Here is a 1,153,433-nt window from a genome sequence, read left to right on the forward strand (position 1 = left end):
TGGAGTGAGGATCAGAAAGAGAAATATTTGGAATTCTTAACCACCTCGTCAAATGTAGGAAAAGAACCAACCCCAGTATGTTTTGGTAATATTGTGGATGAACGACCAAATCTGGAAATAGATATCATGGAAAAATTCATAGAAAACAGAAACCCTAACTCGGCTGCGGGACCGGACGGTATTGATTACAAGATGATAACATCTTTGGAGGTTACTGAGAAGAAAAAATTTCTAAATGTTTTATGTAATACTTGGATGCAGGGCAACTTCCCAGAAAAATGGAGAATGATACGGGTAACTCCAATACAAAAAAAAGGAAAAAATCCAGCTGAAATTACCAACTATAGGCCGGTAGCCCTAATGTGCACGTCACAAAAAATTTTAGAAGCTGCTATAAAACACCTCCTGCAAAGTCATATTGATGAAAATAATCTTATCCCAAGTAGATCCTATGCGTTTTGTCCTGGGAAGTCGACATCTAATTGTATTAATGATTTAATAAATTCAGTTGAAATTCACAAGAAAGCAGGTAAAACAGTTATCGGTGCGTGCATCGACATTGAAAAAGCATTTGATAACACAGATCTGGGACAGCTGTCTTTAATTATGTTTAAAAATGGATTTAACGCACACGTTATAAAGTGGTTACATGAGAGTATGTCCAATAGAACACTTATACTTGGTAGTAAAAGAGCTACTGTGCACAATGGCTTACCTCAAGGCAGTGGACTGAGTCCCACTTTATTTAATATTTATACGGCCTGTTTACATAAAATTAACTCCCACAACTGTACTTTGTTTCAATTCGCGGACGACCTATTTTTATTATGCTATGAGAGGAATTTTAAAACGGCTGAGACAACACTGCAAGGTAAAATAATGGAACTAAAACAAGAATGTGAGAAGTTAAAACTAGGATTTAACATGGATAAAGTCAGTATTGCACATTTCAATAGAAAGCCCCAAAAACTTAAAATATCAATGAATGGAAAAGAATTAATACAAGAAAATAAAATAAAATATTTGGGAGTAATTATTGCTACGAACAGTTCTGCTAAAGTGCACATAGAGGAATCTACGGCGGCTGTAGTTCGAAATACTGCTTTTTTGAACATCCTCAGTGGTTGTAGGTATGGTATAAATCCATCCAGAGCAATAAATTTATATAGATCTTTTGCCAGATCCAAGATGGAATACGGTGCTGCGTCGCTGTCTAATTTGACTAAGCAATCAGAAAACATGCTCAAAACATGCATACATAAAAACCTGAGGAAGGCACTAGGTCTCATAAAATCCACACCTACGCCAGTAATTTATAATTTGGCAGGGGAACTTCCACCTTCATACCGTTTTCAACTTGCAACAGCAAAAGAGCTTGTTAAATGTGTTGCGTTTAAATTACCAGGCGCTGATCTTATGCAACAGAATTCGTCAATTAACACAAGCTACGCTAAGGTATGGACAAAATTCCAAAACGTTTTGATGAATGTTGCAAACACAAACATGTCTGGGGTCAGACCCCTCAAAATAAAAGTCTTTCCCAACTTTTTCCAAAACGTTGCAAATTCAAAAAAGGAAGCTAGTAACGAGGTAATTATTCAATTAGCGAATGAGAAGATAGAAAAATTGAAAAATGACGGGTTTGATCTTTTTTTTACAGACGGGTCTGTAAGTGATAGTGTCACTGGAGCCGCTTTTTACCATGTAAATTCGGATACGACAAAATCATACTATATACAAAAAAAATGGTCTTCAATGTCAGCTGAAATTTTAGCCTTTCGTCAGGTAGCTCTTTTCGCTGAAAACAACAATATAACTAAGATAGCGATTTTAACAGACAGCTTAAGTGGATTACAAGCAGTGAATAATAGTAAGCATAATAATTATGTTTTAGATGAATTTGTAAAGAAAGTAAATAATAAAACAATAGTTACGGAGATTCATTATGTGCCGGCGCACTCTAACATTCGTTTTAATGAACTTGCAGATGCAGCGGCAAAAGACGCCCACAGAAGTGGTGACCTATTGAATATGGACTGGACAATCAAGGACGCGATTAATGAAATGGCTAAAACTTTATGGAATGAATGGAAACAGGAATATGAAGAGCTCGCACTAAGGGGTAACTCATATTTTTATAAAATTTCGCCAACTGTCTCAAGAACGCCCTGGTTTAAAGATTCTAGGCTTAGCCCAGTAGAGCAAAAAATGATGAATAGGGTACTCTGTGGACACTGTTTTTGTAATAGCACGCTTGCTAGATTTAATGTGGTAGATTCGAATTTGTGTGAGGAGTGTGATTTGGAAGACACTGCGTCTCACAGAATTTTTCATTGTAGAAAGTACGACTTTGTAAGAAGATCTTTTCAAATATTGTACAACTACTTTACAGTAGACGACTTTGTAATATCCAAAGGCTACGAAGGGCTGACTGTTCTAGTGGATTTCTGTAAGGCTGCAAAAATTGAACTGTGATAATTCATCCACTACAACATCAAAACAAGATAACCATTAGTTTCAACTAAAATAAATTATTAAAAAATCAAAAACATACAATTAACTCATAAAAATGAACTGATAAAAAAGCACTCTTTATTTGAAAAAATAAACTATGGCTGTAAAAATAAAAAAAAAAGAAATTAAACACTAGATCAGTTTTAAAACTGAACAAAGAGAATTTTCGCACATTCTATAACACAACAAAATCCAACTTACAGGAACAGAGCTTATGTCAAAGAAAATAAAAAAAAAACCAAAATAAATAAATATATATTTAACAAGAAAATAAATAAAATAAAACAATTAAAATATAATCAATCAATAAATAGTGCTCATAATTAATAAGCTATGGCTTTTTAAAAAGAAAAAAAAAGAGAGAAAAAAAAATAGTTTCGATAAATTCAAACAATCTAAAAGACAAATATATCGATATAATATATAATTCGTTTGTGGCTTAAAACTCCGTTAATACGTGAAGAGTAGGCCAAGGAGTGTATTAGCTCTTAATTTTCACACAAAAAAAAAAAAAAAAAAAAAAAAAAATATTTGAGTGATGAGCTGCGCCAATGTTGCTCTGCACTTAACTCCTCGCTGGAAAAACGTCAAGATCAGTATAAACTGGAGCTGCTTGAACAATTCAAATCCTTTCAGGAGAATATTATTGGTATTATTGATGGTTTTCAAGAGGAAGTGAATGCCAAAATTATAAAATTAGATGAAGAACAGAAAAACTGCTACGACCTGGCTAAACGGCTAGATTCCTGTCGATGTAATGAGATAAGAGAATTTCATATGCAACAAGATATTATGCAGAGGAGGCTTAATAGAGCGAACATTGTAGTAAATGGTTTGCCAGACGGCATTAAAGATTTGAGAACACCGATTTAAAAATTGCTTCATTGTGTGGGGTTGATCTAACAATGTTGTTACTTCTTAAATGGGAAGTCGGTATTGGTAAAGTTTAACTCAGTGCACACTCGTGATCTTTTGATGGCAAATTACCATAGAGGTATACTTCTGCATTTACGAGACATTACTGGTGATGATGCAGGTAGTCGAGTGTTTCTGAACGACCATCTTAATGCCACTTCTTCGAAGTTAATATATCTTTGCAAGAAACAAAATTTTGTTAGGCAGTTATTAATAAACACATCATAACAAAAATCAGTCAAAAATTCACAGTTTTTCTTTTAAAATTTCGTTTTTTAATTTTGTGTTTTCAATTACAACAACTTTTTTGACAGCTCACAGTACATCAGCTGGGCTGATGCGGGTACCTGTATGATTGTGCCATGGCGGCGGCTGAATTTCAGCGTTTCGGTTTGTTTGTTTTATACAACTTTGAAAAAAAAACACCAGTTGTGTTTTTACTTTGATTTTTCTTTGAGCCAACATATCTGATTTGGGCGTCCAACTCCAACTTTTTTTATTTATTCAATTTAACATGTATAACAAAGCCAACAGGCCAATTAATGAAATACAAAATGCTTAAATCAGTGACTCACTACTCCAACAAAAGGACAAACGCCCAAAATAAATACAATAGTAACGTAATGAAGAGAAAAAACAAAGTGCCATTAATTACTAAAAAATTAAAATTAAACGCGTATATCATAAATGAAAAACACAATGCATCACACAGTGAGGTACTACTCTACGACTTTTCAAAGATCTTCTTGCATAAAAAACTACTGGCGGAAATCCCATCCGTCATGGTTGCGTTTTCCACGTTTGGAGCGTATAAGTTCTTCATAATATTGCTATTATAAGGAACCTGTAGAAGTAAAAATGTTAAAGAAATTGTAGCAATTTTTAACTTGATGGCTATACCTAATACGCTCAAACACCTAAAACTTTCCGTAGATTTTTGTTCAAATTTGGCCGGATTCAATACCGATATACAACGATCTTCATTCTTGGCAAAATCCAAACGTAGTTTATCCAGTACCGTTGTTCTTTGTAGTAAATTTTTGTCTTTCGCACATCTGTAGTAGAATCATCCAATCACTTATCATAGCTGGCTAATAATTGTAATAATTGTAGCCACTTATCTATTTCTTCATGTGTTGTTTTCTTATAATTATCCACATCCTAACTGGCCCCGGCACATACGGCGCGTTGAGTAACAACAACCACATGAAAACTTCAAGAACAAACTTGGCATCACTTAGACATTTTTCATGTGGTTGTTGTTTTCAACGCGCAACGCGTCACACAACGGACCGTATGTGCCGCGGCCATAACACCCATGATTTGAATAATTGATTAATGGAATTCAATATTTTCACTTACATTACATTCCGTCACAAATAAATATGCAGTATAGGATGTTCTCACCTGTTTTGTCTAAAAGCTTCTCATTGAATGGCTGAAACGACGCCACTCTGTCCAAGGGTTATATCCAGCGTGACCGCTGGGAATTTTGAAAAAGTATCATTTCTGGAAAAAAGTGGCACAAATTTTGTTAAGGGGTTATAGGCATCAGCCCAGCTGATGTACTGTGAGCTGTCAAAAAAGTTGTTGTAATTGAAAACACAAAATTAAAAAACAAAATTTTAAAAGAAAAACTGTGAATTTTTTACTGATTTTTGTTATAATGTGTTTATTAATAACTGCCTAACAAAATTTTGTTGAAAAAATGTGTGAGTCGCTTTATTTTTGGAAAACATTTTTGGCATTTCACAGTACTGAACTCGTTTTTGTTGTAGTTGTTTGCTGATGCATCTACCTGGTAATTGTGCCATGGCCGCCGCCGACGAAAATGACCGCGCCGCCGCCGAAAAAAGCGATTCGCTTCGTTGTCTGGCAAGAATTCTAAAAAAAAATAATAAAAGAATGAAATAAATTAAATTTGGGAGGAAAAAATTACGAAAGAAAAAGGAAATATCTAAACCAGAAGAAAGGTGTGTTTGTTTTTATAGTGTCTAAACATAAAAAAATGACTCCTTTAGTACTTGTACATTCCTTTGGTCAAGAAAGCTGCGACAAAATTATGAAAGGTAAGCGGTTTTGAAATTGAACAAAGATTTGTAACATTTCTTCTTTACCGACTTTTTGCCGAAATGTAATGTATACTTCGCGAGATATAGCCTCGAAAGTTTCGCAAAGGCCTTGTTACGGCTGACTCGCTAGATCCGGACGAATTCCGTGAATCTCATTAAAAAATTTGGCTTAAGACTGGCTTTTTTGACATTTTTACCGCAGGTAGGTCTTGTCCTGAACACAAAAATATACATACAGTTAGTCAACTATATTATTGCAAACGATGAATTGTTAAACATTTAGATTTTTAATTAGGAATTACAAGAAATTCTTTCAATAATGTTGAGTAATGTTTTGCTGATTTACCTGTTAATGACAACATCAAGCCAAAATATGCAGAAATCGGTCGTAAATTACGAAAACGACGGGCAAAAAGTGTCAACTAAATAATTGCAAAATGAATGAATGTGCAATGAAATCGTGGGATTTTCCCAGCGATTTTTTCTCTAAGGATTTTTATGATTTGATGGTATGAGGACATGTAAATCCATAATTTTTGATCATAAATTAATTGTTCTGTGTGTAACATAGGCGGTATATTCAGAAAAAAAGAAATTCAGGTAAACGGATTTCGGAAAATATGCTACATTTGGTCTATTCCAGCTATAATTATGGTAAATGCGCCAGAGAAATCGCTAAAATCTCCTCTCGTAACCTGAGAAGTGTATAAAACATCATATACCGCACCGAGATAGAAGGCAGGCTCAAACTAAAGACGTCATGTAGGCCAAAAGTAGTAAACCCACGAATTGGCAGGAGACTGATTAAAGAAATTGACGAAATACCCCAAGGCAGCACCAGATAATTGCTTTTTTCTAATCAAAAAGCATTTTAGAGTAAGTGTATCACATGGAAAAGTCAGAAAAGTGCTACATAATAACTAGACATCTGATTTTAGCATGTTTTTTATTTCTTATCCGATTGGACTCAAATTTTGGATTTAGGAGTTTTGAGGGTCAATTTTTTGATATTTGGGGTCATATCAAAAACATGCAAAAAATATGCAAAATATATGCAAAAAAATATGCAAAAAACATGCTAAATATGCAAGTGTTTTTTTGACGAAAATAGTCAAATAAATTTGGAAAATTATCAAAAAAGCCTTCTAAATTAAGTTTTTTGCCGTTTAACATAGTTTTTTGCAGATTATTATGTTATTGAGACACTCCAGATATTCCGCCGCAGCAATAAATCTGGACCAAAAAGACCTAAATCAGTTTTCATAAGGTGAGAAAATGTCAAATAACCCAGCATTTCTATTACAACATAAGTTGCTTCCTATACAAATGTAGGTAATGGGAAAATTTCAAAAACTCAATCAGAAATGTCAAAAACAACACGACCAAATATGGTGATAGTTTCTACTCGGCCAAAATTGTCTAGCAGAAAAACAAACGAGCTAGAGTTAGTCATCGCAATTTTTGTTTAGATAAAAGCGCAATTACTTTTAGTTTTTGGAAAAAGGGTTCGTTTTTAGCACAAAATGGGAAAAGTACTAGAGTACCAGTTACGATTCCAGGTTCTGGAATATAACTATAATTAGAATTATACGTTTTGACTATCCACATATTAGATTCGAATATATTTTATAGTGTGTAGTCAGTCCTTTATTCAGTATGTATATGCAGACATTACAGTATTGTCAATTTTTGTTCTTTGTGGACAAAAAGCTTCTTTGGAAAAATGCTCTAACTGCCGCTTTAATATTGATGACATGGTTTAAGTTTAATGTACTAAAAATACATAATTTTATAATATCTATCTATATTGTACCCTTACAACCGCTTAATACAGAATTGGGAAATGTTCACTCCTCTGCGAAAAGTGATCGATTATTGTTATACCCATCCACGATGAATAATAAGCAAAATGAAGAACACCCAATGATTAGTGCAAAATGACATGACTTATAAAAACCACACAATAGCGTGGTAGGGGTAAAATAAGTCAAAAACATTGGAAATGTCTTTAACATGGCAAAACCACCCACATATTTCTGCTAGAAAAGCATTTGGAATGCTAAAAAATATAGTTTTTTATTCCTGCTACAGGAAAACAATTTTGATAAGACAGTCGAAAAATCATAACCCTTTTGTAGTCACAATCAATTAACTTATACCTGCCAGTGTATTCGATAATTTTTACTAATTATTACAAATGCTTCGAATTTTGACAGTTGTCGCCGCAATATTTTCATTAAAGTTGCAAAAGGCACACCTAAAGGGCAAAGATTTCAAAAAATGTTAATTTCCAAAAAAAAAAAAAAAAAAATGAAATTTCACATCTTTCCCGTGTTTTGCTTAAATCCTGTTGTAAACTTTAAAAACGTCATATTTCTAACTCTACTTTCACGATCTGAATGGCTTTTTCTGTAATTTGGGAAAATTGAGTCTTGAGCCAAAACCTGTGGTGTAGGGATTATCGAGATTATACTGTATATATGGGAGCAATATCTATAAATGTGACCTGTACTTTGTTTTCAAAAAGACATGGCCAGTCTACCGTCAGCATTCGTGCTCTCATCACACACAACAATTCTGATATCAGTGACAATTCTCAAAAATATTTATTCTCACAACCCTATATCGGATATTCGTTTTCGGCAAGAAGAAAAAAAAACATATTCACTTGGCAACTCTTTGCAATACCCCGCTCTTATAAACCCAACTTCAAGAAAACAACCTTGTCCAAAATATATAATAAGGGTAAACCTTTAAGTTCATTTAATATATTCCTCGTCTCCAAAGCCATCCAAGGGATATCAAGTGAACCAACTCTGAAAAGATTCTTTACTCATGGACACCTGTTAATATTAACAAAAAATGAATTACAGGCGAATCGTTTTATCAGAGAAAAAAGCCTCGCTGGAATATGCTCCATAGAATGTACACTCCAACCTACCTTAAATACAGTGAAAGGTTTTGTATATTGTGACCTCCTAACAAACCTAACTGAAGCTGAAATTGTGGACGGGTTAAAAGCCCAAGGTGTAACCGGCTGTAAAAAGATTACATCTTTTAAGAATGGCTCTGTTTTCAACACACCGATGCACATAATTGATTTTAATCTATACGATGTCCCAGAATCTATAGATATCGGCATAATCAACTGCAAAGTAAAGGAATATATTCCCAACCCGTTGCAATGCAAAAATTGTTATAAATTGGGACATACAAAAAAAAGTTTGCAGACAAGAAGTTTCCACTTGTTTGATTTGTTCTACAACAACTCATGATCCCATTCCCTGCACTAAAGTCGAATGCGTTAATTGCAAACATCAACACCGCTCCAACAACAAAGACTGTCCTATAATAAAACAGAGGAAAGCAGTGCTTCAATATAAAATTAAAAACAAATGCTCATTTAAAGAAGCAGTACAAAATACACCAAACATAGCAACCTCTGATATTCCCATTGAAACTCTTGAAGAAATAACTGAAGAGCGAAACAGAAGAAATAATGCACCAAATAAAAATAACAACAATACAGCTTACTTACTTAGTTGGCCCATTACAGAACATTTGTTCCATAGACCGAACTAAGAAAAGATCTCCATTCCTCTCTGTTTTTCGCTTGACTTTTTGGAATACCGCGCCTTTCCATTTCTTCATCCACTTGTGTGCTCCATCGAAGCTTAGGCCTGCCGATTCTGCGTGCACCGCCATGTGGCATGTATTCATACGCCTTTTTAGCGGGTTCATCATCGCTCATTCTCATGATATGGCCTAGCCAACGCAATCGTTGCATCTCGATACGTTTAACTATATGCATGTCTTTGTATAGCTTATATAGCTCGTGGTTCATACGACGTCGATATTCACCGTCAACGCAAATCGGCCCGTAGATCTTTCGAAGAATTTTCCTCTCAAACACACCAAGCACTGCCTTATCTGCTTGCGCAAGTACCCATGCTTCGGAGCCATACATTAGCACGGGTAGTATCAGCGTTTTGTATAGTGTTATTTTTGTTTGACGAGATGTGGCTTTGTTTTTAAATTGCTTACTTAATCCATAGTAGCATCTGTTGGCCAATACAATTATTCTTCTTATTTCACAACTGATGTTGTTTGTTGTGTTTATGGCAGTGCCGAGGTAGACGAAGTCTTTAACTACCTCAAAATTGTAGGTACCAACTTCTACGGTTGGTCCGAGCTCTATGGACGCTTTGCGCGTCGACACCATCAATTTGGTCTTTTCGCCGTTTACCGCCAGACCCACTTTCGCAGATTCTGCTTCGACCTTCCTAAAGGTATCAGTTACTTCCTTTACTGATCGTCCCATGATGTCTATGTCATCAGCATAGGCAAGTAACATGTGGCTATTGGTGTAAATAAACAACAATACAGCTACCGTTACAAATATCACTAACCCCAATCCAAGGGAAACCACAACTAATAAAGAAATAACACCAGAAATCAAATCATCTTTCTGTACAAAACTCACCACACCAAAAACAAATATTAGGTTAGGTTAGGTTTGGTTTGGGGATGTGTAGTCAATATATATGTATATTGACTACGCCACTCGGAGACCTTTCGGTCCATTGTGATCATCCATAAAGAAAAAAGGAGGTTCAGAATTACCTGAAAAGAGAAGAGAAAAGAGAGAAGAATAAAGAAAAAAGCGGGGTGTGGTTTGGAGAGTAGTAATAAATGAATTATTTATAAGAAAGAATGAAGATGTAATAAAGACAGAGAGGGTGGTTTATTTGGCGATGGTGGAAAAAACTGTCAGAGAAGTAGTTACGCTTATGGGTCGCGCCGTCCCAGCCACTTCAGATTTTTAATGATGTTGTTTATGATTGTTGGTTCCATGTTTGAGTAGAAGGTTAAGCTTGGATGAAAGCGTACTCCTGTTAGTCTATACCGCTTTCGAGTTAACATCGGGCAACGACATAGAATATGCTCGATCGTCTCCGTTTCCTCCTCATCTTCACAGAGCCTGCAATAGTCCACGCCATCATCCTGCCATTTGCCGATAAAACCCATTAAAAGTCCAGGTCCCGATGGAATACCTAGTTTAATTCTGAAGCATTGTTCAGTTGCATTGTCAACCCCTTTAACTCTATTGTTTAACTATTCCCTTAAATTCGGTCATTTCCCCGCAATATGGAAAAAGTCTTATATTGTACCTTTACATAAGTCAGGCAGTCTGACTAATGTATCCAATTATAGAGGAATTGCAAAATTAAGTGCAATTCCTAAATTGTTCGAAAAATTAATTACTTCTGTAATTTCCCATAAAATTCAACCCATGCTAAGTCCATATCAGCATGGTTTTCGTAGTGGTCTTTCGACCATAACAAACCTTATAGAATTCACATCGAATGTAATAAAAGGATTTGTTCGGCATAATCAAACTGACACAATATATACAGATTTCAGCAAAGCATTTGATAGGGTTAACCATAGGCTTTTGTTGTATAAATTAGATTATATGGGCTTTAATACTAATTTAGTAAGATGGATATCTTCTTATTTACAAAATAGATCACAAACAGTTTTGTTTGATGGATGTGTCTCAAAATCGATTGACGTGCCATCGGGTGTTCCGCAAGGAAGTCACCTCGGACCGGTTCTCTTTCTTTTATTTATAAATGACTTGCCAAACTCAATAATGCATTCTAGATTGCTAATGTACGCTGATGATGTCAAGCTATTCATTACTCATAAATCGGAAAAGCAAGCTGATCTTCTCCAGAGTGATTTAAATAGCCTTTTTCAATGGTGTAAAATCAACTGTATGGACTTAAACTTAAAAAAATGTAAACATATGTGTTTTTCCAGATCTTCTTCTTTAATAAGGCAATACAATAATAACGGTTCTCAATTATTAAATGTAGCATCATTTGTTGATCTTGGCCTTTTGATGGATCGAAAATTAAAATTTAATAATCATGTAATTTCTATTGTTAATAAAGCGCATGGAGTTTTAGGATTTATAAAAAGATGGGCCAAAGAATTTTCAGATCCCTATATAACAAAACAACTATTTACGTCACTTGTAAGACCTATATTAGAATATGGTTCTGTTGTATGGGACCCTCAATACGCAATGTATTCTGATAAAATTGAATCAGTGCAGAAACAATTTTTGCTTTTTGCACTGAGAGGTTTACATTGGAATAGCGATTTTGTCTTGCCTTCATATACAAGCAGGTTAAAATTAATTCGATTACCTACATTAAAAAGTAGACGCACAATGTTAAACACTATGATGGTGCATAAAATTTTAATGGGTAATATTCCCTCGGATTTCTTAATATCATCTATTAGAATAAATGTTCCTTGTAGAACAATTAGAAACTATCAACCCTTATTTAGAGATTTCCACCGCACGAATTACTCTATGGGAGATCCTATTAACAAAATGTGTGTAGATTTTAATTCCATGTATTGTAATGTAGACTTTGGCATGAGCCTTGACCTTATAAAATCTAACATAATTTTATTTTTAAATGAATAGTATATAAAAATGTATTAGTAAGTAACTAACTAGCTGATGAAGTAAATTCTGTAGCTGGTTTTCAATTTCCCTCTCATACCCCACCATGATGCGGATCATGGTGTGTACGCGATCCCTACGTAAAAGGGAGGTCGCCCCCTCGGTCGGCAGGGGTGGGAAAGTGAGGCGTGGGAACGTTCGATAAAAAAAAAAAAAAAAAAAAAAGCTCGGATGTTGCAATGGCCGGTAATGACTCCCGTCAATACCCTGATTTCTGACTTACTCAGACTTAAAAGCGAAGTTGTTCTCTTTGTTGAAAGATTCGGCCAAATGGCCCTTGACACGTTGCACCTTGTTTCATTATGCCATAGTTCCTTGGCCTGTTCTTCAAAGAACGTCTCCACCTTCCGAAAAACGTGACATATGGGTGGTTTAATAGAAACAGTGATAGTGTTGAAACACGTCCGTTCAGTTTGCCGATCACACAATGAATGTCTGCATGACGCGATTATTTATTCTTATCAACCCTTATTATCTACTGTACAATTATCGATTACTTAAATACATGGTTGTATTCAACCCAATAACTACTATCGATATGTGTTTTACTTAAACTAGGTGTGTTCATTACTTTATTCGACTACAGCTCGGCCAACCTGATAGGTGTGACCGCCCCGGTCACATGGGGGTTAAGTTAACTACGCAAGTGTATAGTGTACTTAAACTAATGGACTAAATACTTAAACTACTTAACAACTACTATGTACAATTTATTTGCAACTATATACATCGGGCAGAGCAGCCCTAGGTCCCATTACCGGGGTCATCGGTCTTCCATAATCTCATATTGCACGCTTCTATCACCCCATCATAAGGAATCTGGGTGATTTGACAATTTTCAATGTCGCCCACAACATATCTATCATGTGGCAACACCTTGCGCACGGTGTAGGGCCCTTTGAATTTTGGTATCAATTTTTTATTTACGCCCACTGTCGTATCTACGTTTTTGATTACTACAAAATCACCTACTTTAAATGAGTTTACTTTGATACCTTTTTCCTCGGATCGCTGCTCGTTATATTTTTGCGTCCTCGCAATAGCCAATTCGGCTTTATCTCTAATTTCTTTGATACCCCCCCCCCCGGGCCTGAAAAGTTCTCCTCTAGGTATTCTGTAAGCTTGTCAACTATTTCTCCTCTTTGGTTGACTCCAAAAAGTACCCTACTCGGAGTATCCCCAATCGATCTATTCACTGTATTGTTAAATGCGAATTCAATCTTACTAAGCTGTTTCACCCAGTCAGCATGTGCTACTGGCTCACTAAGTTTAGCCAACATTCCCACCAAGGTTCTGTTCACTCGCTCAACCTGACCATTTGCTTGGGGCGAGTGGACAGCCACCTTAACGTGGTCTATGTTTTTCTCTTCCAAAAATTCTTCAAATTCTTTTGAGGTGAAACAACTTCCTCTGTCCGTAATGCATCTAACTGGCCTACTATAGTAATCGAAATACTTTAATAATGCTGCCTTGACCTCTTTGGTGCTCGTCGTCAATACTGGGTAAAGTCTAACAAATTTCGTGAAAGCATCTATAACAACCAGAATATGCTTTCTTTTTGATTGAAGGGACGGTAAGGGGCCTAAATGATCCAAATGAACCGTGTGGAACGGTTTAGGTTCCTTCGGGATACTGTGTAGCGCCCTTGCGTTAGGCCTATGAGGAGCGGAATACATAATACACTTGATACAAGTCTTCTTATATTTTTCTATCTTTTGCTTCATTTCTGGAAACCAATAATGCTCTTTCATTTTCAAATAACACTTGTCTACTCCAAGGTGTCCTAACTTCTCATGCATGGTTCTAATAATCTCCGTTTCCATGTCTTTCGGGACGAAAAATCGCAAATCCTCGTTAATTTTCCTATAAACCACCCCATTTACCATATCATATCCATTTACCGGTCCTTGTTCTAGTTTCTCTTTCAATTCATTAACTTCTGCATCCCTAGCCTGCGCTGCGCATAGCTGAAAATCTATATCCTCTACTTCTATAGTTGCTACCACCTCGTCCCTATTACTCTGTTCTATTCTTGACAATGCATCCACATGGGCCATTTTCTCGCCCGCTCTATGGACGATGGTGTAACTATAGTTCTCCAATTCCAATGCCCATCGCGCTATTCTGCTATTTATATTTCTTTTCGCTAGCGTTAACGCGAGCGAATTACAATCTGTTACTATTTTGAATTGTATACCTTCAAGGTATGCTCTAAATCTTCGTAATGAGTATATAATTGCTAATGTTTCTAACTCGAAGCTGTGATATCTTGTCTCCGCATCTATCGTTCTCTTCGAAAAATAAGCTACCGGATGAAATACACCGTCATCCTGTTTCTGCATCAGGATAGACCCAAACCCTATTGCACTCGCATCACAGTGCAGTTCCGTTTCCCTACTTGGGTTATAAATCGCTAAAATAGGGCTCGAAGTCAAATGACGCTTCAAAATTTCGAAGGCCTCCCTGCACTCGTCCGTAATCTCATATTTTGCTCCATTTTTAGTTAGTGCATACAAGGGCTTTGCTATTAACGCGAAGCCTTTAACGAACTTTCTGAAATATGAACATAACCCTAAATATGCTTGCATTTCTTTTACATTCTTAGGCATCGGGTACTCCTCGATTGCCTTAACATGCCCGTCTGAAGGTGCAATACCTTTTCTTGAAACCTTATAGCCCAAATATTCAATCTCAGTGTATGCAAACTTACACTTCTCTATCTTGAGCTTTAATCCGTATGTGGCTAGTCTGTCCAGTACCTTCTTCATCAATTGGATATGCTCTCCTAATGTCCTTGATGCTATTACAATGTCATCCATATAGATTACCATTTCATTCTTTTCCAAAAAGTCGTGAAAAATTCCCGCAATGAAACGTTGAAATACCGCTGGTCCATTTTTCAACCCAAATGGTAACCTCAAGAACTCATACTGACCGTTTGGCACTACAAATGACGTATACTTTACCGAGTCCTCTTCTAGTCTCACATGATAAAAACCGGATTTCAAATCCATTATCGTGAACCACGATTTTCCCTCAAGGTATTCTAAACAATCTTCAATTAGGGGCAAAGGGTAATTGTCCCTTACGATCATCTTATTAAGTGCTCTATAATCCACGCACATCCTGATCTCCCCACTTTTCTTCTTGGTCAACACTATTGGTGATGCATAAGGAGAGTTACTGGGCCTTATGATCCCTTTCTCTAACAGGTCCGTAATAATTTTGCTAACCTCCTGTTTCTCCGCAAAGGACAGTCTTCTAGGCGAACAGTAGGTTGCATTCCCTGAGTTCACCAAAATTGACGCTTTGAAGTCAGAAGCCCTTGGTTCATTTTCCATCTTTTCAAAATAATTCCTCTTAATCAGCTTGCAAAGCTCCTTTCTTTCATATTCATTTAAATCTGGATTAATATCCCACCTTTCCTCAGTGTCTTCGGTGTTTGCGCTACATTCATCCCCCTTTTGTATTTCTTTAACAACATACACTCCCTGCAGGGGATTATCTTCTCCCGCTAGCACCTCAAATTCATTATCTTCCTCACAATGATGAAATTCTCCACAATCCACCTCCCTTTCGGGATCATTATGTTTGTACTCATCACCCTGTATTTCATTATCATTTACTTTATTTATAAGTTTTAACTCCGCACCCTGTTCCTTTTCATTATTGTTTATTTCCTTTAAACGTTTTATTTCCGTACCCTGTACTTTCTCATTGTTCATTTCCTTTACCAGTTTTATTTCCTTACCCTGAACTTTCTCATTGTTCATTTCCTTTACCAGTTTTATTCCCGTACCCTGTACTCCTTTAACCATACTCACTGCTTTTACAGGGTTAGGCTTTTCCCCTTTATTGGGATTAGGAAGAACACCACACAGTTTATGATTCAATTCATTTTTTATTAGCGGCCTTCGTTTCTTTTCATCATTCGGGTCCGCTTTTAAAATCATTTTAACAAAAGTATTCCCGGTATTTTTTTCCCCTTTTCTTACACATAAACTAATTGCAAATAACTTCAAAAAATCTCTTCCGAGCACCAAAGTACACGGAGCCTTATCTACTAAAACATTTAAATTAATCACTTTTGTTCTCCCTCCAAATTCAAGGGCTGCCTGTATTTGGCCACACACTTGTAATCTCCCTCCATTCAGGTCCCTAAAGTGAGAGGGCTTCTCCTTTTTCATTCTATATTTCGGGCATAGGGACCTAACCAGCGCCTGGTTGATGAAGCTACATGGGCTACCCGTGTCAAGCAAGGAAGAAATGAGATAAAAATTAGACCCGGAATTTCTAGGACCTAAAGCTACTCTTACCTTAATATTCCAGTCGACCTCCTGCTCCTGCACCGCTCCCACAGCTCTGAGTGGGCAATGTATTTTCAAGTGGCCCGACCGACCACACTTAAAACAGGCCCCCATGGGCCGCTGCGCCTTCTTGCAATTGGCTGCGTAGTGTCCAAGCCCCTGGCAATTGTAACATCTGGTTGCAGCCAGGGCTGGATCGATCATGTTGCTTCTTGCCAGCCGCTGGGCCTTCTCGGCTACCATCTTCTCGTACCGTGGTATTAATCTCTTAAAGGCATCCACCGTTGCTGCGTGTAGGAAGACTAGGGATGCCGCCGACTTGTCGCACATTCCCTCTACGATATACTCGACTAATTCTGCTTCCGTGATGGGGGCCCCATCTGCCAATTGCTGCATTTCCAATGCATATCGATGTAGGCTCTCCTTGCCTCTCTGCCACTTGCGGTTGTCCAACCGCCGTAGTATTTCTTTAGTTCCAAGTGGCTTCTGGAACTCATCGCATAACTCCTTCTTTAATGCCAACCAGCTTTCCGCCTTTGCTCCGCGCACGAACAAGCCTGCACTACCAGCCAACATTCGACGTGCATACAAAAATTTCTCTGCCGCCGTGCAATTTATAACATTCGTTACTTTTTCATATTCTGCTACCCACTTAGTAACAGCATAACCGTCGTCACCATTAAATTTTGGCAACGCTGCTTCTATGGCCTTGTACACACTCTGCGACTTTTGATGCATGCATCACCATTTTTTTAGCGGTGTTGCAAAAAATAGTAGTGATGGAGGGAATAAAAATGTACGAAATGTATGAAATGTAAAATTTCATGACTAATCATTTAATTTATTAATACCATTTAGAATGTTAAAATTATTTAATGTACATCATGGATTTAAAAGAATGTAATAAAAATAAATGGACTAAACTTCCTCCTTTATTTGATAAGTATGTTGTTAGTTTTTTATTGCCTTCATGTTTGAAACTGAATTGCTTGTGTTCCAAATGTGTTTTTAAAACATCAAAATGCGAATTGCAGAAATAAAGAATTTAATTTTTTGAATCGATTGGATTAATATTGACGCCGTTCGTTGCTCAATTTGTTGCCTAATAGGCCGTTTACATATACCAAGGTTAACCCAGTGGGTCTGGGTTTCAAATGTCATTTCCATTGTATATACTTCAAATAAATCCCCATAAAGAAGGTTAACCCTGCAAAAAACTATAATATAAACGCCGTATAACATTTCGTAAAAATATTTCAATAATTATAATTGTGTAAACACCCATGTTGTCGGAGTTTTATTACCTGTATCTCGTAGAATGGAATAACCTGAATGTTGGAAAATACATTTTTACCTAACAATGTTTTTTCCAAAAATTTTGTTATTTACATTTGTCGAGAAATATTAACAAATATTTTTACCTGTTTCAATAATTTTGGTTTAACAATTTATACCTACATGCATTCAACAATCATAACATGTATGTAAAATCGTACATGTTTGTTACAAAAATTACACTTCTTACAATATTACGAAAAAATGCAACCCTGCAAGTACAAAAATGGTGATGCATGCATCAAAAGTCGCAGCGTGTGTACAAGGCCTATGTCCGCAAACGTAACCACACTTTCCTTCTTCTCTTCCTCTTCATTCTGCAACTTCATTTCTTTTAATTGCGCCTTTAACTTCTCTATTCTATCAACGGCTTCGTCGTTTGTCTGTGCATGCATGTTTGTGGCTACGTGCGTTTGTGACGTAGTTGTTGTTTCTGCTTGTTGCGATGGTATGCTGGCTGGTTGCTGTACGTGTGTGTGTGTATGTAACGGCTGGCTGATGAAATTCTTGTTGTACGTGCCTGTCGTCGCTTGCTTGATTTGCTGATGACTCACCATCTGGCCGGAGTGCTGGTGGCGTTGATGAATTAATTTCACGGATCTCTTCCAGCAGATCCCGTAGTTGTTGGACAGTTGGCGTTTCTGGGCAATTAATGCCCATTTGCTCCAGATGAGCTTTTAACTTTTCATTCACCATTTTCCTTTTAGTTTTGTCTTTTACTTTTTAAACACTTTTAGGTTTAGTTTATTTTCTGATTTCCTCAGTTTTTTGTTTAGATTTATTTTTTAATAGCCTCAGTTCCTCAGTTTTTTGTATTTTATTTAATTAATTTTCATTAACTTTTGTTAAAATCGCACTTTCATTGGTTGGCTTGTCTGATTTCACAATTGGTAGTTGAGCGTCGTTCTTTTATACACCTGAAGTTGTTGAAACACGTCCGTTCAGTTTGCCGATCACACAATGAATGTCTGCATGACGCGATTATTTATTCTTATCAACCCTTATTATCTACTGTACAATTATCGATTACTTAAATACATGGTTGTATTCAACCCAATAACTACTATCGATATGTGTTTTACTTAAACTAGGTGTGTTCATTACTTTATTCGACTACAATAGCTTGACTTGTTGATTGAGATCCGTGTCTTGCCAATTCATCTGCCTTCTCGTTTCCCACAATGTCACAGTGACCCGGTACCCAGCAGAGTCGGACAGCGTTAGTTAGGTTCGCCAAAGCAGTTCTACACAAATATTACTCAACTCCCCCAAAAGCCCACTACGAAAAAAAAACACTACAAACCCTACAATAACCAATTCTCTTCAACTCTCCAAAAAGACGTCAATTGAAAAATCAACAAAAAAATACCAACAACCAACGCATCAACATCAAATGCAATCAGCTCAAAACAAAACATAACAAACTCAAATTCTAACAAATCTACACTCAATAAATCATCCACACTCTCTCACTCAAAAGAAACATTAGCCGTAAAAGATAACATCACTCAGTCAGTAAACCCCCCAAAAATCACATCTAGAAGATCCGAGATAGACAGCACTAATGATATAGATATTAATCTATTAGTGCGTTTGGAATTGTGTATCCGCCCGATTTTGAGTGTAGGTTCCGTTGCGTATGCGTCGAATTAAATCAATTGGTTTTTGTTTGTCGTATGCGCTCCGGAATCGGTATTCGAGGTCGTGCGAATTTCATAGTTCTAAGCGTACTAAGCGAGTTACTTCTATCTAAAATAATTTTCCTATGGATTGTTTAGTTCCAAGTGGCTTCTGGAACTCATCGCATAACTCCTTCTTTAATGCCAACCAGCTTTCCGCCTTTGCTCCGCGCACGAACAAGCCTGCACTACCAGCCAACATTCGACGTGCATACAAAAATTTCTCTGCCGCCGTGCAATTTATAACATTCGTTACTTTTTCATATTCTGCTACCCACTTAGTAACAGCATAACCGTCGTCACCATTAAATTTTGGCAACGCTGCTTCTATGTCCGCAAACGTAACCACACTTTCCTTCTTCTCTTCCTCTTCATTCTGCAACTTCATTTCTTTTAATTGCGCCTTTAACTTCTCTATTCTATCAACGGCTTCGTCGTTTGTCTGTGCATGCATGTTTGTGGCTACGTGCGTTTGTGACGTAGTTGTTGTTTCTGCTTGTTGCGATGGTATGCTGGCTGGTTGCTGTACGTGTGTGTGTGTATGTAACGGCTGGCTTGCTGGCTGATGAAATTCTTGTTGTACGTGCCTGTCGTCGCTTGCTTGATTTGCTGATGACTCACCATCTGGCCGGAGTGCTGGTGGCGTTGATGAATTAATTTCACGGATCTCTTCCAGCAGATCCCGTAGTTGTTGGACAGTTGGCGTTTCTGGGCAATTAATGCCCATTTGCTCCAGATGAGCTTTTAACTTTTCATTCACCATTTTCCTTTTAGTTTTGTCTTTTACTTTTTAAACACTTTTAGGTTTAGTTTATTTTCTGATTTCCTCAGTTTTTTGTTTAGATTTATTTTTTAATAGCCTCAGTTCCTCAGTTTTTTGTATTTTATTTAATTAATTTTCATTAACTTTTGTTAAAATCGCACTTTCATTGGTTGGCTTGTCTGATTTCACAATTGGTAGTTGAGCGTCGTTCTTTTATACACCTGAAGTTGTTGAAACACGTCCGTTCAGTTTGCCGATCACACAATGAATGTCTGCATGACGCGATTATTTATTCTTATCAACCCTTATTATCTACTGTACAATTATCGATTACTTAAATACATGGTTGTATTCAACCCAATAACTACTATCGATATGTGTTTTACTTAAACTAGGTGTGTTCATTACTTTATTCGACTACAATAGCTTGACTTGTTGATTGAGATCCGTGTCTTGCCAATTCATCTGCCTTCTCGTTTCCCACAATGTCACAGTGACCCGGTACCCAGCAGAGTCGGACAGCGTTAGTTAGGTTCGCCAAAGCAGTTCTACACAAATATTACTCAACTCCCCCAAAAGCCCACTACGAAAAAAAAACACTACAAACCCTACAATAACCAATTCTCTTCAACTCTCCAAAAAGACGTCAATTGAAAAATCAACAAAAAAATACCAACAACCAACGCATCAACATCAAATGCAATCAGCTCAAAACAAAACATAACAAACTCAAATTCTAACAAATCTACACTCAATAAATCATCCACACTCTCTCACTCAAAAGAAACATTAGCCGTAAAAGATAACATCACTCAGTCAGTAAACCCACCAAAAATCACATCTAGAAGATCCGAGATAGACAGCACTAATGATATAGATATTAATCTATTAGTGCGTTTGGAATTGTGTATCCGCCCGATTTTGAGTGTAGGTTCCGTTGCGTATGCGTCGAATTAAATCAATTGGTTTTTGTTTGTCGTATGCGCTCCGGAATCGGTATTCGAGGTCGTGCGAATTTCATAGTTCTAAGCGTACTAAGCGAGTTACTTCTATCTAAAATAATTTTCCTATGGATTGTTTTAGGATAATTCAATGGAATTTAAAAGGTCTAATCAACAATTACATTGATCTTCAACTTTTGTTGAAAGACCACAATCCCCACATTATATCACTACAAGAACTCACATATCAACCAACTCACAACCAATTGGCCCCCGAAATTTCACGTCCTACTCTGCCAATAAGCCGGAGAACATCTCGGCAAAAGGCGGTATAGCAGTATTTATAAAAAATAATATACCACATAAACAAATACTAAATAACTCGAAAATATTAAACATTGCCATAGAGGTTTCCCTCAATATAAAATCCGCCATAGTTTCGTTTTATATCCATCCCAACGAACCATTCACAGTTTCATTAACATTCAAACTCCAATAATTCTCGTCGGCGATGTCAACAGCTGGAACATCATCTGGGGATCCAACAAAAACAATCCTCGTGGTCTAATTTTGTATATTGACGCTTCACTTGATACCAATACCTTGTCTGGTAACCCAAACAAAGTAAATGCAATTTTTACCAAAACAATTAGAAAATCGGATCAAAAAAACATCCCTATTACTAGACATATTTCCAAAAGTTCCGTACCGTGGTGGAAAAAGGAATTAAATATTCTGCGAAGAAATAATGTAAAGCTCTATCGTATTTCTAGAAAAGCTCCTTCGCCAGAGAACAATTTATTGTACAAAAAAACCAACGCCAAATTTAGATTTGAATCTAAAAAAGCAAAAGCCGTATGTTTCTACAATTTCACAAAAACTATCAGTCGTGATTCACCCCTAAACATTGTGTGGCAGAAAATCAATAAAATGACAAAAAAGCAACCACAGTTTATTTACTTCTATGAAATCAAATGATATATGCATCAATGAGCCCATCGATATTGCAAACCACTTTGGCAATAAATGGTCCTACGAATCATCAAATGAAAGCTTTACCCCAGAGTTCTGTTCTGCTAAATCTAACATGCCAACTTCCTTTTCCAATACTCCATCTAATAAACAAGCGGCAATTATTGAGAAGGAACTTACATTCTCTGAACTACAATTGGCTTTTGACATGGTGAAAGGAACAACGCCAGGACGAGATAATATCCCATATTCGATGCTTAAGAATATATCCAGCAAGAGCAAATATAAATTGCTCCATCTTTACAACACAATATTTGACACTGGTATAATTCCTCACTCGTGGAAATCAGCAGTTATCGTTCCGCTTCCTAAGCAAAATAAAAACAGATCAGAGTTTTTTTCTTATCGGCCAATATCTTTATTGTCCTGCCTCTCAAAACTGTTGGAGCGCATAATTTCGAACCGCTTATCATGGTTTATGAAAACTCGTAACCTGATTTCAATCAACCAAGTTGCATATAAAGCCAACCAAGGTTGCACCGATGTGCTTCTGCACATTGATTACTATGCATCCAAAGCTATTTCAACAAGGAGTCACACATCAGTCCTCTCAATCGACTTCGAAAGAGCATTCGATCGTATAGGAATGCATATAATTTTAGATGCTTTAAAATCATGGGGAGTAGGTCATAAAATCCTGAACTTCGTTAAGGCTTTTTTGACTGGTCGCACTTTCGTGGTTCGAACTAACAACTTTTATTCAAACCAATTTGCATTGGAAAATGGATCTCCGCTGTCAGTTGTACTATTCCAAATAGCTTTTAATCAAATCAGTAAAATCATAAACAAACATCCAAGAATTTATCATTGCCTTTACGCTGACGACCTTTATCCAATAAAGACAACAATGTTACTAATAATCAATTCTGTAATATTATAAATGATATCAGTACTTGGACAATGACATCTGGAGCCAAAATATCACCGTCAAAATCGTCAATTTTACATATATGTCGGAAGCACAATTGTAAACCTACCGATATTTCTACCAATGGTCTGAGCATTCCCTACGTAAACAAACAAAAAATTTTGGGAATTATTTTCAAAAAGAACTATCGATGAAAGGAGCACATATTCAAATTGAAAAAGGACCTTATACCTCGATCTAATATTATAAAATATCTTTCGTCCAGGAGTTTTGTACATATAAATACCCTCACCTACTTAGTAAAAACTCTTGTACTTAGTAAAATTGCCTACGGATTGTTCCTCTTTGGCGATTGTCCCATTTCTACTTTGAAACAAATAAAAGCAATATACCATGACAGCCTTAGATCCAGTATTTATGCATACAGAACAACACCAATCAAAACACTTCTTATTGAAACTGGGTTACCATCTCTTGAGCAAAGGATTTTAGAGTCAAGAAATATGTTGTTGCCAAAAATTCTATCGGCTAAGTCATCCGTTATTTACTCCGATGTCACTAAAGTTATGTCAGCAAAAAGGAAACCCAAAAAGCTATCGGTCATTTACAACGTAATAAAGGACAATGTAGTAAATTTTAAAGACCAGGTGACATGCTTCAAAACCAAGTTCCCAACATGAATGTTTTCAGCTAATGCATGTGACACATCTCTCAGTACTCTAGAAAAAAGTAAAACTCCCAATGAAATTTACGAACAACATTTTCAACTTTTTTCATCCAAACACTCTACTTGCCAGTTCTTATTCACAGATGCTTCAAAAAATAGCAACACTACCTCATATGCTGTTGTAAATTCTAAAGGAGAAATACTTTCTGTTAAAACTCTGGTAGATTTTGCATCAATTTTTACTGCCGAAGCCGCTGAAATTTTAGAAGCCATTAACATAGCAGATTCCTCCAAACTTGAAACTATAATTTTCTCTGATAGCTTATCCGTCCTCAAAGCAGTGTCCAGTATAACAAATAACAAATGGGCTTCAATAAACAAAATTCGTGACATGCTTACCGATAACAATAATATAAAGCTTTACTGGATACCGGGTCACGTCGGTATTAAAGGAAACGAATTTGCCGACAAAACTGCTAAATATGCATGCTCAGCGCCTGTGGTGGTCGATAACATAATCGAAAAAATCGATTTGAAAACATATATAAAATATGAACTTAAGGAAAAAGCTAAACACGAGCATTTGTTATTTAATCACACCCACTACAACCAAGTCAATCCCAACAATATAAAACCTTTATACCCTACCAATGTCCATAATAATCAAATATTTTCACGTCTTCGGATGGGACATACCTTCGCCACCCATCAACACCTGTTAAACAAGAATGTAGACAACAAATGTCCAAAATGTAAAAATATCTTCACAGTTCAACATATTTTGGATTCATGTACCTGTTTCAACAATGCTCGCCTCGTATACCTCAACAACGATGGACTAAATATCCTGAAATGCCCCTCAGCTGCAAACATCAATAAGATATATAACTACATAAAGTAAATTAAAATAACTTTATAACATAACTTTAAGTCTAAATTTTTGTTACCAGTTTTAGCTGATGGCCATTGTAGCCAATGCTATTTCCTTTCTTATTAACATTGTATTTACTACAGTGTTATTATTATAATAAATAAATAAGACATGGCCAGATGGATAAGTGCGATCATCACAAGGAACTGTGGGTCTATTTCGTTTCTTTTTGCATGTTGTAAACTCATTCACTAAGACATACTACCCTTAGGGTATTAAAATATAGTTATCAGTGCAATCATGAATAAAAATTCCGTGTGGAATTTGTTTCCTTTCCCAATCGATTCGACTAGAATGCGCCATAATGAAGCGAATCTAGTAGCTTTCAACATTTAACAAATATTGATTTAAAAAAAAATTCACTTTTTAAAATTATTTTCCGTGCGGAAAATTCAGAGGGAAATAGTCATGAGTGCGCTGTATATGTGTTTTTTTTTTTTTGTTATATGTTTTTCATCTTTGTGTTTATTTCAGCTTTAGTCCATATTTTGTTGTATTCAAGTATTTGAATAACAACAAAATGTTTTACAGTGGATATGAAATTGATTAGTTGCGGGCGGAGGGTAGGGAATACTATAGTTTCAGTTGTCACCAAACAACTTCATCAGTTCCCTTTTCCGCCGACTCTGTATCGATAAACAGGTCAATAAGCCCATGCAGCAAATTAAACAAAATGAGAAATTTGCTATATGGCCCTAAAACTGATTACCCTACAATTTGATTCGAACTAAAGAATTTTATATCCACCACTGTTTTTATATCGTCTTTGCTTTGCAAAGAATACGAACATAGGAGTGTTGCTTCAATAAGCGGGGGTAAAACAACGAGAAAGTTGTTGTTTTTGCATTACGCATTGATCAACAAGGCCGTGCTGATGCCTATTATTGTTGTTGGCGTTTTTTATTGTTGGACTGCAGAATTTTACATCTTTGTGTTTATTTCAGCTTTAGTCCATATTTTGTTGTATTCAAGTATTTGAATAACAAAATGTTTTACAGTGGATATGAAATTGATTAGTTGCGGGCGGAGGGTAGGGAATACTATAGTTTCAGTTGTCACCAAACAACTTCATCAGTTCCCTTTTCCGCCGACTCTGTATCGATAAACAGGTCAATTAGCCCATCCAGCAAATTAAAATGTTTTTAGTAAAATATGAAAGATTTTAAGTAATATTCACTATTTTCTTACTCTTAATTTTTAGCTCATTTGTTATTCTGTCAGACAATTATAGCCCAGCAGAAACTATCAACATATTTGGATACGTTCATTTAGACATTTCTGATAGAGTTTTTGAACAAATTTGTATTAGAAAGCAACTTATGTTGTAATAAGAGGGCTGGGTTATAGGAAATTTTCTAAGTCTTTTAGTCCAGATTTATTGCTATGGCGGAATAATAGTTAATAACATAAAAATCTGCTAAGAAATCGAAGTTTAACGGCAATAAACTTTATTTAGAACACTTTTTTATGACTTTCCAAAATTAATTTGATGATTTTCGTCAAAAAAATACTTGCATATTTTGCATATTTTGTGCATATTTTGCATATTTTGGGCATATGCAAATATGCAAAAAATATGAGCCTGTCATTGAATTCAGTTTTCTTCAAAACGAATTTTGGTCCAATCAGAATTTTCGTATCTTTATTAATAAAAATATGCAAATATGCAAAATCCGATGTCTAATAATAACAAGCCTTCATCATGATTGACTAGGTAAAAACCATTGCCCTCCCAGCACAACATATAGAAACTATTCAGACTTGTTACAGACAACTTTTCACGCCATCTTAAGTATTTGGATGACGTTATATTTTCTGATGAGACTAAAATTATGCTGTACTGCCACGATAGGCCTCAAAAAGTATTGCGAAACTCCTTTATAGCCACGGAAAACAAAAATTTAATACATACCGCAAAGTTCGGAAAACTGTCAATTATGGGGGGTTGTACACCAAGTAGTGACGTTGGTGACATCCAGATTTTGAAGGAAACAATGACAGAGGACGTTTATTTACTTGTTTTAAAAATGATTTAACCAAAAACCTCAAGAAATTTGGGACTGTTGACCCTGAAAATGCAAAAAATTGTAATATGACTACTACCAAGACAACGACCCTAAGCTTAAATCGTATTAATGTAGGACTTGGTTGTTATACAACTGTACCTTCCGAAACATATTTATTAAATTTAGAGACCTTTACAAGCTGTTATTGATGCCCAAGTGGGCATACGAAATATTAGAACCAAATTTTCGAAAAATTCCGTGGAAGACTGAAAAGTTCTGAATTTTGCAATTCTTTAGTTGACAGTACAAATAATGAGTTGTTCCCCTTTTTGTTAATTTTAAGAATTTTTTAGTGAAATTTGGCAACATTTTTATTTTATTTTATTTTATTAATAAACATGTGTATGAATTAAACTGTTAACAGAAATATTAATAATGATATTTATTTATACCAAAAAAAATTTGTAATAATTTTGGTTTTGCAATAATTAAATATATCGTCTGGGGGGAGTCCAAACTTCCCGAGATATAGGCCTTTAAAGTTCCAAAATATACATGTTCATAACTTGGTTATTTCTTAGCCGATATTAAAAGTGTTGGTATTGTTTTACAACTTATAGAGGCCTCTTCCTACGATGTTTACGAGTTTTGTGATTTTTAGGAAAATAAGCCAAAAATATATATAAAATGATGCAATCTGAAATAAAAAAATTTAAACGTCGATAACTGGGAAACGAGTTGAGACCTTTTTACAATTCAAAAAACAATTTTGTAGGCTGAAATTAAAAAAAATATTTTACCGAAAAACAAAAAATGGGCATTTTTCACGGTTTAAAGTCAGCATCTAAAAACATTAGCATTAGCTGTACACTTCAACTGCTACACAATATTGACACACACGGCTAAATAAGCAACCGAACGCATATTTATTTTTGTACATTTTTGCTTATTTCGTTTTTTACGCCTAATCTTTTTTGCGTTAGGCATAATCGACAACCACGCTACATATTTAGCAGTCGGCTGACCAATTCCTAAGAACGAATTAGCATCCGTGGGTGGTTTTTTGATTAGAGTTGCCTCCATCATATGGTAGAACCTAAAGAATACTAATTATAAATATTATTGTTTAAAAATAAAAAAAATATATATTGAACAGCTTCACCAAAAATATCGTGATTTTTAATGCATTACACTGGTAACCCTGATCTCAAAAACAATTGTTTGCTGAAAACATGGCTAAGCCGTTGAAACTTTGTAGCTTATTCTCTTTTCTGATATGTGATCATGTGTGCTGCAAATGAGTATGCGTGCCCAATGCTATTTTATTAAAGCGACAATATCAAATAGCATCAGCATCGCTAGTAATATTTTTGTGAAATTTGTTGCTACATGTTGCCGTTGTTAATTGTTGCTAAACATATTTCGTAGAAATTTTAGCAGGCAAAGCTGCAAATATTCGGTGCTATTGCTAATATGGCGTTAGCATTTTAAGCCCTAGCCACGAAAGAAAATTGAAAATGGCGACGCTGTGTACATACCCAGCCAACAATTTTTGCCGAGATCGTACCGAATTCGGATGTATTTTCTGCACAAGTTTCCATTTCTGATGCCGTAATCGCATGCAAAACAGGTCCGAATTTGTGTGAAGCGGTTCGCAGAATTCGGAACGTTTTGTCGAGGGAAATTCGGAAAGAACATTCTAGTTTCTACACGAATTCGTTTAGAATTCGAAAGATTTTCTGATAACACTCTGAAGAAATATTCGAAAATCTGAAGAAAAAAGAATTCTTTTCGGAGATTTGTTTCGAGATTCTGAAAATTTTCGGAACAAATTCTAAAAGAATTCTAGATATTTTCTCCGTAAATCGAAAACTATTCTGATGTCTTATTAGATATTTCTCCCAAAATGCTCAATGTTTATTAGGATACGATTCGAATTTCTCATCGATTAAGTTGGAACTTTATTTAAAATATTTGTTGAACTTTTTATTATTACAATGATGATGAAATAGTATTCGTCGCTGCTGCCCACTGAATTGCACATTTATAAAATCATAAAGCACAGTCCTTGCGAACAAATTTTCCATTTGATTTATCTAAAATAGAAATAACAATATTATAAACAACGTTTTAGAAAATGTGTATACAATCTTACACTTTCATTTATTGTAAAACATGTGCCAATTTCATCACAAAATAACTTGTTCCGTTACGTCTTATTCACTTAACAGCTGCAAAATAACTAAAAAACAAGCAATATCGTGAAGACACAAAAAATCACTCCCTTTTCTTTAAATCAACTCTCGACGAATGTTCGGCAATTTTGTTCCCGAGAGAGAAAGAAACGAATCAAAATTTCCCATTAGAGTATGTGCAGATTACTCGCAACATTTTCGAAAACAAGCGCACGAAAGTGTGCAGAAATTCTTAAACGAAATCTTGCGGAAGATCACTTCAATTTCTGAGGGAAATTTTGAGAATTCCGTACATTTTCTGAACAAACTTTGGAAAACCTCTTAAAAGAATCTAATATCAGAGCGCTCGGCAACAATTGTTTACTGGGTAAATGCACATTAAAAATACACCCCACGCAGACAATGCGTAGCAGTGATAAGATTACATATTTTACGATCATCCCTTTTTATCTTAACTCAAGTGTTTTGGACGCGACTCGTTAATTATTTATGACCGACAGCTGTTGTCTTTAAATACAGATTCTAATCTACCTGACCCCATAACAGAGAGAACAATTCTACAAAATTGTCCACCAAACATTTTGTTTTTCGACAACAAACTAAAATGTTGCTTGTTAGATATATACAAAAGGTGGTTGTTGTGCGAAGAGAAATTTGTTTCCGACATATCGATCCGAATTCGTAACGAAATCGGAAGAAAAACATTAGCAAATTCGAAGGGAAATTTACTTCCGACATTTTCTCCGAAATCGGAACGAAATCTGAACGAATTCCCCTACGAAAAATCGTATAGAAATCGATACGAAATCTGAACGATTTTGCTTCCGAAATTGTTTCGATATGTCGGACATCCGACATTTGGTTTGCTGGGTAGCCATCGTTATGTATTTTTCTAATTTCCGTTAAACATTCTAAATGTTCCTTACTGTAAAAATATATTTATTTTTTGTATCTAATGGGTACTTTACACGGTATGTTTTTTACATATGAGTTGTCACTTCTCCAATACACAATGTATATGCAAAGTGACAACACATATGTAAAAAACATATCGTGTAAAGTACCCATAAGCACTCAGACAAATACATTCTTATAGTTGAGCAGCAGTTGAATATTTCCACCAATTTGCTGTTTGTTATATAACTGGCTATTTGGTAAGTAGTCTGTCTATAAAAGATCCATAGGGTAGAAAGATATTCTCTGTTCCAGAACCTAAAGTATCTACTATTTTTGATTTTTTGACAAATTTATAAAGAAAGTGTCAACATTTCAAAAATAGTAGACTGTTGCAGGTTCTGGAACAGAGCAATAGTTGCGGTCAAAATAATAGTAGTGTGTTAAAAATATCGAAATGTGCAATTAGTCATGGTTTCACAGCTCAATAGCAAATTCTGTTATATTTCAAATACATACTTCTTTGCCATCAAACATTTTTCTGGGTTATGTTTGATGCTATGCTGTTGATTTTGTTCATAGCACAGTACAGCAATAGCTTTCGTTTTTGTTTTCTTGACTGCGGCTGTTTACTATGCTGTTAAAATGTCTGCAGCACAGCATAGCAATAGCATTCGTTTTTGATTTTGATGACTATGCTATGTGCTTCGCAGATTTCAGTAGCACAGCATAGACCATGTGCTATGCTACTTTTATGTTCGCAGCATAGCGCAGCAACAGTTTTCGTTTTTATTTTGGATGACTATGCTATGCTATGTGCTGTGAAGATTTCAGAAGCACAGCATAGACCATGTGCTGTGCTACTTTTATGTTCGCAGCATAGCACAGCAACAGTTTTCGATTTTGTTTTTGAAAACAGCACAGCATAGCAATAGCATATTTTTAGTGATTTCAGTGCTGTGCTGGTAGCAAATTCAAACACTGTTTGTACGTACTCTGGACACAACTCTTAATGATTTTTCATAGTCATTTGCTGGAAAATAACTTTAAAAACTCGAAATTTGTAGCCAATTGTTACAAAAGGACACTAATTACGATTATTCCACAATTACGTCAGGAACATCATACTTTCTGTCGGAATCAACGACAAAAAGATAGTGAACCAATTATTCCACCATTCTGATTATTAAATTGGCATAAAAAACCAACAATTTGGAAATTATTAATCGAATATTGTGGTGCATCATAGGTTAGGTTAGGGGATGTGCAGCCACTAACTTGTGACTGCGTCACTCGGAGACCTACCGGTCCATTGTGATCATCCAGTAGAAAAAAGCTGCAAGAAAAGAGGAGATGGAACAGAGAGGATAGGGGGAAGAATTAAAAAGAGGAAGTTGTTGGAAAAGTAAAGAACGAATAAAATTACAAGAAAGGTTAACAGGGGAGGAATAGTTTTAGAGAAGGAAAAACGATTTATTTATTTATTATTATTATTTTTTTAATGGTAGGCAGAATAGTTGAATTAATTTACGCGTTCAGGTTGCGCTGTCCCAGCCACTTCAGATTTGTGATGATGTTGTAGATCACAGCAGGTTCCACAGTTGAGTAGAAATTAGACACGGTGGAAAGTGAACACCTACTAACCTATGCCGTCTACGAGCCAAGGCTGGACAACGACACAGGATGTGCTCGATCGTCTCTAACTCTTCCTTATCCTCAAATTTGATGGTATGTGCCCTGATATAGCAGTGTCCAGTACTCAGGTTCAACAGAGAGTTCGTTCTTTTGACTGACAGACGGCCATATGGATCTTGCCACAATGCACCTAGGTTCATTATGCCACAATTCACTGGCTCTTTCGTCAGAGAACGTTTCAATTTTTTGAAAGAAATGACAAATGGGTGGTTTGATAGAGTCAGCGATAGCTAGATCTGTAGACTGCGATCCTCGTCTAGCTAATTTGTCTGCTCTTTCATTACCCAAATAGTCGCGGTGTCCTGGTACCCAGCATAGCCGGAAGCCGTTAGTTAGCGTTTCCAAGGCTGATCTACACTTAAGGACGACATCGGATTTGATGTTGCAGGATTTGATGGCTTTAAGAGCCGCTTGACTATCCACAAAGATAGTCACCGGTTCAAAGATTTCTGCATCCAAACTTTTTATCAATTTCGCTGCCTTCCAAATCGCGAAGATTTCAGCCTGGAAAACACTACAGTTACTGTCTAGCCTGTAGGTGTACTCAAGAGATAGCATTTCACAGTAGACGCCAGCCCCGGTACCTTCCTCCATCTTGGAACCGTCTGTATAAAAAGCCAGACCGTCCAGAGGGGTGTTACTGCGGTTCCAGTCGTCTCTACTAGGTATAACGACGTCTATATCATCAAATCTCAGGACTGGTGATATATAGTCGCTCAGTTTTCCGCGTTGGTTCACATTTATGCCTGATTCGTTCAGGATACATCCATGCCCATAGGTACAACCGCGCCAGAGATCCTGTTCATGCAGCCGTAGGGCACTGCGAGTTGCCTGACACTTAATGCTGAGACTCAGTGGTTTTAAGTTCAGCATTGCGTTCAGAGCATCCTGTGGTGTGCTCCTGGTGGCTCCAGTTATGAGAATCGAGGCAGCTCTTTTTACCTTGTCAAGCCTACCGGATGTCGATTTTTGGCGCATTGAGTGCCACCAAACAAGAGAACCATCGGATAAGATGGGTCTAATCACGGTGTTATACAACCAGTGTATAATCGATGGGTTTAGACCCCAACTTTTTCCAATAGAATTCTTACATGAATAAAGTGCAATCCATCCTCTCTTCGCCCTTTCCTCAGCGTTCCTGTTCCATCGCAATTGACAGTCCAGGGGCCTAATTATGTGATTCGATATCGAGTTGTTTCGACCTGAGTACTCAAAGTTGGGATGACAACACTCGTTATCGAGTAAAATTATCGAGTAATTGAGCATAAATATGCGAGTAATTTCTCGAGGCCAAATTACCTATCGTAAACAAATAAAATGAAAGATTTCCTTATTGTCTTTTTGTTTAAGATGTAAAAATTGTTGTTTGTTGTCGTTTTATAGAAGAAAAACGATGTTAGTAAATAATTGGCAGCATTTTTTAGACAATATAACAAGAGAAATTGGGAAAAGTCCTTTGCAGTCGTTTTGAGAAGTTGTGATAAATTTAGAATTAAAATGCATGCAATCATTAACCAAAAATTACTTTTGCAGTCGTTAAAAAATAAGTTGAAAAATAAACATTTCTGGAAAAAAGAAAAAAAAATATTTAATATTAATAGCCTTTATTGTATAAGAGAAGTACATTTTAAACATTTCATCCGCCGTTGTTTACCAAAGGAAATATTCTCTCAGAGAGGCTAATGCAAAACATCCACCAAACTCTCTCTCATTTATTTTGAGAGAGGATTATTAAGGTAGATGTATCAGCAATCCGTTACAACAATGTTAAAAAGATTTTGCAAGAATTAATAATTTTCTTATTTTCATAGCACAACTTCATTCCGAAATTATTATTGAATGTATTGTTCAACAAATTCCACAAATATTTACATTTTTCATTCATTCATAATTTTGTTTTTTTTTGTTCTTGCTTTCAAAAAACACCTTTTTTTACATCTACCTTCATAATATTCCCTATGGTACACATAGGTTTTCATAGTTCGATTACCGGTTACTCTCGAAACATTCGATCAACGATTTCGATCGAATCTCGTCATGCCGCTTTTTTATCGTGTCGAAATCTTTTTCACGAGCAAATACTCGATCGAATCGAATCACGTAATTAGCCCCCAGGATTGTGCCAAGGTACTTTGCCTCGGGCGAGAGCTGAAGCTGCACTCCATCCAGTGTTGGTGATACAAATACGCCGAGCTTACGCTTTCTCGTGAACATTACCAGTTCTGTCTTGGTTAGGTTTACTCCAAGGCCATTGGCCTTAGCCCAGCGCGACAGCGCCGATAATGCACCTTGCATAAGCTCCGAAATGGTTGACGGAAACTTACCGGAAATCAGTAGTACAACGTCGTCCGCATAGGCAACAACTTTTATAACTTGATTGTCCAGATCAGTCAAAATATTGTTTATAACAAGTAGCCACAGTAACGGTGAGAGCATTCCTCCTTGAGGGGTGCCTCTGGTTACTGTTTTCCTAATTTTTGTCTCCCCAATGCTGGAGTTTATAATTCTGCTGAATGCAAATGAACCTCTAACTTGCTGGATAAATAATATGCTAATTTATCCAGCAAGTTAGAGGTTCATTTGTGTTAACTTTCTTAAGTGAGAGTTTTATGGACTCAAGTTCTACGTTGTTAAAAGCTCCTTCTATGTCCAGAAAGGCAGCCAAGGTAAAGTTTGAGTTTTCCATATTCCTCTCAATGAAGCCTCATGCAAGGCAGATTCCACAGATTTGCCTTTAATATAGGCGAGTTGTACGTTGCTTATAGAGGCGGTGTCTACATGGCTCCTTATCTCCAGATCGACCAGTCTTTTGACAGTCTTAAGGAGAAAGGATTATAAACTGATGGGTCTGTAGTCCTTTGGTGCAGAGTGACTTTGGGAATGTAAGTAACTTTTACCTCTCTCCACAGACCCGGTACAAATGAGAGAGTCAAACACGCCCTATAGATCTCCTCCAGGATTTGATATAAGCGTGGCGATGCAAATTGAATTTGGAGGTCGTCACATTCATTATTGACGGTGTCCGCATCCTTACAGCCTGGGAAGTGGGTCTCTGCCAAGAGGTTAAGAGTCTCGGTAGCAGAGTCTGCACACACCATCTTGCTTTTTGATACTTCTGATGGATTTAGGGTCCTTGGAAAGTAACCTTCGAAACCTAGCTGCATCGTTGTTGTTGTTGTTGTAACAGTGTTTTTGTTATGTTTATTTGTTCGTTCCTCTGTTCAATCTGACTCTGGGTCTATCTCCAGTTCCAGAAAAGTGGCTGCTTCGATGGGATGTAGCCACAGATCCACCGGAGTTAGATGTGTAGGTTTGGCGGGGCAGTTAAAAAGGTGTTGTGTGTCGTGCGGGCCCATGCCGCATACTGGGCAGATGTCTTGCACGGCGCGATCGATTTCCGCCCAATAAGAATTAGGCGACTGCAATATCCCGAGCGTAGTTGAGCCAAAACTACTCTAGTTTGTCGTGGCAGCTGACGCTCCTCAGCTGCGATAGATGGAGGATGTACTCCGAGTACTTTATTCACACTATAATTGCTTAAGGCCTTGGCAACTGCGTCCGTGTGAATGCTATTCAATCCTGCTTGATATGCTTGTTGATCTAGGGGTTCTCTCCTGTATCGTTGGACCTCTCCCTCTAGAGCATGGATATCCTTCCTGATCTCCCTGAATGGGCCGGGCCTACCCACAAGATGGTGATTGGGATGGCTCACACGATAACATCCAAGCAGGTACTGCAACGAAAGCATCTCATTGTGTTGCTTTACAGGAAGAATTTTTGCCTCCTCATGTAGATGGTCCACTGAAGATTTGAGGAGGCACCCTGTCGCTGTTCTCAGGGCGGCATTCTGGCAAGTTTGAATCTTTTTCCAGTTCGAATCACACAATCTCGGGGACCAGACTGGAGCCGCATAGCTTACCACAGACCGACCTATCGCGTTATATGTGGTCAACAAGGTTTCTTTATCTGCACCCCCTTGTTCCTACTTTTCAACTTGTCGCAGATAGCTGTGGCGTGTGCGCACGACTAAATGTAGTGTCGAATGTGACCCCTAAAATTTTAGGGCAGTTTGTGGTCGGAATTCTGCTACCGTCGACCACGACATTCAACTCACGTCCAAACTGCGCTGTCCATGTGGTGAACAGAGTGGCTGTAGATTTTGTGGGGGGAAATCTGCATATTCCTCGAATGGAAAAAGGTGGTAAGATCAGTTAAATAGTTGTTCAGTCTCTCACAGATGTCATCAGGATAGGTACCCGACGCCAAGATCGTGCAATCATCCGCATACGTCACGATCTCAATGCCGTCTGGAGGGGGTGGAATACAGGAGAGGTAGAGGTTAAAAAGTTCCGGAGATATCACCCCACCTTGGGGAACTCCCTGTTTCACTCTACGGGGTTTGGACTTCTTATTCCTGAATTCCACGTACGACTGGCGTCCACACATATAGTTGACTATCCAACGTTTCAAGCTTGGCCTGAGGGTTGTCTGCTCAATGTCCTCAAACAGCGTGGAGTGCCTGACTGTATCAAAGGCTTTTGATAAGTCAAGAGCCACCATCACTGTTCTATCGCACGGCCGTCTCTGGTTGAGTCCTTTACAGATATATGTGGTAATGGCGTGCAGCGCTGTTTTCGTGCTGTGCTGCTTACGGAATCCATGTTGATGATCGGCAACTTGATAGCTATTTCTGATACTGGGGAGGATCAAGGCCTCAAGTGTCTTTGCTACGGGCGACAAAAGCGAAATCGGTCTGTACGATTCACTTTTGCTGGCATCCTTGCCTGGCTTCCGTAGTGGGACCACCCTGCCCATTTTCCAGACTTCGGGAACAACGAGGGTGGCTAGCGACAAGTTGAAGACTTTGGTGAGATACTCGACTCCCGGCTCATCCAGCTGCTTCAACATTACCATGGAGATTCCATCAGGGCCCAACGCTTTGGATGATTTAGCGTTCCTGATGGCATTGGCAACATCATCCATTGTAAATTGTGGTGGTTCATCCTCGGCAGGAAGAGATCTGATGCGACGTAATACTCTTCTCTTCGCCCTGTCACTCTCGGGATGCTCGACAAACTGTCGACCAGCCTGTTAACTTCCAGTGTCAGCTCCCTGACTCTGGGGTCATTGGGGTTGATACGACGAAGCTCATCACGCTCGTTTGCTAATCCCGTCGCCTCTGCTGGGAAATTTGGTCTTACTTCGGGTATTCGACCAGCAGGGATATGGCGAGCGGCTGCAGCAGTGATGATGTCCCGGAACGTCCTTTCCGCTACCCGAACATCAGAAGGATTGGGCAATTCTCTGAAGCGGTGATTGGTGAACTCTCTGAAACTCGGCCAATCAGCTTTTTTATGATTGACAAACGTGCGGCGTTCAGAGGTGATGAAGTCGGGTGGTCTGCTAATGGAGACAATTATGGGGAAATGGTCTGATCCAAGGGAAATGACGGGTTGCCAGGTAACGTCATTTGTCAGACCAGGTGACACGATGGTTATGTCAGGCGAACTGTGACACTCTCCTCTAATTCTGGTAGGGGCGTCCTCATTGACCGTGCAAAACGTAGAGCTATCAATCTGCTCAGCCAGCGCTGTACCTCTCTGGTCGTTTCCGAGGGCCGAATGCCACATCTCATGATGCGCATTAAAATCCCCCAGGACCAGACGATTATGACCTTGCAAGAGCGGGCTAATGTCAGGCCTATAATCAGGAATACAACTATTTCTCGGCGGGATGTATACATTCAGCAACTCTATCTCGGCAGCTCCACACCTGACTGCTACCCCCATACATTCCATGTATGGGTCATTAGAGACAGGCTCAATCGAGATAGGTCTGTATTGGACAGGTCTGTATTGCAATAGGAAAGCCAATCCCCCACCTCCACTTCTGGTGCAATCTTTCCTCCGAACATTGTAACCATCACAATGCTCTAAGCTGTGGTTGTTGTTCAGCTTGGTTTCCTGCACCGCCGCGACCTTGATGTTCTTCCGACTCATAAAATCTACTATCTCCTCGATCTTACCTCGGAGTCCATTGCAATTCAATTGCAAAAAGGCTGCATTTTCGGTGATTGGGACAACAACGGCTGGTGTTAAAAGCTGCGTGTGCAGTTGTTGTCGAGGGGACTGCGGGGGAGTTTCATAATCAGACGACGAGGGAGTCTCGTAATCCGACGACGACTCACTGGGAACTGTGTTCACACAGCATGCAGCAACATAGTCCCTCCCGTGGACGAGTCCAGAGCAACCCCTTAGATGTACCCACTCCTGACATCTATTGCATCTCACCGAAGGTTGGATGTGGGTGAAGATGCGGATGTGACAAACTGAGCACAGATATATTGGTCCTGGGTTTTCCTCCGTCCCGGCACGGACCAAAAGAATTCGGAGCAAGCATTCCGGGATATGCTGCTCCCAACACAGAAAAACGAAACAAATACGAACATGTACACACTGAGGTGGCAGCCGCTGGCCGGAACATTGGTTTTGTGTTGTTCCGGGTCAATCCGGTACGAAAGAACCCGCTGCCGTGGGATTGAGCTGCATCGTTGACTCCTTCTACTGACTCACAGAAATTAACCCAAGATTTTTTCTTACCTCCCTTGATCTCACTCTTTTTTTTTTTGAAACTCACCTTGTAGGAGTCCCAATCAATGTCGAGTTTAGTCTCATGCGCCCTGTTATACAGTCGCCTGGTGGTTTTTCTAAGCTCGCCAAGTTCCTTGGTTTGGTGGGTCTGGGGCCTCAATCCCCGTACCATGCTCCGGCCTAACCGTGTACAGTCACCGTTGCTGTAATTAGATAGAAAGATTAGATTTAAGCTCTTTTTACCTACTATACAAGTCCTCACCTTGTCCCCCTCGGACGCGGCGAAGATGTCGAAATTGGCATTGCTTAGTCCAGAAACCTTATTCTTATAGATATAAGGCTCCTGGACTAAGATAATGTCCACTTCAGAGGTCGTGAGGGACAAGAGTAGATTAATCTGAAGATGCGCAGCCTATGCCGCTTCCCTACCCTTACTGAGTTTCGTGGGGTGGACTCAGTTGAAACCGAACCCATCCTGAACCGAAATTCAGTTTTCCCTCACGTTCTCTAAGATATAACTCCCCAGGGGGGTCAACCGCCACTCTTGCAACCAAACCACCATCCTCGTTACAGGTTGCTAGACTTATTACAGTCCAGCCCGAAGTAGTGAGGTTGGGATTTTGCAATCTCAACATTTTCAGCAGGAGCTCCTTATCCACAGTAGGAGGAGGAATCCACGCTGAAAGAATTTTCCTGGACGGAATATCGGATAGGGATACCGCCGCAAGATCAGCTCGTCCCCACATAGCGCCAAAGCCCCCACTGCCCGAACAAGACAATCTCGTGACTTCTTGTTCAGACAGTTAATAACCTTGACACCCTTTCGTAAGAAGCCGCTGCAAAATTGTCGGTCTTCCTGATCTTCCGGTCCAGAAACTATGGCAGACCGAAGACCAGTTTCAAAAAGCAACCAGTGACTGTCGCTGATTCTACCATTTGGGTCAGCACTGTCGATGATTGCCAAATGAAGGTCTTTATCATCTGCCACTGCAACCGGTCTACAGTATGGCTTCTTGCGTCCTTGACCGTGCGCCTTGGGTTTAACTTTTCCAGAGGAGGTGGATGCCTTCTCTGTACTCAGTTGCTTCCCCTTGGTTGTACGCTCAACAGCCGCCGCATACGAGGTTGATGGTTCAACCAGCTGAGAAGTCATTGTCTTCTTTGGCGAAGGCTGTGGACCCTCGGCGGAACGAACGCGCTTCACAGATTTATGCTGCGGGACATTGTTCGTTCCTCCAGAAGACAATGTTTCCTTAGCTGGCCTAACCATCTTCCTATTGAGACCAGCATTTCCAGCCGCTTCAGCTTTGCCTTTCGGAGCAGAATCAGGCTTTGAGACAGAGTCCTTTACCGGTCGGTCATCACTATGGGTGCCTGTAGGTTTGGGGGTGCACTCATCAGCCTTTTCCTTTACCTGTCGGTTCGGGTTAAGCTTCTGAATAGGTTTCGGCGCAGCACATTTGTCAGAGGCAGTAGGCTTACCGGCTCCACTACTTTATCCGGGAGGAAGATCCTTTCCACTCGCGATGAAATTCACGCGGGTAAGTTCTCTCAAAGTTCCTTATAAATTTCAGCTTACCCCTGATGAGGTGGACCTCCCTCGCCGAATGCAAGTTCGCATCTCTCCCTACGAACTTGCGGAGGTAGGATACAGCACGTTTATAGTACTTCGTATCCGATGCTTCTCGTGCAGATGCAACTTTCGAGTCGCTGCCCGTTGTCGGGGTCTCGAAAGATTCCCCGTCGTCGGACATCGTTTCAGTTGCAGTCTGCTATTGAAGCCTATTGTCGGCAAGTGCCGACACAGGACCAGTCGGAATCAGACTTGCATCCAGTTGGGTATCAGGGTTCGCACTCCCTTTGCTAGAGTCACAGCAAACTTCCTGTGTAGACTTGGCCGGGATCATCGTGGTGTCCAGCTCATCGTCAGTCAGGGTCAGATTGTGTAACAATTCTCCGGGTGTGTGTCCTCACAATGCTCATCCGGTACCAGCCTATCCAGCTGGTCGAGGAGTTCCCTACTTTGCCTCTCTAAACTGTCATGAATAGTTCTGAGGGTCCCGTGAAGGTCGTCACTGCCCACAACTGCGGTCCTGTCTGCCGTAGACTGGCTTTCACCAGCCCTGGCTAAATCATGGTCCGTTTGAATTGCCGGGTCGTCATCTATTTTTGGGGTTGGAATTGATGCACTTGTAACAGGTACAGCTGTAGGTGCCAAGGCATCTACATCTAAAACAGCCGGATCACAATCTCTTGACACATGGCTTGTGGTCACACCAACGTTTGCCACCGCTACTGGGTTATTTACTCCCTGCACCGTAACTTTATTTCTCCTGTTCTTTCTACCCATTTTAGTTAATTTATTTAAGGGAACTACCCCGATCCAATTTTTGGTCCACGAGGGGTCCGAACACCCCCAGGGTCTCCACGATGTGCGGGGTTGGGTCCGGCTTTGGTTGCCCAAGGACGGCTCCGACTCCACACATTGCAGTGACTCCCTTCCCATCCGCCACCCGGGAAGACGCGCCTGGTAGGAGAATGGCAAACTCTCGCAGGTGGTGCATCATTTTCAATGCTCAATTTAAAAATGCCAATTTTTTGTTTTTCGGTAAAATTTTAGTATAACGGTACTGTAAATGAAATATTTTTCTATGCCATCTCAAAGACAACTTTTCAGCCTACAAAATAGTTTTTGGAATTAAAAAAAATCTCAACTCGTTTCCAAGTTATCGACGTTTACATTTTTTATTTCAGGTTGCTTCATTTTCAGTGACAGTCACTGTATATTTTACTCAAAATTACGATTTGATGCATGGTAGAACAATATAAGGTAACAGAAATACCCAGCTGATTGAACTGGGCTGTAATGTTAGTTCCAAATTCCGTACGACATTTTATAAATTTATTTCTATTTTCATTATATGTTAGGGATATTTATTTTTTGAGGAAAAACTATATCATTCGGAAAAAATTATTACTCAAAGATTTCTTCATATCATGCATGCATTCTTCGGGAGCTAGGGCCAAACCTTAGCTTGAATCAGCAGGGGAAATTCAGCGACTACTTATCACCAATCCATAGATTTGATGATTTTGAGGTCGTTATCCCTAGTAGAGATGACTGGATCCGTAGTAACCCTCCTCTGGACGGTCTGGCTTTCTATACAGACCAAGATGGAAGAAGGTACCGGAGCTGGCGTCTACTGCGAGAAGCTTTGCCTCGAATACTCATATAGGTTGAACAGCGACTGTAGTGTTTTCCAAGCAGAAATCTTCGCGATCAAAATGGCCGCAGAGTTGATAAAAGGTCTGGATGCTGAAATCTTTGAACCGGTGACTATCTTCGTTGATAGTCAGCCGGCTCTTAAAGTCCTCAAATCCCCCAATATCAAGTCTGAGGCCGTTCTTGAGTGTAGAACTGCTTTGGCGAACCTCACTAACGCTGTCCGACTCTGCTGGGTACCGGGACACTGTGACATTGTGGGAAACGAGAGGGCAGATGAACTGGCAAGATATGGATCTCAATAAACAAGTCAAGCTATCACTGATTCTATCAAACCACCCATATGTCACGTTTTTCGGAAGGTGGAGACGTTCTTTGAAGAACAAGCCAAGGAACTATGGCATAATGAACCAAGGTGCAACGTGTCAAGGGCCATTTGGCCGAATCTTTCAACAAAGAGAACAACTTCACTTTTAAGTTTGAGTAAATAAGAAATCAGGGTATTGACGGGAGTCATTACCGGCCATTGCAACATCCGAGCTTTTATCGGCAAATGGCAGGATGATGGCGTGGACTATTGCAGGCTCTGTGAAGATGAGGAGGAAACGGAGACGATCGAGCATATTTTATGTCGTTGCCCGATGTTAACTCGAAAGCGATATAGATTAACAGGAATACGCTTTCCTCCAAGCTTAACCTTCTACTCAAACATGGAACCAACAATCATAAACAACATCATCAAAAATCTGAATTGGCTGGGACGGCGCGACCCATAAGCGTAACTACTTCTCTGACAGTTTTTTCCACCATCGCCTAATAAACCACCCTCTCTTTCTTTATTATATCTTTATTCTTTCTTATTAATAATTCATTTATTACTACTTTCCAAACCACACCCCTTTTTTCTTTATTCTTCTCCTGTCTTTTCAGGTAATTCTGAACTCTCTTTTTTCTTTATGGATGATCACAATGGACCGAAAGGTCTCCGAGTGGCGTAGTCAAAACTACACATCCCCAAACCTAACCTAACCTAAACATCGAACTCGTTTTAATCGAACCATTTTGTTTAGTGGTTTGATTCTAGAGTGAGAAAAGAGATATCTCATATATTTTGTTTCTGTTTAGAATCAAACAACGAAACCTAAATGAACATCGAACAAGTGTTGTCATAATTGTGATTTTATGGGTATCAAAATCGTCAATTTTGTCAAGATTTTGGTTTACAAATGAAAAGCAAAAGCAATTTAAATGAAGCATAGATAAGGAATTTAAAAATTTCCAAAGTGATTTTTATTTATTTATTTTGAAGCCAAGTCTATTGGCCTTCAATAACAAGGCTTGGGCACGGAAAATTCCTCTTGGTGGAGAAAGGCCTTGCTGCAGGGTTTAAAATGCTAACGCAATATTAGCAAAAGCACCGAATATTTGCAGCTTTGCTTGCCAATTTTTTTTTTTTAATTTATTTGACAATCACAGTAACCTAGCCCATAGGGCCAGAGCGGTTCTAAAACCAGCTATACCATAACTACTCTCAGTTACTTATATCTAACAATATTTCTTAGCTTATCATAAATAGAATTATACATAAATAAAAGCAAAAGCATGTAAATTAAGAAATAAAAATATATAACAAAATAATCATTTTTAGAATCAACTATGCAACAATATATCATTACAAACTAAGACAAAATTTATGAACGCTGTATTTCATTACGATTAAAATGAGCACATAATTTATTCTTGTAGCATTTTAAAGAGGAATTAAATGTCTTGAGGCTTGGTGGCAGATTGTTATAAACACGCGAAATTCTAACATAAAACGATTTTTCCAAAAAAGGAGTCAACTGCGGAACAATTATCTGTTTGTTCCTCTCAGAACGAGAAAACGTGAACAGACTCAACACACATAAAGGGGTCTCCAACTTAAAAACCTTATAGAAAAATAACATAGACCGCAAACTCAAAAAATTTTTAAACGTGCAACCAAGAAACTCTTTCACATAAGGAGAAATATGATCACGACGTTTAACATAGAAAACATATCTCATAACACTATGAAACAATAGTTGCAGCTTACGCAAAACAAAACCATAACTACCCCCGAAAATCTCAGCACAATACAAAAAGTGAGGCATAATCAATGCATGGACCAATTGAATTCTAATGTCTCTAGACAGAACTAAGTCCAAACAGTACAACTTTCTTAAAACAAAGTTTACCTTGGTCACCACAGAATTCACATGCACATCAAACACTAAACCACTATCAAGAAACAAACCAAGACATTTCATCGAGCTTACAACATTTATAGTAGTACTATAGATGGAAACACTAATTGAATCCTCTTGCAAGTTTCCGAAAAACATCCACTTTAGTCTTCCGAGTATTCACTGAGAGCCCGTTACAAGACAACCAAGTAACCAACATATTGACACTGAAATCAATTGACGACTGCAGAACATCCAAAAACATATATTCTCCTTTAAACAAAATTTGGACATCATCAGCAAAAGCAAATGACATACAACTCCTACTATTAACACAACTCAACAAATCATTAACATGATTTAAGTGTGACAAAAACGCATTAAAAAACAGGAAAATGCTTTTTCTGGTGCTCTAGGCAGCGTAAAAGACACCAAACTGCGTAACTATTTACCTTTATCAAGAAGGAAATTTAGTTAGCTTTACAAAATGGGGAAAACCAATAAAATCGGTTGAAAAATTCGTGAGTTATGGCATTTTTGTGTTTTAACTTTTTGGGTTTTCCTTTATAAAAGTTGGTACCTTGGTGCTTATGATTGCAGTTTGAATTTGTCTAGTTAACAATTACGTACAAGGTACCAAACTTTTATAAAGGAAAAACCAAAAAGTTAACACACTAAAGATGGCATAACTAACGCATTTTTCAACTGATTTCATTGGTTTTCCCCATTTTGTAAAGCTAACTAAATTTCCTCCTTTTTCCGTTATAAAATCAAAAAACGAAGTGACCCAAAGAAACCAAAGGTATTTTCGTCTTCCATGGACTCCGACAATACCGAATTTATGCATCAGAACACCTGCAAAAAAATGTTTGTCCACTTTTGTATCACAGTGTAATTAGTATTCTTTAGGTTCTACCATATGATGGAAGCATTTTGACATTAAATGGCACCTTTTTATTACTGCGTTGGCAACTCTAATCGTTCTTACGAATGGTCAGCCGACTGCTAAATATGTAGCGTGGATGTCGATTATGCCAACGCAAAAAAGATTAGGCGTAAAAAACGAAATAAGCAAAAATGTACAAAAATAAATATGCGTTCGGTTGCTTATTTAGCCGTGTGTGTCAATATTATGTAGCAGTTGAAGTCTATAGCTAATGCTAATGTTGTATATGTGAGACTGCAAACTGTTGTGAGTGTGGGTGTTGATCTCTGAAGATTTCTTGAAAATTCTTGTTAGAATATTCCTGATGAACTTGCGCTTGTGCGTTTTGATGTTTTCCTTGAAAATCTTCCTGCCACAACTTTTATTGTGTGCGATGTCTTGATGTTATTACGCAGCCTTGTTGAAAGTTCTGATGAAATTGTGAAATTCCTTTTGTTACTGTTGTTACTGTGTGAGCGGTTTTTGATTCACAATCCTCGTCGCCAAATTGTTAGCGAGAATGATACATCTTTGTTCCAAAATCCTCGTCGCCAAATTGTTAGCGAGAATGATACATATTTGTTCCAAAATCCTCGTCGCCAAATTGTTATTTTCTTACGGAGGTGGTCGATTGAATGAAAGACGATGTTTAAACATAACAATCAATTCATTTATTGAATAAAACTTTAAGTGGTTTTATGAGTTGAAATAAAGTATTAATTATGAAGAACAATGAAATATGACGAAATATGTACAGATGAGATGTCTATTATTTGGTGGTTGCAAAGTAACTCACTGACTGTGTACTGACAATAAAAGAGAGAGATAATAGCTTCGTTCCAGTACTTTTTTAATGGTAAAATGTTCAAAAGAGAAAACTGTCAAAAATGAGTTCAACGCACACATTTTTCCAAAATGTACGGGAACGGAAAAACGGCAGAAACGTCAAAAAATCTGGAACAGATGTCAAAGTCGGCGTGTCAGCGAATCGGAAGCCGGCAAACATGTTGCACATTTTTGCTCGCTCAAATTTGTCGTGTAAAAAGTTTCTAAAGAGAAAGCCATTCAGCGCCATTTTTGTTCAAAGAGAAGTGAACATTTTGCAACTTTTTTGGTGTACGGGAACGCATTTCGGGCAAAAATGTGCAAAATGTGTTAAATGTGTAAAAACTTTTTAGTTCTGGAACGAAGCTTCTTCTTCTTCTTCTTCAGACATATGTTTTCATATGTGAATTCCACCATGTTTGGGGTGGAATTTAAAGTGACATGAGACACTAAGTCTATGTTGCCACTTTCATGGGTATAAATGTATTGCATGGGAACGTTGTAGATTTGTTAATTTTTCTTGGGAGTTCTGTGTTCTTGAATGTTGATTCTGATTTAAATTTTAATGTCTGCTTCTTTGTAATAAGTCCATAAGGCCAGGTAGGCCTTAATGTTGTTTGTTTTAAAAATATCATCGACTGATGGTTGATGTATACCGAGTTGTCGCAGTTTCTGTAATAGAGCACGTCTTGTGCTGAGGTTAACGTCTGGGCAATTGAATGTGACGTGGTCCACGGTTTGGATGTCACCACAATCACATCTGTCAGTGCTGGTAATATTGATCTTGTGGAGATGTTGTTTCATCTGGTTATGGCCAAACCTAAGTCTCGTAATGGTTGTTGCGACGCTTCGGGGCATTTTGATGTTTCGAAACCAAGGGTTGCAGTTGACTTTAGGGGAGAATGAATAAAATCGTCTGCCGTATATACTTGTGTTCCATTTTTCCTGCCAGGATGTGACAGCCGCAGTTTTGTCTTGTTGTCTTAAGTCCGATGAATATAATTTTGGACATGAGTCGGTATGGTTGTGATTCGTTGCAATAGAGCAAACGCATTTCGGGCAAAAATGTGCTAAATGTGTTAAATGTGTAAAAACTTTTTAGTTCTGGAACGAAGCTAATAACTTAAAACTACTGATGCATGCAACACTGCTATGATGCTGCCAGATTGTTGCATTTTATCTGGTAGTACTAGGGTTACCCTAATACAGGTCAATAAGCCCATCCAGCAAATTAGTGCTGTTTTACATTTAAGCGATTTGTCTTACGATTTTTTGTCTCCTCTTTGTGGTGGTTATTCTTGTTAGGCAGAGTTGCAAAACATAGTAAGAGAAATTGAAACAAAAATTAGTTTTGCAATGAATTTTGTGCATAAAAAATCATTTAAAGCATAAAATGATTATTTGTTATAAGCATTTTAAAATTTGTATAACATATTTTTATAAAATACCTTCTTTTTACATTAAGCATTTTTAACAAAATGTACACTTGGTACCATGTTACAAAAAAATGCAACCCTGTGTGTGAAATTTACGAAGATGAGCAAAGAGGAGACAAAAAATCGTAAGACAAATCGCTTAAATGTAAAACAGCACTTAAACAAAATGAGAAATTTGCTATATGGCCCTAAAACTGATTACCCTACAATTTGAGTCGAACTAACTCTTATGTTACACGCTAAAACTTTCATACGAAACTTTCCCATTATTTTGGCGTTCATAGATCGAGTTCAATACAAAAGTAATTTTATGAAATTACTGTAATGGGAAACTCGACCTAAGAACGCCAAAATAATGGGAAAGTTTCGTATGAAAGTTTCAGCGTGTAACATAAGAGTTGTAGTAGAATAAGGAACACACCCAATATATTTAATGAAACACACAGTCGTATTTACACGCATAGTTGTATTTTAACACATAGTTGCATAAGACTCAGATAAATACAATAGATAAGATGAGATAAAATAATGTACGCTAGGCTAAGTTGATGTAGAGAAAATAAAGAGACGCCATTCATTGTGCGATCGTTGAAAAAGCAAGACGTGTTCAGCTCAGGTGTGGACGCAATACCACGACATTGTGAAATTAAAAATTCAAAGAAAAGACTTGTGCAATTCGTGCCAACAAAGAATCAAAATTGTTTTACTTAAATTGAAATAAATTAAAGAAAACAAATAGAAAAAAACTGAAGAAAAAATCAAACTGAAGAACTGAGGAAACCAAAAAATTTAACTACGCTGTGAGGCAAACAGAAAAAAACGAAAAACTAAAAAGAACTATTCGTGTGTGTGTGTGCAAAAAACATACAAAAGGAAAATGGTGCGTGAACATATTATAGCCCAGCTGAGGCTGGCTGGTGTAAATATTCCAGAAGAAGCAACTCTCCAACAACTGTGCGAAATGCTGGGTGCAGTAATGGTGGCTCATCTCTCGCCGCAGAAAGGGTTGTTCGCATCCCCTAATTGCGTTGCCAAACAAAGTAGTCTATGAATCACATAAAGTGTAAATTCGCCTATGGGGAAATCGAATATTTGGGATATAAGGTGTCGCGAAAAGGTATCGAGCCATCGGACAGCCACGTAGAAGCGATCGGGCGTTACCCGATGCCGAAGAACATAAAAGAAATGCAGGCTTTTCTCGGTTTATGTTCATATTTTAGGAAATTTGTGAAGGGATTTTCCCTAATAGCCAAACCACTGTATGAGTTGACAAAAGATGGGGTTAAATATGAAATAACGGATGAACGTAAAGAAGCTTTTGAGACATTGAAGCAAAGTTTGACATCAAGCCCGATCCTGGCGATTTATAATCCGAGTAGGGAAACAGAACTGCACTGCGATGCGAGTGCAATAGGATTCGGGTCGATACTGTTACAGAAGCAGGATGATGGCGTTTTCCATCCAGTAGCCTATTTTTTCAAAAGGACAACAGACGCTGAGACGAGATACCATAGTTTCGAATTGGAAACTTTGGCAATTATCTACTCCCTAAGGAGGTTTAGAGCGTATCTGGAAGGGATAAAGTTTAAAATAATGACGGACTGTAATTCACTAGCTTTGACTTTGGCGAAACGAAACATTAATAGCCGGATTGCGCGATGGGCACTAGAATTGGAAAACTATAACTACACCATAGTGCACAGACCGGGAGAAAAAATGCCCCACGTAGATGCCTTGTCTCGAGTTGAGCAAGAAGACAATAATAATAAGGTAGTAGCAACAATCGAAGCGGAAGATATAGATTTCCAGTTATGTGCGGCGCAGGCTAGAGATAAGGAAATATGTGAATTGAAATCGAAATTAGAACAGGGAACCGTAAATGGGTACGATATGGTAAATGGGGTGGTATACAAGAAGATCAACGATACATTGCGATTTTTCGTCCCGAAGGACATGGAAACTGAAGTGATCAGAACTATACATGAGAATTTAGGACATTTAGGGGTAGAAAAATGCTATTTGAAAGTGAAAAATCACTATTGGTTCCCAGAAATGAAAGATAAAATAGACAAACATAAGAAGACTTGTTTAAAGTGCGTTATGTATTCGGCCCCCCATAAACCAAACGCAAGGGCATTGCACAGTATCCCGAAAGAACCTCGACCGTTTCACACTGTCCACCTGGATCATTTGGGCCCATTACCAGCGCTTCAGTCGAAGAGAAAGCATATTCTGGTCGTAATTGACGCTTTCACAAAATTTGTTCGGCTTTACCCAGTTCTTACGACAAGCACCAAGGAAGTAACGGCGGCACTATTGAAGTATTTCGACTATTATAGTAGGCCGGTTAGGTGTATAACAGATAGAGGGAGCTGTTTTACATCGAAAGAATTTGCTGACTTTTTACAGGAAAAGAATATAGATCATATAAAGGTTGCAGTGCACTCGCCTCAAGCGAATGGACAAGTTGAGCGGGTCAATAGGACTTTGGTAGGAATGCTAGCAAAACTCAGCGAACATGTAGCACACGCAGATTGGGTAAAACAGCTCAGTAAGATAGAATTTGCATTCAACAATACGGTTAACCGGTCAATAGGAGACACTCCTAGTAGAGTTTTGTTTGGGGTAAACCAAAGAGGGCAAATAGTAGATAAACTGTCTGAATACCTAGAAGAGAACTTTTTGGACCCCGGGGGGGGTATTAAGGAGATTAGAGACAAGGCAGAGGCTGCCATAGCAAGAGTGCAAAGATATAATGAGCAGAGATCAGAAGAAAAGGGACATAAGGTGAACACTTTTAACGTAGGGGATTTCGTAGTTATTAAAAATGTGGACACTGCGATAGGAGTAAATAAGAAGCTTATCCCCAAGTTCAAAGGGCCATATACCGTGTGGAAAGTTTTACCGAATGACCGCTATGTGGTCCGAGACATAGAAAACTGTCAAATCACCCAGATTCCTTATGATGGGGTGATAGAAGCCTGTAACATGAGGCTATGGAAGGCAAATGACCCAGATGACGAGGCCCAGGGCTGCTCTGGCCCGTAGTGTATATAGTTGTATCTAGTTGTATATAGTTTAGGCTAAGTGTTGTACATATTTTGTTGTTTGATATTTGATACATTACCATTGATTAATTAAGTTAACCCCTGTGTGACCGGGGCGGTCACAGCTGTCAGGCTGGCCGAGATGTAGTAGAATAAGGAACACACCCAATATATTTAATGAAACACACAGTCGTATTTACACGCATAGTTGTATTTTAACACATAGTTGCATAAGACTCAGATAAATACAATAGATAAGATGAGATAAAATAATGTACGCTAGGCTAAGTTGATGTAGAGAAAATAAAGAGACGCCATTCATTGTGCGATCGTTGAAAAAGCAAGACGTGTTCAGAGTAAAGAATTTTATATCCACCACTGTTTTTATGTCGTCTTTGCTTTGCAAAGAATACGAACATAGGAGTGTTGCTTCAATAAGCGGGGGTAAAACAACGAGAAAGTTGTTGTTTTTGCATTACGCATTGATCAACAAGGCCGTGCTGATGCCTATTATTGTTGTTGGCGTTTTTTATTGTTGGACTGCAGAATTTTACATCTTTGTGTTTATTTCAGCTTTAGTCCATATTTTGTTGTATTCAAGTATTTGAATAACAAAATGTTTTACAGTGGATATGAAATTGATTAGTTGCGGGCGGAGGGTAGGGAATACTATAGTTTCAGTTGTCACCAAACAACTTCATCAGTTCCCTTTTCCGCCGACTCTGTATCGATAAACAGGTCAATTAGCCCATCCAGCAAATTAAAATGTTTTTAGTAAAATATGAAAGATTTTAAGTAATATTCACTATTTTCTTACTCTTAATTTTTAGCTCATTTGTTATTCTGTCAGACAATTATAGCCCAGCAGAAACTATCAACATATTTGGATACGTTCATTTAGACATTTCTGATAGAGTTTTTGAACAAATTTGTATTAGAAAGCAACTTATGTTGTAATAAGAGGGCTGGGTTATAGGAAATTTTCTAAGTCTTTTAGTCCAGATTTATTGCTATGGCGGAATAATAGTTAATAACATAAAAATCTGCTAAGAAATCGAAGTTTAACGGCAATAAACTTTATTTAGAACACTTTTTTATGACTTTCCAAAATTAATTTGATGATTTTCGTCAAAAAAATACTTGCATATTTTGCATATTTTGTGCATATTTTGCATATTTTGGGCATATGCAAATATGCAAAAAATATGAGCCTGTCATTGAATTCAGTTTTCTTCAAAACGAATTTTGGTCCAATCAGAATTTTCGTATCTTTATTAATAAAAATATGCAAATATGCAAAATCCGATGTCTAATAATAACAAGCCTTCATCATGATTGACTAGGTAAAAACCATTGCCCTCCCAGCACAACATATAGAAACTATTCAGACTTGTTACAGACAACTTTTCACGCCATCTTAAGTATTTGGATGACGTTATATTTTCTGATGAGACTAAAATTATGCTGTACTGCCACGATAGGCCTCAAAAAGTATTGCGAAACTCCTTTATAGCCACGGAAAACAAAAATTTAATACATACCGCAAAGTTCGGAAAACTGTCAATTATGGGGGGTTGTACACCAAGTAGTGACGTTGGTGACATCCAGATTTTGAAGGAAACAATGACAGAGGACGTTTATTTACTTGTTTTAAAAATGATTTAACCAAAAACCTCAAGAAATTTGGGACTGTTGACCCTGAAAATGCAAAAAATTGTAATATGACTACTACCAAGACAACGACCCTAAGCTTAAATCGTATTAATGTAGGACTTGGTTGTTATACAACTGTACCTTCCGAAACATATTTATTAAATTTAGAGACCTTTACAAGCTGTTATTGATGCCCAAGTGGGCATACGAAATATTAGAACCAAATTTTCGAAAAATTCCGTGGAAGACTGAAAAGTTCTGAATTTTGCAATTCTTTAGTTGACAGTACAAATAATGAGTTGTTCCCCTTTTTGTTAATTTTAAGAATTTTTTAGTGAAATTTGGCAACATTTTTATTTTATTTTATTTTATTAATAAACATGTGTATGAATTAAACTGTTAACAGAAATATTAATAATGATATTTATTTATACCAAAAAAAATTTGTAATAATTTTGGTTTTGCAATAATTAAATATATCGTCTGGGGGGAGTCCAAACTTCCCGAGATATAGGCCTTTAAAGTTCCAAAATATACATGTTCATAACTTGGTTATTTCTTAGCCGATATTAAAAGTGTTGGTATTGTTTTACAACTTATAGAGGCCTCTTCCTACGATGTTTACGAGTTTTGTGATTTTTAGGAAAATAAGCCAAAAATATATATAAAATGATGCAATCTGAAATAAAAAAATTTAAACGTCGATAACTGGGAAACGAGTTGAGACCTTTTTACAATTCAAAAAACAATTTTGTAGGCTGAAATTGAAAAAAAAATATTTTACCGAAAAACAAAAAATGGGCATTTTTCACGGTTTAAAGTCAGCATCTAAAAACATTAGCATTAGCTGTACACTTCAACTGCTACACAATATTGACACACACGGCTAAATAAGCAACCGAACGCATATTTATTTTTGTACATTTTTGCTTATTTCGTTTTTTACGCCTAATCTTTTTTGCGTTAGGCATAATCGACAACCACGCTACATATTTAGCAGTCGGCTGACCAATTCCTAAGAACGAATTAGCATCCGTGGGTGGTTTTTTGATTAGAGTTGCCTCCATCATATGGTAGAACCTAAAGAATACTAATTATAAATATTATTGTTTAAAAATAAAAAAAATATATATTGAACAGCTTCACCAAAAATATCGTGATTTTTAATGCATTACACTGGTAACCCTGATCTCAAAAACAATTGTTTGCTGAAAACATGGCTAAGCCGTTGAAACTTTGTAGCTTATTCTCTTTTCTGATATGTGATCATGTGTGCTGCAAATGAGTATGCGTGCCCAATGCTATTTTATTAAAGCGACAATATCAAATAGCATCAGCATCGCTAGTAATATTTTTGTGAAATTTGTTGCTACATGTTGCCGTTGTTAATTGTTGCTAAACATATTTCGTAGAAATTTTAGCAGGCAAAGCTGCAAATATTCGGTGCTATTGCTAATATGGCGTTAGCATTTTAAGCCCTAGCCACGAAAGAAAATTGAAAATGGCGACGCTGTGTACATACCCAGCCAACAATTTTTGCCGAGATCGTACCGAATTCGGATGTATTTTCTGCACAAGTTTCCATTTCTGATGCCGTAATCGCATGCAAAACAGGTCCGAATTTGTGTGAAGCGGTTCGCAGAATTCGGAACGTTTTGTCGAGGGAAATTCGGAAAGAACATTCTAGTTTCTACACGAATTCGTTTAGAATTCGAAAGATTTTCTGATAACACTCTGAAGAAATATTCGAAAATCTGAAGAAAAAAGAATTCTTTTCGGAGATTTGTTTCGAGATTCTGAAAATTTTCGGAACAAATTCTAAAAGAATTCTAGATATTTTCTCCGTAAATCGAAAACTATTCTGATGTCTTATTAGATATTTCTCCCAAAATGCTCAATGTTTATTAGGATACGATTCGAATTTCTCATCGATTAAGTTGGAACTTTATTTAAAATATTTGTTGAACTTTTTATTATTACAATGATGATGAAATAGTATTCGTCGCTGCTGCCCACTGAATTGCACATTTATAAAATCATAAAGCACAGTCCTTGCGAACAAATTTTCCATTTGATTTATCTAAAATAGAAATAACAATATTATAAACAACGTTTTAGAAAATGTGTATACAATCTTACACTTTCATTTATTGTAAAACATGTGCCAATTTCATCACAAAATAACTTGTTCCGTTACGTCTTATTCACTTAACAGCTGCAAAATAACTAAAAAACAAGCAATATCGTGAAGACACAAAAAATCACTCCCTTTTCTTTAAATCAACTCTCGACGAATGTTCGGCAATTTTGTTCCCGAGAGAGAAAGAAACGAATCAAAATTTCCCATTAGAGTATGTGCAGATTACTCGCAACATTTTCGAAAACAAGCGCACGAAAGTGTGCAGAAATTCTTAAACGAAATCTTGCGGAAGATCACTTCAATTTCTGAGGGAAATTTTGAGAATTCCGTACATTTTCTGAACAAACTTTGGAAAACCTCTTAAAAGAATCTAATATCAGAGCGCTCGGCAACAATTGTTTACTGGGTAAATGCACATTAAAAATACACCCCACGCAGACAATGCGTAGCAGTGATAAGATTACATATTTTACGATCATCCCTTTTTATCTTAACTCAAGTGTTTTGGACGCGACTCGTTAATTATTTATGACCGACAGCTGTTGTCTTTAAATACAGATTCTAATCTACCTGACCCCATAACAGAGAGAACAATTCTACAAAATTGTCCACCAAACATTTTGTTTTTCGACAACAAACTAAAATGTTGCTTGTTAGATATATACAAAAGGTGGTTGTTGTGCGAAGAGAAATTTGTTTCCGACATATCGATCCGAATTCGTAACGAAATCGGAAGAAAAACATTAGCAAATTCGAAGGGAAATTTACTTCCGACATTTTCTCCGAAATCGGAACGAAATCTGAACGAATTCCCCTACGAAAAATCGTATAGAAATCGATACGAAATCTGAACGATTTTGCTTCCGAAATTGTTTCGATATGTCGGACATCCGACATTTGGTTTGCTGGGTAGCCATCGTTATGTATTTTTCTAATTTCCGTTAAACATTCTAAATGTTCCTTACTGTAAAAATATATTTATTTTTTGTATCTAATGGGTACTTTACACGGTATGTTTTTTACATATGAGTTGTCACTTCTCCAATACACAATGTATATGCAAAGTGACAACACATATGTAAAAAACATATCGTGTAAAGTACCCATAAGCACTCAGACAAATACATTCTTATAGTTGAGCAGCAGTTGAATATTTCCACCAATTTGCTGTTTGTTATATAACTGGCTATTTGGTAAGTAGTCTGTCTATAAAAGATCCATAGGGTAGAAAGATATTCTCTGTTCCAGAACCTAAAGTATCTACTATTTTTGATTTTTTGACAAATTTATAAAGAAAGTGTCAACATTTCAAAAATAGTAGACTGTTGCAGGTTCTGGAACAGAGCAATAGTTGCGGTCAAAATAATAGTAGTGTGTTAAAAATATCGAAATGTGCAATTAGTCATGGTTTCACAGCTCAATAGCAAATTCTGTTATATTTCAAATACATACTTCTTTGCCATCAAACATTTTTCTGGGTTATGTTTGATGCTATGCTGTTGATTTTGTTCATAGCACAGTACAGCAATAGCTTTCGTTTTTGTTTTCTTGACTGCGGCTGTTTACTATGCTGTTAAAATGTCTGCAGCACAGCATAGCAATAGCATTCGTTTTTGATTTTGATGACTATGCTATGTGCTTCGCAGATTTCAGTAGCACAGCATAGACCATGTGCTATGCTACTTTTATGTTCGCAGCATAGCGCAGCAACAGTTTTCGTTTTTATTTTGGATGACTATGCTATGCTATGTGCTGTGAAGATTTCAGAAGCACAGCATAGACCATGTGCTGTGCTACTTTTATGTTCGCAGCATAGCACAGCAACAGTTTTCGATTTTGTTTTTGAAAACAGCACAGCATAGCAATAGCATATTTTTAGTGATTTCAGTGCTGTGCTGGTAGCAAATTCAAACACTGTTTGTACGTACTCTGGACACAACTCTTAATGATTTTTCATAGTCATTTGCTGGAAAATAACTTTAAAAACTCGAAATTTGTAGCCAATTGTTACAAAAGGACACTAATTACGATTATTCCACAATTACGTCAGGAACATCATACTTTCTGTCGGAATCAACGACAAAAAGATAGTGAACCAATTATTCCACCATTCTGATTATTAAATTGGCATAAAAAACCAACAATTTGGAAATTATTAATCGAATATTGTGGTGCATCATAGGTTAGGTTAGGGGATGTGCAGCCACTAACTTGTGACTGCGTCACTCGGAGACCTACCGGTCCATTGTGATCATCCAGTAGAAAAAAGCTGCAAGAAAAGAGGAGATGGAACAGAGAGGATAGGGGGAAGAATTAAAAAGAGGAAGTTGTTGGAAAAGTAAAGAACGAATAAAATTACAAGAAAGGTTAACAGGGGAGGAATAGTTTTAGAGAAGGAAAAACGATTTATTTATTTATTATTATTATTTTTTTAATGGTAGGCAGAATAGTTGAATTAATTTACGCGTTCAGGTTGCGCTGTCCCAGCCACTTCAGATTTGTGATGATGTTGTAGATCACAGCAGGTTCCACAGTTGAGTAGAAATTAGACACGGTGGAAAGTGAACACCTACTAACCTATGCCGTCTACGAGCCAAGGCTGGACAACGACACAGGATGTGCTCGATCGTCTCTAACTCTTCCTTATCCTCAAATTTGATGGTATGTGCCCTGATATAGCAGTGTCCAGTACTCAGGTTCAACAGAGAGTTCGTTCTTTTGACTGACAGACGGCCATATGGATCTTGCCACAATGCACCTAGGTTCATTATGCCACAATTCACTGGCTCTTTCGTCAGAGAACGTTTCAATTTTTTGAAAGAAATGACAAATGGGTGGTTTGATAGAGTCAGCGATAGCTAGATCTGTAGACTGCGATCCTCGTCTAGCTAATTTGTCTGCTCTTTCATTACCCAAATAGTCGCGGTGTCCTGGTACCCAGCATAGCCGGAAGCCGTTAGTTAGCGTTTCCAAGGCTGATCTACACTTAAGGACGACATCGGATTTGATGTTGCAGGATTTGATGGCTTTAAGAGCCGCTTGACTATCCACAAAGATAGTCACCGGTTCAAAGATTTCTGCATCCAAACTTTTTATCAATTTCGCTGCCTTCCAAATCGCGAAGATTTCAGCCTGGAAAACACTACAGTTACTGTCTAGCCTGTAGGTGTACTCAAGAGATAGCATTTCACAGTAGACGCCAGCCCCGGTACCTTCCTCCATCTTGGAACCGTCTGTATAAAAAGCCAGACCGTCCAGAGGGGTGTTACTGCGGTTCCAGTCGTCTCTACTAGGTATAACGACGTCTATATCATCAAATCTCAGGACTGGTGATATATATATAATATTCGGTGCTATTGCTAATATGGCGTTAGCATTTTAAGCCCTAGCCACGAAAGAAAATTGAAAATGGCGACGCTGTGTACATACCCAGCCAACAATTTTTGCCGAGATCGTACCGAATTCGGATGTATTTTCTGCACAAGTTTCCATTTCTGATGCCGTAATCGCATGCAAAACAGGTCCGAATTTGTGTGAAGCGGTTCGCAGAATTCGGAACGTTTTGTCGAGGGAAATTCGGAAAGAACATTCTAGTTTCTACACGAATTCGTTTAGAATTCGAAAGATTTTCTGATAACACTCTGAAGAAATATTCGAAAATCTGAAGAAAAAAGAATTCTTTTCGGAGATTTGTTTCGAGATTCTGAAAATTTTCGGAACAAATTCTAAAAGAATTCTAGATATTTTCTCCGTAAATCGAAAACTATTCTGATGTCTTATTAGATATTTCTCCCAAAATGCTCAATGTTTATTAGGATACGATTCGAATTTCTCATCGATTAAGTTGGAACTTTATTTAAAATATTTGTTGAACTTTTTATTATTACAATGATGATGAAATAGTATTCGTCGCTGCTGCCCACTGAATTGCACATTTATAAAATCATAAAGCACAGTCCTTGCGAACAAATTTTCCATTTGATTTATCTAAAATAGAAATAACAATATTATAAACAACGTTTTAGAAAATGTGTATACAATCTTACACTTTCATTTATTGTAAAACATGTGCCAATTTCATCACAAAATAACTTGTTCCGTTACGTCTTATTCACTTAACAGCTGCAAAATAACTAAAAAACAAGCAATATCGTGAAGACACAAAAAATCACTCCCTTTTCTTTAAATCAACTCTCGACGAATGTTCGGCAATTTTGTTCCCGAGAGAGAAAGAAACGAATCAAAATTTCCCATTAGAGTATGTGCAGATTACTCGCAACATTTTCGAAAACAAGCGCACGAAAGTGTGCAGAAATTCTTAAACGAAATCTTGCGGAAGATCACTTCAATTTCTGAGGGAAATTTTGAGAATTCCGTACATTTTCTGAACAAACTTTGGAAAACCTCTTAAAAGAATCTAATATCAGAGCGCTCGGCAACAATTGTTTACTGGGTAAATGCACATTAAAAATACACCCCACGCAGACAATGCGTAGCAGTGATAAGATTACATATTTTACGATCATCCCTTTTTATCTTAACTCAAGTGTTTTGGACGCGACTCGTTAATTATTTATGACCGACAGCTGTTGTCTTTAAATACAGATTCTAATCTACCTGACCCCATAACAGAGAGAACAATTCTACAAAATTGTCCACCAAACATTTTGTTTTTCGACAACAAACTAAAATGTTGCTTGTTAGATATATACAAAAGGTGGTTGTTGTGCGAAGAGAAATTTGTTTCCGACATATCGATCCGAATTCGTAACGAAATCGGAAGAAAAACATTAGCAAATTCGAAGGGAAATTTACTTCCGACATTTTCTCCGAAATCGGAACGAAATCTGAACGAATTCCCCTACGAAAAATCGTATAGAAATCGATACGAAATCTGAACGATTTTGCTTCCGAAATTGTTTCGATATGTCGGACATCCGACATTTGGTTTGCTGGGTAGCCATCGTTATGTATTTTTCTAATTTCCGTTAAACATTCTAAATGTTCCTTACTGTAAAAATATATTTATTTTTTGTATCTAATGGGTACTTTACACGGTATGTTTTTTACATATGAGTTGTCACTTCTCCAATACACAATGTATATGCAAAGTGACAACACATATGTAAAAAACATATCGTGTAAAGTACCCATAAGCACTCAGACAAATACATTCTTATAGTTGAGCAGCAGTTGAATATTTCCACCAATTTGCTGTTTGTTATATAACTGGCTATTTGGTAAGTAGTCTGTCTATAAAAGATCCATAGGGTAGAAAGATATTCTCTGTTCCAGAACCTAAAGTATCTACTATTTTTGATTTTTTGACAAATTTATAAAGAAAGTGTCAACATTTCAAAAATAGTAGACTGTTGCAGGTTCTGGAACAGAGCAATAGTTGCGGTCAAAATAATAGTAGTGTGTTAAAAATATCGAAATGTGCAATTAGTCATGGTTTCACAGCTCAATAGCAAATTCTGTTATATTTCAAATACATACTTCTTTGCCATCAAACATTTTTCTGGGTTATGTTTGATGCTATGCTGTTGATTTTGTTCATAGCACAGTACAGCAATAGCTTTCGTTTTTGTTTTCTTGACTGCGGCTGTTTACTATGCTGTTAAAATGTCTGCAGCACAGCATAGCAATAGCATTCGTTTTTGATTTTGATGACTATGCTATGTGCTTCGCAGATTTCAGTAGCACAGCATAGACCATGTGCTATGCTACTTTTATGTTCGCAGCATAGCGCAGCAACAGTTTTCGTTTTTATTTTGGATGACTATGCTATGCTATGTGCTGTGAAGATTTCAGAAGCACAGCATAGACCATGTGCTGTGCTACTTTTATGTTCGCAGCATAGCACAGCAACAGTTTTCGATTTTGTTTTTGAAAACAGCACAGCATAGCAATAGCATATTTTTAGTGATTTCAGTGCTGTGCTGGTAGCAAATTCAAACACTGTTTGTACGTACTCTGGACACAACTCTTAATGATTTTTCATAGTCATTTGCTGGAAAATAACTTTAAAAACTCGAAATTTGTAGCCAATTGTTACAAAAGGACACTAATTACGATTATTCCACAATTACGTCAGGAACATCATACTTTCTGTCGGAATCAACGACAAAAAGATAGTGAACCAATTATTCCACCATTCTGATTATTAAATTGGCATAAAAAACCAACAATTTGGAAATTATTAATCGAATATTGTGGTGCATCATAGGTTAGGTTAGGGGATGTGCAGCCACTAACTTGTGACTGCGTCACTCGGAGACCTACCGGTCCATTGTGATCATCCAGTAGAAAAAAGCTGCAAGAAAAGAGGAGATGGAACAGAGAGGATAGGGGGAAGAATTAAAAAGAGGAAGTTGTTGGAAAAGTAAAGAACGAATAAAATTACAAGAAAGGTTAACAGGGGAGGAATAGTTTTAGAGAAGGAAAAACGATTTATTTATTTATTATTATTATTTTTTTAATGGTAGGCAGAATAGTTGAATTAATTTACGCGTTCAGGTTGCGCTGTCCCAGCCACTTCAGATTTGTGATGATGTTGTAGATCACAGCAGGTTCCACAGTTGAGTAGAAATTAGACACGGTGGAAAGTGAACACCTACTAACCTATGCCGTCTACGAGCCAAGGCTGGACAACGACACAGGATGTGCTCGATCGTCTCTAACTCTTCCTTATCCTCAAATTTGATGGTATGTGCCCTGATATAGCAGTGTCCAGTACTCAGGTTCAACAGAGAGTTCGTTCTTTTGACTGACAGACGGCCATATGGATCTTGCCACAATGCACCTAGGTTCATTATGCTACAATTCACTGGCTCTTTCGTCAGAGAACGTTTCAATTTTTTGAAAGAAATGACAAATGGGTGGTTTGATAGAGTCAGCGATAGCTAGATCTGTAGACTGCGATCCTCGTCTAGCTAATTTGTCTGCTCTTTCATTACCCAAATAGTCGCGGTGTCCTGGTACCCAGCATAGCCGGAAGCCGTTAGTTAGCGTTTCCAAGGCTGATCTACACTTAAGGACGACATCGGATTTGATGTTGCAGGATTTGATGGCTTTAAGAGCCGCTTGACTATCCACAAAGATAGTCACCGGTTCAAAGATTTCTGCATCCAAACTTTTTATCAATTTCGCTGCCTTCCAAATCGCGAAGATTTCAGCCTGGAAAACACTACAGTTACTGTCTAGCCTGTAGGTGTACTCAAGAGATAGCATTTCACAGTAGACGCCAGCCCCGGTACCTTCCTCCATCTTGGAACCGTCTGTATAAAAAGCCAGACCGTCCAGAGGGGTGTTACTGCGGTTCCAGTCGTCTCTACTAGGTATAACGACGTCTATATCATCAAATCTCAGGACTGGTGATATATAGTCGCTCAGTTTTCCGCGTTGGTTCACATTTATGCCTGATTCGTTCAGGATACATCCATGCCCATAGGTACAACCGCGCCAGAGATCCTGTTCATGCAGCCGTAGGGCACTGCGAGTTGCCTGACACTTAATGCTGAGACTCAGTGGTTTTAAGTTCAGCATTGCGTTCAGAGCATCCTGTGGTGTGCTCCTGGTGGCTCCAGTTATGAGAATCGAGGCAGCTCTTTTTACCTTGTCAAGCCTACCGGATGTCGATTTTTGGCGCATTGAGTGCCACCAAACAAGAGAACCATCGGATAAGATGGGTCTAATCACGGTGTTATACAACCAGTGTATAATCGATGGGTTTAGACCCCAACTTTTTCCAATAGAATTCTTACATGAATAAAGTGCAATCCATCCTCTCTTCGCCCTTTCCTCAGCGTTCCTGTTCCATCGCAATTGACAGTCCAGGGGCCTAATTATGTGATTCGATATCGAGTTGTTTCGACCTGAGTACTCAAAGTTGGGATGACAACACTCGTTATCGAGTAAAATTATCGAGTAATTGAGCATAAATATGCGAGTAATTTCTCGAGGCCAAATTACCTATCGTAAACAAATAAAATGAAAGATTTCCTTATTGTCTTTTTGTTTAAGATGTAAAAATTGTTGTTTGTTGTCGTTTTATAGAAGAAAAACGATGTTAGTAAATAATTGGCAGCATTTTTTAGACAATATAACAAGAGAAATTGGGAAAAGTCCTTTGCAGTCGTTTTGAGAAGTTGTGATAAATTTAGAATTAAAATGCATGCAATCATTAACCAAAAATTACTTTTGCAGTCGTTAAAAAATAAGTTGAAAAATAAGCATTTCTGGAAAAAAGAAAAAAAAATATTTAATATTAATAGCCTTTATTGTATAAGAGAAGTACATTTTAAACATTTCATCCGCCGTTGTTTACCAAAGGAAATATTCTCTCAGAGAGGCTAATGCAAAACATCCACCAAACTCTCTCTCATTTATTTTGAGAGAGGATTATTAAGGTAGATGTATCAGCAATCCGTTACAACAATGTTAAAAAGATTTTGCAAGAATTAATAATTTTCTTATTTTCATAGCACAACTTCATTCCGAAATTATTATTGAATGTATTGTTCAACAAATTCCACAAATATTTACATTTTTCATTCATTCATAATTTTGTTTTTTTTTGTTCTTGCTTTCAAAAAACACCTTTTTTTACATCTACCTTCATAATATTCCCTATGGTACACATAGGTTTTCATAGTTCGATTACCGGTTACTCTCGAAACATTCGATCAACGATTTCGATCGAATCTCGTCATGCCGCTTTTTTATCGTGTCGAAATCTTTTTCACGAGCAAATACTCGATCGAATCGAATCACGTAATTAGCCCCCAGGATTGTGCCAAGGTACTTTGCCTCGGGCGAGAGCTGAAGCTGCACTCCATCCAGTGTTGGTGATACAAATACGCCGAGCTTACGCTTTCTCGTGAACATTACCAGTTCTGTCTTGGTTAGGTTTACTCCAAGGCCATTGGCCTTAGCCCAGCGCGACAGCGCCGATAATGCACCTTGCATAAGCTCCGAAATGGTTGACGGAAACTTACCGGAAATCAGTAGTACAACGTCGTCCGCATAGGCAACAACTTTTATAACTTGATTGTCCAGATCAGTCAAAATATTGTTTATAACAAGTAGCCACAGTAACGGTGAGAGCATTCCTCCTTGAGGGGTGCCTCTGGTTACTGTTTTCCTAATTTTTGTCTCCCCAATGCTGGAGTTTATAATTCTGCTGAATGCAAATGAACCTCTAACTTGCTGGATAAATAATATGCTAATTTATCCAGCAAGTTAGAGGTTCATTTGTGTTAACTTTCTTAAGTGAGAGTTTTATGGACTCAAGTTCTACGTTGTTAAAAGCTCCTTCTATGTCCAGAAAGGCAGCCAAGGTAAAGTTTGAGTTTTCCATATTCCTCTCAATGAAGCCTCATGCAAGGCAGATTCCACAGATTTGCCTTTAATATAGGCGAGTTGTACGTTGCTTATAGAGGCGGTGTCTACATGGCTCCTTATCTCCAGATCGACCAGTCTTTTGACAGTCTTAAGGAGAAAGGATTATAAACTGATGGGTCTGTAGTCCTTTGGTGCAGAGTGACTTTGGGAATGTAAGTAACTTTTACCTCTCTCCACAGACCCGGTACAAATGAGAGAGTCAAACACGCCCTATAGATCTCCTCCAGGATTTGATATAAGCGTGGCGATGCAAATTGAATTTGGAGGTCGTCACATTCATTATTGACGGTGTCCGCATCCTTACAGCCTGGGAAGTGGGTCTCTGCCAAGAGGTTAAGAGTCTCGGTAGCAGAGTCTGCACACACCATCTTGCTTTTTGATACTTCTGATGGATTTAGGGTCCTTGGAAAGTAACCTTCGAAACCTAGCTGCATCGTTGTTGTTGTTGTTGTAACAGTGTTTTTGTTATGTTTATTTGTTCGTTCCTCTGTTCAATCTGACTCTGGGTCTATCACCAGTTCCAGAAAAGTGGCTGCTTCGATGGGATGTAGCCACAGATCCACCGGAGTTAGATGTGTAGGTTTGGCGGGGCAGTTAAAAAGGTGTTGTGTGTCGTGCGGGCCCATGCCGCATACTGGGCAGATGTCTTGCACGGCGCGATCGATTTCCGCCCAATAAGAATTAGGCGACTGCAATATCCCGAGCGTAGTTGAGCCAAAACTACTCTAGTTTGTCGTGGCAGCTGACGCTCCTCAGCTGCGATAGATGGAGGATGTACTCCGAGTACTTTATTCACACTATAATTGCTTAAGGCCTTGGCAACTGCGTCCGTGTGAATGCTATTCAATCCTGCTTGATATGCTTGTTGATCTAGGGGTTCTCTCCTGTATCGTTGGACCTCTCCCTCTAGAGCATGGATATCCTTCCTGATCTCCCTGAATGGGCCGGGCCTACCCACAAGATGGTGATTGGGATGGCTCACACGATAACATCCAAGCAGGTACTGCAACGAAAGCATCTCATTGTGTTGCTTTACAGGAAGAATTTTTGCCTCCTCATGTAGATGGTCCACTGAAGATTTGAGGAGGCACCCTGTCGCTGTTCTCAGGGCGGCATTCTGGCAAGTTTGAATCTTTTTCCAGTTCGAATCACACAATCTCGGGGACCAGACTGGAGCCGCATAGCTTACCACAGACCGACCTATCGCGTTATATGTGGTCAACAAGGTTTCTTTATCTGCACCCCCTTGTTCCTACTTTTCAACTTGTCGCAGATAGCTGTGGCGTGTGCGCACGACTAAATGTAGTGTCGAATGTGACCCCTAAAATTTTAGGGCAGTTTGTGGTCGGAATTCTGCTACCGTCGACCACGACATTCAACTCACGTCCAAACTGCGCTGTCCATGTGGTGAACAGAGTGGCTGTAGATTTTGTGGGGGGAAATCTGCATATTCCTCGAATGGAAAAAGGTGGTAAGATCAGTTAAATAGTTGTTCAGTCTCTCACAGATGTCATCAGGATAGGTACCCGACGCCAAGATCGTGCAATCATCCGCATACGTCACGATCTCAATGCCGTCTGGAGGGGGTGGAATACAGGAGAGGTAGAGGTTAAAAAGTTCCGGAGATATCACCCCACCTTGGGGAACTCCCTGTTTCACTCTACGGGGTTTGGACTTCTTATTCCTGAATTCCACGTACGACTGGCGTCCACACATATAGTTGACTATCCAACGTTTCAAGCTTGGCCTGAGGGTTGTCTGCTCAATGTCCTCAAACAGCGTGGAGTGCCTGACTGTATCAAAGGCTTTTGATAAGTCAAGAGCCACCATCACTGTTCTATCGCACGGCCGTCTCTGGTTGAGTCCTTTACAGATATATGTGGTAATGGCGTGCAGCGCTGTTTTCGTGCTGTGCTGCTTACGGAATCCATGTTGATGATCGGCAACTTGATAGCTATTTCTGATACTGGGGAGGATCAAGGCCTCAAGTGTCTTTGCTACGGGCGACAAAAGCGAAATCGGTCTGTACGATTCACTTTTGCTGGCATCCTTGCCTGGCTTCCGTAGTGGGACCACCCTGCCCATTTTCCAGACTTCGGGAACAACGAGGGTGGCTAGCGACAAGTTGAAGACTTTGGTGAGATACTCGACTCCCGGCTCATCCAGCTGCTTCAACATTACCATGGAGATTCCATCAGGGCCCAACGCTTTGGATGATTTAGCGTTCCTGATGGCATTGGCAACATCATCCATTGTAAATTGTGGTGGTTCATCCTCGGCAGGAAGAGATCTGATGCGACGTAATACTCTTCTCTTCGCCCTGTCACTCTCGGGATGCTCGACAAACTGTCGACCAGCCTGTTAACTTCCAGTGTCAGCTCCCTGACTCTGGGGTCATTGGGGTTGATACGACGAAGCTCATCACGCTCGTTTGCTAATCCCGTCGCCTCTGCTGGGAAATTTGGTCTTACTTCGGGTATTCGACCAGCAGGGATATGGCGAGCGGCTGCAGCAGTGATGATGTCCCGGAACGTCCTTTCCGCTACCCGAACATCAGAAGGATTGGGCAATTCTCTGAAGCGGTGATTGGTGAACTCTCTGAAACTCGGCCAATCAGCTTTTTTATGATTGACAAACGTGCGGCGTTCAGAGGTGATGAAGTCGGGTGGTCTGCTAATGGAGACAATTATGGGGAAATGGTCTGATCCAAGGGAAATGACGGGTTGCCAGGTAACGTCATTTGTCAGACCAGGTGACACGATGGTTATGTCAGGCGAACTGTGACACTCTCCTCTAATTCTGGTAGGGGCGTCCTCATTGACCGTGCAAAACGTAGAGCTATCAATCTGCTCAGCCAGCGCTGTACCTCTCTGGTCGTTTCCGAGGGCCGAATGCCACATCTCATGATGCGCATTAAAATCCCCCAGGACCAGACGATTATGACCTTGCAAGAGCGGGCTAATGTCAGGCCTATAATCAGGAATACAACTATTTCTCGGCGGGATGTATACATTCAGCAACTCTATCTCGGCAGCTCCACACCTGACTGCTACCCCCATACATTCCATGTATGGGTCATTAGAGACAGGCTCAATCGAGATAGGTCTGTATTGGACAGGTCTGTATTGCAATAGGAAAGCCAATCCCCCACCTCCACTTCTGGTGCAATCTTTCCTCCGAACATTGTAACCATCACAATGCTCTAAGCTGTGGTTGTTGTTCAGCTTGGTTTCCTGCACCGCCGCGACCTTGATGTTCTTCCGACTCATAAAATCTACTATCTCCTCGATCTTACCTCGGAGTCCATTGCAATTCAATTGCAAAAAGGCTGCATTTTCGGTGATTGGGACAACAACGGCTGGTGTTAAAAGCTGCGTGTGCAGTTGTTGTCGAGGGGACTGCGGGGGAGTTTCATAATCAGACGACGAGGGAGTCTCGTAATCCGACGACGACTCACTGGGAACTGTGTTCACACAGCATGCAGCAACATAGTCCCTCCCGTGGACGAGTCCAGAGCAACCCCTTAGATGTACCCACTCCTGACATCTATTGCATCTCACCGAAGGTTGGATGTGGGTGAAGATGCGGATGTGACAAACTGAGCACAGATATATTGGTCCTGGGTTTTCCTCCGTCCCGGCACGGACCAAAAGAATTCGGAGCAAGCATTCCGGGATATGCTGCTCCCAACACAGAAAAACGAAACAAATACGAACATGTACACACTGAGGTGGCAGCCGCTGGCCGGAACATTGGTTTTGTGTTGTTCCGGGTCAATCCGGTACGAAAGAACCCGCTGCCGTGGGATTGAGCTGCATCGTTGACTCCTTCTACTGACTCACAGAAATTAACCCAAGATTTTTTCTTACCTCCCTTGATCTCACTCTTTTTTTTTTTGAAACTCACCTTGTAGGAGTCCCAATCAATGTCGAGTTTAGTCTCATGCGCCCTGTTATACAGTCGCCTGGTGGTTTTTCTAAGCTCGCCAAGTTCCTTGGTTTGGTGGGTCTGGGGCCTCAATCCCCGTACCATGCTCCGGCCTAACCGTGTACAGTCACCGTTGCTGTAATTAGATAGAAAGATTAGATTTAAGCTCTTTTTACCTACTATACAAGTCCTCACCTTGTCCCCCTCGGACGCGGCGAAGATGTCGAAATTGGCATTGCTTAGTCCAGAAACCTTATTCTTATAGATATAAGGCTCCTGGACTAAGATAATGTCCACTTCAGAGGTCGTGAGGGACAAGAGTAGATTAATCTGAAGATGCGCAGCCTATGCCGCTTCCCTACCCTTACTGAGTTTCGTGGGGTGGACTCAGTTGAAACCGAACCCATCCTGAACCGAAATTCAGTTTTCCCTCACGTTCTCTAAGATATAACTCCCCAGGGGGGTCAACCGCCACTCTTGCAACCAAACCACCATCCTCGTTACAGGTTGCTAGACTTATTACAGTCCAGCCCGAAGTAGTGAGGTTGGGATTTTGCAATCTCAACATTTTCAGCAGGAGCTCCTTATCCACAGTAGGAGGAGGAATCCACGCTGAAAGAATTTTCCTGGACGGAATATCGGATAGGGATACCGCCGCAAGATCAGCTCGTCCCCACATAGCGCCAAAGCCCCCACTGCCCGAACAAGACAATCTCGTGACTTCTTGTTCAGACAGTTAATAACCTTGACACCCTTTCGTAAGAAGCCGCTGCAAAATTGTCGGTCTTCCTGATCTTCCGGTCCAGAAACTATGGCAGACCGAAGACCAGTTTCAAAAAGCAACCAGTGACTGTCGCTGATTCTACCATTTGGGTCAGCACTGTCGATGATTGCCAAATGAAGGTCTTTATCATCTGCCACTGCAACCGGTCTACAGTATGGCTTCTTGCGTCCTTGACCGTGCGCCTTGGGTTTAACTTTTCCAGAGGAGGTGGATGCCTTCTCTGTACTCAGTTGCTTCCCCTTGGTTGTACGCTCAACAGCCGCCGCATACGAGGTTGATGGTTCAACCAGCTGAGAAGTCATTGTCTTCTTTGGCGAAGGCTGTGGACCCTCGGCGGAACGAACGCGCTTCACAGATTTATGCTGCGGGACATTGTTCGTTCCTCCAGAAGACAATGTTTCCTTAGCTGGCCTAACCATCTTCCTATTGAGACCAGCATTTCCAGCCGCTTCAGCTTTGCCTTTCGGAGCAGAATCAGGCTTTGAGACAGAGTCCTTTACCGGTCGGTCATCACTATGGGTGCCTGTAGGTTTGGGGGTGCACTCATCAGCCTTTTCCTTTACCTGTCGGTTCGGGTTAAGCTTCTGAATAGGTTTCGGCGCAGCACATTTGTCAGAGGCAGTAGGCTTACCGGCTCCACTACTTTATCCGGGAGGAAGATCCTTTCCACTCGCGATGAAATTCACGCGGGTAAGTTCTCTCAAAGTTCCTTATAAATTTCAGCTTACCCCTGATGAGGTGGACCTCCCTCGCCGAATGCAAGTTCGCATCTCTCCCTACGAACTTGCGGAGGTAGGATACAGCACGTTTATAGTACTTCGTATCCGATGCTTCTCGTGCAGATGCAACTTTCGAGTCGCTGCCCGTTGTCGGGGTCTCGAAAGATTCCCCGTCGTCGGACATCGTTTCAGTTGCAGTCTGCTATTGAAGCCTATTGTCGGCAAGTGCCGACACAGGACCAGTCGGAATCAGACTTGCATCCAGTTGGGTATCAGGGTTCGCACTCCCTTTGCTAGAGTCACAGCAAACTTCCTGTGTAGACTTGGCCGGGATCATCGTGGTGTCCAGCTCATCGTCAGTCAGGGTCAGATTGTGTAACAATTCTCCGGGTGTGTGTCCTCACAATGCTCATCCGGTACCAGCCTATCCAGCTGGTCGAGGAGTTCCCTACTTTGCCTCTCTAAACTGTCATGAATAGTTCTGAGGGTCCCGTGAAGGTCGTCACTGCCCACAACTGCGGTCCTGTCTGCCGTAGACTGGCTTTCACCAGCCCTGGCTAAATCATGGTCCGTTTGAATTGCCGGGTCGTCATCTATTTTTGGGGTTGGAATTGATGCACTTGTAACAGGTACAGCTGTAGGTGCCAAGGCATCTACATCTAAAACAGCCGGATCACAATCTCTTGACACATGGCTTGTGGTCACACCAACGTTTGCCACCGCTACTGGGTTATTTACTCCCTGCACCGTAACTTTATTTCTCCTGTTCTTTCTACCCATTTTAGTTAATTTATTTAAGGGAACTACCCCGATCCAATTTTTGGTCCACGAGGGGTCCGAACACCCCCAGGGTCTCCACGATGTGCGGGGTTGGGTCCGGCTTTGGTTGCCCAAGGACGGCTCCGACTCCACACATTGCAGTGACTCCCTTCCCATCCGCCACCCGGGAAGACGCGCCTGGTAGGAGAATGGCAAACTCTCGCAGGTGGTGCATCATTTTCAATGCTCAATTTAAAAATGCCAATTTTTTGTTTTTCGGTAAAATTTTAGTATAACGGTACTGTAAATGAAATATTTTTCTATGCCATCTCAAAGACAACTTTTCAGCCTACAAAATAGTTTTTGGAATTAAAAAAAATCTCAACTCGTTTCCAAGTTATCGACGTTTACATTTTTTATTTCAGGTTGCTTCATTTTCAGTGACAGTCACTGTATATTTTACTCAAAATTACGATTTGATGCATGGTAGAACAATATAAGGTAACAGAAATACCCAGCTGATTGAACTGGGCTGTAATGTTAGTTCCAAATTCCGTACGACATTTTATAAATTTATTTCTATTTTCATTATATGTTAGGGATATTTATTTTTTGAGGAAAAACTATATCATTCGGAAAAAATTATTACTCAAAGATTTCTTCATATCATGCATGCATTCTTCGGGAGCTAGGGCCAAACCTTAGCTTGAATCAGCAGGGGAAATTCAGCGACTACTTATCACCAATCCATAGATTTGATGATTTTGAGGTCGTTATCCCTAGTAGAGATGACTGGATCCGTAGTAACCCTCCTCTGGACGGTCTGGCTTTCTATACAGACCAAGATGGAAGAAGGTACCGGAGCTGGCGTCTACTGCGAGAAGCTTTGCCTCGAATACTCATATAGGTTGAACAGCGACTGTAGTGTTTTCCAAGCAGAAATCTTCGCGATCAAAATGGCCGCAGAGTTGATAAAAGGTCTGGATGCTGAAATCTTTGAACCGGTGACTATCTTCGTTGATAGTCAGCCGGCTCTTAAAGTCCTCAAATCCCCCAATATCAAGTCTGAGGCCGTTCTTGAGTGTAGAACTGCTTTGGCGAACCTCACTAACGCTGTCCGACTCTGCTGGGTACCGGGACACTGTGACATTGTGGGAAACGAGAGGGCAGATGAACTGGCAAGATATGGATCTCAATAAACAAGTCAAGCTATCACTGATTCTATCAAACCACCCATATGTCACGTTTTTCGGAAGGTGGAGACGTTCTTTGAAGAACAAGCCAAGGAACTATGGCATAATGAACCAAGGTGCAACGTGTCAAGGGCCATTTGGCCGAATCTTTCAACAAAGAGAACAACTTCACTTTTAAGTTTGAGTAAATAAGAAATCAGGGTATTGACGGGAGTCATTACCGGCCATTGCAACATCCGAGCTTTTATCGGCAAATGGCAGGATGATGGCGTGGACTATTGCAGGCTCTGTGAAGATGAGGAGGAAACGGAGACGATCGAGCATATTTTATGTCGTTGCCCGATGTTAACTCGAAAGCGATATAGATTAACAGGAATACGCTTTCCTCCAAGCTTAACCTTCTACTCAAACATGGAACCAACAATCATAAACAACATCATCAAAAATCTGAATTGGCTGGGACGGCGCGACCCATAAGCGTAACTACTTCTCTGACAGTTTTTTCCACCATCGCCTAATAAACCACCCTCTCTTTCTTTATTATATCTTTATTCTTTCTTATTAATAATTCATTTATTACTACTTTCCAAACCACACCCCTTTTTTCTTTATTCTTCTCCTGTCTTTTCAGGTAATTCTGAACTCTCTTTTTTCTTTATGGATGATCACAATGGACCGAAAGGTCTCCGAGTGGCGTAGTCAAAACTACACATCCCCAAACCTAACCTAACCTAAACATCGAACTCGTTTTAATCGAACCATTTTGTTTAGTGGTTTGATTCTAGAGTGAGAAAAGAGATATCTCATATATTTTGTTTCTGTTTAGAATCAAACAACGAAACCTAAATGAACATCGAACAAGTGTTGTCATAATTGTGATTTTATGGGTATCAAAATCGTCAATTTTGTCAAGATTTTGGTTTACAAATGAAAAGCAAAAGCAATTTAAATGAAGCATAGATAAGGAATTTAAAAATTTCCAAAGTGATTTTTATTTATTTATTTTGAAGCCAAGTCTATTGGCCTTCAATAACAAGGCTTGGGCACGGAAAATTCCTCTTGGTGGAGAAAGGCCTTGCTGCAGGGTTTAAAATGCTAACGCAATATTAGCAAAAGCACCGAATATTTGCAGCTTTGCTTGCCAATTTTTTTTTTTTTAATTTATTTGACAATCACAGTAACCTAGCCCATAGGGCCAGAGCGGTTCTAAAACCAGCTATACCATAACTACTCTCAGTTACTTATATCTAACAATATTTCTTAGCTTATCATAAATAGAATTATACATAAATAAAAGCAAAAGCATGTAAATTAAGAAATAAAAATATATAACAAAATAATCATTTTTAGAATCAACTATGCAACAATATATCATTACAAACTAAGACAAAATTTATGAACGCTGTATTTCATTACGATTAAAATGAGCACATAATTTATTCTTGTAGCATTTTAAAGAGGAATTAAATGTCTTGAGGCTTGGTGGCAGATTGTTATAAACACGCGAAATTCTAACATAAAACGATTTTTCCAAAAAAGGAGTCAACTGCGGAACAATTATCTGTTTGTTCCTCTCAGAACGAGAAAACGTGAACAGACTCAACACACATAAAGGGGTCTCCAACTTAAAAACCTTATAGAAAAATAACATAGACCGCAAACTCAAAAAATTTTTAAACGTGCAACCAAGAAACTCTTTCACATAAGGAGAAATATGATCACGACGTTTAACATAGAAAACATATCTCATAACACTATGAAACAATAGTTGCAGCTTACGCAAAACAAAACCATAACTACCCCCGAAAATCTCAGCACAATACAAAAAGTGAGGCATAATCAATGCATGGACCAATTGAATTCTAATGTCTCTAGACAGAACTAAGTCCAAACAGTACAACTTTCTTAAAACAAAGTTTACCTTGGTCACCACAGAATTCACATGCACATCAAACACTAAACCACTATCAAGAAACAAACCAAGACATTTCATCGAGCTTACAACATTTATAGTAGTACTATAGATGGAAACACTAATTGAATCCTCTTGCAAGTTTCCGAAAAACATCCACTTTAGTCTTCCGAGTATTCACTGAGAGCCCGTTACAAGACAACCAAGTAACCAACATATTGACACTGAAATCAATTGACGACTGCAGAACATCCAAAAACATATATTCTCCTTTAAACAAAATTTGGACATCATCAGCAAAAGCAAATGACATACAACTCCTACTATTAACACAACTCAACAAATCATTAACATGATTTAAGTGTGACAAAAACGCATTAAAAAACAGGAAAATGCTTTTTCTGGTGCTCTAGGCAGCGTAAAAGACACCAAACTGCGTAACTATTTACCTTTATCAAGAAGGAAATTTAGTTAGCTTTACAAAATGGGGAAAACCAATAAAATCGGTTGAAAAATTCGTGAGTTATGGCATTTTTGTGTTTTAACTTTTTGGGTTTTCCTTTATAAAAGTTGGTACCTTGGTGCTTATGATTGCAGTTTGAATTTGTCTAGTTAACAATTACGTACAAGGTACCAAACTTTTATAAAGGAAAAACCAAAAAGTTAACACACTAAAGATGGCATAACTAACGCATTTTTCAACTGATTTCATTGGTTTTCCCCATTTTGTAAAGCTAACTAAATTTCCTCCTTTTTCCGTTATAAAATCAAAAAACGAAGTGACCCAAAGAAACCAAAGGTATTTTCGTCTTCCATGGACTCCGACAATACCGAATTTATGCATCAGAACACCTGCAAAAAAATGTTTGTCCACTTTTGTATCACAGTGTAATTAGTATTCTTTAGGTTCTACCATATGATGGAAGCATTTTGACATTAAATGGCACCTTTTTATTACTGCGTTGGCAACTCTAATCGTTCTTACGAATGGTCAGCCGACTGCTAAATATGTAGCGTGGATGTCGATTATGCCAACGCAAAAAAGATTAGGCGTAAAAAACGAAATAAGCAAAAATGTACAAAAATAAATATGCGTTCGGTTGCTTATTTAGCCGTGTGTGTCAATATTATGTAGCAGTTGAAGTCTATAGCTAATGCTAATGTTTTTAGATGCTGGCTTTTAAACCCTGCCTTGGTGAGTTTAGTAAGAACCGAAGTGCTCTACGAAAATAATCCTCATTCGATTTGACTGAAGACATCTCATCTCAAAAATAAGCTAAATCAAAGGTGAACAAACGCTAATTCGTGATGACTTACAGGGTCTCTAGCGAAAATTTCATCACGCCATACCGCGGAAGTTCGACTCACGGCGGATCTGTCCATTGGGATTATTAATATACTCACCAAGGGCTTTCATCATCCCAAAATGTGTGTGAACAGTGTAATTAATTCAAACTGGAGGCGCATAGCTTGCCACAGGTTTCTCTATCTCCACCTGGCTAGGGACTTGAGGACCTTGTTCCTACTTCTCAGTTTATCGCATGTAGCTGTGGGGTGTGCGCACGACTTGAACGTAGTATCGAATGTGACCCCTTGAATTTTGGGGCAGTTTGTGGTCGGAACTCTGCTACCGTCGACCACGACTTTCAACTGTGTTGTTTTTTGTTTGGCGATTGCTGTTTTGTTTTTGGCTCATGCGCATATATCCATGACTTGTCAGTAAACATCTGCATGAATGCATTCATCAAATGAATGCACAACACCATTCATTCATTAGTACTGTAACTCATTGTACAAATTCTCCAATGAGTGAGTTTGAATGAGTACATCCAGTGAAGTTGTGTTGTGCGTCGTTGTTCTCTTTGTTGTTGGAGATTGTATTCATTCGTCCCATAACACAATCTAACTCGACCTAACAACATTCGGCAAGAGAGAGTGGACACAAATAAGAATGGTGGCAGATTGTTATAAACACGCGAAATTCTAACATAAAACGATTTTTCCAAAAAAGGAGTCAACTGCGGAACAATTATCTGTTTGTTCCTCTCAGAACGAGAAAACGTGAACAGACTCAACACACATAAAGGGGTCTCCAACTTAAAAACCTTATAGAAAAATAACATAGACCGCAAACTCAAAAAATTTTTAAACGTGCAACCAAGAAACTCTTTCACATAAGGAGAAATATGATCACGACGTTTAACATAGAAAACATATCTCATAACACTATGAAACAATAGTTGCAGCTTACGCAAAACAAAACCATAACTACCCCCCGAAAATCTCAGCACAATACAAAAAGTGAGGCATAATCAATGCATGGACCAATTGAATTCTAATGTCTCTAGACAGAACTAAGTCCAAACAGTACAACTTTCTTAAAACAAAGTTTACCTTGGTCACCACAGAATTCACATGCACATCAAACACTAAACCACTATCAAGAAACAAACCAAGACATTTCATCGAGCTTACAACATTTATAGTAGTACTATAGATGGAAACACTAATTGAATCCTCTTGCAAGTTTCCGAAAAACATCCACTTTAGTCTTCCGAGTATTCACTGAGAGCCCGTTACAAGACAACCAAGTAACCAACATATTGACACTGAAATCAATTGACGACTGCAGAACATCCAAAAACATATATTCTCCTTTAAACAAAATTTGGACATCATCAGCAAAAGCAAATGACATACAACTCCTACTATTAACACAACTCAACAAATCATTAACATGATTTAAGTGTGACAAAAACGCATTAAAAAACAGGAAAATGCTTTTTCTGGTGCTCTAGGCAGCGTAAAAGACACCAAACTGCGTAACTATTTACCTTTATCAAGAAGGAAATTTAGTTAGCTTTACAAAATGGGGAAAACCAATAAAATCGGTTGAAAAATTCGTGAGTTATGGCATTTTTGTGTTTTAACTTTTTGGGTTTTCCTTTATAAAAGTTGGTACCTTGGTGCTTATGATTGCAGTTTGAATTTGTCTAGTTAACAATTACGTACAAGGTACCAAACTTTTATAAAGGAAAAACCATAAAGTTAACACACTAAAGATGGCATAACTAACGCATTTTTCAACTGATTTCATTGGTTTTCCCCATTTTGTAAAGCTAACTAAATTTCCTCCTTTTTCCGTTATAAAATCAAAAAACGAAGTGACCCAAAGAAACCAAAGGTATTTTCGTCTTCCATGGACTCCGACAATACCGAATTTATGCATCAGAACACCTGCAAAAAAATGTTTGTCCACTTTTGTATCACAGTGTAATTAGTATTCTTTAGGTTCTACCATATGATGGAAGCATTTTGACATTAAATGGCACCTTTTTATTACTGCGTTGGCAACTCTAATCGTTCTTACGAATGGTCAGCCGACTGCTAAATATGTAGCGTGGATGTCGATTATGCCAACGCAAAAAAGATTAGGCGTAAAAAACGAAATAAGCAAAAATGTACAAAAATAAATATGCGTTCGGTTGCTTATTTAGCCGTGTGTGTCAATATTATGTAGCAGTTGAAGTCTATAGCTAATGCTAATGTTTTTAGATGCTGGCTTTTAAACCCTGCCTTGGTGAGTTTAGTAAGAACCGAAGTGCTCTACGAAAATAATCCTCATTCGATTTGACTGAAGACATCTCATCTCAAAAATAAGCTAAATCAAAGGTGAACAAACGCTAATTCGTGATGACTTACAGGGTCTCTAGCGAAAATTTCATCACGCCATACCGCGGAAGTTCGACTCACGGCGGATCTGTCCATTGGGATTATTAATATACTCACCAAGGGCTTTCATCATCCCAAAATGTGTGTGAACAGTGTAATTAATTCAAACTGGAGGCGCATAGCTTGCCACAGGTTTCTCTATCTCCACCTGGCTAGGGACTTGAGGACCTTGTTCCTACTTCTCAGTTTATCGCATGTAGCTGTGGGGTGTGCGCACGACTTGAACGTAGTATCGAATGTGACCCCTTGAATTTTGGGGCAGTTTGTGGTCGGAACTCTGCTACCGTCGACCACGACTTTCAACTGTGTTGTTTTTTGTTTGGCGATTGCTGTTTTGTTTTTGGCTCATGCGCATATATCCATGACTTGTCAGTAAACATCTGCATGAATGCATTCATCAAATGAATGCACAACACCATTCATTCATTAGTACTGTAACTCATTGTACAAATTCTCCAATGAGTGAGTTTGAATGAGTACATCCAGTGAAGTTGTGTTGTGCGTCGTTGTTCTCTTTGTTGTTGGAGATTGTATTCATTCGTCCCATAACACAATCTAACTCGACCTAACAACATTCGGCAAGAGAGAGTGGACACAAATAAGAATGCTATGAGTAAGTTTTTTAAGCTTGGTTGTGCATTCACTTCATTGGTGTCCACAATAAATGAGAAAGAATTGATGGGAGAGTAATGTCCCTTTGTTAAACAACGGCTGGCATAGCTCTCATTTGAATTCGACGACAACGTGCAGGCGTTGACATCAACGATTCACTTGTTATTCCTTTTTGTGTTGTCACGTGACATGTGCTTTGCATTGTTGGTTTAGTTTGTTAATGCGTATGCTTCAGCATGGAGGTAAGAATTTTAATTTTAAGAAGTTAATGTAAGAAGTAGACTAATTTTAATAACATAATATAGGATGCTTCATATGAATCGGAGCTGTCATCAGAACCTTCTACATCAGCTGAAAGTAATAAAATCTCCGAAATAAAAGAGAAAACTAAAACAGGAGAATATCGAATTATTCTACCAATTGGAAAAAGCAAGGTTTGGGAGATTTTTGGAAAAATTCAAAAAGACGGAACCTTTATAGAAAATGTTGTGGCATGCAAAAACTGTTACAATGTTTACAAATATGTTAACAGCACTTCTAACCTTGTAAAGCATAGATGTTATAAGAATATAAGGGAGGCATTAGAAAACAAACCCAAAGTTGATGTCGATAATGACACAAAGACAGAAGTAGTTCGTACAGTTACCGAATGGATGATAGTTAATTGTCGATCTTTTAAAATGATTGAAGATGATGGTTTAAAGAAATTTGCAAAATTAATGATAACGCTTGGAGCTAAACACGGGTCAAATGTGGATGTAGATAAGCTTCTACCACACCCCACAACTATATATCTAGGAATATAGACAACATGTATACGACAACTTATGACTCCATTAAACGTGAAATACAAGAAGTCTGTGGCAAAGGATATGGCCTCAGTTCGGATCTTTGGAGCGATAATTATCTAAAAATGTCGTACTTAGCTTTAACTATACACTTTATAAAAAATGGAAAGTTAAACACGAAAATGCTAGCATTTAGATCCATGAATATGGAGCGTTGTACCAGTAAGTATAACTATATTCATTAGTATATGTTGTTTGAAATCAACTAATTTATAAACTTTTAACTTGAAATAGACCAATGAATTCATCACAAAGTTACCGCTACCTTAAGAGAGTTCAACTGTAATCTTGATAAGGCAATAATTGTTACAGACCGAGGTTCCAATATGGTAGCTGCATTTAGATCAAACGATCATATATATTGCATTAATCATTTATTACATAACATAGTGGAGAAAGCCATTAATGAAAATGATGACATTAAAGCCCTATGCACAGCGGGCTCAAAGCTTGTGAAGTATTTTAAAGTATCTGGTGTCAATGCACAGTTAAACACTACGCTCAAAAGTTTTTCTCCGACCAGATGGAATACTATTTATTATTTGTTACAATCTATACAAAAGAACTGGATTGATATTGGCAATATATTGCAGGAAAAGCAACAACTTAACAGAATAAGTGATATTAATCTTAACATTTTGATCTCGACTGTAAAACTTTTATATTATTTTGAATCGTCTTCGAAAGAACTTGAAGCAGAGAAATATTCTATTATACATTTGGCCATTGTTCATATCTACTTTTTAAAACGAATATGTGAAATAGAAAATGATGATTTAGAGTGCATTAAAAACTTAAAAGAAAAATTGGTGAAACTTTTGGATGATGTTGTTATGACCAACATGACTATTTTTCACAAAATGGCATTGTTCCCGTTTCCACCAACAAATAGTCTATCGCAGTTTACAAATGAACAAAAAGCCGATATAAAGGCAAATTGCAAAACATTAATGGAAAGCTTTTTAAATGATGATCTAAATAATCTAAATAAATTTTCACAAGCCGAATCTCTAACAAGAAATAAGGAACTCCTTTTTTCAGGGTTTCTTCAACCTTTGCATTCAACAAATACCATCGACAAAGTTCAAAATGAATTAATGCTGTACGAAAACGAGAGCGTTGCCATGCACGACAATTTTGACGTTCTTCATTGGTGGGAATTTAATAAATCAAAATATCCATTGCTTTATAAAGCGAGCTGTAGAATATTGTCAACTCCTGCAAGCAGCGCGTCTTCCGAACGAATATTTTCATGCGCTAGACACCTTCTCTCAGAAAAACGGCGCCTTATTGGTTCTAATCCAGATTCAGTAGAGAAAATAATGTTTCTTCATTCCAATATGAAATAAAATATAAATATTTTTTTACGTTTGAGTACCTGTTTATGCTTACGAATTGTTATGTTTATGAATTGCAAAACTTCATTTGTTTTAAGTTATATAAATTTTTGTTTGTTTTTTAGTAACATCTAATAAAAACTAATAAAAAAATAAATATAAAATGTTTCCTTTATAATACAACATTCAGTTGCAATATGTAATTTTTTCTTTGTTTAATTTTTTGGCGGGGTTGTGAAACTGACTACAGGAATTTTAACTCGAATAATATTGTACCATTCGGCTGTTTATTACTCATTCTGAGTAAATGATGAATGAATACTAATAATGTTCAAATTTTAAAAACGGACTCATCTCATTCATACCGCTTTTAGTGAGTTAGACGATTACCGAGTTGTGGCGAGTATGAATGGTGGTGAGTACGAAAATTACAAGTTATCTCTCTCTTTTTGTACTCACTCACTGCTTCTCGCTGCTAGTGGATTGAATGAATAAGGGTTGGTTTTATGTGTGAGTGTCTCATGAATGGCTTTTTTTCGCATTCATGCAGATGTTTACTTGTCAGCTATGGCGATCTTATAAACGTCATTGAAGCACCGCGAACTTGTTTTTTTTTAACTTCTTTTTTAGAGGTCAGATGTTCATGCAGTATCGAATGAATGTTAGAATGTATATAAAATGGCGATCTTGGATTATGAGTTCACGCACGGCTTCAATGTTTTTGGCACAACTTCACTACATTCGTCTTTGAGCGACCACGATTGAATTAATTAAAGGTTTCTCAAAGTGTTATATGATGTTGCTTTGTCGCTATACCAAGAATTAATTTCATCGATGTACTCTTGCCGTAATTCACGTTGAAAGTTCTGAAACACATGTACTGCCTACTCATCTGACTCCAGTGGATCTGTGGTTACATCCCATCGGAGTAGCCAACTTCCTGGAACTGATGATCGACCCAGAGCCAGATTGAACAGGAGAACGAACATACAAAAATAATAATAAAACACTGTTACAACAACAAAGTTGTGAAAAATGATCTGACAAGTAAATTCCATTTTTTTGACAAACAACATATTGTTACGAATGTAACTGATAGGTTTAAGTTAGTTTAGTTTAATTTCCGTTAATTTAAAAATTTGAATTGTAACGTAAAGTTTTTATTACGCAGTTACTTTATTTAAGCAACAACAACTACCATGTAGAACTCTCTTCATTATTCTAGATGTTACTTTACCTTTCATTAATGTGCTTTTATTTTGTTTTGCCATAGTCATGTAATTATTGTTTAGTTTGTCACTTCTTTATTTATTGCATCTGTTTGTTGTTGTAGTTACGTCATTACTGTGCTTGTCGTCCAATTGTATTCCAATTGTATTGTATGTGAGTATGGTTGTTCGCTTATTGCGAATGTGCGTCTGTGTGTTCGCTGCACAGATTCGAGGAGTTGCCATATGTGTTCTAGAGGACTCTAGAACAGGGAGACTTTGGAGTATAAATACAGGGGAACTGGCAATGACGGGGGAGTTGTGTTTTAAGCGTTGAACTGAACAGATCGGTTAAAGAAGTGCTGCGTGCTAACTAGAGACAAGCTGTGTGCTAAGTAATTAAAGTCGATTCCGAATAAGTGTAATAAAGTAAATAAAGCATTGTAGAAACGTAATCTAAAACGAACCCTGTTTTATTTGGTACAAATCGTACTGGGGAATAAAACAACGTCTGCACGGAGATTAGTTAAATCTAATTCCGTAACAATATGTTCATACGTCAAACGGTACTGAGTATGTTTATTCTAAAAAATGTCAAACTTTCAAATGGAAATGCCAAATGGGAAACCTTTAAAAATAATATTCTCATTTATGATTTCAGACATTTTGCGTGCAAATGGAGGAAGTGACGGATATTTTGTACAACAATTGGAAGATTGTAGTGTTGAAACGTGCAAATTAAACATTGCCACAAAGTACTATACAACTGAAATTGCACTATTCAAATGGGACGACATTGAATCTATTCCTAGTAAATTGAAGAAATACATAGAAGGATGTATTATTTACTTTGATTCAGTGAGTGTAAGTAGATTTTGAACATTTAATATACAGTAAATTTGTAATGTTATCTTTTATATTGGTTTTTACATTTGCACGTGGGATAATACAAGAAAAAAGAGTTTTTTATGTCTTGATACGGTCAGAATAAATTATAGCACTGACGTTAATATATAAGCTTCGTTCCCGTACTTTTTAATGGTAAAACTCTTAAAAGATAGAACTGCAAAAAATTTGTTCTCACACACAAGTTTTTTGAAATAGTTCGGGAACGGAAAAATGGAAAATACGTCAAAAAACGGGAGCAAATGTCAAAGTCGGTGTATCAGCCAATCAGACGCCGGCAACCATGTTACTATTTTTTTACTCGCCCAAATTTGTCGTGTAAAAAGTTTTTAAAGAGAGCGTCATTCAGCGCCATTTTTATTTAAAGAGAAGTGAACATTTTACAACTTTTTTGTGTAGGAGAACGCTTTTTCGAGTAAAATGTGTAAAAGTCGTAAAAATTGTAAAAACTTTTTAGTTCTGGAACACAGCTATAGATTGCATTGTTTATTTCCTACAAAAATCTGATGCCTAAAAATATAAGTGCATATTCTTCAGCACATGTCGAAAATTTTATTAGAAATAAATTTAAACTTAATTCTTACAAGATTAAAAACGAACGCAGTTCGAGTTATGGTATATTGAAGATATTTTTATTTTATTTTTTCAAACATTATTTATTATTACAAAGTCTGCGGATTTAACATAAGAGTTAGTTGTCTGGCATAGTGTGATTGATGATGGTTTTTTTTGATGTGCTTGCTTAGACAAATGGATATTAAATTTAATGGTCAAGATTTTTTCCACTCCAATTTTGGATTCAATATAGTCAAAATTGGTAAATAATGGCTTTGTTCCCGTACTTTTTAATAGTAAAACTTGTGAAACAGAGAACTGTAAAAAATTGTTTTCAAACAAAAGTTTTTTGAAATAGTTATGGAACGGAAAAAACATAAAAAACTGGAACAAATGGTCAATGTCGGCGTATCAGCCAGTTAGACGCCGGCAACCATATTACTATTTTTTACTCGACCCAAATTTGTCGTGTAAAAAGTCAGTCAGTCAGTCACTACTCAACAAATCAAATTTAACAGAATTAAATTACAAACTCCACTGGATATTCTAATTGTTGTACTCTTATGTTTGAGTAAAAGATTTAGTTGTGCTTTTATGTTATAAATAAAAGACTTATTGATAAATTAAAACACTTAAGCAAGATTTATTCTGTTTAATTCTGGAAACGAAATACGTTACAATAGTTGATGCGCGTGTTACTACTTGTGGTGAATGACTGAAAGAGACTGACTGAGTGAGAAAGAGTATAGCAAGAGGGTTGCAAGATTGTGTGTGTATGTATGTGTGCATGCATAATAAAAATGATGCCTAGTTTCTGATTGTTTACAGTGGAACCCTAACATCTCCCTTTTTGAGACTTCTCGGGGGTCCTGGATACTGGCAGCGTTTCTTCGAGAAGTGATACGTTGTGGGTGCATAACCGGTGGAGTTGTGAAATCTTCTTCCGTTGGTGGACTAATGTTGAAGTCTTCTAGTAGGATTTGAAGAGGAAGATTATCATTTTGCTCTGCAGGTACATTTTGATCGGTTTCTCTTGGTCTGAGTTGATCTGCGTGAGATCTCACGAGAATTTGTCGCTCATCCACTTGAATGAGAATGTTGTAGGTAACATTTCCCACTTTGTTGATAATTTCACCTGGAACCCAGTAGCTTTTATTACATTTGAAGTGTTTAGCGTAGACAAGATCTCCAGTGATGAAATTTCGTTGTTTTGTACCATGTTTCCGGTTGTAATGTTTCTCCATTTGAATGTTTCTCTCTCTGCTAGCTGGTGGAGGCTTTGTTATTAAATCGAAAACTGTTCTCATTTTTCGACCTAGGAATGATTCCGCTGGAGAGAGTTCATTAGGTGAGCTTTTTTTTCGGTGTTGAACGATACACTTCTAAGAATGTTTGTAGTGCATTAGATGCCGTCTCCTTTCCCTCTGATTTTTTTAAAGATCGTTTGAGAGTATCGACGAATCTTTCTGCTTGACCATTGGAACTTGGGTGATATTGAACTGTTCGTGTGTGTTTGATTCCTCGTTGAGAACACCAATTTTCAAAATCCGCTGAGGAAAACTGTGTTCCATTGTCGGATACGATTTGTTCAGGATTTCCAAACTGTGAACAATAAGTTGTTAGTAAAAAATTGTTTTCAAACAAAAGTTTTTTGAAATAGTTATGGAACGGAAAAAACATAAAAAATTGGAACAAATGGTCAATGTCGGCGTATCAGCCAATTAGACGCCCGCAACCATATTACTATTTTTTACTCGAACCAATTTGAACAATTTTCACTTAAAAAAAATTATGTTACAATTTGAACAATTTTCACTTAAAAAAAACTATGATACAATTTGAACAATTTTCACTTAAAAAAAATTTATGTTACAATTTGAACAATTTTCACTTAAAAAAAATTATGTTACAATTTGAACAATTTTCACTTAAAAAAATTTATGTAATAATTTGAACAATTTTCACTTAAAAAAAAATTATGATACAATTTGAACAATTTTCACTAAAAAAAAATTATGTTACAATTTGAATTTGGTGATGACAACTTGGTGATGAACTCGACTCCTTGCTATGTCGCTGACAATTTTCAAGTTATTTACCATCCTTTACCCCTCCTGGTAATTGATGTTCTGTGGTCAAGTTGAATTATCTTTTTCAAGAAATTCGGAGTTAAAGTTTAATCTTTTGAAAAACAATTAAGTCTCACTTGTAATTATGGGTAAACCTTTTTCTAGGAATTTCGGCAGTTGATTTTTGTAAGATTGGATCGATTATTTCTGGAGAAATTTCTATCTTACTTTGTTAAGATTTTGTCGTCTTTTGGTGTTTTGCACTATCAGATCAAACAATGCCAGGCCAATAAGTTCAGGACTACGGTGCCATATATGATTATTTATCATTTTGTTATTTCCTTTATCTGATATTTGTTTGTGAATGCCTTTCGTATTAAGTAAATCTTCAATGCGGTTTAGGTCTTGTTTTGGACCTAAAAATACAGTTAGGCAAGAAATGTATTGCAAAAACCAAAATTGTAGAAAATTTCATATTAATTGTTCATTTATGGCAACAAATTATGTAAAAACTATACGGTTTTTTGTGCAAATCTCTTGCTATAGGTCCTTACAACAATATTCCATCAAAATATGCAAAGGTTATTTGCGATTTATAACAAATACGGTCAAAAATAAGAATTAACTACTTCTTGGGGGTGACAATAAAAGTATTGCAACGGGAAAATCAGTACTATAAAACTATAAAATTTTTGCGGTCATTATGCATTTTTATGCTAATAATAGACTAACAGTATTGGATGTAATAAGTTCAGTGATAAAAAATACGATCATGGAGGGTCTTCAGACAGGTAACAAACGCAAGGGGCCATATTAACAATAAACAATGACGAATCGGCCACAGGCAAGTATGCCAAAAATGAATATTTGACTCAATATGTATTGTAGGATAATGGAACAATGCAAAACAGTCCGATTTTGGCTTTGAGAACATAGAAATACCTCTGGAAAGTATATGGAAAAAATTGACACCAGTGTAGTATTTTGAAACGACCTACGACAGAGCACTATTTCGTCTCTCAATGGTATTGATATGATTTAATTTTTACTAATTGGATAGATATTATCCTCTGCTATCATAATAAATCCAAAAAATTGCGCCAAATCCAATAAAACCCATCAAATGTGGAAATTAAACCGCTACTGGAGAAGCTGGAATACCGAATATTTGGGTACTATATTCTTTCCCATGGAAAATAGTATGCGAAATTGGGTTCACCGATATAATAATGATTAGGAAGACATCCCAACTGACATCGTTAAGAAATATTTAATAGTCATTAGTCTGAAAGTCAGAAAAATCGATCCCGAAAGCTCCAGCAAAGTCAATTACCACCATTCCAAAGACCAGATAATTACATGTTAATCTTATTTGTGTAAATTGCCGATGTAATATAACAACACAAAACTCTTAAATACATCTGGCCAACATCCTGATATCAACCCTCACAAAATGTTTGAGTCCAATTTAAGCAAAAAACACCAAAAACATCCTCCAACGAAGGATCAAGATTTACTAAAAATTGGGGAACCAGTATCCCTAGAGTGGAACATACCGAGCCTTAATTTTTGGTTTAACTAAGCTCATTAATGCTCCAATGAATGTCCAAAGTGGATAGACAACTCATTAAGGAACACACCTTTGGTAATTCTCGAAGAAACCATCGATTTGGTAATTTTTGCAATACTTTTATTTTCACCCCCAAATAGTAGTTAATCCTTATTTTTGACCGTATTTGTCATAAATCGCAAATACCCTTTGCATATTTTGGCGCAATATTGTTGTAAGGACCTATAGCAAGAGATTTGCACAAAAAACCGTATAGTTTTTACATAATTTGTTGCCATAAACGAACAATTAATATGAAATTTTCTACAATTTTGGTTTTTGCAATACTTTTCTTGCCAAACTGTATTTCTGAATATCGTTTTCACTATTTTTTTTATTAAACTCAATCTATTGTCTATATTTTTATGCTAACGAGGGTATATACACTTTCATACGGGCAAAATGTGCCTTATCGAAATAATGGTTTTAGACCCCTAGTATGTTTGGACGAAATGTGTTTCAGACAATTTGGAGTCGATTGAGCAATGTCCGTCCGTCTGTCTGTCTGGCTGGCTGGAGCGCATGATAACTCTCAAACGGATTAACCGATTCGGTCAAAATGTTGGCTTTCGTAATATTATGTGCAAGCTTAGTTTAAGTTCGAAGATGGGTTATATCGGTCCACATCTTCCGGTACCTCCCCCACAAAAGTTCGGAAATGTTCGGAAAGTTTGTGGGCACGATAACTCTTGAAGGAAGTAACCGATTTGGTCCGTACTTTGCACATCGTGAAATTTCTGCCAGACTTAGATGAGGTTCCAATCTAGACTCAATCGGTCCACTCCTTCGGGTACCTCCCACACAAAATTTCGGAAAAGTTCAGTTTAGGACCTGCTCTCGAATCGCTCCGATTTTTGTCGTAGCAGCTTGTATCCACTGCCACCCATACGACGGTACAAATTTATTCAGGGGCTAGTCCATACCTCCTGAGATAATAGCCTGAAAGGTACAAAAACACCTATTACACCGTGTTTAGTAAGGTAACTCTCGAACGGATCTGCCGATTCGTTCCAAAACGTGGCCTTCGTAATATTTTGTGAAATTTTAGTTTTAGTTCGAAGATAACCCATATCGGTCCACTCCTTCAGGTACCCCCCCTACAAAAGTTCAAAAATGTTCGGAAAAATTGTGCGCACGATAACTCTTAATGGGAGTGACCAATTTGGTCTATACTTTACACATCCCAATATATCTACCACAAATAGATAAAGTTCGAATATGGACTATATTTATTTTATTAATCAACTTTACAATAATTCTGAGCCATCAGGCCAATTAAAATGAATTACATTATATTACATATTTGTATGTTATCCCTACTCAGTGATATTTGTCCACTCCTTCTGGTACCTTCCACACAAAATTTTGGATAAATTAACGTTAAGACCTCCTCTCGAATCACTTTTATTTTTGTTGAAGCAACTTGGATTCGCTGCCTCAATTATGACAGTAAAAGTTTTTTCAGGGGCAAGTCCATAATTCTTGAGAAAACAGCTCGAAAGTTGTAAAAAACTCCTATGTCACCATATGTAGTGGCTGGAGAGCTCGAACCGAATACTGCGTTCGTCCACACCTGGATATTGTAATATTTCTTCGAATATTAGATGAAATTCGAAGGTGGTGCTTATAGGTCCGAAGGTTTTCCAAGTGGCCGTTTTTACAGCGATATTATGTTTTTCGTTGGCTAGTGTGATAAAAAACCCCTATCTATCTGTCTATCTATTTTTTTTTTATATTGACTCTTAGAGTCATTTTTCTTTATTTTCGAATATTAATTATATGTTACATTTCATTCATTAACCCACGAAGCCTTATAGGCTTGTCTGTGGAGTATATTAATAAATATAATGTATAAATACAATAATAAAATAAAGATTTCAACAATTTTTTATATATTAATTTTAGTTTGAGATGTAATATTTTTCATATGTTTCGTTTTGATACGTTTATTTCTTATGTCTAGAATGGTGTTTGGCAACTCGTTTAATATATTTGGCAGTGCAACCGATAAAGAAAATTTCCTATACTCGTTTTTAAAGTTTGGAATAGTATAGCGTCCTTGTATTCGTCTTCTTGTATTTTGCTCGTGTTGTATTTTCTTCGCCATATTGGATCATCCCCGAATTCGCTTACGATGGTTATGGCGTATATCTCCTTTATATTCAGTATGTATTGCTCTTTGTATATCTGTTTCGTGCAATTGTTCGACATATGCTGTTGTATATAGTGGGATTTTTTTATATATTGATTTAACGATCCTATCTTGAACCTCCTGCAATTTCCTGCAGTACCGAGCGTTACCCCAGGCTGTGACACCATGTCTCAATATAGATTCCACTGTAGGGGCGCAGTTTCCAAGATGATAAAGCGCAAATGCAGATTTGCGTAGTTTTTTCATTAACTCGTCGATATGTACTTTCCATTTGAAATTGTGGTCGAGATGGACTCCTAAGTATTTGTAGCTCTCAACAAATTCTAAATGTGTTGTACATTTTTCTATGGTGTTTACGTATGTTTGACATAGGGATGAATGGAGACAATCGTAATTGTGGAAAGTTATCGGAGCATTGCATTTTGGTACACTTCTTGGCCTTATGTGCATTACTTTAGTTTTACTCGGGTTAATTATAAGACCGTTATCGTGGCACCATCTAGAAATTAAGTTCAGCTCATTTTGCATCGTGTTGGCTGCATCATTAATATTTTTATCGCAAACAATTATGGCTGTATCGTCTGCATACGTGAAGGATGTGCTGTGATATAAATTTTGTGTCATCTCATTTGTGTAAATGAGGTATAAAATTGGGCCTAATTTTGATCCCTGTGGTACTCCGTACTTTATGGACATTTTGTTGCTATCTATTTTATCGATGCGCACTCTATATGATCTGTATGTTAGGTATTCTTTAAACCAGACAATGTCCTCTTATATCACTTCTTTCTAGGACATGTATTATCTTTTCATGTGATAGAGTATCAAACGCCTTACTAAAATCAATGAATAGTGCAAGGCATTGTTTTTGTTGATTTAGGTTTTAATTTATATGGTTTGTAAAATGACCCAGTAATTGGTTTATATTTTTGGTTTTTTGAAAACCATATTGGTTTTTGTTAATGATTTTGTATTTTGTTAAGAAACTAGTCAGTCTTCTAACGACAATTTCTTCCAGTACTTTTTCGAGAACGGGTAAAATAGAGATCGGCCTATAGTTACCATATTCAGATTTGTTTCCTCCTTTAAAAATGGGTCTTATTATTGATGTTTTAAATGCTTGCGGGCCTGATGATTCGTTTTGCATTGCATTTAAGGTCTATGGCTCTTATGTTATCCGTTCCTGGACTCTTGCTTGTATTTAGCGTTCTGAGAATTTCATTTATTTCGGGTTCTGTGGCGTATTCAATAAATATTGAGTTTGGTACGATTCGTTCAACACTCGTGTTTAAAGTTGTTATATCACATTTGTGGAGTATATTCCTTACATTTTGGTTGAAGTTAATGGCGAAGTTATCAGCATGTCTTTGATAGTCTCACTGTTAAAGCTTGATTTTATTTGCTTATCTATATTACTGACTTTCTTTCCGATAATTTTGTTTATTACTTGCCATGTTCCACGTATGTTGAATCTGTTTTTTAAGAGCTCATTATAGAAATGATCATTTTTGGCTTTCATTATTTGTTGGTTTAGTTTGTTTTTAAAGGTTTTATATATAGTTTCGTTAGTTTTATTTAGTTTGTTTTTGGACCACTTTTTATAAAGTTTATCTCTTGTATCACATAGCTTTAGTATATTTTCAGAGAGCCATGAATATACAGTGACACAGAAAAGTATACATACACCCTACAAAAATGCAGTTTAGGCTAAATCGTTGGGTTTTTTACAGCAACAACTGCACTGTGTGGTCCTTGGTGATAAAATAACCATAATTACACAAATTTATTTGAATATAATACGTATATTTAATACGATTAAAGAAATTCAATTTTCACAACACAGAAAAGTATACATACACCCCAAGAAAATACGAGTATTATCGCAAAATTTATGGAATTAGTAGCAAAATTTATACATTTTTTAGCTTTGGCGAATGTCTCTGGGTGTCTGAGATATTTTTTAGAGAAAACAAATAATTTTTGGGGGTTTAATGCCGCTGGGCTGGGCAGTAGTTTTAAAACACTCTCGCCTACTTCGAACTTGGATTTGTCAATCGCAGACTATTCTTATAGAAATCGCTTGAATATGTTTGGTTGATGTCCGGATGTGCTTCCAAACTTGCAGTCAAAAATCCCTCTCAAGAATTTTCTAACAAGTTTGTACGGTGGTACAGAAGCTCTCGACCTAATATCTGCTCGAGCTGGTGAGACCCCATTTTTCTAGGTATTTGTACACTGCTAGTATTGCTTCTCCCATGAGCTACTGTCAGTTTCAGGAACACCTAGGAGTTGTTCTTTACCCCCATGTGATACCAGAACAGCAACCCGTTTTTTCTTCTCTGTTTTGATAATATCTGGTAATAGTTTCCCATGCCAGTGCACACAAATAGCCTCGTTCCTTGAAGCTGTTGCGTTTATTTTTCACGGTTTATTCTCTGCTGTTCACAGAAAAAGCTTCTAGAGATATTATATTTGTAGGGATCCTCTCCGATAGCTTCTACTGTACTAGTAACGTTCCTATACACCTTACAGGGGTCCTGCACCAATGACAATTCAATAGTTACGATTTTCTTGAAGCCACGCTTGATTGTTTTCGGGACAGATGGTTCTTCAGATTCTACGATACGTTTAGCATCAAAACAAGACCTAGACCTAATTGAAAATGTATTGAAATATGAAAACATTGACACACAAATTTCAGAAAAAGGAAATAACAACATAATTAATAATGGCATTTGACCTGGCATTGTTTGATCCAACGTTGCAAAACGCCGTAAAGAGCCAAAAGGCGACAAAAATCTTAACACAGCAAAGTTTAAAATTTCTTCAGAAATATTCGATCCAAACTACCAAAAGAGCAACTGCCGAAAATCCTAGAAAAAGGTCTGGCATAATTCTTGTTGTTCAAGAGATTAAACATTAACTCCGAATTTCCAGGAGGCGCAAAGGATGGTAAACAACTTGAAAGTTGCGAACTACATAGCAGAGCGTTCTTCAAGTAGTCAGCTGTACCCAGATAGCTCCAAAACCACATGATGTCTGTCTCTCGAATAAATTTAATTTAGAACAAAATGAAAAAGACATTTGTTTTCATTCCAGTGGTACATGTTTACATATTCCAATTGTGCTCAAACTTTGACAGTCTTAAAATCTGACCAAACTAAAAACTTTATGCGGTTGCCGCCTTAAAAAATCCGACATCGATTTGTTCCCTTTGAACAATAACCAGCCCAACGCTACAAATTATAACAAAGAAAATATTGAATTTTACATAGAACGTTTGATATTTTATCAAATTTTATATTTTTGCATAGTTTAATAATAAAAAATTGTATTACAATACCATACTTTTATACCCTACACCACACTGTCGTAAGAGGTCTCGATAACACAATAATCTGCTAAAAATCGACGTTAAACGGCCAACTATCTTAATTTAGAACACTTTGACGATTTTTCTAAGATTAATTGACAATTTTACGACTTTTATGACGATTTTCGGCCAAAAACTGTTTGAATATTTTCCATATTTTTTGCATATTCTGCATATTTTTTGCATATTTTGCATATTTTTCGCAAATTTTTTTCATATTTTTTGGCATATTTTTTGCATGTTTTTGATATGACCCCAAATATCGAAAACGCCTAGATCCAAAATTTGAGTCCAATCGGCAGAGAAATAAAAAACATGCAAAAATCCGATGTCTAGAGATCGATATTTCCAAAGAATCGACAGTCAAAACTTATCGTGTTATCCCACTTTAATGTAGAAGTAAATAGGAATGCTAGCGAAGGTTTAAAATGTTTGTCATGCCTAGAATAAACTCACAAAGCGATATTTACGACCGATAATTATTTAGGAAAGATTATATAGCAAAATATTGTTTAATAATTGACTACTATATAAGTTTGTAGCATTTATTTTTCGATAACATTTGGTCTGTTCCAGAACTGCAAGAATCTACTAATTTTTACTATTTTTCCGATACCATAAAGGAAAAAATGTTATCGTAGTAAGAAATAGTAGCTTCTTGCAGGTTCTGGAATAGAGCAATTGTTGATAGGTTGTTGACTGGATGTTTAAGGTATTGATATTTTATTAATTTTTGTTGTTTAAAGTTCGTAAGAAATATAAAGTACATTTGTCAGAATACCTCAGTTTTTTCTAAATTCATTTACACTACATTTTTTCGCATTTGTATTTAATTTTACGATAGGAGTCCCTTTCCTCCAAAATGGATACTTTAACCAAATTTGTGAATATTAACAAAGTGGGATTGACTTGTCTATTAACCAGAAAATCTTCCCAAAATGCTGTCGAAGACAAGTTAATAAGGAAAATGTGCGCTTCGTCTCATTTTGCCATAATTGATTTAAATGATCAAGACGATTGTGAAGGATATGATGATCAAGGCTACGGAGAAGTCGTGGAGTTATTAAAAAATAACATATGGTCTAATGTGGTTGGCCCATACAGCAAACTCACCCATGATTTAAGTGGTAAGTACATCAGACATAATTTATTTGTTGTACGTTATATTTCTTAACCAACCAATTTTAGACGTAACATCAAGTAATATCGCCGATGAATCGTTTGCGGATGATAGCGAGGTCGAAAAGCACTTAAACGAATTTGAAGATTTACTGAACAACATTCAACAATTCAAGACAATGTCCCAAAACCTTAATAGAGATGAATTACTAAACAATGCGGAAAGGCTAGCTGAACATTTTGCAAAAATATTAGGTGATGAATAATCCATACTATTTAGGAAATTACGCATTAATATATCCTTTTAATAATATTTAATAAAAGTATTTTGTTCGGTGTCCAATTATTAATTTCTCTACAATGAATCCTTTTATAAAACATAAATATGTATTTTTTTAGGTTTGCTAAGATTGTAGACCAAAGGTAGGTTAATAAACATTTATTTTTATTTCATTTATCCCGACGTTTCGTCAGTTTTTATTGACACATTCAGGCGATGTGTATATTTAATTAAAAATGGATTTCCGACACGTCATAAAACTACTTTGTTTCAATTTGTTGCGGGAGGGAAATTAGTCCATTACAACTCCCATGTTAAAAATACATCACCTTAAAGTGGGTACCCTTTGTGAGGAATGTAATGGCTTTCACGATATCGAGGCAGGATCGTTTTCCCAGGTGGTACGACGGTAGTTTAGTCCAGGGAGATAATACATAAGGAGGACATAAGCCAGTGAACTTAAAAATTCATCATTTTTGCAGAGATAAATGATATTATATCTGCTAAATAAAGTGTTTGTTTGTTTTTTTTTTTTCCATCAAAACAATCACTATTGTGAATGGTCGTGCTGGTCGTGCTCGAGTAAAGTAAAGGAAAATTTTGATAGTATTTTGTTTGCGACAAGATGATAATTATGTTATATTGACTGTTCGGATTAGTGTTAATATATTGACCTATACTTTATATAATAAAAATGTTTGATTTTTGAATTCTGAAAAGAAAATGAATATGGAATAGTATTGTTATTTAAGGGGGGAAGGGGCTGCATGGGGGAGGTGTCTGTATAGAGGGAGCATGTGGGGTCCATAACAAAGTGAGGCCACAATCTATATGGACCAAGGATGGGTGGGTCGAGTGTGGATCGGAGCCATCAATCGATCCAATTCTCCAACAGTGTTCTCCGTAAGTGTTTGGTGTATTATGTTGTGCGTTTGTCCTTGTTGAAATGTATCATAATATAATGTTAGGCCCTGGGTTTTAGTTGGATGGGTTAAGAATCGCCCTGAGAGGTTACCGAGGAGCTGCCGGAAGGTCCAAATTAGCACCCGTATGGGGTCATAACAGAAATGGCGCCCAATTCAAACGTAACTCCTAGGTCTAAGTAGATTATAATAGGTGTAAGAGAAAGCGTAAGTGCAGAAAAACGAGGCACTTAGAAATAGCCCAAAATAGAATAAATAGACCAAAAGATCTAGTCCAAAGCTAATCTTGTCTAGTCTATATTGCAGCCAGGTCTATCGATATAGACTCTGTATAAATGTGCAATATTAGATATAGATATATTAGTTTTAGGATAGACTTCCTTTAAGGGTCATGTGCAATCTCCAGTTGTCTTTTTTGTAACTATGAATGTTTGTATCGACCTGTGCTTTGTTAAGAGTAGATTTTGTTTTGTCTTGTCTGATATAGGATAGTTGTATGGGAAAAGTGATAGCCGTTGCGGGAACCACTATGACCGTAAGACAGAGTGTCATTTACCAGAAACTCATGAAAGCTTGTTTTTTTAAAGTATAGGAAAATATTACCATGGGATTACTATCCAAAAAGGGGTATTTCGTTTAGTATATGTATATGTTGACTAGGACATTTTTGGAGAATAAGTTACACTCATTGAAAAATGTATGTACAATAAAAAACGGTGTTGCAAATACCAATTCAAAAATTCATCACAGAGCCAAATGCTAATGAGTTTTAATACAACAAGCTAATGATGATTTTTGTTAAAGTGAATATAATGATTGTTGGTAGTGCAACATGATCAATAACTCCTAACATACAACCCCCTCTGAGAAAAAGCAGCCTATACCTCCTTACTAAATGAAAAAAAAAAATAATTACATTAAATTTGAAAATAATATATTTAGATAGCTAAGGAATAGGAAAAAGTGAACGCAGATATAAAAAGAACCTTAAGTGTTTCTATATACATGACATTTACAGAAATAGTCTATATCACGATATTGACAGAATATAATAGTTTTAAAGGTTTTTCAAAATAGCGATTTTAGCACAAGTATTTACAGTAAACACTTTTTAAGTTGCCTATAAGTGAAAATAAATTCTCGCAGACAGAACCTTCTTCCAATCATAGTTATATAACTGCTAGGAAAGTATAATTAGGGACGGTTAAAAGGGGCATGCTAACGCGATCGGCCACCAAAAGAAATTTGCCACCAGCTTTCGGTACAAATAGCGAACATCATAACCTTGCACCTAAACTTATCTGCTACGATTATTCAGCGGTCAGGACAGGAAAATATGAGTACGCAACCTCCACCACAAGCGCATATTGGTACTGATAATGGGGCTGAGAGGTTCTCCACTCCAGACCAATCACGACAACCAACTGATAAATACCTAGAAACAAAGATGAAAAATATCATTAGCAATGAGATAAGCGATATGAAAAGGACATTAGATACCTTAGTTAAAACAGTTGAATAGTAAGGAAACAGCTTCCATGCCCAGTACTTCACGGGCTAATGAAAACATCCCTCCACCGCAGTTGCCAGAGGTGTCGAATGGGGCCTCTGATTCCAATATTCAACCACCGGGAACTGTTTCTTCTAATAGAAATTACTACCCACTATCGTTCCATAACGATATGATTAGGATTAGAGTGGACAAATTTGGCATAAACTTTGACGGGAATTCGCAGAAGCTCACTGTTGAAGAATTCATATTTAGGTTGGAAAGTCTGCAAGCCCAATATGGGATCCCATGGGACGAAATCGTTAGGGATTTCGTGTATTAATCTCGGGACCACTGCTAGAGTGGTTCTGGCAGACACAAAAGAAGCGCACGTTCACTTCGTGGATACAATTAAAAGACGCATTATTGGTCCAATATCGAACTACCAAATCGTCATTCGAGGCTATGCGGGATCTGGTAGAACGCAAACAGCTGGCAAATGAAACCATTGATGCATACTTCCAAGCAATGGGTCAGCTACGGTCACGTTTAGTTCATCCTATAACAGATCAAGATATGGTCAATATGATAAAAGTTAATGTCAAGGAAAATATTAAAATGATTGTTTACCCAATGCAAATAGCCACTGTTGAGAGGTTGAGGGAGGTATGTAAGGGAGCCGAAAAGAACTTCCCAAAACGCGATTCCAGGCCAATTCAGCCTCAGCAACGTATGGGAAGGCAAGTAAACGAGCTAGTTTTTGACGAATATGAATACGAAGAGCAAAATTCCCCAGAGACAGTTGTGGAAAAAGTTTCAGCAGTGCGTCTAAACCAGCAGCAGAATCGAGTAATTGTGTGTTGGAATTGGCGAATGACAGGACATATGTTTGTAGAATGCCCATCCACAGAACGAAAACTTTTTTGTTATAGGTGCGGTAGGCCGAGGACCACAACTCCTGATTGCCCAAACTGCCAGTCGGGAAACTCCAAGAGGGGCGTGGAGACAACGGGGGAGACACGTCCGAGAGAGGACCCCGAAAATGGAGCCCAATAAAAATAAAACCACGACAAATCCTGGAAGAAATAAAAGAAAAAGATATAGTAAATAAGGACAAAGTAGTATATCCAGGCCAGAGACATTATTTGTCACTGGAAGATCGAAAAAAGAACTACGAAGAAACAAGGGCCAGAATTTTTGGGGAATCTTCAACAGGTTTAATATCCATACCCAAATCTTCTACCAATTCTCGACAATCTTTTCCCAATAAGCTGACCGAAGCCCCACTGTCCAGTAACCCTTTTAAAATTATTCCATTTATTCCGATTTTCACATACATTCTGGGATCATTTTTATTTGCTTCGGCTCGAGTAATTGATTCTGCCATTAATCGTTTTCATCTTTCGTTTCATCTTTCGTTTCGCTGAAAAACGAAAGATGAAACGATTAATGGCAGAATCAATTACTCGAGCCGAAGCAAATAAAAATGATCCCAGAATGTATGTGGAAATCGGAATAAATGGAATAATTTTAAAAGGGTTACTGGACAGTGGGGCTTCGGTCAGCTTATTGGGAAAAGATTGTCGAGAATTGGTAGAAGATTTGGGTATGGATATTAAACCTGTTTTCCATAACGTCACGACAGCAAGTGGTCGTAGTTTTAGAGTTTTGGGAAAGATAGAATGTGAGTTAGAATTCAATCAAAAACGACGATATATGACCATCTATTTATGTCCAGACCTGGAGCAAATGTTGTATCTAGGAATAGGTTTTTGGCAAGAGTTTGACCTAGCCCCAGAGGTATTGAAAATTAGCGAGTTGGATATAGAAAAAAAGACTGAAGAATTCACAACTTCTAGCACTGAACATCGGCTTAAACCACATAACCTCACAGAAGACCAAAAAGCAAAACTTATGGGCCGATTCCGTACAGCGAGGCGAGTCGTGTCGCGTTGCCAGTTGCAATTTTTCCATTACGTATGGCAAAAGTCGCACGACGACGTCAAATTTTGTCGCCGTAATGTTCATTTTCCGGCGACAACAAATTAGCTGTCGCCGTTCATTTTTACTAACGAATAAAAATAAAATAAAAAAAAATAACTTTTTATCGACGATTATTTTCTATCGCTGTACGTAGTGCATTTTTTAAATTTTGTCGCAGAGACGATAGACGACGCGACATGACTCGCCTCGCTGTACGGAATCGGCCCATTAATGACGTCATAAAGGAATTCGATACGTTTGAAGAGAAAGGTTTAGGAAGAACCAAGCTCGAAAAACATACCATTAAGTTGATAGAGGGGGCAGAGCCGGTGAAGGATAGACATTATCCTATGTCGCCTGCCGTCCAAGCAATTACCTACGAAGAGGTTGATAAGATGCTCCAACTTAAGGTTATAGAGGAAAGCGAGAGTCCCTGGAGCAACCGAACCACCGTGGTGAGGAAGCCCGGGAAGAATCGTTTCTGCCTCGATGCTAGGAAGTTGAATCGATTAACGGAGAAGGATGCTTATCCTCTCCAGAACATCGACGGAATACTCAGTAGGATTGATGAAACTGTTTTTATCAGTAGTGTCGACTTGAAATTTGCCTTCTGGCAAATCGAGTTAGACGAAAACAGCAAAAAGTACACGGCCTTAACTGTACCGGGACGACCTTTGTACCAGTTTCGCGTAATGCCCTTTGGCTTATGCAATGCTGCGCAAAGATTGTGCGGCTAATGGACAAGGTCGTCCCCAGCAGGTTGAAGGAAAACATCTTCGTCTATCTCGATGACCTCTTGGTCATTTCAAGCGACTTTGAACAGCATTTGGAACTGTTAAAGGAAGTTGCACAATGCCTCAAAAATGCGAATTTAACCATCGGACTTAAAAAGTCACAATTCTGCTTCCAAGAGCTTAAGTACCTAGGTTTTATCATAGGGGGAGGAATGTTGAAGACAGACCCCGAAAAGGTACAAGCCATAAAGAAGATAGCGGTACCCAGAAACCCTAGAGAAGTTCGCAGTTTCTTGGGAACGGCGGGATGGTACCGTCGGTTCATCCGAGATTTTGCGACCATCTCTGCCCCACTGACGGACATGTTGAAAAAGAACAAAAAATTCACTATGAGCAAAGAAGCCATTACAGCCTTTGACAATTTGAAAAAGAGCATTAATAAGTGCCCCTGTGCTTAGACATGCAGATTTTAAGAAGAGGTTCTACATTCAGTGTGATGCCTCGGAATACGGTATCGGGGCCGTACTGTTCCAGCTGAGTGACCACGGAGACGAGCACCCGATCGCTTTTTACTCCCAGAAGTTAAACTCAAGTCAAAAAAATTACAGTGTAACCGAAAAGGAGTGTCTAGCGGCTGTTATGGCAGTGAAGAAGTTCCGACCTTATGTCGAATTAATGGACTTTACTGTCATAACAGACCATGCTAGCCTCCAATGGTTAATGAACTTGAAAGACTTGAGCGGTCGTCTCGCCCGTTGGTCACTTCAGTTACAGCATTACCGTTTCGAGATAGAGCACAGGAAGGGAAAAGACAATGTAGGGGCAGATACATTGTCGAGGCTCCCAATGATTGAGGAGCTTGGGATGGACGAAGTCATCGACTTTGATATGAGCGAGTTCCAAAAAGATGGTTATGAAGAATTAAAAAAGACAATACTAGATAATAGAGAGAGGTTGCCAGACCTTAAGGTGGAAGAAGGATTGGTATACAAAAGGATGTTAGCGAATACTGACCAGGAACTGGGAGAATATGAATGGAGATTGTGGATTCCGGAAGCCTTAACCCATGGACTTATACAAAAGGCACACGACCCTCCCATTTCTGCCCACTGTGGTATCGCAAAGACACTTGGTCGCCTAAGAGAAAAATATTATTGGCCCAATATGACGTCACAGGTGCGTCAATATGTGGGAAAATGCACGACTTGCAAAGAGACCAAAAACGCGAACTATAATACCAAAACCACCATCGGAAACGAAGTTAAAACCGAACGTCCTTTCCAAAAGCTTTATGTTGATTTTTTGGGGAAATACCCACGTTCGAAAAGTGGCAACGCTTATATTTTCATAGTAGTAGACCACTTTTCGAAGTTCGTATTCTTGAAATCCATGAAAGAAGCGACTGCCAGCAACGTAGTCAAGTTTCTGGTGGAAGAGGTATTTAGAAAGTTCGGTGTGCCAGAAACTATCCATAGTGATAATGGGGCACAATTTATTTCCAAACAATTTAAAGATCTGATAACGGCATACCAAATAAAACATCTACAAACGGCCCCATACTCACCCCAATCGAACGCCTCAGAACGGGTTAATCAATCCGTTCTGGCGGCGATTCGAGCATACATGGAGAATGATGAGACGACTCCTAGTCTCATCACAAATGCACCCAAGAAACTAAAGGAAAAATAACCTAAGAGAATGAAAACACCCGCGTTAGCGATGTTGTTCGCTTCGTTGCTTTAGAGAGACTCTTTATTTCCTACAAAATATTTAAACCTAAATCTTACAAATCTAATAATAACACACATACACATACATTCCGTTTGGACGCACATTAGAAATGCACGCTGCATCTATAAATACATTATGACGCCGTGCACACACACGTTGCGCCGACAATGGAAAATACATATTTTATTATCGACCCTTCGCTATCTTTACTATTTTGGGTACGACATTTGTTCCATTATTTATGGCCGACAGTTGATTATTTTTAGACATAGATTCTTAGACGACATGCTTACAAAGAAATCTACCTGACTCTATTTACACAGAAAAGAGTCTTCTACAAAATTCACCAGAGAAATATCTCTACTTAACGGAGATCGAATGTGCGCTGCGAACGGCAGTACATTCGGCAACCGGCGTAACACCCTTTTTTGCCTTATTCGGCTATCACATGTTCCTGAAAGGAACTGATTATGATTTGGCCAAGAAATTAAAATCTTTAACTGACCACGAGATCCTTACTATAGATAAAAACGATCGTTTGCAGTTAAGTCCTGAAAAAATTAAACAAAATATGATAATGCATATGAAGCAAGTGCGAAAAGGTATAACCAGAGGGTCAAGGTAACAAGGTTCATGCCTGGGCAAGAAGTTTTTCCCCGAAACTATGTATTAAGCGACTTCAAAAAGAACATTAACGCGAAATTTGCGCAAAATTCACGAAATGTAGAATATCAAAAACTATTGGCAATAACATGTATGAGCTTGAGGACCTTCAAGGTCGGCCGTTAGGTATAGCTCATGCCAAGGACCTCAAGAGGTGATAATCAACTGTGGTAGGCTGTTTTATGGCAAACGAAAACGACTGTGATATTAGTATTACTAACTATGTGCAATATAGGATAGGTAATTATTAATTATTTGATTTAATTATACAAGTAATTATTTTTGGTGCATGTCCTATATGTCATAGTTCTAAGAAAATAAGCAAAGGAACTTACCAGCAGATCCTGGGAACAATACGAACCCAAAGCAGTCGAAGCAATAAAACTCTGGCCGTCAAATCACAAGGTTGAATCCACAAGGGGGTCTGGAAAATAACATATACCCAAAGTAAATGATCACATAATTTGTCATAATTACACTATACTTCCCTAAAATATGTTTTTATGCCCGGCCAATGAGACCTCAGGGTGTGGGAGTTTCCCACGTTGGGACGCATGCCTAATTAGAATCACGATTTGTTCTTAGTTTTGCCTTTTTGAGGCGATTACCAATCCCTGTCAGAGACGAACAAACCCTCCGCACACCGGTTCTTCCTGCGTAGGCTCGTAATAGCCGGAGTTTTGTTGCGGGAGGGAAATTAGTCCAGTACAACTCCCATGTTAAAAATACATCACCTTAAAGTGGGTACCCTTTGTGAGGAATGTAATGGCTTTCACGATATCGAGGCAGGATCATTTTCCAGGGTGGCACGACGATAGTTGAGTCCAGGGAGATAATACATTAGAAGGACATAAGCCAGTGAACTTAAAAATTCATCATTTTTGCAGAGATAAATGATATTATATCTGCTAAATATAGTGTTTGTTTGTTTTTTTTTTTTTCATCAAAACAATCACTATTGTGAATGGTCATGCTGATACATGGGGAAACATACATACAAACGCCAAGTTGATTGAAAATGTGGACAAACCGCAAGGAAGGAATGTCTAACAGCAACAAGCACTCATCTGGGATGGTTAATTATTTTTTTTTAACACGATCCTTTGCTGTTTTTTTGCATGAACAATTAAATATTTCCTTTTTGTTTGTTTTTTGTGACGACAATAAGGTGGCCGCACAAAAATACACACACACACATATTCCAACCGATAAAAAAATGTTGAACAACGTAGAGATGGAATTATGACGAAAGCCAGGTTTGCCCAATACCCCATGAAAATCTCCAATTGTTGGTTTGATGAGGATGTGGACAATTTTTAGTTGATTCTCTTTCCGATTGTTGATCAAAATTTGTTTTGTTATGTAGGGAGACGAACATTTCAATAAATGTATGTGGTGGTTGGCTGCACAAATGTTTTGATGTCAGCTGTCAACTTGAGTTTGCAGACCAGCTGTCAAATTCAACCGTACTAAACAGTACAGGGTAGCCCAAATAATTATAACTGCCAGCGCTGAATGAAAACGGTTGGTGTCATGGCGTTTGGCGTATGTTTAGAAAATGGGGGATTTTTAAATTCATACGTAAGGGTGCCACCGTGGTGCAATGGTATGCACACCCGCCTTGCACGCAGAAGGTCAGTGGTTCGATTCCCCGGCCAGGCAACATCAAACATTTTTCAACGGTGGCAAAATACCCCTCAGTAATGTTGGCGACATTTCCTGAGTATATCAGCCTTGAAAAACTTCTCTACAAGTGGTGTCTTAAGGCACGCCGTTCGGACTTGGCGGTAAACAGTAGGTCCCATAACTTTGAGCTAATATGAATCGGGGTGCACTCATTGATATGAGAGAAGTCTCCCTTGTCCCGTATGGGATGTTGTGGAACAATGTTTGTTTGTTTGTTTTACGTTTGAAAGAAAGAGAAAAACGGTTGAAACTGATAATTTATTGGAAGAATGTCTGTTTGGGAAAATGCACCTATAAAAGGTAAAAATGAAGAGTAATCATCCATATTTAAAGTGGAATTTTCTGAATGCGGACGTAAATGTTGTGCTATTGTTGGCTGGCTATAGAACGGTAGAAAATAAAAACTTGAGTGAATATTAAAAAGACTTTGAGGGTTTAACACTTGTGACAACCAAAATTCATGCCGTAGACTACAATCAAGAAAGTGAGTGTCATGTTTTTAAAAAATGAAGACAAATTAAAGAGCAAAAAGCTTTGTTCATAGGTAGTCCATAAATCACAGTGTGTGCCGGTGTCATAAGCGTAATCAGATCTCAAGTGATTTATCAAGCATTGCCGTTTATAATACTACTAACATCAAGGTAGGAAAACGTATTGTTTCCCCTGAAATTATCAACAAAAGTTGCAAAATCAAAGAATTTAAATTTCATGCGACAATTTACGCTCCGCAACTCCATACGCTGGCAGTCTGTGGCGATACAAATTACGTAACACCCTGTTACATACACCTCTGCGTGCTGGGTGCTAAAAGACAGCTGCTTAAGTATTGTAGCAGTGTCCAGAACCCAGTTTTGACCAGCTATCAGCTGTTTGAATAAAACTGCAGTAATTGCAAGAATAGTTTCCACATCATATGGTCGTATGGCAGTTGGCCACTCAAAGTGGAATACGAGGAGTAAAACTGATATAATAATTAAGAGCGCTGCATGTGAAGCAGACTTTTAGGAATTCGTCCAGAAAACTTTAAATTCATACCTTTTAGTTAAGTATATGTATTATTATTATATGTAGTTCTATTTTTATGTTTATGTGTTTCTTTTAATTTTTGATCTTTTATTTAAGTTGATTTTTTTTTGCATATTAGTGTTTAGAATTTCATATATACTTTTTTTTTGTTCTTGCTAAAATTGTAAGGGACATTACAAACGTAATAGATAGGGGTTTTGCTATCATTGTTTAGAGACCTTATTTGTCTCCTATATTACGATCACCACTTAATTGAGCTCGATTGGGTAGGGACATTGAGAGTAAAATAATTATCAGGGAAAATACCTGAAACTACCCCAATTCAGTACGGGTGTAGGTTCTAAACGTCGAGTAAAGTAAAGGAAAATTTTGATAGTATTTTGTTTGCGACAAGATGATAATTATGTTATATTGACTGTTCGGATTAGTGTTAATATATTGACCTATACTTTATATAATAAAAATGTTTGATTTTTGAATTCTGAAAAGAAAATGAATATGGAATAGTATTGTTATTTAAGGGGGAAGGGGCTGCATGAGGGAGGTGTCTGTATAGAGGGAGCATGTGGGGTCCATAACAAAGTGAGGCCAGAATCTATATGGACCACGGATGGGTGGGTCGAGTGTGGATCGGAGCCATCAATCGATCCAATTCTCCAAGAGTGTTCTCCATAAGTGTTTGGTGTATTATGTTGTGTCTTTGTCCTTGTTGAAATATATCATAATATGATGTTAGGCCCTGGGTTTTAGTTGGATGGGTTAAGAATTGTAAAATCTGAAATTTTAAAACTTATAGATGGAGACAATGTGTTATTGATTGTCCGCCTGTTTAACTATATATATGACACAGGTCAATACCCAAACGATTGGCTAATATCAACTTTTATACCGATACCAAAAAAGTCGAATGCAAAAAAAATGCTGTGAATACAGATTAATTAGTCTCATGTGTCATATTTTAAAAATCTTTCTTCGAATAATACACACGAGAATATACTCTAAATGTGAAATTGCTATGGGAGAATCCCAATTCGGATTCAAAGAAGGTATGGGTACCAGAGGCCTGCGTTGAATCAACGCAACTATGTAGTGTATCGCATCATTTCGTAAACAAATCATTCATTTTACTAAAAATCAGCATACGCCAATGACTACCACAAGAATGCATTTCTTATCTCAAACAATCGGTTTGATTCATTAATAAATGTGTGTGATCTACGAACTACTACTCTGCGATCGTTAATGTACAAACAAACACCACATGAAGAGAGAGTTGTAATCCTACAAGGCATAAAGTATGAGAGAACTGAAAACAAAAACAACACAGTTGTCTAAACATAGCTGTCTACAAATATGGGGAATTTATGAGAGAGGTGTGTTGTTGTGTTATACAAAGGCTGTGTTAGCTGAACAGAGAATGCGTTTGTTTTGGTGTTACGACAACGTACATAGGCGGACATAACTGTGATTCATTTGATGCGTTTAGATTTTTTATGTGTTTTCGATTGTTTTTCTTTTCGCTAGTTGTATGCATAAAGCAGCGACGACCAAAGCGAAGACATGTATGAACGTATGAGTGAAAAAAAGCAACAACCACATTATGTTTTTGTTTGTTTTCATTCATTTACACTGTACGTGAGAGAGAAGCAAATGCAAAAACAACTCAGTGGGCGCCCCCACTATACGATCTAAGCAAAGAAGCTCGTCCCTGGCATAAAGTATACTCGAAACGAAGTCAACACGAACAATTCGAGCAAGAGGTAGTAATTTGTACGAAGCAGTAAAGTCTTTACATACAATGCGTTAAATATGAATCAGCAATGTTTGTGTTTGACTTTCAACACAATATTGATTACATTCTAACGCAAAAAGAGAGTTGTGGTGCGTACTAGTATCGCTTTTTCTTGTGTCTACCGCAATTCATAAAATTGGCACCGGTTGCAGGTCACTGATGGGTACCCGGGAAGCTCTATTATCTCTTCAAGTACTTGTTAAAAAATGTAGAGACGTTCATAAGGATGTGTTCATATGTATGCTTCATAAACTACGAAAAGGCATTCGACACTGTCCAACATGATAAAATGATTAACATACTGAGAGATATTGGAATTGAAGAAAAGGAAATTAGATGCATACGCAGTTTATATTGGAACCAGACGGCGAGACTTGAAATAAACGGCGAATTGACAGACGAAGTTCTCATATCCAAAGGTGTGAGACAAGGATGCATATTATCACCCCTCCTCTTCAATATATACTCCCAACGAATATTTCGTGAATCAATTGAAAAAGAACGCATGGGCATAAAAATGTACGGCAAAATGATAAATAATATACGATACGCCGATGATACCACCATACTTGCTAGCAGTATATCTGATTTACAAAAACTCCTACACAAACTGACACACACAAGCGAAATATATGGTCTCAGGATAAATATAAAAAAGACAAAATATATGGTTGTCAGTAGAAACGATTTGATTCTTGATACAACACTACAAATAAAGAACGAGACTGTCGAACGTGTAAAGAACTTCAAATACCTTGGTGTTCTAATAAACGACAAATGGAATACATCAAACGAAATTAAACGTCGAGTGGAGATGGCCAGAAACACATTTTTCAAATATAAACAATATATAAATATAACAAATCACGAGATAAGTCTAGCAACAAAGATACGATTCACGAAATGTTACATTTGGTATGTGTTATTATATGGAGCTGAAACGTGGACTTTTAATTGTCCACAGATGAAAAGAAAATCGAAGCGTTCGAAATATGGTTATATCGCTCACAGCTCACATAACAAACCAGGAAGTACTGAGAAGAATGAACCAGGAAAGACAACTCCTACATACTGTCAAATCCCGAAAAATCTCATACTTGGGTCACCTTATGAGAAATACAAAATACAAATTTCTACAAAATATTATAAAAAGGAAAATAGAAGGAAGCCGAAGCAGAGGCAGGAGAGAGATATATTGGTTAAAAAACATTCAATACTGGACGGGATGCAGAGATGAAACCAACTTACTAAATGCCGCTAAAAATCGAGAACTTACCTACAACTAGATAATATCTATATTTGAAATTCATTTTAAAACATGTAAACAATAATATTGTATGATCGCTTTACATCCGAATATCGGATTCGCAAATAAAGAAGAAGATTGTAAAATAATTTTAAATAGACACCGTTGCAAAATCTACCTAATGCATCAGTTTCTATCTGATGCTTATTTTTTGTGTATTCAGCGTTTCAAATGCGCTTCAGTTCTTCTTCGCACTAATTCTGTGTCACAGCTATATGGAATAGGATGCTTAAGACATTTACAGACATGAACAAAGCAACTGACGTTACGGAAGTCAGCCAACATAATGTCGTTGCAGATGGGCATAATAGCGGCAAGTGTTACACCTAAAAGAAAGGCAGAGAAGATATCCCCATTGAGCTCGAAAGATCGGCCAATTAATTCGTTTAATTGGGAAAACAATGTAATGAATATACACATTGGCGTAACCAATGTATCGAACAAAAACATTTGTCGCCCACCTTGGCGCGCTATCTGCGAGGCAACTTCAGTTAGTCGCTACAAAGCTTATGCTACAGGCTTATGCTACAGGAATGACAGACAACGCAGGCAGGACAGTTACGGTCTAGGCGTTAGGATCTTACACTATTAAATCTAAGATCGTTCAAGATTGTAGGTCCACCTTAAAAACTTGCAATTTAAGCGTCAACCTTTGTTGGGTTCAGGGGCACTGTAATGTTGAAGGGAATGAGATTGTTGATGAACTAGCAAGGCGAGGCTCCCAGTCCTCTGACCTTATGGTAGAGGACTATGTCAAGCCACCGCTCTGCTACTTCCTCGGCAAACTCTGCCAGTTTTGTGCAGAGAAAACCGTAAGAATTTGGCAAGACGTACCTGGTTGCAAGGTATCGAAGTCAATCTGGCCGGCAATCTCAGGACATAGGACTGCGTCCCTTCTTTCACTTTGCAAGTCGGAAATCAGAATCGCTACAGTGGTCATAACTGGCCACTGTAGAATAAGATCTTTGACTTGTAAGTGGGATGATAACAACATTGAGTACTGTAGGTTATGTGAGGATGAGGAGGAAACGGAGACAATCGAGCACTTTTTATGCAGATGTCCTAGACTGATGGTCAAAAGGCATAGACTATTTGGTGTACATGTGATTGACTCTCTTTCTTACTTCTCCTCTATTGACCCTACTATCCTGGTGGTTTACTGCAAGAGTCTAAAGTGGCTCTGGGGCGGGTCAGAACAGGCTTAGTACAGTCTAGGAAAATAATCTCTTTCTTCTTAAAACTATCTACTACTCTTCTTTACAACTACTCATTCTTCTTATTCTTGTCTCTTTTGTCTTACCACTTTCCCCTTTCCTCCTTCCCATCTGTTTACGCCGGATTTCCCCAACTGGCAACCCTATTTCTATTTTTCAGTATTCCGAAATATTTCTATTCGGCATCCCTAATTGTACCTTGTATGCTCTCGTTCTCTCTCTGAATTTCCTTACTAAACATACATTGTAATATTCTTGATAATAAACACTTGTTAACTGAGCATCAACCAGTACTGTTGTCCTTGGTAAGCAGTCGTTCCTGTTTCCCACATTCAATAAAGAAGAACCATTATTGTTCTTATTTCAAAATTCTAAACATTGCATTTTCTTTTCCTTTTTTCCATTTCATTATTCCTTGGTGGATGAATCTTGAGGAAAATATTTCCATTACTGAAATATTTTCGAGGCTTACGGCAGAAACCCAACCGCCCTTCTTTCTAGTGAGAACACCCACAATTGGCGTTTTCATTTTGGTCCTAATCGAACCGGATTCGAGTTTTTGTTGCTGAGATTTCATCAAGTTCATCCTTACTTTCATCTCCATTCTTTTCCATCTTCAATTTCATCGATAAAAAGGTAAGTTTGTGCTTTGTATATTCAATTCCCTAAAGTGAAACAATAGTGCATACAAGAAGTGATATTCAAGTTCAAAGTCCATGTGCGTTTTGCCGTCGGCAATTTGATTTTTCAATTTTATTTCGCGCACAGTGTTCCTAATTCAATTTCCAAATTTCTCCATACAATTCACTTCAATTTCGTGTAATTAAATTCCAACATTTAATTATTCTTCCAATTCTCAATTAATTTGTTCATTTTAATTGGTTCGAAAATTATTATTTTTTCCTATTGAAATAATAATTTTATTAAATTCCATTCTCGTATTCCTATTTTATTCTTACTATTCAAATATTCAATTAATTTTTTCGACTCGCAACAGTGTGTTCTCTACATTGCATTTTTTCCGTCCACTTTGTCGCGAGAATATTTCGTTTACATATTGCATTTTTTCTACTCCTTTTCTATTAATTTGTTGGTGTGTTTTTTTCTATCCATAATCGTTCAATAGTTACTGCAGTAGTTGTTGTTGTTAGAGATTCAAACTGCATTGCAGTCTCTTTACCGGCAGCACTGTTCTTTCATATAAACACCCACACACACATTCGTTCAATTATTTCTCGTTGGTTTCTGTTGAGTCGTTTACTCGTACAGCCACCAAGCAGTGATCGATTCTGTGTATCACTCAACAGTGATCGATATACTCTCACTGCTATTCTCTTCGTTTACACGTGTACCCTACAGCAAGCCCTTTTATATGGTCGGTCTGCAACTTGTATGTGACACATATTATTTTTCTGTACTATCGTGTATATAGAGGTGAGGTGTTTGGCTACCTCATTCTTGCCGACATATAGTCACCCATATTGGCGCTAGAGGTTGCTGTTTATATACGAAGATACCTGGAAAATATCCTTGTTTTTCTTATTTTTTTAAATTTTTTCGTGATTTTCGAAATTATTCCGAGTTCTTTGGAGTTTTTATCAAGTTTCACCACTCGCCATCACATTTAGTTCCTATTTCCACCGGTAGGTGGAGCTCCACACATAAATTAATTCTTCAAAGAACACATTTTTCATTATTTTTTCAAATTTTTCGGAAATTTTGCAAATTCTTTCGAGAATTCTGTATAGTCGACGACTGTATTTTCTGTTTCGGAAACGTAGTGTCGCATATCACCACTAGAGGGCTCTGTTCATACACAACAGTACCGGATAATTCTTAATATTTTCCTATTTGTCCGAATTTACTGTGGTGTTTGTCATTATCCCGGATACTTTTGAATAGTTATCCATTTCAACCACCTGCCGTCACCTATAGTGCATTCATCCGCAACCAGGTGTCGCCCCATAAAAAGGAAAATACTTCAAAAACCAAAATTTTCCACATGTTTTGGGAATTTTACTATTTCTTCGAGAAATTCTTCAATATCATCGTCTGAGTTTCTTATTTCGAGTTCCTAGTGTCGCGTACTTCCGCTAGGGGTCGCTTTAAAATAATAAAGTACCTTTGAAACGTCAATTGTTCCATTATTGAACGAAATTCGTTCGGTTCTTCGACACTTGTCCAAATTCTTTTCCAATATCTGTGCTTTCCTGCACTTTTCTTGCCACGTAGTGTATACTGCAACCACTAGGGGGCGCTTTCCACATAAGTGAATACTTACAAAAGCGCAATTTTTCCAATATTTTCCTATATACATATACTTGAATTGCTGCTATTTTCCGGAAAGCCAACTGGAAAAGATTTCCCAAGTCTTTCCGAAGTGCTTAGTTTTCCTGACTTCTATTTTCGATTTCGGTTTTGAAGTTCCCAGTGGAACACGAGAACATTACTTTTTCTCGTTTCCTTTTCCACTCGTATCACCGAGCTTACTTTTATTCACTTCCTTCACTACGATTTCCTCCTTCTAACATTTTCCTGAACGATCGCAAAATGGCCTATCCTAAATTCGTAGGCTCCATTAGCCGACTTGTACAATTAAATTCCTGTGTGAATAGTGGCATTATTCCATTTACTTCTTCTCAGTTGGTGAGTATCCACATAGACGAGTTGGAATCCACATTCGCAGACATAAAAACCGCCTACGATGAATGTGTTCAAGAGCTCATAGGTACTAGGTCTGACAATTCTCAAAGGTTAGACAGACTTCACGAGAAATTTCGAACTGCCTCAACCATTCATTCCACATGCATGGCGGGTTTGACAGAAGTCATGGTCAGTCTTCAGAATCTAGACGTCTCATTATCCGTAAGTAGTATTCCAAATGCAACGATTCCAAATATTTCGATTCCTGTTAAAGGCAAATGTTCTGATCCAAAATGTCGGCTATGTTCATCGTCATTGCACACCATCCGAAAGTGTCCTATTTTCATTTCTATGAGTCCACAACAACGTTCGACAACTGTTTCTCCAAAACACATAGTGTGAGAAGTTGTCCATCGAACAATACATGTGTCCATTGTCAAAAGCGACATCATGTTATGCTGCACGATGATTCTGGTAACACCTTTTCCCCTACTCAGTCACCTAACACAACCTTCAAATCTTGTTTCGACTCCACCCAACGTTCCGATTCCCCCATACAGTCCACTTGCTCAACTGAAGGCATTCAAACATGGTCTCCAAATTCCAAATGTGGTCTTTTTGGTTCTGAGTTGGTAAATGATTTCCCTGGTGGTGTTACCTATCCAGTTCTTCCACATATTACTTCCTATCCAAAGGAGCCCTCCATTTCCGAGAGGCCTCCATTACATGATGAGTCTCCTTCCAGTGCTACTCATCCAGTTATTCCACTTCACGGCTCCAATCCAGACCAGCCCTCCATTTCCGAGAGGTCTCCTTGTACATCAATTCATTCATTCCAGGATGAGTTTTCTGCTTGTGTTGCTCATTCAGTTCATGTACTTAGTGATTCCGATCCAGAGGAGCCCTCCGCTTCCGAGAGGTCTTCTTGTGCACCCATTGCTCCATTCCAGGATGAGTTTCCTTCTGGTGGTACTCCTCCAGTTCCTGTACTTAATGGTTCTAATCCAGAGGAGCCCTCCATTTCAGAGGGGTCTCATAGTGAATCCATTATTCCGTTCCTGAACATACATTTTTCTGGCATGATGGAGTATGATAAAACCATTTCAAAATACATTGGTTCACAAGACGAAATTCCATTCCATAGGTATTCTAAATCCGATCCAATAGTCATCTATTCCGAAGATAAGTTTCATATTCCGCACTATAAGGAATATGATAAAGTAATTCCAAAGTTTACTCGATTGACCGAGACATTTCCAACTATGCCTCTCTGTTCTAAGAAAGATTACTCCTTAATGAATGTCGCCACAAATGCTAATATTTCATTAAATAGATTCCAACTAACTCCAAAGGTGAATTTGATTACTTTCGGCAATAAGACTTCAAAGTTGAGTCTATGGCGGGTTTCAAAGTTGCCAAACTATCCTCCAAAATTGAGATTTATCCGAAGCAACTTCGTTATCCATATACCCAACATTCGTGACTCTAATCATACTCCATCCCAGATAAATCAATTTAGCAACCACCCAGGTGACGCAATTCCTGAATTCCAGTTACAAACCGGCACATTACTTGTCGTTTGTAACCCGTACTGCTCTGTTCGCATTTTCCATGGTCTAGCTGATAATGTTCCATTCATAATTCCTTATGCAAGCAAAGCCCTGCGTGGTGTACTTTGTAGTACACATTCGGACGAAGCTGCAATCCGATTCGTACCTTTTACTATAAGTGTGTTACCATCAGCTAAATATTCAATCCGAGTACATCGTCTGATTCCAGATGCGGTCAAACTTCGTAGTCATAGCAATTACTCTACATACACTGATGTACAGTCTTTCGGATTCTTCCCCGTTCCAAGAATCTCATCTTTTATTCCGTTCCACCTGCGAATAGCCACATGTACGTCCGCATACGCTCACCTGGGTTCCTCCAAAATAAGTGTTGCTCCAGTGGAAACACTGTCCATTCCAAACGTTATCCATGCATTAATTCCATCCGGATGCGAATTCCATTATTTCCTTTTGTTGTACTACTTCCAAAGTACAAATATAGCATGTTTGCGTCTTCACCACGGATTTTCTATTCCTTTGTACACCTTCCGTGGTACCAATTCGAAGTTATACCTCAAGCAAACATGTTCCGTATTTTTATACTATCTACAAAGAACAAATCAAAGTTTGCATTTCCAAAGAGGTTTTTCTATATTGTTGTATTCTTTCCATAGTACAAGTTCCATATCATATTCTAAGTTCTCATTTATTCGTTCACTTCGAAAGAACTATTGTATTTTCCTACCAGCAAAGCACAAACTTCCTTTTCAGATTCCTGCAAATGCCATATTCCGAAGGGGAGCTGCCAATCGATGTTACAATGGATCCGATCCTCTTATCCTGAGATCACCATGGCAGAAAATTCTTATTTTAAATTCTTTAATTTTAAGTTCAAAATTGTAATAATTCATTATTCATTTAATAATTCTTTCATTTTTTTAATACACATTAAAAGCAATGAGAGAGTACACGGTACAGTCAAGGCATGTTTTATTGCAGTGATACTGCAAGGGGCCCGGGATGTTTACGCCGGATTTCCCCAACTGGCAACCCTATTTCTATTTTTCAGTATTCCGAAATATTTCTATTCGGCATCCCTAATTGTACCTTGTATGCTCTCATTCTCTCTCTGAATTTCCTTACTAAACATACATTGTAATATTCTTCATAATAAACACTTGTTAACTGAGCATCAACCAGTACTGTTGTCCTTGGTAAGCGGTCGTTCCTGTTTCACACATTCAATAAAGAAGAACCATTATTGTTCTTATTTCAAAATTCTAAACATTGCATTTTCTTTTCCTTTTTTCCATTTCATTATTCCTTGGTGGATGAATATTGAGGAAAATATTTCCATTACTGAAATATTTTCGAGGCTTACGGCAGAAACCCAACCGCCCTTCTTTCTAGTGAGAACACCCACAATTGGCGTTTTCACCATCTTTCCAACTTAATCCACAATCTCCTCCCACATAGTTCATCATATCATCATAAACAGCCTTGCATCATCATCTGTAGGCTTACAGCACCATTCAGAACACAATCCGCAGTCATGCAACATCATACAGCATCACCCACATCAAGAAACACATCACACTCTCCACTACTCATAAACAGAACACAATCTGCAGTCATGCAACATCATACAGCATCGCCCACAGCAAGAAACATATCACACCCTCCACTACACATACACAGCATCTGCACTCACACATCACCATATAGCTGCTTCTAACATCATTCAGAATATCATCACCGTATGCACAAATCACCATATACCCATCAGACACATATCACCACAATCCGCAGTCACGCAACATTATACAGCCTCGCTCACAGCACGAAACGCATCAGACTTTCCACTACACATCTACACCATCTGCACTCACATATCACCACATAGCTGCATCCAACATCATCTCATTCATAGTCTACAATGATTCCTCTTTTCAACACCATCCATCCATCAAATCCATAACCGTTACATCATCATTAGACATCGGATTTTGCATAATTGCATATTTTTTAATAATAGAGATACGAAGATTCTGATTGGACCAAAATTCGTTTCAAAGAAATCTAAATTCAATGGCAGGGTCATATTTTGTATTTATTTTGCATATATGCATATTTTGCATATGCACAAAATATGCAAAAAATATGCAAAATATGCAAACAGTTTTTGGCCGAAAATCGTCATAAAAGTCTTAAAATTGACAATTAAAGTTGGGAAAAATCATCAAAGTGTCCTAAATTAAAATTGTTGGCCGTTTAACGTCGCTTTTTCAGCAGATTATTATGCTATTGAGACCCCTTACCACAGTGTGGATATAAAAATATGGTTATATGTATATTGTAATACCATTTTTTATTATTAACCTATTAAAAAATATAAAATTTTTTAAATTGTCAAATATTTTATTTAAAATTCAATATTTTCTTTGTCTTAATTTGTTGCATTAGTCTGGTTTTAACTCAAAGGGAAAACATCGATGTCGGATTTTTTTATGCGGCCCTCCCCTAAAGTGTTTAGTTTGGTTAGATTTTAAGATTGTTAAAGTTTGAGCACAATTGGAATATGTTAACACATGCCACTGGGTCCTCGTAGTTATGAAAATCTCGACTTTTTGGCTATTTGACGACTTCAGCTACCCATATCTATGAAACGGTTAAAACTATTTGCCCGTGTTATGCATTAAATTAAATGCCATACTATTCTTAATATTTCTTGCCGAACAACAAAATACGTAAGTAATACTGAATTCAAGATAAGAAAGCCAATGACCCGAAAACGCCTTAGGGTGAAAATGCAGTCTATTGTGAAAAAACCCTTTTTACAGTGTTTAATTTAACTTGCTTTCAAATCTAGTAACTTATTTTCCACACAGTTGTAGTTGACAATCGAACACTTTTCAGACTAGGATGACAATACATGAATATGAAACCAAAACCAATATGGGTCCATTTTTTAGAGCCCCCATATAGCGGTACCACCCGATTTAAAGTATTTTAAGGATTCTGGTTTAGGCCGAATTGGCTATAACTTGGCATTTGGGGTTCCCAATGGTACAGAAACTTCCTCACTAAAAATGTTGGATTCAGGTCAAGGTTTTGGTATAGCGCCTATATAACGATACAACACGATTTCAGATATTTTAAAGTTTTTATCTACATTTTCGGCCTAAATTGACTACAACAAGTAAGTATACCCTGTAATTACGCCTGGTAGACTTTTTCTGGAAATTTCGGCAGTTGTTCTTTTGTTATACCCCGGTTACACTTAGCCGGATTAACCCTGTGGGTTTGGATTTCAAATGTCAATTCCATAGCGTAAACGTCAAATCCTCTCGAAGTGGGTTAACCTGGCAAAAAACTCTAGTGTAACCGTACTATTAGTTTGGTTTTTTCCATCTTCTTCTGCTTGCTTTGTTAAGATTTATGCCGCATTTGGCTCTTTACGGTGGTTTGAACTATCAGATCAGGCCAACAAGTTCAGGACTATGATACCACAGATGATATATCATTTTGTTATTTCCTTTATCTGATATTTGTTTCGTATTTCAATAAATCTTCAATGCGGTTTAGGTCTTTTTTTCGACCTAAAAATATTTCTGAATTTCGCTTTCACTATTTGTTGTATTAAACTCAATCTATTGTCTCTAATCCTTTTCAACCTATTGATTATGTTTACCCAATCCATCCAATATTATATCTACATAAACATTATCTTGTACATTATAGGTTTTGTAAAATCAATAACCCACACTCTCATTTATAACACTCAGTTGTTGTCCTTTGATATAAAATAAATAAACAAAATAAGAAACGTTCTGGGCGCGTTAAACCGGGCTCGAAAGATGAAAACACAAAGTGCTTCTACGACCTCTTGTTCCTGGGAAATCAGCTGGGAAGTAGTTTTAAAACATTCTCGCCTACATCGAACTTGAATTTGTCAATCGCAGACTATTCTTATAGAAATCGCGTGAATATGTTTGTTTGATGTCCGGACGTGCTGCCAAACTTGCAGTCCCTCTCAACAATACTTCTTATAAATCTGCACGCTGGTACAGAAACTCTCGACTTAACATCTGCTCAAGCTAGTAAGACCCCATTATTCTAAGCATTCGTACACTGCTAAGTCTTGTTCCTCTCCTGATCTACTGTCAGTTTCAGGAACGCCCAGGAGTTGTTCTTTACCCCCATACCAGATGATACCAGAACAGCAACCCGTTCTTTCTGCACTGTTTTGGGAATACCTGGTAATAGTTTTCCGTGCCAGTGCACGCAAATGGCCTTCCTAGAAGTAGTTGCTAGTATTTTTCGCTGTTTATTCTCCGGAATAAACGGATAATTCTTCTAAAGATCATATATTTTTTGGGGGTCCTCTCCGAGAGCTTCTACTGTAGAAAAAATGATACGACTAACGTTCCTATATGACACTTTACAGGGATCCAGCAGCAATGACAATTTCATGGTTAGGAGTTTTTGTTGAAGCTGCGCTTGATTATTTTCGGGACAGATGGTTCTTCAGATTCTACGAAGCGTTTAGCATCAACAGAAGACCTAGACCTCATTGAAAATCTATTGAAATACGAAAACATAGAGAGAAAAAGGAAATAAAAAATGATAAATCACCTGTGGTATCTTAGTCCTGAACTTGTTGGCTTGGCCTTGTTTGATCCGACAGTGCAAAACACCGTAAAGAGTCAAATGGCGACAAAAATCTTAACAAAGCGAAGATGGAAACTTCTCCGGAAATATTCGACCCAAACTTACAAAAGAACAACTGTTCGAAATTTATAAAAAATTCACATTAACTCCGAGTCGAGCTCACCACAGATTACAACCAATTAATTACAAAGGACGAATAACTAAAACAATGCGTTCTCCAAGTAGTCGGATATACTCGAATTCAGTAATACTTACCCATTTTGTTTTTGAATATAAAATAAACAGAATGACCTTTAATGCATAATACTGGCAAATAGCTTTAACCGTTCCACAGATATAGGTCGCCGAGAGAGACGGGATTTTCATAACTTCGAGGCCCCAGTAGCACGTGTTAACTTATTCCAATGGTGCTCAATTGGCAATCTTAATGTTAAATCTATCTAAACTCTAATCTAAGTAAAAAGTTTAGGCGGCACCCCCGCCTAAAAAAATCCGCCATCGATTTCTTCCCTTTGAGTTAAAACCAGCCTAAAGCTACAAATTGACACAAAGAAAATATTAAATTTACATAAAATGATTGATATTTTATCAAATTTTATAGTTTTGCATAGTTTAACAAGAAAAATAGTATTACAATACCATATACCCTACACCTCACCGTCGTAAGAGGTATCAATAACACAATAATCTGCTAAAAAATCGACGATAAACGGCCAACAGTCTTAATTTAGGACACTTTAAAGTTTTTTTGATGATTTTTTCCAACTTTAATTGTAAATTTTACAACTTTTTTGACGATTTTCGACCAAAAACTTTTTGCATATTTTGCATATTTTTTGCATATTTTTTGCATATATTTTGCATATTTTTTTTTTGCATATTTTTGATATGACCCCAAATATCGAAAAATTGACCCTCAAAACGCCTAGATCCAAAATTTGAGTCCAATCGGATGAGAAATAAAAAACATGCAAAAATCCGATGTCTAATCATCATCATCTCTACAATACATACATTTCAATAGTCAGGATGATCACAATGGACCTCAAGGTCTCCGAGTGGAGTGGCTGCCGGAACGGCAGTTACGCATCCTAAACCTAACCTAACCTAAAGCTTATGCTAGAGTTAGTGGTGATGTAGATTTCAAATTAGAGGTACGAAAATAAAGTTTCAATTAAGCATTTCAAATTTTACAAGTATCGTGCAAGTTGTTGATTTACTAATCTACGATTTTGTTAAAAGTGTTCGATTTGATTAAAAATAGGGTTTCTGGACTAAACGATGGGCGGTACTCCCTATTCTACTCATCGAACGGGGAGAAGGTAAGAGCTTGTATTATAGCGAAGAAGAGTCTAAATCTTATTCATCTCTATAATTACAGTGATGGCGACACGGCAGTAGTGAGGCTGGAAGTAGGTTCCGGAAGGGCCTTGGTGCTAGCCTCGGTCTACATGCCGTACGAGGTACCTGACCCACCAAGTCGATTGGTGCGCAAGCTAGTGGAAGAGATTTCGGGCAGGTGCAATCTCATAATGGGCTGTGATGCAAATGCCCATCATTTCCACTGGGGAAGCAGTGACACTAATACGAGAGGTGAGTCCATATTCGATTTTATTTTAACTAATAATCTACGAGTGTGTAATAGGGGAAATACGGCCACCTTCCAGAATAGGGTAAGGGAGGAGGTAATAGACCTCACCCTTACAAATATGGAGCGTACTTCCATAACAGACTGGAGGGTATCGGAGGAATGCTCCTTTTCGGACCATAGGACGATACACTTTCGAGTCTCGAGTGGAAGTAAACGGAAACCACCTCATAGGAATCCCAGGAGAACCAACTGGGAGAAATACAACTCTATGGTCTCTTCAAGACTGTGTGAAATTTCTGAACTTCACACAGAGAGGGAAGTTGACAGTCGGGTTGAGGATCTCACAAATGTACTCAGGGATTGCTATGAAAAGACATGCTCATTAACTTATCCAGGTATGAGAACACAACCCGTTTGGTGGAACAAAGATCTGGCTAACCTAAGGAAGGCTAGCAGGAGAGCTTACAACAAAGCGAACAGGACCAAGCTTAGTACGGATTGGGACTTGTATAGGAATAGTTTCAATAGGTACAAAAGTGAGGTCAGGAAAGCCAAGAGGAGCTCCTGGATTAACTTTAGTGAGGCGATAGAGGGAGTAAACGAGGCGGCAAGATTTCGTAAGGTAATCTCAAAGGGAGCACCAAACGAAATGATGGGAGCATCAAACGAAATGATGGTACGTGGACGAAGTCCGCTCTAGAGACTCTCGACCTACTGACAGAGACCCACTTTCCGGGATGCAAGGACGCTGATTCGTATCCGAGCTCGGAAATTAACATAACCTATACACCCGACGAGAGAATCTTCGTCGATAGGTTGATAAGTGATTCAAGGATCTCTTGGGCGATCAGCACTTTTCAACCCTATAAATCTCCTGGCCCAGATGGTGTCATTCCGGCGATGCTTCAAAACGCACCACCGGTATTGATCACTATACTGAAGGTTATTTTTAGGGCCTGTCTATTGCTGTCGCACATACCGGCACTGTGGAAAGAGGTAACAGTGACTTATATTCCCAAGGCTGGGAAACCAAGCCACGCGTTGCCGAAAGACTACAGACCGATTAGTCTTTCCTCTTTTCTATTAAAAACTCTAGAAAGGCTGCTCGACTTGGAGATTAGATCTTATATAAATCGTGACCTTATAAGCAGTTCTCAGCATGCTTATATGAAAGGCGAATCTACAGAAACAGCGCTACATGAGGTAGTGGGTTACATAGAGAAGAACATGGATAACTTGGATCACACATTGGCCGCTTTTCTAGACATAGAAGGTGCGTCCAATAATGTGAAGCTGGAATCCATTCATTCTTCTCTAGGGCAATTGAGTGTCCCCTCTATCCTAATCAACTGGATTGACAGAATGCTGGAAAGCAGACTGATCAATTCCAGTATTAGAGAGGGTTCCGTAAGGAAGTCAGTCACTAGGGGCACCCCACAGGGTGGAGTTTTATCTCCACTGCTGTGGCTTCTAGTAGTGAATGGGATACTCAAAGAGTTCGATAGACTGGGGACAAAAGTAGTAGCATATGCTGATGACGTTGTCCTTTTAATCAGTGGAAAATTCTTGTCGACGCTGTCGGAACTGATGCAGGGTGCGCTGGTTAATCTCTCTCGCTGGGCCCACCACAATGGTCTTGGGGTGAACCCTGCGAAGACTGAGCTGGTACTAATCACCAGAAAAAGAAATATTGCCGAATTTGTGCCGCCAACGCTGGATGGAGTGCGATTGGATCTCTCTACGGAGGCGAAATAGCTGGGAGTGATCCTGGACCATCGGCTAAGATGGAAAAGGAACACGGAGGAGCGCACCAAAGAGGGGTCTGATCGCGCTCTATTCCTCTATTCCTCCAGACCACATGTAATATATTGGCTGTATAGGACAGTGGTCAGTCCCATTCTGACCTATGGCTGTCTCGTTTGGTGGCATGCCCTAGGCAATAATTCCAATCTGTCCAAAATAGCTACTGTGCAAAGGGCTGCGTCAGTACTCATTACTGGAGCAGCAAGAAGCACCCCTCAGGCTGCGTTGAATGCCATGCTGAATGTCTAACCCATTGATATTCTGGTACAGCATCAAGCATCACGATCTGCCTTGAGGCTTAAGGAGCTAAATCTGTGGCGTGGTTCACATCTTGGACATGCTAGTGTTCTACAGCTGATATGTAGTCAGATTGGACTAGGAGACAGGGGAGATGAGACTGACTACATCTCACCAAGCCTGGACTTCGACACAGCTGAAGTAATAATCCCCGACAGGAGTGAATGGGAACAAGGCAGACCACTTCCCGATAGTCTGTCAATCTTCACCGATGGGTCGAAGATGGAGGAAGGCACGGGATCTGGTGTGTTTTGTGAAGAACTAGGCATTAGGAACTCGTATAAGCTTAATGACAATTGTAGTGTTTTTCAGGCAGAAGTTTTTGCTGTTTGGAAAGCACTGGAGTTAATAGTGGAAATGACGGACCTTATAGATACGGCAGTCCCTGTTCACGTGGACAGTCAGGCTGCTCTAAAAGCGCTAGGGTCATACAGTATTAAGTCCAGGGCAGTTCAAAGCTGCAGGTCTCTCTTAAAAACATGTAACATAGTTGTTAGGTTTTGCTGGGTTCCAGGGCATTGCAATGTTGAGGGAAACGAGATAGTTAATGAATTGGCAAGAAGAGGTTCACTATCCTCGGACCTCACGGTGGAGGATTGTGTCAAGCCACCTCTCTGCTTTTTCCTCGAGAAGCTCAGTAAGCTCTACGCAGAGAAAACCGTTAAAGTTTGGCAAGACGTGCCTGGATGCAAGGTATCTAAATCAATCTGGCCGGTAATCTCAGGGCGTAGAACTGCGTCCCCACTCTCACTGTGCAAATCAGCAATCAGAACCGTTGTGGGAGTCATAACTGGCCACTGCGGAATAAGATCAATGGCATGCAAGTGGGATGGCAACAACATTGAATACTGTAGGTTATGTGAGGATGAGCACCTTCTGTGTAGGTGTCCTAGACTGATGGTCAAAAGGCATAGACTATTTGGTGCATACGTGATTGAATCTCTTTCTTACTTCTACTCTGTTGACCCTACAGTGCTGGTAGTTTACTGCAAGAGCCTTAAGTGGCTCTGGGGCAGGCCAGCACAGACCCAAAACCATTAGTAATTAAATCGTAGTTAGCTACTAAACCTTTCCTTTTCCTTCTTAAAATACTCTGATTTCTCCTCTACAATCACTAATTATTCTTATTCTTCTCACTTTTGTACTTCCAATTTTCCACTTCCTCTCCCTGTCCAATCTTTCAACTTAATCTACCATCCCTCCCGAAATCTATGTGATATTTTCGAAGTTCCTGATACCAAAAACAGATTTAGATATCGTATATCTTGTCGTAAATGTCATACTAACAATATTTTAATATTCACTGCGAAGCTAAACAAATCTGTTGAAAAGTTACAATATCTTTGTTCGATATGTTCCAAATAGTTCGAAGTCATTACAAGAATGCCAAAGTACACAATATGTACTAAGCGTAGAGTTGGTAAAAGAAAATTTCTTACGATCAGAATTTCTCAAAATCAGCTCCCTAATATTTCAGTCAATAGTGCAATGATAAGAGGATGAAAGTATGATGTTGGTTGCAAAATTATAAATTGCGGATTCACAATCATCAACAATAAATTTTGTATTTCGGCCATTGTTTTATAGGCAACATACTAACATTCTTTCTTTTTCCAATAAGGTTAATAATTTCTTCATTTTGTTCATCGTATTGCTTTATTTATTTCATATGCCTATATATTAATGTCAGGCAGACATAAAGGCTGTATACTACAGTATAATGTATAATGTTCAATTTAATCTATATATATAAAAAAGCTTAGTGAGTGACTGACATATCATCGCCCAGACGAAACCGCTGAAGCTAGAAAGCTGAAATTTTGACTGTGGGTTGCTGTCGGTTTGCAGGGGTGAGATAAGGCTGGGTTTTTGGAAATTCTACCTAGAAGGGTACGAAAAGGTACTAAATATGGTACCCTTTGTATTAGGCAAACGGGAAGAGCTAGAATTTTGAAATTTGGAATGAGGGTAACCGATGCAGAGTTAAAAAGATGTACCAAAGGGTTTTTTGAAATTCGACCTATAAGTGTACGAAAAGTTACCAAATTTGGTATAAATTGTATATTTTGAGCGGATATAGCTACAATCTTCATATTTGGTATGGAAATCAAGGTTGGGAAGTGGTGTTGATATAAGGAAATGATTTTGGAGTAGTACTAAATGGTACTAAATTTGGTACAATTTGGGTGAACGCACAGAGCTGAAAACCTGAAATTTGGAATTTAGATTACCGCTGAAGCGTACGATTGAGATATGGGTGTACTTTTGGAAATTCATACTTATGTGTACGAAAAGTACTAAATGGTACCAAATTTGGTACAATTTGGATTTAGATAGACATGGAAACCTGAAATTTGGAATTAAGATTACTGATGGAGTGAAGGATTGAGGTAATTTTGGAAATTCTTACTTATGGGTACGAAAAGTAGTAAATGGTACTAAATTTGGTACAAATTGGATTTGGGTGAACGGATAGAGCCGGAATCCTGAAATTTGGAATTAAGATTACTGATGGAGTGTAGGATTGAGGTAGTTTTGGAAATTCATACTTATGGGTACGGAAAGTACTAAATGGTACTAAATTTGGTACAATTTAAATTTAGTTGAACGGATAGAGTTGGAATCCTGAAATTTCGAATTAAGGTTACTGATGGAGTGTAGGATTGAAATAGTTTTGGAAATTCATACTTATGGGTACGGAAAGTACTAAATGTACTAAATTTGGTACAATTTATATTTGGGGAAACGGAAATTTCGAATTATGGTTACTGTTGGATTGAAGGATTGAGGAAGTTTTGGAAATTCGTACTTATGGGTAGGAAAAGTAATAAATGGTACAATTTAGATTTGGGTGGACGGAAATTCGAAATTATTGTTGGAGATAGTTGTTGAAATTCGTACTTTCATATGAAAAGTATTAATGGTGTTATGAATAGAGGTGGAATTCGGAAGTTTGGTATTATAGCCGCTGTTGGTGTGTAGGGTTGAGATATGGATGTGGTTGTGGATATACGTACAATAAGTGTACGAAAATTACTAAATTGCACAGAATTTGGTCCAAATTGTTGTTGTGTAAAGGGGTAGAGCTGAAATTGTGAAATTCGTTATTAGTATAGCAGTTGACGTTTAGAGTGAGAAAGAGAGGAAGTTTTGGAAATTCGTACTAATGTATACGAAAGATACTAAATCGCGGTTTGGATATAGTTTTAGATAAAAGGAAGTCATTTTTGAAACTTATACATACTATAAGTACTAAATTTGGTACCAGTTTGGTGTTACATGCTGGGATATAGATGGAATTTCGAATTGTTGTATGAGGGATTGTGTTGGAGTTAGATACGGATTTTTTGAAATGCATACACAGTCTATAATTAGGCTGAGGGCTTGATGATTAATTGAAAAATACGAAATGTATTAAATGCTATTAAATTTGACGTTGGGTGTAGCAATGAAGATGGGATTATATCATTAGTGCGTTAAAAGTACAAAAATGCAATAAATTTAGTATTGGGCTAAGGAATGGAAGTTATTTATATTATTAATTTGACAGGTTCATTGTTAAAGGTGGTCGTACAATAAGTGTACTAGAAGTATTAAATAATACTAAATATTGAAGCACTGATACTGGGTGAATCGATAAATGAAATTTGTTATGATGATAACTGTTGAGATTGGATCAGAATATTTATTTAAAGTAGAGCTAAAACTGTAACATTTGAGCTAAGGTCCTGGATTTTAAAAATTGTACTGAATAATGTACTATTGTTTCCGGGTTGAAAATGCCAAACTCTGGATTTTCCTAGAATAGCTGGGATGGTTAGTTGTTGCAGATGGTGGGAAAACTTTCGTTGGATTAGAAAGGATTTCCACTTAAACTCACATGACAAAGAAAATAAAAAGAAAAACACAAGATTTTTTCAGCGAAGGAAGTGAACAATATTGGAATTTATTGAAGCAATTTAGAAGGATTTTTGAACAATTCTTACCACGAACAATGCGTTTGATGGTTAAACAAGAAGTCATTTTATTTACAATAAAGGAAAAAGGACAGACCAAGAGAAAAGAGAATTATGCATTTTAGTACAGAGAGAGAGATGCAATTTTAGGAAAAAAGCTAAAAATTAGAAATTGGAAATAGGGTGACCAGAGCAGTTAACTTTGACGTTAACATTACCGGGCCCCTTGCAGTAACTGCAACGAAAGAAAATAATAAAAAAAAAACAAACTTGCACTCTCTCTTGTTTACAAAAGTAAAGTATGGAGCGTAAATATAGCAGCATTGTGGTACCAGGTTGTAATCTTCCTTCAAGATGGGACCTTCGGAGTTGTATACTCGTTCCGTAGCCACAGGATACTGAGCTTGCTGAAAAAGGGAAGTTTGTGCTTTTGGGGAGAATAAGAAACAATAGTGCATTTATATGGTAATTCATTTATTGATGGAATTCATTTGGGAGAAATTAAAACAAAAAAAGGCGAAAGGGCTCAGTTTGACCAAGAACCATAAATCGCCCACCCGAATATGGTACTCTGGGCAGTAGGCAGGCCGCTACGCGAATACACCCCCTCTGACATAACCTTCGGATAGATATCTACCCCGATCACGATGTCGATACCTGCAGATTTGTGGAAATCGGGGTCGGCAAACAGTAAATGTGGGAAGTGTTTAGGGAAGTCATTCGGCAGCGATTCGGCCGGAGTCGTCATTGCGATTCGATTGTCGACACGGAAAGTACCCTCAATCTGGACGGACGAATCATGCATCGAAAAAAGAGTCAGCGGGCAAATGGTTTCTTCCTTCAAAGTCAACCGGGAAAGTTTGTGTTTATCGGCGAAACTCCGGGATATGCGGCTCACCAATGAACCAGAGTCCAGCAGACACCGGGCAAGCACCTTCGCGTCTATCCGAACCAGGGCGGTGGGCAACAAAATCATCCTATTCTTTTGAATAAGGGCCGAAAGAGAGCCCCGAGAAGTGACGGAGGGCCTCAATAGCGCGATAGGATGATGCTCTTGACGTAGACGGCTGCGGAGATACCGATCGAGACGCCGAACGGGACGAGGAACTTCCTGGCATAATCTGGTCGCGAAGCTTGGGGTTTACATGAAGTAGAGTGTGGTGGAACTTGTGGCAATGGTGACATCCGCGATCGCTGAAACAAGTGCCATGGGAGTGACCATGAGCCAGGCAATCTACACAGTATTTGTGCTTTCGAACCGCATCCATGCGCTCAGCCATGGTCATATTCAAAAACTTGTTGCACAAACGAAGAGGGTGGGGACGTTGACATAAGCGGCAGATGAAGCGGCCTCTCCTAAAAGGCGCTGTGTTCGCACAGGCTTCGCGGTCTTGGGTGCTTTTTGTATGTTTAGGCATGGTTCTTAGAGAAAAATAGATATAGATAGTAGGAAACGAAGAAAAAGTTGAATGAAAGAAATGTAGAGATTAATTATCAGAAGGAAGAACAACAAGTTTTGTTATCGGACGCGTAATGATGCCCTTCTGAGTTATGACATCTGCGACTCTAACATGGTGATCTGAACCAATATAAGTTTTAGTGACTCTATCAAGTCAGAGCAGCGAAATCAGAAGGCTCACTAGAAATCGGAGAAAGAGGACGCGAATTTAAACACGCCTCAATTCTGGACAGATGCGTCGAAAACTCCTCGAATGTAAACTTGGATGAGCCGGCGAACTTACGAAAATGAATCTTGAAGCTCTTGACTCCGGCTTCCCAGAGACCACCCATATGAGGTGCTCCAGGCGGAATAAAGTGCCAATTCAGGTTCTGAACAGAATAGTTTGAAACGACAGCCGAAAGAGAGGCTTGAATGAATTCTCTCGCAAGGATCTTGGATGCACCTACAAAAGTGGTACCGTTATCTGAATATAAATGAGCTGGGCATCCTCTTCTGGAAACGAAACGTTGAAAAGCCGCCAAGAACGTGGGAGTAGAAAGGTCGGAAGTAGGCTCAAGATGTATTGCCTTAGTGGAAAAACATACGAATACGCACACGTACCCTTTCGTGATGCGACAACCACGTCCGCAATAACTCTTTATGTCGAACGGTCCCGCAAAATCAAGACCGGTACAGGAAAACGGACGAGAAATAACCGTTCGCTCAGGAGGAAGAGCAGCCATTATCTGCTTCTGACAATGTCTCTTATATAGAACACAAATTTTGCAGTCCCTGATAACAGCCTTTATCATGTTCTCCACCTTAGAGTCCAGTACTGGGATCTTACCACCCGAAGAACAAGTTGGTTACCACCGTGAATTGTGATCTGATGAACAAACTGAACGTAGAACCGAGTGAATTTACAATTGTAAGGGAGAATGATCGGACGCCTTTCATCGAGAGGAATACCAGGTGACGAATCTAAACGTCCACAAGAACGGATCAGTCCATCAGAATCCAGGAATGGATTCAAACTCCGAAGCGGACTGGATGAAGAGATCGTCTTTTTGAGGTACAATGCTTTGTACTCCTCTGGGTAACAGAACTTTTGATACCACTTAACCAGGATATTACGACCTCCGATCATTTCGGAGCTACACAGAGGTTGGGAATCTTGCGGAGAAGCAGAACGATATCGTGGATGTGTACGGTGAATGAATCGATACACATAGGAAAACACTCTAAGTCCTCGTTGGTAGGATGAAATATTTCCCAAAGGATCATCCGTCGCATTGAAGTATGAAAAATGAACACGAACAGACTTTCGCTCCACGTCTGTTTCTGGAGAATGAATAAACTCTGGCCATTGATCAGAAGTCTCACGAAGCCACAATGGTCCGTACCACCAGAGATCATTGTCAATGATGTCCTGCGGCAACACACCACGGCTCGCCATATCAGCTGGATTGGTTTCAGAAGGAACATGGTGAAACCTTGAAGGATCCACTACTTGAATGATATTTGAAATTCGATTGGCTACGAATGTTTGCCAATGACCAGGAGGTTTGGAAAGCCAAGAAAGAACTATAGTGGAGTCTGTCCAGCAGTGTAAAGAATATTTAGAAACTTTAAGTGTAGGAAGTAAGGCATCGATCATTTCTGCCAGAAGAACAGCCCCACATAGCTCTAACCTTGGAATGGACAGTGTTTTCACTGGAGCAACTCTTGTCTTGGAATACACCAGGTGAGTAAATACGGACGTACCTCTAACTATTCGCACGTATAAAGCGGCTGCGTATGCCTTCTCGGATGCATCGCAAAAGCCATGAAACTGAATCTCAGCAGACGGTGTAAAATTGAGCCACCTCGGAATACGGACTTTATCAAGACTCGAATAAGTAGATTGGAACACTTTCCATTCGGACAAAATGGCGGGACTAATGACTTCATCCCAACCAGTACCATCGGATCATATTCTTTGCATGAGAATCTTTGCCACGACGATGCATGGCGAAAGCCAGCCAGCAGGATCGAATAACTTGGAGATCTGAGACAGGATCTCCCTTTTTGTATATGAACATGAAGAAGGAAACGTTGTTGTGGAAAAGAAAAAGGAATCAGAACTAGCGTCCCACCGAATTCCCACTGTTTTGGCTGTGCTGTGATCATCAAAGTTTAGAAATCCGTCATTAAGCAAATGATCCTTGGGAAGATCTGCAAGAATATCTCTTGAGTTCGTTGTCCACTTCCGAAGAGAAAAGCCCGCGGATTCTAGAGCAGACTTGAGCTCATTACGGGACTTGATTGCGGAAGGAATTGAATGTGCTCCAAAAAGCACATCGTCGACGTACATGAAATCACGAATAATCTCACTTGCAGTTGGATATATATCTTGAACATCGTCAGCAAGTTGGAGAAGGGTGCGAATAGCCAAGTACGGAGCACAATTGACACCAAAGGTGACAGTTTGCAACTCGAAATCATGAATGGTCTCACCTGGGTGGTTGCGGAATATGATTCGTTGAAATGGAGTATGATCTGGATGAACAAGAATCTGGCGGTACATTTTCTCAATGTCCGCATTGAACACATATCGGAAGAGACGCCATTTGAGAAGTAAAGTGGTCAAGTCAGATTGCAACACCGGACCAGTGTGCAAAACGTCATTGAGACTTTGACCATTAGACGTAACGGAAGAAGCATTAAAGACCACGCGAACTTTAGTGGTCGAACGCTCTGGCTTAATGACCGCGTGATGCGGTAAATAATAATGGCGAGAATCACTATCAGTACACGGAGCCGGAACTGGAACCATGTGTTTCAATTGAACGTACTCATTGAGTACCTGATCATACTTTGGTTTGAAATCTGAATTTCGGAGTAAGCGAATCTCATTACGAAGGAATTGTGTTACGGCTTTTGAACGAGACTGACCAAGGCTAATTTTTTCTGGAAATCCTTGCTTGATAGGAAGACGCACAACATAACAACCATCTTTATTCCTCTTGGTAGTAGAAACATAAAGCTCCTCGCAGAATTTGTCGGAATCTGAAGGGAACTTTCTTTTAGGAAGGCTCTCCACCTCCCAGAAACGACAAATTTCTTTGTCTAAGGAGATCTCACAATAATTCGAAACTAAGGTTGATGATGGAGAAGAAGTAGGAACGGGGCCAGTGAGAATCCATCCAAAGATGGTTTCTTGACCAATCAACGTGTCGCAAACATTTTGCATTACCCCAGCGCGGATAATGTCAGGAAGGAAGTCACCGCCTATCAAAAGGTCGATGTTTGAACTTTTAAAGAAGTGTGGATCAGCTAACTCGATTGAAGGAAGTCGAGAGAATAAAGATGCTGGTAATGTGTGTGAAGGAAGGTTTCCAGACAATTGCGGAACCACAAGTGCTTGCACGGAGAGCTGTACTGAACTATCGAATCGAGAGGACAACACAACAGAACATATCTTCCGAACGGAAGCCGCAGTCGAACTATTGAGACCAGAAATCTGAACGTTTGTACGCTGATAAGGAAGCTTTAATTTATTGAAGAATCGTTCAGATATGAATGTGCCTTGAGAACCGGAATCTAGGAGTACACGAGCGTTATACGATACCCCTAAGTGCAACACATTTACCAATGCGGTTCCCAATAAAACACTCCGAGAACTTGAAGCGAAACAGGTTTGAATGACTCCACCCCCAGAACTAGTGGACTGTACAGGATTCGGAGAAAATGGAGTGGAGTTTGCATTCAAATTTGTAGAACTCGCGGGTGGATTGGAAGAAAGACCATGCAGCATAGTGTTGTGCCGCCTCTGGCACTGAAGACAATTATTCTTGCTAGTGCAATTTTTGACGTGATGACTTTTTGAAAAACAATTTAGACAAAGACCTTGTTTCTTTATCTCAGCCACACGTTGTTTTACGTCCATCGTAATGAATCTGGGACATTTTCGAATTATATGAGCAGAATTAGTGCATAAAGGACACTTAGGAGCCGTAACTTTTGTCTGAAATGAACTGAGCTTCGAACTTTTAGAATTTGAACTGGAAGTAGGTTTATGACCATCTGACCTCGAATGACTGCGCATCTCGGAAACGGATTCAAGCGTACGATATCGATTCGTAAGGAAAGAGTCAAGGTCCGCCCACTTTGGAATGGCGGTTTTATCTGCCAAACCTTGTTCCCAAAGCGTCAAAGTTGAGTCAGGAAGACGATTTGAACAAAGGAAAACGAATATTGGATCCCAACTTTTGACGTCAATATCGTACAAAGATAGCGCAGCAATGCAAGAATTTATGTCGCGTTGCAATGATTTAATTGCATCCGCAGACTCGGATTTGATAGACGGAAGATTGAATAGGACCTTTAATTGGCCATTAACCAGAATTCGTTTATTTTCGAAACGATCGCACAAATTCTTCCAAGCAAGCTGAAAACCTTGATTGGTCAAAGGTGCACGTTGAACTATATCCCTCGCTTCACCTTTAGTCTTCTGGGTTAAATGGAACAATCGCTCAACTGGACTGAGCCCGGAATTCTTAATGTACACGGCCGTGAACATGTCTCGGAAAGTCGGCCATGACATATAATCCCCTTTGAAGACTTCGGTGTCGCATGGAGGGAGCTTGAAAGAATAATTGGAACAGTGATCGTGAGGTACACTAGAATTGGGAGTCTGGGGCGACGGATTCGGTGGAGAAACGGAAGGCTCTTTTGGAACTGTCTGACTCTGAAATTCTTCAGACAGCTGAGTCAGGCGGCCCAAGCACTCACAATAAGTTATATAGGCGCTATTGTATTTCGCCTTGAAAGTCTCCAGCTCGGAAGCAGCCTCTGCTCCTTCTTCCTCTTCTTCATCTTCCACATTCTGTTCCTCGTTAGCACGATCGGACATGAATCGCTCATATGCCGACTTGATCTCGACCCACATGGACTTCACTTCAGAAATGTGGATCTGTATGAAGTGGGAAGACGTTAAGGGAATATTACCACCAACCACATCGGCGTTAAAGGTGACCAAACGGTCAGCCTGACGAATAAAGGCTTCCAAAGACATGATTTTTCAGGAAAAATGAGGAAAGATAACCAAAAATACCAGAAAATATGGAAATACCTTTCAGAAAATGAAGAACAAGGATGATTTTCGTAACGAATTTATGTAGATTTTAGGGAAAACGGTCGAAAAACTTATATTTTTCCAAGGAAATGAACAGATTTTCCCGCTTTTCTACTATAAAAACAGCAGGAGCTATCAGAATTCAGATGTAATTGCTGAAGATGTAACAAAAACTGTAAGAAACTTGAGAAAATGCAGAAATAGTTAAGATTTGAGCGTATTTTATTTTTTCTGGTGCGACACCTAGTGGCGGAAAGCTGAACTATGGATGAGAACCACAAAAGTCAGCAAAGACAGTTGACAAATAACCAAAAAACAACAAAACCCCAGAAAAATCTCCAAAATATTGAAAAATTTAAGGGGTTTCTCTGTAGCTTCGGAGCGCCACCTGGTGGTAGTAGGTTGAACTACTGATGAGTTCACGCGTAGAAAGTAGACAGAGGGTGACTGTCCCAAAGGACAACAAAAAACCTGAAATGTTTGGCTAAAAGGATGAAAAACTTAAGTTTTTCTATGTATTTTCTTGTTTACAGAGCACCCTCTAGCGGCGATCGGATGAAGTATGAGTAAGCGCCAACGAAGAAACGATATATATTATCGGAATATCCAAAACGTACCAAGAAAAACTAGAAATGTTTAAAAAATTATCGAAAAAAATCAAGGTTTTTATGGATTTTTCGTATTTAAAGAGCGCCCTCTACTGGTTGTAAGGTGAACTAACGATAAGCACACAGAAAAAATAATACACTGTATATGAATGTCCAAAATGAACCAAGAAAACTCCGAAATATTTGAAAAAATAATGAAGAAATTAAGTTTTCCTATATATTCTTGTATGTATACAGCGCCCCCTAGCGGCAATATGGTGAACAATAAATCGGAAAGAAATAAGTGTCTCGATACCTCGTATATATACACGTTAATACGTAATAATATATATAGATGTTACACACAAGTTGTAGTCCGACCATACAAACGGGCTTGCTGTAGGGTGTACGCACAAGTAAAGAGAACACCAAGAGACACTGGTTGGTTGGTTGGCCGAACGAACGAACAGACACCAACAAGCAAACAGTGGAAGGAATGTATGTATGTACGAATGTGTGTTATGTGAGAACGCATGGTTCTGCTGTTAGGAGACTATTGAAATTAGAACTCTAACAGCAACAACACTATGGAATTTGATCGAAGATCGAAAAATAAGAAAATAACACACAAACAACTAGTACAAAGGGAGTTAGTACTAATATTCTCGGCAAAAAAGAGGAACGAAAAGAATAAAAGAAGCAAACACACTGTCGCGGATTGGAAAGAAATAAATTTATGATAATTTAAACACTTATTTATCGTAGTATAAATAAGAAAAAATTATAAATAAATGTAAAAAATGAAAATAATAATTTGAAATAAAATAAAAGAATATTCCACCAAAATTTATTGTTGAATTTGAATTGAAAAGTGTTGTGTTCTTTGAAAAAATAAATTGCAGAAATTTACACTTTGAATATAGAACACTGTGCGTTGAAAAAAATGAAAAAACCAATTGCCGTCGGCAAAACGCACTTGAACACAACACTGAATCAATGCACTATTGTTCACTTTTTTGAATATAAAGCACAAACTTACCTTGTTTTTTATGCTTTATGGAATAAGGGATGAATGTTTGGAAACTTTTCGCAACAGCTATCCAAATATCCGGCTCGAAGGACCAAAATGAAAATGCCAAACTCTGGATTTTCCTAGAATAGCTGGGATGGTTAGTTGTTGCAGATGGTGGGAAAACTTTCGTTGGATTAGAAAGGATTTCCACTTAAACTCACATGAAAAAGAAAATAAAAAGAAAAACACAAGATTTTTTCAGCGAAGGAAGTGAACAATATTGGAATTTATTGAAGCAATTTAGAAGGATTTTTGAACAATTCTTACCACGAACAATGCGTTTGATGGTTAAACAAGAAGTTATTTTATTTACAATAAAGGAAAAAGGACAGACCAATAGAAAAGAGAATTATGCATTTTAGTACAGAGAGAGAGATGCAATTTTAGGAAAAAAGCTAAAAATTAGAAATTGGAAATAGGGTGACCAGAGCAGTTAACTTTGACGTTAACACAGGTTAACACGAATTCGGTTTCTAAATAATGTACTGATATCAAAAAGTCAAACGTACCTTTTCAACAAAATTGTTTTTATCTTTGTTGTCTATTCTAAACGTTGTAGTAAGTTCATTTGAAAAGGTAGATCTATGCGGCTAATGTTTTGCAAGAAGTTTTTAACATCCTAAGAATAAAAGACCTAAAATAAAATGTCTCAAAAATTAGCTGTTATATAGGGTAACATCTTCTGAATAATGGTTTTCTACATTTTGATATCACAAATTCCAAAATTCGGTTGGAAAATGTGGATAAAATTTTCAAAATACCCATACCGTTCTAATAAAACATGGACTGGAATTTAAAATGTAGGCCGCTGTTGAAGTGTAGAGAGCAGTTCTTGAAAGAAATTAAATATCAATTCAAATAGGTACTAGAACATCAAAATTTTCAGTGTTCTCCATATTAAATATTGTTTATTTGTATATTATTCCTTTTCCTCTTACGAAGTAGCGGGCATTTTGCTAGTATTATATAAAATAGGTTAAATATAACAAGTGAGGGGTATTAAAACTACTAATAAAAAAATTACTATGTATGGGTAGTTATTATAAAATAAAAAATGTAAATAAAAAAAAACATTTTGATTAATTGTATTTTGATACTCCTAAGATGAATTGATGATTGATAGGATTAATGAAAAGGATTTTAAACTACTCCAAAAGAAATACAGCATTTTATTATAAGAGCAATATAAATATTTATACATATTTATATATATTATATATATTTTATACTAATTCAGAACATATTCAATACTTTTCAATGCCATCTCTTGTTCAAAGAAAGTGGTGCAAAGTGAGTGTTTAGCTAAGTTGATATCAAGTAAATTTAAGTCTCTATCTTTCTATGATTTCTTTTAGATATGTGGTATTGACCAGCAAACATCATGACGGTTATTGTCTGTGGCCGCCTGCCCAATAATTCGGTTGGAATTCTATGGATGTTGGGCCTAAAAGAGATATAATAAGTAATCAGCCCAATCATGAATATTCTTGCGGAATACAACTCTCGCGGAATAGATTTTTCTCGAGAGAACATTCCTCCTATCATGAATAATGTGAGAAAAATAATCATTGAATTTGGCAGCACTGAAGGGTCTTTTTCATACCTTGTGTGCCCTAATTATTGTGAAAACAAAGAAAAAATTTTAAGTGTTTTGGCCTGTTCCCGTACTTTATAAAGTGGTAAAAGTCGTAAAAGTTGTAAAAGTCGTAAACGATTTTCATATAAATTTTGTGTACGGGAACGCAAAATGTGTAAAAGTGGTAAAAATTGTAAAAACTTTTTAGTTCTGGAACAGAGCTTTTGTGTTTTTAGATAAAATCAACAAATTTGATTAAATAAATTACACTTTTATACATCGAAGACATTCAGAAGTTACTAATTTTTAAAAACATCAGATGTGATTGGAAATTTCTAAGAAGACAGTGCAATTGACTTCATTGTGCTATGGAACTGCCACTATCATGAATGTGTTAGAAACGAGTGTTTTTAATTAAATAATGGCAAAAATTGAAAAAATTCGAATTCTGAAATAAAAATAATTGAAAAAATGCATTTATCCACTGTTTATTTTTTCAATAATTGTTGTACAACAATTTTGTATGTCCAAAATTCTCTCATCCCATCGTTGATCGGTACAAAAAGTGGAGAGTGACTGAGTTTGCAAAGGGATGTTATTTTGTAAAATTTGTTAAATTTTTAATAAATGTCCAACCACAAGTAAAAGATTTTAATATAAAATCCCAACAAAAGTGTTTATTTTGCATGTTTTGTACAAAGTTTGTGGGAAATACTAAGATATTTTTAAACTCTCTTGAGTTTTGCAAGGGAGATTTTTTTTGGAGGCAAACACATGTTTGAGAGCGTTCATGATACCTACTTTTTCTCCATCGGAATTTTTTTCAGTGCGGATTTTTTGTTTGTGATAGCAAAGTACGTAAAAGAAGAATTTCCGCACGGAATTTTCATTCATGATTGGGCTGAATGTGTAATGAATGTTTTCAATGAAATTAGGTAATACTTGTATTTTATACACTTCACAGGAGAGTTATCCACAGCTATACGCCAACATACAAAGCTCAAATTTGGCCTCTATTATTCCCTGTTCGAATGGTTCAATCGTCTATATATCAATGATAAGCTGCACATATTCCTAACCCAAGACTATGTTAACCAAAAAGCTCGTCCGGAACAAATGTTTTGGTACAGTAATATTTACCGGAAATAATTTGGTCAGATGGTGATTGGGAAGCACCAGCTAAATATTGGAAATCTGAAGAATTTATTGCTCGGTGAGTTTATTCGTTTTTTATATACTCCATCATAAGCTGGAGGAGGGTATACTAAATTTTACATTTTGTTTATAACAAATAGAAATGTTCGTCGGAAACCCGATAAAGGAAATATATTCTTGATCAGTATAAAATTTTATGACGTCTGTACGTTCGCCTGTTGAAACCAAGATAGAGCTCCCAATATTTAAAAGTTTTACAATCGTTGAAGTTGAGGTTGTTGTTGAAAGCAACCCTATTGATGATGGCAACCCTATTCATGATGGCAACCCTGCTGATGATGCAACCCGGCTACTACCAATATCCTAAAGTGAAAAACGAATGTCATGTTGAGAAAAACAATGGCTCAAAATTTACCCAGCCGTTATTTATTGTGTGTTTATATTGTCTATGTATTTGTTAACAAACTTGGTATAAAAGGCCCATCAGGCACATACTTACTTTCTTTCCAGTTGTAATACCAAGTAAAAAACATGTAACATGTCAAAGTCCGATTTTTTAATTTATTATTTGGTTAAATTTTCCGATAAATTTAAATGTGTTAATAATTTTATTTATTTTTAAATTTATTTGTGTTAGTGAATAAATAAAAGACAACCGACAAGCCAACAATTGTATCCTTTGTGCCGTTTAAACTTATCGCCATTAAAAGCCAATATTAATAAAAACAGCCGCTATTTTTATATTACAAACAAAAATCCTTGTGTTGTTACTCTGAAAGGAAATAAGAAGGAAGTCGACGTTTATTCATTTTGGTTTACAGATTCGGAAAGCAACATCATTTTTGGGTCGATTCCGTATTGCGAGGCGAGTCATGTCGCGTCGTCTATCGTCTATCGTCTCTGTGACAAAATTTAAAAAATGCACTACGTAAAGCGATAGAAAATAATCGTCGATAACAAGTTATCGGTGATGTAGCGGAGCGTTTTTTGTTTTGATTTCAATAAATTAGAAAAAAAATATCAGAACAAGTTGTACACAAAAGTTATAGTTTTCTAAAATGATAAGCTCAGTGGAACTATTTTTTGATTATAGTGAAGAAGATATAGTTAACGCAGCATCTATCAGACGACACTTAAGATATAAATCTAATCCTTTAGAATTGCCATAAGTATTGTGAGTTTGTTTGGTTTCCAACATTCATGAAAATATTTGTTAATATTTTAGGTTTAAAGCCTATTTTCGGCTTCTAAAAGACGCTGTTATTTATATAGTGGAGGCATTAAAACTGACTTCAAAAAACCCACAGATCAACAGCAATACAGCCCCTACTTAAAGTGGGTGCTGCTTTAAGGTTTTTTGCAGAAGGAAGCTTTCAAAAATCTCATGGCAATGACTTTAACCTCGGGATGGCTCAACCCACATTGCCAAAGGTATTAAGCGAAGTTCTGGAGTTAATAGAGGAAAAACTGTGTACAATTTGGATTGTTTCCAAATTAACAGAAGAGGAAAAGCGTCAAAATAAAAATTATTTTTATTCAAAAACGTCTACGTTGATCTACGTTTAATTTTTTCGTTTTTATTCGTTTGCAAAAATGCACGGCGAAAGCTAATTTGTTGTCGCCGGAGAATGAACTTTATGGCGACAGAATTTGAGGTCGTCGGGCGACTTTTGCCATACGCAATGGAAAAATTGCAACTGGCAACGCGACACGACTCGCCTCGCAATATGGAATCGACCCATTTATTCAATGTTGTACAAGTTTATTAAACGTCAAAGCCAATTTTGTTGAAAGTTTATGTGAATTTTTGTATGTGTGTGTGTTTTTATGTTGAACAACAGTAGCCGGACGGTCAGACATTTGTGTCATACCTTGTGTGCCCTAATTATTGTGAAAACAAAGAAAAAATTTTAAGTGTTTTGGCCTGTTCCCGTACTTTATAAAGTGGTAAAAGTCGTAAAAGTTGTAAAAGTCGTAAACGATTTTCATATAAATTTTGTGTACGGGAACGCAAAATGTGTAAAAGTGGTAAAAATTGTAAAAACTTTTTAGTTCTGGAACAGAGCTTTTGTGTTTTTAGATAAAATCAACAAATTTGATTAAATAAATTACACTTTTATACATCGAAGACATTCAGAAGTTACTAATTTTTAAAAACATCAGATGTGATTGGAAATTTCTAAGAAGACAGTGCAATTGACTTCATTGTGCTATGGAACTGCCACTATCATGAATGTGTTAGAAACGAGTGTTTTTAATTAAATAATGGCAAAAATTGAAAAAATTCGAATTCTGAAATAAAAATAATTGAAAATATGCTTTTATCCACTGTTTTTTTTTCAATAATTCGACGCCTCCAAACAATAGTATGCTAAGTCGACTTAGCATGTTTTCAAGTTCTTTACATTTTTATATTTAACGTCCTTTAACTTAAGTTCTGTCAAATTTTGGTAATAATCGGACAATACGAACAGAAGTTATAAACCAATATTTACTTAGCATATTACTGAAGGTCAAAGAAATTTCCAAACTTTTAGAGCTTGTCCTGCAAAACTCACTGTTCAGAATAAGCAAACTATTATTAGGAGGTGTCGAACGTCCTTTAACTTAAGTTCTGTCAAATTTTGGTAAAGATCGGTCAAGCCGAACAGAAGTTATAAACAAATATTGACTTAGCATAGTACTGAAGTTCAAAAAATTTTCCACACTTTGAGAGCTTCTCCTGCAAAACTCACTTTTTAGACTTAGCATACTATTATTTGGAGGTGTCGAATTGTTGTACAACAATTTTGTATGTCCAAAATTCTCTCATCCCATCGTTGATCGGTATAAAAAGTGGAGAGTGACTGAGTTTGCAAAGGGATGTTATTTTGTAAAATTTGTTAAATTTTTAATAAATGTCCAACCACAAGTAAAAGATTTTAATATAAAATCCCAACAAAAGTGTTTATTTTGCATGTTTTGTACAAAGTTTGTGGGAAATACTAAGATATTTTTAAACTCTCTTGAGTTTTGCAAGGGAGATTTTTTTTGGAGGCAAACACATGTTTGAGAGCGTTCATGATACCTACTTTTTCTCCATCGGAATTTTTTTCAGTGCGGATTTTTTGTTTGTGATAGCAAAGTACGTAAAAGAAGAATTTCCGCACGGAATTTTCATTCATGATTGGGCTGAATGTGTAATGAATGTTTTCAATGAAATTAGGTAATACTTGTATTTTATACACTTCACAGGAGAGTTATCCACAGCTATACGCCAACATACAAAGCTCAAATTTGGCCTCTATTATTCCCTGTTCGAATGGTTCAATCGTCTATATATCAATGATAAGCTGCACATATTCCTAACCCAAGACTATGTTAACCAAAAAGCTCGTCCGGAACAAATGTTTTGGTACAGGAATATTTACCGGAAATAATTTGGTCAGATGGTGATTGGGAAGCACCAGCTAAATATTGGAAATCTGAAGAATTTATTGCTCGGTGAGTTTATTCGTTTTTTATATACTCCATCATAAGCTGGAGGAGGGTATACTAAATTTTACATTTTGTTTATAACAAATAGAAATGTTCGTCGGAAACCCGATAAAGGAAATATATTCTTGATCAGTATAAAATTTTATGACGTCTGTACGTTCGCCTGTTGAAACCAAGATAGAGCTCCCAATATTTAAAAGTTTTACAATCGTTGAAGTTGAGGTTGTTGTTGAAAGCAACCCTATTGATGATGGCAACCCTATTCATGATGGCAACCCTGCTGATGATGGCAACCCGGCTACTACCAATATCCTAAAGTGAAAAACGAATGTCATGTTGAGAAAAACAATGGCTCAAAATTTACCCAGCCGTTATTTATTGTGTGTTTATATTGTCTATGTATTTGTTAACAAACTTGGTATAAAAGGCCCATCAGGCACATACTTACTTTCTTTCCAGTTGTAATACCAAGTAAAAAACATGTAACATGTCAAAGTCCGATTTTTTAATTTATTATTTGGTTAAATTTTCCGATAAATTTAAATGAGTTAATAATTTTATTTATTTTTAAATTTATTTGTGTTAGTGAATAAATAAAAGACAACCGACAAGCCAACAATTGTATCCCTTGTGCCGTTTAAACTTATCGCCATTAAAAGCCAATATTAATAAAAACAGCCGCTATTTTTATATTACAAACAAAAATCCTTGTGTTGTTACTCTGAAAGGAAATAAGAAGGAAGTCGACGTTTATTCATTTTGGTTTACAGATTCGGAAAGCAACATCATTTTTGGGTCGATTCCGTATTGCGAGGCGAGTCATGTCGCGTCGTCTATCGTCTCTGTGACAAAATTTAAAAAATGCACTACGTAAAGCGATAGAAAATAATCGTCGATAACAAGTTATCGGTGATGTAGCGGAGCGTTTTTTGTTTTGATTTCAATAAATTAGAAAAAAAATATCAGAACAAGTTGTACACAAAAGTTATAGTTTTCTAAAATGATAAGCTCAGTGGAACTATTTTTTGATTATAGTGAAGAAGATATAGTTAACGCAGCATCTATCAGACGACACTTAAGATATAAATCTAATCCTTTAGAATTGCCATAAGTATTGTGAGTTTGTTTGGTTTCCAACATTCATGAAAATATTTGTTAATATTTTAGGTTTAAAGCCTATTTTCGGCTTCTAAAAGACGCTGTTATTTATATAGTGGAGGCATTAAAACTGACTTCAAAAACCCACAGATCAACAGCAATACAGCCCCTACTTAAAGTGGGTGCTGCTTTAAGGTTTTTTGCAGAAGGAAGCTTTCAAAAATCTCATGGCAATGACTTTAACCTCGGGATGGCTCAACCCACATTGCCAAAGGTATTAAGCGAAGTTCTGGAGTTAATAGAGGAAAAACTGTGTACAATTTGGATTGTTTCCAAATTAACAGAAGAGGAAAAGCGTCAAAATAAAAATTATTTTTATTCAAAAACGTCTACGTTGATCTACGTTTAATTTTTCGTTTTTATTCGTTTGCAAAAATGCACGGCGAAAGCTAATTTGTTGTCGCCGGAGAATGAACTTTATGGCGACAGAATTTGAGGTCGTCGGGCGACTTTTGCCATACGCAATGGAAAAATTGCGACTGGCAACGCGACACGACTCGCCTCGCAATATGGAATCGACCCATTTATTCAATGTTGTACAAGTTTATTAAACGTCAAAGCCAATTTTGTTGAAAATTTATGTGAATTTTTGTATGTGTGTGTGTTTTTATGTTGAACAACAGTAGCCGGACGGACAGACATTTGTGTCATACCTTGTGTGCCCTAATTATTGTGAAAACAAAGAAAAAATTTTAAGTGTTTTGGCCTGTTCCCGTACTTTATAAAGTGGTAAAAGTCGTAAAAGTTGTAAAAGTCGTAAACGATTTTCATATAAATTTTGTGTACGGGAACGCAAAATGTGTAAAAGTGGTAAAAATTGTAAAAACTTTTTAGTTCTGGAACAGAGCTTTTGTGTTTTTAGATAAAATCAACAAATTTGATTAAATAAATTACACTTTTATACATCGAAGACGTTCAGAAGTTACTAATTTTTAAAAACATCAGATGTGATTGGAAATTTCTAAGAAGACAGTGCAATTGACTTCATTGTGCTATGGAACTGCCACTATCATGAATGTGTTAGAAACGAGTGTTTTTAATTAAATAATGGCAACAATTGAAAAAATTCGAATTCTGAAATAAAAATAATTGAAAATATGCTTTTATCCACTGTTTTTTTTTTTTCAATAATTGTTGTACAACAATTTTGTATGTCCAAAATTCTCTCATCCCATCGTTGATCGGTACAAAAAGTGGAGAGTGACTGAGTTTGCAAAGGGATGTTATTTTGTAAAATTTGTTAAATTTTTAATAAATGTCCAACCACAAGTAAAAGATTTTAATATAAAATCCCAACAAAAGTGTTTATTTTGCATGTTTTGTACAAAGTTTGTGGGAAATACTAAGATATTTTTAAACTCTCTTGAGTTTTGCAAGGGAGATTTTTTTTGGAGGCAAACACATGTTTGAGAGCGTTCATGATACCTACTTTTTCTCCATCGGAATTTTTTTCAGTGCGGATTTTTTGTTTGTGATAGCAAAGTACGTAAAAGAAGAATTTCCGCACGGAATTTTCATTCATGATTGGGCTGAATGTGTAATGAATGTTTTCAATGAAATTAGGTAATACTTGTATTTTATACACTTCACAGGAGAGTTATCCACAGCTATACGCCAACATACAAAGCTCAAATTTGGCCTCTATTATTCCCTGTTCGAATGGTTCAATCGTCTATATATCAATGATAAGCTGCACATATTCCTAACCCAAGACTATGTTAACCAAAAAGCTCGTCCGGAACAAATGTTTTGGTACAGGAATATTTACCGGAAATAATTTGGTCAGATGGTGATTGGGAAGCACCAGCTAAATATTGGAAATCTGAAGAATTTATTGCTCGGTGAGTTTATTCGTTTTTTATATACTCCATCATAAGCTGGAGGAGGGTATACTAAATTTTACATTTTGTTTATAACAAATAGAAATGTTCGTCGGAAACCCGATAAAGGAAATATATTCTTGATCAGTATAAAATTTTATGACGTCTGTACGTTCGCCTGTTGAAACCAAGATAGAGCTCCCAATATTTAAAAGTTTTACAATCGTTGAAGTTGAGGTTGTTGTTGAAAGCAACCCTATTGATGATGGCAACCCTATTCATGATGGCAACCCTGCTGATGATGGCAACCCGGCTACTACCAATATCCTAAAGTGAAAAACGAATGTCATGTTGAGAAAAACAATGGCTCAAAATTTACCCAGCCGTTATTTATTGTGTGTTTATATTGTCTATGTATTTGTTAACAAACTTGGTATAAAAGGCCCATCAGGCACATACTTACTTTCTTTCCAGTTGTAATACCAAGTAAAAAACATGTAACATGTCAAAGTCCGATTTTTTAATTTATTATTTGGTTAAATTTTCCGATAAATTTAAATGTGTTAATAATTTTATTTATTTTTAAATTTATTTGTGTTAGTGAATAAATAAAAGACAACCGACAAGCCAACAATTGTATCCTTTGTGCCGTTTAAACTTATCGCCATTAAAAGCCAATATTAATAAAAACAGCCGCTATTTTTATATTACAAACAAAAATCCTTGTGTTGTTACTCTGAAAGGAAATAAGAAGGAAGTCGACGTTTATTCATTTTGGTTTACAGATTCGGAAAGCAACATCATTTTTGGGTCGATTCCGTATTGCGAGGCGAGTCATGTCGCGTCGTCTATCGTCTCTGTGACAAAATTTAAAAAATGCACTACGTAAAGCGATAGAAAATAATCGTCGATAACAAGTTATCGGTGATGTAGCGGAGCGTTTTTTGTTTTGATTTCAATAAATTAGAAAAAAAATATCAGAACAAGTTGTACACAAAAGTTATAGTTTTCTAAAATGATAAGCTCAGTGGAACTATTTTTTGATTATAGTGAAGAAGATATAGTTAACGCAGCATCTATCAGACGACACTTAAGATATAAATCTAATCCTTTAGAATTGCCATAAGTATTGTGAGTTTGTTTGGTTTCCAACATTCATGAAAATATTTGTTAATATTTTAGGTTTAAAGCCTATTTTCGGCTTCTAAAAGACGCTGTTATTTATATAGTGGAGGCATTAAAACTGACTTCAAAAAACCCACAGATCAACAGCAATACAGCCCCTACTTAAAGTGGGTGCTGCTTTAAGGTTTTTTGCAGAAGGAAGCTTTCAAAAATCTCATGGCAATGACTTTAACCTCGGGATGGCTCAACCCACATTGCCAAAGGTATTAAGCGAAGTTCTGGAGTTAATAGAGGAAAAACTGTGTACAATTTGGATTGTTTCCAAATTAACAGAAGAGGAAAAGCGTCAAAATAAAAATTATTTTTATTCAAAAACGTCTACGTTGATCTACGTTTAATTTTTTCGTTTTTATTCGTTTGCAAAAATGCACGGCGAAAGCTAATTTGTTGTCGCCGGAGAATGAACTTTATGGCGACAGAATTTGAGGTCGTCGGGCGACTTTTGCCATACGCAATGGAAAAATTGCAACTGGCAACGCGACACGACTCGCCTCGCAATATGGAATCGACCCATTTATTCAATGTTGTACAAGTTTATTAAACGTCAAAGCCAATTTTGTTGAAAGTTTATGTGAATTTTTGTATGTGTGTGTGTTTTTATGTTGAACAACAGTAGCCGGACGGACAGACATTTGTGTCATACCTTGTGTGCCCTAATTATTGTGAAAACAAAGAAAAAATTTTAAGTGTTTTGGCCTGTTCCCGTACTTTATAAAGTGGTAAAAGTCGTAAAAGTTGTAAAAGTCGTAAACGATTTTCATATAAATTTTGTGTACGGGAACGCAAAATGTGTAAAAGTGGTAAAAATTGTAAAAACTTTTTAGTTCTGGAACAGAGCTTTTGTGTTTTTAGATAAAATCAACAAATTTGATTAAATAAATTACACTTTTATACATCGAAGACATTCAGAAGTTACTAATTTTTAAAAACATCAGATGTGATTGGAAATTTCTAAGAAGACAGTGCAATTGACTTCATTGTGCTATGGAACTGCCACTATCATGAATGTGTTAGAAACGAGTGTTTTTAATTAAATAATGGCAAAAATTGAAAAAATTCGAATTCTGAAATAAAAATAATTGAAAATATGCTTTTATCCACTGTTTTTTTTTTTTTCAATAATTGTTGTACAACAATTTTGTATGTCCAAAATTCTCTCATCCCATCGTTGATCGGTACAAAAAGTGGAGAGTGACTGAGTTTGCAAAGGGATGTTATTTTGTAAAATTTGTTAAATTTTTAATAAATGTCCAACCACAAGTAAAAGATTTTAATATAAAATCCCAACAAAAGTGTTTATTTTGCATGTTTTGTACAAAGTTTGTGGGAAATACTAAGATATTTTTAAACTCTCTTGAGTTTTGCAATGGAGATTTTTTTTGGAGGCAAACACATGTTTGAGAGCGTTCATGATACCTACTTTTTCTCCATCGGAATTTTTTTCAGTGCGGATTTTTTGTTTGTGATAGCAAAGTACGTAAAAGAAGAATTTCCGCACGGAATTTTCATTCATGATTGGGCTGAATGTGTAATGAATGTTTTCAATGAAATTAGGTAATACTTGTATTTTATACACTTCACAGGAGAGTTATCCACAGCTATACGCCAACATACAAAGCTCAAATTTGGCCTCTATTATTCCCTGTTCGAATGGTTCAATCGTCTATATATCAATGATAAGCTGCACATATTCCTAACCCAAGACTATGTTAACCAAAAAGCTCGTCCGGAACAAATGTTTTGGTACAGGAATATTTACCGGAAATAATTTGGTCAGATGGTGATTGGGAAGCACCAGCTAAATATTGGAAATCTGAAGAATTTATTGCTCGGTGAGTTTATTCGTTTTTTATATACTCCATCATAAGCTGGAGGAGGGTATACTAAATTTTACATTTTGTTTATAACAAATAGAAATGTTCGTCGGAAACCCGATAAAGGAAATATATTCTTGATCAGTATAAAATTTTATGACGTCTGTACGTTCGCCTGTTGAAACCAAGATAGAGCTCCCAATATTTAAAAGTTTTACAATCGTTGAAGTTGAGGTTGTTGTTGAAAGCAACCCTATTGATGATGGCAACCCTATTCATGATGGCAACCCTGCTGATGATGGCAACCCGGCTACTACCAATATCCTAAAGTGAAAAACGAATGTCATGTTGAGAAAAACAATGGCTCAAAATTTACCCAGCCGTTATTTATTGTGTGTTTATATTGTCTATGTATTTGTTAACAAACTTGGTATAAAAGGCCCATCAGGCACATACTTACTTTCTTTCCAGTTGTAATACCAAGTAAAAAACATGTAACATGTCAAAGTCCGATTTTTTAATTTATTATTTGGTTAAATTTTCCGATAAATTTAAATGTGTTAATAATTTTATTTATTTTTAAATTTATTTGTGTTAGTGAATAAATAAAAGACAACCGACAAGCCAACAATTGTATCCTTTGTGCCGTTTAAACTTATCGCCATTAAAAGCCAATATTAATAAAAACAGCCGCTATTTTTATATTACAAACAAAAATCCTTGTGTTGTTACTCTGAAAGGAAATAAGAAGGAAGTCGACGTTTATTCATTTTGGTTTACAGATTCGGAAAGCAACATCATTTTTGGGTCGATTCCGTATTGCGAGGCGAGTCATGTCGCGTCGTCTATCGTCTCTGTGACAAAATTTAAAAAATGCACTACGTAAAGCGATAGAAAATAATCGTCGATAACAAGTTATCGGTGATGTAGCGGAGCGTTTTTTGTTTTGATTTCAATAAATTAGAAAAAAAATATCAGAACAAGTTGTACACAAAAGTTATAGTTTTCTAAAATGATAAGCTCAGTGGAACTATTTTTTGATTATAGTGAAGAAGATATAGTTAACGCAGCATATATCAGACGACACTTAAGATATAAATCTAATCCTTTAGAATTGCCATAAGTATTGTGAGTTTGTTTGGTTTCCAACATTCATGAAAATATTTGTTAATATTTTAGGTTTAAAGCCTATTTTCGGCTTCTAAAAGACGCTGTTATTTATATAGTGGAGGCATTAAAACTGACTTCAAAAAACCCACAGATCAACAGCAATACAGCCCCTACTTAAAGTGGGTGCTGCTTTAAGGTTTTTTGCAGAAGGAAGCTTTCAAAAATCTCATGGCAATGACTTTAACCTCGGGATGGCTCAACCCACATTGCCAAAGGTATTAAGCGAAGTTCTGGAGTTAATAGAGGAAAAACTGTGTACAATTTGGATTGTTTCCAAATTAACAGAAGAGGAAAAGCGTCAAAATAAAAATTATTTTTATTCAAAAACGTCTACGTTGATCTACGTTTAATTTTTTCGTTTTTATTCGTTTGCAAAAATGCACGGCGAAAGCTAATTTGTTGTCGCCGGAGAATGAACTTTATGGCGACAGAATTTGAGGTCGTCGGGCGACTTTTGCCATACGCAATGGAAAAATTGCAACTGGCAACGCGACACGACTCGCCTCGCAATATGGAATCGACCCATTTATTCAATGTTGTACAAGTTTATTAAACGTCAAAGCCAATTTTGTTGAAAGTTTATGTGAATTTTTGTATGTGTGTGTGTTTTTATGTTGAACAACAGTAGCCGGACGGACAGACATTTGTGTCATACCTTGTGTGCCCTAATGATTGTGAAAACAAAGAAAAAATTTTAAGTGTTTTGGCCTGTTCCCGTACTTTATAAAGTGGTAAAAGTCGTAAAAGTTGTAAAAGTCGTAAACGATTTTCATATAAATTTTGTGTACGGGAACGCAAAATGTGTAAAAGTGGTAAAAATTGTAAAAACTTTTTAGTTCTGGAACAGAGCTTTTGTGTTTTTAGATAAAATCAACAAATTTGATTAAATAAATTACACTTTTATACATCGAAGACATTCAGAAGTTACTAATTTTTAAAAACATCAGATGTGATTGGAAATTTCTAAGAAGACAGTGCAATTGACTTCATTGTGCTATGGAACTGCCACTATCATGAATGTGTTAGAAACGAGTGTTTTTAATTAAATAATGGCAAAAATTGAAAAAATTCGAATTCTGAAATAAAAATAATTGAAAATATGCTTTTATCCACTGTTTTTTTTTTCAATAATTGTTGTACAACAATTTTGTATGTCCAAAATTCTCTCATCCCATCGTTGATCGGTACAAAAAGTGGAGAGTGACTGAGTTTGCAAAGGGATGTTATTTTGTAAAATTTGTTAAATTTTTAATAAACGTCCAACCACAAGTAAAAGATTTTAATATAAAATCCCAACAAAAGTGTTTATTTTGCATGTTTTGTACAAAGTTTGTGGGAAATACTAAGATATTTTTAAACTCTCTTGAGTTTTGCAAGGGAGATTTTTTTTGGAGGCAAACACATGTTTGAGAGCGTTCATGATACCTACTTTTTCTCCATCGGAATTTTTTTCAGTGCGGATTTTTTGTTTGTGATAGCAAAGTACGTAAAAGAAGAATTTCCGCACGGAATTTTCATTCATGATTGGGCTGAATGTGTAATGAATGTTTTCAATGAAATTAGGTAATACTTGTATTTTATACACTTCACAGGAGAGTTATCCACAGCTATACGCCAACATACAAAGCTCAAATTTGGCCTCTATTATTCCCTGTTCGAATGGTTCAATCGTCTATATATCAATGATAAGCTGCACATATTCCTAACCCAAGACTATGTTAACCAAAAAGCTCGTCCGGAACAAATGTTTTGGTACAGGAATATTTACCGGAAATAATTTGGTCAGATGGTGATTGGGAAGCACCAGCTAAATATTGGAAATCTGAAGAATTTATTGCTCGGTGAGTTTATTCGTTTTTTATATACTCCATCATAAGCTGGAGGAGGGTATACTAAATTTTACATTTTGTTTATAACAAATAGAAATGTTCGTCGGAAACCCGATAAAGGAAATATATTCTTGATCAGTATAAAATTTTATGACGTCTGTACGTTCGCCTGTTGAAACCAAGATAGAGCTCCCAATATTTAAAAGTTTTACAATCGTTGAAGTTGAGGTTGTTGTTGAAAGCAACCCTATTGATGATGGCAACCCTATTCATGATGGCAACCCTGCTGATGATGGCAACCCGGCTACTACCAATATCCTAAAGTGAAAAACGAATGTCATGTTGAGAAAAACAATGGCTCAAAATTTCCCCAGCCGTTATTTATTGTGTGTTTATATTGTCTATGTATTTGTTAACAAACTTGGTATAAAAGGCCCATCAGGCACATACTTACTTTCTTTCCAGTTGTAATACCAAGTAAAAAACATGTAACATGTCAAAGTCCGATTTTTTAATTTATTATTTGGTTAAATTTTCCGATAAATTTAAATGTGTTAATAATTTTATTTATTTTTAAATTTATTTGTGTTAGTGAATAAATAAAAGACAACCGACAAGCCAACAATTGTATCCTTTGTGCCGTTTAAACTTATCGCCATTAAAAGCCAATATTAATAAAAACAGCCGCTATTTTTATATTACAAACAAAAATCCTTGTGTTGTTACTCTGAAAGGAAATAAGAAGGAAGTCGACGTTTATTCATTTTGGTTTACAGATTCGGAAAGCAACATCATTTTTGGGTCGATTCCGTATTGCGAGGCGAGTCATGTCGCGTCGTCTATCGTCTCTGTGACAAAATTTAAAAAATGCACTACGTAAAGCGATAGAAAATAATCGTCGATAACAAGTTATCGGTGATGTAGCGGAGCGTTTTTTGTTTTGATTTCAATAAATTAGAAAAAAAATATCAGAACAAGTTGTACACAAAAGTTATAGTTTTCTAAAATGATAAGCTCAGTGGAACTATTTTTTGATTATAGTGAAGAAGATATAGTTAACGCAGCATCTATCAGACGACACTTAAGATATAAATCTAATCCTTTAGAATTGCCATAAGTATTGTGAGTTTGTTTGGTTTCCAACATTCATGAAAATATTTGTTAATATTTTAGGTTTAAAGCCTATTTTCGGCTTCTAAAAGACGCTGTTATTTATATAGTGGAGGCATTAAAACTGACTTCAAAAAACCCACAGATCAACAGCAATACAGCCCCTACTTAAAGTGGGTGCTGCTTTAAGGTTTTTTGCAGAAGGAAGCTTTCAAAAATCTCATGGCAATGACTTTAACCTCGGGATGGCTCAACCCACATTGCCAAAGGTATTAAGCGAAGTTCTGGAGTTAATAGAGGAAAAACTGTGTACAATTTGGATTGTTTCCAAATTAACAGAAGAGGAAAAGCGTCAAAATAAAAATTATTTTTATTTAAAAACGTCTACGTTGATCTACGTTTAATTTTTTCGTTTTTATTCGTTTGCAAAAATGCACGGCGAAAGCTAATTTGTTGTCGCCGGAGAATGAACTTTATGGCGACAGAATTTGAGGTCGTCGGGCGACTTTTGCCATACGCAATGGAAAAATTGCAACTGGCAACGCGACACGACTCGCCTCGCAATATGGAATCGACCCATTTATTCAATGTTGTACAAGTTTATTAAACGTCAAAGCCAATTTTGTTGAAAGTTTATGTGAATTTTTGTATGTGTGTGTGTTTTTATGTTGAACAACAGTAGCCGGACGGACAGACATTTGTGCCATTTTATTGCAAAAATTGAGTCAAGCCAATAGTTTGCAGTAAAATATCGTCATATTGATATAATTTGCCTTACCTTGTGATATTGCCAGTATTTTTCTTTCATGTCAGATTACCAGGAATCAAGAAGAACAAGCAGCCGAAGCACCCAAGGAATTCCACCAGCCCGTTTTCATCCAGAGACTTACGACATGTCCGTCGCTCATTTGCCAAAATCAAATACGCCGTCTCGCAGCCAACAAAACGAACCTGAAAAAACACTTTCGGTCAGTATGTCTTCCGCTAATAAAGCCAATCAGCCTCCTCTTCAGGGAACGACGCCACAAAATGCCACTAATTCGCCAGCCACAACCTCAAAATCCTAAAATAAATTTGCCGATTTTAAGAAAACAAATTAAAATGCAGATGGATGCGACACAAAAACAAATGCAACAAATGCAGACACAATTCCTTATGAATTCTCAGATGCAAGCACAATTTTTGGAAACAGCCACGCAAATGCAGTCACAATTAGCCACACAAATATCCACTTTACAGTCACAGCCTGCATTGCCTTTGTTACAACAACAATCACAAATATTGCATAATCAAGCATCACAGCCACAAGTTAATATGCCACAAACTATACCACCACCACAAGTATGTCAACAACAGCCATTGTCACAACCTGTGAATCAACCATCACAAACACAAAGTCACCATCCACTACCGCCATTGTCCATAACCTCCGAAATGTCCGTCCAAAGTTCCACTTCTCACAGCTCAACATCAATTCCACACAAAAAGATATACCCACTGCCAATTTTTACAGGTTTGCCAGAGGAATGGTTCACTTTTTTTGAATCTTTTGAAACAACCACCGCCGAATTTGGATATTCTAACCTCCACAACATAATGAGATTGAGAGATGCCTTGAAAGGTCGTGCCAGAGAAACCGTAGAGTCGCTGCTAGGAAATTCTGCCAACGTTGACGCCATTTTGGAATTGCTGCAGAAGACATTTGGTCGACCAGAACAATTAATCCGAAGTCAGATAGAAAAAGTGAGAGCCATCCCTCCTGTCCATAATGGTAATTTGGATGCACTCGTCAATTATGCAAAAAAATTTCAAATATGGCTACATTTTTGCAAAATGCCAAGGGAGAGCATCATCTATCCAATCCGTCACTCCTTAGCGAATTGGTGTCGAAGTTGTCCACCAACAGACAGATGCAGTGGGCTGAAAAGTGCATAACTCTCGAACAACCAACCACAATAGTCGATTTTTCCAAATGGTTGTCGACACTTCGTCGTTTGGCCAATATGGTTCATGACACTCAGCCAATATCATCCAATCGTCGCCATCTTCCAACTACAGCACCACCATCAGGTCGCAAGTATGCATGTGCAGGAGTTGCTTCAAATCACCAATGTTCATTTTTTGGGTAACTGTTATAATATTAAAAATTGTCCATCTTTCTTGCAGATGTCCGTTGAAGACAGATGGAACAAAATAAAACAACTTAAAACTTGTTTCGGTTGCTTGAGAAGAGGCCACCAAGTTAAAACATGCAACATGAAACGCCGTTCTGGCATAAACGATTTTCCAAAACCACATCAAACATTATTACGCAAACATAACCCGACGTCAGCCGCGATGCCAACAGGTCGCACCACAACAATAAATAATTTGCCACAAAATGATCAAAATCCAATTGGAACACAACAAACACTACCCGAAAGGAGAAATTGCCATGCAACATGCGATAACGAAAACGTTTTGTTCCAAATATTGCCCGTCACGTTGTATGGAAAACACAAAAACATCACCGTATAGCTTTTGTAGACGATGGAGCAAATGTATCCATGATGCACACCGACGTCGCCCGTTAATTAAATTTGCATGGAGAAGACGAATATTTAGAGCTCCAGTGGCTAAATAATCACCGCACTTCACAAAAAACTAAAAAAATTCGCGTCACACTTAGTGGTACCGGCCGTCAAAACAAAAAATTTACAATTTCCAATATTTATTTATCAGCTGATTTGTCATTGCCGGTGCAGAGTTGCCACGTGACACACATTTTAAAATCCCAGAAATACCAGGAAATCGAACAAATCCCAATTGGGGATTATTCCAACGTTCGCCCAATGATGATTTTGAGTCTTCAACATGCCTTTTTGACAGTGCCATTAGAAACTCCTCGCCTCCTCAGTGAATTTGGCCCAATTGTGACATTAACAAGATTGGGAGCAATAATTTATGGACCGATTCCAGGTGAAGTAAATAATTATCCTAAACGTGCATTACATTTCCACAGATGTTCCAGTTCCGAAGATGCTATTCTGGAAGAAATGAGCAGTATGATGCGCAACTATTTTGATACTGAAACATTGGGAGTCAAAATCAATACAAAGCCATTGATGTCAGATGAAGATAAAAGAGCATTGGATATTTTGGAATGTGAAACAAAGCGAATTGATGGTCGTTATGAATGCCCTTTACTGTGGAAGAAAGACGTTCCGTCACTACCACGTTCATATAACATGGCACTAAATCGATTATACAGTGTTGAACGAAAGATGCAAAGAGATGTGGGCTATGCAAATGAATATAAATCCAAAATCGAACATTATTTGAAGCAAGGTTATTGCCGTAAAATTACAACGGATGATGCTGATGATTTAAATGATCGTAAATTTTACATTCCACATTTCGGAGTAAAAAACTCTAACAAAAAAGGAATACGTCTAGTCTTTGATGCCGCGGCCGAAGTTAATGGAATTTCCTTAAACAAATGTCTTTTGTCTGGTCCAGACATAAATAATCCACTAATCACTATTCTTTTCAAATTTAGAGAAGGTCCGATTGCAGTTTGTGCCGATATACAAGAAATGTTCCACCAAATTGCTGTCGAGAAAACCGACCAAAATCAGTGTTCGAAAATAAACACTATGGAATCGTACCGTACCGTTCTGTACCGTACCAAGATGGATAGGTACGCTACGATAATGTACCGTACCGGTACACAAACACTAAAAAATTTTTTAGTGATACTGTACCGGAGCACAACGAAAATCTTACTGTACCGACTGCGGTACACAACGATTTTTAGTGTACCGACTGCGGTACGCTACGATTTTTTAGTGAACCGACTGCGGTACAGTACGATTATCGTAGTGTACCACTGGTCGGTTCACTAAAACATAACGTACCGGTAATGTACCGCACGTGTGTTTTTTGTAAATTGTGATGAAAAATTATATGTTTGATGTTTTTGAAACTAAGGGCAAGAATAGTAACTAAAATTCAAGATTATATAAATTAAATGCACGAATGTGGTAAATTCGGTCGGTATACGAATGTTGAGAAAATTAGTATAAAATATGAAATTAGCTAAAATTTCCAACCAATACATATTTTAATAAATTTACCCTCTATTATAGTATTAGGTTTAAAACCCATATTATTAATGTATGTATTTCTGTTTACTCGCTTTGAGAAAATTTTATTATGGGCTCATTAGGGTCCTTGTAGTCAATGTACATATTAAAACACTGCTTTTTAAATATTATTTGTTCCCTAGTTAAATAATTAGACAATTTTTACAAGTAAAAAGGGGTGATAATGCATGTATCATAAAACCATTTCTAGGAATGGAAAAGAATAACGTTAATATGTTGGTGTCATAAGGATGTTTATTTGCGGCAAAAGTCAATTCATAGAAAGGTTATGTTTGTTGTCCAATCCACATGAACAAACAAAACAGCCACCGTCGGATCACTAAAGATTGAGTCTCCAGGTAGTATATTTTAAAATTTTAATATGTTTATTCTGTTGAAGTTTTAATGTTGATATGTTTGAATTAATTAAAATAAAATTGCATAAAACATAAAATCCGTTTGTAATAGGCAACAAAAAAAAATGGTAAGAATCAAGGCACAATTACACAGGTAGTGGCATCGAAAAAATTTGAATATGTTATGTCAAAACTTTCTTTATGTTGTTGGGGAAATTACAACAAAAATAATTTTTTTATAAAGTGATTTTACTTTTCATATTCGATCAGCTGGTGTGATACCACTACCTGGTAGTTCTGCCATGGTAAGAATATGAGAATAATGCCTCCAAAAACTCAAACTTTCTGCTGGTAGAATACGTTTACGTTTGTCCATAATTTATCCCACCGAAATGGCTTAGATTTGGTATCTAGTGTCCGTTGGGGTTATACATGCATTCCTATAAGAATTTTCGGTACAGGTCCACGTTTTTATATAGCCCCCATAGAACGGTTCCGCCGATATTGATTATTTTGAAGGTTGTAGCCACGTTATCCAACCGAATTAGTTGAAACTTGGCATTTAGTCTACGTTGGGAGTATAAAATATTCCGACGGAGAATTGTCTGCACAGGTTCATGTTTTGATATGACCCCCATAGAAATGTACCTTCCGAATTTTGCTAATATTAGATAGAAAATAATAATAAAAACAATTATAAAATATTGTGTTGCACTTTGTTGCAGCTAAAACTTTACAAATTTGGTAAGAACTATATGTACTAAAAATAAAATAAAAAATCTACGCGCCATCCCGCGACACTCCCTACTAAGAAGCTTTAACAAAGTACAGAATTTGAAAGAAAAGCGGATGTCACGTGATTTACATATGTGTAAAATCCGAGTTACAATAAATAACATATTATATAAAATATTTTTGCTGCATACGACGATCGCAAATTTACTACTAAAATATATTATAAAAACCAGTCCATAAATTGTGAACAAAAAATTAAACGTTATTTTTCTTTGGCTGATGTAAAACAAATTATTTTAACTGTCGTTAGATTCTGTGGACACCTTAGATCAATACTGCACCAATAATTTTTACATAGGCGTATGTGATTTTTTTAAGTTTTGGCGCGCTATATCTGTATTTTTTCCACTGTTCGTTTGGCCCAAAAAAACATCAATGTGACACCAACACGTGCCTTATTACTTTATACAAATATTTTAGATATACATATGTATATAACACAATTATGGGGTCAATTTATATAGTCTTCCATAATAAAACAAAAAACCAATTAATATTTTACATTTTCTCATAATTCATAAAAACACATGTGTGTTACATTACAGATACGTATATTATTTTCATTGTTCCAACAATACGAACTACGAAGTTTTACTGCTTCGTCCTTTTCAGTAGTACCACAAAGTAACAGGCAAAATTCTCGTTGATCGTCCACATTACCTTGCTATGAATAGATTTTCTGTTATTGGTGCCGCCAATAATAATGATTTTGCACGAGGGGATTTTTAAACATCCTTATGACATCAATTAGTAACCTCATACTGGTGTTATGATAAATACATTCCATATTGAAAAAATCGTATTAAAATTTGTAATTTGGCTACAAATACTTTTAAATTTGTAAATAAACATAGCTTGGAAAAAAACCTTAGTGATGAACAGTACTGTTCGCTACAAACAAAATAGATGGGTATTTTTTGTTGGTACTGGTAATATTAATGTGGATTGTATAGCAAATATTAAATTTTTCTGAATTATCTTTTTCCAAAAAATGCTAATAACATCAATAAAAGTAAAATTATTCTTTACTCATTCATGTAAATGATTTTATAATTCACTATTTTTTTAAACAACATTATATTTTCTAGTAATTTTCTCAATATTTATAAACGATTAAAATGTAATTAATTTATACAATATTGAATTTTATTTATTATACTTGCCTTCTTTCCCAAGAAATCATATAACAATTCATATTTCCTCATAATTAAAAAAACACATGTGTGGTACATTACCGGTACGTTATTTTTTAGTGAACCGACCAGTGGTACACTACGATATTTTAGTGTACCGACTGCGGTACGCTACGATTTTTTAGTGTACCGACTGCGGTTCACTACAATTTTCGTTGTGCTCCGGTACGGTACGCTAAAATATTTTTTAGTGGTTGCGTACCGGTACGGTACACTAAAATATTTTTTAGTGATACCGTACCTGGTACGGTACGTTATTTTAGTGTACTGTTTCTTTTCGAACACTGACCAAAATTGCCAAAGATTTTTATGGAGAGATGGTGATGCCAGTAAGCCGGTGGAAATCTATGTGATGGAGCGATTGATATTTGGAGCCACCTGTTCCCCCACAATAGCCCAGTTTGTAAAGAATTTAAATGCAAAACAATTTTTGGATGACAGTCCGAGAGCCGTACATGGAGTCATTGATCGACACTACGTCGATGATTATGTCGATTGTTTCAACACCGAGGAAGAAGCAATAAGCACTTTAACCGATGTCATAAAAATTCATAAAATGGCCGGTTTCAATTTACATGGGGTAAAATCCAATTCCCAATATATTACAAAGCAATATGGCAATCCCACTGACAATGAAGAACCATGTGGCAATACATTTTTGCATAATGGAGTGGAACGGGTACTCGGTATTCAATGGGTACCAAAAACAGATGTTTTTTGTTTTGATATAAATGTAAACAAAGTGGACAGACAAATATTAAAATGTGAAAAAGTGCCAACCAAACGGGAGATGTTGTCCTTAAATGTGTCCATTTATGACCCGTTTGGTGTTATTAGTGATTTCATGGTGACCACAAAAATTATTATGCAGAGTGTGTGGAAGTGTGGAATCAATTGGGACGACGAGCTGCCGGAGGAAATATATCGCCAGTGGAAAGTGTGGCTAGAACAATTGCCAAACATTAAGAAATTTAAAGTGCCACGATATTATGTTCCGAATTTTAATACAAATGTGGTAGAATTGCACATATTTACAGATGCAAGTGAAGATGCTATGGCTGCAGTCGGGTATTGGCGTGTGGTAAATAATATAAATAATGACATTAATGTGGTTTTTGTTATGGGTAAGACGAGTTGTGCCCCAACGCGTTACGGTTAAAGGAATCAATTGTGAATAACCATTTAAAAGATATTAATGCTATCTATTTTTGGACAGATTCCTCAACAGTAGTGCAGTGGATTAGATCTGACCACAAGATGTACAAACAGTTTGTGGCAAACCGAGTGGCAGAAATTTTAGATGGCAGTGAAATTAAGCAGTGGAAATGGTGTCCAGGTGCAGACAACCCAGCTGATGAAGGGACACGAATGAAACTGTCTAAGCCGTATAATCCTAAGGTAGGTGGAAAAATGGACCTGATTTTTTGAGGAGAGGTGAGGTGCATTGGCCAGTGGAGACATTAAGAGTTAATATAGCCGACCGAGTTGAATCCTAGCTGCGTTCCCGATACAAAGTGATGGTGGCAAGGCAAGTAATTTCTATTATACCTAATCTTAAACGTTTCTCCAAGTATAATAAATTCAAGAGGACTATGGCGTGGGTGCTTCGGTATGTGAAGAATTTGCTGCGCAAAACTAAAGTCCAAGAGAAGATATGTGGTGATCTGACTGTCGAGGAAGTAGAAGAAGGTGAGAAGTATCTCTGCCGAAAAATACAAGAAGAAGCTTTTGGGGATGATTTGTCGACACTTACCATAAATGGCAGAATATCCGCAGACAGTAAAATTAAGATGCTCAATCCCTTTGTTGATGGAGATGGACTATTAAGAGTGTCGGGTAGAATTGAAAATGCCTTTTTCCTTTCCTTGGAGACTAGACGACCCATAATTTTGCCAAAGAATCTTCGCTTCACCAATCTTATGGTTAAATGGCACAACGAGCGTCTCCGTCACATAAACTTCAACACAGTCATGAGCGAGGTGGGACATAAATTTTGGATTCCTGCGTTTAACGCTTTATGTCAGGGCGTTTACCTATACCGGCTTGGACTATTTTGGCCCTGTTAATGTTACAATTCGGCGACAAAGAGAAAAAAGATGGGTAGCACTTTTCACTTGCTTGACAGTAAGAGCCGTTCACTTGGAAATTGCCACCGACCTCTCAAGCGATGCCTGCCTGATGTGCATAAGAAATTTTGTTAACCGAAGAGGTGTTCCAGTGACTATAAGAAGCGACAATGGGACAAATTTTGTCGGCATCGCCAAGGAATTCCAAGGTACCGAAAATTTTATTCATAATAATGACTCTTTTAATTCGAAGGTGACGGCTCTTGGAATTAAGTGGATGTTCAACACACCAAGCAACCCTAGTGAAGGTGGTATCTGGGAGCGCCTAGTCCAGTCCGTGAAGAAAGCCTTGTATGCCATGATGAAGGAACATGCGCCTAAATTGGAGACTTTCCGTTCCTTTTTAATTGAAGCTGAAAACATGGTTAACTCTAGGCCATTAACCCATCTTCCAGTTTCTCCAGAGGACCCAGAGCCGTTAACGCCGAACCATTTCTTACTTGGATGTCCTAATTCGGTTCATACGCCAGCACCATTTGAGCCGAGGTTGATGTGTTTAAGGAAGCAGTGGCGTGTGTTACAAAATATGAAGAATGGTTTTTGGAACCAATGGTTGCAGGAGTACTTACCGGAGCTGACGCGTCGCACGAAGTGGTGCCTACCCTCACAACCAATCACAGTCGGCTGCCTAGTTTTTGTATGTGACCCGGATCTGCCAAGAAGTCAGTGGAAGAGAGGCAGGGTAATCCAGTTGTATGTGGGCAAAGATCCAGCACCCTATTGATGATGGCAACCCTGCTGATGATGGCAACCCGGCTACTACCAATATCCTAAAGTGAAAAACGAATGTCATGTTGAGAAAAACAATGGCTCAAAATTTCCCCAGCCGTTATTTATTGTGTGTTTATATTGTCTATGTATTTGTTAACAAACTTGGTATAAAAGGCCCATCAGGCACATACTTACTTTCTTTCCAATTGTAATACCAAGTAAAAACATGTAAGTCAAAGTCAGATTTTTTAATTTATTATTTGTGTAAAATTTTCCGATAAATTTAAAAGTGTTAATAATTTTATTTATTTTTAAATTTATTTGTGTTAGTGAATAAACAAAAGACAACCGACAAGCCAACAATTGTATCCTTTGTGCCGTTTAAACTTACCGCCATTAAAAGCCAATATAAATAAAAACAGCCGATATTTTTATATTACAAACAAAAAGCCTTGTGTTGTTACTCTGAAAGGAAACAAGAAGGAAGTCGACGTTTATTCATTTTGGTTTACAGATTCGGAAAGCAACAGAGGTCTACCATTTAATAAATCCCGAACTGTAAATATATTTAATGCGATATGAATATATTTATCTTGATTCAAGTGTTTTAGCAACGGTCTCATAACATGGACCATAAAAAATAATTTACGTGGAAGCTGTGTTGGAGGTAATATACAAAAAAGGGCACAAATTTATTGAAGTAAACAATTTTTTTTGTGTTCTTTCTTGATATCTGTCCAAACCACGCAAAATTCTAACCTATGCTCAAAGAAAGAACTAAAGAATACCCCTTGGCCAACATGGTTCTAGTGTATGACTTTTCGATATATAAACTGCATCCCCCTAAAATCGATGCTGACATTTTGAAGTTTTGATTACGGCGATTTTTGAAATTTTCTTATAATTAGAGGGCGGAACCAGATAATGATCCACGCTATATGTAGGGTTATAGAACTCGTGATTATACGTCGTTTGATCTATATCTCATGAGTGTGCTGTGTGCAGCTTCCTAGTAATAGATGTCCAAATCGAAAATTTGGTTTGTAAATTTTCTTAAAAAAACTATTTTTTGGATTTAAAAATTGCAACTGTAACATACCTTTGAACCCTGCGTGATTTTAGTTTTTTTACGCGCCGGATCTAATAAGTCCCTCCGCGTTTGAATTCATACACTAAAACGGCGGATATAGATACCTTGAATATAGGAAAATCTTTAAAAATATATTTTGACAATTCCGCGCATTGAAGTGGAATTCTTTATACCCGATTGTAATATTTGCAAAAGGTGTGTCATAAATTACAGAGATTCGGGAGTAATATGCGTATTTAACCCAAAATAGAAATATAATATTTTGGCACATCCGGGGTTCTTGACGAATCTGTTTAAAATTTGTTATGTTGACGTATTTTTATCAGACGGTCACTGAAATCGGATGCGCCTTACAAGCATATGTACATCGCGAAATTTTTACTCATTTGAATGTTTTTTAAAAGGTGGGATGCAACTGACGGCACATTTTGGCCGCTAAATGAAACATAGATAAATGCATACATATTGATAGAGATGCACTCGCTGTATCCGAAAATCGCATGCGCCTCAACTGATTTTAAAGGATTCGCGAATTACACGCTTTTTAATTTTTGTGTCTTTTTCTTTGGTTGTAGTTTCATTATTACTCTCTACTTCTTATTTCTATTGCTTATCACAGAAAGAAAATATACTTTCACGATGACAAACTATTTTTCTTGTAGATGCTTTAGCAAAATACTTCAGGTTTTGTATCGAAATTTAGCGAAATAGTAGAATAACTCCCAAAAATGTTTCTCAAATTTTTCGTATTAAACCAAAAAAGATATTTTTGAAATAATTTCCAACAATAAGTTTCCGTCCTATGTTGTTGCTGTAATATGCAAGTTATAAGCTGGGCACTCACCTATCAGTCATGCTGTCGGGCCGATGAACCCTTATTGTATGTGTGGGCATGACAAGTGTATAGCCGAGCCTTCAGTCAATTCTCGAAATCTTGAAATTTTCCTCCAAAAATGAATTAATTCTATATTTTTCTTTGTTCCTTTACAAAAAAAATTTTCGCTTTTGAAAATTCTGTATTGACAATTTGAAAATAAACACAATTCACCCATACTGATGGGGGTTCATTTTGAAATCAAAACTATTTTGATTTTCTTCAGTCTTGAACAACTCACACATACATTCTCAAATTTTAGAAAATTTACACATACTATGACAAATGCTGTCGGGCAGACTGATAGGTGAGTGCCCAGCTATAAACCCAATCTTTATAATTTTGGTCTTACATTTTTCTATGCGTTGTCTAGATTCTGTAGGTATTTTTTTTAATTTATTTTTTAGAGATTTTTATGGACTCTGAGTTAGAATAAATAAAATTTACTCTAAGATTTCTTCATTATTTTTTGATTTTCCGCGAAAATAAAAATAAATTTAGGAAATATTTTAGCATCTACGGATGGATAGATATTAACTGCTGTTAACATTTTTATATACATTTTCTTATTACAACACAAGGGGAATTTTTAAATATTTTTTCTTTATAAGAGAATAAAACCCCCCATAACTTTTTAGCGCAGCATCCAATTTTGTGAACGCGAACAGATTTGAATCCACGATTCGTAACCCATGTACAAACAACAGCGGATGTGCTCACCAAAAAAAATTTAATTTTTTTCAATGCTATTGTAAAGGAAATTTTAAATTTACCATATAGCTACAATTTTTAAGGGTGATAACGTTCCTAGTGGTCACAACACTTCTCCATCAAAAATTGTCAAAATAGGTCCATATGTTGGTATAGCCGCCATATTACGGTTCCTCCCGATTTTCGGTCTTATGAGGGTTTTAACTACAATTTTTAAATGAGTTAGATGTAATTTGATATCCACTAAAAATGTCAGTATAGGTCCATGTTTTGGTATACTCCATATAACGGTACCTCTCGATTTTAGGTATTTAGAGAATTTTAGTTGCATTTTTAACCGAAATAACGGTAATTTGACATTTGAGATGGCTAGTGGTCGCAAAACTTCTCCACCAAAAACTGTCAACATATGTCCACACTGAAGATATTTTTAGATACCTTTTCTGACCTTATTTAGGCATTTGAGGTCGCAAAATTTATCTACCTAGAATTAAGTGCAGGAAAGAAAACTATTTCATCTTAGTTCAGAATATTTTATGGTGAAGGGTACAAGAATTCGGCCCGGCCCAACTTAACGATTTTATAGCTTTAATTTTTCTCAAAAAAATAAATGAATATTCTTTTTATCGGCCAGGCTTTATAACGATATAACGGTGAAACAGTCGTAACAAATGATCGCTGGGGTATCGGTACCGCTTGTCTGCATGGTGATTTCTATAATTGTAAGGATCGTTATAATCCTGGTGTGCTGCAAAAACATAAATGGGAAAATGCATTTACACTGGACAATAGCTGGGGACAACGTTACGATTTGACGCTAAACGATTTTATGACAAGTGAAGAACTTATATATGAAGTCATTACGACAGTCGGTTGTAATGGTAATGTACTGATAAATGTGGGACCCACAAAATATGGTACAATATTACCGATTTTCGAAGAACATTTAAGAGAACTGGGTCATGGCTGAAAATAAATGGCGAAGCAATTTATGGCACCAAACCTTGGGTACAACAAAATGATACAACAACACCGGGCGTTTGGTATAAGGGAATTGTACAAGATGGAAGATGGAGAAGTTGTTATTTATGCCATGGTCCTGGAATATCCTTACGAAGATAATGGTTTGGATATTCATCCATTGGGTAAAAATATGAAAATGATGCGGTAGCAATATTGGTTGGTCTAGAACAACATTGGATACAAGTATAAATTCAATTGTTATGTTGGGAATGGAAGACACCGATATTGAGGTAAAGGAGAATTGTGTACTTTTATCTGAAATATTACTTATTGAGATAATTTATTTATTTTTTTTTTTCATATTTTTATAGTGGCAGTTAAATGGCGCCGCTATTAGTATACAATTTCCCCCAAAACATCATATTGACAAAAGTGGACTAAAATATGCTTGGACTTTGAAAATTACCATTGGAAACACGATTTAAAACGTCGTTTGTATTAGAGTTTTTTTCCAGGTTAACCTTCTTTATGATGATTTGTTTGACATATACGCTATTGAATTGACATTTAAAACCCAGTGGGTTTATTAAATCCGGTCATATGCACACGCACTATAATATTGAAAATATATATTAATTTATTATTATTTATACTATTTAATAATAAAATAAATATCTATTTTTTAATAACTTTCCCCCGAGAATTGTTTTGGAAAATATTATGTACTTAAAATCCCAGTATTGTGCTTTGAACTTTTTAAGGTATTAAATTCGAATTAATAAATTAAATAAATATACCTTTGAAAAACGAACAGACACAGCTCAAAACACACTCCCCACATAAAGCGAACTTTCGTAATAAAGTTCAACAATTTGTAAACGTTGTAGAAGCGTAAGCTTTTCCATGATAAAATGGCTATCAGTACTAAACAAAAATTACATGAACACGTGACACGACTCACGCGAGATCTGTCAAAAAAGGCTGTTGAAAAAAGTACATCCTGTTGGATCACCCATTACTAGAGTTAGTAGTGATGTAGACTTAGAGTTGTTGATTTACTAAACTACGATTTTGTTAAAAGTAAGGTATTGAGCCTATAAGTATGTAACCGAAATGAGTTTTTGAGCCATCAGCGAATTCAAAACAATGTAAGTTGACTCTGCTTGCAACATTCTGGTGTATAGATCTGTGCCCAGTAGCAAATCTATTGCAAGCATCCGCTAGGTCCAAATGCGACAATTTAGAACGCAAATTCGGAATAGATGATAATGACAATAATGTTTGTGAAATGCTAGGTATGTAAGATACTTTCAGAATTTTTTGATGACGACAGATTCAAAGATCAAATTTCTTTTGAATTAGTATTACTACTAACGCAAGAGAGAGAGTGGCATTAGCAGGACAAGTTTTAACTGGAATTGTTTCCTGTAGTCTGTTTATGACAATAGAGACTTCCGACGAGGCATCAACTATTGCTCTAACAGAATAATTTTCTAGCGTACAGAAAATCAAAAATATTGACTTGAAGGAAACTATGAAGCGTTAGGTAAGGTTAGCTTTAGGATGCGTAGCTGCCGTGCTGGCAGTCACTCCACTCGGAGATCTTGAGGTCCATTGTGATCATCCTGACTATTGTAAGGTGTGGGTATAGAGCTGTTGTGCTGCAATGAGGTGTGTGATGGGTAGTTTATTTGTAGAGGAGAAATATGGCTGTGTATATTGTTGATGTTGGGTGACTATGGATGAGGATGATGATGATGTATGACTGATGTTTATATGGTGATTTGTGTACAGATGCTGATGCAGGCTATTGATTGTGATGATTTGTGTTATGTTGTTGTAACAGTGTTTTATTATTATGTTTGTATGTTCGTTCTCCTGTTCAATCTGGCTCTGGGTCTATCTCCAGTTCCAGGAAGTTGGCTACTTCGATGGGATGTAACCACAGATCCACTGGAGTCAGATGAGTAGGCTTAGCGGGGCAGTTGAATAGGTGCTTAGTATCGTGCGGGCCCATGCCGCATACTGGGCAGATTTCTTGCACGGCGCGATCGATTCCCTCCCAATAGGAATTTAGGCGACTGCAATATCCTGAGCGTAATTGAGCCAAAACTACTCTGGTTTGTCGTGGCAGCTGACGCTCTTCAACTGCGATAGATGGGGGATGTGCTCCGATGATTGCATTCACACAATAATTGCTTATGGTCTTAGCAACTGTGTCCGTGTGAATACTGTTCAAACCTGCCTGATATGCCTGTTGATCTAGAGGTTCTCTCCTATATTGTTGGACCGTCGTCTCTAGAGCAGTGCTTACTGAGAGGAAGTGAGCATACATTACTGTGTGTTTTACATTGAAAGTTACGCTCACTTGTTCTCAGTAAGGGCTCGCTGGTGAACACTGCTCTAGAGCATCAGTGGTCAGCAGATGGTAACACCCGAGCAAGTACTGCAACGATAGCATATCATTATGTTGTCGTACTTTGCCTCCTCATGTAGATGGTCCATTGTAGATTTGAGGAGGCACCCTGTTGCTGCTCTCAGGGCGGCGTTCTGACAAATTTGAATCTTATCCCACTGCGTGTCACATAAATTCGGGGACCAAACTGGCGTCGCATAGCTTGCCACAGACCGACATATCGCTTTATACGTGGTCAACAAGGTTTCTTTATCTGCACCCCAAGTGCTGCCGGCTAGGGACTTGAGGACCTTGTTCCTACATTTCAGTTTATCGCAGATAGCTGTGGCATGCGCGGACGACGTAAAAGTGGTGTCAAATGTGACCCCTAGAATTTTGGGGCAGTTTGTGGTCGGAATTCTGTTACCATCGACCCTAATATTCAACTCTCTTCTATACTGCGCCATCCATGTGGTGAACAGAGTGGCCGTCGATTTAGTGGCGGATATCTGCATATTCCTCTCGTGTACATGTGTTTGTATTTGTGTTATGTAGGAGGAGATGGTGAGTTAGGCTGGAGAGATAGAGATGTTGATGTTGAGTGACTATGGAAGATGATGATGTATGACTTATGGTTATATGGTGATTTGTGCACAGATGATAATGAAGATGCTGGCTATTAATTGTGATGACTTGTACTATGTGGGAGGAGAGGGTGAGTTAGGTTGGAGATATAGGGAAGATGGGAGAAGAGGGTAGTAATGAGAAAAAAAAGAGAAATAATCAGAAGAATGAGTAATTGTAAAGGAGAGTTACAGGTTCTTTGTGAGAAAAGAGAGATATTTGAAGATGATTAGAAAAACAATTTTCTAGACCAGGTACGTCTTGCAAAATTCTTACCGTTTTCTCTGCATATAACTGACTGAGTTTGCCGAGGAAGTAGTAGAGTGGTGGCTTGACATAGTCCTCTACCATAAGGTCGGAGGACTGGGAGCCTCGCCTTGCCAATTCATCAACAATCTCATTCCCTTCAACATTGCAGTGCTCACGAACCCAACAAAGGTTGACGCTTAAATTACAAGTTTTTAAGGTGGACCTACAATTTTGAACGATCCTAGGAATCTGGCAACTCTGTACTGTTTGTACTGGTGGATGAATTCTGAGGAAAATATTTCCATTACTGAAATATTTTCGAGGCTCACAACAAGAAACCAACCGCCCTTCATTCTAGTGAGACACCCACAATTGGCGTTTTCATTTTGGTCCTAGTCGAGCCGGATTCCTGGTTATTGTTGCTGAGATTTCATCAAATTCATCCTTATTCCATTCTTCATTAAATTTCATAGATAAAAAGGTAAGTTTGTGCTTTGTATATTCAGTTCCCTTAAGTGAAACAATAGTGCATACAAGAAGTGATAATTTCAAGTCCAAAGTTCAAATGCGTTTTGCCGTCGGCAATTTGATTTTTCAATTTTATTTCGCGCACAGTGTTCTGTATTCAACTTCCAAATTTCACCAAAAATTCAACTGAGATTCGTGTAATTAAAATGCAACATTTAATTATTCTTTCAATTCCGCGTTGTCCCAAAACAGTTAAATTATGTTTAACTTTAATGCGTCAGCCATATTGTTGTTTTTAAAAAAAACTTGGCTTCACTTACACTTTTTTCATGTGGTTGTTGTAACGCAACGCTCAACGCACCGTATGTGCCGAGCGCTTTATGCGAGAAACATGAACATTTGAAATGTGCAGGTTTAACTGCCCGTCACTTTGACATTTTTACTGATCGTAAATATAGTTTTCGTTGGGCGTGCATCAATTGTAGGTCCTTAGAAATTTACTTTTACTGTCATTTTAAGGAGTCGAAAATTGCATTAGTCGCCACGAAGAAGTATTTCGAACAAGCATTTTTAAGGCTTAAAAATTTTGAGAAAATGTTTAATAGTTTTTAATATTCAAACGGATCACCGAAGCGTAAGAAGTCGTTAGTCGTTGTTTCTGGTGAAAACTTAACGAGTTTGAACTCGCCAGATGGGGCTCCGCCACGCAATACTTTCACGTCTTTGCTTTCGGACATCCACTTGAAGCTCCCAGCATCACATTCTAAAGTTTCTATCACTAATCCTATCGAAAATGCTCGGGTCGATATCCAATCTTATGAAGCTGTACCTACACCTCCTCAATTCAAGACACCTACTACCGCATCTTCCTCAAGTGTTGATAATCCAATACCAACTGTCAGCTCTAAATCATCTTTAAACTCTGATCAATCAACTCCTAATAATATTATATCTGCAACCTCTTCTAATAGTAATAAATCTAATCAACTTTCTTCTACTATACAGAATTTGGCGTCGGCGGATGTTCAGACTCGAACTCCGCAAAAAAGCATAAAGCATTAAACATGGCACCGCCCATGAAAATGGTTTTTGTTTGGAGGTTCCCCACTGAAACATCTGCTGATGATATAAGTTATTTCATAAAATCTAAAATTGAGGGAAAATACTTCCTGAAATGCTACAAACTCCGATCGACATTCTCGGGAAGTAGATCTTCCTTCAAAATTGTATTGCCTCAAGATGTGTTTGTTAGAAAGGTAGAGAAAGAATTTTGGCCTGCTAGAGCTTTCGTAAAGGAATTTATAGAAAAATCAGAAAATTTAGCTCAATTACCTCAACGAATGTTTCAAAAAACTAGATAGTGATTTGTCAATTTGTTATCAGAATGTCCGTGGAATAAATTCAAAATTAACTCGTCTTTATGCAGACAGCTTCAGTTTTGAATATAATATAATATCATTCTCTGAAACTTGGTTGAAGCCTTCAATATTGAATAGTGAAATCTTATGCCCTGTTTAAGTCGGATTTCTCCAATTGGCAACCCTATTTAAATTTTTCTTGGTTCCGGAATATTCGCATTCGGCATCCCTAGTTCTGCTCAGAATTGTACCTGTATGCTCTCATTTGCTCTATCTCTCTGAACTTTCTTATTAAACTTACATTGTAATTTTCTTCATAATAAACTAAGCATCAACCAGTACTGTTGGTAAGAATTCGTTCTGTTTCACTAAATTCAATAAAGAAGAACCATTACTGTTCTTATTTCCAAATTCTAATACATCGCATTTTCTTTCCTTTTTCCATTTCTATCTTCCCTGGTGGATGAATTCTGAGGAAAATATTTCCATTACTGAAATATTTTCGAGGCTCACAACAAGAAACCAACCGCCCTTCATTCTAGTGAGACACCCACAATTGGCGTTTTCATTTTGGTCCTAGTCGAGCCGGATTCCTGGTTATTGTTGCTGAGATTTCATCAAATTCATCCTTATTCCATTCTTCATTAAATTTCATAGATAAAAAGGTAAGTTTGTGCTTTGTATATTCAGTTCCCTTAAGTGAAACAATAGTGCATACAAGAAGTGATAATTTCAAGTCCAAAGTTCAAATGCGTTTTGCCGTCGGCAATTTGATTTTTCAATTTTATTTCGCGCACAGTGTTCTGTATTCAACTTCCAAATTTCACCAAAAATTCAACTGAGATTCGTGTAATTAAAATCCAACATTTAATTATTCTTTCAATTCCCAATTAATTTGTTAATTTTAATTGGTTCGAAAATTATTATTTTTTCCTATTAAAATAATAATTTTATTAAATTCAATTCTCCTATTTCAATTTTATTTTATTATTTTTCATCCATCGATTCATTTTTGACTCGTGACAGTGTGCTGTCTGCATAACATTTCTTCTTTCCACTATGTCACGAGAGCATTTCAATTCAATTTCTATTGGTTTGTTGGTGTGTTTATTCCTACCCATCCATAATCGTTCAATCATTACAACAATAGTTGTTGTTGTTGTTAGAGACCCAACCATCATTGCAGTCTCTTTACCAACAGAATTGTTTTCTCATATAAACACCCACACCAACATTCATTCCATTTATTCCGTTGACCGCTGTTGATTTATTTCGTGGTTTCACTCAACAGTGATCAAACCGTTCTCTTCGTTTATACGTGCACCCTACAGCAAGCCCGTTTACATGGTCGCACTATAGCTTGTTGTGACATATACATATTGTTAGATATTAACGTATATATACAAGTAAGGGGTCGAGGCATTTCATTCTTGTCCATTTATAGTACACCATATTACCGCTAGAGGGCGCTGTTAATATACCCAAAATTGCTGAAAATCTTAATTTTTCACTATTTCTTCCAAATATTCTGTGTGTGTGCATTTATTCTGCATCCTTTGAATATATTATTCAATTCCACAACCCGCCTTCACCTTTTGTTCCATTTTCCGCCGAAAGGTGGCGCCCCATAAAAGGGAAATATTTAAAAAAATTGATGTACCATTATTATTTTTTCTTTTTTTCGGGAATTTCGGTAATTCTTCCGAGAATTCTTCATAATCGACGACTCGATTTGGTCTTCCGGATAGTATAGTCGCATCACGTCGCTAGGTGTCGCTACACATTAATTAAAATAAGCGAAAATCTTTGATTTTTCAGTATTTTTCCAAACTTTTTTGGGATTTTCGTTATTCTATCCGAACAGTCTTTAACATTTCCGTTTATTCTTATTGTTCCAGATCTCTAGTGCTCCATTCTTCCGCTAGAGGGCGCTATTAAACGCAGAAATAACTGAAAAACTTTAATTTTTTCAACATTTTCGTGATTTTTTTTACATTTTTTTCGAAGCAATTTTTGTCTTTGCAATTTCTGTGGCCTGTTGCGAATTTATAGGGTGCCCAACGTCCGCAAGGGGTTGCTTATAGTAAGAAACTGGTCTGTATAAAGTCTATTGTTCCATTACTGAACGATTTCCTCCTGGTTCTTCGATACTTTCTGGATTCTTATCCAACACTTGTGGTTTCCTACAATAGTCCTGCCTTGTGGTGCATGCGGCTGCAGCTAAAACGTGCATTCCATGTAAGTAAATGCTTATAAAGACGCTATTTCTTCAATATTTGCCTACATATACTTCAGGTTAATCACTAGTTCGGAGCAATTCTTTTCCTTGTTTATTTCTCCGTTTAATGCACAAAGTTTCTTATTTCCGAAGCAACACCCCTATTTTCGATTGCTGAAGTTTCCATTGAGTACAGTGAACACTACTTTTTCTCAGTACATGTTTCGGTGAGAATATTTATTATATTCGATTCACGATTTTCAGTGTGCTTACTACTATTTCCTGGTTTCGAAGTTCCTATTGGAAAACGAGAATATTGCTTTTTCTCGTTTCCTTTTTCAACACACATATTATATCGACATCGTTTCACTAAGCTTACTTCTATTTACGATACGCTTTTCGGAGTTTTCAATCCTATTCCTAATATTTTCCTCCTTCAAACATTTTCGTAAACAATCGCAAAATGGCCTATCCTAAATTCATAGGATCCAATAGCCGGCTCGTGCAATTAAATTCCTGTCTGAATAGTGGCATTATTCCACTCACTCCACTGGAATCCACGTGGACTGATATAAGATCACATTCGATGAATGTGTTCAACAGGGAATAAATTCAAGATCTGATCATCCTCTGAAGGTGGATAGACTTCAAGAGAAATTCCAAATCGCTTCCACAATTTATTTTACATGTTTGGCAAAATTGAAAGAAGTCTTGGGTCACTTTCCGAATCCAAACATCTCATCTACCTTACACATCATCCCAGATGAGACGACTCTATGTACTCCAGAGATTCCAGTTCCTACTAAAAGCACATGTTCCTTTCCAAAATGTCGGCTATGTTCGTCATCATCACACACAATCCGAAAGTGTCCTTTATTCATTTCTATGGATCCACAACAGCGTTCGGCAAAGATTAAACAATTTGGCCTTTGCTGCAATTGTTTCTCTAAAACGCATCGTGTGAGCAATTGTCCATCCAAAAATACATGTGTCCATTGTTCAAAACGACATCATGTTATGCTCCACGATGATTCTGGTAACACCGTTTCCCCGACTCAGTCACCTACCACAATTTCCAAATCAGGTTTGAATGTCGACTCCACCCAATTTTCCGATTCTTCCATACAGTCCACTTGCTCAACTGAAGGCATTCAAACATGGTTTCCAAATTCCAAATGTGGTCTTCTTGGTTCTGAGTTGGTGAATGATTTCCCTGGTGGTGTTACCTTTCCAGTTCTTCCACATATTACTTCCTATCCAAAGGAGCCCTCCATTACATGATGAGTTTCCTCCCAGTGTTACTCATCCAGTGCTTCCACCTCATGCTTCCAATCCAAAGGAGCCCTCCACTTCCGAGAGGTCTCCTTGCACATCCATTTTTGCATTACAGGATGAGTTTCCTTCCGGTGTTACTCATCCAGTTCCTGTACTTCGTGATTACGATTCAGATCGGCCCTCCATTTCCGAGAGGTCCTCTGATGCATCCGTTGTTCCATCCCAGGATGAGTTTCCTTCCCGTGTGACTCATCAAGTTCCGGTATTCCATGATTCAAATCCAACGAAGTCCTCCACTTCCGAGAGGCTTCTTCGTGCATCCATTATTCCGTTCCAGAACATGAATTTGTCTGGCATGATGGAGTATAATAAATCCATTTTCCAATTCATTGATCCAAACAATGAAATTCCAATCCAATTCTAAAAATATTCCAATACTTATCTATTTCAAAGATAATATTCATATTCTGCACTATTCAGATTATGATAACCTAATTTCAGTATTTATTCGACCACAAGAGATATTTCCGATCCAAACTTCCAATTCGAATAAAAACTACTCCTTGCTGACAGTCGCCACAATTGCGAATATTCCATCAAGTACATTCCAACTGATTCCAAAGTTGAATTTGTTTATTTTCGGCAAGCAGAGTCTATTCTGGGATCCAATATTTCCAAACTCTCCTCCAAAATTGAGACTCATCCGGAAAAAATCCATTATCCTCATACCCAAATTTCGTCACTCCAATCATACTCCATCCCAGATAATTCAATATGGCAACCAACCAGGTGACGCAATCCAATTCCAGTTACAAACCGCCACATTGTTTGTCGTTTGTAACCCGTACATGGCTTTTCGCATGATCTTTCAATTATCTGGTAATATTCTATTCCAATATCCTGGTGCCAGCAAGATTCTGCGTGGAGTAGTTTGTAGTACATATTCGGATGAAGCTGCAACTCAATTCGAATCATTTACCAGTCCTGTTTACCCCCAGCTTTACGTGTACATCATCTGACTCCGGAATGGATCAGGATTCATAACCATAACAGTTATTCTCCATTCAGTTATGTACATCTTCCCATCTTTCCTCCAGTTCCGATCACGACGATCTTTTTTATGTTCTATATGCGAAAAGCTACGCGTACGTCCGTAGCCACTCACCTGGGCCAATCCAAAGTAAGTGTTGCTCTAGTGGAAACACTGTCCAATCCGAGAATCATCCAGGCAGTTACTCCATCCATTTGCCAGATTAATTTTTCCGCCTTGTTGTATTACTTCCAAAATACAACTAAAAAACTATATTTCAAAGAAATATTTTCTATATCTTGGTACAATTTCCGAAGTAAATTTCCAGGAACCATTTTCCATACTATTGTACCCATTCCGTGTTACAAATTCCAAATTATATTTCAAAGAAGCGTTTTCCGTATTGTTGTATTATTTCCAAAGTACAAATTCAAGATTCCAACAAGTATTTTCTTTCGGGATACAAGTCCAAGATCAAGCTCCAAATTCGCTTCTGTTCTTCTAATACTCCGTAAGCACTATTGTATTTTCCTCCCTACAAAGCACAACCTGCCATTCCAGATATCTACGCATTCAATATTCCGAACGAGAGCCGCTAATCTACTCCGCAATGGGTCCTCCCACCATGGAAACAACGTAGCAGTATATTTTAACTATAAGTTCTTTAGTTTTAAGTTCAATTTTTTAATTCATTTTGATCTTTGATATAATTCTTTTCATTTATATTACACAATGAGAGTACACGGTACAGTCGAGTTATGTTTTATTGCAGTAATACTGCAAGGGGCCCGGAATGTTTACGCCGGATTTCTCCAATTGGCAACCCTATTTATATTTTTCTTGGTTCCGATATATTCGCATTCGGCATCCCTAGTTCTGCTCAGAATTGTACCTGAATGCTCTCATTTGCTCTATCTCTCTGAACTTTCTTATTAAACTTACATTGTAATTTTCTTCATAATAAACACTTGTAAACTAAGCATCAACCAGTACTGTTGGTAAGAATTCGTTCTGTTTCACTAAATTCAATAAAGAATCGCATTTTCTTTCCTTTTTCCATTTCTATCTTCCCTGGTGGATGAATTCTGAGGAAAATATTTCCATTACTGAAATATTTTCGAGGCTCACAGCAAGAAACCAACCGCCCTTCATTCTAGTGAGAACACCCACAATTGGCGTTTTCATGCCCTAAATATCCCTAATAATCCTCCATGGATTACATCTGCGCTGTTATCCATTAAAAGCTATAAAAATAGGCTCATTCGAAAGTATAAGAAATCTGGTTCCGCAGTTGATTATACAAACTAATCAGTCGCTAGGTATAAGTATACTATTGATTCTCGTAGGTTGTATAAAGATTATCTCAATAAAGTCAAAGATAATTTTCAATCAAATTTCAAATCATTTTATGAATTTGTAAATCTTAAAAGGAAATCTTCTTCTAAACCTCATATATAGTGAAATTGCTCAATGTTTTGCTAATTTCTTTGCATCAGCTTATTCAAATGACAATTCCGCAATCAATAGCTCCTATCCATATGATATTTCTCAGCTTGATAATGTAGTTGTGCTATATTTTAAAATCCACGATGTCTCAAGAGGTTTACCTAATTTAAAAGCAATAAAAAGTCCAGGTCCAGATGGTGTTCCTAGCATAATATTAAAATATTGTTCATATATATTATCTATCCCTTTAACATTAATCTTTAATTATTCTCTAAAATTTTGTCATTTCCCTTCTATTTGGAAAAAATCTTATCTACTCCCCTTACATAAATAGGATAGTTTTGCAGATGTTTCAAATTATAGAGGAATAGCAAAGTTGAGTGTCATTCCAAAGTTATTTGAGAAACTAGTTACTGATATCATTGCTCACAAAGTTCAACCAATACTGAGTTCATTCCAGCACGGGTTTCGCAGTGATCTTTCAACTGTTACCAACCTGATTCAATTCTCGTCAGAAGTATTAAAAGGGTTTGTTCAGCTTAAGCAAATTGATACTATATACACTAACTTCAGCAAGGTCTTTGATAAGGTTAATCATAGAATATTACTTTATAAATTTGCACGCATAGGCTTCAATCAAAATTTGTTGTTGTGGATATCATAATATTTACATGACAGATCTCAGTCAGTCTTATTTGAAGGCTGTCACTCAACATCATTCAACGTTCCATCCGGTGTTCCCCAAGGAAGTCACCTCGGACCAGTTTTATTTATCCTTTTTGTTAATGATCTACCAAAATCAATAAAATATTCTAAATTATTAATGTATGCAGAAGATTTCAAGTTATTTATGACACACAAGTCTCAATATCACGTGGATTTGCTCCAAAATGATTTAGATAGTCTTTTTCAGTCGTGTAGTATAAACTGTATGAATTTAAACTTAAACAAGTGTAAGCACATGTGCTTTTTTCGATCTACTCCTTTATTATACCAATATTGTATTAATGGACATGCACTATCATCAGTAGAATCATACGTTAATATTGGACTTTTGATGGACCCGAAGTTAAATTTTAATAACCACATTATTACTATGGTAAATAAGGCTTATGGTGTTTTGGGTTTTTTAAAACCTTGGGCGAAAGAATTTTCTGACCCATATGTAACTAAACAATTATACACATCTCTTGTTAGGCCAAAATGGGTCTGTGGTATGGTATCCTTATTACGCAAACTATTATGATAAAATTGAATCTGTACAGAAACAGTTTTTACTTTTTGCATTACGAAATCTACATTGGAGTAGTGACTTTGAATTGCCCTCTTATACTAGTAGACTAAAACTTATCCGGTTACCTACCTTAAAAAGTAGACGTATAATGTTAAATGCTATTACAACTCTGAAAATATTAAATGGCTTTGTACCATCTGATTTTTTAATATCATCTTTTAGAATATATATACCTTTTAGATCCAGTAGATACTACCAATTGTTATACTTAGATTTTCAACGTTCAAACTATGCAATGTGTGATCCCCTCTATAGAATGAGTGTTGACTTTAATTCTTTATATAGTATTATAGATTTTGGAATGAGCACAGACATTATTAAATCTAGAATAATTATGTTTTTGAGTGAGTAGTAAATTATACAATATATATGTAGTTAACTAGGTGATGAATTAATTTTCTGTAGCTGGTCTTTAAACGCTAACATATAACCCACTATGATTCGGACCATGGTGTGTACGCGGTCCCTACGTATGGGGACGGTCGCCCTCTCGATCGGAAGGGGGGTGGGTGTGCGTGGAGTTGGGAACGTTCGCAAACAAAAGATCCAGATGTGTTTGTTAGAAAGGTAGAGAAAGAATTTTGGCCTGCTAGAGCTTTCGTAAAGGAATTTATAGAAAAATCAGAAAATTTAGCTCAATTACCTCAACGAATGTTTCAAAAAACTAGATAGTGATTTGTCAATTTGTTAACAGAATGTCCGTGGAATAAATTCAAAATTAACTCGTCTTTATGCAGACAGCTTCAGTTTTGAATATAATATAATATCATTCTCTGAAACTTGGTTGAAGCCTTCAATATTGAATAGTGAAATCTTATGCCCTGTTTAAGTCGGATTTCTCCAATTGGCAACCCTATTTAAATTTTTCTTGGTTCCGGAATATTCGCATTCGGCATCCCTAGTTCTGCTCAGAATTGTACCTGTATGCTCTCATTTGCTCTATCGCTCTGAACTTTCTTATTAAACTTACATTGTAATTTTCTTCATAATAAACTAAGCATCAACCAGTACTGTTGGTAAGAATTCGTTCTGTTTCACAAAATTCAATAAAGAAGAACCATTACTGTTCTTATTTCCAAATTCTAATACATCGCATTTTCTTTCCTTTTTCCATTTCTATCTTCCCTGGTGGATGAATTCTGAGGAAAATATTTCCATTACTGAAATATTTTCGAGGCTCACAACAAGAAACCAACCGCCCTTCATTCTAGTGAGACACCCACAATTGGCGTTTTCATTTTGGTCCTAGTCGAGCCGGATTCCTGGTTATTGTTGCTGAGATTTCAAATTCATCCTTATTCCATTCTTCATTAAATTTCATAGATAAAAAGGTAAGTTTGTGCTTTGTATATTCAGTTCCCTTAAGTGAAACAATAGTGCATACAAGAAGTGATAATTTCAAGTCCAAAGTTCAAATGCGTTTTGCCGTCGGCAATTTGATTTTTCAATTTTATTTCGCGCACAGTGTTCTGTATTCAACTTCCAAATTTCACCAAAAATTCAACTGAGATTCGTGTAATTAAAATCCAACATTTAATTATTCTTTCAATTCCCAATTAATTTGTTAATTTTAATTGGTTCGAAAATTATTATTTTTTCCTATTAAAATAATAATTTTATTAAATTCAATTCTCCTATTTCAATTTTATTTTATTATTTTTCATCCATCGATTCATTTTTGACTCGTGACAGTGTGCTGTCTGCATAACATTTCTTCTTTCCACTTTGTCACGAGAGCATTTCAATTCAATTTCTATTGGTTTGCTGGTGTGTTTATTCCTACCCATCCATAATCGTTCAATCATTACAACAATAGTTGTTGTTGTTGTTAGATACCCAACCATCATTGCAGTCTCTTTACCAACAGAATTGTTTTCTCATATAAACACCCACACCAACATTCATTCCATTTATTCCGTTGACCGCTGTTGATTTATTTCGTGGTTTCACTCAACAGTGATCAAACCGTTCTCTTCGTTTATACGTGCACCCTACAGCAAGCCCGTTTACAGGGTCGCACTATAGCTTGTTGTGACATATACATATTGTTAGATATTAACGTATATATATACAAGTAAGGGGTCGAGGCATTTCATTCTTGTCCATTTATAGTGCACCATATTACCGCTAGAGGGCGCTGTTAATATACCCAAAATTGCTGAAAATCTTAATTTTTTCACTATTTCTTCCAAATATTCTGTGTGTGTGCATTTATTCTGCATCCTTTGAATATATTATTCAATTCCACAACCCGCCTTCACCTTTTGTTCCATTTTCCGCCGAAAGGTGGCGCCCCATAAAAGGGAAATATTTAAAAAAATTGATGTACCATTATTATTTTTTCTTTTTTTCGGGAATTTCGGTAATTCTTCCGAGAATTCTTCATAATCGACGACTCGATTTGGTCTTCCGGATAGTATAGTCGCATCCCGTCGCTAGGTGTCGCTACACATTAGTTAAAATAAGCGAAAATCCTTGATTTTTCAGTATTTTTCCAAACTTTTTTGGGATTTTCGTTATTCTATCCGAACAGTCTTTAACATTTCCGTTTATTCTTATTGTTCCAGATCTCTGGTGCTCCATTCTTCCGCTAGAGGGCGCTATTAAATACAGAAATAACTGAAAAACTTTAATTTTTTCAACATTTTCGTGATTTTTTTTACATTTTTTTCGAAGCAATTTTTGTCTTTGCAATTTCTGTGGCCTGTTGCGAATTTATAGGGTGCCCAACGTCTGCAAGGGGTTGCTTATAGTAAGAAACTGGTCTGTATAAAGTCTATTGTTCCATTACTGAACGATTTCCTCCTGGTTCTTCGATACTTTCTGGATTCTTATCCAACATTTGTGGTTTCCTACAATAGTCCTGCCTTGTGGTGCATGCGGCTGCAGCTAAAACGTGCATTCCATGTAAGTAAATGCTTATAAAGACGCTATTTCTTCAATATTTGCCTGCATATACTTCAGGTTAATCACTAGTTCGGAGCAATTCTTTTCCTTGTTTATTTCTCCGTTTAATGCACAAAGTTTCTTATTTCCGAAGCAACACCCCTATTTTCGATTGCTGAAGTTTCCATTGAGTACAGTGAACACTACTTTTTCTCAGTACATGTTTCGGTGAGAATATTTATTATATTCGATTCACGATTTTCAGTGTGCTTACTACTATTTCCTGGTTTCGAAGTTCCTATTGGAAAACGAGAATATTGCTTTTTCTCGTTTCCTTTTTCAACACACATATTATATCGACATCGTTTCACTAAGCTTACTTCTATTTACGATACGCTTTTCGGAGTTTTCAATCCTATTCCTAATATTTTCCTCCTTCAAACATTTTCGTAAACAATCGCAAAATGGCCTATCCTAAATTCATAGGATCCAATAGCCGGCTCGTGCAATTAAATTCCTGTCTGAATAGTGGCATTATTCCACTCACTCCACTGGAATCCACGTGGACTGATATAAGATCACATTCGATGAATATGTTCAACAGGGAATAAATTCAAGATCTGATCATCCTCTGAAGGTGGATAGACTTCAAGAGAAATTCCAAATCGCTTCCACAATTTATTTTACATGTTTGGCAAAATTGAAAGAAGTCTTGGGTCACTTTCCGAATCCAAACATCTCATCTACCTTACACATCATCCCAGATGAGACGACTCTATGTACTCCAGAGATTCCAGTTCCTACTAAAAGCACATGTTCCTTTCCAAAATGTCGGCTATGTTCGTCATCATCACACACAATCCGAAAGTGTCCTTTATTCATTTCTATGGATCCACAACAGCGTTCGGCAAAGATTAAACAATTTGTCTTTGCTGCAATTGTTTCTCTAAAACGCATCGTGTGAGCAATTGTCCATCCAAAAATACATGTGTCCATTGTTCAAAACGACATCATGTTATGCTCCACGATGATTCTGGTAACACCGTTTCCCCGACTCAGTCACCTACCACAATTTCCAAATCAGGTTTGAATGTCGACTCCACCCAATTTTCCGATTCTTCCATACAGTCCACTTGCTCAACTGAAGGCATTCAAACATGGTTTCCAAATTCCAAATGTGGTCTTCTTGGTTCTGAGTTGGTGAATGATTTCCCTGGTGGTGTTACCTATCCAGTTCTTCCACATATTACTTCCTATCCAAAGGAGCCCTCCATTTCCGAGAGGCCTCCATTACATGATGAGTTTCCTCCCAGTGTTACTCATCCAGTGCTTCCACCTCATGCTTCCAATCCAAAGGAGCCCTCCACTTCCGAGAGGTCTCCTTGCACATCCATGTTTGCATTACAGGATGAGTTTCCTTCCGGTGTTACTCATCCAGTTCCTGTACTTCGTGATTACGATTCAGAGCGGCCCTCCATTTCCGAGAGGTCCTCTGATGCATCCGTTGTTCCATCCCAGGATGAGTTTCCTTCCCGTGTGACTCATCAAGTTCCGGTATTCCATGATTCAAATCCAACGAAGTCCTCCACTTCCGAGAGGCTTCTTCGTGCATCCATTATTCCGTTCCAGAACATGAATTTGTCTGGCATGATGGAGTATAATAAATCCATTTTCCAATTCATTGATCCAAACAATGAAATTCCAATCCAATTCTAAAAATATTCCAATACTTATCTATTTCAAAGATAATATTCATATTCTGCACTATTCAGATTATGATAACCTAATTTCAGTATTTATTCGACCACAAGAGATATTTCCGATCCAAACTTCCAATTCGAATAAAAATTACTCCTTGCTGACAGTCGCCACAATTGCGAATATTCCATCAAGTATATTCCAACTGATTCCAAAGTTGAATTTGTTTATTTTCGGCAAGCAGAGTCTATTCTGGGATCCAATATTTCCAAACTCTCCTCCAAAATTGAGACTCATCCGGAAAAAATCCATTATCCTCATACCCAAATTTCGTCACTCCAATCATACTCCATCCCAGATAATTCAATATGGCAACCAACCAGGTGACGCAATCCAATTCCAGTTACAAACCGCCACATTGTTTGTCGTTTGTAACCCGTACATGGCTTTTCGCATGATCTTTCAATTATCTGGTAATATTCTATTCCAATATCCTGGTGCCAGCAAGATTCTGCGTGGAGTAGTTTGTAGTACATATTCGGATGAAGCTGCAACTCAATTCGAATCATTTACCAGTCCTGTTTTACCACCAGCTTTACGGGTACATCATCTGACTCCGGAATGGATCAGGATTCATAACCATAACAGTTATTCTCCATTCAGTTATGTACATCTTCCCGTCTTTCCTCCAGTTCCGATCACGACGATCTTTTTTATGTTCTATATGCGAAAAGCTACGCGTACGTCCGTAGCCACTCACCTGGGCCAATCCAAAGTAAGTGTTGCTCTAGTGGAAACACTGTCCAATCCGAGAATCATCCAGGCAGTTACTCCATCCATTTGCCAGATTAATTTTTCCGCCTTGTTGTATTACTTCCAAAATACAACTAAAAAACTATATTTCAAAGAAATATTTTCTATATCTTGGTACAATTTCCGAAGTAAATTTCCAGGAACCATTTTCCATACTATTTTACCCATTCCGTGTTACAAATTCCAAATTATATTTCAAAGAAGCATTTTCCGTATTGTTGTATTATTTCCAAAGTACAAATTCAAGATTCCAACAAGTATTTTCTTTCGGGATACAAGTCCAAGATCAAACTCCAAATTCGCTTCTGTTCTTCTAATACTCCGTAAGCACTATTGTATTTTCCTCCCTACAAAGCACAACCTGCCATTCCAGATATCTACGCATTCAATATTCCGAACGAGAGCCGCTAATCTACTCCGCAATGGGTCCTCCCACCATGGAAACAACGTAGCAGTATATTTTAACTATAAGTTCTTTAGTTTTAAGTTCAATTTTTTAATTCATTTTGATCTTTGATATAATTCTTTTCATTTATATTACACAATGAGAGTACACGGTACAGTCGAGTTATGTTTTATTGCAGTAATACTGCAAGGGGCCCGGAATGTTTACGCCGGATTTCTCCAATTGGCAACCCTATTTATATTTTTCTTGGTTCCGAAATATTCGCATTCGGCATCCCTAGTTCTGCTCAGAATTGTACCTGAATGCTCTCATTTGCTCTATCTCTCTGAACTTTCTTATTAAACTTACATTGTAATTTTCTTCATAATAAACACTTGTAAACTAAGCATCAACCAGTACTGTTGGTAAGAATTCGTTCTGTTTCACTAAATTCAATAAAGAATCGCATTTTCTTTCCTTTTTCCATTTCTATCTTCCCTGGTGGATGAATTCTGAGGAAAATATTTCCATTACTGAAATATTTTCGAGGCTCACAGCAAGAAACCAACCGCCCTTCATTCTAGTGAGAACACCCACAATTGGCGTTTTCATGCCCTAAATATCCCTAATAATCCTCCTTGGATTACATCTGCGCTGTTATCCATTAAAAGCTATAAAAATAGGCTCATTCGAAAGTATAAGAAATCTGGTTCCGCAGTTGATTATACAAACTATTCAGTCGCTAGGTATAAGTATACTATTGATTCTCGTAGGTTGTATAAAGATTATCTCAATAAAGTCAAAGATAATTTTCAATCAAATTTCAAATCATTTTATGAATTTGTAAATCTTAAAAGGAAATCTTCTTCTAAACCTCATATATAGTGAAATTGCTCAATGTTTTGCTAATTTCTTTGCATCAGTTTATTCAAATGATAATTCCGCAATCAATAGCTCCTATCCATATGATATTTCTCAGCTTGATAATGTAGTTGTGCTATATTTTAAAATCCACGATGTCTCAAGAGGTTTACCTAATTTAAAAGCAATAAAAAGTCCAGGTCCAGATGGTGTTCCTAGCATAATATTAAAATATTGTTCATATATATTATCTATCCCTTTAACATTAATCTTTAATTATTCTCTCAAATTTTGTCATTTCCCTTCTATTTGGAAAAAATCTTATCTACTCCCCTTACATAAATAGGATAGTTTTGCAGATGTTTCAAATTATAGAGGAATAGCAAAGTTGAGTGTCATTCCAAAGTTATTCGAGAAACTAGTTACTGATATCATTGCTCACAAAGTTCAACCAATACTGAGTTCATTCCAGCACGGGTTTCGCAGTGATCTTTCAACTGTTACCAACCTGATTCAATTCTCGTCAGAAGTATTAAAAGGGTTTGTTCAGCTTAAGCAAATTGATACTATATACACTAACTTCAGCAAGGTCTTTGATAAGGTTAATCATAGAATATTACTTTATAAATTTGCACGCATAGGCTTCAATCAAAATTTGTTGTTGTGGATATCATCATATTTACATGACAGATCTCAGTCAGTCTTATTTGAAGGCTGTCACTCAACATCATTCAACGTTCCATCCGGTGTTCCCCAAGGAAGTCACCTCGGACCAGTTTTATTTATCCTTTTTGTTAATGATCTACCAAAATCAATAAAATATTCTAAATTATTAATGTATGCAGACGATTTCAAGTTATTTATGACACACAAGTCTCAATATCACGTGGATTTGCTCCAAAATGATTTAGATAGTCTTTTTCAGTCGTGTAGTATAAACTGTATGAATTTAAACTTAAACAAGTGTAAGCACATGTGCTTTTTTCGATCTACTCCTTTATTATACCAATATTGTATTAATGGACATGCACTATCATCAGTAGAATCATACGTTAATATTGGACTTTTGATGGACCCGAAGTTAAATTTTAATAACCACATTATTACTATGGTAAATAAGGCTTATGGTGTTTTGGGTTTTTTAAAACCTTGGGCGAAAGAATTTTCTGACCCATATGTAACTAAACAATTATACACATCTCTTGTTAGGCCAAAATGGGTCTGTGGTATGGTATCCTTATTACGCAAACTATTATGATAAAATTGAATCTGTACAGAAACAGTTTTTACTTTTTGCATTACGAAATCTACATTGGAGTAGTGACTTTGAATTGCCCTCTTATACTAGTAGACTAAAACTTATCCGGTTACCTACCTTAAAAAGTAGACGTATAATGTTAAATGCTATTACAACTCTGAAAATATTAAATGGCTTTGTACCATCTGATTTTTTAATATCATCTTTTAGAATATATATACCTTTTAGATCCAGTAGATACTACCAATTGTTATACTTAGATTTTCAACGTTCAAACTATGCAATGTGTGATCCCCTCTATAGAATGAGTGTTGACTTTAATTCTTTATATAGTATTATAGATTTTGGAATGAGCACAGACATTATTAAATCTAGAATAATTATGTTTTTGAGTGAGTAGTAAATTATACAATATATATGTAGTTAACTAGGTGATGAATTAATTTTCTGTAGCTGGTCTTTAAACGCTAACATATAACCCACTATGATTCGGACCATGGTGTGTACGCGGTCCCTACGTATGGGGACGGTCGCCCTCTCGATCGGAAGGGGGGTGGGTGTGTGTGGAGTTGGGAACGTTCGCAAACAAAAGATCCTATCGCCTTAAGGGCAACCTGACTATCTACATAGACTGTGACTGTCCTACCTACTTGGTCCGTCATTCCTACCACTAATTCTAAGGCCTCCAATACTGCGAAGACTCTCGTCTGAAAAACACTGCAGTTTGTACTAAGCTTGAACGAGCGTTTAATGTTTAGCTCCTCGCAGTACACCCCCGCTGCAGTACCTTCAACCATCTTTGAACCATCAGTAAAGATGGAGAGGCTATCGGGTAATGGCCTGCCATGCTCCCATTCACTTCTGTCAGGGAAAGTAACCTTCGCTACATCAAAATCCGGCGAAGGCGATATGTAATCGGTTTCACTCCCCCCGTCTTTTAGTCCGATCTGACTGCTTAACTGATGTAAAATACTAGCATGTCCAGACCCTGAAGAGCGCCATAGGTTAAACTCCTTGAGCCTCAAGGCACTACGGGACGCTCGATACTGAACAAAAATGTCCAGGGGTTGGATGTTCAGTACTGCGTTCAGTGCTGCCTGAGGGGTGCTCCTCACTGCTCCTGTAATAAGAATTGAAGCAGATCTTTGCACAGTGGCTAACCTAGACAGATTGGATTTGCTGTTCAGGGCCTGCCACCAGACAAGACATCCATAGGTCAAAATTGGACAGACCACTGTCATAAACAGCCAGTGTATCATATGTGGTCTCAAACCCCAGCTCTTACCTATGGAGTTCTTGCAGGAATAGAGTGCAATTAAACTTCTCTTAGTGCGCTTGAGGTGAGCCCAGCGTGAGAGTTTGGCAAGTGCTCTTTGCATTAAATCGGATAATGTGGACAAAAATTTCCCGGTAATCAGGATAACCACATCATCCGCGTAAGCAACTACCTTAGCTCCTAGTTTGTCGAATTCCATGAGTATCCCATTTATCACCAGTAGCCAGAGCAAGGGAGATAAAACTCCCTGCTGAGAAGTGCCTCTGGCGACAGATCTCCTAATGGAGCTCTCCCCAATATTAGAATTGATAAGCCTGCTTCTAAGCATGCTATTAATCCAGTCTATTAGGATAGAGGGGACACCCAGTAATTCTAGAGCATAGTGAATGGATTCGAGTTTCACGTTGATAAAGGCCCCCCTCTATATCCAGAAAGGCAGCCAGGGTGAAATTCGATTCATCCAGATTCTTCTCTATATACCCTACGACACTATGTAGCGCTGTTTCTGTTGATTTCTCTTTAATATATGCATGTTGTGAGCTGCTTATAAGGTCTTGGCTGAAGAAAGTTCTAATTTCTGAGTCTAACAACCTTTCCAAAGTCTTTAAGATAAAGGAGGAAAGACTAATCGGCCTGTAGTCTTTCGGTAGCGAGTGACTTGTTTTCTCAGCTTTGGGAATGTAGGTCACTGTTACCTCTTTCCACAGCGCCGGTATGTGCGATAGTAGTAGACAAGCCTTAAAAATCTTCTGAAGAATGGTTGTCAAAACAGTCGGTGCGTGCTGAAGCATCGCTGGAATGATACCATCAGGTCCAGGAGACTTATATGACTGAAAAGTACTTATTGCTCATGAGATTTTGAGATAACTTATTAATCTGTTTACAAGAGCCATTTTCCCTGGAGTGCGGTTCCTGCTTTTGTCCACACCAGGTGTACTCGAGCTGGTGAGGATCGCTTCCAGGGAAATGTGTTTCTGTCAACAGGTCTAAAGTCTCTAGAGCGAAATTAGTCCAGGTGCCGTCATCCCGTTTGATGCTCCCGAAGGGTTTTGGATCCTTCGAGATCACCTTACGGAATCTCGCTGCTGCATTAACCCACTCTATAGATTCACTAAAGCTTATCCTGCTGTTTTTCCTAAGCTTGGCTAGCTCTTTGTTCCACCAAACTGGTTGAGTTCTCCTACCAGGATATGATAATGGACAAGACTTCTCATAGCAACCCTGGAGGACACGCGTAAGGTCTACAACATGGCCATCTATTTCCCCCGTTGTACGTGGTTCAGAGAATTCGCACAACCTCGAGGAAACAAGGTAGTTGTAGTTTTCCTAGCTTGCCCTCCTTGGATTCCTATGAGGCAGTTGCCGTTTACTTCCATAATGGACTTGAAAGTGTATCGCTCTGTGATCTGAATATGAACACTCCTCCGATACTCTCCAGTCCACTATGGCTGAATCTTCCACATTTGAAAGGGTTAGGTCAATGACCTCTTCCCTTACCCTATTGTGGAAGGTGGCAGTGTTACCCCTATTACATACTCGTAGATAATAAACTAAAATAAAATCGAATATGGACTCACCTCTCGCATTGATGTCTCTGCTTCCCCAGTGGAAGTGGTGAGCATTTGCATCTCTAACCTACATTTGCCCGTAGTCTCCTCCACTAGTTTGAGCACCCATCCGCTTGGTGGGTCGGGTGTCTCATATGGCATGTAGACCGAGGCTAGCACTATAGCCCTACCGGTAACTTCGTCTAGCCTCACTACAGTCGTATCGCCATCTCTGTAATTGTAGAGTTGAACAAGATTTAGACTTTCCTTTGCTACAATGCCGGTTCTTACCTTGTCTCCATTATTCATGTAGAATAGGGAGAAGTGCTTATCGTTTAGTCAGAGCCTGCGAGGGAGAGAAGAGTTCGGCAGCCGCGGCCTTACAGTTGTGCAGATTGATCTGTACCACCCGAAGGCCATGCTGCCGAACTACTTTACTGCGACTTCGAGATCCGGAACCGAAGTCCACCAGATCCGAAGAACAGTCTCTGATATAGTCCGCACTCTCGCTATCAATGGTGAATCGCATAACCATGCCGTCTCTTTCTTTAAAATAGTTGAGCAGCCTCCAACTATCGACGAAGATACCTCTATTCTGCTTCTTCAGCATCTTCACCACTTCCCCTGCTTCAGAGTCAGGAGGAGGCACCCACATTGTGTTACAATCCTCGTGGGTATCTCATCCGCTGGAACCGCGGCCAGCCTGCCGCCGTCCCAGAGTTCACCAGCACCCTCTATTATCTGGATAAGAAAGTCTCTCGACTCCTCATCCTGACAATAGAGGATTTTGATGGTTCTCCTAAGGAGGCGTTCCACTGCGAGCCAGTGTGTATCGCTGATCCTCCCATCCAGATCCGCTTTATCGATGATTGCCACTCGGAGATTCTTCGGGGCCTGTCATCAGAAGGCTGTGGGGTATCAGACCTGGGTCGGCTTTGCTGGCCTTCCCTGATTAAGCCCTTTCTGCCTTCTTATGACCGGTCCTCTGTGCGTACGAGTCCATGTGGTTGCTCGGTCGACGAACCACCGCCCTCTTAGCAACAGGATGCGGATCTTCTGAAAACCTGACTCTCTTAACGCATTCATGCGCAGATGTCTTCGAATGTCCGCCCTGTTTCGAGGTCGATGGTCCATCTCCCGCCACTGCCCCATGGCTCCTCACAGTGTCAGTACTGCTCTTAACAGCAGAAGGATGAGGTCCAAAAGGTGCAGATGACTTTACAGTGGTCTGTTGCCCAGTCCTCGCCCCTGTTCGATCTACACCTTTATTTACCCCGGCATGTCCGATAGCAGCCACCGACGAGACAGTCTAGATAGGCGGTACTTTTAGCGGCTGCCTTGCTTGTGGCTGCAACTTTTCCTGCGACAACTTCGAAGCGGGAAGGATCACACCAGTGTTTCCCTTACGTTCCGACGTCTTCGGGCCGAGCTGCCCGATCCTACCGCAAAGGATCATCAAAGATGTCCGCAAAGGACTCGTGCAGTTCGACAAAACTGGATTTATTTGTTTCCCTGTAGAGATTGCCTTTGTCGCAGCCGCTGGGCTGGAAACTGCAGACTTTACAGGGGTCGAAATTTTGTCGATTGGAATGAAGATCTTCCCAATGTGGGGGTATTTCCGTTCGAAACGCCTCACAAATTGGATCTTCAAACCAATCTCCCTAAATTCCGACGGAGTAACCTCGGAGGAGTCCTTGCCAATGAATCTTTGGCAGTACAAGATGGCTCTGCGGTAATTGTACCTATCTTTCTTCTGCCTAGACCTTTTTGCCTTGGTTGAGGTGGACATGGTGGAGGCCGCCGTCGTTTCCTCCTCCACAACCTCTTCCACCAAAGCATCTTGCCTGCATAGGGAAGGCTTGCTTGGAACCGACCGACACTTCAGCCCCTGAGGGAGAAGGATCCCCGACCGTAAGGTTGCAGCTCTCCAAGGCGCAGGACAGAGCTGCGTTAGACGACTGCGATGGGATAATTGTGATATCCATCTCATCATCCTCCCAGCTCTCCCAGTCCCATGGAGGGGGCTCTCCTGACTGAGTCGGAGGGTCTCACTATCCCTCAGGAGCTCGAGCAACTCCCTGCGCTGCTGGTTGATGGCGTCACTAACACTGTCCAGTGTCGTCCCCGCCCAGGGATTGGGTAGTATTAGCACAAGGTGCAACATTGTCCGAGTTCATTGCAGTGGTCGATATCGAGGGTAAATCAGAATTGGGGGTTTAGGTTTGTCAATTTGTTTTGCCATGAGATAAGGGATTTATGGGGAAGCTGAGGACAGTCATGGTATAGCCCTCCACTACCATGACTAGGGCTGAACTACTCGCTGATGTGCCCAGGTATCAAGCGAGGCTCCGTTCGAATACAGTTGGTACCCTAACTGCAAACCTTGGAACACCGATAGGCACGAGGTCGCTTAACACCCCGGTGTTAGGGGATCTTCCTTGAGGTGGAAGATCCGTGACCTGAAATAACCTTTAGTCGTGCACAGCTTCCTATGAGTCCGGGCAATGTACTTAGAAGCAGAATGTGCATTAGAAGTACGTTGCCTAGACAAAAAGGGTAGAAGCGCACTTAAGCCCCCACATCGCTTCAAGATTGTTATCCCCGGTGGGAGAACTATGAAGCGTTAGTACAGCATTGAACTAGAGTGTTGACTGTACTTAACGGCGTATGTAATAATTACAAATAGTCAGAACGGAATAACGGTACATTTAAAGTTGACATTTTCAGAATTTTTTGGTGATGACAGATTCAAAGAACAAATTTCTTTTGCATTAGTATTACTACTAACGCAAGAGAGAATGGCATTAGCAGGACAAGTTTTAACTCCAATTGTTTCCTGTAGTATGTTTATGACTATAGAGACTTCCGACGAGGCATCAACTATTGCTCTAACAGAATAATTTTCGCGGTTGCAAACGATATTAACGACCCACAGTGGGAAAAAATACCGATCTAGGTACATGTTTGCGGAGGCAATAAAAGAAAAAAACCAAAAAAAGAAAACCAAAACAACAGGAGTATCAATTTCGTTAAAATAAAATAATTAATACTTTATTTAACAAATATTGTTCGTATAAACAATATCTGTACCATAGAACATTGGTGGCGTTTATTTAATTGGGATAGCTGTTACAATTTTGATTTTTCAAAATAGTCTGGCTTAATCCCTTTTGTTGTTTTAATATTTAAAACAACAAGTTTATTAGTGGAGAAGGTTTGGCATTGTTCGCCAAGGGGTAAGGCAAGGAAGAGTAGTTTCGATCCACGCCACTGGATCTCATCAGTTCCCTTTGTTTCTTGTTTGTGGATATTCTCCACCGAAGTTATTTTTCAATAACTTCTTCAACAAGAAACTTTTTATACCCAAACATCAATCGTCAGCTCGAAGTATAAACGTAAACAAAGAAAAACCTTCAATGAGAAGTTTTTCTTTGGTAACCTAACACAACTCCGACGAAAGTGTTTACGAAACAAAGCAAACCTTCTTCCACTCGTATGTGTCGTTGATTTTTCAACAAATGCACATACCCAAATGCTGTTTGGTAGCTTATATACCAACAACACACAAAACCGTGCCAGTGTTTCTCAAATAGAACATTGGTGGCGTTTATTTAATTGGGATAGCTGTTACAATTTTGATTTTTCAAAATAGTCTGGCTTAATCCCTTTTGTTGTTTTAATATTTAAAACAACAAGTTTATTAGTGGAGAAGAAGAAGTTATTGAAAAATAACTTCGGTGGAGAATATCCACAAACAAGAAACAAAGGGAACTGAGGAGATCCAGTGGCGTGGATCGAAACTAGTCTTCCTTGCCTTACCCCTTGGCGAACAATGCCAAACCTTCTCCACTAATAAACTTGTTGTTTTAAACCGTCAAAATGTTGTTTATTGCTGTAGTATGCAATACCAACAAACTAGTTATGTGCTTTTTCGTCGAGAATCGACGAACGCATAGCAGTGGGAAAAATTTGGATTTGTTTGCAAGTGAAGTTGCTAGAGTTTAGGTAGTGCCAAAGAAATTCTCGATCAGAGTGTTTCTTTGCGCACGTATCTATTTGAGCTAGCAATTGACACTTGGGTATAAAAAGTTTCTTGTTGGAAAACAAGAAATAAGGGAACTGATGAAGATCTGTGGCGAGATCTGAAACTATAGTATTCCCTGCCTTACCCCTTGGTATACATCGCCAATTTTTTCCCACTAATAAATTAAAGTTGTTTTAATAAAATATTAAGACAACGACTATGGGATTAAGCCTGACTATTTTGAAAAACAAAATAGAAGTCGTCATCCCAAACAAAAAACGCCAACCCTCCTAATTGTGAGACCGGGCACCGTCAAAATGTTGTTTATTGCTGTAGTATGCAATACCAACAAACTAGTTATGTGCTTTTTCGTCGAGAATCGACGAACGCATAGCAGTGGGAAAAATTTGGATTTGTTTGCAAGTGAAGTTGCTAGAGTTTAGGTAGTGCCAAAGAAATTCTCGATCAGAGTGTTTCTTTGCGCACGTATCTATTTGAGCTAGCAATTGACACTTGGGTATAAAAAGTTTCTTGTTGGAAAACAAGAAATAAGGGAACTGATGAAGATCTGTGGCGAGATCTGAAACTATAGTATTCCCTGCCTTACCCCTTGGTATACATCGCCAATTTTTTCCCACTAATAAATTAAAGTTGTTTTAATAAAATATTAAGACAACGACTATGGGATTAAGCCTGACTATTTTGAAAAACAAAATAGAAGTCGTCATCCCAAACAAAAAACGCCAACCCTCCTAATTGTGAGACCGGGCACCGTCAAAATGTTGTTTATTGCTGTAGTATGCAATACCAACAAACTAGTTATGTGCTTTTTCGTCGAGAATCGACGAACGCATAGCAGTGGGAAAAATTTGGATTTGTTTGCAAGTGAAGTTGCTAGAGTTTAGGTAGTGCCAAAGAAATTCTCGATCAGAGTGTTTCTTTGCGCACGTATCTATTTGAGCTAGCAATTGACACTTGGGTATAAAAAGTTTCTTGTTGGAAAACAAGAAATAAGGGAACTGATGAAGATCTGTGGCGAGATCTGAAACTATAGTATTCCCTGCCTTACCCCTTGGTATACATCGCCAATTTTTTCCCACTAATAAATTAAAGTTGTTTTAATAAAATATTAAGACAACGACTATGGGATTAAGCCTGACTATTTTGAAAAACAAAATAGAAGTCGTCATCCCAAACAAAAAACGCCAACCCTCCTAATTGTGAGACCGGGCACCGTCAAAATGTTGTTTATTGCTGTAGTATGCAATACCAACAAACTAGTTATGTGCTTTTTCGTCGAGAATCGACGAACGCATAGCAGTGGGAAAAATTTGGATTTGTTTGCAAGTGAAGTTGCTAGAGTTTAGGTAGTGCCAAAGAAATTCTCGATCAGAGTGTTTCTTTGCGCACGTATCTATTTGAGCTAGCAATTGACACTTGGGTATAAAAAGTTTCTTGTTGGAAAACAAGAAATAAGGGAACTGATGAAGATCTGTGGCGAGATCTGAAACTATAGTATTCCCTGCCTTACCCCTTGGTATACATCGCCAATTTTTTCCCACTAATAAATTAAAGTTGTTTTAATAAAATATTAAGACAACGACTATGGGATTAAGCCTGACTATTTTGAAAAACAAAATAGAAGTCGTCATCCCAAACAAAAAACGCCAACCCTCCTGAAAACAATTTATATTCATCACGAACATTTCATTTTTGATCAGAATGATCAATGAAATCCTTGGTCTTCCCACAACACCGTGTTATTTTTTCACGAATTGAAGACCACGGTTAACGCCGGAAAAAAAACGTTTTATATTAAACGACCAACTTACGCGAAGTGCGAGAATTGTTCGATCAGAAGAACCACGAAATCGTCCATTTGAATATCGTGTACCGATAACAACTGTATGTCTTTTGGAATATTTCATTCAAATACTATTCCACCTCTAGGTGGTAAACGATAGTCAAGGAGATTCAAGATTATGTCGAAGAAGATTTGTAGAAAAGTACTTTGACGTAGTCCATAACACTAAATTCAAAAAGGGCGAATGTTTCACATGAACATGTGAGAAAATGAATTCAAATATTTCCTTTCCTGTAAGAATTGTTTTTCGAACTTTTATTTTGCTCATGATTTGCATATCTCACTACTGTAGAATATACTCTTATACTTGGAGGAACTGGACCAGTAATGATTCAACCGAAAACCGTATTTTGAGCAACCAAAGAACCTAAAATATTAAACTTAATTCCTTGCAAAAGAATTTGTGGATATAGATCAGCACCAATTAGTATATCTGCTGGCCTACAGTCGAATAACTGCGGGTCCCCCAAACGAATATTTTGAAGACGCGAATATAATCCAGTACCGATGGAAGTGGAAGGAAATTCTAGGGACTACCAAAGCCGTAAGCAGGGTCAATAAGGGCACGAACTGGGTGTGAAACTCCCTGGTGAACAATATTTACCACAGCCGTTCCTAACACGATTTTCCCATTTTCTGCAACGTGAAACACTTGTCTATTTGTCGAAGACGTACCAGACGAAGAAGTGAAAATATCTGGGTTTAGAACTGACAAATTCTGCGAGGCTACCGGAGTGATCGAACTAGAATGTGAAGTCGTAGATTTTGGAGAACCTATTTGTAAAGACATTTCACGATGTAACAGTGTGTGATGTCGCCTGTTACATTGTGAACAGTTATGTTTACTGTGGCATTTATATGCTTCATGACCAGAAGTTAAACAATTTAGACAACAATTGTGGCATCGAAGTGCCGAAAAGCGACTATCGATAGACAATCTTATAAACTTGGGACAAAATCTTGAAGTGTGAACAAGGTTGGGTCAAGGAATACAAAACCGACCTGAAGACCTGAATGAGGAATTGGAAGGGCTCAGTTTGGAAAACCGACTTACTTTAGAATGTTCACTCCTCGTCGTGGATTCGATTCCCCTGATATCCCGAAGACACGTGTCTGAATCCTTTCTGTAAGAAAGGAATCTAAATCTTTCCATGAATATTTCGATCGAAATGAAAACAAGAATCGGATCCCAATCTTTGGTCATAAATTTCCATAGCAGAAATGCAACCATACCTCGCATTAATTGTTTCAATCCTGAACTAGATTCTATATCAAGGACCGGAAGGTCGAACAATAACTTCAATTGGTTATTTACTAGAATTCGTACATTGTCGTATGTCTCTTTTAAATCTTTCCATGCTAAATTGAAACTTCTATTCGTTAAGGGAAACTGTGAAACGATATCTTTGCCACTGGTATTCTTCAATAAGTGACATAGCCTTTCTATGTCACTCAAGCGCTCAAATTTAGGGATCTTTTCTCGGCATTGTTTGTTGTCAAGATCCCTAAATTTAGGCCATGATAGAAAATCGCCATCGAAAATGCCGATATCACACGGTGGAAGGTGTAAACTGTGGAAAACAGTATCATTATATGAAGCGGATACTTCAGCTGGTGATCTATATATATAAAAGAGCTTAGTGAGTGACTGACATATCATCGCCCAGACGAAACCGCTGAAGCTAGAAAGCTGAAATTTTGACTGTGGGTTGCTGCCGGTTTGCAGGGGTGAGATAAGGCTGGGTTTTTGGAAATTCGACCTAGAAGGGTACGAAAAGTACTAAATATGGTACCCTTTGTATTAGGCAAACGGGAAGAGCTAGAATTCTGAATATTTTCTAACTGATGGAGAGTTAGAAAGATGTACCAAAGGGTTTTTGGAAATTCGACCTATAAGTGTAAGAAAAGTTACTAAATTTGGTATAAATTGTATATTTTGAGCGGATATAGCTACAATCTTCATATTTGGTATGGAAATCAAGGTTGGGAAGTGGTGTTGATATAAGGAAATGATTTTGGAAGTTCGTACTTATGTGTACGAGTAGTACTAAATGGTACTAAATTTGGTACAATTTGGATTTGGGTGAACGCACAGAGCTGAAAACCTGAAATTTGGAATTTAGATTACCGTTGAAGCGTACGATTGAGATATGGGTGTACTTTTGGAAATTCATACTTATGTGTACGAAAAGTACTAAATGGTACCAAATTTGGTACAATTTGGATTTAGATAGACATGGAAACCTGAAATTTGGAATTAAGATTACTGATGCTTCACTCCATCAGTAATCTTAATTCCAAATTTGAGGTAATTTTGGAGGTAATTGAGGTAATTTTGGAAATTCTTACTTATGGGTACGAAAAGTAGTAAACGGTACTAAATTTGGTACAAATTGGATTTGGGTGAACGAATAGAGCCGGAATCCTGAAATTTGGAATTTAATTACGTTTGGAGGGTAGGATTGAGTTCGTCTTGGAAATTCGTACTTATGGGTACGAAAAGTACTAAATGGTACTAAATTTGGTACAATTTAAATTTAGTTGAACGGATAGAGTTGGAATCCTGAAATTTCGAATTAAGGTTACTGATGGAGTGTAGGATTGAAATAGTTTTGGAAATTCATACTTATGGATGCGGAAAGTACTAAATGTAATAAATTTGGTACAATTTATATTTGGGTGAACGGATAGAGTTGGAATCCTCAAATTTCGAATTAAGCTTACTGTTGGAGTGTAGGATTGAGAAAGTTTTGGAAATTCGTACTTATGGGTACGAAAAGTACTAAATTTGGTTCAATTTGGATTTGGGGGAACGAATAGAGCTGGGATTCTGAAATTTCGAATTAAGGTTACTGATGGAGAGTAGGATTTAGGTAGTCTTGGAAATTCATACTCATGGGTACGGAAAGTACTGAATGCACTAAATTTGGTACAATATATATTTGGGTGAACGGATAGAGTTGGAATCCTGAAATTTGGAATTAAGATTACTGATGGAGTGTAGGATTGAGGTAGTTTTGGAAATTCATACTTATGGGTACGGAAAGTACTAAATGTACTAAATTCGGTACAATTTATATTTGGGTGAACGGATAGATTTGGAATCCTGAAATTTCGAATTAAGGTTACTGTTGGAGTGTAGGATTGAGGAAGTTTTTGAAATTCGTACTTATGGGTACGAAAAGTACCAAATTTGGTACAATTTGGATTTGGGGGAACGAATAGAGCTGGGATCCTGAAATTTCGAATTAAGGTTACTGTTGAAGTGTAGAATTGAAGTAGTTTTGGAAATTCATACTTATGGGTACGGAAAGTACTAAATCTACTAAATTTGGTACAATTTCTATTTGGGGAAACGGAAATTTCGAATTATGGTTACTGTTGGAGTGAAGGATTGAGGAAGTTTTGGAAATTCGTACTTATGGGTAGGAAAAGTAATAAATGGTACAATTTAGATTTGGGTGGACGGAAATTCGCAATTACTGTTGGAGATAGTTGTTGAAATTCGTACTTTCATATGAAAAGTATTAATGGTATTATGAATAGAGGTGGAATTCGGAAGTTTGGTATTATAGCCGCTGTTTGTGTGTAGGGTTGAGATATGGATGTGGTTGTGGATATACGTATAATAAGTGTACGAAAATTACTAAATTGCACAGAATTTGGTCCAAATTGTTGTTGTTTGTTAAAGGGGTAGAGCTGAAATTGTGAAATTCGGTATTAGTATAGCAGTTGACGTTTAGAGTGAGAAAGAGAGGAAGTTTTGGAAATTCGTACTAATGTATACGAAAGATACTAAATCGCGGTTTGGATATAGTTTTAGATAAAAGAAAGTCATATATGAAACTTATACATACTATAAGTGCTAAATTTGGTACCAGTTTGGTGTTACATGCTGGGATATAGATGGAATTTCGAATTGTTGTATGAGGGATTGTGTTGGTGTTTAGATACGGATTTTTTGAAATGCATACACATTCTAAAATTAGGCTGAGGGCTGGATGATTTATTGAAAAATACGAAATGTATTAAATGCTATTAAATTTGACGTTGGGTGTAGCAATGAAGATGGGATTATATCATTAGTGCGTTAAAAGTACAAAAATGCAATAAATTTAGTATTGGGCTAAGGAATAGAAGTTATTTATATTATTAATTTGTCAGGTTCATTGTTAAAGGTGATCGTACAATAAGTGTACTAGAAGTATTAAATAATACTAAATATTGAAGCACTGATACTGGGTGAATCGATATATGAAATTTGTTATGATGATAACTGTTGAGATTGGATCAGAATGTTTATTTAAAGTAGAGCTAAAACTGTAACATTTGAGCTAAGGTCCTGGATTTTAAAAATTGTACTGAATAATGTACTATTGTTTCCAGGTTAACACGAATTCGGTTTCTAAATAATGTACTGATATCAAAAAGTCAAACGTACCTTTTCAACAAAATTGTTTTTATCTTTGTTGTCTATTCTAAACGTTGTAGTAAGTTCATTTGAGAAGGTAGATCTATGCGGCTAATGTTTTACAAGAAGGTTTTAACATCCTAAGAATAAAAGACCTAAAATAAAATGTCTCAAAAATTAGCTGTTATATAGGGTAACATCTTCTGAATAATGGTTTTCTACATTTTGATATCACAAATTGCAAAATTCGGTTGGAAAATGTGGATAAAATTTTCAAAATACCCATACCGTTCTAATAAAACATGGACTGGAATTTAAAATGTAGGCCGCTGTTGAAGTGTAGAGAGCAGTACTTGAAAGAAATTAAATATCAATTCAAATAGGTACTAGAACATCAAAATTTTCAGTGTTCTCCATATTAAATATTGTTTATTTGTATATTATTCCTTTCCCGCTTACGAAGCAGCGGGCATTTTGCTAGTCTAGTTATATTTAAACCTTCAGGAACAGAAAATATATCACCAGAAGTGGGAGAATCGACCTAGCTCGATGTTCATCAATTTTCCGATTTATCAATGCAATTGTATTGATATTCGCTTTTAAAGCCACCTGATATTTACACTCTGCTGATGTAATGCCGTTCAGATCGGGCTTATCAGCAGTTTTTAAGAAATTAAGACATTCATCAAACATATATTTTACTTTTTTCCACATTTCTCTAAATTCAGCAGCCTGAGCTTCAAGAATATAGATATCCATATCTTCATCACCGAGAGAAGTGAAATTGGAATCGGACGTAATGAGAGCATCTGTAGCTCTGATGAAACAGTCTAGAGGAGTAACCGACATAACGGTGAAAATCGAAATAAAATTTGAATGAAATCGAAATATTTCCTTTCTAAAATGGAACAAAACAACCTGACTTCTAGAAGTAGAATCACAATGCACGAAAATTCTATAATATATTAACTTGTCAACTAAAGTTTAGCAAGCCAACGTCGAAAATCTGTGTTGATTTTTCTTAAAATCTGCCAAATTCTAAGTGTTTGTAAAATTTGTATCGAAAAATACAATCGTTTTTATTCTAATGTACCGAAAAATACAATAAAACTTACCAAATTACCAATGTAAAACGAAAAATAGTAGAAACTTCTCAAAAATTCCAAAAAATTTTCAATAATCCAACAATTGTGCTATCGAAAAATACCCAACTTTATTTTACTCTTTTCCAAGTGTATCGAAAAGTCAATAAATTTTGTTTAGACAACAAATGTATCAAAAAATACACAATTTTTATTTTATTATACCGAAAAATTCAATAAAAAGAACAAAATTGACAATAAACGTAAAATTTTTATTTTTCGCTGTGTACTGAAGACCTTCAAAATTTCTCTCAATGCACTACATTTCAGTTGTGCGTAGCGAAAATACACAAAAAAAATATTTCTGAAGAGAATGCCAAATGAAAAACCAACAACTATCCAAAAATTACAAAAAATGGACGAAAATCCAAAAATTTTGAATAATGTTGACTTACGGAGCGAAGCAAGATAAAATAATTATTTAAAAAAAATAACCGAAAAGAATTTTCATTAAAATATTCAGAATGAATAATAAACTTTTCACGCACCCACGTGTGTGTATTAACTATCGATCAACAAGAACAGATAACTATTTGTCGTTACAACTCAACGGATAGTGGCCAGTAGAGTTGCTAGTGTTTTTTCTTCTTTCTTTATTTCTTTTATTTGGCAATTGAATATGCATTGAAAAAACACTAACAACGGTATAATGTTTTTTTCTCGAATAGAAAATAAAGCCAAAAAATACGGATCACTACACTCTTTAATTATTTTGAGTTCCCGAAAAAGAAATGTAGTTATTCTTGGAGAGAATAACAACAACAACTATAACGTCGCGACGGCGTTGTAGGGCGAATGTTAGCAATAAATTAAACAATTTATTATATTTATTGGAGAACAAAAATTACACTCGCGAACGCTCAATTATTTGACGGTACTCACCTTACTTAAAATAATGAAGTTGTTGATGACAATTAGTATGAGGAATGATGATGGTTATATATGACTATGTTGGTAGCTGACGTAGTCGGAGCGCCTTTGTAACACAACGAAAAAACCAATTGCAGTTGTTTCCCAAGTGAAGAGAATCCGAATTTCCTTTTGCTGGAAGCAATGTATTCGGCTCGATTGGACCAATGTTTGCGGAGGCAATAAAAATTACCAGAACAACAGCAGTATCAATTTCTTTATAATAAAATAATTAATACTTTATTTAAGAAATATTGTTCGTATATACAATATCTGTATCTTTTGTTTACAAATTTGTTGTGGACGAAAATCCAATAGTAGGTGGACGAAAATTCAAGTTATTTCTTTAATCTTTATTTAGCAAGAGAGAGAATAAACAAACGATGGACACTGCAAAGTGGCGCCAATTTTTAGTACATTCTCATTAGAATTTGACATCTTTCACCTTGTGCGAAAACACATAGTTGCACTTCTGCTAAATGGTTAAGTTCTAACGGAAGAAATGAAACATCATAATTTGAAAAGAGAATAGAACTACTCGTAATTAAACAGTACATTTAAATTTAAATTTTTTTACAATGTTAATGTCCAATTTACATTAGCAACTTTTTTGTCATTTAGAGCTGTTTCGTCATTATTTGCTAAAACAGGCAACATTTTGCGTCATTTACCATACAAAAACAAATGACGATAGCTACGTCATTTATTCTAAACAACGCACGAAAACACCATACTTTTATACGCAACCCTGCTTTTTCGTCATAAACTACCAAAAAATGCAACTGTTTTATGATGTCTTTGTTTGTTTGTTGGTCTGTTCCTTTACTTCTGAAAATGGTAAAACCGGCAAAAGTAGTAAAAGTTGAAAACTGCTCCCATATGAATTGTATTGTGTCTGAAGTAAAGGAACGCTTTTCGAGTAAAAAGTTGTAAAACTTGAAGATTCTTGAACGTAAAGGAACAGGGCTTGTGTGTGTTGTTGAAAAACAAAAATGCTCAAACGATGACACCCTGCCAGCAATTGGAAGTGAGTTTTATCTAATTTTATAAATGAGGATCTTTTTGGTGTCTAATTTTCTGTAAAAATGCGACATTTGTCTAATATACAATAACAATTGCATTGTTATCCCATTTGTATCGTATTCAGTCACCATTTAGAAAAGAATACGATAGACAAATAACAACAATAACATATGTATCTAAAAATAAATGTAAGCTATCTCATTTATATCCCAATGAAGGATGGAAATTAGATAGACATATCTATTTTCCATCCTTTATTTGGATACAAATTAGGCAGCTTACATTTATTTTTAGAATTGTTGTAAGTTGAACAAATAAGACTTTTGTACACAGGTGGTTATATACGCAGGTGGTGCAATGGTAAGCATGCTCGCTTTGCAATGTGAATGTCCGGGGTTCGATTACCAGGTCAGGCGACATCACATTTTTCAAATGACAAAATTAATATAAGCGACAATTCCTGAAACAATTATAAAAATATAAATAATGAATTAAATTAAATAATAAAAAACCAAAAAGTCAAAAATAACCCAAACAAAGGATTAACAACAACAATAAAACAAAACATAAAATAAAAAGGAATTAAATTAAGTTAAAAAGAAAATCAAAATAAAATTTTGTTCTTTTTTATTTATTATTATGTATTTTTATCAAGTTTTTAGCTATATTAATGTTTTATAGTTAAAAAAAGATTTGTCATTAAAAAAATGTCGACTGGCCTGGGAATCGAACCCGGGCATTCAGATTGCAAAGCGAGCATGCTTACCATTGCTCCACCGATCTTATCGTTTTATTAACTTTCTGAAGTGTCCAATTAGACACTCAAAAAAGTATCTAATGAGTGGAACAGTTCTTCCCGAGAGCATTATCTTTTTGGATAAGAATGCGACTATCGCATTCGTTTGTGCAATCTAATTGAAGTGACTCATTGGACAATAAACAGATAACAAATGTTGGCAGGGCAAAAGTGAAAATAAATGGTTAAAAAACTTGCAAAAATTATGTTTTTTGTTTTTGGAATTAATTTAAGTTATTTGATATTTGATGAGAGAAGTCTCCCTTGTCCCTTATGTGATGTTTGTGGAACAATTATATATATATTTTATACACATTTGTGTTGTGAAATTCCTATTTTTCTGAATAAATATATTGTGTGCGTGTGTTTGTGTTATTGTATAAGTGTGTATGTGCGATTGGGTGCGTAAGCAAATGACGCAAAAAAACAGATGTAAATACACTTCATTTGATTCTAGGATTTCGTAAAACGAAATCATTTAATATGCATATGTAAATTGGACTTAACAATGACATTTCTTAGCTGTAAAATTTCGACAGACTTGTGAATCCTAAATATATTAAATAGTTTTGGAACCTATAAGTTATTTTACTTTAGATGTTTCGGGTAAATAAATGTAAGTTCCATTTTCTTTATTGTTCAATTTAAATAGGATTTAGTATGGCAATTAGCCCAGTTTAGCTTTATTTTTTTAATTTTTTTATCTTGTCTAGAATAATGTCTTAAATTTTTATCTGCGACTTCCTGCAACTTTTTGGTTTTATAGCAATTTTTAGGAAATATGCCAATTTGGAATGTAAGCTTTGCTTAAGATTGGTTCAAATAAAACTACGATTATAGGAAAAATTTTGATAAATAAAATCAGATACCATCTGGAATTGATCACGGCATAGCAGATAAGGAATTACAAAATGAAAAAGTCCGTCAAATGGTTCCACGATATGGGTGGAAGTAGGAAAATTAATGCAGTGATGCGTCTGCAAACAAACTGTTAAATACAGGTTTTTGTTACTAAAAAGTGCAGAATGGGGTGAGTTTGAACTCTTATCATACCCTCCACCATAAATTATGTATATTCAAATCAGCTTTCAGCCATTTCGGTTGGATGATGTGGGTGAAATTTTAAATATACCGAATATCGGGCGTTTCCGTTCTATATCAAAATGCGGATCTGTACCGACATTTCTCTGTCGGTATATTTTATACCACCAAGGAAGTCTAAACGCCTTTCAGCTGGTCAATGCGGCTAAAATCTTCAAAATTACATAATAGGGCGGTACCAAGTACAAGTATGGTTCAATGACAATTTCGAAGACCGATATAATAAATTAGATTTCGATTAGGTACCACTATTTGGTGAAGTTGATTTTGAAGATAAACTTCGCTGGGTATATGATTCCTAAGAAGGTTCCAGGAAAGTATTCAATACACGCCAAAGTTTATATTTTATCTGTTAGGAATGCATCTAATTGTTTCCACGTTTAAAGAGAGTGATTGTCAGTGCATGTAAATTATTCTCGGTGGAGGCTGAAACCCTAGAGAATTCGTCAATTCGCCAATGAAAAAATATACAAAAATTTTAATAGCAAGTTGAATAAAACTATAATTAAGGCCAAAAATGATCACCTCTACCAAAAATTCGTAGAAAATCGAAACAATATAAAAGGAACTTGGCAACTTATTAATAAAGTCATTGGCAAAGAGACGGATAATATTGATGCCAATTTAAAAAGAAGTTTCAAAAATGACACACTAAAAAAATCTGCGAGAATTTTGCCATAAACTTTAATGAAAATGTACTGAAAATAGTACATCCATGTGCAATTGTAACCCTAAGTACTCGCGCAGAAAGATCTATACAAAATTCAATGTTTATGGAATATGCGAAAGAACGAGAAATTCATAATATTCTAACGACCATTAACGTTAAGAAAAGCGCTGGAATTGATAAAATAAGAGCAATTGATATAAAAAGTAATGCAAATACACTCACGCCGATCATTACTAAACTAATTAACAATAGTATAAATGAAGCAGTAGTGCCGAATATCATGAAGCAATCGATTATACGACCAATATACAAAGGCGGCTGTAAAACTGACTTCAACAATTATAGGCCAATATCAATACTCCCAATCATTGAAAAAGTATTCTAAGAAGTTGTGGTAAGAAGATTGTCTGCTTTCATAAAGAAATACGATATTATAAGCAAGCAACAGTTTGGATTTCAAAAGGGCAAAAACATAAACCAGCTTTTAGGATATTTCTCTGGCCACATAAACCAATCACTGAGTCAAAATTTGAACTGTCTAGCCTTGTTCATAGATTTCAGTAAGGCTTTTGACACTTTACCTCACGAAAACATAATAAAAGTATTGGAAAAAAATGGCATAAGGGGACAGACATTAAAATCGTTCCGATCGTTTAATGTAAGATTAGACGAAACATATAGCGATAACAAAAACTTGAGTTATGGCGTACCACACTAAACTAGGACCAATTCTATACATAATATATTCAAATGAAATGTTACAACAACTAAAAAATAGTAAAGCCTTCGCTTATGCCGATGATACAGCAGTGGTTGTTTGTCATAAATCACTGCCCTCGGCTGTAAATATCATACAAAATGAACTAAACATCATTGGAAGTTGGTGTCATGACAATGGGCTAATTATCAATTCGAAGAAGACTAAAATAATGCATTTTAGAACAAGAAATACACCAAAAACTAACATCGACATCAAATTTCATGAAACTAAATGCCTACATAAGACGTATACCAACCAACCATTGATCGACAAATGTAAAACTCTTATAGAAGTTGTACAATCATACAAATATTTGAGAGTCCAACTAGATGAACACTTCAAATGGAAAACCCACGTTCAAACTCTGCAGAAAAAATAAGAAAGTCAGTATATGCGCTTTATCACTTAAGTAACTGCGCCCCCATTGCGTAATAAAACAAGCTTATTTTTCCCTGGTTGAGTCTCATCTTCGACACGGAATCACGGCATGGGGAAACGCCAGGAGCTGCAGACAATTACAAGCAACACAGAATAGAATTGTTAAATCTTTAAACAAGAAATCGCTAAACAACGTATCCCAAACTAATCGAAACTCAGTGGACAACTCCACTAAACAGATGTACATCATCAACAAATACTTAATGTTCGAGAACTATTCTTAACAACAGTCATCAAAGAATTTGCAGAAGATATTACGGTAGCAAAAAAACTTGATCATTGCCAACGCACAAGGAGAAGATCGGAAGGAAGGTATATAGTCCCGACTTATAAAAATGATTACGGAAAGTACTCTTTATCTGTTGCATTACCCACCGCATTGAACAGTTTGCCAATAGACATACTACAAGAAACTAATAAAAGAATTAGATATAAGTTAATCAAAACACACTAATTAAATAATTAAAACAATAATCAATTGTATTATGAAATTTCATACTCATATTGAAGACTGGAATAAAGTAAAATATATAACGTCCATTATTTATGTATTACCCACAGACAAGCTAAGATTAGCTTCGTGGGATCTATAAACTTATGAATTGTTATTAATTTCTGAACAATAAAAAATAAATAAAAAAAAAACATTGTGAACTTTTGATTTCCCCACCCACTTGTTTGCATATCGTCATAATAGCGCAAACAAATGATCTTGAGCCTTTTTGAGTGATCGTCAATGTTTCTTTTCCTTTTTTATTATGACAAATCTGTGTTGTGTTTACCATTTGTCATTTCAACTAGTGGACATTTTCCATGAGAAAAAATTTTGAAGTATCTTTTTGTTTTGATCGGCAGTATTTTTTCTGTTATTATCCCAGCAAATGTTCGATGTCATGGGTGCAAGTGATCTGGCATGTCATATTTTTATAATTGTCGTTCATGAATTTTATATGACCGTGACCCCGAAAAGATGACATTCATTTTTGGATCCAACGCATGTCATTTTAACCAATGCATTGACATGTAATTTTCACCAATACTTTGACATGTAATTTTCACCAAGGCTTTGACATGTCATTTTAACCAATGTTTTGACATTACATTTTATCCAATGTTTTGACATGTCATTTTAACCAATGCTTTGGCATGAAATTTTCATGTCTTTTTTGGAAAATAAAAATGCTGTATTTAAATATGATTTTCGTGATAAAGGCCCTTTTTAACCCAAACGAATACATGAAATGATTAATTTTGTTGATAAATCAAAAAATGTATATGTATAAAACATTTAAATCTATCACCGTCGCTGTACCGCAACAGAGTTTACTTCCTACGCTCTCCGCATTTTGATTTTATTTTATCTTACAAAATGTTTTTTTCTATAATCTTCCTAAAACCAGTTCTGATTTCGACATGGACTCTAACTGCACTCCTTTACGAATTTCTTGCATTACTTTCAATTTTATAACAAAATTTTGGAAATGTATACAGTATTTTTTGCTTTTCAATAATAATATCGAAAAATACCCAACTTTATTTTATTGTATCGAAAAATACACCAAAATCCAAAAAAATACAAAATATTCTTTTCCAAGTGTATCGAAAAGTCAATAAATTTTGTTTAGTACAACAAATGTATCAAAAAATAGACTATTTTTATTTTATTATACCGAAAAATACAATAAAAAGAACAAAATTTACAATAAACGTAAAATTTTTATTTTTCGCTGTGTACTGAAGACCTTCAAAATTTCTCTCAGTGCACTAAATTTCAGTTGTGCCATGGCAGAACTACCAGGTAGTGGTATCACACCAGCTGATCGAATATGAAAAGTCAAATCCCTTTATAAAAAAATATTTTTTTGTAATTTCCCCAACAACATAAAGAAAGTTTTGACATAACATATTCAAAAATTTACGATTAATACTTTATTTAAGAAATATTGTTCGTATAAACAATATCTGTATCTTTTGTTTACAAATTTGTTGTGGACGAAACTCCAATAATAGGTGGACGAAAATTCAAGTTATTTCTTTAATCTTTATTTAGCAAGAGAGAGAATAAACAAACGATGGACACTGCAAAGTGGCGCCAATTTTTAGTACATTCTCATTAGAATTTGACATCTTTCACTTTGTGCGAAAACACATAGTTGCACTTCTGCTAAATGGTCAAGTTCTAACGGAAGAAATGAAACACCATAATTTGAAAAGAGAATAGAACTATTCGTAATTAAACAGTACATTTAAATTTAAAATTTTTTACAATGTTAACAATGACATTTCTTAGCTGTAAAATTTCGACAGACTTGTGAATCCTTTGAATATATTATTGCGGAATCTATTGTATTTTTGGTTGAAATATATTAAATAGTTTTGTAACCTATAAGTTATTTTACTTTAGATGTTTCGGGTAAATAAATGTAAGGTCCATTTTTTTATTCTTCAATTTAAATAGGATTTAGTATGGAAATTAGTCCAGTTTAGCTTTATTTTTTTTTAATTTTTTTTATCGTGTCTAGAATAATGTCTTAAATTTTTATCTGCGACTTCCTGCATCTTTTTGGTTTTATAGCAATTTTTAGGAAATATGCCAATGTGGAATGGAAGCTTTGTTTAAGATTGGTTCAAATAAAACTACGATTATAGGAAAAATTTTGATAAATAAAATCAGATACCATTTGGAATTGATCACGGCATAGCAGATAAGGAATTACAAAATGAAAAAGTCCGTCCTATGGTTCCACCATATTGGTGGAAGTAGGAAAATTAATGCAGTTATGCGTGGATCTGTACCGACATTTCTCTGTCGGTATATTTTATACAACCAAGGAAGTCTAAACGCCTTTCAGCTGCTCAATGCGGCTAAAATCTTCAAAATTACGTAATAGGGCGGTACCAAGTACAAGTATGGTTCAATGACAATTTCGAAGTACGATATAATAAATTAGATTTCGATTAGGTACCACTATTTGGTGAAGTTGATTTTGAAGATAAACTTCGCTGGGTATATGATTCCTTAGAAGGTTCCAGGGAAGTTTTCAATACACGCCAAAGTTTATATTTTATCTGTTAGGAATGCATCTAATTGTTTCCACGTTTAAAGAGAGTGATTGTCAGTGCATGTAAATTATTCTCGGTGGAGGCTGAAACCCTAGAGAATTCGTCAGTAGAGGGGATATGGGAGAGCAATAAATGTAAAAAAGTGATTGGTGGGAGCCTTTGCTGTCCTCTGCAAGTGTGGTCAAAGCTCGTAAAACTGTCAACTCTGTTTGATATGTGCAGAACTATGCAGGTGTTTAGCAAAAATAATGTGGGTTGGGGATGCAGGTGTTCATTTGTATTCAATATGCATTGTGAACTTTGGATTTCCCCCCACCCACTTGTTTGCATATCGTCATAATAGCGCAAACAAATGATCTTGAGCCTTTTTGAGTGATCGTCAATGTTTCTTTTCCTTCTTTTATTATGACAAATCTGTGTTGTGTTTACCATTTGTCATTTCAACTAGTGGACATTTTCCACGAGAAAAAATTTTGAAGTATCTTTTTGTTTTGATCGGTAGTATTTTTTCTTTGACATGTCATTTTAACCAATGTTTTGACATGACATTTTATCCAATGTTTTGACATGTCATTTTAACCAATGCTTTGGCATGAAATTTTCATGTCTTTTTTGGAAAATAAAAATGCTGTATTTAAATATGATTTTCATGATAAAGGCCTTTTTTAACTCAAACGAATACATGAAATGATTAATTTTGTTGATAAATCAAAAAATGTATATGTATAAAACATTTAAATCTATCACCGTCGCTGTACCGCAACAGAGTTTACTTCCTACGCTCCCCACATTTTGATTTTATTTTATCTTACAAAATGTTTTTTTCTATTATATTCCTAAAACCAGTTCTGATTTCGACATGGACTCCAACTGCACTCCTTTACGAATTTCTTGCATTCTTTCAATTTTATAACAAAATTTTGGAAATGTATACAGTATTTTTTGCTTACCGCACAATAAAAAATTGCACGACTTCTTGTGCAGCAATCCCCAAAATGCAGGAAGCTTAAATTCGCTTACCTGCCCAACAAGGCCGATATCTTTAATATTACTTACGTGCTTATGATGTGCAGCTATAAGCAATGTTGAAATAATAAGGTGAGAGACATTTCAAGTTCGGGAGAGAAAACGTTAAAATTTTTTACAATTCATTATATTTTCTTGTGTCGTATTTGTTTTGCACACTTTTTATCAGTACAAAATCAGAGTGATTGAATTTTATCCTTGTTTTGAGTTCGCAAAAAAATTTTAAATTTTTTCTTGTGCAGATATATGTAAATTTTACAAACAAATTGAAGTAAAATCACCAAAATTTTGATGCAGCTATGCCGAAAATGCAGCTATTGAATGTGCACTAAAACATAATATATTGAACGGAATCTAGAGAATAGTTGCCTATAAACAGATTTTTGGTCAGGTATCGCCAAAATGCAGCTATGAATAATGCAGAAATTACAGTACACTTTTATTTCGGGAAGAAACAATAGGGATATACAAATCTACTTTCTGTTTAGGGATCTCTAGATAATCAAATGTAACGAAAGGAGAGGAGAGACTTTTTCAGGAAAATATCATTTATGCGTTATTAATTAGTTTTTAAGTTATAACATTCTCTTTCCAAAAATCGTTACTTCTTTCATTTCAGATTTCAGATTTAAAGATTTGAGGATGTTGATGCTGTACAGTGAGATGAGGATGATAGGGTAGAGATGATGGTGAAGTACAGGTAGGATGAAAATGTAAATATTAGAAATTTGATGCCGAGGTATAGATGATATTGTGCTGAAAAATAGAAGAAGTTTGAATAGTATTTAATAGTTAAGGACCCTTGTCAAGCCATGATAGATGTTTGGCAAAGTTGAGTAGAAGAGTGGGATCTATGTTAGACAGGAAGGTCAGAGTGTCTATCTCATATCTACCCATTGTTCGGTATCTCCTTGTTTGCAACAAGGGGCACCTACAAAGCAGTAGTCAATACCACTGTCATCCCATTTTGAGGTTGGAGATCTCAATCTGCAGTGACCTGTTATAAGTCCCACCGCGATGTTCATCCCTAACTTATCGACTGAGAGGAGGGCCACCGTTCTTCGACGAGAAACCACAGCCATCTTTGATGTGCCCTCTCATTGAAGACCTGCCGAAGCTTGCCGATGTAGTAACACATCGGTGGCCGGAGGTTTCATCAACTGATAAGTCGATAGAGCCACCTCGAGCTATTTCATCTGCTACTTAGTTTCCCATAATGTTGCTGTGACCCGGAATCCAACATAGCTCTACGATATCGTGTGTATCCTGCAGAGCTTTCCTGCAATCAAGAATAGCTCTTGAATTTATGGTCCATGACTTGAGGGCCGCCTGACTATCGACATATATGTAAGGTCCTGTAAGACTGCCTTCAAGCCCTTTCTTTGGGAATGTAGGTCACCTTTACTCCCTTCCACAGACCAGGTATATGCAATAACTGTTGATCGCCCAACGAATTCTTGTGTTGTTAGTTATCTGTCAATCCAGCTGTTTATCCCCGACAGTTCGGACTCGACTGTGACTTGCTGTTGGCAAGACTGCGTCGAAGTCAGCACAACCAGGAAAATGAACGCCTGAGCAGCGTTCATTTTCCCTCATCCGAGATGAGGACGCCCAGAAGACGACCTTCTACTAGCAACCAATGACATCCTTCATAAGGTAAATAACTCGAAGACAGTATTATCAACCTACTGTACCGTATATATCAACCCTACTGTATTTGGAGTCCCTCACAGCTAATGTCTCCCTTGTAAAAAGCAGCCTAGCCGCACATTGGTCTGGTCAACCACGTCCGAGATGAGGATGTCCCGAAGACGACCTTCTACTAGCAACCAATGACAGTAGCTGATACGCCCATTGGGGTCAGTCCTGTCTATGATCGCCAGCCGGATCTCAACTGGGACAATCAGTCGAGCAGTGATGTCATCCTGCTTCGGATTTAACGAGTAGGGAGTCTACAGAGCACTAGGCTTTGCGTTGTCCTTACTCGCCTTCGTGGACGAGCAGGGAGTCTGCAGAGTGCTAGGTCGTGCGTTGTCCTTACTCGCCTTAACAGACGAGCTTGAAGTCTGCAAAACACTAGTTTCCGCCTTGTCCTTACTCACCTACGTGGACGAGCAAGGAGTTTGCGGAGCGATAGGATTTGCGTTGTCCTTACTCGGCTTTACGGACGAGCTAGGAGTCTGCAAAACACTAGTCTTCGCGTTATCCTTACTCGCCTTTACAGACGTACAAGGCTTTGAAGAAGATGCACCTGATGAAAAGGTTTTAACCTTTTCAGCATTAATCCTCTCACCAGCCTTCCTCGTCACCGAAGCAAACGAGTCTCTGACAACATCAAGCCTTCTGTATATAATTAACCTTATATAATCGTTGGCAACCCTGTTGTGTGAAAGTCAATTTTTTTGTGCGCTCTCCGTTTAAAAATCGATAAATAGTTTTTTATTGTGAAAATGTATCTTTTTGTATCTAATGGGTACTTTACACGATATGTATTTTACATATGGGTTGTCACTTTTTATATACAAAATGTATACGCAAAGTGACAACCCATATGTAAAATACATATCGTGTAAAGTACCTATAATATTTATTAACAATATAGATAAGTATACTAAATCCATGTTTACGTGTTTACGTGAATGTGTTTGTGAATGTGTTTTAAAGTAATAAATACACTATTTCTAATTTGCTTCATATTGGATAGTATCTTCTTCTCTTACCTTGCTTAATTCGTTGTTGTTATTTTTCTTGTTTTTTTCTTTGGTTATACATATCTTCTTCTTCTTCTTCAGACATATGTTTTCATATGTCAATTCCACCATGTTTGGGGTGGAATTTAACGTGACATGAGACACTAAGTCTATGTTGCCACTTTCATGGGTATAAATGTATTTCACGGGAATGTTGTAGATTTGTTAATTTTTCTTGGGAATTCTGCGTTCTTCAATGTTGATTCTGATTTAAATTTTAATGTCTGCATCTTTGTAATAAGTCCATAAGGCCAGGTAGGCCTTAATGTTGTTTGTTTTAAGAATACCATCGACTGATGGTTGATGTATACCGAGTTGTCGTAGTTTCTGTAATAAAGCACGTCTTGTGCTGAGGTTAACGTCCGGGCAACTGAATGTGATGTGGTCTACTGTTTGGATGTCACCACAATCACATCTGTCGGTGCTGGTAATCTTGATCTTGTGGAGATGTTGTTTCATCTGGTTATGGCCAAATCTAAGTCTCGTAATGGTTGTTGCGACGCTTCGGGGCATTTTGATGTTTCGAAACCAAGGGTGACAGTTGACTTTAGGGGAGAATGAGTAAAATCGTCTGCCGTATATACTTGTGTTCCATTTTTCCTGCCAAGATGTAATAGCCGAAGATTTATTTTCTTGCCTTAAGTCCGATGAACAAATTTTCGGACAAGGGTAGGTATGGTTATGATTTGTTGCTATAAGGTCTACGTACTCATTCCCATCGATACCACAATGGCTTGGTACCCATAGGAAGTGTACGATGAAAGCCTCCCTCGACATATGGTACACCTCGTTCTTTATTCGGAAAATAGAGGGATGGGTGCTTTTATTGTTTCGGGAGCCGATGGCCGTAAGGACGGATTTGCTATCCGTGATGATTATGTATTTTCCGGGTTCGCAGGTTCTTATCAATAAAAGTGCCTCGTGTATGGCGTGAGCTTCCGCAGAATATATGGAGCTTGCTTTGTTCAGGGAAAAGGATGCTTCGATGTCTAGCGATGGCATCCATAAGGCACAGCTGGTTTTGTCCGGGGTCTTTGAACCGTCGGTGAATACTTTTATGTAATCGGAGAAATTTGCGGTAATTGTAGCTTTGTACAGGTGTTGTACATTCACTGAGGTCGAGCTATTTTTGCAGACATCGAGAAACGTTATGTTTGGCACAAGTAGGTTTGCTTGAAGCGGGAATTCATATTGAACAGGCCGCTGAAGTTTCATAAGATTGTTGTCTGTTTTCTTATTTTGGTACATTTGGAAAAGTGTAGGTCTGGTTTGGAACTTTTCATTGTATTGTGACAAAAATTTATTGGCCGGGTTCCTGCAGTCTGTTACCACATTATTAATGTAATTGCTGGCAAGCAGTTTTAGTCTATCCGGTAAGGGCATTACATTGGCCTCCACTTCTAAAGACTGTGTATGGGTGGAAATCATGGCTCCGAGGGCAACTCTAAGAGCTCGGAACTGGATTCTTTGAATTTTAAGAGTTTTGCTGAGCGGAGCATCAAGCAATAGATGTCCCATGTATTCAATTTTAGGTCTAACTACTCCAACATATAAACGAATAAGCTGTTGTGGATTGCCTCCCCAAGACACGCCACAAAGGGCTCGGATTATGTTCATGAATTGAAAAGTAGACTTGTGTATGTGATCAATGTGTGGTATTAAGCTGAGTTTTGAGTCCAATACGAAGCCCAAGAAATTAAACTTATTTACAAATTCAATGCGTTCGCCATTGATAACTAGATCATGGTGCATTTGAATAGAACGTCTGCTATATGGATTGAAGATCATTCCTTTCGATTTTTGTGGGGAGAGATTAAGCTATATTTCTTCTAGTCTTTTTACTAGACAATCAAGTGCTTTCTGCATTTTTATTTTTGCCATATTTTGATCCTGTTCTGCACAGAATATTACCAAGTCATCTGCGTAAGCTAAAATTTCCACTCCTAGATCTTTAAAAATGTCGTTGATATAGACGTTGAAACTTAGTGGACTCAGGACGGAGCCTTGTGGTGTTCCAGTAAAGGACCTACGAGTAGTAGAATCTTCTGCTTCGATTATGAGTTCTTTATATTGGAAGAGACGATGTAAAATAGAACAGGTATGTTGACTTACACCTAGTTGTTTATATTTGTCTATTAAAATATCAATGTTTACATTATCGAATGCACTTTTGATATCTAGAAATACAGCCATTAGGTATTTGCCTTCCCTTTTTGCCAATTGGGCTGCTGACCAAATACAGGTAAGGTTATCTCGTGTTGATCTGGTTTTCCGGAATCCGGATTGTGCATTGTGAAGTTTATCGGAAGATTCTAGTTGGTGGTCGATCCTTCGAAAAACCATTCTCTCGAATATCTTCCTCCAACATGAAATCATGGCAATTGATCGATATGAGTAAGGATCATCAGCTGGTTTGCCTTTTTTATGTATAGGACATACTTTGTATTTCATCCACGAGTTTGGTATTTCTCCAGCACGCCATATGTGGTTATATAATGATAAAATTGTTTCTCTTACCTCGTGAGTAAACTCTTTAATGTGTCCATGACGAATACCATCAAGGCCAGCTGATGTGTCTTTAGATCCCTCTATAGCTGCGTTTAATTCCTCTATTGTAAAGTCATTGTCTCTTGGAATGTTGTCCATTGTAGGAGGTGCATTTATAGGTCCGATGGGCCCAGATAATATGTCGTAGAATTTATCAACGCACATTTCTGGCAGGCTTTTGTGTTTATTGCTGTGTCTTCCTCTGAACTTTTTAACGGTGTTCCACAGTTCAGTTGGTGTGATGTCGGCATTGATGTCTTCACACATTTTTTGCCACCCTTTTCGCTTTTCCTCTCTGAGAGTGTAAAAGTAATCCTTTTGACATTTTTTCAACTTTTCATTATTTATTCTGGTGGGAACTTTTTTGAAACGTGCTAGGGCTTTGATTAATGCTGCTTTGACTTTTTTGCATTTAAGATTCCACCAGCCGTTGTCTGGATATTGTTTCTTGCCAATGGGAATCACAAATTTGTTGTACAAGCCTTTTGAAAGGTGTTCAAATTTTTCGTCATCGGGACATTCATTATATTGTTCACTATTCAGTATTTCATCTATGCCGTTATTTAGCCGATCTTTTGTTATGTGTCTTGGTACGCCATATGTGGTTTTGCGGCACCTTGCGTGTAAGTCGACTTCAATGATTACGGCGCAGTGGTCGGAACCAAAGCATTCGTTTAACGTGTACCATGTTGAGATCAGTGCTATAGCAGGACTACATATTGATAGGTCTAATGCTGAAGGACAGCTGGTACCAAAATAAGTTTGTGCTCCATCATTTAGGAGAACGAGATCTTTGTCTTCTATAAATTGGAGCATATTTTCTCCGCGATGGTCAGTGTTGTTACAACCCCATATTATGTGATGGCAATTGAAATCTCCACACATAATAATTTTTGCACATTGTGGTGTAGATGGTATGATGCTCATAAGGTCAGCTGTGCTGAAAGACACGTTAGGTGGAATGTATGTTGATATTACTATGACTGGGCCAATCTCGCTGTTAATGCAACAGGCGACTATTTCTATGTTCCGATTTATGATGTTGATGTCAACGCTGGTGAAATGTATTGAATTTTTTATTAATATGGCAACTCCGCCGCCATATGAAGTCCTATCTTTTCTTAAAATGTCGTAGCCAGGTAAATTACAATCATCTATATTATCCAAATAAGTCTCCGAAATGCATGCAATGTCTATCCCCGATTCTCTTAAGAACTGAGACAATTGGGGTTTTTTATTTCTGATACTTCTTAAATTAATCTGTAGAATCTTCATTGTTACAATTCATCTTGTCTTTTTGAAAGGCCTCAAAAAGATGCAGGGGTGCATTGATGCTGTTATCGGAGGATGTGGATGATTGTTTAATATTTTTAACTTTATTAATACTTGTTTGGATATGATTAGGTTTATCGTTGTTAGTCGTTTGTTTTGGTGTATTACTGATTGTAGTTTGTATGGTTTCAACTGAATTTTGGTTTTGGGTGCTTTCAATGCGAGTGGAGCTGCACAACGATTTTGAATTGAACTCAACGTGCGAAGCTAGGTTCTCCATGGAATCAGGCAATTGAAGGTCATTGTTAGTCTGAGATTTGGCTATGTCGATGTCAACCGACAAGTCCTCAGTTATTGGAGTTTCATTTTGAATGCCATTATTGTTAGTTGTTTCTCCTATGCCATCATTAGCAATAGGTTTTGGGTTATTAATTATCTTTCTTTTTATACCACCTTTGGGTTTTAGCTTTGGTCTCTTTGCGTTTATTTCAGGAAAGTCTTCCTGAGTAAGGTCGAACGTATTTGGAGAAGTATTTTGACTTGTTGAATCGAAGTCAGTCGTGAGCATTGGTGTTTTTTCTTCGGCTACTTTTTTAGCTTTATTTCTCAGCTCGGTACGTACATCACAATGGTTGGACCTCGCATCATGGGGCTTGTGACAATTGATACACTGTGGCATCAATGTGCAAATACCCTCATGAGCAGAGCCACAACGTGGGCAAACTTGGCGGGCCCGTGTGCAAACTCGAGTGGAGTGTCCGAATTTCCAGCACTTCTTGCACTGGAGAATTCGCTCAATAAACGGCTTCACTGGGAAATATACTTTATTGATACATACATGAGAAGGCAGCTTATTGCCACCAAATGATAACATGACGGCATCTGAATTGGTTCTTTGACCCTCTTGAGCTGGGTCCGGCTTAGTAAAACGCTTAACCTCAGTTATGGCAATGTCTTGATCGATTGGACCATACTCGGCTTTATGTTTTATAATTAAATTTTCATACAAAAATTTTTCCGAAAAGTCTTGGTCGGCCGGGATTTGCACTACGGCTTTGATCTCACAAAGCTCAGCAGGAATGAAAATGTTATATTTACTGCGCATTTCCTCATCAGCAACAATTTTGTTGATGGTGTCACGATCGCTACAGATAATCTTCATTTTCCGCTTCGTAACAAAATGTGTCTCCAAGTTTTCAAATTTGCTGTGGAGCTCATCGGCGATTTTCATTATTGGGATAATTTTCTTATTGGGAAAAGCCTGTAAGATCGCGGCATACTCCCTCATGTAATTAATGTATTTTTTGATCCTCGGTAACGGGTATTTAAACCCATCATCCAGGGTTATTTCAACGGCCTCAGGCCAAACCATTTTATTTGATTAGTTTTTCGTCACTTTCGGGTTTTTTCGATTTAGAGTTGTGTACAAGATCTATTTACCAGGTCACGTAAGAAGAAGAACAACAAATATATTTTGGCCGAAAATTCTTCAAGATGCCAAAATGTTTGTTTCAGGTTATACATATTCTGTTTTTGCTATATTCACAAACAGAGTTGCCATCGAATATTTTTTATTACAATATATTGGAATTGATTACCGGTTTTTGTTTCTTTTACTAATTGTTTTTCTTTTATTTCGTTTCTAACAAATTGGTTCTAAAATGCTCTGTTCTTATAAAAATTTTATGAATCCTTAGTGTTGGCTATGCCTTAGTAACTCTCATGCTAGTTGTGTTGGAATCAATGCGACAATTGCTGACACTCTTAACCATGAGTTTATTGGTCTTAGATGGTGTTGTGTTAAATATCGTAACATTGACATCGATTTTTATAATTTTACCAGAGATCTGTCCGATGAAATAACTGATATAAATAGGGAAGGCTGGAATGCTTACCTGCGCATATCTAAATTTAGCGGCATATTTGAGAAGTATCCCAATTTGGAAGAGTTTGTTTCGTCACCAACTGCACCTGAACCGAAACGCAAAAGGACAAAGAAGATTTCGATAAAATCGAAGCTTTCTGATAAACCTAGCGTTTCGGGAGGCGGGGTTTTCAATCCACCGACTGCTACTAATCCAGCTGCGGTGATCGTTGGAAGAAAGCTTCCGCTTCACCTGTAGGGGTTGTCTCGGGCTCTGCTACCCCTTTAAGTACTGTGAGTATATTTACTCCAAATCTGAGATGTAAAAGAGCTTTGAAAGATTCTACTCTCCCTATGAGTGCTCCGAGCACTTATGCTCCTGCTCATGGTGAGGAAGAATCGAATCAAGCTCCTCCAGTGGTAGCTGTTGCGGCATCTGATCAGATGTAAATATCGCAGCCAACACACAAGCCGTTTTCTGTGGTTCCGCCCATGAAAACGGTTTTTGTTTCAATGATTGTATCGGGCACAGCTACTGACGATATAAATTAATTATAATTTTTTCCTAAAAAGCATCAAGTAACGCTCATCCTATTCGGATGGCAGATCATCATTAAAAATCGTTGTTCCTCAATACGTTTATGATCAGGAGTGTTTGTAAAAGAATTTGTTCAGAAATCCATTAATTTAGTCCATCTAAAAACGGCACCAATAAACTAATTAATGCATTTTTAATCTGTTAGAAGTTTAAACTCAAAGTCGACCCGCCTATTCACAGATAGCTTTGACTTTGAATATAAAATTTTAACGTTTTCAGAGACTTGGTTAAAGTCATCTATCCTAAATAGTGAAATTCTTTGCTCAAGTTATCAATTTTTAGAAAGGACCGTTTACATGAAAAATGTGATGGTGTTCTTATAGCCATGTATTGTTCTTTTATCTCTAATTTAATTATTGAGTTCATAGGCATTTGTATAGAATTATCCAACTATAAACTATACGTTACATGTTCATATATTCCACCATCATCTGATTCAATTCTATATTTTCGTCATTTGTCCGCAATAAATTCAGTTACTTCGCAGATGAGTGATATCGATCACATTCTGACATTAGGAGATTTTAACTTACCGTCTGTTAAATGGCTATCACTGCCAGATTCAGAAGCCTTGACCCCTTTAACAACTAATGCTAACACTAATCAACTTACATTTGATATTGTTAGTCGTTTCTTGGACATGAACCTATCCCAGATAAATAAAATTACTAATACGCATAACATAGTACTTGATTTAGTGTTCGTAAACGTTACCTAACATTTCGAAATTTCTAGAATACAGGCAATAGTAATCCCTGAAGATGAATATCATCCCACTCTTTGTGTATCTATGCTTTACAATCAATTATTAATTAGTAACAATACAGATAGTTCTTTAAAACTGTTTTCAATTAAAAAAACGAATTTCCGTAAATTGAATTCTCTTCTTTCGAAAGTCGATTGGGCAACAGTTTTAGTATGTGGTAATGAAGATGAATTAGAACGCGCTATTGATAAATTCTATCATATCTTAAACAATATTCTCTCTATATGTGTACCAAAAATTCGAATAAATTGTGGTAATAAGTTACCATGGATCACATCGGAGTTAACAGCTCATAAAAATTCAAAAAACTAACTTTTTAAGAAATTTAAAAAAAATCTGACTCTACAATAGATTATTCTAATTACTCCATAGCTAGCGGAATGTTTTGCTGGTTTTTTGCATCGAATTATTCTCAAAAAGAATGCCAGTTAAATACTCCATACCCTTACCAATTATCGCGATCTATTCTGAGTCCACGTCAGCATGGATTTCGCAATGGACTATCAACCATTACAAATCGTATACAATTTTCATCGTATATTATTAAAGGGTTTAAAGAACGTAAACATACTGATACAATTTATACGGGTTTTAGTAAAGCATTTGATAGAGTGAATCATAAACTTCTTTCATATAGGCTAGATCGCACTGGTTTTAGTAAAAGCTTATTGTCGTGCATTTCTTCCTACCTACATGGCAGATCGCAGTTAGTTGTGTTTGAAGATTACCAATCAAAGTTGATCAGTGTTCCATCTGGTGTTCCACAAGGGAGTCACCTTTGTCCAATTTTATTTTTACTTTTTGTTAATGATTTACCTTCATCGGTACACAATTCATGATGTATACAGATGATGTTAAAATTTACTATACTCATAATTTCCAAGAAAGTTTTGATCTACTTCAAAATGATCTAAATAGCTTCGCTCTGTGGTGTGATTTTAACAACATGTATTTGAACCTAAAAAAAATGTAAACACATGTGCTTTACCAGGAATTCTCCCATTTCAGGTTATTATAATATTAATGGGACAGTTTTGATGTCCGTAGAATCGTTTATTGATCTCGGTAGTTTAATGGATCCAAAATTAAATTTTAATAATCACATTATATCAATGATGAATAAAGCCAATGGTGTATTAGGTTATATAAAACGATGGGCTAAGGAATTTTCAGACCCATATGTTACTAAGCATTTATTTGTTTCCCCTGTTAGGCGTATATTAAAATATGGGTCGGTAATATGGGATCCTCACTATGCTATTTATGCCGATAAAATAGAATCCGTTCATAAACAGTTTTTACTCTGCCTTGAGAAGTTTTCATTGGAATAGTGACTTTGTCCTTCCTTCATACACTAGCAGGCTAAAATTAATTCGATTAGCCACATTAAAAAGCAGGCGCATAAAGATGAACACTACTTTTGTATTTAAAATTTTAAATGGCGATATACCTTCAGACTTCCTTATTTCTTCTATTAGATTAAATGTTCCTATTAGATCTAGTGGAAACTATAAAATATTAGGTGTGTTCGTTTACTCAACAATTTGTACAAGTTCAGTAACTTCTTGTAATCGGCAAAGGTCTTTTGCATTGTACTGTAGAGTAAACGAACAACATCCAGTAACAAATTGTACAAATTTTGAGTAAACGTACACACATATTATATACTGATTTTCATCGTACGAATTATTTGTCATATGAACCTGTAAGTAGAATGTGTAATGATTTATATTCTTTGTATAGTAACATAGACTTTGGCACAAACATTAACATCATTAAGTCTAGAATAATTTCTTTCCTGAACTCTTAAGTTTTTAATTTTAGTATATAAATATAACTGTTGGAAATATATAATCTGTAGCTGGTATTCAACGATCGCTTAGCATCCACCATTATCCGGATGATGGTGTGTACGCGATCCCTACGTTCAAAGGAAGATCGCCCCCTCGGTCGGTACCGGTGGAAATGAGTGACGTTGGGAACGTTCGATAAATAAAAAATAGCTTTAAACATATTTAGATAAATGAAAGGAAATATAAAGGTGTGGAAATAAAAAACGCAAACATCATCTTTATTGGATAGATGGAATGGCTTCGAATACTGATGAAAAGATCCGATCTTTGACGGCTTCCTTTGCATGGGTTCAAATGCTGATGAAAAGATCGGATCTTTCACGACTTCCTTAGCAAATGCTAATGAAAAGTTCGGATCTTTCACGATTTCGTTTAAATCAATGCAAAAGATGACATGAAATTACGTCATCGTATAGAACCCTTCCTTCAAATTTTGCTGGAATGATAAATGTTTAAAGCTTGTAAATGACACTTGTCCGCATTTTCCATCGTAATGTTGTTGAAGATCGAAAAGTGAATGTTTTTGTGTGTCTATCCTTGCATGCTGTTGTGTTTGCTACTGTGGTACTGTGTGTCCTTCCTTGTATGTATGGTCAACCAGAATGTAATCGTTCTTTTTTATGTTTACATGCGGTGGCGTTTATAAATTAGGCTAGATATTTCCTTTGATCCCTAGCCGTGGGAAAATCTCGGAATTTCGCGAGTGTGTGTGGTCAATCCAAATACTTTAAAGCGTTGTGACCATAGTTTGATCCATAACCACTTTTTGTAAGATTATTAAAAAAAAAATTAACTACTGGTACAATCTTTCGCAAAGAGGCAAATATCAGTGATATCATCTGTAACTCCTTGAACTTTAGAGATATCAACATGAAAATATGACACATGTTAAAGTCAAGGTAGTAGAAAAAATAGAAGTTGCTAACTCAAATATCGAATTTTTTGAATCATGCTATTCTTTGAGTATATGAAAGCATGTGTAGCGGATGTTGTTCCTGTTATTTGGTTTTGACCTACATTAGTTAGGTTGCATTTCTTAGGATTTTTCAAAAAGGATAATTATATAAAATGTAAACTTGACTTGGGAACTATATTCAGTTTCAAATAATCCACAAAAGGATTCAAAGCGAAAACAATTTTTAATTAGAAAAAAACGTCTTAATACAACATTTTTACGAAATTGAATTTTATATGGACGAAGATTGCGAAATGGCGTGTATAAATGCTGCCGAAGAAGCAGAACTGGTGCTTGATGAGTAAGCATTATGTATTGAGGCCATGAATCCTTATGGTTGAGTTAGAGTTCGAGAGGCAGGCAACTATACCATGAAATAGCTGGGGCAAGGCATGGAGGAAAATTACTCCGAGAAATATGCTGAGACTGCTTCGACTACGTTGGAAGAGGAAGAGGGGTGACATTGATGCGATAAGGTGGAGTCTACCAGAGCGAGCTCAAATAATATCGGTTGAAAATGTTATAATACTAACAGAGCAAGTACTTAATAACGTCATTTATTATATAAGTAGTTGTGATGTAGGGGATGAAAGATACCAAGGAACGGTCCTGACCGTCTTTAACGTGGCAAAGTCCAGGATTTATCTTGGTCCCATTCTCATCTCAAGTGGACACTGACCTCCTCCCCGTGGTGTCACCTGGGGTAGCTGCCTTTGATATCCGTTAAAGTATGGAGCTAAAATGTGCCGCGCGTTCACCTATAAGAACGTTAAAAACTTGGGATTGGGCACCGGGTTAGTTACCCTCCCCTAGAAAAAGCAGCTTACTATGAAAAAACAAAAGAGAAGAAAAACAAAACCCTCTAAAGTTGACGACCCCCGCAAATGTTTTAAGGACTATGATCTGCGAACCTGCACCTCGAAGGTGCAAAAAAGTAAAAGAAAAGTACATTACTGCCATACAGGAAATACGATGGAATAGGAAAAGCATCACAACAAAACCTAAAGGTGACGCATTGTATTATAGCTGCCATGACACAAAGCATGAGTTTGGTTCAGGATTTGCAGTTGGAGGAGGTTACAACATCTGGTCTCCAGCTTCACACCAGTGAGTGAAAGACTTGATACAATACGGATAAAGGCAAAATTTTTTAACATTAACCTTATCCGCGAACATACAAAATATACATTCTACGAGCGCTTAGATGAAACATTTGACCATTGTCCTGCCCATCACGTTAAAATTATTCTAGGCGATTTTAATGCCAAAATCGGAAAGGAGAATATCTTTGGCCCGACAGTCTGAAATTTCAGTTTCCATAGTAAAACATCTTACAACGGAATGAGGCTGATAGACTCGCAGCGGCAAAAAACATGGTAGTTAGCAGTACCAGATTAAAGCTTCTCGATATTTATAAGGGCACCTGGCTGTCAACAGATCAAAGAAAAAGAAATCAAATTTATCACGTTGTGATAGATGGAAGACATTTATCGAGCGTGTCGAAAGTACGATCGTTCCGAGGCGCAAACATAGACTCGGACCACTACCTTGTTGCAGCAAAGGTACGTACCAGATTAAACTTTGCAAATAAAGTACGAACAGACACAACACGGAAGTTGGGCTTCGGTAAGCTGCAATCACAACAAATAGCAACAGCATATTCCACTCAACTAGCCCAATTGCTTAACGCGAGCACTTCTCGCTCCGATAACATATCAGCACAAGGGCAAAATATTTCCCACTCCAAGCAAAAAGCCGCAAAATCAGTACTTGGATGCCAGAGACCTCTGCCAAGGAATCCATAGTATGACCAGGAGTGTCGTGCTTCTACCGCACGGGATATGTATCGGGAGAAAAGAAGATAAGAGAAACATCTTTACCGCAGGAAAAAGAGAGAGATGGAAAAGCGAGAGTGTGAAAAATCGAGATGTACAGCAGCCAGAATGAAGTCCGAAAATTCTACCAAATCGTGAAACATCAAACGGATGGCTTTGGTACATGCACATTCTCTGTGCTAAGTGTGCTAAGGATATGGAAAGAGCCTTTTTCCAAACTGTTGGTATCCAATAGTAGTGAAGTCGACGAAGGTACCACAGATCCAATTCCAGAAGATGGTATTGAATGTATACCACCCGACCAAGACGAGGTAAAGACAGCAATAAACCGGCTAAAGAATACTAAGGCAGCAGGAGCCAATGGCCTACCAACCGAGCTGTTTAAAACCGGAGACACGCTGATAAGGTGTACGCATCAGCTAGTTAGCACCATCTTCCTGCCAGATGGTGTACCCGACGATTGGAACCTGAGCATCCTGTGTCCCGTCAACAAGAAAGGAGACAGCTTTTCGTGTGATCTATTCAACATCCTGCTGGAAAAGGTTATACGTACAAAACACTGATACTACCCGTGCTGATGTATGGTCCCGAAGCCTGGGTACTTGCGCAAACAGACAACTGGCAGGCCAAGGCTTCGATGGAGCAAACAAATGGAAGAAGAGATGACAAGGCGCAGTATTCCGAAAGGCGAAGCAACAAATAGTGAGAATTGGAGATCTTGTCTTAGTTCGGCTTATGGAACAAATTTTCTGTAATGGGCCGGCTAAGTAAGTAAGTAAAATTATAGATTTAAATAGAATAGTTTTAACTTAGAAAATACAATAGGAAATATAAGATTAAGATTATTTTTAACAAAGTTTTTAAATCTATTAAATAAAAACAAAAATAAAAAAGACTGTTTCTTTTATTTATGGGATATTACAGGGGGAAGAAGGGAGGGATGGTTGGAGGAGCAATAATATTAAAAACGTTTTAAATAAATTCATTAAATATTAATATTCATAACAAAAGCAAAACAAGAGGGAGTAAGAGAGAAGGGTGGAAAAAAGAAAAATATAAACATTGATTAAATTTTTTATATAAATAAGGGAATAATATAATATAAAAATCTATTCTAGAAAAACGTCTGTAAGCAGCGATGTTTAATTCCAATTAATACAGTTGTTCAACTCCTTTAACCACAAAAAAATAATAAGGATAAAAGACAGGGCGGAAAAACAGGGGCCTAATTCTCGCATCCGTTATCGAGCGAGTTTTTGTTCGAAGACAAATTACGAACGATCGAAATTGTTGGATTCCCTTATACGATCGAAATTATTTAAAAAAGTTATCGATACATACGGTTATCGAACGGTGAAACATATGGTAAACACAAAATATTACAAACAAACAAGTTGTTGTGCGACAAGTTTCTCGTAATCCAAATACTGAAAATATCGATCGAAATAACTCGATCACGTATGCGAGAATTAGGCCCCAGGATTATTTAATAAGCGAAGCATATAAAACCATAACCAAATATGGAGAAAGAATTGTTTTAAAATTAGAATATGGAATACTATACCTACTAGAAAAGTTTCTGTCACTTGGAAATGAACATTTTCGAGAATTGGGTTCTGATGGATATTGCATAGCAAAGTTACCATTGCATAATTTCATAAAATAGTTTGTATGTAGAGCTCATGAAAGAAAGATGTCTCGTCTTAACAAAGAGGATGCACGTGTGAAAACTTTTAATAATTCGTCATTAGCGTATCCTGATACTAAAACCATGGCTGCGGTTGGTCTTTTTATACGGGAGTAGCAGATATAACCAGATGCTATTTTTGTAAATTTTAATTTTAGATTTGATACTTCCTAACCCCCCGTTTACACATGCAAGTGGCAGTTCGAAAAACACAAATACACTCACACATATTCATTGCCACACCAACTAACGACCTCACTGCCGACAAAATTTTCTTGTCAGTAATCAATGTAAGTGCTTTGAAAGTAACTTCAATTTTTTTCCGAACGTCTACACATGCAAGTGTAAGTTCGAAAAAATTGAAGTTTCGACTATAATATGTATACACAACTGTCTGTAAGTTACTTGCATGTGTAATCATTGGGTAAGTTACTTCAAGATGTTTGTGGCAGTAATACTATGAATCCTTTTCAACAATTTTCATGCTGTGTTTTACATTTATTAGCTGTTGGATGGTTGATTTACGTGGTGGCTATACTTTATAGTTTCAGTTTGTATGTAAGAAATACCGTTTTGAAAACCACACCAATCGTTCAGAGATTGCCGTTTCAGTGTAACGTGTTGGCAGTTAAAACCTGCCTGAAGAATTTAGGAACCGCAGAAGGTCTCCCAGACCTACTTCGGTTATCTCGGTGCTATCATTAAGGAACGGATGTCCAAGAGCTTTGAATCGTCGTTACATTTGTACAGGACAGGAACAGCGGAGGTGCTCAACAGTTTCCTTCTCTTCTTCATTCCCGCAACTACGGCAATGGTCATTGATTAGGTGAGGGAGGGGTTTCTTTGATAGTTCAACGACAGCTCAGAACCAAAGAAATAAAAACACAAGCAGTATAAATTTAAATATAATAATAGGTATGCTTGTGATTCTTTTCAAACAACAAAATAGATTACCTTTTGTAATCGGTGGTAGTGGCGACAGAGGCCTTTTAGTAATAACGCGTAGACGTTATTCTTCGACTAGTGACTAATGACAAGTGAACGCAGAGGTTCTAAGTGATCGCAGAGGATCCCATATCATATAATAATACAATTACAATTATTCCAGTGAGAGTAAGAGTGTAACAAAGTGAGCAAACCGCCAACAACCGATGCCCAGCGGCGATCAGCACACTACGGTCTCCGCAGAGGGAGTTGTAGAGGAGATGCCAGTGCGCCAATCAGCATCCGTGATTGATCGAGCAGGGGAAGTTGAGGGACAAAGTATCTAACTTATGCATTGCCGCCCGCCTTGATACACGTAAGCGTGGATCAACAAATTAAAGCTAGGAATAATTACGATAAAGATTTATAATATTATACAAATGTGTTAATAATAGGATTCACGAACGTAAATTCAGATTCCCAAGTGAGCTATAGTTCATATTAGCGATTTCTATAAACGAGTAATTAAGAAATGATCGACTCCGATATTCGCTCGATTCAAGAATATGGAGACGAGGCACTGAACAACTCAATTTTAGTTTTCAAGATATAATAGTACTGAATGTTTCTACAATTGACTATAGTGGTCGATTTTCAATAGTACTGTCGATTGTGGGGTTATGTGCTAGAGACGGTAGGAACTGAACCCGTAAGGAGGTACCAGAAAATAGATTTGTGGGAAGCTACGAATTCAAAACTATCTTTGGCCGTTCCCAAAACCAAACTATTATCTGAGGAGGAGTTTGGTGTTGTCCGAAGACCGATCCAACAAACGAAGTTCTCGACATTTGACATCAGTAAAAGCTGGAGAGGAGGTTGGACGCGACAAAGAAGGACTAAATACTCGACTTTTGACCTTGGAAAAAGCCGGAGAGGTATTTGAGCGCGACAAAGAAGGGCAAAATACTCGACCTTTGACTTTCGTAAAAGCCGGAGTTGATTTCGTCAGAGTTGAAGCTAATACTGGACTTTTGACATATGTAAAAGCCGGAGGGGGATTCACATATGGCAACGCAAGAACTTTACTATTGATCAAGGTATCAGTGTCTGTATGATTGCTTTGGCGTCTGTTAGTAGAGCGGGTCGACATAGTACACTTAGACACTCGACTTTTGACATTTGTAAAAGCCGGAGAAGTGCAGGGCAGTGTAGAAATGCCTGCAGAATGTCGGGGCTGCGACAAAACACAACTGACTTTTGACTTCAGTAAGAGACGGAGACAGTTTTGATGTGGTCGGAGCAATAACTCTTCTAACTTGTGGTCGGTGGAGAAGGCTATGATGCCGTTGTTTGCACAAGTTGCAGCTATATTTGCTGTTACATTTCTTAACAGCATGACCACGACATAAGAAATTTATGCAATAATTATGCTTTTTCGCAATCGAGAATTTGTCCTCAAATGATAGTTTAATAAACTGCGGACAGAGACGAAGAACGTGGCTCTGGCCAGAACAAATTAAGCAAGTACTTGTCAGCAAATTTGTAGATCGAGGATGTGATACATCGTTAGATTTATGTTCCGACAACACTTTATTGGAGGAGCGAAATGAGACAAATTTCTTTGTGACCTGATTTCCATACAAGTTTTGGATACAAGTCAATGTTTGTATCCTCTCTGTGAGGAAAACATCTAAGTCTTTCCAAGAAGGCAACGACGACTCGTTTTTGATGCTTTGCTCCCACAGAGTCAATGTCAATTTAGGCAAACGCTGCAAATAAACACAAACTATTATTGGATCCCAATGATCCGTGATGACGTCATAGACGGTCATTGCAGCTAGACAACTACTAATCCCACGATGGATGGTTTTCAAACCAGAACAAGATTCTTTATCCAAAGAAGAGAGATTGAGCAATTGCTGAATGTGATTATTCACCAGGATACGTTTATTGTCATACGTATCCGACAAAGCTTTCCACGCTAGAGGGAAACTACAATGGGTTAGTGGAAATCTCGAAACAATATCCTTAGCCTCACCGGTGGTCTTCTGCAACAAATAGCAGAGGCGTTCCATGTCTGAAAGACGCGAATTTTCAACAAATAGGGTTGTGAATAAATCCCTAAACGTGGGCGATGACATAAATCCCCCTGCAAAAACATCAATGTCGATAGGAGGCAAAGGCAGATAATGGGTATCGACAGTTGGCTTGGAGTGGTTTGCAATGGGGGCAGCAGAACAATTTGTAGTGTTGGTGATTTGAGGAGGTGAAGGACAGACATGTGGCATATCACTCTGCAAATGGACAGACTCCCTCAATGGCAAACCAGATGAAGACTGTTCAGAGTTAAAGGTGATGTCGTCAGTCTGGGTACTACACGTTTTCGAATTCTTGAAAACTGGTGAATTTTGAGTTGCAACAGTGTGGGTAGAGGACTTTTCCCGTGGAGGAATAAGTACATCAAAGGAAGAAGGTTGCATTAGCGTAGCAAGGGTCAAGCTCGAAGGCGAACCTGGCGGTTGAGTTTCTGCAGACATGTTCAATTCTGCATCAAATGGAGATGGTGTCACTTTAGATAAAGAAGATTGTACTTCAGCTAAATCCAAACTGCTTACAGAAGTCTGGTTGGGAGAAGATACTGACAATGAGAACTTATAGCTGAAGGAGATTTGAGGCGGTCATTTTCAAGTGAGCCACTATGATTAGTTGTAGTGGAGGAAGTTTCTGGGTGAGCAAGAACGATGGGAGAATGTGACTGCACAGAAACAGGGGCTAAAGACTCGCTAGAAAGCAAAATGGGAGATGGTGTTTCCTTTGAAACGAACAACAATTCATTTGGTGGAGGTGGTGAGATTGCAGAAGCTATAGCAGGTGAAGGAGTTTCACTACCAGGAGTTTTAATGCGCTCAAGATGCCGACTAATTGTGCTAATGCAATGTGCAGTCTCGGATGTCGTGAGGCAGCTTTTGCACTCCTCGTAAGTGCAATGAACTTTGTTCCAAAATTTTCGAAGCTCAGAATTGTGGATTTCTAGATAATGCACGTTATAGTTGGTTTCATTTTTCTGTTCAAAGGAAGCCACACGTTTCAAAACGATGTCTGAAGCTCTAATAAATCGAGTAAGCGGGATAAAGAACATTTTGTAAGTTAAATCTGCAATTAAATTTGTAACAAACAACAAAGAAAGGTGAAGAAATGAAATTCAAGTTGAAGAACAAATGGCTATAGCTCACAGGAAATAAGAAATTTCCGCACAAAACCTCCAAAATTCTAAGAATACAACAGGTATAATTATATTTGAAATTAAAGTAGGGCGAAATAAGAGAAAATTTAAAGAAACTTCCTCAGAGCGAACAAAACTACTTTAATTTGGCCAATAAATGCTAAAAAGTACAACAAGGTGAGTTATACCAAAAAATAAAGTTTTCCGCCGAAAATCAGCAAAAATCAAACAAATTATATGAAATAAATATGCTGAAAGTAGGGTGTATTTGTTCGACAAGACCAAAAACCCTACGGAGACTCAAACAATTTTCCAAAATTTGTAAGTAAAAACTCCAAAAACAATACAAAAATGTCGAAAAAGAAATGTTTTTCACATATATTCTCTGCTCTAAATTTGTGCAATATATGCCGAATGTAGGGAGAATTTGTCTGAAAATTCCAAAAACTCTACTGCCAATTAATTATATTTCCAAAAATTATCGAAAAATAATTTTCAAAATTAATTATTAAGAAAAAACTATTTATGCTATTTTACCCCACTGTGCTAAACCATCAACGAATATAGCACAAAGAGGACTCGACAACACAAGTGGCGCTCGCAGAGAAATGGATATGTGTGAACAGCGAAGCTTCCACTGAACAACAGACGTTACAAACGACCAAGCAAGTGAGTGCTGAGGATCAGCAGAGTGTTTTTAAGGGACGCTTAAAAAGGCGGGAAAGTTGTTGGTAGAATTCAATGTAATTTCTCAAAGTAGAATAACTAGTATGAGAATAGAACGAACGAATGTGTTTGGTTGGGGATCTATACAACAAAGAAATCAAATGCAGCGAGAATTTGGATGGTGCGTTGTTATTGTAAATTTGGCAGTGCAAATTTTCAAAGGGTTTTTATGTGAACGAGGGAATAACAACGCCATATATTTTGTGGTTGGTGAGGATCGTAACAACAAAATTAACCAAACGACAATATGTGGAGAGTAAATGAATGTATGTTGTTATTGTAAATTTGACAATGCAAATTCTCAACAAAAAGGCTTCGTTAGAAAAGACCTTGAAGAATAACAACAACTACAACTATTGGAAATTATATGGATTTTGTTTTTATAAATATCACAGCGAATTCTCACTAAAGGTATCGGCCTTTCAAATGAGATCAACAAATAAACAAGTAGAGTGATATTATGTAGAGAAACGTTTTGTATGAACAACGCAGTGTAGGGTGATCAGTACAAATTAAATAAACGGGGGCATAAGGGTATATGCAACAATGTTTGAACAATTTTGATGGGATGGTTAATGATGTTGTACGTAATTTTCGGACTGAATTTTTGGAGTCGCTTCATAAAGTAGCTGCAGATGTTGTTGATTGTCAATGTAAGCTGTCTAAAATTGAAGCGGACTCGAATGAGAAGCTATTGCGCTTTCAACGTGAAAATTACATAAATGAGAGACGCATGAACCGTGCTAATATTTTGATCAATGGACTACCAAGGGCAATAGTTAATCTTCGAGAACCTGTCGTAAAAATTGCCAGACTTTGTGGACTTGCGCTTCAGTCTAATAACGTGGTCATTGATGGCGGCTTGTCACGAGTTTATTTAAATGACCACCTTACTCCACCTGCTGCAGAATTGGTTTACAAATGTCGTAAGCTGCGTCAAGCCAAGAGGATACAAAAGTATGTTTTAGTAAACGGCGATCTGCCAAAGGTTCGTGTCACCATATATCCTGATTCAAATCCTGAAGAATTTGATGCTCATCAACTTGAACGCTACTTTGGTGCGTCGGATACAAATTTGTCCACATGTAATGGGAGAGTAGATATGTAACTTATTTGTCGGCTCTGTCGACCTTGTTGATTTTTTTATTAATTTCTTAAGTTTGTCATTGATATGAATTTGAATACTAATTTTTGTGATTTAGGCAATATTGTTCATGACAACACCTTTTTACGTTCATCATTACGTGCGTTCATTAATAATCTTAATGTGGGACATTTCAATTGTCGTAGTTTTAATCTTACCAGTAAATCTGTTAAGTTGGCTGAAATAAGGAATATAGTGGTAGATAGTTTTCTAAAAGTTGTTGGTGTTACTGAAACATGGCTTAAACCGCATGTTTCCACTAGTAAGATTAAATTGTCGGGCTACTCTTGTATAAGGAATGATCGCACCTCTCAGCGTGGTGGTGGGGTGGCCTTGTACATATATCACTGAGTCACTATCTTATAATGTTGTTTTCAAAAGCAGAGATGATGCCACATATGAATGTCTGTTTGTAGAGCTGTTAGTTAGTGGTCACAGGGTTCTAATAGGAGTTGTTTACCTGCCCCATGGATGTTTTTTGAATTTTGAACATGACATTGCGGATTTGTTAGTACGGTACCCTGAGTGTATAATAATGGTCGATTTCAACAACAATCTTTTTGATATTGATTCCTCCGTCACGATTCGTAGTTTTTGTCAAAGACTAAATGTTGCTATCAACCACAATTCTCTTCCGACCCATTACAGTGTTTCTCACAACTCCGCATCGCTGCTAGATTTTTTCCTTGTGAGCAACTCTGATCTTATCGCATTGTCAAGTCAATTTTATTGTCCCGGTATATCAGACCATTCATTTATTTTTATATCTATAAATCTTCCATCTTCCTCTAGGCAGGATATTATAGAATATGTTGATTTTGGAGCGATTAGCCCAGAATCACTGCATGAATTTATATCTTCCGTTGATTTTTCGCCCATATACAATGCTGTTAACATTGATGCATTATGGTGTTGTTTTGAATCTTGCATTAGTGAAATTCATAGTGTATTTCCTGTGAAGAGAAGGCGTGTTTTCAAACTTAATGATGAGTGGATAAACTCTCGTGAAATTGATTATTATGTCTCGTTGAGAGATATAGCATTTCGTGAGTATATGCGTAACAGAAATTTTCTTAATTGGAAATCTTTTTGTAAGGCTCGTAATAAAGCCAAATCCGTGGTCCGTAAGGCCAAAAGGGAACCGCATTCTGTTATGTTTGATGATGTCAGGAGTAGTAAGGACTTTTGGGGTTTACTAAAATCAAATGGCCTTGCTTCAGACAAGTCGTATGACTGTGGGTTAGACCCAAATGATCTTAATAGTTTGTTTGTTGGGAATCAACTAAATCAAAACACTTATTTTTATGATAATCCTGAGTTTGAAGACGGCCGATTTTCTTTTCGTTGCATTAATCTCTTGGAAATGAACAAGGCCTTTTTCGCAATTAAGTCTAATGCAGCAGGATTTGATGGATTCACACTCAAGTTTTGGAAGCGGGTGTATGGGATGATTTCAGACCATTTGCTCCACCTTATTAATGTTATACTCACAACATCAACATTTCCTGCTGCTTGGAAGGTGGCAAAGGTTGTCCCTCTTGATTGGTTTGACAGACCGCATCCGTGCGAACTTTGGTGGCAATAAAATGTCTATTCTTGTTGCTTTAGATCTAGAGAAAGCATTTGATCGTGTTGACCACGGATTGTTATTGTTCAAATTAAGAGATATTTATGGGTTCTCCAGTAGTGCTTGCAGGCTTCTTATGTCTTATCTTTCCGGTAGAGAGCAAATGGTTTGTGTTGGTTCAAGGTGTAGTGATACTCTTTCTGTGAAGAGTGGTTTTCCCCAAGGTTCGGTGCTTGGGCCACTTTTGTTCATATTATTCGTTAATGACCTGTTTCCAAAGCTGCAAAGTTGGTGTATGCCATTTGCCTTTGCGGACGACATACACTTGCTTTTTGTTGGTGACGTCAGGTATACTTCTGTTCTGCAATCTAAGATTGATCTGATAATGTCTGTACTGCAATTGTGGATGTCTGACAACAGGTTGAATATAAATCCGTCAAAGAGCAAAGCAATGTGCTTCACATCAATTTCCAATCACAATTTGGTGTTGCGATATGACAGCGCGTATTTGGATTTTGTTGGCCAGTTGTGCTGTTTGGGTATTTTGTTGGATGACAAACTTACCTTTACCCACCACATTAATACAGTTGTATCAAGAATCAACCATTCCCTAAGATGTCTTTATGGTACCGATCTTTATTAACCGATACATGTGAGGCAGCGTTTGGCCAAGAGTCTTGTGTTACCTATGATTTGGAGTTATACTCTGGTACAACTCAAGGTAATGTAGATGTACTGAGGCTTGCTGTAAACAGAGTAGTTCGTTACGTATATGGAGTGAATCGGCGTGATCATATTTCACCTTATGTGGTAAAGTTTTTAGGTTCAACATTTCCAAATTTTATAAAAGTACGTCTGCTTTTATTTTTTTACAAATTGGTTAGGAACCAATGTCCCCGATTCTTTGTGTCTTCCTTTAATTTTTCTATCTTTACAAGGCGTAATCAATTAAATATTTCGAATGCTGTTCATCTTATGGATACGTCATTTGAAGTAAGAGTAACTCGAATTTTTAATATCTTGCCCAACGATATGAAAGTTTTCAATGTTTCCCCGACAACTTATGCAAAACGTCTTATATGCCACTTAACTTAATTTTTTTTCTCCTACTTTTAATGAGTTTTATGTGATCCTTAAAAGGTTTTGTCATTTTTACCCCAGATCTCACATTCTATATACATAGATAAATTTATTTTATTCCTCATTGTTTTATTATTCTGAATTTTAATCATACAATGATGTGGATGGCCCCTCTAGCTTCATATTATAAAGCAGCTTTTCGGCATCGTCGACGTCAACAACATCGTATTCATCATTTGGGCCATGCGGATGTAGTATCTTTACTTAGGCTTCTCTTACGCCAAAGAACAGTTTGTTGCCGAGTCTCTCCAGTGCCTCCACCCCGGCCTCTGTTATCGAGAGAACCAAGCGCATGCTGTTATTGGCGATAACAGACCCGTCGTCCATTTTCGCATATTTGTTCATCTTCGCCAGACATTGCAGAAGTTTAGGACCGTCGCAATCTATTTATGTAGTTGCTTAAATAATTTTTTAAAAGTAAAACAATTTGCTTTTTTTATAATTATTTTATTTCATCATATATGATTTCACTAATATTTTTCCAGTTTTGTTCAATAAATACAACGATTTTAAATAAATTATTTAAAGCGCATATAAACCTAAAGTCTGAACATATGTATAGCACAGTTAGTATAATAATTTTGGATATCACTTAAACGCATTTCATTTTCTAAATTTATAACATAGGAATTGAGATATTTTTCTAAAAATATTTTTTTTGCTCGTCCAATAACAAAAATGTATTTGTAATCCTTCCGTGGTGTGAAAACATCTTCAATTGCACTGTAGTTATCTTTTCCATCATTCCAATCTAAGCCATTTATGTACTTCTTACAATAACAATTTGTATTCCTTGCGCGAACTGTAAGTTATTTTTCGTTGAAAGGTTGGCGGAACAAAACATAATTTGAAAAAAAAAAACAGATGTACCAGATATATATGCCAGCTACATTATGAATTTACTCTTATAGTTTCCATTAAGGTATTGAAAATCCACCAATGCCATTTGTGTTCTATGGATGGCCCCTCTAGCTTCATATTATAAAGCAGCTTTTCGGCATCGTCGACGTCATCAACATCGTATTCATCATTTGGGCCATGCGGATGTAGTATCTTTACTTAGGCTTCTCTTACGCCAAAGAACAGTTTGTTGCCGAGTCTCTCCAGTGCCTCCACCCCGGCCTCTGTTATCGAGAGAACCAAGCGCATGCTGTTATTGGCGATAACAGACCCGTCGTCCATTTTCGCATATTTGTTCATCTTCGCCAGACATTGCAGAAGTTTAGGACCGTCGCAATCTATTTATGTAGTTGCTTAAATAATTTTTTAAAAGTAAAACAATTTGCTTTTTTTATAATTATTTTATTTCATCATATATGATTTCACTAATATTTTTCCAGTTTTGTTCAATAAATACAACGATTTTAAATAAATTATTTAAAGCGCATATAAACCTAAAGTCTGAACATATGTATAGCACAGTTAGTATAATAATTTTGGATATCACTTAAACGCATTTCATTTTCTAAATTTATAACATAGGAATTGAGATATTTTTCTAAAAATATTTTTTTTGCTCGTCCAATAACAAAAATGTATTTGTAATCCTTCCGTGGTGTGAAAACATCTTCAATTGCACTGTAGTTATCTTTTCCATCATTCCAATCTAAGCCATTTATGTACTTCTTACAATAACAATTTGTATTCCTTGCGCGAACTGTAAGTTATTTTTCGTTGAAAGGTTGGCGGAACAAAACATAATTTGAAAAAAAAACAGATGTACCAGATATATATGTCAGCTACATTATGAATTTACTCTTATAGTTTCCATTAAGGTATTGAAAATCCACCAATGCCATTTGTGTTCTATGGATGTGTGATGTGGATGGCCCCTCTAGCTTCATATTATAAAGCAGCTTTTCGGCATCGTCGACGTCATCAACATCGTATTCATCATTTGGGCCATGCGGATGTAGTATCTTTACTTAGGCTTCTCTTACGCCAAAGAACAGTTTGTTGCCGAGTCTCTCCAGTGCCTCCACCCCGGCCTCTGTTATCGAGAGAACCAAGCGCATGCTGTTATTGGCGATAACAGACCCGTCGTCCATTTTCGCATATTTGTTCATCTTCGCCAGACATTGCAGAAGTTTAGGACCGTCGCAATCTATTTATGTAGTTGCTTAAATAATTTTTTAAAAGTAAAACAATTTGCTTTTTTTATAATTATTTTATTTTATCATATATGATTTCACTAATATTTTTCCAGTTTTGTTCAATAAATACAACGATTTTAAATAAATTATTTAAAGCGCATATAAACCTAAAGTCTGATCATATGTATAGCACAGTTAGTATAATAATTTTGGATATCACTTAAACGCATTTCATTTTCTAAATTTATAACATAGGAATTGAGATATTTTTCTAAAAATATTTTTTTTGCTCGTCCAATAACAAAAATGTATTTGTAATCCTTCCGTGGTGTGAAAACATCTTCAATTGCACTGTAGTTATCTTTTCCATCATTCCAATCTAAGCCATTTATGTACTTCTTACAATAACAATTTGTATTCCTTGCGCGAACTGTAAGTTATTTTTCGTTGAAAGGTTGGCGGAACAAAACATAATTTGAAAAAAAAAAAAACAGATGTACCAGATATATATGCCAGCTACATTATGAATTTACTCTTATAGTTTCCATTAAGGTATTGAAAATCCACCAATGCCATTTGTGTTCTATCAATTTCGTACATCATCTTGAACGCTTAAAATTTGACTGGATGAAGTCTTTACATCTCAAATTTATTTTCAACGCTTACTTATCTTAATAACAAATTTTAGACAAAGTTGTCCACAATTGTATGTGGAAAATTTATCTTTTTTATAATTATGTGTAATGTTATTTGTTAGATATGATCCCAATTAGTCAACCACTTCCAGTGGTGGTTGAAGATTTCCAAAATGTGTGCCAGATCCACTGGTGTTATCTACCTTTATAACGCCACATTCTTCACGATTGGGTTTTTAGGCAATGTATTCCGCATAAACACACGCTTAAAGTAAGATATATATTTATTCCAAAATCATAAGTATGTATATTAGTTAGTGGACCTTTGGGTAGCTGCTTTATTAATTTTATGGAGTATCATTCACATAAATGCAATACAACTTTTTGTATGATTTTAAATAGAGTCCTTTGTCGATTGCTATGGATTGTTCTGTTATGTCTAGTTTGCTCGTCCAATTGTGGTTTTGCTTTTTTAGCATTATAACCTCATTAGCAACCTCTGAACTACCCGATGTTAAGGCACCCAATGCTCTTAGCCCAGTTACAATCAGTGTAATAGTATATCCACCTGTTTTTAGAAATCTAATTACTCTTGGTATAATCACCTTTGATTACTTCCCAGGGAATGTTTTTTGAATTTCTTTCTTTACTATTTTAATAGCAGCAGTAATGTCAGTGGCTTGGTACTTTTTAGGGCTGCTCTTGCATTTTTAAAAATATTTTGACCGTAATATATTTTAGGTTTTTATTTTTCAAGCCCATACCAAATTTTGTTTTTGACTTCATGGCGTTAGTAACGAGATATGCGCCAAGTTTTTCTCCAAAGATACGATCTTTTGCTTTCTTTCCCAAGCTCTCTCAGCCAATTCACAATTAGCAATATGTATTTGTTTTGTTCATAAGCAATATCATGCGTTCTGCATGCAGCATCCATTGGATTAATTCATTTATCACCCTTTTATCGTTTGGCAGGTTTTGTTCCAGGACCACAGAATTGATAGCCAGGTAGATGAAGTTCCACGGGTAAAGAATTTATTATCTTATTTACAAGTCCTTTTCCTTTAACAGGTTTCTTCTTAATAACTTTCTTTTTATTATACTTTATTATTTATTTTATACTTCTCCGCTAGCACTAAACAAAGAAAATAAAAGACTGAAATACATATTCATTGTTTATAAAATTATTCGTCAGTAAAGAAAATGCGTTAAACAACGGGCTAAAATTTCTGTACAAAATGTTGATTTTACACATAAGAAAACTTCCAGACATAGTACTTTACTGCTAAACACTATACGCGCCTTGATTGTGGGGCCCTTAAAATTGAGAAAAGACCAATGTAATAATTAGCTTGATAGAGAGCCCTAATGGATTAAAATTTGAAAATATCTATATTTACTCAAAATCACTATATCAAGCAAAATCTGAATATCTAAGGAAATTAATCTCTTCTGTAAAGGGGATGGAATTGTATACATTCAACAACAATGATGGTGTAGTACAACCTGAAGAAATAAAACCAAATTCAATTATGATATAACATTTCCAAATTAAATGAAACCTTTCCCATGTTGAATGAAACCTTTTCCAAACTGAAATTAAATGAAACCTATTCCAAATTAAATAACAGTCGTTGTTTAACTTTGCTACTAGCCAGACGTGTTACTGCTTAAAACGGCAATATTTCGTTAACAACAATTTCATAATTTTAACAAACACGTTGTTTAACTTTGCTACTAGCCAGACGTGTTACTGCTTAAAACGGCAATATTTCGTTAACAACAATTTCATAATTTTAACAAACACGAACACGCAATTTTCTGAATACGTGCATTAATTGCATTGCTTGCAAAACCTGAATTAACCACAACACAAAAAATAACAATAATTCAAAAAAAATAATAATAACCGCAATGAGTGTTACAACAAAAAGTAATGCAACTGATTGCATTGATGATCAAGAAGAAAAGTGGCAGGAAGTGTCAACCTTTAGGTAATTCGCCAAAAAGAAGCAAGCTGTTTATGACAACCAACCCTCTACATCAAACCGATTTAGTGTATTATCATCTATGGAAAATGAAAACAACATCGATGAAGCAGATCAAGCTGAACCGAATCAACCAGAATCGAATCAAGCCACCAATTTTTATTCCTGACGTCAAGAATGTTGCTAAAACGTTGGATAGCATAACTAAAATTATTCCAGTTGAAGATTTTAGTTTTAAATATCTTTTAAAAGGTAAAGTTCGCCTCATGATAACAAAATGTTGATTCGTACAGAAAAGTAATTAAATACTTCGATAGCTACAAAATATGTTATCATACCTATCAACTGAAAACAGATAGGGCTTACAGGGTAGTAATTAAAAATTTGCATTGCACTACCGAAGTCGGATATAAAAGCCTTTTTAATGAGCAAGGGTCACGACGTAAGGAGCGTCCGCAACGTTATCGGCAGAAAAACCAAGGAGCCTTTACCCATGGTCTTCGCTCCCGTATATTCAAGACGAAACGAAACTGGTTATGAGATAACAACGACATGCCCAACCAAACTTCGAATAACTTTGGGTCATATTGCTAACAAAACAAATAGAAATGACAACTTCTTTCAAGGGCGTAGCCAGCTATGGGCAGGGGGGGCAGCTGCCCCCCCTAGATCCTTCCAAACATTTTGACAAATTATACTGTTATACAAAAGTAGAAAAAAATTGCAGATGTTCTGATGTACTATTTTTTATTTTATAACGGCAAATGCGTGACTAATATCTTTCGAATAAGCTATATTTTTTAAAAGTGGTTGACAAATGGTTATATTAACCTCTTTTAAGCTTATGGTTATATAGTTATGGTGATTGATCGAGCTCTAGGCTACTTAGAAAATACCAAACAGTATAATTTATTTCTTATTTTATAATATTTAATTTAAAAAAATTGGAGAAACCAATGAATTCGGTTGAAATATAGTATGTATAGTATGGAGGGTATATAAAGTTGGGTTTTCCGTTTGTGACGCATTGAAATACTTATTTGCAACCCTATAAAGTATACATATTTTTGATCACAATAAAATTCTGAGTCGATCTAGTTATGTCAGTCAATCTGTCGAAATTAAAATCGGTCCAAATTATTATATCGGTCCGAACTTAGTTTACCTTCGAAGAGGGTCATATCGGTCCACCTTTTAATTATTTGTGATGTCAAAATGTGTTAAATAGATATTTTTGTTTAATCATTGAAGAGAAAGCATAGATGAAATTCTTTAAAGTATGTTTGGACGATCTGTCTCGTAGAAATATTTTGATGTGCAAGGTATGGACCAGGGCCCTATTCCACGAAACAACTTATCGCTTTTCATTTTGCATTTATCAAAAAGTAGTTATTTTGAAAAGTGATAACCTTTTTTTGTTCCACAAAATTACTTTTCAATTTCCCTTGCACTTAGCAAATTTGTCTATCACTGTTCTTTTAGCACAGTTGTTGTGCTCTCTTGCTCAATTTTTCCGCCATATTGGTAAGTCTCTCAGTTCTCTTGCAAAGTGTGAATGATATTTGTTCCACAGAACGTTTTATCATCTTTGCATTATTTTTTACTTGGCAATAATAAATAAGACATGTAAAATTGAGACGAGCGAAAAAATGAAATGAAACTGATATTATTAAAAGTAAATAAAATAAAATAAAATAAAATAAAATAAAATAAAATAAAATAAAATAAAATAAAGTAAAATAACATAAAATAAAATAAAATAATATAAAATAAAATTAAACGAAATAAATGAAATTAAATTAAAATAAAGTAAAATAAGATCAAATAAAATAAAATGAAGTAAAATAAAATAAAAAATAAAATAGAATAAAATAAATTAAAATAAAACAAAATAAAATAAAGTGAAATAAAATTAAGTGAAATAAAGTAAAATAAAATGAAACAAAGTAAAATAAAATAAAATAAATTAATATGAAATAAATATTAAATAAAATATTAAATAAATATTAAAATAAATAAATAAAATAAAATAATTTTAATAAAGATTAAATAATAATTAAACGAAATAAATTAAAATAAGATCAAAATAAATCAAATGAAGTAAAATAAAATAAAAACTAAAATGAAATAAAATAAAAAATAAAACAATATAAAATGAAGTGTAATAAAATAAAATTAAAGTTAAAAAATAAATAAAATAAAGTAAAATAAAATTAAGTGAAAAAATAATCTAAAATAAAATGAAGGGAAATACAAATAAAATTAAATACAATAAAATTAAGCGAAATCAAGCAAGTAAAAAGCGTTATGTTCGGCATAGAGTAATTAGTTTTCTTTCTCCACAAAGTAGAGAAGTTACTTGCCAAATTATAACTAATTCGTTCTATAAATGTATCTAAAAACCTTAAAATAGCTGAAATCGGACGGTACTGCTATATGAAGGCTATAAAAAAACGTAGACCTATATCCATAATTTTTTGTGGGGACGTTTCTTGATGATTGACTGAATTATAACTAATTCGGCCTGGAAATGTAGTTAATAACCACAAATTAGCTAAAATAGGGCGGTATATGGGGGCTATAATAAAAGATGGGCCTATGTCGGTAAGTTTTGGAAGCATGTTAAAACTAATTCGTTCTGAAAATGTAGCTAAAAGCCTTAAAATAGCTGAAATCGACGGCACTATATGGGGGCTATAACAAAGCTCAACTTCCAACTTGATTTAAGACACGTGTGAACAGCATTTCATCCCTCTATCTCAACTCGTTCGGAAGATAGCGTGATTACAACAGACGGACGGATGTGGTTAAATCAACTTAGAATTTTACGCTGATCAAAAATATATGTATATACCTTATAGGGTCGCAAATGATTATTTCGATGAGTTACAAATGAAATATTATGGTGGAGGGTATAGTAATAAATAAAAATAGTCTCTCAAATAGAGTTTAGTCTTAATGTAAAATCGAGAAACATCGATTTGTGAGGTTGTTCGCAGGGTGGAAGTTCGGAATGGGGTTGTTCGTAGGGTGGAATTTCGGATAGTGAGAGTTCGAAGTAGGATGGTTGATTCAGAGGGTAGAAGTTCGGAAAAATCTTTACAATTTTTTGTCATAACCGTGTTTTCAGTATTTCCGAACAAAATCTCGCTTTAACAATGTACATTGGCAAAGAGAACGTTTACCTCGCAAATTTAAGGCAAACTTATCAAAATTTGATCTGCATAATCAAAATGCAGAGTTTTCTGTGGAACGAAAGAGCAAATTTTTTTGCAAAATCTTAGCAAAATACGCTTTGCCGTTACAACTTTTCACTTAGCAGAAATAACGTTTGTGGAACAGAAATCAAAAAAAGAGCTACATTATTTTTAAAAGTAAGCAAACTCACTTTATAATTAACAACTTATCACTTATCAAAAAACAATGGTTCTGTGGAACACTTAACTTTGAGCATTGTTAAAAATATTGATAAGTGCAAAATGAAAAGTTGATAAGTTGTTTCGTGGAATAGGGCCCAGATTTGCAGTGCGAGCCATTTTAGCGAAAAGTTTCGAATGTTTATGGGGGAGGTACCTGAAGAAGGGGACCGATATGGCTCATCTTCGAGCTTAAACTAAGTTTGGATAAAATATTACGAAGGCCAAATTTTGGTCCGAATCGGTTGATCCGTTCGAGAGTTATTTTGCGTCCAGTCAGCCAGACGGAAGGAGATAGCTAAAACGACTCCAAGCTGTCTGAGGCAGATTTCGTCCAAACATAATTAAGGTGCTCAGTGCCAAAAAGGCCTAACTCACATGCCCGCACGTCCAGTCAGCCAGACGGAAGGAGAAAGCTAAGACGACTCCAAATTGTCTGAGGCAGATTTCGTCCAAACATAATTGAGGTGCTCAGTGCCAAAACGGCCTAACTCACATGTCCACAAAAATAAATAAAGGTCTAACCAGAACCTTTTGAAATAACTATTAAAACAATTCCATATTGCATTGATTAGCACTAGGTAATACTATCTTCTAAAATAATACAATATGACATGTTTTGGAATTTGTTTCAAAAGGTTTCAGTTAAATCTTTACAGTCTGTTTGATTTTTTTGGGCATGTGGGTTAGGCCGTTTTGGCGGTGAGCGCCTCAATTGGGGTTTTAAATAATGCCTTACCAAAACGTGGACCTATGTTCGCAATTTTTAGGGCTTATTGTATTTTCGGTGGATACATTTTTTGACCACCATGAACTTAGAAAGCCAAATTTCAGCCAATTTAATAACTTCCAAAAACCTAAACCCTAAATTCAAAATTAAATCAAATATATTTGTAGATAAAATCTTAAAAATAACCGAAGTCGGGCGGTACCGTTATATGGGGTTCTATACCTATCACCCTAATTGCCAAATAATAGCTAATTCCGTCTTTCCAAAACTTCAGTGTCCTATATAAATTTTTGTGGATTATCAATTTTAGCATAGTAAAATGGAAATTGGTGTTCGAAATTGGCCCGAACACTATATGTGTAGAAGTAAAAAAAAAAAATTATTTATATGCTGTTTTATTGATATATTTTATCATTTGTGTACAAAAAAATTATTCAAGAGTGGTATTGAGTCTTCTTTGGGCCTACAAAACTTTTCCCGGGAAATGTGTCAGCACACTTACCCACAATAGAACGGTACCGCCCGATTTTCGGGGGTTTTAAGGGATTTAGCTGCATTATCCTATAGAAATGGTTGTAATTTAATACATATTTAGTCTTCTTTGGGGCTACTAAACTTCTCTTCAGAAATTTGTCAGCACTGGTCCATGTTTTATATAGTCTATAGCGATTTTAGGAATTTTCAGGATTTTAGCCGTACTTTCCTACTGGTAGTCCTACAAATTGGCCTGCAGATACAAATAAAATTCCAGATCTAATAGATTTTTCGTCTACTAAGGAATATGCCAGTCTATGCTACTGGGTACTTTACACGATATGTTTTTACATATGTGCTGTCACTTTGCATATACATTTTGTATATAAAAAGTGACAACCCATATGTAAAAAACATATCATATAAAGTACCCATAAGTATCAACGGATGTTATGACTTACAGCGTGTTTTTGTAAAAAGTTTTTGCCCATTCGTTCGTCGATTTCATGAACAAAGACACAATTTGGGTTTCATAGCGATTGACGTTTGTATTCGTGTGACAAACAAATGAGAGCTTTTCGTATTTTTTTGGTTTTCGTAACAAAATCAGTCGAGCAAATACGTCAAAAATAAACGAATGGAATGGAAATGAGTAATAAAAGGCACAAAACACACGAAACCTGAAGGGGAATGCCATTTTATTTATTTCCATAGAAGCACACGCGTATATGTACATCCGTTTCTTTATATTATCACAATTATTTTTGGACAAATTTGTTTACATTTTTTTTTATTTTTTGTTTGTTATCTGTTCATCGGGGTTGCCATCAAGTAACACATATTACGTATGTATAAGTATTATAGAAACCCTGATATATAGAAGCTTTTCTGAAATAGACGAAAGCTTTTAGATAATAACGAATGGTTCGTAAAATGTTACAAGAACCAAATTGTGAACGTATACGTTTTAGTACGAACGGTTCATGTGACAGGCAAGCATTTTTACAAAAACAGGCTATTAGACTCAGATCACAGTCCAATTATTCTTAACATTAGTACCAGAAATACATATTAATAAACACGAAACAAAACTTTGATTACATCAAAAACCAATATACCTATGGTACAACATCACATTGAACAACACCTAAATTTAAATATCCCGATTAAATCCGGCAAGGAATTGGAAAATGCTGTAGAACATTTAACACGAGTCATACACGATGCTACTAATCTATACACACTCACGATAAAATTGATTTAAACTCCTCAAACTTTTATGTTACGGCTGAAATACGATCAATGATAAGAGAAAAGAGTCGATTGCGCAGAATTTGGCAAAATTCCAGACACCCAATGGACAAAACAAATTTAAGCAGAGCTTCAAATCGGCTTAAAGCTCTTCTAAGTGACTACAAAAACCAATCAATTGGAAGCTTCTTAAGTAATTTAATCCCAGATGAAAGTAACGAGCACAGTTTATGGAGAGCGACAACATATCTTGAGAGACCTCAAAAGAGAAATGTACCTATTAAACATTCAAATGGAAATTGGCGTAGTTCAAACAGGGATAAAGCTGAAGCGTTTAAAGACCAATTGGAGAGTTCCTTTAAGCCTTTTGATTTATGTAGTCCACAACAAAATAAGTTAATTTCCGATTTTTTGGATGTTCCATGCCAAATGAGTCGCCCTAATTAAACATTTTACGCTTAGTGAAGTTTGTAAGGATATTAAAAATCTAATGAAAAAAAAATAACACCAGGGTCTGACTCAGTTGATCACAAAGTTATAACATAGCTTTCAAAGAAAGGTTGGTGTTCCTAACAGCAATTTACAATTCTATTACGAGGCTGCCCTATTTTCCAGTGCAATGGAAATGTGCCTGTTATCATCGTATAGGCCTATAAGTTTATTGTCCATATTTTCTAAACTGTTCGAAAGTCACTTTTTCCGATTCTTAATAATCAGCCCAATCATAAACATCATCTCACCATGAGTCTTCTCACTCTCGCCTCCTCCCTTATTATAAACATCATAAGGGAGAACAAAACTCACGTTCGTGAGAAAAGTAGCTATAATAAATGTCGAAAAAGTGAGATTGTGAGGCAATTTTCTGTCACTACAGAAATCAAGGTGAGTTGAACAGAAAAATGTAACTATGGACATTTTTTATAGAAAAAAATCGACAAAAACGAATATTTTGCATTTGTAATGATAATCAATTGTATTTATTTGTGTTTAACGTTGAAAGTAACAAATAAAAACCAATTAGAAATTCTTTTGGCAACTATACATGTTCATCCGTGTGTCAATGAAGCAAGGAAGACCTCAATCGAGTTTGGCGTAATTTGGAGGCGGAGTTGAAGTTGGCCAAAATTGTTCATTTATGGGAAGCGGTTCAGAATCATAGGATGGCAACGGGAATGGAAGTGGACCCAATCAGGAACAACACCTTTCTGCAATTGTTGTTCCTCGACAGAACAATGTGCATATCACTTAATGTGCATACATACATATTTAGGTACTTACAAACTTTGCGGCAACTCAAGAGGATAAGTGACATATCGTAAGTGCCTTTGAATTGTTCTTTGTTCGCTATGGTTCCCAGCAAAATATTCGATGCCAAAGACGCTATTCAAGCATGGGTGCAAGTGACATGTCATCTTTTTAGTACCTTCGTCCATGATTTTTACAAGACGTGACCCGAATCATTTTGGATGGCATCTTCAATAACCCAGTGGAACCAAACCTTTGGAATGGCATCAATAACGCTTTGGAATGTCATATGCCACTAACAAGAAGAAGTCAAAATAGCAAGGATTAAATTTATAAAGTAAAATATAAAAGTATTATTCAATGGGTGTTTTAGTTTATTCGACCTTTTTATTGTTAATAAAAGAAGTGTGTTTTCGAGCTTGAGGCCTTTGTTGTTGTATTTATTTAATTTCCAATATTTCGAAATTCTGTGAATTTCATCCTGAGGGAAATGTTCTACAATTAAAATAAAGAACGTACAACTTATTAACTTATCACAGTGATTCCTAATGCTAACAGGTAAATAAATAAACACAGAAAAAAGATCGCTTACGTGTAAATACTAAAAAATAATAAAAACTTAAAAAACTACTGTAGCGTTCCTACTCCGTCAAGTTTCATTATTGCACTGATTAGTATTAATTTTTGCATGATCTCTTCCCCCGTGTGAGTTGCCTGTAGCAATAGGCTGTGTTGTCCGTATCTGTTTTGTGGTTTATTCTTGTTGTTGTTGGGAGGCTGTTTATGTGGAGCATCTCTAGCGTTAGTCTCTTATTGTAATTATTCTCCTTTGTAATAATCTCACATCATCGATATTAGGTGTATGATTGTGTAGTTTACACTGTTCGGACAATGCAGTCTTTTGTGTTACGTTTATATTTCTTTATTTTATGTCCGATTTATGTGCTGACATCCTGGCTTTTAATTTATTTTTTGTCGTACCGACATATAGTTTTCCGCAGTTTTCTTCACTGTTACCACCACATTCAATTTGGTAAATCGCGTTATGTTTTTCCATTTTAGGTATTTTACTTTTTAGTTTGCTAAATAACATTGACTTTGTTGTTTTGCAAGAACTGTGAGCTATGGTGTATTTGTTTTTGTCATATATGTCAGATTTTTCCAATCGTTCTGAAATATTTGGCAAATATATCAGGGATTTGTAAATTTTCTTTGTTTCTTCGTTTTTCGTTGTCCGTTTTGTTGGCTTGTATTCACTTATTAATGAGTTTATTATGTGCTTTGGAAAATTTTTACTGCTAAGAATATTTTTGATTTTTTGTTTGTTTTCAACATGAAATTGTTCTTCACTTATATTAAGTACTCGATGTATTAGGTTTCTTGCTGTGTTGATAATTGCTCGTTTTGTATGTTTCGAGTCGTAATTTATTAACCTTCCTGAAGCGGTAGGTTTTTGGTACCAGTTTAACAGGATTTTGTTGTTATTTCTTATTACCAGTGTGTCTAGGTATGGGATCTTTCCTTCTTTTTCTTCTTCCAGAGTAAATTTTATTGTTCTGTGCAGACTATTCAATATCGTTAAGGTTTCGTCTATGGAATCTTTCTCGATTATAGCAAATAAGTCGTCTACGTATTTTGTCAAGATTTTTAGTTTATGGGGCAGTTTACTTAGACAATCATCGAGTAGGGTTTCCATAACCAAATCTGCAGTTATTGGGGATGCCGGTAAACCCATTGGTAATCCTACTTTTTGTTTATATACTTTATCCTGATACTTGAAATATACCTAAAATGGAAAAACACAACGTGATTTACAAAATTGAATGTGGTGGTAACAGTGAAACAACTGCGGAAAACTACATGTCGGTACGACAAAAAATAAATTAAAAACCAGGATGTCAGCACATAAATCGGACATAAAATTAAGAAATATAAACGTAACACAAAAGACTGCATTGTCCGAACACTGTAAACTACACAATCATACACCTAATATCGATGATGTGAGATTATTACAAACGGAGAATAATTACAATAAGAGACTAACGCTAGAGATGCTCCACATAAACAGCCTCCCAACAACAACAAGAATAAACCACAAAACAGACACGGACAACACAGCCTATTGCTACAGGCAACTCACACGGGGAAGAGATCGTGCAAAAATGAATACTGTTTAAGTTCAAATGTGATCAAATGCGCTTTCGGCGCAAAGTAATATTGACATATTCTGACAAGAGAGGTTGACGGTTTGCCCGCCAAAGTCTAGTTAAAGCTGCGTTTGAGTAGAGTGTGTTATTCGACACAAGGCAGAATAGACGAACTTCGTTCACGGACTCCGTCCACTTAACAATACTAACAACAATTATTGTTTACGAAAAAAGGTAAAAGCTTTACGAGCAAAAATCCAATAAATATACCAAACACCAATACTAAAAACCCTTGTGTTTTTATTTCTCTTCTTTTTTGTTTATTTACACCGCACAACCTCTACGAGGCAAACAACGACAAAAGCGACGCTTTAAAATATACAGTCCACTCATCATTTGGTGTCCCACCTAAAAATTCCGCTTTCGCAACTCAACATTTGGTCCATTCGTACCGGATAAAAACAAGCAAGGATTTCATCCACTACGCCTGGCTCCGTCAGCATCATCAATAATTTCATCAATACAAAAGATACGTACTGTCAGTTTTCTACGAAAGTGAGCAGTGTTACCTTTAAACAATAACAACAAAATAATAAAAACATCCATCGATCGTTTTACAATAGTGCCGCGTTAGTGTTTTTGTTGTAATATTCTCTTACGAAATTTGCAATAATAATTCTCTTATTTTTGTTACACGAAAATAAGCATAAAACGTGTGGTGTAACTAGCAGCAGTGATCAGTGATTTTTACAAAAACAACTGTGCTTGCTATTTAGTGGTCAATTTCATGCATAAAAAAGAATAAAAGAAATTGGCAACAACAACATATCCAGCACTGTAATTCTGTTGGGTGTAGTAACAACAACTACAATAAGATCACTTATCAGTGCTGTAGTTTCGTTGATTTTGTTTTGATTATTAAGAAGTAAATAATCAGTAACCACCTTTGCGGTATAATAAAGCAGGTCGTAAAAATTCAAAATTAATTTTATAAAATATAATTTTACAAATTATTAATAAAATTAATTGTACTTTCCTACGAGTAAAATTTGTTAGTGCATTTTTCGATACACTGAGCAAAATTACGTGTAATTTTCGGTACACTGAAGAAAATTAAATAATTATTTAAATATTGTTTTTATTGAAATTTCTTGAAAAATTTATAAAAATTTTGTATTTTTCGATACACTGAGCAAAATTACGTGCATCTTTCGATAGACTGTTAAAAATTATTGGCATATATTTCGATATACTAAATCCAATTTGCTGTAATTTTCGTTACAATCAATAATTTTGTACAAAATTAGAAACATTTTGGTAATTTATTCCAATTTTCGTTCTTATTTTTGCATTTCTGGGGGTTACTCTGTATTGCGATGCGTAAGAAAAATTGTAACGAATCAAGTAATTGCTACTCTCTAATGCGTTTTCGCATCTCCTTTCGCATCTAATTTTCGCAAATCTGGTATCACCGCACTCTGTAATACGAAAGCGTATGTCAAACTCGTGCGATAAGCGCAAATATCTTGCGTTAACAAAATATCAAACGCAAAGGAAACGAATCTTTTAAGTTAGCATAATTAAATGCTTGCATTTATATCAGAATTGTTTATTCTTTTAGGGAAATGTTAAAATGTTGACGTACCTATAATAATTTAATAAATTATTATTAAAAAAATCAAATTACAATTATTATTTGCGGCATTGGAAAACACTCTTCGTCTAGTCTCATATTTCATAGGTTTTAGTAAAAATGTTGATACAAGTAAAAATGTTAAGACCTATATCTCGGGAAGTATAAACTTAGCTCTGGAAAATTAAATATCGTTATAATCAGGGTACCCCGGCCTCTGTTATCGAGAGAACCAAGCGCATGCTGTTATTGGCGATAACAGACCCGTCGTCCATTTTCGCATATTTGTTCATCTTCGCCAGACATTGCAGAAGTTTAGGACCGTCGCAATCTATTTATGTAGTTGCTTAAATAATTTTTTAAAAGTAAAACAATTTGCTTTTTTTATAATTATTTTATTTCATCATATATGATTTCACTAATATTTTTCCAGTTTTGTTCAATAAATACAACGATTTTAAATAAATTATTTAAAGCGCATATAAACCTAAAGTCTGAACATATGTATAGCACAGTTCTTCTTCTTCTTTATTTGCGGATCCGTTATTCGGATATAAGCGATCATACAATACTATATGTATTACAAATTAATATATTTTAATGTTTTATGTTATGAAATTATTGACAGCTCTCGATTCTTCGCAGCATATATTAGATTCGTTTCATCCCAGTATCCTGTCCATTCTTGGATGTTCCTTAACCAGTACGTCTCTCTTCTGCCTCTTGTTCTGTGTCCTTCTATATTACATTTAATAATGGCTTGTATAAATTTATATTTATGGTTCCTCATCAGGTGCCCCAGGTATGCGATTTTCCTTGATTTTGCGGTGCGTAAAAGTTGCCTATCGAGGTTCATTCGTCTTAGAATTTCTTGATTCGTAATATGCGATGTATAGGGTATCTTCAGTATTCTTCGGTATACCCACATTTCAAATGCTTCAATTTTTTTCTCATCTGCACTTTTTAGGGTCCAGGTTTCTACTGCATATAGTAGTATAGACCAAATGTAGCATTTGACAAATCTTGCCTTCGTTTTGAGACAAATTTCATGGTTTGTAAGTGTTTTTTTGTATTTAAAAAAGGCATTTCTGGCCATCTCCACTCGACGCTTAATTTCGTTTGATGTGTTCCATTGGTCGTTAATTAAAACGCCGAGGTATGTAAAAGATTTTACGCGTTCGATGTTTTCGTTTTTGATATTTAGTGACGTTTCACAACTGACATATTTTCGACTTACAATCATATATTTTGTCTTCTTTATATTTATTTTGAGGCCATATGATTCGCTTACGTACGTGAGTTTGTCTAAGAGTTGTTGCAGCCCAGATATACTGCTAGCAATAATTGTGGAATCATCAGCATAGCGTATATTATTTATAATTTTACCCTGAACTCTTATTCCAATTCGTTCTCCTTCAATTGACTCATTAAATATCTTTTGGGAGTATATATTAAAAAGAAGCGGCGATAGTATGCATCCTTGCCTGACTCCTTTTGATATGGGAATTTCGTCAGTCAGATCACCATTTATTTCAATTCTTGCAGTTTGGTTCCAATATAAATTGCGTATGCATCTAATTTCTTTTTCTTGTATTCCAATTTCCCTTAGTATATTTATCAATTTGTCGTGTTGGACGTTATCGAATGCCTTTTCATAATCAATGAAACATATATAAACATCTTTTTGAACTTCGCGGCATTTCTGTACCAGTACTTGGATGGATAATATGGCTTCTCTGGTGCCCATACCCTCCTTGAAGCCGAACTGGGACTCTCCCATAGCACGTTCGCATTTCGTGTAAATTCGTTTGTGGATTATTCTCAAAAAAATTTTTAATATGTGGCACATAAGGCTAATAAGCCTGTAGTCACAACACTTTTTTGCATTAGATTTCTTTGGTATCGCAATAAAAGTTGATTTCAGCCATTCGTTTGGATATTGGCCAGTATCATACACATGATTGAAAAGTCTTACAATGAGTGAGATGTTATCACCATCTATTAATTTTAAGACTTCAGAAGGAATTTCGTCGGGTCCGGTTGATTTCCTATCTTTTAGTGATTGAATTGCATATTCTACTTCGGATTTGGTAATTGGGTTTCCCGTTAAAGATGTATTTATGTTGTTATCATATCTTGACCGTTGGTCGTCAGTGAATAATTGTTCAATATAGTTTTTCCATCGTTTCTTTATGTGTAATGGCTCAAAGATTGGTCGATTGTTGTCATCCATTAGTACTGATGGTGATGCTCTCTTATACACTCCTGCGGATTCTTTTAGTTTTTTATGAAGATTGTAATCATCGTGAATATTTTGTAGATGTTCAATTTCTCTACACTTTTCATTCAATAGAGCATTTTTTGCAGCACGCGTAGCGGTGCGGATTTCCTTGTTGATTTCCCAGTAACGTTCATAGTCAACATTCCTATATTTGCTTCGTTCCACACGAAGTTCCATAATTTCATTATTCATCCATTCATTTTGGGGTCTTCTTGTACAGTTTCCAAGATATTTTTTTGTTATTTTGCACATCGTATCCTTGACATTGTTCCATATATTTTCTACATCGTTTGAATCTATGTTTTCAAGTTTATTATTGATTTGCACCTTCACTTCATTTCTGGTTGATGAGTTATTGAGTATCTCAGTATTTATCTTGTGAGATTTTTTCTTCCTTTTCTTAAATCTTGCAATTTTTATTCGAACGTTGAGCATCAACAGATTGTGGTCGGATGGCACATCAGCTCCCGGGTACGTTGAGCATTTGGTCACACAAGATCTGAATCTGCTGTTGATCATTATGTAGTCAATTTGATTTCGAACGATATTCCTTCTGTTATCTAATGGTGATCTCCATGTATAGAGTCTTCTGGGGTGTAGTCGGAATATTGTATTAGTTATGGTCATCTTAAACTCTTGACAAAATTGAATTAATCTTTCTCCTCTCTCATTCCTTTCGCCAAGCCCATATCTTCCAGTTATACCATTTACTTCTTCATTCCCCACTTTGGCATTGAAGTCGCCTTGAACTATTGTTATTTCATGTGACTTCGTCATGTTTAATAATTGACTTATTTCTTCATAGAAATGTTCAACCTCGTCATTATTTCCATCACATGAAGGGGCATATACTTGGATGATATTTAAATTCAAGGGTTTTGCTGAGATTTTTATCATCATAGTCCTTTCAGACATGGGGATAAATCCAATTATACAGTCTGCAATGCTTTTTTTGACAATAATGCATACACCTCTCCTGTGTATCCCTTCCATATTTCCTGAGTGATATACTATTACATTTTGGGATTGAAAATCGCCGCATTCTGTCCACCAGGTTTCACTTACACCTAGTATATCAATATCAAGTCGGTTCATTTCATTGATTGTATTGTTTAATTTACCGATTTCGTATAAACTTCGGACGTTCCAGGTTCCAATGTTTAGCTTTTGGTTGGTTTTACCTCCGGGGATTCTTAGCACCCTCGTTTGGCCGGAGACTGAGGGCCGTTTGTTTTGATTTGTGTTGTTCATACTGTATGATTTTCAAGGGAAATTACTTCAGTGGTTTCCCGTTGCCTTCTGAAGGGTTTATAGTTTTCCTTCACGTTTTCAGCCGCTCCTCCTGGAGTTCAGACGCTGTTTGCTGCCGCTTTACTTAAGAACAGACGCAGCTACCTGTTGGTCCACGAGACGTATTTGATTTCCGTCTTACCACCCATATCTGGGAAGCATTCCCCTATCCGCCACCTGGGGACGCGCCCTATAGGGGTTACAGGTTCCCCCAAGGGATAGCACAGTTAGTATAATAATTTTGGATATCACTTAAACGCATTTCATTTTCTAAATTTATAACATAGGAATTGAGATATTTTTCTAAAAATATTTTTTTGCTCGTCCAATAACAAAAATGTATTTGTAATCCTTCCGTGGTGTGAAAACATCTTCAATTGCACTGTAGTTATCTTTTCCATCATTCCAATCTAAGCCATTTATGTACTTCTTACAATAACAATTTGTATTCCTTGCGCGAACTGTAAGTTATTTTTCGTTGAAAGGTTGGCGGAACAAAACATAATTTGAAAAAAAAAAAACAGATGTACCAGATATATATGCCAGCTACATTATGAATTTACTCTTATAGTTTCCATTAAGGTATTGAAAATCCACCAATGCCATTTGTGTTCTATCAATTTCGTACATCATCTTGAACGCTTAAAATTTGACTGGATGAAGTCTTTACATCTCAAATTTATTTTCAACGCTTACTTATCTTAATAACAAATTTTAGACAAAGTTGTCCACAATTGTATGTGGAAAATTTATCTTTTTTATAATTATGTGTAATGTTATTTGTTAGATATGATCCCAATTAGTCAACCACTTCCAGTGGTGGTTGAAGATTTCCAAAATGTGTGCCAGATCCACTGGTGTTATCTACCTTTATAACGCCACATTCTTCACGATTGCGTTTTTAGGCAATGTATTCCGCATAAACACACGCTTAAAGTAAGATATATATTTATTCCAAAATCATAAGTATGTATATTAGTTAGTGGACCTTTGGGTAGCTGCTTTATTAATTTTATGGAGTATCATTCACATAAATGCAATACAACTTTTTGTATGATTTTAAATAGAGTCCTTTGTCGATTGCTATGGATTGTTCTGTTATGTCTAGTTTGCTCGTCCAATTGTGGTTTTGCTTTTTTAGCATTATAACCTCATTAGCAACCTCTGAACTACCCGATGTTAAGGCACCCAATGCTCTTAGCCCAGTTACAATCAGTGTAATAGTATATCCACCTGTTTTTAGAAATCTAATTACTCTTTGTATAATCACCTTTGATTACTTCCCAGGGAATGTTTTTTGAATTTCTTTCTTTACTATTTTAATAGCAGCAGTAATGTCAGTGGCTTGGTACTTTTTAGGGCTGCTCTTGCATTTTTAAAAATATTTTGACCGAAATATATTTTAGGTTTTTATTTTTCAAGCCCATACCAAATTTTGTTTTTGACTTCATGGCGTTAGTAACGAGATATGCGCCAAGTTTTTCTCCAAAGATACGATCTTTTGCTTTCTTTCCCAAGCTCTCTCAGCCAATTCACAATTAGCAATATGTATTTGTTTTGTTCATAAGCAATATCATGCGTTCTGCATGCAGCATCCATTGGATTAATTCATTTATCACCCTTTTATCGTTTGGCAGGTTTTGTTCCAGGACCACAGAATTGATAGCCAGGTAGATGAAGTTCCACGTGTAAAGAATTTATTATCTTATTTACAAGTCCTTTTCCTTTAACAGGTTTCTTCTTAATAACTTTCTTTTTATTATACTTTATTATTTATTTTATACTTCTCCGCTAGCACTAAACAAAGAAAATAAAAGACTGAAATACATATTCATTGTTTATAAAATTATTCGTCAGTAAAGAAAATGCGTTAAACAACGGGCTAAAATTTCTGTACAAAATGTTGATTTTACACATAAGAAAACTTCCAGACATAGTACTTTACTGCTAAACACTATACGCGCCTTGATTGTGGGACCCTTAAAATTGAGAAAAGACCAATGTAATGGTTAGCTTGATAGAGAGCCCTAATGGATTAAAATTTGAAAATATCTATATTTACTCAAAATCACTATATCAAGCAAAATCTGAATATCTAAGGAAATTAATCTCTTCTGTAAAGGGGATGGAATTGTATACATTCAACAACAATGATGGTGTAGTACAACCTGAAGAAATAAAACCAAATTCAATTATGATATAACATTTCCAAATTAAATGAAACCTTTCCCATGTTGAATGAAACCTTTTCCAAACTGAAATTAAATGAAACCTATTCCAAATTAAATAACAGTCGTTGTTTAACTTTGCTACTAGCCAGACGTGTTACTGCTTAAAACGGCAATATTTCGTTAACAACAATTTCATAATTTTAACAAACACGTTGTTTAACTTTGCTACTAGCCAGACGTGTTACTGCTTAAAACGGCAATATTTCGTTAACAACAATTTCATAATTTTAACAAACACGAACACGCAATTTTCTGAATGCGTGCATTAATTGCATTGCTTGCAAAACCTGAATTAACCACAACACAAAAAATAACAATAATTCAAAAAAAAATAATAATAACCGCAATGAGTGTTACAACAAAAAGTAATGCAACTGATTGCATTGATGATCAAGAAGAAAAGTGGCAGGAAGTGTCAACCTTTAGGTAATTCGCCAAAAAGAAGCAAGCTGTTTATGACAACCAACCCTCTACATCAAACCGATTTAGTGTATTATCATCTATGGAAAATGAAAACAACATCGATGAAGCAGATCAAGCTGAACCGAATCAACCAGAATCGAATCAAGCTTTACCAACACCGCCACCAATTTTTATTCCTGACGTCAAGAATGTTGCTAAAACGTTGGATAGCATAACTAAAATTATTCCAGTTGAAGATTTTAGTTTTAAATATCTTTTAAAAGGTAAAGTTCGCCTCATGATAAAAAAATGTTGATTCGTACAGAAAAGTAATTAAATACTTCGATAGCTACAAAATATGTTATCATACCTATCAACTGAAAACAGATAGGGCTTACAGGGTAGTAATTAAAAATTTGCATTGCACTACCGAAGTCGGATATAAAAGCCTTTTTAATGAGCAAGGGTCACGACGTAAGGAGCGTCCGCAACGTTATCGGCAGAAAAACCAAGGAGCCTTTACCCATGGTCTTCGCTCCCGTATATTCAAGACGAAACGAAACTGGTTATGAGATAACAACGACATGCCCAACCAAACTTCGGATAACTTTGGGTCATATTGCTAACAAAACAAATAGAAATGACAACTTCTTTCAAGGGCGTAGCCAGCTATGGGCAGGGGGGGCAGCTGCCCCCCCTAGATCCTTCCAAACATTTTGACAAATTATACTGTTATACAAAAGTAGAAAAAAATTGCAGATGTTCTGATGTACTATTTTTTATTTTATAACGGCAAATGCGTGACTAATATCTTTCGAATAAGCTATATTTTTTAAAAGTGGTTGACAAATGGTTATATTAACCTCTTTTAAGCTTATGGTTATATAGTTATGGTGATTGATCGAGCTCTAGGCTACTTAGAAAATACCAAACAGTATAATTTATTTCTTATTTTATAATATTTAATTTAAAAAAATTGGAGAAACCAATGAATTCGGTTGAAATATAGTATGTATAGTATGGAGGGTATATAAAGTTGGGTTTTCCGTTTGTGACGCATTGAAATACTTATTTGCAACCCTATAAAGTATACATATTTTTGATCAGAATAAAATTCTGAGTCGATCTAGTTATGTCAGTCAATCTGTCGAAATTAAAATCGGTCCAAATTATTATATCGGTCCGAACTTAGTTTACCTTCGAAGAGGGTCATATCGGTCACCTTTTAATTATTTGTGATGTCAAAATGTGTTAAATAGATATTTTTGTTTAATCATTGAAGAGAAAGCATAGATGAAATTCTTTAAAGTATGTTTGGAAATATTTTGATGTGCAAGGTATGGACCAGATTTGCAGTGCGAGCCATTTTAGCGAAAAGTTTCGAATGTTTATGGGGGAGGTACCTGAAGAAGGGGACCGATATGGCTTATCTTCGAACTTAAACTAAGTTTGGATAAAATATTACGAAGGCCAAATTTTGGTCCGAATCGGTTGATCCGTTCGAGAGTTATTTTGCGTCCAGTCAGCCAGACGGAAGGAGATAGCTAAAACGACTCCAAGCTGTCTGAGGCAGATTTCGTCCAAACATAATTAAGGTGCTCAGTGCCAAAAAGGCCTAACCCACATGCCTGCACGTCCAGTCAGCCAGACGGAAGGAGAAAGCTAAGACGACTCCAAATTGTCTGAGGCAGATTTCGTCCAAACATAATTGAGGTGCTCAGTGCCAAAACGGCCTAACTCACATGTCCACAAAAATAAATAAAGGTCTAACCAGAACCTTTTGAAATAACTATTAAAACAATTCCATATTGCATTGATTAGCACTAGGTAATACTATCTTCTAAAATAATACAATATGACATGTTTTGGAATTTGTTTCAAAAGGTTTCAGTTAAATCTTTACAGTCTGTTTGATTTTTTTGGGCATGTGGGTTAGGCCGTTTTGGCGGTGAGCGCCTCAATTGGGGTTTTAAATAATGCCTTACCAAAACGTGGACCTATGTTCGCAATTTTTAGGGCTTATTGTATTTTCGGTGGATACATTTTTTGACCACCATGAACTTAGAAAGCCAAATTTCAGCCAATTTAATAACTTCCAAAAACCTAAACCCTAAATTCAAAATTAAATCAAATATATTTGTAGATAAAATCTTAAAAATAACCGAAGTCGGGCGGTACCGTTATATGGGGTTCTATACCTATCACCCTAATTGCCAAATAATAGCTAATTCCGTCTTTCCAAAACTTCAGTGTCCTATATAAATTTTTGTGGATTATCAATTTTAGCATAGTAAAATGGAAATTGGTGTTCGAAATTGGCCCGAACACTATATGTGTAGAAGTAAAAAAAAAAAAAAATTATTTATATGCTGTTTTATTGATATATTTTATCATTTGTGTACAAAAAAATTATTCAAGAGTGGTATTGAGTCTTCTTTGGGCCTACAAAACTTTTCCCGGGAAATGTGTCAGCACACTTACCCACAATAGAACGGTACCGCCCGATTTTCGGGGGTTTTAAGGGATTTAGCTGCATTATCCTATAGAAATGGTTGTAATTTAATACATATTTAGTCTTCTTTGGGGCTACTAAACTTCTCTTCAGAAATTTGTCAGCACTGGTCCATGTTTTATATAGTCTATAGCGATTTTAGGAATTTTCAGGATTTTAGCCGTACTTTCCTACTGGTAGTCCTACAAATTGGCCTGCAGATACAAATAAAATTCCAGATCTAATAGATTTTTCGTCTACTAAGGAATATGCCAGTCTATGCTACTGGGTACTTTACACGATATGTTTTTACATATGTGCTGTCACTTTGCATATACATTTTGTATATAAAAAGTGACAACCCATATGTAAAAAACATATCATATAAAGTACCCATAAGTATCAACGGATGTTATGACTTACAGCGTGTTTTTGTAAAAAGTTTTTGCCCATTCGTTCGTCGATTTCATGAACAAAGACACAATTTGGGTTTCATAGCGATTGACGTTTGTATTCATGTGACAAACAAATGAGAGCTTTTCGTATTTTTTTGGTTTTCGTAACAAAATCAGTCGAGCAAATACGTCAAAAATAAACGAATGGAATGGAAATGAGTAATAAAAGGCACAAAACACACGAAACCTGAAGGGGAATGCCATTTTATTTATTTCAATAGAAGCACACGCGTATATGTACATCCGTTTCTTTATATTATCACAATTATTTTTGGACAAATTTGTTTACATTTTTTTTTATTTTTTGTTTGTTATCTGTTCATCGGGGTTGCCATCAAGTAACACATATTACGTATGTATAAGTATTATAGAAACCCTGATATATAGAAGCTTTTCTGAAATAGACGAAAGCTTTTAGATAATAACGAATGGTTCGTAAAATGTTACAAGAACCAAATTTTGAACGTATACGTTTTAGTACGAACGGTTCATGTGACAGGCAAGCATTTTTACAAAAACAGGCTATTAGACTCAGATCACAGTCCAATTATTCTTAACGTTAGTACCAGAAATACATATTAATAAACACGAAACAAAACTTTGATTACATCAAAAACCAATATACCTATGGTACAACATCACATTGAACAACACCTAAATTTAAATATCCCGATTAAATCCGGCAAGGAATTGGAAAATGCTGTAGAACATTTAACACGAGTCATACACGATGCTACTAATCTATACACAGTCACGATAAAATTGATTTAAACTCCTCAAACTTTTATGTTACGGCTGAAATACGATCAATGATAAGAGAAAAGAGTCGATTGCGCAGAATTTGGCAAAATTCCAGACACCCAATGGACAAAGCAAATTTAAGCAGAGCTTCAAATCGGCTTAAAACTCTTCTAAGTGACTACAAAAACCAATCAATTGGAAGCTTCTTAAGTAATTTAATCCCAGATGAAAGTAACGAGCACAGTTTATAGAGAGCGACAACATATCTTGAGAGACCTCAAAAGAGAAATGTACCTATTAAACATTCAAATGGAAATTGGCGTAGATCAAACAGGGATAAAGCTGAAGCGTTTAAAGACCAATTGGAGAGTTTCTTTAAGCCTTTTGATTTATGTAGTCCACAACAAAATAAGTTAATTTCCGATTTTTTGGATGTTCCATGCCAAATGAGTCGCCCTAATTAAACATTTTACGCTTAGTGAAGTTTGTAAGGATATTAAAAATCTAATGAAAAAAAAAATAACACCAGGGTCTGACTCAGTTGATCACAAAGTTATAACATAGCTTTCAAAGAAAGGTTTGGTGTTCCTAACAGCAATTTACAATTCTATTACGAGGCTGCCCTATTTTCCAGTGCAATGGAAATGTGCCTGTTATCATCGTATAGGCCTATAAGTTTATTGTCCATATTTTCTAAACTGTTCGAAAGCCACTTTTTCCGATTCTTAATAATCAGCCCAATCATAAACATCATCTCACCATGAGTCTTCTCACTCTCGCCTCCTCCCTTATTATAAACATCATAAGGGAGAACAAAACTCACGTTCGTGAGAAAAGTAGCTATAATAAATGTCGAAAAAGTGAGATTGTGAGGCAATTTTCTGTCACTACAGAAATCAAGGTGAGTTGAACAGAAAAATGTAACTATGGACATTTTTTATAGAAAAAAATCGACAAAAACGAATATTTTGCATTTGTAATGATAATCAATTGTATTTATTTGTGTTTAACGTTGAAAGTAACAAATAAAAACCAATTAGAAATTCTTTTGGCAACTATACATGTTCATCCGTGTGTCAATGAAGCAAGGAAGACCTCAATCGAGTTTGGCGTAATTTGGAGGCGGAGTTGAAGTTGGCCAAAATTGTTCATTTATGGGAAGCGGTTCAGAATTATAGGATGGCAACGGGAATGGAAGTGGACCCAATCAGGAACAACACCTTTCTGCAATTGTTGTTCCTCGACAGAACAATGTGCATATCACTTAATGTGCATACATACATATTTAGGTACTTACAAACTTTGCGGCAACTCAAGAGGATAAGTGACATATCGTAAGTGCCTTTGAATTGTTCTTTGTTCGCTATGGTTCCCAGCAAAATATTCGATGCCAAAGACGCTATTCAAGCATGGGTGCAAGTGACATGTCATCTTTTTAGTACCTTCGTCCATGATTTTTACAAGACGTGACCCGAATCATTTTGGATGGCATCTTCAATAACCCAGTGGAACCAAACCTTTGGAATGGCATCAATAACGCTTTGGAATGTCATATGCCACGAACAAGAAGAAGTCAAAATAGCAAGGATTAAATTTATAAAGTAAAATATAAAAGTATTATTCAATGGGTGTTTTAGTTTATTCGACCTTTTTATTGTTAATAAAAGAAGTGTGTTTTCGAGCTTGAGGCCTTTGTTGTTGTATTTATTTAATTTCCAATATTTCGAAATTCTGTGAATTTCATCCTGAAGGAAATGTTCTACAATTAAAATAAAGAACGTACAACTTATTAACTTATCACAGTGATTCCTAATGCTAACAGGTAAATAAATAAACACAGAAAAAAGATCGCTTACGTGTAAATACTAAAAAATAATAAAAACTTAAAAAACTACTGTAGCGTTCCTACTCCGTCAAGTTTCATTATTGCACTGATTAGTATTCATTTTTGCATGATCTCTTCCCCCGTGTGAGTTGCCTGTAGCAATAGGCTGTGTTGTCCGTATCTGTTTTGTGGTTTATTCTTGTTGTTGTTGGGAGGCTGTTTATGTGGAGCATCTCTAGCGTTAGTCTCTTATTGTAATTATTCTCCTTTGTAATAATCTCACATCATCGATATTAGGTGTATGATTGTGTAGTTTACACTGTTCGGACAATGCAGTCTTTTGTGTTACGTTTATATTTCTTTATTTTATGTCCGATTTATGTGCTGACATCCTGGCTTTTAATTTATTTTTTGTCGTACCGACATATAGTTTTCCGCAGTTTTCTTCACTGTTACCACCACATTCAATTTGGTAAATCGCGTTATGTTTTTCCATTTTAGGTATTTTACTTTTTAGTTTGCTAAATAACATTGACTTTGTTGTTTTGCAAGAACTGTGAGCTATGGTGTATTTGTTTTTGTCATATATGTCAGATTTTTCCAATCGTTCTGAAATATTTGGCAAATATATCAGGGATTTGTAAATTTTCTTTGTTTCTTCGTTTTTCGTTGTCCGTTTTGTTGGCTTGTATTCACTTATTAATGAGTTTATTATGTGCTTTGGAAAATTTTTACTGCTAAGAATATTTTTGATTTTTTGTTTGTTTTCAACATGAAATTGTTCTTCACTTATATTAAGTACTCGATGTATTAGGTTTCTTGCTGTGTTGATAACACTGTGCAACACGAAAATTATTAACCATATTCTGACCCTGCAGGGTGATAGAACACCAAAAATGAGAAGACACGTGTCTCGCCGTTTGTCCCTATCTCAACAACTTTCGCGATTATAGGTCTCCAAAGGTTTGAGGCTTTGATGTAGAAAGGGTCATTTAGTCAGGACTATATCTTCCAAACCGTTATGAAATTTGAATTTATCTCAGAGGCAAAGTTGTAGCTCTTGTCTTAAAGAACACAAATTGTGAACACATCAAACCCATCAAACTTCATCTGCAAGGTCAAAATCGCCATGGTCAAATTTCTTTTAAAATTTTGCTCAAGTTTTGTTATACAGCTATCAAACCGATAAAATTTGAAGTAAACAATTAACTACAAAAGTGTACCTCAGATCTCAATAAACATCTTTCTAGAATATACGAACCCTGAAGGAACAGGTCTTAATGGTCAAAATAGCAAAACAATTGCGACTTTTATCCTCTTTTCTCGGCTTCTGCTTCATAGATATTAAACCGTTCAAAATTCAAGAAAACAATCAACAACAATAGTGTAGCAAAAGCTTCAATAAACAACTTTCTGGAATATGCGAAATGTCTATGAACGGTTCTTAATGGTAAAAATAGCAAAAATGTTTTGAAAATATCCATTTTTTATACTTTTTTCTCCGACCTTGGTCCAAAGATACGCACCCGCCCAAAAATTAAGGATACAGTCAACTCCAAAAATGTACCATAGATTTCAACAAACAAGTTTCTAGAACAAATGAAGATTCTAGGAACGATTGTTCAAGCTAAAATTCGATTATTTTAGATCATTCTTTCCTGTTCAGGTCCGTAAATAACAAACCTTTCAAATTTCCTTGAGTTTTTACCAGTTTGTTGTTTCCAAACCTGAGCAGGGGAAATGTTAAAAAAATTTAATTGTTCGTGAATTTCAGCCCTAAGTATCATTCCTAGAATCTTCATATGTTCTAAAAAGCTGTTTATTGAAATCGTAGGTACATTTTGTTGTTGACGGTATCCTTAATTTTTGGACCAGAGTCGGAGAAAAAATATAAAAAATGGATATTTTCAAAGCATTTTTGCTATTTTTACCATTAAGAACCGTTCATGGACATTTCACTTATTCCAGAAAGTTGTTTATTGAAGCCTTCGCTACACTATTGTGTTTGATTGTTTTCTTAAATTTTGAACGGTTTAATATCTATGGAGCAATAGCCGAGAAAAGAGGATAAAAATCGCAATTGTTTTGCTATTTTGACCATTAAGACCTGTTCCTTCAGGGTTCGTATATTCTAGAAAGATGTTTATTGAGATCTGAGGTACACTTTTGTAGTTAATTGTTTGCTTCAAATTTTATCGGTTTGATAGCTGTATAACAAAACTTGAGCAAAATTTTAAAAGAAATTTGACCATGGCGATTTTGACCTTGCAGATGAAGTTTGATGGGTTTGATGTGTTCACAATTTTTGTTCTTTAAGACAAGAGCTATAACTTTGCCTCTGAGATAAATTCAAATTTCCTAATGGTTTGGAAGATATAGTCCTGACTAAATGACCCTTTTTACATCAAAGCCTCAAACCTTTGAAGGCCTATAACCGCGAAAGTTGATGAGATAGGGAAAAACGGCGAGACACGTGTCTTCTCATTTTTGCTGTTCTATCACACTGTGGAGTCAGAATATGGTTAATAAAACATGACTCAAAAAATTACACACAGTGTAATTGTTCGTTTTGTATGTTTCGAGTCGTAATTTATTAACCTTCCTGAAGCGGTAGGTTTTTGGTACCAGTTTAACAGGATTTTGTTGTTATTTCTTATTACCAGTGTGTCTAGGTATGGGATCTTTCCTTCTTTTTCTTCTTCCAGAGTAAATTTTATTGTTCTGTGCAGACTATTCAATATCGTTAAGGTTTCGTCTATGGAATCTTTCTCGATTATAGCAAATAAGTCGTCTACGTATTTTGTCAAGATTTTTAGTTTATGGGGCAGTTTACTTAGACAATCATCGAGTAGGGTTTCCATAACCAAATCTGCAGTTATTGGGGATGCCGGTAAACCCATTGGTAATCCTAGTTTTTTGTTTATATACTTTATCCTGATACTTGAAATATACCTAAAATGGAAAAACACAACGTGATTTACAAAATTGAATGTGGTGGTAACAGTGAAACAACTGCGGAAAACTACATGTCGGTACGACAAAAAATAAATTAAAAACCAGGATGTCAGCACATAAATCGGACATAAAATTAAGAAATATAAACGTAACACAAAAGACTGCATTGTCCGAACACTGTAAACTACACAATCATACACCTAATATCGATGATGTGAGATTATTACAAACGGAGAATAATTACAATAAGAGACTAACGCTAGAGATGCTCCACATAAACAGCCTCCCAACAACAACAAGAATAAACCACAAAACAGACACGGACAACACAGACTATTGCTACAGGCAACTCACATGGGGAAGAGATCGTGCAAAAATGAATACTGTTTAAGTTCAAATGTGATCAAATGCGCTTTCGGCGCAAAGTAATATTGACATATTCTGACAAGAGAGGTTGACGGTTTGCCCGCCAAAGTCTAGTTAAAGCTGCGTTTGAGTAGAGTGTGTTATTCGACACAAGGCAGAATAGACGAACTTCGTTCACGGACTCCGTCCACTTAACAATACTAACAACAATTATTGTTTACGAAAAAAGGTAAAAGCTTTACGAGCAAAAATCCAATAAATATACCAAACACCAATACTAAAAACCCTTGTGTTTTTATTTCTCTTCTTTTTTGTTTATTTACACCGCACAACCTCTACGAGGCAAACATGTACAGATGCTTTCGTTGCAGTACCTGCTCGGATGTTATCGTGTGAGCCATCCCAATCACCATCTTGTGGGTAGGCCCGGCCCATTCAGGGAGATCAGGAAGGATATCCATGCTCTAGAGGGAGAGGTCCAACGATACAGGAGAGAACCCCTAGATCAACAAGCATATCAAGCAGGATTGAATAGCATTCACACGGACGCAGTTGCCAAGGCCTTAAGCAATTATAGTGTGAATAAAGTACTTGGAGTACATCCTCCATCTATCGCAGCTGAGGAGCGTCAGCTGCCACGACAAACTAGAGTAGTTTTGGCCCAACTACGCTCGGGATATTGCAGTCGCCTAAATTCTTATTGGGCGGAAATCGATCGCACCGTGCAAAACATCTGCCCAGTATGCGGCATGGGCCCGCACGACACACAACACCTTTTTAACTGCCCCGCCAAACCTACCCATCTAACTCCAATGGATCTATGGCTACATCCCATCGAAGCAGCCACTTTTCTTGAACTGGAGATAGACCCAGAGCCAGATTGAACAGAGGAACGAACAAATAAACATAACAAAAACACTGTTACAACAACAACAACAACAACGAGGCAAACAACAACAAAAGCTACGCTTTAAAATATACAGTCCACTCATCATTTGGTGTCCCACCTAAAAATTCTGCTTTCGCAACTCAACATTTGGTCCATTCGTACCGGATAAAAACAAGCAAGGATTTCATCCACTACGCCTGGCTCCGTCAGCATCATCAATAATTTCATCAATACAAAAGATACGTACTGTCAGTTTTCTACGAAAGTGAGCAGTGTTACCTTTAAACAATAACAACAAAATAATAAAAACATCCATCGATCGTTTTACAATAGTGCCGCGTTAGTGTTTTTGTTGTAATATTCTCTTACGAAATTTGCAATAATAATTCTCTTATTTTTGTTACACGAAAATAAGCATAAAACGTGTGGTGTAACTAGCAGCAGTGATCAGTGATTTTTACAAAAACAACTGTGCTTGCTATTTAGTGGTCAATTTCATGCATAAAAAAGAATAAAAGAAATTGGCAACAACAACATATCCAGCACTGTAATTCTGTTGGGTGTAGTAACAACAACTACAATAAGATCACTTATCAGTGCTGTAGTTTCGTTGATTTTGTTTTGATTATTAAGAAGTAAATAATCAGTAACCACCTTTGCGGTATAATAAAGCAGGTCGTAAAAATTCAAAATTAATTTTATAAAATATAATTTTACAAATTATTAATAAAATTAATTGTACTTTCCTACGAGTAAAATTTGTTAGTGCATTTTTCGATACACTGAGCAAAATTACGTGTAATTTTCGGTACACTGAAGAAAATTAAATAATTATTTAAATATTGTTTTTATTGAAATTTCTTGAAAAATTTATAAAAATTTTGTATTTTTCGATACACTGAGCAAAATTACGTGCATCTTTCGATACACTGTTAAAAATTATTGGCATATATTTCGATATACTAAATCCAATTTGCTGTAATTTTCGTTACAATCAATAATTTTGTACAAAATTAGAAACATTTTGGTAATTTATTCCAATTTTCGTTCTTATTTTTGCATTTCTGGGGGTTACTCTGTATTGCGATGCGTAAGAAAAATTGTAACGAATCAAGTAATTGCTACTCTCTAATGCGTTTTCGCATCTCCTTTCGCATCTAATTTTCGCAAATCTGGTATCACCGCACTCTGTAATACGAAAGCGTATGTCAAACTCGTGCGATAAGCGCAAATATCTTGCGTTAACAAAATATCAAACGCAAAGGAAACGAATCTTTTAAGTTAGCATAATTAAATGCTTGCATTTATATCAGAATTGTTTATTCTTTTAGGGAAATGTTAAAATGTTGACGTACCTATAATAATTTAATAAATTATTATTAAAAAAATCAAATTACAATTATTATTTGCGGCATTGGAAAACACTCTTCGTCTAGTCTCATATTTCATAGGTTTTAGTAAAAATGGTGATACAAGTAAAAATGTTAAGACCTATATCTCGGGAAGTATAAACTTAGCTCTGGAAAATTAAATATCGTTATAATCAGGGTACCAAGGGCTACCTATGGTAAAAATTTCAGACCCATACGAGAGGTGCTTCTAAAAGACACTTGTTCCAAATTCTTTATTTGTCACCCAAAGTAGTAGGCAATGCTTATTTTTCACTGTTTTTTATAAATCGTAAAAACACTTGGTATAGTTAAATGGAATATTGTTTTGAGGACCTATAGCAAGAGATTTGCACAAGAAACCGCATAGCTTTTACATAATTTGTTGCTATAAACGAACAATTTGCAATACATTAGTTGTCTAAATGTACATAACCGCATCTTTATTGAGACGAAACATTTTTTCCTCTTTGTAATCCGTTCCGCCACCGAATCCATAGTTATTTTTTTTTGTTATAAGCGAATAACAAGTTTTAAAAACGCACGTACCGAACAAAAATGTTTTTATTTACAATTTTTTGACATTTCTTTTTCTAATTCTTCGTTATTGTTTACATTGTGCAGCCAGCGTTGCCATATTTTACGTTTATTTTGCGAAAGCGTTTGCGTTTGTGATACAGAGTACCAAATTGTACTCTTAACGCATTTAACTTTCGCATCGCAATACAGAGTAACCCCCCTGCTTTTAATCTTCGATTAAAATGGCCCTCACCCCATACGATTTCTTTATTCACGCAATTGATGCTCTAATTAATTTCGATGCGAGCTTCACTTCTTTACGGGATGAAGATCTCGACATTTATATTCTAGAGGCCTATGGGTCAGAGGCCAAAGAACTATGGAATAAAGTCAAAGACACATTTGATAAGTGTTTGGATTATCTTCAGACCTCCGAAAAGTCAAATCCTTGTGACATCACTTCCGCTAAGAGCAAATATGATATCGCATACCGATCATATATGCAGGTCCTGGCGAGTATAAATAGAAAGACAAGTGCACTTCGTGCAACACCAAATCCTTACATGCAAATACCAATTCAGCAGAATTTGACTCCAAGGTTGGATGATTCGCATCTATCCAGTAACACCACTTCGGCTCCTTCTGCAAATGGGAGTGCTACGCACAATCTTAACTTGCCTCCTTGTGATATTGATGTATTCAATGGGGGTTTTGAATCATGGCCAACATTCAGGGACTTGTTTTCGGCAGTTTACATTAACAACTCCAGAATAAGCGACGTCGAACGGTTGTGCCATTTAATCAATAAAACAAGCGGTGAGGCTCGGGAACTTGTTTCCAAGTTTCCTCTTACCCATCGAAGTTTTAATTTAGCATGGAAGGCATTAGTAGATGCATACGACAACGTCCGCATCTTGGTTAATAATCAAATTAAATTGTTATTCGACCTTCCGGTCTTAAATTTAGAGACAAGTTCGGGTCTGAAAAACTTACAACGTGGTATAAATAGGTGCATTTCTGCCCTGACGATCTACGATGTGTCAACTAACGGTTGGGATCCATTATTAGTGTTTCTATGTATTCAGCGATTACCAAGAGATACTGTTACATTATGGGAGCAAAGCATTACAAATAAATCAGCTTTGTCTTTATGGAAAGATCTGGATATCTTTCTTACGGAAAGAATCCAAAGCTTAGATTGTCTTCGAAATATAAAGGGCTTAGATTCGAAACCCATCTCCGATGGTAAATATCAACAAAGGCATTCTCCGAGTGCACCATACTCTAAGTCGCATTTTTCAAATTCTAAGAAATATTGTCCGGTATGTCCCCGACAGAAGCATCATCTTCGAACTTATGAGGAATTTCGAAAACTTTCAGTTCCTGATCGTTTTGATATTGTGAAACGGAACTACTGCTGTGCCAACTGTCTTTCTCGTGGGCACCATGTCAAGGATTGCAGTAGCCGTTCCAATTGTTCTTGTTGCATTAGAAGACACCACAGTCTTTTACATCGTGAGATGACAGTAGGATCTCCCAATTCAGCGATAACATCGCCATCGGCTTCTATTTCTAGTCGTCGATTTAATTCTGAGACTGGTTCACAACCAAATTCGAGTCCGAGTTCGTCCGATTCGCCCCCTACAATTACAACCCCTCCAAATCCTTCCACTTTCTTGAATAGACAGGTATTTCATACCACTTCATCCAACAATGTTGTAATTGGGACGGCTATGGTGAATGTTATTCACAAGGATACTTCGTATCCAGTTCGTGCCATAATTGATCCAGCATCCGAATCATCGTTAATGTCAGAACGAGTGGTTTCCAAACTCGGCATTTCTACCAACTCGACTTCATCCACGATTACTGGACTTAGTAAATCCGTTTCGGCTATTTCAAGAGAAATCTCCTCCATTGAGTTAGGGTCTTCCTTCGATAGAAATTTGTCTATTAAGGTTAATGCTTTGGTTCTACCAGAACTATCAAATAGTTGTCCGTCAATTTCATCTGACATTGAGCTGTCTTCTCGACTTCCAAATATACGTTTGGCAGATCCAACTACGTTGGATTCCGGTCGAGTGGATCTCTTACTAGGAGCGGACATTTATCCTAAAATAATTACTGACGGGATCATCCACAACTTACTTGGCACTTTATTGGCACAAAATACGGTCTTTGGCTGGGATCTAACGGGACCAATTCCATCATTTAATAATCGAACGTCTTCGACATCGAACGTTTCCAATAATTGTATCGATATCCGGTCGTCTTGTTTTAAAAACGCTTCGCGAAATCTACGATAAACTATTGTAAGACGATCTTTACCATGATCTATGCTAAGGCGTCTCCTCTACGGGAGTTTGCACTCGCCTTTCATAATCACCAATCCAGGACTTTCGTCCTGAACGGCAGTAGACACCCTTCTGGTACTTCTAGCCGCAACTTAATGTCTTTCGACAAGATCAGCACGCTCCGCTCTCTTCTACGAGAGATTGCACAGCGGGCTGCTCCATATCAAGGCTTCGCCTGGACTATGATACGGCGTCTCCTCTACGGGAGTTTGTACACGTCTTTCATAGTTCTTCAACAAATTAATATCTAGAAACACTTGCTGGGATCATCGTCCCGGAGCCTGCTCTTCTACGAGAGCTTGCACAGGCGTTGTTTGTTTGATAAACCTTTAACTATGATAAGGTGTCTCCTCATCGGGAGTTTGCACTCGCCTTTCATGGTTCTGCAACAAGTAAATACCTTCAAACACTTTCTGGGATCATCGTCCCGGAGCCTGCTCTTATACGAGAGCCTGCACAGGCGCTGTTTGCTTGGTTATTAAACTAACCTTTACTAACAAATAAAACATTTTCGTCATTGTCGCCAATCCAACTGCTCACTGAACTGACAGCTACACCTTTTGTATATTCGTTTATTTTGCAACAAACGTAGTTTTTGCAAGGCCGGCGGAATGTTTAAGTTCAAATGTGATTTTTATTCTAATTCGACTGACTTTCAGTCATGTGTCAACCCCCCTTGTCAAAAATAGTCTACTACGTAAATCATCCAACTTTGCGCTTTCGGCGCAAAGTAATATTGACATATTCTGACAAGAGAGGTTGACAGTTTGCCCGCCAAAGTCTAGTTAAAGCTGCGTTTGAGTAGAGTGTGTTATTCGACACAAGGCAGAATAGACGAACTTCGTTCACGGACTCCGTCCACTTAACAATACTAACAACAATTATTGTTTACGAAAAAAGGTAAAACCTTTACGACCAAAAATCCAATAAATATACCAAACACCAATACTAAAAACCCTTGTGTTTTTATTTCTCTTCTTTTTCGTTTATTTACACCGCACAACCTCTACGAGGCAAACAACAACAAAAGCTACGCTTTAAAATATACAGTCCACTCATCATTTGGTGTCCCAACTAAAAATTCTGCTTTCGCAACTCAACAAATACTAATCAGTGCAATAATGAAACTTGACGGAGTAGGAACGCTACAGTAGTTTTTTAAGTTTTTATTATTTTTTAGTATTTACACGTAAGCGATCTTTTTTCTGTGTTTATTTATTTACCTGTTAGCATTAGGTGATTCCTATAGTGATATTGTTAATAAGTTGTACTTTCTTTATTTTAATTGTAGAACATTTCCCTGAGGATGAAATTCACAGAATTTCGAAATATTGGATATTAAATAAATACAACAACAAAGGCCTCAAGCTCGAAAACACACTTCTTTTATTAAAAGTATTATAAATAAAAACATTACAAAAAGAAAGATAACATCATGAAATGGGTTCAAATGTTGAGGAAAGGAATTTAATTGAATTGTACTTAGCACTCATAAAAAAATAGGATGTTTCACGTATTGTATTTATTTACAATTCTTGAAATTCCTGCAAATGCTGAAGATGTGATCTTTCACAACTTCATTTGAACCATTGTAAAAGATCCAGTGAAATATTGGCATCGCATGGAAAAACTTCTACACAATTTTGCTTGGTTTTCTTTGTATTCCTCAGCGTTTATCGTTTCGGTCATAATTCAAAATGCAATAATAAACATTTTTCGTTTTTCTTCGGCTGTAAATAAACAATTTTCACATATCTGTAAAAACAAAAAACAGCTGTTACAGATGTTGCCACATATCAAACTTTTATTAATTTTTTATCAGTTACCAAGTATTTTTAAAGTGGATTGTTGATAACAAATATTTTTTGTTTTAGAAATATTTATTTAATTAAAAATAAAGTAGTGTTCTATACATTTCTGAATTTAATTATTGCAACATTATTTGTAAATAAAATAACGATATGGCAACACAAATTATATTTTCAAGGGTTCACAAAATGCGGCACTATTTTCAATTTTCCAATATGTGAACCCTTCTTCACTTTTTCGCTCCTCCCTTGTCATTTGTGATTGGTCGAGAAGTGAGAAGTGAGCTGCAACTCACTCGTGAGAAGCTCCCGACGTGAGTATTCATGATCGCTATGAATATGAATGTTATAGCAGATCATCAGTTTGGATTCAGAGAAAATCATGGGACACCTGAGCAGTGTCATGGACTGGTGAAGGTTATAAGACATTGTTTGGAATGTAAACAGTACTGTTCTGCTGCCTTTCTGGATGTCAAACAAGCGTTTGATAGGGTTTGGCATCAAGGCTTGTTGTAAAAACTAAAAATTTTATTACCTGGTCCTTTTTATTTATTATTAAATTCATATTTGAATTCAAGAACATTTTATGTACACATCAATGGTGAAGAATCTAATTTTGTTGGTGTCATTAAAGCTGGTGTGCCACAAGGTAGTGTTTTAGGTCCTGTTTTATATAAGCTTTATACAGCAGATATGCCTGTAAGAGATGAGACTTTGATTGCTACATATGCAGATGATACTGCCGTTCTTGTAATTAAACGCATCTGAATGATATCGAAAAATGGTTCAGTAACTGGAATATTGGAATCGATACCCAAAAATCTGTGCATGTTACATTCTCATTAATTCTAATATTGAGATACTTCAACGATATCAATCAAAGACGCTTAGAATGATTACGGGTGCTCCTTGGTTTGTTAATAATAACGCGATTCATAGAGATTTAAACATTAATAAAATTACAGATTTAGATTAGTAAAATTAGTACGTCGTCTATCGTCTCTGGACAAAATTTAAAAAATGTACTTTATATAGTAGAGACATTGAAAAATCACTTTAAAACAGCCACTCCTTAAAGTGTGTGCTGCCCATGGCAATGACTTTAACCTCGGGATGGCTCAGCCCACATTGCCAAAGGTATTAAGTGAAGTTCTGGAGTTAATAGAGGAAAAACAGTGTAAAATTTGGATTGTTTCCAAATTAACAAAAGAGGAAAAGTGGCAAAATAAAAACTATTTTTATTCGAAAACAAATTTCCTGGGCGTGGTCGGTTGCATTGACGGAACACACGTGCATATAATGGGAACAAAGGAAGATGTTCACCATTCATATCTGAATAGAAAAGGATTTTTTAGTTTAAACGTTTCGTTGGCAAGTACGTTGTCAATTTCTACTTCATTTTGAGGTTTTTCATTTTCTACCTCAGCAGATTGTCCAATTTCACTGTTATTATCATCCCATGTCTCTTCAATTCCGTAGATCGCACCTGCCAGATTTGAAAGCATATTAATTTGCAGTAAGTCTGCTACCGCTTGCTCCATCGACGACAAAGATATTTCTTGTGATGGTCCACCTCCTGTAGCTGTAATGTTCTTCTTATTTTGAGACATTTTTTTCTTTAGTTTGGATTTAAGTCCATACTCTGTGCCATTCATCTGGTGTACGCACACAACTATTTAATTGCTCCGCAACATCCTTCCACACCCCATCAAAAGTGGCTTTAGTTTCGCCAAAAAGTCTGACTCCGCGATCTACGTTTGGCTAGGCTTCCACTTTGTCAAGCAGCATTTCAAATTGCTGTTTTGTAGTAATTTTTACCATTATAAGTACTGAAACACCAAAAAACGTATATAATATTAAATAAATTCAGTTAAAATAAAAGAAAATTTTATTAACGTTTCAATTTTTCGTTTGTAAAAATGCATGGCGACAGCTAATTTGTTGTCGCCGGAAAATGAACTTTATGGCGACAGAATTTGACGTCGTCGGGCGACTTTTGCCATACGTAATGGAAAAATTGGAACTAGCAACGCAATACGGAATCGATAATTAACCATTCGAATGTATTTGCAACAATCTATTAGATGACACAGATGAAATTAGAAGACTGAAAAGAAAACATTTTTTAGACCTCCCATTTATTTAATGAGTTTTATAAAATATATATGCTAAAAACCGATTATGAATCGAAAATGCAACAAATACTCGGTGACATGTGCACCCATAGGAGGTTAAGGAAGGATCCAACGTCAGGATTGCAAGAAAAATGCAATACATCAATCACAAAATTATTTGATTTAGGGGTAATTACTGAGCTAGAAAAAAAAAACAAACTACTTAATAGAACATCTGTTCCCCCAAAAATATATGGACTCCCCAAGATCCACAAGAAAGATATTCCTCTACGCCCAATTTGTTCCTTTGTTAATTCCCCTACTAACGAATTATCAAAATATTTGGCAACAATATTAAAGGTCCTAACAGTGGACTCAAAATATAACATAAAGGATGCTGTAGACTTTAAAAGCAAAATACATAGGCAACATATTGATAATTGTGAAATATTAATTTCTTTTGATGTGGTGTCCTTATTCCCCAGTGTTCCAGTAAATCTGGCACTGAATACAATAAAAGAAAAATGGGATATATTAAGAGAACACACAAAGATACCCCAAAACCTTTTTATAGACTTGCTGACCCTCTGCATTAAGGATGCACGGTATTTCCTCTATGAAGGAAAGATTTTCGAACAATAGAAAGGAATGCCGATGGGTTCACCCATATCTCCCATAATTTCAGACATCATTATGGAAAAACTTTTGGATGAAACCTTGAACAAACTGTCAGTAAAGCCAAGAATCTTAACAAAATATGTCGATGACATATTCTGTATAGTAAACCAAGACCATGTTGATAAAACACTAGAATCCTTGAACGCATTTAATAAACAAATACAGTTCACTATGGAGTGTGAAACTGACAATTGTTTGCCTTATCTTGACTCCAAGATACATAGACGAGGGAACTTGCTTTTACTGGATTGGTATCAGAAACCAACAGCGTCGGGAAGATTAATGAATTATTATTCAAAGCATCCACGAAATATCAAGATAAACACAGCAACAAATTTTATTAAAAGAGTCTTAAATATCAGTGATAAGCAATTTCACACAAAAAACAAAAAGAAAATCAGGGAAATACTAAAAATTAATGACTGTCCCAAAAGAACCATCAACGAATTGATTAAGCACGCAACCACTCCGCAAATTGACAACACAGACCAAAAGATTTATAAACGGTTTACATATGTCCCAGGATTCTCCGAAAGATTTTCTCGTTCAAATCTCTATAATAACAACCAATACCGATTTGCCACATAAAGCAGTAACACGAACAATACTTTCTTCAGTCGCACAAAAACGAAAGTTCCCATCGAAGACAGATCTAATATAGTATACAAAATTAAATGTAATGGTGACTCGTCTAACGTATGCCCAAAGGTATACGTGGGCACAACAAAGACAAAGTTGAAAACTAGAATAAGTGGTCATAAGTCTGACCAAAGAGCCAGAAACAAGCCTTTGGAGCAGAAAACTGCTCTTGCAGCACATTGTGCAACCACGGGGCACACTCCGAATTTCAATGATGTGGAAATTCTAACCCAAGAAACAAACTACAAACGCAGATACATGCTTGAAATGCTGCATATAATTAATGTACCAATAGAAAAAACAATTAACTACAAGATGGACACAGAACTCTGTGCACAAATTTACCGAAACACTATAGAAAAATACAATAAAAAGCATTGATTAGTTGGAAAATACTCGAGTGAGAAGGAGGATGTGTCCGATAGTTGTTTAGCAGAAGAAAAATAAATGTAATTATCTTTTAACATTTATAATTTGTGTTTATATTTTTATATCAAAAACTTTGTTATTTGTTTCTTTAAAAAAAAGGAAAAATCCCTGATGATGACTTTCAAAGAAAGTCGAAATATTGGAAAATAAAAATTATGTAAAAAACAAAACCCATTGTTTTTTAATTATTCTGACCTAAAGCCAAACAAAAAATACATGTTTAAAACAGTCCAAAGGTCAACTATAAAAATAACAATAAAATATATAATCCAAAATTAAAATTGTAATATGTATTTATTGTTAAATCCAATGGGCTTAACAATTTTGTTATATTGTAGTAATTATTAAATTTGCTGAATGAATGTTTCTTTTAAATAGATTGCAAATAAAAAGAATAAAAAAAATCTCAAAAAAACAGAAAACAAGAAGTGGGAAAGAGTGAAGCATGTTCCTATGAATGACGAATGGTGTCGTGGAAACGGGTTAATTCGTTCGACAAGCGAACAACGTAATTCAAACGCTCGTGGGAACATGCTATAAAGTTGAATTGAAAAAGGTATTGAAAAAAGATAAACTGTGAGTTAATACAGACTTCAGTGCTGAAACGTTGTTTTTGTACTTAAAAACATTTGTAAATAATGCTGATTATCTATTAGATTTTTCAAAACATGTGTTGAGGATTAGGTATTACATTTTCTATAACATGTGTTGCCGAGTTACATCATTACTTTTTTCATTTTTTCAGACATCAAGTTTTTTGTGTTTTATGATATTTTCATGCTAATTTTGAATAATAATCTGTGAGCTTCCGTCACGATCCCTTTTAGATGACTTGTGCTTTAATCTTAGCGTTTACCTTTGAAATGAGTTATACAATGTCAATTCCCTATATGTTTGGGATACTTGTTGTGCTTAACTCTCATCAAACGTGTGATGATAAATATGCAAATGCATTGATGAAAGAAATTAAATATTTTGTAATTGTTAACAGACGTCTCGTTGCTAGCAAATAGTAGCCCCCACAATTAAGAAAACTACACAATTACAAACACTTAGCAAAGGCAACAATTACCTAATAAGTAAAATACTAATGGGAAATGTTATATATAAATTTTATTAAACTGCATGTTATTTACAAAAATTATATAACAGTAACATAACACTTTTGTTTTTCAAAATTTAAATCAATTATTTGTCAGTGAATGCTCACGTTCATCAAAGATTGCTTTAGCATAATTTATCTGAAAATAAAAAAACAATAACAAAAATTATTTTTAGCAATTTTCAGCAATATCAATATTAATATTTGTGATACTCATATTTTAATCTAGATTAATCTACACTGTGGAAGGTACTAAGGACAAGAAAATTTGAGTGGATTACGAAACAAGAAGTAAACATAGACTACACAATTCATACCAATCTGACATTACATAATCTCATAATCTTAGTAAAATTAGTACTGTTACGGAATTAGATTTAACTAATCTCCGTGTAGACGTTGTTTTATTCCCCAGTACGATTTGTACCAAATAAAACAGGGTTCGTTTTAGATTACGTTTCTACAATGCTTTATTTATTTTATTACACTTATTCAGAACCGACTTTAATTACTAAGCACACAGCAAGTCTCTAGTTAGCACGCAGCTATTCTTTAACCGATCTGTTCAGTTCAACGCTTAAAACACAAATACTCCGTCATTGCCATTTCCCCAGTATTTATACCCCAAAATCTCCCTGTTCTAGAGTCCTCCAGAACACATATGGCAACATCTCGAATCTGTGCAGCGAACACACAGACGCACATTCGCACTAAGCGAACAACCATACTCACATACATACATGGGGGAATACAATTGGACGACAAGCACAGTAATGACGTAACAACAAACAAGTGCAAAGAAGTAACAAACTAAACAATAATTACATGATTATGGCAAAACAAAATAAAAGCACATTAATGAAAGGTAAAGTAACATCTAGAATAATGAAGAGAGTTCTACATGGTAGTTGTTGTTGCTTAAATAAAGTAACTGCGTAATAAAAACTTTACGTTACAATTCAAATTTTTAAATTAACGGAAATTAAACTAAACTAACTTAAACCTATCAGTTACATTCGTAACATTGCCTCCCGCTTAAGCCTGTTCGTCCCGAATAGGCACAGTTCCCTCTCTGTGGTATGGGCATTGGTAACACTGCCTCCCGCTTAAGCCTGTTCCTCTCGACTAGACGCAATTCTCGTTCCGTAGTGCTGGCAACCGATTTAGAGGTACCCTCTACTGCGTCAGCTTTGGTCTTTTGCTCTTCTGGACGACGTTGCCTTCTCTCCAGGAATCGTGACGTTATACCTTCTTTCTTTGTGGTCACCTTCCTAAGTGCCACCTGGTCTTCATCAGACTTGTCCTTCCTTGCTGTACGGCCGCTTTTCCATGGACCTTTCCTCGACGTACATCTTCGCTTTTTCCTCCTCGTTGCGAGATTTTTCCACTTTCCTACGGGCCATTTGTCGGCGGCTTCCACCTTCAGCGTACGGACATCGACAGCAATCTCGCCGGATTCTGCCTTTGGGCTTTTCTCGTTGTAGCCCACATTTATCGGTATTTCCACATTGGACCAAGTCATCACACGGTGCTTTATGTCCAGGTTGATGTCGAAGGCAATCATGAAGTCCACGCCAAGTATAACTTCGTCCACAATATCGGCCACTATAAAATCGAAATTTTCAGATTTTCTACCCATGCTCAGCCGTTGGTAGGCCTTTCCATAAACCGTTGTAGTCTCGCCTGTGGCCGTCCGCAATTTGACTCCATTTAATGGCAATACCTTCCCTTTTACCAAATCCGGTCTAATAATGGACTTTGTTGCACCGGTGTCCAATGTCAAGGTACGCAATACACCATTGACGAAGCCTTTAACCGTTAAGTTGTGATTCTTCTGCTGGACTATGGCTATAGAGATTGTGGGACCATCATTTTCATCCTCTGCCAGCGGCGTCTCGTGATTGACGGAATTCACTTTATTTGATTCACCTGATGTCTCTCTTTCCAGATTCTTGGCCACCGGTTGGTCGTCACTTTTTGAAGGCGATGAGGCTGATCTGGGCCTTGCTTGTTGCAATCTGCATTCTTGGGCCATGTGTCCAATTTTCCGACAATTATAACAAGTCTTTTTCGTTCTAGCAGCCCCTCGTTTCACACGCATCAGTGCATCCTTCAGCAGGTCGACAACGGTCTGGGAATTGTTGTCCTCAACTTGCAGCCTCCGCACGTTGTAAGCTTTAGGTTTCACGAGCATCTTCGCGGTTTCTTGGGCCAGGGCAAATGACACGGTTTCTGCAAATGTTCCCATCGGTGCCTCATACGTCGCAAATTTTATCTCTGGATCACGAATACCACTAGCAAATGTTTCAATCTTTATGCGGTCCACCAATGGATGTGTCTCTCCTGGATATGCCAGCTGCGCCAATCGCTCTATATCAGCCGCAAAGTCTTGTAAGGTCTCTTTTGGCTTCTGGACTCTTCCCCTCAGTTCCATTCGGTAGATCTCTTGCTTGTGTTCACTACTGTACTTACGTTCAAGTGCAGCCATTATATCTCCATAGTTGTTCCTAGAAGCGGCGGGAATACTCTGTAATACGTCAGCAGCATCACCCTTCAATGCCATAAGGAGTGATACCGCCTTTTCGTTGTCGTTCCAAGAATCTCTAGCAGCCACTGTCTCGAACTGTAATTTGAACACATTGAAAGAGGTAGAGCCGTCAAACACTGGAGGCTTAATTTTTAACGCGTTATGGATAGCTCTCACTGGACCGCCTTTAATTTCCAGTTCCGACATTTTCTTTTCTATGCCCAGAATCTTCTCATCTTGAGCCAGAAATTTCTCGTCAACAGACAAAATCTTTTTATCCAACTCTTTAATTTGTACCTCCACGTTTTCTACTCTCTTTTCAATCACTATCGTGATATTCTCGAGTTTCTCGTTAATTTTTCTAGAATTCTCTTCCAACTCCTCTTTTAAGTTTCTTGAATTTTCTTCAAACATCCTAGAATTCTCTGCCATTAAGTTTTCGGTGATTTTTCTAGAGTTCTCTTCTAACTTTTCCTCTAATTTGTCGTCGAATTTGGCAAATCTTTCCTCCAATTTTCTGGAATTTTCTTCGCTCATTCGACAATTTTCTGCTTTCATTTCCATCACAAGTCTAGAAGTTTCTTCATTCTTTCTAGACATCTCTTCTAACATTTTACTGGAATTTTCTTCCATTTTAGCATCTAATTTCTCCATCATTTTGGAATTTTCTTCACTTTTCTTATTCATTTCCTGCATAATCATAGCCAGCATTGATTTCAAATCGTCACCCCTGGCAGCTACCGATGAAACTTCCTCAACAGTGGATTCGCCCTTTGCCGGTAACTCGACTTCCTCCTTACCGTCGAACTCATATTCATCGATGTTCATTCCACGGCGCTCGAACTCTTCCAACAAGCGTTTTTGTAGTTCGGCCTTGTTGCCAGTAGAACACAACTCCAACTTACTTAGCTCCTTCTTCAAGTCTTCCACTCGTAGATCCTTAAACTTCATTGTAGGATGATCGTAATCTCACTGCTGACACCAATTGTTACGGAATTAGATTTAACTAATCTCCGTGTAGACGTTGTTTTATTCCCCAGTACGATTTGTACCAAATAAAACAGGGTTCGTTTTAGATTACGTTTCTACAATGCTTTATTTACTTTATTACACTTATTCAGAACCGACTTTAATTACTAAGCACACAGCAAGTCTCTAGTTAGCACGCAGCTATTCTTTAACCGATCTGTTCAGTTCAACGCTTAAAACACAACTACTCCGTCATTGCCATTTCCCCAGTATTTATACCCCAAAGTCTCCCTGTTCTAGAGTCCTCCAGAACACATATGGCAACATCTCGAATCTGTGCAGCGAACACACAGACGCACATTCGCACTAAGCGAACAACCATACTCACATACATACATGGGGGAATACAATTGGACGACAAGCACAGTAATGACGTAACAACAACAAACAAGTGCAAAGAAGTAACAAACTAAACAATAATTACATGATTATGCCAAAACAAAATAAAAGCACATTAATGAAAGGTAAAGTAACATCTAGAATAATGAAGAGAGTTCTACATGGTAGTTGTTGTTGCTTAAATAAAGTAACTGCGTAATAAAAACTTTACGTTACAATTCAAATTTTTAAATTAACGGAAATTAAACTAAACTAACTTAAACCTATCAGTTACATTCGTAACAGTACGTCGTCTATCGTCTCTGGACAAAATTTAAAAAATGTACTTTATATAGTAGAGGCACTGAAAAATCACTTTAAAACAGCCACTCCTTAAAGTGTGTGCTGCCCATGGCAATGATTTTAACCTCGGGATGGCTCAGCCCACATTGCCAAAGGTATTAAGTGAAGTTCTGGAGTTAATAGAGGAAAAACAGTGTAAAATTTGGATTGTTTCCAAATTAACAAAAGAGGAAAAGTGGCAAAATAAAAACTATTTTTATTCGAAAACAAATTTCCTGGGCGTGGTCGGTTGCATTGACGGAACACACGTGCATATAATGGGAACAAAGGAAGATGTTCGCCATTCATATCTGAATAGAAAAGGATTTTTTAGTTTAAACGTTTCGTTGGCAAGTACGTTGTCAATTTCTACTTCTTTTGTTAATTTGGATTGTTTCCAAATTAACAAAAGAGGAAAAGTGGCAAAATAAAAACTATTTTTATTCGAAAACAAATTTCCTGGGCGTGGTCGGTTGCATTGACGGAACACACGTGCATATAATGGGAACAAAGGAAGATGTTCGCCATTCATATCTGAATAGAAAAGGATTTTTTAGTTTAAACGTTTCGTTGGCAAGTACGTTGTCAATTTCTACTTCATTTTGAGGTTTTTCATTTTCTACCTCAGCAGATTGTCCAATTTCACTGTTATTATCATCCCATGTCTCTTCAATTCCGTAGATCGCACCTGCCAGATTTGAAAGCATATTAATTTGCAGTAAGTCTGCTACCGCTTGCTCCATCGACGACAAAGATATTTCTTGTGATGGTCCACCTCCTGTAGCTGTAATGTTCTTCTTATTTTGAGACATTTTTTTCTTTAGTTTGGATTTAAGTCCATACTCTGTGCCATTCATCTGGTGTACGCACACAACTATTTAATTGCTCCGCAACATCCTTCCACACCCCATCAAAAGTGGCTTTAGTTTCGCCAAAAAGTCTGACTCCTCGATCTACGTTTGGCTAGGCTTCCACTTTGTCAAGCAGCATTTCAAATTGCTGTTTTGTAGTAATTTTTACCCTTATAAGTACTGAAACACCAAAAAACGTATATAATATTAAATAAATTCAGTTAAAATAAAAGAAAATTTTATTTACGTTTCAATTTTTCGTTTGTAAAAATGCATGCCGACAGCTAATTTGTTGTCGCCGGAAAATGAACTTTATGGCGACAGAATTTGACGTCGTCGGGCGACTTTTGCCATACGTAATGGAAAAATTGGAACTAGCAACGCAACACGGAATCGATAGGTAACCATTCGAATGTATTAGCAATCAATCTATTAGATGACACAGATGAAATTAGAAGACTGAAAAGAAAACATTTTTTAGACCTCCCATTTATTTAATGAGTTTTATAAAATATATATGCTAAAAACCGATTATGAATCGAAAATGCAACAAATACTCGGTGACATGTGCACCCATAGGAGGTTAAGGAAGGATCCAACGTCAGGATTGCAAGAAAAATGCAATACATCAATCACAAAATTATTTGATTTAGGGGTAATTACTGAGCTAGAAAAAAAAACAAACTACTTAATAGAACATCTGTTCCCCCAAAAATATATGGACTCCCCAAGATCCACAAGAAAGATATTCCTCTACGCCCAATTTGTTCCTTTGTTAATTCCCCTAATATTTGGCAACAATATTAAAGGTCCTAACAGTGGACTCAAAATATAACATAAAGGCTGCTGTAGACTTTAAAAGCAAAATAAATAGGCAACATATTGATAATTGTGAAATATTAATTTCTTTTGATGTGGTGTCCTTATTCCCCAGTGTTCCAGTAAATCTGGCACTGAATACAATAAAAGAAAAATGGGATATATTAAGAGAACACACAAAGATACCCCAAAACCTTTTTATAGACTTGCTGACCCTCTGCATTAAGGATGCACGGTATTTCCTCTATGAAGGAAAGATTTTCGAACAATAGAAAGGAATGCCGATGGGTTCACCCATATCTCCCATAATTTCAGACATCATTATGGAAAAACTTTTGGATGAAACCTTGAACAAACTGTCAGTAAAGCCAAGAATCTTAACAAAATATGTCGATGACATATTCTGTATAGTAAACCAAGACCATGTTGATAAAACACTAGAATCCTTGAACGCATTTAATAAACAAATACAGTTCACTATGGAGTGTGAAACTGACAATTGTTTGCCTTATCTTGACTCCAAGATACATAGACGAGGGAACTTGCTTTTACTGGATTGGTATCAGAAACCAACAGCGTCGGGAAGATTAATGAATTATTATTCAAAGCATCCACGAAATATCAAGATAAACACAGCAACAAATTTTATTAAAAGAGTCTTAAATATCAGTGATAAGCAATTTCACACAAAAAACAAAAAGAAAATCAGGGAAATACTAAAAATGAATGACTTTCCCAAAAGAACCATCAACGAATTGATTAAGCATTCAACCACTCCGCAAATTGACAACACAGACCAAAAGATTTATAAACGGTTTACATATGTCCCAGGATTCTCCGAAAGATTTTCTCGTTCAAATCTCTATAATAACAACCAATACCGATTGGCCACAAAAAGCAGTAACACGAACAATACCTTCTTCAGTCGCACAAAAACGAAAGTTCCCATCGAAGACAGATCTAATATAGTATACAAAATTAAATGTAATGGTGACTCGTCTAACGTATGCCCCAAGGTATACGTGAGCACAACAAAGACAAAGTTGAAAACTAGAATAAGTGGTCATAAGTCTGACCAAAGAGCCAGAAACAAGCCTTTGGAGCAGAAAACTATCTTGGAGCACATTGTGCAACCACGGGGCACACTCCGAATTTCAATGATGTGGAAATTCTAACCCAAGAAACAAACTACAAACGCAGATACATGCTTGAAATGCTGCATATAATTAATGTACCAATAGAAAAAAGAATTAACTACAAGATGGACACAGAACTCTGTGCACAAATTTACCGAAACACTATAGAAAAATACAATAAAAAGCATTGATTAGTTGGAAAATACTCGAGTGAGAAGGAGGATGTGTCCGATAGTTGTTTAGCAGAAGAAAAGTAAATGTAATTATCTTTTAACATTTATAATTTTTGTTTATATTTTTATATCAAAAACTTTGTTATTTGTTTCTTTAAAAAAAAGGAAAAATCCCTGATGATGACTTTCAAAGAAAGTCGAAATATTGGAAAATAAAAATTATGTAAAAAACAAAACCCATTGTTTTTTAATTATTCTGACCTAAAGCCAAACAAAACATACATGTTTAAAACAGTCCAAAGGTCAACTATAAAAATAACAATAAAATATATAATCCAAAATTAAAATTGTAATATGTATTTATTGTTAAATCCAATGGGCTTAACAATTTTGTTATATTGTAGTAATTATTAAATTTGCTGAATGAATGTTTCTTTTAAATAGATTGCAAATAAAAAGAATAAAAAAAATCTCAAAAAAAACAGAAAACAAGAAGTGGGAAAGAGTGAAGCATGTTCCTATGAATGACGAATGGTGTCGTGGAAACGGGTTAATTCGTGTACGTCGTTCGACAAGCGAACAACGTAATTCAAACGCTCGTGGGAACATGCTATAAAGTTGAATTGAAAAAGGTATTGAAAAAAGATAAACTGTGAGTTAATACAGACTTCAGTGCTGAAACGTTGTTTTTGTACTTAAAAACATTTGTAAATAATGCTGATTATCTATTAGATTTTTCAAAACATGTGTTGAGGATTAGGTATTACATTTTCTATAACATGTGTTGCCGAGTTACATCATTACTTTTTTCATTTTTTCAGACATCAATTTTTGTGTTTTATGATATTTTCATGCTAATTTTGAATAATAATCTGTGAGCTTCCGTCACGATCCCTTTTAGATGACTTGTGTTTTAATCTTAGCGTTTACCTTTGAAATGAGGTATACAATGTCAATTCCCTATATGTTTGGGATACTTGTTGTGCTTAACTCTCATCAAACGTGTGATGATAAATATGCAAATGCATTGATGAAAGAAATTAAATATTTTGTAATTGTTAACAGACGTCTCGTTGCTAGCAAATAGGAGCCCCCACAATTAAGAAAACTACACAATTACAAACACTTAGCAAAGGCAACAATTACCTAATAAGTAAAATACTAATGGGAAATGTTATATATAAATTTTATTAAACTGCATGTTATTTACAAAAATTATATAACAGTAACATAACACTTTTGTTTTTCAAAATTTAAATCAATTATTTGTCAGTGAATGCTCGCGTTCATCAAAGATTGCTTTAGCATAATTTATCTGAAAATAAAAAAACAATAACAAAAATTATTTTTAGCAATTTTCAGCAATATCAATATTAATATTTGTGATACTCATATTTTAATCTAGATTAATCTACACTGTGGAAGGTACTAAGGACAAGAAAATTTGAGTGGATTACGAAACAAGAAGTAAACATAGACTACACAATTCATACCAATCTGACATTACATAATCTCAGCTCAACAGTAGCAATGGCCAACACGATTTTTGTTTTATTCGATATTTTGCATTTCTAACGAAAATTAGCTATTTATTTTTAAATCCGAAAGCAGTTCTTTCCTAAAAGCTCTTGTTTTTGGGGTATAGTTTAGGGACCTATTTTTCCCAGATGTGGGCGTTTTTAAAACTTGAGATCCAAACAGCTGTTGTTCTAGGGAATACATATATGGTGGAAAATACAAAAGACCCATATCGAAATTATGAAAAACTTCTCAACGAAGAACTAGCATTTATGATCAAGACCAAAGCCGAATTGTATAGATCCATCCATACGATACAAAACAGCTTTGTACTGCTCTGGTATTCCTACTTTTAGCACTTAAGGACATAAATTGGAACAATGATTTTGTGTTTCCTGGTATACCAGCAGGCTAAAACTAATGAGGCTGTCAACATTAAAAAGTTTACGTACTATGTATGCTTAATGCTATAGTGGTTTTTAAGATTTTAAATGGAGATGTTCCTTATATCATCTTTTAGAATAAATGTTCCTAATTTAAATCTTACTAATTTTTATATACTAACTTTCAAGCAGCATTGTAACTGGCTGTAGAAAAGGATTCTGTAGCTGTAGTTTACCCCCATAGACTAATAAATGTATATACAAAGAAATCCTCTCAGTGAGTATGTTCGAATTGAGTCTGCTTAATATGCACTCAATTTTTAAAATGGCAATAACTATAAATTTTAAAACTACAGTATTTCCCGGATATAAGCACTGCCAAAAATGCAAGCAAAACAGTGCATATAAGCGGGAAATTCTTATATCGAAATCCCGCTTATTAGCACAATGAGTGCACTGAAAGAAAAATGCTTCGATGTATCAATTAACGGGTTTCATTGATTATTTTTCATTGATGCTATGAAACGTTCCACTAATATAATGAAATGTTTCATTCATGCAATGAAACTTTACGTTATTTAAAATTCAATAATTTTTGGTTTCATTGTATAAATGAAACGGATTTCATTGATGCAATGAAACTTTTATTTTCTATAAATTTAAGAAAAATATGTATGTTTTGAATTCAAAATAAATAGAATGGGCTAAATACACTAGTACGCAAACATCTTTTTAAAAAAATGGCGAAAAATTTATATATTCGATGTGTTTTATTTGCTTTAAAAATTAATGAAACAATTTCATTAAATAAATGAAAGAGTTTCATTAGATAAATGAAAGAGTTTCATTAAATGAGTGAAACATTTTTGAAATTCCATTTTGCGTTTTGCATTCTTTGTAAATCTGTTAAGTTACAAAATTTGTCTTCTAATTATTTTGTCTTTATTAAACAAATTAAATTTTTGACAATCATAAAAAGAACACATTTATATATTGACTACATACATATGTATAGAATCACATACATAAATATGTATGCATGAATATTTGCCAAAACTAGCAGAAACGTCATCAACTGTACAAAAATTCGCTACTGTCGCTGAATGGCGTTGGTATACATAAATATTCATCCACATTAAAAAGAATGCTCTTCTCAGTTCTTTGTTATTGTTTGTATTGTCGTTCATTGAACTCCATTTGTGGTTGTGTCTGAGTATTTAACAAGCAGAAAAAACCAACACGTATTTTTCTGCTTGTTAAACAATCACCGCTTTCTTAACTACATCAAAAGATGTTCATGAACATTGTTTTAGTTTGCACTAAACCACAGTCAAGTGTGGATGAAAAAAAGTTATTTTACGTTTTTTCAACTTTTCAAACTGTGATGTGTTTAACATGAAAAGAAAATGTAAATATTATTTTTTAGGTGTTCAGTTGTTCTTTTAAGTGAATTTTCATTTATATTTTTCTTGTAATGGAATCATTCAATAGAAAATCTAAAGATGAGTGGGATGGCGGAGAAACTGTTACCATTGGCCAACGAAGCATCTCTCACTTAGAAACAGAAAATGTTGTATTGTTGTATAGTTTTCTGTCCAACGGCGACAGTTAAAGGTATGTTAATGTTTAGAAAGAAAACCAGATAAATTACTAAAAATTGTTTTATGGTTTTCAATTTTGCTTACAGATGCAACGCTCAAAAGGATAATTAACTTCGCTGAAAGTAAGTATGAAATATAATAATTTAATAATATGAAATGAAAATTCAAATATTGGTTAAATTATTTTTTTTAGTTTTTATGTGTTCGTTTATTTACTTTTTTAATTTTCATTTATAGTTGCAATGGAGATAAAAACTAGAAAATCCAATGATCAGTGGAATTACGGAGACTGTCCGTGGCCAATGAAGCACTACTCCCTTAAGAAAAAAATGCTGTATCCTAACATCGTGGACGTACGCAGGGGATGACTCAGCGGCAAAAATTGGAGGTAAGTTATTGTTTAGAAAACCAGTCAATTTGTTAGCAATTTGTTTATTGTTTCAATTTTACTTACAGATGACAACTATCAAGAATGTGCTTAATACCTGAGGTATTAAATATGACTTGTTGTATTAATAGTCAAAACTAATTGCAATAAAATGAAATAAACATATTTAGCATTGACTTCATTTTTGTTCATTACGTGAGTATGAAATGACTTCATAACATGAATGAAATCCTACGTTGTATCAATGAAATTTTTCATTGATTTTGAACCAACGTAAGGCTTCATTGCTTAAATGAAGAAGTGTCATTACAATAATGAAAGTATTGCATTGCTATAATGAAAAATTTTCATTGCATTAACGGAAAAGTTTCATTGCATCAATGAAGGAGTTTCATTGCATTAATGAACAATTTCGTTAATTTTACTTCAATGAAACTCAATGAAACTTTTTTCATTTATTCAATGAAGCTCTACGTTGGCTCAAAATCAATGACAAATTTCATTGATACAACGTAGGATTTCATTCATATTACGTAGCTTTTTCTTTCAGTGTGCATATATACAAAACCCGCTTATAAGAACAATTGGGTGCACATATAAAATTCCCCGTCTATAAGCAGGCAATAAGCAATGTATTTATTTTTGTAGTACATAACATAGTTTTTATTCAATGATAGTTACATATATTTTTATACATAGCAAAAGTAATCCTCCTATCAGAAAATGCTATAAATTTTGCGATTGGCCCCTAATGTCAGTTCTGTTTTAATATTTGTGTAGCAAACACATGCGAAATACACGTTAATAAACAATGTTACGCTACACTGCTCCAGAACGCGGAATATTGGTGACTATTTATGATTTTTCATCATGATGATTCATTATTTCGTTATGATGATTTTTCATCAGACTTCTTTTTGTGGGGCTTTTTGAAGTCGCGGGTTTACGTCAACAAGCCTCAGATTCTTTCAGCTCATAAAGACAATATCCGTCAAGAATGTGAGGACCTATCGCCGGAAGTTTTGGCCGAAGTGATGGAAAATGCCATAAAAAGGGCTCAAATGTCAATAAACTGTGGCGGCGGCCATTTATCTGACATCATTTTCTCGACTTGATGTAAAAAAAAAAAAAAAAAAAATTAAAAGAATAATGCACAAAGAAATCAAAGTTTTTCTTTTTTTATTGCAGCCAAAAAACATCGGAAGTTTACTTTTGCTCCACCTTGTACATATCACTCATTTTCTCAAAGAGTGTCACATCTCCAATAAATCAATTTCGGGAAAACACGTTTTAAATTCATGGTTGAAATTTGAATTCCCAAAAAAAAAATTGTTACGCAAAAATAATTACATAGACTATGAGATAGTCTACTTAAAGAGCCAGTCAGATACATATCAGTGCAAAATTTCTGTGCAAGATCATAAATTGAAAAAAAAACTTTTTTGTTGATTTATGCCAAACTCCTAGTAAATGAGCCCTAAAAGCCTGGGTAGATAAGCTGCCTCGCCTGCTTACATTGCTTGCTTCTGATAAAAGAATAAAAAAAGAAAAGGGAAACCCAGTCCGAAATTTGCTCGGCCTTCTTTATTCTTTTATTTTTATTATGTCAGAAATTAAGCAGGAAAGCAAGGCAACCAGGCGAGGCAGCTTATGTACCCAGGCCTTTACTCTTATAGTTTTAGAGATTTCAACATGAAAATTTTACACAAGATAAAGTAGAAGTCGTAAAAAAATAGAAATTGCTAACTCAGAACATTATTTTTTTTTATTTATGCCACTCTTTGTGTAAATATATGTATTCATTCATTCCTTTTACCCTTAAAAATTTTTATATTTGACTATGGAGTCCTAGGATTTATAAAAAGGTAGGCCAAAGAGTTTTTTGATCCATATATAACAAAGCAATTATTCACTTCCCTTGTATTGATATTAATTCGATGTACTATAATGTGGACTTTTGCACGAGTTTTCATGCTGATCGGTTTCTTCATATTCGTTTTTAGAGGATTAATCTTGTTATCAGTTTGCACAAAATTTTCAAATTTTTCATCGAACGTGATATCTGTTATCATTACAAGGTTCCCTTCAATATTCTCTTTAGTTGTTATTTCACAAAATTTGTACAGCAAGTCAAACATTTGTATAAACAAAAACTTGACAATAAGCAATAAAGTCAGTTTTTACCATTCAACCAATTACGGGAAAGATCGATAAAAAATGATGTATGTTACGCCACATATGATATCCATAGACTAATGAATGTGTAGACGAAGAAATCCTCTCAGTCAAATTCTCTCAATGAGAATTGAGTCAGTTTACGAGATACTCAATTTTTAAAATGGCAGTAACTATGCATTTTTAAACTATTTATGATGGCGAAAGACAATCTGTGGGTAATATTGGCTGGATCTACATCCTCAAATAAAAAATCAACAAAATCTTGCAATTTACCTCAAAACAAAATGCAATTGAGTGAACACAGAGCATATTGAGGGTAAGGTCGACCCCTACAAAAAACAAGCACTCTACAATTTCTCTGTCTATTATTTATTTGTCTATAATGATATCTTTATTCTCACTAAACGACAGCCGCACACAGTCCACTCATTTTGGTATGACGTAATTCTGATTAAGAGTACTCAAAATACGCAACTTTTATAAATCCGAAATGGCTAAAACATCTTTTTAGAAAACGACGGCACGACATCTTAACAAAATCATGTTAAAAAACAACTAAAAATCTTTTTGGTAACTAAGCAAAACGAAAATCTTGGAAAAAATTGTTAAATAAGCCAACTCCGGTTCATCTGATTATAACCAGCGTTCGAAACATACGTTATGGTACCGTACCATAACGTTTTGTACCGTACGTGGCATGAAAGTTTACACTACGATAAGGTACCGTACATGTACATAAACTTTAAAATTTTTTAGCGTTCGTGTACCCAACGACAATCGTAGCGTACATCATTATGTACCCTATAAAAACAAATAGAGGTTGTGTACACCTGAGTGGTGTTTATAAAGAAATATTATATATGAATGGTATGCGGAAAAATACAACCATAAAAATAAGAGGGAATATCGTATAAATAAAATACAAAAGTAGCTACATTTATATTTAACCAGTAAATTTGAAAACATTTATTTATTTCATAAAAACTTAACGAATATATACAAGTTTAACATGTGAAAACATATGTAACAGATTATATAAAATACTAAAAAAATAGAATTTGACAGGAGAAAGCTCAACTTTCATAATTGACTTTTACCGTTAATATATGTTCAAGCTGATCTTCATACCAGTTGTCCAAATGCGTTATTGTGAATTAAACCACATACAAAATATAGACAAGCAATCCACAGTAATGAATTATTGTGAGCAAATTTGACAGTTGAAATCATCTGATGTAACACCTTCTTATTCCACCATGAACTGATCAGATAAAATATACTTCATACCAGAATATAAACGTTCCTCGCTTACTTGGGTTGTCGGTATTGCCTGCACAATATTAGCAATCTCGCTGATGACGGTTTTCTGAGAGTTCCAAAATGCTATTATATTTTCATTTAGTGGCAATCTTGATTGCCCCTCATAATTGGCAAAATCAGCATCTAAATTGTGTAAATTAGATGAACTCGGAGTTACTGTGGTAGGATCTATAATATAATGGCTTGTATTGTGTTCTGAAACATAAAAAGATGATTGATATAAATATATGCATTGTTCGTGGTGTAGTTCGTCGCTCATTGTTTTTCTTCGCAGGTCAAGCATACTTTGATTCGTGGATCCAAGAACACAGTTGCGTTAAACAGTTCATTTTCTAAAAGTTTATACTTTATCTCTTCAAGGACTCCTTCAGAAGGGGTTTTATGTTGCTATCCGGTAAAGCGTCAATTTGAAATGTTATATCCATAACAATAATGTATAGTTCACTATAGCCCAACTGTTCGCTTTGTAACTTAATGGTAGCATTGTAAACAGGTTTAAATAGTCCCAAGAAAGACAATTCTTCAGATTCAAGAAATAAATCAGGATAATCCGTGCTTAGTGCATTTATAATTTCCTTCATTTCCAGGAATATTTCAATAAATTTATATGTTGAATTCCAACGTGTTGCACAATCAATGATAGGTTTTTTGTAGAGTTCACTTCATAGATAATTTAAAATCGTTTTACATCTAAGCTTTTTTACCACTAATCGTATCTTATCGACATTGTCTTTTATTGCCGACTGTTTCAGAAAATCGTTTACACACAGTTGGAGGGTGTGAGCACCTCACCGAATGCTAGTAATTGTGTTCGATGAGATGTTAAAATCAATTGATTCAATTGTGTCGATAGCTATTCGGCAATCGATATCATCGTCATCTTCTTCGAAATCCACGGCATCATTATTTATCGACAAATTCATTTCAGAGTTCGGGATTCGTTCAGAGCATATTTGATCCGTTATCGGTTGTAATAGTTAAAATATTACGTATAACAACATCATATTCCTTTAGAACAATATAACTCTTTTTAAATATTCAGAAGTGTGACTTGGTCTAAGCTCCTTTATAGCCAACAACGATTTTATCATGTTTAATGTATTGAACATTAATATCCAGCATACTTAAGTCCAGCCTTGTTGCGACATCCATCTTAAGGGAAAATAATATCCCTTTAAGATCGTTTGAGATTTATGTTTTGATATTTCGTTCATTTACGTTATGTTCATAATTCGTTCCTTTACGTTATGTTCATTTACCGTTATCCCGAGTACACTAAAAACATGTTTTATAAGAACTTTGAAAGCTTTATCTCCGACCATATGTAAAGGACGTCCATTTTTTGTAAAAAGTTCAACCAATGCTGTTTCAATGTTTTTTAAATTCACACTTTTTATACCCTACACCACTTTGTGGGGAGGGTATTTTATGTTGCTTTTGGCCAAAAAATTGTAATGCATCGAAATAATGGTCGGAGACCCATACATACCCAGCAAAATGTTCGATGCCAAAGATGCCATTCAATCATGGGTGCAAGTGATCTGGCATGTCATCTTTTTAGCATCTTCATCGATGAATTTTATATGAGCGTGGACCCCAAAAGATGCTATTCATTTTTGGATCCAAAGCATGTCATATTCACCATTACTTTGGCATGTCATTTCAACCAATGCTTTGGCATGTCATTTTCACCAACGCTTTGCAATGACATTATCATTACGACAAGAGTTTTAACAACGTTAGTTGTGATTTCGAGTCTCCGACAACATCAAGCCTATTGTAAATAATTAATCTTATATATTTAGAAAAATTTGTATAAATAAAAACTAAAAATTCATCTCTATTGGATCGATGGAATGGGTTCAAATGCTGATGAAAAGATCGGATCTTTCACGACTTCCTTTGCATGGGTTCAAATACTGATGAAAAGATCGGATCTTTCACGACTTCCTTGGCATTGGTTCAAATGCTAATGAAAAGATCGGATCTTACTCGACTCCGTTTGAACCAATGCAAAAGATGCCATGAAATCACGTCATCGCGTGGAACACCTTCCTTCAAATTTTCCTGGGTATATATACCAAAATGAATATCTCCGTCCGTCTGTCCATCTAAACCTTGTAATCACGCTACAGGTCGCAATTTTAATCCGATCGTCACCAAATTTTGAGTGTTGATGAAGGTCCCGGAGGGGAAGAAGCCTACTGATTTTGGCGATGGTCGGATAATATTCAGGCGTCGGAATGGGCAAAAAACTTATTTGGAGGAAAAGTCAACATTTTATTTTAAAGCGAATATCTCTGCTTCTATATGGGGTATATCAAAAGCAAAAAACTGTTAATGAAAGTAGAAAATATCACCTTTGCAACGATGCAATAGCCGCTAATAGAACCCAACTTTTCATTTTTGCGATTTTATTAATAATGACGAATATCACAGCTTTGGTTGGGGACCTTTCAAAAACAAAGCCTGACTATGAAACAATGATGTAAAGCAGGTTGGCGTAGGTGGAGATATCGCAATAGTCGGCAATACATCCCATTTTTTTTAATTTTTTTGTAATCAGGCTACACGTCGCAATTTTGATTGGATCGTCACGAAATGGCCCCACAGAGGAAAAAACCTATTGATTTTGGTAATGGTTGGATATTATTTAGAGGTCGGAAAGTGAAAAAAACTTATTTGGAGAAAAGGCCTACGTTTTATTTCAAAGCGAATATTTCTCTTCTGTAAGAGGTATATCGAAAGCAAAACCTGGCAAGGAAAGTAGAAAATATCACCTTTACAACGATATGAAATAGGTTGATATAGATGGTCAAACAACAGAGATATCGCAATAGTCGGTAATGCATCCCTTTTTGCATTTTTTGTGCAATCATACTACAGGTCGGAATTTTGATTGGATCCTCACGAAATTTTGGGGGTTGATGGGGGTCTCACAGAGAAAGAAGCCTATTGATGGCTGGCATACATCCCACTTTTCCATTTTTTATTTAAGTTGTACTGGCGGTACACTTAAATGCGTTTCAACAAAATTGACCTGAATTGAATTTTAATTTTACCAGGCAAAAGCTTATGCACAGTGGTAGTGGTGTAGGGTATCCCATAGTCGGCCCCGACCCGACTATAGCCTTGGTTCACTTGTTTAATAATACTTTGGTGGCACTTTTTTCTTTTACGTTTTCGCATACATAGTTCGGACACAAATTAGGATGCACATTTTTCAAATGTCGCTCTAAATTTGCGGAATGCCAATTTAAAACATTGTTGACACAATTTTGTAAATTACACACTGTTTGATTTGATTCAAGAACAATTTGATTTGATTAAGAACAATATTTGTTGGCCTTGGCATTTTTATTATTATTTTCACTCAACGTTTGGAAATGCACTAAATAGCATTTTCGGGGGTACTTTTGCATATATAGTTTGCAAAAAATGCATTTTCTTAAAAAAGGAAACTACCTGCAACTATTCGAAAGGGGTTTCGCGACACTTTCCGTAAATTATACAATAAGACTAAGAGTGTAATAAACTCAAAAACTAGATCATTCATGTTGTACCTGAATGGTTATTCATAATTTATTAAAATACAGAAGTTCATCGCTGATACTTTAATCGTTTAGACGTGTTTTGCAATGAATTGCCCTCCGAGTACCCTTTGAGCTATGTGTTTCAAGTCTGTTAACGCTAAATTCATTCGTTGCCACGTTTGCAAAGCGAAATTTCACTTTCTTTGTGCGGTAGTTGATGTTAGCATTGGTGATCTATTTCTAAAAAATGTAAACATTGTTTTTAATTGCAATGATTGTTTGAGAATTAATTCTAATATGATGGAGTCAATATCTTGTCTGAAACAAGAAGTAAGAGAGTTAGAACATTAAATTGACTCTTCGTTGAGTGCTGAACTGAGAGAGCTGAAACAAATGATTGGGAAAAACAAAGAAGATGAGAAATCCCAAAAGCAAATAAATAAAATGCATAACAATGCTACAGTTAATGACCATGCTGTTGTTGGTGGATGCGATGCTTCTGCTTATGTGTCCAACCATTAAACAAGTTCGAATTGGATGTGTGCACATGGACGTAGAAAAAGAAGAGACAATATTATTTATGGTGCTTCTAATGAACTTGAAGTCGTAATACCAAAAAAATGGTTGCATATTTCTCCATTCAAATCGTCGGTGACGTGTGAGCAAATAATCAATTACATTGAAAAGAATTCAAAAATTTAAAAATGCAATATGGAATGCTATATGCTAGTGAAAAAAGATGTTGATATCAGTAATCTAAAGATAGTCAACTTTAAGCTGGGTATTAGTTCGAATCTATATAATGATATCATTAACCCAAAATTATGGCCTACTGATATCAGAATTCGCCCATTTAAAAATTTTCAAAGGAGGGTGGCTCAAACTCTTCCCCTCTGATGGAAAAAAGTTGCGGTTTAAAATTTTACTATCAGAATCTGTCAGGAAGGCGTACTAAATCGAATGATGTCTTAAATTTTTCTAATCAACTCGACTATGATGTTATTGCTATTGTGGGAACATGGTAAAATGAAGATTTTGGTGATGCGGAGTTTTTTGATTTGAATCTATTTACTGTTTATCGTAAAGATTAAAATATGACAATGACTGTTTGTTCCAGAGGAGGTGGCGTTCTCATTGCAGTAAAAAAGCTGTACAAATCTTATTTATGCGGTTTAGATGACGATGATGGTTTATTAGACCAAATAGCTGTTTCGATTATCGGTTCGAATTTTAACGTTTTACTATGCTTATCCTATATTCCTCCTGGTAGTTCTTATTTAATTTATTCTAAGCATATGGCTAATATTGTGGCTTTGGAAGAGAGCATGGATTCAAACTTTGGTTTTTGTGTTATGGGAGATTTTAATCTCTCTAGCGTTTGTTGGTCGATATTCGACAATAATAAATTTTTAATACCCTCTAATGTTAACAAGCATTTTGAAATCAATTGTATTGATACATTTTTAAGCCTAAATCTTGTTCAAATTAATGATATTTCTAAACAGCTACATCGCTTTTTAGATTCAATTTTTGTTTCCAATGATATTAAATTTAATGTTTACAAGTCATTAAATCCAATATCTTTTTCCAGTGTTCATCATGTGCCTACTGTAATTGATGTCGACTGTTTTCATTACTTAAAAACTGCTTGCGTGTAATTTCAATATACTAAATACAATTCTTGGCTCCAACGATTGACAATATTTAAAAATTCTCCAACATCATTTATTTGTGGAAAAAAATTCTGATATACTCAAAGCTAATGTACCTTTGAAAAAAAAAATAAACCGTACAAACTGCCGTGGTATACAAATGTCTTAAAAAGTTAAAAAATTTACGAAATAAATTTCTTGAACGTTTTATTTTAAATGGATTTCCTGATGATGAGTTGAAATTTAAACATTATCAGAGAGAATTCGAAAAGTTGTTGGTCATATGTGAACACTAAACGTAAATCATCTGAAATTCCCTCTGCTGTTACATACAATGGTCCCGCGGGAGTTTGTTACTTCTCCTACCGGGCGCGTCCCCACCGGCGGATAGGAGTGGGAGGATGGTCGTACCACTCTGTCCAATACCTATTGCATGGTGGGTCTGGGACAGGGGGGTGGGATTATCCACATCTGGAAGCCTTGAGTTTCCCGCGAACAAAAAACTGACTATGGGGGGTGTTCCCCTAAAACAAATATGGAAGGAAAAAAGAAGAAAAAGTTACGGTGTAGGGCCTAATAAACCCAGGGCCGGCGGGGACCAGTGATCTGCCTATGAGTCACACCCCGCCGATATCATGCGATCGTGAGCAATATCCCATAGATGTGGGTGCCTTGGCATCTGTGGTCGAAGGTAATGCTTCAAGCACACAACCTAGTGTGAAAACGGAGGGCAGCACAGGGGGAGGATTAACTTAACCAAATTATCTGATGATGGTAGCGACCCTGATTCCGAATCCGACAGCTGCGGCAAAACGAACACCACCGTTGTGGAAAATCCCACGAAAGAGGAAGTCCACAAGATGGTAGAGGAAGTGAGCGAGAGCATCGCAAAGCTCACGACGAAAAGAGTGCAGTGGTCTGGGGCCCAAAGTAAGAAATATAAGAAGAACCAGGCTAAACTAAAGAAGGAACAACAGCTGGCTGCTTCAAAGGTTACCACAGACAGTCCCTCCACTTCTTCGGAAGCGGCGAAGAGGATAAGATCTCCGGAGGAGCAGAACGTGGCCAAACCCAGTAAGAAGAAAAAGATCTTCCCACCTTCAATTGCGCAGAACAAACCTCGTCAGGACAAAAGCCAAGGAGACTGCCAAAAGGGTCCTTCAATTGAGACTGAAGAGGCGATTTCTGACAAAAAGAAGGTGAGCGCGACGTCGGAATCTTCTGCGGTGGCCAAGGACTCAGTAAAGAAGCCTACTACCACCCAGAAGAGGAAGATGGACGCGGAAACCGGAACGGAGCCGCCATCGACTTACGCCAAGGTAGCCAAGAGATACTACAAGGACGAGCTGTGTTACGCAGTATTCGATACTAGTAAAGGATCTGGAAGGCTACACAAAGAGTACTTATCGGTGATCGAGAAATCGATAAACGATAAAATATTGGAACAAACCCTGCAAGGACGAGTCTCAATAAAAATAAACTGCTGTGAGCCAAGCGGGGACCTCCTATTGTACCACCTGGACTCACACGCAAACTCTGCAGCTCTCGGGGAGGTAGTCAGCAGTATAGCAACTCCATGGGAAGGTGGCAGACTAAAACTGGTGAGGAAAGACGAAATTCCTCATCTAACCAAAGCATCGGTGTACTTCAAGGGGTATGGCTGCAAGCAAGCATACAAAACGAGGCCCTAAAGGTGGAAAGATGGGAGGTCTTCCACAGGGAGGAAAAGGAAGACGGCACTCTCCTTGTGATGGGAATCGACGATCCCTCGCTAGCCGGGCTCGTCAAAACCAAGGGCAAGGCATTCTTCGTCTTCAAAATTGGAAAGGCAAGAGTTGGTGAGGAGGAGACTGCCAAACACAAACAACCAGGAGGTCAACTTCCAAAAGGCTTACAGGAGAGAGGAGCAGACGAAATTAGCGACTCCCAAGAAGCCAATCTACTGGAGGACCAATGATTGAGGTCATCCAGATCAACCTCCATCGGAGCGAAACGGCAACACTAGCCCTGATGGACAAAATAACTAAAGGTAATATAAATATTGGTTTAATCCAAGAACCTTGGACCATAAAAAACAATGTTTCTGGACTTAACCATATAAATTATAAACTTTTTTACGCAAATACGGGATCCCGACCGAGGACCTGCATTATATGCCACAAAAACTTATGCTTTCTTATTTCTCCAGAGTTGTCATCGTCGGACGTCACAGTATTGAAGCAGGGGAATGGTAACATATACATATATATACCAACTTCGTCGGAAATGCAGCAACTGGTGAGAAGGATAAAGCAAACAGGTAACGAAGTACTAGTAGGTAGCGATGCTAACTCTCACCACATCTCGTGGGGTAGTACTAACACTAACAAAAGGGGTCAAGCCCTTATAGATTACTTAAATACTAACGACCTGATTACACTTAAAACCGGGAATACGCCAACCTTTGTTAATAAAATTAGGGAGGAAGTACTAGATATAATAATATGTTCAGAAAATGTAATAAACGAGATACGCGAGTGGAAGGTCCTGGAGTAAGACTCCTTCTCAGACCATAAGTATATTAGATTTAAAATAGCTAGGCCATCGCCTAACCCGATAACCTTCCAAAACAAATCCAAAACAAATTGGACTAAGTTCGGAAAACGAGTAAAAGAAAGACTTGGGCAACCAGATGAGGAATGCCTAAGTAAGGAGGACATAGAGAGAGATGTACATAAGCTAACCGAGGCACTAGTAAGGTCATTCGACGAAAGTTGTCCACTTCGAGAAAGGAGGTCCGCAGACTTTATAATAGGACCAAACGTAAAAAAGCAGCTGTATTCTGGGACAACTATCAGGCAAAATTAAAGGAATACAACAAAATAACAAGAAACGCTAAACGAAACTGCTGTAAGCTTTTCTGCGAACAGGTGGATAGTGTAAATGAAGTTTCAAAGATTAAAAAGTTTCTATCTAAAACCCGTACACAGACCGAGCAATTGGTCGATGGAAATGGAAAAAGGATTAAAACAACAGAAGAAGCTCTAGGCCTTCTGATGAAAACGCACTTCCCGCAGAATACCATGGTTAACACTGAGGCATCGACCGAATGTATTAACTCATCGGAAGAGGCACCAAAGATCGACAGCATAATGGTCCAACAAGCCATATAAAGCAGCTGGACCAGACCAGATCTTCCCGGCTGTACTACAGAGGGAAGTGGACTTTATTGCGTCCAAACTGGTCGGGATCTTCAATACATGCTTAAAACTTGCATACACTCCTATAGCCTGGCAGGAGGCAAGGGTAGTCTTTATACCCAAACCTGGCAAGGCAAGTTATGCAACACCAAAATCTTATCGACCGATAAGTTTAACTTCATTCTTACTCAAAACAATGGAACGGACAGTCGACACCATGATAAAGAGTAAGATCCCCACCGATATGCTTAAATTCAAACAACATGCATACGTTAAAGGCAGATCAGTGGAAACCGCATTGCATGAGGTTGTACACCACATAGAAAGAACCTTCGAAATGAAAATGTACACACTTGCTGTATGTATCGACATCGAAGGCGCTTTCAATAACGTAAGCACCGAGACACTTATCCACTCCTTAGACGAGTTTCAGGTAGACAGGGCCTTAAGGAACTGGATAAACCACATGCTAAGGAACAGATGGATAAGCTGAGGGCTATACGACGTGGAAATAAGAGACAAAGTTGGACAAGGAACGCCAAAGGGAGGGATACTTTCACCTCTGTTGTGGGTTACCACCATAAACAGTCTCTTGAGGACCCTAACCGAAGAAGAATTGACCCAGTCTGCTACGCAGACGACGTTATAATACTTCTGAGGGGAAAGAATCCGAATCAACTCTGTCGAAGAGCAGAAACGGGTCTAAAAATTGCTTTTGCCGGAAAAAACAGAATTATGTCTATTCACTAGGAAAACGAAAATGGGACGCTACGAGGAACCAGTTTTTCTAAATAAGAAAATAAATATCACTTGTACAGTTAAATATCTAGGAGAAATTCTGGATAGGAAACTTAATGGCAAGACCATATAGAAGAAAGTGCCAACAAGGCCCAAATATGTTGGTAAACCTGTAGAAGGGCGATAGGCTCAAAATGGGGGTTCAATCCTAGGATGATACACTGGCTATACAGAAGCGTAATTAGACCAATTCTAACGTACGCGTCTGTGCACTGTGGTCCCAGGCCGCGACAAAAATACCAAAATCGATGTCTACAAATTATGATTGTAACTATTCAAATCTATCGTATACACATCCAATTTTAGTATTCTGGCTTTCTTTTTACAACTTCTAACGGTACTTGCTATAGCAGAGCCGCAGAAGTGAGCATTTCCATTTGAAGAAATTGAGACATTGAAATTTCCATTAACGTTGTCACAAGTTAAAAGTGATATCACAAAAAAGTAATGTGTAAAATTACTATAGTAAGAAATGGAAGTGAAAGTTAATGGTATTGTTATTGTTTTTAATTGATAACATCATAAAGTTGTATCTTTATTTTGTAGTAAAATTGATCTCTTTTGAAATGTATTTTTGTGAGTGTTTCTTATTTAATATTGTGAAAAGAAATAGACTTTTAGTACCTTCGATACTCGCGGATCCTCACGTTATTTTTATTTAAATGTTCGTAAAAGTGTCCAGAATTAGAAAAAAATTATCTCGTCTGCCGAAAGTTGCCGAGCGGTTCAGTTTTCATTATACTGAGTATACTGGAAGTTTTTTGAATGGGTTTCTTCTAAAGAAGGAACAACAGCTGGCTGCTTCAAAGGTTACCACAGACAGTCCCTCCACTTCTTCGGAAGCGGCGAAGAGGATAAGATCTCCGGAGGAGCAGAACGTGGCCAAACCCAGTAAGAAGAAAAAGATCTTCCCACCTTCAATTGCGCAGAACAAACCTCGTCAGGACAAAAGCCAAGGAGACTGCCAAAAGGATCCTTGAATTGAGACTGAAGAGGCGATTTCTGACAAAAAGAAGGTGAGCGCGACGTCGGAATCTTCTGCGGTGGCCAAGGACTCAGTAAAGAAGTCTACTACCACCCAGAAGAGGAAGATGGACGCGGAAACCGGAACGGAGCCGCCATCGACTTACGCCAAGGTAGCCAAGAGATACTACAAGGACGAGCTGTGTTACGCAGTATTCGATACTAGTAAAGGATCTGGAAGGCTACACAAAGAGTACTTATCGGTGATCGAGAAATCGATAAACGATAAAATATTGGAACAAACCCTGCAAGGACGAGTCTCAATAAAAATAAACTGCTGTGAGCCAAGCGGGGACCTCCTATTGTACCACCTGGACTCACACGCAAACTCTGCAGCTCTCGGGGAGGTAGTCAGCAGTATAGCAACTCCATGGGAAGGTGGCAGACTAAAACTGGTGAGGAAAGACGAAATTCCTCATCTAACCAAAGCATCGGTGTACTTCAAGGGGTATGGCTGCAAGCAAGCATACAAAACGAGGCCCTAAAGGTGGAAAGATGGGAGGTCTTCCACAGGGAGGAAAAGGAAGACGGCACTCTCCTTGTGATGGGAATCGACGATCTCTCGCTAGCCGGGCTCGTCAAAACCAAGGGCAAGGCATTCTTCGTCTTCAAAATTGGAAAGGCAAGAGTTGGTGAGGAGGAGACTGCCAAACACAAACAACCAGGAGGTCAACATACCAAAAGGCTTACAGGAGAGAGGAGCAGACGAAATTAGCGACTCCCAAGAAGCCAATCTACTGGAGGACCAATGATTGAGGTCATCCAGATCAACCTCCATCGGAGCGAAACGGCAACACTAGCCCTGATGGACAAAATAACTAAAGGTAATATAAATATTGGTTTAATCCAAGAACCTTGGACCATAAAAAACAATGTTTCTGGACTTAACCATATAAATTATCAACTTTTTTACGCAAATACGGGATCCCGACCGAGGACCTGCATTATATGCCACAAAAACTTATGCTTTCTTATTTCTCCAGAGTTGTCATCGTCGGACGTCACAGTATTGAAGCAGGGGAATGGTAACATATACATAACATCATTATACCTGCCGTTCGACATTACCAACTTCGTCGGAAATGCAGCAACTGGTGAGAAGGATAAAGCAAACAGGTAACGAAGTACTAGTAGGTAGCGATGCTAACTCTCACCACATCTCGTGGGGTAGTACTAACACTAACAAAAGGGGTCAAGCCCTTATAGATTACTTAAATACTAACGACCTGATTACACTTAAAACCGGGAATACGCCAACCTTTGTTAATAGAATTAGGGAGGAAGTACTAGATATAATAATATGTTCAGAAAATGTAATAAACGAGATACGCGAGTGGAAGGTCCTGGAGGAAGACTCCTTCTCAGACCATAAGTATATTAGATTTAAAATAGCTAGGCCATCGCCTAACCCGATAACCTTCCAAAACAAATTGGACTAAGTTCGGAAAACGAGTAAAAGAAAGACTTGGGCAACCAGATGAGGAATGCCTAAGTAAGGAGGACATAGAGAGAGATGTACATAAGCTAACCGAGGCACTAGTAAGGTCATTCGACGAAAGTTGTCCACTTCGAGAAAGGAGGTCCGCAGACTTTATAATAGGACCAAACGTAAAAAAGCAGCTGTATTCTGGGACAACTATCAGGCAAAATTAAAGGAATACAACAAAATAACAAGAAACGCTAAACGAAACTGCTGTAAGCTTTTCTGCGAACAGGTGGATAGTGTAAATGAAGTTTCAAAGATTAAAAAGTTTCTATCTAAAACCCGTACACAGACCGAGCAATTGGTCGATGGAAATGGAAAAAGGATTAAAACAACAGAAGAAGCTCTAGGCCTTCTGATGAAAACGCACTTCCCGCAGAATACCATGGTTAACACTGAGGCATCGACCGAATGTATTAACTCATCGGAAGAGGCACCAAAGATCGACAGCATAATGGTCCAACAAGCCATATAAAGCAGCTGGACCAGACCAGATCTTCCCGGCTGTACTACAGAGGGAAGTGGACTTTATTGCGTCCAAACTGGTCGGGATCTTCAATACATGCTTAAAACTTGCATACACTCCTATAGCCTGGCAGGAGGCAAGGGTAGTCTTTATACCCAAACCTGGCAAGGCAAGTTATGCAACACCAAAATCTTATCGACCGATAAGTTTAACTTCATTCTTACTCAAAACAATGGAACGGACAGTCGACACCATGATAAAGAGTAAGATCCCCACCGATATGCTTAAATTCAAACAACATGCATACGTTAAAGGCAGATCAGTGGAAACCGCATTGCATGAGGTAGTACACCACATAGAAAGAACCTTCGAAATGAAAATGTACACACTTGCTGTATGTATCGACATCGAAGGCGCTTTCAATAACGTAAGCACCGAGACACTTATCCACTCCTTAGACGAGTTTCAGGTAGACAGGGCCTTAAGGAACTGGATAAACCACATGCTAAGGAACAGATGGATAAGCTGAGGGCTATACGACGTGGAAATAAGAGACAAAGTTGGACAAGGAACGCCAAAGGGAGGGATACTTTCACCTCTGTTGTGGGTTACCACCATAAACAGTCTCTTGAGGACCCTAACCGAAGAAGAATTGACCCAGTCTGCTACGCAGACGACGTTATAATACGTCTGAGGGGAAAGAATCCGAATCAACTCTGTCGAAGAGCAGAAACGGGTCTAAAAATTGCTTTTGCCGGAAAAAACAGAATAATGTCTAATCACTAGGAAAACGAAAATGGGACGCTACGAGGAACCAGTTTTTCTAAATAAGAAAACAAATATCACTTGTACAGTTAAATATCTAGGAGTAATTCTGGATAGGAAACTTAATGGAAAGACCATATAGAAGAAAGTGCCAACAAGGCCTAAATATGTTGGTAAACCTGTAGAAGGGCGATAGGCTCAAAATGGGGGTTCAATCCTAGGATGATACACTGGCTATACAGAAGCGTAATTAGACCAATTCTAACGTACGCGTCTGTGCACTGTGGTCCCAGGCCGCGACAAAAATACCAAAATCGATGTCTACAAATTATGATTGTAACTATTCAAATCTATCGTATACACATCCAATTTTAGTATTCTGGCTTTCTTTTTACAACTTCTAACGGTACTTGCTATAGCAGAGCCGCAGAAGTGAGCATTTCCATTTGAAGAAATTAAGACATTAAAATTTCCATTAACGTTGTCACAAGTTAAAAGTGATATCACAAAAAAGTAATGTGTAAAATTACTATAGTAAGAAATGGAAGTGAAAGTTAATGGTATTGTTATTGTTTTTAATTGATAACATCATAAAGTTGTATCTTTATTTTGTAGTAAAATTGATCTCTTTTGAAATGTATTTTTGTGAGTGTTTCTTATTTAATATTGTGAAAAGAAATAGACTTTTAGTACCTTCGATACTCGCGGATCCTCACGTTATTTTTATTTAAATGTTCGTAAAAGTGTCCAGAATTAGAAAAAAATTATCTCGTCTGCCGAAAGTTGCCGAGCGGTTCAGTTTTCATTATACTGAGTATACTGGAAGTTTTTTGAATGGGTTTCTGGGTGTTTTCAAGCAATCTGTGTTGTTGTTTTGCATTTTTTTTTCGATCTTATTTTATAAAAAATGATGTTTTTAGGATTACAGTATGAATGTGTGTTTTCAAATTGGTATGTTTTTGAAATATGGCGTTCAAAAAACTTTGTCAATGCCAGCATGGGACGGACGGCATTCGAAGAAATTATAGCAAATCTTCAGGTGGATGTTGCGGGATATGATTTCATTTTATACACTGTCTCTGCAAGGAATTTCAAAAATTTGGATACACAACGAGATGACAAAAAAAATTATAAACATAGGGAAATTGGCTTGCTATAAAAGACACCATTATTTTTGAAGCAAGAATTATCTGCCGTTGAAAGTAAAAACCCGGCCTGCCGTAGATTTAAGCTCCACACGGAAATGGTTATATTGACATGCAGGACCACCTGTATTGTCTTGTTTACTGTTTATATGCCCTGGTACATTTTTAGTCGATCTGGGAACTCTCCTAATCCAGAAATCCTGTAGCTAGTATTTATTTTAATAGATGCCAACCCATCCTCGCGAACTAAACCTCTCATAAAACATCTTAGTTTCCAGATATTCCCGGTTTGAGAACTATAGGACATTGTTTACATCTAATATAATCTGGTACGCCCTTGGTCCACGTGTTAGTAAGTAGTAAGAATATTCTATGCCTTATATTGTTGACACTTGTTACCAGTTAATCCTTGTCAAGAATAAAATTCATAAAATATCATGATTTTTACAAACGTATATGTAAAAAATTTAGACCAAATACTTAATATGCCAAATATCTGGAGTTAACATGATATAGGACTATACCCAAATGTGGACATATATTGATGAATTTTTGCAAGAATGTTTGATACAGGTTATAAACTCGAAATGTCAGATTGCAGCAAATTCAGTTGGAAAATATGGTCAAAATCTTGAAATTATTAAAAAACAGGAGGTACGTCTATATGGAGAATATACCAAAGCATGGACCTCTATTGACCATGGACCTATGCAAGATGTTTTATACCACCAAAGAACACAAATTGTCAAATTACAGCGAATTCACTTTGAAAATATAGACATAATCTTGAAATTAATAAAAAACTGGAGGTACCGTTATGGGGGGTCTACACCTAAAAGTGGACCAATCCTGACGATTTTTGGGGAAAATTATCTTCTAGTCACTACTAGTTTACGGTAAAATTTTCAGATCGATATCTTGATTATAAATATTTTTGTCGCTCTCTCCCATACAAGCTAAACCACAGTGCCGTGGTGTGGTGGACAGCCATGGAAAAAAATATTGGAAAGTGGAAATATTGCAAAACGTCCAAAGAACATGCTGCCTAAGCATTAGCGGAGCAATGAGGACCACACCGACTAGAAACAATTTTGTTTGTACACCCAATATATATTCAGGTAAGGTATGAGGCAGCCATCGCATCGCATATGGTCAAAATCTTGAAATTATTAAAAAACAGGAGGTACGTCTATATGGAGAATATACCAAAGCATGGACCTCTATTGACCATGGACCTATGCAAGATGTTTTATACCACCAAAGAACACAAAATGTCAAATTACAGCGAATTCACTTTGAAAATATAGACATAATCTTGAAATTAATAAAAAACTGGAGGTACCGTTATGGGGGGTCTACACCTAAAAGTGGACCAATCCTGACGATTTTTGGGGAAAATTATCTTCTAGTCACTACTAGTTTACGGTAAAATTTTCAGATCGATATCTTGATCATAAATATTTTGTCGCTCTCTCCTATACAAGCTAAACCACAGTGCTGTGGTATGGTGGGCAGCCAAGGACAAAAAATATTGGAAAGTGGAAATATTGCAAAAGGTCCAAAGAACATGCTGCCTAAGCATTAGCGGAGCAATGAGGACCACACCGACTAGAAACAATTTTGTTTGTACACCCAATAGATATTCAGGTAAGGTATGAGGCAGCCATCGCAGCTGCAAGGCGACTTTAGCCTTGAGCGAGTGAATCAAAAAGATCCACCAAACATACCACCAAAACATATTAAAGGTCACAACGAGTGAATCTATAAATCAGGTAGTAGCGGACCGTATACCTGAAACTAGTGAAGTAGCCTTGTGTGAAGTGTCAATACCTGACAGAGACATGTGGATCGGGGGAGCTATAGCACAGATTCCCGCTGGAAGCTGTGGGTTTACGGATGGGGCTGTGCTAGGGGGGAGAACCGGACTGGGTCTTTATATAATGGAACCGGAAACGGAAATCTCCCTCCGTCTGACGGATCATAACACGATCCTGCAGGCGGAACTCCGGGCGATAAAAGAGTGTCTGCTTTGCTTTGATACTCACACAAGGCCTACCACTGTAAATATCCTTACAGATAGCAAAGCAGCCATTAGAGCTAATCAACCAAGACAGTGAAATCTAGAACTGTCTTGGAATGTATTAAATCTATAAATAATTAATCCCAACACGGTAAACATTATATGGGTACCAGGGCATACCGGGATTAGGGGTAATGAATTAGCAAACTCCTTGGCAAAACAAGCCAAGGAGCAACCCACGGTAAGTCTAGAAAACGCTAAGCCGTTTAAAGCTAGGTGACTAGAACTGAAGACATGGGCAAAAAATGCACATATATCCCTCTGGAGTAGTGAAGAGAAGGGAAAAAACACAAAAATCCTATGGGGAAACCCAGACGAGGACAAAACAAAAGAATTACTTTTACTTAGTAAAAAAGATATTAGTAGACTGACAGGAATCCTTACAGGTCACCTAGGTCTAAAAGCGCACCTGCGCAAAATAGGCTGTGCAGAAAACAGTGAATGCAGAGCATGCGGAGAGGACGACGAAACGTTGGAACATTACTTCTGTCATTGTCAAGCCTTCACAAATCTGAGAACCCAGTTACTAGGGAATGACATTATACCAGGACTCGACCAAATTAGGACAATCGAGTTCAAAAAGATAAGAGACTATGTAAATAGGACAGAGATCCTAGACTAAGTCAAAAAAAGATAATCTTCCATAACCCAAAATTAGAGCGCACAACAGGCCTACTTATGGCTTAAGTGTATGTCCACATGGGCATGTGGTTATCTAGTATCACCCCTCTTTTCAACCTAACCTAACCTAACCTAACCTACATACAATGGTGATACTTCTCGAACTGGCATAGATGTTGTCAATATGTTTGCCCACTTTTTTAAATCCAATTTCGTTGCACCAGCAACCAATATTACCAATACTTTCTCTGATTTAATTTCTCCTATTAGCTTAGGAAATATTTTTGTTTCTGAGGTTGATGTTTTATAAGCCATTAACAAAATTAAAAATAGTTTCAAAAATGATGGTCTTTGTGCTCATTTCTTAAAAAGCTGTTCAAGACATCTAGCTCCTGTCTTAACTTTTATTTTAAATCTCTCTATTAAGGAAGGTATTTTTATCAACAGGTGGAAAGTTGCATCCATTACACCAGTGGCAAAAAGAATGATGTCACATGCTACAGGCCCATTGCGAAGCTTACTTGTGTTTCAAAAGTTTTTGAGCACGCCATTCATAAAAAAATGTTTTTTGTATGTAAATCAATTATTACTCCTCATTAACATGGTTTCTTCTCAGGAAGGTCAACCACTTCTAATTTGATACTCTTCACGGAATTCTGTTTGTCTGCTTGTGAATCTGGGCATCAGGTTGAAGCTATATATACAGATTTAGCTAAAGCCTTCGATAAAGTTTCACATGCCATTCTTATTTGTAAATTGCGGAAACTGGACTTTCATTCCAATATTCTTAAATGGATTAAGTTCTACTTATGCAATAGATGGTGCAAAGTTAAGGTTGAGAATTTTGTTTCTGACTCTTACACCCAAACTTCTGGCGTGCCCCAAGGCAGCATCTTGGGGCCGTTACTTTTTAATTCATTTATAAATGACATTTCGTCATGCTTTGTAAAATCAAATTTTCTTTTATACGCTGATGATTTGAAAATATTTCACAAAATAAAATCTACATACGACCTTATCGACTTACAGGAAGACCTGAATAATGTCGGTAAATGGTGTATCGATAACAAGCTTGTTTTAAACTTATCCAAGTGCTTTCATGTCTTCTTTTAAAATAGGTAATTGTGCACTTCAAAAGCTTACATCAATTAGAGACCTTTGAGTTATTTTTGATTTTTCATTATCTTTTCTTCGACATATTGAATATATCGTACCGGAGGCATATAAAGCCCTTGCTTTTATAAAGAGAAACTGCTCTGAATTTTCTGACCCCAATACTTTCAAGCTAATATATACGGCATTCGTTAGATCGAAGTTGGAATATGCTTCTATCATTTGGGATCCTTATTGTATCTCACATTCACTTCGCGTTGAAGGTATTTAAATAAAGTTTACTAAATTTGCCCTCAGACCTTTGCATTTTGTGGATCCACCGTCATATCGTTCAAGACGTTTGCTTCTTGGTTTGCAAAGCTTGGACTGTCGGAGGAAATTTTAGTCTGCTGTAGTCGTTTATGATATCATTAATAATAATATTGATTCTCCGGATTTGTTGGCTTTAATTCCATTGTATGTTCCTTCGAGAACTTTACGATTTGTTTATTTATTTAACATTGCTTTACATCACACAAATTATGCCATTAATGGGCCACTAACTCGAACATTTATAAATTTGAATAAAATGAACGTTAACTTTCAAAAAGATATGAAGCCCTATATTGATTTTAGTACTTCTAAAGACATATTTAAATCCATTATTTACTATGCCTTACCCTTTACTTAATTTAATATAATAATGTTAATGTATTCATGAATTCTTAGTCTGTAAGGAATTATGTATATTCCATTGACTTAATAAATAAATAAATAAATAAATAAATAAATAAATAAATAAATAAATAAATAAATAAATAAATAAATAAATAAATAAATAAATAAATAAATAAATAAATAAATAAATAAATAAATAAATAAATAAATAAATAAATAAATAAATAAATAAATAAGGAAAAAACCAATATTGTGGATTACAATTTTTTTAGCTCATAATTTTTATGATGTCAGAAAAAAATGGACAGTTTATTTATGGTTTTAGTGTGCGAAGAATAATATTTCAAATTGGTTCTGACTTTCTCACTTTTCAAAACTAAAAATTTCGATAATTCTATCTGTAAATCTATATATATAAAAATGGTGTAAAAAATGTATAGTAATTCATAAAATGAGAACGGCTAGGCCGATTTCTGTAAAATTTTTTGTCAGTTATTCGTATTTTCGAGGAGAAGGTCTTTACGGAAGAAAATTTTGGAAAATCTCTCTGGAAAAGTCGGAAAATTGGAAAAATCGAAAATTGAGTTTTTGTATGAAATTTTATTCCTTAGTAGCGAGACGAAGTTCGCCGGGTCCGCTAGTAAACTCTAAAAATATAGCATACCCAAAGAACGGATGTTGCATTTACCGCTAGGTATCATTCCTAGCGTAATTGAACCACCCGTTTTCACAATACAAATGATACAATTTCCAATACTCTATGTAACGTTAAAGTTCAAATCATCACCTACAGCCCAATATCAACCCGTTTGCAAATTGTCAAGATTTTAGATTTTGATAGGAGCGTTTTGTTTAGGCATTACACACTTCTTGCATATGTATTTATAACATTTAAATAATAACATGTATAGTCCTAATTAATTGAAGATACATATTCATTTATATTTACTTATATTTCATTTGTATTTATTCCACAAAAAAAAAACTTAATATTTTCTAATACTTTATTAACCAAACAAATGTAAGTGTACCCTACCACCACTTTCTTTCCAAAGGTACATTATGATGTACACTACGTGGTTTTGTAATGTACGCGCTTCTGTACTAGAGATGGGCGCGTGCATAAAAAATTAGGCACGAACATGCACGAACACGGACCAAAATTTTTATGCACATTCACGCACAAACACTGCGTTTTTCGAGAAGGCACGAACACGCACACTCACGCACGAAATTACAAAAAAGGAGAAATCGATATACACTCCACGTCAGTAGAAATAGAACCAATTTTTTTAATGTTAGCTTATTTATCCCAAAACGAATGAATATATGTTTTTAATCTTGAAGGTATTTAAAGTCTATGATGTTCCGTATTAAACACAGAAAAAATATGTTTCTAGCTCTTCGCGAAATGGTTTTCTAATGCATTTTCCGATAGTACTATGAAAAATATTTTTGGTCATCAGGATAGAACAGTCATTTTATTTTCGCGAATTTTTGAGATCTTAACGCCGAATTTTCTTTCAGTCGATAAAGCAAGGCTTTCTTATCATTTTTCACCAAAGAAACCCTATAAATAATTCCTAGAACACCGAAATAACAGCGTAAAAGGGTTTCAAATGACAGATAATTGAAACATCTCAAAATATCAATAGTAGTCGCGCAGTAATGTCATATTTCTTCATAGTAAGATATAATATGACACAGACAACCTCAACGGATAGAATCGAGTGGTTCGGATGCTGATAACATGGAATATTATCAAAATAATTATGAAAAACGTAAAAATTTCTTATAAAAACCTAGATGTTTTGTTCCGTAAAATGACTTTTCCGCTAACAAGTTTGCCGTTTAAAGGTTTGGAAATGTACTCCACATTTAGAGGAAGATAACCTGACATGAAAAAACCGCTGTTTAAATGCACTGAGGGCAATTTTAGCACATTTTTCAAATTGAACACAACCTTTCGACTTTGTATTTTATATGTGTTCTTATTTCGGTGTCCGCGACTGTTCTCAACAGTGTTATGTTATAATGTAAATGGGCCAGGTTATGCTCTCCATACCGGATTTTACGATTTAGTAATTTTTTTTACTGAACTCGCATATGTAAAAGCCCTGGAAAACACAGTCATGGAAATTGAGGTTTTAGGTTTCGTATATAGCTTTTAAAAAGTACTAAAATTTCCCTCATTGTATTAAAATAGCGGTTGTTTTCATATCAGATTATCTTCCTCTAAATGTGGAGTATATTTCCAAACCTTTAAACGGCAGACTTCATATTCATATGTACTTCTAATTTTTATAATCTTATTTTAAAAACATTATATTATCCAAGTTAGAACTCAAAAGTCTAGTACGTCTTTCTTTAAGAGTATTTCCAGATGTGGAAAAAAATCTTTCGCTCGTTGCTGAGCAGACTGGTATAGCCAAACATTTCCTGGCTAACACTAAGTTTACATTTACGAAATCCACTCGATTTCAATTGTCAATTCCATTACTCAAACATCAAATGATATCCAATCGATTTCAGATGAGTTTTCATTTGACGTATACACAAAGGAATTGACAGTTGAAATCGAGTGGCTTTCGTAAATGTGAACATAGTATAATTATTTTAAATATTTAAGATTAGACTGTTTCCAAAAGCTTTAACCATCAGTCTGGCTAGATGCGGCAATCGATAATATGTATCAATTTCTGTATCAATTGGAGACTTTTTCATTTTTCGTCTTTTTGCCATTTTGATTCAAAAACTCTGAAAAAGTTGTTTAGACCAAAAGGCAAAAATGTGCATAGTAGGGTACTTTTCCGAGTTTAATGTTTTGGAACACTCTTTGGATATTTTATGAAAACCCAATAGAAATTCTAGCAACAAAAAACTTTAAGTCAGATATACGATCCAACTCATTCTAGCATTTGCTAGCAAAATACTCTTAATCTCATTCTGGACTTGGTAAATGCTCTCAAGCATAATATATGTTGAATTCCAACGTGTTCTTATATCTAGTTTCAACATTTTGGACAATTTGTTGTTTAGCTCCGAGTGTTTAAAATATCCTACAACGTTTTTTGGACCGTCAATCAGTTTTCCTAATTTGGATGATTTTCAAAAACATCATCCATAACAGATAATACAGTCAGATAAACATCTGATTTGCAAAGAGTGTATATTGCGTTAACCCTCTGAGTAGTTTTTGTATTTACTTCTCGCATGAACAAAACAAATGGCAAACAAACATCTTTTTTTCACTCATACACTGGCCTGTCCATAACAAAACGGCAATAAGTACCAGACTACAAAAACGAAGCAAATAATTTTAGAAATATTTTGGTCGGTTTTATATTCTTGTTCGATTTTCGTGTTTAGTATGGTCTCTTGCACGACTTCTAAAGGAAGACCAAAAATTTAGCACGATCGTGTCACATAGTGCAGATCGTGTTTAGTCGTGTCGTGCAAAACCGTGTCGAACAAAAAAACACGATCACGCACGGCCAAAAATGTATTCCGGCACGACACGCACAAACACGGCGTTTTTCGAGAAGGCACGAACACGCACTTCTCACGGCACGACACGCGCCCGCCTCTATTCTGTACGCAACCATTTCGGTTGGGTACGCACAGTGTCACGACCGTGGCCAAAAATGGTAAAAACTAAATACTTCGTTGAACAAATTTATTGATGGGGAGTGAGTGAAGAAGAATCTGAATTTTGGTACTGATACGTGAAGAAGTTTTTGCTATATGAGGATTTAAATCCGACAATTTTAGTAAATACATATTTTTGTGTTTTTTTCTTCTAAAATTAATAAATTATATTATGCGTTAATATTTAAAATTTAAAAGTAACGGTCGCTGCAAAAATTGTTCCTAAGTTCTCTTGAGATGTACTAAACTTGCATGTAAATATTAATCATATGGTGTTTACATTTACCCAAACATGTATTAGTAAGTTTATTAATTTTCTGAAACAAATTTTAAATTGAGTGGAGCGGGGAAAAAATGGTATAAAAAGGTATATCGATATTTTTTGCTGTATGAGTAGTAAAAAGTGAGTACTTCAAATAATGAAGGTCCCAGCTGCAGAGGTTTGCAGACGAATGTGTCATTTCTCTTTTTCGGCGACCACCTCACTGAGGGAATACCCCCTTTTTAACAAATCGTTTTGCGGTGTTGGCTATAGGGCGAAAACGAATGAACCGATCATCATATATTTTTGTGGGCTTATTAAGTACCTAATAATCTTGCTTTAAAACCAGAGAATTTTAAAAATATCAATTTTTAAAAAAAATTGTGAACAGCGAAAATTAAAATTCGATTTTTTACAAAAAATTGGCCGTTTTTTGACCACTAATCGGTCAAACATTTTTTTAAAGGAAATTTCTCATATATAAATACAAGAGTTTGATATATTCAATATGCTCACAAACAATATGAAGACTAATCTCCAAATTTCAGTCATATCGGGGGCCACATATTGAGGCCACAACACTCAAAATACCGAAAATGAGGAGGCACGGTTCAATGGGGGCTATAGGAAGACGAAGACCTATACCGACATATTTCTGGTGGAAGGTTATAAGCCTCCCAACGGAGACTTAATACCAAATTTCAGCAATTTCGGTGTAATAATGAGGCTAAAATCTTCAAAATACCGATAATCGGGAGGTACCGTTGTATGGGGGCTATATTAAAACGTGGACCTAAGCCCACAATTCTCTGCTGGAATGTTTGATACCTCTGCCGAAGACTAACCACAAAACTTGAATACTTTCGGTTGGTCATTGTGTCTAAAACATTCAAAATAACGAAAATCGGGAGGTACGGTTCTATGGGGGCTATATCAACACGTAGACCGACCAACCCAATTTTTTGTCCTGAAGATTGTAAGTCAATAATAGGTACGTGCCACAGTTAATATGAACTCGCGACATTGTGGTACGTGGTTGTTACATTACAATGGCGGTTGCGTACCAAAAATGTGTGCTTGATGAACTTTATGATTCTCCTTGGGTACACGTACATAAACGCTAAAATAAATTTTTAAAGTTTGCGTACGCGTACATAATCTTTATAAATATTGTAGTGTTGTAAAATGTACGGTACCTTATGTTAAGGTACTGTTTGTTTCCAAACGCTGATTAGAACCAACCTGTATGCATATCTTGGACTTTTTACATGGTTCGCCAGAATAGAACCATGCTAAAAATTTAAGTAAATCGATTGTTAGTTGCGGTAAACTTCTATAAAAAACCAGAGATAATTCAAAATAAAGACTGAGAGTGAAATAGTGCATTAGGGTCTTGAATGACGATGAAAATCGATTTTTAATATTCTTATGCAGAAACTTGTAGAAACATTTAATAAAGTCAACATACTGAATTGTGTTCAACATTTTCAAAACCAAAACGGAGGGAATATGGTAACGATTATTCCAATTTCTGCCATTCTCATTCAAAAGTTAATATTTTGTCTGAGGAAAATGAATGCAAATCGATGGGTTCCACGCGGGTTTAAAGGCTCAGGACATCTAGAGCTCCAAAAAATAATGAAAAATCCACAGCCGAAGGTGTGAGGTCAAATGAATTTCACATACATTTCAAAAGATCTCAAGGCATTTGAAGTGCAGAACCAACTTAGTGATAAAGGAAGGCATACATAATTTTTTCGGAAGAAAATTGTTAAAATTTGATATTTATGTTTACATATCTCATAATACTATAAAAAATATTTCTGTTTCTGTGCATCCCTCGTCATGCGATATCTTGTAAATCAATGGCCTTGATGTTGACATTAAGAATTCAGTGGTGGGTGTTTCCTTATTTTTCGGGACTCTAGATGTGCAGAGGCATCAAAACCGCATGGAGCCCATAGATTTGCAGTAATTTTCCTCAGATAAAATATTGACTTTTGAATGGGAACCATAGAAATTGGAATTATCTTTACTATTTGTCCTCTGTTTTGGACTTATAAACCAATCAAATATGACCGCTTTGTAATTTTGTTGGGGTTTTTGAAAATGTTGAACGCAATTCAGTATAACATTTTGAATTTTACAGCCTGTTTTTGTAAAAAGTTTTTGCCCATTCGTTCGTCGATTTCATGAACGAAAACACAATTTGGTTTTCATAGCAATTGACGTTTGTGTTCGTGTGACAAACAAACGAAAGCTTTTCATTTCCGTAATTTATTGGTTCTCGTAACAAAATCAGACGAACGAATACGTCAGAAATAAACGAATGGAAAAGACCCATCGTTTTAAATGAAAATAGAATTATTTGTGTAATATATTGCACAAAACGCATGAAAACTGGTAGGGAATGTCATTTTATGTATTTTCAGGTAAGCACAGAAGAAGAAGTACAGCCGATTCTTTATATTATGTGAATTATTTTATTGACTACTTTGCTTACATTTTTGTCTCCTTTGTTGTTTGTCATCTGTTTATCGGGGTTGCCATCAAGCAACACATATTACGTACAGATTAAGATGCAAAAATCAAAAAAAAAAAAAAAAACAAATCTTGAACGTATACGTTTTATTACGAACGGTTCGTGTGACAGGCAAGCATTTTTACAAAAACGGGCTGTAAAAATTATTTGTACATAAGAATATTTATTAATGGTCTAAAAATCGATTTTCATCATCTTTGAAGACCCTAATACACATATTCAGCCCAATATTTGTTGGCCATGGACAATCTCGTTCTTCATTTTGAATTATATGTGGTTTTTATAAAAGTTTACCTCGATTTACGTAAATTTTAGTATGATTTTATTCTGGTAAACCATGTAAAAATGCCAAAATATGCGTACATTTTCATAAAGCGAGTTAAAAAGTACCGTTATAACGCGTATGTAAAACATGCTAGTTATTGAAAATATCGGCTACAATATACTCTACATGTTCACAAAAATATAACTAACAATTCGTCTTCTACCATTAGATACAACGGTATTTGTAAATTCAATCAGGTTGGTTCTAATCAGATTAACGGGATTGTATGTCAAAAACAATTCGGATAGAAGAACCAACTTTTTTTGTTATTTTTTTTGACCGGTGTAATTCATATATCTTCAAAAAGAGAACATGTGCCTACACTCTATAACTTTAGAGAGCATATGCGTTTATATCACCTATCGTTTCATACATATAATCGAAAAATGGAAGGTGCTTACACCTGGGATTCTCAAACTACAATGTTCATAAGTAAGAAAGATAAAAAAAGTCGCTTTTTAAATTAATCGCGATCAAAGTTCATATTTTTATGGTTTTTTAGATTTTAATGATTTTGCTTGGAAACCGCAAGTCCTATTGAAATGGGATTAGAGCAAATGATGTTGCTGCGACCATGGACCATCTGTCCATTATGAAATAATGAAAATAATATATAACGTGTCGCAATCACACATACACCCAGAGAAAAAAATGACACCATACGTGGTCAATTTGGCCACGTCCTTTGGTAAATTTGACAACGAGATGGTGTGAACGGTTTCGAGAATTGACAACGTATCGTGGTCAAAGTGAGTACGTTTGTGGTCGAAATATTAAAAAATGAGCACGCATGTGCTCATATTGTCACCACTAGTGGTCAGATTCAGGAAAATGACAAGAGCCGTGGTCAAAAAAACATCAACATTCACGAAAAAACAAGGGAAACTTCGCAATCATAATAAATTCCGCGGAAAACAAGTGCACAGGGGAAATGGTGCAGGGCATCACATGGTCGGCCCCGTCCGACTATAGCCCTCTTTTACTTGTTATTTATTAAATTTATTTTTTCTACGGTATTCCAGAAGCACAGTCTTCCAATGGAAAAAGAAAGGATAATCTTTACAATGCTGAAAAGTAGGAAATCGTAGGTAGTCAAAAGTGGATATATTGCGAAGTCGGTAATACATTCCATTTGTTTATTTGAATTGTAATGACGAATATTCTAGCATTTAAATTGATTCATTTGCGGAATTTTATTTCCATGGAGGATATCTTCGCTTCTGTTGGACATGTTCCAAGGGGAGAACCTGATAATGAAAGTACACCTTCTGAGCTTTAAACCAATACGAAAAGTGCTGGTGATGATGGTACAAAATCAGAGTTATAGCAATATGCGGCAAACTACGCCAATTTTGATACATGTATTTTAATGATACATATTCCTACTCTTATTTGGGCCAACAATACATTAAATTAAACATGTAGCAAAAGGCATCAATCTATCCCAATATTCAATTTTTGGACTTTCTTTGTAATTGCCTTTTTATGGAGAATATTAAAAAATAATACGTTGCTTATTACATGGTCTTTAATATAATTGCATTCCTTTTTTTGAAGTAGAAGAAATACACTAAACATGAAACACCTACACTTTAAATTTCGTGTAAATTTTCAATCTTAGCCATGATTTTCAGATAATTTCCATTTTAATTCAATATAGATTGTGTGGATGTTATTGACGCAGTTTTCTTTAGGTTTTTATAGGACATAGATTTGAAGTAATCAATGTATTAAGTAATTAATGCTATTTTTTTTCAAAGTAGTCTAATTAAAAGCGAATTTTTTAGTGGAGAAGACTATAGTTTCGATCATCGCCATAAGATCTCATCAGTTCCCTTGTTTTTTGTTTGTGGATATTCTCCACCGAAGTTTTTTCAATAATTTCTTCAACAAAACCTTTTTATATACAAACATCAATCGCCGGCTCGAAATATAATAGTGAGCAAAGTACAATCTCCATGAGAAGTTTTTCTTTGACAATGAAATATAAATAACACTGCGTTTACAAATGACAGTATTGGCAAGCCAATAGCAAAAATACAAACCTTTTTCACAAAAACATTTATAAATATTTAAATATGTATAGAGAAAAGTATGAATGTATTGGTGAAAATGGTTTGTAACTTTGATATTGGATTGGTAAAATGTACTAGTAATATTAGTTGCACCATTGCATCGACAGTCGTCCAACTTAAGGAATCTCATTCAAGTTGTTACCCAAAAAGCTACCCCCTCACAGAAAAAAAAAAAATAAAATCTGTTCCCTCGAGTTCGAAACTATTAGGTCTTGACGGCGACGTAAATGAAAATTACCCTTCGTGTTCCTAAGAATTGAAAACAAATATCCGTGAAAAAATCACTAAAAACCTTTAAAGCGACCTAACAATGTTATCGGTTTTGCGACAGATCACCACTCAAATGTTACTTCGAGTAATAAGTGAATTGATTGAAATCAGAATCAGTTACTGTAGGTTCATCCAAATTACGATAGGTTGTCGCATGAAACCGCAATGCGACAACCTAACGTAATTTGGATTGCAGTTTTATCTGTGGCGTCAGAGTAGACTTTTTGGTCATAGTGGAATTGGATTCCGAATCTGTCACTGCTTTTCCATTTGCATTTTCATTCCCTATATTTTGTTCGAGTCTAATGCACTATACACCTAGTAATGCTTAGATTATTTTTATACTTTATTCATTAGGCGTCAGAAAGTATCTTTCTGTCAATATGAAAGAAGCATTGTTATTATTCATACAAAGCTCATGCGTTTTTTTACATTTTTCCCAAATTGTCCACTGCTCTACACATTCGTCCTCTGTTTCAACTTTTTAAAGCCCCTCTGGGGTAAATGATTTTATAATCTGGTCCGGTTTTTTATCTGATCAGTTTAGGCTGAAACTACATCTGAAGCAAATTTCTATAGATAACATTAAAACCAGATACGATGGACGCAACTAATTTCTGGGTAAGATTGAAAACCACTTATAATCGACCGATTGCCTCAAAATTGGACATAAACTGACAAGAACATTGTTTATATAGGAAATATTTTTAATTTTTGATATTGATTAGAAAGTGTAGCCACACCACATGAATATATGTAAATACAGTAGAATCGCATTAATTCGTAATCTTCGATAATTCGTTACAAACTGCCGGTACCTACAAAATATCGCGATATTTCGTAAAATTTACACGCATTTTGGTCCCCTCGATAATTCGTAATTTTTTCATCTCAAAACATTTTCTAATTTCATAGAAATTGGAAAACACTAAAGCCTCTATTAATTGGGAAGTCAGCAGGCCTTTGCTGACTTCCCAATTAATGGAGGCTGCTTGAAGAATATAAGAACTTTCCCAGTAGAATACCGGTACAACAAAAAAGTTTGGATGACAACTAAAATTGTCATAATGTAAACATGGTATAATATTATGTTATTGTAATCGAGTCATGTTATTTTATCGATAAGAAATGTAATAATGAGTGCCATAAATTGTAATCTCTATTATTGTATTAAATAAACAGTCTCTTAACGAACTCAGCACTAAATTCAGCACTAGATTCGAGGATTCGAGTAAATTGGAGACCGCATCAAAAACAAGCATTTTTATACCCTCCACCATAGGATGGGGGTATATTAAGTTTGTCACTACGTTTGTAACTACTCGAAATAATCATTGTAGACCCCACAAACTATATATATTCTTGATCAGCGTGCGATTCTACATCGATATAGCCATTTCCGTCCGTCTGTCCGTCTGTGGAAATTACTCTAGCGTCCGAACGGATTGACGTAGGTGGATGAAATTTTGGGAAAATCTATTATTTGTACGTAGGACTTTTGGTATTGAAAGCGGGCTATGTAGGTCCACGCTTTCGTATAGCCCCCATACAAAGTGACGCGTCGTCGTTTTAAGGAATTTTTAAGATATTTGTCCCATTTTACCACCGAATTGGTTGTAATTTGGTATTTTGTGTCTCCAGAGGCCAAAAAACATTCCTACCAAAGTTTGTTTATATAGGTCCAAGTTTTGGTATAGCCCCCATATAACGCCCCATATAAAGTACGCGTCATTTTAATATATTTTGAATGTATTAGTCCCATTTGACGACAGAATCGGTTGCAACTTTGTATTTTGTGTGTCCAGGGGCTAAGAAACATTTCTACCATAAAATGTTTATATAGGTCCACGTTTTGATATAGCCCCCATAGGACGATATCTCCCGATTTTCGGTATTTTGAAGGTTTTGGAGCCATTATCACACCGAGATGGCTGAAATTTGGTATTTAGTCTTCGTTGGGGGTATAAAACTTCCCCCTCAGGTCCGCGCCATCATATAGCCCCCATAAGACCGTAACTTCCGATTTTCGGTATTTTGAAGGTTGTGGTCACATTAATCCAACCAAATGGCTGAAATTTGTGGTGGAGGGTATAAAAAGTTCGGCCCGACCGAACTTAACGCTTTTCCCACTTGTTTTACAGTACAAATGCAAAGGGGAAAAAATTCAATGGCAAGCAATTGGAGTTTTGACAAATTTCTATAGATAACATTAAAACCAGATACGATGGACGCAACTAATTTCTGGGTAAGATTGAAAACCACTTATAATCGACCGATTGCCTCAAAATTGGACATAAACTGACAAGAACATTGTTTATATAGGAAATATTTTTAATTTTTGATATTGATTAGAAAGTGTAGCCACACCACATGAATATATGTAAATACAGTAGAATCGCAATAATTCGTAATCTTCGATAATTCGTTACAAACTGCCGGTACCTACAAAATATCGCGATATTTCGTAAAATTTACACGCATTTTGGTCCCCTCGATAATTCGTAATTTTTTCATCTCAAAACATTTTCTAATTTCATAGAAATTGGAAAACACTAAAGCCTCTATTAATTGGGAAGTCAGCAGGCCTTTGCTGACTTCCCAATTAATGGAGGCTGCTTGAAGAATATAAGAACTTTCCCAGTAGAATACCGGTACAACAAAAAAGTTTGGATGACAACTAAAATTGTCATAATGTAAACATGGTATAATATTATGTTATTGTAATCGAGTCATGTTATTTTATCGATAAGAAATGTAATAATGAGTGCCATAAATTGTAATCTCTATTATTGTATTAAATAAACAGTCTCTTAACGAACTCAGCACTAAATTCAGCACTAGATTCGAGGATTCGAGTAAATTGGAGACCGCATCAAAAACAAGCATTTTTATACCCTCCACCATAGGATGGGGGTATATTAAGTTTGTCACTACGTTTGTAACTACTCGAAATAATCATTGTAGACCCCACAAACTATATATATTCTTGATCAGCGTGCGATTCTACATCGATATAGCCATTTCCGTCCGTCTGTCCGTCTGTGGAAATTACTCTAGCGTCCGAACGGATTGACGTAGGTGGATGAAATTTTGGGAAAATCTATTATTTGTACGTAGGACTTTTGGTATTGAAAGCGGGCTATGTAGGTCCACGCTTTCGTATAGCCCCCATACAAAGTGACGCGTCGTCGTTTTAAGGAATTTTTAAGATATTTGTCCCATTTTACCACCGAATTGGTTGTAATTTGGTATTTTGTGTCTCCAGAGGCCAAAAAACATTCCTACCAAAGTTTGTTTATATAGGTCCAAGTTTTGGTATAGCCCCCATATAACGCCCCATATAAAGTACGCGTCATTTTAATATATTTTGAATGTATTAGTCCCATTTGACGACAGAATCGGTTGCAACTTTGTATTTTGTGTGTCCAGGGGCTAAGAAACATTTCTACCATAAAATGTTTATATAGGTCCACGTTTTGATATAGCCCCCATAGGACGATATCTCCCGATTTTCGGTATTTTGAAGGTTTTGGAGCCATTATCACACCGAGATGGCTGAAATTTGGTATTTAGTCTTCGTTGGGGGTATAAAACTTCCCCCTCAGGTCCGCGCCATCATATAGCCCCCATAAGACCGTAACTTCCGATTTTCGGTATTTTGAAGGTTGTGGTCACATTAATCCAACCAAATGGCTGAAATTTGTGGTGGAGGGTATAAAAAGTTCGGCCCGACCGAACTTAACGCTTTTCCCACTTGTTTTACAGTACAAATGCAAAGGGGAAAAAATTCAATGGCAAGCAATTGGAGTTTTGACACGTTTGATGCAGAAAGAGGTTCCTGGTTGGGTAAAAATTTGAGACGGTATTAAAGTTGTACGAATGCCAAGAGGAGAAAAATCAAGCATTGTTGTTGCATTTTATTGGAGCAAGTGCTTACAATATTTTAGAGGACAAAAGCTTCGCAGAAATTGTTGAAGTTCCGGAAGAACATTTTGAACCCAAGTCTAGTGAGTTGGTTGAATGTTTTAGATTTAACATGCACAGGTAAATGGAAGGCGATTCGGAGAGTGAGTTTGTGGTTGCATTAAAGAAGTTGGCGGTTGGTTGTCAGTTTGGTGATTATAGGGATATGGCTGTGCGGAATCAATTTGCAAGTCACAAAAAGGTGCAAAGTCGGTTGTCAGAGAAGAAGACGCTGACATTGGATGATGCAGTAATTGTGGTTACTGCAAGTGAGATAGCAGAAAAAGTAGGCATGGAATTGCAAAATGGCGGTGAGATGATCTGTGTGAATAAAATAAAGAAAAATGAAGAACAAAAAGGCAGAGAGAATGAAACACCAACCAATAAAAAGTGCTTTAGTGCTTTGGTAGTGCGCAACATCTAGAAAATCAATGCACATACAAAAATGCCATTTGTTATTTCTGCAAGACAAAAGGACATTTAAGGAAGATATGCTTTAAATAAAAGAATGGTGAAAGGCGAATGACAAAAATTGAAGAATAAGAAGAGGGAAATGTTGAAGAGTTGTTGTCTGTGAATTTTAAAGGCAGCGTAAACAGAATAAGCAGCAAGTTAATGCAAGATATTTATGTGAATGATCAACGAATTAAATTTGAATTGGATACTGGTTCACCAGTAACAATTATAAATCTAGCTAATGCAAAGAAATATTTTATAAAATTAAAAGTGCATGTTGCTGATGTGGAATTGTTTAGATATTGCGGAAAGAATGTGAATGAATTATTGAACGGACGTATAAAGAAAATTGATTCTAAAACCATATATATTAAAGCAAATTAATGAAAATGTATTCAAGGTTGTTTTCGTAATCTTTGGGAAAAATAGAAAATCTACAAAACCGGCTGTATTAAAAATCGGAAGTTACACCGAAGTTTGTAAAGGCTGGGAGGGTTCCCTTTTCGTTGATGGAAGCAGTGGAGAAACAGCTGAAGGAGCATGTGGAGCAAGGGTTGTTGGAAAAGGTCGATAAAAGCGAGTGGGTTACACCTATTGTGGTCGTGCCGAAAAAGGATGGTGCGGTACGTATATGTGGAGGAGCATCCAGCATTGACGAGTTGTTTTGTAAAATGACAGGGGGAGAGAAATTTTCAAAAATTGATTCAACAAAGTCATATTTGCAATTGGAGGTACATCCTAGTGATCTACATTTGTTAACTCTTAGTACACATAAGGGAATTTACCAACCAACGAGGTTAATGTATGGAGTTGCTAGTGCACCAGCCAAATTTCAACGTTTGAAGGAGCAAATATTAGGTGATATTGATGGGGTCACAGTATTTATTGATGACATAAAGATTACAGCTCCGAATGATAAAATACACATGCAACGACTGCATACGGTGTTACAGCGGTTGACAAGTACAACATGAGGGTAAATATTGAGAAGTCAGAGTCTATGAAGGATCATATTGAATATTGTGGTTACGTGCTGAATAAAAGAGGAATTCAACGAATGAAGAGCAAAGTGGAAGCAATAAGGAATATGAAGGAGCCTAGCAGTGTAGAAGAATTACGTGTATTCCTGGGTATGGTGAATTATTATGGAAGATTTATTAAAAATTTGAGCAGCGTGGTTTACCCTTTGAACAAGTTGTTATGCAAGGCCGAGAAATTTGTGTTTGATGAGCGTTGCTAGTGCGCTTTTGAGGAAATTAAGAAGCAAATGCAGATACGGGATTGGCTCATTACGACCCTAAGATGAAAATGGTGTTGGCAGTTGACGCAAGTCCCACAGGGGTGGGGGCAGTATTAAGTCAAATTGGTGATGATAATATTGAAAGGCCTGTTCAATTCTCACCGCAGACTTTGACTGAAACACAACAAAAATATTCACAAGTGGATAAGGAGGCCTATGCAATAATTTATGGAGTACTTGAGTTCTATGATTATCTATATGGAAGGTAATTTTATCTGGTTACGGATAACCGAGCTGTATCGCAAATATTCGCACCGGAAAAAGGTATTCCTGTATATTCAGTTACAAGAATGCAGCATTATGCAGTTTTCCTATAGCAATTCGATTATGAAATAAAATGCAAAAAATCTAAAGATAACGCGACTGCTGATGCATTGTCCAGATTGTCGAGTGATACAATTTCTTCGAAGGTGAAAGAAGTTTTTGTAATACAAGAACACTTTATAGAAAATTTGCCAGTGACTGCAGGAGAGCTTAGAGAAAAAAATTCAAAAGAGGAGGAAGCATTAAAATTGTTGAAATGTTTGTGGTATGGTCGTGAACGTGATGCGAAAGACCGTTTTGGAATGGATCAATCTGAGTTTAGTTTGCAAAATAGTTGTATTTTCGAGGATTCAGGGTCTACATACCCGACTTAAACTTAGAGAACGTGTTTTGAAAGAGTTACACATGGGACATTTTCGCATGTCACGAATGAAAAGTTTGGCCAGAGGCTATGTATGGTGGAGTGCAATGGATAAAGACATAGAAAACATAGCCAATCGATATGCGACATGTAAAAATACAAGGCCTGATCAAGTACGACCGGCACAAATGAAAAATTTTGGCCGTGGGGAGAGAATCGCAGTGCGAGATTATTTATCAAAACAGGAAAAGTGACGATATGGAGTAATTCAAAAAAAAGTTGGGGATTTGCACTACGATGTGAAATTAGATGATGGTAGAGTATGGCGTAGACATGTTGACCAGATGAGGGGTTCGGCAGTACAAGGTTATTCGGAAGGTCTTAATCACTCCACATAAACTAACATACCACAAAATACTCGAGTGCAACCTATAACAACACAACCAGCAACCACACCTCTGCCGTTAATTCAAGAATCAACAGTTGCAACTAGTTCTGATCAACAATCATGTCAACATGACGAAGTACATGAAGAGGTACTTGCTGACGCGGTAGAGATGAGTGAAGATACGACGATGCCAAGTGGACTGCGAAGGTCGACGAGAGAGAAGAAATTACCGAAGCGGTTCCAAGATTCCTACCTTGAATTTGATTAAATTAAGGGGGGAGAAATGTCATAGTGTAAACATGATATAATATTATGTTATTGTAATCGAGCCATGTTATGTTATCGATAAGAAATGTAATATTGAGTGCCATAAATTGTAACGAACTCAGCATTAAATAGACATCTTTTAAGATACAACAGAAATATTTAACTAATGGCTTCAAATGGTGAACAATACCATGAAGAATCAAAATAGAAAGATTATGTTATTCGTTGACAATTGCACTGCTCACAACAGGTACCCTGATCTTAAATATGTTAAGGTAGAATTCTTACCGCCTAACCCTACTTCCGTCCTGCAGCCTCTGGATAAGGGTATAAATAAAAATTTTAAAACATTATACCGTACAAACATTATAGCAAATCGTGTATTCAAAATTGTTTCCGAGCTTGTGGTTTTTTAAGGATTGATCTACAATTTATACGATTAATTGATTGTAAATACCAATAACGAGTTTCCTTTTAATTCCGAGAATGTTGGTACCTTTGAAGAATAGGTAAATGTAGATAATGACGTTGGTTTTACTGGAAATCTGGAAGATGATGACATTTAGGAGCATGTTTCAGGGGAAAACGAAGAAAGTGATGACGATGATGGTGACAATCACGAAGAAGTTGTGACACATAAAGATGCAAAATCATCAATTCAAATCATGCTGGTGACGAATCATTATTTAACTATTTAATACATATAGAAAACTCAGTAGATAATATACTAGAAAATAGCCTTATTACAGACTTTTTTATGTTTAATTTCAATTATTTATTTTTTAATTCAAGTGTACCCATTTAAGCTATATGAATAATGGTTTTTCGTTTTCTGAATTTTTATATAAGTTTTTCAATAATGAAATATTATTCGTATTTTTATACCCTACACCACTATGTGGAAAGGGTATTATACGTTTGTTTTGGGAAAAATTCATGTAACACCGCGAAATATTCGTCGGAGACCCCCAATGTGGTATACCAATCTTCATATCTCGACGAGATAGAGTGATTTTGAGGTGTGTGTCCGTCCGTCTGTCCATTATAAATTGTAATCAAACTCAAGATCGCAATTATGTACCGATCGTCACGAAATTTTGTATGGAGGTCGGGTTCAGACAAGAATAAATTCCTATTTTTATTGGTGATGATCGTGAAATATTTAGCGGGTGAAATGTGCCAAAAAACATATTATTTATCCAATTTTGTAGCGTCTCTGTGGGTCGCAATAATAATTCGATCTACGCGAAATTTTAAATAAGGTAAGAGTATATGACAAAGAAGAAGCTTGCAATTTGTGATCGCGATCAGATAATATTTAGAGGGTTAAATGGCCCACATCCGCCTTCGGGGAGCATAGCTGAGTGCTGCCGGATGCGTCCACAGGTTGCGGATAGTGGGACGCCCAGTAGATATATTGGGTAGCTGCGAATCAAATAAGCAGTCGCGGACAGCTCAGCGGAGCTGGGGGGAGAGTCTCGGAGTAAATGTCCGAGTGCCTAAGATCCCTGGTTTGACGAGGCGAGAATTTGGCGCCCCTAAAATAACCAATACAACGCATGTAGGGACATTAGTTTCCTGCGAGCGGGCGTCTGCTTGTATCAAACGGCTCGCTATATAAACGTGTATACATATAGCCGGGATGGTGGCTACGAACTGGCAGCCCCAGTACCATCATAGGATACGATGGACCAATCACTCATCTATCTGAAACATAAACCGATTACTGAAACTAATACAAGAGAAACAGAAACTAAATCAACCGGAACGATGACGACCTTTAGCAAACGAAACCGGATAAGAGTAGGACAATGGAACGTTCGCACATTAAGGGAACCTTCAAGGCTTGCCCAACTAGAAGAGCAGATAAAAAATACAACATTGCCGTATTGGGTGTAAGCGAAATGCGATGGCCTGGAAAGGGCGAGATAATATCCGCGAATGAAAACCATATATTGTTCAGTGGACATGAAACAAGGAGCGAATACGGTGTTGGCTTCATAATAAGCAAAGATTTGCGTAAAACTCTTTATTCATGGAGCCCAATTTCCGAACGTATCATAATATACATGGACGTCACCAAATGCTTACACAAAAAATCAAATTGACCACATTTGTATAGGCCGTAAATGGAGAGGATCGTTAATGGACGTGCGCACCAACAGAGGTGCTGATATTGACAGCGACCATGAGCTAGTGGTTGCGACTATGAAAATAAAGCTGAGGAGAATATACAAGAAGAGTCAGAACAAAATACCAAAACGCTTTAATGTATCAAAATTGAAAACCAGCCAGAAGAGAGATGATGTCGGAAACGCGCTAAGAGATTGCGTACCGCAAACAAACACAACATGGGATGACACGTATAAAGCAATTGTAAATATAGCGAAGGATAAAATTGGTTACAATTAGAAAACAGAAAGAAAAGTATGGATATCAGAAAACACGTGGAACTTAATCAAAGAGCGTAATAATATGAAAATTCAAAAAAATACCAACCCCATTTTTCAAACAAGATATTCCAATCTATCAAAAAAAGTCAAAAGAGCTGCGAGAAAGGACAAAAGGAAATACTTGGATGCAATGGCCAGCGAGGCGGAAGCAGCGGCAGGGGCAAATAACATGAAAGAATTGCATCAAATTATCAACCAACTATCGAATAAAAATGGAAACCAAAGCCATGTCGTAAAAGACAAAAATGGTAATCTCTTGACAGGCACTGCTGATCAAACACGCAGATGGAGACAGCACTTCATGGAAATTAGCAATTGTGGAAACGCAAATAGTTCAGAATTAAAAAACTAAAAACAAATAAATCGCCAGGAGAAGATGGTATACCCCCGGAGCTTTTACAGTCAAACCCAATCGCTTCGGCCGAATTACTATTCCCACACATATTTGAAGCACGGTCCAACGAAATATTTCCCAGCCAGTGGACAAACGGTGCCATTATAAAGCTACACAAGAAAAACGACCGGAAAGACTGTAACAATTGGAGAGGCATCACGTTACTTAATACAGTATACAAAATAGTAAACAGGTTACACTGTGTGGAAGAATCTTTACGCGAAGAACAAGCTGGGTTCAGACCACATCGCAGTTGTGTGGACCAGACTAACACACTGCGCATCATAATCGAACAGTCAGTCGAATGGAGGTCCCCATTTTACTTGGTATTCGTCGACTTCAAAAAAGCATTTGATTCTGTACGACGAAGTGCAATTTGGTCGGCATTGAAGAAAAAGGGAGTACCCCAGAAAATAATAAATCTAATTAAAGCTATGTATTCAAACACAAAACTACATGTGCGCCACAACGGAACAACCAGCGATTTATTTGAAACAAATACAGGAGTTAAACAGGGGTGTCCGTTATCCCCGCTCCTGTTTGCCATCACGTTGGATCAAATAATGCTACAACTCGAATCCAAGAAAAGAGGAATTGTTTGGAATTTATATCGGAAATTAGAGGACCTTGACTTCGCAGATGACATCTGCTTACTATCCCATAAATTTACCGATATGCAAGAAAAACTCAACGAGCTTGTCGAATTGGCCAAAAAAACGGGTTTAGAAATAAACATAGAAAAGACAAAAGCAATGCGTATAAACAACACTACAAATATGCACATACATATAGAGAATCAACAGATAGAATACGTATCGTCCTTTTGCTACCTGGGTAGCGTAATGTCAGAAGATGGAGGAATTGATAATGATGTTAATAATCGACTCAGTAAAGCACGCGCAGCTTTCGGCCGACTGAATAAAATATGGCGAGGCACACAAATTTCACCGAAGACGAAACTACGAATCTTCAACGCTTGTGTAAAATCCACCCTACTTTATGGTAGCGAAACATGGAAAACTACGACAAATGTGATCAATAGACTACAGGCATTCGTGAACAAATGCCTCCGTATAATATGTGGTATATTTTGGCCAAACCGAATCACAAATTCTGATCTGTGGATAATGACAAGTGAAGAACCCATAATCCGCCAAATAACAAGAAGGAAGTGGAAATGGATAGGCCATACGCTACGGAAGCCGCAGCATAGTATTGCTAGAATGGCCCTAGAATGGAACCCCCAAGGTAGCAGACGTCCTGGACGACCAAGAAGCACATGGCGAAGAACGATATTGCATGAAATGGAAAAACAAAACACAAACTTTGAAAATTTAAAAAATATTTGTTACGATAAAGTAAGATGGAATTCTCTTGTAGAAGCCCTATGTTCCCAAGCGGAATAAATAAAGGAAAGAATAAAAAAAAAATGGCCCACAACTTTTGTGTGAAAATTGTGAAAATTTTTAATATACAGCTTATATCTTTGTTCCTGAAAGAAAAACTCCTCCCTCGTAAGTTATATTTGGAGGACGATCTCTTGACCTTTCCATTGATGTCATTAATGTTGATGTACGTGATCAGATAACAGAATTACAGCCTAATATATCCAGTTTTTTGTTTGTAGTGTAATCTGACATAAACCATTACTTTTGTATGAAAAATATACAATTTGTTTTGTCCATATTTTAATTCCTGGAAGGTAGAGTTGGGTAATCTAGTTCCTAGTTCCTTGTACTAGTTCCAAAACGTATGAGTAACATCATGAAATATAACGTGTGATGTAAAGTATACGCAGTTTGTTCAAAGAAAAAATGTGGGCCATTGGAACTGCGAAGTGAACGAGATAGTTAAATATACATAGTTCCTTTGGCACAACTCTACTGGAAGGCATATACCGGCAAAGTAGCCTACATGGAAAAATTACTACTGACCTTTCCCTGATGCAAATTGCAATAATGTGTCTGCTAGATAACGGGCCTATTGCCCAATATATAATGGGTTTTCTGTAGAGAACCACAATTTCTTCCCACGCTACAAATTTTCTATATCATAAAAGAGAAATTTTCAGTTTAGTTGTCCAATTGGATGTTTTATACAAATATTGCGGCATGGGTCGCTTTGCCACCTATTTTATACCTCTGGATTTACAGTAAAGGGGATACATATAAAACACGACCAAAGATGTGTCTCATCGAAATAATGAGTTTAGATCCCAAGTACGTTTGGACGAAATTCGTTTCAGTCAATTTAGAGTCGATTTAGCCCTGTCCGTTTATCTGTCTCTCTTAACGTCTAGCTGGCTGGTGCGCTCGATAACTGTCGAACGAATCTAAAATTGTGTGATCGATAACTGGCGAAGTGAGCAATTGATTAATAGATCGGGTAAGACTATATCGGTCCACATCTTCGGGTACGTCCCACACAAGTGAAATTTAAGAGTCTTCTCGAATCGTTTTGAATTTTTTCAGCAGATTGTGCATGCGATTCCCTTTACGATGGTACAATTGCAATAGCAAGTCCATACTTCCTGAGATTATGGCCGAAAAGCTCCACGAAACCCTGAAAAACAAACCAGAAACTCTCAAGGGGATTTTCTGATTGGTCCAAACTTTGCACATCGTATTATTTCATATAGTCATGTATAAGTCAATCTGGCCGGTTATCTCATGGCGTAGAACTTCGTCCCTCCTCTCGCTGTGCAAATCAGAAATCAGAACCGCTGTGGGGGTAATAACCGGTCACTGCGGAATAAGATCCATGACTTGCAAGTGGGATGGCAACAACATTGAGTACTGTAGGTTATGTGAGGATGAGGAGGAAACGGTGACAATCGAGCACCTTCTATGCAGATGTCCTAGACTGATGGTCAAAAGACATAGACTATTTGGTGAATATGTGATTGAATCTCTTTCCTACTTTGCCTCTATTGACCCCACAGTGTTGGTGGTTTACTGCAAGAGCCTTAAGATGCTCTGGGACAGGCCAACACAGACCTAAAACCATTAGTAACTAAATCGTAGTTAGCTACTAAATCATCTTCCCTCTTTAAATAACCTGACTTCTCCAATACAGTCACTAATCATTCTAATTATTCTTACTCTTCTCTCTCTCTTCCGCTTCCCTTCCTGTCCAACCTTTCCAACCTAATCACTTTCCTCCCACACAGCACATCACAACAACAGACACATAGCATCATCCACGGGTACACAGCACCACACAGCTCTATCCACAACAGGCACCTCATCACTTGTCCTTCACATCACCAATACCTTCACATACACTATCATCATATAAGTAGCCACATATCATCATCTACATATATATAACACATCTCCTTGTCATCACCTGAATGCACAAAATCACCATATAACCATCAGCTACACATCACCACCATCTAGGCACCCCATCACTTGTCCTCAACACCACCTTTACTTTCACATCAGTTACACATCATCACCACCTACAACTCAACCAATATCAACACACACAGCCATATCCAGCATCTACAATCAAATAGCCCAAACCACACATCACACATCAATACAACATCTTCCACCTCTACAACACACATAATTTAATAGTTTGGATGATCACAATGGACCTCAAGGTCTCCGAGTGGAGTAGCTGTCAACATGGCAGCTGCGCATCCTGAACCTAACCTAACCTAAGGTTGGAATATGGACTATATCGGTCCCGTCCTTCGAGTACCACCCACACAAAATTTGGGGAAAAGTTCAGTTTGAGGACTCGTATCGGATCTATTTGAATTTTTTTGATGAAGGTTATTTTCACTGTACCTATTGCAACGGTACAATTTTTTCCGTGGTAGGTCCCTATTTCCTGAGATAATGGCCCAAAAGTTCCAAAAACCCCTGCCAACATTACTAAGGGGTATTTTGCCACCGTTGAAAATTTGATGTGGGCAGGCCTGGGAATCAAACCCAGACATTCAGCGTGCAAGGCGGTTGCACATACAGTATCGGCCAAAACTAAAGCACCCCCTCAGTACATATTTTTAAAATGAAAATTTTTTTAAGAAAACAAAGTTGTAATTTTTATTTGTATTTTTCATTTTCTTTATTTATATCCATATTAATAGAAAACACAATCAGAATGTATTCAGAATGTAATAAACAAAAGTTAAAATTCAAAAATCATTTTAGGTCGTAAATGTAACCGGACAAAACTAAAGCACCCCCCTATTTGAAGTATAACAAAAACCATTGAAATCAATATTTCGTTGGGCCTCCTCTATTCTGGATGACACAATCACATCTTTTAGACATAAAGGATTCTAAATAATTAATTATTGCAGGCGAAAAAATTTATTTTCGGAAAACTTAGCTTAAATCCTCAAAATACTGAAAATCCGAACTTATCGCTATATGGGGGCTATACCCAAACGTGGACCTAGGACAACGATCTTTGGTGGATATGTTTTGTGACCACTAGGAACCCTAAGTACCAAATTACAGCTAATTTAGTGGGGAAATATGGCTTAAAAATTCAAAATTCCGAAGATCGGAAGGTACCGCTATAACGATGCTATACCAAAACATTACCCGATATTGTTCATATCCATCCGAAAATGATACTACAGCCTCCTCTGGTGAAATACAAAATCGCTTAAGTTTAAAAATTAGAAAAAGAACGATTCACAAAAGAACGGTAGACGACGGCTTATTCAGTCGACGACGACCAACAAGCAATATTTAGGATTTAACAGTTGCCCACTTGGTACACGTCTTTTACCATCTGAATACATTAAATTAAATATAGCTTCATCGGAAAATAGCAGTATCCTCCATTTTCTAATCCAATTCACTTTTAGTCGATATTAAAGGTTTCTTGCTGGTCGTCGACTGAATAAGTCGACGTCTACCGTTCTTTTGTGAATCGTTCTTTTTCTAATTTTTAAACTTAAGCGATTTTGTATTTCACCAGAGGAGGCTGTAGTATCATTTTCGGATGGATATGAACAATATCGGGTAATGTTTTGGTATAGCATCGTTATAGCGGTACCTTCCGATCTTCGGAATTTTGAATTTTTAAGCCATATTTCCCCACTAAATTAGCTGTAATTTGGTACTTAGGGTTCCTAGTGGTCACAAAACATATCCACCAAAGATCGTTGTCCTAGGTCCACGTTTGGGTATAGCCCCCATATAGCGATAAGTTCGGATTTTCAGTATTTTGAGGATTTAAGCTAAATTTTCCGAAAATCAATTTTTTCGCCTGCAATAATTAATTATTTAGAATCCTTTATGTCTAAAAGATGTGATTGTGTCATCCAGAATAGAGGAGGCCCAACGAAATATTGATTTCAATGGTTTTTGTTATACTTCAAATAGGGGGGTGCTTTAGTTTTGTCCGGTTACATTTACGACCTAAAATGATTTTTGAATTTTAACTTTTGTTTATTACATTCTGAATACATTCTGATTGTGTTTTCTATTAATATGGATATAAATAAAGAAAACGAAAAATACAAATACAAATTACAACTTTGTTTTCTTAAAAAAAATTTCATTTTAAAAATATGTACTGAGGGGGTGCTTTAGTTTTGGCCGATACTGTAGCTAATTCGTAGAGGTTGTGGTATAGGGTATCACATGGTCGGCCCCGTCCGACTATGGCCTTTGCTATACATCGTAATCCTCGATAATTCGTAAAAATTGGCTGGTCCCTTGAATTACGAATTATCACGATCATAATGAACTTTGAAGAAGATAAAATACTAATATTCGTGTGATGTCGTCATAGTGATACTATGGCTTTAGGTGCATTTATCTTACAAAAAGAGCCCGTTTGGAGTTTTTTTTATGCCCTCAACCATTGTATTGAGGGTATATTAAGTTCGTTTTTCCGTTTGTAACGCATTGAAATAATCATTTGCGACCATACAAAGTATATTCTTGACCAGGATAAAATTCTGTATGGATATAGCCATGTCCGTCTGTTGTGATCACTGTAGCGTCCGCAATAATTGTTGTACAACGCTATATTTTTGCACCCGACGGTATTTTTTCCATTGCCGAAGATGGGCTATATCGGCCAACGTTTTGGTATAGCCCCCATAAAAAGGTAGGGCTTTATGTACATTTTTGACCGAACTACTCGTAATTTAGCATTCCCATGTCGCGGTATAGCCCCCATATAACGGTACCGATTTTCTGTATTTTAAGGATTTTAGCTACATTTTTCGACTGAACTACTATTTTTTGATATATTTCCAGGAGTCTTTTGAAATGTTTTTGAAAGTTTAAGACTTTGTCATACGACCATGTGCTGTGTTGTTTACAGTGATTTGAAAATTACTTTGCAGAAAAATGGAATTTACATGTGAACATTTTCCTCCGATACTTTTTACAACTTTCGACGTGGATAATTACGGCAAGAGTGCATTGATCAAATTTAATATTTGTATGTCGATAAAGGGCCATCCTACAAAACTTCGAAAAAATAGTTTAATGAATTCAATCGGGGCCGACACTCGCCCAAAACGAAGGTCATGAGGGTCACGCGAAATCAGCCGTTGTGCAAAAAAAAAAAAAAAAAAGTTGAACCGTGCGTGAACGGATAATGCAAGACTGCCATGTTATATACCGTGAGATAGAGACATGATTGGGCATTTCTTCCACCGTGTAACATTTGATATTTCCGCAAAAATGGATTTTTCTCGTTAGATCCAGCAAAACTGGAAATTCGGTTAAAAAAAGGCTATTGTGGTTTGGTGCAAAGAAATTGTGAATAAAGAAGATCATGGTTTTTCAAGCGACTTTTGTAAGATCATCACAGGTGACGAATCTTGGATCTATGTTTAGGAGGCCGAAACAAAACAGGAATCGTCTGGGTCTGGGTCTTTGAAAGCGAGCCAAATCTAACGAAAGTTGCTCATGTAAGAAACACTTCGAAGCAAATGGTCGCCTGCTTATTCGGCAAAACTGAACTTGTATAGACTATAAGACCTGAGAAATTTAGGAGGTCTATTTTGAGTGGTACACTACAATTTGTTTGCCTGAAGTCTCCTGAGAAATTCGAAAAACGAACAAGAGAAGACGAATCATTTTGCATCATGACAATGCGAGCTCTCACACATGGATTCAATAGCGCCTGTTTAATCCGACAAAACGTGAAATTGATCCGCCGTACAGACCTGACTGTGAATCCATTGATTTAATTTGGTTCCAGCATATCAAGAAAAAAAGCGGTGTCAATTCGTCGCCAGACGAATCTTGGATCTATGTTTAGGAGGCCGAAACAAAACAGGAATCGTCTGGGTCTGGGTCTTTGAAAGCGAGCCAAATCTAACGAAAGTTGTTCATGTAAGAAACAGTTTCAGTCAATTTAGCCCTGTCCGTTTATCTGTCTCTCTTAACGTCTAGCTGGCTGGTGCGCTCGATAACTGTCGAACGAATCTAAAATTGTGTGATCGATAACTGGCGAAGTGAGCAATTGATCAATAGATCGGGTAAGACTATATCGGTCCACATCTTCGGGTACGTCCCACACAAGTGAAATTTAAGAGTCTTCTCGAATCGTTTTGAATTTTTTCAGCAGATTGTGCATGCGATTCCCTTTACGATGGTACAATTGCAATAGCAAGTCCATACTTCCTGAGATTATGGCCGAAAAGCTCCACGAAACCCTGAAAAACAAACCAGAAACTCTCAAGGCGATTTTCTGATTGGTCCAAACTTTGCACATCGTATTATTTCATATAGTCATGTATAAGGTTGGAATATGAACTATATCGGTCCCGTCCTTCGAGTACCACCCACACAAAATTTGGGGAAAAGTTCTGTTTGAGGACTCGTATCGGATCTATTTGAATTTTTTTGATGAAGGTTATTTTCACTGTACCTATTGCAACGGTACAATTTTTTCCGAGGTAGGTCCCTATTTCCTGAGATAATGGCCCAAAAGTTCCAAAAACCCCTGCCAACATTACTAAGGGGTATTTTGTAGAGTTGTGTCGTTCATGAACGAACCGGTTCAAAGGAACGATTCCGTGAAAAGAACGAACGGATCCGTATCCAGCTCATTCTTTTATATCGTTCATTTAGATCCCCGATGGACGAGTCATTGCTGTCAAAACAAAACCACCATCATTAGCTTTGCATACACACAAGCAAGCAAAAAAAAAAAACAAATGCATTGGTTTTGCGGTCAAACTCTAAACCAGGAGGAGGCATTGTGACTCACAAGAGAGCCCATGTGCTCTAAGTGAGCGTAAATTTGTTATCGCTCACAGCCTGTGTAGATGCTAACACGTTGGGAACAACAACAAATTTACCCTCATTGAGAGCACAAGAGAGACCCAAAAATTTTCTCTGCCTCACTCTGCTCTAAACAAACGCTGCGTTAGGCAAGCAGCACAAATTTCCACACAAAACAAACAATTATTCAGAGAGCTACTCTCGCTCAGTAACAGCACATCTCGGTCATATCTTTCTTTTGCATCATTCGTTCATCTGGTTCTTTCATATCAAAACCACCACCACTACGTTCATTCGTGAACGAACATTTTCAAAAGAACGATTTGGTGAAAAGAAGGACGGAGTCATATGCAGCAGAGAACGAACGACTTCAAAAGAAAATAACACAGTCAAATGTATTGTGGAACGAAAAAGAGCCAACGAACGAAGTAAACGACCCGGATCTTTTTGGTGAACGGAATGAAAAAGATCGATCCGCTCAATGAACGAGATTGCCCAACACTAGTATTTTGCCACCGTTGAAAATTTGATGTGGGCAGGCCTGGGAATCAAACCCAGACATTCAGCGTGCAAGGCGGTTGCACATAGCTAATTCGTAGAGGTTGTGGTATAGGGTATCACATGGTCGGCCCCGTCCGACTATGGCCTTTGCGATACATCGTAATCCTCGATAATTCGTAAAAATTGGCTGGTCCCTTGAATTACGAACTATCACGATTATAATGAACTATGAAGAAGATAAAATACTAATATTCGTGTGATGTCGTCATAGTGATACTATGGCTTTAGGTGCATTTATCTTACAAAAAGAGCCCGTTTGGAGTTTTTTTATGCCCTCAACCATTGTATGGAGGGTATATTAAGTTCGTTTTTCCGTTTGTAACGCATTGAAATAATCATTTGCGACCATACAAAGTATATTCTTGACCAGGATAAAATTCTGTATGGATATAGCCATGTCCGTCTGTTGTGATCACTGTAGCGTCCGCAATAATTGTTGTACAACGCTATATTTTTGCACCCGACGGTATTTTTTCCATTGCCGAAGATGGGCTATATCGGCCAACGTTTTGGTATAGCCCCCATAAAAAGGTAGGGCATTATGTACATTTTTGACCGTACTACTCGTAATTTAGCATTCCCATGTCGCGGTATAGCCCCCATATAACGGTAACGATTTTCTGTATTTTAAGGATTTTAGCTACATTTTTCGACTGATCTACTATTTTTTGATATATTTGAAATGTTTTTGAAAGTTTAAAACTTTGTCATACGACCATGTGCTGTGTTGTTTACAGTGATTTGAAAATTACTTTGCAGAAAAATGGAATTTACATGTGAACATTTTCCTCCGATACTCCAAGAGTGCATTGATCAAATTTAATATTTGTATGTCGATAAAGGGCCATCCTACAAAACTTCGAAAAAATAGTTTAATGAATTCAATCGGGGCCGACACTCGCCCAAAACGAAGGTCATGAGGGTCACGCGAAATCAGCCGTTGTGCAAAAAAAAAATGTTGAACCGTGCGTGAACGGATAATGCAAGACTGCCATGTTATATACCGTGAGATAGAGACATGATTGGGCATTTCTTCCACCGTCTGACATTTGATATTTCCGCAAAAATGGATTTTTCTCGTTAGATCCAACAAAACTGGAAATTCGGTCAAAAAAAGGCTATTGTGGTTTGGTGCAAAGAAATTGTGAATAAAGAAGATCATGGTTTTTCAAGCGACTTTTGTAAGATCATCACAGGTGACGAATCTTGGATCTATGTTTAGGAGGTCGAAACAAAACAGGAATCGTCTGGGTCTGGGTCTTTGAAAGCGAGCCAAATCTAACGAAAGTTGCTCATGTAAGAAACACTTCGAAGCAAATGGTCGCCTGCTTATTCGGCAAAACTGAACTTGTATAGACTATAAGACCTGAGAAATTTAGGAGATCTATTTTGAGTGGTACACTACAATTTGTTTGCCTGAAGTCTCCTGAGAAATTCGAAAAACGAACAAGAGAAGACGAATCATTTTGCATCATGACAATGCGAGCTCCCACACATGGATTCAATAGCGCCTGTTTAATCCGACAAAACGTGAAATTGATGGGTCATCCGCCGTACACCCCTGACTGGGAATCCATTGATTTAATTTGGTTCCAGCATATCAAGAAAAAAAGCGGTGTCAATTCGTCGCCAGACGAATCTTGGATCTATGTTTAGGAGGCCGAAACAAAACAGGAATCGTCTGGGTCTGGGTCTTTGAAAGCGAGCCAAATCTAACGAAAGTTGTTCATGTAAGAAACACTTCGAAGCAAATGGTCGCCCGCTTATTCGGCAAAACTGAACTTGTATAGACTATAAGACCTGAGAAATGTAGGAGGTCAATTTTGAGTGGTACACTACAATTTGTTTGCCTGAAGTCTCCTGAGAAATTCGAAAAACGAACAAGAGAAGACGAATCATTTTGCATCATGACAATGCGAGCTCTCACACATGGATTCAATAGCGCCTGTTTAATCCGACAAAGCGTGAAATTGATGGGTCATCCGCCGTACAGACCTGACTGGGAATCCATTGATTTAATTTGATTCCAGCACATCAAGAAAAAAAGCGGTGTCAATTCGTCGCCAGAAGATGCTGTAAAAGCTTTTAAAAACCTTGCTTTGTGAGGTGTCGTAATCGGAGTGGAAAAAGGGATTCAACAATTGGTTTGAGCGCATGAACTACTTAATAGACTACTTAAGAATACAATAAGATTTTTTGTGATACTGAATGTGTGTTTAATACTTACGCATCTAGATGCTCTTTCTGCGATTTCTTCATTTTGACAACGTACGCGTGGGCGTGTAACTTTTGGTAGGTTTGTTGATATTTCTATGTAGTAAATTGGAACAATTTTTGTAGAATTTGCTGTGCTTGTGGTGGTAGTAAGTGGGTGACAAGATAAGACTTCACTTAAGTGACACTCAATCATGATAGCAGGATCTTCCTCACATCTTGAAAAAATACGAATGAATTCAGTTGAAACCAAAAGTCTTAATTTAGCCTCCCTGTCATTACAAAGATTTGGTTCATAAAATATCAATTTCTCAGTAAAATTTCTGCGGTTAATGATATACAAGTATTGCTGTCCTTTACTTTGCCTAAACGAGTAATTTGGTAAAAGACCACCTGGTGCACCTGTTACACATCTCGGTAGCCGTTTGCGATCAGGTAGGTAATGATGTGAACCTCTACTAGTTTCTCTAACAGCGCTTGCAGTTTCGGAAGCTAAATCGAGAACACCAATCAAAGGTTTCGTTACAGTGCCAACCAGGCCTTTACCCAGACCACTCAAGAATCCTGGAAATCCATCAGCTTGGGCACCGACATATGTGTGACGAACAATACTAGTAACTCCACCAAGTAAGCCGAATCCAAATCCTTTTAAGCCCGCTGCTAGGTGTCCTCCTGTTGTTGGGTAACTCACTTCAAGTATTTTTTGTCTTGTTTCATTATCCCTCTCATCCAATACGACTCTTCCCAGGCTATCAGAAATAGTCTCCGTTAATTTTGCTGTAGAATTCGAAATACCATGTGTTACGTTTTTTACTAAACTCTTGACTGAACCCTCAAATATTAAACCCGATACACCCTCGGATAAGTCATTTGCAAAGCCAAGTGGATTTCCCAAAAAATCTACGCTTCCTAGAATAGATGCTGCATGCCATTTTAACTGGTTCACAAAGTGTACTTTCACGGCCTTCAGGTATATGTCAAGTGTTTCGAAGTGATGTCTATCGGAGAATTTATCGAATTCTATAATAGCATCTTCGAATTTAATAAGTGTTAGGCCCAATATCTTTTTGATCTCTAAAAGCTCCGGGCTAAGTTTGGGTGCCGTCAGTACGGTTAATCGGACCTGTAAAAGACAAAACATATACATATAAAATGTTTTAATAACTGATAAATTAGGCATTCATAGAATTGTATTTGGGTTTAAGATATTTGTATAAGATACAGTAATTTAACATTTAGTACAGGCCGATCGCCGGACACATAAATACAATATAATACAACATAATATAATACAACACATAATAGCTTCGTTCCAGTACTTTTTTAATGATAAAATGTTCAAAAGAGAAAACTGTCAAAAATGAGTTCAACGCACACATTTTTCCAAAATATACGGGAACGGAAAAATGGCAGAAACGTCAAAAAATCTGGAACAAATGTCAAAGTCGGCGTGTCAGCGAATCGAAAGCCGGCAAACATGTTGCACATTTTTGCTCGCTCAAATTTGTCGTGTAAAAAGTTTCTAGAGAGAAAGCCATTCAGCGCCATTTTTGTTCAAAGAGAAGTGAACATTTTGCAACTTTTTTGGTGTACGGGAACGCTTTTCGGGGAAAATTTTCAAAATGTGTTAAATGTGTAAAAACTTTTTAGTTCTGGAACGAAGCTTTTGTGTTTGTATAAGGCATGTGTAATGAAAAAATGAATAATTCGAAAACAATTCTATGTGTACTAAAATGATAATGATAAATCAGTAGAATATCTATTATGATTGTTTCTAAAGATATGTTTACTGTTGATCTGAGATACGATTTATATTAAATATGCAATTGAGAACGCATTAAACTCTGCCGGATCTTGTATAAACGTGATTTAAAAAACAGTTCTTATATTTTTCAAAACAATACTCAACACACACAAATACTAACATTACATTAACAGAAGTCGGTGATGAATGGAATCGATGGCCTTCTATGTGCAAGGCGGGATCATTGAAATTTGCAAGGTTTTAAATTGAGTTAGCTGCCTGTTAAGAATTACTACTAAAAATATTTCGATTTCGATTGATTAAAATGCACAGAACTATACCGATACTATACAAAATCGACATTGAAGCCACATTGAGTTAGCAACATTGTAGAGGAAAGTAAACATTCGAAAGTTCCCACGCCTCACTTTCTTTCCCATGCCGTACGAGAGAGCGACCTCCCTTTTCGTAGGGATCGCGTACATAACATCCCAGCAAACTAATCGTACCGACATCGTAACGAAATCGGAACAAAATTCGGACGATACCTCCGATTTCGGATCCGAAATCGTAACGATATCTTAACGAAAGTTGTATGTAGTGGTTGACATAATTTCGGAACGAAATGTCGGAGCGAAATCGAATCGATTTCGGTAAGAATTCGGAACGAAATCGGAATCCTTAGAAAATTCGGAATTCCAATTTTACCTCCGAATTTTCGTACAGATTTCTGAACGATTTCGGAATAATGTCGTATGAAAATCTGATGTATCTTCCGAATCTTCGTAAAGATTTCTTAACGATTTTGGAATTTTTATTATAAATTTTTGTTTTTTATTGGAAGATCGTAATTTCAAACGTATCTAATGATTTTCATTGTTATGTTTTTGTAGTTATAGTAGAACAATGTAAACCTTGTGTACGAATATGTTGAGTATATGTTGCATTTATATTTAAAAATTGTATATGCGAATTTTATAACCAAACATTTTGTTTTTCGACAACAAACTAAAATGTTGCTTGTTAGATATATACAAAAGATGGTTGCTGTGCGAAGGGAAATTTGTTTCCGACATATCGATCCGAATTCGTACCGAAATCGGAAGAAAAACATTAGAATATTCGAAGGGAAATTTACTTCCGACATTTTCTCCAAAATCGGAACGAAATCTGAACGAATTCCCCTACGAAAAATCGTTTAGAAATCGGAACGAAATCTGAACGAATTCCCCTACGAAAAATCGTTTAGAAATCGGAACGAAATCTGAACGATTTTGCTTCCGAAATTGTTCCGATTTGTCGGACATCAGAGATTTGGTTTGATGGGATCAGCATCAGGCAACCCATACCAACGCACATTGCGTTGTTTGCATTAGTATTGGAGACATAACATGCTTAATAGCGGTGGTGCTCAAAATATTTTGTGCATTAGTCTCTCTGAGCGAGCCATCCCTTTGCTAAACCACGGCAGATGAGAAAAAATGAGAATATATGTTGTTGTAGTAGTCACGTTAACGTATACGCGTGATCTTGGTTGTTAATAGTCATTTCACTAAGGGGACGCATACACAAAAAAACAAAAGAAGCGACACACAACCTTCTTCATTGCCTGCTCAGCTGAGACTAAATTGTTTTGTTCTCTCCACATGTTGTATACGTGAATAAGTGTACGCTCCCAAAGAGCGTGCGTGCACTCTTTGCCTGATGCTGCATAACATTATCCGTGTCATGATGGAGTATGAGAAGAAGTTAGTAAAATTTAAAGGGCAATTATGTTGAAATTTATCGTACGTTGAAGCGCATGTTTAGAGTGCTGTAATGAGCGAACTGTTGTTCTTGGACACAAACTTGAAATGTATTTAGATGAAATGAACTGTTTTAGCACGATTCACCGAGGGATTTTAGAAAAACGTATTCGCGCGGAAACTGTGGCCACTTTAACGTAGAAAAACTGGGGAAAAATGTGTTGTAACGAACTCGTTTTTGTTTGTTATTGTCCAATTATTGTCTTTAGAAGGCAATGCACAGCTTATTGCTCAAAGAGAAAGTTAAAGAATGCACTTCAGATATTAAGCCTTCAATGTATCATTTTTCCGCATTTTCACTTTAACCGCGTCAATAAGATGCTGACATATTAAAGCAAAAAACAGATGGTTTTTGAATTTTTGCTCTAATCTGGACCCGCAACTACAATTGTCTAAAAGGTTATATTGTGATTGTAGTACTCGCGATTTCGCGTTTTTGCATGTATAACTCGAGAATGTAAGCTTCATAGGATTAGAGCAATCTACTCCTAAAGTAGAAATTTTGATGCGTAAATTTTTCAAAAAAAAGTATTTCAATTCAATTTTATTTAACTTGTAATTCAAACACAACCGATACGATTTCTGTGGAAACTCAATTCTTGCACATATAGTACTCATTTAGAAACAGATTTGATGACTTCTAAACCCATGCTAAAATCTACATACAAAGCACATTAGATGCGCCCAACGATAAAATTAAAAAAATTCATGTCATCAGTTTAAAAATTTAAAAATGCAAATCGCTTCTAAACATTCCAAATTTTTCGAAACTCAACTTTTTTTGCCACTCTTTGCGCTCTCTAAGGAGGAAAAGGCTTACAAACCTGACTAATTTTGAAGAAAAAAAATATTGTAAAATGACAAAAAATGGTTATATTATAAGCGAGTTCCTGAAAAAAAGGAGTATTATTCAAGCCTTAACTTAAGTTAGTGATTAAGTAAATTTCCTAAGCTATATTTTCCTCTTTATAACAATTCCTCTAATTTGCATATGTTGATTATAATAGTGGTCAAAATGAAAATATTTAATATAGATGTATGGATTTCCTTAAAGTTTTAATTACTTTCCAAGCATATACAAGAATCGCCACTAGAAGCCAAGGGTCTGTAGATTTCAAAACTATTTCGATTTTTTGCGGACATCAGCGGTTTTGGTAGTTATATTTTTGGAATATTTTTAAGTAATTTTGTTATCCTTGCTTATATGTATTTTCAATGTAATGTTTTTGTGCTATTAGCGATTTTTATTGTCATTGTAACTTGAACCCGCACTGAAAACTCGATATTGAAAAATATAAAGTTTTGGGAGCATTCACTTCAATATTTTTTCTTTTTTGGGACTCCCTAATGTTGCACCACGCCAGAACGTTGATATTTTCCCTGCACTGAAAACCAAAAGTACATTGTTAGAGAAAAATGGATGATAACTATATATGGAGGCTGTGGTCAAAAGTGGAGCGAAATCACATTTCTTTATAAGATGGTGTTCTAAACTCTGAGTTCATTATTATAACTCATTCGGTTTGAATATTTGGTAAACATTTGCCGAAATAAATCGAGATATAAGTTACATCAATAGAGGTCGTTGTGAGTTTTATATTTATTTGATGATTTATTTAATTTGCAAGTGTTGATTTTATTCGACTACAATATTTTTAATTATGTTATGCGAGCAGCGTTGCTGGCTCTTGTTGACTTGCGACGGCAGAGTGAGTGTTACTTTTTGTTTTGAAAATGTTCTTCCCACCAAACTGCAACATCAGCATTTTCATTGTATTTTACTTTTCGCACCAAACTGCAAGCTCAGCGTCAGGCAATTCAGTTGGTATTTTTTATGTTTATGTGTTAACTCCTCCCTCGTTTAAATGGAGGACGTCCCCGGACTCCCTGAGACCATCAATAACAACTTGAAGATTTTGTCGGCGTTTGGTCTTTTGATGGTTCTGGTAGTTTTTAAGGAAAACATAACATATAATCAAGAATGCTATTATGACAATTCCGGATATTACAGTCCAATTTATGAACTGTTTTTCCATGTCGTCAACGTATTGCAGGTTCTGTGTATTTAACCTTTGCAAATATGGCAAACTCAAAATTTCTTCATTGCCTGTTATGTTAACGAGTGTTGACACGGCCGGTGCTGGAGATTTTCTAAAATAACTTCTTAAGTTCCGGTATGTGGAGTTATTGATCATCACCTCATCATCAAATGTAATATCGTCCCGGTTACTAGTTGGCCATTGATGGTAACCCTTCTGTCGTTAATGATGATGATGCCGTCATCAATAATTGATAACGATTCGAGATGGCTGGGACGTGTGGTACAATGTGCGAAACCCCCTGAGTGGAGTTGTAGAGCGCAAGTTGTCGTATTTTGTAGTTTCTTATTTCTAATGTTGTTGTAAGTGTAGCTCTGCAGTTTATGATGGGTATAACCTGGCCGCCACATTCAGCTATGTTGTTATTATTGGCAAAATTAAGGATGGTGTTGTTGTGCTGTACTGGATGTATGATATTCCTCTTACAAACTAACTTAACTTTAGGGTATTTAATTATGAAATATAAAAAATTATTATATAATAGAACTTTTATTTGGGATACTTCCATAAGGTCAGTAACCGTAATATTGGTAGAGTGTTCATTTACAATTTTCTCCAAATCATTGGAGTCTAGGATTGCCGGATTAATTATTCCGATTTTTGTAAGTGTAACAGATAACATCAGGGTTTCAAGCTCGGCAATAATGATTCTATTTCGCGAAATCAAAGATTCATATAAACTTTCTGTATTCATTTGTTCTGGTTTTGTGTTCTTTACTAAATTATTTACAGCGTCTGTTAATTCATTTATTTTTTCCTGCGTCTTTGTATTGATTGTTATTTGCCTATGCTCTGACTCGATGAGCTCTTCTTGCGTAAATTTTATGTAGTTCGAATTAGTGTAGTCGGTAATTTTTGCAGATATCGATACGGCGAGAAGTAGCGTTGTCCAAATCATAATAATAAAAAAAGACAAAATAAACTTTACTTACCTTAAATTGTAATGACCACCCTCCCTTTTATTAAGACTGTGGTCCCCAAGTCAGCTTCGACAGTTTCCTCTGTGTACAAATTTGAAATTTTATTTCCTAATCGTCGATTTGATTTTACAAGGACTTTTTCTCCTACTTCAAAAATTCTATTTTGCCTTGTCTTATTTAACCTTTCCAACTGAACGTTCTGAGCATTTTGGATTTTTGCGCTAATGTCTGTGTTGTGTTCTGACATCAAAGGATAATTTACATCAATCGGTCGTTTGTTTGTAACGGAATGAATACTTCTGTTGTATTCTATGGCGGCAAGACATATTAATTCAACTGTGTCGTCAATATTTCTATCCATCTTTAAACATCGTGCTATTTCTACCAGGGTGCTATGAAACCTCTCTACCTGTCCATTTGATCAACTATGAAGAGGTGGAGCGTTAATAATTTCTACACCAAATCGGTTTTTTAAAAGTGATTTTATAGTTTCCGAGGGCTTACTGTCACAATACATTGTCTTTGTTTTCTTAAGCTGTAAAATTGCAATTTTTACATCTATTATTGTTCTGGAAGCAATTGTTTGAACGACAGAGAACTTAGAAAATTTAACCACACATGTGAGAAAATACTTTTTGTCCGTTGAATAATATCGATATGCAACATTTCCCCTGTGTACGAAGGAATGGGTGTTTCCCCTAAAACTTGTTTTTGGGGGTGTCGGTCATATTTTGCTTTTTGACAGATTTTGCAATTCGAGACGACTTCGTTTTCTAACAAGTCATTTTGGGGAAAAAATAATCTAGCAAAATTGGTTTCACATTTTCTTGTTCGGCTCTATGAGCTCTTTTGTGCTCCAAGACAGCAATTTCCTTTTGTTAATTTTTGTCGAAAATGTCAGTCACTATCCGGTCCGTGTAACGGAATGTAGTTGAGGGAAATGTCTCCACTAATTTGTGTTGAATGAATGCCAATATTGGCAACTCGCACAAAATTGCGTTGACTACATCGCTTTTGACCACGTCGCATATTCTCTGAATCAGTTTTTCTCTGTCCGAAATATACAAAGGATGTCGTCTTTTTTACCGAACATAATGATCGTTCTAACCCAGTCACTTCCACTTTCCTCTATTACTATTTGATTCCGAAAGCAGTTCACTGACTTCTCAGTTCTTTCGATAGTGTAGGTAAGTGATAACTCACTATGTACCGTGGCAATATCTGAATGTGTGTCGTCATCTAAAGCGTGAATGTGTTGTCGAGACAAAGCATCAGCAACATAGTTCTCTTTTCCAGGCTTATAAAAAACTTTGGCATTATGTTCGTCAAGGAATGCTTTCCAGCGTTTTATCTTGGCGTTCGGATTTCGATCCGAGACGGCAAAAGTCAAAGGTTGGTGGTCTGTGAAAATATTTAAATTTTTTTCGCCATATAGATAGTTCCTGAGATTCTTCAAAGCCCACATTATTGCCAGAAGTTCTCTTTCGTTTGTTGCAAAAATTTTTTTCCCTGTCTTTTAAAGTTCTTGAGATCATGGTTATTGGCTTCCCGTCTTGTGACAAGACGGCTCCCAAACCAGCAGACGAGGCGTCTGTTGTCAAATCAAAAGGTTTCTTGTAATCTGGGTATTGCAATAACACATTTTCAGAGGCCAATATCTCCTTTAGCTTCTCAAATGCTTGCCGCTGTTTTTCGTTAAATTCGACAGGTATTTTCTTTGAACGCCCAGCGCTTACCTTGCCATTATCGCCCTTTAAAATTTCACTTATAGGCTTTGCTATTGAGGCAAAGTCCTTAATGAAACGTCTATAATAGCTTGCTAATCCAAGGAACGATCTGACATTGAATAAGGTTGTCGGCATTTCGTAGTCACGAATTGCGTTTACCTTATCAGGGCATGTCTTTATGCCTCCTCGCGAGACTACGAAGCCTAAATACCAATGAACGGAAACAAACAAAACGATTCCCGTACCAATCACACAAAGCCACAAACTTTTCAGCTTCTCTGAATAGTTTCATTCTCACAACCAAAACAAAAACACAAACTTTTCAATGTAAAAAGATGGAAACCGTACGATTGCTGAAATGTAACTTCGACTATGCTTTGCTGAGTTGTTTCATTCACCACCGAAACGACAAGTATTTTTGGGAAACGTTTGCCGTGCGTATTGTTAATGACACACTCAGACACACACACGCACACACACGTGATTGCTTAACAACCCTATAAGTTAGCATCAGCATACCACAGTGAATTTTATCAACCACCAAACGTTTTTGATTTATTCACATGTGTTTAGTACTATTCCGTTTTCTATCTGCTCTTGTGGAGTTGAGTACTTTTCGCTTTTCGTTTTGTTCGTACTCACGAATGTAAACAAAACAAAACTAAACAGCGAGCTCGGCCAACGTGGGTTATGTTTCGTTTTGTATTGTTCCTATGGAAAATACGAAACGAAACGATTGGAAATGTTATTTAAAGTATTTTTACGTACGCTGCTAAATACTCTACGCTTTCTTTGAAAAATTGTGATTTCTCATGCGAAACTCTCATATTGGCTTTATACAACTTATCCAAGACCCAAGCTACATGCTTTAAATGATCATGCATATTTTCGGAGAAGATAATTACGTCATCGACGTAAACATAAGACGATTTCCCTATTTGTTCTCTGAGCACATCGTCGATGGCTCTTTGGAAGATACTGGGAGCATTCTTTAACCCAAAGGGAAGCCTGCAAAATTCATATTTAGCATTCTCTACCGAGATTGCTGTCTTTTCCCTATCTTTTTCAGCAAGTAATATCTGGTGAAAGCCAGATTTTAAATCTAAAGTAGTAAAGTACTGTGCCTTACCTAAATTTGCCAGAATGAAAACCACGTTTGGTATTGGCTACTTGTCATCTATTGTATTTTCATTTAATTTCCAAAAGTCAATTACTAGACGTTTCTTTGTATTTCCTTGTTCATCGGTCCCTTTTTTATCTACAACCCATACCGGGTTATTATAGGGCGACCGAGACGGTCGTATTATACCGTCTCTTAACAAAGCCTGTGTTTCAGAATTAACAAAGTCTGATACTCCCATTGGGTAGGGATATAATTTTGAATAAATGGGTTCTTCGTTCGCTGTACGAATAGTTGCAACCATGTTGGTGTTATATGGCAGAGCTTCATCCGGTTCTGCGAATACTCCCATTCGTTTTTCTAAGATTTTTTGGAATTTTTCTTTTATATGCTGGGGTAGTACAGTGTCGCCGACGCATGTAAAATTTACATCCGGGCATTTAAAAAATTTGTTAGTTTCGGAACCACTCACATTTACTAGTTTTTTGTTTTTTAAGTCCAGTACAGTATCTGTCTGCTAAAGTACATCTAGACCAATTATACCGTCAAATGTTGTCAGGTTTGGTAATAAAAAATGTGGTGTTGGTACCGAAAATATTTAAAATGCACTTTCTGTCCACTGTAAAATGAGCATGAATTGACTTTACGTGGAATGGTTTATTCACGGGTACAATATTGCTCAATTCATTAAATGGTTTCATATAATTTTTGGACGCTCCCGTGTCTATCAATAATTTAATATTTCTCCCTGCAATTTCCCTTTCTATGAACGGTAGCAGGGAGCTATTCTCTAAAAAATTGAGTTCGTCGAATTCCAAAAGCTCGTCATCTATTTCTTCAGGCGTAGCTATCTGAACTTTTCGGAATTCTTGCTTAACCTCTTCTAATTTTGCTCCTGTACAGCGAGCGCGTTTGCAACTGCGGTTTCTACAACCGCTTTCAACAGTTCCGGTGTCATTGCCATTTTTTTGTTTTCAATGTTCGAAAAATCCTCAACAGAACCAAAAATACCGAAACTCAAATTGAAAAGTATCACTTTTTTTATCAGTTACAGCTATTTATGTTTTTTATGCTCATTTTTTTATAAATAAACACTCTACTTACATTTTTTTTAAACTAAGTTTAAGATGTTAGTTAACGTTTGCTTTTTTGAGTAGAATCCAAGTTGTTGTTTTCTTTGCTTTGTAAACTCCACGATGATGGTTGTAAAATGGTGAGTAAAATTGTCGTTGGGCGGTTTTGTGGGTAGTGTTGGGCGCCAGTTACATCAAAAGAGGTTGTTGTGTGTTTTATTTTTATTTGATGATTTATTTAATTTGTAAGTGTTAATTTTATTCGACTACAATATTTTTAATTATGTTATGCGAGCAGCGTTGCTGGCTCTTATGTTGTTGACTTGCGACGGCAGAGTGAATGTTACTTTTTGTTTTGAAAATGCTCTTCCCACCAAACTGCAACATCAGCATTTTCATTGTATTTTACTTTTCGCCCCAAACAGCAAGCTCAGCGTCTGGCAATTCAGTTGGTATTTTTTATGTTTATGTGTTAACTTATAAGTCATACAAGGAGTATACCAAATCATGGACCAACACTGACAATTTTCCTCGAGGAGGTTTACTATGCAATAAGAACTCCCGGTACCCGACACAAATTCGGTGGAGCGATGCGTTGGTACAGTAAAGTAAACAGGATGATTCGTTACATGGGAACCACGCGAAAACTTAGACGTAGGACTGCAATATTTTTGTTGGGATGTTTTTAGGCTACCAGGACCCAGTGATAAAAATTTCAGTTCGATATATCATCTAGAACTATTTTTCTTACACCTTCCCATGTAAGTGCCACCACTATGCAACGACATAAATAATTAAAACAACACACATTTTATTAATAGGTTGGCCCATTGAATAATTCGTACGGTGAGAATCAGTGTTAAGAATTTGATAATATCTACTAGTTCTAAAAGCAATATTTATTCTAATAGAAGAAAATAGGAAATCTTATGGTACACTACCATTCAAAATTTTTAATTTTAATAAATCCGTTAAATATTAATTACACTGTGCAACATTTTTAATGTGATCTTGTGCAAACAATTCGAACTGAGGATTTTTTGAAAGTACAGACCCAAACGATAAGAAACCCTAGTTGGGCTTTGTTGTGTCAGATCCAGCTCGGATTTTATGGCCCCATCTAAACATGGTTAAATATTGAGTTTTTAAAGAAATTCGGGGCTATATCTCTGAAACCAATGCGAATCTTCTTCTGACCTCTGAAGCAAATTTGTAGATAAGGACAAGAATAAATTATTTGGAGAAATAATGAACTCGGGAAACTACATTTATTGCCTCAAATTTCAAAATAGATGCAAAATTTCCACAATTTTTATACATTTCGCACCGTATCTCCAAAACCGTTAATTTTTTCTGATTATTTTCTTTTGGAGAAATATTCCCTGGAATATAATACACAACTCTTCAGAACATGTCATTGTTGTAAAATGCCTCTGTGTCGCTGTTTTCAGCACATTTTTCAACAACGATTTAATAAAAATGTCAATAATGTAGTGAAATTCGAAATGCGGTGATAAACTGTTAGTGTGAACTGTGTTTGAAATACGTGTTGTAAAAGATATGATGCAAAATGAGTTTCAGATTGTTCTAAAGAATTCTTGAGAACTTTATTTAGAAGATTTTTGCAAAAGGTTACTTTGTTCAACTCCCAATAGTTTAGCCGATACTGACCAGATTTTCAGCAATTATGTAAAATTGTCTATATTTTATAGATTTTGATGACCTAGGTGGAGTTTTTCTTATATGGTCTGTTCAAAAGATAAGTTCTACTAGTTTAGGGCTACAATATTGCCGAAGACAGCAAGGCCAAATTCCTATTCGTTTCTGAGATAAAGGCCTGATTAATGCAAAAAAGTGTAGATTTAGCCCGGTTTAGATGAGGCCATAAAATCCGAACTGGATCTGACAGGACAAAACCCTACTAGGGTTTTTGTAGTCTAAATATGTACTTTCAAAAAATGCATACTAGAAGTTGTTTGCATTTTCAGTGTTGCATAGTGTTATTTATATATGTGCCTCTTTCATGAAATTAATATTTGTAAGGTCAAAATCTGAACAATAAAATATTTGGATTTGTTGAAATATGGCCGGCCCCAAAGCGCAGTATTCAAAATAATAAAGCAAATTGCATTTGCAAATTAGAAGTAATAGAAGGTGGAGATAATATTGATTGTGCAGGTGCACAGGTCTCGATAAACAACAATTCGAGTATCTATGTAAGAACGAAGAATACGATGTTATATGCTGACTATGTGAAAACAAAACAAATGAAAAATTAAGCAGACAGTTATAACAGTAGTTTAGAAGAACTAAATGATGCGCCCCTAAATGATGCTCCCTTAAAAGGAAAAACACAAAAAAAAAAAATAACTTGTAGTGAAATTTATTACAAAAAAAAAAACAGCTAAAAACAATAAAACCTAAATTGCGCGAAGAGAAGAAACAAAACCAATTTGTTACATGATTTTCTAACTAGAGAGACAATAAATATAATTTATTGCTCAAAATCTCTAAAACAAGTTGGATATCATCCTGTTTATGTGTCTAATAGTAAAGTGTTTGTAAGGAAAAGTGAGAAGTCTAAGCAGAAGATTATTCAAAGTAATGATGAAGTAAATGAATTATTCCTGGAGTCAATTACTAACCGTCGCAAAAAACCTCAAAAACGTAGCAGGCGATGACGACGGCCATTCAATTGAATAATATAAAAACAGATACAATGCTGCATCAAATAGCAACATGTATTCCCCACTAACATAAGAAGCATATCTTCAATAAATAAATTAAAAAAAAAATTAGATAATTATTTGTTAGGAATTTGAACTCATTTCATCAGTCATTTTATATTTTTTGCTAACAGTCTTTCTAAACAAACAGAAGAGTAATTGCCACTATTGTGAATGGCAAACTGACTATCAACTATCCAGATAAATCATCCGTTTTTGCACGTCAGCAAAACACTTGAAAGGAAGTACCGTTATTCTCCAGACATTTCCAAATCAGCAGTTCTGCTGAGACAGTTGTCAACGGAGAAAACGTCAAACTAGAGGACAGACAAGGATAGATAGCATATGTACAGTTTTAGCGTAAATTGATCATGAAGGAATGTTCGATGGAAAAAAACATGAACAAGTCAGTCGGTGTAATACTGTTGAAAAGTTCGGTAGCAGGTCTTCTCGCGCTATTGTTAAAACCCTATTTAACACGCGCGGGACATTCCGCCAAAAGTACAGTCCTAGTCAATTCACAAGAAGATTTACCAAATTTGCAAAAGACAATGGTGTTTAACATTCATACTTTTATAGATCAAAAGGCAATATTAAAGAAATTCTGCACATTGTGGAAATAATTGAAATTATAATAAAGCAGATTAAACGCACCAAAGACCAGGTGGTTAATCTATTGCCTATTGACTAGAAAATAAAATATGTGTGTGGTGATACAATTTAAAATATAAAAAAGTACACAAAAAAATAGATTAACTTGACAAAGAAAATGTGTAACTTTAAGTTGTAATGACGAACAAATATGCTATACGTTAGAAATCTCCAATAGTGGCAAAATTCCACTCGAACAGCAAAAGAAATAATTATGTTCTGAGCGCATCTTTCGGTAATAAAGATTTCACTTTGAAACATTAAATTAACAAGCTAAGAAATACTATTGCTATAACTCAAATGTGAAAAAATTGCAAAGAAGATTAACTTCTTCCATTAAATTATTATTAAACTTTTCCCTGATCGCAATCTTGAGATTATATGTTACAACAAAGAGCATAACTAAACGCAATCAGAATAAAACATGTGTTTGTGGAACATTTACTAAAATGAGAACTATCATTGGTAGTAGAAACAAAGATTTTCTCAAAAAAAAAAAAAAAAATAAAAATAAAATAAAATGTTATATAAAAATTGTCAGAGAAATAGTAAAAATTAAACCCTGTAAAAAGAATGAGAAAATAATTTAATGTCACCAACGAAACAAAAATAAAAACTATTAAAACCTGCTAGAGCAAGTGATGCTTAATGTTGTTTGCTAAATTTGTTTTGTTCTCCAACGCTGCTGATTGTCTCCAACATGGAAATTGTTGCTGTTTCACCAACCCCCTTTTTTATGTAGGTAGTTGTAAGTAGAATTAAGTCTCCGAGCGGTTGATATTTAAGAGAGCCGGCCAAATGAATTTATCTCGCTGAAACATTGCATTCTCTTAAAAGGCCTCTTAGATGTACAACCAATGTTAAATATATATAATTGTTCCACAAACATCCCAGGCGGGACAAGGGAGACTGTTAAATATATGTTGTTATAAATAAGACATAAAAACCCCACTTGTATTTTGTAAATATTATTCTAAACATTTATTTACCAGATTCGTTTCTGGAAATTAACAATCTCTTGCTGCAGTATGATTTTAGTAATCTTCACAACTTTATAACAAGACCAAGTAGCGCATCATCAATTGATTATATATACACTAATATTTGTGTTCCCACAATAGTTTGTTCGGTTGAATGTGGTTTATCTGAGATTAAATCACATGTTCATAATTTTCTAGAAAAGCTGGTACAGAAATGAGATTAGTGAGAATTTAAATCAATTCTTGAACATTGATATACCGAAATTGATACGACAAACTTAATCTCATGTGTTAAACCCGGAGTTGACAAATGTACAGTAAGTGTGAGTTATGAAACAAATGTTAGACATTCGATTACACTTTGGGTAAATGAAAACTTAAGAAAGCAGAAAGCAAGAAAATACCAATTGTTTAATAACGAATTGAATTACACACTATTCAAACTATGATGTTTCTTTTCTTCCGTTAGAATGTGACCACTTAGCAGAAGTACAACTTTGTGTTTTCGCACATAGTGATGTAAAATTCTAATGAAAATGTACTAAAAATTGGAGACAGTTTGCAGTGTCCATCGTTTGTTGATTCCCTCTGTTGTTGAGAAAAAGAGTGGTCATTCGATTTTCGTCGATTGAAGTAGTAACTTGGATTTTCGTCCACTATTGGATTTTCGTCCATAATAACATTCCAAGGAAAAGGTAATGGTATTGTTTTCCAAACAATATTTATTCAATAAAGGATTGATTTCTTTATTTTAATATAAAGAGATTGATACTGCTGTTGTTTTGTTTTCCTTTTCTTGGTTTATTTACATTTATTGTCTCCGCAAACATTGGTCGCTTCAAGCCGGATTAGACATTGGTCTCTCGAGCTACAATTCCAGCAAAAATAAATTCCTGTTCTCTTCATTTGTCAAGCAACAGCAACTGTTTTTTTTATTTACTAAAGTCGCACTGAATCCGTCAGCTACCAACATAATTATTGTCATCAGCTTCGTCATTATTTTAAGTAAAGTGAGCACCGCAAAAGTGAGCACAGTGTTATTTTCCTTTTGTGAAATAACAAAATGTTAATTTCACTTCATACATTCGCCCTACATCGCCGTCGCGTCGTTATAGTTGTTGTTATTCTCTTCAAGGATAATAACTATTATAATACCTATCACTTTGCAAGAATACTCAAAATAATAATATTCAAATTTAAAGAGTGTAGCAATTGATAGTATTTGTTGGCGTAAATACGCATTACTGCAGTAATCTGTTCTGTTGATCGTTCGACCGCTACGCACACATACCTGTTCCTAATATACATACGAGGGCAGCGCCAAAAGTGAAATAAACGAGGGGTGCGTGAAAACTTTAATAATAAATTTTAAATATTTTCATGAAATTTCTTTTCGATAATTTTTTGCAAAAGTACTCTACAAATGACAATTGGAGTACATCTTACAGTCCGTGCACCCTACATTGGTCAAATTTATTTAAAAATTTTAGGATTTTCATCCATTTTTGGAAGTTTCGGAAAGTTTTGGTTTCTTTTTTCCTTTCTTGCTTGATTTGCAATTTTTTATATTTCCGTGAGTTTTATTGTCTTTTTGTTACAATAAAATAAGGTGTATTTTTCGACCCAAATTTTACAAACATTTATAATTTGGCAGATTTTAAGAAAACCCATCCCAGATTTCCGGCGTTGGCTTGCTAAACTTTAGTTCGTGCATTGTGATTCTTCCTCCTGAGGACATGTTGTTTTGACAAGAAATTTTTCGATTTCTTTCAGATTTAATTTCGATCTTCATCGTAATGTCGGTTACTCCACTAGACTGCTTCATCAGAGCTACTGATGCTCTTATTACGTTTGATTCCAACTTCACTTCTCTCCGACATGAAGATATGCATATCTATATTCTTGAAGCTCAGGCTGCAGTATTTAGAGAAATATGGAAAAAAGTTAGAGATGTATGACGAATGTCTTAATTTCTTAAAAACTGCTGATAAGTACGATCCTAACGACATTACATCAGCAGAGTGTTAATATCAGATGGCTTTAAAGGCATATATAAATACAATTGCATGGATATCGGAAACCCTATGAGCATCGAGCTAGTTCGAATATTTCTTATCACACTTCTGGCGAAATATTTTCAATTTCTGAAGGTCTGAATATCACTTGGTCATCAACCGAAGTATCCGCTCCATCCAATGATAACGTTTTCCATTGTTTAAACCTTCCACCTATCGCCATTTTCAATTTTCTTTCGTGGCCAGGGCTTAAAATGCTAACGCCATATTAGCAATAGCACCGAATATTTGCAGCTTTGCCTGCTAAAATTTCTTCGAAATATGTTTAGCAACAATGAACAACGGCAACATGTAGCAACAAATTTCACAAAAATATTGCTTGCTAACGCCATATTAGCAATAGCACCGAATATTTGCAGCTTTGCCTGCTAAAATTTCTTCGAAATATGTTTAGCAACAATGAACAACGGCAACATGTAGCAACAAATTTCACAAAAATATTGCTTGCGATGTTGATGCTATTTGATATTGTCGCTATAAAAAAAAGCATCCGACACGCATACTCATATTTTGCAGCACACATGATCAACACATATCAGAAATGAGAAAAATCAACAAAGTTTCAACGGCTTAGCCAGGTTTTCAGCAAACAATTGATTTGAGATTTTGAGTACCAGTGTAATGCATTAAAAATCACAATATAATTAATTCCACTTTTTCGTTCAAATGACATGTGCATTTTTGGTGAAGCCTTTCAATATATATTTTTTATTTTTAAACAATAATAATTAGTATTCTTCACATGGGTTCTACCATATGATGGAGGCATTTTGACATTAAATGACACCTGTTTTATTACTGCGTTGGCACCAAAGACCAGGTGGTTAATCTATTGCCTATTGACTAGAAAATAAAATATGTGTGTGGTGATACAATTTAAAATATAAAAAAGTACACAAAAAAATAGATTAACTTGACAAAGAAAATGTGTAACTTTAAGTTGTAATGACTAACAAATATGCTATACGTTAGAAATCTCCAATAGTGGCAAAATTCCACTCGAACAGCAAAAGAAATAATTATGTTCTGAGCGCATCTTTCGGTAATAAAGATTTCACTTTGAAACATTAAATTAACAAGCTAAGAAATACTATTGCTATAACTCAAATGTGAAAAAATTGCAAAGAAGATTAACTTCTTCCATTAAATTATTATTAATCTTTTCCCTGATCGCAATCTTGAGATTATATGTTACAACAAAGAGCATAACTAAACGCAATCAGAATAAAACATGTGTTTGTGGAACATTTACTAAAATGAGAACTATCATTGGTAGTAGAAACAAAGATTTTCTCAAAAAAAAAAAAAAAAAAAATAAATAAAATAAAATAAAATGTTATATAAAAATTGTCAGAGAAATAGTAAAAATTAAACCCTGTAAAAAGAATGAGAAAATAATTTAATGTCACCAACGAAACAAAAATAAAAACTATTAAAACCTGCTAGAGCAAGTGATGCTTAATGTTGTTTGCTAAATTTGTTTTGTTCTCCAACGCTGCTTATTGTCTCCAACATGGAAATTGTTGCTGTTTCACCAACCCCCTTTTTTATGTAGGTAGTTGTAAGTAGAATTAAGTCTCCGAGCGGTTGATATTTAAGAGAGCCGGCCAAATGAATTTATCTCGCTGAAACATTGCATTCTCTTAAAAGGCCTCTTAGATGTACAACCAATGTTAAATATATATAATTGTTCCACAAACATCCCAGGCGGGATGTATTTTGTAAATATTATTCTAAACATTTATTTACCAGATTCGTTTCTGGAAATTAACAATCTCTTGCTGCAGTATGATTTTAGTAATCTTCACAACTTTATAACAAGACCAAGTAGCGCATCATCAATTGATTATATATACACTAATATTTGTGTTCCCACAATAGTTTGTTCGGTTGAATGCGGTTTATCTGAGATTAAATCACATGTTCATAATTTTCTAGAAAAGCTGGTACAGAAATGAGATTAGTGAGAATTTAAATCAATTCTTGAACATTGATATACCGAAATTGATACGACAAACTTAATCTCATGTGTTAAACCCGGAGTTGACAAATGTACAGTAAGTGTGAGTTATGAAACAACTGTTAGACATTCGATTACACTTTGGGTAAATGAAAACTTAAGAAAGCAGAAAGCAATGAAAATACCAATTGTTTAATAACGAATTGAATTACACACTATTCAAACTATGATGTTTCTTTTCTTCCGTTAGAATGTGACCACTTAGCAGAAGTACAACTTTGTGTTTTCGCACATAGTGATGTAAAATTCTAATGAAAATGTACTAAAAATTGGAGACAGTTTGCAGTGTCCATCGTTTGTTGATTCCCTCTGTTGTTGAGAAAAAGAGTGGTCATTCGATTTTCGTCGATTGAAGTAGTAACTTGGATTTTCGTCCACTATTGGATTTTCGTCCATAATAACATTCCAAGGAAAAGGTAATGGTATTGTTTTCCAAACAATATTTATTCAATAAAGGATTGATTGATACTGCTGTTGTTTTGTTTTCCTTTTCTTGGTTTATTTACATTTATTGTCTCCGCAAACATTGGTCGCTTCAAGCCGGATTAGACATTGGTCTCTCGAGCTACAATTCCAGCAAAAATAAATTCCTGTTCTCTTCATTTGTCAAGCAACAGCAACTGTTTTTTTTATTTACTAAAGTCGCACTGAATCCGTCAGCTACCAACATAATTATTATCATCAGCTTCGTCATTATTTTAAGTAAAGTGAGCACCGCAAAAGTGAGCACAGTGTTATTTTCCTTTTGTGAAATAACAAAATGTTAATTTCACTTCATACATTCGCCCTACATCGCCGTCGCGTCGTTATAGTTGTTGTTATTCTCTTCAAGGATAATAACTATTATAATACCTATCACTTTGCAAGAATACTCAAAATAATAATATTCAAATTTAAAGAGTGTAGCAATTGATAGTATTTGTTGGCGTAAATACGCATTACTGCAGTAATCTGTTCTGTTGATCGTTCGACCGCTACGCACACATACCTGTTCCTAATATACATACGAGGGCAGCGCCAAAAGTGAAATAAACGAGGGGTGCGTGAAAACTTTAATAATAAATTTTAAATATTTTCATGAAATTTCTTTTCGATAATTTTTTGCAAAATTACTCTACAAATGACAATTGGAGTACATCTTACAGTCCGTGCACCCTACATTGGTCAAATTTATTTAAAAATTTTAGGATTTTCATCCATTTTTGGAAGTTTCGGAAAGTTTTGGTTTCTTTTTTCCTTTCTTGCTTGATTTGCAATTTTTTATATTTCCGTGAGTTTTATTGTCTTTTTGCTACAATAAAATAAGGTGTATTTTTCGGCCCAAATTTTACAAACATTTATAATTTGGCAGATTTTAAGAAAAGCCATCCCAGATTTCCGACGTTGGCTTGCTAAACTTTAGTTCGTGCATTGTGATTCTTCCTCCTGAGGACATGTTGTTTTGACAGGAAATTTTTCGATTTCTTTCAGATTTAATTTCGATCTTCATCGTAATGTCGGTTACTCCACTAGACTGCTTCATCAGAGCTACAGATGCTCTTATTACGTTTGATTCCAACTTCACTTCTCTCCGACATGAAGATATGCATATCTATATTCTTGAAGCTCAGGCTGCAGAATTTAGAGAAATATGGAAAAAAGTTAGAGATGTATGACGAATGTCTTAATTTCTTAAAAACTGCTGATAAGTACGATCCTAACGACATTACATCAGCAGAGTGTTAATATCAGATGGCTTTAAAGGCATATATAAATACAATTGCATGGATATCGGAAACCCTATGAGCATCGAGCTAGTTCGAATATTTCTTATCACACTTCTGGCGAAATATTTTCAATTTCTGAAGGTCTGAATATCACTTGGTCATCAACCGAAGTATCCGCTCCATCCAATGATAACGTTTTCCATTGTTTAAACCTTCCACCTATCGCCATTTTCAATTTTCTTTCGTGGCCAGGGCTTAAAATGCTAACGCCATATTAGCAATAGCACCGAATATTTGCAGCTTTGCCTGCTAAAATTTCTTCGAAATATGTTTAGCAACAATGAACAACGGCAACATGTAGCAACAAATTTCACAAAAATATTGCTTGCTAACGCCATATTAGCAATAGCACCGAATATTTGCAGCTTTGCCTGCTAAAATTTCTTCGAAATATGTTTAGCAACAATGAACAACGGCAACATGTAGCAACAAATTTCACAAAAATATTGCTTGCGATGTTGATGCTATTTGATATTGTCGCTATAATAAAAAAGCATCCGACACGCATACTCATATTTTGCAGCACACATGATCAACACATATCAGAAATGAGAAAAATCAACAAAGTTTCAACGGCTTAGCCAGGTTTTCAGCAAACAATTGATTTGAGATTTTGAGTACCAGTGTAATGCATTAAAAATCACAATATAATTAATTCCACTTTTTCGTTCAAATGACATGTGCATTTTTGGTGAAGCCTTTCAATATATATTTTTATTTTTAAACAATAATAATTAGTATTCTTCACATGGGTTCTACCATATGATGGAGGCATTTTGACATTAAATGACACCTGTTTTATTACTGCGTTGGCAACTCTAGTCACAAAACCACCCTCCGTTGCTAATGAGCAAAAATGCACAAAACTAAATATGCGTTCGGTTGCTTATTTAGCCGTGTGTGTCAATATTATGTAGCAGTTGAAATGTACAGCTAATGCTAATGTTTTTAGATGCTGGGTTTTAAACCCTGTTCGTGGCCTACGTTTGGGGATCTTTTCCCAGCATTGTGTATTGATAACAAGCACTTGAGTGACATAGGAAGGCTATGCCACTTATTGAAGAACACTAGTGGCGAAGCGAAAGATATTGTTTCAAAGTTCCCTTTGACGAATAGGAATGCCTTGAAGGAGATGTACGACAATGTACGAATTCTGGTGAATAACCAATAACTTTATTATTAGTCCTTCCGGTCCTTGATATAGAATTTGTTCACTATTGATACAATAACAGCGGGGTATAATAGTCTGCTATGGAAATTTATGGTGTTTCGACGTAATGAAAAGAATAAACGGATCGCAAGATTCTAGTTTTCATTTGCATCCAATGATTACCCACAAACAACCACACTGTTCAATTGTGGGAACAAAATGTTGGAAATAAATCGGTCCTATCTTCATGGGAATCTGTAGATATATTCTTACAGAAAGAATTCAGACACTTACGTGTCTTCTGAATCGAATTCACGATGAAGAGTGAGCATTCTAGGTTTTCCAAACAAACCACCTTCACGTCTTCTTCCACTCCTTCAGGTAAATATTGTATTTTGTGTTCCAATCTCGGTCACCCTTTAAGTCCTGTTTCACTGTGCCAAGTTCTTAAAATTGTCTGTCGATAGTCGCTTTTCGGCACTTCGACGCCACAATTGTTGCCTAAATGGTTTAGCCATGAAGCATATAAATGCCACAGTAAACATAACTGTTCCAAATGTAACAGGCGACATCACACGCTGTTACATCGTGAAATGTCTTCAAAAATAGGTTCTTCAAAATCTACGACGTCGTCACATTCTAGTTCGAGCACTCCAGTTGCCTCGCGGAATTCTTCAGTTCCAAACCCAGATGTTTCCTGTTCTTCGTCTGGTAAGTCTTCGACAAATAGACAAGTACTTCATGTCACAGAAAATAGAAAAGTTATATTAGGAAGGGCTAAAGTGAATATTGTTCGCCAGAGAGTTTCCCATCCTGTTCGTGCCCTTATCTACCCAGCTTCCTTCATTACTGAGAAGTTACAACAAAGGATTGGTATTTTTACCACATCTACAGAGGAAGGTTGACAGTGTTTAATGTTAAAAGAAAATACAAATAGCAAACTAAAACATTTTGTGGATATTATGACCGTGTTTATTTATTAATATAAAGTGGTTTTCACTGGGCTGATTTGGTCAGTTATGTGATGGAATAAATAAAACTAATTTATTTCATTATCTACTCAACGTTTCGTTGGCTATTTTCCAACTTATTCAGGAGTTTTTATTAGAAAATCCTATTGACAAAAATACAATATTTGTTTTATACAGCTTTTTGATCAATGGTTTAATTTACTTACAATTAGTTTTTATAGCATTTCCAATAATTATTATTCTTATTATATAAAAAACGGGACTTCACAACACAGATTTTGTATAATTTAAAAAATAATTACTAATAATGTATAAAAAAATATTGCAGCAAATCCTTAACCTAAATCACAGAACCGTATAAACTTAAATGATTGCAACAGGATATTGCAATTTAGTATTGTCTTTGTCCTCTTTGGTGTTAATGGACTTATATATTCTCTCTTGAATACGTAAACTTTGAAGAGTATATCTTTTATTTTCTCTTTGTTCTCTGTCCAGTATTTTGACATTTGAGAAATTAGCGTTGTGTCCAAATTCTTTAATATGTTGTGATAGTGCTGTGCTTTCTTTTCCTTTCCTCACATCTGCTTCATGTTCATTTATTCTTGTGTTTAGCGTTCTTTTTGTTGTACCCACGTACACTTTATTACATGGCTCTCCTTCTTTTCCATTGCAAGTTATTTCGTAAACAACATTGCACTGTTTTAATTTGTCGGTTTTGTTTCGTTTTGAAAATAGTCTATGTAAAGTGTCATTTGATTTGTATGCTATGGTGGCTTGGCTTTCGTTTGTTGTTGTTATTGTTCTTAATGCATTTCTATCTGCCAATTTCGGTATGAATGGGAGACTGTAAAAATGTGTGGATTTTTTTAATTGCTTTTTTGTTGATGGTATTTTAGGCTTTTCAATTTTTTAACTATTAATTTGTTTATTGTATGCTTCGGATAATTGTTTTTCAGTAATATCTCTGTGATTCTGTTTTTATTAATATTTTCGTATTCCTCATTGCTAAGGAAAAATATTTTGTTTATTAGGTTATTAGCTGTATTTATTTTCATTGATTTCGGCTGGGTTGAGTTGTAATTGATCATTCGGCCAGAAGAAGTTGTTTTGCTGTACCAGTTTGTTTTAATTTGGTCTTTGTCTCTGATGATTGTCATATCTAGATATGGTAATTTATTGTTAATCTCCATTTCTACAGTGAATTGCAGTTTATTATGATAAGAGTTGAGAAGTTTTAATGTTGTTTCCATGTATTTTCTGTCTATTATGGCAAATATATCGTCAACGTATTTTGATATAAGTTTTATTTGCATGTTGTTTTGTCTTAATTCGTTTAAAATTTCATCCAATAGAGTGTCTAAAACAATGTCGGCAATTGTTGCCGATAGTGGATTGCCCATTGGCATACCATATATTTGAGTATATATAGTTTCGTCGTACTTAAAGTAGTTGTTGTCTATTAGACAAAATTGCAGGAGCCCCAAGAATCTTCGTTTAGGAATTGTCGTGTGTTTTTGTAGGATTTCCCACTTGTCAAGTATGTTCTTAATCGCTAAATGTATTGGTATATTCGTAAACAATGATACTACGTCGAATGATACAAGTATGTCGTCTTTATCCAAACTTATTTCGTTTAATTTTTCTTTGAGTTCCATAGAATTTTTTTATATTATAGTCCATTGAGATGATGTTTTTGAGTATTTTTCCTATGTATTGGGACATGTTGTAACAGGGTACTTTTGTAGATGAGGATATGGGTCTCAGGGGTATATTTTCCTTATGGATCTTGGGCAGTCCATAGAGTTGAGGAGCTTCAGATGAGTGACATATTAGTTTAAATTTTTCTGTTCTTGTGATATAGTCGTTTTTGTATAGATCTGCTACAATATTGTTATTGGTCCTTTGTAATTTTTCTGTTGGATCAATTCTGCATGTTTTATATGTTGTTTTGTCATCTAATAATAAGTTCATTTTTGATTTGTATTCATTTTTGTATAAAATTACGGTTTTGTTTCCTTTGTCAGCTGTTGTTATTATTATGTTTTCTTTGTAATTGCGTAAGTATTTGCTTGTTTGTTCGTATACCCCCATTATATATTTTTCTATTTCGTTATTGTTCATCTTTCTTCTATGGTTTGATATTCTGCCTGCTATTTTTGCTCGTATTAAATCTTTTTCTCTCTCGTCTTTTATAGTGTGAACCCACTGTTCTATGTCCGCTATGAGCGGTATAGAAGCAAAATTTTTCTTGGTAACTGGGAGAGCAAACTTTTTTCCCATTGACAGAAGCCATTTACTTTCCATAGAAAATGTAATATTTGTATAATTAACAAACCAGTCTTCGTTGAATTTTAATTCTAATTTTTTAAATTTTTCTTGCTTTAATTTCTCTAGTTTGGATAAATGTGTCGTTTTTGTTTTTTGTTTTATGCGTTTAAATCTCGTCCATTGTCCCTTTTTAAATTTTATTAGTTCTGTTTCGTCCAGTGTATTTTTAATTTCCTCTTCTATATTCTCTATTTCTAATTTTGCTGCTTTGATGTTAATGTGATGTTCTTTTATCTCAATGTTCAATAACTTACAGTGAAATTGATATTCTGCTCTCTCTATTTTTGTTTTCATTTTTGTTGTTTTCACTAAAGCCTTTGTATGTTGTGTTGAGTGTGTTATGTGTGCTGGAGTTATCCCCAGTTGTCTGCATTCTTGTAAGAATTTGGATCGTGTTGTTTGTTTTGCTAATTTCTCAATTGTTCGACAATACATTTTTAGGTGTTTTGTTGTTTCAGCATTATATTTGTATTTGATGTGTTGAAAGAAATCTTTGATGGTTGTGGTTTTTGTCGTTAGTATTTTCTGCTTCTTCTTCCTTTTGTTCCGGCGGGCCCTCCGCTTTATTTATTTTGTGGATATTATGACCGTGTTTATTTATTAATATAAAGTGGTTTTCACTGGGCTGATTTGGTCAGTTATGTGATGGAATAAATAAAACTAATTTATTTCATTATCTACTCAACGTTTCGTTGGCGACTTTCCAACTTCTTCAGGAGTTTTTATTAGAAAATCCTATTGACAAAAATACAATATTTGTTTTATACAGTTTTTTGATCATTGGTTTAATTTACTTACAATTAGTTTTTATAGCATTTCCAATAATTATTATTCTTATTATATAAAAAACTGGACTTCACAGCACAGATTTTGTATAATTTAAAAAATAATTACTAATAATGTATAAAAAAATATTGCAGCAAATCCTTAACCTAAATCACAGAACCGTATAAACTTAAATGATTGCAACAGAATATTGCAATTTAGTATTGTCTTTGTCCTCTTTGGTGTTAATGGACTCATATATTCTCTCTTGAATACGTAAACTTTCAAGAGTATATCTTTTATTTTCTCTTTGTTCTCTGTCCAGTATTTTGACATTTGAGAAATTAGCGCTGTGTCCAAATTCTTTAATATGTTGTGATAGTGCTGTGCTTTCTTTTCCTTTCCTCACATCTGCTTCATGTTCATTTATTCTTGTGTTTAGCGTTCTTTTTGTTGTACCCACGTACACTTTATTACATGGCTCTCCTTCCTTTCCATTGCAAGTTATTTCGTAAACAACATTGCACTGTTTTAATTTGTCGGTTTTGTTTCGTTTTGAAAATAGTCTATGTAAAGTGTCATATGATTTGTATTCTATGGTGGCTTGGCTTTCGTTTGTTGTTGTTATTGTTCTTAATGCATTTCTATCTGTCAATTTCGGTATGAATGGGAGACTGTAAAAATGTCTGGATTCTTTGTAATTGCTTTTTTGTTGATGGTATTTTATGCTTTTCAATTTTTTATCTATTAATTTGTTTATTGTATGCTTCGGATAATTGTTTTTCAGTAATATCTCTGTGATTCTGTTTTTATTAATATTTTCGTATTCCTCATTGCTAAGGAAAAATATTTTGTTTATTAGGTTATTAGCTGTATTTATTTTCATTGATTTCGGCTGGGTTGAGTTGTAATTGATCATTCGGCCAGAAGGAGTTGGTTTGCTGTACCAGTTTGTTTTAATTTGGTCTTTGTCTCTGATGATTGTCATATCTAGATATGGTAATTTATTGTTAATCTCCATTTCTACAGTGAATTGCAGTTTATTATGATAAGAGTTGAGAAGTTTTAATGTTGTTTCCATGTATTTTCTGTCTATTATATCAAATATATCGTCAACGTATTTTGATATAAGTTTTATTTGCACGTTGTTTTGTCTTAATTCCTTTAAAACTTCATCCAATAGAGTGTCTTAAACAATGTCGGCAATTGTTGGCGATAGTGGATTGCTCATTGGCATACCAAATGTTTGAGTATATATAGTTTCGTCGTACTTAAAGTAGTTGTTGTCTATTAGACAAAATTGCAAGAGCCCCAAGAATCTTCGTTTAGGAATTGTCGTGTGTTTTGTAGGATTTCCCACTTGTCAAGTATGTTCTTAATCGCTAAATGTATTGGTATATTCGTAAACAATGATACTACGTCGAATGATACAAGTATGTCGTCTTTATCCAAACTTATTTCGTTTAATTTTTCTTTGAGTTCCATAGAATTTTTTATATTATAGTCCATTGAGATGATGTTTTTGAGTATTTTTCCTATGTATTGGGACATGTTGTAACAGGGTACTTTTGTAGATGAAGATATGGGTCTCAGGGGTATATTTTCCTTATGGATCTTGGGCAGTCCATAGAGTTGAGGAGCTTCAGATGAGTGACATATTAGTTTAAATTTTTCTATCTTTGTGATATAGTCGTTTTTGTATAGATCTGCTACAATATTGTTATTGGTCCTTTGTAATTTTTCTGTTGGATCAATTCTGCATGTTTTATATGTTGTTTTGTCATCTAATAATAAGTTCATTTTTGATTTGTATTCATTTTTGTATAAAATTACGGTTTTGTTTCCTTTGTCAGCTGTTGTTACTATTATGTTTTCTTTGTAATTGCGTAAGTATTTGCTTGTTTGTTCGTATACCCCCATTATATATTTTTCTATTTCGTTATTGTTCATCTTTCTTCTATGGTTTGATATTCTTCTGAATTTTGTATGTTGTATACCAACATTATGGACGTACATAGGGGATGGCTCAGCGGCAAAATATGAAGGTATGCTATTATTTAGGAAACCAGTTAATTTATTAACAAATTGTTTATTATTTCAATTTTACTTACAGGTGACAACGCTCAATAATGTATGTAGTTAATACCTGAGACATTAAAAATACGTGTTGTATCCATAAAATGAATTAAACATTGACATAATTTTTATTCATTACGTGAGTATGAAATGACTTCATAACATAAATGTAATCGTACGTTACATCAATGAAATGTATTTCATTACATTAATGAAAGTATTTCATTGCATTAATGCAGAGGTTGCATTGCATCAATGAAGAAATTTCATTGCATCAATGAAGAAGTTTCATTGCATTAATTAACAAATTCGTTAGTTATACTTCAATGAAGCTCAATGATTTTTCTGTTTATTCAATGAAGCTCTACGTTGGTTCAAAATCAATGACAAATTTCATTGATGGAACGTAAGATTTCGTTTATATTATGAAGCTTTTTCTTTCAGTGTAAAACTGAAATTAATGTGCATTATCTTATCTTAACAATAAGGAATACAAATCTCAACAAAACTGCCAAAGTGAATCGCGGAAAGTTGTGATTTTAATCCTTAATGAATGTGGGGCTACCTCCAAGTGTGGACCTATGTTGAAAATTTTTGTGTGAGGAGGCTTTTTATTCGCTAAAGTCTTAAAATGTATATATGGGGTTATACCAAAACACGGACCTATTTTGAATATATGTGCTACGTAAGTTGTCTACCTATAACAATAGACACCAAAATCGATTGCAAAATAAATCTAAAACATAAAATCGCCGCCACCGTTACATGAGCGCTTATAGTAAACCACCGGTTTTTTGGGTCCATACTGAGCCCCACACTACCCTCTAATATAAAAACATTTTTGCTAAGTTATACGTCCATTATATAAAATTTATTAGAAATGTAATGTTGTTGTCGGTTTGCTTAGAAATTTAGCTTAATTAATTACCTGTGTTGCTCCCAAAATAAGGTTTTCGAAGTAGTATCTCTTTGCATTCTTCGAGAACGGATATTCATCCAAGCGATATACAATAGATTCCGTTTGTTGTGGAGGAGTATTGCTATTTCTCCCATATCCCAGGAATATTGCTGTTTTTAATATCAAACGTTCTTCTAACAGTATTGCACACGGCTTCATGTGAACAGATAGATGCTCAAATATCACTGCGTTTTTGTTAGGGCTTGGTAAAACCTTAGCTTTAAACGCAATAGCGTCCTTAGAAGTACTTTCCGTGCTCGACTTGGGTATATAAAACATTATCGGGGAGGCTGTTTCCAAGAGCTGATTGTCTATTTGTAAGTCGCCAACCTTTAAGTCAATTGATTTAGTAAACGGCGATAGCATAATATCAACTACTATATTTTCAAATGTGAGGTACGCTATTTCTTCACTCGGGGATCGTGTGACAACGGACAAGCCCACACCTTTTGATAGATTTAGTTTTATCTGAAATTAAAATTTAATATTTTCTTTATCATGTTGCAATATTGTGTAAATTGTAAATAAGCATTTTTTTCTATAAGGACTGTACGAATAAAATATACACATAATGTGATGGTAGTGTTGATCGTGCAAAAAATGTGATACATTCAATCAGCTGTTGTACAGGCTTAGAAAAACAACAACTATAAATATAAAAACAGCTGACGTGGAATGGCAAAGGTCGAAATAACACGGATAAGAATATAAATGGGGAAGGTCATGGTGCATGTATATGGAGACAAAGACCATCTGATTTCCACTAAGTTGTCAAATTCATTGTCATTGAATTAATCGTGTAAAACATAAACATAATTTTGTTAGCTTGAACGTGTTCACTCACTGTACGGAATTCCCACAACCATCGAAATGGACGTCGACAATTCCCTATAATCTACTGTAGTGATACGTATTATTTAACGATATATGATTCAATGTGAACTACCCTTATACCGATCACCTGTAGTATTTTAAGTAGATCAGTTAATTAATAGCTGTGGTTTTAAGAATTGTTTTTGTTTGACTAAGGATAGATTAAGTAAAAAAATCTAGGATTAAGTACCGCTATGTTTAGTATATAAGGACGATGATTTAAAAAATATAAGAAGTTATACAAAGCCTTAACCGGCTTAACATACATACATACATATGTTCCCACAACATCCCCGAAGGGACAAGGGAGACTTCTATCTTATCAATGAGTGCACGCCGATTCATATTGGCTCAATGATATGGGACCTACTTTTTATCGCCGAGTCCGAACGGCGTGTCTTACGACACCACTTGTATAGAAGTTTTTCAAGGCTGAAATACTCAGGAAATGTCGCCAGCGTTACTGAGGGGGAATTTTGCCACCGTTGTAAATTTGATGTTGCTTGGCCTGGGATTCGAACCGCAGACCTTCTGAGTGCAAGGCGGACGTGCTAACCATTGCACCACGGTGGCCCCGGCTTTAACACTTCTAGTAAAACTAGCTCTTTTATATGAGCTTGAAGAAAATTGCACTGGCAACTAGTTGTGCCTGCAAAACAACAAAAAATTTAGTGCCAAGTGGCGTTTGTAAGCGCCGGCAACCCACATAGGCAGGTCCTTTAAAAATTGCACACCAGCATTTGCATGCCTCCCCAACAGCAGGTTGCGGGTCAACCCTACATGGCGATCCTGCCAAACACGGTCACAACGTCAACAGGCAGCTCCAATCAGCAACAATTACCCCAGTGCCCAAGAAGATTGACTGTCGAGGAATATTTTAGGCGCCAGCAAAGGAATTATTCTATTTGTAATTCGAATTATTCTATTTGTAAATCGAATTATTTAATTTGTAATTCGAATTGTTTTATTTGTAATTCGAATTATTCCATTTGTAATTCGAATGATTTAACTTGTAATTTCAAATAAAATAATGAAAAATGAAAAAATTCGAATTACAAATAGAATAATTCGAATTTCAAATAGAATAATTCGAATTAAAAATGGAATAATTCGAATTTCAAATGGAATAACTCGAATTATAAATGGAATAAATCGAATTACAATTGGAATTCTCGATTTACAAATAGAATAATCGAATTACAAATGAAATGTTATGAATTACAACTAAAGTGTTACGAATTATATGTGAATAAGATGTAGTAAATACGGTGAATGATTATCAATGTGAAAACGATAATGATTTCCAATTAAAAGCAGATTTTAATGAATTGAATATTGAAATTTCGGATTAAAGCTTAACGAAGAAAAAGTTCAAAATAAGTTGGTAGAAATGGCGCAATTTGACATGTCAATACTGAGCAAGAATTTGCATGTTTTTAAAGGCGAATTTAAATATTTAGAAGATTTTATTTCAGGGGCCAAAATTAAACCATTAATCACACGATATCTCGGAAACTTGACCTATGGTGAAAAATTCCTTTTGGGTTCTTAGTACAGTCAGCAAGGGCTTTCATCTCCCGCTGCCTTTGAGTGCCATTTTGTAGCACAGTGTCATTTATCGATATTTTCTGAAAATGTTGCACCTTCTCGAGGCCATAACTACCTGAAGGAGCGTTCCAATGCATTTGCGATGTCCCAGAGAGTTCTTAGTGTTGTTGAAAAAACTTCAAGTCAAAATCCGGGGGCTGGATTTTCACCGTAGACATATGGCCTATTTGACTTTGATATATATATATATATATATATATATATATATATATATATATATATATATATATATATATATATATTCAGTGAAGCACCCACCACAACATAAAGAATAATTAAAACTCGTAACAAATCAGAAAACAAAATATACTTCTCAGGTAGTGCCAGGCAACAAATGAAAGGAATAAAATCCAGAAAAGAATAGAAGAGAAGAAACAAGTAAGAGAATAAAAATGTCGAACAAATGAATGATATTATGTAGTTTGAAAAAACTATTGTTGGATTTGACAAACACAACACTATATACGAAATCTAACAAAATCTTTTCAATATATGGCGATTTCTGAGTGAAATCGGACACTTTTTTCAAAACGAGGTTTTTGATTTACTTTATTTTTTGCTGTGGAGATGCTGCTCCAGAGATATCGCGACTTGAAAAAGTCAAATTCTGTAAAAACTGTATGCAAAGAATGTATGTTTCACGTCAAATAATTTGAAACAACAAGACAAAATGAATTTAGCCGTTTGCCATTGCTTTCCCCGTTTTGTTTTGTCAAGTTATAAATATTTAAAACGCATGAATTGTCTGTCTTCGAATTTTAACTTATGACAGATCGCGCACCCAAAATTCAACATGATAAGAAACTTGATGATTTTAGAGAAAGCAAGACACACGTCCTCTGACTCTACAACTTACCTGTATTTCAGCCAAGCCTGTTTTTTTGGTGTCCTCTATAATTATCTTATTGAAAACCGAGGCGTGCTTCCATATTGGGTCGGCCGCAAGAATTATTTCATCTGGATTTGATTTCACATCGTGTACCTGTACCGATTTTATTGGACCATCCATTTTGCTAACAACTTCTAAGTGCCCGGAGCCTGGTCGAAGTTTCTGAATTTCAATGCACTGTTCAAATGGAATACTGTTTTCGTTAATAGCTCTCGAGCTGGATTCTATTCTACCCAGAACAGCATCACTTCCTGGCTTTAGTCCATATAATCCATTAGGTGCCTTAAAGAGAATATATTACAAATTACATTAAGCAATGTGTGAATTACATGTATATAATACGTAGATATGTATACACATTAGGGTTATGACTTTTTACAACCTTGTATCCCTGTATCATATTTTCATAAATTTTTACCTAAGATTAAATAAAATGTTAATTATAAAATGATTCGATACAAAACGATTTTAAAATGTTTACTTATCAACAATTTGAACACTGTATGTCACTGTAAGCAGATATATCGCTCATTTACTCAAAGAGTGGTATAATTTCAAAAATCACTATTTCAATCTTTTCTACGATTTCTACTTCATTTTGTGTCAAACTTTCATGCTCATATTTGAAAAACTCAAGGAATTACAGCTCATTTGCTACAGGTTTGGCATAATTCAACAAAAAAGTTTGTTGAGTTTATAAATCACTAAAACACGTCAAAACATTTCTGATCTTCCACAGAAATTTAGCACTGATATCTTGCAAGCAGTTTGCAAACTATGGTCCAAGTAGTCATTTTATTTTTAAGTTGGGATGTAAAATTTCAATCGGCAACTTAAATGGCGTTTTTCTCAAAACTGGTTTTTATGAGATGTTGAACTCTCGGGTTGCTAAATTATTGCACGCACTGATATAAATCTTATTGCACTAATCTGTCTGAGTGCTGATCATTTTTTATTGTTGTTGTTATTCCCCAGGGTCTTTTCTAACGAAGCCTTTTTCTTGAAAATTTGCATTGGAATATTTGCAATAACAATACACCTTGTTATAGTCCTCATATTATCGTTGGGTTTAATTTGTAATTAAGACCCTCTCCAACCACAAAATGTTTGGCATTGTTATTCGTTTACTTAAAAACCCTTTGAAAAGTTTTTTGCAATAACAACGCGCTATCCAAGTTCTCGCTACTTTTGTTTTATTTGTTGTATAGATCGTACATCACCAACCAACAAAATTCGTTTTTCTATTCTCCTGGTTTACCCACAACAGGTAATTATTCAAATGTGAAAAATTACATTGTAATTCTAACAACAACGTACATCTCTCTTTCCGCCTTTTTGAGGCGTTGGTTAGATTACATTGTAAAAGTACTGTTACGAATGTAACTGATAGGTTTAAGTTACTTTATTTAAGCAACAACAACTACCATGCGACGGCCGGTTCTATGCACCGGATTGACTCGGTGGAATCTTCGACCAGGGGCCGTCACCTCAACAATTATGTGTTTGTGTTCATGTATTTTTTCACCATGGGAGCCGTAATTTATCCCGGAATGCCTGCTCCGAGCTCTTCTGGTCCGTGCCGGGATATAAATGAACCCTGGGCCAGTATGGATCTGTTCCGTTTGCCAGATCCGCATCCACCACATGTCAACAATGGTGAGATGTAATGGATGTATGAAATGGGTGCATTTTCGTGGGTGCTCATGCCTTAGTAGCACCCGGGATTACAGCGACAGGTAAGTTGCTGCTTGCTGCGTCAGCACATCACCCAGTGCGTCTTCTACGTCGTCGTCGGAATACGAGACGCCCCCGCAGTCTCCCCAACAACAACAACAAATGCAGCATCTAACACATGTTGTTGTTCAACGGCCCGTAAATGCATCATTCCTGCAATTCAATTGCAACGGTCTCCGCAACAAGGTCAGTGAAATTGTGGACTTTATGAGTCGGAAAAACATCATGGTCGCCGCGATCCAGGAAACAAAGCTCACCGCCACCTGTAGCTTAAGTTGTGATGGTTACAACGTTTTGCGGAAGGATCGCACAAGAAGCGGAGGAGGAGGACTTGCCTTCCTAATACACCAGTCTGTCCAGTACAGACCTATCTCGCTTGAGCTTGGCTCTAGTGACCCATACATGGAAAGTAAAGTGTGGTACTGCCGAGGTAGAGCTGCTTAATGTGTACATACCGCCGATGAATAGCTGTGCCCGGCGTTATATGCCCGATATTAGTTTGCTTTTAGAGGGAGATAATCGTCTGGTGCTAGGGGACTTCAATGCTCATCATGAGCTTTCGCACTCCGTCCTAGGTAATGACCAGAGGGGTACAGCGCTGGCAGAGCAAATCGATAGCTCCACGTGTTGCGCGGTGAATGAAGACGCTCCTACGAGGATTAGAGGAAACTGCCACAGCTCGCCAGATATCACCATTGTGGCACCAGGTCTGATAAATGACGTATCCTGGCAATCCATCATTTGCCTTAGTTCGGACCACCTCCCTATCATCGTCTCCATAAACAGACCACCCGACTTCATAACCTCTGAACGCCGTACTTTCCTGAACCATGGGAAAGCTGATTGGCAATGTTTCAGAGAATTTACCAATCACCGCTTCAGACAATTGCCCACCCCCCCAGATCCTCGGGTAGCTGAGAGAAATTTCCGAGACATCATCACTAAAACAGCCGTTCGCTACACACCTGCTGGTCGAATACCAGAAATAAGACCAAATTTCCCAGCAGAGGCGACGGGACTAGCAAATGAACGTGATGAGCTTGGCTAGACCATCTGAAGCAATGCAACATTGGTGCAGGAAAAAGTAAATTGTGGGCAACGGTTAAATCACTCTCGAGTCCGGAAAAGAAGGATTACAGAACGGCTGTTACTTTCAACGGCGTGACAGTAACTGACCCAAAGAGGTGCGCGTGTTATTTTAACCGGCAGTTCATAGAGCACCCCGAGAGTGATAGGGCGAAGAGAAGTGTGCTACGCCGTATAAGAAGAGCTCGTTCAGCCGAGGAGGTACGACCACAATTTACGAGATGCCATCCGAAAAGCTAAATCATCCAAAGCGTTGGGCCCACACCGAATATCGATGGTAATGCTTAAGCAGCTGGATGAACCTGGAGTTGAGTATTTAACAAGTGTTCTCAACCTATCGTTAGCCACCCAAAGTTGGCAGGGTGGTCCCGCTACTGAAGCCTGGCAAGGCTGCCAGCAGAGGTGAATCGTACAGGCCGATTTCACTCCTGTCGCCAGTAGCAAAGATCCTAGAGGCGCTACTCCTCCCCACGATGAGAAGGTGTTTTCCAGTTGCCCAACATCAACATGGATTTCGGAAAATGCATAGTACTACAACAGCATTAGACGCCATATCCACACATATCAGTAGAGGACTGAACCAGAAAAGGCCGTGTGACCGAACAGTCATGGTGGCTCTTGACCTATCGAAGGCCTTCGATACCGTCAACCATGCCAAGCTGTTCGAGGATATAGAGAAAACTAATCTCCAGGCATGTTTGAAACGTTGGGTAATCAACTATATGTGTGTACGCCAGTCGTTTGTAGAATTCAGAAACAAGAAGTCCAAAACCCGTAGAGTGAAACAGGGAGTTCCCCAAGGAGGGGTGATATCTCCGGAACTGTTTAACCTCTACCTTTCTGAAATTCCACACTCTCCAGACGACATAGAGATCGTGATGTATGCGGATGATTGTACGATCTTGGCGTCGGGTCCTATCGTCGATGACATATGTGATAGGTTAAATGTCTACATAGCTGACCTAGTGCAGTTCTTCCATCCGAGGAATATGAAAATATCCGCCGCTATATCCACATCCACGCTGTTCACCACATGAACGGCCGAGAAGAGGCTTCCACTGAACATATTGGTCGATGGTCCACTGATTCCGACCACTAACTACCCTAAAATACTGGGTGTAACGTGCGATAACATGTTCAAGTCGTCCGCGCATGCCACAGCTATTTGCAATAAGATCAGAAGTAGGAACAAGGTTCACAAGTCGCTGGCCGGCAGCACTTGGGGTGCTGATAAAGAAACCTTGTTGACCACCTACAATGCAATAGGCCGGTCTGTGATAAGCTATGCGGCGCCAGCGTGGTCCGCAAAAGTTAGCGCATCGCAGTGGAAGAAGATTCAAACCTGCCAGAATGCCGCCCTGAGGACTGCAACAGGGTGCCTCCTCATGACACCAGTGGACCATCTTCATGAGGAGGCAAAGGTTTTACCGGTGCGTCAGCACAATAAGATGTTGTCGATGCAGTACCTGCTTGGGTGTTACCGCAGTGAGCATCCCAGCCACGATTTAATGGACAGGCTCCCCCCACCCAGGCACGTCAGGAGAGACCTTCATGAACTAGAGAGAGAGGTCCAAAGGTATAAAAGAGAACCGCTAGATCAACGAGCCTGTCAGACAGGCTTGAATCGCATTCACACTAACATGGTTGCGCAAGCAGTACGAAGATACAGTGTGAATGCCGTACTTGGAAACCATCCCCCATCCATCGCAGCAGAAGAACGCCAGCTGTCAAGGCAAACACGAGTGGTTTTAGCTCAGTTAAGATCCGGACGATGCAGCCGCCTCAATTCGTATTGGGCCACGATACCCAACATATGCCCAGCATGTGGATTGGGACCACACGATACTCTGCATTTATTCAACTGCCCAGCTAACCCCACTCACCTGTCTCCTCATTCTTTATGGACGCAACCAGTCCAGGTTGCAGAATTCTTGAGTCTGGATACAGAGGAACTTGATAACTGAAATAATACACGAACGAACATATATGCGTTATTAATGTGCTTTTGTTTGTTTGCCATAGTCATGTAATTATCGTTTAGTTGCTACTTCTTTCTTGCATTTGTTGGTTGTTTTAATTACGTCATTACTGTGCTTGTCGTCCACTTGTATTCCCCCCATGTATGTATGTGAGTATGGTTGTTCGCTTAGTGCGAATGTGCGTCTTTGTGTTCGTTGCACAGATTCGAGGTGTTGCCAGATGTTCTGGATATTTCTCGACCAATGAGATTTTGGGGTATAAATAGCGGTAGGAAAGGCAAAATTGAGTTAGTTGTGTTTTAAGCCTTGAACTGAACAGATCGGTTAAAGAAGTGCTGCGTGCTAACTGGATACAAGCTGTGTGCTTAGTAATTGAAGTCGGTTCCGAATAAGTGTAATAAAGTAAATAAAGCATTGTAGAAACGTAATCTAAAACGAACCCTGTTTTATTTGGTACAAATCGTACTGGGGAATAAAACAACGTCTACACGGAAATTAGTTAAACCTAATTCCGTAACAATTGGTGTCAGGAGTGAGATTACGATAATCCTACAATGAAGTTGAAGTTCAAGGATCTACGCGAGGAAGAGTTGAAGAAGCAGCTATCAAAGATTGGGTTGCCAACTACCGGAAGTAAGGCTGAGCTGCAAAAATGCCTTTTGGAAGTGTTCGAGCGCCTCAGAATGGACATCGACGAATATGAGTTTGAGATAAGGAATGAACCCTCAGAAGTGCTGACATCGAAGCTGACGGAGTTTACAGCAACATTGATAGCAAGTTAATAAGAGATTGGAAGAGGACTCTATTGGAATAGACGAAAACTTCAAATGGGTGAAGGAAGAATTGGACGAAAATTCCCAAAAATTGGAAGAATTAGAGGCAAGTTTTAGAAAAATCAGCGAAAGACTCGAGGATATTACGCAAGTTATTGAAAAGCGATTGGAGGTTGTGGAAAACCATTTAATGAAATTGGATAGACAATTTCTGGCCCACGACGAGAAGTTTGTGAATCTCGAAAAGAAAATGTCGGAACTGGAAATCAAGGGAGGTCAAGTACGAGTTATTGATAACACTCTGAAATTCGAGAAATTCGTGGAACGATAACGACAAGGCTATACGACTACTTATGGCATTGAAGGGCGGTGCTGCTGACGTATTACAGAATATTCCCGCCGCTTCTATAAACAACTATGGAGATATAATTGCTGCTCTCGAACTTAAGTACGGTGGCAGACATAAGCAAGAGGCTTGCAATGTGCGGAGGACAACAATCCTCAGACCGTTGTCAAACTAATGAAAGATGCACTAATGCAGGTAATAGATAAAGTGAAACGAGGAGCTGCCAGAACGAAAAAGACGTGCTATAACTGTCGGAAGGCTGGACACATTGCACGAGAATGCAGATTGCGGCAACCAAGGCCCAGATCCACCTCACCGCCTTCAAAAAGCGACGACCAAGTGGTGGCCAAGAATCAGCTGAATCAAAAAAAGTGAATTCCGTCAATCGCGAGGCGCCGATGGCAGATGATGAAAACGATGGTCCCACAATCTCTATAGCCATAGTCCAGCAGGAGAATCACAACCCAACGGTTAAAGGCTTCATCAATGGTGTTTTGCGTACCTTGACATTGGACACCGGTGCAGCAAAGTCCATTATTAGACCGGATTTGGTAAAAGGAAAGGTATTGCCGTTAAATGAAGTCAAATTGCGGACAGCCACAGGCGAGACTTCAACAGTACGTGGAAAGGCCTACCAAAGGCTGAGCATGGGTAGAAAATCGGTAAATTTCGATTTTATAGTTGCCGATATTGTCGACGAAGTTATACTTGGTGTAGACTTCATGATTGCCTTCGATATCAACCTGGACATAAAGCACCGTGCGATGACTCGGTCCAATGTGGAAATACCGATTAATGTGGGCTACAAAGAGAAGAATAGCATGCGTTGCCCAAGCGCAGAATCTGACGAAATCGCTGTAGATGTCCGTACGCTGAAGGTGGAAGCCGCCGACAATTGGCCCGTAGGAAAGCGGAAAAATCCCGCAACGAGGGGGAAAAAGCGAAGATGTTGTGGTGTTATCGATCTGCGATCAATAAATCCACCTAATGAACCCTAAATATAAACCAGATGTTAAGAACTTAACAACTGTTCCTAAAACACAACAGCTGTTTAGAACTTAAAAGCTGAATACACATTTTGTTATTAAGGATATGAATTTAAAAGAAAATAGAAACTAAGAAATGCCGTTATATTATGTATATAAGGAGTAACAATTTCTAAATAAATCAATCAGTTTTTATCTGCCGACTTATTGGCACTATCTTAAAAACCAACCGCAAACGCCGGCAAACATAACCTAGGCAGGCTAACCAACAAAAACAACTTACTAGGTAACTTTTTGTTACAATGTACGCCGAGGAAAGGTCCATCGAAAAGCGGCCGTACAGCAAGGAAAGACAAGTCCGATGAAGAACAGGTGGCACTTAGGAGGGTGACCACGAAGAAAGAAGGTATAACGTCGCGATTCCTGGAGAGAAAGCTACGTCGTCCAGAAGAGCAAAAGTCCAAAGCTGACGCCGTAGAGGGTACATCTAAATCGGTTGCCACCACTAAGGAACGAGAACAGTGTCTAATCAAGAGGAAAAGGCTTAAGCGGGAGGCAATGTTACGAATGTAACTGATAGGTTTATGTTACTTTATTTAAGCAACAACAACTACCATGTAGAAATCTATTCATCATTCTAGTTGTTACTTTACCTTTTATTAATGTGCTTTTGTTTGTTTTGCCATAGTCATGTAATTATCGTTTAGTTGCTACTTCTATCTTGCATTTGTTTGTTGTTTTAATTACGTCATTACTGTGCTTGTCGTCCACTTGTATTCCCCCCATGTATGTATGTGAGTATGGTTGTTCGCTTAGTGCGAATGTGCGTCTTTGTGTTCGTTGCACAGATTCGAGGTGTTGCCAGATGTTCTGGATATTTCTCGAACAATGAGATTTTGGGGTATAAATAGCGGTAGGAAAGGCAAAATTGAGTTAGTTGTGTTTTAAGCCTTGAACTGAACAGATCGGTTAAAGAAGTGCTGCGTGCTAACTGGATACAAGCTGTGTGCTTAGTAATTGAAGTCGGTTCCGAATAAGTGTAATAAAGTAAATAAAGCATTGTCGAAACGTAATCTAAAACGAACCCTGTTTTAGTTGGTACAAATCGTACTGGGGAATAAAACAACGTCTACACGGAAATTAGTTAAACCTAATTCCGTAACAATTGGTGTCAGGAGTGAGATTACGATAATCCTACAATGAAGTTGAAGTTCAAGGATCTACGCGAGGAAGAGTTGAAGAAGCAGCTATCAAAGATTGGGTTGCCAACTACCGGAAGTAAGGCTGAGCTGCAAAAATGCCTTTTGGAAGTGTTCGAGCGCCTCAGAATGGACATCGACGAATATGAGTTTGAGATAAACAACTATGGAGATATAATTGCTGCTCTCGAACTTAAGTACGGTGGCAGACATAAGCAAGAGGCTTGCAATGTGCGGAGGACAACAATCCTCAGACCGTTGTCAAACTAATGAAAGATGCACTAATGCAGGTAATAGATAAAGTGAAACGAGGAGCTGCCAGAACGAAAAAGACGTGCTATAACTGTCGGAAGGCTGGACACATTGCACGAGAATGCAGATTGCGGCAACCAAGGCCCAGATCCACCTCACCGCCTTCAAAAAGCGACGACCAAGTGGTGGCCAAGAATCAGCTGAATCAAAAAAAGTGAATTCCGTCAATCGCGAGGCGCCGATGGCAGATGATGAAAACGATGGTCCCACAATCTCTATAGCCATAGTCCAGCAGGAGAATCACAACCCAACGGTTAAAGGCTTCATCAATGGTGTTTTGCGTACCTTGACATTGGACACCGGTGCAGCAAAGTCCATTATTAGACCGGATTTGGTAAAAGGAAAGGTATTGCCGTTAAATGAAGTCAAATTGCGGACAGCCACAGGCGAGACTGCAACAGTACGTGGAAAGGCCTACCAAAGGCTGAGCATGGGTAGAAAATCGGTAAATTTCGATTTTATAGTTGCCGATATTGTCGACGAAGTTATACTTGGTGTAGACTTCATGATTGCCTTCGATATCAACCTGGACATAAAGCACCGTGCGATGACTCGGTCCAATGTGGAAATACCGATTAATGTGGGCTACAAAGAGAAGAATAGCATGCGTTGCCCAAGCGCAGAATCTGACGAAATCGCTGTAGATGTCCGTACGCTGAAGGTGGAAGCCGCCGACAATTGGCCCGTAGGAAAGCGGAAAAATCCCGCAACGAGGGGGAAAAAGCGAAGATGTTGTGGTGTTATCGATCTGCGATCAATAAATCCACCTAATGAACCCTAAATATAAACCAGATGTTAAGAACTTAACAACTGTTCCTAAAACACAACAGCTGTTTAGAACTTAACAGCTGAATACACATTTTGTTATTAAGGATATGAATTTAAAAGAAAATAGAAACTAAGAAATGCCGTTATATTATGTATATAAGGAGTAACAATTTCTAAATAAATCAATCAGTTTTTATCTGCCGACTTATTGGCACTATCTTAAAAACCAACCGCAAACGCCGGCAAACATAACCTAGGCAGGCTAACCAACAAAAACAACTTACTAGGTAACTTTTTGTTACAATGTACGCCGAGGAAAGGTCCATCGAAAAGCGGCCGTACAGCAAGGAAAGACAAGTCCGATGAAGAACAGGTGGCACTTAGGAGGGTGACCACGAAGAAAGAAGGTATAACGTCGCGATTCCTGGAGAGAAAGCAACGTCGTCCAGAAGAGCAAAAGTCCAAAGCTGACGCCGTAGAGGGTACATCTAAATCGGTTGCCACCACTAAGGAACGAGAACTGTGTCTAATCAAGAGGAACAGGCTTAAGCGGGAGGCAATGTTACGAATGTAACTGATAGGTTTATGTTACTTTATTTAAGCAACAACAACTACCATGTAGAAATCTATTCATCATTCTAGTTGTTACTTTACCTTTTATTAATGTGCTTTTGTTTGTTTTGCCATAGTCATGTAATTATCGTTTAGTTGCTACTTCTATCTTGCATTTGTTTGTTGTTTTAATTACGTCATTACTGTGCTTGTCGTCCACTTGTATTCCCCCCATGTATGTATGTGAGTATGGTTGTTCGCTTAGTGCGAATGTGCGTCTTTGTGTTCGTTGCACAGATTCGAGGTGTTGCCAGATGTTCTGGATATTTCTCGAACAATGAGATTTTGGGGTATAAATAGCGGTAGGAAAGGCAAAATTGAGTTAGTTGTGTTTTAAGCCTTGAACTGAACAGATCGGTTAAAGAAGTGCTGCGTGCTAACTGGATACAAGCTGTGTGCTTAGTAATTGAAGTCGGTTCCGAATAAGTGTAATAAAGTAAATAAAGCATTGTCGAAACGTAATCTAAAACGAACCCTGTTTTAGTTGGTACAAATCGTACTGGGGAATAAAACAACGTCTACACGGAAATTAGTTAAACCTAATTCCGTAACAATTGGTGTCAGGAGTGAGATTACGATAATCCTACAATGAAGTTGAAGTTCAAGGATCTACGCGAGGAAGAGTTGAAGAAGCAGCTATCAAAGATTGGGTTGCCAACTACCGGAAGTAAGGCTGAGCTGCAAAAATGCCTTTTGGAAGTGTTCGAGCGCCTCAGAATGGACATCGACGAATATGAGTTTGAGATAAACAACTATGGAGATATAATTGCTGCTCTCGAACTTAAGTACGGTGGCAGACATAAGCAAGAGGCTTGCAATGTGCGGAGGACAACAATCCTCAGACCGTTGTCAAACTAATGAAAGATGCACTAATGCAGGTAATAGATAAAGTGAAACGAGGAGCTGCCAGAACGAAAAAGACGTGCTATAACTGTCGGAAGGCTGGACACATTGCACGAGAATGCAGATTGCGGCAACCAAGGCCCAGATCCACCTCACCGCCTTCAAAAAGCGACGACCAAGTGGTGGCCAAGAATCAGCTGAATCAAAAAAAGTGAATTCCGTCAATCGCGAGGCGCCGATGGCAGATGATGAAAACGATGGTCCCACAATCTCTATAGCCATAGTCCAGCAGGAGAATCACAACCCAACGGTTAAAGGCTTCATCAATGGTGTTTTGCGTACCTTGACATTGGACACCGGTGCAGCAAAGTCCATTATTAGACCGGATTTGGTAAAAGGAAAGGTATTGCCGTTAAATGAAGTCAAATTGCGGACAGCCACAGGCGAGACTGCAACAGTACGTGGAAAGGCCTACCAAAGGCTGAGCATGGGTAGAAAATCGGTAAATTTCGATTTTATAGTTGCCGATATTGTCGACGAAGTTATACTTGGTGTAGACTTCATGATTGCCTTCGATATCAACCTGGACATAAAGCACCGTGCGATGACTCGGTCCAATGTGGAAATACCGATTAATGTGGGCTACAAAGAGAAGAATAGCATGCGTTGCCCAAGCGCAGAATCTGACGAAATCGCTGTAGATGTCCGTACGCTGAAGGTGGAAGCCGCCGACAATTGGCCCGTAGGAAAGCGGAAAAATCCCGCAACGAGGGGGAAAAAGCGAAGATGTTGTGGTGTTATCGATCTGCGATCAATAAATCCACCTAATGAACCCTAAATATAAACCAGATGTTAAGAACTTAACAACTGTTCCTAAAACACAACAGCTGTTTAGAACTTAACAGCTGAATACACATTTTGTTATTAAGGATATGAATTTAAAAGAAAATAGAAACTAAGAAATGCCGTTATATTATGTATATAAGGAGTAACAATTTCTAAATAAATCAATCAGTTTTTATCTGCCGACTTATTGGCACTATCTTAAAAACCAACCGCAAACGCCGGCAAACATAACCTAGGCAGGCTAACCAACAAAAACAACTTACTAGGTAACTTTTTGTTACAATGTACGCCGAGGAAAGGTCCATCGAAAAGCGGCCGTACAGCAAGGAAAGACAAGTCCGATGAAGAACAGGTGGCACTTAGGAGGGTGACCACGAAGAAAGAAGGTATAACGTCGCGATTCCTGGAGAGAAAGCAACGTCGTCCAGAAGAGCAAAAGTCCAAAGCTGACGCCGTAGAGGGTACATCTAAATCGGTTGCCACCACTAAGGAACGAGAACTGTGTCTAATCAAGAGGAACAGGCTTAAGCGGGAGGCAATGTTACGAATGTAACTGATAGGTTTATGTTACTTTATTTAAGCAACAACAACTACCATGTAGAAATCTATTCATCATTCTAGTTGTTACTTTACCTTTTATTAATGTGCTTTTGTTTGTTTTGCCATAGTCATGTAATTATCGTTTAGTTGCTACTTCTATCTGGCATTTTTGTTGTTGTTGTAATTACGTTATTACTGTGCTTGTCGTCCACTTGTATTCCCCCCATGTATGTATGTGAGTATGGTTGTTCGCTTAGTGCGAATGTGCGTCTGTGTGTTCGTGGCACAGATTCGAGGTGTTGCCAGATGTTCTGGATATTTCTCGACCAAGGAGATTTTGGAGCATAAATAGCGGTAAGAAAGGCCAAATTGAGTTAGTTGTGTTTTAAGCGTTGAACTGAACAGATCGGTTAAAGAAGTGCTGCGTGCTAACTAGATACAAGCTGTGTGCTTAGTAATTAAAGTCGGTTCCGAATAAGTGTAATAAAGTAAATAAAGCATTGTAGAAACGTAGTCTAAAACGAACCCTGTTTTATTTGGTACAAATCGTACTGGGGAATAAAACAACGTCTACACGGAGATTAGTTGAACCTAATTCCGTAACAGTACCAACAAAATTCTGCCGATCAGCAAAACTCACTGTTGGGTCGTTTCCAACGTCGAGGATTGAGTGGGAGCTTCACTGTTCACACATATCCATTTCTCTGCTAACGTCGCTTGTGATTTAATTAGTCCCCTTTATGTTATATCCGCTGATGGGCTAGCACAGTGGGGTAAAACAGCTCAAATTTAAAATTTTTAATAATTAATTTGGCAAATTATTTTTCGATAATGTTTTGATATATTATTAAGTGGCAGTAGGGTTTTTGGAATTCTTGGACAAATTTATTTATTATTTATTTAGAGCAGAGAATATATGTGAAAAAAAGTTTTTTACGACATTTTTATACTGTTTTTGGCAATAATTGTTAAACACTTTGGAAAGTTGTTTGAGTCTCCGCAGGGGTTTTGGTATTTTTGGACAAATACACTCTACTTTTGGCATATTTGTCAACCAAACAATAAATTTGAGACAAATTTTTGATTTGCGTTGATTCTCATTTGCAAACTTTTATTTTTCGAATAAATAAATTATTTGTTGTAAGAACTTGAACAAATGCACCCTACCTTTGGCATATATCACCTTACCATACATCCACACCCGGTACCACCATATACATTCTGTTATATCTTTGATTTTTTTACATTTTTGGGCCAAATTAAAGTAGTGTAAGTACCTCCCCACGAAGTTTCTTTAAATTTTCTCTTATTTAATCCTACATACCTAGTCTATTTTTTGCGATATCTACGAATATTTGGAAGCTTTTGTGGACATTTCTTATTTGATTTGATCTATAGCAATTTGTGCTTCAACTGAATTTCCTTTTTCACCTTTCGTTGCATATTCAATTGTAGATTTTCGTAATTTTTGCGCATTTAAACTTCAAACTGTAAGTCACACCACTGACTCGTTTTGTTAGAGCTTTGGATATCTGTTTGCAACATGTAGCATCATTCGAACAAAGTAGTGAATCCAAAAATAATGTTTATTATTTCGAAATCCACAGTTCTGAGTTTAGAAAATTGTGGTATAAAGTCAAAAGCAGTTAAGGCCTGCGTACATAAGCTGCTCTGCCTGGTTGCCTTGCTTTCCTGCTTCATTTCTGACATAACAAAAATAAAAGAATAAAGAAGGACGAGCAAATTTCGAACTGGGTTGCCCTTTTCTTTTTTATTCTCTTATCAGAAGCAAGCAAGGCAATCAGGCGAGGCAGCTTATGTACCCAGGCCTTTATGATGAGTGTCGTTGAGAAAAAATATTGTACATTCTATATTGCCTATCTCCGGTGTTTAACTACCACTGACAGGCATCTTGAACGCCATAAATCTTCAGGCACTGAAGCTCCTTCATCTGCTATAGCTCTTTCACCACCTCCTAACACTCGTTGAATCTTCCTGATGTAGCAACTCCATCCAATTTATCATTGGACGAATCTGTCTCGTCGGTTCCTGTGCAGTCTGATTCTCCCACCGTGCTGATCAACCAGAAACTTCCGCCACCTCAAATTGTTCTAGTGACTCTGCTGAAAATCATTGCTCCAGATCACCGGTCGATAACCATAGTCTACATTCACCTCCTATCGACATTGAAGTTTTTGCTGGCGATTTTATGCCTTGCCCCAATTTTAGGGAACTATTGAACGCCTTATTTGTAGAAAATTCGCGATTGTCAAACGTTGAATGCCTCTGCTAGTTAGTGCAGAAAAACACAGGCGATGTTCACGAAATTTAATCGAAATTTCCACTTACCAACAGTAGTTTCCCCTTAGCGTAGAAAGCTATGAAAGATACGGATGATAATAAACAAATTCTGCTGAATAGTCACTTAAAGCAATTGTTCGAGCTTTCGGCCTATGATAAAGAAACTTGTTCTGGTCTGAAAATGCTCCATCACGGTATAAATAGTTGTCTTGCTGCAATGACCGTCTTTGACGTCAACACGGATCATTGGGATCCAACAGCTGTTTTTATTTGTCTGCAGCGGTTGCCAAAATTAACTTTGACTCTGTGGGAGCAAAGCCTCAAAAATTAATCTTCTCTGCCTTCTTGGAAAGACTTAGATGCTTTCCTCACAGAGAGGATACAAACATTAATCTGTATTCAACAGACGTAGGGAAATTAGCCCAAAACATCGTCACCAAAAAAGTTGTTCCACCTTTCTCCTCCAAAAAATTTTTGGCTGTTCAGCCAGTTCTATGTATTTTATATTTTGAGTTTCATATAAATTCATTTCTCTTAAATGTTCGCATAACTGCTCTCACTTTTCTTTAAATTTACATTGTAATCAATAACTCATTTTAATTGCCGTTCATTTTTTATATATTTTCTCTAAGTTCGAAGTTAATTCAAATGGATTTCTCATTTACTCTCTAACTGAACTATTAATACTCAATTCTCATATTCTTTATTGAGCCTTTTTGTTAAACATTATTATTAGTTATTATAAACATTGCAATATTTACAATTGAAGACGATGGTAGTGATGCTACTCTAGTTTTAAATCATCCTGAAGATGCAATTCACTGATATTGCGAAATATTGATGTAAAAATAAAAATGAATATTTAAACTATGACCTCGAGCTTGATTAATTATATCAACAAAAATCACAAACATTATTATTACTTATTTCCTAGTTTTAAGTTAACATTAATTCTTCAATAAATCATGTCGCAACAGCGCATGGATTCAAGTTGAATTCATTTTGTTGTTTCCTTTATCAGCCAGGAATCCCCCTACAAAACTACCGCAGGGGAGCTAATTAAAAACCCAAATCAAAAACTCCATCTAATAATAATTCGTTGCGGAAATCTATTTGCCCCATTTGTCCTAATCAGAGTCATATTCTGCGACTCTGCCCTCTGTTGCATGAATTGTTTATACCGTGGTCATGCTGTTTAAAACTGTAACAGCAAACACAACCTTCTCCATCGGCCACAAGTTAGAAGAGTTATTGCTCCGGCAACTTCAAAGCAGTCACCATCCAGCCAGTTTTACTTTGTCAGGCCCACCACTTCTCACATACTGATCGAGCAATTATAGGCCCAAATTCTGAATTTTCAGTTGTTTGACCTTCCTACTCATCCTGCCAGTAGTGCGATTCTCTAACTCATTTTTTTAGTTACCGACAAAAATCGGTCAAATTAAAATCTTTGTAATTTCGGTAATTAACCATGTTTTTCGGTAAGTTAGTGAGGAATAAAAAGTAGTCGTAAACTGCTACCGGTAACATGAATGTTGTCAACTTTTATTTGAATTTTTCATTCATAATTTTGAGTTTTAATTTGATCGATTTTTGTCTGTAACTCAAAAAATTAGCAACTTGTTCTCTTAAGATGTCATCTCCTAAGAACTCATCAAAACTAGTTGCAACATCGGCATTAGCTTTGTGTAAAGTGAAGCAGAAATTACTCTCTCTCCACGTATGTCGGAATTGAAGACTCGGATTCCTAATCTCGAATTAGCAGATACTTTTGATGACAGCCCAATAGACTTGCTGCTTGCTGCTGATCTCTACCCCCAAATACTTGAAGCTGAACCGCCTAAAGTCGTTTTAGATTCGTTGTGGGCCTAGAAATCTATTTTCGGCACCTCCCTAATTTCTAATCTCGCACACGAAACTTGAAATCGACCACTTTAGAAATCAACACTTAGTGAATAATTGTTAAACTTAATAACTTAAATCTCTCGCACCCTATCTTGAAAATTAAGATCGGTGTATTGTAAATAGTTCACTTAGGAATCTGAATTTACCTTCTTTTCTAACATTTAAATCAATTATATTCCAGTTTGGTACAAATTGCTAGACACTTGGTCAACCAAGGGAGGCAGAATGTATAAGTTTTATACGTTCCAACTCAACTTCCCGAGCTCAGTCGATCACGGATGCTAATTGACATCATCAGGCATCTTCTCTACAAGTTCCCTTTGCGCACACCGTAGAGCGCAGATGCCAACTAGCACTGGTTGTTGAGATTTCTCTCATTGGAATATGTAAACGTAGTAGTATAAATCGACTCAGATCCTCTGCGATCACTGCAATTATCTGCGATTGCAAGAACCTCTGCGTTCACCTGTCGACCACTCGCAGGAAATAGACAACGGAGGGATATCAACGCTGGTAATCAATCAACAATCTTGACGCGATGTAGGGGCTTAGGTCGCAATTTCTCGGAACTCGATATGTAATCCTGAACGTGAGATTTTACTTTCTTCCGTTCTACATGACATTTTGAGAACGATAAAGTGTGACTGATCCCGCAAAACCGGGGTGTTATGAGGAATACCTGGCCTATCGGTATTTCAAGGTTTGCAGTGGGGTACCTATAAACTGTATTTGAACGGAGCCTCGTTGATACCTGGGCGAATCAACGTGTAACAGACTTAGTTGTCATGCCCTTGCTGTGGTAAGGAGGCAATGTCACGGTTGACCTCTTGACCTTCCAACAAATAATGATGTATGGATATTAGAACTTTAAAAAAGCCCCAAAAAAACCAAAAACTTCGGCTGATGTTGGTGTGTTTGCCTTGGCACCTTCGGTCTTCATTTCTACAAGTGCTACTACCTCCCTCTCGTTGACAGTCAGGAACATGGACACGGACAATTCTTCTTCAATTTCCCATACCACCTCGTATCGTGTTCCAACTATGGGCGGGATTGCTCATCATAAACGATAGTCTGGGCAGACACATTACGGAACTACTTTAAAAAATTGAGGAAAAATTTTCCCCACGTAACAGGAAGGAGAGCGAACCGACGACGATGTGAAAGACTCAACTCTAACCAATGAGGATGGAACAATGGATATTACTATTGTTCCCTCCATCGGTCAAGCTGAGTTGCCACATTTGTCCGACAAGGTCGTAGCTCCAAACTGTTTAGGAGGGGGAAAATTATCAATGTCGGACGAGGTTTTCGGAGAGTGTGACGCAACCATGGACGACATGGATGAGCCACAAAAATCTTCGAACTCTAAAAGCGGCGCGAGTAAAGAAGCAATGGACAGAAAAGACTATCGTTTTGCCATATCGTATTGCAAACGATTTGTCAACAAAGACCCCAAAAACATCACCAAAAGGGAATTTAAGTTAATTCGGAAGAACCTAAAGTTTGTGAGGAGGTTCGAAAGAAAATATCCTCACTTAACGATTAAGACTTTTCCAATTAATGAAATTCCCACGTCGTGTGAGGGAGGGAATCCTTTCGAAACTCACATGGAAGTGACGACAGAATGCCCCCTTCAATACCCCAGCTGACCTGGCTAAACGTGGGATGGGCAGGGGGGAGCACGTCAAACGAAATGATGGGTCTGTGGCAGTGTCGTCATCTTCAATGGCCGGCGATCCCTCAGCGGCTAAATCAACTGGACCTACAGTGGTGAAGAGGATGAGGTCTTCTGAGGAGCAACCTCCAGCTGCGAAGAAATCAACGCTGTCCCAACCGATCAATTCATCTATCTCTGCTGGAACGGCTAACAAGGTTGATGCAGGAGATAACAGCTGTGGAACCAAGAACCCCACAGCAGATGTCACTTCGCAGAAACCTTGCAAGTCGGTGGGAATCAAGGATAGTGTGAAGGACAACAAAGGGGAGAACTATACTTCCACAGAAGTAGCTTCACAAAAATCTTGTGAACCAGCTAGCAAATCCCCAGACAGACCCTACACAGAATGGCCATCATTGAAAAGGCTGACCCCAATGGGCGAATCAGTTCGGGTCACTGGTTGCAAATCGAGGGTCATCTTAGAGACGTCCTCATCTCAGAATAGGTGGATCGCAGCAAAGTGAAGCTCGGTCAGTCGGCCCTCTACAAGGGGGTCAAGGTTATCAGTTGTGAGAATTAGGAGTCTGTCGACTTCCTTAAGTCCACAATTAATGGTCTTGATCCCCTTTGGGAGGGGATCCAACCAGCGGCAGTTAGCGTTGAGATTCCGTGTGGGATGATTACTTCAGTATGGGTTCCTTATCCATCCATGGAGCTGGATAAAATACTGAAGTTAGTCGATAAGCAGAACGACGGTCTTCGGATGGAAAACTGGAAAATTCTCAGTGCCTATCCGAAGAACGGCGGTCTTGTCATTAGATTTGCAACGGATGTCAGTTGGGAGACATATCTATGCAGTCGACAGGGGGTGCTCAATTTCGAATTAGGAAGGATATGCTTCAAAATCCGAACAAAGCACCAGTAGGAGGTAGGCAGCAGCTCAGTGTGGTGCAGATTAATCTGCATCATTGTAGAGCTGCTGCTGCCGAACTCCTTCTAACTCTCTCGACCTCAAATATTGATATTGCTCTGATCCAGGAGCCTTACTTGTACAACAACAAGGTTGCTGGATTGAGCAATAACGACTACACTGTCCTATCTGCCTCGAACGGAGACAAGGTGAGAACATGTGTAGTTGCAAAAAAAGAGCTTAACATTAATGCTTCTCTCCAATTTTAGCAGGGGAGACACCACAACTATAAGGACGGACAGATTGCGTAGGAAACACATTATATTGGTCACTGTGTACATGCCTTATAAAGATCCCAACCCACCTGGCATCGTAAAGGAACTGATGGACACGTCATGGGGAGCATGGGCCACGTTATTCTTGGATGTGATGCAAATGCTCATCACATCCATTGGGGAAGTAGCGATACCAACACTTGGGGTGAGTCCATTTTCAAATTTATTTTTATACCCTCAGACTTTAGGCTAGAAGGGTATATACACTTTGATACGAAAAATGCCTGTCTGTCTGGCTTGTGCCCACGATAACTCTCGAACAGTTCAACCGATTCGAACCAAATTTTGGGTATCGTAATATTTTGCGCAAACTTAGTTTAAGTTCGAAAATGGGTCATAGCGGTCCCCTCCTTCTGGTACCTCCCCCACAAAAGTTCAAAATTTTTCTGTAAAATGGTCTGAACGATAACCCTCGAAGGGAGCAATCGATTTGGTCAAAACTTTGCACGTCGTATTATTTCTTCCAGATATAGATCTGTTTCGAATATGAACTATATCTGTCCACTCCTTCGTGTATCTCCCACACCAAATTCGGATAAAGTGAAGTTTAAGGTCTCCTCTCGGATGGTTTTTTTGCCGGAGTAAGTCAATAATTCCAGGCTCCAAGAAACCCTGACGGCACCAACAAAAATGGCAAATCCGCAAGATAATCATCGCAGGGAGTTTTTGATTGATGCAGGCTTTGCGCATCGTATTATTTCATCCAGTCCAGTATGGGATTGAAATATAGACTATATCGGTCCACTCCTTCGGGTACCTACCACACAAAATTCGGATAAAGTGAAGTTTAGGAGCTCCTCTCGCATCGTTTTGACTCTTTTTCAGTAGATTGTTGGAGCGGCCTCATTTACAATGGTACATTTTGTTCCGGTGTAAGTCAATACTTCCTAAGATAATGGCCCAAAAGCTTCAAAACCCTGTCGGATATTGTGCAAGATAACTATAAAACTTTTTCAAAAATTTCTTTCAGACTTATTTTAACATAATTTAATATTTTGAGTCCTTTATGAAGAAGTTTGGTTGCCCAAAATGTTTGGTATATGTCAATGATTTGGTATAAGCCCACGTTACGGTACCTACAGATTTTAAAGCAAACTTGTGATATAAAATCAATATATTTTATATACGGCATAATTATTGTGTTTGGTTTTGTTGTTTTTTTCTTGGTCAGTGGCTGAGGGTATTTCTCCGTCAGCACAGCTGGCTCATACGTACTTACTTGTTATTAAATAATTCAAGAATTTGTAACAGGGGTACCACACCGACTTTCCAAAACAGAGTTAGGGGAGTCATAGACATCACTTTAACAACATGGAATGGAAGATGATTTTCTTCAAAGGCCCTATAACTATGGAGAGACAGAAACCGTACAGGAATCCCAGGAGGACAGACTGGAATAAGTTCAGTTGACTAACGACTTCGGTACTGAGAAATCCCCAAAGCTTGTCTTCAGGACAGCCATTAAATCATATAATAAAGGCAGTAAAGCTGCTCTCATTACAGATTGGGATACCTATAGGGCTATTTTCAATAAGTACAAGAGCGAAATTAAGAAGCGTAAACAGAGATCTTGGGCCTGCTTCGCTGAGTTAATAAAGCTACCAGGTTTCGTAAGATTCTATCCAAGGACCCCAAACCCATGGGAAGTATCAAACGGGAAAACGACACGTGGGCTAACCCTGGTCTAGAGAATCTAATCAAGCATGGTCACATTTGGCACGGCGGTGCCGATGATTTTCGGCAATTTACACGCACACGACCCGAATGCACAGAAAGAGCGTACAAAAGACAACAAATGTTTTGATTTGTTATTGTTTTACAGCTTGCGTGAATACAAACTTACTGGCACACGGTTATAAGTTTCCAATATTTTGAATACATTCATATTTTCTTGGTTCTCTTTTTGGTCATACCTGCTCTAAATCTGCTGTCAGAAGTGCATTGTCCAGGCTGTACCGACCTTGATGGTGATTTGAAGCAAACAGATCAAAATAAGGGCTGTACGGCACAGAACGAGCAACTGATTAATAGATGGACCAGCATCCCAAGACATAAAATTGGCGATAAACAGCTTTCAGGCTTATAAATCTCCTGGGCCGGATGGCATTATACCGGCTATGCTGCAAAACGTGGCTGAACCGGTATTGGTAACCCTAAAGGAGATATATATGGCTTGCTTGCGTCTGTCGTACATACATAATACATGGATGGAGGTAACGGTGACTCATATCCCCAAAGCTGGAAAGCCAAGTCAAACAATACCTAAATACTATAGGCCTATTAGTCTTTCTTCCTTCCTCCTTAAAACTCTGGAAAGACTACTTGATTACGAAATACAGTCTCAATTAGAACCCACTATAATAAGGATATCGCAGCATGCCTATATTTAAGGCAAGTCAGTAGATACTGCTTTACACGAGGTGGTATATGTATTGAGAGGAATGTGGAGGGATCGGGCTTCACACTTGCAGCCTTCCTCGACATAGAGGGAGCTTTCGGCAATGTGAGGCTTGAATCCATCCTCGCTCAACAACGCAGGAATTTCCTCTATCATTGTTAGGTGGGTTGATGAGATGCTGAGAAGCAGAATAATCAACTCCCACCTAGGAGAGAGTTCCTTGAGGAAACCCGTTTGGAGGGCACGCCACAGGGGGAGTTCTATCACCCCTTTTCTGGCTCCCTGTAATAAATGAAATCCTTCTGAGCTTCAACCAGCTAAGAACGAAGGTAGCAGCTTATGCTGACGATGTTGTCATCCTCATTGGCGGCAAGCTCTTGCCTACCATATCAGACCTTATGCAACGTGCTTTAGTGCACCCGGCTCGCAGTTAAAATTTAAAACCTTGTGGAACAATTATATTCGTTTTTGGAATAGTCTTCCATCCAACATACCGATAATAAGCAACAACCTGTGGTTTAAAAATGAACTAAAAAGTACTTTAATGTTTAATGTATAATGAAATTGTTTCATAAAACTGTGAACTACTAATATTAATTCTTCATAATTAAGGTCCAATACTGTACTTATATAAACTAGCTAATACCACTAGTACTAATTTATAGAATCCAGTCATTCCCATTGTGCTAGGATAAACTAAATTAATAAAATAATTTTGTGGGCTTATCAAGGACATCAAAAACTAGTCGTTCAGACGGTCAATTGCCCCAAAACTACGTAATGTTTTTCAACAAGAAAAATGCAGAAAGTATACTACGATATGCTCTTTTAGATAAAAAGAAACATCTACTAAAAAGTTTCATAGTCTTCATGAAAATGTCTTTAATTGGGCTTTGAAACTGGGGGTTACCCCTTAAGTAATTTAAGCCCTGAAGAAACGACCATTATTCATGGAGAGCAACAAAATATCTTAAGAGACCTCACAAAAGAAATGTGCCAGTTAAACATTAAAATGGAGATTGTGGTAGATCAAACAAAGATAAAGCTGAAGACCAATTTGAGAATTCCTGTACGCCGTTTGGACACAATAAGCTAAGTTCTGTTTTTTTATGTTTCATGCCAAATGAATCGACCTATTAACATTATACGTTTAGTGAATTGTGTAAGAAAATAAAAAAATGTAAAGAAAAAAAGGGTGTCTGACTAAGTTGATCACAAAGTCATAAGAATGCTTCAAAACATGACTGTGGTGTTCCAAACACCAATTTATAATTCTTTTATAAGGCTGTAAATTTTTACAGTGCAATGGAGATGTGTTAAAATTATTATGATATCAAATCCAGAAAAACCTGTTATAGTATAAAAGCTGTAAAACGTGTTGTAGAAGAAAATCATTAAAAAAGCGACGGAACAACCTTCTTCATTGACTTCTAACTGAAGACTAAATGGTGGTTGTTTTGTTGTTACTCTTTGTTATGCTGTCTTTCTGGATTTCAAGGATTGTGCCTTTTTAGGGCGAGATTTGTGAAATTTTTTTAATTAATTTAAATAATCGAGCTATATGACCTAAATAAATAAGTGACACTCAAAGAGTGACACATTTCCAAAAATCAAGTTTCGAGAAAAACGCGTGAAAAAAATACTACACAAATAATAAAATAAAATAGCTACTTGGACCATCTTTTGTGCTAAATTTCGGGGCAAGATTTGAAGTGTTTTAGTGATTCATAAACTCCGAAAACTTTTTTGTTCATTTATACCTAACTCCTAGTAAATAATCTGTAACTCGTTGAGTTTTAGAGATATCGACATGAAAATTTAACACAAGATAAAGTAGAAGTCGTAGAAAAAATAGGAATTGCAAACGAATTTTTTGACTTGTGTCACTCTTTGAGTAAATGAGCGATATATACCCAGCAAAAATAATTGAAAGTAGTACAATATCGACTAGTTCTTTCACCTCATGTTTTGATGTAGTTCTAACGGAGTCGTGAAAAAGGCACTCCATTCCCCACATTATATGCGCATTCGTATGCGATCCGGATGAAGTTCAATTATAGTCGTGAAAAATTCACTCCTATCCCTTACATTTTAATCACATTCGGATGCAATCCAACGATTAACATCCATTTCTCACATTTTAATAGCATCCGGACGCAGTTAAAACGGAGTCGCGAAAAAGGCACTCCGTTCGTTACATTTGCTGGTGGCTCAGAACGCTAAGACGCCGGCAATGTATATAATAGGTCTAATAAGCTCAACTCGAAAGAGAATTAATTAAATATCACTATAAATGACCTTCGCCTTAATAAGGCAAAAATAAAAAAATTATTTCAGCATGAGCCATGCTGGGATTCGAACCTGGGTCTCCGACAGCTGAGTGTCAATGTTGCCGGCGTCTTAGCGTTCTGAGCCACCATCAACTTGTCAAAACTTTAGTAGACAATAATTGATGATCAAAAATCTTCTGATATAAGGAGAACAATTACTAATGACGTAGGAATAAAACTTACCATAGTATTTGTGAACATTGAAAAATGGGATTATCAAGCAGGACTATAGGAAAAGTTTGGAGTTTCAATTAACTGACATAATTTCGCATATGCATTTATCTAATGATGTGCGATATATATACTAGTTCCCAAACTTTGTCGTCGTCTGCCACAAAAACAATATTCAATACGCCTGAAGATCGGCTTAACCAGGCGTGAAACGTAGCGTAATGGTTGAATGCGTGGGATTTCGGTAGACTCCTAATTTTTCAATGTATATAATAGGTCTAATAAGCTCAACTCGAAAGATAATTAATTAAATATCACTATAAATGACCTTCGCCTTAATAAGGCAAAAATAATGATAAAAAAGGAAACAAACACAGTTGCGAAATGTACGCTTCCGAATGCCGCCCTGAGAACAGCAACAGGGTGCCTCCTCATGACTCCAGTGGACCATCTACATGAGGAGGCAAATATTCTTCCAGTAAATCGACACAATCACATGCTTTCGTTGCAGTAACTGCTCGGGTGTTTCGTGAGAGCTATCCGAATCACCATCTGGTGAATGGCCCCGCCCATTCAGGCAGATCAAGGAGAATCTTCATGATCAAGAAGAAGAGGTCCAGCATTACAAGAGAGAACCTCTAGACCAACAAGCATATCAAGCGCATTTAAATAGCATTCTCAAAGACGCAGTTGCTAAGGCCATAAGCAAATATAGTGTGAATAAAGTCCTCTGAACACATCCCCCATCAATCGCAGCTGAGGCGCGTCAGCTGCCACGACAAACCAGAGTAGTTTTGGCTCAACTACGCTCGGGAATGTGCAACCGTAGGTATTCGCCTTAATGGAAAACTTAATTGGAAAAATCATATAACATATAAGAGACCTCAACTAGATCTAAAGACTAAAATAGCTCTACGCTTCTTGGTCAAAAATTGCGCCTGAATAAAAAATTACTCCTGTATAAGACCATTTCAAATTATAGAGCACAACTCTGGCGAACAGCCAGTAATTCTAATATTGAAATACTTCAACGATATCAAACAAAGACGCTTATGCCATGTTCATACCAGCAGTTGAATCACGTTGTTCGCTCTCATAATTACGTACACGAATTAACCCGTTCATACGACATGGTACAAATTCGTTGCAACATGATTCATATTTTCATGCTTTTTATTTACTCATTTTAAAGAAAGTTTCAGCCCAAAAACGAATAAAATTAATTGATATGAACTGAAATGATATTTGTCCTTCTTTCAGATATTTATTTAATAATAAATTATATTTTTCATTCATGTTTTCTATTTTTTCTCAAAATTTTGGTGTTTTCTGAACATTTTGTTAATTCTTCTATTTTCAAAATTAACGAGAGAGACCCCTGCCAAAAAAAATTTTGTTATACAGACTTTCTGGCAGGCATTTTTTTGTGTCTATATTTGTGTACGAATTTGAAACGACGGCCAAGAAATACAACTGCAATGAAAGAGAAGACAACATTTGCTATGATTTGAATGTATGCTAGTCCTTAAACCGTTTACTTTTCATTCATGTTTAGCAGTTTTTCTAAAAATGTTTGGGTTTTTAATAAATTTTTAAATTATACATTTTTCCTGTCATAATTTATTTATTTCAATAAATTCTCTCATTTGTCAGAGATGGAACATATTTTATCGTCGTTCTGAGAGTAATTTATATTGAACAATGTACAAAAATCGTTGTTGGTTCTCAAAATTTTGTATGGGAAATGAAGTAACTACTTCGAATAGAGAGCGAATTAGCCTTAGTATGAACAAGGCATTAGACTGATTACGGATGGTTTGTTAATAATAACGAGATTCACAAAGACTTAGAATTAATATAAATAAAGAAAATAAAGTTCATAGATTCACTTTGGCAGTTTTGTTAAGATGTGTGTTTTACTTACTATTTGTATGTAAGTTAAGCTTAATCTCATATTTGTTGTTTTCAAATTTAAAAACAACAAGTTTAAAGTGGGATGTAGTTAAAATTGATTACTTTTGGGGATGGCAGAGAAGACTAGTTTCTTCAAACGCCACTTGGACTCATCAGTTCTCTTAGTTCTTTGTATTGAAACAAAGAACCCTTCCCCAATTTTATGACGACTTGAGCTCAAGAATAAGTGTGACTGATGAATTCGTTTAAATGCGAATTCAACCGAAACACCTAAAAACTCTCGTAGCCGCATATGTAAACCAAATTAACTACTCCCATTGTCATGTGTCTCCACATTGCAGAATGCACATAACTATTTTGATAGTTGTCGAAAAATAACAACAACCAATCGTCAACAGTGCTCTGTGTCTATTTTTAGATTCACTTTGGCAATTTTGTTGAGATTTGTGTTTTACTTACTATTTGTATGTACGTTAAGCTTAATCTCATATTTGTTATTTTCAAATTTTGCGTTTGCCATGAAGAAATACATTTCAACCGCCAAATATCGGTTAATGTATAAAAACACATTTGTATGTGAAAAACCAAAAGTTCTAGGACAGAGAAGCCATCCCACAGTCGATACGTCTGAAGAGCTACTTAACTAATAGCGAAACCAGATCACGTAATATCAAAAATTTCAGGCAAAATTTCAAAAACTATCAAAATAGTTATGTGCATTCTCTGCAATGTGGAGACACATGACAGTGGGAGTAGTTAATTCGGTTTACATATGCGGCTACGAGAGTTTTTAGGTGTTTCGGTTGAATTCGCATTTAAACGAATTCATCAGTCACACTTATTCTTGAGCTCGAGTCGTCATAAAAATGGAGAAGCGTTCTTTGTTTCAATACAAAGAACTAAGAGAACTGATGAGTCCAAGTGGCGTTGGACGAAACTTGTCTTCTCTGACATCCCCAAAAGTAATAAATTTTAACTACATCCCACTTTAAACTTGTTGTTTTTAAATTTGAAAACAACAAAAATGAGATTAAGCTTAACTTACATACAAATAGTAAGGAAAATAAAGTTCTACATACAAGAGCTACTCGAAAAGCTTCTGGCCTAGGCATAACTACGTGTTACTAGGCACAGTTTGACAGTTTTTAGCCTAAACGTAATCAGTACTACCATGATTTGGCTTGTTTACAGTGGCTTACATAAACCAAATTCCCAAAAATGGAATTTACTTGTAAACATTTTCTTTCGACCATTTTTCACAACTTTCGACATAGATTATAACGACAAAAGTGCATCGATGAACTTAACCCTCCGTTGGACACCTGAGTCTGGCCAGGACCTTTTCAGTTTATTTTGGATTTTAAGCTGTGTTACAATATAGCTATGGATCTGAGATTCCAGGTAGCTTCATGAAATTTTATTACCTTTCCAACGAAAGAAACATGAAGTCAAAATGATCACAGAAAATGAGCTACAAGGATTTTTTGACATACATATCACATTCGTCACACATGAGTCTGGTAAGACCCCACCTATTTTTTATTGAAGAATTTCCGAAATTTTTCTTAAAATTGGATGTTTTTCTATATTATTTGACAAAATAAATACCCTTCTATGAAATTTATCGCAGTTCACCCTACATGTCTTCAAAATTCCACATAAAAAGGTCGCAAAAGTAGGAGATGGGCTTGAAATCAGTGAATGTACCACAACCTAAACAAATCCCTTGCAAATAGGGTTACACGTTTATTTTAGACAACTATACACATAAGTGCACAAATAAAACCCATTACATAGCCTCTATGCTCTTTTTGTGGGGTAGAATGGTTCAAATATAGGATTCTACATATGAATTAGAAGAAAATCCTTAGGATATACAGTGTCCGGCATAATTATTTTGACAAAATTTACATTTGTCATAAATGGCATATAATTATTGTCAGCATTCATATAACGGGATATTAACAGCTTAGGGGTTTTCTTTGTCCTCTCAGCTAAATAAAAATTAGTGGTTCAAAAATATTCCAGCTTTATTTGTGATTAGGTAGGCAAATGTTTAAAAAGGGAGGCAAACGCAAAACGGCATAAGTATTTTGACATGCTATAATTATGTTACTTTTGGTACTTAATCGAACTTTTTGGTAACAAAATTAATTGATTTAGCTAAATTATTAACATTTAAGAAAAAATGTTCTTGAGAGTCATAGATTTTTAATTCAAATAGGGAATGTTGGTGTCAAAAATTGTAGTGAAATTTAAAATTACAGTTTCGGTGATAAATGTAGCTATTGTTTAGACATTGCTGCCGTTATCTATTTATTTTAAAACGAATAAATCTCAAAATATTGAAAACGCTGTAAATATGGTCGATCTAGGCAGAAAATGTGAAATTACAGAAGTTGCTCTCCGGTAAATAGAGCAGAATTGCAAATCTAATCTTACTTAAGCACACAAATCCTCATCTTCTGAATAATTTCGATGTCAAAGCAAACTCTCTATTAAGACTAGAACCTCTAAACATTAGAAAAAAATCAATTTGAAATCAGTTTTTGCTATTCCACTCGATTTATAAATCATAGCCACAAAATTTTTCAATTAGATTTTCAATAAAAATCACTTGCACCCCACCAATCATTGTGGTAGAGCATATTGTGGACTGATAAAAATAAATTTGGACATAATTCATCTTAAAATATCCTTTTTAGTATGCTTGAGTGAAAAAACCGCCAAAAAGTTTGATATCTTTGTGAAATTAATGTCCTTCTGATGCTATTGCCATGCCCAAATATATCCAAGCATCAGAATATGTTGATCCACCATTTAAAATACTGTGACATTTAATTTTTATCGATAATGCTGTGGACTATAATGAATATTTTGGCATTTTAAACAATATTTCATAACAACATGGTATTAAACCGATCGAAATGTTATGTATTCATTTGCAGAACACTGCTACTATGGTAAGCCTGAATTTTGTGGAGCAAGTTTGGGGCGTCTTTCGGGTTCAAACTTAAAGTAGTATCCTTCAAATATCACATTTGTAAGAGAAATGTGTTCTTACTCTCATTAAAAAGTGGAAATGTGGAAAATAATGGGAGAAAATCATCGAAAATGTTGTTTAGTGATAAATCCCTAAATCCTTGAAACATCGATCCGTAAATGGGTCCATAGCGGTACAGATGTGTGTGAAGCATATTATTTTTTACCGTAACTAATAATAATCATAAGTATAAATAAAACATTTTTAATTGTTGAGGTCTATAAATCAATAAAACAATTGTGTCAAAATACTTATGCCACGCAGTGAAATTTTATTTACATCACAAAAGTGGAAGCGTAAATTTAAATTGATAAAATTTATTACTAATTATAAGTACTCTAGTAAAGGATTAGCCAGAATATTTTTTCATATTTTTGTAGAAGACTAATCCGGTAAAAAACCAAACACATCATTTTTTCAAACTTGTCAAAATAATTATGCCGGGCACTGTATGCCTTTATTTACCAATTGATATTGTTACGAATGTAACTGATAGGTTTATGTTAGTTTAGTTTAATTTCCGTTAATTTAAAAATTTTAATTGTAACGTAAAGTTTTTATTACGCAGTTACTTTATTTAAGCAACAACAACTACCATGTAGAACTCTCTTCATTATTCTAGATGCTACTTTACCTTTCATTAATGTGCTTTTATTTTGTTTTGCCATAATCACGTAATTATCGTTTAGTTGCTACTTCTTTCTTGCATTTGTTTGTTGTTGTAATTACGTCATTACTGTGCTTGTCGTCCGCCTGTATTCCCCCCATGTATGTATGTGAGTATGGTTGTTCGCTTAGTGCGAATGTGCGCCTGTGTGTTCGTTGCACAGATTCGAGGTGTTGCCAGACTTTCTGGATAATTCTAGACCAAGGAGACTTTGGGGTATAAATACAGGGGAACTGGCAATGACAAGTTAGTTGTGTTTTAAGCGTTGAATTGAACAGATCGGTAAAAGAATAGCTGCGTGCTAACTAGAGACTTGCTGTGTGCTTAGTAATTAAAGTCGGTTCTGAATAAGTGTAATAAAGTAAATAAAGCATTGTAGAAACGTAATCTGAAACGAACCCTGTTTTATTTGGTGCAAGTCGTATCGGGGAATAAAACAACGTCTACACGGAGATTAGTTAAATCTAATTCCGTAACAATTGGTGTCAGAAGTGGGATTACGAAAATCCTACAATGAACTTAAAATTCAAGGATCTACAAGAGGAACACTTGAAGAAGTTCCTATCTAAGCTTGGGTTGCCAACTACCGGAAGTAAGGCTGTGCTACAAAAACGCCTTTTGGAAGAGTTAAAGTACCATGAAGTGGACATCGACAAATGTGAGTTTGATATTAGAGATGAAACTTCAGATGCGGTTCCGAGTTATACGGAGGTTGCAAAAGTGATTGCAGCAACGTTGGCGAAGGAATATAGTAAGAGAATGGAAGAGGAATCTATTGCAATAAATGAAAGCTTCAAATGTCTGACGGAGGAATTGGACGAAAAATTGGAAGAATTAGAGGCAAAAATCAGCGAAAGACTCGAGAATATTACGCAAGTTATTGAAAAGCGATTCGAGGTTGTGGAAAACCATTTAAAGAAATTGGATAGGCAATTTCTGGCCCACGACGAGAAGTTTGTGAATCTGGAAAAGAAAATGTCGGAACTGGAAATCAAAGGAGGTCAAGTGCGAGTTATTGATAACACTCTGGAAATCAAGCCTCCTGAATTCGACGGATCTACATCGTTTGATGTCTTCAAATTACAATTCGAGGCGGTGGCTTCGAGAAATTCGTGGAACGATAACGACAAGGCGGTACGACTACTTATGGCATTGAAGGGCGGTGCTGCTGACGTATTACAGAATATTCCCGCCGCTTCTAGAAACAACTATGGAGATATAATTGCCGCTCTCGAACTTAAGTACGGTGGCGGACATAAGCAAGAGACAATGGTGAAACCTCAGGCTTGCAATTTGCGGAGGCTGGAAGTTGAGGACAGCAATCCTCAGACCGTTGTCGAACTAATGAAAGATGCACTAATGCAGGTAATAGGTAAAGTGAAACGAAGGGCTGGCAAAACGAGAAGGACTTGCTACAACTGTCGGAAAGCTGGACACATTGCACGAGAATGCAGATTGCAACGACCAAGGACCAGATCCGCCTCACCGCCTTTGAAAAGCGAAGACCAACTTGTGGCTAAGAATCCGAAAAATGAGACATCAGGTGAATCAAAAAAAGTGAATTCTGTCAATCACGAAGCGCCGCTGGCAGATGATGAAAACCATGGTCCCACAATCTCTATAGCCATAGTCCAGCAGGAGAATCACAACTTAACGGCTAAAGGCTTTATCAATGGTGTATTAAGTACCTTGACATTGGACACCGGTGCAGCAAAGTCCATTATTAGACCGGATTTGGTGAAAGGGAAGGTATTGCCGTTAAATGGAGTCAAATTGCGGACGGCCACAGGCGAGACTACAACGGTGCATGGAAAGGCCTACCAAAGGCTGAGCATGGGTAGAAAATCGGCAAATTTCGATTTTATAGTGGCCGATATTGTGGACGAAGTTATACTTGGCGTGGACTTCATGATTGCCTTCGACATCAACCTGGACATAAAGCACCGTGTGATGACTTGGTCCAATGTGGAAATACCGATAAATGTGGGCTACAACGAGAAAAACAAACATCGCCCAAAGGCAGAATCCGGCGAGATTGCTGTCGATGTCCGTACGCTGAAGGTGGAAGCCGCCGACAAATGGCCCGTAGGAAAGTGGAAAAATCACGCAACGAGGAGGAAAAAGCGAAGATGTACGTCGAGGAAAGGTCCATCGAAAAACGGCCGTACAGCAAGGAAGGACAAGTCCGAGGAAGACCAGGTGGCACTTAGGAAGGTGACCACGAAGAAAGAAGGTATAGCGTCGCGATTCCTGGAGAGAAAGCAACGTCGTCCAGAAGAGCAAGAGTCCAAAGCTGACACATCTAAATCAGTTGCCACCACTACAGAACGAGAACTAAGTCTAGTCAAGAGGAACAGGCTCAAGCGGGAGGCAGTGTTACCAATGTCCATACCACCGAGAGGGAACTGTGCCTATTCGGGACGAACAGGCTTAAGCGGGAGGCAATGTTACGAATGTAACTGATAGGTTTATGTTAGTTTAGTTTAATTTCCGTTAATTTAAAAATTTGAATTGTAACGTAAAGTTTTTATTACGCAGTTACTTTATTTAAGCAACAACAACTACCATGTAGAATTCTCTTCATTATTCTAGATGCTACTTTACCTTTCATTAATGTGCTTTTATTTTGTTTTGCCATAATCATGTAATTATCGTTTAGTTGCTACTTCTTTCTTGCATTTGTTTGTTGTTGTAATTACGTCATTACTGTGCTTGTCGTCCGCCTGTATTCCCCCGTGTATGTATGTGAGTATGGTTGTTCGCTTAGTGCGAATGTGCGTCAGATTCGAGGTGTTGCCAGACTTTCTGGATAATTCTAGACCAAGGAGACTTTGGGGTATAAATACAGGGGAACTGGCAATGACAAGTTAGTTGTGTTTTAAGCGTTGAATTGAACAGATCGGTAAAAGAATAGCTGCGTGCTAACTAGAGACTTGCTGTGTGCTTAGTAATTAAAGTCGGTTCTGAATAAGTGTAATAAAGTAAATAAAGCATTGTAGAAACGTAATCTGAAACGAACCCTGTTTTATTTGGTGCAAATCGTATCGGGGAATAAAACAACGTCTACACGGAGATTAGTTAAATCTAATTCCGTAACAATATTATAGTTATTGCGCTGCAATAAACTGTAAAGTTATAAAATAGACACTATTCATTGTGAATAATACCCCAAAATAAAATTTTTACTTCATAGGCATACATATGTCCGTTTTTACTAATTCATTAAAATTATTAAATTTTGTGTGTTTTCGGTACGTTTTTTGACAAATAAGGATTACTTATGTCAGATTAGAGTCATTTAAACATGTTCTACAACTTTTTATACGAAGATGTTAATAAAGTTTACTAAAAATATAAATAATTATATGGGTCTGGCCAGACTCATGTGTTACGAATGTGACAAACAATATCGGTGTCCAACGAAGGGTTAAATCTTTGCATGACCATGAAGGTCGTCAAAAACGGCCGTTGCGCCAAAAAATATTAATGCCTTATGTGAACTGAAAATGCAAGATCGTCATTTGACATGCCTTGATATAGAAACATCCTTGGGCACTTATAGCACCAGTATACATTCGATATTGCATGAACACCTGTCCGTAAAAAGGTTTGTTCCCGTCGGATCCAGCACAAGTTGACAATCGCTCAAAAAATGCTCTTATCGATTGGTGCAAAGAATATTTAAAAAATATGATAGCGGCGCTTTAGAAGACGTTTTAAGATTGTAGCTGGTGACGAATTATGGATCTATGCGTATGAGCCCGAAATAAAACAGCAATCGACCGTGTGGGTCTTCGAAGACGAGCCAAGTGCGATGAAACATGTTCGTGGAAGACGAAGCAAAACTGGCCATGTGGGGATTATTCAGCTTGAGCAACGTTGGAGGTCAATTCTGAGTGTACACCACAATTTGTTTGCCTGAAGTCTTCTCACTCATTGATTCAAACCAGCACCTTCTTGACCGGACAAAGCGTGGTATTGATGGACTGTTCGCCGTACAGCACTGACTTGGCACACAATGACTTCTTTTTATACCCGCATATCCAGAATAAAGCATTGAATGAGCTAATGAAATGAGAACAACGTTGTCAAATATTTTCGTCGCAGTAGATTCTGCTGAATCGTTGAAAAACCATGTTTTGGAGGTGTATCATTCGGAGTGGAAAAAGTGCAACAACAATTGGTTTGAGGAATACTTTAGGAAACAATGATAAATATTCACGTGTTCATTATAAGACCAAGAACTTTTCGAGTAGTCCTCGTATCTAAACAGACTAAATAATCATTCGAATACCTTAGCAATTGACACCGATGAAATTAGAAGACTGAAACGAAGTCCTTCCATTTATACAATAAGTTTTATAAAATATGGAATCTGAAATTAAAATTATTGTTAAACCACTGGGTTTAACCATTCTGTTATATTTTAGAATTTATTAAATTTACTGAATGTTTCTTGTAAATAAATTGCAAATAGAGATAACATAAAAAATATATTACATCGGATAGAGTAAGATTGAGTAAATATGTAGTTTATGTTTCTGATGGAATACGTTAATAAATTATTAGTTGATATAAAATTTCAATTCATTTTATTCCATTAGTAGAACACTGTAGAATTCTCATTTTTTGTTTATCAAAAAATCGGTAAAATAAAAACGCGAAACTATGAATGCAAAGTACCAGTAAAAGAGAATCTCACTATAGTATCTATTGTTTGTTGTATGCTATCAAGCCATATATAAACATAAATTTTTTAATAGACATATGTGGAAGGCTTACCTGTACGCACATGTTAGCATGGCACATTAGTCTACCATTTTCAAATCGCCAGGTCTGTGTAGTCACCCTTTGGTTGTTTTGTGGTCTAACGACTAACTTGGTATATTCCATTGGATTGGGAGGTTTTTCAAGGTCCAAGACAAGACGTGGAGATGTATGTGTCGATTTAAAGTATTCACTTGGTGGAGACGATCCTTCGTGTTCCAATTGTCCGTACGAATTCATCAGCCAAAGTTGAGAACGGTCTCCGGTACATTTTCTTGTAATTATTACTCGTTTGTCCTTTACACCAAGTACAAATTGTTGGCCTTCAATACCAACGTCTGTATCTTCACAATCAGATATCACGTAGCGAAATGTTTCCTTAAACGCAATGTATATAAAGTTAGCATATGTTATACTTTTGGCAACATTTGTTTTATTCAATGGATATTCAATGCAGTTTCCACCAGGTGCCTCAATTCGTAGTACTTGCAAGCCTAATGGGTCATCCAACACATATGCTAATGACGATTGTGGTTTTACACTGGTTCGCCAAAACGGTTCGATTCCCTTTTGAGAAAAGTGAATGTTGACTTCTGAGTAATTGTCTATTCTTATAGGTGGTGGTAGTTTATGAGCATCTGTGAAATTCAAAATATATGTACCCCCATGCATAATAACCTCCAGTCGAAGAAAAATCATTTCTCCGACATCATTCCTTAGGTTAATGTATAAACTTTTTGCATCGTTCACAGGTAAGCCGTTGGACCAATGACAATACTCGTCATCTGCCACTCGAACGCATAGAAGGGGTTCTTCCTCGCAGTTTGACCAATGAAAAGGAAAATTGCTCCCAGGTAGAGCAGATATATGATTCCTTGGTGTAGTCGTCAGCTGAAACAAGTATCAAAAATGTATTTTAGTTTTTTAGATATTGTAATGATGTTTTGGTTAGTTGAAGAAAGGTGTACAAAGTATTATAGTTTTGTATTTTGAGTAAGTCAATATAGAATATTCATCGATACGAATAAACCAGTTGATGATGCCAATCGCTGGTTATGTGTCTATCTTAACAGTTAATTCATGGCTTTGCAACTCCCACGGTAGAAATGTAACACTTTCGCCAGCATGATAATCAAGCTAAACTTATACTCGCAGATTGGAGTTTAATTCAATTCAATTTTCAATTTATTTATTAAAAACGCAGTATCTAGCACGCAGGACCAAAACGGTTCCAAATACAACAACAAAGTTACTACTAAGAAAACTTAAAACTAATATAATAATGCGTATAAATGTAAGATAGGCAAAATTTAATTTAATATCACACTAGAAATAACATTATCAATATGCAATAACATTATCAACGCTTTAACAAGCAAACAAAAAAGCTTTAAAATCCATGATCATTGACATATTGAAATAAATGCTCCTTATAAAATTTAGAGAAGTATTGAACAACTTTAAGCTCGATGGTAAAGTATTAAAAATTCGAGCAACTCTCACATGAAAAGTCTTCTCCAATATAGGAGTGAGGCGAGGTATACATAATTGAGTATTTCCCACTGATCTACTAAAAGTGAATAGCTCCAACACGGAGACAGGAGCTTGCATTTTAACTATTTTATAAAAGAACAGCATAGCTAACATTGTCAACAAAAGAACAACCAAGAAATTCATTAACATAAGGAGAAATGTGCTCACGACGTTGAACACAAAACACATAACGTGTGAAAGTTAGATACTTTGTCCCTCAACTTCCCTAGCTTGTTCAATCACGGATGCTGATTGGCGCACTGGCATCTCCTCTACACCTCCCTTGACGGATATTGTAGTGTGCGGATCGCCGCTGGGCAGTGGTTGTTGTAGGTTTGCTCACCTTGGTACACTAGTACATTTAACTCTCACTTAAATTATATGTAACTGTATTAGCAAAAGACATGAGATCCTCAGCGATCACTCAGAACCTCTGCGTTCACTTGTCTTTTGTCATTGCAACCATCAAGGCCTCTGACGCCACTAAGCATCATAGAAAAAAGGTAAACTTATTGTTGAAAAGATATACGAAGAAAAGCGATTCAATAAACCAGCAAATTTATTTATTATTAAAAGAACTGATACCGCTTGTTTTATTTTTTCTTTCTTTCCCCCCATCGCTCTACACAAACATTTGGTCGCATCGAGCCGGATTTGCGATTCTAGTGAAGTTTGCCTGGATATTAATTGCTGTTTTTTCTATTTTATGCAAAAGGAATCATCATCCACAACACATCTCCCCTCATAAATTGCACCACCGCATCAACTTATCTTCTCATATCCATCAACATCAAGAAATAAGGTACGTAAGTTCAGTGCATTTTGTTATTGTGAGCTTATAGTGCTAAATTTTTTAAAAGACAAATTGAAAAGTGTTGTGTTTTTTCTTGCTCCGCGGTACTGGTCGCCCTTTTGTCACCCTATTACGCGGTATCGTTGAATATACAGTCCACTGCAATTTCATTTTGTCCATAAATCGATTAAAATTATTTTGAAATCGAGCAGTATTTGCATTATTTTCCATTATTGCGCGAAATAATCGAATTTCCCCATTAATTTATTAATATTCACCACAAAAAAAATACATTTTCTACATTAAAATAATATGCCGCTGTAATGTTCATTTATTTTTTTGCTTATTGTAATATTCCCCACACATTTTGTACATTGCCGAGTGATCGTGTTTGCAAATGCAAATATTCGTATTATTTTCGTTTGCAACAACAATTTATTTAACTCTGCCACTCTCATTGTTTTTTTTTTGGCTACTTGCAAAAACAATTATAATACGAGCCCTTTTTATTTCTCTCATTGTTGGGTAAGTGCTGTTGGTCTAGGTGCCGTGTAAATACAACAACAAGAATACGCGCCTTTTTTATTTTTTTGATAGCGTCAGTCTATCACTAATAAATATACCAACAATATTTGCCTCTCCAGCTCTCACTGCTTGCTTGGTCGTTGTCGTTGGTCTGTTTGTAGCGAAGTAGTTACATACCCACACACCCCCACTACTTGTGTGTTGCCTTTTCCCTTTTGTGTCGTATTCGTTATTCACCACGGCACAGTTGGTCGAATAAAAATTGCGAATTATTTTTAAATTGCAATTTTTCAAATATTTCTTTTGATTTTTTTTTTGGAAAAATTTTTATGAACAAAAGCGTTTTTGCATTTTTAAATTAAATTCACCCTACAGTCGGCATATCATCCGCATTATTTATCGCGTTATTTTGTGAGAAAAAAATAGATATTTTAGTAATTTTTACTTAAAGTTGGCTATTTTTTTTTTAAGAAAATCTGTAGTACGCGCGTACGTAAAACTTCTTTGCGTTAATCAATATTATTGTCGGTGGAAAATTCGTGCACCCTACACCTGGTACCTACCGAAAAATTGAGTTTTTGTATTTTTTGATTATTTTATACTTTTATTGATTATTTTGGATAAATATCTGTAATTTGAATATTTTTTGGTATTTTTTGAACATTTATCTAAACATTTTATCTAAAAAAAAATTATATATATTCACCTTATTAAAGAAAATATTCCGTCAAATCACAGTTTTCTGACCTTTCTTTTTGATTTCTTTGCTAATTTTCGGGAAGTTTTTTATTCTTCTTTCCACCAAATTAGTTTGCTTTGCGATTTTAGATTTTTTGATCTGTTGTCCTTTGGGATTTGATTCGGTCTTTATTGTATTGTTTGTTTTTTCTAGTAAAACCTTGATTTTCACGTCATTTGGTTAAACTTTAAATAAGTATTTTCGCAGTTGTTATTGAAATCTTACTTGAAAAATGGTGAACATCAATTTAATCCAATTTATCCGTGCTTCCGACAAGGTCGAGAAATTTACAACATCCTTCAGTGCTATTATAGCGGAAAATCATACGATTTTCAATCTAGATGTTCGAAAGACCGAACTACAGAATTTGTGGAGTAAGGCTTCCGATGCATACGATAAGTATATCGATCATTTGATGACTGAAGAGGGTGCTTCTTCAGAAGAAATATCTTCTGTTGACGGCAAGTATGAAAGTACCTGCGAAAAATATGTCATTTGTTTGTCTGAAATCAATGAAAAACTAGAGAACTTTAAGGCGTTGAAATCTTCTCCTGCCACTCCGACTGTAATTCACAGTAGTACCCCTCACAATACCCCAGCACAAACCAGTCGTAATATGGAGACTAGGGTGTCCGATAGATCAAATAGGCTGCCCGGTAATTCTAATTCGGGAAATATTTCTAGCCATAGTTTGAATTTGCCTCCTCTATCTAACAATTCACAGCTTGATATTCAGAGTCCTGCAAATATTTCGATCTCTAACTGGAGTTTGCCTCCATATGTTTCTAACACTATGCACAATCTCAAATTACCTCCGTGTGATATTGATGATTTTCATGGTGATTTCTTGTCGTGGCCTACCTTCCGTGACCTTTTTTCAGCCATGGTTATAAATAACTCTGGGATAAGTGACATTGAGAGGCTGTGCCACTTAGTTCAAAAAACCAAAGGTGAGGCTAGGGAAATTGTTTCTAAGTTTCCGCTCACTCATAGAAGTTTTGCTCTTGCGTGGAAAGCCCTCAATTTAAGAATTTTATTCGATCTTCCATCTTTAACAAAAGAAACGAGTTCAGGTTTAAAAACTTTGCAAAGGGGCATAAACGGTTGTTTGTCTGCCATGTCAATCTATGACATTGTTACGGATCACTGGGATCCTATTCTTGTTTTTATTTGTATCCAGCGTCTGCCAAAGCTTACAGTGACACTCTGGGAACAGAGTCTCACGGATAAGTCGTCCTTATCGTCATGGGCTCAGCTCGATTCCTTCCTTACGGAAAGAATTCAGACGCTTGCCTGATTGCGTGACATAAAAGGTATAGATTCTTCGAAATCTCCTAATAAGCGCAACGTTAAGGCACATTTGGCGAAAACTTCCTCGGGTACTATAAATTCACCCGAGGGTGTTTGTCAGTTCTCCTACCGGGCGCGTCCCCACCGGCGGATAGGGGGAGGTGGATGGTCGGGCTACTCTATCATTTACGAGGGAAATCACTTGTGACATGTTCCGTCTAGGGTGGAGTGGCACGACCACCTACCTCTGGAACCTCTGAGGTTCCCGCGGACAAAAAACTGACTACGGGGGTGTTCCCCTAAAACAAAAAACAAACATGGAGGACAAAGAAGGAATAAAAGTTACGGTGCAGGGCCTAAATAACCCAGTACCGGCGGGGAATAGTGATCTGCCTGCGAGTCACACCTCGTCGTCATCAAGCGATCGTGAGCAAACATCTCCCACAGATGTGGGTGCCTTGGCATCTGTGGTCGACGGTACTGCTACAAGCACGCAACCGAAAGGTAAAAAAGATGAGGAGAAAGGGAAGCGAAGGGAGAGTTTAATCTGGACCCAGCCATCCGAGGATGGGAGCGACCCTGACTCCGAATCAGACAGCAGTTGCAAAATCAACACAACCGTTGTGGAGAAGCCCGTTAACGAGGAGGTCCACAAGATGGTAGAAGAGGTAAGCGAAAGCATATCTAAACTTACAACGGAGAAAAAAGTTCGGTGGACTGGAGCCCAGAGACGTAGGTACCAGAGGATCCAGGCACAGCTAAACAAAAAACAGCGGGCCGCACCAAAAGAGATCAACAATCCCTCCACTTCCTCGGAAGCGGCGAAGAGGATTAGATCTCCAGAGGAAGAAAATGCCGCCAAACCAAGTAAGAAGAAAATGAGCTTCCCACCATCAAATGCCCCAAGCAATTCCTCTCAAAACCCACGCGAAGGAGACTGCCCAAAGAACCCTTCGACGGAGGGCGAAAAGGAGTGCTCGGGCACGAAGAAGGTGAGCGCGACCGCGGAATCCTCTGGAAGTACCAAGGGCTCTGATAAGAAGCCCAGGGCCTTCCAGAAGAGGAAGATGGGCGCAGAGACTGGCTCGGAGCCGCCATCTACTTACGCCAAGGTGGCCAGGAAGAACTACAGGGACGAGAGGTGCTATGCAGTGATCGATACCAGTAGAGGGTCCGGCAGATTACCTAAAGAACACCAACAGGCCATCGAAAATATGGTCAGCGATAAAATACTGGAACACATTCTAAAGAGTGGGCCAATAAAAATAGTCAGCAGCGAGCTCAAAGGGGACCTCTTAGTATACCACTTGGGACCGCACGCGAACCCGGCCGCTCTCGAGGAAGTCATCAACAGTGTGACAACTCCTTGGGAAGGCGGAAAATTGAAGCTGGTGAGGAAGGACGAGATACCTCATCTGACTAAAGCGACGGTTTACGTCAAAGGGTATGGCTGCAAGTTCGAGGCAGAACGCATGCTCGAGGTCTTTGGCAAGCAAAATGAGACCTTGGAAGTGAAGAGGTGGGAAGTCTTCCACAGGGAGGAGAAAGAGGATGGCACTCTCCTTGTGGTTGGAATTGACGACCTCTCACTATCCAGTCTTACAAAGACAAAGGGTAAGGCGTACTACATCTGCAATGCAGTCACCTTTAAAGTTGGAAGGGCACGAGTCGGGGAAGAAGAAGAGGATGCCCACCAAACCAGCAAGGAGGACAAACCACCGAGCAATTCCGAAGAGGGGGTCGAAGCCATCAGCGACTCCCAAGAAGCACGCTTACTGGATGACTCATGATTGAGGTCATCCAGATAAACCTCCATCGGAGCGAAACGGCAACTCAAGCCCTGATGGATAAAATAAACAAAGGTAAAATACACATCGGTTTAATCCAGGAACCTTGGACCGTAAAGAACAAGGTTTCCGGACTAAACCACATTAATTACCAACTCTTTTACGCTAATACAGGAAACCGACCGAGGACCTGTATTATATGCCATAAAAACTTATGCTTTCTTTTCTCCCCAGAGTTGTCAACCTCGGACGCCACAGTGTTGAAGCAAGGGAATGGTAATATATACCTCGCATCAATCTACCTGCCGTTCGACTCGCCGACATTACCACCTTCGTCGGAGCTACAGCAACTGGTGAGGAAAATCAAGCAAACAGGTAACGAAGTACTAGTAGGTAGCGATGCTAACTCTCACCACATTTCGTGGGGTAGTACTAATACTAACAAGAGGGGTCAAGCCCTTCTAGAATTTTTGAATACTAACGACCTGATAACCCTTAACATAGGAAATACACCAACCTTTGTTAACAGAGTTATGGAGGAAGTATTAGATGTAACAATATGTTCAGAAAATCTAATAAACGAGGTACATGAGTGGAGAGTTTCAAAGGAACACTCCTTCTCTGACCATAGGTATATTAGGTTTAAAATATCAAGGCCACCGCCGAATCCGATAACTTTCCGAAATAAATCCAAAACTAATTGGGCTAAATTCGGAAAACAAGTTAAAGATAGACTAGGGCAAGAAGTTGAGGTTTGCCTAAGCAAAGAAGATATTGATAGGAATGTCAATAAACTAACAGAGGCTCTAGTAAGGTCTTTCGAAGAAAGTTGTCCACTTCGAGAGAGGAAATCTGCCTACGAAAAACCCTGGATGACAGGGGAAATTCGTAACAAAGGCAAAGAGGTCCGAAGACTTTACAATAGGGCAAAACGTAAAAAAGCAGCTGTATTCTGGGACAACTACCAAACAAAACTAAAAGAATACAACAAAATGACAAGAAACGCCAAACGGAACTCCTGGAAGCTTTTTTGTGAACAGGTAGATAGCGTGAATGACGTCTCTAAAATTAAAAAGTTTCTATCTAAAACTCACTCACAACCCGAGCTTCTGGTTGATGAGACGGGTAAAAAGATGGAAACAGCCGAGGAAACTCTAAGCCTTCTGATGAGAACGCACTTCCCGTCGAGTACTACGGCACATACAGTGTCACCGATGGAGATAGCTTATGCATCAGAAGAAGCACCAAAAATCAACAACTTGATGATTAAAGAAGCAATAATGAGCTTCTCACCATACAAAGCAGCGGGACCAGACCAGATTTTCCCAGCCTTACTTCAAAGGGAAGTGGACTATATTTCGTCCAATCTGGTCGAGATTTTCAATGCTTGCTTAAACTTTGCGTATACTCCATTGGCCTGGCAAGAGGCAAGGGTAGTATTCATTCCCAAGCCCGGCAAGTCAAGTTATGCAATACCAAAATCTTATCGTCCGATAAGTTTAACTTCATTCTTACTCAAAACAATGGAACGGACGGTCGACACCATGATAAAGAGTAACATCCCTAACGATATGCTCAAGTACAAACAACATGCATACGTAAAAGGTAGATCAGTGGAAACCGCATTACATGAGGTAGTACACCACATAGAGAGAACCTTCGAGATGAAATTGTATACTCTCGCAGTTTGCATCGACATCGAAGGAGCGTTCAACAACGTCAGCACCGAAACGCTAATCCACTCCTTAGACGAGTTTCAGGTAAACCGGGCCTTGAGGCACTGGATAGACCACATGCTAAGGAATAGATGGATAAGCTGCGCGCTACAAGACGTAACAAAAAGAGACAAAGTTGGTCAGGGGACGCCACAGGGAGGAATACTATCACCTCTCCTATGGGTTACCACCATAAATAGTCTACTAAGGAACTTAACCGACGAAGGATTTGAACCCATCTGCTATGCAGACGACGTTATAATACTTCTTAGGGGAAAGAATCCAAATATACTCTGTAGAAGGGCCGAAACGGCTCTAAAAATAGCATACAACTGGGCTAGACCGAGAGGTCTAAATGTCAACCCGGAAAAAAACAGAATTATGTCTATTCACTAGGAAAACGAAAATAGGAGCTTACGAAGAACCCGTTTTCCTAGATAAGATGATAAACATTTCTCCAACAATTAAGTACCTGGGAGTAATTCTAGACAGGAAACTTAAATGGAGAGACCATATTCAGGAAAGGGCTAATAAAGCCCACAGATGTTGGTCAACCTGCAGAAGAGCTATAGGCTCAAAATGGGGTTTCAATCCTAGGATGACACACTGGTTATACAGAAGCGTAATTAGACCGATTCTAACTTACGCTTCTGTGGTATGGTGGACAGCTACGGACGAGAAATGCAACGTAAAAGTACTGCAAAAAGTCCAAAGAACGTGCTGCTTAAGTATTAGCGGGGCAATGAGGACTACACCAACTAGGGCTTTAGAGACAATTTTATTTGTCCACCCAATAGAAATTCAGGTAAGGTATGAGGCAGCCATCGCAGCTATAAGACTTAAGTCGATGAGCGAGTGGATCGTAAGAGACCACCAAACATACCACCAAAACATATTACAGGTTACAACGGGTGAGTCAATAGATCATATTGTATCAGACCGTATACCTGAAACAATTGAATCCGCCTTGTGTGAAATTTTAATACCAGACAGGGACATGTGGATCGATGGAACCCTAGAACGGATGCCAACTGGAAGCTGTGGGTTCACAGACGGGGCCGTTCTAGGGGGGAGAACGGGTCTGGGTCTATATATCGAAGACCAGGAAACTAGAATCTCCCTTCGACTGCCGGATCATAATACGATCCTACAGGCCGAAATCCGAGCGATCACAGAGTGTCTGAACTGGTTTAAAGCTAACACAAGGCCAATCACTGTAAACATCCTAACGGACAGTAAAGCAGCAATTAAAGCAATAACAAGCAAGACGGTGAAATCAAAAACTGTCCTGCAGTGTAAAAAATCAATCAACGACTACTCCCACCATGGTTCTGTTAACATTATATGGGTACCAGGACATAAAGGGATTAGGGGTAACGAGATAGCCAACTCCTTGGCAAGGCAAGCCAGAGAGCAAGCTACGATAAGCCTAGATAATGCTAAGCCTTTAAAAGCGGCGCGTCTTGAGTTAAAAGCATGGGCAGAAAACGCCCATACATCCCTCTGGAATACTGAAGAGAAAGGGAAAAATACAAAAATCCTCTGGGGAAACCCAGACCAGGATAAAACAAAGGAACTCCTTCAAATGAGTAAAAAAGACATTAGTAGACTGACAGGCATCTTTACAGGACACCTAGGGCTACAAGCACACCTGCACAAAATCGGTTGTGCAGAAAGCAGCGAATGCAGAGCATGCGGAGAGGACAACGAAACGTTGGAACACTATCTCTGTCATTGCCCAGCCTTCGCGACGCTAAGAAACCAATTTCTAGGAAATAACACTATACCAGAACTCCGCCAAATTAGGGCAAGCGAGTTCAAAAACTTAAGAGATTATGTCAATGGCACAGAATTTCTTAACTGATAAATTTATTTTCTTTTCAATAAATTAAGCAATAAAAAATTTATTCCCCTTAGGCTTCCGAAATTAGAGCGCACAACAGGCCTATACTGGCTTAAGTGTATGCCCCATACGGGCATGTGGCGATTCTTATATTCGCCCCTCTTTTCAACCTAACCTAACCTAACTATAAATTCACATTCCAAGCATCGTTGTGTTGTCTGCTCAAATGAAAATCATGCTCTCTACTCTTGTCCCCGTTTTAAAAAGTTAACTTTCGAGCAAAAACTTTCCATTGTTAAAAAGCAAGGCCTGTGTTTTAATTGTTTGTCAAGAGGTCATTCGATTGGTAGCTGTCCCAGTACACATCGCTGCTACGTATGTCATGAAAAGCATCACACGCTCATGCAGAAACCAATAGGTCGGCACCCACAAATAGTTCCACGTCAAATGTGACACATCCAGTTCCCAGGACTAATTCCAATTCAAATTTAGATAATGTTGCCTCTACCTCCTCAGGTGCTAATCCGACTGTAATGAACCGCCAAGTTCATTACACGTCTCATAATTCAAGAGTTCTTCTCGGTACAGCAATCGTAAATATCGTATACCTTTATAGCTGAGCATCTTCAAAATAGATTGAAATTGTCGACTCGCTCCACCATTGCTAACATTTCCGGGGTAAATGGTTATTCTTCAATTACCTCTAGGAAAAATTGTCTCATCTGTATAAGTTCTCGTTTAGATTCTTCCATCTTGTTGAAAACTGAAGCCTTTGTTCTTCCCAAGATATCTGGTTATATACCATCCTTTTCGGTTGACTCTTCTACTTATAGTTCTTTGCCAAATTTGCGTTTAGCTGATCCACACCTTTTTGATAGTCGGCCTGTGGATATGTTGTTGGGCGCGGATCTATATCCTCACATTTTGTTGCCTGGGTTACAACAAAATGTTTTAGGTTCTTAGTTGGCGCAAAACACTGTCTTTGGTTGGATCCTTTCGGGTCCTATTCCCTGCTGCCCCTTGCGGGTCTTCACAACCACATTGAGCTTTAGTGAGGAAGACAGCCTCAATAAAACCCTTCTGCGGTTTTGGGAACTTGAGGAGGTTCCAAACGCAAATTGCTTTCGCCATCGGACAAGTTTTGCGAGGAGAACTATCGGTCTACAACAACGAGGAATTCAGAGGGTCGTTACGTTGTCACACTTCCCATTCGTTCTGAATTTCCCCAGAATCTGAAAATTGGCGACTCCCGACAGAATGTCCTACGTCAATTTTTTAAGAATGAAAGTTCGCTTTTACGCAAACCCTCCCTTAAGGAAATGTATGATGCAGTTGTTCGCGAGTATCTTGACTTAGGTCACATGTGCTCTGTTTCCCCTTCACAAGCGCCACTGGTATGTTACTTACCCCATCATCCAGTTAGCAATCTTGAAAAACAGACCTCCAAATTGCGCGTAGTTTTTAATGCATCAAATAAAACTTCTACTGGTGTAAGTCTAAACGACATCCTTCACGTAGGACCAACTCTCCAAGCAGACTTAGTCTTGTTGATATTGAGATGGCGCTTATTCCGGTTTGTGTTTAACTGTGACATCACGTAAATGTATCGTCAGATACGCGTTCACCCACAACATACTTCACTACAGAGAATCTTGTTTAGAGAATCCCCAAATGACCCCATTACAGATTACGAATTGCAAACTGTCACTTTTGGAGTAAATTGTGCGCCTTATTTGGCGATTCGTACTTTGCTCCAACTTGCTGATGATTGCGAATCTGAATATCCGTTGGCTTCAAATATCTTACGTAAAAGTATGTATGTTGATGACGTCCTTGCGGGCGCTCATGACCTAGAAACCACATTGCTTGCTCGTGACCAACTTATTGCCTCTTTATCCACTGCTAAATTTGACTTGAGGAAGTGGACCTCAAATGATAAATCTGTGCTTGCTCTTTTGCCCCCTGACCATTTAGTTGACGCTCAGGTTCTTTCTTTTGTCGAAGCAAGTAGTTCCAAACCGTTGGGTATAAGATGGAACGCCAGTTTAGACTCCTTCTATTTTTGCGTAAATCCTATTCCTAACCAATTAAACTATACCAAACGGGAAGTTCTATCCCATATTGCCAAATTGTTTGACCCCGTTGGTTGGTTATCGCCAGTTATTGTCGTGGCGAAAGTTATTATGCAGAAAGTGTGGTTAGATAATATTGCATGGGACGATTCGCTTCTTCCTACTACAAAAAATTCTTGGCACAGTTTTGTTGAAAATTATCCTCATGTCAACTCCATTTCAATTCCACGTTGGGTTCGTTATGAACCAAACTGTTTGGCTGAACTACATGTGTTCTCTGATGCTTCGGTGAAAGCATACGCGGGGGTAATATATATGCGAATAAAAAATCCACTTGGTGAAATTAGTGTACATTTGTTAGCTTCTAAGACAAGAGTAGCCCCTATTAAGTCCATTTCATTACCCCGCTTGGAATTATGTGGTGCTGTTCTGGCATCGGAACTCCTCAAGCCCATTTTGAGTGACTTAGAGATTCCAATTGATAAAATATACTGTTGGACCGATTCCACAATTGTGCTAGCTTGGTTGCGAAAAACTCCCACTACCTGGACCACTTTCGTGGCCAACAGAGTTTGTCGAATCCAACAAAACGTAGGAAATGGTCATTGGTTCCATGTTAGGTCTGAGGACAACCCGGCGGATTTGGTAAGCCGTGGAGTATCGCCTTTAGAACTTGCTAATAGTTCCCTTTGGTGGAAAGGTCCTAGTTGGTTGAGCTTAGATAACTCTGCTTTCAGAACATCAGATCTCACTCCCCTCGAAACTGAATTGGAAACGCGTAGTGTCAAACACATTTTTCATTCTTTAGGAAATATGAAGACATCTTAGATCGATTTTCTTCACTTGATAGAGCTTTGCGAGTTTTAGCATATATGTACCGTTTCATTCGTCCTAGTTGGTTGAGCTTAGATAACTCTGCTTTCAGAAATCAGATCTCACTCCCCTCGAAACTGAATTGGAAACGCGTAGTGTCAAAACACATTTTTCATTCTTTAGGAAATATGAAGACATCTTAGATTAATTTTCTTCACTTGATAGAGCTTTGCGAGTTTTAGCATACATGTACCGTTTCATCCATAAAACTCACCCCCGTCATCGGCCTGCATATAGTTTCAATAGTAAAATTCCAAGCTCTGCACTATAGGTAATTTGCCCTGTTTTTGAGACAAAAATTAATAACAGCGGAACTAAAGGATTTTTTAACTTTTTAAATTATTTATGTGTAAAAGTGAGATAAAACAAAGATTTTTACAGATAAATTCGGATATAAGAAACAACGGTTATAAGCAACTACGTATATATCGAATAAAGCTATTTCTTCCAATGCCATTTTCATTAGTTTTCTTATACACAACAAACTGATGAAAACGATCACGGTAGTAAGGAACACCAATTTTGTCCCCGCGTGTAGATTTTCAATGAATTGTTACTACAGTTTTGTATATTTTTTGAATATACGTTAATAAAGACGAGTTTAGTACTCTTTTAAACCGTATCAATGAGTAATATGTAATAGAGAGATAAAATAAAGCTTACTACTGCCGCACCGTTTATAGAAAACCACGGATATACCGAAAAATTTGTCGCCATTACTTATTTTACTTGCAATGAAATTGTAAACAACAATATTTCTTCTATTTATTATTTATTTCCTCAAACCAAACTTCCACAAGTTTAAGACTTTTTATTGAGAAGTAACCTAAAAAAATCTCATAAATATCAAAAAACGGGTAAAATCGGGTTTTGAAACCTAGTAATACCAATGCAGAAGACTTTCAGTAATGTGTTCTAGCTTGCAAAATCACGGCCAATTTAGTATAAGTCTACATGAAGTGAGTTGAAGAAAAATAAAACATTTATTTCTGACTATTTGTGTTTCTTGGTCGCTACCCAAAATGTTTAAGCTATATTATATATTAAATAAATTCCTCTCGCAATTGCCAATCTATTCCATTTTACATATATTTATATTTGTTTTATTTTTCCGCGGTTTTATACACATTGAAATATGCCTCACAATATATATTTTTTTAGTTTTTCTTTGAAATTCTCACTTTGACTGCAATTTAAACCGCGATAATGACGCTATTTTGAAAAATATCATTCATATTAATAAATTTTGACATGTTATTTTTTTAATGCCAACTAAAAAATTATTATTATTAAATGTTGCAAAATCAACTTTTTGCCCCAAAAACTGGGCAAATTACCTATAGTGCTCTGATGAAATCAGAATGATTAAAAATAACTTAGCCATATTGGCACAAAAGTTTTGCTATGCAGAGGAGTATAAACATCTAATGGATAAACGGCCTTTACCATCCTCTAGTTCCCTTCTTGTGTTGAACCCTAATTTAGACGAGTTTGGAGTTATGCGTCTAAATGGACGGTTAGTCAATTCTCCCACTTTATCTGAGAATGAATAGCGCCCCATTATTTTACCATACGGTTGTCGTTTCGCTCGTCTTCTGGTTGAATATGCACATTCAAAAAGTGTTCACGGCGGTAATCAGCTTATGTTGCGAATTATTCGAATGGAATTTTGGATTCCACGGGTAAAAACTCTTATCCGCACAGTCATTAATCGTTGTAAGGTTTGCTGGCTAGAAAAAAATCGATCGTGTCCACAGATTATGGCCGTGCTTCCTCCTGAAAGGACACTGATTAATAAACGATTCACCACAACAGGGATAGACTTTGCTGGCCCTTTTGATATTAAGTCATTTACGGGTCGTGCTTGCCGTATAACTAAAGGGTATGTATGTGTCTTTGTTTGTTTCACAACCAAAGCAGTACATTTAGAGGCAGCTTCAGATCTATCTTCGGCTTCATTTCTAGCAACCTTTTATCGGTTTATAGGGCGTCGAGGTTGTCCTAAATCCATCTTTTCGGACAACGGGTCTAATTTTGTTGGCGCTTCACATGAATTCGAAAGAGATTTTAGAACCTTTCTTCGCGAAAGTCGCGATACCGTATGTTCCACTATGGGGTATCAGGAACTTACTTGGCAATTTATACCAGCTGGCGCTCCCCACATGGGTGGTCTTTGGGAGGCAGCTGTCAAAAGTTTCAAGAAACATTTTTATCGTTATGTCAAAACCCTGTCGTATACGTTTGAAGAATTTTCGACTATTTTAGCTCGCATCGAAGCATGTTTAAACTCGCGTCCTTTGTATCCAATGTCTGATAGTCTGGATGAATTAGCAGCGCTTACACCTGGTCACTTTCTTATAGGTGCACCTCTCCTTGCTCCGCCAGAACCTCTCGTTGAAGAATCGCCATTGAGTTTAGTCAATCGGTATAGAAAATTGAAGGCTTTGACGCATCAATTTTGTATTAGGTGGAAAGAAGAGTATTTGTTTAGTTTAAATAAGCGTTATAAGTGGAAATATCCGGAGAGAAACGTTGAAGTCAATGATTTGGTGGTCATTCGGCATGAAAAACTGTCTCCTACTTCTTGGAAGCTAGGGCGTGTGCTAGAGACTCATCCCGGTAATGAGGGCAAGGTTCGCGTGGTGGACGTCCGAACTGCTCAGGGTATTGTTCGGCGACCAGTCGTGAAATTAGTCGTATTACACAATTAAGCCTACTGTTTGCTCTCTCTTTCGTGTCGTCCTCTTTCGTTATGTGTGTTAGTTATGGCATCTCAACAGGATTTATTCCGGGAGGTAGTCTTCGCTGATTACGACGAGGATATGATGTCTGATAGAGAATTGGAAGCGGAAATGAGGGTTACAACTGAGGCGATCCCTGCACCTACCTTTGCACCAGCTACGGAATCTAATTCCACTGACGCCGCTCCCAACAATACGGTGACAACAATAGTCCCTGGGCCTGTTGTTCCCCAGGTTTTGCCCCCTGTGCCTATAGCACCCCAGGTTCTAGCCCCCGAACCCACAAGTTCCCAGCTTATAGCTCCCCAAAATGCTGACTCTTCACTAACCACTCCTCATCCTAAAGCCGTTAAACCGAGTGTTAGCTCAGCGTCTTCGCGCCTAAAATCTTCGTCAAAGAGATCGTCGGTTCAATGTCGCTTATGTTCTCTGCGCCATCCATTACATAAATGCATTGTATTTAGGAGAATGGCTGTAGAGAAACGTGTGCGTACGGTCGTTTACCACCGCTATTGCTACAACTGTCTGCGCCCTGATCATTTATCTAAGGATTGTCCGGTACCTGAGCGTTGTAAACACTGTGCTAAAAAACACCACTCGGTCCTGCATGAGCACCAACCGAATAGGTCAGACCGTACACAAAACTCGTCGAGATGGTTAGTTCCCCGAGGTATCTTTCCAGAGCCGCCACCCCACATTTTACCGACATCCGTCTTGCCTATAGGTAGCGTATTGTCCCTTACCCCTACCTTGCGTGTGAACATCTGTTTACCTAAATCTGCCGTTCCGGTTCGGGCTTTATTGGATCCTTGTTGTCCAGTCAGTCAGGTTTGCGCGTCATTGATAAATGACCTTCGCTGGCCAACAACAAAAGTTAATAACATGACGTACGCTGACTTTATGATAACGTCGCGGTTTGATCCCGGCCAAAGACAATTCGTTACTGCCAGTGTAGCGAACACCACTCGCGGGGTAACACCACCAATGTCGGTTCCATCTACCATTCGCGATGTATTTGTCGGTCTTGAACTTGCAGACCCTTCATTTGACTGTTCCGGTCCAATAGCGATGGTATTGGGTCCAGAAATTTACCATAAAATCATTACTTCTCGCATGATGATACAACCGGGTCTTCCTACGGCTCAGTATACGTCATTTGGTTGGATTATTACGGGTCCAGTAAATCTGTAATATGTTTTCTTTTATACATAGTTGTTTTTAGCATAACTTGAATTTGAAATGAAATAATAAAGTGCTCACATATAAACTGAACTTACGTCCTTGCTTTATTATGTATTGTATTCTAATTTGTACATTAATCTTTATTTATAGCTAGCTTTGTTGATACACACCTATATGTATCAAGGTGGGCGGCAAATGTATAAGTTAGATACTTTGTCCCTCAACTTCCCTAGCTCGATCAATCACGGATGCTGATTGGCGCACTGGCATCTCCTCTACACCTCCCTTGACGGATATTGTAGTGTGCGGATCGCCGCTGGGCAGTGGTTGTTGTAGGTTTGCTCATCTTAGTACACTAGTACATTTAACTCTCACTTAAATTATATGTAACTGTATTAGTAAAAGACATGAGATCCTCAGCGATCACTCAGAACCTCTGCGTTCACTTGTCTTTTGTCATTGCAACCATCAAGGCCTCTGACGCCACTAAGCATCATAGAAAAAAGGTATACTTATTGTTGAAAAGATATACAAAGAAAAGCGATTCAATAAACCAGCAAATTTATTTATTATTAAAAGAATTGATACCGCTTGTTTTATTTTATCTTTCTTTCCCCCCATCGCTCTACACAAACATAACGCATTACTCTATTAAAAAGAAGTCGCAATATACACAGTATCAAACCGCAACTACCCCCAAAAACTTCAATACCATATAAAAAGTGAAGGATGATTGTACTTTTAAAGCAGACATGAACGCGTCTTTACGAAAACGTTGATCACAATTCACACCAGGGGTGCTCAAATTGAAAATGTTTTTATCCGTTGCAGTCCAAACAACGACTGATGCTTACTCTCAGTTTACGGTACCGTGAAGAAACAAGATCCCATGTTTAGAATTAGATGTGACATAGCCATAACACCAAAACCATAGAATACCAAAACCCAATTGTTTTCATATGGTTATGGCTATGACATTATGTTATGTTACTACTAATCGAATACATTGATTTCCATAAGTTTGGTTCAATCAACCTTATGGCGTTATGGTTATGTTACGTTTATTCTACCTTTAAAGCAGGGTCGCCCATCTGTATATTGCGGGCTCCCACTGAGTTGTTTTGATTTTGCCATTCTCCCACATTCACAGTGTACGTGAGCAAAACACGGCTGATAAACATCATGTGGTTGTTGTTTTTTCACCTATACATAAGCACTTGCTTCAGATCGATGGTATTCTGCTGGGCGACGCTGCTTTAAAGGCAAATACAAGATAAATAAAACAGAGTTGCCATTTAGCATAAAAAAAATTGTTGTCAATATCAAGTTTACATATACAACATCTCCTCCAAAAGGGTAGAATAGGACCCTGGTTCTTCGAACACTTATTAAACGCTGCAGACATTGTCCCCACTTTTGTACATCATAAGAACTTGATCAATATGTCTTCTATAAAACTTCCCATGTGACATAATTTCATAGCGGACATCTCCCAAACGTTTAATTATTTTGCATATCACTATAACAAAGTAAGAGTGTTAACACGAAAAATATAAAATAAAATTATAAAACAATATTTTTATTAACAATACAACAATAAAAATATTAGTTGCTATACGGCGCACAATGGTTCAGGAATCGATTTTCCTGGCCAAAAATCAAAATTTTGTTTTGTAACAGATATTTAATTTCTATATGGTATTCGATAGTAAACATATTAAAACTAAGGAAACCAAAAAATTAGGTCAAAATATTGGAAGGTGCGGGCGTGGGGTGCCCCTAAAGACGAGCATTTTTCCAATTTTTGAGAAATACGTAATTTTTGAAAACTTCTGGAGAAAGAAATTGCTATTTCTCGAAAACTATAACATAAATTCGTTCGCTTTTTTTTCGTTAGGTAGGTAGGATTGTGGCCTTTAAAAATAAATTAAACAAATTACCGTGGCGTTTACACAACATGAGCTATTTTATTTTTCCTCAGGTACTAAATTTTATGAAATTCCAAATTTAGTGGACTAGAACTTTTGTGGAACAACATGGAACAATGTTCTGTTTCCACAGAAATATGCCCGAAAGTCTCCTCTTTTAGCCCATATATACTTTTGTTCCCGTCCCGTTCCGTCCGTTTAACACTTTTTTAAATTTATTGAAATTACATGGGTAAAAATGTGTGTGTTTTCCATACCAATTCCCATATGAATTACAGCTTTTTTACACAAATTAAAATTTTTTGGAGTATATGAGTTTTCATATGAGTTATATAAGTTTTTTGAACACCCAAGGAGCATTTTATTTTAATTTTTGAAAAAATTTAAATTTTTTGCATTTTTTAATGTGAAACATTTGTGAAAATTTTTTTTTTAATTTTTTTTCGAAAATTTTTTTCATTTTTTTTTTTGCATTTTTATAGTGTATTTATTGGCGTTTGACCATCTTTATTATATAAGAAGATATAAAAACACAAAAGCACTGATATTTTGATGAAAAATAGTAAAAAAATTCAAAAGTTTAACTTTGACATTGAATTCCTCTGCAACTACCAGACCGAATTTGACCGCTTATAATTCACCGGAAAGCTGATAGTGTTATCTGTCTAACCAAAAAAGAATTGTGAAAATATCTCTATCCGTTCAAAAGTTACAGAATTTTGACCAGGAAAAAACGATTCTGAACCACTGTGCGGCGCTCAGAAGAAACTAATAGTAAAGAAACATCCAACTGTAAATACAGGGATCTGAAATGTATTCAAATTGTGCACTTTCTTTCCGAAAGTCCACACATTAAGACTTTCGGAAAGAAAGTGCACAATTTGAATACATTTCTGATCCCTGTATTTACAGTTGGATGTTTCTTTACTATTAGTTTCTTCTGAGCGCCGTATAGCAACTAATATTTTTATTGTTGTATTGTTAATAAAAATATTGTTTTATAATTTTATTTTATATTTTTCGTGTTAACACTCTTACTTTATTATAGTGATTATTTTATTAATATTTATTTAAACACTAAATTATTTAAATATGTACCATTTCCAGTTGTTGAAGCTTTTCTTGTTGTTGCTGTTGTCGTTCTTATTCACTAGTTTTTGTTCTTATTCACTCCGTTGTTGGGGTAGGTTATGTTATATGTTGTTTCTGGTTTCACCTATAAGTTGCTATGGCAGACTGACTTAAATGTAGAGTTTTGTTTGCATTTACAATTCATAGCAATAAATATAGTAAATATTCTAAAAAGAGAAATCATCATCGTAAGACTCATATGGATGTAATCGTTCACATTCCGCTGTAGATTTTTGGTATGGTCTAAATTTTCCAAGTTGAATGATGTATGTATGGATATTTAGAATCTCTACATCTTCAGTCATGTTGGCGACAGATGCTGTAGGTATTCCTGGAGTTAATGCAACTGACCCATTTCGGTTGCGATACGTGGCACCGTTGATTTTTACTTGGTATTAGAATGTGTTCGATAAACATTAAAGGTAACTCAACTCCCCATTTCTTCTATGACAGCCGTTTGATCATTGATTACAATAAATCCATCATCAATTTCAACTATAGGAACTACATTATTAAATGTTGTGCTGCACTTTGCCGTGTTACCGCCTACAAGTTAAAATGATGAGCTAAATGAAATCTGGCTGCACTGCAGTTCTTAACAACATTCTTAACAACAACAACATTCTGAACAGGGATGGTAGTTTCCTTAAGATGGAAAATTCCGTTGTTGTGAGTTACTGGAAACTTATTCATTTCTTACAAGTAGACTTAGGTTTGGAGAATTTAATAAGAATGTAAATTATATTATCTACTTAAATAACTTTAATTTTAGCTAAACTCAGAAGATCGGAGGTAGAATGCTATACTTTGTAAATTATTTAATATTATGTTCTAGTAGTCATTAATGGAACATGTATATTTATTGAAAATATATTTTAATTTTCTTGTCATTCAATAAAATCGAATTGCTGTGAAAAGTCCTCGGCCTTGTTATTGCACTAGGTTATGGGCCATTACCCACGGGAGTTGCCTACTGGGCGCGTCTTCCCGGGTGGCGGATGGGAAGGGGGTCTCTGAGTTATGTGGGGTCAGCAACGCCCGACGGAAACTGAAGGTGTTTCTGTCTTCACATATCTCAGGGACCCTGGGGGTTTGTTTTTCAAACCCCCCGTAGACCAAAATTGGATCGGGGTAGTTCCCTTAAATAAATCAACTAAGATGGGTAAAAGACAAAAAAGGAGTAAAGTTACGGTGCAGGGAGTTAATAAGCCAGTACCGGCGGTAAGCGTTGGTGAGATCACAAGCCACGTGCCGTCGAGATCAAGCGATTGTGATCCGGCTGTCTTAGGTGTGGATGCCTTGGCACCTACAGCCGTAACTGCTACAAGTGAAGAAAATGCAACCCAAATTATTGTTGACGAACCGGATATTCCAAAGGACAATGCTTTAGCCAATACTGGTGTTAATCAGTCCACGGCTGACAGGACTGGAGTTTTGGGCGGGGACGACCTACACCTCAAAGTGATTGGAGACAGTCTTGAGAGACAGAGTAGGGAACTCCTTGACCAACTGGAGAGACTTGTTCCGACCATACCACCAGAGGACATGCTAAACAATCTCACCCTCACTGACGACGAACTGGACATTACGGTGATCCCAGCTGAGTCAACAAGGAGGTCTGACGATGACATGTCCACTGACGGTGATGTGGTCGAAGAGGTTGTGAACCTAGGTTCGCAACCACAGACAAGTCGCAACCAGTCTGGTCCTGTATCGGCACTAGCCGATACTAAGCTTCGTAGGCAGATTGCCACTGAGTCAATGGATGTTGATGGAGAATCAAAAGAGGATCCATCAACAGCCACTGACTTTAAGTCGATGACCAACGAGGGGGAATCAACGGAAACTCCAATAATAGCCACTGACTCTGAGTCTCCGGCCTGCGTTGGGGAATCCAAGGAAACCTCATCGACGGACACCGACGCAGCCGCAATTTCCGCCAAAGAGGCTTCAGATACGAGGCACTATAAACGTGCGGCTTCGTATCTGCGCAAGTTCGTGGGAAGGGACGCATACTAAGAGGGAGATTATGTTCATCAAGAGCAAGCTCAAGTACATCAGGAAGTTCGAAAGAACTTATTCTAATGCACCCAGATGTGAGCTCTTGGTGGACAAAATCTTCCTCACAAACCCTGTCGCTGCTTCAGCAAAAGACTCGAAAGAGACTGCGGTGACAAGCAAAAAAGTGGAGTGGAAGCCTGCTGCTTTTGGCAGTAAGGTGGAACCTAAAGCTGTTCCGAAGCCGAACCCGAGCCAGAAAGGACTGGAAAAGGATAACGGGCATAATCCGACACCAAAAGACTCTCGTAAGGGTAGTCAACTGGAGAAGGTGACTGTCCCAAATCCGGATCCTACCCCAACTGACGAGGGTAAAGCGGATGAACAGAAAGTGCCTAAGACCTGCGCAAGCCACTCGGGAGTAACGACGGGTGGATCGACTGGGACACCATCGATTTCTGAGAAGACGAACAAGTCCTCGCAGCCAAAGACTGTAAAGCGGGTCCGCTCTTCAGAAGGCCCACAGCCTTCGCCAAGACGATGACGATGATCTCCCAGACGGTCAACACGGCGGACTCCTATGCTGGTGTTCTTGCTCGCAAAGTCAAGGGAAGTAGCACCAAGGCCCGTGATCAAGGATGTGGGAAACCCTACGCTAAAACGGCCACAGTGGCAAAGGATGACGAGCTCCTAGTTGCAATCATCGACAGAGCTGACCCCTTCGGGAAAATCAGCGAAAGTCACTGGTTGCTCTTCGAGACTCGACTTCGCAGAACCATTGTGTCCACTGAGGCGAACCAGGTTGACCGTCAGTATGGTGGTGCCTTTCTTCAGAAGGGAGTTAAAGTTATTAAATGTCTCAACAGGAGCTCGCAAGAGTACCTTAAGAAGAAGGTAGGCGGCAGGTGCTACGCATTTTGCAGATTAATCTGCATCATTGTAAAGCAGCTGCCGCCGAACTACTCCTGTGCCTCACGAACTCAGATGTGGACATTGTTCTAGTCCAGGAACCTTATATATACAAAAATAAGGTCTCTGGACTGAACAATGCCAACTTTGAGGTCTTCGCATCGTCCGAAGGAGACAAGGTGAGGACATGTTATAGGAATGGAGACATGTGCACGGTGCGACTGTAGAACGGTAGAGAGAAGGCCACTCTCCTGTCCTCAATCTACATGCCATATGAGAACCCTGATCCACCAAATCAGGGGGTACACAGGCTACTAAAGGAGAACCTGGGCGTTTGTAACGTAATCCTTGGATGTGAGGCCAACGCCCACAATTTTCACTGGGGCAGTAAAGATACAAACACTAGAGGTGAGTCGATTTTCAATTTTATATTATCTTACAATCTAAGAATATGTAATAAAAGAAACGACCCTATCTTTAAAATTAGAGACAGGGAGGAGGTCATTGATCTAACTCTGTCAAATTTAGATGATTCTGTCGTCAAGAACTGGAGGGTATCCAACAAATGCTCCTTTTCGGATCATATAGGATATACTTTGAAATCTCTTTCGACGGTGTCCGCCAAAATCCTTATAGGAACCCGAGAAGGACGGACTGGGGCAGGTTCACTGATCTGACGAACCATCAACTGACACTCACCGGAAGGATAGAAACAGTTGCTGAGCTTAACAGTAAAGTGTCCAACCTAACAGAAACACTTCTTCGCTGCCATAAGGATGCCTGTCCATTAACTTATCCTGGGAAGAAATCCCAACCGGTGTGGTGGAACAAGGATCTTGGCGAACTGCGGAAAAACACCAAAAAGCTGTATAACAGGGCGCACTCGACGAAACTTGACAGTGACTGGGTATAGTATAAAACGAGCTTCAACAAATACAAGAGTGAAATCAAGCGCGCCAAAAAGAAGTCATGGGTTTGTTTCTGTGAGTCTGTAGAAGACCCTGCCAGATTCCGCAAGATACTCTCGAAGGACCCCAAATCCATTGGTAGTATTAAAAAACCGGACGGCACGTGGACAGACTCAGGTCTTGAGACTCTAAACCTTCCAGCTGAGACCCACTTCCCTGACTGCACGGACGCCAGTAACCTTCTCATTGAATGTGACAACTTCCAAGTCCAAGAGTCAGTGGACGAGAGCCTCATTGATAAGGTTGTAAGCAGAAACAAAATAAAGTGGGCAGTAAGTACATTCAAACCCTATAAGTCACCTGGTCTAGATGGAGTAATTCCTGCGATGCTTCATTTTGCCGCACCGCAGATATACCCAATTCTGGAGGAGATCTTTAGGGCCTGTTTGTTTCTTTCCTGCGTACCAGATCTGTGGAAAGAGGTAAAGGTAACATACATCGCCAAAGCGGAGAAAGCCAGTCACTCTGCACCGAAAGACTACTGACCTGTAAGCTTATCCTCCTTTCTCCTCAAGACACTCGAACGACTGATCGATCTGGAGATTAGGAGCTTTGTAGACACTGCCTCGCTGACCAACTCGCAGCATGCCTACATGAAAGGTAAATCTGTCGAAACCGCTCTTCATGAGGTCGTGGGTTTCATTGAGAGAAACATGGAGAATTCAAACTTCACCTTGGCGGCTTTCCGGATATAGAAGGAGTCTTTAACAACGTTAAACTTGAATTAATTCATCTCTCGCTTAGAGCGGTCAACACCCCGGAAACCCTGATCTGCTGGATAAATGGAATGCTGGAGAGCAGGATCAGTTGACAATAAGGAAGACAGTAACTAGAGGTACTCCCCAGGGAGGTGTACTCTCACCGCTGCTGTGGCTACTTGTGATAAACAATATTTTGGCGGAATTCGACAATCAGGGCATCAAGGTTGTCGCATACGCGGATGATGTGGTTTTACTAATAACTGGCAAATTCTTGTCCACAATTTCGGAGCTTATGCAAGGAGCCTTATCAAAACTGTCCCGTTGGGCCACCACAAATGGCCTTGGTGTAAATCCAACGAAAACAGAACTGGTATTGTTCACCAGAAAGCGTAAGCTCGGCGACTTCATGCCACCAACATTGGATGGAGTGCAGTTACATCTATCTCCTGAGGCCAAATTCCTAGGTACAATCCTGGATTCTCAATTGAGATGAAAAAGTAACGTCGAGGAACGGGCGAAGAGAGGTATGATTGCACTTTATTCATTTAAAAATTCGATTGGGAAAAGTTGGGGATTAAATCCAGCTATTATACACTGGCTGTATAATACTGTTGTGAGACCCATCTTATCCTATGGATGTCTTGTCTGGTGGCATGCGCTTCGACATAAATCGAACTCCGGCAACATAGACAAGGTTCAAAGGGCAGCCTCGATCCTGATAACTGGAGGTTTTAGAAGTACACCACAAGCAGCTCTAAATGCGATGCTAAACCTCTTGCCCACGAGACTTAGCATCAAAGGTCAAGCAGCACGTAGTGCCCTAAGGCTACTTGAATTGAATCGTTGGCGTGACAGCATCTATGGTCATGCACGCCTTCTTCGGGAGCTAGGACCAAACCTTAGCTTAAATCAGCAGGGGAAATCCAGCGACTACTTATCACCAATCCATAGATTTGAGGATTTTGAGGTCTTTATCCCTAGTAGAGATGACTGGATCCGTAGTAACCCTCCTCTGGACGGTCTGGCTTTCTATACAGACGGTTCCAAGATGGAAGAAGGTACCGGAGCTGGCGTCTACTGCGAAAAGCTTTGCCTCGAATACTCATATAGGTTGAACAGCGACTGTAGTGTTTTCCAAGCAGAAATCTTCGCGATCAAAATGGCCGCATAGTTGATAAAAAGTCTGGATGCCGGTGACTACCTTCGTTGATAGTCAGCAGGCTCTTAAAGCCATCAAATCCTCCAATATCAAGTCTGAGTCCGTTCTTGAGTGTAGAACTGCTTTAGCGAACCTCACTAACATTGTGGGAAACGAGAAGGCAGATGAACTGGCAAGACATGGATCTCAATCAACAAGTCAAGCTATCACTGATTCTATCAAACCACCCATGTGTCACGTTTTTCGGAAGGTGGAGACGTTCTTTGAAGAACAAGCCAAAGAACTATGGCATAATGAACCAAGGTGCAACGTGTCAAGGACCATTTGGCCGACTCTATCAACAAAGAGAACAACTTCACTTTTAAGTTTGAGTAAGTCAGAAATCAGGGTATTGACGGGAGTCATTACCGGTCATTGCAACATCCGAGCTTTTATCGGCAAATGGCAGGATGATGGCGTGGACTATTGCAGGCTCTTTGAAGATGAGGAGGACACGGAGACTATTGAGCATATTTTATGTCATTGCCCGATGTTAACTCGAAAGCGATATAGATTAACAGGAATATGCTTTCCTCCAAGCTTAACCTTATACTCAAACATGGAACCAACAATCATAAACAACATCATCAAAAATTTGAATTGGCTGGGACGGTGCGACCCATAAGCGTAACTACTTCTCTGACAGTTTTCTACCATCACCAAATAAACCACCCTCTCTTTCTTTATTATATCTTCATCGTTTATTAATCCATTTATTATTACTTTCCCAACCACACCCTATTTTCTTTATTCTTCTCTCTTTTCTCTTCTCTTGTCTTTTCAGGTAATTCTGAACCTCTTTTATGGATGATCACAATGGACCGAAAGGTCTCCGAGTGGCGTAGTCAATATATATTCACTACACATCCCCAAACCTAACCTAACCTATGGGCCATTAAAGAGCTTCAAGATTCGATAAAAGGATTAAGGATTATCAAGAAACTTTAAGGACATCAATATTTCAAGATACAGAATTCAATAAGGAGCAAAGGCAATGCGGCTGAACCAAGATTTGCAAAATTGAACAATTCCAATTATGCGAATTGGAAATTCAGAATGGAATTATTGCTACGGAAGCAAAATCTATGGAAGAAAGTAATTGAAGGATCAAGACCCCGAGAAAATCAAGGAGAAGCAGGTAATATTATAAATGCGGCAGAAATTAGTGATTGGGAAAATAAGGATGACGAAGCAAGAGCCACAATCCGTCCATTAGTGATGGATGATCAATAATGTCATATAAGGCACCTCAAAACAGCAAAAGAGACATGGAATGCTTTAAAAGAATATCATTAACAAATAAAGTCTATTTGATGCGTTCCATATGCTCATTAAAACTTGAAGAAGGAGGTGATGCGGCCATATTAGATATATAAGCCATATTAATAACATGAATTATATATTCACAAAATTAAGAGATATCGGTGAAGAGACCTTGACGGATAAATGGAGTGCTGCTATGTTACTTAGTAGTCTTCCAGAGAGCTACGATACTTAGAAATTACGTTCGCATTTTTTCAACAAAGGGCCATTGTTGAATTTGAAAGACGTCTACATGCTAATGGTATTTCAAATGATGCTGATATGAAAGTTGCTGACAATTTAATTAAGACGTATCTCTTTTGAAAAAAAGCCTGGTCACCAAAAGAAAAATTGTGCAAAATATAAAAATTAAAAAGTAAAGCAAGAGAGCAGCAAGGGCAAGTATAAGGTACATGCGGTTGAAGAAAAGCAGGAATCGCCAATATCGTCGAATGATTTACAGAATTCAATAAGGAGCAAAGGCAATGCGGCTGAACCAAGATTTGCAAAATTGAACAATTCCAATTATGCGAATTGGAAATTCAGAATGGAATTATTGCTACGGAAGCAAAATCTATGGAAGAAAGTAATTGAAGGATCAAGACCCCGAGAAAATCAAGGAGAAGCAGGTAATATTATAAATGCGGCAGAAATTAGTGATTGGGAAAATAAGGATGACGAAGCAAGAGCCACAATCCGTCTATTAGTGATGGATGATCAATAATGTCATATAAGGCACCTCAAAACAACAAAAGAGACATGGAATGCTTTAAAAGAATATCATTAACAAATAAAGTCTATTTGTTGCGTTCCATATGCTCATTAAAACTTGAAGAAGGAGGTGATGCGGCCATATTAGATATATAAGCCATATTAATAACATGAATTATTTACTCACAAAATTAAGAGATATCGGTGAAGAGACCTTGACGGATAAATGGAGTGCTGCTATGTTACTTAGTAGTCTTCCAGAGAGCTACGATACTTAGAAATTACGTTCGCAATTTTTTCAACATAGGGTCATTGTTGAATTTGAAAGACGTCTACATGCTAATGGTATTTCAAATGATGCTGATATGAAAGTTGCTGACAATTTAATTAAGACGTATCTCTATTGAAAAAAGCCTGGTCACCAAAAGAAAAATTGTGCAAACTATAAAAATTAAAAAGTAAAGCAAGAGAGCAGCAAGGGCAAGTATAAGGTACATGCGGTTGACGAAAAGCAGGAACCGCCAATATCGTCGAATGATTTTCTTTTCAACTTTGGAAGTGCAAGTAAAGGTTCTTGGCTAATCGATTCAGGTGCTACAAGGCATGTGGTGAACAATAAAGGATTTTTTCGATCTTTAAATGCTGGAATTTGATATGCTGGTTATTGTAGAAACTTGGCTCAACAACGACTTTTAAGATGCTGAGTTTTTTGATTTGAACATATTTAATGTATACAGAAAAGATCGATGTTATTAGCGATTGGGTCTGTCTCGTGGTGGTGGGGTTTTGGTAGCCGTACGAAAGGAGTTAAATTCGTATGTCAGCAATGACGTTTTTGTTGACGAGTTGTTGGATCAATTATTTGTTATTATTCAGATGCATGAAGGTGTTTTGTGTACATTCCTCCTGGAAGTACTAATGAGTTGTATGCTAAGCATGTTTAAAATATCGTTTTGCTTCATGAGAAGATGGAATCAAATGCGAGATTTTTAATTCTTGGAGATTGGAGTGTGGGTTGAAACAAATAGTGACTTAATTCCATTTAATGTCAATAAGGAACATGAAATTTATCTTATTGACTCTTTTTTTGATATGGGATTGTTTCAAATGAATAATATTTACAATAAATTGAACAAAATCTTGGACTTAATTTTTATTTAGTCAAATTTTAAAACTAAAATTTATGAGTGTTTGATGTCTCGGCCTAGTATTCAACGTAACGCCTTAATAGTTGAAATTGAATCTCTTGATTTTATAAAACAATCAAAAATATGTCATTTAAATGAATATGATTTTAATCATTGTGATTTTGATGCCCTTAATTCTGCATTTGAAGATGTTAATTGGTCCGAATTGTTGCATGATAAATGTACCAATTCTTCATATGGAATTTTCGTTAATACTTTGCTGAATATTTGTGACAGACATGTGCCGATTAAGAAACACGTATCAAAAAATCATCCTTGGTACACAAGAGGTTTAAAAACTTAAAAAAAAAATAAATTGCATAAAAAATTTGAACATCAGGTTCAAATGATATTTTTTTCAATATAAATTGTTTTCAAAAGAGTTCAATTTTTTGAATAAGTTTTTATACAAGCGATACATTTTGAAGATAGAAAATTCCATAAAAAATAACCGTAGTCATTTTTGGTCATTTGTACGTGCCAAAAAAGGGAGCACATACATTCCATCGTCAATGATTTTCGGCAATGAAACATCGGACAGAGGTGATGACATCGTTAATCTTTCTGTACAATTTTTTAAATCAAATTTTGAAAATTCATGTGTGGTCTCGGATAACTCAAACCTCCAATCAGACTTGAGTTTAGGTAGAATTCAATTAACTTCTAATGAAATTTTGAACGCAATTAATAAGATTAAAAACTCTATGAAAGCTGATGCAGATGTCATATGTCCTATATTAATAAAAATGTGTTCACAACCTTTATTACAGCCGCTCATGATTATTTTCAATAAATCCTTATTGGAGGGTGTTTTTGCAGATAGATGGAAGATAGCCTGTATTTGCCCTATTTTCAAATCAGGCAAACATAACAATGTGGAGAATTATCGATCAATTTCAAAACTGTCAACTATTTCAAAAATTTTTAACATACCATATTTGATATTTTGTATTTCAATACTAAATCACTTATAGTACCGCAACAACATGGCTTTCGCAAAAACAAACCCACTGTATCTAACCTCTGTGTATTTTCCGATTATTGTCTGTCGGCTATGGAATCAGGATTGCAAGTTGACACAATCTGCACAGATTTTCCAAAGCTTTCGATAAAATTTCTCACAACATTCTATTGTCTAAATTGTTTTCTTTGGGAATTCATTCAATGGTTTTCATCTTATCTTCAAAACAGATTTTGTGTTGTACACATAGATAAATATAAATCTTCCCCTTACATTCAAACCTCTGGTGTTCCCCAAGGTAGTATCCTTTGTCCTTTGCTTTTCAACATATATATAAATGATATATATTCTTGTTTTATATATTCTAATTTCTTGCTTTATGCAGACGACTTAAAAATATTCTCAAAGACAGAATCACTAGCTGATTCATTTGCTTTACAAAAAGATTTAAAACGTTTTAATAACTGGTGTTACAATAATAACTTAAAAGTAAATTTAAGTAAATGTTGCCATGTTACATATTCTGGGATGAGAAATCCTTTGAATTTTCTTAAAACTTAGATAATTCCACTTTAAAAATGTCAAATGAAGTGATGGACCTAGACATACTTTTTGATTCCAAATTCACTTTCAAAGCACATCTAGATCATATAATACCAAATATTTATTCCACCCTTGCTTTTATTAAACGCAATGGTAACGAATTTTGCGGTCCATATACTTTAAAACTGTTATATTGCTCGTTTGTAGGATCCAAATTGGAATATGGATCTGTAATCTGGAGTCTGCACTGTTCTATGCTGATCTCAAGGATAGAAAAGATCCAAAAAAGTTTTATACGTTTCGCTTTACCTCATTTAAAATACATGGTCCCACGACCTTCTTATGAGCACAATCACTTGGGCATGATATCTCTTGAAAAAAGACGTAAAATTCAGTCGATGCTATTTGTTTTTGATTTAATAAATGGTAATACCGATTGTCCTGAGCTTTTGAGCAAAATTACTTTTTCTGTACCTAGTAGGTTATCTCTTAGGCATAGAAACTTATTCTATGTTGGACTGCATCAGCGCAACTATGCACTAAATGGGCCATTAACACGAGCATTAATTATCTAAATTCTATACAAGATATTAATTTGTTAGAATTTACGGCATCCAAAACTTCATTTAAAAATGCAATTCTTCAATTTTGTTAATTATATATTTTAATAATATATGTATATATTGTCAATAATATTTGTATATTTTCTTTAGTCTGTAAGGAACATTGTTCAATAGACTTAATAATAATAAAAAATTAGACATACAAAAGTACATTGCAATTAGCAAATGGCGAAAATATTTTTGTTCAAGACTTAGGATATGGTTAATTAAAGATGATGAATGATAATGGTGACGAACGGACTATTTTAATGAAAGAAGTTCTATATGTACCTACTTGGAAATATTCTATCAACTGTCAGCGAATGGATATGAAGTAATATCTAAAGGAAATGTTTCTGAAATTGTACATATAGATACAACTGTAGGAATTGCAGATGTTAGTGGAGAAATGTATATTTTATGGACACCAAATGCTGTTTGTACCTTCACAACATAATTAACATTGTATTCAACAGTGGCATCGAAAATTAGGCCACAGAGATACCGAAGCAATTCTTAAAATGCATGCAGAAGGATTAGTTGAAGGCATGAAAATAGTCGATTGCAATATTAAAGATTCCTATGAAACGTGCATGAAAGGAATAATGACTCGGCTGCCTTTTCCCAAACAGTCAAGAAGTTTATCTAAGGCTCCCCTGGATTTAATCCATACTGATGTATGATGACCTATGCAGACCGCAACAGCTAGTGGAAAAAGGTATATTGTCACTTTTATAGATGACTTTTCCAGCTTTACAGTGGTGCAATTGCTAAAAGAGCAATCTGAAGTGCAAGGAACTATAAGAGGATTCATAAAGTTTTGCAATACTCTTTTTGGCAGAAACCCTAAGGGAATTCGTTCCGATAGAGGCGGTGAATATACAGGAAAACGACTAGAAGATTATTAAAAATCGGAAGGTATTCAAGTTCAACTTACCACCCCACAGTGTTCGATTTTCGAAAAAACCTGGCCAAAAATCGAAAACATTTTTTTATCAATTTACACTAAAAAGGGTCAGATATTGTTAATAGGATCCCAGTGCGTGTAGTTATAAAAAATATATACATTTCTTGTTTAATAAGTGGGTATAAAACCAGGTCAAAGTGACCCTATTTGGATTTTTTTTTTAATATTTAAGATGTTTATAAATCGATGATAATATGCGAAATAAACAACGGTTATTAAAAATTTTCTTTTCGTAATTGTAATGAATTGTGCGTTCTTTAATAATTGATGTCCGTACTTGTTAATTTTTTAACATCAATTTTAACAAAAAATAATGAAAATAGTTATGAGTAAGATCGAGTTGGGCTGTGTAACTTATCATTTCAAAAAAGGGAAGAGTTTTTTACCAATTTCCATCGAAACATCCTGCACATTTTTGCACTTTTCGTTTTTATGTGATATTTTGTCTTTCAGGTACATGAAGAAAAGACAAAATTTTTTAGTTTTCCATCGAAAAAAAATTTAAAAAATTTTTTTAAGCTACATGAAAAATTTTTGGTACATGGATTGAGAAAACATTCCCTTTCTTAAATCTGTTCGAGATACTAATTTCGGTTATTGCGCGCAAAAGTTATGGCGGTTTCAATTCTGATAATAAGAAAAAAATCTTAAAAGAACGCTACTCATTATATTGAGAAACAGTGTTAACTAATGGCTTCCTACGTACTATATGATTACTGAGGTGCCATAACTTTAGTAAAAAAAATTGTAAATTTCGCGGAAAATCAGAAAGAATAAAAAAAAGTTTAGTTTGCAACTTGTTTTAATAAAATTCAACCCGTTCATGCATCCTTAGAATATTTAAAAAATATGAGCGTATCAAAATCAAAAATATGTCATTTAAATGAATATGATTTTAATCATTGTGATTTTGATGCCCTTAATTCTGCATTTGAAGATGTTAATTGGTCCGAATTGTTGCATGATAAATGTACCAATTCTTCATATGGAATTTTCGTTAATACTTTGCTGAATATTTGTGACAGACATGTGCCGATTAAGAAACACGTATCAAAAAATCATCCTTGGTACACAAGAGGTTTAAAAACTTAAAAATAAATTGCATAAAAATTTGAACATCAGGTTCAAATGATATTTTTTTCAATATAAATTGTTTTCAAAAGAGTTCAATTTTTTGAATAAGTTTTTATACAAGCGATACATTTTGAAGATAGAAAATTCCATAAAAAATAACCGTAGTCATTTTTGGTCATTTGTACGTGCCAAAAAAGGGAGCACATACATTCCATCGTCAATGATTTTCTGAATGAAACATCGGACAGAGGTGATGACATCGTTAATCTTTCTGTACAATTTTTTAAATCAAATTTTGAAAATTCATGTGTGGTCTCGGATAACTCAAACCTCCAATCAGACTTGAGTTTAGGTAGAATTCAATTAACTTCTAATGAAATTTTGAACGCAATTAATAAGATTAAAAACTCTATGAAAGCTGATGCAGATGTCATATGTCCTATATTAATAAAAATGTGTTCACAACCTTTATTACAGCCGCTCATGATTATTTTCAATAAATCCTTATTGGAGGGTGTTTTTGCAGATAGATGGAAGATAGCCTGTATTTGCCCTATTTTCAAATCAGGCAAACATAACAATGTGGAGAATTATCGATCAATTTCAAAACTGTCAACTATTTCAAAAATTTTTGAACATACCATATTTGATATTTTGTATTTCAATACTAAATCACTTATAGTACCGCAACAACATGGCTTTCGCAAAAACAAACCCACTGTATCTAACCTCTGTGTATTTTCCGATTATTGTCTGTCGGCTATGGAATCAGGATTGCAAGTTGACACAATCTGCACAGATTTTCCAAAGCTTTCGATAAAATTTCTCACAACATTCTATTGTCTAAATTGTTTTCTTTGGGAATTCATTCAATGGTTTTCATCTTATCTTCAAAACAGATTTTGTGTTGTACACATAGATAAATATAAATCTTCCCCTTACATTCAAACCTCTGGTGTTCCCCAAGGTAGTATCCTTTGTCCTTTGCTTTTCAACATATATATAAATGATATATATTCTTGTTTTATATATTCTAATTTCTTGCTTTATGCAGACGACTTAAAAATATTCTCAAAGACAGAATCACTAGCTGATTCATTTGCTTTACAAAAAGATTTAAAACGTTTTAATAACTGGTGTTACAATAATAACTTAAAAGTAAATTTAAGTAAATGTTGCCATGTTACATATTCTGGGATGAGAAATCCTTTGAATTTTCTTAAAACTTAGATAATTCCACTTTAAAAATGTCAAATGAAGTGATGGACCTAGACATACTTTTTGATTCCAAATTCACTTTCAAAGCACATCTAGATCATATAATACCAAATATTTATTCCACCCTTGCTTTTATTAAACGCAATGGTAACGAATTTTGCGGTCCATATACTTTAAAACTGTTATATTGCTCGTTTGTAGGATCCAAATTGGAATATGGATCTGTAATCTGGAGTCTGCACTGTTCTATGCTGATCTCAAGGATAGAAAAGATCCAAAAAAGTTTTATACGTTTCGCTTTACCTCATTTAAAATACATGGTCCCACGACCTTCTTATGAGCACAATCACTTGGGCATGATATCTCTTGAAAAAAGACGTAAAATTCAGTCGATGCTATTTGTTTTTGATTTAATAAATGGTAATACCGATTGTCCTGAGCTTTTGAGCAAAATTACTTTTTCTGTACCTAGTAGGTTATCTCTTAGGCATAGAAACTTATTCTATGTTGGACTGCATCAGCGCAACTATGCACTAAATGGGCCATTAACACGAGCATTAATTATCTAAATTCTATACAAGATATTAATTTGTTAGAATTTACGGCATCCAAAACTTCATTTAAAAATGCAATTCTTCAATTTTGTTAATTATATATTTTAATAATATATGTATATATTGTCAATAATCTATATATATAAAAATGGTGTAAAAAATGTATAGTAATTCATAAAATGAGAACGGCTAGGCCGATTTCTGTAAAAATGTTTGTCAGTTATTCGTATTTTCGAGGAGAAGGTCTTTACAGAAGAAAATTTTGGAAAATTTCTCTGGAAAAGTAGGAAAATTGGAAAAATCGAAAATTGAGTTTTTGTATGAAATTTTATTCCTTAATAGCGAGACGAAGTTCGCCGGGTCCGCTAGTATTTGTATATTTTCTTTAGTCTGTAAGGAACATTGTTCAATAGACTTAATAATAATAAAAAATTAGACATACAAAAGTACATTGCAATTAGCAAATGGCGAAAATATTTTTGTTCAAGACTTAGGATATGGTTAATTAAAGATGATGAATGATAATGGTGACGAACCGACTATTTTAATGAAAGAAGTTCTATATGTACCTACTTGGAAATATTCTATCAACTGTCAGCGAATGGATATGAAGTAATATCTAAAGGAAATGTTTCTGAAATTGTACATATAGATACAACTGTAGGAATTGCAGATGTTAGTGGAGAAATGTATATTTTATGGACACCAAATGCTGTTTGTACCTTCACAACATAATTAACATTGTATTCAACAGTGGCATCGAAAATTAGGCCACAGAGATACCGAAGCAATTCTTAAAATGCATGCAGAAGGATTAGTTGAAGGCATGAAAATAGTCGATTGCAATATTAAAGATTCCTATGAAACGTGCATGAAAGGAATAATGACTCGGCTGCCTTTTCCCAAACAGTCAAGAAGTTTATCTAAGGCTCCCCTGGATTTAATCCATACTGATGTATGATGACCTATGCAGACCGCAACAGCTAGTGGAAAAAGGTATATTGTCACTTTTATAGATGACTTTTCCAGCTTTACAGTGGTGCAATTGCTAAAAGAGCAATCTGAAGTGCAAGGAACTATAAGAGGATTCATAAAGTTTTGCAATACTCTTTTTGGCAGAAACCCTAAGGGAATTCGTTCCGATAGAGGCGGTGAATATACAGGAAAACGACTAGAAGATTATTAAAAATCGGAAGGTATTCAAGTTCAACTTACCACCCCACAGTGTTCGATTTTCGAAAAAACCTGGCCAAAAATCGAAAACATTTTTTTATCAATTTACACTAAAAAGGGTCAGATATTGTTAATAGGATCCCAGTGCGTGTAGTTATAAAAAATATATACATTTCTTGTTTAATAAGTGGGTATAAAACCAGGTCAAAGTGACCCTATTTGGATTTTTTTTTTTAATATTTAAGATGTTTATAAATCGATGATAATATGCGAAATAAACAACGGTTATTAAAAATTTTCTTTTCGTAATTGTAATGAATTGTGCGTTCTTTAATAATTGATGTCCGTACTTGTTAATTTTTTTAACATCAATTTTAACAAAAAATAATGAAAATAGTTATGAGTAAGATCGAGTTGGGCTGTGTAACTTATCATTTCAAAAAAGGGAAGAGTTTTTTACCAATTTCCATCGAAACATCCTGCACATTTTTGCACTTTTCGTTTTTATGTGATATTTTGTCTTTCAGGTACATGAAGAAAAGACAAAATTTTTTAGTTTTCCATCGAAAAAAAATTTAAAAAATTTTTTTAAGCTACATGAAAAATTTTTGGTACATGGATTGAGAAAACATTCCCTTTCTTAAATCTGTTCGAGATACTAATTTCGGTTATTGCGCGCAAAAGTTATGGCGGTTTCAATTCTGATAATAAGAAAAAAATCTTAAAAGAACGCTACTCATTATATTGAGAAACAGTGTTAACTAATGGCTTCCTACGTACTATATGATTACTGAGGTGCCATAACTTTAGTAAAAAAAATTGTAAATTTCGCGGAAAATCAGAAAGAATAAAAAAAAGTTTAGTTTGCAACTTGTTTTAATAAAATTCAACCCGTTCATGCATCCTTAGAATATTTAAAAAATATGAGCGTATCAAAATCAAAAATATGTCATTTAAATGAATATGATTTTAATCATTGTGATTTTGATGCCCTTAATTCTGCATTTGAAGATGTTAATTGGTCCGAATTGTTGCATGATAAATGTACCAATTCTTCATATGGAATTTTCGTTAATACTTTGCTGAATATTTGTGACAGACATGTGCCGATTAAGAAACACGTATCAAAAAATCATCCTTGGTACACAAGAGGTTTAAAAACTTAAAAATAAATTGCATAAAAATTTGAACATCAGGTTCAAATGATATTTTTTTCAATATAAATTGTTTTCAAAAGAGTTCAATTTTTTGAATAAGTTTTTATACAAGCGATACATTTTGAAGATAGAAAATTCCATAAAAAATAACCGTAGTCATTTTTGGTCATTTGTACGTGCCAAAAAAGGGAGCACATACATTCCATCGTCAATGATTTTCTGAATGAAACATCGGACAGAGGTGATGACATCGTTAATCTTTCTGTACAATTTTTTAAATCAAATTTTGAAAATTCATGTGTGGTCTCGGATAACTCAAACCTCCAATCAGACTTGAGTTTAGGTAGAATTCAATTAACTTCTAATGAAATTTTGAACGCAATTAATAAGATTAAAAACTCTATGAAAGCTGATGCAGATGTCATATGTCCTATATTAATAAAAATGTGTTCACAACCTTTATTACAGCCGCTCATGATTATTTTCAATAAATCCTTATTGGAGGGTGTTTTTGCAGATAGATGGAAGATAGCCTGTATTTGCCCTATTTTCAAATCAGGCAAACATAACAATGTGGAGAATTATCGATCAATTTCAAAACTGTCAACTATTTCAAAAATTTTTGAACATACCATATTTGATATTTTGTATTTCAATACTAAATCACTTATAGTACCGCAACAACATGGCTTTCGCAAAAACAAACCCACTGTATCTAACCTCTGTGTATTTTCCGATTATTGTCTGTCGGCTATGGAATCAGGATTGCAAGTTGACACAATCTGCACAGATTTTCCAAAGCTTTCGATAAAATTTCTCACAACATTCTATTGTCTAAATTGTTTTCTTTGGGAATTCATTCAATGGTTTTCATCATATCTTCAAAACAGATTTTGTGTTGTACACATAGATAAATATAAATCTTCCCCTTACATTCAAACCTCTGGTGTTCCCCAAGGTAGTATCCTTTGTCCTTTGCTTTTCAACATATATATAAATGATATATATTCTTGTTTTATATATTCTAATTTCTTGCTTTATGCAGACGACTTAAAAATATTCTCAAAGACAGAATCACTAGCTGATTCATTTGCTTTACAAAAAGATTTAAAACGTTTTAATAACTGGTGTTACAATAATAACTTAAAAGTAAATTTAAGTAAATGTTGCCATGTTACATATTCTGGGATGAGAAATCCTTTGAATTTTCTTAAAACTTAGATAATTCCACTTTAAAAATGTCAAATGAAGTGATGGACCTAGACATACTTTTTGATTCCAAATTCACTTTCAAAGCACATCTAGATCATATAATACCAAATATTTATTCCACCCTTGCTTTTATTAAACGCAATGGTAACGAATTTTGCGGTCCATATACTTTAAAACTGTTATATTGCTCGTTTGTAGGATCCAAATTGGAATATGGATCTGTAATCTGGAGTCTGCACTGTTCTATGCTGATCTCAAGGATAGAAAAGATCCAAAAAAGTTTTATACGTTTCGCTTTACCTCATTTAAAATACATGGTCCCACGACCTTCTTATGAGCACAATCACTTGGGCATGATATCTCTTGAAAAAAGACGTAAAATTCAGTCGATGCTATTTGTTTTTGATTTAATAAATGGTAATACCGATTGTCCTGAGCTTTTGAGCAAAATTACTTTTTCTGTACCTAGTAGGTTATCTCTTAGGCATAGAAACTTATTCTATGTTGGACTGCATCAGCGCAACTATGCACTAAATGGGCCATTAACACGAGCATTAATTATCTAAATTCTATACAAGATATTAATTTGTTAGAATTTACGGCATCCAAAACTTCATTTAAAAATGCAATTCTTCAATTTTGTTAATTATATATTTTAATAATATATGTATATATTGTCAATAATATTTGTATATTTTCTTTAGTCTGTAAGGAACATTGTTCAATAGACTTAATAATAATAAAAAATTAGACATACAAAAGTACATTGCAATTAGCAAATGGCGAAAATATTTTTGTTCAAGACTTAGGATATGGTTAATTAAAGATGATGAATGATAATGGTGACGAACCGACTATTTTAATGAAAGAAGTTCTATATGTACCTACTTGGAAATATTCTATCAACTGTCAGCGAATGGATATGAAGTAATATCTAAAGGAAATGTTTCTGAAATTGTACATATAGATACAACTGTAGGAATTGCAGATGTTAGTGGAGAAATGTATATTTTATGGACACCAAATGCTGTTTGTACCTTCACAACATAATTAACATTGTATTCAACAGTGGCATCGAAAATTAGGCCACAGAGATACCGAAGCAATTCTTAAAATGCATGCAGAAGGATTAGTTGAAGGCATGAAAATAGTCGATTGCAATATTAAAGATTCCTATGAAACGTGCATGAAAGGAATAATGACTCGGCTGCCTTTTCCCAAACAGTCAAGAAGTTTATCTAAGGCTCCCCTGGATTTAATCCATACTGATGTATGATGACCTATGCAGACCGCAACAGCTAGTGGAAAAAGGTATATTGTCACTTTTATAGATGACTTTTCCAGCTTTACAGTGGTGCAATTGCTAAAAGAGCAATCTGAAGTGCAAGGAACTATAAGAGGATTCATAAAGTTTTGCAATACTCTTTTTGGCAGAAACCCTAAGGGAATTCGTTCCGATAGAGGCGGTGAATATACAGGAAAACGACTAGAAGATTATTAAAAATCGGAAGGTATTCAAGTTCAACTTACCACCCCACAGTGTTCGATTTTCGAAAAAACCTGGCCAAAAATCGAAAACATTTTTTTATCAATTTACACTAAAAAGGGTCAGATATTGTTAATAGGATCCCAGTGCGTGTAGTTATAAAAAATATATACATTTCTTGTTTAATAAGTGGGTATAAAACCAGGTCAAAGTGACCCTATTTGGATTTTTTTTTTTTAATATTTAAGATGTTCACTCTCAGTCATTTGCTAGTCGAGTACAGACGTGTGTTTATTTTTTTCGCATTAGCAAGTGTCAGCAATACAAAACCATCACACAGTTATTTAAAATATCAGAAAAAAAAACAACAACAACATTAAGCGGGTGCGGATTGACGACTCCGTTACTCATGTCTCCAACATGAGAAAAAAGACTAAACCATCAAGTTCTCAGAGTGCTGAGAACCAAAATTATTTTCTCCCGCTGCAAGCGGTTGATGACGATGATGTCACTACTGACGAAATAATTATCGATACTGCTGAGGTAAAAAAGGTGAGGATTCCTCCGATAACTCTGCTAAAATGCAAAATAGAACAACTGCATGAAATGTGCAGATTATTAAATGTTAAAGATTATTCGATTAAAAAAATATCGATCGGTCTTAAATTGCACTGTACTAGTGAAGAGGACTATAAATTAATTTGCGAGAAAGCATCTACGCAGTTTCATTTTCAATATTTTACATATGGTACCAAATATGATAGACCATATAAAGCCATACTCTTGGGAATGGATAAAATGGATCCAAAAAAAGTTAAAAACTTATTAATCGAAAAAGGTTTGAAATGCTTAGATGTAAAAATCGTTATCAGACATTTGAATAATGATGAACACATTATTTATGTGGTCTACTTCGAACGAAAATCTATAACGATGAAAGAACTGAAGCAGAACTATTCTAAGATCGAGAAAATACAGGTTACATGGGAATACCAAAAACCTAAACAAAATAGAATTACCCAATGCCATAACTGTCAAATGTTTGGTCATGGTTCTAGCAGATGCAAAGTTAAGTCCTTCTGCGCTAACTGTGCTGGAAATCACCAGACTGCAGATTGCAAAGAGTCCACTCTGAAATGTGCCAATTGTGGTGGCGATCATAGCTCAACATCATCTCAATGTCCTAGCAGATTGAAATACTTGGAAATAAAGGAGAAATTTAAACCAAAGAGGATTAATAGAAACTACAAAGGTTATCAATGCCCAAATTATGCTCAAAATTTTCCGAGCAACCTAAACCAGAACATACCTACTCCAAAAAGTTGGTCGAATGGCAATAATGCCCAAAATAATCTATTCTCAATAGATGAAATTAAAGAGTTGACATTTGAATTGATTTCAAAATTAAGAAACTGCAAAACTAAGGCAGAACAATTCGATGTTGTTACTGACATTGCTTTCAAATTTTTAAATTGATTGCGACTTTAAAAATTATTTCATGGAATGCTAGAGGCATTCGTAACAAACAAGATGAGTTATTCCAATTCTTAAATTTAAATGACATTGATATATGTCTTTTATCTGAAACATGGCTAAATTCTAAGTTATCTATCAAAAATCAAAATTTTGTATGCTACCGCAACGATCGGGCTGATAGGAGAGGTGGTGGTGTTGCAGCCTTAATTAAGAAAAGCATTCGCCATAAGCTGCTTAAACTGAAACCTACGAAAGTTATTGAAAATATCGGATTACAAGTATATCACAATGGTACTGCAATTGATATATATTCATGTTATTTTCCTGGAGGGGCGCGCGTTACGCAACGGAAGCAGGAATTCTTGAGCGATATACATAAATTAACCAACAACACAAATTATATTCTTGGGGGAGATTTTAATTGTAGGCACCAACATTGGGGTTGCCTGAGAAGCAATGTCTGGGGAAACCTTCTATATAATAAACTTCAAACAAGTTCGTGTAATATTATGTTCCCTCATGGATCTACATATGTACCCGCTGATCCCAGAAGACAGCCGTCAAAAATTTTCTTTTCGTAATTGTAATGAATTGTGCGTTCTTTAATAATTGATGTCCGTACTTGTTAATTTTTTTAACATCAATTTTAACAAAAAATAATGAAAATAGTTATGAGTAAGATCGAGTTGGGCTGTGTAACTTATCATTTCATAAAAAGGGAAGAGTTTTTTACCAATTTCCATCGAAACATCCTGCACATTTTTGCACTTTTCGTTTTTATGTGATATTTTGTCTTTCAGGTACATGAAGAAAAGACAAAATTTTTTAGTTTTCCATCGAAAAAAAATTTAAAAAATTTTTTTAAGCTACATGAAAAATTTTTGGTACATGGATTGAGAAAACATTCCCTTTCTTAAATCTGTTCGAGATACTAATTTCGGTTATTGCGCGCAAAAGTTATGGCGGTTTCAAATCTGATAATAAGAAAAAAATCTTAAAAGAACGCTACTCATTATATTGAGAAACAGTGTTAACTAATGGCTTCCTACGTACTATATGATTACTGAGGTGCCATAACTTTAGTAAAAAAAATTGTAAATTTCGCGGAAAATCAGAAAGAATAAAAAAAAGTTTAGTTTGCAACTTGTTTTAATAAAATTCAACCCGTTCATGCATCCTTAGAATATTTAAAAAATATGAGCGTAATTTAAATATCGCGAAGATTCAAATGGAACCAAAATTGTTCAAATCTGTTTAGCGGTTCGCATATTATAGCAAAAACAAAAACCGTATTGGGCAAATTTAAAAAAAGAAAAAATATATTTTCCAATGTAGTTTTTGAGTTAGTTGACGAAAATATAGGAAAAATAGGTCGGAGTTCTTCATCTATTTTGGGTAAAATTCACGCAAAAACGCACATTTGTTATTGTAATCACTTCAGAATGCATGCTTACACCTTCCGGAAAATATGGAAAACTTTCATATAAATGTTGGGTTCCTTTAAATGGGGAATAATTTGGAAGGAAGACTGTATCAGGTAATATACATTTTGAAATGCGTGAAAATCGCGAAATACTTAAAATCACTTTATGCGCATGCGTTTTCCGAACACTTTTCATTTATATACCTTTAACAATATTTACTTTGGCGGCTGCGATGTAGCATCGTAGCATTATTGAGTGGGCACCACTGCCCATCGGTCACCTTTCCGAAGAAGCTCAGGAGTCCAGGAATAAGGATATTAAGAAATATCGGGAAAACTTTTCTCGAAAATCTTCTAGAATAAACACAATGACAGATATAATGAATTGGTTACTTGTATACTCAGATCCTCTCATTTCAAGTCTGCGTTCAAACCCTCCAAAAAGAAACAAAAAGCTATCCTCAGCTGCTATTAAATTATTATCTACTAACGTCATTGGGAATGCTGAGGTAGTACCTGTAAACCCCAATATAGATTCTGGAACATCAGACGAGTACGAGTCTGACAGCGAATAGTATTGACTTATTGTGTGTGTATTTTAATAGTAAACGAAGCAACTACATATATATCATGTATGTATATAAAATGGTCCTTTTCACCCTATTTATAATCATCATATTAATTTAAACTTTTTTAAATGATCAAAAATAATATGAAAAAATATTTGAAAATTTCGTTGTAAAATTTAAAAAAAAATGTTTTCTTAATTATTTACTGCCTTACAAATTTCATTTCATTGATGACTCATAATGAAATTTAGCGGGAGAAATTTTTGTCTTTGACACCATTCTGCTATACTCATGTTTTGTATGACAATTTGGCCAAAACTTTGATGAAGTACGACATTAACCCTAAAATGTTTTTTCTAATTTTCATATTTCTGGAGCAAAGGTAAGATATAGAGTTTTGGTGTATTCTAGGACCTATACTAAAAATTGATGGCGAACAAATTTGTAGAATATTTTGATCCGATAAGATCACATTTTATAGGAGGAGGGACCAAAATGACCCCTTAAATGACCACTTGAGGGTTAAATGATATGAAAATTGAAACCAGCGAGCCGAAAAACATAAAAACCCAAGGTTTGGCCGAGATCCATCCATTTTTAGAGTTTTGGCCAGGTTTTTTCGAAAATCGAACACAGCAAAATAGTAAGGCTAAAAGGAAAAACCGCACACTAGCGGAAATGCGTAGATGTTTATTGACGCTGATTTACCAAAATCATTCTGTGGTGAAGCCGTGTCAACAGCAAACTACATACAGAGTGCTAACGAGAGCTACCAAAACAACTTCTTGTGAATTATGGTATGGTAAAGAGCCAGCTATTTCAAACCTTCATATATTTGGTTCAAAGTGTTTCGTACATATACCTTCTGATAAACTGCAGAAGTTAGATTCAACGGCCAATAAGATAATTTTGCTCGGATATGATGCAAATTCAAAAGGCTATCGATGTTACGATGCATCTAAAACAAGGTTGTCGGGATGGAAAATTTACAGAAATAAAATTCAGAGATTGCTCAGAGGATTTCCCACAAAAGAAACACGCCACATTACAGATTGAGGAGGAGAATTTATTCTGTTAATTCTGTTCCAACTAATGATGAAAGTACGCGTCTCCAAAAGATGAACTAAAGGTATTGCATCTAAACGATTAATAGATGAAATTTGGATAGCGAATCACGAACCAAAAGCGAAAACTTACGATAAAGCTTTTAACAGCGATGATAAAGACAGTTTGATGCTATGCAAGAAGATATAAAAGCTATGAGAACTAATAATATATGTGACATTGTACCATTACCTGAAGGAAGGAAAACGGTGGGCAGTAAATGGGTTTTCAAATTAAAAATTAACGCTAATGGAGATTTTGTTCCTTACAAAGCAAAACTCGTTGCCCAGAGATATTCCCAGAAATATGGAGTAGACTATAATGAGGTGTTTTCGCCTGTCGTCTCATGCGTACAACTTTTCGAATACTTCGCTCTGTTGCTGCAAAACGAAATCTGATTGTACAACACATAGATGCAAAAACCGCATTTCTCAGTGCAAAATTGGAGGAAACAATCTACATGGTACAGCCGAAGGGTTTTGAAGATGGAAATGAGGAAAATGTTTGTTTATTAAAGAAGACCATATAAAGATTAAAGCAAGTTTCAAGGTCTTGGAATAATTTATTGAATGAAACATTGACAAAGGCAATATTAAAACAAAGCGTGAGTGACCCTTGTCTTTATTCCGGATATATATTAAACCAAATATGCTATATTATTATATACATATGTATGTTGATGATATAATTTTGGCCTGATCAGATACAACGTATAGAAAAAACATTATCTGACAGTTTTGTTATGAAGAATTTGGGAGATATAATAAGTTATTTCGGAATTCAAATTAATAAAGATTTATATGGAAATTATGAAAATGCCAATATATTAAAAGGTTAGCAGACGAGTTTGGCCTAGGAAGCTGCAAGTTATCAAAATCTCCTATGCATATTAAATTCGGAAAGAAAAACAATTCAAACTTGTTGGAAAAAATGCAAAATATCGAAAACTTATTGGTCATTTACTTTATATATCAACAACGACTTTTATGATGCTGAGTTTTTTGATTTGAACATATTTAATGTATACAGAAAAGATCGATGTTATGAGCGATTGGGTCTTTCTCGTGGTGGTGGAGTTTTGGTAGCCGTACGAAAGGAGTTAAATTCGTATGTCAGCAATGATGTTTTTGTTGACGAGTTGTTGGATCAATTATTTGTTATTATTCAGATGCATGAAGGTGTTTTGTGTGTATGTGTTTCATACATTCCTCCTGGAAGTTCTAATGAGTTGTATGCTAAGCATGTTTAAAATATCGTTTTGCTTCATGAGAAGATGGAATCAAATGCGAGATTTTTAATTCTTGGAGATTGGAGTGTGGGTTGAAACGAATATTGACTTAATTCCATTTAATGTCAATAAGGAACATGAAATTAATCTTATAGACTCTTTTTTGATATGGGATTGTTTCAAATGAATAATATTTACAATAAATTGAACAAAATCTTGGACTTAATTTTTATTAAGTAAAATTTTAAAACTAAAATTTATGAGTGTTTGATGTCATTTTCTCGGCCTAGTATTCATCGTAACGCCTTAATAGTTGAAATTGAATCTCTTGATTTTATAAAACAATCAAATATATCTCATTTAAAAGAATATGATTTTAATCATTGTGATTTTGATGCCCTAAATTCTGCATTTGAAGATGTTAATTGGTCCGAATTGTTGCATGATAAATGTACCAATTCTTCATATGGATTTTTCGTTAATACTTTGCTGAATATTTGTGACAGACATGTGCCGATTAAGAAACCCGTATCAAAAAATCATCCTTGGTACACAAGAGGTTTAAAAACTTAAAAAAAAAATAAATTGCATAAAAAATTTGAACATCAGGTTCAAATGATATTCTTTTTCAATATAAATTGTTTTCAAAAGAGTTCAATTTTTTGAATAAGTTTTTATACAAGCAATACATTTTGAAGATAGAAAATTCCATAAAAAATAACCGTAGTCATATTTGGTCATTTATACGTGCCAAAAAAGGGAGCACATAAATTCCATCGTCAATGATTTTCGGCAATGAAACATCGGACAGAGGTGATGACATTGTTAATCTTTTTGTACAATTTTTTAAATCAAATTTTGAAAATTCATGTGTGGTCTCGGATAATTCAAACCTCCAATCAGACTTGAGTTTAGGTAGAATTCAATTAACTTCTAATGAAATTTTGAACGCAATTAATAAGATTAAAAACTCTATGAAAGCTGATGCAGATGGCATATGTCCCATATTAATAAAAATGTGTTCACAACCTTTATTACAACCGCTCATGATTATTTTCAATAAATCCTTATTGGAGGGTGTTTTTGCAGATAGATGGAAGATAGCCTGTATTTGCCCTATTTTCAAATCAGGCAAACGTAACAATGTGGAGAATTATCGATCAATTTCAAAACTGTCAACTATTTCAAAAATTTTTGAATATACCATATTTGATATTTTGTATTTCAATACTAAATCACTTATAGTACCGCAACAACATGGTTTTCGCAAAAACAAACCCACTGTATCTAACCTCTGTGTATTTTCCGATTATTGCCTGTCGGCTATGGAATCAGGATTGCAAGTTGACACAATCTACAAAGATTTTCCAAAGCTTTTGATAAAATTTCTCACAACATTCTATTGTCTAAATTGTTTTCTTTGGGAATTCATTCAATGGTTTTCATCTTATCTTCAAAACAGATTTTGTGTTGTACACATAGATAAATATAAATCTTCCCCTTACATTCAAGCCTCTGGTGTTCCCCAAGGTAGTATCCTTTGTCCTTTGCTTTTCAACATATATATAAATGATATATATTCTTGTTTTAAATATTCTAATTTCTTGCTGTATGCAGACGACTTAAAAATATTCTCAAAAATAGAATCACTAGCTGATTCATTTGCTTTACAAAAAGATTTAAAACGTTTTAATAACTGGTGTTACAATAATAACTTAAAAGTAAATTTAAGTAAATGTTGCCATGTTACATATTCTAGGATGAGAAATCCTTTGAATTTTCTTACAACTTAGATAATTCCACTTTAAAAATGTCAAATGAAGTGATGGACCTAGACATACTTTTTGATTCCAAATTCACTTTCAAAGCACATCTAGATCATATAATACCAAATATTTATTCCACCCTTGCTTTTATTAAACGCAATGATAACGAATTTTGCGGTCCATATACTTTAAAACTGTTATATTGCTCGTTTGTAGGATCCAAATTGGAATATGGATCTGTAATCTGGAGTCTGCACTGTTCTATGCTGATCTCAAGGATAGAAAAGATCCAAAAAAGTTTTATACGTTTTGCTTTACCTCATTTAAAATACATGGTCCCACGACCTTCTTATGATGTCTATTGTGGTCACTTGGGCTTGATATCTCTTGAAAAAAGACGTAAAATTCAGTCGATGCTATTTGTTTTTGATTTAATCAATGGTAATATCGATTGTCCTGAGCTTTTGAGAAAATTCCTTTTTCTGTACCTAGTAGGTTATCTCTTAGGCATAGAAACTTATTCTATGTTGGACTGCATCAGCGCAACTATGCACTAAATGGGCCATTAACACGAGCATTAAATTATCTAAATTCTATACAAGATATTAATTTGTTAGATTCTACGGCATCCAAAACTTCATTTAAAAATGCAATTCTTCAATTTTGTTAATTATATATTTTAATAATATATGTATATATTGTTAATAATATTTGTCTGTAAGGTACATTGTTCAATAGACTTAATAATAATAAAAAATGAGACATACAAAAGTACATTGCAATTAGCAAATGGCGAAAATATTTTTGTTCAAGACTTAGGATATGGTTAATTAAAGATGATGAATGATAATGGTGATGAACGGACTATTTTAATGAAAGTAGTTCTATATGTACCTCGTTGGAAATATTCTATCAGTTAGACAACTGTCACCGGATGGATATGAAGTCATATCTAAAGGAAATGTTTCTGAAATTGTACATATAGATACAACTGTCGGAATTGCAGATGTTAGTGGAGAAATGTATATTTTATGGACACCAGATGCTGTTTGTACATTGACACAACATAATGAACATTGTATTCAACAGTGGCATCGAAAATTAGGCCACAGAGATACCGAAGCAATTCTTAAAATGCAAGCAGAAGGATTAGTTGAAGGCATGAAAATAGTCGAATGCAATATTAAAAAATCCTATGAAACGTGCATGATAGGAATAATGACTCGGCTGCCTTTTCCCAAACATCCATACTGATGTATGATGACCTATGCAGACCGCAACAGCTAGTGGAAAAAGGTATATTGTCACTTTTATAGATGACTTTTCCAGCTTTACAGTGGTGTAATTGCTAAAAGAGCAATCTGAAGTGGAAAGAACTATAAGAGGATTCATAAAGTTTTGCAATACTCTTTTTGGCAGAAACCCTAAGGTAATCCGTTTCGATAGAGGCGGTGAATATACAGGAAAACGACTAGAAGATTATTAAACATCGGAAGGTATTCAAGTTCAACTTACCACCCTTTATTCTCCACAGCAAAATAGTAAGGCTAAAAGGAAAAACCGCACACTAGCGGAAATGCGTCGATGTTTATTGACGCTGATTTACCAAAATCATTCTGTGGTGAAGCCGTGTCAACAGCAAACTACATACAGAGTGCTAACAAGAGCTACCAAAACAACTTCTTGTGAATTATGGTATGGTAAAGAGCCAGCTATTTCAAACCTTCATATATTTGGTTCAAAGTGTTTCGTACATATACCTTCTGATAAACTGCAGAAGTTAGATTCAATGGCCAATAAGATAATTTTGCTCGGATATGATGCAAATTCAAAAGGCTATCGATGTTACGATGCATCTAAAACAAGGTTGTCGGGATGGAAAATTTACAGAAATAAAATTCAGAGATTGCTCAGAGGATTTCCCACAAAAGAAACACGCCACATTACAGATTGAGGAGGAGAATTTATTCTGTTAATTCTGTTCCAACTAATGATGAAAGTACGCGTCTCCAAAAGATGAACTAAAGGTATTGCATCTAAACGATTAATAGATGAAATTTGGATAGCGAATCACTAACCAAAAGCGAAAACTTACGATAAAGCTTTTAACAGCGATGATAAAGACAGTTTGATGCTATGCAAGAAGATATAAAAGCTATGAGTACTAATAATATATGTGACATTGTACCATTACCTGAAGGAAGGAAAACGGTGGGCAGTAAATGGGTTTTCAAATTAAAAATTAACGCTAATGGAGATTTTGTTCCTTACAAAGCAAAACTCGTTGCCCAGAGATATTCCCAGAAATATGGAGTAGACTATAATGAGGTGTTTTCGCCTGTCGTCTCATGCGTACAACTTTTCGAATACTTCGCTCTGTTGCTGCAAAACGAAATCTGATTGTAGATGGAAATGAGGAAAATGTTTGTTTGTTAAAGAAGACCATATATGGATTAAAGCAAGTTTCAAGGTCTTGGAATAATTTATTGAATGAAACATTGACAAAGGCTATATTAAAACAAAGCCTGAGTGACCCTCTTCTTTATTCCGGATATATATTAAACCAAATATGCTATATTATTATATACATATGTATGTTAATGATATAATTTTGGCCTGATCAGATACAACGTATAGAAAAAATATTATCTGACAGTTTTGTTACGAAGAATTTGGGAGATATAATAAGTTATTTCGGAATTCAAATTAATAAAGATTTATATGGAAATTATGAAATTTGTCAGTGCCAATATATTAAAAGGTTAGCAGACGAGTTTGCAAGCTATCAAAATCTCCTATGCATATAAAATTCGGAAAGAAAAACAATTCAAACTTGTTGGAAAAAGTGCAAAATATCGAAAACTAAATGGTCATTTACTTTATATATCTGTTAATTCGAGACCATATATTTCTGCAGCAGTATATTTCTTGTCACAGAAGGTTTCAAATGCATCGGAAGAAGATTGGAAACTAAGTAAACAGATTGTAAAGTATTTGGTGCACACTGAAAACATGAAATTAAACATAAGTAACGTTCAAAAAGAGAATTTGGAATCAATTGGTTATGCTGATGCATCATGGGCAGATGATCAAATGAGATTGGAAACAAAGTAAACAGATTGTAAAGTTTTTGGTGCACACTGAAAACATGAAATTAAACATAAGTAACGTTCAAAAAGAGAATTTGGAATCAATTGGTTATGCTGATGCATCATGGGTAGATGATCAAATGACAAGAAAGTCAACAAGTGGTCGCATATTTTTTATAATGGAGGAACAATATCATGAACGTGTCAAAAGCCATCCATCGTCGCTACTTCTATGTGTGAAGCCGGAAAGGAAACTAAATGGTAACGACAATTGGTATTGCCCAACTGAGGATATGACATCGGATATTTTAACAAGGTCTCTACCAATATCAAAACACGAATTTCTACGTTTAAACTGTAATATAAAATTAACGAGAAGGAGTGTTGGATTGACGTTCAATTTTATACCTTGTTCATTTATATTTTGTAAATTATTTAATATTATGTTCTAATTGGCATTAATAGAAAATGTATCTTCTTCTTCATTATTTGCCCATCCGATTTCCGGATATATGCGATTATATAATATTTGTTACGAATTTAGCACCGAAATTTTTTTTGTGAGAAAACTTAAAGCTGTTCATGAATATTATATTTTCGAGACTTTGTAAGCATTTTTTATTAAATACCTTTTTTCTCTAAAACGTACCGTTTTCCTGCAATCGGACCTTCTTTTAAAAGTGCCAAAAACTTTGGAGGGCTATTGTATGCCAATCCCTTGGTTTTTGATTGAGAAAATACTCTTACTATATTCCTAACAAATCCCTGACTTTATATGACTTTAACATTTATGATTAATGGGCTGATTCCGTATTGCGACGCGAGTCATGTCGCGTGGTCAATCGTCTCTGCGACAAAATTTAAAAATTGTACTACATAAAGCGATAGAAAATAATCGTCGATAACAAGTTATCGGTGATGCAGCGAAGCGTGTTTTGTGTTGATTTGAATAAATCAACAAAAAAAATATCAGAGCAAGTTGTACACAAAAGTTATAGTTTTCTAAAATGATAAGCTCAGTGGAACTATTTTTTGATGATAGTGAAGAAAATATAGTTAAAGTCATCAATCAGGAGACACTTAAGAGATAAATCGAATCCTTTAGTATTGCCATCAGTATTGCGAGTATGTTTGGTTTCCAACACTCATCAAAATAATTGTTAATTTTTTAGGTTTAAAGTCTATTTTCCGCTTCCAAAAGACGATGTTATTTATATAGTAGAGGCATTAAATATGACTTTAAAAAATCCACAGATCAGCAGCAATACAGCCACTCCTTAAAGTGTGTGCTGCTTTAAGATTTTTTGCAGAAGGAAGTTTTCAAAAATCCCATGGCAATGACTTTAACCTCGGGATTTGAAACCATACTAATTTGCAGTAAGTCTGCCACCACCTCCTGTAGCTGTAATGTTCTTATTTTGATACATTTTTTCTTTAGTTTGGATTTAAAATGAGTCCATACTCTGTGCCATTCATCTGTCGAAATCGTTTATAACGTCATATAACGACGATATCCAAAAGTCTCAAATCTCTGGGGCCCTTTATAGCCCTATCGCTTATAACGACATATCGGTTATAGCGACAAATTCAGTCAGTCCCTTGACCGATGTTATAAGCGATTTCGACTGTATTTAATTGCTCCGCAACATCCTTCCACACCTGATCAAAAGTGGCTTTAGTTTTGCCAAAAAGTCTTACTCCACGAGCTACGTTTGGGTGGGCTTCCATTTTTTCAAGCAGCATTTCAAATTTCTGTTTTGTAGTAATTTTTACTAATATAAGTACTGAAACACCAAAAAACGTATATAATATTAAATAAATTCACTTAAAATTGTATTCGTTTGTGAAAATGCACGGCGACAGCTAATTTGTTGTCGCCGGAAAATGAACTTTATGGCGACAGAATTTGACGTCGTCGGACGACTTTTGCCATACGTAATGGAAAAATTGCAACTGGCAACGCGACACCACTCGCGTCACAATACGGAATCGAACCATAAATGTTTATCGCATATTTAAATTTTTCATCAAAAGTCGAAAATTACAAAAAAGTAGATTTTTTTGAATAGTTTGGGTTTTATGCCAATTGCGTGGAAATGCATAGGTCAAATTAAGCTTTATAAGCGTGAAATGACAGATAACAGACAAAATGGAAAAAACCTCACAAAATATTCGAAAAACCTGAGTTTTACGTCAATTTTTGCAACCATTTTTGTGGCGTTTAAACGACCAGTGGCTTTATCTGGGTTAAGTATATTATAGAAATTATCATATTAATTGAAGAACCCTATTTCTCGTAGCAATTAGAAGGCTTCTTTCATCTTGGATACCGGTCCAGTTTTGGATATTTTTCAGCCAGGAGAGTTCTCTTCGGCCTCTGGTTCGTCTTCCTTCAATCACTCCTCTAATAATGTTTTGCAGTATTTTGTATTTATTATTCCGCATGATGTGTCCCAGATATGATAATTTTCGGGTTTTAATAGTTTTTACTAGCTCTCTATTCGCATTCATTTTTCTCAGAACTTCGTCATTTTTCATTCGGTCTGTCCATCTTGCTCGCTTGTTTTTAAGGTCCAAGTTTCTGCACCATATAGCAGAACAGACCACACGTAACATTTGATAAATCTGTGTTTTGTTTGGATACCTAGGTCGTGGCTGGTTAGTATTTCAGAGTATATATAGAAGGCGTATCTAGCCATCTCTTTATTTCATTGGATATATTCCATTGGTCGTTTATAAGGACTCATAGATATTTAAAGTCTTTGACTTTTTGATTTCCGAGTTGTTTATTCTTAAAGTGAGGTTGCTGTGTACGTTTTTCCGACTTATTACCATATATTTGGTCTTTTTAGTGTTGATTTTAAGACCATAAGTTTCACTTACATATGTAAGTTTGCTGATTAATTTCTGGAGACCAGATATGCTATCAGCCAATAGCGTTGTATCGTCTGCATATCTTATGTTATTAACCCAGATAAAGCCACTGGTCGTTTAAACGCCACAAAAAATGGTTGCCAAAATTGACGTAAAACTCTGTTTTTTTCGAATATTTTCGTGGGTTTTTTTGCATTTGTTATAGTATTGTTTGTTATCTGTAATTTCACGCTGAGAACGCTTCATTTGACCTACGCATTTCCACGCAATTGGCCTAAACCCCAAGCTATTCAAAAAAAAAATCGACTTTTTTGTAATTTTCGACTTTTGATGCAAAATTTAAATATGCGATAGAAATGTAATCATAAATGCTAGAATCATATGAAATCAGGGATTTGTTAGGAATATAGTAAGAGTATTTTCTCAATCAAAATCCAAGGGATTGGATACACCTATATTACCCTCCAAAGTTTTTGCAACTTTCAAAAGAAGGCCCGATTGCAGAAAAAGTTATTTTTTTAAAAAAATGCTTAGAAAGTCTCAAAAATAGAATTTTCATAAAAAGTTTTAAGTTTTCTCGCAAAAAAAATCTCGGCGCTATGTGGGTTAATAAGTGTTCCGTGTATGTTTATACCCATTTTCTATTCTTCGATTAAATAGTAGCCGAGAGAGAATGCAACCTTGTCGTACACCTCTTGAAATTGAAAATTCTTCAGTCAATTCACCATTAACGTCGACATATGCAATTTGATTCCAATAAAGGTTTTTATACATCGTATTTCTTTATCGTCTATTCCAATCGTTATAAGAATATGCATCAGCTTATCAAGAAGGACAGTATCAAAGACCTTTTCATAATCAACGAACAAATATAGACTTCTTTATGTACGCTAATATTTGAATGCTTAGTAGAGCTTCCCTTGTCCCCATTCCTTCCTTAAAACTGAACTGAGTGGCTCCCATTGACAGTTCGCACTTGGAGTATATACGTCTATGTATTGCGCGTAGAAATATTTTTAATGCATGACTCATAATGCTTATTAGTCTAAATTCTTCGCATATTTTGCCATTGTTCTTCTTTGGTATTGTAATGAATCTTGATTTAAGCCAGTCTAACGGGTATTTTCCAGTATCATATACATGGTTGAAGATGTCCTATTTAATTCCTTATATTATGTAGTAGAAGGTTCTGATAATGACAGCTCTAGTAGCAATTTCTTAAAATAAACATTTTTACCTCCATGCCATAAACAATACAAGAAAATCAGAAAAAATAGGTTTTATTGGGTTTTACAGCTGAAGGTCACACTTTAATGCTTTTTAAAACAACTTTAGGCCTATTTTCTTAAGTCTATGGTCTTCACAAAGTTAGAAGTGCATATTTCGCATGACACACCGTTTTTTTTCTAAAAACACCGGCCTTCTTACTTTTTCCAAAGACTTTCTATTTTGTGGATTATTTTGATATTTTATTTCTTGTATTATGTAAAAGGTTTGGATAATGACAGCTCTAGAGGCTAAATTTTAAAATGAACATTTTTACCTCCATACCATAAATAATACTAACAATATAAAAGTCCGTGCCACGTGACTACACAGAAAGGAATAATAAATGCACAGCCGATCAGTGTACCCGTATTCCGGATTTTTCCCATAGCTGGAGATATATTTTCTAAAATGGGGAAAGAAATAAGAGACTGGGGATTTGGTGGTGAAAAGCGTAACTAATTTGGGGATTTTATGGGGATATTTTTGACGACACATTAAAATAATTCTTAATCAGAATATACGAATACTCAGTCAAACGAAAACGCCTTCAATTTCCACTCTTCATTTGTGTTGAGCATTCTGTTGTAGCTTACATTGAACCGTTATTCATTGTAACCCTTGCTCCTCTGTCTTACTTACTACTTCTGCCCCCATTAGTTGTTTACATTAATATAATATAATTGTTCCACAAACATCCCATAAGGGACAAGGGAGACTTCTCTCATATCAATGATTGCACCCCGATTCATATTAGCTCAATGATAAGGGACCTACAGTTGATCGCCGAGTCCGAACGGCGTGTCTAAGACACCACTTTTGTAGAGAAGATATGTGCTCGATATTGCGGAATAAGGCTAACAGGCAGCTGCGCACAGAGGTGAATTAAAAGCAATGTTGGCATTGATATTGCTGCAGTTTAATGAAAAAATGGACGAAAACTCTAAGAAACTGGAAGAAAACACTAAAAGTCTAACGGAGGAATTGGGTGTTAAATTCGTGAATATGGAGGAATATTTTGCAAAATTTATAGCCAATTAGAAGAATGTTCTAAAGAAGTGAAGGAAATCGCTATGAACATGGGGGAAAACGATGTGCAAAATTGGACGATAAATTAGAAGAAAATTCTAAGAATCAGAAAATGGAATTACTGGAAAATTCTAGGAAAATCAATGAGAAACTCGAGAGCATTACACAAGTTATTAAAAGGAGAGTAGAAAACGTAGAAGTTCAAATAAAATATTTGGATAAGAAAGCTCAGTCCGTTGATGATAAATTTGTGGCTCAAGATGGCACAGGATGAGTAAATTCTGGGTCTGAAAAAGAAAATGTTAGAATTGGAAATCAACGTTAATCTATATTTTTGTTTGGATTAAAATTTTAGTGAATGTTCGGGATATATGTTGGAAGTGTTACATATGTTAACATTCCTGGAAAAAAGACACGGAAAATTAAACTCAAACGTGAACAAAACATATTATGTTGTGCTAGAAAAGAAAACTAAGTGTAATTATTTATAAAATTGTTAAAGATTTTCCTTATATATTTATGGAGAATTATTCGTTATTGTTTTTCTTTTTAAAGTCAATATTCCTGATGACGATCATAGAGTATGATCGAAATATTGGAAAATAAACAACAAAAATAACAAGTAAGCAAAGGCTATAGTCTGACAGGGCCGAAGATGTTATACCCTACACCATTACCGCTGGAAATTAGCTTTCAAGAAATCAAAATTCCTTTATGGAACCAATTCTCTTCAATGATATGGAACCTACAGTTTATCACCCAGTACGAATGGCGTGACCTAAAATACCACTTGTGGAGAAGTTTTACATGGCTGAAATACTCAGAAAATATCGCCAACATTACTGAGGGGTTGAAAAATTAATGTTGCCAGGCTAGGAAATGTTTGTGCAACAATTATATATCATTCATTTCTGATAAATATTCTAAAATTGGAAAATTGACATTGTTTAGCCCCTTCTGCTACATCATTAAATTTTCTTTAAATATCAGGTTCCTTTTTGGAATACAAATATTCCCAATTACAATGACACTCCTCCAATTTATTGAACATTACAAATGCTATATAAAAATTGTCAAAGGGAAAATTGTGAAATTATTGAAGATCTATCGACCAAAAATAGTGCACTTATGCCACACGCAGAGAAAAAATACGATTCATGCCACCATATTTTGAAAGAAAAATATATATTATAGATATATGGTAACCTCTATCATATTCTAATAATACAATTTTTGAAATATTTTAAAATGATGTGGTATCTGCCGAAACATGTTGGGGTTGCCTGTAATAAGTAGCATTTTTGATGGTATTATACTGTAACTTTTTGTTTAATTGCCCATTAAAAGATTTTTCTATATATTTTAAATAAAAATTTTATTTATTTAAGGACACTTTGGATATAATAGAATAAATAAGTATAATATAGAATACACTTATACTTTATAATATTAAAAAACACTATGCCGTTCTCTCTGTTGTCTCTACGTTTGTTCCATTATTACTAATTACAAAATTAAATAATGCACAAAATTTGCACGAAACATTCGGAGATTCTTTTTATTTAACAAGTGAAAGAAAATGAAACACAACTCAGGCACTGATATCTCTTTGTCACTTTTTCATTTTTCTTTCTACACATTTTCATTCATATCTTAATTCACAAATAAATTGTTGTCATTAATACCGTCAACAAATACTCGAACTATTTCATTTTTTGTTTGGAATCTGTTTTTACTAATTTTATACCATTCTTTTAAATGAAAATTAAAGAAAATTTACAACCTTTTTACTCAGCGGGAGAACAACGAATGAGAGATTATGTACATATTTGCTTTTGGCATTGAACAGCTGTTCCTTGTTTTTGACACTTCATATGTCAACATGAGAAAGTTAAGCAGATTGTGGTTGGATTGCCCATCAGATAATTATGAAAATATTACCATATATTAAGATTTTGCGATTTGTTGTTGTTTTATATGGTGAACAGAATCAAAATTGGCAATATACATTATCGCCTTTAAAATAATATGTGCTCCACAAAAATTATTTGGTGCCAGTCAAAATAAAATTTTGCCCACCACCAGTTAAAAAAATATTTTTCTCTGCGTGCATACTTATGCTTGACAATGCCATACTTATGCTTGTGATATAAACTTAAATATCAGAGAAAGACAAAACAAAAATCGTCGCATAGCGGTTGATGTGTGTGTAGGACTTCGCTAGATATCAATTTTTTAATGTAATCTCCTTAGGTCATAAAAAGCTGGATTAATCGATTAAAAATAAAAATTCAACTGAGCCCGGCTGGGATTCGAACCTGGGTCGTCGCCAACTAACAGACAATGTTGCTAACTTCTCAGCGTTCTGAACCACAATCCACTTAAAATCTTTCGATGTGAAAGACATATATGTACAGCCTACGATGGAAAAAAGCCATTGGCTGTAATATGAATGTAATATTGAAAAAGTGATTTCTGGAACAGAAGGGGGACAAATGAGTCGTCTTTGGAAATAAAAAGCTTCAATTTGAAATTCACAAATGCAAATTTGCAATCTTGGATGTATAAATAGGGGCTCCAAATGGCGAAAATTGTCTAGCAACAACAACATCTAATATGTCTGAGGATGTTAGCCTAGATATCAATTTTTCAATGTAATCTCCTTAGGTCATAAAAAGCTCGATTAATTAAATTAATTAAAATCTCTTAATAATGGCCTTCGCCCCTAAAAAGGCAACAACATAAAAATAAAAAAAAACAAGTGAGCAAAGGCTATAGTCGGGACGGGGCCGACCATGTGATACCCTACACCACTACCCCTGTGCATAAGCTTTTCACTGGTAAACATTTCTTTTACGGAATATAATCTGACAACCACCAAACATAATATGCCTCTTTCTCTCTGGGACCCTCATAAGCAACCAAAATTTTGTGACCATCCGATCAAAATTACGCCCTGTAGCGTGATTGCAAAAAAAAGGAAGAATTGGATGCATTACCGACTATTGTGGTATCTTCCTTGTTTGACCACCTACGACAACCTACTTTACATTGACAGGCTTTGCCGTTGGAATATCCCTACTAGAAGCCGATATATTCACAAAGAATAAAACTTTGAATTTGTCTCCACATGTGTTTTACCCCATTCCGATCCCTAAATATTATCCGACTTTCACCAAAATCAATAGGCTTCTTCCTCTGTGGGGCCCCCATATATCCGAACAAAATTCCAACCTGTAGCGTGATTACCAAAAGGGAAAAATTGGATATATTACTGACTTTTGCGATATCTCGGTTGTTTGCCCTCTTACGCCAACATACTTTGCATCAATATAAAGGAGATATTTTCTTCTTCCATTGACGGGCTTTCCTTTTGGAATACTCCTACCAGAAGCGGAGATATTCGCATAAGAAAAAAAAACGTTGAATTTTCTCCACATAAGCTTTTTGCTCATTCCGACTCCTGAATATTATCCGACTATCACCAAACTTAATAGGCTTCTTCTTCTGAGAGACCCTCATCAACACCCAAAATTTGGTGACGATCCGAGCAAAATTGCGACCTGTAGCGTGATTACAATGTTTAGATGGACAGATGGACGGACGGACACACATAGCCAGATCGACTCAGCTTGTGGAGACATTCATTTTGGTGTATATAAGTATGAGTCTACGATGCGTTACAAACTTTTTGGCCAAAACCAACTTATAATACCCTCCCCACATAGTGGTGTAGGGTATAAATACCATATGCCACAAAACACAAACATTTTTCGATCGGAACAATATTGCCTGAGATATTTATTGTGTTTTGTATGTACCGTAGAAACAAAAACGTTTTCTCGATATGACATTATGGATTGTCGAGAACTAAAGCTGAAAACAATCCAACGTTTGGGTAAAGTTTTGTGTCGTTTTGGCCGTTTTTACACTGTTGGGCATGATGCCGAAAAATTAAAATTCATTTGAAATATATGCCGGCAAACATATCAACGCTGGACTTTGGTTTCGGCGTAACCCTATTGTTGTTGTTTTTTTCTCAACGAACAACACAAAACTTTACTCAAACGTTGTACAGTGGTTCAGAATCGTTTTTTCCTGGTCAAAATTCTGTAACTTTTGAACGGATAGAGATATTTTCATAATTCTTTTTTTGTTAAACAGATAACACAATCAGCTTTCAGACGAATTCAAGGTCAAAGTTAAACTTTTGAGTTTTTTAACTATTTTTCATCAAAATATGAGTGTTTTTTTGGTTTTTATGTCTTCCTATGTATTAAAGATGGTCAAACACCAACAAATAAACAATAAAATTACAAAAAAAAAAAAAAAACAAAAAAAATTTCGAAAAAAGTTGTTTTCAAATATTTGTATAAAAATTTTTTACAAAAAAAATTAAATTTTTTTAAAAATTAAAAAATACTCATAGGATTTTCATCAAACTTATATAACTCGCATAAATACTCATATACTCAAAACAATCTTAATTTGTGTCAATAATCTGTAATTCATATGGAAACAGTATAGAAAAACACACATTTTTACCCAGGTAATTTCAATAAATTGAAAAAAGTGTTAAACGGACGGAACGGGACGGGTGCAAAAGTATATATGGACTGAAAGAGGAGACTCCCGGTCATCTTTCTGTGAAAGCAGAAATTTGTTCCATGTTGTTCCACAAAAGTTCTAGTCCACTAAATTTGGAATTTCATAAAATTTAGTACCTGAGGAAGAATAAAATAGCTCATGTTGTGTAAACGCTACGGTGGTTTACTATAGCGATCTTTTAAGGCCACAATCCTACTTACCTTACAAAAAAAACAAAGAACACAATATCTGTTATAGTTTCCGAGAAATAGCTACGTCTTTCTTCAGAAATTAGCAAAAATTACGTATTTCCCAAAAATGGGGAAAATGTTCGTCTTTATGGGCACACCACGCCCACACCTTCCAGTATTTTGACCTAAGTTTTTGGTTTCCTTAGTTTCAATATGTTTACTGTAGAATCCTATATAGAAATTAAATATCTTTGACAAAACAAAATTTAGATTTTTGGCCAGGAAAATCGATTCCTGAACCATTGTGCGTTGGATGTGTTTTCAGCTTAAGCCTTTATGTTCTAAAAAAGTTTACAAAAATATATGACGTTCGGTTCACTGTTATCGATTTCTTGAAAAAAAAAATCAAACAAAGTAGTTTTTATTGGGGTTTATAGCTGGGGGTCAACAATTAATTTTATTTAAAACAACTTCAGGCTTATTTTCTTAAGTCTTCCATATACTCTTCACAAAGCTGGAAGTGCAGATTTCGCATGACACAACTTTTCTTAAATACCTTCTTTTTTAACTTTTTCAAATCTATATTTTCCATTTTGTAGATTATTTTGATGTTCTCTTTAATTTCTTATATTATGTAGTAGAATGTTCTGATAATGACAGCTCTAGTGGCAATTTCTTAAAATAATCATTTTTACCTCCATACCATAAACAATACAAGAAAATCAGAAAAACGGGTTTTATTGGATTTTACAGGTCACCACATAATATTGTTTAAAACAACTTTAGTTGATGTTCTTCACAAAGTTCAGATTTCGAAAGACAACGGGAAAGGAATGACTGGGCGATGGAGTTAGAAATCATACGCGGCTTAAAAACGTCAGTGTTATCTAAAGAGAGTAACCGGAATAGAGTAAAGCTGTTATTAAAGTTAGCTGTGTGCTAGTAGAGAAATAAAGTCTTGCGTGATTAAGTGAATAACGTCAATAAATCATAGTAGAATCGCAATCCAAAACTAACCTAGTTTTATTTGTTATAAATTGCATCGGGGAATAAAACAACCTTAAGGTAAACCCTAATTCCGTATGATAGTATGATTTTTCACATTTTTAGACATATTTTGTTGGAGATTCAATCGACTTACTTTGTAATTTTCATTATGGAATTATTTTATATCTATCAAGAATGCTTTGACTTTTGAATTTTATTTTATTGTCAATGTGATTTTTTTCATTCCCAAATAAAATTTCTTGTGTTCAAATCGGAATCCACATAGTGCGCCTCTAATAGGTTATGGGCTCTATCGCAATGAATTTTTTGATTCAGTAACATACAATCAAATATATGATGAGTTCACTAGAAATAACTGAGTAAGGTTTAGATTTAGGAGAAAAAAAAAAACAAATTAACAAAAATCTCAGGGAATATTGTTCCGATCGAAAAATGTTTGTTTTTTGTGGCTACATATTTTTTGAAATAACTCAATGAAAATATTTAGTTTTTTTTTTTTTCATTATCTTCAATCATATGATTGCTTAAGTCTGGAGTATTCCTCCATTGGCTTAACTTCATCACTATCCTCTTTGCAGAGAGTAATGTTTACAAAACGCACTGACAGCTTGCAAAATTTACTGATCGCTACCAATATCATGATTTCATCCCGGCGAAGGGAATTATCAATTGGCTTTTCAGTTTTTGAAATGATGATTTTTCTAGTGAAAACCTGAACTCTTTACGCATCGAGTATACTCATGTTAATTAGAATGATGCTCACTTTTCGGCTTTCCCAAAAAAACACCAGAACAAAATATTTGCAAGCTGCCCGCACGATTCAACTAAGAAATCATCGATTTCTGTTAAGTTGAAATAACATCAGCACAGTTACCTGTGAGTATGTTGTTGGAATTTTATTATTTAAAAAATTCCCTTTTGCGCGTGCCTTCGCTGTTTTTTGTTTGTTCTGTTTTAGTTGAAGATTCAATCATATGATTGCTTAAGTCTGGAGTATTCCTCCATTGGCTTAACTTCATCACTATCCTCTTTGCAGAGAGTAATGTTTACAAAACGCACTGACAGCTTGCAAAATTTACTGATCGCTACCAATAGAGGATAGAGATATTTTCATAATTCTTTTTTTGTTAAACAGATAACACAATCAGCTTTCAGACGAATTCAAGGTCAAAGTTAAAATTTTGAGTTTTTTAACTATTTTTCATCAAAATATGAGTGTTTTTTTGGTTTTTATGTCTTCCTATGTATTAAAGATGGTCAAACACCAACAAATAAACAATAAAATTACAAAAAAAAAAAAAACAAAAAAAATTTCGAAAAAAGTTGTTTTCAAAAATTTGTATAAAAATTTTTTACAAAAAAAATTAAATTTTTTTAAAAATTAAAAAATACTCATAGGATTTTCATCAAACTTATATAACTCGCATAAATACTCATATACTCAAAACAATCTTAATTTGTGTCAATAATCTGTAATTCATATGGAAACAGTATAGAAAAACACACATTTTTACCCAGGTAATTTCAATAAATTGAAAAAAGTGTTAAACGGACGGAACGGGACGGGTGCAAAAGTATATATGGACTGAAAGAGGAGACTCCCGGTCATCTTTCTGTGAAAGCAGAAATTTGTTCCATGTTGTTCCACAAAAGTTCTAGTCCACTAAATTTGGAATTTCATAAAATTTAGTACCTGAGGAAGAATAAAATAGCTCATGTTGTGTAAACGCTACGGTGATTTACTATAGCGATCTTTTAAGGCCACAATCCTACTTACCTTACAAAAAAAACAAAGAACACAATATCTGTTATAGTTTCCGAGAAATAGCTACGTCTTTCTTCAGAAATTAGCAAAAATTACGTATTTCCCAAAAATGGGGAAAATGTTCGTCTTTATGGGCACACCACGCCCACACCTTCCAGTATTTTGACCTAAGTTTTTGGTTTCCTTAGTTTCAATATGTTTACTGTAGAATCCTATATAGAAATTAAATATCTTTGACAAAACAAAATTTAGATTTTTGGCCAGGAAAATCGATTCCTGAACCATTGTGCGTTGGATGTGTTTTCAGCTTAAGCCTTTATGTTCTAAAAAAGTTTACAAAAATATATGACGTTCGGTTCACTGTTATCGATTTCTTGAAAAAAAAAATCAAACAAAGTAGTTTTTATTGGGGTTTATAGCTGGGGGTCAACAATTAATTTTATTTAAAACAACTTCAGGCATATTTTCTTAAGTCTTCCATATACTCTTCACAAAGCTGGAAGTGCAGATTTCGCATGACACAACTTTTCTTAAATACCTTCTTTTTTAACTTTTTCAAATCTATATTTTCCATTTTGTAGATTATTTTGATGTTCTCTTTAATTTCTTATATTATGTAGTAGAATGTTCTGATAATGACAGCTCTAGTGGCAATTTCTTAAAATAATCATTTTTACCTCCATACCATAAACAATACAAGAAAATCAGAAAAACGGGTTTTATTGGATTTTACAGGTCACCACATAATATTGTTTAAAACAACTTTAGTTGATGTTCTTCACAAAGTTCAGATTTCGAAAGACAACGGGAAAGGAATGACTGGGCGATGGAGTTAGAAATCATACGCGGCTTAAAAACGTCAGTGTTATCTAAAGAGAGTAACCGGAATAGAGAAAAGCTGTTATTAAAGTTAGCTGTGTGCTAGTAGAGAAATAAAGTCTTGCGTGATTAAGTGAATAACGTCAATAAATCATAGTAGAATCGCAATCCAAAACTAACCTAGTTTTATTTGTTATAAATTGCATCGGGGAATAAAACAACCTTAAGGTAAACCCTAATTCCGTATGATAGTATGATTTTTCACATTTTTAGACATATTTTGTTGGAGATTCAATCGACTTACTTTGTAATTTTCATTATGGAATTATTTTATATCTATCAAGAATGCTTTGACTTTTGAATTTTATTTTATTGTCAATGTGATTTTTTTCATTCCCAAATAAAATTTCTTGTGTTCAAATCGGAATCCACATAGTGCGCCTCTAATAGGTTATGGGCTCTATCGCAATGAATTTTTTGATTCAGTAACATACAATCAAATATATGATGAGTTCACTAGAAATAACTGAGTAAGGTTTAGATTTAGGAGAAAAAAAACAAATTAACAAAAATCTCAGGGAATATTGTTCCGATCGAAAAATGTTTGTTTTTTGTGGCTACGTATTTTTTGAAATAACTCAATGAAAATATTTAGTTTTTTTTTCATTATCTTCATATAATTTATTGTTTGTTCTGTTTTAGTTGAAGATTCAATCATATGATTGCTTAAGTCTGGAGTATTCCTCCATTGGCTTAACTTCATCACTATCCTCTTTGCAGAGAGTAATGTTTACAAAACGCACTGACAGCTTGCAAAATTTACTGATCGCTACCAATATCATGATTTCATCCCGGCGAAGGGAATTATCAATTGGCTTTTCAGTTTTTGAAATGATGATTTTTCTAGTGAAAACCTGAACTCTTTACGCATCGAGTATACTCATGTTAATTAGAATGATGCTCACTTTTCGGCTTTCCCAAAAAAACACCAGAACAAAATATTTGCAAGCTGCCCGCACGATTCAACTAAGAAATCATCGATTTCTGTTAAGTTGAAATAACATCAGCACAGTTACCTGTGAGTATGTTGTTGGAATTTTATTATTTAAAAAATTCCCTTTTGCGCGTGCCTTCGCTGTTTTTTGTTTGTTCTGTTTTAGTTGAAGATTCAATCATATGATTGCTTAAGTCTGGAGTATTCCTCCATTGGCTTAACTTCATCACTATCCTCTTTGCAGAGAGTAATGTTTACAAAACGCACTGACAGCTTGCAAAATTTACTGATCGCTACCAATATCATGATTTCATCATTGAATCTTTAATTAAAACAGAACAAACAAAAAACAGCGAAGGCACGCGCAAAAGGGAATTTTTTAAATAATAATAAAATTCCAACAACATACTCACAGGTAACTGTGCTGATGTTATTTCAACTTAACAGTAATCGATGATTTCTTAGTTGAATCGTGCTGGCAGCTTGCAAATCTTTTGTTCTGATGTTTTTTTGGAAAGCCGAAAAGTGAGCATCATTTTCATTAACACGAGAATACTCAATGCTTAAAGAGTTCAGATTTTCACTAAAAAAATCATCGTTTCAAAAACTGAAAAAGCCAATTTTTAATTCCCTTCGCCGGGATGAAATCATGATATGGGTAGCGATCAGTAAATTTTGCAAGCTGTCAGTGCGTTTTGTAAACATTACTCTCTGCAAATAGGATAGTGATGAAGTTAAGCCAATGGAGGAAAACTCCGGACTTAAGCAATCATATGATTGAATCTTCAACTAAAACAGAACAAACAAAACACAGCGAAGGCACGCGAAAAGGGAATTTTTTAAATAATAAAATTCCAACAACATACTCACAGGTAACTGTGCTGATGTTATTTCAACTTAACAGAAATCGATGATTTCTTAGTTTAGTCGTGCTGGCAGCTTGCAAATATTTTGTTCTGGTGTTTTTTTTTTTTTTTTTTTTTTTTTTGGGAAAGCCGAAAAGTGAGCATCATTCTCATTAACATGAGAATACTCGATGCTTAAAGAGTTCAGGTTTTCACTAAAAAATCATCATTTCATAAACTGAAAAAGCCAATTGATAATTCCCTTCGCAGGGATGAAATCATGATATTGGTAGCGATCAGTAAATTTTGCAAGCTGTCAGTGCGTTTTGTAAACATTAATCTCTGCAAAGAGGATAGTGATGAAGTTAAGCCAATGGAGGAATACTCCAGACTTAAGCATTCATATAATTTATTTAGCTCGAGATCGGAGGAAAATAATAAAATTTTGATTAATTGAATTTTTAATCGAGCTAGCATGACCTAAGGAGTTTCTGTATTGAAAAAGTGAATTCTAGCGATGTCACCACACACTCAACCAATATGCTACGATCGTTTCGCTGGTGGTTTAATTCTCTCATAAGGCATGTGAATAATGGCTAGATGACAAAGACTGATTTTGATAACTTCTATTTATACAACCATTAATGCAAATTTGCAGATATGAAGTAATTTTGAAGGCTTTTTACTTGTCAAGTCAACCTAATGCAGCTCGATTAAAAATTCAATTAATTAAAAATATTCATAAATAATGTCCCTCGTCCTAATAAGACAACAATAAATAAAAATAACCGTTATCATTTATGATCGAAACCAAAAAAGTGTTGCCGCGTGGACAAAAATAAAAAAATGTGATGTTATCTTTTACATATGTTTATGTTTTTCTGTTACAGTAAACACATCCGATACAAAGAATCTGAAAGAATTTTGTCGATATGTGCATCCATAATGAAGTTATAGCTCTATAAATATGAAAAATATTTCCCAGGTGATCTAAGGCGACAATCATATGAAAATTAGACGACATTTAAAATAACATATTCTGAAAAATTTGTTGATAATACTAAAAGTTTTGGATCGGGATTTGATGAGTGGGCTATAAATATAACGTTTTAGTACAAACAGTTGACATTAACTGCACATGGGCAATGTACCGTTATCAAAAAATCAAAATTTAAATTTGATAAAAAAATTCAAAATTCTTAATATTTAGTAGAGCAGATCTTTTGATTGCCACCTTGGCTCCTGTTTCCCGTTAATTGGACATCTCTTCCAAATCAAAATGTGTAAAAACATTCTGCCCGTCCCTGCAACCTTCTGAGATATATCGGTTCAGATTTTATATAGCCCCCATATATATCTTTTCCCGATTTTGCTACAACTCGTTCAATTTTGATCGAATAGCCTTCAAATTTACAACAATCGGTTCAGATTCAGATATAGCCCCTATATATATCTTTCCCCGATTTTGCTATAACTCGGTCTACTTTAATCGAGTGGCCTTCAAATTTAATATGCGATATTTTCTTAGGCTCCTGAGTAGTTTTGCCGATTTTAGCAAAAATCGGTTCAGATTTGGATATAGCCCCTATATATATCTTTCCCGGATTTTGCTATAAATCGCTAAATTTTTTAAGAATAGATTTCAAATTTAACAAGTTATTCATCAGGCCCTGTTCAGTTTTACCGTTGACCTGGGTTGATGAATGTTTGCACAAGTACTTATGAGGGCAGAGGCCTAAGAAAACATCCCATGTTAAATTTGAAGGTTATTTTTCAAAAATTGACCGATTTATAGCAAAATCGGTGTAAGATATATATGGAGGTTATATCCAAATCTGTACCGATTTTTGAGAAATCAAATCAAAATCGGTAAAACTGAACAGGGGCCTGGGGAAACGTCCCATGTTTAATTTGAAGACTATTCATCAAAAATTGAGAGATTTATAGCAAAATCGGGGAAAGATATATATAGGAGCTATATCCAAACCTGAACCTATTTTTACGAAAATTGGTGACACTACTCAGGAGCCTAAGAAAATATCACAAATTAAATTTGAAGGCTATTCGATTAAAATTGACCGAGTTATAGCAAAATCGGGGAAAGATATATATGGGGGCTATATCCAAAACTGAACCGATATGGACCAAAGTTGATATTTGTCATTCCTGTGCCCTCATAAGTACTTGTGCAAAAATTCATCAGCCTAGGTCAATGCCTTCTATTTTTGTCACACTTTGGATGGAAACGGCAACACTGTGTGTGGTAAGGAATTTGGCACGTGGCCAATCTAACAATAATGAAGACTCTTGTTAATATGTGCGGCAATAATTTTTGGTTTTGTTTGAGATTCAATCGACTTACTTTGTAATTTTCATTATAATGTTATTTTATATCAATCAAGAATGCTTTAACGTTTGAATTTTATTTTATTGTCAATGTGAAAATATTTGTTCATTTCCAAATGAAATTTCGAGTGTTCAAATCATTTGTTCTCGGATGGAATCTGTTTCACATATTGCGCCTCTAATATGTTATGGGCTCTATGGCAATGGATTTTTTGAGAACATCATTCGCGAAATTAACGCAGATAATTACCATTTATGGCAGTTCAAGCTGGAATTAATCTTGCGTAAGGAAAGATTGTGGGAATGTGATACTTCCGCTGTTCCTTCCTATATTCAAGGAATCGAATGCGAAAATTGTGGCCGCAGATGGAAAAGAGATAGGCTATGCCGAGATGTCTGCCTGTTTATTCCAACTTCGTGAATGTCAACAAGCAATGTCTGCAACATGCAACTCAACCAACTGTCAGCACTATTGGCACAAAATACTTGGTCATAGAGATGTTGAAGCTATTCGAGAAATGTAGAAAAGAGATTTGGTAAAGGGGTTAAAGGTACGTGATTGCAGTATGAGAAGGTATGCGACATATGTGTTCAGTGTAAAATGACGAAAAAGCCATTTAATAAAAACTCTGAGAAGAAATCAGTCATGGTTTTAGAAATTATCCACACTGATGGCTTGATGACTTTAGTAATATACATACGTCTCCCTATTCAAAAACAAAAATTAAGTCTTCTTTCTTTTTAGAACTGTTTTAGGATCCGATAATGGTGATGAATACACTAGTAAGAATTTGCGGAACTATTTGGAGGAGAGAGGAATAGAGTGTCAATATAGCAAAATGGTATTGCTGAACGGAAAAATAAATCTCTTGTCGAAATAGCGAGATGCCTACTCGCAGAAGCCAAACTTCCAAATGTGTTCTGGGGAGAAGCGATAATGACAGCAAACTATTGACAAATCGCACTTTCTCCAAATCGACCTTTTATACACCTTACCAACTATGGGAAAATAAAGTATCCAATATTAACCATTTGCATGTTTTTGGATCAAAAGCTCATGTCCTTATACCAAAAGAAAAATGCCGAAAGTTTCATGGGTTATGATCAGAACTCAAAAGGATATAGATTTGTTAACCCAATTACTAAGAAGGTAACTATCAGCAGAGATGCAAAATTTACAACGACTGATGTATATATATAACGATTGCAATGAGAATTCAAATTTCAAGAACTCGGAAGTACAAATCGACGTTATTACAAGAAAAACAAATTCCAATAATACTACAGACAGGGGTCATATAGAGAATTTGTTTCGTGTTTCTGTGTTGGGAGCAGCATATCCCGGAATGCCTGCTCCGGAATCTTTTGGTCCGTGCCGGGACAGAGGAAAACCCAGGACCAATATGTTTGTGCTCGGTTTGTCACATCCACATCTTCACCCATATACAATCTTCGGTGAGATGCAATAGATGTCAGGAGTGGGTGCATGTTAGGGGTTGATCTGGACTTGTCCACGCGAGGAACTATGTTGCTGCATGTTGCCAGATTACAAAACTCCCCCGCAGTCCCCTCCACAGCAACCTCGTGTGCAGCATTTAACGGCGCAGGATACCAAGCTCAACTGCAGCTTAAAGCGTTGTGATGGCTTCAACGTATTAAGGAAGGATTGCGCCAGAATTGGAGGTGGGGGATTTGCTTTCTTTTGCACCAGTCTGTTCAATACAGACCTATCTCGCTTGAGCCTGACTCTAATGACCCGAATGTATGGGGGTAGAAGTCAGGTGTGGAACTGCCGAGATAGAGTTACTGAATGTATACATTCCGCCGAGAAATAGCTGCATCTCGGATTACAAGCCTAACATTAGCAAGCTTTTGGAAGGTCATAATCGTCTGGTCTTGCCGGACTTTAATGCGCATCATGAGATGTGGAAACCACCAGAGGGGTACAGCTCTGGCTGAGCAGATTGATAGCTCTACGTTTCTCTCGGTAAATGAGGACGCCCCTACCAGAATTAGAGGAGAGTTTCACAGTTCGCCAGACATAACCATCGTGTCATCTGGTTTGACAAATGCCGTTACCTTGCATCCCGTAATTTCCCTTGGATCAGACCATATCCCAATAATTGTCTCCATTAGCAGACCACCCGATTTCATCACCTCTGAACGCCGTACATTCGTCAATCATAAGAAAGCTGATTAGCCGGGTTTCAGAGAGTTCACCAATCGCCGATCCAGAGAGCTCCCCCTTCTTCTGATGTTCGGGTAGCGGAAAGGACGTTCCTAGACATCATCACAGTTGCAGTCGCTAGCCATATACGTGCTGGTCGAATACCCAAAGTAAGACGAAACTTCCCAGCAGAGGCGACGGGATTAGCAAATGAGCGTGTTGAGCTTCGTCGAGCCAACCCCAATGACCCCAGGTTCATGGATATGACACTGGAAGTTAACAGGCTGGTCGGCGAGCATAAGCGGAACAAGTAGTTAAATTATCTGGCGTAACTACATTGGAGCCGGAATAAGTGAATTGTGGGCAACGGTTAAGTCACTCTCGAACCCCAAAAGGAGGGAAGATAGGACCTCAGTCTCGTTTGGCGACGTTACGTTGACTGACCGAAGAGGTGCGCAAGTTTTTTCAATCGACAGTTTGTCGAGCACACCGGGACTGACAAGGCGAAGAGAAGAGTACTACGTGGCATCAGATATTTTCCTGCCGAGGATGAACCGCCACAGTTTCCAATGGATGATGTTGCGAATGTTATCAGGAACGCTAAATCATCCAAAGCGTTGGGGCCTGATGGAATCTCCATGGTAATGTTGGAACAGCTGGTTAACCCGGGAGTGGAGTATCTCACTAAAGTTGTGAACCTGTCGCTAGCCACTCTAATTGTTCCCGAAGTCTGGAAAATGGGCACAGTGAAGTGAATTGCCAGAAAAGTGAATCGTACAGGCCAAATTCGCGTTTGTCGCCTGTAGCAAAGACACTTGAGGCCTTAGTCCTCCCCAGTGTCAGAAATAGCTATCTAGTTGTCGATCATTAGCATTGATTCCGCAAGCAGCGCAGCAAGACAACAACGCTACACACCATCTCCACACATATTTGTAGAGGACTCAACCAGAGACCGCCGTGTGACAGAACAGTAATGGTGGTGCTTGACTTATCAAAAGCCTTTGATACTGTCAGGCAATCCACGCTGTTTGAGGACATACAACAATCAACCATCCGGCAAAACTTGAAACGTTGGATAATCAATTATTTGTGTGGCCGCCAGTCGAACGTGGAATTCAGGCACAAGGAGTCCTAACCCCATAGAGTGGAACAGGAAGTTCCCCAAGGTGGGGTGATATCTCCGGAACGGTTTACCCTCTACCTCTCCTGTATTCCGCCCCCTCCAGACGGCATTGAGATCGTAACGTGTGCGGATAATTGTATGATCTTGGCGACACATCTGTGAGAGACTGAACTCCTATTAACGGATCTTACCACCTTTTTCCACGCGAGGAATATGTAGATATCCGACATTAAATCTACGGCCACTCTGTGCACCACATGGACGGCGCAGTATAGAAGAGAGTTGAATGTTGTGGTCGATGGTAGCAGAATTCCGACCACAAACTGCCCCAATATTTTAGGGGTCACATTAGACACCTCGTTCACGTCGTCCGCGCATGCCGCATCCCAGTCACCATCTGGTGGGTAGGCCCGACACATTCAGGCAAATCAAGGAGTATATCCACAATCTAGAGGCAGAGGTCCAACGATACAGGAGAGAACCCCTAGATCCACAGGCATATCAAGCAGTGTTATATAACATTCACACAGAAGCAGTTGCTAAGGCCATAAGCAAATATAGTGTGAATAAAGTCCTCGGAGTACATCCCCCATCTATCGCAGCTGAGGAGCGTCAGCTGCCACGAGAAACCAGAGTAGTTTTGGGTCAACTGCGCTGACGATATTGCAGTCGCTAAAATTCCTATTAGGCTCGATACTTGCCGTGCACCGTGCAAAACATCTGCCCAGTATGCGGGATGAGCCCGCATAACCCACAGCATCTTTTAAACCGCCCTGCCAAACCAACTCATCTAACTATAGTGGATCTGTGGTTACATCCCATCGAAGCAGCCACTTTCTCTTTCGCCTACAGAGGCTGGATTTATTGCCCTTTCCGAAGCATGCACAGAAGCCATATGGATTAGACGATTATAAAGCGATATGCGTATCAGCCAAAGATTACCAACAACAATATTTGAAGACAATCAAAGTTGATCACGACTCATCAAGGATGAAAATCTCAGCAATAGAACTAAACACATTGACACCAAAGTTCATTTTGTGAAGGTATTGTCCTAGTGAGTTAATGGTAGCAAACATTTTAACGAAATCGCTATCTGCATCAACATTTAATAAATTCAGAAAATCTCTTGGCGTGGAAATCTATTGAGGAAGGGTTTTGAAGATTCAATCGACTTTTTTGCGTTTATTTATTCAAATAAAAGCAATTTCTAATTAATATCTCGTTGGAAATCGAGGTTTATGATCATTTATGCATCTGAGCATTTTGGAATCGGCTCTATCCTTTGTAGCTTTAAAACGTCTGGGAAAGTAGACTCATTAAGTTGAAAACCATGGCCAAAATTTGTGCATTTGCAGGCATCCTTATTAATAGTAAATTTGTGGTTATGTTATCAAATCCAGACGCTTTATATTTGTGCAAACTTTCTGAGTTAACTGGCTCAAGACTGAAATTATTATTTCATTGGACTAAGGTTCCAAAAACATTAATATCGTCTGTAGTATAACTAGATATTTCAGAACGTAAACTATTTATGGAATCTGAAAAATATTCATTAAAATATGTAGCCTTTTCCAGGTCTGAAGACAAAAGGACACCATTCTCTGCCAAAATACTTGGTAAACTTGACTTACTCCTTCCCAATTGCTTGTTCAAAAATTGAAAGGTTTTCTTTACATTCCCACTACAACTTTCAAATTATCCTTGTAGAAATCTTCTATTAGTATTTTGCTACATTTTTTATGACTTTACTTATTCTCTTCTTTTGAACTAAGACATGTCATAATTTATTTATTTTTTTTTTTTTTTGTTGATAAATTATCTCATTTGTGAGGGATGTGACATATTTATTCGTCGTTCGGAGAGCATATAGCAATAAGTAATTTCTTCGTAGTTATGGGTCGAACAACGAAAAGAGAACGAACGACGTACCGTGGAAACGCCACATAAGATTTCATCATTTATTATATAAATGATTATGGTAAAAATAGAATTTTAATTTTTACGTGCATAAATGTTGCCATTTTTCACCCACACGAATTTCCAGTCAGACCCTTTAGCTTATTATGTACCGTAGGTTCATCGTTCACGTAGTAAATGGTGTTGTTGCTTTCTCCTAAATTATCTACTTCTTCTCTCTTAATTCTGTCTATGATATCCCTCTTTTTGTTAAGAGCTGCGAACTCCACATCTATTTATTTTTTTCTTTTGATTTTATAAGCTTTGTTTATGTCAATACTGTTACTGGTCCACCAACAGTGATACATATTCACTTCAATGATTCCATTGGTTATATTGCCTATTTCGATATTTTTACGATTGCTTTCTTTTAAATTTTTTTCTACACGTTCTATTAACACTTTTGTTGGTCTCTCTCTCTTCCCGTTCATTTTGTTTTAATGATATTGTTGCTACATTTCATATGTCATATATGTTGTTGTGGTTTTTTATTACTTATTGTTAGGTTTTTTTATGCAGTTTTGCATTTCGATCATATCCGACTATAAGTCCGATATGCTTTGTTTTGATATTTCCTCATTTAATTTACTTACAGTTGCATCATCATCATCGGTTCTCTGCTGTTTTGGTGGTATGTTCATATTTCTATGAACAACAATAAACAACAACAAAGTTTATTATTGTTCATAGAAATATGAACATAATTAATTGTTAACATAATCTTTGCCTATTGATTTAGGATAGACTAGACACATATGTTTTATTATCAATATGTATATTTTATGATATAGCCAATTTGGAAGATGAATTGGAACGTTTCCGTAATGCTATTGTACAAAAGGTGCAAGAGTATCAATTTGTAATGGACACGGAAAGTTCATTGGATTTAGAAATGGCTGCCTACAACAAACTATTGAGTGGCAAAGACTATTTTAGCAAATTATTTTGTAATCAGCAATGGAAAGAGTGGTATCGATATCTATGAAAAGTGAATGAGACTGGAACAGACAACGGAGGCAGTGGTAATGAAAGAGAAGAGGAACATTTTGTGCATGGCAAAAATACAATCAATCAAGACAGATGATACTACTGACGACAGCAACGAAGAAGTACCCTATAAATCTGACGGCATTTGGAGAAAATCAAAAATTAACGTGGTCCAAGTTGAACCACATATGAGAAAAAGACTGGAGGAAAGTGCCGCGAAGAATGACGTGGGAGGTCGTTTTGACAGCGAACGAACCCAATAACAAAAGGCAAGACAGAACGTGGGAAACATAAACGAGAGATTGCGCTGGAAGATGATGAACTTGGGAAGATATGTCGAGCAAGCCAACATGCCAAAAACGAAGGAAGTTCTGCTACGCCGGAGGAAAAAACTGAAGAAAACATGCTGATGACGAGAAAAATTAAGCCGGTAGATAAAGGTAAAGGATCTGAAAAGATATACATGCTAGATAGAGGGCTGAGATCATTTCTTGGTGCCGTAACCTAGACGTTTATAACAATACTTTGATGCCCCCGGGAGAATGTTCATAGCAATATTAACATAATAATATGTTAACATAATGTTTGCCTATTGATTTATTTTATTATCAATATGTACATTTTATAAGTGGCTAAGTGTATTTTACGATAAATTTCAACGTTTTTTAAAGTAAGAAGATTTCCAGCAGTCATAAAAACAATGTGTGTGTAGTTGTATAAGTTCGATACATGGGTTACGCCAATGTATACGTTCGATACTTTGTTTCCCCTTCCCAGCATTCCAATTAACTACGTTAATTGGCCGCTCGTTCGAGCTCTATGGGTAAATCTTCTCTGCACTTCTTCCAGGCACGGCTGCCAGATTTGACGACTTATCGTCATTTTGACGATTTTTTGGTCAAAAATTGATAAATGACGATTTGACGATTTTTACCCAAAAAATGACGATTTTTGGATATTTTGCTAATACAGTAATTTTTTATGAATTGTAAAATATGAATATGTAAATGTATGTTTTGGGTCAACTGCGCTGACGATATTGCAGTCGCTAAAATTCCTATTAGGCTCGATACTTGCCGTGCACCGTGCAAAACATCTGCCCAGTATGCGGGATGAGCCCGCATAACCCACAGCATCTTTTAAACCGCCCTGCCAAACCAACTCATCTAACTATAGTGGATCTATGGTTACATCCCATCGAAGCAGCCACTTTCTCTTTCGCCTACAGAGGCTGGATTTATTGCCCTTTCCGAAGCATGCACAGAAGCCATATGGATTAGACGATTATAAAGCGATATGCGTATCAGCCAAAGATTACCAACAACAATATTTGAAGACAATCAAAGTTGATCACGACTCATCAAGGATGAAAATCTCAGCAATAGAACTAAACACATTGACACCAAAGTTCATTTTGTGAAGGTATTGTCCTAGTGAGTTAATGGTAGCAAACATTTTAACGAAATCGCTATCTGCATCAACATTTAATAAATTCAGAAAATCTCTTGGCGTGGAAATCTATTGAGGAAGGGTTTTGAAGATTCAATCGACTTTTTTGCGTTTATTTATTCAAATAAAAGCAATTTCTAATTAATATCTCGTTGGAAATCGAGGTTTATGATCATTTATGCATCTGAGCATTTTGGAATCGGCTCTATCCTTTGTAGCTTTAAAACGTCTGGGAAAGTAGACTCATTAAGTTGAAAACCATGGCCAAAATTTGTGCATTTGCAGGCATCCTTATTAATAGTAAATTTGTGGTTATGTTATCAAATCCAGACGCTTTATATTTGTGCAAACTTTCTGAGTTAACTGGCTCAAGACTGAAATTATTATTTCATTGGACTAAGGTTCCAAAAACATTAATATCGTCTGTAGTATAACTAGATATTTCAGAACGTAAACTATTTATGGAATCTGAAAAATATTCATTAAAATATGTAGCCTTTTCCAGGTCTGAAGACAAAAGGACACCATTCTCTGCCAAAATACTTGGTAAACTTGACTTACTCCTTCCCAATTGCTTGTTCAAAAATTGAAAGGTTTTCTTTACATTCCCACTACAACTTTCAAATTATCCTTGTAGAAATCTTCTATTAGTATTTTGCTACATTTTTTATGACTTTACTTATTCTCTTCTTTTGAACTAAGACATGTCATAATTTATTTATTTTTTTTTTTTTTTTGTTGATAAATTATCTCATTTGTGAGGGATGTGACATATTTATTCGTCGTTCGGAGAGCATATAGCAATAAGTAATTTCTTCGTAGTTATGGGTCGAACAACGAAAAGAGAACGAACGACGTACCGTGGAAACGCCACATAAGATTTCATCATTTATTATATAAATGATTATGGTAAAAATAGAATTTTAATTTTTACGTGCATAAATGTTGCCATTTTTCACCCACACGAATTTCCAGTCAGACCCTTTAGCTTATTATGTACCGTAGGTTCATCGTTCACGTAGTAAATGGTGTTGTTGCTTTCTCCTAAATTATCTACTTCTTCTCTCTTAATTCTGTCTATGATATCCCTCTTTTTGTTAAGAGCTGCGAACTCCACATCTTTTCTTTTGATTTTATAAGCTTTGTTTATGTCAATACTGTTACTGGTCCACCAACAGTGATACATATTCACTTCAATGATTCCATTGGTTATATTGCCTATTTCGATATTTTTACGATTGCTTTCTTTTAAATTTTTTTCTACACGTTCTATTAACACTTTTGTTGGTCTCTCTCTCTTCCCGTTCATTTTGTTTTAATGATATTGTTGCTACATTTCATATGTCATATATGTTGTTGTGGTTTTTTATTACTTATTGTTAGGTTTTTTTATGCAGTTTTGCATTTCGATCATATCCGACTATAAGTCCGATATGCTTTGTTTTGATATTTCCTCATTTAATTTACTTACAGTTGCATCATCATCATCGGTTCTCTGCTGTTTTGGTGGTATGTTCATATTTCTATGAACAACAATAAACAACAACAAAGTTTATTATTGTTCATAGAAATATGAACATAATTAATTGTTAACATAATCTTTGCCTATTGATTTAGGATGGACTAGACACATATGTTTTATTATCAATATGTATATTTTATGATATAGCCAATTTGGAAGATGAATTGGAACGTTTCCGTAATGCTATTGTACAAAAGGTGCAAGAGTATCAATTTGTAATGGACACGGAAAGTTCATTGGATTTAGAAATGGCTGCCTACAACAAACTATTGAGTGGCAAAGACTATTTTAGCAAATTATTTTGTAATCAGCAATGGAAAGAGTGGTATCGATATCTATGAAAAGTGAATGAGACTGGAACAGACAACGGAGGCAGTGGTAATGAAAGAGAAGAGGAACATTTTGTGCATGGCAAAAATACAATCAATCAAGACAGATGATACTACTGACGACAGCAACGAAGAAGTACCCAATAAATCTGACGGCATTTGGAGAAAATCAAAAATTAACGTGGTCCAAGTTGAACCACATATGAGAAAAAGACTGGAGGAAAGTGCCGCGAAGAATGACGTGGGAGGTCGTTTTGACAGCGAACGAACCCAATAACAAAAGGCAAGACAGAACGTGGGAAACATAAACGAGAGATTGCGCTGGAAGATGATGAACTTGGGAAGATATGTCGAGCAAGCCAACATGCCAAAAACGAAGGAAGTTCTGCTACGCCGGAGGAAAAAACTGAAGAAAACATGCTGATGACGAGAAAAATTAAGCCGGTAGATAAAGGTAAAGGATCTGAAAAGATATACATGCTAGATAGAGGGCTGAGATCATTTCTTGGTGCCGTAACCTAGACGTTTATAACAATACTTTGATGCCCCCGGGAGAATGTTCATAGCAATATTAACATAATAATATGTTAACATAATGTTTGCCTATTGATTTATTTTATTATCAATATGTACATTTTATAAGTGGCTAAGTGTATTTTACGATAAATTTCAACGTTTTTTAAAGTAAGAAGATTTCCAGCAGTCATAAAAACAATGTGTGTGTAGTTGTATAAGTTCGATACATGGGTTACGCCAATGTATACGTTCGATACTTTGTTTCCCCTTCCCAGCATTCCAATTAACTACGTTAATTGGCCGCTCGTTCGAGCTCTATGGGTAAATCTTCTCTGCACTTCTTCCAGGCACGGCTGCCAGATTTGACGACTTATCGTCATTTTGACGATTTTTTGGTCAAAAATTGATAAATGACGATTTGACGATTTTTACCCAAAAAATGACGATTTTTGGATATTTTGCTAATACAGTAATTTTTTATGAATTGTAAAATATGAATATGTAAAAACTGTACGATTCGTAGTTGATTTTAAAAATTAATTGTAAAACAATAATAACATACATATGTTTGGGTGTATATGCAAAGGAATTTTTAACAAGAACCAAACTGAATTCAATGGAAACAGGCAATATATATAAAATTGCACTGCTCCAAAATCTGCAAAAATCTCCTCTTTTTTGGCAAATTTATAAAGGAACAAAAACTCAAAATTTCAACAATAAAAGATTCTGTTCTGGACATTAACTGCGTTAACTTTTATATTGAGCTTTGTGCAGAAATTTTAAAAGTTTAATAGATTTGATTTTTAGAACAGTTTTATGATTTGTTGACATCCTTAACAAATTTTCACATTTTGTCAACAAGAAGGAAAAGTAAAAATTGGATTCAGAATTTCGTGAACTAAAGCTTTTGGATTCTGAGGAAATGTATGAAAATAATGAAACGGATTTATTTCGCATGTGTAATATTTGATTTGAAACGTGTTGATGGTTCATATATTTTTCCAATAAGACCAAAAAGTTTAAAGAAGATAATGGTAGCTATTAAACTTGTTTTCAGCCAAGTAAATCTTCACAAAACGAAATATATATCGAAATTCTCTTCACAAGGATTCAATGTTGGTTATACTTAACAAAACAAATTGTTTGACACATTGGTTAAACATGACATGTTAAGAATGTTAACTCAAATATTTATTTACAAAATCGTTTAATTAATCATTTAATTTAATACTGATTTGAAGTAAACACATGTTTACTAACTTGAATAACCAACTTATGTTTATTTTAGTTAAAAATATATTTAAATATAACTAAATGTTCCCATTTTAATTTTTGACGATTTTATAAAATAGATTTGACGATTTTAATTTTAAAAATCGTCATTTTCGTCATTTTAAAAATCGTCATAATCTGGCAGCACTGCTTCCAGGAGCCTTATTTGTAGGAGAGAGTTCGCTCTTTTCTACTACCTCTCCTGGAAAGCTTTATTCGCATAGTTCGGATGCAGAGGGGCGCTTTCCAATGCTGCGGTCGTAGTTGATTGTCACGGCCTTATTATCGTTATTCTGCCCACCTGCAACTTCACTTGTTCTTTCGCATTCGTAGAATACACACGCATAAAGGTAAAGTCTTGTTTCTTTGAAACCCACCAACTTTACAACAAAGATTTGAAAATAAACATACATAAAATGACATACACCAAATTGTTTTTATTTCTTTTCTTTTTGGGTTTCTCACACTGGTATCACGCCAACATTTTGATCCAATCGAGCCGATCCGGCTCGTTATTGATCCAATAAGCTGCATATTGTAGTTGTTCCTAATCTTGGTTTCTTTCCCTATTTTTAAAAGGAGAAAAATCATCAACACCATCATCCCCCCTCATCAGTGCGCATCGTCTCATCATCATCCTCATCAAGAATCATAAAAACATCATCCACAAACAACATCATTTACTAAAAGGTATGTGGTTCAGTTTCTTTTATATTGAGCATACCGCGAGTGTTTTTGTTTTTGCATTTGTTTCGGTTTAAAAATATTGATTTTTGATAATTTGTTCGCTACGTCACGTACTGGTCGCCCTATAATTACCTTAACGCGTGTGTTAAAAACAAAAAATCATCATACAGTCCACTTATTGTTGTACATTTTGCTAAATAATCGTATTAAACTAACCAATAATCCCAATATTGCGTCTTTATTTTACTACATTCGCTGATTATTTACACAAATCAAAATTATCCCAATTAAATTTCTTTCTAATTTGCATTTGTTCGCATTCTATTGCTTTAATTTGTTTGCCGGTGATCGATTCTGTAGTGCTTGTTTATTATTTCTACCAAAGGGCTTACATACAAACATTCCCTTTATTGTTGACATCGTCAGCCACTAGTGAGAAAAAACAATAACAACACTACTATTATCCATCGTGCCCTTTTTTCTTGCATTTGCAAAAAATACCAATAATTTTCTAATCGTCCCAACGTTTGGGTTTTTGTCGTGCAATTGCAAAAACAATAATACCCAAATATTCCAAGCAGCATCGTTCGTCGATCGGTCTATTCATATACAAGCTAACAACAAGTTATTCCTCTCCCTACCACTAGTGCTGGTTCGTTGTCGTTGGTTGGTCTGTAGTGTGGTGGTTGACGTTGATAATTTGCTTGTGTTTTATTTTCCTTTGTTATTTATATTCGTTGCTGGTTGTCGCACCTTGGGCACCAGTGTAAAAAATAATATTTGTTTATAAATTTTTAATAATTTTTTTTTTGTTATTTTTCTCGAATATTATTTCGTGTCGCGATTCAATATTGACTGTTCGTGATATTATTCGGATAAAGCACCCTACAATCGGCATTATTTCTATTATTTATATATTAAATTCGTATTTTTATTAATTTTTTGGAAATTATTTATAAATATTCATTTATAAACTCACCCTACTTTCGGTAATAGACGATTTTCTCATTATTTTGTCGAAAAGTTTCGAAATTTTTCGTACCTTTTTGTACGCTTTTAGCCATCTTGCTTATTTCTCCCGATCTTTTTCTGCATATTAGACCGTGTGCACCCTACATTCGGTTCGAGTTGACTTTCTAAAATAGTAAAAAAGTGATTTTTCAGGTTTTTTCGAATTTTTGTTGGTATTTTTTGGGTTTTTCATCTTTGCATCATGTCGGTCACTCCATTAACCCAATTTATTCGCGCTTCTGACAATGTTGTCAAATTTATAGATGGTTTCAACCTTATTAGGCCTGAATGTTTTCAATCTGGAGATTCGTAACACGGAACACGTACTTGATAAGTATCTGGATCATCTTATTTCCGTAGAGGGTACTAGTTCAAATGACATTTCTTCGGCTGATGCAAAATATCAAGCCACTTGCGAAGGCTACGTGGCATGTTTGTCGGCAATTAATGAAAAATTGCAGGAGCTTAAGTCCGTAAAGTCTCCGCCTTCCTCCCCATCTGCTTTGCTCGTTAGTACGCCTCAAAACAGTCAATCTCAAAATAGTCATCGCTTCAATTCTGCGATTCGTGGGTCCAATATACCTAATATTGGTCAACCACCAGCTTCTAATGGTGGCAATATCTCTATCCGTAGTTCGATTCCTCCACATTTGTCGAATACTGCTCTTTCAGATGTCCAAAACTCTTCGGACATTTCTATTGCTAATTGGAGTTTACCACCATACGTTTCAAATAATATGCATCATCTCCATTTACCACCATGTGACATTGAAGATTTCCATGGTGACTTCTTATCGTAGCCCACTTTCAGGGACCTTTTCTCAGCCATGTTTATTAATAACGCTGGGCTAAGTGACATTGAAAGGCTTTGTCACTTGATGCAAAAAACAAAAGGTGAGGCTAGGGAAATCGTTGCAAAGTTTCCGCTCACCAACAAAAGTTTTGCTTTAGCTTGGAAGTCGTTGAAAGATACGTACGACAACAAACGTATTCTTGTCCATAATCATCTTAAGCTCTTATTTGATCTTCCTGCCTTCGAATCTGAAACTAGTTCTAACTTGAAAACCTTGCAGCGTGGAATCAATAGTTGTATTTCTGCTATGGCAGTCTATGATGTAGCCACGGATCATTGGGATCCAATTTTGGTATTTATTTGTCAACAACGTTTGCCTAGGCTAACCGTTTCTTTGTGGGAGCAGAGTATTAAGGACAAATCTGCATTATCCTCGTGGAAAGAGTTAGATAAATTCCTCTCAGAAAGAATTCAGACTTTAGCTTGCCTTAGAGACATGAGAGGTTCTTCTTCTAGTTCCATTCCGAAAAGTAGAGTCAAAACCAATCTAACTACTTCTTCGGTTAAAGATAAATCTAAATCGGCCTGCATACTTTGTAGAAAAGAATCCCATTCACTGCGTTCTTGTCCTAAATTTAGAGCACTTTCTTTTGAAAAAAGATTTGAAGCTGCTAAAAAGCATGGTTGCTGTCTCAATTGTCTATCGGTGGGACATTCAGTCAAAGACTGCTCTAGTACCCACAAATGCAATATTTGCAATAGTCGCCATCATACTATGCTGCATAGGCCTTCGTCATATCCTTCACCTCGACCATCCACATCTCTTTCGTCGTTGACCAGTAGCCATTCTCCACAAGTAGATGGAAACATAGCTTCTACTTCCACCGGCGCTAATCCTAGAGCCATGAATAGTCAAGTGTTCCACACATCACAAAATCGGAATGTCTTGCTAGGTACTGCGATGGTCAATATTGTTCATTTAGGAGTTTCGTATCCTGCTGGGGCTTTTATAGACCCAGGTTCAGAAGCTTCTTTTATTACTGAACGTTTGCAAAAGCGCCTTAAATTACCCACCCAGTCAATCACTGCTACTGTTTCTGGTGTTAATAGTTCAGCATATGCCACTACTCCGGTCACCTTCGGACAGCGTTGCCAGTATTTTTTAGACTCTTTTCCCCAACTTGCCCAAAACTTTTCCCCAAAATTCCCCAGATTTCATTGAATTTCCTCAAAAAAATCCCCAAAAATTTTTTAACAAGTAATTACAAAAAAAAAAAATGGAAAGTAGTTTTATTTTACTATTGAAATTCATATCATTAAACTTGTAAAGTATTCTATACACTTATTTATGAATTAAATTAAGGATGTTGAAAACTTCACTTTCAAGTGTTTCAGAATCATTAGTCTCATTGGATTTATATACATTTGTATAATGAAAGAGTTGTAACATTTCTTTAGGTGCGTCAAAATTTCTACAACAAATGGAGTTGTTAGAAAATTGATTATTTATTCTAGTAACTGAAATTTTGAAATGAAACTTTGCATTTTTTGGGAAAATGCATAATTTCAAGAAACTAGTGTACACGGTTTCATGTGTTCTGCAATTTTGCTTTGTTGCAATATTCGTATGAAACAAACAGACCGTTTTATTCTACATTTTCTTTTACTTTCATGTCAAAATTTCAGTGAAATTACTCTTAGTGTGGCGAATGATAACTTTCTCCATTGCGATTCTTAAACAATCGTGGAGATTTTTGTGTTCACAACTGGTTCTGAAAAGGTTTGTATAGAGCTAAAATTGTGTTAACACAGTGAATTGCTGCAAATATTGGGGTAAAATTGCTTGTAAGTTTAATAATTGCATATTTGTAGGCATCGGTTACAACATTTGTATTAACAGCGGTTAAGATATTCGGCACTGTAGTGGGATTCTGTAACTCATTTTTGCTGTTACCGACAAAAATCGGTAAAATTAAATCGCAAAATTAGGACTAAAAACATAAAGAAAAGTTGGTATCACTGGTTGTGTCGGTAGAGGCTAGCGACTACTTTTTATTCATCGTTAACTTACCGAAAAATTTCGTTAATTATCGAAATTATAAGCATTTTAATTTTACCGACAATTATCGATAACAGCAAAAATGAGTTACAGAATCCCACTGCTGGTATTTTTAACTTTTATAATTGTTTACTCAAAAAAAGTACAAGTCAAAATTAAAGCCTAGGTCCATAGCTCCTCATGGTAAGTATGCCGAGTCGTTTTCGATCGATTCCACTCTTTTTTCAATATCTTCTTAATTTTTTTATAAATGGTTTCAATATTCGAGTGCACAGGGAAAAAATGCATATTAGCAGTGTGCATCGGTTTGAAAACTTAGATTATGGCCCGTTCTTATATCTTTTCTTTAAAATTCCTTTTTGTTATACCTTACTTTAAGAAAAATAAGGAAAAAAGTTCGCATTACCAGGAATTTGTTATTACATCTTCCATTCCATTTCAAGCAATACAGTCTGTATACATAAAATTTACTCAAATCGGATTGGTTGATTTGAATTTGCTCTCAAAATTTTCTTGTTTTTGGGCGCACTTTTATTTTTAAAATGAACACAAAGTTGCTTTTTATTTATCTGACACTTATTATTAAAGCAAACTTGTAGGAATATAAAACGGGTTATCTGCCCGATATCGGCTAACATTTAACTACAAAAAAGGATATAATAACGGGTCTAAGCATATTTATCTCTTTTATAATTGGAGACATGAATGTTAAATAAAGTTTAATTTCATCATTGCCCATCAATCTAGAAACCATTTCTGAAGTTAAGTCCCCTTCAGCAGTAGAAATGATGGAAAATGCTATTTCAATTCAACCCACTGTTATAGTACGCTGTCAGTCGTCGAACCGCATGACATCTTTTCAAATCTGTCATAAATTATTACAGCTGCGACCAGTTAGTATATGACGCATATCATTTGTGCGTCATGCGTGCGCTACTACTATTCACGTACTGAAATTAAAAAAGATCAGATCAGTCAAAAAAGAAATTCCCCAAAAATCCCCAAAGATTTTTCAAATTTCCTCAACATTTTCCCAATTCCCCAAGTCGAAATTTTTTTCCCCATTTCAAATAAAAATTCCCCAATTTGGGGAAAAATCCCCAATACTGACAACGCTGCCTTCGGACATGTTTCGTGAGAGGAATTATCGTGCCACGACCGTGCGAGATACGGAGGGTCGATACGCAGTAACGCTTCCCTTTAAATCCAGATTTCCGCAAACATTGCAACTGGGGGATTCTCGTAGAAACGTTTCGAAACAGTTTTGTCGGTCGGAAGTTTCTCTTCTTCGCAGACCTGGGTAAAAAATCGTTTATGCTCAACCCCCCAAATCTAATTTCAGTTCACTCGCTTGCTATATTCCACATTCATTAACCTTGACGAACCGACCACAAAACTTCTCGTAGAATTTTATTTTTTCAACTTCCAATGGTATTAATTTGAATCATCTTCTTCCAACTCTTCAGGTAGATAGATGTAGTTCTATAGATAGTGTCGATCCCATTTTCCTTTCCAAATCATTTTGTGTAGAACTTCTCCTTCTGACCCTATTCAAAATTTAAGTTGCAAACGGCCACATGTGGGATATACTGTGCGCCCCTCCTCGCCATTCGTACACCTTGTCAATGTGCAGATGACACTCAGTCTCATTATTCACTCGAAGCTCACATTCTTCGTCGATGAATGGATGCATCACAAACTTTGAACTGAGGAAGTGGACATCAAATCATATTTCCCATTTGTCTCGCTTTTCTCCTGGTGAACTGGTTATATCCACGTTCTTCCTTTGTAGAATTCAGCAGTTTCAAACTATTAGGACTTCGATGGAATGCTCAATTGGATTCTTTTTTTCGATCCTGGCGAAATAAAAGCGAGCAAGCTCCGTTTAGTAATTTTTGCCCAAAAATTATATTTTGCTGAGGAACATAAGTTAAGTTTCCAACAACGTCCTACACTGAGCGCCACCCGATTTTATTGCCGTATCGTTGTCGATTTGTTCGTCTTCTTGCAGAATTCGGTCACGCTATTTCCATTCATGGTGGAAATCAGTTCATGTTTCGTATACTTCGTATCGCATATTGGGATCCTCTTCCTTTGATATGAAGACATTTACGGGTAAAGCGTGTCGAATTACCAAAGGTTACGTACTTGTCTTCACCTGCTTTTTAACTAAAGCAGTTCACTTAGAAGCCACTTCTGACCTGTCTGCTGCTTCATTTCTGGCATCTTGCGGTTTTATTTTCGTCGTGGTTGCCCTGGGACATTGTTTTCTAATAAAGGGACCATTTCGTCGGAATTTCTCGAGTCATTAAAAATTCATTTAAGATTTACGACTATCTTTGCAAAACGAACAATCAGTATCCTTCCAATGCCGTGTAAAATGCAAAATCGCGCGTCATGGCTCAACCTTGTTTGCCCACCTCACAATATACTTCCTTTTCCAGGGTTATTTCAGTCGCAGTGCAACCCTAAATTTAAAAAATCGTGCTAGTCGAATTAAGTAAAAAAAATTAATTACACCTAAAATGCTCAATAGAAACTGAACTACGACACCTCTCACTTGCAACATACTCCACTACTAACTCTAGTTTAAGTTTGCTCGCGAATTAGTCTAACCCTGTTGCCTTGCAGATAGCGCGTCAAGGTGGGCGGCAAATGTATAAGTTCGATACATTTCTTTTTGTTTCCCCTTCCCAGCATTCCAATTAACTACGTTAATTGGCCGCTCGTTCGAGCTCTATGGGGAAATCTTCTCTGCACTTCTTCCAGGAGCCTTATTTGTAAGAGAGAGTTCGCATTTTTCTACTACCTCTCCTGGAAAGCTTTAGTTCGGATGCAGAAGGGCGCTTTCCAATGCTGCGGTCGTAGTTGATTGTCACGGCCTTATTATCGTTATTCTGCCCACCTGCAACTTCACTTGTTCTTTCGCATTCGTAGAATACACACGCATAAAGGTAAAGTCTTGTTTCTTTGAAACCACCAACTTTACAACAAAGATTTGAAAATAAACATACATAAAATTACATACACCAAATTGTTTTGATTTCTTTTCTTTTTGGGTTTCGCACACTGGTATCACGCCAACAGTAGTTATAATGCCTGTCAAAATTAAAATATTTAATATAGATGTATGAATTTCCTTAAAGTTTTAGTTACTTTCCAAGCATATGCAAGATTCGCCACTATTACCAAATTGAAGACATTTTGCGTACCAATTTATTATCCTTTCTTCTATCTATGACCAATGTTAGAAAATAGGTTTAACTTAATCCCGGGTAGACGTAGCTTTATTCCCCGATAAGATTTGTAGCACATAAAACGAGGGTTCCTTTAAGTTTTTTTTTAATTTATTCAATTTTATTTATGTACAAATTTCTACAATGCTTTATTGACGATATTCGCTTCACTTATACAAGGAGGACTTTATTTCTCTACTAACTACAAAGCATATCTCTAGTAAGCACACAGCTTTATTCTATTCAGATTACATACTTCTTTACTCTTTAGATTTCACTGACGGTTTTAAGTCTCGGTCAGATTTACAACTCCATCGCCCACCCGGTACGTATCCTTCATTTGGGAGGTTCTCCAATGTTCAAACGAGATCCAGATACACATACACACATACTCGTATACAGACAGACAAATGCATGTAAATAACTAATGGGGCAGAAGTGTTAAATACGAGGAATTAGGAGGGGTTACAGTTAATGACGTCACAGTGTAAATTAAGACTAAGCGATACTTTCACGATTTGGAGTAAATTTACTAAATTTACCTCAATCTATCACTTGCATTCGTAACATACATACATATAACATAACGAATCCTGAGTTGAAGTATTTTACTATTACCAACGCATTGTTCTTGATTTGGTATATTCCCTATATGATTTATATCTCAATTTATTTCGGAAGATGCTAACCAATATTCAAACCAAATAGGTATTAATAACAGGATCATTTTAACACCTTATCCTCTACCTTATTTTTTACTTCAGCCCCATTGATTGTTTATACTCAAAGGTCTGTTTATATGTGTGTATTTGCCAATCGGTTAGCATTTCGCCTAAATATTGGAGAACCTCCCAGATTACGGAGGCTAAAACAGTCACTGTATCAGCGGCGAATATAAATACGGGAGAGGAGCGGCTGGGCGAGTGTAATCTAAAGAGTAAATAATGGTGATGCCCCCTCCGCTTGCGTACGTCCCTAGAAGAAAGGATAATAAAATCACCTAAAATTTTTCCAAAAAACAAAAACAAAATCGGGATCTAGGAACGGGGTTAAACTTTTGGTCCGAAAAACTTCTAAACAGTTTTGAAATTTACAGTCCATTGGCTTCAATTTGGTAATATGTAGTGGCGATTCTTGAATATGTTTGGAAAGTAACTAAAACTTTACGGAAATTCATACATCTATATTAAATATTTTATTTTGACCAGTATTATAGCTAAAATATTTAGTAACATGTTGCAAATTAGAGGAATAGTTATAGGTAGGAAAACGAAGCTTAAGAAATTTACTAAACCATTTCACTTAGGTATGGTCGTGAATAATAGTCCTTTGTTTCAGAAATTCGTTAATAACAATTTTTTCGCACTTTAAAGTAAAGTCATGTTTGTAAGGCTTTTTCTCCTTAAGAACATGTTTTTTTAAGGCTTTTCTCCTTAAGGACACCACAAGAGAGTAGAGTTTCGAAAAATTTGGAACTATTAGAAGCGATTTGCATTTTAAATGCTAAAATAATGGCATGAATTTTTGGATTTTTGCAGTTGGGCGCATTCGAAATAGGTCTGTACTGGATATAATGGTCTATTAGGAAGGCAAGTCCTCCTCCGCTTCTTGTGCGATCCTTGCGCAAAACATTGTAACCATCATAAGGTGAGTCGGTCGACGCACAGAAAAGTCTAAAATTACGGAGATTAATTCAAAAATGAAACTCGGTTTTTGGTATAACTGTCGTTACATGGTTATAGGGGAAAAACTTTTAAGTCTCCAACCAAAATGTCACGATCATATCTTGTTTACTTTTACAGTTACACTGTGTTAAATTTTTTTTTTTAAATTTCGAAAGTACCATAAGAATTAAAATACGTTGTGTTTGAAGAGTAATATAATTATTTTACGCATTAAAAGGGTCCATTATAGAATGGTATCGTCAACTCCAGGTGGTTATCAGAATTCTAGAAAATATTGTTATAGCAAAGGAAGATTAGAAACACATTTAAAATCAATTTAAAATGTATCCATATTTCCCTAATTTGGAATAGTATGTAGGGTAGTCTTTCGAAATCAACTCAAAACTCGTGCCGTTGTTTTTTTATTGCAGAAATGGCGAAAATAGTCATTAATTAAAAATCTTCTAATTTTGTACATAGTATATTTCGTCGTCGTTATTGGAGCTATGATTATTATTTTTTATTGTATTTGTTATTTAGAGTTGCGTTGTTTGTTTTTACTCTACGTACGACAAACTATTATGGATCGTCAGGCTGATATTGTTCTTGAAAAGTTAGGATAATTTCTTCTCAGAGAGTTGTCCCTTTCATGTACATAGAGCAACTGAATGTACGTTTCACACATTTAGAAATATATTTCACTGTATACTTATTAGGACATTACTATAATAAACTGCTTAACGATAATTTTTAAGATATCTATTCTAAACTTTTTAATAATTCTCCTAAAGGCATGGATAATATCATAATATGTCAAATTTGACTATTTCTGTGTATGAAGGTTATTCCAAAACGAGAATATATGGGGACGATGCTTTGTAAAAATACTTCTAATCCTTTCAAAATGACCGATTTACAATTTCAGAAACTTCAGTTGCAATATATACCTAAAATGTGGGAAAAATTCCAACTGTATTCTCTATGGGGCTATGCCTATGAATTCTTAGGCACTCGAAACTATAAATCCGAATTTGCAGAAAAATATACTAAAAATGTGGTAGAGACTCTCGAAATACATAAAATCGAGATATAACCTCATATCGGAGCTACATTAAAACATTGTCCTAACTTTATAATTTTTTGCCAAAATGTTAGTTTAACGCAGTAAGATAATTACCTTAATCAAATAAGAAATGTAGACAAAACCGTAAAAGCACTTCATATTTTGTAAGGTAGCCATTTATGAGAGCTTCAAAAACACCTCTCCAATTCCTTAATATGCATCAAAAATATTAACATTAGATCACCCAAAAGCTTCCTTGAATTAATCTCCTTTTTTTGGGATCTCACCCCACTGTGCAACGTTAGTGTTGGAGACAGCGAATAAGTGCACCCATTCGCTACATACATTACATTCCAGCAAAATGTTCGATGCCAAAGATGTCATTCCATCATGGATGCAAGTGATCTGGCATGTCATATTTTTAGCATCTTCATCGGTGAATTTTATACGAGCGTGGACCCCAAAAGATGCTGTTATTTTTTGGATCCAAAGCATGTCATTTACACCAATGCTTTGACATGTCACTTTCAAAAATGCTTTGGCATGTAATTTCCACCAGTGCTTTGGCATGTCATTTTCACCAACCCTTTGCAATGACCTTACCATTACGACGAGAGTTTTAACAACGTTGGTTGTGATTTCGAGTATCCGACAACATCAAGCCTATTGTAAATAATGAATCTTATATATTTAAAAAATGTGTATAAATAAGAACACAAAATTCATCTCTATTGGATCGATCCCAGCAAAATTTGAAGGAAGGGGTTCTATGCGATGACGTGATTTCATGGCATATTTTGCATTGGTTCAAAGCAAGTCGTGAAAGATCCGATCTTTTCATTAGCATTTAAACCCATGCAAAGGAATTCGTGAAAGATCCGATCTTTTCATCAGCATTTGAATCATTTGTACAGATCACTAGAAACAAACAAGTCGATTTGTACATCCCTATATGTAGCGACATCAAAACAAAAAAAAATTGTTATACAATTACAAAATTACAAATTAAATGTACATGGGTTCAGAAATTCTTAAAGGAGTGCTGTTGGAGTCCATGCCGACATCTGAACTGGTGACGAGAGGATAATAGAAAAGCTCTTGTAAGATGAAACAAAATCAGTGGCTGAGAGTGGACGAATTAAACTCTGTTGCGGTGCAGCGGCGTTGATAAAATTGAAATTTTGGGTGTAATCTTTTTGCTGATAAATTAGTTCTAGTTATTTCATGAATTAGTTTGAATTAATAAAGAGCTTGGTTTGTCATGAAAATCATATTTCAATACAGAATTTTCCATATTCCAAACAAGACAAGAAAATGTCATGCCAAAGGGTAGGTGAATACGACATGTCAAAGCATTGGTCAAAATGAGATGCTTAGGATCCGACAATGAATGTCATCTTAAGATCCGAAAATGAATGTCATCTTATGGTGGTCACGCTCATATAAAATTCATGAGTGAAAATGCTAAAAAGAACATGCCAGATCACTTGCACCCATAATTCAATAGCATCCTTGGCATCGAAGATTTTGCTGGGATTGAATGGGTTCAAATGCTGTTGAAAATATCGGATCTTTCACGGCTTCCTTTGCATGGGTTCAAATGCTTATGAAAATATCGGATCTTTCACGACTTCCTTTGCATTGGTACAAATGCTAATGAAAAGATCGGATCTTTCACGACTTCGTTTGAACCAATGCAAAAGATGCCATGAAATCACGTCATCGCATGGACTCCTTTCCTTCAAATTTTGCTGGGATGACATGCCCTTTGTTTCTTACACTTTTTATCATCATACCATTACATATATGATTTGATATAATATATCATATCAATTGAGAATGGTTTGTTTGTGACCATTTTTAATATTTAAATGTAATAAAAGTTATTTTAGTCATTAATGTTTACATTTGTTGAAATTCAAATCTATACAATTTATTTTGAACCATTGAACTGGTGATGAGAAGACAACAGAAAAGCTTTTGTAAGATGAAACAAAATCAGTGGCTGAGAGTGGACGAAGTAAACTCTGTTGCGGTGCAGCGGCGGTGAAAAAATTGAAATTTTGGGTGTAAACTTTATGCGGATAAATTAGTTCTAGTTATTTCATGAATTAGTTTGAATTAATAAAGAGTTTGGTTTGTCATGAAAATCATATTTCAATACAGAATTTTCCATTTTCCAAACAAGACATGAAACTGTCGTGCCAAAAGGTAGGTGAAAATGACATGTCAAAGCATTGGTCAAAATGACATGCTTAGGATCCGACAATGAATGTCATCTTAAGATCCGAAAATGAATGTCATCTTATGGTGGTCACGCTCATATAAAATTCATAAGTGAAAATGCTAAAAAGATGACATGCCAGATCACCTGCACCCACGATTCAATAGCATCCTTGGCATCGAAGATTTTGCTGGGATTTTGCTTACGTCGTGTGGCTCTAAAGCAAATTTTTAGTTATATATCTGCTTACAGTGACTTCAAAAATTGTCCAAAATCCTGATATGCAAATAAAAAATTTGGAATGATTTTGTGCTGATGGTTTTATCTAATCTTAGGTAAAACCTCATCCAAAATTAAAATGGATTTAGGTTTTATAAGAAAATGGTCCAAAGAGTTTTCTGATCCCTGTATAGCAAAACAATTATGCATTTCTCCTGTTGGACCTATTTTAGAATATAGATCAATAATATTGGATACTCAATGCGCAATCTATACCGAAAAAAATCAAATCAGAGCAAAATCAGTTTCTGATTTTTGCACTGAGACGTTTGCATTGAAATAGTAATTATGATTTGCCTACATACGCTAGGCACGGTATTTCTGAACTAACTTTAAATAAAAGTGTTTATGCCTGGGAAGTTTTTGCGGATTCTGAATGTGTGGATGAGAAAAACAAACAAATCGACAGAGGGATTTTTAAATAAATCGCGGTCAACATTCACATTTTTAGGGTTTCACGATTTTGCTTGAAAACGGCAAGTCCTGTCGAAATGAGGCTAAGTAAAGCTGTAAAAATTCTCTACAAGGTTGAACTTTATGATTTGTTCCTAGTTTTTACTATTTTTGAGATATAGAATTTCAGGTAACATTTTTAGATTTTCTGGGTTTTCGCGATTTTCTTTGAAAACGGCTTTCATAAATCATTCCTAGATTGTATAATTTTTGGGATATTTAAGTTCAAATTGGGACATTTCAATAAGTCCATCGCCTGCTTCCAGAAAATACTAATAATGATATTGATGATATTGTTTTATAGCATGTGATGGGGTTAGTGCATATCTTATATATGGTATATATCTTAAAAATGCTACAACCTGGGAAAATTATATAAGCCAATCTTGTAGAGAATTTTCACAGCTATAACATGTTTCCCCATTTCGATAAGACTTGCCGTTTTTTGCAATATCCTGAAAAAGGAAATTAAAACCTTACAAATGTTAACGTTGACTATAGTTTTTCATCCCGCTCCTTTTTCCCTCCCGCTTTCCCGCTGCCAATCCCGGGAATTTTGTATACCAAGAATGAACTGTAAAAAGGAAATTTTCAAGCATTAACTTAAATTTCAAAGATTAACTTAAATTCGATTAGTCCTTATATTAAAATTATTATAGTTTTTACAAATAGATCGGAAGTAAGGTATTATATGGTCGATAGTTGGAATAAAACTTGAAGTAGTACAGTTTCTTATTTATTATTGTCTTTTTAGGACGAAGGCCATTATTTATGAAAGTTTTTAATTAATTAATTGGATTAATCGAGCTCATTTTTCAATACAAAACTCTTTAGGTCATGTTAGCTCGAGTAGTACAGTTTCCTTGAAAGAATTGTTAGGAAAATCAACTTCGAAGAATCAGAATTTTTGAAGTTAATATGAATATGAATAGTTTCAACATTACGAGGTCATTTCTGAAACGGTCCAGATCCAACCCAGACGCATACCATACTTGCTTACATTTGTCCTTACCTGAGGAAATTCTCAGAATATTTCAGCGAAAACTTAAGAATTCCCATGGTCAATGGTTTGTTGATTGATTTGTCAATGGTTAAGAGTTGAAACCGAAGTGAACTAACATAATTGATCTCAAATAAACACTTTTCGGTAAAAACGGCACACATGTTGAATTTTTATGTAAATTAACAGCGCTAATGTAGACAAGAAAATGAAAAGGTCTATTGTATGAATATTATTATCTTCGTTTTTAAGTTATAAAATGCTATTACTAGAAATGAATCCATTTTTAAATTTTTTAAATTTGATAGATTTGTCCTGTTTGCGTGATACCAATGAGAGTCGATAGCTCAGGAATAAAAAGAGAGGAAAATAAAAGACACACAAAATTGTAAAGTAATTTGCGTTGGAAGTATACACAATTTTGGAATAGAGATCAGCGTCCAATAACAAATCAAATGGCTTGCCTTTGAATGTATATGGTAAATTTCAAATTTCTTTTGCAATTCCATTGGAAGAAATGTTAAAAAAAATTTGCGAGCACATCCGCAATTTTTGGAACATAGATTAAGAAAAAAATCGTGGCTTCAAATCTGTTCGCGTTCACAAAATTGGATGCTGCGCCCAAAAGTTATGAGCGGTTTTATTCCCTTATAAAGAACAAATATTTAAAAATTCCCTTTGTGTTGTAATACCAAAATGTATATGTAATCGGTAACAGCTTTTAATATCTATCCGTACACGCCTAAATATTTACTAAATGTATTGCTGATTGTTACTGAAAAAATCTTGGGGTAAATTTAATTTATTCTAATTCCAAGTCCAAATAAAACTCGAAAAAAATAAATTAAAAATACGTACAGATTCTAGACAACGCGTAGAAAAATATGAGACTAACATTTTAACGATAGGATTTATAACTGCCATATTACAGCAGCAACAAAAGACGAAAACTTATTGTTGGAATATTATTTCAAAAATATTTTTTTTTTGTTTAATACGAAAAATAGAAAAAACATTTTTGGGAGTTATTCTACTATTTCGCTAAATTTCGATGCAAGGACTGACGGACTTCGCTGAAACTTCTTCAGGGAAAATGCGATGGCAAACCCGAAAGTGTATTTGCTTACTTTGATAAACAATATGATTATGAAATAGAAAGTAATATTGAAATTACAACCAAAGAAAAAACATAAAAGTTAAAAAACGTATAATTCGCGAATTCGTTAAAATCAGTTAAGGCGCATGCGCTTTTCAGATACAGCGAGTGCATCTCTATCAATATGTAGCGATTTTTCCACTTTTCATTCAGCGGCCAAAGTGTGCCGTCAGCTGCATCTTACTGTTCAAAAAACCTTTATGTGGGTAAAAATTGCGCGATGTACATACGATTATAAGGCGCATCCGATTTCAGTGATCGCCTATAATAAATACGTTATTATAACAAATTTTAAACAAATTCGTCAAGAACCGCGGATGTGCTACCAAATTCTATTTTATACGAAATACGAATTTTACTCCAGAATCTCGGTAAATTATACCACACGGTTTTGGAAAATAATATCATCGCGTATAAAGGATTCCATTTATGTAAAAATAACCAAAGAAAATCGCGGTTCAATGCGCGGAAACATCAATATATAATTTTGCAGAATTTCCTACTTTCAAGGTATCTATAACCGCCGTTTGAGTGGATGGATTTGAAAGCGGAAGGGTTCATTAGATCCGGCGCGTAAAAAAACTAAAATCACGCGGGGTTCAAGGGTACCTGAGTCACAGTTGTAAATTTTGAAGCCAAAAAATAGGTTTTTAAAGAAAATTTACGCACCAAAATTTCGGCTTTGGACTCCTATTACTAGGGAGCTGTATGAAGCACACTCATAAGATATACATCAAACGACGTGGAATCACGAGTTCTACAATCCAATAAATAGTTTGGGTAATTATCTGGTTGCGCCCTCCAATTATAAGAAAAATTCAAAAAACCCAGATTTCAAAACTTCAAAATGTCAGCAATGATTTTAGGGGGATGCAGTGTATATATCGAAAAGTCATACATTAGAACCATGTTGCACAAGGGGTATTCTTCAATTATTTCTTTAAGCTCAGGTCTGAATTTTCCGTGGTTTGACCAGAAATCAAGAAAGAACACAAAAAAACTTGTAAACTTCAACACATTTTTACCCATTTTTTAATATTACCACCAACACAGCTTCCACATAAATTATTTGTTATGGTTCATTTTATGCGACCCCGGCTAAAACACTTCAATTAATATAAATATATTCATATTGTATAAAATATATTGACAGTTCGCGACTTATTAAATGGTGAACCTCAACTTCAACGATTGTAAAACATTTTTGAATATTACCATATGCTAGTTCGAGTTGAGGCATATTAGAACCTAGATTCAATAGGGAAGAAAACGACAAAAAATTGTTGGGATGCTAGGTGAGACTAACACATGGGCGTTTGGATACTTTCCGAATTTCGAGAGGACAATAAAGTCAAAGAACAAATTTCTTATGAATTGCTATTAATATTTACAGAGTGGCTTTGGTGGGACGAGTTTCTACTCCAATTGTTTTTGTAGTCTGTTTGTGACAATAGAGACCTCTGACGATGGGTCAATTATGCCTCGAACAGAATAACTTTTGTGACTATGAACGATATTAACGATGGCAGTTCCTAGGAGCAAATTGCTATTTTGTGTTGTGTGCAGAACCTGCCGATTAATCGAACTGGAATCAGAATTCCTATTGGTGAAAATCGAACTAGTGTAGGTTTTATTGGAAGAAGTGGAGAACGGAGACGACTTCTGCAACGAGTTTGAAGAGGTGATACTATTCTTTTTACGATGGAAAAGCGTTTAATGCCTACCCTTACAGTCAGCACAATTGTATTTGCTGCTGTACATTTTTAGAGAATGGCTATGGGATGCAAAAATCTATTCTCAAACGAAAGTTTTTGAAACCGAGAATAGACACGAAGAATATGATCTTGAGTGGTGCACATCACACAAGTATGGTTCAATTGCGATTTTGAGGAATGATAATATACATTAGATCTCGAGTAGGAGCGACTATTTGGTGGAGTTGATTTTGAAGGAGATCGACTACGCTGGCAATATGATGTTTTGGAAGTTTTCATAACTGTAAAGTTTTCAATGCACCCACAAACCTAATTGTTTCCATGTCGAAAGAGACGACTTCTCTTTGACACTTTGTTCCCACAGAATGGTTGTCAGTTTCGGAAGACGTTGCATGCAGGATAGACTATGATTGGATCCCAGTAATCTGTTGATACGTCATAAAATGTCAAAGCGACTATTGATTCCACGCTGAAGTGTTTTGAGACCAGAGTTGGATTCTTTTTCTATTGTTGGAAGGCCGAAAAGGAGTTTGAGTTGATTGTTTACGAGGATGTGCTTATTATTGTAGACATCCTCCAATGCCTTCCAAGCTAATTCGATGGGTGAGTGGAAATTACGAAACAATTTCTCGAGCCTCACCGCTAATTTTTTGAACTAGGTGACATAATCTTTCAATGTCAATCAATCGAGAGTTTTTGATGAAAACTGTACTAAATAGGTTTCGAGAGGTTGATTATGATATGAAATCTCCACTAAAGATTTCGATGTCAAATCGAAACTGTGAGGATCGACAGGGTTCAATCGACTAACTGGATGTGGATTTGCTGATGCGGATGATTCGCTTATATTTAAAGCAGAAGCTGTTTCTTCACAACTATTTGAATACCCACTGTAAATGCAAATGGATGGTGGAGCAGACGACTTGGAGTTTCTCCGAAGGTGAAAGAGGTTGAGGAACAATTGGTGGATTGTTCTGTGGAGTTGGTCCATTCAATGATGGAGAAGACTTGGACGATTTTAGATTGTCTAGCTTCTGGTTTATTGCCGAAAGGCAATGTTGATAAGTCCGAAAGGAGCTATCGTATTTACCCTCGACGACAATTATGTCTGAGGGTTGAAGACTCACCGATGTCGTCAGGTGGTCAAGACACTTCTCATGAATGCTCTTAAATGTTGTCCATAACTGAGAAAGCACGGAACCGTGTATTTCGAGACTAAATGCGCTGTGCTTCTCAGAATTTATACTTTCGAAAACACATCAAATTTAATAAGAGCGTGGGCAGTTCGAATGAAACGTGGAAGGGAGGTTATGGAAACGAATCAATTCCAAAAATTATGTGGGCCATTAATGTCGAAATACTTGATACGAATTTAAAGCTATAGCAAAGGAGAATCCTACCAATTGGGGATGAAAAACAAAAGAAAGTTCGAACAAATGTGAACACTGAACTAATGAAAGAGTGGAAAACTATTATAAATTTCGACAACGAAATCTACAGTACAAAATTCCTCCACTAGAGTTCGCGAGTAGACATCAAAGTTGCAAAAACGATAAGAATTGAACACAATTACCTAACTGAGACAATTTCTCGACAAGAGAATGTAGGAATTATCAATATTGTTTCTAAAAGAATTAAAAATTCGATATGAGAGATAGAGCAACCAAGAAGAAAATTTTCAAAAATTACAAATTTGTCAAATGTTTTACCTACCTAGCATGCAGGATGTAGGGTACAAATATTCAGAATGTCGAAAACCCAAAACAAGTTGCTAGAAAGAGGTTTTCAAACAAAAAACAGCAAGAAAAAATAGAAAAAGGATGTAAGATTTTTTCCCAAAAACAGCTGATTTGTTTTATAAAAAGCAAATAAGAAAGACATTATTTGCAATTTTAATTCAACCACAATAAATAAAATAGTATTTATAAGATGCAAAAAATCAAATCGAAAATGTTTAACAAAAAAAATTTAAAAAATATTTCACTTTTTATTCGATATGCCCCAATACACAAGTATCGCTTGCAGAGAAATGACTACGCGTAAGTAGCAAAGGTCCCACGCAAGAACCGACGCACAGTGTCACGACCGTGGTCAAAAATGTTCAAAGTCAAGTACTTCTGAATACAAATTTATTGATGAGAATTGATAGTAAACATTTCAATTTAAAAGAATTTGAATTATGGTATTGATTTGTCAAGTAGTTTTGTCCATGTGAAGGTTAAAATCCGATATGCATTTTGTCCTTATTTTACTAAAATTAATAACATCGATTTTTCAAAATATTCTGTCCACCGAAGTTATTTTTCAAGAACTTCTTCAACAAAAAACTTTTTATACCCGAACATCAATCGTCAGCTCGAAGTATAAAGAAAAAACTTCAATGAGAAGTTTTTCTTTGGCAACTTCACACAACCCCGACGAAAGTGTTTGCAAAACAAAGCAAAATATCGAAACTAGTCTTCCCTGCCTAATGCCAAACCTTCCCAATTAATAAATTAGGTGTTTTAAATATTAAAACAACAACAATTGGATTAAGCCACACTATTTTGAAAAATCAAAATTGTAACAGCTATCCCAATAAAAACGCCAACAATGTTCTATTTGAGAAACACCGGCACGCTTTGTGTGGTTGGTATAAGCTACCAACAGCATTTTATTATGTGTATTCTGGAAGAAGGTTTGCTTTGTTTTGCAAACACTTTCGGGGTTGTGTAAGGTTGCCAAAGAAAAACTTCTCATTGAAGTTTTTTCTTGGTTCACCTTTACACTTCGAGCTGACGATTGATGTTTGGGTATAAAAAGTTTTTGTTGAAGAAGTTATTGAAAAATATCTTCGGTGGAGAATATCCACAAACAAGAAACAAGGGAACTGATGAGATCCTGTGGCGAGGATCGAAACTAGTCTTCCCTTGGCGAACAATGCCAAACCTTCTCCACTAATAAATTATTTGTTTTAAATATTAAAGCAACATCAATGGGTTTAAGCCAGACTATTTTGAAAAATCAAAATTGTAACAGCTATCCCAATAAAAACTCCACCAATTTTCTAAAATTAGTAACTTTTATTATGCTCCCATATTTTCAAATTTAAAATAATTTATCGTTCTAAAATAAATTGTACAGTTGCTTTGGATGTAGTAAAGATGAATTTAATTTTGTTTGGAAGTAAATAGTGATCATGTGAAGTTTACAGCTACCCAAGTCTTTGGTACTTAGTACATCGATTTGTAAACCAAATTTTAAAATTAGTGGAGTGGGAAAAAAATTGTATAAAAGCGTATGTCGATATTATTTGCTGTTTGAGTTGTGAAAAGTGAGTAATTCAAATGAATAAAGGCTCCAGCTGCGGAGGTTTGCAGACAAACATGTTATTTCTCTTTTTCAGTGACCACCTCATTCAGGGTTTACCACCTTTTTTAACAAAGCGTTATACGGTGTTGGCTATAGCTCGAAAACGAATGGACCGATCATCATATATTTTTGTGGACTTATTAAATACGTAATAATCTTGCTTGTCAACGGAGACACTTTTAAAAATATTAATTTAAAAAATGTGAACAGCGAAAGTCAAAAAAACGTTTTTAAAGGGAAATTCTCATATTTAAAGGCAGTTGTTTTGATGTATTCAATGAGCTCATAAAAAATATGAAGACTGAACTCCAAATTTCAGTCATTTCGGATGGATATTGAGGCCACAACCTTCAAAATACCGATAATGGGGGGAGGTATAGTTCTGCGGGGGCTATATGAAGACGAGGACCCATACCGACAGATTTCAGGTGGAAAGTTAAAACCCCCAGCGAATACTGCATACCAATTTTCAGCCATTTCGGTGTAGTAATGAGGCTAAAAGGCTATGGGGGCTATATGAAGGCGAAGACCTATACCGAAAAATTTCTAGGTGATAAGCTTTTCAATGGTTTTATACCCCAACGAAGTCTAAATAACAAATTACAGCGATTTAAAAGATTCAAAATGCCGAAAATCGGGAGGTACTGTTCTATGGGGGCTATATCAAAACGTGGACCTACACCCACCAATCACTGTTGGAATATTTCATACCTCTGCCGAAGACTAACCACCAAATTTCAGTAATTTAGGTTGGTCATTGTGACTAAAACTTTCAATATACCGACAATCGGGAGATACGGTTCTATGGGGGCTATATCAAAACGTGGACCGGCCATCCCAGCTTTTTGTCCTGGAGATTGTAAGTCAATAATAAGTACTTGTACCAAAATTGATACACCTATGATAACTCCTTCTTTTTTGGGCACCGTTAATATGAACTCGCGACATAGTGCGACGCTACGAACGATCCAACAGTTATCGACAGAATTTTGTTGGTATTTTTACAATGCAGTATAACCTACGCTTTACCAAGGTGCGTGGAAAGATACACGTTTTCATTGCAATTAGAATGCAAATTCACAAATGGGAATATCAATATTTTCCGGAAATAAAAAGCGAATGTGTTTGGCTGGACTTCGTTAGAAAAGACCTTGTGGAAGAAAGGAATGTAATTATTGTTATTTCTCACTGCTGGCTGTGGATATCGAGGAGAAAGCGGGGGGAGAATGTAGCCTTTGAATGAGAAATATAATAAACACGACAGTAGTTAGTTTTTGCTAATCAAATAACGGATAATTGTAGTGCTGTTGTTACTTTTTCTATAAAAGGGTTCTGCCTTAGAAACAGAGCCAAACGAGAAAAGTAGAAAACGCGGGGGAGCCATCTTGGACCGGTATTATTTACACTATTTATTAATTATCTGCCAAATGTTTTACAAAACTCCAATATTCTCATGTTTGCCGATGATGTCAAAATATTCCAATCATTCAGTGACCCATCGAATCAACATCTTCTACAATCCGATTTAGACCGTTTCTGTCATTGGTGCAATATAAACATGTTGGAGCTAAATGTCCTTAAATGTAAGCACATGTCATTTTTTAGACTAAAGAAGATTGATACCTCTTATTATCTAAATGATCAGATTGTTGAAAATGTTGTATTCATTAATGATTTGGGAATATTCTTAGACAACCGTTTAAATTTCAAGGAACATATTTCTGCGATTACAAATAAGGCGTACAGAAATCTGGGATTTATCAAAAGATGGAGTAGATAATTTTCAGACCCGTTCAGCACCGTTAATATGAACTCGCGACATAGTGCGACGCTACGAACGATCCAACAGTTATCGACAGAATTTTGTTGGTATTTTTACAATGCAGTATAACCTACGCTTTACCAAGGTGCGTGGAAAGATACACGTTTTCATTGCAATTAGAATGCAAATTCACAAATGGGAATATCAATATTTTCCGGAAATAAAAAGCGAATGTGTTTGGCTGGACTTCGTTAGAAAAGACCTTGTGGAAGAAAGGAATGTAATTATTGTTATTTCTCACTGCTGGCTGTGGATATCGAGGAGAAAGCGGGGGGAGAATGTAGCCTTTGAATGAGAAATATAATAAACACGACAGTAGTTAGTTTTTGCTAATCAAATAACGGATAATTGTAGTGGTGTTGTTACTTTTTCTCTAAAAGGGTTCTGCCTTAGAAACAGAGCCAAACGAGAAAAGTAGAAAACGCGGGGGAGCCATCTTGGACCGGTATTATTTACACTATTTATTAATTATCTGCCAAATGTTTTACAAAACTCCAATATTCTCATGTTTGCCGATGATGTCAAAATATTCCAATCATTCAGTGACCCATCGAATCAACATCTTCTACAATCCGATTTAGACCGTTTCTGTCATTGGTGCAATATAAACATGTTGGAGCTAAATGTCCTTAAATGTAAGCACATGTCATTTTTTAGACTAAAGAAGATTGATACCTCTTATTATCTAAATGATCAGATTGTTGAAAATGTTGTATTCATTAATGATTTGGGAATATTCTTAGACAACCGTTTAAATTTCAAGGAACATATTTCTGAGATTACAAATAAGGCGTACAGAAATCTGGGATTTATCAAAAGATGGAGTAGATAATTTTCAGACCCGTTGGTAACAAAACAACTGTATATATCATTTGTTCGTTCTACATTAGAGTATGGGTCCATTATCTGGGATCCAACTTATTTAATCCATATAAAAGCAATAGAATCTGTTCAAAAGCAATTTCTTTTGTTTTGTCTTAGGGGTCGCGGTTGGACAATACATACACTACCATCGTACAAATACAGGTTAAACCAAATAGAACTCCCCACTTTGAAAAGTCGAAGAACTATGTTGAATGTGACCTTCATACTAAACATTATGCAAGGAAAACTATTTTCTGATTTTATCCTAAAAAAACTTTGCTTTAACGTACCATTCAGACAAACACGTAACTATCAGTTATTATATGTAGATTACTATCGGTCAAACTATGAAAATAATGATCAATAACGCCGTCTGCTTTTGGAATTTAATAAAGTTTGTAGTATAATAGATGTTTGTGAATCACGAGAATCAGTAAAAAGAAAAATTATAATATCCCTTAATGAATAGTTTTTCTCTATTTTTACTTTTTGTAAATTTGATATTTTGTATATATGCATGTACTTAGTATGTATTATAGTCTGTAAGGATTGTATTAATCTATAGACTTAAGAAAAAAAAAAAAAATCAAACAGCACTGCTAGAAATGAGCACTGGGATGATCAATGACGAAAGAAAATTTGTTGTTGTGTTTTAAGACAAATAAGTAGCACTGTTGGTGCTACGACGTGGGCTGTATATGAAACAATAATAATGATGTACTAGGGAAAGGTCAATTGACACGGCGACCAATGCTCGATATAGCAAACAATATTCAATGGAAAATGAAATATTTCGAGATATTCCTTTTTTAACAACAAACACTCGTGTATGCTCAATTTCGGCACAGAAACTTATTTACGTACCTGTGTTTTCTTGATGGAATGTATGATAATGGATGGATAATCATGCGAAATAATGAGTTAGATCCACAACAACGGCAGCAAATTGCTCTAATGGCTACAACAACAAATCCAATGTCCGAGTTTCTTCTCTTCTTGAACAAATGTAATTTGATTTGCGGGCACCAACAATGACATCGACAGGAACAGATCCGGCTCGATTGGATCAAAATGTTGGCGTGATGCCAATGAGAGTCGATAACTCAGGAATGAAAAGAGATGAAAATAAAAGACAAACAAAAGTGTATCAGTTTAAATATTTTCGATGCTTATTGTTGGTAGAATGAGTTTCTTAGAATAAGAAACAGTACCTTTTGTATGTGCGACTATGAGTATGATTCTTTCGAAAGTTAAACAACAAGTGACGTTGTCAAGAGGGCGAAATAGCGATCAAAGACCGTAACAATCAACTACGTCCGCAGCATGGGAAAGCCTCTGCATCCGAACTATGCGAATAAGGCTTCCAGGAGAGGTAGTAGAAAATAAAACTTACTTTGCTGTCGTAGCGAGTAGACGTGTTTCATACAAGCTCCAAATAATCGTGTTGTATCTAGGTCAAAACGCCTGTTTACGAACAAAAAAACTCATCAACAATATTAAAAACACACCCTGTGTATCATAACTCCTAAAGAATATCAGTGCAAAGTTTTGTGTCAATTAAATTTGTAAATCAAAATTGCATAGATTTTACAGCAAAAGAAAAAAACTATTGAAGTGACCAATTTTAGTTAAGAGCACAAATTTCCTAAACAAAAAAGAGCAATAGAGCACAGAAAAATAATAAAAACGTCAAGTGTCAAAAGTGATTTACATCTAACAAAAGCTTTTTCACGGAAAACAAAACTGTTATTATTAACATAACAATAACTTGTAATAAAATAAATAGAAAACTCAAACTGCGCCTAAAAGTAATCCAAGTTTTTTATAAGAAATATACAAACAAACAATTAAAAAAAAAATAAAAAACCCTTCCATAGCACCCTGTGTTAATGAAAACGTCTCAAATATTAATTAAGCCGTTACAAATTTATTTTTAAATTTTTAAAAATGATTGAACAACAAGATTTTAATGTAATTCCAATGAACATAAATCTTGAAAATGATACATTTGTACGTGATGCACAAGCACCTAAAAGAGATAGAGAGAGCATTATACATCGTCAAGCTAAGACTCACTGATTCACCTTTTCGAGTATTGCAAATACTAGATGAACGTTTTAACAAACTTGCAGACCGACTCACGAAACACTTCCAATCTATGTATGTTGAAGAAGACTGAGGATCGTATACTTAATGAGTTGGATACAAAATTATACGATTTAAGAGCTGAATTAAATGATGTCAATCAAAGAGTAGTGGAATTGGAAAAATGTCATGATGAAATTGCATTCTTAAAATCAGAGGTAATGGATCTTAGAATGCAAATTCTAAAGCATGAAAACTCACATGTATGCTGCGAAATTCGTATAAACGGTATACCATACTCTGCCAATGAGAACCTGGAGACTGTATTTGGAAACATTTCAAGCTCCGTGGGCATAAATACTCCTCGCATTAAATCAATACATACGAGTAGTTTGGAGAATATAAACAACACCAAGAAAATTAACCCGCCTCATGGTGTTATCATCGTCAAATTCCTGTATCCCTACGACAAGAATTTCTTCCTCAAATCACTGGCTGCTTACAAAAAGCTTAACAACTACAAGCTTATTCTGAATTCTATTGCGTTTAGTTCCGACAAGCAATACTGTGTTAAGGAAAACCTGTCTAATACAAATTACCAGTACCTTCAAGACGCGATACATCTTAAAAAAAGGACTGTTACAGGACTGTTTCCCGAAGGGGATACAATCTATAGAACTTATACAGTCCTGTAGTCTATCTTCCAAAATTAATATACTAAACAATAAAAAAGCGAAATTATGAAGATTTTTGATGATTTTTGCCTCCTCAGTTTTACATGAGATTAATGCGGTAACAATGCAAAATAGTGTTTAAGGTATAGTATTATAAAAAAAAAATGCACTTTGGGTGGGTGGAATCACTTATACCGTCCCCAACACGTCAGTAATATAAATCGTAGCGGTACGTTATGTGGGCGATATTCAGATTGTTGATATAGTGCGTTTTAAATCATATAAATTTTGCAGTCATTAGCAGAAAGCCTATTGAGGATCTTTAAGTTATTTATGTAAGTTTTCACCATCGATATTACTGGTTTCATGTCTCTATACGGAGCTTTACAATTATAAAATATGCGTGCGGGAATTCCCGGGATTGGAAAATATTTCCCGATTTCCAGGAAATATAACATTCCGCGAAAAGAAAAACTCTAACTTTGACCGCGACTTACTTAAAAACGACTTCGTCGATTTTTTGTTTTTTTCTCATCTATGAACATTGCAGTTTCAGAATCTGCGAAAACTTCCCAGGTATATGCACCTTTCATTTAAAGTTAGTTCAGGCGCACCGTGTAGGAGGTTAAAGTTAACTCAATTGCTCAGATTTAATTATTTCATCTTATATATGTACAGTCAACCAAAAAAGTCTACATACACCCTATAAATCTCGGGTTTTAAGGGTAAGGACGCATTTTTATGAAAATCCAAGTACATAGTTCTATCTCATATCCCTAATAAACAGTATTACATATAACAAAAATATATTCCATAATGCGAATAACGGTAAATTCTATAAAATTTAAAAAATCAATAGGGAAAAAGTGTACATACACCCAATGAAATATTAAGATTGCCGTAAAATTGATGGAATAAGCAACACAAATTTTACATTTTATTGCCTTATCGAATGTCTCTGGTTGTCTACGATATATTTTAGACAAAATAGTAACATATTTGTGCTTTAATTGCCGTTATTTCATGTCAGACTTCGCGTATAGCTTGTTAAGGTGGACCCTTGCAGATTTCTTTGAGTTTTTCAGTCTAGTAGTTTATGAAACCCCAGAAAATACAGTGGGACTAATAATTTTGGGATCCAAGAGTGCTATGAAGTTTTTCTTGTGGATAATATATGCTCCTGAGCTTCGCTAAATATACGAATTCCTGAGTTTTCTCATAAATTTTATAGTTTTCACAACATCCCAAGGGGCAAATTACATGCAGAAGCCTTCGAATTACCTTGTAATCCTCGAGCATCCATTGAATCAGCAATGTAAAAGTGTCCGACATTTATAGCGCTTCAGGTGACCCTAACGATCATAATACGAGAGCATACTAGTTAACAGTGTAAATTTCATACAAATTTCATGCATTCTTTGGTGGTGCTTTTATTTTGATGCTTTGGAAACTTTAGGAGCGGGTTTGAATAATAATGTTATACATTTCTGATTGAGTTAAGGTCCAAACATTTATTACAAGCTAATTCCAAGGTTATTGCTTGTAATTTGACCCTTCGAATGCTGTGAAAACTACAAAATTTATGAAAAACTCAGGAATTCGCATATTTAGCGAAGCTCAGGAGCATATATTATCACTAACAACAACTTCAAAGTGCTCTAGGATCTCAAAGTAATTAGTCCCACTGTATTTCCTGGGGTTTCAGACTGAAAAACTCAAAGAAATCTGCAAGGGTCCGCCTTAACGAGCTATACGCGAAGTCTGACCATAAATAACGCCAATTAAAGCACAAATATGTTCCTATTTTGTCTAAAATATATCATAGACAACCAGAGACATTCGATAAAGCAATAAAATGTAAAATTTGTATTGCTTACTCCATCAATTTTACTGTAATCTTAATATTTCATTGGGTGTATGTACACTTTTTCCCTATTAATTTTTTAATTTTTATAGAATTTACCGTTATTCATATTATGGAATATATTTTTGTTGTATGTAATACTGTTTATTAGGGATATGAAATACAACTATGTACTTGGATTTTCATAAAAATGCCTCCTTACCCTTAAAACTCGAGATTTATAGGGTGTATGTAGACTTTTTTGGTTGACTGTATATGTTTTCAGATGTTTCCATCCACACTACTCAGTGTTATATGTATTTGTTGGTCTGTGGGTTTTCATATTTCAATATCTTACCTGTTGTTGAATGTCGCACTTCTGGGCAAAATACAGCTCTCTTGAACTTCGATTATACAACTGAAAGCGAGGGGTAAGGGTTATGAACGTTGTTGAAAGATATAATCCCTTTCCTCTTTGGACATTTACTCCAATAACGTAATTTGTTTTCGATTTTTCAGCCTTTAATTCTCGAAAGGTGGTTTCCTTATGAATTCCAAAGCTCTTGCACCACTGTAAATATACAAATATTTGTATGTTATACGGAAATATACAGTAATTTTAACAGGTAGATCATTGTAATATTATGGCTGTCATCAACATATTCAAACATGTAGCAAGTGGTACTCAGCGTGATAGACTGTGTAACTTCTGAACTATTCATCAATATTATTTTATTCTACAGAGAGTTGGAAAAGCTTTTGCTTATTAATAGTTTTATCCAGCCCTTGAATTTTCCGCCAGCAAAGCGTAAACTATTGTTGTGATGTGGACATTTTGACAGAACAGTAGCAATAATATGACACACGCTGAGACTTACACTAAAAACTTTCCCATTTTAAAGGGGTTTTTAGATCGAGTTACCCACTACAGCAATTTAATAAAATTACTTTAGTATGCAATTTGATCAAAGAGCGCATAAGGGTTAGTCTTGGGGCGTAGGTGGTTCATTTGGCTGGGGTTTTGAAAATTCGTAGTAGAAGAGTTACGAAAATTAATTAAATGTACTAAAATTTGTACCATTTGTTTGGCTTACTGGTAATCAACGTCGAGGCGAAACGGCTAAATCTAGAATCTTCAAATTCTGAGTGAGGGTTCCTATTGAAGTGTAGGTGTGTTCGTAAGAAAAAGTACTAAAATGCACAAAAAAATTGCCTTTCGTATTTCGCGAACGACTAGAGCTAGAACTCTGAGTGGAAAATTGGCACAGGGACGGAGTGCGAAATAGTTGTATTAAAGAGTTTTTGAAAATTAGAAGAATAAGTTTACGACAATTACTAAAATTTATTTAAAGTGTACAATTTGGTATTTTGTGAACGAATTAAGTTAAAATCTTCAAAATTGTTATGCTAATATTGGTTGAGATATTATGTTTATGTAAGGAGGTGGAAATATATACGAAAAGTACTAAATGGTACTAAATTAAGTACTATTTGGCATTGAGTAAACGGATAAAAGTGGAATACATACAAACATATGTTCCACAATACCCCCGAGAGGACAAGGGGGGCTACTCTGCTATCAATGAGTGCCCGTCAATTAATATTGGCTCAATAATGTGGGACATACTTCTTATCGCCGAGCCGGAACGGCGTGTCTGACGACATCACTTTTTGGTGATGTTGAAATATTGAGGAAATGTAAGCCGACATTACACTGAGGGGATTTGCAACCGCCGAAAATTTTGATTTTCTGGTCAGAAATTGAACCGCAGACAATCTGAGTGCAAGGCGGACGTGCACGGTGGTTCCCAATACCTATGCAATAGTTACCATAAAATCAGGCAGAAGTGAACGATAAAAGTGGAATAATGTCATTTATTATCTACGTCACTGGTTGTGTCTATGTTTGAGGTACCACGAACAAAATAACCATATTCTCACAATGCAGCGTGATAGAAGATCAAAAAAGAGCATATACATGTTTCGGCGTTTGTCGCTATCATATGCACTTTCGTTGTAATGGGCCCACAAACATTAGATTTGATTTACTGCCTCAAACTCGTATCCCAAAAAATGTGATTCATGCTTAAATTAAAAAAGAGTAACATATTATTCCTTCTAAAATGCATAGATGTATCTAATTCCCTAATAATTGCCTTTTTACACTTTTACCCAAACACGGATGCATCAAAAGATAAACAGTTTCTGTCTCTCCTGAAAAGTTGTATTTTTCAAGATACGAGGTTGAGGAAAAAAGGCATCGATATGTAATATCTGTAGACTTTATAAAAAATTAAAAATTAGCCGCGTAAGTATATTATGAGGTGAACCGTTTTATGTGTTAGGTATTTCCATAAGCTTTCAAACGATATCCACTTTGCAGTAATCGGTTCAGTAGAACCGGTTCTAACCCGGTCCCTTTCCGGTCGAACCGGATGATCCGCCGCCCATGAAAATTATATTTTTCTCTAATCAGCGCAAAAAACCTTACCATCGGACAAAAAATTAATTTTTTGGGAGGACCGACCCGGTTATTTCGGTTATTTTAGCCGGTTCGCCTGAATATGTGCATATTTCCCTTATATGTGCATAAAAATGATGTGTTTTTTAGAACAGTTATATCTCAAGAATGGTACCTTCTAGGAAAAAAGTTATAAGACCAAACTTGTAGATATTTTTTCTGTCTACAATATTTTCCTAAGTCAACTTTTGATCAGATCAATCGTTTTCAAAATAAATCCGAAAATCCAAAAAACACTTAAAATTTGACTTTTGACCCCGAATACCTTTTTTGCACACATGGGATCGATGGGAACTTTTATGACGTTGCTTCTAATGGCAATCCCCTAGCTCTCCACCAAAGTTCAGCTTTGTGGGAATTTTTGCTATTTCAATGTCTGTTTTGACTGGGCTATACCGACAAGCAAGCAAACGCACGTCCGCCACTAATGGCGATGCAAGACATTGTAGAAGGGACCCCAATAACTGAAAAGGAGTTGGTAGAGTGTGAGCTGAATGGGATGCAGGACCGGTAACTACGATGGTGGAATTCAAGCAGCCGATACCACAATATGAGAAGATGACAGAGGAAGTAAGTCAACGAAAGGTATTTGCTGGCATCCGTTGCTATAACTGCCAGCGTATGGGTCATTATGCGACCAGCTGCTGGGAGACAAAGCGTCCGATAGGAGCGTGTTTTAAATGCGGAAAGCTGGGGCACATGAGAACCAATTGTCCTCTAAGAACGGTGGCAGCGGTCTAGGAAGGAGATATCAATTGGAACGTACAGGTAAGAGTAGTTTTGGCTCCTAGCGTATCTGGGTCTAATAGTTGTTTCATTTCCTCTTTACTTGACAGCGGTATCCCATGTAGCTTTATCAATGAAAAAGTGATTTGGCCCGTATGCCCTAACGCAGTAATGAAAGAGAAGAAATTTTCGAAGTTAAAGGGAATAATTGATGGAAGAAATTTGACAACATGTGGACGGACAGCGGCAACCATTGAATTTGGAGGAGAAAAAAAATGAATTTTGTTATTTTACGAAACACTGCCACAAGCATCTTGGTGCTTGGGTGTGAATTTTTGAAACTCTTCAAGATTGTTTTATGTATAAGAGATGGGAAACCGGACCCAAGTGGATTATGTAATGAAAACGGGAAAAGACATGTTAATTTATTTTTACAAGCGGACTCTAGAAATGAAGAAAAAGTAGGGCCGGAAAAAATAAACGAAAAAAAGAAACTCAGAATTAATGGGTTTCTCTCTTTAAAAGGAAGTGGGAAAAGGAGAACAGGCCCCGGAAAAGGAAGTAAATAAGGCAGAGGGATTTTAAGAAAATTAAACCAGCCCGGATAGGACAAACATTTTCTCACGAGGGTCGAATGATATGGTAAAGATTGAACCTAAAGGGGAAATAAATGAGGAAGAAAACGTGAAATGGTAAGATGAGTATACACTGACGGAAATTAAAACTGTAGAAAGTATTAACAATTCACAAGTAATATACAAAGTAGATACTGAAGACACTAAAGCTAAAAACAGATACAACGTTTGATTAAAGTTTTGCGTTGGGCGTCGAGAAAGAAACAACAACAACAGGGCGACGACGATACCAAAGTCCAGCGTTTATCTGTTTGCCGGCATATATTTCAAATGAATTTGAATTTTTCGGCATCATGCCCAACAGTGTAAAAACGGCCAAAACGACACAAAACTTTACCCAAACGTTGTATCTGTTTACAGCTTATGGAACAATGGGACGTTAATCCAGAGTTGAGTGAGATGGGAAAAATAGAATGCGGGCTTTGATTCGGGAAAATTACTTCGAGAAATTAGAAAACGAGCCAAAGATGTTCGACTTTAAGGGCTCAATACTAGTGACCTCAGGTAATGCGACCTATTGTTCTTCTACAAGGCTTTCGTTCGCGGAAAAGCAAGACGTGGTTAAAATTATAACAGATTTGTTAGAAAAAGGGATCAGACGGCCGAGTAACTCTCCCTATACGACGCCTATCGTACTGACAAAGAAAAAAGTGGGGAGATTAGAATGTGTGTGGACTATAGGTCCCTCAACAAGATAATAGTGCACGACAATTACCCCCTGCCACTAACTGAAGATTGTCTGGAGTACCTTGAAAGGAAATCATGGTTCACCATAATGTATCTTAAGTCAGGTTTCTACCATGTGAGATTAGAAGAGGAATCAATTCAGTACACATCGTTTGTAGGGCCAAATGGTCAGTACGAATTTTTGCGTTTTCCCTTCGGATTCTAAAACGGACCAGCGGTATTCCAAAGATTCATTGCGGGAATCTTCCACGACTTTTTGAAGAAAAATGGAATGGTAATACACTCCGGTTCATCTGAATTAAACCAACCAATATTTGTCTACAAATACCGTTATATCTGTCGAAAGGAGAGGAATTGTAAATTAAAATTTTGTGGATATGTAGAGTATATAGCAGCCGATATTTTCAATACATAACATGTTTCACATATGCGTTATAACGGTACTTTTCACTCGCTTTATGAAAAAATGCCAAAATATTACCATTTTTTAATGGTTCACCAGGATAGAACCACCCTAAAAATTTACACAAATCCTTTGTTAGATGTGGTAAACTTTAACAAAAAACTATTTATAATTATAAATAAATGCCGTTGGTGTTGATTGCCAACAAATATTGTGCAAAAATTTGTATTAGGGTCTTGAAATTTGATGAAAATCAAGGCTTAGAGCTCCAAAAAATATTTTTATGAAGAAATCGGTAGAAACAATTTATAAAGACAAAATTTTATACTGAATTATGTTCAAAATTTTCTATCTATATATATAAAAATGGTGTAAAAAAATGTATAGTAATTCATAAAATGAGAACGGCTAGGCCGATTTCTGTAAAATTTTTTGTCAGTTATTCGTATTTTCGAGGAGAAGGTCTTTACGGAAGAAAATTTTGGAAAATCTCTCTGGAAAAGTCGGAAAATTGGAAAAATCGAAAATTGAGTTTTTGTATGAAATTTTATTCCTTAATAGCGAGACGAAGTTCGCCGGGTCCGCTAGTACTACAATAAAATTACAAAAAAAGTCACATTTGATAGGTTTATGAGTCCGAAACAGAGGAAATATGGTAAAGATAATTCAAAATTCTACCTTTCCCATCCAAAATTTGATATTTTATCTCAGGAAAGTGAATGCAAATCGATGGGTTCCACCCAGTTTCGTTGGCAGTGGACATCTGCAGGTCCAAAAAATAAAGAAAATTCCACCGCCGAACGCTTCATGTCAACATCAAGGGCCTTGATTTAGAAGATATCGCATGACAAGGAAAGCACAGAAACATAGGCGCTATTTTTTGTGTAATAACGGATCAGAAAAAATTTTCGGTACTTATACTATGAGGAAAAGATGTGTGAACATCATAACCATCAAAATTAAACCCTGTCCTTTCGAAAAAATTAAAGTCTGCCTTTCCCTATCGCTAAGCTGTTTCTTCACATCAAATGTCTTAGAACATTTTGAAATTCCAAGGACTTGATGGTGAGATGGAGCGTTCGGCGGTGGAATTTTCTTTATTTTTTGGACCTGCAGATGTCCACTGCCAACGAAACTGGGTGGAACCCATCGATTTGCATTCACTTCCCTGAGATAAAATATCAAATTTTGGATGGGAAAGGTAGAATTTTGAATTATCCTTACTATATTTCCTCTGTTTAGGACTCATAAACCTATCAAATGTGACTTTTTTTGTAATTTTATTGTAGTATAGAAAATTTTGAACATAATTCAGTACAGAATTTTGTCTTTATAAATTGTTTCTACCGATTCCTTCGTAAAAATATTTTTTGGAGCTCTAAGCCTAGATTTTCATCAAATTTCAAGACCCTAATACAAATTTTTGAACAATATTTGTTGTCAATCAACACTAACGGCATTTATTTATAATTATAAATAGTTTTTTGTTAAAGTTTACCACATCTAACAAAGGATTTGTGTAAATTCTTAGGGTGGATCTATCCTGGTGAACCATTAAAAAATGCTAATATTTTGGCATTTTTTCATAAAGCGAGTAAAAAGTACCGTTATAACGCATATGTGAAACATGTTAGGTATTGAAAATATCGACTACTATATACTCTACATATCCACAAAATTTTAATTTGCAATTCCTCTCCTTTCGTCAGATATAACGGTATTTGTAGACAAATATTGGTTGATTCTATTCAGATGAACCGGAGTGTATATATGGACGACATTGTAATATCATCTAAGGCACTGGAAGAACACGTCCACTTGTTGGGAAAGGCTGTGAACCGGTTAGCCACGTACGGGCTGAAACTTAAAATCCAAAAATGGTACAAGGTGTCGAGGAAAGTTATTGAACCATCGGAGGGACATGTGGAGGCAATCGGGAAGTACCCACGATTTTCTGGGTTTGTGTTCATATTTACGAAAATTCGTAAAGGGGTCAATAATAGCGAAGCCATTGTATGAGTTAACAAAAGATTGGGTTAAATACGTAATAACCGAGGAGTGTACAAAGGTTTTCCAAACTTTGAAACGCTGTTTGACGTCAGGCCCGATTTTGGCAATTTACAACCCGAATAGAGAAACAGAGCTGCATTGCGATGCAAGCGCGGAAGGGTTCGGATCCACCCTGATGCAAAAGCAGGATGATGGGGAATTCCACCCAGTAGTATACTACTCCTTGAGAAGGTTCAGAGCTTATCTAGAAGGGATAAAATTTAAAATATTAACCGATTGTAATTTGCTTACGCTAACGTTAGCGAAAATAAACATTAACAGTCGCATAGCAAGGTGGGCACTAGATTTAGAGAGCTTTATATATACGATTTTGCATAGACTAGAAACGAAGATGACTCATGTCGACGCGTTATCCAGAGTTGAGAAGGCGAAGACGAAGGATTGATAGCCCCTAAAGAAGTAGAGGACATAGATTTTCAGCTATGTGCGGCGCAGGCTATGGATAAAGACATAAGAGTGTTGAAAGCGAAATTGGAACAGGGACCGGTAAACGGATACGATATTGTAAGCGGGGTGGTACATAGGAAGATTGATGAGTCATTGCGATTTTGTGTTCCGAAGGATATGGAAACCGAAGTAATTAGGAATATTCATGAAAACTTAACCATTACCATTATTGGTTCCCAGATATGAAACAAAAAATAGACAAATACAAAGGAACATGTTTGAAGGCCCCCCCACAGACCAAACGCAAGGGCACTGCATAGCATACCGAAGGAACCCAAACCGTTTTACACTGTCCACCTGGGTCCATTACCATAGCTTCAATCCAAAAGAAAACATATCCTAGTCGTGATTGATGCCTTCACGAAATTTGTTAGGCTATACCCGGTCCTCACAACGAGCACCAAGGAAGTGAAGGCAGCGCTCCTCAAGTATTGTGACTATACAATAGACCAGTTAGGTGTATAACGGATAGGGGTAGTTGTTTTACGTCAAAGGAGTTCAAGGAATTCCTAGAGGAGAAAAGTATGTGAAGTTAGCGGTGCATTCACCTCAGGCAAATGGACAAGTCGAGCGGGTAAATAGAACCCTAGTTGGAATGTTAGCGATGCTTAGCGAACTGGTTGTACATGCGGATTGGGTAAAGCAACTTAGTAAGATAATGTTCGCTTTCAATAAAACAGTGAATAGGTCCATTGGGGACAAGTATAACGAAAAGAGGTCCAAATAAAAGGGATGTAGGGTGAATTCGTTTAAGGTGGGCGATTTTGTGGTAATTAAAAAATGTTGACACCACGATAGGAATTAATAAAAAGCTAATATGAGGGTCACTAAAAACCTTCTAGCCTAGGCAACACGCAGCGTCGCCAGGCGTCATTTGACATTTTTTTTGGAAAGTTTGACAGTTTTGAGAATAAGAGTACTCAGGACAGTTTTACATACGACCATGTCTTGGGTTATTTACAATGGCTTGATTGAGACACCTCCAAAACATGGTTTTTGAACGTTTTTACAGCATATTCTGGCGATTGCTGTGATTTTTCGGGTTCATACGCATAGGTCCATGATTCGGTACCTGGATCCATCTTACAAACGTGTTTTGAAGCGCCGCAATCGTATTTTTTCGAAATTTCATGCACCGTTCGACAGGAGATCCTACGAGAAAAACCAATTTTTGCCGCCAAGCGTTCATGCAATATCAAATGTTAGTTGGTGGAATAAATGCCCAAGGGTGCCTCTATCTCATGGTATATAGCACTTCCCTCTTGCATTATCTGTTCACACACTGCTTAATTTTTTCTGGCACAACGGCCGTTTTTGGATGAAACTCACGAACTTTGTTTATTTGGCTAGTGTCGGCCACAATTGAATTCATTAAACCAGTTTTTCATAGAGCCATAGGATGGTCCTTTATCGACATACAAAGTTTTATTTTGATCGATGCACTCTTGCCGTGATTCTTCACGACGGAAGTTGTGAAAAACTATCGGACAAAAATGTTCACAAGTAAATTCCACTTTTTTCGTAAAGTGATTTTTCCAAGTCACTGCAAACAACTCAATACATGGTCGTATGTTAAACTGTCCTGAGTACGATAGTCTAAAAACTGCCAAACCTTCAAGAAAAAGTCAAATGACGCCTTGCGACACTGCGTGTTACCTAGGCCAGGAGGCTTTTTAGTGACCCTCTTACCAAAGTTTAAAGGGCCTTATACCGTGCGTAAGGTATTTGCCGAACGACCGATATGTGGTCGGAGATATAGAAAACTGCCAGATCACCTAAATTCCTTATGATGGGGTGATAGAAGCATGCAACATGCGGCTATGGAAGGCCGATGACCCAGATAACGGAACCCAGGGCTGCTCTGCCTCGTACAGTATATAATAGTAGTAGTTAGTTGTATGTATATAGTCCTAGCCTAAGTGTTGTAAATATGTTTGTTAACTTGTTATTGATACATTACCTTTGCTTACTTAACTTTACCCCGTGTGACCGGGGCGGTCACGACTGTCAGGTTGGGCGTGCTGTAGTAGATTTGGAACATACCTAATATATTTAATGAAACATAGAGATTTACACGCATAGCCGTATTCACACACAGAGTTATATATTTCATGTAGATAAATGTAGTAGATAAGATAATATGATATAGAAAAAAGATAATAAATAACTTGGGGTCACTTCTTGTGTAGCCGGCTAAGAAAAGTCAGACGTGTACACGTTTTATTGGAGAGATCCCAACATGAAGAAGACCACTGGGAACTCCAAATGCCAAGTTAATACCAATTCGTGAAAAATAGTAGATTAAAATATACGGTTGGTACCGTTATATAGAGGCTATAAGAAGAAATAGACCCATATTGATTTTTGTTTCATATTTATGTATTGTGATCCAAATCTGAAAAGTGTGTCATGTGATAGGTCGATTGGTACGGAAAGTACTACATGGTACTAAGTTTGGTACATTTTGGATTTGGGTGAATAGATAGAGCCGGAATCCTCAAATTTATAATTAAGATTACTTATGGAGTGTAGGATTGATGTAGTTTTGGAAATTCGTACTTATGGGTACGGAAAGTACTAAATAAAACTAAATTTGGTACAATTTATATTTGGGTGAACGGATAGAGTTGGAATCCTGAAATTTCCAATTAAGGTTACTGTTGGAGTGTAGGATTGAGGAAGTTTTCGAAATTCGTACTTATGGGTACGATAAGTACTAAATTTAGTACAATTTGGATTTTGGGGAATGAATTTGGAATTAAGATTACTGTTGGACTGTAGGATTGACTTAGTCTTGGAAATTCGTACTTATGGGTACGGAAAGTACAAAATGGTACTAAGTTTCGTACATTTTGGATTTGGGAGGACAGATAGAGCTGGAATCCTGAAATTTATGATTTAAAATTACTTATGGAGTGTAGCATTGAGGTAAATTGTACTAAATTTGGTACAATATATATATTTGGGTGAACGAATAGAGCTGGAATCCTGAAAATTGGAGTTAAGTTTACTGTTGGAGTGTGGGATTGAGGAAGTTTTGGAAACTCGTACTTATGGGTACGAAAAGTTATAAATGGTACTAAATAGAGGTGGAATCCTGAAATTCGCAATTACTGTTGGAGATAGTTATTGAAATTTGTACTTTCATACGAAAAGTATTAATGGAATTATGAATAGAGGTGGAATTGGGAAATTTGGTATTATAGCCGCTGTTGGTGTGTAGGGTTGAGATATGGATGTGGTTGTGGATTTACGTACAATAAGTGTACGAAAATTACTAAATGGCACAGAATTTGGTCCAAATTGTTATTGTGCAAAGGGGTAGAACTGAAATTGTGAAATTCGGTATTAGTTTAGAGTGGAGATAGAGAGGAAGTTTTGGAAATTCGTACTAATGTATACGAAAAATACTAAATCGCGGTTAAGATATAGTTTTGGATAAAAGGAAGTAATTTTTGAAGCTTATATATACTATAAGTACTAAATTTGGTACCAGTTTGGTGTTGCACGATGGGATATAGGTGGAATTTCGAATGGTTGTATAAGGGATTGTGTTGGTGTTGGTGTGCATACAAATTCTAAAATTAGGCTGAGGGCTGGATGATTTATTGAAAAATACGAAATGTACTAAATGCTATTAAATTTGACGTTGGGTGTAGCAGTGAAGATGGAATTATATCATTAGTGCGTGAAAAGTAGAAAATTGCAATAAATTTGGTATTGGGCTAAAGAATAGAAGGGAAATTCTGATATATTATTGATTTGTCAGGTTCACTGTTAGTTAGTGTACTAGAAGTATTACATAATACTTAATATTGAAGCACTGAAATTTGTTATGAGGATAACTGTTGAGATTGGATCAGAATGTTTATTTAAATCTGCCTTTAAATGTATGAACGGTTTCTACATGTAATACCAGTGACATTGGGTGAACAAGTAGAGCTAAAACTTTAATATTTGAGCTAAGATCCTGGATTTTAAAAATTGTACTGAATAATGTACTATTGCTTCTAGGTTAAATAATGTACTGAAATCAAAAAATCAAACGTACCTTTTCAAAAAAAAATTGTTTTTATCTTTGTTGTCTATTCTAAACGTTATAGTAAGTTCATTTGAAAACGTGGATCTATGCGGCTAATGTTTTACAAGAAGGTTTTTACATCCTGAGAAAAAAGGCCTAAAATAAAATGTCTCAAAAATTAACTGTTATATAGGGTAACATCTTCTGAATAATGGTTTTCTACATTTTGATATCACAAATTCGAAAATTCGGTTGGAAAATGTGGATAAAATTTTCAAAATAACCATACCGTTCTAATAAAACATGGACTGGAATTTAAAATGTAGGCCGTTGTTGAAGTGTAGAGGTCTTTTTTTGAAATTCGAACAAAACGTATACGACGAGCAGTACTTGAAAGAAATTAAATATCAATTGAAATAGGTAATAGTACATCAAAATTTTCTGTTTTCTCCATATTAAATATTGTTTATTTGTATATTATTCCTTTTCCGCTTACAAAGTAGCGGGCATTTTACTAGTATAGCATAGAGTTGTTTTTTAGTCCTTATAGGAGTAAGATATTGTGCTATAGAATTTCCACATCATAATCATAGTTAACTGCTATAAAAACTGAATGAAAATTCAAACACTGGTTTTATCACTATTTTCTACTGATGATCTTGCATAACTTTCCTAACTTTCCTTAAAGATATTTATTTACTTACCGGATTATTTTCTCCATAACTTTTTCCCAGGCGGAACTCGAGTAGCGGCGAACCTTCCTGATCGGAAAATGAAAACAAAAGTGGCGATACTTCTCGAGCATGTTCGTGTTCTTCGAATTGCCCTGAAGCTAGTTGGCTTGTACCTTCTTGTCTAAATATCAAGGGTAAACCTGTTTTGTTAATAATCCAAATTGGAGCCCCAATATAGATTTCCATTCCTTTTCCTGGGAATGATTGTATAGAAACTCGTAAGAAGAGTTCTCTATTAAGAATGTCAATTAATTTGATCTTCGGTTCTACAATACCGCTGTGGCTCATAGGAATCTTAATTTGTCCTGAAAGTCTGTAGTTGTCTAAGGTGAGGCACAAACAAAATGATTCCTTAATATCAATAGAATATATCTCTATTTCCATTGAGGCGTCAATCCTGCCTTCGGTGTGTCCGGATATTTTATAAAGGATGTCACAGCAAAGCAGATTTTTTAATTTAAGTGGGGGCAAAATTTGTATTGTATGTCCCGGCAAAGATCCACCATCTCGGGTTGGATACTTGTCTTTTATTATTTCCGATATCACAAAAAATGGAACTTTGTTGGGCAAAAAACATGAGTGAATATCTTGCACAGAATCCAGAGCTATGCAATTTTGCCACGATAATGACCTGGTGCAGAATCCAGTTTCCTCAAATTGTTGAAGTTGATATTTTTTAAACGACCCATTTACATCATTTTTTAATGCACCATATATTTTATTCATGGGATCGTTTTCAGCGTAAGGTTTTATATATATTAATGATTCCACATATCGTAGGGGTATTGTTACAGTCTGATGCGGGTTAACTGACATGACTGCACTTTCATGTTCATTTCTTATCTTCAGGTGCAAAAAGAAATGTTTATTGGTGTTGTTTACTGCATTTAGTGCAGAACGAACCGTTATTAGTTTTTGGGCTGAGCCAATTAGAGAAATTTCGAACACTATTCTTGTCTTCTTACTGTATTGCATATCGAGATTAGCATATCGGAAAAATGTTCCTACTTTGTCAATAGAAATTGGACCAATCAATGTCCACCCATGTATTTGAACAAGAATCTGATGCATGTTTAATTTGTGTGAATCCAAATGCCTTAGTTTACTTTGAGGGCCAAAATCAAAGGGAACCGTTTCATTGTGCTGTACAGATATCCAATTACACATAAGGTCCTGTTGTGTTACTTCCGTACGAGTAATACCTCCAGCATGTGAAAAGAATATTTTAAAGATGAGTGGCTCTCCAGTTAAATTCTTTAGTGCAAATGGCACAAATGGATTTCTTTGTCTAATATTCACAGTTTCATAAGAGCTTGACCGAACAAAGAAGTCCTCAGTCCAGTTTTTTCGAACAAGCTCTGTCAGTTCAATGAGAGTAGTAGTAATGTTAAATTTCATTATTTGCTTGCTATTGACTGCAACGTCAAGCGAATTTAAATGATTAGAATTAGATTTCGAATATTTCCAATTTGCGACGCTTTCCCAAGCTTCAATAATCGGCTCCCAACCACTCAGATGTCGATTGTAGTAACTGCTTGACATCACTGTTTCCACCTTACCCTCGTAATATTTGACAAGGTTTGTGTCAATTAAATTATCAAACTTTTGGTCTATTTTTAGATGCAATAGGGAAAGCTCAAGAAGTGGTACATCCGCGTCCAAACAATCATCTATAATACAAATCGATAGACTGTTCGCATTGAAAGTCATACTGCTTACTTTTAAAAATGTATTACTACTTTTGAATTTCTGTTGTGATAACCAGATGGCTGCTTCGTTTATATTGTTATTATTTATTTGCATTGCTACCAAACAATCACTCGGTTTAAAGCCCATTGTGATTAACGGTGCAAATAATTCAGCGTTTTCCAAAATGTTTGATTGCTTAGCGGCATTTACAGTTTGCTTGGGTATTGACTCCATCATACGGGAAAATAGCATGACATCGTTATATGATACCCTTAAAAAAATTTGATTTTGGACGGAAATCTGCAAACAGTTATTTCGAAGTTCCATGTTTAGGGTAAAAGGGTCTATTATTGACAAAGAACTTTCGTTCTCACAACCCAATATGCAGGAAAAGATCTCCAGATGATTTATGTCTATAGATATTGGAACAACTTTGCTATTCGGTTTATAAGAAAATACGGTTGTACTTTTAAGAATAATTGCATTTGAGTCATGCTGGGAACTATCTTCCACAAATACGATTTCGGAATTTGTTATATTTAAAACGAATTCATATTTTGCACTGTCATCTGATGAAACTAATCCCTTTGTAGGTATGTGATGTTGAATCGGATTTGTAGTGGTTGAAATTCTCATATTTGTCTTATAACTGTCCTCTAACGTGGTAGACATATAAGGCTCTTCATTTAGAAAGTTCTTCAGTCTCTCTAAATAGTCCAGTAACGCCATTATTCTCATATTATTTAACAAAATAGTGTATTTGGAAAATCCATTTCTTTTGCGGCTATGAATTTCCGCTTGTACAGTATTCGTGGAGGAAATGTCATCAGATGGTTTCAAAATGTCTTTAAAATGATTATATTCAGCCATAACCAAATCGTTTTCTCTGGCGTCCACAAGAAGTATTTCAGTGGATATTAGATCTATGTCTTGTGATCCATCACTGAAGGAGTCGATTTCAAGATTGGATTTCACAAATTTAATGCAAGCTAAATTCGTGTATCCATTTTTATAATTTTGTTTCGCAATTGGCTCGGCCAAATAAATTGTAACGTTATCAAGTATGAAATGAATAGAAAGTGTATTCCATACACTGGATACATTTTGCGAGACGTTAACTTTAGACATCGATGATAAAATTTCAAGTGATTCATTCAAATTCATTTTATAATTATAGTAGACATCATCAATAGTTTCCCCGAGATTATAGTTTAAGAAACCTCGTATCAATTTATATTGTTGTAAATTTATTAGTCCATTTAGCTCTGAAATAGTTCCTTTGACACTAATATCTGGGCTATTGTGACTAATATCCGATTCCGTATTTCTCATAACCTGGATTTTTAAATGACATGTTTCTTTAAAAATGGTGTCGCCTAGTTTGACAATGCAAAAATTGCCTGCAAACAATATTTTTTCAATTTCGTTAGAAGTACGTGCAACACTTTTTGTTTCTCTCTCCCCTGTTAAAAGGTTAATATTTACAAGATCAACATTCATTAAATCAATAATTTCGTTGGACTCCGACACAGTTGTTCGTGGTATATCAAGGCCGATAATATCGTTGGAAAATTTGAAACAGTTTCGCAAAGTGATCTTACCCAGATCTGCGATCAACATATGATTACTGTTATATGATACCGGAAGTAGAATAATTGGGGAGTCGGCATGAACTTCTAGGCCAATTTTTTGTGACCTGTTCTTACGATTTTTTTCACCGGTACTGTTATACTTTATGCGGTTCATAACTGGCTGCAAATAAAATATATGAAGTGGGTCAATTCGACAGATACTCATTACACATACCGATTGCAATTGCAACAGTTCTTTAACAAATAAATGCAATTCAATAATGAATCGTTTCGTGTGGATGTATTTCACGGACGACATATTAATGACTAGCTGTGCATCTTTCTCTAATGTTCGACTTGAATTTTCTGGTTCTGGCATGCCACTATTTAGTCTAAAATGAAAAAAGAAATTATCAAATTAATATATTAGTTTATGTATCTATGAATACAGTAAATGTATTAATAATGACTCCTTGAACTTATTTCAGGTTTCTTTGTTCAGCATTTCCTTGTGAATATCGTTCGTTCTCTGTATCAGTCCTTTTATCAGTCTTAAAGACAAACAAAATAAATGTTTTATATATCCGCTTTTCATTCAATATAGACAAATTCATTTTTATTTGAAAATAATATACTTATATTTTTTATTTATACATATAAATTAAAAAGCGCTACATTCAATTGTTTTTTTTTTTTTGTAATTTACCTAGGCGTAATGATGTTAACAGGAAAAAAACTAAAAAACTAATTTTTTCATCGTAAGAGGGAGATAGAGCGAAAGATAACACTAGCTCAATTTAATAAACAAGAGCTATAAGAACGAGAAAAGAAAAAGGAACGAGAGTTGCAAAAGAACGAGAGGAGCCAACTGAACGAGATGAGCCGATAATTCAAACGAACCGAATGTAGTGCATATTGCTCCGTTCATTATTTTGACCAAATTGTTCTTTGAAAATGTTCGTTCATGAACGACTCAACTTTACAACGTTATTTCCTATGTGTGCATTCCCTGCCAGCATTTTCTATCACACATTACCCGATGTAGTCACTACCAAGCGATAGAAACACTAACCTGTAAGCTCGCATTCTTATCGATGAAGTCAAACCGTGCGGGAAGAAATGAACCACGCCCAAGATACTACTTGCGAAAGTCGATATCGTGACTTCAAAAAAATTTTATTTTCCATTTTTTTGTTTCTATTTTTTTTTTAATTTTTATTATTGTAATTACTTTTCCACCGTACATATGTTTTCAAAGAACTATTCTTAGTTGAAATTGTCGTCTACGTTAATGTTGTCACTTTAAAAATTGTATGTTGTCTGGCCTGGGAATCAAACCCGGGACATTACGAGTGCAAAGCGAACATGCTAACCACTCCACCATCGTTGCATATAAACATCAGATTGATAAATGCCTTATATTAGTTCAAGGCTGTACACGCCTTAAATGAATCTAAATAGTCGAAAGCGTCTGCATAGGCGATAGAAAGTGTCTGCCCATGCGATAGTCGTACGCCGTAAAGTGTCTGCATAGGCGATAGAAAGTGTCTGCCCACAATTCTGGCCGAAAACGTTTACAATTGTTTTGGCTTTTTGATTCGGGATGCCATAAACCTCCGGTAATTTGCTCAAGTAGTCCATAGCCACAAATACATAACGGTTCCCAGAGTCGCTTATTGGGAACAGTGTACCCATATTCATTGCTATTACTTCAAATGGTGCCCCCGAGTTGTACTGCTGGATGTGTTGGACCTTGGGCACTTCTCACAATTAGATATACATTCCGCAATCGATTTTTGGCATCCGACCCAGTAAAATATTTGTTTTACCTTTTCGGAGCTCTTGGTTATTCCCAGTTTTCGTTCACTTGTACCATCGTGAAAATCCGTCTAGATCTTCTTAAGTCTGGAATCAGGAACGACAACAGGTTCCGGTTGGTTTTACCATCCTTGCTTTCCCATTTACGACATAAGCAACCCTATTTTAGGAGTATACTGTTCCACTGAGCCATATGATTTCAAAAGACTAGGTCGTTTTACTTCCTCTTTTGCCGAAATTATCTTACTCCGAATAGGATCTTTTCTTTGTTCCGTTGTCCAATCTTGGCCGAATTCAAAATGCAAACGCCGAATTTGTCCTCCGCCTTTGAGCAATGCCTGCATTTTAATTTACATTGTCGACGAGACAGGGCGTCATCATTACCATGTTTTCTACCCTCCCTGTGCTCGATGCTGAAGCCGTAACTTTAAAGTCCATCGTGCCAGTTGAGCTTCCGGATTCTTGAATTGGAGAGTACCCCGTTCTAAGAAGAAATGCCGGCTATATGGATACTTATGGTAATGTTTGATGCCGACGACAGTGCATGGAGAACATCCTTTAAGTTCTTCAGGTGTTCGTCGAACGTTTTTCCATACCAATGATGTCATCAAGGTAAATTAGGCAAGATTTCCGGTTAATACCCTTTAACACCTGCCAATCTGCCCTTCAAAAGTAGCCGGGGCGTGGAAGAGTCTGAACGAAATGACATTAATTTGCCAGAGACCCCATTGACGCCAAACGCTGTTTTCACCTTATCTCTTTCGGCGATCTCTACTTGCCAATATCCACTCTGCAAATCGAGGGTAGTGAACCATAACGTTCCGACTAGGGTGTCCAATGTGTCGTCAATTCTTGGGAGCGGGTAGCTGTCCTTCTTGGTGACATAATTTAATTTCCTATAGTCCACGCAACATCGGGTGTCTACATCTTTCTTCGTGACCAACACCACTGTGGAGCACCGTGGACACGCCATCAGATTTTGGACCTCGCTTCATTTGGCCTGTGGCACACTCCTTGTAGCCTGTTTTATTGGTCTAGCTTCAGCTGTATTAAGTTCATGTTTGACCACTGATGATCTCCCTTGATGTTCTTTCGTGAACGCAAAATCAGGTGCATGCTTCCAGAGGAGCTGATTGGCCTTATTCTTTTTCTCGGAAGGTGATAGATTGGGTGTCTAACCTTTGATATAATCTTCCAGGTACTTCTTCTCCATGGCTGTCGGCTTTTTGGTGTTATGCTCAAATTAATTACAGCTTCGGCTGGAGTACAGAATTTACCAATTTTCATTTTATTGACAGGTTTAGAAGCCATAACTGATTATTCTTACCAAGGCATTCGCTATTAAGATGTTGCTTTTTCTATCCCCATTTAATCTCCACGATGCAACGGGAGGAATGAAACTCACTACATTTCGCTTCACTGGACTTTGTTGTAGCGAATGTAATAATCCCTGACAGGAGTGAATGGGAGCAGGGCAGACCACTACCCGATAGCCTTCCCATCTTTACTGATGGTTCAAAGATGGATGAAGGTACTGGAGCGGGGTTGTACTGCGAAGGGCTTAATATCAGACGCTCGTTTAAGCTCAGTACAAACTGAAGTGTTTTTCAGGCGGAGGTCTTTGCAGTAATGAAAGCCCTAGAATTAGTGGTAGGAATGACGGACCACGCAGGTAGGACAGTAACAGTCTATGTGGATAGTCAGGCTGTCCTTAAGGCGCTAGGGTTATACTATTAAATCTAGGATTGTTCAAAAGTGTAGATCCATCTTAAAAACATGCAACGTACGCGTCAACCTTTGTTGGGTACCAGAGCACTGCAATGTTGAGGGGAATGAGATTGTTGATGAATTAGCTAGGCGAGGCTCCCAGTCCTCTTACCTCATGGTAGAGGACTATGTCAAGCCACCGCTTGCTTCTTCCTCGGCAAACTCAGCCAGTTCTACGCAGAGAAACCTGTAGGAAATTGACAGGAAATACCAGGTTGTAAGGTATCGAAGTCAATCTGGTTGGCAATCTCAGGGCGCAGAACTGCGCAAGCCAGAAATCAGTGTTGCTACGGGGGTTACAACTGGCCACTGTAGCATAAATCCATGACTTGTAAGTGGGATGAAAACAACATTGAATATTGTAGGTTATGTGAGGATGAGGAGGAAACGACAATGGTGCACCTTCTCTGTCGATGCCCTGACTGATGGTCAAAAGGCATAGACTATTAGGAGTATATGTGATTGACTCTCTTTCTTACTTCTCCTCTATTGACCCTACAGTTCTGGTTGCTTTTTGTAAGAGCCTTAAATGGCTATGGGCGGTTCATTATAGACTTAAATAGTCTAGAAAACTTTCTCTAGACCAACTTTATCTTTCCTATAAACAATCTAATCCTTTCTCTTTACTTATCTTCTCTCTTCATCCTTCCCTCCTGTTTTCAAACACTTCACTTCACTCCCTCTCCTAACTATAAAACTATCTCCTCCCTTAATAGCTCCATATCACCATCTGCAACCACATATGTCAGTATGCACAACCACCCACACAACATCACTCAATCCAGTCATCACAATAACAGCATCATCTATACCATCCAACAAATCAAGCAATAGATACAACCTACAACTAATCTCAATCCCACGGCAGCTGGTTCTTTGTACCGGATTGATATGGAACTACACAACATCATTGTTCCGGCCAGCGGCTGCCACCTCAGTGTACATATGTTTGTATTTGTTTCGTTTTTCTGTGTTGGGAGCAGCATATCCCGGAATGCCTGCTCCGAATCCTTTTGGTCCGTGTCGGGACGAAGGAAATCCCTGGACCAATATATTTGTGCTCGGTTTGTCACATCCGCATCTTCACCCACATCCAGCCTTCGGTGAGATGCAACAGATGATAGAGTGGATGCATCTAAGGGGTTGCTCTGGACTTGTTCACGTGAGGGACTACGACAGGGACTATGTTGCTTCATGCTCTGTGAATACAGTCCCCTGTGAGTCGTCATCGGATTACGAAACTCCCTCGTCGTCTGATTATGAGACTCCCCCGCAGTCCCCTCGACAACAACCGCACACGCAGCCTTTAACACCAGCCGGTTTTGTCCCAAACCCGGAAAATGCATCCTTTTGTAAGATCGAGGAAATAGTAGATTTCATGAGTCGGAGAAATATCAAGGTCGCTGCGGTGCAAGAAACTGCGGTGCAGTTTGTCACTGAAGTTTAACTTGTGCGGACGTGTTGATAATGAATCACCCAGTAACTAATCTTTGTGCGAACTGCTTTAAAGCTTTAAACGGAAAATTTATTGCATGTCATATTTGCAGATCAAAAATTCACTTTATTTGTGCGAACATTGATATTAATATTGATGATTTATTTGTTAAAAACATTAACATTGTATTTAATTGCAATGACTGATTATCTGTTTCATCGAACTTAATTGCACATATTTCTTCGTTAACAAACGATGTGAGAGAATTGAAATGCATTATTAATTCTTCTCTGAGTGCCGAAATACAAGAGATAAAGAATAAACAACTACAAAGCAAGCAACCAAAACAAAATAAGAAAAATCAAAGTTCTGAGAGTAGCCGTGGTGTTGTTGGTACGGTTCAAAGTCGAGTTTTGCTTGATGCAGCTACCTTCGAACATGCACTAAATGGTCCTAACACGCAACGTGTTTTATCGTACGCGTCATCGGTATCATCAATAAGCACACTAGATACAAACGCTGTTAACAATGCCACTGATGCGATCGAACCTAATCATCAAACAAATGCTGATTGGGAAACAACGCAGAGGTGTAGAAGGAGAGTGGGAAGAGTTATTTATGGCGAAGACAATGTGGCAAACAATCTAGAAGTGGTGGCTCCCAAGAAATAGATCCATATTTCATCATTCAAACCATCTGTATAAAGTGATCAAATTTTAGATTACATTGCAGCAAAATCTGAATTAGATAAATCTCAAATGGAATGCTATAAGCTTATAAAGAAAGACGTTGATTTAAATTCTTTAAAAAGAGTTAATTTTAAACTCGGAATAGTGCCTAGTAGGTATAATACTATTTTTACGCCCTTTTAAAATTTTTCAAAAAAAGGAAGCAGATGATGCCGTTAGTCTAAAAATTTTTTATCAAAATATGTCTGGTGTACGTTCTAAAGCTAAATATATTTTGAATTTCTCATCCCATTGTGATTTTGATGTTATCGCTATTGTGGAAACATGGTTAAATTCTGATGTTTATGATGGTGAATTTTTTGATCTCAACCTCTTTAATGTATACCGAAAAGATAGAAATGCTTGCCTCACGGGATGCTCTCGATTTCTTGATCTAGCTTTTGTTTCTTGTGATTGCAAGTTTAAGGTTTATGAATCTTTGCTTTATGTCTCCCCGCCAAATGTTCACCATGTTCCCACAACTATTGAAATAGAATGTTATTCATTTTTGCCAAATAATTCAATTGAAGAATCTGATTTTAACTTTAACACGTGTAACTTTAATGTGCTAAACTCAATATTTGCGTCCACTAATTGGAATTCGATGTTTCACATGCTAAGGGCGTCTGAATGTTTTGATCTATTTTTATCAAATGTTTCTGATGTTCTTAAGGTCCACGTTCCCTTAAGGAAAAAGCCCCCTTATAAGCTTCCGTGGTATACCAAAGGTTTGAAAGAATTGAAAAATCTGCGCAACATACATCATAATCGTTATATTAAATCTGGCAATCAGGCAGAGCAAATCAAATTTTTACATTATCAGAGGGAATTTAATTGCTTAAATAAATTTCTTTATAAGCAATATATCCTTACAAAGGAATATGAAATTACTGAGAATCCTAAACGATTTTGGGCGTTTGTTAAGTCCACGAAAAAGTGTTCGGAAATCCCTTCAACTGTCGAATACCAAAATATCTCCTCTCAATTAGGCCAATATGTTGTTAACATGTTTGCTGCCTTCTTCCAATCTAATTTTGAAGCTGCAACAATTTCTAATTTGAATCGGTATAATACTAACCCCGTCATTAACATTGGAAGTATAGATATTTGTGAAAACGACGTTTTTGAAGCTATTCATGAGATAAAAAACAATTTAAAAAGTGATGGCCTATGCTCTTTTTTTTCTAAAAAAGTGTGCCTCAAGTATAACTTTTCACTAACTTATATTTTTTGCCAATCACTTAAAGAAGGATGTTTTATACATCGGTGGAAGGTAACATCAATCACTCCTGTATTTAACGACGGCAGGAAAGATGATGTTACATGCTACAGGCCAATATCAAAACTGTCATGTGTCTCTAAAGTTTTTGAGCAAGTTATATTTAAAAAACTGTTCTTTGTCTGCAGGCCTATTACTTCCATATACATAACAAATTTGTAATTTTTCACCCATTACTGCCTATATGCTTTGGAACAAGGCTCTCAAGTTGAAGCTATTTATACTGACTTGAGCAAAGCATTTGATAAAGTTTCATAGCATCTTAATAGATAAATTACACAGCATTGGTTTTCATTCAATTTTCCTTGAATGGATTTCATCGTATTTAACTGACAGAGTTTGTAAAGTCAAAGTTGGTGATTTTCTACCCATGCCTTATTCCCAAACATCCGGTGTGCCACAGAGCAGCATCCTCGGGCCACTTCTTTTTAACTTGTTCATTAATGACATTTCTTCATGCTTCTAAAATTCAAAATGCCTATTATATGCAGATGATTTAAAATTGTTTGCCTGAGTTGATTGTCTGCAAGATACTTCCTCTTTGCAACAAGATCTAAATAAATTAGCACTGTGGTGTGATATAAATAGACTTTCTCTAAATCTTTCCAAATGCTTTCATGTTACCTACTACAGATCCCATTATCCCATTATGCTTTCATTCAGAATAGGGAACACAATTCTTAATATGTTAAATACAATTCGAGACTTAGGCGTCATCTTTGATACATCGTTCTCTTTTATTCCTCATATAGACCACATTATTCCTCAGGCTTACAAGGTCTTAGCATTTCTTAAGAGAATTTGTGCTGATTTATCTGACCCAAATACTATTAAAGCAATATATACAGCTATCGTCAGATCCAAAATTGAATACGCTTCGATTCTGTGAGATCCCCAATGTAGAACTCATATAGATCGTATTGATAAAATTCAACAAAATTTTACAAAGTTCGGACTTAAAAAAATGTTCGTTACTGACATGCCAACATATAGATCAAGAGTTTTGTTACTTGGAAAAAGCCCCCTTATAAGCTTCCGTGGTATACAAAAGGTTTGAAAGAATTAAAAAATCTGCGCAACATACATCATAATCGTTATATTAAATCTGGCAATCAGGCAGAGCAAATCAAATTTTTACATTATCAGAGGGAAATTAATTGCTTAAATAAATTTCTTTATAAGCAATATATCCTTACAAAGGAATATGAAATTACTGAGAATCCTAAACGATTTTGGGCGTTTGTTAAGTCCAAGAAAAAGTGTTCGGAAATCCCTTCAACTGTCGAATACCAAAGTACCTCCTCTCAATCAGGCCAATATGTTGTTAACATGTTTGCTGCCTTCTTCCAATCTAATTTTGAAGCTGCAACAATTTCTAATTTGAATCGGTATAATACTAACCCCGTCATTAACATTGGAAGTATTGATATTTGTGAAAACGACGTTTTTGAAGCTATTCATGATATAAAAAAACAATTTAAAAAAGTGTGCCTCAAGTATAACTTCTGCACTAACTTATATTTTTCGCCAATCACTTAAAGAAGGATGTTTTATACATCGGTGGAAGGTAACATCAATCACTCCTGTATTTAAAGACAGCAGGAAAGATGATGTTACATGCTACAGGCAATATCAAAACTGTCATGTGTCTCTAAAGTTTTTGAGCAAGTTATATTTAAACAAGTAAAAAAGTGTCAGTCGGCTTTGCCGACAGAGGTATACCCTCAGCCAATGTGTATTGAAACTTTCATCTACGGACAGATAGAATGTATTTAGGGTCTCTTCAGAATTTTGTGGCCCTTTTTCAACATTTGAACTTGCCGACAAAAATGTGGATTAGGAATTAATACAAATTTTGAACCTTTGTGGGGGAGGTACCCTTAGGGAGGACCGATATGGGCCATTTTATAAGTTAAACTAAATTTTGACAAAATATTAAGAGATCCCAAGTTTGGACAAAATTGGTTGCACCATTCAAGTGATATCGTCCTAGAATTTTAGTGACATTTTTTAAATATTGGGGAGAAGTACCGGAATTTGGGGACCGGTGTTGCCCCATGAAACTAAGTTTGGAAAAAATATGACGAAGACCAAATGTTGCACCAAATCGGTAGAACAGTTCTAGAGCCACATATGTATGGTGACACAGGGCTTTTTACACCTTTCGGAATGTTTTCCCAAGAAATATGGACCTGCTCCTGAAAAAACTTTTACCGTCGTAATGGAGGTAGCGAATGCAAATAGCTTCAACAAAAATCAAAGCGTTTCGAGAGAAGGTCTTAAAGTGAACTTATCCGAAATTTTGTGTGGGATGTACCCAAAGGAGTGAACAAATATAGTCCATATTCGAACCTGATCTATATGTGGTAGATATAGTAGGATGTGCAGAGTATGGATTACATCAGTCACTCCCTTCAAGAGTTATCGTGAGCATATTTTTTCCGAAGATTTTTGAATTTTTGTGAGGGAGGTCCCTGACATGGTTTATCTTCGAACTTAAACTATTTTTGGACAAAATATTACGAAGGTCAAATTTTGGTCCGAATTGGCAGATCCGTTCGAGATTTATCTTGCGCTCCAACCACTACACACGGTGTCATAGGGCTTTTTTTTGCACCTTTCAGGCTATTTTCTCAGGAAGTATGGACTTGCCCCTTGTGAAACTTGTACCGTCGTATGGGGGACAGTGAGTACAAGTTGGTACAATAAAAATCAAAGCGATTCGAGAGCAGGTCCTAAACTGAACTTTTCCGAAATTTTGTGTGGAAGGTACCCAAAGGAGTGGACTGATTGAGTCCATATTTAAACTTCATCTAAGTCTGGTAGAACTTACACGATGTACAAAGTGTGGGCCACATTGGTTACTCCCTTCAAGAGTTATCGTGCGCACAAATTTTCAGAACATTTTCGAACTTTTGTGGGGGAGGTACCGGAAGGAGTGGACCGATATAACCCATCGTCGAACTTAAACTAAGTTTGGGGAAAATATTACGAAAGCCAAATTTTGAACCGAATCGGTTGCTCCGTTCGAGAGTTATCGTGCGCACCAGCCAGCCAGACAGACAGACAGACGGACGGACATGGCTAAATCAACTCCAAATTGTCTGAAACACATTTCGTCCAAACATACTTGGGGTCTAAAACCATTATTTCGATGAGGCACATTTTGCCCGTATGAAAGTGTATATACCCTCGTTAGCATAAATGCTTAGGGTATAAAAACTGTTCTTTGTCTGCAGGCCTATTATTTCTTCAAACCATCATGGTTTCTACTCAGGTAGATCTACCATAACAAATTTGTCATTTTTCACCCATTACTGGCTATATGCTTTGGAACAAGGCTCTCAAGTTGAAGCTACTTATACAGACTTGAGCAAATCATTTGATAAAGTTTCATAGCATCTTAATAGATAAGTTACACGGCATTGGTTTTCATTTAATTTTCCTTGAATAAATTTCATCGTATTTAACTAACAGAGTTTGTAAAGTCAAAGTTGGTGATTTTCTATCCATGCCTTATTCCCAAACATCCGGTGTGCCACAGAGCAGCATCCTCGGGCCACTTCTTTTTAACTTGTTCATTAATGACATTTCTTCATGCTTCTAAAATTCAAAATTCCTATTATATTCAGATGATTTAAAATTGTTTGCCTGAGTTGATTGTCTGCAAGATGCTTCCTCTTTGCAACAAGATCTAAATAAATCAGCACTGTGGTGTGATTTAAATAGACTTTCTCTAAATCTTTCCAAATGCTTTCATGTTACCTACTACAGATCCCATAATCTCATTATGCTTTCATTCAGAATAGGCAACACAATTCTTAATAAGTTAAATACAATTCGAGACTTAGACGTCATCTTTGATACATCGTTCTCTTTTATTCCTCATATAGACCACATTATTCCTAAGGCTTACAAGGTCTTAGCATTTCTTAAGAGAATTTGTGCTGATTTTTCTAACCCAATACTATTAAAGCAATATATACAGCTATCGTCAGATCCAAAATTGAATACGCTTCGATTGTGTGGGATCCCCAATGTGGAACTCAAATAGATCGAATTGATAAAATTCAACAAAATTTTACAAAGTTCGCCCTTAAAAAATTTTTCGTTACTAACATGCCAACATATAGATCAAGATTCTAAAGATTCTTTTAAATCAATTATATATAGTATATACTTAAGTTCATAATATATTTTCTATTGTATAATTTCAAACATTTGTTAATTAAATATGTTGTATCTTAGTCTGTAAGGATATTGAATCCATTGACTAATAAAGAATAATAATAAGAAACGAAGCTCAACAACAACTGTAGCTTACAACGTTGCGATGGCTACAAAGTGCTAAAAGTGAATCGTACAGGCCGATTTCGCATTTGTCGCCCGTAGCAAAGACCCTTGTCCTCCCCAGTATCAGAAATACCTATCAAGTTGCCGATCATCAGCATGGATTCCGTAAGCAGAGTAGTAGCCAAACGCTGTTTTTACCTTATCTTTTTCGTCGATCTCTACTTGCGAATATCCACTCTGCGAATCGAGGGTAGTGAACCATAACGTTCCGACTAAGGTGTCCAATGTGTCGTCAATTCTTGGGAGCGGTAGCTGTCCTTCTTGGTGACATAATTTAATTTCCTATAGTCCACGCAAAATCGGGTGTCTTCATCTTTCTTCGTGACCAACACCACTGTGGAGCACCGTGGACACGCCATCAGATTTTGGACCTCGCTTCATTTGGCCAGTGGCACACTCCTTGGAGCCTGTTTTATTGGTCTAGCTTCAGCTGTATTAAGTTCATGTTTAACCACTAATGATCTCCCTTGATGTTCTTTCGTGAACGCAAAATCAGGTGCATGCTTCCAGAGGAGCTGATTGGCCTTATTCTTTTTCTCGGAAGGTGATAGATTGGGTGTCTAACCTTTGCCATAACTGTTCTTACCAAGGCATTCGCTATTAAGATGTTGCTTTTTCTATCCCCATCTAATCTCCACGATGCAACGGGAGAAATAATACTGACTACATTTCGCATTCACTGGACTTTGATGTAGTAAATGTAATAATCCCTGACAGGAGTTAATGGGAGCAGGGTAGACCACTACCCGATAGCCTTCCCATCTTTACTGATGGTTCAAAGGGCTTAATATCAGACGCTCGTTTAAGCTCAGTACAAAGTACATAAGTGTTTTTCAGCCGGAGGTCTTTGCAGTAATGAAAGCCCTGGAATTAGTGGTAGGAATGACGTACCACGCAGGTAGGACAGTCACAGTCTATGTGGATAGTCAGGCTATTAAATCTAGGATTGTTCAAAAGCGTAGATCCATCTTAAAAACATGCAACGTTGGGTACCAGAGCACTGCAATGTTGAGGGGAATGAGATTGTTGATGAATTAGCAAGGCGAGGCTCCCAGTCCTCTTACCTCATGGTAGAGGACTATGTCAAGCCACCGCTTGCTTCTTCCTCGGCAAACTCAGCCAGTTATACGCAGAGAAACCCGTAAGAAATTGACAGGAAATACCAGGTTGTAAGGTATCGAAGTCAATCTGGCCGGCAATCTCAGGGCGCAGAACTGCGCAAGCCAGAAATCACAGTTGCTACGGGGGTTATAACTGGCCACTGTAGCATAAATCCATGACTTGTAAGTGGGATGAAAACAACATTAAGTATTGTAGGTTATGTGAGGATGAGGAGGAAACGGAGACAATGGTTCACCTTCTCTGTCGATGCCCTGACTGATGGTCAAAAGGCATAGACTATTTGGTGTATATGTGATTGACTCTCTTTCTTACTTCTCCTCTATTGACCCTACAGTTCTGGTTGCTTTTTGTAAGAGCCTTAAATGGCTATGGGCGGTTCATTATAGACTTGAATAGTCTAGAAAACTTTCTCTAGACCAACTTTATCTTTCCTATAAACAATCTAATCCTTTCTCTTTACTTATCTTCTCTCTTCACCCTTCCCTCCTGTTTTCAAACACTTCACTTCACTTCACTCCCTCTCCTAACTATCAAACCATCTCCTCCCTTAATAGCTCCATATCACCATCTGCAGCCACATATGTCAGTATGCACAACCACCCACACAGCATCACTCAATCAAGTCATCACAATAACAGCATCATCTATACCATCCAACAAGTCAAGCAATAGATACAACCTACAACTAATCTCAATCCCACGGCAACGGGTTCTTTGTACCTGATTGACACGGAACTACACAACATCATTGTTCCGGCCAGCGGCTGCCACCTCAGTGTACATATGTTTGTATTTGTTTCGTTTTTCTGTGTTAGGAGTAGCATATCCCGGAATGCCTGCTCCGAATCCTTTTGGTCCGTGTCGGGACGGAGGAAATTCCTGGACCAATATATTTGTGCTCGGTTTGTCACATCCGCATCTTCACCCACATCCAGCCTTCGGTGAGATGCAATAGATGATAGAGTGGATGCATCTAAGGGGTTGCTCTGGACTTGTCCACGTGAGGGACTACGACAGGGACTATGTTGCTGCATGCTCTGTGAATACAGTCCCCTGTGAGTCGTCATCGGATTACGAAACTCCCTCGTCGTCTGATTATGAGACTCCCCCGCAGTCCACTCGACAACAACCGCACACGCAGCCTTTAACACCAGCCGGTGTTGTCCCAATCCCGGAAAATGCATCCTTTTTGCAATTTAATTGCAATGGACTCCGAGGTAAGATCGAGGAAATAGTAGAATGAGTCGGAGGAATATCAAAGTCGCTGCGGTGCAAGAAACCAAGCTCAAGAACAACTGTAAATTGCAAAAAGGATGCATTTTCCGGGATTGGGACAACACCGGCTGGTGTTAAAGGCTGCGTGTACAACGTTGCGATGGATACAAAGTGCTAAGGATGGATCGCACCAGAAGTTAAGGTGGGGATTAGCTTTCCTATTGCACCAGTCTGTCCAATACAGACCTATCTCGCTTGAGTCTGTCTCTAATGGAATGTATGGGGGTAGCAGTCAGGTGTGGAACTGCCGAGATAGAGTTGCTGAACGTATACATCCCGCCGAGAAATAGCTGTATCTCTGATTACGTGCCCAACATTTGCCCGCTTTTGGAAGGTCATAATCGTCTGGCATTTGGCCCTCGGCAACGACCAGAGAGGTACAGCGCTGGCTGACCAGATTGACAGCTCTACGTTTTGCACGGTCAATGAGGATGCCCCTACCAGAATTAGAGGAGAGTATCACAGCTCGCCAGACATAACCATCGTGTCACCTGGTCTGACAAATGATGTTACCTGGCAACCCGTCATTTCCCTTGAATCAGACCATCTCCCCATAATTGTCTCCATTAGCAGAGCACCCGATTTCATTACCTTTGAACGCAGAACATTCGTCAATCATACGAAAGCTGATTGGCCGGGTTTCCGAGAGTTCACAAATCACAGCTTCAGAGAACTGCCCAATCCTTCTGATGTTCGGGTAGCGGAAAGGACGTTCCGAGACATCATTACTGCTGCAGCCGCTCGCCATATCCCTGCTGGTCGAATACCCGAAGTAAGACCAAACTTCCCAGCAGAGGCGACGGGATTAGCAAATGAGCGTGATGAGCTTCGCCGAACCAAGCCCAATGACCCCAGAGTCAGGGAAGTTAACAGGCTGGTCGGCGAGCATAAGCGGAACAAGTGATTAAATCATCTGAAGAGTTGCAACATTGGAGCCGGTATAGGTGAATTGTGTGCAACGGTTAAGTCACTCTCGAACCCTGGAAGAAGGGAAGATAGGACCTCAGTCACGTTTGGCGACGTTATGTTGTCTGATCCGAAGAGGTGCGCAAGTTATTTCAATCGACAGTTTGTCGAGCACCCCGAGGGTGACAGGGCAAAGAGAAGAGTATTACGTCGCATCAGATCTCTTCCTGCCGAGGAGGAACCACCACAGTTTACAATGGATGATGTTGCTAATGCCATCAGGAACGCTAAATCATCCAAAGCGTTGGGCCCTGATGGAATCTCCATGGTAATGCTGAAACAGCTGTATGAGCCGGGAGGGGAGTACCTCACTAAAGTTCTCAACTTGTCGCTATTCACCCTCATTGTTCCCGAAGTCTGAAAAATGTGCAGGGTCGTCCCACTACGGAAGCCCGGCAAGGATGCCAGCAAAAGTGAATCGTACAGGCCGATTTCGCATTTGTCGCCCGTAGCAAAGACCCTTGAGGCCTTAGTCCTCCCCAGTATCAAAAATAGCTATCAAGTTGCCGATCATCAACATGGATTCCGTAAGCAGCACAGCACGACAACTACGCTGCACGCCATTACCACACATATTTGTCAAGAACTCAACCAGAGACGGCCGTGCTATATAACAGTGATGGTGGCGCTTGACTTATCAAAAGCCATTGATACAGTCAGGCACTCTACGCTGTTTGAGGACATTGAGCAGACAACCCTCCGGCCAAGCTTGAAACGTTGGGTATTCAATTATATGCGTGGAATTCAGGAACAAGAAGTCCAAACCCCGTAGAGTGAAACAGGGAGTTCCCCAAGGTGGGGTGATATCTACGGAACTGTTTAACCTCTACCTCTCCTGTATTCCGCCTCCTCCAGACAGCAATGAGATCATAACGTTTGCGGATGATTGCATGATCCTGGCGTCGGGTACCTGTCCTGATGACATCTGTGAGAGACTGAACAACTATTTAACCGATCTTACCACCTTTTTCCATTCGAGGAATTTGCAGATTTCTGCCACAAAATCAACAGCCACTCTGTTCACCACAGCGCAGTTTGGAACAGAATTAAATGTCGTGGTCGACGGTAGCAGAATTCCGACCATAAACTGCCCCAAAACTTTAGGGGTCACATTCGACACTACTTTCACGTCGTGAGCGCACGCCACAGCTATCTGCGACAAACTGAAAAGTAGGAACAAGTCCCTAGCCCTTAGCACTTGGGGTGCAGATAAATAATGCTTGTTGACCACATATAACGCGATAGGTCGGTCTGTGGTAAGCTATGCGGCGCCAGTCTGGTCCCCGAGATTATGTGATACAAATTGGCTCAACTACGCTCGGCATATTGCAGTCGCCTAAATTCTTATTGGGCGGAAATCGACCATGCCGTGCAAGACATCTGCCCAATATGTAGCATGGGCCCGCACGACACAAAATACCTTTTCAACTGCCCAGCCAAACCTACTCATCTAACTCCAGTGGATCTGTGGTTACATCCCATTGAAGCAGCCACTTTCCTGGAACTGGAGATAGACCCAGAGCCAGATTGAAGAGAAGAACGTACACTTTTACAACAACAACCAACAAATCTTGACACAAAAACATTAGCATCATTTTCCTTTATCAACATCCAACTCCATCATTAACAATAGTCAGGACGATCATGGTCTCCGAGTGGAGCGGCTGTCAAAACGACAGCTGCGCGTCCTAAACCTAACCTAACCTAATCGCCACGATCTCCATCCATTGACACCCATATTATTGCTTCGGCATTTGGTGGTATTATTTCTGGATGATCCGTAGTCAGACGTCTAATTGGTGAACTTTTATCTTATACCACATTTAACGGAATTTTTCGTTAGACCAGGTCATCACACGATATTTAATGTCCAGATGGACACCGTAGGCAATCATGAAATCTAAGGTAAGGTTACCCTTGTCGCCATCGAACCAGTGGTTGTAAGGGTGGGATTTTTCTGTTGATGGATATTGTGGGGCCGCTGTTGATTTGAGCCAGTTCATGCCCCGCTGAACTAGCTCGATTTAGTTTAACGGTGACTCATTGGAAGAATTTGGTTTGGAGGCTCCCAGTCCTCTTACCTCATGGTAGAGGACTATGTCAAGCCACCGCTTGCTTCTTCCTCGGCAAACTCAGCCAGTTATACGCAGAGAAACCCGTAAGAAATTGACAGGAAATACCAGGTTGTAAGGTATCGAAGTCAATCTGGCCGGCAATCTCAGGGCGCAGAACTGCGCAAGCCAGAAATCATATAATTCATATAACTGGCCACTGTAGCATAAATCCATGACTTGTAAGTGGGATGAAAACAACATTAAGTATTGTAGGTTATGTGAGGATGAGGAGGAAACGGAGACAATGGTTCACCTTCTCTGTCGATGCCCTGACTGATCGTCAAAAGGCATAGACTATTTGGTGTATATGTGATTGACTCTCTTTCTTACTTCTCCTCTATTGACCCTACAGTTCTGGTTGCTTTTTGTAAGAGCCTTAAATGGCTATGGGCGGTTCATTATAGACTTGAATAGTCTAGAAAACTTTCTCTAGACCAACTGTATCTTTCCTATAAACAATCTAATCCTTTCTCTTTACTTATCTTCTCTCTTCACCCTTCCCTCCTGTTTTCAAACACTTCACTTCACTCCCTCTCCTAACTATCAAACCATCTCCTCCCTTAATAGCTCCATATCACCATCTGCAGCCACATATGTCAGTATGCACAACCACCCACACAGCATCACTCAATCAAGTCATCACAATAACAGCATCATCTATACCATCCAACAAGTCAAGCAATAGATACAACCTACAACTAATCTCAATCCCACGGCAACGGGTTCTTTGTACCGGATTGACACGGAACTACACAACATCATTGTTCCGGCCAGCGGCTGCCACCTCAGTGTACATATGTTTGTATTTGTTTAGTTTTTCTGTGTTAGGAGCAGCATATCCCGGAATGCCTGCTCCGAATCCTTTTGGTCCGTGTCGGGACGGAGGAAATCCCTGGACCAATATATTTGTGCTCGGTTTGTCACATCCGCATCTTCACCCACATCCAGCCTTCGGTGAGATGCAATAGATGATAGAGTGGATGCATCTAAGGGGTTGCTCTGGACTTGTCCACGTGAGGGACTACGACAGGGACTATGTTGCTGCATGCTCTGTGAATACAGTCCCCTGTGAGTCGTCATCGGTTTACGAAACTCCCTCGTCGTCTGATTATGAGACTCCCCCGCAGTCCCCTCGACAACAACCGCACACGCAGCCTTTAACACCAGCCGGTGTTGTCCCAATCCCGGAAAATGCATCCTTTTTGCAATTTAATTGCAATGGACTCCGAGGTAAGATCGAGGAAATAGTAGAATGAGTCGGAGGAATATCAAAGTCGCTGCGGTGCAAGAAACCAAGCTCAAGAACAACTGTAGCTTACAACGTTGCGATGGATACAAAGTGCTAAGGATGGATCGCACCAGAAGTTAAGGTGGGGATTAGCTTTCCTATTGCACCAGTCTGTCCAATACAGACCTATCTCGCTTAAGTCTGTCTCTAATGGAATGTATGGGGGTAGCAGTCAGGTGTGGAACTGCCGAGATAGAGTTGCTGAACGTATACATCCCGCCGAGAAATAGCTGTATCTCTGATTACGTGCCCAACATTTGCCCGCTTTTGGAAGGTCATAATCGTCTGGCATTTGGCCCTCGGCAACGACCAGAGAGGTACAGCGCTGGCTGACCAGATTGACAGCTCTACGTTTTGCACGGTCAATGAGGATGCCCCTACCAGAATTAGAGGAGAGTATCACAGCTCGCCAGACATAACCATCGTGTCACCTGGTCTGACAAATGATGTTACCTGGCAACCCGTCATTTCCCTTGAATCAGACCATCTCCCCATAATTGTCTCCATTAGCAGAGCACCCGATTTCATTACCTTTGAACGCAGAACATTCGTCAATCATACGAAAGCTGATTGGCCGGGTTTCCGAGAGTTCACAAATCACAGCTTCAGAGAACTGCCCAATCCTTCTGATGTTCGGGTAGCGGAAAGGACGTTCCGAGACATCATTACTGCTGCAGCCGCTCGCCATATCCCTGCTGGTCGAATACCCGAAGTAAGACCAAACTTCCCAGCAGAGGCGACGGGATTAGCAAATGAGCGTGATGAGCTTCGCCGAACCAAGCCCAATGACCCCAGAGTCAGGGAAGTTAACAGGCTGGTCGGCGAGCATAAGCGGAACAAGTGATTAAATCATCTGAAGAGTTGCAACATTGGAGCCGGTATAGGTGAATTGTGTGCAACGGTTAAGTCACTCTCGAACCCTGGAAGAAGGGAAGATAGGACCTCAGTCACGTTTGGCGACGTTATGTTGTCTGACCCGAAGAGGTGCGCAAGTTATTTCAATCGACAGTTTGTCGAGCACCCCGAGGGTGACAGGGCGAAGGGAAGAGTATTACGTCGCATCAGATCTCTTCCTGCCGAGGAGGAACCACCACAGTTTACAATGGATGATGTTGCTAATGCCATCAGGAACGCTAAATCATCCAAAGCGTTGGGCCCTGATGGAATCTCCATGGTAATGCTGAAGCAGCTGTATGAGCCGGGAGGGGAGTACCTCACTAAAGTTCTCAACTTGTCGCTATTCACCCTCATTGTTCCCGAAGTCTGAAAAATGTGCAGGGTCTTCCCACTACGGAAGCCCGGCAAGGATGCCAGCAAAAGTGAATCGTACATGCCGATTTCGCATTTGTCGCCCGTAGCAAAGACCCTTGAGGCCTTAGTCCTCCCCAGTATCAAAAATAGCTATCAAGTTGCCGATCATCAACATGGATTCCGTAAGCAGCACAGCACGACAACTACGCTGCACGCCATTACCACACATATTTGTCAAGAACTCAACCAGAGACGGCCGTGCTATATAACAGTGATGGTGGCGCTTGACTTATCAAAAGCCATTGATACAGTCAGGCACTCTACGCTGTTTGAGGACATTGAGCAGACAACCCTCCGGCCAAGCTTGAAACGTTGGGTATTCAATTATATGCGTGGAATTCAGGAACAAGAAGTCCAAACCCCGTAGAGTGAAACAGGGAGTTCCCCAAGGTGGGGTGATATCTACGGAACTGTTTAACCTCTACCTCTCCTGTATTCCGCCCCCTCCAGACGGCAATGAGATCATAACGTTTGCGGATGATTGCATGATGCTGGCGTCGGGTACCTGTCCTGATGACATCTGTGAGAGACTGAACAACTATTTAACCGATCTTACCACCTTTTTCCATTCGAGGAATTTGCAGATTTCTGCCACAAAATCAACAGCCACTCTGTTCACCACAGCGCAGTTTGGAACAGAATTGAATGTCGTGGTCGACGGTAGCAGAATTCCGACCATAAACTGCCCTAAAACTTTAGGGGCCACATTCGACACTACTTTCACGTCGTGAGCGCACGCCACAGCTATCTGCGACAAACTGAAAAGTAGGAACAAGTCCCTAGCCCTTAGCACTTGGGGTGCAGATAAATAATGCTTGTTGACCACATATAACGCGATAGGTCGGTCTGTGGTAAGCTATGCGGCGCCAGTCTGGTCCCCGAGATTATGTGATACAAATTGGCTCAACTACGCTCGGCATATTGCAGTCGCCTAAATTCTTATTGGGCGGAAATCGACCATGCCGTGCAAGACATCTGCCCAATATGTAGCATGGGCCCGCACGACACAAAATACCTTTTCAACTGCCCAGCCAAACCTACTCATCTAACTCCAGTGGATCTGTGGTTACATCCCATTGAAGCAGCCACTTTCCTGGAACTGGAGATAGACCCAGAGCCAGATTGAAGAGAAGAACGTACACTTTTACAACAACAACCAACAAATCTTGACACAAAAACATTAGCATCATTTTCCTTTATCAACATCCAACTCCATCATTAACAATAGTCAGGACGATCATGGTCTTGGAGTGGAGCGGCTGTCAAAACGACAGCTGCGCGTCCTAAACCTAACCTAACCTAATCTCCACGATCTCCATCCATTGACACCCATATTATTGCTTCGGCATTTGGTGGTATTATTTCTGGATGATCCGTAGTCAGACGTCTAATAGGTGAACTTTTATCTTATACCACATTTAACGGAATTTTTCGTTAGACCAGGTCATCACACGATATTTAATGTCCAGATGGACACCGTAGGCAATCATGAAATCTAAGGTAAGGTTACCCTTGTCGCCATCGAACCAGTGGTTGTAAGGGTGGGATTTTTCTGTTGATGGATATTGTGGGGCCGCTGTTGATTTGAGCCAGTTCATGCCCCGCTGAACTAGCTCGATTTAGTTTAACGGTGACTCATTGGAAGAATTTGGTGTATCCCTTTCACTATCATTTGATGGATGTGGCGATGATAATCTGTATCGTTTGCGCAATGCTCGACACTCCCATGCAAGATTTCCTGTTTTATAGCAGTTGTAGCATTTGACCCTGGATTTATTCCATACCAATTTCATTTCCTCCGTTACTTATTTCATGGGTTCCTTGTCTAACAAGAGATGTGTCGCATATGTGGCGCACTTCCTGACACTAATTGTTACGGTATTAAGGTTTAAATTAGCACCATGTAGCCTTTGGTTTATTCCCCGCTACGATTTGTACCTAGTAAAACGAGGGCTCGTTTTAGATTACGGTTCTACGATGCTTTATTGACTTCACCTCAGTTATTCACACAACACTTCAGTTCACTTAGTTTACACTTCACGATTTAAGTTAGCGATATGATTTACAATTCACTCGCCCATACGTAACTTCCCCAGTATAAATCGCTCGCTGATGATAAGAAACAGAGAGTACAACAAGAACAATAGCAAAATATACATGGTAAATTGAGACTTAAGCGATAATTTCATGATTGTAGTAAATTCTACACCGAAGTTGTTGTTGTAATACTGACTTGAATAAAGTAAATGCTTAACAAAAATTTACGTTTATACGTTTATTATATTCATAACAATGTGATCATCGACAATAACAAAACACACTTTAAAGACATTGTCAGCACTATTCAACAAAGAACTCATCGAGTTGTGTAAGTCGAAAAACATCAGTCACCTGCTGACAGTGTTGCAAATATTTTGTTCCGATGTTTTTTGGGAGGGGCGAGAAGTGAGTGTCATTCTCATTCTGGACAAGTAATACTCAACACTTAAAGAGTTCGATTTTTCATCAAAAATCATCAAATCAAAAAGTTGAAAAAGCCAACTGTGATCTAGCGGCACGAAAGTAAAAAAATCAAGCTAAAAAATAGCGAAATGTTTTCCATTGTATCGACTTTGGTGCATCAGATTTTAAGAACATTTTTGCAAAATATCTAATAAAACTGATCAAAGTTTATTTGACTTGCAAAAATAAACGGTCATTAAGCTCGTTTCCAACGAGAAATGGTCCAAAACTAGGTTTGGTTACCGTTTAATGCGATGTTTTCGCTGATAGTTTTTCCTATAGCATGGCCGTCCATGTTTGTCGCTACGCGTACATTTTGGTTGTTGGACAGTCAGAAACCGCTAAAAACTCATTCAAAACTGACTGACCGCTTAAAGAGTGCTTTATTAGGAAAATAAGAAAGCTGGACTCATAAATTTTTTACACAAAGAGATAGATATAATTGATATTTTTCGAGGGTGTGGCAAAAACCATGAAAATACCTGTATTCTAAATATGAGTCTAAATATAGCCTATCTTTCTGGAAATTGCTATAAAAGATTAAAAAAGCTCATAAAATCGAGTTTGCAACATTGTATTCCTTTAAGTCTTCCGTTAAATTTTTTGTTACAATATAGTTATCGTCTTTCATTTCATGCAATTTTGGCTGACTTGAAAAATCGTCAATTTGGACCATAAAATCGCCATTTATCAATTTTGGGCCAAAATATCGTCAAAATGACGATAAATCGTCAAATTCGGCAACTCTGTGGCTATACCAAAACATTGACCCATGTTCACAATTTCCAATGCCAACATTCAGCTTATTTCGTCTGAAAATGTGGACAAAATCCTTAAAATGCCAAATATTGACAGGCAAAACGTAGGCCTATGCCCACAATTTTTGGTGGAGAATGTTTGTGTCCACTGGGAACTTCAAATAGCAAATTACACCTAATTTTGGCGAAAAATTTAGCTTAAATCCCCCAAAATTCTGATAATCGGAAGGTACCTAAAAAGGGTCCTATACCCAATTAGGGACCTATGTCTACAATTTATGGTGGAAAAGTTAAGTGACCGCTAGAAACCATAAGTACCAAATTGTAAGTAATTTGGAAGGAAAGGGTGGCTTAAATACTCAAAATACCGAATATCAGGAGGTACCGTTATATGGGGGCTATACCAAACTATTAGCCAATGTTGTTCATATTTAGTACATTATTACCAACGGACACATCCTGAGTTTGTGGAAAATTTTCGGAAACATGTCTCCATTCTTTTAAAAGTTATTAATTTCGCACCGCTAGATCAGTGATTTCGACCACTGTGCGCCGGGATGATGTAGCGATTAGAAAATTTTGCAGTGCCTGTCAGTTCGTTTTGTAATAGAGGGTAATATAAGTTAAGGCAATGGGGAATACTCCCACTAATACCGATATCATGATGATTTTTTCACAAAAAAAAAAAAACAACATCACATCAAAAAATGAGAAGCTAATTGAAAAATCCCCTCGGCATGAAATCATTATATGGGTAGCGACCTGCAAATTTTGTAATGCTTGTCAGTTCGTTTAGTAAACATAACTCTCTGTATAGAGGCTAATATGAAGTTAAGCCAATTGGAGAATACTCCCGACTTAAAGCAATCATGTGATTTAATACTCAACAATAACAAAACAAATGTTAAAATTTTTCGATATTTTATAAAACCGTCTTCATTTTATAACGTTTTTTGCTTCTCCTTTTAACTTATGGTTTTGTGGGTTACGTCTTTGGGCATTTATGGTGACGATAAAGTTCTGTAATCAGCAACAATACAAAATTAAAATCTCACCTTTTATACGCAAAACTAAGGGCTTCCATTCCTGATGTTGAAAATTTTTCCTGATAAATGTGACCAAAAGGCGTAAGATCGTATATTGAAATAGATCCTAATCGTCCTTCTATAGACTGGAGAGAAATATGCCGATTGATATGGAGCTGAACATTGGATACATTAGCCTTTGAAAGTTCAGACTCGTTTCTGACCAATATCAAGTTTAACGATCGAATTGTTACCAAAAACTCTTTTATAGATGAACAATTATCTGCAAAAAAAAAAATGGTTTCTGTATATTATTACTGAAAGGTAGTTTGGTACAGTTATACATTTAGGATTAAATAAATAAAATAAGCATTTGCAACTCATGGTATTTTTTATTGTTTTATCTTCTCAAAAACCTTATGTCATTATCTTTGCTTTTAAAGTCGCACAATCGCAAGACTAAACTAGAGGCATAAAGTGATTATCTGACTGACATGGTCATATCTGAACACTTTTGTTGGTGTGCTACAATACCACAAATTTTCTTTTCTTGAATACACCATGGAACTGATAAAGTGACATAACGCACACTAATGCATGGAAGGGTATTTCGAATTTGCTTTTGTGTTTGATATTATACCATTCGATCAGGCTTACTCAAATATGAGCTTAGTATTATTACTAAGCTGAATCGTAAATACCGCATTTGGCGACGTCTTGTTGGAATTCAGCTGTAAATTTTATCAAAATGTATAGTGTTATAACAATTTAATTCTTTGAGTGGAAAAATATTTTGGGAAATTCACGCAGGTGAATTAGCATGCGTCCAATATATTTGATGAAATGAAGGACATTTTAGACTTGTCTTCGTGATGGCATGCTTATGTTATTTATCAAGGCTCATATTTGAGTAAGCCTGATCTCGAATGGTATAAGATTGGGTGGGGCTTTACCCACCGTGGGAATAAGTACACTTGTCATAATTCACTTTAGCTCTGTTCCTTTTGCAAGAATCTTCAAGTTTTACTCGAAGAGCGTTTCTTTACTTCAGACACCATACAATTCATATTGGAGCAACTTTTACTACTTTTGCCGGTTTTACCTTTTAAAAGTAAAGGAACAGACCATTTAATTGAGTTAAACTCAAGTGTTTAATATATTAATATTAAATAACCAAACAACGTGTAAGAGTTTACCGCTGTATCTCTATAAATCAGCTATCGGCAAAACGGCATACGTATTCTGAGCAATAATGCGATATTTAAAAATGTGAATGATGTGCTTCGAAAAACATTTAAATTCAAATGTTGTATTAATGTTGATGATCGAAAAATATTTTGCTGATGAAATGGTTCCAAAAATATATGGCTGACTTCATAAACGCAACACGGCGCGCCGTGTCCCATCGAGTTCATAAATGCAGTAAGTCTTTTTATAGACAACTCCTCGAGTTCAAAATTTTCACTAGACGCTCCGCGGAGGAGATACTAAAAAGAATAGATCTGTTTGCTCAAGAAGTATGGACTTGCCCCTGAAAAAAACTTTTACCATCGTAAATGAGGCAGCGAATGCTAGTTGCTTCAACAAAAATCAAAGTGATTCGATATCAGGTCTTAAAGTGAACTTATCCGGAATTTTGTGTGGGGGGTACCGGATGGAGTGGACAAACATAGTCCATATTTGAACCTGATCTATATCTGGTAGATATATTAGGATGTTTAGAAGTATGGACCAATTCGGCCACTACCTTACAGAGGTACCGTACGAACAATTTTTCCGAACATTTGTGAAGAAGTGGACCGATATGGCTTATCTTCGAACTTAAACTATGTTTGGACAAAATATTACTAAGGCCAAATTTTGGACCGAAGCGGCCGATCCGTTCGAGAGTTATCTTGCGCTCCAACCACCTCACACGGTGTCATAGGGGTTTTTTTGCAGCTTTCAGGCTATTTTCTCAGGAAGTATGGACTTGCCCCTGATGAAACTTGTACAGTCGTATGGGGGCTGTGAATACAAGTTGCTACAACAAAGATCAAAGCAATTCGAGTGATGGCCCTAAACTGAACTTTTCCGAAATTTTGTGTGGGAGGTACCCGAAGGAGTGGACCGATTGAGTTCATATTGAAACCTTATCTAAGTCTGGTACACATTTCACGATGGGCAAAGTATGGACCAAATCGGTTACTCCCGTCAAGTGTTATCGTGCGCATAAATTTTCCGAACATTTTCGAACTTTTGTGGGGGAGGTACCAGAAAGAGTGGACCGATATAGCCCATCTTCGAACTTAAAATAAGCTTGGGCAAAATATTACGAAAGCCAGAATTTGAACCGAATCGGTTCATCCGTTCGAGAGTGCGATCCAGCCAGCCAGACGTACGGAGATTGCTCAATCGACTACAAATTGTTTAAAACACATTTCGTCCAAACATACCTGGGGTCTAAAAACTTTATTTCGATGAGGCACATTTTGCCCGTATGAAAGTGTATATGGTAAATAACAAAAATGTTTTGCAATCGATGAATCCGAGTTTCACCCTTTCAGAATTCGCGAACTGTCAACCCATTCTATAAAGTATGACTACAATTCTTTAAAATGAAGTGTTTTAGGAGGGATCCCATAATGTCGACCATTAAAATTAACTTTCGTGGAAGCTGTGTTGGCATCAATGTAGAAAAATGGGTAAAAAAAAGCCAACAAGTTTTTTTATGTTCCCATGCGATTTCTGGCTTAACCTTACATTTTATAGACCTATTCCCAAAGAATGAATCACAGAATACTCCATGGGCAGTAAGATAGCAGTGCATCCACCTAAAATTGGTGCTGACATTTTGAAGCCGGAATTTCAGGGTTTTTTGAATTTTTTTAATAATCCGGACGCGTAAGAATGTAATATTCCAAACTCATAACACGATTATAGAACTTGTGATTTTACGTCGTTTGGTACATATCTCATGAGTGTGCTCCTTACAGCATCCTAGTTATTGGAGTCGAAAGGCCAACATTTCATGCGTGAATTTTCTTGCAAAACATATTTTTTGCGTGTAAAATTTACAACTGTCATTCAATTTCCTTCGAAACCCGCGTGAATTTAGTTTTTTTTTTACGCGACGGTTCTAATGAAGCCTTCCGCGATCGAATTCATCTACTAAAACCGCGGATATAGATACCTTGAAAATCGGAAAATCAGCAAAAATATATTTTGACAAATCCGCGTACTAAACCGCGATTTTCTTTAAAATTTTTTACATAAATGGAATCCTTTACTCGCGATTATAATATTTGCGAAAACACGTGTCATAAAAAAACAGAGATACGCGAGTAATATGGGTATTTCGCCAAGAATTGAATGTAGAGGTACATCCGCGGTTTTTGAAGAATCTATTTGAAATAGGTGTATATCGACGTATTTTTGATTGGCGCTGATGAAACCGGATGCGCATCAAAATCGTATGCGCATTGCGCGACTTTTACCAACTTTAAGGTTTTTTGCAGTGCATGATGCAACTGGCGGCACACAATGGCCGCTGAGTGAAACAACGAAATTGTAAGGTATTGATATTTCTCTTTTGTACCATTCTATTTTGGTTTCAACTCAAATTCAGTATGTACTAAACATTGAGATAATTTAACTACTCAAGTAACGGTATTATTTTTATTTAATCTCCCACCTCAGCTTATTTGGATTTACTTTTGTTCTCATATTTTTAGTTCTAATAAAGAATTCAATGAAGATTTACGTGTCCGTGTTTCATTGCGCTAACAGCGTTCGAAAACTTACATTAAGGTACCGTACAATAACGTTTTGTAGCGTACCTAGCATGAAAAGTTACACTACGATAAGGTACCGTACATGTACACAAACTTTAAAAAAAATTTTAGCGTTTGAGTACATGACCCAACGATAATCGTAGCGTACATGTTTGGTACGCAACCACCATTGTAAAGTAACAACCACGTACCCAACTGAAATGGTTGGGTACGTACGTTATAAATGTTGCGTGTACATTAAAAAACCACGTAGCGTACATCATTATGTACCCTAAAAAACAAATAGAGGTTGCGTACACCTGGGTGATGTTTATAAAGAGGTTGCGTACACCTGAGTGATGTTTATAAAGAAATATTAAATATGATTGGCATGAGGAAAAATACAACCATAAAAATAAGAGTGAATATCGTATAAATAAAATACAAAAGTATCTATATTTATATTTAACCAGTAAATATGAAAACATTTATTTATTTTATAAAAAATTAACGAATATATAAAAGATTAACATAAATACTAAAGAAAATAGAATTTAACAGGAGAAAGCTCAACTTTCATAATTGAAATCCCCATTGACTTTTACCATTAATATATGTTCAAGATTTGTTGCTGACATGCGGTTTTGCTGATTAGATAATATGTATTTCATAGCAGAAAATAAGCGTTCCACACTTAATTGGGTTGACGGTACAATATTATCAATCTCACTGATGATGGTTTTCTGAGAGTACCAAAATGCTATTATATTTTCACTTAGTGGCAATCTTGATTGCCGCACATAAGTGGCAAAATCAGCTTCTAAATTGTGTAAATTAGATGAACTCGGAATTTCTGTGGCAGGATCTATCATTTGCAGATAATCGGAAAAAGATTTGGCTGCATGTGGTCTGCTCGGTGATGGAGTTTCCTCTAATATTGGGTGGCTTGTATTGTGTTCTGAAACATAAACGATGATTGATATAAATAAATATGCATTGTTTTGGTATACTTTAGCAAACTTAGCTTCTGTTGACTTCATGCGTTTATATAACGATAGTATGTAGCTCTTCGCCCTTTGTTTTTGTTCGTAAGTTATGCATACTTTGATTCGTAAATCCAAGAACACAGCTGCGTTAAACAGTTCATTTTCTAAAAGTTTGTCCTTTCTTATCTTCAAGGACTCCTTGAGAAGGGTTTTCATGTTGCTATCCGGTAAAGCGTCAATTTGAAATGTTATATCCATAACAATAATGTATAGTTCGCTTTGTAACTTAATGGTAGCGTTGTAAATAGGTTTAAATAGTCCCAAGAATTCAGTTGCGAAAGACCATTCTTCAGATTCAAGAAATAAATCAGGACAATCCTTGCTTAGTGTATTTATAATTTCCTTCATTTCCAGGCATCTTTCAATCATTTTATATGTTGAATTCCAACGTGTCGCACAATCAATGATAGGTTTTTTGTAGAGTTCACTTCTTAGAAAATTTAAAATCGTTTTACTTCTAAGTTTTTTTACCACTGTTTCAGAACATCGTTTACACACAGTTGGAGAGTGTGAGCACCACAACGAATGCTAGTAATTGTGTTCGATGAGATGTTAAAATCAATTGATTCAATTGTGTCAATAGCTATTCGGCAATCGATATCATCTTCATCTTCTTCGAAATCCATTATTTATCGACAATTGCGTTTCACAGTTCAGGATTCGTACAGTTTTGAACATATTTGATCCGTTGTCGGTTGTAATAGTTAAAATATTACGTATATCAACATCATATTCCTTTAGAACATTCAGTATAACTGTTTTTAAATATTCAGAAGTGTGACTTGATCTAAGCTCCTTTATAGCCAACGTTTTAACAACGATTTTACCATGTTTAATGTACTGAACATTAATACCCAGCATACTTAAGTCCAGCCTTGTTGCGACATCCATCTTAAGGGAAAATAATATCCCTTAAGATCGTTTGAGATTTCCGTTTTAATATTTTTTGAGAAAGCGATAATTCGTTCCATTACGTTATGTTCATTTACAGTTATCCCGAGTACACTTAAAACAGGTTCTATAAGAACTCTGAAGGCTTTATCTTCGGCCATATGTAAAGGACGTCCATTTTTTGTAAAAAGTTCCACCAATGCTGTTTCAATTTTTTTTTGGATTCACACTTTTTTTTTAATAATACTTTGATGACTCTTTTTTCTTTTACGTTTTCCCGTTTTTGATCAATATAGTTCGCATACAAATCGGGATGCACAATTTTCAAATGTCGCTCTAAATTTGCGGAATGCCAATTTAAAACATTGTTGACACAATTTTGTAAATTACACACTGTTTGATTTGATTCGTTTGTACTGAACATATCACGAAGAACAATATTTTTTGGTCTTGGCATTTATATTATTATTTTCACTCAACGTTTAAAAATGAACTAAATAGCATTTGCGGGGGTTCTTTGCATATATAGTTTGCAAAAAATGAATTTTGTTAAAAAATTACACTATCTGCAACTATTCCAAAGGGTTTTCGCGAAATTTCCCGTAAATTATACAATAAGACTACGAGTGTAACAAACTCAAAAACTAGATCATTCATGAGGTACCTGAATGGTTATAATTTATTACAATACACAAGAAAGATAAAAACCAATATTGTGGTTTACATTTTTTTAACTCATAATTTTTATGATGTAAAAAAAGGATAGGTACTTTATGGTTTTGGTGTGCGAGGAATAATATTTCCACCTAGTTCTGACTTTCTAACTTATCAAAACCAAAAACTCCGATAATTCTACCTGTAAACAAACTATAAAAATATAGCAGACCCAAAGACCGGATGTCGCTTCACAGCTAGGTACCAGTCCTTGGGTACCTTAACGGCAATTCATAATTTGGAAAAACACAAAAAAGCAAAAAAAGTAATTCTTATTGTGGTGGTGTAGCATTTCTTTTTGTAAGATGATGTTGATACTGAAAACAACTTACTTGAAACTGTTCTTCGATGCTTTCTTGACTTTGCTAAAATATTGAAAATGAACCACCTGTTTTCACAATACAAATGATACGATTTTTAATAATAAAAAACACCTCCATAAACTACAGCCCTATAGCAACCCTTTTGTAAATTGTCAAGAGTTTAGATATTCGATGAGAGCGTTTTGTTTAGGCATTACTAACTTCTTGCATATGTATTTATGACATTTAAATAATGATATTTATAGTCCTAATTAGTTGAAGATACATATTCATTTATATTTACTTGTATTTCATTTGTATATATTCCACAAAAATTAAACTTAATATTTTTAATACCTTATTAACCAAACAAATGTAAGTGTACCCTACCAACACTTTCTTTCTAAAGGTACATTATGATGTACTCTACGTGGTTTTTAATGTACGCGCTGATGTACGCAACCTTCTCGGTTGGGTACGTGGTTGTTATATTACGATGGAGGTTGCGTAGCAAACATGTGTGTTTGACGAACTTTTCGAATCTCGTTGGGCACACTTACATAAACACTAAAATGGATTTTTAATGTTTGTTTACGCGTACATAAACTTTATAATTTTTTTTAGTGTTTGTGTACATGTACGGTACCTTATGATAAGGTACTGTTTGTTTCCGAACACTGCCCCACATTCAAATTCCATCAGCTGAAAATTTTCGTTTAGTTTGGATAATGGTTGAAAATCTTCCTTAAAAAGTTTTCGAGATAAAATATTTATTATATATATTTTGTTGTAAAAAATATGAATCCCCCTTTATTAACTTCCTACTAATGCCCTCTCTAAGCTGTCAGCCAGTTTTGAATGAATTTTTTTATCGATTTACGACTGCCAAACTACTAAAATGTACGTGTACAGACAAACATTGACGGCCACAATCAAGCGATATTTAAGCTAAGCTGTCATTCAAAATGACCATGTGTACCCAGCTTTACCATGCTGCATTACGGCAAACTCGATAACCATAGGAAAACCATCATCTTCTGAGAGCTGTTCTTTTAGCGGTATTTAAGTGATATTGGGTAAGATTTATTGCTGAGTGTTGTATATCTTATGTTGTCAGCCTCATTCACAAAAATATCAGCGAAAATCGCATTAAACGGTAGCCAAACCGAGGTTTGGACCATGTTGACGATTTTCCAAATTTTGTTGACGATTTGACGATTTTTTTGACGATTTCCGATCAAAAACTGTCGGCAACGCTGGCCCAGAGCCATAAGTAAAATATCATAACCTCGTGTTGAACAAAGTATATGTTTTAGTGTGTCAAAAAAATCAAACTGTTCTATTATTATTTTTGTTTGTCAAAAATTGTGTTTTTCTTTTGTGGAAAAAATCTATTCCGCGCTTTGAATAGAAAATAAAAAAAGGAATTACCGTTTGTTCGTCAACAGGTTGAACATTTTCGTTCGTCGAAAGAATATTTTCGAACTGCGTAATTTATTAATGTTAAAAATGTTAGGTTCCATGCCAATTGATAACTTAAGCGGAGACAGCTTTTCGAGTTGGAGCATACAGATGAAGAGTCTCCTGGTAACAATGGATTACTGGTCAGTTTGTGAAAATTTATGTCCGTCAACAGCTTCACAAGAAGACAAGGCACGTTTTAAGGCAATAGATGAAAAAGCCCTTCCAACTATTACATTGAGTATGAAGCCCTCCGAGTTGATTCATATCAAGCATTGCAAGACAGCAAACATGTCAAAAACACCAGCTCGGAGGGTGCATTTGTTTAAAAAGTTAGTACGCTTCAAAATACAGGATGGTACACCCTACTCCGAACAAATTAATGAATTTTCTGGTTGTGTTGAATCCCTAAAAGAAATTGACAATTCAATGTCCGACGATTTCATTAGCCTGATTCTCCTATGCAGTTTGCCTGATAGTTTCGAGACCTTCGTTGTGGCTATGGAAAGCAGAGACAAACTACCATCATTAGAACAATTGAAGGTCTAGATTTTAGAGGAGTATAATCGTAGAGGTGAGAGGCAGAATTCTACAGCAGAACATGTGTTGGTGGTTAAGAATAGAGGAGATGTAAAAGGGAAGAGGCAAAGTCAAAAATATGGGGAGCGGAAAAGAGATAGAAACATAAAATGTTATGCATGTGCAAGACGTGAGCATATAAAATCTGAATGACATTACACTATGTGACGTATTTTTTGTGCCGAGGTTAAAATCAAATTTTTTGTCGGTGAGCAAAATTATTAAGAATGGTAATTCAGTGCGATTTACAAAAGATAAAGCATTCGTAAATAAACCATCGAAAGAAATGATATTTGAAGCAAGGCTAGAAAATGGAATATTCAAAACATATTTTAAAAGCAAACGTGATTTCGCGATGCTAAATGTTGACGACTCGGATTTAATTTTATGGCATAAACGGTATCAATGTAAACAAAATCTCTTCAAACGCGGAAAATATGTGTGTGATTTGTAGTCAATGTAAAATAAAATCTGTTCCGTTCAGATCAATAAATGAAGTGGTACATAGTGACGTGTGTGGTCCTATGCGTGTTGCATCACAAAGCGGTTCGATATATTTCGTAACATTTATGACTTTTCGCGTTTTATTTATGTTTATTTTTTGAGACAAAAGTCTGATGTGTTAAATGTTTTTAAAGACTTTTTGAATATGGCCGAAAATCAGACTGGTAAAAATTAAACATTTTAAGGAGTGACAACGGTTCCGAATATTTGTCTATTGAGTTTGATAATTTTTTAAAGAGACGTGGAATCGTACATCAGACTACGACCATCTACACACCACAGCAGAATTTTATAGCTGAAAGAGCTAACAGAACGTTAATGGAAATGGCGAGATGTATGATTGCCGAATCAAATACTCCAAGAAACCTCTGGACAGAAGCTGTCAACACCGCCTTTTATATAAGGAACCGTTCGCCCACAAAGTTATTAAAAAATAGTACTCCATTTGAAAAATGGTACGGTCATAAACTATCGGTTTCACATTTTAAGGAATTTGGTTGTAATGCAGTTGTTTTGAATAAAAAGCCTGGAAGAAATAAATTGGAGCCAAAAGGTGATGTTTTGACATTTTTCGGTTATCGGATGTACAACAAAATAAAGAGAACGATAGTGATATCATATATTTTTCGAGAATATGTTCTCCAACGTAACTGATGATAATTGTGCTGAAGAGAATAGTGTTGATTGGTTAATCACTCAAAGAGAACAACAAAGCAGTGACAATATGCAGTCATATGCACCAGCAACAACAACACCTAGTGTCACCAACAACATTATTAGTGACATCGTAACACATGAATGGAAGCCCGCAGAACTGTTACCCCACCACCTCCGCCAACGCAACCATCAACAAATCCCAACTTATCGATTTATGAATCTGATGTGCAAATATTTGAAGAAATGAGTGACAATAACGGTGTGGCTGAAGAGAAGAGGAAGAGGCGAAGGCCGCGTATATTAATAACAGGTACTGTAGGAAGACCACGGGTAAAAAGAAATGATGATGATGCTAATGTGCGAAGAGCTAGCAAATATTTTTTGAGAGAGTCTACTCCAGAAGTTCTTAATGAATTGAGTGAAATTGAATGTGATCCCAAAACTGTAAAAGAAGCAATGAATAGGACAGGCGCAGATAAATGGAAAAAGGCAATGAAAACGGAAGAATTGTACGTGGGAGTTGGTGGATAAACCAGCAAATAAAAACATAATTGGAAATAAATGGGTTTTTACCACAAAGAGAGATGCTGGTGGTAAAATACATAAATATAAAGCGAGATTGGTTGCCCTTGACTGTTTTCAGAAGCCTAATGAGGACTATTCTGATACGTTTGCGCCTGTTGTATGACACAGTACAATTCGCTTAATATTGGCTATTGCATTAAAATTTAAGTTTTTGGTAAACCACCTAGATGTCAAATCAGCTTATCTTAATGGAATTTTAAAGGAAGAAATTTATATGCACCAACCCAAAATGTTTGAGGATCCAGAAAATAAAGGAAAAGTATGTAAATTGAGAAAATCATTGTACGGGCTGAAACAAGCTGGAAAAGATTGGAATGTAAAAATAAACGAAGTTTTAAATACTATCGGATTCCAACAATGCTTAACGGATACGTGCGTCTACGTCGGCAGTAACAAGGAAGAGCTGAGCATTATTGCAATTTACGTCGATGATATGCTGATCGTTTGTAATAGGAGTGACGTACTGAACAATATCGTAAAAATACTAAATGGCCACATTGAAGCAGTAGATAAAGGGCCAGTCAATAATTTTCTTGGTCTTGAAGTGGAAAGAAATGGTGACAGAGGTGTTATAAGTATACATCAAAACTTGTTTGTCAAGGAACTTTTGGAAGAGTGGAATATGCAAAACTGTAAGTCTTCAGCAACACCTCTGCCATCGGGAACAGTGCTAACAAATTGTGAAGGAGAAGATGAAAAATTGTATCAATCACTCATTGGCAGCCTTATGTACTCAGCCACAATTTCTTGCCCGGACATTGCACACACTGTTTCCAGATTATCTCAGTTCAACGCTCATCCACATAAGGAACATCATAAAGCTGCAAGACATGTGCTATGATATTTAAATTGTTATCCGAAGTTGGTAATATCATATAAAATGGAAGATAACTTATTCAGGGCAATCATGAATAAAAATTCCGTGCGGAATTTGTACCCTTTCCCCAATTTCCAATTTTTTATTTCCAAATTTATATCCAATAAGGAAATATTTTTGTCGATTCGGCGAAAATATTCCATAACGAAGTGATTCTAGCAGTTTTCAACGTTTTTAAATATTGACTTTTTAAAGAATTTTGCATTTTAAAAATTTTTCCGTGCGGAAAATTCCGAGGGAACTATTCATGATTGCCCTGATTATGTTTCACCGATGCCGATTGGGGGTCAAATCCAACTGATCGGAAATCTTTTAGTGGTTTCTTTCTATTTTTCGCAGGAGGTCCTATTAGTTGGGAGTCCAAGAAGCAACATGTGGTAGCCTTAAGTTCCATGGAGGCTGAATATATAGCGGTATGTCAAGGTGCCAAAGAGATTGCATTCCACAGAAGTCTATTGAAGGAGATAGGGTTTGGTTACCTTGTTCAGATGCCTGCAGAAATTAGATGCGATAATGTTGGAGCGCAATTTCTATCAACCAACCAGATGACTCTGAGGCGAAGCAAGCATATTGATATTAGATTCCATTTTATTAAAGAGAAAATTAAATTAAAAGAAATGTTTATAACGTATGTTTCTACAAACGAAAATGTAGCTGATATTTTGACAAAATCTTTGCCTAAAATTAAACATCATTATATATGTGATTTACTTAATTTTTGTTTTTGTAAATGATTTTCTGTTTATATGAATTTTCGTTGAGGCGGAGTATGTAAGGTATTGATATTTCTCTTTTGTACCATTCTATTTTGGTTTCAACTCAAATTCAGTATGTACTAAACATTGAGATAATTTAACTACTCAAGTAACGGTATTATTTTTATTTAACCTCCCACCTCAGCTTATTTGGATATACTTTTGTTTTCATATTTTTAGTTCTATTAATGAATTCTATGAAGATTTACGTGTCCGTGTTTCATTGCGCTAACAGAAATACGAATAAATATTGAAAGAGATTGATTCGCTTTATCCAAAATTGGATGCGCATCAACCGACTTTAACTAATACGCGAATTACAGGATTTTTAATTTTCATATCTTTTATATGATTGTAATTTCAATATTACTCTTAATTTCCTATCCTTATAAGTTATCACAGTAAGCAGTTAAGCTTTCACGATGGTAAACCATATATTTTGATCAAGTTAGTAGAATACTTTAATTTATGTATAAGATTTTAGCGAAATAGTTGGATAATAGCCCGTTTTCACGGTACGTCGTTCGTTCTCTATTCGTTGTTCGACCCATAACTACGAATAAATTACTTATTTCCCCACACAAAATTCTATGAACGAACGACGATTTCTACGTTGTTCGATTAGAAATACTCTCTGAACGACGAATAAGTATGTCTTATCCCTAACAAATGAGAGAATTTATCGAAAAAAATTAATTATGACGTGTCTAAATTCAAAATTGAAAAATTTGTTGAAAACACAAAAATTTTTAGAAAAAAGGAAAAAGATGAATGAAAATTAATGAACTAAACATTTATATAGATGCAGAAGGAAGATGGTTGTGTTTCCTTCTTAATTCCACACACATTTCTGGTCCATTAGTTCAAAATCGCGTAAAAAAATCAGAAACAAAAAGGAAGCAAATAACTGAAAGTCTGTATACACAAATATTGTTTTGACATGTCTCTCTCTCTCTCTGTCTCTTTAATTTTGAAAATAGAAACATATAAAAATATATTGAAAATAAAAAATTATTCAGAATTTATGGAAAAAATGAATGAAATGTATGTAGTTAAATATAGAAGATATATTTGAAGGAAAGTCTATTGCTTTTCCTATTCATTTAATGTATATTTTATGTGTTTTCGATTTAAATTTTCGTGAAAACAAGGAAACAAAAATGAAAGAAATTTTGTTTATGTTTCTGTTAATTACGAATGGTGTCGTGGAAACGGGTTAATTCGTGTACGTCGTTCGAAAGGCGAACAACGTAGTTGAAACGCTCGTGTGAACATGACATAACTCTCAAATATTTTTTTCTAATTTTTCGAAACAAACCAAAAAATATATTTGTAACAATATTTTCCAACAATGAGTTGTTTCTCTTTTGTTGTTGTTATAATATGCAATTTATAAAGCCAATGTTTATAATTTTGGTTTCACATTTTTTTACGCGTTGTCTAGTTTCTGTACGTATTTTTAATTTAGTTTTTAGAGGTTTATACGGACTCTGAGTTAGTATAATATAAATTTATTGCTAGATTGTTTTAATTTTTTTTGATTTTCCGCGAAAATAAAAACACATTTTGGAAATTTTAGTGCATCTACGGATGGATATCAAATGCTGTTACTGATATATGCTTTCATTTTCTCAATACAAAAAATAAGCAATTTTAAAATATTTTTTCTTTATAAGAGGATTAAAACCGCTATAACTTTTGCGCTCATGTGCCAATTTCGTGAACGCGAGCAGATTTGAAACCAGATTTTTTTCCTTTAACTCTATGCCAAAAATTGTAGATGTGCACGCGAAATTTTTTTTTAAATTTTTTTTCAAATGGAATCGCAAAGGAATTTTGTTATTTGCCATATACTCGTACGTTAGCATAAATGCTGAGGGTATAAAAACGAATTTTACAAAAAATAAACAAAAGAAATGTATTGTTTGCGTTCATAAATGCAGTAAAACGATATGCCCTTTTTTGACAACGTCAGTGTTGCCACACATGCTTACTTTGTCTTCATCTTAAATTGTCAATATTTCCGATGTAAATGTTGCATTTGTTAAGTCAGCCACTGTATACACCCATCGACGCGATTAAGGTAAAATCTTACAGACGAAAACAAGGAAGAAGCATGCATTCTTATTCTTGGACCTCGCGCTCCGACAAATTAAATTGTGTATGGAAGAAGAACTTTTGACTTTTCCATTGGTGCTAATTACATCAGATAACGGACATATGGCGTAATATACAATAACAGGTATACTTATTTTGACACAATCGAACTAATGTTGTTTTGGGATACCAAAATTAAATTTATTGTGGTTAATACTTTAAAGAGTAATTTATACTAGTATTTATTTAAGAGTTTAAAATGTACATTTGGAATTTCTTAAAGAAATTCGTTTATTTCTATACGAATTAAAGTATATATATATAGTACCATAGGAGATTTTTACACATTTCGGGATGTTTTCTCAAGAAGTATGGACTTGCCCCTGAAAAAACTTTTACCTTTTTTTACCTTACCTTGTCCGAATTTTTTGAGAGAAGTACCCGAATGAGTAGACAAATATAGCCAACTTGATCTATATCTGTTAGATACATGTTAGGATGTGTGAAGTATGGACCAAATCGGTGATTCCCTTCAAGAGTTATCGTGCGCACAAATTTTCCGAACATTTTTGTACTTTTGTGGGGGAGGTACCTGAAGGTGTGTACCGATATTTTCAAGACGATTTTCGAGTAATCGATTCCTCGATTTTTTGATTTGATGAATCTAAAAATCGAAGTCGAGTTTTGACTTCGTAGAAAATCAAAAGAACGATTTTCTATTACACTGTGCAACATTTTTAAGGTGATCTTGTGCAAACAATTCGAACTGAGGATTTTTTGAAAGTACAGACCCAAACGACCAGAAACCCTAGTTGGGTTTTGTTGTGTCATATCCAGCTCGGATTTTATGGCCCCATCTAAACATGGTTAAATATTGAGTTTTTAAAGAAATTCGGGGCTATATCTCTGAAACCAATGCGAATCTTCTTCTGACCTCTGAAGCAAATTTGTAGATAAGGACAAGACTAAAATATTTGGAGAAATAATGAACTCAAAAAAACTACATTTATCGCCTCAAATTTAAAAGTATATGCAAAAATGCCACAATTTTTATACATTTCACACCGTATCTCCAAAACCGTTAATTTTTTCTGAATATTTTCTTTTGGAAAAATATTCCCTGGAATGTAATATACCACTCTTCAGAACATGGCATTGTAAAATGCCTCTATGCTGTTGTTTTCAGCACATTTTTCAACGACGATTTAATAAAAATGTCAAACTGTTGGTGTGAACTGTGTTTGAAATACGTGTTGTAAAATATATGATGCAAAATACCGCTGAAACAACATGAAGTAAGCATTTTAGAGTTTCAGAATGTTCTAAAGAATTGTTGAGAACTTTATTTGGAAGATTTTTGCAAAAGGTTACTTGGTTCAACTGCCAATAGTTTAGCCGATACTGACCAGAATTTCAGCAATTATGTAAAATTTTCTATATTTTATAGATTTTCATGCCCTAGATGGAGTTTTTCTTATGTGGTTTCTTCAAGAGATAAGTTCTACTAGTTTAGGGCTACAATATTGCTAAAGACAGCAAGCCAAAATTCCTATTCGTTTCTGAGATAAAGGCCTGATAAATGCAAAAAAGTGTAGATTTAGCCCTGTCCCAACTGTAAGAAACTTAGTGGTGATTTTTATAATTTTGTGAAAGACGTATCATCGGAAATTACATCTATGAGAGATGAAATCGCGTCTGTACATTTTCGATTGGAAAAATTGGTTCTCTTTTGCAAAAATATCCGGATCTGGATGAATTTGTGCCTTCGCCGACGGTATCTGAGCCGAAACGTAAAAGATCTGCTAAGAATAATGAATGAATAATGAATAAAACAACGTCTTGTAAGCAGACTGTTTCGGGTGGTGGGACTGGGTCTCAAGCAGAGCTTGTTAGTCAAACAGAAACTGTTTGTACCCGATCTTACGCCAGTTTTTTTGCGGTTGCAGACCTGCGTGCTGATAAGGATGCAGCGGATGAGGCGATAACGCCTTTATCCGTGCGTAGTGAAGGAGTTGAACCTAATTGACTACACATTCTTCACATGTCACTAAGGAGAAATTGCCCCCAAATGATGTAACAACCTTAACCGCGACTGTATCTGCTACTGGTAATACCCCGCGATCGGCACCAAAACCATTGGTTGTAGCACCAGCTATGAGGATGGTATTCGTTCGTTACCAGATTTGAGTCAGATACGACAGTTGAGGACTTGGATTTTTATATCAAATCCAAGATTGATGGTGACTTCAAAAAACTAAATAATTATTTTTCACTCTGTTATCAGAACGTTTAAACACAAAATTATCTCGACTTTTCATTGATAGCTTCCATTTTGAATTTTCTATCGTAGCCTTTACAGAAACATGGTTAAAATCTTCTATTCTAAATACTAAAATTTTTTGTTCTAAATTTCAAATATATAGAAATGACCGCTGCAATAAGAAAGGTGGAGGTGTACTTATTGCCGTGGATAATAAATTTTCCCCAATACTGTCATATGTAATGATACGGATAGTATTAAATTTCTAGCTATTTGCATTGGTCTGAAAATATTTAAATTGTATGTTACCTTAACATACATTCCCCCATTATCAGAATTCTCAATCTATCAGCGCCATATAAATAAAATAAATTCGAATGTAAATAATATGATGGATAGTGATCGTATTGTCGTCCTTGGTGACTTCAATTTATCTTCGGTAAAATTGATTGAACTGCCGGACTTTGAAGCTTTAACACCTTTGAATTCTGCTTCATTCTCAAACCAATGGGTTTTTGATATTATGTCTTGTTTTTCTGATGCCAATTTATATCAGATTAATAATATAAATAATATTAATAATAGATTACTTGATCTTATATTTGTAAATGATCCTCACTACTTTGAATTAACCAGAATTCCCCCAATATCTACTCCAGGAGATAGTCATCATCCTTCGTTGCTTATTTCAATGGAATGTAATAATTCTCAAAATACAAATTGTTCGTCTTCTTCCAAAGCATCCATGTGCTTCTATAAGAAAACCAACTTTCAAAAATTGAACTCATTACTGCTAACAATAAATTGGGACTCTATTATTCAATGTAAAGTTTTATCTGACCTAGAGGTTGAAATTAGTAATTTTTACGTAATTATGAATAAAATGCTATTAGAATGTGTTCCAAAAGTCCGAGTAATAAACTGAAAGAGATCTCCATGGGTTACGTCCGAAATAGTACGAATGAAAAATTCAAGAAACAAACTGTTTCGCAAATTTAAAAGAACTGGCTCTTCAATTGATTATTCTAATTATTCTATAGCCCGATCTAAGTTCACATTATAATCTCGCAATGCTTATAAATCTTACCTTGTAAAGATCCTAGGTCATTTTATGAATTTGTCAATATGAAAAGGAAGTCCTCCTCTAAACCCTCAGTCATAAAAATGAATAATAGGGAGTACGTCACCGAGAAAGATATTGCAGACTGCTTTGCCAATTTGTTGTTGTACATAATTATTCTCAAAGGTAATATTGTTTACCAATAAATAAACACCGGCAATTGAGCCAAATCCTTTACTAAAAACAATCGTGTTTTATTTCTTATTATCTTTGCATTTTTATATTGACGGCCACACGCACGCATTGGGTGTACTGGCTCCATTGGAGAGTCTTGATAGCACTTGTTCCCCCCAAGTCCCTGTAGTGCGGACTACACATTTGGTCGCATCGAGCCGAATAAACATTTGGTCAATTCGAGCCAGTTTGGATCATCGCTTTGATTTTGGAAAGCCTAATAAATAATATTACATTATTACGCCTGCATTACAAGGTGCGTATAGTGCAAAGTGAGCTTTAAAATAAATAAAAACAAGTGTTCGTTCATTTGTTTGTGCCATCTCGTTTTACAACGTCATAGATTCCCTTTCTTGTCTATCTGTCAAAGCCCAAATCGTGAACAGACGTACATGCATACGGGAATAAAAATTCAAAACAAAAAGAACTAATATTTTCGATTGTTTTCTCTTTATTTGTAGCCGTAAATTTCTACATATCTATTGCTATTTGTTGTTGAGACATTGGTCTAAAAATTCCTAAAACTGCAACAATTTGAATTGATTTCATTTTCGTTACCATTAGCAGTGTAAAAATACATACATATATTCATAAATATATCGATTACATATTTACACTGTACGGCCTATTCGTGGTCCCTTTTGTTCTGGTACACACATTAGTATAGCTACATACACAGCATCGTCGCTTTGTTGTTCCGTCTAGTCGGTCAGCCAGTCAAATACATGCAAATATATACACACACGCATGTACGCGTAAATATTGCATTTTTGGGTATTCCTCTTTCTGTCGTGTCCGTTTTTATTGCACAGTAACCCGCCGGTGTATTATTACACAGTACCCGGTCAGTAAATTAGTATGTGACATATATATATATATATATATATTTTATGAAAATTTTTGCGATTTTATATTTAGTGGAATTTCAATATAGTTTGAAATGTTTGAATTTTTGGACACAACTACGCTACATTCGGTGGTGGCTATTTGCAAAATTTAATGTTGTCAGTTGGACATTTTCTTGTGTAGGGCTGTTTTTACACATTTTTTGTTTATATATAATATAATTAATATCGCCTCGTACCGTTTTTGGTAATAATCTTGTAACTTAAATGGTAATTTACAAATTATACATAATTTTTGGATCTAACTATTGATTTTAAATTTGCCGTTGTTATTCTTAAACAAATTTGCTGTTCGTAGACGCTTAGAGTTGTCAATTCTATTTTTAGTTGCCTTTCGTTTGCAAAAGTTAGAGATTTTTTGGAATTTTGAATATTTAAAATTTCCGATTGCAATTTTTAACTAGCACGCTACAATTTCTTAAGAATTTGTCTTTTTGTTGAAAATAATATATTTTAGTGTCCATTTTATCGTTTTTAAAATAGTTTTTTTTTTTAACATTTCCACGCCTCTCTTTCCCAGGCCTGCCGACCGAGGGGGCGATCTCCCCATTCGTAGGGATCGCGTACACACCATGATTCGCATCATGATGGCGTATACGAAGGAAATTCGAAAACCAGCTACAGAATCTACTTCACCAGCCAGTTATTTAATTATTAACTATACAAACTAATAGTTATTTAAGAATAAAATTATATTAGATTTTATAACTACAAACTCATGCAAAAGTCCACATTACAGTACATGGAACCGTATTCTAAAATAGGTCTAACACGGGAAGTGAATAATTGCTTTGTTATATATGGATCGGAAAACTCTTTGGACCATCTTTTTATAAATCCTAAGACTCCATAGGCTCTATTCACCATAGAAATTACATGATTATTAAAGTTCAATTTTGGATCCATCAAAAGGCCAAGATCAACAAATGATTCTACAGATGACAAATCGTTAATATTGAATTGCCTTAGTAAAGAAGTTGATCTGGAAAAACACATATGTTTACATTTATTCAAATTACACCATACAATTTATTTAAATTTTCTTTCTGAAAGTTTTGCTACAATAGGTAGCTTGAGGATTTCTGGTTTTGTGAAGAATAATATATTTTATTTTCATTATTCTTTGTGGCTTTATATTTTTTGACCTTTTGTGTCATTCGCCAGTTTGTTGGTTTGATTTGTCCTAATTTTTACAAATATGGCTTTCACTCCTCCACGTTTATTAATTCGTGCTTCCAAGTCTATCGTGACATTCGCTGATCAATTCAGTAAATTGAAGGAAGACGAATTTGATTTATATGACCTAGAAATTAGGAGATAGGAAATTGAAAAATTGTGGAAAACCTTTCAGGAAACTTTTCAAAAATGCCTCTCTCGTATAGAAAACCCCGAAAATTTTCATTCCATTTCCGAGGAGTCGCATGAGAAATATATACGTTGTTCTTCAAAGATAAATAGTTTGTTGTCAGAATTTATTGGTTCTGCTAAAATGTCCCCGAACACATTGGGTAATTCGGAAGATTCCTTAACAAAACATCTAGGCGATAGTTTTTCGGAAAACCAGTCTTGTGATGTAAATGTTAAAAACGTGAGTTTGTCGTCCTACAGGAACACAATCAGGGCAAACATGAATAAAAATTCCGTGCGAAATTTGTTCCCCTTCCCCAATTTCACCATTTTTTATTTCCGCATTTTTGTCCAAAAAGGGGATATTTTTGTCGATTCGGCAAGAATATTCCATAACTAAGAGATTCTAGTAGCTGTCAACGTCTAGAAATATTGATTTGATTGCCCTGAATATTGAGTATTGGGAATCCTAGAGTAGGCACAAACTTCGTTGCTGAACTGATATTGATAGCATTCATTATATTGCGTTGCCTCCTTGCGATATCGAAGTTTTCGATGGAAACATTCTAATTGGCTCACTTTCAGTGATTTGTTCAGTGCGGTTTATATCAATAACTCCCAGTTGTCAGATATTGAACACTTGTGTCATCTGGTGAGTAAAACTAGTGGTGAAGCTCGAGAAATCGTCTCGAAGTATCCTTTGACTAATCGGAGTTTTAATCTTGCGTGGAATGAATTGAATTCCACCTATAATAATCCACGGTTGCTTGTCCACAATCAATTGAAATCCTTGTTTTCGCTTCCTGTACTAGATCAGGAGACTAGTTCGGGACTAAAGTCAATACAACGTGGGATCACTTGTTGTCTTTCTGCAATGGCAATTTATGATGTACCAACGGATAATTGGGATCCGATTGTGGTCTTCATTTCTTTACAAAAATTGCCTAAGGTCACACACTCTTTATGGGAGCAAAGTGTGACAAATAAGTCTCGTCTTTCAACTTGGAAAGAATTAGATGCATTCTTGACAGAGAGAATTCGAACTCTTCTGTTTTTGCATGAAATGAGAAGTGTTGGCACTTTGTATAATTCGAATTGTAAAGTGTCTCCTAAATCTTGTACTTCTTCTCCTCACACTTGTCCCAGTCCCAAACTCTTTTCGACACCTCTTCGATCGTCGCCCAAGACTTGTTGCGTTCTTTGTACAGACCAACAACACAAATTAAATATTTGCCAGCGGTTCGTAAATTGTACGCTGTTGGAAAGATATAAATTGGTCAAAAGGCATCGTTTGTGTGTGAATTGCCTTCAGAAGGGACACGAAGTCAAAAATTGTGCTAGTCATCACACATTGCACAGAGATCGCTCTATGGTGAGCAGTCCGAGTCAAATTGTGACTCCCAGAAGTTCTAAGTTGTCTGCTTCAGCTTCCACTTTTCGGCCTAGAACTCTAAATGGTAGTTGTACTTCTTCCTCAGCTTCTAGCATTCCTTCGACATCGGTAGATAATGTAGTTCAAATTGGCCCTATGAATTGCATAGGTGTATTCGTTGAAATCTCCTCATGCCCATTTATTACACCCCTGTAATAGTATGAGAGATTTCAACGAATATTGATTTGACAACCGTCCTCTTGAAGCATCTATGCAGATGTCAACACAGAATAAACAAATAAAAACGAGATCGATCGACAGCTTGACTTGCAAGCAACATCACGCTTTATCGTAAGCTCTTAGTACATATCGTTGTACATAATTATTCGAAAAGGTAATATTGTTTACCATCTATAAACACACGGCAATCGAGCCAAACCTTTTATTAAAACTATTGTGTTTTATTTTATTCTATTTTCATTGTTACCGACGGCCAAACGTACGCATTGGGCGTACTGGCTCCATTGGGGAGTCTTTGATACACTTGTTCCCCCAAGTCCCTATAGTGCGGACTAAACATTTGGCTGCTTCGAGCCGAATAAACACCTGGCTTAAGCGGTTTTCGTTTAAAGTTAGTTAAGGTGTACTGTGTATAACATTGTTTTATAAGGAGGCGATACAGTCAATCCATTGTCCTAATTTGAACTTCTATATCTCAATAACGATAAAAACTACGAAGATATCATGAAAGTCAATCTTGTAAAGAATTTTCATTGGTACAACACTTTCTGTAGTCCCATTTCAATAGGACTTGCGGTTTCCAAGCAAAGTCGTGAAAACCTAAAAAACCCTTAAAACTGTCAACTTGAATCGCGATTTATTTAAAAAGCGCTCCGGCGATCTTTTAGTTTTTTGATTTTTCTCATGTATGAATATTGTAGTTTCAGAATCCTCAAAAACTTCCCAGGTGTAAGCACCTTCCATTTAAATTTGATTCAAGAGCACCTTGATTTTTGAACGAAAAAAAGATTAAAGAGTGGTATTGAGTGTTCTTTGGGCCTACAAAACTTTTCCCCGGAAATGTGTCAGCACTGATCCACGTTTTTTATTACCCATGTTTGTTGGTTGTAATTTAATACATATTTAGTCTTCTTTGGGGCTACTAAACTTCCCTTTAGAAATTTGTCAGCACTGGTCCATGTTTTATATAGCCTATAGCGATTTTAGGAATTTTGAGGATTTTTGTCGTACTCTCCTACAGAAATGGCTGAAATTTGGTATTTAGTCTTCCCCATAATTTGTCAGTAAATTTCCACGTTGTGATATAGCCACTGACATTTATGATAAGTACCAGTGTTCGAAATTTCGATCAGTCAACTTTGCACATATGTAAAGTCGTGCTTGAGCACCTAAGTCATCTTCTTTATATTTTGTGAAACGGTTCCATATATTGGCAATAATTCACCATGATTACTTTTTAAATATCATTTTTTTTTTTTTTTAATTTTTTTAATTACACTGTGCAACACTGGAAATGCAAACAAATTCTAATGGGCATTTTCTGAAAGTACATATTGAGACTTCAAAAACCTTAATTGGGTTTTGTGTTCTTAGATCGGGTTTAGATTTTATGGCCTCATCTAAACCGACCTAAAATGAGCCTTTTTTCCAGTGATCGGACCTTCATCTCCGAAACTAATAAGAATTTTGTCTTGCAGTCTTCAGCAATATTGTAGCCCTAAATTAGTAGAACTTATGTGTCAAACAGATGAACTAGGAGAGAATATAGAAAAGTTTACATAATTTCTGAAATTCTGGTCAGTAACAACTAAACTGTTGGAAGTTGAAAAAAGTAACCACTCTAAAAATGTTCCAAATATTGTGACCATCAATTCTTCAGAACATACTGAACCTCTATAATTGTTATTTCAAGTTGTTAAAGGGGTATTTCATAACATACAAAACTTATTTCAAACAATGTTCACACAGGCTGTTTATTCTCATGTTGGGGATTTCAATGAATTATTGAAATATTTACCAAATTGTTGTTTGGAAAAATTGAATAATTTGCTACAAACAAGGCGATAGAGGCATTTTACAACAATATAATGTTCTGAAGAGTTGTGTAATACATTCCAGAGAATATTTTCCCAAAAGGTAACATTAAGAAGAATTTAACATTTTGGGAGATACGCTGCGAAATATACACAAATTATAGAATTTTTAGATATATTATAAAATTTGAGGCAATACATGCAGTTTTTCGAGTTCACTATTCCTCCAAATATTTTCTTCTTGCTCTTATCTACAAGTTTGCTGCAGATGTCAAAACAAGATTCGTATTGGTTTCAGAGATACAGCCCCGATTTGTTTTAAAAATTCGATCTTTTACCATGTTTAGATGAGGCCATAAAAACCGAACCCGATCTAAGAAAACAAAACCCAAATATGGTTTTTGCCTATTGGTCCTCTACTTTCATAAAATTCTGGACAGAAGTTGTTTGCACGCAATTGGCTCAAAAATGTTGCACAGTGTTAATTTAAAAAGTATCCAAAAATATAGGTTTCAAAAATGTACCCCTACCATCTAGGAGGAGGGAGAGTTTTAAAGGGAAGAATTTTTTTATTTGCAGAAGAATACATACTACAACTTGTTTACTGTTTAAAAAATCGAACACCACGTACGAAATGGGTTAAACAGGTAAACAGAGACATACATACCCAGCAAAATTTCGGATCCATTAGTCAGTACGTAACCCATTACAAAGTAATGTAAACAAGCTTCTTTTCCCATTACAAGTAATCTGAAAAGTAATGGGATACTTCTTAAAAAACCTACCAAACTACTTACTTTGCTCCTCACTAAGTAATGAGGACGGTGGCACAGTGAGTGTGTGTCCAACTATAAATCCTAGGGTTGTGTGTTCAACACTCACTGTCGGCACGCGATTTAATTAAAAAATAACAGTTCGTGGTTCACATGTGCACTGCACATTTAAGTTCTTAAGCAACCCTTAATGTTCGTGTGCGTGGCATAGTATGTAGTGTCTTTGGCTAGAAATCAGAGGGCTCGTGTGTTCAACTCGCACAGCGAGCAAAATAAAGTAAAATAAAAGTAAGAAGTGTGATGAAAAAAAAAAATCTACATCAACTGTTCTAAAAATAGAATTTTTTTCAACTTACTTTTCAACTTCTAGTGGCCACAGAATAACTAGTTATTTTAGTGGTCATAAAATAACTACAAACTGAGTGCGACATGTCCTTGTAAAAATAATGGGAAAGAAAGGGGGTTTGCGAGTAGTTACGGCTGCCAAAAATCCCTTACAAAACCCATGATTTTGGGAGGACTTTTTTGCTGGGTACATACATATATTAACATTATCTAGGTATGCTATATGTATCTGTTAAGAAATTACTATGCTCGAACCACAAGAGAATGTACATACAATGTCATTAGGTGTATATTTCGCTTGTTTCGGAATATATTCTGTAAAATGGTTTGAACGATAACTCTCGATGGGAGCAATCGATTTGGTCCAAAATTTACACATCGTATTATTTCATCATGTCATGTATCAAGCCGGTTACAGTCCATATCAATCCCGTTCTTCGGGTACCTGCCATTAAAAATTTTTGTTTTTATTTACATTTTCTCTATAAATTGGGTGGAATTTAAGCGTTCATAGTGATCAAAATACTTCTCCGCCAATAGTTGTGGACATAAGTCCCCTAAACAACAATACCGCCCAATTTCAAGTATTGTACAAAATTTTTAGCTGGCCAGATAAGGTTAGTAGGTAATTGGTTTACGAAGTGGTTAAACAAATTGGCCCAAAATTGTGGGCATTGGTACTTTCGTAACGGAAAGAAAACTATCTTTTCCGTATAAGTTCAGAATACTTCATGGTGGACGTTTTTTACTTGTTTTTCATTAGGTAAATACCTAAATGAAGGTTTTAAAATTTTGTATGTAAGAACTATACACATCACAAAAAAAGAAGTTCACATTAACAATATTCTTGAATTTATACAATATTCCTATTGCCGGCACTAGTACGGTAGCTTGGCAAGCAGAATACGATTATCAACAAGATCAAATGCCTTTAAAAAATCATAAAATGCAGCACCAACTCCTAAATTTTTATTTGGACCGTCACAAATATAATTAACAATATTTTCTACAGCTTCTTGAATACCACTACCTTTACGAAAACCAAATTGGAATGGATACATTTGTTCGGTATTCTCAAGAAAAGTTGATAGCTGTTTGTGTATCAGTTTTCCAAATACTATGTCTACCAATGACAGCAAAGTTATTGGTCTAAAGTCACATGTTTTACATGAACCTTTAAATATTGGTAATTGCACGATCTTGGAAATACTTAGCACACCAGGATATATTGCCGTATTTATTATTTTGTAAAATATAATGGCGAGATGCTCAATAATAGCGTCTTTAGACAGAATCAACGCTTTGCCTGAGATTCGTTAAATAAACTGCATTTAACTCTATCATCGTCCATTAATTCATCAGCATCGTTTTTAACTGTATACATTTTCTAACATTTTTCCCCAAGCATTAATTTAAAAAAATTCCCAAATTTTCGTGGATTTTGTTCGAATTTTTCAAGATTCCAGCTAATATAGGAATTCAAGCAGGTTTTGCTGGCTATCTTTATTATGTGACTAACGTTCTTAAGATTATACTCTAATTTCGCATTACTTCCCTGCTTCCTCCTTCTTGCCTATAGTTCATTTTTATAATTGCGTAGAGATTGTAACTTATAATTCTCTCAAGGCGCTAGAATTGTTTCATACGGCACCTTTATCTCTTCCAGCGATGTGTTTCTTTTTACAACATTCTTAATAGTTGGTGTCATATTAATATATTATCTTTCATAAATATTTTACTCGCACTCTTTAGTACAAGACTAAAAAGAAAAATTCCAGAAAATACATTACTATTATGAATATAACTGTATAAAAGTGTTACAAGTGCTAAATTAGAGCCCCAAATAGTCTGCGTTCACTTTGTATGTTGTAATAGTACCGTTATTTTTTTTTTTTTTTAAATTTATTGGAGTTTTCTCCCATTTTTAATCAATATTGTCACAACTGATCATTCTGTGAGATTGTTTGCACACTTAACTTAAAAAAGTAAATTATTTCAAGAATGGAAAACAAGGACAAAGAATTTTTTCAAGGGAAGAATTTTTTTATTTGCAGAAGAATACATACTAAAACTTGTTTAAAATTTGTTTACTGTTTAAAAAATCGAACACCACGTACGAAATGGGTTAAACAGGTAAACAGAGACATACATACCCAGCAAAAATTCGGATCCATTAGTCATTACGTAACCCATTACAAAGTAATGTAAACAAGCTTCTTTTCCCATTACAAGTAATCTGAAAAGTAATGGGATACTTCTTAAAAAAACTACAAGGCAAACCTACTTACTTTGCTCCTCACTAAGTAATGAGGACGGTGGCACAGTGAGTGTGTGTCCAACTATAAATCCTAGGGTTGTGTGTTCAACACTCACTGTCGGCACGCGATTTAATTAAAAAATAACAGTTCGTGGTGCACATGTGCACTGCACATTTAAGTTCTTAGGCAACCCTTAATGTTCGTGTGCGTGGTATAGTATGTAGTGTCTTTGGCTAGAAATCAGAGGGCTCGTGTGTTCAACTCGCACAGCGAGCGAAATAAAATAAAGTAAAATAAAAGTAAGAAGTGTGATGAAATTAAAAAAAAAAATCTACATCAACTGTTCTAAAAATAGAATTTTTTTCAACTTACTTTTCAACTTCTAGTGGCCACAGAATAACTAGTTATTTTAGTGGTCATAAAATAACTACAAACTGAGTGCGACATGCCCTTGTAAAAATAATTGGAAAGAAAGGGGGTTTGCGAGTAGTTACGGCTGCCAAAAATCCCTTACAAAACCCATGATTTTGGGAGGACTTTTTTTGCTGGGTACATACATATATTAACATTATCTAGGTATGCTACATATATGTATCTGTTAAGAAATTACTATGCTCGAACCACAAGAGAATGTACATACAATGTCATTAGGTGTATATTTCGCTTGTTTCGGAATATATTCTGTAAAATGGTTTGAACGATAACTCTCGATGGGAGCAATCGATTTGGTCCAAAATTTACACATCGTATTATTTCATCATGTCATGTATCAAGCCGGTTATAGTCCATATCAATCCCGTTCTTCGAGTACCTGCCATTAAACATTTTTGTTTTTATTTACATTTTCTCTATAAATTGGGTGGAATTTAAGCGTTCATAGTGATCAAAATACTTCTCCGCCAATAGTTGTGGACATAAGTCCACGTTTTGGTATAGCCCCTAAACAACAATACCGCCCAATTTCAAGTATTGTACGAAATTTTAGCTGCACGCAGAGAAAAAAATATGTTTGATCCAACAATATTCCAAGAGCAAAATATGTATTGTTAACATATTGTTGGATTCCTCATGTAGTATTGTAAATCCAAAAATAGTTTGTGTCAACTGAACAATATTTCTCTCTTTTCTTCGAAAATTTGTTTCTCTTCTCTCGCTATTCGATGCCGTGTTGAAAAAACAATTTTGGTGAGTTGTGGTGTGTTTGTATGACATGCTGCCTTTACCTTTGTTTTTGTGTGTATGTACTTGTGAGACTCTTGTTTTTATTTGTTTCTGTTTTGTTTCATTCTTCTTTCCTTTTCATGTTTGTTATGGTGTTTAATTATTGCTTATGTTGTGGTGGGTTCTTGTGGCTTTTTGTTTGTCTTTGCTGTCAGCCAATGCAGCAAACCATGTATTGTGTTCATCAATGATTGCAATATTATACGCGACATTTATATCCAAGTTATGCGAAAAGTGTATATGAGAAGTATATGCACTCAAATCAAAAATTTCTGGGCTGGTTTTCTGTATTGACAATACTTTTTGTAAACAAAATTAGATTATGATAGTTCCTACAATCGGTATTGTTAACGATTTTAACAATATTGCGGAAATTCGAAAGTTGTTTTTGTTTTCTATGTTTGGAACAAAAGATGGTATTTTTGGATTTGGATTACAATGTTTGAACAAAACAAATACATTTTTGGAACCAAAACATATATTTTTGTTCCAACAAAAGCGAAAAATATTTTTTCTGTGCGTGTGGCCAGATAAGGTTAGTAGGTAATTGGTTTACGAAGTGGTTAAACATATTCGCCCAAAATTGTGGGCATTGGTACTTTCGTAACGGAAAGAAAACTATCTATTCCGTATAAGTTCAGAATACTTCATGGTGGACGTTTTTTACTTGTTTTTCATTAGGTAAGTACCTAAATGAAGGTTTTAAAATTTTGTATGTAAGAACTATACACATCACAAAAAAAGAAGTTCACATTAACAATACTCTTGAATTTATACAATATTCCTATTGCCGGCACTATTTTTGTGCTTAATTCACTGATGTGTAAACCCCATGTTAAGTTTTGCTGCATATTTATACCCAAATACTTTAATGTTGGCATTCGAAAATTTCTGTGTCTCCAATAGAAACGCTGGAAGATGTGTCATTTTGTGAACAACGGGGTCGGAAGAGAATAATTTTTGTCTTGGAGGAATTAATTATAAACTTGTTCAATCGACAATACATCAATATAAATTCAGCAACATGCTCTTTTGGAAACGTCAGTATGACATTGGTATAGAGAAGGGTAATATCGTCAGCGTACATAACTAATTTACCAAAGAGTCGCAAATTGGTATATAATTTAGGTATATTGTAAATAACAAGGGTCCCAACACACTTCCCTGCGACACCCCATGTTCAACGATTCCACTATCTCCTTTCCTTTAACACCATAGTACGGAAGCTTGGCAAGCAGAATACGATTATCAACAAGATCAAATGCCTTTAAAAAATCATAAAATGCAGCACCAACTCCTAAATTTTTATTTGGACCGTCACAAATATAGTTAACAATATTTTCTACAGCTTCTTGAATACCACTACCTTTACGAAAACCAAATTCGAATGGGTACATTTGTTCGGTATTCTCAAGAAAAGTTGATAGCTGTTTGTGTATCAGTTTTCCAAATACTATGTCTACCAATGACAGCAAAGTTATTGGTCTAAAGTCACATGTTTTACATGAACCTTTAAATATTGGTAATTGCACGATCTTGGAAATACTTAGCACACCAGGATATATTGCCGTATTTATTATTTTGTAAAATATAATGGCGAGATGCTCAATAATAGCGTCTTTAGACAGAATTAATGCTTTGCCTGAGATTCGTTAAATAAACTGCATTTAACTCTATCATCGTCCATTAATTCATCAGCATCGTTTTTAACTGTATACATTTTCTAACATTTTTCCCCAAGCATTAATTTAAAAAAATTCCCAAATTTTCGTGGATTTTGTTCGAATTTTTCAAGATTCCAGCTAATATAGGAATTCAAGCAGGTTTTGCTGGCTATCTTTATTATGTGACTAACGTTCTTAAGATTATACTCTAATTTCGCATTACTTCCCTGCTTCCTCCTTCTTGCCTATAGTTCATTTTTATAATTGCGTAGAGATTGTAACTTATAATTCTCTCAAGGCGCTAGAATTGTTTCATACGGCACCTTTATCTCTTCCAGCGATGTGTTTCTTTTTACAACATTCTTAATAGTTGGTGTCATATTAATATATTTTCTTTCATAAATATTTTACTCGCACTCTTTAGTACAAGACTAAAAAGAAAAATTCCAGAAAATACATTACTATTATGAATATAACTGTATAAAAGTGTTACAAGTGCTAAATTAGAGCCCCAAATAGTCTGCGTTCACTTTGTATGTTGTAATAGTACCGTTATCTTTTTTTAAATTTATTGGAGTTTTCTCCCATTTTTAATCAATATTGTCACAACTGATCATTCTGTGAGATTGTTTGCACACTTAACTTAAAAAAGTAAATTATTTCAAGAATGGAAAACAAGGACAAAGAATTTTTTCAAGGGAAGAATTTTTTTATTTGCAGAAGAATACATACTAAAACTTGTTTAAAATTTGTTTACTGTTTAAAAAATCGAACACCACGTACGAAATGGGTTAAACAGGCAAACAGAGACATACATACCCAGCAAAAATTCGGATCCATTAGTCATTACGTAACCCATTACAAAGTAATGTAAACAAGCTTCTTTTCCCATTACAAGTAATCTGAAAAGTAATGGGATACTTCTTAAAAAAATTACAAGGCAAACCTACTTACTTTGCTCCTCACTAAGTAATGAGGACGGTGGCACAGTGAGTGTGTGTCCAACTATAAATCCTAGGGTTGTGTGTTCAACACTCACTGTCGGCACGCGATTTAATTAAAAAATAACAGTTCGTGGTGCACATGTGCACTGCACATTTAAGTTCTTAAGCAACCCTTAATGGTCGTGTGCGTGGCATAGTATGTAGTGTCTTTGGCTAGAAATCAGAGGGCTCGTGTGATGTGGGAACACAGGCGTCTAGGTCTTCAATATTGAGTATTGGGAATCCTAGAATAGGCACAAACTTCGTTGATAATCTCACAAATGTTGATAACATTCATAATCTTGCGTTACCTCCTTTGGATGTTGAGGTTTTCGATGGAAATATACTAAATTGGCCCACTTTCAGAGATTTGTTCAGGGCGGTTTATATAAATAACTCCCAGTTGACAGATATTGAACGTTGGTGTCATCTGGTGAGTAAAACTAGTGGTGAGGCTCGAGAAATCGTCTCGAAGTATCCTTTGACTAATCGGAGTTTTAATCTTGCGTGGATTGAATTCCACCTATAATAATCCACGGTTGCTTGTCCACAATCAATTGAAATCCTTGTTTTCGCTTCCTGTACTAGATCAGGAGACTAGTTCGGGACTAAAGTCAATACAACGTGGGATCACTTGTTGTCTTTCGGCAAAGACAATTTATGAAATACCCACGGATAATTGGGATCCGATCGTGGTTTTCATTTGTTTACAAAAATTGCCTACGATCACACACGCTTTATGGGAGCAAAGTGTGACAAATAAGTCTCGTTTTTCAACTTGGAAAGAATTAAATGCATTCTTGACAGAGATAATTCGAACTCTTCTGTGTTTGCATGAAATGAGAAGTGTTGGCACTTTGTATAATTCGACTTGTAAAGTGTCTCCTAAATCTTGTACTTCTTCTCCTCACTCTTCTCCCAGTCCCAAACACTTTTCGACACCTCTTCGTTCGTCTCCTAATTCTTGTTGCGTTCTTTGTACAGATCAACAACACAAATTAAATGTTTGTCAGCGGTTCGTAAATTGTACGCCGTTGGAAAGATTTAAATTGGTCAAAAAGCATCGTTTGTGTGTGAAAGGAAGGGACACGAAGTCAAAAATTGTGCTAGTCGTTGTTGTCGAAAGTGCAATCAGAGACATCATACTCTATTGCACAGAGATCGCTCTATGATGATCAGTCCGAGTCAAATTGTGACTCACAGAGGTTCGAAGTTGTCAGCTTCAGCTTCCACCTTTCGGCCTAGAACCTTAAATAGTAGCACAAGTTCGTCTGCATCTAACGCTCCGTCGACTTCGGTCGATAATTTAGTTCGAAAATCCTTCCACGTCAGTCAGTCAGGAAAAGTTCTATTGAGAACAGCGCTGGTGAATATCGTTCATCAGGGTGCTTCTTTTCCTGCTAGGGCGAAAATACTTCCACGTCAGTCAGTCAGAAAAAGTTCTATTGGGAACAGCGCTGGTGAATATCGTTCATCAGGGTGCTTCTTTTCCTGCTAGGGCGTTGATCGACCCCGCTTCTGAGTCGTCTTTCATTTCGAAACGACTTCAGAAGGATCTGGGACTCCAGGTTCAATCCAATAAATTGAAACTTCGTAGTGGCAGGTCGTCTATTAGTTGTAGAATCCATAACGGGAAATCTTCCAAAATTTTCGGTCACTTCGGACCTTAAAGAAGACATGTCAAATATAGTTTTGGCAGATCCTCAATTTGGCGAATCGCGTCCCGTAGATATTTTGATAGGAGCAGATTTGTACTTGAAGATAAATAAAAATCATTCTCTTCGACTTTCGTCTGGTTCGCTGCTCACTCAAAATACATCGTTTGGGTGGATCATTACTGGCCCTGTCACATAAATTGTCATTTTCGTAAATCATACGGAAAAATAGTTGTAAATAAAAATAAACATAACGGGGTCCCTAATGGCCCTTTCGTTAGCCAGATATACATTGATATGCACAAACGGCTGGGTCCCTAATGGCCCAGTCGCTTAAATGGTCCCTAATGTCTTTGATATACCGGGGTCCCTAATGACCTGGATCGCGGGGTCCCTAATGACACATCGATTAGTTTGTAAGATTGTTTTTTGAAAAAAATAATGGAAAAAAAGAAAACCAATTGTTTGAACGAAAAAATGTAAAAGGTTATTGCTCACGCCTGCCCTGTACTAATACTTGACTACATACTTATAATGTACGATTGCTCATTTATCGAATTTGTTAAAACATTTGGATGTTTCAAGAGAGGCGGCAAATGTTTAAGTTAGAATTGATCAATTGTTTTATTTGGCCCTATGAATCGCATTGGCATATTCGTTGAAATATCATTCCCATTTATTACACCCCTGTAATAGTATGGGAGATTTCAAAGAATATTCACTTGACAACCGCCCTCTTCAAGCATCCATGCAGATGTCAACATAAAACATAAATAAAGAAGAAATCGATCGACCGCCTGACTTCCAAGCAACATCCGCGCTTTATCGTAAGCTTGCTACATATCGTTGTACTCTTATTTCGCAAAGGTAATATTGTTTACCACATAATAAAGACAGGCAATTGAGCCAACCTTTTTACTAATAAAACTATCGTGTTTTATTTCTATTTCTTGTCATTGTTATTGACGGACACACGTACGCATTGGGCGTACTGGCTCTATTGGGAGAGCCTTCATACACTTATTCCCCTTTAGTCCCTATAGTGCGGACTAAACACACTGAAACTTAATTTTTTATTTATTTATTTATTTATTTATTTATTTATTAAGTCAATGGAATATACATAATTCCTTACAGACTACGAATTCATGAATACATTAATATTATTATATAAAATTAAGTAAAGGGTAAGGCATAGTAAATAATGGATTTAAATATTTCTTTAGAAGTACTAAAATCAATACAGGGCTTCATATCTTTTTGAAATGTTCGAGTTAGTGGCCCATTAATGGCATAATTTGTGCGATGCAAAGCAATGTTAAATAAATCAACAAATCGTAAAGTTCTCGAGGGAACATGCAATGGAATTAAAGCCAACAAATCCGGCGAATCAATATTATTATTAATGATATCATAAACGACTACTGCAGACTCAAATTTCCTCCGACAGTCCCAGCTTTGCAAACCAAGAAGCAAACATCTGGAACGATATGACGGTGGATCCACAAAATGCAAAGGTCTGAGGGCAAATTTAGTAAACTTTTTTTGAATACGTTCAACGCGAAGTGCATGTGAGATACAATAAGGATCCCAAATGATAGAAGCATATTCCAACTTCGATCTAACGAATGCCGTATATATTAGCTTGAAAGTTTTGGGGTCAGAAAATTCAGAGCAGTTTCTCTTTATGAAAGCAAGGGCTTTATATGCGTCCGGTACGATATAATCAATATGTCGAAGAAAAGATAATGAAAAATCAAAAATAACTCCAAGGTCTTTAATTGATGTAAGCGTTTGAAGTGCACAATTACCTATTTTAAAAGAAGACTGAATAGGATTGAGCAATCTGAAGAAAGAAACATGAAAGCACTTGGATAAGTTTAAAACAAGCTTGTTATCGATACACCATTTAACGACATTATTCAGGTCTTCCTGTGAGTCGATACGGTCGTATGTAGATTTTATTTTGTGAAATATTTTCAAATCATCAGCGTATAAAAGAAAATTTGATTTTACAAAGCATGACGAAATGTCATTTATAAATAAATTAAAAAGTAACGGGCCCAAGATGCTGCCTTGGGGCACGCCAGAAGTTTGGATGTAAGTGTCAGAAACAAAATTCTCAACCTTAACTTTGCACCATCTATTGCATAATAGTCCGGTCAAAATAGACATTGAAATAGCAAAAATTCCCACAAAGCTGAATTTTAGTGGAGAGCTAGGGTTTGCCATTAGAAGCAACGTCCTAAAAGTCCCCATCGATCCCATGTTTGCAAAAAAAATTATTCGGGGTCAAAGGTCAAAATTTAAGGGTTTTTAGGTTTTCGGATTTATTTTTTGAAAACGGTTGATCTAATCAAAAAGTGACTAAAGTAAATATTGTAGACAGAAAAATTATCTACAAGTTTGACCCTTATAATTTTTTTCTTAGAAGGAACCATTCTTGAGATATAGCTGTTCTAAAAAACACATGATTTTTATGAACTTATAAGGGAAATATGCACATATTCAGACGAACCGGCTAAAATAAGCGAAGTAATCGGGTCTGTCCCCCAAAAAAATATATATTTTCTTGAAGAGAGAAATTATAGCTATCTCCTAAAAAAATTCCAACAAATTCGGAGTGTGTTTAGTAGATGTTGGAGCACATTATTTTTGTTTTTTACATATAATTATTGTTGTTCGTCATTATATGTATTCTATGTCGATTTGTATTCGTTGGGTCTTTTATTTTATTAATTTACTCGAAATATTGTTAATTTTATTAATTTCACATTTTATACGGCCCACCTTAATGTTCAGTGTCGAGTTTGTGTCATTTTTGTCCGGAATACATTTCCTTATTTTGTTTTGTGCTGTGTTCGTCCTAACGAGAAGCACTAACAACACTGCCTACATATGGTTAGGCATTTGTTGGTTATTAGCTTTCGTCGTTCGTTTTGTGTTGAAGGGCAACAACACTGTTGTTAGATGTAGTTCTGTATGTATGTATGTATGTAACATACATATCAGTAACTGTGGCCCTTTGAATTGTTTGTGCGAATTAATCGTTTGTTATGTTTTGATCGTGCTTTATGTTTCATTTCTTATTTGTTCCTTTATTTGTGTGGCCCTACAAGAAGGGCATATGAAACATATGTTTTAGTTGACATATGACCGGCTAACAAACCAAATCAATAAAATTGTGAATTTGAAAACGAAATAAAACAAGTGTTTTATTAATTCGTTCGGGCGCAAATTAAATACTTTCTGTGCGAACATTTTGGCGACCGTAACAGGACGGTCGCGATAAAGTTAAAGTAAATTAATTATTTGCATAATTAATTGAACAAAATAGAATAAAGTGGAAACATTTGTGTATCAAGCATTTGTGATTTTCGTTGTTGTTGTTGCCCAACAGATTCGCTGTTACAACTTAATCAAATAGTCATCCACTTTATAAACATAAACATTTTCGTTGATTAACTTTAATCGCTGCCGCCGTAAAAACTATATTATTATCGAAAAGAATTATTACATTCTTTAGCAGAAAGTGAATTTTTGTTGATCGAATAATTTGAAGGTGTTACGCAATCGTGATTGATAACACACATACAAACATAAATAATCGTTCGTGGAAAGTGTTTTTAAAATACACTTATACAAACAAGAGTTTTTCTAATTGGTATTAGAAAAAGACACCATCTTGAGTGAAAACTTTGTGATTTTACATAAATATTTTGGCGCTTTTATTTTGAAAATAGAAGCCAATTTCTCTTGTTGCTCGATAATTTGTTACTCTTAATTGGTTCAAAATGCCTAAAGACGGTGTTGAATTTGTGGAAGAGAACGCTAGTAGTTCGGAACTAGCTTCTCTTAAATTACAACGTAGCTCGATAAAGAAGAACATTACAAACATTCAAAAGAAAATAGAAAAAGATGGTTCAAAAATGGACACAACTATTTTAGAATGTCGCTTGGACATTTTAGAGTCGTACTTTAAACAATTGTGTGAAATACAAACTCAAATCGAAGCTATTAATACTAGTGACAATTCTCGCATGGATTTAGAAGAAACATTTATTGTTGCAAAAGCCAAAATATTGAAATTGATAAAGAAAAGTCGTGGTTCAGTGTCAGTGGACAATAGTTTGATGAATATTTCTATGGCTAGTGGTTCAAATTCCCGTTTGCCTTCACTGCAGTTGCCCAATTTCAATGGAAAATATAGTGAATATCAAAGATTCATTACAGCGTATAACAATATCGTTCATGAAAACCAATCAATAAGTGTTATCGAAAATTCAATTACTTGTTGAACTGTCTCTCGGGCCCAGCTTTAGCTGTCGTGGAACCATTTCAAGTGTGTGAAGACAATTACGAGAAAGCTTTACAAAGATTACAAGAAAGATATGATAATAAAGTGCTCATATTCTTAGAACATATCGACTCGTTATTCAACGTTCCCAAAATGCAAAAGAGTGATAGTGTTTCGTTGCGCCATCTTATTGATGCCGTATCTGCTGTTCGTGGTTCGTTGTTGTCGCTCGGATCAGAGGCAGATGTCATGAATGCAATTTTAGTGCATATGGTTCTATCAAAAGTGGACAGTGATACAAAAGAGAATTATGATGAGAAACAAGAATTTAAATCGTTGCCATCATGGAATTTGTGCTATGAACTATTAAGTCGTCGTTGTCAGTTTCTCGAAAGTCATAGAAAGAGAACTGAACTTGTTGAAAATGTTGTTTCAAACAAACCTAAATCACCTAAATTCAATCGGTCGGCTCATACTTTTGTCAACTCAAATTCGAATTGTTCATATTGTAACTCAAGTGAACATAACATCTCAACATGCTCGTCGTTTGCCAACATTGTCGTCTCGGAACGTTTTAATTTCGTAAAACGTAGTGGACATTGCATCAACTGCCTTCGAAAAGGGCATATGGTTTCGAAGTGTCCCTCAAAATCTCGATGCAGAGTTTGTGATTCTGCACATCACACTATATTGCATATATTTAGTAGTCCAGAACAACCAAGTACTTCGAATTCGAATGGAAACTCACCGCAACCATCAACCAGCTCAAATCCTGTTTCGTTAGTGGCTCGTTCATTCAAGAGAGCAATAATTCCAACCGCTTTGATTTTGATGAAGGATAGTTGTGGCTCATTTCAGGCGGTAAGAGCATTACTCGATTCTTGTTCTGAATTGAATTTCATTTCGGAGGAAACAGCAAAAAGGCTGAAATTAAAATTTAAACCGTACTCACAAGAAATATCTGGGATTGGAGAAGTTCGTACTTCAATTAAGTACTCTGTCGAGGCTACAATAAAATCAAGATGTAGTTCGTTCGAGTGGTCCTCCAGTTTCGCTGTTACTAAAACGATATAGTCTCGCCAACCTGGCGAACACATCAATACCTCGCAGTGGAAGATTCCGCCAAACATTGAACTTGCAGATCCGTGGTTCTACAAGCCTCAGCATATCGACGTGCTCTTAAGTGCCGAAGTCCTTTTCGATTTGTTGCTGGATGGCAAAATTTCGTTCGGAAATGGTCTGCCATGTCTTACAAATACAGTTTTCGGATGGATAGTTGGTGGTTCATCGCCTAGTCGTTCTAATTCAAACTCGTTGACTTGCAATTTAACTGTAAGTATGCATGAAGATACTAATATTGATGGAACTTCAACACACACTAAAGAAAAACAATCATGTGAAGATCAATTTATCGAAAATAGTCGCTTTGATTCTTATGGAAGAGTAGCAGTTAGCCTTCCATTCAAGAAATTACCCAATTATACTGGTAACTCATTTGAAATATCTCGTAGACGTTTTTTGTCGCTCGAAAGACGACTTGAACGTGACTCAATTTTGAAATCGATGCATGAAGAATTCATGCAAGAATATGTGTCGCTCGGACACATGTCGCCCTACACTCAATCGTTGGATAGTTCGCTTTTTGTTATACCTTATCATGCCGTCCTCAAACCTCATAGTAGTTCCACAAAACTTCGAGTCGTATTTGATGCTTCAGATGGCACTTCGTCGAATCATTCGTTGAATGATAAATTGATGGTCGGTCCAACAATACAAGAGGATTTGATCATCACACTCTCTTCGTTTCGCTGGAACACATACGCTCTCACTGCAGACATTTCGAAAATGTATCGGCAGTTTCGTATTGGAGAACCGGATAGAAGATCTCAACTCGTTTTGTGGAGAAGTGACAAAAATTATAATATAAAGATAAAGATAGCACACCTCATCTTTGTGGTTCAAAGATCTTACTCGAAGATTTGTATGTCGATGGCGTACATACTGGCGCCGATAACATCGAAACTTTAGCCCTCAAGGAGGACGAGTTATTACAAATTTTGAAATTGAATAGTATCGAATTGGCTAAGCGGAATAGCAACAATGCGTCGCTCACTTGGAATGATGATACAGAAAACATCATTAATACATCGGACAACAACATTATCGAAACCTTGGGTATGTTCTGGAAAGCTAAGCAAGATGTCTTTCTTTGTAATCTCGTTTTGGCCGATGTCAAAAATGCCACAAAAATATCAATTTCGTCGCTCGCATTCAAAAATATTAGATTTTCTTGGAATTTTAAATCATCGGAAGTTGCTGCAATCAAAGCTCAATCTTTACATCGTCGTGCTGAAGGGTCTCTCAGTAAATCGTGGCTCAAATCGAAATACAAAATATACCATTTTGGCTCATCGTTGCACTTTTGGACTAACTCCAAACTATTACTCCAGTGGATCGAAGCTTGTTCATCGATCCTGAACTATTTTGTAGTAATTAGAGCCAAAGAAGAAACTCGAATCGAATTTCGTATACAAGTTCAAACACAAGATGTCTGGAATCGGCTTCGTACTGAAGTCGAATTCGCCGTGAATTTCCCAATGCGTGGACAAATTGCCGTTTTGCGATGGCCTCAATTCGAAGTTTACGTGATACATGACATAATGGATAAAAACTTATCATATTTGACATTTTTTCGAATAATTTGTTTTGTTTTTTGTATCTCCAACAGATGTTCAATGGCTCGGTTTCTTCAAGATGTCGTCCACCTGACTTCAGATGACGAATATGCATTTTGGAAAAAATTTACTCTCATACACAAGTCATGTTATAGAACCGACATAATTTCTTGTACAATTGCCACGTTAATCCTATCGTTGTTGCGAAAAATCCCCCCGTTCTGGAAACGCCTTCAAAGTGGTAGCAATGACATAGACCAGTTTCCAATTGCTAGATGTATTTCGAATTCGCTAATCCCATACGCCATGTTATCCGAAGTTCGTCCAAGGAAACCTCAGAATCGCTCCTGTATCACAAGATGTTTGAACCCAAAGGATTCAACGGGCGCAGGATGTTGGAGCACATTATTTTTGTTTTTTACATATAATTATTGTTGTTCGTCATTATATGTATTCTATGTCGATTTGTATTCGTTGGGTCTTTTATTTTATTAATTTACTCGAAATATTGTTAATTTTATTAATTTCACATTTTATACGGCCCACCTTAATGTTCAGTGTCGAGTTTGTGTCATTTTTGTCCGGAATACATTTCCTTATTTTGTTTTGTGCTGTGTTCGTCCTAACGAGAAGCACTAACAACACTGCCTGCATATGGTTAGGCATTTGTTGGTTATTAGCTTTCGTCGTTCGTTTTGTGTTGAAGGGCAACAACACTGTTGTTAGATGTAGTTCTGTATGTATGTATGTAACATACATATCAGTAACTGTGGCCCTTTGAATTGTTTGTGCGAATTAATCGTTTGTTATGTTTTGATCGTGCTTTATGTTTCATTTCTTATTTGTTCCTTTATTTGTGTGGCCCTACAAGAAGGGCATATGAAACATATGTTTTAGTTGACATATGACCGGCTAACAAACCAAATCAATAAAATTGTGAATTTGAAAACGAAATAAAACAAGTGTTTTATTAATTCGTTCGGGCGCAAATTAAATACTTTCTGTGCGAACAGTAGAGTTATTCAATGTTAGAGTCATTTTATGCAAAAATAGCCCATTTAAACCACATGTATAATCGAAAGCCCAACGGGAACGACCCCAACGAAAACTCTCCGATTTTTTTCAAGTTTTGTCAGAAGGTAGGGTTTGTTGCGCTGATTACGGAAATGTATAATTTTCAACGGTTGCGGATCCGGTTCGCCGGTTATTAGACCCGAAAGGCCAAATTTAAAAACCGGGTTAGACCCGGTTCTACTGAACCGATTACTGCAAAGTGGATATCGTTTGAAAGCTTACGGAAGTATCTAACACATAGTGTCGTTGCTTTAACCGGTTCGCCTCATAATGTACTTACGTGGCTAATTTTTTATTTGACTTTTAGATCGAGATATCTCGAAAATGGTAAGTCTTTTTTAAGAATCATAAAGACCAATCTTGTAGACAATTATTGAATCTACAACTTTTACTTTAGCGAGCTTTTGCTTAGTATTACCGTTTTTGAGAAAAATTAAAAAAACTGAACAATGCCTCCAAAAATTACCTTTGACCCCGAATAACTTGTTTTGCACACATGGGATCGATGGGGACTTTTAGGACGTTGCTTCTAATGGCCAACCCTAGCTCTCCACCAAAATTCAGCTTTGTGGGGATTTTTGCTATTTCCCCCTTATACGCATGTCTATTTTGACCGGACTATAAGTAGGACTCAATCCATATGAGAAAATTGGAATGAAAGCCGAGTTTGCGCAATTTACAAATAAGAATGGCATGTGAGACTTTATCGAAGGCTTTAGCTAAATCTGTATATATAGCTTCAACCTTGTGCCCAGATTCAAAAGCAGACAAACGAATTCCGTGAAGAGTATCAAATTAGAAGTGGTTGACCTTCCTGAGAAGAAACCATGCTGATGAGGAGTAATAATTGACTTACATACAAAAAACATTTTTTTATGAACTTTTGAAACACAAGTAAGCTTCGCAATGGGCCTGTAGCATGTGACATCATTCTTTTTGCCACTTTTGAATACAGGTGTAATGGATGCAACTTTCCACCTGTTGATATAAATACCTTCCTTAATAGAGAGATTGAAAATAAAAGTTAAGACAGGAGTTAGATGTTAGATTGGTTGTTGGTGCAACGAAATTGGATTTAAAAAAGTGGGCGAACATATTGGCAACATCTATGCCAGTTCGAGAAGTATCACCTTTGTATGTAACAGCAGAGGGAATTTCAGATGATTTACGTTTAGTGTTTACATATGACCAAAAACTTTTCGGGTTGGCTTTAATTTCACTCTCCTTGGACAATATAAACTGTTTGTAAAGGAATTTATTTAGAAAATTGAATTCTCTCTGATAATGTTTAAATTTCAACTCATAATCAGGAAATCCATTTAAAATAAAACGTTTATGAAATTTGTTTCGTAAATTTTTTAACGTTTTAAGATCTTTTGTATACCACGGAAGTTTGTATGGCTTATTTTTCTTCAAATGTACATTAGCTTTGAGTACATAAGAAATTTTTTCCACAAATAAATTATAACAAACTGATGTTGGGTGATTTTTAAATATTGTCAACCAATCGATGGAGCCTAGAATTGAATTTAGTATATTGAAATTACAAGCATTAAAATTAAAATCAAAATTTTCGGTGCAAGCAGTTTTTAGTAATGAAAACAGTCGACATCAATTATAGTAGGCACATTATGAACACTGGAAGAAGATATTGGATTTAACGACTTGCAAACATTAAATTTAAAATCATTGGAAACAAAAATTAAATCTAAAAAGCGATGTAGCTGATTAGAAATATGATTAATTTGAACAAGATTGAAGCTTAAAAATTTATCAATACAATCGATTTCAAAGTCCTTGTTAACATCAGAAGGTGTTAAAAATTCATTATTGTCAAATATCGACCAACAAACGTTAGAGAGATTAAAATCTCCCATAACACAAAAACCAAAGTTTGAATCCATGCTCTCTTCCAAAGCCACAATATTAGCCATATGTTTAGAATAAATTAAATAAGAACTACCAGGAGGAATATAGGATAAGCATAGTAAAACGTTAAAATTCGAACCAATAATGGAAACAGCTACTTGGTCTAATAAACCATCATCGTCATCTAAACCGCATAAATAAGATTTGATTTTTTAATTATCTATTATTTTTAACTTTTTAGTAAATAAACTTTTTGACCACCGAGAAGTCCATAACCAAATTACAGTCAATTTAGGTGGAAAATGTAGATAAAAACTTTTAATTGGCTGAAATCGCGTTGTATCGTTATATGGGGGCTACACCAAAATCTGACCCATGTACACAATTTTTGGTGGGGAAGTTTCTGTACAATTGGAAACTCGAAATACCAAGTTACTGCCAATTCGGGCTAAAAATGAAGACAAAAGACAAAATACTCAAAACAACTTAAATCGGGGGGTACCGCTATATGGGGGCTATAGGAAAACATAGACCCATATTGGATTTGGTATCATATTCATGTATTGTCATCCAAATCTGGAAAGTGTGCAAAGTTTCAGTTCGATTGGTCGACTGAATCTGTGTTAAAAATGAGTTACTAGACCTACATAAGTCTAACGGTAAGTAAAAATGGACCCATATTGGTTTTGGTTTCATATTCATGTATTGTCATCCAAATCTGAAAATTGGGCAAAGTTTTAGTTCGATTGGTCAACTGCAACTGTGTCAAAATTGAGTTACCAGATTTGAAAAGCAAGATAAATGAAACAATGTAACATGTTAAATAAAACACTGTAAAAATGGACCAATATTGGTTTTGATTTCATATTCATGTATTGTCATCCAAATCGGAAAAGTGTGCAAAGTTTTAGTTAGATTTGTCAACTGCAACTGTGTCAAAAATGAGTTACCAGATTTGAAATGCCATTTAAACAAAACACCGTTAAAGCATTATAAAAATGGGCCAATATTGGTTTTGATTCCATATTCATGTATTGTCATCTAAATCTGAAAAGTATGCAAAGTTTCAGTTCGATTGGTCAACTGCAACTGTGTTAAAAATGAGTTACCAGATTTGAACTATAACTAACCCTTTGGAATCGAATTTTAACTAACCCTAGGATGAAGTCCAATTTGCATCCAAAGCAGTGCTTTGAATGAACTTTAATGGCACTCTTCGGAATGTGTTTTTATGCAGTTCAAAGATGCAATAAAAATGCGAGTCATTGCAAAATATTCCAGAATAAATAAAAAGATATTGGGGGTTATTCTGAATGAAAACTCCCAGACAGTTTTCTCCGTCTCTCCTTTAAGTTGAAACGGCAGACTCACAAAACTCACGGGGAGTTTTCTTTCAAAAGCACCCCCATTGTTATATGTGTAAAGGCGCCGAAATTGCGTTTCGAAAAAGAGATAAATAAAAACACGAATGTTTTAATTTTCAAATAATAAAAAGCGGAAGCTTTATTGAGTAAATAAATAAATAATTATAAAGGGAAAATAGCAAGGCGAACAGATTACCTGTGTTACGGATGGCGATCGAAAACGAAGTGTCAATAATAATGCCGAAAGGTCGCGTAGGCGCAAAAACAACACTCGTTAGAAAACTCCTAGATGGGAGATCACTGTTGTAACAAAAAAGGAGTAGGCAGTTTTCTAACGATTGAGTGAATCAAACACAATGAAAGTAAAGCGACAAACGAGCATTTCCAAACAATGCAAATTAAACTGAAATATATTAATTCTTACTTAAACATTGGCGCCGACCTTGCAACATTATTAATGTTGTAACACATATCGATAAGTAAATACAAGAACAATAAATTATATATATTAGTATAGGTGGTGCAGTGTTTTGTGAGCAAATTCGAATTTTATTCAATTGGTTCCGACATAACCGATAACAATATTGATGAGGCGTGTACGAATCGTCCGCAGTAACGGACGTACGCTCTCTTCCTACCATACGAACATGGTGTGAATTGCCCGAAGACGCCAAGGTCGCATTGGAACCCACAGTTATGGATTCCGACCTGGAAGGTACGAAATTCGAGTTCGATGCCGATAACGAAGAACCCGCAGTTACGGATTCAGATGTCAACTATTTTTTTTTTTTTTTTAATCCGCTGTGACGGATTTCGACAGATCTCCATTTTCTAGCAGAACCCGCAGTGACGGATTCATATGGAGCGCTCATTCTACTACGATGAAGTTAATATTATACTCCGAATTCGAAGATTGTTCTGTCAACACGACTTATTTAGACATGAGCCGCTTCACAACGCGCTGGCCGTACAAACATAACAAAATAATTGTACTAGACCTTGAATTTTACGAAACCGATTCAACAGCGAGATTCCAAGTCAAATTCTTTAACAATAATTTCCAAAGTTCTGACGTTAAAAGTGCACTGAAAACTCCAGTCGAGGGAGTGCAACCGATTTCAAGGGAACGATAACACGATAATAGATGCACGAGCACATCTACGAATTTATGCCACTCCGAATGAGTAGCGAACAAGAGAGGATCGTCCCAAACAATTTAAGAAATCCACAGCTAGTTTCGATTTTCCGACAACGGAATCGTTCCAGTCACAAGCCATCCGAAAACAGAATTTTGGGCGAGCAAAGTTCCCGACAAAATTGACTGACAACCATCTAACAAGATTTTTGGATACAAGTCTGCACCCAACAAAAGATCCACAGGACGTGAATCGAACAAATTAGCATCTGCCAGACGAATACTTGGCATTAGAGCTCTGAAATCAGATGAAACAGTAAACGGTGGCAAGTTACCAGAAATTGACGGCAATACCAAAGCACGAGTTTCTAATAACACCGAAGGATCACAAGGGCTTCCAATTTTTATGGGACAAACTTTTTGTGAATTTGCCGAAATTGCACAATTCACACCAGAAATAACCACATTCGTTGAACATACGGGAAGTTTCAACCTATTCTGTAATCGCTCTGTTAGAAAAGAGGATTCAGAGGCGGGGTCTATTAAAGCCCTAGCTGGATAGGAAATGCCACCATGCATTATGTTGACCATCGCTGTTCCCAACAGAACCGACTTATTCTGTGAGGTATGAAAGACCTGACGAGCTACAGATGCCGAGGATGTGGATGGCCGAGAAGGGTCGAGAGTTGGATGGTTGGAAGAACGAGCTACAAATGCCGAGGATGTGGTTGGACGAGAAGGGTCGAGAGTGGGAGGGTTGGAAGGACGAGCTACAGCTGCCGAAGATGTGGATGAGCGAGGAGGATCGACGGGTTGAGAATTGGAAGGAGTAGAGGTGTTCCTACTGACCGGGGAAACACTTGAGTTCGAACTGTTTGGTGACGAGTCGCTACGGTGCAACAATGTGTGATGACTTCGATTACATTTCGAACACCGACGATGACTACTGCAATTTTTTACTTCATGCCCATTACGCAAACAATTCACACACAATCTACGACGTTTCACAGTGGAAAACCTAGCCGAGACAGACATATTTTTGAATCGAGGACATTCAAAAAGCAAGTGGAACTGCTGGGGACAAAGAATGCAATCATTTTTCTGCGAAACCTTTGGAGAACGAGAAGGATTCGTATTAGTCATGTACGAGTGAAGTTTATTCACGTTAGACCTTTTAACCGAATCATTTCCTCTCATATCGTGAAGACACATGAGCGTCTGAATTCGCTCAGTTAGAAAACTATCGAGATCTTTCCACAACGAAATAGAAGCTTTGTCTTTAACACTTTGCTCCCACAAAGTTTGTGTTAATTTCGGGAGCCTTTGAAGACAAATAAAGACCAAGAACGGATCCCAATTTTCCGTACTAACGTCGTAAATGGACATTGCAGACACACAACCATTAATACCACGCTGGATTTGTTTGAGACCCGAACACGTCTCGATTTCAAGTACCGGAAGCGAAAATAATACTTTGAACTGACTATGAATTAACAAACGAGGATTGTCATAAGTCGATTTCAAAGCATTCCATGCTAGACTGAAGCTACGGTGAGTCAAAGGGAATTTCGAAACAATTTCACGAGCTTCCCCATTAGTTTTTTGCGTCAAATGACAAAGACGCTCAATATCCGACAATCTAGAATTTGTAATATAAACCGTGCTAAACAAGTCTCTAAAAGTAGGCCACGAGAGAAAATCACCTTCGAAAACGGGAATATCGCATGGAGGCAAAGCTAAACTATGGAAAATGTCTAAATTTGGAGGGTCAATAGCAAAATTCGAGCTATCCCTAGAATTCCCAATAACTGATATTGGGAAGCTAGAAGCCTGAGTACCCACACTTCGAACAGTGTGAGTCGACGAATTCGTGTTATTTAAACCGGGATCGTTTCTCGAGGCTTCCCTTGGAGTGGCAGACAAATCCTGCTCATCCTTAGGAATATTGGAAGGATCCTGGTTTAACGAAACCACTGAACTGCTGTAAGAGCTCAAGGACGATTTTCGAGACCGCCGAAATTTATTTAAATATTTATTAATTATGGCCTGACATTCCATAAAAAGTTCATACACAACCGCGTATTTACCATCGACAACACCAATGTCTTCCGCAGTTGTATCCTCAGCCGATTTCAGATACTCTAAACAGTTATCAAAGGAACTTTCCACCTTGGACCAATTTTTAACTAACTCGGTACTTTTTACCTCTAAGATAAAGAAATCCAAGTCTTCTTCCTTCGCGTCTTTAATTTTAATACAAAATATTTCAAAATTATCCGAAACTCGGGTAAAATCATTGAGAGGAGTGAAAGGCATCTTGCAAAAATTTTCTTTAAAACCGCACGAAAACTTCAAAATTTACGAAAAAAATAAAAAACCAAGCTTTTCAAGCAGAAAATGCGACAACAAAACGATAAAAGCGAAAAATTCCAACTTAAATAATCGAAAAATGTTTAAATTCTTGCGAAAAGATCCAATTTCTTTCCAAATCCAACAAGAATTTCCAAGATTTTTCACGAAAAAATCAACCAAAATAGCAAAATTAAGAAAAATCGCCGAAAATGTTCGATAACAAACGAAAACCAACTTTTTCCCTTTAATAATTTCGAAAAATTTTCAAAAAGTGTATAAAATATCGAATAAAAGCAAAAATATTTCGAAAAATTCAAAAAATAATATATAAATATATAATATTTATGTCAAAATATTCAATAAATAAGCTTGAAATATTTTTTAGTATACCAAAAATATTAAAAACGGCAAAAAATTACGATTTTTATGTCCAATTACAATAAAATAATAATTTTTTCCAAACCGATTAATATTATCGTAAATGCGGACTGTAGGGTGCACGATAATCGAAAATGTCCAAAAATGTATTTATTTTTATATATACACACACTGCAATTTAGTATGCAAGCAATTTTCTCTTTTGTACTCAACGTGTAAACCAGCCCCAATCGACCGACCCGATGTGTGTAGCGTACACGCAAACAAAAGAGAAACGAAAAAAATTATTTTCACTAGGCTAGTTACAGCTGCCTAAAGCAATGGTATGTATGTAAGTGATGTGTGTGTATATAACAAGCAATAGACCGACGACGACGTAAGGATGTCACTAGCGTATGTATGTTTATATTATTGTGTATTATTGAACAGGGAGTAATGCGAGAATAGAAGGAATAATTTCGTGTATTTTTCGGTGGTTTATTTCTTTTGTTAGGCACAACAAGACAGTAGTAACCCGATGGAAATAATTAAGTAATTAATTTACAACAAATAAATGAATTATTTTATTAATAAAATTATCGAAATTTAACACGACTGTTAATTAAATTTTATTAATAATTACACCACCACTCAATAATGAAAAATACACTGTTTTGAATAAAATGTTTGCACTTTTTTCACAATAAATTTTGCAACAAAAATTATTTTTTATTGGTTTTCACTGTTCAATAATTAACACCGAAAAAATGAAGAACGAAAACAAATGTAATACGCGACGCGTTGTAAAGCGGCCGTATGTATTATTGTTGTAAATAGATCGAAATGACTTTTTGGACGATGGATATTTCTTTTTTTGTTTATATTATTTTTTCCACAACGCGAGCTCACAAATAATATAACACTGCACTCACCTGTTGGTTTGTTGATCTTTTAATGATAATGATGTTAATGACGATGTTGATGAGGATGATTAAGATGTTGTTGATGCTGCTGCGAAAATAAGCAAGACGAAAACCAATTAGAAAATAAATCACAACAATCCAAAGGCTCGTATCCGGCTCGATTGGACCAAAATGTAAAGGCGCCGAAATTGCGTTTCGAAAAAGAGATAAATAAAAACACGAATGTTTTAATTTTCAAATAATAAAAAGCGGAAGCTTTATTGAGTAAATAAATAAATAATTATAAAGGGAAAATAGCAAGGCGAACAGATTACCTGTGTTACGGATGGCGATCGAAAACGAAGTGTCAATAATAATGCCGAAAGGTCGCGTAGGCGCAAAAACAACACTCGTTAGAAAACTCCTAGATGGGAGATCACTGTTGTAACAAAAAAGGAGTAGGCAGTTTTCTAACGATTGAGTGAATCAAACACAATGAAAGTAAAGCGACAAACGAGCATTTCCAAACAATGCAAATTAAACTGAAATATATTAATTCTTACTTAAACAATATGTGTAAAACAAAAATATGACGAACTTGATTACATTAACACATATTATAAAATTTCTTCATTAAATTCAATCGCAACTTTTTTGTTGTAACAGTGTTGTGTATTGTATGTTTGTATATTCTTTCTTCTGCTTAATCTATGCCAATCTCCAATTCGAGGAACGTGACTGCTTCGATGGGATGTAACCACAGATCCACTAGAGTCATTTGAGTAGGTTTGGTGGGGCAGTTGAAAAGTTGCCGTTTGTTGTGCGGGCCTTATCCGCATGCAGGGCGGATGTTTTGCACAGTGTCGTCGATCCTTGCCCAATAGGAGTTTATCGTCACCTGAAATGCCCAAAGACGTAACCCTCAACGTAACCCTTTGAGGGTTACGTCTTTGGGCATTTCAGGTGACGTTATACGGCTGCTGTTCTCAGGGCGACATTCGAAAGTGTACATATCGCAACTGTTTCCTCCGATCTTTATTTAATCCGATTTCTTGTTTCATATGTTAAAGGCGTTTTTATATCGTCTTCCCATCGCCAGTTAAGATTCCGACATGTTCGACACATGTGTTATTCCAGATCTTCTTCTTTGGAAAGGCAATACAATATTAACGGGATTAGGTTATTAACTGTAGAATCATTAGTTGATCTTGACTTTTAGATTTACCAAAAACTAAATATTAATAATCATGTAATTACTATTGAATTTTGTATATTCTATGTTTACTATGATCTTTGTGAATTACTTTTTTTACTGTTTTAGGGTACTGTTTGTATTATAAAACATAAAAGAAATAATTTTTAATAAATGAATTAAAAAAAATTATTCTAAATAAAGCTCGTGGAGTCTTATGAGTTATAAAAAGAAGGGATAACGAATTTTTTGATGCCTATATAAAAAAACAACTATTTACGTTTCTTGTTAGACCCAGGGTTTCGGAGTCGGAGTCGAGCCATTTTGCTGGAGTCGAAGTCTGAGTCGAACAAAATGTTCCGACTCCGACTTCGGACACATTTTTTTCTACATTATAGAAAACATTAAATTCGGGATACCAAAATTATTTTTCAAAAAATTATTATTTATTTTAAAAGAAAAATATAAGAGAACAATTAAGCAAACGGTATTATACTAAGTTAGAGGGCGATTCACAGGGTATCTACTATCCTTTGATGTCAAATCTTTTCATCTGTATTTTGATTACAAAATGCATCTTGAAAATATTTTATGGTCCAATTGATGCTTTGATTATTTGCAAGCAAAATTAAAGTTCTATGATATTCGAATTTTAATTCGGCATTCGGTCTTCTGTAAAAGTTCTACAAGTCATCTGTCATAAGACCGAGTGGTCTTCTCACAAAGATCTATTTTGTAGAGCTTTTACATAAAATCTTAATTATTAGATGATTCTATAAAAATCTAGAAAGGACATCAGAACCCAGAAATTCATCGATAGATTTTATTTGTCATATTGTGTTGGCCCGTTTTATGACAAAAACGTTAGTTTTTAAGCCAAACATTAATATTTTGACTTTTTCTGTCCACCATTTCCGTAAAAACTTCGGTTTAGTTTTCGAGTTGGTTATGGTGCCAACGCATTTATAAAAAGAAGGGTTTCGTATACAGCAATTTGGCAGAAAACTTCGTGGTATTTTTCAAATTAAAATTCAGAAAGCAGATTTTGTTATGTTCTTTCAGATGAAGAAACTCTAAAAAAAGTTTCGTAGTTTTCTTGCATAAAATTCATGAAAATGGCTTTTTAAGGCTCTCGAAGCATTCTAAAATATTGGCATACACCCATTCCACTGTGCGACAAAAAACAAAAATGACAAGGATAACTGAGTATATTATGAAAGTAGAGCTAACAAGTAAGAAAAGCGTTAAGTTCGGTCGGGCCGAACTTTTTATACCCTCCACCACAAACTTCATCCATTTCGGTGGATTAATGTGGCCACAACCTCCAAAATACCGAAAATCAGGAGTTCTCGTCCTATGGGGGCTATATCAAAACGTGGACCTATATAAAAATTTTATGGTAGAAATGTTTCTTAGCCTCTGGAAACACAAAATACAAAGTTACAACCGATTATGTTGTCAAATGGGACTAATACATTCAAAATATATTAAAATGACGCGTACTTTATATGGGGCGTTATATGGGGACTATACCAAAACGTGGACCTATATAAACCAACTTTGGTAGGAATGTTTTTTGGCCTCTGGAGACACAAAATACCAAATTACAACCAATTCGGTGGTGAAATGGGACAAATATCTTAAAAATTCCATAAAACGACGACGCGTCACGCGTCATTTTGTATGGGGGCTATACGAAAGCGTGGACCTACATAGCCCGCTTTCAATACCAAAAGTCCTACGTACAAATAATAGATTTTCCCAAAATTTCATCCACCTACGTCAATCCGTTCGGACGCTAGAGTGATTTCCACAGACAGACAGACAGACAGACGGACGGACATGACTATATCGATGTAGAATTGCACGCTGATCAAGAATATATATAGTTTATGGGGTCTACAATGATTATTTCGAGTAGTTACAAACGTAGTGACAAACTTAATATACCCCCATCCTATGGTGGAGGGTATAAAAATATGAGACACGTGTATCGGCGTTTTTAAAGTTTACATCGGAAAGTAACCAAAGTAGGCGGGGCAAGTTCCGCCCATTTCTAGTTTTTTTTCGAAATATTCGAATCTTGCATTTTAGGTATAGGTAGGTATATAGTGTCTTTGGCAACTATACAGAGGATGATGTGGGGAATATTTTTGTTAAAAAGGTTAACCCTCATGCGTTTCATCAAAGGGGACTTTTTGGTCCTTTTTTGAAAAATATTTCAAAAACTCCTTTAAAATGTGATCATCTAATATTCTACAAAATTGTTCGTCATAAAATTTTACTTGGGCCTCGGAATACACCAAACCTGTAAATCTTATCTAATCGCCAGGAATCTCTAAAAATGCAAAATACTTCATCTGAGTTTATTCAAAATTGTCGCACTAAACATAGTTTTAGAGAGATGACGTCAAAGACTGAAATATTCTTCGTAGAAATGACATGGGTATTTACATTACATATCACGAAAATATCAGTATCAATTTTACTGAAAAAACATGAAAATATTTCCCAATTTTTTGGTGAAATGTTTTTCCTTCTTTTTTCGAGTTGATGCATGCAAGTAATATGAAACTTGGTTCTAGGTGAAAAGTGTCAAAAGAAGAAAAATTCTACACAAAATTTCACTATGAGTTTCAGAATAAGCCATATTATTAGGTATACTAATTTCTTAAGAAAATAAGATTACCAAATTAAACATTTTAGGATGAAATTATTTGTTTTAATTTTGGACTGTTAATTTTTCATAATTCCTTACTGGACCAAAATCTAACAAAATCCTTCACTTTTTGGGGATATTGTTAAAAAAAGAAATGTTCCAAATCAAATTTCACTACGAGCCCCTGAACAAAAGAAATCTGTACAATTTTTATACAAATTGTCGTTGTGATTGGGCACTATAAATATCTTATTGATGGTTTTTTATTATAAATTTATACAGAAAATAACATAAATGGCTATATCCTAACTGGATTTGTTATGGTCATTCATGATACAGCTATTTTTGTCATTTTCTAGGATTAATTCCGTAGTCACCAAAGCAGGAGTTGCTCCCATCATTGTATTATTTTAGACCACGTCAAATCATGCGTGTGAGAGCCCGTATGACACCTATATTTCTTCATTTCATACATTAACAGTCTATGGAAAATTACTCCTTATAGACTGGGGTAAAAATTACATAAAATACCCTACATTCATTCTAAATATATTATTTGAGATATCTCCTTATACATTCTTGTAGAGACTGTCTTGTATATATTGTCACTGGATCATAGCCGTAAACCGTAAACCTCTTACGTATTTTCACATGCAATATAAACAACCAACGGCTTATCCTAACTACGTAATTTAAGTTAAAAATACTCAATTTTACAAAGTCCGATCTGGGTTTTCTATATTTTTCAAATATAGATTCACCACAAATATTTCAAAGACTATTTAAATGTAGCGCCCAACTCCTTCTTTATGAATTTATAACGAAAAACCACCAATAAGATCACTATAAATATCCAATCACAACGACAATCTAGATAAAAATTTTAGAGATTTCTTTTATTCAGAGACTCATAGTGAAATTTGATTTGGAACATTTATTTTGTTAAGAATATCCCCAGTGTGGAATTATGTAAAATAACAGTTCAAAATTTAAACAAATAATTTCATCCACAAATGTATAAATTTGTAATCTAATTTTCGTAAGCAAATAATATACCTAGATAGAATTTTTCTTCTTTTGCCAGTTTGCCATAGAACCAAGTTTCATGCATCAACTCGAAAAAAGAAGGAAAACATGTTACAATCCCACGGCAGCGGGTTCTTTCGTACCGGATTGACCCGGAACAACACAAAACCAATGTTCCGGCCAGCGGCTGCCACCTCAGTGTGTACATGTTCGTATTTGTTTCGTTTTTCTGTGTTGGGAGCAGCATATCCCGGAATGCCTGCTCCGAATTCTATTGGTCCGAGCCGGGACGGAGGAAAACCCAGGACCAATATATCTGTGTTCAGTTTGTCACATTCGCATCTTCACCCACATCCAACCTTCGGTGAGATGCAATAGATGTCAGGAGTGGGTGCATCTAAGGGGTTGCTCTGGACTCGTCCACGTGAGGGACTACGACAGGGACTATGTTGCTGCATGCTGCGTGAACACAGTCCCCAGTGAGTCGTCGTCGGATTACGAGACTCCCTCGTCGTCGGATTACGAAACTCCCCCGCAGTCCCCTCGACAACAACCGCACTCGCAGCCTTTAACACCAGCCGTTGTTGTCCCAATCCCCGAAAATGCAGCCTTTTTGCAATTGAATTGCAATGGACTCCGAGGTAAGATCGAGGAGATAGTAGATTTTATGAGTCGGAAGAACATCAAGGTCACGGCGGTGCAAGAAACCAAGCTGAACAACAACCATAGCTTAGAGCATTGTGATGGTTACAATGTTCTGAGGAAAGATCGCACCAGAAGTGGAGGTGGGGGATTGGCTTTCCTATTGCACCAGTCTGTCCAATACAGACCTATCTCGCTTGAGCCTGTCTCTAATGACCCGTACATGGAATGTATGGGGGTAGCAGTCAGGTGTGGAGCTGCCGAGATAGAGTTGCTGAATGTATACATCCCGCCGAGAAATAGCTGTACCCTGATTATAGGCCTGACATTAGCCCGCTCTTGCAAGGTCATAATCGTCTGCTTCTGGGGGATTTTAATGCGCATCATGAGATGTGGCATTCGGCCCTCGGAAACGACCAGAGAGGTACAGCGCTGGCTGAGCAGATTGATAGATCTACGTTTTGCACGGTCAATGAGGACGCCCCTACCAGAATTAGAGGAGAGTGTCACAGTTCGCCTGACATAACCATCGTGTCACCTGGTCTGACAAATGACGTTACCTGGCAACCCGTCATTTCCCTTGGATCAGACCATCTCCCCATAATTGTCTCCATTAGCAGACCACCGACTTCATCACCTCTAAACGCCGCACGTTCGTCAATCATAAAAAAGCTGATTGGCCGAGTTTCAGAGAGTTCACCAATCACCGCTTCAGAGAATTGCCCAATCCTTCTGATGTTCGGGTAGCGGAAAGGACGTTCCGGGACATCATCACTGCTGCAGCCGCTCGCCATATCCCTGCTGGTCGAATACCCGAAGTAAGACCATATTTCCCAGCAGAGGCGACGGGATTAGCAAACGAGCGTGATGAGCTTCGTCGTATCAACCCCAATGACCCCAGAGTCAGGGAGCTGACACTGGAAGTTAACAGGCTGGTGGGCGAGCATAAGCGGAACAAATGGTTAAATCATCTGAAGAGCTGCAACATTGGAGCCGGTATAGGTGAATTGTGGGCAACGGTTAAGTCACTCTCGAACCCTGGAAGAAGGGAAGATAGGACCTCAGTCACGTTTGGCGACGTTACTTTGACTGACCCGAAGAAGTGAGCAAGTAATTTCAATCGACAGTTTGTCGAGCATCCCGACAGGGCGAAGAGAAGAGTATTACGTCGCATCAGATCTCTTCCTGCCGAGGATGAACCACCACAATTTACAATGGATGATGTTGCCAATGCCATCAGGAACGCTAAATCATCCATGGTAATGTTGAAGCAGCTGGATGAGCCGGGAGTCGAGTATCTTACCAAAGTCTTCAACTTGTCGCTAGCCAACCTCGTTGTTCCCGAAGTCTGGAAAATGGGCAGGGTGGTCCCACTACGGAAGCCAGGCAAGGATGCCAGCAAAAGTGAATCGTACAGACCGATTTCGCTTTTGTCGCCCGTAGCAAAGACACTTGAGGCCTTGATCCTCCCCAGTATCAGAAATAGCTATCAAGTTGCCGATCATCAACATGGATTACGTAAGCAGTACAGCACGACAACAGCGCTGCACGCCATTACCACATATATCTGTAAAGGACTCAACCAGAGACGGCCGTGCGATAGAACAGTGATCGTGGCTCTTGACTTATCAAAAGCCTTTGATACAGTCATGCACTCCACGCTGTTTGAGGACATTGAGCAGACAACCCTCCGGCCAAGCTTGAAACGTTGGATAGTCAACTATATGTGTGGACGCCAGTCGTACGTGGAATTCAGGAATAAGAAGTCCAAACCCCGTAGAGTGAAACAGGGAGTTCCCCAAGGTGGGGTGATATCTCCGGAACTGTTTAACCTCTACCTCTCCTGTATTCCACCCCCTCCAGACGGCATTGAGATCGTGACGTATGCGGATGATTGCACGATCCTGGCGTCGGGTACCTATCCTGATGACATTTGTGAGAGACTGAACAACTATTTAACTGATCTTACCACCTTTTTCCTTTCGAGGAATATGCAGATTTCCCCCACAAAATCTACAGCCACTCTGTTCACCACATGGACAGCGCAGTTTTTACGTGAGTTGAATGTCGTGGTCAACGGTAGCAGAATTCCGACCACAAACTGCCCTAAAATTTTAGGGGTCATATTCGACACTACATTCACGTCGTGCGCACACGCCACAGCTATCTGCGACAAGTTGAAAAGTAGGAACAAGGTCCTCAAGTCCCTGGCCGGCAGCACTTGGGGTGCAGATAAAGAAACCTTGTTGGCCACGTATAACGCGATAGGTCGGTCTGTGGTAAGCTATGCGGCTCCAGTCTGGTCCCCGAGATTGTGTGATTCGAACTGGAAAAAGATTCAAACTTGCCAGAATGCCGCCCTGAGAACAGCGACAGGGTGCCTCCTCAAATCTTCAGTGGACCATCTACATGAGGAGGCAAAAATTCTTCCTGTAAAGCAACATAATGAGATGCTTTCGTTGCAGTACGTGCTTGGATGTTATCGTGTGAGCCATCCCAATCACCATCTTGTGGGTAGGCCCGGTCCATTCAGGGAGATCAGGAAGGATATCCATGCTCTAGAGGGAGAGGTCCAACGATACAGGAGAGAACCCCTAGATCAACAAGCATATCAAGCAGGGTTGAATAGCATTCACACGGACGCAGTTGCCAAGGCCTTAAGCAATTATCATATCAAGCAGGGTTGAATAACATTCACACGGACGCAGTTGCCAAGGCCTTAAGCAATTATAGTATGAATAAAGTACTCGGAGTACATCCTCCATCTATCGCAGCTGAGGAGCGTCAGCTGCCACGACAAACCAGAGTAGTTTTGGCTTAACTACGCTCGGGTTATTGCAGTCGCCTAAATTCGTATTGGGCGGAAATCGATCACGCCGTGCAAAACATCTGCCCAGTATGCGGCATGGGCCCGCACGACTCACAACACCTTTTTAACTGCCCCGCCAAACCTACCCATCTAACTCCAGTGGATCTGTGGCTACATCCCATCGAAGCAGCCAATTTTCTGGAACTGGAGATAGACCCAGAGCCAGATTGAACAGAGGAACGAACAAATAAACATAACAAAAACACTTTTACAACAACAACAACCAAAAAAATTGGGAAATATTTTCATGTTTTTGCAGCAAAATTGATACTGATACTTTCATGATATATAACGTAAATAGACATGTCATTTCTTTGGTTACCCATAGTGAAATTTGACGAAGAATATTTCTGTCTTTGACGTCATCTCTCTGTAATTATGTTTTTTGGGAAAATTTTGAATAAACTCAAATGAAGTCCGACGTTAACTCTAATATGTGTATTGCATTTCTTAGACATTTCTGGCGATTAGATAAGATTTAGAGGTTTGGTGTATTCCGAGACCTATAGTAAAATTTTAAGACGAAAAATTTTGTAGAATATTAGGATTTGTTATGATCACATTTTAAAGGAGTTTTTGAAAGATTTTTCAAAAAAGGACCCCTTTGATGAACCGCATGAGGGTTAAAATTTTGAACAAACCCCACATCGTCTTATGTATAGTTAACAAAGACACTATATAGTTAACAAAGACACTATAAAATGCAAGGATTCCAAGGTATCTTAACTCGAATATTTCAAAAAAAAAAAAAAAACTTAAAATGTGTGGAATTTGCTCCGCCTACTATGGTTACTTTCCGATGTAAACTTTAAAAACGCCGATACACGTGTATCATATTTTTAGCCCTACTTTCATAATCTACTAGGTTTTTCCCATCATTTTGAAAAAAAAAATAGTTTTGTTTCACAGTGTTTTAAAAACTTTTCATGAATTGCTTATAATTTTTACCGCATGCAGTTTTTATGATTTGTATTGCCCCTTCATTTTCACATATTTTGAAAGCTTAAAGATTTTCTCGCGTGGAAGAGTTCCTTCTAAAATTTACTAGTGCGAAGAAAAAATCCCAAACCGTCAAAAGCTTTCTATGTTGTATTTTGTTGACCTTTTTGAATGTAAGATTCAGTAGAAATAATATATTTAGATATGAATGTTACTTCATATTTATGTTCCGTAGTTGAGTACTAGTGCACTTCCTAAAGAATGTGTTAGAAAAGACAAATAAATTAGCCTATAAGGGCCAAATATAGGAAAAAGTTAAATATTTGTGCAAAAATACCTCGACTCCGAAACCCTGGTTATACCTATATTAGAATATGGTTCTGTTGTATCGGATTCTCAATAAGGTATATTTTCCGATAAAATTGATTCAGTGCAAAATAATTTTTGCTGTTTGCACTGAGAGGTTTACACTTGAATATTGATTTTGTCTTGCCTTTGTCTCAAAAAGTAGACGCATTATTTTAAACTTTATGATTGTACTAAAAAATTTAAATGGTAATATTCTTTCGGATTACTTAATTTCATCTATTAGAATATTAGAATACTCTTATACTTAGGCTTCCGCCACACTAATTATTCTATGGGAGAACCCATTATCAAAATGTGTTTTGATTTTAATTCCATATACTATAATAATGTAGACTTTGCCATGAGCCTTGACCTTATAAAATTACATAACTTTATGTTTAAATGAATAGTACATATATACCCAAAAATGCATATATACGGGTTGAAAGACGTACATGCATAACAGAAAGACAAAGGCTACGATGGAGAAAACGTGTGGAAGACAAAATCAAAAACACAATAATCGAAATCGGGAAAGGAAAGCGGCCAACTAAGTAACTCATACAAAAAATTTGCTAAGAACTCAACCCCTTTTGCTCTACCGACATACTACCATTACCTCTACCTCAACTACCTCTTTTCGGCAACAAATGGTCAATAGAATCATCCCTTCAAACAAACATGCCGCAATTATCGAATCAGGCGTAACTCTCATAGAACTTGCTTGTGCTTTGAAGAAAGTAAAGGGTATTACGCCAGGAAGGGATAACATGTCCTACCCCATGATGCAACATTTTCTGCTAGTACCAAATCTAAATTGATCTCTCTATATAACTCAGTGTTCGATACCTGAATAATTCCTCGCTGTTGGTAATCGGCAATTATTGTTCCAATACCCAAGCCGCACAAAACTAAGACCTGATGTTGAGATAGAACACAATGAGCACTATGCAAGGAAACAAAGTAAAAACTTTGTCTTTGCAACTCCAAAAGAAATTGGAATGGATGTATCCAATTGCGAATAAAGTGGGAAGAAATAAAAACAAAAATATGTGGTTTCAGGATGGATTAATGAAGTTTGGATTTATTTGGAGATCATAGATCTTACCAGTACGACAGTTGATGTTGAACAAGAATGAGGTTTTGTAAATTGAGCGGAAGCTGTCAAGGAAGTTTTTTTTTATGTAAATTTTTCCAGAAAAAATGATGCCAATATTAATCTTAAAATTGCTGTTTAAGTAATTGGGAATTTTTGCATGTTTTAGGGGTTAGGGATTTTTAATGTTGTTTGGCACAAACATTGCCGGCCCCCTTGCAGCGTAGTTTCAAGTTATATTCCTTGACAACTTCCATATCGCTCATTTACTCAAAGAGTGGCATAACTCAAAAAATGCGATTTCTGAGTTAGCAATTTCTATTTTTTCTACAACTTCTACTTTATATTGTGTCAAATTTTCATGCTGATATCTCTAAAACTCAACGAGTTACAGCTCATTTACTACAAGCTTCGCATAATTCAACACAACAGTTTTTTGATTTTATGAAGCACTAAAACAATTCAAATCATGCTTGATCTTGCACAGAAATTTAGTACTGATATCTGGCTAGCTGTTTGCAAAATATGGTCCAAGTAGTTATTTTAGTTTTTGTGTAATAATCTTTTTAAGTTGGGAAGTCAAATTCTAATCGCGAAACGCGTTTTTCTCGAAACTGGATTTTTTGAAATGTGTCACTCTTTGAGTAAATGAGCGATATGATCAACATATACGAATAGTAAATTCAGTACGATATGGCTCATGTTTTATGTTAGTTTACAATTCATAGACTTATATCTGTAAGAATGTTAAAATTCATTGATCTAATTTTAGGAAAATAAGTGGTTTAGGAGTAGTTTACATTATTTCATAAATGGCCATTCAAGTTAAGAATTCATATCAATGTTTAGTTTAAAAATTAAGATGATTATAGGGAACAAGTGTCATAGAGGGACGAACCGAAAATTGTGTTTTGCGCGGTCGGAAGACCGACTCTTGTAATTATGCCTTCGTTTATTATTCGTGAGTATATGTCTACCCCAAGAATCACATCGATTGGGCTAGACTTATAAAAGGAGGACTCAGCTAACATTAGATTTTGGAAGTGCTTTGTAAATGATTGGGGTAATGACTTGTGTGGTATTCGCGTGGTTATCTTATTTGTCATGCGCAATGTGCTTTCTATCATAATATTCGTATCATGGACGGAATGTAGCGTTAATGGGGAAATAGTTTCGTCTTTCAATGTCAATGTTGTTAACCCAAGTTTGCCAACCGTTTCTGAAGAGATGCTGCTATATCTTGCCCCAGAATCCAACAAGCATCGCAAGTTATGTTTTCCTTTGGAACTATCTATCTGAACGACGACAGTAGGGAGCAATGTAATAGAGTTGCCTTTTAAAATGGCGGTCAATGAGGTGGTAGAGGTTTCGCTCGTGGCTACAGAAGTCTTCTTTCTTCTATGCAAATCACGACTTGGTTGGTAATCCACTTGCGATTGGTTTCAGAAATTGATGTTATTGGATCTTGCTGGGCTTTTCCTTGTCCGAGCTCTCTCCTCGAGAATAGGATGAATATGAAGCAAGGAATGATGCTGGTGGTGGCAATATTTGCATCCAGTTTTTGTAAAACAATTTCCTTGAGAATGGGCGAGGCACTTGAACTATTTCTCAGCGTATAGTTATATTCATGTCCAGAAAACCCTTGCACTTCCGGAGAGCATCTTGTTGGCGACATAATCTGCAAGTGTATTGGTTTCGACGCAAATTTCCTTTGGAAGGGTTGGTACGGTTTGCTGTATTTTTAGCCGACGATTGATGACTTATTTACTGCAATAACGACGGATAAGAACAGTACATTGGCAAGAGTATTTATATGGAAAGTTAGCCGTTTTTAATTAAGATGTTGTGTCTTCTAAAGGGATCACGACAAGTTTTGTTACTGACCGAGTTATTGTGCCTTTTTTGGTTTTGACTTCAACTATACGGACAAGATAATCACGTCCAGGGAATGTGTTTGTTATTCTACCTAATCGCCATGAATTTGGTGAAGTGTTGTCATCTTTGATAACTACCATCATTCCTTCTTTTAGATTATCCTTAGGAAATTGTCACTTATGACGCCGATGGAGTTCCCTTAGGTATTCATATTTTCATCTTTTACAAAATTGTTGATGTAATATCTTGAGACGTTGCCAACGATTGACAATGGACATGGGGTTGGAGTCGATTTTTGGATCGATTGGAACTAAAATTGGGGAGCCAATTAAAAAATGTCCTGGTGTAAGTGCCGACAAGTCCGATGGATCATGGGACATTGGAGATAATGGCCGTGAATTCAGGCATGCCTCTATTTTGGATAGAAGGGTTTGGAATTCTTCAAATGTGTGCTTAACATTTTTGGCAACTTTCTTGAAGTGGGCTTTACCCCAGCTTCCCATAAGCCGCCCATGTGAGGAGCTCCCGGAGGAATAAAAGTGCTGGTGAGCATAGCCGTATATAATAGCTTCGTGTGAAGTTTTGATGAATTCTTTGGCCAAGACTTTGGATGCCCCGACAAAGTACCATTATCGGAGTGCAAATGCAACGGACAGCCTCGACGAGAGACAAATCGGCTTAAAGCAGCTAAAAAGGTTGGAGTTGTAAGATCGGATGTTGATTCTAAATGTATGGCTTTTGTCGAGAAGCAGACAAAAACGCATACGTAACCTTTGGTTATACGACAATTTCTCCCGGAATAACTTTTAATGTCAAAAGGTCCGGCAAAGTCGAGACCTGTATGAGTAAAAGGACGTGAGAATTGTGTCCTTTCTAGAGGTAAGGCGGCCATCAGCTGCTTTTGACATCTGTGTTTGTATAATATACAGGGTTTACATCTATGTATTATTGTTTTGACAAGATTTTTCTCTTTGGGTATCCAGTAATTAGACAAATCAACATAAGGACGAGTTGATTTCCGCCGTGAAGACAATATTCATGGAGAAAGGTTACTAAAAGTCGTGCGAATTGACATTTATAAAGAAGTAATATGGGACGTCTTTCATCTTCTGACAAATCTGGAGAAAAGACAAGTCTATCGCACACCCGCATGACAACTTCGCTATCAAGAATGGGGTTTAGGCTTAGCAGTTGACTCTTGGATGAAAGAGAGCCTTTGGTTTAGAGAGCCATGTAGTAGTTTGGATAGCAAACCTTTTGTATAAGTGATATCAACTGATTTTGAACTACTTGCATTTCGGAGGCTGTTACAATTTTGGAAACGAAGACGAATTTGGATTTGTATTTTGGAAGGGTTTGAAAAATAAATCTATATATGTATGCAGCAACTCGTATTGCTTTCGGAAACGATGAGAAGTTGTCGAGAATGTCTTCGAACTCTTCGAAATACGCGAAATGAACTTTAAGAACTTTCTTTTCGAGACTAGTGTCGTGAATTTGAATGGCATTTTTGAGAACTATGAAAATGTGTTCATTGTATGAAGAGGTTCGATTTAAAGTGAAGAGGGTTGAGCAGGGACGTGTTGAATCGAAAAGGAATCTGTTGCATAAGATAAGGGAAAGAATGAGCTATAATAATAAGTTGTTGAAACGAAAATCGAGCTGTAGCACGAAATAGTGACTGTGTATAGTGTTGCCATATTTTCGCTAAACACAGGGACAAGATTGTAGATAAGAAGATGGAAATTAGACATGAACCATTGCATTCTCCTCCCCCAAAAATATCATTTAAATTCAATTATTATTGACATTTGTGATTTTCTCCATCCTTTTTAAAAGCTTAAGGATTCTGTTTCTGTCCGTTTTCAAACCATTTGTTATATAGAATTCCGCCTGAATTTCGTCCGCTATTCTTAACAAATATTTGTCTGCTTCGATATCCTTCTACTCCCTTAATGTGCTTTCCTTAAAGATTTCAGGAAGGATATATTGAGAATCCATATTGTAACAGTTTGAAAGTATGTTCCTGACTAATAAAATTATTACAATATAGGTGTGCATTTATAGATCTTAAATGGTAATGAAGAGTAAGATTTTTCTTCGTATTCGCGATTTTTATATTTATCAGCAAGGGAAAAGGTTGTGAAATGTTGTGACAAAAAAAGCAGAACATCAAAACCATATTTTCATAATTATTTCAAGGTCATGTTCAAGCATACTTTTGTCTATATTTGATGTCTTAAAAATGCCCAATAATCCATATTTAACATTTAATCATAACAAATGGAATATTGAATGAAAGTTCAATGATTCCTTCTTTTGTTTAATGTTTTGTTTAATGTAAACATATAACAACATAAAGTTGATGGTCATACATAATAATACCTCAACAATGATCATTGCTACAATCGAATGGTCGCAGAACAATGCTCCCTCCTTTTGTTTCAAATATAAATGAAACTATGTTTAATAACTTCGTATATTGTTCAATGTATATAGCCCTTTCATAGAGTAAACCCTTCTTCAAAGGCTGCATATGTTTTTCAATATCTACCATTTTCAAGTTCAAGACGACAAAATGTATACATACATACATTGTTCAAAGAATCAGACGTTGTGTGGTCCAATATCCCAGCTTCATAACATTTAATCAAAACAAATCCGATATTGTGTAGTACTGGATGAAAGTTCAATGATTCCTCCTTTTAGTTTAAACGAAACTGAATGGCATACATTCAAACGCAATGCCTCAACAAGGTCATCGATTTGGAATTTGTACACATTGATTTTTTCGCAGCTATTCCCCTTTCCACTTACTACTCCTAATCATATTTGCATTCATATCCAAATCCATTGACAAGATCAATTTATAATAATAATTGTTCCACAAACATCCCAGGCGGGACAGGGGAGACTTCTCTCATATCAATGAGTGCACCCCGATTCATATTAGCTCAATGATATGAGACCCAATGTTTATCGCAGAGTCCGAACGGCGTGGCTAAGACACCACTTGTAGAGTGAAATACTCAGAAAATGTCGCCCTCATTACTGAGGGGTATTTTGCCACGGTTGAAAAGTGTTTGATATTGACTGGCCGGGGAATCAAACCCACGACCTTCAGCGTGCAAGGCGGGTGTGCATACCATTGCACCACGGTGGCACCCATAGATCAATTTAAAGTAGCCAAAAATTCAATCCACTCTTCAATTCAATATTTAAGTCTTTATCGCCTTCATCGAATAATAATAATAATAAACAAATCGAGAAGATCGATCGAAGTCATATTCAAACACAGCAGATACCCTCAGGCATTTGTCGCCTTTAACGAAAGCAAAAGGCGACAATTACGCCTGCTGATTTAAAGGAAAGGAAAAGAACCAAACGACGTACACACAAACATACAATAAAGCGATCGTGGCTACTGGTCCAATGCAAAGCAAAAGAACCAAACGATATACACACAAACATATAATAAAGCTATCGTGGCTGCTGATCCAATGCAAAGCAAAGGAATCATACGATATACAGACAAACATACATACAAACACAATGCATCAACAATGGTCATTGCTTCATTATTAGATCAATGAACAGACGGACGGACAAACGAGACCTCCCACGCTGATCATGGACTTGATTGAACATGCTTGCGGACGGACGGACAAACGGGATCACCCACGTTGATTATGAACATGAATTGACATGCTTACGGACAGACGGAATTCCAAGAAGTTCCCACGGTCACACCACCCACGCTATGCTGTTTGTTTACTTTATAAATGAGTCCCCTTTTTACCCCATTTGTTTACTTAAGGTATGTAATTTGATACTTTTAATTACTACACGACTTGTAATTTGGCATTTTTAATTGGTTCTGAATCCCTCCCAATACTCTACTTACAATCTTTGACATTCTATTGGCGACGAAGGTGTTCCAACAACATGGAGGTTTTGAGAGCCAGGACAAAACTATGGTAGAGTCTGTCCAGAAGAATATTGAACATGTTGGAAATCGAAGTTTTGGAATAATAGTGTTGACAGTTTAGGCACATAGTTCTAGTCTCGGGATAGATAACGCTTTGCGGGGCGCTACTTCCCAGTAGAAAATCGACTCTTCGATGACTTTTTCGTCGACGATACATTGGCGAAATTTTCGAAATTGTCATGTACGACAAGATGCATGACCATATCTTACATTGTGTCTTGGTAACAAACCCCAAAAAATTTTTTAAAAAGCGTGCTTTGAAATAATTGTACACATTTTTGTGCAAATATACAATTACTTTTTGTAATAAATGAAATCTTATAAAAATCCTAAGCCGCGTCTCGAATTAACAACTGTTTAAGTTATTGTTTATAAAATGTGAATTAACTAGAAAAGGGTAAGTTAAAATAAGTAGATTATATTGCATAAAAATAATTGTAATTTATCTTTAAAATTGCGTATTTAGGTAAAGTCAATTAAAAAAATTTAAAATCCCAATATGACGCTCGGTGGTAAGATTTTAGAATATATTAGTTGATATTTACAAAAATTGTTGATGATATTTTCTTTTTGCAGAATTCATAAATAAAAAGAATTCACCCCCTCAGTCGGCTGAAGTGAGAAGTGCAGCGAGGTAACGCAGGAATATAATGATGGCTTGCAGAACATATGGGAGCTAAGTATTATTCATTTTTAGATTCACTTTTGGCAGTTTTGTTGAAATATGTATTATTTTATTGTTGTAAAATAATTCAGCTTTATCTCGGGTTTTGTTGTTTTTAATTTTTTAAAACAACAAGTTTTTTTTTTTTAATGTGGGATGTAGTTAAAATTGATTTAATTTCGAGAAAGGCAAAGAATACTAGTTTCGTCCAACGCCACTTGGACTCATCAGTTCTCTTAGTTCTTTGTATTGAAACAAAGAACTCTTCCCCAATTTTATGACGACCAGAGCTCATTATTCATATTGACACACGACAATATAAATGAAATAGGCTTTATTTGGGTCATGAATGACTAATAGCAGGACAGGGTATGTGAAACAGTCGTCAACGAAATATGGGGGTTTTAGTCATCGAAGATGAATGCCTAGAGTTTTGGCAGAACTGTGATCATCAAACTCCAGGAAGTCTTCGAAAAGAAGATGATCTGGTGGAAAATCTGAGAGGATTTTCTTTGAGTTTGAAGTCCACTTGCGGAGAGAGAAGCCGGAAGAACTCAAGGCACGGATTACTTGGCATTTGGAATCATTTGCTTCAGTTATAGTATGAGCTCCAGCTAAGATGTCGTCGACGTACATCGAGTACTGGAGTATCTCACTAGTGGATAAATATTCTTGACGACGTCAACTATGGGACGTCTTTCATCTTCTGACAAATCTGGAGAAAAGACAAGTCTATCGCACACCCGCATGACAACTTCGCTATCAAGAATGGGGTTTAGGCTTAGCAGTTGACTCTTGGATGAAAGAGAGTCTTTGGTGGAGAGAGCCATGTAGTAGTTTGGATAGCAAACCTTCTGTATCAGTGATATCAACCGATTTTGAACTACTTGCATTTCGGAGGCTGTTACAATTTTGGAAACGAAGACGAATTTGGATTTGTATTTTGGAAGGGTTTGAAAAATAAATCTATATATGTATGCAGCAACTCGTATTGCTTTCGGAAACGATGAGAAGTTGTCGAGAATGTCTTCGAACTCTTCGAAATACGCGAAATGAACTTTAAGAACTTTCTTTTCGAGACTAGTGTCGTGAATTTGAATGGCATTATTGAGAACTATGAAAATGTGTTCATTGAATGAAGAGGTTCGATTTAAAGTGAAGAGGGTTGAGCAGGGACGTGTTGAATCGAAAAGGGATCTGTTGCATAAGATTAGGGATAGAATGAGCTATAATAATAAGTTGTTGAAACGAAAATCGAGCTGTAGCACGAAATAGTGACTGTGTATAGTGTTGCCATATTTTCGCTAAACACAGGGACAAGATTGTAGATAAGAAGATGGAAATTAGACATGAACCATTGCATTCTCCTCCCCCAAAAATATCATTTAAATTCAATTATTATTGACAGTCGTTGTTTAACTTTGCTACTAGCCAAACGTGTTACTGCTTAAAACGGCAATATTTCGTTAACAACAATTTCATATAAAATTGCAACGGTTTATTTATTTTTTTTTTTTTTTTTTGTTCTATAATTTTAACAAACAAAAAGACAGTGCACTGTCTTGCAGTGTTCCATTTTTTTTTTGCATGCGTGCATTTATTGCATTGCTTGCAAAACCTGACCACAACACAAAAAATAACAATAATTAAAAAAATAGTCGCAATGAGTGTTACAACAAAAAGTAATGAAACTGATTGCATTGATTATCAAGAAGAAAAATGGCAGGAAGTGTCAACTAAAAGAAAAATACAATAAAATACAATAAAGAGATTTATAATATATCTGGTATATTCAATAACATTGTTACTATTGAACCCCCAAGAAAATTTGACGACTTAGAGCAATGTTTTAGATGTCAAGAATTTGGACACACAAAATTATACTGCCGTAAACCTTTCAGGTGCGTTAAATGTGGTTTAGGTCATCCACATTAGAATGTAACAAACCAGAAAATACCGCACCTAAATGTTTGCACTGCTTGAACACCCATATAGCTATTTACAAAGGATGCCCGATTTACCAAAAACTGGTTCAAAAGAACTCTGCTCCCGTGTATTCTAAACGTAACGAAACTGCTTATGAAGATAACGCCATGCCCAACCTGACTTCAGATAACTTTGAGTCATATGCCCAAGCCGTAAAAGGTCAAAGCACGGGAGAAATAAATTTGTTAAGCAAGATAGAATCTTTGCTAACAAAACAAATAGAAATGACAAATTCTTTAAGGAATATGATGACATTGCTAATGTCAAAATTATGCAAGTAGATTTGATCATTGCTGAGTGGAATGCCAATGCCATTTCAAATCATAGAAATGAAATAGAATCATTTCTTCACAAAAATTTCATAGATATTCTACTTATTTCTGAAACTCATTTTACAAGCAAATCATACTTCAGAATTAAAGATTATGACATTATAACAGCGAATCATCCAGATAACCGAGCCCATGGAGGTGCAGCTATAATTATTAAATCTAAAATTATATACAAAGAAGCGGAGCCAATCTTAGAATCTTTTATGCAGGCAGCTGGTGTTAATATAATATGCGAAAATTCAAAAGTATCTATTTACTCCGTTTATATTCCTCCTCGATTTAATTTAAAATGTATACAATATGAAAATTTCTTCAAAAATCTTGGAAACAAATTCATCGTCGGTGGCGATTTCAATGCCAAACATACTTGGTGGGGATCTCGGCTATCAAACCCCAAAGGAAGAGAACTGTATAAATGCATCGCTTTAAACCATTACGAAGTTTTGTCAACTGGTAGTCCTACATATTGGCCTGCAGACCCAAATATAATTCCCGATCTAATAGATTTTTTCATCTACTCAGGAATATGCCAGTCAATGCTAAGTATAAACGCATGTTGTGACTTAGACTCAGATCACAGTCCAATTATTCTTAACTTTAGTACAAGAAATGTTCATAAACATAAACATAAAACATTAATTACATCAAAAACCAACATACCTATGGTACAACATCACATTGAACAACACCTAAATTTAAATATCCCGATTAAATCCGGAAAGGAATTGGAAAATGCTGTAGAACATTTAACACAAGTCATACACAATGCTACGAATATACTCCCGATAAAACTAATCTAAATTCCTCAAACTTTTATGTTACGGCTGAAATACGATCAATGATAAGAGAAAAGAGACGATTGCGCAGAATTTGGCAAAATTCGAGACACCCAATGGACAAAACAAATTTAAACAGAGCTTCAAATCGGCTTAAAACCCTTCTAAGTGACTACAAAAACCAATCAATTGGAAGCTTCTTAAGTAATTTAAGCCCAGATGAAAGTAACGAGCACAGTTTATGGAGAGCAACAAAATATCTTAAGAGACCTCAAAAGAGAAATGTGCCTATAAAACATTCAAATGGAAATTGGTGTAGAACAAACAAGGACAAAGCTGAGGCGTTTAAAGGCCACTTGGAGAATTCCTTTACACCTTTTGATTTATGTAGTCCCCAACAAAATAAATTAATTTCCGATTTTTTGGATGTTCCATGCCAAATGAGCCGCCCTATTAAACATTTTACGTTTAGTGAAGTTTGTAAGGAAATTAAAAATCTAAAGAAAAAAAACACCAGGGTCAGACTTAGTTGATCACAAAGTCATAAGATTGCTTCCAAAGAAGGGTTTGGTGTTCCTAACAACAATTTATAATTCTATTATGAGGCTGTCCATTTTCCAGTGCAATGGAAATGTGCTAAAATAATTATGATACCAAAACCTGGAAAACCTGAAAACCTGTTATCTGTTTCTAAACTGTTCGAAAAATTGTTTCGAAAGCGACTTTTTCCGATTTTAAATAATATAGATGTTATGCCAGATCATCAGTTTGGATTCAGAGAAAATCACGGAACACCTGAGCAGTGTCATAGACTGGTGAAGGTTATAAGAGATTGTTTGGAATGTAAACAGTTCTGTTCTGCAGCCTTTCTGGATGTCAAACAGGCGTTTGATACGGTTTGGCATCAAGGCTTATTATATAAACTAAAAATGTTATTACCTGCTCCTTTTTATTTATTATTAAATTCATATCTGAATGGAAGAACATTTTATGTACACGTCAATGATGAAGAATCTAATTTTGGCGTCCTTAAAGCTGGTGTGCCACAAGGTAGTGTTTTAGGTCCTGTTTTATATACGCTTTATACAGCAGATATGCCCGTAAGAAATGAGACTATGATTGCTACTTATGCAGATGATACTGCCGTTCTTGCTATAAACGATGATCCTTCTTCAGCTACTGACTTACTCCAGACACATCTGAATGATATCGAGAAATGGTTTAATAACTGGAATATTAGAGTCAATACTGAAAAATCTGTGCATGTTACATTTTCCTTAAGGAAAGGAAACTGTCCTTCTCCAAAATTGAATGGTCTTACAATTCCTTCTGCAGATTGTGTTAAATATTTCGGTCTGCACCTTGATAGAAAACTTAACTAGAAAATTCATATAACATATAAGAGACAGCAACAAGATCTGAAGACTAAAAGAATGTTCTGGCTTCTTGGTCCAACATCAAAACTGAACCTGAATAACAAATTATTACTGTATAAGACCATTCTTAAGCCTATTTGGACATATGGAGTACAACTATGGGGAACAGCCAGCAATTCTAATATTGAGATACTTCAACGATATCAATCAAAGACGCTTAGATTGATTACGGGTGCTCCTTGGTTTCTAAATAATAACGCGATTCATAGAGATTTAAACATAAATAAAATTACAGATGAAATTAAAAAAAAATTAGTACTACGTATCTTAACAGATTAAGTAACCATTCGAATGTGTCAGCAATTAATCTATTAGATGACACAGATGAAATTAGAAGACTAAAACGAAGACATGTTTTAGACCTCCCATTTATTTAATGAGTTTCATAAAATATGTAATCTGAAATTAAAATTGTAATATGTACTTATTGTTAAATCCATTGGGGTTTAACAATTCTGTTATATTGTAGTAATTATTAAATTTGTTGAATGTTTCTTGTAAATAGATTGCAAATAAAAAGAATAAATAAAAAAAAATATTATTGACATTTGTGATTTTCTCCATCCTTTTAAAAGCTTAAGGATTCTGTTTCTGTCCGTTTTCAAACCATGTGTTATATAGAATTCCGCCTGAATTTCGTCCGCTATTCTTAACAAATATTTGTCTGCTTCGATATCCTTCGACTCCCTTAATGTGCTTTCCTTAAAGATTTCAGGAAGGATATATTGAGAATCCATATTGTAACAGTTTGAAAGTATGTTCCTGACTAATAAAATTATTACAATATAGGTGTGCATTTATAGATCTTAAATGGTAATGAAGAGTAAGATTTTTCTTCGTATTCGTATTTTATATTTATCAGCAAGGGAAAAGGTTGTGAAATGTTGTGACAAAAAATCAGAACATCAAAACCATATTTCCATAATTATTTCAAGGTCATGTTCAAGCATACTTTTGTCTATATTCGATGTCTTAAAAAAGCCCAATAATCCATATTTAACATTTAATCATGACAAATGGAATATTGAGTAATACTGAATGAAAGTTCAATGATTCCTTCTTTTGTTTAATGTTTTGTTTAATGTAAACATATAACAACATAAAGTTTATGGTCATACATAATAATACCTGAACAATGATCATTGCTTCAATCGAATGGTCGCAGAACAATGCTTCCTCCTTTTGTTTCAAATATAAATGAAACTATGTTTAATAACTTCGTATATTGTTCAATGTATATAGCCCTTTCATAGAGTAAACCCTTCTTCAAAGGCTCCATATGTTTTTCAATATCTACCATTTTCAAGTTCAAGACGACAAAATATATACATACATACATTGTTCAAAGAATCAGACGTTGTGTGGTCCAATATCCCAGCTTCATAACATTTAATCAAAACAAATCCGATATTGTGTAGTACTGGATGAAAGTTCAATGATTCCTCCTTTTAGTTTAAACGAAACTGAATGGCATACATTCAAACGCAATGCCTCAACAAGGTCATCGATTTGGTATTTGTACACATTGATTTTTTCGCAGCTATTCCCCTTTCCACTTACTACTCCTTATCATATTTTCATTCATATCCAAATCCATTGACAAGATCAATTTATAATAATAATTGTTCCACAAACATCCCAGGCGGGACCGGGGAGACTTCTCTCATATCAATGAGTGCACCCCGATTCATATTAGCCCAATGATATGGAACCAACTGTTTATCGCCGAGTACGAACGGCGTGGCTAAGACACCACTTGTAGAGAAGTTGTACAAGGCTGAAATACTCAGAAAATGTCGCCCTCATTACTGAGGGGTATTTTGCCACGGTTGAAAAGTGTTTGATATTGACTGACCTTCAGCGTGCAAGGCGGGTGTGCATACCATTGCACCACGGTGGCACCCATAGATCAATTTAAAGTAGCCAAAAATTCAATCCACTCTTCAATTCAATATTAAAGTCTTTATCGCCTTCATCGAATAATAACAATAATAATAAACAAATCGAGAAGATCGATCGAAGTCATATTCAAACACAGCAGATACGCTCAGGCACTTGTCGCCTTTAACGAAAGCAAAAGGCGACAATTACGCCTGCTGATTTAAAGGAAAAGAAAAGAACCAAACGACATACACACAAACATACAATAAAGCGATCGTGGCTGCTGGTCCAATGCAAAGCAAAAGAACCAAACTACATACGCACAAACATATAATAAAGCTATCGTGGCTGCTGATCCAATGCAAAGCAAAGGAATCATACGACATACAGACAAACATACATATAAACACAATGCATCAACAATGGTCATTGCTTCATTATTAGATCAATGAACAGACGGACGGACAAACGAGACCTCCCACGCTGATCATGGACTTGATTGAACATGCTTGCGGACAGACGGACGGACGGACAAACGGGATCACCCACGTTGATTATGAACATGAATTGACATGCTTACGGACAGACGGAATTCCAAGAAGTTCCCACGGTCACACCACCACGCTATGCTGTTTGTTTACTTTATAAATGAGTCCACTTTTTACCCCATTTGTTTACTTAAGGTATGTAATTTGATACTTTTAATTACTACACGACATGTAATTTGGCATTTTTAATTGGTTCTGAATCCCTCCCTATACTCTACTTACAATCTTTGACATTCTATTGGTGTTCCAACAACATGGAGGTTTTGAGAGCCAGGACAAAACTATGGTAGAGTCTGTCCAGAAGAATATTGAACATGTTGGAAATCGAAGTTTTGGAATAATAGTGTCGACAGTTTAGGCACATAGTTCTAGTCTCGGAATAGATAACGCTTTGAGGGGCGCTACTTCCCAGTAGAAAATCGACTCTTCGATGACATTTTCGTCGACGATACGTTGGCGAAATTTTCTAAATTGTCATGTACGACCATATCTTGCATTGTGTCTTGGTGTCTTTTTAAAAAGCGTGCTTTGAAATAATTGTGCACATTTTTGTGCAAATATACAATTACCCAGCAAAATGTTCGATGCCAAAGATGACATTCAATCATGGGTGCAAGTGATCTAGCATGTCATCTTTTTAGCATCTTCATCGATGAATTTTATATGAGCGTGGACACCAAAAGATGACGTTCTTTTCTGGATCCTAAGCATGTCATTTTAACCAATGCGTTGATATGTCATTTCCACCAATGCTTTGGCATGTCATTTCCACCAATGATTTGACATGTAATTTTCACCAATGCTTTGACACGTCATTTTCACCCATGCTTTGACATGTCATTTTAACCAATGCTTTGGCATGTCATTTTCACCAACCCCTTGGCATGAAATTTTCATGTATTGTTTGGAAAATGGAAATGCTGTATTGAAATATGGTTTTCATGAAAAACAAAACTCTTTATTAATTCAAACGAATTCATGAAATAACTACAATTAATTTATCATTTTAGTTTTTCAAAAGTTTACATCCAAAATTGCACTGTAATCACCACCGCTGCAACGCAAAAGATTACTTCCTCCGTTCTCCGCAACTGATATTTTTTCATCTTACAAAAGGTTTTTCAATTATCTTCCCATCACCAGTTCAGATTTCGACATGGACTCCAAATACACTCCTTTAAGTATTTTTATTTCGTAAATTACTTTTATTTTATAATTTTGTTATTTTATAACAACATTTTGGTAATTTATACTCTTTTGTTTAGTGACGGAAATATGTAGGGATCTACAACCCGGCTTGCTTTAGGGATCTCTAAGAACAAAATGTAACGAACGGGGAGGAGAGACTTTTTATGGAAAATACCATTTATGCTTAATTAATTTATTTTTAATTGTTTCTTTCCAAAAAGAGTTTCTTCATTATTTTCAGATTCTTGTTCCTTTTCGTTTCGGACTTTTTTTTTCAAATTCCAAGAAGCGAGATTTGATTGATTTCATTCTATGTCAGATTTAGAACAGACAAGGGAACTTTTAAAATAGTAATGTGTGCAGTCCGATTCTATTTTTAGCTCGATGGTTGGGACTTCATATAATACCAATTGTTTAGAAGTTTTAGTTGTTGGATATGCAGGAAATGTAAGACAACATCACGACGACAGTTCTAACAACTTTGGTCTGTTTCAGAAACTGCAAGTATCTACTTATTTTTACTACGATAACAATTTTTCCTTTATGTTATCGGAAAAAATAGTAAAAATTAGTAGATTTTTGCAGTACTGGAACATACCAAAATGAAAATAAACAGGTGTGTAAATAAAAACACAAACATCATCTCATTGGATCGATGGAATGGGTACAAATGCTGATGAAAAGATCGGATCTTTCACGACTTCCTTTGCATTGGTTCTAATCCTAATGAAAAGATCGGATCTTTCACGACTTCCTTTGCATTGGTTCAAATCCTAATGAAAAGATCGGATCTTCCACGACTTCCTTTGAACCAATGCAAAAGATGACATGAAATCACGTCATCGCAAAGAACCCCTTCCGTCAAATTTTGCTGGGTACTTTTTGTAATAAATGAAATCTTATAAAAATCCTAAGCCGCGTCTCGAATTAACAACTGTTTAAGTTATTGTTTATAAAATGTGAATTAACTAGAAAAGGGTAAGTTAAAATAAGTAGATTATATTGCATAAAAATAATTGTAATTTATCTTTAAAATCGCGTATTTAGGAAGTCAATTAAAAAAATTTAAAATCCCAATATGACGCTCGGTGGTAAGATTTTAGAATATATTAGTTGATATTTACAAAAATCGTTGATGTTATTTTCTTTTTGCAGAATTCATAAATAAAAAGAATTCACCCCCTCAGTCGGCTGAAGTGAGAAGTGCAGCGAGGTAACACAGGAATATAATGATGGCTTGCAGAACATATGGGAGCTAAGTATTATTCATTTTTAGATTCACTTTTGGCAGTTTTGTTGAAATATGTATTATTTTATTGTTGTAAAATGAGAAGTTGTCGAGAATGTCTTCGAACTCTTCGAAATACGCGAAATTAACTTTAAGAACTTTCTTTTCGAGACTAGTGTCGTGAATTTGAATGGCATTTTTGAGAACTATCAAAATGTGTTCATTGTATGAAGAGGTTCGATTTAAAGTGAAGAGGGTTGAGCAAGGACGTGTTGAATCGAAAAGGGATCTGTTGCATAAGATTAGGGATAGAATGAACTATAATAATAAGTTGTTGAAACGAAAATGAGCTGTAGCACGAAATAGTGACTGTGTATAGTGTTGCCATATTTTTGCTAAACACAGGGACAAGATTGTAGATAAAAAGATGGGAATTAGACATGAACCATTGCATTCTCCTCCCCCAAAAATATCATTTAAATTCAATTATTATTGACAGTCGTTGTTTAACTTTGCTACTAGCCAGACGTGTTACTGCTTAAAACGGCAATATTTCGATAACAACAATTTCATATAAAATTGCAACGTTTTATTTATTTTTTTTTGTTCTATTATTTTAACAAACAAAAAGACAGTGCACTGTCTTGCAGTGTTCCAATTTTTTTTGCATGCGTGCATTAATTGCATTACTTGCAAAACCTGAATTAACCACAACACAAAAAATAACAATAATTAAAAAAAAAATAGCCGCAATGAGTGTTACAACAAAAAGTAATGCAACTGATTGCATTGATGATGAAGAAGAAAAATGGCAGGAAGTGTCAACTAAAAGAAAAATACCTGTGTCCCCACCTTTAGGTAATTCGCCAAAAAGGAAGCAAGTGATTGATGACAACCAGCCGTCCACATCCAACAGATTTAGTGTTTTATCAACTATGGAAAATGAAAACAACATCGATGAAGCTGATCAAGCTGAACCGAATCAACCAGAACCAAATCAAGCTGTACCAAAACCGCCACCAATTTTTATTCCGGACGTCAAGAATTTTACTAAAATGTTGGATAGCATAAATAAAATTATTCCAGTTGAAGATTTCAATTTTAAATCTCTTCTAAAAGGTGAAGTTCGTCTAATGATAAAAAACGTTGATTCGTACCGAAAAGTAATTAAGCACTTTGATAGTAACAACATATGCTATCATACTTATCAACTGAAAACGGAAAGAGCTTACACGGTAGTAATTAAAAATTTACACTACACCACCGATGTATCGGATATAAAAGCCTTTTTAATGAGCAAGGGTCACGATGTAAGGAGCGTACGTAACATAATTAGCAGAAAAACCAAGGAGCCTTTACCCATGTTCTTCGTTGATTTCGACCCCAAAAGTAACAATAAAGAGATTTATAATATATCTGGTATATTCAATAACATTGTTACTATTGAACCCCCAAGAAAATTTGACGACTTAGTGCAATGTTTTAGATGTCAAGAATTTGGACACACAAAATCATACTGCGTTAAATGTGGTTTAGGTCATCCCACATTAGAATGTAACAAACCAGAAAATACCGCACCTAAATATTTGCACTGTTTGAACACCCATACAGCTAGTTACAAAGGATGCCCGATTTACCAAAAATTGGTTCAAAAGAACCCAGCAAAATTTGACGGAAGGGGTTCTTTGCGATGACGTGATTTCATGTCATCTTTTGCATTGGTTCAAAGGAAGTCGTGGAAGATCCGATTTTTTCATTAGGATTTGAACCAATGCAAAGGAAGTCGTGAAAGATCCGATCTTTTCATCAGCATTTGTACCCATTCCATCGATCCAATAGAGATGATGTTTGTGTTTTTATTTACACACCTGTTTATTTTCATTTTGGTATGTTCCAGTACTGCAAAAATCTACTAATTTTTACTATTTTTTCCGATAACATAAAGGAAAAATTGTTATCGGTTATCGTAGTAAAAATAAGTAGATTCTTGCAGTTTCTGGAACAGACCAAAGTTGTTAGAACTGTCGTCGTGATGTTGTCTTACATTTCCTGCATATCCAACAACTAAAACTTCTAAACAATTGGTATTATATGAAGTCCCAACCATCGAGCTAAAAATAGAATCGGACTGCACACATTGCTATTTTAAAAGTTCCCTTGTCTGTTCTAAATCTGACATAGAATGAAATCAATCAAATCTCGCTTCTTGGAATTTGAAAAAAAAAGTCCGAAACGAAAAGGAACAAGAATCTGAAAATAAAGAAGAAACTACTTTTGGAAAGAAACAATTAAAAATAAATTAATTAAGCATAAATGGTATTTTCCATAAAAAGTCTCTCCTCCCCGTTCGTTACATTTTGTTCTTAGAGATCCCTAAAGCAAGCCGGGTTGTAGATCCCTACATATTTCCGTCACTAAACAAAAGAGTATAAATTACCAAAATGTTGTTATAAAATAACAAAATTATAAAATAAAAGTAATTTACGAAATAAAAATACTTAAAGGAGTGTATTTGGAGTCCATGTCGAAATCTGAACTGGTGATGGGAAGATAATTGAAAAAACCTTTTGTAAGATGAAAGAATATCAGTTGCGGAGAACGGAGGAAGTAATCTTTTGCGTTGCAGCGGTGGTGATTACATTGCAATTTTGGATGTAAACTTTTGAAAAACTAAACTGATAAATTAATTGTAGTTATTTCATGAATTCGTTTGAATTAATAAAGAGTTTTGTTTTTCATGAAAACCATATTTCAATACAGCATTTCCATTTTCCAAACAATACATGAAAATTTCATGCCAAGGGGTTGGTGAAAATGACATGCCAAAGCATTGGTTAAAATGTCATGTCAAAGCATGGGTGAAAATGACGTGTCAAAGCATTGGTGAAAATGACATGTCAAATCATTGGTGGAAATGACATGCTTAGGATCCAGAAAAGAACGTCATCTTTTGGTGTCCACGCTCATATAAAATTCATCGATGAAGATGCTAAAAAGACGACATGCTAGATCACTTGCACCCATGATTGAATGTCATCTTTGGCATCGAACATTTTGCTGGGAAGTCTGCTCCCGTGTATTCTAAACGTAACGAAACTGCTTATGAAGATAACACCATGCCCAACCAGACTTCAGATAACTTTGTGTCATATGCCCAAGCCGTAAAAGCTCAAAGCACGGGAGAAATAAATTTGTTAAGCAAGATAGAATCTTTGCTAACAAAACAAATAGAAATGACAAATTCTTTAATGAATATGATGACATTGCTAATGTCAAAATTATGCAAGTAGATTTGATCATTGCTGAGTGGAATGCCAATGCCATTTCAAATCATAGAAATGAAATAGAATTATTTCTTCACAAAAATTTCATAGATATTCTACTTATTTCTGAAACTCATTTTACAAGCAAATCATACTTCAGAATTAAAGATTATGACATTATAACAGCGAATCATCCAGATAACCGAGCCCATGGAGGTGCAGCTATAATTATTAAATCTAAAATTATATACGAAGAAGCGGAGCCAATCTTAGAATCTTTCATGCAGGCAGCTGGTGTTAATATAATATGCGAAAATTCAAAAGTATCTATTTACTCCGTTTATATTCCTTCATATATTTCTTCAAAAATCTTGGAAACAAATTCATCGTCGGTGGCGATTTCAATGCCAAACATACTTGGTGGGGATATCGGCTATCAAACCCCAAAGGAAGAGAACTGTATAAATGCATCGCTTTAAACCATTACGAAGTTTTGTCAACTGGTAGTCCTACATATAGGCCTGCAGACCCAAATAAAATTCCCGATCTAATAGATTTTTTCATCTACTCAGGAATATGCCAGTCAATGCTAAGTATAAACGCATGTTATGACTTAGACTCAGATCACAGTCCAATTATTCTTAACTTTAGTACAAGAAATGTTCATAAACATAAACATAAAACATTAATTACATCAAGAACCAACATACCTATGGTACAACATCACATTGAACAACACCTAAATTTAAATATCCCGATTAAATCCGATTAACACAAGTCATACACAATGCTACAAATCTATATACTTCCGATAAAACTGATCTAAATTCCACAAACTTTTATGTTACGGCTGAAATACGATCAATGATAAGAGAAAAGAGACGATTGCGCAGAATTTGGCAAAATTCGAGACACCCAATGGACAAAACAAATTTAAACAGAGCTTCAAATCGGATTAAAACCCTTCTAAGTGACTACAAAAACCAATCAATTGGAAGCTTCTTAAGTAATTTAAGCCCAGATGAAAGTAACGAGCACAGTTTATGGAGAGCAACAAAATATCTTAAGAGACCTCAAAAGAGAAATGTGCCTATAAAACATTCAAATGGAAATTGGTGTAGATCAAGCAAGGACAAAGCTGAGGCGTTTAAATACCACTTGGAGAAATCCTTTACACCTTTTGATTTATGTAGTCCCCAACAAAATAAATTAATTTCCGATTTTTTGGATGTTCCATGCCAAATGAGCCGCCCTATTAAACATTTTACGTTTAGTGAAGTTTGTAAGGAAATTAAAAATCTAAAGAAAAAACACCAGGGTCAGACGTAGTTGATCACAAAGTCATAAGATTGCTTCCAAAGAAGGGTTTGGTGTTCCTAACAACAATTTATAATTCTATTATGAGGCTGTCCCATTTTCCAGTGCAATGGAAATGTGCTAAAATAATTATGATACCAAAACCTGGAAAACCTGAAAACCTGTTATCATCGTATAGGCCTATAAGTTTATTGTCCATATCTTCTAAACTTTTCGAAAAATTGTATCAAAAGCGACTTTTTCCGATTTTAAATAATATAAATGTTATGCCAGATCATCAGTATGGATTCAGAGAAAATCACGGAACACCTGAGCAGTGTCATAGACTGGTGAAGGTTATAAGAGATTGTTTGGAATGTAAACAGTTCTGTTCTGCAGCCTTTCTGGATGTCAAACAGGCGTTTGATAGGGTTTGGCATCAAGGCTTGTTATATAAACTAAAAATGTTATTACCTGCTCCTTTTAATTTATTATTAAATTCATATCTGAATGGAAGAACATTTAATGTGCACATCAATGATGAAGAGTCTAACTTTGGCGTCCTTAAAGCTGGTGTGCCACAAGGTAGTGTTTTAGGTCCTGTTTTATATACGCTTTATACAGCAGATATGCCCGTAAGAAATGAGACTATGATTGCTACTTATGCAGATGATACTGCCGTTCGTGCTATAAACGATGATCCTTCTTCAGCTACTGACTTACTCCAGACACATCTGAATGATATCGAGAAATGGTTTAATAACTGGAATATTGGAGTCAATACTGAAAAATCTGTGCATGTTACATTTTCCTTAAGGAAAGGAAACTGTCCTTCTCCAAAATTGAATGGACTTACAATTCCTTCTGCAGATTGTGTTAAATATCTCGGTCTGCACCTTGATAGAAAACTTAACTGTAAAAATCATATAACATATAAGAGACAGCAACTAGATCTGAAGTCTTAAAGAATGTTCTGGCTTCTTTGTCCAAAATCAAAACTGAACCTGAATAACAAATTATTACTGTATAAGACCATTCTTAAGCCTATTTGGACATATGGAGTACAACTATGGGGAACAGCCAGCAATTCTAATATTGAGATACTTCAACGATATCAATCAAAGACGCTTAGATTGATTACGGGTGCTCCTTGGTTTCTAAATAATAACGCGATTCATAGAGATTTAAACATAAATAAAATTACAGATGAAATTAAAAAAAATTAGAACTACGTATCTTAACAGATTAAGTAACAATTCGAATGTGTCAGCAATTAATCTATTAGATGACACAGATGAAATTAGAAGACTAAAACGAAGACATGTTTTAGACCTCCCATTTTTTTAATGAGTTTCATAAAATATGTAATCTGAAATTAAAATTGTAATATGTACTTATTGTTAAATCCATTGGGGTTTAACAATTCTGTTATATTGTAGTAATTATTAAATTTGCTGAATGTTTCTTGTAAATAGATTGCAAATAAAAAGAATAAATAAAAAAAATATTATTGACATTTGTGATTTTCTCCATCCTTTTTAAAAGCTTAAGGATTCTGTTTCTGTCCGTTTTCAAACCATGTGTTATATAGAATTCCGCCTGAATTTCGTCCGCTATTCTTAACAAATATTTGTCTGCTTCGATATCCTTCGACTCCCTTAATGTGCTTTCCTTAAAGATTTCAGGAAGGATATATTGAGAATCCATATTGTAACAGTTTGAAAGTATGTTCCTGACTAATAAAATTATTACAATATAGGTGTGCATTTATAGATCTTAAATGGTAATGAAGAGTAAGATTTTTCTTCGTATTCGTATTTTATATTTATCAGCAAGGGAAAAGGTTGTGAAATGTTGTGACAAAAAAGCAGAACATCAAAACCATATTTTCATAATTATTTCAAGGTCATGTTCAAGCATACTTTTGTCTATATTCGATGTCTTAAAAAAGCCCAATAATCCATATTTAACATTTAATCATGACAAATGGAATATTAAGTAATACTGAATGAAAGTTCAATGATTCCTTTTTTTGTTTAATGTTTTGTTTAATTTAAACATATAACAACATAAAGTTTATGGTCATACATAATAATACCTCAACAATGATCATTGCTTCAATCGAATGGTCGCAGAACAATGCTTCCTCCTTTTGTTTCAAATATAAATGAAAATATGTTTAATAACTTCGTATATTGTTCAATGTATATAGCCCTTTCATAGAGTAAACCCTTCTTCAAAGGCTGCATATGTTTTTCAATATCTACCATTTTCAAGTTCAAGACGACAAAATATATACATACATACATTGTTCAAAGAATCAGACGTTGTGTGGTCCAATATCCCAGCTTCATAACATTTAATCAAAACAAATCCGATATTGTGTAGTACTGGATGAAAGTTCAATGATTCCTCCTTTTAGTTTAAACGAAACTGAATGGCATACATTCAAACGCAATGCCTCAACAAGTTCATCGATTTGGTATTTGTACACATTGATTTTTTCGCAGCTATTCCCCTTTCCACTTACTACTCCTAATCATATTTGCATTCATATCCAAATCCATTGACAAGATCAATTTATAATAATAATTGTTCCACAAACATCCCAGGCGGGACAGGGGAGACTTCTCTCATATCAATGAGTGCACCCCGATTCATATTAGCTCAATGATATGGGACCCACTGTTTATCGCCGAGTACGAACGGCGTGGCTAAGACACCACTTGTAGAGAAGTTGTACAAGGCTGAAATACTCAGAAAATGTCGCCCTCATTACTGAGGGGTATTTTGCCACGGTTGAAAAGTGTTTGATATTGACTGGCCGGGGAATCAAACCCACGACCTTCAGCGTGCAAGGCGGGTGTGCATACCATTGCACCACGGTGGCACCCATAGATCAATTTAAAGTAGCCAAAAATTCAATCCACTCTTCAATTCAATATTTAAGTCTTTATCGCCTTCATCGAATAATAACAATAATAATAAACAAATCGAGAAGATCGATCGAAGTCATATTCAAACACAGCAGATACCCTCAGGCACTTGTCGCCTTTATCGAAAGCAAAAGGCGACAATTACGCCTGCTGATTTAAAGGAAAGGAAAAGAACCAAACGACATACACACAAACATACAATAAAGCGATCGTTGCTGCTGGTCCAATGCAATGCAAAAGAACCAAACGACATACACACAAACATATAATAAAGCTATCGTGGCTGCTGATCCAATGCAAACATACAAATAAACACAAACATACATATAAACACAATGCATCAACAATGGTCATTGCTTCATTATTAGATCAATGAACAGACGGACGGACAAACGAGACCTCCCACGCTGATCATGGACTTGATTGAACATGCTTGCGGACAGACGGACGGACGGACAAACGGGATCACCCACGTTGATTATGAACATGAATTGACATGCTTACGGACAGACGGAATTCCAAGAAGTTCCCACGGTCACACCACCACGCTATGCTGTTTGTTTACTTTATAAATGAGTCCCCTTTTTACCCCATTTGTTTACTTAAGGTATGTAATTTGATACTTTTAATTACTACACGACATGTAATTTGGCATTTTTAATTGGTTCTGAATCCCTCCCTATACTCTACTTACAATCTTTGATATTCTATTGGTGTTCCACAACATGGAGGTTTTGAGAGCCAGGACAAAACTATGGTAGAGTCTGTCCAGAAGAATATTGAACATGTTGAAAACGAAGTTTTGGAATAATAGTGTCGACAGTTTAGGCACATAGTTCTAGTCTCGGGATAGATAACGCTTTGAGGGGCGCAACTTCCCAGTAAAAAATCGACTCTTCGATGACATTTTCGTCGACGATACGTTGGCGAAATTTTCTAAATTGTCATGTACGACAAGATGCATGACCATATCTTGCATTGTGTCTTGGTAACAAACCCCAAAAAAAAATTTAAAAAGCGTGCTTTGAAATAATTGTGCACATTTTTGTGCAAATATACAATTACCCAGCAAAATGTTCGATGCCAAAGATGACATTCAATCATGGGTGCAAGTGATCTAGCCTGTCATCTTTTTAGCATCTTCATCGATGAATTTTATATGAGGGTGGACACCAAAAGATGACGTTCTTTTCTGGATCCTAAGCATGTCATTTTAACCAATGCGTTGACACGTCATTTTCACCCATGCTTTGGCATGTCATTTCCACCAATGATTTGACATGTAATTTTCACCAATGCTTTGACACGTCATTTTCACCCATGCTTTGACATGTCATTTTAACCAATGCTTTGGCATGTCATTTTCACCAACCCCTTGGCATGAAATTTTCATGTATTGTTTGGAAAATGGAAATGCTGTATTGAAATATGGTTTTCATGAAAAACAAAACTCTTTATTAATTCAAACGAATTCATGAAATAACTACAATTAATTTATCAGTTTAGTTTTTCAAAAGTTTACATCCAAAATTGCAATGTAATCACCACCGCTGCAACGCAAAAGATTACTTCCTCCGTTCTCCGCAACTGATATTCTTTCATCTTACAAAAGGTTTTTTCAATTATCTTCCCATCACCAGTTCAGATTTCGACATGGACTCCAAATACACTCCTTTAAGTATTTTTATTTCGTAAATTACTTTTATTTTATAATTTTGTTATTTTATAACAACATTTTGGTAATTTATACTCTTTTGTTTAGTGACGGAAATATGTAGGGATCTACAACCCGGCTTGCTTTAGGGATCTCTAAGAACAAAATGTAACGAACGGGGAGGAGAGACTTTTTATGGAAAATACCATTTATGCTTAATTAATTTATTTTTAATTGTTTCTTTCCAAAAGTAGTTTCTTCTTTATTTTCAGAATCTTGTTGCTTTTCGTTTCGGACTTTTTTTTCAAATTCCAAGAAGCGAGATTTGATTGATTTCATTCTATGTCAGATTTAGAACAGACAAGGGAACTTTTAAAATAGCAATGTGTGCAGTCCGATTCTATTTTTAGCTCGATGGTTGGGACTTCATATAATACCAATTGTTTAGAAGTTTTAGTTGTTGGATATGCAGGAAATGTAAGACAACATCACGACGACAGTTCTAACAACTTTGGTCTGTTCCAGAAACTGCAAGAATCTACTTATTTTTACTACGATAACAATTTTTCCTTTATGTTATCGGAAAAAATAGTAAAAACTAGTAGATTTTTGCAGTACTGGAACATACCAAAATGAAAATAAACAGGTGTGTAAATAAAAACACAAACATCATCTCTATTGGATCGATGGAATGGGTACAAATGCTGATGAAAAGATCGAATCTTTCACGACTTCCTTTGCATTGGTTCAAATCCTAATGAAAAGATCGGATCTTCCACGACTTCCTTTGAACCAATGCAAAAGATGACATGAAATCACGTCATCGCAAAGAACCCCTTCCGTCAAATTTTGCTGGGTACTTTTTGCAATAAATGAAATCTTATAAAAATCCTAAGCCGCGTCTCGAATTAACAACTGTTTAAGTTATTGTTTATAAAATGTGAAATAACTAGAAAAGGGTAAGTTAAAATAAGTAGATTATATTGCATAAAAATAATTGTAATTTATCTTTAAAATCGCGTATTTAGGTAAAGTCAATTAAAAAAATTTAAAATCCCAATATGACGCTCGGTGGTAAGATTTTAGAATATATTAGTTGATATTTACAAAAATCGTTGATGTTATTTTCTTTTTGCAGAATTCATAAATAAAAAGAATTCACCCCCTCAGTCGGCTGAAGTGAGAAGTGCAGCGAGGTAACGCAGGAATATAATGATGGCTTGCAGAACATATGGGAGCTAAGTATTATTAATTTTTAGATTCACTTTTGGCAGTTTTGTTGAAATATGTATTATTTTATTGTTGTAAAATAATTCAGCTTTATCTCGGGTTTTGTTGTTTTTAATTTTTTAAAACAACAAGTTTTTTTTTAAAGTGGGATGTAATTAAAATTGATTTAATTTGAATACTAGTTTCGTCCAACGCCACTTGGACTCATCAGTTCTCTTAGTTCTTTGTATTGAAACAAAGAACTCTTCCCCAATTTTATGACGACCAGAGCTCATTATTAATATTGACACACGACAATATAAATGAAATAGTCTTTATTTGGGTCATGAATGACTAATAGCAGGACAGGGTCTGTGGAACAGTCGTCAACGAAATATGGGGGTTTTACTCATCGAAGATGTTAACGAATGCCTAGAGTTTTGGCAGAACTGTGATCATCAAACTCCAGGAAGTCTTCGAAAAGAAGATGATCTGGTGGAAAATCTGAGAGGATTTCCTTTGAGTTTGAAGTCCACTTGCGGAGAGAGAAGCCGGCAGAAGTCAAGGCACGGATTACTTGGCATTTGGAATCATTTGCTTCAGTTATAGTATGAGCTCCAGCTAAGATGTCGTCGACGTACATCGAGTACTGGAGTATCTCACTAGTAGTGTGCGTATAGCCAGGAACGGGGCGCAGTTTACGCCAAAAGTAACTGTTTTCAGTTCATAATCTTTCACACGATCTTTTGGACTTTGACGGAAAAGGATTCGTTGAAATGATGTCTGTCTTTGGTTTACCAGAATTGGCGATACATTTTTGTAATGTCCGCGTTAAAGACATACCTATAGAATCTCCAGTTGGGGATTAGAACTAACAGATTCTGTTGTAGGACTGGACCTGTACATAGGACATCATTCAGGCTTAACCCATTGGAAGAAGCTGAGGATGCGTTGAACACAACTCGCACTTTGGTGGTTGTGCTCTCGTGCCTTACTACCGCATGATGCGGTAAGTAGTAATTTCGAACAGATTTATCATATCTCACCTCTGACATATGGCCAAGAGTGATATACTCATTAAGGACCTCATCGCATTTTTTTTTAAATTGCGGTGTTCGAAGGAGCCGAGCTTCATTCCGGAAGAATTGAGCCATAGCACTGTTTCCGTATGTCCCAATGTTCACATCCTGAGGAAAAATTTGTTTAAATGGTAGATGAACTTCGTATCTTCCATCTACGTCTTTTTTTGTTGTGGAGGCGAATAAGTTTTCGCAATATTGTTCCGATGGAGACATGCAAGTTTTCCGATGGTGGTCCTCCACCTCCCAAAAGCGCGAAATCGCCTTGTCTAAGGAGATTTCACAGAAATTGGATATAATTGTGGTCGTTTTGGGGGCAGACGGAAGTGGAGGACCAGAAAGAACCCAACCGAATACCGTTTCTTGTGCCATAAGCGAACCGCAGATGACTATTTTGATTCCAGGAAGCATAATAAAAGGAAGTGAATCCGCGCCGAGAAGTATATCGATTTTAGAACTTTCGTAGAAATGGGGACCGGCCAAGGCAAAATCGGGAACATTTGTAAAAGACACAGGGTAAATAGTTCTGGATGGCAGATTGCTTGCTAAATACGGAACCACTAAAGCAAGCCACGTAATCAATACCATTATGTGTATCATGGACGTGAGCTGTACCAAGTAAAATTCCCACGGAGTTTGTAGAGAAACAACTCTGAATTTTAGAATCAGTGGACTGTACGGGAACTGAATTCTAATACGCGAATGTGAGCTTTATTTTGAATGGTTTTGTTTTTGGACATATTGGTTGTAGATGGCAACACTACTTCTTGATGAAGTAAAGTGTTGTGACGTTTGCTACGTTTGGGACACGAAATTTTACTTGTACAATGTTTTAAAGTGTGTACCCTTGAGAAGCAATTCAAGCAGAGACTATTCTTCTTAATTTCATTGCACCTTTGACTGGGAGTCATTTTTAAAAACGATGGGCATTTTCTTATGATGTGAACTCCAGAGGAACACAATTTGCATGGGTCTTCGGAAACATTATTTTGAAACGTGCGAACGTGTTTGGAATGTGTGTCTGATCTCCCTTTGGATGACATATTTTGGGTGGAATTACTTGAATTAGAATCTTTCTTCCTAATTTCAGAGACAGATTCTAGCGTTCTGTAACGATTGGTAAGAAAATAATCTAAGCTGGACCATGGTGGGATTTCAGATTTTTGGACAACGTGTGTTCCCATAAAGTCGGTGTAGACTCAGGGAGACGATTAGAGCATATGAATACAAATAGTGGACCCCAACTATCCACATCAATTTTATATAATTTTAGAATGGAGATACAGTTATTAATGTCTCGTTGGAGTTTTTTAATGGAGCTCCCGTTTTCATGGGTTAGGTTAGGAAGGCTGAACAAGGCTTTTAGTTGAATATTCACCAACACTCGCTTGTTCTCGTAACGAGAACATAAGTTTTCCCAAGCCAGATCAAAATTTTCGTTTGTTAAGGGAACTTTACACACTATTTCCACGGAGCTGAGCCTTGTATTCTTTATAAATATGAACGTGGGCCACGACGAATATTCTCCGCTAAATAAAGGAATCTCGCAGGGGGGAAGTTTGAAGCCATGCTGTGGCTCAATGGATGGACTCGGACAGGGTTCCGGAATAGGGATGGTTTTAGAAATGGTTAGACTATTCAATAATTCCTTAAGTTGTGCGCTGCTATGACAGTACGTAGCATATGCACTTTGAAATTTGCTTTTCGCCGTAGGAAGGACATTATCTTCAGCATCCTCCTCCTGGTCCTTATCTTCTTCCTCTTTTTCCGCATTTTCCTTTTCAATATCTGAGAGGCACTGACTATAGACTACTTTAAACTCATTCCAAATGGTTTTAAGTTCCTCTTGATGAGTTTCTACATGAAATGTTGAAGACAAAGGAGTCTGTTTGTCAGTGAGATTGGCATCGAACTCTACCAACCTATCGGCCAATCTGATGAATTGGTTCAAGGACATTATGAGGATTAGTTATGGAAAACTCTAAGAGAATGTTGAAGCGGGAGTGAGCGCAAACAGGGCGATAGAATATATGATATCCAAAGATTTAAAATGGTATAGAGAAGGATATAATGCAATCTCACGTATGAGAGTAATATGAGAGTATAATATAGAGTGCAGCTATAGTTTGGTTAAGACAACTTACCGTGTTTCCAAAGAATGTAAGATGATATGGTTATATATGTTGCTTAGTTAAAATCACTGTTTCAGTGTAGTTAATTGTTTCGAAAATATTATGGTGATAAGTATGATGTTTTTACATTTAGTCAACAGTGAAATTTAAGTAACTTCAGCGGAACTGTATTAAAAATATGTGTTAAATTGGTGGGATGCAATGGGCAAACGGTAATAATAATTTGTAGTTGGTGGTAGTTTTAAGTTTGCTCTAGGGCAAACAATTGTTGTAACTTTTCTGTTGAACAAAAATGTTTGATCGGTAGCAATCTTATAAAAGAACTATATCCAAATAGCGAAATAAAAACAAGCAGCGAAACAACCCAAACATAGAATTAGCATTACGCTTTCAGATATTTTTTGAGATAGATATCAGATGTTTTGTTTTGATATTGGAAATCACGGTCATTAACCTTTACCAGTTGTTACTTCCAATGTAACACTTTCTGTTGGGAAGAATATTTCTCTTGGAAGGCATGAAAAAAAAACAAACCAAATGAGAATGGATGTGAATACAAATGAATAGATCAAATGTGTTCTTCTTTGACACGGCGGTGCCGATGATTTTCGGTAATTTACACACACACGACCCGAATGCACAGAAAGAGCGTACAAAAGAGAACAAATGTTTTGATTTGTTATTGTTTTATAGCTTGCGTGAATACAAACTTACTAACACACTGTTATAAGTTGCCAATATTTTGAATTTTCTCCGTTCTCTTTTTGGTCATGTCTGGAATAGATCAAGCGCAATAATTGAATTGATGTTCGATCAAACCGAAGAGAGTGTCGACTATGTGGAATGTAAGAGCACGATTATAAGTGGTGGAACAAGTGGTAAATAATCACAATTATTTTATTGTATGACGAAAGAGAAAGAGCACATAAAGTGCAAAGTGTCATCACTATGGGGAAGGTATGTGTTCATATAAAAGTTTCAAAGCATGAATTTAACATAACATACTTTTAACAGATGTCACTACATTGTTGTTAGACAATTCGCCGAAACAAAAAATTACATACATCGTCTTTAACGTTGGGCGAATTCAGATCTGGTTCACGTGGTAATTTGTGATTAGTACTAGTAGTAGTAGTATAAACTTCTTTATTTAGTAAATATTTTCATAATACAATTAATTTACATTCATAAGATTTGAGAAGTTGTAATAAAATTGCGACAATGTTAATAAATACGTCTGTCGCATAATTTAGTGTGAATATTTAGTTTATGAAATATAATATAGTTGTTGGCTTTGTATTGTTGGACTGCAAAATAATACTTGTTGTGTATTTATTTCAGCTAAAGTCCATACTTTGTTGCTTCAAAATTTGAAGAAACAAAGTATGGACTTTAGCTGAAATAAATACACAACAAGAAATATAATATATTTAGTTGAATTCATTTAAAAGTAGTTTCCGGTATTTGAAGCTGACTTCAATATAATTTGATAAATTATCCCAGTCGTTTTCATCTTCTCCGTTAAGTATTCTGATAATTTCGACTTCATTAAGTATTGGCTTTTGGAATGTCGCGATTCTAAATTCTCGAAATATCGGGCAAGTTCCTAGAAAATGCTCCATTGTTTCTATCTCCTGCGTATTACAAAGTTTGTTTCTGTTTACGTCTCCAGAGCCGAACTTGTTATACTCCAAAGGGATCATTCCACTACGCGCTTTGAAGATCCATGTAATTTTCTCGTGAGAGTACCTTTCATTTAAGTAAAATTTGCCTCTGTTTGGGTTTAGATGTCTATAAATTCGTTGGTTATGACTATTTTCTTTTTTCCAAATCCTTTTTTCATAAATTTCTTGCTTTATGTTCTTTACAATATCCTGGCAGAAAATCGTCCAATCATTTGCGGAAATCATTGCCTGTGACCAATCCAGATTAAATTTTTTAGACAATGATTCTATTTCGTTTGCCCAGAATATGTTTTTACGATGTATGAGTTGAGTGAACTGCTGTGGAAGCCTGTTTTGTGAGTATTGAAAAGGTGTTTTACCTACATAGTTAAGATGTAGCTCCAGGGTATATATTTGCGTATCTTCCACTTCTGTTTCCAACATCAATACATGATTTGGTGTGAAACTGGGAACTTTCAGAAGAATCTCAATACTGCATTTACTTCTTCGAAATAGGCAAAACCCCATACCTGGGCCGCATATGTCTGTATGGATCTACAAACTGCTAAAAATAATTTCCATTTTGTGTTCATACTTATATCTGGTCTACCAATTAATTGTTTCCATGTTGAGTTTATTGCGTTTTTTGCCTCATTATTCCTATATTGAACATGCTTCAGAAATTTCATTTTCGGGGTGAATGTAACGCCTAAATATTTGAATTCGTTTGTTATTTTAATTTCTTTGCCATCATAGAACCATTTTTCGTGTTTGCTTAGTTTTCCTCCATTTCTAAAAGCCATTATCTCTGATTTGGACAAATTAACTTCCAAGCTCCATATTTTGCAGTATGTTTCAACTTTATGTATCATTTTTTGAAGTATTTTAACATCATCAGCCAGAAGAACAATATCATCAGCATATAAAAGGAGTCTGATGTTAATATTGTCCACAAACAGTCCACCTTCAACGTGCTCATGGAGATCATTAACATAAAGGGCGAACAATAACGGAGAAAGGAGACAACCTTGTTTTACACCTTTCGTAGTTTCAAAGAATTCTGAAAGCTCTTTCCCGTTCCATACTGCCGATTGAGTGTTACTGTATATTCTTTCTATCAGCGTTACGATTTTATATGAAATTCCCATTTGGAATAATTTATAAATCAGAGCTTGCCTTGATATATTATCAAATGCCGCCTTAAAGTCGATGAAAAAAGAGTATACCTTTTTCTTTTCTGATAATTTGAGGTTGACAATCGACGCTAAGTTGTATATATTATCAATTGTGGAATAATTCCTTCGAAAACCAGCTTGGTATTCATTAAGGATGTTATGTTTTTCAATCCAATTGTATAGTCTCTCATTTATTTGTGATTATGTTTTGTGAATGTCGCATCAACGTCAATTTATTTCTCACATGGTGTTTATGTTAGAATTGGTCACATTGTTTTATTTGGCCCTATGAATCGCATAGGCATATTCTTTGAAATCTCCTCATTCCCATTTATTACACCCCTGTAATAGTATGAGAGATTTCAACGAATATTCAATGACAACCGCCCTCTTTAAGCATCCATGCAGATGTCAACTAATAAACAAATAAAAAAGAAGAATCGATCGACAGCTTGACTTGCAAGCACATCTCCGCGCTTTATTGTAAGCATCGCGTACATATCGTTGTACATACATTAATCGGAAGGTAATATTTGTTACCATAAATAAACACAGGCAGTTGAACCAAACCTTTTTTTAAAACTATCGTGTTTTATTTTCTATTTCTTTTTATATCGACGGCCACTCGTACGCATTGGGCGTACTGGCTCCACTGGGGAGTCTTTGCAACACTTGTTCCCCCCAAGTCCCTATAGTGCGGACTAAACATTTGGTCGCTTCGAGCCGAATAAACATTTGGTCAATTCGAGCCAGATTGGAATTGGAAGCAATCATCCTACTGAAATACAGTCCACTACCCCCTTGGATATCACTATTTTATTGGTACGTATAGGGCAAAGTGAGCATTGAAATAACTTAAAACAAGTGTTCGTTTGTTTGTGGCCATCTCGTTTTACAATGTCATAGATTCCCTCTTTTTTGTCAATCGGTCAAAGTCCAAATCGTGGACAGACATACGGGAATAATAAAATCAAAACAAAATTAATAAATATTTCACATTATTTTTCGTTTATTTTCTAATTGTCATTTACCCGCGTCTTATTGTTGTTGCAAAAAAGTGTAGAAAATATTCCCTATAAAATTCCTAATTTGCATTTACTTCATTTTCGTTATCTTAAGCACTGTAAATATACAAACATATATTCATAAATACACTGCCTACATATTTACACTGCTTCTGCTTTGATAAACACACGTTCGTATAGCTACATACGATACATACTCCAGCATCGTCGCTTTGTCGTACCGTCCAGTCGGTCAGTAAGTGGCTTGCATGCAAAGATATACACACACGCATGTACGCATAAATATTGCATTTTTGGGCATTCCTCTTTCTGTCGTGTCCGTTTTTATTGCACAGTGTATTATTACACAGTACCCGGTCAGTAAATTAGTACTGTGACACATATTATTATATTTTATGGTAAATATAATAAATCGGTGTCAGTGAACATTTTAATAATATTTTTGGACACTTTGGAATTGCGTGCACCATACATCCGGTCAATTGGACCTTTTATTGTGTAGGGCGTTATTTAAAAGTGTTTATTGCGATTGGTATATATTTTGGAATTTCAATATAGGTTGAAATTTTCGTTGCATTTTTAAACACAAATATACTACATTCGGTGGTTATTTGTATAAAATTAATATTGCATACGCCCTACAATCGGTCAATTGCACTTTTTTTGTGCTGAACATATTTTAGCCATTCTTTTTATCGAATTTTGTAATTTTTTCTGGAATATTCGTATTGTTCAAATTTACTTGTTGCATTTTTGGGCAAATGTACACTACATTCGGTAGTTATTTGTGGATTTTTGGTTCACATTAGATGTTTATTATTGGTGTTACTCCAAAATAACATATTATAGTGCGGTTTTTGATAATTATCATATTCAGATTGTTGGTACATTAAATGGTAATTTACAACTTTCACATAGACTTTTGAATTAAAATATTGGTTTTAAATTCTAAGGCAATTTGGTCGCTTCGAGACGAATAAACACATGGACTATTATGTTTTTTGGGATAGACACATACTAATGTTGATGGACTCACCACAAATCTCCTTGTAAATCTTTAGCAATCGGTTCTCTTTCTGAATTTTTTAATTTCGTCGATGTCTCCTCAGCAACAATTACGGTATGCACGTCTTAATTTTGTTATTTTCCTTTCAGAGACAGAGGGAAATATTTTTGCAAACGATCCCTTCAAACTTTACACTTTTTTTCATGACATTTGACATTAAATATTGTCTATTTTTGTTTTTTCCTTCTTATTATAGCGGCACTATAATTTTACATTTTTGCACATCTCAATGTATGTTCAAGGAATAACTGGGCATATAAGGAAACAATGCAAACTAACCAGTTCTCTCCTGGATTCCACAAATTAGAACGATATGGAAATGAAATCTCAGTGTATTCTCCGACAATGGCAATCCGGCACGAACTGGACCATAAAATGTAGATGATGTCGGGGGTGTTGGACGGTGTTTGAACTGATGTTGAGATAGAACACAACGAGCACTATGCAAGTAAACAAAGTAAGAACTTTGTCTTTGCAACTCCAAAAGAAATTGGAATGGATGTATCCAATTGCGAATAAAGTGGGAAGAAATAAAAACAAAAATATGTGGTTTCAGGATGGATTGAGAAAGTTTGGATTTATTTGGAGATCATAGATCTTACCAGTACGACAGTTGATGTTGAACAAGAATGAGGTTTTGTAAATTGAGCGGAAGCTGTCAAGGAAGTTTTTTACAGATAAAATTATGTCAATTTTTTACAGAAAAAAGGACGCCAATATTAATCTTAAAATAGCTGTTTAAGAAATTGGGAATTTTTGCATGATTTCTGGGTTAGTGCTTTTAATGTTGTTTGGCACAAACAGTGTGCATATTATTTTGGACTCCTAATCCCTATATAACTCAGCGATCGATACCGGAATAATTCCTCACTACTGGTAATCCAATACCCGAGCCGCACAAAACTAAGACCGATTTTTCTTCGTACCGACCAATTTCCTTTTACCCTGCATTTCCAAACTATTAGAACGTATTATTTCTAATCGTCTATCATGTTTCCTTGGTATTCGAGATCTAATTGCCGCGAACCAAGAAGCTTATAAAGCAAATCAAGGCTGTATTGATGATGCCCTCCTTCATATAGACTTTCAGCCAGAAAAGTCATCTCGACAAGAAACCATTCATCAGTATTATTAATTGATTTCGAAAAAGCATTTGTTCGCATAGACATGCATATTATTTTGGACTCCTTATCATATTAGGAAGCGGGTGGCAAAATATTGAACTATGTAAAATAATTTCTACATGGGCGCTATTTTCGTGTCCGAATCAATATTTATCTCTCGGACCAATTCACGTTGGATAATGGCATCCAAATCGCGTTCAACCAAATTAACACCATCATTAATAAGTGCCTAAAAGTGTATCACTGCCTCTACGCTGACGACCTTTATATTCTAAGCTGCAATGAAGACAACAGTGCTACCAACACCAAGTTCTCCAATATTATTAACGAAATAAATGCTTAGACCAATATATCAGGTGCCAGAATATGCTCTACGAAGTCGTCAATTCTTTTATTTTTGCAAAAAATGATCAATGGAACCAACATATCAATAAGCTGAAATAGGATTTGTTACTCAGATCTAAAGTAATCAAATACCTGGTGTATAAGTTTGATACGTTCCAACTCAACTTCCCGAGCTCAGTCGATCACGGATGCTGATTGACATCATCGTGCATCTCCTCTGCGGACACCGTAGAGCGCAGATGCCAACGAGCGGTGGTTGTTGAGTTCTCTCCCATTGGAATATGTAAGTGTAGTAGTATAAATCGACTCAGATCCTCTGCGATCGCTGCAATCCTCTGCGATTGCAAGAACCTCTGCGTTCACTGGTCGATTAACCTTTGAAGAGTTAACTTGTCGCGCATTAACCCAAACGTCTTCGCGTTTACTAACCGGCCTCTGTCGCCACCACAGATTACAATTGGTAATCTTTGTTGAACTAACAGGCCTCTGTCGCCACCCCAGATTACAAGGTAATCTTTGTTGTTGAATAGAAAATAAATACATCAATAAACCAGCATATTATTTAATACTTAAACTGATACTGCTTGTGTTTTATTTTCTTGTTCTTTTCACCCCCACTGCTGATCATTCCTTTACCGTGTTATCGAAGCCTATGGATTTCCCTTCCCTCACCTAAACACCTGGCCTCCAGAAGTTTTGTAAATATAAACACCCTAACCTACTTAGTTAAAACCTTGGTTCTAAGCAAAATTGACTGTGGTTTATATTTATTCGGCAACAGTCTCAAATCCTCTCTGAAGCAAATCAAAGCTGTATACAACGATAGCATACGATGTAGTATCTATGCCTACAGGACGACTCCCATAAAAACGTTACTAATAGAATCTGGGTTACCATCTCTTGAACAGCGAATCGCTGATGTCCGCAACAGTCTGTTACCAAAAATCCTGTCGTCTAAATCTTCCATCATAGACGCAGACATTTATAAAATATTGAAAGCAAAAAGAATTCCTAAATTTCCATCGGCCTTATATCCATAATGAACAACGTTCTCAACTTTAAAAATACATGGATGTTTTCTTGGCAAGAGTACAACCCCCTGCGATATATATGCACAACATTTCCAACACTTTTGCACACAACATTCTGATTGGAAATTTATTTACACAGAAGCTTCTAAGACTAACAGCCAGTTTTTGTACCGTTCGTACTCAAACGAATCCGTTTAAATTTTGGTTTTCATAAAAAATTGAAAAGCATTCGTTTGATTCCGAAAAGCTTTGTATATCAGTGTTTCCGTTATGTTAATTTTTAAAATTTTTTGAATTGTTCTCATTGAAAAATACGTTCCTTGTGGCAAATATTGAAAACAATTTTCAAAAAATTTCTAAATACATTTTGGAAAGATTATTATATTTAACCCGTATGGCATATTTTTACATGTATGAGTATCTAACAATTTCTCTAGATCAATTTCCCATCATATGCATGCGTTTTCAGTAAGAAACAACAAAATTTCAGTTCAAAACGTTGGTCTCTTGCTATCGTCTTTTTCAGACGTTTTCGTTTGTATTTTTTTGTTATGAAAACCAAATATATGAGGGAAATCAAAAGTTTCTTTTGGTTTTCACACACATACAAACAACATTGGATACAAAAACCAAAATGTGTTTCTGTGTGTAACAAACACGAACGAACCGGAAAATTTGAGCTACAAAAACGGGGGGTAACTATACATCCTTGCATGCCGTAGTTGATTCCAATGGTAACACATTAGCTACAAAAACCCTTACGGATTTTACATTTATTTTTACAACTGAAACTGCTGGTATCATTGAAGCCATAAACATAGCGCTTTTGCCAAAACAGAAAGAAATCTTAAATTTCTCTAAAACAAACTGTATCTCTATGAATAAAATTTAGGACTTATTGACAGATAAAGATGACATACAACTCTATTGGATACCTGGTCACGTTGACATTACAGAAAACGTACATGCTGATACAGCTGCACAGCACCTCTAGTGTGATTTAGATTTAAATTTGAGAGCTCGTATTGAAGCTGAACTTGAATGTAAATCCAAACAAAAACAACATGCTCTTCAATAATTTTCATTATAGCAACATCAATCCTAGTGGAATTAACCCTATTTATCCTACCGACGTAGAAAAAATGAAAATACGGATATTTTCCAGACTTTGTATGGGCCACACAATTGCCACACATCAACACATTCTTAACAAAAATACTGACAACAAATGGCCAGAATGTGGTAACATCATCACCATAGAACATATGCTACAATCATGCATCGCTTTCGCAAATTAACATCTCAAAATGTTCTCATACCGACACCGTTCAAGTTTTTTCAAATATTATTTTTGGTACAAATATTAGCATATCTTTACTACAAATTTTGATATATAAATGTTTATAATGTTGTTTTTAAAATATTATTTTTGAGAATTTGCAAAATGTCTAAAAAGTGGCGAAGCCTCCCCACCCATGGGGCAGCTTCGCCATCGATATTGAACATTCTCCAACGGACTCTAAAACTGTAATTCACCATACTTCTTCCTTAAATATCAAAATTATGCTAAAAAGGAACATGTTGTCTATTGAATAATCAAAAATGATTTTAAAATTCACAAAAAGTTACCGATTCTAGCGGTTAATTGAAGTAGGTACCTCGAATTTAGGTACAAAAATCATAGTATAACTAAAACAAGATACGTTTAGGATAAAACTTGATTTTAACTTCACATTATAGTGTGGTATATCTATGGAATATAGAAGTTAAATTAAACATGACAAATTTCTAACATTAACCAACCACGTCCCTATCATGGCGTAGGCGCCCCACCCCTTACATATTTATTAATATTAATATTTTGACATTTGCAATTGCTTTTTTCATGCGAATTATTGGGATTTGTATTCTTCAGTAGTTGTCTTCTAACGGTATAAAATGTGTTTTTGACATCGCAAAAGGTAAAGAAGATATCACAAAAAATACCTACCATAATTATTTTTCCCAATATCCTGAAAACAAAAACCACGTGCGTCCGCTATCATACCGATGACACAAGTGCCAACTTTTGGGAGATGATAGATCTTTCATAAACTCAAAATTTTGCCTTTAACGGATTTTTTCTAGCACTTATATTTTCCGAGAAAATCGGTGCTGGCGGAGCCGCCCCAGTGGCGAAGGCGCCCCATGTTACCATTCCTCATAATACTGGATTAGCAATGCTTATGTCACCGCCTTCTGTCAACATTAATGCTATAAATAACTTCATAACACATTCTAATTTTATTATATATCAAAGATAGTCTTTAATTTCTAATTAGTATTATAAAAGTGCTAGGTGATGGCCTTTCCAGCCAAAGCTACCCTCTTATTATCTTTGTATTTACTACAGGTTAATGTAATAAATAATAATAATACAAATAATAATAATCATTAGTGATCAATAAAATTGTTACCAGTATTAGTATATAAAGTCAAAATAGTTAAGAGTTGAATTTGGGATAAATAAAGACAACATGTCGCTGTATCATAATAAAATTGAAACTTACCATTTTGCTGAGATTTTACCGATGGTTCATCTCGTTCTGGTTGACAGGATATTAAACCAAAGAAATCAAACACCATAAACCACTTGTCAATAGATATTATCAAATTCAGACAATTAAAATCAATTGAACTTGCGACCACGTCAATATCACCAACGTGGGATGGGTGTTTCGTAATGGATCTATATATTACCAAATTTTCTGTTGATTCTTTTCGAGTAATTATGTGAATATTATCAATATTCTTTAGAGAATTGAAGTTGCGCTTTGTGTTGATTGTGGATGCATTTGTCATTTTGTTAAGATTTGAAGGCATAGAACCGTACCCTTTACAAGCACATAAATTGTTGTTTTTTGTTAGATCTGAACAAGAACTTGACTTTTTATATCCGAACACTTGCTGTAGTTCACTTATGTCAGTGGATGAATTTACCATTTTTCTATACTTTGAAGTTACAGGGCATTTCAAATCCTCCATGACGACTGAACGAAGTAAAATTTCAAGTTCTTTCTGTTTTCCAGAAACTAAGATATGTTTGAAGGCAAATTCTTCTAGCGTAAGGTGGATCAGTGACACTTTGTGCTCATTTCGTAAATCCAATTTCAAAATAGGAACGGAAAACTGTGCGCTTATCTTTTGAAAACTTTCAGAAATTGTAGGATTATTCAAGTTTTCTGTTTTATCAGGAATTATTGTATCGTCATTTGATGTATGTATTTCTCTTGCCAGAAGAATATTTGTAGCATAATTCAATGATTCAATTAGCTGCTCGTACTGATACTTTGATAAGGAAACTTGCAAATTTTGTGTAACACTTCCATCGACCTGAAATTAAAAGATATCACCAAATGGTTTGCTTTTTTAATAAATAAATCGTTAATAATAATTAAATAATAAAAATATTCAATGAGGGCCTTGATTTCAAAAGAAAAATTACTAAAATGTATCCATACCAGCTATTGCCTTCAATTTTGTTTACTATACTATTATATTTAAGAATAAAAAAAGATGTCATCCAGAAAAATAAGGTTGTGGAGATTTCATGTCTTTCTCAGTTTTCCAAGATGTGCTATTTGTTGTACTATTTGCTACTTTTTGGTGCCACGAAATCGTGAATAATTTTAAAGCTTTTTGAAATACTCGTATAGTTGTTACTGTGTTGGGTCCGTATTTGAAACGTCTTTCATTGTCAAGTTTTTCTCCGAACAAGTGTGCATTTGAAAAGTATTTCATTTACAAGTTTTTCCAAAAATTTTAGTTCAGATGGTCCTTCGGATGTGTCATATAGCGGCAAATAATCATCTTCTTACTTCACAACTGATGGTTTGTTGTATTTATGGCTGCTCCGAGGTAAGCAGTCTTTTAACCAGGGTTTCGGAGTCGGAGTCGGAGTCTACGAGTCGGAGTCTACGAGTCGGAGTCGAGCAATTTTGCTGGAGTCGGAGTCGGAGTCTGAGTCGAAAAAAATAACTCGACTCCGACTCCGGGCAAATTTTTTTCCACGTTATAGTAATATAACATTAAATTTGGAACAAGAACATTTTTTTAAATCATTATTTATTTTAAAAGAAAGGTATAAGAAAATATATATGCAAATTATATATTATACTAAGTAAAATGACAATTCACAGGATATTTACTATCCTCTGAGATCGAATTAAGATTGGACCCTTAACTTCTTTCGTCGGATTTCTTACTGGTCTTCTCACAAAGGTCTACTGGTATTCTCATCTTGTTTTTAATGAGAAATCATCCTTGTCTTCTATTAAAGACACTGTGGTCTCTATGGGAAATCTTACTGAATACCCTGTGACACAAAACGAAAGTTAAGATCTGGGGGAGGACAATTCCTTTTGTGAATTATATCCCCAATTGAGAACCCCAAATGATCCCATAGGATTCATTATATACTCAATGAGGGCTTTAGATGGAGACATTCAAATAACGGGATCTGTCCGTCAGGAACAGATATAGTTGATGTGTATCCGAGTTTTCTACACAATTAATTGCATATACGAAATTCAATGAAATACATAATCATAAAGTTTTCATGAGAAAGGATCGGGTAAAAGTGATATAGGACAATGAAATGACATGACATTACAATGTCGATTTCTTGTCCTAGTGGACCGACACTACATAAAATTTTTCTAGCAACATTTTTGTAGAATATTTTCATGTACGAAATCTCATCGTTTGCTAATTTTTCAGTTCCAAAAAAATAAAAAACATCCATCTGCCTACGTGCTGAGTGGTGTACACAATATATCTCAAATATTTCAATAAAATTATCCACTCCACCCACACCAAAATTCAAAATGTGAGCGCTGAATTTTAGTTTAAGAATTTCAGAAAAAAGTAGAAAGTATAAATAGCATATAATATGTGGTCAAATTTTTAAAGTCGATCGGAACAATAATGCCTCAGAATAAGCGTTGGATGGGAACAATTTATTTAATTTTGTATGCAGCATATAGACTGTGTTTTTTTCGAAATCGGCCACAAAAATATATGACAATTGGTTTATTAGTTTTCGAGATAGAGTGGGCACCGCAAAATGCTTTAATAAAAACAGGGTTTCGTAGACGGCCTCAAAACTTCGTAATATTTTTCTCTTTCAGATGAAGAAAAAAATCCGCCAAAAAGATACGTAGTTTTTCTCGAAAAACAATTATGAAAAATGCCTTTTATTGAGCTTTACAACTTTATAAGGCTAAGCACACTAAAATGTTGGCTTACATCCAGTTTGAAACTTAGTCGTGAATTGCTTATAGTTTTTATTGCATGTAGTCCTTACGATTTGTATTGCCCCATCATTTTCACATATTTTGAAAGCTTAAAGATTTTCTCACGCGAAAAAATTCCGCCCAGAATATACTAGTGCAACAAATGGAAAACCGACAAAAACTTTCGAACTTTGCTATATTTCAATGTAAGATTCTTCAGAAACATTAATGAATATGTAAGGAAATTAGGACATTAGCCTATATAGGCCAAAATATAGGAAAATATTAAAAATTTGTGCACATTTTATCCATTTTAGTGATATAGGAATTCACTCTCGGAGTCGACCCGGAGTCTGAGTCGGAGTCGTGAAAAAAACTCGCCTGGAGTCGGAGTCGGAGTCGAGCCAAAAATACCTCGACTCCGAAACCCTGCTTTTAACAAACACAAATACCTTCCCTAGTTGGTCTGGTTGGTTATTGGGGTTTTTTGTCTTATTGGGGTTTGCTGACAGACACATAAACAAGTCACCCAAAAAGAAAAAGGCGAGCTTTGCAAAAAAATGTGTTTTGGAAATGAACTGTTCGGTTAATCATCAAAGTGATTTTCTAGCAGTAAATATAGAGACAACGTGACTTCTTAGATTTTTGTATACACAAGCTGTAAAAACGACAGGATGTAGAAATCTTAACTAAAGGTGTTTGATATTGAAATGGCAGTTTTACCAAGTTTTACCAATAGAACGTAAAGGTTTACGGCATCACACAGGGAAGGGACCTGACACATCCATTGCAACTCGTTCGAACGGTGCACGTGAGTCGTTGTTCTAACTTTTCTAGGGTTTTTGTCACACCCAGATGACCAACACTAGGACCGTCATGAAATTCTTTAGAGTTCGGCACCACAATAAGATTTTTAACCGTTTTACCATCTTCGTCACTTTCCACCACAAACTGCTCTCCAGGTATGGGGTAGGCCAAAATTGGTGCCGTACATAAAAGTTCTTTAAGCTTCTGGAATGCTAGTTCTTGGGCTTCAGTCCACTGGAACTGTCGCGACTTCTTGGTCAACTCGTGTAGGCTGGCTGCCACACTGGCAAAATTCGGAACAAAACGTCTGTAATAAGTGCAAAGGCCAAGAAAACTGCGCAATTCGTGAAGATTTTTCGGTCGTGGCCAGTTCTATACAGCAATTATTTTATCTTCATCTGTTGATACGCCATCCGTTGATCCGCGATGCCCCAAGTACTTAACTTCTTTCTGGAACAATGCACGCTTCTTTACATTAAGTTTGAGGCCAGCTGCGGATATACGTTTAAAGACTTCTTCCAGATTTTTTAGGTGTTCATCAAAAGTCTTTCCCATGACAATTATGTCATCGAGGTACACCAAGCACGCCTTCCCGTGAAGGCCTTTTAGCATCCATCAAACGCTGGAACGTGGCTGGAGCATTAGAAAGTCCAAATGGCATAACATTAAACTGCCATAATCCATCACCAGCACAAAATGCAGTTTTCTCTTTGTCCTTGTCTGAAATTTCGACTTGCCAATAACCACATCGCAAATCCACTGTAGAAAACCATTTTGTTCTTGCCAGCGTATCATCAATTGTAAGTAACGGGTAACTGTCCTTCTTTGTGACCTCATTTAGCTTTCTATAATCGATGCAGAATCTAGTACCGCCATCTTTCTTTTAAACCAAAACCACAGGCGAACTCCAAGGACTTGAGGATGGTTCGATTACTCCAGTCCTCTCCATTTCATTTACTAGATTCTTCACTTCGCTTCGCTTTGCTAGAGGAATACTTCTGGGCGCCTGTTTTATTGGTCTTGCTTCGCCAATATCTATGTTGTGTTTTACAATTGCCTTTCTACCCTGGCTTTGACCATTTACGGCGAAAGCGGAAGCATGATTCCTTAGAAGTTGTTTGACCTTATTTTTATCTGGCGGCGCTAGCTCTTCTACCCTTTTCGATATATATTCCGCTAGTAACTCTTGTTGTTTGTTGGATTTATTTGCAAATTCCGGCTTTTCCTCACAATTAATTACCGCCCTTACTAAAGCACATTCACCTGTTTCGGAATTAGGTCTGAGGACTTTTTCGTAAGCACTCTTACAGGAACCATTTTGTTATTGCAGGGCTAAACGAAAGCTTTTGCTGTTATAAGATCACTTTTTATTTCTAATGGTTCTACCACCCACAAACTGTTACCCTCACAATCTCCCTCCACACGGGCCCATAATACAGTTTCAGACTTTGGTGGTAATCTCAGATGTTCGATGGTAACTAACTTTTTTACTTGAGCCTTACTTTCATATTCGACGTGAAGGGGTATTTCAACATTTCGCCAAATCATTACTTTTTGTCCTATATAAAGATTGATGCCGTGGCCAATCATGAAATCTGCCCCAATGATAACTTCATCCAAAATGTCGGCAACAATAAATACATGATTGACGATAATGTTGCAAATGGTTAATTTTACATTTATCTTACCATAGACAGTGGCGTAGACTTACTCTGCACAATGGTTCAATTGTTTTAGTTACTAAATCAGGTCTGGTGATAGACTGTGATGCTCCAGTGTCTATAGTAAAAATGTGCTTTCGACCATCAATGTACCCACAAGCAGTAAGATTGTAGTTTTTCTGCTGTATTACTGATATGGAGATTGTGGGTCCTTCAGATGTGGGAGCCAGCTCCTGCCCCGTGGTGATACCTCTTCTAAGTTTAAAGGTGACTCTTGTGATAATTGGTTATTTACCTGCCTGTTGTTTGCTGGTGGCGAAACAGATCTGGTTCGTTTTCTCGGCGCTTTACAGTTTCGTTGAATATGACGGGCTTTACCGCAGTTACAACACCTTACTTTAGTTTTGCTCTGCTGTTCGTTTATTGTCTGAATACCAGTCTCTTTTATGTCATTCGCTATACTTCTCTTATTTTCAGTTATAACCTCGACGTTTCGAACCTTGCATATTTGTGGTTTAGAAATTATTTTTGCCGTCTCTTGTGCAAGTGCGAATGAGACGGTTTCTTCAAATGATGACTTTCGTGCAGCACACACTTCATGTTTGACTTCTGGATTACGAATGCCATTCACAAATGCCTCGATCTTGAATTGATCCAAAAGAGGATGATTTTCTCTAGGATAAGTCAACTGTACCAAACGTTCAACACCCATCGCAAAGTCCTGTAGACTCTCATTGCCATTTTCTGGAATAATTCGCACCGTTCCATCTTGGCATTGAAGGTTTTTAATCTTGGTTTCCATATCGTGCAGTTTGCCAACAACGTCGCCCTCTATCATGGAAAGCTTTTCGTCAAATTTGCTGACTTGTATTTCAAGGTTATCCACTCTGCCGTTCAAATTACTTGAAGTTTCTCGTTTGTGGTTCTAGAAGTTTCTCAACTTTAGCCAACAATTTCTCGCTGTTGACTATAGAATTTTCTTGAACTTCACCTAACAGCTTCTCGTTGTTGGATTGTGTTTCTTGGAATTTGTCCATCATAGCGGCATTGTGCTTAAATCCATGGCGTTCGTAGTTGCACGAGTATTTACTTCAAGTTCTTCTTTGTCTTTAAATTCATACGTACCTATCTCGATGCCGCGACGCTGGAATTCGTCTATCGACCTCTTTTGGAATTCTGCTTTATTGCCCGTGGTCGACAACTCATCAAACTTCATGACTTTTTGTATGCAAGAATCGCACTACTGATGCAGCAAAATTTCTTGTGTTTTGTCAGCAAAGTGTCTGTAATCGATAGAATGGAAAATATTTCGAAATATTATAGTTTGATTTTTGTACTTTCGCGCCGCTAGATCAGTGGTTTCGACCAGTGTGCGACGTAATGATTTTGATTTTCACCGGGCCATCCCTGTACATTCGGTTCAGTAGTTTTGTAGATATGACATATTTACAGCCAGTTCATGTATGTCGCACGAAAACGATTACGAAAGGAAAGCAGTCAGTCACTTTCGTCTAAAAAAGCTTTCATGTATTTCGCAAACTATTGTGCGACTGTCGTTACGTATCCTATGCGAAGTACTACGAATTTGAATGTACATTTGTACAACTATAAACAAAAACGCATATACATACAAACATTGGAATATGTGTGATTTGTTTTGTTTGAGAAAATAAAATGTGTCAGTATTTTGAATTATTTTATTTAATTAATTCCTTCAAAATAATGATTGAAACTGTCATTAAAACGTGTATATACAATTTTTATTTTGTTTCAGGAATGTCTTGAATAAATTTAATTTCAGATTTTCGGTGTTATTCGTGAGTTTACGTTTTTACGAGTATGCTTTATCAAAGAATATACTTTAGCCAAATGTACTTTACTGTTTTCATATATAAATAACATATGAAGTATGCTTTGATTTCGCTTACATAGAAATAATATAGTATGCTTAAATTTTATAAGTTTTGTGAATACATATGAAAAATAAAGTCAATTCAATTTCAGTTTTTAAATGATCGGTTGTGTGTTAATTCTCTCCTCGCCTATAAATTGGTGACCCTCGACGCTGAATATTTTTGAAGCAGCCTAATTTGTGACAAACAAATCAGGAACAAAGACTGGTGAATGCAATCCCATCTGTTAGTTCGATGCAACATGCCATTAAAATTCCACGATGTAGAAAAATGGGTTGAGGCCAACAAGTTTTTTATGTTCTCTACCGATTTATGGCTTAACATTACATTTCATAGACATATGCCCAAGGAAAGACTGAATGAATACTCCATGGGCAACATGATACTAGTGTATGTTTTTACAATATATGCACTGCGTCCACCTAGATTTGATGATGGCATTGTGAACCCGGAATTTCGCGGTTTTTGGGATTTTTTGAATAATCCGGATGCGCAACTAGATAATATTCAAAACTTATAATATGGTTATGGAACTCGTGATTTTACATCGTTTAATATATATCTCATGAGTGTTCTCCATACAGCATCCTAGTAATTGGAGTCTAAAGACCAACATTTGATGCGTGAATTTTCTTAAAAAACCTATTTTTTCGGTGTAAAATTTACAAGTGTCATTGAATTTCCTTTGAACCCCACGTGAATTAAGCGGATATAGATACCTTGAAAATAGGAAAATCAGCAAAAATATATTTTGACAAATCAGCGTAATAAGCAGCTATTTTCTTGGAAAATTTTTACATATATGAAATCCTTTATGCGCGATTATAGTATTTGCGAAAAAGCATGTCATAAATTACAGAGATATGCGAGTAATATGGCTATCTACGCAAAATAGAATGTGGAGGCACATCCGCGGTTCTTGAAGAATCTATTTTAAATATGTGTATATTGACGTATTTTTGATGGTTGCTACTGAAACCGCATGCGAATCAAAATCGTATGCACATTGCGCGACTTTTACCCATCGAAATATGCAAAGATATTGAAAGAGATTGATTCGCTGTATCCAAAAACGGATGCGCATTAACCGACATAACTAATTCGCGTATAACAGGCTTTTTAAGTTTCATATTTTTTGAATGATTGTAATTTCAATATTACTCTTAATTTCCTATCCTTGTAAGTTATCACAGTAAGCAAATAAGCTTTCACGATGGTAAACCATATTTCTTGATGAAGTTTAATCAGTACACATTAATTATTGTGTGGGATTTTAGCGAAATAGTTGGAGAACTCCAAAATATTTTTTTTCAAATTTTCCAATCAAACCAAAACATATATTTGCAACAACATTTTCCAACAATAAGCTTTTCTCGTGTGGGGTTTGCTAGATCCTCCATCGGGACCCTCCCATTGGCGAATTGGGGAACGTTCATCATAAATTTCTATGGCGGACATCGGGGAAATAAAATACCCGGGGGTGACCAAAATCTAGCCTAAGGGTCGGCAGCTGGTCCCTTAGTACAAATGGCAGGCAGAGGCTGAGATAGCTGGAATGGCTGCATTTGAAATACAGAAGGCGCTGTGGGATCCACAACTTCGGCTTCTGCACAGCGAAAAACTTACACAACAGCGACTGTATCCACATTGGGCGGCTGTAAACAGCGTCTGACCCGAATCGAGCGGCTGAACACAGAAGGAAAACTATAAACCCTTCAGAAGGCAACGGGAAACCACTGAAGTACTCTTCCTTGAAAATCATACATTATGAAGCCTACAATACATAACACACGGCCCTCAGTCTCCGGCCAAACGAGGGTGCTAAGAATCCCCGGAGGTAAAACCAAACATAACCTAAAAATCGGCACCTGGAATGTAAGGAGTCTTTTTGAAATCGGAAAGTTTAATAACACCATAAGTGAGATGAAAAGGCTCAATATAGATATACTTGGAATAAATGAAACATAGTGGGAAGAATGTGGAGATTTCAAGTCACAAAATACTCATGTAGTATACCACTCAGGGAATTTAGATGGACATCACCGAAAAGGCGTTGCAGTAATTATGAAAGACGGTATAGCTGCATGTGTTGCTGGATATGTTCCGATGTCAGACAGAGCTATGCTTGTTAAAATTGATGCTAGCCCACTTAATATAAATATTATACAAGTTTATGCCCCAACAAGTGATTCAAGTTCGGAGGAAATTGAGCAATTCTACCAAGAACTAGAACAGCTATTAAAAATGACAAAACCGCACGAAATAACCATAATACAAGGTGATTTCAATGCAAAAGTCGGAAATGATGAAATACGTGGCATTACAGGAAGATATGGACTGGGAACAAGAAACGATAGAGGGGGCAGACTAGTGGAATTCTGCCAAGCACACAAAATGACAGTAACAAATACCCTTTTCCACCTACACCCAAGAAGGCTATATACTTGGAAATCTCCAAGAGACAATAAGGACAACATTATACGGAATCAAATCGATTATATAATATTAAACAGCCGATATTGCACAAGTGTAACAAAATGCTCGACGTTCCCAGGAGCAGACGTTCCGTCTGACCACAACCTATTGTTGGCCAATTTAAAAATTAAAATCTCTGCCGTCCGAAAGACGAGAAAAATCGAAGGCCAAAAATTAACGTAGAAAGACTTAAAGACCCCTTAATAAAAAGAGATATAAAAGAGCGGGTAAATTCCACACTGGAGAACATCGATAGAAGCGACCTTGAAAATATTTGGAATAATATAAAATGCAAAATTAATTTAATTACAAGAAATAATTTAGGAAATCAACCCTAACAAAAACAAGAAGAATGGATTACTGACGAAATTAGGGTGCTTCGTCTAGAACGTAGTAAATATCGAAACACTAATTTTGAAAGATACTGGGAAATTAATAAGGAAATTCGCAATGCAACCAGAACAGCAAAAAATGCAATCTTACAACAGAAATGCCAAGAGATTGAAATGCTACAAAACACGCACGATGACTTTAACTTACACAAAAAGTTAAAAGAAGCAGCTGGAATACACAGGAATTCATCATCAGGAGTATTATTAGATGAAAATAATGAAGCTGCATTTGAAATATCCGACAGAAAACGAATTTGGAAAGATTACGTCACTAGGAAGTTTACAGATGACGAGAGGTCAACATATGATTTTAATCAACCCGCTCTGACCGGAACTCATATAGAAAAGAACGAGGTCGAATACGCAATTGCTTCACTTAAAGATAGAAAAGCAGTTGGTCCCGACGAAATTCCCTCAGAAACTTTAAAGTTAATAGATGGAGAAAACATAGACATGTTAGTCACACTTTTTAACCACATATATGACAGTGGTCAATATCCACAAGACAGGCTAAAATCGATTTTCATAACCATACCAAAGAAAAAGAATGCAAAGAAATGCGATGAATATAGGCTTATAAGTCTAATGAACCACACCCTAAAAATCTTCCTGAGAATTATCCATAGAAGAATTTATGCAGAATGCGAACTTCATATGGGCAAGTCACAATTTGGTTTCAAAGAAGGAATGGGTACCAGAGAAGCGCTACTAAGCATACATTCGCTGATCCAAAACTGTCGTGAAGTGCAAAAAGACGTTTTTATATGTTTCATAGATTATGCGAAAGCTTTCGATACTGTCCAGCACCAAAAGTTAATCGATATACTACTATCAATTGGGATAGATGGGAAAGAAATTCAATGTATAAAAAATCTATACTGGAACCAAAATGCATGCATTGATGTTAACGGCGAACTCACCGACGAAATCGCAATATCAATGGGCGTCAGGCAGGGCTGTATATTATCGCCTCTTTTATTCAATATTTACTCCCAAAAAATATTTACGGAGGCCTTGCAAAATGAGAAAATGGGAATACGAACAAATGGTGTTCTTATAAATAACATACGATATGCAGACGATACGACAATTCTAGCAAGCAGTCTAAATGGCCTACAAAAAGCAATAGACAAACTTACAACGGTAAGCGAAGTATATGGGCTTAAAATTAACATCACAAAAACAAAATACATGATTATCAGTAGAAAGAACACATATAATAACACATCGCTGACAATCCATAACACAGAAATTGAAAAAGTAACTACCTTCAAATATTTGGGAGTATTGATAAATGACAAATGGGACATATCACATGAAATTCGATGTCGAATAGAGATGGCCAGAGGAGCATTTTATAAATACAATAAATTACTAACAAGTCATGATATCGGGCTTCAACCAAAAGTTAGATTTGTGAAATGTTACGTATGGTCTGTACTACTAAATGCAGCCGAGACATGGACAATTAAAGCCAAAGATGAAAAAAAAAACTAGAGGCATTTGAACTATGGATCTATAGAAGAATCTTAAAAATACCCTGGACCGATCGAGTAACTAACAAGTGAGCCAAGGCTATAGTCGGGTCGGGGCCGACTATGTGATACCCTACACCACTTCCCCTGTGCATAAGCTTTTGACTGGTAAAATTCAAAATATCAAAATTGGGATAGCGCCTTTGCTCTGAATGTCTTCATTAATACAGGTCAATTTTATTGAAACGCGTTTAAGTGCATCGTCAGAATAACTCAAATAAAAAAATGGAAAAGTGGGATGTATGCCAACCATCAACCATCACATTCCGACCCCTGAATAATATCCGACCATTACCAAAATCAATAGGTTTATTCCTCTGGGGGACCCCCATTAATACCCAAAATTTCGTGACGATCCAATCAAAATTACGACGTGTAGCGTGATTACAAAAAATTAAAAAATAGGACTTATTACCGACTATTGCTATATCTCCGTTATTTGGCCACATACGCCAACATGCTTTACATCATTGTAAAGATGGGATTTTCTACTTTCATAGTCGGACTTTGCTTTTGGAAGGTCCCCAACCAATGCTGTGCTATTCGTCATTATTATTAAAATCGCAAATATGAGAAGTTGTGTTTTAATAGCGACTATTGCGATATCTTCATTGTTTTACCACCTACGACAACCTACGTTACATCGTTGCAAAGGCGATATTTTCTACTTTCATCAGCAGGTTTTGCTTTTGATATACCCTTATAGAAGCGGAGATATTCGCTTTGAAATAAACCGTTGACTTTTTCTCCAAATAAGTTGTTTGCCCATTCCGACCCCTGAATATTATCCGACCATCACCAAAATAAATAGGCTTCTTCCCCTGCGGGCCCCCCATCAACACCCAAAATTTGGTGACGATCCGATCAAAATTACGACCTCTAGCATGATTTCTTTAAAAGTGGAAAAATGGGATGTATTAACGACTATTGCGATATCTCCGTTATTTGGCCATCTAGCCAACCTACTTTGCATCATTGTAAAGATGGGATTTTCTACTTTCATCGTCAGACTTTGTTTTTGGAATGTCGCCAACCAAAGCTGTCATATTCGTCATTATTATTAAAATCGCAAAAATGAAAAGTTGTGTTATATTAGCGGCTATTGCGATATCTTCGTTGTTTGACCACCTACAACAACCTACTTTACATCATTGCAAAGGCGATATTTTCTACTTTCATCAGCAGGTTTTGCTTTTGATATACCCTTATAGAAGCTGAGATATTCGGTTTGGAAAAAACATTGTCTTTTTCTCCAAAAAAGTTTTTTGCCCATTCCGACCCCTAAATATTATCCGACCATCACCAAAATAAATAGGCTTCTTCCCCTGCGGGCCCCCCATCAACACCCAAAATTTGGTGACGATCCGATCAAAATTACGACCTCTAGCATGATTTCTTTAAAAGTGGAAAAATGGGATATCTCCGTTATTTGGCCACCTACGCTAACCTACTTTGCATCGTTGTAAAGACAGGATTTCTACTTTCATAGCCTTGTCTTGTTTTTGGAAAGTATACAACAAAAGCTGTGTTATTCGTCATTAAAATTAAAATCGAATAAATGAAAAGTTGGGTTCTATAAGCGACTATTGCGATATCTTTGTTGTTTGACCACCTACGACAACCTACCATACATCGCTGTAAAGGTGATATTTTCTGCTTTCATTAGACTTTTTCCGAAAATAAGTTTTTTGCCCATTCCGACCCCTGAATATTATCCGACCATCACCAAAATCAATAGGCTTCTTCCCCTCCGGGACCTTCATCAACATACAACATTTGGTGACGATCCGATCAAAATTGCGACCTGTAGCGTGATTACAAGGTTTAGATGGACAGACGGACGGACACAAATAGCCAGATCGACTCAGCTCGCCGAGACATTCATTTTGGTATATATAAGTATGGGTCTACGACCATTATTTCGATGCGTTACAAACTTTTTGGCCAAATCCAACTTATAATACCCTCCCCACATAGTGGTGTAGGGTATAACAATGAAGTTTTAAGAAGAATGAACGTGGATCGACAATTGATTAAAACGATAAAAAATAGGAAAATCTCATATTTCGGCCACATAATGAGAAATGATAAATACCAACTTATCCAAACAATTCTCAAAGGGAAAATTGAAGGAAGGCCCAGTAGAGGAAAAGGAGAACTCTCCTGGCTTAAACATATTCAAGATTGGACTGGCTACGATGACGAAAGGAACTTGTTTAGGGCGGCCAAAAATAGAGAACTGCCGACAATATAAACAACAAAAATATATATAAGAAAATATTTATATATTCTGAAATGTAATATAATTATTGTAAAACGATTTAATGTATGATCGCTTATATCCGAACAACGGATGGGCAAATAAAAGAAGAAGAAGCTTTTCTCTTTTGTTGTTGCTGTAATATCCAATTTAAGTACATAATCTCTATAAATTTGGTTTCATATTTGTTACTCATTGTCTAGAGTCCGCATCTATTCTTAATTTATTTTCTGAGGGTTTGTAGGGACTCTGGGACTGGAAAATTTGTATTTACTTCAAAATTTTTTTTTATTATTTGTTGATTTTCCGCGAAAATAATAATAAATTTAATAAATATTTAAACATCTACAATAAGATATGGAATGCTATTAACGATTTATGCATAAATTTTCTCATAACAACAAATAAGACATTTTTAAATATTTTTTCTTTATATGAGAATAAAATCCGCTATAACTTTTGCGCGCATAATCCAATTTTGTGAACGCGAACAGATTTGAAACCAGAATTTTTTCCTTTAACTCTATACCAAAAATTGTAGATGTGCTAGGAAAAAAATTTTTTAAATTTTTTCAAATGGAATTGCAAAGAAAATTTGGTTTTTACCATATACACAATTGAAAAAACGTTTGATTGAACCTTTTTCCGTCTCTGATGAAAAGCTTCTCAATAATCTGGAAATTGGTGATAAGAAACCGAGCATCCTGCTACGGGAAATGAAGATTCTTGCTAATGGTGGTGTCAACGACGATTTCCTGCGTACAATGTGAATGCAGCGACTACCAACACATATCCAAGCAATCCTGTCCACATCATCGGAATCTCTTGAAGCAATTGCAAAGATGGCTGGCAAAATTTAAGACGTATCAACGCCTACCGGCATTTCAAGTGTTGCAGTCGGAAGCACATCGTTTGATCTGTCAGCGATGTCTAAACAGATTGAAGCCATTACTGCAGCGGTTCAGCACTTGCGTTTCAGACAAATTTCTAGAAGTCGGTCTTGAAGCAACAGACGTTCCAACTCAAGCACATCATGTATATGTTATTATAATCGTCGTTTCGGTCAGAGAGCAAATAAGTGCCGACAGCCATGCACATTCAAAAGCAACAAACAACCGGGAAACCAATAAGCCGGTCACTAGAGGCGAGCAGTGGTCGGTGTAGCAACCCGAATAGCCTATTAATTTATGATAAATTTCTAGGAAAACATTTTCTTATCGACTCAGTTGCTGACATTTCAGTTGTACCCGTGGATCATAAGAAAGGCAACAGTCGTCCCAACGAATATCCTCTTTTTGCTGCAAATGGTACATCAATAACAACCTACGGAACAACGGTAATATCTCCTTCACTTGGTTTCCGAAGATCATTTCAATTGAAATTTGTGTATGCTGATGTGTCTCATCCTATCATCGGAGCCTATTTTTCGACACATTATGGTTTACTCGATACATTACTCGTAACAGTGCTAGCTCATTGATCCTGAAAGGAGAAGTGAAATCAATTCCAGGCTATGTGGAAATTAATACTGGTAAATAATTGCAAGTATCATGATTTACTATCTCAATTTCCAGACATATTGAGAAAAGTGAAAAAGTTCAGCATGGCGTATATCATTTCATCGAGACAAAAGGCGCCCCTGTTTCGGCAAAGCCTCGTCGACTTCCTCCTGATAAACCAACGATTGCAAAGCAAGAATTCCAGTATATGATGGACCAAGGAATTTGCCACTCTTCAAACAGCTCTTGCAAGTCCGCTACACATGGCCCAAAAAAAGAACGGCGAATGGCGACCCTGTGGCGACTACCTCTTTTGAACGCACAGACAGTCCCGGAAAAATACCCTCTGCCACATATTCACGATTTTGCGCACGGGCTTCGAGGAAAAAACATTTTCTCAACAATTGATCTGGTACGTGCTTATAATAAAATTCCAACTGCCCCTGAAGATGGCCAAAAGACCGCTATCATGAAATTTGGGTTATGTAATGCGGGAAAAACATTTCAAAGGTTCATGCATGAAATGTTACGAGATCTGGAGTTTTGCTTCCCATACCTCGATGACATGGTTGCATCCGAAAACGAAGAACAGCATTTACCACACCTCAAACAATTATTCATTCGACTGCAAGAATACGGCCTTGTAATTTATCTGTCAAAGTGCAAGTTTGGTCAACAATCAGTTTCATTTCTTGGACATCTTGTCGCCCACTACTGGAAAAAGTTGAAGCAATAGCCAACTATCCCCAGTCAAAACCCGTCAAAAAAACTCCGTCGATTTGTTACTATGGTAAACTTTTACCGTAGATTTATACCTCGAGCTGCAGCCAATCAACTTCCCCTCATAGCATACCAAAAGGGAAACGCGAAAAACGACAAAACTCCCATAATCTGGACAGAAGAGGTCAAAACCAGTTTTGAAAAATGTAAGTCCGATATGCTACGATATATGCTACGATTTTATAACATCCTTGTGAAGACTTGCCGATCTGCGTCATGGTCGACGCTTCTGATGTGGCTATTGGTGGAGTTCTGCAACAGCAGACAGGTAATTGCTGGATGCCTCTAAGCTTTTATTCGAAGAAACTTTCGGATACTCAGAAGAAATACAACACATATGATCGTGAACTACTTGCTGCTTATTCAGTGGTCAAGTATTACCGCCACATGCTCGAATGCTTGTCTTTGAAGCATTTCCACAATCTCAATGCCAACGTCGATTGATTATATTGAATTGGCTGAATCCCAGAAGTCTAACGCTGATTTACAGTCACTATTTAACAATACCGAATCGTCATCGTTGACTGTGAAATTGATCCAGATATCACCCGAAACTCAGCCTGTTTACTATGATATTTCAACAGAAATTGCTCGACCTTTTGTCCCATCAAATGTGCGAAAATGTATGTTTGTCTCATTGCACAATATGTCACATGGTGGAGTAATAGCTTCGACGAAACTAATACAACAGCGCTTCGTATGGTCAAACATGAAGAAAGATATTAAAATGTGGACTCAACAATGTCTGTCGTGTCAACGTTCCAAGAGCCATAGGCACACACGCAGTGAAATTGGTTCGTATCCGAAGCGATACCGATGGAAGACATGCGAGCATCTACAGTTGCTGAAGCTTTTTATCGCGGCTGGATTTCACGTTTTGGGGTTCCAGCAAAATATGAATCGACCAAGGACGACAATTTGAGCCACAACTTTTTACTGAATTGGCTCGTACAAAATTCGATGGACGTTTTGCCAATTAATGCTGGGTTTTAGAGCTAGCAGCAATCAGTTAGATTGCCAGGCGATATGATAGCCGAATCCGAAGATCGACAACCAACTGAAGATTTCGTTATATCCCTCAAGGCGAAAATGCAAGCATTGAACCCTGTTCCTGCAAATCATAAAACGAATCGCTCAGTATTTGTATCAAAACATCTCGACAACTGCAGTCATGTTTTTGTTCGTCACGATGCAGTAAGAAAATCATTGCAATCTCCCTATGATGGACCATTTAGAGTACTATACAGATCCGATAAAGTACTTACATTGGATGTTAACGGCAAAGAAAAGGTTATTTTAATCAACCCAGACATTACAGAGGACCCTAAAGTAATAACAATTCCCATTTCAACTCCAAAGGAATCTACCTGTCCTACAAAGGAATCTACCCATCCATTCCTCGAAGAAGGGGGGTATATGTAGGTGTATGCTTTAAGAAAGAATATACTTTAGCCAAATGTACTTTACTGTTTTCATATATAAACAACATATGAAGTATGCTTTGATTTCATTTACATATAAATAATATAATATTCTTTGATTTTATAATATAAGTTTTGTGAATACATATGAAAAATAAAGTCAATTCAAATTCAGTTTTTCAAATTATCGGTTGTGTGTTAATTCTCTCCTCGCAGATACGTTCTACTCGACAGCTACAAAGTTAGTGATTCTGACATTCTCTTTCTACAAAAGACAGTCCTTTCGAAATGCATAAACCAAATTTACATGGAAAAGTGTTCGTTTATGTGTTATTTCGTATGGCTTGTCGGTCGCATAGATTTACGTTTTGAAGTTGTTTTCGTGAACAGAAAATGATTTTTTGCACTTCGGAAGCGCAAGAAACCTTTCGGTCGACATACATAATTTTCCTAAATATAGGTATGTCTGGTTACCCTAAAATTTGTAACAACTTGTACCAATTGTTGCTGGAAGTCCTCTGTTAACACAAATCAGCAAAAGAGAGCGATTCGAGAGAGACATTTTGACAGTTCTTTCACTGAAAGTGTGCAAGTTCTTGCTGGAAAAAATTCTTCTAGCAAGCACTAGCAATTCTTCTTCTTCCTGAAAACAGCCAATCATCTGTTTTTAGTTTTTTGTTGATTTAAGTTTGTGAAAATTAAAAACTATTTTATTGTGGAAATAACATAGTCTAATTGTATTGTTTTATGGAGAACACATTTGTAAAGTGGAAATATACTTTTTTGTTTCATTTTCTTTTTTATTTTTAATAAAATACAACGTGTTTGCTTCCTTTATTGTCGGACAAATTTTGTTTTGGCAAGTCAGCTGATTGCTTGCTGGTTTTTGCTGGGAAGGTGTCTGTTTACTTTTTACAATTTTCTAGCAAAAGAGAATAAAAACCCCATTACTCTCTGAGAAAGTTCTTGCTGGACAATTCTTGCTGGGAAAGTAACCAGACAGACTTTATATAAGTGTAAATGTAAACGACGCACAGTGTTTCAGAATCGTTTTTTTTCTGGTTGAAACTCTGTCACTTCTGAACGGATATACATATAACGAGGAATTTGTTTTATTGGTTCCAAATTACAGACGTAATTTAGGACCTTAAGAATTTTTGTCAAGTACTAAACACGGTGCACCTTAACTAAATTTTAAATGAAAGGTGCTTACACCTGGGAAGTTTTTGCGGATTCCGAAACTACAATGTTCATAGATGAGAAAAATCAAAAAACGAAAAAAATCGCAGGAGGGATTTTCAAATAAATCGGGGTCAAAGTTAAAATTTAAAATTTTAGGGCTTTATTATGTTTTCACGATTTTGCTCGGAAACCGCAACCTCTATCGAAATGGGATTAGAGCAAATGTTGTAGCAGTGAAAATTCTCTACAAGATTGACCTAAATGTTATTTTCGTAGGTTTTACAATTTTTGATGTATAGAAGTTCAAATTGGGACAATGCACTGGTTGTATCGTCTCCTTATAAAACAATTCTGAAACAGTAATGTTCATAGAAGAGAGAAATCCAAAAACAAGAAAAAATCTCTGGAGGGATTTTGAAATAAATCGCGGTCAAAATTCACATTTTTAGGTTTATTGTAGGTTTTCAAGATTTTTCTTTAGAAGTAGGACTTGCATTCCTAATACACTGGTCTGTCCAGTACAGACCTATCTCGCATGAGCTTGACTCTAGTGATCAATACATGTAATATATAGAGCTGCTGGCGTTACGAAATAAAACAACATCTATAATTTAAATTTTTGGGGAATTTATTCATTTTTCTGGGGATTTATCTATATTAATAAAAATCAAATGTCGTTCGTTGGTAATGGCATCAGTTGAGAACGGCTGGACCGATTTCGATAATTCTTTCTGTAAAATGTGCGCCCTAACCCGACTTGTGTTTTTATGCATCGAAATTTTGACCACACCCATTTTTACGCCCACTTTTTTCAATTTTCAATTTTTTGTCATTTCTACAAAAACTACTGTACCGATTTTCCTGAAATTGCCAGAGAATGTACAGGGATGGCCCCGGTTAAAATAGGCTACAAATTTAGTTGAATTTCAGAAGGGGCGGGGTACTTCCCCATACCCTATGTCTTTAAAAATTATATCTAATATATAAAAGACAATGTGTGTATGTTTGTATGTTCCGTATAGACTGAAAAACGGCTATATATTTTTATTTAATTTTAGATAGGGCGGGGTACCTCCCCCATATTCTATTTTTATATAGAAGCCCTATTTTATCACGCCCACTTTTTAAACACGTTACATACCCAAAACAACTGAACCGATTTTCCTGAAATTTTCAGAGTATGTACAGGGAGGACCCGTGATTAAAATAGGCTATACATTGTGTTGAATTTCGGAGGGGTTTGGTACCTCCACTATGTCTGATTTAATAAAACCGCTATTTTAGCAAAAATGAAACGAGTGATTGAATTAATTCTTCCGAACAACTACCCTCTTAACCACGCCGTTCCGAACCAACCTGCGCGGACTTGCACTCTCCGAACCACCCCGCACCGAACATTTACCCTCCGAACCACCCCGCCCCGAACTTTCACCTTCCGATCCACCCTGCTTCGACCGTCCACCCTGCTGCGGACTTCCACCCTCCGATTCACCATGTTCCGAACTTCCACCCTCTGAACCAACACGCATAGAACTTCCATCCTCCGATCCACCCCGCTCAGAATTTCCACCCGAACCACAGCCACCTATCCACCCCGCTCCGAACTTCGACATATCGAACCACTCTGCAACGAACCACCCTACTCTGAACTTCCACCCTTCGATTCTCCGACCCTAGGTACTCATTTTGGGACCTTAAGACCCGACCACGCCCAATTTCTATCTGAAACTTCTGAGCCGATTTTCCTACAAATTTCAGGGAATGTACCGGGATAATCCTGGTGAAAATTGGCTGCATATATGTCCCCTGGTGCTTGGTGAAAATAAACTATATGTTTTGTGGAATTTCGGCGGACCGTGGTTTGAAAATTAATTCGATAGACAATGGTGGTTGTGTCTCCGATCCGAGGGACTTATTTGTGGCTTTATTACCCGGCCACGCCCACTTTTTTAAATGTGTTATATCTTCAAAACTTCTAAACCGATTTCCATGTAATTTTCAAATGATGTACAGGGATGGTCCTTGGTGGTAAAATGCTGTAAATTTTGTTAAATTTCGGAGGTGCAGGTTATACCCTGCGTCCTATTTTTTAAATGCGCTATATATGTAAAATGTATAAAGCATAAGACCCGACCACTTAAATATGTTACAAATCAATGGAAATACCAGATGTTATGCATAGCGAAGCTTTGGTCTATTGGAAAGCAAGTATTTAAATTAGAAGGCAACATATCGATAGCTATAGCTTCATCAGGTATATAAGATGTACATTATAAAAAGGTGGAAGGACGACGCAGTTGGCCTTAAGTTGCCACTGAACATTCATGTGAATGAAGGGCACATATGCAATATTAAGTATAAGTTATCACCTGGAACGAATTTACAATGGCACATAACAATTTAAGAAGCAATTAACCTTTAGATTTCAGACAAACACTTCCAGTTATACTATTCCAGCAGATCAAATAAATGCATGCCTCAAGTCATCAGCTTTTTGGCGGTATGTTAAAATTGCATATGGACACAAACAAATATGAAGATTTTTTATTTATAATCACTTGCAGATCCCGACTAATTAGCGATGCAATAACAATACAATCACTGATTTAAGGCAACATAAAACTGCTTCAAGGGCCAGTAATGCGGACCAGGTCGGCTAGTTTCATATAAAAATTTGGGGACTTATTTCATTATGAAATAGTTCCCCAATTTTGGAAATTAAATAAATCCCCACATTTTTTCTAAAATTGCAAATTATTCCAAAACTAGTACAAATATCTCGCTGTAATTGTGTTTTCTAGCGTAGTTATTGGTTATCAATTTGTTTATTGAAGAGAGTCTACTGATCAGCGTGGTATTTGATATAAGCTTCGTTCCCGTACTTTTTAGTAGTAAAACTCGTAAAAGAGAGAACTGCAAAAAAATTTTTCTCACACACAAGTTTTTTGAAATAGTTCGGGAACGGAATAATAGAAAATACGTCAAAAAAACTGGAACAAATGTCAAAGTCGGCGTATCAGCCAGTCAGACGCCGGCAACCATGTTACTATTTTTTTACTCGCCCAAATTTGTCGTGTAAAAAGTTTTTAAAGAGAGCGTCATTCAGCGCCATTTTTGTTTAAAGAGAAGTGAACATTTTACAATTTTTTTGTGTACGGGAACGCTTTTTCGGGTAAAATGTGTAAAAGTGGTAAAAATTTTAAAAACTTTTTAGTTCTGGAACAAAGCTATTATTGGCGCTGAGGAAAAAAGTTTGGAGGTAAACGTAAATTATTTTCTTGTGAAAATAGGTTGATATTTTGGTATGAAACCAAAATTCGGGCGAATTTTTGTATATGTATTTATATTTTCCAAAAATGATTTATATACAACACCTGCATTTGCAGCATAAAATGTTGTACGTTGCAATTGTTTTTTAAGCAAAAAATATGAAGCATGGTCATTAGAATGACGAAGGAATATATGGAACTAAAAGTATAGGGAAATATGATTGAGAAAGTAAATTGTTTTGTAACGAATGATTGTAGTTGTTTTGGGAAAAAGGACACGCGAAGTTTTAACTTAATTCGGGCGAATTTTTGTTTCATTCCAAAATATTAACCTATTTTCACTACAAAACAATTTTCTATATTCTATATATATTCTTAATACTACATTCTTAATACTTCAAATCATTAAATAAGTATCTTTATTACACTGTGACACAAAATGGAACTCAAAGTCTGGGGGGTGGAAAATAATACTTCCCTATAATACTTGGGAAAATAGCTTCATATCTTTGTTTGGCGTTGTTGTAGCTTCGTTTTGAGGTGACATGTCTTCAGTCGAATCGATTGACGAATATTTTTGTAGAACATTTCATGCTTCTAACGCAATGCCTTTCATGCCCTTTTCGTCCTTTATTTCTTGAACCGTAGTGAAAGTACCACAATATGAGATTTTTCAGCATCCAAATATTCTACAAAAATGTTGCTCATACGATTCTAGGTACGGTTCTCTTTGACAACTAATCGTTTTTTCCAGTTTTCTTTGTCATTTTTGATATTTATTCGGACTTGGTTCAGAATTAAACTATGTATGTTTTGCTTTTCTGTATATTCGTTTTTGGTTATGTATAGGTGTGTATACATAACAATTGGTTATTGCTTATGTAGATCAAGCATTTGATCATTCATTAAATGTTCCACCATCTTGGACAATATAGGCATTATAGGGATGGATCTATATTCTCTGGAATCACCGCTCTTATGAATGGGCACTATTCTCGCGATCTTCCAAACATCAGGGTACACAGACGTTGTCAGCAACGTATTAACAAGATGCAACAAAGATCAGTAAAAACAGTTTTAAATACTTCAGACAGAAACCATCATATCCAACAGCATTGGATTTAATGTTACTAAATGCATCCACCACATCAGCACGAAATGAAAACACATAGGGGGTTATCATGAATGAAATTTCCCCGTGAGTTTTGTCTTTCCGCCGTTGCAACTCAAGGGAGAAAGTGAAAAATTCACGGGGAATTGTCGTTCATGAAAACCCCCATTACCAATACCCAAGGGAACACAAGACACATCAAACTCATCAACTGATTAATTAGCCTCAATATCACAGTCTATTCTCTCAACATCAATGTTTTCGACTTCACTATCATTATCACTCAATCCGTTCTTATTTAAAATCGATCAAATTTCTTTGGTGGATTTATTAGAAAACATCTCCTTGTTAACAATAACTTTTTTTCTTCTAATTATTTTCTTCGCTTTGTTGCGTCATCGGCAAAATATCTTCCAATTCTTTACATTTCTGTCACGAAGATACGTTTTGTACGCTAAGTCTCTGAACGACAAATGATAGCGTACCTCAGGAGACTTGAACCAGTCATCACTATAAATTATGCAATACCGCCTTTTGACAGGGACAACATTGTGCACAAATTGCAGACCACAGTTCAGGAAATCGACCTGAGAATCAACATCAGTTCAGAAAATCAAACTGAGAATCAACATCCATCAGCGTATACACACCATCAAAATTATAGAGTGAAATAGCATCAACACGTGTCACAGGACCAACACCATTATAATCCGCAAATAAATTTAGATCCGACACCAAAAAACAATCTAGCAACGACGTAGACCGATGTGCAACATCAAGACATGTCAAACATGTTATTATTAAAGTCAGCCATAATAATAACATTAGGGTACCTTACAATAATATCTGAAATCTCTTCTTCCATTCTTGCAATACCGCCATGAGTCAAATACACTACTCCAACCAAAATTACACTTCAATTCATAAACACTTCACAAAAAAAAAAAATATTCAACTACACCATAAGAACAACCTTTACAAAAAACTCTATGTTGAATGCCATGAGAAATATAAAATACAACACCTCCTCCTCTGACATTAGGCCGATCACTTCTGTAGCATAAATAATTTGGAATTTGAATCGATTTTGTTGAAACCACAGGTTTCAGCTGAGATTTACTAACCCCAAAAATGTCAAGGTTACTTCCTTCCAAAATATATCTCAGATCATGGATTTTAAATGTACTTCTACCCAAGCTAAAACTACGAACATTAAGATGACCGACATTAAGATTTCCTGCACAATTGTGTAACTGGTTCGACAAAAAAAAAACTATTATCACTTATAACAGTTCCTAAATTCGCAAAATCCATAAGTATACCTATAGCGACTGGAAAATAGAGAGACGTGTTAGAGAGACGACACCATCAAACATTGCGACCAATTCATTTAAACCAAGTATTTTCTCCGCGCCATCGGGGAATGTTATTATAGCTTCCGGTGTATCGGCACTGAACAATTTATATCTTTGTATTTTCCCTAAATTCCAAAGCCTCCTACAAGCATACATAAGCTTTGATGAAACCTGATTGTGGTGATCATTTAGATATAGCCTGCTACGCCCAGCTCCACTAATAACATCCCATAACATAATATAATCTCGCCGCTTATGGTAGTTAATCATAATACGATCTCTAAAATACATAGAATTATACTTTATAAAAACTGGTTTCCCATTGGAAATATAACAGCAGTGTTGAATATCATACGACTGAATGTGAATTCCACACAATTGAACTACTTTTGAAACAGGCTCTCTTAAATTAGTAATACCATCAGGCAAACCATTAATTATAATATTAGACCTATTCAGCCTTCTCCTTAGAACAGCGTCGCCCATAATATTTCCATCAATACTACAGCATATGTGTATGCATTGGTGAAAAAAACAACAACCACATGATATTCATCGTTTGTTTATTTACACATACACTGTACGTGAGAGAGAGAAGCAAATGCAGAGTTGTTTTTGTGGGCGCCCTCACTATACTTCTTTGCAAAGACAGCGCGTCTCTGCCTTAGAATATCATTCTGTATTGTACCATCGTATGTTTTCCCATACTGCTTAAGCACTGAGTGATAATCATTCATCATATTCTCCATCTGCCTTAGCCTCTTCTCCATATCAGCACTCAAAGATTTAACAACATTATAAAATCTTTTGGGTAAGATATTGATACTGCTTCTCCATATAAATTTCAAATTCCTTTTGCAAAGAAGAAACAAATTGATTCCCAATTTCTGCGCAATCAGCAGAATTACCATCATCACCATCACTCAAAACATAATTTTCTGGGGTATCAGCCACATCTCGATTGCTCAAGCAATTCGGGCATTTAAATAAAAACATTCAGTTTTGCCTGTTCCTATAAAAAAAATTTTGCTGCTCCTTGGTTATATTAAAACAACCAACATGGTAGTACTCCCCACATTCACAACAGCCCATACCATTTTGGTTGGCCTTAACAAGGCTTTTACACATAGGGCAGGTGTACGACTTGGCTTTCGCATTATGACGAATAAGACTGAAACGAACGTATAGGAATAAACAATAAAGCAGCAAGCACAAGCGAGATAAAATTCACATCAGCCGTTTTGTTTATCCAACCTACCCCACTGGAATAGAACAACACAGCAGATTGACCAACAATAATAGGTGACGTAGGCATACATATACAGTTAGACAACAAATGTATTGCAAATACCAACATGTACACATTTTCATATCAATTGTACGTTTATGACAACAAATTATGTAAAACTATACGGTTTTTTTTTTGTGAATCTCTTGCTATTGGCCCTCAAAACAAAATATGGAAAGTTTATTTGCGATTTATAATAAATACGGCCAAAAATATGAATTACCTACTACTTTGAAGTGGACATTAATTGGAGCTTAAATTAACGTAGTTTACCCAAAATTAAGGCTCGGCATGTTCCACTCTAAGGGTAGTGTTTCCCCAATTTTTAGTAAATCTTGATCCATCGTTGGAGGATCTTTTTCGAGTTTTTTTTTCTTAAAATGGACACAAAAATTTTTTAAGGTTTGGTATCAGGATGTAGGCCCGAGGTATTTATTAGTTTATTATACATCAGAAATTTATACAAATAAGAATTATATGCCATCCCAGCAAAATGTTCGATGACGACTCATGAGTTGAATCATGGGTGCAAGTGACATGTCATAGGTGAAAATTTAGGTGAATACCAATGAAATTTACAAGGGAGTGACACACACTTTCACCAATTCATTGTCATAGCATTTTACACCAGTTCATTTTCATAGCATCTTGCACCAGTTCATTGTCATGGCTTTTTGCACAAGTTCATTTTCATAGCATCTTGCACCAGTTCATTATCATGGCTTCTTGCACCAGTTCATTGTCATGGCTTCTTGCACCAATTGATTGTCATGGCTTCTTGCACCAGTGCTTTGGATCCGGATTTTCGCCAATCAGAAATAAAATTTGCAATACAATTACGTAATTTGTTGAACTAACAAGAATACAATGCACAGATGATTTGTATCGCCAGATGTTATTTTTCTTTATTTTGTATGTAATTTTCAAAATTATATATTATATTAATCAGCAATATCATATTTATCTCTTCCGGTGGCTGCAAGATATTTCTTTAAACATGGGGTTCCGATTTTCCAATATATAATATAATATTCCGGGGTCAACCGGACCGAAACTTTGGAAGTTCATGTTAGCAAAAATTTGTTATTTAATAATGATGTAAACCTTGTTTTAGACTTTTATTGCTGACGATGTACGACGATTTTTCTTCTTTTTAGAACACATTGTAAAATCATAAATCGGTTTTAATATATGAATGTTCAATTCAATAATAGTCACATATATTTTTGAGCATATCATTTATCAAATTTGGAGGCCGTCGTCAGTAAACTTCAGGAATAGGCTATAACTCACATCGAGATGATATAAGTACCATTCACTTCGGTAAAACCAACGAAGTTTAATGACCGAAACTTAAGAAATAGAATGCAATCATCAAAACATTGGAATATCTTAAAATATTTAAAATAATGTTTTTTTGGCTTCGACATATTTATGTATTTATTTGTGCATATTGAAATCGGTTCAGATTTGGATGTAATATATATGTTTTTTTTAATTGACAGGCAGCATTCAGGAGTCATAAAAGTGATGGGAAATAATGGTGAGACATCTTATTTATAACGCTGCGGTGTCACAAAATGGCTAAATTTCCATGACTTCCAATCGTATTTCTTTTAACAGACAATTCTGGGGCTCAAATAGGTTATTTTTAAAGAGAACAATCATAGAAATTTTGTTATTTCCAATTGTAGTTTTTTGCATAACGTCATTTTGGTGGCCAATCCTGGAAATCATAATGAAATGTTGGTGGTCAATCGGGGATTTTATCACAAAGAATTTCTAAGGACTAAAAAACTAATTCTGGTGTCCAATCGTTGATCTTCTTTCAGAGAAATTCTGGTTTCCTACCGTTCATCTTGTCAAAAATGTTCAGGAGCAAGCAAAATTCTGGCAACCAGTCTTGATGTCTTTAAAAATATTTACACCGTAGCACACTGGTCGAAACCACTGATCTAGCGGCGCGAAAGTAAAAAAATCGAAAAATGCGAAATATTTTCCATTGTATCGATTACAGACACTTTGCAGACAGAGATTTTGTTTTTTAATTTTTGTTGTTGTAAATATTCACTCAGTTATTCACTATCAAATACAAGAGTTTTCGTTGCATCAGATTTAAAAAAAATTGTTGCAAAAAATTAGCTTCATATTTGTTTAAATGTTAAATGCATTCGTAATGAAACTGGACAAGATTTATATTCAATTAATAGCAGAGGGTGAGATTTAAATTATAAAAATTAGTTTGGGGTCTGGAGGTACTTAGTTATATGGCAATACATTTTAAAAAAACCAATTTGTTTGTGTTTTTATAGGTTGTACGCGCTTGTTCCATAGAGTGCATCTTGTGAACTTGGCCGAACTTAGGGTTCGATTATTTTTTGGGGATTGAAATTGGACTCTCTGGATACGGAATAACCACATTAGGGCTGAAAATATTTGCAAATCTTTTGATGACTGCACTTTTAAAATAAGGGATTTTGCATGAAATTCATACAAATTTAGCTGTGCATTTGTATGGGAGCTAAATCAAAATATGGACCTATCTTGAGAAATGTTTGCAAGGAGGATTTCTACCCCCGGAGACACTATAATACCATATTATAGCTAAATATGTTACTAAATATGGGATAACAAGTAAAAATTCAACGAATCAGGGGTACCATAAAAGGGGCTACATCGAAACATAAATCCGTGTTGAAAATGTTTTGTAAGAAGATTTTATACGCAGTGAGAACACGGAATGCAAAACTACAGCCATGTGGTCATGATATTCAAAATACCTTAAATTGGGAGGTACAGTTACATGGGGGCTATATCAAAACGTGCACCTATGTCCATAATTTTTGGTGAAAATATTTTGTGGCCACTAGGAACCCTAAGTACCAAATTACAGGTAATTTGCTACGAAATTGTGGCTTAAATCCTCAAAATACCGAAAATCTTAAGGTACCGTTATATGGGGTCTATACCAAAACATCAGCCGATATTGGTCATATTTGGCCCATTATTACCCACAGGTACAAGATGAGTTTGTGCCAAATTTCAGTGACGTATCTCAATTCGTTTGCAAGTTATTAATTTCGCGCCGCTAGATCAGTGCTTTCGACCACCGTGAGTAGGCTCTGTAATCCGCAACTTTTTTACCTCAATAATCCGGAAGCTTATTCATCTTCTTCTACATTAAGCGCTTTCTGTTATTTATATTATTATGTCTAGATATGATAATAAATTAATTCTTTATGAGCAAAAATAAATACTAGTTTTAGAAGTTGTGCGCAAAGAGTGGTCTTGGCAAATGTAAAATAATGTGAATTGTGGAATATGAGTTGGTCGTTGTTTAAGTTAGAAACTCTCTATTGGTATTTTCACTACAAATCTCCAGGGAGCTTTTGTTCGCCTAGTTCGGATCGCAGAGAGGCCTCCCTTCCTTAAGTGTTCTCTACAAACCCTCTGAGAAACTATGTTCGCTTACGGCGGACCGTAGGGTGATATTTCCAATCATTGCCCTACAAATCTTCTCAGAGACTATGTTCGCTCAGTGCGGATCGTAGAGAGTACTCTCTTGGTAGTGGAATTTCTCTGCAATTTCTCCCTGGAACTGTATTCGCTCAGTTCGGATCGTAGTGAGAACTTTCCAATAAGCAGTGATTGCCTCAGCCTTGATTCACTTTCGGTTTTTATACGCAAAACACTTATAAGTCATCTCTTCACCAGTACGGAAGTACTTTTCGGTTTATTGTAACGCGTCTCACCCCACACCAGGTAAAGTCATCAGCACTTTTCGCCTTAATAAATCACCCACACCAATATTATTATTTATACAAACTAAAAACCTTTTTTTTTATTTTCTCCTCTTATATTTATCGGTAACACTCGGGTTTGTATCACCATTTCTCAACTCCACAAACAACAACTATTCTCTGCGGCCTTTCTGAGCTACACCTAAACATTTGGTCCAGTCGAGCCGGATAAGTTCCTTTGGATTTTGTTGTTGTCCACCTAAACATTTCATCCAATCGAGACGGATCAGTGGACAACTTACTCGGTGTTGTTTGTGCTAATCGGAGTTTTTGTTCTCTTCTTCACCACACAAAAGTTTCCCCAATCACCCCTCACCACCATCGTCATCATCAAACCATCATACATTATCACCAACAACAAATATTCCATCAAAAAACATACCAGGTATGTAAATTCAGTGTTTTCCATAAGTGAGCAAATCGCGAGAGTTAAATTTTTTATCTCTATTCGCATAAAAAATATTTCGGTATACTGATCGCCTTTTATTCACCCTATCGGTCGGCAATTACAAATAACATCTTCATACAGTCCACACAATAAATCTTTTAATAGTTATTCTCGCCAAAATACGGTTGTATTACCTGTAAATATTAGCAAAATATCTTTTATTTCGTGAATTTAATAAATCTATTATACGGCATACTGTGTTTCTTAATTATTCACCAACAAGTGTAGTGATCGCCAATACGTGTTGTTGTTTTATTTATTTCGGGTTTTTCTCACTATCCCTACGTCAATAATTATTCCAAAGGGAGAGCCCTTTAGTGAGAATTGCAACAACAAACGTATTACAAATCACCCGCCTTTTTGCATTTCTTCTAGCGTCACTTATAAAACGAAAAAAACCTACCAACAACAATTCAATACCTGCTTACCTAGTACTAGTACATACCAGCATACGTCTACTGCGACGCTAGTTGTGTTTTATTTCGTTTTGTTGTACACATTCGTTATTACTACGGTTACAGTGGGTCGCAGGCGGAAAAATAATTTTTTTATACAGATTATTTTTTAATATTTTTTCGAAAAAATAAATATTTGCAAATTTTTTGAAAAATAATCACTTTTCGGTATAAACGGTTTTTTGGACATCGTACACCCTACAATCGGCATTATATATTTATATTTTTAGTAAATATAACATATATATTTATTCAAATATTCAATATAAATTTATATTTTTATACTAAAATCACCTTTTTTATTAACATATTTGAATTTTCGGTTGCGGTTTTTTGCTTTTTTGGTTGTTCTAAAGTAGTGCACCCTACATTCGGTCCCTTTGGAATTTAAAATTTTAATTTTTTACAAGGAAAATTCCCAAATTATTCGGTTTTCGATATTTTGGCCATTTATGTTTTCCCATTTCACAAAATTTAATAGATTTTGGACATTCAGTCATTGATTCACCCTACACCTCGCTGCTAAAACAATAAATTCAATTGATTTTTTGCTGTTTTTTGGAAATTTGTTGTTTTTTTTGCAATTTTTGAACAGATTCGCGGGAATTTGTTTAATTTTTCGGTTATTTGGTTTATTTGTGTTTCCTTTTCCGCAAAATAAATCAGTTTTGTCATTTTAGCTATTGGTTCACCCTACACCTCGTGCAAAAATAATAAACTCTATTGCATTTTTGCAACTTTTTGTTCATTTTTGTGAATTATTTGTGGAAATTTGTCTGACAAATTCTCTACAAAGAAATTCTGTACAATGCCGGTCACACCTTTAGATCTCTTTATCAGAGCATCGGATGCTTTGATCAAATTCGATTCCCATTTCAACCAAATGCGGGATAATCTGTTAGATCAGTACGACTTAGAGTTTCGTGGCACAGAATTGGACAAGCTGTGGTCAAAGGTTCAATTAACATTCGATCGTTGCCTCGATTATTTAATGTCGGCGGTAGATTCGAAAAAGGATGACATAGATTCGTTAGATAGTAAATACGAAGTGTGTCATCAGACTTACATTACTTGTAGGTCAACTATGAATCGCAAATTGGGCAAAATTCTTCAATCCTCCAAATCTTCACCTCACACCTCAATAAATAGTTCGGACTTCTCGTCAGAAGAATTTCAGGGCGACCATGCAAATAACTTGAGCACTTCGACACAGGCGTCGCGGGAAATCGGTATTCAGGTGGATCCTCCTTCCATTCAAAACAGTTTTCATACTCGTGACTCAATCTTTTCCTCACCAAATCCGGATAGTGTACATAACCTTGTACTTCCTCCATGCGACATAGAAACCTTTCATGGTGATTTCTTATCGTGGCCGACATTCCGAGACCTTTTCACCGCGATATATGTAAATAATTCTGGTCTTAGTGACATTGAGAGACTCTGTCATTTAGTTAGAAAGACAGACGGCGAAGCTAAAGAAATTGTATCTAAGTTCCCACTAACTCACCGTAGCTTCGTCTTAGCATGGACAGCTCTCAAAAATCGGTTTGACAATAAACGGGTTATTGTCAGTAGTCACTTGAAGCTTCTTTTTGATCTTCCATATATTGATCGTGAGACTAGTTCAGGGTTGAAAACACTTCAGCGGGGTATCAACAGTTGTTTATCTGCTATGGCCGTATATGATATCACCACAGTAAATTGGGATCCTATCATAGTCTTCATTTGTATTCAGCGTTTACCGCGAATAACTGTCACTCTATGGGAACAGAGTGTTAGAGACAAATCGGCTTTGTCTTCTTGGGAAGACTTGGATTCATTTATTTCTGAAAGAATTCAGACTCTTGACTGTTTGCGTGATATCAAAGGCCCTGAAACCAATAAAAAGTCTTCTTCGAAAGAATTTAAATCACCTATCACCAATAAATCGGTCTCTAGAAAATTAAATTCACCTTCCAAGTTAACTTGCCTTCTATGTCCTACGGAAATTCATTCTTTGCGGTCTTGTCCAAGGTTTAAACAATTGCCTTTTGACCAAAAATCTTCTACGGTGAAGAAACAAGGCAGTTGTTGGAATTGTCTTTCACGGGGTCATACAATTAGAACTTGTACTAGCGCCCATAATTGCAATATGTGTCATGGAAGACATCACACCCTCCTCCACCGTTCTACTAATTCACCTCCCTCAACTTCTTCCTCATCAAATTCGACGCCTTCGTCCTCCCGCCAATCTGTAGTTCACGACAATGACAACGTAGCCTCTACATCCACCGGCGCTAACCCAACTATAGCAAATCAACAAGTTTTCCATATATTACAGAATCGTAATGTGCTTCTGGGAACTGCTATAGTGAATCTAATCCATAACGGTAAAGGGTATCCAGTTAGAGCTCTGATTGATCCAGCATCTGAGGGTTCTTTCATTTCAGAAACCATTAAAAATCGGTTACATTTGCCCACTCGCTCTTCTCTAGCTCGTATTTCCGGCGTAAACGGAACGGTATCAGCTAATACTCAGAAAAGTTGTTCTCTGAAAATCGGTTCAAGAATCAATTCTTCTTTGGTACTTCAAATGAAAGCATTTGTTCTCCCTCGGATATCCGATGACCTTCCATCTGTCTCAATGGATCCAGATATAACACATTGTTTGCCAAACATTCGGTTAGCTGGTCCACTCTTCTTTGATAGTAGACCTGTAGATCTATTGATTGGAGCTGACTTATATCCAAAAATATTAAAAGACGGAACTCAGCAAAATATACTCGGCTCATTACTTGCACAAAATACGGTATTTGGATGGATTCTAACTGGTCCAATGTCCTCTTCACCTAGTAAATCCAGTGAATAAAATTCAAAGGGCAGCACCAACAGATAAACAAAATTCTAAAATATTTCTACCAGGATGCATTTCCTATCGGTTTTCACCACTTAAAATTATATAACACTCTTATAAGACTTGAAATCGGTTTTGAGAACAGCCATTCAGAAATTAATATCACCTTTTATCGGATGAATGCCTTTTTTTTCAATTAAATCATCATCGGGATGATGCTCATGTCATTAATTTATTTTTACCTTCTCCATTTGTATTAGTTACGCAACGGCTATAGCTTGATACATTACAGTACGGAATTTTAAATATAAAATCGCCAAAGCTCACCTTAACTGAATTTACATACTTGATGGATTCCTAGTTGTAAGTTACTTTAAGTTCACCCATTTTATGTTGAAACACTCCTATGTGTTTCAAGGCTGGCGGCTAATGTTTAAGTTAGAAACTCTCTATTGGTATTTTCACTACAAATCTCCAGGGAGCTTTTGTTCGCCTAGTTCGGATCGCAGAGAGGCCTCCCTTCCTTAAGTGTTCTCTACAAACCCTCTGAGAAACTATGTTCGCTTACGGCGGACCGTAGGGTGATATTTCCAATCATTGCCCTACAAATCTTCTCAGAGACTATGTTCGCTCAGTGCGGATCGTAGAGAGTACTCTCTTGGTAGTGGAATTTCTCTGCAATTTCTCCCTGGAACTGTATTCGCTCAGTTCGGATCGTAGTGAGAACTTTCCAATAAGCAGTGATTGCCTCAGCCTTGATTCACTTTCGGTTTTTATACGCAAAACACTTATAAGTCATCTCTTCACCAGTACGGAAGTACTTTTCGGTTTATTGTAACGCGTCTCACCCCACACCAGGTAAAGTCATCAGCACTTTTCGCCTTAATAAATCACCCACACCAATATTATTATTTATACAAACTAAAAACCTTTTTTTTATTTTCTCCTCTTATATTTATCGGTAACACTCGGGTTTGTATCACCATTTCTCAACTCCACAAACAACAACTATTCTCTGCGGCCTTTCTGAGCTATCACCTAAACAGTCGTAAAAAGCCAAAAGCAAAATAACTTTTACAGTTTTACGGCATCAACACCCAAAAACCATTTAAAAATTTACATTTGCCAATGACTGTCTTAAGAAGTGGTTCTAATTTTATTTGGTACATAAATAATCCTTAAAAGAATGATAGAAAATATGAAAATAAAAGAACTATGAAGTCCTTGGCCACACAAAAGGGTTTCCTTGAAATAATTTCATGAAACCAAGGGTACCTAGGTCAAGTTTCATACTAGAGTAATATGATGAAGTTGCTGTAGTTGGGAACTCGATTTAAGATTTTTTGTACAAATTTTAACAACAATAAGGAATTGGTAATTGTTATGATATTAAAAAATGTATTTAAGAAGTTATGGAAAATTTAAAACCGCAAATATTGACCCACTTTTTGCCACTGGATGTTTTAACGCCACAAAAAGTGGTTGCAAAAGTTTACGTAAAGCTCGGTTATTTTCACAATTTTTTGTGCTTTGTTTGCATTCTCTTATAGTATTACCTCTTATCTGTCCTTCTAGGATTAAAATGTTTCATTTGGCTTTTCCAAGAATTTGGCCTAAAACATAAGCAGTTAGAAAACTCGATTTTTTAACTGCTTGCGAGAATAGAGAGTAGATTAGATCAAATCTATTCCCCTATATTACCCTTTAAAATTTTCAGTATTTTCAAAAGAAGGCGCCATTCCGTTTTATTTTTGTTAAACATTTTTTTGGAAATTCTTAAACAGGTAATTTTCTTATATAATTTTAAGTTTTATCGCAAAAAAATATCGGTACTATGTAAGTTAAGCAATCATTTTATCTTCAGCAATCTTTCAAAAATTTGAATTGGTCTTATCAAAAATCTCACAAACAAAAAAAAAAAAGAATTGTTTTTCCAAATGTTGTTCATAAGCCAAAGTATTGATTATTGTATGCCACAAACGTAATGTCCTGAAGCCAGTAATACTGCAGCCCCCCTGGCTACGTCGGTGATATGCCGGTGGCATCTTTATCCATACTGTTAACATGGTCCAGCCAACCCAATAATTGCAGCTTGATGTGTTTTACTATATCTGTGTTGGTGGCCGGTGGAGCTCGTGGTTTATAGACCGGGTCTTTTTCATACTTCTTTTTAATATCCACAAAACGAAACAGGTTTCCAAACACAAAATATATTTTCCTTTTGTTTGATATAAATTTACATTGTATTTTTAATTAAAATATATAAATTTTGCCACTATCGATCACTTTCATCTTAGGGTACATGAGTATTTGATAATTTATTGTGCGGGTACTTATCAATTTATTTAAACTCATGACAATTTTATGACAAAGATCGGATCTTACACCACGTCAATTTCACTCATGAAAATTCGATGAAAAAGATCGGATCTTTCACGACTTCAATTGCACTCATGAAAATTCTATGAAAAAGATCGTATGTTTCACGACTCCTTTCGCACTTATGCAAAAGAACCAGTGAAATCATGATTTCACATGGAATCACTTCCATTCAATTTTGCTGGGATGATCTGACCTTTGGAATGGCGGTAGTTGAACTTGTTTGAGCTTTCGGGATCCTTTTTAGTGACTTTCAGAATAATGACTATTAAATATTTTCTAATTATGTCAGTGGGAATGTCTTCACAATCATTATTATGTCCGTGAAACCGATTTCACATACTTTTTTGGTTGATAAGGAATATCATACCCAAAACTTCGGCATTCCAGCTTTTCCAGAAGGGGTATAATTTCCATATTTGATGGGTTTTACTGGATTTGGCACACTTTTTGTGATTTATTATGGTAGTAGAAGATAATATCTATGTATTTTGTAAAAAAGAATTCTTTAAATAGAGCTCTGTTGTTGGTAGTTTCAAAATACTGCTCTGAGGGTCTATTTTTCCCCTATACTTTCCAGAGGTATGTTGATGTCTTCAAAGCCAAAATAGGACTGTTTTGCATTGGTCCTTTATCTGACAATACACATTGAGTCAAATTTTCATTCTTTGCATAGTTGTCTGTGGCCGATTCGTCATTGTTTACTCTTAATATATTCTCAAGCGTTTTTTACCTGTATGAAGACCCACTGTTAAAGTTCAAATTGGCTTTTTTATTCTAATTCGACTGACTTTCAGTCATGTGTCAACCCCCTTGTCAGAAATAGTCTACTACGTAAATCATTCAACTTTGCGCTTTCGGCGCAATGTAATATTGACATATTCTGACAAGAGAGGTTGACACTTTTCCCGCCAATGTCTAGTTAAAGCTACGTTGAGTAGAGTGTGTTATTCGACACATTATAAACAAACTACGTCCACGGACTCCGTCCACCTAACCATACTAACAAGTATTGTTTACGAAAAAAGGTAAAAGCTTTACGAGCGAACATCCAATAAATATACAAAACACTAATACTAAAAACCCTTGTGTTTTTATTTCTCTTCTTTTTCGTTTATTTACACCACACAACCTCTACGAGACAAACAACAACAAAAGCTGCGCTTTAAAATATACAGTCCACTCATCATTTGGAGTCCCACCTAAACTTTCTGCTTTCGCAGCTAAACATCTGGATTAAACGCCCACCATGACGGCTTTTTTATCGCAGAACTTTATCACATTCACCACTGTTAGTTTATTATTAGCCGCAAAAGTCATAAAATTGAATAGTAACAACAAAATTTTGCAAAAATGTTTAGTTTTATAGTACAGTTTTTCCCTTTGCAATACATTTATTGTCACCTAAAAGTAGTACGTAATTCTTATTTTAGTCCGTATTTGATATAAATTGCAAATAAATGTTGTATATTTTGACGCAATGTTGTTTTTGGGCCAATAGCAAGAGATTAACGCAAAAACCGTATATTTTTAACATAATAATTTGCCATAAACGAACAATTATTATGAAATTTTTTACAAGTTTGGTCTGTGCAATGCATTTGTTGTCAAACTGTATGTACAGTGCTGCTCAAAACATTTGCAACTCAGATGCCTATATCACAGTCAGTCTATTTTTAGGGACATTTTGAGTTTTGAAATATGTTTGTTTTTGTTATTTGATTTTTAATTGACCATATTTTCAAGATTTAAAAAGCATTATTCAGTTATGAACACTTATGTTTAAAAAATGTGTGAAATATCGGAGGAACACATGTTTTTGCCTGCTCAAAACATTTGCAACTCCGTGTTACGAATATCTATTAGTTAATTTTTGACGAATTTTTTGTATTGATTGACATCAAATTAAATTTAATCAGAAGAAGGGGGCAAAAAGCTTTCATTAGGAGTACATTTTATCCCACATATGTTTACTTTTGATAGACAAGTATGCCGAAAACAAGACATGTCCAATTTTTTAAGAAAAACTTAAATTATGACCAGAAATTTTTATCAACGCTTTGCTAAAACGGTAATTTTTAAAAAATTGTGGATCCAACGAGGTCCAAAAATAAACATAGGAACATAACAATATCTAAAACAGAGCTGGATACCGCGTAAAAAGAACTAAAATCGCCATAAGATGGAAAGGAGATGTAAGGACAACAACATCTACTGCAGGGGATGATCAACAAATTATACGAATTATTAAGCAGATCTCTCAGAGGTCATCAACAGATGTTAAAAAAAGACTTGACACCGAAAAATCTATACAAACTCCTCCGATACATACCAAAGACACCGGTATACCAAAATAGGCAAATTTTGGGAAAACAGTAATTTCCAGGAAAAATGGAATTTTTCATAGAAATTATTCAAAAAATGTGTGGTTATATTATTGGAGTAGTGAAACCGAGTACTTCTCCTCGATATAAATCAATATTTAAGTTATATGACTTGAAAAAATTTGATTGATCACCAGAACGAAAGATAATAGAATTAGTCCCCTTATACGAAAAAGTTGACCCAAAATGTAGAAGGTGTTTTATATTTTCCTGGAGGTATTTTTATGGACAGAAATGGTACAGGATATATGAGGTCGAGATATTTATCAGATCTAAGAACTAACAGGACAGGTAGCATGTCAAAATCTCACCATGTACACTCCAGAATTGTCGTATAACAGAATGTTTTGGCATAATACCGCTTCTAAACATATATATAACCACGTAAAACTAGTAATATTTTGAAAATATGCTTAAGTTCTTATCGGATGCAATCATCTATAATAATCTAAATTCATATAGAAAGTTCCGGGACTCTAATCTGGACTCTAGACTATTAAATATCGAATAAAACCTTGGTGTTTAACAATTATCCTTAGAGCACAGGATTCCAAAGGATATATTAATTTATTTAGTTAACTGGTTTTCTTTACGATGTCTCCAGATAATAAATAAAATGTTTAATTCACAATAAATTATCAAAACAAAAATAATTTCTTCAGATTTTGAATAAAATTTTCTCAGTTGCAAATGTTTTGAGCAGAACCAAAAGTGAGTTCGAGCTTTGTTTTGTATATTTTTCTAAAATAAGTGAAATTTTTGCAAATTAATTTTTAAATCTTTAAAAAGGATTCAATAAACAATCAATCTACAAAAATATTGGCATTTCAAATCCACAAACTACCTCGGAACTATATAAAATATGATCTAGTCATTCCAGTTGCAAATGTTTTGAGCAGCACTGTATGTATAACGTTGTGGAACAGAGATTGATAATCGGAGATAACCAGATGATCGAAGACAAATCAAACAACAGCAAATATCATCAAATGGAAACAAAAGATCATTACTCTTTTGGCATCCAAGAGGCAAACAAAAGCGGCAAAAAAGTTTTTTCTTCTTCCTATTCATACAATACAATTCTTCACTTAATTACGACGTAATCTAATATGCTCCATCAGATTGATAGACTCTACGCAATATTCTACAACACTAAAGTGCCACAATACTTAATTTTGTTTATTAATTTGTTTATATTTCAATGAATTTTCCGAGAGCAGGTAATTATTAGAGGCTGTTCATTTTAGCGTTGCCAGATTCCTTTCCTTTTTAAATAGTAAAAGTAGCAAAAGAGAAAGCTGTCAAAATTGCTTTCACGTAAAAAGTTTTGCACAAAAGTAAAGGAACGGCAATGTCAAAAAAACAAACATGGCTGCTTAAAAAAATAACAACAAACAAAATAAATTTCCTTTGTTTTTTATTTTTTATTTCACTGGTTTACATTTTTTATTATTTATATTTATTTTACCTTTATTGTTTCTTTTACCTTAATTGTCAAATAAATGTTAAATCAGCAGTTTGAAAGATTTTCCACTTTTTACACCACGAAATTTGTCGAGCAGAAAGTAGTAAAAGAAAAATCCATTTTTGCTTGCTCTATCTTAAATTTTGCTTCAAGTTTTACTACTTTTTGGAGTTAAGGGACGCTTTTCGAGTTAAAAATGGTAAAAGTGGTAAAACTTTAAGAAACTTTAACGTAAAGGAACGAAGCTAATGCTGTATTCCTTGGGCATACCTTCAAATAAGCTAATTAACAATGCCACATAACAAAAGTTCTCGGTAAAAGCCAGTTGTATATTGTAAACAGGGCTATCATGAATAAAAATTTGGTGCGCAACTTGTTCCCTTCCCCAATTTCACAATTTTTTATTTCCATATTTATGTCCAAAAAGGGTATATTTTTGTCGATTCGGCGAGAATATTCCATAACTAAAGGTAAGAGCACAATGTGAAATTCATGCTTATCCAAGCCGCAATTTCTGTAAAGGGCTGAGTACATAAGCTGCCTGACCTGCTTGCCTTGCTTGTTTCTGATAAAAGAATAAAAGAGAAAAGGGCAACAAAGTTCAAAATTGGCTCTGCCTTCTTTATTCTTTTATTCTCGGTAAAAGCCAGTTGTATATTTTAAACAGGGCTTTCATGAATAAAAATTTGGTGCGCAACTTGTTCCCTTCCCCAATTTCACAATTTTTTATTTCCATATTTATGTCCAAAAAGGGAATATTTTTGTCGATTCGGCGAGAATATTCCATAACTAAAGGTAAGAGCACAATGTGAAATTCATGCTTATCCAAGCCTCAATTTCTGTAAAGGGCTGAGTACATAAGCTGCCTGATCTGCTTGCCTTGCTTGTTTCTGATAAAAGAATAAAAGAGAAAAGGGCAACATAGTTCAAAATTGGCTCTGCCTTCTTTATTCTTTTATTTTTGTTATCTCAGAAATGAAGCAGAAAAGCAAGGCAACCAGGCGAGGCAGCTTATGTATCCAGGCCTTAAAAGAATAAAGAAATCCAAGATCGCATTTGTGTTAGGGAATACCTGGCCTTTCTTCATTTACGTGAAATTGAGAGTGAAACAAATAACAAAAGTCATTGTGTTTCTTCCTTAAGAGATTCTGGTAATCTTCAACGTTTTAAAAAATGATCTTAAAAGAATTTCACTTTTTAAAATTATTTTCCGAGCGGAAAATTCATAGGGAAATATTCATGATTGCCCTGAAAATGTTTTAGTTTTGAAAGAAAAAAGTTTAACTTGACGTTAAATTCGAATGGAAGCTTCACTTCTTTAATAAATGTAATGTTTGTGTTGTATTATTTCATTTATCATCCTGTAATAATTTGTTTTTGTAATAGATCCCTAAAGATGATTCTCGGTGACAATCGAAATATTGGATAAATAAAAAGAAAGCCAAACCAAAAAATGACCTTCAGCCGAAATAAAAAACCAAATTTTAGAAAAAAATTCCTTATGGAGTACATAATACATACATTGGTACATAGATTTTCAACTTACCAGTAGGGTGTACTTGGATTCTCTACAATTTTGATGCAAAAAAGGCTTACATTCATATACACATTGAAAGAGTAGAGCTGTATCATGCAGAATTGGTATGGCACCATCATGACAGGAATATATTTCGTTTGCCTTTGGTAATGTTTTTGCCCCAATATTCTTTCGCTTGTCCGTGCTTAGCGAAAATAAATTGATATTTCTTACATCAATGTAATAGGTAATTCTTTCGGAATGGTCCAAGGCCTTTGTCGCACCAGAGTTTAGTACAAGATTATCTTTTTTATTACATACAGTAAATTTCCCTAAATTGGCCACCAATACTTCGTTGCTTTGACATGATCTTGGCAAAACCAATACGGGACTACTGAGTATTATATCAATCCTAAAAAAATATCCATTAAATATTTTGAACATTTTTATTAAGCAGCATTACTTACGAAATGTCTCCAAATGTATTTAAATTCGTCTCCAAGCTACTCGAACTTATATGATGGACGAGACCCTTTGCCATGTGACTAGCCTTATTCCGAATTGATTTTAGGAAGTTTCTAGAATCATAAATATTATTATATATGCATTAAAATGTGTTATATGCGAATTTGCTCTCATAGATCTCACTTTTCATCATATATATTAAAATAGAAAAATTCTGAATAGTAAAAATATTAGAATCGTTTACTTATTATTATTATTATTATTATTATTATTATTATTATTATTATTATTATTATTATTGTTTAATTACGAATAGTTCCGTTAGAACTTGACCATTTAGCAGAAATGCAACTTTGTGTTTTCGCACAAAGTGAAAGATGTCAAATTCTAATGAGAGTGTACAAAAAATTGGCGCCACTTTGCAGTGTCCATCGTTTTTTTTTTATTTTCTCTTTTGCAAATAAAGGGTTGTCTTTCGATTTTCGTCGATTGAAGTAATATCTTGGATTTTCGTCCACCATCTCTTTGGGTATTCGTCCACTAAGCAACACCAATTGTAAAATAAAAGGTAAACATATTGTTTCTTCGAACAATATTTCTTATTTTAAGTAAGGCGAGTACCGTCAAGTAAAGGGGAGTTTACACTATCCATGAATGTCATATGAGATGTCAAATTTGCTACCTGTGAATGTTGTACACATAGTGTGACCACTATGAACATTTTCATCTATCAAAATGATGTGGCAACTCATATGTACATTTTTCATTTAGGGAGCGCTTTATTCGGCCATGTATTTTCGTATGCAGTTGAGAAATTAATTGTTAGAAGAAAACAATTTTACCAAAAAATGAAGGAAATAGGTAAAGAAAACGAAAATATAAGTGCGATTAGAGTTTTCATTTGCGTGATTTATATTTTGTGGTCATATGAAATGTACGCAAAAACTAAAAGTGGTATGGACTTTGACAAACATAAAGGATGTCGAATGGATAAAAGGAGTGACAGCTCATATGACATTGATAGATAGTGTAAACAGCGCTTAAGTGAGCATTCGCGAGTGTTTCTGTTCTCCAACAAATGTAATAAAGTAAAGTAATAAAGAATAACTACATTTCTTTTTCGGGTACTCAAAATAATTAAAGAGTGCAGTGATCCGTATTTGTTGGCATTATTTTCTATTCGAGAAAAAATATTCATATCGTTGTTAGTGTTTTTTTAATGCATATTCAAATTGCCAAATAAACGAAATAAAGAAAGAAGAAAAAACACTAACAACTCTACTAGCCACCAACCGTTGAGTTGTAACAACAAATATCCATCACTGCAGTCATCTGTTCTGTTGATCGTTCGATCGATATATACACACACATGTTATTAACATACGAGGTCCGCGCCATAAGTTAAATATACGAGGGGTGCGTGAACAGTTTTTTATTCATTCTGAATATTTTAATGAAATTTGTTTTCGAATATTTTTTACAAAATAATTGTTCTTATTGTTATTGTGGGTAATTAGTGTGCATCTTACAGTCCGTGCAGTAGGTCAACATTATTCAAAATCTTAGGATTTCCGTCCATTTTTTTTTAAATTTTTGGAAAGTTTTTGGTTTTTCATTTGGTATTCTCTTCAGAAATTTGTTTGTGTATTATTCGAAACGGGTGTCACCGTGGTGCAAAGGTATGCACACCCGCCTTGCACAATAAAGGTCGTGGGTTCGATTCCCCGGCCAGGGAACATCAAAAAAATTTTCAACGGTGGCAAAATACCCCTCAGTAATGTTGGCGACATTTCCTGAGTATTTCAGCCATGTAAAACTTCTCTATAAAGTGGTGTCGTAAGACACGCCGTTCGGACTCGGCGATAAACAGTAGGTCCCATATCATTGAGCTAATATGAATCGGGGTGCACTCATTGGTATGAGAGAAGTCTCCCTTGTCCCGTATGGGATGTTTGTGGAACAATTATATATTATTCGAAACGCACAACCGAAATTAAGTGCAATGAGAGAAATTTAAGGGCTTTCAGTACGCAGTGAAAAATAAAATTTTCAGTTTCTTGTAAAATTTGTTCCATTTTTTGTATTTTTCGGTACAATAAAAAAGAAATAGTGTATTTTTCGAAACATATATTCAGGTTTAAAGAATTTTATACTAAAGCTAGATTGTTTTCGGCGTTTTGTTCAGGAAATTTTTCGATTTCTCTTGCTTCATTTACAAGATTCTAGAAAGTGTTTCTGTTTTGGTTCTGATTTTCGTCACAATGTCCGTTACTCCTCAAGATTGTTTCATAAGAGCTACAGATGCTCTCATTACGTTTGATTCCAATTTCACTTCTTTCCGAGATGAAGATATGGATATCTATATTCTTGAAGCTCAGGCTGCTGAATTTAGAGAAATGTGGAAAAAGGTAAGAGAGACGTTTGACGAATGTCCTAATTTCCTAAAAACTGCTGATAAGCCCAATCCTAACGGCATAACACCAGCAGAGTGTAAATATCACGTGGCTCTCAAGGCGTATATCAATACAATTGCATTGTTAAATCGGAAAATTGATGAACATCGAGCTAGGTCGATGAATTCTCCGAGTTCTGGCGAAATATTTCTTCTTTCTGAACGTTAGCAAACGAGATCGTCCGCTTCATATAATGAGGTTTAAACTGTGGAAAATAGTTTCCACAGTTTAAACCTTCCACCCTGTGATATCGACATTTTGGATGGCGATTTTCTATCATGGCCTAAATTTAGGGATCTTTTCTCGGCATTGTTTATTGACAACAAGCGCTTAAGTGATATAAAAAAGCTATGCCACTTATTAAAGAAAACCTGTGGCGACGCCAAAGATATCGTTTCAAAGTTTCACTTAAGGAATAGGAGTTTTTATTTGGCTTGGAATGCTTTAAAAAAAAAAAAAACATACGACAATATACGAATTCTAGTAAATAACCAATTAAAGTTATTGTTCGACCTTGCGGTCTTTGATATAGAATCATGTTCAGGATTGAAACAATTACAGCGGGGTATAAATAGTTGCATTTCTGCTATGGAACTTTATGATGTTTTGACCAACGATTGGGATCCGATTCTTGTTTTCACTTGCATCCAAAGATTACCCACAAACACTTTTCAATTGTGGGAACAAAATGTTCAAAATAAATCGGTCCTATCTTCATGAAAAGAATTAGATTCCTTTCTTACAAAAAGAATTCAGACACTTACGTGTCTTCGTGACATTAGGGGAATTGAATCCAATAATAAACATGAAAGCAAGTTTTCCAAACTGAGTCTTTTCAATTCCTCATCTACCTCTTCAGGTCGATTTTGTATTATGTGCCCTAAGTTAGTTCATCCCTTAAGATTCTGTCCCAAATTCTTAAAATGCTCGATCATGAAGTACATAAATGTCTAAGTAACCATAACTGTTCAAAATGTAACATGCGACATCACACGCTGTTACATCGTGAAAATTCCCTCCATATGGGTTCTCCTAAATCGACTTCGTCAAATTCTTATTCAAGTACGCCTAAAGTGTCGCAAAATGTATCAGTTCAAAGCCCAGACCTCTCTTCTTCGTCGTCTGGTAGCTTTTCAACAAATAGGCAAGTGTTCCAGGTTGCAGAAAATAGGAAAGTCGTATTAGGAACGGCTATGGTGAATATCGTTCACCAGGGAGTTTCACACCCTGTTCGTGCCCTTATTGACCCTGCTTCAGAAGCCTCCTTCATTACTGAGGAGTTACAACAAAAAATTGGTATTTTTACCACATCAACAGCGGATACTATTTTAGGGGTTGATCAAACTATTTCCGATAGATCCAACAAGTGCTGCTCATTCGATATTGGTTCCACAAGCGATGAAATGTTTCGCATAAAGCTTAATGCATTGGTAGTTCGTAGCATTTCAGGAAATTTGCCTTCGACTCCCATTGGTAAGGGATTATACTCGGGTCTTCCAAATATTCGTTTGGCTGACCCACAGTTATTCGACTGCAGGCGAGTAGACATTCTAATAGGTGCTGACCTTTATTCTCAAATCCTTTTACACGGAATTGAGTTCAATGTTTTGGGTTCTTTGGTTGCTCAAAATACAGCTTTTGGTTGGATCATTACTGGTCCGCTTTCTCCAAGTATAAGAGTGTATTCTACAGCAGTGAGATATGCAAATCATGAGGAAAATAAAAATTCGAAATGCACTTCTTACAGGAAAGGAAATATTTGAACTAATTTTCTCACATGTTCATGTGAAGCATTCGCCCTTTTTTGAATTTAGTGTTATTGACTACGTCGAAGTACTTTGCTACAAATCTTCTTCAACGTAATCTTGAATCTCCCTGTCTGTCGTTTACCAATTTCACAACTGAAAACATTCATGCTGTTATACAACTACTTCTAGATGTGGAATAGTATTTGAATGAAATATTCAGAAGGACAAACAGTTGTTATCGGTACACGATATTCAAATGGACGATTTCGTGGTTCTTCTGATCGAACAATTCTCGCACTTCGTGTAAATTAGTGGTTTACAATAAAACGTTTTTTCGTGCGCTAATCATGGTCTTCAATTCGTGCAAAGTAACACGGTGTTTTAGGACGACGAAGAAATTAATTAATCATTCTGATTAAAATGTAATGTTCGTGATGAACATAAATTGGTTTCTTTCTTTTTTCATATAGTAGAAAAATTGTATAAGACAACCTACTCTCAGCTATTACTAGTCTGACGAGTAAAAATTTATGAATATTTATAAACCACATGTAGTTGGAAGCAGATTCTTTGTAGTGGCTCCTATTCGGGAGTTTAGAATTTGCTGGTCGATAGCGCACTTCAGGCGAAATAAAACGAAGACGCTCCTATCCGGGAGATATAACAACTTTTCGTTTCTTTCAGTTACAAGGAAATGTGATTGTATCGAATCGCTCCTATCCGGGAGGTTGAACAACGCTTCGGTACTAAGTAGTAGTGCATGCAGCGCCAATGGAAATTGGCATGGGTCCGCGGGACCACATGGGCTTTCCGAGCCATTTATATTATAAGAAATGTACAAAAAAGAAAGAAAATGCTAAAATGCTCTTTCTTGAAGGTTCCGCCATTCAATATAAAATACTATTTCATATGTATTCCTAATTAAATAACTAGAATATAAGTTAAAACATTGCTGGATATTTCAAGGTGGCCGGCAATGTTTAATTACGAATAGTTCCATTCTCTTTTCAAATTATGATGTTTCATTTCTTCCGTTAGAACTTGACCATTTAGCAGAAGTGCAACTTTGTGTTTTCACACAAAGTGAAAGATGTCAAATTCTAATGAGAGTGTACTAAAAATTGACGCCACTTTGCAGTGTCCATCGTTTTTTATTCTCTCTTTTGCAAATAAAGGGTTGTCTTTCGATTTTCGTCGATTGAAGTAATATCTTGGATTTTCGTCCACCTTCTCTTTGGATATTCGTCCACTAAGCAACACCAATTGTTAAATAAAAGGTAAACATATTGTTTCTTCGAACAATATTTCTTAAATAAAGGATTAATTATTTTTATTATAACGAAATTGATACTGTTGTTATTTTGTTTTCTTTTTTGGGGTTTTTCTTTTATTGCCTCCGCAAACAATTATAATATCTCAGAATCCAATAGTAACTTAATTTTGCATTCTATAGCTTGAAAAGAAATAATATAAGTGATAATATCATCAGATCTGGAAAAACTGTGTCTTGTAACTTTAAATTTATAGAATATCGAAAATGATATATAATATTGCGGAATTAGGTTTAACTAAATCCCGTGTAGACGTTGTTTTATTCCCCGAAGCGACGTGTACCAAATAAATCGCGGATTCTTTTAGATTACGATTCTACAATGATTTATTGACTTTACTTTAACTTTTCCTAAACGACTTGTTTCAATTCGCGATCTGAATTATAACTGACTCACTCCCTCACAATTCTCCCGTATTTATTTAAAATTCCCTCTCATCTTCAATGTTTCAATTCATCAGTGCAACATATACACAACTCACATTGAGCGAACAATAACATAACATAAACGAGCGAAAGGGTGACAAATACAAGAGAATTGAATGAACAGCAACGACGTCACTGAATTATCACAAAAAAACATAAGAGCGATTACAACAAGAAAGAATACAAAATAAATAGTGGAAATTGACTCATGGTTCACACATACGCAACAGTTGCCGCAATTTTTCAATTCCGTTTTGACCGTTTTTCTTATGTTTAACAGAAGGGTTGCATTTTTAGCATTTTTGTAACAAACGTACTTTGTGAATAAAAATGTACTATTCATGTACCAAAATAATTTGAATTGCCTGTATGTCGAGGTTTGGAGCCTATGTGATATTATTTCCGACGACTGTCAAAAATCTCGACAATTTGTATTTATTGGCGCCATATAAAATGTCATCAACGTCAAATCTGGCAATCAATCTGTAATACTTGAAGCAGAAGCAGCATCTTTGCCGCAGAATAATATAACTATAAATAAAACGAAAGTTTCAGACCGCCTGCGTCTATAAATTAACCTAGTGTTTTATTTAAACCAACCTACACCACCAGTTTCCTAATAGCAACACGTAAGTATCGCCTGAATACTTGTTGTGTTGTCTATATTCATTGAAGTGTTGTTGTTGTTCGTCTTTGGACAACAATTAATTTCGGTTCTAAAACTACTCTGTAGATTTAGAGCCCCTACAAGTCCATACGCCTGTATCGGAACTTGTACATGGTCCTTCGAGCCTTTTAAAACGAATCGGCTGATTTGCAAAAAAAAATCATAAAAATTTCGATAGAAATTGTGTGAAAAAAATCCAAAATTTTCTGCCCATATTCAGTGTTTGATTGTGGCGGTCTTTGCATTATTTGTTGTACACAGTAACACAGTCAACAAATACCAGTGCAATTTGAAAAAAGAGAGAATCAACGATTTTTGTGTGTATTATCACTTTTAGCACATAATAACACATACTTTCATCATTTTTAATAAAACAACAATCACTCATCACTTTTATTCATCATTTCTTCACATTTGTTTTTATTTTGTTTTCATTTGTCATTTACAACATATAAACGAATATTGCCATCTGTTTATTGTTGTGCTTGATCGATCTGTCAGTATTTAATTGTTGCCATATCGACTATTGATCATTTAGTGGGGACACAAACCTTAAGGAATTAGTGTAACGTAAGGTAAGGTTGTAGACCGTGACGTATAAAACGTAGCATAAATTATTGAATTCGAAAAATAAAAAAACGATAATAATTTCTATAACAAATAAATAATAATTTAATAAAATATAACAAATAAGTTAATAAATAACATAACATTTGCAAATAATTAAAAATAATATAAAAATATAATATAATTTTTTCATAAAAATTTATAATTTAAATTTTTATTGAGAATACGGAAATTATACTACAAACACAAACCAATTTACGAAATAATTACACTTTATTTTAAAATAAATAAAGCGATAGTTATAGTTTGATAGTATAATATAAATAATAAAAAATTATAAAATAATAAGAAATAAATTTTAAACAGATAAATAATAACGATAAATAATTTACATAAAAATAATAACATAAAAAACTCATAAATTTATAATATCAATATGGATTCAATAACTTGTGCTAAATTTGAATACGAAACCGACAGCCTTATGCAAACGTGCAGAAAACTAGGAAATACTCCAGAGAAAGATCTTTCGGATTCTTTAATAGAAACTAAAATAGAATCGATTGATGAAGATTGGCACAATGTACACAGTGCATTTGAATGTGTCTTTTTTACTGCAACAGAAGATGAGAAAGAGAAAAAATATAAATTGAAAGCCAAACAAATGTTTGAGTCCGTCAGAGACATTTATCAAACGACAAAGGCCAATTTATTAGAAATTTTAAAGAATAGAAAAGATAAAAATCAGAATAATACCGCTAGAGGCGAAGTTACAAATCCGTCACTATTTCACAGCTCAGCTGCTTTTGATATGTCGGAAATTTGTATTAAAGTGCCACCTTGTGACACTCAAGACTTCTACGGAAGTTATGAAGAATGGCCAACTTTTAGAGATATGTTTACGGCCATATATGGTAATCATCCCAGACTTACGCCAGCGCAAAAACTTTACCATTTGCGTAACAAAACAAAGGGTGAAGCTGGGAGAATTGTTGATCGTTATCCATTATCAGATCAGAATTCTCCCTTAGCGTGGGAAGCATTATCATTGCGATACGAAAATTTAAGAGTATTAGTGGATAATCAATTGAAAATGTTATTCAATCTTTCGCCAGCAAAGGTTGAATCTAGTGAAGATATAAAGAGAATTCAATCCACAGTTAGCGACTGTCTAGCTATTTTGAAGGCACACAATGTAAAAGTGGATCAGTGGGATCCGATATTAATTTATTTGTGTTCAACCAAACTTCCGATTGAGACTTTGACCCTTTGGGAAAAATCGCTCGAATCACATTCAGAGCTACCCAAATGGTCTCAAATGGAAGATTTCCTAAGAAACAGGCATCGAGTTCTTGAGCGAATCGATAGTCTGAGGAGACAAGTACCTCCGACCAATGAATACGAATTTACAGCGCATCAAAATGCGCACACGACACTATCTAATGGATGTGTCATGTGTGGTAAAAACCACATACTAAAGAACTGTGTGAGATTTAATAATATGTCAATAAAGCAAAGAATTGAATATTCGCAAGAGAATTGTTTGTGTAATAATTGTCTGAAAAGTGGACATGCAACTCAAGAATGTTTTAGTATGCATAGATGCTTATATTGCAAGAAGAAACATCACACAAAGTTGCATATTGGAAATGCGACACAATTTCCAACAAGTACGAACTCACCAACACGTGCTTCTCAAAGTCCTCGTTCGGAGGCAAATAGACAAACTATATCACACGTCACGACAGATGACATACCGTGTACTTCTAATAATGCACCTCAAAGCTCTAATATAGAAACTCTTTTATCAATGAGTGATGATGATGTTTTGTTACCAACGGCGCTTGTAAAAATCAAACATGCCGGAAAAACTTTGACTGCAAGGGCTTTAATAGATACAGGATCAAAACGATCATTCATAACAAACAGCATTGTAAAACAAATTGGTATTAGAACAAAAGAATCTAATGTTAATATAAGTGGACTTAATGGGTCTATGGTCGCACATAGTAACGAAAAGTGTAGCATAACTTTGTGTGGAGATAGAGAGAACTCAGATGTAACAGCAGATGTTATAATAATGCAAAATCTGACCAGTTCAATTCCCACTAAATCATATAATAATTTAAATATGAGAGAAATTAACAACTTAAAACTTGCTGATCCAACGTTCCTAAAGTCGGATCAAGTTGAATAGGCAGTGACTTAATACCATATATTCTATTAAATGGAACTAGAAGGAATATACTTGGGAGCATGATAGCTCAAAATTCCATCTTTGGATGGTATATCTATGGACCCATAACTAACAACAGAAATATGAAAAATATGGCAAACAAAACAAAAAGAGACATAAAACAATAGATGAATATTGTTGAATAACAGAAATGATGTATTAATTTGAGATGTGAAACTATGTATGTTTATCAATTGTTTAATTTCAAAGTACAAGTTCATTCGACTGTATTGGTACTTGTGTTTGTAATTTGGAACAAAATGATGAAAGTGAAACCTTTCAGGTTTGATGAAGAATATAAAATACATATATTTTATTGTCCCTTGTGGGAACAATGATTCAAAAAGGATCTAGTGTCATATTAACTGGTGGTTAGGTTTTGGCAAATCACCCGAGTAAGAAGAATATATGAAAGAAGTAAAAGTCACTTGAGGTGACATCTAAATTAAAAATAATTTCAATTAAGTGAATTATGACACCACTATAGGTGGATGCAAAAGAACAAGTAAAAAACAATTAGCCACTATGGTTGGCAGACAACAGCCTTTTAAATGTAGATCCTCAACGGAAGAAAATTTCAGTAGAGGTGGCTAATCAAAAGAAAAATGTAAATGAATAGAATCGTTAATGTTTCGCATTGATCCTAAAAAAAACTAAAACAAATTTATTAGTGAGTCACTAGAGGTGCCTCAAGAAACTTTTCAATTAAAAATATGATAGGTGGTTATTATTCTAATAACGATTTTAAGAATTGATCGTTTATTAACAGAAAATGGTTTCGCTTGAGCCTGTAAAGCATAACACACACTTTGAGATGTCAATGGATAATATCAGTAATGTCAAAGAGTGTCCGTTTAATATAAAAAACAGACTTATTAAAATTTCCATTGAAATAATGTTTTTACGAATATATGTAACCACTAGAGGTGGTAAGATGGAAAGATTGAGCTGATTCCTTCAGCATGAACATGGTTACGCTTTAGCCAGAAAAGCTTAAAAATGCAACTACTAGAGTTGAAAATTGAACTGAAAGAAATACTTTCAAGAGCCTATTTTTGAAAAAAGGTTTCACTTTAGCCAGAAAAGTGAATCTAAAGCTTGAGTTTTACTTATATTAATATACCATATGGAGTATGGTGCACATGTCTGCTTCAAAGTCTTTTCAGAGTCTAAAAATAAATTGGATCAAGAACTCCTTACGAAAAAATAAATAGAACACACACTGTGTTTACAATCTCCGGATGAGGGCTATAAAGAAGGAAGACGATCTGCACATTTGGCTACAATATGCTGTGTTTCAAACTCTGGAGAAGGCGACGAAGAAGATGCACAAGTGGACGTTGAGATGTTTGCTGAAAATTGTTTTGTTTATCAAACTTGAGACAAATCAAATTTAATAATGTTCTATAAAATACTGCACCAGAAGCCGACATAACCTATTGTTTCACATCCATCAGCCATTACTAAATTTTGCACTAGTGCAAGGGGCCCGGCATGTCGAGGTTTGGAGCCTATGTGACATTATTTCCGACGACTGTCAAAAATCTCGACAATTTGTATTTATTGGCGCCATATAAAATGTCATCAACGTCAAATCTGGCAATCAATCTGTAATACTTGAAGCAGAAGCAGCATCTTTGCCGCAGAATAATATAACTATAAATAAAACGAAAGTTTCAGACCGCCTGCGTCTATAAATTAACCTAGTGTTTTATTTAAACCAACCTACAGCACCAGTTTCCTAATAGCAACACGTAAGTATCGCCTGAATACTTGTTGTGTTGTCTATATTCATTGAAGTGTTGTTGTTGTTCGTCTTTGGACAACAATTAATTTCGGTTCTAAAACTACTCTGTAGATTTAGAGCCCCTACAAGTCCATACGCCTGTATCGGAACTTGTACACTGTAAAAAATAAAACTGAAAACTATGTATGATTTTAAAAATAGATGAATTCGGATGAAAATCAACCATACAGGTAAAAATTCCTCTAAAAATGCGTGATGCAGAATTGCCATAATTTCATTGTACGTTTTCTACCCATATTTGCTACTTTTTTCCACCCCTGCAGAATATGAAAATGAAGGTCAAAACGGAATTGTAAAATTGCAGCAACTGTTGTGTATGTGTGAACCATGAGTAAGAATAAGCGATAAATACATGACTGTTGTAAAACTAAATCAGTTTAAGTAACTGCATAATAAAAATTTACGTTCCAATTCAATATCTTAAATTAACAGAAATTCATGAAAATTAACATAAAAGTAAAAAAGTATCAGTCGGCTTGCGGACAGAGATATACCCTCAGCCTATGTGAATTGAAACTTTCATCTACAGACATATCGAATATATTTGGGGTCTTTTCAGATTTTATGGCACTTTTTGGACATTTAAACTAGCCAGCAAAAATGTGGAATATGATTAAAGTTCACAAGGGTTGCGGAGGAGGAACTTAAATAATTGGACCGACATAGTCCATTATGGAAGTGGATCTGATTTTGAGAGTTATAGATAGATATCGCGCCCACTAGTTATTTCAGTGGGCCATCGTATAACTTTTGGAACAGTGCGCCAGGAAGCAGGGCCACAACGAACGGCATCGGTATACATTTCCAACGGATCTTCGAACAGATTCGAACAGGAGGTACCTTAAGGAGAGGACCGATATGGGCCATTTGTGAAGTTAAACTAAATTTGGACATAATATTAGAAAATCCAAAATTTTGACCAAATTTATTGTGCCCCGTTCAAGAGAGACCATTTTAAATATTAAGGGGAAGCACCGGAAGTTGTGGACCGGTATTGCCTATCGGCAAACTGAAACTAACGGGCATGTTCTGGAATTCACCGTGTATCCATTTCACATCACACATGCACTTCACTTGTGAAAGCAATTGATGTTCTGTATTTCAAGTGAAAAGAGCTTTCATATTTCACGAAAGAACTTTGGAAAGCTTTATTACAGCTTTCAAACTTTATCATTAACAATGAAAAAATACCAGTCTGTGTTGAAAAAATGCGTTTGTGGGTATGTGCGCTTTGTTCTTTTGATTGTTTACGAAACAGACGTAAACAAAGAAACGAACTTCTACAAGAACGCGTACATGTTGAATTTGGAAATAATACATTTTTAAATCATATTTTGTTAAGAAAATTAGATATTTCTTTAAATGCTAATAGAAAACACATTAAATTATAGTCCTACGCAGTTTTTGTAGAAAATTTCAATTAGTTTCTTTTAAAAATAAGGATTCACTCAGCTCTCGCCATCAAAATTACAGTGTGAGGAATACACCCCAACTAGGTGTAAAGTGTGTTGCAGAAAAGCTTTTGGTGTATTCGATACACGTGAGGTGCAGAGGTGAATGCCAGAACATGCCCGTATGTTAGGACAAAATATCGTCCAGTCTTAGCTGGTTTGTTTTACTTTACGGTCGTAATAATGTGCTCTCCGCCTAAAAAAAATATGTGCGAAGTGTTTTAAGCTTTTACAAGCTGGCAAGTTCATTAAATGTTCAATCTGCAATTCCAAACTACATTTATTTTGTGCAGAACTTGAAGATCAATCCGTTTTAAATATTATAAATAAACAAAAAACATTCTTTTCAATTGTGATGACTGTCTTTCAGCATCTAAAGATTTAGTTGGTGTCGTTTGTTCACTTTCTGCTGAGGTTAAAGAATTGAGATATTTATTAACTTCTTTTATAAATGAGAGTCGTGAGGGAGTTGGAAATAATAGTTTTCTCCCAAATGAGAGTACTTGAAATTATCGGCATACATCTGCCCCGTCAAATAACGAGTCGTCTCTACACCTCCATTATTCGTTTGCTTCAAACAACGAAGAGAACGAAGAACGGACAAATGAAAATAAACAATCAAATATCACTCATAATGTTGGTACGTTATGCAGTTCAAATCAAAATATTGAAATTGCAAATTTGCCTCATGCTTCTTCATCCGTTGTTAATGCTGTAATGAGAAACAACAGAGATGTTGTTAATAATACCGCAAGTGTGCTTACTCAAGCAAGTCACTCAAGAGCGTTGTCATCACACGCAAACTCTGAGACTACTGAATATAGAGATATTAGTAGCAACCCTGCAAACATTAATTATTGGATTCATATACCTAATAAGAGGAATAAACGTCATAGCAAAAATACGAGCAATGAATTGGACGTGGTAACCAGCAGGAAATGGGTACATTTATCCTTGTTCAAGCCATTTGTATCAGAGGAACAAATAATAGCATATGTCCAAAGTAAAATCGTGAAAATCTGCTATGCAGGAAGCTTGTTAAAAAGGATGCAAATATGGATTCTCTAAGAAAAGTTAGTTTTAAACTTGGTAGTCCAGACGCTTTTTATAGTGCCTTATTGAAACCTGATTTCTGGCCTGCTAGTGTGAAGATTCGACCATTTCAGTTTTTTCAGCGGAGCCAAATGCCGATAGCACAAGCATAATATCTAGCCAACCATGTCATAACATAAGGATTTATTTCAAAAATGTATCTGGTCTACGTACCAAAAGCAAAGATATGTTTCTGCGGACATGCCAATGTAATTATGATGTCATTATTTTCGTTGAAACATGGTTAAATAATGATTTCGCAAGTTAGGAATTCTTCAATACTCGCTTATTTCAAGTGTTTAGAAAGGATAGGGATTATGCTGGATTGTTGTGGGGGAGTACTAATTGTTGTCCGTCATGCTATAAAAGCTCTAAAAATCATTTTACCTGATACCAACTCTATTTTGGATCAATTGTGCGTAAAAATTATGAATCACAACACGCTAATAATATTCGCGTCATATATACCTCCCAATAGTTCATTTATAGTCTACGATAAACATGTCCAGAACATTGTCCACATTTCCGTAGAATTTAACCAAAAGGAAATAGCTGTATTTGGTGATTTCAATCTAAGTAACCTGATATGGAGTGAAGTTGCTGTTGTTGAATATTTGTATCCAATGAATGTTAATTCTGATATCGAAATAAATGTTATTAATAGCTTTTTAATTGTGAATTTAAAGCAGATTAATCATTTTATGAATTCATTAAATCGAATATTGGATTTAATTTTTTTGAGTGATAACTTGAAGTCTGAAATTAGAGTTTGCAGTTATCCATTTTGTGTCCAAGATATGCACCATTTAGCTCTGGAGCTTGATTTAGAGTTTGTTTTCTTTCCAAAGTGCAATGAATCGAATAATGTATATTTAGATCTGGTCAACTGTAATTATGAGAATTTAAAGCTTTCTATTGATTCATATGATTGGGCAAATTGTTTTAAAAACTTGTCTGTCACCGAATGTCACATAAAATTTGTAAATATAATGCGCTCTTTTACTAAAGAATATATAAAAACGCACAATGATAAGGTGTATAAACTTCCATGGTATACCTCAGGTTTAAAAAAGTTGAAAAACTTAAGAAATAAATTCCACAAATCTTATAAAAAGTATAATGATACTCACAGTTTTGAATTATACAAGCATTACTCTCGTGAGTTCACTTTCCTTAATAAGTTTTTATACAAACAATATATTCTTAGTTTTCAGGATAAAATAAAAGATAATCCGAAGTTGTTCTGGCAGTATATTAATTCTGAAAGAACTTCTAGAGATTATCTGTCAATAATGCATTTAGATGATGTTGCTGCTGAAGACACTGTTGATGTGTGCAATTTGTTCGCTTTATTTTTTAAATCAAATTTTAATTATGATTTGCAAGATACCGGAACTGGATTTCTTGAATTGGTGCAACCTTGTATGAATTTTGGATATATCCAATTAGATAATGAAGATGTTATCAGAGCTATTGATTGTTTAAAGATGTCAAATAAGCTCGATGTAGATGGATTCTCTGCTTATCTTTTAAAGCAGCTTGCTGTTTCTGTCAGCTTTCCGTTAACTAATATCTTTAATACTTCCTTAAGGGAAGGTGTTTCTTCTGATTGCTGGAAAGTGTCGTATGTTACGCGAATTTTTAAGTCTGGAGATAGATCAGACATACAAAATTATAGACCTATCTCCAAATTATCTAACATCTCGAAAATAGTTGAGCATGCCATGTATCGCAAGTTATATTGCTGCTTTAAAAATGTATTATCTCCTAATCAGCATGGGTTTGTTGAAGGTCGCTCAATAACAACAAATCTATTAAAATTTACTAATTTTTGTATTCAGAGCATAGAGAATCATTACCATTATTTAGATCTTTCCAAAGCATTTGACAAGGTCTCACATTACATTCTACTACAAAAGCTATCTAAAATGGGCATTCATTCTAGATGTTTAAATTGGATTAAATCATATTTATCTAGTAGGAGTTATACTGTATCAATTGATGGTAAAAACTCTGAAGCTTATATTGCAAATTCTGGTGTTCCCCAAGGTAGTATCCTGGGCCCACTTTTATTTAATTTCTTCATTAATGATCTATCCAGTAGTTTGTCTAATGCACAATGTTTATTGTATGCTGATGATATAAAACTATTTAAAAGCACTAAAAATCTCTTAGATGCAACTTTATTACAGCTTGATTTAACTAACATTGTGAATTGGTGTCCAAGTAACTGTATATTACTTAATCTTAATAAATGTTTTTACGTATGTTACGGTCGCATAATTATGGAGTATTATGTTAATCATAAGCGCATTTCACAAGTTTCAGAAATACTAGATTTGGGTGTTTACTTCGATTCAAAATTAGTATTTAATTTGCACACTGAATACATTATGCCCAAGGCTTACGCTCTTTTAGCCGTCATAAAACGTCAATGCTCTGATTTCACTGACCCGTATGTTCACAAGGCCATTTACTCTTCCCTTGTAAGACCTAGATTGAAATATGCTCTGGTTGTTTGGAATCCAACAACTTACACCCAAGTTAATCGCATTGAAAGGCTCCAAAACAAAGTTTATAAAGTTTGCACTTTTCTCAATAAATTTTAGCGTGCCATTTCCCTCATATGAAGCTCGTTGCAAATTAATACACTTGGCACTTCTTTACAATCGTAGATACTTACAATATATAATGTTTTTGTACAAACTTATTAATGGTTTGATTGATTGTCCCCAACTTCTGGAATTAATACGTTTTAATGCTCCCATCCGTTCTCTGAGGAATACTGAATATTTTTATATACCTTATCATAAAACAATGTATGCAATGAATGAGCCAATCTTAAGAATCCGCGAATTTAATAGAATTAATGAGCAGTCAAACCTAGATCCTTCTAAATGGTGATGCATTTCCAGGGTTTTAGGTAGGAAATTCCCGCACCGGGAATTCTCGGTATTTTGGCTACGAGAATTCCCCGGGAAACAAAGCAATATTTCCCGGGAAATACGAATATATTATTTGAAAAGTGCAATACAAATTACGGCTCTGCGAACAGTGGCCCCAAAACAAAATCACCCCAAATACAAAGTGCAAAATGACCCCAAAAAAATATATGGGCTACAACAACACGAAATTTGGGGCTATTTTTCACCTTTTTTGGGGTATTTTTGCATATATTTTTGGGGGCAAAATTGCATTTAAATGAAAATGAATAAACGTTGTTTATTGTTTGGGGCCATTTGCGTTTCATAGTTATTTTGTAAATGTAAATTTTTCTGAAAATGCAAAATTGCTCCAAAAAATGCCTTGTAATTTTTGGGGTCATTTTGCACTTTGTTAAAATTTGTCATTCAGTTTACATTCTGTCTAAAATAACGGGACAATCGTAGTTTCTAAAAAAAATATGAATGGTTTGTTGTAAGAACTTTCAATTTCATCATTCTTAAAAGTTCTGCAAAGCTGTGAAGAAGTGCCAATTTGAATATACAAACTAATAATATGATGGAGTGCGTATTTTTTGCGGGTAAAAAAAATCAATTCAAATCTTCTTTTTTTAAAAGAAGATAAGATGATTTACAAAAAAAAAATCAGTGTATAATGACGTAGTTAAGTACGAGTGTTGGAGAGATGGGTGTAAGTCCCGACTTAATTATTTACCTGACGGAACTTGCGAATATCCAAAAAAGTTTGTAAGCCATAACCATCCCCAAGAGGAAGAAGAATTTAAAAAACTTTGTGCCCTCAACGAAATTAAGGAGGAAAGCGCAAACATTTCAAAAACTCTTGGGGCTCAGCCCAACGCTAAGCAGTGCCAGAACTGCTTTTAGAAATGTCTCTGAAAGGTAAGTACTAAGTGAACTATGAATGATGAAGTGTTTATAATTAAAAAAACTCTTAATTCGAGGTTACAAAATGAAACAAAGGACTTGGAATTCCAGAAATTAAGGCGGGGGCTACAATTCATTGCGTCCAAGAATTTCATTACATCTCCAAAAAATGGAAAGGAGATCATTGACGCATTTACAATGGAGGCAGTGTGGGAGGCTTATGGAAAATCCTAAACCTTTTTATACCGCCTGTATTGTCGAGGATGAGTTTACATATTGTATTTTTACATCTCAAAAATCTCTCAATATAATTGTTGATAATGTCACTGATAATCAACGAAAATGGCTTATCGATGGAACATTTAGTATTGTTCCTAGTGGATGTTTTACCCAGCTGTTGGTAATATACATCGAGTACTGTGACCACGTAAGTAAAACATCATTCGTTCTATTTTTTTTAAAAATGTTTTTAATATATGATTTTTTTCAGATATTTCCAATATTTTTTGTGCTAACTGACAAAAAGTCTTCTCAGATGTATGAGAACCTTTTCAAATATATAAAGGAAAATGTTTTCGACATAAATCCGGCTGTGGTAATAACAGATTATGAACAAGGATTGAGGAAGGCTTTGAAGACTGTGTTCCCAAATGTAAAGTGTATTGGATGTTGGTAAGATTTTATACCGTATACAGTCATTTTTTTCCAAGAAATTCAAATGTGACAAAATATATCATGTATACATTTGTAAAAAGATATTGATAAGGATGTGTTGTGTCAGAATGGTAAAGGCTGCCGTAAGGGAGAAAATCGCGCGCGCGATTTTTTTATTTTCATTTTATTTATTTCCCCTTCCGACATTCTTCGCCCTCCGGACGCAAAAATCAATATCAATCAATATTTTTCAATTGAATACTCATAAGAGCAGTTTCAAATAGTTGGTGCAAATTTTACGATTTTCCTTCTTATATAAATATACATTTAACTGTAGGTTTCACTTTTGTCAAGCTGTCAGAAGAAATTCGATCAAATGTAAAGACTTCATTTACTATCTGAGACAATCAAAGCCTGCTTCAAAAGCTTACTATAAACTTTTGGCACTCCCCCTGCTTCCTTTAGCGTTAATAAAAGATGGATTTCCTCAAGTTCGGACGGAAATTAATTTAATGGACAGTGAAAGGAAATTCTCAAAGTTCCTCAAATATTTTGAAAATCAATGGATAAAGAAAGTAAGTTAAATCTGTTAATAATACATTTTTCTAAATCATAATTTTCTTCAGATTGGATGCGAAAATTTGAGCGTTTCCAGCCAAAATACCCGCACAACTTCCGCTGTTGAAGCCTATAACGGTATTTTGAAAAAATGCATTCCTGCCAATGGCAACTTTTTCAAATTTGTCAAATATTTACGCCGAGAAGAATTTTTTAAAAGCCGAGAGTTTGAAATGCTTGCCGAAAGTGGCGGTACACTCAAAAAATACCGCAAAAAATTATGTTGCTAGGGATGCCATAATTGAGGAAGCAACCAATTTATTAAACGGTGGAAAAATTACTGTTGCAACATTTTTAACAAGAGTAATTTACAACAATAATATGAATCAACTTATTCCACCTGAAAATATATTCGGAGAATAACCAGATGAGAAATGTCTATCCGGTGAAGAAGAAATAACAACGGCGAATACTGAGGATGAAAACAACGAAAGAGAATGTGTTGTTTGCAAGGATAATTTAGCAAATGTAGTACTTCTCTCTTGTAGACATTTGAAGTGCTGTTCCTCATGCACTACAACATTATCAAATTCAGCACACTTCCTTTGTCCATACTGCAGGGAGTCAGTTAAAGGCAGTATTGTAGTTTTTATTTAATAAAAAGTTGAATTTTTTCTGGGGTAAATTTTTATTTTTTATTTTGGGGTGAAAAATGTAATGAAATATGGCCCCAAATTTGGGGCCATTTTTCATTTTGGTTTTGGGGTAATTTTGTCTTTTTTTGGGGCCAAAATGCTGGACACATAATGGGGCCAAACATCGCAATGCACTCAGACCCCAAATTTGGGGCCATTTTGCATTTTAAGTTTGGGGTGATTTTGTTTTGGGGCCACTGTTCGCAGAGCCACAAATTACAGTGATTTTTTGTTGATTTTTTAGGAGGTGCGTAATAATTAACAAATTATGTCATGTTCACACGAGCGTTTGAATTACGTTGTTCGCCTGTTGAACGACGTACACGAATTAACCCGTTTCCACGACACCATTCGTAATTAACAGAAACATAAACAAAATTTCCTTCATTTTGGTTTCCTTGTTTTCACGAAAATTTGAACCGAAAACACAAAAGCAATAGACTTTCCTTCAAATGTATCTTCTATATTTAACTACACACATTTCATTAATTTTTTCCATAAATTCTGAATAATTTTGCATTTTCAATATATTTTTATATGTGGACAAATTTGAATTATTTCTCACATATAATGAATTGAAATTTTGTATGTACATATAAATAAATGAATTGTAATTTATATATTGCTAGATTAAGTATATTGAATTACCACTGTAGCTTTAAGTTTGTGAATTATTATATTTAGTACTTAAGCTTATTGAGAATTGTAATAAGTAGTGAGTACCTTCGTCAATTTTATCATTGTACTAAAAATTTAACGAAACCCCCAAACCTAAAGTTCATAACACAAAAAGCCACCATAGAACTTCACTTGTTATCCACCATTAAATCGGTGAGCATCGTCTTCTCTTCTCTTTTTGTAACCCTTCTCTCTTTTTTATAAAATAAAACAGAAACCTACGTTTTATAACGTTTTTCGAAACTTTTATTCTTTTTATTTTCATGCTATTTTTGCAATATTATTTTCCTTTTGGTTGGAGAATAATATTGCTAAGGTCACAAACATCTCATCCATATAAACATACAGTCCACTCGTCTCATTGGTGCTCAGCTTGGTTGGAATTTATTTGCTTTACACTCATTTTTATTCATGGTCCTCCGCAACCGTTCGCAAAGAAGCAGTGATCTTTTGTTATAAACAGCAACAACTATGAGGTAACTTCATCATACTTCTCGTACATACATTTATACCTGCGGTTCGGTAAGTGATACAACCTTTTTATTATTCTCCCCATAAGTGAAGTGAAAGCCAAACACAAAACATAGTGAGAAAAAAAATCAGTGCAAAGTGCAAAAAAAATATACATATATATGTACATACATCCCAAAAGAGCGAAAAGCAATAACTCATAACATTTTACGTACGAATTAACGAAAAGAATTGCAATATTCTACAAGAATATATATATGTACATACATACAGACCTGCATGTTCAAGTGATTTGTGTTTAGCTAAGCATAAAAAATAACATATTAAACTAACATCAACAAGCCATACATCAGAAAAATATTACAGTGAGTGCAAAAAGAAAGTGTTCAACTTTGAAAATTAAAGCTGCAAATTGGTGGAAGTTGTGTAACAGTGTTTGTGTGTGAGTGGTAAAAAAAGCTGTCCGTCCGCATAAAAGTGACGTAATATAGTTAAAGAATATATATCGTGCCATTATTGTCTGTCTGCAAAGTAGCGGTGCTTATGTACAAAAGAGGTAAGTGAACCCGACACTTTAAATAAGTGCAAAATAAGAAGAAGAACGGCGTTCCAGAAGTACATAAAGAAGAAAGTGGGAAATCGAAAACTGCAATAAATAGTAAATCTATTTACATTTATTTACACGATACATAGATGCACATAAATAAATACACATATTTTACACAATATATGCGAAACAACACACACATACACACATAAAATTCTAAATTTTTTTTAACAATTACCATTTTCCATTTAAAAATAAAACGTTATTTGCGCCTAATAATTACACTCATTTCACATTAAATCACCTTATACATTATTTTCAAACTCACTGTACTAATACCACATATACGGTCTTTTGACGCTCACTATACAACATAACAAAAAGAAAATATAAAACGAAAGAGAGATAACAAGAAATATCAACAACAAAATTCATCATTACCCATCAAACACACAGCATATACCCATCATATATACACACAAGTATACATATCTACATTAATAGCGGCAAACAGCTAAAGCAATAGCTGGATATTCTAGCTACGTTGAGAGGCGCCAATCCAGCGCTGTAGTTAGAATAGAGAAACACAAAAATAAGAGAAAACTAATTTTTCGTTGAATAAGGGGAAGTAACCCAGACAATCAAAATTAAAATTTACAAATTTATGAATTTTTATCGCACTATTTAAACTAACAATATTTAACTAACCTGCATGTGTAGTATTTTACATACATTTCTATATACATATTTACGAATTTTATAAGGGTTGCCATAATGCAAAAAACTTTTAGTTTTTTGTGGTAAGTGAAACTTAAAAATATTTTGAAACATTTACATTTTATGTCTGTGCGAAAAGTGGTTAGTAAATTCGTTGGCGAATTTACTGCCCTTTTTTGATAAATTCTTGTGGAAATTACGACATTTTGGTCGAATTTTAAAATATTCAAATATTCAAACTTTTTTATGGGAATTTAATCCGAAAATGTTATTACAATTCTGATTACTCGAAGTGAGCAAGCAATTTGTTATCAAGTTCTAACCCATAACTTATAACACTAGAGTTGCCAGTTCTTCCTTTTACTCATTTTGGTCGATTTTTTAAAATTTGTTTTGTTTGGTCGAAATTTTTAACAGACTTTTTCCAAGTTTACATCAAAAATTTATTCCGATTGGAAAGCATCAATTCGTATTACGTGCGATAGAGTTGCCACTACTTTTGGTCTTTGCAATTTAACCAAATTAATTTGAAAACATTTTTGGTTTATTGATTTTTTGGTTCAGAACTTTTCCAAACTCACGATTTATTGAGATAATTGAAACCCTCATTCGTAATATTGGGGAAAAGTTGCCAGTTTATCTATACTGCGGAATTTGGTCGATTTTCTCTTTTTAATTTTGGTCAATTTTTTCAATAATACCCTAATCGGTAGACAACTTTATTACTTTTTGATGATACTCTATTCGGTAGAACATTTTAATAACAACTTTATTGTGTTAACCCAAAAAGAGTTGCCAGTTCGTCGAATAGGGTCAGTTTGGACGTTTAACTATTTTCTTGAATTTGGTCACTTTTTTTAAATAATCATTTTCCATTGATAAGCTCACTCCCTTCAACATTCTGATATTTTTTGTGAACTTTGTGTTGAAGTGGTTCAGAATTGTGCAAGTGTAAAAAGTTATTTGAACCATTTTTGTAAATTGTGCCTTTAGCTATTTTTTGGTCGAATTTTTGGGAATTATTAATTCACTAATTTCTACAGCTATCGCCATTGTTTTTCTAAGTTTTTATGCTGAGATATACGAAGCAAGTAACCCATTGCCGAAAAATTGGTCGGATTGGGCATTTTTCGCACTTGACGCTTTTTTTAATTTGGTCGAATATATACATATTTGAAACAAGTTTTCGTCGCATTTTTTTCAATAAATTGAATTTTTTGGCAACGCTGAATTGATTTCTTGTGAATTTCGCTTGCAATTTATGAAAAAGAAGCAATTTGGTCGATTTTACAATTTGGTCGTATATTGTTATTTTTCCCTTGAATACAAAGTTGCTCGGATCTTTTAATTTGGAAGAACATTTTTAAAGTATTTGAATTTGTTTTAATACAATTTTAGCTAATTTCAACAAAGTTGCTTTAGAGAATTGTTCCCGCTCTTCTTATTCTTAAAGGTTATATAGTCACCCTTTAAAACTATAGCTTTGGTTTCGTAGTCACCCCCTAAAACTACTACTACTTCTATTAGCAACTCCCCCTTTCTTTTGTTCGAAAAAGCTTAATTTGTTGACTTTAGCACTCTATTCAAAATTAGTTTAAACGCTTCTACATCCGAAGGCTCAAATAGCCAAATTTCAGACGGCGCTGCTCGCCCTTCAGTCAGTTCCGCACACACATGTCCAGAGCAAAGTAAGTTCTTGTTTGAATGTGACCTTCTGCTCAATTTTTGTACTCAATTCGAGGCTAGTGACATTACTGATCAAACTGATACCGTTTTAGAGGTTAAATTGGAGGATTTAGAAAAACGATGGCAACGTGTTCAAAATGCCTATGAGAATTTAATACTTTCCCCAAAAGCGGCTGGTATCAAAGATTTCAAAGAGAATGCTATGGTAAATTTAAATGCAACCACCGAGGCCTACTATACTGCTAGATCACAGATTTTAGATATACTTAGGATATCAGGTGCACATAATGTAAAAGCAAGGCAGAGTATTGTCCCTTCTCATTTTTCTCAAGCTATAAATCACTCCCCCGTTGCAAAGTCAAGCGTCTGTATCAAAGTGCCACCTTGCGATACTGAGGTATTTAAAGGAGGGTACGAAGAATGGCCGTCTTTCCGTGATATGTTCACGGCGGTCTACGCGGACCATCCCGAATTGTCTCAGGCTCAAAAACTGTATCATCTTAGGAATAAAACCAGAGGTCCTGCCGGTGCGATAGTCAAAAGATATCCGTTGTGTGACGATAATTTCAAAATGGCATGGGATGCTCTGAAGGCTAGGTATGAAAATAGGCGTGTTTTGGTCGACAATCAGCTTAAAATCCTATTTAGTATCCCAGTTGCCACAAATGAAAGTAGCGAATCACTTCAGCAAATACATTCTACCGTTTCTGATTGCCTTAGTACTTTGAAAACTCTCAATGTAAATGTTGAAAGTTGGGACCCCATATTGATTCACCTCATTTCCACTAAATTGCCAGACGAAACCCTATCTCATTGGGAGCAATCTCTGAAGTCTCACAGAGAATTGCCAACTTGGGCTCAGTTAGATGAGTTCCTTATAAATCGATTTGAAGTAGTGGAGAGAATTTCTAGTATTCGCACCACCAAACAAAGGCATTCTGCTCCTTCTCGAAGTCTTAATAGATTCCAAAGTCAGTCGTCTCAGCAAGGAAGCATGTCATGTCCACTTTGCCATGTAAATCATGCAGTTAGGGACTGTCCAAAGTTTCGCCAACTTACTTCACAACAACGTTTAAGTTTTGCGTTCAAAAATAAACTATGCACTAATTGCCTCTCCTCGGCTCACCTTAAAATCGACTGTCAAAGTATTAACACCTGTATTACTTGTCATAAACCACATCACAGTCTTCTACACATTAACAATCCCACTGAAGACAATAGTGAAAATAAGTATAATCCTGCCAATAAGGCCACTAGTCCTCCTAAAAGCCAATGTTACTCGTCTCCACATGAGAAACCGTCGACTTCTAAGAAAAGCGCAAATGTTCACTCTAATTTTTCTGCCAGTAACGATATGATTGTTTTAAGAACGGCTCTAGTACAGATTGAACATCTAGGAGAATTGTTCACTGTCCGAGCGTTAATAGACTCTGGGTCTCAAAGAACATTTTTATCGGAAAAAATTAGGAATCTTCTCAAAATTCCTACCATTCGAAGCCATTTCGAAATTTCTGGAGTTGGAGGTCAACAACAATTCTCTGATAAAGAATGTGAGTTGACTGTAGTCTCTAAAAAGTGTGATGTTCGTTTCTCAATATCTGCGATAATACTTCCCAAGGTAACAAAACCAGTGCCAACTGTGTCTTTCGAAATTGCAAACCCATCTGATCTTGAAGATCTAGATTTGGCAGATCCACACTTCAATAAGTCCTCACAGATAGACCTCGTACTTGGTAATGACGCCGACAGATTTATAAATCTTGAAGGCATAAAGAAGAATATTTGTGGTAATACTTCCGCTTATAAAACTATATTCGGTTCGGTTTTAAGTGGGCCCATTAAAACCGAAAATGTTCACCTCTTCTCCACTACAATAATTGAAAATAATGAACCTCCAATAAGCGAATTGTTAAGGAAGTTTTGGGAACTAGAGGAAGTTCCAAATGTGCCAAAAGTCTCCACAGCAGACCAGTTCTGTGAAAATTTTTACAATAAAACCACTTCTCGTTCACCTGATGGACGTTACATTGTTCGGCTGCCTTTTAAGAAGGAATTTGCTTTGGCACAATATACTCGAATGGAAAAAACGTTGTCTAATGATCTTGACTTACGTACCGAATATAACTCGGTTTTAAACGAATATGTCACATTAGATCATGTAGAAGAAAGCTCGTCTCGAGAAGTTTGTATTGATGGCAAATACAACTCTTTTTATCTTCCGCATCATGCTGTTGTTCGCCCTGAACACAAATCCACAAAAGTACGTATTGTTTTTAATCCATCTCGCAAAACAAAGTCCGGCTATTCTTTAAATGATGTTCTTCATACCGGCCCAACTCTACAAACAGACTTAACATCTGTGACTTTAAATTGGAGAAGATATCCATATGTCTTTAGTGGAGACATTCAAAAAATGTACAGACAGATACTCGTACATCCTCATGATAGACCCTATCAACGCATTTTATTCCGTCAAGATGACGAAGGCCATGTAAAAGATTACCAACTGAAAACTGTTACGTTTGGTATTAATTGTGCATTACAATTGGCAAAAGATTCCGAAAATCAATATCCTGATGTGGCAAGAATTTTAAGGCAAGAAACTTATGTCGACGATATTCTATCGGGCAGTTTTTCAATTGAAGAAGCTATTCAAAAGCAGCAAGATCTAATGGACGTTCTTAAAAGTGCTGGTTTTCCTCTGAAAAAACTTACCGCTAATGACCAAAAGATTCTCGCTAACGTTGAAACCGAAGATTTATATGATTGCGATTTCCTCCGCTTGCAGGAATCAAGTTCGACCAAAACTTTAGGTATGAAATGGAACGCTTTCTCAGATCAGTTCTCATATTCCCTTGGCTCAATTTCGACAAAGTCCTCTATGACTAAGCGTATGGTTCTCTCAGCTGTTGCACAATTATTCGATCCCGCAGGGTGGATAGCACCAATTATTATTAGATCTAATGTTTTAATGCAGCAGTTATGGTTAGAAGGTATTGATTGGGACGAAAACTTAAGTCCAGATTCTCAATCAAAATGGAACACGCTCGTCTCTGATTTCCAAAACATATCGTCAATTACGATTCCTAGGTGGATTCAGTATTATCCAACTGATTCTGTGGAAATCCATGGGATTTCTGATGCGTCCCAAGCTGCATATTGCGCATGTGTCTATATCAGATGTCAAAACGAAATGTCAGTTGCGTTCTCCAATTTGCTAGTTGCAAAAGGCAAGGTTGCTCCTCTTCAACCTGTCTGTTTACCAAGACTTGAGCTCAGTGGAGCAGTCCTCCTCGCAAAACTGATTAATTATGTTACCTCCACTTTTGAGTTTAACTGCACTAATATAACCCTATGGACAGACTCAAACAATAGTTTTAGGTTGGCTGTCCAAACCCCCTTGGTCATGGGAAACATTTGTCGCTAACCGCACGGCTCAAATATTGGAATTAGTTCCAAATGGGGTTTGGCGTCATGTACCCACGCATGACAATCCTGCCGACCTTGGCACAAGAGGCTGTAGACCTCAAGATTTAGCAACCAACTCTTTATGGTTTACTGGTCCAAAATGGCTCACAAATCCCCCTTCTGAATGGCCCAAGAAAAATCCAATAGCTATCCCAGATATGGGAAAACGCGCAAACGTACAAACCATGGTAGCCGTTGAAGAAGAAGATACCGATTTTTTAAAACCATTTTCTACTTACCATAGAGCCCTGAGAGTATTTTCGTATGTATACCGGTTCGTTAACAATTTCTTAAGCAGACTTAGAAATCTCGCTAAAACTACTTCCCCTCAATTCTCTCACTCTGAAACTTTTTCTGCCAAATACGGACTTATATATTTTTATCAGCACAAATTTTACGAACAAGAATGCAAAGATTTGGAAGAAGGTAAAGACGTTTCAACCAAAAGCCCTTTAAAATCACTCAATCCATTTTTGGATCACAACAATATTCTGCGTGTTAATGGCAGGTTGGCCAACGCAGATCTCCCTTATAATGAACGATATACCATGATTGTCTCTGGAAATTCTCGTTTTTGTCGATTGTATTTGTGGCATTTACACTTATGTCTAGCTCATGCGGAGTGTAATCAAATGTGCAGGATGGTCCAAACTGAATTTTACATATCTCGACTCAAACAGAGGGTCAAAAGCATTATTCACAAATGCAAAACATGCATAATTTTCAAAAAGAGACCTTGTACCCAGATTATGGCCCCATTACCCCCAGAAAGATGCTCTCTTACCCCTCCCTTTCACATAACTGGTATCGATTTCGCAGGCCCTTTTGAAATCAAAAGTTCCTCTTTGAGAAACGCTCCTATCTTTAAAGGCTATGTTTGCTTATTTGTGTGCTTTGCCACCAAAGCTATCCATTTGGAACCATGCACCGAACTTTCCTCTGTGGCTTTCGAGGCGTCCTTTGCTCGATTCGTTGGGAGGCGAGAACTACCCTTTCGGATAGTTTCTGATAATGGGAACAATTTTATTGGTGCTAGTCGAAAATTGCTTAGAGAGTTTTCACAATTTATTAAAGTTGTTCCCAGTGATATTGCTGGTAAATATTCCACCCATGGATTTGAATGGCGATTTATTCCACCACATGCACCTCACATGGGTGGCTTGTGGGAATCCGCTGTAAAAAGCTTTACGTTTGAGCAATTTACTACCGTTTTAGCTTGTATCGAAGGTGTTCTCAATTCTCGTCCCATTTCTGCGGTCTCTGAAGACCCTTCTGACATTTCCGCCTTAACTCCAGGACATTTTCTTAGATGTTCCCCAATTATGGCCCTACCCGAACCAATCTCTGAAAATCGATCACTTGTAAATAGGTGGATTAAACTAAAGGCTATTCACCAGCAATTCGCAACAAGATGGAAAGAGGATTACTTAAAATCCCTGCATAAACGCTACAAATGGAAAAACTCTACTCCCAATTTAAAACCTGACGATCTAGTTGTCGTAATGGACGATTTACTACCACCTAGCGAATGGCGCTTAGGTAGAATCGTAACTACACATTCTGGTAGTGATAGTCACGTTAGAGTGACTGACATTAAAACAGCTTCTGGTATAATTAAAAGACCAATTGTCAAACTTTGCTACTTACCTCTTATCGATTCGGATACGTAAAATTATAGTTCTCATATCCTATTCTACTCTTCTCATCTCTACTCAAACTCCTCTCATTCTCTACTCTAACTCTTCTCACGCTCTTCTATAAAATACTCTTCTCAACTCTACTCAAGGTCAGCTCATTGAATTATCTCGTCTCATACTCATTTGCTACACATGCACATTATCATTTCCCATCCCACCATACCATTACATTTTACTAACAATGTTTTACATTGTAGGTCTCGCCGCAACTCTAGCACTCGGGAACTGTACCAATGCGTAATTTGCGACAGAAGCCATGCCCTTCGGTTCTGTCCCGAATTCATCCTTATGCGTGTTGACGACCGAAGAAAAGTAGTCAGGGACAACGACTACTGTATGAATTGCCTAGCCCGAAGCCATCAAGTTCGAAGATGTCATTCCAAAGTGGTTTGCAAAAAGTGCGGCAGCCAGCACCACTCAATGTTGCACCCGGAGTCCTCTACCGCCTTGGTCCTCCACGAAGAATCTGATGAGGTGGTCAGACCCACCGTGCACGACCGCCTATCCTCCCCCAATCGACATGGCTCTTCAAATAAGCGTAATAGACGCAGAAATCACTCCAAGAAGCAAAGTCAACAGGGTCCAAAAAGATCAAGGCAGAGGCACAAAGAGAAACAACATCAGCGCAAGCGTCAACAGTCTCCACGCCAACAGCCGCAAAGAACACCTCAACAGCACCATCACCGTCCCGGCAGCCGTCAACAGGGCCATCACCCGTCCAAACAACATCAGAACCATCGTTTTCAACATCATCCCTATAAGCGCAACAACAATCAACACACTCACCGTTCCCAACCTCACAACAACCCCTATCATCGTCAACGCAACAACCACTCTGCTCAACGTGTCCAAACCCACAACACTCATCCAAAGGCACCCGCCAGTAGCGTACTTATGCCCGATCAACTGGTCCTGTCTCAAGCCATAAAGTCGTTGGCAGAAGTCATGTGCGTCGCCTCATCGGTTGCACAAGTGCAAGGCCGGCGCCATGGACAAATTTGAATTATTTGCACATATAATGAATTGAAATTTTGTATGTACATATAAATAAATGAATTGTAATTTATATATTGCTAGATTAAGTATATTGAATTACCACTGTAGCTTTAAGTTTGTGAATTATTATATTTACCCAGCAAAATTTAACGGAAGGGGTTCTTTGCGATGACGTGATATCATGTCATCTTTTGCATTGGTTCAAAGGAAGTCGTGGAAGATCCGATCTTTTCCTTAGGATTTGAACCAATGCAAAGGAAGTCGTGAAAGATCCGATCTTTTCATCAGCATTTGTACCCATTCCATCGATCCAATAGAGATGATGTTTGTGTTTTTATTTACACACCTGTTTATTTTCATTTTGGTATGTTCCAGTACTGCAAAAATCTACTAATTTTTCCGATAACATAATGGAAAAATTGTTATCGTAGTAAAAATAAGTAGATTCTTGCAGTTTCTGGAACATACCAAAGTTGTTAGAACTGTCGTCGTGATGTTGTCTTACATTTCCTGCATATCAAACAACTAAAACTTCTAAACAATTGGTACTATATGAAGTCCCCACCATCGAGCTAAAAATAGAATCGGACTGCACACATTGCTATTTTAAAAGTTCCCTTGTCTGTTCTAAATCTGACATAGAATGAAATCAATCAAATCTCGCTTCTTGGAATTTGAAAAAAAAGTCCGAAACGAAAAGCAACAAGAATCTGAAAATAAAGAAGAAACTACTTTTGGAAAGAAACAATTAAAAAAAAAAATAGTTAAGCATAAATGGTATTTTCCATAAAAAGTCTCTCCTCCCCGTTCGTTACATTTTGTTCTTAGAGATCCCTAAAGCAAGCCGGGTTGTAGATCCCTACATATTTCCGTCACTAAACAAAAGAGTATAAATTACCAAAATGCTGTTATAAAATAACAAAATTATAAAATAAAAGTAATTTACGAAATAAAAATACTTAAAGGAGTGCATTTGGGTCCATGTCGAAATCTGAACTGGTGATGGGAAGATAATTGAAAAAATCTTTTGTAAGATGAAAGAATATCAGTTGCGGGGAACGGAGGAAGTAATCTTTTGCGTTGCAGCGGTGGTGATTACATTGCAATTTTGGATGTAAACTTTTGAAAAACTAAACTGATAAATTAATTGTAGCTATTTCATGAATTCGTTTGAATTAATAAAGAGTTTTGTTTTTCATGAAAACCATATTTCAATACAGCATTTCCATTTTCCAAACAATACATGAAAATTTCATGCCAAGGGGTTGGTGAAAATGACATGCCAAAGCATTGGTTAAAATGACATGTCAAAGCATGGGTGAAAATGACGTGTCAAAGCATTGGTGAAAATGACATGTCAAATCATTGGTGGAAATGACATGCCAAAGCATTGGTGGAAATGACATGTCAACGCATTGGTTAAAATGACATGCTTAGGATCCAGAAAAGAACGTCATCTTTTGGGGTCCACGCTCATATAAAATTCATCGATGAAGATGCTAAAAAGATGACATGCTAGATCACTTGCACTTGCAAATTTTAATTATGATTTGCAAGATACCGGAACTGGATTTCTTGAATTGGTGCAACCTTGTATGAATTTTGGATATATCCAATTAGATAATGAAGATGTTACCAGAGCTATTGATTGTTTAAAGATGTCAAATAAGCTCGATGTAGATGGATTCTATGCTTATCTTTTAAAGCAGCTTGCTGTTTCTGTCAGCTTTCCGTTAACTAATATCTTTAATACTTCCTTAAGGGAAGGTGTTTCTTCTGATTGCTGGAAAGTGTCGTATGTTACGCGAATTTTTAAGTCTGGAGATAGATCAGACATAAAAAATTATAGACCTATCTCCAAATTATCTAACATCTCGAAAATAGTTGAGCATGCCATGTATCGCAAGTTATATTGCTGCTTTAAAAATGTATTATCTCCTAATCAGCATGGGTTTGTTGAAGGTCGCTCAATAACAACAAATCTATTAAAATTTACTAATTTTTGTATTCAGAGCATAGAGAATCATTACCATTATTTAGATCTTTCCAAAGCATTTGACAAGGTCTCACATTACATTCTACTACAAAAGCTATCTAAAATGGGCATTCATTCTAGATGTTTAAATTGGATTAAATCATATTTATCTAGTAGGAGTTATACTGTATCAATTGATGGCAAAAACTCTGAAGCTTATATTGCAAATTCTGGTGTTCCCCAAGGTAGTATCCTGGGCCCACTTTTATTTAATTTCTTCATTAATGATCTATCCAGTAGTTTGTCTAATGCACAATGTTTATGTATGCTGATGATATAAAACTATTTAAAAGCACTAAAAATCTCTTAGATGCAACTTTATTACAGCTTGATTTAACTAACATTGTGAATTGGTGTCCAAGTAACTGTATATTACTTACCCCCATTATTATAAGTATTCTTTTGTTACAGTTTGGATTTACCGAACAGATTTATAGCGTTCCGGTTAACTTAAAGTTAAAAGTGATGATTGAATTTCAAGGAGGAGCTTCTTGGCATTAACTTTCAATGTAAAAATTATATTTTAATGCCTCCTAATTGGTTTATTTTGCGTTTTTAAATCCATTAGATAGTAAAAGAACACATGTAATAATGGCCCTTAATCTTAATAAATGTTTTTACGTATGTTACGGTCGCATAATTATGGAGTATTATGTTAATCATAAGCGCATTTCACAAGTTTCAGAAATACTAGATTTGGGTGTTTACTTCGATTCAAAATTAGTATTTAATTTGCACACTGAATACATTATGCCCAAGGCTTACGCTCTTTTAGCCGTCATAAAACGTCAATGCTCTGATTTCACTGACCCGTATGTTCACAAGGCCATTTACTCTTCCCTTGTAAGACCTAGATTGAAATATGCTCTGGTTGTTTGGAATCCAACAACTTACACCCAAGTTAATCGCATTGAAAGGCTCCAAAACAAAGTTTATAAAGTTTGCACTTTTCTCAATAAATTTTAGCGTGCCATTTCCCTCATATGAAGCTCGTTGCAAATTAATACACTTGGCACTTCTTTACAATCGTAGATACTTACAATATATAATGTTTTTGTACAAACTTATTAATGGTTTGATTGATTGTCCCCAACTTCTGGAATTAATACGTTTTAATGCTCCCATCCGTTCTCTGAGGAATACTGAATATTTTTATATACCTTATCATAAAACAATGTATGCAATGAATGAGCCAATCTTAAGAATCCGCGAATTTAATAGAATTAATGAGCAGTCAAACCTAGATCCTTCTAAATGGTGATGCATTTCCAGGGTTTTAGGTAGGAAATTCCCGCACCGGGAATTCTCGGTATTTTGGCTACGAGAATTCCCCGGGAAACAAAGCAATATTTCCCGGGAAATACGAATATATTATTTGAAAAGTGCAATACAAATTACGGCTCTGCGAACAGTGGCCCCAAAACAAAATCACCCCAAATACAAAGTGCAAAATGACCCCAAAAAAATATATGGGCTACAACAACACGAAATTTGGGGCTATTTTTCACCTTTTTTGGGGTATTTTTGCATATATTTTTGGGGGCAAAATTGCATTTAAATGAAAATGAATAAACGTTGTTTATTGTTTGGGGCCATTTGCGTTTCATAGTTTTTTTGTAAATGTAAATTTTTCTGAAAATGCAAAATTGCTCCAAAAAATGCCTTGTAATTTTTGGGGTCATTTTGCACTTTGTTAAAATTTGTCATTCAGTTTACATTCTGACTAAAATAACGGGACAATCGTAGTTTCTAACAAGTAAGAAAAGCGTTAAGTTCGGCCGGGGCGAACTTTTTATACCCTCCACCACAAATTTCAGCCATTTCGGTGGATTAATGTCACCACAACCTTCAAAAACCCGAAATCCGGAAGGTACCGTTCTATGGGGGCTATATGATGGCGTGGACCTATACCTAAAAATTTTTGGGGGAAAGTTTTATAAGCCTAAAGAAGACTAAATACCAAATTTCAGCCATCTCGGTGTGAAAATGAGGCTAAAGCCTTTAAAATATCGAAAATCGGGAGATATCGTATTATGGGGGTTATATCAACACGTGGACCTATATAAAAATTTTATGGTAGAGATGTTTCTTAGCCTCTGGAAACACAATATACAAAGTTACAACCGATTCTGTTGTCAAATGGGACTAATACATTCAAAATATATTAAAATGACGCGTACTTTATAAGGGGCCTTATGTGGGGGCTATACCAAAACGTGGACCTATATAATCCTACTTTGGTAGGAATGTTTTCTGGCCTCTGGAGACACAAAGTACCAAATTACAAACAATTCGGTGGTCAAATGGGTCAAATACATTCAAAATATACTAAAATGACGCGTACTTTATATGGGGCCTTATATGGGGGCTATACCAAAACGTGGACCTATATAACCCAACTTTGGTAGGAATGTTTTTTGGCTTCTGGAGACACAAAGTACCAAATTACAACCAATTCGGTGGTAAAATGGGACAAATATCTTAAAAATTCCTTAAAACGACGACGCGTCACGCGTCATTTTGTATGGGGGCTATACGAAAGCGTGGACCTACATAGCCCGCTTTCAATACCAAAAGTCCTACGTACATATAATATATTTTCCCAAAGTTTCATCAACCTACGTCAATCCGTTCGGACGCTAGAGTGATTTCCACAGACGGACAGACGGACAGACGGACGGACATGGCTATATCGATGTAGAATTGCACGCTGATCAAGAATATATATACTTTGTGGGGTCTACAATGATTATTTCGAGTAGTTACAAACGTAGTGACAAACTTAATATACCCCCATCCTATGGTGGAGGGTATAAAAAAAATATGAATGGTTTGTTGTAAGAACTTTCAATTTCATCATTCTTAAAAGTTCTGCAAAGCTGTGAAGAAGTGCCAATTTGAATATACAAACTAATAATATGATGGAGTGCGTATTTTTTGCGGGTAAAAAAATCAATTCAAATCTTCTTTTTTTAAAAGAAGATAAGATGATTTACAAAAAAAAAATCAGTGTATAATGACGTAGTTAAGTACGAGTGTTGGAGAGATGGGTGTAAGTCCCGACTTAATTATTTACCTGACGGAACTTGCGAATATCCAAAAAAGTTTGTAAGCCATAACCATCCCCAAGAGGAAGAAGAATTTAAAAAACTTTGTGCCCTCAACGAAATTAAGGAGGAAAGCGCAAACATTTCAAAAACTCTTGGGGCTCAGCCCAACGCTAAGCAGTGCCAGAACTGCTTTTAGAAATGTCTCTGAAAGGTAAGTACTAAGTGAACTATGAATGATGAAGTGTTTATAATTAAAAAACTCTTAATTCGAGGTTACAAAATGAAACAAAGGACTTGGAATTCCAGAAATTAAGGCGGGGGCTACAATTCATTGCGTCCAAGAATTTCATTACATCTCCAAAAAATGGAAAAGAGATCATTGACGCATTTACAATGGAGGCAGTGTGGGAGGCTTATGGAAAATCCTAAACCTTTTTATACCGCCTGTATTGTCGAGGATGAGTTTACATATTGTATTTTTACATCTCAAAAATCTCTCAATTTAATTGTTGATAATGTCACTGATAATCAACGAAAATGGCTTATCGATGGAACATGTAGTATTGTTCCTAGTGGATGTTTTACCCAGCTGTTGGTAATATACATCGAGTACTGTGACCACGTAAGTAAAACATCATTCGTTCTATTTTTTTTAAAAATGTTTTTAATATATGATTTTTTTCAGATATTTCCAATATTTTTTGTGCTAACTGACAAAAAGTCTTCTCAGATGTATGAGAACCTTTTCAAATATATAAAGGAAAATGTTTTCGACATAAATCCGGCTGTGGTAATAACAGATTATGAACAAGGATTGAGGAAGGCTTTGAAGACTGTGTTCCCAAATGTAAAGTGTATTGGATGTTGGTAAGATTTTATACCGTATACAGTCATTTTTTCCAAGAAATTCAAATGTGACAAAATATATCATGTATACATTTGTAAAAAGATATTGATAAGGATGTGTTGTGTCAGAATGGTAAAGGCTGCCGTAAGGGAGAAAATAGCGCGCGCGATTTTTTTATTTTCATTTTATTTATTTCCCCTTCCGACATTCTTCGCCCTCCGGACGCAAAAATCAATATCAATCAATATTTTTCAATTGAATACTCATAAGAGCAGTTTCAAATAGTTGGTGCAAATTTTACGATTTTCCTTCTTATATAAATATACATTTAACTGTAGGTTTCACTTTTGTCAAGCTGTCAGAAGAAATTCGATCAAATGTAAAGACTTCATTTACTATCTGAGACAATCAAAGCCTGCTTCAAAAGCTTACTATAAACTTTTGGCACTCCCCCTGCTTCCTTTAGCGTTAATAAAAGATGGATTTCCTCAAGTTCGGACGGAAATTAATTTAATGGACAGTGAAAGGAAATTCTCAAAGTTCCTCAAATATTTTGAAAATCAATGGATAAAGAAAGTAAGTTAAATCTGTTAATAATACATTTTTCTAAATCATAATTTTCTTCAGATTGGATGCGAAAATTTGAGCGTTTCCAGCCAAAATACCCGCACAACTTCCGCTGTTGAAGCCTATAACGGTATTTTGAAAAAATGCATTCCTGCCAATGGCAACATTTTCAAATTTGTCAAATATTTACGCCGAGAAGAATTTTTTAAAAGCCGAGAGTTTGAAATGCTTGCCGAAAGTGGCGGTACACTCAAAAAATACCGCAAAAAATTATGTTGCTAGGGATGCCATAATTGAGGAAGCAACCAATTTATTAAACGGTGGAAAAATTACTGTTGCAACATTTTTAACAAGAGTAATTTACAACAATAATATGAATCAACTTATTCCACCTGAAAATATATTCGGAGAATAACCAGATGAGAAATGTCTATCCGGTGAAGAAGAAATAACAACGGCGAATACTGAGGATGAAAACAACGAAAGAGAATGTGTTGTTTGCAAGGATAATTTAGCAAATGTAGTACTTCTCTCTTGTAGACATTTGAAGTGCTGTTCCTCATGCACTACAACATTATCAAATTCAGCACACTTCCTTTGTCCATACTGCAGGGAGTCAGTTAAAGGCAGTATTGTAGTTTTTATTTAATAAAAAGTTGAATTTTTTCTGGGGTAAATTTGTATTTTTTATTTTGGGGTGAAAAATGTAATGAAATATGGCCCCAAATTTGGGGCCATTTTTCATTTTGGTTTTGGGGTAATTTTGTATTTTTTTGGGGCCAAAATGCTGGACACATAATGGGGCCAAACTTCGCAATGCACTCAGACCCCAAATTTGGGGCCATTTTGCATTTTAAGTTTGGGGTGATTTTGTTTTGGGGCCACTGTTCGCAGAGCCACAAATTACAGTGATTTTTTGTTGATTTTTTAAGAGGTGCGTAATAATTAACAAATTATGTCATGTTCACACGAGCGTTTGAATTACGTTGTTCGCCTGTTGAACGACGTACACGAATTAACCCGTTTCCACGACACCATTCGTAATTAACAGAAACATAAACAAAATTTCCTTCATTTTGGTTTCCTTGTTTTCACGAAAATTTGAACCGAAAACACAAAAGCAATAGACTTTCCTTCAAATGTATGTTCTATATTTAACTACACACATTTCATTAATTTTTTCCATAAATTCTGAATAATTTTGCATTTTCAATATATTTTTATATGTGGACAAATTTGAATTATTTCTCACATATAATGAATTGAAATTTTGTATGTACATATAAATAAATGAATTGTAATTTATATATTGCTAGATTAAGTATATTGAATTACCACTGTAGCTTTAAGTTTGTGAATTATTATATTTAGTACTTAAGCTTATTGAGAATTGTAATAAGTAGTGAGTACCTTCGTCAATTTTATCATTGTACTAAAAATTTAACGAAACCCCCAAACCTAAAGTTCATAACACAAAAAGCCACCATAGAACTTCACTTGTTATCCACCATTAAATCGGTGAGCATCGTCTTCTCTTCTCTTTTTGTAACCCTTCTCTCTTTTTTATAAAATAAAACAGAAACCTACGTTTTATAACGTTTTTCGAAACTTTTATTCTTTTTATTTTCATGCTATTTTTGCAATATTATTTTCCTTTTGGTTGGAGAATAATATTGCTAAGGTCACAAACATCTCATCCATATAAACATACAGTCCACTCGTCTCATTGGTGCTCAGCTTGGTTGGAATTTATTTGCTTTACACTCATTTTTATTCATGGTCCTCCGCAACCGTTCGCAAAGAAGCAGTGATCTTTTGTTATAAACAGCAACAACTATGAGGTAACTTCATCATACTTCTCGTACATACATTTATACCTGCGGTTCGGTAAGTGATACAACCTTTTTATTATTCTCCCCATAAGTGAAGTGAAAGCCAAACACAAAACATAGTGAGAAAAAAATCAGTGCAAAGTGCAAAAAAATATACATATATATGTACATACATCCCAAAAGAGCGAAAAGCAATAACTCATAACATTTTACGTACGAATTAACGAAAAGAATTGCAATATTCTACAAGAATATATATGTACATACATACAGACCTGCATGTTCAAGTTATTTGTGTTTAGCTAAGCATAAAAAATAACATATTAAACTAACAACAACAAGCCATACATCAGAAAAATATTACAGTGAGTGCAAAAAGAAAGTGTTCAACTTTGAAAATTAAAGCTGCAAATTGGTGGAAGTTGTGTAACAGTGTTTGTGTGTGAGTGGTAAAAAAAGCTGTCCGTCCGCATAAAAGTGACGTAATATAGTTAAAGAATATATATCGTGCCATTATTGTCTGTCTGCAAAGTAGCGGTGCTTATGTACAAAAGAGGTAAGTGAACCCGACACTTTAAATAAGTGCAAAATAAGAAGAAGAACGGCGTTCCAGAAGTACATAAAGAAGAAAGTGGGAAATCGAAAACTGCAATAAATAGTAAATCTATTTACATTTATTTACACGATACATAGATGCACATAAATAAATACACATATTTTACACAATATATGCGAAACAACACACACATACACACATAAAATTCTAAATTTTTTTTAACAATTACCATTTTCCATTTAAAAATAAAACGTTATTTGCGCCTAATAATTACACTCATTTCACATTAAATCACCTTATACATTATTTTCAAACTCACTGTACTAATACCACATATACGGTCTTTTGACGCTCACTATACAACATAACAAAAAGAAAATATAAAACGAAAGAGAGATAACAAGAAATATCAACAACAAAATTTATCATTACCCATCAAACACACAGCATATACCCATCATATATACACTAGGGCTATAACCAAAAAAATACCACCACATAGCCGTGTAGAGCATGGAAAACTATTATGAAATGCGGCGTCAATTTTTCTCTATCGCGAAAAAAGTTTCCGCACCAAATGCATTGAAGTTCAGTAATGCATTTTTTAATTTTAGCTGTTATGACAACATATTTGCTTTTAATTAAAATTTTTATTTTTTTGTAGTCTAATTTAAAATCATTATCAAAGCGTTCTGGACCAATTTGTTTTCAAATCGCGCCATTTCGGAACATATTAGGAACTTTTGACACTATTGCAATTTTTGCTTTTTCTTTATAATCTCGTGAATTTTATGTTTATATTTTTTGTACCTACCGGGCAAAAGAATATGGGGTCATTTGCAACGAAGTCGCAAAGTGCGAAGTGAGAATCGTATATGTTTTTTACAAAAATACAACACCAGTACCACGTGGGGAATTTTGTTCTAATAATGAAAACGTGTTTCTAAGATCGATTCGATGAAAAAAGTTTCCGCGCAGACTGTAATTACTAAAACCCTTTTGATATTTTTTCTACTTATAATTTTAAATTTGCTTTGTTTAAAAAAATATTCATAGAAAAAAATAAATTTCTCACAGGCAAAGTCATTAAAAACTGTCTGTAACTTTCGCGAATTTGTTGCAAATGACCCATATTCTCTTGTCCAATAGGTACAATAAATTTAAACATAAAATTCATGAGTTTATAAAGAAAAAACAAAAATTGCAATAGTGTCAAAAATTCCTAAAATTCTCCGAAATGGCGCGATTTGAGAACAAATTGGTCCAGAACGCTTTGGTAATGATTTTAAATTAGATTACAAAAAAATAAAAATTTTAATTAAAAGCAAATATGTTGTCATAACAGCTAAAATTAAAAAATGCATTACTGAACTTCAATGCATTTGGTGCGGAAACTTTTTTCGCGATAGAGAAAAAATTACACCTTATTTCATAATAGTTTTTCATGCTCTACACGGTTATGTGGTGGTATTTTTGATATTTGCAAAAAAGTGCAAAAAGTTATATCCCTAATATACACACAAGCATACATATCTACATTAATAGCGGCAAACAGCTAAAGCAATAGCTGGATATTCTAACTACGTTGAGAGGCGCCAATCCAGCGCTGTAGTTAGAATAGAGAAACACAAAAATAAGAGAAAACTAATTCTTCGTTGAATAAGGGGAAGTAACCCAGACAATCAAAATTAAAATTTACAAATTTATGAATTTTTATCGCACTATTTAAACTAACAATATTTAACTAACCTGCATGTGTAGTATTTTACATACATTTCTATATACATATTTACGAATTTTATAAGGGTTGCCATAATGCAAAAAACTTTTAGTTTTTTGTGGTAAGTGAAACTTAAAAATATTTTGAAACATTTACATTTTATGTCTGTGCGAAAAGTGGTTAGTAAATTCGTTGGCGAATTTACTGCCCTTTTTTGATAAATTCTTGTGGAAATTACGACATTTTGGTCGAATTTTAAAATATTCAAATATTCAAACTTTTTTATGGGAATTTAATCCGAAAATGTTATTACAATTCTGATTACTCGAAGTGAGCAAGCAATTTGTTATCAAGTTCTAACCCATAACTTATAACACTAGAGTTGCCAGTTCTTCCTTTTACTCATTTTGGTCGATTTTTTAAAATTTGTTTTGTTTGGTCGAAATTTTTAACAGACTTTTTCCAAGTTTACATCAAAAATTTATTCCGATTGGAAAGCATCAATTCGTATTACGTGCGATAGAGTTGCCACTACTTTTGGTCTTTGCAATTTAACCAAATTAATTTGAAAACATTTTTGGTTTATTGATTTTTTGGTTCAGAACTTTTCCAAACTCACGATTTATTGAGATAATTGAAACCCTCATTCGTAATATTGGGGAAAAGTTGCCAGTTTATCTATACTGCGGAATTTGGTCGATTTTCTCTTTTTAATTTTGGTCAATTTTTTCAATAATACCCTAATCGGTAGACAACTTTATTACTTTTTGATGATACTCTATTCGGTAGAACATTTTAATAACAACTTTATTGTGTTAACCCAAAAAGAGTTGCCAGTTCGTCGAATAGGGTCAGTTTGGACGTTTAACTATTTTCTTGAATTTGGTCACTTTTTTTAAATAATCATTTTCCATTGATAAGCTCACTCCCTTCAACATTCTGATATTTTTTGTGAACTTTGTGTTGAAGTGGTTCAGAATTGTGCAAGTGTAAAAAGTAGAGTTGTACAATCTAGTTCAATTAAAAGATCTAGTTCAATAGCTCAGCTCTTTAAACTGAACTAGGTCAGTAATCTAGTTCATAGTTCACTGTCCAGTTCAATCATTCGGATCAAAATCGTTCACCGGCTCTTAATCCGTCGTTTGATGAAAACGCATACATACACCAAATACAAACAAAAGACTAATATATGGTCTGTTCTCGTACTACACATTTTTACTCCGATAACCGATTTTTCCTTTATGTTATCGAAAAAAATAGTAAAAATGTGTAGAAATGTGCAGTACTGGAACAGACCAATAATTTAACTACTCCATAACAAAAATATTACATTTACATAGTTTCATTGCATTCTTAAATAAAGATTAATTAATTTAAAAAAAAAAAACATCCTTCATTTAGGTGGCAGGCAAAAAATCTTATGTTGTGTGTGTAGAAATTGTTATTGCGTTGTGCGTGTGTGTTTCTTTTTATTTTTTCCCTTCTTCTATCCACAAAGTAAGCTGTTATGTCTCGTATGTTTTTGTAGAAATCGTCATTTTCGGACAGCTATTCCATGTACCTTGATCCAAAACATAAACAAACTGAACACATTACAAAGGCATCCCTTAACATTGACGACGCCGTCACTTTATGTATTTGTGAACGACATGTTGAACTAGATTGTGAATCGTTCGTTGATCATACGGTCACCGACTGATTATAGTTCAGTGAACTATAATGAACTATATCGACTGATCTAGTTCATACGCTCTTTTCAATGAATCGTTCAATTGAACTAGTTCGTTTATGAACTATACAACTCTAGTAAAAAGTTATTTGAACCATTTTTGTAAATTGTGCCTTTAGCTATTTTTTGGTCGAATTTTTGGGAATTATTAATTCACTAATTTCTACAGCTATCGCCATTGTTTTTCTAAGTTTTTATGCTGAGATATACGAAGCAAGTAAACCATTGCCGAAAAATTGGTCGGATTGGGCATTTTTCGCACTTGACGCTTTTTTTAATTTGGTCGAATATATACATATTTGAAACAAGTTTTCGTCGCATTTTTTCAATAAATTGAATTTTTTGGCAACGCTGAATTGATTTCTTGTGAATTTCGCTTGCAATTTATGAAAAAGAAGCAATTTGGTCGATTTTACAATTTGGTCGTATATTGTTATTTTTCCCTTGAATACAAAGTTGCTCGGATCTTTTAATTTGGAAGAACATTTTTAAAGTATTTGAATTCGTTTTAATACAATTTTAGCTAATTTCAACAAAGTTGCTTTAGAGAATTGTTCCCGCTCTTCTTATTCTTAAAGGTTATATAGTCACCCTTTAAAACTATAGCTTTGGTTTCGTAGTCACCCCCTAAAACTACTACTACTTCTATTAGCAACTCCCCCTTTCTTTTGTTCGAAAAAGCTTAATTTGTTGATTTTAGCACTCTATTCAAAATTAGTTTAAACGCTTCTACATCCGAAGGCTCAAATAGCCAAATTTCAGACGGCGCTGCTCGCCCTTCAGTCAGTTCCGCACACACATGTCCAGAGCAAAGTAAGTTCTTGTTTGAATGTGACCTTCTGCTCAATTTTTGTACTCAATTCGAGGCTAGTGACATTACTGATCAAACTGATACCGTTTTAGAGGTTAAATTGGAGGATTTAGAAAAACGATGGCAACGTGTTCAAAATGCCTATGAGAATTTAATACTTTCCCCAAAAGCGGCTGGTATCAAAGATTTCAAAGAGAATGCTATGGTAAATTTAAATGCAACCACCGAGGCCTACTATACTGCTAGATCACAGATTTTAGATATACTTAGGATATCAGGTGCACATAATGTAAAAGCAAGGCAGAGTATTGTCCCTTCTCATTTTTCTCAAGCTATAAATCACTCCCCCGTTGCAAAGTCAAGCGTCTGTATCAAAGTGCCACCTTGCGATACTGAGGTATTTAAAGGAGGGTACGAAGAATGGCCGTCTTTCCGTGATATGTTCACGGCGGTCTACGCGGACCATCCCGAATTGTCTCAGGCTCAAAAACTGTATCATCTTAGGAATAAAACCAGAGGTCCTGCCGGTGCGATAGTCAAAAGATATCCGTTGTGTGACGATAATTTCAAAATGGCATGGGATGCTCTGAAGGCTAGGTATGAAAATAGGCGTGTTTTGGTCGACAATCAGCTTAAAATCCTATTTAATATCCCAGTTGCCACAAATGAAAGTAGCGAATCACTTCAGCAAATACATTCTACCGTTTCTGATTGCCTTAGTACTTTGAAAACTCTCAATGTAAATGTTGAAAGTTGGGACCCCATATTGATTCACCTCATTTCCACTAAATTGCCAGACGAAACCCTATCTCATTGGGAGCAATCTCTGAAGTCTCACAGAGAATTGCCAACTTGGGCTCAGTTAGATGAGTTCCTTATAAATCGATTTGAAGTAGTGGAGAGAATTTCTAGTATTCGCACCACCAAACAAAGGCATTCTGCTCCTTCTCGAAGTCTTAATAGATTCCAAAGTCAGTCGTCTCAGCAAGGAAGCATGTCATGTCCACTTTGCCATGTAAATCATGCAGTTAGGGACTGTCCAAAGTTTCGCCAACTTACTTCACAACAACGTTTAAGTTTTGCGTTCAAAAATAAACTATGCACTAATTGCCTCTCCTCGGCTCACCTTAAAATCGACTGTCAAAGTATTAACACCTGTATTACTTGTCATAAACCACATCACAGTCTTCTACACATTAACAATCCCACTGAAGACAATAGTGAAAATAAGTATAATCCTGCCAATAAGGCCACTAGTCCTCCTAAAAGCCAATGTTACTCGTCTCCACATGAGAAACCGTCGACTTCTAAGAAAAGCGCAAATGTTCACTCTAATTTTTCTGCCAGTAACGATATGATTGTTTTAAGAACGGCTCTAGTACAGATTGAACATCTAGGAGAATTGTTCACTGTCCGAGCGTTAATAGACTCTGGGTCTCAAAGAACATTTTTATCGGAAAAAATTAGGAATCTTCTCAAAATTCCTACCATTCGAAGCCATTTCGAAATTTCTGGAGTTGGAGGTCAACAACAATTCTCTGATAAAGAATGTGAGTTGACTGTAGTCTCTAAAAAGTGTGATGTTCGTTTCTCAATATCTGCGATAATACTTCCCAAGGTAACAAAACCAGTGCCAACTGTGTCTTTCGAAATTGCAAACCCATCTGATCTTGAAGATCTAGATTTGGCAGATCCACACTTCAATAAGTCCTCACAGATAGACCTCGTACTTGGTAATGACGCCGACAGATTTATAAATCTTGAAGGCATAAAGAAGAATATTTGTGGTAATACTTCCGCTTATAAAACTATATTCGGTTCGGTTTTAAGTGGGCCCATTAAAACCGAAAATGTTCACCTCTTCTCCACTACAATAATTGAAAATAATGAACCTCCAATAAGCGAATTGTTAAGGAAGTTTTGGGAACTAGAGGAAGTTCCAAATGTGCCAAAAGTCTCCACAGCAGACCAGTTCTGTGAAAATTTTTACAATAAAACCACTTCTCGTTCACCTGATGGACGTTACATTGTTCGGCTGCCTTTTAAGAAGGAATTTGCTTTGGCACAATATACTCGAATGGAAAAAACGTTGTCTAATGATCTTGACTTACGTACCGAATATAACTCGGTTTTAAACGAATATGTCACATTAGATCATGTAGAAGAAAGCTCGTCTCGAGAAGTTTGTATTGATGGCAAATACAACTCTTTTTATCTTCCGCATCATGCTGTTGTTCGCCCTGAACACAAATCCACAAAAGTACGTATTGTTTTTAATGCATCTCGCAAAACAAAGTCCGGCTATTCTTTAAATGATGTTCTTCATACCGGCCCAACTCTACAAACAGACTTAACATCTGTGATTTTAAATTGGAGAAGATATCCATATGTCTTTAGTGGAGACATTCAAAAAATGTACAGACAGATACTCGTACATCCTCATGATAGACCCTATCAACGCATTTTATTCCGTCAAGATGACGAAGGCCATGTAAAAGATTACCAACTGAAAACTGTTACGTTTGGTATTAATTGTGCATTACAATTGGCAAAAGATTCCGAAAATCAATATCCTGATGTGGCAAGAATTTTAAGGCAAGAAACTTATGTCGACGATATTCTATCGGGCAGTTTTTCAATTGAAGAAGCTATTCAAAAGCAGCAAGATCTAATGGACGTTCTTAAAAGTGCTGGTTTTCCTCTGAAAAAACTTACCGCTAATGACCAAAAGATTCTCGCTAACGTTGAAACCGAAGATTTATATGATTGCGATTTCCTCCGCTTGCAGGAATCAAGTTCGACCAAAACTTTAGGTATGAAATGGAACGCTTTCTCAGATCAGTTCTCATATTCCCTTGGCTCAATTTCGACAAAGTCCTCTATGACTAAGCGTATGGTTCTCTCAGCTGTTGCACAATTATTCGATCCCGCAGGGTGGATAGCACCAATTATTATTAGATCTAAGGTTTTAATGCAGCAGTTAAGGTTAGAAGGTATTGATTGGGACGAAAACTTAAGTCCAGATTCTCAATCAAAATGGAACACGCTCGTCTCTGATTTCCAAAACATATCGTCAATTACGATTCCTAGGTGGATTCAGTATTATCCAACTGATTCTGTGGAAATCCATGGGATTTCTGATGCGTCCCAAGCTGCATATTGCGCATGTGTCTATATCAGATGTCAAAACGAAATGTCAGTTGCGTTCTCCAATTTGCTAGTTGCAAAAGGCAAGGTTGCTCCTCTTCAACCTGTCTGTTTACCAAGACTTGAGCTCAGTGGAGCAGTCCTCCTCGCAAAACTGATTAATTATGTTACCTCCACTTTTGAGTTTAACTGCACTAATATAACCCTATGGACAGACTCAAACAATAGTTTTAGGTTGGCTGTCCAAACCCCCTTGGTCATGGGAAACATTTGTCGCTAACCGCACGGCTCAAATATTGGAATTAGTTCCAAATGGGGTTTGGCGTCATGTACCCACGCATGACAATCCTGCCGACCTTGGCACAAGAGGCTGTAGACCTCAAGATTTAGCAACCAACTCTTTATGGTTTACTGGTCCAAAATGGCTCACAAATCCCCCTTCTGAATGGCCCAAGAAAAATCCAATAGCTATCCCAGATATGGGAAAACGCGCAAACGTACAAACCATGGTAGCCGTTGAAGAAGAAGATACCGATTTTTTAAAACCATTTTCTACTTACCATAGAGCCCTGAGAGTATTTTCGTATGTATACCGGTTCGTTAACAATTGCTTAAGCAGACTTAGAAATCTCGCTAAAACTACTTCCCCTCAATTCTCTCACTCTGAAACTTTTTCTGCCAAATACGGACTTATATATTTTTATCAGCACAAATTTTACGAACAAGAATGCAAAGATTTGGAAGAAGGTAAAGACGTTTCAACCAAAAGCCCTTTAAAATCACTCAATCCATTTTTGGATCACAACCATATTCTGCGTGTTAATGGCAGGTTGGCCAACGCAGATCTCCCTTATAATGAACGATATCCCATGATTGTCTCTGGAAATTCTCGTTTTTGTCGATTGTATTTGTGGCATTTACACTTATGTCTAGCTCATGCGGAGTGTAATCAAATGTGCAGGATGGTCCAAACTGAATTTTACATATCTCGACTCAAACAGAGGGTCAAAAGCATTATTCACAAATGCAAAACATGCATAATTTTCAAAAAGAGACCTTGTACCCAGATTATGGCCCCATTACCCCCAGAAAGATGCTCTCTTACCCCTCCCTTTCACATAACTGGTATCGATTTCGCAGGCCCTTTTGAAATCAAAAGTTCCTCTTTGAGAAACGCTCCTATCTTTAAAGGCTATGTTTGCTTATTTGTGTGCTTTGCCACCAAAGCTATCCATTTGGAACCATGCACCGAACTTTCCTCTGTGGCTTTCGAGGCGTCCTTTGCTCGATTCGTTGGGAGGCGAGAACTACCCTTTCGGATAGTTTCTGATAATGGGAAGAATTTTATTGGTGCTAGTCGAAAATTGCTTAGAGAGTTTTCACAATTTATTAAAGTTGTTCCCAGTGATATTGCTGGTAAATATTCCACCCATGGATTTGAATGGCGATTTATTCCACCACATGCACCTCACATGGGTGGCTTGTGGGAATCCGCTGTAAAAAGCGTTACGTTTGAGCAATTTACTACCGTTTTAGCTTGTATCGAAGGTGTTCTCAATTCTCGTCCCATTTCTGCGGTCTCTGAAGACCCTTCTGACATTTCCGCCTTAACTCCAGGACATTTTCTTAGAGGTTCCCCAATTATGGCCCTACCCGAACCAATCTCTGAAAATCTATCACTTGTAAATAGGTGGATTAAACTAAAGGCTATTCACCAGCAATTCGCAACAAGATGGAAAGAGGATTACTTAAAATCCCTGCATAAACGCTACAAATGGAAAAACTCTACTCCCAATTTAAAACCTGACGATCTAGTTGTCGTAATGGACGATTTACTACTGAACAATTTGCTATGAGGTTTTATTAAACCCATTTTAATTTTTAAATTTGTTTCAAGGATGCTTTTTCTCCTCATTGGAGTCTGTCTACTACCTTAAAATACGACTATGTACTTCGTACATAAAATGAAAGGTAATGACAGAATCTAATGAGTGACGTTTGAGAAAAGCCCGCCTCTCAGTATCTACGCTAGAGTTATTAAAACTAACACCAACGATAGGATCACGTCCTACTCGTCAAACCCTTTGTACAAAGGTAATACCGTTCCACGAACGTTAAATCAATAAAAATACAGTCCACTGCGATTAGAAAAAATACTTTCACATCGTGTTTTATTTTTCTCTAATTTTCTTTCCATATTGCTACGCAAACATTGGTCCAATCGAGCCGGATTTTACGATCGGTCTCTTTGCCTTTACAAGGAAAACCAACAAAAAGCAACGACTACGTCGCAGCAACAACAACAAAGGATCTACGATCAACCACATCAATTTATTTTCCAATAAATTGCGATTTTTACCATCACAACAAAGGTATGTACACATTTCATTACGTGGAAAAGTGACATACCAAAATTTACAAGTGTTGTGCATAATTAAAAGTAAAAAACAAAACCGTTTGTCGTTTTACAATAAATATTTAATATCCGTCCGCCACCTACGATATTGCCGTCGGTAAAATTCATTTAAAAGTACCAACAAAACTAAGTGTCAAATCGCCCACTATTTTCTCACATAATAGCAACAACAATCACAGTGATTTTTTATGTTTATTAATTTCCACATTTATTGGTGTTTTCGCACATTTCTTTTATATTTAATATAAATCCATATTGTTATTGTGGTGTTTTCCTTTTATTCTCTTCTTCGTGTTCGCCAAAAACACAAAAATCATCACAACAATAACAATTCTAATATAAAAGAATAAATGTCATTCACTTGTCATTACTGCTGATTGTTTCCACCTTTAATTAATACGGGTGGCAGATTTGGCACTTATATACCATTTACCCCCTGTTTTTGTAAAAAACTTTTATGTTCTCACACGAATTGTCAAATTTTGTAGATCGATTTACTCGCCTTAGCACAGATGTGGAACGCTGATTTTTGAATGAGGAACTCTTATCTATATATAGAACGTATCTACGAAGAATTGGATCTGTATGTCGTCTAGGGGCTGAGCTATGGATGCCCAAATTATTACGAATATAGACGAACGAACAAAACATAGTTACAAAAACAGGGGGTTACACTACGATCGACTGTATTAGGTGTATTCCCGGGTACTAAAAATTAAAATTATTTTCGTAAAGATGTTGTTTTCTCGTATTTTTTGAGTTGAATCCTTCGGATATTAACTAAAAATAAATTTTATTCGTGTTTTTGACACCGTGCCCTCTACCGTCGGTAGTAGTGGAGTGGTTTTGCGAATTTTCAATTTTTTTAATATTTTTGGAAATTTGTTTTCGGCAAGTGCTATCTTCCATACATTGCCATAGTGTACGTGTATTATACGATACACTCTAAATATTTTGCGAAATTTAGAATACACTGAGAGAAAATTGGACTTAGTTTTACATTTTTCTTAAAATTTAAAGAATTTTTTGTGGTTTAATTACGTTAAACCTCAAATATATTGCCGTATCCACGATACATTATGGAAATAGTCTACGACTACTAATAAACTCAGTGTATTTTTCCAATAAAATAATTTTATTTTGAAGCATCACGTGTTTTAAAACTATTTTTTTAATACTTTAGTGAAAATTTACTACCTTTGTTGGATTTTCGCCTACAATTTTTGACATCACGTGTCATTTCCAAAGTAATAAAATAATTTTCGTGCAATTTTATTGAATTTGTACAACTACGTGCATTATTTAGGAAATTCATTTAGTCTTCGACTATATTTAATTTCTCAATACGACATTTCGTGTCACAAATTATCTTTGTTTTTGACTTTAATCGTGAATTTCATTCAAAATGCCCCTCACTCCTTTAGATTTATTCAACAGAGCTGCTGATGCTTTAGTCAAATTTGATGCCTACTTCAGTTCCCAACGGGACGATGAGCTCGATGTTTATATCTTAGAATTGCTAGGAGCTGAGGCGAGAACATTATGGGAAAAAGTTAAACTACAATCTGATATATGCCTCAATTATCTATATGAAGATAAAAATTCCAATAAGGACAACCTTGTAGCTGCCGACATCAAATTCGATGTCGCATACAAGTGTTTTATGAATGTTTTATCGTCCATTAATAGAAAGTTAGGTGTACTCCGGACCTCGTCTCAGTCACCTACTTTCACTTCTCCAAAATCTCATATAGATAAACCTACAGTACCACGTTCTGAAGATACAACGACCATTTCCGATGTTTCACATCGATTGACACCTTCAAATAACACATCCTTCACATCCTGTGGAGATGTTAATGCTGGTCACAGACTTAATTTACCTCCCTGTGACATTGAAGTGTTTAATGGCGATTTTCTCTCCTGGCCTACGTTCAGGGATTTATTTTCTGCCCTCTATATAAACAACAGCGGCATAAGTGATATAGAACGCTTATGTCATTTAAAGAAAAAGACCAGTGGTGATGCCCATGAAATAGTGGCTAAGTTTTCGCTTACCCACACAAATTTTAGTCTGGCGTGGAATGCTTTGCAAAAAACTTACGACAATACACGTATTTTGGTGAACCACCAACTAAAACGCCTCTTTGACCTACCAGTTTTAGAAGAGGAAACTTGTTTAGGGTTGAAGTCTTTGCAAAGAGGCATAAACGGGTGTATTTCGTCCATGTCAAATTATGACGTGCCGACAGAAGACTGGGATCCAATTCTAGTTTTCCTTTGTCTTCAGAGATTACCTAAACACTGCGTTGTGCTATGGGAACAATGCATTAAAAACAAATCTGCATTGTCCTCGTGGGCAGATTTGGATCTATTTCTCACGGAAAGAATCCAAACACTTACCTGCTTACGTGATATTAGGGGCATAGACTACGTCGAACCTCTAAATCACAACAGACTTTCCCATTCCACGAATGGTGAAAGCACTAAAACATCTGTGGCCTCGCCACAAAGCACACCTCGTTCTTCACGGTATTCTCGTGCACCCTCGCCTAAATCGTGTGCTCTTTGTTCACGACAAAGGCACCATCTTAGGGTTTGCCAAAAATTCCTTCGACTTTCAGTTCCTGAAAGGATAAGTGCAGTTAAGAAACATTACTGTTGTCTTAACTGTTTGTCTCACGGACATAAAGCTTCAAAATGTAATAGTGTACATAATTGTACTATATGCAACAAAAGGCATCACACCCTGTTACATAGGGAGGTCTCACCGCATCGTACGTCTCCGACGTCGCCTGATTCCAGGAGTTTAGTTGCTTTAAATTCCCCTTCTACCTCTACAGGTCATCCATCTGGGTCTAATTCTAGACAAGTATTCCATGCCACTCAGAATAGGGAAATATTGTTAGGCACGGCTATGGTACATATTGTGCACCAAGGTACTACGTACCCAGCCAGAGCTTTAATTGATCCTGCTTCTGAATCATCTTTCATTTCTGAAAATATGCAGAGTAGAATAGGTATTGCCACAAATGCAGTTAGAGCCTCAATTTTGGGTGTGAGTAGGTCAGTTTCTGTCATTTCTGACAAAGAATGTTCCATTCACATTGTGTCTCCTTTGGACGCTACGCATTCAATGGACACAACTGCTCTTGTCGTCCCGACCATTGCAGATAATCTGCCCTCCTGTTCCATCCCAACTGACACTCTACCACAATTGCCAAATCTACGTTTGGCGGACCCCGATCCATTCTTTTCCCATTCTGTTGACCTTCTTCTTGGTGCAGATCTTTATCCGAAGATTCTGGCACAGGGTTCTCATACTAAGATATTAGGTTCGTTGATAGCGCAAAGTACAGTCTTCGGCTGGATCCTTACAGGTCCAATGCCATCCACCCATACTGGGCCTTCTATTTAGGGATTCTCCTTGAAATAGTTAGGATAGAAGACTGGGGACATTGAGTCTTTGGGCTCCAATTTATCCATACGGACGCTATTGACAGTCATGCACTTAACCTTCGGTGGTGTATGTGTTGACGGGTTAGTAAGCCATGTAGGGTTAGTTTTCCCACGGAAAACAGAGATTACATCGCCTACACTTCTCCACCACTTGCTACGCAAGTATTGGTTCTACGACCATCTACTTAAACTTTGGCCCTACGGCCGTCTATCTTATTGGTTTTAATGGGCACATCCCAAAATGTTCATTAGGCATTTGATTAAAATTTTAATTAATAAAAAGTCCTAAAATATTCCGTCACTGGATATTGCATTCAAGCTCCTCCGGGGCAAATATATTTATCTACGTTCGAAAGAGGGTATCAATACTGATACTGAAAACGAAATTTAATCCCGACGGCACTCAAACATCCATATTCCCACTCCCACGGAGTTAATTAATAATAGACCATGTTTCGAGGCGTCTACGCGACCTCACTACTTTTTCGTGTTATTGGAAAAATATAGCTTTGATGGCCGTGTTAGAGCCGCGAAGCATCGGGCTATATATATGTAAAACGACCAACGGTTAAGAGGTCCTTCTGACCTAAAAGTTTGTTTTATTGTTTAATTCTCGCTTCCTCTCCATTTTTCTTATGACTTGGAAAATTTCGAATGATGGTTGCGACGATGGTGTGAGGATGACGTCCCCATGCACGACAAGGAACAACAAGCTGATTAAAAAGCCACTCCACATGAAGCCTACGGCAAAAAGGACAGCTGGTACTGTACCTCCTTCGGAGAATACAGTCCTATTTTTATACAAATTAATTTCGCCCTCGGCGACTCCTCGGAGTTCCTCCAGGAGAAACTTGTGGTCTCGCCACGTAAATCTGTAAGAGGTGGTCTTCAATCACCTTTTACAATCTTTACATGATGATCAAGGTCTCCACGAGGCATTGCACGATCGTGCCCCACGGGCACACGAATGTAAAGTACTTTTTTAAATAACTAACATTTAATTTTGCAACATAGCTGGATATTGCAAGGCCGGCGGAATGAACAATTTGCTATGAGGTTTTATTAAACCCATTTTAATTTTTAAATTTGTTTCAAGGATGCTTTTTCTCCTCATTGGAGTCTGTCTACTACCTTAAAATACGACTATGTACTTCGTACATAAAATGAAAGGTAATGACAGAATCTAATGAGTGACGTTTGAGAAAAGCCCGCCTCTCAGTATCTACGCTAGAGTTATTAAACCTAACACCAACGATAGGATCACGTCCTACTCGTCAAACCCTTTGTACAAAGGTAATACCGTTCCACGAACGTTAAATCAATAAAAATACAGTCCACTGCGATTAGAAAAAATACTTTCACATCGTGTTTTATTTTTCTCTAATTTTCTTTCCATATTGCTACGCAAACAACTACCACCTAGCGAATGGCGCTTAGGTAGAATCGTAACTACACATTCTGGTAGTGATAGTCACGTTAGAGTGACTGACATTAAAACAGCTTCTGGTATAATTAAAAGACCAATTGTCAAACTTTGCTACTTACCTCTTATCGATTCGGATACGTAAAATTATAGTTCTCATATCCTATTCTACTCTTCTCATCTCTACTCAAACTCCTCTCATTCTCTACTCTAACTCTTCTCACGCTCTTCTATAAAATACTCTTCTCAACTCTACTCAAGGTCAGCTCATTGAATTATCTCGTCTCATACTCATTTGCTACACATGCACATTATCATTTCCCATCCCACCATACCATTACATTTTACTAACAATGTTTTACATTGTAGGTCTCGCCGCAACTCTAGCACTCGGGAACTGTACCAATGCGTAATTTGCGACAGAAGCCATGCCCTTCGGTTCTGTCCCGAATTCATCCTTATGCGTGTTGACGACCGAAGAAAAGTAGTCAGGGACAACGACTACTGTATGAATTGCCTAGCCCGAAGCCATCAAGTTCGAAGATGTCATTCCAAAGTGGTTTGCAAAAAGTGCGGCAGCCAGCACCACTCAATGTTGCACCCGGAGTCCTCTACCGCCTTGGTCCTCCACGAAGAATCTGATGAGGTGGTCAGACCCACCGTGCACGACCGCCTATCCTCCCCCAATCGACATGGCTCTTCAAATAAGCGTAATAGACGCAGAAATCACTCCAAGAAGCAAAGTCAACAGGGTCCAAAAAGATCAAGGCAGAGGCACAAAGAGAAACAACATCAGCGCAAGCGTCAACAGTCTCCACGCCAACAGCCGCAAAGAACACCTCAACAGCACCATCACCGTCCCGGCAGCCGTCAACAGGGCCATCACCAGTCCAAACAACATCAGAACCATCGTTTTCAACATCATCCCTATAAGCGCAACAACAATCAACACACTCACCGTTCCCAACCTCACAACAACCCCTATCATCGTCAACGCAACAACCACTCTGCTCAACGTGTCCAAACCCACAACACTCATCCAAAGGCACCCGCCAGTAGCGTACTTATGCCCGATCAACTGGTCCTGTCTCAAGCCATAAAGTCGTTGGCAGAAGTCATGTGCGTCGCCTCATCGGTTGCACAAGTGCAAGGCCGGCGCCATGGACAAATTTGAATTATTTGCACATATAATGAATTGAAATTTTGTATGTACATATAAATAAATGAATTGTAATTTATATATTGCTAGATTAAGTATATTGAATTACCACTGTAGCTTTAAGTTTGTGAATTATTATATTTACCCAGCAAAATTTGACGGAAGGGGTTCTTTGCGATGACGTGATATCATGTCATCTTTTGCATTGGTTCAAAGGAAGTCGTGGAAGATCTCTTTCCTCTTTTCTTTAGGATTTGAACCAATGCAAAGGAAGTCGTGAAAGATCCGATCTTTTCATCAGCATTTGTACCCATTCCATCGATCCAATAGAGATGATGTTTGTGTTTTTATTTACACACCTGTTTATTTTCATTTTGGTATGTTCCAGTACTGCAAAAATCTACTAATTTTTCCGATAACATAATGGAAAAATTGTTATCGTAGTAAAAATAAGTAGATTCTTGCAGTTTCTGGAACATACCAAAGTTGTTAGAACTGTCGTCGTGATGTTGTCTTACATTTCCTGCATATCAAACAACTAAAACTTCTAAACAATTGGTACTATATGAAGTCCCCACCATCGAGCTAAAAATAGAATCGGACTGCACACATTGCTATTTTAAAAGTTCCCTTGTCTGTTCTAAATCTGACATAGAATGAAATCAATCAAATCTCGCTTCTTGGAATTTGAAAAAAAAGTCCGAAACGAAAAGCAACAAGAATCTGAAAATAAAGAAGAAACTACTTTTGGAAAGAAACAATTAAAAAAAAATAGTTAAGCATAAATGGTATTTTCCATAAAAAGTCTCTCCTCCCCGTTCGTTACATTTTGTTCTTAGAGATCCCTAAAGCAAGCCGGGTTGTAGATCCCTACATATTTCCGTCACTAAACAAAAGAGTATAAATTACCAAAATGCTGTTATAAAATAACAAAATTATAAAATAAAAGTAATTTACGAAATAAAAATACTTAAAGGAGTGCATTTGGAGTCCATGTCGAAATCTGAACTGGTGATGGGAAGATAATTGAAAAAATCTTTTGTAAGATGAAAGAATATCAGTTGCGGGGAACGGAGGAAGTAATCTTTTGCGTTGCAGCGGTGGTGATTACATTGCAATTTTGGATGTAAACTTTTGAAAAACTAAACTGATAAATTAATTGTAGCTATTTCATGAATTCGTTTGAATTAATAAAGAGTTTTGTTTTTCATGAAAACCATATTTCAATACAGCATTTCCATTTTCCAAACAATACATGAAAATTTCATGCCAAGGGGTTGGTGAAAATGACATGCCAAAGCATTGGTTAAAATGACATGTCAAAGCATGGGTGAAAATGACGTGTCAAAGCATTGGTGAAAATGACATGTCAAATCATTGGTGGAAATGACATGCCAAAGCATTGGTGGAAATGACATGTCAACGCATTGGTTAAAATGACATGCTTAGGATCCAGAAAAGAACGTCATCTTTTGGGGTCCACGCTCATATAAAATTCATCGATGAAGATGCTAAAAAGATGACATGCTAGATCACTTGCACCCATGATTGAATGTCATCTTTGGCATCGAACATTTTGCTGGGTAGTACTTAAGCTTATTGAGAATTGTAATAAGTAGTGAGTACCTTCGTCAATTTTATCATTGTACTAAAAATTGAACGAAACCCCCAAACCTAAAGTTCATAACACAAAAAGCCACCATAGAACTTCACTTGTTATCCAGCATTAAAACGGTGAGCATCCTCTTCTCTTTTTGTAACCCTTCTCTCTTTTTTATAAAATAAAACAGAAACCTACGTTTTATAACGTTTTCCAAACTTTATCTTTTTTATTTTCATGCGTCAACATAATATTATTTCTCATTGGGTGAGAAATAATATTTAATAAAACTAATCCAATTATATACAGTCCACTCAAAGGTTTTGGGTTCCTCTTGGTTGCATTTCCCTACTTTGGTTTGGAATCCCCCTCTCCACTCATTTTTATTCAATATGTTTCTATTTCCAAAAAAGAGAGAAAGAGACATGTAAAACAATGTTTGTGTATACAGAGTTTCAGTTATTTGTTTCCTTTTTGTTTCTGATTTTTTACGCGATTTTGAACTAACGGACAAGAAATGTGTGTGGAATTAAGAAGGAAACACAACCATCTTCCTTCTGCATCTATATAAAATGATTAGTTCATTAATTTTCATTCATCTTTTTCCTTTTTTCTAAAAATTTTTTTGTTTTCAAAAAATTTTTCAATTTTGAATTTAGACATGTCATAATTAATTTTTTCGATAAATTTTCTCATTTGTTAGGGATGGGACATACTTATTCGTCGTTCAGTAGTGCGATTCTCTAACTCATTTTTTGAGTTACCGACAAAAATCGGTAAAATTAAAATGCTTTTAATTTCGGTAATTGGCGATATTATTCGGTAAGTTAGCGACCAATAAAAAGTAGTCGCAAAGTTCTACCGATAGCAACAGTTTTGTCAACTTTTATTTCAACTTTTCATTCATAATTTTGCGTTTTAATGTTACCGATTTTTGTCGGTAACTCAAAAAATGAGTTAGAGAATCGCACTACAGATAGTATTTCTAATCGAACAACGTAGAAAAATCGTCGTTCGTTCATAGAATTTTGTGTGGGGAAATAAGTAATTTATTCGTAGTTACGGGTCGAACAACGAATAGAGAACGAACGACGCACTGTGGGCGAAATCCAAATCTAGCGGGGAAAAATTAATAACTTTTAAACTAGTTAAGATAGACTATTGAAATTTTGATCATATGTTTTTTATGATCGTAGGCCCCATGTTATGGAATATGGTCTATATTGGCCCACATTTTGGTGTAGATCCCATATAGCGGTACCGCCCGATTTTCGGCGTTTTGAATAACTTTGCTAAATTTTCTGGCCGAATCAACTGTATTTTGACATTTCGGATTCCCTGAGGTCAAAAAACTTCTCCACAAAAATTGGGGACATAGATCCACGTTTTGGTTTAGCCTCCATATATAGCTATTGTCCGATTTTACTTATTTTAAAGTTTTTAACAAATTTTTCTGACCAACTTAGCTGTATTTTGGCATTTAGGGTAACCAGTGGCCAAAAAAACGTCTCCCCAAAAAAGTGGAGGCATAGCTTCACGTTTTGGTATAGGTTCCTTGTAATGATATCCAAACTAAACGACTTTTTTACTTCAAAATAAAATGGCGATAAAATGAAGAGTTGCAAATAGTAGCAGTCGGAATTTTCGGAGTAATTATTTCGGAGTATGTATTTTAAGAAAAACAATATTCGGAAGTGATCCCCGGTTATCCCCGGTTAGTTGTACTTTATATAAGATACTTAAAGTCGAAAAGTTTTGTCTTAATAATTAAAGATTATTCTTTTGAATATTTACAACAGTAAATAATTAAGCAATCACTTTCTTTTTAAAGCAGCACATCCAAACTGTTGGAAAAAATTCAATTATGCACTCTTTACTTTAATTTTTCCCACAATTTTTGACGATCAAAACAAATACCAAAAAAGTCGATGTAGCAATCACGAATAAAAACTCCAAATGTATGTACCGCTATAACAGCCAAGTACAATAAAATACAAATTTGTTTATTGTTTTCGGTTGCCGCAAGATGTTTAGAACAGGACGCCATTAATTATTTCCATATAACATAAGGCCAGTTTTCGGACTTTTGCTCCGCTAGATTTGAATTTCGCCCACAGTGCGACGTACCGTGAAAACGGGCTATTAGATTCAAGTTCGTGATCCCTACATGAAATAAATAAATACAATTTGAAATTTGGAGTTGCTTAGTAGTATCTGGCTGGTTATATACTGGAAACTATTTCTGGAGTTGTCCGCAAGTGATCTTCGTCTGGCGCACATTTTACAGAAAGAATTACACAAATCGGTCCAGCCGTTCTCAACTGATGCCATTACCAAGGAACGACATTTGATTTTTATTTATATAGATATAGCATTTTTCAAGAAATAGAGTATAGGAGAAGTAACCCGCACCTTCCGAAATTCAACTAAATTTGTAGCCTATTTTAACCTGTACATTCCCTGGCAATTGCGGGAAAATCGGTTCAGTAGTTTTTGTAGAAATGATAAAAATTAAAAAAAAGTGGGCGTGGCCAAATTTTCTTTGCATAAAAACCGTAGTCGGGTTATGGCGCACATTCTACAGAAAGAATTATGGAAATCGGTCAAGCCGTTGTCAACTGATGTCATTACCAACGAACGACATTTGATTTTTATTTATATAGATATAGCATTTTTAAAGAAATAGGGTATGGGGAACTACCCCGCACCTTCCGAAATTCAACTAAATTTGTAGCCTATTTTAACCGGGGGCCATCTCTGTACATTCCCCGGCAATTTCAGGAAAATCGGTTAAGTCGTTTTGGTAGAAATGATGAAAATTTGGTAGAAATGATAAAATTTGCATAAAAACTCAAGTCGGGTTATGGCGCACATTTTACAGAAAAAATTATCGAAATCAGCCGTTCTCAACTGTTGCCATTACCAACGAACGACATTTAATTTTTATTTATGTATTAATATACTACCCGACCCGGTCCGCGTTGCTGGCCCTTGGTTATGTTTATGTTTTAGTTTAACATACCGCCAAACAACTGATGACTTGAGGCATGCATTTATTTCATCTGCTGGAATACAATAACTGGAAGTGTTTGTCTGAAAACTAAACGCGGATTGTTTCTTAAATCCATCAAGAATCGATCTAAAGCTTCTAGGGAATTTTTATGTACAATCGTACATTTGTTCCTAATGATAACTTCTGTTTAATATTGCACGTGTGCCCTTAATTCAAATGAATGTCCATCGGCAACATAAGCGTCCACTGTAGCGTCCTTCCACCTTCTTATAATGTATGTTAAATACCTGAGCTATAGCTATCGATATGTTGTCTTCTAATTTAACACTTGCTTTCCAGTAAGACCAAAGCTTCGTTATGCATATTTCCACACAAATAAGTGCCTCGGGTCTGAGACACAGCCATTATTGTCTATCGAATTAATGTTTAAACCGGGCTTTGGCAAAATTCAACAAAATATATAGTTTATTTTCACCAGGGGACATCCCTGTACATCATCTGAAAAATACATGAAAATCGGTAAAGAAGTTTTGAAGATATAACATACTTAAAAAATTCATGGTCGGGCCTTTAGATCCCATATAAGGACCTAGGGTGAGAGACACATCCACCATTGCAAATTAATTTTCAATCCAATATGTTCGCAAGATTAACAAATGAAGCGTTTTTAAAAAATAGTACCCGCCCCTCTTATATTCAACAAAATATATAGCCTATTTTCACCAAAGATTCTCTGAAATTTTCAGTAAAATCGGTTCAGTAGTTTCGGGTCTTTGGGCCATAAATAAGTACATTTGATCGGGGATTCAACCTCCGTTGCCTTGCACATTTATTTTCTAACCGATACGTTCGTATGTTTTTCGAAAATAGTGTTTTCAAAAAAAGGGGCCCCTACGAAATTCAACAAAATATATAACCTTTTTCACCACGGGTCTTCCCTGTACATTCTCTGAAATTTTTAGGAAAATCGGTTCAGTAGTTTTGGATATGTAACATATTTAAAAAGTGGGCGTGCTAAAATAGCGTTTTTAAAAAGCTAGGGCATGGAGGAGGCATCCCGCCCCCTTCGAAATTCCAAAAAATATTTAGCCTACTTTCACCACGGTTGTACACTGTACATTCTCTGATATTTTGAAGAAAATCGGTTCAGCCATTTTGGAGTCTATACGGAACATACTAACATACACACATTGTCTTTTATATATAATAGCAAAATGCCCGCTACTTCGTATGCGGAAAAATAATTTACAAATACACAATATTTAATACGGTTAACACTGAAAATTCTGATGTACTAACACCTTTTTGAATTGATATCTAATTTTATTTAAGTTCTGTTCCTACATCTTTTGTTCGAATTTCAAAAAAGTCCTTATCGCACCTCTATACTTCAACAGCGGCCTACATTTTTAATTCCAGTCAATGTTTTACTAGAGCGGTATGGGTATTTTGAAAATTTTATCCACATTTTTTATCCCCATTTTTCAACCGAATTTTGCAATTTGTAATATCAAAATGTAGAAAACCTTTATTCAAAAGATGTTGCCCTATATAACAGTTAATTTTTGAGACATTTTATTTAAGGCCTTTTTATTCTCAGGGTGTAAAAACCTTCTTGTAAAACAGTTGCCACATAGATCTACCTTTTTAAATCAACTTACTATAACGTTCTGAATAGACAACAACGATAAAAACATTTTGTTGAAGGGATACTTTTGAATTTTTTATTTCAATAGATCATTTAGAACCCGAATTCGTGTTTACATGAAAACAATAGTACACTATTCAGTAAATTTTTAAAATTCAGCTTAGCTCTACTTGTTCACCCAATGCCAATGGTATTACATGTAGAAACCTTTCATACATTTAAACGCGGATTTTAATACACATTCTGATCTATTTTCAACAGTGATTCTCATAACAAATTTCATTTATCGATTCACTCAATACCAGTGCTTCAATATTTAGTATTATTTCATACTTCTAGTACACTTATTGTACGTCCACCTCTAACAATGAACCTGACAAATAAATAATAAATCGGAATTCCACATCTATTCCTTAGCCCAATACCAAATTTTTTAAAAATTTGTACTTTTTACACTCTAATTATATAATTCCAGCTTCATTGCTACACCCAACGTCAAATTTAATACCATTTAGTACATTTGGTATTTCTCAATAAATCAGCCAGCCCTCAGCCTAACTTCAGAATTTGTATGCATTTCAAAAAATCCTTTACGAAACACCAACACAAACCCTCATACAACAATTCGAAATTCCACCTAAATCCCTTCATGCAACACCAAACTGTTGCCATATTTAGACTAATAATATTTATTAGTTTCAAAAATTACTTCCATATATCCAAAACTTCCTCTCTATCTCCACTCTAAACGCCAACTGCTATACTAATACTGAATTTCTCAATTTCAGCTCCACCCCTTTACACAATTTGAACCAATTTCTGTGCCATTTAGTAATTTTCGTACACTTATTGTACGTATATCCACAACCACATCCGTATCTCAACCCTACACACCAACAGCGGCTATAACACCAAAATTCCGAATTCCATCTCTATTCATAATACCATTAATACTTTTTCGTATGAAAGCACGAATTTCAATAACTATCCCCAACAATAATTGCGAATTTCCGTTCATCCATATTTAGTACCATTTAGTACTTTTCGCACTCATAGGTACGAATTTCCGAATTTCCAAAACCACCTCAAACCTACACACCAACAAAATTTCAAAATTTTTTATTTTTTGAAATGTTGCCTTTTTAGGGCGAAGATCATTTTTAATGATTTTTTATTAATTTTCTCGTTTAGAGTTAAGCTTGATGATGAGCCAAGGACTCGAACACACATAGTCACCAAATTACGTTACCTGGTTTCACTGGTGGCAAAGCATTAAAAATTATCTTCGCCCTAAAAAGGCAAAATTTCAAGAAATAAAAAACAGGCTGAGCCCGGCTGGGATTTGAACCCACCTCCTTGAACACATATCAAATATGTTGTCATGGCGCGTTAGCGTTCAAAGCCAAAACTCATAACCTCAAAGGCAGCGCGAACAAGCGTTTGTCGTGAAAAAAAAAAATACATTTCTGCGGCCAAATATCCGCGTAAATGTATAAAACACATTTGCATTTGAAAAAACGAAAAGTTCTAGGAGAGAGAAGCAACTACATAATCAATACGTCCGAAGATCTGCTTTACCACCGGTGAAACCAGGTAACGTAATTTGGTGACTATGTGGGTTCGAGTCCTTGGCTTTTCTTTTTCACTTGCAAATAATTTCCGATCATCACGCTTAACTCTAAACGAGAAAATTAATAAAAAATTTCAGGATTCCAGCTGTATCCGTCCATCCAAATCTAAATTGTACAAAATTTAGTACCATTTAGTACTTCCCGTAACCATAAGTACGAATTTCCAACTACCCCATATCGCAATCCTATACTCCGTCAATAATCTTAATTAAAAATTTCAGGTTTCTAGCTCTATCCGTTCACCCAACTCCAAATTGTACCAAATTTAGTACCATTTAGTACTTTTCGTAAACATAAGTACTAAAACCACCCCATATATCAATATTATACTTCAAAAGTTATCTTAATTCCAAATTTCAAGTTTCCAGCTCTATCAGTTCACCCAAATCCAAGTTGTAAAAAATTTAGTACCTTTAAGAACTTGTCGTACACATAAGTATGAATTTCGAAAACTACCCCCATATCTCAATCCTATACTCCGTCAGTAATCTTAATTCCAAATTTCAGGTTTCCAGCTCTATCCTTTCACCCAAATTGTACTAAATTTAGTACCATTTAGTACTTTTCGTGCACATGAGTACGAATTTCACAAATCATTTCCTTTTATAAACACCACTTGCCAACCTTCATTTCCATACCAAATTCCAAGTTTCTAGCTAAATCTCATCAAAATATACAATTGGTACTAAATTTAGTACTTTTCGTACACTCAGAGATCGAATTTTCAAAAACCCTTTGGTACATCTTTCTATCTCTCCATCAGTTACTCAGTAACTCGGCCTTATCTCACACCGACAGCAACCTACAGTCAAAATTTCAGCTTTCTAGCTTCAGCAGTTTCGTCTGGGCGATGATATACATGTCACGCACTCATCACTAAGCTATTTATATAAAGTTTTTACTTCTTAATTTTAAGTTGTTGAATGTATGGATTTTGTAGTATGTGTAATGAACAATTTAAGTTTTTTATAGTTTTAAGTATCAAGATATGGACTATCTTTATTTCGCTATAAGCAAGGTTTGGACTTAAATTAGGAAGGATGTGGAAATGAAAAAATTATTATATTGTGAGCGAGAATTAGACAACAGGGAGCCATTAATTTTGCTAGCAACAGTCGGGGGGCGGGTTCGTGTCCTCTTCTACTCATAAACATTCCTTCCTGAACATAAAATGAAAAAATTATTATAGACTCCCATAATTAAGAGATGCATACAGAACTAAACCAAAGTTTCTGTCCAAATACTGTACCCCAATCGGCCAGAAATAAAAGGAAGCAAGAAATCCAATCCTATGTATTCTGCTTAGGACTCCAGGTGGTATTCGGAGTCCGAGCCTCTCATCCCATCTCTCCATTGTGTCAAAGGCTAACCGTTTTACTGAGACCCCAACAACGAATGCTAACCCGATTTCTCTACCTCACCACAGTAGGAAAAATATTAGCACTTAGTGCTCCATCATAGACTACAACAGTTTTTTTATTGAAAAGAGAGATAACTTTCAGATAACTCATTTATTCTTAAGATACTTCAAGAAGGTTGTAGATACAGTGTATCACATGTAAAAATCATACAAATCATAATCTAAGCATACATTCGTATATAAAAAAATGGAAAAATAATGAGGGTTCAATGTAGAGTTCTCTTTTGATACTACTCAAATTAATAACAACAACAAAAATAATACAAGATTCCTTCTAAACTTAGGTAAGACGGAATGCTACATATATAGTGACATGGAAGATAACATACTTCAATTTTAGAATTCCTCCAGGAAGAAGAGAAAAAAATGTTTCTAAATGATTTGGGTATTTCTCTCTAAGATAATTTATAAGAATTCAATTCATTGTTTAAAAAAACAACATTGTTCCACAACATCCCATACGGGACAAGGGAGACTTCTCTCTCATATCAATGAGTGCACCCCGATTCATATTTAGCTCAATGATATGGGACCTACTGTTTATCGCCGAGTCCGAACGGCGCACTATAGGTAATTTGCCCAGTTTTTGAGGCAAAAAGTCGATTTTGCAACTTTTAATAATAACAATTTTTAGTTGGCATTGAAAAAAGAACATGTCAAAATTTATTAATATGAATGATATTTTTCAAAATGGCGTCATTATCGCGGTTTAAATTGCAGTCAAAGTGAGAATTTCGAAGAAGAACTAAAAAAATATATATTATAAGGCATATTTCAATGTATTTAAAACCGCGGAAAAATAAAGCAAATGTAAATATATGTAAAATGGAATAGATTGGCAATTGCGAGAGGAATTTATTTAATACATAATATAACTTAAACATTTTGGGTAGCGACCAAAAAACACAAAAAGTCAGAAATAAATATTTTATTTTTCTTAAACTCACTTCACATAGACTTATACTAAATTTGCCGTGTTTGGCCGTGATTCTGCCACCTAGAACACATTACTGAAAGTCTTCTGCGTTGGTATTACTAGGTTTCGAAACCCGATTTTGCCCGTTTTTTGATATTTATGAGATTTTATTAGGTTACTTCTCAATAAAAAGTCTTAAAATTGTTGAAGTTTGGTTTGAGGAAATAAATAATTAAAATAAAAAATATTGTTGTTTACAATTTCATTGCAAGCAAAATAAGTAATGGCGACAAATTGTTCGTTATATCCGTGGTTTTCTATAAACAGTGCGGCGGTAGTAAGCTCTATTTTATCTTTCTTTTACATATTAATCATTGATACGGTTTAGAGGAATACTAAACTCGTCTTTATTAACGTATATTCAAAAATATACAGAACTGCAGTAACAATTCGTTGGAAAATCTACTCGCGGGGACAAAATTTTTGTTACTTACTACCGTGATTGTTTTCAACAGTTTGTTGTGTATAAGAAAACTAATGAAAATGGCATTGGACAAAAAAGCTTTGTTCGTTATATCCGTAGTTGCTTATAACCGTTGTTCGTTATATCCGAATTTATCTGAAAAAATCTTTGTTTTATTTCACTTTTACACATAAATAATTTAAAAAGTTAAAGAATCCTTTAATTCCGCTGTTATTAATTTTTGCCTCAAAAACAGGGCAAATTACCTATAGTGCGGCGTGTCTAAGACACCACTTTTGTAGAGAAGTTTTACATGGCTGAAATACTCAGGAAATGTCGCCAACATTACTGAGGGGTATTTTGCCACCGTTGAAAAATGTTTGATGTTGCCTGGCCGGGGAATCGAGCCCCCGACCTTCTGCGTGCAAGGCGGGCGTGCATACCATTGCACCACGGTGGCACTCATAGGTTCACTACTATCAAAATTTTTATAATAAATACTATAGGAATACCAAAATTGTATGGAACTGAGCTTTAAATAATTAATATTGTTGAAGCGAGTTCAACAAACTAGTTTACATGTTATTAATCCCAGATTTAAGATATAAAAAACCGTTTACATCTGGTAACCTTCTATATGTATGGAAGGTTACTACTTTAGCTTTCATTCCATTTCGTTTCCTTATAACAAATAAGAAAAAACTTCACTTGTACCAAACCCGCAAAGACGACAAGACCTCTGTCTGTACAACAAATAAACTCTGCCGCTACAACAACTCCGCTCATAAAATATTGGTTACAAGTGAGGGAGTTGCCACCGCTAAACCGCATCAGATTTTAGATACAGTCCACTCCAGGCCAACTCACTCTCATTTGTACATGGTCCTATCGAGCCTACAAGGAATTTGAAGGAAGACCACTCATCATTGGATTACGTCCACCGCTACTGATTTCAAATCTTTGAGGCACTACATTCACATGAAAATTGTATGTATGTAAAGTGTTGTTATGTATGTGAGCATTCAGGGTTCTTCTTGTTAAAATTTTTTGAAAAAAAAAATCAAACACTTGAGCCCACACAAAATACTGGTCAAGTCACAAAAACAAAACACCGCTCTGTACAAAAATTACATAGACATAGTCTACTCGCAGTACAAATTTCCAAATCAAGATTCGCAACAACAACATCGAGGGGAAAGCAAATAATTTTATGATATATGCGCAAAGGTTATTCAACCTTCCATTAGTTCCTTTTGTAATGCTCCTTAAATAGTAAGGAGACGCCTATTTTTGTTGTTGCCCCGCAAAACATTGTTCAGATCTGTAACATTTACATTTGCCAGTATGGAATAATTACCAATCACCGCAAAGAGAATTAATTTCAAATACAGAATTGACTTCTCTTTAGTAAACAAAGTGAATTGGTGAATTGAAACAGCCAAACGCACAAATATATTTCGACAGAAAAAAACCCCCAAATTTACAATATAAAAATCCCTTTGTCCTTGCCTATAAGAGTATATGTAAAACGTCATAATCGCACACTCTTACTTTCGATACCACCGACTGTGAAGAAGAATTGTAAAAAAAATAAATAAGAAAATTAACATCAAAACACATAACCCAAGTCTGGTTAACAGACGCACGACAAATGTAAAGAGTGCGCCCTGTTGACAACATATTTAAATCTTTATGCAGTACTGATGCCCGTCCATATACGAAAAAGTACAAACAAAGCACATGTATTAACTCTTTATTTTCATCTGCGATGGTTAAGCAATGGGAATGTTCCCTTATGCACCAAATATTTTAAGCACCAGTGCTTGCTTACACAGTGCCCATAGGCAGCTATTCATACAACAGGTCACAGCTACCATCCTGGCATACCACATTACCAGTAATAGAGAATAGGCCAACACTGTAAATAATCTTTACATGCATCAAATATCGAATACGCTCTTCATTGTGGAGTGTGGATCAGTTCTCTTTATTCCCACACATCTTCTAATACTGGATAGTGGTGAAGTAAAGAACAAATCGCACTAGCTAAAGAGGGGAAGACGCATCTGTAGAAACTGACCGCCGTGGTATAAACATCGTAGAAAATAAATAATGAAACGTAAAATTAAAGTGCAAAACAGGAGAAATAAAAATGCATACTTAAATAAAACAGACTTAAATGGAAAGAGCATCGAAAATATATTTTTAAACATGAAGAAATTATACGATCAAAAATATTATGATATCAAAAACAAATAAAGTTGTGTTTGGTGGTGGTTATTGTTATTGCTGCTGTTACAGAGTCAAAAGACGGTGGTAATAAAGTGCGATCCATGATACGGAAACTCATAGCAAAGCAAACCAGATAACAAGAAGACAAAATGCTAAAGAAAGAGTTTCATACAAGATAAAGCAATACAGAAGCAAAATAGTGTGACATTAATCACGTCGAAAGATTTTGGGAATTGTACTGAAATACAAGAATATTCTGTCCCAACAGCAGCTGCTAATAAAACTCATCCAAATCGAAAATAGTCGGAATTTTACAAACCAAACGGGATATTGTCATCTACAAAAACCAACAGTGCTTCCAAGACATCGAAAAGTCCAAATCCTCACAAGTTTACAATCACTAATAACTAAAATTAAGGGTGCCACCGTGGTGCAATGATATGCACACCCGCCTTGCACACATAGGGTCATGGGTTCGATTCCCCGGCCAGGCAACATCCAAACACTTTTCAACGGTGGCAAAATACCCCTCAGTAATGTTGGCGACATTTCCTGAGTATTTCAGCCATGTAAAACTTCTCTACAAAAGTGGTGTCTTAGACACGCCGTTCGGACTCGGCGATAAACTGTAGGTCCCATATCATTGAGCTAATATGAATCGGGGTGCACTCATTGATATGAGAGAAGTCTCCCTTGTCCCTTATGGGATGTTTGTGGAACAATTATTTATTATTATATATTATTATTATTAATAACTAAAATTAAACAGCCGGTACGTTCAACAAAACCAACATCTTCATTCGGGATAAAATCTCAATAAGTTACAACAAAGTGAAAATAAAACCCATACATTTCTCTCCTGGAAATATACCAAAAACCATGGCTACTAAAAGCATTGACACTCTAATGAAACCCAAACTTTTACGTTCCTCCCAAGCGAAACAAGAACTCGTTTATGAATTTATATTACAACTTTTGACTTAGAAGGAAGTAGATGTACATTTGATAAACCAGCGGATCCTACGGAATATGTAAAAAATTGCTGGACATAATATTAATAATATTCACCCACAACAAGCAAAACCACTCACCAAATGATTGTAATTAATCAAAACGATGACGACAATGACGATCATTAATTTCTCAATTTATGGTGGATGATGATCTGTGCGATGTCGATGTAGACTATAAATTGAACAAGTCAAGCAGCCGTATTAAATGCCGATTTTCACCTATACCCTGGTTTAATAAAATACCAACCACCCTGACGCATTGATGCAGATAACAATCTACTCATAGCAGCTCCGTTCCCGTACTTTTTCAGGTAAAGATCAAAATTTTCTATCACAACTAAAATTTTGGGAAAAGTAATGAAACGTTTTCTTGGGAACAATGTGCAAAGGTGTTGAAAGTGTTGTTGACACTGGAATACAACTCAATATATTTGCCAAGCTACTGCTGTCAGTGAACTCTAGTATGTGTGCGTCTGACTTATGTGCATTCTTTTCAATTCAGATTTCAGAAAATGGTATACGTTTCACTAACAAGCCTTTACATTACATGTATTTTACAAACCTATTCCATACTCCAAGACATTCATCAAGCTCTACCTAGAACATGCTTTCCGCCCGCAATTTGTTTATTAAGTTGCGTTACCGCAAGAGGGCCCGGCATGTTGAAGCGAGTTCAACAAACTAGTTTACATGTTATTAATCCCAGATTTAAGATATAAAAAACCGTTCACATCTGGTAACCTTCTATACAAAGAGCTTTCACTCAATGTACCAAACCCGCAAAGACGACAAGACGTCTGTCTGTACAACAAATAAACTCTGCCGCTACAACAACGCCGCTATACAATACCAAACCTGCCGTTTATTGAACATTTCCGCTCATAAAATATTGGTTACAAGTGAGGGAGTTGCCACCGCTAAACCGCATCAGATTTTAGATACAGTCCACTCCAGGCCAACCCACTCTCATTTGTACAAATATATCTTCCGATAAAGGAATATCCTAGCCAGCTTCATTTAAGCTTTGCAGAGGAAATACCAGGGCCCTATTCCTCGAAACAACTTATCGCTTCTCATTTTGCACTTATCAAAAAGTAGTTATTTTGAAAAGTGATAACCTTTTTTTTGTTCCATAAAATTACTTTTCAATTTCCCTTGCACTTAGCAAATTTGTCTATCACTGTTCTTTTAGCACAGTTGTTGTGCTCTCTTGCTCAATTTTTCCGCCATATTGGTAAGTCTCTTAGTTCTCTTGCAAAGTGTGAATGATATTTGTTCCACAGAACGTTTTATCATCTTTGCATTATTTTTTACATTATTTTTAAAAAAACGAAAAGAAACTGATATTATTAAATGTAAATAAAATAAAATTAAATAAATTAAATTAAACTGAAATAAAATTAAACAAAATAAAATAAAATACAATAAAATAAAATAAAACAAAATAAATTAATATGAAATAAAAATAAAATAACATAATTTTAATAAAGATTAAGTAATAATTAAATGATCAAAATAAATCAAATGAAGTAAAATAAAATAAAAAATAAAATGAAATAAAATAAATATTAAGTGAAATAAAGTAAAGTAAATTGAAATAAAATAAAGTTAAAAAATAAATAAAATAAAGTAAAATAAAACAAAATAAATTTAAGTGAAATAAAATAATCTAAAATAAAATGAAGGGAAATACAAATAAAATAAAAAACAATAAAATTAAGCGAAATAAAACAAGTAAAAAGCGTTATGGTCGGTATAGAGTAATTAGTTTTCTTTCTCCACAAAGTGCAGAAGTTACTTGCCAAATTATAACTAATTCGTTCTAGAAATGTATCTAAAACCCTTAAAATAGCTGAAATCGGACGGTACTGCTATATGGGGGCTAAAAAAAACGTAGACCTATATCCATAATTTTTTGTGGAGACGTTTCTTGGTGATTGACTGAATTATACCTAATTCGGCCTGGAAATGTAGCTAATAACCCCAAAGTAGCTGAAATTGGGCGGTATATGGGGGGCTATAATAAAAGATGGACCTACATATGTCGGTAAGTTTTGGAAGCATATTATAACTAATTCGTTCTGAAAATGAAGCTAAAAACCTTAAAATAGCTGAAATCGACGGCACTGCTATATGAGGGCTATAACAAAGCTCAACTTCCAACTTGATTTAAGACACGTGTGAACAGCATTTCATCCCCCTATCTCAACTCGTTCGGAAGATAGCGTGATTACAACAGACTGACGGACGGATGTGGTTAAATCAACTTAGAATTTTACGCTGATCAAAATTATATGTATATACCTTATAGGGTCGCAAATGATTATTTCGATGAGTTACAAATGAAATGACAAACCTAATATACCCTCCATATTATGGTGGAGGGTATAGTAATTAATAAAAATAGTCTCACAAATAGAGTTTAGTCTAAATGCAAAATCGAGAAACATCGATTTGTGAGGTTGATCGCAGGGTGGAAGTTCGGAATGGGGTTGTTCGTAGGTTGGAATTTTGGATAGTGAGAGTTCGAAGTAGGATGGTTGATTCAGAGGGTAGAAGTTCGGAAAAATCTTTACAATATCTTGTCATAACCGTGTTTTCACTATTTCCGAACAAAATATCGCTTTAACAATGTACATTGGCAAAGATAACGTTTACCTCGCAAATTTAAGGCAAACTTATCAAAATTTGATCTGCAAAATCAAAATGCAGAGTTTTCTGTGGAACGAAAGAGCAAATTTTTTTGCAAAATCTTAGCAAAATACGATTTGCCGTTACAACTTTTCACTTAGCTGAAATAACGTTTGTGGAACAGAAATCAAAAAAAGAGCTACATTTTTTTGAAAAGTAAGCAAACTCAATTTATAATTAGCAACCTATCACTTATCAAAAATAATGGTTCTGTGGAATACTTAACTATGAGAATTGTCAAAAATACTGATAAGTGCAAAATGAAAAGTTATAAGTTGTTTCGTGGAATAGGGCCCAGATTTAATAATGAATGGAAAGGTTTTTGCAAGGAAATAAAAGGGTAATGATGATGACTAGGATCTTCTACTCCTTTTAAGGACTCTTTTCTTCTTATATGCAAATATTTAAATTACTCTGTTAATCCTTTTGCCGATTGGATGATATCCTTTTTTTCAAATCACACTAATATCGTTGTTCGTCAAGGGCTCGATGAGCAATTGCATTCGTGGAAGGATGTCGCTTTGTTAGATTACCTTAGCTGTAGGACTGTGATAATAATTATTAGTTAAAATGTTTCAATATGAATACTGAAATCGATTTAGATACTCTGGTAATTAAAAGTTACAAATTTTAATACTAAGAAATGTATGGCGATTTCGGGATTTGAACCTCATTGATATCTACGTTATTACAAGCTGCAACACCGGCCGTCTGGGCCACTGGCTTGTTATAATTGTTGATGACTATTGCAAAGTTTTTGTGTGGTGTCGTCAAGCTCAATGGGGATTCCAACTTCCGTCACAGACAGTCTATTTTTAGAATACCAGACTAGACAGTTTCTTTTTTTTCATCACGAATATTTTTGCATAGCAACAGATGTTGTAGGGATTCCTTAGTTGTCAGTTAGGGTGCCCAATGGGTAAAATCTTTGTGGTGCTGTATAATAACGACGCTTCTGGTGGTTTGGTGTTTCTTAACCAATATGAGCAATTTATGGTAAACTTCGGAGTTCCCAGGCCAAGGCATAATAACATTAGTTGAGCCACACGAAAAGTAATGCCAGGTTAGGACTTTTTTTTGGCCCAGAAAAATGTATTTTGGTTTTATTGTTTTGTGGTATGGGCAATTACACAAACGCCAAAACAGATTTTGTTTAAGAAGCTAAACAATAGAAAATACATTTGGCTAACAAATAGTCCGACGAATTTAGTCGCTTGATTTCTTACCGAAATTCCTTATTGAGTGAGAAAATTAGGTATTTTCCTTTCCCAACGGGCAATGTTAATGATGGTTTCGGGTTATCCTTTTTTTCACAAAACTTGGGTATTTTTTGGTAACACTTTATTAATTTGCATGCAAGTATGTTAGTTGATTATTGAATATGATTTGTTCAATCAACTGGTTTTAACAATTCCGTAATGTAAACTTAGATTGCCACAATTTTTATGGATTAAGTTTTCTTCTTGTTAAACAGTTTATGAGATCACACATTCATAAATTTGTCAAAGATCTTTTTTTAGTTAATATGCAATTTACTTCGTGTGTTAGGGTTGATGGTAGGAAAGGAAAAAAACATTGCCTGATTTGGTTGATGCTGCGAGAGCGAGCGCCTTTGGAATTCACCACTGCCGAAGGTAGTGGGCATGAGGAAAAAATAAAAAAGAATGTCTCACTGATACTTAAACAAGATTAAATTTAATCCAAGTCTCCAAATCCAAAGTACCGTAATATACTGTTGGATTTATAAGATTAAAAAAAATATAAAAAAATATTGGCTATACTCGGGATTTGAACTCGAATCCTAAAGATCGTGAATCGGGCGTGCTACCCTTACGCCACTTTAGTTGTTGTGGGTGGTATCGCTAATGGTCTCGTTAGGTTTAAGGATGGGTGTAGATAACTGAACATCTTAGCCAAAACCATAAAAATATACAAAAAGATAAACCGGAACGAAGGGTAATGGAACATAGAGGATATACTTCCCAGTAAACATATTTTGAAATAATAGATCTAATTAATGAATGATTATAATATTTTTATAATAGGATTATAATATTATTGATTGTTGTGAAGAAGCTTGGTAACTGTGTCTAAATGAGTCATTCCATTAATGAAAGTATAATAAGGTGTCATAAACTGCAGATAGACCATAATTTGCCATATATGTTAATATAAGTTATTGGCCATATTGGCTTTTTTATACTACAAAGGAAGAAATAAATGAAATGAAGGTAAAATACAACAGAAAGTGTACTAAAATAAGTATTAAAATTTTTGTAAAAAAAGTGAAAATTTAACAGAATTGTAGATCTGAATAGATACAACAATACAAATCTTTGCAACAAGTGGAAACAGATAAAGTATCAAAAATTTAAACCAAATCAAATTTTGATCCAATTGCAAAGTGACGTAAAATTAGCGAGCTAGTTAATATAATAAATTAAACGGTGGGAAACCTTCTCAGAGTGGGGAGGAAAACGGCACGATATTAATATTTTTCTCGATATTTTCGTATTTCTTATTATAATTGTTTGCGGATTTATAAAGTTAAAGCTTTCCCTTCTTTCAAGATTCTAAAATTTTTTTAATTTTTTATCAAAACGTTTCATTAAGTTTTTATCCCTTTTAAAAGAACTAAAAATAAGATTTTTTGGTCGAACCTATTTGTAGAATCAATAGGAAACTCACTCGAAAGTAGGACAAGCTGAAATAAATGAAACATCGATAGCTCAGCTTTGTCTATATCTAAATAATCTGGTGATAATTTCATTAGAAATTAAGCCCAAATTGCAATAGATGGTATTTGTATATGATTTTATAAGTGGCTTCATACATGGTAGAATAAATAAGATAGAACAATTTCACAAAAATCTATAAAAGCCTGAATAGGTCTGATTGCGGTCAACTTCAAATTAGAAACAAAAAGCAACAACAGACCCACTATTTACAAGCTCTTTTCTAAAGCACAAAAGACTTCGAAAAAAGTTATGGGTCATTATCGTCACAATATGTGCGATATTTGGAGGTAGTAGGGAAAGAAGATGACTACACAAGTCATTTCCATTTTTTAACGATTTGTTATTACATAGTGAGAAGTGGGAACATTTCCAGAACAGCACCGAAAAAGGTGATAATAAAGAATGAAGTAGGGTTTCCAGGTAGTATAGGGATTCAACAGGGAAGTGTTGAAAAAACTAGGGAACCTAAGAATGAAAATGCTTGCGTGGATGTTTCGCGAAAATTAAAGGTCGAAGTGAAACAACTACGTGATAAAAATGAGCAATTGAAGGCCAGATTTGACGAAGAAACCAATGCTTGCTCAATTGCGGAAGAAAATGCTCTCATATATGAGTCCCATGTCGCTGACGTTAGCGCCAAATACAATGCTGCTAATGCTGAAAAGGAAAAGGCTGTGGAAGATTTTTGTGAAGTGCAAACAGAGTTGGAGTGCTTACGGAAAGAGTTGGACGAAGTCCGTAAACGTCTCAAAGATGAATCTCTACTTCGTATGGATCTGCAAATTAATATTCAGGTTCTACGTTCAGATCTTACCTTCAAGGAGAAAAATCATTTGCAAGAAGTTAATGAAGTACGCCCTCGCTCAGTAGAAATCGATGGTGGTGCTTCCGTGTCTGAATGGTATGTAATGAATGCAGCACAAGAACCACCAACCAAAATAGTTATGAACCACAAAAATGGCAAGGTGGAGAAAATATAATGGAATCGCTGTTTAATGCCTATGATGAAGTAGTTGCCAGTGCAGATGGTGCCAAGCGTACAATTATATGTCATGTATCATGTCATAGTACAACCGGAACTGGTGCCAGCAGTGGTCTTATTGGAGAGTAGTATCCTACAAACAGAAAATGGGTATATCATGTCTTTCATCGATGGAAGAACGATGCACGTCCTAGCTGGTTGCTGAAGGTGTTGGGTGCCATCACCTAGTATTAAGTTATTATATATCTTTATATTTTATTATTAATAATTTAGAAACTAAGAAATGCCTTCAGCAGTTTGAAAATGTAAAATATTATAACATACATACATTATGGTTAAGAAGAGTGCTTAGTATTGTATCTAAACTATTTTATGTAAATGGATTCAGATTAAAAGCAAGTAAGAAAATGTTCAATGACGGACCTGCCCTAACTGTTAAGAGATTATGATCTTTTAAGGTTGGTAGTATGGGGATGATAGTTTTCATAATTGCTTAACACATTGCCCTGAATTTCAAAGTGTACCCGAATGAACAAATTGTAAATTGTCAATGCCTTAGCAAACCTTTCCACTTCATCTATAGTTTCATAGATTGCGAGAGCTCTAGGGCACAGAAATATTTTTATGTGGAATTAGATTAAGGAAATTGCATTTTAAAAGAATTTATGCCTTAACGATTTTACACATGAAACCCCAATTTCGAGAATATTTGGATACAGTTTTAAATACGAGTACTTGGATTTTTTTAGATTTGTTAAATGCGAATTGAATTACATTCTGTAAAAATATTGCATTGTAGACTAAATAGGTAAATAATTTTCTAGAGCGCTCAGCAAGCAGAAAACAAAAAATAGCTGTGGTTCCAGAAGTATACAAATATTTACTAGCCACCAGTTATCGAAAGAACAGTTAGAAGATTGCCACAGTGAATTAATTTATAATTTATACAAATCACCGTGTCAATAATTTCGAAAAATCCTATCCATTCTGTAGAAGTCTCTTTAAACTCTCTAGAACCCTAGAATTTAAATTAGGAAATCTGAAACGAAGGATGACGGATTTAATGATGCAACATTGTAAGAAATTTTGCTAAAATAACTGAATTCAATTTTAGTCAATTAAATTAAAACCTGAACTCTAATAATATCAATAAACATTCTCACAAAAATTACGAAAAAAAACTGTAATTATTTTCCTAAAATGACTTTGTGGAAGCAGGGAAAGATAGGAACCATGAACAACAACCGAAAGTTTTCGAATATTACTTAAAACAATTGCCATCTACCCTGACAAAATTGTATTGAGTATTACTGGTCACAATTCAAAGCGTTTATAGCTACAAAAATCTGATTCGAATAGAAGTTTTACTCATTTGACCAAGAGGAATAAACACCTTCGGGACCTAAGAGCTATGAAGGAACGAATTACGAGAATATTATAAATCTTCATAGTAACCAGTTTCTTATGAAATATGTCGAAATAAAATCTGAGGCTTACTTATAGCTCTGGTAGTTAAGTAGAAGAATATCATTGGTGTGCTTAAAGAAATCTGGATTAGAATGGAAGTTAGCAGACAGTTTTCATGAAGAAATCGAAGAAGTAAACCCACATTTCGCAGCGGTAAGACACACGTGCTCAGTTTTTAAAAGTCACACAAAAATCTGTAATATCTTATAGCCTAGACAAACGGCAGCTTTAATTTGCATTAACAGCTTTAATTCAAATTAATTTGAACATTGTCCCCATTTTTAATGCACAAAATCAAACAGTATTTGTATTGAATTTAACAATTTCAATATGGCAGTTCTGTTGAAAATCAATTGTCCTTTGCCAAATTTCCATGTAAACAAATAAGCTATTTTTGCGTTTCTTTCAAATAAGAGGTGGTCTTTAGCGAATAGCATAGCAGCTAATCGTTTTTCGCGCCTTCTATCAAAAATATATATTTAAAATTGTTACTTTCACAAACATTTCATTATCCACCATACCAATTCTATCGAAAATAATCAGGGCAATCATGAATAAAAATTCTGTGCGGAATTTGTTCCCTTCCCCTAATTTCGCAATGTTTTATTTCCAAATGTATGTCTAAAATTTAAATATAGCGCCTGAAGATGCAATGTAACTCATTGCGAAATATTGGAAAATAATAAAAAATAAAATCTGGCCTCAAGCTCAAATCAAAAGGGAGGTGTTAACGATACGCTATAATAAACAACAAGAGTTCAACGATTGTGGTAACATGACACCACACGAAAGTGAACGTTCTCCATTCAACATTGCAAGCAACAGAATAGCAAATCCTGCCGAGTCTTCAAATAAGGCGCATAGCGCCCAAACACAAGATAGAATGAAAACATTAACAAATCAAATAAAAGTGGATAGCACTATACAGGAAACCCAAGTGCCTTTCATTAAAACGGAGGATTTTATTAGCTTATATATACATGTAAATACTATAGGGTTTCATATATAACCTATAGTATCATATATAATAATACATATCATATATAATAATATATTAATGATCTCAGCGATATTTTTTCGAGATATTAATCTACGCAATTCTTATATAAATAATGTTGACTTACTTAAAATATTGTTTAAATTCCTTTACGCACAAATAAATCTCTTCTATAAATCTTGGGCAATGAGTGTACCATACTGATGCCATTCGAATCTTAACCTCGACTGCCGATCCTTCTGACTGACTTATCTTGAAGCTGAGGGCATTGAGATACATATAATCGTCGTCAAAATCATTACCATACATTTCATTCGTTAATGTAAACAAGATATCATTTGTGTAATGAGAAGGAGGGTCTGTCAAAGGATCTTTCCCAACAGAAAATATTCGCTGATGATGGTATCCTTCAGGCGTAATATCCACTACTTGTATTCCTCCCAAAGCACCGGAAACGCAAATTTCATTTTTAATGGTTGCATGAATTTTGGCTTCGCTCATTGTTAATGTTCCTACTTTTCTGCCAACATTAAGTGCATCCAAACGAGTACTTCTAAGTACTAGTATATTCAAACGATGAAAGTCGAAGCTTATTTCAGATTTCATTTTACCAATGCTTCTAGTATCTGTAGTTTGTGAGGTATAATTAAAACGCTCATTCTTATTAGTGACATTTCTAAAAAGTCTGTAGTTATCTAAAATTCGCTTTCCAAAACCCAACAATTCAACTATTGTTTCCTGGTTGGCTAAAAAAATCGCTTAGTTAAATAAGCCAGTATGGGCATGTTTAAAATACTTACCAATAACATCTAAATTATTAAACGTAATATTTGCGATTTGCATAGGCTCCTCTAATGAATGTATTATATTGTAGTCTACAGTTATTAATGCATCATCTCCGTTGACGTCAGAATTCAATCCTGTAATTACAAAAATAAAGAATATTATTCGATTTATTGCCATATGTGAAAAGTCTAAAGTCTGTGTTTATTTGATTGTCGCGAGACGAAGAGGTGAATTGGTTTATTCCACAAATCATCTCTGGACGAGCGACGGAGCCTCGTTGATACCTGGGCGACTCACCGAGGCTTAGTTGTAAAGTTCTTGTAAGGAGACTATACCGCGGTGCGTTACCCTCGAAAGATCACTACACAAAACGAGAAACATTGTCAACTATTACTAAATTATTTGATCCTTTAGGTGGGTTAGGCCCAATTATAGTTACTGCAAAAATAGTTATGCAGAAGATCTGGACAGATCAAATCGGATGGGATGATGCACTTCTGTGCACGATATATCGCGACTGGCACAATTTCGTGTTACCAGGATGTGAATTCCATTCATATTCCTCGTCATGTCTTTCCTGACGCCTCAGATCGTAACTCCGAATAAAAGCATTTAAACCAAGGTTGCCCTTCTCCTGTCGGTGTGTGTCAATTTGCTCACACACAATTTAAAAAGAGAGCATTTGTTTTGAACTTTTTCAAAGTTCTATGGCAAAAGGCAACCCAACATACTAAAATTGCGATTGCTTAAGTCTGGAGTATTCCCCCATTGGCTTAACTTCATCATTACTTTCTTTACAGAGAGTAATGTTTACAAAACGCACTGACAGCCTGCGAAATTCACCGATCGCTACCAATATCATGATTTCATCCCGGCGAAGGGAATTATCAATTGGCTCTTCAGTTTTTTTAAGCATCGAGTATTCTCATGTTAATGAGAATGATGCTCACTTTTCGGCTTTCCCAAAAAAAAAAAAGACACCAGAACAAAATATTTGCAAGCTGCCAGCACGATTCAACTAAGAAATCATCTATTTCTGTTAAGTTGAAATAACATCAGCACAGTTACCTTTTTCTCGGAAAATGTTTTGTATTTATCTACCGGAACTGACAGAAAAGAAATTAGCTTCAAGGAAATTTTTCGCCTCTGTTTATGAATATTAACATTTCAAATCTTTGTTTTTCTTTGAATTCGCTTGCTGGAGGACCTGTAATTGGGTCAGGGTTATAGTCAAACGAAAACTTACTACTCATACAGCCAACAATAACAACAGCGGCTGCGGACATGCATAGATAAGCAAGCACGATAGATGGTGAAATGGACAATGAAGTTCGGCGGCTGTTGAAAGAATTGAAGTTTTACAACTCAAAAAAGAAACCAATGCGCTGCAAAGAAAAGTACAAACAAAAAGAAGTGGAAGGGCAATGCAAACATTTTCGGGCGATAATGAATACGCCATCACAAAGTGCATCCAGGAATTCAACAAAATAACAAATATAATGGGCTGCGGAAATGCAGAGAAATTTATGTATGATCGCCGTATGATGACGGGCAGCGCGGCAATATCTTTCGCAGCAATGACACAGATAATTGGGTATGCCTGCAAAGTGAATTGTTGATTGAATTCCGTAAACAACTGTGTAAAAGAAACTTTACGTCGGTTGGACGCCCGGGAGTGGGACAAAACGAACGAGAACCTGCATCTGTATGCCCAGGTGATGCAGGAAATAGCTGAGGGTTTATCAATAACTGAAAGAGAATTGGTGGAGTGTGCCTCTATGTTTTTCAACGTGCATACAATGAAGGAATTCAAAAGCCTATTTTCACAGTACGAGAAGATGACAGAAGAGCAGAAACAGAAGCATGTGAAAGCGGTGCAAGCACAGCAGTTCTACGAAGGAGTTTGCTGCTATAACCGCCAGGAGATAGGCCATTACGCAACCAGCTGCAAGAAGGAGAGACGCCCGATGGGGCATGCTTAAAATAGAAAATTTTCCTATGGATTTAGAAGAAAATAAGGAACTTTATAGAGAGCCTTTTTAAACAAAGACACTAACGGTTTATGATCTGTCTCAACAAGCACCTTACAGCCATATGTATACTGATGGAATTTTGTACATCCAAACAGTATCGCAAATAATTCCTTCTCTATTTGAGCATAATTTATCTGGCATCTGTGAGTGATGCTGAGCTGTATGCAATTGGATTTTTTCCATGCAGAATTGCAGCTCCTACAGCGTGCTGTGAGGCATCAACAGTGAGGTTCAATTGCTTTTTTGGGTCAAAATATGTTTAAACTGGTGTTTTAGTCATTTCTATTTTTAAACTATTAAATTCTTTTTCTAACGTTTCGTTCCAATGCCACTCAATATCCTTTCTCAAAAGCTGTCTTAAGTTTTGATTTTTTAGGGACAAATTCTCAATGAATGATCCAACATAATTTATCATTCCTAAGATTCTCTGTAGTTCAGTAATATTTGTTGGCCTAGACATCTCCATTATTGATTTAATTTTGCTGGTATCAACTTTAACTCCCTCACTATTAAAACATGTCCAATGAACTTAATTTCCTTCATAAAAAATTTAGATTTTTCCCTGTTGAATTTGCAACCAACCTGTCTCGCCCTTTCTAGGACCTTTTTCAATATTTCTTCATGTTCTTCTAAAGTTTTGGAATATATTAAAAAATCGTCAATATAAATCAATAACCCTTCAATATCCCCAAACAAATTCATCATCTCTGCGTGAAATATTTCCGATGCTGCGTTTATTCCAAACGGCAAACGTAAAAATTTGTATCGCCCAAAAGGCGTATTAAATGTACATAAATCGGTAGAATCTTTCTCTAGTGGAACCATCCAAAACCCGCTTTTGGCATCAATGCTGCTGAAAAATTTAGATCCAGCCAATTTTGCTTTGCAATCATCTATATTAGGAAATGGAAAGTGTGGTCTAAGTATCGCCTTGTTTAAATTTTTTGGGTCAAGACAAAGTCTAATTTTACCATTAGGTTTGGATACTATCACCATGGAACTAACCCAAGGTGTTGGTTTTTCAACTTTAGATATTACATTCATCTTGACCATCCTATCCAGTTCCAATTTAAGAACACCGTGTAACGAAAATGGAATTGTTCTTGGGGGATCCGCTACAGGCTCTATTTCAGGATTTAACATCAATTTACATTCATTTTTTGACAGGCCTAAACCTTCAAAAACATCTGAAATTTTTTTAAATATGTCATCTTGACTCAATTTGTTTACGATTCTAACCAAATTCATCAGTTTCGCAAGGTTTAATCCTATAATATTTTTACATGATAGGTTTACAATATAAACTATACTACTATAGATTTTACTCTCAAAACTAAAACATATTCTAACTTTACCAGTTATCGGCAAGGCTTCACCACTGAATGTGTATATCTTCGTCTTCGTTGCTCGAATTTCACAACCCAATTTCTTTGCGATTTTCTCAGACAAAATATTGGCATCAGCTCCAGTATCCACTTGACATTTCACTTTGTTGTTATTTATCATCACTTCCACAATGCAAGCATTAGTTTCCAAACTAGTTGTTTTCAATTTGTTTATTGTACCTTCTTTCGCCTTACGCACACATGTTTAACTTCCAACCACAAAATCATTTCCTTCACTGCCCTCTTCGTCATCATTTGGTTGACGTACATTTTTTACATATCTTGCCGTACGTTGTTGTTGATTTTGTTGTTTGTTATAACACAATCTTGCATAGCGGCCTCTTATTTTGCAGTTATAACAAATGTTTTTTTTCGGCTGGACAGATATTTTGATGAGAGAGCCCACATTTGCGACAGAGCTTCTTTTGAGCATCATTTCTCTTTAATAAATCTACACTCATGTCGTAAGTGTTGTTGTTGTTGCTGTTTTGTGACAGTTGTGATGCATTCTCGCGTGATGCTTCTATGTTTCTAGCAATATCAATAGCTTTTTCGAGTTTTATATCACCTTCACTCAATAATCGTTCTTTTATGTGCTGAAAACTAACGGACAATCCACATATGAATATACCGTTTACCAAACTGTCTCTCAAATTTCCAAAATCACAAGATAGACTCAGATTCTTTAAATCTGTCACAAAACATCCAAATGTTCATCCTCTTTTTGCTTCCTTGTGAAGAATTTGTGCCGCTCCATAGCCAAATTAACCTTTGGTACGAAAAATGTGTCAAATTTGGCGATCAAATCATTGTACTTTCTTCATCTAGATTCATATCAAACGAGCTGGTAATTTGCAATGCATCCGGTCCCATGTGATGCAATAATAATGCCACTTTTCTTTTGTCTTCTTTCTCTTCCAAGCCTGTGGCTCTTAAAAACATTCTGAACACATCTTTCCATTTTTTCCATTCTTCTGCCATATTTTTTGCTTTCAAGTTAATTTTATTTATTGTTGATGATTCCATTTTAATAATTTCACGATTTACACTTTTTGTCTTATTGTCTCTCTTGGTTCGTCCACCTGACACCATGTAGTTTATCGGAATGAATTCATTTATTCTATTTAATGTACTATACAATAGTTACAACTAATATGATATACAGTGGTAAGTAATATTAACAGGGTAATTCATATTTAATAATATTATACAACAACTAATAACTCACAACTACAGTAAATGTTATGCAATTCAGTGAAGAAAGGGTATATTATCAGAAAACCTTAGAAATATCTTAACATTTCATTTTTTTGTTTACATTGAATGTTGAGGACATTTTCTTTGTTTCCTACCTCCCAAAAGTTGAAAATCACGGCTTCAATTTTCCGCTCCAATTTTATTGAGTAATTTATGGAACGAAAATGGGATTAGTAGAGAATTGATTTATGCATGTTCGATATCATGGCGTTATTCACTAGTATTTTTCATATTTACAGGTAGAATTTAGCAAAAAAAAAAACGACAAGGCGCGTGTCTTCTGTTTTTTGGTCTCTTATCACGCTGCGGTGTCAGAATATGCTCAAATTTTCAATTGGTGTCAGGTGTCCAATCGTTGTTATTGTCATAAAGAAATTGTAGTTATTTCCCTAAATATATTTTGGTGTCCAATCCTAGATCTTATCACAAAGAATTTCGGAAGCCGATAGTAGTTTTCTTGATAGAGAAATAATGCTGAGCAATAGTGAGTCTATCCATGATGAAATTCTAGCACCCAATCGCGAGTATGTAAATGACAAATTCTGTCGCCCAATCGTGCATCTGTCAATAGAAAAATTTCGGCATCCAATCGTCGGACTTATCTTATAGAAATTTTGGTTTTCTATCGTGAATCTTCTCATAAATTGATCAGGAACTAGGAAAACTCTGACAACCAGTCTTGAAATCTTTCGAAATGAAATTCTGGCCCAATCCAAGTTCTTAACATGTATACATTCTTTTAGCAAAAATCCACAAACACTATTCTTTCCAATCTAAATTTTTTAGTTTTGGAAGAAATCTATTTCAGCAAACTTGGAGTCGACTTAGCTATGTTCGTCCGTCTGGGTGGCTGCCTGGAGAACACGTTATTCTCGAACAGATCAACCGATTCGGTCCAAAATTTGGCCTTCGTGATATTTTGTCAAAATGTTGATCAATTTCGATCGACTATCGATCCACTTCAAAGAGTATTTCATAAATTTTCAGAGAAGTGCAGTTTAAGACCTCTCTGGATAATTAGAAAATATATCTGTGTAATCCTAAGACCTCAGTAGTCACGGCTTCACTTCCTTTATGCTAATAATTTAGTTATAATTAGAAATATGAAATAAATAAATTAATAAATAAAAATACCTTTCTGTAGTGCGATTCTGTAACTTTTTTTAATAACGAACCGACGTCGGTAGTTAACGAAAATATTCGGTTGAGTTAACGAATGTGCTATTCTGTAACTTTATGTTACCGATTGTCGAAATCGTTAACTCATACCGACGTATATCGATGGGAAGGAAATGTCAAATATTATAGTTTAATATTAATTAAAATATATTTTGAAGCTGAAAACATTATTTCGTCGCGAGTACAAAACATAAAGCGTTTAAGAAGGAAACAATTCAGATTTTTGAAGGAATGTGGCTCAAATGTGTGTCTTTTGGATGACTACGGATGCGAGTAAAGAAGCATTTCTTAAGATGTTTTTATTGTGTGTGTGATTTAAAAGTAATAAAAGTGATAATACCATTATTAATCTTTTTTAAAAGCGCAGTTGGTTTTTTTTATTAAAAGTTGGGATCATATTTTGGGTTGTGGCGTTCTGTATGGATGGATGGTCATTTGAGTTTATATATTCACATATTCAATCCACGCCCACATTAAATGAAGATTCTCATAGCGGAGAGTATGAAAAGTTCGAAAATCCAAGCTTAAACGCCATTTTTAGGATTCTGATTGTTAGTGATGCTGAGTTTAAATCTATAAGATTATCGCAGAACAAAGTAGGTTATAGTAATACTATTCACGTGTTGGCCTCAATTCTAAATTAAAGCCAACGAAAGCCTCCTAGAAAGATAGTGTTAAGGACATTGGTATAGGTCTTACATAGCAGTACCACACTTGAGTTCTTTTGAAGCATTAGAAAACGTTTCTCCTCTTTAATAAGTAAAACAAAGGTTAGCGCAGTCTTCATACGTAGGGCAGCATGGGGCAGCTGCGCCACTGTTGCGCCTTCGCCAGCGCCGATTTAATTGATGCTACATAAAGGTGGTCTAAAGGCAATTTATGATTTAATCGAAGACCTACAAGTTCTCTTTGATGAATTTTATGCAGTTTCAATAAAATCGTCGCTGTCGAAAGCACAACAGTGGCGAAGCTGGCCCATGTTATTCTACATAGTTAACACTTATGTAAATGCATTAAGAAGATTTTTCTCAATAAGCCGGAATTTACCTTGTGTACCCTCCTTATTAACATAAGATATGTTCATATAAAACGCGGTTGTTAAAAGAAATCCGCGAAATATTGTAATAATATACTGTCGTTAAGACTTAACGACTACTTTTTTTTGGTTGTTAACTTAACAATAATTTTCGGTAACTAACGACAAAATTTACCGACAAAAATCGTTAAAATTGGTGTACAGAATAGCACTTACCGAAAATTGTCGTTAACTACCGACATTTGTCGTTAAGGAGTTACAGAATCGCACTACTGGAAAGACTTTGCTTTTTTGCAACAAGTGTTCTCGGGGCCCCTATTACTATAGTACTATAGTTTTTTCAGGGGCTAGTCCATACTTCCAGAGAAAATGGCCCGAAAGCTGTAAAGAACACCTACGGCCATCATGTGTAGTGGATGGTGCGCACGACAACGTTCGAACCGGACACTGCGTTGGTCCAAACCTTGTTTATCACAATATTTCTGCGAGCCTTATATAAAGTTCGAAGATGGCGATTTTCCTCCAAATTTCAAGAATATTAGTGAAAGTGGTATGTGCGATTTTTCTTTAACGGAGCAACAGTTTTGGTCCAAACTTTGGATTTAGTAATATTTTGTCCATACTTTGTTTAAGCTCGAAAATATACCATACTGGGTACATCCCCCAAAAACCTTCAAAATAGTTGTTTAATGCAGTTTAAGGTCTGTTCGAGGACCCTTAGAAATTTTTACATAATCTAATCCTTGTGTTTAGAGCGGTATTATGTTTTTCGTGGGCAAGTCCATATTTCCTGAAAAAAAAAACTGAAAATTATACTTGACGAAGTGAAATGACTGGTGGGCGCAATATCTTTTAAAAGGAATGATTCCCAAAAAAAGATCTACTTCCAAAATGAACTTTGTCGGTCCGGTCCATTTCTTCCGGTACCTCCACAGCAGCACTTGTGGTCAATGATAAAATCCATATTTTATTGGCAAGTTCATACTTCCGAAAATGACTACACAATTCTGAAAATATCCTAATACATAGCATAGGTTAGAGGATTTTGTTATTTTTTATGATGTTCAAATATTATTGTTATGGTGTTCAAAATAGTTCATTACAAAAACGTGTTAGAGACTCTATACAAAATTTTAAAACCACAAAGATTAAGCAACGATTTTATCTTTTATTGCTCTTTTCAAAAATTTCAAAAGCAAAAGATCGGAAGATTTTTTTCCAGATGTTGTTTTTAAAGCCAAAGTATTGGACGTAATATGCTGCAAAAGTTCAATAAATACAAATAAACGTTTTGCTCTGAACTCAGTAACACTTACAGTCGGCCTAGAATTACGATTAAACTCTTAAAAAACACCTTAAAACTAAACAACAACTATGCAGAAAATTGCTCAAAAAGCCTAACGTGTTTCTTATTTTTATACTTTCCAATATGTTGGACAATAATGTATAGCAATGTAGTTAAATAATTCTCTGTAATACTTCCTCCAAATATTTTACATATTTCTTTAAAATTTAAAACAGTTTAACATTTTTTATTTATTTATTTATTTATTCGATATCAATACAAAGAAAGCCTACAAGGCCAATTATACATGTATTGTGAGATTACAATTAAAATTTAGATTCCATGGCAGAAGGCCATTTAAAAAATGAATTCAATAATGTTGATATACGGCCCCCCGGCCAAACGAATATTGGAAAAAATAAGAAAAAAGTAATCGAGTCCAGCAGCGGCAAATATATAATAATTGAATTGGAAGCAAGAAATTCACAATTAAATAGGATAATTATTTAAAAACGCTTTTAATTTCCTTTTAAAAGTATGGTCAGTGTAGCAAAACATTTTAAGCGAGTTAGGTAGATAATTCCAGGCTCGATAAACACGCACTAGAAATGAATGATCAAGGACATTCTCACTTACTAAGATTTCAGGTTGTTGTGATTTCATAATTTTATAGAAATGTAAGACTGTACGTAGATCTATGTAATCACGACAACTTAATCCAAGTAAATCAGAAGTTAGCTCAATTGCTCGAACATGGTCATGTATTTTCAGTTGGAAAACATACCGGACAATCTTACGCACTATTTTCTCAACTATGTCTATGTTATAGGACCAAGTCCCAGAATAAATTTCAAGACCGTAATTGATTAAGGGCATAAATAAAGAAAAAGCAAGATGTCTTCTTATGTACCTTGGGGTATAAGCTTTTAAATTGTAAAGTCTTCTCAAAATAAGACAAATCTTTTTCGAAATTCCATTTATGTGACCATTGAAAGTTAGATTAGAATCATCCAATATACCGAGACATTTTAGAGAATCAACAAACTGAATAGACTGTCCACAGACCATTATGTTAGGTTATGAGGTATTATTTCGAGGATGAAAATACATTGCTTTAGTCTTTACCGGATTTATTTCTAACTTGCTTAGTGAGAATATGTCAGAGACGAATAGGAGGTGGGTATTTATAGACTCCACAGAAGAATATGATTTGAATAATAAATATATATATATCATACGCAAAAACGTAGGGCTGACAAACGGGGCTATTCATAGCAGAAACAACATCATTTATGTAGGAAAGAAACAGAATAGGTCCCAAAATAGATCCCTGTGGAACACCGGAAGTCACAAAACCCACACTCGAGTTTATACCTTTTATTGAGACATATTGTCTTCTATCTAAGAGGTAGGAATAAATCAATTTACATGCAGTTTTTGAGAAGTTGAAATGATCACGAATTTTTTTTATATGTCAGAGACGAATGGGAGGTGGGTATTTATAGACTCCACAGAAGAATATGATTTGAATAATAAATATATATATATCATACGCAAAAACGTAGGGCTGACAAACGGGGCTATTCATAGCAGAAACAACATCATTTATGTAGGAAAGAAACAGAATAGGTCCCAAAATAGATCCCTGTGGAACACCGGAAGTCACAAAACCCACACTCGAGTTTATACCTTTTATTGAGACATATTGTCTTCTATCTAAGAGGTAGGAATAAATCAATTTACATGCAGTTTTTGAGAAGTTGAAATGATCACGAATTTTTTTAACAAAATAATATGGCTAATGCGATCGAATGCCTTTGTAAGATCTAGAGAAACCAGCGTACGGCTATGATGCACATCTAACTGCTGCCTGACAGAGTCAGTAATAGCAAGCACAGACGATGTTATGATGCTTGCGAAAAGCAAACTGATACGGACTGAAAAATGAGTGGCGTTGGTAATGCTCTAGTATTTGGTCTTTCATAATTTTCTCTACAATCTTGGACATGGACGGTAGTACCGAAATTGGTCTAAACGTACTAACAGAATCACGATCATCCTTAGGGATTGGTACCACCCGAGGAAATATCGTCAGCAGGCCGCATGTTGTCCAGGAAATGAATTGCAATATTTTCAACATCAGTTTCTTCACAAGCGGAATTTTCTTTGCTGGTACGGCCCAACTGCCGTAATTTAGACCACATCTGGGAACCACTCACATTGGAGAAAAGTCTACTTCCGTATTTAAACCTGGCTCTTCTTATTCTTGACTTTGTCTTATTTCTTAAGCGGGTATAATTCTTCCAGTTTTCTTCAGAAGGATTGCGAAGATAAGTACTGTAACTTCTATCTCTTAGCCTCCTGGCTTGAATTATTTCCGGAGAATTAATCCAAGCATGATCATTAGGAACTCGATTACATCTAATTAAAGGAACTTGTGTGTAAAGTAAGTTAATGACGTGATTTACTATAGATAACTGGTGATCAACATCATTGGTATCAAATATAGAAACCAACTCAGTATCTTCAATGAGATGTATAAAGTTTTCAATTCTAAAACTATTATAGTCTTTAAAGTCAATCCAATTTTGTCTCGACTAGTATGAAAATTCAACAGACAAGAATATGAAGCTGTGGTAAGAGGAAAAGAACGGATATTGCAATTGACAATGGTGAGCACTATAAGACGGTTCAGAGATTAAAAAATAATCCAGTAATGAGCTGTTTCCCGTGCGAAGGCATAAATGAGTTGGGAGAGAATTATGCAAACAGTGAAGACCACACCTATCAGTAACAGTACGAAAATTAAATGGCTTGGCCAGTTCAAATAGGTTGTAATTGAAGTCATTGAAAACATCAATTGAACCAGTTGGTAGATACACAACACCTACAATGAACGAAGTATTATTTCCAAATATCTCAATAAATAACGACTCGCAAGTACCATACTGAGTTCCCCTAAAAACCACCTTATACTTTAATTGCTTTGAAATGTATAAACAGACACCGTCACCTCTACGAGAAGGACGATCATTTCTAACCAGATTATAATTGGGAATTGATAGAGAACTAGAGAACATGTGTGGTTTAAACCATGTTTCAGAAATTCCAATTATGTCTAGGCCGGAATCATTAAAAGTGTTTTTAAATTCTTCCAATTTCATGTTAGAGTTAGACGGACATAGATATTGAGCATTTATATGGCCAATATTCAGATTTCTGGAAAAAGTCGATGTTAATCTTTTTATTATTTGATTATCAGTGCATTTTACTCAAAAATTTAAAAAATGTGTAACATAAGCTACGTCGGTGAATCACTCGTGGTAGTTATATATGTAATAATACTTTTTATACCCTTCACCATATGGAGGGTATAATTAAATTTGTCATTCCGTTTGTAGCATATCGAAATATTCGTCGGAGGCCCTATATTATTGATAAGCATAAAATTCTATGTCGATTTGACCAGGTCCGTCTGTCTGTTCAAATCAAGATACAGCTCGCAATTTTAAAGATAGAGTCAAAATTTGGTACAGAAGTTTTTATTACTTGCAGGATGGTTGGTATTGGAAATGGGATATATCGGTCCACGTTTTGATATAGCCTCCATAGAACGGTACCTACCGATTTTCGGTATTTTTAAGGTTTTAGCTTCGTTATCCTACCAAAATGGCTGAAATTTGGTACGTAGTCTTCTTTAGGGGTATAAAACTTTCCCCCAGAATATTGACGGTATCGGTCCACACCTTCATATAGCCCCCATAGAACGGAACCTCCCGATTTTCGGTATTTTGAACGTTATGGCCACAATATTCCACCGAAATGGCTGAAATTTGGTATTTTGATTTCGTTGGGGGTACTCAAACATCCCCTTTAAATTTGTCGGTGTAGGTCCACGCCTTCATATAGCCCCCATGTGTCTTCAATATTCCACCAAAATAGCTGAAATTTGGTATTTAGTCTTCAATGTGATATAAAACTGTTCGCCAGAAATATGTCTGTACAGGTCCACGCTTTCATATTGTCCCATTTCTGACTAAAATTCGTCGGTATAGGTCCACGTTTCGATATAGCCCCCATAGAACGGTACTTCCCGATTTTCGTAATACTGAAGATTGTGACGTCAATATCGAACCGAAAATTCGTTATTTCGTCTTTCAAGAGTTATAAAATATTCCAGAAGAGTATTATCAGAATTGGTCCACGTCTTCCTATATGCCCATAGAAGCGTACTTTTTGATTTTCGGTATTTTTTAAGTTTTAGCCACATTCTCTTACCGAAATATAGGAAATTTGGTATTTAGTCTTCTTTGAGCCTAAAAACTTTCCGTCAGAAATTTGTGGGTATAGATCGACGTTTTGAAATAGCCCCCATAGAATGGTGCCTCACATTGTTTTATCGAAATTGCTGATATTTAGTATTAAGTCTTCTTCATACACGAAAGGAAACTAATTATTCAACTTTACTTCAATACAATTTGTGGTGGAGGATATAACAAGTTCGGCCCGGCCGAACTTAACGCCGTTCTTACTTGTTTAAATTGTAATTGCTAATACCGAACACTTATGTGAAATAAAGAAGTAAAAAGTGCTCTACGTGTAAAAAAGTTTTTTCTACTCGACAATCCTGAAATTTTTATTGGAATTGCCCGTATTTGTTACTTTCATTACTTTTTACTAATTTACTATGCAACAAGACTCGACTTTCCCAAATTACTGAAAAAGCCAATCAGTGAAAGTTGAGCTAGAAATATGACGTTTTTAAAGTTTACATTCTGATGAAAATCTTGAAATCTTTGTCTTTTAGGCGTATAGTGCATTTGGCAATTTTAATGACAATATTACGGCGAATATGTTTCTTAATATATTTATTTATATCTTATACAACAAGACTAATGTGTTATAAAGGGTGTTATTTGCTTGTAATCGGTAATTTTTACTAAATGTTGCTGAAAAAAATTTTCAGCAACTTCTCCATTAAACAACTGTCAAAATTCGAAGCATTTGTAATAATTAGTACAAATTATTGAGTACACGGGCAGGTATTAGTGAATTAATTGTGTATACAAAAGGGTTATGACTTTTCGACTGTGTATGAATTAACTATATTTTTTAGCATTCCAAATGCTTTCCTAGCAAAAATAAGTGAGTAGTCTTGCCATGTTAAAGACAATTCCAAGGTGTTTGACTTATTTCACTACTACCACTCTATTGCGTGATTTTTCTAAGGGATGTTATTTTGCACTAATTATGGACGGGTATAACAATAATCCATTACTTTTCGCCGAGGAGAGAACATTTCCCAATTCCGCATTAAGCGGTTTTATGCGTACAAAATACATAATTTTTAATATCGATCTATAATATTATAAAATTATGTATTTTTAGTGCATTAAACTAAAACCATGTCATCAATATTAAAGCGGCAGTTAGAGCATTTTTCCAAAGAAGCTTCTTGACCACAAAGAACAAAAATTGTCAATTTATGTCTATATTTACTGAATAAAGGAATAAACACTATTAAATATATTCAAATTTAATATGTGGATATTCAGAACGCATACTTCTAATTATAATTATACTCCAGAACCTAGAATAGTAAATGGTACTCTAGTACTTTTTTAAATTTGTTGCTAAAAAAACTTACCCTTTTTCCAAAAACTAGAAAAAATTGCGCTTTTATCTAAACAAAAATTGCGATGATTAACTCTAGCTCCTTTATTTTTCTGCTAGACAATTTTGGCCGAGTAGAAACTACGTTGATTTTCACATTTCTGATTGAATTTTTGAAATTTTTCCATTACCTGCATTTGTATAGGAAAGCAACTTATGTTGTAATAGGAATGCTGGGTTATTTGGCATACTCTCAACACTTGAACCGGACTATATACGTTTGAAATTTGAAATTCTGTACACATGAAATCCACCAAACCTCATTTTCAAGGTCAAAATCGCCAAAGTCAAACCCCTAGAAAAAGTTATAGAAGATGATGAAGATGAGGTTTGGTGGATTTCATGTGTCCAGAATTTATATTCTTTATGACAAGAGCTACAACTTTGCCTCCATGAACAAATTAAAATTCTTCGCGGTTTAGAAGATATGCGCCTGCCAAAACTTTTGACTAATTTTTCAAGGATATTTTTAATGTCTTTTTTATCCTGGAATGCAGTAGTGTATAATTTTTATATAAAGCCTATACTCTCCTCTTTAGTGTGACACCAAACCAATACCAGCATCGTACGACTATTAAAAGTATTTAAAATATTTTTTTGAAAAATATTGACCTTTGAATTTTGTTTGACCTCTAAAAGGTCAAAACGATGAGAAAATGAAAAATTAAAAATTCCATTTTACTCCATTTTGCCTATATTTTCAAACGTATATAGTCCGGTTCAAGTGTAATTTTGGCTGTCGGACAGTGTTAGCAGTGTCTGTTGGATAAGGTTCCCTTAAATCAAAAAATCTATCTTCTCCCCCTAAATCCATTTCTGGATGAATCAGGTGTTATGAGTCTAAACGGACGACTGTCACGACTACCACTACTGTTGTTGATTTCGCAGGTCCTTTCAGCCTCAAATCCAGACCGCTTGACTAAGATAACCAAGGCGTACGTCTGTGTTTCTGTTTGATTTTCTACGAAAACAATCCATTTGGAAGCTACTTCAGACTTGCCTACGGCAACATTTTTAGCACCCTTCCATGTTTTTTTTTCACGGCGAGGTTGTTCAAAAACTATATTTTCTCGGCACTAACTTCGTTGGGCTTCTAGCGAATTAGAACAGAACTTTAAAGCCGTAGTCCGCGAAAGTCGAAATAGGCCGACTTCTTAACTGCAACATGATTCGTCTCATGACATCGTCTTGACCTCATAAATGCAGTATGTATTTTTATAGACATCGTCGCGACTTCTTAAATGCAACAACACGCGTCATATTGCGCAGTAATTGCCAAATTTGTTAGATGTCGCCACTTGGGCTGCACTATAATTGAGATTTCTTTAGTACTGTTATGTCTACTGACATTTGCGAAGTAAACAAGAAAAATACATAAAAAACAATTAGAAATGGCGGATTTGTGGTATATATTTAATATAAACAAATTTATTTTTAATAAAAACTATATTTTGCAAATGGTAAAGCAATGTGTGCGTTCATAAATGCAGTAAAATGACATATCTCTTTTTGACAATGCCCGTGTTCCCACGCATATTGTCTTTGTCATCACTTGCAATGCAAACATTGCATGTTTGAAGTTAGCCATAGTTTATGTTCCACACTGCAATAGCCAGAACTTTCGTGGGAGTTCATACCTGCCGGCGCTCACCATATGGGTGGCCTTTGGGAAGCGGTCGTAAAAAGGTTTAAATTACATTTCCGTAAACAAGCTAAAAATTTCAAATTTACATATGAGTAACTTTCTACGATTCTTTGCAGAATCGAAGCTTGATTGAATTCACGGTAGTTCTTACATCAGGTCACGTCCTTATGGGATCTCCGATCCTAGCTCCTCCGGAGCCAGTAAAAGATAAATCGTCTCTTTCTCCTTGTAAATCGTTCCTGAAAACGAAAGCTCTTACTTATCAGCTTACATAAAAGATGTAAATGGAAGTTTCCGAAACGCGATTTACAAACGGGTGACTTGGTAGAAGTACAGCAAGAAAATCTTCCTCCCACTTCGTGGAAATTAGGTCTAATAATAGCGGTGCACCCAGGTATGATAATCGAGAACATGCCGCAGACATCTATACCTAAAACAGTACTATCCAACAGCCAATTGTCAAATTAATCGCATTACGTAATTATTATGGTCCATATCTCGTGTCGTCTTTCGCGTCCTCTGTACTTTTTCGCGAAATGAAAAATGATGGTAGTGAGAGAGACGTGAATATTCGGGCTATTGTAATTGTAAACCGACCTACGGCTTTTTACATTGGTCATTCTGGCCAAATATTTTAATAATTTGCTCATCATTGTATAGTCACATCCACTCTATTTTTCACAGAAGATGGAAGCGACTCTCCCCGACCTTTAGGACGACGTCCTTATGTTTGATGAGGAACGTGAGCTCGATTCCAATGTGCTCCCCACTCTTGTCGAGCCAATGGTTTCTGCCTCCAGTGCAGCAACTCCTTCCTCGGAGGAAACTAAAAATCCGTCTTCGACGATCCCTGAAGCTCCTTCAGGAGAACCTGTGTCACGCCACTAATTTCGGCACCCAATCGAAGGAAACAAACATCGAAAAAGGCTTGCATAGTTTGCGAAGGCAATCACCTGTTACGGAATTGCAAAGAGTTTAAAGGAATGCGCGTTGAGAGTACTGTGGTAATTCTTTGGTTACAGAACACCACATTTCGCAATGTACCAGTCGGTACCACTGCAAAATTTGCAATAAGGAGAATCATACGTTGCTCCGCCAGCCTTCTCCTAACGACCGTGGTTCCCGCCAAACTCAAATTGTGCCCAAACTTCGCAAAGGTAGATCTTCAAAACGTACGTCGGTCAATACCGATCAACCTCCACTCCCAGGTCCCTCTGTCGCTCCCCGACATAATACTCTGCCTTCGGCTACGTACCGGTCTGTTTCTACTATTCAGTCTGTAGCTACGCTCGGGCCTACATTGGTGGCACAGGTCGTGTTGCCCGATCGTTGGACACCTGTCAGAGCTCTTCTGGATCCCTGTTTAGGACACAGTGTAATTTGCAGATCATTGGCTGACAGCCTCAATCTGTGTCCTGTGATAATGGGTCCGGAGCGGTTCTGTTAGTTATACGTCGCATCATGCTACGAACACACACACACAGCAAATAATAGTGTCTACACGAGTGACAGTGTTAGGCCACGTCATAGCTCCTTCGGAGTCGATGTCCGAGGACTACAAAGAGCATTTTGACTAGTAACTTTTTCTACTAGCCGCTTTGTTACATCCTAGCTATTTTAAAATCCCTCGCTTTTTGGATTTCGTCCTAAAAGCACATACCCTTACACTCTGTGCCAAAGGTAAATAAGTTATTGTGGAAGAGTTTATTCAATATTTCGGCAGCAAAGGTTGAACCGAGTAAAGACATTAAAACAATACAATACAAAAGAATATAGTTAGCGACTGTTTGGCGATTTTGAATTACAACATTGATATGTTTGTGTTCAACTATCCCAGCAAAATGTTCGATGCCAAAGATGCTATTCAAGAATGGGTGCAAGTGAAATGGAATGTCATTTTTTCAGCATCTTCACTCATTCTTTTTACAAGAGCGTGACCCCCAAAAGATGCAATTCATTTTCAGATCCTAAGCATGTCATCTTTACTAACTCGATGGAATGGCATCTTCAACAATTCTTTGGCATGGCATCTATACCAATCCTTTGGCATGCCATCTTAACCAATTCCCAAGAATAGCACTTTCACTAATCTTTGGCATGTCATTTTCACCAACCTTTTGGCATGTAATTTTCACGTCTTGTTCGGAAAATGGAAAATGCTGTATTGAAAAATGATTTTCATTTTTTTTTTTAATTTATTAATTCAAAGGAATTAATGAAATAACTATAATTTATTTATCATCATAAAGTTTACATCTATAATTGCAGTTTGTTCTCGTTGTTGTAACAGTAGTTAATATGTATGTTTGTATTCTCATATTTCTGCTTAATCTGACTCTGGGTCTATCAGTCGTAAGAATGTGGCTATTTCGCTATTTATATGGTTTGTAACCACAAAGCTGCAAACTTAAGTTTCTTAGCAGGATTGGTACGGCAATATAAAAGGAGCAGTATGTCGTGGGGGCCTGTGCTGTATGCTGGGCAGATGTTTTCCACGGTGTCATCAGTACTTGCCCTATAGGAATTTTGACGGCTGCACCATCCCGAGCGTATTGACATTAAACTACTCTGGTTTGTCCTGACAGCTGGCGCTTCTCAGCTGCGATAGATGGTGGATGTTCTCCAAGGACCGCATTCACACGATAACTGTTTACTGCATCTGCGACTGCATTCGTGTGAATGCTACTTAAACCTGGTTGAAAGGCTTGTTGATCTAGAGGTTCTCTCTTGTAACTTTAGACTTCTTTTTCTAGATTATGAGCACGGCTTGCTCTGAGTGAGTCCTCGGCTAATATGTGTGGATATGGCCTTCAGCGCAGTTGTTGTGCTGCTTACGGATCCCATGGTATTGATCGGCAACTGGAAAGTTATTTCTGATGCTGGAAGAACTATAGCCACAAGGGTCCTTTTGCTACGGGCGACAAAAACGAAATCGGTTTGTAAGATTCACCTTTGCTGGCATCCTTTTCGGGCTTCAGTAGGTGGCCTATTTTCCAGACATCGGGAACGATGTGTTTGGCAAGCGACAGGTTGTAAATTTATGTGAGAAACTTGACTTCCGGCCGTCCCAGCTGTTGCAGTCTAAACACCGCCGCTGCACGCAACAGAGTTTACTTCCTCCGCAGCAGGTTTTGATTCATCTTACAAAAGGATTTTACTTCCCATCAGTGCAGTGCAGATTTCGACATTGACTCCAACTGCAGATTACTATTTTATTTTACAACGTTTTGGAAATGTTTGTTGTTTTGTAGGGATCTACAAATGGACTTGTTGAGCAGAGTGAGGCAGAGAAAATTTTTGGGTCTCTCTTGTGCTCTCAATGAGCGTAAATTTGTTGTTGTTCACAACGTGTTAGCATCTACACAGGCTGTGAGCGATAACAAATTTACGCTCACTTAGAGCACATGGGCTCTCTTGTGAGTCACAATGCCTACCCTTGCTCCAGAGCAGGCAAGGAAACTTTTATAATTGGTCTGTTCCTTTACTTTTAAAAATGGTAATTGTTGCAAAAACGGTAAAAGTGGTGAACAGCTCTCATATAAATTGAATGCTTTTAAAAGTAAGGAAACACTTTGCGGGTAATAACTGGTAACCTCAGGCACGTAAAGGAACACGACTAATACCAAAGAATGCAGTCCGACTCTACTTTTAGCTCAATGATTGGGACTTCCTAGCATAATAAATCTTACATTGCTTTAAATTTACATATTTAGATAAATAAAAGAATATATACATATGTAAAAATAAAAACACAAAATTCATCGCTATTGGATCGATGGAATGGGTTCAAATGTTAAGGAAAAGATCGGATCTATCACGACTTCCTTTGAATTGGTTCAAATGCTGATGAAACGATCGGATCTTTCACGATTTCCTTCGAATGGGTTCAAATGCTGATGAAAAGATCGGATCTTTCACGACTTCATTTGAACCAATGCAAAAGATCCAGTGAAATCATGGCATCTCATGGAACCACTTCCATAAAATTTTGCTGGGTATGATTCCAGTTGAAACATTGGTCACAAATGCATTATTTACTAAAAAATAGACAACGAGTTCTTTAGCGAATAGATTGTCTTAGAAATTAAGCAATAATACTCACTACCTTCAATAGTGAGTATCCACGCTTAAAAATGTGGAACAGACACAAACCAATAGATGTATCATGTGTAGCAGAAATCATATTTTAGTCATATTTAGATTGAATGGTCTGAATGTAAATCAGAGGCCTTAGTCCTCCCCAGTTTCAAAATAGCTATCCAGTTGCCCATCATCAGCATGGTTATATGGGCTTCCCAATATCCATAAGGAAGGATATCCACTAAGACCGAACTGTTCCTGTATAAATTCGCCTGCTAGCAATATGAGCAAGTATATTTTGAGCATACTCAACAAGATTCCAAATATAACATAAGAGACTCAATACAATTTAGAAATAAACTAAAGGACCTGACCATCCAAAAAAGCGAAAAATCGTTTGATGTAATAACCTGGCAACTCTTGTTGTGTTTAGTTGTGTTATTTTTGTGTTCTGCAAAGTGGATAATTTATTATAAAATTTTATTAGTTTCAGTGTTGTTTTCGTGTGTGATTTACTGAAATAATACAAATATAGAATTATTCGCTTTAGTGATCAGTGAAGTTCTGTTTTATAACATATTAGTGTAAACAGATAAGTGAGTTTGAATTTGTGTCTATCTCAGTGTTTCTTGGTGATTATTTTGTTTTTGTTCTATTTTTGACATTTGCTATTTTTCTGTCTTGTGTTTTTATTTATTCGTAATATTTTATTAGACTAAGATTTAGAGCATACTTTTAGGCGGTTTTAAAATTAACTAACATTGAATTTTTACAACTTTTTATTGGCATCTGGTATAGCATACTTTTAGGCATAACCAGTAATAATGGAATGTTTAAATAAAGACTGTCAAGTTACAAGTTTAAAAGAACGTTTGTTGACTTGTTGGTTATGTGAGAAGCATGAACATTTGAAATGCTTGGGTTTTACCGGCAAGCATTTTGATGTCATTACTGACCGCAATAATGGATTTCGTTGGGCATGTGCCAATTGCAGGTCTCTGGAAGTAGATTTTTACCGTCTTTTCAGGGAATCTAAAATGGAGCTTGCTGCCATGAGGAAGGATTTTGAAGTCGTTTTTTCTAGGCTTGAAATTTTTGAAAAAATGTTTAAAAATTTTGATTTCGCTGATGGCTCTCCGAAACGTAAAAAAATCTCAACTATTGTTCCTGGTGATAATTTAATTAGCCTTAATTCACCAGCTGTGGTTCCGCCACGCAAGTCTGTTGAGACCTTACCTTCGGAAAATAGCCTGGCCCTTCCGGGGCAGCGTTCATCACTTCCAATAGTTTCAAGTTCAAAAGGAAACTCGACAACTGAAACGCCTTCTTCAGAAATGTTACCCTTATGCTCTCTTACTAATGCTGTTCCTCTAGTTACTGTTAATACACCCTGTTCGAATGTTAATGCTTCTGTTCCAATTACACCTCAAGTTCAGGAAACTGAGTCATCTTTAAATTCCAATCCTTCATGGTCCGGGGGTAGTAATGAACTAATCGTAATTCCTCCCAGAAAAAATATTTTTTATTTCTAGATTACATCCTAATACGACTGTAAATAACATTTATAATTACATAAAAGCTAGATTGAATAACATACGTGACACTGACTGTAAAATTATGAAATATAATTCGTCAAGGCCACGTGTCATATCATCTTTTAAATTAACTGTGCCTCATGAGTTCTTTAATGTTATATTAAATGAATCATTTTGGCCAGAAAGTACACTAGTTAAAGAATATATATACAGAGAGAAATCTAATACTATTAATCCTGTAGTTATTCCTTCAGTCGTGTCTGTTTCAAAAAACCAATAAGTTCGCTATCCATACTTTACCAAAATGTTAGAGGTCTAAATACTAAACTTAATAATATTTACTTAAAATCTTTTGGTTGTGATCTCAAAATCCTACTTTTTACAGAAACTTGGCTGAAACCAGGTATTCGTGACACTGAGATTTTGTCAGATCAGTACCAAGTATACAGAAAAGATAGACTAAACAAAATTGGTGGAGGAGTATTCATTGCAGTTCATAATTCCATTGCCTCAGAGCGAATTATACTTACTGAATACCATTATATTGAATTTGTGTGTGTTAAAATAAAATATTTAAATCAATCCTTTATTATAACGTGCTCCTACATGCTCCAAACTCAAACATAGACATTTATCTTAAACATTCCGAATTAATAAAAGAAGTTTCTTTACGGCATTCAGCAAATTCTGAATTGATTTGTCTTGGTGATTTTAATTTACCAAACTTAACATGGGTCTCAGGCGACAACACTGTGGATTATGTACCTGTTTCAGCAACAGAACTGTCTACAGATATGTTATCCTTCTGGGAAAATATTTTTGATCAATGTCTCTATCAAATAAATAATATCTATAATTCTAAAGGCAAAATTTTAGACTCAGTGTTTTCTTCAACCATAAACTCTTCTGTATGTGCAAGTCCTCCATTCTCAGAACCTGAAGATATTTATCATCCCACCCTTATGGTAACTCTTGAACTCAATAATATTTCAACTACTAAAACTTTACCGCAAACTAAGTCAAGTAAACTAAATTTTGGTAAAACTAATGTGGTCCTACTGCGTTCTATCTTATCAAATAATAGTTGGTTACCTCAGGGAAACATTGATTCCAGTATTTCAAATTTTTATAAAGTACTTAATGATGCATTGACAGTATCAGTCCCTCTCTTAAAGATGTGCTCAGAAATGGGTCCTACTTGGTTTACTCCACATCTCAGGAGTTTACGCAATATGAAAAGTAGAATGTATAAAAAAATTTAAAAGATGCAATTCCACTTTAAATTTTTCCAACTATGCAAAAGCTAGAAATTACTTAATAAAGATGCGAAATAATTTTCATAGGAATCCCAAAAACTTTTATAAATTCGTAAACTCTAAACGAAAAGTACGTGAATTTCCTAGTAGCATGGGACTTGGTTGTAGAGAATCATGTGACCCTAACGACATTGCGAATATGTTTGCTGACTTTTTTCAAAGTACCTACTCCAAATTTTCAACTAACTCCCTTAATTACCCTTATACTATTCATAAACTTAACCAGTTTCCTCGCATTATTCTCACTGAGGATGAAGTATTAAATGGTTTATTGTCATTGAAATATTCAAACTCACCAGGTCCAGATGGTGTACCGACTTCTATTTTAAAATCATGTGCATATGAACTTTATCGTCCCCTAACAAATATTTTCAACGACTCGTTGACATTGGGATATTTCCCCCTTGTCTGGAGATCTAGCTTTATTATTCCTTTGCATAAATCTGATAGTAGATGTGTGTTTGAAAACTATAGAGGTATTGCAAAACTAAGTTCAATTCCTAAACTTTTTGAGCTTCTGGTTTCACGCCGAATAACTCATTTCGCTAGATCTATAATATCACCTTATCAACATGGTTTCGTTAAGGGTAGGTCTACCTTGACAAATTTATTGGAACTTACATGTCACGTTCACAGTGGATTCGTAAATAAATGTCAAACTGACGTTATATACACAGATTTCAGTAAGGCCTTTGACACCGTTGTACACGAATTGTTAATATATAAGCTTGATTCTATGGGTTTCCCATCAATACTCTTGTCATGGATACGTTCTTATTTACAGGACCGTACCCAAAGGGTTTCTTTTAATGATATTTTATCAAAAAATATAACTGTGCATTCTGGTGTTCCTCAAGGTAGCCATTTAGGTCCATTACTTTTTGTACTTTACTTAAATGACCTTCCATCTGTTATTCGTTGCTCTAAAGTATTAATGTTTGCTGATGATGTTAAACTGTTTAGCAATCATGATTCTTATAATCAATCAATTAATCTGCAACAAGACTTATGTTCTCTTTCCAACTGGTGTAGTGTCAACGGTATGTCATTAAACTTAAAAAAATGTAAAAAAAATATCATTTTATAGATCTCGTCCTGATTCTTGCGATTACTTCATAGGTTCGCACAAATTGGATAATGTAGATTCGTTTGTAGATCTTGGAGTTATTTTAGACAGTAAATTGCGTTTCAACTTACATATAGAGTCTTGTGTTAATAAAGCCAAGTCATTACTGGGCTTTATAAAACGCTGGTCTAAGGAATTTGACGATCCATACGTGACCAAACGCTTGTTCATTAGCCTTGTTCGACCAACATTAGAATACGGTTGTGTACTTTGGAGTCCTTTTTACAAATGTGATTCTGATAAGATAGAATCAGTACAGGTTCAATTTCTTTTGTTTGCTCTTAGAGGTTTAGGGTGGAGCTCAATTGAATCTCTTCCACCATATGAAAACCGTCTAAAGTTAATAGACCTTCCAACATTGGAGAAAAGACGTTTAATGCTCAGATCTGTATTCATTATTAAACTCTTGCGTGGACAAATTGAATCACAGTTTTTAATTGGCGAAATAAATTTTAATGTACCTTTACGTAGTACTCGAAACTACATACCACTTAAATTAACGTTAGCGATATCTAATTATGAAATAAGTAATCCACTCCGATCTTTATGTGATGAATATAACAAGTTATATAATAGGATTTCTTTATCCGAACCTCTGCATGTCATAAAAAACTTTATCTTACGTTCTTAGTATTGTTGTAACAGTTGCCAGACAATATGTTAGATTAGACCTGTTTATTTTTTGATGTGTTTGTCTTTAAAATGTAATTTTATAACCGGCTGTTGTTTTGCTGTAGCTGGTTTTCCCTAGTCTACTAACCCCCCATATTCCGGAATATGAGGTGTACGCGCTCCCTACGTTAAGGGGAGGTGGCCCTCTCGGTCGGCAGGGGCGGGAAAGTGTGGCGTTGGGAACGATCGATCAAAAAAAAAAAAAAAAAAAAATAACACTCCGGTTGATCTGGAGATAAAGATTATTGAAAGTCGGTGGGAGGAACTGCAAAAATTTTAAGTTTCTGCATAAAGGATAATAGACATTTGAAGATAAAATTTATAAACAAAAAAGAGGTTTGTCTATGGGATCACCAGCTTCTACAGTAGTAGCTGAAGAAGTTGCTATAATCCTGTATAGATAAGTTGACCTACGTTTTTTACGAAATATTTGTTTGGCATAATAAACCGAAGTGCAATAGAGGAGACTCCACAAGTTCTCAATGGTTTTCATAAAGACATCCAGTTTACTATCGAAGAAGAAAAACAATAATATGCTTCCGTACCTGGATACGCTAGTTATAAGAGGTGACGAAAAGATAAAAGTGGATTTGTACCAAAAAGCAACAAAATAAGAATAGTTTTACAACAGCATCTAACGCAATAACACATTGAAAACTATCTTTTCCAATACGAATAAATAATAAATATTTATTGCAGAAACTAAATATAAAATTGGATGCACTGACTGTCCACATTTCTTTCATTTGGACTGTGAGGGTATAACTGAAACTGAGGCCAGAAGTAATAAAGCCCTTAGATACCCAGCAAGCATTTTTTATCGCTCATTACCCGAAGCAGTCACTCCCAGGCGATAGAAATGCACATCCGCGAACCCGAATTCTAATCGAAGTAGGCACACCGTTCGGGAAGAAATGAACCACGTCCACGGCACTACTTGTAAATGCCGCTTTCGAGACTTCCTAGAAGTACTTTCAGCGATAAAATTGGTTGCGACGAAAAAAAAATTTTATTTATTTTGTTTTTTTTTTTCTTTTTACTTTTTTATTATTCGAATTATTTTTCCAATGTACCCAAGGTTTTAAAGAACTATTCTTAGTTGAAATTGTCGTCTACATTAATGTTGTAATTTTAAAAATGTGATATTGCAAAATTTCGAAAAAAAAATTGTAAAAAAATTTTACAAAAAAATTTAATTTTTTTCAAAAATTTAAAAAAATACTCATTGGGGTTTTATACAACTTATATAACTCATATACTCAAAAAAATGTTAACTGGTATCAAAAATCTGTAATTCATATGGAAACAGTATAGAAAACACACACAATTTTACCCATGTAGTTTCAATAAATTGAAAAAAGTGTTAAACAGACGGAGCGGGACGGGTACAATTGTATATATGGGCTGAAAGAGGAGACTCTCGGGCATCTTTCTGTGAAAACAGAACTTTGTTCCATGTTGTTCCACAAAAGTTCTAGTCCACTAAATTTGGAATTTCATAAAATTCAGTACCTGAGGAAAAATAAAATAGCTCATGTTGTGTAAACGCTATGGAAATTTACTAAAACGATTTTTAAAGACCACAATCCTACCTACCTTACAAATAAACAACGAACACAATATCTGTTATAGTTTCCGAGAAATAGCAACATCTTTTTCCAGAAATTTGCAAAAAGTACTTATTTCCCAAAAATGGGGAAAATGTTCGTCTTTAGGGGCACACCACGCCCACACCTTCCAATATTTTGACCTAATTTTTTGATTTCCTTAGTTTCAATATGTTTACTATCGAATCCCATATAGAAATTAAATATCTTTGACAAAACAAAATTTTGATTTTTGGCCAGGAAAATCGATTCCTGAACCATTGTGCGTAGTAGCATTGTTAGTGTAAAAAAGCAATAATAGAATTTCGATCTCCTTTTCTGACACTAGGTAGTTATTCAAGAAGTTCAAAAAGGGACAGCAATGCAATTGTTATTGTAAAGGATCGCTATTTTCTAGAATAGAAGTTCAGAATGCGATTACTTCTGATAGAGGAAGTGAGAAACTCACTTCCAAATGCTGGCAGGGTATACTTGTGTTACCTGTGTTCGGGCTAGTGGTGGTGATGATGTTGCTGGTGTTGTTGATCATGGCGCTGATGTTGGTTTGGTTGGTGATGATGGCTCACTTCCTTGTAGTGCCTCTGTTGCTCAGAGTCTGATGCTATGCGCCGTTTGAAAGATCACTTGTTATTGTCCATGAAGCGGCAGTTGGACATCAACATGGCACAATATATGCAGGAGTTTCAAGCCAAAATGGATGTGTTTATTGAGTGTCATAATACCCAATTTGCTGTGCTGAAAATCAGCTGAGGTTAATAAGTCTGCCAGTGAGTTGAAGTTGTCTGTTTGTGAGGTATGCAAAACTGCTACTGATATGGAGAAGCGATTTAGGGATAGGTAATGGAACGCAATAATCGATTTTTCGACTTTTCGATTTTGGTCTAAAACTAAAAATGCGACTTTTCGGTCTTGCGATTATTTCAGTTGTCTTAAAACTCGACTTTCGACTTTTTCATGACCGCAGAAAATCGACTATTCGTCGATTTTCGAGTTTTCTTTTGAAACTGTAAAGCCGCCAAAAGTGTAAAACCGCCAAGTCCACAATCTATGGGCAAACTCGAAAATCGATCACAAGATAATCGATTATGCGATTTTCCCTCCAAACAAAAGTCGACTACGATTTTTAGATTTTTGACTGCAAAAAGTCGATTAATCGATTAACCGAAAGTCGACTTACCTATCCCTAAAGCGATTGTCGGATAGAATCCTTGAATTAGAAAAATTTAATTCCATCCTCCAGTGCAGATTAAATCGAGACCTTAGGACGCAGACAATTAAGCAAAGGTTTGTGAAAACAACTGGATTGTAGGGACTTGCAGCAGTGTTGCTATATCTCTGACCGTAGAGCTGTGCAGGATAGAGATGCACTTATGCGCAATTTTGCCAAAAAGGGGCGAATCCTTTTGAAAGAAGTTATGGAAAATTGGTTTGTTGAATCGCGCGTGTACATAAATTATCACTTAATCAGGTCAACGTCGAATTTGATCCATGCCTGCAGAGGTTTGTTCAGGAGGAAGCAAATTAAGAAATTTAAACTGATTAATGGTGATGTGCCTTTGGTAGAAGTAATTCTTGCCTTTGGTGTGGAAACGCGAGGTTGCGTAGTGCAACCTTCTGTTGTGTATGGTATGCTATATATTATTATATTATTGATCTAATTTTTTAAATTTTATAACGAGTGGTTTTGTCTAAGGCCGAGGTAAGCTCGGTCGTCTCCAGGGTCAACTCAAGGGCCCACAAACCTTAAGTGATAACACGAGTTGTATAAGTTTCAATTCTTTATTTAACTCCTGCGTGTTATTAAGTAGAATAGTGGAATTTCGGATATAGTTGGATATTTCAGATATAGAATATTATGCAGGGGGGCTGGCAAAGAGCAGATAGCTGGCTGTAAATAGCCGGCTACGGTTATGGAGCTGGCTAAATAGCAGGGGAGCTGTTGACTAGTCTGGTTCTGGTTTAATACGCGGTAGCTACTGGCTATAAATAGCTGGCCACGGTTATTATGGTGCTGGCTAAGATCAGGTAGCTGGCTATAAATAGCTGGCCACGGTTATTATAGAGCTGGCAAGAGCAGGGGAGCTGGCAACGAGCAGGTAGCTGGCTTTTTGGAGTTCCCTGGAAGTGATCTTTGTTGGAGTCAATAAGTAATTCCTGTTCTTTTGCTGTGTCGAATCGATTTATTTTGCCTACTGTATTTTTGCTGGTTGTTTGTTTCACATACATACAATGCAATGTATCTGCAATGTTTTTTAATTAACATATTGCAAAAACTAAATATAAAATTGGATGCACTGGCTGTCCAAATTTCTTTCATTTGGACTGTGTGGGTATAACTGAAACTGAGGCCAGAAGTAATAAAGCCCTTAGATATACTCGTACTTGTGTTACCTGTGTTCGGGCTAGTGGTGGTGATGATGTTGCTGGTGTTGTTGATCATGGCGCTGATGTTGGTTTGGTTGGTGATGATATCTCCCTTCCTTGTAGTGTCTCTGTTGCTCAGAGTCTGATGCTATGCGCCGTTTGAAAGATCACTTGTTATTGTCCATGAAGCGGCAGTTGGACATCAACATGGCACAATATATGCAGGAGTTTCAAGCCAAAATGGATGTGTTTATTGAGTGCCATAATACCCAATTAGCTGAGCTGAGGTTAATAAGTCGGCCAGTGAGTTGAAGTTGTCTGTTTGTGAGGTGTGCAAAACTGCTACTGATATGGAGAAGCGATTTAGGGATAGGTAATGGAACGCAATAATCGATTTTGGTCTAAAACTAAAAATGCGACTTTTCGGTCTTGCGATTATTTCAGTTGTCTTAAAACTCGACTTTCGACTTTTTCATGACCGCAGAAAATCGATTATAATCGACTATTCGTCGATTTTCGAGTTTTCTTTTGAAACTGTAAAGCCGCCAAAAGTGTAAAACCGCCAAGTCCACAATCTATGGGCAAACTCGAAAATCGATCACAAGATAATCGATTATGCGATTTTCCCTCCAGACAAAAGTCGACTACGATTTTCAGATTTTTGACTGCAAAAAGTCGATTAATCGATTAACCGAAAGTCGACTTACCTAACCCTAAAGCGACTGTCGGATAGAATCCGTGAATTAGAAAAATTTAATTCCATCCTCCAGCGCAGATTAAATCGAGACCTTAGAACGCAGACAATTAAAAAAAGGTTTGTGGAATACAACTGGATCGTAGAGACTTGCAGCAATGTTGCTATATCTCTGACCGTAGAGCTGTGCTTGTGAAGTTTAATTCTGTGCAGGATAGAGATGCACTTATGCGCAATTTTGCGAAAAAGGGGCGAATCCTTTTGAAAGAAGTTATGGAAAATTGGTTTGTTGAATCGCGCGTGCCATAAATTATCACTTTATCAGTCAACGCCGAATTTGATCCATGCCTGCAGAGGTTTGCTTAAGAAATTTAAACTGATTAATGGTGAAGGGCCTTTGGTAGAAGTAATTCTTCCTGCTGGTGTGGAGAGTGAGCTGCTTGCATTAGCTAGTCTTGGTGGAGGTAATGGTGTGCAGTCGTGTGATGCTCCTAACTTGTTGGATTCTCGTGGCTGCGTAGTGCAACCTTCTGTTGTGTATGGTATGCTATATATTATTATATTATTGATCTAATTTTTTAAATTTTTCTTTATTTTACTTGAGACTAGTTATTGAAAATGCGTTTTTTCTATTTCAAATTTGCTTAAATAAATATATCTTCTGTTTTTATTCTTATAAGTTTTCTATGCTTTGTCAAACTTTTATGTATCTCTTCCTTGATTTTGATTTCCCTTAGTGAGAATCTTGGGCCTGTGATTAGTGACGTACAGATTTTTAAGCAAAACTTCTCTGTACAATAGAAAAGTTGATGAGATTAAGGGTATTGTTTAAGTTAGAAACTCTCAATTGGTATTTTCACTACAAATCTCCAGGGAACCTGTGTTCGCCTAGTGCGGATCGCAGAGAGGCCTCCCTTCCTTAAGTGTTTTCTACAAACCCTCTGAGAAACTAAGTTCGCTTACGGCGGACCGTAGAGTGATATTTCCAATCATAGCCCTGCAAACCTTCTCAGAGACTATGTTCGCTCAGCGCGGATCGTAGAGAGTACTCTCTTGGTAGTGGAATTCCTCTGCAATTTCTCCGTGGAACTGTATTCGCTCAGTTCGGATCGTAGTGAGAACTTTCCAATAAACAGTGACTGCCTCAGCCTTGATTCACTTTCGGTTTTTATACACAAACACTTATTAGTCATCTCTTCACCAGTACGGAAATATTTTTCGGTTTATTGTAACGCGTCTCACCCACACCAGGTAAAGTCATCAGCAATTTTCGCCTTAATAAAACACCCACACCAATATTATTATTTATACAAACTAAAAACATTTGTGTTTTATTTTCCTCTGCTCTTTTATTTATTGGTAACACTCGGCTTTGTATCACCATTCTCATCTCCACAAACACCAACTATTCTCTGCGGCCTTTCTGAGCTATCACCTAAACATTTGGTCCAGTCGAGCCGGATAAGATCCTTAGGATTTTGTTGTTGTCCACCTAAACATTTCATACAATCTACGGATCAGTGGATAACTTACACGATGTTGTTTGTGCTAATCGGAGTTTTTGATCTCTTCTTCACCACACAAAAGATTCCCCAATCACCCCTCACCACCATCCTCATCATCAAACTATCATACATTATCACCATCAACACATATTCCACCAAAAAACATACCAGGTATGTAAATTCAGTGTTTTCCATAAGTGAGCAAATCGCGAGTGTTCAATTTTTTATCTCTATTTGCATAAAAAAATATTTCGGTATACATCGCATTTTATTCACCCTATCGGTCGGTCGGTAATTACAAATAACATCTTCATACAGTCCACACAATAAATCTTTTAATACATGCAAAATGTCGTTTATTGTTTACATCCAATAAATCTAATATACGGCACACTGTGTTTCTTAATTACACTGTGCTACAGTGAAAATTTGCAGGGGTTCTAATGCATAAATTCGGTTTTGTGGGAGTCCACAGAAGACGAAAATACCTTTGGTTTCTTTGGGTCACTTCGGTTTTTCATTTTATAACGGTAAATTAAGTGAAAAATGGGCTTTGTTGGATTTTCAACTTTAAACGGACATTACTTCTTTTTTCCACTACCGATTTGCACACACTGTTTTTCATTATAAAGGGAGAGTAATGCCTTTCGAACAAGCCATAGATTTTTAAAATTGGTTAACAAATGGCTAATTAATAGTGGTTTAAGTGTGACAAAAACGCATTAAAAAACAGTAAAATGTTTTTCCTTGTGCTCTAGGCTGCGTAAACGACACCTAACAGTACAATTATTTACAGTTAGCAAGTAGGAAATTTAGTTGGCTTTCCAAAATGGGAAAAAGCAACAATTTTTGTGTTTCAACTTTTTGTTTTTTTTTCATATTTTCCTTTATAAAACATTGATACCTTGTGCGTAATTGTTAAGCAGGATAATCACAATTAGAATCATGCATGCTAAGATACCCATCTTTTATAAAGGAAAATATGAAAAAAAAACAAAAAGTTGAAACACAAAAAATGCCATAACGCATTCATTTTTCAACCGATTTCGTTGGTTTTTCCCATTTTGGAAAGCCAACTAAATTTCGTACTTGCTAACAGTAAATAATTGTACTGTTAGGTGTCGTTTACGCAGCCTAGAGCACAAGGAAAAACATTTTACTGTTTTTTAATGCGTTTTTGTCACACTTAAACCACTATTACTTAGCCATTTGTTAACCGATAAAAACCTATGGCTTGTTCGAAAGGCATTACTCTGCCCTTTATAATGAAAAATAGTGTGTGCAAATCGGTTGTGGAAAACAGAAGTAATGTCCGTTTAAATTTGAAAATCCAAGAAAGCCCATTTTTCACTACATTTACCGTTATAAAATCAAAACCCGAAGTGACCCAAAGAAACCAAAGGTATTTTCGTCTTCTATGGACTCCCACAAAACCGAATTTGTGCATCAGAAATCCTGCAAAAATTTTTTGTCCACTTTTGTATCATAGTGTTATTCACCAACAAGTGTAGTGGTCGCCAATACGTGTTGTTGTTTTATTTATTTCGGTTTATTTTTCTCACTATCCCTACATCCAAAATTATTCCAAAGGGAGAGCGCCTAAGTGAGAATAACACTTATAAAACAAACAAAAAAACTACCAACAACAAGCCAATACGTTGTGGTCTCTCTACCTGTTTACCTACTACTACATACCAACACACGTCTACTGCGGCATCGACTACTTGTGTTTCAATTTGTTTAGTTATACCTCTTCGTTATAACTACGGTAACAGTGGGTCGCAGGTGGAAAATTATTTTTTATATAAATTATTCTTTTTAATATTTTTTCGGAAAAATAAATATTTGCATATTTTTGAAAAATAATCGGTATTCGGTATAAACGGTTTTTTGGACATCGTACACCCAACAATCGGCATTATATATTTATATTTTTAGTAAATATAACATATATATTTATTCAAATATTCAATATAAATTTATAAATTGATTTTTTGCAGCTTTTTGGAAATTATTGTCTTTTCTGCAATTTTTGAACAGATTCGCGGGAATTTGTCATTGGTTCACCTTCTTTATTAACATATTTGAATTTCGGTTTCTTTTTTTTGCTTTTTAGTTGTTCTGAAGTAGTGCACCCTACATTCGTTCCCTTTGGAATTTAAAATTTTAATTTTTCACAAGAAAAATTCCCAAATTATTGGGGTTTCGATATTTTGGCCATTTGTGTTTCCCCTTTTCACGAAAATTAATCGATTTTGGACATTCAGTCATTGATTCACCCTACACCTCGCTGCAAAAACAATAAATTCCATTGATTTTTTGCAGCTTTTTGGAAATTATTGTCTTTTTTGCAATTTTTGAACAGATTCGCGGGAATTTGTCATTGGTTCACTTCACACCTCGCTGCCGAAATTTAATTTTTGCAACTATTTGTACATTTTTGGTCCTTTTGTGAATTATTCCAACAAATTCAAAGTAATTTGTATAATTTTCCGGAGCAAAAAGCAAGAAATTCGCTACTACGCCTGTCACACCTCTGCATCTCTTTATCAGAGCATCGGACGCTTTGATAAAATTCGATAGCCACTTTACATCAATGCGGGGTGAATAGTTAGACGAGTATGAATTGGAGTTCCGTAGCGCAGAAATTGACAAGCTATGGTCCAAGGTCCAAACAATGTTTGATATTTGTCTCGATTATTTAATGTCGTCGGTAGACTCAGGAAAAGATATCGATTCGATAGATAATAAGTAAGAAGTGTGTCCTCAGACGTATATATCATGTAGAACGACGATGAACTGCAAATTAGGAAAATTTCGCTAATCTTCTAAATCCTCCCCTCAAACCTCATCAAACGGTTCGGACCTCTCGGCAGAAGAATTTCAGGGCGACCACATAACTTGAGCACTTCGACGCAGGCGTCGCGTGAAATCAGCATTCAGGTGGATCCTCTTTCCGCTCAAAACAGTTTTCATTCAATCTTTTCTGCACCCAATCAGGATAGTGTACATAATCTTTCTTCCTCCATGCGACATAGAAACCTTTCATGGTGATTTCTTATCGTGGCCGACATTCCGATACCTTTTCACCGCGATATATGTAAATAATTCTGGTCTTAGTGACATTGAGAGACTCTGTCATTTAGTTAGAAAGACAGACGGTGAAGCTAAAGAAATTGTATCTAAGTTCCCACTAACTCACCGCAGCTTCGTCTTAGCATGGACAGCTCTCAAAAATCGGTTTGACAATAAACGGGTTATTGTCAATAATCACCTGAAGCTTCTTTTTGATCTTCCATATATCGATCGTGAGACTAGTTCAGGATTGAAAACACTTCAGCGGGGTATCAACAGTTGTTTGTCCGCAATGGCAGTGTACGATATCACCATAGCATATCCAATCCAATCTTAGTCTTCATGTGTATTCAGTGTTTACCGCGAATAACTGTCACTCTATGGGAACAGAGTGTAAAAGACAAATCGGCTTTGTCTTCTTGGATTCATTTATTTCTGAAAGAAATCAGACTCTTGACGTGATATCAAAGGCCCTGAACCCAATAAAAAGTTTTCTTCGAAAGAATTTAAATCACCAACCATTCGGTTTATAAAAAATTCAAATCACCAGCCACGATAACTTGTCTTCTATGTCCTACGGAAATTCATTTTTTGCTATCTTGTCTAAACTTTAAACAATTGTCCTTTGACCAAAAAACTTCAACGGTGAAGAAACAAGGTAGTTGTTGGAATTGTCTTTCACGGGGTCATACAATTAAAACTTGTACTAGCGCCCATAATTGCAATATATGTCGTGGAAGACATCACACCCTCCTCCACCGTTCTACTAATACACCTCCCTCAACTCCTTCTTCATGAAATTCTACACATTCTTCTTCCCGTCATTCTGTAGTTCACCACAATGACAACATAGCTTCCACCTCCACTGGTGCCAATAGCATATCCAATCCAATCTTAGTCTTCATGTGTATTCAGTGTTTACCGCGAATAACTGTCACTCTATGGGAACAGAGTGTAAAAGACAAATCGGCTTTGTCTTCTTGGATTCATTTATTTCTGAAAGAAATCAGACTCTTGACGTGATATCAAAGGCCCTGAACCCAATAAAAAGTTTTCTTCGAAAGAATTTAAATCACCAACCATTCGGTTTATAAAAAATTCAAATCACCAGCCACGATAACTTGTCTTCTATGTCCTACGGAAATTCATTTTTTGCTATCTTGTCTAAACTTTAAACAATTGTCCTTTGACCAAAAAACTTCAACGGTGAAGAAACAAGGTAGTTGTTGGAATTGTCTTTCACGGGGTCATACAATTAAAACTTGTACTAGCGCCCATAATTGCAATATATGTCGTGGAAGACATCACACCCTCCTCCACCGTTCTACTAATACACCTCCCTCAACTCCTTCTTCATGAAATTCTACACCTTCTTCTTCCCGTCATTCTGTAGTTCACCACAATGACAACATAGCTTCCACCTCCACTGGTGCCAATCCAACTATAGCAAATCAACAAGTTTTCCATACATCACAGAATCGTAATGTTCTTCTGGGAACTGCTATAGTGAATCTTCTTCATAATGATAAAGAATATACAGTTCGGGCTCTGATCGATCCAGCATCAGAGGGTTCTTTTATCTCAGACACCATACGAAAACGGTTAAATTTGCCTACCTGCTCTGCTCTAGCTCGTATTTCAAGAGTAACTAGAACGGTATCAGCTAATACTCAGAAGAGTTGTTCTCTTAAAATCGGTTCAACAATCAATTCTTCTTTGGTACTTCAAACAGAAGCATTTATTCTCCCTTGGATATCGGATGACCTTCCATCTTTCTCAATAGATCCCGATATAACACATCGTTTACCAAACATTCGGTTAGCTGATCCACACTTTTTTGATAGTAGACCCGTAGAACTATTGATGGGAGCTGATTTATACCCAAAAATCCTTTTAGCCGGAATTCACCCAAATATACTCGGTTCACTTCTTGCACAAAATACGGTATTCGGTTGGATCCTAACTGGTCCAATGTCCTCTTCTCCCCATCATTCGAATTAATTACGTTCAAACGACTGCACCATCAGACAATCAAAAACCGTGAATACTTTATTATTCTCACCAGGATGTATTTCCTAACATAAGATTTATTTTCACCTTCGCCATTTTTATTAGCTACGTAACGGCTATTGCTTTACTACAGTCCAGAATTAAAAAGAATGGAAAATTTGAAATCGGAAAAGCTCACCTAATAGAATTTACATACTTGGATCCCTAGTTGTAAGTTACTTTAAGTTCTCCCATTTTATGTTGAAACACCCGTATATGTTTCAAGGCTGGCGGCTAATGTTTAAGTTAGAAACTCTCAATTGGTATTTTCACTACAAATCTCCAGGGAGCCTTTGTTCGCCTAGTTCGCATCGCAGAGAGGCCTCCCTCCCTTAAGTGTTCTCTACAAACCCTCTGAGAAACTAAGTTCGCTTACGGCGGACCGTAGAGTGATATTTCCAATCATTGCCCTGCAAATCTTCTCAGAGACTATGTTCGCTCAGCGCGGATCGTAGAGAGTACTCTCTTGGTAGTGGAATTCCTCTGCAATTTCTCAGTTCGGATCGTAGTGAGAACTTTCCAATAAACAGTGATTGCCTCAGCCTTGATTCACTTCCGGTTTTTATACACAAAACACTTATTAGTCATCTCTTCACCAGTACGGAAGTACTTTTCGGTTTATTGTAACGCGTCTCACCCACACCAGGTAAAGTCATCAGCACTTTTCGCCTTAATAAATCACCCACACCAATATTATTATTTAAACAAATTAAAAACATTTGTATTTTATTTGCCTCTCCTCTTTTATTTATCGGTAACACTCGGGTTTGTATCACCATTCTCCACAAACAACAACTATTCTCTGCGGCCTTTCTGAGCTATCACCTAAACAGGTGTACTTGTCGGTAGTGGTATTGACATTTTAGTTGTAACTGAATCTTGGCTCAACTCTTCTGTCTAGTCGAAGTCATTGAGTGTTCAAGGGTACAAGGTTCTGCGAAGTAATCGGGTTGGTCGTATTGGCGGGGGGTATAGGGTAGTTTTTCGGTCGGAGAATTATGGTGTGTGTGAGTCTTTGTGCGTTGAACTGCGTTTGGGTGGTGCTATTGTGCTTTTTACTATTGTCTATTTGCCCCGTGGCGATATTGAGTGCTTTCGCATAGTTTATGAGAATATTTTTGATTCGTATTCGAATGTAATTGTTTGTGGTGACTTCAATTATAATTTATTTAATGTATCGAATGCCATGTCGATGCGTAGCTTGTGTAGATCTCTGGGATTGTCTATTGTCCACCATTGCATGCCAACGCACTTTGATCTCGCTCATGGTCGCACTTCGTTGATCGATTTTTGCCTCGTCTGTGATGCCTTGAGTGTAGGGTTTTCCTCTCAGGGGCAGTGCCCTGGTGTTTCTCATAATGCTTTAATCTTTGGTATGATTGAAATTCCAGTTGTTGCTGAAGAGAAGATAATCGAATTCATGGATTTTAAAAGAGCTGATTGGCTGGGAATTGGAAACTTTTTGTGTTATTTCGATTTTAGCCCTCTGTATAACACAAGTGATGTTGATCATCAGCTTACCCTTTTTGATCTGTTGTTTCAAAATTTGTTATCTTTTGTGCTTGTTGTGTCTCGTCGAGTTAATCCCAAAAATGATGCATGGTTGGATTTGGATGTAGAGAAGTCGGCTCGTTCTATGAGAGACTTGGCTTATTTTGAATGTCGGGGACGACCTACAGATGGTAATAGGAGAATCTATTGTATGCATCGTAATTGATGCAAGGTGTAATGCGTAATGAGAGGGGAATGTTTTATGAAACAATGCTTGGTCGTATGAATAATACTCAGTTGTGGAAATCGCTTAAGTCCTTTGGTTGTCTCGATGATGGTGATGAGGTTCCTTTTATTAATGTTAACGCGGTTAATTATTATTTTTGTGGTGTGGGAACTCGAGTTTGATGGTTAATGGGAGAGTTGATGAGACCAATTTTGAGGATTCCTCTAGGTTTTACTGTGTGTATATTGGAGATCTTGTGGGTGCTTTGCGTAATGCTAAGTCTGGTGCTGTTGGTGTTGATGGCTAGGTGTGTCTTTCCTTTTATAGGTGGTCACTTTTTACATTTTGTTAACACTATTTTTATGACGTCGACGTTTCCGCAAGCCAGAAAGCTCGTGCTGTGCCTGTGCCAAAGAGAGGGGGTTTGTATAATCACACGAATCTTCGCCCAATAAGCATATTGCCGTCGATGTCGATGATTTTTGAACACATTATTAAAAATGCTGTTGTAGAGTTTATTGATGGCCGTAAACACTTACGTAGTTCCCAGTATGGGTTTCCCCATGGCCATGGTAGCACTTTGCATTTGTTATGTCACGTGATGTGTTCAATGGTTCTGATGTTGGTTTATTTGTTGGCCTTGATTTGTCCAAGGCCTTTGACTCTGTTGATCATGGTCTTCTACTCCACAAGTTGAGGTATAAGTTTGGTTTTTCTCTTTCTGCCTGTAAGTTGATTTCTTCGTATCTAGAGGGAAGGTCCCAGTTTGTGGAGCGCGGGAGTGTTCAGTCTGATGTTTGTGATGTTCGGTATGGTGTCCCGCAGGGTTCGGTGCTTGGGCCCTTGTTGTTTATAATGTTTATTATTGACATTGTGGATTCAATTTCGGGTTCTGGCTGTAGTATTTTTATGTATGCGGATGACATCCATGTTTTCTTCAGGAGTGCAAATCTCTCGAATCTGGAGAGTTTAGCAAACTCTGTGCTACAATCTCTATCACTGTGGATCTCCTCTAAAGGTTTGGCTATTAACTGGGATAAAAATGAACTGCTGTTTTTAATGAACCTGTTCTGTAATTCCTAATATCTGTGAGTTCTTCAGTTGTTAATGTTGCTGATGAAATTCGGTGCTTGGGTGTAATCATTGATTCAAAGTTTTGTGACACATATTGATGTTCTATTGTCTCGTGTCCGCTTTCAGCTTAGGAGGTTTTATAGTCATTTCTAAATATCTTCTGTTTTTATTCTTATAAGTTTTCTATGCTTTGTCAAACTTTTATGTATCTCTTTCTTGATTTTGATGTCCCTTAGTGAGAATCTTGGGCCTGTGATTAGTGACGTACAGATTTTTAAGCAAAACTTCTCTGTACAATAGAAAAGTTGATGAGATTAAGGGTATTGTTTAAGTTAGAAACTCTCAATTGGTATTTTCACTACAAATCTCCAGGGAGCCTTTGTTCGCCTAGTGCGGATCGCAGAGAGGCCTCCCTTCCTTAAGTGTTTTCTACAAACCCTCTGAGAAACTAAGTTCGCTTACGGTGGACCGTAGAGTGATATTTCCAATCATAGCCCTGCAAACCTTCTCAGAGACTATGTTCGCTCAGCGCGGATCGTAGAGAGTACTCTCTTGGTAGTGGAATTCCTCTGCAATTTCTCCGTGGAACTGTATTCGCTCAGTTCGGATCGTAGTGAGAACTTTCCAATAAACAGTGACTGCCTCAGCCTTGATTCACTTTCGGTTTTTATACACAAACACTTATTAGTCATCTCTTCACCAGTACGGAAATATTTTTCGGTTTATTGTAACGCGTCTCACCCACACCAGGTAAAGTCATTAGCAATTTTCGCCTTAATAAAACACCCACACCAATATTATTATTTATACAAACTAAAAACATTTGTGTTTTATTTTCCTCTGCTCTTTTATTTATTGGTAACACTCGGCTTTGTATCACCATTCTCATCTCCACAAACACCAAATATTCTCTGCGGCCTTTCTGAGCTATCACCTAAACATTTGGTCCAGTCGAGCCGGATAAGATCCTTAGGATTTTGTTGTTGTCCACCTAAACATTTCATACAATCTACGGATCAGTGGACAACTTACACGATGTTGTTTGTGCTAATCGGAGTTTTTGATCTCTTCTTCACCACACAAAAGATTCCCCAATCACCCCTCACCACCATCCTCATCATCAAACTATCATACATTATCACCATCAACACATATTCCACCAAAAAACATACCAGGTATGTAAATTCAGTGTTTTCCATAAGTGAGCAAATCGCGAGTGTTCAATTTTTTATCTCTATTTGCATAAAAAAATATTTCGGTATACTGATCGCATTTTATTCACCCTATCGGTCGGTCGGTAATTACAAATAACATCTTCATACAGTCCACACAATAAATCTTTTATAGCTGATGGCCATTGTAGCCAATGCTATTTAATTTCTTATTAACATTGTATTTACTACAGTGTTATTATTATAATAAATAAATAAATAAATAAAATAAATCTTTTAATACATGCAAAATGTCGTTTATTGTTTACATCCAATAAATCTAATATACGGCATACTGTGTTTCTTAATTACACTGTGCTACAGTGAAAATTTGCAGGGGTTCTAATGCATAAATTCGGTTATGTGGGAGTCCACAGAAGACGAAAATACCTTTGGTTTCTTTGGGTCACTTCGGTTTTTCATTTTATAACGGTAAATGTAGTGAAAAATGGGCTTTGTTGGATTTTCAACTTTAAACGGACATTACTTCTTTTTTCCACTACCGATTTGCACACACTGTTTTTCATTATAAAGGGAGAGTAATGCCTTTCGAACAAGCCATAGATTTTTAAAATTGGTTAACAAATGGCTAATTAATAGTGGTTTAAGTGTGACAAAAACGCATTAAAAAACAGTAAAATGTTTTTCCTTGTGCTCTAGGCTGCGTAACTGATACCTAACAGTACAATTATTTACAGTTAGCAAGTAGGAAATTTAGTTGGCTTTCCAAAATGGGAAAAAGCAACAATTTTTGTGTTTCAACTTTTTGTTTTTTTTCATATTTTCCTTTATAAAACATTGATACCTTGTGCGTAATTGTTAAGCAGGATAATCACAATTAGAATCATGCATGCTAAGATACCCATCTTTTATAAAGGAAAATATGAAAAAAACCAAAAAGTTGAAACACAAAAAATGCCATAACGCATTCATTTTTCAACCGATTTCGTTGGTTTTTCCCATTTTGGAAAGCCAACAAAATTTCGTACTTGCTAACAGTAAATAAATGTACTGTTAGGTGTCGTTTACGCAGCCTAGAGCACAAGGAAAAACATTTTACTGTTTTTTAATGCGTTTTTGTCGCACTTAAACCACTATTACTTAGCCATTTGTTAACCGATAAAAACCTATGGCTTGTTCGAAAGGCATTACTCTGCCCTTTATAATGAAAAATAGTGTGTGCAAATCGGTTGTGGAAAACAGAAGTAATGCCCGTTTAAATTTGAAAATCCAAGAAAGCCCATTTTTCACTACATTTACCGTTATAAAATCAAAACCCGAAGTGACCCAAAGAAACCAAAGGTATTTTCGTCTTCTATGGACTCCCACAAAACCGAATTTGTGCATCAGAAATCCTGCAAAAAATTTTTGTCCACTTTTGTATCATAGTGTTATTCACCAACAAGTGTAGTGGTCGCCAATACGTGTTGTTGTTTTATTTATTTCGGTTTATTTTTCTCACTATCCCTACATCCAAAATTATTCCAAAGGGAGAGCGCCTAAGTGAGAATAACACTTATAAAACAAAAAAAAAACTACCAACAACAAGCCAATACGTTGTGGTCTCTCTACCTGTTTACCTACTAGTACATACCAACACACGTCTACTGCGGCATCGACTACTTGTGTTTCAATTTGTTTAGTTATACCTCTTCGTTATAAATACGGTAACAGTGGGTCGCAGGTGGAAAAATTATTTTTTATATAAATTATTCTTTTTAATATTTTTTCGGAAAAATAAATATTTGCATATTTTTGAAAAATAATCGGTATTCGGTATAAACGGTTTTTTGGACATCGTACACCCAACAATGGGCATTATATATTTATATTTTTAGTAAATATAACATATATATTTATTCAAATATTCTATATAAATTTATAAATTGATTTTTTGCAGCTTTTTGGAAATTATTGTCTTTTTTGCAATTTTTGAACAGATTCGCGGGAATTTGTCATTGGTTCACTTTCTTTATTAACATATTTGAATTTCGGTTTCTTTTTTTTGCTTTTTAGTTGTTCTGAAGTAGTGCACCCTACATTCGGTCCCTTTGGAATTTAAAATTTTAATTTTTCACAAGAAAAATTCCCAAATTATTCGGGTATCGATATTTTGGCCATTTGTGTTTCCCCTTTTCACGAAAATTAATCGATTTTGGACATTCAGTCATTGATTCACCCTACACCTCGCTGCAAAAACAATAAATTCCATTGATTTTTTGCAGCTTTTTGGAAATTATTGTCTTTTTTGCAATTTTTGAACAGATTCGCAGGAATTTGTCATTGGTTCACTTCACACCTCGCTGCCGAAATTTAATTTTTGCAACTATTTGTACATTTTTGGTCCTTTTGTGAATTATTCCAACAAATTCAAAGTAATTTGTATAATTTTCCGGAGCAAAAAGCAAGAAATTCGCTACTACGCCTGTCACACCTCTGCATCTCTTTATCAGAGCATCGGACGCTTTGATAAAATTCGATAGCCACTTTACATCAATGCGGGGTGAATAGTTAGACGAGTATGAATTGGAGTTCCGTAGCGCAGAAATTGACAAGCTATGGTCCAAGGTCCAAACAATGTTCGATATTTGTCTCGATTATTTAATGTCGTCGGTAGACTCAGGAAAAGATATCGATTCGATAGATAATAAGTAAGAAGTGTGTCCTCAGACGTATATATCATGTAGAACGACGATGAACTGAAAGTTAGGAAAATTTCGCTAATCTTCTAAATCCTCCCCTCAAACCTCATCAAACGGTTCGGACCTCTCGGCAGAAGAATTTCAGGGCGACCAAATAACTTGAGCACTTCGACACAGGCGTCGCGTGAAATCAGCATTCAGGTGGATCCTCTTTCCGCTCAAATCAGTTTTCATTCAATCTTTTCTTCACCCAATCAGGATAGTGTACATAATCTTTTACTTCCTCCATGCGACATAGAAACCTTTCATGGTGATTTCTTATCGTGGCCGACATTCCGAGACCTTTTCACCGCGATATATGTAAATAATTCTGGTCTTAGTGACATTGAGAGACTCTGTCATTTAGTTAGAAAGACAGACGGTGAAGCTAAAGAAATTGTATCTAAGTTCCCACTAACTCACCGTAGCTTCGTCTTAGCATGGACAGCTCTCAAAAATCGGTTTGACAATAAACGGGTTATTGATCGTGAGACTAGTTCAGGATTGAAAACACTTCAGCGGGGTATCAACAGTTGTTTGTCCGCAATGGCAGTGTACGATATCACCATAGCATATCCAATCCAATCTTAGTCTTCATGTGTATTCAGTGTTTACCGCGAATAACTGTCACTCTATGGGAACAGAGTGTAAAAGACAAATCGGCTTTGTCTTCTTGGATTCATTTATTTCTGAAAGAAATCAGACTCTTGACGTGATATCAAAGGCCCTGAACCCAATAAAAAGTTTTCTTCGAAAGAATTTAAATCACCAATCACCAACCATTCGGTTTATAAAAAATTCAAATCACCAGCCACGATAACTTGTCTTCTATGTCCTACGGAAATTCATTTTTTGCGATCTTGTCTAAACTTTAAACAATTGTCCTTTGACCAAAAAACTTCAACGGTGAAGAAACAAGGCAGTTGTTGGAATTGTCTTTCACGGGGTCATACAATTAAAACTTGTACTAGCGCCCATAATTGCAATATATGTCGTGGAAGACATCACACCCTCCTCCACCGTTCTACTAATACACCTCCCTCAACTCCTTCTTCATGAAATTCTACACCTTCTTCTTCCCGTCATTCTGTAGTTCACCACAATGACAACATAGCTTCCACCTCCACCGGTGCCAATCCAACTATAGCAAATCAACAAGTTTTCCATACATCACAGAATCGTAGTGTTCTTCTGGGAACTGCTATAGTGAATCTTCTTCATAATGATAAAGAATATACAGTTCGGGCTCTGATCGATCCAGCATCAGAGGGTTCTTTTATCTCAGACACCATACGAAAACGGTTAAATTTGCCGACCTGCTCTGCTCTAGCTCGTATTTCAAGAGTAACTAGAACGGTATCAGCTAATACTCAGAAGAGTTGTTCTCTTAAAATCGGTTCAACAATCAATTCTTCTTTGGTACTTCAAACAGAAGCATTTATTCTCCCTTGGATATCGGATGACCTTCCATCTTTCTCAATAGATCCCGATATAACACATCGTTTACCAAACATTCGGTTAGCTGATCCACACTTTTTTGATAGTAGACCCGTAGAACTATTGATGGGAGCTGATTTATACCCAAAAATCCTTTTAGCCGGAATTCACCCAAATATACTCGGTTCACTTCTTGCACAAAATACGGTATTCGGATGGATCCTAACTGGTCCAATGTCCTCTTCTCCCCATCATTCGAATTAATTACGTTCAAACGACTGCACCATCAGACAATCAAAAACCGTGAATACTTTATTATTCTCACCAGGATGTATTTCCTAACATAAGATTTATTTTCACCTTCGCCATTTTTATTAGCTACGTAACGGCTATTGCTTTACTACAGTCCAGAATTAAACAGAATGGAAAATTTGAAATCGGAAAAGCTCACCTAATAGAATTTACATACTTGGATCCCTAGTTGTAAGTTACTTTAAGTTCTCCCATTTTATGTTGAAACACCCGTATGTGTTTCAAGGCTGGCGGCTAATGTTTAAGTTAGAAACTCTCAATTGGTATTTTCACTACAAATCTCCAGGGAGCCTTTGTTCGCCTAGTTCGGATCGCAGAGAGGCCTCCCTCCCTTAAGTGTTCTCTACAAACCCTCTGAGAAACTAAGTTCGCTTACGGCGGACCGTAGAGTGATATTTCCAATCATTGCCCTGCAAATCTTCTCAGAGACTATGTTCGCTCAGCGCGGATCGTAGAGAGTACTCTCTTGGTAGTGGAATTCCTCTGCAATTTCTCAGTTCGGATCGTAGTGAGAACTTTCCAATAAACAGTGATTGCCTCAGCCTTGATTCACTTCCGGTTTTTATACACAAAACACTTATTAGTCATCTCTTCACCAGTACGGAAGTACTTTTCGGTTTATTGTAACGCGTCTCACCCACATCAGGTAAAGTCATCAGCACTTTTCGCCTTAATAAATCACCCACACCAATATTATTATTTAAACAAACTAAAAACATTTGTATTTTATTTGCCTCTCCTCTTTTATTTATCGGTAACACTCGGGTTTGTATCACCATTCTCCACAAACAACAACTATTCTCTGCGGCCTTTCTGAGCTATCACCTAAACAGGTGTACTTGTCGGTAGTGGTATTGACATTTTAGTTGTAACTGAATCTTGGCTCAACTCTTCTGTCTAGTCGAAGTCATTGAGTGTTCAAGGGTACAAGGTTCTGCGAAGTAATCGGGTTGGTCGTATTGGCGGGGGGTATAGGGTAGTTTTTCGGTCGGAGAATTATGGTGTGTGTGAGTCTTTGTGCGTTGAACTGCGTTTGGGTGGTGCTATTGTGCTTTTTACTATTGTCTATTTGCCCCGTGGCGATATTGAGTGCTTTCGCATAGTTTATGAGAATATTTTTGATTCGTATTCGAATGTAATTGTTTGTGGTGACTTCAATTATAATTTATTTAATGTATCGAATGCCATGTCGATGCGTAACTTGTGTAGATCTCTGGGATTGTCTATTGTCCACCATTGCATGCCAACGCACTTTGATCTCGCTCATGGTCGCACTTCGTTGATCGATTTTTGCCTCGTCTGTGATGGCTTGAGTGTAGGGTTTTCCTCTCAGGGGCAGTGCCCTGGTGTTTCTCATAATGCTTTAATCTTTGGTATGATTGAAATTCCAGTTGTTGCTGAAGAGAAGATAATCGAATTCATGGATTTTAAAAGAGCTGATTGGCTGGGAATTGGAAACTTTTTGTGTTATTTCGATTTTAGCCCCCTGTGATGTTGATCATCAGCTTACCCTTTTTGATCTGTTGTTTCAAAATTTGTTATCTTTTGTGCTTGTTGTGTCTCGTCGAGTTAATCCCAAAAATGATGCATGGTTGGATTTGGATGTAGAGAAGTCGGCTCGTTCTATGAGAGACTGGGCTTATTTTGAATGTCGGGGACGACCTACAGATGGTAATAGGAGAATCTATTGTATGCATCGTAATTGATGCAAGGTGTAATGCGTAATGAGAGGGGAATGTTTTATGAAACAATGCTTGGTCGTATGAATAATACTCAGTTGTGGAAATCGCTTAAGTCCTTTGGTTGTCTCGATGATGGTGATGAGGTTCCTTTTATTAATGTTAACGCGGTTAATAATTATTTTTGTGGTGTGGGAACTCGAGTTTGATGGTTAATGGGAGAGTTGATGAGACCAATTTTGAGGATTCCTCTAGGTTTTACTGTGTGTATATTGGAGATCTTGTGGGTGCTTTGCGTAATGCTAAGTCTGGTGCTGTTGGTGTTGATGGCTAGGTGTGTCTTTCCTTTTATAGGTGGTCACTTTTTACATTTTGTTAACACTATTTTTATGACGTCGACGTTTCCGCAAGCCAGAAAGCTCGTGCTGTGCCTGTGCCAAAGAGAGGGGGTTTGTATAATCACACGAATCTTCGCCCAATAAGCATATTGCCGTCGATGTCGATGATTTTTGAACACATTATTAAAAATGCTGTTGTAGAGTTTATTGATGGCCGTAAACACTTACGTAGTTCCCAGTATGGGTTTCCCCATGGCCATGGTAGCACTTTGCATTTGTTATGTCACGTGATGTGTTCAATGGTTCTGATGTTGGTTTATTTGTTGGCCTTGATTTGTCCAAGGCCTTTGACTCTGTTGATCATGGCCTTCTACTCCACAAGTTGAGGTATAAGTTTGGTTTTTCTCTTTCTGCCTGTAAGTTGATTTCTTCGTATCTAGAGGGAAGGTCCCAGTTTGTGGAGCACGGGAGTGTTCAGTCTGATGTTTGTGATGTTCGGTATGGTGTCCCGCAGGGTTCGGTGCTTGGGCCCTTGTTGTTTATAATGTTTATTATTGACATTGTGGATTCAATTTCGGGTTCTGGCTGTAGTATTTTTATGTATGCGGATGACATCCATGTTTTCTTCAGGAGTGCAAATCTCTCGAATCTGGAGAGTTTAGCAAACTCTGTGCTACAATCTCTATCACTGTGGATCTCCTCTAAAGGTTTGGCTATTAACTGGGATAAAAATGAACTGCTGTTTTTAATGCACCTGTTCTGTAATTCCTAATATCTGTGAGTTCTTCAGTTGTTAATGTTGCTGATGAAATTCGGTGCTTGGGTGTAATCATTGATTCAAAGTTTTGTGACACATATTGATGTTCTATTGTCTCGTGTCCGCTTTCAGCTTAGGAGGTTTTATAGTCAATTCTGGGCTTGTCCTTTGACAAGTATGTTGTATATCGCCTTCTCCTATGCCACTATAGGTTAATGAAGGACGTTAACTCTCCCCTCTTTAATATGTTTGTGGTTTGTCGATCCTCTAGAAATCCTCAAATCTTATTTCCTATATTTTCGACGTTGATAGGAGAGCGGTCTTTTGTTGTTCGGGTTGCAAGAATTTGAAATCAGTTACCTCTTGACCTGCGTAATTTTGCTTTATCCACCTTTGTTTTTAAGAGAAGGTGTTTCGAGCATCTCTCTAGTTTTTAGATTAATGTATGTTTACTAGTCACTAATTGAAAGTCATATACATATTTGTTTTGAAGAGAAGGTGTTTCGAGCATCTTTCTAGTTTTTAAATTAATGTTTGTTTTAGTTTACAGTAATTGCAGCTATATACATTAGGGTTATGACTTTTTGAAAATGTTTCTCAAAAATAATTTCCTGTAGCAGGGATGAATGAACTTTTGCCTATTAATCACTACGCTATCGTTTATTCCATTGAAATATAAAAAAGTTCACGCACAAATCGATTTTAAAAATATATTTTGTTGAAAAAATGTATGAAATAAAAATTTTTTTTTTTTCAAAAATTATTTTTTGTTGCACGAATTAATAAATATAAGCCTACTAATAAATATAATAATGTTTATTTCATTCAAATATTGAAAAAGGTCATGCACAAACCACTTTGAAAAAATTTTAAATTTTTTGTTTTTTGTAAAAAAAATTATATCTTTGAATAAAAGAGTTTACGACATTTCTACGATTCTCAGAATTGAAGAAAATTAGTGAGAAATAAATGTTATGTCAGTTTAATTATCTCATGTGACTCTAAAGTTTATTTTCAATTGTATATCTGATTACAGTGACTTCAAAAAATTTTCCATAATTTTGGTTTTTTCATCGAATCACCTTATAATTGTGATTTTATGTAATCTTATGGCAAAACTCTTCACGCTATGATACAGGGATATGAGGTTGTAAAAAAGTCATAACCCTAATATACATATGTGTGTGATTTTTTTGTTGGCTGGGGAGCCATATTTATTTTCTTTGTTTTTTATTTTAGTGAGTTTGGTTCATGTAGACCTTCTATGTTCACTCTAGTGATTGAGTGAAACATAGCATTTATTTGTGTAGGGATCTCCCTTGCTCATCTCGCCTCCACTTTTCTTAACAATTGTTAAGTGAAGTGAAGTGGTTAGTGGCTATATCTATTTATATTTTTATTTTCATGAATTCCTTTGATAGTCATTAATCATAGTATGCATCGTATTTATATACATAATTTTATTGTTAACTTATAAGAAAACATGTAACTATACACCATTTAAATGACAAAAACTCCCTAACAATTGTTGAAAAATTAAGAGAGCATTTTGCAACAATAGGAAAACCACGTAAAATTATTGCCGATAATGAATTTAATTCTGCTTATACCAAATTTTGAAGGAAGGGGTTCTATGTAGAATTGTGTTGCTCCGGAACGAACTAGTTCCATGGAACTATTCCGGACAAGGAACTATTGGAACTATATCCGGCTTTTGCATTTATATAGTTCCTTTAGTTCGTATAGTTCCAACCGTGCATATAATTCCTTTCATTTGTATAATTTGTTTCCAAATTTAATTCCACAATTACATCGATCTTTCACGTTCGGTTCCTTCATCATTCAGATGCGGCCACATTCTTAAATAAACGTAAGTCACATCCTCGTTACATCGCTGCAATTTACTGATTTTTATTTAATTTATTAATTTAGCCACAAAAAAAGATAAAAACGGAAAGAAATATTCGTTCAACTACTTCACTCTCGGAACTATTTGCAACGAAGGAAATAAAAAGAACGACGAAAGAGAAAGGTTCATTGAACTATATCGCTCTCGGAAACATTTGAAATGAAGGAAAAAGAAAGAACGATGAAAGTGAAAGATTTATTGAGCTATATCGCTGTTGGAACTATATTAAGGAACTAGATCCTTTTGGGAAAAGGAACTAGAAAGATCGATCCGCTCCAGGAACTAGATTGCTGAACTCTAGTTCTGATTTCATGTCGTCTTTTGCATTGGTTCAAAGGAAGTCGTGAAAGATCAGATATTTTCATCAGCATATGAACCCATTCAAAGGATGTCGTGAAAGATCCGATCTTTTCATCAGTATTTGAACCCATTCCATCAAGGCAATAGAGATAAAGTTTGTGTTTTTATTTACAGACTTGATATATTTTCTTAATATGTTTAAAGCTATATAAGGTTTGTTATTTACTATAGGCTTGGTGTTGTCGGAGACTCAAAATCACGACCAAAGTTGTTAGAACTCTCGTCGTAAGGTTGTCTTACATTTCCTGCATGTCAGACAAGTACAACTTGTATCTAGCTCGAAACGTCGTTCAGACTCTGCAATAAATAGGAAGAGCTAAAAATAGAATCGGAATGGTATTATAAAATTTCCCATGTCTGTTCTAAATCTGACATAGAATGAAATCTATCAAATCACGCTTCTCGAAATTTGAAAAAAGTCCAAAACGAAAAGGAGGAAGCAACGACTTTTGGAAAGAAAGTGTTATATATTAATAATTAATTTCCTGAAAAAGTCTCTCCTCTCCGTTCGTTACATTTTTTTCTCTAGAGATCCCTAAAAGCAAGTCGATTTGTAAATATCAGCTATACCATTTCCACCCGCAACAAAAGAGTATAAATTTCAAAAAAATTTTGTCTGTTCCAGAACTACATGAACTACAAAACTTGTAGATTCTTGCAGGTTCTGGAACAGGCATTTTATTATAAAATTAAAAGTAATTCACGAAAGTGATAAATTGTAATTTTGTATATATATATTTTTTTTTTTTTTTTGCTTATAATCTAGTTGTGAATATTTCAAGTATTCATTTGAATTAATAAGGAGTTTTAGTGGACATGAAAATCATATTTAAATACATAATTTTTCATTTTCCAAACAAGATATGAAAATTTCCTGTCTACGCATTGGTGAAAATGACATGTCAACGCATTGGTTTAAATGACATGCTTAGGATTCAAAAAAGGACGTCATCTTTTAGGGGTCACGCTCATATAAAATTCATGAGTGAAAATGACAAAAAGATGACATGCCAGATCACTTGCACCCATGATTTGTCATCGAACATTTTGCTGGGTATTAAAGATTTTTTAAATATAAAAAAAGTAAAATATCAGTTTACTTCGCCAAATACACACAGTGGGAATTCCGATATTGAAAGGTTCCACTTGACATTAAATGAGCATATCCGTTTATTTTAACTAGATTCGAAGGATAGCAACCAAGCAAAATTTGAAGGAAGGGGTTCTATGCGACGACGTGATTTCATGGCATATTTTGCATTGGTTCAAAGCAAGTCGTGAAAGATCCGATCTTTTCATTAGCATTTAAACCCATGCAAAGGAAGTCGTGAAAGATCCGATCTTTTCATCAGCATTTGAATCATTTGTACAGATCACTATAAACACACAAGTCGATTTGTACATCCCTACATGTAGCGACATCACAAAAAAAAGAATACATTTCCAAAATTGTTGTTATAAAATTACAAAATTACAAATTAAATGAGAAATTTTTAAAGGAGTGCTGTTGGGGTCCATGTCGAAATCTGAACTGGTGATGAGAAGATAATAGAAAAGCTTTTGTAAGATGAAACAAAATCAGTGGCTGAGAGTGGACGAAGTAAACTCTGTTGCGGTGCAGCGGCGGTGATTAAATTAAAATTTTGGATGTAAACTTTATGCTGATAAATTAGTTCTAGTTATTTCGTGAATTAATTTGAATTAATAAAGAAGAGTTTGGTTTGTCATGAAAATCATATTTCAATACAGAATTTTCCATTTTCCAAACAAGACATGAAAATGTCATGCCAAAGAGTTGGTGAAAAATACATGTCAAAGCATTGGTCAAAATGACATGCTTAGGATCCGACAATGAATGTCATCTTAAGATCCGAAAATTAATGTCATCTTATGGTGGTCACGCTCATATAAAATTCATGAGTGAAAATGCTAAAAAGATGACATGCCAGATCACTTGGACCCATGATTCAATAGCATCCTTGGCATCGAACATTTTGCTGGGAATATTCAGCTACAGGAGAAAAACCTACCAATTTGCTACATAAAAATAGACAAGAGAGTCAAAAATTTCGTGATAAAGAATTGTTAAAAAATATCTAGGTGTAGTGTATTTCAATATATTTCATACACATGGCAACACTGATTCTATGTTATGATTTTTCTATTCTATCAATGTATCTTTTGTGCTAATAAATATTCGCTACATCAATCGTTGTTCACTTCAATTTCAACTATAAAACACACACATCAAACGTTCGACTCCATTTTTATAATCATCAATTTATCTTTGTTGTTAGTTATTCACTAATAAAGCATTATTTATTTAAACATTATTCCACGCGAGCTTACCCAGCAAAAATGTTCGACGCCGAGGATGCTATTGAATCATGGGTGCAAGTGATCTGGCATGTCATCTTTTTAGCATTTTCACTCATGAATTTTATATGAGCGTGACCACCATAAGATGACATTAATTTTCGGATCTTAAGATGACATTCATTGTCGGATCCTAAGCATGTCATTTTGACCAATGCTTTGACATGTCATTTTCACCTACCCTTTGGCACGACATTATCATGTCTTGTTTGGAAAATGGAAAATTCTGTATTGAAATATGATTTTCATGACAAACCAAACTCTTTATTAATTCAAACTAATTCATGAAATAACTACAACTAATTTACCCGCATAAAGTTTACACCCAAAATTTCAATTTTATCACCGCCGCTGCACCGGACGGACAGAGTTTACTTCGTCCACCCTCAGCCACTGATTTTGTTTCATCTTACAAAAGCTTTTCTATTATCTTCTCATCAACAGTTCAGATTTCGACATGGACTCAAACAGCACTCCTTTAAGAATTTCTAGTTCGTGAACCTACATTTAATTTTTAATTTTATAACAAAAATTTTGGAAATGTATACTCTTTTGTTTTGATGTCGCTACATGTAGGGATGTGCAAAGTTGCGCCATTGGATGCCATTAAAACAATGGCAACATCAAAGAAAAACCATCAGGCGAAGATGAAAGGAATCAAAAAGAAAAACAAATCAACAACACACATAATTGAACACAAACACATAATTGTTGAGGTGACGGCCCCTGGTCGAAGATTCCTCCGAGTCAATCCGGTGCATAGAACCGGCCGTCGCGGGAAGGCTCGCCCTACCCAGGCACGTCAGGAGAGACCTTCATGATCTAGAGAGAGAAATCCAAAGGCATACAAGAGAACCTCTAGATCAACGAGCCTATCAGGCAGGCTTGAATCGCATTCACACCAACATGGTTGCGCAGACAGTACGAAGATATAGAGTGAATGCCATACTTGGAGACCATCCCCCATCCATCGCAGCAGAAGAACGCCAGCTGCCAAGGCCAACACGAGTAGTTTTAGCTCAGTTAAGATCCGGACGATGCAGCCGCCTGGTCCAGAATTGATGCCACGATACCCTGCATGTGGATTGGGACCACACGATACTCTGCTTTGGTTTAGCTGCCCAGCTAACCCTACTCACCTGTCTCCTCATTCTTTATGGACGCAGAGGAACCTGATAACTGAAATAATCGGTTATTTTCTGAGACACACTTCACATCTCACTTCATGTCTCAAGCATTTTCTTCGAATTTCTTGGGGCTAAGATCCATTAGTGTTACATAGTCTATCCATAAAATACTCGAAAAATAAAGGTACATGGGGTGAACAAAATGCTTGAGATGTGAAGTGCGGGGTGAAGTGTGTCTCAGAACATGCCCGAATACACGAACGAACATATTTGCGTTGCTACAACAACACACATACATGCGATCAGTGCAATCAGATGTTTGACTGCAATGCAGTTCACTCACTGAACATACCCATACATACAATCAACTCAGCAATTCAACAATTCAAATCAAATTCAACATCAACCAAATCGTCAAACATCAATCGAAAAAATATTCAAGCCTGGGAGAAAGAGTGCAAATTCCTGGGTAAACGGACAAATCTTCGACATAAATTCAACAAATCTGAATTAATCAACGCTACAAATATCAACTTCGAAAATTCAATTCAACAAATCGAAAACATCCTCAACATGTTGCGACGAATCAAACATCGATCACCAATTCAAATCAACACGTTCATTTCAACAAATCATCAATTCCACAAATCAAAATCATCGACCTTTTTCAAAATGTTTTAGTGAAGCGTCATGCCATCAATGAAGTCAGCAAGTACGTGGGAAACTACATCCCGCCCTCCTGACGGACCAAGTCCTTATTAAGCCTGGGAGACTGTAGTGTATTTCATACACATGGCAACACTGATTCTATATTATGATTTTTCTATTCTATCAATGTATCATTTATACTAATAACTATTCGCTACATTTTTAGTAGACATCGGATATTTGCATATTTTTTATTAATAAAGATACGAAAATTCTGATTGGCCCAAAATTCGTTTTGAAGAAAACTGAATGCAATGACAGACTCATATTTTTTATTTTTTTGCATTAATTTTTTTGACAAAAATCATTAAATTAAATTTGGAAAGTCATCAAAAAGTGTTCTAAATTAAGTTTATTGCCGTTAAATGTCGATTATCGATTAGCAGATTATCATGTTATTAATTATTATTCCGCCACAGCAATAAATCTGGACTAAAAGACTTAGAAAATTTCCTATAACCCCGCATTCTTATTACAACATAAGTTGCTTTCTAATACAAATTTGTTCAAAATCTCAATCAGAAATGTCAACATTTACGTTTCCAAATATGTTGATAGTTTCTGCTCGGCCAAAATTGTCTGACAGAATAACAAATGAGCTAGAAATTAAGACTGAGAAAATATTGATTGTTACATAAAATCTTTCATATTTTATTAAAAACATATAAAAAATATGTACGGTGCCATCATGAATATTTCCCTCTGAAATTTCCACACGGAAAATAATTTTAAAAAGTGAAATTCTTTTAAAATCAATATTTGTTAAAAGTTGAATCGACAAAAATATTCCCTTTTAGGGCATAAATACGGAAATAAAAAATTGTGAAATTGGGGAAAGGAAACAAATTCTGCACGGAATTTTTATTCATGATTTCACTGATAACTATATTTTAATACCCTAAGGGATTATGTCTTAGTGAATGAGTTTGCAACATGCAAAATGAAACGAAATAGACCCACAGTTCCTTTTGATGATCTGCATAGATTCGCACTTATCCATCTCGCCATGTCTTTTTGAAAACAAAGCACAGGTCACATTTATAGACCACTTCGCATAAAAATTGGGGATTTTTTGGCCCTAGGGCGATCCCTATTTTGGTTAGAATCGATTCAGATTTGGACATTGCTCCCATATATACCATACATTCGCGATAATCCCTACACCACTGGTTTCGGCGGTGTCCGAATTATCAAATAATTTAAATCACTCGTGGAGGTTATATAATAATACTTTTTTAAATTGTAATTGCTAATGACGAACACTTAAATGAAAGTGCTCTACGTGTAAAAAATAGGGAGATTTTTCTACTCGACAATCCGGAAAAAGAAAAAGCCAATCAGATTGAGAAAGCTAGAAATATGGCGCTTTTAAAGTTTACATCAGGATGTAAGTAAACCTAGAGACAGATGTGGAATTTCATGTTTTTGTAAATTAATATTCCTTGAAATCTTTGCCTTTTAGGTGTATAGTGCATTTGGCAACTTTAATGACAATATTGCGGCGAATATTTTTCTTAATATATATATATATCCTATACAACAAGACTAATGTGTCATGAAAGGTTTGTCCTTGTACTCGATAATTTTTACTAAATGTTGCTGAAAAATTTTTTTTACCAACTTCTCCATTAAACAACTGTCAAAAATCGAAACATTGGTAATTATTAGTACAAATTATCGAGTACACGGACAGGTATAAATTAAACAATTGTGTATACAAAAGGGTTATGACTCTTCGACGGTGTTATCAAAATTGTTTTCCTGTAGCAGGAATGAATGAACTATATTTTTTAGCATTCCAAATACTTTTCTAGCAGAAATATGTGAGTGGTTTTTCCATTTTAAAGACAATTCCAAGGTTTTTGACTTATTTTACCACTACCACTCTATTGTGTGGTTTTTCTAACCGCCTGTTCATGTATGTCGCACGGAAACCTGTACGAAAGGAAAGCAGTCACTCGCTTCCGTCTAAAAATGCGTTCATGTATTTCGCAAACTATCGTGCGACTGCCGTTACGTATCCTATGCGAAATACTACTAACTTGAATGTACATTTGTACAACTATGTTCCATAATTGAGAGCCAAATGAGAAATGAAAACAAAATCCACATATACATACAAATATTGGAATATGTGTGATTTGTTTTGTTTGAAAAATAAAATGTGTCGGTATTTCGAATTATTTTATTTAATTGATTTCTTCAAAATAATGAATGAAAGCGCCATTGAATAGTATCTGTAAAATTTTTATTTTGTTTCAAGAATGTGTTGCATAAATTTGTTTTAAGATTTTCGGTGTTATTCGCGAGTTTACGTTCTACTCGGCAGCTACAAAGCAAGTGAGTGATTTTGACATTCTCTTTCTATAAGAGACAGTCCTTTCGAAATACATAAACCCAAATTTAATGGGAAAGTGTACCACTTCCGAAGCGCAAGAAACCTTTCGGTCGACATACATGAACAGGTTGTAAGTGATGTCATTTCATTGTGCGTTCTTCATTTTGCTTATTATTCATCGTGGTTGGGTATAACAATAATGCATTACTTTTCGCCGAGAAGTGAACATATTCCAATTCTGCATTAAGCGGTTGTATGCGTACAATATAGATCGATATTATAAAATTATTTATTTTTAGTGCATTAAACTAAAACTATGTCATCAATACTAAAGCGGCAGTTATAGCATTTTGCCAAAGAAGCTTTTTGACCACAAAGAACAAAAATTGCCAATTTAGTCTGTATATACTGAATAAAGGACTAAACACTATAAAATATATACAAATCTAATATGTGGATATTCAAAACGTATACTTCTAATTATAGTTATATTCCAGAACCTGGAATCGTAAATGGTACTTTAGTACTTTTTCCCATTTTGCGTTAAAAAACGAATCCTTTTTCCCAAAACTAGAAAAAATTGCGCTTTTGTCTAAACAAAAATAGCGATGACTAACTCTAGCTCCTTTTGTTTTTCTGCTAGACAATTTTGGCCGATTAATTTGGACACGTTGATTTTGACATTTCTGATTGAGTTTTTGAAATTTTTCCGTTATTTATCTACATTTGTATAGGAAGCAAATTATGTTGTAATAGAAATGCTGGGTTATTTGACATTTTCTCACCTTCTGAAAACTGATTTAAGTCTTGTTAGTCTAGATTTATTGCTGTGGCGGAATATCTGGAGAGTCACAATAACATAATAATCTGCAAAAAACTATGCTAAACGTCAAAAATCTTAATTTCGAATGCTTTTTTGATGATTTTCTAAATTTAATTGACGATTTTTGTCAAAAAAACTCTTGCATATTTAGCATATTTTGCATATTTTTTGCATATATTTTGCATATTTTTAATATGACCCCAAATATCGAAAAATTGAACCTCAAAACGCCTAGATCCAAAATTGGATTCCAATCAGATAAGAAATAAAAAACATGCTAAAATCCGATGTCTAATTTTTAGTAACTGCCATTTTGCTTACTAGTTACAATTTTTGTTCACTTCAAATTCAACTATCAAACTATGTATTTAATCAAACACACTATTATTAATGTACGATTTTTTAGTTTATATGTATAAGAAAACGTATTCTGTAATTTACATTCCAGGAGGAATGCATCCTCACACCTCATAAATTTTCTTTCAATAATATTAATTTCTCCTTACATATCTAAACTCCTTTTTTATACTCTTTAATACCAATATCTGATTTTAATTACTCTCTGATTCAATTACTACTCTCTCTCACTTTCTATAATAATCTCCCTTATAATATGTGTTAACTCCCCTGTGGTCGTAGACCTGGAGCTATGATTTTTATAGTGGGTTTCCTGACTGATGAAGGAAACAACAAAATGAATTCAACTTGAATTCATGCGCTGTTGCGACTTGCTTTATTGAAGGACTAATGTTAACTTAAAACTAGGTAATAAGTAATGAGATCAAATGGTATGTTTGACAAAAAGACTCAGTTAAGAAGATGAGAATTGAGAATATTTAATGTGTTTGGAGAGCAAATTAGCGAAAGGGAGAAATTCATTGAACTTAACTTGGAATTTAGAGAAAGTAGATAAAAATTAACAGTACTTAAAATGAGTAAATAATGCAAATGAAAAATACATCAAAATTTAGAGTAATTAATGTAAAACTAAAGAGAATTAAATCAAGAATAAAACTCAGAAATAAACTAAATAAAACTTGTTAAACAGTGGGTTCAACATACTCCCGCGCCAGGAAGAGGGAAGTATGTGATCACGCCAAATTTGGATTCTTGAAAACGCACTCTGGGATTATCTCTATTGTACTTCTTTTCTCCGTATAAAGCATTACGGCATATATCGGCGCCGATAACTCCATCAATTCGGCCATATTTTAAAGGATCAGGGTGAGCCATAATTCCCTGCTGAGGTACATTTTTGTAGAATTGCTTGTCATAAGCAGGAAGAGACGGCGGTTTAACTTTTAAGGTGGGCAAAATAATGAGCCGAGCTCTAATTATTTTGCCAGTTCTCGTAATCAATTCGAAGTTACCATAGTTGATACCATGATGAAGTTGGGTACGATATGGCAACATCTCAACTCGGTCAAAGACAACATTTGAGGCTTTAACGGACTCATCGATGAGGAAGGTTGCCTCTATGACTTTTGTGTTGGCGCGAATCATGCAAGAAACAACAGCTTTAAAGACGTGGAATGACGGGAGTTTGTCACGGGTGATTTCATACAGCTTCGATCTTTGTGGACGTGTTGGTTCCAGGGTGGAATCATCTTTAGCATTGAGGTTAATGCCATCGACGGCTTCTTCCTCGACTTCCCTCACGTCCATCATGGTGATGCTTTCTGAACGTTAATCATATATTCTCTGATGAATCATGGTTTTATGAGCTGCCCCGCAAACATCACAACGCTTCTTGGATGGGCAATCTTTCCGAAGATGACGATCGCACAAGCAATTTAAGCAATAGTTGAGCCGAACCACAGTTTCTCGGCGTTCTTCGTTCAACATCCATCTGAAGGTTTTGCAGTATTTGATGGGATGATTATGATTGCAAAGCGGACATTTACCCATGATGTGCCTGTATGAGAAAGAAAAGAGAGACAAGTACAATGAGATATTAGCATTCTAAAAAACGAGATGTTTGCCATCGTTGACTGAATATGTGCTGAATGCACTTAAGGCGTTTCCATCGGGATAAGTATGAAATATTTGAGTTAATTGGTTCTGGGTTTGACTCAGGTGGAGCTATGAGTGGAGCTCCTCTTAAAAGATGACCTGGAGTTAGTGGCAGCAATTCCGAAGGGTTTTCTGAAATTGGGGAAAGCGGTCTGGAATTTAAAATTGCTTCTATTCTTATCAGCAGGGTGTTGAATTCTTCGAAGGTAAACGTGTAGTTATGAGTTATTTTCTTCAAGTGAATCTTCATACTCTTCACCGCTGCCTCCCAAAGGCCTCCCATGTGGGGTGCATAAGGGGGAATGAAAGACCACGAGAATCCGTGTATACCATATTTTGCTTGAAGACTCTTTTCAGCAGTTTTGAGAAAGTTGTGATGTTCTTGAAGAAAATATTGTCTTCGGTAGTCCTCTACGTCCCACGAAGCGTCCAAAACATGCCAGGAAAGCATCAGTTGACATATCAGAACAGACTTCAAGGTGCACAGCCTTGGTAGAAAAACACACGAAGACTGCTGCGTGCCCTTTTACAATTTTGGCTTTTCTTAATGTTGACGATTTCAGGTTGAAAGGTCCAGCGAATTCGACTCCGGTATACGTATAAATGGGAGTGAGAAAGATACACGTTCACGTGGAAGCGATGACATCAGCTGGCTTTGAAACTTGTGTTTGTAAATTGTGCATCTTACGCAGCCTCTTATACATTTTCGGACAAGGTTTTTGAGACGGGGAATGTAAAAGCCTTGACGAATGGCACGTATCATTACATTATATTCAGCATGAAGTAGCATTTCATGACTATGTTTAATGAAAAGTGCTGCAAGTTTAGATTTACCTGGTATTATGACAGGATGTCTTTCATCATAGCTTAATCCTGAGTTTTCCAGGCGACCACCAACTCGAAGTAATCCGTCTTTATCAAGAAAAGGATTTAATGTTAAAATTTGACTTTTAGTACTTATTGTTTGTTCATCGGTTAAACGCTGATATTCCTTGGAATAATGCACTTTCTGTGAGTAGATGATAAGACGATTTCTTGCATTAATAAGTTCTTCGTTAGAGAAATTGTCACATTCAGGATGAGATTTATTTCGACATGATTTAGCGAACCGAAAAACGTAAGCAATTGCAATGATAGCTTTGTGAAACGAATTGATATGCGTGAGTAAATCCTCTTCTATTTCAAGGTGAAGTACCGATATTCTTTTGGTTTCTAAATCCGTAGGATCGAATTATCTAGGTTTTGGCCAAGAAGTAATAGAAAGCTTGAGCCAGGGTGGTTCATTCCACCATAGCGAATTAGTAACGAGTTCTTGTGAAGTACAACCTCTGGTACCTAAGTCGGCAGGGTTGTCCTCGGTACGAATATGTCTCCATTGATCACTGCTGGTAATATTAAGAATTTTAGTTACGCGATTTGCGACGAAACATTTTAATGTTGCTGGTGATTTTTGTAACCAACCCATTACAATTGATAAATCAGTCCACAGAAATAATTCATAAGGATGAGAAAATCGTGTAGTTTGTTGTCGAATTAGTCTCGAAAGTAGTTCAGCTCCACATAATTCGAGCTTTGGGATAGTTTTCCTTTTCTGTGGTGCTACTCGTGTCTTCGAGACTAGCAGGTGGCTAGAAACTTTACCATGAGTGTCGACAACTGGAATATAAATATTTCCACAATAGGCCTTCTCCGAGGCGTCACAGAAGCCGTGGATTTGAACATGGTGACCTGGAGAAAAGTTTATCCATCGCGGAATTTTGATATCTTCAATGTGAACAATGTTGTTGATAAAAGATTTCCATTTGGTTAATAGATGTGGTGGTATTCCTTCGTCCCATGACAACTTTTCTTCCCATAATTGTTGCATAAGTAAATTTGCTGAGATTACTATTGGACCTAAACATCCAAGGGGGACAAATAGTCGAGCTATTACCGAGAGTATTTCACGTTTAGTTGCACCTGACAAGTCTGCATTTATCGGTTGAACAACGTAATAAAATATATCATGTATGGCGTTCCACCGTATACCTAGGGTTTTAATACTGCTTGAGTCATCAAGCTTCAAAAAATCTTCGTCCAGAAGATCCTCCCGCGCCAAATTTTCAAGTAAAAACGAGTGGTTCGCAGTCATTTTCTTCAGGGGGAAGGAAGCTGATGACAATACTTTTAATAACTGTTGTTGTTTATCTGTAGCTTCTGCCAGTGTGTGTCCTCCTGACATCACATCATCCACATAAACTTCATTCTTCAAAATACTTGAGGCAATTGGATCTGAATTTTCACAATCATCACTTAGCTGCTGTAACGTTCGCAGAGCTAAAATAGGCGCGCAATTGATGCCAAAAGTGACGGTTTTGAGTTGAAATTGCTTTATGATTTCTTTAGGACGAAAAAAAATTTGCTGGTATTTTCTATCTTCAGGATGAAGTACAATCTGTCTGTAAATTTTCTCTATATCTCCTGTGAAAACATATTTGTAGTATCGCCACCCAAGTATTATTTGCATCAAATCTGCTTGTAATATCGGTCCAGGATGGAGAACGTCATTCAGCGAAAAACCACTGCTCGTTTTCTTTGATCCGTTAAATACCACTCTTACCTTGGTGGTTTTGCTATCTGGTCTGACTACGGCATGGTGAGGTAGAAAAAATGAAAATTGTTTTTCGTCTGGTGTTTCATAATTCTTACTGATTTCCATGTGATCCAGTTTCAAATATTCTTGGAGTACATCATGATACTGAGTTTTCAGTTCTTTATTCTTTTCGAGAGATTTCTCCACTCTGCAGTATTGTGCGAGAGCAATATTTTTGGAGCGTCCAAGAAAAATTTCGTTTGGATAATCACTCTTAAAAGGTAGTCGTACTACGTAGCGACCATTTGATTGACGATATGTTGCCTTTTTGAAGAATTCTTCGCAGTATTTATCGGTTTCAGATAGTTGAGGGACAGTTGAAACCTCTTCTAGTTCCCAGAATTTCTTCATTTGTTCACTGAGTGCAATGTCTTCTTCGACTGTTATTGATGTTGAAAATGTTCATACTTCGGCTACAGGCAGGGGGCCAGACAAATACCAACCGAATTGTGACTCTCGCGCTTCCAAACCGTCGATAATATTTGCTCGAACTCCATTTAAATTTATAATTGGCATAAAATCACTTCCGATAATCATGTCTATTGATAATGGTTTGAAGAATGCGGATCTGCAAGGTTAAGATTTTCCAAATTAGGGAGATTTTCTAGTTTAGCAGGTTTCGACGGCAAAAAGTGGGCAAGTTTTGAAACAACGATAGCTTTTACTTTGAGTGCGAAGTCATTATGTTTTGATCGTATATTGACATAGCAAAGTGAATTCGAATTGCTTACTAAACCAGAAATATTAAAATTCCGTTTCTCGACAGGGAGTCTTAGATTTTGTTGAACTTCTTTAGAAATAAATGTTTTTTCTGAACCAGCATCCAAAAGAGCTCGAATTGTGAACAGTTGACCAGCATGTTGAATGTCTATAAGCGCTGTAGGCAAAATTGTAGTTCCTTCATGTTGTGCTAAATGCATTTGAACATTGTCCGTTGATGGTCTGAACCGAAATTCCCTTGAAACAGGTTGTTCAATAATTGGTTGTGAAGCATTAACCGCGTTATTTGATTCTTGAGATTTATATTTGTTTTCAAAATTATCGAGATGTAGCATTGAATGATGTTTCTTGTTGCATTTAGAACAAGCCTTGTTACTCGTACATCTGGATTTAAAATGATTCGAAGAAAGACAATTTGAACAATATTTGTTTGAGTAAACGTATTTAATTCGGTCGTTAACCGAAAGAGATTTAAAATAGTTGCATTGACGTAGTGAATGATTTTGATTACACTTCTTGCATAAGTATTTTTGTTTTCCAGTTTCAACGTTGGATAAAAATGATTGCGATTTGTGTGACGTATTTTGATTATCTTTAGAATGAGGTTTTCGAAAATCAGTTATTGTTTCAATAATTTCGATGCGTTTGGAGAGAAATGCAGACATCTGAGACCAGGTTGGCAACTCCTTGTGGTTGCTAAGAGAATCTTCCCATGCTCGTAGTGTATCCTCAGGAAGTTTGGTTGAACAAAGATGCACCAGGATGGGATCCCAATTGTCCGTTTCAATTTTGTAAGACTTGAAGATCGCTAAACTGTCATTAATTCCACTCTGTATTAACCGAATTACTTTTGGTGATTCATTTTGTGCGGTTGAGATTCCAAATAAAAACTTCATTTGCTGATGAACTAAAATTCGAGGGTTTTCATATCTGTCTACCAATGCATTTCATGCTAAATTAAAGTTCTCATCTACCAAATCGAACTTCTTGACGATTTGGTTAGCTTCCCCCCTCGTCTTGCCACGAAGGTGATACAATTTTTGGGCTGCGGACAATTCAGGATGCTTTGTAAAAACTGCCTTGAAAATATCTCGGAAGGCTGGCCATTTGGAATATCCACCTTCAAAGGGCTGAATGTCGCATGGTGGCAATTTAAGCGAAGAAAATCCATGTTGAATTATTGTACTTTCACCTCTGAAAGTTTCCTCAGCTTTTGGATGAATTTTGCTTTCTTTGAGTTCCACCATTTTCGCCTTACATTTCTGATATGCTTTTCCAGCTTCCTCAAATTTCGATGATGCTGCTTTACTGAACTCCGACACTGCGCTTTCAACTTCTCCTGTCATTCCTTCTTCAAAATGTTCCGTAATTTTAGACCAGCGCCTCTCGAGTTCCGCCTGCTTAACCTCAAGCACGGAAACGTTCACATCTTCATCCTTCTTTGGTCTAAACTCCTTGCAATATGATGTTAGTTGATCGTAGTCAAATAGAAATTTCCTCAGCGAAGCCATGTTGACCTAAATCAGTAGCAAAAGTCAACAATAACTTGTTATATTAACACAATTTTTCTTGAAAAATTTCCGCACAAAAATATTTGTAAATCGCTAAAAGATTTAAAACTCAATTCCAAAATCTCAAATAATTCTGCGAAAATTCATTTAAATCGCCAACAATTTCCTTAAAATCCTTTTAACTCAGGTTGATTCAGCACAAAATTTTAATATTTCCACTCTGCTTATGAATTCGCTATAGATTTCCATATATCCAGGTTGAATCAACAAAAAATTATTAATATTTTCCAATTTGAGTGCTACTTCGTTTAAAATTTCCACTTATCCAGGTTGAATTTCATAAATTCTACAAAATTTTCTTATATTTCGCTTAATTTTGTATATTTTGGGTATTTTCTGGCATTATCCGAACAAAATCCCACTTTTTCTTCAATTGTATACGATCTGGTAACACCACAAACAATTTTTGCGAACAAATTATTTATTAATTTTTGTTATTTACCAGGCTGGCTTAACACTTTTTTGTTGTAAACATCACACTGATCACCGCTTGTTGTTGTAATATTTATTCTGGAAGAATTTATGTTGGCTTGAATTTTTGTGAACCGCTACTTTTTGTCTTCTTCTTGATTTCCACTTGCACCTTTGTTGTAATTTTCGTATAATTTGCTTTTGAGTTATTCTTTGTTTAATTTCGTTGTTTTTGTTTTAATTATATTTTTTTTCGCGTTTACCGGCACCGTTTTTATGTATTATTTGTTGTTTTTATTTTAGGAGAAAATATTCAAACACCATACTGCTTCATAAAATGCATATAAACCAACTCACCTTTGTGTATTTTGTTGACGTAAAGATGATTTTTCTGCCTTAATGTGATTCCAAATTATAGTTATTTCTCCTTCAGGATGAAGTATTTGTTCCCTTTTTTGGGTTTTATTAATAATTGCGCACAAATTTTTATGTCTTTTCCACAAAAAATTTTTATTAGTATGCCTACTAGTACCGTTTCCAACAGGGTGTAGGGCTTTTTTTTCGCCGTCAATGTAAACAAATTTTTTTAATGTTATTTTTAGGGGATTTCGCGCGTAAAATCACTTTTAATTTACTTTATATTTATTATAATTATTGTTTTCAATAGTTTTATTTAGTTTTCCCGCACTATTTTTACAATTTTTTGCAAACTAATTGTTTTCGCGCTCACTCACACTTTTGACGATCAAATTAGAAAAATACTGCAGATTCTTCTTCTTCTCGTTCACAGTATATAATTCATGTACAGTGGAATGATAGCCCAATAGTTTCTGTACGTTAAATATGCAATGCGGAACGGTGAGAAATGGAACAGTTGAGTGATGTGTTGCATACGATCTGTTGTACGACGTTTTTATGCGCTACTGGTTATTTACTGATTTTTTATGTAAATTAATTGCGGTTTTTATGTATTTTGATGGCATTTACTTATTATTGCGTAATCATAGGTTACTTTATATGGAATTACGCGACCGATTGTTCGTTTTTTATATAATTTTCTGCGAATTTTTTTGAAAATTTTTACCAAATATTTTGTGTTTTGCAAACGAATCGTTGAACTAAAAATGCCAATACTCAATGTACATACCTGCTCAATTCCTCTACTTATCTTTTTGTTGTAGTTAATGACCAGGTGGTTACCAATGAGCGTGTGTGTGTGTGAATTTAAAGATGTTTTTGTCCACAGCTTTTGGACTTCTTCTCTAGAACATTTGTTCAGTGGCTTTATTTCTCCAATAGATCTGTGTGTGCAACAGATTGATGATGTTTGTTGTTATGTCGTTCTTTATGTAAACGCATAAATGATGAACAATGCAATTTTTGTGGTTTCTAGGTTAGAAAACCAGCAATTTTTCCGGAATAATTTTTCTTTTTCTGGAACAGAATCCTATCCTAGTCCTTACTAGGATTACTCGAAGGACCATATGTTAACTCCCCTGTGGTCGTAGACCTGGAGCTACTAATGTTAACTTAAAACTAGGTAATAAGTAATGAGATCAAATGGTATGTTTGACAAAAAGACTCAATTAAGAAGGTGAGAATTGAGAATATTTAATGTGTTTGGAGAGCAAATTAGCGAAAGGGAGAAATTCATTGAACTTAACTTGGAATTTAGAGAACGTAGATAAAAATTAACAGTACTTTAAATGAGTAAATAATGCAAATGAAAAATACATCAAAATTTAGAGTAATTAATGTAAAACTAAAGAGAATTGAATCAAGAATAAAACTCAGAAATAAACTAAATAAAACTTGTTGAACAGTGGGTTCAACAATATGTTCTCTCCTATGATAACAAAAATTAATAGATTTGTGAGTAGATCATGCTTAAACTTTTAATCCAGATGGAAAACCAATCCTACAGTTTTTACAATCAATACAATTGTTTGGCGTATACGTTTTTGTAGTTTTTGGCGTAGGGTTATTTTTGGTATCACGAACAATTTACGACAGCGACATTTTTTTCATACAGAATTCACCGAATTATTTACAATTAAAAATATATATATATGTATTTTATTGTTGACCTTTGGACTTTTCATCTTCTTATAGTTTATTTTGGCTCGAGGTCAGGTGAAAACAAAAACAAAGAAAAACGATAAGTTCTAGGACAGAGAAGCCATTACATAGTCGATACGTCCGAAGATTTGCTTTACCACCAATGAAACCAGGTAACGTAATTTGGTGACTATGTGGGTTCGAGTCCTTGGCTTTCCTTTTTCACTCGCAAATAATTTCAGATCATCAAGCTTAACTCTAAACGAGAAAATTAACAAAAATCATTAAAAATGATCTTCGCCCTAAAAAGGCAAAATTTCAAAAAAATAAAAAACAGGCTGAGCCCGGCTGGGATTTGAACCCGCGTCCTTGAAAAACCATCAAAAAATGTTGTCATGGCGTGTTAGCGTTCAAAGCCAAAACTCATAACTTCAAAGTCAGCGCAAAAACCGTTTGTCATGAAGAAAATACATTTCTGTGGCCAAGTATCCGCGTTAATGTACAAAAAAAAAAACACATTTGCATTCGAAAAACGATAAGTTCTAGGACAGAGAAGCCATTACATAGTCGATACGTCCGAAGATTTGCTTTACCACCAATGAAATCAGGTAACGTAATTTGGTGACTATGTGGGTTCGAGTCCTTGGCTTTCCTTTTTCACTTGCAAATAATTTCAGATCATCAAGCTTAACTCTAAACGAGAAAATTAACAAACATCATTAAAAATGATCTTCGCACTAAAAAGGCAAAATTTCAAAAAAATAAAAAACAGGCTGAGCCCGGCTGGGATTTGAACCCACGTCCTTGAAAAACATATCAAAAAATGTTGTCATGGCGTGTTAGCGTTCAAAGCCAAAACTCATAACTTCAAAGTCAGCGCAAAAAGCGTTTGTCATGAAGAAAATACATTTCTGTGGCCAAGTATCCGCGTTAATGTACAAAAAAAACACATTTGCATTTGAAAAACGATAAGTTCTAGGACAGAGAAGCCATTACATAGTCGATACGTCCGAAGATTAGCTTTACCACCAATGAAACCAGGTAACGTAATTTGGTGACTATGTGGGTTCGAGTCCTTGGCTTTCCTTTTTCACTTGCAAATAATTTCAGATCATCAAGCTTAACTCTAAACGAGAAAATTAACAAAAATCATTAAAAATGATCTTCGCCCTAAAAAGGCAAAATTTCAAAAAAATAAAAAACAGGCTGAGCCCGGCTGGGATTTGAACCCACGTCCTTGAAAAACATATCAAAAAATGTTGTCATGGCGTGTTAGCGTTCAAAGTCAGCGCAAAAAGCGTCTGTCATGAAGAAAATACATTTCTGTGGCCAAGTATCCGCGTTAATGTACAAAAAAAAACACATTTGCATTTGAAAAACGATAAGTTCTAGGAGCCATTACATAGTCGATACGTCCGAAGATTTGCTTTACCACCAATGAAACCAAGTAACGTAATTTGGTGACTATGTGGGTTCGAGTCCTTGGCTTTCCTTTTTCACTTGCAAATAATTTCAGATCGTCAAGCTTAACTCTAAACGAGAAAATTAACAAAAATCATTAAAAATGATCTTCGGCCTAAAAAGGCAAAATTTCAAAAAAATAAAAAACAGGCTGAGCCCGGCTGGGATTTTAACCCACGTCCTTGAAAAACATATCAAAAAATGTTGTCATGGCGTGTTAGCGTTCAAAGCCAAAACTCATAACTTCAAAGTCAGCGCAAAAAGCGTTTGTCATGAAGAAAATAAATTTCTGTGGCCAAGTATCCGCGATAATGTACAAAAAAAAACACATTTGCATTTGAAAAACGATAAGTTCTAGGACAGAGAAGCCATTACATAGTCGATACGTCCGAAGATTTGCTTTACCACCAATGAAACCAGGTAACGTAATTTGGTGGCTATGTGGGTTCGAGTCCTTGGCTTTCCTTTTTCACTTGCAAATAATTTCAGATCATCAAGCTTAACTCTAAACGAGAAAATTAACAAAAAACAAAGTATGTTTTTTTATTTTTGATTTTTTATTCTTCCGATATTTCGATCATAATCTATGATCATCATCAGGGAGTTGACTTTAAAAAGGAAACAATATCGAGAAATTTCTACATAATGTAGCATAGCTAGTGTAAACTGTTCTAGTTATTAAGCAATTAGAAACTAAGAGATATAATATTTGTTTACTCTCTCGAGAGCGCAAGAGTGAGTGTGGTGTTATTATGTTGGTGGGCGTTGTTGATCGAGAGGTAACCAACGATGGTTGAACGAGTCAGTCATTGTTAGACAACTAAAAGAATAAACACACATTCGCCCTCGGCTCCCGTCAATAGTTAATTAAAATATAAATTGTTGATTAAAAGAACAAATAAAGAAAATAAACTGAATAAAAGTCTTTCACACTACAATTCAGATAGTGCGATGAAAATCTGCCTACGAAGTGAAATTAACACGAATGTCCATAAAAAATTGAACTTTTTTTAATATTACCGCCATTCTACTGTAAACTGGTTTGTAGAACAACAACAAACTTGTATTTAAAAAATCGTGCGTGAGATGTACAGAAAGAAGTAAATGCGGTGGTAGTAAACAAACAAAATGTAACAATGCGACAAAAGAAATTGATAATACCTATTGATGATGAAGATGTGCAGTACGGGGGTGAGTGCGAACAAAAACAAGAAGTGCTGCCCAATGAAGAGGTACAAGAAGAAAAAAACAAAACCTACAGAACAACTACAGCAAACGAAAGAAGTGCCGGATTTAACACAAGACAAATTTAGTGAGTGGCTGCTTGGAGGAACTTTTGGCAATACACAAAATTTACAGTCGCCAAAAGACAAAGTGCCGCTACGTAAAATTACAGAGAGAATTGCAAAACAAGAATACAGACAACATGGTGCGATGTGCCGACAACGACCTGAAAGAAAAAGACAAAAACTCGTCGTTGCAGTTGGTAAGCAATTTCATACCAGACTTTGACGCAAATTTCTGGATTAAACAGTTGCGTGACCTCCAACGTTTGTACAACATTTCCGACAATTCTTTACGCTTGCTGTTCGCGATGAAGCTGGTTGGCCGGTCATTGTCTTGGTTGCATGCGCGTCGTTACACTATGTTTGAAAACGTTTCAGACATTTTTGACCAATTTTGTTTGATGTTTGGGTCGTCTGAAACCAATATGGAGACTCGTAAAAAATTTGAACGTCGCACATGGCAATATGGAGAAAGCGATGTAACCGAGTTGTGCAGATCGTTGGCTGCGATAAAGTTACCGAAAAGTACAGAAACGAAGTGCTGCTGCAGACAAAGCTGATGTTCGTTGCTACAATTGCAACAGTATGGGTCATTAGGCGGCCGACTGCAACAAACCCCGACGTCAACCAGGGGCGTGCTATGCATGTGGCAGCGCAGGTCACACCGTGTCTGGGTGCGGAAAACACAAGAAGAAAGATGCAGCCTTTGGTGATAATAATTATGTAAGGTAATTTAGTTTTAGTGCTCCTCATAAATTTTTTCTCTTTAGAAACATTGATTGATACGGGCAGCCCTGTGAATTTAATTTGGAGAGACGCGTTGCCGGCCAGAATGGAAATTTTGCCATCTTCAAATGTTAATTACTTTGGACTAAATTATTCTTCTTTAATAACTTTTGGATTTATTTTTGTTTTCCTCAAATATAATAATAAGAACATTGAATTGAAGTTACTGGTAGTTTATGATTTTTCAATGAAATATTCGGTGCTGTTGGGATGAGAATTTTTGGAACAAACAAAACAACCAACGCTATATAAAAAAGGTGATTATGTCGTGGTAAGGAACATATATGCTACAGAGTTGTTAGAAAATGATCGCTATTCGATACAAGGAGTAGAAGGTTTTCAACAAAGTCGAATCCCTTACAAGGGCATTTGGGCAGCACACAACATGAAACATTGGCATCGGGGGTCAACACACGTGGTCTAGATTCACAACAGCCCGATTCGCCGTCAAACAATGTTACAGAACAACCTTTAGAACTATCACTTACATATATTTTTAACGTTCCGTAAGGCAACCGTTTCGAAAGGGTCAGGTGATCTTTGTAGTCAGGATAGCCGAATTGTAACATATTCATACGTTGATCGGTACCCTTTCTTTTAGATAGCTAGTGTAAACTGTTCTAGTTATTAAGCAGTTAGAAACTAAGAGATATAATATTTGTTTAATCTCTCGAGAGCGCAAGAGTGAGTGTGGTGTTATTATGTTTGTGGGCGTTGTTGATCGAGAGGTAACCAACGATGGTTGAACGAATCAGTCATTGTTAGACAACTAAAAGAATAAACACACACTCGCCCTCGGCTCCCGTCAATTGTTAATTAAAATATAAATTGTTATTTAAAAAAATAAAAACAAATAAAGAAAATAAACTGAATAAACAGAATAAAAGTTTTTTGCACTACAATAAGTATATTAGCAAAAATATCAATTTTACAAAAATTACATTTATTTTTCTTTCTGATCACATTTCGCGTTCAGATCTCGTTTGAGTTTGATTTTAAACTAAATTTATTGAAAAACACGGAAAAATTTAGTTTAAAATCAAACTTAAACGAGATCAGAACGCGAAATGTGATCAGAAAGAAAAATAAATGTAATTTTTGTAAAATTGTTATTTTTAATAATATACTTATGTAGAAATTTCTCGATATTGTTTCTTTTTTAAAGTCAACTCCCTGATGATGATCATAGATTATGATCGAAATATCGGAAGAATAAAAAATCTAAAATAAAAAAACTTTGTTTTTATTTTCACCTGAACTCGAGCCAAAATAAACTATAAGAAGATTTTTTTAATTGTAAAATAATTCGTTTGAATTCATCTTTTGAAGATGAACTAAGAAATTTGCATTGATTGAATCGTCATACGAGGACTCTACACAGATTTCAATATAACGTTTGTCATCTGATAAAAACACGAAATTCGTCATACGAAAATGAATAAAAGTAGTAAAATTTTTATTTATATTAGTTATTTTCCAATATATTTCATTAATCATTGCCAACAAATTCTTTTGAAACTGATTTGTTTTTTTATATGCTGTCGTTAACAAAATCAATCACGACTCTTTTCTCGTGTTTCAACGCCATAAGTGATTGCGTTTTGTCGTATCAAAAAACAAGAAATCCGTCCAGGGTATGATGAATGTGTATCTTCCGATATTTTATGGATCTAAGATGCTATAAAATAAAAAGAATTTCGATGTATATAATTTTTCATCATAAAAAATGTAAACTACGACTACGCCTACGACACTTGAATGCCTACGACTACGCCAACCGTAAAAAGGGTGAATAAAATAAGATGTTACTAGTTGAAGAAAGTCGTAATCAAGATCTTGAAAAGTTCATATCATTTTCAATTTCATCAGTTAAAAATTGTATTTAAATTCCATTGTGAAATTTTAAACATAATAAATGAAATATATTTAAGTGTTTTGTAAAAATAAAGGGTTCTATTTGAAAAGGAAAAAAATAATGTTTTATCAACCCGATAATAACATAACTAGGTGTTAAACTGCCGAGATAGATTTACTGAACGTATACATCCCCCCGATAAATAGTTGTATCTCATGTTACGAGCCTAACATTAGCCCGCTCTTGGAAGGTCACAACCGTCTGGTCTAGGGGAACTTTAATGCGCATCATGAGATTTGGCGTTCGGTCCTCGGAAACTACCAGAGGGTACAATCTGCCTGAGCAGATTGACAGCTCTACGTTGTAGTCGGCCAGTGACGACGCCCCTACCAGAATTAGAGGAGAGTGTCAAAGTTCGCCAGATATAACCATCGTGTCACCTGGTCTGACAAATGACGTTACCTGTCAACCCGTCATTTCCCTTGGATCCGACCATCTCCCCATAATTGTCTCCATTTGCAGACCATCCGATTTCATTACCTCTGAACTCCGCACATTCGGCTATCATGGGAAAGCTGATTGGCCGGGTTTCAGAGAGTTCACCAATCACCCCTTCAGAGAACTGTCCAATCCTTCTGATGTTCGGGTAACGGAATGGACGTTCCGAGACATCATCATTGCTGCAGCCGCTTGTCATGTGCCTGCGGGAATACCTGAAGTAAGACCAAACTTCCCAGCAGAGGCGACGGGATTAGCAAATGAACGTGATGACCTTCGTCGAGCCAACCCCCAATGACCCCAGAGTCAGGGAGCTGACACTGGAAGTTAACAGGCTGGTCGGCGAGTATATGCGGAACAATTGGTTAAATCATCTGAAGAGTTGCAACATTGGAGCCGGCGAATAGAAGAGTATTACGTCGCAACAGATTTCTTCGTGCCAAGGATGAAACACCACAGTTTAGAATCGATGATGTTGCGATTGCCATCAGGAACGCTAAATCAACCAAAGCGTTGGGCCCTGATGGAATATACATGGTAATGCTGAAGCAGCTGGATTAGCCGGGAGGGGAGGGTCTCACTAAATCTATCAACTTGTCGCTAGCCACCCTCAGTGTTCCCGAAGTCTGGAAAATTGGTAGGGTGGTCCCGCTATTGAAGGCAGGCAAGGATACCAGCAAAAGTGAATGGTACAGGCCGATTTCGTTTTTTTTCGCAAGTAGCAAAGACCTTTGAGGCCTTAGTCAGAAATAGCTATCCATTATCAGCATAGATTCCGTAAGCAGCACAGCACGACAACATACGTGCACGTCATCTCCACATATATTTGTCAAAGACTCAACCAGAAACCGAAAACTGACTTATCAAAAGTCTTTGATACAGTCAGGCACTCCACGCTGTTTGAGGACATTGAGCAGACAACCCTCCGACCAAGCTTGAAACATTGGATAGTCAATTATAATTGTGGACGCCAGTCGTACGAGGAATTCAGGAAGAAGAAGTCCAAACCCCGAAGAGTGAAACAGGGGGTTCCCCAAGGTGGGCTGATATCTCCGGAACTGTTTAACCTCTGCCTTTCCTGTATTCCGCCCCCTCCAGACGGCATCGAGATCTTAACATATGCGGATTATTGCGCGATCCTGGCGTCAGGTACCTTCCCTGTTGACATCTGTGAGAGACGGAACTCCTACTTAACCATCTTTTTCCACGCGAGGAATATGCAGATTTCCGCCACAAAATCTACAGCCACTCTGTTCACCACATGGACAGCGCAGTTCGCACGGTAGCAAAATTCCGATAACAAACTGCCCCATTCCTTAATTTCATCCGTTTTCATCTAAAAACAAGGTAAGTTTGTGCTTTTATTTTCCAAATACAATAGTGCATTTCAATTCCAAAGTTCTGAGTCAAAGTGCGTTTTGCCGTCGGCAAATTGATTCTTTCCTTTTCGTTTATTAAACGCACAGTGTTCCAATTTGCTTAAATAGTTTCACTTGTTTCTTTGTGCTAATTAACGTAAATTAATTTCCAAACTTTTCCATATTCTGAAGTGAATAATTTAATTAATATTTTCATTTATTTTATAATTTCAATTATTTGCATTTTAATTTCCATTTGCATTTATTTGTTTGCAATTATAACATTTATTTTATTTTTTCAATTCGCGACAGTGTGCTTGTCTTCATATCGTTGTTCTATAATTTTCTTGCCGCGAGAATATTCATATTCATTTCTATTGGTTTGTGTGTTTATACGTGTCATCCATCACCGTTTTATTCCACTGCAGTTGTTGTTGTTGTTAGAGAAATATCCACTGCCGACTAGTCTCTTCAACAACATAACTGATCCGCATAGAAACACACATACATATTATTTCTTGTTGGTCGCTGTTGAGTCGTTCGTCCACTCAGCCAACACAGTGTTTGTTGGTAATTTCCTCTCAACAGTGATCGATCTATCCATAGATACTCTCCTCGTTGTGCTCTTGAATATACGTGCATCCTACAGCAAGCCCGTTTATATGGTCGGTTTACAACTTGTGTGCGACGTATAAATATTTGTTATATTATCGTATATATTGAGGTCAGGTATCAAGATACCTCATTTTTGCCGACTTATAATCATAATAATTGCCACCGTGGTGCAATGGTATGCACACCCGCCTTGCACGCTGAAGGTCGTGGGTTCGATTCCCCGGCCAGTCAACATCAAACACTTTTCAACGGTGGCAAAATACCCCTCAGTAATGTTGGCGACATTTTCTGAGTATTTCAGCCTTGTACAACTTCTCTATAAAGTGGTGTCGTAAGACACGCCGTTCGGACTCGGCGATAAACAGTAGGTCCCATATCATTGAGCTAATATGAATCGGGGTGCACTCATTGATATGAGAGAAGTCTCCCCTGTCCCGCCTGGGATGTTTGTGGAACAATTATATTATTATTATTATATATAATCATCGATATCGCCGCTAGAGGGCACTGTTTATATACCAATATATCTGAAAAATCTTAATATATCCAATTATTTCGTGATATTGGCTATTATTCCGCAGCCATTGGAGTTATTGTTCATCTCCACAATTCGCCGTCGCATGTAGTACCTTTTTCCACCACTAGGTGTCGCCCTACAAATAAGAAATTACCTTAAAAACCTTGTTTTTTCACGATTTTTTCCTTTTTTCGTGGATTTTTTTTCTAATTCTTTCAGAAGTTCTCCACTATTGGCGATTCAGTGGATGTCTCGGATACATAGTGCTGCATTCTTATATATTACGAATTTTGGCCTACTTTTCCGAATAACTTCGAAATTTTTTCATCATTTTCGGAATACTTTTCCATAAGGATGATACTTGTGTGCTGTTTCGTGGTGTAGTGCTACCGATCGCCGCTAGAGATCGCCTTTAGTATAAGGAAATATCCGCAAAAACTAAGTTTTTCCGTATTTACTCAGAGTTTTTCGAATTCCTGCGGGGTTTTATCTGTCTCTGTTCGAGAATTTCCTGTTTTCAGCTTAAGACTATTAATCTTTCGAGCAGACTTCTTTCGTAAAGGCGATTTTCCTGACTTCACTGAGAGTTCCTCAAATAAAAGTTCAGTTTCCCGTCGTTCTTTTTCAATTATTTTCTATCCAGAATGTCGTTGCTAGGTTCGCTGATGGTACTATTCCGATAACCTCCGCCCAGTTGCTAAAGATTCATACTTCCGAATTTAAAGCCTTGTGGGAACGCGCAAAATCGTCCTTTGAGCAATTCATGAACGAGCGAGCTAGTGAAGAGGGGAAAAAGAGGATGGCGATGAAGAGGTAGGGTCCGAGGGAGACACGTTCTAGGCTAAGTACAATAGCACGTACGTGACTTATTGTACCTGTCTAGCTAAGTTGTCTGAGCTTTTCGAAGGTTTTCAGCCACCTTCGGTTCCAAAAACTTCCGAATCCCCTTCTTTACCCTCCAGTAGTACCGTTCAAGATGGTCACTCCTTCCGCCTTCCTCCGTGTGACACTGAAGTCCTCAACGGAGATTATATGTCATGGCCAACATTCTGAGACATGTTCACGGCCGTGTACATTAAGAACTCCAGTCTCAGTCCAGTCGAGCGTTTATTCCACTTAACGCAGAATCCGATATTCGTATTCCTGTGTTCCAACCGTCTTCCAGATTCAACTCTGACGTTGTGCGAGCAAGGTCTGACCTATAAAACGGCCATTCCAAAGTGGGTATCGTACTCTTGAGTCCATTTCCGAGATGTGCAACAACTCAAAGTCGGAGGACACTAAAGGGAAACCCCCGTCCAATTCCAAACCTTCGAAATTTAGTTCCTTCCAGACTAATGTTTCTGTTCCAAAATGTCCTCTGTGCGCCAATTCCGCGCATATCCTTCGAAAATGTCCAAAGTTCATCGCAATGGACATCAAACAACGCTTATCCGAGGTTAAAAAGCAAGGGCTCTGCCTAAATTGCTTCTCTAAGACGCATCATGTGCGTAATTGTTTCAGCAAGAACAATTGTTTCAAGTGTCAGAAGAGATACAACACTATGCTCCATGACAGTTCAGTGCATAGACGTCTCTCCAATTATTCTTCCAACCCCAATAATAACTCAGCTCTGAGTGCTAGCTCTCTTCCTTACACTCCTAATTCCGTACATTCCACTAGTCCGGGGAACGGCTTTATCCAATCCTGCTTCACAACAAGCTCAAGAGGAGTTTTATTGGGGACTGCTCTGGTGAATGTGATTCACTTAGGTGTTTCATATCAAGCGCGTGTGCTTCTCGATTCCGGTTCACAGGGAAGCTTTGTGTGTGAGAAGTTCTTCAACCAATTGAAGCTTCCGTGCCAGAGCAGGAACGTGCAGATTTCCGGTCTCAACAATACCACTGCCGCTTCCGTTCTAAAACTTTGCTCCATACTTTTATGTTCCAGATTTGAGAAGTCCGTTCAAGTTGAAGTCCAGGCATTTGTAGTGTCGCAATTATCTGGAAGTATCCCTTCGCTGACTCTGCCAGCGTCGTTGTTCTCTCGTCTTCCTAACATCAAACTGGCAGATCCACACTTCCATAAAAGTTCCACCATTGATTTGCTAGTAGGAGGTGATTTTATTCCTGCAATCATGCGATCCGGGGTAATGCATAGTGTGTGCGAATCCCTAATGGGCCAATAGACCATCTTTGGATGGATTCTCACCGGTGCGATTCCCATCTCTTCTCCTTCTCCATTATCCATAGTAGTCTCCAATTTCAGTGAGATTTCACTAGACAAACAGATACGCGGATTCGGGGAGGTAGAGTATGGTCCCAGGAAGCTATTTACCTCCAATTCTGATCCATTCTGTGAGAAATTTTTTGTATCCACTAAGACGAGGAAAAAAATGGCAGGTATGTCGTTCGCCTTCCCTTCCAGAAAGGATCAGGTGCTAGACGAGTACATTCAGCTTAAACACGTGATTCAAATTTAGACACCAAATTCCGATTCTTCTGCACAGGCCACTTGCTCCAATAAAGACATTCAAACATGTTCTCTTAATCCTAGATGTGGTCTGCTAGATTCTGACTTGTTGAATTCTTGTCCTGCAGGTGTTACATATCCAGTTCTTTCACTTCATGGCTCCAATCCGGGTTCATCCATTTCTCCCACTCATCCATCTCTCGATGATTCCAATCCAAAGGAGCACTCCACTTCCGAGGGGTTCCCTTAAAAATCCATTTCTGCGTTCCAGAATGATTTCCATGTGGGTGCTACTTATCCAGTTCTTGCACCCCATGGTTACAATCCACGTCCGAGAGGTCTCCTCGTGTTTCCATTATTCCGTTCGAGAAATTGAATTTTTCTGGCTTGATGGAGTACGATAAGACCATTTCCAAATACATTGGTCCGCAAGATAATATTTCAATTCGTGGGTATCATAACTCCATTCCGATACACATCTATTTCAAAGATACAATTCATATTCTCCACTATTGGGAATGTGATAAACTATTTCCAGAATTTGTTCCAATTAAAGTCAGATTTCCGATTCAGCCCCTGCGCTCGACTGGTTTCCATGTTGTATTTGTTCCTTTCTGGCAATGAGACTCCAAATATGAGTCTCTTGCGTGGTACAACTTCTCCAAGCTATTCTCCAAAATTTAGGTCCTTCCAAAACCACTTAATTATCCATATACCCAACATTCGTCACTCCAATCATACTCCATCACAGATAATTCATTTTAGCAACCACCCAGGTGATATAATCCAAGAATTCCAGTTACAAACCGGCACATTGCTTGTCGCTCGTAACATATACGGGGCTATTCTGATTTCCCATAAACGAGACGATAATTTTCGATTTTCAATTCCTGATGCAAGCAGAACACGGCGCGATGTACTTTCTTGTACACATTCATATGAAGCTGCAAACCAGTTCGAACCACTTCTCGATACTCTGATATACAGTTTGTCGGCTTCATTCAACGACCGAGAACCTCGGAATAGCCGCAAGTACGTCCGTATCCACTCACCTGGGTTTTTCCAAAGTAAGTTTTGCGCCAGTAGAAACGTTGTCCATTCCAAATATTATTCACGCATTGATTCCACCCAAATGCAAGTCAATTTTTCCAGTTGGTTGTACTGCTTCCAAAGTTCAACTAAAAAATTCTACTCCAGAGAAGTATTTTCCGTATTTTTGTGCTATTTCCAGAGTACAAATTCAAGTATCCGCTTTGAACAAGGTTTCCCTATACTGTTGTACTCTTTCCGAAGTACAAGTTCAAGCTCATGTTCCAAATTCTTTTCTGTTCACTCAACACTTCGAAAGCACTATTTTATTTTCTTTCCTACAAAGCACAAACTTCCTTTCCAGATGCAGATGTACACAATATTCGATTTTTCTGTATTTGCGTTCGACATCCGTAATTCTGCTCAGAGTTGTCTCTTGTATGATCTCCCTCTGAATTTACTAACTAAATGTACGCTCTCTTTCTCTCTTTGCAATTTCTAATTGCCTTTTTAATTTCCTTTATAATAAACTCACTTGTTAACAAATCGTCAACCACTATTGTTGTTCATTTCGGTAAGCGCATTATTCAAATATTAAAATTTGAATAAACTAAAAGAACCATTACTGTTCTTTTCCACCCAACTTATACGCTCGTTTTATTTCTTTCTTTCTATTCCTGCCATAACTGCAATCGAGAGGAAAATATTTCGAAATCCACAGAACATTTTCTTATCCAAAACACAGCAGTAAATCCAGCATTTTTTCCCTCCAGAAATAACCAAATCTGGCATTTTCAATTTCATTTGTGTAATATATTTTTGGATTTTATTTTAAAATCTGGTACTTTGATTAATTCATCATTTCAGAATATTCGTGTGTTTTGCGACGAAAGTAATTCAAGCAATTCTTGAAGCATGTTCAATAGGGTTACGAAAATGTCTAATGTCTGATAACGGAACAAATTTTGTAGATACCAATCGTGCTCCCTCCCTCATAGTACCAAGAATTTCTCAAAAAGTCTTGCAAAGAAATTTCTGAGAAGTATATTGTTAATGTCTTCGAATTGTAAATGTTCCACATATGGGAGGATTATGCGAAGCAGGACAAAAAAGTTTAAGTGTCATTTCAAAAAAGCAATGAAAGAACGAAAATTTATTTTGAGGAGTTTTCAACAATTTTGGTTAGGATTGAGAGCTTTTTTTACTCTAGGTCACTAACACCATTATCTGAAGATCCAGAGGATTTGGAGACTTTAACCCTAGCTCAGTTATATTTTCTTCAGAGAAGCCAGCACACGATTTATCGTTGATAAGTCGGTGGGAAAAGTTAAAGCTGGAAAACAGAGTACATACAGGAACTGCATAAAAGGTAAGAGTAGCAGTATCCTGGACGAGATCTGAAAGACAGTGACTTGGTATTGGTCAAGGACGAACTACTGCACCCGAACGACTGGAAAACGGGCCGTGTGGTAAAAGTGCACGAAGGGCAATGATGTAAAAGCTGCAGCAGGATAATTACTCGTCACATTGTGAAGTTATGTGTTCTTCCAGTACGTGATTATCAGTAGAAAAGTAATAGATGTATATTAGAGTGACCAAAAAACAAAATTTCGTTCTCCTTTCATCGTGACATTTACACATATTGTTCTCTTTTATCACCAACACTTGTAAGAACAACATTAGCGGTAAAGTGGCATTGTAGATCTTGTACATTTTGTTAATATTGTAGATCTACATCTGTTTACAAAAACACACCAACAAAATACATGAAAGTTTAATTTACTCGACCTAAACAGCTGATTGTTATGGCGACACTTTGTTGTAATTTTGTTTTATGTCGGAGTTTTGTTTTGTGGCATAAAAATAGGACAAAAAATAAATGGAATAGAGGCTAAGAGATAGACTGACGATGATGTTTTGATTTGTTTACAATATTCACAAAAAAAATACGTTCACACTTCGTTGTGAAAACCCCTACGATATTTTCTACCAAAAGCATGTTTGGTCTACTTTTTTTAAATCACCATCGGACATTTTTAAGCAAAATTTGTTATTTGTTATACTCCAACATGGAACACTTATTACTTCCGTTGTTTATATGCGTATCAAATGCCTAAATATGCCGGAATATGAATAAAATCATGAATCCGATAAAATCAATTTCGCACCATGAAAACGGAAGTGGTGAATTCCTGCAATTTCGTAAGTGAAATCGACATTAGTATTCTACCTAAAACGTCTAAATAGAAGTACACATATCTAAAGGATAAATATAAATAAAGTTTTTGTAGGAAAAAAACCTTATTTTGAAGGATAAAAAAGAGTCATGCACTATATATTGCAAAAATTTACTTACCAGTTTGCAATTCATTTAATGCCCTGTTTATGATATGTGGACTAGCACACCTTTGACAGCCATTGGGATCTGGAGAACTAGGAGAAGTGGGGGAACAGGGCTCACTTTGTTTGATACTTCCAGAAACGCTATCCATTCTTCAACCAAAAATGATATAAAAATTCGTATTTTTTTATAGTGTTGTTTTTTAAACATTACTTACTCTACGTATCTATGACTAGCTATTAGAAGTTCAAAATCTGGCCCAAACGATTGAATTGCATCCACAAGTAGAAATCCATGCACAGACATACTAATATTAACGGCATCCGATTTCTTTGTAGCTGCAGCTTTAGCACCAATTATTTGTATTTCTGCTATACTTTTCTCTCTTGACTGAATTTCCAATATAATTTGCCCGATTACAAATTGGAAAATCGTTGTGTTATCGTAATCAGTGCCTTCGATATTATTCTCAACGCGTGTTTCTTCCACATTAGAGTATTCCACTGGATTGAATAAGTCCAAAGTTATTGGACTTAATATTTTCAAACAGTCTAATATCTTTTGTTCATTTATATGTGCCACAATTCTATTAAGGTTTCCAAACAGTGTAAAGGATGGGTATTCCGGGTCGATTGTATTTATAATTCTTCTTTCTAAGTGAAGATTTATATTAAACTTATCCAATAAATGATAGCTTGATGAACTTTTAGCACACGCAAAAGTACATTCTCGATTTTTACATACGAGTATTTGCAAGTCAGTTAAATTTATAATGTACTTGTCATAAATTTCACTATGCAGATCGCCTTCCAGGCCCGTGTCATTATTTATAACAAATCTTGAAAGAAAATGATCATTAACTATTGCCGGATTTACTAGTGGAGTATCTGAAAGGCTTATTTTGGAACCAGGAGGGGTTGAACAGGGTGTCATAAAAAGCTCATCATCGCTTTCCTTTTCACTAACATCAACATCAAGATCGGTTTTTTGATGGTCGATATCCGAACGTTCATTTTTAAACAGCTGAAAACGCCCAAAATCTATTAATACAACAGATGTATTTTTCTCCTCAAAGTTTTCGACGCATATTATTCTAGGTGCCGAAATATCAATCTCAAAGGACCACTTTTTTCTATTATCCTGTAAAAAAAATCATTGTAATCTATTCAGAGCTATTAAAAATTATATACCTTTTGACCAACCAAAACCTTTTTCCAGTTTTTGAAAAAGGTTAAGCTGTATATCTCTCTGTCCTTTCTTTCATGCGATATACTTTTAACATCTGTAATAGGCTGAATGAAAAAAGAAACTATCCACTTGAAAGCATTTTCGTTATATACGACATCCAGACTCTTCGATTTAATAATGAGACGATAATCAGAAAGGTGTTCCGGAGGACTTCTTTCATATTGCAATTGAAACCAAGGTTCTTCATTGGCATGGGATGTGCCTCGTTTGGAAAAAAAGTTTAGAAATTCATTGTAAAATGATTTCGGATTTGGGCTTTCTTGGTTTTGCGGCTTTATTAGGTATGGAAACTCTGTAGATTGTGTTAATTTATCATTTAAGTGGATCGATCCCAGTGATATACCCACGCGATATGATGTTAGTTTCGGCTTAATTTCTATAAAACAAAGTAAGTTTTTTAATTCCATATCCAATTTGATAGCTTCAGGATGGGACTCTGATGTTTTCAATGCAATTTTAACATCAGATAAAGCAAATGTAAAGTTTCCAAAAATTGCGTCACGTTTTGAAAACGTTTCGTTTTCAATGGAATCTTTTAACGCACTCAATATGTCATCTTCTATATGTTTATACGTTTCGTCGTTGACTAAATACGCATCAGAACTGGTATTATCAGAAACTCCATACCATCCAAGCCAGTTCGGAAACCAATGATACAAGATATTCTTTCCATGGGCAATATTACGATGACGAGTACTCATTCCCCTAGCACACACATAATCACAACATACTTCTCGCAGGATATTTAAGTCGTCGATGCATCTATTTCTTTCGGTAGCAATTTTAAACTGTCTCTCTTCTTTTGTGATGTTATCCGACGGGTTGATGAGCAACCGTTTGTATATTGACATGTACTTTATGTTTTCTCTTGCTATTCGCCACTTTTCTTCAGAAGAACGTACTACGTAACCATGACACTCTGCTGCATATCGCCACCATTTCTTTGCATCGTTTAAAACAGATGTAGATGGCCGCAAAATCTTAAAATTCCTTAATTGGTTTATATTTTGAAGTCCATTTACGCATCTGACAATTTCTGTATACTGGATCTAGAAAACATAGTATTATTAAACATTAACATAGATTATTAAATCGAAACATGCAGCTGCGATAAAAAAAATTTAGATGGAAAAAATATGTTATGTTGTTGACAAAAAAATCAACATACAGTTTATTTATTTTATTTATTATTATATTAACTTGTAGTAAATACAATGTTAATAAGACATGTTCTGTTCAACGCTTAAAACACAACTAACTCGTCATTGCCAGTTCCCCTGTATTTATACCCCAAAGTCTCCCTGTTCGAGAGTCCTCTAGAACATTATCGGACACACGTGCCCACCACTCAGTCTTCGTTCAGAATAGGGATACGCAGTGGAATGCAATAATCGGTTTTTCGATTATACGGTTTTCGTGAAAAACTTAAAACTCGATTTTCGGTTAGTCGATTATTTGAGAATGTACTAAAGCTGAGTACACATTGCCAGTTTTCAATGACAGCTTTGTTGTTTTGTGGTTGCTGGACGGTTGGACAGTTGGACAGTTATCGATAACTGCAAAATATCGACATTCAAAACTGACAATGTGTACTGCTCTTAAAAGTCGACTTTCGATTATTCGTTAACTGCCGAAAACCGATTATAATCGATCATTTCCATTGATGCGATCCGTGATGTATATATGTATAAAAAAGTACCCTCCATTACGCGGTTTTAGCACACCCAATAGTCAACTACGACTAATAGTCGTCCACGATTAATAGTCGACTACGAATAATAATAGACTACGATTAATGGTGGACTACGAATAATAGTTGACACCGTCTTTCGAAAGTCGATTAAGAATAATCGATTATCCGGTTTTCGCACAGTCAATAGTCGACTACGACTTTCAGAAATTTTGCGGCTAATAATCGAATAATCGATTAACCGAAATCGATTTTACGTATCCCTAGTTCAGAAGTCAAAGAAGAAGGTTCTGTTGTCGGTTGTTTCAATGATTTTTAATTTTAGCAATGCATTAACGCACACGCTGTTTGTGGAGAGAGCGAGAGAGAGTCGTATGCGTGAGACCACAAACAATGCGTTTGTATTAGTGCCGGATACTGCTCTAGTTGTGATTAGCTACAATGGCCATCAGCTAATACAACATACAGTTTAATTCTGACCTAACAAACACAAATATGATTTTTTGTACAGCTTTATTTGGTACTCATCAAGGTTTTGTTAACAGATATTTCGGCCATATACCATGAATCCGGAATAAATATGTAGAAACGTTTGCAATAATATGTATGCCCGCAATATGTATTAAAAATCTCAAATTACAAGTCATATAGTAATTAAAAGTATCAAATTACATATCTTAAGTAAACAAATGGGGTAAAAAGTGTCGCAGACTCATTTATAAAGTAAACAAACAGCATACCATGAGATGGGGTGACCGTGAGAAATTTTTGGAATTCCTTATGCTGGGGGGGAAGCATGCCCGTAAGCATGCTGAATCGTGTCCATGATCAATGTGGGTGGTTTCGTTTGTCCGTCTGTCTGTTGATTGATCTAATTATGAAGCATTGACCATTGTTGAGGCATTGTGTTTATTGTATGTTTTTGTGTATGTCGTTTGGTTCCTTTTGCTTTGCATTGGATCAGCAGCCACGATAGCTTTATTGTATGTTTGTGTGTATGTCGTTTGGTTCTTTTGCTTTACTTTAAGTCAGAGGACAAGTGTACTGAGTATTTGCTGTGTGTTTGTATATGAATTCGATCGATCTTCTCGATTTGTTTATTATTATTATTCGATGAAGGCGACAAAGTCTTTAATATTTAATTGAAGGGTGGATTGAATTTTTGGTTGCTTCAAATTGATCTTGTCAATGGATTTGGATATGAATGCAAACATGATTGGGAGAGTTAAGGGGGAAAGGGGAACCAATGTGTACAAATGAGAAATCGATGACCATTGTTAAATTTATGCTGTGTATGTTTGCATTAAACCTGGATTCAATATTACTCAATATTCAATTTGTTTTGATTAAATGTTATGAATCTGGGTTATTGAACTTTTTTAAAGACGACACCACGTCTGGTTATTTAAACCCTATATGTATGTATAAATGTATGTATATTTGTCTTCACATTGACCTTGAAAAGGAATATGTTTAGGTTATGATGTTGATTTCCTTACTTCTGTGGGTATCGAAAATGAAGTTATGTGTATTCTAGTTGAGTGAAGGGGGGAAAGGGGAATAGCAGCGCAAAAATCAATCTTTACAAATAAGAAATGGACAAGAAATTTCTGTTAGCTTAACATATGTACGCTTAATGAATTTCACAATATTGTGAAATTAATGTTAATCACACTACAATTTTAGTATAAAAAGGAAATAATTGTAAAAATATGTTTTATTAAAACAAAAGGGTGAATCATTGGACTTCACTATTACTTAATATTCCATTTATTATGAATGTTAAAAATGGGTTATTTAGCTTTTTTTAAGATAAAAAATATAGACAAAAGTATGCTTGAACATGAGCTAGAAATAATTATGAAAATATGGTTATGATATCCTGCTTTTGCTTTCTTTTTTTTGTCACAACGTTTGACACCCTTTTCCCTTGCTGATAAATATAAAAACACGAATATGAAGAAAAAAAATCTTACTCTTCATTAACATTTAATATCTATAAATGGGCATCTAGTTTAGAATAATTTTATTCAGTCTGAAACTTACTTTCAAGCTATTTCAATATGGACTCTGAAAATGTCATTCCTGTAAGCATCAAGGACACCAACCTCTTAATGTACATAAGAGAGTCGAAGGACATCGAAACAGACAAATATTTGCTAAGAATAGCGGATGATATTCAGTCGGAATTCTATATTACAAATGGTTTGAAAACGGAAAGAAACAGGATACTTCAGGAAATTTCAAGTGCTACTAGTGCTTTAATTTGAATGTTTATTAATAAATTATAATAAGAAACAAACAAATATTTGTGTGGCATATTTTTGGGTGAAAGAGATCAACTCTTCGGTTCAAGAGGCTCTGACTAATCAGTCTTCTTTACTTTAAATACGACTTCTTAGTAAGAAGAACACATTTTGGTAGCTCTCAAACGTACCATTTAGTTCAAATTTATGAAAGTTACATAAATTACATAAGTATATAGATATAATATTTTCAAGAATAAAACGCCAACCCTCCTAAATTTTAAGCAAAGAAATGTAAGTATACAGCATTCAAATTGAAAAACTCGGAGGAAAGGAAACTTAAACAATGCCATCTAGGGGTTGTGATATGGATATACAAAATTATGATATTATAAGAGGACTGGTATAACTGTACCATATTACTCATTAAAACAAAAAAAGAAATAAAAGCAATGATATTCATAAGACCATAGAATGCATTTATTTCGTAATCGCAATGTACACATTTGATATAATATATAATATGATTATGATTAAGACCATCTCATTTGTATGATCATATTTTCCACTTTGATTTGATTCCACCAACCGCTTTAGTCGTTCAACAAGAACATTGGGATCGTTCCAATATACATATTGAGGTTTTTCGGAATTTACTCTCATTAGGCCTTTACCAGTGTGAGTACCATCGATTACACTGTGACACAAAATGGAACTCAAAGTCTGGGGGGTGGAAAATTTCATTTGAATATGAATGCCCTTGATGAGTATACTAGGAACCCAAAAGGAAATTTTCGCCATAGGTCAAGTTTCTGAGATATCGCGCGATGAAGTTTTTGATTTTTTCCCTATAATACTTGGGAAAATGGCTCCATATCTCTGTTTGGCGTTGTTGTAGCTTCGTTTTGTGGTGACATGTCTTCAGTGAAATCGATTGGCGAATCTTTTTGTAGAACATTACATTCTTCTAACTCAATGCCTTTCATGTCCTTTTCGTCCTTTCTTTCTTGAACCGTAGTAAAAGTACCACAAGATGAGATTTTTCAGCATCCAAATATTCTACAAAAATGTTGCTCAGAAGATTTTAGGTACGGTTCCCTTTGATAACTAATCGATTTTGTCCCGTTTTCATTGTCCTTTTTGACATTTAATCGGTTTTGGTTCAGAAATAAACTATGTTTTGTTTTTCTGTATATTCGTCATTGGGTATTTATTGGTATGCACACATAACTATTGGTTATTGCTTATGTAGACATCTGGTGTGCTTCTAAAATATTTACCACTAATAGCTATTGTAATGATGAACACGTTAATAACAAATTTTCTTGGAGGATAGATCCGGTTATCTCAATTTTGGAACCGAATATTCCGACATTAAAACCGATTTTTGAACCGGTTTTAAGTAACCGATTAAACTTATATGTATACCGTTAAAAAGCTTATAGAATTGTCAATCAAATTAAATTAATTCGCTTCTGAAAACTTTGTTAGTTGCAATTCTAGAACAAAAAACCGTTTTCTTAAACCGTTTTTAAGGAAAAATATCAATACGCGCAAATATGAAGATCAAAGGGGGCCGAACAATTCTTTTTGGCGATGAAAGTCGATGAAGGTAATATTACGAACCCGGAAGGGCAGCTATGCCGTAGGTCAAACTTCTGAGTTATGGCGCGATCAAATTTCGTTAGGGTTTTTGTCATGTAGGTATGTATAGCTTGTCAAGAAAGAATTCATTTCGCTATAACTCAGAAGTTTGACCTAACTCAGAAGTTTTACATACGGCATAACTGCCCATCCGGGTTCGTAATATAACCTTCATCGACTTCCATCGCCAAAAAGAATTGTTCGCCCCCCAGCCTTTGATCTTCACATTTGCGCGTATTGATATTTTTCCTTAAAAACGGTTTAAGAAAACGTTTTTTTTTTTTTTTTTGTTCTAGAATTGCAACTAACAAAGTTTTCAGAAGCGAATTAATTTAATTTGATTGATAACTCTATAAGCTTTTTAACGGTATACATATAAGTTTAATCGGTTACTTAAAACCGGTTCAAAAATCGGTTTTAATGTCGGAATATCCGGTTCCAAATTTGAGATAACCGGATCTATCCTCCAAGAAAATTTGTTATTAACGTGTTCATCATTACAATAGCTATTAGTGGTAAATATTTCAGAAGCACCCCAGATGTCTACATAAGCAATAACCAATAGTTATGTGTACATTAGGGATATAACTTTTTGCACTTTTTTGCAAATATCAAAAATACCACCACATAGTCGTGTAGAGCATGAAAAACTATTATGAAATACGGTGTCAATTTTTCTCTACCGCGAAAAAAGTTTCCGCACCAAATGCATTGAAGTTCTGCAATGCATTTTTTAATTTTATCTGTCATAACAACATATTTGCTTTTCATTAAAATTTTTATTTTTTTGTAATCTAATTTAAAATCATTATCAAAGCGTTCTGGACCAATTTGTTCTAAAATCGCGCCATTTCGGACCATATTAGGATTTTTTGACACTATTGCAATTTTTGGTTTTTCTTTATAAACTCGTGAATTTTATGTTTATATTTTTTTAACCTATCGGACAAGAGAATATGGAGTCATTTGCAACTAATTCGCGAAAGTTACAGGCTGTTTTTGTTGACTTTGCCTGTGAGAATTTTATTTTTTTCTACAAATATTTATTCAAACAAAGCAAATTTAAAATTTTAAGTAGAAAAAATATCAAAAGGGTTTTAGTAATCACGGCCGGTGCGGGAACTTTTTTCACAGAATCGGTCTTAGAAACGCGTTTTCATTATTAGGACAAAATTCCCCACATGGTACTGGTGTTGTATTTTTGTAGAAAACAAATACGATTCTCAAAAGCAAAGTCAACAAAAACAGCCTGTAACTTTCGCGAATTCGTTTCAAATGACCCCATATTCCCTGGTCCGATAGGTTAAAAAAATATAAACATAAAATTCACGAGTTTATAAAGAAAAACCAAAAATTGCAATTGTGTCAAAAAATCCTAATGTGGTCCGAAATGGCGCGATTTGAGAAGAAATTGGTCCAGAACGCTTTGATAATGATTTTAAATTAGATTACAAAAAAATAAAAATTTTAATGAAAAGCAAATATGTTGTTATGACAGATAAAATTAAAAAATGCATTGCAGAACTTCAATGCATTTGGTGCGGAAACTTTTTTCGCGATAGAGAAAAATTGACACCGTGTTTCATAATAGTTTTTCATGCTCTACACGGCTATGTGGTGGTATTTTTTTGGTTATAGCCCTAGTGTACATACCAATAAATACCCAATGACGAATATACAGAAAAACAAAACATAGTTTATTTCTGAACCAAAACCGATTAAATGTCAAAAAGGACAATGAAAACGGGACAAAATCGATTAGTTGTCAAAGGGAACCGTACCTAAAATCTTCTGAGCAACATTTTTGTAGAATATTTGGATGCTGAAAAATCTCATCTTGTGGTACTTTTACTACGGTTCCATAAAGAAAGGACGAAAAGGACATGAAAGGCATTGAGTTAGAAGAATGTAATGTTCTACAAAAAGATTCGCCAATCGATTTCACTGAAGACATGTAACCACAAAACGAAGCTACAACAACGCCAAACAGAGATATGGAGCTATTTTCGCAAGTATTATAGGGAAAAAATCAAAAAATTCATCGCGCGATATCTCAGAAACTTGACCTATGGCGAAAATTTCCTTTTGGCTTCTTAGTATACTCATCAAGGGCTTTCATTTCCAAAAGAAATTTTCCACCCCCCAAAAATGCTGCTTCAGTGTTATCTTCTTTATTATATTGGTGTATTTATATCCTTTGTTAGATTTCACTCGTTCATTATGGCTGTAGTTTACTTTATGTGCATTGGATCCCAGTAAAATTTTCTTATATATCTCCAACTCTGATTCATCGTAGTTTTTGGGTTTTTAATGAAATAGAAGTTCAAATAAGCCGGGTGTGAGTGCCCAATTCTGGTTTCCTACGACAATTTTTTCATTATTTATATGTAAAGGTTTATCTCCAAATTTCCATTCCCCATTATCGTCTTTATGTGGACCGTATACAGTATCAAGATTATTCACATTTTTCAATTGAGAAAGATTACTTTCAAAATCATAATCTTCATGATCAGAATAAAAAGATTCTTCTCCACCCTCGTCGTTGCTTGACTCATCTTGATTATTATCTTCTTCGTACTCTTCATCGTTTGCAGTGATTTCGTTTTTAAAACCTTCCTTATGTTTCTTGATACTGGAAAATAATTAATAATTAATAATAATATAATTTTTGTCTTGGGTATCATGTATTTGGATGCATTTTCACTTGTGGTTTTAACTAATTTGTTTACTTCATCTGTTATTGGTTTGAAGGTATTTTCCAATTGGGTTGTTCTTGCTTGTTCTCCCTTTTTTATGTTTTGAAATTTTCTTTTCAAAACATTGCGGGATTGAACCAATCGTTTCAACATTTCTCCTTCCATAGTTAGAGTTCTACTGTTAAACGTGGGATATTGTCACAATGTAAATAATGTATCCCTTGATCTTAGCCCAACCTAACTTGAACACAACGCAACCTGAATCCAACCTAACCCGAACCCAACCTAACCCGAACCTAACCCGAACCCAACCTAACCCGAACCCGAACCCAACCTAACCCGAACCCAACCTAACGCGAACCCAACCTAACCCGAACCCAACGTAACCCGAACCCAAGCCAACCTAACCTGAAACCAACCTCAACACCATATGCATCTTTAATATTTTACAATCATGCTTAAATGTTCATAATTACATGATTAACAGTAGATTACTAAAACTTACCCCCAGTTTTTGTAACTTATTTTTGTTCGTTCGTCTATATTCGTAATAATTTAGGCATTCATAGCTCAGCCCCCAGATGATATACACATCTAATTTTTCGTATACCCGTTCCATATACGGTTAAGGATTCCTCATTTAAAAATCAGCGTTCTACATTTGCGCTAAAGCGAGTAAATCGATCTACAAAATTTGACAATTCGTGTGAGAAGAATAAAAATTTTTACAAAAACTGGGGGTTAGTCCCACAGATGTGTATTCACCTTTTCTATTGTTTATTATCCTACTGGGATTGCTACTTTAATCCAACTTTTGCTGGTGGAAGACAACACAGCTGGAGTGTCAAATTGTCTGCCAATCACGAAAGACCTCGATACGTTGCTTTAATATTTGAAAAAGACAACAAGCTACAACATTGTGAACTTCAAAACATTAAAGTTCACTTGAACTCTGAATCTTATCCATATGATGATTTGAATCTAAACTTTGGAGAAAATCGTTATGCAGTACTTTATGACATGTATGCCAAGTTTAAACAATCTTATTATATGAGGGAACCACAACCACATATGAAAGTTTTAAAGACAACCCCATTGCCGTTATTGACATCAGCAACCAAAATGAGACTGTGAAGAATGGACCTATCGATTTAAAAATTCAATTTGAAACCAATACATCAATTCTACAAAACACCTCAGCATACTGCTTAATTATCCATGATCGTCTGGTGGAGTATGTTCCATTGACTGGAATTTACCGAAAGATAGTATAAAACTGTATACTTACCTTTGCATCATGCAAATTCAATAATGAAATAAAACACATGTTTATTATATAACAATATACAAGTTTTGTTTTATTTAGATGTACTTTTTTCATAATGTAAGTATTTTCATAGATATTACATCTATATCTATATATATAAAAATGGTGTAAAAAATGTATAGTAATTCATAAAATGAGAACGGCTAGGCCGATTTCTGTAAAATGTTTTGTCAGTTATTTGTATTTTCGAGGAGAAGGTCTTTACGGAAGATATTTTTGGAAAATCTCTCTGGAAAAGTCGGAAAATTGGAAAAATCGAAAATTGAGTTTTTGTATGAAATTTTATTCCTTAATAGCGAGACGAAGTTCGCCGGGTCCGCTAGTATATATATAAAAATGGTGTAAAAAATGTATAGTAATTCATAAAATGAGAACGGCTAGGCCGATTTCTGTAAAATTTTTTGTCAGTTATTCGTATTTTCGAGGAGAAGGTCTTTACGGAAGAAAATTTTGGAAAATCTCTCTGGAAAAGTCGAAAAATTGGAAAAATCGAATATTGAGTTTTTGTATGAAATTTTATTCCTTAATAGCGAGACGAAGTTCGCCGGGTCCGCTAGTAATAATATATAACATAAAATGGTGGTAAGTTATTAAAATCTTCAGTACTGAGTGATGTATCTAAATCAATATCCATATCGGTTACAAATTCAGGTAAATTTATTAAATCATTCAATTCAGGCACGTTATTTAAATCATTTAGTTCTATATTATAATGATCCCAAGCTAAAGTATGTACTTTATCTGGCATAATCTTTCTCTTAGTATCTTTAGATCTTAAGACAACTTTATGCATTATATTTGTATATATTTTATGCATCTTAGATCTAAAATTAAGTGTTATGTCACTAGTAGTGCTTTCATTAAATAAACAACCTTTGTAATCATATATGGAATATTTTGATATGACGCTCTTCTTTACACCTTTAGCCTTTTTTACCTCTTCAACCTCTTCAGTTCTAAAAGAATACATTTTTGCCCCAAAACCCACGAAAAGACTCATTATTTTGCCACAATTTTCGTCTTTCATCATTCCGATTATTTTTTTGTTTTTCCGTGGTATGTTGTATATATTATTTTCAGGATAATCGGAAGTGTCAAAGTATAAATCTATATCAGGTTTATTTTCTTCGTAAACATCTTCTGATAAAATGTCATAAATGAACGAATCAGTATCCATATAACATAAAGTGGCCCGATTTCCGAATTTCTTCTTAATATAATTATAGTGGAAATTGTACATTTTCCACTTTGCTAATTCTAAAATACAAAATCCTAGATAGATTGGTTTATCATATAATACATTTACTCTATTCATTTGTATTGCCCAAAGACCATTTCGACATACTATGAAAATTTGGCTTTGCAATTAATTTTCTGGCGTCTAATGTGCGTCGATTTTCACTTTCCCACTCAGTTACTAATTTCACAATTTTCCGTTTGTCAACATTTTCCATCGTTTTACCGAATACGGCATTATTATATAGTTTATATAAATCTTTAAGAAACGAATTGGTTGCTTCTTTTCTTTTAGCTGTGTTTTTATCTATATATGGCTCAAGCCATTGAGCTTGTTTGAAGGAAATAACGCTATGAACTTTTTTCAATTTAAGTCCATTTTCAAGACATTGCTTTAAAACCATATAATGAATTGGATACTCCCTCTTTGGAGCAAAATCAGCAATAAGCTTCTCATATTTAGAACCCCCTACCTTTTAATTTTGTGCACAAAAGGGTAAATCATTATGGCTATCATGAAGTTCTTTTGGATAGTCCAAGTCAACTATATATATGTATACAATGTCAGAATCTGGTTGAAGCTTCTTTATTTCTTCTTCGTCTATAATCATTTCTTCTGGCTCCAGAAATTTAAAATTTGAAATTGGAAGAAATTGTTTCATTGCCCAACCGTATAAATTGTTAGCATCTAGGTATAATAAAAAGTTTGACGGTAAATCCTTATCGAAATTCTTCATGTATTTATTGTTAGCTTTGGCATATCTTTTTGAGCATTGGGTTAGACCACCCCGTTTACCCTTTTTAATTAAATTAAACATGTCTAAATCCCTAATCAGTTCAAGCGATACATTTGTATGTCTCAGCATCGCATCAAAAGCTAGCCCTGGCGCAGTATAATACTGACAAGGATCGAGCTGGTGATCCTTTTTGCAGGACTTGCGAAAATTTTCAAAAACGTCAATCAGTAGGAGCACATCTGTTTTTAAATATAATTCCATATATTCTTTCAATGATCGACAATTAAAGTTTTCCCACACTTTCTTAGCATGCTCATAATCGTCTTTATCTCAATGTTTATTATTTAGGTTGCTATAGAAATCCTCTATGGGAGGAAGAGTTGTTTCATTGAGCTTTTGAAATGAATCTAAATATTCATAACAAAATATGCCCTTCCTCCTCATTAACGAGAATTCATTATTGTTAGGAAAGTATGATCTTACAGATAATATATCGTCATCTTTCAAATTTTTGGCTAGAGTGTCTAAACTTGCCGCCATGAATCTATAACTATCCAAGAATCTATATTCTAGTGTTTCATTATTTCCCATATCAATGATATGAGATAAGGAGATGTAAAGCTCTTTATTTTGAGGAATTATATTAATTTTCTTCCTAGGTATATACTTAATGAGTTCTTTTATAAACAGATGGCAGTCATACGATGAAAAATTGTGAAACAAAATTGGGATAAATTTTGGAACTGTATAGTTGAGGTTGCACTCATTATGTGCAGCCCCTCTATATTCGCCAGTAATGTGACAATGATCTCTAACTTTATCATTGTCTAATTTCTTTTCACATATATGGCAATTTACTGCTGCATCAAAATCTTCTAATTGTGATTGAGTTAAAGGTGACATAGGTTTATTGACGCTTAAATAGTTTGTATAGATTTCTTTACATTCCTTATCTTACATTTCAACAAATTTTTTGGCTGCGTCCTCACCAGTGTATATAAAAAACTTATCTAAGCTACTGTCAAAACTACATTTTATATAAAAGCTAAAAGCACAGGGAATGTGCTTATTAACAGTATTGTCATTATTACCTGATTTTTCTAAAATACATTCAAAGTCTGCATATATAACAAAAGGTACATACATTTGTTTTTTGAAATTCTTAAATGCTAAGGTCGATTTACCTTCTACAGGCATTCTGGTCACAATCCTGCTGCATATATTCTTATGTCTATCCATTAAATCTTTATTAAACATATAATGTAAGCATTGGTTGCAGATGTGTACACGTCTTTTATTCTTAGTTATCTGTGGACGTATTAACCTAAGGAAAAGTAAAAAATTAGATATATGCTTCACTAGAATATAGTGAGCTTTATCCTCCTTTTCTAGAAGTAGCAGCGTTTTATGCGTATCGTTTTCTTTTTGAGTTATGTAATATGGACCTACAATATCTTTTGTTTTATAATCATATCCAAACACATTTATACTTATGTTTGGATTATTTTCCTCAAATATTTTTATTTGTTTGACATCTGCCGGAAACTCCATCCCCTTAAAATTAAGGACTATGCCATTCTGCAAACTAAGTAAATCTGATTCAATATTAATCTCTTCGTATGATGACGTTCTTGAGGGGTTTTTGGGGTTTAACAACGCTGCAAGTATGCTCCACTTTAAGCAGTATATGTCATTATTATAGACATTTATGCACGCATGTCTATCAATCAGTTCTTCGGGGGTTGATATGTATTGCGAACCTCTTTTAGGACAACACTTATTAATGTGAATTTTCAGGCTCATTATGTTTGAAAGAGCCCAACCCGTTCTTGAAATTCAGACATTTTAACTATAACGCAGTCAAAATGATCATTTATTTGACTCTCTATATTATCAGATCTAGAGAGCTGTTTCATTTTTGTGTTGTGGTAAATATTTTTTTATTCTATCACCTTTTCTTGAGAAATTTTTACATATTTTCCTCCAAGCTCCAAATAGAATTTTATTAAATCATGGCGGATTAAGGCATCATTAGAGCTGTTTTCGATTCACGAAATATGTAGTCGACATCAATTGTATCCCTTTTTATATTATATTGGAAAGTTTGCAACCTATTGCTGAAGCCACTTTTGACCAATGTCATGTCATCATTAATTAGTCCACCTACTTTCTGTCTGTGGCTTTTTGTTTTACAGTGCTGAAGCCAATTTGTGCTTATTACAAAAAGTTTGCAATATTCGCAATATTTAAATATAGGAGTGCTTTGATCATCTTGTTGTTCCTGTTGTTGCGGTAATTGTTGAGGATGTTGATTCAGAGTATATGGATGTTGAAATTCTGTTTGTTGTTGTTGTAATAACCGATGACCTTGGTGCCATATACCTGTATATTGTTGGGGTACCTGCTGTTGTTGATTGTTTTGTTGCCATAATCCGAAATCTTGATTGACTTGTTGTTGTGGTGTATGTTGCTGTTGATTATATTGCTGCCATAATCCAGGATAGTGATTCCATAAGTCTTGATATTGTTGGGATGCTTGAGACTGTTGATTATACGGCTGCCAAAATCCAGGAGAGTTACTCCATATGTCTTGATATTGTTGGGACGCTTGAGTCTGTTGATTGTACGGCTGCCAAAAATCCACGAGAGTTATTCCATAAGTCTGGATATTGTTGGGGTGCTTGAGGCTGCTGATTGTATCGCTGCCATAATCGATTATCTTGATTCCAAAATCCATTATTTTGCCATATTCCATGAATCTGAAGAGGTTGTTGTTGTTGATATTGAGGCACCTGTCTTAATCTGTGCTGCTGATGATTAACCTGACGTTGTAGTCCTTGCGGATACTCCGGATGTTCTAAGCGCTTGCGAATGTAGCAGTATTCTATTGCATATATTGCAAATTTTGTGGGACTGCAAATGCTTCCTTAATGCAGCGTTAGACACGCACTGTTTGGAGCAAACGTTACACTCGAATCTTTCAATTTTTTTTTCAAAAGCACTTTAAAACTTAAACTTTTTTTGCACTTGTTGCTTTTATACTATAGTATGAGTTCACTATTTAGAAATCTTTGGATTTGTTGAAATCGTTAAGGAACTTTAACTTAAGCTGATGTTGAATGGGATATGTTTTTCCTTCAAACTCTCAATTGAAAGTGAGGAACTGATTCCTACAAAGATGTAAGGAAATCAAAGTCATAATCTAAACATATTCCTTTTCAAGGCCAATGTGAACATATGAATATGAAATATACATACATCTATACATACATACATCATAGGGTTTAAAGAAACAGACGTGGTGTCGTCTTAAAAAAAAAAAAATCAATAACCCAGATTCATAACATTTAATCAAAACAAATTGAATATTGAGTAATATTGAATGTAGTTTTAATGCAAACATACACAGCGTACATTTAAAGGAAGCTCAATAACATACATACAAATATACAAACATTGGTTCCTGTTTAGTTGGGCAACAACAAAATCTCCAGTTCGATAGGATAAAATGTTGAGGTGAGGGAGGGGTGATCCATAGGTATATTTCTCAGTTACCGTAGATGATGAGCAGTGGGGGAGAAAAGAACCAAAGAAATAAAAACACAAGCAGTATCAATTTAAATGTAATAATATGCTGGAAGTTTATTTATGATTCTTTTCGTACAACAAAATAGATTACCTTTTGTAATCGGTGGTAGTGGCGACAGAGGCCTTTTTGTAATAACGCGTAGACGTTATTCTTCAACAAATGACTAATGACAAGTGAACGCAGAGGTTCTGAGTGATCGCAGAGGATCCCATGTCATATACTACTACAATTACAATTATTCCAGTGAGAGCAAAGTGTAACAAGGCGAGCAAACCGACAACAACCGATGCCCAGCGGCGATCCGCACACTACGGTATCCGCAGAGGGAATTGTAGAGGAGATGCCAGTGCGCCAATCAGCATCCGTGATTGATCGAGCAGGGGAAGTTGTCGGACAAAGTATCTAACTTATACATTGCCGCCCACCTTGATACACGTAAGCGTGGATCAACAAATTAAAGCTAGGAATAATTACAATAAAGATTAATAATATTATACCAATATGTCAGTAAGAAGATTCATGAACGTAAATTCAGATTTCCATGTGAGCTATAATTCAAATAATCGATTTCTATAAACGAGTAATTACGATATGATCGACTCCGATATTCGCTCGGTTCAAGAATATGGAGACGAGTCATTGAACAATTCAATTTAAGTTTTCAAGATATAGCAGCACTAGCGATATGTTTCTCTTAGTTGTTAGCATAACTCAGTGGTCGATTTCAATTTAAAAAACGAGATTGGGAACAAGAGGTGGCAGGAACCGGACCGATAAGAAAGTATCCGAAAATATATTTTTGGGCAAGCAACGAATTCAAAACTATCTTTGGCGGTTCCCAAAAATATACAATTATCTAATGGTGTTGTCCGAAGACCGATCCAACAAACGAAGTTTTCGACTTTTGACATCAGTAAAAGCCGGAGTGGAGGTTGGACGGGACAAAGAAGGACTAAATACTCGACTTTTGACCTTGGAAAAAGCCGGAGAGGTATTTGAGCGCGACAAAGAAGGGCTAAATACTCGACTTTTGACCTTCGTAAAAGCCGGAGTTGATTTCGTCAGAGTTGAAGCTAATACTCGACTTTTGACATATGTAAAAGCCGGAGGGGAATTCAAAGATGGCGATGCAAGAACTTTTCTATTGCGCAAGGTATTAGAGTCTGGATGATTGCTTTGATGTTTGTTAGAAGAGCGGGTCGACATAGTACACTTAGACTCTCGACTTTTGACATTTGTAAAAGTCGGAGAAGTGCATGGCAAAGTAGAACTGCCTGTAGGGTGTCTGGGCTGCGACAAACCATAACTGGGATCTCCTCTTTTGACTTCAGTAAGAGACGGATACAGTTTTGATGTGGTCGGAGCAATAACTCTTCTAACTTGTGGTCGGTGGAGAAGGCTATGGTGCCGTTGTTTGCACAAGTTGCAGCTATATTTGCTGTTACATTTCTTAACAGCATGACCACGACATAAGCAATTTATGCAATAATTATACTTTTTTACCAACGAGAATTTGTCCTCAAATGACAGTTTAGCAAATTGGGGGCAGAGACGCAGAACATGGCTCTGGTTAGGACAAATTGGGCAATAAGTGTTCGACAAATTAGTGGATCGAAGGGGTGATACATTTTGTGATTTTTGTACCGACAACAATTTTTTGGAGGAGTTGGATGAAACCACATTCGTGGCTGATGATTTTGCGACCTGATTTCCATACACGCTTTGGATACACATCAGTGTTTGTATCCTCTCTGTGAGGAAAGCATCTAAGTCTTTCCAAGAAGGCAAAGACGACTTGTTTTTGATACTTTGCTCCCACAGAGTCAAAGTTAACCTTGGCAACCTTCGCAAACAAATATAAACAACTATTGGATCCCAATGATCCGTAATGACGTCATAGACGGCCATTGCAGCAAGGCAACTATTAATCCCACGATGGATGGTTTTCAAACCAGAACAAGATTCTTTATCTATAGAAGGGAGATTGAGCAATTGTTTTATTTGGCTATTCACCAGCATACGCTTATTTTCAAAGGTATCCGACAATGCTTTCCACGCTAAGGGAAAACTAGAATTGGTGAGTGGAAATCTCGAAACGATTTCCCGAGCCTCACCGGAGGTTTTCTGTACTAAGTAGCACAAACGTTCAATGTCAGAAAGGCGCGCATTTTTGATGTACAAAGCGGTGAATAGATCACGAAAAGATGGCCAAGACGTAAAATCGCCAGCAAAAACATCAATGTCGATTGGTGGCAATGGTAAGCTGTGGGTATCGACAGGTGATGTGGAGTTAGCAACAGGGTCACTAGAGCAAGTTGGAATGGGGGAAAAAGTTTCAGGTGGAGCAGGTACAGAGGGAGAAGCAGACTGCACAGGAACCGACGGGACGGATTCGTCCAACGATATATTGGGTGGAGTTGCTACTTCAGCAAGATTCAACGAGTGTTTGGGAGGTGGTGAGATTTCTAAAGATTTACTCGAAAGCAAACCTGGAGATTGTGTTTCTTTTGAAACGTTCAACAATTCATCTTGTGGAGGTGGTGGTATTGGAGGAGCTATAGCAGGTGAAGGAGTTTCTGTGCCTGAAGATTTAAGGCGTTTAAGATGCCTGTCAATTGTAGACAAACACCGGAGATAAGCAATGTAGGATGTACCATATTTTTCCTCAACGACATCAATAACACCAGCCTGTGCAGTCTCGGATGTCGTGAGGTAGTTTTTGCACTCGTCATAAGCGCACTTGACTTTGTGCCACAATTTTTGAAATTCTGAACTGCGAATTTCGAGATTATAGACATTATATGTGGACTCATTAATCCGTTCAAAGGATGCTACAAATTTCAAAAATATGTCTGAAGCTCTAACAAAACGAGTGAGTGGGGTGACTGACATTTTGAAGTTTTAATGCACAAAAATCACCGAAAATCTACAATTTAATTTGCAACAAACTACGAGAAATGGTGAAAAGAGGAGATTCAGTTGAAGCACAAATTGCTATAGCTCAAAGGAAATAAGAAATTTCCACAAAAACCTCCAGAATTGTACAAATGCAAAAGAATAATAGCAACGGGTGATAATATTTGAAATTATAGTAGGACAAAATACGAGAAAATTTGAAGAAACTTCCTCAGGGCGATCAAAAACTACTTTAATTTGGCCAAAAAATGCAAAAAAGTTTCAACTATACAAGAATGTATATGGTGCTACCAAGTGTAGGGTGTTTGATAAGGTGAGATAAGCCAATTGTAGGGTGTAGTTGTCCAAAATCCAGAGACAAATAAGTTATTAATATGAAAACTTTATTGTTTGCACCAGAAAATCAACGCAAATCAACTAATTGGTCTGAAATATATATTGTTAGGTTGACAAGTTGGTGAAAAGTATGCGAAAAGTAGGGTGTATTTGTCCAAAAATACCGAAACCCCTACGGAGACTCAAATAATTTTCCAAAATATTTAACAAATATTGCCAAAAATAATACTAAAATGTCGAAAAACAAGTATTTTTCACATATATTCTCTGCTCGAAATAGGTGCAATAAATGCCGAATGTAGGGTGAATTTGTCCAAAAAATACAAAAACCCTACTGCCAATTAATTATAGTTTCAAAAATTATCGAAAAATAATTTTCAAAATTAATTATTAAAAAAACTATTTGTGCTATTTTACCCCGCTGTGCTAACCACACAAGCGACGCTAGCAGAGAAATGGCTGTGTGTGAACAGCGAAACTCCCACTGAACAACAGACGTTGCAAACGACCAAGCAAGTGAGTGCTGAGGATCAGCAGAGTTTTTAAGGGACGCTTAAAAGGGCGGGAAAGTTGTTGGTAGAATTACCATGTAATTTCTCAAATTAGAATAAATACCTGACCGACAAAGGTAGGAGAATAGAAAAACGAATGTGTTTGGTTGGTGATGGACGATCTATACAACAACGAAATCAAATGCAGAGAGAATTTGGATGGTGCGTTGTTATTGTAAATTTGGCAGTGCAAATTTTCAAAGGGTTTTAAGTAACAACGCCAAATATTTTTTGCTTGGAGAGGATCGCAACTACAAAATAAACCAAACGACAATATGTACATACATATATGAAGTGTAACAATGTATGTTATGTTGTTAGTGTAAATTTACCAATGCAAATTCTCAACAGAAGGGCTTCGTTAGAAAAAACCCTGGGGAATAACAACAACAATCGGTGCAATGAGAGTTATTATTTACCAAAGGGAGAGTGCAATAACCGATGCAAATCCGATTGGAAATTTGATGAGTTTTGTTTTTGTAAATATCACAGCGAATTCTCACTAAAGGTATCGGCCTTTCAAATGAGATCAACAACTAAACGAGTTGTGTGATATTATGAAAAAAAACGAAGACGTTTTGTATGATCAACGCGACGTAGGGTGATCAGTACAACAAAATAAAACTAGCAACAACTAGAGTTTCAAATGGAGGAACGAAATAATTAACACACGTAGTGATGTTAATAGTCGACCAGAGTGATTTTTAGCTACAATTAGGAATTGCAATGAGAATAGGCGATTGGAAGTAAAGAGAGTTCGTTGTTATGACGAGACCAAATGGCCTGGAGCAAATCAAACAAAAATAACAACAACACGGATAATGATTTGTATGATCAACGCGACGTCGGATGATCAGTACAACAACGATTTCAACAATTTGTGTGGACTGTATAAGAAAGAATTGTGCAACGAATCTAATTCACTCACGTAGTGAGATTGAAATTCGACCAATATTTATTTACTGCTCAAACGAAAAATATTAACACTCGCGGTAGCTCACTTTTGATAAAAATCTGAGTTTACGTACCTGGTGTTAGTATGGTAAATTGTTGTTGTTTAGAGGAGATGCAATTTTCTTCAATATTTGTCCGTGCTAAGACAACAACAAATGCTTCAAATCTCGTTGTATCACAATACAAGAGAGAGGGAATAGGCAACTGGAGCAGCGACAACAAAAAGGCTGGCTTCTATCCGGCTCGAAGGACCAAATGTTTAGTTGGGCAACAACAAAATCTCCAGTTCGATAGGATAAAATGTTGAGGTGAGGGAGGGGTGATCCATAGGTATATTTCTCAGTTACCGTAGGTGATGAGCAGTGGGGGAGAAAAGAACCAAAGAAATAAAAACACAAGCAGTATCAATTTAAATGTAATAATATGCTGGAAGTTTATTTATGATTCTTTTCGTACAACAAAATAGATTACCTTTTGTAATCGGTGGTAGTGGCGACAGAGGCCTTTTTGTAATAACGCGTAGACGTTATTCTTCAACAAATGACTAATGACAAGTGAACGCAGAGGTTCTGAGTGATCGCAGAGGATCCCATGTCATATACTACTACAATTACAATTATTCCAGTGAGAGCAAAGTGTAACAAGGCGAGCAAACCGACAACAACCGATGCCCAGCGGCGATCCGCACACTACGGTATCCGCAGAGGGAATTGTAGAGGAGATGCCAGTGCGCCAATCAGCATCCGTGATTGATCGAGCAGGGGAAGTTGTGGGACAAAGTATCTAACTTATACAGGTTCCCTTTCCCCCTTAACTCTCCCAATCATATTTGCATTCATATCCAAATCCATTGACAAGATCAATTTGAAGCAACCAAAAATTCAATCCCCCCTTCAATTAAATATTGAAGACTTTGTCGCCTTCATCGAATAATAATAATAAACAAATCGAGAAGATCGATCGAATTCATATACAAACACACAGCAAATACTCAGTACACTTGTCCTCTGACTTAAAGTAAAGCAAAAGAACCAAACGACATACACACAAACATACAATAAAGCTATCGTGGCTGCTGATCCAATGCAAAGCAAAAGGAACCAAACGACATACACACAAACATACAATAAACACAATGCCTCAACAATGGTCAATGCTTCAAAATTAGATCAATCAACAGACAGACGGACAAACGAGACCACCCACATTGATCATGGACACGATTCAGCATGCTTACGGACATGCTTCCCCCACCAGCATAAGGAATTCCAAGAATTTCTCACGGTCACCCCATCTCATGGTATGCTGTTTGTTTACTTTATAAATGAGTCTGCGACCCTTTTTACCCCATTTGTTTACTTAAGATATGTAATTTGATACTTTTAATTACTATATGACTTGTAATTTGAGATTTTTAATTTATTCTGAATCCTTCTCAATACTCTACTGGCGTAGCCAGGAATAGCTAGGGTGGGGCAGCTGACCCCCCCCCCCCCCAGGATCCTACAAAACAGTTCATGTGTAAGAAATTATAAATATTACGAAAAAACAAGCATTTGCCTTTTTTTATATTTGACCAAAAACAAAATTTGTATTCGATTTTGCAAACGCTCTGTAGGTCGTGATTATAGTCTGAACGGCGCACACTATTAGTAAGAAGAATTCATTTTTAGATCCTAAGCATGTCATCTTCACTAACCCGGTGGAATGACCTCTTCACCAACTCTTTGGCATGACATCTTTACATACCCCCCCCCCCTCCCCCTCCTTGGCACGGCAACCTTTCCAACCCTTTGGCATGGCATCCACCAATTCCCAAGAATAACATGTTCACTAACCCATTGGTATGTCCTTTTCACCAACCCTTTGGTCTGGCTTTTTCACGTCTTGTTTGGAAAATGCTGTATTGAAATATAATTTTCATGACAAACAAAACACTTTATTAATTCAAATGAATTCATTCATTCATGTAGCTATAATTTAGTTATCATCAAATCGTTTACATACAAAATTGCAGTTTTGTATTTTTGTAACTGTATATACTGCTTAATCTGGCTCTTGGTATATCTACCAGAATGTGCCTGTTTCGATGGGATGTAACCACAGATCTACTGGAGTCAATTGAGTAGGTTTGGTAGGGCAGTAAAAAAGGTGCAGTGTGTCGTGCGGGCCTGTGCCGCATGGTGTTGTTGCATCCTTCATTATCTTTGTCGAATTCCTATCTGTTATACTTGTATTTTACTGTCACCAATGTTCGTCATTACACACTCATTTATCAATACATGTTTTATTGTAAACCGTAATCTTATGCTTTACATAGAAGCCAATGTTCGATATTTACTTCCTTCTTTTTTATAACCTTCAACAGTCTCACACGTAGTTTATAATGTTTTTATAATAAAGTATGTTAATATTTAACAATGATCGACCACGAGTCTTTTTATTTAATTACGTCATAGTACAGACATAACAATTGGCGACGAGGATGAAATAATTGCATTTGAAAGATTAAAAGTTAGATTATAGCGAAGCCGTCCCACATCCGATATCTCTGAGGAGCCTTCTTTACCAAAGGCGAAACATGTCATGTCACATAGTGGTGAGTGTGCGGGTTCGAGTCGTCGCCTTTCCTTTTTCAGATGCAATATTGATCATTAAGCTCGATTTCCAACGAGAAATTGTTGTTAATTCAGCAAACGTTTATTTATGACTAAAATTCTTACAATGAAAATTGTGTATAACAAGAGGAAAAAATATGTATGCTTTGTAAAATGACAATTAAAGAAAAGTTAACATTTGTCAAGGCTAACATGATTGAAAAACAAAAAACTATTTATAAGACAAAGTACTTCGTATATTTCAACACCTCCCCTCGAAGTGCGCCGTCTTATAATCCTCCAGTTACTCCAAGTTCTTGAATACATTTTAGATGCTTTGCTGAAGTTAGCCCCTTTGTAAGTACATCAGCTGCCATATCTTCAGTCCTCTTGTATTCTAAGTTGATATATCCTTCGTTTTGTTTTTGATGAATAAATTGATATCGGACGTCAATGTGCTTTGTTCGCGAATGATATCCAATGCTTTGAATTAACTTCTGGGCACTCTGACTATCGTTGAAAATTTGTACAGGAGCTGCCGCTATGCCAATTTCTGCCAAAATACGTTGAAGATACATTGCATCTTTTACAGCTTCTGTTATAGCTAGTAATTCAGCTTCTGTACTCGATAAAGCGACTGTTCTCTGCTTCCGAGCTTCCCAAGTAATTGCACCTTCAGACAAGATAAAAGCATATCCAGAATAAGAGCGTCTGTCTGATAAGTTCGATCCCCAATCTGCATCTACAACTCCATACAATGGTAAATTGCTTTTGGTGTATTTAAGTCCTTGATTGATCGTTCCTTTAATATATCGCAATATTCGTTTTGCCGCTTGCCAATGTTCAGCACCATAATTTGAATTGAATTGACTTAAAAAATTTACTGCATATGCTATATCCGGCCTTGTATTCACTGCTAAGTACATCAGCGCCCCCAATTAAACTTTGGTATGGAAATTGTTTCATTGTTTCTAAATCAGGTTGTGAGGGTTTCTCCAATTTGCTTTGTATTTCCAAAGGTGTATTCACTGGTTTGCAATTCTCCATTCCAAAACGTTTCAGTATTGCTTCAATATATTCTTTTTGATTCATTGAAATCACGTTACTTTTCAAATCGTGACAAAATTCAATTCCGATGTATTTCTTCACTTTTCCGAGGTCTTTCATTTCAAATGATTCTGCTAAGGACTTCTTAATGTAATTTATCATATTTCTGTTATTCGACGCAATCAGCAGGTCATCCACATAAACCGTAACCATTGTAAGTTCTTTCCCATTTCTTTTGATAAACAAACAAGGATCCACTTCTGATGCAACTAATCCTAGTTGATCGAGTTTTGTACTCAGCTTTTGATACCATTTTAAACCAGATTGTCGCAGTCCATATATAGCCTTTATAAGTTTACAGACTGGATCTTTGCACGATTTCCATTTTTTCATCCACTTTTGTGCAATCTTTTCAGCCGCATCACTTTTTTGCTTACTTGTTCCAACTGTTTCACCTCGGCATAATTTTTGCAACAATTGTTCCAAATATTCAGGAATTTCCATAAAAACGTTTTCGTGAAGATCTCCATTCAGGTAAGCTGTGACGAAGTCCATTTGATGCATTTCAAGATTCTTTTCTACTGCTACTGCTGATATAAGACGAATAGTTGATGCTCTAGCAACCGGCGAATAAGTGTCTGTAAAGTCCTCCCCTGGACGTTGGGAGCATCCTTTCGCTACAAGTCGTGCCTTTCTTTTGTTGTCTGCTTTGGTTCGTAAAACAAATCTATTACCGATGATTTTTCTGTTGGTTGGCCTTTCAGTTATTTCCCAAGTTCCATTTAATATTTGTGCTACAAATTCATCCTCGATAGCTAACCTCCATTTTTCACCATCTGCAGAATTTAATGCTTCTTCGCAGGTAATTGGGTCCTCTGTAAAAACTGCATTAACGAATTCACAATCTTCATAAGACTCTTCGTCCTCTTCGGTATTTGCGTTGTCTTTAATTACATTCGTTTCAACAGTTTGCTTCGATTTTGCTGGTATTTTTCTCGGTCGGCCACGCTTTCCAGTACGAACAATGCGTCTTCTACCTCTACTCGGATTTTCAGCCTGTTGTTGCACATTTTCTTCCTCAGTTGAATATTCCGAGTATTCATCTATTTCCTGGCTATCTTGATCCGTCAATTGACCAATTGAATCGTCCCGGTTTAAACTGATATCAACTAAGTTATCTGACTTTTCCCCATAGAAATCATCAATGAATCTTACGTCACGACTGACAATTACATGACGTTTACGTAGTGACCACAAACGATACGCCTTTGCTTCCTCTGAATAGCCAACTAGTATGCATACTTCCGAACGAGAATCAAATTTTCCATTGGACTTATCCTTAATCAAAGCATAAGCTCGAAGCCCAAAAGGTCTTAAGTGCTTGATCGATGGCGTCTTTCCTGTCCACAATTTTATAGGTAGCTCACCCTCAACGGCTCTAGTAGGACATCGATTGCGTATGTAACAAGCAGTGTTAATTGCTTCTGCCCAAAATACAGTAGGAACACCTGCCTGCTTCATCATGCACCTGGCCATTTCTAAAAGGTGTGGGGTGCACTCAATCGCCTCTTGATGCCCGCCTCTTCTAAATACTTGCTAAACTCTTTGTTGATATATTCGGTTCCATTATCCGTTTGTAAAAATTTAATCTTCTTACCGCTGAAAAGTTCCGCTGAATTCTTAAACTTCTTGAACGCGTTGAACACATCTGATTTCTTTTGCAAAAAATGTACCTCGCAGTATCTTGAATAGTCATCGATGAATGTGACGAAATATTTTGAATTTGCATGCGAATTCACTCGCATTGGACCACAGACGTCACTGTGAACCACCTCCAATAGTTCCGTTGTACGTTTCTCATTGCTACTTCCGAAACGTCCTCGTGTTTGCTTCTCACTCAAGCACACTTTGCAAGTTGACAACTGTTGTTGGGGTCGTATTTTTATTCCATGAGCCATTTTACCATTTGCCAGCGCTTTCAAATCACGCTCGTTTATGTGACCTAACCGTTGATGCCACATATCCATATCATTCAACTTAACCACTGCTGCGCTCGCTGAATCAACCGATTGCCGCAAAAAATACAGATTTCCTCTTCGGTCTGCTTTGCACTGAACTTCATTTCCTTCCATAATTATTGCTTCATTTTTGTCAAAAATCACCTTGTATCCTTTGTCCGTTAACTTCGATACCGAGAGTAAATTCGTTCTCAAATCTTCGACGTACATTACATCTCTCACCCTAAAGGTTTGCTCCTTTTTACCTCCGGCAGCATTTATTCGTATATCGCCCAAACCTGAAATATTGCTTAACTCACCATTTGCTAAACATAAGCTCTTATCAATCTTCTTCATTGTCTGAAAACTTTCTTTATTCGGCGACATATGCGAGGAACACCCGCTGTCCAAACACCATTCATTTGACATATCCAGGCAATTGAAACCAGCCTGAATGCTGTTGAACATTGACCTTTCTTGCTTATCTCCTTTTGCTTCAACCAAATTTGCATTTTGTTTAGACCGGCAATTTCTAGCAAAATGTCCAAATTTTCCGCAATTGAAACATCCCTGCTTTTTCTTTGGATTCTTGATATTTTCTTCCGTTCTTCTCTCTCTGTTGGCATTTGGATATTTTCCGTTGTTTCCATATTTCTTCGGCTTGGCATATAAGGCATTTTGCTCATCCCTTTCGGTCTTTGATCTACGAGATTGGTCCTCTTCCAATATCTTCACTCTTAGAACTTCGGGCGTTGGTAACTCGTCTCTGGTTTCGAGAGCACAACGAAATGTCTCGAATGAATCAGGCAAACTATATAACAATAAAATTGCGAGGAGGTCGTCGCCGATGATGACTTTTATTTCCTTTAATTTGGTAACAGCATCAAAGAAATTATTTACGTGATCTCGGACACAATCACCATCCTTCATGCGCGCTAGAGCAACCCGTTTCAATAACGTTGCCTTCCTGGCAGGACCCTTTGATTGAAAAGTTGACTCCAATTTTAGCCACATTTCTCTTGATGTGCTGCATTCGGAAATTAAACCCAATTCTGAAGGCGTAATCGACAATAACAAATCAGCACATGCCTTCTGGTCAGTTGCCTTCCATTTCGAACCAGCATCACCAACTGGACATGGTGTAGTACCATCCACATAAGACCACAAATCTTGCTTTATCAATATTGCTCGCATCTGTAGCGAGTCATAATTTGTTGCATTTAGTGGCTCAATTCTTATTACATTGCCCGACATGACGAATTCTTTCCAATTTCACAATATTCAATTTCCAAATTTATTTTTCACACACACACAATTGCACCAGATACACCGTCTGGGCCCATAACCTGTTGTTAATTCAGCAAACGTTTATTTATGACTAAAATTCTTACAATGAAAATTGTGTATAACAAGAGGAAAAAATATGTATGCTTTGTAAAATGACAATTAAAGAAAAGTTAACATTTGTCAAGGCTAACATGATTGAAAAACAAAAAACTATTTATAAGACAAAGTACTTCGTATATTTCAACAGAAATTAATTAAAAATTAATACTAAAAATCATCTTCGCTTAAAAAAGGCAACATTTTCAAATAAATAAAATCAGCTGAGCCAGCCACGCCCTTGAAAAACACAAGGAAAAAAGTGTTGTCACGGCGTGTTAGTGTTCAGAACCAAACTCATAACTTTCAAAGGCTACGCTAAGCGTTTGTCATGAAAGCCATACAAAGATTTGAACAAAAAATTCAACTTTGTAAAAACGAATTGGCGAAACATGCCATGTCACATAGTGGTGGGTGTGTGGGTTCGAGTCATCGGCTTTCCTTTTTCAGAGGCATTATTAATCATTAAGCTCGATTTCCAACGAGAAAATAATTAAAAATTAATAAGAAATATCAATTAAACAATTGAAACGAGGATGAATTTCAGCTATCAAATTATCAAGGTCTAAAAATTATCAAGTCAACAATTGGCAACGAAGATGCAGAAAATTAATTCAACAATTATTTAAAAAAAAATTAGCTCATCAAAAACAATTGATACGAGGAAGAACTAGTGCGGATTTTCGTTTCAATTATTTCAATACATCGATTTAAAAATGGCCGATGAACAGATGAAAAAATTGCTTGAAGCCATAACGTCCATTACTGCTGCATTGGCACAGCAACAAGCAACAACAAATACGAACATTAACATTATTTCTAATTTCGAACAATTTAACCCTAAAATGGAATCATTTCAGACATGATTCTCCTGCAACTAAAAAACGTTTTTGGCGACAAGGAGCTATGTACAAAGCTACTCCTGCAATGCATTAGCTCCGAAAATTGCACTGTGCAACATATTCAAGGTAATTTTGTGCAACCAACTTCTACTGTGGATTTTATGAAAGTGCAGACCTAATCGACAAAACCCGTACTTTATTTTTGTGTTGTTAGATCGGGTTAAGTTTTATAGCCTTATCTAAACATGGCTAAATATTGACTTTATCTCCGAAACCAATTCGAATCGTGTTTAAACCTCTGGATAAGAGCACGAAGAAAATATTTGGGGAAAAAATCTCCACGAAAACTGCATCTGTTGCCTCAAAATGGATTATATATCTAAAAATTCCTTTATTTCGTATATTTCACACCATATCTCCAAAACTGTTAAATTTTTCCCCTAACTTTTCTTTGAAAGAAATATCCGCTGGAATGTAATTCACAACTCTTCAGAACATTCCATTCCTTTTAAGTGCCTCTAACACGCTATTTGTAGCATATTTTTCAGAGGAAATTTGGTAAATATACAGTTAGTCAACTTAATTATTGCAAAACCAAAATTATCACAAAATTTTAAATAAAACATAATTTTATTGGTATTAATAAATATCATTATTAATATTTTTGTTAGCAATACAATTCTTACACATGTTTATTAATATAATAAAATAAAAAGTAGCTAAATTTCACTAAACCTTTTTTTAAAATTAACAAAAATGAGTACAACTCATTATTTGCACTGTCAACTAAAGAATTGCAAAATTCACAACTTTTCAGTCTTTCACGGTATTTTTCGAAAAGTTGGTTCTAATATTTTGTATGCCCACATTTGGCATCAAAAACAGTTTGTAAACGCATCTGAATTTAATAAATAAGTTTCGGAATGTCATATTCCAATGGTTTTTTTAGCCATTCTTCTTGATTGCTTTTTATTGAGTCCTCCAGGTTAGTGGGCGACATATTCCCGACTTTTCCTTCAGGTGTACCTATGAATTTTCGATGGGGTTAATATCTAGACACTGGAACGGGATGTAAATGACTTTGGTACAGTTGTATAACAACCAAGTCCTACATAAATTCGATTTATGCTTAGGGTCTTTGTCTTGATAGTACTCATATTGCAATTTGTTTGAATTTTCAGTGCCAACAGGCCCAAATTTTTTGAAGCTTTTGGTTAAATCCTTTCTTAAAACATCTAAATAAACCTCCTACATCATTGTTTCTTCCAAAATCAGGATTTTACCAACGTCACTGCTTGGTATACAACCCCATACCATAACTGACAGTTTTCCGAACTTTACGGTATGTATTAAATTGTTGTTTTCAATGGCTTTCAAGGGTTTACCCAATACTTTTTGAGGTCCATTGTGATAGTATAACATAATTTTAGTCTCATCAGAAAATATAACGCCATCCCAATTCTAAATATGGCGTAAAAAGTTGTCTATAACAAGTCTGAATAGTTTCTATATATTGTGATGGGAGGGCAATGGTTTTTACTTAGTCACTCGTGATGAGTGTTTGTTATTATGTAGCACTTTTCTGACTTTTCCATGTGACACACTTACTCCAAAATCATTTTCAATTAGAAAAAGCTAGAAAAAGCTATTATGCTGCTTTGGGCTATTTCGTTAATTTCATTAATCATTCTACAGTCAATTCGTGTGGTTGCTATTTTGGACCTGCCATGTAACGACCTCAGTTTGAGCTTGGCTTCCTTCTCGGTGCGGTATATGATGTTGTATACACATCTCAGCTTACGAGAGGTGATTTTAGGGATTTCTCTTTCGGATTTACCATTATTATAATTGGAATAGACCAAATGTTGCATATTTTCCGAAACCGTTTACCTGACTTTCTGTTTTTCTGAATATACCTTCTATGTTACACACATAAAAATTAATTTATGATCAATAATTATGGATCTACATGTCCACATACCATAAAAGTCTTAAAAATTCTTAAATGCAAAAAATCGCGGGGGAAACCCCACGATTTTATTGCATATTTATTCATTTTGCAATTATTTAGTTGACAGCACAAAAACTAGGTACCTATCGTTTTTGCCCGTTGTTTTTGTTATTTCCAACCGATTTCTGGATTTATTGGCTTGATGTTGTCATTAACAGGTAAATCAACAGATATTTACAAAAAGCCCAACATTATTGAACGAATTTCTTGGAGTAATTCCTAATTAAACATCTAAATTTTTAAAAATTCATCGTTTGCAAAAATATAGTTGACTAACTGTATGTGTGAGGAATGCAGTAAAATTCCAAATATGAAAATAAACAGGATGTGTGCACATTATTTGAAATATGTCTTGTAGAAGGTATCCAAATAAAAATAAAAAGTAATAGGACTTGAGAATAAAATTATAAAAATAGAAAATTCAATTTTTAAAAATGCTTGGAAAACTATTACGTGTGTAAACTTTTCTTAAGTCTGCCTGAAAATTATTTGTGTACACATTTTTGTTGATTGACATTTGTTGATAAATTAGTTTTCGTAGGAACATTTTTTTTCTATTTTACATCGATCTTTTAGTTTTTATGTGTGTACAAGTTAGATACGCTGGCCTTCAACTTCCCGAGCCCAGTCGATCACGGTTGCTGATTGACAGCTCGGGTATCACTTCTACAAGATCCCTCTGCGGAGACCGGAGAGTGTAGGTACCAACGGGCGACTGTTGTTGTTGGTATGCTCATTTTGATACATAGGAGAGACTGTTCTCTCACTGGAATAATTGTAGTTGTAGTAGTAATAAACGAAGATCCTCTTCGATCAATACGATCCTCTGCGATCACTAAGATCATCTGCGATCACTAAGATCCTCTGTGTTCACTTTTGCTTTATCTTTAGAAGTGAAAGCACCAAGGCCTCTGCGCCATCCCCAGATTACAAAAGGTAATCTTTGTTGTAGTAAGAAAAGAAATACACCAATAAACAGCAATCATATTTATATTAAGAATTACTACTGGTTGTTTTTATTTCACTTGTTCTTTTCTCCCTCCACTTCTCATCATATACGGTAACTGAGAAACATAACCTATGGATCACCCCACCCTCACCTAAACATTTGGTCCAATCGAACCGAATTAATCCAGCTTTTTGTTGTTGTCAAACATTTGGTCGCCAGCCAGCCAGACAGCCTTTTTGTTGTTGCCGCTCCATTTGTCAATTCCCCCTCTAATGTATGAAATACAACGAGATTTGAAGTCATCATTTGTTGTTGCCTTGAACGAATTTTGCATCATCATTCTTACATCAAAACACCAGGTACGTAAACTCAGATTTCCAAAAAAGTGAGCTACCCGCTAGTGTTAGTATTTTTCGTTTCGTTATCGGTTACTAATTTGAACAATAACAAAATCATTGGTCGAATTTCAATCACCCTACGCGAGTGTATTAAATTCGTTTCTTACATCTTCCCATATACAGTCCACACAAATTTTGTTGAAATCGTTGTGTACTGATCATCCAACGTCGTGTTGATCATACACATCACAATCCGTGTTGTTGTTAGTCTGGTTAGATTTGCTCCAGATCATTTGGTCTCACCATAATAACCAACATGAAATAACTCAATTGCAATTGCTAATTGTAGCTAAAAGTCACTTTGGTCGACTATTGGCACCAGTACCTGTGTGAAATTAATGCATTCCCCCATACAACAGTCGTTTTGCTAAACGTGTTTATTTAATTTGTACTGATCACCGTACACTGCGATGTTCATACAAAACGTTTTTCTACATAATATCACTCTACTTGTTTATTTGTTGATCTCATTTGAAAGGCCGATACCTTCAGTGAGAATTCGCTGTGATATTTATAAAATAACTCTCATTGCACCGATCTCTTTAATTGTTGATTATTTTAAAAATAGTTAAAGTCTTTTCTAACGAAGCCTTTTTGTTGAGGATTTGGATTGTCAAATTTACAATATTCCCTCGTTTACCCTTTGAAAATTTGCTCAGCCAAATGTACAATAACAACCTACCATCCATCCAAATTCACACACCTTTGGTTTATTTGTTGTATACTAGAATTGTACAATCTAGTTCATTTGAAAGATCTTGTTCAACAGTTCAGCTCTTTTAACTGAACTAGTTCAGTAATCTAGTTCATAGTTCACTATCCAGTTCATTCATTCGGATCATAATCGTTCAATCAAACGCATACATACACCAATAGAACCAAACAATAGCAAAAATCTTATGTTGTGTGTGTGTAGAAACTGTCAATGCGAAAAAGCTTTGTGCGTGTGTGTTTCTTTTTATTTTTTTCTATCCAAAACAAGGCACATTCAATATGGGAATATGTGGAATTTGGTGTGTTTTTGAAGAAATCTTCACTTTCGAACAGCTATTCATTGTACCATATATTTCTCTGCTCTGTACACATAGCTATTTCTCTGCTAGCATCGCTTGTGTGGTTAGCACAATGGTGTAAAATAGCATTTAAACTTCGAAATGTCTGTCACCTCACTCACTCGTTTTGTTAGAGCTTCGGATATATTTTTGAAATGTGTAGCATCCTTTGAACGGATTAATCCACATATAACGTCTATAATCTCGAAACTCGCAGTTCATGTACGCTTACGATGAGTGCAAAAACTACCTCACGACATCCGAGACTGCACAGGCTGATGTCATTGAGGAAAAATATGGTACATCCTACCTGACCTATATCCGGTGTTTGTCCACCATTGACAAGCATATTAAACGCCTTAAGTCTTCAGGCACTGAAACTCCTTCACTTGCTATAGTTTCTCCAATATCGCCAACTCCACCAAATTAATTGTCGAACTTTTCTAAAGAAACTCCATCTCCAAGAAACGCTCTCTTCAGGTTTGCGTCCCAACGTATTTGTTCCACCAGAAACTTCCCCCATCCCAACTTGCTCTAGTGAGCCTGTTGCTAACTCCACACTACCTGCCGATACCCATAGCTCACGTTTAGTGATTTATTCACAACCCTATTTGTTGAAAATTCGCGACTTTCAGACATTGAACGCCTATGCTATTTGTTGCAGAAGACCACAGGTGAGGCTAAGGAAATTGTTTCGAGATTTCCACTCACCAACACTAGTTTCCCCTTAGCGTGGAAAGCTTTGTCGGATACGTACGACAAAAAGCGTGTTTTGGAAAATAGTCACATCCAGCGATTGCTTAATCTCCCTTCTTTTAATAAAGAAACTAGTTCTGATTTGAAAATTTTTCAACGCGGCTTTAATGGTTGTCTAACTGCAATGACCGTCTATGACGTCGTCACGGATCATTGGAATCCAATAATAGTTTGTATGTGTTTGCAGCGTTTGCCTAAATTGACATTGACTCTGTGGGAGCAAAGCATCAAAAACAGGTCGTCCTTGCCTTCTTGGAGAGACTTAGATGTTTTCCTCACAGAGAGGATACAAACATTGACTTGTATCGAAAACTTGTACGGAAATCAGGTCACAAAGAAAGTTGTCTCATCTCGCTCCTCCAATAAAGTGTTGTCAGTACATAAATCTAACGATGTATCACCTTCTCGATCCACAAATTTGTTGACAAATACTTGCCCAATTTCTTCTGGCCAGAGCCACGTTCTTCGTCTCTGCCCCCAGTTTGTTAAACTATCATTTGAGGACAAATTCTCGATTGTGAAAAAGCATAATTATTGCATAAATTGCTTATGTCGTGGTCATGCTGTTAAGAAATGTAACAGCAAAAATAGTTGCAACACATGCAAGCAAAGACAACACAGCCTTCTTCACCGACCACAAGTTAGAAGAGTTATTGCTCCGGCCACATCAAAACTGTCTCCGTCTTTTACTGATATCAAAAGTGGAAATCCCTGTTATGTTCTGTCGCAGCCCAGACAAGGCAGTTCTACTTTGCCACGCACTTCTCCGGCTTTTACAAATGTCAAAAGTCGAGAGTCTAAGTGTACTATGTCGACCCGCTCTTCTAACAAACGCCAAAGCAATCATCCAGACACTAATACCTTGCGCAATAGTAAAGTTCTTGCTTCACCATTTTTCAATACCCCCGACTCTGTCGAAATCAATATCTCCTGCTTTTACGAAGGTCAAAGGTGGAGTATTTAGACCTTCTTTGTCGCGGTCAAATACCTCTCCGGCTTTTACCAAGGTCAAAAGTCGAGTATTTATTCCTTCATTGTCGCGTGCATCCTCCAATCCGGCTTTTACTGATGTCAAAAGTCGAGAGCATCGTTTGTTAGATCTGTCTTCGTACAACACCAAACTCTTCCTTAGATAATAGTGTGCTTTTGGGAACCGCAAAAGTAAACCTAGTTCATAATGGTAAATCGCATACTGTCCGTACCATTATTGATACATTGTCAAAAGTTTCAACTGTTTCTAAGAAACTTAAAAAAGCTATTGGACTTTATTTTTGCAATGGTAGATCTTGTTCTTATAAATCGAAATCAGGCACACCAATTGAAACTTGTTTTCTTAAATTGTCTTCCCCTAAAAATTCTTCTAGAATTCTTGAAACTAAAACATTAGTCTTGCCTAATATTAAGGGGAAAATGTTCTCGCAGAAATAAAGGCTGGGATTCCTAATTTATAATTAGAGGATTCGTTCGATGACAGCCCAATAGATTTGCTAGTTGTAGCTCAACTATACCCAAAAATCTTTGAAGCTGAATCGACAAAGACAGTTTTGAATTCGTTGCTAGCCCAAAAATCTATTATCGGGTACCTTCTTACCGGTCCGGTTCCTGCCACTACTTGTTCACAATTTCGTATTTTAAATTGAAATCGACCACTGAGTACTGATAACAAAATATTGAAACAAACTGCTTGTACTAAATCCTCAAACGTATATTGAATCGCTCGCAACTTCTCTTGAAAATCTATAAATTGAATTATAGCTCACTTTGAAATATGAATTTACGTTCATTGTTTTTGCAATTATTTCCAGCTTTAATTGTTGATACAAGCTTACGTGTATCAAGGTGGGCGGCAATGTATAAGTTAGTTATACGTTGACCTTTAACTTCCCGAGCCCAGTCGATCACGGTTGCTGATTGACAGCTTGGATATCACCTCTACAAGTTCCCTCTGCGGAGACCGGAGAGTGTAGATACCAACGGGCGACGGTTGTTGTTGGTATGCTCATTTTGATACATAGGAGAGACTGTTCTCTCACTGGAATAATTGTAGTTGTAGGAGTAATAAACGAAGATCCTCTGCGATCACTAAGATCCTCTGCGGTCCACGTGAACCTCTGGGTTCACTTTTGTTTTATCGTTAGAAGCGACAACGCCAACCAACCGCCAACCCCAGATTACAAAAGCTAATCTTTGTTGTAGTAAGAAAAGAAATACACAAATAAACAGCAATCATATTTATATTAAGAATTAATACTGGTTGTTTTTATTTCACTTGTCCTTTTCTCCCTCCACTGCTCATCATATACGGTAACTGAGAAACATAACCTATGGATCATCCTATTCAACTCTACAACTACATTGATGACGATACGACAGTAGTGAGGCTAGATGAGGATACCGGAATGGCCTTAGTGCTAGCCTCGGTCTACATGCCGTACGAGGCAACCGACCCGCCAAACAGATTGGTGCGCAAACTGGTGGAGGAGACGATGGGCAGTTGTAAATTGGTGTAGCCTATGACTGAGTATGAACGAATTCTCTTTTTTAAAATATAATTGTATTTACACTTAATTGTTTAAGGTTAAGCTAGACTCCAGAGGAGTATAAGTTAATGTTGTATTGTGTAACTAAACATGCTTTGTTACAATGAAATAAGTAAATTAATTAAATCAAAATGTTATGGACCTCTTTACGGCGATAGGGCGAGTTATTCGACAGCTCTTCACACCTCAGGTAGAGTTCCAACCCGGTTTGTCCCAGCCCAGATCCTAACACGAAAAAGGCAATTACAAACAAAAAAACATCTCTCTCACAAAAGGCTACCCTTTCTCTCATGGGGACTTGTTGTTCTCATCCCACACTGGCCCTCCCTTCCAAGACATCCGTCAAAAAATATAACTGGGCCCTTCGAAGAATCATCCCCTTAATTGGATACTTCAAGCAGTCATTATTACTCAGCTTAAAAATCAAAGAAATTTATTATTTTTTTTTTTTTTTTTTTGATGTCTTTTACAACCTTCAGACCTACAAAGACGAATTGCTAAAGTAATGTTTGGATAAGAAAAATAACAAAAATATATGCTTAAAAAAATCAAGGATGTACAAAGGCGCGCTGGCTAATGGCCGCCAGCACCAAAAAACTATAGTATATTTATGCCTACCTTAATGAGCTCGCTTAAGTGGGCACTTTCTGGACAATCAGAATCCTCCCTAACCTTATTACACACTTTGTAAATCCTATCTAACAAACTTCGCTTTAACACTACTTAGTCACTAATAAAATAGTATTCCTAATCAAACACCAAAACATGCAACAAACTTATTCACTAATAGTACAACAAACTATCACTGTACAATTTCCTTATGCCGTTCCTGCCTCTTTACAAACGTCGTGGATATTGTTCTTTTACGGTTTTGAAACCTACTCTGTTGGAGTTTTTGTACCACCCCAATATCAGGCTTTTGATTTATAATTTTTTGTATTTTTTTTTTTTTTTTTTTTGTATCTTCATTTTATATAAATGCATGTTCAGGACATTAATTTCCTTTTCTTTATAGCACTGCTCGTGGATATATTTATTTAAGTTGGCCACTGGACTAGCCTTTATCCTCCAGGATCTGTACGCCCAAGAGTGACTTATGCTTATGGTTCGCTTTCTTTTCAGCCAACACAACCACACATATCCTAAAAGGCTTCTTGCAATTTTTTATTTAAGAAAAATATAAATAAAATACCACTATTTTTTTAATCTTGTACCACAAGACTTTTATACATGGCAATACGACACACTTCCTTCGCTAGTTTAGGTTATACTTTGTCTTTAAAATTTTTCACGTTCCCCTTTTATATCATTCCCATATTTCCAATTACAGTAGCCATTTTTAACGCTCCTCTCTTGAGTGTTTGCGCCAATTATATTATTTTCGTGCAAAACTCAAGATAAAATGGCAAACATAAAAATATATTTGGCGGTTACATTTTTATCAATGAAATCTTTCTTATTGCCTCACCCTTTAACGCGGCATTGCCATGTTGAAGTATCTTAATTTTCTTTAATCTTTTACATTTCTTTCAAATGTTACGTTTCATATACAAACCTTCCTATAATGGGGAGTACTTTGTTTACTATTTTCATTCGCATTAATTTCTTTAATTTCTAACGAGGCAACACATAACTTTTATTGTTAATAAGAAGGCCTAAAAACATTAATACAAAAGAAAACAATTAATAAAAATAATAATAATAAAAACAGTGTTTTTTTTTTTGTCGAAGCCCCATTACTCAGAACATGAGTCAAAAAGAAATTAAAGACATAACGCAAACCATTTTCGGCCTGTGCATTGTGGGTTTTGCGATTATACAGCGTGGCGTAGGCTGTCCGTGTTCCAGTCTATTGTACTATACAATATTGCCTCTACGATTTGGACACATCCTCTAGTTCCCATGAGCTTCCTACATGTTACCCGCCCGTGCTCCACGGATCTGTTTTGTTTATGCACAGAGATTCCTTTAACCTCAATGTCATTTTACGAGGCCAATCTAGCAATTTGGGAAAATTTACCATATGATCAAAATTGATTGCTCGAAGCATTTTTGACGGATTAATAGGAACCAGCGGTAGTGGTTTAATCGTGATTGCTGTTGATCTACCTCCCGCAACAATACTCCGGGGCTAACAATGCTCCATTAGGAGGAACGGTGTGCGGGATAAGTGTTTGTCTACGTGGGGAATTCCCACGCTCTGTAGTGCGATTCTGTAACTCCTTAACAACAGAATTAACGACGAATATCGGTAGTTACCGATAATTTTCGGTAAGTGCTATTCTGTAACCAGTATTAACAATTTTTCTCGGTAAATTTTGTCGTTAATTACCGAAAATTATTATTAAGTTAACAATCAAAAAAAGTAGTTGTTAAGTCTTAACGACAGTACATTATTGCTATATTTTGATGATTTCTTTTAACAACGGCGTTTTTTATGAACATACATAAAGATAATAAATTATGCCCTATTGAGAAAAATCTTCTTAAGGCATTTACATAAGTGTTAACTATGTAAGATAACATGGGGCAGCTTGGCCACAGTTGTTTTATTGAAGCTGCATAAAGGAGAAAGTTGTAGATTTTCGATTAACTCGTAACTGTCCCATCGACGATCTTTATGTAACATCAATTAAATCGGCGCTGGCGAAGGCGCAGCAGTGGCGAAGCAGCCCCATGTTATCTAACATAGTTAACACTTATGTGGATGCCTTTAGAAGATTTGTCTCAATAAGGATGCGCTAACCTTTGTCCTTAACACTATCTTTCTAGGAGGCTTTCATTGGCTTTAATGCCGTACTGAGGCCTGTATAGTATTTCTGTGGTAATCTTATAGATTTTAACTCAGCATCACTAACAATCAGAATTCTCATGCGTATAAGCTTGGATTTCCGAACGTTTCATACTCTCCGCTATGAGAAATTCCATTTAATGTGGGTCAACGAACATCATTGGAGGGGCTTAAGTCCTAGAAGTACATACACACAAGAAGTACACCCTTTTGTTACGCATTGTTGGGATACTTGCAAATATGTACTTATTTAGCACATTTCACCAAAAGCAGACCTTTTTGCCTCCCTTACGCGTTTTATGTCCCGTATTTGCGAAAAAATAATATTTTTAATTCAAAAATACATTAATAAATATTCAAATATAATACAGTCGAACCTCGATTATCCGTGAATCGATTATCCGGGAACCTCCATTATCCGGGATAGAAAAGAAATGTTATAAACTCCATTATCAGGGTGTAAATACACACCTTTCAATTAATTTGATTAAGAAATTCTCCTGTTTCACACAAATTGTGTATTTATGGGATCAGAACAAGCATGAATTGCTTTATGTTCCCGAAATATTTTATGCAGATGTAAATTCTTGAATTCCTAAATAATAAAAGTAGCACAGTTAAATATTATTGTGCAAATATGTACGATATTATGCCATTTTTACTAAAAAATGTGTTCAAAAGCCGCATAAATAGCGTTGACTCCATTATCCGTGAAAATCGATTATCCGTAATGCCTCCGGTCCCGACCATCACGGATAATCGAGGTCCGACTGTATTTGACAATTTGTCTTTCCATCGATATTCGCAGGTAGTGCTAACGATTTCTACAATCGGTTACATAAAGTTACAGAATAGCAAATTCGTTAACTCAACCGAATATTTTCCTTAACTACCGATGTCGGTTCGTTACTAAAAAAAGTTACAGAATCGCACTACTGGTAGTCTCAAGCCGGGCATACGCACATATGGATGGCGAGCGAAAGATGAATGTTTCTGGTAAGTATATAGTTTTTTATTCTGCGTCGCGGATTTGCGGTGGTGGGGGGATGGTCGTTACCCTTGGCATCTGACTTTTTTCGGAATATATCTGCATGGATGCAATGTTTTGTCTCGTTTTGTAATGAGAATTTGCTAACCCGTTTAAATATGTATATATTATTCAACTCTGTTTGGTCACAGTTCGTATCGTTTGTTAATTTATCAAATGAAAACAGATTTTTGGGGTTTGCCGCAAATGTTTGTTTGCGTGTTGCAACCAAACACAACTGCTCATTTTATTGATTTTTATACTAAAGATAAAACATTGTTTTGAGCATAACTTCGTTGTTTGTTACGGATACCCCTCGTATATGATGGAAAACTTTATACAGATGCTCGCAAATAGACATCACATCAAAATCAAATAATTCTCTTTTAAATGAGCGTTACTGGAACATGGATACGAAGATACTGTTTAATACCGATTAAAGTAAAGCAAAGCAATTAAACTAACGTAACTATGTATGTTCTCTTTGAACATTCTCCCCCACGTTGAACGGGGACGTTCAAGAAACTATCTGGTCGAAGACATATGATGGCGACATTGACTGTCTCGGGGTTGGTGTTGGGTTAATTCTGCTGTTGGTGGAAGTTTTGTGTTGGCGAAGTTTGTTCGTGTCGTATATGACTACTCCAATTCCAATGCAAAGCGCCAAGTAGCTGACAGTGTGATGATGAATGGAAGACGATTTCATTCATTGGGGCAGGCGTCCGATATCAATGGCTTTCAGCTGTTGGTGTAATGTAATGAGCTCAGCAGTATGTGTCTCATAGGTGTTATTCCATGTTGTGTTCAACAAAATAAGCTGACTGGGCGAAGCTATTGTGTCCAATGCTTTGAGTATCAAATATGATGTATGTACAATCGTCTCGTTTTCATAATGACCGTATATCGTAACGGTGTTGTCTTTTAGGGTGCAATCGGGCCTAATCTCTATTGTTCCAGCCCCTTCTGCCTCCAAATGCGTCATTTGTGGTACAAACGAACGTCAACGATCTGTCATGTTGGCTAGAGTAAACATCCATCGATTCTTCAGAGCCATTTGGGTCCAAGGTTGATGAGAAACGGTTGACTCCAAGTCGCAAGCTTCTGATGATTTATACTCATAAAACTTCCTTTACTCGTCATTAATTTGAAGAACTCTGTCAAGTTTTCTTCTCGAATAGGTAGAGCACGAGATGGTGGAATATGAGCCTTGGTGGTTTGGAGCTCGCTCAACAGCTGATGTGGGGTCAATAGCAATGGGCTTATACGGTTGTGATGAACATCGATGTTATCTTCTACATGTTTCAACTTAGATGATAGTAGCATGAGCTGAGAGATAAGGAGAACAATTGACTGTGTTGCCCTCGCAAAATCCTCCTCCTTTTTCACTTTATTAGCTAGAAGATTCATTTCAGCCTGGACGTTGCTAAAGGTCCTTTGAGTCGCCCCTCGTCCCTTCTAATGATATTAATTGTTGAATCAATAATAAATGTCTGGTTCCATAGCTGTTTCTGGACTTGAACTAGATCCTCTGAAACAGTCTCGCAGCTTCGATTTCCAACTTCAAGTCTGCACAACTCCTGAAGGGTTCTTATCCCAGACGAAAAGTCATCCACATCCGCCCAAAACGTGGAAAGGTCTAAGTAAGTTATTAGTTTCCACTCTGCTGTTACGACCTTAGTAACTCCGATGCCTTCGAAGTAAATTCCAGGCTTATTCTCGAACTGACGTACGCTGAACGACTGACATAAGCACAATGGCAGGAATAGCAAAGCCATAAATATTGTTGACATCAACATGCTACTTGACGGCTTAAATCGGTTTGGTCCTTCACCACCACTCTCGTTCTTCAACGCTGACAGCGGCACATTTTCATCTTCCATTAATGGAGCTAACCTGTTTATTGCCCGCTTAACCTCTCCGCTCTGCGTCTTTACATCAGCTACTAGGACGGCTCCATCGCTGCCCTTGTACGTTCGGGTTATTCTGCCTAGCGGCCACTGCATCACCGGTACGTTGTCTTCCTTAATGATGACCAACTGCCCAGGCTCTATGTTTGGAGATGGTGTGCTCCATTTCCGTCTTTCTCTCAGCGTAGTTAGATACTCCGTAGACCAACGTCTCCAGAACTCATGCTTAATTTGGGATACTATCTTCCATCTGTTTTTCAATGAAGTAGATGAGTGGTGACTGACGGATCAACCTGAGCCGTTAAAGGTTCCCCCACAAGAAAGTGTCCAGGCGTTAACGCCGTTAGAAATAGGAGTCAGCGGTGTAGAGTTCAGTATGGCTTCTATTTCGACGACGACCGTCTCCGATTCTTCGTGAGTTAATAACGCGCTAGTTGTGGTGCGAAGTAACAGCTGCTTCGCTGACTTCACCTCAGCTTCTCATAGACCACCGAAATGTGGAGCTCTTGGGGGAATAAATTGGAAATCTATCCCTTCCCTGGCGCATGTATCGGCTATTTTCTTCTTGCCTTCCTCTCCAAACACCGCCTGATTCAATTCGTCGAGCTGATTCTTGGCCCCTACAAAGTTCATCGCATTGTCTGAATACAGCGTTTGACATTTCTCACGACGAGCGACAAATCTCTTCAACGCACCGATGAATGCCTCCGTAGTCAGATCGGTCACTATTACCAAATGCACAGCCTTTGTTGCGAAGCAGACAAACACAGCAATGTAAACCTTATGTGGTCTCTTTCCTCGTATTTTGTAGTGGACCCACAAAGGCCCACAATAATCAACGCCTGATACAATAAACGGCCTTGCTGGCGTGACCCTGCCAGGAGGGATATTCCCCATGATTTGACTGTATAACTTTGGTTTTGCTCGGGTGCACTTCACGCAATTTTGCACAATGTTCCGTGCCATAGCCTTTCTATTTATAATCCAAAACCTCTGTCTTGATGTTGCAAGTAGTAATTGGGAGCCACAGTGATTATTCTTCCGATGAATCATGTCAAGGACGAGCTTCACAATCGGATCGTTGTATGGTAGCAACATCGTGTGCTTTGTGTCGTATGCTAAGGTTGCCTCTTCTAACCAGCCACCGACTCTCAGTATTCCTTTGTCATCCAAAAACGGAGTTAAGCTGATTTGTCCAATGCTCCATGCTTCCTCAACTGCTGTATTTCCTTCGCGAAATCTGACACCTGAATAGTCTTGACAATTAACTGCATCGAACGACTCAATTCCATGGGGGTTAACACTTCTGTCGAGCATCCATTCTTGCGTCCTTTTACCCTTTCGGCAAATCGCAAGACATAACCGACAATTCGCTGTAAACTGCTGAATGAATTCCTGTGATTTATTCCATAAATTATATCCTGCAACCCGCTCTATGAGGCTACTGCTGACACTGTAGACTTTACCTTGAACTCAAAATCGATCTGATTTTCTCCATTCTTCGAAAAGGGTTCCGGCCAGGGAGATATGTTTCGGTGTAGAAATGTGGGTTCATAAAATCACATCGTACATCTTGACATACGATCCGGCTTCATACCTCTGGAAATAAAATCTGCAGGATTGTCTTTTGTACCCACATGTCGCCATTAAGTTCTAAGCGACCTGTCTTGGATCTGTTGCACCTTGTTGGCAACAAACGTCTTCAGCGATGAATAGTCTTAAAATCTTCGTAACCCAACTCTGTTTTGACTTTTGAGGTAAGTTTTGCTCCCAACTCAGCGGCACAAAGCTCCAACCGTGGCAACGTGATCTCTTTTATAGGTTCAATGTTTGATTTTGAACAAAGGAGCCTTCCGTCTGCCAACTTAGCCCGCAGATACATCACTGCTCCATACGCCTTTTCTGAAGCATCCACAAATGTATGGATCTCAATCCTCGTTGGTTTCTCTGCATTAAACATATGTCTTGGTAACATGAAATCATTTAGCATCTTCAAACTCTCTCGAAACGATAACTAATAGGATGCCAATTCTGCTGGCAGTTCCTGCAGCTCCTGAATAATGATCTTTGCTGCGGACACAACAGGACCTGCAAGTCCCAATGGGTCGAACAATCTCGCCAGATCAGATGTTACTTTGCGCTTAGTTACGACGCTGCATTCGCTCATATTACTCTTCAGGCAAAATCGGTCCGCTTGGGGAATCCATGTCAACCCCAGTACCTTGCTTGATGAATAATCGAAGTCGAGGTCTACTTCTCTATCCTCTGGTGGACCCCATGTAATAGTTTTAAGTGGTTGGCACACAACTTTCGCAATCTGAATCCTGCTTCTAAGAACCTATTCAACTGACTCTGCATCTCCATTGCGGTCGTTAAGCTGTCGGATTTCGCTGAAGTGCTGGAGCACCCAATTGATATTTATGCAAATTCGTATCTGCTAGCTTTTTCAGACATCTCGTAGCAAGATACGGGGAGCAAGTCGTACCATGCGTTAATGTATTTAACATGTAGTGCTCGAGCTCCTTGTCTGGAGCACTCCTCCATACGACCAGCTGATATCTGCGATCCCTCGTGTCCACTAGTACTTGTCTGTACATCTTCTCGATATCCGTCGTGAACACAAATCGCGGTAATCTAAATCGCAACATCCCAAACAGGTCTCCTTGCACCTTGGGACCTGAATGTAAAATATCATTGAGCGACCACCCAGACGATGACTTACAGGACGCATCGAACACTACCCTGAGCATTGTCGTACTGCTATCTGAACGCAGGACACAATGGTGCGGAATGTAGTAATGACTGCCGCGCACCTCTCTCGGTTGTATTTTCGTCATGTGGCCAAACTCTTCGTACTCATTCATAAAATTCGCACACTGCTCGCGAAGATTTGCATCTTTTGCTAACTGACGCTCCAGAGCGAAGAATCTGGACGCTGCAATATTCAGTGACTCTGATATCTTTTCTGTATCATCTGAAAATGGTAGTCGCACCACAAAGCGACCACTCTCATTGACTGTAGTGTGTTGGTTAAAGTGACTTTCACACCTTTCGTCTGCTAGTGTCAACTTCTGGTCCTCACCAACATCATCTTGTTCCCAAAACTGCTTTAACAACTCTTCCAGACCACGTTCATCTTCTCCAAAAACTGCACACGTATCCATTCCTGCTTTAGCCTGTACCTTTCCTCTAGCAATCCATCCGAGTTGCGAGTTCTTCAATATAGGAAGTTCCTTGGACATCCGAATCTCTTGCGATAAAATCAGATTGAAATAAAACTCTGCTCCAAGGAGTACGTCGATTCTGCCCGTTTGGTAAAAATGTGGATACTCTAGCTTTATGTTTTCTGGAATAGGCCATGACGTGACGTCGATGTCAGTGCTTGGTTGCGGTGGAACTATGTCTGGTAATACAAAAGCTTCTAGGCGCGCTCGGAACTTGCATATTAGTGACTGAATATCCACATTGACTCTGTGGTTTGCTGTTCTTGACCTTCCGCCAATTCCTTCGATAGCGAGAGTCGCTTGAATTGGTTCAATACCCAATCTCTGCACTAGCCCTGCTGATGCTACTGTAGGTGATTGCTTGTGTCTTCGTGGCGAAATGTAGAAGTGTATTGTGCTTCTGTTGACACTTCCTGCATGTCCCACTTGTACACGTCTTTGCTGATGGTCCTCTTTAAAGCAATTCAGGCCCATCTTGTTCCTAGCAACCCATTTCTGTTTTTCGGACGCGGTCTTTGCCAAGAACTGTTTGCAATAGTAAAGTGGGTGATCACCTTTGCACATGTAAAATTTTCGGGATGTTGTTGAAGCAGACGTAGCTGTTGGCTTACTCTTTTGAACCCCATTGACTGCTTCCAATGATTCGAGTCGAATCTTCAGGCTTTTCATGAAATGATCCTTCGTTTGAAGCTCCTTGGAAATGACAATCGACTGCTCATACAACACATGAGTCGTCTTGTCCATCCTCTTTGTCAGGATGTGGATTAAGAGTGAATCCCATACACTGATCTGCAATCGCCTGACATGTTAGGCAAGCTTAAAATTCTTTCAAGTATCGCTGACACTTGAGCTCTCTTGTTGTTGTATCGTTCCTGTAGAGTCGTCCAGGCTATGTGGTAATTCGCCTCCGTCAACTCGAGGTGCCTTATGAGCTTCTCGGCTTCTCCAGTCACATTTGCCTTGAGGTACCACATCTTTTGTACCAGCGGCAATGCTTGTTCGTCAATCATCTTCCCAAAGAGTCCGAAAATGTCTGCCACCTTGAGTAACCCCATTGAACCTGATCTCTGCTGAGATGATGGACGATCGACCTGTTATAGCGCCGATATCTTCTCCTTGAATTTTAGTGTCTCTTATTCCAAGAGAACATATGCTGATGCATCGTACCCAACCACTGTTGGGTAGTCAAAATTATCGTACATCTTGAAGTAGATGTCTTCCACATTTGATCACAATCGCTCAGTTGCAGCCATCGTTTGACAGGGTGCAGCTTGACCTGAGCTGCCCCTTATTAACGTTTGGATTGACTGCATTAGAGCCCTCTGACGTCTTACTAATGCAGCCATGTTGCTGGTCATACTAGATCCGCTGGGTTGTTTCTGCTTCTGCATTTCCCTTACTGTCGGGAGTGGTTTTTGGGGCCCTGCTTCTATACCCTTGTTGTTCTCCGCCTGTATGGCGTCCACTGCAGCTCTATGTTATTCTCCAACGACCTTGTGCTGGTTACTTGTGACATGGAGTTGTGACTCTGCTGCCGGATTCGCTCGTATCTTGTTTTCATTCCGGTCTATCTCCACCCAGAGTGCTTCCAACTCCCCCAATTTCTTCGTGTAGAACTCCACAGTTCTTCTCTCTATTGGAGACTTCTTTACATTTGAAATCGCTTTCCTCAATTCGGCGATTGCTGCTTGCTGATCCGAGATCATTGCTGACAGCCCCATCGTCACGGTTTCTAGGTCCTCCTAGCTACTAGAATTCCGCTGATTCGGCTAGCTTTGGTCAAACTCTCTCTCTCTCTCTGTTTGCTTGAATTCCAGACGACTCTGGTTACTTGACTTCGATGTCTTCTTCTTCTTCTTTTGAATGGATGCGACCTTCTGATATAAGGCACGCGTCTGGTTGCTGTAAGGACTAAATTCCTTACTCTCACAAATAAGTGTTTCAACTCCCTTACCACTGCACGATGGCCAATGGCAGGTTTTTGAGGCAAAACGTCATTTTTTAAAGTCAGCGATTGAAATCAAATAATAACGGAATTATATTCTTAACACTTTCAAACCTCCAAAACCAAAAAATTACAATCTGGCAACGGCCCCCGGCGACATGCCAAAGATCGTGTATTACAATTTAAAAGCTTATGGTTAGCTAGCGACACAGTATTTACGCAAGAATAAGGTAAAGGTGCAAAGAAGAGAGGGCGGCCTAATGTGGATTATAGTGAAGGAAGAAAACTTGCTTCGGAAGTCTCCTATGAACGCGCCAACAATACCAAGCTCTTGATTCATGCCGCCTCTGTTTCGGTCAATTTGTCAAAAGAAAAATATTTTTTTACTATGTTCTCATGGAATTTCGATATCAACCAACTAAAATGAGAAAGCAATTAACTTCGACAGTAAGAATTTATGAACGATATATCCAAATCTGAACCAATTTCAATATGATGTCTCAATAATGTTTTCTAGACAAAATTCCGTCAGACACTTTAAATTTCATCACAATTGGACATATATAGCGTGATTGCTGCAAGATATACCTAAAATCGGGTGAAAATATATATGGGAGCTATATTCAAATCTGAACCGATTTCGATATAATTGGTCATACTTTTTTCTAGACCTACTTCCGTCACACATTTTAAATTTCATCGAATTTGGACAGAATTTGCATGTTTGTTGCACCAAATACATCAAATCGGGCGAAAATATATATGGGAGCTATATAAAAATCTGAACCGATTTCAATATAATTTGGCAAACATAATTCTAGACCGAATCCTGTCACACGTTTCAAATTTCATCGAAATTGGACAGAAATTGCGTGTTTGTTGCACCAAATACCTAAAATCGGGCGAAAATATATATGGGAGCTATATCGAAATCTGAGCCGATTTCAAAATAACTTGGCAAACTTATTTCCAGTCCGAATTCCGCCACATATTCCAAATATAATAATTGGTCAGAATTTTCGTGTTTGGTCCATCAATTACTCGAAATCGGTCGAACATATATATGAGAGCTATATCTATATATGAACCGATATGAACCAAATTTGGCAGATTAGTTTCTAGACCCATTATAAACATCTGCACGAGGTCTAGCTTGCCCCTGTGATATTTTGCCTCAAAAACCTGTCATCGGCCCCATCGTGCACTGGTGGGGGGAAGTAAGAAATTTACAAGTGAGATCACGTCGGGGTTACCAAAATGTTTAATAACGATTAAAGACGCGGATATACGCAACACTTGTAATTGCGTAAACCTAAATAGATATACAATTTCTTGTAAACTACCTAGATTCTTTATTGCCAATTAGTATTTATACATTTTGATTAACTTAACAGCTATGGTAAAATGTAAAATAAGCAATAATTAACTATTCATAAATTTACTTCAGCCAATAACCCATGCAATGTGAAATTATCAAGTTCTTTCTTTATTTAGGTTATTGGCCTGCATAAAATAATTGAAAATATACAACAGCTGACACTCTAGAAACTACATTACATATAAAGTAAAGCAAAGCAATTAAACTTACGTATATATTTATGTTCTCTTTGAACAGATGCTTCTCGGAAACATACTAATAATTTCCGTTACTTTATAACAGCCAGATTTAAAACAAGACGTTTGAATATGGTCGACTCGTTTGGAAAACATATTTTATAAGATCAGGAAGTATCTTGCACCGACTAAACAGACGTATTCTATTCTTGATGAGGTCTCTACGAGCTTGGATTTAATCACGGAATTCTTCGAAAGTCTCATGATTGCACCTAGCTATGACTCTGGTTTGGAAGCAATCAGCAGTTCCCTTTGTAGGTCCACCTATAGAGATGTTTCTGCCTGAAAGCAGTATTACCTCGTTTCGGAATTCGCCGATTTTTTCATCAGATTTTGGTAGAGAAAAAAATTCTAGGTCTTTAAGTCTTTGACGTGACTTACACCTAACGGTCTGCCTTGCTGTTTTTCAATTTCATACATGTTATTAGCTTTTGGACCGACTATGCGGCATTTTGTAAACTTTTTGCGAATTTTGCATTGAAACAGTTTTTAAAATCGCTCTGTACGAAATTGCGCTTATACACTTCTTGGCGGCATTTTGTAAACTTTTTGCGAATTTTGCATTGAAACATTTTTTAAAATCGCTCTGTACGAAAATGCGCTTATACACTTCTTGGCGCGAAATGAATTTTATGACCATGCTCTTTGGTAATTACGCCTAGCGCTTGTTTCATATGCTTTGTGTAGGTTTTGCGATATCTTCTCCCTAATCAATTCCAATCTTTCACTATTGGTCAGACTACATTTCAAAGCCAAATAGTGCGAAAAAAAGGAGTCGTGTTGGTGGCACTATGAATTGATGTCCGAAGGGCAAATTCAATTTCATTCAAGTATACATCCCAATCTTTGTGATCGCCATCCATATATGCTCTAATAGCTGCCAATATAGACTGATTGGTCCTTTCGGAGGCATTGCATTGTGGGGAGTATGGAGCAGTCTGAAGGTGGTTTATTTTATACGTCTCTATAAGTTCTTTAAACGCTTTCGCGGTGAATTGGGGACCCTTATCGCTGTGTATCGTTTTCGGTACACCGAACTTACGAAAGATTTCTTCAACCAAGAAAGCGATAACGTTGTTTGTAGTGGCTTCCTTCATAGCTTTTAAGAAGGTAAACTTCGAGTAATGGTCCAAGACCACGAACACATACGCGTTACCATTCCTGCTTCTGGGGTATTTGCCTAAAAATCAATATAAAGCTTTGTTCTGTTTTACCACGGATATTAGATCTTTGTATTCGTCGGACTCGAATTCGGCTGTTTTAAAGTCCAAAATATTGTCGGAGCTCACTGTCTCTTCAACTACGGCGGTTCGAGAGAGAGCATATCGGCCACAGATAAGATAATGTATCTTTACCTTTTCGGTGCTCAATCACGAAATCATAGGCCTGCAGTAGAAGGGACCACTTCGCCAGTCTCCCGCTGAGATCCTTTAGGCTCATCAGCCATTTGAGACTGGCGTGATCAGTTATCACCGTAAATTTCATGAGTTCGACATACGGCCTAAAGCGTTTTATTCCCAATACAGCGGCGAGACACTCCGTTACGCTGTAGTTCTTCTGGCATTTGTTTAACTTTTGGTAATAGAACGCTATTGGGTTCTCTTACCCGCTCTCGTCTTTTTGGAAGAGAACTGCGCCTATCCCCACATCAGAAGCATCGCATTGGATGTAGAATGGTTTTTGAGAATTTGGATCCTTTAGCACCGGAGCAGTGGTCAAATCATGTTTGAGCTCCTCAAAAGATGTGATGGCGGCAGGCGTTATTTGAAATTTCTCACTTTTCTTATGAGTGTCAGTCACGGCTGCCGATTTAGAGGCAAAATTCTTCATAAAGCTACCTTTTCTAGTGTCATCATATGGACATCGAAATCGCCGTTTATGATCATCTTGATAGACGAACACGTTGGTTTTCAATCGAGCTGGGATAACTTTGTCCATTAAACGGCACAATCGCTGGGCCGCGTTACACAGTCCGAATGGCATCATTTGGAACTGGTAAAGCGGCCTGGCGGGGACAGTAAAAGCTGTGTATTCTCGGGACTCTTCCTCCAGCTCGATTTGCCAGAACTACACTACTAATATAGACGGTCTGATCGATTCGACTCAGAATACCATCTATATTTTGTAGTGGATGTAGGGTGCCACCGTGGTGCAATGGTATGCACACCCGCCTTGCACGCGGAAGGTCGTGGGTTCGATTCCCCGACCAAGCAACATCAAACAATTTTCAACGGTGGCAAAATACCCCTCAGTAATGTTGGCGACATTTCCTGAGTATTTCAGCCATGTAAAACTTCTCTACAATTGGTGTCTTAAGACACGCCGTTCGGACTCGGCGATAAACTGTAGGTCCCATATCATTGAGCTAATATGAATCGGGGTGCACTCATTGATATGAGAGAAGTCTTCCTTGTCCCATCTGGGATGTTTGTGGAACATATATATATGTCTTTTATGGTCAGAGCGTTTAATTTTTTGGCGTCTAAGCAGAACCTGTTTCTGCCAGGCTAGCGTACAATTGTTGTCCTATGGCTCCACGAACTTTCACTTTCTTCGATGATCTTCAGTTCCAGCATTTTGTCAGTCTCAGCGTAGGCTATTTGCTGAACAGCGGGGGTATTGGATAATGCTTATCCTTTACTGGCACCGCACCATCGATCAATTTTATTACATGCTTTTCTAGGGTAGTTTTACCCAAACCCTTTTTCTCAAACGCTGGAAATTTTTCAATAACAATATCCCAGCAAAATAAATTGGAAGTAGTGCAATGTGGACTAGTTCCGTCACGGCATGTTTTGATGCTGTTCAACCGGAGTCGTGAAAATGGCACTCCAGTCCTCACATTTTAACCGCATTTGGATGCAATCCAAAGAATCACATCCACTTGTCACATTTTAACAACATCCGGATGCAGTTCAGCGGAATCGTAAAAAAGGCAATCCAATTCCTCACAATTTAACAGCATCCGGATGCAGTCTAAACGGAGTCGTGAAAAAGGCACTCCGTTCGCTACATTTTATTAGCAGTTGTTAGAGATCCCTACATGTACATTAATCAGTTTGTACATCTCTACAGGCAGCGGCATACATTTTCCAAAAAGTGATAAGCGTGTTAACACATTTCCAAACATTTGTTAATACAAACTAAATAATATTTAATTTGTGAACATTTTTCCGGTAACTCACGAGAAGAAAATTTCCGAATGGAGTGCTGTTGGAGTACATGTCGAAATCTTAACTGGTGATGGGAAGGCAACCCATTTAACAAATGAAGTAAAAACAGTTCAGCTTGGAACAAATGGGAGCGGAGGAAACACGCATGTTTGCGTTTGAATTCAATGGAGAATTTTCATAATTTGTGTTAATGTAATAAAGTTCTTAATATTTTTGTTTTACACAAATAATGCATTTTATTTGTTCTGGCATATTTTGTAATGGCTTGCACAATTTCCGCAAAATGCTTGTATCAAAAGACGTGCTTTGGACTGCCTCCTATTCTACCCCAAAGGGTTAGTGAAAATGCAATGCCAAAGGGTCAGTTAAAATGCAGTGCCAAAGGGTCAGTTAAAATGCAGTGCCAGAGGGTCAGTTAAAATGCAGTGCAATGGAGTGCCTCTTTCAGTAGTCACGCTCTTGTAAAAATCATGAGTGAAAATGCATAATTTGATGCACTTCCAGATCACTTGTACATATCATTTAACTGCCTCTTTGGAGGCAAACTTTTTGCTGGGATGTAATCTACTTCGTTGGCTTTGGTCTTGTTCATGCATGTTTCTTTTGTATTCATTACCGGTATTTTCGAATTCCGTTTGTATTTTCTCTATATCTAACTCGACTACTTTTATAAGTTCGGGGGCTATCTCGAATGTTTTCCAAAAATCTATGCCAAGATAGACCCTTTGGTCCGAATCTGGGCATAGATAAAAGGATACCCTATTGATTGATCCCTTATATTCTACGTCCACGCCCACTTTGCCTAATATTCTAAACTTTTGACCGGAGGCGGTTCGCACATCTGAAAACATAGTTTTAATTTCGAGACCGAGTTCCTCAACGAGTTCTCGGCATCCCTGACCCAGGATTCTGATAGTCGCTCCTGAATCGAGTAACCTGTTTAACTCTGTATTCCCTATTTTAAAAGTGGCATAAGGCCTTGGGTCTTTGCTCTTTTGGAATTTTAGAACTGCCTCAAAAACGATTTTGTTAATTCGTTTTCTTTCTTTTTGCAGGTTCCTTAACTTGAGGATTCTCTTTGATGGATATTTTCCTACATCGGCTTTAGTACTACGACTGGTGGGCTCTTTATCGTTCTCATCTTCTGGAAGGTCAGTATCAATTTTCGCAAATATTCTTTCCTTTTTCATTTCATAATTTTGTTTTCTTATTTCTATAGGTAGGTAGTGTCTAATTTTCGCGTAATTGTTATTTACGTTTTCGGTTGATTGTTCTCGGCAGGACTTACTATAGGACGATGGCTTCCTGCCCTCACCATGTTCCTTTTGCCGTTTCCCGATTTGCAGTTTTGCCAGTAGGGAGCTTGAGGAACCACCGATAGCTGCCACTTCCGGTTCATGCTCCTCATTGGTATGTACAGGAATATACAACACTTCATGTACTACCTTTTGGGATTTTGCTTGTTGTGAAGGTACATAACGACTTTCCTTTTCAAGAAAGTTTTTCTCAATCTCTATACAGGCAATACGTAACTGTTTGATGGAGGATACGAACATCGGAAATACTATACCCCCGATACCGTCTTTCAAATTGCTTTTTGCGATTTTTACAAGTTCAAAATGGTCTATTGGATTTTCCAATCAAGAACACAATAGGTTGAACGAGTGAACATCTCTAAGTACTTCTGCCCATGTTAGGTGGTTACTCCACCTTAGATGTTCACAGTCAATTTATTTTGATTACCGTCAAACTTAACCCCAAACTTCTCTACCCTACAACCCCTTAACTAAATTATCTTAATAGTTCAAAGAGGGAAGTAAAGGTACAATCTCAATTACAAATTATCTTGTTCCATTTAAGTATAAATGTTTCTCCCTTACTTTGTTAACAACGGAGCTCCCTCGATGAAAGGCCTTTCGATGCGGCAGTGAAGGGTATCAGCTACCAGCAAACTCCAGTCAAATCAGAGAATAATTTTATGATTTTATACACCTTGCCTTACGATTTATTTATATTTTTGGTACTTTGTACGATTTTTTTTGAATATTTTCTTTTATTTTAATGAATCTTTTGCTATTAACTTAATATTTTTTTGTTGTTTCTTTAAACCGAGTTATTTTCTTCTCTTCAAAATTCTAACCACTGTTTCACTACCGTCTGTTTCAGGTTATTTACCGCACAATTTGAGAGGCATTAATAATATTTAGACATGCAATGAGAGACTCATAGTATACAGACGCATTCAAATTAGACTAAAAAAAATTCCTGGTATTATGAATTAGCACAGCTGCATTCAACTCATAAAAATTCCGGCGCATTCAAATTAGACTAAAAAAATTCCTGGTATTATGAATTAGCACAGCTGCATTCAACTCATAAAAATTCCGGCGAAATTCTGTTATCAAACCATGGAAAAGGAAAATATGTATAAGAGAAGCAAAATAGAAAAAGAAAATAAAAACAGGACCTGAGTGAGAAAATTCTACGATATGAAAATATCAAGATGATTTAAAATTTTAACAAACGACATTTCGAACCCACACCGCCCCACGTTGGGCGCCAAAAACTGTAGTGTGCATCGGTGAAATAAAAAGAATTTGATCAATATAGATGTCAGATGAACTCCTGGGACAAAGCATGCATTTTTCCTTAGCCTATTCGCTCGCCGCTGGGGTGGGACCTTGCCAACATTCATCTGTTATTACAGCCAACTACTAGTTAAAATTTTATTGCATGCTTATTTAAAAGAGGGAGACAGGATATGCAAATGGTTTATAAACCAAGATTAAGAATCTATAGCCAGAACCAGTAAAAACGAAAAGTATTAAAAAAGATCTATATTAGGACACAGATACACGAAAGTCTATGCTCACCAAACATTGATTAAATGCCATGCTCAGATTATAATGCATTTATACCCCTCCCTTCCAGTTTACCATCTGTAACCTCATAAGGAAACCCTCACCTACCATCATGGTAAACCCACAATCAACTACCCTACAACTTATCTGAACCCTTTATAAATTAAACTAGAATAATTATTTGCTCCATATTAGGAAAACCAATCATGTTATTAAACCAAGAAAATTTAATTTTTTTAATTAATTATAGATCATATAATTCTAGTCAACTTAACAATAGGGGAAAATATAAATGAAAAGTAACATGAAGTGATTTTAAATGTACCTTTACGCCGAACATATTAAAATAAATTCAACTAAATAACCAGAATGAGTGAAATTTGTGACAAAAATCTTATTTAATTATATCCTATAACATATTTCCATTCAAATTATATCCTAAATTTCATTGAATTTAATTAATCATAGAGAATTATTGCATTACAAATTATCCGAAATTAGGTTATAATAGTAATAAGTAAAAATCAACGAAAAGAATAATGAAATAAATTGGTTATATTATATATATAATCTGAAATTTTGTAGCTAATCGAAAGATGTCAACAAAACTGTATGCTGGGCAAAACAAACTAAACGAAATGTACATCTGTTTGTGTGCTCCATTTATGTTCTTTATTCTTTGTTTTAAAACAGCTGTTAGGTCATTCAACTTCTACACTCTTTTCAACAGCACAATGTTAACGAAAACTGTTAACTTTCAACCAACTTTCTCACAAATAAATCTTTGAATTGGTTACGTGATTTTTTTTAAACAATGCACCAAATATCAATAATCAAGGCTTATATAACTAATTGTATGGACATGTTACATTGAATTGTTAATATTAATTAAAAATTGTTGCAATAGTGCAAACAGGAAATGAAAACTTAACGAGAAACAACAGGAAATCCTTTAAATGATTTTTAAGTAAAAATTTAGTGAGTTTAAAAATATTTTTTTCACAAAATTTGAAAAAAAAAATATTTTTAAACAAAATAACAAAGTTAAATTATCCTTATAGTTCAAAGAGGGAAGTAAAGGTACAATCTCAATTACAAATTATCTTGTTCTATTTAAGTATAAATGTTTCTCCCTTACTTTGTTAACAACGGAGCTCCCTCGATGAAAGGCCTTTCGATGCGGGGGTGAAGGGTATCAGCTACCAGCAAACTCCAGTCAAATCAGAGAATAATTTTATGATTTTATACACCTTGCCTTACGATTTATTTATATTTTTGGTACTTTGTACGATTTTTTTTTGAATATTTTCTTTTCTTTTAATGAATCTTTTGCTATTAACTTAATAAATTTTTTTGTGGTTTCTTTAAACCGAGTTATTTTCTTCTCTTCAAAATTCTAACCACTGTTTCACTGCCGTCTGTTTCAGGTCATTTACCGCACAATTTGAGAGGCATTAATAATATTTTAACAAAAATTTAGACATGCAATGAGAGACTCATAGTATATAGACACATGCAAATTAGACTAAAAAAATGTTTTTTGTTTTAAGCCACTGGTTAAAGCTTCTTAATATTTTTTTCACTTTGAAATTGTTAATTTATTCACTGGTACCACACATATTTATAGCCAGTTTAGCACCAAAAGAATATCCTTCAGACTCCGATAGATTATAAAAAAAATTTGCGGGGTACCAACCTGCCTGATTTGATTGCTTGGTGTCTTTAATAATTCGTGAACCACATACCGGACAATCCGAATGGGTTTGAATATAGTTCGTAATACATACCCTATGAAAAGGATGTTTACAAATAGTTTCCGCCAATACGTATGGATTCTGTATAGAAGACGAACAAATCTTACAAACCAACACATCACTCACACCTGCGGCTCCAGCCATCGACGATTCATCAAAGCTTCTTTTAAGAGGCATGATAATTTAAAAATATACAACTTTTTCAAAACTCCATAATTATCAAAATAAGGTATAAAATATATAACAAAGGAATCAAAATATTCCACAAAAAAATCGATGAAAATATCCAACAACAAGTTTGATTTATTCAGGAGAACAGAAAAGTAATATAGGATATAAACATTATGAAATCAAAAGTTTGGCAAACGTAGCAAAAAGAAAATGAAAGGGATAGACTAGAAGAAAGTATCGGACCATAGATAATGATAGAAATTTCCGATGTTAAAAAATCTCATCGGTAAGATTTTAAATGTCTAATCGAAAAATAAGAATAGTAGAAAAATCCATATAGTCTTTAAAGTTCACGTCAGACTCAGACTTCTGTCCAGGGACCTGTAATCTTTCGACCTAAAAACCAAAGGAGTAAACTACAAAGGGAGATGAGGAAGATTACGCCATTCCTGGTAATAAGAATTAGCACAGCTGCATTTAACTCATAAAAATTCCGGCGAAATTCTGTTATCAAACCATGGAAAAGGAAAATATGTATAAGAGAAGCAAAATAGAAAAAGAAAATAAAAACAGGACATGAGTGAGAAAATTCTACGATATGAAAATATCAAGATGATTTAAAATTTTAACAAACGACATTTCGAACCCACTCGGCCCCACGTTGGGCGCCAAAAACTGTAGTGTGCATCGGTGAAATAAAAAGAGTTTGATCAATATAGATGTCAGATGAACTCCTGAGACAAAGCATGCATTTTTCCTCAGCCTATTCGCTCGCCGCTGGGGTGGGATCTTGCCAACATTCATCTGTTATTACAGCCAACTACTAGTTAAAATTTTATTGCAAATGGTTTATAAACCAAGACTAAGAATCTATAGCCAGAAGCAGTGAAAAACGAAAAGTATTAAAAAAGATCTATAGTTCTAAGTGGAGACAGATACACAAAAGTCTATGCTCACCAAACATTGATTAAATGCCATGCTCAGATGGTAATGCATGGATATCCCTCCCTTCAAGTTTACGATCTGTAACCTCATAAGGAAACCCTCACCTACCATCATGGTAAACCCACAATCAACTACCCTACAACTTCCCGAACCCTTTATAAATCAAACTAGAATAATTATTTACTCCATAATAGGAAAAACAATCATTTTATTAAACCAAGAAAATTTTATTTTTTTCATTAATTATAGATCATATAATTCTAGTCAACTTAACAAAAGGGGAAAATATAAATGAAAAGTAACATGAAGTGATCTTAAATGCACCTTTACGCCGAACATATTAAAGTAAATTCAACTAAATAACCAGAATGAGTGAAATTTCTGACAAAATTCGTATTAAATTATATCCTATAACATATTTCCATTCAAATTATATCCTAAATTTCATTGAATTTAATTAATCATAGAGAATTATTCCATTACAAATTATTCGAAATTAAGTTATAATAGTAATAAGTAAAAATCAACGAAAAGAATAATGAAATAAATTGGTTATATTATGTGTGGTGATAATAATCTGAAATTTTGTAGCTAATCGAAAGATGTCAGCAAAACTCTATGCTGGGCAAAATAAACAAAACGAAAAGTGCATCTGTTTGTGTGCTCCATTTATGTTCTTTCTTTTTTGTTTCAAAACAGCTGTTAGGTCATTCAACTTTTACACTCTTTTCAACAGCGCAATGTTAACGAAAACTGTTAACTTTCAACCAATTTTTTCACAAATAAATCTTTGAATTGGTTACGTGATTTTGAATTGGTTACGTGATTTTGAATTGGTTACGTGTTATTACAGCCAACTACTAGTTAAAATTTTATTGCAAATGGTTTATAAACCAAGATTAAGAATCTATAGCCAGAAGCAGTGAAAAACGAAAAGTATTAAAAAAGATCTATAGTTCTAAGTGGAGACAGATACACAAAAGTCTATGCTCACCAAACATTGATTAAATGCCATGCTCAGATGGTAATGCATGGATATCCCTCCCTTCAAGTTTACCATCTGTAACCTCATAAGGAAACCCTCACCTACCATCATGGTAAACCCACAATCAACTACCCTACAACTTCCCGAACCCTTTATAAATCAAACTAGAATAATTATTTACTCCATATTAGGAAAAACAATCATTTTATTAAACCAAGAAAATTTTATTTTTTCATTAATTATAGATCATATAATTCTAGTCAACTTAACAATAGGGGAAAATATAAATGAAAAGTAACATGAAGTGATTTTAAATGCACCTTTATGCCGAACATATTAAAGTAAATTCAACTAAATAACCAGAATGAGTGAAATTTGTGACAAAATTCGTATTAAATTATATCCTATAACATAGTTCCATTCAAATTATATCCTAAATTTCATTGAATTTAATTAATCATAGAGAAATATTCCATTACAAATTATTCGAAATTAAGTTATACAGGCATGTCACAGATTCCGATCGGAATAGTTTCAATTCCGTAATTTCATTTCGATCGTTTTTGTTTTAGCTTCTTCAGATTTCGATCGATTTGGTGAATTCCGAAAATCGTATTATGTAGTATAAATATGGCAACATTAGAGGAATCAAAAGAAACAAAACAAAAACATATGATTATAAAATCTGTGGAAGCGGGAATTGTGAAAATATTCTGTTAAAAGAATATTTGTGTGCGCGAAAAGAAAGTTAAGTTTTATTGAAAATTCGATTTTTCTATTGTTTCGGTAATAGAGGCTCAAAATAATCAACATAACACTGAACAAACACCTTGTTCGAGTTATTTTTGTTCTGTTTTTTATCTTTGCTTTATTTTATCATTCGTAATGCCAGGTTGTTTAGTGGTTTTCATTAAAAAATTGTGTGGCAATACTTTGTTAACAATTGGTTTCGTTAATTGAAAAATAATGAAAATTTGCGATTTTTTTTAAATAAAATGATAACAAATATGAATTTAAATGTGGTTTTGTTAATAAAACAATATTTTTATTATTTTTAAGTATTTTTGGAGTGTTTTAAAGTGACATGCTTCCAAAAAAATACAATTCCACTTGAGAAACCAAAAGTGGTTTCATTCCGAAAAAAATTTTCGTTTTTCGGTTTCTGAAGAAGCTAAATACGGAATCAATTCCACTTTCGATCGGAATTGGTTTCTGTGACATGCCTGATAATAGTAATAAGTAAAAATCAACGAAAAGAATAATGAAATAAATTGGTTATATTATGTGTGGTGATAATAATCTGAAATTTTGTAGCTAATCGAAAGATGTCAGCAAAACTGTATGCTGGGCAAAATAAACAAAACGAAAAGTGCATCTGTTTGTGTGCTCCATTTATGTTCTTTTTTTTGTTTCAAAACAGCTGTTAGGTCATTCAACTTTTACACTCTTTTCAACAGCGCAATGTTAACGAAAACTGTTAACTTTCAACCAACTTTTTCACAAATAAATCTTTGAATTGGTTACGTGATTTTTTTTTAAACAATGCACCAAATATCAATAATCAAGGCTTATATAACTAATTGTATGGACATGTTACTTTGAATTGTTAATATTTATTAAAAATTGTTGCAATAGTGCAAACAGGTTTAAAAAAATCACATGAAATAAGTTTTGGAAGCAATGCTTTTCAAACTTAAATCTCTCGTGTAAACAGTTAACAGTAGTGATTCTGTTTCAACAGCGATCAATCTGTTAACCCAAGATGAAACACTGACAAATCAATACAACTAGTACAGAGGCATATATGTGACAGGAAATGAAAACTTAACGAGAAACAATAGGAAATCCTTTAAATGATTTTTAAGTAAAAATTTAGTGAGTTTAAAAATATATTTTTGCACAAAATTTGAAAAAAAAATATATTTTTAAACTAAATAACAAAGTTCAATTATCTTAATAGTTCAAAGAGGGAAGTAACGGTACACTTTCAATTACTAATTATCTTGTTGTTTCTTGTTCCATTTAAGTATAAATGTTTCTCATTTACTTTGTTAACAACGGAGCTCCCTCGATGAAAGGCCTTTCGATGCGGGGGTGAAGGGTATCAGCTACCAGCAAACTCCAGTCAAATCAGAGAATAATTTTATGATTTTATACACCTTGCCTTACGATTTATTTATATTTTTGGTACTTTGTACGATTTTTTTTTGAATATTTTCTTTTCTTTTAATGAATCTTTTGCTATTAACTTAATAAATTTTTTTGTGGTTTCTTTAAACCGAGTTATTTTCTTCTCTTCAAAATTCTAACCACTGTTTCACTGCCGTCTGTTTCAGGTCATTTACCGCACAATTTGAGAGGCATTAATAATATTTTAACAAAAATTTAGACATGCAATGAGAGACTCATAGTATATAGACACATGCAAATTAGACTAAAAAAATGTTTTTTGTTTTAAGCCACTGGTTAAAGCTTCTTAATATTTTTTTCACTTTGAAATTGTTAATTTATTCACTGGTACCACACATATTTATAGCCAGTTTAGCACCAAAAGAATATCCTTCAGACTCCGATAGATTATAAAAAAATTTGCGGGGTACCAACCTGCCTGATTTGATTGCTTGGTGTCTTTAATAATTCGTGAACCACATACCGGACAATCCGAATGGGTTTGAATATAGTTCGTAATACATACCCTATGAAAAGGATGTTTACAAATAGTTTCCGCCAATACGTATGGATTCTGTATAGAAGACGAACAAATCTTACAAACCAACACATCACTCACACCTGCGGCTCCAGCCATCGACGATTCATCAAAGCTTCTTTTAAGAGGCATGATAATTTAAAAATATACAACTTTTTCAAAACTCCATAATTATCAAAATAAGGTATAAAATATATAACAAAGGAATCAAAATATTCCACAAAAAAATCGATGAAAATATCCAACAACAAGTTTGATTTATTCAGGAGAACAGAAAAGTAATATAGGATATAAACATTATGAAATCAAAAGTTTGGCAAACGTAGCAAAAAGAAAATGAAAGGGATAGACTAGAAGAAAGTATCGGACCATATATAATGATAGAAATTTCCGATGTTAAAAAATCTCATCGGTAAGATTTTAAATGTCTAATCGAAAAATAAGAATAGTAGAAAAATCCATATAGTCTTTAAAGTTCACGTCAGACTCAGACTTCTGTCCAGGGACCTGTAATCTTTCGACCTAAAAACCAAAGGAGTAAACTACAAAGGGAGATGAGGAAGATTACGCCATTCCTGGTAATAAGAATTAGCACAGCTGCATTTAACTCATAAAAATTCCGGCGAAATTCTGTTATCAAACCATGGAAAAGGAAAATATGTATAAGAGAAGCAAAATAGAAAAAGAAAATAAAAACAGGACATGAGTGAGAAAATTCTACGATATGAAAATATCAAGATGATTTAAAATTTTAACAAACGACATTTCGAACCCACACGGCCCCACGTTGGGCGCCAAAAACTGTAGTGTGCATCGGTGAAATAAAAAGAGTTTGATCAATATAGATGTCAGATGAACTCCTGAGACAAAGCATGCATTTTTCCTCAGCCTATTCGCTCGCCGCTGGGGTGGGATCTTGCCAACATTCATCTGTTATTACAGCCAACTACTAGTTAAAATTTTATTGCAAATGGTTTATAAACCAAGACTAAGAATCTATAGCCAGAAGCAGTGAAAAACGAAAAGTATTAAAAAAGATCTATAGTTCTAAGTGGAGACAGATACACAAAAGTCTATGCTCACCAAACATTGATTAAATGCCATGCTCAGATGGTAATGCATGGATATCCCTCCCTTCAAGTTTACGATCTGTAACCTCATAAGGAAACCCTCACCTACCATCATGGTAAACCCACAATCAACTACCCTACAACTTCCCGAACCCTTTATAAATCAAACTAGAATAATTATTTACTCCATAATAGGAAAAACAATCATTTTATTAAACCAAGAAAATTTTATTTTTTTCATTAATTATAGATCATATAATTCTAGTCAACTTAACAAAAGGGGAAAATATAAATGAAAAGTAACATGAAGTGATCTTAAATGCACCTTTACGCCGAACATATTAAAGTAAATTCAACTAAATAACCAGAATGAGTGAAATTTCTGACAAAATTCGTATTAAATTATATCCTATAACATATTTCCATTCAAATTATATCCTAAATTTCATTGAATTTAATTAATCATAGAGAATTATTCCATTACAAATTATTCGAAATTAAGTTATAATAGTAATAAGTAAAAATCAACGAAAAGAATAATGAAATAAATTGGTTATATTATGTGTGGTGATAATAATCTGAAATTTTGTAGCTAATCGAAAGATGTCAGCAAAACTCTATGCTGGGCAAAATAAACAAAACGAAAAGTGCATCTGTTTGTGTGCTCCATTTATGTTCTTTCTTTTTTGTTTCAAAACAGCTGTTAGGTCATTCAACTTTTACACTCTTTTCAACAGCGCAATGTTAACGAAAACTGTTAACTTTCAACCAATTTTTTCACAAATAAATCTTTGAATTGGTTACGTGATTTTGAATTGGTTACGTGATTTTGAATTGGTTACGTGTTATTACAGCCAACTACTAGTTAAAATTTTATTGCAAATGGTTTATAAACCAAGATTAAGAATCTATAGCCAGAAGCAGTGAAAAACGAAAAGTATTAAAAAAGATCTATAGTTCTAAGTGGAGACAGATACACAAAAGTCTATGCTCACCAAACATTGATTAAATGCCATGCTCAGATGGTAATGCATGGATATCCCTCCCTTCAAGTTTACCATCTGTAACCTCATAAGGAAACCCTCACCTACCATCATGGTAAACCCACAATCAACTACCCTACAACTTCCCGAACCCTTTATAAATCAAACTAGAATAATTATTTACTCCATATTAGGAAAAACAATCATTTTATTAAACCAAGAAAATTTTATTTTTTCATTAATTATAGATCATATAATTCTAGTCAACTTAACAATAGGGGAAAATATAAATGAAAAGTAACATGAAGTGATTTTAAATGCACCTTTATGCCGAACATATTAAAGTAAATTCAACTAAATAACCAGAATGAGTGAAATTTGTGACAAAATTCGTATTAAATTATATCCTATAACATAGTTCCATTCAAATTATATCCTAAATTTCATTGAATTTAATTAATCATAGAGAAATATTCCATTACAAATTATTCGAAATTAAGTTATACAGGCATGTCACAGATTCCGATCGGAATAGTTTCAATTCCGTAATTTCATTTCGATCGTTTTTGTTTTAGCTTCTTCAGATTTCGATCGATTTGGTGAATTCCGAAAATCGTATTATGTAGTATAAATATGGCAACATTAGAGGAATCAAAAGAAACAAAACAAAAACATATGATTATAAAATCTGTGGAAGCGGGAATTGTGAAAATATTCTGTTAAAAGAATATTTGTGTGCGCGAAAAGAAAGTTAAGTTTTATTGAAAATTCGATTTTTCTATTGTTTCGGTAATAGAGGCTCAAAATAATCAACATAACACTGAACAAACACCTTGTTCGAGTTATTTTTGTTCTGTTTTTTATCTTTGCTTTATTTTATCATTCGTAATGCCAGGTTGTTTAGTGGTTTTCATTAAAAAATTGTGTGGCAATACTTTGTTAACAATTGGTTTCGTTAATTGAAAAATAATGAAAATTTGCGATTTTTTTTAAATAAAATGATAACAAATATGAATTTAAATGTGGTTTTGTTAATAAAACAATATTTTTATTATTTTTAAGTATTTTTGGAGTGTTTTAAAGTGACATGCTTCCAAAAAAATACAATTCCACTTGAGAAACCAAAAGTGGTTTCATTCCGAAAAAAATTTTCGTTTTTCGGTTTCTGAAGAAGCTAAATACGGAATCAATTCCACTTTCGATCGGAATTGGTTTCTGTGACATGCCTGATAATAGTAATAAGTAAAAATCAACGAAAAGAATAATGAAATAAATTGGTTATATTATGTGTGGTGATAATAATCTGAAATTTTGTAGCTAATCGAAAGATGTCAGCAAAACTGTATGCTGGGCAAAATAAACAAAACGAAAAGTGCATCTGTTTGTGTGCTCCATTTATGTTCTTTTTTTTGTTTCAAAACAGCTGTTAGGTCATTCAACTTTTACACTCTTTTCAACAGCGCAATGTTAACGAAAACTGTTAACTTTCAACCAACTTTTTCACAAATAAATCTTTGAATTGGTTACGTGATTTTTTTTTAAACAATGCACCAAATATCAATAATCAAGGCTTATATAACTAATTGTATGGACATGTTACTTTGAATTGTTAATATTTATTAAAAATTGTTGCAATAGTGCAAACAGGTTTAAAAAAATCACATGAAATAAGTTTTGGAAGCAATGCTTTTCAAACTTAAATCTCTCGTGTAAACAGTTAACAGTAGTGATTCTGTTTCAACAGCGATCAATCTGTTAACCCAAGATGAAACACTGACAAATCAATACAACTAGTACAGAGGCATATATGTGACAGGAAATGAAAACTTAACGAGAAACAATAGGAAATCCTTTAAATGATTTTTAAGTAAAAATTTAGTGAGTTTAAAAATATATTTTTGCACAAAATTTGAAAAAAAAATATATTTTTAAACTAAATAACAAAGTTCAATTATCTTAATAGTTCAAAGAGGGAAGTAACGGTACACTTTCAATTACTAATTATCTTGTTGTTTCTTGTTCCATTTAAGTATAAATGTTTCTCATTTACTTTGTTAACAACGGAGCTCCCTCGATGAAAGGCCTTTCGATGCGGGGGTGAAGGGTATCAGCTACCAGCAAACTCCAGTCAAATCAGAGAATAATTTTATGATTTTATACACATTGCCTTACGATTTTTTTATATTTTTGGTGCTTTGTACGATTTTTTTAATATTTTCTTTTCTTTTAAAGAATCTTTTGCTCTTAACTTAATCAATTTTTTTGTGGTTTCTTTAAACCGAGTTATTTTCTTCTCTTCAAAATTCTAACCACTGTTTCACTACCGTCTGTTTCAGGTTATTTACCGCACAATTTGAGAGGCATTAATAATATTTTAACAAAAATTTAGACATGCAATGAGAGATTGATAGAATATAGACACATGCAAATTAGACTAAAAAAATGTTTTTTGTTTTGAGCCACTGGATGCTACGTATCATATAAACAAGAAGTGTTGATAAACACAACATATGCCTGGGTTTCAAAATACAAAACAACAATGTTTATAAACATTACCGCACATCGCATCGCAAACATTACAAAGAAGAAAAAGGTACTTAGCAAAAATATCAAGAGACGTCAGATGAAGTTAAACACGTCATAACACCGAAACTCCGCCAAAAATGCTTTTTCGGCACTATCGTAAAAACTACCATCTTTCATTCGATAATAATATTATTAACGATATTCGAATTCGAGGGTTTTCCTGCCACGAACTGAGAGACGAATGAATCGTTTTCAATTCGTTCTCGTGTGTCGTTCTCGAACAAAATATCCGCAAAACTATCGAAAAACATTCGAAAACGAATCGCTTGCGATAGCAATGGTATGGGAAAGTGTCCTAAAGATGGATAAAAGAGGGTACGAGGGGAACCATCACACCAATAAGCAAAAAATCTTTAGATCATGTGTATAGCAACATAGGGAACAGATTAGGTGTAGACTCGATTGAATGCGCCCTATCAGATCACAATATAATTTGGTGTAGATTGGAAGATGTGATACGACAAAAAATTGAGACAAAACAAATAATTAAGAGTTATAATTCAGATAATATATACTCAAGAATTCAGAACCAAATTTCTAATTACAATCTAACTGGCGATCCATCATCTGATCTAGAAAATATAACTTCGACAATTAAGGAAATAATTAGAGAAAATACTACTGTTAAAGAAGCTCAAAAGTTATCAAGGTCGATGCTAACACCATGGGAAAACAGCCAATTAGTTTCTCTTAGAAAATACAAGGAAAAATTGCTGGCTCGAAGAAGAAAACGTGGAAAGGAACCACATACTGAATTTACGCTGAGGAACATAAGTAGAATCATCAAAATTGCAAGCAAAATTTCTATGAACTCTTATGTAAGCTGGAATCTTGAAAAACTAGATCAAAACCCACGTAAATGTTGGGATTTCCTTAATAGCTGTTTAGGAAGAAAAGACAAGCATATAATTCAACTGACCAATGAAGACAATGAACTAATAAGTGATGATAAGATCAAAACCAATATGTTCAATGAATACTTTCTGAATGTCCCCAAGATTTTGAAAAACAAAATAGTCCATATGGATAATGACAATTTTAACAACCTATGTACCCTAACTCGATGCGCTTCAACATTTTCATTCAATACGGTTAACAGAACTAATATTATGAACATTATTGAGAATATTAACTGTGGCAAAAGTCCTGGCCCTGATGACATTACAGGCAAGATTTTGATTGCATCTAAAAATTGCATTGCTGATCATCTTGTTTTTATTTTCAACAGGATGATTAACATTTCTGTATATCCTGAAGTCCTTAAATTAGCTAAAATTGTTCCAGTACCCAAATTGCCAAATGCAAGTAAAACGTCTGAATTCAGGCCAATAGCTTTACTATCAATAATCGATAAGGTATTTGAAAAATTGTTGCACAATCAACTCTCAACTTATCTTGAACAAACTGGACTGTTATATCCCATGCAATTCGGATTCAAAAAAGGAAGCGGAACACAAGATACTGTAGTTAATGTTGTGAACATGATATGCGATGGATTGGATGCAAACTTTGGAGGTGTTGGTGCAGTCTTTTTTGATCTTTCAACAGCTTTTGACTTGGTGGATCACGAGATACTGTTGTCTAAGCTTCCATACTACGGAATTAACGGAAATGAATTAAAACTATTGGAAAGTTACATTGTGAATCGAAAGCAATTCGTTGAAATCAATGGTGTAAAAGGTGATATTGGCATTGTGGAACATGGGGTACCACAAGGAAGTGTACTGGGTCCATTGTTGTTTACATTATACATTAATGATATATCGAACTTAAATCTGTATGGGAAGTTGGTTTTATATGCGGATGATATTGTCCTTCTATATCCATATCACCATGATGTTATTTTGAAGGGACAAATGGAACAGGATGCTGCTACTATTATAGAATATTGCAGAATAAACAAACTTGTTATTAACTCGAACAAGACAAAAGTTATTAGATTTCGACCTCGGTGTCCGCAAATTGATCAAATATTCAGCATAAAAGTTGGAGAGTCGCAGATCTTTGAGTGCCAAATGTTAAAATATCTTGGTATACACATGCAAAACAACTTAGCGTGGAATGTACATATGGACGAGCTGAGGAAAAAAGTTACACCTGCCATTGGTATCCTACACAAATTCAGGAACACATTCAATGTAAAAACAAAACTATTATTATATAATTATCTTATACAAAGTTATATTAACTACCTGGCGATCATATATGCCCACAAAAACAACACAAAGAACCCAAAATAAGGCACTTAAAATAGTATTCAATTTGCCGAGATTATACCCAACAATTGACCTATATAAGAAGTTTGCTATTAACATTCTTCCCATACATGGAAGCTATAAACTTCAACTCCTGACGTATGTCTATAAAGCCATTAATGAGATTGGACCTCAGTCAGTACAATTTCTTGTTAATCAAACTACGGTCAATACGAGGAACAATTCAAATTTAAGAGTTGCAAAATGTCGCATGGAGTTAACGAAACAAAGAATTGAGCACAATGGAAGTGTATGTTTTAACCACGTTCCCAATTTTATAAAAAATAAAACGACAGTTGCATTATTTAAAAGAGAATTAAAGTCTCAATTACTCACTAATATTGAAATGCTTCTTATGTAAGTTAACGTAAATAAAAAAAAATAAACACGTTCATTTGAATATTGTAAACTAAATCGCCTCAATAAAGCCTTCAAGGCGCTGAGGCAACATAAATTTATTGTAATGAATTACTTTGAAATAAATAAAAACACAAAAAAAAAAAAAAAAAAAGATCACACAGATTAATATGTAATCATACCAGTGATTCAGCAACCAAAAGGAGCACAAATGTTTTTTAAGCAATAATTCTTAAGGATCCAAATGGCAATAAAGAAAAGTTAACAGCAAGGGCCAGGTTTTCAGTTTTTTCCAAAAGAAAATAAATATGCAAACGCTTTTAACTAGCATTAATTGTGCAAAAAGTTGTTATTACAGCTTTAACAAAGACGAAACTTCCTTCCAACTTTCGGTCTTCGTTCTTATTTAAGGCAATCACAAAAGGTTGATGATTATCCAAAAATGATATAGATGTCTTTACCAAAATCAACAAGACTGGACATCAAGTGGCCGTGTCGTTAGTTACAAGGTTGGAAGAAAGTGAGCAAGATGTCTTCCTAAACCAAAATTTGTAGCTTCGGAGGCAATAAAGTTATTAAAAGCCGAATACTAACACAATCCCAAATCAAACATGACTACTTTCTATACAGATAGTTTGACCACTACAAGAAAATAAAACGCTCAGGTATTGGTGTCTGAGTGAAATAACGACCATAAGCGAGAAGCTAGTAGCTAATTTTCAGTTTAGAAGGGGAAAGTATAGCATCAAAGTAACGAGTAAAACGATTAAATCTCGTAATGTTCCTGACGATTAGAATTCCGGTGTTCTTCATATTTCTTTTTATTTGTCTCTATTGTTAATACAAATAAAACAAAATTACTAACTAAATGTCAGCAAATTTAACAGAAGAATTAAAAAAAATAAAAGAAATATACGATCGAGCCGGGAGTTGAACCTGGGTTCCTAGGATGACAAGCCGAGAACCACCTCTAGGCTAAACCACCCTTTGCGTATGTCAATCACAATTGATGTAAGCATTAACAGATGAAGAGGATAATCCAAGATCTATAAATAGATCATCACTGTTAATGGAACTGCGAAGAGATTAATGTACATATTAATGTTAATTAACATACTACCAATTAATAAGACATATCCAAAGTGTCCAAACTCGTAATCTAGTGGGTGCAAAAACGAAAGAAATGTGTTTGCATGTGAGTAGTAGCTACATGCGCCACTACAAATGCCCCCACCAAAATCAGGCTTAATGTGCTATGCGGACATTAAAGCTGATCCCGCATGTAGATACTCTTTTATTGACGAATATCCTTTGCGTGATAAGTTCCGACCAGTCTGCCTTGGAGGTCTTCCAATTCATAGTAGCATGTGCCCAGTTTTCGCCTTGTTGACCAAAGGCCATAAAATAATAGGAGAAGTTCCAATAGAGGTATGAACAGTTGATCTCAAAGCGCAAGCAATGTGGCTTAAATTGGCATCCCAGTCCTTCTGGTCGGGCTTGACGTAAGCTTTGATGGCCGAGATGACAGATCTATTTACTCTCTCTGAAGCATTTTCTTGCGGAGAGTGTACTGCGGTATATATATGGGAAATTTTGTAAGCATCCAAGAGATCATTAAACTTTTTGGCCCTAAATTGGGTACCATTATCCAAAATAATACTCTCAGGAGCGCCACAAGTATGGAATAGTTCCTCTTCCATATATTTAATTACGACATCGGCAGTAAATTTCTTTACCGGACGAAGAAATAAAAACTTTGAAAAATGATCCAAGACTATTTCCATAGCAGAAATGCAACTATTTATACCCCGCTGTAATTGTTTTAATCCTGAGCTAGATTCTATATTAAGGACCGGAAGGTCGAACAGTTGGTTGGTTCAGTTGGTTATTTACTAAAATTCGTATATTGTCGTATGTTTCTTTTAAAGCATTCCAAGCCAAATTAAAACTCCTAATCGTTAAGGGAAACTTTAAAACGATATCTTTGGCGTCGCCACTGGTTTTCTTCAATAAGTGGCATAGTCTTTCTATGTCACTCAAGCGCTTGTTGTCAATAAACAATGCCGAGAAAAGATCCCTAAATTTAGGCCATGATAGAAAATCGCCATCGAAAATGTCGATATCACAGGGTGGAAGGTTTAAACTGTGGAAAATAGTATCAGTATATGAAGCGGATGATCTCGTTTTCAAACTTTCAGAAAGAGGAAATATTTCGCCAGAACTGGGAGAAGAATTCATCGACCTATCTCGATGTTCATCAATTTTCCGATTTAACAATGCAATTGTATTGATATACGCCTTGAAAACCACCTGATATTTACACTCTGCTGATGTTATACCGTTAGGATCGGGCTTATCAGCAGTTTTTAGGAAATTAAGACATTCGTCAAACATCTCTTTTACCTTTTTCCACATTTCTCTAAATTCAGCAGCCTGAGCTTCAAGAATAAAGATATCTATATCTTCATCTCGGAGAGAAGTGAAATTGGAATCGAACGTAATGAGACCATCTGTAGCTCGGATGAAACAATCTAGAGGAGTAACCGACATAACGATGAAAATCGAAATAAAATTTGAATGAAATCGAAAAATTTCCTTTCTAAAATGGACCAAAACAACCTGACTTCAAGAAGTAGAATCACAATGCACGAAAGTGCTATAATATATCAACTTGTGAACTACAGTTTAGCAAGGCAACGTCGAAAATCTAGGTTGATTTTTCTTAAAATCTGCCAAATTCAAAGTGTTTGTAAAATTTGTATCGAAAAATACAGTATTTTTTATTTTAATGTACCGAAAAATACAATAAAACGTACCAAACTACCAATGTAAAAGGAAAAATAGTGGAAACTTCGCAAAAATACCAAAAAAAAAATTGCAATAATCCAACAATTGTGAAAATCGGTATCGAAAAATACCCAACTTTATTTTTAATGTACCGATAAATACACCAAAATCCAAAAAAATACAAAATATTGTTTTCCAACTGTATTGAAAAGTCACTAAATTTTGTTTAGTACATCAAATGTATCGAAAAATGCAATATTTTTATTTTATTGTACCGAAAAATATGATAAAAAGAACAAAATTGACAAGAAACGTAAAATTTTTATTTTTCAAAATTTCTCTGAGTGCACTAAATTTTGGATATGTGTATCGAATAATACACAAACAAATTATTTCTCAAGAGAAACCCATGGCAGAACTACCAGGTAGTGGTATCACACCAGCTGATCGAATATGAAAAGTCAAATCCCTTTATAAAAAAATTATTTTTGTTGTAATTTCCCCAACAACATAAAGAAAGTTTTGACATAACATATTCAAAATTTTACGATGCCACTACCTGGGTAATTGTGCCATGAGAGAAACCCAAACGAATAATCAAAACTTTCCAAAAATTGAAATAAATGGATGAAAATCCAAAAATTTCGAATAAAGTTGACCTATTGTAGGGTGCACGGACTGTAAGATGCACTCTAATTACCAACAATAACAAGGAAAACAATTATTTTGTAATAAATAATCGAAAAGAAATTTCTTTAAAATATTCAGAATGAATAATAAAAATTTTCACGCACCCCTCGTATATTTACCTTTTGGCGCGGACCTCGTATATTAATAACACGTGTGTGTATATCGATCGAAGATCAACAGAACAGATGACTGCAGTGATGGGTATTTGTTGTTACAACACAACGGATAGAGGCCAGTAGAGTTGTTAGTGTTTTTTCTTCTTTCTTTATTTCTTTTATTTGGTAATTTGAATATGCATTGAAAAAACACTAACAACGATATGAATGTTTTTTCTGGAATAGAAAATAATGCCAACAAATACGGATCACTACACTCTTTAATTATTTTGAGTACCCGAAAAAGAAATGTAGTTATTCTTGGAGAGAATAACAACGACAACTATAACGTCGCGACGGCGTTGTAGGGCGAATGTTAGCAATAAATTAAACACTTTATATTTGTTGGAGAACAGAAATTACACTCGCGAATGACCACTTATTTGACGGTACTCACCTTACTTAAAATAATGAAGAAATTGTTGTCTATGATATGTGATGATGCTTCTTTGTGAATTTGTTGGTAGCTGATGGAGTCAGAGCGCCTTTGTAAAAAACGAAACACCAAATGCTGTTGCTTCACAAAACCAAATCTATCCGGCTCGACTAGGACCAATGTTAGCGTAGGCAATACAAGAAAAAAACCAAAAAGAAAAACAACAGCAGTATCAATTTCGTTATAATAAAAATGATTCAATCCTTTATTGAATAAATATTGTTTGGAAAACAATATCTGTACCTTTTTTTACAGTGTTATGTGGACATAAATCCAATAGTGGACGAAAATCCAAGTTATTTCTTTAATCGACGAAAATCGAATGACCACTCTACTTAACAAGAGAGCGAGAATAAAACAAACGATGGACACTGCAAAGTGGCGCCAATTTTTAGTACATTTTCATTAGAATTTGACATCTTTCCCTTGTGCGAAAACACAAAGTTGCACTTCTGCTAAATGGTCAAGTTCTAACGGAAGAAATGAAACATCATAATTTGAAAAGAGAATGAAAATATTCGTAATTAAACAGTGCTCTTACAAATATCACAGGAGTTGATATAATTCTTCGCATCGGATACCAAGTTGGGCCAGAAATAATACCTACGGATCCGCCTATAGTTTTGTGAATTCTGCTATGAGATGATAAAGGGTCGTCATGGTGTTTTTTCAATACCTCAGGGACCATACTTGAGGGTATCCATAACTTCCACGACAAACCATCTAACACAGGATCACCGACAGCATAGTTGGTTCTCCGATACAAGTAACCATCAATGATTTTTAAGTCAGGAGTTGCATTAATATTGTTTTCCACCCTCTTCAGCAAATCCTTATACTCTTCAGAGGAAAAATTAGTACGCGAAAGCGAATCAGGAACTACGTTCTGTGACCACTTTCTATGTTCAATTCGAAACCGATACTCTTGAAGTTTTAAAGCCCATCTAGCCAGCCTAGTGCTTAAGTCAGATTGTAACATAAGTCACTTAAGAGAAGCATGATCAGTGATCACCATGAACTCATGTCCCTCGACATAAGCTCTGAATTTCTTAATGCAAAGCATCGCTGCTGAGCATTCCTGTTCGGTGACGCTATAGTTGCGTTGGGCTTGGTTTAGCTTCTTGGGCATAAATGCTATAGGAAGTTCATCGCCCTCCGCATTCTTTTGCACCAATACTCCTCCTATTCCTGTCTTGCTTTCATCACACTGTATGAAAAACGGCTGTGAGAAGTCAGGACTATGCAACACAGGGGCTATGCTAAGAATGGACTTTAATTCTTCAAAGGCTTTTTGGGCCTCATTGGTCCAAACAAATTTTCGATTAGTTTTTAAAAGATCTGTTAAAGGGCATGAAATCGCAGCATAGTTCCTAATGAATTTTCGGTACCAACCAGACATACCGAGAAAACGTCGGACTTGCTTGACTGATCTGGGTGTGGGAAATTCGGTGATAACCGAAATTTTATCCGGGTCAGAACGTATGGTTCCTTCGCCAACCACATAACCCAGATAACGAACCTGTGTTCTGCAAAACTTGCTTTTTTCAACATTGATAGTTAACCCTGCACTTTGAAGACACCTCGCCACTTCCTTAAGCACCTCAATATGTCTTTCGAATGTTGGAGATACCACCAGAAGATCGTCTCAGCCCTGAGAGACGGCGGAATTACCCTGTCCATTAGCCTGCACATGGTCTGCGGGGCGTTACAACGACCAAATGGCATGACCTTGAAGTGGTACAGGGGTCTCCCAGGAACTGTGAAGGCAGTCTCACCTTTCGACGATTCGTCTAATGGTATCTGCCAAAAAGCATCCTTAAGGTCCAGGCTGGATATATATTCTGCCTTAGGCAGTCGGCTTAAGATACCCTCTATGTGAGGAAGTGGATAGGCATACCCTTCCGTAACAGAGTTAAGTTTTCTGCTGTCCTAACACAAACGGTTTTTGCCTGGCTTCCTATGTAAAATAATAGGTGAAGACCAAGGACTTGTGGATTCCTCTATGACACCCATAGATATCCGATCGAGCTCATCATAAATCAGTTTCTCTATCGCCGGAGAGACGGGGAAATGCCGTTGCTTAATGGGCACGGCATTACCGGTGTTAATGGTGTGCGAAAGTTTCCCCTCTGGGGGAAACTGGTTTCCCCAGACCCTCTTTCGCGAATGATGGAAACTGGTCTATGGTTACCTGAAGTTGATATTTCTGTTCTGCTGTTAATTCCTTCTGATCTATAGTGGGACAGATGTCAGTCATTGGTAACGCTAAACTGCATATATCGGTGAAAATTAAAGGGGGAAGCAGATCATACGATTTCCAAAAATCAACACCTAAGATCAGATCTTCAGACAGGCTCGGAACTACGTAGACTGTCAATGGAAGATTTTTCCCTCTAAAAACAACATCGGTTGTAAAAATACCTGCAATATTTTGCGGCTTACCATCGGCAGTATTCAATTTTTTGTAGGGATGTTTTGATGACAGAAAATCAACGGCAGCTTGTGAACCAAGGCACGTTACCGAATAGCTCTTAAGCATAAGGTCGGACATATCCTTTCCTTTCTAGTATGGAAATCGGAAATTCTTCTGCATAGTCTTGACTGTTTTCCAGAAATTTTTCATTCTCATAGACGAACGAGTATTTTGGGTTCCTCATTGAAGATTCTCTTCCTGGTTTCCAAATATTTTTCTAAGCTTACATGAAATGGGATAATCTGACGGTGCATCTTTTCAACAGATGGATAGTTTTGATGTACAATTAAGCTACCCTGATGCTCTTGACATGAAAGTTCTAAGTTCCTATGGGGACAATCAGATGAGGAATGGAACGATTTAATATTTTTATAGAGTTTGATGGGACTTCTGTGTTATCTGAGGCTTGGCTGCACTCTTCAGTGCCGATCCTCGGAAGTTTTTTGATTCGGCACAGGTTTTGCAGTTGGGCTTATAAATTTGCGGGGTAACACAACCGTAGCAAAATACCGTGCGGTCGAGGCATTCCTGGTACCTATGTCCAGGTTCCCTACAGTTCCAACATACCACAGTCACCTCAGAAACCTCTTCAACTTCTAACAACTCCCGATCGTTGGAATCTGCCAATTCTATTTCAGCAGCACCTCTGGGTACGTAACTATTTCTGGGACCAGAGAAACCATGCCTTCGGCCGACGTCCTGCAGGAAAAATTCTCTTCTACGGCACACAATGGTTCAAGAAACGATTTTCCTGGCCAAAAATGAAAATTTAGTTTTGACACAGATATTTAGTTTCTTTGTGGGATTTGATAGCAAACATACTGAAACTAAGGAAACCAAAAAAATAGGCCAAAATATTGGAAGGTGCGGGCGTGGGGTGCCCCTAAAGACGAACATTTTCCCATGTTTGAGAAATACGTAATTTTTGAAAACTTCTGGAGAAAGAAATAGCTATTTCTCGGAAACTATAACATATATTGCTTTCGCTGTTTTTGTTAGGTAGGTAGGACTGTTGCCTTTAAAAATCGGGTTAAGAAATTACCGTAGCGTTTACACAACATGAGCTATTTTATTTTTTCTCAGGTACTAAATTTTATGAAATTCCAAATTTAGTGGACTAGAACTTTTGTGGAACAACATGGAACAATGTTCTGTTTTCACAGAAATATGCCCGAGAGTCTCCTCTTTCAGCTTATATATACTTTTGTTCCCGTCCCATTCCGTCCGTTTAACACTTTTTTTAAATTTATTGAAATTACATGGGTAAAAATGTGTGTTTTTCCATACCATTTCCATATGAATTACAGTTTTTTTACACAAATTAAAATTTTTGGAATTTATGAGTTTTTATATGAGTTATATAAGTTTTATGAAAACCCAAGAAGCATTTTTTTAATTTAAAAAAAAAAATTTAAATTTTATATTTTTTTTTTTTGTGAAAAATTTGTGAAAAAAATTTTAAAATTTTTTTTTCGAAAATTTTTTTTTAGTTTTTTTTTTTTGTATTTATATAGTTTATGTATTGGCGTTTGACCATCTTTAATATATAAGAAGATATAAAAAACACTGATATTTTGATGAAAAATAGTAAAAAAATTCAAAAGTTTAACTTTGACCTTAAATTCCTCTGCAACTAACAGGCGGAATTTGACGGGTTATAATTCACCGGAAAACTGATTGTGTTCTCTGTCTAACAAAAAAAGAATTGTGAACATATCTGTATCCGTTCAAAAGTTACAGAATTTTGACCAGAAAAAACGATGCTGAACCACTGTGCGGCATATTTCCCTCAACTGGCTTACCGATGTAATGGTCATGTTTAGAATTTCGTGCTAAATATCGGGCTGTAAATTTCGACGTAAAATCTCCACAAGGTTTTTGTCATCGCGAGGTCTATCCAATCTGTCTACTAAATCGATCACGAAATCATAAAAGCTGTCTAAGGATTCGTTGGCTTTCTGTTTCCGATCACGAATAAGTTCCCTATAATCGTGGTCAGTCCTTGAGTCCTTGAGACCATTGAACTTCAAGAACGGTACGGTGAAATCTCCAATACCAATCGCTGGCCTTTCCTTCGAATAGAGCACTGGCGCTTCGACACAAAACCTCGAAATCGTCGTTTAAAGTCTGTTTCGTCAGGGCTTCGACACGATATATAAAACGGTACACGGGCAAACTGGTCGAATTGCCTCCAATTCGCAATGATCTGACTAACTTTGTCAGGACGGCACCCTAGATCAAAATTTGAACCTGGAAAACTAGTATTTGACCTATTGGCGGAATTTCCCCGATTATATCTACCACTGGAGTCATTGTTACCCTGATTGCCATATGAGGGAGGTATCCCTAACAGTTCCTCCAAAGCTCTTCGCTCAATGTCATGTACGTCTGACATAACAGGATTATTTCTGTTTACCGTAGGCGACGACGCATTGGGAGCTTGTGATGGGTTGTTAATAACACTGTGCAGCAGCATTTTTTGGGGGGTGCAAATTTTCTTTTGGAGATGAAAGCCCTTAGTGTGTATACTAAGAACCCAAAAGGAAATTTTCGCCATAGATCAAGTTTCTGAGATATCGCGCGATGAAGTTTTTGATTTTTTTTCCTATAATACTTGGGAAAATAGCTCCATATCTCTGTTTGGCGTTGTTGTAGCTTCGTTTTGAGGTGACATGTCTTCAGTGAAATCGATTGGCGAATCTTTTTGTAGAAAATTTATTCTATGATTTTTTGGTTTTATTCGACCTTTATACTTATTTTAGAAATTATTTATTTAATCAAGCTCGAGGTCAATTTCATGTTTTCGTTTTTGTTTTATTTTATTCAATATTTCACAATTTTCATGAATTGCTTCATCAGGAAATCGATCTACAATAAATTAATAAATACAAATTCATAAATATCACAGTAAGCTTAATCATTATTTTCAATGCAAACATACCAATAATAGGCAATAATCACGTAAAAACAATCAAACATATTTACTTAAAACTAGAGTAGCATCACTACCGTCGTCACTTATTGTAAATATTGCACTGAATGTTTATTTGAATATTGCGATCTTTGTATATGCTTAGCTTTGCCAATTAAACCTCTGTAGCAAAGGGCGCTGTTGTCTACGTCACTTTTAAAATTCATCCTTTTTGTTGTTGGCACATTGAGAATGTGGAGCATCTCCATGGTGTACCGTTTGTTATAGTGAGATTCATTCTCTAACACTGTGGTTCTCTCAAAGTCTGGGTAGTGAGTGTAGTTCGCACAGTGGCTTACAAGTGCCGTTTTTGGTTTGTCGTGTTGGTGTCGTAATTTTAAATCTGACTTATGACCAGAAATTCTCATTTTTAATTTATTTTTTGTTGTTCCTACATTTAGTTGTTGGCAAGTTTCTTTGTTGTTGCCTCCGCAAGGGATTTGATAGACCACATTATTTCTTTCCGTATTGTCTATTTTGCTTTTGGTGTTCAGTTTGTTTAGTGTATTTTTACATCGGTGTGCTATTGTAACATTATCGTTGTTATAGATGTTGGATTTTACAATTCTCTCTGATACATCTGGCACGTATACCATAGATTTGTATGTTTTATCCGTCTTTTCGCTTACGGTACGTCGTGTTTGTTTTCTTAGTATATAATCTTTGATGAGTGTATTTGTTATGTTTTTAGGAAAACTATTTTTATGTAAAATTATCTTGATTTGTTCTATGTTAGCTTGGTGGAATTCTTCATCGCTAATGGTTAGTACTCTATCTATAAGATTTTTTGCGGTATTTATAATCATACTTTTTGGATGTTTTGATAGGAAGTTGATAATTCTACCAGAAGCTGTAGGTTTTTTATACCAATTTACGCGCAGTTTTTCATTATTTCGTACGACTATTGTGTCCAGGTACGGGAGTTGATTGTTGATTTCTTCTTCAATAGTAAATTTGATGTCCTTATGGTAGTTATTAAAAATTGTTAACGTTTCTTCGATTGCAATTTCTTCGATAATAACAAATAAATCGTCCACGTATTTAGTTAAAAAAGCCGGTTTGGTTGTCAAGTTATCGATGCAGGTATCTAGTAGCTTCTCCATAACAATATCTGCTAAAACAGGAGATGCTGGAGATCCCATGGGGAGGCCTCGTTTTTGTTTATATAATTTGTTTTCATACTTAAAATATCTATTTTCTTTTATGCAAAAGCTTAGAATACGTACAAATAAGTTCTTGGACATATTGGTGTATTCCTTCAGCTCTTCCCAACGGCTTTCTATAATGTTTATTGCTAAGTCCACAGGAATGCTTGGAAAAAGCGAAACCACGTCGAATGATACTAATTTCTCGTTATTATTGATCGTCAAGTTTTTCAGCTTATTCCTAAATTCTACCGAGTCTTTAATATTATATTTTGAATCTTTCGTTAAGTTCTTTAATATGTTAACGATATATCTGCACATTTCCTTTGAAGGTGAATCAATAGAGGAGCAAATCGGTCGCAGTGGATACCATTCTTCATGTATTTTAGGTAACCCATATATCCTAGGGGCATTTGCCACGTCAGATTTTAATATTTTCTTCTCCATCTGGTTAATACATCCGGTTCTGAATAATTCTTCCACTAATTCTTCCACATATCAACAATATTTTAGAACACAACCTCACACAAGATGAACTTTGTACCCTTAAAAGTGCACAACTAAAAACATTGGAATCTTTAAAGCAGAGACAAAAACAAACACATATAAGTAAATTTGATAAACTGATGGTAAAACAAAAAGAAGATCTTAACATACAATTCAATGAGAATTGGTTTGTTAACAAAACCAAGAAAAACTTTCCCGAGAGCATAAAATGGTTACTGTCATTAGGTCCCAAATTTGCATTACCAACGACTAAAGAAACATTTCCTCTATTTAAATACATCGCGGATGGAGAAGAACTAATACATACAAATGATGAGCGAGAAATGCAGGAAGATGCGAGAACTAAACTTACAACAATGCTGGACAATCACTTGAACAAATTGAAAAAGAGCGGAAGAGATGCATTCATATTACGCACAGTGGAACAAACACAAAAGTTGTTAAAAGCAAATAAAGATGTCATAATTGTAAATGCCGACAAAGGTAATGTGACCGTTGCGATGAACAAGCAGGACTATAAAGAAAGGATGCTAAAAATCGTGGGGGATATGATGACATATCAAAGAATAAATAAAGATCCTACTTCTTCATTGCAGAAGAGGAATAATGAATTAGTGGAAGAATTATTCAGAACCGGATGTATTAACCAGATGGAGAAGAAAATAATAAAAATCTGACGTGGCAAATGCCCCTAGGATATATGGGTTACCTAAAATACATAAAGAAGGGTATCCACTGCGACCGATTTGCTCCTCTATTGATTCACCTTCAAAGGAAATGTGCAGATATATCGTTAACATATTGAAGAACTTAACGAAAGATTCAAAATATAATATTAAAGACTCGGTAGAATTTAGGAATAAGCTGAAAAACTTGACGATCAATAATAACGAGAAATTAGTATCATTCGACGTGGTTTCGCTTTTTCCAAGCATTCCTGTGGACTTAGCAATAAACATTATAGAAAGCCGTTGGGAAGAGCTGAAGGAATACACCAATATGTCCAAGAACTTATTTGTACGTATTCTAAGCTTTTGCATAAAAGAAAATAGATATTTTAAGTATGAAAACAAAATATATAAACAAAAACGAGGCCTCCCCATGGGATCTCCAGCATCTCCTGTTATAGCAGATATTGTTATGGAGAAGCTACTAGATACCTGCATCGATAACTTGACAACCAAACCGGCTTTTTTAAATAAATACGTGAACGATTTATTTGTTATTATCGAAGAAAGTGCAATCGAAGAAACGTTAACAATTTTTAATAACTACCATAAGGACATCAAATTTACTATTGAAGAAGAAATCAACAATCAACTCCCGTACCTGGTCACAATAGTCGTACGAAATAATGAAAAACTGCGCGTAAATTGGTATAAAAAACCTACAGCTTCTGGTAGAATTATCAACTTCCTATCAAAACATCCAAAAAGTATGATTATAAATACCGCAAAAATCTTATAGATAGAGTACTAACCATTAGCGATGAAGAATTCCACCAAGCTAACATAGAACAAATCAAGATAATTTTACATAAAAATAGTTTTCCTAAAAACATAACAAATACACTCATCAAAGATTATATACTAAGAAAACAAACACGACGTACCGTAAGCGAAAAGACGGATAAAACATACAAATCTATGGTATACGTGCCAGATGTATCAGAGAGAATTGTAAAATCCAACATCTATAACAACGATAATGTTACAATAGCACACCGATGTAAAAATACACTAAACAAACTGTTCACCAACACCAAAAGCAAAATAGACAATACGGAAAGAAATAATGTGGTCTATCAAATCCCTTGCGGAGGCAACAACAAAGAAACTTGCCAACAACTATATGTAGGAACAACAAAAAATAAATTAAAAATGAGAATTTCTGGTCATAAGTCAGATTTAAAATTACGACACCAACACGACAAACCAAAAACGGCACTTGTAAGCCACTGTGCGAACTACACTCACTACCCAGACTTTGAGAGAACCACAGTGTTAGAGAATGAATCTCACTATAACATGGAGATGCTCCACATTCTCAATGTGCCAACAACAAAAAGGATGAATTTTAAAAGTGACGTAGACAACAGCGCCCTTTGCTACAGAGGTTTAATTGGCAAAGCTTAGCATATACAAAGATCGCAATATTCAAATAAACATTCAGTGCAATATTTACAATAAGTGACGACGGTAGTGATGCTACTCTAGTTTTAAGTAAATATGTTTGATTGTTTTTACGTGATTATTGCCTATTATTGGTATGTTTGCATTGAAAATAATGATTAAGCTCACTGTGATATTTATGAATTTGTATTTATTAATTTATTGTAGATCCATTTCCTGATGAAGCAATTCATGAAAATTGCGAAATATTGAATAAAACAAAACAAAAATGAAAACATGAAATTGACCTCGAGCTTGATTAAATAAATAATTTCTAAAAGAAAATTTATTCTTCTAACTCAATGCTATTCATGTCCTTTTTGTCCTTTATTTCTTGAACCGTAGTGAAAGTACCACAAGATGAGATTTTTAGCATCCAAATATTCTACAAAAATGTTGCTCAGAAGATTTTAGGTACGGTTCTCTTTAACAACTTATCGATTTTGTCCCGTTTTCACTGTCATTTTTGACATTTATTCGGACTTGGTTCAGAATTAAACTATGTTTTGTTTTTCTGTATATTCGTTATTTGTTATGTATAGGTATGTAGACATAACAATTGGTTATTGCTTATGTAGACATCCGGTGTGCTTCTGAAATATTTACGACAAATAGCTCTGGTAATGACGAACACGTTAAAAACAAATTTTCTTGGAGGGTAGATCCGGTTATCTCAATTTTTGAACCGGCATTAAAACCGATTTTTGAACCGGTTTTAAGTAACCGATTAAACTTATATGTATACCATTAAAAAGCTTATAGAGCTGTCAATCAAATTAAATTAATTCGCATATGAAAACTTTGTTAGTTGCAGTTCTAGTACAAAAACCCCGTTTTCTTAAACCGTTTTTAAGGAAAAATATCAATACGCGCAAATATGGAGATCAAAGGCTGGGAGGTGAAAAATTATTTTTGGCGATGAATGTCGATGAAGATAATGTGATGAACCCTGAAGGACAGTTCTGCCGTAGGTCAAATTCGATTTCACTGAAAACATGTCAATTCAAAATGAAGATACAACAACGCCAAATAGAGATATGGAGCTATTTTAATAAAAAAAAATCAAAAAATTCATCGCGCGATATCTCAGTAACTTGACCTATGGCGAAAATTTCCTTTTGAGTTTTTAGTATACTCAAGGGCTTTCATCTTCAAAAGAAATTTTCCACGCCCCAGACTTTGAGTTCCATTTTGTGTCACAGTGTAATCAGTCGAGCTATGCTACCCTCTACACTCCTCTCAACTTCAGTAGCTATCCGACTTGACATTGATTGCTGATCATTAACAGCTGATGTGATAAAGTCTGAAATACTGTCTAATGTCAAAATAGGCTGAGACGCTGCTGTACTGGTCGAAGGATTAAAATCCGCATTCGATTCCTCAGTTCGGTTGGCGTCATAATTTCGTACTTTCGAAGATGACCTAGTTTGCATAGAAGAAGCAGGCTTCTGTCCACCTGTCTGATTTGATTGCTTGGTGTCTTTAATAATTCGTGAACCACATACCGGACAATCCGAATGGGTTTTAATATAGTTCGTAATACATACCCTATGAAAAGGATGTTTACAAATAGTTTCCGCCAATACGGATGGATTCTGTATAGAAGACGAACAAATCTTACAAACCAACACATCACTCACACCTGCGGCTCCAGCCATCGACGATTCATCAAAGCTTCTTTCAAGAGGCATGATAATTTAAAAATAGACAACTTTTTCAAAACTCAATAATTATCAAAATAAGGTATAAAATATATAACAAAGGAATCAAATGATTCCACAAAAAAATCGATGAAACTATCAAACAACAAGTTTGATTTATTCAGGAGAACAGAAAAGTAATATAGGATATAAACATTATGAAATCAAAAGTTTGGCAAACGTAGCAAAAAGAAAATGAGAGGGATAGACTAGAAGAAAGTATCGGACCATAGATAATGATAGAAATTTCCGATGGTAAAAAATCTCATCGGAAAGATTTTAAATGTCTAATCGAAAAATAAGAATAGTAGAAAAATCCATATAGTCTTTAAAGTTCACGTCAGACTCAGACTTCTGTCCAGGGACCTGTAATCTTTCGACCTAAAAACCAAAGGAGTAAACTACAAAGGGAGATGAGGAAGATTACGCCATTCCTGGTAATATGAATTAGCACAGCTGCATTTAACTCATAAAAATTCCGGCGAAATTCTGTTATCAAACCATAGAAAATGAAAATATGTATAAGAGAAGCAAAATAGAAAAAGAAAATAAAAACAGGACCTGAGTGAGAAAATTCTACGATATGAAAATATCAAGATGATTTAAAATTGTAACAAACGACATTTCGAACCCACTCGGCATCGGTGAAATTAAAAGAATTTGATCAATATAGACGTCAGATGAACTCCTGAGACAAAGCATGCATTTTGCCTCAGCCTATTCGCTCGCCGCTGGGGTGGGATCTACTAGTTAAAATTTTATTGCATGCTTAGTTAAAAGAGAGAGAGACAGGATATACAAATGGTTTATAAACCAAGATTAAGAATCTATAGCCAGAACCAGTGAAAAACGAAAAGTATTAAAAAATATCTATAGTCCTAAGTGGAGAAAGATACACGAAAGTCTATGCTCACCAAACATTGATTAAATGTCATGCTCAGATGATAATACATGGATAGCCCTCCCTTCCAGTTTACCATCTGTAACCTCATAAGGAAACCCTCACCTACCACCATGGTAAACCCACAATCAACTGCCCTACAACTTCTCTGAACCCTTTATAAATCAAACTAGAATAATTATTTACTCCATATTAGGAAAACGAATCATTTTATTAAACCAAGAAAATTTAATTTTTTTCATTAATTATAGATCATATAATTCTAGTCAACTTAACAATAGGGGAAAATATAATGAAAAGTAACATGAAGTGATTTTAAATGCACCTTTACGCCGAACATATTAAAGTAAATACAACTAAATAACCAGATGGAGTGAAATTTGTGACAAAAATCGTATTAAATTATATCCTATAATATATTTCCATTCAAATTATATCCTAAATTTCATTGAAATTAATTAATCATAGAGAATTATTCCATTACAAATTATGCGAAATAAAGTTACAATAGTAATAAGTAAAAATCAACAAAAAGAATAATGAAATAAATTGGTAATATTATGTGTGGTGATAATAATCTGAAATTTTGTAGCAAAACTTTGTCAGCAAAATTGTATGCTGGGCAAAAAAAAAAACAAAACGAAATGTGCATCTGTTTGTGTGCTCCATTTACGTTCTTTCTTTTTTGTTTCAAAACAGCTGTTGGGTCATTCAACTTTTACACTCTTTTCAACAGCGCAATGTTAACGAAAACTGTTAACTTTCAAACAACTTTCTCACAAATAAATCTTTGAATTGGTTACGTGATTTTTTTAAACAATGCACCAAATATCAATAATCAAGGCATATATAAATAATTGTATGGACATGTTACTTTGAGTTGTTAATATTAATTAAAAATTGTTGCAATAGTGCAAACAGGTTTAAAAATATCAATTGAAACCCAGCCAGCATTTTTTTTAAAATTTTAATCAAATTCGAGTCTTTTTTGATCCGACTGCACGAGTAAAAAGCTGGAATATGAGCTCATTTTCTGATCATAAATGACTCCTTTGTCGGTAGGAAAACATAACCTCAGGCGACTCGTCTAAGCAAATCACAAATGAGTCTTCCTCTGCATTAGTTTCGAGTCATTTTTGCCCATTTTCTGATAGTATATAAAGTCTTTTTCGAGTCGCATTTCAATCATTTATTGGTGATTTGTTGATTACTTTGGCACTCTTTTTCAAATCTTTTTTGGGTCATGTTTATAATCGTTTATGAGTCATTAGGGAGTCATTTATTAGACAAAATAAATTAAAAGAAATTTCTCTTTATTCTTTTTTGTTTCTTTCCTTTGTTTTGTTGTCTTTTATGCTTTGTTATTTCTTTTAATTATTCTTTATGTTGCGCGGTGAGTATACTGCTTCTTCATTTCACTTGGCAAAACCTGAACATGTGTTGTGTTTGTCTATACTCTTAATATTATACGTTACATTTATATCAAAGTTTTGTAGAAAGTGTGTATGAGAATTATTTACAACCAAACAAAAATAAAACAAAACAATCAGTTTTTAATCACCTAACTGTTCAAAATATGATCAGAATATACATAATTATAATCACTTTTCAAACACGTGTATGACCCTTTTTTGATTAAGCATTTTTCAATCTTCCAGATGATCAAAATGTGACAATAAATAACAAAAAATTGTCACATTTTAAACACCTCAATGATTTATTTGTGATTGCTACACATTTGTTGTTGTATTTTAAATTGAACTCTTTTTAATCATTACAGGGAGTCACTTTCGAGTCCCTTTCTGATCACACAAGCGACTTAATCAATTTTTGATCACTAAAAGGACTCTAAAAAGACTCCTCAATGTGATATTTGAAAAAACAGTCTTCTAAATGCTATCTGGGAATAAGTTTTGGAAACAGTGCTTTTCAAACTTAAATCTCTCGTGTAAACAGTTAACAGTAGTGATTCTGTTTCAACAGCGATCAATCTGTTAACCCAAGATGAAACACTGACAAATCCATACAACTAGTACAGAGGCATATAGAGACAGGAAATGAAAACTTAACGAGAAACAACAGGAAAATCCTTTAAATGATTGTTAAGTAAAAATTTAGTGAGGTTAAAAATATTTTTTGCACAAAATTTAAAAAAAAAAATATTTTTAAACAAAATAACAAAGTTCAATTATCTTAATAGTTCAAAGAGGGAAGTAACGGTACACTCTCAATTACTAATTATCTTGTTGTTTCTTGTTCCATTTAAGTATAAATGTTTCTCCTTTACTTTGTTAACAACGGAGCTCCCTCGATGAAAGGCCTTTCGATGCGGGGGTGAAGGGTATCAGCTACCAGCAAACTCCAGTCAAATCAGAGAATAATTTTATGATTTTATACACCTTGCGTTACGATTTTTAAATATTTTTGGTGCTTTGTACGATTTTTTTTATATTTTTGGTGCTTTGTACGATTTTTTTGAATATTTTCTTTTCTTTTAATGAATCTTTTGCTCTTAACTTAATAAATTTTTTGTTGCTTCTTTAAACCGAGTTATGTATTTTATTCTCTTCAAAATTCAAACCACTGTTTCACTGCCGTCTGTTTCAGATTATTTACCGCAGAATTTGAGAGGCATTAATAATATTTTAACAAAAATTTAGACATGCAATGAGAGGCTGATAGAATATAGACCAGGCAGGACCAAAAAGAGAACGGAAAAAATTCAAAATATTGGTAACTTATAACAGTGTGTTAGTAAGTTTGTCTTCACGCAAGCTATAAAACAATAACAAATCAAAACATTTGTTCTCTTTTGTACGCTCTTTCTGTGCATTCGGGTCGTGTGTGTGTAAATTGCCGAAAATCATCGGCACCGCCGTGCCAAAGAAGAACACATTTGCGATAGATTACAGAGCAATCGCTATTCCGTTAACGACACACAAGGCACTGAGAACAATGAATTTTTGCAATTTCCACTAGACTCAGCAAGTTAAAGATCAACCAAATGTGGACATGTGGCACTGGAGAAAACAAAGTGTCCTAAAGATGGATAAAAGAGGGTACGAGGGGAACCATCACACATAGAAAAAAGACCATGCAGATTAACACAAATGTTTTGTAAGCAATAATTCTTAAGGATCCAAATGGCCATAAAGAAAAGTTAACAGCAAGGGCCAGGTAAATATGCAAACGCTTTTAACTTGCATTAATTGTGCAAATAGTTGTTATTACAGCTTTAACAAAGACGAAACTTCCTTTCAACTTTCGGTCTTCGTTTTTATTTAAGGCAATCACAAAAGATTGTTGATTATCCAAAAAGGATATAGATGTCCTTCACCAAAATCAACAAGACTGGACATCAAGTGGCCGTGTGGTTTGTTACAAGGTTGGAAGAAAGTGAGCAAGATGTCTTCCTAAACCAAAATTTGTAAATTCGGAGGCAATAAAGTTATTAAAAGCCGAATACTAACACAATCCTATACTTCCAAAATCAAACCTGAATACTTTCTATACAGATAGTTTGACCACTACAAGAAAATAAAACGCTCAGGTATTGGTGTCTGAGTGAAATAACGACCATAAGCGAGCAGCTAGTAGCTAATTTTCAGTTTAGAAGGGGAAATTATAGCATCAAAGTAATAAGTAAAACGATTAAATCTCGTAAAGTTCCTGACGATTAGAATTTCGGTGTTCTTCATATTTCTTTTTATTTGGCTCTATTGTTGTTCGTAATTTTTAAAATACAAATAAAACAAAATTACTAACTAAATGTCAGCAGATTTAACAGAAGAATAAAAAAAAATAAAAGAAATATACGATCTAGCCGGGAGTTGAACCTGGGTTCCTAGGATGATAAGCCGAGACACAACCTCTAGGCTACCGAATGCATTAGAGTTACAACGGCTAAACGCTAAAATGGAACTAAACCACCCTTTGCGTATGTCAATCACAATTGATGTAAGAATTAACAGATGAAGAGGATAATCCAGGATCTATAAATAGATCATCACTGTTAATGGAACTGCGAAGAGATTAATGTACATATTAATGTTAATTAACATACTATGTACCAATTAATAAGACATATCCAAAGTGTCCAAACTCGTAATCTAGTGGGTGCCAAAACGAAAGAAATGTGTTCGCATGTGAGTAGTAGCTACATGCGCCACTACATAACCCACAAAAATAGTTCGCGGACATTCATATTTACATGTGCACATTTTGCTGGCCGTTTCATGCGTATTTAAGAATAACGACTCTAAAGAATTTAAAAATAACAAAAGTCATAGTTATATTCGAAACTTATTTAAAATATAATCCAATTTTTACAAAACCTCCAAAAATTTGGCGAAAAAAATAATAGCACCATTATTAAAAAGTCTATTAAATTTATAGAAATTAGACACATCTAAACTTTATCACTCAAGAATATAAGTACATCAATAGAAGCAATTGCCTACTGATTTATTCTTCAGTTAATGGCGTTATTACCATCTCTCGATATGCTAGGTTTCGAATAAAGCGGATTCTGGTATTGGTTGCAGGATTCTTCTTCAAGGACTTCCCAATTTGATTTTTTGTGCTTTAGTTGCCTTATTGACCTTAGCTCATAATATGTTTGATTTATCATAGTCTAGGAACAACGTACAACCCTGGAGAATGGCCACATAACTTCTATTCCACAATTTCTTTGATTTTCCTCCAGATTATAAGCCAGATTATTGCTGTTCATATCCTTTTGGAAGGACCAAACTAGTGCCAACTTATAAATTAAATAGAGTCATATTTTAGGATTCGAACGAAAACAAGTTAACTCTTCACAATTTGTTGCCATGTATAGGGTTTTGTCTCTAACGACAAAGTCAGATCCCTGCTATTACGGCTTAAAAATTCTCTGTTAATTTGCTTTGCTATATATTTTTGGTTCTATTCCGAGTTTTTGAGGACATCCAACTGCGTAATTAAAATAGTTTCCTCCAAACATAAAGACCCACATTTACATAAAACATTGTTCCACAGTTATTCATGGTAGTGCTATTATTTTTTTCGCAACTATATATATACAGTGGCGGCCAGCTAATTATGGACAATAAATTCGTTATAATAGATTACTCTATTTCACTCAAAAATTTGAAGATTTTTGTGAAATAAATTTTGTATATAAGGTATTTGTATAAGCACTATCGAGTGACGTCAAAACATTCTATGGGGAGGAAGGACATCCCACTTTTCTAAAAATGGTCCATATTAGCCTGGCCAGCTAATTAGGGACATTAGTAGAAAAACCAACTTAACGTAATTAGAACACACTTTTATACCAGAATTGTTTGTATTTAGTTAGTAAAAAGTGTATTCAGATGATTTCATGCTTTACCCCATCGTTAGTCCTTTAAGAGACCGAAATATTTAATTATAATCTATATATATAAAAGTGTAGTGAGGTGAGTGACTGACTGACTGATTGACTGACTGATTCATCAGCGCCCAGACGAAACCGCTGAAGCTAGAAAGTTGAAATTTTGGGTGTAGGTTGCTGTTGGTGTGTAGGGGTGAGATAAGGCTGGGTTTTTGGAAATTCGACCTAGAAGTGTACGAAAAGTACTAAAAGGTACTTAATATGGTACCCTTTGTATTAGGCAAACGGTAAGAGCTAGAATTCTGAAATTTGGAATGAGGGTAACTGATGGAGAGCTAGAAAGATGTACCAACGGGTTTTTGGAAATTCGAACTACAAGGGTACGAAAAGTACTAAATTTAGTACAATTTGGATTTGTGTGAACGGATAGAGCTGGAATCCTGAAATTTGAAATTAGGGTAACTTGTAGAGAGTAACAAAGAAAGGTTTTTGGAAATTCGAACTATAAGTGCACGAATAGTACTAAATGGAACTAAATTTAGTACAATTTGGATTTGGGTGAACGGATAGAGCTGGAATACAGGCATTTGCAATGAGGGTCACTGATGAAGAGTGATATTGAAAGGTTTTTGGAAATTCGAACTGTAAGGGTACGAAAAGTACTAAATGGTACTAAATTTAGTACAATTTTGATTTGGGTAAACGGATTGAGCTGGAATACAGACATTTGGAATGAGGATCACTGACGAAGAGTAACTATGAAAGGTTTTTGTAAATTCGAACTATAAAGGTACGAAAAGTACTAAATTGTACTAAATTTAGTACAATTTGTGTTTGGGTGAACGAATAGAGCTGGAATCCGGAAATTTGGAATGAAGGTCACTGATGGAGAGTAAAAAAGAAAGGTTTTTAGAAAATTCGAACCATAAGTGCACGCAAAGTATTAAATGGTACTAAATTTAGTACAATTTTGATTTGGGTGAACGGATTGAGCTGGAATACAGACATTTGAAATGAGGGTCACTGATGAAGAGTAACAATGAAAGGTTTTTGGAAATTCTAACTATAAGGGTACGAAAAGTACTAAATGGTACTAAATTTAGTACAATTTGGGTTTGGATGAACGGATAGAGCTGGAATCTTGAAATTTGGAATGAAGGTCACTGATGGAGAATAAAAAAGAAAGGTTTTTGGAAATTCGAATTAAAATTATACGAAAAATACTAATTGGTACTAAATATAGTACAATTTGGGTATGGGTTAACGAATAGGGCCGGAATCCTGAAATTTTGAATGGGGGTCACTGGTGAAGAGTAAGAAAGATGGGATTATATAATTTAAAAATACGCTATTTGTACAAAATATACGAAATGGAAAATATTTGTTTGATTTGACGTTAACGCCAAGGAGTTTCTAAATAATGTACTGAAATTAAGTAGTCAAACGTGAAGTATCTTTTCAAAAAAGGTTTTTTGTTCTGACCGCTTTGGTATGTAAATTTGAAAACGTGGTCCAACGCTACAATTTTGTTAACTAGAAGGTATTTACCCCTGATATTAAAAAAATCCTAAAAAATCCTAAATCTTCAAAATATCTCTTCTAATAAACGTGGATCGAAGTGGAGATTTTTTAAATTAAACATCTATATCCTCTGAGTATTCAAAGTCCAAATTTAAAGAAAATTGGACAATATACATTTGTTCTTCTTTAAAAATACACTAATTCGAGAGGTACCGTTATATGGGGATATACGAAAACGTGGCCGAAAATTTAACGGACCTATTCGGGTTCTGGTCGAAACCGCTAAAGCTAGAACCTTGAATTGTGAATGTGTGTGATTGTTGTTGTGAAGGGGTGAGATAAAGTTTAGTGTTTGGAAATTCATACTGGAAGAGAATGCTGTGTTAGTGAAGGGGTAAAACCAGGAGTCAAATCTGAAATTTGCAATATGATACGTAGTTTTGGAAATTCGAAATAAAAAATATGGTAGCTGTGTAGGGATGCGATACGGCAATTTTTTTTTTTAATTCTGACTACAATCGAAAAAATATTGGTAATAAAAATAGGTCTCAGTACAACAGAATCTCCAGTATTCACCATTCCCGTATTAAATATTGTTTATATATATTTCGTTTCCTTTCCGCATACGCAGTGGCGGGCATTTGCTAGTCTATAATAATGTGCTTTTGACCTTATTTTCCCTTAATGCACCATGAATATGCATATTTATTTGGCTCTTTAAATAAAAATTATATTTCTAGTAACCCTAGACATCATTCCGAACCTAACACTGTAATTACCGCTCCATACTGGGTGTACATTTATCCTTAAATTACAATCATATCATACATATAAACTAACTAAAACAAGCAATTTAAAAAAAAATGCATCTGTTAGCATTAAAGTTGATTTTACTACTAATGTTCCTAATCAGAATGTTTTGACGTCTCTCGATAGTGCTTACACCAATACCTTATATAAAAAATTTATTTCACAAAAATCCTACTATATATACTATATATATATATATATATATATATATATATCCGGGCCCTAAACTGGACTTGCTCCATTCCCGAGATATGGGCCTTTAAAATTCTGTAAATATCAATTGGTGGAAAGAAAACCACTGCAAACATTTGGAAGATTGTTGGACAATTTTCTGATCAGATTATTCTTCTCCGCTTCTTTCCGGCGATCTTTTATCGAATTTTATATACAATTCACCCACGCGAGTAATTTACCATTCGTAGACGATTCTCTATTATTATCAATCGCTATAACGAATCTTCATCTCGGCGATCTTTCCGCGAATTTGTATTATGTTTCGCTTGTGGTTAGTGCAGGCGAATAATATATTCTTCCGAACCTCGATTATGCGATTGTTACTAAAATTTTTGATTTGTTTCCATATAATTCTCATAGACACATTCTACATAACTTTGATATACAAAAATGGCACGTATAATAGTTGTGACTTTTTACTTTTTCAGTAATAATTATTCAGTAACTTGTTTCCAGAGAGTAAGAGAGATTTTACTCTTTGATACGAAAATAGAGAAAAAAGTAAAAAGACAGCATTTAGTAAACTTTAGCAAGATAGCAGTTGATGACCAAAACAAAAACATTGGCCCAAATGCATGAAAGAAAAGCTAACTCCAAAGCAATGAAAAAGTTCTTCAATTTTAAGCAAAATAAATAAAAAATAATTAATATATTAATAAAACAATCAATAAATATAGCTAAATCGTAATATTTATAGTATTTTTCCACAAAAATAAGATAAACATTGTGCAGCTGACCATTAGCAGATGATTAAAAATTAGCTGATCGAACTTGCTAAATGTTGCTGGGAAAAATTCTTTCAGCAACTTTTAGCAATTTCTCAGCAAACAACTGTCAAAATTGTTCTCTCACTTCGCTCTCTTTTACTGAACTTTTGCGTAAAAAGACAGCATTTAGTAACATTTCGTAATAATTATTACAAATTATCACGTAAAAAGACACACCTAATATTATGAGTATTGACAAACACAACACATGTCCGGGTTTTGCCAAGTGAAATGAAGAAAGTGAATGGAACCAGTATACAACCACTACAAACAACCTATGGAATAATTAAAAATTATAACAAATCAGACAAATGAAAGAAACAAAATATAGGGTATATATATATATATATATATATATATATATATATATATATATATATATATCAGGAATATACTGTGTGGAGCTTGGTATTCGACTTTCATATAAATTAAATAACAATTGTAGCGTTTTTCAAGCGGAAATCTTTGCAATAGTGAAGGCCCTGCATTAACGTTTTAACTGTCCAATTGGATTTTTATACATATGTTACAGCATAGGTCGCTTTGCCACCTTTATGCAAAACGATTCCCCAGCCAAGCAAAATCATTATTATTTAAGCTTGGTGTGATGCGGTACCAGAATCCACAAAGTTATTTATACAATAAATTTATTTGTTCCATAAAGAAATTTTGATTTGTGAAAAACTAATTCCCAGTGGTTAAGGTGTAGGGTATCACATGGTCGGCTTAGTCCGACTTTAGCCTTGGGTTACTTGTTTCTACTACATAATGCATGTGAAAAAATATGTTTTCAAACAAAACAATATTTTTTTGACCAAAATGTGTTTAGTTTGGCTGCAACATCCAAACTATAACACCAATCTGTATGATTGATTCGCCGTGAAGTTTTGATCCACAACAAATTTTTATGTAATTTTATGACCACTAAATGGCCCTTAATTTTGTAAAAAGCTTACTTATATTCAATAATTTATGTACATTCCGCGAATTCTGTGTAACATTTGAAGGTATTATGCAATCTACAAAACTTTTTTGTAACAATTGTGCTCATTAAAATAATTAGCGTTTTGATAATATTTTCTTTCTTAAAAAGCGAAATAAAAGCGCATTAAATTTTGTCCGTAACAGCCAAAAATTGGCTCGCGACCAGATTCGTACTGCGAATTTTTTTCTTAACCTACATATCAAAAATCGTTGACGTAGCGCGAAAAAAATTTATCCTTTTTTTCTGAAATGGAATATTAAATAATTGACAATATTCGTGATATACGGTTTACGAGTTGAGGTTGTCCCTGCCACTTCAGATTTCTGAGGATGTTGTTGATGGTATCGGGTTCTATATTGGAATAGAAGGTCAGACATGGTGAAAAATGTGCACCCAATAACCTATGCCGACTGCGGGCCAGCATTGAGCAGCGACATGGGAGATGCTCGATCGTCTCTGTCTCTATTTCATCCTCACAGAGTCTGCAGTGTTCAGCAACGCCATCGTTCCATTTAATAACTCCGTCATTACTCTTATTTCGGCCAGGCTGCGCTAAAAGCTCTTAAATCCTGCAGAATATCACAAGTGTAGACGTATACTTGGCAACATTCAAAACTCAGTTGTCTTTTGCTGGGTACCCGGACACTGCAACATGGTGGGTAATGAAATCGCTGACGAATTGGCTCGCACAGGCTCTAAATCTGAAAGTACTCAGGCAGAATGCTGTGTAAGACCGCCGTTGTGTCATTTCATTGGTGAGATCGTAAAGTTCTACTCGGATATATCCGGTCGAGCTTGGCATGAGGAACCGATGTGTCGGGTGGCTAAACTTATCTGGCCAGTTATATCGACACGTAGAACCTTATCACTACTTTTGCTTAGTAAGTCCGAGATCAGAATCGCGATAGGTGTAATTACAGGACACTGTCGCATCAGGTCAAGAACTTGCAAGTGGGACGGTACCGGCATTGACTTTTGTAGGCTTTGCGAGGATGAGGGAGAGTTAGAGACGATTGAGCATCTGATATGTCGCTGTCCAGTGCTTAGATATACCAGACAGAGATTATTGGGTGACTACGAATTCTCTACTCTCACCGAAGTCTCATCAGCAGATCCTGCAACCCTTGTCCGTTTCTTAAAAGTCTTGCAAAAGGCTTTGGGAAAACAGTGCTATACCCATACAAAATTGATAGTATCGTTTTTATTGGGTGATTTACAAACATTCAATTTTCATTCGCTTCAATCTGTATTATTCACGCTATCTTCCACACACTATCTTCTTCTTCTTCTACTACGAACCCTTCGTATCAATCCCTTTATTTCGTTCTAATTTCAGTATGAACACAATGGACTTACGGTCACCGAGTGAAGCGGCTTTGATGAACTATGGTCGCGCATCCTTAAACCTAGCGTAACCTTGAAGGAGATTTAAGCGCGTCCATACCCACAAACGTAATTATTAAAAGTATTTTGTAGCAAATCGGAAAGTTATGTGGTTACTCAAATCTTTACACCTAATGTAACCGACACTAATAACAATTCTAATTCTTAAAATATGTGAAAGCAGATACTTACGTCAGACAACGAAAGATTAACTTGATTCACGGTAACATCACATGAAATTCTTGGTCTGTTCTTGTTTCTAAGGGCTTGCTTACATCGTTCTCTCTTAAACTTTAGTGTTGCGTTTATGGGATTCGTTAGGAAATTGTGTTGTTCAAATTTACAAGCCTCGTTCATTTTGTCCAAGAGTTCCTTTGACGATAAGCCGCTGCAAGCATTTGTAATGTCAAGCTTGTCCCAATAAAGTTGAAAGTCCTTCAATTCTAATATTTTAAACAAAACTTTTTGTATGGCTGGATTCTTTGCTCCAGGCAGCCAATTACTGTCACAACTCTGAGCAGAAATTGAATTGATACGTATTCCTGCTGCATGATGAAAATGTGGTATGGTTATTGAATCTTCGTACCGAAGATGAACGTCATTTATCTTTAGTTCTAAATTCTCTAGTATATTAGTTACTAGCGATGTGCCGTAATTTATCCAGTTTGAGTAAGATAATGAGTAGTAGCTTTCCGTATTACACCCATGGTCAACCCTCCAGTTAGCTTCTTTCGCATCAAGGACTCTTATTTTATATGCATATTCAGCGTCCTTTTCTTTCTCATTGTCCCATTCGCTGATATCTTTTGGGACAAAGACGCCGTAAACACGCTCTATCACAATACTCCATGGTGAAGTCCGAAATTGTCTAACTGGTATTTGCAACTTGATGCGCCCAATGCTTCCGGACAAAGCCTCAACAGGTATTCCAAACGACCTTAAAGCGTCCCTTCGTATGGGAACATTTTCTAATTCCACCTCGCCTAAAAGGAATAACAATTACAAATATTAGGTTCATGGTTCACATTGCGAACTCACCTGACATTAATGCAATTGAAAGCTGAGCCGGATTGAAGTCCTCTAAATATTTCCCAAGGTAAGTATTTAGCACCCATGTTATCAATTCATTTAACATAATTACGACAGGAGATCAATCTTTTATTCAAATTTCTAACTTTGTTCAATTTCATAAGAAAAACATTAGTACCCCAGTGCCAACTTCAAATAATGTTAACGCCGATCTTCTTTTTACAGCATCAAAAAGCTTCTACACGGCATGTTTTATACATGATATGCGTAGCAACTTAAAACCTTCTACTACGTTAGAAAAAAATCACATACGTTATGTTAGGGTCATATGATGACCCATTTATTATATAGTATACATTTGTAAAAGGGTTTTAAGGCGTGGGATAATAGCTTGAAGTGTTTATTAGAGAAATTTTTTGTCTGATCACTAATAAATTCAGTAAAGAACTAAAAATTTACATAAATTGGATGTTAATATTGTCGACAAAAAATCTGTCACTGAACTGAAAGCATTAGGATCCCATGGTACAATAATTCATAGGTAGTAGAGCTGACAAACCATCGATATTCCCAACATTAGATATCTTCGATATAATAGTTTAAAATATCGATTACTATCGATATTATCGGTAAGCTGTCAACACCATTAATTTGGAGATGAAAATGGCGGAAATGTCAATGCTTTTCTTGACATTTTGCACAAGTAGTTCACAGAAATGCAAAGGAGAATAACAAATTGCTTTTATCTTATAAAAATATTAAAAAAATACATTTTACCTTTCCGAAAAATATTTATCTGTGACTACGGGCTTATTTTCTCATACACACAAAACCGAAAAGCAACGAAATTTCAATTTATTTTGATGAGTTTTGGGTTGGGCGTTTTTGTTCCGATAATATCGATAGGCAAAACTATCTATCGATATTTAATTTTTAAAAAACAATCGATTTTATCGATAGTGCCATCGATTTTTTGCCAGCTCTAATAGGTAGGCCAGGTATGAGAATCGCCAAAAAAATACAACCCTGTCGCTATGGCTTAAAACGTCAAAATTGTTTTGATGAATGATAACGGATGAGTAAACAAAGAAGAAGAAGAACGAAATGTTGAAATGAAAACAAAACAGAGTTGAATTTTTTGATCAATAATAAATATCAACTCTGCATGTCAACACGGTTTTGACAGATTAAGCCATAACAAAAAAAATTTTAATCAGCTTTTAGCTGTGGCCTACCTAAGAATTATTGTACCATGTAGGATCCCTTGTTATTGAATGTACAATGACCCTAACTAGGCGTTTACACCCGACAGTTTGTCTTCAAATACAACTCTGATTTCCTAACACATACATACATTTGTCGTTTGTCTCCCAGCTGTCCATCATTTTTTCACAGACAGTAGGAAAGACAAATTTTTGACATTTTTGTAAAAATAAGTGAGATAATAATTGAAATGTGTTGAAAACAAAAGAACATAAATAAAAACAAAATATGTGAACGGAAAACAAAAAGAAATCGATGATTCTCATTCATAATTTTACGACTGTTTTTGTAGTTGTCTGGACGCCTACGTCACACAGACAAGTTGTGGGATTTTGACAATCAATACATGAAGTCAACTGTCCTGTCATTTGTAAACGTAGGGTAACATGTTATGTGTATACACAAGCACAAAATATTGATGAAACTAATTGATTTCAGTATATCTCAAAAATTCATGCACTGAGTAGTAAGGACTTTTAATTATATCCCACCAGTAAGACATACGGTGATGATAAATACGATTTGGGTCATCAAATGACCCCAGCGTAATAGCAGGGTTAAAGTAGAGCTTGCAAACCAACGATGGAAATATCGATAATTAATTTTGTACTCCAATATCGATGAATAGTTTTTTATATCGATATTAGCTTCGTTCCCGTACTTTTTAATAGTAAAACTCGTAAAAGAGAGAACTGCAAAAAATTTGTTGTCACATACAAGTTTTTTCAAATAGTTCGGGAACGGAAAAATGGAAAATACGTCAAAAAAACTGGAACAAATGTCAAAGTCGGCGTATCAGCCAATCAGACGCCGGCAACCATGTTACTATTTTTTACTCGCCCAAATTTGTCGTGTAAAAAGTTTTTAAAGAGAGCGCCATTCAGCTCCATTTTTGTTTAAAGAGAAGTGAACATTTTACAACTTTTTTGTGTACGGGAACGGTTTTTGGAGTAAAATGTGTAAAAGTCGTAAAAATTGTAAAAACTTTTTAGTTCTGGAACACAGCTATTATTAATAAATGTTGACATCAATAAAAACGGCTGTAGAACCTTGGCAACCCTGTTGTGAGAAATTCAAACTTTTTGTGCGCTCTGAGTTTAAAAATAATAAATTGTTTTAGTTTGAAATTAACATCGAGTTGTGCTTCGAAGTTTGTTTAAAAATTTCGATTGCTTGAGTGGAGTATTCATTTATTACCCTCTATTACAGAGAGTAATGTTTTTCAAAACGAACTGACAGTGTTGCAAAATTTTACTGAACGCTACCAATATCATGATTTCATCCCGGCGAAGGGAATAATCAATTGGCTTCTCAGTTTTTGAAATGATGCCTTTTTAGTGAAAATCGAACTCTTTAAGTGTCTAGTATTCCCATATGAATGAGAATCACACTCACTTTTCGGCTTTTCCAAAGGAACACCAAATTCAAAATATTCTGCAACATGTCAGCACGTATCAACTAAAATTTCCTGGCCAACAAAAAGGAAACAAATAACTGAAAGTCTGTATACACAAATATTGTTTTGACATGTCTCTCTCTCTTTAATTTTGAAAATAGAAAAATATAAAAATATATTGAAAATACAAAATTATTCAGAATTTATAGAAAAAATGAATGAAATATGTGTAGTTAAATTATAGAAGATACATTTGAAGGAAAGTCTATTGCTTTTCCTATTCATTTAATGTATATTTTATGTGTTTTCGGTTCAAATTTTCGTGATAACAAGTTAAGAAAAATGAAGGCAATTTTGTTTATGTTTCTGTTAATTACGAATGGTGTCGTGGAAACGGGTTAATTCGTGTACGTCGTTCGACAGGCGAACAACGTAATTGAAACGCTCGTGTGAACATGACATTAAGCTGGGTACACATTGTCAGTTTTGAATGTCGATATTTCGCAATTATCAATAACTGTCAAACCGTCCAGCAACCACAAAACATTTTGTGTTTGCATGATGAATGACAAAAATGAACGGCCACACTAGCAAGTAGAGCTGGCAAAAAATCGATGGCACTATCGATAATATCGATTATTATTTAAAAATACAATATCGATAGATAGTTTTGCATATCGATATTATCGGAATAAAAACCCCTAACCTGAAATATATTCAAATAAATAGAAATTTCTCTGCTTTTCGATTCTGTGTGTGTATGAAAGTAAGTCCGTAGTCACACGTACACATTTTTCGGCAAAATAAAATGTATTTTTTTTTTAATTTTTTATAAAATAAAAGCAGTTGTTTATTCTCCTTTACATTTCTGTGAACAACTTTTGCATAATTTCAAGAAAATCATTGACATTTTCGCCATTTTCATCTCCAAATTAATGGCGACGACAACTTAACGATAATATCGATAGCAATCGATAGTTTAAAACATTATATCGAAAATGTCTAATGTTGGGAATATCGATGGTTTGCCAGCTCTACTAGCAAGTGACAACAAAGCTGTCATTCAATACTGACAATAGCTTTGTTCCTTTACTTTTTTAATGGTAAGGTTGGTAAAAGAGAAAAGTGTCAAAATTGCTCTCTCATGAACATTTTTACCAGAAAAGTAAAGGAACGGAAAAATGGTAGGTCTGGCAGCAATGTCGAAAAGAAACATAAAAAAATCAATTTTCGTCTTTTATTTCACAGCGTTCATTGTGAAATAATCGTCAAACAAAAGTCGAAAAATCAGTTCTGCCATTTTTTACCTGTAGAAATTTTGCTGGTAGCCTGTGGTAGAAGCGAAAGCCATTTTCGCTCCCTCTCCACTCTCCCTCTCTTAAAAATTGCTTCCAGTTTTGCCACTTTTCGGGGTTAAGGAACGCTTTGCAGGTTAAAAATGGTTACAAATGGTAAAAATGGTAACCTCAGGTAAGTAAAGGAACACAGCTAATGTGTACTGCACTTTAAGTCCAATTTACATATGCTCATTAAATGATTTCGTTTTACAAAATCCTAGAATCAAATGAAGTGTATTTACATCTGTTTTTTTGCGTCATTTGATTACGCACACAATCCCACATACACACTTATACAATAACACAAACACACGCACACAATATATTTATTCAGAGAAATAGGAATTTCACAACACAAATGTGTATCAAATAACTTAAATTAATCCTAAAAACAAAAAACATAATTTTTGCAAGTTTTTAACCATTTATTTTCACTTTTGTCATCGTTTGAGTATTTTTGTTTTTCTACAACACACACAAACAAACAAAGACATCATAAAACAGTTGCATTTTTTGGTAGTTTATGACGAAAAAACTGGACTGCTTATAATAGTATGGTGTTTTCGTGCGTTGTTTAGAATAAATGACGCAGCTATCGTCATTTATTTTTGTATGGTAAATGACGCAAAATGTTGCCTGTTTTAGCAAATAAATGACGAAACAGCTCCAAATGACGAAAAAGTTGCTAATGTAAATTGGACATTAGATTGTGTTGTGTTAAGTGTCGTAACATTGTTATCGACTTTTTTAACTTCACCAGAGACTTATCTGATGAAATAACAGATAAAAGCTCTGTTCCAGAACCTGCAAGAAGCTACTACTTTTTGCTACGATAACATTTTTTCCTTTATGTTATCGACAAAAACAGTAAAAATTAGTAAATTCTTGCAGTACTGGAACAGACCAATAAATAGGGAAGTCTGGAATGCTTACCAACCTACAGTCAACCAAAAAAGTCTACATACACCCTATAAATCTCGGGTTGTAAGAGTAAGGAAGCATTTTTATGAAAATCCAAGTACATAGTTCTATCTCATATCCTTAATAAACAATATTACATACAACAAAAATATATTCCATAATACGAATAACGGTAAATTCTATAAAAATTAAAAAAATTAATAGGGAAAAAGTGTACATACACCCAATGAAATATTAAGATTACCGTAAAATTGATGGAATAAGCAACACAAATTTTACATTTTATTGCTTTATCGAATGTCTCTGGTTCTCTATGATATATTTTAGACCAAATTGACGTTATTTAAGGTCAGACTTCGCGTATAGCTAGTTAAGGCGGACCCTTGCAGATTTCTTTGAGTTTTTCAGTCTTGTAATTTATGAAACCACAGGAAATACAGTGGGACTAATTATTTTGAGATGAAGTTGTTCTTATGGATAATATATGCTCCTGAGCTTCGCTAAATATGCGAATTCCTGAGTTTTTTATAAATTTTATAGTTTTCACAGCATTCCAAGGGTCAAATTACAAGCAAGAACCTTGGAATTACCTTGTAATAAATGTTTGGACCTTAACTCAATCAGAAATAAACATTATTCTACAAACCCGCTCCTAAAGTATCCAAAGCATCGAAATAAAGGCACCACCAAAGAATGCATGAAATTTGTATGAAATTTACACTGTTAACTACTATGCTCTCGTATTATGATCGTTAGGGTCTCCTGAAGCGCTATAAATGTCGGATACTTTTACATTGCTGATTCAATGGATGCTCGAGGATTGTACCAGACCTTATTACAGGTAATTCGAAGGCTTCTGCATGTAATTTGCCCCTTGGGATGTTGTGAAAACTATACAATTTATGAGAAAACTCAGGAATTCGTATATTTAGCGAATCTCAGGAGCATATATTATCCACAAGAAAAACTTCATAACGCTCTTGGATCCCAAAATTATTAGTCCCACTGTATTTTCTGGGGTTTCATAAACTACTAGACTGAACAACTCAAAGAAATCTGCAAGGCTCTGCCTTAACGAGCCATACGCGAAGTCTGACATTAAATAACGGCAATTAATCCACAAATATGTTCCTATTTTGTCTAAAATATATCATAGACATCCAAAAACACTCGATAAAGCAATAAAATGTAAAATTTGTGTTGCTTATTCCATAAATTTTACGGTAATCTTAATATTTCATTGGGTGTATGTACACTTTTTCCCTATTAATTTTTATAGAATTTACCGTTATTCGCATTATGGAATATATTTTTGTTGTATGTAATATTGTTTATTAGGGATATGAGATAGAACTATGTACTTGGATTTTCATAAAAATGCTTCCTTACCCTTAAAACCCCAGATTTATAGGGTGCATGTAGACTTTTTTGGTTGACTGTATATCTAAGTTTAATGTCATTTTTGAGAGATACCCCAATATTGATGAATTTGTCTCGTCCCCAGCTGCATCTGAACCGAAACGTAAAAGGTCCAACAACAAGAAGACTAAGCCCAAGTCTTCTAATAAACCTGTCGTTTCAGGTAGCGGAGTTTTCGATCCACCTGCCGCTACCCCGTGATGGAGAGAGTTGGAGAGAAAACTTTAGTTACCACAGTATCTGGTTCATTACAGCCAACACAGGCTGCTACTGGAGAGGTTGCCTCGGGCTCAGCTACACCTCTGAATTCTGTGATTACTTGTATTCCAAACTTGAGGAGTAGACGAGTCCTAAAAGATTCTTCACTCTCTATGAGCGCTCCGAGTAATTCTGCTCCCGCTTGTAGGGAAAAAGAATCGAAACAAACTTCTTCAGTAGTACCTAATCCGGCATCTGAACTGGTACAAATACCGCAGACAAAACATAGGTCGTTATCTGTGGTTCCGGCCATGAGAACGGTTTTTGTATCAAGGTTTTCACCAAACACGGCTACTGATGATGTAAATTTTTATGTAAAATGAATAATTAATGGCGATTATTTCCTGAAGACTTTAAAACTACGTTCATCCTTTTCGGATCGTAGATCTTCATTTAAAATTTTTGTGCCTGAAGATGTTTATGATCAGATAATAATAATAGAATTTTGGCCTGCTGGAGTTTTTGTCAAAGAATTTGTTGAAAAACAGTTAATTTAGTCTGTCTACCTCAAAGGTTAGAAACGGGCCCAAAAAACTACTTGATACATTTCTAGTCTGTTACCAGAATGTTAGAGGATTAAACTCAAAATTGACCCGCTTATTTACTGATAGTTTTGACTTTGAATATAAAATATTAGCATTTTCTGAGACTTGGTTGAAGTCTTCTATCTTAAATACTGAAATTCTTTGTTCACGTTATCAAACTTTTAGAAAAGACCGTTTAAATATAAAAGGCGGTGGTGTTCTTATAGCCGTTGATTCCTTTTATCCCTCTAATTTAATTTTATTAGATAATGTTGATGATATTGAATTTATAGGCATTTGCGTAGAATTATCCACATATAAACTATTCGTTACCTGCTCATATATTCCACCATCATCTGATCCAACTTTATATTTTCGTCATTTGTCTGCAATAAATTCAGTTACTTCGCAGATGAGAGATATCGATCACATTCTGATATTAGGTGATTTTAACTTACCTTCTGTTAAATGGCTATCGCTGCCAGATTCAGAGGCCTTGACCCCTTTAACAACTAATGCTAATACTAATCAACTTACATTTGATATTGTTAGTAGATTCTCGGATATGAACCTATCCCAGATAAATTATATTACTAATTCGCATAATAGAATACTTGATTTAGTATTCGTAAATGTTACCCAAAATTTTAAAATTTCTAGAATGTAACCATTAGTGATCCTTGAAGATGAATATCATCCTACTCTTTGCGTATCTATGCTTCACAATCAACCATTAATAAGTAACAATACTGACAGTTCTTTAAAAACTGTTTTCAATTTTAAAAAAGGCAAATTTTCGTAAATTGAATTCTCTTCTTCCGAAAATCGATTGGGCAACAGTGTTAGTGTGTAGTAATGAAAATGAATTAGAAAGGCGCTATTGATATATTCTATCATATCTTAAACAATATTCTCTCTAAATGTGTACCAAAAATTCGAATAAATTGTGGAAATAAGTTAACCCGGATCACATCGGATTTAACAGCTTTTTAAAATTCAAAAAAATTAACTTTTAAGAAATTTAAAAAATCTGGCTCTACAATAGATTATTCTAATTACTCCATTGCTAGATCCAAATTTACAATTGAGTCTCGTAGATGTTATCAAATGAATCTAGATAAAATTAAAAATAATTTTAAAACGGATCCAAAATCCTTTTATGATTTTGTTAATATGAAAAGGAAGTCATCAACTAAACCACGATTATTAAAATTTAACAATTCTGTTTTTGTCGGCGCAAATGAAATGGCTGAATGCTTTGCTGATTTTTTTGCATCAACATATTCTCAAAAAGAATGCCAGTTAAATACTGCATACCCTTATCAATTATCTCGATTAAATCATATTTCTTTGCCATATCTTCAAACCGATGATATCTCTAAAAACTTACGGAAACTTAAAGCAATTAAAACTTCTGGTCCTGATGGTGTGCCTAGCATAGTACTCAAACATTGTCATACTACCGTGGCCACGACTTTGTCTTTGCTATTTAACTATTCTTTAAAATTAGGTCATATTGGAAGAAATCTTATTTAGTTCCCCTCCATAAGTCTGGCAGTATAAGCGATGTCTCAAATTACAGAGGTATAGCAAAATTAGGTGTTATACCAAAGTTATTTGAAAAACTAATCACTGATGTTATTTCTCATAAAATTCAATCTATTCTGAGTCCATGTCAGCATGGATTTCGCAACTAGCTATAAAGCTAGGGTCACATTAGGCAAATATTTGCTCTAGCGACCGGCAGTGTGCGCTTACTGAGAGCAAATGAGCGTAAATAATGTTTTGAAATCTATGCTCACTTGCTCTCAGTAAACACACACTCCCTGTCGCTGGAGCAAATATTTGCCTAGTGTAGCTTTATACAATTTTCATCTGATATTTATTAAAGGGTTTAAAGAACGTAGACATACTGACACAATTTATACGGATTTTAGTAAAGCATTTGATAGAGTGAATCATAAACTTCTTTAATATAAGCTAGATCGCATTGGTTTTAGTAAAAGTTTATTGTCGTGGATCTCTTCCTACTTAAAAGACAGATCCCTGTTTGTTCTATTTGAAGATTACAAATCAAAGTTGATTAGTGTTCCATCTGGTGTTCCACAAGGAGTCACCTATGTCCAGTTTTATTCTTACTATTTGTTAATGATTTACCTTCATCGGTACACAATTCAAAATTACTTATGTATGCAGATGATGTTAAAATTTACTATACTCATAAGTCTCAAGAAAGTATTGATCTACTTCAAAACGATCTAAATAGCTACGCTCTTTGGTGTGATTTTAACAACATGGATTTAAACCTAAAAAATGTAAACATATGTGCTTTACTAGGAATTATCCAATTTCAGGTTATTATAACATTATTGGGACCGGTTTGATGTCCGTAGTATCGTTTATTGATGTCGGCATTTTAATGGATCCAAAATTAGATTTTAATAATCACATCATATCAATGGTGAATAAAGCAAATGGTGTATTGGGTTTTATAAAACGATGGGCTAAGGAATTTTCAGACCCATATGTTACTAATCAATTATTTGTTTCCTTTGTTAGGGCCATATTAGAATATGGGTCAGTAATATGGGATCCTTACTATGGAATTTATGCCGATAAAATAGAATCTGTTCAAAAACAGTTCTTACTCTTTGCCTTGAGAAATTTTCATTGGAATAGTGACTTTGTCCTTCCTCCATACACTAGCAGGCTAAAATTAATACGATTACCCACATTAAAAAGCAGACGCATAATGATGACCACTGTTTTTGTACTTAAAATTTTAAATGGCGATATACCTTCAGACTTCCTTATTGCTTCTATTAGATTAAATGTTCCTATTAGATGTAGTAGAAACTATCAAATATTGTATACTGATTTTGATCGCACGAATTATTTGTCATGTGAACCCATGGCAGAACTACCAGGTAGTGGTATCACACCAGCTGATCGAATATGAAAAGTCAAATCCCTTTATAAAAAAATTATTTTTGTTGTGATTTCCCCAACAACATAAAGAAAGTTTTGACATAACATATTCAAAATTTTACGATGCCACTACCTGGGTAATTGTGCCATGTGTGAACCTGTAAGTAGAATGTGCAGTGATTTCAATTTTTGTATAGTAACATAGACTTTGGCATGAACACTGACATCATAAAGTCTAGACTAATGTCTTTCTTGAACCCATAAGTTCTTAATCTTAGTAATAATATAAACTAACCGGCTGTTGGAAATGTATAATCTGTAGCTGGTATTCAATGATCACTTAGCATCCACCATTATCCTGATATTGGTGTGTACGCGATCCCTACGTTCAAAGGGAGGTCGTCCCCTCGGTTCGGTAGGGGTGGGAATGAGTGGCGTTGGGAACTATCGTGTAAGAAAAAAAAGCAAACCAGAAATTTTTAAAACAACAAATTTCAGAAACAGACTCGTTTGCTTTTACATATAAGCTTTTTATGTAGACGAATAAAATGAGTTTATAAAGTTTTTACAAGCTTAAAGAGAACGGCTGGATGGGATCAGATCGAATAGGAGCGAATTGGGTCGCCACCACCAACATCAGCCCAAACACCGAGGAGGTTGATGACGAAGTTACTTTGGAATTTAACGGCTACGTTTGTGCAAGACAATAGTTCCAGAACTAAAAAGTTTTTACACATTTAACACATTTTGAACATTTTTCCCCAAAATGCGTTCCCGTACACCAAAAAAGTCGCAAAATGTTCACTTCTCTTTGAACAAAAATGGCGCTGAATGGCTTCCTCTTTAGAAACTTTTTACACGACAAATTTGGGCGAGCAAAAATGTGCAACATGCCGACTTAGACATTTGTTCCAGATTTTTTGACGTTTCTGCCATTTTTCTGTTCCCGTACATTTTGGAAAAATGTGTGCGTTGAACTCATTTTTGACAGTTTTCTCTTTTGAACATTTTACCATTAAACGAAGTTTATGTGAATGTTTGAGGTGTATAATAATTTGATGGAATAGCTGCTGTATTAAACGCAATAATAGGCAGATTTGATGAACAAATCAACACGGAAACCTCGGAAGCAGATGACAACGGTGACCTACAAGTTCATCAAGTTGTTCAAGTTTTGACGGTAAAAGGCTTCAAGCAATGCACGAACCTGGTGAGAAGGCCTTCCATACAAAGCTTTCGCAAATGTTGGTGGCGATGAAGAGAGAAATACCGGCAACAAATCGGAAAATAATTAAATGATGATCAACAAGCAAACACCAACATATTTCAGAAAATTAGCATACTGTCACGACACAAACAATGGCGGCTTGGGCATATTGAACCAAGCACGAACCTTGGCAGTGTCACCAACTTCAATGATTTTGGCACCACCCAACAATGGCATAACCAAAGCAGAGATATACAATTCAAGGCATTTTTTTTAATTCATTTATTGTAAATATAAATACAAAATGTTGTGGCCTCAGCGCCAAAAAGGCATGAATGAGGCAAGCTGGCAGTTATAAAACATAACATTCATAGATTGATATAATTATAAATTGAGTTTAATTATAAAAATAGTAATAGAAGAGAAATTATCGTTTCAACATTAGAAGCATTCATCAACTGTTTTGTAAGTAATCTTTTAAATTTACTTTGAATGTTGATATACGGGTTTCAAATCTCAGGTACGGAGGTAAAGTGTTAAACAGATGAGGCCCGATATACTCAACACGCCGTTTCGTCAACTCCAATCTGCACCTCACTATTCTTAAATCATGATGATTTCTTGTTTCAAATGCAGTTTGATTTTGACTAAATGTTAGGGTGTGAAAGCCTATTGAATGTAATACCTTAAATATTAATACCTTAATATTTTGATTGGCAAAACAGATTTGCAGATATTAGAGTGCAGTCGTTCTGTCGGAAACCTCACGGGCAATCTGTGTATTGATTTCATTGCTCGATTTTGCATGATTTGTAAAGATTTAAAAGCTGCTGAATCCTTATATCCATATATAGGAATCAAATAATCAATATGACTTTGGATAAGTGCACGATAAATACACAATTTTGTTTTGGTATTCATAATATATTTCATTTTATTCAGGATGTCAATAGCTGGTGCAATTTTCTTTTTTATACTTGCAATATGTGAATCCCATGACAGATTGTTTTGAAATACCATTTTACACTGCTGTCTTCCACAATTGTATTTCCATTTAGTGTTATACTAAATGGTCTATCAGTAGAACTTGAGTGGGACCTAAATCGAATTACTTTTGTTTTGTTCATATTTAGAACAAGTTTATTTAGTCTAGCGTATTCTGTGATTAGTGATACATCTCTTTCAATACACATTTTAAGTGTGTCTAGATCTTTGTACGGATAAAATAAGGAGACGTCATCTGCATACATAAAAAGACGACCACATAATTTCAAATTTGATAAATCATTTAGGTATATCAAAAACAACAGTGGACCCAAACAGCTACCTTGTGGCACACCGCAATCGGCAGCTAGCATATCACTTGAAGCTTTGCACACCTGTACGTATTGAAATCTTCCTGAAAGATAGCTTTTAAAAAGCAACAACTCATTCCCTCTGACACCATAACAAGCTAACTTATTAAGAATAATGTTGTGATCGTCTAGATCAAAGGCTTTCGTAAAATCTAAGAATAATCCGGCCACTCGAACTAGCCCACAATCTATGCCTGTACAAATAAAATTAACTACATTAACTACTGCTTCTTCAGTACCACAGCCTTTTTTTGCATCCAAATTGAAACTTATATAAAAGATTGTTCGTTTGTAAAAAGTTATCCAATTTTTTGTAAATAATCTTTTCCAAAATCTTATCCACAATTGGCAAAAAGGAAATAGGTTTATATGCTTGCACTGATTCAGCATCTTTAACCTTTGGTATAGGTACAATTTTGTTGATTTTCAAAACATCTGGATAAACTGACGTTTGGAAAATTTTATTAAAAATAGTTACTATTGGTGAAACAATTCTATCCTTGCATTCCTTAATAACATGTACACCTATCTTGATGCGCTCCTTATAACTTTACTGATTAGCTTTAAGGTGTTACCATGTTTAAAGTTATTCATCTTCCTTCTCATCTTCAGTAATTTTTATACCCTCCACCATAGGATGGGGGTATATTAAGTTTGTCACTACGTTTGTAACTACTCGACGCTCCACGCTTTCGTATAGCCCCCATACAAAATGACGCGTGACGCGTCGTCGTTTTAAGGAATTTTTAAGATATTTGTCCCATTTTACCACCGAATTGGTTGTAATTTGGTACTTTGTGTCTCCAGAAGCCAAAAAACATTCCTACCAAAGTTGGGTTATATAGGTCCACGTTTTGGTATAGCCCCCATATAAAGTACGCGTCATTTTAGTATATTTTGAATGTATTTGACCCATTTGACCACCGAATTGGTTGTAATTTGGAACTTTGTGTCTCCAGAGGCCAAAAAACATTCCTACCAAAGTTGGGTTATATAGGTCCACGTTTTGGTATAGTCCCCATATAAGGCACCATATAAAGTACGCGTCATTTTAATATATTTTGAACGTATTAGACCCATTTGACCGCGGAATTGGTTGTAATTTGGTACTTTGTGTCTTCAGAGGCCAGAAAACATTCCTACCAAAGTTGGGTTATATAGGTCCACGTTTTGGTATAGCCCCCACATAAGGCCCCTTATAAAGTACGCGTCATTTTAATATATTTTGAATGTATCTGACCCATTTGACCAAAGAATCGCTTGTAACTTTGTATTTGTGTTTCCAGAGCATAAGAAACATTTCTACCATACAATTTTTATATAGGTCCACGTGTTGATATAACCCCCATAATACGATATCTCCCGATTTTCGATATTTTGAAGGTTTTAGCCTCATTATCACACCGAGATGGCTGAAATTTGGTATTTAGTCTTCTTTAGGCTTATAAAACTTTCCTCCAGAAATTTTTAGGTATAGGTCCACGCCATCATATAGCCCCCATAGAACGGTACCTTCCGGATTTCGGGTTTTTGAAGGTTGTGGTCACATTAATCCACCGAAATGGCTGAAATTTGTGGTGGAGGGTATAAAAAGTTCGCCCCGGCCGAACTTAACGCTTTTCTTACTTGTTCTTTATAAAGTATTAAATTTTGTAAATTTTTATTTACCCACGGTGTTAACTCAAATTTCCACAGTTTTTTGTATTTTATTTCTTTTGTCGCATCCTGAACAGAAGAACTTAAGACTTCAATAAATATCTTTGTACTCTCATTGGTATCAAGTGTATTAAAATCTATAAATAGATTTGCATCAAGACTGCTCTTGACTTTGTTCATATCACAACAAGATTTGGTTTTTTCAATATAGTCAAAAGAACTATAATCACATTTTACTTTGCATGATATAAGATTGTGATCGGATAGCAGACATTGAACAGAGTCAACATATGTTTTATTGGGCGAGTTGCAAAAGACATGATCAATACTGGTAATGCTAACAGGTCGCGTTATGAGATTATGGCAACTATGGCAATCGAAACACAAAATAACTCCTCTAAATCTTTGAAATGAGCACCACAATATTGATCAATATTTGTGTCGCCCAAGACAACAATAGATTTCCCAAGTGATGATTCCAGTTCTGCCTCCATTAGAGGCAGAAAATCTACTACAGAACACTTTTGAGATCGGTAATAGGAAATGACTCGTAGTGGCTGGTGGTTAATACAAATGTTACGAAAAGATACAGAGATTAATTCAGTGTACTTTTCGCTTTTGCAAGAAGTTACTGAATAATTCTTTCGGAAATATATAATGAAACGCCACCATATGACTCTTCTCTACAACAGTGAATACTTTTGAAACCTTGTATGGAATAAACATTCAACAGATCCTCTTTAAACCACGTTTCTTGTACTACAATAATATCTGGTATTCTGCATAGACTGTATATTAAAGATTTGAACTTATTAAATTTACCGTTGTTTATGTTGATAGAAACTATATTCAAAAATGGAAAATTAATCTTTTGAATACTGTTATTTAACAATGATATATTTATAAAATAGTTATTTTGAACCATATTTATAGTTAAATTTCTCAAAATTCACTCTATTGTAAATTTAAATATGCTATTTCTATTGATTTGGAGATGCATACTCAGCACCATTTTCATGCTCATCTTCATCACCAGAACCATCACCATCAATGACTCGCGCAGCATTTTCCATATTTTGATTTCTCGAAAAACGTTTATCTGTTGTAGCATTCAACATGATTTCATTAACATCTTCAAATGAATGTATGACTTGAGCCTTGGATAGTTCACTGCGCTTGTAGAACACACGACCATTTCTGGCATATACAAAACAAAATCCAACTTCCTTCAACGTTTTGGCATAGTTAAACAAGTCTAATGTTTCCTTGCTGAGCAGGTCATTTACGTACACACTGCTAGTTGCTTCATCACTGGCTAATTTGGATTTCAACGACATTAGTTTATCTTTGGCAAATTTAACTATGACAACTCTTTTCTGATTATTATTCCTTTTATTTCGCAAAAAGAACGCATCTTCAATATTATCTTTTGCCAACACAACACCCATATCTTTAGATAGTTTTATAATTGCATCTACAGCTGGTACATCTTTATCCGCATTGAGACCACTAACTATGCAATCGTTCTTTGCTCAAACGTCATTAAGTACTTTTACAGCTGATTTTAATTCTTTCACCTCCTTTTTTAACATAACATTCTCTTTTTCGATTTCCTTTATTTTCTTCTTATTCTCCGTAACGCCTCTCAATATCTCGTCATACTGTTTAGACATAAACAGCATTGTATTTTGCAACTCAGTGAGCTGGTCCAAGTTTTCGAGTTTTGTTTTGATTTGCCTTAATTCATTTCTCAGTACATTGTCTCCACCACCTTCACACAAGTGACAGGTAAACAATTCTCTCCTATTCTCTCTTTCAATATTCTTTATTCATAACACAAAAAGCCATATGTGGCCATACACTGTTATACATAAATTCATAATGAACAATAAGCATGTAAATTTAATTTATTAACAATATTCATTAAACTTAAAAAACTAAAATTAAAAGTCCAACAATCGCACAATTTGGATAAAAAAACTACCAACTATGGACCTAAGCAGCTATATTTAATAACAACTATATTTCATATTCTGGATAATACCAATGATTTCAAAGGTTTCAATGAATGACCAAAATGTCTATCACTGTAGGGTATAATAGAGTTCCAAAGTCTACAAACACGCACAACAAATGATTTGAACATAATATCTGTATAAAAATAGGTAACGTAAGAGAGTGTGTACGATCAGAAAACGAAAAATTAAACATTGAAGTAGTATAGCGAGGTGTATAATATTTCATTACCTTATAAAAGAACATTAACAATCTTACTTTGATAAAATCCTTGAAAGAAGTACCCAAAAAATTTATTATTGACGATGTTATATGATCGTATGTACGCAACCCATATACGAAACGTACAATTCTTCTAAAACAGTGCTCTAGTTTATCAATGTTTCCAGTGGTTGTACCGGAGAAAATTTCAATAACATACGTTATTAAGGGCATTAGTACAGCATGGGCAATGCGCTTACGAATACATAAGGGGAAGTGATTTCCAACAGAATAAACTCTCCTCAACAAAAAGCTGATTCGAGATATAACATTGTTAATGTGGTAGTCGAAATTAAGGTGACTGTCAACATAAAAACCCAGTGTCTTCACATATAAAGATAGAGGAATAATTCCTCCATTATACATAAAATTTGATAATAAATCTTGACATCCAAATGCAATAATTTTTGTCTTCTCTGCATTTAAAATTACATGGTTCGAATCACACCAGTTATTGATATTGTTTAAATTAGTAAGCATTATATGACATATGTCATTCTGCTCAGAATTCACTACCGCCTGCAAATGGTCTGCATACAAATATCCCTGAGCTGTAACTAACGTATCGAAAATATCATTCATGTATATGGAAAATAATAATGGCCCAAGAATTGACCCTTGGGGAATTCCTCTAAAAAGGGTTCTTGCATCCGAAGCATTGTCCCCTAACTTTATATAGTGTTTTCGCTGATTCAAGAAAGACGATATAAGCTTACACGAATTTACAGAAAAATCACATAGCTCAAATAACTTATTAAGGAGAACTTCGTGACAGACCGAATCGAAAGCCTTACTAAAATCTGATGCCAATAGCGCTACATTTTCCCTTTTGCCCATATTAGATCTTATATCACCAACAACCCGAAGCATCAAAGATGTTGTACTATGACGTTTTCTATAGCCCGACTGAAAGTCAGATATTCTATTATTATTCGTGCTAATATTAAACATAAATTGTTTTCTTATTAATATCTCCAAGACTTTGGATAAAACCGGTAAAATACTTATTGGTCTATAATCAGAAATATTCTGCGGATTTGATCTTTTGGGTATTAAAGCAACCCTGGCAGTTTTCCACAATACTGGGAAAGATGATGTCATTAAGACAGTATTAAAAATTTGAACCAAGTGTGTGCATAAGGCAGGAAAAACAATTTTTAGGAACTTTAGCGGTATTCCGTCACATCCAGTAGCATTTGATTTTATGGAACATATGGCATCCCGCACATCAGATACATCTATAGAAGAAAAAAAAATTCTCCATCTCTAGGAGTATTTTGTAATGCATATAACAAAGGTGGCGGTCTATTAACCGGGGGTTTAATAAAGTAGTTGTTGCATTCATTTAAATTCATTTGAAACTGGTCAATACTATTTAATGTAGATGCCTCAAGGACTCCCATGTTTCTTAATGTTTTCCAAATATTACCAGTGTTGTTGAAAACACGATGGCAATATCTGTTACGAAATTTTCTAATAAGCGACTTCAGTTTATTTCTATACTTAGTAAAAACTTTCCATCTTTCTTCTGTCCTGTTTTCTATGTACGCCTTGTATGCCAAATCACGATATTCTGTTGCACACAAAATAGCGGGGGACTTCATCCAGTTACATAGTTTACTGACTTTAATTTGCTTAAGAGGAATGTGTTTATCATATATAGTCTTAAGAATATCATTAAAATGGTCAACTTGACTATCCGTATCTGGTGAGTAATATAGTTGTCTGTCTTAACACTATATTTTATTTCATATTTCATATAATATTTATCCATTATTTTATTTCTCACATTGCTGTCCGAAAAATATATTTTATTAGTATAATTCGTGTATTTACATAAGCAGATTTGTGAAAATGAGAAACATTTAACTTTTTTTTAAAGAATTGCATGCGAAAATAATTTAATGTAAACAAAGAATAATAGAATTTATTCAAAGAGCATGCAGCAATAATTAGTTAAGAACAATAAAATAGTAATAAAACATGATAGGAAGATTAAATAAAATAACTCAATATTATGTGGGATTAGAAGCAGTATCCGAAATCCGTTGATTCTGATCCTCTACAGTTATATCCGTGCACAAATTCTTGATTTCCCAATATGTTAACGTTTTCTCAGAACCATCATTGTAGACAATTTTCGCTTTGGGAATTCCTGTATTGAATATGCGGAATTTCGATATCTTCTTACAATGTAATAATTTCTTGCAGTTATATCTGATATGAGCTGCCATTGGTGTCGAATTTTCATTAAGGTAAATCCTTTTTTGAATGTCAGTCTCAATGACCTGTCGAAGCTCTAAATTGCAATTTTCGAAGTACCTCTTTAGCAATTCATCCCTCTTTCGAATGGATATAAATTTCACGAGAAGTGTTGTTTGGTTGCGAATCCATGAACAATAGCTTATGTCACCAGGAGTTATATCTAAGTCATAAACCTTTGCAATTTTCGGTATCATATCATAATACTCCTCAATAGATAATTTGGTAGGTATACCACTTATCAGCAAGTCGGCACGATTTAATTGCTTCCTTATGATGTTGTTTTCAATTTCCAATTCTTGTATCTTTTTCTCAACTCTTTCGTTATCATTTTTAATGTTTTCCATGCAACCACTCAATTGTTTTTTTAATTGTATTTATGTCTGGCATTACATTTGTTGAAATCATATTTGTAAGATTTTTGATAGCTCGTTCTAGTCGACCCAGTTTATCAGCATTATTGGGCTGATCTTCAATGCAATCTTTGCAGCGAAAGGCTATAGCCCCCCTTGCTTTTAAGCACACAATTTGTTACCTCTTCTGATACTTGCACATTTAGCATGAAATTTGTTGTCACAAATAATGCAACTGATGTAGTTTTTTGCTCTACCAAGAGGAGATTTACACATAATGCAATTCATAGCGGCAACTTTGTGATACAAAAACCAAACTAGAAATTTATTGGTACAAAAATGTAAACGCAGGCAAAAATTTTGGCTGATTATTGCAGGTTCATTTTCTTTGAGCACCATTTTTTTTTTTTATAAACCCTCACTTATTTTTGTTCTCGCTTTTCGACTTTTTTATTTTATTTCTGTAGTTCATAAATTTCTTTCCTATTTTCTCACAATATTATCATTCTACATTCTTGTATTATGATTTTGTTGAAGCGTGTTCTCTTTGTTCGTTAACTTCATTGTTCATTCATCTCTTTGTGGTTATTCTTTCTAATTCTGTTGCTTCGGTTTGATAATAATTTTCGTTTCTTTTGTCAACTCTTTTACAACATTGTTTTTTTAATTATAAACACTGAGTTATTTGTTATTTGAGTTATCAACACTGAGTTATTTGTAATGGTTTTTTCTTTTTGTATTTTATAGTTGATTTTTTTTTTGTAAAAAGGAACGTTTCTCACATTATTACTTTGCTCAAGCGCCTACACTTTCTTCATTTAACTCATTGCTCCATAATCTGTTTTGAGGTGGTGTTCTCTCTAATTTTTTATTTCTGCTTTGGTTGAGCACATCACTCAATATCTCTTTTAGAGATGCAATGTTATCTTCTTCTTGCTGTTCTCATATTCATAATATTTTCTCTCTTGTAGAATTTTGCTCAATTCAGTTTTTTATTTCTTTATTTATTTTTTGTTAATGTAAATAGATTTACAATTTTTGCATTCAAATCATTGTTTTTACTTAAGATTTATTACTTCACCAATTGTAGATTTTAATAAATTTTCGATTTGTGCAGTTTTTAGTAACTATTAGAGCGTAAATTCTTAAAAAATATATATTTTTTACGGACAGTGAAATAAAGACGTCTACTCGCGTGCCATTTCAACATTTACTATTATTCACCAAATGCTCATATTCTCTTTTGCCCAAGTGAGTGCACTGAACATGAAACACTTTCGAACACTTGTCGCACTCTATTGACTCTTCCAATTCTTCGTTTATCTGTAATTTGCATTGTGTTATTTTTTTTTTTCTTCTATTAGGCATTCTTCAAGACTCTCGAATACACTCGATAGAACAGTTCACAATTACAGAATATTATTGTTTTTGCCAATCGAAAATACAGAAATATTTCAATTTATTTTGAGCTTAGATTTTCGCACTTAACAAATGTACGTCCGGTCACCAGGGTTGTCAGCTTTTTTTCTAGCAGTGTACTGCTGAATTAAAGGCCTAGGTACATAAGCTGCCTTGCCTGCTTGCCTTGCTTCTGATAAAAGAATAAATAAGAAAAGGTAGGACAGTTGACTTCGAAATGAAGTAGGACAGTTGACTTCATGTATTGATTGTCGAAATCCTAAATTTTGCCTGTGTGACGTAGGCGTCCCGACAACTGCAAAAACAGTTGTAAAATTTTGAATGAAAATCATCGATTTCTGTTTGTTTCCTCTCATATATTTTGTTTTTGTTCATGTTCTTTTGGTTTCATCAGATTTCATTCTCACTTATTTTTACAAAAATGTCAAAAATATGTTAACCCTACTGTCTGTGAAAAAATGATGGACAGCTGGGTCAGGCGACAAATGTATGTATGTGTTAGTAAATCAGAATATATTTGAAGACAAATTGTCTGGTGTAAACGCTTAGAAAGAATTATTAAAACTGTTTTTTTAATTTTTGTACTTCAAGTACCGATGTTTTAAAATTGATTTTACAAAGATATTGCAATGAAATACGAAACGCACACAAGACGCGTTTGTCGGCCATTTCGGATTCTAAATAAATAGGGGTGACAAATCCACGATAGTATCGATTATATCGATATTTAGCGGTGTTTACACTAGCCATCATTGTCATATGACCAGATATAAAAACATTCCATATCTGCCCACAAAGACAATGTGGAGACGTAATTTCACTGCAGATTTGCTGGTGTGGACTCAAAAAGTAAGTGGCGTAAGGAAAATCCCCAAAATTCCACACATTAGCGACTGTATAACGAAGGAAATTTTTAGGTCATATGACACTGATTGCTAGTGTGAACACACCTTTATGAAACGGAATTATCGAAATAATTGAATGGGGCCGATATCGATAGTGTGCCAGCTCTACTTTAGGCCATGTTCATACCAGCATTTGAATAACGTCGTTCGTTCTCATAATTACGTACACGAATTAACCCGTTCATACGACATGGTACATCATTCATAGCAACATGATTCATATTTTCATAGTTTTTGTTTACTGATTTTAAAGAAAGTTTCAGCCAAAAGACGAGTAAAGTTAATTGATATGAACTGAAAAAATATTTGTCCTTCTTTCAGATATCTATTTAATATTTAATTATATTATTTTCATTCATCTTTTCTATTTTTTATCATAATTTTGGTGTTTTCAGTATATTTTCAAATTTTCCTATTTTAAAAATTGACGAGAGAGAGACCTGCCAAAATAACTTTTTGGTATACAGACTTTCCGGCAGGCATTTGATTTTTGTTTCTAAATTTGTACGCGAATTTGAAACGATGAACAAGAAATGTAAATGCAATGAAAGGGAAGACAAAATTTGCTATGATTTGAATGTATACTAGTCGTTAAACAGTTTACTTTTCATTCATATTTTGCAGTTTTTCTAAAAATGTTTGGGTTTTTAATAAATTTTTAAATTTTGTATTTTTCCTGTCATCATTAATTTATTTCGATAAATTCTCTCATTTGTTAGAGATGGGACATATTTTATCGTCGTTCTGAAAGTAATTTAAATTGAACAATGTACACAAATCGTTGTTCGTTCTCAATATTTTGTATGGGAAATGAAGTCATTACATCGTAATTTGGGGTCGAACAACGAATAGAGAGCGAAACACCGTCAGTCTGAACAAGGCATTAAAGACATGTGGTCTGTTAGACATCGGTAACAGACTTTCGTGTTGTGTCTGTTCGTACTTTGTTTGCATGGCGGATACAAACTTCAATACTCCTCCTCAACATGGATTTATTTTTACACTAAAAACAAAATAAACTAGTTTATTTATTTCAAATTCGTAAGGTGTACATAATATGTACGTTTCTGCTTTGACAAATTCTTCGTCATAATATCTGCCACCATCTCGCTTGTTGGACAATACATCAATTGGATTCCGCCCTTCCGTACAACTTCTCTCACATGGTGGTATTTTATATCGATGTGCTTTGTGCGGTTGTGGTATACTGGATTCAACGCTAGCTTTATTGCTCCCTGGTTGTCCACGTTAAGTGTTACTGACATGTCGCTGAGTACACCTATCTCTGCTAACAGACGACGAATATATGTTGCTTCCTTCGATGCGTTCCACATTGACATGTATTCTGCCCCTGTTGTACTCAAGGCAACTGTTTGTTGTTTCTTTGACTCTCACGATAACAACATTGAGCAATATAAAAGAGATAACTGGTGTGTGATTTTCTGTCGACCGAACTGCTGCCCCAGTCAGCATCAGCAAAACCTACGGCACCGTCAATTGTCGCTGATTTTTATCTTTTTTCCTGTCTGTCGTTCTACTAGAGATTTAAACATCTTGAATTTCTCAAAAACCTCACACTTATGCTTGAGAAAATATACGAAAATACGACGTGACTTGTCATCTATAAATGTTAGAAAATACTTCGACCCTCCAACAGAGTTAACATTTATTGGTCCGTACACGTCACTGTGCACCAGCTCTAATATTTCTGTCGTCTTAGTTGAACTTTCTTTCGGAAAGGGTAGCGTGTATACTTTGCTAATCAAGCATGTTCTACATTTTTCTTGAATTTCACCATTCGAAACTATCATGCCCTTTACCATCCCTTGCTTAGACAATATGTCGAGGCTCTTACCGTTGAGATGACCATACGGATGATGCCATTTGAAATCCATAGCCAAAAGCTGATCTGAAACACTATCAACCACAAATAGACCATTCTCCTTGGTTGCTTTGAGTATGACGCTGTTGTTCTATTTAATGTATGCAGCCGTATTGTTAAACGTTGCAACCAATCCACTTTCAGCTGCTTTGCTAACAGAGATAAAATTTCCCTGCAACTCGGGAGAGTGCAAAACGTTCCGGAGAATAACATCGTACTTGCTAGATTTCAATCGAACATCTCCCCTTCCAACAGCAGTTATGAAGTTGTTTCCAGCCAAACTGATTTTCTCTTTGAAGTCTTCAAAACTAACAAACATGTTCCGATTGTTGCACATGTGTGCGTGGCGCCTGAGTCGACAAACCATTGAGTTCTGCGCAAAGAATCAGTCAGCGCAAACACAGAGAACGATTTTTGTTGTTCTTGTTTTTTATGTTTTTTCCGTAATGACCTACCATACCACATACAAAGCATTTCCCCTTAAATTTTTGCTTTTCTTTCTTGTGATGCGTTTTAATATCAAATGCCTGTTGAGCGCTGTTGTCTTTTTCATTTTTTCTGCGTTCGCCTTCCTCTAGGAGTTTATGCTTCAACACATTCAATGATGGTAAACTGTCCCTCGTTTCCATAGCAATCACGAAGTTTTCGAAATGTTGTGGCAGACTAGAAGCAATATAATGCTCAGAAACTCTTCTTGCATTTCAATTCCAATCTCCGACAATTTCTCTGCAATTTCCATGAATGTGTTGATATGCTTCGTCATATCGTCTGCGTCCATTGACAAATTGAGAAGTTTCTTATACAGGGTTACCTTCCGTATTGGTCCTCGGGGTTTATAGACTTCTTCCAATGCCGTCCAAGCTTAACGCGATGTCTTACTGTTTTTGATGTAATATAACTGAGATGCCTTAACACTTAGACAAATCGTAGCAAGTGCCTTTTCGTGTTCCAACTCGAAATTTGCTTTAGCCTTAGCTTCTGTAATTGATTCCGCCTTTGTTGATCTGTTGACAATATGCCATTGTCCACTGTGTATCAATACACTTTTCATTTGGATCGCCCATGAATCATAATTACTTCCATCGAGTTTATCGATGTGATATAGAGATGAACTCATCCTTTCCACGATTCAATTTAAATTTCAATCACAAAACACTTAAACTTTTTTCTTTGTTGAGCACTCTGGGCCCATAACCTGTTTGAGATCTCTATTGTGCAATATCAAGTAAAGACTAAATGTACAGAGTACAGTAAATATTTCATAAGGGTTGAACATAAGATTAATTCAAACTTCTATCAAACACATACATGTTGCACGGCGTATTATTAAAAATGTAGTATTAAAAATATAATTAATTTAGATGTTAAAAAGTTTAATTTTTCATCAAGATTTTTTCGTATATATTGCCTATCGTCTTAATTGTTCATTCTCTAAATTTCCAAGTTTAATTTAATTCCAACTATTGGTCAAATAATAAAATTATTAGTGTTTTATTTCTTTCCGTTGTTTTTCAGATAACCACTGTTGTTTTGCTGTGTATAAACAATTAATCGTCACAAACACAGATTACCTGTTTTTCTCATAAAGTGGCAAATTATGGTACGTCTCCAGAGACTTTACAAACGCATAATAGGAATTGATGATATGTATTTTTGGCTCAGCTGGCACCAACTCTACCAATTCCAACACCGCAAACAATATCACATTAGCTGGCTACTGGCACAAGCAAAGAGCTGGGTCAACCAAATAAACACAAGGCCACAAGCTAGCACAGCACCAAACAGAAGTAAACCAATCTCAAAAGCAATGGGCAGCACAAAAAAAACTGGTCCCCACTTTGGAATTATTGGAGACCAGTGAATATAACGTATATTGTTGGGAACCTTAATAAATAACATACACATTAGACTTTATTTTCTCCCATTGTCAAATAAAATTTTTGCTCACTTTTTATTTGTACGTTCACAAGCATATGTTGAATAAGCGTTACACTTTTTATTCTGGCTATCACTTTTATGCGCGTTTTTAAACTTGCAACTGCATTAGGGGTTAGGTATTCAGCGGTTATCTCTGCAACACTAAATTGCGAATTTCCCTCTTTTTGCATTTTATATTACACCGAATTTGTCACCATTTTCCTTTATATTCCAATATTAAAAAAAAAAAACATTCAATTGCGATACGGTAGCTACGAAATACTTTCAGTGGTGCTTCATCTGATAGTCAGCCATCCACATACTATTTGCTTAGCCTGGCAACACCATGCATTTCCTTTTCTTCATTCTGTTTTTTGGTTCACATGGTGCGCGCTAGCATCATACTTTTATCATCTTTGTGTTTATTTCAGCTTGAGCCCATATATTGTTGTATTCAAGAATTTGAATAACAACAAAATGTTTTACAGTGGATATGAAATTGATTAGTTGCGGGCGGATGGTAGGGAATACTATAGTTTCAGTTGTCACCAAACAACTTCATAAGTTCCCTTTTCCGCCGACTCTGTATCGATAAACAAGTCAATAAGCCCATCCAGAAAATAAACAACATGAGAAATTAAATTTATTTTTGCTTCATCGTGGTGAAAATGTCAATGGTAGAAAGTGTATTTGTTTCGCATATTTTGGCGAACTTTTGTAAAGCTTTATGAAATGGTCTGCTGGGTACAAACAAACAACACAAACAGCTGTTTCATAAATGCAGAAACTATCGTCTGTCAGGGTGAAAAATTAATTCAAATTAAGAAATTTTTAATGCAAATTAACTCTGCCGTCTGTCTAGGGTATATAATATCTAAATACTACATTAATTGTATTTGTGTGAGTGTACGCGTGCGGGATCATATTGCAACAATGTCAAAATCAGAACGACAATTGTCGTTGGACGTGTGAACGAAATATGTCACACCAAGAGGTATTTGGAGTAACTGACCACCGACAACATGAATGAGTGAAGTCAGTGACTCTTTGTTGGTGAATAATATTAAAGTATTATTGGTGAATAATATCACTACACCTTCCCTTTTTAGAAGAATGATGATACAATGTGAAATTATCATTCTTTAACTTAGTTTCTTATATACTAGGTTTTTAGTTTTATTTTATACATCTTCTTATTCTTATATTGTATTATATTTACGTATTTCATATTTTTATTATAATTAACATTTATATTTAAAATATTCTGTATTCTTTTTTTAACATTTTTTTGTTTTTAACACATTTGATCAAATGTGTTTTGTTTTTCTATTTATTAAATAATTTTAATATATCTTTATGAGCTTGTTGTTGCTTTCCTTTACTATCCCTAATTTTTATATTATTTCTATCATATACGTCAGTTATCGTATATGGTCCTAAATATTTACTCTGTAGTTTATGTCATACTTCATTCCTTAATAAAACTAAGTTTCTACTAAGTTTCCTACTTCTATATTAAAGTCATTTGTTGTTCTATCATATAATTTTTCTGTTTTGTTTTATAACTTTCTATCATTAATTTTGCGCGTTTCTACACTGTTTGCAATCTATATTTAATTTCCTTTGCATAGTCATCTAAATTATACAAGGGATCTACTAATGCTAACTAATAAGCAAATAAAGAATTATTTTATCGTTTAGACTCGTAAATATAACTGCATGTTTCTGTATGTCGAGACGAAAATGTGTGCGAATGAAAAACATCCAAACTTTAGGTTTCAAAAAATTATTACCTTTGCTTTTGCTTCAAAACAGAAACAAATTTGAAAATACACACACGAGTTTGGTAGTGTTTCATTCGCACACATTTTCGTTTCGACATAGAGAAACAGCCTGTTAGTCTTGGTTGATTAAAATCAACTTTGTATATCAAAGCAAATTTAATTTTCGCCTTGTTATAAATTTTGACATTTTAGGTCATGTTTACATTATAGCCTTTTGCAGGGTAAACCTTCTTAATGAGATTTTATTTGACGTATACGCAAAGGAACTGACGTTTGAAACCCAGTGGGTTTGTTAATCCGGCTATATATAAACGTACTATTAAATTATTTTTGTTATAGCAATTCACCGATGCATCTACGTGGTATCTTGTGCCAGCTTGCAACTTGTTGTATTTTCTAGCAAACAGGTTGCAAAAAACAGAGTTGTATACGAGGATTTATGCCGGATTTAAAATAAATCCACAATAAGAGGATTTATTTTTGTGTGGGAAATATTGTAGATGTTGGCCGGATTTTGTTACAAGCTCCTGTAGTCGGCGTTAAGCAGGCTCCTCCGGCTGCTAGCGGTCTCGGGGTCTGGTCCTCAACCAGCCACATCTTAATACTTCAGGGCGAACACGAATTTTGAAATTCACAATATAAACACATACTAACAAATACGACACCTGCTTAAACAAGGGAGAGTTGGTGGTTCTACTCCCACATTTGCCCACCCTTCCTTGGTTTTCAACTATCCTTTAATATTCGTCTTATTGAAAACCCCACACACACTCACCTCTTTACCTAATTAGGAAGTCCCTCTTCAATACACAGATGAACACATGATTATTTGAATTTTACAAGTTCACAACATGTTGTTTTTATTTAGTAACAAGAATTTCTTAAAGCTAGGTATGATTTTTTTACCGTCTGATCAATAAACAAGTAAGAAAAGCGTTAAGTTCGGCCGGGGCGAACTTTTTATACCCTCCACCACAAATTTCAGCCATTTCGGTGGATTAATGTGACCACAACCTTCAAAAACCCGAAATCCGGAAGGTACCGTTCTATGGGGGCTATATGATGGCGTGGACCTATACCTAAAAATTTCTGGGGGAAAGTTTTATAAGCCTAAAGAAGACTAAATACCAAATTTCAGCCATCTCGGTGTGATAATGAGGCTAAAACCTTCAAAATATCGAAAATCGGGAGATATCGTATTATGGGGGTTATATCAACACGTGGACCTATATAAAAATTGTATGGTAGAAATGTTTCTTATGCTCTGGAAACACAAATACAAAGTTACAAGCGATTCTTTGGTCAAATGGGTCAGATACATTCAAAATATATTAAAATGACGCGTACTTTATAAGGGGCCTTATGTGGGGGCTATACCAAAACGTGGACGTATATAACCCAACTTTGGTAGGAATGTTTTCTGGCCTCTGAAGACACAAAGTACCAAATTACAACCAATTCCGCGGTCAAATGGGTCTAATACGTTCAAAATATATTAAAATGACGCGTACTTTATATGGTGCCTTATATGGGGACTATACCAAAACGTGGACCTATATAACCCAACTTTGGTAGGAATGTTTTTTGGCCTCTGGAGACACAAAGTTCCAAATTACAACCAATTCGGTGGTCAAATGGGTCAAATACATTCAAAATATACTAAAATGACGCGTACTTTATATGGGGCCTTATATGGGGGCTATACCAAAACGTGGACCTATATAACCCAACTTTGGTAGGAATGTTTTGGCTTCTGGAGACACAAAGTACCAAATTACAACCAATTCGGTGGTAAAATGGGACAAATATCTTAAAAATTCCTTAAAACGACGACGCGTTACGCGTCATTTTGTATGGGGGCTATACGAAAGCGTGGACCTACATAGCCCGCTTTCAATACCAAAAGTCCTACGTACATATAATATATTTTCCCAAAGTTTCATCAACCTACGTCAATCCGTTCGGACGCTAGAGTGATTTCCACAGACGGACGGACATGGCTATATCGATGTAGAATTGCACGCTGATCAAGAATATATATACTTTGTGGGGTCTACAATGATTATTTCGAGTAGTTACAAACGTAGTGACAAACTTAATATACCCCCATCCTATGGTGGAGGGTATAAAAAAGAATAGTCTAAAACCAGGAATAACAGGAAGAAAAAAATTAAATGAAAAACTGATAATGGTATTTAGAGAAACCTAGAGTACTTCGTCTGCATTCATCATATACACCAAGAAAATTCGATTTTTTTCCTATTATAAATGAGCTCTTTTATAAAGGTCTATCTAGCCAATTGGCTTTCAACTAATAGCAAGCTATCTCTCTAGTTTTCCCTATATGTTTCCTTTACTCTAAAATAAAACAATGGCTGGCGTTACAGTATCCTCACAAAGGTATAAGTATTACAAAGGACAACACAACATAAATTTGTATTTGTTTGAGATCTTTATTGTGTAATATCAAGTTAAATACTAAAGTAAATATTTCATAAGGGTTGAACATAAGATTAATTCAAACTTCTATCAAACACATACATGTTGCATGGCGGATACAAACTTCAATACTCCTCATCAACATGGATGTTATTTTACACTAAAACCAAAATAAACTAATTTATTTATTTCAAATTCATAAGTTGTACAAAATATGTATGTTTCTGCTTTGACAAATTCTTCGCCATAATATTTGCCACCATCTCGCTTGTTGGACAATACATCAATTGGATTCCGCCCTTCCGTACAACTTCTCTCACATGGTGGTATTTTATATCGATGTGCTTTGTGCGGTTGTGGTATACTGGATTCAACGCTAGCTTTATTGCTCCCTGGTTGTCCACGTTAAGTCCTTCCTTCGATGCGTTCGACATTGAAATGTATTCTGCCTCTGTTGTTCTCAAGGCAACTGTTTGTTGTTTCTTTGACTCTCACGATACCAAACATTGAGTAATATAAAAGAGATAACCAGTGTATGATTTTCTGTCGACCGAACTGCTGCCCCAGTCAGCATCAGCAAAACCTGTTATCTTCATCTCAGATCGTTTATATACTAAAAATAAATCTTGTGAACCTTTCAGATATCTTAGTACGTGTTTTACTGCATTAAAATGTTCGTTGTGAGGATCTGAATTGAATTGAGACAATTTCAAGATCTATTTAACAGGTCACGTAAGTAGCACAACAACAACTCTATTTTGGCCGAAAATTCTTCAATATGTCAAAATGTTTGTTTACGTTTTCATACAATTTATTCACAATAACAAAATATTTGACAGATTGAAACCAATCAGCTGGCCGTTTTACGCCACCTTATAATTTCATCATGGACAATTTAGAAATAGTATGCATTATGTCTGGTCTCGTTGTTGCAGACAAATACGTTAATGCACCTATAATGGGCCGATACTCCTCCTTCTTCACACGTTTGCAATCACCTAAACAATTTTCCAAGAAACCGGGAGTAATACCCCGGTTACACTATTGAAGGTTAACCCACTGGGTTTAATAGATCCAGTGGGTTAATCTTTGCTGGTTACACTTAGCTTTTCGAGGATATAAACTGTCAGCTGATGTTTGTTTACGTATACATACAAAATAACTAATAAAGTCGTGTTTTACACTTTTACAATTTCTCGTATGAGATATCGTCCCCTCTTTGCTCATATTGGTATATTTTACACACAGAGATACATTTTTGTATCATGGTATCAAGCGTACTTTTTGTTAAGAAAGTGTCTAATGTAAAAAAATAAATAATTTTATGATTTTCAAATAACTTTAGATTTATTAACTCCATAAAATCTCATGCGACCAATCGTAAACGTGTAAAACACGACTAACTCTGTTGCAAAAACAGTTGCAACTTTTGGTACTTTTTGAGTAGAGTTGGATTTTTTTGCACAAATACCGAATACAACACTGTATTTTTGGTGGATTTGTGCCGGATTTAAAATAAACCCAGTCGTGAGAGGATTTAATTTTTGTATGGGAAATCTGGTCAGATTTGACCAGATTAAGCAATAAATCCTCATGAAGTGGGTTAACCCGGCAAAAAGCAGTAGTGTAACCGTGCTATAAGTGGCACGGACGCTGGTTTACAATCTGCCATTCCATATTGTTGCAAAATGTGATTTATATAAGTCTTCTGGCATATTCAAATTGAACCCAATTCTCCATCTCTAGTGACTTTCATTCCCAAAAAATATCTGTCACTTCAAACTCTTCAGATAATTTTATCTTGAACTCTTCAATTTCCTCCTTGCATTTACACGCAATAATCAAGTCATCTACATAAACCGCTACTAACATGAGCTTACCGTTTAAATCTTTCTGATAGAGACATGGTTCGTTGTCACATGCATTAAAACCTATTCGCCGAAGCACTCCATCAAGCAGTTCGTTCCAATTTCATCCTGATTGTTTCAGTCCATAAATAGCCTTGTTTAACTTTAGCACCTTATCTGGTTGATTTTTTTCTATAAAACCCTCAGGTTGAAACATGTAAATTTCATCAGCAAGTTTACTGTTGAGATATGCGGTACTGATGTCTACTTGATGAACATACATTTCTTGTTCCACAGCTACTGCTAATAATGTAAGTACTTTTGCATATCGCACAACCTGCGAGGAAGTCTCCTTATAGTCAACACAAAATTTTTGACTACAGCCCTTTGCAACCAAACGTGCATTGTATCTTTCAATGTTGCCGTCTTGGTCTCTTTTCAGCGCAAATACCCACTTATTTCTAGTCGGTTTCCGACCTGCTGGTAAATCGACCAAACTCCAAGTATCATTTTTCTTTAAAGCATTAATTTCAGCTCTCATAGCTTTTTTCCAATTACTTGCCTTTGCACAAGAAGTTGCTTCATATACACTTTCAGGAATTTTACTGTCCTTTGAAGGATTTAAATGGTAGTCAGCTGATTTTTGTTCATAGCATCGTAAATTGAATTCGTTTAAAAACCCATAGGCAAATTACAAACTTATTGTTTAATATTGAAAATGTTAGCACATTATGCTACTAATGCTAACTAATAAGCAAATAAAGAATTTTTTATCATTTAGACTCGTAAATATAACTGCATGTTTCTGTATGTCGAAACGAAAATGTGTGCGAATGAAAAACATCCAAACTTTAGTTTTCAAAAAATTATTACCTTTGCTTTTGCTTCAAAACAGAAACAAATTTGAAAACACACACACGAGTTTGGTAGTGTTTCATTCGCACACATTTTCGTTTCGACATAGAGAAACAGGCTGTTAGTCTTGGTTGATTAAAATCAACTTTGTATATCAAAGCAAATTTAATTTTCGCCTTGTTTACAAATTTTGACATTTTAGGCCATGTTTGCATTATAGCCTTTTGCAGGGTAAACTTCTTAATGAGATTTTATTTGACGTTTACGCAAAGGAATTGACGTTTGAAACCCAGTGGGTTTGTTAAATCCGGTTATATATAAACGTACTATTAAATTATTTTTGTTATAGCAATTCACCGACGCATCTACTTGGTATCTTGTGCCAGCTTGCAACTTTTTGTTTTTTCTAGCAAACAGGTTGCAAAAAACAGAGTTGTATACGAGGATTTATGCCAGATTTAAAACAAATCCACTTAATAAGAGGATTTATTTTTGTATGGGAAATATTGGAGATTTTGGCCGGATTTTTTTACAAGCTCCTGTAGGCGGCGTTAAGCAGGCTCCTCCGGCTGCTAGCGGTCTCGGGGTCTGGTCCTCAACCAGCCATATCTTAATACTTCAGGGCGAACACGAATTTTGAAATCTAGACTTCACAACATAAACACATACTAACAAATACGACACCTGCTTAAACAAGGAAGAGTTGGTGGTTCTACTCCCACATTTTCCCACCCTTCCTTTGTTTTCAACTATCCTTTAATATTCGTCTTATTGAAAACCCCACACACACTCACCTCTTTACCGAATTAGGAAGTCCCCCTTTCAGTACACAGATTAACACATGATTATTTCTATTTTACAAGTTCACAACATGTTTTTTTATTAAGTAACAAAAATTTCTTAAAGCTGGGTATGATTTTTTTTACCGTCTGATCAATAAAAAACGAATAATCTAACACCAGGAATAACAGGAAGAAAAAAATTAAATGAAAAACTAATAATGGTTTTATGGCCCCGGCACATACGGTACGTTGTGCGTCGCGTTACCATTAGATAAACCTAGAGTACTTCGTCTGCATTCATCAGATACACCATGAAAATTTGAATTTTTTGCCTATTATAAATGAGCTCTTTCATAAAGGTCTATCTAGCCAAATGGCTTTCTACTAATAAGCAAATAAAGAATTATTTTATCGTTTAGACTCGTAAATATAACTGCATGTTTCTGTATGTCGAAACGAAAATGTGTGCGAATGAAAAACATCCAAACTTTAGTTTTCAAAAAATTATTACCTTTGCTTTTGCTTCAAAACAGAAACAAATTTGAAAACACACACACGAATTTGGTAGTGTTTCATTCGCACACATTTTCGTTTTGACATAGAGAAACAGGCTGTTAGTCTTGGTTGATTAAAATCAACTATGTATCGGCCTGTTCCTTTACTTTAGAAAGTGGTAAAACCGGCAAAAGTAGGAAAAGTTGTAAACTGCTCTCATATGAATTGTATGGTGTCTGAAGTAAAGGAACGCTTTTCGAGTAAAAAGTGGAAAAACTTTAAGATTCTTGAACGTAAAGGAACAGGGCTTATATCAAAGCAAATTTAATTGTCGCCTTGTTTACAAATTTTTACATTTTAGGCCATGTTTACATTAAAGCCTTTTGCTGGGTTAACCTTCTTAATGAGATTTTATTTGACGTTTACGCAACGTCCCGGGCCACACTAGAGTAATTTCACTGAAATTTTGACATAAAATTATGAGTCTCTAGATCGAGTTCCAGAGTAGAGTAAAATCATGAAATTGCTGTAGTGGGGAATTCGACCTAAGAACACCTAATTTCATGAAATTTTTTAATGAAATTCACTCTAGTGTGGACCGGGACAAAGGAATTGACGTTTGAAACCCTGTGGGTTTGTTAAATCCGGTTATATATAAACGCACTATTAAATTATTTTTGTTATAGCAATTCACCGATGCATCTACCTGGTATCTTGTGCCAGCTTGCAACTTTTTGTATTTTCTAGCAAACAGGTTGCAAAAAACAGAGTTGTATGCGAGGATTTATGCCGGATTTAAAACAAATCCACTCAATAAGAGTGTTGAACTATGTTCAACAACTTAGTTATTAAGATCAATATGAATTTACAATCTGAAGTAATTTGAATTTAAAAACCAACTGTCACTAACGCCAGAATATGGCAACCTTACATGCATTGAAATTCTCACTCAATGTACGAAAGGCTGTCATTTCTTGTTTTAAATACCATTTGTTCCTTCTGTCTAAAATGAAGAAAATGTCTAAAGTAAAAAAAGCATAGCCATCTTTTAAGTACTTACTTGGATTTTAACCTACAAACAGTCAAGAACAGATTCAATAAAGAATTGTTGCTCAACCGCAAAACTATTAAATATAACTTTAACCTGCCTTTCATTTGATTAACAACATTACCATCGAAGGAGTTGCCACCGCAAAGTTCCAACTATTACAGTCCACTTACTCGGCCTACTCCCGAGATTGTACATGGTCCATACGAGCCGCTGAAGGATTAGCAAGAGAAATTTCTTTTGGATTACGTCCGCCGCATTGCCTTTGCTAATTTTCATCAAGAAAGGGAAAAAAGGGTTTGTAAAATGTTATTAATTTGTGAGCACATAGAGTTTGTTTTTTCTTATAGTAGTTTGAATTTCCTAAAATAGTGCAAAATTCAAACAACTGTTTCAATCATAACCACAAAATCCAAGTCGCCGCTGCCAACGTTCTCTTTACGAGAAAATTCAAGTTGGCCCTCAACTAAACGCTTTAAAATTAAAGCGCCCGCAAAAAAGAAAAAACATAAAACATTTATTTGTCTGCAACAGCATTACGCAACATCATACTCTTCACGCATTCTCTTATGTTTCCAACCAACAATTTATTTTTACAGCAAGAGATTGTATTGAAAAACATTATGTTACTCCTTACATTTCTAATTTAATACACAAAAAAATATCAACGTAACACACACTCAACAGGAGAAAAGTCTATGTTACCTACAGATCAACTGCCTAACAACGAGCAGTTTATTAAAACCTGCAATTCTAAAAACATTCCCTTTTGATGTTATCTTAAAAAATCCTTAACATCATTAGCAAGCTAAATTTCAATTTCTCTACTCGCTACGTTGGCAATTGCAACAGACAGAATAGAAAAAACTCGCACACAACACAAGTTCTCTTCTGTTATTTTGTATTAACCGTTTTTTGGAACTTACAAAAATAATATTGCTTGGGCGGCTGCTACAACAAGCAACAAACACCAGCCGCTGCATTGCAAATTCTGTATGTTTCTGATCCAATAACAGACATTAGAAAAGGGCGCTCAAACACACAAGGTCTGTACATTTTACTTAGTCTGTTACACACCGTAAGAGAAAAGTTTAAGATTCCAAAACAAACTCTTAGTTAACCTCCCTTAATGGGCATTGACAGTGTCACCACAACGTCAATTAGTTACTGGATGCCAATACCAGGTATTTAATACCTGACAGTACTACGCTCTTCTGGTCTATTTACTCTTCCAACAGAGCGGCTCTTAAACGTCGATGTCAGTCTATATAAATTGCCGTAACAACAAACAAAACTCACTCTCACTTTGCCTATGTTAAATAAACATACAATATTCTCTCTACCAAATTTTACACCATTGCTCTTAAACGTTACACTTAAGGGCGAGTGTTGTACACACATACAAACATGTCGTACAAAACTGCAAGCGAACATTAATGTTACCGATCCAATCCACACTCACCGCCTGTCTAGCTGCTAGACTCTACCATACCCCTTGGCTTCTCAACAGGAACGCGGATACATATGTATGTACACAGTGTTAAAAGAGAATAGAGGCTAACATTGCTCGTTTCACCGACAGCCGGTAAATCTGATCTCCGCTTGTCATTTTAAGTAATTTGTCAAAGAAATAACATCAAAATATTTAGAGGAAAAGAAAAAATATTTTGATGCAGAAGGTGGGAGATAATAAAAAAAGTCTTACTGGAAATCGACAAAGTGCGTTGGATTAAGAAAAATTAGTGTCAACATAGTCTAAAAAACAAACAAATAAGGCTAAATGTGATTCTTTAAAATTTTTTGCAGTAAAAGGAAAAACCGGCAAAGAAAATAATAAGTCTTTCTTAAAGAAGACATATGGTATTAAGACGAATTAAGTATGCAACATATTTGCCTTTTTCAACACAACTGCTGAAACGTGAAATCATATCAATAAATATATTTTCAATTTTACTGGCACCCGATGTAACAAAGAAGAAGAATTTGGTTTTGGAGTTCTATGTGAAAAAAATCAAACGGTATTTCGGGTTTGAGTCCAAAAAAGAAATAATTGATAAGTGGAACTCATAACAAAACACAAAAGTAAACAAAAAAAAAAAAAAAAAAAGAAAACGAAAGAAGAATTTCAAAGGGGGAACACAAAAAGTAAAAAAGGAATACCAATATCCCCAACTGGAAAAAGGTAAACAAACATTTTACTGTACAGTACCCTGCGTAGATGAACGTGTATGTACTGAATTTTGTTTGCCTTGGATAAAGTAAATACAGATTTTGCCATTGAAAATACACATATGGCGTTTTATAATATGGTTTGTCAGTGCTTTGCGCCCTAGATTATCATTGCATTTTGACATCTACTATTCCGAAGTGCATACAAGGTATACGAGGGTATTTAAAAAGTTCAAGAAAATATCACCGCTTTTACCATCTTAAAAAAATAGAGAAATAAGTGACAAAAAGCTTAAGGAAATATATACTGTGCTACAGTTTTCCCTGCATTAACAAGAAAGGAAACTCGATACAATCTACATTTTTCGGAATTTGGAAGTGGAAAACATTTCGGTTAAGTATAGCATGAAAATAATTGTTTTGAAAGCTTTCTTAAAAGTTATTTTGTTATTCTGTTCACTACGGCTGCCACATAATCATCAAAGTGATAATTACACGGTGGAAATCTCAATGTTTGCCTGAAGAATAACAACATCCAGAATTATTCAACGGGTTACTGGTTACTTGGAATCACAATCAAGAAATGGAGAACTGTAAGTACAGTGTACACGTTGTATAAAGTCACCCATAGTATTTGGTAAACTTAAGCTGTTTCTATAACCTTGAACTCTGCATCTGACCTTTGACTTCACTAGCTTACAACTTAAATATAATCATTTTCCCTTTGAAAAAGGACAAGTTTAGGCAAGTGAAGATAGTAGATTCTGTTGCATCGATTGACGTTGCTTGCTCTTGTACACACATATTAATCTATATGTATGTAAGTAGTACGTCGCAGCCTTAGGAATTTCATGTTACACGTTTTCGCCATCTGTAACTTTAAGATCGTATAAATCGATACTATAATTTAGTTGGGGCGTGATATACCATAACACAACAACCGTAAAGTGCGGCTACATTCAAAATTTTTGGAGGAAACGTTCATTAATTGGGAACAAATACAAGCTTTGTTCCAGAACTAAAAAAGTTTTTTTTACAATTTTACCATTTTTACACATTTTACCAGAAAAAGCGTTCTCGTACACAAAAAAGTTGTAAAATGTTCACTTCTCTTTAAACAAAAATTGCGCTGAATGACGCTCTCTTTAAAAACTTACTCGAGGAATTTTAGCGTGTAAAAAATAGTAAAGTGGTGGCCGCCGTCTGATTGGCTTATACGCAGACTTTGACATTTGTTCCAATTTCTCTTTTGACGTATTTTCCATTTTTCCGTTCTCGAACTATTTCAAAAAACTTTTATGTGAGAATAATTTTTGTACAATTCTCTCTTTTATGAGTTTTACTATTAAAACGTATGGGAAAGAAGCTATAAATTGAAGCATATGTAAAATAACAATCTCAAACACAAAGACTTCTTGACTCGTATCCATTACTGGATGTCGGGAGATAATAACCAGCCACATCGTTGTTTCACATAATTTGTAAAGGAATAAGTAGATTTTCATCGGATTACTCGCGCACAAGAAGACTTCAACAAAATTAAAGACAGGGTGCAAATTAAAAAAAAAAATCATTGCAAAATTGGCGATATTGAACTTTGTGTTCTTTGTACTACGGTGGGTGTTCGACTACTTGATACACTGCTGAGTAAACTTGGTTTGATACTACTTTAGTTTGTTTCCTCTTTAATTGCTGTCTTGCAAATATTCTCACAATTTTTGTCTAAATTCTTACCGAGCACAAAGATTGTTTGTAGAATTTCAAGATTTAGTTATCTGTTCAATTACTTAAGCTGGGGTATACAATAAAAAATATTCCCATTGGAATATTTCCAATTATTGGCGAGATTTCAACCAATTGAACGCCTGCTTTCTAAACTAGCATCATTTCAATTGTTATCCAAGACATCATCATGACGTCTAACGACAACCCCGCTGCTCAGAAGTTTATATTTTTTTCTGATCAAGTCGTCACCTTTTGTGCGGATTTTGCACAAATGCCCCTCGAAGACCACACAGCCTCCAGTTTACAAGTTGAACTGGATGATTTAGAGAGGCGTTGGCGTTAACTTGTTCATGTGTATGAAGAGGAAATGACGTCATCTGACTCCAGTTCATGAAAAGAGGCAAAAGGAGCGATACATGGCAAATTTTCGGAATGTTGTCGATCTTATAAGGAGTGCACGTCCTCAATTCTCGACCTGATTCAAATTGAAAAACAGAAACTTCTCAAAACAGAATCAAAGTCGAACGAAGAAAATGTTCCTAACAATGACACTAGTTTTTTCATTAAAACTACCTCCTTGCGACACAGAGGTTTTCAGTGGTGGTTACGATAAGTGGCCAAGTTTCAGGGACATGTTCTCTGCAATTTATTCCCAACATAAAAAATTGTTTCATTTGCGAGCCAAAACTAGGGGCGAAGCAAATCAAATTGTAAAAAGATTTCCATTGACCGATGATAATTTCCAATTGGCATGGGAAGCCTTACGCCAGCGATATGAGAATAGGCGTATTCTCATTAACCATCAACTTAGGAAAATATTCGAAATTGAGCAAGTATCCACTGAGCGTGGGAAATCATTACGAAATCTGCAGTATACAATCAATCAACAATCAATAATTGTCTCTCAGTCCTCCGGACTTATAACATATCGGTTATTTCATGGGACCCTCTTTTGGTTTACTGGGTTTCGTCCAAGTTACCGGAAGAAACTTTGACTGCTGGGGAAAATTCACTATCAGATCATAAAGAGATGCCATCATGGGATCAGTTGGATGACTTTATTACAAAACGACTATGCATGATGGAGTCAATTATTGATATGAGAAAACCGACCTCACACACAAACAGTTCCCAAAACACTTCGACTTACAATGCTTCAACTGAGTCTCCGCATAAGTCTTGTAAGATATGCCGACAAGCTCACCATTTACGGTCACGCTCTACTTTCAAATCTTGGGCACATTCGGAAAAGATGAAATTTGTTTCCACCAATAAAATATGTAAAAATTGTTTATCATATGGTCATATCATGAAAAAATGTAAAAGTCAACATGTTTGTCAAACATGTAAACAGACACATCACACGTTATTACACCCTGATAATAGTTCTTCTGTTCCAAACACCGCGGGTTCACGACCCAAACCAAACTGGCAGGCACATAAGTCTGCATCCTCGTCACATCACATTGAAACAAACTATGATGAACAGCCAACAACGTCGGCTTCTGCTTATATTAACAACTCATATGTTCAATCCAATTTCTCCCAGTCTGGAGAAAAAACTGTTCTGCCCACAGCATTGATTGACCTAGAACACCAAGGTCTATTGTTCACGATTCGTGCTTTCATTGATCAAGGATCGCAGGAATCTTTTGTATCAAGTCGTGTTGTAACACGTTTTCAAATACCAACCAAGAAATCATTTACGATGATTTCAGGTCTTGGTGGTACACTTCTTGAGAATTCTTCAAGAATTTGTGAGCTTACATTAAAGTCGAGAAAATCTGATTTTAAAATCACCACATCTGCCATTGTTGTTTCCACTTTAAACCAATTCATGCCATCATCACTTATTACCATAGACGACTGTACAAAGTTGTCGTCTCTAGAACTAGCCGATCCAAATTTTTACAAGCCAGCTCCTATCGATATGCTGATTGGTAGTGACATCCTACCAAGTATTATTAAGCTCGGATTGAAAAAGAATCTCTCAGGAAACTTGTTAGCTCAAGACACCGAATTTGTGTGGATCATAAGCGGAAAACCAAAATCTTGGTCTGTTGTTTCATTTGCCTCCTGGACGGCAACAACAGATCCATTGAATGAAGAGTTAAGAAAGTTTTGGGAACTTGAAAATGTTTCAAATGAAAGCTCTCTTTCCGCATCCGACATTTGGTGTGAGGACTTTTATAAGAAAACTGTTCACCGAAGATTTGATGGTCGATATGTCGTCCGGCTACCTTTCAAACAGAATCTACCACCTAATCAGTACCTTGCGTCTTCTAGACGTGCCGCTATGGGACAATTTCTGAGAATGGAGATGACACTTGAAAAAGATTCTAACATTGCTCTGGAATACAACAAGGTTCTTTCTGAATACATTTCCTTAGGTCACATGAGACCCACAAACAGTTTTGAAGTCGCCGACAATTCAAAATTTTTATCCTTTTACCTACCACATCACGCTGTGGTGAAGCCTGAACGGACCTCTACTAAAGTCAGAGTTGTCTTTAATGCCTCAAAAAGAACTGATAGCGGATCACTAAATGATATGCTCCACACTGGTCCTATTTTACAAAATGACCTCATGAATGTTCTTTTGCGCTGGAGATTATTTAAATATGTTTTCAATGGCGACATTCAAAAAATGTACCGCCAAATATTCGTTCACGATTCGCACATTACTTCAGTTAAGTGACGATAACAAGGATTCACATCCAATTGCATCGACTATCTTAAAGAATGAAATTTATGTTGACGACATATTATCTGGAGCCCATTCCTTAACTGAGGCAAGATCATACCTTCACGAGGTAATCGATTTGCTAATTTCTGCGGGATTTCCATTAAAGAAAATTACTTCGAATCATACACAAATCCTTCAAAACCTTCCAACAGAAGATCTGCTTAGCGAAGACTTTTTAAAGGTAGACGATGTCAGTGAAACCAAAACCTTGGGAATCCAATGGAATGCCATGTGTGATTATTTCTTCTACAAGGTGACACACATTGAAATGCCAACTGATTTTGTTACAAATAGAAACATTTTGTCCATTGTTGCCAAATTATTTGATCCAGCTAATTGGTTGACACCCATTATTGTTGTCGCAAAGCTATTGATGCAACAACTATGGATTGACGGTACGAATTGGGATGAAGAAGTCAAACCACACTCCTGCGAAAAATGGAAGTCGTTCATTCTGAATTTTTCTGACATACAGAAAATTAAAATTCCTCGTTGGATACACTTTTCACCTGACAATAAAATACAGATTCATGGGTTTTGCGAGGCTTCAGAGAAAGCATACTGCGCATGCTTATATACTCGGTCAACCTCCTCTCGCAATATAACATACACCAATTTACTTGTTTCTAAAAGCAAAGTAGCTCCATTGAAAGCTGTTAGCCTGCCCCGATTAGAGTTATATGGTGCAGCAATGCTTTCTAAGCTTGTAAAATCTGTTCGCAAAAACATGGAGCTCTCAACAGCTGATATTTACCTCTGGACTGATTCCACAATTACACTAGCTTGGATCAGTAAACCGCCTTTCCATTGGAAAACTTTTGTTGCGAATAAAGTTTCCGAAATATTAGAAAATATTGGCAATGTAAATTGGAGGCATGTCTCATCTGCGGACAATCCTGCCGATCTTGGCACTCGTGGATGCACTGCGGAAGAATTGCAATCTAATAAACTTTGGTGGAATGGACCAAAGTGGTTAACTAGCGACGATGTTCATTGGCCAAAGCAGGACACTCACAAAGAACCAGAACTTGAAAAGAAAATTGTTGCGCTCCACGCTCATGAAGTGGGAGACGATTTCCTGGAAAGATTTTCTTCTTTAAATCGAGCCCTACGAGTCTGTTCCTATGTATTTAGATTAATTCACGGATGCAGAAAAGTCTTATCACCTGACATGAAAAAGGATGTTATAACAGCTCAAGAAATATCCTTTGTAAAGTACCATCTAATTCGATTAGCGCAAATGACATATTATACGTGGGAATACCAAGCTCTTCAATCCAATCAACATGTACCCAACAAAAGCAGATTGTTGACTCTAAACCCATACCTCGATGCGAATAAATTAATACGAACAGGTGGTCGCTTAGCAAATGCAGACTTAAGTTACAACGAAAGGAGTCCCATCATCTTACCTGAAAAATCAAGATTTTGCAAATTACTAATTGACTATACTCATGAAATTCTCTTGCACGCCGAACATCAAGTCATGTTACGTGCGATCCGCCAGGAATTCATTACCCTTCACCAACACTGCACTTGACTTCGCAGGTCTTTTCGAGCTCAAAACTTCTCGCCTTCGTAATGCGAAAATCCATAGAGGTTACGCCGCAATATTCGTATGTATGTCAACCCGTGCTGTACATTTGGAAGTATGTTCTGAGCTATCGTCGGAAGCATTCTTAGCTACCTTTAGCCGATTCGTCGGACGAAGAGGTCTTCCGACTAAAATATTTTCCGACAATGGAACCAACTTCGTTGGGGCCAACCGCTTGCTTACTCAAGAATATAAATTGTTCCTACAATCTGCAGAAAAACACATTGTGTCGAAATATAACATACATGGTTTCTCTTGGCATTTTATCCCGCCCCAAGCCCCCCATATGGGTGGAATATGGGAAGCCGCGGTCAAGAGTATGAAAACCCATCTCCGAAAAGTAGCAGGACATTTAAAGTATACCTACGAAGAGTTTTCAACCTTATTAATAAGAATTGAAAGTATACTCAACTCCAGACCATTGTCTCCTATAAGCGAAGATATGACCGATTTAGTACCACTAACACCTGGTCATTTGTTACGTGGAGCGCCTCTTGTTGCCATACCCGAGCAAGTTTCAGACAATCTATCATTGATGAATAGATGGCAAAGGCTAAAGACTCTGCAACTCCACTTTGCCAAACGTTGGAAAAATGAGTACATTACCGAGCTTCAACGTACATACAAGTGGAAGAGAACGCAGCGAGATCTAAAACCCAACGATTTTGTAGTCATAAAAGAAGATAATCTTCCTCCAACAGAATGGCGACTTGGACGTGTGGTTAAAGTGTTTCCCGGTTATGATTTTAAGGTTCGTGTTGCCGAAATCCGCACACAAAATGGTGTCATAATACGACCTGTTGTAAAACTTTGCATATTACCAAACTGTTATCGTTTCACTCTATGCTCACTTACTTAATAACATTTTACTTTTCAGTACCGCTTCTAGTGCACCGAAATGCCGTATTTGCCGAGAGAGGCATTTCATAAAATACTGCCCTGTCTTCAAAAAAATGTCTGTAACGAATCGTCGCACAGAGGCAAGAAATAAAGGGGTTTGTTTCAATTGTCTGTGCACTGCTCATACTCGTGAATGGTGCCCGAGTCGCAAAACGTGTGTGGTTTGCCACAAGGGACACCACACAATGCTCCATATTGATGTAGCAGAAAATCATCAGTCTTCCTCCAAAACAACTTCAAGAAAACGTTCCGTATCCTCCAGCCGTTCTCCAGAACCGACAACATCTAAGGGTATACAAGGTCGAACTAACACAACCAATTTTAAACACAAACCATCTAATTCCACACAACGTACTCGATCGAATGTTAGCGATCGATTGAGTTTCCGCCCAAAATCTCACATTTTCCTTCCAACCGCCTTGGCAAAGGTTATGACAGCTGAAGGATGCGATAAGGTGCGTTTGATGATATATTCCGGAATTGTACAAACGAAAATATCCGTGACATTAGTGGAAAGACTAAATTTACCCCTCACCCAAAGAGCAGGGAAAACATACACCGCCATAAACCTCCAATCATTTCACGATGATTCCATAAAAATTCACATCACTGGCGAAGTACAGAAACAACTAAATATGTCTACACCTGAAGCAACTACAGAAAAAAGGATTCAATCGATTTATAATCATTTGACGGATCTAGCGGATCCGCACTTCTTCAATCCAGTCAATATTGAAATTTTACTAGCAAATGATCAAATTCCCAAAGTTATACGTGCCGGACTGATCCAGACGTCCTCAAACATGCCCATAGCGCAAAGTTCAGCATTCGGTTGGATTATATCCGGAAGCTGCCAATTTTAAGGGGGCGGCATGTTGAACTATGTTCAACAACTTAGTTATTAAGATCAATATGAATTTACAATCTGAAGTAATTTGAATTTAAAAACAAACTGTCACTAACGCCAGAATATGGCAACCTTACATGCATTGAAATTCTCACTCAATGTACGAAAGGCTGTCATTTCTTGTTTTAAATACCATTTGTTCCTTCTGCCTAAAATGAAGAAAATGTCTAAAGTAAAAAAGCATAGCCATCTTTTAAGTACTTACTTGGATTTTAACCTACAAACAGTCAAGAACAGATTCAATAAAGAATTGTTGCTCAACCGCAAAACTATTAAATATAACCTCAACCTGCCTTTCTTTGATTAACAACATTACCATCGAAGGAGTTGCCACCGCAGGGTTCCAACTATTACAGTCCACTTACCCGGCCTACTCCCGAGATTGTACAAAGAGGATTTATTTTTGTATGGGAAATCTTGTAGATTTTGGCCGGATTTTGTTACAAGCTCCTGTAGGCGGCGTTAAGCAGGCTCCTCCGACTGCTAGCGGTCTCGGGGTCTGGTCCTCAACCAGCCACATCTTAATACTTCAGAGCGAACACGAATTTTGAAATCTACACTTCACAACATAAATACATACTAACAAATACGACACCTCCTTAAACAAGGGAGAGTTGGTGGTTCTACTCCCACATTTGCCCACCCTTCCATGGTTTTCAACTATCCTTTAATATTCGTCTTATTGAAAACCCCACACACACACCTCTTTACCTAATTAGGAAGCCCCCCTTTCAATACACAGATTAACACATGATTATTTCTATTTTGCAAGTTCACAACATGTTTTTTTTATTTAGTAACAAAAATTTCTTAAAGCTATGTATGATTTTTTTACCGTCTGATCAATAAAAAGAGAATAATCTAACACCAGGAATAACAGGAAGAAAAAAATTAAATGAAAAACTGATAATGGTATTTAGAGAAACCTATGCTATGTTTTCATTTACGAAATCACTCGATTTCAACTGTCAATTTCATTGCTCAAACGTCAAATGAAATCGAATCGATTTCAGATGAGTTTTCATTTGACGTATACGCAAAAGAATTGACAGTTGAAATAGAGTGGATTTCGTAAATGTAAACATAGTACTAGAGTACTTCGTCTGCATTCATCAGATACACGAAGAAAATTTGATTTTTTTTCCTGTTATAAATGAGCTCTTTTATAAAGGTCTATCTAGCCAATTGGCTTTCAACTAATAGCAAGCTATCTCTCTAGTTTTCCCTATATGTTTCCTTTACTCAAAAATAAAACAATGGCTGGCGCTAAGCTGAAAAAAGATACAACGTTTGATTAAAGTTTTGCGTTGGGCGTCGAGAAAAAAACAACAACAACAGGGCGACGACGACACCAAAGTCCAGCGTTTATCTGTTTGTCGGCTTATATTTCAAATGAATTTGAATTTTTCGGCATCATGCCCAACAGTGTAAAAACGACCAAAACGACACAAAACTTTACCCAAACGTTGTATGTGTTTCCAGCTTTACAGTATCCTCACAAAGGTATAAGTATTACAAAGGACAACACAACATAAATTTGTATTTGTTTGAGATCTTTATTGTGTAATATCAAGTTAAATACTAAAGTAAATATTTCATAAGGGTTGAACATAAGATTAATTCAAACTTCTATCAAACACATACATGTTGCATGGCGGATACGAACTTCAATACTCCTCCTCAACATGGATGTATTTTTACACTAGAAACAAAATAAACTAATTTATTTATTTCAAATTCGTAAGTTGTACAAAATATGTATGTTTCTGCTTCGACAAATTCTTCGTCATAATATCTGCCACCATCTCGCTTGTTGGACAATACATCAATTGGATTCCGCCCTTCCGCACAACTTCTCTCACATGGTCGCAAAACGTGTGTGGTTTGCCACAAGGGACACCACACAATGCTCCATATTGATGTAGCAGAAAATCTTCAGTCTTCCTCCAAAACAACTTCAAGAAAACGTTCCGTATCCTCCAGCCGTTCTCCAGAACCGACAACATCTAAGGGTATACAAGGTCGAACTAACAAAACCAATTTTAAACACAAACCATCTAATTCCACACAACGTACTCGATCGAATGTTAGCGATCGATTGAGTTTCCGCCCAAAATCTCACATTTTCCTTCCAACCGCCTTGGCAAAGGTTATGACAGCTGAAGGATGCGATAAGGTGCGTTTGATGATATATTCCGGAATTGTACAAACGAAAATATCCGTGACATTAGTGGAAAGACTAAATTTACCCCTCATCCAAAGAGCAGGGAAAACATACACCGCCATAAACCTCCAATCATTTCACGATGATTCCATAAAAATTCACATCACTGGCGAAGTACAGAAACAACTAAATATGTCTACACCTGAAGCAACTAAAGAAAAAAGGATTCAACCGATTTATAATCATTTGACGGATCTAGCGGATCCGCACTTCTTCAATCCAGTCAATATTGAAATTTTACTAAATCAAATTCCCAAAGTTATACGTGCCGGACTGATCCAGACGTCCTCAAACATGCCCATAGCGCAAAGTTCAGCATTCGGTTGGATTATATCCGGAAGCTGCCAATTTTAAGGGGGCGGCATGTTGAACTATGTTCAACAACTTAGTTATTAAGATCAATATGAATTTACAATCTGAAGTAATTTGAATTTAAAAACCAACTGTCACTAACGCCAGAATATGGCAACCTTACATGCATTGAAATTCTCAATCAATGTACGAAAGGCTGTCATTTCTTGTTTTAAATACCATTTGTTCCTTCTGTCTATAATTAAGAAAATGTCTAAAGTAAAAAAAGCATAGCCATCTTTTAAGTACATACTTGGATTTTAACCTACAAACAGTCAAGAACAGATTCAATAAAGAATTGTTGCTCAACCGCAAAACTATTAAATATAACCTCAACCTGCCTTTCTTTGATTAACAACATTACCATCGAAGGAGTTGCCACCGCAAGGTTCCAACTATTACAGGCAACTTACTCGGCCTACTCCCGAGATTGTACAAAGAGGATTTATTTTTGTATGGGAAATCTTTTAGATTTTGGCCGGATTTTGTTACAAGCTCCTGTAGGCGGCGTTAAGCAGGCTCCTCCGGCTGCTAGCGGTCTCGGGGTCTGGTCCTCAACCAGCCACAGCTTAATACTTCAGAGCGAAGACGAATTTTGAAATCTACACTTCACAACATAAATACATACTAACAAATACGACACCTCCTTAAACAAGGGAGAGTTGGTGGTTCTACTCCCACATTTGAACATAAGATTAATTCAAACTTCTATCAAACACATACATGTTGCATGGCGGATACGAACTTCAATACTCCTCCTCAACATGGATGTATTTTTACACTAGAAACAAAATAAACTAATTTATTTATTTCAAATACATAAGTTGTACAAAATATGTATGTTTCTGCTTTGACAAATTCTTCGTCATAATATCTGCCACCATCTCGCTTGTTGGACAATACATCAATTGGATTCCGCCCTTCCGTACAACTTCTCTCACATGGTGGTATTTTATATCGATGTGCTTTGTGCGGTTGTGGTATACTGGATTCAACGCTAGCTTTATTGCTCCCTGGTTGTCCACGTTAAGTGTTACTGACATGTCGCTGAGTACACCTATCTCTGCTAACAGACGACGAATATATGTTGCTTCCTTCGATGCGTTCAACATTGACATGTATTCTGCCCCTGTTGTACTCAAGGCAACTGTTTGTTGTTTCTTTGACTCTCACGATAACAACATTGAGCAATATAAAAGAGATAACTGGTGTGTGATTTTCTGTCGACCGAACTGCTGCCCCAGTCAGCATCAGCAAAACCTACGGCACCGTCAATTGTCGCTGATTTTTATCTTTTTTCCTGTCTGTCGTTCTACTAGAGATTTAAACATCTTGAATTTCTCAAAAACCTCACACTTATGCTTGAGAAAATATACGAAAATACGACGTGACTTGTCATCTATAAATGTTAGAAAATACTTCGACCCTCCAACAGAGTTAACATTTATTGGTCCGTACACGTCACTGTGCACCAGCTCTAATATTTCTGTCGTCTTAGTTGAACTTTCTTTCGGAAAGGGTAGCGTGTATACTTTGCTAATCAAGCATGTTCTACATTTTTCTTGAATTTCACCATTCGAAACTATCATGCCCTTTACCATCCCTTGCTTAGACAATATGTCGAGGCTCTTACCGTTGAGATGACCATACGGATGATGGCTATTTGAAATCCATAGCCAAAAGCTGATCTGAAACACTATCAACCACAAATAGACCATTCTCCTTGGTTGCTTTGAGTATGACGCTGTTGTTCTATTTAATGTATGCAGCCGTATTGTTAAACGTTGCAACCAATCCACTTTCAGCTGCTTTGCTAACAGAGATAAAATTTCCCTGCAACTCGGGAGAGTGCAAAACGTTCCGGAGAATAACATCGTACTTGCTAGATTTCAATCGAACATCTCCCCTTCCAACAGCAGTTATGAAGTTGTTTCCAGCCAAACTGATTTTCTCTTTGAAGTCTTCAAAACTAACAAACATGTTCCGATTGTTGCACATGTGTGCGTGGCGCCTGAGTCGACAAACCATTGAGTTCTGCGCAAAGAATCAGTCAGCGCAAACACAGAGAACGATTTTTGTTGTTCTTGTTTTTTATGTTTTTTCCGTAATGACCTACCATACCACATACAAAGCATTTCCCCTTAAATTTTTGCTTTTCTTTCTTGTGATGCGTTTTAATATCAAATGCCTGTTGAGCGCTGTTGTCTTTTTCATTTTTTCTGCGTTCGCCTTCCTCTAGGAGTTTATGCTTCAACACATTCAATGATGGTAAACTGTCCCTCGTTTCCATAGCAATCACGAAGTTTTCGAAATGTTGTGGCAGACTAGAAGCAATATAATGCTCAGAAACTCTTCTTGCATTTCAATTCCAATCTCCGACAATTTCTCCAATTTCCATGAATGTGTTGATATGCTTCGTCATATCGTCTGCGTCCATTGACAAATTGAGAAGTTTCTTATACAGGGTTACCTTCAGTATTGGTCCTCGGGGTTCATAGACTTCTTCCAATGCCCTCCAAGCTTAACGCGATGTCTTACTGTTTTTGATGTAATATAACTGAGATGCCTTAACACTTAGACAAATCGTAGCAAGTGCCTTTTCGTGTTCCAACTCGAAATTTGCTTTAGCCTTAGCTTCTGTAATTGATTCCGCCTTTGTTGATCTGCTGACAATATGCCATTGTCCACTGTGTATCAATACACTTTTCATTTGGATCGCCCATGAATCATAATTACTTCCATCGAGTTTATCGATGTGATATAGAGATGAACTCATCCTTTCCACGATTCAATTTAAATTTCAATCACAAAACACTTAAACTTTTTTCTTTGTTAAGCACTCTGGGCCCATAACCTGTTTGAGATCTCTATTGTGCAATATCAAGTAAAGACTAAATGTACAGAGTACAGTAAATATTTCATAAGGGTTGAACATAAGATTAATTCAAACTTCTATCAAACACATACATGTTGCACGGCGTATTATTAAAAATGTAGTATTAAAAATATAATTAATTTAGATGTTAAAAAGTTTAATTTTTCATCAAGATTTTTTCGTATATATTGCCTATCGGCTTAATGGTTCATTCTCTAAATTTCCAAGTTTAATTTAATTCCAAATATTGGTCAAATAATAAAATTATTAGTGTTTTATTTCTTTCCGTTGTTTTTCAGATAACCACTGTTGTTTTGCTGTGTATAAACAATTAATCGTCACAAACACAGATTACCTGTTTTTCTCATAAAGTGGCAAATTATGGTACGTCTCCAGAGACTTTACAAACGCATAATAGGAATTGATGATATGTATTTTTGGCTCAGCTGGCACCAACTCTACCAACTCCAACACCGCAAACAATATCACATTAGCTGGCTACTGGCACAAGCAAAGAGCTGGGTCAACCAAATAAACACAAGGCCACAAGCTAGCACAGCACCAAACAGAAGTAAACCAATCTCAAAAGCAATGGGCAGCACAAAAAAAAAACTGGTCCCCACTTTGGAATTATTGGAGACCAGTGAATATAACGTATATTGTTGGGAACCTTAATAAATAACATACACATTAGACTTTATTTTCTCCCATTGTCAAATAAAATTTTTGCTCACTTTTTATTTGTACGTTTTATTTGTACGTTCACAAGCATATGTTGAATAAGCGTTACACTTTTTATTCTGGCTATCACTTTTATGCGCGTTTTTAAACTTGCAACTGCATTAGGGGTTAGGTATTCAGCGGTTATCTCTGCAACACTAAATTGCGAATTTCCCTCTTTTTGCCTTTTATATTACACCGAATTTGTCACCATTTTCCTTTATATTCCAATATTAAAAAAAACATTCAATTGCGATACGGTAGCTACGAAATACTTTCAGTGGTGCTTCATCTGATAGTCAGCCATCCACATACTATTTGCTTAGCCTGGCAACACCATGCATTTCCTTTTCTTCATTCTGTTTTTTGGTTCACATGGTGCGCGCTAGCATCATACTTTTATCATCTTTGTGTTTATTTCAGCTTGAGCCCATATATTGTTGTATTCAAGAATTTGAATAACAACAAAATGTTTTACAGTGGATATGAAATTGATTAGTTGCGGGCGGATGGTAGGGAATACTATAGTTTCAGTTGTCACCAAACAACTTCATCAGTTCCCTTTTCCGCCGACTCTGTATCGATAAACAGGTCAATAAGCCCATCCAGAAAATAAACAAAATGAGAAATTAAATTTATTTTTGCCTAATCGTGGTGAAAATGTCAATGGTAGAAAGTGTATTTGTTTCGCATATTTTGGCGAACTTTTGTAAAGCTTTATGAAATGGTCTGCTGGGTACAAAGAAACAACACAAACAGCTGTTTCAAATGCAGAAACTATCTGTCAGGGTGAAAAATTAATTCAAATTAAGAAATTTTTAATGCAAATTAACTCTGCCGTCTGTCTAGGGTATATAATATCTAAATACTACATTAATTGTATTTGTGTGAGTGTACGCGTGCGGGATCATATTGCAACAATGTCAAAATCAGAACGACAATTGTCGTTGGACGTGTGAACGAAATATGTCACACCAAGAGGTATTTGGAGTAACTGACCACCGACAACATGAATGAGTGAAGTCAGTGACTCTTTGTTGGTGAATAATATTAAAGTATTATTGGTGAATAATATCACTACACCTTCCCTTTTTAGAAGAATGATGATACAATGTGAAATTGGATTATCATTCTTTAACTTAGTTTATTATATACTAGGTTTTTAGTTTTATTTTATACATCTTCTTATTCTTATATTGTATTATATTTACGTATTTCATATTTTTATTATAATTAACATTTATATTTAAAATATTCTGTATTCTTTTTTTAACATTTTTTTGTTTTTAACACATTTGATCAAATGTGTTTTGTTTTTCTATTTATTAAATAATTTTAATCTATCTTTATGAGCTTGTTGTTGCTTTCCTTTACTATCCCTAATTTTTATATTATTTCTATCATATACGTCAGTTATCGTATATGGTCCTAAATATTTACTCTGTAGTTTATGTCCTACTTCATTCCTTAATAAAACTAAGTTTCTACTAAGTTTCCTACTTCTATATTAAAGTCATTTGTTGTTCTATCATATAATTTTTCTGTTTTGTTTTATAACTTTCTATCATTAATTTTGCGCGTTTCTACGCTGTTTGCAATCTATATTTAATTTCCTTTGCATAGTCATCTAAATTATACAAGGGATCTACTAATGCTAACTAATAAGCAAATAAAGAATTATTTTATCGTTTAGACTCGTAAATATAACTGCATGTTTCTGTATGTCGAGACGAAAATGTGTGCGAATGAAAAACATCCAAACTTTAGGTTTCAAAAAATTATTACCTTTACTTTTGCTTCAAAACAGAAACAAATTTGAAAATACACACACGAGTTTGGTAGTGTTTCATTAGCACACATTTTCGTTTCGACATAGAGAAACAGCCTGTTAGTCTTGGTTGATTAAAATCAACTTTTTATATCAAAGCAAATTTAATTTTCGCCTTGTTTACAAATTTTGACATTTTAGGTCATGTTTACATTATAGCCTTTTGCAGGGTAAACCTTCTTAATGAGATTTTATTTGACGTATACGCAAAGGAACTGACGTTTGAAACCCAGTGGGTTTGTTAATCCGGCTATATATAAACGTACTATTAAATTATTTTTGTTATAGCAATTCACCGATGCATCTACCTGGTATCTTGTGCCAGCTTGCAACTTTTTGTATTTTCTAGCAAACAGGTTGCAAAAAACAGAGTTGTATACGAGGATTTATGCCGGATTTAAAATAAATCCACAATAAGAGGATTTATTTTTGTGTGGGAAATATTGTAGATTTTGGCCGGATTTTGTTACAAGCTCCTGTAGGCGGCGTTAAGCAGGCTCCTCCGGCTGCTAGCGGTCTCGGGGTCTGGTCCTCAACCAGCCACATCTTAATACTTCAGGGCGAACACGAATTTTGAAATTCACAATATAAACACATACTAACAAATACGACACCTGCTTAAACAAGGGAGAGTTGGTGGTTCTACTCCCACATTTGCCCACCCTTCCTTGGTTTTCAACTATCCTTTAATATTCGTCTTATTGAAAACCCCACACACACTCACCTCTTTACCTAATTAGGAAGTCCCTCTTCAATACACAGATGAACACATGATTATTTGAATTTTACAAGTTCACAACATGTTGTTTTTATTTAGTAACAAGAATTTCTTAAAGCTAGGTATGATTTTTTTACCGTCTGATCAATAAAAAAAGAATAGTCTAAAACCAGGAATAACAGGAAGAAAAAAATTAAATGAAAAACTGATAATGGTATTTAGAGAAACCTAGAGTACTTCGTCTGCATTCATCATATACACCTATTATAAATGAGCTCTTTTATAAAGGTATATCTAGCCAATTGGCTTTCAACTAATAGCAAGCTATCTCTCTAGTTTTCCCTATATGTTTCCTTTACTCTAAAATAAAACAATGGCTGGCGTTACAGTATCCTCACAAAGGTATAAGTATTACAAAGGACAACACAACATAAATTTGTATTTGTTTGAGATCTTTATTGTGTAATATCAAGTTAAATACTAAAGTAAATATTTCATAAGGGTTGAACATAAGATTAATTCAAACTTCTATCAAACACATACATGTTGCATGGCGGATACAAACTTCAATACTCCTCATCAGCATGGATGTTATTTTACACTAAAACCAAAATAAACTAATTTATTTATTTCAAATTCATAAGTTGTACAAAATATGTATGTTTCTGCTTTGACAAATTCTTCGCCATAATATTTGCCACCATCTCGCTTGTTGGACAATACATCAATTGGATTCCGCCCTTCCGTACAACTTCTCTCACATGGTGGTATTTTATATCGATGTGCTTTGTGCGGTTGTGGTATACTGGATTCAACGCTAGCTTTATTGCTCCCTGGTTGTCCACGTTAAGTCCTTCCTTCGATGCGTTCGACATTGAAATGTATTCTGCCTCTGTTGTTCTCATGGCAACTGTTTGTTGTTTCTTTGACTCTCACGATACCAAACATTGAGTAATATAAAAGAGATAACCAGTGTATGATTTTCTGTCGACCGAACTGCTGTCCCAGTCAGCATCAGTAAATCCTGTTATCTTCATCTCAGATCGTTTATATACTAAACATAAACCTTGTAAAATTTTGAGAGTAAGTGGCACGGACGCTGTCACTTCAAACTCTTCAGATAATTTTATCTTGAACTCTTCAATTTCCTCCTTGCATTTACACGCAATAATCAAGTCATCTACATAAACCGCTACTAACATGAGCTTACCGTTTAAATCTTTCTTATAGAGACATGGTTCGTTGTCACATGCATTAAAAACTATTCGCCGAAGCACTCCATCAAGCAGTTCATTCCAATTTCCACCTGATTGTTTCAGCCCATAAATAGTCTTGTTTAACTTTAGTATCTTATCTGGTTGATTTTTTTCTAAAAAACCCTCAGGTTGAACCATGTAAATTTCATCATCAAGTTTACTGTTGAGGTATGCGGTACAGCGGCTGGATTCTTGTTCTATGAAAATTTGAAATGAAAAATATTTCCTTTATGAGTTTTTTCATTTGACAATTTTCTCCTTTATAAAAGTTTTCATTTCACATTTTCAAAGAAACAGAATTGAGCCCCTGATGTCTACTTGATGAACATACATTCTTGTTCCACAGCTACTGCTAATAACGTACGTACTGTACATATCGCACAACTTGCGAGGATGTCTCCTTATAGTCAACACCAAATTTTTGACTACAGCCCTTTGCAACCAAACGTGCCTTGTACCTTTCAATGTTGCCGTCTTGGTCTCTTTTCAGCGCAAATACCCACTAAATTTCTAATCGGTTTCCGACCTGCTGGTAAATCGACCAAACTCCAAGTATCATTTTTCTTTGAAGCATTAATTTCAGCTCTTATAGCTGTTTTCCAATTACTTGCCTCTGCACAAGAAGTTGCTTCATCTACACTTTCAGGAATTTTACTGTGGATAATTGTATACAATTGATTTTTAACTTTTCTCGGCCTGCCAAGTTGTCCAGTTCTTATTATTCGGCGTCTTCATACACCATATTTTGGGGGTTGAATTTGATCGTCACTGCTTGTTTCCTCTTGCTCCTCGCTCTCTTTTCCAGCCGTATCAAACTCATCAATTTCATCAGCATGTTCTGCCTGTTCATCATTGTTGTTGTCATTGCCGCCGACACACAAACCATCATCGTTACTTTCATTGTTGTTGTCATTGCCGCTGAAACACAAATCATCCACCTTTTTCTTGTCCGATGAAGTTAAGATATACTCACTTACATCAATACGATCAACCGCTTGCTCGCTCTCGTTGCAACCACCACCACCAAGTTAGCTCTCATCAAATATGACGTCACGACATTCGACTACATTATGTGCATGCTTGTCATATAAGCGGTATGCTTTAGACACATTAGAGTAACCAACAATAATGTATTGTTGTCCTCGAGCTTCGAACTTCTTCTTCTGTTTTTTATTTAATGCAACTGCTACAGAACCAAATGTGCGTAAATGGTTAACGTTCGTTTTTCGTCCATACCAAACCTCGTATGGCGTAATATTCCCAAAAATGCTTGTTGGGCTTCTGTTTCGTAGACAAACAGCAATGTCCTCTGCCACAATGACTTTGGCACACCAGCGTGTAACATCATGGACCGCGCCATTTCAACCAATGTTCTTTTGGCTCGTTCTGCCACACCGTTCTGTTGAGGCGTGTACGGCACCGTCAATTGTCGCTGATTTTTATCTTTTTTCCTGTCTGTCGTTCTACTAGAGATTTAAACATCTTGAATTTCTTAAAAACCTCAGACTTATGCTTGAGAAAATATACGAAAATACGACTTGACTTGTCATCTATAAATGTTAGAAAATACTTCGACCCTCCAACAGAGTTAACATTTATTGGTCCGTACACGTCACTGTGCACCAGCTCTAATATTTCTGTCGTCTTAGTTGAACTTTCTTTCGGAAAGGGTAGCGGATACGGATGATGCCATTTGAAATCCATAGCCAAAAGCTGATCTGAAACACTATCAACCACAAACAGACCATTCTCCTTGGTTGCTTTGAGTATGACGCTGTTGTTCTATTTAATGTATGCAGCCGTATTGTTAAACGTTGCAACCAATCCACTTTCAGCTGCTTTGCCAACAGAGATAAAATTTCCCTGCAACTCGGGAGAGTGCAAAACGTTCCGGAGAATAATATCGTACTTGCTAGATTTCAATCGAACATCTCCCCTTCCAACAGCAGTTATGAAGTTGTTTCCAGCCAAACTGATTTTCTCTTTGAAGTCTTCAAAACTAACAAACATGTTCCGATTGTTGCACATGTGTGCTGTGGCGCCTGAGTCGACAAACCATTGAGTTCTGCGCAAAGAATCAGTCAGCGCAAACACAGAGAGCGATTCTTGTTGTTCTTGTTTTTTATGTTTTTTCCGTAATGACCTACCATACCACATACAAAGCATTTCCCCTTAAATTTTTGCTTTTCTTTCTTGTGATGCGTTTTAATAGCAAACGCCTGTTGAGCGCTGTTGTCTTTTTCATTTTTTCTGCGTTCGCCTTCCTCTAGGAGTTTGTGCTTCAACACATTCAATGATGGTAAACTGTCCCTCTTTTCCATAGCAATCACGAAGTTTTCGAAATGTTGTGGCAAACTAGAAGCAATATAATGCTCAGAAACTCTTCTTGCATTTCAATTCCAATCTCCGACAATTTCTCTGCAATTTCCATGAATGTGTTGATATGCTTCGTCATATCGTCTGCGTCCATTGACAAATTGAGAAGTTTCTTATGCAGGGTTACCTTCCCTATTGGTCCTCGGGGTTTATAGACTTCTTCCAATGCCGTCCAAGCTTGACGCGATGTCTTACTGTTTTTGATGTAATATAACTGTGATGCCTTAACACTTAGACAAATCGTAGCAAGTGCCTTTTCGTGTTCCAACTCAAAATTTGCTTTAGCCTTAGCTTCTGTAATTGATTCCGCCTTTGTTGATCGGTTGACAATATGCCATTGTCCACTGTGTATCAATACACTTTTCATTTGGATCGCCCATGAATCATAATTACTTCCATCGAGTTTATCGATGTGATATAGAGATGAACTCATCCTTTCCTCGATTCAATTTAAATTTCAATCACAAAACACGTATACATCAAGTTAAAGACTAAATGTACAGAGTACAGTAAATATTTCATAAGGGTTGAACATAAGATTAATTCAAACTTCTATCAAACACATACATGTTGCATATAATTAATTTAGATGTTAAAAAGTTTAATTTTTCATCAAGATTTTTTCGTATATATTGCCTATCGGCTTAATTGTTCATTCTCTAAATTTCCAAGTTTAATTTAATTCCAAATATTGGTCAAATAATAAAACTATTAGTGTTTTATTTCTTTCCGTTGTTTTTCAGATAACCACTGTTGTTTTGCTGTGTATAAACAATTAATCGTCACAAACACAGATTACCTGTTTTTCTCATAAAGTGGCAAATTATGGAACGTCTCCAGAGACTTTACAAACGCATAATAGGAATTGATGATATGTATTTTTGGCTCAGCTGGCACCAACTCTACCAACTCCACCACCGCAAACAATATCACACCAGCTGGCTACTGCCACAAGCAAAGAGCTGGGTCAACCAAATAAACACAAGGCCACAAGCTAGCACAGCACCAAACAGAAGTAAACCAACATCAAAAGGAATGGGCAGCACAAAAAAAAAATAAAACTGGTCCCCACTTTGGAATTATTGGAGACCAGTGACTATAACGTATATTGTTGGGAACCTTAATAAATAACATACACATTAGACTTTATTTTCTCCCATTGTCAAATAAAATTTTTGCTCACTTTTTATTTGTACATTCACAAGCATATGTTGAATAAACGTTACACTTTTTATTCTGGCTATCACTTTTATGCGCGTTTTTAAACTTGCAACTGCATTAGGGGTTAGGTATTCAGCGGTTATCTCTGCAACACTAAATTGCGAATTTCCCCCTTTTTGCCTTTTATATTACCCCGAATGTGTCACCAATTTCCTTTATATTCCAATATTTTACAAAAAACATTCAGTGGCGATACGGTAGCTACGAAATACTTTCAGTGGTGCTTCATCTGATAGTCAGTCATAGTTGCTTAGCCTGGCAATTTCTCATTTTGTTTAATTTGCTGGATGGGCATATTAACCTGTTTATCGATACAGAGTCGGCAAAATAGGGAACTGATGAAGCTGTTTGGTGACAACTGAAACTATAGTATTCCCTATCCTCCGCCCGCAACTAATCAATTTCATGTCCACTGTAAAACATTTTGTTGTTTTTCAAATACTTGAATACAACAATATATGGACTCAAGCTGAAATAAACACAAATATGTAAAATTCTGCAGTCCAACAATAAAAAACGCCAACAACAATCATACTTTTAATTTAAATTCTTTTTACAAGAAATTAAATAATGGGTCTCTGAACTATTTTTCGCTAAAGAGAAATAGTTGCTGGGTTAAGTAATACTAATATTTAATAGAAATGAACATATTTTAACAGTGTATAAATTTTTGTTAGGTACGCCCGCCGTCTACAGCCCCCTGATGGCCCTACCGACGGAACAAAACTTCGACACTGTGCTGAGTAAATGTTGCAAGGGTCGATATGCGGAAGGTTTTATTTTTCCACGTGGGGATCTCCCACAGCCCAGAAGTCTCATGGCCGGGCATTCCTATAAAATTTGAGGTAAGTCTTCCAATATCAAAAATCACGAGGAATGTAGTGGGCCAACGGTACTTTGAGTGGTGTCTTTTTTTTCTTTTGTGTTCTCTCATACACACCCACTTATCTGTAGAGCGAAATAATACAGTGGTTGATTAACAGTGAATGATTGATTATTTCTATTTCGAAATTATTATGTCTATTTATACTAAATCATAATTTACATTTATAAGAATAATACCCTAGACAGACGGCAGCGTTAATTTGCATTAACTGCCTTAATTCAAAATAATTCGTGCATTATCCACATTCTTAATGCACAAAATCAAAGGAAATTTAAACTGAATTTAGCAATTTCAATATGGCAATGCTGTTGAAAATCAATTGTCTTTTGTCACATTTCCATGTTTAAGAAAATAAAAAAGGAAAGCAAATCAATAATTTTCGGGTTTCTTCAATACAAGTAGTGGTCTTTCGCCAGTAGAATAGCAGCTAATAGTTTTTAAAGCCTTCTAACAAATTTCTTTTTAAAATTTTTCTTTTCACAAAAAATGTCATTACCCACCATACCAATTCTATCGAAAATTATATCTTCTTCAAATGTTTTTTAAAGTTTTGCAATATTTTTATAACATTAAAAAGACTCAAAAATATCGCGAATAAATTAAATTTATTTTTGCCTCATCGTGGTGAAAATGTCAATGGTAGAAAGTGTATTTGTTTCGCATATTTTGGCGAACTTTTGTAAAGCTTTATGAAATGGTCTGCTGTGTACAAACAAACAACACAAACAGCTGTTTCATAAATGCAGAAACTATCGTCTGTCAGGGTGAAAAATTAATTCAAATTAAGAAATTTTTAATGCAAATTAACTCTGCCGTCTGTCTAGGGTATATAATATCTAAATACTACATTAATTGTATTTGTGTGAGTGTACGCGTGCGGGATCATATTGCAACAATGTCAAAATCAGAACGACAATTGTCTTTGGACGTGTGAACGAAATATGTCATACGACACCAAGAGGTATTTGGAGTAACTGACCACCGACAACATGAATGAGTGAAGTCAGTGACTCTTTGTTGATGAATAATATTAAAGTATTATTGGTGAATAATATCACTACACCTTCCCTTTTTAGAAGAATGATGATACAATGTGAAATTGGATTATCATTCTTTAACTTAGTTTCTTATATACTAGGTTTTTAGTTGTATTTTATACATCTTCTTATTCTTATATTGTATTATATTTACGTATTTCATATTTTTATTATAATTAACATTTATATTTAAAATATTCTGTATTCTTTTTTTTTAATTTTTTTTTCGTTTTTAACACATTTGATCAAATGTGTTTTGTTTTTCTATTTATTAAATAATTTTAATCTATCTTTATGAGCTTGTTGTTGCCTTCCTTTACTATCCCTAATTTTTATATTATTTCTATCATTTACGTCAGTTACCGTATATGGTCCTAAATATTTACTCTGTAGTTTATGTCCTACTTCATTCCTTAATAAAAGTAGGTTTCCTACTTCTATATTAAAGTCATTTGTTGTTCTATCATATAATTTTTCTGTTTTGTTTTATAACTTTCTATCACTAATTTTGCGCGTTTCTACGCTGTTTGCAATCTATATTTAATTTCCTTTGCATAGTCATCTAAATTATACAAGGGATTTACGTTATCTACATTTTCTAAATTTATTAATGATGTAGGGATTTTTCCATATACTAGTTCAAAAGTACAGTATTGGTGTACTGTTGATGGTGTTGTATTGTAACAATATTGGAAACATTTCAACCAAACATCCCAGTCATTAATGTCTACAGATATGTATGAACGTACATACTCATTTAATGTTCTATGGCTGCGCTCTACTGTTTCCAGGGTTTGGTGGTGATGAGCGGTTGATGTCAATTTATCAATTTTAAGGTATTTACAAATGTCCGTCATTAGAGCATTTCTATATTCTGTTCCTTGGTCCGTTATGAACGTCTTCATTGGCCTGTAGTGCAGAATAAAATGTTCAACTATGGCTTTTGCTACCGTTTTTGAACTTTTATCGTGAACTGGAATTGCTACAAGGTATTTTGTGAGATCGCAAATTAACGTTACGGCATACTCGTTACCATTTTCAGTTCTTGGTAAAGGTCCTATAGTGTCAATAATAACGGTATCAAAAGCACCTGAAGGTGTTTGAGTAATAGTCATTGGCGTTTTTGTATGTGTAGTTGTTTTTGCTATTTGACATTTCTTGCATTTCTTTACATAGTGTGTGCGTAGCAAATAAATATGAAAAAAAGAAGAAATAAAAACACAAAATTTGGCAGTAATTAATTAAAAATAATATTGGTTTTATTGAGGAATTTGGGTTAAAATATTATCGTAGATAATATTCACCTTTGTATAAGCTGCTGCTTGAGAGAGATTCGAGAACGAATTAAAATGTAAACACAACGAAAATCGTAGGTGTTGTAAAGTGGCGCTCAATGCATTAGTTACTCGTTAGAAGTTTGACAGTACTACTTTGTGCTGTAAGCGCAAAGTTGTACTTCAAATCAGCAAAGAAATTCTAACGTATGCAAATTTATGAAAATTAGAAAACGAACACAAAACAAAGTTTGATTTTTAAATTAAACATTGCCGCCAGCATTGCAACATCTAGCCATGTTGCAACTAGATAGAATTATATAAATCTAAAACAAAATGGTAATAAAAGTAATTTTAGTTAAAATTATATGTGTATATATATATATTTTTTTAATTCATTTTTTCAAAAATAAGATGCTCGGAGAGCCAACGCAATTAGATTATTGTTTTCACACTACATATAAAATAGGAGCTCGTAAAGCACGCAGGTCTGCGATCAAAATAGGGGTCACATGGGACATGTACCGGAGACAACACAACCAAAAATGGTGAGCTGTGCCCATGGGAAACCCGGACTCGCATATGTTTGTGGCTTCATGATTCGGGGGTAAACATCCGGGCCTAACACCATAGCAATGCGGCCAGCCCTGAAAAACTGGGGATCCGCTAGCATCATGCCACCGTAGTGGTCCTTAATGTTTGTTTTGTTTTTCTATTTATTAAATAATTTTAATCTATCTTTATGATCTTGCTGTTGCCTTCCTTTACTATCCCTAATTTTTATATTATTTCTATCATTTACGTCAGTTACCGTATATGGTCCTAAATATTTACTCTGTAGTTTATGTCCTACTTCATTCCTTAATAAAAGTAGGTTTCCTACTTCTATATTAAAGTCATTTGTTGTTCTATCATATAATTTTTCTGTTTTGTTTTATAACTTTCTATAATTAATTTTGCGCGTTTCTACGCTGTTTGCAATCTATATTTAATTTCCTTTGCATAGTCATCTAAATTATACAAGGGATTTACGTTATCTACATTTTCTAAATTTATTAATGATGTAGGGATTTTTCCATATACTAGTTCAAAAGTACAGTATTGGTGTACTGTTGATGGTGTTGTATTGTAACAATATTGGAAATATTTCAACCAAACATCCCAGTCATTAATGTCTACAGATATGTATGAACGTACATACTCATTTAATGTTCTATGGCTGCTCTCTACTGTTTCCAGGGTTTGGTGGTGATGAGCGGTTGATGTCAATTTATCAATTTTAAGGTATTTACAAATGTCCGTCATTAGAGCATTTCTATATTCTGTACCTTGGTCCGTTATGAACGTCTTCATTGGCCTGTAGTGCAGAATAAAATGTTCAACTATGGCTTTTGCTACCGTTTTTGAACTTTTATCGTGAACTGGAATTGCTACAAGGTATTTTGTGAGATCGCAAATTAACGTTACGGCATACTCGTTACCATCTTCAGTTCTTGGTAAAGGTCCTATAGTGTCAATAATAACGGTATCAAAAGCACCTGAAGGTGTTTGAGTAATAGTCATTGGCGTTTTTGTATGTGTAGTTGTTTTTGCTATTTGACATTTCTTGCATTTCTTTACATAGTGTTTGCGTAGCAAATAAATATGAAAAAAGAAGAAATAAAAACACAAAATTTGGCAGTAATTAATTAAAAATAATATTGGTTTTATTGAGGAATTTGGGTTAAAATATTGTCGTAGATAATATTCACCTTTGTATAAGCTGTTGCTTGAGAGAGATTCGAGAACGAATTAAAATGTAAACACAACGAAAATCGTAGGTGTTGTAAAGTGGCGCTCAATGCATTAGTTACTCGTTAGAAGTTTGACAGTACTACTTTGTGCTGTAAGCGCAAAGTTGTACTTCAAAGTAGCAAAGAAATTCTAACGTATGCAAATTAGAAAACGAACACAAAACAAAGTTTGATTTTTAAATTAAACATTGCCGCCAGCATTGCAACATCTAGCCATGTTGCAACTAGATAGAATTATATAAATCTAAAACAAAATGGTAATAAAAGCAATTTTAGTTAAAATTATATGTGTATATATATATTTTTTTTTAATTCATTTTTTCAAAAATAAGATGCTCGGAGAGCCAACGCAATTAGATTATTGTTTTCACACTACATATAAAATAGGAGCTCGTAAAGCACGCAGGTCTGCGATCAAAATAGGGGTCACATGGGACATGTACCGGAGACAACCCAACCAAAAATGGTGAGCTGTGCCCATGGGAAACCCGGACTCGCATATGTTTGTGGCTTCATGATTCGGGGGTAAACATCCGGGCCTAACACCATAGCAATGCGGCCAGCCCTGAAAAACTGGGGATCCGCTAGCATCATGCCACCGTAGTGGTCCTTAATGTTTTTTTGCTTTTCTATTTATTAAATAATTTTAATCTGTCTTTATGAGCTTGTTGTTGCCTTCCTTTACTATCCCTAATTTTTACATTATTTCTATCATTTACGTCAGTTACCGTATATGGTCCTAAATATTTACTCTGTAGTTTATGTCCTACTTCATTCCTTAATAAAAGTAGGTTTCCTACTTCTATATTAAAGTCATTTGTTGTTCTATCATATAATTTTTCTGTTTTGTTTTATAACTTTCTATCATTAATTTTGCGCGTTTCTACGCTGTTTGCAATCTATATTTAATTTCCTTTGCATAGTCATCTAAATTATACAAGGGATTTACGTTATCTACATTTTCCAAATTTATTAATGATGTAGGGATTTTTCCATATACTAGTTCAAAAGTACAGTATTGGTGTACTGTTGATGGTGTTGTATTGTAACAATATTGGAAATATTTCAACCAAACATCCCAGTCATTAATGTCTACAGATATGTATGAACGTACATACTCATTTAATGTTCTATGGCTGCGCTCTACTGTTTCCAGGGTTTGGTGGTGATGAGCGGTTGATGTCAATTTATAAATTTTAAGGTATTTACAAATGTCCGTCATTAGAGCATTTCTATATTCTGTACCTTGGTCCGTTATGAACGTCTTCATTGGCCTGTAGTGCAGAATAAAATGTTCAACTATGGCTTTTGCTACCGTTTTTGAACTTTTATCGTGAACTGGAATTGCTACAAGGTATTTTGTGAGATCGCAAATTAACGTTACGGCATACTCGTTACCATTTTCAGTTCTTAGTAAAGGTCCTATAGTGTCAATAATAACGGTATCAAAAGCACCTGAAGGTGTTTGAGTAATAGTCATTGGCGTTTTTGTATGTGTAGTTGTTTTTGCTATTTGACATTTCTTGCATTTCTTTACATAGTGTTTGCGTAGCAAATAAATATGAAAAAAAGAAGAAATAAAAACACAAAATTTGGCAGTAATTAATTAAAAATAATATTGGTTTTATTGAGGAATTTGGGTTAAAATATTATCGTAGATAATATTCACCTTTGTATAAGCTGTTGCTTGAGAGAGATTCGAAAACGAATTAAAATGTAAACACAACGAAAATCGTAGGTGTTGTAAAGTGGCGCTCAATGCATTAGTTACTCGTTAGAAGTTTGACAGTACTACTTTGTACTGTACGCGCAAAGTTGTACTTCAAAGTAGCAAAGAAATTCTAACGTATGCAAATTTATGAAAATTAGAAAACGAACACAAAACAAAGTTTGATTTTTAAATTAAACATTGCCGCCAGCATTGCAACATCTAGCCATGTTGCAACTAGATAGAATTATATAAATCTAAAACAAAATGGTAATAAAAGTAATTTTAGTTAAAATTATATGTGTATATATATATATATATATTTTTTAATTCATTTTTTCAAAAATAAGATGCTCGGAGAGCCAACGCAATTAGATTATTGTTTTCACACTACATATAAAATAGGAGCTCGTAAAGCACGCAGGTCGCGGGACACCGTATGGCTGCGATCAAAATAGGGGTCACATGGGACATGTACCGGAGACAACCCAACCAAAAATGGTGAGCTGTTTCCATGGGAAACCCGGACTCGCATATGTTTGTGGCTTCATGATTCGGGGGTAAACATCCGGGCCTAACACCATAGCAATGCGGCCAGCCCTGAAAAAATGGGGATCCGCTAGCATCATGCCACCGTAGTGGTCCTTAATGGTCTCCGAAGCTGTTGCTGATGGAGTTATGATGTGCTGCAAGTCGGATACCCTTGCAGACACTAACCGTCTCTTACTTCGACTGTAAAAGGACTCCAAGTTGAGGGGACAGTACTGGTCCTGGTCAACATTAATCGGAGAGAGCTGCATTGACTCTACCAAGGATCGACAGATACGACTGTTACCTGCACACGGATCCAACAGGGCCCATACTGGATAACGTCGATCACCGAACACCAAGTTGCACACAACAGTGGGACCCAGGGTTACCATTGGTTGGATGCTGAATGTGTGTACAGGGTTGTACCTCACTACAGACGGACAACGAGAGAGAGACCAACGTCCTGACCTTTTTCTCCAAGGACATACTTCGGAATCTTCTGCACCTCCTCAATGGATGAGCTTTATGACAAAGAGGGCATTTCGACGCTTTTAAAGCGGAATTTGAGTCCGTATTTCGTTTGACTATTTCAGAAACCGGCGATGCCTCTGGATGTGCGCCAACAGGTTTTACACTGGAACCCGTTATTTCCTCTGAGGGAGAGACGGATTCAGTGCTCCCGGCCTGGATCGGGTCTTCCAATTTTTGTGAGAGGGGCGCTGGTGGAATCTCCTGGTGGAATGGGAGTGTCAGCTTCCGAGGGCTCAGCCATAGGACCTGGCTCTGTCGAGGTCGTTTCCGCAGTAGGGTTTGACGATACCTCCTGAGATGGTGCCAATGGAACGTCAACTTCTCTTTCCTCGTCAGACCTGGGGGTGAGACCCTCATAGTCGGGAAGAGTAGCAGCCATAGGGGGCCGCGAAGTGAAGAGAATTAAACAATTTATTTATTTTAATTGGTCAAAATGACCAATTTGACTACTGGTCGTCTTACAATTCCGTTTTCGGTTCGTACATCGGCGACTCGAACGTGACCGTCGCTACCGGGATAAACGTTAATTACGCGACCTAATGTCCACGATGTGGGAGGTAATTGTTCTTGACGAATTACTACGATATCATCCGTTTGTATATCGCGCTGTGGATACTGTCATTTATAGCGTTTATGGAGGCTTTTTAGGTACTCTTCTTTCCACCGTTGGCAGAATTGTTGAGTAAGCGCTTTTATTTTACGATACCGAATCACGATATGCAACGGAGCTTCGTCAATTAATGGCTCTACAGGAGCAAGTATTGGCGACCCTATTAGAAAATGACCCGGTGTTAGCGCTACAGCGTTTTCGGGACTATCATTCATCGGACATAGAGGGCGAGAGTTTAGTCACGCTTCAATTCGAGCGAGTATCGTTGATAACTCTTCGAAAGTATATTTTTGGTTGCTAGCGTGTTTCCTAAAGTGCAACTTAAAACTTTTAACCGCAGCTTCCCAGAGCCCACCCATATGTGGTGCTCCAGCTGGGATAAATTTCCATGAGAGTTCCTGATAGCTATACTGTGAACAAACCCTATCACGACCTTCATGAAGTACAGTCTTAAAATCACGCTCTAACTCTCTAGACGCGCCAACTAAATTGGTGCCGTTGTCCGAGAAAATTGTTTTTGGGCAACCACGGCGTGAAATAAATCGATGAAATGCCTCTTAAAATTTTGTCGTCGACAAATCTGAGGTGACTTCAAGATGTATAGCTTTCGTAGAAAAGAAAACAAATACACATACGTAGCCTTTCTTAATTCTACAACAACGACCTGTAAACGACTTGAGATAGAAAGGACCAGCAAAATCTATACCTGTAGTGGCAAATGGTCTGGTAATGACAGTTCTCTCCAGAGGTAGAGATGCCATAATTTGAGAACATGACCTTTTCTGTTCTAAAATGCAAGGTTTGCATATTCTTGTAACCTTACGAATCAACGATGTTGCTTTAGGTATCCAATATTGCATGCGTAACATACGAAAGACTAATTGAATTCCTCCGTGAAAGGAAATACGGTGGAAGTATTCTACCAACAGAAGAGAAAATCTGCAATTGTATGGTAATATAATTTGATGTTTCTCTGCGAGAGGCAATGTTGGGCATTGCGCTAAGCGTCCATTGAGCCGCATAACTCCCATATCATCTAACATAGGATTAAGAGGGAGCAGAGAGCTTTTGGAATTCAATGGCCTTTTATTTAGTAGACAATCGTACTCATTCGGAAAATGAACTTTCTGAGCTACTATGGCAAGACGTAATCTTGAATTTTTTATTTCAGTGGCTGTAGGATATTTTCCATCGAAAGTATGTCGACCTCTATGCGAAGGATGGACTTTATGGAAGTAACGGTAGAACATTGCAACAGCGCGTAGCGCCCTATCCAGATCTGAAAAATCATCCAATATATCCTTATGTTCCGAAAAGAAAGGAACATGGCACCTTGCTGGGCGCATTTCAATGTTCGTATCAGGAACAAGAGTATGTTGAATATCCCACTGAGACGAATCCTGACGAAGCCATTGTGGTCCATGCCACCAAATTTCTGACAACGACAACTCTGACCGTGAAAGTCCTCGGCTGCCTAAGACAGCAGTATTGTCTTAAGATCGTACGTGATACCAATTACTTTGACCAACATTTTCATGTATCCTACATACCCTATTTGCAACGAAAGTGGATCATGTCGAAGGGGTTTTCTTTAACCATGAAAGGACGATCGTAGAATCGGTCCAACAATAAACTTTTCGAAAGGATATATCAATTTCAGCTACGATCGATTTATACAGTTCTGAAGCTAAAACTGCACCACATAATTCTAATCGAGGCAGTGAAATTGATTTGATCGGTGCTACTTTTGTTTTGCTAGAAAGCAAAAATGTAAAAATTTCACCATTGGAAGCAATGATACGGATGTACACCACATCCGGATGTGTGCCGCCAGCGGAAAATCGGATTCAGTATCTTGAGCTAACTGTAACAAAGTCCAAATGGCTAAGTAAGGGGCACAGTTAACTCCGAAAGTTACAGTTTGTAACTCATAGTCCTGTATAGGATTATTGGGAGAATCCCGAAACAGAATCCTTTGAAGAGAAGTATGAGCTGGGTCTACCCGTATCTGGCGATACATTTGGGTAATGTCACAATTAAAAACATATTTATATAATCTTCATCGAATTATGAGGAGGACCCAGTCCAGTTGTAAAGTCGGACCGACGTGAAGAATGTCGTTGAGGCTTTTCCCATTAGATGTTTTGTTAGATGCGTTAAAAACTACCCTTAATTTGGTTGTTTGTTTATCGGGATTGATAACGGGGTGATGAGGCAGATAACAAACCGTAGAGTTTGTCGACGTTGTCGAAACTGGCCTCATATGATCTAACTCTTAATATTCACGAACCACACCATCGTAAATTTCCTTAACTTCTGGTCTTCTAAGGAGTGATGCTCATTACGAAGAAATTGTCGTAGGCAATTCGTCCTAGAGTGTCTGAGATCAAGTTGGGCTATGAATTCTTGTTTAATGGGAAGTGATACGACGTATCTTCCATTAGAATCCCTATGAGTGGTTCGTTTGAAGTTATCCTCACAACATTGATCGGAAGGAGACAATAATTTGCGCTTTGGAACTTTTTCTAGTTCCCAGAAACGAAGTAGAGTCTCGTTGAGCTTCCCTTCGTGAGAATATTTCACATTTGTTGAAAAAGTTGTGACGTTACTAGAAGAAGCGATGTTATTGTTGGGTACTGGACCTGTAATAATCCAGCCGAAAACGGTTTTCTGTACGACTAAAGACCCTAGTATATTAGACTGTATCCCCTGAAGAAGTATTTTCGGATACAGATCTGCTCCTATTAACATGTCTACTGGACGACAGTCAAATAGATTTCTATCTGCCAAACGTAAATTTGGCATTCTGTTATGTCACCCTATCTGCATCCGCTCTAACTGAAGTATCGCCTAACGCAGAGTTGTGTTCCAAACACATGAACTGCTACCAACTTCGTCGAATTTTGATATTTATACGTTGTCGCACTGATATTCAACGAAAAATGGACAACGAAGACGATGACATTACTTCGTTTCGTTCATTTTTCGAGTACGAGTGGCAGCGAAAAGAATTAGTGAAAAAATAGCAAAGTCAATTGTGTGTTATAAAGCAGAGTTTGCAAAATCTCTGAAATTTTGCAAATCAGTAAATTTTCCAATTGGAAAATATCTTTTAAATAATCTCGGCAAGAATAAACGCGCGTTATAAAGCAGCAGAAGTAAGATAACGATAAAGAATAAACCAGAAGGAGTAAAAATTAAAAATTAATTATTTCTTCCAGCCATTACGCACGAGTGGAGAAATAACTGTACTCCCTCGTGCTGGACAACGTGTTCTTACCCACTGGTGGTCGCGTTCAACCACGCGGTCTACGGCAACGTGATAGCCCATCGACCATAAGCACACAACACCAATGCTGGTTTAACAAATCCATAGAACCAGTTCAACGACGACAATCATCCATTTTTCCAAATTTATAAGCAATAGCCCGGATGCTTTCAACGTTCCAAACAATTTCAACAATATTGTATAAATTTATAGCCACGATCCACACCACCGGATTACCCAAACTCACATCACTTACAGGCAACATAACCTCATAACCTAACACAACATTTGTGCATGGGCCAACTCACATATAACAACAGCTTACATTTCAACCGCCACCAGTGGGAAACATTGGTGTAAACTCCAAATAAAATAGCCCGGATTGGTACATGTGATAACCTCAATCACTATCCCTTGGTTATACACATTCACAGATAGCGCCACCATCCCATTGTACAATTATTTTAAAGGATTACTTTCCACGTGAAAATATTCATACAATTGCCCCAACCACTAGTTAACGAGGGAAATTAGAAAATTCTCGCCTATACTGCCACCGGTTAAAAGCATAAACTCGTACTTGTACATTCTACACCAGAACATACATTCAACACAAGGCCGAACTACAAACCTAATTGGAATTATTTTACATCTCATCCTATGCCACCGAAATGATCTTGCAGAGTTTAACCATTTTGTATTTTGCACCATCAATACAGGCTGTAGTGTTCTCTATTGTTGCTTGTGCCTGAAAAGTCTTTTCCAAATTTATTCACATGCAGTCAACGCCAGTACAACACAAGCAACGTTCGAGCAAGAAAAAAAATAAAATCAAGCATCCATACAATAAATTGTCAACAATAGCCCAGATTCATCGTCATCATCAGGCAGCATTTACTTCGTCATCACCCAGCATTTACTTCATCACAATTCATCCACCAATAGCCATAACAACTAGCTGCAACAGATGGACAACGTTACAAAAGGTATACAACAACAACAGTAGTTCCAAGCAGAAGACATCAAAGTCGTCATACACCAGAGCTATTCAACAACACATTCACAACATTTCCCGCCAGCATTATTCAGAGAAGACATCAGTGACGTCATATCCACAAGAACATTTTGCTCATCATTTCATCACTCATCGTCTATGCTCATGGATTTATTTGTTCATACCAAATCAGAGGGAGTTCTCATAGAAGATGAGACCCATAGGGGATTCTAGAGTCGAATCCATAGGGAGGGCATATAGGTACCCAATACCATCAGGGGCCTAATTACAACAACAATTATATGTGGCACAACAACTTTAATATTTTCGGATATTTCTAAAGCGAAGCAAATTATTTTTTTTGTTGATTCATAATTAAGTGTGAATGACTGAGTGAGCTGGAGCAAAAGTTTATAGATGGAGCTGTCGGTGGGTCACATCATCAACAACTGAATGTGACAACGGCACACGTACACTTTCACGCTTTTCTTTTTCGAATACCACAACAAAATGGCGCCCAACGTAATGCAACGTTTATGCAACGTTAAATCTAGTTTTACTGGATTTCTTACATTATGATCTGATTAGGTTATAGTTTTATCTGAGGTGTGTCTTGATAAGTTTTGGTGTATCATAACTTTCAATTGCAACATCAAGTAAACTGATACAATATATTTTCCTAAAATACAATCTCATAGGAAGTATTTTGTCTGTCATTGAGTCATTGTTTACATGACATGATTCAATTCCGCGGCATTATATATAAGTCAGAATTCATGATTAATTTTAGCTTTTATGAAATTTCGTGTAGATTTCGATTTTCAGGTTATGAGGCTTGATAGTGTTCTTATATTAGAATTGTCAAATGCGACATAATACAAATCGATTCATTTTTTTCTTGAACCACATCTCAAAGAATATAATTTTATTGCCTTGAATAATTGCGAATACAGCAACATTCAATTTGTAGTAAGAAATTTGATACAGGTTTCATAATTATACTTTCAGGCAGAGATGATGTATTGTCATTCACGATCTATATATTTAAGATCGGTAGTAATTAGCGACATCATTTGTGTCTGTATAAATTTGCGTCGTATAAGAAATTTTTGGATTTTTTTGGGTTGCTGTTGTTGCAGATAGTTATATATTGTTGTTTTTCTGATTGAAGCCTAACCTTTCACAAATACCTTTTAATATGTATATATACATTATTTTTACTGAAGCCCTGTACTGTTACCGATATTTCAATGAATACAGTTTATAATATCGTCGATGTTTTTTTTTTTTTGAAAATTATTTCTAAAGTGTCAAGACTTTAGAAATGCAATCTTGAGACTTTTTTTCAATATTCTGATTGGAGAAACTATATCTGTAGTGCGATTCTGTAACTTTTTTTAATAACGAACCGACATCGGTAGTTAACGAAAATATTCGGTTGAGTTAACGAATGTGCTATTCTGTAACGATTGTAGAAATCGTTAACTCATACCGACGAAAATCGATAGGAAGGAAATGTCAAATATTATATTTTAATATTAATTAAAATATATTTTGAAACTGAAAACATTATTTCGTCGCGAATACAAAACATAAAGCGTTTAAGAAGGAAACAATTCAGATTTTTGAAGGAATTTGGCTCAAATGTGTGTCTTTTGGATGAATACGGATGCCAGTAAAGAAGGATTTCTTAAGATGTTTTTATTGTGTGTGTGATTTAAAATTAATAAAAGTGATAAAACCATCATTAATCTTTTTTAAAAGCGCAGTTGTATTTTTTTAATTAAAAGTTGGGATCATATTTTGGGTTGTGGCGCTTCATGGAAATTCAGCTTTGATATTTTACATGACTTAAGCAGCTTCAGTGATCGTGGATCCACGTTACCGTCATTTGAGTTTATATATTCACATATTAAATTCACGCCCACATTAAATGAAATTTCTCATAGCGGAGAGTATGAAAAGTTCGAAAATCCAAGCTTATACGCCATTTTTAGCATTCTGATTGTTAGTGATGCTGAGTTAAAATCTATAAGATTATCACAGAACAAAGTAGGTTATAGTATTCACGTGTTGGCCTCAATACTAAATAAAAGCCAACGAAAGCCTATTAGAAAGATAGTGTTACGGACATTGGTATAGGTCTTACATAGCAGTACCACACTTGAGTTCTTTTGAAGCATTAGATAACGTATTTCCTCTTAGTAAGTAAAACAAAGGTTAGCGTAGTCTTCATATGTAGGATAGCATGGGGCAGCTTCGCCACTGTTGCGCCTTCGCCAGCGCCGATTTAATTGATGCTACGTGAAGGTGGTCTAAAGGAAATTTATGAGTTAATCGGAGATCAAAGAGAACTTTGATGATCTTTATGCAGTTTCAATAAAATCGGCGCTGGCGAAAGCACAGTAGTGGCGAAGCTGACCCATGTTATCATACATAGTTAACCCTTATGTAAACGCTTTAAGAAGATTTTTCTCAATAAGGCAGAATTTACCTTGTGTACACTCCTCATTAACATAACATATGCTCATATAAAAACGCCGTTTTTTAAAAAAATGAACAAAATATTGCAATAATGTACTGTCGTTAAGACTTAACAACAACTTTTTTTTGGTTGTTAACTTAACAATAATTTTCGGTAATTAACGAAAAAATTTACCGACAAAAATTGTTAAAATTGGTATACAGAATAGCACTTACCGAAAATTATCGTTAACTACCGACATTCGTCGTTAATTCTGTCGTTAAGGAGTTACAGAATCGCACTACTGATATCTTTGAAGGAAGATTACTCTAGTGGTAAATAATAATACCAGTTTTGATTTGTTTGAGTTTTATACGAGAGATTTATTGGATCTATACGTAAATTTTTTTGATTGGTTCAAAGTGTGTTGACTTGATTCTGGAATTAAACATGGATCCGGCAACGGGAGCGGTGAAGAAGACTCAAGGGCCAATCACCCGTTCGAATAGTAAAGCTTACGAAAATGTTCAGGGAACACAAGTTGATCATTCACATACTTTTGATACAATAACTCAACCGTCGTTTAGTCCGTTGACACAAAAACGGGATAGCCTTCAGGAGTCCCAGAAACTAAGTAGCACAGGAGTAGCTGAAGCTTCGGTTATAGAATTGTTTCGCAGCGAAATGAAAACTGCAGTAGCAGAGGCCGTCAAAGATGCCCTGTCACAAACGCCGATTCCCGCTGATAATCCGAAAATTACTTCGAAAGATGTTTCATGGCCGCGTGATTTACCACCATTACCACCACATAATCCAGAATCAGGTAGGACACAGGAAGTGCCTACTGGACCGCCGTATGATAGACCAACCCAAGATTGTAATTTTTATAAATCCAAATACCCGTACATTAGTAAGTGGGGGATTAAATTTGATGCCACTCCGAAAACACCTCAAGTGGAGGATTTCATATTCAGGGTTGAGAGATTGCAAAGGAGCTATGGTTGTCCTGACTGGGAGCTATTAGATGGATTTTATCATTTACTCGAAGGGCGTCCGAATCAGTGGTACTGGGCACAAATACGACTCCATCCCAACATGAACTGGACCAATTTCAAACTGTCTATTATTCGCGAATTTCAAATATATCAATCAAACCTAGACGTTTTAAGGCAGGTGATGGATCGAAAGCAAGGTCGAGATGAAACGGCAACACAATTTATCGACGCCATAACTAGTTTACGTAGCCAATTGAGAAAATCTTTGCATGATTACGATGTTATAGACATTATTAAGGGCGGATTAAAGCCGAAACTTGCGCACCTGATCTTTAGTTCCGTTTGTTATTCAGTAGAAGGACTTCGTAACGAATGTAAGAAGGCCGAAGAATTCCTAGATAGGGAATCCTTTCAAAGGATGAGGCCAGCAGGAAATCCTCGCATGGTAAATGAAATTGCTGAACATGATTTCGATGAAATTGTTGAAGAAATTGACGAATTGAAGATTAGGCCAAGAAATAGTGTTGTTTTGAAAAGTGATAGTTCTCGTTGTTGGAATTGTGGACATAGTGGTCACGTTTTTAAACTGTGTACGAGTTCGCAAAGATCGATGTTTTGTTTCAAATGCGGATCTCCTGGTGTCACTGCTCCACAATGTAACAATTGCAAGAAAAATATTCGTTTCTCTGATTCTTCTAAAGCCGAGTCTCGTTCTACACAAACCGTAGACTGACTAAATACCAAAGATATTTCCACATCTGTAAAATTCAATGATTCTGACCAATGTTTTTCACCCGGACTTACAAAATACCCAGCTACAACTAAACCAAATTTGACCTTACCGTTCCATGTTCGCATGGCAAACTATATAAAAACCCGCGATCGTATTTTTAATTCCGAAATTTCTACCAAGTCCAATGTTTCCGTTTCAAAGCGCATCCTGAAAGCACGCGAGTGTTATAAAATCAGACGTCTGAAAAGATTATCTATTTCTTCCACCAATTTCTGCGATGTTCATTCCAATGATCCTCGACCATTCCGAGAAGTTTTGATTAATGGTATTCCGGTACTAGCACTCTTCGACAGTGGAGCTACAGTCACCTGTTTAGGTAAAATTGTTTGTCGTTTATTGAAAAATTGAATTTGAAGGTTATCCCAATTTATAAATGTAGTGTCGGTACTGCTAATGGACAAAGAGTTTCGTGTTCAGGCAAAGTTCAAGTAGAGCTCACGTACGATGGCCAGACGGAGACCATGGACATCTATTTGATTCCTGGTCTAGAGAATCCAATGTACTGTGGTGTTGATTTCTGGAAGAAATTTAGTGTCGCACCTAAACTTATAAGCAGTATAGAGATCAAGTCCGATATTCAAGATTCCGATATGCATGTATTGTCTCCAGACCAAATGTTGATGCTTGACCAAGCAAAAGAAAGTTTCAAAGATTTTGAACAGTTTGGTCTTGGGAAGACAAATCTGGAAGAGCATATTATAGATACGGGAGATGCTCCTCCAATTAAACAGCGCCACTACCCAGTATCTCCAGCTGTCGAATCCTTGATATATTCGGAACTTGATCGCATTCTAAAGTTAGGTGTGATAGAACCCAGTACCAGTCCTTGGAATTCGCCAGACCATAGCGCTTTGATATGGCTGATGGGACAGAAAGATCTCAGTGGTCGGTTGGCAAGATGGAGCCTAAAACTACAAGCCTTTAATTTTGAGATACAACACCGAAAAGGTTCCCAAAATGTGGTCGCCGACACATTATCGCGTGTACATATGGATGAACTTAACATGTTTGTAGATGAGAAACCTATAGTAGATCTAGAGTCACCCGAATTCAAGAGTGAAGAGTACTTGAAGTTAGTTGATATGGTCAAAGAAAACCAGGACTGTCTTCCAGACTTAAAAGTTTGCGATACCTTCATTTATAAAAAGACAATTCCGACGGATGGCACACAAGTACATGAGAATTTCATATGGAAGTTATGGATTCCTTCAGGATTGACCAGATCTTTAATTGAAAACGCACATACGCCATCGGTAAACAGTCATTGTGGGATAGGTAGAACCATCGCGGCGCTTAAACAGTATTTTTATTGGCCGAAAATGGCAAATCAAATTCGTGAGTTTATAAATTGTTGTATTGTTTGCAAGGAGACAAAAGCTCCGAACAAAATCTTACGCCCTAAGATGGGAAACGAAACGGTAACTGACAGGCCTTGGCAGAAAATTTTTATAGACTTTATCGGACCATTTCCGCGATCGAAATCAGGCAATACTTATGCTTTCATCGTCTTAGATCATTTGACGAAGTTTATTTTGTTGAAACCGCTAGCGAAAGCTAATTCAAGAAACGTCATTCGATTTTTGGAGGCAGAAGTGTTTCATAAATTCGGTGTACCACAGATAGTTCACTCGGATAACGGTAAACAATTCGTCTCTTCAGAGTTTAATAGTTTCTTAAAAAGATATGGTTGTCAACCGATGCGAAATGCCTTGTATTCTCCACAGGCGAATGCATCGGAACGCGCAAATCGTACGATCATCGCTGCGATTCGGTCATACGTATCTGAAGATCAAAAAGATTGGAACCGATACCTTTCGGCCATCGAATGCTCACTAAGGTCTACTGTGCATACATCCATCGGATGTTCGCCTTATTTTGCGCTTTTTGGAACTCATATGGTCACTCACGCCAGCGCATACGATTTATTAAAGAAACTAGGAACTCTTGAAGACGGATCTGTTGAATTAATACCGAAACAAAACATGCTTGAAATAGTTAGGAACACGATCAAGGAAAAACTTCATGATTCATATGACAAATCAGCGGCCCGATATAATACGCGATCTCGAGAGGTAGATTTTAAACCAGGACAAGAAATCCTAAGACGTAACTTTGTCTTAAGCGACGCTTCACGCAATATTAATGCGAAATTGTGCAGGAAGTTCGTGAAGTGTAGAGTGGTTCAGAAAGTGGGGAACGCGTCATACGAGATTGAAGATATGCAGGGTCGGAAAGTAGGAACCTACCATGCGAAGGACCTCCAACACATAGTGCCTCATAAATAAATGCCCGGCTTTTGATTGTTTGTTTTTTTTTATTCCAGGGTCGTAGTTCTTCCCCACTTCTTCCATATCCAGGTTGACTTCCCGAATCAGTGGACCTGCGACTGGTCTTCGGTAACTTTTCGGGTTTGTTATGTCACCCTATCTGCATCCGTCCTAACTGAAGTATCACCTAACGCAGAGTTGTGTTCCATGGCAACGAAGACGATGACATTACTTCGTTTCGTTCATTTTTCGAGTACGAGTGGCAGCGAAAAGAATTAGTGAAAAAATAGCAAAGTCAATTGTGTGTTATAAAGCAGAGTTTGCAAAATCTCTGAAATTTTGCAAATCAGTAAATTTTCCAATTGGAAAATATCTTTTAAATCATCTCGGCAAGAATAAACGGCGTTATAAAGCAGCAGAAGTAAGATAACGATAAAGAATAAACCAGAAGGAGTAAAAATTAAAAATTAATTATTTCTTCCAGCCATTACGCACGAGTGGAGAAATAACTGTACTCCCTCGTGCTGGACAACGTGTTCTTACCCACTGGTGGTCGCGTTCAACCACGCGGTCTAAGGCAAGGTGATAGCCCATCGACCATAAGCACACAACACCAGTGCTGTTTTAACAAATCCATAGAACTAGTTCAACGACGACAATCATCCATTTTTCAAATACGACTACATCCCAACATGAACTGGACCAATCTCAAACTGTCTATTATTCGCGAATTTCAAATATATCAATCAAACATAGACGTTTTAAGGCAGATGATGGATCGAAAGCAAGGTCGAGATGAAACGGCAACACAATTTATCGACGCCATAACTAGTTTACGTAGCCAAATGAGAAAATCTTTGCATGATTACGAAGTTATAGACATTATTAAGGGCGGATTAAAGCCGAAACTTGCGCACCTGATCTTTAGTTCCGTTTGTTATTCAGTAGAAGGACTTCGTAACGAATGTAAGAAGGCCGAAGAATTCCTAGATAGGGAATCCTTTCACAGGATGAGGCCAGCAGGAAATCCTCGCATGGTAAATGAAATTGCTGAACATGATTTCGATGAAATTGTTGAAGAAATTGACGAATTGAAGATTAGGCCAAGAAATAGTGTTGTTTTGAAAACTGATAGTTCTCGTTGTTGGAATTGTGGACATAGTGGTCACGTTTTTAAACTGTGTACGAGTTCGCAAAGATCGATGTTTTGTTTCAAATGCGGATCTCCTGGTGTCACTGCTCCACAATGTAACAATTGCAAGAAAAATATTCGTTTCTCTGATTCTTCTAAAGCCGAGTCTCGTTCTACACAAACCGTAGACTGACTAAATACCAAAGATATTTCCACATCTGTAAAATTCAGTGATTCTGACCAATGTTTTTCACCCGGACTTACAAAATACCCAGCTACAAATAAACCAAATTTGACCTTACCGTTCCATGTTCGCATGGCAAACTATATAAAAACCCGCGATCGTATTTTTAATTCCGAAATTTCTACCAAGTCCAATGTTTCCATTTCAAAGCGCATCCTGAAAGCAAGCGAGCGTTATAAAATCAGACGTCTGAAAAGATTATCTATTTCTTCCACCAATTTTTGCGATGTTCATTCCAATGATCCTCGACCATTCCGAGAAGTTTTGATTAATGGTATTCCGGTACTAGCATTCTTCGACAGTGGAGCTACAGTCACCTGTTTAGGTAAAAATTGTTTGTCGTTTATTGAAAAATTGAATTTGAAGGTTATCCCAATTTATAAATGTAGTGTCGGTACTGCTAATGGACAAAGAGTTTCGTGTTCAGGCAAAGTTCAAGTAGAGCTCACGTACGATGGCCAGACGGAGACCATGGACATCTATTTGATTCCTGGTCTAGAGAATCCAATGTACTGTGGTGTTGATTTCTGGAAGAAATTTAGTGTCGCACCTAAACTTATAAGCAGTATAGAGATCAAGTCCGATATTCAAGATTCCGATATGCATGTATTGTCTCCAGACCAAATGTTGATGCTTGACCAAGCAAAAGAAAGTTTCAAAGATTTTGAACAGTTTGGTCTTGGGAAGACAAATCTGGAAGAGCATATTATAGATACGGGAGATGCTCCTCCAATTAAACAGCGCCACTACCCAGTATCTCCAGCTGTCGAATCCTTGATATATTCGGAACTTGATCGCATGCTAAAGTTAGGTGTGATAGAACCCAGTACCAGTCCTTGGAATTCGCCAGTCACGCTCGTGCGTAGGGGAGAGAAGAATAGGCTCTGCTTGGACGCGCGGAAACTGAACGACGTTACGATTAAGGATGCGTACCCACTACCATTTATAGATTCTTTGTTAGGAAGGTTACAAGACACCTATTTTATCTCAAGCATTGACTTGAAAGACGCGTTTTGGCAGGTTCCTCTGGCAGCTCACAGCCGTCCGAAGACTGCGTTCACAGTACCGGGGAGACCACATTATCAGTTCACCGTCATGCCGTTTGGGTTTTGTAATGCTGCCCAACGGTTATGTCGGTTAATGGATAAAGTGATCTCACCGGAACTGAAGAACAAAGTCTTCGTATACCTTGACGACCTTTTGGTCGTATCTCCAGATTTTGAGACTCATGTCGATCTGTAGAGCAAGGTAGGCGAGATGCTGTCCAGAGCGAACCTGACCATAAACTTAAAGAAGTCGAAGTTCTGTCGTCGTCAGCTGAGATACTTGGGATACATCGTCGGTGAGGGGAAATTAAAGCCCGACCCTTCAAAGATTGATTCAATAACCGACATACCAGTACCGAAGAATACGCGTGAGGTCCGTAGGTTTTTAGGAATGGCATCGTGGTTTAGGCGATTCATTAGGAATTATGCCGAAATTACGACCTCTATTACTCGCACCTTGAAGAAGGGCAAAAAGTTTTCCTTTGAAGAAGAAGCAGTTGATGCTTTCAATAAACTTAAAGTAGCTCTCACTACAAGCCCCGTGTTAAGTCATCCCATTTTTGATAAGCGATTTTACGTCCAATGTGACGCGTCAAACATAGGCATTGGTGCTGTCTTGTACCAACTAGACGCTGAAGGTCTGGAACGTCCCATCGCCTTTCATTCCGCTCAGTTATCAAAGGCTGAACGGAATTATAGCGTAACTGAGCGGGAGTGCTTGGCCGTTATCAGCGCAATTAAAAAGTTCAGACCGTTCATTGAACTTATGCCGTTTACGGTGGTAACGGACCATAGCGCTTTGAAATGGCTGATGGGACAGAAAGATCTCAGTGGTCGGTTGGCAAGATGGAGCCTAAAACTCCAAGCCTTTAATTTTGAGATACAACACCGAAAAGGTTCCCAAAATGTGGTCGCCGACACATTATCGCGTGTACATATGGATGAACTTAACATGTTTGTAGATGAGAAACCTATAGTAGATCTAGAGTCAACCGAATTTAAGAGTGAAGAGTACTTGAAGTTAGTTGATATGGTCAAAGAAAACCAGGACTGTCTTCCAGACTTAAAAGTTTGCGATACCTTCATTTATAAAAAGACAATTCCGTCGGATGGCACACAAGTACATGAGAATTTCATATGGAAGTTATGGATTCCTTCAGGATTCTTTAATTGAAAACGCACATACGCCATCGGTAAACAGTCATTGTGGGATAGGTAGAACCATCGCGGCGCTTAAACAGTATTTTTATTGGCCGAAAATGGCAAATCAAATTCGTGAGTTTATAAATTGTTGTATTGTTTGCAAGGAGACAAAAGCTCCGAACAAAATCTTACGCCCTAAGATGGGAAACGAAACGGTAACTGACAGGCCTTGGCAGAAAATTTTTATAGACTTTATCGGACCATTTCCGCGATCGAAATCAGGCAATACTTATGCTTTCATCGTCTTAGATCATTTGACGAAGTTTATTTTGTTGAAACCGCTAGCAAAAGCTAATTCGAGAAACATCATTCGATTTTTGAGGCAGAAGTGTTTCATAAATTCGGTGTACCACAGATAGTTCACTCGGATAACGGTAAACAATTCGTCTCTTCAGAGTTTACTAGTTTCTTAAAAAGATATGGTTGTCAACCGATGCGAAATGCCTTGTATTCGCCACAGGCGAATGCATCGGAACGCGCAAATCGTACGATCATCGCGGCGATTCGGTCATACGTATCTGAAGATCAAAAAGATTGGGACCGATACCTTTCGGCCATCGAATGCTCACTAAGGTCTACGGTGCATACATCCATCGGATGTTCGCCTTATTTTGCGCTTTTTGGAACTCATATGGTCACTCACGCCAGCGCATACGATTTATTAAAGAAACTAGGAACTCTTGAAGACGGATCTGTTGAATTAATACCGAAACAAAACATGCTTGAAATAGTTAGGAACACGATCAAGGAAAAACTTCATGATTCATATGACAAATCAGCGGCCCAATATAATACGCGATCTCGAGAGGTAGATTTTAAACCAGGACAAGAAATCCAATGACGTAACTTTGTCTTAAGCGACGCTTCACGCAATATTAATGCGAAATTGTGCAGGAAGTTCGTGAAGTGTAGAGAGGTTCAGAAAGTGGGGAACGCGTCATACGAGATTGAAGATATGCAGGGTCGGAAAGTAGGAACCTACCATGCAAAGGACATCCAACACATAGTGCCTCATAAATAAATGCCCGGCTTTTGATTGTTTGTTTTTTTTTTTATCCCAGGGTCGTAGTTCTTCCCCACTTCTTCCATATCCAGGTTGACTTCCCGAATTAGTGGACCTGCGACTGGTCTTCGGTAACTTTTCGGGTTTGTTATGTCACCCTATCTGCATCCGTCCTAACTGAAGTATCACCTAACGCAGAGTTGTGTTCCAAATACATGAACTGCTACCAACTTCGTCGAATTTTGATATTTATACGTTGTCGCACTGATATTCAACGAAAAATGGCAACGAAGACGATGACATTACTTCGTTTCGTTCATTTTTTCGAGTACGAGTGGCAGCGAAAAGAATTAGTGAAAAGATAGCAAAGTCAATTGTGTGTTATAAAGCAGAGTTTGCAAAATCTCTGAAATTTTGCAAATCAGTAAATTTTCCAATTGGAAAATATCTTTTAAATAATCTCGGCAAGAATAAACGGCGTTATACAGCAGCAGAAGTAAGATAACGATAAAGAATAAACCAGAAGGAGTAAAAATTAAAAATTAATTATTTCTTCCAGCCATTACGCACGAGTGGAGAAATAACTGTACTCCCTCGTGCTGGACAACGTGTTCTTACCCACTGGTGGTCGCGTTCAACCACGCGGTCTAAGGCAAGGTGATAGCCCATCGACCATAAGCACACAACACCAATGCTGTTTTAACAAATCCATAGAACCAGCTCAACGACGACAATCATCCATTTTTCCAAATTTATAAGCAATAGCCCGGATGCTTTCAACGTTCCAAACAATTTCAACAATATTGTATAAATTTATAGCCCCGATCCACACCACCGGATTACCCAAACCCACATCACTTACAGGCAACATAACCTCATAACCTAACACAACATTTGTGCATGGGCCAACTCACATATAACAACAGCTTAAATTTCAACCGCCACCAGTGGGAAACATTGGTGTAAACTCCAACTAAAATAGCCCGGATTGGTACATGCGATAACCTCAATCACTATCCCTTGGTTATACACATTCACAGATAGCGCCACCATCCCATTGTACAATTATTTTAAAGGATTACTTTCCACGTGAAAATATTCATTCAATTGCCCCAACCACTAGTTAACGAGGGAAATTAGAAAATTCTCGCCTATACTGCCAGAGTTTAACCATCTTGTATTTTGCACCATCAATACAGGCTGTAGTGTTCTCTATTGTTGCTTGTGCCTGAAAAGTCTTTTCCAACTTTATTCACATGCAGTCAGCGCCAGTACAACACAAGCAACGTTCGAGCAAGAAAAAAAATAAAATCAAGCATCCATACAATAAATTGTCAACAATAGCCCAGATTCATCGTCATCATCACACCGCATTTACTTCGTCATCACCCAGCATTTACTTCATCACAATTCATCCACCAATAGCCATAAAAACTAGCCGCAACAGATGGACAACGTTACAAAAGGTATACAACAACAACAGTAGTTCCAAGCAGAAGACATCAAAGTCGTCATACACCAGAGCTATTCAACAACACATTCACAACATTTCCCGCCAGCATTATTCAGAGAAGACATCAGTGACGTCATATCCACAAGAACATTTTGCTCATCATTTCATCACTCATCGTCTATGCTCATGGATTTATTTGTTCATACCAAATCAGAGGGAGTTCTCATAGAAGATGAGACCCATAGGGAGGGCATATAGGTACCCAATACCATCAGGGGCCTAATAACAACAATTATATGTGGCACAACAACTTTAATATTTTCGGATATTTCTAAAGCGAAGCAAATTATTTTTTTTTGTTGATTCATAATTAAGTGTGAATGACTAAGTGAGCTGGAGCAAAAGTTTATAGATGGAGCTGTCGGTGGGTCACATCATCAACAACTGAATGTGACAACGGCACACGTACACTCTCACGCTTTTCTTTTTCTAACACCACAACAATTCTAGATGCAAGTTCTCTGCTAATGGAGAAGGACGGAAGATTGCCTGAGATAGTGGGAACTACTACTGCTGTCATTTCCATAAAGAGCGTAGTGTCTATAGGGGAACCTACACATAAGAAACACGATTTTCTCCTGATATTGTAGCCTGAGTTGAGGATGTGGCTATACCAAGACGCTGTTGTAATCTTTCGGTTATAAATGACGCTTCAGAAGCAGGGTCTATTAAAGCACGAGCTGGGTACGTAATACCGCGATGAACAAGATTCACCATAGCTGTACCCAATAGAACTGTTCTGTTTTGTGAAGTATGGAATACCTGCCTATTGGAAGTCGAAATTTGACCTGATGACGTGGTAGCGATATTTGGGTTAGTTTGATTGGATTGGGAATTGGTTGGAACAAATTCTGATTGCAATGGGGGTTGCGACGCCGTCGTTCTATTATTAGAACTGTTATTTTGTACCGTATTATGATGGAGTAAAGTATGATGACGTTTGTTGCACCTTGAACAACTGTGGGAGCTAGTACAATTCCTAACGTCATGACCTCGAGAAAGGCAATTAATGCAAAGCTTGTGTCGTTTTGCTAGTGAGAATCGGTCGGCCGAAGATCGCTTTCTAAATTCTGGACATAATCTTAAATGATGGAATTGCCTGGGACACAGTATACAACACTTTTCACCAGATTGTGAAGATTTGGATTGGGCCGCATTCGTAAAATGGGTCCTAACTTTCTTCTGCTCTGATCGTTTGTTGGAATCGATACCTTTTATATCCCTAAGGCAAGTATGAGTTTGAATTCTTTCCGTTAGAAAGAGATCCAAATCTTTCCATGAAGACAACGCAGATTTATCCTTTATGCTTTGTTCCCACAGCGTAACTGATAGTTTGGGAAGCCGTTGCAGACAAAGGAAAACTAATATTGGGTCCCAATTTTCAGTAGCAACTTCAAAAATTGCCATGGCAGGGATGCACCCATTTATACCTCGTTGTAGACCTTTCAAACCTGCGCTCCTTTCATTGTCAAGAACTGGAAAATCAAAAAGAACCTTGAGTTGGTTGTTAACCAGAATGCGAACATTATCATAGGTTTCTTTTAAAGATTTCCATGCTAAACTAAAACTTCTATGAGTGAGAGGGAATTTGGACACAATATCTCGTGCATCGCCTCTCGTTTTCTTGAGCAGATGACACAATTTTTCAATATCGCTCAGGCGAGAATTATCAATATAATAGGGCGTTTATACTATTGAAGGTTAACCCTGTGGGATTTAAAGATCCAGTGGGTTAATCTTAACCGTTTACATATTGCCTTTGACAGGATTTGAATGACAGCTGATGTTTGTTTATGTATACATACATAACAGAAAAAAAAATAATTAAATTTAAAATTACTGGTGTGAAAATTAAAAAATTGTTAAAATGCAGCGAATTGACATTGTTAAAGAAATATTTATACAGTGCTGTGGTCAAATAGAAAGCAACAAATATATGCTGCAGTCTATTAATAATGAAAAACGAAAAATATTACTAAAAATAATAATTTTAATGAAAAAACAAAACGAACAGAAACGAAGTTTAAGAATGTCTGGAAGAATATGGAAATTCGTGAGCATTTTTCTTTTCCGTTTCAGCAGATTGAGTGCCGACACACAACAGCAACCTTCGTAAGATGTAACCAGCTTCATCCATTTAATATTTTTTCAAATGTTTGAAGCTAATATAGACATGTTAATGTTCGTCTGTCTGACTGATGGGTGTGCACGATAACTTTCGAATGGAGTGAGTACTTTGGTCCAAACTTTGCACATCGCAGTAGTTCTTCAAAACTTCATCAAGTTCAAAGATAGACAGTATCGCAATCCTTCGTGTACATCCCCCAAAATTGATAAAATTCTTCGCATAAATGCTTTTTAAATGCTCTGAAATGTTTTCCTCGTTGCCAAGCCCATACTTCTGACATAACAGCCGATAGTTGTAATATATGTTTTCAATCAAGTTCGAAGATTGGCTATATCGGTCCACTGCTTAGGGTTCACCCACCACAAAGCATCAACAATTTTCGGTTGTATATGAACATTTAATGATCCGACGGCAACCGGTTGTATGCACCGGATTCATCGACTAGAGGTCGTCACCTCAACAGTTATGTGTTTGTGTTCGTCTACATTTTTCACCATGGGACCTGCAACATAGCCCGAAATGTCTGTTGTTGTTCAGCGCCCCAACGGATCGGATCTGTCCAGGACAGACGATCCTATCGCAGAATTGTTCTGCCATTCATTATAGTAGCCCGCTTCTAGAGGGAAACAGGTACTAGAAACTTCAATACTCATCATGAGCTTTTCCCCTTCGTCCTATGGAATGACCATATGGATATTGATTGATCCACATTGTGCATAATGAACGAAGGTGCTTCTACAAGGATAAGATATTGCCACAGCTCATCAGACATCACCATTGTTGCACTGGGTCTGATAAATAACGTATCCTGGCAACCCATCATTTCCCTTGACTCAGACCATCTTCCGATCATCGTCTCCGTTAACAGACCGCATAACCTCTGACCGTCGTACTTTTCTGAGCAACGGAAAATCTAATTGGCATAGGTTCGGACAATTTACCAATCACCGCTTTAGAGAGCAGCCTTATATCCTCGAATAGCTGAAGAAATTTTCCGGGACATCATCACTGCAGCTGTCGCTCGATATACACATGCTGATCGAATACTCGAAAATTTTTTCAGGAGAGGCGGCATGTCTATATAATAAGCGTGATGAATTTGCTCTTGAAGACAACGTGCTAGTAGGCAAACATAAGCGAAAAAAGTGGGTACACCACCTAAAGCAATGCAACATTGTGGCAGGAATAAGTAAATTTTAACCAACAGTTAAATCACTTTGGAATGAATGAAGATGATAGAAATGCTGAAACGATGAAAAGTGAATGTTACTTAAAATGACTGATACTGTCACTGTAATCGTGACAGATCCGATGAGGCTCTTGTGTCATTTTGTCAGACAGTTTATAAAGAACCCAGATATTATGTTTAAGTCGTTCGCGCTATTTTCGACAAGTACAGAAGTGGGAACAAGATTCTCAAGGTTTTGGTCCGCAGCAATTGAAGTACTGATAAAAAAGCCTTTTTGACCACTTATAAAGCAATAGGTCGGTCTGGGATAAACTATGCGGCGTCAGTGTAATATGTTAGTTCAACGGAATGTAAGAATGCTGGACCGTTTTCATGACGAGACGATGATTTTACCGCAGCTTCAGCACAACAAGACATTGTCGGCGCAGTACGTGTTTGTGTTTCCGTGGGCATCCCTGTCACGATCTACTGGACAGGCTAGATCTTAATGATCTTGAGAGAGAGGTCCAAAGTTACAAGCGAGAACCTCTAGATTGACGAGCATATAAGGTAAGCATGAATACCATTAACATCGATGCTGTTGGACAGGCAGTGTAAAGTGTAAATGCCTTACTCGGAGACCATCACCATGCATCGCAGCAAAAGAAAGCCAGCTGCACGATAACATTCGATAAAAGTAACAATTTTTCCCAAGTTTGAGGATGGACCACATCGATCCATTCCTTCACGTACCTCTTATTTAAACACTTTAGATGTTAAATTAGTTTAAGGATATATAACGATGTTCGCCTGTCCCAGTACACATACAGTCGCTCTTTTCTTAGATATGCCGCATGTCTTCACAGAGGAAACCCACTGGTTCCTCATAGAAAGTCAATAAAGGACCAGTATGACTTATGTAGAAGACTTTCTACTGATGATAAATAGGATTTCTCATAGAAGGTCCTTCATTGGAAGACAAAATGAGAAGACCGGAAGGTCTTCCAGCAGAAGACTTATGGGACTTTTATAGAACACAAGCATGTTGGATTTCAATATCACCTGAAATACCCATAGACCATAATTTTACAGGAGAAGCAAGCAACGTTATAGCATGAAAAGTGTTTTATAAGATATCAATGCTGTGAGGGCGATCATTTTGAGCATTACAAATCATGTACGAATGTGAGTTAATAATGGAACCAAAAGCTAAAAAGCCTTAAAGATCCCAAAGCCAAGCGTTTCAAGGCTTTGGGATCTTTTAGGCTACCGAAGGTATATACACATTAACACGATAAAAATTATAATTAACGATAACTGCCGAAGGGAGTAACCGATTTGCACATAAGAATATTCCTGTCAGACACAGATCAGGTTCGAATATGGGCTATGTCGGTCCATTCCTTCGGGCACTTCCTCACAAATTTTCAAATTTTTCCTATAAGTGCAGTTTAAGGAATGTTCGACCTTTTTCTAGCGAAGGCTCTACTTGTATTTGGTCTGTTCCAGAACCTGCAAGAAGCTACTATTTTTTACTACGATAACATTTTTTCCTTTATGTTATCGAAAAAAATAGTAAAAATTAGTAGATTCTTGCAGTACTGGAACAGACCAAATGACTACAGCATTATATATGTATGTATATATTTTTGTCGAAGAAAGACAATACTTCCAGAACTGTTTGGCTAACTTCCGTATCGTCTGTTGCTTGGCACATAACTGCAAATGTACGAAGTATAATGTTTCTTAACGCCCTTGTACTTAACAACTGCGAAGCTACGTGTTTCAAAACGTCAAAAATGCGCATTTTTAAGGCAGGTAAAAGGAAAACATGTATCATTTTTATTTCTGATGCATTTTGTGGCATTTTCGAGGAATAATGTATTAGTGTGCAAACTGAAATATTTTGACGAAGTTTAAACAACACAAAGCAAATGACGATACGGAAGTCAGCCTTACACGTCGAGGATATGTATCTGTCGGCAAAACAAACTGCTTTTAACTCGTTTTTTAATGTTCGATTATTACAGGAAAGGCAAGGCAAATTTTGGGAATTAGATATTCCAAAATATACGGAAAGTTTTTTTAAAGAAAGCTTTCGAATGAGCCGGGATTGTTTTGGAAAATTGTGCCAACGACTCCATTGCCTAGAAAAACAGGATACAATATTCAGGAAATGCATACCTTTAGAAAAAAGGATTGCAATTTCGCTTTACACCCTAAGGTCGTCCGCGGAGTATGCCACCATCGGGCGGCTTTTTGGCGTCTCAAAAAGCACAGTATGCGTAATTTTCAACGAATTTTGCGTAAAGGTGTGGGAAGTCTTGTCGGGGGAATACCTTCATGGCAATATTTCGACTGAAGAAAATGTGGACGAAATTGTAAAGGGTTTCGAAAGCATTGGGTTTCCCCAATGCTTTGGGGCAATTGGTAAGTTGTTTTAATAAAATATGAATTTTAGGTAATATTAATGTTATATTAGATGGGTGTCATATAGAAGTCCAGCCCCCAAAGGAAGAGGCATATGACCATTACAATTACAAGGGCTGGCACTCCATTGTACTATTGGCGTTGGTAGACTATAGGTAATGATAAATTAAGACTAACTAAAATGCCTATTAATAATATTTTTCTTTCATTTTAGATTTCGATTTATATATATTAATGTCGGTGCGCCTGGTCGGTGCAACGACTCATATGTTTACGAAAACAGCCAGCTAAAACAATTGCTTAAAACCCCAGTTTTTACAAACAAATTGAAAACCATAAATGGCCTAGATGTTCCCGTTTTCATAATTGGGGACTCGGCCTTCCAACTAACCGAACAACTAATGAAACCATATGCTTTTTCTATTACTTCTTCGGAGAAGGAGAAATTGTTTAACTATCGTCTTTCGAAAGTCAGAAGAGTGGTCGAAAACGCTTTCGGCCATTTAAAAGCTAGGTTTCGAAGAGTAGGAAGGGGAATTGAAAACGATTTAAAAAACGTCAAAAATATAATTAAATGTTGTTGTGTATTACACAACTTCCTTAACGAGCACAATGATCACATAAATCAAAAATGGATGGATGATGTGGGAGGAAATGCCAGAAATGACATTCCACAAATGCCTCGATGTGGAAATTATGGCAGAGCAGCCGAAATAAGAAATGCCCTTGCCGATTATTTCTGGGACAAGGTTTGTAGAAATTAATATATATTATCTAGAGCACGAAGTAGAAGACCAAAATGCTGAATATCATGGATTAGATTAAGATTTCTACTGACATTCACGGCACACGCACACACACACTTTTAAGATGCAGTGTAATTCACAACAATATTTAATTATATTTTTGACATTTTTTAAGTAATTTTCAATTCCCCCTCCTACTCTTCGAAACCTTGCATTTAAATTGCCGAAAACATTTTCGACCACCCACCCTTCTGGCTTTCGAAAGCCGATAGTTGAACAATGTCTCCTTCTCCGAAGAAGTATGTAATAGAAAAAGCATATGGTTTCATTAGTTGTTCGGTTAGTTGGAAGGCCGAGTCCCCAATTATGAAAAGGGAACATTAAACACATTAATGTTTTTGAAATTGTTTGAAGCAACTGTATTATCTTGCCGTTTCCTTAAATATATTTGTTGTGGTACCGACCACGCATGCTAAATTTGAAAAATGTATATAATATATGTCTGTATATTATACAGATATGAATTACATTACATAAATACAGATATGAATTATACTGTGATACTTCAGTTCGCGAACTTATGCTTATTTTATTTTATCGTCTTGGAACTTCAATGCAAGCATTCCAGAAGCTTATAATTTCTAAATCTACCTTCACAGAATTCAAATAGTCGGTCATATATAAGAAAGCCATATGTATATACACTATAACATGATTCCATAAAACACCAACTTAAATCATCCCTTGTTCCCTCGCCAGGGGTAACAATCTTGAAGCGATGCGAGGGCTTAAGGTCACAATTTCCTCTACTCAACTACTCTGGAACGTTGAGTGGGGGAAATTGTGACCGACCAAAGGTTACCCACGTAGTGATCTCCTACGAACTAGAGATCCCCTAACGCCGGGGTGTCAGGCGAACTCGTGCCTATCGGTGTTCAAGGTTTGCAGTTAGGGTTCCAACTGTATTAGAACGGTGCCTCATTGATACCTGGGCGAATCAATGCAGTACAGGCTTAGTTGTCAAGTCCTTGCCATGGTACTGGAGGGCTATGCCATGGTGTACCTCCTATCCCCCATATATTCAATGACGTATGGAACTCGAAAAACTTAAAAAAACCCAAACAACCCCAAATCCCAATGTTGACAACAACTTAGCTATGCCCATGGACTATGATTCCCACAGAACCGGAACTGATGAATCTCGGTCGGACAGGACTAGAAATTCGGAAGGGTACGGACAAGACGGAAAGGTTTCACCGATCCAAAATTTAGTCGATGATAGCCTCACCGAACAAAGTAGACAACTACTCGCCCTTTTGGAACGGACGCTGACCCTGAATCGAACTCAGAGTGAGATCTCTACTATGGACGAGGACAGTTCATCGGACGACGACCTCGACAGAACGGTCGTTCCAGCGACTGTAGCCGCTGATAAACTGGCCTCGGTCCAAGTGGAGATCTCAACACCTGTTGATCCTGGATCATCGTCAGTCCAAAAGAGCCCTTCGTCGGCCGTGGCCGATAGACCTACTCTGCAGAAGCAGAAAGCTACTGAGGAAGGACCCTCGACCAGCCACGTGGTCGAAGCGGCTCCCACTGACTCAGATAAAAATGTACGTCGACTAACCAAGGCTAGGAAGGCGTACCGTAGGTCGATGCACTACTTAAGGAAGTGCGTCGGCAGAGATCCCTCGTCCATCTCGCTGAGGGAGCTTAAATTGATAAAGATTAATCTGAAGGTGGTGAATAAGTTCGAAAAGAACCACCCTCACCTACCCAAGAGAAGTCCACTAGTCAATAAGCTCTCTCTTATCAAGTTGAACGAGGAAGAGAAAACGACACCATCATCGACACCCACAACCCACAAAAGGATCGATGGTGGATCGGCTCGGCGCTCAAAGGATATACCTCCATTGAAGCCAGTTATCTCGACAAAGCGCTGCTCCACACAATCTGAGCAGCACTCAAAGTCGTCGGTAATGGATGATAAGGAGGTAAATCCCAATTCAGGAAAGCAGGGGGCTATGAAACCTGGCTCGGCACTGGTCACTGCATCTGGCAGTGTGGCTCCTACCAACATCAACCCAACTCCATCGAACAAATCGGTGAAGCGGGTTAGATCAACGGAGGAACCGCATCCCAGGGCTAAGAGACCCAATCCGAACCAGGATTCCAAGCCATCTACCTCCTCTGCCCGCCCTGAGAGCAAGAAGGCCACCGCCAATGACAATACTCGGAAGAAATCGAGTAGACCGATGGTGCCGGATGAACTCCGGGTAGCAGTCATCGACAGATCGGATCCAGATGGCAGGATCAGTGACAGTCGGTGGCTGCTAATAGAAGATCGTCTGAGGGACATTGTGTTCGCAGGCGAAGGGGAACCACCGAAACATACCCAGTTCGGCAGTGCAGCTTCCTACAGGGGCATCAAGGTCATATGCTGTGAAAACAAGGAATCCTTGGATTTCCTTGTCAACACAATTGGCGGCCTTGGTGAACTCTGGGAGGGCTGCCAATTGTCGGCTGTCAGTATGAAGGAGATTCCCACCAGACGAGTTTTGTCAGCTTGGGTACCACCACCTGAGGTGGACCCTGCACGAATACTGACGATACTTGGCAGGCAAAACCCCAATCTCCAGACTAGCTCCTGGAAGCTGGTCAGCCACAGTCCGGATAATGGGGGCCTTGTCATTAGGGTGTCAATAGACACCCAAGGACAGGAATATCTCCGGACTCGTGAGGGGAAGCTGCACTTTGGACTAGGATGGATCAGGTTCCGCCTAGCCCGAGGACAGTAAAGGAGCGTAAGCAGCAGCCGCTTCGCATAATGCAAATTAACCTGCATCACTGCAAAGCGGCTGCTGCTGAACTTCTACTTTCTCTCACGAAGTCCGAGGTTGACATCGCCTTGGTACAGGAACCCTATTTATTTAAGAATAGTGTTGCTGGGCTAAGCGATGGCAACTATACCACCTTCGCCACGTCCAATGGAGACAAGGTAAGAACATGTATAGTTGCCAAAAAGAAACTGAAATTAATGTATCTCTCAAATTTTAGCGGAGGAGATGTTACGGCAGTCAAACTGGAAGACCGCTCACACAGAGCCACCATCTTCGCCTCCATATATATGCCGTATGAAAGCCCTGACCCTCCCGGCCAACACGTAGAGAAGCTTGTCAAAGAAATGGGGAGCACTTGCTTCATCATCTTAGGATGTGATGCCAATGCTCACCACTTCCACTGGGGCAGCAGCGATACGAATGCCAGAGGTGAGTCTGTATTCGATTTTATTTTAAAGTATAATCTCAGAATATGTAATAGGGGAAAGGAGTTCACCTTTCAAAATAGAACCAGAGAGGAGGTTATTGACATAACCTTAATTAATAAAGACGAATCCCTCATTAGTGACTGGAGGGTATCTGAAGAGTGCTCCTTTTCGGATCACCGAAAGATACTCTTTCAAGTCTCTATTGACGGAATTCGACAACCACCACATAGGAATCCACGGAAAACCGACTGGAACAAATTCAATGAGCTAGTAAGCTCCGAGCTGGGAGTATCGCAATACCCCAAAACAGCCAAGGAGCTTGATAGTGCAGTGAATCACGTAACAAAGGTTCTCGTGGATAGCTATGAGACCGCCTGCCCACTAACCCATCCAGGCAGAAGAAGTCAACCGGTCTGGTGGTCAAAAGAACTAGCTAACCTCAAAAGGACTAGCAGAAGGCTCTATAATAAAGCCAACAAAACGAAGTTGTCCACAGATTGGGAGAACTATAAGTTATCTTTCAATAAGTACAACAGCGAAATAAAGAAAGCTAAACGCAGATCATGGGTCTGCTTTAGCGAGTCTATAGAAGGAGTTAAGGACGTTGCTAGATTCCGTAGAGTACTCTCGAAGGACCCCAAATCCATAGGGAGTATTAAACGGGATGATGGCACATGGACTAACTCCGGTCTAGAAACCCTTGATCTCCTGGCCAAAACCCACTTTCCCAACTGCATGGATGTAGTGGAGAGCACTAGTGCTCCAAGCACTTGCAACCATGCCACTGGGGATGTGAGCATCATCGAGGAGATCATAAGTCGTCCAAAGATAGCCTGGGCAATTAACACTTTCAAACCCTTTAAATCACCTGGTCCGGACGGTGTTTTCCCTGCCATGCTGCAAAATGCATCGGAGGTATTACTCCCACATCTGGACAATATTTTCAGAGCCTGTCTGTGTTTATCGCTCACTCCGGCTCTATGGAGGGAGGTCACTGTGACATACATCCCCAAGGCGGGGAAGTCAAGCCATACACTTCCCAAAGACTATAGACCGATCAGCCTGTCTTCCTTTCTTTTGAAAACTTTGGAAAGACTGCTGGACCTTGGAATAAGGGCCAGGCTTGGAAATAGTGCTATAAGTTCTGCCCAACATGCCTACACCAAAGGTAAATCGGTGGAAACTGCACTGAATGAGGTCGTGGGCTTCATCGAGAGGAATATGGATGGATCAAACTATACATTAGCAGCCTTTCTAGATATAGAAGGTGCCTTCAATAATGTAAAGCTTGAATCTATCCATAACACACTCTCTAACCTTGGTATTTCTTTTACACTGATCAATTGGATTGACGGAATGCTAAGCAGCAGGATAATCAATTCAAATATCGGTGAGACTTCCATTCGGAAGTCTGTCACCAGGGGCACACCACAAGGTGGCGTTCTATCGCCACTGCTGTGGCTTCTGGTGATTAACGAAATACTCAAGGAATATGATAGACTACGAATAAAAACTATTGCTTATGCCGACGACGTGGTCATTATGATCAGCGGTAAATTCCCACAAACATTATCAGAACTCATGCAAGGAGCTCTAGTCAAATTATCAAGATGGGCGCACAACAATGGACTTGGGGTGAATCCGTCTAAGACTGAGCTGGCCCTGTTTACCAAAAAGAGGAAAGTAAAACCATTCACACTACCAATGCTTGATGGGGTTGTTCTGGAGCTGTCTCTTGAAGCCAAGTACCTCGGCATCATCCTGGACCATCAATTAACATGGAAAAGTAATGTCGAGGAACGTGCCAAGAGAGGGCTAATAGCACTCTATTCTTGCAAGAACTCCATAGGTAAGAGCTGGGGACTGAAACCACAGGTCATCCATTGGATTTTTACGACCATAGTTCGCCCAATCCTTACCTATGGTTCTCTGGTATGGTGGAATGCTTTAAACAAGACGACGCTTCTTCACAAGTTAAACACAGTCCAAAGAGCGGCATCACTGTTAATTACCGGTGCTATGAAAAGCACTCCACAGGCAGCACTCAACGTCCTACTAGATCTTCATCCGTTGAATCTAGTAGTACAAGAGCTGGCAGCCAAGAGTGCTCTCCGTCTCAAAGAGACAAACTCATGGCACAATACTGATTACGGTTATGCCTCTATCTTACGACGATCCGGATTCCAACTGGGATCGTAGGTAATCAGTGATTACATATCACCACAGTTACACTTCGATGAGATTGATGTACGAATACCCCACAGGGAGGCCTGGACTCACAATTCCCCACCTCTACTCGGTATAGAGATTTATACCGACGGCTCCAAGATGGAAATGGGAACAGGTGCAGGCGTCTACAGCGATGACCTCAATTTACGGCTCTCATATAGGTTGAACGAACATTCTAGTGTATTCCAGGCCGAAATCTTTGCAGTTAAGAAAGCAGCAGAGTTGATAAGCAATAAAAAAGGGGACATAACTGGACCGGTGACTATCTACGTGGATAGTCAGGCGGCCCTTAAATCACTCAAGTCCTACTCAATCAAGTCTGCTGCGGTCTTGGACTGCAGGAAAGCTCTGGAAGACCTAAAATCAATCGTTACCTTATGCTGGGTCCCGGGTCACTGCAATATCGAAGGCAATGAGATAGCGGATGAGCTGGCACGTAGCGGATCGGAGTCAACCGACATTGTAATCGACAACTCCATCAAGCCACCCTTGTGTCATTTCATGCGGCAGCTAGAACAAGTTTACCGGGACAAGGCTGGTCAGATTTGGAACAATGAACCTGGTTGCAAGGTATCAAAGGCAATCTGGCCCAACCTATCTCAGAAAAGAACTATATCCCTTCTCTCCATGAAGAAATCCGATCTAAAATTAATGGTTGGAACAATCACAGGACACTGCAGGATAAGATCCCTAACCTGCAGATGGGATAGAGACACTACCGACTACTGCAGACTATGCGAAGATGAGGAAGAGACGGAGACGATTGAGCACTTATTATGTCGTTGTACAGTGCTCACGACCAGGAGACTTCGAACGGTGGGTGAACACACCACAACATCTCTGACAACGTTCTGTCAAGTCGAGCCGACGAAACTGCTTCTTTTGGCCAAAGGCCTAAAATGGCTTCAACGAGAACCAACCAATGCGCCTTAGCATGGCAAACTCTCCTCTCTCGCCCCTATGTCTAAAACATCCTTTTCAACGACTTCCCTACCAAATTACTCTTTTTATTTCATTATCTTGTATAATTCTTTCCTTGACGTCTTTCTTCTTTTCCATTCATTTCTTCTCTTTCAAACCCCCCCCCCCCCCCCCCCCCTACAGGATGAACACAATGGACCATAAGGTCTCCGAGTGATGTGGCTGTCCAATATGACAGCTACGCGTCCTTTAACCTAACCTAACCTAAATCATCCCTTGTTAAATATAAATTACATATGTATACATATTTATTTCAATTCATTTCTTTACAAATAGTTCAAATGGTATTCAATACATTAAGATCATTAAATACTGATGTAGTCATTTTTTATTCTGAGTATTTTTATAACTATAAAATAAGGTTTATTTCATTCCCTGTACGATGTTTCGTAGTTTTTTGCACTTATTCATGAACTTTTATTAATTTAGTATACTACATATTTTAGGTTTTTTTATTACCTATATATGTATAAATATTGCTATTATTCATATGACTAAATAATTAATACCACCTTTGTTTAAAGTAGAAAAAAACCATGCAAATTTCTATCAGGAAATGAAATACTACCTTTTACATTCATTAAAATAACTTTAAGAAGGTAACTTAATAATAAGTATAATAACTAAAAATAACAAACAATCATACTAAAAAGTTCAAACTTGAAAAATAACAATGTTTAATATTATTTAGAAAAGAAATAGAATAAATTGTATTAACAATTAAAATTGCAACGAAAAAATAAAGAGAAAAACAACTGAAAATTAAATTAACTTTGTACTAGAAAAAATATGTTTTTTTTTCTAATTTGTGTTATTGTTTTTCAGAACATCTAAAAATCCTCTAAGAATTGCATTGCGTTCTTTTTCCATCTCAACAATTGTTTTTTTGTAATTGAAGTCCTTGTTCACTTAAATCATTCATGGTCTTAATACTTTCCACTAACTACTTATTAGTAACCTCTATATTTTGTTGCACTTTCTTTTTATCTTCTTTGTCACTGATCTTCATTTTTTTTGGTTTTGGTGTTGTACTACATTCATTGGGAGAAACATCTAAGAGTTCAATCTGACTGGTTGATATTTCGAATGTCGAACTGCATTGGGATTCATCGAATACAGACTCTGTCAAATCATCTTCAAGGTATTCTGCTAATGGCATATCTATAAAAAAATTAAATGAAAAAAGTATAGTAAAATTACAGGTCTTTTCCAGTACTGCAAGAATCTACTAGATTTTAATATATTTTTCGATGTCATAAAGAAAAAGTTGTTATCGTAGAAAAAATTAGTAGATTCTTGCAGGCTCTCAAGGTCTATAGAAGGTTGGCCATTCAGAGTTCTGTTAACAACTTTTAAAACAAGCATAGTAGATTTTACAAAACCACAACAATGTTTTTTACAACAAGCATAACAATCAATTGAGCTTAGTCCAACTGTATAAACTGTGCAGGCTCTGGAACAAACATATATATAAAAGTCGAGTGGGCCGACTCATGATACCCTACAACTCTGTGAGTATGTAAAATATGCGAGCAACGTATTTCTAGACCGAATTCAGTCACACATTCCAAATTTTATCAAAATTGGATAGAAACATTACAGTTGTAATTCGAATTATTCCATTAAAAATTAAAAATTTTGTTGCATTGGTTTTATATTTAGTTTTTCGAATTACAAATAAAATGTTTCGAATTACAAATGAAATTCTCGAATTACAACTAAAATGATTCGAATTACATCTGAAAAAGGTGTAAACCAAATTAGGTCGCACATTCCAAATATCATTCCATTTCATCGCATATCTCAACCGATTCTGACCAAAATCGATAGCGTTCTTCCTATAGATAAACAATGATCTTCCCATATGTTAGACAAATTGGACAATAAATGTGACTTTTACTTTGCGAGCTGACTGACTAGTTGCATAAATTAACTCAGAAAGTGATTCTAGTTTTATCCCTAAAAGGAACATGGTTCTATTTCGGTTCCTTATGCATGTCACATACAAATGCACAAAGACATAATACCCTACTGCAGGGTATAAAAACAACGATATACGCAAAGTAAGAAAATTCTGTTGACGATCAACATAAATATGTATTTTAGTAGAAGTTTGACGATTAAGGCATTTTATTGCAAATTGGAGTCTTACTCGTTGCAGACTAGACAGCGTAATTTTATGCTACTCCAACTTTTCTACCCATTCATGCCACATTTTGGGACTGAACATATTAATACATTCTTACTAAATTGAATGATAATGTATCAAAATGAATATATTTACATATTCAAAGCATCTTTCTATATGCACAACGTAGAGAGGTTATCATAAGTATGTTTTGACAAAAACAATGCAACATCTTGAAATATTGGTCAAAAACTAACATTTTGGTATACCGATCTTCATATCTAGACGACATAAAACAATTCAGCTGGACAGATGTTTTGCACGGTGTCATCGATGCCTGCCCTATAAGAATTTAGACGGCAGCACCATCCCAAATGTAGTTGAGCCAAAACTTCTCTGGATCGTCGTGGCAGCTGACGCTTCTTAGCTGCGATAGATGGAGGATGTTGTTTATGGCGTCTGCTACTGCAGCTGTTATTTGATCTAGGGGTTCTCTCGTGTAACCTTGTACCTCACTTTCTAGATCACTAAGATCCCAACTGACATGCATGGGGGCCTATCCACCATATGATGATTGGATGGCTCTCACGGTAACACAACAAGCACTTAAACGAATGTATGTATGTCATTGTGTTGCTGTACTAGAAGATGGTCCACTGGAGAAATAAGGACGCACCCTGTTGTAGTATTCAGGGCGGCATTCTGACAGGTTTGTATATTTTTCCATCGCATTGCACTTATGTATATTCGCGAACCATACTGGCACCGCATAGCTTACCACAGACCGACCTATCGCATAATATATGGTCAACAAGGTTTCTTCATTTGCACTCCAAGTGCTGCCGGCTCGGAAATTGAGGACCTTTTTTCTCCATCTCAGCTTGTCGCAGATAGCTGTGGCATGCGTGGAAACATGTGGGATTTGACCTCTTAGAATCTTGGGGTGGCCTTAGATTTAATGGAGGAAATTTGCATATTACTCGGGTGGGAAAAAGTGATAAGATCAGTCAAATATGGGTTCAACATTTAACAAATGTCATCAGGGAAGGTACCTGACACCAAGATTGTTCAATCATCCGCATAAGTTAAGATCTCAATGATGTTTGGAGGTGGTGGAATACTGTAGACATACAGGTTTAAAACTTCCGGAGATATCACCCCACATTGGGAAACTCTCTGTTTCACTCTACAGACTTCGACTTCATGTTCCGAAATTCCACTAACGCCATATAATTTATTGTTCAATGTTCCAAACTTGGCCGGAGGGTAGTCTGCTACATGCCCTCAAACAGGGTGATTGCTTGACAACATCATACACTTATGATAAGTCGAGCGCCACCATCACTGTTCTGCCACACAGCTTCCTCTGCTTAAGTAATTCATGCAAATGATCGGCAACTGGATAGCTATTTCAAACGCTGGGGAGGTGTAAAGCTACGGGCGACAAATGCGATATCCGTCTGTACGATTCACCTTTGCACACAGGTTGAGAACTTTCGTAATTGTTACTTATATTACTACAAACTTTAAACAAAATTGTACGAGTATATTAGCCAATGAATATCATTATACGTACCGATACTCTCATCCACCACAGAGTGTATATTGTGGAATTTGTATCCGCCAAGTATACCATGCACGCGTTCGTATGGTCCCCAAGTAGAAGGTGATCCACCAGAAGGACCAATTTTTTTCTTTTCTTCGCTGTAAATGAAATAATGAAATCGATTTATTTATTTATATATGGAAAAAGTTAAAATTAAGTATAATCTCTATATGGGATGTCCGGATTCTCGATATGTGATGTCTGAATTATCGAATTGTCCGGAGCACCGAATTTTTCCAAAAATAAATCATTTATTTCCAACTAGCTGGCCAATCGTTTTGTTTTTAATGGCAACTTTTTACGCATTTTATATTTTACAATTCAAAAATAGGTATTATCTAGGCCCTAAGAAAATACCTACATTCTGAGATGTAATCACAATTTTTTCGCAAATGAATTTTCAAGCCGATACGTAATAATATATTTTTTTCCAATATAGCGTTAAACCATGGGACTACTTTGGACATTGTCTACAAATTTCAGAATATCCATTCAGACATATGGTCAAGTGGACTTTTTTTGTTCAGTGCAATCCCAGTAATCAGAAACTCGAAGGGCCCAATAAGGTGTTTTCTTTCCATACAAATATTTAACATACCTCAAAAAGTTAGCGTGGTCAATTTTCCTTTCATAAAAACTTATGTTGGGCTATGACGAACATTAAAAAAATACCCAAATCGGTCCAGCCATGTTGCTACACATATAGGCTGACTTCCGAAACGTCAGTTGCTTTGTAGTCATGCATGAAACAAGGGGTTCTTAGATCGAGTTCCATACTAGAGTAATTTTATGAAATTGTGGTAGTGGGAACCCCTAGTTTCATGCATGAATGCAAAGCAACTGACGTTTCGGAAGTCAGCCTATATGTGTGGCAACATGGCTGGACCGATTTGGGTATTTTTTTAATGTTGAATACAACTATATAAATTGTGTCTTGCACAAGTCCATACTTCCCGAGATGTTGCTCATCAAGGCTATATGGATATTGTTGTAAAGCCTACGGTTAAATTTCCCTTTAAAAATAAGAAGTTTATGTATGTGTGTGGACCTCCTTCAGTCGGGAATTCAAGACTTACACCTATTGGCAGGTTTCAGCAGCGGCAACACAGTTAAATTTGCTCTTAACAACTAAAAGTGTTTGGCCCTAAAATCAAAGGTTTTTCTAACACCATTTATTTGTAAACAAGTCTTCCACACCATTACAATAGCCTTGGTCGGCCGTAAAAAATGTAGCAATGCTGAAAGCCTTAGAACTGGTAGTGTGAATGACGGACTTTGCAGATAGGATAGTCACGATATACGAATATAGCCAGGGGAACATTCCTAGTTTGACTATAATCGTCCGATCGATTTGAAATTTTTGCCATACATAGATCTCGGTGCCCTGATTATGAAAATCTAAAATTTTGCCGGCGGTCATAACCGGTTATCCGATTATTTGAACCGAAATTACGGGTAAGAACCGAAATTATGGGTGCCACCGTGGTGCAATGGTATGCACGCCCGCCTTGCACACAGAAGGTCGGGGGTTCGATTCCCCGGCCAAGCAACATCAAACATTTTTCAACGGTGGCAAAATACCCCTCAGTAATGTTGGCGACATTTCCTGAGTATTTCAGCCTTGAAAAACTTCTCCATAAGTGGTGTCTTAAGACACGCCGTTCGGACTCGGCGATAAACAGTAGGTCCCATATCATTGAGCTAAATATGAATCGGGGTGCACTCATTGATATGAGAGAAGTCTCCCTTGTCCCGTATGGGATGTTGTGGAACAATGTTGTTGTAAACCGGGCATCGAGATCTATCTATGGTAAAAATTTCAGATTTATCCGACAGTTATAGCTAAACTAGGAATAAGCCCAAAACAATATTTTCATTTGTTTCTGCAAATTTTCTTACCGGTATCTGTTTGTTAAATTGTGGAGTTTATTCTTCACTTCTTCTCCATCATAACCGAATCCAAACGACGCTAATTCTGTGGCCATTTCAGCATAAATGTGCGAATTTTTACGCACACCTCGAATTTTGTCAATGTTTTTATCCCATAAAGACAATAATAAGTCCTCTGCTTCGGTACACCACTTCTTTCTTTTTTGCTTGAGGCATTTCCTATAAAGAAATAGCATTTTGTTTTTATACATTCGTTAAAATCAATAATAATACTTACTTTTCTGTGCGCTCACATTCCATTTTTACAATATTGTGTTTGTTGTGGATGTGTTTGACAATTACACGTAAACAAACAAATGGCTACAAAAACACTTGCAACTTTTTGTACTTTGTGAAAAGAGTTGTATTTTTTCGTACAAAAACAGCGTTGCATGACATAAGTATCCAGATTTTGTGCAGGATCTCAAACAAATCCGGTCATGAGAAGATTTAAAATTGTATGGTAAATCTTGATGAAGTTGACCAGATTAAGCACATAAACCCTGATAATGAAGGTTAACCCCCCAAAAAGCTCTAATATAAATAGCATATAAATAGATGAAAAGAAATCCCTGAACGTTGGCCAAGTAAGAATGTCCCCATTAAAGACATCGATGTCACATGGCGGAAGATTAATACTGTGTAGACAACTCTCAGCGTTGGAAACAAAAGAACCTTCACCAAATATATCACTTTGACGCGAAACGTTCAGACCAGAAGCAATGTCTTCTTCTAGAGGCTGTGCTGCACGTGGAGTGCTTGCTTGATTAAATACCCTAGCTGGCGTTTGATTCTTCGTTGAAGGACGAAATTTGTCTATTTTGTTATTTACAGCTGATAATATCCTAACATAGGACTTAAATGCAACATCATACTTGCTATTAAGGGACGTAAGTTCATTAGCCGAAGGCTGGTCACTTGACTGAATCTCATCTAGGCAGTTGTCAAAGAGATCTCTAACCTTATTCCAAAGTACCTTAGCTTCATCCTCATGAATTTCCAAGGAATACGTGTCAAGCTCTTCATCTGGAAGAGTTTCAAATTTCTCAACGAACTCTACCAGAGAATCAGTGGCTCTGATAAAGGATTGAAGAGAGCTTAAAGGCATTTTGATGCGTTAATTGACTTCTAAAACCAAATCCAAGACTAAGACCAAACGTATGCAATAAATTTCCAACAAAAATTTGTTGAAAATTCGATAATTGACCCAAAAAACTGTTACTGAGACAAGCTTGCGAAAAAATAAAGTTCGATTAAACAGTAAAACCCAAAAATCAATGCGATTTTATCTCAAAACAAGAGGAATTAGAAAAAACTCTGAAAAAACCAACAAAATATTTATTAAGCAGCAAAAAACCAATAAACTGCACGGTAAATATGAGGTGGAAGAAACTTTTCCTTAAAATGTAGCGAAAACTACCAATTTGAGAGAAAAGTCGAAAAAAATCAAAAATTCACTTTTTTCAGTATGTGAAAAAGCAATAATTTTCTCTCAGTGTATGGGGAACATACAATCACTGATTAAAAATACCAAAAAATTTCCAAAAGTTCGAAAATTTTTCAAAAAACCGAAATTATTTTGAGAAAATTCAAAAAATTCACCAAAAAACACTAAATCAACAATGTAGTGTGCACGGACTGTAAGATCCGCACGACCACAAAATGTTAACTGTATTAAAATTTTTCCCAAAAATTTAAAATGCAATAAAAAATCAAAATTCGAAATATATAAATTATAATTTACGTAATAAAAAATAATATAATATATATTCGTATTTATCGAGGACCGACTGTACAGTACACCCCGAATTTCCAACAATATTTTATCCGCGTACGTATTCGTAAAAATACCCGAAAATATTTTCCAAAAAAAAATTTAATTTATTTTCGACAAAAAAGTATTACCAAAAATTTATCACGCCACTTGGGTAACCCTATTCGTGTGCATACAAAGGTTTGATGTGGGAACAGTGAGAAGACCATCCAACATTAACAACAACAACAGTACTGGCTAATGCAGTCATTGTTCTTCCCCTTGAGGTATTCTACTATAAAATCATATTCTTCCAAATCTAATACGTGTTAGTTTGGAGCTTGGATTCCGCATAGAAAATATATATACAAGTGGCCAGTGATCTGATCTTACCAAAAATTTTCTTCCATATACATAGGGTCTAAAATGATTGATTGCCCAGTGTATCGCTATTAACTCTTGTTCTATAGTAGATTTGTTGGATTCTCCCTTTGTAAAAGTTCTTGATGCATACGAAACTGGAAGTTGTATTCCATTATAATCTTGCGTTAAAACAGCGCCACATTCATGTTTGCTGGCGTCTGTAGTTATACAGAATTCCTTTTTGAAATCTGGATATTGTAACAGTGTAGGTTTCATGAGTTCATTTTTCAAATATTCAAACGCCATATTACATTCCAGTGTCCATTCAAACGGAACATTCTTTTTGTTAAATCTTGTTAAATGACGAGAGTGTTCTGAAAAATTTTTAATGAAACGTCTGTAGTAGTTACAAAATGCTACAAACCGTTTAACGCTATCAGCATCTGTGGGCGTTGGATATCTTTTAATAACGTCATATTTACTTTCATCAGGAAGTATGTCCTTATCAGTACATTTATGACCCAAAAACGTAACTTCATGCATAAAAAATGAACACTTTTCTGGGTGTAGTTTCAAGCTGTAACGTCTGCATAATTGAAAAACATCTCTTAAATTTTTGAACATGTGTTTTTCAGAGCATCCTACTACTATTAAATCGTCCATGTACAGATATGCTTGTGATGGTTTCAGTCCTGAAAATGCAAGAGTCATCATGCGTTGGAACGAGTTTGGTGCAATTTTCAATCCGTATGGAAGTCGAGTATATCGGTAAGAACCATTGCTGGTTGAAAATGATGTTATGTTACGGGATTCTTCTTCTAACTCAATCTGATGAAATCCAGACATAAGATCAAGGCATGACAAATATTTTGCTATACCGAGTTGATCAAGAATATCATCTATTCTTGGAAGGGGAAATTTATCTGCTATCAACTTTTTATTTACTTGACGGTAGTCAACTACTAACCGCCATCTTTTCTCGGAAGAGTTTGGTAATGATTTCTTGGGTACCAAGAGAAGTGGGCTATTATAATCGGAAATAGATGGCTCCACTATTTTATCATTAATTAATTTTGAGACTTGTTTATCTATTTTTTCCTTATGAGATTAAGGTATTCTATAATTTTTGATATATATTGGCGTTTGTCACTCAATCTAAGTTTTTGTTTGTAGAAATTATTTGATGTTATAGGTTCACTGTCAGTACCGAAAATATCGCTGAATTCAGCACAGAGATTTCTCAGGCCTTCTTTAAAGAGAAATGGAAATTTTAATTTACTTAGAACTTCTTTAGTTCGTTTACCTGTTTGTTGACTTTTCGTTGTTATATCACAATTTTCTAATGATTCAAATTTATATTGTTACTGTTTAATGTAACATCATCTTTAGTTGTATTTATTATTCTTATAAAAGCTACTTCACTTTCTACTATTGTGCTAGCTATGAATATTACTGGGTGAATTTCTTGATTTGGCACTAGTACTGATTTTTCATTGGTTACTAAACGTGTTGGTTTAATCAATCAATTTAATCTGCTCTGGCAGGAAGTAAAATAGTGTTTTCTTTAATTTTGTGTATCAATGGGATTCGTATACAACTGTGGAAATTTAGAAATCTTAAAGCGAAACTGTCATTTCCACTTTTAAAATCTAATAAACAATTATATTTTTTCATAAAGTCCATTCCAAGTTTTCCGTCACATTGAATGGGGAAACTCTTTGGGACAATATGAAAATTGTGGGGCACAATAAAATTAGATAATTTAAGATTAACGTCTATTGATCCTAAAGATTTTATGACTCCTTTCCCGATACCTGATAGATTAGTTATATTATTTTTATTCACGTTTTCGTATTGTCCATATAAATTCTTTAATAATGATATGTCAGCACCAGTGTCAACTAGCAATATTCAATCAATAAATCCCACGGCAGCGGGTTCTTACGTACCGGATTGACCCGAAACCAAAAGTGTTTCGGTCAGCGGCTGCCAACCCAGCATTATATGGTGCTACAACAACAACAACTAGCAATATTAGTCTACATTTTGTGTCGGCATTTTTAACTTCTATAAAATTATTTAGACTGAGATTAAAATAATATATTTCATTTATTCTGCATCGCTCAAGGGGGTCAACTCGGTTCCCGATTGTGTTACATTTACACTTCGGTTATTGTTCTTTTGTCTGTTGCGATTACCACGTCTATTATAAGATTGACCCTGTGGTCTGTCATTGTTGTATCTACGATTGTCTCTATTTTGATTTCTATATTGATTTTTGTTTTGATTTCTACTTCTATTATTTCTACCTCTTTGGTTGTAGTAGAATACCGAATTGTTACTATCCGTTGCCTCGGTGCAACTATTGACGAATTTGCTAACGGCATCATTCATAGTATTGAATGTTCCCGCTTCCATTATAATTTTAACTTTGCTATAGAACAATTCTTTGTCATAGCTTTTATAGCATGATGTGTACTGTACTTCCTTGCAGTATTATTTCGCTCTACATGCAGTATTATTTCTACTACTTGTGCCACACACTAAAAATAACACATGAAAATTTTCTTGCTTTTAGGAGAGAGCGGAGGTGAAGGCGCTCCCTTTCTTCTTCTTATCCATAAACATTAAATATTTTCATGAACATTTTCATAGTCTGGCACAAGACTATGTCTTGCCAACATACGTTGCGGTCGACGTCTACGTTTATCACCACTGTCATACTATTTTCTGTTCTGTGGCAACATTCCTATACATAATACTCCGCTGCCGATGTATTGGTAACCCATTCATTTTGACATAAATGAAAAGAAGAATGTTTACATTATTTTTTTTTAGCATTTTCTTTTGCCCTTCTACGCATTAAAAAAAGGCTAAAAATTTTAATGTTTGTTTTTCTTTTTACAGATTGTGATACCATGCGAGCAGATCTAATTATTTATGAAATTTCTTTTATATTATATCCAGTAATCCTTAATTCGCGACGGTTTGGAATTTTTTGCCCCCTTATATGAGAATTCCATAAACCTTGTTGGCGGCCGAATGTCGGCCCCTGCATCGAAGTGCTGCATGAATTCCTTGTTCACATTCTTTATTTGTCCCAAGGAACACATCTCAAAAGTGGCATACGGTAAGTCCATTGTGTGGCATCTTTATCAATTTTACATCACACCATTCATAATGTTTTATTTTGTTTTAGATAACGTCGCATATTTTACCTGAACTTGGCTACCGGGAACATTTGTTTTTAGCGGACGGACAAGATTTATTGCCGTCTAAAAATTTCAAACAAATCCTGTGGCATACCGTGGTAGTGTCGTAAAGGGAAATGTGAGATTTTCGCCCAATCCGAACTTCATGAGTGGACATTGCCCACTTAATGGCGTGGAATGGAATTATATAGAGTTAGTACGGTACCATGAGTATAAATTACTCTTATCTGTGTACCCCTTTTCCGTCGTTTTACTCATCAACCTCGCAACTCTTAATTCTAGGTCCAGACCATTCTTCAGACCAATGGAAGTAATTGATGTGTTGAAATAGTGACATATAATGCGCGGAACATGGATGATGTATTTAGCATTTGGAATATTGCCGGTAAGTCAGTCACACTGCCGTATGTTCCTGTGTTTGTAAAAGTAAGTGGTCTTCTTTTTTTATATTATTCCATATAGAGACACTGCCTTCTAGCGTTATTTTATAAACGGTATTGCTTTCTAGGGCATTTTTATATGTTTTCTTTTGCCATTGTCGGGATTTTTAAATGAAGAAATCAACGAATACCGCGGCTTTAAAAATTTAAATTTCCCATTAGAGATCCATGCTAAAGAGATCCTGCCTTAATTTTTATAACCATTTCTAACTCTCAAATAACCTGACTGTTCGCGAAATCCAAACAATAACCAAAATAAAACTATTAGTAATGGGGTAGGACTAACCATTATGTGACATCCAATGACATGCCTATGGGGTGGCCTACATTAAGAGGGTATGCGGGAATGGACGGACTTGAAATGTTAATTGCAGTTGAGGATTCCTCGAATTGAAAACATAACTGGATGAATGTATGAGGATTTAATTTTAATCATGATTATACGCTCTAGATCTTAATTTCTTTTCAGATTACGTATACAGATTTACGCCATCTGTTGGAAATTCCTTCGTTCTTGGCATCATCAAAAGGGGTATATTTGCTGACGGATTGACGTCTCTATTTGGGAATGACAACATTCCAAAGAAATTTCCTTCAAGGTATATTACCCAGTGTTTACACATGCCATTGTCAGTGCGAAAATAAAAAGAGGAATTGCCGAGACCGTCCTCCACTCGATGCACACTATTCTATCCCTTACGAATGAAAAGAGTAAAGGCACACCTTCAAAACGTTATGACATACAAATAAAACCTCTCGGCTGCGATATATTAGTGGTAAATAAAGATATAATTATGATATTTTTACTGACAATATAGGTATGTTGACAAATACTTTCCCTTCTGGGACCATATAATACTGCCAAACAGCAATACTAGATTCTTTATGTTTATGATTGAAAATCGTATATTTTAAACTAAATAAAAATAATACAATATGCTTGTTATTGTGTTTTAAACCCGACATCTAATGCGATTTTGGTGTGTTATATGTGGTTTAAAATAATTTTGAAATTGCACTTGCACAGACAGGTGTAAACACAAGCAAACTGCATGCTTTACTTTTTAAACTACCCTTTTATCCCATATTTTCTTTGGCTGGCTTCCCTCATTAATTGCATGTGCGTGAATGTGTATTCAACAGTAACGTATTCAGAAAAAATTAATTAGAAAAATGACTCATCCGAAATCGGGTTTTACTATGCGACATCTGAGATATTTGCGGCAAAATTTTGCGTTTATGTTTTCCTCATAATCGCTCAACATATGATTTCGCCTATAAGCCTCCTGACCGGAATGAATTTAACCAACCGAGCCCTCTGATTATAGCGTTTTGCGCTTCGCTCGTAGGCTTCATGTGGATTCTTCGCAATTTGTTCCCTAATTATCTCCAATCGTTCTTTCCGGCCTAATTCCTATATTTTATGGTCACATAAGGATATTAGTTTTCTTGCCAGTTTATAGTTACTGCCGTTCGTGTACATCTCATAGCCAAATAGGGCAAAAAACGGGGTTACCCCTGTGGCTGAATGAATTGATGAACGTAGGGCACACTTGATTTCTGTCTAATAGACTTCCCACTCCCGGTGGAATCACTGATTAAAAATACCAAAAAATTTCCAAAAGTTCGAAACTTTTTCAAAAAACCGAAATTATTTTGAGAAAATTCAAAAAATTCACCAAAAAACACTAAATCAACAATGTAGTGTGCACGGACTGTAAGATCCGCACGACCACAAAATGTTAACTGTGTTAAAATTTTTCCCAAAAATTTAAAATGCAATAAAAAATCAAAATTCGAAATATATAAATTATAATTTACGTAATAAAAAATAATATAATATATATTCGTATTTATCGAGGACCGACTGTACAGTACACCCCGAATTTCCAACAATTTTTTATCCGCGTACGTATTCGTAAAAATACCCGAAAATATTTTCCAACAAAAAATTTAATTTATTTTCGACAAAAAAGTATTACCAAAAATTTATCACGCCACTTGGGTAACCCTATTCGTGTGCATACAAAGGTTTGATGTGGGAACAGTGAGAAGACCATCCAACATTAACAACAACAACAGTACTGGCTAATGCAGTCATTGTTCTTCCCCTTGAGGTATTCTACTATAAAATCATATTCTTCCAAATCTAATACGTGTTAGTTTGGAGCTTGGATTCCGCATAGAAAATATATATACAAGTGGCCAGTGATCTGATCTTACCAAAAATTTTCTTCCATATACATAGGGTCTAAAATGATTGATTGCCCAGTGTATCGCTATTGACTCTTGTTCTATAGTAGATTTGTTGGATTCTCCCTTTGTAAAAGTTCTTGATGCATACGAAACTGGAAGTTGTATTCCATTATAATCTTGCGTTAAAACAGCGCCACATGCATGTTTGCTGGCGTCTGTAGTTATACAGAATTCCTTTTTGAAATCTGGATATTGTAACAGTGTAGGTTTCATGAGTTCATTTTTCAAATATTCAAACGCCATATTACATTCCAGTGTCCATTCAAACGGAACATTCTTTTTGCTCAATCTTGTTAAATGACGAGAGTGTTCTGAAAAATTTTTAATGAAACGTCTGTAGTAGTTACAAAATGCTACAAACCGTTTAACGCTATCAGCATCTGTGGGCGTTGGATATCTTTTAATAACGTCATATTTACTTTCATCAGGAAGTATGTCCTTATCAGTACATTTATGACCCAAAAACGTAACTTCATGCATAAAAAATGAACACTTTTCTGGGTGTAGTTTCAAGCTGTAACGTCTGCATAATTGAAAAACATCTCTTAAATTTTTGAACATGTGTTTTTCAGAGCATCCTACTACTATTAAATCGTCCATGTACAGATATGCTTGTGATGGTTTCAGTCCTGAAAATGCAAGAGTCATCATGCGTTGGAACGAGTTTGGTGCAATTTTCAATCCGTATGGAAGTCGAGTATATCGGTAAGAACCATTGCTGGTTGAAAATGATGTTATGTTACGGGATTCTTCTTCTAACTCAATCTGATGAAATCCAGACATAAGATCAAGGCATGACAAATATTTTGCTATACCGAGTTGATCAAGAATATCATCTATTCTTGGAAGGGGAAATTTATCTGCTATCAACTTTTTATTTACTTGACGGTAGTCAACTACTAACCGCCATCTTTTCTCGGAAGAGTTTGGTAATGATTTCTTGGGTACCAAGAGAAGTGGGCTATTATAATCGGAAATAGATGGCTCCACTATTTTATCATTAATTAATTTTGAGACTTGTTTATCTATTTTTTCCTTATGAGATTAAGGTATTCTATAATTTTTGATATATATTGGCGTTTGTCACTCAATCTAAGTTTTTGTTTGTAGAAATTATTTGATGTTATAGGTTCACTGTCAGTACCGAAAATATCGCTGAATTCAGCACAGAGATTTCTGAGGCCTTCTTTAAAGAGAAATGGAAATTTTAATTTACTTAGAACTTCTTTAGTTCGTTTACCTGTTTGTTGACTTTTCGTTATTATATCACAATTTTCTAATGATTCAAATTTATATTGTTACTGTTTAATGTAACATCATCTTTAGTTGTATTTATTATTCTTATAAAAGCTACTTCACTTTCTACTATTGTGCTAGCTATGAATATTACTGGGTGAATTTCTTGATTTGGCACTAGTACTGATTTTTCATTGGTTACTAAACGTGTTGGTTTAATCAATCAATTTAATCTGCTCTGGCAGGAAGTAAAATAGTGTTTTCTTTAATTTTGTGTATCAATGGGATTCGTATACAACTGTGGAAATTTAGAAATCTTAAAGCGAAACTGTCATTTCCACTTTTAAAATCTAATAAACAATTATATTTTTTCATAAAGTCCATTCCAAGTTTTCCGTCACATTGAATGGGGAAACTCTTTGGGACAATATGAAAATTGTGGGGCACAATAAAATTAGATAATTTAAGATTAACGTCTATTGATCCTAAAGATTTTATGACTCCTTTCCCGATACCTGATAGATTAGTTATATTATTTTTATTCACGTTTTCGTATTGTCCATATAAATTCTTTAATAATGATATGTCAGCACCAGTGTCAACTAGCAATATTCAATCAATCAATCCCACGGCAGCGGGTTCTTACGTACCGGATTGACCCGAAACCAAAAGTGTTTCGGCCAGCGGCTGCCAACCCAGCATTATATGGTGCTACAACAACAACAACTAGCAATATTAGTCTACATTTTGTGTCGGCATTTTTAACTTCTATAAAATTATTTAGACTGAGATTAAAATAATATATTTCATTTATTCTGCATCGCTCAAGGGGGTCAACTCGGTTCCCGATTGTGTTACATTTACACTTCGGTTATTGTTCTTTTGTCTGTTGCGATTACCACGTCTATTATAAGATTGACCCTGTGATCTGTCATTGTTGTATCTACGATTGTCTCTATTTTGATTTCTATATTGATTTTTGTTTTGATTTCTACTTCTATTATTTCTACCTCTTTGGTTGTAGTAGAATACCGAATTGTTACTATCCGTTGCCTCGGTGCAACTATTGACGAATTTGCTAACGGCATCATTCATAGTATTGAATGTTCCCGCTTCCATTATAATTTTAACTTTGCTATAGAACAATTCTTTGTCATAGCTTTTATAGCATGATGTGTACTGTACTTCCTTGCAGTATTATTTCGCTCTACATGCAGTATTATTTCTACTACTTGTGCCACACACTAAAAATAACACATGAAAATTTTCTTGCTTTTAGGAGAGAGCGGAGGTGAAGGCGCTCCCTTTCTTCTTCTTATCCATAAACATTAAATATTTTCATGAACATTTTCATAGTCTGGCACAAGACTATGTCTTGCCAACATACGTTGCGGTCGACGTCTACGTTTATCACCACTGTCATACTATTTTCTGTTCTGTGGCAACATTCCTATACATAATACTCCGCTGCCGATGTATTGGTAACCCATTCATTTTGACATAAATGAAAAGAAGAATGTTTACATTATTTTTTTTAGCATTTTCTTTTGCCCTTCTACGCATTAAAAAAAGGCTAAAAATTGTAATGTTTGTTTTTCTTTTTACAGATTGTGATACCATGCGAGCAGATCTAATTATTTATGAAATTTCTTTTATATTATATCCAGTAATCCTTAATTCGCGACGGTTTGGAATTTTTTGCCCCCTTATATGAGAATTCCATAAACCTTGTTGGCGGCCGAATGTCGGCCCCTGCATCGAAGTGCTGCATGAATTCCTTGTTCACATTCTTTATTTGTCCCAAGGAACACATCTCAAAAGTGGCATACGGTAAGTCCATTGTGTGGCATCTTTATCAATTTTACATCACACCATTCATAATGTTTTATTTTGTTTTAGATAACGTCGCATATTTTACCTGAACTTGGCTACCGGGAACATTTGTTTTTAGCGGACGGACAAGATTTATTGCCGTCTAAAAATTTCAAACAAATCCTGGGGCATACCGTGGTAGTGTCGTAAAGGGAAATGTGAGATTTTCGCCCAATCCGAACTTCATGAGTGGACATTGCCCACTTAATGGCGTGGAATGGAATTATATAGAGTTAGTACGGTACCATGAGTATAAATTACTCTTATCTGTGTACCATTTCCGTCGTTTTACTCATCAACCTCGCAACTCTTAATTCTAGGTCCAGACCATTCTTCAGACCAATGGAAGTAATTGATGTGTTGAAATAGTGACATATGTATAATGCGCGGAACATGGATGATGTATTTAGCATTTGGAATATTGCCGGTAAGTCAGTCACACTGCCGTATGTTCCTGTGTTTGTAAAAGTAAGTGGTCTTCTTTTTTTATATTATTCCATATAGAGACACTGCCTTCTAGCGTTATTTTATAAACGGTATTGCTTTCTAGGGCATTTTTATATGTTTTCTTTTGCCATTGTCGGGATTTTTAAATGAAGAAATCAACAAATACCGCGGCTTTAAAAATTTAAATTTCCCATTAGAGATCCATGCTAAAGAGATCCTGCCTTAATTTTTATAACCATTTCTAACTCTCAAATAACCTGACTGTTCGCGAAATCCAAACAATAACCAAAATAAAACTATTAGTAATGGGGTAGGACTAACCATTATGTGACATCCAATGACATGCCTATGGGGTGGCCTACATTAAGAGGGTATGCGGGAATGGACGGACTTGAAATGTTAATTGCAGTTGAGGATTCCTCGAATTGAAAACATAACTGGATGAATGTATGAGGATTTAATTTTAATCATGATTATACGCTCTAGATCTTAATTTCTTTTCAGATTACGTATACAGATTTACGCCATCTGTTGGAAATTCCTTCGTTCTTGGCATCATCAAAAGGGGTATATTTGCTGACGGATTGACGTCTCTATTTGGGAATGACAACATTCCAAAGAAATTTCCTTCAAGGTATATTACCCAGTGTTTACACATGCCATTGTCAGTGCGAAAATAAAAAGAGGAATTGCCGAGACCGTCCTCCACTCGATGCACACTATTCTATCCCTTACGAATGAAAAGAGTAAAGGCACACCTTCAAAACGTTATGACATACAAATAAAACCTCTCGGCTGCGATATATTAGTGGTAAATAAAGATATAATTATGATATTTTTACTGACAATATAGGTATGTTGACAAATACTTTCCCTTCTGGGACCATATAATACTGCCAAAGAGCAATACTAGATTCTTTATGTTTATGATTGAAAATCGTATATTTTAAACTAAATAAAAATAATACAATATGCTTGTTATTGTGTTTTAAACCCGACATCTAATGCGATTTTGGTGTGTTATATGTGGTTTAAAATAATTTTGAAATTGCACTTGCACAGACAGGTGTAAACACAAGCAAACTGCATGCTTTACTTTTTAAACTACCCTTTTATCCCATATTTTCTTTGGCTGGCTTCCCTCATTAATTGCATGTGCGTGAATGTGTATTCAACAGTAACGTATTCAGAAAAAATTAATTAGAAAAATGACTCATCCGAAATCGGGTTTTACTATGCGACATCTGAGATATTTGCGGCAAAATTTTGCGTTTATGTTTTCCTCATAATCGCTCAACATATGATTTCGCCTATAAGCCTCCTGACCCGGAATGAATTTAACCACCCGAGCGCTCTGATTATAGCGTTTTGCGCTTCGCTCGTAGGCTTCATGTGGGTTCTTCGCAATTTGTTCCCTAATTATCTCCAATCGTTCTTTCCGGCCTAATTCCTCTATTTTATGGTCACATAAGGATATTAGTTTTCTTGCCAGTTTATAGTTACTGCCGTTCGAGTACATCTCATAGCCAAATAGGGCAAAAAACGGGGTTACCCCTGTGGCTGAATGAATTGATGAACGTAGTGCACACTTGATTTCTGTCTAATAGACTTCCCACTCCCGGTGGTCTTCTTCTAAATATCCCCGGATCGCAGCCAAAACGGATTGGTTAACCCTCTCCGAGCCATTAGATTGTGGAGAATAGGGTGCCGTTTGTATGTGATTAATTTTTAACATTTCCGTCATCTCTTTAAAACATTTGGCCGTAAATTGTGCACCATTATCTGCATTGATTATTTGTGGAACTCCGAATTTTCTGAATATTTCTTGTATTAGAAACTGAATAACGTTCTTGGTGGTTGCTTCTTTCCTTTAAGAAGACGAACTTGGAAAAATGGTCTACAACTATAAATATATAGCTGTTCCCACACTTTGACCGTGGACACTTCCCTAAAAACTCCATTTATTATTTCTGAAAAGGACTTCAGTAATAACTTCACAACCTATGGTTGGCTGCATATTTCTGTTAAAAGGCTGAGATTCTTTACACGTTTTACAATTTAAAACGTATTGCCTTACTTGTGATGTCATCTTAGGCCAATAGTAAAACTTTTGTAATCGGTGTAAGGTCTTCGCAATTCCGCCGTGAGCCGAGGTCACTTTTCTATCAACAAGTGTGTCAGTGAGTGGGGGATGCATAATTTCCAAGGCATTTCTTTCCTTTTAAAGATCAGTTCGTTTTCAACTTTCAAATCTGGAAGTTTGCTATATTTTTCTCCACTTCATTTATCAATTCTTTATATTCTGGACTTCGAACTCAGTTGTTTCGAAGTCGAACAGATCATCTACAATATTGACTTCTTCCACCACTTCAAGTCGGGATGACATATCTGCCACCACGTTATCCTTTCCTTTACGGTGTTCAATGTCAAAATTGTAACCCTGCAACTGCAGAGACCAACGAGCAAGTCTACCACTTAAGTCCCTCACTCCCATGAGCCATTTTAAGCTGGATTGTTTCTTTATGACTGTAAATTTAATCATTTCCACATAAGGCCTGAATCTTTTCACAGCCATAACGGCCGCCAAGCACTCTTTTTCTGTCACACTATATTTTCTTTGGCAATCATTCAGTTTTTGGGAGAAGAAGGCTATAGGGTTTTCTGCGTCGTGGTCTCCCTTCTGAAAAAGGACTGCCCCTATTCCATACTCCGAGGAGTCGCATTGGATATAGAATTCTTTAGAAAAGTCCGGATGCTTCAGCACCGGTGCTGTTGTCAGAGCCATTTTCAACTCTTCGAATGCTTCTTTTGGTCAGAGTATCTGTTAAAGGCGCAGATATTCCAGCAAAGTTTTTAATAAACCGGCGGTACCAGCCCGCGGTTCCTAAAAAGCTTCTCACATTTCTAGGGCTTTTCGGTATTTTCAAATTCTTAATGGCCTGTACTTTTTCAGGATCAGTTTTCAAAACACCGCCTCCTATAATAAAACCTGAATATTTTAGTTCTTTAAAGCAGAACATGCTCTTTTTTAAATTTTAATTCCGAAATCTTCGGAAATAACCAATAAATCATCGAGATAGGTTAGGACGTTGGATTTCAACCGTGCAGGTATAACTTTATGCATCAAACGACAGAGACGTTGCGCATCAAGGGCATCATTTGAAATTGGTAGAACGGACGTCCTGCACGGTAAAGGCCGTGTATGGTCTCGAATCTTCGTCCAGCTCTGTTTGATCTATCCGGGTTAGTATCCCATCAATATTTTGAAGGGGATAGGCGTCTTTCACTGTGACGGCATTTAGTTTGAGCGCGTCTAAACCGAAACGGTTTTTGCCTGGTTTTCTTACAATTGTGGTTCGATTATTCCACGCACTTTCGCTCTCTTCAATAACTTTGAGTTCTAACATCCGATCAATTTCTTCATACACTATTTCTTGGACTGCTGGTGATATTGGGTAGTGTCGGTCTTTTATTGGGTTAGTTCCCTCAACGAGTTTTATTGTGTGTTTTTCCAGCGTGGTGTGTCCTAGTCCCATTTTCTCAAAAGAGGGAAATTAATCTACCGTATTTTGTAACTTTTCTTTTTGATCGTTGGTAAGGCTACGTACGTCCATTAGATAGTCCTTATCATCAGCGAATTTTGCTTGGATTTTTTCTATATCGATTTCATTTACGGCAATAATATCTGGTAGTTGGAAAGCCTTCCAAAAATCTATTCCCAAGTATAAAGGCTGTTCTAAGTCTGGGCACAGGTAGAAACAAATCTCCTTTTCTTTTTCTTTAATATTGACTATTACTCTTACTTTGCCCAATATTCTATGAAGATGACCAGAAGCGGTACTAACATTGGTATAATACATTTCCGATTCCATTTTCAGTTCCTCTAACAATTCTCTACAACCCTTCCCGAGAACGGAAACTGTCGATCCAGAATCTAGGAGTCCCTTCAGTTCTTTCCCTTTGATATTTATGATGGCATACGGCCTATGGTCTGATGTTTCATTATGTTTTCCTACAGACTCGACGAGCATTTTCCTAAAAACTTTATTCTCTTTTTTCTGACGGAGCTTCAATATTCTTGCAAATTTTTTTGTATTTTGTTTTTCTTTATGTAAATCTTCTGGCCTTTTCTCTATTTCAAATACATTTTCTTGGTTTACACTTCCGGAATCTGTTTCCTCCTCACCAAATTCTCATTCCTAATAATTTCGTAATTAGTCTTCCGAATTTCTAAAGGTAGATAATGACGCAGAGAGTAATAATTTGTCTTATCCCTTTCTTTTGTTGTGGGTTGGAAGTGACGGGTTTGTCTGTCGAATACGATCTTCCCGCCAACATCATGTTCCTCTTTCCGTTTTCCGAGTGACACCTTGGACACAGAGGTGCCACGGTTTTAGGTTGGCCACATCGGTAGCAGATAAGAGCTCGTTGTGTCGAGAGACAATCTACGAACCGGTGCCCTGGCTTTCGGCAATTCCAACAAATCGTTTATGTATGTAATTCAGATACATCTGGGATGTTTTCATTTTCATAGTACACATCTTCATGCATTTCTTCATTTATCGCATGAACTCTCATAATTTGGCTGTGATGTGGAGGCATATACCTTACTTCTCTTTTTGAACAGGTCTTTTCAGCCCTAATGCACTCCATTCTAAGCTCTTCCAATGACTTTACGTTCATAGCATACACCATCCTGAAAACCTCTCCTTTCAAGTTTCGCTTCACAATCTCTATCATTTCACCATTCGATATTGGTTGGTTCAGTTTCGACCTCAATGTATTTACAACTTGGAAAAAACGGTCCAAGCTTTCCCCTCGTTTTATTTTTCGTTCAACTATTTCGTTCATTACTTCGTAGTTAGACCTTGTGGTGCTGTATCTGCGGAACAGTGCGTCTTTCAATGAATACCAATCTCGCACTACACCAGCCTTAACTTGAAGCCAATACCACTCGTACGCTCCACCTGACAATAGAGATTGAAACTCTGCAAATATGTCATCCCTAGATACTTTCTATTAATTCTTTAGGTACTCAAGCCTAAAAACCAAATCTTCCACGGAAATTCCCGAAGAATTTCCATCAATTTTCAGTTTAAACTTCTCTACTTTGCTAGACCTCTCCATATAGGATGATGGAATCCTTGAGGTCTGTTAAAATGGATGGCTGGTGGAGGGTTATTGAAATTTGGAGGTATATTGTTCGTCCGAACCTCAGCATTGTTACTGGTATTATTTTTGACTGCGATATTTTTAACCATTGCATCTAAGCTTCCTCATAAACTTTTTTAACTTATCCCCTACACATTCCTGTACTAAAGGCCTTATGTTTAATTGGGCACTAGCAATGCTCTCATTCACCATTTGCCTCAACATAGTTTGATCCGAGTTCATATTACCATGTTGTACTGCATATGATTTCTTTGATTCCCATTTGGAAGTACCTGATTTGATTGAGAGTTGGAATTTATGCTTTGAGACATATCTATGATCGCCGGGTCATTTAGAGGAGGTTGGTTCACAATTTTGCCACTGTTTGTCTTTTTCCTATATTTTGCCACGGATTGAAAATAAGTTCTGTTTATATTAAAAGAAACTGTCCTATTCCGCTTGCTTCTACGTATCGTTACCGAATTAACCTCATCAGTCATTGGCAACAGCCTTTGGTTCAACCAATGTTTGATGAAAGTGCAAACAAACAATTTTATCAAAAATACAATAAAATAATAATAATAATAATAATAATAACAATAATAATAAAAGTAATAATAATAATAATAATAATAATAATAATAATAACAGTAATAATAATAATAATAATAATAATAATAATAATAATATTAATAATAATAATAATAATAATAATAATAATAATAATAATAATAATAATAATAATAATAATAATAATAATAATAATAATAATAATAATAATAATAATAATAATAATAATAATAATAATAATAATAATAATAATAATAATAATAATAATAATAATAATAATAATAATAATAATAATAATAATAATAATAATAATAATAATAATAATAATAATAATAATAATAATAATAATAATAATAATAATAATAATAATAATAATAATAATAATAATAATAATGATAATAATAATAATAATATTAATAATATTAATAATAATAATAATAATAATTTTTTTTTGCGGTTAGAGATGGGAAAGTGCGTTTATGCATGAGGCGACGTCGTCACAGTCGTCGTATGCCGGACTCATGTCTATACCGGCTAAAAACCCACCTCTCTCCTCCACCGGGGTTCGCCTCCACCTCGGAACCGCTTACGCATTACTTCGAGGTGGACCCCTTAGTGGTGCTTCTCACCAACTTCTTCAAGAATTGCTTGCGTCCAAGCACCGCTGCCTTGTTTTATGGGTTCATATCAAGGTCTATCTTTTTCTTGCGGAGAACGAATTCCACAAACTTCGATATCGCTTTCCATCCAGCTTCACTTTCCAGCATTTTTATTGTAATGCTTGAGCTTGCAACGTGTCCGATCTCGGTTTGTAGTATTTGCCGCCTTCCTGTCCAGTGGTTACACTTGAAGAACGTGTGTTCAGCGTCATCGACCACCTCTTCTTCTTCGTATATACAAAACAGTGTGCTGCATTTGCCCATTCGGTGTAGATACTTACGGAAATATCCGTGACCACTTAGCATCTGCGTTATATAGTAATTAACTTCTCCATTGCTTTATTTTCGTTTTGCCACCATTGTTGCCAAGCTTCTAAAGTTTCCAGTCGGTGAAAATCTTATGGCGCTCCATTGCCTGTAGATCAATGGGGATCATTCCAGCTATAAAAAGAACAGCTCCTGCGGATACAGTGTGGTAGGCCGAAGTTACCCTTAGGATGTTCTTTGCACCGACAATTACTTACTCGCCCGCACCTGGGTTCTTAGGGCCGGGGCCCAGATTTCCGAGCCGTACAACAGAATGCTATTGCTCGCCTCCATGAGAATTTTTCTCCTGCTTGGCAGAGGACCATCTGTATTTGCCATCAGTCTACTTAGTTGCGAGCTTATTTTTGCAGCTTTAGTGGTAGCATACTCAATCTGCTTTGAGTATGTTAGCTTTGAGTCTAATCTCATTCCCAAATATTTTACTGACTGCTTTGTGGGGATTCTTATGTCACCTACATTCATCTCAATCTCAGTGGGAATATGTCGCCTGGTAAGGAGAAGCAATTCCGTTTTTTGGAGAGCTAATTTAAGACCATGTTCATCCAACCAACTTTTCGCGCGTATCATTGTTTGGTGCAGTTTACTTTGCGCTTCGCTTATGCTCCTAGCTTTAATTACCGCCGCGATGTCATCTGCGTATCCCACAAGGTAGGTATCATATGGCATTTCGATCTTCAAAATGTCATCATATGTTGCGTTCCACAAATCTGGACCCAATATAGAACCTTGTGCCGCTCCCGACGTGACCTGTGTGCATTTGTTACCTTGCCTGGTATCATACATCAGCTTTCTGTTTCTCAGATAGTCTCGGATAATGTTAAGTAAATACTTCGGAATGTTGAAAATCCTGTCTAACGTTTCTATTACGTCCGCCCATCGCAGGCTGTTGAAGGCGTTTTTTACGTCTAAAGTGGCTAGCAGTATAATGGGCCGGGAATAATGATTTCCACATTGTGCGCTTTCTACAGTGTCTATAACGTCTTTGAGGGCTCCCACTGTTGATCTACCGGGACGAAAGCCATATTGTCTTCTGGAGAGACCGCCTGCAGCTTGTATTGCTTCATTTAATCTGGGCTTGATTAACCTTTCTAGTAGCTTCCCAGCTGTGTCAAGCATACAGAGTGGTCTGTACGAGGATGGTTCTGTGGTTTCGCCTTTTCCTTTGCTCAATAGGACCAGCTTTTGTGCTTTCCATGGGTCCGGGAAAATTCCTCCTATTGGTATGCCGTCGGGGCCGGGTGCTTTTTTAGTTTTGAGGCTTTGGGCAGCTGCTTGCTGTTCTTCTGTGGTGAACAGTGGTATGTTTCTGGGAGATTCTGGTTCAGATGGGTCTTCTCTAATGGTATGTTTTGGAAATAGGGTATTCACAATATTATCCATTATGTCCTCATCCATTTGGGGAACCGTGTTTTTTGATCCTAGTTTTTGCATCACGACCTTATAGCCAAGTCCCCATGGATCTTGTTTTATGTCGTCTCTCAGTTCTTCCCACTTCTGTTTCTTGCTTCTCTCAATAGCGCTCTGCAGCTGGTTTTTAGCATCTTTGTATGCATCGTGTTCTATAGGTGCTTCGCCTCTTCGTCTGGCTCTTATGTATTTTCTTCTCATCTTAAGGCAGTTTCGCCTGGACTCATCGATCGTAGTGTTCCACCAGTATACCTCATTTCGTTTTGGACGGGCAATTACTTTTGGCATGGCTTTGTTGCAGCTTCTAGAGATAAGGGCCATCACGTTTCTCACGGTTTGTTTCGCGTCTACGTCGTTTTGTGTTACCTCTGCTAGCCTGTCTATCTCTGAGAGTAATATAGCTGTATCGAGTTTATTGACATTCCATTTTCGGGTGCTTATGTTTGTGCACTTCGTCTGCCAGTTTTCATTCATTTTCAAACAGAATGATATATATTGATGGTCACTTCCGGTATATGTTTCCAAGACTCTCCAATACTTTATTTTAGCAAGTAATCCATCTGAGGCAAAAGTTACATCAGGGATGGTACTTTCGCAACCAGGTCGTCTGAACGTTTGTGTGCTTCCGATGTTAACTGTGGTGGCACCTAATCGAGCGATCATATCCACAATTCGCTTACCCCTGGGGCATGGTAGAACAAATACAAGGTAAAGTTAATACTACAACAAATACAACTCGAACAACAACCACAAAGGAATTTGTTTTTGTTTGTAACGTTACTGCCAGTTGTATTTGTAAACAAAACAAGGAAACGTCTATAAATTATTGGAATTTAAAAAAGTAATAATTTTTCACATTTGGTTGAATATTTTGGAAAACATGAATGAAAATTCGTTACATATTCAATTTTTATGGTTCCACATCATTCCACTAAATGCATAAATTCTCGCAGAAAGTAGAATTCTTGCAGAAAAGTTTGGGGTCGCTGGAAATTCATAGAAAAAGGAGAAGCTGTTTCAATGTTTTGTTTTAGAAATCAAAGAAGCACATGTTTATTAGGGCTTTATTTTTTTTATATTTTAACAAAATACCTCACATATTAACAAACGTTGTATCGCCTCTACAAGCGGTGATTTACTGCGCGGCTTATCGTTTGAACTTGGAGGAGGTTACATATCATTGATATGAAGAAGTCTTTCTGGGAAATGGTTTTTTCCGAATGATATATTTTTTTCTCAAAAAATATATGTCCCTAATGTACATCGAAATAGAAATGAATGTATAAAATGTCATATGACACTAACACTACAACCCAGTTCAGTCAGCTGGGTATTGCTGCTACCTTTTCTTGTTCTACCATGCCCCTGGGGTCTGTTGTCCATATTGGGACCTAGCAAAATCTTCCATTTCCTCTAATTTCTCTTGAAAAGTATCAATGTTATCACTTGGAGTAAGGTAGCAACTGATGATTCTTATCTTCTCCAGTTGAATCCACGAAAACCCGTTTCCGTGACCGCTATTTTTTATACTTAGTTTTTTGGTTGGGACCCAAATTGCTGCAGTTTTGGACTCATTTCAACCCATTTTCCGCTTGTAATGCTTGTGTATTGCTCACTGATTATGACGATATCAGTTTGCTCTTCCTGGACAATTTGCGACAGAAGTGCATGAGCAACTAATAATAATAAAAATAATAATAATAATAATAATAATAATAATAATAATAATAATAATAATAATAATAATAATAATAATAATAATAATAATAATAACAATAATAATAATAACAATAATAATAATAATAATAATAATAATAATAATAATAATAATAATAATAATAATAATAATAATAATAATAATAATAATAATAATAATAATAATAATAATAATAATAACAATAATAACAATAATAATAATAACAATAATAACAATAATAATAATAATAATAATAATAATAATAATAATAATAATAATAATAATAATAATAATAATAATAATAATAATAATAATAATAATAATAACAATAATAACAATAATAATAATAATAATAATAATAATAATAATAATAATAATAATAATAATAACTGTTCGCACAGAAAGTTTTTATTTTGCGCCCGCAATCAATTTAATTAAAACACGAAAGTTGTTCGATTAAAAATTCACAATTTTATTTGTATTATATTTGTTTGCCGGCTATTTGTCAACTAAAAAAGATGATTTGTTTATCCCTTTTGTAGGGCCATATAACAAAAAGGGAACGAAATGACAATGAAACATGTAATGGGCGACAAAACAACTCGATCAGAAATGATCGCAAGAGACAAGAATCAAAACAAACAAATTAGAAGGGCCACAGTTATGAATTGTATGCAAAAGCATACAAGAAAACTGCAATTAACAACAGTGTTGTTGTTGCCCTTAAAACAGATAACGAACGATGAAAGCTAGTAACCAACAACTGCCTAAACCATATGTAGGCAGTGTTGTTAGTGCTTCTCGTTGGGACGAACACAGCACAAAACAAAATAAGGAAATGTATTCCGGACAAAAAATGACACAATCTCGACACTGTACATTAGGGTGGGACGAACAAACAAGACATTAAAGTGGTTCGAATTAATTAAAATTAATAAATTAAATAATAAAACAAACTAAATAATAAAATGTAAAGACCCAATAAATATAACGAATCATACAAAATAAAATGGACAACAAATCGACATAAAACAAAAACATTTGAATTATGATCTCCTCCAACATCCTCCGCCCGTTGAAACGTCTAGGTTCAAGAGTCATCCTGTTGGGGTAATGGCGTCTTCATGGGTTGAACAACAGCATATATTGGACGTCAGCAGAAAACATCGTTGGCAACTTGGTTGGAGAGCAAAGCGACTATAGTGAGAAAAGGGCAACTTCATCAATCGGTTAGCAATCGAAAAACTTTCTGCAACGTTTTCAAGTGCAATGCAAATTTCCGAATATCATATGGGTGATGTAGTGTAATGGCCTTCGTGAGTATAACTTCGAAATTCGCAAACTTCAAGAAACGATCTATTGGCCATCTGTTGGAGATACAAAAAACAAACCAAATTATTCCAATACATTTCAAATAAGATAAATGCTTATCCATAATCCCAAGAAAAACATTATATTCACAAACAATGTTTTTGGAGACGGGAGTCTTTGTGTGTTCTGGACGGTTTACGATAGATTCTTCTCCCGTATCAAGATAATTGTAGACATATTCTATGAGAAACAGTTGAGTATGAGACCAAACGAGGAATGACAAATCCGAAACACAACAACAACAAAATAGAGTATTAGGTGGTTTACATCTGTCTGGTACATGTTTCCAAAGCATGAGTTCCTTCTCTGAGTTTTGTGACTCATCCGAAATCGGGTTTTACTATGCGACATCTGAGATATTTGCGGCAAAATTTTGCGTTTATGTTTTCCTCATAATCGCTCAACATATGATTTCGCCTATAAGCCTCCTGACCCGGAATGAATTTAACCACCCGAGCCCTCTGATTATAGCGTTTTGCGCTTCGCTCGTAGGCTTCATGTGGGTTCTTCGCAATTTGTTCCCTAATTATCTCCAATCGTTCTTTCCGGCCTAATTCCTCTATTTTATGGTCACATAAGGATATTAGTTTTCTTGCCAGTTTATAGTTACTGCCGTTCGAGTACATCTCATAGCCAAATAGGGCAAAAAACGGGGTTACCCCTGTGGCTGAATGAATTGATGAACGTAGTGCACACTTGATTTCTGTCTAATAGACTTCCCACTCCCGGTGGTCTTCTTCTAAATATCCCCGGATCGCAGCCAAAACGGATTGGTTAACCCTCTCCGAGCCATTAGATTGTGGAGAATAGGGTGCCTTTTGTATGTGATTAATTTTTAACATTTCCGTCATCTCTTTAAAACATTTGGCCGTAAATTGTGCACCATTATCTGCATTGATTATTTGTGGAACTCCGAATTTTCTGAATATTTCTTGTATTAGAAACTGAATAACGTTCTTGGTGGTTGCTTCTTTCCTTTAAGAAGACGAACTTGGAAAAATGGTCTACAACTATAAATATATAGCTGTTCCCACACTTTGACCGTGGACACTTCCCTAAAAACTCCATTTATTATTTCTGAAAAGGACTTCAGTAATAACTTCACAACCTATGCACGATGGGGCCAATGACAGGTTTTCGAGGCAACAAATCACTGGGGCAAGCTAGACCTTCCAAATTTTGTACAGATGTTTATAATGGGCTTAGAAACTGATATGCCAAATTTGGTTCATATCGGTTCATATATACATATAGCTGCCGTATATATGTTCGCCCGATTTCAAGCAATTGATGGACCAAACACTCAAATTCTGCCCAATTTTTATGCGATTTGGAAAATACCACGGAATTAGGACTACAAATAAGTTTGCCAAGTTATATTGAAATCGGTTCAGATTTTGATATTGCTCCCATATATATTTTCGCCCGATTTTAGGTATTTGGTGCACCAATCCCGCTATGTATGTCCAATCTTGATGAAATTTGAAATGTGTGACGGATTTTGGTCTAGAAACATTTTTGGCAAATCATATTGAAATCGGTTCAGAATTGGATATAGCTCCCATATATATGTTCGCCCGATTTCAGGAAAATGATTTACCAAGTATGCAAATTCCATCAGATTACAATAAAATTTGGAAAATGTTACGGAATTCGGACTACAAATAAGTTTGTCAATTTATATTGAAATCGGTTCAGATATAGAAATAGCTCCCCAATATACATATGTTCAAATTTCACGGTTTTGTCTGTGGTTTGTTATATGTTAATAAAAAAAAGGTTCCAAATTTAGTAAAAATCGGCTAAGATTCCGCCTCAAAAGCCAATGTTTGCGATATCTTTGAAATTATATATTATTATTATATACGTCTATTAAATTTTTCCGAAATCCAATTGGTAACATTAATGGGTTTCCGATTATTCGCCAACCAAAACATAAAAATGTCCATATTTTTAGTATTACGACATCTGAAATCAGATTTTTATGAAAAGGCGCAGATAGGCGCAGCTAATTTTTTCACAAAATGATAGTACACATTAATACCTTTCACCACATATATATAATATCCTAGATCTACCTAGATCTCAAAAGTTATACTCCAGAGAACACATGGATAACAAAGCAAAATACTCCAAAAAAGACATAACATCTTAACTCAAAAATACATTTACCACACATAACATTTTTATTATTTGTTAACACTATCTTATTTTACACACCCATTGAAGAGCTTTCCATGTTTAAAAAATATAAAAATGTTGAAATATTCTTTTTGGCGCCTTAAATGCTTTCACTACTTATTTATAATGAATGTCGGAAAATGATGCATAAGAAAATATGTCAGCATTGCCAGATCAGTATGTCGCTATGTGATGTTACCAGATTGATTTATTTTTTTATTTTTAGTGATTCAGAGTGTTGGCAATCGAAATCCGTTATTATTTTTTTCAAATTGTTCAATTCAAAAATTGACTTTTTGCCTCGAAAACCTGCTATTGGCCCCATCGTGCTATGGTTGGCTGCATATTTCTGTTAAAAGGCTGAGATTCTTTACACGTTTTACAATTTAAAACGTATTGCCTTACTTGTGATGTCATCTTAGGCCAATAGTAAAACTTTTGTAATCGGTGTAAGGTCTTCGCAATTCCGCCGTGAGCCGAGGTCACTTTTCTATCAACAAGTGTGTCAGTGAGTGGGGGATGCATAATTTCCAAGGCATTTCTTTCCTTTTAAAGATCAGTTCGTTTTCAACTTTCAAATCTGGAAGTTTGCTATATTTTTCTCCACTTCATTTATCAATTCTTTATATTCTGGACTTCGAACTCAGTTCTTTCGAAGTCGAACAGATCATCTACAATATTGACTTCTTCCACCACTTCAAGTCGGAATGACATATCTGCCACCACGTTATCCTTTCCTTTACGGTGTTCAATGTCAAAATTGTAACCCTGCAACTGCAGAGACCAACGAGCAAGTCTACCACTTAAGTCCCTCACTCCCATGAGCCATTTTAAGCTGGATTGTTTCTTTATGACTGTAAATTTAATCATTTCCACATAAGGCCTGAATCTTTTCACAGCCATAACGGCCGCCAAGCACTCTTTTTCTGTCACACTATATTTTCTTTGGCAATCATTCAGTTTTTGGGAGAAGAAGGCTATAGGGTTTTCTGCGTCGTGGTCTCCCTTCTGAAAAAGGACTGCCCCTATTCCATACTCCGAGGAGTCGCATTGGATATAGAATTCTTTAGAAAAGTCCGGATGCTTCAGCACCGGTGCTGTTGTCAGAGCCATTTTCAACTCTTCGAATGCTTCTTTTGGTCAGAGTATCTGTTAAAGGCGCAGATATTCCAGCAAAGTTTTTAATAAACCGGCGGTACCAGCCCGCGGTTCCTAAAAAGCTTCTCACATTTCTAGGGCTTTTCGGTATTTTCAGATTCTTAATGGCCTGTACTTTTTCAGGATCAGTTTTCAAAACACCGCCTCCTATAATAAAACCTGAATATTTTAGTTTTTAAAGCAGAACATGCTCTTTTTAAATTTTAATTCCGAAATCTTCGGAAATAACCAATAAATCATCGAGATAGGTTAGGACGTTGGATTTCAACCATGCAGGTATAACTTTATCCATCAAACGACAGAGACGTTGCGCATCAAGGGCCTCATTTGAAATTGGTAGAACGGACGTCCTGCACGGTAAAGGCCGTGTATGGTCTCGAATCTTCGTCCAGCTCTGTTTGATCTATCCGGGTTAGTATCCCATCAATATTTTGAAGGGGATAGGCGTCTTTCACTGTGACGGCATTTAGTTTGAGCGCGTCTAAACCGAAACGGTTTTTGCCTGGTTTTCTTACAATTGTGGTTCGATTATTCCACGCACTTTCGCTCTCTTCAATAACTTTGAGTTCTAACATCCGATCAATTTCTTCATACACTATTTCTTGGACTGCTGGTGATATTGGGTAGTGTCGGTCTTTTATTGGGTTAGTTCCCTCAACGAGTTTTATTGTGTGTTTTTCCAGCGTGGTGTGTCCTAGTCCCATTTTCTCAAAAGAGGGAAATTAATCTACCGTATTTTGTAACTTTTATTTTTGATCGTTGGTAAGGCTACGTACGTCCATTAGATAGTCCTTATCATCAGCGAATTTTGCTTGGATTTTTTCTATATCGATTTCATTTACGGCAATAATATCTGGTAGTTGGAAAGCCTTCCAAAAATCTATTCCCAAGTATAAAGGCTGTTCTAAGTCTGGGCACAGGTAGAAACAAATCTCCTTTTCTTTTTCTTTAATATTGACTATTACTCTTACTTTGCCCAATATTCTATGAAGATGACCAGAAGCGGTACTAACATTGGTATAATACATTTCCGATTTCATTTTCAGTTCCTCTAACAATTCTCTACAACCCTTTCCGAGAACGGAAACTGTCGATCCAGAATCTAGGAGTCCCTTCAGTTCTTTCCCTTTGATATTTATGATGGCATACGGCCTATGGTCTGATGTTTCATTATGTTTTCCTACAGACTCGACGAGCATTTTCCTAAAAACTTTATTCTCTTTTTTCTGACGGAGCTTCAATATTCTTGCAAATTTTTTTGTATTTTGTTTTTCTTTATGTAAATCTTCTGGCCTTTTCTCTATTTCAAATACATTTTCTTGGTTTACACTTCCGGAATCTGTTTCCTCCTCACCAAATTCTCATTCCTAATAATTTCGTAATTAGTCTTCCGAATTTCTAAAGGTAGATAATGACGCAGAGAGTAATAATTTGTCTTATCCCTTTCTTTTGTTGTGGGTTGGAAGTGACGGGTTTGTCTGTCGAATACGATCTTCCCGCCAACATCATGTTCCTCTTTCCGTTTTCCGAGTGACACCTTGGACACAGAGGTGCCACGGTTTTAGGTTGGCCACATCGGTAGCAGATAAGAGCTCGTTGTGTCGAGAGACAATCTACGAACCGGTGCCCTGGCTTTCGGCAATTCCAACAAATCGTTTATGTATGTAATTCAGATACATCTGGGATGTTTTCATTTTCATAGTACACATCTTCATGCATTTCTTTATTTATCGCATGAACTCTCATAATTTGGCTGTGATGTGGAGGCATATACCTTACTTCTCTTTTTGAACAGGTCTTTTCAGCCCTAATGCACTCCATTCTAAGCTCTTCCAATGACTTTACGTTCATAGCATACACCATCCTGAAAACCTCTCCTTTCAAGTTTCGCTTCACAATCTCTATCATTTCACCATTCGATATTGGTTGGTTCAGTTTCGACCTCAATGTATTTATAACTTGGAAAAAACGGTCCAAGCTTTCCCCTCGTTTTATTTTTCGTTCAACTATTTCGTTCATTACTTCGTAGTTAGACCTTGTGGTGCTGTATCTGCGGAACAGTGCGTCTTTCAATGAATACCAATCTCGCACTACCAGCCTTAACTTGAAGCCAATACCACTCGTACGCTCCACCTGACAATAGAGATTGAAACTCTGCAAATATGTCATCCCTAGATACTTTCTTTTAATTCTTTAGGTACTCAAGCCTAAAAACCAAATCTTCCACGGAAATTCCCGAAGAATTTCCATCAATTTTCAGTTTAAACTTCTCTACTTTGCTAGACCTCTCCATATAGGATGATGGAATCCTTGAGGTCTGTTAAAATGGATGGCTGGTGGAGGGTTATTGAAATTTGAGGTATATTGTTCGTCCGAACCTCAGCATTGTTACTGGTATTATTTTTGACTGCGATATTTTTAACCATTGCATCTAAGCTTCCTCATAAACTTTTTTAACTTATCCCCTACACATTCCTGTACTAAAGGCCTTATGTTTAATTGGGCACTAGCAATGCTCTCATTCACCATTTGCCTCAACATAGTTTGATCCGAGTTCATATTACCATGTTGTACTGCATATGATTTCTTTGATTCCCATTTGGAAGTACCTGATTTGATTGAGAGTTGGAATTTATGCTTTGAGACATATCTATGATCGCCGGGTCATTTAGAGGAGGTTGGTTCACAATTTTGCCACTGTTTGTCTTTTTCCTATATTTTGCCACGGATTGAAAATAAGTTCTGTTTATATTAAAAGAAACTGTCCTATTCCGCTTGCTTCTACGTATCGTTACCGAATTAACCTCATCAGTCATTGGCAACAGCCTTTGGTTCAACCAATGTTTGATGAAAGTGCAAACAAACAATTTTATCAAAAATACAATAAAATAATAATAATAATAATAATAATAACAATAATAATAAAAGTAATAATAATAATAATAATAATAATAATAATAATAATAATAATAATAATAATAATAATAATAATAATAATAATAATAATAATAATGATAATAATAATAATAATAATAATAATAATAATAATAATAATAATAATAATAATATAATAATAATAATAATAATAATAATAATAATAATAATAATAATAATAATAATAATAATAATAATAATAATTATAATAATAATGATAATAATAATAATAATAATATTAATAATATTAATAATAATAATAATAATTTTTTTTTTGCGGTTAGAGATGGGATAGTGCGTTTATGCATGAGGCGACGTTGTCACAGTCGTCGTATGCCGGACTCATGTCTATACCGGCTAAAAACCCACCTCTCTCCTCCACCGGGGTTCGCCTCCACCTCGGAACCGCTTACGCATTACTTCGAGGTGGACCCCTTAGTGGTGCTTCTCACCAACTTCTTCAAGAATTGCCTGCGTCCAAGCACCGCTGCCTTGTTTTATGGGTTCATATCAAGGTCTATCTTTTTCTTGCGGAGAACGAATTCCACAAACTTCGATATCGCTTTCCATCCAGCTTCACTTTCCAGCATTTTTATTGTAATGCTTGAGCTTGCAACGTGTCCGATCTCGGTTTGTAGTATTTGCCGCCTTCCTGTCCAGTGGTTACACTTGAAGAACGTGTGTTCAGCGTCATCGACCACCTCTTCTTCTTCGTATATACAAAACAGTGTGCTGCATTTGCCCATTCGGTGTAGATACTTACGGAAATATCCGTGACCACTTAGCATCTGCGTTATATAGTAATTAACTTCTCCATTGCTTTATTTTCGTTTTGCCACCATTGTTGCCAAGCTTCTAAAGTTTCCAGTCGGTGAAAATCTTATGGCGCTCCATTGCCTGTAGATCAATGGGGATCATTCCAGCTATAAAAAGAACAGCTCCTGCGGATACAGTGTGGTAGGCCGAAGTTACCCTTAGGATGTTCTTTGCACCGACAATTACTTACTCGCCCGGACCTGGGTTCTTAGGGCCGGGGCCCAGATTTCCGAGCCGTACAACAGAATGCTATTGCTCGCCTCCATGAGAATTTTTCTCCTGCTTGGCAGAGGACCACCTGTATTTGCCATCAGTCTACTTAGTTGCGAGCTTATTTTTGCAGCTTTAGTGGTAGCATACTCAATCTGCTTTGAGTATGTTAGCTTTGAGTCTAATCTCATTCCCAAATATTTTACTGACTGCTTTGTGGGGATTCTTATGTCACCTACATTCATCTCAATTTCAGTGGGAATATGTCGCCTGGTAAGGAGAAGCAATTCCGTTTTTTGGAGAGCTAATTTAAGACCATGTTCATCCAACCAACTTTTCGCGCGTATCATTGTTTGGTGCAGTTTACTTTGCGCTTCGCTTATGCTCCTAGCTTTAATTACCGCCGCGATGTCATCTGCGTATCCCACAAGGTAGGTATCATATGGCATTTCGATCTTCAAAATGTCATCATACGTTGCGTTCCACAAATCTGGACCCAATATAGAACCTTGTGCCGCTCCCGACGTGACCTGTATGCATTTGTTACCTTGCTTGGTATCATACATCAGCTTTCTGTTTCTCAGATAGTCTCGGATAATGTTAAGTAAATACTTCGGAATGTTGAAAATCCTGTCTAACGTTTCTATTACGTCCGCCCATCGCAGGCTGTTGAAGGCGTTTTTTACGTCTAAAGTGGCTAGCAGTATAATGGGCCGGGAATAATGATTTCCACATTGTGCGCTTTCTACAGTGTATATAACGTCTTTGAGGGCTCCCACTGTTGATCTACCGGGACGAAAGCCATATTGTCTTCTGGAGAGACCGCCTGCAGCTTGTATTGCTTCATTTAATCTGGGCTTGATTAACCTTTCTAGTAGCTTCCCAGCTGTGTCAAGCATACAGAGTGGTCTGTACGAGGATGGTTCTGTGGTTTCGCCTTTTCCTTTGCTCAATAGGACCAGCTTTTGTGCTTTCCATGGGTCCGGGAAAATTCCTCCTATTGGTATGCCGTCGGGGCCGGGTGCTTTTTTAGTTTTGAGGCTTTGGGCAGCTGCTTGCTGTTCTTCTGTGGTGAACAGTGGTATGTTTCTGGGAGATTCTGGTTCAGATGGGTCTTCTCTAATGGTATGTTTTGGAAATAGGGTATTCACAATATTATCCATTATGTCCTCATCCATTTGGGGAACCGTGTTTTTTGATCCTAGTTTTTGCATCACGACCTTATAGCCAAGTCCCCATGGATCTTGTTTTATGTCGTCTCTCAGTTCTTCCCACTTCTGTTTCTTGCTTCTCTCAATAGCGCTCTGCAGCTGGTTTTTAGCATCTTTGTATGCATCGTGTTCTATAGGTGCTTCGCCTCTTCGTCTGGCTCTTATGTATTTTCTTCTCATCTTAAGGCAGTTTCGCCTGGACTCATCGATCGTAGTGTTCCACCAGTATACCTCATTTCGTTTTGGACGGGCAATTACTTTTGGCATGGCTTTGTTGCAGCTTCTAGAGATAAGGGCCATTACGTTTCTCACGGTTTGTTTCGCGTCTACGTCGTTTTGTGTTACCTCTGCTAGCCTGTCTATCTCTGAGAGTAATATAGCTGTATCGAGTTTATTGACATTCCATTTTCGGGTGCTTATGTTTGTGCACTTCGTCTGCCAGTTTTCATTCATTTTCAAACAGAATGATATATATTGATGGTCACTTCCGGTATATGTTTCCAAGACTCTCCAATACTTTATTTTAGCAAGTAATCCATCTGAGGCAAAAGTTACATCAGGGATGGTACTTTCGCAACCAGGTCGTCTGAACGTTTGTGTGCTTCCGATGTTAACTGTGGTGGCACCTAATCGAGCGATCATATCCACAATTCGCTTACCCCTGGGGCATGGTAGAACAAATACAAGGTAAAGTTAATACTACAACAAATACAACTCGAACAACAACCACAAAGGAATTTGTTTTTGTTTGTAACGTTACTGCCAGTTGTATTTGTAAACAAAACAAGGAAACGTCTATAAATTATTGGAATTTAAAAAAGTAATAATTTTTCACATTTGGTTGAATATTTTGGAAAACATGAATGAAAATTCGTTACATATTCAATTTTTATGGTTCCACATCATTCCACTAAATGCATAAATTCTCGCAGAAAGTAGAATTCTTGCAGAAAAGTTTGGGGTCGCTGGAAATTCATAGAAAAAGGAGAAGCTGTTTCAATGTTTTGTTTTAGAAATCAAAGAAGCACATGTTTATTAGGGCTTTATTTTTTTATATTTTAACAAAATACCTCACATATTAACAAACGTTGTATCGCCTCTACAAGCGGTGATTTACTGCGCGGCTTATCGTTTGAACTTGGAGGAGGTTACATATCATTGATATGAAGAAGTCTTTCTGGGAAATGGTTTTTTCCGAATGATATATTTTTTTCTCAAAAAATATATGTCCCTAATGTACATCGAAATAGAAATGAATGTATAAAATGTCATATGACACTAACACTACAACCCAGTTCAGTCAGCTGGGTATTGCTGCTACCTTTTCTTGTTCTACCATGCCCCTGGGGTCTGTTGTCCATATTGGGACCTAGCAAAATCTTCCATTTCCTCTAATTTCTCTTGAAAAGTATCAATGTTATCACTTGGAGAAAGGTAGCAACTGATGATTCTTATCTTCTCCAGTTGAATCCACGAAAACCCGTTTCCGTGACCGCTATTTTTTATACTTAGTTTTTTGGTTGGGACCCAAATTGCTGCAGTTTTGGACTCATTTCAACCCATTTTCCGCTTGTAATGCTTGTGTATTGCTCACTGATTATGACGATATCAGTTTGCTCTTCCTGGACAATTTGCGACAGAAGTGCATGAGCAACTAATAATAATAAAAATGATAATAATAATAATAATAATAATAATAATAATAATAATAATAATAATAATAATAATAATAATAATAATAATAATAATAATAATAATAATAATAATAACAATAATAATAATAACAATAATAATAATAATAATAATAATAATAATAATAATAACAATAATAACAATAATAATAATAATAATAATAATAACAATAATAACAATAATAATAATAATAATAATAATAATAATAATAATAATAATAATAATAATAATAATAATAATAACTGTTCGCACAGAAAGTTTTTATTTTGCGCCCGCAATCAATTTAATTAAAACACGAAAGTTGTTCGATTAGAAATTCACAATTTTATTTGTATTATATTTGTTTGCCGGCTATTTGTCAACTAAAAAAGATGATTTGTTTATCCCTTTTGTAGGGCCATATAACAAAAAGGGAACGAAATGACAATGAAACATGTAATGGGCGACAAAACAACCCGATCAGAAATGATCGCAAGAGACAAGAATCAAAACAAACAAATTAGAAGGGCCACAGTTATGAATTGTATGCAAAAGCATACAAGAAAACTGCAATTAACAACAGTGTTGTTGTTGCCCTTAAAACAGATAACGAACGATGAAAGCTAGTAACCAACAACTGCCTAAACCATATGTAGGCAGTGTTGTTAGTGCTTCTCGTTGGGACGAACACAGCACAAAACAAAATAAGGAAGTGTATTCCGGACAAAAAATGACACAAACTCGACACTGTACATTAGGGTGGGACGAACAAACAAGACATTAAAGTGGGTCGAATTGATTAAAATTAATAAATTAAATAATAAAACAAACTAAATAATAAAATGTAAAGACCCAATAAATATAACGAATCATACAAAATAAAATGGACAACAAATCGACATAAAACAAAAACATTTGAATTATGATCTCCTCCAACATCCTCCGCCCGTTGAAACGTCTAGGTTCAAGAGTCATCCTGTTGGGGTAATGGCGTCTTCATGGGTTGAACAACAGCATATATTGGACGTCAGCAGAAAACATCGTTGGCAACTTGGTTGGAGAGCAAAGCGACTATAGTGAGAAAAGGGCAACTTCATCAATCGGTTAGCAATCGAAAAACTTTCTGCAACGTTTTCAAGTGCAATGCAAATTTCCGAATATCATATGGGTGATGTAGTGTAATGGCCTTCGTGAGTATAACTTCGAAATTCACAAACTTCAAGAAACGATCTATTGGCCATCTGTTGGAGATACAAAAAACAAACCAAATTATTCCAATACATTTCAAATAAGATAAATGCTTATCCATAATCCCAAGAAAAACATTATATTCACAAACAATGTTTTTGGAGACGGGAGTCTTTGTGTGTTCTGGACGGTTTACGATAGATTCTTCTCCCGTATCAAGATAATTGTAGACATATTCTATGAGAAACAGTTGAGTATGAGACCAAACGAGGAATGACAAATCCGAAACACAACAACAACAAAATAAAGTATTAGGTGGTTTACATCTGTCTGGTACATGTTTCCAAAGCATGAGTTCCTTCTCTGAGTTTTGTGACACGACTTGCCACGAAACATTCAAAAGTCGGCGAATGTAGATGGAGCCACTGGAGGAAAATCTGAGAATATGTCCAAAAGTGCGACGATAAGACGAAATATACGATTTTGTATTTCGATTTGAGCCACGTTTTGTTGAAAAACACGACAGCACGACGAATTAAAGATTGGACCTGGCTAGCAGCAACCTTCGACGATTTAAAATGCCATGCAAGTCGTTGATTTTTGAATACGAGCGACGGAATTGATATTTTTGTAGTACTTTTGACGTCGGACAACACGAGACTACAAAGACAGACATCTAGCTGAGGTTTCCAGACTTTGGGGATTTCGTTGTCCAACGCTTTAATGATGATTTCTTCGCCATACATGAGAGACGCATGGTTGCTATTCCGCTCAGCCAATTCGATACCATTCAATTTCAAGATTTGTAATAACTCGTCCCCCTTGAGGGCTAGAGTTTCGATAATATCGGAGCCAGTTAGACCTCCGAACCACAAGGATGACATGTGCCATGTTTATCTGCAATGAGAAACGAACTACGATTTACGAAAAAAGAGGCGGCCGATAAGCCATTATTGACAGTGTTAAGTTGGGATACCTTTATATAGTCATCTTTGTAACTTATCCACAAAACGATTTGAAACCTTCTACCAGGTTCTTCAATCCGAAACTGCCGATACATCTTTGATATTTTTGCAGTGAGAGCGTATTTGATCCAGCGAAACGAAAAGAGTGTGGTGGTCAAATCCTGTTGTACTGTTGGACCGATCATCAATTTATCATTCAACGAAGTGCCATCTGAAGCATCAAATACGACTCGAAGTTTTGTGGAACTACTATGAGGCTTGAGAAAACAATGATGATGTATTATATAATGCGAATTATTCGACGATAGAGTGTAGGGTGACATGTATCCGAGCGACACATATTCTTGCATGAATTCTTCATGCATCGATTTCAAAGGTGATTCACGTGGAAGTCGTCTTTCGAGCGACAAAAAAACCTTACGAGATATTTCAAATGAGTTACCAATATAAATGGGTAATTTCTTGAATGGAAGACGAGCTTTTACTCTTCCATAAGAATCAAAACGACTATTTTCGACAACATGTTCTTTGCATGTTTGTTCTTCTTCAATGTATGTTGAAAGAGACTTCGAATACTCCTCAGCTTTCCAGATTTTGTTCATCGAATCATCTGTACTTTGTTCTCCAAGTGTACTTACAGTCAAGTTACATGTAAACGAGTTTGAATTAGAACGACTATGCGATGAACCACCAACTATCCATCCGAAAACTGTATTTGTAAGACATGGCAGAACATTTCCCAACGAAATTTTGCCATCCAGCAACAAATCGAAAAAGACTTCGGCACTTAAGAGCAAGTCGATACGTTGTGGGTTGTAGAATAACGGATCTGCAAGTTCAATATTTGGAGGAATCTTCCACTGCGAGGTATTGATGGGTTCGCCAGGTTCGCGAGACGATATCGTTTTGGTAACAGCAAAGGTCGAGGACCACACGAACGAACTACTTCTTGATTTGACTGTGGTGTCAACAGAAAACTTTATTGCCGTTCTAACTTCTCCAATTCCTGAGATTTCTTGGGAAAACGGTCTAAGTTTGAGTTTAAGCCTTTTTGCAGCTTCTTCCGAAATAAAATTTAGTTCAGAACAAGAATCAAGTAACGCTCTTACCGTCTGAAATTTACCACAACTGTCCTTCATGAGAATCACTGCTGTCGGAATTATTGCTCTCTTGAATGAACGAGCCACTAACGAAATTGGATTTGAGCTGGTCGATGGTTGCGGTGAGTTATCATTCGAATTCGAAGTACTTGGTTGTTCTGGATAACTAAATATATGCAATGTAGTGTGATGTGCAGAATCACAAACTCTGCATTGAAATTTTGAGGGACAGTTGGACACCATATGACCCTTTCGAGGGCAGTTGATGCAATGTCCATTACGTTTTACGAAATTAAAACGTTCAGAAACGACGATATTTGCGAACGACGAACAAGTTGAGAGGTTATGTTCACTTGAGTTACAATATGAACAGTTCGAATTAGAGTTGACAAACGTATGAGCTGACCGAATGAGCTGACCGATTGAATCTAGGAGATTTAGGTTTGTGTAAAGTGATATTTTCTGGAAGTTCAGTTCTCTTTCTATGGCTTTCTAAGAATTGACAACGACGACTTAAAAGTTCATAGCACAGATCCCATGAGGGCAACGATTTAAAATCTTGTTTCTCATCATAATTGTCTTTTGTTTCATTGTCCACTTTCGATAGAACCATATGCACTAAAATTGCATTCATAACATCCGCCTCTGATCCGAGCGACAATAACGAACCACGAACAGCAGACACGGTATCAATAAGATGGCGCAACGAGACACTATCACCTTTTTGCATTTGTGGAACATTGAACAACAACTCGATATGTTCTAAGAATATGAGCACTTTATAGTCATATCTTTCTTGCAATCTTTGTAAAGCCTTTTCATAATTCTCTTCACAAACTTGAAATGGTTGCACAACAGCTAAAGCTGGACCCGAAAGACAGTTCAACAAGTAGTTGAATTTTTCGATAACACTTATTGTTGGGTTATCATGCACGATATTGTTAAAAGCTGTGATAAAATTTTGATATTCACTATATTTTCCATCAAAAATGGGCAACTTAAGCGAGGGTAACCGTGAACAAGAATTACAAGCCATAGAAACATTCAGCAAACTATTGTCCACTGCCACTGAAATACGATTTTTGTTTATCAATTTCAATATTTTGGCTTTGGCAACAATAAATGTTTCTTCTAAATCACTTCTTCCATTGTCATTAGTATTAATAGTTTCTATCAGACTTTGTATTGTGCACAATTGTTTGAAATACGAGTCCAATATTTCCAGCCGACATTCTAAAATGGTCGAATCCATTTTAGAACCATCTTTTTCCACTTTCTTTTGTATGTTTGTAATATTTTTCTTTATTGAACTACGTTGTAATTTAAGAGAAGCTAGGTCCGAACCACTAGCATTCTCTTCCACGAACTCAATATCGTCTCTTGGCATTTTGAGAAACTATACGAGAGAATCACAATCGAACAACAAAAGAGAACTTGGCTTCTATTTTCAAATAAAAGCGCCAAAAATGTTTATGCAAAATCACCAAATTTAACTCAAGATGGAGATATTTTTGTCGAAGTATTTTATTTTCTAATACAAATTAGAAAATTCTTGACTGTATAAGTGTATTTTCCAACACTTTCCACGAACGACGATCAATGTATGTAAGTGTTAACCGCGATTGCGTAACACCAAAGTTCTTCGAGCAACAAAAATCCACTTTCTGCTAAAGGATAATAAAATCCTTTTCAAAAACAATAAATTTAGAACGACGGTAGAAATTAAAATTAAACAAAACCCACGATTGGTTATAAAGCGGCAAATTACTTGTGTTTGTTGTTACACCGAATGTGCAGAACAACAACAACGAACGACGAAAACCACTGAGACACAAAAATTTGTTCTTCCACTTTATTTTGTTCAATTAATTATTGTAATAATTAATTTACTTTAATTTTATGACTACCGTCCTGTCACGGTCGCCAAAATGTTCGCACAGAAAGTTTTTATTTCGCGCCCGCAATCAATTTACTTAAAACACGAAAGTTGTTCGATTAAAAATTCACAATTTTATTTGTATTATGTTTGTTTGCCGGCTATTTGTCAACTAAAAAAGATGATTTGTTTATCCCTTTTATAGGGCCATATAACAAAAAGGGAACGAAATGACAATGAAACATGTAATGGGCGACAAAACAACTCGATCAGAAATGATCGCAAGAGACAAGAATCAAAACAAACAAATTAGAAGGGCCACAGTTATGAATTGTATGCAAAAGCATACAAGTAAACTGCAATTAACAACAGTGTTGTTGTTGCCCTTAAAACAGATAACGAACGATGAAAGCTAGTAACCAACAACTGCCTAAACCATATGTAGGCAGTGTTGTTAGTGCTTCTCGTTGGGACGAACACAGCACAAAACAAAATAAGGAAATGTATTCCGGACAAAAAATTACACAAACTCGACACTGTACATTAGGGTGGGACGAACAAACAAGACATTAAGGTGGGTCGAATTAATTAAAATTAATAAATTAAATAATAAAACAAACTAAATAATAAAATGTAAACATTTGAATTATGATCTCCTCCAACAATAACAATAATAATAATAATAATAACAATAATAATAATAATAATAATAATAATAATAATAATAATAATAATAAAAATAATAATAATAATAATAATAATAATAATAATAATAATAATAATAATAATAATAACCCCGCATGGGGCATTCCACACAAGGAATGACGGGCCTAACGACCCCGCGGACCGAGCGGCTTTCGGGTCAGCGTCTGTTTTCAATGTCAGGAACGGCTGCCCACCATACGTCTTTCGGGTAGGCAGACGTCAACAAAAATACCCACAAACACACATGGACACATGACATGAACGTGTCAGTCCTAAAGGCTTATTTCAAAGCCACTCGCGCAGAAAACCCAATTGGTTACAGACAGCAGATGTACACTATCTTCCTATCCGAATACCCAGAATTATCGCATCTCACTCAGCAAAATATAGCGGATAGAAGAGCTGCGATAGTTAGGAACAACCTAATTCCTATAGCTATACAGGAAGAAATACGACGAAACGTCGAACACGAGCTACAGCAAAATACCAGCAATCCAATGCTACAAAATATAACAGAAACCGTTATAACAGAAACCAGGCAAAGCAAACTTAATTACATTCCAGAAACTCATGAACCCACAGGAGAAACCATACACATACCACACCTAGCACAGCCCACAGACCCAGTCACTGATATTCCCTCTGCAACCATAGCTTCATTCAATGAGGCAAAGATTAAATTCTCAGAAATCAGCCCCGAAAACAGACCATATATCCCGAAACCAACATCCTCAAAAATACTTACCAAAATCACTTCAATAGTAAACAATCATATCCTACCTCAAGAAATAGCTGGACAAGTTATCACTTACAATCAACTCATCGAATTAATGTACTGTGGCGCAAACACAAAACAAACACGCAAACACACGAACCAAATACATAAGTCCAATATAACAAAACGAAATAGTCCGACAAATAGTCATAATAATGGAAACACAAGACAAGTTAGTAACACAACGTCAAAACAGCAAACCACCCAAAAACCCCGTTGGCAATCAAGAATAGAGGGAAAGATAGACGAATATAGACGAGACTTAGGCGTAATCACAAGCCACATCAATGGAAAAACTGGAAAAAGATGCAAGAACAAGCTAAACAACATAAAACGTAAATATACTATCTACACGCAATTCGACCCAATAAATAATTCAATAGAACAGATCCGCGACACCATTAAACAAAGGCTTCTGAAATATGCAAACCGACTACGAACATACATTAAAAGCTACCAAAGATCTACGCAAAAATAAACAGTTTCACACAAACCAAAAACGATTCTATAACTCCATAACTGCACTCTCCACATGTAATCCAACCACACAAAACAGCATTGATATTGATGAAATAGAATACTTCTGGAAAGCAATATGGAGCCACGAGGTCAGACACAATACACAATCAACATGGATAAGCACCCTAATTGAGGATATCTCAACAAACCCCAGTATGACCAACCACTTAATAACAGAGCCCATGTTCAAGAAAATAACACGGAAACTCCATAACTGGAAACAACCAGGACCAGATAAAATACACAATTTCTACTACAAATATCTCACCACACTACACCCAATAATTATTAACATATTTAACAATATGATAACACAACCAGAAACCATACCACCTAGTATGAGCGCTGGCATCACATACCTAAAGCCCAAAACGGACTGCCCAGAATCCCCGGCCCAATACCGACCAATAACATGCCTAAATACGGCATATAAAATACTCACGGCATGTATAAGCCAACAAATTACCGAACACTGCGAGTCACAAGATATAATGGCCGAAGAACAAAAGGGATGTAGGAAAGGAACAAAAGGATGCAAAGACCAAATTATCATTGACAGCACTATCACAAGACAAGCTATTAAGAATAAAAAAAACATGTACGCTGCCTTCATAGATTACAAAAAGGCCTTCGACTCTGTACCCCCCTCCTGGATAATTGAAGTACTAACACTATACAAAATTAACCCTGTGCTAATAAAGTGTATAAGTCAACTAATGACGCACTGGAAAACTACTCTCCACATAGGAAATGAAAAGGACAGTGTCACATCAAACCCAGGGCGATTCCCCACTACTTTTCTGTTTATCTCTTAACCCGCTCTCCACACTCCTAAAAAATAGCCAATACGGATATAAACTTAAAACATCCGACAACCTCAGGATCTCACATTGTTTTTATATGGACGATCTAAAAATATAAGCCCAATCTAAGTCAATTACTCATAATCGTCGAAGTATTTTCCAATGATATAAAAATGCAAATGCCATTTTTGACAAATTGTATTGACAAATGTAAAACACAGAACATAACGAAGGGCAAATACAATCCAGGAGAATTGTTCTGTACGTCCGCAGGAGAGCAAATAACCCCACTCTTAAGAGAGGAGCAATACAAATATCTGGGTATCCGACAAAACATAACCATAGACAATACTGTGCATAAAACAAAGATAAAACAAGAATTCATATATCGCGTCCAAAATATTGGTAAAACCAAACATAACGGAAAAAATCTAATCAAAGCAATAAACACATACTCAATACCCCTCCTAACATATACATTTGGCATAATATCATGGTCTCCCAAAGTCCTTACTGACCTGGATAGAACGGTCAGGAGAATACTAACCAAGTACAACCAACATCACCCCAAGTCATGTATGGAGAGACTATATATTCCAAGAAAACTTGGAGGTAGAGGACTACTCAACATCCAGAGCCTACATCATAGACAAATAAAAACACTAACGGACTACTTCAAAGCAAAAGCAACAACCTCCACACTCTACAACGCGATTGTAAATTCAGACGATAACCTAACGCCACTAAACCTGAAAAATAATAGTCAAAGAATCCATGAAACCACACAACTGCTACTGTAAAAATGGAAATCCAAACCATTACATGGAAAATATCCCAATCAAATAAATCAAACATATCGAGCCCTTCCCGCGAAAATGATGTAAGCGTCATTTTTTCGATTTTCGTTTTTTTACGGAAATCTATGAAGAATATTCCAACACACCATCTCCCAAATTTTTAGAACTCAGCCATGTACCGTTACGAAATTAGAGCAAAAACAATTTTGATGTAAGCGCCATTTTTGCTTTTTGTGTACATTTGTTTGTGACAGCGAATTGTCGCTTACATCAAATTGCACATTTACATACCATGTCGTTATTCAACTATATTACAAGAAATGCGTTTTAATCTTATAATTCTTCGAATAAATGCTTGCTATAAAATTAGTATGCTTTGTTTTTAAATTGTAGATAAGAATTACTCTAAAAATGATTTGTTTCAAATATTTTTTTATTTAACCGCCACTTCTCAAAGTAAAAGCCTGATTGCGTGACAGCGAAAAAGATGTAAGCGACAGATATTCCACATTTTTTTTATTTTTTCAGTAAGTAGGATTTAATAACAGAACTATACCAAATTTGAATAAACAGTTTTGGTTATGTCTAAAGTTATTCAATAAAAACCGTCTCCTGTAAAATTAGCTTTTTGTCGCTTACACCTTTTTCGCGGGAAGGGCTCGATATGTTGACATAGAAAACACAACTAACTGGCTCAAGTACAGCAACATATATGCCGAAACCGAAGGCTTCATAATGGCAATACAGGACGGTGTAATACAAACAAGAAATTACAGGAAATATATCATGCATGATAACACGATCGCCGATGACAGATGCAGAAGATGTGGAGGAGCCTCAGAAACTATAGCACACTTGCTAAATAGTTGTACCTCCCTGACCAACAACCACTACACAACAAGACACAACAATATAGGAAAAATAATATATATAAACATAATCAAATTACTGAAAATTAACGAAAACACATCATATTACTATAAATTCCACCCATACCCCGTAATAGAGACAGAATACTACACAATATATTGGGATAGATCAATCCTGGTAAACAATCCACCAGATATAACTATACCAAATAGACCGGACAAAAAAGCACATACTGCAAAAATCATAGACTTCGCTGTTCCATTAGATATCAATATAACGGAAACAATCAACACCAAAAAATCGAAATACCAACCGCTAGCACAATACCTAAAAAACTCACTACCCTTGCAGAAAATAGAAGTACTACCGATTTTAATAAGCTCGTTAGGAACAATACCCAAGGAAACCACAAAAAGCCTGGAACAGCTGAATCTAAGCCACAAAACTCTCACAGAAATGCAGAAAAGTATTTTAATTAAAGCTATTTCTATAATAAGAGAAACTATTGGATGAGGAAGAATAATGGATATATAATATCCCAACTTAGCGCAACCTTTGGTCATAGACCCGGTGCGTAAATTCCAGCTTTCGCTGAGAATGTCGCAACTCAAATATTAATAATAATAATAATAATAATAATAATAATAATAATAATAATAATAATAATAATAATAATAATAATAATAATAATAATAATAATAATAATAATAATAATAATAATAATAATAATAATAATAATAATAATAATAATTGAAGCAATCAACATTTTAATAATTACAGTTTAACGCCATCTACTTTTCAATAGTAACACTTTTAAGCTTTTGTACTTTTGTCATTGTGATTTTATACCTTTTCATATTTCCTATTGTGATTGATCTTTACATTTTTAAAGTTAACAGCTAAAAATACACCTCTGTACATATATTTAATACTACTACTTTAAGCAACTATGTACTACTAAATTTTATCATACATGTCTAAACGACTTTGACGCTTCTCAAAAGTGAAGCTAAGTAGAATAAAATTCAATAAATTCGTTCATTCCTCTTGAGCAACTTGAACTCTGTACATCAACCTCAGTGCTTCCTTAAGTAGTTGAAACTGATAGCAGAGCATCAACCGCAATATAGAGAGTGAATCAACCAAACCATCTACGAAAATCGTGTTTGCTTTATTGGCGCCCAACTCAGTGGCCATGAAACACGACCACTTTCTACCATCAACAGCTGAGGACTACAACAACAAAAGGCTCGTAATTTGTGAAAGCACAGAGTCTTCGCAATCGTCTTGTTTCACCGAAGACCTATACAGATGTCCATATAAGACGACGGGTTATTCCTGTAGAACAATTTGAACACTACGTATCAACTTGAATACTTCCAGAAGTACATGAAACTGATAATAGTGCATCATCACGCAATTTGAACACTGTACATCAACCTCAGTGCTTCCTTAAGTAGTTGAAACTGATAGCAGAGCATCATCCGCAATACAGAGAGTGAATCAACCAAACAATCTACGAAAATCGTGTTTTCTTTATAATAATAATAATAATAATAATAATAATAATAATAATAATAATAATAATAATAATAATAATAATAAGAATAAGAATAATAATAATAATAAGGTATATGCCTCCGGAAACCCAACGGTCTACAGGCAGTAAATGCATGCAATCTTTCTATCGGAATACCCAGAGCTATCGCACCTCACACAAGAAAAACCTAGCGGATAGGCGAGCTGCAATAGTCAGAAACCACCTCATACCAAGCTCAATGCAACAGCGCATACAACAAAGCCTTGAACAAGAGGAACTACACAACACCACAACACAGTACCAATTCCAAAACACAGACATAACCTCAACTCTACCACCCCACAATACAAATAATCCACATACGACTCAAGACAACATAACCCCCATAGATGAAGGAACACCTGCACCAACACCCACAATTTCAGTCGAAGGACCAAGCAACGACATAACCACAAAAATTAAAGAAACATTCCGGAAGCCAAAATCAAATTTTCAGAAACCAATCCCGAAAATATACCATGCATACCAAAACCCAAACAATCAAAAATACTATATAAAATCACTACAATTCTAAATAATCAAATCCTACCGCCTGAAATATTGCATGACTTTGACTACAATCAACTTATCGATTTAATTTACTGCAGTGCCCACACAATATCCCGTGTAACCAAAGATTTACAAAAGGTTAATACAGGAAAACGAATCACCAAACAACATAGAGAAAACGCAACAGTCCCATCTCAAAACCAAAACGCAATACCAAAGAAAAAATACCCAAAAATTCCGCAATGGCAGAGAAGAATACAAAGAAAAATAGATGAGTTTAGACGAGACATTGGTACCATCACTAGTTACACAAAGGGGAAAACAGGAAGACGATGCAGCAACAAAATAAATAAAATAAACAAAATAAATAAAAACACCTCATTAGAGCAAATCCGCGACACAATAAAACAAAAACTGACAAAATACTCATGTAGACTCAGAACCTACATGAAAAGTCACCGAAGGACAACAGAAACTGTTCCAATCAAACCAAAAAAGATTTTACAATTCAATAACGTACCCCCAATATCCAACACTCAAAACACTGTCAATATCACGGAAATAGAACACTTCTGGAAATCTATCTGGAGTAATGAAGAAAAACATAACTCACACGCCATCTGGATACAAACAATACACGAAGAAATTACACCAAACCCGGGAATGGACAATCACACAATCACAGATACAGCATTCAAAAAAGTAATAAAGAAGCTACACAATTGGAAACAACCAGGACCAGACAAAATTCATAATTACTACTACAAATATTTAACAACACTACATCCATATATATTTCACATATTCAACAAAATCATATCAAACCCCGATAACATCTCAACAAATATGTGCTCAGGTATAACTTATCTAAAGCCAAAAATAGAAAACCCAGAATCTCCCTCCCAATACAGGCCCATCACATGTCTAAACACCGCGTATAAAATATTCACCGCCTGCATTAGCCTGCAAATATGTAACTATTGTGAGTCGTACGACATAATGGCAGAAGAACAAAAAGGATGTAGACAGGAAACAAAGGGATGCAAGGATCAACTAATAATTGATAACACGATACAAAACAACCTATTAGAAACCATAAAAACCTATATGCCGCATTCATAGACTATCAAAAAGCTTTCGACTCAGTCCCACATTCCTGGCTTCTCGAAACACTACAAATCTACAAAATTAACCCAGTAATAATAAAACTTCACCTGCGGTGCGGAAACGAAAACATCACCTCCGGCCAAAACAAAATTACAAGAGGCATATATCAGGGCGATTCCCTAAGCCCACTCCTATTCTGTATTGCACTTAATCCGCTTTCCTCACTCCTTAAACAAAGCCAATACGGCTACAAACTCAAACAGTCCGACTCATACAGAATATCACATTGTTTCTACATGGATGATCTCAAGATATACGCTGGTACCAAACCCAATCTTAGTCATCTACTACAAATAGTTGAGACGTTTTCCAAAGACATAAAAATGTCATTTGGAATGGAAGTGCAGAACGCAAAATATAACCAAGGGTAAATACAACTCTGGAGAAACTTGCAGTACGTCCGATGGAGAACAAATCACACCGATCCTCCAAGGTGAGCACTACAAATACCTGGGCATCAAACAAAACATAACAATAGACCATACCGCTCACAAGAAAACAATAAAGGAAGAATTCACAAACCGCCTTTACATGATCTGCAAAACTAAGTTAAATGGCAAACATCTGATCAAAGCCATAAATACATACGCTATACCCCTCTTGATATATACATTTGGCACTATATCCTGGTCCACCACAGACCTAACTGAACTGGACAGAACAGTTAGAAAACTTTAACAAAATTCAACCATCACCATCCCAAAGCGTGTATGGAAAGACTAACAATACCCCGAAAGCAAGGAGGCAGGGGACTACTTCACATTCAAACATTACACAATAGACAAATTCAAACTTTAACTAACTATTTTCACGCGAAAGCCACAACATCAACACTTTCTAACGCCACAGTAAGCGCGAATGACAACCTCACACCACTAAATCTTAAGAATAATAGCCACGCAAACCCAACACACTCGCAATTACCAATAGAAGTCTGGAAATCCAAACCACTTCACGGGAAATATCCCAACCAATTGTACCAATCACACATAGACATAGAAAATACAATGAACTGGGTGAGATACAGCAACATATACTCTGAAACAGAAGGATTCATGTTAGCGATACAAGACAAGGTGATACCTACCAAAAATTATAGAAAATACATTATGCACGATATAAACATTGTAGATGACAAATGTAGGAGATGTGGAGAAGACCCGGAAACAACCTCACATCTACCTAACAGCTGTAAAGCCCTAACGCATAGCCAATATACAACACGGCACAATAATATAGGAAAAATAATACACCTAAACATAATCAAATTACTAAAAATCGATGAAAACACCACACACTACTATAAATACCACCCAAAACCAGTAATAAATACAGACAACTACACTATATATTGGTATAGATCTATACTTGTCAATAATCCACCCGAGATCTCAATTCCAAACCGACCAGACATGATAATAATTGACAAAAACACACATACAGGAAGAATAATAGACTTTGCAGTGCCACTAGACAACAATATTGTAGACACAATAAACACAAAGAAACAAAAATACCAACCACTATCACAATATCTAAAAAACATACGCAACTTAAAAGAAATCAGTATTCTGCCAATAGTAATAAGCTCCTTAGGAACTATCCCCACAAAATGTATTAAGGAATTAAACCTACAAACCAAAGTATTAACAGAGATGCAAAAATCAGTAATAATCAAGGCAACATCAATAATTAGGGAAACGATTGGATGAATGAAGGATATATAATATCCCAACTGAGCGCAAAATTTGGTCACAGACCAGGTGCGTAAATTCCAGCAAATGCTGAGAATGTAGTAACTCAGATAATAATAATAAAATTAATTTCACAAATAACCATTACATAGGGGTCTTCGTTTAGGTAATCATATAGAGCTGTGTGTATCATTATAATTCTCATGCCATCGAAAATCCCTACTATTTCTTCTCCGTTACACATACACAAAACACAAAAATAGGTCGTTCACAATACATACATTGTTACACACAAGACGAACACGTTATTACATTGACCTAATGTCCTTATAGAAGTAATATCCTAAATATTCTAAAACCTAAAACTAATATTGCACTAACATATTTTCAAACGAAAATACGGATCAATATCAGCAAGGCTGATGAAAATTGCGATATTACTTATGGCTATTAGCTTTCCTATGGTCTATTTCTCTGTGACTAGATGTTATTTCACTGAATCTATTTTTTTTGGTTCCAATGGCACTTATTTTTTTCAATTTGGGCGCCATCTGTTACAAGCTCCTGTAGGCGGCGTTAAGCAGGCTCCTCCGGCTGCTAGCGGTCTCGGGGTCTGGTCCTCAACCAGCCACATCTTAATACTTCGGGGCGAACACGAATTTTGAAATCTACACTTCACAACATAAACACATACTAACAAATACGACACCTGCTTAAACAAGGGAGAGTTGGTGGTTATACTCCCACATTTGCCCACCCTTCCTTGGTTTTCAACTATCCTTTAATATTCCTCTTATTGAAAACCTCACACACAGTCACCTCTTTACCTAATTAGGAAGTCCCCTATCAATACACAGATTAACACATGATTATTTCTATTTTACAAGTTCACAACATGTTTTTTTATTTAGTAACAAAAATTTCTTAAAGCTAGGTATGATTTTTTTACCGTCTGATCAATATAAAAAGGATAATCTAACGCCAGGAATAACAGGAAGTAAGAAAAAATTAAATGAAAAATTGATAATGGTATTTAGAGAAACCTGGAGTACCTCGTCTCCATTCATCAGATACACCAAGAAAATTTGAATTTTTTGCCTATTATAAATCGACGCCTCCAAACAATAGTATGTTAAGTCGACTTATAGCCCGTTTAGATTATACCCTTATACGATGATTAAGGACATTATCTCGATTTAAGTCCTTAATCCACCCTGATTTACCATACAAAATTAAATCAACTCAAAACTTGGATTTGTTTTAAATCAAATGTTAAATCGAAATATTTTGATATACAACACTGCTTTTTGCTCCTAAAAATGCAACTATTGCAGTCTGTACCAATATTGGCAACTATGTTCATGTGTCGTTGATTTACTAGCCATATGACTTTTTGACCTTTTTTCTCAAAAATGATTTACTGTAGCGAGAGTGAATGAACTTTTGCATATTAATACCAAAAATAACAACGTTCATTCCATTTAATTATTAAAAAAGGTCACGCACAAACCAATTTTTAATTTTTATTCCATTTAAATATTGAAAAAGGTCCCGTACAAACTACATTAAATTTATGTGATACATGGAATAAATCTATATATGATATAAAATTATATGTATGTATGTAATATGACGATAAAATTGGTGAGCAAAAAGCTTATGTCATTCTGGATATGTCGTGTGGCTTTAACGATTGTTTTGAGTTATTTATGTGCTTAAAGTGACTTAAATTTTTTTCCAAAAAGCTCATCTATAAAAACTTTGAAAGCTTTTTGTGCATGAGCTTTTTTCTATCGAATCACCTTGTAATTAAGATTTTATCTAATCTTATGCAAAAGCTCATCAAAATATGACACAGGGATATGAGGTTGTAAAAAATTCATAACCCTATTATTTACATTTTTCAAATAACTATAAACACAAACACACAAAAACAAACAGAAGCGGAAAAATAGAAAAAATATTAAATAAAAATAAAATGGATGTACATAGCTTTAATTTAATATAAATTGTAAAGAATTTATTTATTAGCAATTTGTCAGATTATTTTGTGCAGTATTCCATTCCATTTTTAATTTTCAAGCAATTCTTTTTGCAAATTCGCGTATGTATACGTAAACAAAGATCAGCTGACTGGCATCTTCTATCATTTTAGACTAGTCTAAACAACTAGGATTTAAAAGTTGGATTTAGAAATCGAGTCGATTTAAAATGACGAGTCTAAACGGGCTATTAGCATGTTTTCAAGTTCTTTACGTTTTTATATTTAAATTCTGTCAAATTTTGGTAATAATCGGACAATCCGAACAGAAGTTATAAACAAATATTTACTTAGCATGGTACTGAAGGTCACAGAATTTTCCAAACTTTTAGAGCTTGTCCTGCAAAAGTCACTTTTCAGAACTAGCAAACTATTATTTGGAGGTGTCGAACGTCCTTTAACTTAAATTCTGTCAATGTTTGGTAATGATCGGTCAATCCGAACAGAAGTTATAAACAAATATTGACTTAGCATAGACTGAAGTTCAAAAAAATTTCCACACTTTGAGAGATTCTCCTGCAAAACTCACTTTTTAGACTTAGCGTACTATTATTTGGAGGTGTTGAAACGAGCTGTTTTATAAAGTTCTATCTAGCCAACTGGCATTCTACTAATAGCAAGCTATCTCTCTAGTTTTCCCTATATGTTTCCTTAACTCAAAAATAAAACAATGGCTGGCGTTACAGTATCCTCACCAAGGTATAAGTATTACAAAGGACAACACATCATAAATTTGTATTAAAAATATAATTATTTTATATGTTAAAAAGTTTAAGTTTTCATCAAGATTTTTTCGTATATATTGCCTATTGGCTTAATTGTTCATTCTCTAAATTTCCAAGTTTAATTTAATTCCAAATATTGGTCAAATAATAAATAACCGCTGTTGTTTTGCTGTGTATAAACAAATTAATCGTCACAAACACAGATTACCTGTTTTGTTGGGCTCTCATAAAGTGGGAAATTATGGTACATCTCCAGAGACTTTACAAACGCATAATAGGAATTGATGATATGTATTTTTGGCTGAGCTGGCACCAACTCTACCAACTCCACCACCGCAAACAATATCACACCAGCTGGCTACTGGCACAATCAAAGAGCTGGGTCAACCAAATAAACACAAGGCCACAAGGTAGCACAGCACCAAACAGAAGTAAATTAACCTCAAAAGCAATGGGCACCAAAAAAAAAAAAAACAACTGGTCCCCACTTTGAAGTTATTGGAGACCAGTGAATATAACGTGTTATGTTGGGAACCTTAATAAATAACATACACATTAGACTTTATTTTCTCACACTGTCAAATTAAATTTTTGCTCACTTTTTATTTGTACGTTCACAAGTATATGTTGAATAAACGATACACTTTTTATTCTGGCTATCACTTTTATGCGCGTTTTTAAACATGCAACTGCTTTAGGGGTTAGGTATTCAGCGGTTATCTCTGCAACACTAAATTGCGAATTTCCCTCTTTTTGCCTTTTATATTACACCGAATTTGTCACCATTTTCCTTTATATTCCAATATTTAAAAAAAAACATTCAATGGCGATACGGTAGCTACGAAATACTTTCAGTGGTGCTTCATCTGATAGTCAGCCATCCACATACTATTTGCTTAGCCTGGCAACACCATGCATTTCCTTTTCTTCATTCTGTTTTTTAGTTCACATGGTGCGCGCTAGCATCATACTTTTAATTTAAATTCTTTTTACAAGAAAGTAAATAATGGGTCTCTGAGCTATTTTTCGCTAAAGAGAAATAGTTGTTGGGGTAAGTAGTACTAATATATATTAGAAATGAACATATTTTATTAATGTATACATTTTTGTTAGGTAACAATTTAGCGAATAAAATCTGATAATGCGCTAAATCCGGCTAATGATGTCATATCTAAAAGTCTATAAGAGAAATACCCTGCTGATTGAACTGGGCTGTAATGTAAACCTAACATTAGTGTCAAATTCCGTACGATATTTTATATTTTTATTTCTATCAAGGCACATTTATATAAGGTAGAAGTGACAATCAGCTGTATTTTTACTTTTTTTGTAGATTTGGTTTTCAAAATGTAATAGGGTCTATTCATGAAATTTGAAACTTCGGAATTTGCTACCATAAAATACTTCTTTCCATCGTAAGCGTGTAATAACAATGACCTACGACAGTTCTGAATGATTTATATTTACATTTTGATAAAAATTTGTTCTATTTTAGAGGATTTTCAAAATTTATTTATGCTTTTCCTGAGAAAATTTTTGGAACGACCGCATGATTCAATATTTCCTTTGACATTCCATTTTTTATAACGACAATCATGGTGGGATAAGAAGGTGTTTAATCAAATCATACCAAACGTCAAAATTGTTCACAGTAACGCATTGTTGTGAACTGCTTGTTTACCTTTTTTTATGTGATTTTATTCGCAATAATGCTTTTTGACAACTAGTGTGTTAATCAGCTGTTTTTCCCGTTGTACCTGTATTATTGTTGTAATATGCCACTGTTGAGCAATTACTTTTTACATACATCTTTTAGATATTTTTTTTTAATTATTGCCAACGTTATTTATAGCCAGTTTATTCATCCTAAGTGACATCTCTCGGATAAACCCTTTCATATGATCTCGCCCCAACATCGTTTATTCTCGTTTGTCTATTTGCTTGCAACTTTATCATTTTTTAGGCCTGGAATAATGGCACTATGAATTTTCCTTGCCTGGTTTCCTCATACAAAACTCCTAACAACTCTGCCCTTTTGTCGATTGCATTACCGGAGCCCAGTAGTGCGATTCTCTAACACATTTTTTGAGTTACCGACAAAAATCGGTAAAATTAAAATACTTATAAATTCGGTAATTAACGATAATTTTCGGTAAGTTAGCGACCAAGAGAAAGGAGTCGTTAATTTCTACCGAATAGCAACTGTGTTGTCAACTCTTATTAGAACTTTTCATTCATAATTTTGCGTTTTAATTTACTGACATTTGTCGTTAACTCAAAAAATGTGTTAGAGAATCGCACTATAGATATAAATTTGTCTTTTATTAACTAAAATTTAATAATTGCAATTATAACCTAAAATTTCTATATTAGTCAAAAGTGTCCAAGTAAATCTTAAACAGCCATTGTGTGAGTTTCTAAAGTATGTAAAGCGAAATAATCCCAATGTTAATTGTGTTAACTCCTTTAGATACTTTAAATAATTTTGGAACATAATTATTAAATCAAGTCGTGGAACATACAAATCTACACATATATTCTCCTGTTTCACATCACCAAAGTAGGTAACATGATAGTTGTTATTTTTTCACCATAAATTAAGATTTGACCATCATTTACATCTGATAGTTTTGTTTGCAGATTTCAGAGAAATGTTTGATTCGCTGCGGTGTTTCGCAGTTACACATTTTTAATAAGGTTTAATTTTTGCATGTTTGCATAACGATTTTTACCACTTTACATTTTTGTTTGATAGGAATTTCCGCGTAGGAAATTATTGAATTATTGTCACTCATAACTTGAATATTTGCATGCATTTGTTACATTATTAGAATTTCTAGCTGTTATTATTTTCCTTTATTCCCCATAGTTACAGATTGCCAATAGATTTATTCAATAAATATTGTTCCTATGTTTCTTTTTAATTAATTACTCAAATTATACTATGTGAAATAAGCAATTAGGATTAGCCACGAAGGCATACAGTTTATAATGAATTCGAATTAAATCTGTTTGAGAATGTGAGCTTCTAACAGGTATTGCTGACTTTTGGGTATTACCAAAAATATGTTATCGGATTTCAATATATGGTAATTATGGAGGGAGGGCTGGTTAGGGTTGACACCTTAAATCCTAACCACTCTATCTGACCATTCTATCCCTTTGTATACACACAAATTCTACCAATGTATAGTATCGCAAGTTGGCCAAAGTATACTGGAAGCAACGAACCCATCCACTCCGACGAGAAATAAGGCCGGTGACCTAGCGTGCTACTGCTTCACAGTGACTTTGACACCACCAGCCAAGAAATTCAACTCTTCTATTGTGCGATATTACAAATTTGGCGCCCAGCGTGGGGCGAGAACAATTGAGATTAATCCTTTTTATAAAAATCACGTCTGTGCCACTCTTAAGGCCTGCGTAAATAAGCTGCCTTGCATGGTAGAACAAATACAAGGTAAAGTTAATACTACAACAAATACAACTCGAACAACAACCACAAAGGAATTTGTTTTTGTTTGTAAACCTTAGTGTCAACGTAAATGTAAACAAAACAAGGAAATGTCTATAAATTATTGGAATTTAAAAACTAATAATTTTTCACATTTGATTGAATATTTTGGAAAACATGAATGAAAACTCATTAGATTTTCAATTTGAATGTTTCCTCATCATTCCACTAAATGCATAATTTCTCGCAGAAAGTAGAATACTTGCAAGAATGTTTCGGGTCGCTGGTAATTCATTGAAAAAAGAGAAGCTGTTTCAATCATTTGCTTTTGAAAACAAAAAAGCACATGTTTATTAGGGCTTTATTCTTTTCAAGTTTAACAAAATACCACACATATTAACAAATATTGTACCGCCTCTATAAGCGGTGTTTTAGTGTGCGGCATGTCGGTTGGACCTGGAGGAGGTTACATGTCAATGATATGAAGCCGTCTTTATGCGAAATAGTTTTTTTTTCTGATGAATAAATTTGTTCTTGAAAAATATATATCCCTAATATACATTGAACATAGAAATAAATACATAAAATGTCGAATGGAATTTGACACTAACACTACAACCCAGTTCAGTCAGCTGGGTATTGCTGCTACCTTTTCTTGTTCTACCATGGCTGCCTTGCCTGATTGCCTTGCTTTCCTGCTTCATTTCTGAGATAACAAAAATAAAAGAATAAAGAAGGCCGAGTAAATATCGAGCTGGGTTGCCCTTTTCTTTTTTTACTTTTATCAGAAGCAAGCAAGGTAAGCATGCAAGGCAGCTTATGTACTCACCCCTTTAGAGTATATGTATCATTTGTTCTGCCCCTTTCAGATTCTTTCTCATGCTTGGTCTACATTTACGAAATCCACTCGATTTCAACAGTCAAATCCATAGGTTAAACGTCAAATGAAATCCAGATGAGTTTTCATTTGAGGTTTGAGCTATGGAATTGACAGTTGAAATAGAGTGGATTTCGTAAATATAAACATAGCATTAGTGTACGAAAAGCTATATACGTAATAGCCCGTTTCCACGGTACGTCGTTCGTTTTCTATTATTTGTTCGACCTATAACTGCGAATAAATTACTTATTTCCCCACACGAAATTCTATGAACGAACGACGATTTTTCTACGTTGTTCGATTAGAAATACTCTCTGAATGACGAATAAGTATGGCCCATCCCTAACAAATGAGAGAATATATCGAAAAAATTAATTATGACATGTCTAAATTCAAAATTGAAAAAATTTTTTAGAAAAAAGGAAAAAGATGAATGAAAATTAATGAACTAAACATTTTATATAGATTCAGAAGGAAGATGGTGGTGTTTCCTTCTTAATTCCACACACATTTCTTGTCCATTAGTTTAAAATCGCGTAAAAATCAGAAACAAAAAGGAAACAAATACCTGAAAGTCTGTAACACAAATATTGTTTTGACATGTCTCTCTCTTTAATTTTGTAAATAGAAACATATAAAAATGTATTGAAAATACAAAATTATTCAGAATTCATGAAAAAAATGAATGAAATTTGTGTAGTTAAATATAGAAGACACATTTGAAGGAAAGTCTATTGCTTTTCCTATTCATTTAATGTATATTTTATGTGTTTTTGGTTAACATTTTCGTGAAAGCAAGGAAGGAAAAATGAAGGAAATTTTGTTTATGTTTCTGTTAATTACGAATGGTGTCGTGGAAACGGGTTAATTCGTGTACGTCGTTCGACAGGCGAACAACGTAATTGAAACGCTCGTGTGAACATGACATTATTTTTTCAGTGCTTTCCTTACAATATAAAGCGCTCGGCACATACGGTGCGTTGAGCGTCGCGTTACAACAACCACATGAAAAAAGTGTAAGTGATGCCAAGTTTTTTGAAAAACAACAATACAGCTGCCGCATTAAAGTTAAACGTTCAAGATTTTTACAGCTGCCAGTTTTAATTAGCAATCATTCTCAAACAGGTATACACCTGAATATTTACAAACCATATCTACAATACTCTTTGAAATCCTGTGTTTACTGGTTTTTGTTTTTTTAAAGAATATACTTAGCTTTTTACCAAGTTCTTCCTTACCCAATAGTGACGCTCGAAACAGAGCTTAAATTTATTTACAAGATTCAGTGAGGTAGTTCCAAACCAGCTTTGGCTTCAAACAACCTAGATAACGCTTCCGTTGCAGGTTTTCGAGGCAAAAAGTCAATTTTTGAAGTGAACAATTTGAAAAAAATAATAACGGATTTCGATTGCCAACACTCTGAATCACTAAAAAATAAAAAAATAAATCAATCTGGTAACATCACATAGCGACATACTGATCTGGCAATGGTGACATATTTTCTTATGCATCATTTTCCGACATTCATTATAAATAAGTAGTGAAAGCATTTTAGGCGCCAAATAGAACATTTCAACATTTTTATATTTTTTAAACATGGAAAGCTCTTTAATGGGTTTGTAAAATAAGATAATGTTAACAAATAATAAAAAATGTTATGTGTGGTAAATGTATTTTTGAGTTAAGATGTTATGTCTTTTTTGGAGTATTTTGCTTTGTTATCCATGTGTTCTCTGGAGTATAACTTTTGAGATCTAGGTAGATCTAGGATATTATATATATGTGGTGAAAGGTATTAATGTGTACTATCATTTTGTGAAAAAATTAGCTGAGCCTTTTCATAAAAATCTGATTTCAGATGTCGTAATTGTTAAAAATATGGACATTTTTATGTTTTGGTTGGAGAATAATCGGAAACCCATTAATGTTATCAATTGGATTTCGGAAAAATTTAATAGATGTATATAATAATAATATATAATTTCCAAGATAACACAGACAAACTTTGGCTTTTGTGGCGGAATCTTAGCCGATTTTTACTAAATTTGGAACCTTGTTTTATTAACTTATAACAAACCACAGACAAAACCATGAAATTTGAGCATATGTATATAGGGGAGCTATTTCTATATCTGAAACGATTTCAATATAACTTGAAAAACTTATTTGTAGTCCGAATTCCGTAACATTTTCCAAATTTTATTGTAATTTGATGGAATTTGCATGCTTGGTCAATCATTTGCCTGAAATCGGGCGAACATATATATGAGAGCTATATCCAATTCTGAACCGATTTCAATATGATTTGCCAAAAATGTTTCTATACCAAAATCCGTCACACATTTTAAATTTCATCAAGATTGGACATACATAGCGGGATTGGTGACCCAATAACTAAAATCGGGCGAAAATATATATGGGAGCAATATCAAAATCTGAACCGATTTCAATATAACTTGGCAAACTTATTTGTAGTACTAATTCCGTGTTATTTCCCAAATCGCATAAAAATTGGGCAGAATTTGCGTGTTTGGTCCATCAATTGCTTGAAATCGGACGAACATGTATACGGGAGCTATATGTATTTATGAACCGATATGAACCAAATTTGGCATATTAGTTTCTAAGCCCATTATAAACATCTGTACAATATTTGGAAGGTCTAGCTTGCCCCAGTGATTTGTTGCCTCGAAAACCTGTCATTGGCCCCATCGTGCGTTGGTGTGATCTGGTATAGAAGCCAGCATATCAAGGTTAAATATGAATAATGGAACTACTCCTCAGTCTAATAGTATTCCCCCATGAGTAATTCGTACACCAACGAGTCAGACGCCTACATTGCCACATGTTGAGCAGCAAGCTCTCAGGGATCTTTTTGGGATTCAGTCGAACAATCTGGACAGCAATAGGAGATCTTCTGGGAATATCCATAATCAATCCACAGCAGGTTCCACCTCTCAAACCGTGGTCCTCTGACTTATGTGCTCGTCCAGATAAAGTTCTCCAAATTATCTCCAACTGGAAGATAAGGTTCAACGGTGGGAACAGTGGTTTATCTGTGGAGAATTTTATTTATAGAGTAGAGGCCTTGACGTCACAGACCCTACAAGGAAATTTTGATATTCTCTGAAGTAACATTAGTGCCTTTCTCGATGGTAAGGCCAATGACTGGTATTGGCGTTACCATCGATTAGTACCACCCACCACCTGGTCAATGCTCCGTCAGGCTTTGCGTTTGCAATTTAAAGACTGAAGAACGGATGTTGATATCGCCGAGTTGATACCGGATCGAAAGCAGAAGGTGAATGAGTCTTTCGATGCCTTTTACCATTCCATAGTCGACTTGACCGATAGATTGAGCGAGCCAATATCAGAGAGAGTCATAGTTGAGATTTTGCGTAGGAACCACTTGCCGGAGGTTCAACATGACATATTGAATATTGAAATCTTTACTATTCAACAGCTCCGAAATACTTGCAGGAAACGAGAGGTTTTTATGCAAGACGTTCGGAGAAGGCAGGGCTTGTCCTATTCCAGGTCAGGTCAGGTAGAGGTAGACGATGGTAAGGACTCCTGTCCTGATTCTTTTGATAGGCCAGGGGAAGAAGTTTCAGCCTTGAGCATCATGTGTTGGAATTCTAATAAATCAGGTCATCGGTACCAAGACTGCTTGGCCAAAAGGACCGTATTTTTTTATAGGTGCGGTGCCTCAAATACATATAAACCAAACTGCCAATTATGTCAACAAACAAACTCGAAACTGGGTGCACAGAAAGGTGCACCAATGTAAACCCAACCAATGTCACCATTTTAACCAGACCAGCTGCGGGTTGTCGGAATCATGATTCTGAAAGCCAAACTTCTGAACGATTAACCTATTTATTGAAGCCATTTCATATAAGAGTACCAATTAGGCAGAGAAAGAATTTTTAATGAGCCAAAACCCCCCTCCAGATCCTCTCGCCGAATGAAGGCCTTTTGGACTAGAGTTCACTCTATAAATAAAAAAGTAGTTTAATCTATTTTGTCTTCCTCGAATGACGTAAGACCTTATGCTGACGTTGTTCTTTTCGGGAAGAAGTTTCTGGGCCTTTTGGACACAGGGGCATCCATTAGTTGTATGGGAAGTGACGCTGCTAAACAGTATATAACCTATGGAAGCCCATGAGTTGTTTTTAGGGATTGATTTTTGGCTTATTTTTAACTTACTTCCGTCTGAACTGGGTTTAAATAGTAGCCTCTTGTGTCAATCTAATATATCCGATTTGGACAATCAACTACCCCTATCTTTAACCCAAAAACAATGTTTGACTCGTGTTATTTCCCTTTTTCCATCTTTTGTTGTGAGAGTTCTCGGGAAAACAAGCATTTTATGCCATACTATAGACACAGGAACCGCCAGTCCTATCAAACAAAGGCATTTTCCTGTATCTCCAGCAATAGAAAAACTCATTTATGAAGAGCTGGACAGGATGTTAGCCCTCGGAGTTATCGAGGAGTCTAACAGTGCCTGGTCGTCACCAGTAGTACTGCACCGAAAACCAGGCAAGAATATACTGTGTCTGGATAGCAGGAAGCTAAACGCAGTTACTATTGGCGACGCATATCCAAAGCCCCACATTGAAGGCATCCTTATCCGGCTACCCAAAGCGGAATTTATAACCACTCTAGACCTCAAAGACGCCTTTCGGCAAATCCCTCTTGATAAGGCATGGTTGTTTTATTGATCTCCATTCGCCATGTTCTCCTGAGTACCTAGAACTTCTGGAGAAGATCAAACAAAACCTAGACAGTATGCCAGACATCAAAAGTATGGACGGATATTTATAAAGAAGAACTGAACATGCCACAAGTGAACAATTGCATAACGATCTTGTCTGGAAACTGTGGAGTCCGAAGGAATTTGTTGCAGAAGTTCTCAAGAAAGCTCATGACATTCCAACCGCTTCTCACGGTGGTATTAATAAGACGCTACAACGGATTAGGAAGTAGTATTTTTGGCCAAGCTTAGTAGTAGATGTCAAAAATTATATAAACAATTGCGAGGTGTGCAAGGCCACCAAACATTCTAACCGTATTCAGAGACCCCCAATGGGACAAATGTGCGAAACGAAAAGATTTTTACAGAGACTGTATGTAGACTTTTTGTGTCCCTATCCCCGTTCTCGATCTGGGAATGTTGGAATTTTTATCATCTTAGAGCACTTTAGTAAATTTTCTTTCATAAAACCCGTCAGAAAGTTCTCTGCTGATATTGTCGTGAAATATTTAGAAGATGACATATTCCATATGTTTGCGGTGACCGGAATATCCATAATCAATCCACAGCAGGTTCCACCTCTCAAAACCGTGGTCCTCTGAATTATGTGCCCGTCCAGATAAAGTTCTCCAAATTATCTCCAACTGGAAGATAAGGTTCAACGGTGGGAACAGTGGTTTATCTGTGGAGAATTTTATTTATAGAGTAGAGGCTTTGACGTCACAGACCCTACAAGGAAATTTTGATATTCTCTGAAGTAACATTAGTGCCTTTCTCGATGGTAAGGCCAATGACTGGTATTGGCGTTACCATCGATTAGTACCACCCACCACCTTGTCAATGCTCCGTCAGGCTTTGCGTTTGCAATTTAAAGACTGGAGAACGGATGTTGATATCGCCGAGTTGATACCGGATCGAAAGCAGAAGGTGAATGAGTCTTTCGATGCCTTTTACCATTCCATAGTCGACTTGACCGATAGATTGAGCGAGCCAATATCAGAGAGAGTCATAGTTGAGATTTTGCGTAGGAATCTCTTGCCGGATTTTCAACATGACATATTGAATATTGAAATCTTTACTATTCAACAGCTCCGAAATACTTGCAGAAAACGAGAGGTTTTTATGCAAGACGTTCGGAGAAGGCAGGGCTTGTCCTATTCCAGGTCAGGTCAGGTCGAGGTAGACGATGGTAAGGACTCCTGTCCTGATTCTTTTGATAGGCCAGGGGAAGAAGTTTCAGCCTTGAGCATCATGTGTTGGAATTCTAATAAATCAGGTCATCGGTACCAGGACTGCTTTGCCAAAAGGACCGTATTTTTTTTATGGGTGCGGTGCCTCAAATACATATAAACCAAACTGCCAATTATGTAAACAAACAAACTCGAAACTGGGTGCACAGAAAGGTGCACCAATGTAAACCCAACCAATGTCACCATATTAACCAGACCAGCTGCGGGTTGTCAGAATCATGATTCTGAAAGCCAAACTTCTGAACGATTAACCTATTTATTGAAGCCATTTCATGTAAGAGTACCAATTAGGCAGAGAAAGAATTTTTAATGAGCCAAAACCCCCCTCCAGATCCTCTCGCCGAATGAAGGCCTTTTGGACTAGAGTTCACTCTATAAATAAAAAAGTAGTTTCATCTATTTTGTCCTCCTCGAATGACGTAAGACCTTATGCTGACGTTGTTCTTTTCGGGAAGAAGTTTCTGGGCCTTTTGGACACAGGGGCATCCATTAGTTGTATGGGAAGTGACGCTGCTAAACAGTATATAACCTATGGAAGCCCATGAGTTGTTTTTAGGGATTGATTTTTGGCTTATTTTTAACTTACTTCCGTCTGAACTGGGTTTAAATAGTAGCCTCTTGTGTCAATCTAATATATCCGATTTGGACAATCAACTACCCCTATCTTTAACCCAAAAACAATGTTTGACTCGTGTTATTTCCCTTTTTCCATCTTTTGTTGTGAGAGTTCTCGGGAAAACAAGCATTTTATGCCATACTATAGACACAGGAACCGCCAGTCCTATCAAACAAAGGCATTTTCCTGTATCTCCAGCAATAGAAAAACTCATCTATGAAGAGCTGGACAGGATGTTAGCCCTCGGAGTTATCGAGGAGTCTAACAGTGCCTGGTCGTCACCAGTAGTACTGCACCGAAAACCAGGCAAGAATATACTGTGTCTGGATAGCAGGAAGCTAAACGCAGTTACTATTGGCGACGCATATCCAAAGCCCCACATTGAAGGCATCCTTATCCGGCTCCCCAAAGCGGAATTTATAACCACTCTAGACCTCAAAGACGCCTTTTGGCAAATCCCTCTTGATAAGGCATGGTTGTTTTATTGATCTCCATTCGCCATGTTCTCCTGAGTACCTAGAACTTCTGGAGAAGATCAAACAAAACCTAGACAGTATGCCAGACATCAAAAGTATGGAAGGATATTTATAAAGAAGAACTGAACATGCCACAAGTGAACAATTGCATAACGATCTTGTCTGGAAACTGTGGAGTCCGAAGGAATTGGTTGCAGAAGTTCTCAAGAAAGCTCATGACATTCCAACCGCTTCTCACGGTGGTATTAATAAGACGCTACAACGGATTAGGAAGTACTATTTTTGGCCAAGCTTAGCAGTAGATGTCAAAAATTATATAAACAATTGCGAGGTGTGCAAGGCCACCAAACATTCCAACCGTATTCAGAGACCCCCAATGGGACAAATGTGCGAAACGAAAAGATTTTTACAGAGACTGTATGTAGACTTTTTGTGTCCCTATCCCCGTTCTCGATCTGGGAATGTTGGAATTTTTATCATCTTAGAGCACTTTAGTAAATTTCCTTTCATAAAATCCGTCAGAAAGTTCTCTGCTGATATTGGCGTGAAATATTTAGAAGATGACATATTCCATATGTTTGGGGTGACCGGAACAATCGTTTCGGACAACGGATCCCAATTTCGATCAAAGGAGTTCAATGATCTTCTAAAGCGATATAACATCTCTCATGTTTATACAGCTGTTCACTCTCCCCAGGCCAATGCATCGGAGAGGGTGAATCGCTCCATTTTATCGGCTATAAAAGCCTACGTTAATACGGACCAGAAAAATTGGGATCAACAGCTCAGCTCCATTGGTTGTGCCCTTCGGTCTGCGACTCATTCCGCAATTGGTACTTCGCCATACTACTTGACATTTGGTCAGAACATGATCACTAACGGATCCACTTATGTCCTGCTGAGACAGCTTGAGATGTTGGAAACAGGTCCGTTAAATTCAACCGGAACGATTCCATGCAGATAATGAGTGATAAGTCTGCTGAATGTGCAAAAAGACAATTTGAACGTAACGAAAAGATATATAATTTGAGGTCTTGCGAAGTTTCATATTCTGTTGGTCAGAAGGTGTACAGGAGAAACTTCAAACAGAGCAACTTCGAGCAGGGATGCAACTCGAAGTTGGCTCCGACCTTTTTGAAGTCTCGTGTCAGGAATCAGCTTTGGGTTTCGTTTCTCACCCCATAGGCTGATCTTTTGGTGGGGGAATTGTAATATGCCACTGTTGAGCAATTACTTTTTACTTACATCTTTTAGATATTTTTTGAATTATTGCCACCGTTATTTTTAGCCAGTTTATTCATCCTAAGCGACATCTCTCGAATAAGCCCTTTCATATGATCTCGCCCCAACATCGTTTATTCTCGTTTGTCTATTTGCTTGCAACTTTATCATTTTTTAGGCCTGGAATAATGGCACTATGAATTTTCCTTGCCTGGTTTCCTCATACAAAACTCCTAACAACTCTGCGATTTTGTCGATTGCATTACCGGAGCCCAGATATAAATTTGTATTTTATTAACTAAAATTTAATAATTGCTATTATAACCTAAAATTTTTATATTAGTCAAAAGTGTCCAAGTAAATCTTAAACAGCCATTGTGTGAGTTTCTAAAGTATGTAAAGCGAAATAATCCCAATGTTAATTGTGTTAATTCCTTTAGATACTTTAAATGATTTTGGGACATAATTACAATTATTAAATCGAGTCGTGGAACATACAAATCTACACATATATTCTCCTTTTTACATCACCAAAGTAGGTAACATGATAGTTGTTATTTTTTCTCATTAATTCTTAATTGCATGCTCTCAATTAGATTAAACATTTCTTTGATCGACCTCACTGGTTTGTGCATATTTATTGTCGAGGAACATATTGAGAAGAGAACGAGAACATCGTCGTCACTGCAAGGATCTTCAGTCTGAATCAGTTCTTTCTGTAATCACACGTGGAGCCCCACGTACAGCGCAATTTCCGTACAAATAACAGAAATAAGAAGTTGACCAAAGATAACAAGCCGATTTACGTATTTGAAATCCTAAGTTCTAAGACATAGTGATAATCAATTTCCAAAGATTACCACAGTTTGGCCTAAGAGAAATCAACAAATCCCCTACAGGCAGTTGCAAGAAAGAAGTTTGTCATTCAGTGATTAAAACACAGTACCGTTCAATGGTGAAGTGAAATCAATGAACAGCTGCATACACAATACACATTCGTTAACATATAAACGGTCAAAATTACAGCCGATCTCGCTTATGAGCTCGGATTTCGCTTTGTTCCAGAGTACTGTGGTGCCGTTACATTGATTTCGCTACGCTCTGAGAGACTTAAATTTAATGTTAGAATTAACAGATATTCTTCTGTAAATAAGTGGGTCAAATCTTAACAGAAAATATACGATTGTTTTACATTGCCATCAACATAGCAGATAGCAAAACAGCAGAATCTTCATCGACAGTGTATTTAGCAGCAGCTGACTTCGGAAGATCATTCAGCGTGCAGTCTACGTTAATGCAAGTAAGACTATATTCTTATGTTCTTTGATAAAATCTGTGTTTTGTTTTGTAACGTTAAACAAATATATGTATTATAAAGATCAGAGTAATAAACATCGTGAACCATAAATTAAGATTTGACCATCATTTACTTCTATAGTTTTGTTTGCAGATTTCAGAGAAATGTTTGATTCGCTGCGGTGTTTCGCAGTTACACATTTTTAATAAGGTTTAATTTTTGCATGTTTGCATAACGATGTTTACCACTTTACATTTTTGTTTGATAAGAATCTCCTCGTAGGAAATTATTGAATTATTGTCACTCATAACTTGAATATTTGCATGCATTTGTTACATTATTAAAATTTCTAGCTGTTATTATTTTCCTTTATTCCCCATAGTTACAGATTTCCATTAGATTTATTCAATAAATATTGTTCCTATGTTTCTTTTTAATTAATTACTCAAATCATACTATGTGAAATAAGCAATTATGATTAGCCACGAAGGCATACAGTTTAAGTTTGGTATATCTAAAATCATTGGAATAAAAATGCTCATAATGAGTTCGAATTAAATCTGTTTGAGAATGTGAGCTTCTTACAGGTATTGCTGGACTTTTGGGTATTACCAAAAATATGTTATCGGATTTCAATATATGGTAATTATGGATGGAGGGCTGGTTAGGGTTGACACCTTAAATCCTAACCTACTAGAGCATTGATGACTTTCAACTTGTTTCTGTTTACGACTCTATCTGACCATTCTATCCCTTTGTATGCACACAAATTCTACTAATTTATAGTATCGCAAGTTGGCCAAAGTATACTGGAAGCAGCGAACCCATCTACTCCGACGAGAAATAAGGCCGGTGACCTAGCGTGCTACTACTTCACAGTGACTTTGACACCACCAGCCAAGAAATTCAACTCTTCATATTGTGCGATATTACAAATTTGGCGCCCAGCGTGGGGCGAGAACAATTGAGATTAATCCTTTTTATAAAAATCACGTCGTGCCACTCTTAAGGCCTGCGTAAATAAGCTGCCTTGCCTGATTGCCTTGCTTTCCTGCTTCATTTCTGACATAACAAAAATAAAAAAATAAAGAATGCCGAGTAAATTTCGAACTGCGTTGCCCTTTTATTTTTTTTTCTTTTATCAGAAGCAAGCAAGGTAAGGCAGCTTATGTACTCAACCCTTTAGAGTATATGTATCATTTGTTCTGTCCCTTTCAGATTCTTTCGCAGTGTACGAAAAGCTATATATGTAATAGCCCGTTTCCGCGGTACGTCGTTCGTTCTCTATTCGTTGTTCGACCGATAACTACGAATGAATTACTTATTTCCCCACACAAAATTCTATGAACGAACGAAGATTTTTCTACGTTGTTCGATTAGAAATACTCTCTAAACGAGGAATAAGTATGTCCCATCACTAACAAATGAGAGAATATATCGAAAAAATTAATTATGACATGTCTAAATTCAAAATTGAAAAAATTTTTGAAAACACAAAATTTTTTAGAAAAAAGGAAAAAGATGAATGAAAATTAATGAACTAAACATATTATATAGATGCAATAGGAAGATGGCTGTGTTTCCTTCTTAATTCCACACACATTTCTTGTCCATTAGTTCAAAATCGCGTAAAAATCAGAAACAAAAAGGAAACAAATACCTGAAAGTCTGTAACACAAATATTGTTTTGACGTGTCTCTCTCTCTCTTTAATTTTGAAAATAGAAACATATAAAAATGTATTGAAAATACAAAATTATTCAGAATTTATGAAAAAAATGAATGGAATGTGTGTAGTTAAATATAGAAGACACATTTGAAGGAAAGTCTATTGCGTTTCCTATTCATTTAATGTATATTTTATGTGTGTTTCGGTTAACATATTCGTGAAAGCAAGGAAGCAAAAATGAAGGAAATTTTGTTTATGTCTCTGTTAATTACGAATGGTGTCGTGGAAACGGGTTAATTCGTGTACGTCGTTCGACAGGCGAACAACGTAATTGAAACGCTCGTTTGAACATGACATTATTTTTTCAGTGCTTTCCTTACAATATAAAGCGCTCGGCACATACGGTGCGTTGAGCGTCGCGTTACAACAACCACATGAAAAAAGTGTAAAAGTCATTCTCAAACAGGTATACACCTGAATATTTACAAACCATATATACAATACTCTTTGAAATCCTGTGTTTACTGGTTTTTGTTTTTTAAAGAATATACTTAGCTTTTTACCAAGTTCTTCCTTACCCAATAGTAACGCTCGAAACAGAGCTTAAATTTATTTACAAGATTCAGTGAGGTAGTTCCAAACCAGCTTTGGCTTCAAACAACCTAGATAACGCTTCCGTTGGTGTGATCTGGTATAGAAGCCAGCATATCAAGGTTAAATATGAATAATGGAACTACTCCTCAGTCTAATAGTATTCCCCCACGAGTCAGATGCCTACATTGCCAGATGTTGAGCAGCAAGCTCTCAGGGATCTTTTTGGGATTCAGTCGAACAATCTGGACAGCAATAGGAGATCTTCTGGGAATATCCATAATCAATCCACAGCAGGTTCCACCTCTCAAAACCGTGGTCCTCTGACTTATGTGCTCGTCCAGATGAAGTTCTCCAAATTATCTCCAACTGGAAGATAAGGTTCAACGGTGGGAACAGTGGTTTATCTGTGGAGAATTTTATTTATAGAGTAGAGGCCTTGACGTCACAGACCCTACAAGGAAATTTTGATATTCTCTGAAGTAACATTAGTGCCTTTCTCGATGACTGGTATTGGCGTTACCATCGATTAGTACCACCCACCACCTGGTCAATGCTCCGTCAGGCTTTGCGTTTGCAATTTAAAGGCTGGAGAACGGATGTTGATATCGCCGAGTTGATACCGGATCGAAAGCAGAAGGTGAATGAGTCTTTCGATGCCTTTTACCATTCCATAGTCGACTTGACCGATAGATTGAGCGAGCCAATATCAGAGAGAGTCATAGTTGAGATTTTGCGTAGGAATCTCTTGCCGGAGGTTCAACATGACATATTGAATATTGAAATCTTTACTATTCAACAGCTCCGAAATACTTGCAGAAAACGAGAGGTTTTTATGCAAGACGTTCGGAGAAGGCAGGGCTTGTCCTATTCCAGGTCAGGTCAGGTCGAGGTAGACGATGGTAAGGACTCCTGTCCTGATTCTTTTGATAGGCCAGGGGAAGAAGTTTCAGCCTTGAGCATCATGTGTTGGAATTCTAATAAATCAGGTCATCGGTACCAGGACTGCTTTGCCAAAAGGACCGTATTTTTTATGGGTGCGGTGCCTCAAATACATATAAACCAAACTGCCAATTATGTAAACAAACAAACTCGAAACTGGGTGCACAGAAAGGTGCACCAATGTAAACCCAACCAATGTCACCATTTTAACCAGACCAGCTGCGGGTTGTCAGAATCATGATTCTGAAAGCCAAACTTCTGAACGATTAACCTATTTATTGAAGCCATTTCATGTAAGAGTACCAATTAGGCAGAGAAAGAATTTTTAATGAGCCAAAACCCCCCTCCAGATCCTCTCGCCGAATGAAGGCCTTTTGGACTAGAGTTCACTCTATAAATAAAAAAGTAGTTTCATCTATTTTGTCCTCCTCGAATGACGTAAGACCTTATGCTGACGTTGTTCTTTTCGGGAAGAAGTTTCTGGGCCTTTTGGACACAGGGGCATCCATTAGTTGTATGGGAAGTGACGCTGCTAAACAGTATATAACCTATGGAAGCCCATGAGTTGTTTTTAGGGATTGATTTTTGGCTTATTTTTAACTTACTTCCGTCTGAACTGGGTTTAAATAGTAGCCTCTTGTGTCAATCTAATATATCCGATTTGGACAATCAACTACCCCTATCTTTAACCCAAAAACAATGTTTGACTCGTGTTATTTCCCTTTTTCCATCTTTTGTTGTGAGAGTTCTCGGGAAAACAAGCATTTTATGCCATACTATAGACACAGGAACCGCCAGTCCTATCAAACAAAGGCATTTTCCTGTATCTCCAGCAATAGAAAAACTCATCTATGAAGAGCTGGACAGGATGTTAGCCCTCGGAGTTATCGAGGAGTCTAACAGTGCCTGGTCGTCACCAGTAGTACTGCACCGAAAACCAGGCAAGAATATACTGTGTCTGGATAGCAGGAAGCTAAACGCAGTTACTATTGGCGACGCATATCCAAAGCCCCACATTGAAGGCATCCTTATCCGGCTCCCCAAAGCGGAATTTATAACCACTCTAGACCTCAAAGACGCCTTTTGGCAAATCCCTCTTGATAAGGCATGGTTGTTTTATTGATCTCCATTCGCCATGTTCTCCTGAGTACCTAGAACTTCTGGAGAAGATCAAACAAAACCTAGCCAGTATGCCAGACATCAAAAGTATGGAAGGATATTTATAAAGAAGAACTGAACATGCCACAAGTGAACAATTGCATAACGATCTTGTCTGGAAACTGTGGAGTCCGAAGGAATTGGTTGCAGAAGTTCTCAAGAAAGCTCATGACATTCCAACCGCTTCTCACGGTGGTATTAATAAGACGCTACAACGGATTAGGAAGTACTATTTTTGGCCAAGCTTAGCAGTAGATGTCAAAAATTATATAAACAATTGCGAGGTGTGCAAGGCCACCAAACATTCCAACCGTATTCAGATTCAAATGTGCGAAACGAAAAGATTTTTACAGAGACTGTATGTAGACTTTTTGTGTCCCGTTCTCGATCTGGGAATGTTGGAATTTTTATCATCTTAGAGCACTTTAGTAAATTTCCTTTCATAAAACCCGTCAGAAAGTTCTCTGCTGATATTGTTTGGGGTGACCGGAACAATCGTTTCGGACAACGGATCCCAATTCCGATCAAAGGAGTTCAATGATCTTCTAAAGCGATATAACATCTCTCATGTTTATACAGCTGTTCACTCTCCCCAGGCCAATGCATCGGAGAGGGTGAATCGCTCCATTTTATCGGCTATAAAAGCCTACGTTAATACGGACCAGAAAAATTGGGATCAACAGCTCAGCTCCATTGGTTGTGCCCTTCGGTCTGCGACTCATTCCGCAATTGGTACTTCGCCATACTACTTGACATTTTGTCAGAACATGATCACTAACGGATCCACTTATGTCCTGCTGAGACAGCTTGAGATGCTGGAAACAGGTCCGCTAAATTCAACCGGAACGATTCCATGCAGATAATGAGTGATAAGTCTGCTGAATGTGCAAAAAGACAATTTGAACGTAACGAAAAGATATATAATTTGAGGTCTTGCGAAGTTTCATATTCTGTTGGTCAGAAGGAGTACAGCAGAAACTTCAAACAGAGCAACTTCGAGCAGGGATGCAACTCGAACTTGGCTCCGACCTTTTTGAAGTCTCGTGTCAGGAATCAGCTTTGGGTTTCGTTTCTCACCCCATAGGCTGATCTTTTGGTGGGGGAATTGTAATATGCCACTGTTGAGCAATTACTTTTTACTTACATCTTTTAGATATTTTTTGAATTATTGCCACCGTTATTTTTAGCCAGTTTATTCATCCTAAGCGACATCTCTCGGATAAACCCTTTCATATGATCTCGCCCCAACATCGTTTATTCTCGTTTGTCTATTTGCTTGCAACTTTATCATTTTTTAGGCCTGGAATAATGGCACTATGAATTTTCCTTGCCTGGTTTCCTCATACAAAACTCCTAACAACTCTGCCATTTTGTCGATTGCATTACCGGAGCCCAGATATAAATTTGTATTTTATTAACTAAAATTTAATAATTGCTATTATAACCTAAAATTTTTATATTAGTCAAAAGTGTCCAAGTAAATCTTAAACAGCCATTGTGTGAGTTTCTAAAGTATGTAAAGCGAAATAATCCCAATGTTAATTGTGTTAATTCCTTTAGATACTTTAAATGATTTTGGGACATAATTACAATTATTAAATCGAGTCGTGGAACATACAAATCTACACATATATTCTCCTTTTTCACATCACCAAAGTAGGTAACATGATAGTTGTTATTTCTTCTCATTAATTCTTAATTGCATGCTCTCAATTAGATTAAACATTTCTTTGATCGACCTCACTGGTTTGTGCATATTTATTGTCGAGGAACATATTGAGAAGAGAACGAGAACATCGTCGTCACTGCAAGGATCTTCAGTCTGAATCAGTTCTTTCGGTAATCACACGTGGAGCCCCACGTACAGCGCAATTTCCGTACAAATAACAGAAATAAGAAGTTGACCAAAGATAACAAGCCGATTTACGTATTTGAAATCCTAAGTTCTAAGACATAGTGATAATCAATTTCCAAAGATTACCACAGTTTGGCCTAAGAGAAATCAACAAATCCCCTACAGGCAGTTGCAAGAAAGAAGTTTGTCATTCAGTGATTAAAACACAGTACCGTTCAATGGTGAAGTGAAATCAATGAACAGCTGCATACACAATACACATTCGTTAACATATAAACAGTCAAAATTACAGCCGATCTCGCTTATGAGCTCGGATTTCGCTTTGTTCCAGAGTACTGTGGTGCCGTTACATTGATTTCGCTACGCTCTGAGAGACTTAAATTTAATGTTAGAATTAACAGATATTCTTCTGTAAATAAGTGGGTCAAATCTTAACAGAAAATATACGATTGTTTTACATTGCCATCAACATAGCAGATAGCAAAACAGCAGAATCTTCATCGACAGTGTATTTAGCAGCAGCTGACTTCGGAAGATCTTTCAGCGTGCAGTCTACGTTAATGCAAGTAAGACTATATTCTTATGTTCTTTGATAAAATCTGTGTTTTGTTTTGTAACGTTAAACAAATATATATATTATAAAGATCAGAGTAATAAACATCGTGAACCATAAATAAAGATTTGACCATCATTTACTTCTATAGTTTTGTTTGCAGATTTCAGAGAAATGTTTGATTCGCTGCGGTGTTCCGCAGTTACACATTTTTAATAAGGTTTAATTTTTGCATGTTTGCATAACGATGTTTACCACTTTACATTTTTGTTTGATAAGAATCTCCTCGTAGGAAATTATTGAATTATTGTCACTCATAACTTGAATATTTGCATGCATTTGTTACCTTATTAAAATTTCTAGCTGTTATTATTTTCCTTTATTCCCCATAGTTACAGATTTCCAATAGATTTATTCAATAAATATTGTTCCTATGTTTCTTTTTAATTAATTACTCAAATCATACTATGTGAAATAAGCAATTAGGATTAGCCACGAAGGCAGACAGTTTAAGTTTGGTATATCTAAAATCTTTGGAATAAAAATGCTCATAATGAGTTCGAATTAAATCTGTTTGAGAATGTGAGCTTCTTACATGTTATTGGATTTCAATATATGGTAATTATGGAGGGAGGGCTGGTTAGGGTTGACACCTTAAATCCTAACCTACTAGAGCATTGATGACTTTCAACTTGTTTCTGTTTACGACTCTATCTGACCATTCTATCCCTTTGTATGCACACAAATTCTACTAATTTATAGTATCGCAAGTTGGCCAAAGTATACTGGAAGCAACGAACCCATCCACTCCGACGAGAAATAAGGCCGGTGACCTAGCGTGCTACTACTTCACAGTGACTTTGACACCACCAGCCAAGAAATTCAACTCTTCATATTGTGCGATATTACAAATTTGGCGCCCAGCGTGGGGCGAGAACAATTGAGATTAATCTTTTTTATAAAAATCACGTCGTGCCACTCTTAAGGCCTGCGTAAATAAGCTGCCTTGCCTGATTGCCTTGCTTTCCTGCTTCATTTCTGACATAACAAAAATAAAAAAATAAAGAAGGCCGTGTAAATTTCGAACTGCGTTGCCCTTTTATTTTTTTTCTTTTATCAGAAGCAAGCAAGGTAAGCAGGCAAGGCAGCTTATGTACTCACCCCTTTAGAGTATATGTATCATTTGTTCTGTCCCTTTCAGATTCTTTCTCAGTGTACGAAAAGCTATATATGTAATAGCCCGTTTCCACGGTACGTCGTTCGTTCTCTATTCGTTGTTCGACCGATAACTACGAATAAATTACTTATTTCCCCACACAAAATTCTATGAACGAACGACGATTTTTCTACGTTGTTCGATTAGAAATACTCTCTGAACGAGGAATAAGTATGTCCCATCCCTAACAAATGAGAGAATATATCGAAAAAATTAATTATGACATGTCTAAATTCAAAATTGAAAAAATTTTTGAAAACACAAAATTTTTTAGAAAAAAGGAAAAAGATGAATGAAAATTAATGAACTAAACTAGATGCAGAAGGAAGATGGTTGTGTTTCCTTCTTAATTCCACACACATTTCTTGTCCATTAGTTCAAAATCGCGTAAAAATCAGAAACAAAAAGGAAACAAATACCTGAAAGTCTGTAACACAAATATTGTTTTGACATGTCTCTCTCTCTCTCTTTAATTTTGAAAATAGAAACATATAAAAATGTATTGAAAATACAAAATTATTCAGAATTTATGAAAAAAATGAATGAAATGTGTGTAGTTAAATATAGAAGACACATTTGAAGGAAAGTCTATTGCGTTTCCTATTCATTTAATGTATATTTTATGTGTTTTCGGTTAACATTTTCGTGAAAGCAAGGAAGCAAAAATGAAGGAAATTTTGTTGTCCGACAGGCGAACAACGTAATTGAAACGCTCGTTTGAACATGACATTATTTTTTCAGTGCTTTCCTTACAATATAAAGCGCTCGGCACATACGGTGCGTTGAGCGTCGCGTTACAACAACCACATGAAAAAAGTGTAAAAGTCATTCTCAAACAGGTATACACCTGAATATTTACATACCATATCTACAATACTCTTTGAAATCCTGTGTTTACTGGTTTTTGTTTTTTAAAGAATATACTTAGCTTTTTACCAAGTTCTTCCTTACTCAATAGTGACGCTCGAAACAGAGCTTAAATTTATTTACAAGATTCAGTGAGGTAGTTCCCAACCAGCTATGGCTTCAAACAACCTAGATAACGCTTCCGTTGGTGGTGATCCCTCCGAGCAAATTGTTTGTAATGCCTGTGCAAGACCCATAACATCCCAGTCGTACATTTATTAAACCGAATGCGGACATATATTTCATAAAACTTGTTTTCAAAACTTTACCAAGACTGGACCTTTCTGCCCCGTCTGTAATGCCAAGGTTAGTTTGGTGGATCCAACCACAAGCGCTTCGAGTGTATCCATTAGGTCACAAAAGAAGGTTACAGCGCAGAAACAGGGAAATCAGGATTCCAGGGCCTCAGCTAGTGGAACCTCCACTGCTGAAGGTTCCTCAAACTCTGCTCATTTAAAAATGAGATTTCACGATTGGCCCAAGGTATAGAAGCCAGCATATGAAGGTTAAATATGAATAATGGAACTACTCCTCAGTCTAATAGTATTCCCCCACGGGTAAATGGTACACCAACGAGTCAGATGCCTACATTGCCAGATGTTGAGCAGCAAACTCTCGGGGATCTTTTTGGGATTCAGTCGAACAATCTGGACAGCAATAGGAGATCTTCTGGGAATATCCATAATCAATCCACAGCAGGTTCCACCTCTCAAAACTCGTGGTCCTCTGACTTATGTGCTCGTCCAGATAAAGTTCTCCAAATTATCTCGAACTGGAAGATAAGATTCAACGGTGGGAACAGTGGTTTATCTATGGAGAAATTTATTTATAGAGTAGAGGCCTTGACGTCACAGACCCTACAAGAAAATTTTGATATTCTCTGTCCACAGCAGGTTCCACCTCTCAAAACGCGTGGTCCTCTGACTTATGTGCTCGTCCAGATAAAGTTCTCCAAATTATCTCGAACTGGAAGATAAGATTCAACGGTGGGAACAGTGGTTTATCTGTGGAGAAATTTATTTATAGAGTAGAGGCCTTGACGTCACAGACCCTACAAGAAAATTTTGATATTCTCTGCAGTAACAACAGTGCCGTACTCGATGGTACGGCCAATGACTGGTATTGGCGTTACCATCGATTAGTACCACCCACCACCTGGTCAATGCTCCGTCAGGCTTGGCGTTTGCAATTTAAAGACTGGAGAACGGATGTTGATATCGGCGAGTTGATACCGGATCGAAAGCAGAAGTGAATGAGTCTTTCGATGCCTTTTACCATTCCATAGTCGACTTGACCGATAGATTGAGCGAGCCAATATCAGAGAGAGTCATAGTTGAGATTTTGCGTAGGAATCTCTTACCGGAGGTTCAACATGGCATATTGAATATTGAAATCTTTACTATTCAACAGCTCCGAAATACTTGCAGGAAACGAGAGGTTTTTATGCAAGACGTTCGGAGAAGGCAGGGCTTGTCCTATTCCAGGTCAGGTCGAGGTAGACGATGGTAAGGACTCCTGTCCTGATTCTTTTGATAGGCCAGGGTAAGAAGTTTCAGCCTTGAGCATCATGTGTTGGAATTCTAATAAATCAGGTCATCCGTACCAAGACTGCTTGGCCGAAAGGACCGTATTTTGTTATGGGTGCGGTGCCTCAAATACATATAAACCAAACTGACAATTATGTCAACAAAAAAACTCGAAACTGTGTGCACAGAAAGGTGCACCAATGTAAACCCAACCAATGTCACCATTTTATCCAGACCAGCTGCGGGTTGTCAGAATCATGATTCTGAAAGCCAAACTTCTGAACCATTAACCTATCTATTGAAGCCATTCCATGTAAGAGTACCAATTAGCCAGAGAAAGAATTTTTAATGAGCCAAGACCCCCCTCCAGATCCTCTCGCCGAATGAAGGCCTTTTGGACTAGAGTTCACTCTATAAATAAAAAAGTAGTTTCATCTATTTTGTCCTCCTCGAATGATGTAAGACCTTATGCTGACGTTGTTCTTTTCGGGAAGAAGTTTCTGGGCCTTTTGGACACAGGGGCATCCATTAGTTATATGGGAGGTGAAGCTACTAAACAGTATATAATCTCTGGAAACCCCTACAAAAGCTACAACTCCTCTGTAAGAACAGCTGATGGGAATAGGCATTCAATTGAAGGGTTCATAGAGACCTCAATCATCAGAGGTGTGGAAAAACCTATAACCATATTTTTTGTCCCGAATTTAGATTGTGTGTTGTTTTTAGGGATTGATTTTTGGCTTATTTTTAACATACTTCCGACTGAACTGGGTTCAAATAATAGCCTCTTGTGTCAATCTAATATATCCGATTTCGACAATCAACTACCCCTATCTTTAACCCAAAAACAATGTTTGACTCGTGTTATTTCCCTTTTTCCATCTTTTGCTGTGAGAGGTCTCGGAAAACGAGCATTTTATGTCATACTATAGACACAGGAACCGCCAGTCCTATCAAACAAAGGCATTTTCCTGTATCTCCAGCAATAGAAAAACTCATCTATGAAGAGCTGGACAGGATGTTTGCCCTCGGAGTTATCGAGGAGTCTAACAGTGCCTGGTCGTCACCAGTAGTACTGCACCGAAAACCAGGTAAGAATATACTGTGTCTGGATAACAGGAAGCTAAACGCAGTTACTATTGGCGACGCATATCCAAAGCTTCACCTTGATGACGTTTTGATCTTCTCGGATACCTTTAATAGCCATCTTTAAGTTCTAGAGTGTGTTGCTAGGAGGATTAATGAGTCAGGACTAACGACTAACATTGAAAAGAGTCACTTCTGCCTTCCAGAAATATCTTGGACATGTGGTAGGCAAAGGGGTCATAAGAACGGACCCTGACAAGGTTTCAGCCATCACTGACTTCCCTGTTCCACCATCTGTGAAGCAGGTCCAGATATTTCTCGGTATGACTGGTTGGTACCGAAAATTTATCAAAGACTATGCGACTATAGCCACGCCACTAACCGATTTACTTCAAGTCAAACGTAAATTTGTCTGGTCTAATGAGGCTCAGAAAGCGTTTGAGGTTTTAAAGACCCAACTGAATATAGCCCCTGTTTTACATAGCCCTAATTTCTCTCAACGTTTTTATATACATTGCGACGCCAGTAAAACAGGAATAGGAAGCGTATTGGTCCAAAAGGATGCGGAGGGCAAAGAAGTTCCTATCGCATTTATGTCGAAGAAACTGAACCAAGCCCAACGCAACTATTCAGTGACCGAACAAGAATGCTTAGCAGCAATGCTAAGCATTAAAAAGTTCAGAGCCTATGTCGAGAGACAACAGTTCACTGTAATAACGGATCATGCGTCATTAAAGTGGCTGACGTCCCAGACAGATCTGAGTACTCGGTTAGCTTGGTGGGCCTTAAAACTTCAAGCCTATAAGTTCGACATTCAACACAGGCGTGGCTCTATGAACATAGTCCTAGATACCCTTTCGCGTACTTACACAGAAGATATGCCGTCATTGGTGGTAGAAAGCTTGTCAGATTTGGAATACGATAGTGGTTGTTTTATTGATCTCCATTCGCCATGTTTCAGTTCTCATGAGTACCTAGAATTTCTGGAGAAGATCAAACAAAACCTAGTCAGTATGCCAGACATCAAAATTATGGACGGATATTTATATAGAAGAACTGAACATGCCACAAGTGAACAATTGCATAACGATCTTGTCTGGAAACTGTGGAGTCCGAAGGAATTGGTTGCAGAAGTTCTCAAGAAAGCTCATGACATTCCAACCACTTCTCACGGTGGTATTAATAAGACGGTTCAACGGATTAGAAAGTACTATTTTTGGCCAAGCTTAGCAGTAGATGTCAAAAATTATATAAACAATTGCGAGGTGTGCAAGGCCACCAAACATTCCAACCGTATTCAGAGACCCCCAATGGGACAAATGTGCGAACCAAAAAGATTTTTACAGAGACTGTATGTAGACTTTTTGTGTCCCTATCCCCGTTCTCGATCTGGGAATGTTGGCATTTTTATCATCTTAGACCACTTTAGTAAATTCCCTTTCATAAAACCCGTCAAAAAGTTCTCTGCTGATATTGTCGTGAAATATTTAGAAGATGATATATTCCATATGTTTGGGGTGACCAAAACAATCGTTTCGGACAACGGATCCCAATTCCGATCAAAGGAGTTCAATGATCTTCTAAAGCGATATAACATCTCTCATGTTTATACAGCTGTTCACTCTCCCCAGGCCAATGCCTCGGAGAGGGTGAATCGCTCCATTTTGTCGGCTATAAAATCCTACGTTAATACGGACCAGAAAAATTGGGATCAACAGCTCAGCTCCATTGGTTGTGCCCTTCGGTCTGCGACTCATTCCGTAATTGGTACTTTGCCATACTACTTGACATTTGGTCAGAACATGATCACTAACGGATCCACTTATGCCCTGCTGAGACAGCTTGAGATGCTGGAAACAGGTCCGGTAATTCAACCGGAACGATTCCATGTAGATAATGAGTGATAAGGCTGCTGAATGCGCAAAAAGACAATTTGAACGTAACGAAAATATATATAATTTGAGGTCTCGCGAAGTTTCATATTCTGTTGGTCAGGAGGTGTACAGGAGAAACTTCAAACAGAGCAACTTCGAGCAGTAAGAGGATAGGAAACTCATACTATGAGCTGGAAAATTTAAAGGGTAACCTGGTTGGCACTTACCATGCCAAGGATATTAAACAATGATTGTTGGGTTTGAATCAGCTTTGGGTTTCGTTTCTCACCCCAAAGGCTGATGTTTTGGTGGGGGAATTGTAATATGCCACTGTTGAGCAATTACTTTTTACATACATCTTTTAGTTTTTTTTTTGAATTATTGCCACCGTTATTTTTAGCATCGTTTATTCTCGTTTGTCTATTTGCTTGCAACTTTATCATTTTTTAGGCCTGGCACTATGAATTCTCCTTGCTGGGTTTCCTCATACAAAACTCCTTACAACTCTGCCATTTTGTCGATTGCATTACCGGAGCCCAGATATAAATTTGTCTTTTATTAACTAAAATTTAATAATTGCTATTATAACCTAAAATTTTTATATTAGTCAAAAGTGTCAAAGTAAATCTTAATCAGCCATTGTGTGAGTTTCTAAAGTATGTAATGCGAAATAATCCCAATGTTAATTGTGTTAATTCCTTTAGATACTTTAAATGATTTTGGAACATAATTATAATTATTAAATCGAGTCGTGGAACATACAAATCTACACATACCACCAAAGTAGGTAACATGATAGTTGTTATTTTTTCTCATTAATTTTTAATTGCATGCTCTCAATTAGATTAAACATTTCTTTGATCGACCTCACTGGTTTGTGCATATTTATTGTCGAGGAACATATTGAGAAGAGAACGAGAACATCGTCGTCACTGCAAGCATCTTCAGTCTGAATCAGTTCTTTCGGTAATCACACGTGGAGCCCCACGTACAGCGCAATTTCCGTACAAATAACAGATATAAGAAGTTGCCCAAAGTTAACAAGTCGATTTACGTATTTGAAATCCTAAGTTCTAAGACAAAGTGATAATCAATTTCCAAAGTGACAAAAAATAAATTCCGGAAGAAGCATAATACTTGGGCTACCACAGTTTGGCCTAAGAGAAATCAACAAATCCCCTACAGGCAGTTGCAAGACAGAAGTTTGTCATTCAGTGATTAAAACATCGTCTATCCTGCATTTAAAAATTTATTTTTTAAACTAATCAAACGTCAATTCAATAGTATTCATCGTCGTCTTTCGAGTGAACATCATCATACACAATCTAAGCTTATACATAATAAGTTTGTATTATTCTGGTTTGATACTCATAAACAGTACCGTTCAGTAGTGAAGTGAAATCAATGAACAGCTGCATACAACATAGACACATTCGTTAACATATAAAAGGTCAAAATTAAAGCCGATCTCGCTTATAAGCTCGGATTTCACTTTGTTTCAGAGTACTGTGGTGCCGTTACATTGATTTCGCTACGCTCTGAGAGACTTACATTTAATGTTAGAATTAACAGTTATTCTTCTGTAAATATGTGGGTCAAATCTTAACAGAAAGGATACGATTGTTTTACATTGCCATCAACATAGCAGATAGCAAAACAGCAGAATCTTCATCGACAGTGTATTTAGCAGCAGCTGACTTCGGAAGATCTTTCAGCGTGCAGTCTACGTTAATGTAAGTAAGACTATATTCTTATGTTCTTTGATAAAATCGGTGTTTTTTTTTGTAACGTTAAAAAAAAGATATATATTATAAACATCAGAGTAATAATCATCGTGAACCATAAATTACGATTTGACCATCATTTACATCTGTAGTGCGATTCTGTAACTCCTTAACGACAGAATTAACGACGAATGTCGGTAGTTAACGATAATTTTCGGTAAGTGCTATTCTGTAACCAATTTTAACAATTTTTGTCTGTAAATTTTATCGTTAATTACCGAAAATTATTGTTAAGTTAACAACCAAAAAAAGTAGTTGTTAAGTCTTAACGACAGTAAATTATTGCAATATTTTGCTGAATTCTTTTAACAACGGCGTTTTATATGAACATATGTATGCTATGTCAATAAAGAAAAATCTTCTTAAGGCATTTACATAAGGGTTAACTATGTAGGATAACAGGGGGAAGCTTCGCCACTGTTGTGCTTTCGCCGGCGCCGATTTTATTGAAGCTGCATAAAGATCACCAAAGAGAAAGTTGTAGATCTTCGATTAACTCATAACTTTCCCTTGGAAGATCTACATGTAGCATCAATTAAATCGGCGCTGACGAAACAGTGGCGAAGCATCACGAATAATCAGAATGCTAAAAATGTCGTATATGTTCAGATTTCCGAACTTTTTAAGTCATGTCAAATTTCAAAGCTAAATATTCATATGGCAAAAATAACTCTTCATTTGATTGCGGAGTTAAAAATTTATTTATCTGTACATTCATAAAAATACAATTAACTTCAAAGTGACCTTTTGACCAATGATTCTGATTACACTGTCCTGCCCACTTCAAACTTATAATGCCTTGCCGAGCTAATACGTGGATGCGAATGACACGTTTATTCATATCCTGGAATAAAACCACGAAAATCTATGAGATTTATTTACCTCCTAGAAGTACATACATACATTCCAATTTGACGCTTTAGAAGTTGAATGTAGACTTGTGTTACGCATTGTTGGAATACTTGCAGATACTTATGTATGTTAGGCGCATTTCTTGAAAAAGCGGACCTTTCTCCTTCCCTTAGGCGTTTTTTGCCTGTATTTGCGAAGAAACAATATTTTTAATTCAAAAATACATTAATAAATATCAAAATATAATATTAGACAATTTGTCTTTCCATCGATATTCGTCGGTATGTGCTAACGATTTCTACAATCGTTAACATAAAGTTACAGAATAGCACATTCGTTAACTCAAACGAATATTTTTGTTAACTACCGATGTCGGTTCGTTATTAAAAAAAGTTACAGAATCGCACTACTGATAGTTTTGTTTGCAGATTTCAGAGAAATGTTTGATTCGCTGCGGTGTTTCGCAGTTACACATTTTTAATAAGGTTTAATTTTCGCATGTTTGCATAACGATTTTTACCACTTTACATTTTTGTTTGATAAGAATTTCCGCGTAGGAAATTATTGAATTATTGTCACTCATAACTTAATTATTTGCATGCGTTTGTTACATTATTAAAATTTCTAGCTGTTATTATTTTCCTTTATTCCCCATAGTTACAGATTTCCAATAGATTTATTCAATAAATATTGTTCCTATGTTTCTTTTTAATTAATTACTCAAATCATATTATGTGAAATAAGCAATTAGGATTAGCAACGAAGGCATACAGTTTAAGTTTAGGATATCTAAAATCTTTGGAATAAAAATGCTCATAATGAGTTCGAATTAAATCTGTTTGAGAATGTGAGCTTCTAACAGGTATTGCTGGACTTTTGGGTATTACCAAAAATATGTTATCGGATTTCAATATATGGTAATTATGGAGGGAGGGCTGGTTAGGTTTGACACCTTAAATCCTAAGCTACTAGAGCATTGATGACTTTCAACTTTTTTCTGTTTACGACTCCATCTGACCATTCTATCCCTTTGTATGCACACAAATTCTACTAATTTATAGTAACGCAATTCGAAATTTACTCGGCCTTTTTTATACTTTTATTTTTGTTATAACAGAAATGAAGAAGGAAAGCAAGACAATCAGGCAGGGCAGCTTATTTACGCAGGCCTTAAGAGTTGCACAGACGTGATTTTTATAAAAAGGATTAATCTCAGTTGCTCTCGCCCCACGCTGCGCGCCAAATTTGTAATATCGCACAATAGAAGAGTTGAATTTCTTGGCTGGTGGTGTCAAAATCACTGTGAAGCAGTACCACGCTAGGTCACCGGCCTTATTTCTCGTCGGAGTGGATGGGTACTGGAAGCAACGAACCCATCCACTCCGACGAGAAATAAGGCGTGGCTCTATGAACATAGTCCTAGATACCCTTTCGCGTACTTACACAGAAGATATGTCGTCATTGGTGGTAGAAAGCTTGTCAGATTTGGAATACGATAGTGGTTGTTTTATTGATCTCCATTCGCCATGTTTCAGTTCTCCTGAGTACCTAGAACTTCTGGAGAAGATCAAACAAAACCTAGTCAGTATGCCAGACATCAAAATTATGGACGGATATTTTTATAGAAGAACTGAACATGCCACAAGTGAACAATTGCATAACGATCTTGTCTGGAAACTGTGGAGTCCGAAGGAATTGGTTGCAGTGGTATTAATAAGACGGTGGTATTAATAAGACGGTTCAACGGATTAGAAAGTACTATTTTTGGCCAAGCTTAGCAGTAGATGTCAAAAATTATATAAACAATTGCGAGGTGTGCAAGGCCACCAAACATTCCAACCGTATTCAGAGACCCCCAATGGGACAAATGTGCGAACCAAAAAGATTTTTACAGAGACTGTATGTAGACTTTTTGTGTCCCTATCCCCGTTCTCGATCTGGGAATGTTGGCATTTTTATCATCTTAGACCACTTTAGTAAATTCCCTTTCATAAAACCCGTCAAAAAGTTCTCTGCTGATATTGTCGTGAAATATTTAGAAGATGATATATTCCATATGTTTGGGGTGACCAAAACAATCGTTTCGGACAACGGATCCCAATTCCGATCAAAGGAGTTCAATGATCTTCTAAAGCGATATAACATCTCTCATGTTTATACAGCTGTTCACTCTCCCCAGGCCAATGCCTCGGAGAGGGTGAATCGCTCCATTTTGTCGGCTATAAAATCCTACGTTAATACGGACCAGAAAAATTGGGATCAACAGCTCAGCTCCATTGGTTGTGCCCTTCGGTCTGCGACTCATTCCGCAATTGGTACTTCGCCATACTACTTGACATTTGGTCAGAACATGATCACTAACGGATCCACTTATGCCCTGCTGAGACAGCTTGAGATGCTGGAAACAGGTCCGGTAATTCAACCGGAACGATTCCATGTAGATAATGAGTGATAAGGCTGCTGAATGCGCAAAAAGACAATTTGAACGTAACGAAAATATATATAATTTGAGGTCTCGCGAAGTTTCATATTCTGTTGGTCAGGAGGTGTACAGGAGAAACTTCAAACAGAGCAACTTCGAGCAGTAAGAGTATAGGAAACTCATACTATGAGCTGGAAAATTTAAAGGGTAACCTGGTTGGCACTTACCATGCCAAGGATATTAAACAATGATTGTTGGGTTTGAATCAGCTTTGGGTTTCGTTTCTCACCCCAAAGGCTGATGTTTTGGTGGGGGAATTGTAATATGCCACTGTTGAGCAATTACTTTTTACATACATCTTTTAGATATTTTTTTGAATTATTGCCACCGTTATTTTTAGCATCGTTTATTCTCGTTTGTCTATTTGCTTGCAACTTTATCATTTTTTAGGCCTGGAATAATGGCACTATGAATTTTCCTTGCCTGGTTTCCTCATACAAAACTCCTAACAACTCTGCCATTTTGTCGATTGCATTACCGGATCCCAGATATAAATTTGTATTTTATTAACTAAAATTTAATAATTGCTATTATAACCTAAAATTTTTATATTAGTCAAAAGTGTCCAAGTAAATCTTAAACAGCCATTGTGTGAGTTTCTAAAGTATGTAAAGCGAAATAATCCCAATATTAATTGTGTTAATTCCTTTAGATACTTTAAATGATTTTGGGACATAATTACAATTATTAAATCGAGTCGTGGAACATACAAATCTACACATATATTCTCCTTTTTCACATCACCAAAGTAGGTAACATGATAGTTGTTATTTTTTCTCATTAATTCTTAATTGCATGCTCTCAATTAGATTAAACATTTCTTTGATCGACCTCACTGGTTTGTGCATATTTATTGTCGAGGAACATATTGAGAAGAGAACGAGAACATCGTCGTCACTGCAAGGATCTTCAGTCTGAATCAGTTCTTTCGGTAATCACACGTGGAGCCCCACGTACAGCGCAATTTCCGTACAAATAACAGAAATAAGAAGTTGGCCAAAGATAACAAGCCGAAAAAGTTCTCTGCTGATATTGTCGTGAAATATTTAGAAGATGATATATTCCATATGTTTGGGGTGACCAAAACAATCGTTTCGGACAACGGATCCCAATTCCGATCAAAGGAGTTCAATGATCTTCTAAAGCGATATAACATCTCTCATGTTTATACAGCTGTTCACTCTCCCAAGGCCAATGCCTCGGAGAGGGTGAATCGCTCCATTTTGTCGGCTATAAAATCCTACGTTAATACGGACCAGAAAAATTGGGATCAACAGCTCAGCTCTATTGGTTGTGCCCTTCGGTCTGCGACTCATTCCGCAATTGGTACTTCGCCATACTACTTGACATTTGGTCAGAACATGATCACTAACGGATCCACTTATGCCCTGCTGAGACAGCTTGAGATGCTGGAAACAGGTCCGGTAATTCAACCGGAACGATTCCATGTAGATAATGAGTGATAAGGCTGCTGAATGCGCAAAAAGACAATTTGAGCGTAACGAAAATATATATAATTTGAGGTCTCGCGAAGTTTCATATTCTGTTGGTCAGGAGGTGTACAGGAGAAACTTCAAACAGAGCAACTTCGAGCAGTAAGAGGATAGGAAACTCATACTATGAGCTGGAAAATTTAAAGGGTAACCTGGTTGGCACTTACCATGCCAAGGATATTAAACAATGATTGTTGGGTTTGAATCAGCTTTGGGTTTCGTTTCTCACCCCAAAGGCTGATGTTTTGGTGGGGGAATTGTAATATGCCACTGTTGAGCAATTACTTTTTAAATACATCTTTTAGATATTTTTTTGAATTATTGCCACCGTTATTTTTAGCATCGTTTATTCTCGTTTGTCTATTTGCTTGCAACTTTATCATTTTTTAGGCCTGGAATAATGGCACTATGAATTTTCCTTGCCTGGTTTCCTCATACAAAACTCCTAACAACTCTGCCATTTTGTCGATTGCATTACCGGAGCCAAGATATAAATTTGTATTTTATTAACTAAAATTTAATAATTGCTATTATAACCTAAAATTTTTATATTAGTCAAAAGTGTCCAAGTAAATCTTAAACAGCCATTGTGTGAGTTTCTAAAGTATGTAAAGCGAAATAATCCCAATATTAATTGTGTTAATTCCTTTAGATACTTTAAATGATTTTGGGACATAATTACAATTATTAAATCGAGTCGTGGAACATACAAATCTACACATATATTCTCCTTTTTCACATCACCAAAGTAGGTAACATGATAGTTGTTATTTTTTCTCATTAATTCTTAATTGCATGCTCTCAATTAGATTAAACATTTCTTTGATCGACCTCACTGGTTTGTGCATATTTATTGTCGAGGAACATATTGAGAAGAGAACGAGAACATCGTCGTCACTGCAAGGATCTTCAGTCTGAATCAGTTCTTTCGGTAATCACACGTGGAGCCCCACGTACAGCGCAATTTCCGTACAAATAACAGAAATAAGGAGTTGGCCAAAGATAACAAGCCGATTTACGTATTTGAAATCCTAAGTTCTAAGACATAGTGATAATCAATTTCCAAAGATTACCACAGTTTGGCCTAAGAGAAATCAACAAATCCCCTACAGGCAGTTGCAAGAAAGAAGTTTGTCATTCAGTGATTAAAACATCGTCTATCCTGCATTTAAGAATTAATTGTTAAACTAATTAAACGTCAAGTCAATAATATTCATCCTCGTCTTTCGAGTGAACACCATCATACACAATCTAAGCTTATACATAATAAGTTTGTATTATTCTGGTTTGATACTCATAAACAGTACCGTTCAGTAGTGAAGTGAAATCAATGAACAGCTGCATACAACATACACACATTCGTTAACGGTCAAAATTAAAGCCGATCTCGCTTACGAGCTCGGATTTCACTTTGTTTCAGAGTACTGTGGTGCCGTTACATTGATTTTGCTACGCTCTGAGAGACTTACATTTAATGTTAGAATTAACAGTTATTCTTCTGTAAATATGTGGGTCAAATCTTAACAGAAAAGATACGATTGTTTTACATTGCCATCAACATAGCAGATAGCAAAACAGCAGAATCTTCATCGACAGTGTATTTAGCAGCAGCTGACTTCGGAAGATCTTTCTACGTTAATGTAAGTAAGACTATATTCTTATGTTCTTTGATAAAATCTGTGTTTTGTTTTGTAACGTTAAAAAAAGATATATATTATAAATATCAGAGTAATAATCATCGTGAACCATAAATTACGATTTGACCATCATTTACATCTGTCGTTAAGGATTCTGTAACTCCTTAACGACAGAATTAACGACGAATGTCGGTAGTTAACGATAATTTTCGGTAAGTGCTATTCTGTAACCAATTTTAACAATTTTTGTCGGTAAATTTTGTCGTTAATTACCGGAAATTATTGTTAAGTTAACAACCAAAAAAAGTAGTTGTTAAGTCTTAACGACAGTAAATTATTGCAATATTTTGCTGAATTCTTTTAACAACGGCGTTTTATATGAACATATGTATGCTATGTCAATAAAGACGGTACACAAGGTAAATTCCGCCTTATTGAGAAAAATCTTCTTTAGGCATTTACATAAGGGTTAACTATGTAGGATAACAGGGGGAAGCTTCGCCACTGTTGTGCTTTCGCCGGCGCCGATTTTATTGAAGCTGCATAAAGATCACCAAAAAGAAAGTTGTAGATCTTCGATTAACTCATAACTTTCCCTTGGAAGATCTACATGTAGCATCAATTAAATCGGCGCTGACGAAACAGTGGCGAAGCTGCCCCATGCTACCCTTTCCTTATTATTAAAGAGGAAAACCGTTAGCTAAATCTTCAAAAGAACTCAAGGCCTATACCAATGCCCATAACACTATTTTTCTACGAGATGTATGGTGTTCCTACAACCTACTTTGTTCTGTGGTAATATTATAGATTTAAACTCAGCATCACGAATAATCAGAATGCTTAAAATGTCGTATATGTTCGGATTTCCGAACTTTTTAAGTCATGTCAAATTTCAAAGCTAAATATTCATATGGCAAAAATAACTCTTCGTTTTATTGCGGAGTTAAAAATTTATTTATCTGTACATTCATAAAAATACAATTAACTTCAAAGTGACCTTTTGATTACACTGTCCTGCCCACTTCAAACTTATAATGCCTTGCCGAGCTAATACGTGGATGCGAATGACACGTTTATTCATATCCTGGAATAAAACCACGAAAATCTATGAGATTTATTTACCTCCTAGAAGTACATACATACATACAAATTTGTCGCTTTAGAAGTTGAAAGTAGACTTGTGTTACGCATTGTTGGAATACTTGCAGATACTTATGTATGTTAGGCGCATTTCTTGAAAAAGCGGACCTTTCTTCCTCCCTTAGGCGTTTTGCCTGTATTTGCGAAGAAACAATATTTTTAATTCAAAAATACATTAATAAATATCAAAATATAATATTTGACAATTTGTCTTTCCATCGATATTCGTCGGTATGTGCTAACGATTTCTACAATCGTTAACATAAAGTTACAGAATAGCACATTCGTCAACTCAACCGAATATTTTTGTTAACTACCGATGTCGGTTCGTTATTAAAAAAATTACAGAACCGCACTACTGATAGTTTTGTTTGCAGATTTCAGAGTAATGTTTGATTCGCTGCGGTGTTTCGCAGTTACACATTTTTAATAAGGTTTAATTTTCGCATGTTTGCATAACGATTTTTACCACTTTACATTTTTGTTTGATAAGAATTTCCGCGTAGGAAATTATTGAATTATTGTCACTCATAACTTGAATATTTGCATGCGTTTGTTACATTATTACAATTTCTAGCTGTTATTATTTTCCTTTATTCCCCATAGTTACAGATTTCCAATAGATTTATTCAATAAATATCGTTCCTATGTTTCTTTTTAATTAATTACTCAAATCATACTATGTGAAATAAGCAATTAGGATTAGCCATGAAGGCAAACAGTTAAAGTTTAGGATATCTAAAATCTTTGGAATAAAAATGCTCATAATGAGTTCGAATTAAATCTGTTTGAGAATGTGAGCTTCTAACAGGTATTGCTGGACTTTTGGGTATTACCAAAAATATGTTATCGGATTTCAATATATGGTAATTATGGAGGGATGGCTGGTTAGGTTTGAAACCTAAAATCCTAACCTACTAGAGCATTGATGACTTTCAACTTTTTTCTGTTTACGACTCCATCTGACCATTCTATCCGTTTGTATGCACACAAATTCTACTAATTTATAGTATCGCAAGTTGGCCAAAGTATACTGGAAGCAACGAACCCATCCACTCCGACGAGAAATAAGGCCGGTGACCTAGCGTGCTACTGCTTCACAGTGACTGACACCAGCCAAGAAATTCAACTCTTCTATTGTGCGATATTACAAATTTGGCGCCCAGCGTGGGGCGAGAACAATTGAGATTAATTCTTTTTATAAAAATCACGTCTGTGCCACTCTTAGGGCCTGCGTAAATAAGCTGCCTTGCCTGATTGCCTTGCTTTACTGCTTCATTTCTGACATAACAAAAATAAAAGAATAAAGAAGGCCGAGTGAATTTCTAACTGGGTTGCCCTTTTCTTTTTTTTTTTTCTTTTATCAGAAGCAAGCAAGGTAAGTAGGCAAGGCAGCTTATGTACTCACCCCTTTAGAGTATATGTATCATTTGTTCTGTCCCTTTCAGATTCTTTCTCAGTGTACGAAAAGCTATATATGTAATAGCCCGTTTCCACGGCACGTCGTTCGTTCTCTATTCGTTGTTCGACCCATAACTACGAATAAATTACTTATTTCCCCACACAAAATTCTATGAACGAGCGACGATTTTTCTACGTTGTTCGATTAGAAATACTCTCTGAATGACGAATAAGTATGTCCCATCCCTAACAAATGAGAGAATATATCGAAAAAATTAATTATGACATGTCTAAATTCAAAATTGAAAAAATTTGTTGAAAACACAAAATTTTTTAGAAAAAAGGAAAAAGATGAATGAAAATTAATGAACTAAACATATTATATAGATGCAGAAGGAAGATAGTTATGTTTCCTTCTTAATTCCACACACATTTCTTGTCCATTAGTTCAAAATCGCGTAAAAATCAGAAACAAATACCTGAAAGTCTGTAAAACTAATATTGTCTCTCTCTCTTTAATTTTGAAAATAGAAACATATAAAAGTGTATTGAAAATACAAAATTATTCAGAATTCATGAAAAAAATTAATGAAATGTGTGTAGTTAAATATAGAAGACACATTTGAAGGAAAGTCTATTGCTTTTCCTATTCATTTAATGTATATTTTATGTGTTTTCGGTTAACATTTTCGTGAAAGCAAGGAAGCAAAAATGAAGGAAATTTTGTTTATGTTTCTGTTAATTACGAATGGTGTCGTGGAAACGGGTTAATTCGTGTACGTCGTTCGACAGGCGAACAACGTAATTGAAACGCTCGTGTGAACATGACATTATTTTTTAAGTGCTTTCCTTACAATATAAAGCGCTCGGCACATACGGTGCGTTACGTCGCGTTACAACAACCACATGAAAAAAGTGTAAGTGATGCCAAGTTTTTTGAAAAACAACAATACAGCTGCCGCATTATAGTTAAACGTTCAAGATTTTTACAGCTGCCAGTTTTAATTAGCAATCATTCTTAAACAGGTATACACCTGAATATTTACAAACCATATCTACAATACTCTTTGAAATCCTGTGTTTACTGATTTTTGTTTTTTAAAGAATATACTTAGCTTTTTACCAAGTTCTTCCTTACCCAATAGTGACGCTCGAAACAGAGCTTAAATTTATTTACAAGATTCAGTGAGGTAGTTCCAAACCAGCTATGGCTTCAAACAACCTAGATAACGCTTCTGTTGGTGGTGATCCCTCCGAGCAAATTGTTTGTAATGCCTGCGCAAGACCCACAACATCCCAGTCGTACATTTATCAAACCGAATGCGGACATATATTTCATAAAACTTGTTTTCAAAACTTTACCAAGACTGGACCTTTCTGCCCCGTCTGTAATGCCAAGGTTAGTTTGGTGGCTCCAACCACAAGCGCTTCGAGTGTGACCACTAGGTCACAAAAGAAGGTTACAGCGCAGAAACAGGGAAATCAGGATTCCAGGGCCTCAGCTAGTGGAACCTCCACTGCTGAAGGTTCCTCAAACTCTGCTCATTTATCATCCGCTTCTACCAATATGAGTTCATCAGAGAATATAAAAGAGGTGATATCTCAATGTTTGCAGCTCAACAAGCGCAAACGACGTCCTTCATTGAAAATGAGATTTCACGATTGGCCCAAGGTATAGAAGCCAGCATATCAAGGTTAAATACGAATAATGGAACTACTCCTCAGTCTAATAGTATTCCCCCACGAGTAAATCGTACACCAACGAGTCAGATGCCTACATTGCCAGATGTTGAGCAGCAAACTCTCAGGGATCTTTTTGGGATTCAGTCGAACAATCTGGACAGCAATAGGAGATCTTCTGGGAATATCCATAATCAATCAACAGCAGGTTCCACCTCTCAAAACTCGTGGTCCTCTGACTTATGTGCTCGTCCAGATAAAGTTCTCCAAATTATCTCCAACTGGAAGATAAGGTTCAACGGTGGGAACAGTGGTTTATCTGTGGAGAATTTTATTTATAGAGTAGAGGCCTTGACGTCACAGACCCTACAAGAAAATTTTGATATTCTCTGCAGTAACATCAGTGCCTTAGGCCAATGACTGGTATTGGCGTTACCATCGATTAGTACCACCCAACACCTGGTCAATGCTCCGTCAGGCTTTGCGTTTGAAATTTAAAGACTGGACAACGGATGTTGATATCGACGAGTTGATACGGGATCGAAGGCAGAAGGTGAATGAGTCTATCGATGCCTTTTACGATTCCATAGTCGACTTGACCGATAGATTGAGCGAGCCAACATCAGAGAGAGTCATAGTTGAGATTTTGCGTAGGAATCTCTTACCGGAGGTTCAACATGACATATTGAATATTGAAATCTTTACTATTCAACAGCTCCGAAATACTTGCAGGAAACGTTCGGAGAAGGCAGGGCTTGTCCTATTCCAAACTGCCAATTATGTCAACAAAAAAACTCGAAACTGGGTGCACAGAAAAGTGTCCTCCTCGAATGACGTAAGACCTTATGCTGACGTTGTTCTTTTCGGGAAGAAGTTTCTGGGCCTTTTGGACACAAGGGCATCCATTAGTTGTATGGGAGGTGAAGCTGCTAAACAGTATATAACCTCTGGAAGCCCCTACAAAAGCTACAACTCCTCTGTAAGAATAGCTGATGGGAATAGGCATTCAATTGAAGGGTTCATAGAGACCTCAATCACCATCAGGGGTGTGGAAAAACCTATAACCATATTTTTTGTCCCGAATTTAGATCGTGAGTTGTTTTAGGTATTGATTTTTGGCTTATTTTTAACTTACTTCCGAATGAACTGGGTTCAAATAGTAGCCTCTTGTGTCAATCTAATATATCCGATTTGGACAATCAACTACCCCTATCTTTAACCCAAAAACAATGTTTGACTCGTGTTATTTCCCTTTTTCTATCTTCTGCTGTGAGAGGTCTCGGGAAAACAAGCATTTTATGCCATACTATAGACACAGGAACCGCCAGTCCTATCAAACAAAGGCATTTTCCTGTATCTCCAGCAATAGAAAAACTCATCTATGAAGAGCTGGACAGGATGTTAGCCCTCGGAGTTATCGAGGAGTCTAACAGTGCCTGGTCGTCACCAGTAGTACGGCACCGAAAACCAGGCAAGAATATACTGTGTCTGGATAGCAGGAAGCTAAACGCAGTTACTATTGGCGACGCATATCCAAAGCCCGACATTGAAGGCATCCTTATCCGGCTCCCCAAAGCGGAATTTAAAACTACTCTAGACCTCAAAGACGCCTTTTGGCAAATCCCTCTTGATAAGGCATCAAGGGAGAAGACTGCATTTTCTGTTCCTGGGCGCCCACTTTATCACTTTACAGTCATGCCCTTTGTGCTATGTAACGCCCTCCAAACCATGCCCAGGCTGATGGATAAAGTGATTCCCCCGCGCTCAGGACAGAAGTGTTTGTTTACCTTGATGACGTTTTGATCATCTCGGATACCTTTAATCGCCATCTTTAGGTTCTAGAGTGTGTTGCTAGGAGGATTAATGAATCAGGACTAACGACTAACATTGAAAAGAGTCACTTCTGCGTTCCAGAAGTGAAATATCTTGGACATGTGGTAGGCAAAGGGGTCATAAGAGCGGACCCTGACAAGGTTTCAGCCATCACTGACTTCCCTGTTCCACGATCTGTAAAGCAGGTCCAGAGATTTCTCGGTATGACTGGTTGGTACCGAACATTTATCAAAGACTATAGCCACGCCACTAACCGATTTACTTCAAGCCAAACGTAAATTTGTCTGGCCTAATGAGGCTCAGAAAGCGTTTGAGGTTTTAAAGACCCAACTGAGTATAGCCCCTGTTTTACATAGCCCTAATTTCTCGCAACGTTTTTATATACATTGCGACGCCAGTAAAACAGGAATAGGAAGCGTATTCGTCCAAAAGGATGCGGAGGGCAAAGACGTTCCTATCGCATTTATGTAGAAGAAACTGTACAAAGCCCAACGCAACTATTCAGTGACCGAACAAGAATGCTTAGCAGCAATGCAAAGCATTAAAAAGTTCAGAGCCTATGTCGAGAGACAACAGTTCACTGTAATAACGGATCATGCGTCATTAAAGTGGCTGATGTCCCAGACAGATCTGAGTACTCGGCTAGCTCGGTGGGCCTTTAAATTTCAAGCCTTTAAGTTCGACATTCAACAGAGGCGTGGCTCTATGAACATAGTCCCAGATACCCTTTCCCGTACTTACACAGAAGATATGTCGTCATTGGTGGTAGAAAGCTTGTCAGATTTGGAATACGATAGTGGTTGTTTTATTGATCTCCATTCGCCATGTTTCAGTTCTCCTGAGTACCTAGAACTTCTGGAGAAGATCAAACAAAACCTAGACAGTATGCCAGACATCAAAATTATGGACGGATATTTATATAGAAGAACTGAACATGCCACATTTGAACAATTGCATGACGATCTTGTCTGGAAACTGTGGATTCCGAAGGAATTGGTTCCAGAAGTTCTCAAGAAAGCTCATGACATTCCAACCGCTTATCACGGTGGTATTAATTAGGAAGTAATATTTTTGGCCAAGCTTAGCAGTAGATGTCAAAAATTATATAAACAATTGCGAGGTGTGGTCTAAGATGATAAACCACTTTAGACCACCAAACATTCCAACCGTATTCAGAGACTCACAATGGGACAAATGTGCGAAACAAAAAGATTTTTACAGAGACTGTATGTAGAGTTTTTGTGTCCCTATCCCCGTTCTCGATCTGGGAATGTTGGAATTTTTATCACCTTAGACCACTTTAGTAAATTCCCTTTCATAAAACCCGTCAAAAAGTTCTCTACTGATATTGTCGTGAAATATTTAGAAGATGATATATTCCATATGTTTGGGGTGACCAAAACAATCGTTTCGGACAACGGATCCCAATTCCGATCAAAGGAGTTCAATGATCTTCTAAAGCGATATAACATCTCTCATGTTTATACAGCTGTTCACTCTCCCCAGGCCAATGCCTCGGAGAGGGTGAATCGCTCCATTTTATCGGCTATAAAATCCTACGTTAATACGGACCAGAAAAATTGGGATCAACAGCTCAGCTCCATTGGTTGTGCCCTTCGGTCTGCGACTCATTCCGCAATTGGTACTTCGCCATACTACTTGACATTTGGTCAGAACATGATCACTAACGGATCCACTTATGCCCTGCTGAGACAGCTTGAGATGCTGGAAACAGGTCCGGTAATTCAACCGGAACGATTCCATGCAGATAATGAGTGATAAGGCTGCTGAATGCGCAAAAAGACAATTTGAACGTAACGAAAAGATATATAATTTGAGGTCTCGCGAAGTTTCATATTCTGTTGGTCAGGAGGTGTACAGGAGAAACTTCAAACAGAGCAACTTCGAGCAGGGATGCAACTCGAAGTTGGCTCCGACCTTTTTGAAGTCTCGTGTCAGGAAGAGGATAGGAAACTCATACTATGAGCTGGAAAATTTAAAGGGTAACCTGGTTGGCACTTACCATGCCAAGGATATTAAACAATGATTGTTGGGTTTGAATCAGCTTTGTGTTTCGTTTCTCACCCCAAAGGCTGATCTTTTGGTGGGGTAATTGTAATATGCCACTGTTGAGCAATTACTTTTTACTTACATCTTTTAGATATTTTTTTGAATTATTGCCACCGTTATTTTTAGCCAGTTTATTCATCCTAAGAGACATCTTTCGGATAAACCCTTTCATATGATCTCGCCCAAACATCGTTTATTCTCGTTTGTCTATTTGCTTGCAACTTTATAATTTTTTAGGCCTGGAATAATGGCACTATGAATTTTCCTTGCCTGGTTTCCTCATACAAAACTCCTGACAACTCTGCCATTTTGTCGATAGCATTACCGGAGCCCAGATATAAATTTGTCTTTTATTAATTAAAATTTAATAATTGCTATTATAACCTAAAATTTTTATATTAGTCAAAAGTGTCCAAGTAAATCTTGGGCTACCACAGTTTGGCCTAAGAGAAATCAACAAATCCCCTACAGTCAGTTGCAAGAAAGAAGTTTGTCATTCAGTGATTAAAACATCGTCTATCCTGCATTTAAGAATTAATTGTTAAACTAATTAAACGTCAAGTCAATAATATTCATCCTCGTCTTTCGAGTGAACACCATCATACACAATCTAAGCTTATACATAATAAGTTCGTATTATTCTGGTTTGATACTCATAAACAGTACCGTTCAGTAGTGAAGTGAAATCAATGAACAGCTGCATACACCATACACACATTCGTTAACATATAAACGGTCAAAATTACAGCCGATCTCGTTTATGAGATCGGATTTCACTTTGTTTCAGAGTACTGTGGTGCCGTTACATTGATTTCGCTACGCTCTGAGAGACTTACATTTAATGTTAGAATTAACAGATACTCTTCTGTAAATAAGTGGGTCAAATCTTAACAGAAAAGATACGATTGTTTTACATTGCCATCAACATAGCAGATATCAAAACAGCAGAATCTTCATCGACAGTGTATTTAGCAGCAGCTGACTTCGGAAGATATTTCAGCGTGCAGTCTACGTTAATGTAAGACTATATTCTTATGTTCTTTGATAAAATCTGTGTTTTGTTTTGTAACGTTAAAAAAAGATATATATTATAAACATCAGAGTCATAATCATCGTGAACCATAAATTTAGATTTGACCATCATTTACATCTGATAGTTTTGTTTGCAGATTTCAGAGAAATGTTTGATTCGCAGCGGTGTTTCGCAGTGAGGTTACACATTTTTAATAAGGTTTAATTTTTGCATGTTGCATAACGATTTTTACCACTTTTACATTTTTGTTTGATAAGAATTTTCAACGAATCTTTCTGCGTAGAAAATTATTGAATTATTGTCACTCATAACTTGAATCTTTGCATGCATTTGTTACATTATTAAAATTTCTAGCTGTTATTATTTTTCTTTATTCGCCATAGTTACAGATTTCCAATAGATTTATTCAATAAATATTGTTCCTGTGTTTCTTTTTAATTAATTACTCAAATCATACTATGTGAAATAAGCAATTAGGATTAGCCACGAAGGCATACAGTTTAGGTTTAGTATATCTAAAATCTTTGGAATAAAAATGCTCATAATGAGTTCGAATTAAATCTGTTTGAGAATGTGAGATTATAACAGTTATTGCTGGCCTTTTGGGTATTACCAAAAATATGTTAGCGGATTTCAATATATGGTAATTATGGAGGGAGGGCTGGTTAGGTTTGACACCTTAAATCCTAACCTACTAGAGGATTGATGACTTTCAACTTTTTTCTGTTTACGACTCTATCTGATCATTCTATCCCTTTGTATGCACACAAATTCTACTAATTTATAGTATCGTAAGTTGGCCAAAGTATACTGGAAGCAACGAACCCATCCACTCCGACGAGAAATAAGGCCGGTGACCTAGCGTGCTACTGCTTCACAGTGACTTTGACACCACCAGCCAAGAAATTCAACTCTTCTATTGTGCGATATTACATTGTGCCATGACGACGATGTTGTTTCTGTAAATTTGTTAGTTGTTGTAATTCATGCATTTACCTTATATAAATTTGCCTTGGTCGAATCAATTATCTATTCAATGTGCCATTTTTGGATAGAAAAAAGGATAAAATTAAAAAAAAAAAAACACACACAACATAAGATTTTATGCCAGTAAACTAAATGGCAAATACCAACTTATGCTTGGTTTACATTTACGAAATCCACTCGATTTTAACTGTCAACACACTTTACGCCTAATTGGGGTGTATTCCTCACACTGTAATTTTGATGGCGAGAGCTGAGTGAATCCTTATTTTTTAAAGAAACTATTTGCAAATTCCTACAAAAAACTGCATTGGACTAAAATTTAATGTGTTTTCTATGAGTATTTAAAAAAATATTTAATTTTCTTAACACAATATGATTTAAAAATGTATTTTTTCTTAAAGTACCAAACTCAACATGTACGCGCTCTTGTAGATGTTCGTTTCTTTGTTTACGCCACACACGCACGCATGTGTATTCGTTGATGCGCCAACACAGACTGATATTTTTTCATTGTTAATGATAAAGTTTGAAAGCTGTAATTAAGCTTTCCAAAGTTCTTTCGTGAAATATTAAAGCTCTTTTCACGTGAAATACAGAACATTAATTGCTTTCACAGGTGAAGTGCATGTGTGATGTGAAATAGATACACGGTGAATTCCAGAACATGGCCGATTATGTTATTGTTTATTTCTATTTGGTGTATGTATTCGTTTTCATCATGCGAACCATGGTAGAACAAGAAAAGGTAGCAGCAATACCCAGCTGACTGAACTGTTCTGTAGTGTTAGTGTCAAATTCCATACGTCATTTTATATATTTATTTCTATGTTCGATGTATATTAGGGATATATATTTTTTGAAGAACAAATTTATTCATCAGAAAAACAACTATTTCCATAAAGACTCCTTCATATCATTGACATGTAACCTCCTCCAAGTCCGAACGACATGCCACACACTAAAACACCGCTTATAGAGGCGGTACAATATTTGTTAATATGTGTGGTATTTTTTTTTAAACTTGAAAAGAATAAAGCCCTAATAAACATGTGCTTTTTTGTTTTGAAAAGCAACAGCTTCTTTTTTTTCAATGAATTACCAGCGACCCCAAACATTTTTGCAAGAATTCTACTTTCTGCGAGAAATAATGCATTTAGTGGAATGATATCGAAACATTCAAATTGAAAATCTAACGAGTTTTCATTCATGTTTTTCAAAATATTCAATCAAATGTGAAAAATTATTAGTTTTTTAAATTCCAATAATTTATAGACATTTCCTTATTTTGTTTACATTTACGTTGACACTAACGTTAACAAACAAAAACAAATTTCTATGTGGTTGTTGTTGAGTTGTATTTGTTGTAGTATTAACTTTACCTGGTTTGTTCTACCATGCATGCGAACGATGGTCAGACTATATAGGCAAGGGGTATGAAGTAGTGAAACCCATGTACATGGTTTTCTGTGTTTGTTGTGTTGCCTCTTCTTGTTATTCGTTGCAAGTTTGTTCTTCCATTTTCCTTCATTTTTATTTTCTCAAGCAAACATTAACAACAAAACAAGCACAAAAAAATTTATTAAAAACAATTAGTTCATGAATTAGTGAAAATTTAACTATTAATATTAATGTAATTATTTTTTTGTGTTGTTTTTAGTTTATAAAGAGGACAGGCAAAAATCATAAATTTCACGTTAACGTGTGTGGACACTAACGAAACTTGAAAATAAACTTTAACCAAATTGGTTTTAAGAAACCTTGATAGTCTGACCATCGACATAGTGAACCATGAACTAGATTACTGACCTAGATCAGTTAAAAGACCTGAACTATTGAACTAGATCTTCCAAATGAACTACATTGTACAACTCTATTTGGAACTAGTAGCAATGGCGCATTATAAGGACTAACTGGTTCAATTGTCAATTCCTTTGCCTATACGTCAATTGAAAACTCATCTGAAATCGACTGGATTTCATTTTACATTTGAGCAATGGAGTTGACAGTTGAAATCGAGTAAATGTAAACATAGTGTTACTCTTCAGAAGGTCTTCTACCTGAGAATTTATCTCTTCCTTATGTGTTTGTGGTAATCTATAATTTTTAATGTACACTTGATTCTTGTCCTATAGATTAATCTTCTGCTTATAGAAACTGTTCGTTGTTAAATCTTCAAGATGGAATGTCGACCGATATTTTCTTAATATAGCTACAATTTCTTTCTTATGATTTTTACCCAAGTCATCTAAATTAATTTTCATCCGTAAACTAAAAACTTTCATCCGTATAACCTTTACGGTGGTTGAAATGATTAACTCTAACAGCCTGTTTCTGTATGTCGAAACGAAAATGTGTGCGAATGAAAAACTACCAAACTCGTGTGTGTGTGTTTTCAAATTTGTTTTTGTTTTGAAGCAAAAGCAAAGGTAATAATATTTCGAAAGCTAAAGTTTGGGTGTGTTTCATTCGCACACATTTTCGTTTCGACATACAGAAACAGGTCCTAATAGCTCATTTAGATTAGCCATAAATCCTCGACTGGATTTAATAAATCCAGTACAAATCTCATTGCATTTAGATATACATTTTGAAGGATTTAAATGGCAGTCAGCTGATTTTTGTTCATAACACAATTACCAAGGTAGATGCATCAGCCCATCTGAACGAATTTGAAACGTCAAACGAATTTTTTTTAAATTGAATTCGTCTCAAAAAACATACGTCAAATTGCAAATTTATTCTTGTATACTGAAAATGTTAGCACATTATGCTACTAATGCTAACTAAAGAGCAAATAAAGAATTATTTTATCGCAGTTTGCCCATCTAAATTAAATAAACGAATTATTTTATCGTTTAGACATCATAAATATTAGTCTTGGTTGATTAAAATCAACTTTGTACATCAAAACAAATTTAATTTTTCCGTCTTGTTTACAAATTTTTACATTTTAAATTATTTTTAGTGTAGCAATTCACCGATGCATCTACCTTGTTTCTTGTGCCAGCTTGCAACTTTTTGTATTTTCTAGCAACATGTTGCAATAAACAGAGTTGTATACGAGGATTTATGCAAGATTTAAAACAAATCCACTCAATAGGAGGATTTATTTTTGTATGGGAAATCTGGTAGATTTTGGCTGGATTTAGCAAATAAAACCTGATAATGGGCTAAATCCGGCTAATGGTGTCATATCTAAATGGCATATAAGTACATCGTAATTACTTAATGGAACTGTTTCTAATTCCATAGGATCTATTGTCATGACTTGGTCACTAATGTTCAGTAGCTTAATATGTTTAGCCAAAAACACACCTTTTTGTTATTTCCCTATTTAATACGACTGCGTCTTCTACCAAATTGATGGTAAAAGGTAGATTTCACTCCTTTTAGGTATAACTATTTGATTGATTTTGAAAGAACTATCGTGTATAGGAATCGTGGCGCTTTCATCGTTTAAATTAAATGTTAGGATATACCTATCATAATCAACATTACATTTATATTTCGATAGAAAATCTCTACCTAAAATCCCATCTGTACTAAGTGGAATATCATTTGCTACTAGTTGAGCACTATGTTCAATAAGCATACCATTTATATCTATTTTAATATTAGTTGACCCAAAAGGTTTACTTATTTCCCTCAACATGCATGTTAAATTGCAGTAATCGTCTTGATTTTCTTCATAACGGTACAAAAAATTATCTTTACACAAAGAAATATCCGCACATGTATCAAAAACGTAAGTGGATAGTCTACATCTATAATGTTCAATCTCAAATAATTTTTGAGGTTAGATGAAATACTGTAGAGGTTCCTGTCTTTTACTGTGTGCCCTCCGAAGACGAAGTTCTTGGGGTCTCCGGAACTTGGAAGTTTCTTGATCTTGTTCCATAACTAAAAAGTTTTTATTATTATTTACGACTTTTTCACATTTTACCCGAAAAACAGTTCCCGTACACCAAAAAGTTGAGTTACGCTCTCTTTAAAAACTTTTTACTCTACAAATTTGAGCGTGTAAAAATAGTAACATGGTTGCCGGCGTCTTATTGGCTGGTACGCCAACTTTGACATTTCTTCCAGTTTTTTTGACGTATTTTCTATTTTCCGTTCCCGAACTATTTCAAAAAACGTTTGTGTGAGAACAATTTTTTTATAGTTCCCTCTTTTACGAGTTTTACTATTAAAAAGTACGGGAACGAAGCTATTGATACACAACTAGCTTCAATAGTTGAAACAATCTGTTGATCCTGCAGTCCATTCAAGAATGTATTGAATGCTGTCAGGTTATTGTATTAATTATCGTATCCCTACATTGTTCACCCAACTCAGAAATCTGAATTTCGTTAAGCTCAGAAACTAGACTCTCTATTTTATTATCGAAACCCTGTAAGTTGTTATTCCGTTGTGTCAAGCTAGTTAACTAGTTCAAAACTTTGAGCTTTGAACTTTGAGCAGAAGACATACTCATACATACTATACTTAACTGGATCTCCGTCTTTTTCTTTGTCTAACAGCTCATTAAAGTCAGTCTGTAAATTCGCTATCTCTGTTTTTTTCTTGTCTATTGTTTCTTTAGTATGTGGTTTCCCTAACGACTTTCTCGCGTTCGATACTAGGATCCCTAAAGACTGTAGCACCTTATCCATGATTCATATAGAGTGGTTTTCATCACAATTTTCAAAAAAATATTTCTTGCTATACCTTTTTACCAATTAAAACTATTGTTCTTATTGAGTGCCTATTCTAGCTAGTTGTTTTCGTATTTGTCATGTACATATTTTTTAGGTATCTAATTATAACTATCAATGTTATAATTATACAAATAATTTTAGTACTTCAGCGCTTACGCTCACTGCTATTAGAGCATAAGCGGTCGCCAGTATAACTTCACTTATTTTAGTTTGGGTGCTTCCCATAGTTCAGCTTAATAAATTTCTCTTCCTCTTTTTAAAACTATTTTTACAATAACATATATATATTTTTTTAATACATCTCAAAAATTTTTATATCATTTATGTTTTTTCCTTTTTTCTAACATAAAAAAACTCCTGACCACGCTTACTGGTCTCTAACGACTGCAGATTGATGCAGCATTTTTTTCTACACACGAGATAGTTCCTTATCAGGAAATTTATCTCGTCTATCCTACTTCCCGACGGTCGTCTTTCATAATCTGGCCGAATTATCTTAAAATTATTTTTGTGTTGTACAGTGTTATTATTGAAGTGTTTATAGATAAGATTTTTGGTAGCAATCTGTTTCTGCATACTATAAATCTTTCTTTTAAAGAGGGCAACCCAGATTCGATAAATAGTATTTTTAAAGGAGTCGTTCGATAAGCATATAAGCTGGATCTTATTCATGAGTGTTAGATGGACTTAAGGTATTTTAAGGTGGAATTAGGACTATTGGCGTACAGCTAAAAACCATGGTCGATTTTGTTTAACACTAGGTTAGTTGTAAGTAGGTTAGAGTGTTAATATGGACAAAACTTCTGCGTATTTTATGATATTGGCTCTGGAAATTAGTTCTTTTATAAGTTTTAGCACATGACTTGTCCATCGGTAATTTTTTTCGAATGTTACTCCCAGTATTTTAAGTTAATTTACGTAAGGAAATATTATATTGTCTACGGCAAATATGGAGTCTTGATGATTTGGTAGAAGATAGTTTTGCACCAGAGGATGCTGTAAGAAGAAGATGATGTGCCGTTGGAGCAGGTTTTTCTTTAGATGTCAGGAACAAGATTGACTTTTTTTTTCTATCCCTATTTATACAAAAATTATTAAGTCTAACATCGAGTTCTTAATATCTAATATTTACAAAAATATTCGATATTGATTAACTCCCAACCAATAGGAAAAGAGTCCAATAGCGTTTCAATTACATCTATGTAAGTATGTCTGTGTAATCGCATATGTTGTCATGTATTTGAGTCTTGCATTCATATTCATCATTTTACAAGTTCACTTAAATAATTTACTATTGGGATATTCTTCATTCCCATTGGCCAGACTCTAACTCATTACAATTGTTCTGTTCCAGAACCTGCAAGAAGCTACTACTTTTTACTACGATAACAATTTTCCCTTATGTTATCGGAAAAAGAATTAAAAATTAGCATGGTATAAGTAAAGAGGTAGATTTAAATGAAAAAAATCTATAGAACCCTTGTTTTTCCTGAATTCCTAAAACTTCAAAATTAAGCAACAAGTGGGTTTGTTTACAACACCAATTTTGAGCATTTTATAAAAATCGCGAAAAATGAATGAAGGACCGACCACTGTTTCTCCGCATAATCAAGTTGTGGATATGATAAAATGTTTGTTCCAATGATAACCTGACGAATTATTTCCATACAAGTGTTCCAAAAATAATTTTAAAATCATTGAATTCGATTGTTTTTAAAACTGTTTGACATATTATTCAAACACCACACACACATACACAGTTTGTGTATATTGTTTTGAAGTTTTAGGAATACTCGAATGAAAAAAATTTAAATTAACATAAAGCTTTGGCTAACCTTTCTTATTAAACCATGAAAATTAGTAGATTCTTGCAGTACTGGAACAGGCCAAATATAATTTTGAATTCCAATAAGAATTCTAAACCATTGCCCTACATATGAGTGGGCAACGAAACAAAGCATGAATACAATGAACTCGCTATGTTGCTGATAAACTCAACGGAAACAAATAATGGACATCAAAATACATGGCAAACATAATGTGACATACTATACCCTCACCCTCTTTAAATTACAAAATTGTTCTTATGAAATATGATCTTAAGGGGGCTAAGTATTTTTTTTTGTATTTGGCAATAAAATAATTTTTGTTTACGTTCATACTTACAGTAAAATTTTTATTCATAAAATAAAAATATTTTTGCTTAAGATTACTTATGATGTTTCTTTAATTAATACTTGTGAAATACTTTTTCTTTGTTATTAATTCTTATCGTAACATTTAAATTATCAATATTGATTATTTTATAAGGACCACGGTAAGGTGATTCTCCTTTTTAACTAAAACTAAATCTACTATTTTAAGATCTATTCTATTTGTATTATTTAATGAGTTTAATCTTCTCTTAACTTTAGTCTGTTCAGCTATATTCTGAGCCTCTGCCAGATTTTAGAGTCTTAAATATTCCATATTTCAATATTAAATTCTCATTTAAACTCCTAGCTATTGATTTGGCTTCTTTCGTCTCCATTGGTGCTGCTAATATATATTTAATCAACTTGCATTGCATGGTTAATATATATCTATAGTTATCTAAGGGTCTTAAGGGTCCTACAGTGTCAATTACTACTGTATCAAAGCTATTTACCGGTGTATCAGTTTTCATTAAGGGTTCTTTGGTATGTTTAATTTGTTTGGCACAAATCATATGTAGATACGTATTTCTTTACCATTTTGCCCATATTTTTCCATATACCTCTGTTTAACAGCCAGTTTTTGTAAAAAAATATATCTTCAAACGTACCGTTCGTACTCAAACGAATCCGTTAAAAATTTGGTTTTTATAAAAAATTGAAACCCATTCGTTTGATTGCGAAAAGCTTTGTATATCGGTGTTTCCATTATGTTAATTTTTAACATTTTTTGAAATGTTGTCAATGAAAAATATGATCCTTGTGACAATCCCAAAAAAATTTTTCAATATACAGACTAATTTTGAAAACAATTTTCAAAGAATGTCAAAATACAATATGGAAAATTGATGATATTTGGTCCGTATGGCTGATTTTTACGTACACAGAAAAAAATAATTCATTCAATGTATGAATAGTGTTCAAAAAAATTTTCCAATGTTCAGATTTTTGTATTTTATGAACCTAGTTCATAAAGCAATAAATACCGGTTTCTTTTTTGAATGAATCATAAACATGTAATATATGTATACTATTTTGCAAAATATGAACAAATTCATTCATTTCAAAATAATCTTATTTAAAACAAAAAAAGTTGCTTATATTCCAAAACTCTTTTTATATTTTTTATAAATTAATTTTTCTATAAAAATGTTTGTTTTTTTATTTTGAAACTATTTTTTTTATTTTATTTTCAAATTAGTTGTTTTTTATTTAATTTTGAAATTCCTGTTCTTTAAAGGGTTCTCTTCTAATTGATTTTCCTAATTAATTATGTATCTTGTAAATCAGAACAATGTGAACCATACGTACAAACATATTGATTCCATCAGCACTAACTGGAATTTTTAGATGTTGTATTTATATTAAAATAATTCAAAAATTGTATTTGCGAATTAATGCTATTGATATGGTGAGTGTCTTCCGACAACAAACGAAATCTATTGCGGTTAGTTAGTGGGGTAGTGGTGAGTAGTGTGGGTTGTTTGGGCTGTTGGGCTTTGTTGACACGTAGTCAATGTGCGTGTAGATACGATGGAGGGGAGGAAAGACAAACAATAGAAGCAAAACCACAACATTTTCATAGGCAAAGCACAAAAACCGGTTTTGCCAGAAAATAGTGGTTAACGTAGGAGAAACTATGAAATTAATTTTTGTATTTTAGAAAAGCTTTCATACTTTTGCAAAAATAGTATTGTGTGCATGAGTAAAAAAATTTGTCCATTCACATTAAAAGAGGTACGTTCAAATTATGGACAACAAAAATTATGAACGGAATTAGTAAAAAAATTCATACTTTTGTTTTTTCTGTGTATATGAGTATCTAAAATTTTCTCTAGATCAATTTCCCATCATATTCATGCGTTTTCAGCGAAAAAATCTGAATAAATTCCTGTGAAATACTTTTTCTTTGTTATTAATTCTTTTCGTGACATTTAACTTATCAATATTGATTATTTCATATGGACTAGAGATGGGCGCGTGCCTAAAAAATTAGACACGAACATGCACGAACACGGACCAAAATTTTTATGCACTTTCACGCACAAACACGGTGTTTTTCGAGAAGGCACGAACACGCACACTCACGCACGAAATTAAAGAAAAGATATATCGATATAGCTGTACATTTATTTGTTCAAAAAATGCATATGTTCTAAAATATACATATTGCAAAATTACTTATAAACAAACATTTACATATTCTTATTTAAAAACATTATTTTGTCTAAGTTAGAGCTCGAAAGTCTAGTTCGTCTTTCGTTGAGAATATTTCCAGATGTGGAAAAAATCTCTCGCTCGTTTCTGAACTGACGGGTATAGCCAAAATTTTCCTGGCTAATTGTTTTAAATATTTTAGGTTCGACTGTTTCCAAAAGTTTAAAACATCAGTCTGGCTAGATACGGCATTCGCTAAATATGTATCAATTTCAGTATCTACTTTTCGTCTTTTTGTCAAGTTTTGGTCCAAAAACTCTGAAAATTCGTGTAAATGTGGCATTGTTATTTCCTCCTCATCATTAGAACACTCTATGTTCTCACCTTGTATATCAAGTAACATTGCTTTTGCATTAGCTATTACGTCATTTCTTTTATCTTGTAATAAGAAATTCATCTCCTTAAACGGCGGAAATAAAAACGTCCCTATAAGATGTGCCATTGTTGGCACAAAGCGTTTAAGCAATGATTGTTTAGTTTTAGCTTTCAAATCTTTCATGAATAGCTTTTCAGACCAAAGGGTAAAAATATGCATAGTAGGGTATTTTTCCGAGCTTAATTTTTCGGAAAACTCTTTGCATATTTTGAGAAAACCCAATAGAGGTTCTAGCTTTAAGTCAGATATACGATCCAACTCATTCTTTTCTAGCAAAATACTCTTAGTCTCATTCTGGACTTGGTATATGCTCTCAAGTATAATATATATGAATTCCATTGTGTTCTTATATCCTGTTTTAACGTTTTCGACAATTTGTTGTTTAGCTACGAGTGTTTAAAATATCTTACACGCTTTTTGGAGCCGTCAATCAGTTTTCCCAATTCGGGAAGAGGATATTTTTTAACAACATCATCCATAACTAAGTTCAAATTGTGGCAAGCTCAAGGTATACGTTTAAATTGTTTAAAATCCGAAACAACGTTGGAGCCATTGTCGGTTACAGATACAGAATTACCGAACTTGTCTTCAATATCAAATTTAGCATGATAAACAACTGATTTTCAAAGACAGTCCCAGCAAAATGTTTGTAGCCAAAGAAGTAGTTGAATCATGAGTGCAAGTGATTTCGGACTACATCTTTTTACGTGAAAGAAGTCATGATTTTTACAAGGGCCTGGTGCAGTGAGGGTACTGTCTAATTTGCTTCTTAAGCACATATTTTGCATTAGTTCTTTGTAGTGAATAAATATACATTCCATGGAAAGTATTTTGAATTGATTTTTCGATTCAAACAATTCGCAAGCGAGGATATGGGAGAAGTTAACATCTATTAAGCGAGGATTTTTCACTGATTTGAGACCTCAGGGCCATTTGAAAAATTATTTAAATGAGTTTTGGTAACTTTTAATTAATATTTATGATCTGTTTCTCTAGAACGTTTCGAATTAAAATTTGTTCAAATTACTACCAAACTCATGTTTTTGTAAAACATATTTGTTTGACAAACAAGTAAAAAAGTATCAGTCGGCTTGGCCGACAGAGATATACCCTCAGCCGGTGTATATTGAAACATTTTTTTTTCCAAAAAACGTATATATTTAGAGGGTTTTAAACATTTTGGGCGTATGAAACGACAAAAATGTTGATTAGGATTAAAGAGCAAACGTTTTGCAGAGGAAATACTTAAAGGAATGGATCGACATTGACCATTATGGAAGTGGATCTCCAGCCAAAAATCAAATCGATTCGATAGCAAGTCTTAAAGTGAACTAATCCGAAATTTTGTTTGGGAGGTACTGGATGAAGTGGACAAATATAGTCCATATTTGAACCTGATCTATATCTGGTAGATATATTAGGATGTGTAAAGTATGGACCAATTCGGCCACTCCCTTCAAAAGTTACCGTACGAAAAATTTTTCCGAACATTTTTGAAATTTTGTGGGGGAGGTATCTGAAGGAGTGGACCAATATGGCTTATCTTCGAACTTAAACTATGTTTGGACAAAATATTACTAAGACCCAATCGGCAGATCCGTTCGAGACTTATCTTGCGCTCCAACCAACTCACACGGTGTAATAGGGGTTTTGTACAACTTTCAAGTTTTTTTTCTCAGGAAGTATGGACTTGCCCCTGATGAAACTTGTACGTCGAATGGGGGGCAGTAAATACAAGTTTCTAAAATAAAAATCAAAG

The 1,153,433-nt window shown here is 36.2% G+C and overlaps 8 protein-coding genes, 5 long non-coding RNA genes and 1 pseudogene across 40 annotated transcripts; 6 read left to right on the plus strand and 8 right to left on the minus strand.

Annotated features, from left to right (window-relative positions):
* Positions 1-5,241: 5,241 nt before the first annotated feature.
* Positions 5,242-92,007, plus strand: LOC141401410 (alpha- and gamma-adaptin-binding protein p34). The gene is made up of 4 exons (XM_073981656.1): positions 5,242-5,498; positions 80,502-80,704; positions 91,349-91,631; positions 91,693-92,007. The coding sequence occupies exons 1-4, from the start codon at positions 5,438-5,440 to the stop codon at positions 91,887-91,889; spliced, it is 744 nt and encodes a 247-aa protein (XP_073837757.1). The 5' UTR covers positions 5,242-5,437; the 3' UTR covers positions 91,890-92,007.
* Positions 12,453-17,090, minus strand: LOC141401411 (uncharacterized). The gene is made up of 2 exons (XM_073981658.1): positions 16,362-17,090; positions 12,453-16,287 (listed from the first exon to the last, which is right to left on the minus strand). Exons 1-2 carry the CDS (start codon positions 17,088-17,090, stop codon positions 16,279-16,281), a joined length of 738 nt encoding a protein of 245 aa, XP_073837759.1. The 3' UTR covers positions 12,453-16,278.
* On the minus strand, positions 27,776-32,998 carry LOC141401409 (uncharacterized). The gene is made up of 2 exons (XM_073981655.1): positions 28,730-32,998; positions 27,776-28,670 (listed from the first exon to the last, which is right to left on the minus strand). Exon 1 carries the CDS (start codon positions 32,622-32,624, stop codon positions 31,380-31,382), a length of 1,245 nt encoding a protein of 414 aa, XP_073837756.1. The 5' UTR covers positions 32,625-32,998; the 3' UTR covers positions 27,776-28,670; positions 28,730-31,379.
* On the minus strand, positions 52,450-62,355 carry LOC141401415 (uncharacterized). Its single transcript, XR_012412358.1, has 3 exons — positions 57,451-62,355; positions 53,404-57,391; positions 52,450-53,344 (listed from the first exon to the last, which is right to left on the minus strand). It is a non-coding gene; the product is annotated as an uncharacterized lncRNA (long non-coding RNA).
* LOC141401412 (uncharacterized) lies at positions 63,127-80,302 on the plus strand. 4 transcript variants are annotated; one of them, XR_012412352.1, is made up of 3 exons: positions 63,138-69,499; positions 70,823-77,457; positions 77,530-80,302. It is a non-coding gene; the product is annotated as an uncharacterized lncRNA (long non-coding RNA). The 4 variants fall into 4 exon arrangements; XR_012412353.1 differs by having other exon boundaries at positions 63,139-69,499; positions 70,823-74,925; positions 75,223-80,302; XR_012412354.1 differs by having other exon boundaries at positions 63,140-69,499; positions 70,823-72,540; positions 72,838-80,302.
* A 1,732-nt stretch (positions 92,008-93,739) lies between the features above and the next one.
* Positions 93,740-100,850, minus strand: LOC141401414 (uncharacterized). 2 transcript variants are annotated; one of them, XR_012412356.1, is made up of 4 exons: positions 99,762-100,850; positions 94,946-95,391; positions 94,327-94,874; positions 93,740-94,261 (listed from the first exon to the last, which is right to left on the minus strand). It is a non-coding gene; the product is annotated as an uncharacterized lncRNA (long non-coding RNA). The 2 variants fall into 2 exon arrangements; XR_012412357.1 differs by lacking the exon at positions 99,762-100,850 and adding an exon at positions 98,597-99,268.
* A 30,198-nt stretch (positions 100,851-131,048) lies between these two features.
* On the plus strand, positions 131,049-160,963 carry LOC141403140 (putative alpha-L-fucosidase; annotated as a pseudogene).
* On the plus strand, positions 139,930-145,167 carry LOC141401418 (uncharacterized). Its single transcript, XR_012412366.1, has 5 exons — positions 139,930-140,384; positions 140,467-141,489; positions 141,546-143,380; positions 143,463-144,485; positions 144,542-145,167. It is a non-coding gene; the product is annotated as an uncharacterized lncRNA (long non-coding RNA).
* On the minus strand, positions 146,858-150,158 carry LOC141401417 (uncharacterized). The gene is made up of 2 exons (XR_012412365.1): positions 148,250-150,158; positions 146,858-147,088 (listed from the first exon to the last, which is right to left on the minus strand). It is a non-coding gene; the product is annotated as an uncharacterized lncRNA (long non-coding RNA).
* Positions 154,164-157,225, plus strand: LOC141401416 (uncharacterized). Of its 8 annotated transcripts, XR_012412362.1 has the most exons (4): positions 154,168-155,063; positions 155,156-155,467; positions 155,526-157,004; positions 157,107-157,225. XR_012412362.1 is itself a non-coding variant. In XM_073981661.1 (2 exons), the coding sequence occupies exons 1-2, from the start codon at positions 154,292-154,294 to the stop codon at positions 155,168-155,170; spliced, it is 744 nt and encodes a 247-aa protein (XP_073837762.1). In that variant the 5' UTR covers positions 154,164-154,291; the 3' UTR covers positions 155,171-157,225. The 8 variants fall into 8 exon arrangements, 2 of the variants coding, with proteins under 2 accessions (XP_073837762.1, XP_073837760.1); XR_012412363.1 differs by having other exon boundaries at positions 154,164-155,020; positions 155,156-157,004; XR_012412364.1 differs by having other exon boundaries at positions 154,164-155,020; positions 155,526-157,225.
* Positions 160,964-272,136: 111,173 nt separating the features above from the next.
* Vps13D (vacuolar protein sorting 13D) lies at positions 272,137-944,705 on the minus strand. 2 transcript variants are annotated; one of them, XM_073982994.1, is made up of 19 exons: positions 944,183-944,705; positions 943,337-944,127; positions 848,246-849,352; positions 847,273-848,195; positions 847,071-847,207; positions 767,105-767,224; positions 766,432-767,050; positions 688,974-689,084; positions 688,537-688,918; positions 647,555-648,377; positions 548,988-549,240; positions 525,452-525,608; positions 521,927-525,397; positions 510,071-510,283; positions 401,970-402,845; positions 367,500-367,814; positions 364,133-364,630; positions 335,219-336,328; positions 272,137-272,281 (listed from the first exon to the last, which is right to left on the minus strand). In XM_073982994.1, the coding sequence occupies exons 1-19, from the start codon at positions 944,277-944,279 to the stop codon at positions 272,225-272,227; spliced, it is 12,060 nt and encodes a 4,019-aa protein (XP_073839095.1). In that variant the 5' UTR covers positions 944,280-944,705; the 3' UTR covers positions 272,137-272,224. The 2 variants fall into 2 exon arrangements, with proteins under 2 accessions (XP_073839095.1, XP_073839094.1); XM_073982993.1 differs by lacking the exon at positions 272,137-272,281 and adding an exon at positions 280,510-280,652.
* On the minus strand, positions 887,702-909,085 carry LOC141402176 (uncharacterized). 2 transcript variants are annotated; one of them, XM_073982995.1, is made up of 2 exons: positions 908,890-909,085; positions 887,702-908,521 (listed from the first exon to the last, which is right to left on the minus strand). In XM_073982995.1, the coding sequence occupies exon 2, from the start codon at positions 893,488-893,490 to the stop codon at positions 891,895-891,897; it is 1,596 nt and encodes a 531-aa protein (XP_073839096.1). In that variant the 5' UTR covers positions 893,491-908,521; positions 908,890-909,085; the 3' UTR covers positions 887,702-891,894. The 2 variants fall into 2 exon arrangements, with proteins under 2 accessions (XP_073839096.1, XP_073839098.1); XM_073982997.1 differs by lacking the exon at positions 908,890-909,085 and having other exon boundaries at positions 887,702-903,757; positions 904,127-904,344.
* A 96,079-nt stretch (positions 944,706-1,040,784) lies between the features above and the next one.
* LOC141402177 (uncharacterized) lies at positions 1,040,785-1,046,595 on the minus strand. Its single transcript, XM_073982998.1, has 4 exons — positions 1,046,456-1,046,595; positions 1,046,188-1,046,397; positions 1,044,259-1,044,386; positions 1,040,785-1,041,715 (listed from the first exon to the last, which is right to left on the minus strand). The coding sequence occupies exons 1-4, from the start codon at positions 1,046,476-1,046,478 to the stop codon at positions 1,041,498-1,041,500; spliced, it is 579 nt and encodes a 192-aa protein (XP_073839099.1). The 5' UTR covers positions 1,046,479-1,046,595; the 3' UTR covers positions 1,040,785-1,041,497.
* A 4,525-nt stretch (positions 1,046,596-1,051,120) lies between these two features.
* LOC141401391 (uncharacterized) lies at positions 1,051,121-1,096,977 on the plus strand. Of its 15 annotated transcripts, XM_073981621.1 has the most exons (12): positions 1,051,130-1,051,220; positions 1,051,301-1,051,463; positions 1,051,533-1,051,737; positions 1,051,828-1,051,930; positions 1,052,008-1,052,397; positions 1,052,455-1,052,761; positions 1,054,814-1,054,946; positions 1,057,085-1,057,307; positions 1,057,377-1,057,581; positions 1,057,670-1,057,776; positions 1,057,854-1,058,243; positions 1,058,301-1,063,520. In XM_073981621.1, the coding sequence occupies exons 6-8, from the start codon at positions 1,052,663-1,052,665 to the stop codon at positions 1,057,189-1,057,191; spliced, it is 339 nt and encodes a 112-aa protein (XP_073837722.1). In that variant the 5' UTR covers positions 1,051,130-1,051,220; positions 1,051,301-1,051,463; positions 1,051,533-1,051,737; positions 1,051,828-1,051,930; positions 1,052,008-1,052,397; positions 1,052,455-1,052,662; the 3' UTR covers positions 1,057,192-1,057,307; positions 1,057,377-1,057,581; positions 1,057,670-1,057,776; positions 1,057,854-1,058,243; positions 1,058,301-1,063,520. The 15 variants fall into 15 exon arrangements, 5 of the variants coding, with proteins under 5 accessions (XP_073837723.1, XP_073837721.1, XP_073837724.1 ...); XM_073981622.1 differs by having other exon boundaries at positions 1,051,121-1,051,463; positions 1,057,670-1,057,817; positions 1,057,900-1,058,243; XM_073981620.1 differs by having other exon boundaries at positions 1,051,121-1,051,463.
* The last annotated feature ends 56,456 nt before the right edge of the window (positions 1,096,978-1,153,433 follow it).

Source organism: Musca autumnalis, unplaced genomic scaffold (genome assembly GCF_047663935.1).
Source record: "Musca autumnalis isolate F117 unplaced genomic scaffold, ASM4766393v1 scaffold_4, whole genome shotgun sequence".
In the NCBI taxonomy this organism is placed as follows: Eukaryota; Metazoa; Arthropoda; class Insecta; order Diptera; family Muscidae; genus Musca; species Musca autumnalis.

Excerpts from the sequence above, each read along its gene's own strand:
- LOC141401416 (XM_073981659.1), top strand. The coding sequence starts at position 154,292 with ATGGAGCGATTGATATTTGGAGCCACCTGTTCCCCCACAATAGCCCAG. Across the intron at positions 155,064-155,155 it reads TAATGTGGTTTTTGTTATGG|ATTCCTCAACAGTAGTGCAG; the intron begins GTAAGACGAGTT and ends ATTTTTGGACAG.
- LOC141401411 (XM_073981658.1), bottom strand. The coding sequence starts at position 17,090 with ATGCATCAAAAGTCGCAGAGTGTGTACAAGGCCATAGAAGCAGCGTTG.
- LOC141402177 (XM_073982998.1), bottom strand. The coding sequence starts at position 1,046,478 with ATGGAATGTGAGCGCACAGAAAA. Across the intron at positions 1,046,398-1,046,455 it reads GAATGTGAGCGCACAGAAAA|GAAATGCCTCAAGCAAAAAA; the intron begins GTAAGTATTATT and ends ATTTCTTTATAG. Across the intron at positions 1,044,387-1,046,187 it reads AATTTAACAAACAGATACCG|CGAAGAAAAGAAAAAAATTG; the intron begins GTAAGAAAATTT and ends TTTCATTTACAG.
- Vps13D (XM_073982994.1), bottom strand. The coding sequence starts at position 944,279 with ATGTTAAATGAATTGATAACATGGGTGCTAAATACTTACCTTGGGAAA. Across the intron at positions 767,051-767,104 it reads TAATAATTTAGATGTTATTG|CCAACCAGGAAACAATAGTT; the intron begins GTAAGTATTTTA and ends CGATTTTTTTAG. Across the intron at positions 364,631-367,499 it reads CAGGCTTGGCTGAAATACAG|ATAAAACTAAATCTATCAAA; the intron begins GTAAGTTGTAGA and ends TTTTAATTTCAG.
- LOC141401409 (XM_073981655.1), bottom strand. The coding sequence starts at position 32,624 with ATGCTCAATTACTCGATAATTTTACTCGATAACGAGTGTTGTCATCCC.
- LOC141401391 (XM_073981622.1), top strand. The coding sequence starts at position 1,052,663 with ATGCACACTATTCTATCCCTTACGAATGAAAAGAGTAAAGGCACACCT. Across the intron at positions 1,052,762-1,054,813 it reads TCGGCTGCGATATATTAGTG|AGCATCCTACTACTATTAAA; the intron begins GTAAATAAAGAT and ends TGTGTTTTTCAG. Across the intron at positions 1,054,947-1,057,084 it reads TATGGAAGTCGAGTATATCG|ATTGTGATACCATGCGAGCA; the intron begins GTAAGAACCATT and ends TTCTTTTTACAG.
- LOC141402176 (XM_073982995.1), bottom strand. The coding sequence starts at position 893,490 with ATGGACAAGACGACTCATGTGTTGTATGAGCAGTCGATTGTCATTTCC.
- LOC141401410 (XM_073981656.1), top strand. The coding sequence starts at position 5,438 with ATGACTCCTTTAGTACTTGTACATTCCTTTGGTCAAGAAAGCTGCGAC. Across the intron at positions 80,705-91,348 it reads TTTACTTTGATTCAGTGAGT|GAGTCCCTTTCCTCCAAAAT; the intron begins GTAAGTAGATTT and ends ATTTTACGATAG. Across the intron at positions 91,632-91,692 it reads ACTCACCCATGATTTAAGTG|ACGTAACATCAAGTAATATC; the intron begins GTAAGTACATCA and ends AACCAATTTTAG.